Source organism: Schistocerca gregaria, chromosome 4 (genome assembly GCF_023897955.1).
Source record: "Schistocerca gregaria isolate iqSchGreg1 chromosome 4, iqSchGreg1.2, whole genome shotgun sequence".
Taxonomy (NCBI): domain Eukaryota; kingdom Metazoa; phylum Arthropoda; class Insecta; order Orthoptera; family Acrididae; genus Schistocerca; species Schistocerca gregaria.
In genome coordinates, this window is record NC_064923.1 from 106563300 (window position 1) to 107672271 (window position 1108972).

The 1108972-nt window shown below is 43.6% G+C and overlaps 1 protein-coding gene and 1 non-coding gene across 3 annotated transcripts; both read left to right on the plus strand.

Annotated features, from left to right (window-relative positions):
• Positions 1–88983: 88983 nt before the first annotated feature.
• On the plus strand, positions 88984–839920 carry LOC126267510 (RNA-binding protein Raly-like). Of its 2 annotated transcripts, none has more exons than XM_049972810.1 (10): positions 88984–89067; positions 547838–548003; positions 580638–580745; positions 586429–586507; positions 693312–693329; positions 765433–765593; positions 804009–804134; positions 807744–807916; positions 825032–825301; positions 839560–839920. In XM_049972810.1, exons 2-10 carry the CDS (start codon positions 547859–547861, stop codon positions 839578–839580), a joined length of 1101 nt encoding a protein of 366 aa, XP_049828767.1. In that variant the 5' UTR covers positions 88984–89067; positions 547838–547858; the 3' UTR covers positions 839581–839920. The 2 variants fall into 2 exon arrangements, with proteins under 2 accessions (XP_049828767.1, XP_049828766.1); XM_049972809.1 differs by lacking the exon at positions 88984–89067 and adding an exon at positions 448923–449029.
• Positions 839921–918923: 79003 nt separating this feature from the next.
• Trnaa-cgc (transfer RNA alanine (anticodon CGC)) lies at positions 918924–918996 on the plus strand. Its single transcript has one exon. It is a non-coding gene; the product is annotated as a tRNA-Ala (tRNA).
• The last annotated feature ends 189976 nt before the right edge of the window (positions 918997–1108972 follow it).

A 1108972-nucleotide genomic window follows, 5' to 3' on the forward strand; every position in this document is an offset into this window, starting at 1 on the left:
CATTGATTGTGTCTTGCCGCTGGCATACTTCACATTCGACCAGAATCTCTTTGGATTTTCTTCCCGGTTTCGAGACTAAGTTTCGTTGTGGAAAGTATTATAACCATCTGCATTAAAGTCCGCACAAAATTTCGAGCTTCTATTAACGATCGCCAATATTGGGGATTTTGGATCAGTTTAAATTTGGTATGTTTGTTTCGTTGCTTCTGCAACAGTGTTTTGACCCCTTTTGTGTACCAAGGGGAATCAACTCCGTCGTTTGTTAATTTATATGGTATAAATCTCTCAATTGCTGCAGATACTATTTCTTTGAATTCAAGCCACAACTGGTCTACATTTACACATCAAAAAAAGCTTTACCTAATCTCTGTTCCGAGAGTTCCGGAATCTCTACAGAAAATTGGAATATAGATCAACAAGCAAACCATACATTGCATGTAGTACCACCATACAGCGAGACCTTCAGAGGTGCTGGTCCAGATTGCAGTTAACACCGGTACCTCTAATACGAGGGTTACTCCAAGAGAAATACATACTATTTTTGTAAAAATACAGTTTTCATTCTGTATCTGTGAAAGTTTTACAGTGTGTAGAGACATCCTTCCCGCTTGTTGTCAAACTTCAACCAGTCCCCGTGAGTGGCGCCGTCACAGCAGGTCTTCAAGATGGCTGCCACATGCAACATGCTGTCATAGAATTCCTGTGCAGTGAAAACGAGACAGTGGGAAACATAAACAAGAGATTGAAAAAGGTGTATGGAGATACTGCTGTCGATCGCAGTACAGTTAGTCGGTGGCCAAGCAGATTACGTTATAAAAGCGGGCACGGCAATATTGAGGATTGTCCTCGCAGAGGCAGGCCTCGTTCTGCACACACTCCAGACAATGGGCAGAGAGTTAACGAATGGGTGACTGCTTACAGACACATCACAGTGAACGAATTGTCACGCTACGTTGGTATAGGCGAAGGAAGTGTTTGCAGAATACTGAAAATGTTGGCGTTCAAAAGTTTTGTGCCAGGTGGGTTCGCAGGGTGTTGACAGTGGCTCACAAAGAAACAAGAAAAATGGTGTGCAGCGAATTTTGGAACAGTACGAGAACGGTGCAGATGAATTTCTTGGAAGAATTGTGACAGGTGATGAAACATGGCTCCATCATTTTTCATCAGAGACGAAGACCCAATCAATAGAGTGGCAATATGCAAATTCACGCAAGGAAAACAAAATCAAAACCACACATTCTGCTGGCAAAGTTATGGCTACGGTGTTTTTCTATTCCGAAGGATTCTTGCTTGCGGACATCATGCCAAGTGGAACCACCATAAATTCTTATGCATATGAGACGACACTGAAGATACTTAAACTCGACTTAGCCTTGTTCGACCACGTCGGCAAAAGCAGGATGTTGCACCGACAATACACGAACACATGTTAGTCAAAAAACTATGGAAGCGATCACAAAACTCTGATGGGCAACACTGAAACACCCACCTTACAGTCCTGACCTTGCTCCATGTGACTATCATCTCTCTAAGAAACTGAAAGACTCTCTTCGTGGAACAAGGTTTGAAGATGATGACTCCCTTGTGCATGCTCTCAAACGGTGACTCCAACAGCTTGGTCCAGAATTTTACTGTGCGGGTATACAGGCGGTGGTTCCGAGATGGCGTAAGGCAGTTGAGAGGGATAGAAATTATGTGGGAAATGGAAATATTGTTCCTAAAGGACGTATCTACAGACCGTAGACCTTTCAAACATGTAGAATAAAAGATGGATTAAAAAAAACTAGTGTGCATTTCTTTGGAGTGACCCTCGTACCCAGCAGCATGTTCTCTTGCATTGATGCATACCTGTACTCGTCGTGGATAGTATCCATAGGTTCATCAGGTCACTGTTGATCCAGATTGTCCCACTCACAATGGCGATTAGTAGTAGATCCCTCAGAGTGGTTGGTGGATCACTTCGTCCATAAACAGTCCTTTTCAATCTATCCCAGGCATGATCATCAGGGTTCATGTCTGGGGAACATGCTGGCCACTCTAGTCGAGTGATATCGTTATCCTGAAGGAAGTCATTCATAAGATTGTTGTCGATGAAGACGATCCTCGCCAATATGCTGCCGAGGAGGCATTCACGTATTGTACAGCCGTTACGGCGCCGTCCTTGACCACCAGCGGCGTACGTCCGCCTCACATAATGCCACCCCAAAACAGTAGGGAACCTCCACCGTGCTACACTCGCTGGACAGTGTGTTTAAGGCGTTCAGCCTGACCGGGTTGCCCCCAAACACGACTCCGACGACTGTCTGGTTGAAGGCATATGCGACTCGTCGAAGAAGACCACGTGATGCTTATCCCGAGCGGTCCATTCGGCATGTTGTTAGGCCCATCTGGAGCGCGCTGTATGGTGTCGGGGTTGCAAAGATGGACCTCGCCATGGACGTCGGGAGTGAATTTGCCCATCATGCAGCCTATTGCACACAGTTTGAGTCGTAACACGACCTCCTGTGGCTGCACGAAAAGCATTATTCAAAATGGTGGCGTTGTTGTGAGGCTTCCTCCAAGGTTTCGGTCATCCACTGCAGTAGCAGCACTTGGGCGGCCTGAGCGAGGCATGTCGTCGACCCTCTCCCTCTGTATCTCGTCCATATCCTAACAACATCGCTTTTGTTCACTCCGAGAGGCCTGTATGTCGAGAGCTCTTTCTGTCACAAAGTAACAATGAGGACCGGATCGAACCGCGGTGTTGACCGTCTGGGCATAGCTGAACTACAAACAAAACGAGCCATGTACCTCCTTCCTAAAGAATGACTGCAACTGATCGGCTGTCGGACCCCCTCCGTCTCATAGGCGGTGCTCATGCTTGGTTGTTTATATCTTTTGGCGGGTTTAGTCACATCTCTGAACAGTCAAAGGGACTGTGTCTGTGATACAATATCCACAGTCACCATCTATCTTCAGGAGTTCTGGGAACAGGGGACATGCCAAGCTTTTTTGATGTGTGTGTATTGTTAATCTGGAAGGAGTGCAGATTGTCTCTCAAGAAGGCGCCAAGTGAAACTTTATCTGCTTTTTTGAATAGGCATATTTTTCGTTTGGTATTGGAGGATTTGGGGGTTACAATACTCAGTCTCGCAACGACAACCATGTGTTCACTAATTCCTGTATCCGTTTCGATGCTCGTTATTAACTGAAGACTATTTGTTGGTAAGAGGCCAAGTGTGTTTTCACGACCGTTTAGTATGTGCTTGGGCTCATGAACTAACTGCTCGAAATAATTTCCAGAGAATGCGCTTAGCACAATTTCAGATGATGTTTTAGGCGTACCTCCAGAGCTAAACATGCATTAAATTAAAGTCACCACTACCTATAGTCGTATGAGTCGAGTATTTGGTTGAAATCAAAGTCAAGTTTTCTTTGAACCTTCCAGCAATTGTATCATCTGAATTGAGAAGTCAGTTAAAGGATCCAACTATTATTTTATTCCGATTGCCGATAATGACCTTTGCCCATACTAACTCATAGGAATTATCTACCTCAATTTTGCGACAACATAAACTACTTCTAAAAGCAACAAACAGGCCACTGCCAACCGTGTTTAGCCTGTCCTTTCGGAACACCGTTAAGTTAATTGCAGTAATTTCGGCAGAGCTTATCTCCGGCTATAGCGAGCTTTCAGTGCCTATAACGATTTGAGCATCAGTGATTTCTATTACCGCTTGGAGCTTTGGTACTTTCCCAACACAGCTACAACAATTTACAACTGTTACACTGATGTTTCCAGTATCAACGTTCTTCCTGTGTTCGGCCTGCATCCTTTGTGATTGAAGCCCTTTTTGTGTTTCCCCGATTCCCTCTAACCTAAAAAACGATAATGAGTTCTTGAGGCAAAATGAAACTACGCCACACCAAGCAAAAATAAAAAAAAATCTCCTCTCTACAATAGCAATACAAATAAATAAATATATTTTCCACGGATATAGTTATCTTCAGAAGTGAATAAAGAGACTGTATACGAGATGGAATAATAATACCTCTATAGAAATGGCTAACATCTCTTATGTCTTTGATACATAGTACTGTGGCCTACTATCTCAGCTCCTAAACCAGTCCTTAACCGTCAGTAAAAAGTATTTTAGTCAGTTACATGACGGCTTTTTATTTTTCCAGTACGTATTACATCACTTCTGCTTCCACCGGACTCTCTAGAAGCGGCATACGTCGCCGGATAACGACTGCGAAACAAGTCAGCTCTGACGGCAAAGGAACGGAAATGACGGGTCTTATTTACATATTTTACGACGGGGTCGTTAGACTGCTAACCAACATCTTCATTAATAATTCAGCAAGTACACGCAAGAGTCGCCTCATGCACACGCAACCGGGAACCTTAACGACTAACGACCTTCCGACTTGCGGTAAACAACTTTCTGCGTCAAGGTTACGAATGATAACTTCAATCTCAGATGTGTAATCATCTTTGTACGTTTGACGGAATGCTTAGTTTGCAGTTGATTAAGTATTTTATGTTCCTTATAAATGGAGAACGTAACATGGTCAAGTACTAAAATCGTGTTAGTTCTTCGACTTCATAGTGAAGAGTAGGCAGATCTTAGTAACTTCCACCTGAAGCCGCTCGAAGTTGTATTATAAAATTATCTTATTAAATGTCAGAGCTGTAAGAGCATACACTACACATCATCAACAGAGAATTACAGCAGTCAGCAGAAGAGCAAGTTGCAGGTGTAGTCATTGCCCTGCTGACCACTCGCTGTTTAGCAAAGCAGCAGAAGCCTGAAACTTTGCAGATGCGATTGCTGCCCTCCTTTTGGACGTAGAACGCGTCTTCGGCAAGGTATGGCACGCAGGGCCTCTTGATAAAATGTTACAGCATGTAACCCTACGCGTGATTAAGCGAGCTAATCGGCTGACCAGTATTGGTACGAGGTGAGATGAAACTGTATGGCTGAATGCTAGCTGGCCCTAGCGCTAAGGGTACACCGCGGCAGCTCCGGCTAAACTGCCGCTCCAGCTGTGCTAGGTGCCAGGGCGTCAACAAAGGACCGAATGTGGGGAGAATCTCGTTATGGGGAATTTGGAAGATGCGTCGGTCGCTTAAGAAGGCCAACTATGCTCCCAGAAATTGCGAGCTTTGAGACAAACTGAAAGATGCCTTATTACACGTCTTTGGCAGTCTAGAATAATTCACAATCAAATGCACTGAACAGCCAAAGAAACAGATACACCTGCCTAACGTAGTGTAGCGCCCACACGAGCCCGTAGAACTGCTGCAACACGGCGTGGCGTGCACTCGATTAACGTGTGAAGTAGTACTGGAGGGAATTAACACGATGGATCCTGCAGGGCTCTCCATAAATCCGTAAGAGTCCGACTGGGTGGAGAACTCTTCTGAACAGCACGTTGTAAGGCGTCCCAGATGTGTTCATATCAGCAACAGTGTTTAAACTCAGAAGAGTGTCCATGTAGCTACTATGTACCAATTCTGGAAGTGTCGGGTGTCGCATTATCCTGCTGGAATTGCACAAGTCAGTCGGAATGCACAATGGACATGTATGGATGCAGGTGATCAGAGAGGATGTTTACGTACGTGTCAGCTGTCAGAGTTGTGTCTAGATGTATCAGGGGTTCCACATCACTCCAACTGCACAGACTCCACACCAGCTTGAACAGTCCACTGCTGACATGCAGGATCCGTGGATTCATGAGGTTTTCTCCACACCAGTACACGTCCACGCTCTCGATACAATCTTAAACGAGACTCATCCGATCAAGCAACATGTTTAAGGTCATCAACAGTCCAATGTCGGTGTTTGCGGGAACAGGCGAGGCGTAAACCTTTGTATCGTGTAGTCAATAAGGGTACACGAGTGGGCCTTCAGCTCCGAAAGCCCATATTGAAGATGTTTTGTTGAATGGTTCGCACGTTGACACTTGTTGATGGCCCAGCACTGAAATCTGCAGAAGCGGAAGGTTTGCACTTCTGTCACGTTGAACGATTCTCTTCAGTCGTCGTTGGTCCCGTTCTTGCAGGACCTTTTTCCTGCCGCAGAGACGTCGGAGATTTGATGTTTCACCGGATTCCTGATATTCGCGGTACACGCGTGAAATGATCGTACGAGAAAATCCCCACCTCATAGCTTCCTCGGAGATGCTGTGTCGCATCTCTCGTGCGCCGACTACAACAGCACGTTCAAACTCACTTAAATCTTGATAACCTGCCGTTATAGCAGCAGTATCGGATCTAACAACTGCGCCAGACACTTGTTATCTTGTATAGGCGTTGCCGACAGTATGTGCCGTGTCCTGCCAGTTTACGTGTCTGTGTTTGAATACGCATGCCTATATGAGCTTCTTTGGCGCTTCAGGGTACTATGAAAGCTGAATACAACGGTGAACACTGAAAAATGAGGCGCATCGAGAAACGTAACAATGATTTCAGTTTCTTTAGAACTACAAAAGTTAACGTTTCACATTGAATAAACATTCACACAGTGAAGCTCTGAAGTAAAAACTTTTAAACGCTCCATGAGATTACAACAGACAATCTCTCAGAGGATAGTCTTGCACTGTAGTTATCATCCATGTTTTTTCTTTGATTAAGGTATCATAATAAAGTGTTTTTACTAACTCCGATTTAGTGATACTGTCATCGGTAATATTACCATTGATATTGCGCGGCGATGGTATTGATTGTGTCTTGCCACTGGTGTACTTTATTTAAGACCAGACTGTCTTTGGATATTCTTCCAGATTTCGAGAAAGAATTTCGTTGTGGAAGCTATTAAAAGCATTTCGAACTGAAGTCCGTCCTCAGTTTCGAGCTTCAGTAAAACATCGCCATTCTCGGAGTTTTCACGTTCTTTCGAATCTGGAATGTTATTTCGTTGATTCTGTAACAATCTTCTGACCTGTTTTGTGTACCATGAGGGAATTTTTATCACCTTTTTCAAATAGATGTATTTTGCGTTTATTTTTTTATGGATTTGAATGTTAGGATGTTCAGTCTCGCTACAACGATCTTGTGGTCGCAAACGCCGGTGTCCCTTATCATGCTCCGTATTTGCTCAGGATTCTTTGTTGTTGACTAGTAAAGTATATTTCGTCGACCATTCGTTCTTGCAGTGGGCTCCTGGACTAACTGTGCACAATAATTTTTGGACAAAGCATTTAGTAAGACGATGTTTTGTGCCTACCACTGAATTTAACATTTCTTCCCGTCAACATATTGAGGGTACACTGAAGTCGTCACGAACTATTACTGCATGAATTACTAAATAACATGTGATTTACGCCCAGTAATTATTTATTTATGGAAATGTTGCAATCAGAAGTTATTGCAGGCGTGGCTGACATAATTTAATGAGTATTACGATAGTTTCTGTTCTCACAGTAAAAGAAATAAGAGAAGGCGACAGCGTAAGGAAATCATGGAACGTGTGCCGCAGTAGGATAATACTCACATTAATAAACAGTTAATGGCTGGTCGTTTGGTTGTTTGATTTGGGGGAGGGGACCATACAGCGAGGTCATTGGTCCCATCGGATTAGGGAAGGATGGAGAAGGAAGTCGGTCCAACCCTTTCAAATGAACCATCCCAGAATTTGGCTGAAGCGATTTAGGGGAATCACGAGGAACCTAAATCAGGATGGCTGGACGCGGGTTTGAAACGTCGTCCTCCCGAATGAGAGTCCAGTGCGCTAAGAACCGCGCCATCTCGCTCCGTAACAATCTTGCATAATAACAGAAAGCTATTGCTGTAAGATATTTTTGTATGAAATCCCATAACGAGACGTAGCAACAACTTTCGCTACACAACGCACATATTCAGAATGAAATGTGCCTGCTCACTTTGACGCACCATCTATTCCGTGCACTCATACACTTGGCATGTATCATCTCCAAAGCTATGGCTCATAGTCGATACTATCGTTTCTTGTATTAGGCTTTTTAGCGATGTGTAGAGTACCTTGGTAGTTTCTTCTGATAAAGAAATACGTTTTGATGTTTTGATTATCAAAACGATGTGTCGGTGGGTCTGATGCTCACACAATAATAAACGATCTTTCCATAGCCTCTGTTCAGCTGTCAGGCTGTTAAATTCTGTTTTCGATTTCTTCCTGAATCTTAGTGTAATGTACTTAAAAATTTCACATAAAATGACGTGCAACACCATCAGTATAAACGTAATCTTCACCCTAACAGCGACTGTACACCATCTTCACCACATTCATGAACAGAAGTTTATAATAATATACAGTAGAGTCTCGATTATCCGATCTTCGGTTATCCGACCTTCAGTGTTATCCGACCCTTTCCCCGCGCCGGCCGTGTGCCAGCCGACGACAGCTCGGTGACTAACGTGTTGTTTGTTGATAGTTCATTGTCGCCGTCTGCTACGTCCCACTCCTCAGTGCTAACTTAGATCTGTAGTGTAGTGGACATGTTGCACTTTGTTTGTTGTAAAAATTTGTGATGATGGCTTCCAAGCGGAAAAAGGTGGTCGTTTCAATGGAAGAAAGCCTTAAAGCTTTAAAAAGAATAGACAATGGTGAAACTTTATCAAAAGTGGCGCAAGATTATAACGTCGGGAAAACAACTGTTGGAGACTGGAAAAGGAATCGCAATGAAATTGAGAAGTGGTGTTCTCAGCGAGTAACCTCGGCTGTTTTGGAAGATCTGAAAACAATGAAAAAAATGTGATTATGAAAAAAGTAAGTGAAGCTTTGTTCCTATGGTTTACTCAGAGATAAAGGTGTACCCATGTCGGTACCTATTTTGCAGGAAAAAGCCTTAAAGTTTCGTAACGAACTAAACGAAGGTGATCCTGATTTCACAGCTACTGTAGGCTGGCTCGATAGATGGAAGAAAAGATACGGAATTCGGCAACTTAATGTCTGTGGCGAAAAGCTTTCAGCAAATGTTGAAGCTGTTCAATTGTTTAGAAATAAACTTCAGAAGATATTGGACAAGGAAAACTTAACAGGCGATCAAATTTTTAACTGCGACAAGACTGATCTCAATTATAAAATGTTACCGGAAAAAACAATAGTGTCAAAGGCGCCAGGTTTCAAACGTAGCAAAGAAAGAGTGACAATTTTTGCATGCAGTAACCCCGCAACAAATTTGAAAGTGAAACTGTGTATGATAGGTAATCCAAAAAAAAAACGAGAACATTTAAAAATGTATCTAAAAATGCTTTACCGGTGAAATGTTACAATCAAAAAAATGCTTGGATGAGCTCAGACATTTTTATAGAATAGTTTTTTAACGAGTTGGTGCCACAAACTGAAACGGTTTTGAAAGCCAACAACTTGCCCGCAAAGACTGTTGCTTCTAGACAATGCCACTTGTCATCCTAATGAAGATGAACTTCAGGATCAAGATATAAAGGCCATGTTTTTGCCTCCAAATGTCACATCCTTATGTCAGCCTATGGACCAAGGGACCTTAGAGACACTGAAGAGAAACTACCGCAGAAATTTGATTTCCTCCTTAATTCATGTTATGGACAAGGGGGAAGACATGCTAGAGCAGTTGCGCCGTATTAATTTGAAAGACGTAGTTTATGACGTGGCCCAATCTTGAGAGACTGTTGGAGCAAATACAATTGCAATATCCTGGAAAACGTTGCTACAGAAAAATCAAGAAAATTGTCCACATGATGGAAATATACAGCAGCAGACCGAACCAGAAAATACTACCCTGCTTTCATTGTTACAAAACGTTCCGGGATGTGCTGACACCACAGAAGATGACATAAATGAATGGTTTGTCCAAGATGATGAATTTGAAGTGCCACATGAAGAAATAGTCAACATGGTAAACGAAAAAGAAGAGGACGAAGAAGCGGATGTAGTGGAGGAAAGTGCGCCCAAGATTTCTCACAACGAAGGACACAACTTCTTAGAAACTGCTTTAAAATATGTGGAGCAACTGGAGGAAACATCGTCTACCGAGGTTTTACTTCTTAAGAGACTACGTGATTTAGCGGCAAAAAACGGCAAACAGCAGGCAAACAAAATACAATTACTAACTTCTTCAAACAGTAAATAACTAATCAGTCTAGTTTGATCTGTATTGTCTCTCTCTGGCTGTTCTTTTTTTCCTCAGAGCCATAGTTGCAACTGAGGATTGGAATTTACAGTGGACACCGTCAAACTGTCGAAATGATAAGAAGACGATTACCATTCTTACACGTAATTATACATATCAAGAGAATTTCGTGTAAAATGCACCTGTCACTGGAATCATTCACATCGTTAAAGAAGGAAGATTAAAATGGTTTTCAGTCACTTTCTGGTATGTATCAGTATTTTGAACTGCTCAAAAGAAAAGGTATGGAACAACACTGTGGGTATAACTGAAGTCTTATTCAAAAGTAATCTCCGTAGGCCTGAGCACAACTACCCCGCTGTTTTAACAGCCGGAGGATTCCTTATTCCCAGAATGGTTCTGGGAGGTGCCAGTTCGCCGCTTTGTCCTTCAGTTCGTTGGTTCCCTTTTAAGAGTTTTTTATGGTGGGCCAAAGACACGGAAGTCGCAGGGTGACATGTCCGGGCTGTAGGGCAGAGCTTAGACTGCTCGCACTTGGCATTACTCTTTGCGTGATCTTGGAGACGTGTGGACACCCATTATAGTGGAGCAGAACCAGCCCCTCCGTGAACAGCCTAGTCCGTTGGCTCTAGACTGGACTTGCATAAGCTGCGGGGTGTCTCACAGTACGTACGACTATTTGCGGTTTTTCTGTGCTCTAGGAATTCGATGACTATCGGAAGTCGGAAGTCGAAAAAGACGGTGAGCATCAGCAGGATTTGAATTTTTTAGGTGAATTGACGACGTAACTTCCATTGCCTAGCTGTCTCACTACGATATTCCAAAATATCGTTTGCCAATTTCAACAGGTTTCGTTGTTACGGCATTTGGTACCCTTTCATTTGAACACTCCTTATACTAAGCCGCATTACTAAATATCTTCAGTCTCCCAAAATAAAATCTCAATCTACATCTACATCTACATGGTTACTCTGCAATTCACACTAAAGGCCTGGCAGAGGGTTCATTGAACTATTTTCATGCTACTTCTCTAAAATTCCACTCTCGAATGGCGCATGGGAAAACAGAACACCTATATCTTTCCGTTCGGGCTCTGATTTATCTTACTTTACTACGATGATCATTTCTCCCTACGTAGGTGGGTGTCTACAAAATATTTTCGCATTTGGAAGAGAAAGTTGTTGATCTAAATTTCGCAAATAGATCTCGCCGCAAAGAAAACCGCCTTTCTTTCAGTGACTGCCACCCCAGCTCGCGTATCATATCATTGACAGTCTCACCCCTATTGCGCAATAACACGAAACGACCAGCTCTTCTTTGCACTTTTTCCATGTCCTCCGTCAATCCTACCTGGTAAGGATCCCATACCGCGCAGCAATATTCCAGCAGAGGACGAACAAGTGTTGCATCTTCGAAGTGTTCTGCCAACAAAGCGCAGTCTTTCTTTCGTCTTCCCCACAATATTACCTATGTGGTCTTTCCAATTTAAGTTGCTCGTAATTGTAATTCCTAGGTATTTAGTCGAATTGACAGCCCTTAGATTTGTGCGATTTATCATACACCCAAAATTTATGGGATTTCGTTTACTACCCATGTGGATGACCTCGCACTTATCTTTGCTTAATGCCAATTGCCACTTTTCACACCATACAGAAATTCTCTCTAGGTCATTTTGTAATTGGAATTGATCGTCTGATGATTTTACTCTACGGTAAATTACAGCTTCATCTGTGAACAATCTAAGGGGGCTGCTCAGGTTATCACCTGGATCATTTATGTAAATCAGGAACAGCAGTGGGCCTGTGACACTACCTTGCGGAACGCCATACATCATTTCTGTTCAACTCGATGATTTACTGCCCATCACTATGAACTGTGACCTCTCTGAGAGGAAATCACGAACCCAGTGACACGACTGAGGCAATACTCCATATGCACGCAATTTGATTAATAGTCGCTTGTGAGGAACGGCATCAAAAGCCTTCTGGAAATTTTGGAATATGGAATCGATCTGAGATCCCTTGTCGACAGCACTCATTACTTCGTGCAAATAAAGAGCTAGTTGCAGTGGAGTGTGCACTGATTTTAGACTTCATGACAGATTAACATTGTAGTATAAATTTTTCACTCTGCAGCCGAGTGTGCACTTGCACGAAACTTCATGGTAGAGTAAATCTGTGTGCCAGACTGGATCTCGAAATCGGGGCGTTTTCCTTTCGCAGGCAAAACGTGCTCAATCGCCTGAGCTATCCGAGCACGATTCACATCCTATCCTCACAGATTTACGTCCGCCAGCACCCAATCTCCTACCTTCCAAACTTCAAAGAAGTTGTCCTGCACGCCGTGAGGGACTAGAACTCCTAGGAGATAGGTTCCGGATTCGGCAGGCAGCTTCAGTTCTGTCTTCGTATGCCAGGCCTGCATTGGCATGATCAACTGGGAAATATCTATCCCAGTTAGGATTTCAAGGTAGCTGGAAGAACAAGGCGCTAGGCCGGTGGATGCGAAGATCACTTGTTTATCAGGTCCTGATGATCAGGTGAGGGTGATGAGAATTCTCTGAAATATACAACAAACATGGCGGTTACATATAGTGTACGTGGCAACAAAAGTAAGTGTGGCTCTTGCCCACTGTTTGTCTTAACGCATGCTGGCCACTGCCCAAAACAATTTGTAAAAATTTTTTGTGGGGAGCATGGGGGCTATGTAAGTAGGCTGTTTAGGTTTTCTTATTGGTAACGCCGCTTAGCGCTCGGTATGAAAAATCACTGGCTGTGCTGTGCGCAGTCTGTGTTTAGTTTGCATTGTTGTCTGCCATTGTAGCGTTGGGCAGCGGCAGCTGGATGCTAACAGCGCGTAGCGTTGCGCAGTTGGAGGTGAGCCGCCAACAGTGGTGGACGTGGGGAGAGAGATGGCGGAGTTTTGTAATTTGTAAGACTGGATGTCATGAACTATCATATATATTGTGACTTTTAAGGTAAATACATTGTCTGTTCTGTATTAAATTCTTTCATTTGCTAACTATACCTATCAGTAGTTAGTGCCTTCAGTAGTTTGAATCTTTTATTTAGCTGGCAGTAGTGGCGCTCGCTGTATTGCAGTAGCTTGAGTAACGAAGATTTTTGTGAGGTAAGTGATTTGTGAAACGTTTAGGTTAATGTTAGTCAGGGCCATTCTTTCGTAGGGATTTTTGGAAGTCAGATTGCGTTGCGCTAAAAACTATTGTGTTTCAGTTTAAGCACAGTCGTGTATAGAATTTTTCTAAGGGGACGTTTCAACAACAAACATGGCGGTTACATATAGTGTACGTGGCAACAAAAGTAAGTGTGGCTCTTGCCCACTGTTTGTGTTGACGCATGCACTGTGGACTGTGAGCTGCTTCGTTGACGGTTCAGAGGACTACTTGCTGATATGTAAAGGCGACGAAGTCGCAGCTTATTTTTACGATACTACTGTAGTCCGACAAGGTAATCAGCACCTATATGATAGTAAAATATATTAGTCTTTGATATACTGCAGACAAAACTGTATCATCGGGATGAACAACCTAGGAACTGGTTTATCCTCAAACGACATCCTGGTGGTCTTCCCATATGTCATCTGCAAACCATCACTCCCTAAGTCAGTTACCACTCTAGTCTTAATACTCTGTCGAAATAAGCTCTATATGTTTATAATTTTAGTTCTATTAAATTCTTTTTGTACACTCTGCCCATGATCCAGACAAGTCTCCTACAGAAAAGGATTGGGGAACGATCTGTAAGATTGCTCGAACAGTCCACGGGTGTACTGCCGGTCCGTAATGTCCAACGGGCACAATATTTCGGCGATCAGACATGTCGCCATCGTCAGGTGCGCTGACGAACTGAGCTCCTGAGGGTGCGCGGCCGTCTTAAATCCCCTCTCCCTGCGAAGCGTTCTCTCGGCGGTCCGCGCCCGCGGAAGCGCGTCGGCGGTCGCTCAGAGGCTGGCGTCGGCGTCTGTGGTGGCCTCGGTGTAACTGCCTCGGCCGCCTTGGTCACTCGTTCGTTTTCTTTTCTGAGCCTCTTTTTAATTAGACTCAGTGCTGGTTCCCATGTCTTGCTGAGGTTATAGCCGCAATCTCTGTTGATGAGTCCGTCCCTGGTACGAATTTCGAGAGCCTCTCTAACGACGCTGTCCCAGAATTTAGATGTCTGTGCCAAGACCCTGGCCTTCCGGAAGTTGCAGTTATCGATCGCGGTCCATATTTGTATCATTGAACCCGTGAGTCGCGACCAGCGCCTCTAGCGCCGCTCCGCGGTTTGTATCAAGTTTCTAGCGAGCTCTCGTCCACTCTTGCTCGGGACGTTAAGTAGTAAAGTAGCATAGAATTCAGTCGACAGGATGCAACCTCTAATAAGGCGCTTAGTAACGTATGGCCTAAGTGAGGCATCAGCAGACTTCCGTTTATATGTATGCACCCAAGAAGATTCTTGTACAACCAGTTAAGTACAATACATATTTTTTTACCAACGACATCTAATTATTTTAGTAGTTGCAGATCCATACCACGCAGCCAACACCTTATCGACGTTACTGACAAACCTGCTGTGTTTATATGTTTCTATTTAACATTGCTCACGAGTCAACATTGGCGATTACTATTTCGTCGTCATCATAACAGAATCCATCCACACACAGCAGGGGTTGAAAATACCGCTTCAATTGTAAATTACTTTATTTTTACACGACGGGTTTCGGACTGTTATAAGCCCATCCTCAGGTGCCGTAGCTGTGCTGCGATCCCCGAGGGCAGCGTGTACCAGGCGCGGTGTGAAGCCTTATGAGAGCATAAGAGATTTCTTCTATAATGCTCAGTTACGGATGTTCTGCCAACAGAATTGTATGCTATCTACACACAATAGATAACTCACGGAATCCAACACTATACCCCATGGCGCGTCGGGTTTCGTATTAGAATACATTCAACAAATCCTGACTATACTGTAGCGATTGGTACGTATTCCCCTGGTCAGTTACACTCTATTTCCGGTATATATTTCTATGCTCTTACCTGTGTTGCAAACCGTTCTTTACACAAGTGTATATTCTGTACTTCTACTACACTAATCAGGAGCTTCAGATTGCTGTTTGTGTATCAGAGGGGCGATGTGCAGTTTTCGAGTCATGTTTACGCTGGCGTAATTTCGTTACCGTAATTGTGTTCGCTCCACCAGAACAGCGAGGTTCGTTTGAAGAACCACATTGTTAATTAATTGCTCATGTTACTGTCGCTTTGCTTACGGGGAGCAACCAATAGTCTGAAATTTATACACTCGCTGTAATGAGTATCTGCAAAATTTTCACCGTGTAATTTGCGTTCAAAGGGAATTATTTGTTTCACTGACGCTTAATTGGGCTGTAGGGCATATTCGCTGACATTGTGCCGAACTTTTTACAACGTTGCTTTCTGACGTTACCGCGAAGAAACAAAATTAAATGTTATTTGTACTTTATCAATGCCTTTCAATCTGGAGTCTCTGAAATTGTATAATCGCTGTTATTCAGACAAAAGCCAAATAGGAAAAAAATGAAATTAGCTCGTTATCTGAATTCAGACGATTCTCATTTCAAGGCTTTTCATTACGGCGACGTCATCCAGTTCACTTGCCTTGTGGCAGGTTATTTTCCAGAGGCCAATGTCGATGAAAACACCAGGATAGAACTAACACGTTGTCCTTCAAGCTTTCTCGGCAAAGCTGGTGATTTTCAAGGTTTTCATTATACATCTAAGTTGTTAATTTCTTTTTACTTGATATTTCGACAAGTTGGCTCGTAACCTTCGTCAAGTGTGGAACGCAGATTTCGTTGCTCGCTGTTCGATACACAATCAATCTCTGTACAGCCATGCTGCGAGACGCACTATCCTTAGTTTCCCGGTACCTGCTAGCAGTGCTTCATGTAAATGCAGTGTTACAGAGCCGTGTCTTGTACACTTTTCATTTTCCACTGATGGAACAAAAGCTAATAATAAGAAACGGGGGGGGGGGGGGGGACAATATAATATATATAGAGTGAATTTTTCATACACGTCAGCATAGGCAACTCAGCTTACAACATCCGTCTGGGTGCAGATGACGCAAGTTGGCTTGCCTTCCTTGATGTAAACTGAAAGGTTTCTGTTGTGGGAAAAACGAATGAACTACTCCCAAAAGTACTGATATTTATGCCAGTACATACTGGGGCGCATGTGACAGCATGTCCTATTCAATATGTTCCAAAACACAGCACAGAAAAACAGTATTTTTCAGGGGCACATAACTCAGGTTCTATTAGTGATAGAAAGGCAGGGTCAAGTATTTTGGATAGACCTTGGACTAGGGTCCATTTGTATACCTAACAGGACGATCGTGTTACTATAATTACCCCACAGTACAGGGTCAAACTTTGAATGTTAGACGCTTTCTCCAGCTTAGGTAAATGGAACAAATCGGTTGGTTCTATTTGCAAGTATGGTCTATGGTGTGCCTTAAGGGGCTCACGGGGGCACCATTTAGTTCATGGAAGGTGTACTAAAACACAGCGGCGGATTCCAAGACGACTATGGACAGCAAATGACTAAATATTTACAATATGTTCCTAAGATCCCGATCTAGAACAATTTTAAAAATTTTGACATCTTCATCCGCTTCCAACATACAGAGGTTGACATTTACCCTAATTGTACGCGAAAAATACCCACCTAAAATGCAGTGTGAAGTGAAAATGTAGATTTCAAAATGACACAGCACGGAGAAATACGCCGTAAACTGTATCTGCGTCATCAGAAGGAATGTGGAAACCCCTTGTTGCTGTAGTACTGAAGCACATACAGAATTTTTGTGAATATAAAATCCTTTCTTAGGTGTACAATTATATAGTAACCGTTATTTCAATTTCACATAAGTAGACTATCAAAATTTTACAGACCCATAAGTTCTTTCCATACGAGTGACAGGCCCTGCTATAGCAGTGAAAAGACGGGAACCAGTGGAAAAATGCTCCAACAGGAGCAAAAAAATGGCGAATATACTGTTGCTTATTAAAAGACTGGAAAGTGGGGTACTAGCTGCCCCTCTTTGCCTTCCTCAGCACCTTCAAACATTTTCCCAAAAATTTCGGCATGCTATCACACCCGCGCTTTTCATGCTGAGAGAGAACGATATAGTGCCAGTAGGAGAGAGACGGTAAAAGTGATAAATACTGGAACACAGTAACAGTGGCTGTAGTATAGGAATAGCGAAGGAGACAATAGTGTGGAAGAAAGAGAGGGACTCAGTGGCAGTGGAAAATAATTAACAGTGTCAGAAAAGTGCTGGGAAAAGAGTGAAGGAGACAGTCAGTGCCTTTGTGAGAGGAATACAGAGAAGAATGTGGAAGTGAGAGCCAATGACAGTGAAAGACAGAGCCTATGACAATCACAACGAAGAAGAGAGAGATAGTGAAAGAAGATACGGCAGCAGTGGGAAGGAATGAATGAGTAGTCGCAGTAAACGAGAACAAGAGAGTCACAGTGAGAGGCGACTGTACTAATAAGACAGGAGAATGTGGCTGTTAGACAGGGGAGAGTGTCAGTTAGGGAGACAGAAAGAGAAAATGGCAGAGTTGGGCTAAATGAGTGAGGGTGAATGGTAGGTGTGGGTGGATGGGTATGAGCGACTTACATTGATAGACTTGTGGGTGCGAGCGAGTTACAGTTTCATTAGCTTATGGAAATGAGAGAAGAGTCGCATGATAGAAAGAACGCGAATATGTTCTTTCCCCAAAATTTTTTGGAAAATTTTTGAAGATGGGATGGTAGGAGGAGGGTACAATGAGGCAGTTAGTACTCCACATTTCATTCAGAGTCTTTTAATAAATAGGAGCATATTGGCTTTTTCTCTGCTCCACTGGTAAATCTTATACAGCAAAAACCATTTGGTAGTGAAATCTAACTCGTTTAATATAACTACCCATGCGCACATAGGCATTTCCATAGTCAAGGGCAATAGCATATAGGCTCTCATAGGTACTATCTGAATAGTGAGCAGTCAGTAATGATTCGTCAAGAAACTTTTTGAGAATTGAACAAGTTTTACTTCTCTCCTTATAGCATCCACCTGTGCTAATGAGGATGTATTCTCAGTTTTGCAATCACTGACTTTAAAGTAAAAGGCATAAGTAAGTTGTCAGAATGAACATATGATCACCACCAAATATCATAGCAATATGCGACATCACTTCGCAGAAAATCCAGCACTCATCTCTCATTTACTTCCCATGTATGTACTTTTGACCTGATTACATCCGAAGAAAAAGTACTTATTACTAACTTAGAGACTGAAACTCAGTATGTGGTTTCCACGGCATTAGAATATTCGTACATTATAAGTCGCATCCGCGGCAATGTAAACGTGGCATTGTCATACATAAATAACAAAGAATTACTCGCTTTGGATCGAAATAATTCAGAAATTAGTTGATGAACAAGTATATATTGTTACGAAGGAAAAGAACTGATTTAAAAGCCCACATCAGATGAAAAAACAACAAAACTAGAATTCAGTTACACAGCGTGTGTTCGACATCACTTTAAACAAGGCAGTAACTCTTTCATAATTTAGAAGAGGATTATAACTTTGAATCTACAGTAGGACGGATTGGAAAAATACTGTGTGTCGTTATAATTAACTGCAATTGAGTCAAGTTTGAGAAAACTTCTACGTTACATTTTACAGTGCCATTCTTAATTGTGGGGTAATTGTACATACCGAAGTAAACTAACCACTTCACCTGAGCTTCACCTCAGCAAATTATAGAAGTGATCTCAGTAAATACAGACCAAAACCATGGGTAGTTATATTAAACGATTTTTGCCTCTGCTGCCTTCACTACTTAATCTCTCAGGTTACCGGTTCGTCTTCTACTGTATTCATTCCCATACCTAATATTTGCTCTGAAACTCTCAACAACCTCCGTTCGATTCATCTTAAGCAGGTCCCATCGCCTCAATTTTCTACCTTTTTGCGATTTCTTCAGTTTTAATCTACAGCTCGTAAACAATAAATTGTGGTCAGAGTCAACATCTGCCCATGGAATGTCTTAAAATTTAAAACCTGGTTCCAAAATCTCTGTCTTACCATCATATAATCAGTCCGAAAGTTTCTGGTGTCTCTAGGTCTGTGCCACGTATAAAATCTTGTTTCATGATTCTGAAACCAAAGTGATAGCGATGATTAAATTATGTTCTGTCAAAAATAATACCAGCAGGCTTCCTCTTTCAGTTTTTCGTCCCAATCCATATTCATCTTCTTTTGCTTCTCTTTTCTAGTATAGAATTCTGGTCCTCCCCATCACATTTAAATTTTCGACTCTCTGAACAGTCTGAATAATTTCTCTTATGTCGTCATATATTTCTTGAATCTATTCATCATCTACGGAGTTAGTTGGCATACAAACTTGTTGGGAGTGGGCTTCGATCTACCTTCTTGGTTACAATAATGTGTTCACTATGCTGTTCGTAGTAGCTTACCCGCATACCTAACGTCTTACTCATTATGAAACCCACTCCTGCACTACTCTCATTTGATTTTGTATTTATCACTTTGTACTCACCTGACCGGAGGTTCTGTTGCTCCTACCATCAAACTTCACTACCTCACACTATATTTCATTTATACATAATATTTAACCAGTTCATCAAGTTTAACAGACATACACATATAGGTGTTAAAATTGATAAAATATAAACCTGAATGAAAAGTTTAATAGCTCGCTGTAGCGGTATTTATTTAAATCGACTCGAGACTCACACAACAAATTTCATAACTTTTAAGTTGCTTCGTCTGGTGTACAGAAACTTTTATGAAATAGTACTCTGATAGCAGGAAAATAGAGGTTACCGGAGATATTTTGAAGTACTGAGTGAATGGAGTTGAACAAGGAAGACAATAATACGCATCTAGTTGGAAAACCAGGAGTGGATCACATGCGACCCAGAAGAATGGGCCTATACATATTTAATAAAGATTGTAATTTCATACCAAAAGAGGATTACAAAAATCGACATCAGAGATTAATGTCCAGTTTGAAAACCGAAGCAATAGAATAATGAATCAGAAACTGATCCTTGATTAAAAACAGTGAAACAGTAATAAAAATGGAAAAGAAATGGGGAAAGTCATCTTGTAACGTGGACCAACTGCCAACAATGGGACTGACATGCGCTGAAATCACGAACATCCATCACTTTAACGAGCAAAATATGTCTAGTGAGCCTACGTCCAGCAATAGACGATGCAGCTCGTAAATGCTATCAGGAAAATTTGAGTCCTCGAGTGAGTGAAGAATAAAATCAAGTTACTGATGAAAACTAATAAAATTAATGTATTGAAGGAAACTGAAAAATTATTTTTCACATAATACTATTTAAAAGCAGTCTTGATCGCAGCCGATGTAAACTTCTGACCGGTTTCGCCCTTTTAATCACGGGCCATCATCAGAGTTTACGCTGTGAAAAAAAGAAGTAAAAATGCTATATTACGTGAGGAAGCCAATGATGTAAAAGTATACTCTAAAACGATTATAAAACTATGAATATTTTTAACATGCCTAATTTCAGCCTATCCAGTTCCCTATTTAAATTTTCAAACCTGGCTACCCTATTAAGGTATCTAACATTCCATGCTCCTATCCGTAGAACAGGAGTTTCCTTTCTCCTGTTGATGATGTCCTCCTGAGCAGTCCCAGCCCAGAAATGCGAATGGAGGGCTATATTACCTCCGTAATATTTTATTCAAGAGGATACCATCATCATTTAACGATACACTAGAGCTGCATGCCCTCCGGAAAAATTATGACTATAGTTTCCCCTTGCTTTCAGCCGTTCGCCATACCAGCAAAGCAAGGCCGTTTTGGTTGATGTTACGAGAGTAGGTCAGTCTATCATCCAGACTATTGCCACTAGCCGTGTGGAGTAGCTGCGCGGTTAGAGGCGCCATGTGACGGTTTGCGCGGCCCCTCCCACCCGAGGTTCAACTCCTCCCTCGGGCATGGGTGTGTTTGTCGTTGTTAGCTTAAGCAGTGTGTAAGTCTAGGGACCGATGACCTCAGCAGTTTGGTCCCTTAGGAATTCACACTCTTTTGAACATTTGAACTGTTGCCCCTACGTCTACTGAAAAAGCTTCTACTCCTCTTCAGGAACGACATGCCTGTTTGGCGTCTCAACACATACCCTTCCATTGTAATTGCACCTACCGTACTGCTATCTGTAGCATGGAAGCACCCAAGCCACCCCACCAAAGGCAAGGTCCATGGTTCACGTTAGCATGTGACATATATTTCAACTTGATGCCTCTGGGGAAAAAAGGGTTTTTAACAGTCAGACAAGCACACAGATGGACAAAAAACTGATCCCATAGGTGCTTCGTTTTTACTGGTTGAGATACGGAACACCAAAAAATTGTAGCTGACGATAAGAAACATGCTCATAATTCGTGGACCTGCAGGCATTGAGACGGAGCGCAGAGACAAAAGCGCCAAGAATGCACGCGTGTGGAACTTCGGAATTGCTGGAGTAGAACAGGCCTGTGTAAATAAACTTTTGCGGACGACAAGACGCTTATAAATTAGGAGCACCAGAAGATTGTACGATCAGGTACAAACATAAGAATGCCCGGGCCTTATGGAGAGACGTTACAGCGAAGTAAATTTCTTGGGGTGATGTTTTCCCAATGGCTTGGAGATCATAAATTATGCGTTCCTTGGAAGTCAGATTTGGAAACTGGAGAGGTCTGGAGAGACTGAATAAGAGTCTCTGACCGTTCTTTCCACCAACCTGTCGTCTTTTACAGTTGTGTCCCCAGCGCAGAAGACAGCTCGTCGGTTGTGAGATCTTCTACCGCGGAGGCTGGTACGCAGTCGTTTCGAATCTGCGATTGTGCTTTTTGCGGGATGCCATTTTCCCAGGTTCGTATCCACAGAGGTACTGACAAAGATGGGTGGCGATACTTCTCATTAATTTATCCTTTTTGGTTGTCATTTATACACACTTACACTGTCTTTTAAAACACTCGACATAGCTTTTTTAATTTATGCAAACTTTTCCATCCAAATTCCGAATATGATACACATGTCCGACTGTCCAGCACGCAGTAGACAGAGTGAGTATTACATATTCACAACTATAGAGTACAACATGTCCGGCTCTGAAGAACACCAGAAACAGGGGGACTATTAGATATCTAAGTTACGCAATATTATGAGATACGTGTCCGGAAATCCAGAACGCCCGAAACGGAGGTACGTACGTATCCGGACCTCCAGAACGCCCTTAACAGAGTGACTAGGGCAGCTGGAGTACTTCGTCTCCCTGGCGCGTCAAAGCGACCCGAAGGTGTCCGAAGCACTTCTGTTGCAGTATCGATACTCTTTTATTTCTCAATACTAGTGGAATTTAATAAACAAAAACGATAGACTCGTAGGGTAGCCATGAGAGAATGTCATACTAAAAACTTGGTTCAGTACAATGAAAAGTATATATGTTCGCAGTACAAAGTATATAAAAGCATATTAATAAGATAAGTCAGCCGTTTTGGTGCCCATCACCCGAAATTGCCGACCAATCAGAAGCACGTTCAGTAAAAATGGCGGCCTCTCCCACGGGGCTGGTACATACTCTACCGTAGCTTGCACCTCACTCCAACTTTTGTACCATACGCTACTTCACGTCTATCAAGCTGCATGAAGTGAGTTTCTAGCAAAATAAAATACTGGCGGCCACAGCCAGGAATATCACAAGATGCAGCGAAACATCAGAACAGTGTGCCGGCCGTTGTGACCTGAAAAGTTACGTCCCATAGTGCTCAGAGCAATTTGAACCATTTTTTTATTACTTTTCGAAACAGGTCAAGTGCGTGTGGTGGTCATTTTTTTGCGTGCGGAGGAAAAAGCACCTTACGGCCGCACTACAGCATTTTCCTTCCTGTTGCCCCTGACTCGAGAGTCAACGTGACTGCTAAGCTAGATCACGCATGCTTCATAAAATACTCGTGCCCGTAATGAGTCACTTACCGGAGTATTTCAAAACACATGTAAACTATTTTCGTTCTTTATGATAATAATAAGAAACGCTTTTAAGAAAATTAAAACATGTCTTAGTTCCATTTCTGTAATTTAAAATCAATTCCTGTGTATACTGAACATGTTTTTCATGTTTACTGTAACATCGGTTAATCAGTCTATTCAAAAGCACACCGTGTTAAAGCTGAATCGTCGATGAGAATAATATTTTCCTTTAACACTTAAAATGGACATTTCCTGCAAACACTATGCCCTTCATTTAACTTTTTAGCTAACAGTAGCAAAATAGACCTTCTGGCCCAATAAAGGCAATTTTTATGTCGACATCTTGGCTGGAAATAATGAGTCCATTGGAGGCAGCTTCTTTACGAATTAATGTTAAAGTGCTCGCATATGATTCAGTAATAATCTTTGTTTCGCATTACTGGTAGTTACCTGAATCTGTCTGCGTAATTTATCAATGGCTTTGTGGTTATCACTGCATTCATTTAGTAAACAGAATTGGAGTTCAAGTAGCTTTTAAATAAGTACGTGACGAAAGTGTTTATTAAGCCCCTCCACGCTATTCCAGGTTGCGTATCTCTTATCTTCCCGAAATTTATTTCTTCCGACAACAGTCAACTTATGGCCTCTTTCATTTGTTACATCCTCCACAGGAAATTAACTACTCACATACGAGAATTAGGAACTGCATACACAACGCGGCACTCCGACAAAGTGACTAATGATAACATTGCTAGCGACGGTTCAGTGTAAACATTACCAGGCAGCAAATGAAACAGACGCGCGCAGCCGACCTGTTTACATCGTACCGAGCGCAGGCGACCTGTTTGCCGACGTAATGCTGAACCTGCTCTCTCAGTGCTGGGCAAACAGGAAATCTTTTGCCCGGCAGTCGGTACTCTGAGACTGAGAGAACAAAGATCTAGGACAGTCTGTGAGCTAAGGGGAGCCAGGAGAGTTCATGCTGACAGTTGATGAGACAGCCCGAAAGCAAAAGGACATCGGGAGGGGGGAGGGAGGGGGGGGGGAGCGTCAACACACTGCCTACTTGGTCTTTCTAGCTTTCATTCCGATCCTCAGTCCCTTCTGAATGTTCGTAGTCAAGTTGTGACTTATTTTTCTTCTGCTCCATATTGACTCCATTTGCCTCCTAGTTCTGTGACAACGCTGCTTTTGCAGCGCAGCCGCAGGCGCCAGTCAACATGTGAACGGTCCCGGGGCCCGCCGCAAAGTCGTGGGACACACAGCTGATGACTGCCTGCTCCACGCCACAAGCCGAGACATTGAAAGCCGCACGGACTCTTCGCTTGCGCCCACACCATCAAGCGACCAGGTAACTACGAAGAATTGAGAGATGATCAATTCCCTCCTCAGCCCAAGTCTTATCACTTAATAACTGAGCCTGTCCACGCCAAATGAAGTGAGGCCTGCAAATCTACATCTACGTGGATACACTGCCAATCACATTCAAGTGCCTGGCAGAGGGTTCATCGAACCACCATCACAATCATTCTCTGTTATTCCAATCATATTCGTATGCAAAAAGAAACGAACACCTATACAAGGTGTGATTCAGAAGTTTCAAGACCGATTCATTTCTGAGTAGGGGAGCGCGAGCGGACCGGTTCCGCGAAGTGGGGGAAGTATTGCGGGGTCTCAGGGAACTAACTGACGCTGTGGTAGCTGCCTCCGGAATCCTGGAGTGCGCTCCACTTGCAACGTGAGTTCCTGTCATTGGCATCTGTGGAAAAGTGCGAGAGGCGAAAATGGAGCAGCACTTGGAGCAGCGTTATCCGATTTTTGCGAGCGAACGAACAAAACCGCCACGGAGACTCTAGGTGTGATTCAAGAGGCCTTTAAGGAAGAAGCTATTTCCCGTGCAAGGGTTTTCATGTGGCACAAACGTTTCAAAGATGGCCGCTTGAGTACTGAAGACGACGACCGTTCTGGGAGGTCATGATCAAGCGGAACGGATCACAATGAGAAGAGAGTGCGGGAACTTTCAAACAATGACCGTCGTCTTGAGGGATCGAGTTCGCCGTGTCCGCCAAGCGATCAAGGGCAATTGGATTCTCCACCGCGACTACGTGCCCGCTCACACGTCGCGCGCCGCCGCCGAAGTTTTGGTCAAGTTCAACTGCCTCAGCCACCCTACAGCCCCGACTTGGCTCCAAGTGACTTTTTCCTCTTCCCCCAATCAAGACAGGCCTAAAAGGGAAGCGATTCGACTCCATCGACGTATTCAACAGGCTTCGACGAGATCGCATGACAGCATGACGCACGAGGCCTTCCAATAGGGCCACGAACAGTGGAAGACGCGCTGACACCGCTGTGTTGATGCTGGAGGATCATTATTTGAAGAATTTTAGTCCGCTGCACTTATATGTCCAATCGTTTCTAGTCCTGAGCTAAGTCTAGAAGCTCTTGAATCACCAATCACGTACACATCGTTTCTCCCCATGTAGACCGGCGTCATCGAGATATTTCACATTCAGAGGATAAAATATACGATTGAAATTTCGGGAGAAGATTTGCCCCAACGAAAAACGCCTTTGTTTTCATTATGTCCACCCTAAATCCTCTATCATTTCAGTGGCACTCTCTCATCTATTTCACGATAATGCAAAAGTGCTGCCCTTCTTTGAACTTTCTCGATGTACTCCGTCAATCCTGTCTGCTAAGGATACCACACCGCGCAGCAGTATTTTAAAAGAGGACGGACAAGTGTAGTGTAGTCAGTCTCCGTAGTAGATCTGTTACATTTTCTAAGTGTCCTGCCAATAAAAAGCAGTCCTTGGTTAGCCTTACCCACAGCATTTCCTATGTGTTCCTCGCAATTTAAGTTGATTGTGAACCCTAGGTGTTTAGTTGAATTTACGGCCTTTGGAGTTGACTGATTTATCGTGTAACCGAAGTTTAATTGATTCTTTTTAGCACTTATGTGAATGACCTCACACTTTTCGTTATTTAGGGTCAACGGCCAATTTTCGCACGATACAGATACATTTTGTAAAGCGTTTTCCAATTTGTTTGATCTTCTGATGACTTTACTAGTCGATAAACGACAGTATAAACTGCAAACAACCTAAGATGGTTGCTCAGATTGTCACCTATATCATTTGTATAAATAACGAACGGCCAAAGGCCTATAACACTACCTTGGAGAACGCCAGAAACCGCATCTTTTTTACTCGATGACTTTCCGTCAATTACTACGAACTGTCACCTGTCTGATAGGATATCACGAATCGTCTACTGGAAATCTAGAAATGCGGAATCATTTTGAAATCCTTTGTCAACAACACTCAACACTTCTTGTGCGTAGAGAGCTAGTTGTGTTTCAGGAAATATGGTTCAAATGGCTCTGAGCACTATGGGACTTAACATCTATGGTCATCAGTCCCCTAGAACTTAGAACTACTTAAACCTAACTAACCTAAGGACATCACACAACACCCAGTCATCACGAGGCCTAGAAAATCCCTGACCCAGCCGCATGTTTCACAAGAACAATGTTTTAAAAATCCGTGTTGACTGTGTTTCAACGTACCTTTCCCTTCCAGGTATTTCGTAATGTTCGAACACAATATATGTACCAAATTCTGCTGCATATTGACATTAATGATGTGGGCCTGTTATATAGTGGATGACTACTACTAACTTTACTGAATATTTTTGTGACCTGTGCAAATTTCCAGTCTTTGAGTACGTATCTTTCGTCGAGTGAACGGTTGTATGTAATTCTTAACTACGGAGCTATTGTAACACCATACTCTGAAAAGAACCTAACTGGTATACAGTCTGGATCGGATTTTTTTTCTTTTTTTAAGTGATTTAAGCTGCTTCAATACTCCGAGAATATCTACTTTTGCATTACCCGTGTTGGCAGCTGTTCTTGATTTCAGTTCTGGAGTATTTACTTTGTCTTATTTGGTGAAGTGATTTCTTAAGGCTGTGTTTAACAACTCTGTTTTGGCAGCATTGTCCTATATAGTATTTTCATTGCTATCGCGAAGAGAAGGCGTTAATTGCATCGTGCCGCTGGTATACTTCATATACAACCAGAATCTCTTTGGATTTTGTGCAATGTTTCGAGACAAAATTTCGCAGTGGAAACTATTATAAGCATCTCGCACTGAAATCCTCGTCAAATTTCAAGCTTCTGCAAAAGAACACCAACCTTGGAGATTTTGCTTCCGCATAAATTCGGCATATTTTTTCGTTGTTTCTGCAACAGTGTTCTGATCCATTTTGTGTATCATGGAGGATCAGCTCCGTAGTTTGTTAATTTATTTGGTATTAATTTCTTAATTGCTGCCGATACTATTTCTTTGAATTCAAGCTACATCTGGTCTACACTTATTTTGTTAATTTGGAAGTGGTGGAAATTGTTTCTCAGGAACACATCAAATGAATTTTTATCTGCTTCTTTGAATTGGTATAGTTTTCGTTTAGTACTGTAGGATTTGGGGGTTACAATATTCAGTCGTTACGACAACTCTGTGTTCACTAATCCCAATATTCGTTGTGATGCTTCTTATTAGCTCGGGATTATTTGTTGTTAAGACGTCAAGGGTGTTTCCACAACCGTTTATTATTCGCGTTGCCTCATGAACTAACTGTTTTTTTTTTTTTTCAGGGAATGCATTTAGCACAATTTCGAACGCTATTTCATGCGTACCTCCGAATTTAATCACGTATTGTCGCCAACATATCGAGAGTAAATTAAAGTCGCACCAACTATAAAAGTATGAGTCGAGTACTTGTTTGAAATTAAACTCAAGATTTCTTTCAGTAACTGTATCATACGAATTGGGAGGTAGGTGAAAGGATACAATTATTATTTTATTCCGGTTACCAAGAGTGACTTCTGTGCATACCAACTCACAGGAGCTATCTACTTCAATTTCGCGATAAGAAAAACTACTTCTAACGGCAACAAACACCCCACGGCCAACTGTGTTTAGCCAAACCTCTCGGAGCACTGTTACATTTTTGGCAAAAATTTCGGCTTAACTTATCTCTGGCTTTATCTATTTGTATAAAAAGGACTGTAATAAAGGAAAACGTTTCATGTTTTAACCCTCGAATTAATCTGTTTCATTTGCATATCATTTCCTTGAATTCATAAAATCTTACTCTTTGTTTTCACTGCATGATGAATTTACTGCACCTTCGGCACACGGCGCAGGGCGGTGTCATCGCTGGTTTGCATGCACGTAACATCGGTCTTCGATTTACAGCATGGCATACAGTGCAGTTCCATCAGTAACGCAAAGTCGTCTAGAATGTTCCATTAATATATACTCCTTCGTTTTTCCGGGTTAATGATCTGAGAAGTTTCTTTAGAACTGTTCAGTATAGTTTTGGTGACACGTAATCTGATTCCAATCTGAATTCTGATTGTTCACAACGCTGATGAAGAAAATTTGAAGCATTCGTTTTTACGAAATGCAGGATGTCCACCTGGAAACTCCGAGATTTACGAGTGCAATTAAGAAAAACTGAGAGGCACAAATGCTGGCGATTTGCGACATAGTGAAAAGTAATTCATCAGAGCACACACCATACAATCACCATACACTCACCTTTTCGCTTTTCCGCATGGCAGATGCAGTGTGTGGAAGGTTGCTTCGTCAGAGAATAGAACATTTCCGAGACAGCTGGAGTTTTGCCGCGTCCGGTCCAACACCTCAACAGCGAACACATGGCGAAGGTGCTGATCACCTCGCCAGATTGGTTTGATGGCGCTCGCTGCGCTGGTCTTGTGTGCCAGATCCCTCATCTCTGGCTAGATGCCAGAGCCTACTGCTCACTGCAGACAACATTTCGTCTCCATCTAAAATGGTCATTCCCACCCCATTCCCCCTCTATCAATCCATCCTTAATCAAACTGACTATTCCCTGATGCCTCACCATGTTTCCTATCAACTGGTCTCTTCTTTTTCTCATTGCAGTTTTCTCCTATCCTCAGCGTTCTTCTTCAACACAAAATAAGTCAAATTGCTCTTAGCACTATGGGACTTAAGAGCTGAGGTCATCAGTCCCCTAGATCTTAAAACTACTTAAAACTAACCTAAGGATCACACACGTCCATCCCCGAGGAAGGATTCGAGCCTGCGACCGTAGCGGTCGCGCGGTTCCGGACTGAAGCGCCTAGAACCGCTCGGTCACCGTGGCCGGCTCTTCAGCACATTTTAAAAGTTTCTCTAATAAAGTGAAAAAAAACTTCTTCAGTGACAAATCGTATTTTTTTTTTTTTCAAAGCACGATTCATTTCGAGCCTGCGGAGAGGGGCAGTTGTCCTTCAGGTACTTCATCGGTCTACATCAGATATCGACTTAACGTCCATACCGGTCTGTCTCCATCAGTGGTTACATGAGTACATTATGAATAGACTTATTAATATATGTATGGAAGCTGTTCTACTTAAACATTTCAGCCCAGATATCTCTGGAACAAAAACAGGTATCGAGAAATGACTTTTATTTGTATGAAAGTAAGACAGGGGATCACGAAGATAAATATTATGAGACATTTTAAATCGTAAGTAAATATTAGTTACAACACAAACTTACGTTTTAAATGGACACCCCATAATTTTTTACGCTGTCAGTAAAATGACAAATCACAAGAAGAATGGCATTGGTTGCATCGCAATCCGCCAATTACATCCCGAGAAATTGAAAAGAAAAGTTATTGCTTGAAATGAACGAAACGCGCCACCTCGAGAAGAAAATGTGAACCCCTACCGCTGCTCATAACACAGATCTGCGACATAAAAATTGTTCCGAATTTATTAAGCGATTTTTACAGTATTTTCAACGCTGATTTAGGGAAAAAATAGTGAAAAAATTGCGTCAAGTACAGTTATTTCACAAAGTGCTTGTCTAGTTTTAGCTTTTCTCGATATTTTGGTTTTTGATTCTCCATAAACTGTTATTTACCCATTTTTATACTAGATATGCGTAAAATAGAGAGTAATTAGGAGAAACCACCAGTCTTTTCATGTCAGTGCCCGTCTGTCGCGCTGCCCCTTCCCCGCCATCACCAAGCAGTGAGCTTCTGCTATTGTCCTTCAGTTCACAGTTCCTCTTCACTCTGTGCCGTTCACGTGTTGTCGTTACTAGTGCTTTAAAGTAGTGACTGTTTTCTTGTCTTGTGAAGTTGTTTTATGGACAATGGCTACTAGAGGATGAATAAACTCGCCAGATTGCTTCTGCTACATTTATGGTAACTATACCGTTAAAAAGCAACAAAGAAATATTTCCGATTTTGTTGAAAAATTTATTTCGCCTATTTTGGTACAAAGATAGGCGATCAAAAGCCTTGGGCCCCACACAAAGTTTGTTCAGTGTGTGTTGAAGAACTGAGGCAATGGTTTCAACGTAAAAAGCAGTCCTTACGTTTTGGAATACCAATGGTTTGGAAGCAGCACAAAAATCATACTGATGCCTGCTATTTTTGTTCTTAACGTACGAGGTTTCAATTTGAAACATAAAAAGGATATTTCTTACCCTAATATTCAATCAACCATTCACCCTGTTCCTCATGGACCTGTAGTACCAACACCCTCTCCTCCAGATTCGTTGGATGATATAGATGATCACGAGCCATTGGCTCAGCAAGGTGATAGTGAAGAAGACCGAGATGGCTACGATCCTGCCACAATCGATCCCATTCATCTCTCACAATCTGAACAATTTAGTTAGAGATCTAGGCCTCTCTAAAGAATCGGCAGAGGTTTTAGGATCTAGGTTAAAAGATAAACAAACATATGTTGGCTCCGGGTACATCCTCTTCTTGGTATCGAACGTAGGAAAAGGAATTTGAATCTTTTTTCTCTCAAGAAGGATGCCTGGTATTTTCAGTAATGTTCCTGGAGTTATGGCACATTTCAAAATAGAAAATGCTCATGATGAGTGGAAACTTTTTATTGATTCTTCAAAAAGAAGCCTTAAAGCAGTATTTGTACACAATGGCAATAAGTATGCTTCTATACCAGTTGGACACTCGGTTCACTTAGAAAAATTTTACGAAAACATTGAACTGGTTTTAAGCAAACTCTGCTATTGCGACAACAAGTGGACATCATATGGTGATATAAAAGTAATTTCAATCCTGCTTGGTCAACAAAGTGGCTAAACAAAGTTCCCTTGCTTTCTCCGTGAATGGGACAGTAGAGATAAAAAGCACCTCTGTAATATGGCGTGGTGTCCTGACCTTCATTACTTACATATTCCGCACTCACAATCATATTCCGCACATCAAGACGCTTCATTCTAACCCAAACTCGATAAGATAAAGTCAATGTTGTATGAATTCATGTCAACGATATGCAATTAACAAGTAAGCACACTGTGGTTGAAATACTCGAGGCTGGCGTACACACATACATTCCAGACATGACGGTCACAGAAGCTTTTAGTTCGGGAGAGAAACTGCAAAATGGGACGACAGTTCCTTCAGAGGACGACCCAGCCTATGTCGGCCAGTGGCCATCCGTGTAGCGGACAGCGTGGTCCCGAGTGAAAGGGGGGAACAACCCCGTGTTCGGAGTGGCCAGCCTACGCATTCTTCACACATAGCATGCAGTTTCAGAGATTTTCACAGGGAGACAGCAAATGCCAAACGCCGATGTTACAGGTTTCTAGATTGGTCGCATTAAATGAAACGTCATTCTCCCGTTTTAGAAGAGCAATGCTGATTGGTAGACGATATTTCCGACGCCTTGAGCTGAACGAATAATGGAAGAGACCGAAAGATATACCCCTTCACGTCTGGCATGGAGAGGCGCCGTTCCGTTGTCGCTCTTGGAGCTCGGAACAAGTCTCTCCTCAGTACTTCACTGGGAGAGCACCTCTGTCTAGAGCGAACCGACGCGCTACTCCACATTGAGTCCTTGTGATTAAGCGTTGTTCACTGTGTTGGCCGCCACACTTATTGTGCGGTGTGAATGGACGGAGTTATACTTAAACACCTGCGAGCGAATTTTGAGTGGTATCGCGGTGGACTGGTTATCTGACCGGTGTACCACGCTAATAGTTAGACTAGGGGCGAATAGGAATTCTTGACTTCATCAAGGCATAGGGAGGGTTTGAATTCCGAAGGTCAATCCAGATAGAACAAGAGTTATCTTATTTGTCAGCAGCAAACGGCGCAGACAGCAATCATCGCAGCTTACGGTATTGTGCACTACAGCTATTGCGAGCCCCATATTTCCTCCACAACAGTACACTTCACTGCATTTCACATGTGACAGACTTAACCGTACCTAGAAAAATTCTAAAGGATAATTATTCAAGTTGAGTAGGCGCGCCTCTCACCCACTCTGCCAAGTCAACAACCATCTTAAACTTTGTATAGAAATTTCATTAGCGAATCCTATCCTTGAGGGGTAACTTCACATTCCGAAAAGAAGCAGGACATAACTTGTTCAATTCATAACTAAAAGTGCCGTTGTGATTCCTCACAATGTTTGCAGAATAAATAATAAGTTTCGTTAGTTTCATGTTTTTCTTACACTAACTAGCATTACTCCAGTAACCAAGTATCCTACTAGTTACATAAGAAAATTTCTGAATTTTTGGGTCATTTCCTTACAGTGAACGACTCCAGAAGATATTTATTGCTGAAAGTTTTTCATGCATTTCTCTTCAGAACGTTAGGAGCGTCTGACTTCTGTAGTAGTGTGGGGGTGGAAATTGCAACTTGCAGGATCCACAGGGTAAAGGGTACATCTGAGATTAATCCGTTGTACAGAATAACAGAATAACAGATCAACACCACACCTCTGAAAATGGCGACCCTGCCAGGATAGGTAAAATAGGTAAGCTACCAGGATAGCATAGCGTCAGGATAATTAGGTATGGCAGGTCACAGCAGTAGTACTTTGAAGAACTTTCTTTCATATATTAAATAGCTATTTGCAAAGATTGGGATCGGAATAAATACAGGTACTGAAGAAAGCAGAATTGTAGGGAAAAGCGCGTCTGTTATTGTGTTGGAAAATTTTGCATTTTTTTACTATTTTTGTGTAGCTGTTAGGGCATAGAATTTTCAGGTGATAGGCACAGATGCAGAGTGCCGCAGAGACGCAGTGTGAGGCAGCATCATATAAATTAGAACTAAGAAATAGCATTTTGCTCCCTTTGCAAGCGCACAGGTAGAGATTTGAGAATGTAGCAGAGCAGACAGAACATTAGCCGAGAAGTCACGACGTCGTTGTTGTTGTTGGTTCAACCAACTGCTAAGTGGTCGTACAGTTTTGTAGATAGGGTTGTGGTGTGTTGAAAGAATTTCCATGTTAACGACAGCACAAGCCAAAAGGTTACGTGAGAGACATCAAGTAGACAAGATGGAGGAGAATCAACCAGATAGACAGCAAGTAAACGAGCTTATTGACAATAGGACAGAAGGTGAACCTGAAAATAGGACAGGCGGTGAATCAGAGAATAGGACAGTTGGGGAGCAGCAGAATCAGCGGGCTCAGTTAGAATGGGATAAAATTGAGACAGATCAGACAGATGGGAATCGAAGGGATGAGAACATCGAATTTCCAGAATATGAAATTTCAGGTAGGGCACATTCTGAGCCAGAAATAGACAGCCCACGTAGGAAATGGCAAAATTAGAAGCGAAACGAGCACGGGAAACGCGTTTGTTTGCCGCATATTCAGGGACAGAATACGCGTCAATACAATCAATGAATTGGCAGTTAGCTAACGTTCAAAGAGAAGTAGACAGTGAGGAAGAGGGGGAACATTTAGAATACGTCGAACCTATCGTACACATTCTAAATATGCCCCAACAGCAGATACAGAATTTTGTGGAGTTACAAGCGCCACGAAAAGGTTCCGTAACAGACGCAACTGTACCTGCAAACACAAGACGTACACAACAGAGAGGGCCGAATGCGGAGTTGTTTGCGCCACGTAATGGTTCAAGGACAAACGCAACTAGTCCTCAACAGAGACAGAACGGGTTATTGCAGTTATCAAACTTAGAAATGCCACAGCATAGCCCAATAAACGACATGGGGTTGGGTTGTTTTTGGGGAAGAGACCAAACAGCGAACTCATCGGTCTCATCGGATTAGGGAAGGATGGGGAAGGAAGTCGGCCGTGCCCTTTCAGAGGAACCATCCCGGCATTTGCCTGGAGCGATTTAGGGAAATCACGAAAAACCCAAATCAGGATGGCCGGATGCGAGATTGAACCGTCGTCCTTCCGAATGCGCCACCTCGGTCGGTAGTAAACGACGTAACTGACCAAGTAGAAAACAATAGATCGAAAACACATAGTTCAGGAAAAGGGAGTGTTACAGGACAGGATGCGATCATGGAGATGTGACAAAAAAATGAACGCTAGTATGACGAAACAGAATACACAGATAACAAAACAGTATCAGGAATTGAAACAGGATAATCAGGAATTGAAACAGGACAATCAGGCTATTAAGACACAGATCAAACAGGTTAAAATCCAGATGGAAGAAGGGATCACCAGAATTGATAGATCACTCAGATAAAAAAAGACGCGAAAGAATCTAGAGAAAGAATTCAGGTACTAACACAAAGTCAGCAGCACTTACGCACTAACGTGGACAAGGTCCAATTGGACATCGTAAACGTTGACAAAAAGGTGGAACGTTCTACGAAAAAAGCCACACGAACACCAATACAAATTTCGGAAGAACAAGCAATTCAAAGCAAGGTCGCAAAGGTATACTGAAAACGTATCAGCAGCGGATTAATAAAATAGAACTTAGAAACAAATATTGTTTGAAAAGCTTCGATCAGAGTTGATACAAACTATCGAAAACAAACTATCGAAAAAAAGATCGAGACCGATTACACCTGTAGCGAAACAACTGACGCGTCAAGCATTAATTCAGTACACGAACACACGCCGTTTAAGAAAGTTCAAGTAGAACCAAGGCTAGACGTGACACTCGCGCAGAAATCGAAACAGAAAACCCCAATTATAGAAATACATGACATGCCACAGGACCAGGCACAGTACCCAGACAAACGGAACACATACATTTAGCTGATACCAATCGAAAGACAGGCAACTGAACCAGTAAATCCTATGACACAACATATTAACAGCACAGGTACTACACCACGAACGACGAGAGTAGAAACACAAGAACAACACTTTTGTTCACCAATTTTACGATATGACGAGGATATGAATCAGAAAATTGAGAATAGGCACACAGGCAGTAGATTACCAGAGAATAAACACGACGACACAAGCAGTGGCAGATTATTTGAGTCCGTGAATCAGCCACAAACCGGATTTATGAGCAGATATGATACAGACCACTTCCTTCCAGTTAGAAAATTTCAACATTTCAAGGAAGAAGGCGGTAGCTTGCATGCACGCACATTCATCGACCAGTTTCAAGTAGGCTTACCAAACCACTGGAGCGTAGCTCACAAACTTAACTTCATTTGTGCACACATGTTAGGGACACTAGCAGAGGTGATGCAAAAGATCGCGGCTACCTGTGCGTCTTTAGGTACAGTTCAGAACAGCATTTATCGAAAGATATTTGTCAAAGGAGGCGCAAAATAAAATTAAATACGAGTTGCTTCAGATGACACCATATGAAAACTCAGGAGAGAAAAGCGTGGTAAAATTCTTTGATACAACAGACAAAAAAGAATCAATGCCTAGACAAACCATACAGTAACGGAGAGCTGATGGGTCTGTGTAGAACGAAATTACCGGTAAAGTATCAACAGGGAACAGTAGAAAAAATGAAAATACTGAAGAATTCAGAGAGTTTTTAAGGGAACTTGAAGAAGATGAGGTGAAAGATAAAAGAAAGGAAAGGGGACAGCAAAAGGAGAGGACTAGGAACGAATATTCCAATAATAATACTAATCGTAATCCTAACACCAATAATTTCAGCCAATTTAACAGACAAGGACAGTGACACAATGGAGACAATTGGCATAGAAACGATAACCAGAATAATTGGTACCGAAATAGGAACAGTAATGGGCACTTATACAGTGGCGGATATGGGTTTATGAATCAAAAGGACAACGGCCAAGGGTACTTTGAAAGAGGTCACGATGTTAGCAACTGGCGAGACCAGAGCGCGAATAATTACCGAGGAAATAATGGCCCACAAAGACAAGAACAGCACAGCAAAGAGAAACCAGATGTATAAAATAAGGTCCCCAAATACAGGAAAAAGGCAGAGATTAAATTGAAAAATGCAGAAGAGCTTAGGCAAACTAACATCACACCTACCTTATGCTAACCACTAAATAAAAGTTAAATTAATAGAATCAACAAAATAACACATTAATTAAAAGAAAAAGAGACACAATACGCACTAACAATATCTTGTAGTAACAAGTACACTACAACATGCACAGAATATATATGTAATTTCTGCCACTATCAGAAAATTTTTGCATTATATTATATCAGAGTTTTTTGTAAATAACAAATATATGTAAAACAAAAATTGTAAATATTTCTATGCATCAGAGGGACATCGCCACCAACACCAATGACCAGCTCCCTTAACACCCGATGCTTCGAGATAGCAACAGAGAGGGTACAGACATGTTGAGAAAGCAAGTAGGGCAGTAACAACATGATGACCAACGCCACACTGGAAATGCAGGTTGCAACCAGGTGGGACTTCAGGAGGACAACGTGCAGCATGGACATTTCATACGTCACGACACTGCTACACAACAGAAGAGAGTGGGGAGAATCACAAGATGACGAGACGACAATGAAGGTAGAAAAAATTACTAAGATCTACAAACTCATCAAGTAACACTTGGAAAGGCAGTCAGATCCTACAAATCCTATATCACTCCTACACTAAAATTCATATATTCCTAGCCCATGAAGAACAGAAGAATGCAAGAAAGAAGAGAAGAACAGAATGTGCAAGATGAAGAAGAGCAGAAGACAGCAAGATACCTTTCTCTCCTATCGTACAAAGTAAATTTCTAAAAACGTCTTTCCATTAACTTTGAGGCATAGCAACTACTACAACCACCCCACCAAAAATAATTCTTGAATCGTCAAACAAATACAAGCGAGTGGCAAACGGAATATTAAGCAGTACCAACCAACATTATCTAGAAATAGATTCAGCAAAATTAACAGTATTATCCCTACCACATCATCAATTTGCCATACCGAACCCGGTGTGAAGTACCAAAACGTCACAGCACAATATTGGGTGACGATCGTCGGTAGTCAACTACAATCATCAAACTGCCACACCATCCCAGTTGTGACAGCAAAGGAGTAATGAGACATCACTGTTTATGCAGTAAACCACAGTCATCATCACTGGTTAAATGTACCACTCCATTATGACAATGTCAACAAGTAAGACCCGACATCGCATGCTAGAGTGATTCTATCACGATTTGTACCACCCATACAAATGAGTCGAAGCCTTCCAGCATTTCAGTGGAGATCATCGAGCACAGATCTGACACAGAAATAAAATCATAAAACACAAATGTAGAGTTAAGAAAATTATATATTTGTAAAAGTACCTTTTTCCCTTCTTGTAAAAGTAATTATTTATATTATGTATGTAAAATCCGGAATTTATAGATTCCTCAAACCTTTTGTAAAGAAACGTAGTCAGTATAGTTATATAATCTCACAAACTCAAGGAAAGTCTATTTATTTCTTTTATATATAAAATTAGAAAAGGATTTGTTCAGGATTTCCTTTCTTTAAGGTACATTGAAAAACACCTTTTTGGGGTAATAATATTAATACCAAGGATAGAGTTAAGAGGAAATGCTTCTTCATTCTTACAAAAAAAAAATAAAAACAATGACACATAAAGAAAAACATAATGTCTAAATAAATAAAACCAAGTAACTCAACAGAGCATTTGTTAGCATTTACGCAAGCGTAACTAAAGAAAAGATATAACCACATTAAAACATGATACACTGTACACTTACGAATTTAGAAAAATTAATATTCTAAAAACAATTTTTTGGAAATGGAAAAGAAAAACAGAGGCACGTACTGGCAATGACAAAAAATAAAAACCTTTGTAAAGCCTACATTTGTCTAACAACAAAACATAAATTGTAGAAAAAAATAGAAACAATCCTATAAAGAAATCAGTAGGAAAAATTGTTAAGAATGGCTGAAAACACTTTATTGGAAAATCTAAAAGACCAATTTTTGCCTGACTTTGTCAATGTTTTCCTCGGCATTGAAAAACCCCAGACAAAAATTTTGTCAGAAGGAGGGAGGTATGTAAGACGTCGTGGTCTCCTGACCTTCATTGCTTACATATTCCGCCCCCACAATCATATTACACACATCAAGACGCTTCATTCGAACCCAAAATCGATAAGATAAAGTCAATGTTGTATGAATTCATGTAAACAACATGCAATTAACAAGTAAGCACACTGTGGTTTAAATACTCGAGGCTGAGTGGCATTGAGTGGCATCACGGTGGACTTGTTATCTGATCGGTGTACCACGCCAATAGTTAGACTAGGGGCGAATAGGAATCCTCGACTTCATCAAGGCATAGGGAGAGTTTGATTGGCGAAGGGCAATCCAGGTAGAACGAGAGTTATCTTTTTTGTCAGCAGTGAGCGGCGCAGACAGCAATGATCGCAGCTTACGGTATTGTGCGCTACAGCTTTTGCGAGCCCCATATTTCCCCACAACAATACATTTCACTGCATTTCACATGCGACAGACTTAACCGTACCTAGCAACATTCTAAAGGATAATTATTCAAGTTGAGTAGGCGCGCCTCTCACCCACTCTGCCAAGTCAACAACCATCTTAAACTTTGTATAGAAATTTCATTAGCGAATCCTATCCTTGAGAGGTAACTTCACATTCCGAAAAGGACCAGGACGTAACTTGTTCAATTTATAACTAAAACTGCCATTGTGATTTCTCAGAATGTTTGCAAAATAAATAATAACTTTCGTTAGTTTCATGTTTTTCTTACACTAACTAGCAGTACTCCAGTACCCAAGTATCCCACTAGTTACATAAGAAATTTTCTGAATTTTGGTGTCATTTCCTTACAGCGGATGACTCCAGAAGATATTTATTTCTGAAAGTTTTCCGGGCATTTCTCTTTAGAACGTTAAGAGCGTCTGTCTGACTTCTGTAGTAGTGTAGGGGTGTAAATTGCATCTTGCAGGAGCCACAGGATAAAGGGTACATCTCATGTTAATCCCTTGCACAGAATAGCAGAATAACAGATCAACCCCACACCTCACAACACTACATAAAAAAAGTTTTACCCTTAAGAAAAATCTTACAGTTCGGGTTTTAAAATGTTGAGAGGAAAAGCCTTGTGGATCCCAAAAGGTGTTACTTCCATCACTTCACTTTAAGTGAAACAATTGTCATGGCATTGCAAAAAAAGGAGGGGAATGTTTCAGATATCTTTGTGGACAATGTCAGACCTTAACTTTTCTCGGCGAATTGAATGTTCAAATAACTTACGAGTTTGGTTGCCGGTGACGTCGTCGAACATCACCGACATTTCGACAGGAGCACACCATGCTCTTCTCAAGGAAGAAGAAATGTGGAAGCAAATTTAATACCTCGGTGCACAGAGGAGAAACAAGGAAGATACCACACACAGAACAACTGTCAACACAAACAAAGTTAACCAACATCAGAAATATCGATAGTTAATCAACAGGTGAGGTAGCACTAATTTAGTCCCTCTGTTTTTTGATGAGAGACAGAGCCGGATTCCAAGCAGCATTTAAACAAAATCAACCATCTCTGTTAATAAGGTTGCTTGATGGTCTGATTACAACAGCTTCCTGAATAACACTATCCCAATAGCTGGACGTGCAAGCTAGAATCTCCGTGTTGTTGTATTCCACAGGACGACCGGTGTCAAGGCAATGTTCTGCAATAGCGGATTTGCTCGGCTGTTGTAAGCGTGTGTGACGCTAATGTTCAATACACCGGTCTTCCACAGTCCTGATTGTCTGACCAATATATGACATGCCACAACTGCAAGGAATACGATAGACCCCAGCCTTGCGCAAACCAATATCATCTTTTACGGACGCCAACAGGGCCTTAATCTTAGAAGGTGGTCGAAAAACACATTTCACATCATATTACCGCAAAATACGGCCAATCCTGTTATAAATGCTACCTGCGTAAGGCACAAAGGCCTGAGACTTAGGTGCCACTTCGTTGCTATCGTCACTCACCCGTTGCACGGAAGTCTGATGGCGCAACGCACGTTTGATCTGCCTCTCACTATAACAATTGTGACGAAAGGTGACTTCAAGATGTGCTAGCTCAGTTGCCAAACTTTCAGGGTCTGAGATAACGTGGGCCCTGTGAAACAAGGTGCGAAGTACTCCTTCACGCTGAACTGGATCGTGACAACTATCAGCTCTCAGATGACAGTCAGTGTGGATAGGCTTCATATAAACAGTATGTCCCAACGTACCATCAGTCTTCCTTTTGAGCAACACATCAAGAAAGGGAAGGCGTTCATTCTTTTCCACCTCCATAGCTAACTGAATATTCGGGTGGATTGAATTCAGATGTTCCAAAAACCGGTTTAAATTCTCACTACCATGAGGCCAAACAACAAAAGTATCGTCTATATAACAAAAGTATCGTCTACATATTCCGTAGAAATATTGGAACACGTGAGGCAATACTGACTCTAAGACTTATCTCAGAAGAGAGATTAAGGAAAGGCAAACTAACGTTTCTAGCATTTGTAGACTTAGAGAAAGCTTTTGACAATGTTGACTGGAATACTCTCTTTCAAATGCTAAAGGTGGCAAGGGTAAAATAAAAGGAGCGAAAGGCTATTTACAATTTGTACAGAAACCAGATGGCAGTTATAAGAGTTGAGGGACACGAAAGGGAAGCAGTAGTTGGGAAGGGAGTATGACAGGTTTGTAGCCTCTCCCCGATGTTATTCAATCTGTATATTGTGCAAACAATGAAGGAAACAAAAGAAAAATTCGGAGTAGGTATTAAAATCCATGGAAAAGAAATAAAAACTTTGAGGTTCGCTGGAGACAGCAAAGGACTTGGAAGAGCAGTCGGGTGATGCTGAGGGAATTACATTAGGAAATAAGACATTTAAAGTGGTAAAGGAGTTTTGCTACTTGGGGAACAAAATAACTGATGATGGTCGAAGTAGAGAGGATATAAAATGTAGACTGGTAATAGCAAGGAAAGCGTTTCTGAAGAAGAGAAACTTGTTAACATTGAGTATAGATTTAAGTGTTAGGAAGTCATTTCTGAAAGTATTTGTATGGAGTGTAGCCATCTATGGAAGTGAAACATGGATGATAAATAGTTTGGACAAGAAGACAATAGAAGCTTTTGAAATGTGGTGCTACAGAAGAATGCTGAAGATTAGATGGGTAGATCACATAACTAATGAGGAGGTATTAAATAGGATTGGGGAGAAGAGAAGTTTGTGGCACAACTTGACTAGAAGAAGGGATCGGTTTGTAGGACATGTTCTGAGGCATCAAGGGATCACCAATTTAGTATTGCAGGGCAGCATGGAGGGTAAAAATCGTAGAGGGAGACAAAGAGATGAATACACTAAGCAGATTCAGAAAGATTTAGGAAGGGAAGTGAGAATTACGAGGACTAGAAGAGGATGCTAGGAGGCAAGAGAGGATGAAGAGTTACCATGTGAAAATCTGCCTCTGGACGGGAAACTAATGATGACATCAGAAGTGAGCTTTTCCAAGTTTCTCGTAGTTTTTGCGCTCATTAGTCCTTGGCCTCATAAAATTAATTGTTTCTGCTTGACGTTCATTAGGGTCGAATTTCTTTTTAGCAATTTCTAACTTTTCATTCTCTGGTGCGTTTATTTTTTAGATCGCGCTTCGACTGGTTTTTTCTTTCATTTTTCTTGAGTGAGGTATCATTTAGGGCAGTTTTGTAAAATAGTGCGTAAACGTACCCCAACGAAACTGCGACCACGTGCCCAACGCTATGTTTGAATTAGTTTCGCAACTGCACTACTAACTTTCAAGATTTCAAATTATACCAGCTGTCCTGTAATGTAGGGTATTCTGTAAACGAGTCCGCCCCCGGTAGCAAAGTGGTCAGCGCGACAGACTGTCAATCCCACGAGCCCGGGTTCAAATGGTTCAAATGGCTTTGAGCACTATAGGACTCAACTGCTGTGGTCATCAGTCCCCTAGAACTTAGAACTACTTAAACCTAACTAACCTAAAGACATCACACACATCCATGCCCGAGGCAGGATTCGAACCTGCGACTGTAGCAGCACGGTTCCGGACTGCGCGCCTAGAACCGCGAGACCACCGCGGCCGGCGAGCCCGGGTTCGATTCCTGGCTGGGTCGGAGAATTTTTCCACTCAGGGACTGGGTGCTGTGTTGTCCTAATCATCATCATTTCATCCCCATCGACGCGCAAGTCGCCGAAGTGGCGTCAAATCGGAAGACTTGCACCAGGCGAGCGGTCTACCCGACGGGAGGCCCTCGTCATGCGCCATTCATTCATTCATTCTGTAAACGAACATACATTTATCTGTTCTCACTTCTAAAATGTAGGCCCCCTAGGTGCTTCGATATTTGAGTAAAAATATTTACTCATCTTGCACGAACACCCAAATACACTATGTGATCAAAAGTATCCGGACACGTAGTAAGTAAGCTGTTTAGGTTTTCTTATTGGTAACGCCACGTAGCGCTCTGTATGAAAATCACTGGCTGTGCTGTATGCAGTCTGTGGCTAGTTTGCATTGTTGTCTGCCATTGTAGTGTAGGGCAGTTGGCTGTTAACAGCGCGTAGCGTTGCGCAGTTGGAGGTGAGCCGCCAGCAGTGGTGGATGCGGGGAGAGAGATGGCGCATTTTTGAGAGCGGAGGATCTGTACGTGTGTCCATCAGAGACAGTACATTTGTAAGAATGGAGGTCATGAACTGATATATATAATAAGCCTTTTGAACAATATTAAGGTAAATACATTGTTTGTTCTCTATCAAAATCTTTCTTTTGCTAACTGTGCCTATCAGTAATTAGTGCCTTCAGTAGTTTGAATCTTTTATTAAGCTGGCACTAGTGACGCTCGCTGTATTGCAGTAGTTCGAGTAACTAAGATTTTTGTGACGTAAGTGATTTGTGAAAGGTATAGGTTAATGTTAGTCAGGGCCATTCTTTTTTGGAGATTATTGAAAGTCAGATTGCGTTGCGCTAAAAAAATATTGTGTCCCAGTTTAAGCACAGTCATGTATAATTTTTCTAAGGGGACGTTTCATATGGTTCCAGACAACAATGCAAACTAGCCACAGACTGCACACAGCACAGCCAGTGATTTTCATACAGAGCGCTACGTGGCATTAACAATAAGAAAACCTAAACAGCTTACTTACAACTTGGCTGAAAATGGCTTACATGTTAGTGATGCACTCCATCGGTATGCTAGAATACAAATTGGTTTTGGCCCACCCTTAGGCTTGATGACAGCTTCCACTCTCAGGCATACATTCAGTCAGGGGCTGGAGGGTTTCTTGGGGAACTGCAGCACATTCTTCACGGAGTGCTGCACTGAGGAGAGGTATCGATGTCCGTCGGTGAAGTCTGATACGATGTCGGCATTCCAAAACATAAATAAACTGGAATCAGTCTTGATCGCTTAACTTTTTTAATGGTGACCGGTTTGGACCTTGTTATCAGATCATCTTGGGACCATGAAGATCTGCCGGAGGCGTTAGCGCTTGGCAGTCCTCTTGTTTGTTGCAGTACACCACCAGCCACAAACAAGAGGACTGCCATGCGCTACCGCCTCCGGCTGACCTTCATGGTCCCAAGATGATCTGATAATAAGCTCCAAACCGGTTACCATTAAAAAAGTTAAGCGATCAAGGCTGCTTCCAATTTATTTATAATAATTACAGATCGCTGTTTTCCTATATAAGAACTATAAAATATTCCAAAACATCCCTAAGGTGTTCTGTAGGATGCAGGTCAGGACTCCGTGCACGCCAGTCCATTACACAGATGTTATTGTTATGTAACCACAGGCCGTGGATTACGAACACGTTGTCGATCGTGTTGAATGATACAATCGCCATCCCCGAATTGCTCATCACAAGTGGAATCAAGCAAGAATGTGCTTAAAACATCAATGTAGGTCCGTGCTGTGATAGTGCCACGCAAAACAACAAGGGGTGTAAGCCCCCTCCATGAAAATACAACTATATCATAACACAATCGCCTCCGAATTTTACTGTTGGCACTACACACACTGGCACATGACGTTCACCGGGCATTCGCCATACACATACCCCACCATCGGATCGCCACATGTGAGCCGGCTGGAGATGCCGTGCGGTTCTAGGCGCTGTAGTCTGGAGCCGAGCGACCGCTGAGGTCGCAAGTTCGAATCCTGCCTCGGGCATGGACGTGTGTGATGTCCTTAGGTTAGTTAGGTTCAATTAGTTCTAAGTTCTAGGCGACTGATGACCTTAGAAGTTAAGTCGCATAGTGCTCAGAGCCATTTGAACCATTTTTGTACCGTGATTCGGCACTCCATACATTTACCCTCTGTTTAATCCTGCAATGTTTACGCTCCTTAAGCCAAGCGAGGCGTCGTTTGTCATTTACTGGCGTGATGTGTGACTTACGAGCAGCCGATCGACCATGAAATCCAAGTTTTCTCACCTCTCGCTTAACTGTTATAGTACCTGCTGTAGATCCAAATGTAATCTGAAATTCCTGTGTGATGGTTTGCATAGACGTGTGCCTATTAGACATTACGACCCTCTTCAATTGTCGGCGGTCTCTGTCAGTCAAAAGACGAGGTAGGTCTGTATGTTTTTGTTCTGTACGTGTCCCTTCACGTTTCCACTTCACTATCACATCGAAAACAGTGGATCTAGGGATGTTTAGGAGTCTGGAAATCTTGCGTACAGACGTATGACACAAATGAAACCCAATCACCTGACCACGTTCGAAGTCTGTGAGTTCTGCGGAGCGCCCCATTCTGCTCTTCAAGATGTCTAATGACTACTGAGGTCGCTGATATGAAGTACTTCGCAGTAGGTGGCAGCACAATGCACCTAATATGAGAAACTATGTTTTTGGGTGTGTCCGGATATTTTTGATCACGTAGTGTATGTTCTTTGTCCTAAGAGGGGCCGTGAAGTTCGCCAAAGCTATCAGTACAAGGCAGTAATATTCATCCCTTATCGGAAGCGGTCTAGCGACAATGGTTCCTGATAAAATTTCTCTGCGTAAACGTGTCCCGGGCTCCTGTACAGTGATATCACCTGCCTCATTTGGAATTTGAATTATTACATTCTTCCAGAGATCAGAGTGTGTTTTGATAGGCTAATATACAGTGACTATCCAAAACAATATGGGCACTGTCCGCCACGACACTGAATGCCGCCTAGTGGTGTATAATGAAACAACATAAGCGGGCAGAGAAGAATGGAGAATGCTTCTAGTGACGGTATTGACCGCAAAGGAGAAATCCGCTGACTTACGTGACTTTGAGAAAAGGTAGATTTTTTGGCCCGTTGCCTGTGAATGAGCTTCCCATAAGCAGCACAGCCAGTCACATGAGCGCGTTGAGTGTCAACAGAAATTGGTAGAAGAACTGTGAAAGCACGAATGGGCGGCGAGGGGTTTGACGTCCTCGCCTCACCGATATGTTGAGCAATGGAAACTTATCAACTGGACGGATGAATCACGTTTCTTGTCACACCAGGTCAAAAGCCGTGTTCAGACAAGCTGTCATCGAAGCGGACGACTACTCTAAAGGCACGCCGCCACAGGTAGAGGCCGGTTGGGCCAATATTATGGCATGGGCTGCCATGAGACCTGTGGCAGGAATCGAAGGCAAGGCATCGTGACTGTTGTGGTCCACGTGAACATTACTGCGGACCAAGTGCGTCCCTTCCTGCTTGCTGTCTTCCCCAATGCGTGTGGCATCTTCAAACAGGAAGACGAGAATCGGAACTACAGTGGTTGAGGAACATGATACTGAACTCTTGCTGATGTTATGGCCACCAAATTCACCTGATGTGAACTCGACAGAACACAGTTTGGACACTATCGGATGCCAGCTCGCGCCCACATAATTCCGGCTCGTAATTAACGGAAATTTCGTCAGCTGTGCGTAGACCTACGGAAACCTAAAAAGGATTTGTGGAATGGCTGCCACACAGATTCACTACTGCACTGCGTCCCAAAGGCGGACCAAAACACTATCAACCACGCAGTAGTCATGTTTGGACTCATCAACTTCTTTTGCTCAGCAAGTGTCACAGTGTTCTCACAGCTGGCTTTCCGAGGGTCCTCAGTGTTTCTGAGGGGAATGTCTTAAAGTGGCCTTTTTTGAGTCAAGTCTTTGATTGGATTGTCAGTTTCATCACAGAGCGTCGTATTCCATTACATCTTTATCTACATCTTCTTCCATTTCCATTAAATTATTCCCAAGTCCCTTGCTTTTGTATAGCCTTGCTGTATGTTACTTCCACTTTTCTGCCTTCGCTTCTCTGGTAGGTAAAGGCTTGTTATTCTTTCTTGCTTTCTTTCTTTCAGTGATGCCATGCCCCACGCTGACGCAGGGTCGGCATTGTTAGGAACAGAGTTGGCAAGGTTAGTGGAAAGGGGTATCCAGATGCCCTTCCTGCCGCCATTCTGTACCCCCGAGACGGAATTAGTGTACCCCTGCTGTCTGCGTCGAATGTAATTCATGGTATAGTGCGAACGTCTTCAGATGCCTGCGAGTCTTGTAACGGCGGCGGAACGTGGGGACCAGCGCGGTATTCACCTAGCGGGATGTGGAAACCCGCCTAAATACTACATCCGGTCTGGCCAGCACACCGACCGACGTCGGTAATCCTCTGGTCGGATTCGATCCGGGGCCGGCGCGCCTACCCGAGTACAGGAAGCAGCGCGTTAGCGCTCTCGGCTGACCTGGCGGGTCAGGTAAAGGCTAGTTATATGAGCCCTTAATATTCAGCCAGTTATACTTGAAGAAATTTAGCAAACAGCGCCTTTTCGTATATGTTTTCTTATACCAAGACGCGTGTCGGACTTTCACGCATCTTCAATGAGCGAACTTCACTTACATCTTCCTCAGCATAAAGTTTCGTTCACAAACAGATCCGTACTATGATTTAGGAAGAAAAATACGAACTCAGTGAGTAATGGACCAGGTTTGGGAGTGGTTTCAGTACTTTATAGTGGACAGGATTCAGTGCCTTGTTCTTAACAGATGTAAAACTAACTTTAGGAGTGCTCCATCGGAGCAATTTTTGGGTGCCGTTACTGTTTATTACGTAAATGTAAATTATCTATAATGTCGGAAACCGCGCGAGGCTGTATGCAGCCGATGCTGTTGCACAGAGGTATGTTGCAGCGCAACAAGGCTACAACAAGAAGATCAATACAGCACCAAAGTTTAGTGAGTTGGCAGAAGAGATCCGTTGCAGTCAATTTACTTTGTTGGTGACAAGACACTAGTAACCGTAGCAACTGTAAAATGCTGAGAAATAATGGCTCTGTGCATCCTTTGGTGGAAGGTTCACATTCAGGAAAAGCAGATGCCAGGCTAAGATTCATTGCGACAAATCTAACGTAATTCATAAACGACAGAAGAGATTTACATGTCACTTACCAGACGGGTTCTAGAGTGTTGCTCATATCTCTGAGATATGCCGTAATCAATGATGGCGTTGGGGCAACGTGACCACGCAGGAATCGTCTGCTGCGGAGGTTCTTGTTCAACAATGTGCGCTGAATGGTCTGATACGAAACACATGTGCGTCCACCGACACTGTACTATATCGCTAGAGGTGCAATACATCTATACTACTCTACAGAAAAGGCAAGCCTCCAAGCCCCCCGTTCTGTGAAGAATCGTGGACATCCAATCACTTAGCGCTTAGCAGTATCTTCACTGACATTTTACCAATTCCCGTTGATGCCGACGACAATAGCGCGTTTTCGAGATACTCGTTCACAGCCTCTGCTTGATAATAATATGCCCTTTGGCAAAGTCGCTTATCTCAGTGGATTTCTTGATTTGTAGCGATTATCTTCGCTAGGGAAATCACCCATCCGTCTCTGCTCGCGTTCTCACTTTCTTCACTGCGTCACGTGCCCTCAACGCCACCAAGAATTATGCAGCCTTATGTTTTGGCTCATCAGTGCAGATGCAAATGTGGATTGCATATGTAGCTATAAACAAGAGTACTCGTCTCTTGTCTTGTGCTGTCTTACGCGATTTACGAGGGTTGTTCAATAAGTAATGCCCCACATTATTTTTAAAGTCATTAATACACATGGAAAAACATCCTTGTTGGTTCTTCGTCTGTGCACGGGTGAAGTTTCGACCGTTCTGGCAGATGACATAGCCGTAGTACGCCGTCAAAATGACGTCTACATACGACTCACTTTACAAGAAGCGTGCTGTTATTGTATTCTTGCTTGCAGAAAAAGATACCGTGGTGGACATTCATAAACAATTTTGTGCGCTGTATGGTGAGGCAACAGTTGATATGAGTACAGTTGGGCGATGGATAAAGAAAGATAGAGCCTCAGGAACAGCAGAAACAAAGCTCCATGAAGGGCCACACTCGGGATGCCCTGTCCCAGCCACTACTCCAGACACGGGGAATCGTACGGATGCCGTTATTCGTGCTGACCGGCGCATCACAACTCGACACTTTCAAGATGACGAGAGTGTCAGTCATGCAGTGACAACATGGCTACACCTACAGGACAAGAGCTTTTACCAGCAGGGAATACATGCTCTTCCACAACGTTGGCGTACAGCCATAGAACGTGATAGAGGCTATGTAGAAAAACGGGAGACTGGTTTGCTACGGCCTGCCACGAATTCCACCCCTGTGCTAACCTCTTCATCTCAGAGTAGCACTTGCAACCTCGTCCTCAATTCTTTGCTTGACGTATTCCAATCTCTGTCTTCCTCTACAGTTTTTGCCCTCTACAGCTCCCTCTGGTACCATGGAAGTCATTCCCTCACGTCTTAGCAGATGTCCTATCGTCCTGTCACTTCGCCTTATCAGTGTTTTCCACATCTTCCTTTCCTCTCCGATTCTGCGTAGAACCTAATCATTCCTTACCTTATCAGTCCATCTAATTTTCAACATTCGTCTATAGCACCACATCTCAAATGTTTCGATTCTCTTCTGTTCCGGTTTTCCCACAGTCCATGTTTCACTACCATACAATGCTGTACTCCAAACGTACATCCTCAGAAATTTCGTCCTCAAATTACGGCCGATATTTGATATTAGTAGACTTCTCTTGGCCAGAAATGCCTTTTTTGCCATAGCGAGGCTGCTTTTGATGTCCTCCTTGCTCCGTCCGTCAATGGTTATTTTACTGCCTAGGTAGCAGAATTCCTTAACTTCATTGACTTCGCGACCATCAATCCTGATGTTAAGTTTCTCGCTGTTCTCATTTCTGCTACTTCTCATTACCTTCGTCTTTCTCCGATTTACTCTCAAACCATACTGTGTACTCATTAGACTGTTCATTCCGTTCAGAAGATCATTTAATTCTTCTTCACTTTCACTCAGGATAGCAATGTTATCAGCGAATCGTATCATTGATATCCTTTCACCTTGTATTTTAACTCCATTCCTGAACCTTTCTTTTATTTCCATCATTCCTTCCTCGATGTACAGAATGAAGACTAGGGGCGAAAGGCTACAGCCTTATCTTACACCCTTGTTAATACGAGCACTCCGTTCTTCATCGTCCACTCTAATTATTTCCTCTTTGTTGTTGTATATATTCTATATGACCCGTCTCTCCCTATAGCTTACCCCTACTTTTTTCAGAATCTCGAACAGCTTGCACCATTTTATATTGTCGAACGCTTTTTCCAGGTCGACAAATCCTATGAACGTGTCTTGATTTTTCTTCAGCCTTGCTTCCATTATTAGCCGTAATGTCAGAATTGCCTCTCTCGTGCCTTTACTTTTCCTAAAGCCAAACTGATCGTCACCTAGCGCATTCTCAATTTTCTTTTCCATTCTTCTGTATATTATACTTGTAAGCAGCTTCGATGCATGAGCTGTTAAGCTGATTGTGCGATAATTCTCGCACTTGTCAGCTCTTGCCGTCTTCGGAATTGTGTGGATGATGCTTTTCCGAAAGTCAGATGGTATGTCGCCAGACTCATATATTCTACACACCAACGTGAATAGTCGTTTTGTTGTCACTTCCCCTAATGATTTTAGAAATTCTGATGGAATTTTATCTATCCCTTCTGCATTATTTGATCGTAAGTTCTCCAAAGCTCTTTTAAATTCCGATTCTAATACTGGATCCCCTATCTCTTCTAAATCGACTCCTGTTTCTTCTTCTATCACATCAGACAAATCTTCACCCTCATATAGGCTTTCAATGTATTCTTTCCACCTATCTGCTCTCTCCTCTGCATTTAACAGTGGAATTCCCGTTGCACTCTTAATGTTTCCACCGTTGCTTTTAATGTCACCAAAGGTTGTTTTGACTTTCCTGTATGCTGAGTCTGTACTTCTGACAATCATATCTTTTTCGATGTCTTCACATTTTTCCTGCAGCCATTTTGTCTTAGCTTCCCTCCACTTCCTATTGATTTCATTCTTCAGCGACTTGTATTTCTGTATTCCTGATTTTCCCGCAACATGTTTGTACTTCCTCCTTTCATCAATCAACTGAAGTATTTCTTCTGTTACCCATGGTTTCTTCGCAGGTACCTTCTTTGTATCTATGTTTTCCTTCCCAACTTCTGTGATGGCCCTTTTTAGAGATGTCCATTCCTCTTCAACTGTGCTGCCTACTGCGCTATTCCTTATTGCTGTATCTATAGCGTTACAGAACTTCAAACGTATCTCGTCATTCCTTAGACCTTCTGTATCCCACTTCTTTGCGTATTGATTCTTCCTAACTAATGTCTTGAACTTCAGCCTACTCTTCATCACTACTATATTGTGATTTGAGTCTATATCTGCTCCTGGGTACGCCTTACAATCATCTGATGTCGGAATCTCTGTCTGACCATGATGTAATCTAATTGAAATCTTCCCGTATCTCCCGGCCTTTTCCAAGTATACCTCCTCCTCTTGTGATTCTCGAACAGGGTATTCGCTATTACTAGCTGAAACTTGTTACAGAACTCAATTAGTCTTTCTCCTCTTTCATTCCTTTTCCCAAGCCCATATTCTCCTGTAACCTTTTCTTCTACTCCTTCCCGTAGAACTGCATTCCCGTCGCCCATGACTATTAGATTTTCTTCCCCCTTTACGTACTGCATTACCCTTTCAATATCCTCATACACTTTCTCTATCTGTTCATCTTCAGCTTGCGACGTCGGCATGTATACCTGAACTATCGTTGTCGGTGTCGGTCTGCTGTCGATTCTGATTAGAACAATCCGGTCACTGAACTGTTCACAGTAACACACCCTCTGCCCTACCTTACTACTCATAACGAATCCTACACCTGTTATACCATTTTCTGCTGCTGTTGATATTACCCTATACTCATCTGACCAGAAATCCTTGTCTTCCTTCCACTTCACTTCACTGACCCCTGCTATATGTAGATTGAGCCTTTGCATTTCCCTTTTCAGATTTTCTAGTTTCCCTACCACGTTCAAGCTTCTGACATTCCACGCCCCGACTCGTAGAACATTATTCTTTCGTTGATTATTTAATCTTTTTCTCATGGTAACCTCCCCCTTGGCAGTCCCCTCCCGGAGATCCGAATGGGGGATTATTCCGGAATCTGAGCCTTAACAAGAAATATTTTCTGAGAAAAAAATGTGGGGTATTACTTATTCAACGACCCTCACACCGTTTTCTACAGCCAGTTTATTCTATCTCCTCTCTCCTTGCTCACTCTGAATGACAGCCTCCCAGAGACTGCCTAAATAAAGTGGTCTTTGTCCTATGACATTTACTCCGAAATAATGGGATGAAAGCTATAAGTCGGACAAGGTAAAAATTGGACAGGCCCAAGCAAGGCAGGATAAAATAACTTGTATGTGCTAGTGGGTCTAGCGATGTTCCTTCTTGGTCCTGGTTCTTGGCACCACATCTATGATGCATTGCCAATCCCGGGGCATGAAGTTCGGATGGGAATTAATGAGAGCTACGTCTTTTTTAGATGCGACGTTGTGCAGGTTTGCGGCTGCCCAACCAGTCATATGGCTGGTAGGGAAGAGTGGGTTTGGGAACATCGGGAGGTGTAAAAGGGTATGGATGGTAGAGGTACCGATATGTACCACATCGCAGCGACTCCGCTAGCACGTCCAGCACCGGCTTAGCCGCTCGCGGGTTGTCCGGCAGCGGCAGGTGGTCATATTTGGCAGCCTCCTCTCGGACCATAGCAGTGACACCAACGACTTGTGGTGCCTCTTCGTCGTCCTTTTCTTCCGTCTGCTGTACCACCCCCTCCATTTCCTCGACAACCTCTCCAGGCGCTTCCACGTCGACCAGAGATTCGGTCGTCTGCGTTTCTGCCTCTACCCCCTTACTAATTGGGATCGGCGCCCTTTCTCTGCGAGTCGCAAGGGTCAAGGCCTCCGTCAGTTGGCACACCTGACGGAACACCTCTTCCAGTTGCGCCCTCAGGGACGCCTCCGCGATGGCAGATTTAAATGCGGGAACGGCTTCGTCCGTGGCTTTCTGTAGCGATTCTCGGAAACTATCGTAGTCGTCTTTTTCGGCTTTGTCAGTCCGTGCCACAAAGCTAACTACTACTTAACAGTAAATATTGTTCTCATGGCGCGGCCCGCTTCCCCTTCTCGGATAGGGTGCGGGGCGGCCTCCTTGGCCTCGCTGGTCCACTTCTCCAAGGTTTAGCGGCGACAGTCGTCTTATTCCGCTTCTGCTTGCTCCAATTCTTTATCTAACTGCAACGACGATGGTTTGCAGCGTGTGCGGCGCCGCAGTTGACGCACTTCGGAGCAGCATCTCGCGGCTTATTAGAGTCGCGTGCATCATGTGCCTTCGCACACTTCATGCACGCGACCGTATTGCTGCAGGACTTCACTACATGGCCAAGGTGTTGGCATTTGTAATATTGCTGCGTCTTCATCTTCTCCTCACTCTTCTTCGCGCTTCGTACTTCCTTTGGCAGGTGCTCCAGTAGCACGGCGAAAAGGCGAGATTTTGACTTCCCCTTGGCTTTCGCCTCCCTTGCCATGTCCAGCCACGTCTGCGACGTACAACAGCGACAGCGACAGAGATGGAGTTAAGTGCAGCGAGCCCAGCAGCGGTCTCAGCTTGTTCCATACGCCGAATGAAATGTAATGCATTTCTACAAGCTTAGCGAAGAGGAGGTTCGTTAGTCTATATTTTGATATGTCTCACCTGTCTACTGCCGTGTGAATGTGAAATAATATTGTTGTGTCGTCGGAAAATTTACAGTTGAGTAACTACATGTGTTACATATATTGGCAGGTGGCCTGTCACGAGTTTTCGTCAGCCACGGGAACAGTATTTACTTTTAAGTAGTAGTCAGCTTTGTGCCACAGACTGACAAAGCCAAACAGCCGGCCGCGCTAACGTATCAGCCGGTAATCGGGCTGCGGCTGCCGCGCGCAGCGCACGCAGTTTACGTAACGGTAATTTGAATATCAATTTAGCCGCAGGCCGGGGCAGTCATCGGCAGGCGCTTGGAGCCCGGCGACAGCGGCCATCAGTCGCAAGTGGCGGTGTGCCCGCGCCGCCGAGCGCGTAATGCCATTCCCACTGCACTCAATGAAACGTGTATGATAATGATCACGCACGCCCTGATATTTAACTGCCGCTGGGAATTTAAAACAATCGCTGGAGACTCATTGCAAATTAATTGTATTTATGAAGGATATTTGATGCATTCGTAGCCAATCGCTTTGGCATAACGTGTAATATCTGCTACGCTGGACTTTCCTGGACGAGAATGTAGCCGGTCACGAACGATGACACCATTGCCTTATGTAAAAAAATATAAGAATTGTCCAGACTTAACAACTTTGGTAATTTTTCATTTCTAGTCTACTTTACTGCAAGACAATCTTTTCCATGCCGTACAGAACTATTGGTGATTATCATCAACGTGCCCGCCCGGTAGGTCGTGCGGTCTAACGCGGGAAGGAGCGCCTGGTCCCCGGCACGAATCCGCCCGGCGGATTTGTGTCGAGGTCCGGTGAACCGACCAGTCCGTGGATGGTTTTTAGGCGGTTTTCGATCTGCCTCGGCGAATGCGGACTGTTTCACCTTATTCCGACTGCGCTACACTATGTGGGCGACTGCTGCGCAAGTAGGTTCTCCGCGTACACGTTCACCACCATTACTCTACCACTCAAAAATAGGGGTTACACTCTTCTGGGGTGAGACGTTCCCTGGGGGGTCCACCGGGGGCCGAACCACACAATAACCATGGGTTCGGTATGGGAGGGCGGAGGCGTGAAGTGGACTGCGGTAGTCATCGTTGGGTTGTGGACCGCTGTGGCGGGGACGGAGCCTCTCCGTCTTTTCTAGGTTCCCAGTTAACATACAATACAATACAATTATCAACGTCCTTTCAATGATAGACTTAGTGGTGTCTTACAGTTTACTTATAGTACTTGTTTGGCAACTCTCCACCGTAGACGAGATTACTAAAAGGTCCACTCGGAGGTATCCTGTTGTTGGAAAAGAATTCCATAACCAGTATTTGACCGATAAGTAGAGGAGAGGTCCTGTTTGCGCTTATATGCTGATGTCCATTAGCTCTCGTGTCCTATGGAGTGTGCGCGTGTGACACGATTCTACAAGGGCCGGTCGGAAAGTTTCTAGCCCGATATAGCTACCGCCATGTCTCGCACAAACAACACCACCTACTTTACTTTTATGGTGACCCTTTGTGGCCATGCTAGTCAAATTTCGCGGCTCCAGCTTCGTTTGCTTTGGCGGTAGGATGCATTGTATACCGTAGCATAAGCAAAATGGCGAATATCTAGAGAATCAAGAACCGTGCTGTGGTCGACGCCCAAGGAAATTGCTGAGGACATGCGGAATACACTTAAGAATAGTTCTTCGTCTTACGCGACAGTGAAATACTCGGTGTCCGAATTCAAACGTGGAGGAACGAGTGTGGAAGATGCGCCACGGATTGGAAGGCCGTTGACACTAATGAAACAGTGACTGCAACTCACGATACGGTTTTGCAAGGATTGTCGAACAACTATGCAGCCCATTGAAACCGCGTTTTGAATCTCCCATGGGCGTGGTCACGACATTATTGTGGATATTTTGGGAATGCGGAAAGTTTCATCTCAGCGGGTCCCGAAAACGTGAATGCATATCAGAGACGGTAGAGTGCGCAGTGTTGTGAAGAAATTGTCCTTCAATTTGAAGAAGATGAATAGGGATTTCTTACAAGGTATGTGACAATGGGAGAAAGGTGGGATCAGGCCTTAGATCCTGAAAAGGAAAACAGCAGTCACAACAATGGAAACTGATTGAGTGCGGGTTCTAATTGATACATCCGCCATATTCTCCAGTTTTGGCTCCATCAGACTGTTTTCTTTCCCCAAAACTAGAAAAGGATAGCAAAGGACACGATTTGACAATGGCGATGCCGTCATTGATGTTGTGAACACTTCGTTGGACTCGAAATCGAAGACCTTTCATTTGAGTGGTTTGCAGAAGTTATTTGAGCGTGGACGCAAATTAAATTGTGTACACAGGTATTGAATTGAAAAATAAATCGGGATTAAGAAATTTCTGGCATTCTTTATTTGTTAGACTGGGTACGCGTGATCAAAGTGCCTCTACTAATAAACGTTTCGTAGCAGCTTGTGTTGACACGTCTGGGCTCACAAACCCTCTTACTTGTTCTATGGTAGATGTCCGATCTGCCACTACCAGTCCGCAGATCGTGGTCGTGCGGTAGCTTTCTCGCTTCCCGTGCCCGGGTTCCGGGCTTCGATTCCCGGCGGGGCTACTGCCGCCCGTTCAATACGACGATCCAGGTGGGCGTGTGTGGTGCGTGGACGTCCAGAACCTCGTCTGCGAGAGTTCGAATGTTCATGTGATCACTGATTACAGAATCGTTGCAGAACTGAAGGAGCTCGTCCATCTTACGTGATAATTGATCATAACGACTATCCCGACACTCGGAAGGCCACAATTTGACTGCTTCAAACACTTCCAGTGAACATTTTGTAGCAGCCTCGCGTGTCAGTGGCTTGGTTGCCTGCTTTCTTCAAACGTCTGCACCACACTAAGCCTTCTGGGTGTCAGCTTTCCCGAAAACGTGGCACTGTCATAACTATGCTACTACATGATCTGTTGGGGGACGACGTTTAAACCATTATCAGCACATGTATTATCTCCCAGGCGTCACACGGGGTCATCGGATAAGAATCAAAGTCATCTTTACAGATGTAATAAGTTTTCATTTCGGATTTGTGTTTATCTTCTTGTGGGTCATTTTCTTTCCTATGTTTGAACTTCGATAACTGTCGACTGCCTTTCTTTGTTTTTAGCAGCATTTCAGCGCTGCTATGGTCGGTATACACTACTGGCCATGAAATTGCTACACCAAGAAGAAATGCAGGTGATAAACGGGTATTCGTTGGACAAATATAAACTCCTGGAAATTGAAATAAGAACACCGTGAATTCATTGTCCCAGGAAGGGGAAACTTTATTGACACATTCCTGGGGTCAGATACATCACATGATCACACTGACAGAACCACAGACACATAGACACAGGCAACAGAACATGCACAATGTCGGCACTAGTACAGTGTATATCCACCTTTCGCAGCAATTCAGGCTGCTATTCTCCCATGGAGACGATCGTAGAGATGCTGGATGTAGTCCTGTGGAACGGCTTTCCATGCCATTTCCACCTGGCACCTCAGTTGGACCAGCGTTCGTACTGGACGTGCAGGCCGCGTGAGACGACGCTTCATCCAGTCCCAAACATGCTCAATGGGGGACAGATCCGGAGATATTGCTGGCCAGGGTAGTTGACTTACACCTTCTAGGGCACGTTGGGTGGCACGAGATACATGCGGACGTGCAATGTCCTGTTGGAACGGCACGTTCCCTTGCCGGTCTAGGAATGGTAGAACGATGGGTTCGATGACGGTTTGGATGTACCGTGCACTATTCAGTGTCCCCTCGACGATCACCAGAGGTGTACGGCCAGTGTAGGAGATCACTCCCCACACCATTATGCCGGGTGTTGGCCCTGTGTGCCTCGGTCGTATGCAGTCCTGATTGTGGCGCTCACCTGCACGGCGCCAAACACGCATACGACAATCATTGGCACCAAGGCAGAAGCGACATTCATCGCTGAAGACGACACGTCTCCATTCGTCCCTCCATTCACGCCTGTCGGGACACCACTGGAGGCCGGTTGCACGATGTTGGGGCGTGAGCGGAAGACGGCCCAACGGTGTGCGGGACCGTAGCCTAGCTTCATGGAGACGGTTGTGAATGGTCCTCGCCGATACCCCAGGAGCAACAGTGTCCCTATTTTGATGGGAAGTGGCGGTGCGGTCCCCTACGGCACTGCGTAGGATCCTACGGTCTTGGAGTGCATGCGTGCGTCGCTGCGGTCCGGTCCCAGGTCCCAGGTCCCAGGTCTGAAAAACTAATCATATGCATATCATCCTCCCTTATGAACCATGGACCTTGCCGCTGATGGGGAGGCTTGCGTGCCTCAGCGATACAGACAGCCGTACCGTAGGTTCAACCACAACGGAGGGGTATCTGTTGAGAGGCCAGACAAACGTGTGGTTCCTGAAGAGGGGCAGCAGCCTTTTCAGTAGTTGCAGGGGCAACAGTCTGGATGACTGACTGATCTGGCCATGTAAAAATAACCAAAACGGCCATGCTGTGCTGGTACTGCGAACGGCTGAAAGCAAGGGGAAACTACAGCCGTAATTTTTCCTGAGGGCATGCAGCTTTACTGTATGATTAAATGATGATGGCGTCCTCTTGGGTAAAATATTCCGGAGGTAAAATAGTCCCCCATTCGGATCTCCGGGCGGGGACTACTCAAGAGGATGTCGTTATCAGGAGAAAGAAAACTGGCGTTCTACGGACTGGAGAGTGGAATGTCAGATCCCTTAATCGGGCAGGTAGGTTAGAAAATTGAAAAAGGGAAATGGATAGGTTAAAGTTAGATGTAGTGGGAATTAGTGAAGTTCCATGGCAGGAGGAACACGACTTCTAGTCAGGTGACTACAGGGTTATAAACACAAAATCAAATAGGGGTAATGCAGGAGTAGGTTTAATAATGAATAGGAAAATAGGAATGCGGGTAAACAGCATAGTGAACGCATTATTGTGGCCAAGATAGATACGAAGCCCACACCTACTACAGTAGTACAATTTTATATGCCAACTAGCTCTGCAGATGACGAAGAAATTGAAGAAATGTATGATCAAATAAAATAAATTATTCAGATAGTAAAGGGAGATGAAAATTTAATAGTCATGGGTGACTGGAATTCGGTAGAAGGAAAAGGGAGAGAAGGAAACATAGTAGGTGAATATGGACTGGGGCAAAGAAATGAAAGAGGAAGCCGCCTGGTAGAATTTTGCACAGAGCACAACTTAATCATAGGTAACACTTGGTTAAAGAATCATAAAAGAAGCCTGTATACATGGAATAAGCCTGGAGATACCGACAGGTTTCAGATAGATTATATAATGGAACGACAGAATCAGGTTTTAAATTGTAAGACATTTCCAGGGGCAGATGTGGACTCTGACCACAATCTGTTGGTTATAACCTGTAGATTAAAACTGAAGAAACAGCAAAAAGGTGGGAATTTAAGGAGATGGGACATGGATAAACTAAAAGAACCAGAGGTTGTACAGAGTTTCAGGGAGAGCATAAGGGAGCAATTGACAGGAATGGGGGAAATAAATACAGTAGAAGAAGAATGGGTAGCCTTGAGGGATGAAGTAGTGAAGGCAGCAGAGGATCAAGTAGGTTAAAAGTCGAGGGCTAGTAGAAATCCTTGGGTAACAGAAGAAATATTGAATTTAATTGATGAAAGGAGAAAATATAAAAATGCTGTAAATGAAGCAGGCAAAAAGGAATCCAGACGTCTCAAAAATGAGATCGACAGGAAGTGCAAAATGGTTAAGCAGGGATGGCTAGAGGACAAATGTAAGGATGTGGAGGCTTATCTCACTAGGGGTAAGATAGACACTACCTACAGGAAAATTAAGGAGACCTTTGGAGATAAGAGAACCACTTGTATGAACATCAAGAGCTCAGATGGAAACCCAGTGCTATGCAAAGAAGGGAAAGCAGAAAGGTGGAAGGAGTATTTAGAGGGTCTATACAAGGGCAATGTTCTTGAGAACAATATTAAGGAAATGTAAGAGGATGTAAATGAAAATGAAATGGGAGATATGATACTGCGTGAAGAGTTAGACAGAGCACTGAACGACCTAAACCGAAACAAGGCCCCGGGTATAGACAACATTCCATTAGAACTACTGATAGCCTTGGGAGAGCCAGCCCTGACTAAATTCTACCATCTAGTGAGGATGTATGAGACAGGCGAAATACCCTCAGACTTCAAGAAGAATATAATAATTCCAATCCCAAAGAAAGCAGGTGTTGACAGATGTGAAAATTACCGAACTATCACTTTAATAAGTCACAGCTGCAAAATACTAACGCGAATTCTTTACAGACGAATGGCAAAACTAGTACAAGCCGACCTCGGGGAAGATCAGTTTGGATTCCGTAGAAATGTTGGAACACGTGAGGCAATACTGACCCTACGACTTATCTTAGAACCTAGATTAAGGAAAGGCAAACCTACGTTTCTAGCATTTGTAGACTTAGAGAAAGCTTTTGACAATGTTGACTGGAATACACTCTTTCAAATTCTGAAGGTGGTAGGGGTAAAATACAGGGAGCGAAAGGCTATTTACAATTTGTACAGAAACCAGATGGCAGTTATAAGAGTCGAGGGACATGAAAGGGAAGCAGTGGTTGCGAAGGGAGTGAGACAGGGTTGTAGTCTCTCCCCGATGTTATTCAATCTGTATATTGAGCAAGCAGTAAAGGAAACAAAAGGAATATTTGGAGTAGGTATTAAAATCCATGGAGAAGAAATAAAAACTCTAAGGTTCGCCGATGACATTGTAATTCTGTCAGAGAAAGCAAAGGACTTGGAAGAGCAATTGAACGGAATGGATAGTGTCTTGAAAGGAGGATATAAGATGAACATCAACAAAAGCAAACGAGGATAATGGAATGTAGTAGAATTAAGTCGGGTGATGCTGAGGGAATTAGATTAGGAAATGAGACACTTAAAGTAGTAAAGGAATTTTGCTATTTGGGGAGCAAAATAACTGATGATGGTCGAAGTAGAGAGGATATAAAATGTAGACTTGCAATGGCAAGGAATGTATTTCTGAAGAAGAGAAATTTGTTAACATCGAGTAGGAAGTGAAACGTGGACGATAAATAGTTAGGACCAGAAGAGAAGAGAAACTTTTGAAATGTGGTGCTGCAAAAGAATGCTGAAGATTAGATGGGTAGATCACATAACTAATGAGGAAGTATTAAATAGGATTGGGGAGAAGAGAAGTTTGTGGCACAACTTGACCAGAAGAAGGGATCGGTTGGTAGGACATGTTCTGAGGCATCAAGGGATCACCAACTTAGTATTGGAGGGCAGTGTGGAGGGTAAAAATCGTAGAGGGAGACCAAGAGATGACTACACCAAGCAGATTCAGAAGGATGTAGGTTACAGTGGGTACTGGGAGATGAAGAGGCCTGCACAGGATAGAGTAGCATGGAGAGCTGCATCAAACCAGTCTCAGGACTGAAGACGACAACAACAACAACATGCATATCACAGCATCTTCTTCCTATCGGTTAAATTTCGCGTATGTAGCACGTCAATTCGTGGTGCAGCAATTTTAATGGCCAGTAGTGTAGTTGTAGATGAGCTATCTAATACTGCCTAGAGTAGGCAGTGCGAGTGCGGAGGTCGCCGGCGACTGATGTCGAGCTTCGCCGCACTCCACGACTGGCGCCAGGCCGGTGCGCCAGCAAGTGGTGCCCGCCGGACACGGACAGCACGCAGCGACACGGCGCGTGTGCACAGTAAATTCCCACGAGAGCCCGCCCGCCAACTGAGAGCGCCAGCGCACCGGCGCCCGCTGTTCAGTGGCGAGCCGGCATTCACTCGCCATGACGGATTACCCAGCTTCCCTCTCACCGCCGCTGGAATAACCGTGTGCCGTCCTAGTACTACTGTATGTTCTGCGCTGCTATTTACGTAGAAAACTCCCGTGCTTGCAAGTGGTGTAACGCGTCTCACGTCGCTCTACCGCTGGCCAGCGAGGGCGTCAGTCTTTTTTGACACAGTTACTGCGCCACAGTTGGCGCAGGGGGAACTACATGTCTACATTACGTTCCAAAACATTACTGGGCCTAAGTCAATAGTAGCGTAATACTGGAGGCCTGCATATCGTAAAAACAAACATGTAACCCGCCGATAACGCTATTTATCGATTACTAAAGTATATTGTGCAGTAAGTTCGTCTTCATCGGGAGAAGTGAGGGATGAAATGAAACATTCGATTTTCTCTCTTTTCATAGAAATATATTTTGTCTCCTAAACGTGTTTACATAACATTTACTGTAGTAAACTGTAGTGTTGGCAGAAGAGCCAACACCATGTTACTAGAGGAGGTCGAAATGCACGCGTTTTAGCTCACGCAGGCTGGCGTGAGGAGGGAAGAACTATACTGACGTGAGGTCTGGAACATGACAAGGAATTAGAATTCAGAAAGCGGACGTAAGTAGTTTGATACTTAACTTTAATCCATTTAATGATGAACGTCGCTCTTGACGGTACATGAGTCACAATATTATCTGTTCAGAATTCATTCTAATTACTGAATATGGCGCCTTGCTAGGTCGTAGCAAATGACGTAGCTGAAGGCTATGCTAAACTAATGTCTCGGCAAATGAGAGCGTAAGTAGACAGTGAACTATCACTAGCAAAGTCGGTTGTACAACTTGGGCGAGTGCTAGGGAGTCTCCTAGACTATAGTTGCCGTGTGGCGGCGCTCGGTCTGCAATCACTGATAGTGGCGACACGCGGGTCCGACGAATACTAACGGACCGCGACCGATTTAAAGGCTACCACCTAGCAAGGGTAGTGTCTGGTGGTGACACCACATATACAGTTTCCTGTTATGTTTCATCATTTGACCAGGTATGTCCCGAAATACTTTACTATGGAATGTGCTGCTTTCCGTTGTTTTGTAGTGGACAGCCTACAATCTTTTTTTTCCCCTGCAGAAGAATAATGAAACCAAGAGGAATACTTCAGAAGCATGCAAAGGTAACAACATTTACAGAACTTCTGTACCTGTTGTTATCAACACTTCAATTAGAGTAACTGCAGTAACTAGTGAGTGGTAGCGGGGAGAAGGCAAATTGCAGTGAGTACTCCACCCGTCAGATCAAAGAAAGAAAGTGGACTTTGTCGTATATGATGCATGATTAACAATACATTCTGCTCTTTCTGAATTTATTTTCTAAGTGAAACAGTGAACTGTTGTTTTTGGGATGGTGTTGTAACACTGTATTAGCAACGACAGGTGTTGTATCCGAATTACATATGTCTTCAATTTGCAACTCACTTTTCATATCAACATTTTAAATACTTTTTTCTAGGTGTGTATGCATTTTACCACACATGCTCAGTTTCCACACAAACTTTTCAACTTACTGTTCCGAAACTTTTGCCGATTCCTCCACGCAGCTTCCTCCACAACAATTCGCTAACCCCTGTGCCAGCACTCATGAACATATTTTCAGTCGCGTTAATGCCACATACATTTACACTGTTAAAATTTTTATTTGAGTAAAACAGTACTAGAACGTTTAGTATTATGCAAAACCATGTAATCAAATCAGTTACAAACAAAAGTTTAGTTGACATACGGCAGAAATATCAAAACGCTGTTGTTAACAGTATCCAAAATAATGGATCGTGAAGTTTTCATATGACTAGTAGAGCGGGGTGCACGCCGCCCTTGTGAGGCAAACTGAGGAGCTACTTGATGGACAAGTAGCGGCTCCAATCTCGGAAACTGACTACAGCCAGGAGAGCGGTGTGCTGACCACATGCCCCTCCATATCCGCATCCAGCGACACCTGTGGGCTGAGGATGACACGGGGGGCCATTCCGCTTTCGCTCCCTTTCGCTTGACACTAACTTCATTTCTGAGTGGCTTATTCCATTCCTTTTTGTTTTTTCTCATGGATAGTTTCGAAGACCATCTCTTTATCAGGGCAAAATAGTCTCGTTTCAGCGGAAAGCGGGTATGAATTTGCTTCCCTACTGACAAGGTTTCACTACTAACAGCAGTTCTGTGACTGCCATTATTTTCTAGATTCGAATGGCTCTAAGCATTATGGGACTTAACATCTGAGGTCATCAATCCCCTAGACTGAGAACTACTAAAACCTAACTGACCTAAAGACAACACACACATCCATGCCCGAGGCAGGAGTCGAACATGCGATCGCAGCAGCATCGCGGTTCCGGACTGAAACGCCTAGAACCGCTCGGTCACAGCAGCCGGCTTTTTCTAGGAGTTTCGCTCCTTGTTTTTCTGTTGGAGGAACTGGTAAGCTGTGTTACACATTTGCGTCACGTTTCTGGTTTTTTCATGGTATCGACACATCTTTTGATAAATAGTATTGTAAGGTGTCAGGCAAATCCAACACCTTCCATGAAAACCCTGACATGATAAGCAAATCCAGTAGTATGTCACATAGCTCCGAATAAATCGTGACGTTAAATTAACCAAAGTAATACAAGTAACGAGTGAGCAAATGGAATACCAAAGACTAACACAAGAATGCCTAAATGCATGTCATACCTTCCCACCGTGAGACCGACGCAGTTCCGAGGGAAGAAACGAGAACAGAAGCCGAGAGCAGAACCGTGCTAACTTAGAAGGCCCTACGATAAGGGACGGACTGGAAACCCACGTCGCCAGCTAACCACTGGAGCCGCACCACCCGCATGTTTTAGCGCCAGACTTTTTCGCGTCTCTGTTACGTCTAGGACCACCCCCCAGACCATGTTAAAAGCTAGAGCCCTCCAGAAAAACAGTATAGATCTTACGATAACACAAAAAGGGCCACTACCACCCGCAAGTTTTAGCGTGAGACTTTTTCGCGTGTCTGTTACATTAGGACCACCCCCCTAGCCCATGTTAAAAGATAGAGCCCTCCGGAAGAACAGTATAGATCTCACGATAACGCTAAAAGGACCACACCATCTGCAGGTTTTAGCGTGAGACTTTTTCCCATCTCTGTTACGTTGCAAACTTTAAAAACATTGCCCCACCACGAAAAGAATAACGTTTCTCATTGGATAGACAGAATTTTTGTAGGCGGAGCTTAAGGTTAACATTGAGACCCTGATTGGTCAGATGAAAACACAGCCAGATAGTTTTTTTTAAAACCAACTTCGGTAAATTATAGTAAGGAGAAGTTAGGTGAAGAGTTGCTTCCGAGATGGCGAGGTGAGCGGAGCTGTGCTGCCCGCCGTCGCCCTGACGCTGCCTAAACACCGACAAGGTAATGAACGCACGCGATGCCGCATTTTTGAGCGCATAAGGTTTCACTCAGAACTGCAGAAGTCTCATCTGTTACAACCCCTTTTTTGCGTAATACTAGTGTCGATCGTTAATTAAAACTCATAGTATTCACATTTGCCACTTGAAGTATAAATCTGAAACGCGATGATTTTTCTGTTATATAGTTATTGAGAAGCCACATCAGCCACTGTAATTTACGACAACTTAGATGAGTTATTAAAAATTAATTGAGGGTCACTGTAGACCATTTTGATAGTTTTCCTAGATTATACACTCCTGGAAATTGAAATAAAAACACCGTGAATTCATTGTCCCAGGAAGGGGAAACTTTATTGACACATTCCTGGGGTCAGATACATCACATGATCACACTGACAGAACCACAGGCACATAGACACAGACAACAGAGCATGCACAATGTCGGCACTAGTACAGTGTATATCCACCTTTCGCAGCAATGCAGGCTGCTATTCTCCCATTGAGACGATCACAGAGATGCTGGATGTAGTCCTGTGGAACGGCTTGCCATGCCATTTCCACCTGGCGCCTCAGTTGGAAAAGCGTTCCTGCTGGACGTGCAGGCCGCGTGAGACGACGCTTCATCCAGTCCCAAACATGCTCAATGGGGGACAGATCCGGAGATCTTGCTGGCCAGGGTAGTTGACTTACACCTTCTAGAGCACGTTGGGTGGCACGGGATACATGCGGACGTGCATTGTCCTGTTGGAACAGCAAGTTCCCTTGCCGGTCTAGGAATGGTAGAACGATGGGTTCGATGACGGTTTGGCTGTACCGTACAGGATTCAGTGTCCCCTCGACGATCACCAGAGGTGTACGGCCAGTGTAGGAGATCGCTCCCCACACCATGATGCCGGGTGTTGGCCCTGTGTGCCTCGGTCGTATGCAGTCCTGATTGCGGCGCTCACCTGCACGGCGCCAAACACGCATACGACCATCATTGGCACCAAGGCAGAAGCGACTCTCATCGCTGAAGACGACACGTCTCCATTCACCCCTCTATTCACGCCTGTCGCGACACCACTGGAGGCGGGCTGCACGATGTTGGGGCATGAGTGGAAGACGGCCTAACGGTGTGTGGGACCGTAGCCCAGCTTCATGGAGACGGTTGCGAATGGTTCTCGCCGATACCCCAGGAGCAACAGTGTCCCTAATTTGCTGGGAGGTGGCGGTGCGGTCCCCTACGGCACTGCGTAGGATCCTACGGTCTTGGCGTGCATGCGTGCGTCGCTGCGGTCCGGTCCCAGGTCGACGGGCACGTGCACCTTCCGCCGACCACTGGCGACAACATCGATGTACTGTGGAGACCTCACGCCCCACGTGTTGGGCAATTCGGCGGTACGTCCACCCGGCCTCCCGCATGCCTACTACACGCCCTCGCTCAAAGTCCGTCAACTGCACATACGGTTCACGTCCACGCTGTCGCGGCATGCTACCAGTGTTAAAGACTGCGATGGAGCTCCGTATGCCACGGCAAACTGGCTGACACTGACGGCGGTGGTGCACAAATGCTGCGCAGCTAGCGCCATTCGACGGCCAACAACGCGGTTCCTGGTGTGTCCTCTGTGCCGTGCGTGTGATCATTGCTTGTACAGCCCTCTCGCAGTGTCCGGAGCAAGTATGGTGGGTCTGACACACCGGTGTCAATGAGTTCTTTTTTTCCATTTCCAGGAGTGTAGATGAGATATGGCATAGGTCATCCTTCGATTCATTGTAGAAATTGGAAACCCACTCAGGGAATATTCGTTCACATTTTTGTTGAACGCAGTTGGTTTTTACCATCCTGTATTAAAACATTTCCTTTTATCAATAGTGCAATTTATAAACGACGTTTTGTGATTAGAATAAATTTCCAATGTTAAACTTAACTGCTTTTTCCACGTTATTTTACCAGCTAACTAAAAATAGGAAAGCCTTGAACCCCTTCCACTAAATTTACTTAGTATTAAGATTCTTTTACAGGGAGTGCAGTGGAGTATTTGGTTCTATCATCGCTAGTCTCACTGAACTCTTCTGAATTCTACATGTTATGTGTGGTCTGGTGTCTCCTTACCAGCAACAGGTCCCAGGTTCAAAGTAGTCAATTCCCTAAAAAACACACTCAGAGCGTTGTTGCACGAAAGTGGTAGGGAGACACGATATAGAACAATCAGACACCACCATGAATGTTTAGAAAATGGCGACCCTGCCAGGATGGTAAAATACCATGATTGAAGGTCGACCACAAGCCTAACTAGGTCAGAAAAATATCCTGCTGAAAAACTTTCGAAGTAAATTTTTTTTTCAAAAGTTATACATAGTTGAAAACAGTAGCTGCAGCGATAGATAGTAAAAGTATTCAAGAAAGACATTCTACCAGAAGCATTAGCATAATTAACTTATGAATTTTGAAAATTGTTAGAATTAAGTTTCCTCTCCAATGCAAGCGCACAGGTGGTGGATACGTCGTTGACAAGTTGGTTTTGACCCAACAAGTAAGTGAATGGTTTGTCAAGTCGTGTGAACAAAAAGTTTATGAAACGTGTGAGATCGTATGAGCGCATGTTGACGCAAAGTAGGACGCGTGAATTGCTTTTAAAACGGAAAATAAGGGATTCGGAAAGATTAGCAATGGCATATCGAGACCTAGACTGAATTGAGGTAGAGACCCAGCATGAAAATGGACAGAGAATAGAGGACAGTACAACAGACGATGTAGTTTCGAGAGAAATAGGACATATAACGCACCATAACGAGGACAATGTACGCCAAGGCACAGAAAACCTAGGTCAGCATACGACAGAGGAGCAGGAAAGTAGTGAGACAGTCGATGAGGATTCTAACTTGCGTCTTGAATACGTAGAACCCATAGTACAGGTAATCAGAGCTCCCTCACCACAGAGTACAAGGAATGCGAGCAGAAACGTGTCACAGCACAGTTCAATGCAATCGGTTGCAATCCAACAATTGGGCGAAAACACAGAGCGTAGGATGTCGGAAGAAAACGCAATAGGACCCAGCAATCAGGCAGAATTATTACAACAAATTACGGAAACCATGACAAGACAAAATAAAGAAATTGCGAACCAAATTAAATTCAGAATGCAGAAATGACAAAACAAAATGCAGAAACCACGAGACAAATGCGTGCGATTAAAGAACAAAGCAAAAAAATTCAGTTACACTTAAGTCATATTGAAGATAGGGCAAAATAATCTCGAGAAGTGATAGGAAACTTAATAACAGGTCACAATCAATTGAGAACAAACATTGTTAAGGTACAAGCGGACGTGCAAATATTGCGTAATGACATTCAGGACGAGATCAAAACATTACGTAACAACACCCACGGAGAAGTCAAGAAATTAGAGAAACAGATAAACGTAATTACTAGACAAGCAGCAGGTACAGCGCGTGAAATTGTTGAAAACAGTGTGTTACACAAACGTATCACAAAAGCAGCGCTGAAAAGATATGATAACCGCATAGTCAAAATAGAAGTGCAAACGAAGCGACAATTTCAGAAATTGCGAACAGAGTTGTTGCAAACCATTGAAGAGCATAGTGAACAGGATCGAACAAGCACAGAGTCTGCAACCACATCCGTATCTGTAACAGCACCGGAAAAACAAGCAATTAACTAACATATCATGCATTTTCGATTCCAAAGTAACATATGTGAAATCAGACAGCTTGCACCGCAACAAACCCGTTTCGAAATTCTTGATGAACAAACGTCATCACAAACACATGCGGAACCACAAATGTATGTTTCAAGGCAGTTTAGATCGTGCAATGAAGCGGCAAGGTTAGCCAGACAAGATACCCAATCAATATGTGACAATGGAAAGCCAGGTTGCGAAGAGTACAGTGCAATGCATTCAGGTACACGTTCACAACCGATGGAAGAAAATTATTGCGTACCACACCAACGATACTACGCAAGGGTAGGCGAAAGTTACAGTGGACAATATCCAATGGATCCACCACAATCGGAAAGAACGACGGGAGAAATGATCAGAACCAAAAGTGGCGAAGAATCGCGAATTTCCTATGGAACTATGACGAAGTACGACAACGATCATTTCCTCACAGTCAGAAAATTTCAACACTTTCGAGAAGGAAACTCATTACATCCACGAACTTTTATTGATCAATTCCGAGTAGGATTACCAAAACACTGGACGCTAGCACACAGATTAGACTTTATATGTGCACACATGTCAGGAACAGTCGCAGAAACCATGCAGAATGTTGCAGCGACATGCCGATCGTACGAAGATTTCAGAGAGAAGTTTCTCTCACGAGATTGGTCTTGAGAAGCACAGAACAGAGTGAAGTACGAATTATTGCAGAACCCATATTTTGAAAATTCAGGAGAGAAGAGTCCCGTGAAATTTTTCGAATTAATGGCAAAGAAAAATCAATGCTTAGATGTACCATACAGTGGCGGAGAGTTGATTAAATTATGCGCGATGAAGCTACCATTGAAATATCAGCAATCATTAGTAGGTCGCAGAGGCAATGACGTCGAAGCATTTAAAGGTATTCTAAGGGAACTAGAGTTCATATTTTCGGAAGATGACGCAAGAAAAAGACGAAGTGCACGTGAAAACGGAAGCAAAAAGCAGTGGAATCCACAAGACACAGTACGAAGAAACAATAATTACGAACAACGTGGTAACTTCGCACCAAGCAACGACAATAGATTTCAACAAAGAACCGGTTATGGATTTAGAAGAGGAATATGGCAATAACTATAATTCACCCAGGAACGGCAACAACTATTACAGAGGGAATAACGACAACTGGAACGGGTACTGGAGAACCAATAGACCGACAAATTATCAACAAAGAAACCTCTATCAACAAGCTGAACAAGAAAAGCGAATACAGATGGAAGACGTGGAGGTAAGACCACCGAACCCAAATAAACGTTCGAGTTGACAGCTAAGCGCCCATGCCAAAGAGAATGACGCACCGACCCAGGACAATTGCAGCACCTTGAACAGAGAAGTAAAAATCTTATCAGGAGAAGAGAAGAAGGAAGAAACAAATCCGCAGGGACCAGATGAAAACGAAGACAAGAAAATAACAATATCGTGTTGGGACGAAATTAATTGGGAGAACTCTGACGAGGAAGATGAATTACCAGAGGCATGCACAACGAATGTAGGAGGAAAGGACGAAGTAATGAGTATAGCAGAGTTATTTGAGATGGAAACCAGGGAAAGCGAATTCAATGAGGATAATGCGCAGTCGACAGAAGTTGAAAATAAGTTACGAGTGGGCACAGAACCCAACGTATATAATGAAGGAAGTTATGAAGCTATAATTAGAGCAATTAGATGCTATTATGTAGAACCGCTCGGCCACCCCGGCCGGCCAATTTTCTATTTGCAATAAAAGTTTCCCTTATTTCGTGTCAAAAACACACACCCTTAAAGTTATAGTCAAATACAAACCATGCATGGTACTTAACACGCAACATTTTGTTATTTAGTTCCACTTACTCTTTTTCCTTTAAAAACCATTAAAGACTACTTCCAGCAATGATAGTCACCCTTTTTTGGGTTTGTTCAGCCACATCACCTTCCCTGTTCCTTGAAGTCCTGTGTGAACTGAGTCTTAATGATTTCGTGAGCTATTTAGTTGCTTCAATCTCATTGCAGGAGAACCTTGCGACAATGGACCTTTTGCATCAATTACTCTCGACAGAAATCATATCTCCTCGAGTACTGGCAGTTCGCTGCTAATGAACAACGTCCCCACGTAGCTTTCTCTTACCCTCAGTGTCTGTTAAATTGCATCATTAAATTTATGAACAGACTCATCATCGGGTGAAATTCATGATTCTTATCAATTCGACCGTCAGCCGTTCTGATGAGGTGGCAACATCAATGGTGGCGACAAATCTGCATCTCTCAGAAATAAATACACTCCTGGAAATTGAAATAAGAACACCGTGAATTCATTGTCCCAGGAAGGGGAAAATTTATTGACACATTCCTGGGGTCAGATACATCACATGATCACAATGACAGAACCACAGGCACATAGACACAGACAACAGAGCATGCACAATGTCGGCACTAGTACAGTGTATATCCACCTTTCGCAGCACTGCAGGCTGCTATTCTCCCATTGAGACGATCACAGAGATGCTGGATGTAGTCCTGTGGAACGGCTTGCCATGCCATTTCCACCTGGCGCCTCAGTTGAACCAGCGTTCGTGCTGGACGTGCAGACCGCGTGAGACGACGCTTCATCCAGTCCCAAACATGCTTAATGGGGGACAGATCCGGAGATCTTCCTGGCCAGGGTAGTTGACTTACACCTTCTAGAGCACGTTGGGTGGCACGGGATACATGCGGACGTGCATTGTCTTGTTGGAACAGCAAGTTCCCTTGCCGGTCTAGGAATGCTAGAACGATGGGTTCGATGACGGTTTGGATGTACCGTGCACTATTCAGTGTCCCCTCGACGATCACCAGAGGTGTACGAACAGTGTAGGAGATCGATCCCCACACCATGATGCCGGGTGTTGGCCCTGTGTGCCTCGGTCGTATGCAGTCCTGATTGTGGCGCTCACCTGCACGGCGCCAAACACGCATACGACCATCATTGGCACCAAGGCAGAAGCGACTCTCATCGCTGAAGACGACACGTCTCCATTCGTCCCTCCATTCACGCCTGTCGCGACACCACTGGAGGCGGGCTGCACGATGTTGGGGCGTGAGCAGAAGACGGCCTAACGGTGTGCGGGACCGTAGCCCAGCTTCATGGAGACGGTTGCGAATGGTCCTCGCCGATACCCCAGGAGCAACAGTGTCCCTAATTTGCTGGGAAGTGGCGGTGCGGTCACCTACGGTACTGCGTAGTATCCTACGGTCTTGGCGTGCATCCGTGCGTCGCTGCGGTCCGGTCCCAGGTCGACGGGCACGTGCACCTTTCGCCGACCACTGGCGTCAACATCGATGTACTGTGGAGACCTCACGCCCCACGTGTTGAGCAATTAGGCGGTACGTCCACCCGGCCTCCCGCATGCCCACTGTACGCCCTCGCTCAAAGTCCGTCAACTGCACATACGGTTCACGTCCACGCTGTCGCGGCATGTTACCAGTGTTAAATACTGCGATGGAGCTCCGTATGCCACGGCAAACTGGCTGACACTGACGGCGGCGGTGCACAAATGCTGCGCAGCTAGCGCCATTCGACAGCCAACACCGCGGTTCCTAGTGTGTCCGCTGTGCCGTGCGTCTGATCATTGCTTGTACAGCCCTCTCGCAGTGTCCGGAGCAAGTATGGTGGGTCTGACACACCGGTGTCAATGAGTTCTTTTTTCCATTTCCAGGAGTGTACATACATATGATTTCGTTATCTATAACATGTGCAGTATAATCAACATCGTCAACCTGTGCTTCGACTGCAGTATCTGCTACAAAATTACTGTCTGCAGTTTTACTTTGCAAGGCACATAAATCTTCAGCTCATGTACTTCCCTGTACGTCTTGCCCAGGTTCCGCGGCCTCCAAACAAACTAGTTATCGCCCCCAGATGTAGTTACTACTCCACCAAAATCAATATCAGTCATATTACGACTCACACACTCAATTACATCCGTACACTCACTTCGACTGGCACTATAGCTGATTCGGACTCCACATTTTCACATGATATTTTGGGGTCTGATAATTCCACTTTACTCTCCATAACTGCTACAGCATTACTATTTTGTGGTTCAAGTAGTCTTGCACTACTTTTTTCTCCTTAGTTTCTGCTACATCGAAAGTTCTGTTCCCTTTCAATCTCTTAATATTTTGCACAGACATGTCATAAATTACTGATAGGTTTCTATACACGTGCCTGTGTCTTACGCATCAGTCTTCAGATTCGTGCTGTATTATCTCCGCTTCCTCTTGAGTAATTATCTCAACCCTTATTTCCTCTGCTATATCCGCCTCGTCTTTTCCCGCAGCCTGAACATATTTGCATTTGCTTGTTTGCAACAGATCATCATCAGGTGCTAAATTTACAACGTTTCGTCAAGGATAGCTTCTGAAGTATCGAAAACGAAATAGCTGACTCCGTGTCAGTTGCACAAAAAGCAACGGTCGATAACAGGACAAAACAAAAAGAAGAAGAAGACCCTTAAATACACTAAAAACATATTACATCTCATTATAACATAATCTTTTCCTCCTGAATGGCTACTCATTCTTACTACATTATATACTGAATAACAGTGAGCCATACGCTGCTCATGACATGATCTAAGGCGCTGCAGTCTTGGACTGTGCGGCTGGTCCCGGTGGAGGTTCGAGTCCTCCCTCGGGCATGGGTGTGTGCGTTTGTCCTTAGAACACTTTGGGTTAAGTAGTGTGTAAGTTTAGGTACTGATGACCTTAGCAGTTAAGTCCCATAAGATTTCGCACACATTTCAACATTTTCTGCTCATGACACAAAACATTGCCCATTCCAAATGGCACAAACTAACACTCTTATAATATTTTGAGGAATCAGCCTCAGTTGCAAAAAAAATTCTGGTCATCACCAGGTTTCAGCTAAATTAATCTAGCCTTCTTCAGAAGCATAAAATTACTGTTACATGGCAGAGTAAGGCACAGTTGAGTGCCTACGTTAGTTGCCGCTGCCAACCGACAGCGTGGTGAAGAGATGCCGGGGCTGAACTTCAAGTAAGTAGTTTTATTCGACATGGTACCACGATACTGTAGGTTTTAATTTTAATGTTGACTGTGCAGAAAATTGTGTGAAACTGAGGCTGATTCCTCAAAATATTAGTCTATCATAGTTGCTGACGGGGCTGCAATATGCTAAAAATAACCCTCTTATTTTCAGAAAACAGCGTTTGATCTCCTTGTACCGAGTGTACAAATACTTTTATACGCCTCGCATCTGTAAAAACTCTGTCGACCAAAAAATACAATAAGCCTGAACTACCCAAAATTGCTCGCTTCCTGTTGGCCGTAAATAGTCTTACCTAGGTTATCTTTGAACTGAGACACATTCGTAGGTCCTTGTATTTTCACAAATCACACCTGTAGATTTGTGAGGCAGTCAGTTCACCTTACCATGCTTATACGTCGGAGCAGAAGAAGCCAGAAGAAACAACAGGTTCACTCACAAGAGTCGTACCGTGAAGGGTGCAAACCAGAGCTGATGATAACATAGAAGCTGCTGCGTCCTCCCGACGCCTGGCAGCCGTTGACATTCAGCAGATTGTAGGGGTGGCTGAAACCAATTCTTCATCCACAGTTGGTGGTTGTCAGTGTTGCGGCGACCACTGCTGACGCCAGGAGGTAGGGGTCAGCACGCGATCCCTAAAGCGACGCGTGAAATGGCTGATGGCATTCCAAGATAGAGTGCTGAGGTGATAAAAGTACTTGTACAGTGAACTGGCAGTAAAAATTCCTTGGTTATAATAATACTTTATTAATGCCAATTACAAGGATGGGATCGTAGCCAGAAGGCAGATTATTAGGACTGCTGATGTCCAAACTGCCCTGGAGTCCTCATGCAGGCGCCGAAATCGCGGCTGCTCTGTGGCCACAGTACCCTGCATGTCCATGGTTGAAGGTGCATGCCGACACTGGAACCAATAAACAGCGACACTGTAGTCGGATGGCCTCCATTTCAGGCTCAAACTCACGACCAACCAGGGAGGCCGTAGCCAGCAAAGGAGACGTACATCAGGAGAGGCAGTGTTGTACCACGGCTCAGGCAGATAACTGCAGCTACTGGAGTCAATGACCGTGGAAGGTGCCTCGCTGCTTCTTCTTACAGTCTTCTTCATCTCAAACAGCTGGTGTAGACCGCAGCGTTGGGCGTCATGTACATACCAGGATACTGCTGGGCATAACGAACATACCTGAACGTCAAACAGTGAGAGTCTAATTTTGGGGGAGGGGGGAGAACTACTTTTTACGTTTCTTCAACACTCGCGCTTCCACACTTGGAACGTAGGGTCTAGCCATTGGATGGCGCTGACATCATTTTCTCAGGTTTTCTTGTTTGGTCAGCTCCTCCAAACTCTGTAGCATTTTTTCCCGGGTTATCACTCATAGGTGCTGCCTACAGCCACAAGAATTGTCAGCGTCCTGAATGAGGTTTTTCGCACTCGGAACACACGTTCTGGCGAAAGTGTCTGGACGTCAGGCTGCTGAGTCCTACCTACCCAGTGACGTCGGCCCCAAGATCGGCACAGGGACAGTGCATGCCCCCGAACAAAGACATGACGCAACAAGGGGTAGAGACCATAACTTAGCCTTTTTTTTTTTTTTGGTCATCAGTCTACTGACTGGTTTGATGCGGCCCGCCACGAATTCCTCCCCTGTGCTAACCTCTTCATCTCAGACTAGCACTTGCAACCTACGTCCTCAATTCTTTGCTTGACGTATTCCAATCTCTGTCTTCCTCTACAGTTTTTGCTCTCTACAGCTCCCTCTAGTACCATGGAAGTCGTTCCCTCATGTCTTAGCAGATGTCCTATCATCCTGTCCCTTTTCATTATCAGTGTTTTCCACATATTCCTTTCCACTCCGATTCTGCTTAGAACCTCCTCATTCCTTACCTTATCAGTCCACCTAATTTTCAACATTCGTCTATAGCACCACATCTAAAAAGCTTCGATTCTCTTCTGTTCCGGTTATCGCACAGTCCATGTTTCACTACCATACAATGCTGTACTCCAGACGTACATCCTCAGAAGTTTCTTCCTCATATTAAGGCCGGTATTTGATATTAGTAGACTTCTCTTGGCCAGAAATGCCTTTTTTGCCATAGCGAGTCTGCTTTTGATTCTCAATTTTCTTTTCCATTTTTCTGTATATTATACTTGTAAGCAGCTTCGATGCATGAGCTGTTAAGCTTATTGTGCGATAATTCTCGCACTTGTCAGCTCTTGCCGTCTTCGGAATTGTGTGGATGATGCTTTTCCGAAAAACAGATGGTGTGTCGCCAGACTCATATATTCTACACACCAACGTGAATAGTTGTTTTGTTGCCACTGCCCCTAATGATTTTAGAAATTCTGATGGAATGTTTTCAATCCATCCTGCCTTAGTTGACCGTAAGTCCTCCAAAGCTCTTTTAAATTCCGATTCTAATATGGATCCCCTATCTCTTCTAAATCGACTCCTGTTGCTTCTTCTATCACATCAGAGAAATCTTCACCCTCATAGAGGATTTCAATTTATTCTTTCCACCTATCTGCTCTCTCCTCTGCATTTACCAGTGGAATTCTCGTTGCACTCTTAATGTTACCACCGTTGCTTTTAATGTCACCAAAGGTTGTTTTGACTTTCCTGTATGCTGAGTCTGTCCTTACAACAATCATATCTTTTTCGATGTCTTCACATTTTTCCTGCAGCCATTTTGTCTTAGCTTCCCTGCACTTCCTATTGATTTCATTCCTCAGCGACTTGTGTTTCTGTATTTCTGATTTTCCCGCAACATGTTTGTACTTCCTCCTTTCATCAATCAACTGAAGTATTTCTTCTGTTACCCATGGTTTCTTCGCAGCTACCTTCTTTGTACCTATGTTTTCCTTCCCAACTTCTGTGATGGCCCTTTTTAGAGACGTCCATTCCTCTTCAACTGTGTTGCTACTGCGCTATTCCTTATTGCTGTATCTATAGCGTTAGAGAACTTCAAACGTATCTCGTCATTCCTTAGAACTTCCATATCCCACTTCTTTGCGTATTGATTCTTCCTGACTAATGTCTTGAACTTCAGCCTACTCTTCATCACCACTATATTGTGATCTGAGTCTATATCTGCTCGTGGGTACGCCTTACAATCCAGTATCTGATATCGGAATCTCTGTCTGACCATGATGTAATCTAATTGAAATCTTCCCGTATCTCCCGGCCTTTTCCAAGTATACCTCCTCCTCTTGTGATTCTCGAATAGGGTATTCGCTATTACAAGCTGAAACTTGTTACAGAACTCAATTAGTCTTCCTCCTCTTTCATTCCTTGTCCCAAGCCCATATTCTCCTGTAACCCTTTCTTCTACTCCTTCCCCTACAACTGCATTCCAGTCGCCCATGACTATTAGATTTTCGTCCCCCTTTACATACTGCATTACCCTTTCAATATCCTCATACACTTTCTCTATCTGTTCATCTTCAGCTTGCGACGTCGGCATGTATACCTGAACTATCGTTGTCGGTGTTGGTCTGCTGTCGATTCTGATTAGAACAACCCGGTCACTGAACTGTTCACAGTAACACACCCTCTGCCCTACCTTCCTATTCATAACGAATCCTACACCTGTTACACCATTTTCTGCTACTGTTGATATTACCCGATACTCATCTGACCAGAAATCCTTGTCTTCCTTCCACTCCACTTCACTGATCCCTACTATATCTAGATTGAGCCTTTGCATTTCCCTTTTCAAATTTTCTAGTTTCCCTACCACGTTCAAGCTTCTGACATTCCACGCCCCGACTCGTAGAACATTATCCTTTCGCTGATTTTCAATATTTTTCTCATGGCAACCTCCCCCTTGGTAGTCCCCTCCTGGAGATCCGAATGGGGGACTATTCCGAAATCTTTTGCCAATGGAGAGATCATCATGACACTTCTTCAACTACAGGCCACATGTCCTGTGGATAAACGTTATGTTTCTTTAATGCAGTGGTTTCCATTGCCTTCTGCATCCTCATGTCGTTGATCATTGCTGATTCTTCCGCCTTTAGGGGCAATTTCCCACCCCTAGGACAAGAGAGTGCCCTGAACCTCTACCGCTCCTCCGCTCTCTTTGACAAGGCCGTTGGCAGAATGAGGCTGACTTCTTATGCCGGAAGTCTTCGGCCGCCAATGCTGATTATTTATCAAAATTTAAGCAGTTGTAGGGATCGAACCCGGGACGGAAGAAGTTTTGATTATGATTCAAAGACGCTACCCCCCCTTTTTTTAATCTCATTTTGTTCGCATGTGTTCGTTGCATCTGGTCGGGGCGGACGTCGTAAGACATCCATTTATGTTCGTTGTTGATTGATTGACTCAGTTTTTTTATTACAGAGGGCGCGTAACCCTCTGACCGAACACGCTGAGCTACCGCGCCGGCTGCCCTAGACCACGGGAGGCCATATTGATGTAATTTTGTTCAGTCTTCCTTAAGGGTGCATAAGCCACATTTTCATAAATCTTTAGCAGGCCGGAGTGGCCGTGCTGTTCTAGGCGCTACAGTCTGGAACCGCGAGACCGCTACAGTCGCAGGTTCGAATCCTGCCTCGGGCATGGATGTGTGTGCTGTCCTTAGGTTAGTTAATTTTAAGTAGTTCTGAGTTCTAGGGGACTGATGACCTCAGAAGTTAAGTCCCATAGTGCTCAGAGCCATTTGAAACATAAATCTTTTATACTGGGGTAACGTATGTCAACTTAATGATTTTTAAACGCTTTTCTTGAGTCCACATGGCTATTTCTGTTCTCTAGGTAGTGAACTGGTGTGCATACTTTAATGACAAATGTAACTTTCACATGATGTGTCACTGCCTAGTAACATAGCTCAGGAACACTTGGACCATACATAGAAAGAATTGCTGCAGTATACTATAGAACGAACCTCAAAGGAATATGCAATGAGAAGAACGGAAATGACACTTTTATTCAGCCGCGATAATTACATTAAAATCACCGCAATTTATATTGGTCCCCTGGAAGGCTAGACATAGTTCTCATCAGGGTATGAGATCACCACAGAACCATTCTTTGTAACATGCTCCCATCCTGGGCACAAGTTTGATAAGGAGTTCTAATGGTAGGGTATTATATTCCTCCATCGTCGTGGTTGACAACAGCTACATGTTGATAAATACAGACTCCTGCAGTCATTCTCCCAACCGCATCCCAAAAGTGCTAGACTGGATTTAAGTGAAGGGGAAAGGGCAGCCCAGTCTAGTTGGTGAATCTCCTCTCAAGTCAAGAGCTCCCTCACCCATGCCATTTGAGGTGGGTGCGCACTGTCATCCATAAATATTAAGTCATGGCCGAATGCATCCCCGTAAATATGCACATGAAGAAGTAGCACAGCATCACAATTACATTTATTGGTGTGTATACTGTGTTCATGTATACTGTGTTCAAAGATTTGGAAGGTAGTACACCCATGCAGCATTATGCCTCATCACACCAAAATACCTGGACCACCAAAATGATCATATTCGACAATGCTGCTCATACGCTAATGTGCCCAAATATGGGAACACGCAACGCACCTAGAGACTTCGAGCATGAGTGGGATATGATGGAGAGATGTATTACAGCAAGTCCACATGCACCCACGTCCATCCAACTGTTGTTATGAACCGTGCTGTTGGAGAACTGGAATGCCCTACCACAAGAACTGCTTTCCAATAATGTGACCTGCATGGGAGCACATTGCACAGCATGCATTGCCGTCTGTGGTTATCACAATCCTATTAAGAACTATGTCCTTCCTTTGTAATCTCCAAGGGAGCATCATAAATCATGGTGATTTTGATGGAGATATTGTTCTTGATTAAGAGTGTAATTTATGGGTAGAAGATCACTAGGCATTCTGGCTAGCAATTAGCTGATGTAAGAATCACCACTCCTGGTATTGATGACATAAGCAACAGTTTTCCTACTATTGCTGACGCCACCATCCCCTAATATTCATCTCACTATGTCCCATGTTACATCAAGTTATGTTACTTGCCAGTAACACATCATGAGAAGGGTACTTTAGTCCTTAATTTTTGCACAACAGTGTACTTGGGAGGCAGTACTATTACAGTGATTGATTATAAGATACAATTAACTCCCTACCCTTTTTCTATTACATAATTTTTTTAACATTTGTATGTAATTTGAGGATGCTCACGTCCACTTGTGTTCTCATTGAAGCCATCAGAAGGCTATATTTTTAAGTAATTAATTAGCATTCTTAAACTAGATACAGTTTTGGTATACTTTTTGTACATTGCCAATAACGTTGGGGTCACCCATGGGCTTGTGATCTGGCATACATACATTTATTTTTCTATATTTGGCGGTTATCTACATTAAGCAACCTTTTCCAGCGCTCTTATCACTGTCCATGAAAAATAACTGTTAACCTGGTTCCTGGTGCTTCCATGTCAACTTTTTCTCATATTCCTCTCGCTGTCTCATATGCATATTAACGTGCAAGAACTTTCCTCCACCAAACATAAGACCTGCAAATACTACCTCAACCCCCATCAATTTTCCCGCATTTTGGCGTATTTTGCCTCAATTTATACGTATTTTCCGTCATTTTTTGTAATTTTATGGATTTTATATGATTCCTACCCATGCGATCAGGAAATAACTTCTCGCCACATATTCTACAATTGCTACTACGTGTAGAACAGTTGTCAACACCTAGAGCAAATGCACTACATTTCTGTATGTGTATGTGCCTCTGCTCGCTCTGTTCCTACACGAGACATGGAATGTAGTGGGTATAGTACCCTCCTACTACTGGTAAGCTGCAAATTAAATAGGTGACGTGTTACATGACGGGTTGGGCAAAGAGAATGCTGGGAGATTTCTCAATCCCCAACTTTATCCTATTAATGCAAGAATACTCTGTGACTCCCATCTACATACGGAATGATATGTAATCTTAATCGCAAATTCCGCACTATAATTGAACTATGAATTGCTAGAAATATGTAGACAACCTAACTGGATCGGTATAGGACGCTGTCTGGTATAGTTTGGTGTATACGTCCAAGAATTAACCGTGAATGGATGTATTGCACAGTCATCTACCTATATTTGCGATCTAGCATATGACACAAGCAAAGTAGTGCAAGGGTTGTCCAGTGATGATTCAGAAACGGGGAAGTGCGCTGCCATTTCATTGGTCAATGTTGAAATTATGGAAAAATTGGTAAAATTGCTAAAATTGATCACACTATTGACAGCGTCTTCTCCATCCCATTCGTCGACTGGAACACTGTTGATTACTACACATTGATTGACTGAACCACTTGGTTGAGATGGAGAGAGTCTTAGTGCAAGCAACGCATTGTGGGGATGGCCAGCACCGAAACAATGATAATGTGCATGGCTGCAGTATGAGGAAACAATGAACTTGGTCTCTTCAAAATGAAAGCCTGGAACATTACTACCCCAACACTGGAACATGAGATTAAATGTAGAGGTTATCACCTTCCAACCATCCGAAAGCTGTTTGGAAATGCTCCACAATGACACAAACTCTGAATTTCCTTACATTGTGATGTCCTCCACATTTAAGTCTTTTATTTCAATCATCCTGTGCATTGTGGGAGCAGCATATTTTCACCACGTAATGTCCAGCTGTCTGTGACAGTCAATGGATGGAAACATGTTGATGTCGGCTTAGCACCTGATGCAGACATGGAAGTCATAGCCGAAAACCAAAATGCATGGCAATGTACAAAGCTGTAGTCACACATTGATTGGATGTGTTACAGCAGAAAACCAATACATCACACTGCTTATCCAAAAACAACTTAGAAGCCCTCTCTTGCGATTGACAGTCTATGGGATATGGTCCTCCTACAGTACGGTCAACTATACATTACACTGATCTGTGCAAGCGACTATGACCACTGGCCACCTGCTTCAATGGTCGAAGACCTGTATTTCAATAGGATCAACATATATGTTCTGTGTCACCATGCACAGGGTATTTGTGTTTGATAAATCGAAAGAGAGGGATGCAGTAATATTTTTTCGAGTGCTCTACTAGGTGATGTACCAAAGTTTTCACAGTTCGTCGTTCTCTGTTGGATGGTACAAAATAAGGAGGAGGATGAGAATGTTTGAGAGACAGACATGGGTTCACCCTGAGATCTCCTTCAGACTGAAATAACTGTATGTACTTTGCAAATGCACCGCTACGCAGTACCAAAATCGTCACCCTTCTTCCAGTTGCCATATGATGTGAAGTCTTCTTAATTTTCCTGAAAAGAAACATCACCATAACTGCTCGTACTGTCTTTTTCACTACCTGGTGTTGCAGGAGAATGCTTTGTTTGGCACTGGTCTTTGTACACGGTTGGTGGAGCTATGGTAACAAGTTCCCATTTCCATCGAGTGGTCAAAACACGGTCCTGTCACATTAACTCAACCCACCCCATTTCTCCACGAGATGCAGAAGGTGGTAGATAAAAGCACTCTTGGTCTTCCTCTCAGTTATGGCTTAAAACGGAATGATCACATGGAGAAAGCAGAAGGGAGGAGGGTGAAAAGACTGAGGAACAGTTAAAAGATGTATAGAGACTAACTACGCTGAGTTGTGCTGTATGGGGTCCTTGTAAATAGGTTCGAAAACGGTGTCTCATTTTGAGGTACGAGAGTGCCACGAATGTGATTCACCAACGGCTGTAATCATTAAAAGACATCTCTGTAGGATCCTGTGCATCTGTGTGGTTGAATGGAGAAACTTGATTCCAAATTGGAGACAGAGTATCTACCAGAAAGAGTAGCGCTATAGGTCTGAAAAGCTAGTGTACTGGTCATCAGATTTTGTACATTTCTCACTACTTAAATCATACCTTGAATTTTTTAAAGTTATCATATAGCACACAGTCAGTCATCATCCTCCCCTGCTTATAAACTCTTGGATATATCTCAGAACCTTTGTTACACTGTCTACTTGGTATCGAGATAGAATGCATTACAAGTATTGTTTTTTAACGTGGGATATGTACAGCATCGGCATGATGGAGTTGCAAATAACGGCTGAACACCACGTTCCTTAGCTGAATCACTTTCAGTCTGTTAATACACACCCTGCAATCACTGTTTACATTCAGTGTCACCGTATTTGTGTGGGAGACAACTTTATTGGAAGCTATGTCGCACCGCAATTTATAAAGCATATATAGTCTTTAACATGGGTATCGTCAGCGATACTTGTGTGTACCTGTAGAATCAAGACCGCAGGCCGACAGTAACATGGTCATTAAGTTTTTAAGAGCTGATCGCTTATAAGACGATTATGTCTCTCTTCCTAAGACACACTGCTACTGTTCGTAAGAAAAACAAATGGAGCGTATCCACCGGTCACCATTTTCGTTCAACATTGTTTGGTGTCACCAGAATTCAGTTAGTGGCGAAGCACTATTCTTAGTACGGGACGTGTGATAGATTCGCTGTGATGAGCAGGCTTTTAAAGTATGTATTTGGCGTTTTCCAACATGTACAAAGTGAATGACTATGTTCAGTCGTAATGGAGATATGGATTTGATGTGTAGAACTGCCATTTCAGCGCATTAAGAGCCATAAAGGCAATGAAAGATTTTAGGTGGAAAATTATGTTCAGTCATAAGGGGGATATAAATATTTTTATTTCATTGTCATATTCATCCCAGACCACAGCTGCCATTAGGAAGTATTTCCGAAAATTCGCTCATTGTCAAATGTCACCAGATTGGGGCTGCAATCGTAATATTTAATTGTAATTACAGTGATAAATATGTGACTGGTTTTCTAGTACGACACTCTTTGGTGCACTGGGTGCATAGCGAACGTAGCTGGTGACCGGAATTAACTGACATTTCTGTCTTAAGGTCTGAGCCATCACTAAGCCATGACATGATACAACTATGTCGCCCTCTAGACGGGTGAATAGTGAACTAACGCTCGGTATGTATTGAGCAGTCTTCGTGATCATGCCTGTTGCGAGTATTCTCTGATTTTTACACGAATATTTGAGAAAATTCAATTTAGATTTGCTGACAAGAGTTGGCGCCGGAGGTACTGCTAACATCCGAATTCCTACCACTCCAGTTACCCTCAGACCCCCTTCACAGCTGGGCAGGCCTCTCCGGCAGGTCGAGTCTGGCAGATGACTGGTGCGACTACTGAGATGCGCCTACATGGTGGTAACTAGCGCTCTGCAATTCCCTTGGAGCGCCGCGTGTGGCATCAGGACATGAGCACAGGGAATGTTGAAGTGTTTGAGCGCTCTCTGACATCCAGCCATGACAACTACTACTACGGATTAGATCATTTTTTAAGAGCATCGTGTTTAGTGCTTCCCACTACACCACAGTGGACTCTGTCTTGCAGTAGTATTTGTTGTTGTTACCATCCCATCATTCAGTAGGCCCTTCCTCCTCCTTACTGGTCCTGGTGTAGGTGAGGGACTCAACTTAGCGATTATATAGTGCTTCAAAAATCCAACCACGACTGATCAATTTATTGTTTCCGATAGTGGTGTCGCAAGCACAGAAACCAATCGAACATATCACGAAACTGAGCTGTAATTTGAAATGTTCAGCTACTGGATATCCTAGCCACTGACCTAACTGTGCCAGTATCCACCAATAGGAGGCAAAGAAATAAATCTGGAATGTGTTTGGAAATTGGGCAGATGCCGAATTGAATTCCACCAAATATATCAGTCCTAGTATCCACCAGTAGGATGCGAGAAAACTGACTGCACCCAAAAGGTACTGATTTAATTAATTAGTCAATCAATCTGGCAGAGTTAGGGAATATTTCCTAGACGTCCGCGGCTGGGGGTTTACCAGGTATCTACTACTTTAAGAACTTTCAGCATTGCAGCGCGTCAGCAATCGTAATTATCTAAATAAATTATGAATAATCCGCCTCGATTGCGAAAATTCCCGGTGTTTACCCAGGTTTCAACGTGGATAACCACGCCTTCTTCAGAACAAAATAAAAAACAGCTTGCCTAAATGGGCATAGTCGATTTCTAAAATGAACACCCACAACGGCAGGTCCCCATAAAATTTATTAACATTACACGGTACATCCGTACCAAGTCAATAACACTACTTAACTGTGTGTGCTGCCTCGCCCCAGCCAACGTGCGATGGGTCACAGGCTCTCCACTGCACTCATGCACTTTATGGGGACCTGCCGTTGTGGGTGTTCATTTTAGAAATTGACTATGCCCATTTAGGCAAGCTGTTTTTTATTTTGTTCTGAAGAAGGCGTGGTTATCTACGTCGAAACCTGGTTAAACACCGGGAATTTTCGCAATCGAGGTGGATTATTCATAATTTATTTATCTACAACTTTGTTCAGGACAAAGGTGGGGTTAGTGTGGCACAAGAGAGACGCTACCCACTTCCTTTCGGATGTCTTTGTTCCATCCTCTAGAGTTTTCATTAGCAGTGTTAGTGTGAGAACTCAGTTGTGGAAACTTTCAGTGAGGTGTCTGGATGCCCGTGGAGGAATAGTATCCCATTGTTCCTAAAGAGGGGGGCATCGCTCTTTAGACCACGTCAAATGTTGCTTAGTACTGACTTTGGAAATTTATGGTTTATGAGGTGCTCCTACACCATCGTACCTCATTCTTAACTCCCTACCCACAGTCAGATTGCTAGTTACTCTTAGCACATTGGAACACTGCAGTGATTGTTTCCAGTGATTTTATGAGATTTTTTTACATCCATCCTTCATAAAGCCTGATTGTTCCTGTCCATCAGTACAGTAGGTTTGCCCATCTCAGATTATCTGTGGTTCTTCCTTCGCATTTCCAGATCAGTCACATCACTAGCAGTCGACTTGACAGCTTCAAAACTAAAAGTTCAAATGTGTGTAAAATCTTATGGAACTTAAGTGCTAAGGTCATCGGTTCGTATGCTTACACACTACTTAACCTAAATTAAATATGGCGTTTCAGTCTTCGATCGCTATTCTTTATTTTCTGTTACCGGTTTCGGGCTAGCTGCCCATCTTCAGATCATATATTGTAGTTACAGAGTAACTTTTCCGTACAGAACACTCGGTTCGCTGTCATAACTAAAGTAAATTTACTTTAATTATGACATGTACGGACAAGTTACTCTGTAACTACAATATATGATCTGAACTAATTTTACTTTAGTTATGACAGCGAACCGAGTGTTCTGTACGGACAAGTTACTCTGTAACTTCAATATATGATCTGAAGTAAATTTACTTTAGTTATGACAGCGAACCGAGTGTTCTGTACGGACAAGTTACTCTGTAACTACAATATATAATCTGAAGGTAGGCAGCTAGCCCCAAACTGGTAATAGAAAACAAAGAATAGCGATCGAAGACTGAAACGCCATATTTTATGCACTGAACGATCTCGGAATTCCCATTTAGACAATCATGTCTAGTTTTGTTAACCTAAATTATCCTGAAGACAAACACACACCCATGTCTAAGGGAGGACTTGAACCTCCACCGGGACCAGTGACAGAGTCCAAGACTGCAGCGCCCCGACCGCTCGGCTAATCCCGCGCGGCTGACAGCTTCACAAGGGTTGTAATTTCCCTGATGGATTTGCCTCTAACGTCAGTAGTAAACGTTCTAAATGTGGTGTCGCTACCCAGTCTTTTAGCAAAAGTAATAAGAAGTGGTGAGAAAGCTGCCATGAAGTACTGCATTAGAAGCTGTAGGACAGCGGCCGTAGTGTGGTGACGTGTGGGTCATAATAACATACATGTAAGGGGATTGCAAGAAAAGGATAGTCACACCTGGTGGGAAACTAACAGCACAACGTGGATGTAACACTATGACGTGGCTAGATGTCGCTACAGCACACCAAGTCTCTCGTTATGTGTGACCTGACAAGGTCTTGGGATGTAGCGAAACAAATGCACCTTGAAGGAATATAAATACATCTTAATTCTGAGGGACAGGCACTTCATTTTGCCAGAGTCCAGCAGTACCACCACGATGCAAGTGCCACAGCAAGGCAGCTGGGCATCACCAGTAGCAGCTACACGTTTGACACTAGGCTGCGCCTGCTACCATGAGCACAGAGTTCCTCACAGGGCTTGGCACCACACCACCACCCACCTACTGTCCACAACTGCTTCCTCCAACACTGAGTTCTCCACAGGACTTTGGGTCTCAGCACCAGCCAGCAGGACTAATCCCATTCAGAGCTTCTAGTGTGTGTGAAATCTTACGGAACTTAACTGCTATGGTCATCAGTCCCTAAGCTTACACACTACTTATCCTAAATTAAAGGACCTAGACACACACCCATGCCCAAGGGAGGACTCGAACCTCCACAAGGAGCAGCCGCTGAGGTGCTGCCCAGGAGCAGTAACCGTAGGAGAAGTAGGGGCTGCTGATATCACAGTCACGGCCTAGGGAGGCTGTCAGCCAGCCACAGGCCACATGGCAGGAAAACAGTGTGCCTTAACAGCATCTGGTCACCGGGACGGAATCTGCCAGCTAGAGCCGACAGAGTGTGGTACGTTATGGCTCTCTGAGGCACAACATAGCAGTGTTCTTTACTGACAGCAGTATTTCCACCGAGACTTCTGGCCCATCACCACCACCACTCACACCACCAAGTACAGATGCACTCTTCAGAAGTCACTGAGGTGTCCTGACCCACTCTATCTTTTGTTACTATTTCTCCACTTATAACACAGTATCAAACTACACTACTGGCCATTAAAATTGCTACACCACGAAGATGACGTGCTACAGACGCGAAATTCAATCCACAGGAAGAAGATGCTGTGATACGCAAATGATTAGCTTTTCAGAGCATTCACACTAGGCTGGCGCCGGTAGCGACACCTACAACGAGATGACATGGGGAAAGTTTCCAACCGGTTTCTCATACACAAATAGCAGTTGAGTGGCCTTGCCTGGTGAAACGTTGTTGTGATGCATTGTGTAAGGAGGAGAAATGCGTACCATCACGTTTCCGACTTTCTTTGATAAAGGTCGGAATGTAGCCTATCGCGATTGCGGTTTATCGTATCGCGACATTTCTGCTCGCATTGGTCGAGATCCAGTGACTGTTAGCAGAATACGGAATCTGTGGGTTCAGGAGAGTAATACGGAACGCCATATTGGATCCAAACGGCCTCGTATTACTAGCAGTCGAGATGACAGGCATCGTATCCGCATGGCTGTAAAGGATCGTGCAGCCACGTCTCGATCCCTGAGTCAATAAGTGGGGACGTTTGGAAGACAACAACCATCTACACGAATTCGACGACGTTTGCAGCACCATGGACTATCAGCTCGCAGACCGTGGCTGTGCTTACTCTTGACGCTGCATCACAGACAGGAGCGCCTGCGATGGTGTGCTCAACGACGAACCTGGGTGCACGAATGGCTAAACGTCATTTTTTCGGATGAGTCCAGGTTGTGTTTACAGCATCATATGGTTGGCGACATAGCGGTGAATGCACATTGGAAGCGTGTATTGGTCATCGCCATATTGGCGTATCACCCGGCGTGATGGTATGAGGAGCTATTGGTTACACGTCTCGGTCATCTCTTGTGGGCATTGACGGCACTTTGAACAGTGGACGTTACATTTGAGATGTGTTACGACCCGTGGCTCTACACTTCATTCGATCCCTGAGAAACCCTACATTTCAGCATGATAATGCACGACCGCATGTCGCAGGTCCTGTACGGGCCTTTCTGGATACAGAAAATGTTCGACTGCTGCTCTGGCCAGCACATTCTCCAGATCTCTCACCAATTGAAAACGTCTGTTCGTTGGTGGCGGAGCAACTGGCTCGTCACAATACGCCAGTCACTACTCTTGATGAACTGTGGTATCGTCTTGAAGCTGTATGGGCAGCTGTACCTGTACACTCCATCCAAGCTCTGTTTGACTCAATGACCAGGCGTATCAGGGCCTTTATTATGGCCAGAGGTGGTTGTTCTAGGTACTGATTTTTCAGGATCTATGCACCCAAATTGCGTGCAAATATAATCACATTTCACTTCTAGTATAATATATTTGTGCAATGAATACCTGTTTATCATCTGCATTTGGTCTTGGTGTAACAATTTTAATGGCCATCAGTGTAGCTCCTTTAACGCTATTGGGTCCACACACACTAAAACCCGCTTTACGTAGAAGTGTGCGGATTTTTTTGATTAAATTGTGTAAACATCGTATCAGGAAGGTGGTAGTAATGACACGGCGAGAGCTAGCCAACGTGTACAGCAGCAACAGGCCAAGAGTCGGCGTCGCGAAGGGTAGCAGCCACGAGGCCGTCCGGATCCACCCCGCGGCGCGACGGGGGCGGGCGCCTGTGCGCGTGACGTCACGCTGGCGCCGGCGGGCGTCGGAAACGGACGAAGGTCGGCGGCGGGCGGGCAGTGGGCGCTCGGCGAGCGGCAGGTGCGGTCGCGAGGAGGCGGGCTGTTGGAGAGGCGAGGTGCGGCGAGGCGAGGCCCGGCTGCCGCACCGCCAGCACGCAGCGCTTCCGGCGCCACCGAGGCGTCTGCCCGCCGCCGGCGTGTCTGCCGGCGCCGCCGCCGCTGCTGCACGTAAGTCGGCGTCCAGGGGCTCCGCGAGCTGCCGCACACTCTGCCGAAGGCGTCCCTTGCGCAAAAAATAACTACATCTATTTTGTTACGCCTCACTTCGTCTCTAAGATCAACAGTCGAATCGAAATGTGGAACTTGCACTTTATTTATTGCACTTACGTTTGAAATGTAGGAGTGGTAACTTACAGGACAATCCCTCAATCACTTGCAAATATCGTATTCAAAGCACAAGACAAACAAACTGTAACGTTAGTTGCAGCAAACCATATTTTATAAATGTGCACTTGTTCAATATTGGGAACATAGTGACTAATAGGAAATACTCTAAACCATACACGAGGCAATTTAATATCGACCAATGTAGGCTAACAGATGTTTGAAATAAGCGAACATTCTCACATGTAAACACTTTCAGTCAACAATCTGTTTGGGTTTATAGCCAATTTTTTTCATTTTATTTTTTAAAAAGATCACATTTGAGGAGTTTCAATTAACATTTGTTTCCAGACTTCCCACAACCGAATTGCTTTTTTTGGTTTCCAGCACACAGTTTATGGGCGAATAACTATCTTGTTTGGCACTGGACCCAGACACCATTAACACTTTTTGACCGTAATTGCCGACAATAAGTACATTTCAGCAAATGGCACCCAAGGGTTTGTTGAAATCAGTCGAAAATTATGTTTAACCACCGTCAGCTTCCATCAAAATATTTTACTATTGCTAAAGTTTCGATTGTTGGAAATCACCATCAACCACCAGAGTTTGTTCCGTTAAGCATATGTGTGCATGCAAACGTCCCATCTCATTTTAATGACGTCAGAAACACGTATCGGACAAGACAGCTTAATTGAAAAACGTTAACTTTGCTTAAAAGACCCAACATTTCATTAATGCACCAGTACACTACAACCAACACCTGCAGATTTATACACTGCTGGGACGACATAACTGCTAGACGTCTGAACCGTGACTTACAGAGCACACGTGTTCGGACGCGGTGCCTATCATGTTGCTGATACAATGGATCTTTGGAACAATGACTAAATTCCCGTACTGTTCCTGTGTCTTGACGTTATGTCGAGCTAAAGAAGCAGCAAATATCCACACAGAAACTGCAATTTAAAAGCTTCGTGTGTCTGATGGTGGTCAGTAACATACGAAACTGTTAGCAATAATAAAGGTTTTTCATAGCAGCTCTTGGTGCAACAGCATAATATTCGACAAAATCGAGAATGCCAAATCACTCAAAAAATTTTGTTTGTTTCGATAACTGTTACACAGCCTTCCAGAAAGAAATTAATTCCGTTATGCAAAGATCCTACTTAAATTCTCCTGCCCTGTCTGTCGTTGATGAAACGTACAGACTCGTTATATTTTCTCTGCTATCGCATTCATTTCTTCCAATCTTAATTCTAACCGTGGTCATGTGTTGTACACTTACATGATAGCTGTGGGAATCAAATATTTATTGACGAGTAATTGATGTATTACCTCCAGGGATTAGTCTTAAACTTTGCTTAGAGACCCTCTAAACACGTGTCGATGACTTTGCATAAGCAAAAGTGATAACAATATTAAAAGAATGTTTCTATTTAGACAGCAAATATAGTTAGCAAAAATTTTGTTTCTTTCTTAAATGAGTAGTAACTCACCAGATATATAAATAATTTGTTTAATTATTTATTTATATTTTCCTATGTTCCACGTTGTGCGAATTCGGGATCGTATCCTATCAACAGGCGTTTCGATAGATGAATCACCAGTGACAGCAACAATCAAGAACATTCGAACCTTGAATCCAATTAGTTTTTACTGAGTATATATAATAATTACAGAATACAACTGTGACAAGTACGTATGTAAAAGTCTGATGATGGAAGACCGTTTCCGCAACGCGTAGCGCAGTAATTAATAGTTGATTATAGTTTATCTGGTATACACTGCATTAAAAGCGATTGTAAGTTACATCTGGAAACCAACGATAGTAATAACATTCCTAGCAGAGGATCTTCAAAGGTCTCAGAAGCTTGTGGTATGCCTGAAATAAACCTGTAAGATCAATGTTCACTCGTTGTTCATTAAGTTTTCCCGTCTAAATGTCTAAATGAATCCGCAGTGATCTGGAAGAAATTTAGACAGCGTTTGGACATTTGGCTTCCCAGCCTGATAGAAGGAACTTCGGTAATTCGCGTAAAATGTTGTCTTATCAGTGTAACATGTCTGCACGTACGGACAGCAAGCCATTCCGCACATGTGAAAACAGGAACATCGATTAATTTCTATTCATTTACCTACCACCGTCGGCGGCAGCGAAACAGCGATACTTCTACGTAGCGGCATAGTAGCCGAGGACGTGGTGTACCTGGCGTCAGCGCGAGGACTGGCGCTCACAGTGCTGGGAGTACGGGTCGTTAACATTTACGCACCGTCGGGGTCCGACAGACGGAGCGACCGATCCCGATTTTACGCAGAGGAGTTTGCAACACTATTCTTAAGGTCGGTATGAACATGTCTTATTTGGAGGCGACTTCAACTGCGTGCTCCCACCAAAAAATCAACACCCACGTTATACTTCATGCCCGGAGCTGCGGCAACTCATACAGGACATGAATCTCACTGATACATGGGAGAAGATACATGGCGACAGACGTGGATACACCTACGTCACGAGTCACTCTGCAAGTCGTCTCGATCGCATTTACGTAACACGTTGTCTCGAACCTGCGATCCTCGATGCGGAATTGTGGCCTGTCACCTTATCAGATCACATAGCATATATATGCTCGGTCTCCCTGAGACGTGTGGAGGAGTCGCAGTGTTTGGAAACTGAATACAGAACACCTCAGCCAACCTGAGTGCAGACGCATAGTCGAAGACACTTGGCACGTGTGTGAACGAAGCCTCCCGACATATCCGACGACGTTGCAGTGGTGGCTGGAATGCGTTAAGCCTGCATTGCGCCGAGCGTTAATTGCATACGGAAGAGAGCAGATGATGTGGAGACGACACACGACGGAATTTTATTTCACGATGCTCAGCGAACTTTCTGTACAAGCACCTTCACAGGAGCGTCGTACCGGTATAAAACGAGCACAGGCCCAAATAATTTCCATAACGCGCCGCCGTCTGGAGGGTGTCGCAATCCGTGCAAGGGCCTTTGAACGAGTCTGTGGAGAATCACCGTCGATGTATCACGTTATCAGAGAAAAACAACATAGCCGCAGAGCCTTAATACAGACGGTCGTACTGCCAGATGGTCGCTGCATGACAATGCAAAAAGATATTGCCAAAGCTTTCGTGGAACACTACGGTCATCTCTATGAAGAAGCGGAACACGATCAGGCAGCCTTTCATGAGGTCCGACGAACGCTCTCCGCGTGTCTCGACGAGTCGGCCAACCTGTATTAACAGGTGAAATCACAGTTGACGACGTAATGGAAGCGACTGATAAGGGAGCGCCGCACAAATCGCCGGGGCCCGACGGGTCTCTGTTAGAGTTATATCGGACATTTAAAGATCTCACGATTCCACGATGGACTGCCATGTACTGCGAATTGATGTCTCCCAACGTGCCACCCTCCTTCGTGGAAGGAATGATCAGCCCCATCCACAGACCATCTGGCGGCACCGGGATACAGACCTACCGGCCACTGACCCTTCTTAATTGCGACTACAACATCTACGTCAAGATACTTGCAGCACGCTTTAAACGCGTAATACGCCAAGTGATTTCACTCGAGCAAACCCAGCTAGGAGGAGATAGCAATATACAAACGGCACTCTGCGACTACCGCGATGTTATCGCACTGGCATCAACATGAAGTCTCCGGGGTGTATTGGTATCGATAGACTTCGATCGCGCATTTGACAGGCTGAGTCGTGCTTATCTCATGGACGTGACGACGAAAATGAAGTTTCCAGAAAGTTTTGTCACCGTCGTTATGAGACCACTCCACGGAGCCGCATCCAAAGTACTCATCAATGGACGCTTGGTGGGGCCCATCACAATCTCACGATCGGTCAGACAAGGGTGCCCGTTGTCAACGATATTGTATGCCATCGCTGTCGAGCCGCTGCTCTGCGGGCTCCGGAATCGACTCCAAGGAATGACGATTAGGCACAACAAGTTTATATGCCGAACATACGCAGATGACCTAGTGTTTTTAGCACGGTCAGGCAACGAGACAAGAGCGGCCTTGCATTGGACTAATTTGTACTGTATGGCTACGGGAAGTCGCCTGAACATGGCAAAGTCGGGAGCGATGAACATCGGGAGAGGACTCCCGACAGGAAGTGTAGCACCATTACAGCCGATCAACAAGATGAAATGCCTAGGAACTATCTTCACTACAGACGTTCAACGCACGGCGGCACTGAGTTACAGACATCTTCTGCAAACAATTCGTGCGAGTGTCCGAAGTCACAGGTTAAGGGCACTGAATATGATTCAACGGGTCACCTTTGCCAACACTTATCTAGCCTCTCGCATCCCCCACCTGGCACAAGTTCTTCCTATGCCGGTGGTGCTGGCCCGCCGAATCATGGCGGCACTAGGATATTTTGTGATCACGGGTCTGCTTTTTAAGGTAGGATACGAAACCCTCACCCTTCCTCGTAGTCGTGGAGGTCTTGGACTAGTCCACGTACGCGACCAAGCAGTGGCTATTTATGTAACCACAATGATCAAGATGTGGACACGACACCAGACATGTCTGACGGGCACCTTGATAGACGAACTCGCTCCACCTTCTCGTTCGGCTCCGGTAGCGGTGGCTCACATCTCACCATCGCTTACCCATATGCGAACCTTTTTTGTGGAACACAGTTACATACATATGGAACTACTGACTACCAGGACGGCAACGGCACCTGATATATATCACATCTTGACTCGACGACGGCCGAATAATGCCGTAGAGCGCCGCCAACCAACAGTTACGTGGTCAGTGGTATGGCGTAGAGTGCACCATCCACACCTTGATACGGGAACGCGCGCACTGTGGTATCATGTGGTAAATGGGAAGTACGTGACTCGATCCAGGTTTCATACAATTCGTATGGCAGACGAGCCACTGTGTCTGCAGTGCAATGTTATAGACACAGAGGAGCATCGCCTGATATACGGTCCTTCGGCGGACGTATGGTGATTGGTCAAAAAAATGATCGTTTTCCTCCTTCGGGTGGGGCCGCAAACAGTAGAACCACGCACACTACTTCTCCCAGATAGGACATATTATCCCCGAACAAAGACAAGCGCAGTGACTTGGATACGAGGTTTGACTGTGCGTTATCTTTTCCGAGACTGCAGAAAGAATGTGCTTGACTTCTGGGCCTTACTACAGGAACATCACTCACAGCTTATGAGACATCCGAGATATCGAACATATTACGCAAAGTTTTTAGGGTGTACCTTGCTTGATCCCCCACCCAGTTGGAGTGTCCCGGGTATCAGAACAAGAAAGGACCAGGACAGTGGAGAGGGTCCACAAACACAAGTGAAGACGTACCCGACGCCAACGCGAGGTATGACGGGGTTAGCGAGGTACGCGCCTGAAAGAGGAACGTAGACCGTTATTGTTTTGTCCTGACAGAAGCAGGGTATTTTTTTTTCACTATTATGTAAAAAAAAATGTGGTGAGCGCGACAGACTGTCAATCCTGAGGGCCCGGGTTCGATTCCCGGCTGGATCGGAGATTTTCTCCGCTCAGGGACTGGGTGTTGTGTTGTCCTAATCATCATCATTTCATCCCCATCGACACGCAAGTCGCCGAAGTGGCGTCAAATCGAAAGACTTACACCAGGCGATCGGTCTACCAGACGGCAGGCCCTCGTCACAAGACATTATTATTTTTGTTAATGCAGAGGAAGGATCTATCACGGTTAATAAAGTATTGGAACACGTTTTGAACGTTATAACAGCATCAGAGCAACAGGAAAATGACAGTGAGCATTTCAGCCACAGGGTGTGCCGTTTTTCTATTTTTCTTGAGTATAGCTTTGTGGAGAATGTGGTAACGCACATCAGTGGAGGAGGTGCCAATACATCAGTTGCCTTCGGCATGGGTAACCAGTGTAAACAGTGTATACGTGTAGAGTTAATGTTTAGATGTTCTCGTTAGTTTTAGTCTGTATAAAGTAAGTTTTGTGAACAAGGTATGTGTACGGAGCCACAGGCCACGTCTGTTTTACCTGTGTGTGTGAAATCGTATGGGACTTAACTGCTAAGGTCATCACTCCCTAAGCTTACACACTACATAACCTAAATTTTCCTAAGGACAAACACACACACCCATGCCCGATGGAGGACTCGAAACTCCGCCGAGACCAGCCGCACAGTCCATGACTGCAGCGCCTGAGACCGCTCATCTACTTCCGCGCGGCTGTTTTAACTCGATTCGGGAGATGTGCTGTGTTAGTATCAGTCGTAGTCTAAGGAAAGGGAAATTTTATCAAAATTCAATGAAGGCGCGGTTGGGCGATGAAATCTGGGACCGCTGGCAGAGTTTGGTAACGGTCGACAGCCAGCGGACCAGGCAAGGTAAACACAGCACTCGCGAGCACGGAGCTGTGACGGCGGTATGGCACACATGATTTGTTTTGAGTGGAGCAACAACGAGGCAGGAAACTGCAGCGTTGTTTTATGTTATTGCGATGTATGAGGCGGGGCACTAGGCCAGAGCCAAGAATGGCGATTTGTAAATGGGTGAAGGGTGGGAATTTATCCCTGCCATAGTTTCTGTCTCTCTCTGACACTACGTCAGAAGCAAGGGAGAAACCAATATAAATAGACGGGCAGTTTTAGTTGGGACAGAGTGTGCCATGTCAGTCGAGTGTCGGGACAGACCTGTGCTGGCCTCAGCTTATAGGGGCCAGTCTGGCAGCAATGTTGTAAGTGTTCTGCATTAACTTGTATTCTGTTTTCTACGTACTTGTTCGGGCCGTATTCCGCATCCGGGGACACAACACTGGGGCGGGACGGAACGGCAGGCTGGAACTAGGAGATCGCAGGGTCTGCTTGAAAGAGGGCAGTGACAGCGGTCTGCAGCGACACCAGGAGGGCTCGGTTCCACTCGAGTCTGCGGGCCACGTTCGCTTCCGACCTGGCATACCGGCGTCCGCGCAAGGTGTACGCTGCGGGAGGCGCAGCAGCACTGCGACGGCACCAGAGACGGCGCCGGGTGTTGCCATCCGGCAAGCACCATTAGCGGCAAGTTGCGGCACAGCGTCCAGGAGGGCGCGGGTTCGAGTCCGGTCCTGTCCTGGGAGCGTCGGACCGAGTACCCACCTTCGTCCCACGGTCGGTCAGAGCAGGCAAACGGGACGGAGGGCAGCGAGGTCCATGGACTGTAACAGTCTCCGGTATCGCCGGCAACGGAGCGGAGCCAATCGTAACGTTCCGGCGGGTGGCGACCAGGAGGGTGAGGTCGACTTCCGCCGGCGAGCGACCTTGATGACGGCAGCTGCGGCCTTGGCATACCAGGAGTCTGCTGAGGCGGCTGGACTCGCGGTACAGCGTGCGGCGGCAAGCCGACACTATGCTTCATCATCAAGTACTGTAATTTAGCTGAATGAACGAATGTTACCGAATACACTTGTATCACTCTGCACTGCCCCTCGACGCTCTTGAACTTGCTCGGCCTCCTGACTTTTTTTTTTAAATACGGCGCGGTGGGTACCAGCTTCAGCTCAGCCAACAGGAGTCTTGGGTTCGACACAGCGACCCCGCAACAATATAAGCGTTATGCTATGATATTCGATATTATGTAAATGTAACGCGTCCTTTTTGAGAAGTGAGTTTCTTCGATTGGTTTAATCCACAGGGCACCTTGCGCTAGTTGCAGTAGGATATTTTGCCCTTTGTTTTAGGTTCCGTAATTTACATGCAGAGGTTCTGCTACTGAGTAGGAACAGTGCTCAACTAAGAATCACCTTAGGGTTTTACTCACTCCGTCTTCTGGCCACGAGTGGCCTACCGGGACCATCCGACCGCCGTGTTATCCTCAGTGGAGGATGCAGAAAGGAATGGCGTGTGGTCAGCACACTGCTCTCCCGGTCATTATGATGGTATTCTTGACCGAAGCCGCTACTCTTCGGTCGAGTAGCTCCTCAATTGGCATGGCGGCCTGGATGGTCACCCATCCAAGTGCCGACCAAGCCCGACAGCGCTTAACTTCGGTGATCTCACGGGAACTGGAGTATCCACTACGACGAGGCCGTTGCCTTAGTGTTTTACTAAAAAGTAAAAATGATGAAATGATTTGTAAACATGTTGTAAACATGTATCACATTATTTGTAATAGAACTTTAAAAAGGCTATGTCTTTCGATTGATAATTGTACTTTCCTTTTTGCCTTACAATATTTTTACAGACATGGAAGTTATTATTTATTTATTCTACAGACAGGAGAACATGACTAGCATGTGGCCAAGGGAGGAAAGTACGTTTTGATACACCTAATATTGGAATTTTACGCCCGTCCACTTCGTAAATGAACAATGTTATTTACGAGCCAGATACGGCCGACAACTGCCACTGGAGTGCGTTGCGATCGCGTGTACCACGTTGGGGTCCACGTACCGTGTGAAAGAGTCGAGTCGTCTCTGAGCGTTGAGCAACATGTAGAACTCGGCACGTTCAACGTTGACGTTCGACAGCACGATCCGTGTGCCGACGGCTTTAGTACTGCTATGGCGCGGGCGTTCCCGGAGACTCGTGAGCAATAAAAAAAAAAAGGTCTGCTCTAAAGGCGGTGAATGCTCAGTGTAGATCTTTTTTGAGGACGCAGATCTGCAACCCATCCTGGCAACTGAGTGTTCAGCTTGTCTGGCTGAGGCGCGCAGGACTCAGGATCAGTTCCGATAATAACAGGAATTTTCCTTCGTGGGAACACTGGGACGGAGTGCATTTAGCCTATTGAGGCCAACTGAGGAGCTACTGACCTGAGAGGTAGCGGCTCCAAGGTCTGGCAAGCTGAAACCGAGATGTACCGACCCCACGTCCCTCCGTGCCGTATCCAGATGCCGCACGATAGAGGATGACACGGTGCCTGTCAGCATCGCGTTCTCCTCCGAGCTGGAATCTCGAGTTACTCTTTACACACACTTTGCAGTTTACGTTTGTGTCATACCTCAGACGTCACATTTTCTGCAGAAAGGCGTGTCTACTACGACAAAGGTGATTGAGGTAGCTGAAATTTCACACACCAAAAGGACATAAGGCGAGGTGGAAGAACAGTCGTGCAGCCGGGCCCATGGTGGCCGCGAGGTTCTACGTGCTTCAGTTTGGAACCGTCCGATCGCAACGGTCGCAGGGTCGAATCCTGCCTCGGGCATGGATGTTTGTGATGTCCTTAGGTTACTTAGGTTTACGTAGTTCTGTGTTCTAGGGGGCTGATGACCTGAGATGTTAAGTCCCATAGTGCTCAGAGCTATTTGAACCATTTGAACAGTCGTGCACTCGTTCGCTACGACAAATAGTTGGTTAGCAATTTGGACAGTTTCCTTTCAATTATTCTTATTCCTCATATACTGTTCAGTCACATAAATGTGACCACCTGTAAAAAACCGAACTACCACATTTTGCAGAACGGATAGATGCGAGACGTACAGGAAGCAAGTCGGTGAGGTTCTGGTAGTTACCGGCAGGGATGTGGCGCCATGTTGACTTCAGCGACGTGGCCAGCTGTACCAGGTTTCTCGGCTGAGGAATGGCGCGTACAGCCCGACTGATATGGATCCACAGATTCTCTATTGGGCTTAAACACGGTGAGTTTGGTGTCGAGGGCTGTACGGTAAACTCGTACTGGCGCTCCTCGAACCACACACGTACACTGCGAGCTGTGTGAGATGTTGAATTGTCCTGCTTGTAGATGTCATTGTGCCGAGGAAACACAAACTGCATGTAGGGGTAGACATGGTCCCCGAGCATAGGTGCAGACTTGTGTTAATCCACTGTACCCCACAGAATGAGGAGGTCGCCCATCGATTCCGGCGAAAGCATTTTCGGACAGTAGCTGTTGCAGGGTGTTTGCTTTCAGACGTTTTAGCTAAAAGACCATTCATCTTGTAGGCCAACCGCTCACCACTAACTGGACATTTAGTTGCGGTATTGGCATGCAAATCCCGGCCTATGTCGCCGATGCATAGCAGTCAGCGTGGTTGCCTGGAGGAGGAGCCTCTAGCACCAACGAACGCTGAACGCTACTTCAGGAGACACTCTTAGGGGCCCCTTGGTTCATCTGGGGATTTAGTTTCTCAGCGGTGACTGGGACCGTGCATTTGTATTTTTCAACATTTCAATGGATTTAGTTATAATACTAAACGGATTTATATTGATATGTTTTATTGAAAGTCTGTTTTTACACCACCGTCTAATTCTCAGCGTTTCTTACTCTTTTAGATCTCGCCTTTCTAATTGTTTTCCACTGTGAAAGGAAATGTACAGAACACGGCGCACGCACAACACAGAAAATAAATTGTTGTGGAGGACAGCGTTCTTCAAACTGACATGTCAAACGAAATACAAAAGCATGAAGCAATGATCAAAGGATTTAATATACCCGTTGCATCGGAAACAAGAGACCTGACTCCCAGGAGAACGTCCATTCGGTGACGGTGGCTGCTTTAGTCGCTTATAGAGAAGTCGGCTTGACACTCTGAAAGAAATTAACATCGTAAAAATAGAGAGTAGAGCGAAATTCATCTCGGATATTTTCTAATAGCATCTGAGTGCTAGTGTGAATGATATTTCTCTTGAAATACACTATACCAACTGCAGACAACAGGGAAGTCCATCATTAACGAAATCCATAATGAACTGGATCAGGAATTAGCGTTCACTATCTGCCACAATACGAAAGCAGACACCGAAATAATTATATTTGTTAATGCAAGTCAAAATATTAATACTTGGTCAGCTATTGTATACTGTAATTTTGGAACAAGCTGTGTTGTCCAAATGCAGATGACGTTCCGGCATTTCTAGTGGTTTGTATGTACCGTCTGATTTCACACGGTCAGCTGTAACGAGACGTACACTCTGATCGGTTTCATTTATTTCACCCGGCTGCCTGGTGACGATGTAACTAATTCGTGCGAAACGTGAAAATATTTGAGTAGATTTCGATTGTACTGTTTACAACAGAGAGAAACAGCGAGGAACTAAATTACTAACACACTATATATATGATGGTAGAAAATTCCCGTTCGAACTTTTAGGACATGTACAGGGTAGTGGTACTGAGTACGTAACTAGGAACCCATGTCCGAAAACGTACCGTTTCCGTTCTGCGATAGTTTCAATGCAGATGATGATCTCATCCACACCCGTATGAGGAATTACTTAGGCGCACCCAGTACAATTGTTGCAATCCATTTGAATAGAATACTGACTTCTCCATTATTACTTACGCATTTGCATTACAACATACATCTTATGGTTTACATTAGTCAACAAGGACAAGAACCCTGCATCTACGACACCAGTCGCAACGTACTGATGCATTACAACAGCGGCTCGATGCTCGATGTGGCGACCACCAACGTTGTTACACACATTGTACCTCCGAAGCATGTTCTGGTACACTCCCTCCATCACACCTGGTGTCTCTTCAATGTCTTGTGCAGCTGCCAGAACTCGTGCCAGCAGATCTTCCTCTGCCTCTACAGGTGTCTCATAAATTACGCTCTTCATACGATTCTACAAGAAGTAGTCCATTAAGGGGTTAAATCCGGCGATCGTGGCGGCCACGCGCTTGGATGACCACGTCCTATCCATCTGCTGAAATGTCTTCGGACAGCCAGTGAAAAGTAGATGGTGCTCCATCACGCTGAAACCACATTTCCTGACGGATATTCAATGGCACAGCTTCCAAGAACGGGTCCATTACGTGTCGTAGGAAGACTAAGTATGCGGGACCCGTGAGCTTGGATGGAAGGAGGTATGGTCCAGTCACATGACCGTCCAGAATACCTGCACACACGTTAATTCCAAACCTGTCTTGAAATCCCTGAACATGCGTGGCATGAGGGTTTTCGTCCGCCCAGTCATGGCTATTTCGAGCATTCCGAACACAATCTGTTGTGAAACTATATTCGTCTGTGAAGAGAACTCGACATGGAAACAGGGGCGCGTCGATGCAACGGTGCAGGAACCATGAGCAGAAGGCGACGCGTTATGGAAAGTCTGTTGGATCCATGGTGTGTACTCTTTGTAAGTGCAGGATGCCCAAGACAGTACTGTGACTAACAGCAGTTGCACGCGCAATTGTTCGCGAACGGAGTACACCTTCTTCAAATTCGAGAGTGCGGCGTCGCCGTGGAGCACCACAGTCCTGCCTCCTCACGGTGAAGGTACCCGTTTCTCGTGGCCGTTGTGTAACTTCGGCAAACAGTTTGTGCGATGGAGTGTGACGGTGTGGAAAACGTTTGTGATACAGCCGACTAGCAGCTCTCACGTTACCTCCAGCTTCGCCATACATAAGGAGCATATCTGTGTATTCTGCAAACGTGTACTGCACCACGTTTCCCCTATCGGTGATGCACTGGTATTGACTCGGTGTCAGAGCAAAGCGGACAATAACTGACATCTGGGGATCGTTTGACGGAGTACACGTCATCGTGTCTACCCTGTTGCATACCAGGACAGGGAAGTCTGAGACGTTTCTCTTGTCCTAAGCAGACGTTGACGAGGTACACATCTGAATTGAAACTGTCGTAGAACGGAAGCGATACGATTCCGGACATGGGTTCCTATGCCAAATGTTCTGTTCTCACTACCCTCTACATGTCCTAGAAGTTTGTAACGGGAATTTCGACCACCCTGTCCATCTGCTAATATCCGAGGTAATAACGTTCTTGTAGGACGTGAAATACTTTGATAGTTATACTGATCTCTGAATCCACCTCTGACTTCTTACAAGCAAGACAGTGTGCTGTGCATGGCGGTAACGTTCTTACTTTGCCTTCTACTTTATACACCATTGGTAGAGAGTGCGAATGTTTTGAAACCTTGGTACACTCTATCAAATTCCAAGCGTTTAGAAATCTGATCTCGAGCACTTTCGTGCAATATTTATGCGCAAGATTGTCTTGAGTCTTTGTCAACATCGTGGTAAAAGGGCAGTGACTGTGAATCAGCTGCACTGGAGAAGGCAAGCGTCTAAATTACGAAACCGGAGGAAGTATTCTAAATTAGGTCTTATGGAATATTCGGCTTATTTTACACGATTCAGTTAGTTCATGCGAAAATTATACCTACATCAATCTGTGGGACTTACTCGTACTCGATTAGTTACACGACTGTAAATGAATAGAAATTAATCGATGTTCCTGTTTTCACATGTGTAATGTACGTATCGTACTCATAGAGGTCGGGGAAGCTCTCAACACATACTTCCTGAAGCAGAACGATGTCGGCGTCTGACGCATGCAACATGTCTCGCAATAATTGCAATTTGACAGGCGTTCTGATCGTATTAATATTAATAGAGGCTGTTCGATATGCCTGCCGCTGTTCCTCAGTGCGTAAAGCGCACATGAACGCTTACATTAATTTGCGTGCTGCTGCCCGATGACATGCTGTCTGTGCGTCAGTCTGCATCTTCTGCGCGGTTAACATCCGGTGGACGCAGCACTCGCCATTGAGGGTGCGTTGTCGGTGTGTGGGTCAGCATCGGATTCGTCGGCCCAGTTCCTGTGCTTGAGGTCCAGCTCCAATTGTGTTTCTCCGGCCTGGCTGACCGAAGGCGGTGTCGTTGCTGCGGTGGGTGGAGGGACTTCTTCCGTCGGCTTTCCGTCCGGTGTGTCTATATTCAACCCCTGTCTAGCATGATTCGTGTCGTACTGCTGTGTGGCGGGGTAGAACCTCCCGTTGCGCATCCGGATGCACTGTATCGACGTTACACCCAAGTCCGTCTGACGTGGACTGCAGTAAGCAGGTATCCGACGACGCTAGCTGTCGTTTCTTGTGCCGCTTCGGCGATCGTTGTTGGCGGTTGTGCGCCTCCGTATCCGAGTGCGGAAGTGACTCCCGGTGCTCAGGGACGAAAGTAGCTGCCGGCACAACCGCAGGATCAATTTCCATACCTCCAGCCGATCCTTTCCGCTCGGTTAAGGGCGTCGTCGGCGCCGGAGCGGCAGAGGTGTGCGTCGTTTCGTCATTGGAGGCGGTCTCTGCTGCAGTCGGTTGCCGTAAACTGTCAGGATTCTGTAGCTGGTAATTCTTCGGGATGGGATCTGTTCGAAATGCGTCCGCATACGTTAGTGGCAGCGGCGTCAACGTGGACGGAGGTACGGGTTCGCCGTTTGGAACTTGCACTATCCTCCGCTGCATACATTCGGAACGTACGTGGCCCTATTTCCCGCAGCCTGAGCATGTTTTGGGTTGTCCATCGTAGATGACTATAGCTCTGCATCCGCCGATGAACAAGCACGAGGGTACATGTCGTGTCAGTTCTATTCTGATTTGACGCACCCCATTGAGAACGGGGTAAGTCGTGAAGTTGGACCATTTTTCCTCGACGTGGCTAAGCACTCTTCCATATGGGCGTAAGGCGTCAACGACCAAGTCAGACGGAACCTCGAAGGGAAGTTCGAAAATGCGTATGTTTCGTAAGCCCAGTCCTGCATGATCAATAGTTACTTCTCCAACATGTCCATCAGAGTGACGAAATTTGAGTCCATGTTTAGTATCTCGGATGATTCTGTCACAAACTGCATCGTTAACCAGCTTGACGTAAACGACACTGCTCACTATGGAGAGGTGGGTTGCGATAAGTTCGTTGTAGTCAAGTTTAACTTCATCTCGTAGGAACCTTTCTATTTCACAGGCTTTCGGTCTCGCATATACATTCGAAAAACTAATCTTGAGAGTCGACTTTCGGTATGCATGTGCCATTCTGTATCGAGTCGTCTAAACGCGCGAGCACGCCGAAGAGGTAAACAACTGCGCGAGCGCGAACTTCTCCGGCAGGGACGTAAACAGACGTCCGCGCCGTAGCACTGCCGAAGGCAGACTGCCACTCAGCTACCGGGGACGGACCCTGTGCATTAATAAAAGAATGCAACGGTTCCAAAAACTCTGGATTTAACGTGGAGTTCAGATATGTCAGATTCTGCACTGGTAATATCTCTAGAACCCCTTCCGGATAAAACAACGTTCTCTGTGACAAAATTAAAGTTGTTTCGCCCGTACGCGATGCTGGAAGACGGAAATCCTCCCCCACAATCTCACAAACCGTACCATTTATAATTATACCACTCTCACGCACTTTCAACATCCTTATTTTATTCGCTCTCTTATTGGTATGACAATATCGGCGTAAATACCAAATATAACCAATGCCTCCTACCTTCTGGAAGTAGGAATGTGTCGACAACACCTCTTTCTCACAATCTGAGCCATTTCCCCAGGAACAATCCAACTTCGCACGTACTACTACCAAAAAAAACTGGTCGATTAGGGCAAATCATCACTCATCCTTGCGTACAATGCTCCAACACCGACCGTGGTAGTACTCCGTGAGCTTTTCTGTTCACGGAAATAAAAAGTACGTTTCGCGACCCAATCTGCACCCATTTACCTTTCTCCTCCCATTTCACTGGGTATGGATGAATAGTGTAACACTCATAACGTGAGTCAACTCCGACTACTGGAAAATTGACATCGATGTAAACTCGCGTCCCAACCGTCCTCACCTGTAACAACAATACATGGAAGAATATTGGTATAGCGGCCTATGTTATCTCCACTACACTTTCTATATCTCGTGGAAATATCCTTTTCGCTAATTGTAATCCTCTGAAAAGATCGTCTGGTGAGATTAACACTGGGCTAAGATGCCCATCTACCGCATGACGTACTGCTTCATATAACGTTGTAGCTTCTGTATGTGCGCCACTTAATCGGTCTGCTATTGCCCTGATCAACCTGGCAATAGCCAACTTACCATCCAATATGTTTAATCGTTTCTGCAGTATTTCTAAATCGCTCTTTATAATTTCCCGTGTCTCTCCCACGTATCGAGTCAACTCCTCTAAGGTGGGTATGCGCTTGGTGTTATTCAGGACCCTCATTTCTACGCTTGAAAAGCGTGTTGCGTCCCACTCTACGGTTCCTCTAACGACACTGACAGCTTGCAACACCTGCATTACCGATTGTTTCAATGCTCGGATATCGACGTCATCCGCTGTACCGAACACCATTTTCAATATCTTTCCCCCAGCATTTATCCATCCCCTCTTGCGTCTAGTTACCACTTGTGGCACACACTCCACTAAACGTGACAATTGCTCCTTAAGTTTACCATAAGTCAATTTGCAATTCTTGATACTCCCCTTGTACTTATTTTAATACATGATTCCTTTCCCCCTCGGTATACAATAACGAGCATGATTCCTGTAATTTCCGTACTTCATTCCTGATCTTCCATACCTCTATTGTTGTTCGTAGTGACCAATTATGATTTGTTACTAATATATCTGGCTGCTACGAATACAGTACCCCCGACTGCAAGGTCTGGATCGTTATCCGTTGATGTCTGCTGTGACCAACATCCCCATGACTATCATCCAGCACCTCCACGTAAGTCCTGACCCTCCGAAGAAAAGGAACGAAACATGCATGTACCACCTCTTTTCCACTACAAGATACTACAACTTCGTACGACATCCTCAAAAATTCCCGATAGTTCACTCTGCTCCTATCGAATTCTCTGAACAAAATAATATTCCCCCCATACAAAGACAAATAAACTAAAACAACAAACAAGGAAAAACGCAACTATTATCGGACCCACCAAAATGCGAGAAAGAGAGAGAGAGAAAAAAAACACACGCACACACAAAACAAAACTCAATTTACCCCTTGATATAAAAACACAAAATGTAAACATGCCCTACAATATTACACATACAATAATTTACTCCCTCCGTGACTATGGTCACATACAGAATGTTATGAGTCCGCTGTTGTCCTTCCTCCAAGACATTCTTCTTCCGTTTGTTTTGCCTAGCCTCTGCAATCGGGTCACTTCCTTGTAACTGAGGTAATCCGTCCACGATTCCTTTAAAAGGCTTTACTCTACTCACATGGATAATGGATGTTTCTGTTGACAGCTGCACCTTAATATTCACAGGTCAAGTCATCTCCATGACATGGTATGGTCCGTGGCACTTCGCCAAGAATTTTTTCGTCTTTTCCTTAGGTGTATATGGATTCGTGATTAATACCCATCGACCTGCCCTGTACTGTAGTAAAGGTCCCAACCGCTTATTCGGTTCTTCCTGCCTCTCTAACGCTTTCGTACTGGCCTTCTGTACCCTCTTCCAGACTTCCCGTATTGTTCGTGCAAATTCACTCACTGCGTCCCCTTTAGCTCCTGATTTCGGACATAGAACGTCAAATTTCGATTACATTTCTCTTCCATAGAACACCTCGAACGGTGACATTCCGACCCTCGATACCACGTTTGGAAGATGAACCTCCCAGTTATCCTGGTTTCCATTCATATAATAACTTAGAGTTCTCGAAATTTTCCTATGTACTCGCTGCATTCTCCCATTCGCCTGCGTATGAAATGGACTGGTCTGTAATTTTTTTAATTCTGAATAGACGACACGACTGTGACATTATTTCGGACATGAAGTTCGTTCCCTGATCCGTAATTGTGGTATCATCCCAGACTTCAATAACCAGTTATTAAATAAAGCTTGTGCTACCGTACTTGCCTGTTGGTCTCGTATTGCGGCCATGGCTAGAAACTACGAAAAGTGATCAATTATAATTAAAACATAACGATTCGCTGCCGGTGTTTTGTTGTATGGCCCGAAAATATCTAGCCCATTAAACTCGAATGGTTTTGAAGCCTCTTGTAACCAGTGCAATGGAATTCTAGCATGCTTCACATCCGCTCGCTGTGCACATGGCACACAATTTGCTACGTATTGTTCCGCATCCCTTCTCCGAGTGCACCACCAAAATCGTCCTGTTACTCGTCTTCCCGTTGCTCAACGACCACCATGCCCCGAGAGCACATGATCATGGGCCTGCTTTAAGACTTCCTCTCTCAAACTCTTCGGTACCACTACCTGTGGTCTGCACCTGGTAACTCTACAAAACAAATTTCCCTCCACAATGAAATGTGGTTGAGTTCTAAAACCCTGGAACTCCTCATCCTCTGATTGTGCCCTTTGCCATTCCGTGACACTCTTACCCATTACTTCTAATGCGTCTAATTTTCGACTAAATGCATTTGCATTCCCTGTCTTATGAATTACTTCAAAAATGGTTCAAATGGCTCTGAGCACTATGGGACTTAACTGCTGCGGTCATCAGTCCCCTAGAACTTAGAACTACTGAAACCTAACTAACCTAAGGACATCACACACATCCATGCCCGTGGCAGGATTCGAACCTGCGACCGTACCGGTCGTGCGGTTTCATGCTGTAGGGCCTAGAACTGCTCGGCCACTCCGGCCGGCTAATTATTTGAAACTCAAATTCACTTAATTTTAGAGCCCACCGTGTTAATCGACTAGAAGGATCTTTGAGTCCCAGTAACCATCTCAACGCTGCATTATCCATCACGACCTTAAACTTCCTACCACAAAGGTAACAATGAAAATCCGTTACTCCTTATATTACAGCCAACATCTTTTCCGTTGTCGAATAATTCCGCTCTGCCTTATTTAACTGTCTAATTTAACTGTCTAGAAGGATACACCACTGGATGCTCCTGTCCATTCACCATTTGCCGCAAAACACATCCTACTGCGCCATTTGAAGCGTCAAATGATGAGATGATGTCTTCTTCAAAATTCGGAAACTTCAACACCGGACCAGAAACTAATCTCATCTTTAATTCATCGAAAGTTTCCTGACATTCCTCCATCCATTGAAATGTAACCCCTTTCTTTAAAAGCTTCGTTAACAGCTCGGCTATTTTAGCAAAATATTTTGCAAATTTACGATAATATGAACATAACCCATTATATACGATTGTAATTGCTTTGTTGTACGTGGTGTCGGAAATTTTAGAACATGACCTAAATATTCGACATGCGTCTGCGCAAAATTATATTTTTTCTGAACTTAATGTTAACGGTACCGACCGCAATCCTCTAAAGACTTCTCTTAAACGCGATATATGTTCTGGTATATCCTTCGAAAATACTATAATGTCATCTAGGTAAACCATATACGTCTCTGAAACTTCCTGGCAGACTAAAACTGTGTGCCAGACCGAGACTCGAACTCGAGACCTTTGCCTTTCGAGGGCAAGTGCTCTACCATCTGAGCTACCCAAGAACGACTCACGCCCCGTCCTCACAGCTTTATTTCCTCCAGTACTTCGTCTCCTACCTTTCAAACTTTACAGAAGCTCTCCTGTGAATCTTGCAGAACTAGCACTCCTGAAAGAAAGGATCACAAGGAGATCAAACGTCAAGACAACTGACTTGACAGGAATAAGATTGCCCTTGGCACAGCGAGATGTCCGAGATGACTGATGTCTAAAATGTTGCTACAGATAAGTCCTCACCACAGGCTCTCCAGTCAAGACTAAATCTGGTGCGAAGTCACGCTCAGGAGAAGTGTATCAAGTGCCACCGACTCATAACAAGAGTCAAAACCAGAATCCTCTCCAGATCGGAGTCTGAATCAGAAGACTAAGTTTCTCCTCTCCACACTTTCCATCAAACAGCTGTAAAATCTACCTGTTGGTCAATCCTAATCAAAGTTAACAATAATCTTTTCTTCTCTGGAGAAACAGCCAATCCATGACTCGCAAATTCCTGTGCAGAGAGAAGATATTGTACTCCCGAATTGTTTTCCCGTAGCCACGCTAGGTAGCCTGTTTTGGGTTTCCAATTCGCCATAAAGTGAACAACACATTCATCACAGAAATCATTATCTGGTTGGCCCAAACGTTACAGAATGTCCCACCAGGGGCCTCAACCTAAGAGAAGTACTTTTAATGTCCCAACGTAGACCATTTCAGAACTACCAAAAATGTTGCATTCCGTTCCAAACCTCTTTCTAAGGCCTGAGGCTTCCTAAAAACTCAGCAGGCAGAGGGACAACACCACCTGACGGCTCCCTCGATAGCGCCGGGTCAATGGTGTACATAGACAGGCGCAAATTTTTATGGTCACCATCCCTGTTCAAAGTGGGCGTTTACGACTCTGTCGAAACGCCATTGCTGGCCAACCTAAATTTCTCTTAAGCCTCTGCCCTGCCCCTGCCCCCGCCGTGGCTAGAGGCGCGGAACGGGTAGACTCAGGTAGGCAGTTTTTCTGCCTCTTCAGCATTGTCTGCTGACCGGTGGGAGGAATTAGGACCGGCATTCTGTCCGTGACATGACCCGTCCTCTCTCAGTATTAGGACATTGATTTTCCATGGCCAGATATCAATGTTGTAAGATTAGATGACTTCAAATAAACAATGTTGAACAGTCGGAAAAAATCTTCTGTGACCGTCCTTTTGTCGTTTCACCCCACTCTCTTTCCAATTTTTCTTCCGCATTGCGTCTTAACTTCCTTCTGACCACAGACGAGGAGTTTCTGCTGTAGCTTTCCGTGGCCTTTTCTCGAACTGCTAGTTTGGTAAGCTTGTCTGTCAGTCCATTCCCACGATTTCCTACAAGTGATTTCGTCCATTCGAGATTAATATGCTATTTCGTGTGTCGCAACTGGCCTAAGGCGTTGCAGTCATGGACTGTGCGGCTGGTCCCGGCGAAGGCTCGAGTCCTCCCTAGGGCATGGGCGTGTGTGTTTGTCCTTAGGATAATTTAGGACTGATGACCTTAGAAGTCCCATAAGATTTCACACACATTTCAACATTTTTTTCTGTCGCAGTTCCCTAATTTTCATAGCGTGTAGGCTTTCACGGCCGGCGTCTTTAATAATTAAAACTTCCGGGCTAAGAAACCGTGGTCCAATAGTAGAAATACTTCTCCATGACGTTTCGTTGCCAGCTGCAGGCAACATCAACTGACGTTTTAATTCCCTAATTTTGTTTTTGATCTCTTCAACCAAATATTTATCTCTCCTCGAATTCTTATTTTTGATTCTTCCTATATTTAATGAAGCCAGCGAAATAGTATTGTCCATGCGCATTACAGCTGTCTTTTTAACATTTCTTTCTTGTAAGTTTGAAACGTCCCCTTAGAAAAAGTTATGAACGACTGTGCTGATAGACCTCTTACGTTATTTGATTTTCAACCAGCTGAGCAGAACTGAACGTACTCAGACATTTCGCTCTTTACCTATTCTGAACAACACTAAACTGGCACACAATATTTTTAGCGCAACGCAATCTGACTTTCAGAACTCCCTACAAAAGAATCGTCCTGACTAACATTAACCTTTACCTTTCATGAATTACTTACCTGACAAAAATTATCGTTACTCGAACTACTGCAATACAGCGAACGCCACTACTGCCAGCTAAATAAAAGATTCAAACTACTGAAGGCACTAACTTCTGATAGGCATAGTCATATCAGTTCATGATATCCAATATTACAAAATTACTCTTTCTGATGGACACTCGTTCAGATCGTCCGCATTCAACACTCCGGCATCTCTCTCTTTTCACATACACCACTGCTGGCGGCTCACCTCCAACTGCGCAACGCTACGCGCTGTTCACATCCAACTGCCCAACACTCCAATGGCGAATACTCCAACAATGCCAACCAGCCACAGACTGCACACAGCACAGCCAGTGATTTTCATACAGAGCGCTAGGTAACGTTACCAACATAAAAACCTAAACAGCCTACTTACAAGTCCTCTATTTTCTCTAACGCTCGTATGCTAATTTTCTACTTGGTTGACGCTGCCCCCATTCTATAGTGGATACTGTAAGTGATAGGCAGATGTCCCATTAATCATTATTACCACTACTGAACCTGTTTCATTCTCTAAATGATGGGTATAAATCTCTACAGTATATTCGCTGTGTTTTTAATTTTCTTCTGAAGCTACTGTACTTGCTGAATGGGGCCATCCTGAGGCCTGCTGTAGGAACTCTTCCTCTGCGTATTACGATAGAAATTCTGCGGCAGTGGCCTTCTTCTTAAGTCTACGTATTTCAGATTCTATGAGGTTAAGGGAAGATAAGTCTTTCGTCGCTAATTGTACCTCTAGTTTTCATATGCGTAGAAAAAAACATGTGCCGTTTAAAAAAACTTGGTGTTGAATGTGGTGTTTGTTTACATTTATGAATTGTGCATTCCTGCCTACTGTGCGAGTCCCTGCCGTAGGTGCACGCTGGCCAGTTTCATTTCGTTTCAGAAGTGTACGAGGTGGTACTTTGGTGGAACACCCTGTAGGTATAGTACTCGTACTGTATTGTCCTGCGACATAGCATGTAAATTTGCAAATTGTACAGGTTACTCTTGTAACAGACACATTCTGCTCTGAAGGTGGTTGAAGTGGAACCTAAAGCTGTTACTATTTTAAAAATAAATGCAAGTCTGTTGTGGTCTGAGAAGACACGATAGTAGACTGCAGCTGAAATATTATGTATGATAGAAGATGAGAGTAGGTAGATTCAAGCTTCACTAGTGAAGTACGAAGGCTGAAGTTGCTCCACAAATACCTCTTACCTTACGGCATCTCATTGCGAATTTAGTGGAAAGGAGGGCACAAAGTATAGTTGCTTTAGGTACCGTTATATCCACTCGCACGCGACGAGCAACTTAAAACTAACACGCCGAGCTTTAGGCAGGCAAGTTCGGGAAACGCGCCCGAGACGGCACGTCCGGTACAGTTCACTTGATAACTTACGCAACTCCCAGTAACGGTGGCCGGTGTTCAGCGAGCTAAGAGGGCCGTACCGCCGGCGCTGTTTCGAATGAAAACGCGCTTTGTTGATTCTAACAACAGAGCGCCTCGGCTCTATCCTCTTGGCATCAGGCGCGAGTCGATTTTAAAACTGATTATCTTTACCCCTTTGTATTTGCCCTTCACACGCACAGCTCTCTGCTTCAGAAAACAGAGCGAAGTTCTCGCGTTGGATAAAGGAACTGCAGACATGCACATTTGCTTCCTCCCGGTTTTAAATTGGTAAACTGCTAAAAACAGGTGTATGAAACAACGAACTCACAGCGCAAGGATAAAATACTCTTCCATTTTCATATTTACAACGTTTTGGGTAGACTTATTAATAAGACTATAACATCCATAACGTCGATGCAATGAACTACGTCTACATCACTGATTAAATGTTCTAACGATTCAGTTTTAAAATATTCCAGCACAAACACTGGTTTTCGTTACAATTCTAATATGATGACTGAAAACGCATACTCCACAAAATCACTTACGCATACTGGCATACTGGGGTTGGGTTGTTTAGGGGAGGAGACCAGGCAGCGAGGTCATCGGTCTCATTGGATTAGGGAAGGACTGGGAAGGAAGTCGGCCATGCTGTTTCAAAGGAACGATCCCGGCATTTTCCTGGAGCGATTTAGGGAAATCCAGGATGGGCGGACCCGGGATTGAACTGCACTCCTCCCGAAAGCGAGTCCAGTGTTTAGCCACTGCGCCACCTCGCTCGGTCACTGGTAATAATGAAGGACTGTACCTCCTGTGCCCTCGACAGCTGTGGTGAATGCCAGACTGTAGGAGCAGGTAATTATCATTACGTAAGATACCCAACGAGTTCCATCGTCTCCAGCCAGAATAAAACGTACTCAACAAGTGTGAAATCAGAAGGAAGTAATCAGCGACAAGTTTGCCTGAAATGGTGAGAAGCAGTCAGCCGTTCACTTATTCAGATCGTGAAAAATTCATCTCCAGGACCAAAAATGTTGACTATAAATGGACAAAGTCGTGATTGTACAATGTGCCCAAGACAGGTATGTGCCGACCAAAGTTGTTTGGGATGGGAAAGACCCGCCCTGATTTGAAAGTCGTGTTGGAAAGCTTCTGTGGAGGCAAATACAGCTACGCTACGTTTAAAGAAGCTGAAAGTAAAGTTCTTTCTACCGAATTGACAGATAATTCTATGAAGTTTTTAGGATCACAGCCCACACATCTGTGGTAAATCTATGAATACTAGCGATCCCGGCATTGCAGACACGTCCTAATTTTCTTCCCCACCTTTCTCTCCGTCCATCTCCAACTCCCCGTCTCTTCACCTCATCTCCTGCTCCTCCCCAACTCTCTGACCCTCACCTCCTTCCCATCAACCTGTTCCTCCCTTCCTTCCCCTGTACTTCTGTCCACTTCTACCTCTCCATTATCTCTATCCACTCCTCTTTCCCCCTCTCTCTGACCATGCAAGTTTACTGTTATAGCCAACGAAATCTTGATTGGGAATTTAAGTTGCTTAAAGTGAAGGACCTCTCCTGGTGCCAGGTCAGAAGCTTCAGTGACAATATTTTTTAATCTGTAAACGAGTAAGTTTACAAAGTTTTGGACTACACATATTCTGTAGTAGTATTCCAATCATAAGCCTATAAGCCATAAATACAACTTTTGTGTCTCCTGTAAAACCGAATGCGAGGAAGAAAACAAAACTGCACATACTCGTGTTTACCATTTTTGTTTGAACTTGTATAAAGTGGCAAATAATACTTTTGTTCAATGGTTTAAATGCACTACTATAGCAGTTGTGGCTGCGAAAAAAAATCCACATCTTCTCAGAACAGCATAGCACATCATGTTCATTATGTTAACAGAAAACGTATCAGTAAATGGTTGTGTAAAAAAATACATAGCGTATATAAATGAATTTTTATCAGAGTCATCATCATCAGTTTGCTGCTATATTAGCAGGTTCTTTGCCTCTCCATTTTCTGCTATCCATTGCTTCCTTCTTAAGGCTGCTGTATGTTGTACCGTCCATTACGTCATCCGGTATCTGAAATTTCTTCCTACCTGGCTTTCTTTTCTCTTCTACATAACCTTCTAAAGCTGTATTTATGAATCGGTCATTCTTTCTTATTATAAGCCCAATCTAATTTCTTTTTCTCCTTTATATTACATCTAGTAACAGTCTTTTTCTCCCCCGCTTCTCAATAATTCTTAATTTTTTACTCTGTCCATTCAACTTATTCTTTCCATCCTCCACCATGTCCACATCTCAAAAGCCTCCAGCCTTTCTCGGTCTTTCTTGTTCAAAGCCCATGTTTCAGCGCCATACAGAAGAACACTCCATACAAGACATCATAATAACGTGTAAAAATTTGAAACAAGACGGTCAAGAACGTCTAGAGACTTTTCCTAACAATTTTCCTGTTATATAAACAGATCAAAAAAAAGTTTTGCATCACATCGGTTCCGAGAGCTCCGGAATTGTACAAAAAATTGGAATAGACATCAACATAAGGAACATTTCCACCCTTTTTATTGCTCATGAAAACCACACAATCCATGTTGTACCACTATACAGCGAGATCTTCAGAGGTGGTGGTCCAGATTGCTGTACGCACGGGTACCTCTAATATCCAGTAGCACGTCCTCTTTCATTGATGCATACCTGTATTGGTCGTGGCATACAATCCACAAGATCATCAAGGCACTGTTGGTCCAGATTCTCCGACTCCTCAATGGCGATTCGGCGTAGATCCCTCAGAGTGGTTGGTGGGTCACGTCGCCAATAAACAGCCCTTCTCAATCCATCCCAAGCATGTTCGATAGGCTTCATGTCTGAAGAACATGCTGGCCACTCTAGTCGAGTGATGTCATTATCCTGAAGGAAGTCATTCACAAGATGTGCACGATAGGGGCGCTAATTGTCTTCCATGAAGACGAATGCCTCGCCAATATGATGCCCATATGGTTGCACTATCGGTCCTTTGGCTGCACGAAAAGCATTATCGACATGGAGGCGTTGCTGTCAGTGCTCCTCCGAGCCATAATCCGTAGGTAGCGGTCATCCACTGCAGTAGTAGCCCTTGAGTGGCCTGAGCGAGGCATGTCATCGACAGCTCCTGTCTCTCTGTATCTCCTCCATGAGCGAACAACATCGCATTGGTTCACTCTGAGGCGCCTGAACACTTTCCTTGTTGAGAGCCCTTTCTGGCACAATGTAACAATGCGGACGCTATCGAACCGCGGTATTGACCGTCTATGCATGGTTGAACTACAGGCAACACGAGCCGTGTACCTCCTTCCCGGTGGAATGACTGGAACTGATCGGCTGTCGGATGTGTGTGTGTGTGTGTGTGTGTGTGTGTGTGTGTGTGTGTGTGTGTGTACAGGGTGTTACAAAAAGGTACGGCCAAACTTTCAGGAAACAAAGAAAGAAAATACGTTATGTGGACATGTGTCCGGAAACGTTTACTTTCCATGTTAGAGCTCATTTTATTACTTCAGATCACAGTAATCGTGGAATGGAAACACACAGCAACAGAACGTACCAGCGTGACTTCAAACACTTTGTTACAGTAAATGTTCGAAATATCCTCCGTTAGAGAGGATACATGCATCCACCCTCCATCGCATGGAATCCCTGATGCGCTGATGCAGCCTTGGGGAAAGGATTATTGTATCACAGCCCTCCACAATACGAGCACGAAGAGTCTCTACATTTGGTACCGGGGTTGCGTAGACAAGAGCTTTCAAATCCCGCCATAAATGAAAGTCAAGACTGTTGAGGTCAGGAGCGAGTGCAGGCCATGGAATTGGTCGGCCTCTACCAATCCATCGGTCACCGAATCTGTTGTTGAGAAGCGTACGAACACTTCGACTGAAATGTTCAGGAGCTCCATCGCTCATGAACCACATGTTGTGTCGTACTTGTAAAGGCACATGTTCTAGCAGCACAGGTAGAGTATCCCGTATGAAATCACGATACCGTGCTCCATTGAGCGTAGGTGGACGAAGCTAAAATGAGCTCTAACATGGAAATTAAGCGTTTCCGGACACATGTCCACACACACACACACACACACACACACACACACACACATATATATATATATATATATATATATATATATATATATATATATATATATGTGTGTGTGTGTGTGTGTGTGTGTGTGTGTGTGACTGTTTGATATGGCACAGGTTAGTGCGAGAGATGAGCAACATAGTGAAACAGTCTTTATTAAACAATTAATTTCTTTTATCAAGACATTAATCACACGAGCCCCTACTGGAAACAGTGCTTAACTATAACAGGTCCAGACCATTGACATCCAAGTCCATCAAAGACTACCACAAGTGAATATTCAACAGTTCAGTCGTGACGTGTGTCACCTTAAATAAAACGGGCGTTTACTCCAACAGCATTAGATGGTACAATTTAGCAAAACGTGACGTACGTCACCTTGGAGAGAGACAAGATTTTACTTCCACTCAATCAAAAATATAGTATAGTTAAACATGACGTATTCCACTTTTAAGAAAGTTGATATTTAGTTATATAGAACCAAAAGATAAAATATAGCTAAACATGACTTGTGTCACCTTTAAGAAAATAAGTTTACTTACAGATAAATTAAAGATATAGCTTAGACGTGGCGTACGTCACCCCAGGATTTGGCAAACACAATACATTTAATTAAAACTATCCCAAATTATACACTGTCTGGACATTGGGTGTGGCACCCTTAGAGGAGACAAGCACTCTTTTTCTTAAGCAATTTACACCCGTGTTAGGTGTGGGCAATCGTACAATACCGACCGCCCCTCAGTAGGAGTGAACAAAATTTTTTTAGCATGTAACGCTAGCTATAAAACACAGGACTCCAAGTCATGTCAAGAATAATAGAATAATACAAGACAAACTTAAAAGCAGTCTATTTAAATTTTACAATAACCAGCGCCCCACATTGGAGCCTTAGCAGTAGAGGCTGAGTATCAATTACTTCTGTGGTGTAATCAAATAACTCGTAACTAATTTTGATTAAGGTGGAAGTTTAAAACTGTGGTGGTAGCGACGCTTATTGCTAAGATGATATTAGTTACTCTTAAAATAAGATATTAAAGCCTCCAGAGAATGTTATCCAAAGTACCTAAATGACTCACCAGGACAACTGGGCTCCGAGCCTTAAAAAGGCGATAGCAAGCTATGATAGTTATAGATACCAGGAACGGTACAATACGTCGCTATACAACGCAGACAGGCGCGGGAATTACACAAATTTCAACTCAGCCAGCGACCAACTGTCGCCTGGCCCCAACCGATTCCCGTTAACTCACGAGTTTGCTTCCGCACGTAAACTGGAGTACACGGCAAATCTCAGTAATGAAACAAAATACAAAGAGTATTAGTAAAGCACTGTTCACATCAGTAGAAAGGGTATTGTGTGAATTTGTAGTCACTGATATTGCGTCTGTGCTTTAACAGACTTCGTGCAAACGGCAGGCGCATGGACCGTGTTGGGGAAGTCTGGGCGAATTGGGTCAGCCGGACCAGTGGAGTATTTCACAAATGCGCCGCTAGAGAGCAGTTCCCGCTACTTGCGAGGAAACATCGCGAACGAACGTGTTCCAAAAGTGTTGCTGCTACTTTCGTGTTAGTTCTCTGGAAAAATCACATTCTCTGTTCTAGGAAACCGAGAAGTTTTACCACGTAGTTACGTAATCTTAATTTTAATGGCTAGGAACAAAAACCGCCACCGAATTAAATTACTAGTCAACAGAAAAACAGACCGAAGGAGTTAAAAAAAATGCTTCAAATAATTCACCGTGTTCAACGGGTGCAGAGCATTGAAGACATAGAAGATTACGAAAGTATCTTTGGTGAGTGGGGTGAAGATGAATGTATTGGGTACGCACAAATCTATTACAATTGGATTGATGGTCCAGCGAATGTTGTTCAACATTTGGTAATGAGTGTAACTGCTGTGGTAAGAGAAATTTAGTCAAATACTTGGACAAAATCAATAACTCAACACCAAAGCAAATGTTCAATCCAGTTTTATGATATTCTAATAAAATTGTTTGGGTTAAAATATTTAATAGTCTAATTGTTCTGTACTCACTACAATGTATTCCAAATAGAAACATGTATCTTTGAGTCATTTCTTCATTTACAGCCATTTGTATATTGTCCATCTCACGCAGGACTCACCCATACAACTATGGGTTAGATGGGCCACTCACAACTTTTTCGTTTTATCATATCTCGTGACCGAGCGAGGTGGCGCAGTGGTTAGACACTGGACTCGCATTCGGGAGGACGACGGTTCAATCCTGCGTCCAGACATCCTGATTTAGGTTTTCCGTGATTTCCCTAAATAGTTCCAGGCAAATGCTACGATGGTTCCTTCCCAGTCCTTCCCTAATCCGATGAGACCGATGACCTCGCTGTCTGGTCTCCTTCCCCAAAAACAACAACAAACAACAACATATCTCGTGTATTTTAAGTGGCAATGTTGGGTTCAAATGGCTCTGAGCACTATGGGACAGGTCACCAGTCCCCTAGAACTTAGAACTACTTAAAGCTAACTAACCTAAGGGCATCGCACACATCCATGCCCGAGGCAGGATTCGCACTTGCGACCGTAGCGGTCGCTCGGTTCGAGACTGAAGCGCCTAGAACCGCTCGGCTACATCGGCCGCCTCAGTGGCAATGTTTGAATAGTATATATGATACTATTTACGAGAATGGTGCTAGAAGTAAAAAAAAAAGTAGTTAAAAACACACAAATTTTAAGCTGAAGAAAAAAGTGATCCAACTCCCCTATACTTACCCTACAGATCAGTGACTTGTGTACTTTCGTGCAAAATTAAGTAAATCTCGCCTAAGACATATAAAGACAGACATGGTCACAAAATATCCTCACCATAAACAATGATAATCAAGATAAGATGCCAAAGCCAAAATTAAATTGAAACTTACTTACTTACTGGACACAGAAATAAGATATGTTTCATTTAGGTTAATGAGCACTGACTCCACATAAATCGTGTGTTTTAGAACACCTGACAACACACACACACACACACACACACACACACACACATTCTCTCTCTCTCTCTCTCTCTCTCTCTCTCTCTCTCTCTCTCTCTCTCGAGCAATCCAATTCACGAGGTACAATAACCGCTACACTGGCTGATGCACTTATGCTACGCAATCCTCACTACTAACACACTGACACACTGGTCGTTAACAGGAAGCCGAGTGAATCCCACGGGCTTGATAATTGCGTATTTCCGAAAGCGAGCTTCTCGTAACCCTTGTAATTCAAGAAGTACAGTAATAAGTAGCCGGAAGTGCCACAGGTTCTGTGAATAATGACAAAACTACACATTTCTCAACTCCGTGCCGCACAAACATCGGCGACGCCGCCAGCACTCCCTGGCAAACTTCACTACAACCGCCCAGCTAATTGGGCGCACATCCAACTCACTCCTCCAACCCGTCAACACCGTCTCGCACCACACGGATCGTGCAGGCCCTTCCAACCTCTTTCTTTGCCTCCGGTGCGACTTAATGCGCTCAGCTCTCTGCCAGAAACGTTTCTTACGGCGGTTGTTTGAAAACAGGCCAATAAGTAATCGATATATCGACCGCATAGCACAATATATGTGTATTAAAATATATAGCCTATCTACGACCAAATATGTATTAGAAAATCGTGTAAAAATACTATGTAAATCTGTCAAGAACTTTTCGTGATTTTAGCTTCTGAAATTCCCGTTACAAACTTCTAGGACATGTAAAGGGTAGTGAGTACAGAACATTTTGAACAGGAATGCAACAATTGTACTGGGTCACGCCTAAGTACATTCTTCACGTGGGTGTGGATGAGATAATCATCTGCATTGAAACTGTCGTAGAACGGAAACGATACGTTCCAGGACATGGGTTCCTATTCAAAATGTTATGTACTCACTACCCTCTACATGCCCTAGGAGTTTGTAACGGGAGTTTCCAGAGAGAGAGAGAGAGAGAGAGAGAGAGAGAGAGAGAGAGAGAGATAGATAGAGAGAGAGAGAGAGAGAGAGAGAGAGAAAGTGGAACGGAAAATACTTAGGAAAATATTTGACGCAACTAATAAGAATGGAATATTGATCAAGAAACCTACAGAGGAACTATACAAACATACGGAACAAACACATAAAAGATTAGAAAACGCAGTCTACAATTCTATAGACACCTATATGGAATGCCATCACACAGACTGACCAAACAGATCTTTGACTGGGTAACCAGTAGAAGCAACAAATGGGTGGCAGAGGTAAAAACAACCCGAACCAACTCAACATCACACCAGACCCAATAAACGACAGAATAAAATTCAGAAACACCATTGAGGAAAGTAAACTACATGAGATACACCGTGACAAATGAACACACGTAAACTGGACCGAAGAACGCAAACAAGATCACAGCCGGAATATGAAAGAAATATGGGCAACCAAAAAGGCAACCAAGACGAAGCCGAAGACACGAAGCCGACAAGAAGCATGGACAGAGGACCGGAAACCGAAACACAGCGAACGAATGAGCGAAGTTTGGGCAGCAAAAGGGATTGGCTATGTAGTTTAGTCTAACTGCGCTCTTTAAGGGCAAAACACCAATAATAATAATAATAATATATACGTTCAGACGGTCATAAGCTACATTATATAAACATATAATGAGAGCATCACGTGAAAATTTGAAATAAATCGGTCAAGACCTTTTCAAGCGTTTCCTTTTATACAGCACATATATGTTTATGTAGCAAGTACATTTAAAAAATATCTAGTCCATGTCAGTCCGAACGTTTAGTACAGTATTATGCAAAAATCTGAAGTACGTCAGTCAAGCACGTTTCGATATTTTGGTACGTTTCCCCACACATAAACTATGTAGCTTACATCAGTCCGAACGTTTATTAGAGTGACGTTAAAGTTTGATGTAATTTTTTGGTAACAATGTCAAGCAACAACTTGACATTATGTAGTAGAATAAATTTTACATACATATTCATACACTATATATATTTGAAAATATTTACCCTTTGTTCGACTATTCATTAGAATATCGAGTAAAAATTTAAACTAAGTCGATGAAGAGCTTTTCGAGACTTTTCTAACAACCTTTCCCTTTATATAGTACATGTATATCTAAGCACCACATACATTAAATAAATGTGTAGCCTTTGTCCGTCCAGACGTTTAATAGAGTGCCATGTAAAAATCTGAAGTAAATCGCGCAAGGACTTTTCCAGATTTTTCGGACGTTAAATGACGACTTGTCTTTATCCTGTACTATAGACACAAAGGGAAAACTTGGTCAGAACAAAAGTCGATAAGTCCTTGACCGACTTGCTATATATTTTTACACGATACTCTAATAAACATACGAACGGACACAGATTACACTCTTTTAATACATGCAGTATATAAATATGTATACACTATATAAAGGCGGAATATTGTTAATAAAAGTCTCAAAACGTTCTTGGGCGATTTTCTTTAAATTCTTAAAGGGTACTCTAATAAACGTGCGTACGGATACAAGCTACACATATCCTTAATATATATGTTACATAAATATATATGTACTACATAAAGGGGAAACTTTATCAGCGAAAATGTCGAAAAGTTCTTGACCAGCTTATTTCTGATTTTTACGTAATGATCCAATAAACATTTGGACAGACTTAGGCTATGCATTTTTGTAGTATATATAATGTACAACCAAATAGGTAAGACACAATGAATTAACTAAAAAAGCACATATAATAGTTTCGTAAAGAAACATGCAGTTAACTGTTCATAAGAGACGCTGGAAGTGGTGGCCATGGGTACCCAGACTCTGCTGACTTGGTGTGATGACATGACCAGCAACAACCTGGATGGGGACTTTCAGCATACGCTATCCTTTTCGGTGTGAACCATAAATAAAAGTGTTATTACGTCAGGGGACCTTGGGAACCAGAGGTCTCTACTTCTTCTAGGTCTTCAGGGAACACGATGGTGATACCGGCCATGAATTGAATTGGCTGGATGGGTGAGCGGTTGCTCCACCTTGTTGGAATATTGCACACAGCTTCTCTGCATCAGTTAATTGCGCATAGAAGGAGTCAAACATCTCTAGATATCTTAAGGAGAATGCTGCTTAAGGAAAAACTGAGAAATATGGGGCCAATAATGCGCTTGCCAGACAGCGCACATCACTCACTTCTTTTCTCTGAATGGAGAAGTTCTTCATGCCTAATATGTAGGTTTTCCTGTTTGCAGTGTCGCCAACTATGGGAGTTAATATGACCAATAAAACCAGGCCTCATTTGACACGAACTGAAGAAAGGTGTGTATGTAACCGTTGGCAGTTGATGTTAACAGGCATCTACAATAATGAACCCCTTTTTTCCTGACCCTCGAGTTTCAACTTCTGCGCCACACTTACACGAAAGGCTTTTAATTTCATATATTTTAGTACCTGATGACACGATGTACGAAATACCCCAACCTGCTCCGATAACCTCCTTACTGATTTGCGGGGACTTGTAATATTAATGCGAATTCTGTCTATAGTTTCAGGGGTCCTCATTGTCGGTCACCTACTCCTCTGCACATTCTGAATGGATGCTAGAGCCCTCCATTTCTTGCACAGATCTTGAATAGTGCTGATCGTGTGGAGTTTCAAACCAAGAAACATTTCGCTTGAAACATTTCTTTACATTCCTCTCTTTATATAACACTCTACAATATAAATCCGCTATTCTAATGCAAACTACCCCGTTTCCGTGACAACAATACGAGCTTCTCACAGCAAACTGGGGCACAAACACACATCTGCACTCAGTTTTCAGTTAAATTGCAATGTAGTCAACTTTCGAGAGATGTTGGTACCAAAAATTATGAAAAGTTCTTGACTGATTTGCTTGGAATTTTACACGATACTCTAATGAACAGTCTGACAGATACAGGCTATATAGTTTTAATATACACGGTATTTTAGGGGTATAAGTGCAGCTATTGATACTTATGACTCATGACACTATGCAGAACAACATTACAACACTACTTAACTGATTCGCAGACTAACAATTACATCTACTAAGAGTAGTATGCTTTTAGGTTGGTTAGTACCTGCAAGCGCGTATGGCAACAGCAAGCCATTAATGCATATTTCCCTCTACTGTGTATTAATTTCAAGTATATCAGTAAAGAACTTTTCGAGCTTTTTGGTAATAACGTTTCCCCTATATTCGTTATTTACATATATCTATATATACTGTGTAACAATTTGAAGTACATCAGTCAAGATCTTTTCGAGATTAATAAAGGGAAAACGTTATTACCAAAAATCTCGAAAAGATCTTGACTGAAAGTATTACACAGTACTCTGAAGACATGCAGATGGACATACACTACATATATTTTTGCACGAAAATGTACAGGGTTGCTGTTAAAATGTGTAGCAAGTTTGTTTGAAATCGATTCTCTGGTTTAGGAGGAGATGTGGAACTTACACACATATGTACACAGGTACAAACATACACTTTTATAATATGTATGGATTTACATACCACGTACATTAACAAAACATGTGGCCTATATCTGTTCGAACGTTTGTTAGACTATCGTGAATAAATCTGAAGTAAGTCGGTCAAGAACTTTTCAAAATTTTTGGTAGCAGTGTTAACCAACGATTTTTCTTTACGTAGTAGTACGGATATTGGTACAATCGTGTGCTTTTGGCGTAATACAGTGAACTGGTTCTTTAATATTTTGATTTGAGGATGGCTGAGTGCCGAAACACGTAATTTGGAAATCACGAAGTGCGGCCCAGAGAGAAGATGGTTGTGTACAAGCGCATAGACATGATCGCAGGCGACAACATTATTATCAAGAAGAAACTACCAGTCACAAGTTGGGCTAATAGAGACATAGTACTTTAAGAGATTATCGATGCGACTCTCAGATAGTACGTCCAGTGTAAGGTCGGCAGAAATGTCAGGAACCGCATTCCGTTTCCTATCGTTATGTACCAATTGGTCCAGAGATTCGTCGGTAGACCATTCAGTATGCTTCGAGCGTCCATTCTGTATACGTGGGCAACGGTTTGCCGCTGTGGTAACATCGGGTCCCGTCAGATCACCGAAGCGCTGTCGGTATGGGCTGGCACTTGGATGGGTGACCATCCGGTCTGCCGAGCGCTGTTGGAAAGCGGGTGCACTGTGTCCTTGTGAGGCAAACTGAGGAGCTACTTGAAGTAGCTGCTCCGGTCTCGTCAACAGACATACGGCTTGAGACATCCGCTGACGCCTTCGTGCTGATAATGACACGGCGACGGGTCGGTACCGTTGGGCCTTCATGGCCTGTTCGGGCGTAGTCTGTCTACCCCGTAGGGCTCGGCGAAGCAAACGAAGGTATGTGAGTGTCTCTGCATCTATACCGCATAAGCGATGATGTGGTTTGGGGTCGTATGGCCATTCTGCAGTTGTTGGTGCACAGAACTGAATATTGGTAACATGTTCTGCACTGTGACCTATTCCCATCCAGCCGACGTACACACTTGTTGTCTACGAGACGCAGCGCATAGCAGTTGGACTTTACTCGTGGCGGTACTCGTGGTATAGCCTACAGGAGTACGTACGGTAACAGGCGCGTGCCTGCACCGCCTCACAGATGAAGAGTCCCATATGTCAGCACCACCTATCCGGTAGCGATCAAGGGCGCTGACATCGCGTGACTCGCCCTTTCGGCGCTGACAGTCACGCCAACGAACGGTACGAAGTCTGACGTCATCCCACAACCGTGACACGCCGAAACATTCCATTCATGGTGAAGGGAGAAAACATCAGTCATTTCTTACTATTCAAGAAAAAACACGCCTTCCTGGCGACAAATTGTTGTGAGGTGGCCTTATCATGGGAGAGCTCATATATTACCTCGCATTTTGATTAATGCACAGAGGATTATAATTCTTTATATTTAAATGAATATCTAAATCTGCCCGAGAACTAAGTGTCTTTTTGGCGTAGCTGATCTTAAACACACACTAAACTTCTTGGTGGGTCAAAAGATTATTTCAACTTGAAACATGGCCAGAACTTTCCCAATACGTTCCTTAATATTGCGAATAAATGGAAGAAAACTTTTCTAGCTGACAGTTGTTGTTCCTGAATGTTGTCAGACACTTTTCTTCTTTGATGAAGTGCCCGATCTATCTCGTTGTCAGCGTATCCATTTTTTTAAAACTGCTAGCAGATGATTTACTTCATCTTGCAAATATATTGATGTGGTATCGGTATATGGATGACACACATGTGGTATGGTTCCACGCTGAAGAGGAATTGTTTGGCCTGAGATGATGGATCGATTCCTTATGGAGCCAATCTATGCCCCACACTCCCACCTGCCCGCTTAACTACTAAAAGTCCTTTGAAGTGGTGTTGGTATATGGATGACACACTTGTGCTATGGAATCACGGTGAAGAGGAATTGTATGGTCTCTTGGTGCACCTAAATATTATCAATCCAAAGATACAACTTACTATGGAGAAAGAGAGCAATGGACAACTAAACTTTTTGGATGTTGCAAAGGTGTCGGTTTTTGGGCCCAGTACTTCCCTGGATAACATCTATGAGGGGCATTGTCTGTAGCTTGACATAAGCCGAAATAACATATTTTAATCAATGAAATGATTACAGTTCGTGATTTTATCAGACATCACATTTATCATAGATGCTGGTTTTTTATTAATTGAGGAGGGCTGAGAACCTTGCCTAGCCACGCCAACCTACTTTACGGCATTCTGTAACTACTCCCCCCACCATATGGCATAGCAAAATGCATCTTAAGAGCTACGAAACCGGTTGTTTTTGACTTGAACAAATACAACTACAGTGGAGTTTTGGACCTTTCATTCAGTTTTATATTTAGTAATTTTAAAATCTGCATTAAAAATGTTTACCGTACTAATTGTCAATCGGTCACATATAACCATTTTAGCTGTGGTTACCCAATTTTAAAATTATCTCTTATTTCGTAATGTCTTAATACATATCGCATCATTCTGTCGCTTCTTCTTGTCAATGATATCCATATTTTTCTCTCTTCGCTGACTCAATGGAGAACCCTCTGATTCCTTACCTCATCTGTTCATCTAATTTCCTACATCACTCTGAAGTATGTTATCTCAAACGGTTGGCATCTTTTCTTTTCCGGTTTTTGAGCAATCCGTAATTCAGTTATATGTAATTCTATGCTCTAAACGAACATTCTCGGAAATTTCTTTCTATGTCAAGACCATGAGTGCCTTCTTCGTCTGTACTTCCGTTTTTTTATGTCTTCCTTGTTTCGTCCGTCACATATTACTTTGCTTCCAGAGTAGCAGAATTCCTTCACTTGGTCTCATAGTAAGAATACCTAAAAGCATAGGTAACATGCCCTTAGAGATTATATGAATCTAGTAAGTGTGGTATCGTTTTCTAACTTCAGATTTGGTGACGATACGATATTAATTCTTTTCGTTATTATATTTTCCAAACGTAATTACTTGCGTCCCGAAATTAGACTTTTATGTAGATAAACTGGTTACAACATATTTTGTTTACATTCCTGCAGCTGGCGGACCTAATCCTATCAGCGTTTAAAACAATTACTACAGTCACCCTGAAGTGTTATTATCTCGTAATTAATAAACGTGATTACATTAATTAGATTCACATGGAGGGACGTTAACTGAATCCATTATTACATAGCTGCCAGCCAACGACCTAAATTAAGCACTACAGGTTATAGTACTACTCGTAAGTTTCTTAATATTTGCGTAGAAAAATGCTTTCTTCTGGTACGGAATAAGTCATTTGTGACACTAGATTGATGGATTTAAAATTGCTCGGCGCTAAACAGCGTTCTCTCCAGTGCCGTACCTCAAGATCGTGTTGCTGTTATATGAATAGCCACAGTTATGAAAACGAAAAGCAAAGAGAGCAACTAATTACGATTCTTGAATAGTACAACCAGACTGTCCATTCATTACCTATCGACGTAAACAAAATACACGTGGATTTCTGGCGCAATGTCGTTAATGCAGTGTGTACCAAATTAATCTATGCACTCTTTCAAACTGAATATCAGTTTAGTTAAGGCAGATAGAAATGAAAAGCTTTTCTTTTCGTATAAGTTAGGATTTGACGTAAGATGGTGTTCCCTCAGAATGACCACCTCACAGCGCAACGGATCGTCGAAAACGACTTGCAACAGTGCGACATACGAACTGTATTAGTTTTAATGGAATAGCATCACAGGTTTGATATATTTCCTTAGATCCTCCAGTGTTTGTGGCTTTGGGACGTACCCTCTCTTCTTAGTGGTATGCAAAAGATAAGAGTCTAAAAGTTTTAAGACAAGTGATCGATCTAGATACTTCATAGCAGTACCTCTTCGTCCTGTCCCTATAGAAGGGAATGCATAACTGAGAAATTCCCTCACATCAGGTTAATAATGGGGTGGCACTCCATCCCGTTGAAAGTCATCATGGTCATTGCCAAAAATTTCATTAAGACTTGAAGTTATACAGCGGAACATTTCTAGGCAAAAGCCACCTTTGACAGTCTCTTCGAAAAAGTGCTACCCGATTAACCTTTTATCCGATAGACTACACCTTCCTCATAGTCCTGGCAGGTTAACAAGTCTTTCTCCAGTTACTTTAGGGTCTTTGCTAACGCATTACACACAGTTGACGGACGGCGGTTATCGTTCCGTTAAGTTTAAAGGAAAGAATTAGATGTTGGAAACGTGAATCATTTTCACACACATCAATGAACTACCCACAAAATACAACTCCCAAATCGGAATCATCATCGTTTAGAGCATGCGGAAGTGTCGATGTGTAATAATCGCTAAGTCAGTAAAACTGTGGGAGCACTGGTTTCAGAAGTCGCAGTTTACACGTATGGGAATGAATCCCTCTGTGTAAAATCTTCGCAAAATGAGGTATGCCTCTTTCTCTGGAAACATGACTGTGTCTCACGATGTATAGGTGCATCCACAAAAAGTTCGTGAATTAAGCTTCCATTTGGAAAAAACATTAATAGACATATGAAAATATATCCGTAAAAACCATTAAGAATTACGCCACCATTTTTAACCATTTGCATAACAGTATACAGCACAGATCGTTACAAAGATTTTCTTTTAATCAGTGAAATAGTTTATGCTCACTCTGCATATCCATCTGATTTAATTACAGAAAGTATATGATACCAGCAAAGTGTTAAAACTTAATGCCTAGACAATATATAAAAATTTTCATAGGAAATGTAGGTAAAAAAATACCTATTTAGTTTATAAAATGCTAAGTGGGCACAAGTAAATTATAAAGCTTATTGTAATACTTTTCCTAGGAAATGTAGAAAATACCTAGATATTTATAAAATGCTAAATGGACACAGGTAAAATATAAAATTACGGTGAAAGAGCATATTCAACTGGAAATTCATATATTTAATAACAGTTAAATTAAAGTAGAAAGCCTGAAATGTATCCCAATTATGTGTGTTTGAAAATAGGCTTCTCCTGAGGTAGAAGAGTTTTAATAGGTTTCTTATTTTCATACACTCACTCCACAAATCGTTCATCGCCAACCACAAAAGTTTTAGTCATCACGCGCAATCTCCATTTTAACGAAAATGACGCTCTCATATAACTACACTCCAACAGAATTGCACTGAAACTGGTGCAACAGTTAATTCTGTGTATATTGTAATCGTCAAAATATTTTAATTACCTTTCTTTCATACTTCTATGTAATCACCATTCTATTAAATGCCTAGGTAAATTATTAAGTAAGATGCATTTCATAGCCTGCCTAATATCTTTTGGCATTCGATACAGCGTGCATAATAATTATTAATGGCGTAAATGCACACTGTTGAAAGAACACTGTATGAGAAGCAAAAAAAGTCTCAGTAAATACAGGTCCGTAAACGAACCGTTTGGAAGATCATTGCGACCTCCTGGTTACCAGTCACTACAGACGTGATTCTGTGTAAATACTGAATGTCCGTTCGTGGAGTGGTCTTCGTTTACATTTTCGAGACGTTCAATTGTAAACAAAATTGATACGCTGGCACAGAACGCAGTCAAAGGAGCCCTCATGTAAGCTGTTGGCGAAGCATCAGTTGCATTGTAGACTGTTCGTGGCAACGTATACGGTGAGACCTGAGTTTCTCCTGGCGGGAATTCAACCAGGCAACACTTTCAGCGACCGCCGATATTTCGACGGGAGGACACCCCGCCATTTTCAAGGCAAACTGCAACGGACAGGTGGCGTACATGCAAGTTTAAAACCATGGTTCCCGGACTGAAGCAGGAAAGATAACATACACATTGAACACTAGTGTCACCAAAGATGACCAAAATCAGAGATGCCGATAGTGAGACTATGAATCCGCAGGTTTTTTTAACAAGAGAGAGAGCCGGATTCGAAACTGAGTTTAAACAAAAACCTCCATTCCTGTTAACGAGGTTGCTTGCTAATTTAATCTCAACTGCCTCCTTAATAACACTGTCCCAACAGCTGGACGTGCATGCCTATATCTCGATATTATTATGTAACATGGGGTGACCAGTATCCAAGCAATGCTCGGCAATAGCAGATCTACTTGGCTGCTGTAACCGTGTGTGCCGTTTATGCTCAGTACATCGGTCCTCCGCGGTTCTGATAGTTTGACCAATATATACCATGCCGCAGCTACAAGGAATACGATATACACCCGCCTTACGCAGACCAAGATCATCCTTAACAGAGATCAAAAGGGCTCTAATTTTAGATGGAGGACGGAAGATAAATGTCACATCGTTTTTCCGAAAAGTACGACCGATCTTGTTGGAAGTGTTTCCTACGTAAGGCAAAAAGGCAGTATACTTAGATGTCGACTCAGAATTATCATCAATCACCCAATGTACAGTTGGTCGATAACGCAACGCACGTTTAATCTGTATATCACTATAACCATTTTGACGAAATGTAACTTCAATCTCAGTTGGCAAAGTCTCAGCGTCAGAAACGACATGTGCTCTGTGTCCCAAGGTACAAAGTACCCCTTCACGCTGAGCCGGATAGTGACAACTATTAGCCTCTAAGTACAAGTCGGTGTGAATGGGTTTCCTGTAGACTGCATGTCCCAATGACCCATCATCCTTCCTCCTAACCAACACATCGAGGAAGGGAAGGCAACAATCCTTTTCCACATCCATCGTAAAACGGATGTTCTTGGTACACATTATGTTCAACATTTGCATCTGGTGTTAAATAGCTGAATAAAAACATTAATGTGCACCCCTTTTTAATTAAAAGTGAACAATTCTGAATCAATTAATGTCAACACTGCCACAGCAGTTCAATCAGGAGTCACAAGGCCTTATCACTTTCTTTGCGTTATCCGATGTTGCGGCAGTTTTGCACTCTCTGTTGGTCTGTTAGTCAATCAGCTGGGGTTAACACACGCCAAAATCAGTTAAGTAACAGGTAGGATGTTAAAAAATTACGACGCTACTCGGTCGGATACCCGAGAATTGTTCAGACTGGAAATACGCCGGGAAAACTTCTCCTCCTCTTTTTACTTTGCCTGCCTTGCATATGGGGGATACTGTCCTACATTTTAGAGACACAGTGCGGTTTCTGGGCCTAATTTTTGACTCCAGTTTCTCATTGCTGCCACACCCACTTGAAAGCCAGAACGCTGAAGGCACTGAACATCCTCAAGTGCCTCAGCCACAGGTCTTGGGGAGCGGACAGGGCGCGTCTCCTTCAGTTTTATCGAGCTTTTGTGCGTTCACGGCTGGACTATGGGTGCGCAGTATATGGGTCAGCGAGGCCATCTTATCTGCGGATCCTTGACGCTGTTCACCATGCTGGGATTTGACTGGCCACGGGTGCTTATCGGAGCAGTCCCGTACCCAGCCTCTGTGCTGAGGCTGGCAAACGGCCACTTACCATCAGGCGGCAGCTCCTGCTGGTGCGCCAGGCTTGTAAGTTTCTTGCAGCTCCCAGCTCGCCTGCTCACCGTCTTGCTGCCCATCCACAGCTGGACCGCCTTTTTTTCCCGCCGCCCCAGGGCTACGTTGCCATTTGATATCCGTGTGCCACGTGTGCTAGAGTCGCTTGGTGTGGAGTCTGTACAACCCTAAATCCATTGTTTTAACCGCCTGCCACCCTGTTTACTGAAGAGGCCCGGAGTGATTTTAGATTTATTGTAGTACAAGAGAGATTGCACTCCTGCCACAGTTTTTAATGCATCATTTTCTGCCATTTCTGAGCACCACGACTATGTAGCTGTTTTTACGGATGGGTCGAAACAAGGGGATTCCGTTGATTGCTCAGTTGTTTTTCCGGATCGTGTCGTCAAGGTCCGACTGCCTCAGACTTTTACTGTCTCTGATGCAGAATTGTCTGCGATCTTGCGGGCTCTAGAGCAGATGAGACCTTCTTCCTCTCCTAAATTTCTTGTCTGTTCCGATTCACTCAGTGCCCTTCACTCATTGCACCGTTTGTATCCGACAGACAAAATAGTGCAGACCATCCAGGATACCCTCCTCCGAATAAAGCGCCTGGGGAAGGTTGTAGCTGTTTGCTGGGTTCCGGGGCATGTCGACATTGCTGGGAATGAAAGGGCAGATCTTGCAGCCTAGGAGGCGTGTCTCGCCACACAAGTATCTCAGTGTGCTATGCCCCTGCACGCGCTCACCTCGCTGTTGAGCTCACGAGTCATGCGTCGGTGGGATGATGAGTGGCTGGAATGACTGACAATAAGCTCCGTATAGTCAAGCCACAACGCTTGTGTGGTGTACTTCCTTTCAGCGCCATCGACGGGACGAGGTTCTACTCACTCGGCTTCGAATAGGCCACAGCCCTATGACGCATGGCCTCCTGCTCTGGCGAGAGGACCCTCCAATGTGTGGTGCTTGGGGCGTCCAGGTCACTGTGCCCCACGTTTTATTGGATTGCGTTTTATTTTCCGACCAGCGGGCCGCGGCTGACTTGCCAGCGGGCATGCCATCTCTTTTAGGCAACACTCGGACTAACGTGGCTAAAGTTTTAAAGTTCTGTGCCATGTCAAATGTTTTTACGAAGATTTTAGGGAGAGGATTTTAATTTGCTCACTGTGTGACAAGCTCGCCCATATTTTATGTAAGTGGCCAGCCAATCACAATTTCCTGTGACCTTCTTGTTGCTATGTTTCCCCTTTCCTTAGGTTTTACATTCTTATGTAGCATTTTCCTTCTTTTCCTACTTTCTTTGAGGGTGTGCTTTAGTTTTATTAGGTCTGTCCACATTCGTTCCTTTTAATGTGTGTCAGGGCGCTGATGATCTCGATGTTGAGCGCCCATAAGCCCCAACACACACACACACACACTTCAGGTCGCAGAAGTTTATATGTTGAATTATCCTTTAATAACCATGTTATAATAGTAAATAGTATTAAACACGAAAAATGTAACAAAAACATTTAAAATATTCCAGAAATAAGTGCGCGTGAATGTACCCCAATATCCCTACAACGTTTTGGGATACGCTGTGGATGAAACGTGCGAAAGAAAGGTAGAAGACGGGGGCGGAAGAGTAGCTGCTTACCGTAATACGGGACGGCGGGGCCGGAGGCTAAACCGCCGGCCCTGGCGCTGGCGTGCCCTGGCGAGTCCCGGAGTCCCATCGACCAGCGGGCGTGCGCCGGCGGCGCACCCCCGCGGCTGGCACCGGCTCGCAGCGCGCAATTTGCCGCCGTTATTACCATAATTCATATCGACGAGCGCGGCCCGCTGACCCGTTAAACGCGCCCGCAATCACCCGGTCCCATCCGGCCGCCCGGATTAAGCCGGTCGCCGAGTGCGGTGGCCATTAGCCGGCGAGCCGTGTCTTCGCTTCTTCGGCGGCCGGCGGCCGGCGGCCGGAGGAGCAGCGCCCATCGGAACTGTCGGCCTCCGTGACTTCCTCCTAGCGTGTGCGGCCCGACTGTGTTCTCTCCCAGCGCTGGCTCGCCCTCGTGACCTACAACGTGCCCAGTTTACGAAAACCCGGTGACCGAGTGTTTGTCTATTTTGTTACGACTGTAATTGGCCGAATCACGAAGCAGCAATAAACGTGAGCCTTGTTCCTGTGACATATGGAAAATTACTGACGTAATATCTGCACTGACGATGGACTAACAGTTAGCGGTAAGTGTTCAGCGCTTGGTAGCTGCTTGCAGTTCCACTAACGTTACAAATACAAGCAGTATACCTATTTACACGACAACGAACTAAACGGCAGACTGGGACAACGGAATTACAGAACGACGCGTACACAGTCTCATTCCAACACAGACTGCGAATGAATCAAGGATTTACAACAGCGGAATGGTTCACATCGCTTGACTGCCCACACTCGCAATACTTACATAAAACAGGTAACAGATCACCAGCACCGTGCAACTGAGATACTTTAGGAGCAAGAGCGCATATGGTTATCAGATACACTCTCCAATTATAATCTGGGATGCATAATCCCCCTGTATGAAAAGTGCTGTGCTAATTAGAAATACCAGTCCATTTTCGTCGTTGAATCTTGTAACAAACAACAAATTCAGAAATAGACGAAAGTTTTGCACTACCCCTTTAGACACGCGTGGTAGACCCGCGGTCTAGGGCTCCTTGCCGCAGTTCATGTACCTCCCCCTGTTGGAGGTATGCGTGTTGTCCTTAGCGTAACCTAGTTTGATTTAGCGTAAGTAGTGTGTAAGCCTAAGATAGATACTCCCTACAGGAAATTTAAAGAGAATCACTTTTATGGCCATCCGGAGTGGCCGTGCGGCTCTAGGCACTACATTCTGGACCCGGGCGATCGCTACGGTCGCAGGTTCGAATCCTGCCTCAGGATGCGTGTGATGTCCGTAGGTTAGTTGGCTTTAATTATTTCTACGTTCTATGCGACTGATGACCTCAGAAGTTAAGTCGCATAGTGCTCAGACCCATTTTTTCAATCACTTGTATCAATATCAAGAGCTCAGATGGAAACACAGTTCTAAGCAAAGAAGATAAACCAGAAAGGTATAAGGAGTATATAGAGGGTCTATACAAGGGCGATGTACTTGAGGACGATATTTTGCAAATGGAAGAGGATATAGATGAAGATGAAATGCGAGATACGATACTGCGTTTACAGTTTGACAGAGCACTAAGAGACCTGAGTCGAATCAAGGCCCCGGCAGTAGACAACATTCCATGAGAACTACTGGCGGCCTTACGAGAGCCAGTCCGGACACAACTCTACCATCTCGTGAGCAAGATGTATGAGACAGGCGAAATACCCTCAGACTTCAAGAAGAATATAACAATTCCAATCCCAAAGAATGCAGGTGTTGACAGATGTGAAAATCACCGAACTGTCAGTTTAATAAGTCACAGCTGCAAAATACTAACGCGTGTGTTTACAGGCGAATGGAAAAATTGGTAGAAGCCGACCTCGGCGAAGATCAGTTTAGATTCCGCAGAAATGTTGGAACACGTGAGGCAATACTGACCCTACGACTAATCATAGAAAATAGATTAAGGAAAGGCAAACTTACATTTCTAGCATTTGTGAACTTAGAGAAAGACAATGTTGACTGGAATACTCTCCTTCAAATTCTAAAGGGGGCAGGGGTAAAATACAGGGAGCGAAAGGCTATTTAGAATTTGTACAGAAACCAGATGGCAGTTACAAGAGTCGAGGGGCATGAAAGGGAAGCAGCGGTTGGGAAGGGAGTGAGACAGGGTTGTAGCCTGTCGCCGATGTTATTCAATCTGTATACTGAGCAAGCAGTAAAGGACACAAAAGAAAAATTCGGAGTAGGTATTAAAGTCCATGGAGAAGAAATAAAAACTTTGAGGTTCGCCGATGACATTGTAATTCTGTCAGATACAGCAAAGGATTCTGAACAGCAGTTGAACGGAATGGACAGCGTCTTGAAAGGATATACGATTACCATCAACAAAGGCAAAACGAGGATAAAGGAATGTAGTTGAATTAAATCTGGTGGTGCTGATGGAGTTATACTATGAAAGGAGACGCTTATATTAGTAAATGAGTTTTTCTATTTGGGGAGCAAAATAACTGATGATGATCGAAGTAGAGAGGATATAAAATGTAGACGCAATTGCAAGGAAAGCGTTCCTGAAGAAGAGAAATTTGTTAACATCGAGTATAGAATTAAGTGTAAGGAAGTCGTTTCTGAAAGTATTTGTATGGAGTGAAACCATGTATCGAAGTGAAACGTGGAAGATAAATAGTTTGGACAAGAAGAGAATATAAGCTTTAGAAATGTGGTGCTACAGTAGAATGCTGAAGATTAGACTAATGAGAAGGTATTGAATAGAATTGGGGAGAAGAGGAGTTCGTGGCACAACTTGACAATAAGAAGGGACCGGTTGGTAGGACATGTTCTGAGGCATCAAGAGATGACAAATATAGCATTGGAGGACAGCGAGGGTAAAAATTGTAGAGGGAGACCAAGAGATGAATACACTAAGCAGATTCAGTAGGATGTAGGTTGCAGTAAGTCCTGGGAGACGAAGCAGCTTGCACAGGATAGGGTAGCATTGAGCTGCATCAAACCAGTCTCAGGAGTGAAGACTACAAAAACAACAACAAGCCTAAGAACCGATGACCTCAGCAGTTTGGTGCTATAGAAACGTACCACCATCACCCCTTTATTTCGAAATTCATGGCGCAAAAAACATAAATCATATCTGGATAAATTTACTAAATTGGAGGTCGATAGTTGGAGAAATGAAAGGAAAGGGGACAGATAATTGCTGTTAGCTGAATCAGGACATTAGTTGAAACCAGCGGCGTCATGTGAAAATGTGTACCGTATCGGATCCCCTGGAGACCTGTCCAGAAGAACAGACGCCACACGTTCATTAAATTAATTGAGCCTAGCTGGTCAACGGGTCCACCACCTCCTCTGCGGATGCACAAGTAGTTCCGACCTCCTGTGGGAGTTTCGGAGTAGCGAGCTTGGAGGAAGTGGTCAGATGATAGGTGGCTCTCGAGGGAATGTGAAACAGCGTGAGGTTTGCCGAGGAAGACCGCGCTGTGTTCCCGATGGCGCAGTATTTAATGCACCTGCTTAGTAAGCAGCAGATCCCACGTTCCATTCCGGAGCTGGTACACATTTTCACTCGTCGCCGCTGATTCCGTGTAATGTCCCGGTGCATCTGACAGCTGTGATCCCCTTCATATCCTTTCATTCCTCCTCCTAATACGTCTTCACTTTGCATATAATGTGTCACACCTGTTGATTCTGTGTCGTGTGTGCTCTTTCGGACATGTCCAAAAGTACAGACAGCCCACATTCATGAGAGTAAATATTTATTTGCAGTGTGTCCACATTACCAGAACATAAAAGGAAATGTTTATGGACGCACAAAGTCATCTATTTGCCATGGGAGTTTTTTACAGAAAGCCTGAGCAAATCCGTACTTCATGGAACGTGCCTTCCCTCGGACGCAGGATTCCATCTGCGATGCCATATCGTCGATGACATCATCAACCCATCCCTCGTCCAAATTGTCCCACCCTTTACTGGCGAAGAGTTCGTGGTCGCTCTTATCGCCCAGAAATTATCGCACAGAAACAACCCGTTTCAATCGATCAAACCAATGTTCTACTTGGTTTCATGTTCGGGGAACAGGTAGGCTACTCCATTCTGGCCAACCTTGCGTGGTGAAGGAACGTCTTCACCAGAATAATATAACGAGCACGCTACTGATCATCCATCAAGATGAAACTGTAACGACAATGTTGGCGATACGGCCGGCCCCATTAATGGTTCTGGAATCTCGTCCCTGTACCTGACATTCACCTCAACCAGCTCGAGAGGCCTAAGGCAGCTCCATGTAATGTCACCCCAGAACATCACTCTATAACCGCCCACTGCGTCTTTGCACACATGGGACTCTGTGTTTCAGGTTCAAATGATTCAAGTGGCTCTGAGCACTATAGGACTTAACATCTGAGGTCATCAGTCCCCTACAACTTAGAACTACTTTGTGCGCCTGGAACTATCGTGAGTATACAAATCAATTTCATATACAGTTTATAATAATGATAATCCTTGAACAACGATTTGAAGATACTGCTTAATACCCAACTACTTTTGTTATTTACGTACCGCCCTCGTTATAGAGCAAAGTGTTTTACGATGCAGTAGAAAATAAAAATAAAGTTAGGGGTCCTACTACTATGTCAGTGAACTGTTTTGGAAAACGGAAAGAATGTAGAAGGGGAGCGCTTGGCAGCAAGTAGGTCAATGCACACTCCTGAGAGGCTAAATTATTCCTCAAAACACACAAGAGTCTGTATGCTACCTACTCATTCCCCTTAGTCTTTATCAGTTTATTCGCTTAAAGTAAAGTTCTGAAATTCAGTTCGTTTTGTGGGCGTTATATAGAGTGGGCTGAAACGCCATATGTGTCTACACTAGGATTCCATACTTGAGAATCGTTTTTATCTGATGTTACTAACAACAGAAACGTAGAGATAATAAAGGTTTCCACAGCAGCGTATGGTGGTGAATTACGGTTTGCGATAAACTTCTGCAAGCTGCGTTCAAGTACCTTAAAACCAAGACGGGAAGATGACCTACGTGTCTGCAAGAGAAATGTCGATGTGTAAGACAGATCTGAAATTTGAAACTGGATAACAGAATTATATTTGTAAATATTAACAGATGAATTATCAAAGTATGAGATGAAAATTTAATCATTATGAACATCATCATAATTTTTCCGTCTTGCGTATTTCCACATATTCTTCAATAATTGAGTCCCAAAAATACTGCTGTGGCAGTATTATTGTATTTGTCACACTTCATGGAATGAAAAATTAGATGATCGTGTGGCCTTGTTGGCCGGTAGGCACTATCCGTGTACGTTTGGCCACCGGGTTGCAAGTCTTATTTCAGGTGACACCACATTGGGCGACTTGCATGTTGGAAACGGTGAGATGATGATCCACAACACCCCGTCCACGAGCGGAGGAAATCTCCAACCCGTCAGGGAACCCAAACCGGACCCGCTGAATGGTTACCACTCACCTAAGAAGGCGAAGACTTCAGCGAATGTCCAGTGGAGTACGATGTTCGCCATTAGCAGACTTGCTTAGTTGCAAAAGGCGATTGCAGTGTTGATCTTTGGTGCAGCGTTCTTTCAACGTGCGTGTGGTCTGGTCCATATAATCTATACCACAGGCAAACTATTTTATTAATTCCAGCCCTACGCAGCAACAAACGGTCCTTGACCGGTCCCAGGAGGTCGTCAATCTTAGATGGTGGGTAGGAAAAAACTTTTGCCTTTTATTTACGGATATTTCTTACTATTTTAAAATAAATATTACCAACAAAGGGAAGAAAATCAGCAGACGAAGCAGTTCCATGTACACAATGAAGAGCCAAAGAAACTGGTACACCTGTGTACGGCCCCCGGGAACACGCAGAAGTGCCGCAACAAGATGTCCGACTCGACTAATGTCTGAAGTACGGTTGGAGGGAACTGACACCATGAATCCTGCAGGGCTGTCCATAAATCCGTAGGAGTACGAGGGAGTGGAGGTCTCTTCTGAACAGCACTTTGCAAATCAGATACGCTCAATTGTGTTCGCATCTAGTGAGTTTCGTGGCCAGTGCATGTGCTTAAACTCAGAAGAGAGTTCTCGGAGCCACTATGTAGCATTTCTGGACGTGTGGGGTGTCGCGTTGTCTTGCTGGAATTGCCCAAGTCCATCCCAATCCACAATGAACACGAATGGATGCAGGTGATCAGAGCTTACATGCGTGTGAACTGTCAGAGTCGTATCTGGGCGTATCAGGGGTCCCACATCACTCCAACTGCACACGCCCCACACTATTACAGAGCTTCCACCGGCCTGTGCAGTCCCCTTCTGACATGTAAGGTCAGTGGATTCATTACGTTGTCTCCATATCCTTACACATCCATCCGCTCCATACTATTTGAAACGAGACTCGTACGACCAGATAACATGTTTCCAGTCATCAACCATCAACAGTCCAATGTCAGAGTTGGCGGGCCCAGGTGAGGTAAAGCTGCGTGTCGTGCAGTCAGCAAGGATAAACGAGTGAGCCTTCGGCTCCGAAAGCCCATATGGAAGATGTTTCGTTGAATGTGTCGCACGCTGACACTTGTTGATAGCCCAGCACTGAAATCTACAGCAATTTGCGGAAGAGTTGCACTTCTGTCAGATCGAATGGTTCTCTTCAGTCGTCGTTGGTCCCGTTCTTGAAGGATCTTATTCCGTCTGCAGCGATGTCGGAGATTTGATGTTTTACCAGATTCCTGATATTCACGGTACACTCGTGAAATGGTCGTGCGGGAAAATCTCCACTTCTTCATTATCTCGGAGATGTTGTATCTCATCGCTCGTGCGCCGACTATAACATCACGTTTAAACTCACTTAAATCTTGATATCCTGCCATTTTACCAGCAGTAATCGATCTAACAAACGCGCCAGACAGTTGTTGTCTTATAAAGTCGTTGCCGATCGCAGCGCAGTATTCTGCCTGTTTACATAACTCTGTATACAAATACGCATACCTATACCAGTTTCCTTGGCGCTTCAGTGTATATACATATGTTTGAATGTGCATAATTTGCCCCAACTTCTGCAGCGATTTCAACTTAATATGCACACAAAGAGCACACTTCACGAATATTAGCACAGTGAGTCTACAGGATCCTAGATCCCATTGGAGCAGAGATCTAGTCAAAAGACGGTTATCATCCCTACTTTGCAGGCTGCCTCCACAACCGCTGTTTTGTATGAGCATTGTCATCTTGCTTTGTTTTGTTTTAGGGCGCAAAATCAGCTAAGGTCATACCCTTCGTAGGACAGCCTAGACGCTAGGGGCAACAAACGGTTTTCCAGACTCCGACGGATAGGCTATCCTACACGACAGGCATCTTGGAGTAGTATCGGCTTACCTTGTCGAACTGATACGCATGGCAGCGTACATGTTGGGGATAAGAAAAATGATTTTCAAGCCCCTGGCATGTAGGCCACCCTGTTCAACAAGTATGTTGTGGATGAAGTACCGGCCTGATTTAGCGGTTTGTTTTGCAGGAGCTAGACATGCAGATGGACACAGCTGAGCAGAGAGGGTGGGTCCAAATGGTTCAAATGGGTCTGAGCACTATGGGACAACTTCTGAGGTTATCAGTCACCTAGAACTTAGAACTACTTAAACCTAACTAACATAATTACATCACACACATCCATGCCCCAGGCAGTATTCGAACCTGCGACCGCATCGGTCGCGCAGTTCCCGACTGTAGCGCCTTGAACCGGTTGGCCACCCACCGTCGGCAGAGAGGGTGGAGTGAGGGTGGTGGTGGAGACAGATAGTGAAGGAGGTGGGAGGATGAAGTGGGCGGAGAAAGGAAGTAGGAAGATATAGAAAGGGAGAAGCGAGAAGGGGCTGTACACAGAGAGAGTGGAGGATGAAAAGGAGGGGACAGTGCGAAGAGGAGGAGGTATACAGACGGAGGGGACGGAACATGTGGAGAGAGGGAAGTGGGAGAACAATACGGTTAGAGAAATAGGTTGGAGAAGGTGGACAAAAAGAGAGGGAAAGCAGGATATGGAGAGGCCAAGTGAGTAGGGCGGAGACGATGGAAATTGGAGATGGGGAGTTGAGATATACAGAGAGAGGAAGAGGTGTACACAGAGAGAGGAGGAGCAGATGTCTGCAATGTACATGTCAATCACATATGCTAGCAAAGCTGTGTGGAGAATGTAAGTATATAACACAAGATTTAGTGTTAACCAATCAGCCATTCCATTGACATATATTATAATGTGATAATCTTCATGCACAACACTTGCACATGTGGAGGCAACGCCGCGGGTCCTTGGTTAACGAGCAAACTTGTGCCCTCTATCACCTCTCTGTGCTCGTAAAATCTAGTCGTGCCCAACGGCAGACCCAGGGCGGTTAAACGGCCAGTTAGTGTCCACGCAGTCAGCTGACTTCATATGATTTCTTTTTGTGGTACGATGGTGTGTTCGTGTCTCCACTGCCAGGAAATTTGGAAGAGATGCAGGGAATTTAATGAACGTGGTCGCTGATATTGACTTCGACGAGTTGGGAAATGTACGGCAAGAGTTTGACTATTGCACTGATGTTTGCCGCGTTACAAGCGGTGCTTGTACTGGTCACCTGTGATGTGGATTAAGGACTTGGAGAGGTAGTGTATCCACTGGTAAATGTCTGATTTCTATATATATAGTACACTATCGGCCATTAAAATTGCTACATCAAGAAGAAACGCAGATGATAAACGGGTATTCATTGGACAAATATATTATACTAGACCTAAAATGTGATTACATTTTCACGCAATTTGGGTGAATAGATCCTGAGAAATCAGTACCCAGAACAACCAGCTCTGGTCGTAATAATGGCTTGGATGGCGTGTACCGGTACAGCTGCCCATGCATCTTCAATCACGATACCACATTTCAATAAGAGTAGTGACTGGCGTATAGTGACGAGCCAGTTGCTCGGCCACCAATGACCAGTCATTTTCAATTGGTGAGAGATTTGGAGAATGTGCTAGCCAGGGCAGCAGTCGAATATTTTCTGTATCCGAAAAGGCCCGTATAGGACCTGCAACATGCGGTCGTGCATTATCCTGCTGAAATGTACGATTTCGCAGAGATCGAATCAAGGGTAGGGCCACGGGTCGTAACACATCTGAAATGTAACGTCCACTGTTCAAAGCGCCATCAATACGAACAAGAGGTGACCGAGACGTGTAACCAATGGCACCCCATACTATCACGCCGGGTGATGCGCCAGTATGGCGACGACGAGTACACGATTCCAATGTGCGTTCACAGCGATGTAGCCAAACACGGATGCGACCGTCATGATGCTGTAAACATATCCTTGATTCATCCGAAAAAATTACGTTTTGCCATTCGTGCACCCAGGTTCGTCCTTGAGTACGCCATCGCAGGTGATCTTGTCTGTGATGCAGCGTCAAGGGTAACCGCAGCCACGATCTCTGAGCTGATAGTCCATGCTGCTGCACACGTCGTCGAACTGTTGGTGTAGATGGTTGTTATCTTGCAAACGTCTCCATCTGTTGACTCAGGGATCGAGACGTAGCAGCACGATCCTTTAGAGCCACGAGGATAAGATGCCTGCCATCTCGACTGCTAGTGATACGAGGCCGTTGGAATCCAGCACGGCGTTCCGTATTATCCTCCTGAACCCACGTATTCCATATTCTGTTAACAGTCATTGGATCTCGACCAACGAGAGCAGCAATCGCCATAGGCTACAATCCGACCTTTACTAAAGTCGAAACATGATGGTACGCATTTCTCCTCCTTACACGAGGCATCACAACAACGTTTCACCAGGCAGCGCTGTTTGTGTATGAGAAATCGGTTGGAAACTTATGTCAGCACGTTATAGGTGTCGGCAACGGCGCCATCCTTGTGTGAATACTCTGAAAAGCTAATCATTTGCATATCACAGCATCTTGTTCCAGTCTTTTAAATTTCGCGTGTGTAGCACTTCATCTTCGTGGTGTAGCAAATTTAATGGCCATTAGTGCAGTTTTCTAGGAGACATATTCTGCAATCCCTGAGAATATTACAAATACCCCGTACTTTGTGCGACGTGTCCACATATTGTGCCGCTTGCGCTGCGCTACACGAATGACAGGTGGTGCCTGGGTCGCGTCGAACAAGTCCTGGCGCCGTGTCCGCAATGCTCGCCTTTGTCGGCTACTCCAGGCCGTCGCATTGTACGCCCCCATCAGCGTCGACCGCGGCCACATACGCGATTTGGCACGGCGCAGGACGCAGCCACAATATGGCGCTAATTCAACGCGGCCCCGTGTTCGATACGGTAACGCGGTATTGCAAATCATCTCTCGAGCTCGGGAAAGGGGAACTATGCAAACCGCACTGCGACAAATCAGCTCCGCTATGCCGTCTCATTTGCAACCATTTATTCACGACATCGCGACTGGCACTGCCGAGCGCGGTAATTCGCGAATTAGTTCCGTCGGCACACGAAAACAGTATGACATTGCCCGTACCTGCCTGGTCGCATTTGTCACGTTACGTAATCGGCGATGGAAAATTGGCGCACACGGAATGTTCCGACTGATAGATAGAAACACTCAAACTGCAACTAAGTCCTACAGAGATGGCGTAAAAAATTTACATACACAAGTCTGTTTGGTTACTGCACGAGATGACAAGAAACATTCTTTTACGTGACACAAATGTCACAGGTGCACCGTCTCTCCGCCAGGAATCCTTCAAGAATTTGGTGTTCGACTACGCTAAGGCCAACGTTCACAGTTTTTTTTTTTTTTTGGCTCAAATGGCTCTGAGCACTACGTTACTCAACTGCTGAGGCCATAAGTCTCCTAGAACTTACAACTACCTAAACCTAACTAGCCTAAGGACGTCACACACATCCATGCCCGAGGCAGGATTCGAACCTGCGACCGTAGCGGTCGCGCGGTTCCAGACTCAAGCACCTAGAACCGCTCGGCCACATCGGCCGGCCACAGTTTTTTCTTTTTTTCTTTTGTTTTTTTTTAACTGCTACATACGGACCATCCAAAGTTCAAAACCACCGTACAATACGCATCTGATGAGTATTACCAAGTAAGATCGTAGGAGATGGAAAAGAGCCACCGTGGTACAACAACCGAGTTATAAAACTGCTACGGAAGCAAAGGGAACTTCACAGCAAACATAAACATAGTCAAAGCCTTGCAGACAAAAAAAATTACACAAAGCGAAATGTAGTGTGAGGAGGCCTATGCAAGAGCCGTTCAGTGAATTCGAAAGTAAGTCCTCTGACTTGGCAGAAAATCGTCTTATGTCAAAGCGGTAGGTGGATCAAAACAAAATGTCCACTCTGTGACCAAAATGGTACTGAAACAGTGGATGACAGACTACAGGCCAAAAGACTAAACGTCTTTTTCCGAAGCTGTTCCATAGGGGAAGACTGCACTGTAGTTCCTTCTCTAGATTGTCGCACAGATGACAAAATGGTAGGTATCGAAATAGATGACAGAAGGATACAAAATCAATTAAAATGGCCCAAAAGAGCAAAGGCCGCTGTACCTGATGGGATACCAGATCGATTTTACACAAAGTACAAGAACTTGCCCCCCTTCTTGCAGCGGTGTACCGTAGCGTTCCAAAAGATTGGAAAAGGGAACCGGTCAACCCATTTTCAAGAAGGGGCGTCGAACAGATGTGCAGAACTATAGACCTGTATCTCTAACGTTGATCAGTTGTAGAATTTTGGAACACGTATTATATTCGAGTGTAATGACTTTTCTGGAGACTAGAAATCTACTCTGTAAGAACCAGCATGGGTTTCGAAAAAGACGATCGTGTGAAACGCAGCTCGCGCTATTCGTTCACGAGACTCAGAGGGTCATAGACACGGGTTCCCAGGTAGATGCCGTGTTTCTTGACATCCGCAAGGCGTTTGATACAGTTCCCCACAGTCTTTTAATGAACAAAGTAAGAGCATATGAACTAACAGACCAGTTGTGTGATTGGATTGAAGAGTTTCTAGATAACAGAACGCAGCATGTCATTCTCAATGGAGAGAAGTCTGCAGATGTAAGAGTAATTTCAGGTGTGGCGCAGGGGAGTGTCGTAGGATCGTTTCTATTCACAATATATATAAATGACCTTGTGGATAACATAGGAAGTTCACTGAGGCTTTTTGCGGATGATGCTAGAGTATATCGAGAGGTTGTAACAATGAAAAAGTGTACTGAAATGCAGGAGGATCTGCATGGTGCTGGGAGTGGCAATTGAATCTTAATGTAAACAAGTATAATGTGCTGCGAATACATAGAAATAAAGATCCTTTACTACTTAGCTACAATATAGCAGGTCAGCAACTGGTAGCAGTTAATTCAAAAATGGTTCAAATGACTCTGAGCACTATGGGACATAACGTCGATGGTCATCAGTCCTCTAGAACTTAGAATTGTTCAGCGGTGTGGGATCCGTACCAGATAGGGTTGATAGCAGAGGAGATTCAACGGAGGACAGCGCGCTTCGTTACAGGATCATTTAGTAATCGCGAAAGCTTTGCGGAGATGATAGATAGTGGAAGACTCTGCAAGAGAGACGCCCAGTAGCTCGGTACGGGCTTTTGTTGAAGTTTCGAGAACATACCTTCACCGAGGAATCAAGCAGTATATTGTTCCCTCGTACGTATATCTTGCGAAGAGACCATGAGGATAAAATCAGAGAGATTAGAGCCCACACAGAGGCATACGGACAATCTTTCTTTCCACGAACAATACCAGAGTGGAATAGAAGGGGGAAGTTAGAGGTACTCAAGGTACCCTCCACCACACACCATCAGGTGGCTTGAGGAGTATGGATATAGATGTAGAACACGTTGGCACGAAAGATGATTTGCAATATTAAATATTATTGCTAGGAAGGGTCAGTTGCATCCTTGGATAAGTACGCTCTAAGGCAAAGAACGGCACACCAAGAACGAATTAACAGAATGGGACGGAAGTAGGTAGATGTGATGTATATGCACAGAGAAATAAATGATCACGATTTCAGAAAAATACGATTATTTCAGTGAAAATGTTTCACAGATTGGGCAAGTCAATACGCGTGGATCCAACTTTGGCAGCTATTCGGCTTGGCATTGACTGAGTTGCTGGATGTCCTCCTGAGGTGTCATCATGCCAACTTCTGTCCAAATGGCGCGTTAGATCTTCAAAATCCCTAGCTTTTTGGAGGACCCTGCCCATAATGCAACAAACGGTCTCAATTGGGGAGAGATCCGGCGACCATGCTGGCCAGGGTAGAGAGTGACAAGCACGGAACCAAGCGGTAGAAACTCTTGCCATAGGTGGTTGGGCATTATCTTACTGATATGTAATCCCAGGACGGCATGGCACGAAGGAAAACAAAACGGGGCGTTGAGTGTGGTCGGCGTAGTGCGGTGCTGTAAGTATGCCGCGGATGACAATCGAAGGGGTCCCGCTCTGAAATTCACTGAAGGCAATTCTACTTTAGTCAATGAGTTACCAGGCCGAAGACATGTTTAGAGACACTCCGGACAAAGGTGGGCTACCGCCATACGAGGAGACAGATGGGTGCGATGGCCTAGGATGCCACTTCTTTCCATCGTAAGACCCATCTGGTTGTCATTCACGGTACTCTTACAGCACGACGGTACGCCGCCAACACTCTTTGACCCCCTTTCTGATGCTTTTCACGACAAGCCGTCTTGGGCTTACATTTCAGCAACATAACGGCCGCCTTTTTATAGTGAGAGTTTCTATTGCCTGTATTTATGCTTGCCAAACCCTTTCTTGGCCAGCAAGATCCTCGGATCTCTACCCAGTAGACTACGTTGGCAGCATCGTGCAACTATCTCGTGACTTTGACTATTTAAAGCGCCAACTGGACAGAATATGGCACACGTCCCTCAGGAGAACATCCAACAAATCTTTCAATCAATCTCAGGCTGAAACACTGCTCGAATGAGAGCCAGAGGTGGACCAACGCGTTGTTGACGTATTCAATTTGTGAAGTTCTTTCTCTCGAATAAATCGTCCAATTTTTCTGAAAATGTAATCATTTGTTTGTCTGTTTACGAACATCACATCTACCGATTTCCGTCCCATTCAGAAAATTCCTTCACAGTGCGTCGCTTTTTTCTTATTTTAGAGTGTAATTACATTGTTGCTGATTATGAAATGCTGTGTTTACATGAAAATATTTATTCATGTTTACAAGTACTTGATGGCTGATTACACTGTAACCGACTTAGTTGACGTGCATCTCATTTATGGGGAGGCACTGAGCAACAGTCTAGTAGACAGAGCGACTTTCAGAGCCCAAATGGTGGCCAATTTTGAAGATTTGATGGCCGTCTTCGTGAAACAGCATTTATTACAACAGACCGACAGGAAACTGAAGATCCATAGCCAAAGTACTAAATATCTCCAACTGCAATCAGTGGGACGTACCATCAATTCAATTATCAGAATGTACTACACATATCGGCCGATGACTTATACAGAGCTTAGAATTACGCAAATGACATCTACGTCAAACTCTATATATCCCTGACTTTCAAACATGTATTTCATATACGGACGAGGCTGTCCTCTCAAGGGAAAGTTCTAAGGGAACGTCTGTGTTCAACCATCAACAGGGATTTGCCATTAATGTGTAGGTTGGTATTATTCGAAAGCATCTGACTGGGCTGTTTCATCTGCCTGACAACCTCGGTGGAGGCAGTTACCTTATCGTACACCTTGAAGTACTACCAGAAGGTCTGTAGAATGTTCCGCTAACAGTGAGGCGATGGTTACGATTCCGTACTAGTGCGCTACGATGCCTGGCCTGCAGCCTTTCTACTTGCAAGGGATTAACTGTAACTGAACTGAATATCTTAATTTTATGTATGTTAACTGAAATGTTATACGTTACACATTTAGATTTTATAATAGTTCAACATCACAGTAATAAAGTACAATGAAAAATGGTTGCTTTCCCCAGTTGTCCGTTTGTGACGGATGGACCAGTGCCATGAATTTTGAGCCCGTTAGAAAATCATTAGTATTAGATACCATTTGACGATTAACGTAACGGGACGAAATTTTCAACTATCTCCAAAGCAGTAGTCATCCCAAGGTAATTTTAACACCGTCACGGAGCCGTAACTTTCATGTACCCCTACCGCGTAAACTGAACTACTGTGATATTTTTGTCACATAAAAAATGTCTAATTTCCTCTAAACAACGTAAAATTCAGTAAATGTATTTTTTCACGTCCTGTAACTTCTCTTGTATAAAACACATAGAGAAAAGCAATTTGGTGGAACTATAACGACTAGAAAGGCATACACGTCGATTATCATACTAAAAGAATGTCACAAAATAAAATAAAATTACATCTTGTTAAAAGTTCGTGAAGGATTTCGGTTTCATTACTTGTTAATAAAATAGCAAACGACAGGTGATGAGACTGAAATGGGAATAAGGCATGGATGTGGTCTTTGTCCCCTACTTTTCAACCAGTATATCGAAGAAGCGATGACGTATATATTGCATTCGAGCCCATCGCGTCCACAAGTCTTCCCCTCCAAACACACATTGCTCAGACAACTGGCTCCTCCGAATCGTCCACCTCGTAACCTTACACGACAGCAAACGTCTATGAAGTACTTGCTGGTGCCTCGATGTAAAAAAATGTTGTATGGTAGACTGGCATTCTTTTAAATGTACAACATCCTGCTAATCCATGCCAGTAAAACTGACTTATAACACATCTCCCTGTGGACCACTGTTTCTCTTCGGACACTTTCTGCGATATATAGTACCTTATTTTTATCCAGCATGATGAATGTCCAAGAGATGGGTTCAGTTTCCATCTCCTCAAAGCCCCTAGCATGCCTAAACTACCAGCTCGCTTCCTCTGGTTGCAATATACCGATAACTACCACCTCTCCCCACTTGCCCTCGATGGAACACTATCTCCAACCAAGGATTTAAATGCCTCCAAGCAATGTGTGGAACAGCCGCACGCGAATGGGATGTTCAGAAGTATCAGAAAGTCCAAGACCCATCAACAGATGACTTTCCCAAGCACATAGAATTCTGCCAATGCTATCGCAGGCAAAATTTATACACCAGTGACTTCCAAATATTACAGGCTCCCCAACCCCCCCCCCCCCCCCCCCCGCCCCAAATCTCAGACACATAACCAATCTCAGCAAAAGGTCGTTGCTAGTAAGAGTCTTCAGACTGTAACCATTTCTACGGATTCAAGTCGAAGTCCAGAAGGCAAATTTAAATCTCTCATGATGCTGTATTCGTCCTCTAAACCTACCGCAACAATAAAGAGAGCAAAGCATTGGATACCAGGTGACGGACTCCATCAATGTCATAATGAGTAACCATATGCATTAAAACCACTGAGATGTCACCCGAAAGTCATCTTCATCCATACAGTCCATCTCGCTGAGCACCAGCTCACAGAAACGGCATTCGGAAATTGCCCATAAGCAAGAAAGTTGTTGGGACGTATCGGACGTTTTGTACCATTACAACGGACGCTCGGTTTATATTAGCAGATAGTGTGCAAGCAGGGACACCCACCAGTGCGCTAATCTGTGTGATTTTTTAATTTTTTTAGATTTATCTCTCTCTCTCAGACTTCGTATACGGAACAGTACACGCACACGCAATCAATTAGACATACATGCCGTGCTGGAGAGAGAGAGCCCTCTTGTAATGCGACGAATGGAATAAGTCGGGTTGTCACCTTGATAAAGACATCGTCAGACCCAGTAGTGGCCGTCGGCGTAAAAGTCAAAAGATCAAACGCAGGAAAATAAGATTATCAGCTCATTTAATCACCCTCACCCAGTCCACACTGCATTCAATCTCTGACAATTTCAGCATCTGCCAGAGGTCACAATAGGCGGCACTTGATAAAAATGTGATAATGTTCAAAGGTTGCCACACGACATACCCCACGACAACACAGATATACAGGGGAAATGTTCCTGAGTGGTCATTGGCTATAAACTGAGACTTTTGCCTTGCACAGACAAATATATCAGCTGAGCTATCCAAATATGTCACGACCCGCCCTCGGGTGTGCTGAGTAAGACCATGTTTTAAGTTGCTACTATTGCCCGAAAACTCTGCAGTTGTGTATAAAATGATAGAAGTTTTCTAGTCTTACTGATGCCATTCCTACATCAAAATGGCTCAAATGTCTCTGAGCACTATGGGACTTCTGAGGTCATCAGTCCCCTAGAACTTAGAACAACGTAAACCTAACTAACCTAGGACATCACACATATCCATGCCCGAGGCAGGATTCGATCCTGCGACCGTAGCGGTCGCGCCGGTCCATACTGTAGCGCCTAGAACCGCTCGGCCATTGTGGCCGGCTATATCAAAACGCTAGACTATGAACGACCCTCACGTTTCCACTCGATTCATCACTTTTTGTCATCCGTGTCCTTACGGCATAGTTTATTACTACTGTACCAAGACTCATGTAACATAGCACGTTCTCAGTTTGTGTTTTCCGCATGGGACTAAGTTAGCTAGACTTCATGCATAGCGTCGCATTGGAACTCACGAATCACCGTATTACATCTAGGCACAGTGTGAGAGCATCACTCACCGTGTGCGATGGTCTATCACGCTGCTGTATGGAATACAAGACACGGTGTGACCAGAGGAATGCACGTGCAGAGTCTTCGAAAGAGCAACACTTGCTACAATACTTCACGCAAACTTCATGCCGCGAAATCTGTTGACGTCTCTCTTCCGTAAGTTAATTAACGCCGCCTATAGAGTGACGAAGTAATTGCGTTTTAATCTGTTATCAGTAACAGAAGCCATGCTTTTATCACCACGTTAGCACGCTCGGCTATCCACGCGGTCTAACGCGCTGCTTCCCGAGCGGAAAGGCGTGCCGGTCCCGGGCACGAATCCGCCCGGTTGATTTGAGTCGAGGTCCGGTCTGCCGGCCAGCCTATGGATGGTTTATAAGGAGGTTTTCCATCTGCCTCTCCATCTTTTTAAAGAGTATGGTGCATAAAACATAAACGTTCGATGAAATGTAGGACATGTTCGTCGTAAGTGTGCCATAGTGCAGTGCCACGCCTCTTCACGCAGCATTCTTCTATTGCACGTCACTGTATTTCGCTCTGTGGAATTGAAAAGTGTATGTTTAATCTTGGAAGCTATGAAACCTATATTCAGAACAGTGGAAATTAAAATGCCCTGTGGTGCCTCTCCTGCTCCCAATCGGCCGGTTTGACGTCCTATCCAACTTAAAAATACTCACAGTCAGCACTGGGTGAGATTATTTTTGGCCGGGAGAAAAAGAACTCTTCAGAAAATTGGCACTCATTATTGCCTATTAGTTAATAACTCTCTCTTTTTTGTGACTTAAAATAAAATATAGAAAATAAAAAAACACTACAGACCAGAGATAGTCAAGAGAGTACACATTTCTTCAATCCTTAGGTCCCGGCATTTTTTTCTCTCTAATTTTGCTACAGCTTTACACGGTGTGATTACGTTTCTGCAAATCAATCTATTGTCTCATCAAAGTTCATCAAACGTTCTTTGTCTAATACTGAGAAAGCTATTAATACGAATAGTACCCAAGATCGATGTAGTGTCTCGATTTAATTACGTCTATTTTGTTACAGTGTGCTAGATAAAAAAACAACAACTGTAACACACGCCAAATAACCGGGACTGTTTTGGCACAAATGATCATTTTTATCAACCTCATTTACATAAATAACGCGACAGAATATAATTCACAAAGCACCAACATTAAATGCTATAAGGCATTTATGTTGTGAAATAGTTTCACATTTCATTCATACGCTCCAGTTACTCAAGCATGAGATCGAAACGTTAAGTAGTACGAAATTTTTATATCAATTTGGTATCGTCATATTCTTCCATATAATTCGTGTGATGTTCCCGTTTCTTCTTCTACCTCGTTCTAACATTACAATCTCGTCATCACTAATTCTGTAACTGTTCCTGCCTTTGTCGAAACTTATTCACCAGTTGACTCTGATGCCCGAATCTCGTGGTCGTGCGGTAGCGTTCTCGCTTCCCACGCCCGGGTTCCCGGGTTCGATTCCCGGCGGGGTCAGGGATTTTCTCTGCCTCGTGATGGCTAGGTGTTGTGTGATGTCCTTAGGTTAGTTAGGTTTAAGTCGTTCTAAGTTCCAGTGGACTGATGATCATAGCTGTTAAGTCCCATAGTGCTCAGAGCCATTTGAACCATAGTTAACTCTGATAACGCTGCCAGAATCACTGGCTCAGTTACCCCGCACTTAATCTCCGGTTGAGCGTTATTACGTGTTCGTATAAGTCGTTTTCCGCGTTTTTTTGGAAAACAGAACTTACGCGGCTGCTAATCGGGGACTGTATTATTGGGCCCTAGTAGTGTAACGATCTGGCGAAGATTTTCTGTCAAAATTTCATTTTTTGGATACACCTAGAAGATTAATTTGTGATTTTTCTTACCTGTTATTCCTGTCAGTCGTTTAATCCGCTCTGGTAGCCTGAATCTATGGATTTCGCTAAGAATTATAACAACACTGATCATTCACATGTCCAGTCAACCACATAAAAAAACAGCGATAGCATTCACCCGTTCGGGTTTATTCGGCTCAGCTCGTATAGCCCCGACCCCTTTTGTCCGAGGGAATTTTTTTTTATTGCTAGATGTGTCGGGTATTCCCCTGGCAGAGATATCACGTCTACTATGCATACATTCAAAAATCAGTTTGCGATTCGGTTAGAAATCAACTTACAATGTGTCCAAAAATGTTCAAAACCCAACTGAGACGTTTTTCAAAAACATATGAATAATTAATAGACCATCGTGCGCTGGATGCTAGGCGCTTCGTGAAACTAGATTATTTCTTCAAGAATATGACTTTGGCACTCGCTGAAATTGCCGCCCCGGGCAGGTTCAAATGGCTCTGAGCACTATGGGAATTAACATCTGTGGTCATCAGTCCCCTAGACTTAGAACTACTTAAACCTAACTAACCTAAGGACATCACACACATCCATGCCCGAGGTAGGATTCGAACCTGCGAACGTAGCAGTCGCGCGGTTCCGGGCTGAGCGCCTAGAACCGATAGACCACCGCGGCCGGCCCCGGGGCAGGTACCCCGGTTTCCCCCTCCCCCTCTCCTGCCGATGAGGACTCGGTAACACGTACTATTCAAAAAAATCACATTGTAAACGAAGGAGGAAGCAAAGATAATCTTTGTCATAGCCTTCTAGCCTAATATGCTGTTCATTTTCATTGTGTGAACGAAAAATTAACGCAACAAAAATTTCTAGAATAGAGAGGGTGTGGATCACAGCATAGAAAGCAGCTGCGGATGCCCAAACAAACTTTTTAAAACATATTTCTAGGCAGAATTCGTTGATGAAAATTTGCTATGTTATTCTTAAAGAATCAATCTGATAAATTGCGCAAGAGAAAATGTTAGATTTTTTTTTGCAATTTTGCCCTATATCTGCCCTTAAAGACCTGGTAGTTAGGGTAACATATTAACTACACGGTGGGAATGATGGAAGTGCTGGAGCATGTCTCCGGAAGACTCCCAGTAGCATGCAGAAAGTTGAAAGGCACATGGTGTATGGTTAGCGTGACTGTAGCGCCAAACGGGAGTGGTCTCGCAAAACGAGGCAGCTGAAGGAACGACGCAGTCCGTGTCAAACTGCGAGCGTACTTCATTTCAAGGTGGCCCAGAGAAAGAAAACTGGGTGAGTTCACACGACGTAGAACCATCGGGAAACTGGGAGAAGTGCGACGAGTGTAGCCTAGCAGTGTGGTATCGCTCACAGCATTGTTTCACGTCCATGGACGGCGTTCCGAACCACAGGCGCGTCCCAGCAAAGGAGAGGAGACTGGCGACCTTTGTGAACTACAGCAGCAGATGTTCGCTACACTGTGGAACATTCGAGAGTGGACCCACGTCAGACAGCGGATGCCCCTGCAGCCACATTTAACACGACGGCAAGTCGCATCACCCCACCCTCCATAGCGGCACGGCGATTTCATGCGGGTGCAGTGTTTGCCCGACGACCAATAAGTAAGTTTTGCTTTGATGACACCCACACATCGTCGGCACCGTTTGCGGTGGTGCCAAGAGCGGAGGCACTGCACCAACTAGGAATGGGGTCGTGCGCCCTTTTCGGACGAGGTTCAAATGGCTCTGAGCACTATGGAACTTAACATCTGAGGTCGTCAGTCCCCTAGACTTAGAACTACTTAAACCTAACTAACCTAAGGACATCACACACATCAATGCCCGAGGCAGAATTCGAACCCGTGACCGCAGCAGCAGCGCGGTTCCAGATTGAAGGGCCTAGAACCACTCGGCCACAACGGCCGGCCAATCGGACGAGAGCAGATTCTGTCTGAGTAATGATTCTGGACACACTCTCGTAATGGCGAGAGGTGGAAAGACGTAATGCACAGGAATACTGTCGAACATGCTCACGTTGTTGGAACGTCCTATCACGGAAACTACTTACCAGTGTTGCGGCCAGCATAGGAGCACTGCTATCCGTGGTGTTCACAGATCCTATTAAGTGCGATGTTTCGTCTTTTCCAGTGTCCAGGGGACCCCAATAAATGGCGATGACGGCAGTCTGTAGCAGTTCTCTCTGTGCATGGTCCAAGATTCATCGAACTATGTTACTTGACATGCGAAAGTTACTGTCGTCCTTATGTTTTGCATATGAGTGTATTTTAACGTTTCTGTGTGTATAACCGAAGATTTCAGGTCGTTTTGCGTGCCTAAATTTTTCGTACGTATGCTATTACTTGGGATGGCTATATCGACGACTCTGTGGTGTACGCTTCTGATATTTTTTTTAAGAAACTTTATTTTTCTTCCAGTAGTCACTGTAATTTCTAACATAAGATTTTCAGCATTATGAACGTATCTATTCTGTTTAGATTTCAGGCATATCTGAACAATATTCGTATTCGATCGTAAAAAACAACCGATATACGGAAGCTTCGCTGTATTTTTCGACATATCGTCATATATTCGTGCCACAGTGCTATATATTGCTTCGAAAACAATATCGATGTTTTTTTAACACCCATCCCGCACTCTGTGTTAAGGTATAGATCTCGTATAGCAAGGAAAGAGATTTAAGGATGTGTTGGATGACGGGTAATTTGGCTTTATGAAAGATAGAGGCAGTGAAGACGCAGCCCTAACATTGAGCTTCATAATGGCAGAGAGAAATAAGAAAAATCAAGACACGCTCGTGAGAACTGTGGAGCTAGAAAAAGCCTACGACAATTTACAGTGGATCAAAATGTTCTAGCTTCTCAGAAAAAATAGATTTACGCTAGAAGGGAAGACAGATAATATACAATATGTTCAAAAAGCAAGAGGGAGCCATAATAACAAAAAACTAAGAACGGAGAGTTCGTATTTTGATCGGTGTACGAAAGGAATTCAGTCTTTCGCTCCTACTGTCCAATCCATACATCTAAGAAACAAAGACGAAACTAAAAGACAATTTGAAGAGAGAAATAAAAATTCATGGTGGTAGGATACAATGACAAGATTCAATGATGGCATTGCTATCCTCGGTGAAAGTGAAGAAGAATTACAGGTCGTACTGAATGGAATGAACAGTCTAATGAACATGGAAGTGCCCTTTGGCTAGGGCCTCCCGTCGTGTAGACCGTTCGCCTGATACCTTTCGAGTTGACGCCAATTCGGCGACTTCCTTGTCGATGGGGATGAAATTATGATGATAAGGACAACACAACACCCAGTCGCTGAGCGTAGAAAATCTCCGACCTTGCCCGGAATCGAACCCGGGTCGTTAGGTATGACATTCCGTAGCGCTGACCACTCAGCTATCAGGGGCGGACAACAGTCTAATGAATGTATAATATGGACTGAAAGTAAACTGAAGAAAAAAATTGTTCAGATGGCTCTGAGCACTATGGGACTTAACATCTGAGGTCATCAGTCCCCTAGAACTTTGAACTACTTAAACCTAACTAATCTAACGACATCACACACATCCATGTCGAGGCAGGATTCGAAACTGCAACCGTAGCAGTAGCGTGGTTCCGGACTGAAGCGCCTAGAACCGCTCGGCCACCACGACCGGCTAAACCGAAGAAAAACGAAGGTAATGAGGAATAGCATAAGTGAGAGTAGTGGTAAACTTAACATCAGAACAGGTGCCCACAGTGTATGGAAGTGACTGTGGCCTTACCTTATCAGTCCACCTAATTTTCAACATTCGTCTATAGCACCACATCTCAAATGCTTCGATTCTCTTCTGTTCCTGTTTTCCCACAGTCCATGTTTCACTACCGTACAATGCTGTACTCCAGACGTATATCCTCAGAAATTTCTTCCTCAAATTAAGTCCGGTATTTGATATTAGTAAGACTTCTCTTGGCCAGAAATGCCTTTTTTGCCATAGCGAGTCTGCTTCTGATGTCCTCCTTGCTCCGTCCGACATTGGTTATTTTACTGCCTAGGTAGCAGAATTACTTAACTTCATTGACTTCGTGACCATCAATCCTGATGTTAAGTTTCTCGCTGTTCTCAATTCTACTACTTCTCATTACCTTCGTCTTTGTCCGATTTACTCTCAAACCATACTGTGTACTCATTAGACTGTTCATTCCGTTCAGCAGATCATTTAATTCTTCTTCACTTTCACTCAGGATAGCAATGTCATCAGCGAATCGTATCATTGATATCCTTTCACCTTGTATTTTAATTCCACTCCCGAACCTTTCTTTTATTTCCATCATTCCTTCCTCGATGTACAGAATGAAGACTAGGGGCGAAAGGCTACCGCCTTGTCTTACACCCTTCTTAATACGAGCACTTCGTTCTTGATCGTCCACTCTTATCATTCCCTCTTGGTTGTTGTACATACTGTATATGACCCGTCTTTCCCTATAGCTTACCCCGACTTTTTTCAGAATCTCGAACAGCTTGCACCATTTTATATTGTCGAACGCTTTTTCCAGGTCAATAAATCCTATGAACGTGTCTTGATTTTTCTTCAGCCTTGCTTCCATTATTAGCCGTAACGACAGAATTGCCTCTCTCGTGCCTTTACTTTTCCTAAAGCCAAACCGATCTTCACCTAGCGCATTCTCAATTTTCTTTTCCATTCTTCTCTGATAATTCTCGCACTTGTCAGCTCCTGCCGTCTTCGGAATTGTGTGGATGATGCTTTTCTGAAAGTCAGATGTCGCCAGTCTCATATATTCTACCCACCAACGTGAATAGTCGTTTTGTTCCCACTTCCCCTAATGATTTTAGAAATTGTGATGGAATGTTATCTATCCCTTCTGCCTTATTTGACCGTAAGTCCTCCAAAGCTCTTTTAAATTCCGATTCTAATACTGGATCCCCTATCTCTTCTACATCGACTCCTGTTTCTTCTTCTATCACATCAGGCAAATCTTCACCCTCATAGAGGCTTTCAATGTATTCTTTCCACCTATCTGCTCTCTCCTCTGCATTTAACAGTGGAATTCCCGTTGCACTCTTAATGTTACCACCGTTGCTTTTAATGTCACCAAAGGTTGTTTTGACTTTCCTGTAGGCTGAGTCTGTCCTTACGACAATCATATCTTTTTCGATGTCTTCACATTTTTCCTGCAGACATTTCGTCTTAGCTTCCCTGCACTTCCTATTTATTTCATTCCTCAGCGACTTGTATTTCTGTATTCCTGATTTTCCCGGAACATGTTTGTACTTCCTCCTTTCATCAATCAGCTGAAGTATTTCTTCTGTTACCCAAGGTTTCTTTGCAGCTACCTTCTTTGTACCTATGTTTTCCTTCCCAACTTCTGTGATGGCCCTTTTTAGAGACGTCCATTCCTCTTCAACTGTGTTGCCTACTGCGCTATTCCTTATTGCTGTATCTATAGCGTTAGAGAACTTCAAACGTATCTCGTCATTCCTTAGAACTTCCGTACCCCACTTCTTAGCGTATTGATTCTTCCTGACTAATGTCTTGAACTTCAGCCTACTCTTCATCACCACTATATTGTGATCTGAGTCTATATCTGCTCCTGGGTGCGCCTTACAATCCAGTATCTGATTTCGGAATCTCTGTCTGACCATGATGTAATATAATTGAAATCTTCCCGTATCTCCCGGCCTTTTCCAAGTATACCTCCTCCTCTTGCGATTCTTGAATAGGGTATTCGCTATTACTAGCTGAAACTTGTTACAGAACTCAATTAGTCTTTCTCCTCATTCATTACATGTCCCAAGCCCATATTCTCCCGTAACCTTTTCTTCTACTCCTTCCCCTACAACTGCATTCCAGTCGCCCATGACTATTAGATTTTCGTCCCCCTTTACATACTGCATTACCCTTTCAATATCCTCATACACTTTCTCTATCTGTTGATCTTCAGCTTGCGACGTGGCCATGTATACCTGAACTATCGTTGTCGGTGTTGGTCTGCTGTCGATTCTGATTAGAACAACCCGGTCACTGAACTGTTCACAGTAACACACCCTCTGCCCTACCTTCCTATTCATAACGAATTCTACACTTGTTATACCATTTTCTGCTGCTGTTGATATTACCCGATACTCATCTGACCAGAAATCCTTGTATTCCTTCCACTTCACTTCACTGACCCCTACTATATCTAGATTGAGCCATTGCATTGCTGATTCTTCCGCCTTTAGGGGCAATTTCCCACCCCTAGGACAAGAGAGTGCCCTGAACCTCTATCCGCTCCTCCGCCCTCTTTGACAAGGCCGTTGGCAGAACGAGGCTGACTTCTTATGCCGGAAGTCTTCGACCACCAATGCTGATTATTTATCAAAATTTAAGCAGTGGCGGGGATCGAATCCGGGACCGAAGACATTTGTGATTATGAATCAAAGACGCTACCCCTTTTTTTTTTTTTTTTTTTTTTTTTTTTTTTTTTTTTTTTTTTAAAATGAGATTCAATTACAAAATAGTACACAAGAAAACAACTTATTGGGAAAAGTCTTACAAAGCTTCACCTTTGTGGTGCAGAACATAACAATTAAGCTCAAATTTTACACTTCAAATGGAAAATAAAAATATTACAAAAAAAAGAAAAGAAAAAATCAGTCTGTGCATAAAATAACCTCCCATCTTTTTGGTTACTTTCATGGAAATGCGATGACAAAGCCACAAAACTGAAGTTGTACTAAGGCACTTATGCAAATAACATGTACAGAAATATGTCAATGAATACTTAAAGAAAATGGTGTTTCTACGCACACTAATTATTAAGCTCAACAAAAATATAATCACAGCCTACAATGCTTATTTCACAAACTACTAACTACATGCGCAAAAAGTTGCCAATAAAGTGAACTAAAAAGGGCCATCTTGCTCGCCGCGGTCACATTGCTAGGCGGGCGGCCAGGAACGGGCGGTCGTCATTGCATTGGACATCACCAGCCACCAATCGTTGGAGCGCCCGGGGCCGCTGCACACAGTCAGAGACTGTTTCTGTTACCATAGGGGAATCGTGTAAAGATCACATCTACAAGTTAATGTCTTCTCACACCCGGCACACCCCAGCTGGGTGGTGGGTCCATGAATGACGAACCCAAATAGTTCGCAAAAAGGTTCCGGTAATCCTGTCTGTTCGTTAAGACCAGAAACTCGTCGATCATATAGTACCATAAATCGAGGACGTCTTTGTCTCCATCGCGGTATATGTAGTGTATCGCCATTCCTCGTACCCAATTAACCGCATTCATCCGGGTCATAGGGAAATAGACAGCGTCGGGATGAAAGAGTTCTTGGGGTAAAATCGAAACGTAGGGGCGGCGGAGCAGGAAAGCCAGGATCTGGCGGATCAGTTTCCAGCACTCACGCGCGGGGCCACAGTTCAGTCTATGTTCGTCCGTGTCTAACGTCGTGCAACGGGGGCACACAGGGTCGTCAATTAGGTGAATGGCATGCAGCCGTTGTCGGGTTGGAAGTTTCTCGTTAACGACCACATACCACGTCGATCGCACGAAAGTAGACAGGAACGGCGCGTGGATGGCTCGCCATACTCGTGGCCAGTCGACCGTAGGGTGGCGCCGTACAATGTCGTTATCCGGAGTCCAGTGCTGGAGAGCACTATAATAAGTCTTCGCTGTCGGATTCCGTGTCTCCGATATAACCCGCAACACATGGCTATGCTCTACGAAAAACGTTCTAATGTGTGACAGCGAGGGCGATAAATGTCCAACTGGTACCGGTGGGTACAGCGTACGTGGGGCCACTTCTTCAATCAGTAGGCCGGGGAGACTGGCTGTTGGTGAAAGCCAGAGTCGCCTCATGGAACGGAGATACAGTGCCAGCGCTCTGTGCTTGACGTGAGTGAGTCCAACACCGCCTTTGTCGAAGGGTAAAGTAAGCGTAACAAAACGGATCTTGAAAACAGCACCATCGTTCACCACGTGTCCAAACACTGCCTGTATCCTGGAAGCCATCGTGTCCGTTATCGGCAGTACATGGGCGTAATGGTTAAGGTGAGAAGCCATGTACACATTAACGTATTGGGCGCGTTGCAAAATGTTCAATGATCTGAATTTATTGAGACGAGCCTCTAAACGGAGTCGTCGTAAGACCATACGATACGTAAAGGCCGCCGTGCGTTGTATTTGTCGATGAAGTGATATCCCTAAACACTTGAGCATCGGGACCTTTGTCAGAGGTACGGCCAGACCTGCAGGCATTCCTCGTCCTACCTCCATGTAGCGTGATTTCCGAAGGTTGAGCACACTGCCTGCCACCGCCCCATACTGGTGGAGCCAGGAAAACGCCGTGTGTATTTCGTCACCAGACCGTGCTAAGAACATCACATCGTCGGCGTATGCACCACATCGAAAGGTTACGGAACGGAGGGTAAGTCCTTCTAAGCGTCGCCGTAGTCCGTGAAGAGCTGGTTCGAGGGCAACGGCGAAGAGCATGGCAGAAAGAGGACAACCCTGCCGGACGGACCTGTTGACACGGACGGGGGCGGACCGACAGCCGTTGATCATAATCCTCGTGACAGCCCCATGGATCAATCGAAGCACAACAGACGTCGTCAGACGCGGGACACCGATGTGTTCCAAAACAGTACGCAGGAAACCATGGTTAACGCGGTCGAAAGCATGGTCGAAGTCCAGCGCAACAAGAGCGCCTTGGAGGCGGCAAGTTTGCATGAGCGCCACCACGTCTCTATAGGTGCTTAAAGTCGTAAACACATTAGTGTCGCCCCCGAGGCAGGTTTGATCAGTGTGAATGGCCGCCATTACCGTAGGTTTGAGCCTCTCACGGAGCATGCGTGCCAACAGCTTATAGTCAGTGTTTAGCATTGTCAACGGGCGAAAATCAAGAGGGCGACGGCCTCCGCCGGGTTTGGGCACAGGGATCAAGAGACCCTCAGTAAAGTCAGATGGTACCTGAAAATCGGCGTCTAGGAGTTCACTGTACATCCTGACCCACATTGGGCCCATGAGATCAAAGAACCGCTTGTAAAATTCAAGAGAGAGGCCGTCAGGGCCAGGCGTTTTGTTGGGAGAGCCACACAACAGAGCCTCTCGCAGTTCTTCCAAAGTCACCGCCGACAAGAGCGTAGCATCATCTTGTAGGTTCCGAGAGACTGGTAGGTCAGATAGGACTTCCCTGACCCCTACATTCATGTGGGACTCCCTCTCGTAAAGATGTTTATATGACTGTGTGAACGCTCGGACGATATCCATTTGTGCGTCAACGCGTCGCCCGTCCTCCGTCTCAACCTCGGTAATGAGCTGCCTCTTGCGTCTTCGGCGTTCTTGAATGATATGGTGGAGGGAAGGTCGTTCACCACGAACATCATCAGTCGTCCTCGCTCGCACCCGCACACCCGCAAGACGTACGGCGTTGATACGAAGCAATTGTGCCTTGACGCGTTGTACTGCTGATTGTCGCTCTGGCGACGGCGGTTGTACAGCCAGTTCGCGGAGCGCAGTATAGTAAAAATCAGTAGTCGCAGTATACCAGCGCGCTCGGTCGCGTCCATAGCTGACTAATGTTCGGCACAGTGCGGGTTTTGCACACCGTAACCACCATTGAAGTACAGAACGGTAGGCGGGTAAACGCCGGTGGCAATTGCTCCATGTGGACTCGACTGCGCGTCTGCAATTTATCTCATCAAGAAGGGCCACATTGAGGCGCCACGGACCCCTACTTCGGCGGACGCGCTGGCGGGGAAGGGTGAGAGTACACACATATGCGAGGTGATCCGTGAACGCTGCCGGCCACATCTCAGCGTCGACAACGGCCGATCGTAGGCCGCGGGTGACGTAGACTCGATCCAAACGGCTCGCGGAGTGACTAGTAAAGTAGGTGTGTGCTCGACGGTCGCCGTGTTGGATGATCCAGGTGTCCAACAAGGCCAAGTCCTGTACAAGTGCCTGGAGTGCCGGGCAGGTGGTATAGTGTGGCTCCTGGTCGGATGGGCGGAGCACACAATTAAAATCGCCGCCTACTACCAAGTGGTCGGTATTGCCCTGGAAGAGCGGGGCTATATCTTCGGCAAAAAAGGTGCGCCGTTCTCTCCTTTTGCCGGTGCCTGAAGGAGCATATAAGTTCACCAGACGTACTGTACCAATCGTGAGTGCGACCCCCCGGGCCGACGGTAAATAGGAGACATCAGTGGCCATTATCCCTTCCCGCAGTAGAATCGCCGTACCTCCGCCGCCCACATCTGCAGGCATAGTGTAGGCGTCATATCCGTAGGCATCGAGACAGAGTCCTGATCGGACTTCTTGAAGGAAAACAACGTCCAGATCCGCAGCGCGTAACGTATCCTTCAGCATACGGGTCTTGACATCAGATGTAATGCCATTGACGTTGATCGTGGCGAGGCGGTATGCCTGGTCCATCAAGTCTCGGGAGGTGACCATGGTATGACAGGAGGGCAGTAGTCGTGAAGTGGAGCGCCGGTCTTGCGAAGTGCTAGGCAGCGACGAGAGGTGCTCATGCCGTCCTAGGCGTCTGTCGCCGGCCGCGTAGACGCTGCCATCGGCATCGGTGCATCGTCTTGGTTCTGAAACGCATCCTGCAACTCCATCTCCTGCGCCCAGTCGCCCAGGGACGTTGACACCACTGGATCTCGAGAGGCAGACGGAGGCAAGGGTGCATCCCCGGTGTCGGAGCTGCGGTGATCTCCCGCATCCCCATGTGGTCCAGACCCAGCGGTATTGGGAGAAGACGTCGAACCGTGTGAGACGGTAGGGTCGCCTGTGTCGGCGCGGTGGAGCGGTTGAGGCACCTCGTCATCCAGCGGTGTCGCCTCGGGCTGTTCTACGTCGTCGGTTGTCTTGCGCCGCTTCTTATGACGCTTGGGTGATTTCTGCTTACGCTGCCGCGCCTCTGTTTCCGACGTAGGGCAAGGGGAGGACGCTGCATCCTGTGCTTCAACTTCCATCGCACCGTCGGCGAGCCGTTGTGACGGTGCGCCGGGGTCCGACGAAAGGACATCAGTAGCATCAGCACTGAAAGACGCTTGGGGCGCCGTGGAAGCTACTGCAGGGTCCTCCAAAGCTCGCACCAATACAGTGGGGTCGTCATATACAGCTGGCGTCTCCCGTCTCGCCGCCGCAACATACGTAATCGGCAGAGAGGTCGGTGTCGACGAACGAATCTGGTCGGTCGAGGGTGTCTGCGCGAGACGGCGTTGCAGGCATTCGGTACGCATGTGTCCCGTCTGGCCACAACCGGAGCAGGTTCTCGGCTGACCGTCGTAAATAATTATTGCCCTGCAACCAGCGATCGTGAGATACGAAGGAATATGGCGATGCAGGTCAATACGGACTTGTCGCACCCCGTTAAGGACAGGGTAGGTGTCGAAGGTCTTCCATTTTTCGGCCGTGTGGCCGAGAACTGTTCCATAAGGTCGAAGAGCAAGGGTGACCAAATCTGCTGGAACTTCAAAAGGGAGCTCAAACACGCGCACATTTTGGATTCCCAATCCAGCACGTTCAAGCGTCACCACACCCACGTTTCCGTCTGTGTGGCAGAACCGATAACCTGCCGTCGAGCGTCTGAGAAGTTTGTCACATGCTTCGTCGTCAGTGAACTTAAGATATACGACGCTGGAGACAATAGATAAGTGGATACCGATCAGCTCGTTAGGATCAACATGTACCACATCGCGTAAAAAACGCTCTACTTCGTGGGCCTTGGGTCTAGAGTACGTAGTGTCGAACTGCAGCTTGATCGTGGCTTTCCGATACGAAAGAGCCATCGTGTGTCAGGAACGTGACGGCAATACGTAACACTAGCGCGCCGGCGCGGTAAACAACAACACACCCGGAAACGCGACACGGAGCGGCCGGGACGTACCGCACCGCTCCACAGCCAAAGGCCGACTGTAAAATTCTGGAGGCGCTGGGTATCGATCCCAGTACCTCTCGCACGGCCCCTAGACCACGGGTACTGTGTGTGTGGACATGGCGTTATTTCCACTGACGACGAGTACAGATGTTGTCGGCCTTCTGAGGCCAGTCGGTCGATTGTTGCGGACGAGGGAAATTACCTCCGCGCGGTGCAGTCGACTGGGTCCGTTGGCAGCCCCTGCGCAGTTTCGGAGCGTGTATGGAGCTGTCCGATCGCTACGAGCTTCGTGGTTCACCGACCCAGGACGTCAAAGTTGAGTATTGGTTTCAACTACACAAGCAACGTCCTTTAATGTTGTGGTGGTTCGTTTCGGTGGTTTGCAGTTGGGGAGGTTTTCCTGCGAGGAACGCCGAGTATTTCTACTGCTGAAATTTAGCCGCCATGCGTTGCAATTAACTATTTTCGTTGACTACAATTCGAGTGCATCAGTGGACTTTTCTGCCTTTTGGCCATTAGTGTTCTGGTTACCTTCCCAGGCCATTAACGTAATTGCAGCCAGAGTCCTTTCCTCACCTGTTGTAGCTGTAAAACATGGCGTGTAATTTTGACAGCTAATAGATACTCCAGTGTCGATTATAACGTTTGTAACCTTTTCTGTTTGAGTTCTCTTGGACTGATTGATGGGAAGCAAGTCGTTGTGTTGGTGCCGTGGCCGTCCCTTGCTTTGGTTCCGACGGATCAAGTGCAGTATGGCTTACCACCTGTCTCACGTAAGTGAACGAGGGCACACCGACCTCCCTGGAGGCTTCTGAGTGCCACAGGTGTTTAATTATCTGTTTTTAGCTGCTTAAAATTTAAGGCTTATGGTTATTTTTTCTTTTTTTCTTAAAAAATTTGCAAAATTAATTCTTTAATTTACCTTTCAAGCTTAAACATTGCGGCCTTCTGCCTTTAAAAAGATTATGGTAATATATTTTAAAATTTTGAAACTTATTTATGGCATTCAGCCACAAAGTTCTATCCGATTTGCCTTAAGGCTTTCCACTTAGTCGTGATATGTTTTTTTTTATTTATTTTATTTGCCTTTTAATTGCATTTTTATCTTCTTTGTTTTTAAAGATTTTTTGTTTTCAAACATTCCGGCCTTCTGCCTTTAAAACTCTATGGTAATATATTCTAAAATTTTGAAACTTAATTGTGGCCTTCAGCCCTTGGTATTGAATATGTTTCTTCTATCTACCTTGCTGTGATGTTTTTTAAAATTATTTTATTGCTGTCTTAATTGGATTTTTATGCCGTTGATTTGTTAAGATTACTTGTTCGGAGGCCTGCATTCGGCAACGGTTCGGTCATGTGCGTCTTTGGTTGTGAAAGTCTTATTAAATTACAATAAATTACAATTAGAAGGTGGAACTGACCCCAATCGTATTTGGCCCTTTCCATAATCCTAACTACCTGTTCTTCCCAGCGGGTTTAGATTGCGTCTCAAGCTACTTCTACCATTCTCCCTGAAACACACAATTATAGTCTGCTAAGGTATGAGGAGATTCTCCACAGAATCCGAGAGGAACAATGTTCAAATATGTGTGAATTCCTAAGGGACCAAACTGCTGTGGTCATCGGTCCCTAGAGTTACACACTACTTAAACGAACGCTAAGAACAACACACACACCCATGCCCGAGGGAGGCAAGAAACCTCCGGCGGGAGCGGCCGCACAATCCGTGACATGGCGCCTCAAACCGCACGGCCACTCCGCGCGGCTCCCGCGAGGACAGAAATATGTGCAGAACATTGAAATGGAGAGACGTCTACAGACGTTAAAGTAACCTCTGGCGTGCCACAGGGGAATGTTAGGGGACCATTGCTTTTCACAATATATATAAATGACCTAGTAGATAGTTCCATGCGGCTTTTCGCGGATGATGCTGTACTATACAGCAACGTTGCAGCATTAGAAAATTGTAGCGAAATGCAGGAAGATCTGCAGCGAATAGGCACATGGTGCAGGGAGTGGCAACTGACCCTTAACATAGGCAAATGTAATGTATTGCGAATACATAGAAAGAAGGATCCTTTATTGTATCATTATATGATAGCGGAACAAACACTGGTAGCGGTTACTTCTTTAAAATATCTGGGAGTATGCGTGCGGAACGATTTGAAATGGAATGATCATATAAAATTAATTGTTGTTGAGGCGGGTACCAGGTTGAGATTCATTGGGAGAGTCCTTAGAAAATGTAGTCCATCAACAAAGGAGATGGCTTACAAAACACTCGTTCGACCTATACTTGAGTATTGCTCATCAGTGTGGGATCCGTACCAGATCGGGTTGACGGAGGAGATAGAGAAGTCCAAAGAAGAGCGGCGCGTTTCGTCACAGGGTTATTTGGTAACAGTGATAGCGTTACGGAGGTGTTTAGCAAACTCAAGTGGCAGACTCTGCAAGAGAGATGCTCTGCATCGCGGTGTAGCTTGCTCGCCAGGTTTCGAGAGGGTGTGTTTCTGGATGAGGTATCGAATATATTTCTTCCCCCTACTTACACCTCCCGAGGAGATCACGAATGTAAAATTTGAGAGATCCGAGCGCGCACGGAGGCTTTCAGACTGTCGTTCTTCCCGCGAACCATACGCGACTGGAACAGAAAAGGGAGGTAATGACAGTGGCACGTTAAGTGCCCTCCGCCACACACCGTTGGGTGGCTTGCGGAGTGTAAATGTAGATGTAGACAAAGAAGAAAGTACATGAATGTAGGACATGTGTTGGGACACCAGGGAATAACTTGCACAGGAGAGAACTGTGGAGGATAGAAACGGTAGGTGAAGATAGAGTTTGTTTACATCCTACAAGCAATTGAAGACATAGGGTGCAAGTGAGATGAAGAGGTTGCCACGGGAGAAGAATCCGTCGAAGTCTGTATGAAACCAATCGGAAAACCGATGATCCAGACACAGTAGGAATTGCATGTTCGCCACAATCTGTAACTCGGCGTCAGGACGTTGAGGCTTACCTGTGTCGCCGGCACTACGTGCACAGTAGCAGTCTCGGCCCTCCGCACGGCGTAAATCCTCGGCGCTGGCGACCCGGCACGGCGCCACAGCCCCCCCCCCCCCCCCCCCCCCTACAGCATTGGGCGGCACGTCACGTGCCGCACTCTGTTGAATCTGTTCCGGCCTCGGCGTAGCCCTAGCCAGCCCTAACGCTAGCCCTAACCGGCCAGATCATTTGCGAGCACAGATTCGATTACCGGCCGGCGCGGGTCAAGACGAGTGGCCCGCCCCCGCTCCGCCCTCTGCTCCGCCCCTCGAATCGAAATAGTCCGGGCCGTCTGGCGTGCCGTGTAGCTGACCGGAATACTTTCAGCCGCCCGAGCGCGCGCCGTTCCTTTGTTTGTATTCAGTGCCGGCCGGCTCTAGCGTAAAATCGTTACTCTCTCTCTGTACTCCGCCAGGATCCCGATGCTGCGCGCCACGAACACAGATCTCGTCTAGATCCACGTGGCAGACTCGCCGGCATGCTTCGCTAAGACACGAACAGGAAAGAGTAGGGACAACTGAAGTAACATTCTTTCGTCTGTATTGAAACATCGTCCCTGTATGAAAGACGGCACTTCTCGATTCAGTTAAACGCAAAGAATGTTACGAGGAAATTAGAGACCGAATACGGTGTGTCGTATCAGTGGGATGCAGCCAAATCTTGTGGCGACCGTGAGGCTGACATCGCCTTCCGGAGGACGACGGTTCAGATGCCCGTCTGGACATTTGGATTTAGGTTTTGAATCCTTCCCTCAGCATTATTGGCAAGGAATGTAAGGGCGCTAAAGGGGAACCACGATACGTTAGAGGAAGCAGCAAGAGAAGTAGGTTTTGAAGTAAACATAGACAAATATATGGTGATGGCGATGCCCAATATAAACGGACAAAAGAATTCAGTAGTAATGAATGGGAAAGAATATGAAAGAAATGGCTCTGAGCACTATGGGATTTAACGTCATCAGTCCCCTAGTACTAAGAACTACTTAAACCTAACGACATCACACACACCCATGCCCGAGGCAGGATTCGAACCTGCGAGCGTAGGGGTCGCGCGGTTCCAGACGGAAGCGCCTAGAACCGCTCGGCCACTGTGAAAGAGTGAAAACATTTAAATATAACTGAGGACAGTAAAGTAGCAGTGGAAATTCAAGAAAGGATAGAAAGTGGAAGTCGTTGCTATTTTGCCTTGCAGAACGTATTTAAGTCCAGGACTGTTAGTAGGAGTGCAAAAATAAAAATATACACGACCATATTAAGTCCTATAGTAATATATGGATCAGAAGGCTCGGTATTGACATTAAAGAAGGTGAACTGGTTATTGAGATGGGAAAAAAGGATACTGAGAAGGATTTTTGGGGAGCAGTGAGAAAGGAAGATGGCTCGAGAGTAAGGACAAATGTAGAACTACAAACACTAATTTGGACAGATGGATATTGTTGTTAAAATTAATCAGGGGAGAATAAGATGGGCAGGACATGTATAGAGAATGCCAGAAACTTGGAGTGTCAAGAAAATTTTCATGGGAAAACCTGACGGGAGAAAAAGAAGAGGTAGACCCACTGAAAGGTGGCTGGACGATATGGAAGAAATCTAGAGGCGATGGGAATAAGAAATTGGAGAAGGAAGGCGATGGACAGAGAAGAATGGAGTCAGGTGATACAGGAGGCCAAGGTCCTTCAAGGACCATTGCCAACCAAGAAGAAGAAGAAGACCCTTACCTCAGCCGAACTATTTTCTTAGGTATGAAAATCATACAGCGATCTCTCCGTCTTTAAGGATTTTTTTTAGGATTTTACAGGGTAAGGTTAGATTTATTTAAAATTACCTTTGTTGTATGGGACCAGTGTTTCTGGGCAATGTTTGTCTGTATTTGTCCATAATGTTCCCCTTTCTGCTTACCGATGATCGATAATCGTCTTCCCATTGGCGTCATGCTCTTCATGTCTGACGGAGGTAATTGGATGATTTTCAGTGTGCCGTTCTGTGCAGTTGCCTCCACGAAGTCATCGACTATTTCATTGTATTTTACATATACATATTCATTGATCCACATAAAATTACATTCCTCACTAGTGTCCTTGGTGAATTTCGTAATGTCTGGTGGATTAGTTTGTTCTGTCAATAATGACCTCGTTGAAGACGGGACCTTAAACTCTAAGGCTCCTTCCCTCGGAGCGACAAAGCATGGCGACGATGCGCGATCAGGCCGATGACGAGTGATTCGTCACACAATTTGTGGTGTCGCGCAGATTGTAACACGGCGCAAATACAACAAACTACCCGCCAGTACGTTGTTGAGCAACAACTGATCACTGATCAGCGGTATCATTGTACGCTACACCTATCACGGTCCAATAAGCGTACCTCTGGTCACCGTGCATCACACGATAAATAGATTAACGTAGCAACATGAATACCACAACGGCCTACAGGAGTACCTCGAAACCCACGCAATGTGGTTCATTACACTGGCCAACAGGACACTGTTCAGACAGATAGTACAGGTTCTGTAGTGTGAGTAATTTTTATAGATGATGAATAAAGTTCATGATACGTCTGCCTAAGTCTCGTATTGACGAATGAATTGTTTGTTCCGCTAAACTGCTCTGCAGGCCGCCCTACAGCTCCCATGTTACATCACAATCCTTTCTGCAATATGTCTAGAACACAACACCGCATCTGTGATTCTAATACCACATCTCATCGCCTTAACTATAGTCGGAACGCCAACAAGAGACCTATGGTGCTGATCCCAGCTCAATCTGCCTCAGTGGAACACGAGTGCTGTTATATTATCATTCCAAGAGACATGAGAGGCAGTTGAATCAGCATACCATGAGTTTTCAGTGGCAGTTGAATTACCATACCGAGAGGTATGAACGAGAATTGAATCAACTTACTGTGAGATACAGGCATATCGACAGATATAGGAGAAATTTGAATCAGCAATTCCAAGAGGTATAGGTAGCAGCTGAATCAGCAGACCAAATCTTATAGATGAAAGTTGAATAGTCATACAAGTGGATATGGGCAGCAACGAAATCCTTATACCGAAATACAGACAGAAGTTGAATCTCCAAACCTGGCGATACTGGCGGAAGTTGAATCAACACAATGAGAAAATTGAAAATTGAATAGGTAAACGGAGAGATCTGGGTGAAAGTTGAATAGTTATAGGTATGGATGAAGAAGTATCGTACTGGGAGATAATGGCGGCAGCTCACTCGGCACAGTGACAGAGGAAGGCGAAAGCTGAAACAGCATATCAAGAGATGGGGGTGAAATCTCAACCGTTGCACAAAGAGATATGGACGAAAGTAGAGTTTTGATACTGAGAGATATGGTGTCAGTTGAATCAGAATAGCGAGAACTGCGGGCGAATGTTGAATCACCACATGACCTGCACGGAACTTCAAACATTACATCGAACGATACGAGAAATTTGAATCATAATACTGATATGTGTGAGCGAAAGCTGGATCAGCATGCCGAGAGATGTGGGCGTAAGTTGTATCATCATATCAAGAGACTTGTCACAGTGGCAAGACAATGAAATCAGTGCATCACTGAGCTATTTAACATGTTAGGTGGCACTGCTGAAGTGCTGCATCTTCGTACCCGTAAAATTTTATTATAATGCGAACAGTGATACGTGGCCTTCTTTAAATATGCGGAAAATAACATTTTTCAAATATTGCATCATCATTATAAAAAACATTTCTTGATGAAAGCTCATTCATCTGCTTAACATGTTAGCTACGTTTGCTGAAGAATTATATCGCTATGCTTCTAAATCACATCCAGACTGTGAACTGTGGCCCATTATTTCATTAAAGATAAGAACACTTCACATGTCGTTCTACGGTCATTAGAGCACATCGCAATGGGCGAGATGCAAAAATCAGTACTTGTCATCTATCCAGCTAGATTATCTTTCGCAGTTCAGATCATTCATGTTCTGCTACACTGTGTTGAAAACGTACCTAGGTGGCTCAGTGATGAACACTTATTCCAGAGTATAACGGTTCATCGGTTTGCCTTCCCCCAAACACTCTGGAGAATGTCTTGAATACTTTGTATCGAGATGTTGCTCCACTCAAATTTGTGACATAATATTGAAGACCCTACGTCCACTACATAACACTGCCTTTTCCCAACTGACAGCACATCCATTGTTTACTGTTGCTAGTACAAGCTGTAGTCTTCGTTTCTGTGTAACATCGCTTATACGCCGTGAACGAAAGAAGCCTTGTAACTATCTGTATGGTCAGTGCAGATGATGCAGTAATATTACACCTACTAACATTATGTTAAGTAACTTACTAGTAAAGTAAATGTTAGGGAGTATGACATACTCATAGAAACGAGTGGCAATATTACAGAAGAAATCAGATTTTGAGAAGACGATGAGTGTTCAGGGGAAAAGCAACAACAAATATCAAAGGCTCTGGGAGTTTCAGAATTTGTGTTACAGATATGGTTGTTTCAAAAGTAACTAACAAACCGAAGGTGAAACCAGAGTGAGTTAAAATCTCACCTTTAGTTCTCTAAATACCCATAACAATATACAGGGTTTTCCTTTACATGTTTCTTACCTTTTATTTTATATTACCTGTTACACTATGTGATCGAAAGTATCAAAACACACCCCAAAACATATGTTTTTCATATTAGGTGCATTGTGCTGCCCCCTACTGCCAGGTACTCCATATCGGAGACTTCCTTAGTCGCTACACATCGTGAGAGAGCAGAATGGGTCGCTCCGTGGAACTCACTTCGAACGTGGTCAGGTTATAGGGTGTCACTTGTGTCATACTTATGTACGCGAGATTTCTACACTCATAAATATCGTAGGTCCACTGTTTCCGATGTGATTTTGAAGTGGAAACGTGAAAGGACACGTACTGCACAAGAGCGTACAGGCCGACCTCGTCTGTTGACTGACAGAGACCTCGGACAGTTGAAGAGCGTCGTAAAGCGTAATAGGTAGACATCTATCCAGACAATCACACAGGAATTCCAACCTGCATCAGGATCCACTGCAAGTAATATGACAATAAGGAAGGAGGTGAGAAAACTAGGATTTCATGGTCGAGCGGCTGCTCGTAAGCAACAAGTCACGCCGGTAAATGCCAAACGACGCCACGCTTGGTGTAAGGAGCGTAAAAATGGGACGATTGAACAGTGGAAAAACGTTGTGTGGAGTGACGAATCACTGTACACAATGTAGAGATTCGATGGCAGGGTGTGGGTATGGCGAATGCCAGGTGAACGGCGTCTGGCAGACTATGCAGTGCCAACAGTAAAATTCGGAGGCAATGGTATTATGGCGTAGTCGTGTTTTTCATGGAGGGGGTTGCACTCGTTGTTGCTTTGTTTGGCACTATCGCAGCACAGGCTACATTGATGTTTTAAGCACCTTCTTGTTCCCCACTGTCGAAGGGCAATTCGGGGATGACGACTGCATCTTTCAACACGATCGAGCACCTGTTCATAATTCACGGCCTGTGGCAGAGTGGTTACACGACAATAACGTCCCTGTAATGGTCCAGCCTGCACAGAGTCCTTATCTGAATCCTATAGAACAACTTTGGGATGTTTTGAAATGCCGACTTCGTGCCAGGCCTCTCCGACCGACATCGATACCTCTCCTCAGTGCACCACACCGTGAAGGGTGAGCTAGCATCATAGTCAATTCCAGCATTACCTATGGAGGGCGCCACGAATTGTAAGTCAAGGTGTCCGATTACTTTATTGGTTCTCAGTGCAGGTGTAAAGTCTTTTAACCGCACATGCCACAGCTCGATCACACATTTCCGTAGGTACAAAGCGGACAACTTGCATTATGCGTTCTTCAAGGTCATTAATTTCAAATTAGCATACACGTATATCATTCCCCCTTAGCAAGAAATCAAATGACGTCAAAGCAAGTGACCGCAGAGGCCACTTCAAAGATTCTGCTCTTCCAGTCCGGCGTCTATAAAATGTTACAGGCAGATAACGTCGAATCTTTAATGAGTAATGTGGTGGTGCGCCACCTTGCTGGAGGTAACCCGATGTTACGACACGGAGGGGAAGATTACCAAATGGCTCTGAGCACCACAAGACTTATCTTCTCAGGTCATCAGTCCCCTAGAACGTAGAACTGTTTAAACCTAACCAACCTAAGGACGTCACACACACCCATGCCCGAAGCAGGATTCGAACCAGCTACCGTTGTGGTCGCACGGTTCCAGACAAGGAGATTATCAACAACAAAAATTCTGAAACATATCTAGGTAAGAATCACCCATTACACTCTGATCATTAAAAAAGTATGGACCAAGTGCTCCAAACTGCGAAATATCGCCTCGCACTTTAACTTTCGGAGAGGATCTAGTGTGCTCCCTTAGCTCATAGGGATTTTCTGTATTCCAAACTACGCAGTCCTGGTAATTCACGTTGCCGTTGACATGAAACGTGGTTTCAGCCGACATAAAGAACACAGTGTTATAGTCTACGTGCGCTACTTGTAATAACACTCCTGCACTTTTTACACGAGCAGTTCTATCAGCGTTAGATAGGCCCTGCTGCATCTGAATGTGGTACTTTATTCCCAGATCGAGGTGCAGAATTCTTAAGACACGTGTCCGCACGATTCCAGTTTCCAGTGCTAATGTCGTACCTGACTTTCATAGGCCCCTAGTCATTGTGGCTTGAACATTTATGATGCTATTTTCCTTCGAATATTTCCTGGACGGCCATTCAAAGTCATATCTTCTGGTAAACCTTCCGGGACGTAAGGTCATGTTGCATGAAACTCTTCAGCTCCTAACGTTTCGTCCAGAGCTGCGCTGGACATCTTCAGAGGGATGTTTCTCCTCCGGTGAGTCTTGCCGACCGGAGGAGTAACACCCCTCTGAAGATGTCCAGCGCAGCTCTGGACGAAAGGTTAGGAGCTGAAGAGTTTCATGCACCACGACCTTACATCCCGGAAGGTTTACCAGAAGGTATGTCATCCGGTCGTGAAAGCCTTCATACTATGATCATTCAAAGTCATTTGTCACAGATCCGTTGCACACAAATTTCTCATGCAATCGACGGATAGGTAAGCGACTTGGGGGATTCTTCTGAAAACATTGCTGATTTTTTTTTTCGTGAAATTGAGGTTGGCGTACTACTCATATCCGAGCTGGTACCTTCCCTCTCTCTTACTAAGTAAGTCGGATTGCCTTCTCTAGTCCGCCAGAAAAAAAAATTAAAATTTTATAGTGGCATACTAGTGGTAACATCGTTTTGGACAACCCGGTATTACATTATCTGAGAAAAAAGTGAAGCTCCTAGAAGACGAGGATGACACTTCATTCATTACAAAGTCGAGTCAGATTCACAGAGCCGGCCGATGTGGCCGAGCGATTCTAGGCGCTTCAGTCTGGAACCGCGCGACCGCTACAGTCGCCGGTTCGAATCCTGCCTCGGGCATGGATGTGTGTGATGTTCTTAGTACGGTTTAAGTAGTTCTAATTTCTAAGGGAGTGATGACCTCAGTTAAGTCCCATAGTGCTCAGAGCCATTTGAACCAGATTCACAGAGAACTCGGCGGTACAAACCCCCCCAATCCGAAGGACGTTTCAACCGCTCTGACCTGGATGCATGCAGTGCAGTGGTTGTAAAGGATGCCGTGAAACTGTTGTAACCTTCTCGGAAGCAAGCTATCCCACAACTGTTGTAACTGGATCTCCGTATCCCAAACGCTGACACTGGCACGATATCGACGTCGGAGCTGTCCCACACATCCTCTACTGCGGACAGATATGGTTTCTTGCTGCCAGGAGAGTGCCGCAACATCACGCAGACAACTCAGCGACACGTGTTACATGTGGACGAGCATTGTCCTGTTGAAAAATGACAATGGAGTAATGTGACATGACACATAACATACACCGGACGCAGCGTTTTCTGGACGTACCGTTGTGCATTCAGAGTTCCCTCAGCCACCGACATCAGAGACCGGAAGTAACACAGGATGGCTCCTTACGCCACGACGCCAGGAGTAGCACCACTGTATCTTTCCAAAACAGTGGCAGAAAGCGGTCGTTCCCCAGGTAGCCGCCATAGCCGCCTACGATGGTCATTCGGAGTAGCGCAGAACGGTGATGTATCGCCGGAAACAACGCGACGCTACTGACAGTCAATGCTTCCTAGTCACGCCACGACTTCAGGTGCATCCTTTTGTGGTGTGGTGCCAACGGCAGCTTACGCGTGAGACGCTAGTTCCCGCCAGCGGTCAGTCACCAACCAGTGGTCACGGTATTGCAAGGAGTCCATCACTTCTCCTCGGACTGTTGGCGCAAGTGTGAATAGGTTATGAAGTGCTTCGTGGCCATTACTGTGATTCTCCTTTGTGCTTGTCAGAAGTGGTCGACTGGGACCTAGGTTGTGAGTACGCCAGCCCTCGTCGTTTGTTCACTTACATGCCTAGTTCCGTAGGACTAAATTGAGGAGAAAATCTCCACTGGCATGGAACGAGTCAGTACATGAAATTACTACATAAAAGAAATAACAGAAAAAACAAAATGTTCATGAACCCAAAAACAGTCGAGCCATAATTTTAAGTAAACGCAATCAACAATATAACATTAGAATCAGCTTAATTTTCCAACGAACTGCGCAACAGAATAGAAGGAGTGACATACGAGGAAACTCTTCAGTTTAGATTTGAAAGCGCGTGGGTTACTGCTACGATATTCAAATCCTTGTGGTAACTTACTGAATATGGATGCAGCAGTATACTGCACACCTCTCTGCACAAGAGTAAAGGAAGTGCAATCCAAATGCAGATTAGATTTTTGCCGAGTATTAACTAAGTGAAAGCTGCTAATTCTTGGGAATAAGCTGATATTGTTGACAAGAAGACGATACTAAGAAGATATATATTGAGAGGCCAACGTCAATATACCCAGACTAGTGAACAGGTGTCGACAAGACGTTCGCGAACTTACACCACTGATTGCGCGAACTGCCGGTTTCTGAGCCAAAAATATCCTTTTAGAATGTGTAGGATTACTCCTAAATAGTATACGATGCGACATCAGCGAATGAAAATAATGAAAGTAGACTAATTTTCGTGTCTAACGACCACTTACTTCAGATAAAGTTCGTATAGTAAAAATGGCAGCATTAACTCTTTGAACAAGGTCCTGAACATGGGCTTAACAGAACAGCTTACTATCTATATGAACACCTATAAATTTGAAGTGTTCAGTTTCACTAATCATATCCCCATCCAGTGAAATTCAAATGTTGGATTTTGTTGAATTGTGTGCTAGAAACTGTAAAACCTGAGTCTTGCTGTGATTTAGCGTTAGTTTATTTTCTAGAAGTCACAAACTTGTTGACAAACTGCCTATTGGCTTCTGTCTCGGGTTCTTCGGCCGACGTTCAACTAATGATTTTTCTGACGTTTCGCCAGCACGAGTGGCTGGCATTGTCAAAGCTTCACCCTCCATTGCGTAATAAAATTCGCCGACACGGACGTTCTAGCTGTAGAGAAGCAATATCACACGCGCCTGTTCAGAAAAGCTGTAGAAATACAAAAACACGCGAACAGTTTGAACAAGAAGGAGGAAAGCCTTAAGGTAAACGGATCCTGGCTTCCTCGGACGTTGGCGCGCCAGGCACATATAGTCTGCGCCCGCGAGCTCGGCTCCAGTTCACCACCGGCAATGGAGGGTGAAGCTTTGACAATGCCAGCCACTCGTGCTGGCGAAACGTCCGAAAAATCATTAGTTGAACGTCGGCCGAAAAACCCGACAGAGAAGCCAATAGACAATTTGTCAGAAAGTAATGTCATGAAACGGAGCTAATGTTGCACACAACATCCTTCACTACTAAGCTAGTGTCATCAGCAAACAGAAATATTTTAGAATTACCCGTAATTCTAGAACGAATGTCATTGATATAACTAAGTAATAGGCGTGGCCCCAACACTGATCCCTGGGGCACCCCCGATTTGATCAAACCTTACTCAGATCCTACATCACAGCAATTCTCAGCACAGTGAATAATGACCTTTTCCTATCTGAAGTTAAAGTAAGAGGTGACCCAATTGTGTGCTACTCGCCGTATTCCAAAATGGTCCAACTTCTGGAGAACTGTTTCGTTATCAACACAAGCAAACGCCTTAGTTAGATAAAAAAACTATGCCTAGCGTTAGAAACTTGTTGTTTAATCTATGCAGTACTTTCACAGAGAAAAGAGAATATAGCATTTTCAGTTGTTAAAGGACTTCTAAAGCCGAACTGTACGTTTGATAGCAAATTATGTGATATAATGTGATGTATTATCCTTACATACAGTCCAAATCAAGACGCTCTCACACACGAACGCCCCACAAATCTGGATGTTGCACTATTCGACTATCTGGCCAAATGGACACGTACAACGAGTCGCATTTTAAACCTAGCCAGATGCTGTTAACGCTGTCTCACACGAGTAAGTGGGAACAGCGTGTCCTTGACAGTGATCACTGAACATTTGACACTGGCGCTGACACTTGAAATGACAGGCCAAGGTATCTCGTGCTACTCCTGGAAGTCTTCAGGGCCTGGTGTTAGGTCCGTATCTGACGTAATAAAACGTTCTCAGAGATGATTGCATGATTGTCGATGTTCACGACTCTTTGCAGGGCTGTCAGAAACAGTCTGAAAAGCTTATAAGGGTGTTTCTGGGGAGACTGTGCTGAGAAATTATTGTTAGGAACCGTGCAATATCTACATTTGTGGGGCGTTCACAAATGACAATGGCTGCACTTGGACTGTATGGAGACTTGCTAGCTGGTGTACCCATAATCAAGGTTCCAGTCGACCTCTTCTGACAAGCACAAGGAAGAATCGCCGTAATGACCACGAAGCACCTTATACGTTGCGCTGTTTTCGAGTTGTTTAGCATCAAAGTAAGTCAATTAGGTCGCCGCGCCCGCATATTCAAGCAGCCTTCCAGAAGCGGTGTCGCCAAGAGTGTTTTTCCTTTGGTTTCATTAGTCCCAAACACTCGTTGCGTTTGTTCACCTGGCTTAAATTTATCACTGCCGAAAAACGGAACATTTTAACTGGTAATGGGCATTTGAAGAAGTGGGTAACCCACGGACCCTGAGGTGTCTGTCTATCGACGCATTTTGGCGCGTATATGTGCTTGAATATGCGCGACCAACGACTTGATTTGCTAATTTCAATAGTGAACAACTCGGAACTGGTGCAACATACCCATTTTTTCTGAACAACCTCCCTTGCAAGACTCTTAAAAGCCTCTCGTCCTGGTTCCGACCACCCTGTACACCCTACTGTGGCTGGTAACAGCACTAAACAAGTACTGCAGTAATGTTCTCTGGTGTCGCAGAGATCTGGGTCTCTAATCATATACATAGCTGCCGATAGTTTGTACGTTATCGAAGTTGCACTGTTTATGCCGAATTGAAAATCACACTACCTAGTGTAGAGTCCATAAAAGTAATGAATGGACTAAATTTTGTTTTATTTTACGTGGAACTATTTTTGTAAGCGTTTGACCTGCATCTAAGAAAGAGATTCCATGCACGCTGAGGCAGCTTTCCCTTCCAGTTTGGTTTAAATGATTGAGAACTGCTGATGACACATTTTTCACCACTGCAGTTTGTGAAATGTGCTGTGACTACCGTACGTGTTGTTCTGTAACTGTTATCTTAATCGAAATGCTTTCTACTAGCTTCAGAGTGCTTAGTATTTGGACAAAAACATTGTGTATAAAAAAATATGTCATGTGCCTTATGCATGACTAAACGCAACGGATATACACGGTATGTCTGAAAACAATAGACGGTTCGGAAAGCCACTTTTTCCTCTGGAAATGATAAATACTAGTCTACTAGACATGTTGTAGACATGTTGTGACTGTTGAAGTGTTCTCCTGCAGATCCAATTGTTCTCCTCGTTCCTCAGCAGATGGTCTGATATAGCCACGCAACAGTCACATACACATACATTACCGATGGGACAGTGTACCTCCATTTTGATTACAGTGATTTTCAATGGTATCGTGTGGTCTACAGTGAGTAGCTCGGTCTTAACTGACACCCAGAAACACTGTTAGTGTAGAATAAGAACGTGAATATTTCCTTCTGGTCGCGTATCAATGAGCAATACTGATTCTTCATGTGCGACCTGTTCCGTTCGCAACAGATTTACTTACCGGATTTTGAGAATCGTCTCGTGCTAACGTACCTTTCATTAATCGATCACATTAGGCTGTTTCTCGAAATAAGTAAATATTTTTCATCAGAATACAGATCGCTAGTAGAAGGGGAGTCAGAAATCTAAAACGTCTTGAGGTTCACAGACATTCTTCACTTAAAGCTTTGATTTAAGTGGTTGTCCGTCTGAAGAGGTTGGTTAGAGTAATTACGTTCGGTTTCTATTTTTAATACTGCGACTTTATTGTACACCAGAGCCAATTTTTTTGAAAATAATGTTGAGTTTTGGTTGTGAAAGTTCCCAATTGTCTGATGCCATGTTATCGTAGATGGAGAGTAGAAACAGTTTCAGGGTTTCCCCTGTGTTATATTAATGACCTTGCAAACCGTATTATTAATTAGTAGCCTCCGACTTTTGGCAGATGATGGGGTTACGTATAGTGAAGTATTGACTGAAATAAGCTGCACAGATTTCAAAAAATTGCAAAGGTTGGCAACTTGCGCTGAATATTGAGAAATGTGAAATTGTGGACTTCGTAAAACGAAGAAATGTAGTATTCTAGTACTAAAATATCAGCGAGTTAAAACTGGAATACGATAAATCATAGACATGCTTAGCTGTAACAATTTGTAGAGATACTCCTATGAACTGGAACGATCATATAGGCTCAGTCGAAGGTAAAGAAAGTGGAAGACTTCACTGGTAGACTATTTGGTAAATGCAATAAGTCTACAGAGGATGGTGCTTACAGAACTACCGTGTGCTTCATCCTAGAAAATTTCTCAAGTGTCGAGGACCCGTTCCAAATACAGCTTTCAGGGAATAGTTAACGAATACAAAGAAGGGCAGCACGAATTGTCAAAGGTTTGTTTCACACATGAGAGAGGCAGAGTTCTGAAGATAGACGCTACAGATTACGTGAAAGCCTAATTAGAAAGTTTCTACAACCAACTTTAAGTGACGATTCTCTCAGTGCCCGCTGGAGTGGCCGTGCGGTTCTAGGCGCTGCAGTCTGGAGCCGAGCGACCGCTACGGTCGCAGGTTCGAATCCTGCCTCGGGCATGGATGTGTGTGATGTCCTTAGGTTAGTTAGGTTTAATTAGTTCTAAGTTCTAGGCAACTGATGACCTCAGAAGTTAAGTCGCATAGTGCTCAGAGCCATATGAAACATTCTCTCAGCGGATTTGCAGGTGTGGATATGGATGAAGGTGTAGGGGCAGCTTTAGAAGTAAATGTTGATGCTACTCGCAGCTAGTGAAACATACCCGTACTCTCATGCCTCTCAGACCCCATTCTACTTCTCGCTCTGATGTGTTCCGTAACAGGTAACGAAAACGAACAAACAAATACTACGGCAACAATCTTGTTGGCGTACATGAAATAGTTCGAAAGATGTCACAAAATTGCTATAACAGAATTTCTTATACTATACTACAATTCCTTATATTATTACAATAGAATCTATAATCAATTAAACAACTCATTGAAAAAAGTGTTAATTAACCATGATGCAATAGAATGGACTGATGAGTTTCAGCATGTAGTGCCGCTACAAACAACAACAGCAAGGGCACGAAAGAAGTATACAGAAAATAGCTCAAAATTCCTTTCGTAAATTATGATTCTAAGAACTACACATGCAACTTGTTTCAAAAGGAAGGTTTACTGTTAGTTTTCTGGGTGTCCCATTTATCTTGACCACCAAAAAATACGGTTTGTCCAGCATTTGGTAGATATTCTAATGTGATAATTCAAAATCTATTTACGCTGGAAAAAAATTAGTAGCGCTTTTGGCCGCCAGGTGCAAATCTGGCACTTTGAATGCAATAAAGAGGTACAGAAATGATTGCATATGTAATGGATTAGGAACGAGACAGGGGCAGAAAAGGTCAAACAAGTCAGAAAGTCATAACGCTGAGCCGGCCGGTGAGGCCGTGCGGTTCTAGGCGCCTCAGTCTGGAACCGCGTGACCGCTACGGTCGCAGGTTCAAATCCTGCTTCGGCCATGGATGTGTGTAATGTCCTTAGGTTAGTTAGGTTTAAGTAGTTCTAAGTTCTAAGGGACTGATGACCATAGCTGTTAAGTCCCATAGTGCTCAGAGCCATTTGAACCATAATGCTGATTTTATTATTAACCATCACTTGCACGGTTTCAAATGTTCAAATGTGTGTGAAATCTTATGGGACTTAACTGCTAAGGTCATCAGTCCCTAAGCTTACACACTACTTAACCTAAATTAAAGAACAAACACACAGACCCATGCCCGATGGAGGACTCGAACCTCCGCCGGGACCAGCCGCACAGTCCATGACTGCAGACACTGACACCGCTCACTAATCCCGCGCGGCCACTTGCATGGTTTGTTCAATATGAGCACCAGAGACGCCGACGAGGTGCTATACAGCGCCAGATTTACACCTGGTGGCAAGAATTGAAACTACGTTTTCTGCAACGTAAATCGGTTCACATTAACGCGTTATCAACCAAGTTTCGCTGTCATATGGTAATTACAGTCCATACTGGATCTCTGTGAACACGTGCGCCTTACTTTTAACTCACTGATACAAATGGTGCTCACCTATAGAGAACGTAAGATAGCATAACAGCAGTTGCAGTAACTTATCCTTATTTATAATACGGGTATTGTACACTACCGTACAGCTTTTGAACGATATGTTGTCCTTCACTAAAAATTAGATCATGATGTCTTTTCTTTGATTGTGGTTGATCGTAGGCGTACTCAGGGAGGTGAACTCAACAGAGAGCGATATCCTGACAAGAATCAACCTTCCCGACGGATATCTCCCATCTTTTGACGTTTCAGGAAACGGAAAGCTTCACCTCAAGGCAAAACATTCATCATAGAACTCGCAATGACGACGCCGACAAAGTTACTACAGATGAGGTTATTGGTTCAACAAGAAGGACAAGTGGATGGAGTTTTACAAACTTGTGTTAAATTGTCTTTATAAATAACACACATGGGGCAGTGGCGAGATGGGCTCGAGATAGGGTAGGTTCAGCAATTTGTCAGTAGTAGTAGGTGAGGATGCCACTGGAAATGATGTTGGAGTTTTAAGGCATTGAGGCTATCTCTTTCGCCTCTAAAGAGTTGCCTTCGGGCTTGGTATAAAAATCACATTTTGGTAATGGTGAAATGATTCTTTCACAAGTTCACTACACAGGTGTTCACCCTCTACCGCACCTGTTTCATCCGAGCTGATGGAGGGAAAAGTGCTACGGCCAAGAGCTGTACTTAGTGCTGTAGTGCGTCGCGCTTTGATGTTTGCTGCGGCCTACAGATTGCGCTCACAGTGGGAACTAGCGGGCTATTAGCAGGCAGACACAGAAAAGCTGGCGTGCTGCTCCTAATGGGGCATTTAGTCGCGCAGTGTATATTTAGATGCGGCAGGCCAAGCCGCCTGCGAAGATCCAGGGCAAAGTTTGCGAGAACAGTCCGCTGCACCCCATGGAACCCAAGCTGCAACTACAGGGTTGTAATAGGAGGGCTATTTGGAAAGTAAGATCCGATCGATTGCGGAATGGAATCCGCAGTGAAAATCTGATGGAGCTTTACATAAATGCGTTGGCAGGGTCTCTAGTAACGTAGAGGTACATATCCTCGGAGTAATGAAGCAACTCAAATTACTTAATAAAAGCAAGTCTTCTGGTCCAAACTGTATACCAATTAGGTTCCTTTCGGATTATGCTCATGCATTAGCTCCATACTTAACAATCATGTACAGCCGTTCGCACGACGAAAGATCTGTACCCAAAGACTGGAAAGTTGCACAGGTCACACCAATATTCAAAAAAGGTAGTAGGAGTAATCCACTTAATTACAGGCCCATTTCATTAACGTCGATATACTGCAGGGTTCTGGAACATATATTGTGTTCGAAGATTATGAATTACCTGGAAGAAAACGGACTACTAACACACAGTCAACTTCGGTTAAAAAACATCATTCTGATGAAACACAACTAGCTCTTTATTTGCATGTTGAGTGCTACTGACAGGGGATTTCAGATCGATTCCGTATTTCTGGATTTCCGGAAGGCTTTTGACACGGTACCACACAATCGGCTCGTAGTGAAATTGCGTGCTTATGGAATGTCGTCTCAGTTACGTGACTGGATTTGCGATTTTCTGTCGGAGGTCACAATTCGTAGTAATTGGCGGAAAGTCATCGAATGAAACAGAAGTGATTTCTGGCATTCCCCAAGGTAGTGTTATAGGCCCATTTCTGTTCCTTATCTATGGAAACGATTTAGGAGACAATCTGAACAGCTATCTTAGGTTGTTTGCAGATGACGCTGCCGTTTATCGACTAATAAAGTCATGAGAGGATCAAAACAAACTGCAAACCGAAAAAAAATCTGAATGGTGCGAAGATTGGCAGTTGATCCTAAATAACGAAAAGTGTGAGGTCATCCACATGAGTGCTAAAAGGGACTCGTTAAACTTCGGTTACACGACAAATCATTCTAATCTAAAAGCAGTAAATTGAGCTAAATACGTAGGAATTACAATTACGAACAACTTAAATTGGAAAGAACACATAGAAAATGATGTGGGGAAGGCTAACCAAAGTCTGCGTTTCATTCGCAGGACAGACCTACTAAGGAGCCTGCCTACACTATGCTTGGCCGACCTCTTTTAGAATACTGCTGTGCGGTGATGGATCCTTATCAGATAGGACTGACGGAGTACATCGAAAAAGTTCAAAGAAAGGCAGCACGTTTTGTATTATCGCGAAATATGGGAGAGAGTGTCACAGAAATGATACAGGATTTGGGCTGGAAATCATTAAAAGAAAGGCGTTTTTCGTTGCGATGGAATCTTATCACGAAATTCCAATCACCAAATTTCTCCTCCGAATGCGAAAATATTTTGTTGACACCGACCTACATAGGGCAGAACGATCACCACGATAAAATAAGGGAAATCAGACCTCGTACGGAAAGATATGTGTTCATTCTTTCCGCGCGCTATACGAGATTGGAATAATAAAGAATTGTGAAGGTGGTTCAATGAACCCTATGCCAGGCACCTAAATGTGATTTGCAGTGTATCCATGTAGATGTAGATGTAGTATGTCAGCGCTGAGTATCCGCGCGGTTTGAGGCGCCATGTCACGGACTGCACGGCCCCTGCCGTCGGAGGTTCGTGTCCTCCCTCGGGCATGGGTGTGTGTGTCTGTTGTTCTTAAGCGTAAGTTAGTTTAAGTAGTGTGTAAGTCTAGGGACCGATGACCTCTGCAGTTTGGTGCTTTAGGAATTCACACACGGTTGAACACTCCCTAGTATGCCTGTCGATTGGCGTCAAGCTGTTAGCACGTGACAATTCTCCGCCGCGCACTATAGGGTCAGTGAGGATGCTCCTGCAGTGTTTTCGATGGGAAGTGTCTAATCACCCACAAATACAGCCTGGACTTGTCTCCCCCTGGTTTTCGTCTGTGATCACACGGGCAGCTGGCTATGAAGACAACATTTCGACACAGACAACAAATCACAGATCAGTGCAGAGAACTGGCAGAAAGCACAGGGGGCTGCCTTCTATGACGAGGGTATTGAAAAGTTAATACAATGCTGCGACAAATGTCTCATTCGGAACTGCGACTATGTAAGAAGTAGTTGGAAGCTGTGGTTAACTGTTGAAAATAAAACATTTTGCTAAGGTTTCCATTCCGCTACCGACCGTGCCTAACTTCCTGAATAGCCCTTGTAATTACACTTCCGCTATTTGATGCAATTTAAAGGGACCACACCCTGCCTATCTAACCCAAGTTAATTTATGCAAGTATTTGACCCATTTACGAAAAAACTGATGCAGGACCTTAATATTTTTACTGTACGTCACATGATGCTAATATAGTCAACTATACTAAAATCTACATTATCCATTTTATAATTTTTAAGAAATACTTTTTTAGATATATTAACAAAAAATATTAATATTTTTCCGCAGAATTTTTTTTTTTTTTTTTTGTGAACTTCCTAATGGGAGAATATTAATGAATGTAGTATCAGAGGTGTCTACACTCGTGGCAGTCACTACTCCATTCAGAGAAGTATGTCCTCTTTTCTCCCAACTTCCATCAAGTGCAACTGCAATATCCAAACATCCATCATTTTCTTTCACTGCTTCCCTAGCAGCCAGTTTAATGCTTTCCTCACTGACCTCATATACAGCTTTCTCTAATATTGCAGTCAGTTTTTCAAATTTATTTGGTTGATTCAAATGGCTCTGAGCACTATGGAACTCAACTGCTGTGGTCATTAGTCCCCTAGAACTTAGAACTACTTAACCCTAACGACATCACACACATCCATGCCCGAGGCAGGATTCGAACCTGCGACCGTAGCAGTCGCACGGCTCCGGACTGTGCGCCTAGAACCGCGAGATCACCGCGGCCGGCATTTATTTGGTGGTTGACGTAAGTTCATCACTGAAGAAAATGTTCTCCCTGCAGCCACGCCCTTGCCAATGGATCGTAAGGCAAAAACTAATCTAATATTGATTTCATAAGGTCCACTTGCATCTGGATTTGAAGAACTCATAAATGAAATCACAGCTGAGCATTCAGCGCAAATTAAATCCAGAGCAATTGCTAAGACTTTTCTCCCACTGGCACTCTCACAAATTTTCAGACTCTGTGACTCACCACACTGTCTACATTGTACAAATTTAGAAAATACATCTGATAATATTCTCATATTTATAATAATGTTACTGCGCCCCTTTTCCCTTACAGTAAATTCGTTGTAACTCTCTTGAAATAGCGAGAGCTTATTTGATGATGCACTTGTTGAAGAATTACAATTAGAAACATTGTTGCCAGGCGACATAACCTCTTGTACAGAAAGCTTTTTTCCTCTAAAGTGTCGTTTCTTGAAAATGCCTCTACATTTAGACATCTTCAATAAACACAAGATAACAGACGTAAACAAGCACTGCAAGTATAACAACTACTCGCTATCACACTTGAACAAAAATAACCGCGTGTTTGAAAGCGCGTTGTTTACAAACAGCAGAAACAAAAGAATACCTACCGTTGCATCCCAAGGATAGCTAACACAGTCGGTAGTAAAAAAAAAAAAAAGTCCCTAACGTGCAATGTAGGGAATGTAAAGATCTAAAATGTATGCAGAAAAGTGGGTGACAGAAAAGTGGGCATGGCACAAAACACACGTGATAGGAAAATACTCTTTAAACGCTTGAAAAAAATTTGTGCAGCAAAATCCTTTCCAGAGTACTTAAATAAAACATTCATCTATCGAAATATGATGAAAAACGAAAATCGTTTTTTTTTCTACCTGGTCCCCTTAAACGGAAAACTATTTACCGTATGGGTATCCAACTTAATTGGAATGATGTTCAGACTGCTCGCTGCTGGATTTCCTTTGTTAGTAGTGTTAGAGTCTTTACTTGCCGTTAGGATTCGGTACAAGTAAGGCCACATACGGTTGAAACACAAGCATCAGGGTGCACTACAGGTGCAGACAGTAACCATAGGTCATGAGGTGAGCGAAACTTCAGTCGTAAAGCTGTTTCATCAAAACGACAGGAAGCGTGCTGCCGCTCTTCAAGAATACAGCCGCATTAAAAGAATACGGAAGGGTCCTCTTTCCGCACCGGGTTTGAAGAACATTATTCGGAAGTTCGCATTAACTCGTCATTTGGGGACGGCTCGTGGAAGAGGCCGTCGGTCAGTTATACCACTGTTGAAGCTATTGTTGCCATGGCTGAGAAAGCTGGATCTGGCCGCTACGGACGAGCGGTTCTAGGCGGTTCAGTCCGGAACCGCGCTGCTGCTACGGTCGCAGATTCGAATCCTGCCTCGGGCATGGATGTGTAATGTCCTTAGGTTAGTTAGGTTTAAGTAGTTCTAAGTTTAAGGGACTGATGACCTCAGATGTTACGTCCCATAGTGCTCAGAGCCATTTGAACCATTTGAGAATGTTGGACGAAATGTGCGAGTTTCAAGCAGTGAACGAGCTGTGTCACGACAGCTCAGAGTTGCACAGTTCTAAAAGTGCTGTGAACAACCCTGAAGTGGTTGCAGGCTGTTTTGGACGCACGTGGTCGTCACACTGAACGACGTTTGGATCCTGGAACGTAAATATGGTAAGCAATTGAAAATGTTACGCTCGCAAGTGGAAATTAAAGTGTTTTTCTTTAAATGTTTTATTTCTCTCCCGCATGTCCTTACAAATGTTTCCACAAAATTTCGTTCTCCTGCACTCGTTTTTTTTCTAGGCCCCTCTCAAGAAACGAAAGTTTCATCGTAACTACCCTGTACATAGTTTCAGTAATTGTCTGTAACAACACATTTCGAAACTTTCATTGTCCTCTCTTCCGTAATGTTTATCGACCACATTTTTTAACGCAGTGACCTGTCAAGGAAAAAACGCACGTGGCGAGGCCACTGCTTCTCTCCAGACCAGTACTCACTATAAAGGCAGACCAGAGAGTAATGAAACTGATCCTTTAATTCTGATCATAGATTCGAACTCCCAACAAAATTCTGTGTAAATCGATTTAGAATGAGTCCGGACAGCAAAGTAATCAACAAGCCGTCAGTCTTAATTACGCAGTTACCAACACTAAAACAATTTTCCCCAGGACCTCAGACATCACGAATATTGCCTGCATAGAGGATCTTCGGTTGGAGCGGGTTGGATAATTTTGGCATTTCCTGTTTACGGGCCAATTTGGAGCAGTAGAGGCACCACAGAACATTTTAAATTCCACTGTGCATACTTTTACAAATAAATTCATAAAACTTTGTCAGCATGACCAGGAAGGATTTGGGATTCACACTCATAGCGGTGGAATTTTCAAAAACATAACAAAATAACTTTTTTTACATGTCAAATTTCACCATCTTTTCACTTACTATTGGCTGCATTTGTTGCTATAGGTACACTTCTCTTCATAAGTAAGAGACATTCTTCGATGACTCTTGCACATCATATAAACCATACTTACAGGTCTATGAAACTCTAGAATTTTCCAAATCTATTAAAAGCTGTGGTAAAAATTGAGGTAATTAACTATAAAATTTCAGTTCTTCTGAACAAGAAGTTTAAAATGTAACAGTTCATTCATTTTTTCATCAATTAAATAAAATCTAGAGTTTCATACACCTATAAGTATGGTTTGTATGCTGTGCAAAATTCATCGAAGAATCTCTCTTATCTCTCTTACTTATGAAGAAAAGAGTATCTATAGCAACAATTGCAGCCTACAGTAAGTGAAAAAATGAACGAAATTTCATACGAAAAAAAATTATTTTGTTATGTTTTTGAACCTCCAGTGCTGTGAGTGTGAATCCTGAGTCCTTCCTGATCACGCTGACAAAGATTTTATTTGTAAAAGTATAGACAGTGGAAATGAAAATGTCCTGTGGTGCCTCTCCTGCTCCAAGTCGGTCCGTTTGACGTCCTACACCCCTTCATACAGAAAACGCTCAAGATGGCGACATCTGGCATCGTTCCCTGCTCACTCTATCGAATAGACGTCGGGGCCACGTAGTGGCCGAGACATACAAAGTGTCCTGCATTCTGCAAATCCATGTCAGATCGAACCACCCAGGTTGATTGCAAGAACTTCGCCGCTCCAGACAGCCAAAGTGGCAGGTTGTACCTCCAACTCCTGTTAGGTTGGCTACAATGACCTTCTCGTAATGCGCAAAGGTGCGCTGCAGCACGTCTACTGAGTCTTTAAGTAGCCACAGGGCAGCTATCCAGCGCATTTCGTTGCAGTTAACTAGAGCTGTCGACACCGAAATTTTCATCGCGCAGTGGTTACCGCCAACTTGTATCGATTGTTATAGTACATCACTTTGGGAGCAGCCTTGTATTAGACATCCGCGAGCTGCTGGTGATGTTTACAATTACGAAGCACGACGCAGCTACGACGGCCATGAATGTGCTGTCGCTACGTTTGCTCCGCACGATACCGGCGCTGCAAATCGATCTGTAGTGTGGTAAGTTCTATTGTCCAACCGCTGCTATTGTGACCCGTCCTTGACCCATGGCCAGCTCCTTCGTTGTAGTGATTCATGTAAGTTCATTTTAGCGCTCTCTCTCTCTTGCAACTGGTCTCTGTTCTGAGACGTGAACTTTTGTTGTTTTGAATTGTCTTACAGCAAGTCCATTGTTTGGGGGTGCGTTATTGTGAGTGACACTAAGGAAAATTGTGAGAGGGGTACATTTCATTTATGTATCCATTTCAGAATGGATGCACTATACTGACTTCCATTTGTCTGTCGCTTCTCTGCTGTCCCTTTAACCGAATCTTTATTAGGCGACGGAACACCGGCTGTAAGAAACTAACTTGGATGTTTAGGACAGAAGATCAGCAGATGCGCGACGTGCTAGGCAACAATGATACAGGATAAAATTGACTCAAATTCTTAAGAGGAAGGATGACATAGACACCAGCCATAGCTACAGCTATTCACCCAATCATCCAACATTCTATTTCAAGTAAGCCTGCACTCCATATAATCCTTCACAAAATGCTTTCTAAGAGGTAAATTGCTATTCCACTTTTCTTACCGTCACCAGCAATATTGAAAAAGATGTTAGACATCGAGAATGTGGTAATTTGGTACAAACACAGAGTAAATATCATCTTTGACGGTGCAGTGAAAACGTAACGTTGGACTCTTCTTGACGATAGTAAGCACTTGAACTTTGATGATGGCCTTATAAGTCGAAAACCGGTTAACGAAATAAACAAATACTCTAGACTAGAGCATCCACAATATTGTGCTTTTCATTCATAATTATGAATCTGTTCCACCAAGAAGCGGCAGAAGAATCGGTAAGTGACGTAAGCGTCGGTGTTTACTACTCTAATTCCTCAATATCACCTGATTACATTCGACCGCACTCCATTAGTCGTATTTCATATCTGTTGATGTTCATTGTATAATCTCTTTTGAAAACAGTATCTGTCCGTTCAACTGATCTAACTAGTTCTTTGCCGTCTCCTGGAAAATTACACTGCCATCGGAAAATTTTAAAGATTTTATTTACTTCTCAGAATTACTCCTTGGTTTGCTTTATAGCTTGCGTATAGGCTGAGTAAGGTGGGGTTCCTAGTTTCTCCATCTGCTGATTTCGAGACTGTGCTTTTTATTTGGCCTCCAGGTAATCTGCTCTGCTTAGCCCCTTAAGAGATAGGATAACAATGTGTTGTGTTTGGCAGGAGAGCCAACACCGTGTTACTAGAGGAGGCCGAAAGACACGCGTTTTAGCTCACGCAGGCTGGTGTGAGGTCTGGAACAGGACAACGAAATTAGGATTTAGAAAAACGGACGTAGCTGGTGGAATACTTAACTTTAATCCTTAATGACGAACGTCCCTCTTGACATTAGATGATTCACAGTATCAATAGTAACTGTTAATGGCGCCTTGCTAGGTCGTAGCAAATAACGTAGCTGGATGCTATGCTAACTATCATCTCGGCAAATGAGAGCGTATTGTGTCAGTGAACCATCGCTAGCAAAGTCGGCTGTACAACTGGGGCGAGTGCTAGGAAGTCTCTCTAGACCTGCCGTGTGGCGGCGGTCGGTTTGCAATCACTGATAGTGGCGACACGCCGGTCCGACGTATACTACCGGACCGCGGCCGATTTAAAGGCTACCACCGGCAAGTGTGGTGTCTGGCGGTGACACCACACAATGTATGCACAACTTTGTGTAAAATTACATAAATTCATGTTTACAGATGTAAGAGCTCTAGCTATCACAATTCCGTCCACCATAAACTGATAAGAAATAGATTTATAAATAAATTAGACAGTTGTCATTTATCAGTTGACACCACTGCAGAAATTTCATTACAAGTGTAAGTAGGCTGTTTAGGTTTTCTTATTGGTAACGCCACATAGCGCTCTGTATGAAAAATCACTGGCTGTGCTGTGCGCAGTCTGTGGCTAGTTTGCATTGTTGTCTGCCATTGTAGTGTCGGGCAGCGGCAGCTGGATGCTAACAGCGCGTAGCGTTGCGCAGTTGGAGGTGAGCCGCCGGCAGTGGTGGACGTGGGGAGAGAAATGGCGGAGTTTTGAAATTTGTAAGAATTGGTGTCATGAACTGATATATATATATATATATATATATATATATATATATATATATATATATATATATATATATATATATATATATATATATATATTATGACTATAAAGGTAAATACATTGTTTGTTCCCTATTAAAATCTTTCATTTCCTAACTGTGCCTATCAGTAGTTAGTGACTTCCGTAGTTTGAATCTTTTAGTTAGCTGGCAGTAGTGGCGCTTGCTGTATTGCAGTAGTTCGAGTAACGAAGATTTTTGTGAGGTAAGTGATTTGTGAAACATATAGGTTAATGTTAGTCATGGTCATTCTTTTGTAGGGATTATTGAAAGTCAGATTGCGTTGCGCTAAAAACTATTGTGTGTCAGTTTAAGCACAGTCAAGTATAAATTCTTCAAAGGGGACGTTTCATATGTCGATCCTTAGCCGAGGATACCTCACTGGAATCTTCTGATTTTTTCCTTGTAGTTTGTGTAATTAGTGTAGCTTTTGTTTATTGCTAGCGCATAATCATAGAGAGAATTTCCTTTGTAGTTGCAGTCTTTCATTGTTGTACAGCAAAATAGTTGCGGCATGCATGTAGTTTTGCACGAAGTATTTCGGAGCTGCGCTTGCAATTAACTAGATATTATTTTCAGTGATATGTTTATGTGTTCTCTTATTTCTGCTTTTCAAATTGTGCTTTTTTGTGTTGTCGTGTGAAATATTGTGACAATAATGGCGTGTGAAAAACGTAATACTAGGCTGCAAAGTAAACTGAGAAATGACAGTGAAGACGAAAGCAGTGTGTTAGCACCACCATGTAATGAATTAACTAATGTTCAAAGTAGTAATTTGATTATTGTGCTTAGGGAAATGGAGCGGGTTGCAAATAATGGTGTAGGCAGTGAAACAATTAGTGAACAGGGAAGCGTTATCGATCGATTGGTCGGCAACAGCTCGTCTCAGGATTCCGAAATGACAGGACACAATCTTGCAAATACTGTAGATTCAGGTCTTGCGTCCTCACCGTTTTCTCAAATAAGTCAAGACACATTTTCTGTTTTTCAAACTGCGAATATTGCCGGTGCAAATGCATTGCCGAATAGCACTAAGGAACATGTTTCAGACACCAGTGCATTGTTATTACAATAAATGCAACAAATGGGACAAAAGCTTCAAAAGTTAGACACAATGAAACAAAATCTTCAAAAGTTAGACACAATGGAACAAAATCTTCAAAAGTTGGACACAATGGAACAACACCAGAGACAAACACAGCAACAGTTAGACACAATGGAACAAAATCAGAGACAAACACAGCAAAAGCTTCAAAAGTTAGACACCAAACTTGAATAAACACGTGAAGATTTAACTACTGAGTCACATAACATTGAATCGAAATGCCAAAATATCTGTAATGAGATAAAAACACAAATTTGTGACCATTTTCAACCTATTTTTTCCGGCATGAAAATGCATGACATAATCATGAAGCAGCCATAAAAGAACTGCAAACTATTGTTTGTGAAAATCACGACACCTTGCAAGCTAAAGTAGACTCAGTTGTATCTACCGATTCGGTTACGCAACTTGCAAGAACTCAGGAAAACTTAAAGGACACAGTAGATTCGATTTCAACACAAATGAACACTCTGAAACTTGGTTCAGAAAAACACACCGAGGAAATGTGTTCACTATCAGAGAAAGTAGCCGAACTTTCAGATCAGTTCATTAACTTATCTACAAAGGTAGATGATGATCTGAATGATATAGAAGAGTGCGAACAAATTAGGAAATTCAAACAAAATCAGAATCTAATTAATACACAACACCAAAGAGAAATCCAGGAAGTGCAAAATCAGCTTACACAGGTAATACAAGAATTACGTATTTCTGAGGACACTCGAGCTCCAACACGGGAAGAGGGACTTAGAAATACAGAAAAGCCACAAAATAATAACACAGGGCAAGCATTTGAGTGATTAATTTGGTACTTAAACCATTTATTTATCAAGATTGTTCAATAAAAAAGAAAGTTTTTCATGATACATTTCATTCCATTGCTGTAATCTGTAACACCTAAGGGTATAATTACATTAATCCTCAGGGGGGTACACGCTTACTTTGTGTATCATGTGTTTGGCAAGCACAAGGAGCCCTAGCTAAAATGGTATTTGCTTATACGACTTTACACATCGGTACCATATTTCTCTAACACATAAATTACACAGCTATCTGATCATTTATCTGAGAGACAAACATTTTTTTTATTACGTCAGTGACACATGTTTATGCAATTACACAGTTGGATAATTTCACACTTATGAAATTTCAATTTTGTCTGTACTTTGTGAAATGTTCATATTTTTTCAGAACCATTGTGATACTATGAGAGCTTTGAATGCTGCATTTGGTATGGGATCATGATTTTTAAAGTACGTTTGAGGCAGATGGCACTTTTGACATGAGCAGAGAATTTTTTTTAGGTTTTGAAATTATTGGAGGAAGCTGCGACGATTTTGAGATTTGACAGAGGTGTTATGATGTTATTATTACGACGACGATGTGAATTATGCTGCTAAGGTATGTTTAAGCTGATGCTATATGAGTTATTTGGTTATGCTACGTATCTGTTATGATGAAATATTGAAGAAGTGTCGACGAATAAGGTAAGGAATAATGGGTAGTGGTTAGGGACTCTGGTTTGTGAAAAAGGATGTTGGAAACCGAGAATCGTACTTTAAGAGTTATGAAATTTGTGTATATGCGTGAATGTATCACTATGCTGGCGAAAATTTTTTGGACTCTATTATATTTAAAGGATTTTGTTTCTACAGATATGCAACGCAAATTCTTGACCTGTGAATTTTTTTATATGAGACTGCCACTGTAGCGGAAACTGGTGTCGTAAATATTTCGAAAAGACAGTTAAGTTACCACCTGCACGTAACGCGTCGTGGGCACCCAGCTGTGCGACAGCTACCTGGAAACAAGCCATTAGTGTGTGCCTTTCAGAGGCACAGGTGGAGAATAAAATAAAGAGGCCACTATCCTCGCTATTGACATTCCTTTGTAGAAAGCATCGCAAAACGAAACGCTCATTACTTGGAAAGATACTTTCTTACATCTACACACCTGATAATGACAAGCGTCTTTCTACGAGAGTTGAGAGAATGTGTACTAACTTATGAAATGTCACATGACTATTGAATGATATTTTTATGCTTTGCCTTTCATAGTTGCTTGTTTCATTTGATATCTGTTTTCCAGCTGTGTTACAGCATTGGTTTTATAAAATAAAATTAAATGCATTTGCTAATGTGAAAACTTTCTGTCAACAGGTATGTTAAATAATAATTTTATGATCCACATTCTTCAAAAAAAGGAGCACTTGGAAAAGAAAGAACAACAAGAAGGGACTAGAAACAGTAACTGCATATATATAATTTTCTTTTCCAGTACATGGTAATTTTTTTAGAATTAGTTTTTGTAGTGCGCCACTTTAATTTCATAGACATTAAGATGTGAATATACATTTCCCTTATCTGCATTGTTGCCTTTAGTGTACTATTTTTTTCTGCTTGTGGGTTTGTCATGTTTAGATATAAGTTATTACATTTATTGCTGCTTGCTTTGCTTACTTGCATTTTTTCGTCATTGCTGTTCGTATTAATTGTTTTGTGCTGCTGCATTGCCTCGTCCCTTAGTTTAGCATCTGAGCTCAGTAGGTTTAAGTTAGCTTAAGAGGGGGTAGACTATATAAGAAACTAACTATGATGAATTGGAAGAAAATCATTGAGAAGCTATAAGAAAATGGTTTGGCCAAAAAAGTTGTGTACAGTGGAGAAAAACTATTTTTGAAAGAGGATGTGAACAGAATACAGAAAGCAGGTTTAGATAGGACTTTTTGGGAATAATGATGAACTAAGGGAGATCTCTATGCAAAATACTGCAGTAAAACAAACCCTGTCCTTTCCTTTCGTATTATCCCTCTATGTGTTTGTGTTCCCTTGTGTATTTATTATCTTCCTGTCTCTGTGTACTGTTCATAGAATTTTTTTCTCTTCTAATACTAAGCTACATTCACTATGATGAGGAATACTGTTATCCTCAAATATAATTTGCATTAATAACATGTTATTTACTTAGTAAAGATGTTTACTCATTATTTATTCTGTTTTGTTCTAATGCTCACTTGTGGAGTTGATGTTTCAAAAGTTATTCTGATCTTTTATGTATGCACTTATCTCGTAATTTTTGTAACACTGATGTATTTGCTATTTCTATTCTTTTGTAAAGCCTGTACTACTACAAATGTTATCTGTATTGTTGTTCTTTAATGATATATTTTGTACCTTTGTTATTGTATTCTTATGTTATAAAATTGTAATTGACACCAGTTCATCAAATTAAGTAACTTGTAAATTACATTTCACTGCACACGTTTCTGTTGGTCATAGTATATGGACAATATGTGAGAAGTAGGGACTGATAGTGTTTGCACGTGTGTTAATAATTCAGTAAGGGACTGGATAACAGCATTGTTGGTTCTAAGGACATTTCAAAAACAATTTTTGTGATTGCACAACTGGTGCTTATGGACTTGCTATATTATCCGCAAGACTCTTCAATGGTGATTGTGCGCCTGCACAGTCAAACAGATGGCTGCTGGCCATCTCTACAAGGACTACAGTGGGTCTACACCTTTGATGACCCACCAATACCATTATTTCTACAAGATCTACAGTGGGTCTGCATCTCTGGTGGCCCTCCAATACCGTAATATCTACCAGGACTACAAGGGGTCTACTCTGTGATGACCTACCTACCAATATTCTTCAAAACTTCGACTGACTCTGCTGTGGTTTTGCTCTGTTATGGCCCATTACCTGTCTGCATGTCAAGAGTCAGCACTGTCTTTCCGTTGGAAGGACAACACCACTTCTTCAAGACTGCATGGAAATCGACTACTTCTGTGTGCAATTTCTTTTATTGCTCAGACTTTGAGAAAAACACTGCAATTTTACTGTGATGAATGATCAGGACTGTCTATATGGACTGTGAGAAAATTTTAGCTTTTGACCAACATTGTATCAATAAGTGTGTGCATTTGATTTCTTTGTTATTGTGATCATAATTATCAAAAAATTTTTCAAATCTGTATTGGCCACTGCCCAAAACAATTTGTGAATTTTTTTGTGGGGAGCATGGGGGCTATGTAAGTAGGCTGTTTAGGATTCCTTATTGGTAACGCCACATAGCGCTCTGTATGAAAAATCACTGGCTGTGCTGTGCGCAGTCTGTGGCTAGTTTGCATTGTTGTCTGCCATTGTAGTGTTGGGCAGCGGCAGCTGGATACTAACAGCGCGTAGCGTTGCGCAGTTGGAGGTGAGCCGCCAGCAGTGGCGGACGTGGGGAGAGAAATGGCGGAGTTTTGAAATTTGTAAGAATTGGTGTCATGAACTGATATATATATACATTATGACTATAAAGGTAAATACATTGTTTGTTCCCTATTAAAATCTTTCATTTCCTAACTGTGCCTATCAGTAGTCAGTGACTTCCGTAGTTTGAATCTTTTAGTTAGATGGCAGTAGTGGCGCTTGCTGTATTGCAGTAGTTCGAGTAACGAAGATTTTTGTGAGGTAAGTGATTTGTGAAACATATAGGTTAATGTTAGTCAGGGCCATTCTCTTGTAGGGATTATTGAAAGTCAGATTGCGTTGCGCTAAAAACTATTGTGTGTCACTTTAAGCACAGTCATGTATAAATTCTTCAAAGGGGGCGTTTCACAAGTCAGTCTTAAAGATGAATAACGCATACTGTTAAAACCTACAGATTTTTCACAACATTCTGAAGGAATTCAACAATCACTTTGTAAGTAAGAATGTTTTTGGTAAGGAAAGGCCGACGAAGATGATGGAGGGAGGTGGTATCCCATACTCAGCAACGTCCTCAAAAAATCCGACATTCGATAGTCGAATGTGGGGGTTTGTTTAATTAATGAAAAACCGCTCCATCTGTTGTTGGGACCTTTATTGAGTCCACCACCGATTTCTCACTTGGGCTATTATATATTACACACATGTAAGCTTTGCTTATTCTTACTCTATTATATACTGCGTTTAAATATCTGGCATATATGTGGCAATTTTCAGAACAATTTAACAATTACTGCCTGCGTAACGTATTTATCGACTTTTATTACTGCAGTCACCAGCAAAAAAAGCCGGCAATATAAATTAGACAACGTAGCGCGTTTTTAGTAAAAGATGATCTTGTTGCGTGGGCGAGTAGAGGAAAACAGAATTTGGGAAGAAGTTAGGTAGCAGACAATGTCGTTGTAACAAGTCATAAGAAATGCGTTGTGCATAGAGACAAACTGGCAGCTGCTACAGAGTTGGTACCAGAAAAATGCCTACCAGGAAAAGGCTATTACGACATGTGCCAACGTCATGAGGAAAAGCTTTGTACTGGAAAGGGCAACATGCGGGTTAACGAAACGCATTCAAGAGGGTCCAGCTTTTACCTGCACAGGGAAGAGCCAGGAGAGCGTTTATGGATGTCTTGAGGAACTAAAGACGGGAGAAGGGGGATAACAGGTCAAGAGCAGCAGATCGTACGAAAAAAAAAATATGCCAAATAAATTATTACCCTGCATGTGTGACGGTTATAGATGACGATACTGATGAGAAAAAAATATTGAACTGGTTTGAAAAAAAAAGGTTTCGCAAATAGAATAACTACGCTTTTCAGCTGGCAATATAAGTCGTCATAAAAAGTAAAACTAAAAAAAAAAAACACACACAACAACATTTGGGTGGATAGAACTAACAATAACTAACATTTTCCTAGCTTTTATGCCATGGAGTAATAGATCATCTTCCAACGTTTCCTCTCAACTTACAGAGGACAGCTTCAGTGTGTCGCGTCTCTCATTCACGGCACACAGTAGCCTGCTGCTCAGACCATTTACGACCCTCAGATGACTACACTTACGACACAGGTTACTTCTCAACGACGAAAAACCGTATTGTTTTTTATAACTTTTAATTTGATAAGCTTTACTGATTTCATTTATATTTAACTTAGTGGGTTGAGAATGAAAAATGGCGGCTACATACTAAATATTAGAGTTAAGGTCGTGCAACTGCCACAACCGCTTTATTTTAATGACAGAAAATCATTAGTATTTCGCAAAACACTTGGAAAATTTTGGCTACCAGTGATTCTATTTGGGCCGACTGCCTGTCTCACTTAAGCGAGCGTTAGTGTCTGAATTACAGGCCGAACCTTGGAACTACTGAGTGCCCTAGGGTTTACTGCCTTTTAGTGTTTGTTTTTGTTGTTTGTACTTGTATCGCTTCTAGCCGATTTTTACATTAAGGTTGTTTTGCCTTAAGGCGTCAGATGGTTTGGGCCTTCAGCCTCATTTAAGAACTGTTTTACGTAAAGCCTTTGGTATTTTTAAAATTAACGTTATTGAGTCTTAAGTGGATCTTGAATTTAAGTTGCTCGCTCTTAAAGTGTCAGATTCCCTGGGTCTTCAGCCTAATTAAGGAACTGTTTTTAGGTAAGGCCTTGCCTTTTAAATTTCTGATTTTTGTTGAGCTTTAAGTTATTGGCTTTTACCCATTTTTAAATGAAAGTGGTCTTGCTCTTAAGGCATATGATTGTACAGCGCATTCAGCCGCTAATTAAGTTCCAAAACGAAAGATGTGTTTTCCTTTGTTAAAAAAATTTTCTATGCTCTAGTAATGTTTGATCAAATAAAAGGTTGTATGTTCGAGTGACACTGACAGCCGCCTATTTTGGTCCCTTTCCACAACTTAAACTACCTGTCCTGTCCTGCAGGTTTAGCAGCAGCTCTTATTAATAATATTTTTCAGGTTAATATAAGTAATGTGCTAAATAGGATAGCTCTAGTATATCATTCATTACGTCATACGCATGCTTCTTATGAGATAAAATCGCACGTGGACTTGAGGAAACTTTTAAAAAATCTTATTTGCTTAAATGTTGATGTTGTTGTGATTTATAAACATCAGTACATTCTAAATTGTTCAATATACTTGTAAATTTTTTAGAACGTATTCTGCATTAATTGTGATAAGCTACAACACTGTAAAACATATACAAACTTGTTAAAGAAAAAACAGGTGCTGAATTTCACATAACATAGAGCAGAAAAAGTACCCTCTGACCTTAATAACAGATCTTAATTGGGCAATGAGAATGAGGAAGACCAGAAGCAGTCGTCGCGTAGACACTGAGAAAAATGATAGTGTGGAAATTCTCGAATGATTCCTGTTTCAGAATTGCTGGTTGGAGATTTTTACTCTCCTGTGGAGCACTGCTCCTACATTCTGCCTGGTGGGCTAGCGACAGAGCGCCTGAATGGTGGGAGCAGTTTCTCGCTACTTAAATCGCTGACATCACTAAAGTATGGTAATCACGCAAGGACACAGGTGGCACAGCAGTCATGCTCGACTTGGAGGCAGCCGGTTCAAATCTTGGTCGTGGCAGAAATTAACACCGCTATTATTTGCTCAGCAAAAGGCAAAAATGGTGGCATAATGTTCACCACCAAGGGCCAATGCGACTACGTCCTGTGTGAAATTCCAAACCTCTCCACAGCGTGACATGGAGTGAGGGCATGTGATACCCTTGCTGGTGATATATCCATCAAATGGAGACGGTAAGCCAGGACACAACCTTCCCGCTATTCAGCAGTGAGGTCAACGTATCGGCACCAGGTTCCACCCTCCAAATTTTCTCGACACAAATCACAAACCTGTTGGCACGATTCAGTATATACTGATCAGCCAAAACATTATGACCACCTGTTGAACAGCTACCTTGTACGCCTTTGGAACGAAATACATCACTGATCTGCTTATCATGGATACAACAAGTTTGTTGAGTGGTTTGTGGAGGTATGTGGCATTATATGTCTACGCATAGGTTATTAGTTCGCGTAAATAACGGGTCACTGATAACTGTGCGCTGTGATGGCGGCCGGTAGCGATCCAGATGGGTTCACCGGCCAAGTGGCCGAGCGGTTCTAGGCGCTACAGTCAGGAACCGCGCGACCGCTACGGTCGCAAGTTCGAATCCTGCCTGGGCATGGATGTGTGTGACGTCCTCAGGTTAGTTAGATTGAAGTAGTTCTAAGTTCTAGGAAACTGATGACCTCAGAAGTGAAGTCCCATAGTGCTCAGAGCCATTTGGACCAGATGGGTTGCATAGGATTTACACCAGGCGACTATGCTGCCGAGACGTCAACGTGAGTTCACTGCAATGCTTCTCAAACCACTATATCACGGTTCTGGCTCTGAGACATGGACAATTACAATGCTGAAAGATGACATAGGTGTCCGGGAAGACATCGAGCATGAAGGGACCGCGGATGGTTCGCAACTGTCAGCGTGTCTTATATTACTACCAAAGGCCCCTTGGAAGTGCAGAAGAATCTCTACCACAGCATAAAACTGTTCTTACCAGCGTGCGTCCTTAAAGCGCGGCATATTTCGAGCCGCCGTTCACCTAGATGACCATCGACTAGTGTAACAAAAATGTGATTCACCCGGAGATCGACTGTCGAATCCCGATGGTCTCGTGCCCTCTGCAATTGTAATTGATGTGTTGGCAGAAGAGCCAACACTGGGTTACTAGAGGAGGCCGAAATGCACGCGTTTTAACCTCCCGCAGGCTGGCGTGAGGAGGAAATAACTATACTGACGTGAGGTCTGGAACATGACAAGCAATGAGAATTCAGAAAGCGGACATAACTAGTTTGAAACTTAACTTTAATCCATTAATGATGAACGTCGCTCTTGACGGTACATGATTCACAATATTATCTGTTCAGATTATTGTAACTAAACATTGCGCCTTGCTAGGTCGTAGCAAATGACGTAACTGACGGCAATGCTAAACTGTCGTCTCTGCAAATGAGAACATATGTACACAGTGAGCCATCGCTAGCAAAGTCGGCTGTACAACTGTGGCGAGCGCTAGGGAGTCTCTCTAGACTATACCTGCCGTGTGGCGGCGCTCGTCTGCAATCAATGATAGTGGCGACACGCGGGTCCGACGTATACTAACGGACCGCGGCCGATTTAAAGGCTACCACCTAGCAAGTGTGGTGTCTGGCGGATACACCACAATTGACGATGTCATTGGGTCAACATGTGAAAGCGTAGGGGTGGGGGAGTTCTGCTGCGGAGATCCCGCACCTGCATTGTAAACATTGGGCAGAAATGCCACAGATCACCATCTATCTTACGAGGGTCGTTTGAAACATTCTCGGAACGGAATAGAAGAAAAGTACTTACATTACTGAGACTTTTTTATTTTTCAATGTAGTCTACTTGTAGATTAATGTACTTGATCCAACGATGTTCCAGCGCCTCGATCCCATCTCGAAAATGAGTTTCCTCCATGCCTGCAAAATATTTGTCAACTCCGAATATCAATTCTTCGTTTGAAGTGAATCTTCGTCCACCAAGAAATATTTTCTGTTTTAGGAAGAGATGAAAGTCTCATGGAGCCAAATCAAGTGAATAAGGCAGATGTGGCAACAACTCATACTTTGAAACTTCCTGGCAGATTAAAACTGTGTGCTGGACCGAGACTCGAACTCGGGACATTTGCCTTTCGGGGGCAAGTGCTCTACGCCAGGAAGTTTCATATCAGCGCACACTCCGGTGCAGAGTGAATATCTCATTCTGGGGACTCATACATTAGTTCGTGTAATTTTTCCCCACTCCCTATCCCTGGGTCTCCACTCATGTGCACTGTCTCCTCTCTCTGCTATTGTCTTCATCCACCTCTCTATCTCTTTATCTGTAACTTTCTCTCTCCTACCATGACTCTCTCGTCTCTCTTTCCCTCCCACTAGGACTGTATCCTCTCTCTTCTACCACCAGTGTATCTCTGCTACTCTCTTTCAGCACAAAAAAGTAAGAATATGTTCATATCCCAAAATTTTAGAAAAGCAGAACGAGGACTGACACAGCCCGTTCCCCACTTTTCTGTCAGTTTATAAACCGCGCTGGTCCGTTTCTGCTACGTGCTGTAGCATGGTAAGCTGCTTACGTAAAACGAATTCTATAGGTCAGTCAAGTTTGCCAATTTATTTATACACGACGAAAAAATTCGTGCACTCGGACTTTGCAACACTCTTCCTCACATACTGGCAATACAAAAATGACTGTTTTACAAAATTTTATCCTGCACATATTTCTGGCAATAAATGGATGTTAAAGACTTACAATACATCCGGCAACACTGTAGTCACATCTACGGTAAGTACCTCTGTCAGCAGTTTCCGGCAGTGCTGTGCAGTTGGTGCAGTGGATAGCGTTTTGAGGTAGCATGCAGGAGGTCAATGATTCGATTGTAAGTCGAGACCTATTGGTTTTTATTTGCTAAACGTAGTGTGCGGGGCATGGTATCGGGTGTTTTAATCGTCATACAGCAATTACAGTGGGTATTCTTCCACTTACATGGTACCAACACAGAAATGGAAGCACAATTGTTTCCAGTGGTCACCTTTTAAAGAAGCGTTTTGCACGTTGTGTACGCGAATTGTTTCACACTACTGCATCTACTAAATTCTGTTTTCCGTGTACTCTCCCGTAGTGGTCCCATTATTCTCGTCACGTTCGGGCCTATCGCATTTCGTTATGGCCTTACGTCACCAGTAGGGCTAGCAAAGTGCATTGCAAATAATTTCCAAACATGTTCTATGAAAGTGTCGGGTACAAGGGGCTTAAGAAACGGTGTAGCTACAGTATTATATGGTAAAATGTAACTGGCAAATAAAAACAAATAAGCCTCAACGGAGGATCGAACCCTCGACCTCCTGCATGCTAACCTAAAACACTAGCCACTGTACCAACTTGCATAATGTTCGTGATGTGTGCTGATATGTAGTTAAAGTACATGCGGTCACAGTGTTGCCAGACTGCCAATCCTTAACGCCAATTTACTGCCAGAATTTTGTGAGAGAAATTTTTGTATTCCTAGTATCTGAGTAATCACGCTGAGAAGTCCGAGTGCGCGAATTTTTCTTCGTCCTATTTACTGTGACACACTTATGTACTTTTACACAAATATAAATAACAAAAAAGCAAGCCTAATACAAGGTTAATACAAAAACGTTGAATTTTTTTCCTGGATACTTCGATCATCGATCGTAATTCATCGAAAACGCACGGTTTATTATCTGTATCTTGAAAGAGAAAAACGGTCTCAATGAATTTGCAGTCTTTCTAGTTGTAAATAATTTTTGACAGTCGTTTCAAGTTTTATTTCAGGCATGTTAAGAATCTTTTTTAGCGCAATTTGTGTCGCTGCAGTACCACTTTGGGCATATCTGTGTAGGTGTGAAGTGACCATTATACAGAGACAGCGTGTCATGAAGTTTTATTCGTCTAAAAATATAGTTTGGTGACTTCATGATCCTTGCGATTGCCACAGAACTCCTTCCACATGTTCACTAAGCTATTTAAAAATACATTTACGCCCTGACCAGATATTAAGTGCACATTTTAAGTGCGTAAGAACGGTAACTTTAAACCTCTGCATCTCAATACCTGATAATGAAACCGAAAAGTTTCAAGGCTCACGAGAACAATAAGGTAAGAAAATATGGTAAAAATTCCGACGATTTGAAGTGAATATAAATTACAAAAGCGACCAATCCAACAATTGGTACCTTTCGTATCCAAAAATCATAGTTTTTCGGTGTTTTCTCAGAAACCTCCCAAAAACAAAAGGTGCTTTTGCAAGCCACCTAAGGTCCACCTTAGAACATACTTAATTCTGAAGAACCAACCGACTTGCCCAATTTGTCTGGACTGGAGGAAGTATGTAATGTTTAAATTTTGACCTTGAAGTGTAGGATACGTTAACGGTCGCTAGGTCACTGATTATCCGAAAGATTTGAATCTTATTTCTGCGATCAACAGAATCTGAGATACGACACCCTCAAAAATCGTATTTTCGAGCGCGGCTTTTTGGAACATAGAGCGTTATACGAAGTCAACGTCAAGATGTAAAATATTAATTTGGCTTCATTGTCTTACGAGGACCAGTGCCTTAATAATCCTCGTTCTTCAAATTTATTTCAATGCATCACTTTTTCACATTACTCGCTACAGTCCTTCAACCAACTCTCCCAGCTGTCCAGTGAACGTGCCCCTACGTCGGGGAAGTTTTGCACGTCTTCCATCCAACACGCCATGCTTTATAAAGTGGAAGAATAGCGCGGACAACGGTGGCGGGTATCTTCTCCATTGGTGAACAGCGGCGTCTTTGGATGGGCTGTTTCACCTCTGGTAATAAGTACAGTTCTCGTGGAATGAAGTCAGGCGCGTCCCGTAGGATGAGTACGGAAACACTGCCCAAGCTTCGCACTTTTGATCAGTGACAAGACAGCGGTGTCTGGGGACGAACGTTGTCGTTCAGAATGAGAAATCGGAACTCCAGGCATCGAAACAGGACTTTGTGGTGCACTTTTCTGTTTAATTCTTCGAAGAATTCACGATAATACCCTCCTGCGACACATTGTCTAGATGGTGCGCTGAAGTATTGTGGAATCCAAGGAAACCATAAGTATAGGTCACCTTTTCTTTGACCTTTGGTTGTGTTCGACGAACATGGTGGATTGCGAGGGAAGATAGACCTCGCCCGTAGTCCGTCCGACTGTGAATTCAGCACCGGCTCAAAGGCTAATCCAGGTGTCATCAAACAGCGTGTGGTAGGCTATGACAACCTCGTAACTCCGTCTGTCTGTGGAAGCCCTTAATTCCAGTAACCATTAGTTCCGTTAACAAAGAGAGATATGAAATTGCATGGATGCGTCTAATCGGTCAATAAATAGGCTTCTAGTGTATCGTTACACATGTGCCAACTTTATCTATATCACTTCACATATTTTTAAGAGACGGTTTGTGCTACTGCTGCAAAATTTAGCAATACTGAGTCACAAGGGTTTCTTTGCCTACCATCGAGGGGTGATTCGATGCAACAAAATCTAGCTTTAAGCGTCAAATCTTAAGGTTTAGCAAGAGCCCAAAGTCCAAGCATTAGCAGCTCTGGTCAGCAAATCGCGAGGAATTATCCACTTGTTCAGCTAGTTTGTCAGAATACAGAATACCTGTAGTTTCAGTAATTTGTCAAAATTTTCACATTTCAGCTGTTCCTGGTCTTATGTCGTTGCTTTCGATGACGTAGGCACCATGAAAATGATTTAACTAGTGAGAAATAGCACCACACTCCGCAGATAATGCATCATAAACTCGTACAAGCGCTATGTATTTCGATTAACCTCTTGCCGCATAAATTTTCGTCCCTGCTGTCAATCTTTACATGAAGGTTCAGCGACGCAAATGATCTCATGTGGGACTAAATTCCGTTGTGAAAGTATATCAGTAACAGGGTTTGTTGGTAAGGTTGCTGTCCTCAGTGACAGTGCGAAGAATTGCAGGACATGTTCAATGGAATGGACAGCCTAATTTGTACAGAACATGGACTGAATGAAAAAAGGAGAAACACGAAAGTCATGATTGGTAACAGAAATGAGAAATGAGATTACTGATAAACATGACATCAAAACTGCGCACTACTAAGTAGGCGAAGAAATAGAATTTTTCTGTCTTGAAAGCAAGATACACTCAGTGGATGAACCAAGGAGGACATATAAAGTAGACCAGGACAGTCAGAGGTAGCATTCCTGACCGGAAGCCTGCTGGCAGCACACCATTGTACGAAATGTGTAAGCTTCCCTCACTCATTACAACTTCCATACAAATTTCTCAATTCAGTTGCGATTTCATAGTAGAAAGTGGTACAGGTGACGTACAGTAGTGCACTGGTCAAACCTTCCCTCCAGAGACTGCGCTATTTAAGATCGTTCTTTCTTGGATTACCTTAGTGAATTGGTGTGTTGTTGTGACTTGTGTGTGACTTGTTTTCAGTGTCGTAGGCGATGTTCAGAAAAACAGATCTTGTAGCGCATTCGAGTCTTCAGAAGATACAAACAGACGATATGTGATTCTAATAAGTGTTGAAGATGGCTAGAATCTATGAAATACTTCCCAGGAAGCCATTACATTGCTTTCATTTGCCCACACTGAGAAACAGTAGCAGTGTAGAAATATGAAGCGATGCCTTTCACATAGTTAATAAATTCCGAGAGCATGGTAAACCCGAATAATATAAATGAGCAGATATTCTTCACGGGTTTGCAGCCGGATCATTTCGTCCTCCAGACACAATATTTCGGCGGACCAGCTGGCCGCCATCCTCAGGTGAGTTAATGCTGGTGCACTGCCTCGCCGGAACTGAGTTCCAGCCACAACGACGGAAACCTTTATACACCACAAAACCGTTCACCGCGCATGCGCGAGAAAATAGCGCCTCCTGGTGGTAAGAAGACACGCAGCGCGCCGGTGGAGAAAGACGGCGGAAACGATAAATCGCATCAGGAAGGATCCAAAGATCGAAAAGAAGAACGTTTTTGTTTAATGTCCGACAACATCGGATTCCATATTTTGCTTAGAGGAAAACCTCTATCCCTGTTAATAATATTGCTTGCTAATCTGATTTCAATAGATTCTTTAAGAATACATTCCCAATAGCGAGAAGCAGGAGAGATCAATTGTGTCCTGTCGTACATCATTCTGTGTCCCTCGTTAAGGCAATGTTCCGCCACTGCAGATTTCTCGGGCTGGAGCAACCGAGTGTGCCGATGATGTTCCACACACCGGTCCTTAATCGTTCGAATAGTCTGACCAATGTACTTCTTTCCACAGTGACACGGGATTTCATATACACCGGGTTTCCTTAGACCCAAATTATCCTTAACTGAGCCGAGAAGAGCTCTAGTCTTGGCCACCGGCGTAAAAACACTTTTAATATCATATCTCCTTAGAATTCTTGAAATTTTAGATGATATACTTCCCGCAAAGGGTAAATAAGCAACAGCTACAAAAGTATCCTCTATAGGCTCGCGTGACGGACCAAACTGAAGAGCACGGCATATTTGTTGTTCCGTATATCCATTCTGTTTGAAAACAGTTTTCAAATGGTCAAGTTCTTCTTTCAAATGTTCCTCGTCAGAAATGGCATAAGCTCTTTTTACCAAAGTCCGCAAAACTCCACTACGTTGGTGTGGTGGATGACAGCTGGTCGCATGAAGATAACGGTCAGTATGAGTAGGTTTCCGATACACACTGTGTCCGAAAGTCCCATCGTCCTTTCTTTCAACCAAAACATCAAGAAATGGAAGTTTGCCATCACTTTCAATTTCCATGGTAAACTGAATGCTCGGATGTAGACAATTAAAGTGATCCAAAAAACGATTCAAGGCATCAATTCCATGCGGCCAAACCATAAAAATGTCATCAACATATCTGAAAAAACACTTAGGTTTAAGAAACGAAGTTTTGAGTGCCATGTCCTCAAAGTCTTCCATAAAAAGGTTAGCGACTATGGGGGAGAGGGGACTCCCCATAGCCACTCCGTCAGTTTGCTCAAAATATACATCATTAAAAAGGAAATACGTCGAAGTCAACACATGACGACATAACTTGGTGGTTTCTTCATCTAATTTCTCACTGATTAGTGACAGGGACTCTTCAAGAGGAACCCGAGTAAAAAGAGAAATAACATCAAAGCTGACAAGCAAGTCAGAAGGACCAGAGTATAATGATTTTAATCGTCGAATGAAGTCAGACGAATTAGATATGTGATGTTCACATTTTCCCACATATGGCCTGAGGACCGAAGCTAAATATTTGGCCAAATTGTAGGTAGGGGCGCCCAAGTTGCTGACAATGGGACGCAGAGGAATACCACTCTTATGTATTTTGGGTAAACCATACAATCTCGGAGGAACCGCCGCACCAGGATGAAGTTTCTTGATGACATCACTAGGTAAAGAGCTCTTCTTTAAAAGTGAGAGAGTCTTTCGTTTTATACAATCCGTGGGATCATTTTTGATTTTCCGATAGGCCGATTCCTGTAGCAAAAGATCCATTTTGGCAACATAATCCTCACGTGCGAGAATAACCGTGGCATTGCCTTTATCAGCCGGAAGAATGATTAGATCCCGATTTTCTCTCAGAGACCGAATAGCAGCCCTTTCACAAGATGGAATATTATTCCTTGGAGGTGGAGTTCGACGAAGTTTATAGGCAACCTCCTGCCTGATCTCTTCTGCCCTGTCCTCAGGAAGGCGGGCCACAGCTTGTTCTACAGCACAAATAAAATCCGTAATAGGAGTCCTCTTGGGAGTAGGTGCGAAATTTAACCCTTTATTCAAAACAGATAATGTAGCATCATCAAATTCCTGAGTCGTAAGATTAATAACCACCCGTTGACGGGTGTCGTCACCAGACATAATAGGAGAAACAGAGAGACGTTGGAACTTAGATGACTGTTTACCAGCAGCAATTTTCTGCACCGAGTCCGAAAAAGCCCATGAAGCGCTATCCACCCATTCCCACGATGTGGCAGACAGTCTCGAAGATATTTCCAGATGCAAATAAAATAAATCTTTGGATATAAAATCCAATCGTCGACGCGTAAAGCGAATACGTTCCCGTACCAATGCACGACTGGCCCGCTTCTTGATTTTGTTGGCCGCTTTTTTGTCAATATAATGATTAATTCTGGCGAATTTAGGGATAATACCCTCGTCCCGACATCTCAATAAAAACACAAGTGCACTCAGTAACTTCCCTTTCTTCTTGCGAAAATTATCCAACTTTCTAACAAGACTCACCATCTCCTCCCCGTAGAGGTTTTGGATGTGATTTCGTAGACTTTCCCGGCGTAATAACTGCTGATATTCTTCACGGGTTTGCAGCCGGATCATTTCGTCCTCCAGACACAATATTTCGGCGGACCAGCTGGCCGCCATCCTCAGGTGAGTTAATGCTGGTGCACCGGCGCGCTGCGTGTCTTCTTACCACCAGGAGGCGCTATCTTCTCGCGCATGCGCGGTGAACGGTTTTGTGGTGTATAAAGGTTTCCGTCGTTGTGGCTGGAACTCAGTTCCGGCGAGGCAGTGCACCAGCATTAACTCACCTGAGGATGGCGGCCAGCTGGTCCGCCGAAATATTGTGTCTGGAGGACGAAATGATCCGGCTGCAAACCCGTGAAGAATATCAGCAGTTATTACGCCGGGAAAGTCTACGAAATCTCATAAATGAGCAGTATCACGACTCTCACATATGACCCAGAGATAGCAGTCCACTCTTGGATTGATTCAAAGAGCCAGATCCTTCTAAAGAGTAGATGATGCGTGATTCGGAAAAAATGAACCATAGCTCATCTGATTTCATAATGCGCCTCTGGTGGCTGTAATGTGCAGAATGAAAATTTTGTGCTACGCTGCTGCAACAGCGCCCCACGCCACACCCTTAAGAAATCGTTTCAAAAGTTACAAAAAGTGTGTTGTATGTGCACATGTGGATTTGCATACCTTATTAGTACATGTTGGTTTTCTCACCCATGAAAGCAACAGATGATGCTGTTTTGTGGTGCACTCAACTGCACAATCATCAGTGCCCGTACAAAGTCCCAATTTTTATGCAGTCCAATTTTGTCACAATCAATCTATCCACTGTCACGAACGATGATAATGAGGAAATGATGAGGACAACACAAACACCCAGTTACAGGGCAAAGAAAATCCCCAACACAGCTGAGAGTCGAACCCGGACCCCATGATCCAGAGGCAGCAATGCTAGCCACTAGACAAAAGCAACACAAAATAAAAAGTTCGGGTGTTTTTTCAATTTATTGGCTGTCAGGCCATACCAATTCCGCCATCCAGATTATGACGGTATGTGAGTATGCACAACACAATACCCAGTCTCCAAATGTAAGAAAAAAATATGTACGGCCTGGTCAGGAACCGAATCTGTGCCCTTTAATTTAACATTCCACCACACTGACCACATACCTACCGAGGCAAACGACAGACCACTTTTTCGGAACAGTACATTAAAGAAAATACACTACTGGCCATTAAAATTGCTACACCAAGAAGAAATGCGGATGATAAACGGGTATTCACTGGACAAATATATTATATTAGAACTGACATGTGATTACATTTTCACGCAATTTGGATGCATAGATCCTGAGAAATAAGTACCCAGAACAACCACTTCTGGCCGTAATAACGGCTTTGATACTCCTGGGTGTTGAGTCAAACAGAGTTTGGATGGCGTGTACAGGTACAGCTACCCATGCAGCTTCAACACGAAACCACAGTCCATCAAGAGTAGTGACTGGCGTATTGTGACGAGCCAGTTGCTCGGCCACCATTGACCAGACGCTTTCATTTGGTAAGAGATCTGGAGCATGTGCTGGCCAGGGCAGCAGTCGAACACTTCCTGTATACAGAAAGGCCCGTACAGGACCTGCAACATGCGGTCGTGCATTATCCTGCTGAAATGTAGGGTTTCGCAGGGACCGAATGAAGGGTAGAGCCACGGGTCGTAACACATCTCAAATGTAACGTCCACTGTTCAAAGTGCTAACAAGAAGTAACCGAGAAGTGTAACCAATGGCACCCCATACCATCACGCCGGGTGATACACCAGTATGGCGACGACGAGTACACGCTTCCAATGTGCGTTTACCGCGATGTCGCCAAACACGGATGCGACCATCATGATTCTGTAAACAGAAGCTGTATTCATCCGAAAAAATGACGATTTGCTATTCGTGCACCCAGGTTCGTCGTTGAGTACACTATCGCAGGGGTTCGTGTCTGTGATGCAACGTCAAAGGTAACCACAGCCATGGTCTCCGAACCAATAGTCCATGCTGCTGCAAACGTCGTCGAACTGTTCGTACAGATGGTCGTTGTCTTGCAAACGTCCCCATCGGTTGACTCAGGGATCGAGATGTGGCTGCACAATGCGCACAGCCGTGCCGATAAGATGCGTGTCATCTCCACTGCTAGTGATACGAGGCCGTTGGGATCCAGCACGGCGTTCCGTATTACTCTCCTGAACCTAACGATTCGGTATTATGTTAACAGTCGTTGGATCCCGACCAACGCGAGCAGCAATGTCGCGATACGATAAACACCAATCGCGTTAGTCGCAAACGTGATGGTACGCATTTCTCCTCCTTACACGAGGCATCACAACAACGTTTCACCAGGCAACGCCGATCAACTGCTGTTTGTGTGTGAGAAATCGGTTGGAAACTTTTCTCATGTCAACACGTTGTTGGTGTCGCCCCCCGCGCCAACCTTGTGTGAATTCTCTGAAAATCTAATCATTTCCATATCACAGCATTTTCTTCCTGTCGGTTAAATTTCGCGTCTGTAGCACGTCATCTTCGTGGTGTAGCAACTTTAATGGCCAATAGTGTACTCCCAGCCTCATATTTCGGCTCTTGATTTGAAAATGAATATCTCACATTTTAGAAGCTCAATAAACGTTTACATACTCTTAAGTGAGTTATTACTTCTTATCCTTTGACTTAGCATCGCATTCGGAACGTGTTGTCAGCGAACATATAAGCTGCGGTCTTCAGCCTTCGCGCGGTCAAAGCGTACCTCAAAGCGACCCAGGCATCACTCCCCTCCCAATAGCTCATCGCTCACCACCACTCTCACCAAACGGACCGTAAGCCATCTACTAGCTCACTGCTCCCCACCACTCTCACGGGCGAGATCGCACAGAGCATTTCACACTGCGTCACTCTGTTCTCTGTGCTCTTAGCACAGTGATACAGCTTGCAGTTCGCTTTGTTGACTCAGCGCCTCTCCAACCGAGTTGAGCTCTTTACAAAAATACTAGTATGTATAAAACATAATTATTTTAACACACATGATAGTGCATGTATACAGGTTGTCTGAGGAGGAATAGTCAATATTCAGGGATATAACAGGCACGAACACTAAATAGGGACATGCTGTATTCCAAATGGCTTCTGAGATGGAACACATTTAATGTTACTTTTATAAATTTTTCTTGAATAACACGAAATCCGCGACCTCTAGCGAAAACCTGTCACGATACAAAATTAAATTACATTAACTTCCTGTAAAAAGGTCCTACTCATTTTTTCTCACACGTTCCGTAAGGAGAACGAGCGAATACTGAAAATCTCCCACGATGCAGCTGTGCTGAGGTGTAGGAGGTTTTGTAAGCCAATATGAATTAGTTTCCTGACTTGACAGACCACATGTGCTATATAAAATTATTCGACTTTGTCTACACTACTCTGGTACACTGTGAACAATGACAGATTAATGCCTTCAGAACCCCTTTTACATCAGACCAGAGTTTTATATATCATTACAAAATTTATTAAAATCACAGTGACGTAAAAATCATAACGTTTTAATATGATACCTCTTCTCTCTGCATGTATTAGCCATTACTCTCTTACGCTATCTCGGTTGAAACTGCTAATTTCCCTTAGTCTTCCTAAATATCTTCTGTCTAGTGGATGATAATAATTATCATCGGTTTTGGTAATCTTACACCTTCCATTCTTGTGACATAATCATACTAGTTATTCCTGTAGTCTTTAATCTGCTGATTTAAGTTTTTCACTTTCACTTCCTTTCTAATGTCTGCATTCATTCTCCTGTCAGACAAAATGTCCTCAACTACCTGTCAGCAATCAGATCTCTAGTGTTTGTATTCTGTTAGGAGCGAGCGTTTCTGCTGTGTTGTCCAGGAAAGGGCTTCAAGGTCTTGGGAGCAGTAGTTATGAGCAGTAGTGGATCAACAGTAAGCGTGATCATTTGGACTGTGACGCCGTCCTGTACAGTAAATGCTGATCTGAAGGATTTTTCGACGACGTTGTCAGCTCGAGCAAGAATTTTTCACGACAACTGTAATTTACATCCTTGAAATAATTAGTGAACCTAGGTTTTGTTTACGGTTCAATGAAGGTTATCGCTAACGTCAAATACTGGTTTAGTTCTTTGGTTGGGACAATGGGCTCAGCTGCAGCATCTACTTCGTCTACACTTCCCTAAAAGCTTTACCATAGAGCATCTGGCCATTATGTTTTACATTAATGTACTGACATCCCATAGTTATCATTTCTCTCAGACTTATTGACTCAGCTTTCTGCTTGTAATCAGTCTTATTTTCAAGGGTAGGAGGTTGTTTGTAAGTAAGATGTGCAGTGTCTCCGAGATTCATGAAATATTCGAGCTCTACCGTTAGTCGAGGTGCAAGTTTTCCCTTCATGTTTCCGCTCTTTGGGGGAGCGTGTGTATTGTGTAATACAGTTAGTTTGGTAGTAAATCCATGGAGCTGGTCTTTCAGATACAGGAATGGAAGTCGTCCCCAAAAGTATCTCTTGGGCCAGAATTGCAAGTTCAGCTACACTCATACATAAGTGTCTATACGCTATCAGTTACAGTTTATTTCTTTTAGAGAGTAAGTCACGAATAAGTTGCCGTGAGCTAATACTCCAGGTACGAATTTCTTTGCTGGCGGGTTTCGTGGCAAATATATGTATGGGGTGTGACTATAGGCAGCATTATGCATAGGTGCAAGCTACAATACTGTAACGTTTGAAGAAGAAGCTACACACTTGAATTTCACAGTGAAGGGGCAGAGTAATAGCATTATTTGTAAGTCCCTAAGTCGGATCCAAGTTTGTAAGGTCAGTTTTGAAACAGGCTTCCCGCCTACTTTCGAAGGTCTGTAGAGGACGCAGATTACACAAAGATTGTTAAGGGATTTGATATTTTGGAACATATATTTGATTTGTGTGTCTTCATTACTATTGTATCTGGGTAGGGCGGTCGGTAATCAGTCAAAGCGTTTTTATGCCGCTACTTCACCTCCTCGTCTGCTACTTCTGTGGCGCCTTAGAACAGTAGAGACAACGTTTGGCTTGAACCAGGTGTCCCCGTTCGCTAGAAGAGAGACAAGGATGTCGATATTCGGAAATGCATGGCGGACTTCGTCGATATGAGTTGAAAGAGATAGTCAGCTATGTTCAACCCTAACAGTTCAGACACAACTCGTGCCTGCATGGATAGACAAGTTATTTCATCATAAAAGCACTGCCTTTTTTCAAAACTTTACCCGCAACAATATCCTGCCATCTATTTCTCACACGCTATGTAGCCAAAATTCTGATATCACATTACGCGAAATATTTATCTTTTTTGCAGTGAAGTCCTCGTGCATTGCCAGAGTTTGCTAGTTTCTTAATCACTAACACTTCGTATATGACACAAACTTCAAGATTGTGGGTTTAAGTTTCGCACATCACAAAGTTCTTCATCCTACACTATAACTTCAGGTTATAGAATGTGCTACCTGTATGTTTGTTCTCTTATGAAACTTTAACTGATTAAAACGTCTGTCTTAAAAATAAATATTTTAATTTTCCCACTGTACCTTTTAGTGCTGCACAACAATATGTCAACGACATTGCCTCCGCCGAGAAGAATGACGAACAATGTCCAGTACCATTTTACCAAAATGGAAGAAAAAGAAAAAATCCATTACTGTCAGCAGGTAATTTCCATGTCCTCTGGCTCATCTTAAAACCTGAAGAGACATCTAAAATCATAGCATCCTGCAGTACCTCTGGTACGATGTGCCGATAAAGATCGCCATCAATCAATGCAGAAATTCGAGAAATCATTTCCCATGATCCATCGTTACTGACGGCTGCTTCTACTTCCCGTGAAAAGTATCCTCCCAGAAAGGCAAACTGTGTCTCAAGCTCTATCCAGTCGATCGGTGTTGTCAGGTTTTGGTCCAAGTCCTGATTTATTTCCTTTTGTGATGCCCTTATCCCAACTGCTTTACATTTACAACAACCAATAAGTACAGAATTTTAAAATATACCAGGTGTATCGGTATGAAATGAGCGTTTTTTTGTGAAAATGAAACACTAATTTTGAATTGAAAAGTAAAAACATTTTATTCAAGTACTGACCATTGCTTTCTATACATTTTGATCACCTTCCTCGCAATTTGTGGACACTACGCCAATAGAAATGTTCGTCTTTTGAAGCAAACTAGTCAGACACCCAATTTTAGGATTTTTCGTAGGAATCGAAGTGTTCCTCAGTCAATGCGTGTTCCCATTGATGGAAACAAATGGTAGTTGGAAGGGGCCAGGTCTAGTGAATACAGCGGGTGGAGCAGCAGCTCCCAGCCAAGTGTTTTGATTGTATCCTGAACCAGTTTTGCTTTGTGTGCAGGTGCATTGTCGTGTAAAAAATTACTTTGCCGGGTCTTCTGGCCCATTCTGGTCTTTTTTCGATCAATGCATAGTTCAAATTGATAATTTGTTGTCTGTAGCGATTAGTATTCACAGTTTCACCGGGTTTTAGAAGCTCATGATACACCACACCTTTCTGATCCCAACAAACACAGAGCATTGTCTTCTTGCCGAATCGATCTGGTTTTTCAGTCGATGTTGAAGGTTGTCCTGGATTAACCCATGATTTTTCCCGTTTAGGATTCTTAAAATAAATCCATTTTCATCTCCAGTAACAATTCGATGCAAAACTGAATTTTTTCATGTCTCTGAAGCAAAATTTGACAAATGGGTTTTCGGTTTTCCATCTGTCTTTCATTCAATTCATGTGGCACCTATTTTCCACACTTTTTGATCTTTCCCATAGCTTTCAAACGGTCAGAAATTGTTAGTTGTGCAACATTTAGCATTGCTGCCATTTGCTTCTGACTCAAAGTATCATCTTCATCCAATATTGCTTGCAATTCGGCGTCTTCGCACTTTTTTGGTGGTCTTCCACGTTCTTCATTTCTTACACCAAAATCATTATTTCTGAACCGTTGATACCACCTTCTGCATGTTGCTTCTAATAGAACATCATCACTATATGCCTCTACCAGCACTCGATGCGACTCTGCAGCACTTTTTCAAATGAAAACAAAAAATCAATGCTTTCCGCAAACCACCACTTTCTGGTACAAAATTCGACATTGTTATCACGATGAGAACATATGATGTTGTTTGTTCCATGACTTGATGTATACTAAATATCTTTGAAAGATGTCATACCAACCAAACAAAAAAAATTAAAGCTCGTTCACTATAAATGTTCCCTATCGACACATTTGTAGCTTAACGCTCATTTCATACCTGTACACCTGGTATATAAAATTTGGGCAATTTTTCCCCAATTATTATTTACCAAGTCGAAAAACGTTGTCAAACTTTCTTATACCCATTTTGCGTCATGAATAATTTGATAAAATTAAAAATGGTTTGGCCACCGCAAAGACAGTCTGCCGTGCTGGTACCTTATAACGGTCCGCGTGGCTCCGTCCGTCGGAAGTTCGAGTCCTCCCTCGGGCATGAGTGTGTGTGTGTGTGTGTGTGTGTGTGTGTGTGCGTGTGTGTGTGTGTGTGTGTGTGTTGTCCTTAGCGTAAGTTAGTTTAAGTTAGATTAAGTAGTGTGTAAGCTTAGGAACCGATGACCTCAGCAGTTTGGTCCCATAATACTATACCACAAATTTCCAAATTTTCCAAAGGTAGTGTGCTTTAGGTCTGATGCATGCGTGAGTGTAAATAACATTAGTTTCTATGCGCTCACTGGACATTTTATAGATGAGAAGATTGAACTGAAGTCATGCATTTTAGAGTGCTCACAATTTGAAGGCAGACACACTACAGAACACACCTGAAACTGGAAAAAGTCTGTCATCCACAATGCAACATTAGTTTTAAAATAACTTCCATAAAAGCAGATCAAATACGAATTTAACTGCCATATTTCTGAAACTTCCACATATCCCATGCTTTCCACATTTTTTTAAAATCTAAGTGTGCAACACCCATTTCAGAAGTTGATACAAAAACTGTGGACGAGGTCAAATGAGTTGCTGTGTTTTTTTAAGGAGAGACTCTTTGCCTCATCCAAACTTGTAGAAATTCAAGAAAATTTTAAAAAAACGACCGAATGAAACTAAAACAAGATGTCCCAACCAGATGGAACTCTACTTAAGAAATTTTGCAAAGATTTACTTTAAATAAATATTCCGTAATTTCTTGCCCCGCTATTTTACGTGGAAAGTCGATCACCTTAAACCTAAAGATAGACACTGAGAGATAATGCAACAGTATGTACAGATTTTGAAAGTTTTCCATGAGGTAACCAAAGAAGTGTCCTCAGAGATAACAGTCTCACTTTCAAAAATGAAAATCTTCCCGAGATCAATGGAACGGCAACTGATACCTTTTAAAGACAAAAATAAAGAATATCGTCAAGAAATAGAGTCATTGGTTGATAATTTGCTTGAAGGGTTATCAGATCGTTGGGGGTTATCACCAGCAACGAATTTGATCAGTCAGGCAACGTTGCAGGACACTCTATTCAAAGGCATGGATTTTCAGACGACAAGACATTTCAGGACCGCTATATGAAGGCTACTGCAGAAATGAAAACGTTGCATGTTCAATAAGAAAAAAAACACAGCTCATTTCTCAACCAGTTTCTTCAATCTCGGAGGAGTTCAATGACACTATTAATCAGCTTCAGGCAAGTCACAACTCAGAAAGAGTGGCACTTGTCGAATTGGATAAAAATGTAAAGGAAGGATATTTGAATAGGAACCACATATGTGGTAATATTGAATATAAATGACGACTGCAGATACACTTCAATTACAAATTATAATTCTTATATTATTTTTTTGCAATAAAAGTGTCAAAATACAACAACAATCAGTCTTCCTTCCAAAAAATTTTCGAAGTGATAAAAAAATTTTGGATTTTATTGTGATATTTATAATTTTTAATTTAAATCTTCTGTATCTGAAAATTATTAGGGAAATAACTCAATATTATTACTCCTCTTCATGTGTTATTTCAAAGTAGTGTCAAATCAGATAAAAATACTGGTTTAGCGACCCGAATTAAAAAGGCAATGTCTCTTTGTTTTACTTATTTTTGTGAGTGCATGGCGAGTGGTGAGTAATGATAAAGAACTAGTTCACTCCAGTGAGTGACCATTTCTGATCCGATCTCTGAAAACAACAGTTTTGCCCATCTCTAATATAAAAAGACCCAGAGTACATCCTACCACTGACTTGCGAGCATGGCGTGCAGCCGAAAACTATTGTTCACATAGTAACACTTCGTAACCCTTCGCACATCTTCGGTAAATTAACAATATTCCTTTGTTCAGTGAATTCTTCGGTTTATTGCATATCTTTATTACCGTAGTGAAGTCCTGAGGACTTGAATCACTAGTATTTAATAAAGTTCCCCCACACCCTTACCGTCGAGTAACATCCGTTGTAACGACTTGCATAAGGCATGAGAAAGCTTTTATAAATATCGATATATACGAACAGCCCTTAGCCGATCGCCATCTCACAACTGTTCATGACGTCGCCTTTCCGGCTTAGATCCTTTTTAATATGTGACTTGTAAGTACTGTATCTTTTGCAGTCGGTACAAACTTTAATTTTATTAATGTTCTATATACCTAATACGTTTTAGAACAGTTAGTCTAATTCTGAAGACGACGCTCATAGTAGCGTCGAAACCAGGTCAATTTTAACTTAATATTTGTGACCGAGGGCTTGTTTGTTCCAATATAATTCTGACACGGTCACTGAACCTTAGCAGCTATGTTCAAAGTTTTAAGAAACAACTATTTCGCTATAGGAGTGAATATTTTCCATACACATGGGAATTCTAAAAAAAAAAAAGTGATCAGAGTTATAGAAATGATTAACAAACAATTAACAATCGACAAATACTTTATTATATCCAACATTAACCAACAAAAGGCATACAATGTACTATAAAATCACTTATTTAGAAAAATTAATTAATGACCGACAGACATCAACAGAACTTTTTGTGTAATGAGTCCCCAGTCAGGCTGCATATGTTACCTGGCACAACGAAGTTTACTAAGGAAGCCACTCTTTCGGACGAAACAGAAGTGGCCTGGCATATTAAGTATTTTTGAGCAATTTCCGTCTAAACAGGTGTGAAATGTTGACTAAACGTTTCAAAGTCCATTATCCATTAAATACCTGCGTGTAATTTTAGTGCCGAGAGTACGTTTCTTTTACAGTGCTTCAAACGTTTCTTGTTCCAAGCAGTCAGGGGATAAGAGAAGAGTACATTTTGTAATGCACCTGGAACCTGTCATTTTCAGTGGTGGAAACGACACAAGGAAGTAACAAGCTCCCAAGGGTTATGTAGTAGAGATACATCAATGTTCCAATCTGGGGCCTATTTTGTAGTACTGAATATGATAATATTTTAAAGAACATAGTTCAAACAGCGATCTATAATTATTATAAATAAACTGGAAGCAGTCTTGATCGCAGAAATTTTTTAATATGGTGACCCGTTTCAATCTTATTATAGGATCATCTTCAGACCTACAATAAACCGGAATCCTTATAAACATATAAAGGACGATATTTTATACGGATAAAACAGTAAATAACGCTGATATGATGGAAGCAGTCTTGATAGCATAATTTTTTTTAATGTGGTGACCATTTTCGATCTCATTGTAATATCATCTCAAGACCATAGATCTATGCCAAAGGCGGTGGCGCATGGCAACTTCAAATTGTTCAAATTGCTCTGAGCACATTGGGACTTAACTTCTGAGGTCATCTGGCCCCTAGAACATAGAACTACTTAAACCTAACTAACCTAAGGACATCCTGCCCGAGGCAGGATTCGAACCTGCGACCGTAGCGGTCGCGCGGTTCCAAACTGTAGCGCTTAGAACCGCTCGGCCACCCCGGCCGGCGCATGGCGACTCTCTTGCTTGTGGCTGATGGTGTTTATTTACTGAATATGAAACTAAATTAAGGCCATTGTGAGACATTTACTGTCAGATTGCAGAGATTGGTTAAAGTTGGACTGCGCAAGAATCTTGCTGATGAGAACTATAGTGCCTGTGAATCAAGTGAAAGAATATTTAAACTTCGTCGGTACTGTTTCAAAGAAATATCGATATTTCAGTGTGTCGATTTTTTTATCATCCTTTGTTCGCGTTCCCCTCTTCACTCTCGTGATTCCCATTGCGCCGTGTGGTCGGTCCAGTTGCTATCTCCGCCCTCGTGCGGCGCGGCTTCCTGATCACTGACAGCTTACTCTGCAGCACTGCTTAATTCAAGGAAATGATTTCCGCTCTCTCCCAAGTTTCAATAAACGTACGATTTGGGAAAATAAATACCCATCAAAGCAGGTGTCACCTCACAAAGTAAATCATGGAATGTGAGAAAATAGCAAAAGAAGAGAAGATGTAATGTTACAGAAGGATGTTGAAATTAGGTACACTGATTAAGGCAAGGGATAAGTTCTCCACAGAATCAATGAGTGAATAATTATGTGTGAAAAAAATTGACGAACAGGAGGGACAGGATATACGAGGAGGAGTTCGAAAATAAGTGTCTTCTGTCGACTGTGGGCAGAGTAGTGTGGTATGGGCGAAAGACGACACGGCAGGTGAACGCGCAAGTGCAAGACGCCAATGCACCGCTCCCGGTAGAGGTCGACTGCGATCAAGCAGATGGCGCTGTCGCAGTGCCTGTGAAAAGCGGAGGCCAGCCACTTAGTTTTTTCCTGTAGCTGTGGAGAGAAGGTGCGTTTTGGAGTCGTGGTCAAAGGCGGAAGTGAGAGCTGGTATCCGCTATGAATGGGCACGTGGAGTATCAGGCACAGAAATTCATAACCCCCTTGTTGAGGTATGTGGGTCAAGTGTGATGTCGAGGCAAATGGTGCGTGGATGTAACCATCAATTCAGTGATGGACGTCAGCAAGTGCAGGACATACCGAGACATGGTCGGACGCGCATGGCCACTACAGATGCAAGTGTCAGGGAGGTGGATGGCATTATTAAAGCGAACCGACGTATCACCACCGATGGAGTAGCGACAGAACTTTGAATCTGCGAGCTCACAAGATCATCCACGACATTCATCGATACAGGAAGGTGTCAGCACAATGAGTGCTCCGCCAACTGACCCCGACACACGTGGAACAACGCATGGCGTTCAGCCTCGAACAGTTCGTGCGTTACCATGAATCTGGCAATTACTTTCTGTTTCCGACTGTGACGGGGGATGAAACGTGGGTCCACCATTACACGCCCGAATCGAAATCCGCATCCATGGAGTGGAAATATCCGTCACCATCTGTCCGAAAGAAGTTCAAAAGCATTCCGTCTGCAGGTAAAGTGCTACTCACCGTTTTCTGGGACGCCAAAGGAGTTTTGCTGCTGGACTTTCTGGAGGTTGCAACCATCATTGCTGCGCGGTACTGTGCCACTCTGTCGAAACTGAAAGAGGTGGTTCTGCAAACGCGGCCTCGTCTTCTCGGATCTGGCGTTCTGCTGTTGGATGACAATGCGAGACCATACACGGCGGAGGCAACGCAAAACCATATTGCAACTCTTGGGAGCGGCTACAGGCCGGATCTCGCACCAAGCGACTTCCATCTGTTTCCCGCTTTGAAGAAGACTCTCGGCGGAAGGCTCTTTGGCACCAATGCTGACGTCAAACAAGCCGTTCAACGCTTTTTCCGTGTGAAACGCCCTGATTTTTCCATGGTTTGCTTTTTGAAGTTTATCAAACGGTATGTCAAATGTCTCAATGTACTTGGAAATTGTGTAGAAAAATAAAGATATGTCTTACCTTTAATGTCCCTTTTTTTTCCTTTCATACACAAGCCTGACCACAGTCGACAAGGGAAACTTATTTTCCAACTCCCCCACGCACAAACACTCAAACGCCAAAGACACTGGTGTGCAAAATACGGCGCTGCGGTTGGCAAGCCTTTATAAGACAAGTGTCTGGGGCAGTTACTGCTGCTACAATGGCAGGCCATCAAGATATAAGTGAGTTTGAATGTGGTGTTATGGTCGGCGCACGAGAGATGGGACATAATCTGAGAGGTAGCGATAAAGTGGGGATTTTCCCGTAGGACCATATCACGAGTGTACCGTGAATGTCTGGAATCTCGTAAAATATCAAATCTTCGACATCGCTGCGGCCGGAAAAAGATCTTGCAAGAACGGGACCAACGTCGACTGAAGAGAATCGTTCAACGTGACAGAAGTGCAACCCCTTCGGCATATTGCTGCAGATTTCAATGCTGAGCCATCAACAATTGTCAGTGTGAGAACCATTCAACGAAACATCGATATGGGCTTTCGGAGCAGAAGGTCCTCTCGTGAACCCTTGATGACTGCACAACACAAAGCTTTACGCCTCGTCTGAGCCCGTCAACATCGACTTTGGGCTGTTGATGACTGGAAATATGTTGCCTTGTCGGACGTGTACGGGTATGGAGGAAACCTCATGAACCCATGACCCTTTTTGTCAACAGGGGACTGTTCAAGCTGGTGGAGGCTCTGTAATGGTGTGGAACGTGTGCAGTTAGAGTGATATGGGACACCTGATCGTCTAGATACGACTCTGACAGGTCACACGTACATAAGCATCCTGTCTGATCATCTGATCCATTCAAGACCGTTGTGCATTCCGACCGGCTTGGGCAATTCCAGCAGGACAATGCGACACCCCACACGTCCAAAATTGCTACAGAGTGGCTCCAGAAACACTCACCTGAGTTTAAACAATTCCGCTGGCCATTAAACTTGCGGACATGAAGATTATTGTGCGTATACGGGATGCTTTGCAACGTGTTGTTCAGAAGGGATCACCACCCGCTCGTACTCTTGCGGATTTTTTGACGGCCCTGCAGAATTAATTGTGTCAATTCCAAACAGCACTGCTTCAGACATTAGTCGAGTCCACGCTACGCCGTGTTGCGGCATTCCGCGTGCTCGCGGGGGCCCTACGCGATATTGGGCGGGCGTACCAGTTTCTTTTGCTCTTCAGTGTAGATATGGAACTGCTTAAATACCTTCCCGCCTTAACTTTCACATTTCCATTACCAGTGACTCTATACGCAGATGTTAAAACAACTGATCTTAACTTTAAAACCGAAGCTGACTCCGTGCGCTCGCCGTTGTCAACCGTACACACCAGAGCCTCAAGCGGCAGAAAATACGCGTAACGCATACTAAGCCAGAGGGTACAAGTGTCAAAGACACTGTTCTGACATTACGTACTCTCACGTCTTGTGGATGGCGTGTATACTCATAGGATTAAATGTGACCAGTAATGCCTTACCCTTGAGTCTTTACAGAAGCGAACTTCCATATATAAACGTGTGATTATTTAACAAATGAGTTATTATGTTAAACATTTGACGTTGTACATATAAAAAACTTTATGACTGAAGGTGGAAAACCCCAACTACGTTGATTTCATCGGTTTCGGATTATTCACCAATGAAAATGTCACAAGCAAAACTTCTTAAGGCTTGAAATTACGTGTAAAGAGTTCTCATCATCGAACGCTGGAAGACGTCAGTATCACTAACTTGATCTTCGTCTTAAGAACACTTAGTTTTTGACGCATTCCTCCTGAACTAAGAGTGTTACAATGATATAATTGTACAGGTACATTCTGTGGTAAATGTCGATACTGACTCCAAACTGTGTTGTGAATGAGCTTAGTAGTAAAGAAGTAATAAACTAAAGCGTCGTGACCGATGCTGAAGGCTTACTGCTTGGAAACCGAAAATTTAGCACGTAACAAATTTTCCCTGACATTATTTTTAGTGGGGTGTCACGGAGAAAAGTTTCGTAAGAGTTTAAATTATGTCTGAAGTTTGATAGGAGAGCACCCGTACTCAATTACTGAGTGAATAACATCCGAGTAATTTGCACACAGTAAGTCACTCTTTGTACAAAGTCTCTAGCTTTAATATTTGACTTACTGTGTCAAATCCTTAAGGAAAGGGTTTACCTACTAATATCAGATATGTAGGCATATTTGGTGAAATACAGAAAAACAATTTTTCTTGTCCCTCGAAGCCAGTAGATGGGCAACCTTCAGCAATGACTGGGTGATTGGCCGAAGGTTTCAAACGCTCAGTAATATGGATTACTGCTGCCGCATTCAGATGCACATTTTGATGAATTCGGGAATGAAACACACGCTCCGTCAAGTCGACGATTATAATAACAACAGAAAGAAACGTCGCTGCGAAGCATCAGGACAAGTGACGACAGCCAAGTGACATTCTTTGGCGGCAAAGACGAAAGTCAATGGCAGCTGGGAGGAGCGCACGACGTTGGGCAAACGCTTTCAGCGGCTCTTGAACGCTGAAGAGATCCGGAAACGAGTGGGGTACTGGGAGGGGAGGGGAGGAGGCACGGCATCAAACATTGACTCAGAGGCTGGAGGCGGCCGCCGAGAAACAGGCCAGACCAGTCGAACGGAGAGAGGGAGGGGGCAAGGACCACGCCACACACTCTGCACTCCGGCTGGCTGCCTCCGGACCACGGATGGCAACAACCACCGGACGAAAAGAATCAGTTTGGTCGGTCGTTGGAAAACTGCTTATTCGAATGTACACTACTGGCCATTAAAATTGCTACACCAAGGAGAAACGCGGATGATAAATGGGTATTCATTGGACAAATATACAAGAACTGCCATTTGATTACATTTTCACGAAATTTGGGTCCATAGGTCCTGAGAAATCAGTACCCAGAACAACCACCTTAGGCCGTGATAACGGCATTGATATACCTGAGCATTGAGTCAAACAGAGCTTGGATGTACAGGTACAGCTGCCCATGCAGCTTCAACACGAAACCACAGTTCATCAAGAGTAGTGACTGGCGTATTGTGACGAGCCAGTTGCTCGCCCACCATTGACCAGACGTTTTCAGTTGGAGAGAGATCTGGACAATGTGCTGGCCAGGGCAGCAGTCAAACATTTTCTGTATACAGAGAGGCCCGTACAGGACCTGCAACATGCGGTCGTGCATTATCCTGCTGAAATGTAGGGTTTCGCAGGGCTCGAATCAATGGTAGGGCCACGGGTCGTAACACATCTGAAATGTAACGTCCACTTTTCATAGCGCCATCAGTACGAGCAAGAGGTGACCGAGACTTGTAATCAACTGCACCCCATACCATCACGCCGGTGATACGCCAGTATGGCGATGACGAATACACGCTTCCAATATGCGTTCACCACGATGTCGCCAAACACGGATGCGACCATCATGATGCTGTAAACAGAACCTGGATTCATCCGAAAAAATGACGTTTTGCCATTCGTGCACCCAGGTTCTTCGTTGAGTACACCATCGCAGGCGCTCCTGTCTGTGATGCTGCGTCAAGGGTAACCGCACCCACGGTCTCCGAGCTGATAGTCCATGCTGCTGCAAGCGTTGTCCAACTGTTCGTGCAGATGGTTGTTGTCTTGCAAACGTCCCCATCTGTTGACTCAGGGATCGAGACGTGGCTGCACGATCCGTTACATCCATGCGAATAAGGTGCCTGTCATCTCGACTGCTAGTGACACGAGGCCGTTGAGGTTCAGCACGGCGTTCCGTATTGACCTCCTGAACCCACCGTTTCCATATTCTGCTAACAGTCATTGGATCCCGACCAACGCGAGCAGCAAGTCGCGATACGATAAACCGCAATCGCGATGGGCTACAATCCGACCTTTATCAAAGTCGTAAACGTGATGGTACGCATTTCTCCTCCTTACACGAGGCATCACAACAACGTTTCACCAGGCGAAGCCGGTCAACTACTGTTTGTGTATGAAAAATAGGTTGGAAACTTTTCTCATGTCGGCACGTTGTAGGTGTCGCCTCCGGCGCCAACCTTGTGTGAATGCTCTGAAAAGCTAATCATTTGCATATCACAGCATCTTCTTCCTGTCGGTTGAATTTCGCGTCTGTAGCACGTCATCTTCGTGGTATAGCAATTTTAATGGCCAGCAGTGTATTTTACTACTTATATGTAATTTCTCTTGTGATGTACTTGAACGTTGCCTAATGCAGGGTTGAAAAAAATGAATCAAAGTATTATTTGTTGACAGTACTAAATTTAAGCTTCCCTTTCGTGAGGAAACATTTGTTCTACATAGTCCCCAAAGTTAACAATGGCGCGTTTGTCAGACAATGGCGAAATGGGGCAAATCTCCGCAAGTGTTTCAGGGTAAATCCCCACAGCTCCAACAATGTGAATAGATTTTTGCAATAACTCCCGCATGAAGATGACATTCAACCCACATTGCGTCATTTTATGTCACCTGAAGATATTATTCCGCTGTCAAAAATATTTATGCGAAACGTCCTGGCAAAGTACTGAAACATTTGCTTCTGACGTCGACACCCAACACTGAACGCATGGAAGAACAACGCATGGGATAAAACTTGCTACTGAGGAGGAAAGAGTGACAAAGCAAGAAAAGATCGAGCTATAGAAACAAAGCTACATTGGAGTTAAAAAATGGGAAAAAATCGAACAGCCAGTTGATTATTCTTCAGAGTCAGATTCAGGCTTCTCTCGTCATGACAGTAGCTCAGATACACAGGGTGACAGTTATTGAATTATATGTAAACTTCTGAATGTTTACTGCAAGGTTGCCCGCGGGCCATGATGGAAATTAGTATGCGCATGCCCACGCGCCTTGTTGTTGTCGGCCATTTTCACGTGACATGCCTGAGCGTACAGTGCTTCTGAAGGCCTACTATGAAAGCAATAACAGCCCACCTGCGGCTCAAAGGAAGTTTGCGACCGGGTTCTATCTGAAGACAATTGGTCCTAGTCTGCTAATAATCAAGAATTTGATTCGCAAGTTTGAGAGAATGGGTATGACAGTACTGGCAATGTAGGTCGTCCAACAAGAGTGATAACGCCTGAAAACATTGAGAAGAGAAGCGCTGTGTTTCAAAATAGGCCCCAGGAAATCGATCGAACGAGCTGCTCAAGAGGTGCGAAACAGACAGGAGATACTGCGACAAATTGTTGTTGAAGACCTGCATCTGTTCCCATACAAAATTCAAACCCATCAGCCACTAAGCTCCAGGGCCATGGAACAGTGGTTGCGTTTCGCCAACACTATTGTCGACAGACTTGACTATCAGGACTCCGATGTGAATATCGTTTGGTTTAGCGACGAAGCCCACTTTCATTTGGATGGGTTCGTCAATAAGCAAAACTGGCATATTTGGGGGACTGAGAACCCACATTTCGCGATAGAGAACTCTCTTCACCCTCAACATGTGGCTGTGTGGTGTGTAGTGTCCAATCACGTAATAATCTGTGTGATTTTTCTTGATGGCACGGGAACTACCGAACGGTATGTGAAAGTTTAGGAAGATGATTTCATCACCATTATCCAAAGTGACTCTGATTTAGACAAGACGTGGTTCATGCATGACGGAGCTGGACACCATCGAAGCAGAAGAGTGTTTAATGTCCTTGGAGGAGCACTTTGGGGACCGCTTTCTGGCTCTGGCGTACCCAGAGGCCACTGGCATGGGCCTCGATTGGCCTCCATATTCTCCGGAACTAAACCCATGCGACTAGTTTTTGTGGGGCTACATTAAAGAAACGATGTACAGCAATAACGCCAGAACCACTGCTGAGCTGGAGACAGCCATTCAGGAGGTCATCGACAGCATCGATGTTCCGACACTTCAGCGGGTCACGCAGAATTTCACTATTCGTGTGCACCACATCATCGGCAATGAAGGCAGTCACATACAAATGTCAGACCCTAAATCCAAATATCTGTACTGACGTTTACATGTTGAATAAAGTGTGTGTACGTCGTAGCTTGTAACTAGGACTTACTATTTGTCGAAGAAATATCAGAAGAAGAAGGTAAAAGAGCATGGGACTTCGAGGAAGAATGAGAAGACTACGAAAGTACACTATTTACTAGGTACCTAGATAACTTAGCCTCAGTAATTAAACTCTGTCAGGTATCCTATTAATCTCCCTTTCATGGAGAAGAAAGCATTACTTTTGGACAACTATTTGTAACCATTATGTACAAATTTACGAGACACTTCAAAATTGTGTTGGGTAACTGAACTGCAGTACAATAATATTTACAAATTCTTATGTCAAGTGTTTTTATTATGCAACTGTCCATTTTTATCCTTGTTTATATCAAATACGGTCAAGATCCGCACTATTCGGCTTTACCCCATTTCGTGCGGTAAAATCCCGCTCTTTTTGTTTTAGCTAATCTGCAAATTTCTCTGTGATTAATAATTAGTTGGAGCTAGGATTTCGTTAGGTAATAAATAACAATCCAGTCTATGACTTCAGTTTGAAATCGCAGGAAAATCTACCCCTCATTCATCACTATATCTGAAAATTGCGTGGCTTCACTCCAACCTACCGTATCACTCCAACCTCCCGTATCCTGTGATTTATTCATTAATTCCTTTGTGCGATGCCAGTCCACGGGAACCACCAATTCAAAACATTCAGTTCAGCTGATTATAACTATATAGTTTTAGGTACTTTTTGAATTAACTCATTCATTCCTCTGCAGTGGACTCAGTCTGCGGAAGTAAGAGTCGATGCAGTCCGTTGTCACTTCGCATTTCGCCAAGTAGTTATGTTCTCTTTTCAAACTGAGCGATTTCTGAACACTCATTATGCGAATGTTGGGATGGTTAATCACTGAAAGTATGTTAACTAATTATTACAAAACTTACTGTGAAATGTGAAATGTCATATTGGTCAAGTGACAGTAATTGGTTAAAAAAAAACAAGCTGAGAATTTGCATCAGAATGTTTTCCGTTCACCTCACCTCACCGCACCATTTACCGAAAGAGAATTACCGGTAGCGGGTGCACGCACACAGCAAGAGTGAAAGAGACAAACTTTCAATAAATTTAACTTAAAAAAGTAATTCATTGAAACAAAAATTAACAATGTAGGACTTTCCAGAATGAGATTTTCACTCTGCAGCGGAGTGTGCGCTGATGTGAAACTTCCCCCAGGCTGTGGCTAAGCCATGTCTCCGCTATATCCTTTCTTTCAGGAAGTGCTAGTTCTGCAAGGTTCGCAGGAGAGCTTCTGTAAAGTTTGGAAGGTAGGAGACGAGATACTGGCAGAAGTAAAGCTGTGAGTACCAGGCGTGAATCGTGCTTCGGTAGCTCAGATGGTAGAGCACTTGCCCGCGAAAGGCAAAGGTCCGGAGTTCGAGTCTCGGTTGGGCACACTGTTTCAATCTGCCAGGAAGTTTCAATGTAGGACTTGTTATTAAACTTACAAAACCAATGAAAAATTGCTGTTTAGTGCCAGAAGTACCAGAACTTCGTACTAAACTAAAGCCGCGCGGAATTAGCCGAGCGGTCTAGGGCGTTGCAGTCATAGACTGTGTGGCTGGTCCCGGCGGAGGTTCCTCCCTCGGGCATGGGTGTGTGTGTTTGTCCTTAGGATAATTTAGGTTAAGTAGTGTGTAAGCTTAGGGACTGATGACCTTAGCAGTTGAGTCCCATAAGATTTCATACACAGTTTGGAGTAAATAAATACATAAATTCTGAAAATGTTTCACTTTTAAAGAATTATTTTGTATTTAAATCTACATCTAAATGCACATCTAAATCTTTTTATTTAAATCTACATCAGCACTCCACAAGCCACCGGATGGTGAATGGTGGATGGTAGATGGTGTCTTGTACCACTGTTACCCATTATTTCATACTATTTCTCTTCCTACTCCGCCGGCCGAAGTGGCCGTGCGGTTTTAGGCGCTGCAGTCTGGAACCGCGAGGCCGCTACGCTCGCAGGTTCGAATCTTGCCTCGGGCATGGATGTGTGTGATGTCCTTGGGTTAGTTAGGTTTAACTAGTTCTAAGTTCTAGGGGACTAATGACCTCAGTCGTTGAGTCCCATAGTGCTCATAGCCATTTGAACAATTTGAACCTTCCTACCCCACTCGCAAATGGGACGAGAAAAACTGTCTATATGCCTCCATACAACCCCTAATTTCTCTTATCCTGACTTTCAGATCTTCTCATGAAATTTACATCGGTGCCACTAGAATCGTTATGCAGTCGGGCAAATGCCTGTTCTCTAAATTTTTAAGAAGTATGTCGTGAAAAGAACGTGGTCTTCCATGTGGAGATTCCCATTTGAGTTGCTAAAGCATCTCCGTAATACTAGCTTGTTGATCGAACCTACTGGCACAAATCTAGGAACGCTTCTCTGAAGTGCTTCCATTTCTCCAATCGATACGTCGTGGTGGGAATCCCAAGCACTGAAGTATTATCCTAGAATGGGTCGCACTATTGTGCGTTCTCCTTTATAGACGAGCTACATTTTCCTCAGGTTATCCCAAAAATCCAGCTCGACCATTCGCCTTCGTTACTACCATTCTTACGTGCTTATTCCACTTCGTACTGATATCCTACATTGCGTATACATAATTAATCAATATGACTGACTTCCGCCCCCGGCAGCGCGAAGGAATGTGAATCCTATGGGCCCGGGTTCGATTCCCGGCTGGGTCGGAGATTTTCTCCGCTCAGGAACTAGGTGTTGTGTTGTCCTAATCATCATCATTTCATTCCCACCGACGCGCAAGTCGCCGAAGTGGCGTCAACTCGAAAGACTTGCACTTGGCGAATGTTCTATCCGATGGAAGGCCCTAGTCACACGACATCTACATTTAACGTGCGCTACTATCAATGTATTCCAACATGACAGGATGTTGTTTCTGATCACCTGCATTAATTTACATTTTCATACATTTGGAGCAAGCTGCTATTCATCATACCAAATTGAAATTCTGTCTAAGTTTTCCTCCACAGTTGCTCAACGACAATAGTTTCCCGAACATTGACGTTATTGGGAAACAGCAGCAGATTGCTGCTCACACTGTCTGTCAGATCGTTCATGGATAAGCATAAAAAAGCAGTCCCTTCGCGCTTCAATGGAGCATTCTTGGCGATGCCCTCGTCTCTGATGAACACTTGCCATCGAGGACAACTTACTGTATGGCCTCTCTTAAGAAGTCCATCAGCCACTGCCATATCTATGAACTTTCTTTAAGAGTCTGCAGTAGGGTAGCGTTTCAAAAGCTTTCCGGAAATCTAGAAATGTGGAATCTGCCTGTCGCCTTTCATTCATGGTTTGTAAGATGTCATGTGAAAAGAAAGCTAGGTGACTTTCGCACGAGTGGTGCTTTCTAAAACCGTGCTCGTTCGTGGACAGAACCTTCCCGTTTAAAGGAAATTTATTGGATAGGAAATTACAATATGTTCAAGAATTCTACAGCAAACGTTGTTAAGGGTATTGGTCTATAGCTATGTGTATCCGTTGTTTTACCCTTCTTATATGCAGGAGGCAGCAGAGTTTTTTTCAGCACCCTGGGACTTGCAGCTGGGCGACCGATTCGCGATAAACGCAATCTAAGCACGAGGTAGAACAAAACTGGGATTGCATTCGACTTGTTTGTTTTCAACTGTTTCAGTTGCTCCTTACGCCAGGGATGCCTAGTACTATGTTCTCCACAAAGGGCTTTGTGCGATGGTCAGACAACGGTGTGTCTGTACGATCGTGCTGAGTGGACCTTTTCTTAATCACTAAATTAAAAACTTCAGTTTATCTTTCGCTGCCTTCCATCGCCACAGATTTTTCGCTAAGGTGGAAGTTGTGCGGGTACGCATACAGATCTTTTTATACGGGCACAAATTTGTGCTACTCTTCTGGCTGACGAATTTTTGTCGCTGTTTTTTGAACAGATTGTGCAAGAGTCTCTGCTCCCTTAGCATTTTCCGAACATTGTTGTTAAACCACGGTGGGTCTTCTCCGTCCTTAATCCACTTAAGGCTACTCGGCACATACTTCTCCAGAGTGCGATTTCAAACTTGTGCATTATTCGTCCACATCCAACATTATGTCCATCCGTTGTCTAAGTAGGACGCTAACCCCATTTTCTGTGCTGTTCCTAGAAAAAAGGCTCTCCTAGCCTTACTGATGTATTTATTACCTCAGACAGTCTTCATCGGAATGATGCCTCTATACTGACACCGTCGATAAGGTCAGACCTGTCTGCAGCTACAAGGTCTAACAAATTTAAGTGCGTGTGGGTTTTATAAAAAGCTGCTCAAGACAGTTTTTGGAAAACGTGCTCAAAACCAGAACACTGCCCGTCTGCAAAACCTGCAGTCCATAGATGTACCCGTCTTCACTTGGTAGATTACACTTACCTCCAATTAATATTGCATCACCAGGATATTTCTGCCCTACTGAGTGTAGACTTTCTTTGAATGATCCACAATTTTTACGGTGGAACCGTACGGCCGAAAAAAATAAGTTGAGTTCACCTAGGCCTCCTTACCTATCTGTGAAGTAAGATACGTTATACAGCAGAAGCTACGTTATACACGAGAGGTTTTTGAGAATTTCATAGGGAGCATTAGGTAAGTATTGAATAGAACGGGACAATGGAATGCAGTAGAAGACGAATGGGTAGCTATAAGGGATGAATTAGTGAAGGCAGCAGAGGATCAAATACGTGAAAACACTTGGCCTACTAAAAATCCTTGGATAACGAAGAAGATATTCCATTAAAAAGACGAAAGGAAAAAATATAAAACACAGCAAATGAAGGAGGTCAAAGGGAAGCGTCTAAATGTTAGGTTGACAGAAGTGCAAAATGACAAAGCAGGAATGGCTGGATGACAAATGTGAAGATTTAGAACCATATATCACTAAGGGAAAGATAGATATCGCCTATAAGAAAGTTAGAGAGGCCTCTGGAGGAAATGCAGCAATATGAACATCAACAGCTCACATGGAAAACCACAACAAAGCAAAGAAGGGAAGGCTGGAATGCGGAAGGAGAGGGCCTAAGGATATGAACTTCAAGGAAATATTGTAGAAAGAAAAGTGAACGTAGATGAGGTGGAAGGTGTGACAGAGCTAGAATGTGACAGAGCACTTCAAAACCAAAGTCGTAACAAGGCCCCTGCAATAGACGACATTCCACCAGAGTCAGTGATAACCATCTCCCCTCCCCCCCGGTAGCTGAGTGGTCAGCGCGACAGACTGTCAATCCGAAGGGCCCAGGTTCGATTCCCGGCTGGGTCGGAGATTTTCTCCGCTCAGGGACTGGGTGTTGTGTTGTCCTAATTATCATCATTTCATCCCCATCTACGCGCAAGTCGCCGAAGTGGCGTCAACTCGAAAGACTTGCACCAGGCGAACGGTCTACCTGACGGGAGGCCCTCGTCACACGACGTTTCATTTTATTGATAACCATAAGAAAACTATTCCTCCTGCTGTGCAAGATGTACACTCATGATAAGAAAAAACAGAACACCTTGAACGACTAGAGATAGGAATTTCATATTCACAGGACTTTAGTATATTCTACAGAAATGATTAACATTTCAGACACAGTGCAGCATGTGTCTTGTTGCCTAACAGGTTCCGCTACGGGCCCAGATAACTTTTTCGATGCGTGATGGTTCCATAGATCAACTGTGGTGGATGGCATTTGGTCACAGTACCACAACCGTCGTTTTACCGTATCCCACACGTTTCAGATTGGCGATAAGTTTGGTGATAACATCACGCGACAACAAGAAGGAGCATGTTCCTTCAGCATGTGGTCGTGCATTGTTTTGCTGGCTGCAGGTCGCAGGATGTCCTTCTCTGGCACTTTCACTGTCTCCCTGCCATGGTTCCTACCCAATTCTTTTTCCCTTCCATTGCCATTGTCTGTATCTCTCGCACTTACAGTCTGTTGTCTCTCCTCGACCACCATTGTCTCCTTTGCAGACATGTCCTTGTGGGTGGTTTGCTTGGGGTTTTGACGCATAGAGCGGGAAACATTAACACGACTTCTAACCCTGGGTTTGCGGGATGGGGGAAAGTGAACAAGTTTTTTCTTGCTGAAGTCCGCCAACCTGAGAGTGGATGGGGCTGAGGCCCAGACTGCCCAAAGCCTGTGGATGGTCCCCATTCGTGTCTCTTTTTGGTTTCTACTGTCTCCACCGTCTCCAGCCACGTCCTTCTATTTCTGTTCCACTGTCTCTCACTGACCATTATTATCTCTTTAACTCCCATTGCTGTTGTCTTCATCCATCATCCTTTTTCTTTCACTGCCACTGTATCTCCCCCACCATTGCTGTCTCCTCTCTCTCACACCGTCGCTGTCTCTGCTAGTGTATTTGAGCACAGGATGTTCACATATAAATTTTTTTGATGAGGAAGGTGGAAAGACGACACAGGCAGCTGAATATCCACTTTTCTGTAAGCGTCTTTTAAAAATGATCATATTCGCCTTTTTTGTGCTCCGACACATGAGCATATTTTAGCTGATTCCATTCTTTTCCCTATTAAATTAAGGTATACTGCTTATATGAAATGAATTCTCTAAGACAGTAACGTATTAACAGTTTATTTATATACATCTACATATTTAAATATTTTCACACATATAAACAACAAATAATTACGCATGATGTGAGGTTAACTCAAAATCGTCTCCCATACAAAAAAGTACACTTTAGACTATTTTGCATAAAAATACACATTTTTACTCTACACATACGGCATGTCTAAAAATACAGTGTTTGAGCTGCCAGTACGAAGAATTTTGGGGCGAAAATGATTTTTTTAAGGTGCATACTCCACCAGGTGGCACCATCGAATGATTTCAGGTCAAGTCAGGCTATGCAGCGAGAAGTCCGCGTTATACGGAGGTAGCGGGATCATAATGTTTTATTGGCGAAAAAACGACAGCAAAAAATTTAATTTGGTGACCTCAAAACCCTTGCGGTGACCCCAGAACTGACGCTATGTGATCACTAAGTCAGCTAAAACTGACCAGATATCGTGCACAAAATTTATCTGCATAAGTTCGGTTATTTCGAAGCTCTGGATCTCGGTAATGCATAATGATATCAAAGGAATGTTTCTACTAGCCCAGAGAATGTCATATTACTCGTAAAAACATAGGTATAAGTTTCGAAGATTTTTCTTGAATATCAATCTTAGAAGCGGTAATCCGCACAATTGGTACTTCTGGTACCCAAAAATCACGGTTTTCCGGGTATTCTAAGAAACAGTCCATGAACAAATGCTTTCTTCGAATCGGTAGTACCCTTCGTGCTCCAGTGACCTACTGTAAACTACTGTTAGAGGATGAGCAACATCTGTCGCGTGATACCTGTATAACCTCACAGGTATCTCATCAGGTTCAGTTGCCTTTCCACTGTTAAGCAATTGCTTTTCTGTTCTGCGTTTACGAATCTAGTATCTGTCTGGCTTCCGTGCGAGAAACAATACTATGATTTTCACTTGTGGAATAGTTTCGAAAGATTGAATTCAATAAACAGTTTTTATCTACGCCGTCTTCTGTTCCGTGCTAGTATGACCTCTTAGTTACTGACTTTACGTAGAGACTGAATTTCTTGGGGCACCGAAATAGGTAATCAATGGGTAGTACCATGTAACACACTACTTTCCAAAATGTTCCAAGCACACATAAACGTCAATACTGCAATTCAGTGATATCCATGAAATATGTCTATAAGAATGGACAGAGAGTATACTTCACAAAAGACACCGCCAGAAAAATAGCAAGCAAACCTCCTCGGAACACAACATTAACAGCTTTTTACAAACTGTACCAAACGCATCCGTGCGCGAAAATGTACTATACATCATCGATCCTAACTATTATACACGGAACACAACAAGAAAAAACTTTCAACGACGAAAAGAAGGAATTCCAGTGAAAGATCATCCAAGAATCATTAAAGCTGCCGCACTAGGCCGAGTATACATCGTACATCTGAACAATGCCGAATGTTCCTATCTCCGGATGTTGCTACACGAAATACGCGGACAAACAAATTACACAGATATCAACTGTGTTGACGGTTACCTACGCCGAACGTACAGAGAAGCATGCCGACTCTTAGGGCTATAGGAAAACGACAGCCACTGGAAATTAACACTGCAAGATGATTTAGTCACAGCCTCAGCTGAACAAATGAGAGGCTTATTCACTATAACTCTGACAACACGTAACCGATCGAATACAACAGCTACGGGGCTCCTTCAGACAGAGTGTGAGTGATGAAATACTGTACTAGATCCAGCAAGCTCATCCTGAACTGAACACCGAATTCAACGACGACATCTTCAATGAAACATTTATTCGCCTAGAAGATAACATGTTTCTTATAACCAGACCATCGTACGACTTGGGATGCAAACACCACGAAAAGATGCTGTGAGTGTGGTAAACTTCGAAATTACAAATAGAAAAGGCCGGAGCAATGGACAGTACATTACAAGACCTGCGAGGAAACTCTGAAGTAATGGGAGGAGCTCCTATCACACTCTCAGGAGCTTTTCGACAAACACTTCCAGTTGTCCCCAAGTCAACACCAGCAGGCGAGATCAATGCTCGCTTAAAAAAATCACGCTTCTGACCACACATACAAATACGGCGACTAACAAGAAACATGGGAGCTGAACTATAGAAAAACGAAACAACAGCACATTTTGTTTAACAACTTTTACAAATAGGCGAAGACACATAGCCTACTGACCAGACGACCGGCCTCATTATACTCAACAAAGATTGCTGCAAAATAGCCACTGCTGAAAACGAACTCATTGATCAAATTTAACCCGATATTGTTCACAACAATACCAGCACGGACTGGGTATTTGAAATGGAAAATGTGTCAACTGAAAGTAATATTGTCGACAATATCACTTTTAATATTCAAAAGAGAATTCCCGATGAAGGGAGAATATACTAATCGATCGACACGATAGCAAACGTTGAAGAAAGTGCGAACTTCTCTACAAAATTTGTAAACTCTTTGCAAGTTCCAGGAATGTCTTTACACTGCCTTCGACTTAAAATTATATCTCCGATCATACTACTCAGAAATCTCAGCTCTCCAAAACTATGTAGTGGAATAAAGACGATCGTCAAACAGCTATTGAATAACATCACTGAACACAAACTTAGGTCTCGAAATTACAAAGGAAACACATGTTTACCCCAGAATTCCATAGATCTCTACTGAACTGCCATTCTAATTTAAGAGACCGCAATTTCCAATGAAATTAGCCTACAGTTTTACAAATAACAAAGACCAAGCACAAACTTTAAAACATTGCGGCATCAACCTCGGAGACTCCTGCTTCTCTCACGGTCAACTAACTTAACTTGCTCTACAGCAATAAATTCGAAAAATTTGTACATATATTCCCCGAATAACAAAACGATAAATTTTGTTCATAAACAGTTATTGTAAATAGAATATGTTTGTAACAAAATGGTTTTACTTCTTACACTTTAAAATTCATTCCTTTATTCCAACTACCACACAATCTCATATCAACTTCCTGAGCGAAACCAGGTACCGCAGCTAGTTGACATCATAAAAGACACAATAGTTCTTTGGCAGAGCAGTGGTCATGGTCACTTAATATAGAGAGTCACAAACTCTTAAACATAGAACATGATTAATTTGACAGTGAGTCTTGGCTAACTATCAAATGGTGAATAGGATCAGTCCTGTACATTTGTCTTAAGGCCGTAAAATGACGTTGCAATTTAAATATGTTTGGAAGCTAAAGCACTGAGTCAGTGACCCAGCGCCTAATATTTGTCATTGCAATAAAACACCTATTTCAGGAGTAGTGGCCAGAATTCGTGTCGCTCTCCTTAGTTCAGCCAGTCGACCGGTTACTGAATAATGAATTTAAAGCAAGGGCCAGGACAGGGATTGGCACCAGTGATATATCTTTTGTCATCAGTATTAATTCAGCATTGTGTCTCGACCATACGACAAAATAAGAATAGGGTTAATCTTTTACCTTTGTTTATTATTGTAGCTTGACTTTGCAGTTAAAATACGTTTGAAAGCGTTGTACCGAGCCAAAGACGCCGTATCCGATATTCTTCCATACAATAAAATAGCAACTTAACGAGTAGCAGCTGGAATTCGTAAGCGGTCTTTTTAGATCACCCAGACTATTTATTATTGAGTAATAAATTAAACACAAGCACCAGATCATTTGTTGCCACCAGTAACAAAATATCTTTGTCATGAAGAATATCCATGTTAAATTACAGAGATGTAATAACGTCACAAAATTTCAGACAATATAAGTAACTAAATCGAAATGGATACTATCTCGTATAGCAATATCTATTAATGCTTGCTGAGCCTTCTGACTTTAAGAACAGAGTAAAACTCTGATGCCTCGAACGATGACGTCAACCTTGTTGTTGTTGTTGTGGTCTTCAGTCCTGAGACTGGTTTGATGCAGCTGTCAACCTTACGAGAAATAAAAGTGAAATCGGAGACAGCTGTAGATTCCAGAAGCATACCAGGCAATAACGAAGTACAGGTAATGCGAAAGCCCATCTCGAGTGTAAGTCATCGCCGTGTTCTTGTATTGCGGGAATGCTTATACTGACTAAATTTTATTTTCGCCCACTCGTGCCTACGCGTATCGCTCGAGAAGAAAATTATACGCACGCTAACGCCGTCCCTTTGGTGGTTCTGATGCTCCGGACTATATGCTAGTAGCGCACAGATGCTCCTAAGGGGAGCGACGGCAAAAAGATTTAAAAATTTCATTTCGCAGATACAGAGAACTCAGCGTTTTTATGCTTCTTCTTTTGCAGTTTCCCCTTTCTGCGAATATGGGCCTCGATATATTTTAAGAATAAATTCGAAAAGCTGGTTACCGCAGACTTTTGTGCTCCAAAATATTCACTTAGACTGGCTTTTAGCCACATTAATGAAATATTGAACCAATGCTCTTTGTGTCCAACGTGGCTTAAAAAGATTAAAGAGAGGTATCGAGTTTCCGGGAAGAGGAAGTAAAGGCTTTGTTCTGCTGGCTTTCTCTTTTGTGGGAACTAACTGGATTATTTCGCATGGAGCAAGCGTGGTTTATCATTATACCCGTTTCAAGGTTAGGGCGTAAAGACGCTACCCCAAACTAAAAATACAAGTAGAATGTTTGTGTGAGGTGAGGAATTAAGCATTATGATGACGTGAAAATTCGGTGTCGAACTGCGATACATTGACATAAAAATTCTACGTAGCGTCACAAAACAAATCTACAAAGTAAAATGTCCTTTGATGCTTCTTTCCAAAAATAAGAACAATGTTCACTACAATTTAGCCCACCTGACAAAAAGTGACGGTTTCTGGGTGATATCTTTAAAACTTCAAATGGCTCTGAGCACTATGGGACTTAACATCTGAGGTCATCAGTCCCCTAGACTTAGAACTACTTAAACTTAACCAACCTAAGGATATCACATACATCCATGCCCGAGCCAGGATTCGAACCTGTGACCGTAGCAGCAGCGTGGTCCCGGACTGAAGTGCCTAGAACCGATCGCCCACAGCGGCCGGCTTTAAATCTTCGTGCGATAACTACTTTGCATACAACTTCACTATACATCTACACCTACGTGCATAATCCACAAGCCAACGTACGGTGCATGGCGAAGAGTACCTTGTACCACTACTAGCCATTTCTTTTCCTGTTCTAGTAGCAGGCAAAGCGAGGGGAAAACGACTGCCCTAAGTTCCCTTGTGTGGTCTTCACGGTACTTACGCGGAATGTAAGTTGGGGTCATTAGAATTCTATCTAGCGGCACGCCTCCGAATTGCTTTGATGTCTTCCTTTAATCTGACCTAGAGCGGATCCCAAACGTTCTAGCAGTACCCAAGACTGGGTTGCATTTCTGTACTATACACTGTCTCCATTATACATGAGCCACACGCTCCTAGATCTCTACCAATAAACCCCGAACTCGATTCGCCTCTGTATGCCGACCTCACGTGCTCGTTAAATTTCGCACTGTTCTGCAACGTTCTGTGTCAAGCAGAACGCTGCTAGTACAAGTATTGTGATGGAACACCACGGGAATGTTTCTCGTACCAAAAAGCATTAATTTAGATTTCTCTATGTTTAGAGCAGCCTGCCATTCATCACATTAAACGAATATTTTATCTGCCATCCAGTATCGCTTAAGACGACATTCCCCTGTACATTGCAGCGTCATCAGCAGACAACCGGAAATTTGCTGAACATCTTATGGGCCCGATCATTTACGTCTACAGAGAATAACAGCTGTCCTATCACACTACCCTTACCTGTGGTGAACACTCGCCGTTGAGCACAACGCACTTGGTTCTATTACCTAAGAAGTCTTCGAACCACTGAGCCACTCACATACAGGTATCTGAGAACCTAATACGTATGCTCGGACTTTCATCAATACTCTACAGCGGGACACCGTGTCAAACGCCTTCCGGAATTCTAAGAATACGGAATCCACCTGTTGCCTACCATCCGAGGTTTGTCGTGTATCAAGTGAGAAAAAGGCATAATTAATTTCTCCCCAACGATGCTTTCTAAATTCGTGCTTATTTGTGGGCACAAACTTTTACACCTCAAGGAAATTTATCGTATTCGTACTCAAAATATGCTGAAGAATTCTGCAATAAACCTATGTGAAGAATAATGGTCTGTAATTTTGTGGGTGCCACCTGAACTTTTTTAAAGTCTCTGGGGACTTTCCGACTGGAGAGAGATCTGTGATAATTGCAAGCTAGCCAAGGAGCCAGTGATGCAATGTTCTCTTTGTAGAACCGAAATGGGATTCCATCCACGCCCAACGACCTATTTGTTTCCAAGTCTTGGACTTACCTCTCAAAGCCAGGGATGCCAATTTCAACTCCACCTTAGGGAAGTCTGTGACTTGCTGAAATGATGGTATGCCTTAATGATCGTCATTCGTGAATGATTATCTTGTAGGTAATATGAATTCATGCGCTCATGAAAAAGTCACCCTGAATACGCAGTCGAATACATGAAAACTGAGGAGCATTTCCTGACGCAATTTACAACATACCCAGGTGATCAAAAAGTCAGTATAAATTTGAAAACTTAATAATAAACCACGGAATAATGTAGATAGAGATGTAAAAATTAACACACATGCTTGAAATGATAAGGGGTTTTATTAGAACAAAAAAAAGTATTGATAGACGCGTGAAAGATCTCTTTCGCGCGTCGTTTGGTGATGATAGTGTGCTCAGCCGCCACTTTCGTCATGCTTGGCCTCCCAGGTCCCCAGACCTCAGTCCGTGCGTTTATTGGCTTTGGGGTTACCTGAAGTCGCAAGTGTATCGTGATCGACCGACATCACTAGCGATGCTGAAACACAACATCCGACGCCAGTGCCTCACCATAACTCCGGACATGCTTTACAGTGCTGTTCACAACATTATTCTTCGACTACAGCTATTGTTGAAGAATGATGGTGGACATATTGAGCATTTCCTGTAAAGCACATCATATTTGCTTTGTCATACTTTGTTATGCTAATTATTTCTATTCTAATCAGATGAAGCGCCATCTGTCGGACAATTTTTGAAAGTTTGAATTTTTTGGTTCTGATAAAACCCCATGTCATTCCAAGCATGGGTGTCAGTTTTTACCTCTCTATCTACATTATTCCGTGATTTATTCAGTTTTCAAATTTATACTGACTTTTTGATCACCCGGTATTATAATACAGGTGCCTCAAACAAATATATATATATATATATATATATATATATATATATATATATATATATATATATAAAATTAGACAATCGATTATGGAAGTACGGTTGCTAAACTCAACAACACTCAGAGGAATATTGGAAAATATAAAAGACCATGGACGAACTACTATCGCTAGGAAAGAAGCTGAGCCGACGAACCAGATTGTGCCATTTCTGAACATACGAGAATGGTATAGAAGTCGCAGTCTTAAGTGGTTTCGTCTCAAAACAGGTTATGAACTGATGGGACTGAAACAGCAATGAAAGGATGGGAATCACATAACTGTTCAGCACAACGTAATTTGCTACATAAAGACAAGTTGTAGTTTAACTTTGTTACGAAAAATTCTTTACCGATTTACTTAAAATTTTTACTCGATAGTGTAGTGAACGTTGGGACACTTATATATGAAGTCATGTCGTAGTGTAACATTGTTCCGAGAGCCCACGAAAAGTTCTTGAGCTATTTATTTCAGATTTTTTACGGTATTCTAATGTGGTAGAGCATAGGGTACACATTTTTTCAAATATGCAGGGTGTCCCATTTATCTTGACCACCCTAAAAAACTGTTTGTCCAGATGCAAATTATAAAATGTTTCAAGCAAATGTCCTTTAGCCGTCAGGGGGACATAAATCACCATGATTGCATTTGTTGTAGCTTTGTTTTTTTTTCCGAAGATATGATCAGCGGTATGACTTTTTTAAATGGAACCCTGTATTTTTATTCGGTAATTCATTTCCTCTCCTAAAGACCTATTCAAAAAATTTTCACAGTGTACCATTCACTGAAACACAACGTTATTAATTACATAACGCGACACTGAAGTTGACGCTCCAAGGGCTTAGTGCAGGTACTCGGCGTAATGGAACATATCCACGTGCTGACGTCGACAGAGGACAAATGTAAACATAAGTAGAATGCACACCCATCATTCCGTCAACCATAGTCAGTTGAAGAGTTGTGTGAGCAGAATATACACCAGAGAAGAGGAGGTAGAAATGCTACTCGTCTACGGCGAATGTAAGTTAGTAGAACAGTAAATTGCAATACTGTTTTTTTTATGTACAGGTACATTTAGTACAGTAGTTTAGTCCTTTTAAATACTGTTGTGTAGAGTAGGCATACAGTAAAGGCTGTCCTTCCTACAATTGACATAATGTTTCTTTTATTGTTGGCCGGCCGGGGTGGCCGAACAGTTCTAGGCGGTAGAGCCTAGAACCGCGCGACCGCTACGGTCGCAGGTTCGAATCCTGCCTCGGGTATGGATGGGAGTTATGTCCTTAGGTTAGTTAGGTTTAAGTAGTTTTAGGGGACTTACGACCATAGGTGTTGAGTTCCACAGTGCTCAGAGCCTATAGTGCTCAGAGCCCTTTGATGACCTCAGACGTTAAGTCCCATAGTGCTGGGAGCCCCCCCCTCCCCTGTTATTGTTGTTGTTGAAGGTAGGCGAAATTCCTCGCAGGTAGCGGAACTGTACAGTGAGCGATATCCTGACAAGAACCCACCTCCCCCACGGATGTTTTCTCGTCTTGTTGAGACGCTTCAGGAAACAGGAAGTTTCAACCCACGACAACGCAATCGTCATATCACTCGCACGGACAAAGCTGGCGAAGTTACTGTTCCCACTCCTGTTGCAATGAATCTCCACGTGAGCACACGACAGCTTGAACATGAGATTGGCATTCCTGAGACCAGTGTACATCGTGTTCTTACATGTCACCGGTCCACCCTTACCAGGTATACCAAAATTAAGAATTGCATGCGAGTGATTTTCGGAAATTTTACAGTTCTGTCAATGGGCACAGCAGCAAATCCTCGCCAACCAGAACTTCTTCTCCAATGTTCTATTTACCTATGAATGTTCCTTCTCAAACAAAGGAAAGGTAAATACAAGAAACATGCATTATTGGTCCAAGTACAACCCACTATGGCTTAGACAGGTGGAACATAAGCGTCTATGGAGAGTTAACGTCTGGTGTGGGATGCTTGGTACTACAATTATTGGCCCTTATTTCATCAGTGGTAGTCTAAACGGCACAGCGTATGCCAGCTTCCTCAGACGAATTCTCCTCCTCTTCTGGATGAAGTGCCGCTAAGAACCAGATTGTTTATGCCGTGTCAACACGATGGATGGTTCAAATGGCTCTGAACACTGTGGGACTTTACTGCTGAGGCCATCAGTCCCCTAGAACTTAGAACTACTTAAACCTAAATAACCTAAGGATATCACACACATCCATGCTCGAGGCAGAATTCGAACCTGCAACGGCAGCAGTCGCGCGGTTCCAGGCTATAGCGCCTAGAACCGCTCGGCCACTCTGGCCGGCCACGATGGATGTCCAGCACATAACGCCTTGGGTGCACGTCATATTCTGAACCGAAGGTATCCTGCCAGATGGATTGGTCGAGAAGGAACAGTTACTTGGCCTGCTAGGTCTCCTGATTTAAATCCTCTGGACTTTTTTGGGGGGAGGGGGTGGGGGGGAGATGCATTAAAAACGTTGTCTATCGCGATATTCCAACAACTCCAGAGAACATGCAGGAACGTATCATGGTGCTTGTAATTCTTTTCAGCAGGCAACACTGGAAGCAGTAAATAGTTCTTTGATTCAACGAGTGCACCAGTGTATCGATGTCCACCTTTGAATAATCTACCCTTGGGCAATGGTACAGGAGAGTGAAAGTCAATTTTGTTACGCTTTAACTTGGTTTTCATTTGTTTTCTGGCAGCTCCAGCAAGTGGATGATTTTGTGATCCCGAGCTCAAAGTCATTGTTGTGTTATGTAATTAATAACGTTGTGTTGCAGTGAATGGTACGCTGCGAAAAATTTTAGAATAGGTCTTTAGGAGAGGAAATGAATTGCCAATTAAGAAAGTCATACCGCTGTTCATATATTTGTAAAAAATAAAACTACAACGAAGGAAATCATGCTGATTGATGTCCCCTTGACGGCTAAAGAACATTTGCTGGAAACATTTTCTAATTTGCATCTGTAAACACAATTATTTAGGGACACCTTGTATATGGGATTTACGTATATATACACTACACAAATTGGAAAGGTTGTTAACAAATGTCTCGATAAGTTGTTTACGAAAGTATTTTAGATTTTTATACCGTAGTCTAATATATGTACAAACGAACATAGGCTACGTTGTTTTAAAACGCTGTTAGTAAATTCTCTCCAGAAGTTCTTGATCGATTTGTTTCAAATTTTTACACGCTATGCTAATAAATGTTTGGGCAGACATAGGCTACACACTTTTCAAAAGTAATGTACTATGTTCTATGTAATGAGGAAACATTTTTAGCATAAATCTCAAAAAGTTCTTTACTGATTTACTTCAAATACGTACACGGTGCTACAATAAACAGTCGAACAGGTATAGAATATACATTTTTAAATACATATGGAATACAAAAACCTATATCTACAGTGCTATAAAAAAATAAGTTGCGATTTAACGTTGCTACCAAAAATCTTAAAAATTTCTGGACAGATTTATCCCACATAATCGTTCAGAAGGACACATAAAAAATATTTTGTTAAATATATATGTTGTATATAAAGACATATATAGCACATAAAGGGGTAAAGTTTTTGGCAAAATCTCGAAACGTTCTAGACCGATTTGGTACAAATTTTTACTTGATGCTCTAACATCCATTCGGATGGATATAGCTAGGTATTCGTATAACATATGTGGTGCAGAAAATTATTTCTATAATATGTAAATGACGATTATATCTGTAAACGCTTTTTTCCTGCAAATTTGTGAAAACCATTAAGAACAACCTACTCCTTGGCACTTTTTAACTGCGTTCCACACGTGTGTTTCACTACGGAGCTGGAAGCAGCCTCAGCCATATTCATACGGCGTATTAACAGCTCGACAATCTGAGCACAACAGTAGAGAGACTGCCTGTACACGATTTTTGAAATAAAAACTAGACAGCTGAAACGCGGTGAAGAGAAACGTTGATCGCTGTTCATACCCGTACATTAGAATATCTTAAAGTTCCATTTAACGTAATTTAGTAATGAGATATTGTAATTGGGTTTTCTCTTTTGATGCTAGTCAATTGTCTGGATGAGCATTACTGCAAAGGGCGTTTGATTAAAAAACACTAAATAAATTACTTTTTCTCTCTTAACAACATGTGGGCTGGGTGGGTTCTTCCTTAGCTGGGGTATGAGGTAGAATGAAACATCATTTTTAGATAAGATAACTTTTATTGAAAGTTTTGTACAACGGTTTTCTTACTGGATTGTTCTGGCTGGGAGAGCGGCAGCTGTGTCCTTTGCGAAGCCTTCATTCTGCGTGAGCGGCGGCGTCTGATTACGCCTGGCGGTGTGTATCTCGTGTCGCCGTCTCGCCCAGTTGACTGGAGACGCGCATCGTGCTGTGGCCCGTATATTGAGAACGAAGTCGTGAATCGGATGGTGATACCTTGGATTTGGCGTCCCAGTGTTTCTCTTCCATAAGTGGCCGCGTGTGTCAGTGTTGTGCGTCGGCCAGCGGAGCGGCGCGGCGGGGGAAGACCAGTGTCCCGGACTCGAACAACGGACTCCCGCTTGCCAGTCTTCGGCTGTCAGATCTTCATCCCAGCTCACAGGTGACTGCTGATGTGTGGCCGTCTCCTTCCCGTCCTCACGAGTCAGCCGGGTACGTAAAAATCCGTCTTCAAATACCTTTTAACTTCTGTCTTCTGGCGGCGAGGCTGCTGCTTGCTATTCCATCACAGCGGCGGACTTGGTGCGTCTGTGCATGATGTAGTCTCTTCTTGCATGACGGTCTTCAGCACCGACTGAACTGTACTGGAACTGAAAAATACTACTGTCGTACCCACTGCGTCTCGCGTATTAATTCACTTCAGTTCACTGGAGGTGAACGACTTCACGGTCATTGCCTCTTCTGTCACGTTGAAAAGTTTCTGGAAGGATCTCCTTAACGTCGGTCATTGGCTCTTGGAATGTAGCCGAGGGCCTTTGATCACATGTGACAATTGAGACACGTGAGCCGGTCGGGCGATGCCCTGACGGCTGAATCGACAGCGTACGCTTTTCTCCGGAACGTGCTCACTTGCTAGTGCCGGACGTTGCCACTGCTGCTCTGTCCGCTGTTTGCCAGAGTGTAATTCTTCTAAACTAAACGAAGTTTTTCATTGATTTTCTAATTTCAACTTCACACTGATTTCACTAATTTATTTAACTATCTTAAGTACCACTCAACAATATATAATACATAAGTAGGACCTACTTAGAAGACCGTAGCAACACTAGAGTGCGTGTGGTACGGCTTCTGAGGAACCACCGCGCTTGTGTTTGTTTACATCAGGTTTATTCTTATGATGAACAGAGTCTAGTGGAATGGACGGAGTTTCGCGTTATAATACACGAATTGGTGAGTTCGATTCTGGCGCTATATGTAAATTGTAAGTAGGCTCTTTAGGTTTTAATATTGGTAACGCCACGTAGCGGTCTGTATGAAAATCACTGGCTGTACTGTGTGCGGTCTGTGGCTGGTTTGCATTGTTGTTTGCTATTGTAGTGTTGGGAAACTGGATGTGAACAGCGCGTAGTGTTGTGCAGTTGGAGGTGAGCCGCCAGCAGTGGTGGATGTGGGGTGAGAGGTGGCGCAGTTGTGAGATCGGATGATCTGGATGTGTGTCCATCAGAGACAGTAAATTTGGAAGACTGGATGTCACGTACTGATATATATATATATATATATATATATATATATATATATATATATATATATATATATATATATATATATACTTTTGAACACTATTAAGGTAAATACATCGTTTATTCTTTATCAAAATCTTTCATTTGCTAAGTATGCCTATCAGTAGTTAGTGCCTTCAGTAGTTAGAATCTTTTATTTAGCTGGCAGTATTGGCGCTCGCTGTGTTGCAGTAGTTTGAGTAACGAGGATTTTTGTGAGGTAAGTGATTCGTGAAAGGTATAGGTTAATGTTAGTCAGGGCCATTCTTTTGCAGGGATTGTTGAAAGTCAGATTGCGTTGCGCTAAAAATATTGTGTGTCAGTTTAGTGTTGATCAGAATAAGTAAAGAGAGAAATGTCTGAGTACGTTCAGTTTTCCTCAGCTGTTTGAAAATCAAATAACACAAGGGGTTTACCAGCACAGTAATTCACTAATTTTTCAAAGGGGACGTTTCATAAAATTTTTGTCCAATTTTAGACCATGTGATATGTCTTGTTATTCGTAATATAGCAATTGCAGCAAGTCTTGTTCAAAAGACGTGCAGTTATTTAGTACTAAGACAGAAATCAGTAAGTTCGTTTTCATTAGACCTAAGGTATTCTGCTATAAACCGAAGAGTTCAGAGAAATATATTAATAGTTGCTAAATGTTTCCAGATGTAGGAGGTGTCGATTTCAGCATCTCTCTGAAAACTATGTTTTGAGGGAAATATGCTCCCACTGATAGTACTGAAGATATCATTACATCTCGTCGTTATTACCGATTGTATTGAGTATGTTTTAGCATCTCCACATTGGCATGTTTTGTAATTATTTCTATGCTATGACATGTACAGTAGGTGATTTCCAACCGATTATTAGTCTTCATGAATATTTTTGACATGTCTGCCAAACAACTTTTATGCTCTATGCTGCAGGCTGCAAGTATCTTTTTCCCAGTTACGCGTACTAGAGATACACCTCTGATGGTTTTCATCAAAACGTAGAACTACGAGGGTGAATCAAATGAAAACTTTAAATTTGTAATACCAAATCGAAATTTCGCGCCGTTATCCTGTAAGTTGGTAAGCATGCTACAAACAGCGTGCAGAATGACCTGTAGGTGGCAGCATAGCGGAGATGCACACATACCGTCGCAGCATCAGTATAAAGACAGCCTCCCCACTTGCGACTTGCACCAGGGAAGAACAGGGTTCTGTTACACGGTTTTTGCGTAGTGAAGGTGTGAAATCTATTGAAATTCATCGACGAATGAAGGTTCAGTACAGTGATGCATGTTTGTCACAGCAGTAAGTCTACGAATGGAATAGGAAGTTCGCAAATGGTGTGACGTCAGTGGACGATGCTCCTCGTCCAGGTCAGGCACGAGTTGTGACTGCACAGAACATTGCAGCAGTTGAAGCTATAGTGACGGAAAACGACCAGGTGACAGTGAATGACAATGCAGCATGTTTACAGATTAGTCATGGGTCAGCACACCACATAGTGCATGATGTGCTCCAGTTTCACAAATTGTCTGCAAGATGGGTGCCACGGCAGCCGACTCCTGAAATGTGAAAATGACGTGTTGATGCTTGTGAAGAACTTCTTCGGCGCTTTGAACGGGAAGGTGATTACTTCCTTGTAAGAATCGTTACTGGGACGAAACCTGGGTTCACTTCCGCCAACCGGAAGCGAAGAGAGCGAGCAAGGAATGGCGCCATTCTTCATCGCCAGAAGCAAAGAAGTTTCGAACCATCAGCAGGGAAGGTTATGCTGACTCTCTTTTGGGACGAAAATGGCGTCATTTTGGATCATTACATGCATAGAGGGACCACTATCACCAGTGCATCATACACAGATCTCCTAAATAATCATCTGCGGTATGCAATCAAATCAAAGCGACGTGGATTGCTGTTAGCAGGTGTCCTTTTGCAACATGACAATGCCCGTACAACAGTTGCAACAATCACAGACCCGCATTTTGAGTGTCGTCCTCATACTCACCAGACTTTGCCCCAAGTGATTTCCATATGTCTGGACCACTGAAAGATGCAATGGGAGGAAAGGAGTTCCGTTCTTATGAAGAGGGACGCCACGCGGTGCATGAGTGGTTGCGCCGACCAACAAAAGAATTTTTGTCTTAAGGAATTTATGCACTTTGTAAGCGCTGGAGGACACTGAGTGTAGGGGGATTATGTTGAAAAGTGAAAGTGCTTTGTACCACTTCTGCACAATAAATAATATTTTTTTAAAAAAAATTCTTTTGACTCATCCTCGTACTAATGCTCGTGCTGTATTGGGAGATGGCGCGCCTAGGACGCTCTGGGCAGACTGCCCGGAGCTGGGCATACTCGCAGCCAGAGGACGGGCCGGGCCTGCGCCGGACCCGGGGTTCGCGTCTCGCGGCCGCAGAGGCGCAGCGGATGCCACGGCGGGCCACAGCGGCGCCCGGCACGCCAGGAACGCCGCTGGCGCCAGCCCGGCTGGCGGCCAGTGCAGTGCGGCAGTGGCGCCAGTGCGGGCGGACAGAGAGACGCGAACCGGCAGCCAGCTAATGACGGCCAGAGGCCCTCCTCTCCCTCTGTCTGGACTGCAGCGCTGCCGCCTGGCCGCCGGGTTCCCAACACGTATCCCTGTGTTTATCCCTATCCGTCGGAGTCTGGATAACCGTATGTTGACCCTAGCGTCTAGGCTGCCCTACAAAGCGTATTACCTTAGCTGCTTTTACACCCTAAGACAAAACAAAGCGTGTCTAAAGAGGGAATAAATTGTTTCTCCTTGTCGCGGACAGTCCCTGTACGAATAGATTCGTCAACATTCACTTTGTAAAGGCTGTATGCGAATCAGACGAGGAGTTTGGATAAGCTATTCCCTCTTTGTAATACTGTATTTACACTGAAGCGCCAAAGAAACTGGTATAGGCGAGCGTATTCAAATACAGAGATACGTAAACAGGCCGACTACAGCGCTACGGTCGGCCTCCTCCTAATTCTGTCCCCCTCTTTTTCATCCTCCGCTCTCTCTGTGTACATCTCCACCTTGTTTCTCTCTCTCTCCATATCTTCCTACCCCATTTCTCTGCCCACTTCATCCCCCCCTCCCCCCCCCCCCCCCCCCCCGGGCCCGCTCTCTGCTCAGCTGTGCCCATCTGCATCAGTAGCTCCTGCAAAACAAATCGCTAAAGCACGTCGGTACTTCTTCCACAACATACTTGTTGAACAGGGTGGCCTACATGCCAGGAGCTTGAAAATCATTTTTTTTTAACCCCAAGTACGCTGCCATGCGTATCAGTTCGACGGGGTAAGCCGATACTACTCCAACTCAAGATGCCTGTCTTGTAGGATACCCTATCCGTCGGAGTTTGGATAACGGTATGTTGACCCTAGCGACTAGGCTGCCCTACAAAGCGTATGACCTTAGCTACTTTTGCACCCTAAAACAAAACAAAGCAGGTTGACAAGGCAGACTCATACTGTCCACACACAAAACAACAGTTGTGGAGGCAGCCTACAACGCAGGGATGAAATCAATATTTTGCCTAGATCTCTGCTCCAGTGGGAACTAGGAACTTCTAGATACACAGGGCTAATATTCGTGAAGTGTGCTGTTTGTGTGCATATTAAGTTGAAATAGATCCAGGCTCTGGGGCAGATTGTGCACATTCAAACATACATACTATTATGTACACACATTGAAGTGCCAAGGATACTGGTATAGGTATGTGTATTCGTGTACAGAGTTATGCAAACAGGCAGAATACTGCGCTGCTGTCAGCAACGACTTTATAAGAAAACAAGTGTCTCGCACAGTTGTTCGATCGGTTGCTGTTGCTACAGTAGCAGGTTATCAAGATTTAAGTGAGTTTGAACGTGGTGTTATAGCCAGCGCGCGATCGATGGGACACAGCATCTCAGAGGTAGCGATGAAGTGGGGATTTTACCATACGACCATTTCACGAGTGCACCGTCAATATCAGGATTCCGGTACAACATCAAATCCCTCCGGTCGGAAATAGATCCTGCAAGAACGAGACCAACGAAGACTTAAGAGAATCGCTGAACGTGAGAGAAGGCCATCCCTTCCGAAAATTGCTGCAGATTTCAATGCTGGGCCATCAACAAGTGTGAGCTAGGAAACCATTCAATGAAACACCGTCGATATAGGCTTTCGGAGTCGAAGGACCACTCGTGTACCATTTATGACAGGACGACACGAAATTTTATGCCTCGCCTGGGCCCGTCAACACCGAGATTGGACGGTTGATGACTCGAAACACGTTGCCTGGTCGAACATCTACTTTCAAATTGAATCGAGCGGATGGACGTGTACGGGTATGGAGTCCACCTTAAGAATCCATGGACTCTGCATATCAAAAGCGGACTGTTAAAGCTAGTGGAGGCTCTGTAATGGTGTGGGGCGTGTACTGTTGGAGTGATATGGGATCCCTGATACGTCTAGATACGAATCTCACAAGTGACACGTAAGTAAGCATCCTGTCCGTTCACTTGCATCCGTTGGTATTCATTATGCATTCTGAGAGACTTGGGCAATTACAGCAGGCGAATGCGACACCACACACGTCCAGAGTTCGTACAGAGTGGCTCCAGGAACATTCTACTGAGTTTAAACAACTCCGATGGCCACCAAACTTCCCAGACATAATGAACATGGAGCACATCTGGGGTGCATTGCAATGCGCTGTTCAGAAGAGATCTTGTACTCTACGGATTGATGCACAGCCATACAGGATCCAGGGTGTCAGTTCTCTCCATCACTACTTCAGACATTAGTCGAGTCCATGGCACGTCGTGTTGCGTAACTTCCGCGTGCTTGTGGGTCCCCGCACATTATTAGGTACGTGTACCAGTTTCTTTGGCTCTTCAGTGTATATTCAAAGTGCATTTAAAACTGGAAATCAGATAATTACCTATGAGTTATATTTGACAAAAACACTAATCTTTATGTATTACGATTTCAGACGATAAGGTAATTATAAATCTACTAGACGATAACTGTTATTTAAATTATTTCTTTAATTATTTTTATCATTTAAACACTGACCTGCAGAATTTTCCCCGTCAACGAGAACTCAAACTTAAACTATTCATTTATTACCCACTATATACAAGCCCAACGCAATCTGACTGCTATACAGTGACAACATATCTTCCAATAATTAACATAAAAAAATGAGTGTGAATTGCAAGAAATCCTAACTATAATAAAAGTACAAAAAATACGAAATTAAATATACACTCCTGGAAATGGAAAAAAGAACACATTGACACCGGTGTGTCAGACCCACCATACTTGCTCCGGACACTGCGAGAGGGCTGTACAAGCAATGATCACACGCACGGCACAGCGGACACACCAGGAACCGCGGTGTTGACTGTCGAATGGCGCTAGCTGCGCAGCATTTGTGCTCCGCCGCCGTCAGTGTCAGCCAGTTTGCCGTGGCATACGGAGCTCCATCGCAGTCTTTAACACTGGTAGCATGCCGCGACAGCGTGGACGTGAAACGTATGTGCAGTTGACGGACTTTGAGCGAGGGCGTATAGAGGGCATGCGGGAGGCCGGGTGGACGTACCGCCGAATTGCTCAACACGTCGGGCGTGAGGTCTCCACAGTACATCGATGTTGTCGCCAGTGGTCGGCGGAAGGTGCATGTGCCCGTCGACCTGGGACCGGACCGCAGCGACGCACGGATGCACGCCAAGACCGTAGGATCCTACGCAGTGCCGTAGGGGACCGCACCGCCACTTCCCAGCAAATTAGGGACACTGTTGCTCCTGGGGTATCGGCGAGGACCATTCGCAATCGTCTCCATGAAGCTGGGCTACGGTCCCGCACACCGTTAGGCCGTCTTCCGCTCACGCCCAAACATCGTGCAGCCCGCCTCCAGTGGTGTCGCGACAGGCGTGAAGCGAGGGACGAATGGAGACGTGTCGTCTTCAGCGATGAGAGTCGCTTCTGCCTTGGTGCCAATGATGGTAGTATGCGTGTTTGGCGCCGTGCAGGTGAGCGCCACAATCAGGACTGCATACGACCGAAGCACACAGGGCCAACACCCAGCATCATGGTATGGGGAGCGATCTCCTACACTGGCCGTACACCTCTGGTGATCGTAGAGGGGACACTGAATAGTGCAGGGTACATCCAAACCGTCATCGAACCCATCGTTCTACCATTCCTAGACCGGCAAAGGAACTTGCTGTTCCAACAGGACAATGCACGTCCGCATGTATCCCGTGCCACCCAACGTGCTCTAGAAGGTGTAAGTCAACTACCCTGGCCAGCAAGATCTCCGGATCTGTCCCCCATTGAGCATGTTTGGGACTGGATGAAGCGTCGTCTCACGCGGTCTGCACGTCCAGCACGAACGCTGGTCCAACTGAGGCGCCAGGTGGAAATGGCGTGGCAAGCCGTTCCACAGGACTACATCCAGCATCTCTACGATCGTCTCCATGGGAGAATAGCAGCCTGCATTGCTGCGAAAGGTGGATATACACTGTACTAGTGCCGACATTGTGCATGCTCTGTTGCCTGTGTCTATGTGCCTGTGGTTCTGTCAGTGTGATCATTTGATGTATCTGACCCCAGGAATGTTCAATACAGTTTCCCCTTCCTGGGACAATGAATTCACGGTGTTCTTATTTCAATTTCCAGGAGTGTAAAACTACTCCAATTCTGTTAATTGCCAAAACTCATTTCAATTACGAACCAATTACGAACCACACTGTTTTTTTTTATAAGTCACCTACCTCACAGAAAATCTTCGTAACATGAACTACAGCAAGCAGCAACTACAGCCAGCTATATAAAAAGATTCTAATTACTGTAGACTCTGAGTACTTGGAGGCATATGGTTAGCAAAAGAAAAATTTATTTGAAGAGCGAAAAATTTATTTAGAAAATTTTACCTTATTCATGTAACATTCACTTCTAAAAATTATATAGCTATCAATAATTCCACAACATAAACATTACGAACAACATACATCCTCATTTTACATTTTCTTGCGTCTCACTTAACAATTTATGTACTACCAACACAGAGTCCCCACTAAGAAAAACATGTCCATACATCTCTGCATCCACTGGATAACAGCTAATCCGGACAAACACAGGGTCTCTTGCCGAGGGCGTAGAGCAGTGTCAGCGATATTAACACCGTCTATAACGCTGCCAACACACAAACAGGCTACTTACATAATCACTATGATAATGATGTAGGTGAAAAGCTACACAAGGTGCTAACTACATGTGAGATGGTAATCACGAAACTGAAAAAATATTAAAAATAGAAAACTTTAATTCATAATACTGCGACGATATCATCACTGTTGTATGTAACTGACAGTTGGATAATTAAAAAAACAGACTGTAGCAACATACGAACTCCAGAGATGAGAATTTTGGGGAGAGTGAAAGGCTGCACAGGAAGGGGCTTAATTAAAAACGACAACGTTTGGAATAAGTTGAATGTGCATGCTGTTAATGAACAAGTAACTGAATACGGAGATAGGTGGAAACACTATAGCGTGCTACTCCTTTTGAAACTGTGCCTAAGTGTTCATAGATGGCTATGAACCGATTTCTGCTCTGAATTATGAGCCACGAATAACACAATCTGAGTTCAGAGTCAAAGATTCGGAGATGGCAAAACTAACGCAAGGCTCAACGAAAAAGCGGTGAAGAGGGGGCTTAGTCGGAAGTAACACAACTTAGTATTCGATTGGAACACTGGCTAACCAACATCATACCGTGCTGCCTGAAAGTAAATCTCGTAGCCTCAGTTTGTGCACCACGAATGTGTTTTTCTTCTGTTACATAATTTATCCAATAATTTGAAAATGGAAACCTTGTTTGGCGGAAGCAATGATTTATGATGGCACCATCTCCGCTGCCTCGTAACTCGACGCGTTAGCGACGCCTCAGGCGGAGTGCTGCTCAGTCCTTACCGATGATAAATGCAAGTGCTGTAAGCATGTGTAGCAGACTGCAGTATAACTGAATGGAGTACGTTTTATACGAACCAAACATAAATACTGAAACAATGGCGCAAGGTGCACTAGGCTGAAGTTTTGAACAAAGGTGACGTGTAAAAGAATGAATCTGACAAGCTCTAAGGTCTCGTAGATCCAGAATAACGTTCAAACATACCTTACATACAAAGCCAACCATTGTGGATTAAGACGTACATCGGATTAGAACATTTAACACTCCATACGAACAACATGGCACGAAAAAACCCAAGTTTAAATATTGAAAAATTGGGAGTAATAACCTTGGGAGTGAGAGAAATTGTTTGTAAGTCAGTTGAATCTATGGATGGTTAATTCAGAGACCACGTACTCTGACGTTATCGAAAACGAGAACAAAGGCACAAGAATATCCGCGACAAGTTCAAAATCAAAACGAAAATGGTAAAGGAAACACACCCCGTACCCTCAATACCCTTACTATTTACAGTCATGCGAATAGGTTTACAAAGAATCCGTTGATTGCGAGGTCGAAAAAGGCCAATAATGTTTACGGCATTCGACGCCCACATACGCCTACCACGCAATCACAAGATTGCGAAAGGCAACAGGAGGTGGGACTGAGGTATCCAATGGTGAGCACAGCATGAGCCTGCAGAGCGTAGTTGAGCTGCTTAATCGACGAGCAGCTCACAAAAATTCTACAGTGCTAGTGGTATTGATACAAAGCAGAGCAGTTACAACGATAAATAAAGCAAGCATTGTATTGCGTCTACAACAATAGTTGCCAACGTTGATACTTCATCAGAAAGGAAACCAAAGAATTTCGCACAGTGAGAACGAAGTGGCAGATGAAATATTAGCGTTTCTTCAAGATGAATCAGTGGAATGCTTGGTGTGTAGTATACGCTAGACCGTGCGGACAATGCACATGAGGAGTACAGTGATGGCGATACGTGCTTAACAAGTGAAACTGATATAGAAACAGGTGTCGCGCTGCGCAGTTCATCATCCTGTCGCATAGGGAGCCACAAATCTCGTCTCCAGTGGAACGTGATAAAGGCCAATAGTTGTCCAAGGAGCGGGTACTAAACGTAATTACGTACATGAAAGATCGTTCACAGCGTAGTAGAAAGATAATTATGAGCAGATTTAGAACAAGTATAAAGCACTATGACCGTGTAACGCATAAGAAAAACTACGAATATTCAAGGGAGGATACGGAGCTTTTGTTACAAACACTGGTGTTTGGGCGTTTCAAGGATGCCCGATACAGTTTACAGTATGTGCATGTTAGTGAGCTACTACGTTAAGCACATCAGATTGCACGCGACATATTACAGTAATTTCAAGGGAAATACTTGCATAACCTGAAGCAGTGCTACAGAACTGGAAGAGGTAAGATAACGAATTTCAAACAATCCCATTTTGACGATGCACAGCAAAGAGTGGAATCGGCCTGAAATTTGCAGATGAGATACACGAACTTATCCAGTCTTTCAGTAAGGAATCCGTTTTCATCTCCGACCAATGGGGTTTCGAAGAGGAAATGCATATGAAAAGTACACTACAAATCTGAGGTACCAAGAGAGTTGTATCAAGGTCAACTAACAGAAATGCCTTTGCACATTTGTATATAATTGCAAAGTTATTTATCGTCCTGCGAGAAGCTGGAGGTCCTCTGCCCCTAACGATTCTTTCTCATGTGCGTGGTCTCGCACGGGCAGTAGGGAATATTTGCGTCACAGCAAGTAAGAGTGGGAAAATGGGCGTAACAGAATTATAACTATGGTATGAGAGCCGAGTTTGGCTAATAGCTTGATTCCTGGTCTGCGTATAAATATCATCCTCGTTTAGAGCGAACTGTAGCTCCTGAAAAGTGTATGACATTGCAGTTCAAACCATCTTGAACCACTACACAAATTTATCATCCGGATGCTTGTTTTATCAGTGCCTGTAAAACATATTAATGGACTGTCTGCGCTACGCATTAAAAGAGATCCAGTTTCACAATAAGCCCCACGACGGAATGTTTCGGATTCGATTGTGTGCCTTCACATTCTATCACTTCTCATCACCCCCTTACGCCAGTGTGATTCTGTATGCATTCTTTAAAAGTGGATAACTAGCTGAACGCACTGCACGATTTGTAACTCAAAGGGAGTTCGCCTTCGATCTCGACGGTGCAAATCTTTGTGATCACTGTGGCACGCCACTTTCCATTCGGTGTTAATGGTGCAAGTTGATAGTTTGTTTTGAACATTACTTGAATGTTGACGGTGTCCATTTTGTGAAGTGTGATACATACATCCCACAGGAGGTTGACCCCTGCAGTTCCCGCGCACTCATTTTCTCTCGCCCTCCTGCCGCACGCGGTGAGCCAATAGCTACTAATATTTTTCCTATGTTAACACTTTAACAAGTGAACCTGACTGAATTTGTGACCTCGCACTCAAGGGGTTCCTTATTAGAAATTTTATTCAAACATTTGAAAATAAACACCGAATGCTTCCCTATCTGACACTGTCAAATAACAACATAAGTGATCAAACAGAACCGGAAACACGAAAAACTGATTACGTAAGTGAGAAGCGAACCAGCTATCTTGTGTGCTACGGATTTCTCCCTGTTCTGCGTATTTTACGCTTCATGGAAGTGTCAGTAGAAAATGCACCTCTGTTTAAGTATTTTCGTTACTGGGACTCGATCGTAAGATCCTTCATGGGAGGCAAGAATTCAGCAACATAGCCATGCTGTCTCTGGATTAGAAATGATCTTGCTATAGTGTGTTAAATATGGCAGAAAAACTTCACAGTCGGTTTTCTCAAGAGTCTTTGAGAGTTGCATCGTCTTACTTTGGCTGATTTATGTTTGAGCTCTGAACTTCACGGACAGTAAATACAAAAAAGTTTCAAAAATCTTATTGTTCTGTGGTTTCCTTGCGAGTTACGACCAGCTTGCAAGAAGGAGGCCATGTTCCTAGGACTGTTTTATACATCCTCCTGACTTCACACAATTGGTTCACCAGTAGACACCAAGCCGGTAAAAGTTGATGTAAGTGGACATACGACTCCGCTCAGAGAGTGCGCTATCAGCATAGTACCAAAAGTTTCAAACGACCTCAATACGGCGTCAAGGTCGCCACCAAGAAGGTCCGAAGTGGGCATTCTACAAGCTATTTTATTGTTTTTGTGTGTGTGCCGTGGGGGGGGGGGGGGGGGAGTGGAGGGGGAACTGATAAAAAATGCAGGTGACTCTGTATATAAGAAGGGCAAAAGAATACGCCCGAAAAATTCCAGACGAATATCTGTAAAATTGGTTTGTGGCAGAATCTTTGCAACATATCCTCATTTCGAATATAATAAATTTTCTTGAGACCGAGAAGCTTATGTCCATGAATCAGCACGGTTTTAGAAAGCACCGCTTGTTTGAAAGTCAGCTTGCTCTTTTCTTATATGATACACTGCAAACTATGGATGAAGAGCAACCGGCAGATTTGATATTTATAGATTTCCAGAAACCGTTTGACACGGTGCCTCACTGCGGGTTATTAAAGAAGGTACGAGCATAGGGAATAGATTCACAGATATGAATGGCCCGAAGACTTCTTAAGTAATAGAATCAAGTATGTTGTCTTCGACAGCGAGTGTTCCTCAGAAACAAGGTTTTTGTCAGACGTGCTCGAGGTATGTGTGACAGGAGCGATATTATTTTCTGTACACGTAAATGATTTGGTGAACAGGGTGGGCAGCAACCTGATGTTATTTGCTCACAATGCTATGGTGTACAGGATGTCGAAGTCGAGTGAGTGCAGGAGGACGCAAGATGGCTTAGAAAAGATTTCTAAATGGTGTGATGAATGGCAGGTAGCTCTAAAAGTAAAAAGAATGCAGATCGTAGAAAAAGAAACCATAACGTTCGGATACAGCGTTAGTAGTGTCCTGCTTGACAGAGTTATGTCATTATTTGCACGTAATATTGCAAAGCCACGTGACATTGAATGACCATGTGAGGATTGTGGTATGGAAATAGAACGGTCAATTTCGGTTTATTGGGAGAGTTTTGGGGAAGTGCATTTGAGCTGTAAAGGAGAGCGCATGTGGAACACTAGCGTGATGCATTCTTGAGTATTGTTTGGATGTTTGGGATCCCTATCAAGGTCGGATTAAAGTAAGTCATCGAAGCAATTCAGAGGCGGGTTGCTAGATTTGTTACCGGTAGGTTCGAACAACACGTAAGTGTTCTGAGATGCTTCAGGAACTCAGATGGGAATCCGTGGAAGGAAGGAGACATTCTTTTCGACGAACGCTACTGAGAAAAATTAGAGAACCGGCTTTTGAAACTGACCGGAGAACGATGCTGTTGCTTCCATACACTGCGCGTAAGGTTCATAGATAAGATATGAGAATCTAGGACTCATATAGAGACATGTAAACAGTCATTTTTCCCTCGTTCTATTTGCGAGTGGAATAGGACAGAAAGTCACTAGTAGTGGTACGGGGTCCTGTCTAGCACACGCCATAAGTTAGATAGCGGAGTATCGATTTAGATGCAGACGTAGTTACCTGTCACTGGATTAAAGTCAGTCAGTGCAAGTGAACACTGACCCATTATCACAAACCATTTTCGTATCATAGTCAAATAATGTAAATGATCTATTAACAAACGATGAGAAGTTAAATCGCAGCGTTTCCTTCTTCTTCCTTAATTTACAAATTATTGTAAACTGTTCCTAATCTATCCTGCCACTGTAATTTTGCCTAACCCTATTTGGCCATGTGGCGAGACCATGTAGCTCATGCTTGCGTGTAAGCCACTTTCTAACAGCAACTACTTTCGGTAGCAGGAGGTTCTGTTAATGCCACATTTTTATGTTTAACACCTAGGGTATTTGGTAAATACAACATAAAACTGACAATAACAAAAACGTTTTACGAAAAACAAAAAGAAACTGTTGACATTCAGTATAAATGTAATTAAATTGCAGTTTTTTCAAAGAAAATGCCTTTTGCATGCTGCACATAAAATTTGTTCGTTTATTATTATGTAATTAGAACCGCGTATCGTTGATTCTTAGTCCATTGTGTATTTTATGTCCTTAGAAAATGCAAATTGCATTTTGTAAGTAACAAAAATTAATTGATACCTAACGTCTGCGTTCTTGCGCAACCAAACTAATTAATTACTTATGTTGCAAGTGCCTTTTACATGCACAAACATAAAAAATCTTTAGAATTATTGCTCCTATTTTATTCTCAATAAAACATTCTTCATCATGATCACAGGCAAGAGATTCCTATTATTACTGATAAATGCGAGAAATGTTTGTGCATTATAGAAACACGTTTTATGAAAGCTCGAAGAAGTATTGAAGCGATGTTTTACATGTTTTTGTTTGGCATTTGTTTTTAATTTTACCTTTCTTGAGGAAATCGGGTTTTCTAGTGCTATATGATAAACCTGCATATTTTTTTTTTACTTTTGCTACAACATCTCTCTGTTTCACAATACGATTCAACAGTTTTGAGATTAAACTTGAATTAAACATTTACATTTAAAAAACTATTTATTTTGAAGTAACAGACACATCGATAACAATACAGAGCAAAAATATTCCGTAGGTTACACTACCGCTTGTATATCCTCACTCCGATTATCAAAAAATTGCTCTGAGCACTATGGGACTTAACATCCGAAGTCATCAGTCACCACTCCGATTCTAGACTGTTCACCACTTCTGGTTCCTAGAGGAATCTAGAGAGACACCGATCGCGTACACAAAAGAATCGAAATGAAGTGACACACAATAGGTATGCAACACAGTAAACATAAAAATGTTCAAACGTGTGTGACTTCCTAAGGAACTAAACTGCTGAGGTCATCAGTCCCTAGACTAACACACTGCTTAAACTAACTTATGCTAAGAACAACACACCCACCCATGCCCAAGGGAGAAATCGAACTTCCGGTGGGAGTGGCCGACTAAACATACTAGGGAAAATACCGTAGTCTACACTTAACTTATGGTAGTCTACAATAGTTTTCCAACTCTACCGACAAGTATGAAAACGGCAAGTGCGCTTCTATCATAACTGCATCAAGTCTACTAGTTTCAACACTACAGGACTTACCCGTCTCAGGACGACTGGAAAAGTACAAGGAATGCATTCACAGTTGAGAAATTGGACAACCATCAGCGGTATAGTAGTATGAAGACCATGAAAACTTGTGCCGATCAGGACTCGAACCTGGATTTCTCCCTTATGAGTGATCAGCTTACCATTTGGCTATCTGAGCACGAGCTACGGCCAACCCAAAACTTCCATGTCATCAACTGCGTGTCATCAACCTGTCTTTACTGCCGTCATTCTCTTATACAGCTAATGGATGTCATAGCGGCCCCTCATTAGTTAGAGGGCCTGCACAACAGACGTGCAAGGTGGGCTGCCGAGCTCTCTTCAACATTTCGTATCAAAACATTGCCAGTGAATGTTAACGTCAACAAACTTTCTGCATAAACAAGGGAGTACTTCGTGAAAAGCCATGTGACAGAAATCTACCAATAGGGATAATGCGACTAAGTGTAGCACTCCGCAGAATCGGTGTTATAAGCATGCCAGCAGAGTCAGAGCGGCAGCGTGTACCTACAGCTAGGACAGCTCCGGCCAATACCCACGCCGGCTCTGTCCCAGTAGACGCTCGCCGTGCTCTTTCTGTAGAGTTATATTAGAACAAATAAGCTCTCGGTCACAAATTTTAAGTCAAAATTGACCCGGTTTCGACGCTACTATGATCGTCGTCTTCAGAATTAGACTAACAGCTTTAAAACATATTAAGTGTATAATACATTAATAAAATTAAAGTTTGTACTGACTGGAAAAAGTTGCAGTACTTACAAGTCACATATTAAAAAACTAAGCCGTAAAGGCGACGTCATGAATTATGAATCATGAATGAAGTAAGATGGCGAGCCGCTAAGGACTGCTCGTACTTCAGTGAACATGGGTGACCGAGGGCTTATTTGTTCTAATATAATTCTGACACGGTCACTGAACCTTCAAAGTTTTACCTTTCTGTAGAAATTTGTATCTTGTCGGGCGTCACGCCACTTTCGAATTGTGAAGTGTGGTATTTCGGTTGTTATTATTTCTTTTCGTCGTCTTGCAACTTTTACGTGGCTTTTATCACAACAAGAATTATTGTGTTTCTTCTTGTTCTTGAGTTTGGAAGTAAGCGCACAAGAAGAAGGCGTTTTAGTTAAATAAAGTGTGCTCCAACTTGATGGTTGTTTCTTTTCTGCCGACCGCAGGACACTATAGTGCTTGCCCACATTCGCAGCTGCGGATACATGTCTCGTATCTCATAAAGGCTATAGTCGCTGCAGTGCTTGTTCTTACAGATTTGCACGGAAGTTTGAAGGAACTTTGCGTCGCAATTCGTAATAACACGGACACTGCAATGTTGACTGGTAAAGTGTTTTGAATGGCAGCTGTTCTTCTACAGCATATTAGGCAGGGTGATGCGTTGCGTTTGTGGAGTTTTCATATTTTTGCCACACCTTGCAGGCGTAGACGTTGTCAGTTAAGCAGAGAAGGAGACGCGTGCCGAACAGACTATCGTGGAGAGCTGTATCGCACCGGGGCTTTTTCTCTTTTCTGAAGTCTACGACAACAGTGACGAGTGGTGAGCGACGCATAATGCACCGCGAGCGACGCGGTCGGCGTATCGCGGGCGGGAATCAATTTGGGCGGCGCGGGCGCGCGCAGCCACGCGACGCGTCGCTACGGCAGGTAATAGCGCCCGGGCCGGCCGCAGCTAACCACCGTGTGTGGTTGGCGCGATACGGCGCGCCGGCCTTAACCCGCGTTCCGTGCCGCCGGTCCCAGGGCGCGCGGGCCGCCCCGTCACGCACTGCCCGCCACTATGTAATCCCGTCGAATGGCCTCGGCCGCACGATGCTCGCTGCCACGGCAAAACCCAGCTTCGGCGAGGCTCCTACATACGAACAGACAGTCACTGAACTCTAGGGTCTGCGCCGACACTTGTTAACATCACAAATTAGTCTGGTGTCGCAACTGTGGTAGCACATTTGTAGCGAGAACTCCGACACAGCTGTACCCTGAACCAATTACATTAGGGCACTACCGGTTTCGAGGTTTTGTAAAGAAAAATTACAGGATTCAGTGAATGGAATGGTCTAATGAGTATAAACAGCATTGGTGGCAAATCTAAGAAAAACGGAAATAATGAGAAATAGTAGAAATGAGAACAGCGAAAAGCTTGTTCGATACAGTTCCCCACAGTCATTTAACAAACAAAGTAAGAGCATATGGTCTATCAGACCAATTGTATGATTTTATTGACGAGTTTCTATATAACAGAACGCAGCATGTCATTCTCAATGGAGACAAGTCTTCCAAAGTAAGAGTGATATCAGGTGTGCCACAGGGGAGTGTCGTAGCACCGTTGTTATTCACAATATATATATAAATGACCTTGTGGATAACATCAGAAGTTCACTGAGGCTTTTTGCGGATGATGCTATGGTGTATCGAGAGGTTGTAGCAATGGAAAATTGTACCGAAATGCAGGAGGATGTGCAGCGAATTGGTGTGAATTGTGCAGGGAATGGCAATTGAATCTCAATGTAGATAAGTGTAATGTGCTGCGAATACATAGAAAGAAAGATCCCTTATCATTTAGCTGCAATATAGCAGGTCAGCAACTGGAAGCAGTTAATTCCATAAATTATCAGGGAGTAGGAGTGATTTAAAATGGAATGATCATATAAAGTTGATCGTCGGTAAAGCAGATGCCAGACTGAGATGCAGTGGAAGAATCCTAAGGAAATGCAATCGCCGTCCGGAGTGACCGAGCGGTTCTAAGCGCTACAGTCTGGAACCGCGCGACCGCTACGGTCGCAGGTTCGAATCCTGCCTCGGGCATGGATGTGTGTGATGTCCTTAGATTAGTTAGGTTTAAGTAGTTCTAAGTTCTAGGGGACTGATGACCTCAGATGTTAAGTCCCATAGTGCTCAGAGCCATTTGAACCATTTTTTTAATGCAATCCGAAAACCAAGGAAGTAGATTACAGTACGCTTGTTCGCCCACTGCTTGAATATTGCTCGCCAGTCTGGGATCCGTACCAGATAGGATTGATAGATGAGATACAGAAGATCCAACGGAGAGCAGCGCGCTCCGTTTCAGGATCATTTAGTAATCGCGAAAGCGTAACGGAGATGATAGACAAACTCCAGTGGAAGACACTGCAGGAGAGACGCTCAGTAGCTCGGTACCGGCTTCTGTTGAAGTTTCGAGAACATACCTCCACCCAGGAGTCAAGCAGTATATTGCTCCCTCCTACGTATCTCTCGCGAAGAGACCATGAGGATATAATCACACAGAGGCATACCGACAATCCTTCTTTCCACGAACAATGTGAGACTGGAATAGAAGGGAGAACCGATAGAGGTACTCGAGGTACCCTCCGCCACACACCGTCAGTTGGCTTGCGGAGTATGGATGTAGGTGTAGATGTAGAATTGGTAGTTATGAAGTACATCAAGGCAAGGAAATAATACAAGATGGTCCGAGCAAAGATGAAAGAAAATGCAGACTATGACTGAGGAGGAAATTCTGAGGATGTACGTTAGGGCACAGTATCGTATGGTAATGAAGCTTTTTTTTAATTTCTTTATTTTGGCTATGTGTTAGAAGGACCAGACAACAACAACAGCTATGGAGTACCAAAGAAACATAATCGCAAAAAAGCAGAATAGCTCAAAATGACCAAGGTAGCTCATAAATACACTTTTAAGGTAAACTAAAAGCGCAATTAGACAAACACCAGAGAGCCGACGGCACTGATGACAGTGACATTAGAGAAGAATTACAAATAGCACTATTCAGCAACATTATGACAAACAGACATACACTCTTATAGAAAGTCAGTCATTAACGGGCAAACAACATACATCATACAATAAGTACAAGAATACCTGAAGAACAGAATTGCAAATTACACCTTGCAACAATGTGATAATTATAGCACACAATTAGATGTACTGGTGCATAAAATAAAATTAAAATCCAAAATTAAAAAAACAATACAGCCAACGGCATGTGGAATAGTGCCTGTATAATAGTGACATATAATGCGCAAGACAGCAACAATGAAAATGTAATGTACAAATAGAGGGCCAAAATCATGCATCCGATTAAGAACCAGGCAGATCCCATTTGAAAATCAGTAACTCATAAATCAAATTTTGATGCCGGTTGCTTTCAAATTGTCTTGTGAGGGTATTATATTTATCAAAATTGTAGAATACAACAAGAACACTGGTACGGAGCATAGTGAAGCATGGACTGCAGGAAAACCTGAATAGGAGAGAATAGAAGAGTTTAAGATTTACTGACACAGAAGAATGTTAAAAATCGGGTGAACAGATAAGGAAAGAGGAAGTCCTCTACAGAATCGTCGAGGAAAGGAATATATGGAAAATATGGACAAGAATGGACAGTATGGTAGGAGGAAGTGTTCCACATAATCGGTGAGGAAAGGTGTGCTGCCGTAAGCTGTCGCTAGCACTCAGATCGGCAATGAGGCATCGAGGAGATCGATAGTAGGCAATGGCGCAAGCGAACCTATGAGCAGAGAGGCGAAAGACAGACTCGCAAGAAATGCCCCGCCAACGCCATCTCGGCCGCTAGTATTTAGATAGCCGCCTCAGACCGGAGGGTCCAGTCGGTCGCAGATACAGTCGAGACATCAGTCGCAGCTGAGTCACTTGCAGTTGCAGACTGTTATAGGCCCAAACAGAGTCTCGGTCTCAGGCAGCACATAGCGACCAGAGTAGTGTGCATACAGGGACTTGTTCCTCAGCAGCTGTGGGGCTAACGTGGTTTATTACAGAAGAGCTTGTACCACTTAAGATAAGTTACTTTCTGTTATGTTTAATAAAGAACCCTGTTAATACATGTGTACAGTTGTGTTAGAGAACACCGGCCACCAAACAACATCCTCTCCTTGCTTCCCATGGTACAAGCCTTTAGTGGCAACGAGACGATATAAAAAAGGAATATTTGGAAAATACCGACAAAAAGGGATAGGATGGTAGGAAATCTGTTAAGATATCAGAGAAGAAGTTCAGGGATAACTAGAGGGAGTTGGTGAGGATCTAGACCGCAAATACTAACCTGAGATGAAAATCTTTAACAGGGCGTGAAGGCCACATCAAAAATAAAAAAAAGAAAATAAAAACCATATCTCAGGTGCATACTTAAACAACAAGAAATTAACAGTGGTAGTGCCACAACTGTTATACATCAGAGTCATACTAGAGCCGTCAGCACCCGGTCTATTACAGTTTGCTCATCTCCCTGGTTGACCCCTCAGCATTTCTTGGTCTTGCGATATACACTCCTGGAAATTGAAATAAGAACACCGTGAATTCATTGTCCCAGGAAGGGGAAACTTTATTGACACATTCCTGGGGTCAGATACATCACATGATCACACTGACAGAACCACAGGCACATAGACACAGGCAACAGAGCATGCACAATGTCGGCACTAGTACAGTGTATATCCACCTTTCGCAGCAATGCAGGCTGCTATTCTCCCATGGAGACGATCGTAGAGATGTGGGATGTAGTCCTGTGGAACGGCTTGCCATGCCATTTCCACCTGGCGCCTCAGTTGGACCAGCGTTCGTGCTGGACGTGCAGACCGCGTGAGACGACGCTTCATCCAGTCCCAAACATGCTCAATGAGGGACAGATCCGGAGATTTTGCTGGCCAGGGTAGTTGACTTACACCTTCTAGAGCACGTTGGGTGGCACGGGATACATGCGGACGTGCAGAGTCCTGTTGGAACAGCAAGTTCCCTTGCCGGTCTAGGAATGGTAGAACGATGGGTTCGATGACGGTTTGGATGTACCATGCACTATTCAGTGTCCCCTCGACGATCACCAGAGGTGTACGGCCAGTGTAGGAGATCGCTCCCCACACCATGATGCCGGGTGTTGGCCCTGTGTGCCTCGGTCGTATGCAGTCCTGATTGTGGCGCTCACCTGCACGGCGCCAAACACGCATACGACCATCATTGGCACCAAGGCGGGCTGCACGATGTTGCGGCGTGAGGGGAAGACGGGCTAACGGTGTGCGGGACCGTAGCCCAGCTTCATGGAGACGGTTGCGAATGGTCCTCGCCGATACCCCAGGAGCAACAGTGTCCCTAATTTGCTGGGAAGTGGCGGTGCGGTCCCCTACGGCACTGCGTAGGATCCTACGGTCTTGGCGTGCATCCGTGCGTCGCTGCGGTCCGGTCCCAGGTCGACGGGCACGTGCACCTCCCGCCGACCACTGGCGACAACATCGATGTACTGTGGAGACCTCACGCCCCACGTGTTGAGCAATTCGGCAGTACGTCCACCCGGCCTCCCGCATGCCCACTATACGCCCTCGCTCAAAGTCCGTCAACTGCACATACGGTTCACGTCCACGCTGTCGCGGCATGCTACCAGATGGCGATGGAGCTCCGTATGCCACGGCAGACTGGCTGACACTGACGGCAGCGGTGCACAAATGCTGCGCAGCTAGCGCCATTCGACGGCCAACACCGCGGTTCCTGGTGTGTCCGCTGTGCCGTGCGTGTGATCATTGCTTGTACAGCCCTCTCGCAGTGTCTGGAGCAAGTATGGTGGGTCTGACACACCGGTGTCAATGTGTTCTTTTTTCCATTTCCAGGAGTGTATTTTCCCTAGTGTGTATTTGGTCGTGCCACCAATGTATGAGCAACGTAATTGGCTATTGCATCTGGGTCTATCCTCCATACTTTACATACGTATTACCTGCTTGTTTCGTTTTCTTTCATCAAAATCAATGTAAAGAAGCCCCAACTTTCATATGTGCTAACTTGCTGGTCAGTCTTTTGCTTCTTGCATCGACCATCTGTTGATTTCGCTCTTTGCTTATAGGCGCATCCTTGTTACATGACACTTAATGTTTTCGTCATCCAAATGTTTATATACTAACGGTCTGCCTACGGACATTATGGTTTTAATTATGAAGATTGGGACCTCTATATTCTCGACCATATTGTTTACGATGTTTTAATGTTTGTAAGTTCACATGTTTTTCCTATCTATTCTGATAACTATTTGCTTATGGCCGTGTCATTACTTGGATGAATAGGGGGTCCCATCACTGTCATTCTTTATTTCTCGTGTTTTAGATATTCACCTGATGTTGAGCCTAAACCGACGATTGCGGTCGTGGCTTAATAGAATTGGCTCATAACACAACTGTTAGCGGAGTTCTTGCTTCGAAATGAATTTCTGAACGTGATCCTCGCGTCCGACGACGGGAAGAAGATGAGTGGTGGGAGGGAAAGGGGGAGAGGCGGAGGTCAACACTGGGACCCTGACATGACCCACAGGGCTCATCTACCACATTTATTAAACCTTTGATCTGTACAGCCCCTGAACAAAAACTGTGCATAATTTTCTGAAATTACTTCTTTCGCTCGTTTATGCAGTTAAGGAGAGAGCTGTATGTGAAGTACTGGCAACATCGATAAAACGCAGTATTTAACGAACTAATAAGCAGAATAGCCTATTTTCGGATTGTTGTTATTCTGAATTATTGTATAATTCAAATAGCATTTTCAGACGTTTTTATCACAAAATACCTGTTATATATTTGTAACTGAAGCTTAAAAATATTTAAATTTCAAGATTTTGTCACGTGATTGATTACGCTCTGTTATTGGCTCACTCTCTGGTGACGTCACAGGCTAGGAGTAAGACGAAGCTACGCATATGTTATAGGAGTGTCAGCCGAAGGTATCAGTGCTCGTCCGTACTTTCACTGCAAGCAGTTCAGTTATTTACTCATGGAAAACGCATTTACAACTTTTCGTAAGTTACAATGGAATGGAATTCCGTTAAGGCTGATTGCGGAAACCTTCCGAAATTTGATGCGTGTATAATCTCTTCGTTCTTCAAAACCTTCCCCACATTTATGCTCCTGGAATATGGAACGTTAAAATCGCATTACACTGCGATTGAGACGGGAGTATTGGGATGCAGCAACAGAATTGTCTTAAAACTGAGGGAATCTGGAACTGGATTATTTGCTCTGGAAAGGTTTTCCAATCCGACTTGTCAGGGCCTGCACAATAAGACACAGAGGAAACTTTTTCATTCAGTAGATAATTCTGATTGTTAACTGCTGTGGTTGTTGCCATTACTACTACGGTTTTCCAGGTACCGCATTTCTCAATTTTCCAATATTCATACGGTGTTATAAAGCTAGTGGGGAACTGCAGAGCATCATCGAGTTGTCTTGAACAACTTTACATACTGAAGGTTTTTTTGTTCCTTAACGTCATTAATTTTAACCATATGAAAATTATTTCTATAAAAGATGCAGTTGATGCAGCATGACCTTAAAGTATTGGTACTTCTACTGCATGTTTCACTGCCGCTGAAACACTATGATTTAAGAACGCTTAAGCCGGAACCAACATTGATTCATTTCCACGTAGGTTCCACACAATGTTCAATTTTTCTCTTCGTCAATTCATACACCTTCGCAACAGGCTCAATGGAGACAGCTTTGAGTGGTAAATTATTGTCTTCAGTGACTTCTTGGAGAAGAATAATGTGGTTGGAGAATATTAAATGGTTTCACAGATTATTTAGAATGGGAACTACACGAGGCATTAATTACAGTTTCTACAGAACGTAAATACGGGACCTACGTTAACAACGTAGACCAGAGAAGAACTTACGTCCCAAGATGATTTATGGACATCACTCCATATAGACGTAAGTATAATATAAGCTAAAATCTCATGGTACTATTACATACACGTATTACATAGCCTTAGCATGTAAGTGTAATATCAACATGAACACTTGATAATGACACATATACCCAAACGAGCTTCTCGTGAACTTATGTAATCGACAAGTAATAAACACTTTCCAGATAATGTTGTCAAAAGTATGAAGAAGATGTCATATTATGAACTTCCGAAAGTTGCGCGCCCATCAGAGATCATCAGTTGTAAACGAAGCTAATAAATGAAAGTTGGTAATAAAAGGTATTATCATAAAGAATTTTCAGCTCTTGAGTAACTGTATTACAATTAAAGCAGACTTAAGACGGCAGTACAATTAAGGGAAGAAAACGGGAGGGGGAAGCACTTGCTCCAAATGAGTATCTATGTTGTGCACGCTGCATTAGAAGTCCATCACGCTACCTACTTTGCGACAAGCGACAACTTGTTGTTATGGAGCGTTTGGTTACATGAAAATGATCTTCACAGAAATAAATACATGTAATGATGACTATCTCATTTGAATAACTACGAGCAGTTTACAAACACATTTTACGCAACTACTCATTCTTTGGACATCTCAAAATCAATTTCTCAGTCGTTTTTATAGATTTATTTGTATAATGTGGTCATACACACGATTTGTAACCCATTTTCCGAAACGTAAATTCCTGAACAAGAAATCACTGTGTTGAGTTTTACCACAGTGGGAGCGACGTGCTAACCAATGACGTCACAAGTATCACATGACTTAAATGGAGCGTTGTACCCGGTTTCAATTATTTTGAATTTCATTTCCGTTTCTTTAATACTGAAGTTCATAAGGAAGAAAATATGTTACGAGCATAATATGACATTATTAACCACTTCCGATTATTTCCATAAAACCCTATACCCTATTCTACATCTACATCCATATTCCTCAAGCCACCTGACGGTGTGTGGCGGAGGGTACCTTGAGTACCTCTATCTGTATTGCATTACATTCCGTCGCTGCAGTCACCTGCAAGGTTTGTTACCTTATGCGAAAAGTCGAGAAGACTTTGGGAACCGTTGGCAAGACGTCTCTGTTGATCACAGTCATAGAGCGTTCCACATCAGGCAATCGGCGACGTTGGATGGTTTCCTTCAGCTTCGGAGACAAGTCGCAGTCGCAGAAACTCGCGGCTGGGCAGTACGGAGGGTGGTCTGCGGTCTACCAGGACCACTTTTGCAACAAGAGCTTGACACTGACCGCTATATCACATCATGTATTTTCTTGCTACACGATACGGCGATCGTCTCGCAACAAACGTCGACGCTTGCACCACATAGCAGGAAGCAGATGTCGTTCGAGTAATCGGCAGTAGTAGTCACCTTTGATGCTTTGTAACTCAGGCACAGTATGCTCACAAGCTTCCCTCGACTGGATTCCTGTCCGAATTTCCGGGGACGTGTCGAGCATGTGTGACGCCGTTCATTCGACTGTCGCTTCAACTCGTAGCCTCGTGCCAGCGTCTCATCAGTGGTGACCGTAAGTTGCAGCAATGCGCCTCCTTCATTGCTGCATTTGTGCAGGTGGTTGTCAGCCACTGAAAACCGTTAGCATTTCTGTACGTCGGTGAGTTGATGTGGAACCCAGTGGGACGCATTTCTTCTCAAGTTAAGACAAGTCGTCCGTATATGGAACACCGTTTGAAAACTGAGACCAAACTGTACGGATAAATCGCAGACAGTCCATCGATGGTCTCTCATGATGCGCAAACAAGACCTCTCACGAACGTCACTCTCAATGTGAGGCATTTTTGGCCGACCTGTGCCGTCAAAATCCGTAGTCTCATTCCGACCCGCACGAGACGCCCTGACCAATTGCGCAACCCTCCTATATGTTAATGCATTCTCTGTCACAGGCTTCACGTAATCCTTTATAACATTATGATGCACTTTTGCCATTGGCAAATTCAATTTTAATCCATGAACATTTATCGCCTTTTGAAAATACACTTCCTAGCGATGAAATCGACGCTCTTCACCTCAACGTTACACAGCACCAACACTCCCGACTGGATGCCTATTTAACGCACTCTACACATCGACAACAGCGATACCTGACCGCTCCCTTGTCCTATTTGCTGATGACCGCTCACCTGAGATTGTGGACTACGTTGCTTTATTTAGAACCCTCGTATCAAATTTCTATCTTTCCACCTCCCGACTGTCGAATCCAAGCTACAATGTGTTTATCTTCTGGAGTATGCTGATCGTAACATATTACCTGTCTCACTATTTCGTATTCCAGTAATGAACTGTTATTGCATTGCTGTATTTCTAGATTTCCGAAAAGCATTTGACACGGTGCTCCACTACAAGCTGTTAACTAAGGTACTAGCATATGGAATAAGTTCACAGATATGTGAGTGGGTCGGAGACTTCTCAAGTAATGAAATCCAGTACGTTGTTCCCGACGGCGAGTGTTCATCTGAGACAAGGGTATCAAATGTGTTAGGACCGCTGTTGTTCTCTAAATACGTAAATGATTTGGCTTACAGGGTGGTCAGCAATTTGCGTCTTTCTGCTGATCAAGCTATGGTGTGCGATGAGGTGTCGAAGTCGAGTGACTGTAGCAAGATGTAAGACGACTTACACAAAATTTCTACTTGGGGTCAGGAGTGGCAGCTAGCACTAAATGTGAAAACGTGTAAGTTAATGTCGATAAGTAGGAAGAACAGACCTGGATGGCTTGGATACAGTATTACTAGTGTCCTATTTGACACAGTGAAGTCATTTAAGTATTTGCGCATAACGTTGTAAAGCGATGTGAGATGGAACGAGCATTTGAGAACCCTGGTACGAAGGCGAACTGTCGACTTCGGTTTATTGGGAGACTTTTTAGGAAACAGTGGTTAACCTGTACAAGAGACCGCATATAGGACGCTCGTGCGACCTGTTCTTGAGTACTGCTCGAGTGTTTGGAATCCGTACCAGGTCGGATTGCAGGAAGACATCTAAGCAGTTCAGAGGCGGGCTGCTAGATTTGTTACTGGTCGGTTTGAACAATGCCTAACCGTTAGGGAGATGTTCCAGGAAAACAAACGGGAATCCCTGGAGGGAAGGCGACGTTCTTTCCGAGAAGCACTATGGACAAAATTTGGAGAACCGGCAGTTGAAACTGACTGCCGAAAGATTCTACTGCTGCCAACATACATTGCGCGTAAGGAGCACGAAGATTACATACGCGAAAATGGGGTTCATACGGTGGCTTATAGACAGTCGTTTTTCCCTCATACAAAAAAGGATATGACAAATAGTGGTACCAGGGTACCCTCCGCCACGCACTGTACGGTGGCTTGCGGAGTATCTATGCAGATGTAGATGTATGCACATTCCAAGTCCTAAATACTAATGCATGAGTTGGACTCTTGTCCTCTCAGATATTGGTCATGTGTTCTCGCCAACTACTGCTCCGTTGTAGTAACAATAAGCTCATTCTTTGACCGACGTCTTCATTGATGCCTGCAGTTAACAGTGTGCCCACAGTCCCTAGACTTACACACAACTTAATCTAACTTAAACTAACTCACGCTAAGGACAACACACAAACACCCGTGCCCGAGAGAGGACGCGAACCTCCGACGGGGGGAGCCGCGCGAACTGTGTCAAGGCGCAATAGACCGCATAGCTACCCCGCGTGGGTCAGGGTATAGTGTTTTTGATACGTTGATAGCTAAACTGAAGAACTGGCGAAGCTATGCCAACGTGGAGAAAAGCTCAATCTGCCAGTAATACATGGAAACAAAGTAGTTGTCAATTCAGTGAAGAAGATCACTAAAGCGAACTGAAGAAAAACCATTTTGGTCAGCGAAGTGAGTTACGTTTCATGACTTGAAACCAAAGACATAATGTGTGACTGTGGCATCCAACTCTACTGGTTCTGATATCGACCGCTACAAATTCATAAGTGTTTGTAAATGTTTATACTACTCATTCATCCCCTTATATTTTGATTCATGTGTTTCTGTACACCTAATGAAAATTATATTTCACTATAACAAATCTATAGATTTAAATGCTATGTTGAGAAAACATTTCTTAAAATATCTGAAACGATTTTTTAGCAGTCTATTCGGAGGTTCGACTACAGTTAGAGGGCGTAGTGAAAAGTAATAGCTCCTCATATTTTATGTGAAAACAATTTAAGCTCTTTAAACAAAACTTACGTTATCAACATGCTACATCTTTATTCTTCATGTCTACATATTTATTACTCAGTTTAGTTAAACTAGCGACGAACGCTCTTTTCCCAACGAGAAGCCAGTTTGTTGATATTATTACTGTGAAATTGCTGACTTCGTTGACGGAACCACAACCTTACCTCCACTTGCAGCGCTTCGTCACTATGGAAGTAATGTCCTCGAGGGTATTACTTAAGTTTTGGAAACAGATGAAAATCGGACGGTGCCAACTCGAGACTGTATGGCGAATGATCGATGACAGTGGAACCACGCCGTCGCATTGTTGCAGACGTCGCAATGGCATGGTCGTGTTGCAGGAGAGAGTTCTCCATGTGTGGACTAAATATTCGAATTAGGAACGCGATTACGACTCGTAGTTTCTCACGCACCGACATAGTTACGTTACACACTGCCGTATTACACGCTACAATTCGGAGCACTCTACCGGCAGAGGACCGCAAATACGTAGAATGCTAATAACGTTTGTTTTATTTGAAAAGCTTGAAGAGTTTTCGCATAAGAAATACGCAGGCGTTACTTTTCAACATGACATGCCCAACATGCAAACAAACGGGCAAATAGAGAACAATGAAATAACCAAACAATCCTAATAAACATACGTCCGGAAACCAACTGTTTCGCCGACACGATGTATGCACAACTGCAGTCCTGCCAGTGTTACAATAGCTGTAATGTCTTTTCAGATGATGTTCGTTATGTTAAAGTATGCATTTGTGGTACATACGTGATGGTACACCACCATACTTTAATGTCGCTTGTAACGTTAGTAATTTTCGCCTCACAAACATTAATACACGCTCAATAGTAAACGCCTGGTGGCCTAAAGTTATCGAACAATTGTAAAGTAAAAGAAATGAACTATCGCACAGCAGGGACAGAATCTATTCTTCTTTACACGGTTAAAAGAACGCAGAAGTCTTTGCCGATTAGGGGAAACAGACAAATCGGCTGTAGCAGAGCACGCTTTTCAGTCAGGAAATCATCAAGTGAAGTTTTCCGAAACAAAAATTTTATCTACGACGACGAACTATTACCCACGGCTTTGTAGAGAAGCAATTGAAATATATAAACATAGGGATAATTTGAATCGGAAAGAAGAGACCATGAAACTTAGTGATATTTGGACATTAGCACTACGGAATTGCTAGACAGTTTTATCTGTGACGAGATTACGATCGATAGTTAAGTTTTAGCTCTGACAAAGATTATCTCTGCATATCACGTGTAACCCTGGCCACGCCCACTTTCTACGATATATAAGTCGCTCTCAGACGTCCGACCAGTCAGTCAGCAAGACTCACCGAAGGAGAAACACCCATCTGAAGATGTCCAGCGCAGCTCCGGACGAAACGTTAGGACCTAAAGAGTTTCATGGACCACGACCTTACATCCGGGAAGGTTTACCTGAAGATATGTCATCCGGTCGTGAAAGCCTTCATACTATATTCTTCTTTATCTTTGCCGTTCTTGCGCGGTGCCTGTATATCTATGTACATGTATCGATTAATGATATAAAAAAGAATTCGGTTGTTTCAAGACAAATGAGGCATTGGGCGCTACAACTTTTGCTGTTTGTGTTCCATGAAAGGCGGACGCGGACTTGCTGAGTTCAGCATCGGTATTTTATATTTTATGTGAAAATATTGAGTACATGTGCTAACTGTTAGTTTTACAATCAGAAAACATGTAGTTTCTTGTAACTGATTACGAACAGACAGCAGCAAGAGGACGTTGTGACTGTTATGTATAAAGTATTTAACCACAATAATCATCTATTGTAATTTAATACGAAAAAGTACGTAGCATTAGAAAAACGTGTGTTAAAGATAAGTGTGCTTATTTTAAATTAACCTTGATGATTTCCATCTCCTCATTTACTTGAATAATAATTATTTTGTGTTGGTTCGTCGCCAGAAATTACGATCACGCTGATGGGCCGAACACAGCATGAGGCAGAGGGGACATTATTGTTTTCCTATTATTTCTGAATCAACTCTTTTTTTTAATTGTGTAGTGTTGCATTTCTTTTAAAGTCTATAAATCTTCTGGTCCCTTAGTGTTGTTCCGGGTATGACTACATCGCGAATATAAAAATGCACAGAAATGATAATGTTTCTTCCGAGTGATCTCAAATAAATCAATCTGCTGCTCTTATTCAAGTATTTAATGCTCAACGTATGTTATTATAATAGTGTAATCAGTCCCTGATTCTGTTGCCAAGTGGCCCATCAAAATATTCACTTATTCGACAATTTTCAAGAAAAATATAAAATAACAATTATTTTTCTTTTCGTCCCCCAAGAGCAACGCTAGAGCTCTTAGGGAATATGTGACACGAATCCTAGACAAAAAACGTATCGCCTTTCGCTCAACAGTACCGCTACCGACAGGTCCCCGCTAGAGTTCGTTGGCTTTTTTTGTGGGGATGTTTAAAAGCTGTGGTGTATTAAACCCCTGTTGATACTCTTGGAGAAACGGATGATACCCACTACGTTGTCTTACAATATGTTTGCTTGTAAATAATTGTACTGTAAGGCAGCACAGTGGGTATCATGCATTTCTCCACGTACATCGGTGCTGTTGACAGTTGCCTGAAGAACAATTTTGACCTGTTGATAGAGTCCAGGACCTCCTGGAACGCATTGTCGATCGTTGTCAATGCATTCGGTCCATGCCCGGGATATTTGAACGTGTACGGGCATCGATGCAGAGGCGTGCCAGAGGCTGCCTTCACGTGAACAGATACCATATGCAACTCTTTTTTCTAATGCTTTTGTTTTCAGGTGAATATCTGCAGTTTAGATCATCGGCAACTCTGTTATAAGGTGTTCTGTACTCAGTTGAAATATATTATGTCGGGGATCCATTGGTTTATTAGCATTATTTGCTTGTCCTCTATTCGCCCAGTCCTTTGCATGTATGATGATCGAACAGCATGTCTACGACGCATGTGTTTCCCATTATAATATTTTAATCATAAACTTATATTCTCTCAGACCGTAAAACTCACTGAGACGAGGTAATTTGCTTACATACTATGACAATGTAGTGGGACGAATTTAGCATCCATAACGCACGGGCAATTTGCAGTGAAGTACATTGCACGGGAACCCTTTGGGTAGTTCCTGGAATTTCATTTGGTCGAAAGAGCACACACTAGTTATTAGAGGCGGTCCATTTAATATGTAATTATTACCGCCACGATCCTATTTGACTAACATGCAGGGATATCGCAGCGCGACCATTTTCGCCGACCATGAGCCTCCAAGGTTTACGTTAGATTACCGTGTCGCTATTTCACGAAATCGCAGTAGACGAAAATGTACTTCTTCTTCACCTGTTGCCAAGTCCGACAGTATTTCTGAGATGTTAAGATATTATTGCTCCGTTGTAAACGTAGAAGGACCCACTACCTTTCACGTCTAGAGTGCAGAAGCTGTGAGGTAAAATTACGGCACTGCCGACCAACTGTGCGATCCCTTGATGTTATGGTGTTACTCAGACTGAGGTGGCGCAGTCGTGAGGACGTCGGTTCACATCCCCGTCCGGTCATCGAGAGTTAGGTCTTCTGTGATTCCCTAGGTCACTTATGGCGAATGCTGGGATGGTTCCATTGAGGAGGACACGGTCGACATTTCCCCCTGTTCTCCAGGGGAAGCCTGTAGCTTGTCCGTAATGAGTCTGTCGTCGACGGGACGTTTAGCCGTAACATTAATTCCTTTCTGTTACACAGCTAAGCATCTTTATCATAGACGCGACTCAAGTAATGAAAAACCTCACTTTTGATTTATGGTTGCGCTAAAGGTGCTTGAAAGCCTACCGTCATCTTGAAAAAATGTGCTAACTGCAAACACTTTTCTTGAAGGCACTAACCGTCTTGACTCACACAGGGATAAATGTATTAACGTTTATGGCGATTACTTCTGAAATAATAAACAGTTTACTCATTTTTTCCACCTGTCTCGTTGTCGTTTGACTGTCCCTCTATATCTTCTGAAACTAAGCACCTAGTACAAGAACTTTCAAATCCTAAGAGACAGTGACGAAATCTGTGTTCAAGAGACCGTTTTGACGGCCTCGATGTTCCGAACTGCTTGGTTCAGCAAACTGCATCTTGCTTACTTGTACGGCAGCCGCAAATGTGGCGATAAATGCAGAAGAGTGCATGCCGAATTAAGGCAAGCTCATTTCATAGCGGCAAACACATTTTAAAGCGACAAGGTAGCTTGATGAAACCCAACACAGCTGCAAAAATATAAAGTCACGTGGATGTTGAGTACAAACGGAAACCTTTTAATGTATTGAAATGAGGATCGCAAGTTCTGCTGGTGAGATATTCCAATGTATCAAAGAATTCTTTACATAGTAAACAACCCTATAAAGATATTTACTATTTATTTCAAATATTTCACAACGATTATCAGTAGCGCTTGCACTAAAGAGACCAATGATGCAGTGAAATCATTCTTCTTGCTTTTAGTTGAGAGAGAAAAGGACTATTTTTTTTTTTCACGAGATCGCGGATCTGAGACTCGCAACTGGATATCTGAATGCACGTGGGTCCATGTTTCTCCACATAACACAAATAAATATTGTGTTTCATGGAACTTGAAGATTCACGTTGTTGTGTTGGCAGAAGAGCCAACGCCGTGTTCCTAGAGGAGGCCGAAATGCACACGTTTTAGTTCACGCAGGCTGGGGTGAGGAGGGAAGAACTACACTGACGTGAGGTCTGGAACATGACAAGGAATTAAAATTCAGAAAGCGGACATACTTAGATTTATACTTAACTTTAATCCATTAATGATGAACGTCGCTCTTGACGGTAAGTGATTCACAATATTAATTGCTCAGAATACATTCTTGAAATAACTGAATATGGCGCCTTGCTAGGTCGTAGCAAATGACGTAGCTGAAGGCTATGCTAAACTGTCGTCTCTGCAAATGAGTACGTATGTAGACAGTGAACCATCGCTAGCAAAGTCGGCAGTACAACTGGGGCGAGTGCTAGGAAGTCTCTCTAGACTAGACCTGCCGTGTGGCGGCGCTCGGTCTTTAATCACTGACAGTGGCGACACGCGGGTCCGACGTAAACTAACGGACCGCGGCCGATTTAAAGGCTACCACCTAGCAAGTGTGGTGTCTGGCGGTGACACCACACACGTAAAGTGAGATATCAATCCTCACGGAACATATACTAGAACTATAACACTGCGGTAAAGTGGAGCATACGTGCTAATGCAGTTTAAGCTAAGAACATTAAGCGGTCTCAGCTACGTATGCACAGGATGGTGAAAAGACAGACCTGTGTCCACACGAAACAGGATCCAGCAGCCAATTATGTCTATAGCGTCGACCAAGTTGTCCCTAAATTGAAATTTGGCAGCTTGGGCTCAGATTGGCTCTCGTGAGGCAGTGGGTCTTCCTATTGATGCGACGCGAGGCGAACAGATATGAGGCAGCCTGGCGGAACTGCCATACTTTGGCAAGAAAACATAAGAGGGGCGTGTAGCGTTTTTTTTGCGCCGTAATAAAAGGAGTCGGCACCGATAGCCGACGTCTTTGGGTTGAGTTGAGTTGTTTGGGGGAAGAGACCAAACAGCGAGGTCATCGGTCTCATTGGATTAGGGAAGGAAGTCGGCCGTGCCCTTTCAGAGGAACCATCCCGGCATTTGCCTGGAGTGATTTAGGGAAATCACGGAAAACCTAAATGAGGATGGCCGGACGCGGGATTGAACCGTCGTCCTCCCGAATGCGAGTCCAGTGTGCTAACCACTGCGCCACCTCGCTCGGTAACGTCTTTGGTAATGCACTAAATTTGCCATGGCAACTACTCTACCATTGCGGTAAGAGGCTGAGGCATGAAGTCCAAATAACAGTAACAGACACAAATAAGACTCTTGAAACGTATGGAGCCCAAGGGAATAGAGCGTATACCTATTGCATTACACAATCCATTACCACGATTGATTTTCATACATCGTGAAGGGTAAAGTAGGTGTAATTTCTTGTAGCTGCGACTGCGACTGCGTTCTGATCACTGGAGGTTATTTTGCCGGAAACCATTTGGTAGTGATCTGATATTTTTTCTAATGCAAACAGTGTTCATGGTGATTAGATTTCCTTTAGGAGACGTAAAGGTAAAACAGAGACAGCGTCTTGAAAAAAGAGGGAGACTTCAGTAATAGCAAGACTCCCTCTAAAGCTTTAGACAGCATGAAACGCTGGAAAACGTTGGCTGATCTGCGTGGAGTTCGCTCGGCCTCAGAGTGAGAGACAGAGGGGCGAGGGTGAATAAGATTCGCACTGCTTGGTGGAAATTGCCGTGGATTAAAATTAAGGGTGAGGGGATATTAAGTATCATATTGGCTGATAATATTGCTATCCCATATGAAAGTAAGGAATAATTACATCTGTTGAACAGAATGAACAGTCTACTGGCCACAGAAATAAATTAAATGTAAAACAAAGAAATTTAAAATAGTGATGAAAAGCACAAATGAGATTAACGATGTTTTTAACATCAACTCTGGGGAGCTCCTACTATAGGAAGTACGTAATTGTGCTACCTTTGAAGCAGAATGACGCATGACGTGTGAACTAATGACGATATGATAAGGAGGTAAAACCCTCCCACAAGAACTCTAACAGACTCGTAGTTAGCCAATTAGGGAAACTTTCTGAGAATGTATGGCTCAGTCACAGTACTGCATGGAAATGAATCTTGGATGGGAGAATCAGGAATAAAGAGAATCGACCTGTTTGAGATGTTGAAAGATTGTTGTGCCTGCACTGAGATTAGACTGCGATTTTAAATGGGATATGTGAGAACTGTCTTACTTTGATATTATGTTTGCTACCAAAACTGTCTATGATCCATCTCTTTCTATTTATCAACGCCAAATACACTTTCCAGACATACATAATATCCCAAGGACCAAAGGCTTGGCAAGATAAAAAATGTAAAACGATCAGTAATAAATAGTTTACTTACGCAACTGATAACACGGATATCTGCATGAATAATTACAGGCATGCAAGGATTGGTGACACTGCCGTCAAAAACAAGACAGATTTTCTACCCTCTTTAATACAGGTAATCAGCTCCTATCATCTGTAAGACGCATCACATCGTAACTCATATGTGCCTTAAGTTGCTTACAGGGGTGACATGATGGGGAAAGCAGCTTAATTAGCACCTGAACTGGCTTCATTCTAATTGAAATATTTTATAGTTTCATACAAGAAGCAATCTTGACATGGTTCAAATGGCTCTGAGCACTATGGGACTTAACAGCTGAGGTCATCAGTTCCCTAGAACTTAGAACTACTTAAACCTAGCTAACTTAAGGACACCACACACATCCATGCCAGAGGCAGTATTCGAACCTGCGACCGTAGCGGTCACGCGTTTCCAGGCTGAAGTGCCTAGAACCGCTCGGCCACACCGGCCGGCTCTTGACATGGTGTGAGCTTCAGTTCCTTGAATTAATTTTCAATTGACAAAAAATATTTATGACAAAAGTGATCCCTTAAGGTGAATTGAAACACTCAAACTAGATTTATTTAACCTTGCATTGCGCGCTGAGGAGGCGGTAATTTTTCCTGGGTTCAAAAACAAGGAAACTGAGGTATCATCGATCGACACCACTTTCACCGGCATTGCTTCCATCAGGCGCCGATAGCGGTAGTGCGGGAACCTGGTAGATCCAATGACGAAAGCCAGATGAGGCACTTCTGCGGCTCCAAGAACAAGCGCCCTCTGCGCCAGGATTTTGGAATTCTGACACAACCAGTCTCAGTAGCAGATTTCGACAATCATCAACCTTAGCCAGCCCTCGACAGTAGCAAAGCCTCACACCGCACAATGCTCCTTAGTTTGCTTTCTCTAATAGCTGTACTTCGATCGGCTAATACGCTGGAGAGCCAGAGAAACTGGTGCATGTGCCTAATATCGTGTAGGGCCTCCGCTAGCACGCAGAAGTGCCGCAACACGACGTGGCATGGACTTGACTAATGTATGAAGCTGTGCTGAAGGGACCTAACACCAAGAATCCTGCAGGGCTGTCCCTAAATTCGCAAGAGTGCGACAGGATGCAGATACCTTCTGAACGACAAGTTGCAAGGCGTCCCAGATATGCCCAATAATGTTCATGTCTGGTGAGTTTGGTGGCCAGCGGAAGTGTTTAAACTCATAAGGGTGTTCCTGCTGTAGCAGTTCTGGACGTGTGGGGTGTCGCATTTTCCTGGTGGAATTGCCCAAGTCGTCGAAATGCACAATGGACAACGAATGGGTGCAAGTAATCAGACAGGATACTTAGTACGTGTCCCCTGTCAGAGTCGTATCTAGACTTATCAGGGGCCCCATATCACTCCAAGTGCTCACGCCCCCACAAGCACAGAGCTTCCACCAGCTTGAACAGTCCACTGCTGACATGCAGGGCCTATGGATTCATGAGGTTGTCTCCATACCGGTGCACGTCCGTCCCCTCGATACAATTTGAAACTAGACGTCCGATCAGGCAACGTGTCTCCAGTCATCAACAGTCCATTGTCGGTGCTGAGGTGTCAGGCTAGGAGTAAAGCTTTGTGTCGTGCAGTCATCAAGGGTACACGAGTGAGCCATCTGCTCCGAAAGCCAACATCGGTGATGTTTTGTTCAATGGTTCGTACGTTGATTCTTGTTGTGGCTCAGCGTTGAAATCTGCAACAGTTTTCGCAAGGGTTGCACTTCTGTCACGCCGAACAGTTCTCTTCGGTCGATCTGGGTCCCGTTCGTGCAAGATCTATTCCAGGCCTCGGCGATGTCAGGTTTTTTTTTTTTTTTACCGGATTTCTGATATTGACGCTGCACTCATGCCGTTCGGGAAAATCCCCACTTTATCGCTACCTCGGAGATGCTGTATTCCAACATTCGCGAGTCGCCTGCAACACCACGTTCAGACTCACTTAAAGCTTGATTGTAGCAGCAGTAAGCGATCTAACATTTGCGCCAGACGCTTGTTGTATTGTATAGGCGTTACCGACAGCAGCGCCATATTCTTCCTGTTTACATATCTCTGTATTCAATACGTATGCCTGTGCCAGTTACTTCGGCTCTTCGGAGTAGTACGGTAATAGCACTGAAAGTGAAAGAAGAAGAAGAAGAAGAAGACGTGTAATAGCAACAGATCAAACAAATAATGGTGTTTTATCTAGAGTTATTCTTTCTGATCATATATTTTTTGCTGTCGTAATAGAATTTAGTTCCCCAAGGATGGGACTTTTGTAAAGATTCCTCGCAACGCTTGGAGAGACTACAATTCAAGTAAAACTTCTGTTTACCATAAACACCTGTCCGTTATTAATTTGTGCTCGTGCCCAGCTGTATCACTCTGTGACCCACCTCTCCCTACCATTGTATGTGAAGCACTACACAGCAGAAACATTTATTTTCTCAAACATCCATGGATAGATTCCCACTATAATACTGAACTTCATTACGTACCAGACGCTGGGACACAAAAGCCGTTGGTGGGATCTGAGTTTGTACTAAAAACATGCTTCACCTGCAAACTTCATCTCGATACCAAGCATAGAGAAGAAAATATGGATAAAGTGATAAAAAAAAAAGGCGAACCTCCATTGATGTACAGCTGAAACAGAATCCTGGCAATTATTTGCTCACGTTGCTAAAGAACTAACCGTAAGGCAATCACTATGGGTTTGGACCGTGACCCAAAGTCATAGGTCTATTCCCAAAGAAAGCTACTCACAACTACAAGGCTTTACACGCCAGTCGTATATCATTGTGTTTATTATAACACGTCATTTTATTATGATTATAGCGTGACAAAAGACTCAGTTAGGACCACGTGCTTGGCTGAAGACCACGTCAGCAAAATACCACTCATAAATAAAATTGCTTAAAATTGCGGAATTCCACACGCAAATTGCATAGCATAGTGTTTATTATAACACACACATACAACATTGTATAATGGACCTACCGCAGTGGGAAGATTAAGGACCACGAGCTTGGCTGAAGGTTACCATAGCAAAATGGGATTCACAAAAGAAACTAGTTAAAGCTACAAGATTTCAGACAGAAATGGTCCATCATTATACCCGCAGTCATTTTGTTATGATCCTACTGCAGTGAGAAATGGAGCACATGCCTTGCTAGAGGCCACAACGACTAAATGGGGTTCACAAGCGAAATTAATAAATAACCGGAGAAGGGCACTCATTCCTCCTCCAGAAGCTCTGTGTCGGATTGGCATTGTATCAAATGGAGAAATTCATAAATCCAGCGTGTTAAGGCGAAAGTCACAGCATTAATGAAAAAGTTTCAAAACAACTCTTTCAATGTGGTGTTACAAATGAATTCTGGAAGCTGAGTGGATGATAATAAATTAGCAGATTACCCGCAGTGTCGGTGAGGAGAGGAAAACATTGACTACAAGAACGAACAAAAGTTATAGGATATCTGTTAAGACATAAGCGACTTTTTAAGAATTGTCGTAATGTCAATTGGAACTATGTGGCGTTTGTAAATGTTTGTGTAGCAACGTATTACGTCACGACCGCTTAGATACAGAGAAATATTCATATTACTGGTTTCTGCACAATTGATGATAGCAACTGCTTGTCAAAACAGGTAATGTGAATATTGTATACATCGCAGCGATGGTGATGTATTAAATTATTGTACGACATCGGGGAATAACTTCCATGCTGCTAGAAGAAACCGCAGGTGGCAAAATATCCAACAAATGGGGATCATTCGGAGAAATGTGACATTGTTCTATCAGAAATGTTATTGTTTAGTTTAGAGAACCTGTATTCAATAAGACTGTCAGACAGACATGCTGCCCCTGCGAAATATATTTCATAGTGACCACGACAATTAATCTGCGTACAGTGGCGAATGGACAATCAAATATCCCTCGTTCAATACAGGAACGCAGTAGGATAGCAAAGTTCAAATACGGGGATTAAGAACCCAATTCCGCGCATTCTTGCGGAGTATATTTGTATTAGTACATGTAGCTTTTCGGGAAAAGCGTACCCCATCTGCTGCCTTTACATGAAACCGTAGTTTCATTACAGTTTTCCCACCGATAAAATGTAAATCTGTGGAATTTTTTCGATAATAACATGCTCACGTAACGGGTAGTTCGAAGTGGGAAGAAAATTCGCGATTCTGTACTGAGTGAGCAACACAAAATAGGCTCAGGATGCACACAGACGGAAAAAAATAAAAAATAATTAATGTAGAGTAATCAAATTTCGGTAATGGAATTGTCTAGGTAACATATTTAAGTAGCATTGCATGATCACAGGTTAATGAAAGCACGAGATAAGCCATTGCACAGGTGAAATCGTTCAAATGGCTCTAAGCACTATGGGACTGAACATATGATGTTATCAGTCCCCTAGACTGCTTAAACGTAACTAACCTAAGGACATCACACACATCCAGGCGCGAGGCAGGATTCGAACCTGCGACCGTAGCAGTAGCATGGTTGCAGACTGAGGAAGGTGAAATGCTTGTACATTAATAACCAGTGTAACACCAGAATGTTGACTGCAAGCGTACAAACACCAATGCATTGTGATGCCGAATGTCAGTTTTTGGAATGGAATTCCATGTCTGTTGCACTTGATCGTTCAATACAGGGACGGTTGGTGCTAGCTGTGTATGACGCTGGAGTTGTCATCCGATGATGTCCCATATGTGCTCGATTGGAGACAGATCTAGTGCCGAACGGTTCTAGGCGCTTCAGTCCGCAACCGCGCTGCTGCTACGGTCGAAGGTTGGAATCCTGCCTCGGGCATGGGTGTGTGTTTTTGTCCTTAGTATAATTTAGGTTTAAGTGGTGTGTAAGCTTAGGGACTGCTGACCTTAGCAGTTGGGTCCCATAAGATTTCACACACATTTGAACATTTTTTGAACAGATCTAGTGATCGAGCAGGACAAGGCCACATGTCGACATTCTGTGGAGTGTTTTAGGTTGCAACGACAGTATGTGTTGAAACACACCCCCTGGAATGCTGCATCCAAATTTACACTCAAGGTGCATAACCACGTTAGTGCTCCTGCTGTTATACGAAATCGTGCCCTGCCGCAGACCATAACTTCAGCTGTAGCTCCAGTGTTTCCAGCACGCACATTGGTTGCAGGTCCTCATTTGGCCTCCTTTTAACCAATAAACGGCCATTATTGCCACCGATGCAGAACCAGCTTTCATCAGGAAACACAACAGACCTCAAGCGTGCACTCCAATGAGCTCTTGCTTGACACCATCGAAGTTGCAAAAGGCGGCGGTAGGGGTTCAGTGTAATGCATGCTACTTGGCGTCTGACTCGGAGCTGTGCTTGAAGTAACTGGTCTGTTGTAGCTCTTTGTGTCACTGTGGTGTCAACAGCTGCTGAAATTGCTGCTGCATATGCAGTACGCTGCGCCAGAAGTGTACGCCGAACACGATGGGCTTCCATCTTGGTAGTCGCATTTGGCCGTCTGTAGCCCGTGACCACTGCTGCCAGGAATCATGCAGGCTTTCTGCAGTATCGCAGAAGGAATATCAAGCGTCTCCTAGCCCTAATACATGACCTCGTTCAAACTCACTCAGATGTCGATAATAGTATCTTTGTCACGTTAATGACGTTCTTGACTAACATGAACTCACCACGTCCAATCTCTTAGGTAACTAACACTCTCGCGCCACTCTCAACGACTGGTGTGAAATCTGAATAGACATAATCTTCTAAATGTAGAAATACGGCTATTAAATTTCTCTTATGTTGCACAACTCCTTCTTGATGTTGTGACTTTTTTTCCGTCAGTGTAAATCATGCACTTTACGACAGGCAACCCACCTTTTACCAACCGCTCCTGGGGCCGATGATGTAGAAAGGGTTGCGCGTCGTAAACTGCATGAAATATTTTTCGGGACAGTTTTACTTTGCACAACTTGTGTAATCCTTCCAGGGGCACATTTTTTGCAACAGATCAGTGAAGATAATTTTCTTGCTATTCTACTACAAATGTGATCACCTGACTATATTTATTTTTCTGATAATTTTATTTTTGTGATTTAGGACCAAAATCTATGGTGACACCTATTATCGCCAGGGCACCTTTGTGAGATGCTAAAACTGGTGGTAAATAGATTTCCCACTTCCCTTTTGTGTGGTGTTTTGTGTCGTGCCATTACATGTAAAAAAAATGAACATTATTTTCTGTTTTCATTTTATGTTTTCTTTCACTGCAATAAAAAACAGTTGCTATCTATATTGAAGTTTACTTATCACAATGTGAAAACCACCCAATAAAGGTATGAGCTGACACAGGTCACAATAATGTATTTTGCAGAAGCAAAACTATGTGTTCCAACGACAGTAGTGATCCCACGAAAAAAAGAAACTGATTGTTGTAGAGGTTTTCGTACACCTGGTGCCGTGTACTAACACAAGATCTTAGACATAGACAGAGGCGGTCAACACCTGTGGGATATCTTTAAGTTGTTTTTATGTATGCTTCCCGAGGGCCACGAATGACAGATTAATTTTATGGTAAGCATATTTCCCAAGCTCATTCCAGAAACTACATTGGTGGTAACCGTACTTCCCAATAACCATTAAGACACCGTCGTTTCGAAATACTTCCCCCAGACCTGAAGACTATTTCACATCAAACAGAAACCACAGCTGGTGCAACGAACTGCCACTAGATGCCATGAGCTTACAGAAGTGGCAACACATATTCCTTTTAACACTGTAAAGATACGTTTAGAGGGACGTATATCACCCACAGCCCTGGAAAGGGATACGATAGTCAACAACCTGGAGAGGGGTGTATTTCACTTTTTACTTCACCCCACAAATTTTAAAACTATATGACTTTTCTAGTATTAGAGCATGTGAACTCTATAATTGCAAATGGTCTAAAGTTCCTTCGTTTTGAGCGAGTTTCATGATGTCGCAGTGACCAGGGAAAAGAAGGTCCGTCTTTGCACACATCGCCTCTCTACATTTGTTCAGTACAAATGCAAGGTTTCCACTATCAGCGTTCAGAAAAATCCTTTTTATTCTTACCTAAAAGTTATGCTTTTGTTTTTCATCAGTAAATACCTACACTGTTAGCTGCAAAAGTACATAAAAACGTCGTAACTTCGGCAAACACTCCCGTAACACACCTATACCTTCGTCTTACTCCTAGTCCGTAACGTCCCAGAGCATTTTCGATGAGGTGATATTTAAATATTTAATTATATATATATATATATATATATATATATATATATATATATATATAGAGAGAGAGAGAGAGAGAGAGAGAGAGAGAGAGAGAGAGAGAGAGAGAGAGAGAGACCGGAAATGCTATTTGAATGTTATAATCAATCAGAATAACAACTGTGGTAACGATATTTTTGGCATAACAAAATAGCGTAGTATGGCGCTTCGCTCTAACAATTATACGAGGGTCGGTCAAAAAGTAATGCCTCCCATTTTTTTTCTACTTCAAAAATTAAGTTAAGTGAAAAATTTGAATTTGGCGCCATTCCTCAAACCTTCTTCTGCAATCCACTGCAGTAGTAACTTTCTGTGTCAACAGGTGGCAGCACAGCAGAAGTTTGTAAGATGGCCGACATCGATGTTCGTTTGAGACAGCGTTGTGTGATTGAATTCTTGAATGCAGAAGGTGAAACGCCCATGCGCATTCATGAAAGACTGAAGAAGGTGTATGGTGTTGTGACAGTGGATGTCAGCACTGTTAGACGATGGGTTCGTCGTTGTAAGGAAGCTGAATGGCAAACACCGTTGACTGACGAAAAGCGGAGCGGCAGGCCGGTGAGTGCAGTGACTCCACACAACATTCAGCAAGTTGATGACATCATTCGTGGTGACCGTCGGATGACTGCAGATGAAGTGTGTCGCATTATTTCTCTTAGTAAAGGCAGTGTGATCACGATTATTAAACAATTGGGGTACTCAAAAGTTTGTGCACGGTGGGTTCCAAGAATGTTAACCGATCAGAATAAAGAGGCAAGGAAAACAATAGCCTCCCAACACTTGCAGCGCTTCCGTTTGGAGGGAGATGAGTTTCTGAAAAAAATTGTGACCGGGGACGAAACATGGGTGCATTTTTTTGAACCCGAATCAAAGAGGCAGTCAATGGAGTGGCGTCACACAAGCTCGCCAAGGAAGAAAAAATTCAAAACTGTGCGATCGGCAGGGAAAGTTATGGCAGCAGTTTTCTGGGATACAGAGGGTGTGATTCTGGTTGATTTTTTGGAGCAGGGATGCACAATAAATTCTGTTCAATACGTCACAACCCTCAAAAAACTTAAAGCACGTCTTCAGCGAGTTCGCCCAACAAAATCAATGGCAGATGTTCTTCTTTTGCATGACAATGCAAGACCACACACCAGTCGTCACACCTCTGACAAGATTGTCAAAATTGGATGGGAAGTTTTGCCTCATCCCCCATACAGCCCTGACCTGGCACCATCAGACTTCCATCTGTTCGGGCCACTAAAAGAAGCTCATCGTGGGATTCATTTTGAAGATGAGGAGGCCGTCAAAACATCCGTGAGTCAATGGCTTAGGAAGCAGAGCTGTGATTTTTACCGTGCTGGGATACATGCCCTTGTTCAAAGATGGACCAAAACTGTAGAGATGGGCGGAGATTACATTGAAAAATGACAAAATGATCCTCAATGTTGTGGTTTTCAACCTATGTAATTGCATTTAAATTTCCTGACAATTAAACGTAGAAAAAAAATAGGAGGAATTACTTTTTGACTGACCCTCGTATGCATGTATTTTTTGTGAAATTTATTTGTAGTTCTACAGTCTTTCTGACATAAGCTATATTACGTCCGAAGGTTGACTTATAAAGATTCGTGCCAGATCGGAAGTCAAAACCGGATTTCCCGCTTATCGCAAGAAGACATCTTAACCACTTCGGCTGTCCGAGCGTGCTTCCAGTACCGACAGAAACTTTCGTACGTCACACTGTCGACAAGCTCACCGCTCCAACTTTATATGAATTCCCGCCTGTTTCGGCTGTACTAAATCACAATTACCTGATCATTCTGATCTTACTTGCACTAGGTATGAAGATATTACCTACTGGTGACACATGAAAATTTGTACCAGACCGCGACTCTAAAGCGGAATTTCCGTCTTATGACGCCCAGTCGTCTTAAACAGTTTGGCTTCCAGCACCGAACCAGACTTCCGCATGTCCTTGAAACCATCCAGCAGGAATTCAAGTAAAGTTGGGAGCATTGCGTGGATACTGCGACACAGAAATTTGGGTCTGACATGGAAGTATGCTCGAATAGCCGAAGCAGTTTAGGCGACCGCTAGTGACAAGCCGAAAATCAGGGTTCAAGTGCCTGACCGGCAAAAATTTTCGTGTGTCACCAGTAGGTAATATCTCCATTTAGCTAATGTAAGGAAGATTCCCGCATTTGCGAATAAATTTAGTAGAGCTGGAAAACGGTCATCGAAGTCTGTTAGGGGTGGCGCGGGGTCTGAGGCGTCTTGTGTCACGGTCTTGGCGGCTCTCCCCGTCGGAGGTTCGAGTCCTCCCTCGGGTATGGACGTGTGTGTTGTCCATAGCGTAAGTTCGATTAAGTTGTATGTTTTCTAAGATAGTATCTGTTCTTTTGGACATGTGCGAAAGAACAGATACCATCTGTGACCAAGCAGCTCGTTAGAATAAAATTACAATGAAATGAACACCCTTAGCTGCTTACAGGCGTTGACATACGTCCACGGGGATAGTTGAAAATGTGTGCCCCGACCGAGACTCGAACCCGGGATCTCCTGCTTACATGGCAGACGCTCTCCCATCTGAACCCAGATTCTGAACGTATTGTCCGACACTACTTTCGTAGCGCCTCATTACTCACGTTGCCGATTGCCGTAAGAGGTCGGGCACTGTTTGTGCATTCGCAGAGTAGAAGAAGGTGGTCAAGCGGCCGGTGAGCCGTAACTACATACAGGGTGTTACAAAAAGGAAACTTTCAGAAAACATTCCTCACACATAAAGAAAGAAAATATATTATGTGGACATGTGTCCGTAAACGCTTACTTTCCATGTTAGAGCTCATTTTATTACTTCTCTTCAAATAACATTAATCATGGAAAGGAAAAACACAGCAACAGGACGTACCAGCGTGACTTCACTTTGTTACAGGAAATGTTCAAAATGTCCTCCCTTAGCGAGGATACATGCTTCCTCCCACCGTCGTATGGAATCCCTGATGCGCTGATGCAGCCCTGGAGAATGGCGTATTGTATCACAGCCGTCCACAATACGAGCACGAAGAGTATCTACATTTGGTACCGGGGTTGCGTAGACAAGAGCTTTCAAATGCCCCCATAAATGAAAGTCAAGAGTGTTCAGGTCAAGAAAGCTTGGAGGCCATGGAATTGGTCCGCCTCTACCAATTCATCGGTCACCGAATCTGTTGTTGAGAAGCGTGCGAAAACATCGACTCAAATGTGCAGGAGCTCCATCGTGCATGAACCACATGTTGTGTCGTACTTGTAAAGGCACATGTTCTAACAGCACAGGTAGATTATCCCGTATGAAGTCATGAGAACGTGCTCCATTGAGCGTAGGTGGAAGAACATGGGGCCCAATCAAGACATCACCTACAATGCCTGCCCAAACGTTCACAGAAAATCTGTGTTGATGACGTGATTGCACAATTGCGTGCGGATTCTTGTCAGCCCACACGTGTTGATTGTGAAAATTTACAACTTGATCATCCGTAAAGAGAACATTTGCACTGAACTGAGGATTGACACATTGTTGGATGAACCATTCGCAGAAGTGTACCCGTGGAGGCCAATCAGCTGCTGATAGTGCCGGCACACGCTGTACATGGTACGGAAACAACTGGTTCTCCCGTAGCACTCTACATACAGTGACGTGGTCAACGTTACCTTGTACAGCAGCAACTTCTCAGACGCTGACATTAGGGTTATTGTCAACTGCACGAAGAATTGCCTCGTCCATTGCAGGTGTCCTCGTCGTTCTAGGTCTTCCCCAGTCGCGAGTCATAGGCTGGAATGTTCCGTGCTCCCTAAGACGCCGATCAATTACTTCGAACGTCTTCCTGTCGGGACACCTTAGTTCTGGAAATCTGTCTCGATACAAACGTACCGCGCCACGGCTATTACCCCGTGCTAATCCATACATCAAATGAGCATCTGCCAACTCCGCATTTGTAAACATTGCACTGACTGCAAAACCACGTTCGTGATGAACACTAACCTGAGTCGCATGTCAACACAAGCACCGAAGTAAACATTACCTTCCTTCAATTGGGCCAACTGGCGGTGAATCGAGGAAGTATAGTACATACTGACGAAACTAAAATGAGCTTTAACATGGAAATTAAACTTTTCCGGACACATGTCCACATAACATATTTCCTTTATTTGTGTGTGAGGAATGTTTCCTGAAAGTTTGGCCGTACCTTTTTGTAACACCCTGTATATTTACTAAGATGATATCTGTTCTTTCGGACATGTCCGAAAGAACAGATACCGTCGGTGACCAAACAGCTCGTTAGAATGAAATTACAATGAAACGAACACCCTTAGCTGCTTACAGGCATTGACATACGTCAACGGGGACAGATGAAAATGTGGGCCCCGACCAGGACTTGAAACCGGGATCTCCTGCTTACATGGCAGACGCTCTATCCATCTGATCCACCGAGGATAGCGCGACTCAGGGATTTATCTCTGGCACGCCTCCCGTGAAACCCAGTAGGCAGGAGATCCCGGGTTCGAGTGCCGGTTGGGGCACACATTTTCATCTGTCCCCGTTGACGTATGTCAAAGCCTGAATGCAGCTAAGGGTGTTCATTTCATTGTAATTTCAGATTAAGTAATGCCTAAGCTTAGGGACCGATGACCTCAACAGTTTGGTTCCATAAGACCTTACCACAAATTTCCAAAGTTACCAAAGTCTGCTTCTTCGCACTTTGTTGCAAATAAGTACTTGATTTATTCATAATGACTGGACATATAGTCTGGACTTTAATCTTGCAGTTGTGGATCCATCTCACATCCTGTTTTTGGATAATTATCGTGCATGCTACCGTCTTTTAATTCTCTGATACTGATACTCTCTAAGTGTAGTTTTCTTTAGTGGTTTGATTTTTCCATGCCCTTCATGTACCAAATTATATTCTCCGGCCACGTAATGAATGCCTCTTAAGTATCTTTTTAACCATTTACGAAGTTCGCAGGGCCTCCAGCTACCGGTAAGACAAATTTTCCTTTCATAACCTATCCTAGACGAGCCATAACGACAAAGGGCTACACCAACGACTATCCAGCTCTAATGGTAGTATCGCTAACAGAAGTATGAAGCTCCGACTAGACTAACAACACTAGCAACGTTACTGCTCAATCTGGCAATGAAGTTGGTCTCTTGAAACACGCAACGGCATTCACTGTCAGACGAAAATCCATTATTCAACAGAAGATAAAGGGTGCAGTCCCTATCAGCCGATTCAGGTGATGACGTAGTACACCCTGCCACGCTTCTGTCCTCGACAGCACGAAGTTATCACGACTCTGAGACAGCACGGCGAGTACGTGCTGTCCTACACTCGGCAAGGCAATCCGTCACCGTAAACTAATGCACCGTCTCTGCTTTAACAGCTTCCTACCAGAACACGTGTAATTTTTTTCTTTTTTTTTTTAGCGATTCTGCACCACTAATTCTGAATTAATTTTCCCCGCAAGAAAATGCTAATCCCCAGCGCCCAGAGTCCCTAACGGCTACTTTCAAATGTATATGAAATTGCAATGAATAAGTTAGCGCCGGCGCCGCCGCCGGCCGCTTTACATATAATTGGCTATGCAGATGAGGCCGCCGCTGGGCGGTGCGACGCCGGACGCCGCGGCCCCGGGCAGGACTCTGCCTGCTTCCGCACTGACGCAGTCTCTGGCACTGAGTCACACGGGCCGCCACAGGCTGAGCGCGGGTGCCGGGCGGCCTCGCCAGTCTGACGGATAACCGACAGCGTCCTGCACGAGAGCTCTGAGGAAACAGCGGACACTGCGCCATTCACTATAGTCTCTACAGCTATTCACTATACCAGAGGTTCCCAACAAAATTTTCTCGAGGATTCCCTCATCGAGCATGATTGGTACCTTGTCATATCACAGTATCAGGTAACTAAAACAGCCAAATTAAGAGTCTTTTTATACCTCTTCTGTTTTTGGTACTTAGAAAAAGCATTGACATTGTTGTGTAAATAGTTCCGCGTAGTCAGCGAGTACACAACTTTCCCACTAGAGCGCGCCCCGCTAAGCACAACAGCGCAGACGCAGCGCTCGTCCGTCTCCGCACTTCTAGATGGCGCTGTCTTAGACACGGACCACATTCTGCTTCCGCCGATCCGCGTATTCAGATGTAATGCAGCCAATGAGATTGCTGCTAACGTAGAACTTTTTCTCCTCGCGAATCACGCTCGCGCAGTGATACATGAACGCGCGAGGTATTATAACGAGTGTACAGACCTCCGATTAGTGAGTCTGCCAGTCTGCATCAGTCTGCATTAGTCTGTACCAGTCTATAGTCAAGTTTCAGTCTGCACCTAATAAGATTACCATATTCCTGTACATAGTCATGAAGATAAATGTATAGACACTTTGTCAAGTATCAGAGATATGTGAGAATAAGATTAACGTACCAAGACCAAAGGAAATGCAGATTGTCAATTGTAAACTGCATCCAGAATCAAGTTACGAAATATCTATGCTTTTTATTATTTTAATAAATGTGTGTGAAAATTAATCAAGTTCTGTTTAAAGTTGGTCACCGTCAATCTGATACTCTAAGCGTGCAAGTGGCATTTCTATCGTCTGACCCAACGGCAGAAGATAAACACGCCACGATAAGACCACGAGACATAGTCCTGACACTGGCCTACTTCATTAGAGCGACAAGTCAAATAATCTGATGGTGTGTGTACCGAAGGTCTTACTGTACGCACGACAAAGAAATATTAATTATCGAAAAAATATTGAGCTTGAAACTTCTCCAATTTAGCCATCATTGTTTTTGTTAAATTTCTGATTATTGCTCAAAATCTTTATCTTCAAACCTGGGTGTTTAGTATAACAAACTCGTTAAAAAAATAAAAATTGAGTATGAACTGCAAATGACAGGAAAAAATTAAAACTGAGTGTATTGGTCTTTCAGGTGTACTACAGATTGCATTGAATAGACATGTCTGAAACAGAAGAAAACACTAATGTCATACAAAGTATTATTTATTTTAAAAAATACAGTTACAACAGAGTGCTCCATCAGTATACAGTTAGTTTTTATTTTCAGGTTAGTTAGGTTTAAGTAGTTCTAAGTTCTAGGGGACTGATGACCTCAGATGTTGAGTCCCATAGTTTCAGAGCCATTTGAACCTTTTTTTTTTTTGTGTACACTATTTCTGAAATATTAGGTTCCAAACTTGAAACTTTCACTCTGAAATCTGAGCGCATGCCGAGCCGATTCCTATATTTCTTTTTCATGAAACACGTGGAAGAAAATGCTTGCTCACACCGTTATGCGGTTGCAAATGGAAGGATATTTTTTCATTGCCTTATCTCCAAGTTTCCTGTAGTCCTTGCGTGCCGATTCCCAGAAGTCTGTAATGTTATCACCGATGCAAATGTTCATCATCGTACCACATCTGGACAGATCCGCAAGTTAATCTTGCTCGTCTTCAGTGAGGCCTTTGATTTTGTCTGTTTCTTCACAGCTGAAGGGATTTAGAATGAATCTGTCGTCAGGGTAAGGGTCAGCACAATACTCTCTAAAAGTCGTGGCTAGGCTGGGTAGATGCTCGGCTACATTAATCTTGATCTGGTCAGGCAAACTGTCCTCTGATGACTCCAAGAATTGTTTTAAAGTAGGAAAGTTAGTGACTCATTTTCTATCCTTGACGCCCAGAACGGACACTTTTTGATCACATCACTAATCTAATCCTCAACTTTGAACATATCTACACTTTTTCCTTGTAAACTCAAGTTTAACACATTCAAGTGTTCAAACACATCAGCTAAGAAGGCAACTGAGCAAGCCAGAAGAAGTTAGTGAGAAAATCCGCGTACCATATGTCAAGAAGGAAGAAACGCCTATAGTTCTGGCCTGTTACGTGAGATGGAAGGAAGACTGATCCCAAAATACGGTCGCCAATCATCCTGTCCCAAACATTCCGGCTACACCGATGCTGATGATTCGTTATCACCATACCGTGGGGGTTCTGCACGCTACCCCACAGATGACTGTTAAAAAACTGCAAATATGCACACATTGAGAGCATTATGAAAGGTAGTCGAACTCTTGTGGAAAATGTCATTCAGCTGCTCCATTTCAGGGTGATGCTGAGTCACAAGAGAAATGCTTCTTTGTGTCCAAATAGTGGGCACGGGGAGTAATGTATGTAGTTGGGGAGATCTGTTTCTGGACAAGGTTCAGAGAGTAATTACGATTTGTGAAGGCCTCAGGAGATCCTTCCCATATTTGGAGGGATTGCTCATCAGCACAGGTGTAGTGACCATAATTGGCTAGTCTGTATGAAAGGTGGACCACCTAGTTGCTGAGGATGCACCAACCATGATGCACTTCTCTTTGATGAATGTTTCACAGCCTGTACCGTGGGGAACCTTCTGACCAACAACAGATATTTTTCTGAACTGCAAAGTTGTGAAATCTCCCTCCAATGTACCTTTTGTTCTCGTGAGCCCCCTCCCCCCTTGCCACAACCTTTGCTAGTCCCTGTACTCCAACTGCCTTCCCCCCACCCTTCCTGCTCCCACACCAGTACTCACACACTTTCTATCCCACTAATGTATGTATGTAGTACTTTCCCCTTCTCTATATCTCCGCCCTTCCTCTACCTTCTGGCAGCAAAGCATCACAATGTTACACCTAGCAACCATTTCCTGCCTGCCCCTCCATGTCTCTATACTACAGGGAGCTCTATCGTTTCCTCATCGTTCTTCCCCGCCCATGTCTCATCCACGACCCTACTGCCTATCCATGTAATGGTTACCACATCTGTGAATAGTATGGATGACATAGACCCCGGAATCAAGGTTCCTTGGTGAAAACCAGTGACAAAACTGCTATCGATGTGGAAAGCCTGTAACCCCTGCACTCGCTCTAAGTGATAAGGGTAGTAACTATTGCCAAGGAGAATGTTCCACACAGTCATCTAGCTTACCCTATACTGGCGGTCTGACTGCCTCTTACTGACACGGCGGTTGTCTTCCACAGTATTAACCACATTCTCATCGAAATCTAGTATCCGAACATTTCCGGTACGTCCTTCATTCTTTCCTGCGTCCTGAAACGATCCTGTCTTAGACCAACAGCGAAACGCTGTTGCAAACGTTGCATACTGTGGTGGTTGTCGGCGGGGATAGGTCTCCCGATACAACTTTGCTGTCCGCCGCCCGTTGCCATTTGCCTTTCCGTAAGTAAACACCATATCGGCAAGCTCTCGATTCGAATACGGAACCAAATGCTGTATCACATCCACTACAAGGTAACAAAATACGGTGTGGTTAGGGCCTCCCGTACGGTAGATCTTTCGCCTGCTGCAAGTCTTTTGAGTTGACGTCACTTCGGCGACTTCCGTTTCGATGCGGATGAAATGAGGACAACATAAGACCCTGTCCCTGAGCGGAGAAAAATCTCCGATCCAGCCGGGAATCGAACCCGGGCCCGTAAGCCTAACATTGCGTCGCGCTGACCACTCAGCCACCAGGTGCGGACCAATATAAGGTGAGAAGGCAAGAGAAGTGAACGGGACGCATCATTACCAATCACTACGGCCGGAGAGGCGCTAGGACATGACGTATGAGGAACAGTACCACGCTCTGGGAGGAAACCACGCATACTGCAACTGTGGCTGCGTGGTACAGTGAGTACTAGTCCGTAGTCACTGCAACAATGTATGACTCAATAAATGGTCTCTAGTATGGAAACCATAGATTTTCGGATGTAATTTCATTAGACCTTTTTGGTCCGTATCATCTCATCATGGTGGAAAAAATCACTCGGTACAGAATTTTGATATAAAGTTGTAAGGTGAACAACGAAAAACGTAAGACGAGGGTATGGGGATATAGTCGAATTAAATTACTGATTAGCGTCCACAGGTAATCAGACGGAGATGGTGTTAGGACCTGATGAGACTAAAATCGTGCGGTATAAGTTGAGGGAATGATTTATGTCCTCTTCAGTACTCTTAAGGGGATGGAAGCGATGTGCTAGACAAGGAACATGACAATAGATGACGGGGCGTGCTGGAATAGCTGCGCCGGCTTGTTCTAACATACTACACCTCAAAGTTAATAGCTATAATAAAATTGAACGAGCTAATACCTCTCTCTGACTCAAGAAGGAGGGCACTCGCTCGCGGTGGAGACTTTGGAGCGGGCGGACCGTGAATGGCTTAGAGCGTTAGTTCGGTATCGTCTGGCGGCGCGGGAATGTTGCGCTTTGAGGCAAAGGATTGCCAAGACGGCCGGGGAAGGAATGGTAATGAACCTGTCTGGTATTCCTGGCACGCACTGCAGTTGATGCACTATTTGCACAACACTGAACGCAGTATTCCAATTGCTGATACCGCGAGGACGAGCCAGCCGTCAGGCATCGGGCAGTCAACAGAAGCACCTCGAGGATACGCAGTTCGGGAAGGAGGCGCCGAAGAACGCGGTAGGACTCCTCTCGTTACCCGGACTGCGACAGAACGCAGACACCGAACGCGGGATAAGGATTCTGCATATCACAGCGAAATGCGGCAGAGGGCGGCGCGAGCAGCGTGGCAACGCGCGGGCAGGTTGTGAGCGCAGGTGTCGGGAGAGAAACGGGGGGAGCGGAACTGGAGACTGACGGACGGAGAGACGGGCTGTTGTGCTTCGCGTCCGGAACGCGTGGCCATCTAACAGGGGGAGGCAGCGACGTTGGCGTCACGAATTTACTTCACACTTTGTACTCCTTTGTTCGCCACGCCGGCAGGTGTGGGCGAGCGGTTCTAGGCCCTTCAGTCTAGAACCGCACGACATCTACGGTCGCAGATTCGAATTCTGCCTCGGGCATGGATGTGTGTGATGTCCTTAGGTTAGTTAGGTTTAAGTTGTTCTAAGCTCTAGGGGACTATTGACCCCAAAAGTTGCGTTCCTTAGTGCTCAGAAACCATTTGAACCATTTACTGTTGGCCACCAAAACAACATAATGTGGGGTCCCGCACACTCGTCCTTTATAGGATGCCTAAAAGGTTCTGCATTCTCGGTTAGCTACACAACAATTCAAGGAAATCATATTAACAGTTTTTATTACAATAAAGAAGATTGACAGTACTTTGGATTTACAACGAGTTGTCGCAAACGATGGGCGACATGCAAACAGTCAGTGTCCTTTGCTACACACAATGTTCATGGGAAGTTTGTCACACAGTTTGTGGATCACCAATAACTGCTATAGTTGGGCTCACTTCTAAGGCGTGGTTTCTACCAGTGTCCGTCTTCTAGTGCCCCAGAGGTTGGCAGGAGCGGCGCTTATATTTTCTTCGGCTAGAGGCCGCTGCTGTCGTGGTGCGGTCAGCGGGCTACTGGCTGACGTTATCTCACAGCCTTCTCAGCTCTTTCTGCCGGCGCTTGTCGTTAGGCTGGAACACATAATGTGCAAGTAGCAAGCTGCACTACTCTGGCAATTCCGAGAAAATCTAGAGAGAAGTTTTAGGCGAAGCTTACGTAACTGATGTATCTGTGCCAAGATGTTACACCTCTTGGTGGCAAGTGATCGCCGACACGGAAGCACAGCGTGTTTGGATAGAGCTGAGGCTGGGCTCTGTATGAGGCGACATTTCGACTCCTGCTCAAACTTTACTTTTTACATCACTGGTTATATTATTTAATTTATATGACATTTGAGACGTAACATAATTTTAAAAACCCAAGTGTATTTGCATCTAGTTTTAGAGACTTTCATACTATTTTTAATTACATTTCATTATTAGAAGAAACATATTTATAGCTATCGTCAAGCAAAAGAAGAAACGAATCGAATTTTCCTGAAAACGTACGCCTGTCGTGATTTGCGAAATCCCTTACACACGCGATCCGGTAAGATAACCGGAACTACACTACTGGCCATTAAAATCGTTACACCAAGAAAAAATGCAGATGACAAACGGGTATTCATTGGACAGATACATTATACTAGAACGGACATGTGAATAACGGGTCACGCAGTTTTGGTGCATAGATCCTGAGAAATCAGTACCCAGAACGCCTGGGCATTGACTCACACAGAGTTTGGATGGTGTGTACTGGTACAGCTGTAAATGCATCTTCAACACGATACCACAGTTCATCAAGAGTAGTGACTGGTCTATTGTGGCGAACCAGTTGTTCGGCCACCATTGACCAGACGTTTTCAATTGGTGAGAGATCAGGAGAATGTGCTGGCCACGGCAGCAGTCGGACATTTTCTGTATACAGAAAGGCCCGTACAGGATCAGCAAAATGCTGTAGTGCATTGTCCTGATGAAATGCAGGGTTTTGCAGGGACCAAATGAAGGGTAGGGCCACGGGTCGTAACACATCTGAAATGTAACGTCCACTGTTCAAAGTGCCGTCAATGCTAACAAGAGGTGACCGACACCTTAACCAATGCCACCCCATACCATCACGCCGGGTGATACACCAGTATGGTGATGACGAATACAGGCTTCCAATGTGCGTTCACCGCGATGTCTCCCAACACTGATGAGACCATCATGATGCTGTAAACAGAACCAGGAACCATCCGAAAAAAATCATGTTTTGTCATTTGTGCACCCCGGTTCGTCGTTGAGTATACCACAGCAGGGGCTCCTATCTGTGATGCAGCGTCCAGGGTAACTGCAGCCATGGTCTCCGAGCTGATAGTCCATGCTGCTGCAAACGTCGTCAAACTGTTCGTGCAGATGATTGTTGTCTTGCAAACGTCACCATCTGATAACTCAGGTATCGAGATGTGGCTGCACGATCCGTTACAGCCATGCGGATAAGATGCCTGTCATCTCGACTGCTAGTGGTACGAGGCCGTTGGAATCCAGCACGGCGTTCCGTATTACCCTCCTGAACCCACCGATTCCATATTCTGCTAACAGTCATTGGATCTCGACCAAAGCGAGCAGCAATGTCGCGATACGATAAGCCGCAACCGCGATAGGCTACAATCCGACCTTTATCAAAGTCGGAAACGTGATGATACGCATTTCTCCTCCTTAGACGAGGCATCACAACAATGTTTCACCAGGCAACGCCGGTCTGCTGCTGTTTGTGTATGAGAAATCGGTTGGAAACTTTCCTCATGTCAGCACGTTGTAGGTGTCGCCACCGGCGCCAATGTTGTGTGAATGCTCTGAAAAGCTAATCATTTGCATCTTCTCCTTGTCGGTTAAGTTTCGCGTCTGTAGCACCTCATCTTCGTGGTGTAGCAGTGTTAATGGCCAGTAGTGTATTTACAACTGTCTTTGAATATTAAAGCATCTTTTCATTCACATTTTTACTTACTCTTCTCTTGAAGTATAAAAGTCACGAAATTCTGAAAAATGGTTCACCGTAAGACACGACAACACTTGTGTCCTAACTAGACAATGCTGTCTGCTCGATCGGAGGTCTCGAACTGGGCCGAGCCTTTCTCTGCTCTGCTCTAAATCGGCCTCAGTGTGGTGGCGCTGCGGCACTGGAAGAGGGAACGTGGCCTCACCAGCGCATCCATTCGTCGTTGCAGAACACATGTACTATCATCCTGTCAGGATTTCTCACAGTTCATAATTCACATCTGTGCTCCAAACGAATATTCTCATGAATTTCTTTCTCAAATAACAGACTTCTTTTGGCGCTAATAGTTTTCTATCGGCCAAGAATGCCCTCTTTGCTTGTTTTAGACAACCTTTGCGATTCCTTACATCAGTCCGTGAAAACAGAACCCTCGTAGAATCACTTTGTTGTCCATTTGTCCGTCTGTCTTCCCGACTGTCTGTCCGTTTGTTAAGATCCCTTTTTTCTCAGGAACAAGTCAATGTAAAAAGTTCAAATTCATGTAACGCATTGCGGTCTACAGTCCCTTGACGGTGTAAAACATGTAAGCTTCTAAGTCAATCACATCAAAATATACTACCATTTGTGCCACAAATTTGGACACTCGCAAATTCACTCGTTAAAACCTACATCGTACGTTCATTTGCCCTAGGATCACAAAATTTGGTAAGAAGCAACGTTTCGCAGCACATGTAAAGGGAAAGAATCCGAAAATTGTTAAACCGTAATTATATCACATAACTTATTGAATGAAGTCCAACAACAAGAAGGAGTTGTGAAACATAAACTAAAGTTGATAATCGTTTTTCTATATCTGAAAGGTGGTGTTTATCTAAATTTACCGCCAGTCGCATAAAAATGGAGCTACAAGGATCGTTCAATAAGTAATGCCCCACTTTTTCTTGTAAGAACATATTTATTGTTAAGAGTCAGAATTTGGTGACAATATACATCAGCATGTCTTGTCCATGTCCTATTTTTCTACGCAGTCTCCATCACGTTCTATGGCCGTAGCACAACGTTGTGAAAGAGCATGTATCCCCTGCTGGTAAAAGCTCTTTTCCTGTAGGCGTAGCCATGTTTTCACTGCATGACTGACACTCTCATCATGTTCAGTGTGTGTTCCCGGAGAGAATCTCTAAGCGGCCCAGAGAGATGGAAGTTCCACGGTGCCGGGTCTGGACTGTAGGGTGGATGAGCAAATGATAAGCAACCCAATTTGGCGAGGTGACATCACTGAATGTCCGAGAGTCTCGATCATTGCATATGCATTTCCAATGCTGACCGACAACTGTAGAGCCAATTGTCGAGTTGTGACGGGCCGGTCATCACGAATAATGACATCCGCACGATTCAGCATGTCTGGAGCAGTGGCTGTGACAGGACGTCCCGAGCCTGGCTGGTCATGGAGCTCTGCTTCTGCATTTCCTGAGGCTGTAACTTTCTTTACCCATCGCCCAACTGTACTCCTATCAACTGCAGCATCGCCATACGCTGCTCACAAACGTTTCTGGATTTTCACCTCGGTTTCTTTTTCTGCACACAAGAATTCAATAACAGCACGCTGCTTTTAACGTGAGACGCCATTTTCACGCAGTACTACGGCTCTGCCATCTGCCGGAATGGTTCTAAGCTTCTCACTGAAGAAACATCAGATGTTAATCACCAAGAAGGACGTTTGTATTGATTATAAAGTATCCGCAGCGAATGCAAATAGAAACCGGATGTTGCCCTAGCTTTCGGCGCGGATAACCACGTCTTCTTCGGAACACAATAAAACTACAAACTACCTAAAGAGGCATGGCCCAACATTAATACTGCATCTTTAGGCAGTTTGTAATTTTAGTGTGTCAATATCCTCCCTATTCTTTCCGTTACATTTTTAACAAACGGCAGGAAAACCTTAGATTTTGCCGTAGCGTGTACATCGCTATGGTTTCTGCGTGGCCGTCTCAAGGCACGTTACAGACCCCCTTGAAGATGTCCTCCGCAGACCGGGACGAAACGTTGGGAATTGACACAGAATTCATCAGCCGACCACGGCATAGCAGCCCGGCCAATTATAATGGACATAACATTTCCGGCCGTGAAAGTCTACATTTTAGTAGCAGGAACACTCTCGTGATTATCCCAAGCACCGTGACTGCAAATTTGTACGTCAGTCTGGCGATTCGACCTGTTGTGCTGCCATGCGTCAACATCCTGCAGAGCATGTTGAGTTATGTCAAAGGTATGCGAGCGAGCGTTATTCTGTTGTAAAACAAGGAAATGTATTCACAGTTGTGATTACGAACAGCCATGAGCAGTATAAGGGACTGACGACAACGAAAGTTTGTACCGGGCTGGCACTCGAATCCGGATTTCACGCTCTATGCAAGTGGTCGCCTTAACAGCTTTGGCTACATCTGCAGAATACACATCCAGACCCAAACTTCCGCATGTCGTCGTTCCTCGTACATTACGTTACGTAATTTTCGTGAAGGGAAGGACATTTTAATTGAAAGTCGCTGCCTGGTATTGGGTGATACATACAAGGGTCACTCCAAAAGAAATGCACACTATTTTTTTTTTAAACGAATCTTTTATTCTACATGTTTGAAAGTTGTACAGTGTGTAGATACATTCTTTAGGAACAATATTTTCATTTCTCCCCACAATTTTCATCCCTCTCAACTGCCTTACGCCATCTCGGAACCAGCGCCTATAGACCCGCACGGTAAAATTCTGGACCAACCTGTTGGACCCACTGTTTGGCTGCGTGCACAAAGGAGTGATCATCTTCAAACCTTGTTCCACAAAGAAAGTCTCTGATTTTCCCAAAGAGATGATAGTCCCGTGGAGCCAGGTCAGGACTCTAAGGCCGGTGTTTCAGTGTTGTCCATCCGAGTTTTGTGGTCGCTTCCATTGTTTTTTGACTGACATGTGACCGTGCATTGTCGTGCAACAGCAAAACGTCCTGCTTTTGCCGATGTGCTCGAACACGACTCAGTCGAGCTTGAAGTATCCTCAGTGTCGTCACATATGCATCATAATTTATGGTGGTTCCACTTGGCATGGTGTCTGCAAGCAAGAGTCTTTCAGAGTCGAAAAATACCGTAGCCATAAATTTTCCTGCAGAAGGTGAGGTTTTGAATTTTTTTCCTTGGATGCATTTGCATGATGACACTCCATTGATTGCCTATTTATCTCTGCTGAAAAATGATGGAGCCATGTTTTATCACCTGTCACAATTTTTTCAAGAAATTCACCATTCTCGTACTGTTCCAAGAGTTGGCTGCATGCCGTTTTTCTTGTTTCTTTGTGAGCCACTGTCAACATCCTGGGAATCCACCGGGCACAAACCTTTTTTAACGCCAACACTTTCAGTATTCTGCAAACACTTCCTTCCCCTAGCGTAGCTCCGACAACTCGTGCACTGTGGTGCGTCTGTCAGCAGTCACAAATTCGTTAACTCTCTGCACACTGTCTAGAGTGTGTGCAGTACGAGGCCTGCCGCTGCGAGGAAAATCCTCAGTACTTCCGTGCCCGCTTTCCTCACGTAATCTGCTTGTCCACCGACTAACTGTACTGCGATCGACAGCAGCAACTCCATACAACTTCTTCAACCTCTTGTGGACGTTTCCCACTGTCTCGCTTTCACAGCACAGGAATTCTATGACAGCAAGTTGCATCTGACGAACGTCAAGTGTAGCAGCCATCTTGAAGACATGCTGTGACGGCGCCACTCACGGGAACAGGTTGAATTAAGAATCTTCCTGGCAGATTAAAACTGTGTGGCGGACCGAGACTCGAACTCGGGACCTTTGCCTTTCGCGGGCAAGTGCTCTACGAACTGAGCTGCCCAAGCACGACTCACGACCCGTCCTCGCAGCCTGACTTGTGCCAGTATCTCGTCTCCTACCTTCCAAACTTTACAGAAGCTCTCCTGCGAACCTTGCAGAACTAGCACTCCTAAAAGAAAGGATATTGTGGAGACATGCCTTAGCCACTGCCTGGGGGATGCTTCCAGGCTGAACTAAGTTTGAAAACAAGCGGGAAGGATGTATCTGCACGCTGTAAAACTTTCACACTTGCAAAATGAAAACTTTATTTTTACAAAAATAGTGTGCATTTGTTTTGGAGTGACCCTCGTACGATATTGCAATGCCTGTGTTGTTAAGAAGGACAATGAAGTGTTTCTTCAGGAATGCACGCACGCCGAAGGAATAGGCACTGCCGCGATTACAGCCGCAACTGTGAATATGTTTCATGTTTTTCACAAAGACATTGAATTTCACCGAGCGAGGTAGCACACTGGACTCGCATTGAGAAGGACGACAGTTCGAACCCGCGTCCGGCCATACTTATTTAGGTTTTCCGTTATTCCCCTGAATTGCTTCAGGCAAAGTGCAGGATAATTCCTTTAAAAAGGCAGGGCCGACTTCCTTCCCCATCCTTCCCTAATCCGACGGGATCGATGACCACGCTGTTTGTTCCTCTCCCGCAAATCAACCAACCGAGCAACCATCGAGTCTCCCTTTTGGCAGGGCTGACAATGTTTTCACCCGTCTGTGTAGCGGAGAGCAGTATAGCACAATGTCTCGTAGCACAGCACCATAGACTGCTTCAGATAATTTCCAAGTGTATTTTAAAAAGATTCAAATCTGTGCACCATAGCCAAGCATGTACGTCCCACCTGTGAAGTATTTGCGCGCCCTCGAGACGAGAAGGCGAGCCAAATCGAGTGCGGCCTCTGTGCCGACACTCGGCCGCGAGCGCTGACGTCGCAGGCAGACGCACGTCGCGCAGAAAGCTGCGAGTCGAGTCGAGTGGTGTTTGTCAGGGCGGCTGAGTGAGTAATAAGAGCGGGTCGGCTGCCGCATGAATACTGGATGTCCGCGCGCGCCGGCGCCGCCTCACTTATTCATGGCGGCCCGCGCGCCTGCCAGGTGTTGAAATGTGGGCGTGGCGCTGTGGGGGCGGACCCACGCCGCGATCGACGGCCGGCGGTCGCAGGCAGTCCGTCTCGCGCATCACCCGCGCCGATAATTAGCGTCACCGCAGCGCCTCCGCCCGCAGCCATCCCGGCGAACAGAGCCTGCCGTCACTGACAGGTAGCCAGTGTGACGTCATCAAGTCGGAGAGTCCTACGCGAAATCCCACCGTAGCTGCGGTAACACTGTAGGCTGAGTCCTATTCCTGCATGTTGAGGGCACCATACTGACGATGACTCAAGTACTTATTACTCGAAAATTACTGTTACTTGAGAAAAGTTCCTGATGAACTGGGAAAATTGAACCCTACCTGTTGCTTGTTTGGTTGGAGGATGGGGGCAAAACAGCTACGTCATCGATCGCATGGAATTAAGGAAGTATGGGGAAGAAAGTCGGCGCTGCCCTTTCAAATGAAACATCTCGGCATTGGCCTGAAGCGATTTAGGGAAATCGCGGGAAATCTCAATCAGGATGGTCAGATGCGAGTTTGAACCGTCGTCCTCCCCGGTACTAGTCGACTGTGGTAACCATGCACCACCTCTCTCGGTTAACCCTACTCATATCTTCATCTGCTGTACATGGAAGGGCACCTAGAGTAGTTAATACATAGGATTAGTAATAAAGAGAATAAGCAATATTATTTCTCTACTAATAACCATTTGCGTGCGTGTGTGTGTGTGTGTGTGTGTGTGTGTGTGTGTGTGTGTGTGTGTGTGTGTGTGTGTGTGTCTGACTGGCGGTCAACGTCTCGAAGAAACCATTCCGAGGTATTCACCGTCAGTCACATTCGGTAATGGTACTAACAACTCCCTTCTCTATCCTATATTCTTTTTATATTCTTCTTAAAAAATAACAACATTTTATCTATATTTCAACCTTAAATTAATGTTATTTTGAAAAGTATCATTCTTTGTAAATTTTGTAGAGAAAACAAAAGAAAACTGTAAAAAGATAAAAAACGGAAATTGTAAGATGTACGACCTGTTTTAAACATCAGGCAACAGCTCTATTATTTGGCAATAAATAAACAAATATATAAATAAAAATAAATATCTTCTTCTAAATACACTTCGATTCCCGGCGGGGTCAGGAATTTTCTCTGACTCGTGATGGTTGGGTTTTGTGTGATGTCCTTAGGTTAGTTAGGTTTAAGTAGTTCTACGTTCTAGGGGACTGATGACCTAAGATGTTAAGTCCCATAGTGCCCAGAGCCATTTGAACCTTTTTTTCTAAATACACTGGAAAACTTACACAACATACTTCATTTTTACTTTGCTACATACCATAAACACAATCGCCTATTTAATCGAATGTTTCAAACATTTTGCACTGAGGTGACAACAGTAATGGGACGCATCCTAATATCGTGTCGGACCTCCTTTTGTCCGGCCTAGAGCAGCGACGTGCCTTTGGAAACCCAATCAAAAAATACGGGGCCGTGATGCATCTATAATCGTCCATAATTACGACTATGTTGCCGGCGCAGGATTTTGCTCGCGAACTGACCTCCAGAGTATGTTCCGTAAATGTTCGACGGGATTCCCGTCGGGCGATATGAGTGGCTACCCAATTCAGTTTGTGCAGATTGTTCTTCAAACTAATCTCGAACAATTGTGACCCGGTGACATTGCTCATTGTCATCCATAAAATTCTATCGTTGTTTGGGAACATGAAGTCCATGAACTATTTCTGAACAATTATTAGTTCAGATGGACCAGAGGACCCAGTACATTCCATGTAATCACAGTCAATACCAGTATGGAGCCACCACCAGCTAGCACAGTGCCTTGTAGACAATGTTAGGCCATGTCTTTGTGTATTCTGCTCCGCACTAGAACCGTAAAATGAACTCGTAACTACTGAAATCGGGATCTGACCGTGCCAGGTTTTCCAGTCGTTTAGGCTCTAACCGAAATGGTCACAAGCGCAGGAGAGGCTCTGCAGGCGATGTCGTGCTGCTATCAAAGGCACTCGCGTCGGTCGTCTGCTGCCACAGTCATTAACGCTACATTTCACCACCTTGTCGTGACGGATATTTTCGTCGGGCGTGCAGCATTTGGTTTTGTGCTTACTTCACGCAGTGTTGCTTGTCTGTTAGCACTGACAATTCAACTCAAAAGTCACTGCTCTCGGTCGTTAAGTGAAGCTCGTCGCCCACTGTATTGTCCGTGATGAGAGATAATGGCTGACATGTACTGTTCTCGGTGCACTCGTGACACTACAGATCTCGGAATTTGGAATCTCCCAACGATTTCCGAAATGGAATATCGCGTGGGTCTAGCTCCAACCACCATTCTCCGTTCAAAGGTAGTTAATTCCCGTTGTGGGGTCAGAATCACTTCGGACGCCTTTTCACGTGAATCACCTGAACAAATGACCACTCCGCCGTTGCACTGCCCTTTTATGCCTTGTGTGCACACTACTACCACTACATGTATATGTGCATATCGCTCTCTCCTGACTTCGTGACAACAGTGTAGAGCTTGCCGTAACTGGCTGGAACCAGTATGACGTCACAAAGTCGGTGCTGCAGTCCTACGTGAAATCCCACTGTAGCCTTGGAAACACAACGATCTACGCCCCAGTCCTATTTCTACAGGCTGTGGACTCCATACTCATCATGACGCCAGTACTGACTTCTTGAGAATTATTCGTTACTTGAGAAAATGTTCCCAATGAACTGAAAAAGTTTATCCCTTCCTGTACGTTTATCTGAATATACTGGAAAACTTACACATCACACTTATTTTTTCTTTGCTGCGTACAAGAATCACAATCTTCTATTTAATCTAAGGTTTCGCAAATTCAGTAGGTTGCAAATACACTGACTAACAAGAAATGTCAAGCCCCTAGAACACATGGTCAGATGTGAGTGTAACTAAAAAAAAATGGCTCTGAGCACTATGGGACTTAACATCTGAGGTCATCAGTCCCTTGGCTTAGAACTACCTAAACTTAACCAGCCTAAGGACGTCACACACATCCATGCCCGAGGCAGGATTCGAACCTGCGACCGTAGCAGTGCGCGGTTCCGGACTGAAGCGCCTAGAACCACTCGGCCACAATGACCGGCTGAGTGCAACTTCGTGTAAGTTCACACTGTATGTGGGTATGTATATCAACAATGAGTTGCAGTCCTCTCTGATAGGTAAAATGGTTTTCACAGTGCATTCGCGTTGTCAGCGTAAACACGTGTGCTGTTATCAGGCCTGATAGGGTATATAATGGCGTGAAAAGCATCAGATGCTGAGTGAAGTCACAGAGATGCCACGTACGTTTGTGAGACGCGGATGACACCGTTTGTGAGACAGAGTTTGAAAAGAACCTCTTTGAAACTTCCTGGCAGATTGAAACAGTGTGCCGGACCGAGACTTTTGAGGACGGGTCGTGAGTCGAGCTTGGGTAGCTGAGTTGCCCGTGGAAGGCAAAGGTCCCGAGTTCAAATCTTGGTCCGGCACCAAGTTTTAATCTGACAGGATGTTTCATAATTAGCGCACACTCCGCTGCAGAGTGACAATTTCATATTGAAGAACCTCATTGTTGGTATCTATTTGTCCAGTTGATCGAATTGTGCAATATCCATATTACTGCAGCATTTGGCTGTGGGAGTGGCCCGACATCGCACTGCTTTGGAACGTCAGGACGGGGATGATAGTCGCCCAGGTTTCAGGTGGCAATGACTGACCGGCAGAAGAGAGGTCCCCTCATTGCCCACCGAGCCCATCACAACCCCTACATACCCACACCTGCCTGTGGACAACGCTCTGCGTCGTCCGGCACCAGTAGTTGGGACTAGTGAATTATCATCCTACGCGTAGCCTGCCGTCACCACCACATCCGGGAGGACTCTTTTTGTAGCGGTGCCGTGGCCGAAAAACATTGACTACTGGTGAATGGCGTCGCATTGTATTCAGTGACGAATGGCGGGTCAACACTTTCCCAGATGACCATGATCCATCATCGGCGTGTGAGCCGGTGCGTGGGGTGAGGTCAACTTCTTCCCGAGCTTCAGAGAGACACAGAGGTGGCACCCGTGGAGTCGTGTAACTGCGAAACGTCGGATAGGTCTCCACGTCGCGGCTGGCAGTGATTGGGGAACTATTAACGGCACAACGATACATCGTGAACGCAGTGCGTCTTCATTTGTTACCCCTCATGCGACGGTATCGTGGTGCTATTTTTTAACAGGACATTGCTCGCCTACATGTGACACGTGTCTCTATGATGGTACTCTCGGCGCCAACAAGATCGCTAGATGTGCCACGCAGAACATGTGTGGTATCAGCTCCATCCCAGGGCCAGGACCCAGGATATGAAGAATTGTGGGTCAGTTTGCCTCAGGAGAGGATACAACGGTTTTATGATACACCACCTACAGAGGGTACAACGTCATACTGATAAGACAACACATGCTGTCAGGTCCTTTGCAAATCTGAGCCGATATTGTTATCATTGAAATGATACCACACACCCTCTCTAGCTACAAAGTCTCCATTCGTTTCCTCTGCCCCTTGTCCATGTGTAAGTAGGCTGTTCAGGTTTTCTTATACTGGTAACGCCACGTAGCGCTCTGAAAATCACTGGCTGTGCTGTGTGCAGTCAGTGGCTGGTTGGCATTGTTGTAATACTCGCCATTGTAGTGTTGGGCGGCTGGATGTTAACAGCGCGTAGCCTTGCGCAGTTGGAGGTGAGCCGCCAGCAGTGGTGGACGTGGGGAGGGAGATGGAGGAGTTTTGAAATTTGTAAGACTGGATGTCATGAACTGCTATATACATTAATACTTTTGAACACTATTAAAGTAAATACATTGTTTGTTCTCTATCAAAATCTTTCATTTGCTAACTATGCCTATCAGTAGTTAGTGCCTTCAGTAGTTTGAATCATTTATTTAGCTGGCGGTAGTGGTGCTCGCTGTATTGCAATAGTTCGAGTAACGGAAGATTTTTGGTGAGGTAAGTGATTTGTGAAAGGTATAGGTTAATGTTAGTCAGGGCCAATCTTTTGTAAGGATTATTAAAAGTCAGATTGCGTTGCGCTAAAAAATATTGTGTGTCAGTTTAAGAACAGTCATGCACAATTTTTCTAAGGGGACGTTTCACATGCTTTACTTTCTTTTAGCAGGCGGGAAATTTCAGACAGATGTTCTCCAAAGCAGGTTTATTCACTATACACGGATCTCTGGTGAATACCAAGTGTCAGTTTCGCAGGTCAGACTGTGGAAAGAAGCTGAAAATAACGAGTGAAAACTGAGATCTTTGGTGTTTGTGGACTTCTGTATAAAAGACTAGACACAGGGTTCTGCAGAAACGTTTTATGAGCTGATGTCTATCGGACACTTATGGCACGTTCTTCAAGATGAAAGTAAAACTTCTCAGAACGAGTAAAGCATACTGCAGGGGTTAACGTATCACAAAGTTTATTATAATTCATAAATGGATGCGATGAATGTGAAACACATTCTGTCAGTGCTAATGTGTTCACTGCATGTGCAACAGTCAGATGAACTCAAATGTGTTCAGTCTGTGTTGAGGCGCCTCGGGGTAACCTGAGCCGCGTCGCCTTCGATATCTCGCTTCAGCTCTCGTTATCTTTGGCCAGAGAAGAGAGCGCGAGGTGTGGCGGGAGTGCATCGAGAAAGTTGGAACGACTGGTATACCTCACGGAGAGATAGGAAGTGGCTTAAAGGAGACAGTAACGGTCGAGTCTTTCAGTGTTGTGGCCTTGTGGACCTCTTCTATTGGTCCGTGGGTTCGTTGCCTGGTGTTCGCCCGAATACGCGGGGCCTGCTTCGCTGGCAGTTGAGGGAGAATTGAGCTGGAACCGTCTACGCAGCAGGACATCCGCCGTTAGTGTGCGTAATTCTTCCGTGGGACATGGTTTTGAAAAGCAGTTCAATCCCGAGTTAATGGTAACACTTTTGGCCTCTGCGAGCTTCTTCGTTTCCACCGTCACCTTTCTGCATTACGCCAGGTGAGCGACTTCGAGAACGTTCTTTCTTGTAAATGTCCTTGTTCGGCGTTAAGCCGTCTGACACGCTATCGTAGCGCGCATGTGTGTGTTTCTTCACAAGGGGTCGTTTGCAGTACCGTCACCACGACCTGTTTTTCCGTATTACCTAGAGTTTGAGAGTAACAACAGTAGCGATCCAACTGCAGTCGTGCAACGTAACTTGAAGTTGTGTTGATGAACATATTTGCAAAGTGTTGGTTTTAGAGTCTCCTTTTTTATAAAGAGGAACCGTTGATATGTGGATTGCGTATTTTGGCCAATTGTTTGATCTCAGGAGATGTTTGCTGTGTACCTTAAGTTTTGTGAGATCTTCCTGGCAGTTTTATTTTGCTAACGGTTCTGTTCAAATACTCAGATGTGTGTGAAATCCTAAGGGACCAAACTGCTGAGGTCATCGGTCCCTAGACTTACACAATACTTAAACTAACTTATGCTAAGAACAACACGCACAAGGGAGGACTCGAACCTCCGGCGGGAGGGGCCGCGCAGTCTTTCGCATGGCGCCTCAAACCGCGCTGCCACTCGGCGGGGCATCGGTCCCATAAAAATGTTTTGGTCTTAATTGCGAGTTGCCCATGGCTACTCCAGTTCTGTTCGCTATCGCCAGAGCCCAAGTTTTGTAACTGTCTGGTTGTCACGTATGCCGCGGATGTTACGTATTCCGCGGATTTGTACAAAGTAGTTAATAGATCCCTTTAATCCTTTGAGTGAACTATTTTCTTGTGTTGCCTTGTTGACTGGCCGTCGGTTCAAGACTGTAAACTTTGACAGGAATTAATAACGGTTTCTGGCCTGTAGTGCAATTGTCAGCTGTTAAAATTGAACTACTCCTTTTCCACTCTCAGATCAGTCGTTAATGCCTTAATCTCACCTTTTGGGTGTATGTGACGCCTATCTTTCAGCTAGGCTTCAGATATTACATTTTGAAATAGTTATTATTGTGTTTTGCCTTTATGATGTGCGAGAGTTATGGTAATTCTGTCATTGTCGGATCCCGCACTCTTTAGAGTCGAAGTCTTGTCGCTGGAAATATACCTGACACCTTTATTTAGGTCAGAAATAATTGTTTTGTTCCGGTCTGGAGTTTAAGAAAACTTGCTGACCTTTGGGCTTTCATTGCTTGTTGTCAAGCTAACTGGACTTTGGGACAGGTCCCACAATGGCTGTAAATGTTCCTGTAGCTGATCTGTTATAATTTACGATTTAGAGAGGTGAAAACCCGTGTGCTGGGGGTGACTGTTTGTAACGCTGCGTGAATCACAGTATTTTCATTGATAAATTAACATTTTATGGGATCGATGGTATAGCCAACCAATGGATAAAGTCATATTTAACCAAAGGAATACAGTAACTTGTACTTAGTAACTCAGGTAATATAGTACAGGGACACAATTCTGACTGAGGTGAAATCACGTATGGAGGGTTCAATCTTAGGTCCATTATTGTTCCTTATACATGTAACTATCTTCCATCTAGTATACAACAAGCGTGATTAGTCCTTTTTGCACATGACTCTAGTGTTGTAATCAATCCAAGCATATCCATAGAAACAGAAGAAATGTAAAACATAGTTCTTAAAAGTATCATTGACTTGTTTTCTGCTAATAGTTTCACTGTCAGTTTTAAACAGACTCACCATACTCAGCTCTGCCCATCTAGAGATGAGAAGAGTCAACAGAAGAAAATCTAGCTGAAATGATAATGCAAACTTCAAAACAAATAAGTGGACTGACAACAATTACTAAACAACCAGGAAAGTTAAGGGCAGAAACCAAAGCTTTAGTTGTAAAAATGAAAATCAAAACTTCTTGTGACAAGATAGAATATTGAGAACTGTGTAAGTGTATAAGGAAGAATTTGAAATCCGACATACAAAAATACAATGAAGATACCATAAAATTAGAATTAGAGAATAAAAGGAGCTACAAGAAAGCTAAACAAAAGCTTATGATTTGTAAAAACAAAATCACAGCAATTGACGGTGATAATGGGCGCATAACGGAATAGGAAGAAATTCTAAAGTAATAAAGAATTTCTATAGGAAATTATATGAAGGAACACATGAACCACTAGCAAAATCTTACGCAGATGATAAGGTCCCCAAAATCCTCAGCAGGGGCTCATGCTGGCCTGACAGTTGACATACTCCTGCTTGCAGGCAAGGAAACAGAGAAACATCTGGCTAAAGTCTTTACTTCATGTATACAGAATGGCAGCATCCCAACCTGATGGAACAAAGCAGACAAAACCTTACTTCATAAGAACGGAAGTCTTCACGATCTGAAGAACTACCGCCTCATCAGCTTACTTTCTGTTGTATATAAAGTGTTCACTGAATAGTCGCATTAAAATGGTAGTAGAGACTGCACAGCCCATAGAACAGGCTGCATTCCGGAGTGGTTTCCGTACAATGACTATATAAACACACTGTGTGAGGTAATTATTCGAGCTAATGGGTATGAAATGCCACTATGCATAGCCATCATTGACTTCGGAAAAGCCTTTGATTCTGTCAGCCACTCTGCAGTCATACAAGCACTGGCCGAGCAAGGAGTGGAAACAAAATATATAAGCATATTGTGCAACATTTATGACACATCTGTAGCATCTATCAACATAGGAAAAAACAAGTGCTAATCTCCCACTGGAAAGGGAGTAAAGCAGTGCGATGCTGTATCCCCGGAGTTTTCGAAATGGCTATGTCCAAAATAATTTAGAACAACAGAGGAATAAGGATAAATGGTAAAAGGCTCACCAATCTAAGATATGCTGATGATGATATAGTGGTCCTAGCTAATAGTAGTCCTCCATAAAAAGAAACTTAACAGAGCGTTGTCAGGAAGTTGGAATTAAAATAAATCACTCTAAGGTTATGCAAAGTAAGTGTGTAGCCGCTGGACAAAAAATACTGAACGGCAACATCCTAAACAATGTTACAGAATACGTTTATCTGGGGCAATTAATTGACACAAAAGGGGATTTGAAACCTGAAATTTTTCGTCGAATTGAACTACATTGGAGGAATTACGGAAAGAATGCAACTAACATGTCAGTCTACTCAAAGAAGACAGTTTTTGATCAGTGTGTCCTACCGGTTTTAACGTACGGATGTTAAACTTGAACTTTAAATGAATTTTTCAAAAGGAAATTTAGAACTGTTCAGAGAGCAATGGAAATGTCAATGTTAGGTCTCAAAAAGTAATATCGACAGAAACGTGAAGACATACGAGAAATAACAGAGGTTAAAAATATTACAGAATGGGTTAAGACTCTAAAATGGCAGTGGGAATGACATATTGAATGAAAGGATGATAGAAGATGGAAATAAATCAGTTTTAGAGTGGAGACCCAGAGAAAAACTAAGACCACGAGGGAGACCATGCGATCGCTGGGATAAAGAACTCAGGAAAGGTGAGGTATTTAACTGGAAGAAGACAGCAGTGGACACAGATACATGGAAACACCTCTTAAAAATGTATTTACCAACTTAAAGAGGCTACATCTTGTGTAGATTGAATTAGCTGAAGAATAAATAAATAAATCTATATATATTTTTCTCCTTTTGAAAAAAAAACTTAAAAATGTTCAGAATGTAACGTATGTACAAATAAATTTGCTATGTGAATGTATAATGACTCGCCCAACATCATTACCATCTATCATGCAAAATGATCCATGGAACATATTACTAACTGACGCCCCGAAAGTTTGGTCGACATCGGAAGTGGCTTACTCGCAAGCAGAGTTTACTTAGGTACATATTTTCCCTGTTCTTCATATGTGCTTTGCAAAGTTCTTATGGTTTTAAACATGGCTGTTACTCTGCAACCGTATAATAGTTTCAACTTAGGATTATATAGTCAACCGGTTGCAGATAACTGTTAGATACATTGACCTATGTTTCGACACCTACTATGGATGCCTTCGACAGAATGAAATATCGATAAATCGTAAAACTACATCGCTAAAAAGCAATAGTCAGAATTTAGAGCAGCTATGTTCAAGTCAAAAGTGAAATAAAACGTTACTAACTTTGCCACGTGTGCCCAGCTGAGAATAACATCAGACTCTGATGGTGTTCCCAGGTGGACACACGTGGCAACCTAACAGATATCTGCCTAACAATTATCTGCAACCGGTTAGCTGTATAATCCCATGTTTACTAAGTTCAGTAACTTGCTTTGGCCAGTAAAGTTATCGGTGACTTCCGTAAGCAAATGTCAAGGACAACTAGTTGCCCACACTAACCCTTTTGAATAATTTTCCTTAAATAATTGACTTAAATCAAAGTATCGATTTGGTTATTTTATATGAAATACGCTTTATACACTTTCATCATTCTATGTTTGAGATCTGTACTGTGTCAGTCCGTACAATCAATGTGGAGGAAAGCCTAATGCTTTAACTGATTTGACTGATGCATGTTCAGTAAATGTATTTTAAAACTTTTTGGTGCCACGAATTACGTTCAATACCTCTTCGGTCCAGTCCATCCGATCCTAAGGCAACCAAGCACCGCAAGCCGTGTATCACAACAGTCTAATTTAATATTTCAAATTGTTGTTGGAACATATTACTTGCTTAAACACATCTATCGGAGTGAAAGTACGTTTCTGAACAGCGGAAATCACACATAAATGTAAGTAGGTTCTGTAAACAACATCTGAACATTCTAGATTGTATAAGACATGCAACGGTCGAATTGCCAACTTTTTTTATCACCCTGTAAAACATTAATTTCAAACGTACAGTATGTTACGGAAATATTAATTGCAAATCGTTGACTGATGGGAAAAGGGCGGCAAGTGGGGCAAAATCCTTTTTATTAATTGTTTGTGGAAGAAATTGTTCAATATTGTTGTCAAAGTACTTCCAAGCTGCCAGCAAGCTTCGAGTTCTGGGGAAAGCAGTACTGAGGTGAAAGAAGCGGAGACGGAAAATTCGTATAAGAGACACAGCATCCAAAACACGCCATTGTGACGAACAGAAGAAGGCTAATTAAACGCTGCATTCGTCAACTTCAGCATTGTCCATTTTAAACTTAAGTGTTTATAATTGAGCCAGCCTACAGGTATTGCTCTTAACATTCCTGTTTAAAGAACTGTTAGGAAGTTTGACTGTACGAGGCCCAATGCAATATCGTACGAGGGTCACTCCAAAACAAATGCACACTATTTTTGTAAAAATACAGTTTTCATTCTGCAAGTGTGAAAGTCTTTTAGCGTGCAGATACATCCTTCCCGCTTGTTTTCAATCTTAGTTCAGCCTGGAAACATCCCCCAGGCAGTGGCTAAGGCATGTCTCCGCAATATCCTTTCTTTCAGGAGTGCTAGTTCTGCAAGGTTCGCAGGAGAGCTTCTGTAAAGTTTGGAAGGTAGGAGACGGATACTGGCAGAAGTACAGCTGTGAGTACCGGGCGTGAGACGTGCTTCGGCAGGGCAGCAGTGAGCACCGCGCTCGGCCGTCCACGCCGCTGCGCGCGCCGAGTGTTTTGTTTACATCGTCGTCACAGCGATTCTCAGTCGACCACGCTCTAATGGCCAACTCTTACAGGAAGAACACTCTTAAGTTCACCTTCTCAAATGAATACGCACGACCCAAAGCACTGGCCGTCGAACGCTTCCTACGCGAAGACGTGAAGATCCCCCGTGACGAACTCATCGGCATACACCTACCGATCATTAGCAGCGTCGTTTATGTTAAGATTACTTCTGACGCTGCCTGCAATGAGATTATTCAAAGGACGCGACATGGACTAAAATTTCGGCACTCCGACGGAAACGTCGGGCCTGTGGATGTCGACCATGCAGGACTTGGCCTTCGGACGATCCGTGTATTCGAACTGCCTTTCGAGGTAAATGAAGATGAAGTCATCGCGGCGCTAAGCCCGTTCGGAAAAGTCCAGAGCCACGTAGCTGAGACATGGGCACAGTTTACGACGTATCCGTTGCTTAATGGTGTGAGACAAGCCCGAATCGATCTCAAACGGCACGTTCCATCGTACATTTCTATCGGCGGCGGCCGCGCGGTGGTCATTTACGACGGACAAGCTCGAACATGTTCCGGTTGTGGCAAAGAAGGCCACGTCCGTAATGAATGCCTGCAACGCCGCATCACACAACTAAGGCCCGACGATACGAACACCGACAGAACCACGACCATCCTTCCAGTCACCTATGCGGCGACACTGCACGTCCAGCCCACACAAGACGCCGTTCATGAGCGTCTCTCTGGTCCGATACACTCGGAGGCGTCCCAGCACCTTGACACCGGCGATGCCGCCCGTGAACATGTCCAACACCCGGACACACCCACGCTAGAAGATCACAAGGATGCCAGTGAGAGTGTTCTGGGGAATGACGACCGCATCATAGCACCCGCGGCTTTTGTACCCGAACGACGTGTATCTCTTCCTTCCTCATACACCGAAACTCATTGCCGAAAGCAGAATTCGCCCAAACGACGAAAAAAACGCCGCAAGACATCAGAATCAACCATTGAGCCCCCTCCGCAGGACGAAGAGATGGCACATCACTCTGACGGAGAACACGATAACACTTTCTCCTCTGCCACGGAGACGCGTCATCCAAAAGACGGTGAACCGTCCAACAGAGAGCGTGCGCAAGCCCCGCGCCCTGAAGCCATGGAACATAGCACGCCTGTTGTCGCCGACGCAACTGAGCCGACTCGGCCGGCGCTGCCATCTCTCGCCGATGTCAAACCTGTCGGACATTTTTCATGGGCGGATGACACGGATTTCCCACCTCCATCTGATGCGGAAATGAGATCTGTTCCTCCGTTAGACCAACACTAAAATGGGGGAAGTTTCTACGGCGACTCCTGCGACTTCTATGGACTTCCAGCATCCACCACAACAATCTTCACCAGCTACGACCCTATCGGCAGCACGAATCTCCCATCAGGCGTACCGAATAGCTACTATCAATACTAATAATATCGGCTCCCACGATAAACTTCAACTGCTCCGTGACACGCTAAGAGCAGCGGACATCGACATCGCCTTGTTACAAGAACTGAGGACAGCAACTTGGGCTGGGTGTTATGGATATGAGACGTACGCCGCCCCTGCAGCTATGGAATACACAGGCGCAGCCATCCTCCTCCGAGAAGGGATTGCAGTTTCCGATGTCGCATACCTCCCAACAGCGCGAGGGGTGGCCATCACAGTTGACGGACTCAAAATCATTAATCTGTACGCCCCATCGGGCACTTATTAACGGAGGGATCGCTCCCAGTTCTACGCAGAAGATATCACACCTTTATTCCTCGGCCGATACGATCATCTCATCGTAGGTGGAGATTTCAACTGCGTTCTCGAGCGCACAGACCAATACCCCCATTTCACCACATGTCCGGAACTTCGCTTCCTCGTCCGCCGCCTTCGTCTCCTCGACACTTGGCGAGTGGTACACGGCGACCGCCCGGGGTATACACATATTACGAGCCACTCCGCCAGCCGACTTGACAGAATATACATCTCTAACGCTCTAAAATCAGTTCTCCTCGACGCGGAACGTTGGCCGTCTGCCTTCTCGGATCATGACATCTACATCTGTACCATGAACCTACGTCGACAATCTATATGGCGCAGTGCAGGACCTTGGAAACTCAATGTAGCACTACTGCGGGACCCTGAATGTCGACAACAGGTCACCGACACGTGGCACACCTGTGTTCAACGAATTACGCGTTACGAGACCACACTGCAGTGTTGGTTGCTGTGTGCCAAACCGGCCATCCGACGCACATTGACACACTATGGCAGAGCCAAAGCCAGGTGGAATCACCATACAACTGATTTCTACTATAGCGCTCTACGTGAACTCATGGATCAACCTCCATCCCCGGATCGTCTAAAAGAAGCTCAACGCATTAAGGCGAGGATTTTAACCTTGACCAGATGTCGTCTAGAGGGAGCTATTGTACGAGCACGCAGCAAAGATAGGATTAACGGTGAAGAACCTTCTATGCATCATATTATTCAAAATGTTCGTCGACGCCGACAGGCTCTAATGACAACTTTAGACTTACCTGATGGACGCCGGCTGACTTCGCAAGCTACCATTGCGGATGCATTCACAACGCACTATAGACTTTTATATCAAGAGGTACCTGCCGGTGCAGAAGCCATTGCTGAGGTTACCCAGGAGACACTTGGTACTCTAAACGCAGCAGCTGCAACCCTCCTGACTTCTGAAGTGACCAACGACGATGTCCAAGGCGCTGTGGCTAAAGGGTCTCTGAATCGATCTCCCGGCCCGGATGGTTTACCTCTCGAATTTTACAGAACCTTCCAAGATTTGATGATGTCACGATGGAGGGACATGTACTGGGAACTTTTGTCCGGCGCGGCGAACCCGCCACCAATGTTCATGGAAGGCTTACTTGTACCAGTCCCGAAACCCGCAGGAGGAGCACGACTCGACAGTTATCGGCCGATCACGTTACTCAATTCCGACTTCAAGATTTTCACACGCCTTCTAGCAGTGCGACTCAAACATGTCTTACGAGACATTGTTTACCACGAACAAACATCTTTAGGCGGCGATCGTAATATACAGACAGCCCTCAGTGAATATCGAGATGTGATCGCTGTGGTAACACACTCGAGGCTGCCAGGCGCTTTAATCTCCATCGACTTCAAACAAGCGTTTGACCGCGTCAATTATGCATTCCTGAACGCAGTGATGAACCGAATGGCAATTCCCCCGACGTTCACGCAAGTGGTTATGCGGCTCCTTCGTGGAGCAACGTCCAGACTTCTCGTCAACGGCAGACTTACAGAACCTATACGGATTGAACGCTCAGTACGGCAGGGTTGCCCCTTGTCGACGGTGCTTTATGCCATTGCGATGGAACCACTCATTTGCGGATTACGGCGACGTTTGACAGGTATTCCACTCCGGGATCATATGTTCCGCTGCCGAGCTTACGCGGACGACTTGGCCATCGTCGTACGTTCAGCGGCCGACGTACAAGCTGCGATGCAGTGGATTACCCGTTACAGTGAAGGGGCAGGGAGCGCTATGAACGTGGCAAAATCATGCGCCATGAAGATCGGCCGCGGCCTTCCCGCAGACAGCGTCGTCCCATTTCAACTGGTGGACACTCTTCGCTGTCTCGGGTTGGTGTACACACGAGACATTCGCCGCACCTCGGCGATCAATTATCGGGCGCTGCTGCAACGCATCCGGGCCAACATACAAAATCACATTCTACGCCCGCTGAATATGTGCCAGAGAGTCACCTTCGTCAATAACCATCTGGCAACCCGGATACCCCATATAGCGCAGATTCTGCCCATCACTGCGACAATGGCGGCCAGATTACAGGCGGCTTTCGGCTATTTCATTTGTTCTGGACACATATTCAAAGTCCAGTATGAAGCTCTCACCTTACCGAAGCGGGATGGTGGCCTCGACCTGGTTAATGTGAGAGCCAGGACTACGGCACTTTACACCAATACTATGCTCTGGTTATGGAAAAGCCAAAATGCTAGTTTTACTGGAATGTTGACCACCGAGCTCGCACCTGTTTCGAGACGCCCACCGACGTCTTTGGCGCACATCCCACCTCCGATGTCACATATCGGCCGTTTCTTTTTGGAGTACAGCTACATATGCACCGAGCTCCCCAGGACCAGGAAGAGGACCACCCGCGACATCTACCGCCTTCTCCGAAAGTCTCCACCACGCAGCCCCGCCGAAACACGTCAACCTCAGGTTTCATGGCCTACAGTTTGGAAAACGATCCACCAACCATTCACACCACTGACACCACCTCTATGTGGTACCTTCTCGTCAACGGCAAGTATACTACTAGACAAAAACTGCATCGTATCGCACTGGTGGACTCACCCCTCAAATGCAATGTCGAAGATACAGATTTACATCGTTTTGAGTGTGGGCCAGCAGCAGCTGTCTGGACCCTCGTACAGAAGATTGTGGCTTTCTACCTCCGAGTACCACCACATCATGTTTCTCCTACTATGATGATATATCCTGACACGACCTACTTTCCACCGGCTAAGTGGCACGCCGTCACATGGATCAGTGGCACTACCTCTTCCGGGACGACATCGTCGATCCGGCGGACTTCTGGACACGCCTCCAAGTACGTCACCACACCCTTCGCCGACATCGACGCTATCGGGCCACTTTCGCGAACTATTTACAGAGTATTTTCACCAACCTGCCTCAAAGCTGGAATCTCAACGAACATTGCCAGCCAAGACGGGACGATCCCACGTTCCCCTTCAATGGTCAATGATAGAATGCATTTTGTTCTGATGGCGCGCAAAAGTGGAGCATGGCGCGGAAAGTATTCCTATTTTATTTCACTTCTCTTTTCTCGTCCTCTTCTAAGTTTTTTTTCTCCTTATACATGTTTATCCCTTTCACACATAGCTCTCTATCTGCAGCCGATTTGTTTTTCTTTCTCCTGTGCTCCCCCAAAACAAAAACAAAAAAAGACTAAAAAAAAGAGTTTGCTGCTGATGGTGAGACTGTATACTCCTTTATTTTAACAAAAAAAAAGAATAAAAATAGAAGGCCTGTGCGGAAATATAAAAAAAAGATGGTAGAGCACTTGCCCGCGAAAGGCAAAGGCCCCGAGTTCGAGTCTCGGTCGGGCCCACAGTTTTAATCTGCCAGGAAGTTTCAAGCCCCACTATTGTTGTTTAAAGACTATATTTTTACTTTGTGTTCAGCATTCCGTCATTTCCTTTACAGAGTGAAATAAATCGGAAAGTTTCTAATTTTGTTTCCAGAAACTGAGTGCAGTTTATAGTTCTTTTTTTGTTAATCGCCCCTTAGCACTCATGAGTTTGGTTATTAACAAAAGTCAGATGTGCATTGTAGCGGCCTAGTCATGATTTTTTTTTTTACTATTAAAATAATATTTACAGGGTATTTTTGTTTAGGCTCATCTAGCGGTGCCTCAGCAAGATGAAACTATAAAAACTTGAACTTAAGAGCTCGAGTTACATTCCCAACTCGTGGTAGTGATGTGAAAGACACTTCCAAGCACATGTCATATTTGGGAAATATTTTTACTAACGTTTACAGAGGGAAATGGCCAAAAAGCCGTATGTTTTGAGAAATTATTTTATTTGAACAGCAGTTTCGGCATCCCAGTAACGTCATCTTCAGTCTCCTATGGACTCCATGTACAGACAGTCAGATATATGGATACTTGCATAACTAGGGCCATCAATATCTCGATTCCGTGAATTTGTTTTTATAGTGTTACTCTGAAGACTTGAAACAACAAACAGTTCAAATGGCTCTGAGCACTATGGGACTTAACTTCCGAGGTCATCAGTCCACTAGAACTTAGAACTACTTAAACCTAACTAGCCTAAGGACATCACACACATCCATGCCCGAGGCACGATTCGAACCTGCGACTGTAGCGGTGTCGCGGCTCCAGGCTGTAGCGCCTAGAACCGCTCGGTCAGTCCGGCCAGCTTGAAACAATAGTCTGTACATAGAGTGCATATGGGCCTGAAGATGGCAGTACTGAGATGCCGAAACTGGTCGTCTAAATAAAATGGCTACTCAAAACATACGGCTGTATGGGATTTTCCGCGGTAAATGTTTGACCGGCGCTGTACCTTATCCTTTATTGATCAACAGACATTTTTACAGAGCGTTATTCAACAATAATGACAATCGTCTTGTGAACAACAATAGTGGTAAGTTACTTAAATTTACCAAAATGTCGATTACTGTGTATTGGTGTATCTTTTCCCTTACTACTTTTTCCTCCCGAATGTTTGTTTCTCTGCACTACCTTATATAAAAGCTGCACTTTTGACATTATTTCAAGCTCCAAAGCTGCACAATTCGTTAAAGCTCTAAAATGAAGCAAGTAATCGTCTTGAAGGTAAGTTGTGTTTGAAGTAATGTACTCTAGTCTGATGCACGTTACGTTACGTTACGTGACGTTTTACACGCTCGCAAGCCGCCCTGTGAACTGTTTGCATCCATACCTGCAGTTAGCATCGGGGCTGTGACGTCACCAAAGGCAGTCTGGGGCACAATGAACGTGTGACGTCACGCTAATTGCCTTGTCCGCCATATTGTGCAAATGCTCAGTTCCGTGCGAGGCCTATGGGAAATTAATATGTCATTGAAAAAGTACCCACTAAAACTGTTAACTTCGTCGTGCGCTGTCGAGAGCTTGCATGCGCAGTTAAAAATTGTTAAAATCGTCTGAATAGTTACTCGCTCTCCGCTCGAGACAGCTACTGGCACTATAAGACCTGTCGTCCTAAGTGCTGTTACATACGCGCTGCAGGCTTCCTTTCATGAAGGCCTCGATTGGGCGCATAGTAGAACAGCCCTAGGGATCTTGTATCCAAAAACGGACATAGAGAGAGAGAGAGAGAGAGAGAGAGAGAGAGAGAGAGAGAGAGAGAGAGAGAGAGAGGGGGGGGGGGGGGGAGGGAGGGAGGGAGGGAGGCAGGGAGAGAGTGGCCGCAGGTGTAGTCCCACGTGACTGTCTGATCAGCTTTGACGCCAAGTTTTGCTGGAGGTCCCTTTCGATTCGTATGCTAGCGTTGCTTTTAGGTCTTTGGATGCTATTTTCACGATGTGTGAAAAATGGAGTGTATTTGCGTTATTTTCGTATGAGTAATGCGAGTGTGTAAATGTGACAAGTGCACCTTACTGAGTCGCCACCTTCTGTTTTCTCCATACTTACAGTATTTGGCAGTCAGTGACCAAACATCAGTCTGAAGAAACTGTACAGCACAATTCTCAAAAAAAGCAGAAAATGGCATTTAAAAATTTCTGGTCAATATTAAGCGTAAAGCACTTGGGCGTCATTAACATATCACTCGGCAGTTGAATGCTTATCGTCAAAACCTAATGATTGTGACCTCACTGGTTCTAATCTCGTTAGTAGCAATTTCTTTTAATTAATTGTTGACTCATTGATCCATAAATAACATGTGCACAAATGCACCGAATGTTATAAGGTTTGTTACTGTAGGTTCAAGGCATTTTTGTGAAAGCGTGTTCACACACAGTAACACAGTTCTTCAACACTTCTTCTCGCATATATTCACTACCAACAGCCATTACATTCGTTCCGCCTCGTGATGACTGGGTGTTGTGTGCTGTCCTTAGGTTAGTTAGGTTTAAGTAGTTCTAAGGTCTAGGGGACTGATGACCATAGATGTTAAGTCCCATAGTGCTCAGAGCCATTTGAACCATTTTACATTCGTTCCAGCAGCAAGTAACGAAGCACAAGAGCACGCAGTCGTGGCAAACGACGATTGAAACCGCATCTGGTTCCTACAATCGGTAATGCTTAGTCATTGGATGTCACGCACATGGATCACGGTTTAAAGCAGTCTTGCCAAATAGTAATGGAAGTGTACACCCACCTCAGTGACGTATGGCAGAGGAACCCTTGTCACAATGTCTTTGCACGTAGATGTTGAAATGGCCTGTAAATGCGACAGTGAAACGTAAACACCTTATTCACTTCTCACCCTGAGCTAGGGGGCAATTTCAACGCTGATATTAGCATTCAGCGCTTCTGAATCTATAAAGCAGGGCTGCTTTTATTTCTGTATAAAATAAAAAATGAAAATTTGTGAACCGGTGTTACTAATCAAGTAGCGACCCAACAGTTCAAGATATGTTTACTGGAGTATTTATCGCAGTACTCCGTTCCGCGGCAGTTTGGAGGAAGCAAGGTGGTTGAGGCGGCGTCGGCCCGTCTCCCTCCCTCCCTCCCACCCTCTCTCTGTATACTGTACAGGCTGTCTGCGTGGACTAAAGGATCGGCCAGAGGCGCTGCACCTGAGCCGCCTCCGCGGCCGGCCAGTATATTTCAAAGGAAATTCAAAATCCGCTGCCTGATTTATTCATCTGCACCGACCTAATTTAACTTTCTAATCCAGCAATGTCGACAGCCCGGAAAAAAATTTGTTTATTACCTCCTGCATAAATTACCTCTTTGTAATAATGCAAATAGGAACAGCTTGGACCCACCAGTAAATCACAACCCATTCCGCAAAATCGTCCGTTAAGTCGTATGTGTAATGTTTCGTGAAAATTTTGAGTAAAATACTTCCCAGTGCATTCCCTCAGCCGTTCTTAGCAGGCTCTTCATAAACACTTGGTAACGTAAATCTCTATACACGTTCGAAAACAAATACACAAAAATGCATACTGATAAAGGTTGTCTGAGTAGAAACTCAACATACGCTAAACGATGGCAGTGTCAACCAGTCTGAACGAAACATCGTTTCATTGTAGCACTACAAATGCGTTTAAAATTAGTTGCGACTTCAGACAGTCTAGTGCGGAGCGATTGGGGGGGGGGGGGGAGAAGGGGGGGGGGGGGGGAGCGCAGTTGCCAGCTTGTGCTGGGCCGACAGCAGGTGACTACCGGGCAGGCTAGCCTCATGGTGTGAAACGCAAATCGCGCATGTCGGTTTATTTGCAGTCCTCAAACGATTTTCAAGAAACTACTCTCTAAAAAATCTCATTCTCGCACCTCTTCCAGCTTTGTTTGTCTGCTTCATGATGAACTGCCTATCATTCCGTTAACATTCATGGTTATTGTGATATTTCGATATTCAGTAAACTACTACAAGAAAGATTTAAGGTTTGCAGTAAAAAATAGGGGTCACTACAAATTTATGTTTGGTGTATGCCAAGTCGTATGTTGCTACTTATAATACGTAGGTAACATGTTAAATCATTCTTTAAATGTGGAGAGACATCGCTATCTCAAGAAAATGGAATTTATGTAATGCGATCTGTCACGAACTCGTACATCAGTGAAAAGGCCAGAATAAAATATTCACAAATCCCTCCTACCTCATAAACAGTATGAGATATCAAAACAACATTTTGCCAAATAATAGCACATGAACAGAAGAGTGCTTTCAATACGATTAATATGCGAAACTTCCATATCTACGGCGATATTCAAGGAACTACAGATTTTTTCACTGAAGTTAAGTAATTTTAAAGGTCCAGCGATAGAATTGCTGTGGGTTTTGCAACAGTGTATACTGGGAATGAACCCTTCCATACATTATTCACCTGTCATGCCGTCTGTTGCTAGTTTAATAATACACGGTTTCGGCATTCTTTTATAATGTAAACTACATTAGAATGTTAATGTTGAATAATTCTAAACACTGCTGTGTTTTACTAAAAGAAACATATTTTAGCAAGGCACAATTGAAGTTGCGTAGCCCTCAAAACTCATCAGTGTTCTTCATAAATCCATGTCTCCTTAACTACCTTCTTGGTATAGCTGACGACTAGAGACATTTAACATTTGCAATGGCTTCTTTTATCATTTCAGAGAGCGTAAACTTCTTGTAGCTATTTGCCACTTTACTTTTCCCCTAGGCCCACACATTCTCAATGGGATTTAAGCCAACATGATACGCAGGAAGCCTGAATAAGCTACACCTTTTAGAGTTAGCCTGTTCGTCGAGCTGGTAGTGTGGACTTTTTGGCTCGCACAGCACTACAAGTTCCACTAACTTCGCCTTGTGCGTGCTACGTTCAGCTAAATCTCACGGAACATTTCTTTGCACCCAGAGGAAGCTATCCGCGATTGTACTGCTTGAGGAGCTTCATCCATATAACAAAGTGATAAGGTGTATGGACTATTAATGTTGTCGAATTAGGAGGAATACTGTACAGCAGAACATTATCTTCACAGTCGGTGAACGTGTTATTGGACGAAAATTTTATTGCGAATGTCGTATTTGGACGTTCTGCACAGTTATTATCAATGCAATGCCAAGAAAAACACTTGTTCACAATAGCTGCACAACACTTCAACGCTAAAAAATGCTACTTCACAACGAGAGCTGACGACGCAGTTGAATCTAATTGCGATGACGCCATGCGGTACTGTTTATCCATGGCGTGGCAACAGGGAGCTTTATCAACCGGACTACTGCCGGCACGATGGGGAAGGAAATTGGAAGTTTATGGGAAGGACTTGCGGGACCAAACTGCTGAGATATCGGTCCCTAAGCTTACATACTACTTAAACTAACTTACGCTAAGGACAACACACACACCCATGCCCGAGGGAGGACTCGAACCTCCGACGCAGGGAGCCGCGCGGACAGTGGCAAGACGCCTGAGACCGCGCGGCTAGCCCGCGCGGCAATAGTAAAGGCGTCTCGCTATTTGGGGTTACCTGGACAACAGCGTCCCGTCCCGTCTGGGAGCCAAACGTCAAAGGTCGCAATAAATTTTAAACGCACTACAGGCAACATCGTTCTCGAGTTGCAGCTACTTGAATCTGCCAAGAATGACAAATAGGTGACAGAAACCAATTCTTATTTACTTGTATTACACTCCCTGATTTCCTCCTCAATTCATATTCAATTGAGTGACTCTGTCCGGTGCAAGAATGTGTGACGGCTTATTTAATGAGGCTTTGATCTGAAATATCGGTAATATCCGTACAAGTCATTCTTTGGTCTGGGCCTGGTAAGTCACCAACTAGTGAATTACCCTTGTCTCCTGGCCTCAACACCTTATTCCTGAGAGTAGCGTCCCAGTTATTTAGTTATCAGTGACAGGAGGGTATGTTTCAAAGGCAACTTCACTTAGGTAGCTAAGTAAAGGAGTGGTACGTCAGAGATGAACATAACAGAATCATGTTGTCACAACAAAGATTGGAAGTATCCGTATGTTCTGCAACAGCAGTAACTTTAAATGTGAGGGCAGCCCTTCATCAGAAGAAAGAGTCCGCAGCTCGTGGTGTAGTGGCCAACGTTGCTCCCTCTGGATCACGGAGGCCCGGGTTCGATTTTCGGCCAGGTTGTGGATTTTCTCTGCCAGTGGACTGGGTGTTTGTGTTGTACTCATCATCTCATCATCATCATCATTCTGACAGCGGCCAGATTTGACTGCGTAAGAAATTGCACCATGTAAAGATTGGGACTTCGTACGGGCGCTGAAGACCGCGCAGTTAAGCACCCACACAAACTAAACATCATCATAAGAAAGATCAAAAATGGTTCAAAAGGCTCTGAACACTGTGGGACTTTACTGCTGAGGTCATCAGTCCCCTACAACTTAGAACTACTTAAACCTAACTAACCTAAGGGCTTCACACACATCCATGCCCGAGGCAAGATTCGAACCTAAGACCGTAGCGGTCGCGCAGTTCCAGACTGTAGCGCCTAGAAGAAAGAGCAGTTCTGAATCATTTACAAATGGCAACTGACATCGAGTAATCGTACCTGAAGTGATCAATCGATGGTCTGCCGTCACTTAGTTACGCGCTTCTCTGTGAGCAGCAGATGTGAGCAGATTCAGCGGACACACTACTCTGTAGTGCCAAATGCCACAATGATTTTCTCAGATTTCTCTCCAAAGTCCCTCGTAACTCGTCTATATTTTTTCGGCTTAACCAGACTGTAGCCAGCCTGTGGGGGTATTGTTAGACATTAGAAATGTGTCACTCCTTCCAAGGCTTCAAGGAGCCTGTTCACGCACACTCTTGGGTATGTCAGCAAGTTCGACAATTCTTTCCCACATTCCTTTCTTTCTGCCTAAACGAAAGTGTTTTCGAATATTAGAACTGGGATCTGCTCTCATTTGCACATTTGTTCTTGTTCTGCAATGTTCAGCTCCAACCTTCCTTTATATCTTCACAAATTCAATAACAGTGACTACAGTCTGTAACAATGTCTAACATGTTCCCGAATACATTGAAATAATATTCTTTAAACGGGTAACGCTGGGAAAAGCGATAGTGCTAGTAGGAATTTTGCTCTGAGGATTCCATACAATCTTATTCATGTATATACAGGGCGATTTTTTCTACCGTTTAAAAACTCTAGGGACTGGTCGATGAGAGGAAACGTAACAAAAAAGGTATAATGAACTTAATTCCAGAAATTAGTGGTTTCCATGCTAGAGACCATTTCTTCAGTTATACTTTGTTACAGAGACTGCGATCTAATACGCGCTGTAACATGCAGCCACAGTTACAGCATGGATGTGATACGGCGTTGTATACAACGGTTCTGTATTCGAATGCAGAACTTGCCGACATGGTGTTTACTTACGGAGAGGCAAATGACAACAGGCGGCGTGCAGTAAGGATGTATCAGGAGACGCATCCCCACCGATAACCACCATAGCACTCAGTGTTTGCAACAGTGTGAGACAGGATCGTTTCAGGAATCAGGAAGTCATGAAGGACGTACCAGCCTGCTAGTTTGTCTGCCAGTATAGGTTAAGCCAGACGACCGTGTGGATCAATCTCCATGACAACACTTACGGCGTGTGCAAAGATTACTAGCGACAGACTTTTCTCATCGGGAGCGCTTTTGTCACTGGTTTCTTCACCAGGCAACCACAATTCCGGTATTTGTGTCATCCATCCTGTTCACAGATGAGGCCACCTTTATGTTGACTCCTGCTTAGTCGTCGAATATGGGATGTTTTCTCGGATCGATAGACAATTCGAGCAAATCATATTAATGAGTTTTATTACGAAAAGTACATGACAATACTTAACTTTGTGTTAAACAGATGTGTCGCAAGCAAAGGGCGACAGAAAAAAAACAAGAAATCTCTTCAGTATGACAATACTAAGTTTTCGCTACATACAATGTACGAGTAAAGTAATGATCTTTGACGCTTCTATTTATTTGCAAGTTTTCTGGTTTCTGTAGAACTGGGCAGTCTTCAAATGGGCCGTAGCCAGTCGGCGCGGAGCTTATGTCCTCTTCGCATAGTAGCCGCTGCTGTGCGTTGTCGTCATGGGAGGGATCGGACAGCGTGGTATTGGCTGACGTCGTCTCAAGCCATCTCTACTCTAACGTTCCCGACTGGCGTGCCGGCGCTTGAATTCACTTTACGCGGCAGGGTGTCTTCAACTTTCATAACAGTCATCTGTGGGACAGTATGCAGAAACCCGGTGGTATGGTGACAGCGAATCATCAGCATCGGTGCAGCCGGAATGTGTGGACAGGAATAATTGGCGACCGTCTTTTGGGACCAGTCTTTCTGCCACGTCGCCTGACAGACTGGAATTATCGGCGTTTCTTGCGGGTGACTTTGTCTCCCCTGCTGGAAGAAGTGCCATTGATGATTCGAAGGGTTATGTGGCTACTACGTGATGGTGCTCCAGCCCACTTCGCCGGTAACGTCCGGATGCATCTCAGTCGTGTCTTTCCTGGTCGATGGGTTGGACGAGTGGGTCCAGTTGCATGGCTGCTCGGTCACCGGATCGCAACCTGTGCGATTTGTGCCTGCGGGGCCATCTCAAAAGTATCGTGTATGCAGAACCCATTCCAGACACGGAGACACTGAAGCAGCATATTCGTGCTGCCTTTGACACTGTTCGGATGGAGCCTGGACGATGTGAACATGTGAGACAAAATATGCTACAGTGCGTACACGCATGCGTTGAAGCACATGGAAACCTTTTTCAGCACATATTGTAACTGTGGCTGCATGGTACAGCGCGTATTAGAACGCAGTCTCTGTGACAGTGTACGATTGAATAAATGGTCTCTAGCATGGAAACCATGCATTTCAGGACGTAAGTTCATTACAAATTTTTTTCTTGTCGATCAATCCCTAAAGTTTGTTCACGGTGGAAAAAATCGCCCTGTATAGATAATAGTAATAATTTCGTATCGCTCACGGGCCTGGTGTAGTTCTTTCTAGTGGAAGCCACTACAGCGATTTGCGTGTACCTAACCTAAGGAAAGGGGACATACTGTTTAACGTGGAATCCGAACTACGTGTTGTTTCTCGCGACGCCTCACATAGTTGAGAGGAGAAGCCTAGGTTAAAACAAAGACTGAAGAATCCGTTGTCCGAACTGGATTCATTCCCGCAACCTCTGGGTAAATATGTGACATAAATGGCCGGATCTTTTGGTTGCACTAACTTAAGTGTCTTACACTGCCAAGGAACAATTGAGTTTAGTACGTGACATAAATTTCAAATTAATACCTTCACCCGTGCCGGTCGCAGTGGCCGAGTGGTTCTAGGCGCTTCAGTCTGGAACCGCGCGACTGCTACGGTTGCAGGTTCGAATCCTGCCTCGGGCACGGATGTGTTTTATGTCCTTTTAGGTTAGTTAGGTTTCAGTAGTTCTAAGTTCTAGGGGACTGATGACCTCAGATGTTGAGTCCCATAGTGCTCAGAGCCAGTTGAACCTTCACCCGTTGCTGAAAAAAGCGGTCTTAACAGACACAGAAATACTGACAACAAAAGGGTAAAAAATATGTCACACAATTAGAAACTAGCAGTCTTCTGATTTTTTCCTTTACTTGTACAGCGAAACCTTGCTTCTTGCCAATTTTTATAATTCTCAACCAACGGGCATTGCCCTACAGCTTTTCATGAATCAGTTCACGGATACCAAAATATGTGACATAAGAGGCCGTATCTTTCGATTCCACTGACTTAGAAGCTCAAATTGTTTCCGCCGGCAAGGGAGTGTGGACCTTGACATGTTACATAAATTTCAACTTGATATTTCATTCTAACAGCCGGACAGACAGACAGAAAAGAACAAACTGATCCTGTAAGGGTTCTGTTTTTAGCGACTGAGGTTCCACCCTAAAAATATCTAAAGTAAGGAGCAAGTTTAAATATTCACAACTTTTATGAAAACCAATAGAGTGACTTAACATGTCCGCAGTCACTGAGTACGTTATAGTCGCTCTTTCAGTGTCTGATATACGGCTGTCTCCCAGTTTTTCACTTGTGATTCAGGACACATACCAAAAAATGAGACATCATTGCTATCAGTGGCAGACAGATAAATATTTTTGATCAAAAAATTCGTGCGTTTCATGCTCTTCTAACTAGTGTACTCGTTGACAGGTTTGATAGGACCTCCGCTGTATGCTTTAGCTATACATAGCAATTTTCTTTTAGAACACCGAAGTGCATTATTAGAAACTTCGATCTAAATCACATATCTAGTACCGACGACTAATATGCCACTCTCATGTATTATATAAAAACAATAAACAACACGCACATGACAAACAACCGAACTCAACTTCTTCCGCTCGCTGGCGTGTGGCTGCTCCCAGTGCACTTTCCGAGGTAATCTATACTAATTAAATAGACAGCCGCCCAGTTATAGAGTCCCTGTCCAGCGGCTTCAATGGGGCAACGAAAATTGATTTACAGTATTTCATATAGTTATTGACTGAATTCAAAAATTTAAAGTGGTATCGTGATATACTCAGTAAGAGGTATAATCGTAAACTGAAAGCAAAACACAACAAGTCAAATGTTAGAGCTAGAATCAGTGAATAAGTCTTGAGACAGCACAACTTAAAGCTCACAAATTACGTAGACTACACTCATCCAGTATCTGAAATTGAGAGCACTTAGCGACTAGCAACAAACTTTGCAAATTATTTCAAACTTTTTCTAAATTTTTTCCCCCTTACGGCCCCACAAAATAATGAAGGGAGAATAGATTATCGCTTTCCGTATGCTCGTCGTTAAGGTGGCACAATTTCAGCATCAAGCATGCAGTTTTAGCTTACTGTTTCTTTACCACTAACTCTTTTCGCTCCACATTTTGTAGACGGTATCCTATTTCACTGAAGATATATACAAAATTATATCAGTGTATGACCCTAATCAAGAAAGCAAGCTTGGTGGAATAAAGAATGCTATTTAGTATTAAAGTTAAGTCAGACTGCTCCGCAGAAATGGAACTCCCAGAAAAATGAAGCGACCCGGGCAACTTCCCAGTCATGGGAATATCGGCATCGGAAACCATCCGTAAGGTGATGCGTGTGTGTGATGCGTGTGTTATAAGAGTCCCTTGGTACAAACCGAGCAATTCTTCCAAAGAAATAACGTATGTAACGTCTATAATACCCTCAAGCACAACCTGAAAAAATGTAATCGCCTACAGTTCAAAGATTCGAAAGGAAATCTATCCCACCGTGACGAAGATGGTTACGAGAATATAGTGAGTTATTTTGAATGTCTGTCTAACAGCGAGGCTACAGAGATCACATTCGTTCATGGAAACAAGCCAAACGACCACACGATTCGTCTCCACGTACGAAGGAAGAAATCAGGAAGATCATCCAAGCACTGAAGGACAACAAGGCACCAGTTCAAGATCGGACAGCAAGCATGTGGAAGCATGCAGAGTATAAGGCAATCGTTAAACAATTTGCAATTATTCAAGACATCTGGGAAAGCGAAAAACTTTCAAGTGTATGGACCTCTCCCGTGATTCATTCACTACACAAAAAGGGGGACAGAACAGATGTAAACAGCTACTCGGACATCTCTCTCCTACTAGTAGCTCACAAGGTCCTCTCGAAGGCTCTAAGAACAGGGCGGAACTATAAATCGACAAACAATTGGGTGAATACGAGAGGGGGGAGGGGATCGTGGAGAGACAATCATGTGCCGAGCAGATTGAGCACATGAAGTCCATCCTTTCAGGAAGGCGTATTATTCAATTGGCCGCATCACGGCGTTACAACTCCTTGAAGAGTACTTCTTAGATAACAAAACAAAAGCGATTAACCAGCAAACCCTACCCACCACCACCTCCAAAGTGAAGTTCAGGAGACAGATATCTGATGTTTTTGAAACAGTACAGGGTGAAACAAGGAGGTCGAGTACGGTCTCTGACCTTCAACTGTGCCTTAGAAAAGGTTGTCCGAAAATTGCGGAAAAAAATAGACAATTCATAGGTTGAAAGTGCGGTAAGACTAAAGTATATGAATGTTACAATCGGCTGTCTAGCCTTTGCGCTTGATCTAGAGACGTTTCCAGACACCATAGATAACGCATAGATAAGGTATAGATAAGGGAACTGAAGGTACAGACTCTAGGCCCAACACTCCCGAGCCGCGCTGCTGCTACGGTCGCAGGTTCGAATCCTGCCTCGGGCTTGGATGTGTGTGATGTCCTTAGGCTAGTTAGGTTTTAGTAGTTCTAAGTCTAGGGGACTGATGACCTCAAATGTTAAGTCCCATAATGCTTAGAATCATTTGAAATATTTTTTTAAGGTACAAGCACCGTCTTTGAGACGATGCATTTTATGACCACACTAAGCGGAGATCTGAAGAGGACAAATTAACCAGGCAGAAAAGTTTAAGTAAGATAAAATAAAGTTTTGAAGGTAATGATGGTATACTGCCAAAATCAATATGAAAAACTGGATCAAATAAATATATGTAATGAAGTAGAGAAAGATGAAAGAAATATAACTATTACAAAAGAGGTAGGAAGAGAAGCTCTGCAAACATTTGATTAGGAATTAAAAATGCCAAAGCTCCTGGAGTAGGCGACAACACAGTTGAAATGATTAAAGCCGCGTGACCTATCGGAACTCTGCGGCTCTATGGAATAATGAGGACAATATGGACCTATGGAGACATTCCTGGTGACTGGGCAAAGACAGTTATTGTACCTACAATCGCATGATAAAACACGTGGGATATATGCTAATATCCTATAGAACATGCTTTTGGCCGGCATAGGGTAGAAAATGGATGTGACATGGCCACAACAGGTCATTGGAAGTCCCGAGCAGAAATATTAAGCGACGGTGCCCCTATAGTCCTGCTCCCAGGGCAAGATTTTCTGCACGTACTGATATCTCGATTATCTCACAAAAAAGTTCGATGGGATACAACTCGGGCGATCTGTGAGGCCAGATGATTCGCTCGTATTGCCAGAATATTTTTCAAAACAATCGCAAAAAATTTTGGCCCGGTGACATGGTGCTTTTTGATCTGTCAAAATTCAATTGTTATTTCGTAACATGAACTCAATGAATGGCTGCAAAAATTCTACAAGTAGACGAAGATAACAATTTCCAGTCAATGATCGGTTCAATTGGACCAGAGGACCCAGTCCATTCCATGTTAACACAACTCACACCATTATGGAGCTACTACCAGGTTACACAGTGCCTTATTGACAACTTATGTCCTAGGCTACATGGGGTCTGTGCCACACTCGAATCCTAACATCAGCTCTTACCAACCGAAAGCGGGAGTCATCTGACCAGACCACGATTTGCCAGTCGCCTACGTCACGAGCCTAGGAGAGGCGCTGCCTGCGATGTCGTGCTGTTAGGAAAGGCACTCGGGTCGGTCATCTGCCGCCACATCCCATTAACGACAAATTTTACCTCGCTGTCCTAACGTATATATTCGTGATATGTCCCACATTGATTCCTGCGGTTACTTGTCTGTTAGCACTCAAAACTCCATGCAAATGTCACTGCTCTGAGTCATTAAGTGAAGGCCGTCGAACACTGTTTTCCTGTGGTGAGGGATAATGCCTGAAATTTAGTATTCTCCGCACACTGTTGACACTGTGGACCACAGATATTGAATCTACATCTACATCCATACTCTGCAAGCCAACTGACGGTGCGTGGCGGAGGGTACCTTGAGTACCTCTATCGGTTCTCCCTTCTATTCCAGTCTCGAATTGTTCGTGGAAAGAAGGATTGTCGGTATGCTTCTGTGTGGGCTCTCATCTCTCTGATTTTATCCTCATGGTCTCTTCGCGAGATTTACGTAGGAGGGAGCAATATACTGCTTGACTCTTCGGTGAAGGTATGTTCTCGAAACTTCAACAAAAGCCCGTACCGAGCTACTGAGGGTCTCTCCAGAGTCTTCCACTGGAGTCTATCTATCATATCCAGTAACGCTTTCGCGATTACTAAAGTATCCTGTAACGAAGCGCGCTGCTCTCCGTTGGATCTTCTGTATCTGGTACGGATCCCACACTGCTGAGCAGTATTCAAGCAGTGGGCGAACAAGCGTACTGTAAACTACTTCCTTTGTTTTCGGATTGCTTCGGATTGCATTTCCTTAGGATTCTTCCAGTGACTCTCAGTCTGGCATCTGCTTTACCAACGATCAACTTTATGTGATCATTCCGTATTAAATCACTCCTAACGCGTACTCCAAGATAATTTATAGAATTAACTGCTTCCAGTTGCAGACCTGCTATTTTGTAGCTAAATGATAAGGGATCTATATTTCTATGTATTCGTAGCACATTACACTTGTTTACATTGAGATTCAGTTGCCACTAGTACAATTTTCCATTGTTACAACCTCTCGATATACCACAGCATCATCCGCAAAAAGCCTCTCAGTGAACTTCCGATGTTATCCACAAGGTATAATGTGAATAGCAACGGTCGTATGACACTTCCCTGCGGCACACCTGAAATCTCTCTTACTTCGGAAGACTTCTCTCCATTGAGAATGACATGCTGCGTTCTGTTATCTAGGAACCCTTGAATCCAATCACACAATTGGTCTGATAGTCCATATGCTCTTCCTTTGTTCATTAAACGACTGTGGGGAACTGTATCTAACGCCTTTCGGAAGTCAAGAAACACGGCATCTACCTGTGAACCCGTGTCTATGGCCCTCTTAGTCTCGTGGACCAATAGCGCGAGCTGGGTTTGACATGACCGTCTTTTTCGAAATCCATGCTGATTCCTATAGAGTAGATTTCTAGTCTCCAGAAAAGTTATTATACTCGAACATAATAAGTGTTCCAAAATTCTACAACTGATCGACTTTAGAGATATAGGTCTATAGTTCTGCACATCTATTTGACGTCCCTTCTTGTAAACGGGGATGACCTGTGTCCTTTTCCAATCCTTTTGCAAGTTGCGTAACCGAATCGGTAGATGCAACTGAGTCAATTTTAGCTTGCAAGGTGTCATGATCTTCATGAACAATAGTTTGCAGTTCTTTTATGGCAGCGTCGTGATTTTGTAATGCATTTTCATGTCGCGAAAATATAGGTTGAAAATGCTCACAAATCTGTGTTTTTACGTCATTACCGACTTTTTGACATTTCGATTCAATGTTATGTAACTCAGTAGTTAAACCTTCGCGTGTTTGTTCAAGTATGGTGTCTAACTTTTGAAGCTTTTGCTGTGTTTGTCTCTGATTTTGTTCCATTGTGTCTAACTTTTGAAGATTTTGTCCCATTTGTTGCACTAATTGTAATAACAATGCACTGGTGTCTGAAACATGTTCCTCACTGTTATTCGGCAATGCATTTGAACTGGCAATATTCGCAGTTTGAAAAGCAGGAAATGTGTCTTGATTTATTTGAGAAAACGGTGAGGACGCAAAACCTGAATCTACAGTATTTGCAAGATTGTGTCCTGTCATTTCGGATTCCTGAGGCAAACTGTTGCCAACCGATCGATCGATAATGCTTCCCTGTTCACTAATTGTTTCACTGTCTACACCATTGTTTCCAGCCCACTCCATTTCCCTATGTACAATTACCAGATTATTACTTTGAACATTAGTTAATTCATTACTCGGTGGCGCTAACACACTGCTTTCTTCTTCAATGTCATTTCTCAGTTTACTTTGGAGTCTAGTATTACGTTTTTCACACGCCATTATTGACACAATATTTCACACGATAACACAGAAAAGCACAATTTGAAGATCAAAAATAAGAGAACACATTAACATACCACTGTCATTGCTGTCTAATTAATTGCAAGTGCAGCTACGAAATACTTGCTGCAAATCTACATGCATGCCACAACTGTTTTACTGTACAACAATGAAAAACTACAACTACAAAGGGAATTCTCTCTACAGTTATGTGCTAGCAATAAACAAAAGCTACACTAATTACACAAACTACAAGAAAAAAATCCCAAGATTCCAGTGAGGTATCCTGGCAGGGTCGCCATATTGAACGTCCCCTTTGAAAAATTATAAATGACTGTGCTTAAACTGACACACAATATTTTTAGCGCAACGCAATCTGACTTTCAAAAATCCCTACAAAAAAATGGCCCTGACTAACATTAACCTATAGGTTTCACAAATCGCTTACCTCACAAAAATCTTGGTTACTCGAACTACTGCAATACAGCGAGCGCCACTACTGCCAGCTAAATAAAAGATTCAAAACACGGAAGGCACTGACTACTTATAGGGATAGTTAGGAAATGAAAGATTTTAATAGAGAACAAACAATGTATTTACCTTAATATCATCAAAAGTCATAATATATATAATAGTTCATGACATTCAGTTTTACAAATTTCAAAACTCCGCCTTTCTCTCCCCACATCCACCACTGCTGGCGGCTCACCTCCAACTGCGGAATGCTACACGCTGTTAACAGCCAGCTGCCCAACACTACAATGGCGAGTATTACAACAATGCCAACCAGCCGCAGACTGCACACAGCAAAACAGCCTATTTACAACATTAAAAAAATGGCACTAAAAGATTGTCAAGAGCAGCTCTGGAATGGAAAGAATCTAGAATTGGAAGACTAAGAATAAGACGGAGAGACGAGTTGCAGGATGATGTGTACCGAAGACGACTACAGGTGGGAGAGAAATCTACATCTACATAGATACTCTGCAGACCACACTTCAGGGCCTAGCAGAGATTCATCGAACCACTTTCACAATAATATTTTCTGTCACACCCCTCTCAAACAGCACGCGGGAAAAACGGACACCTATATTTTTCCTTGGGAGCTCTGATTTCCCTTATTTTATTATGATGATCGTTTCTCTCTATGCAGGTCGGCGTCAACAAAATATTTTCGCAATCGGAGCGAAAAGTGGTAATTGAAATTTCGTGAGAATATTTCGCCGCGACGAAAACCGCCTTTGGTTTAATGGTTTCCATCCCAAACCATGTATGAAGTCCATGACACTCTCCCCCTATTTCGCGATAATACGAAACGTACTGCCCTTCCTTGAACTTTCTCGATGTACTCCGTTAATCCTATATGGTAAGGATCCCAGACCGCGCAGCAATACTCCAATAGAAGCGTAGTGTATGCAGTCTCTGTAGTAGATGTGTTACATTTTCTTTCTGCCAAAAAAAAAAAGAAGAAAAAGGCTTAGGTTCGCCTTCCTTACAACATTTTCTATGTGTTCTTCCCAATTGAAATTGTTTGTAACTGTAATTCCTAGGTATTTAGTTGAATTTACAACCTTTAGATTAGACTGATTTGTCGTGCATCCGAAGTTTAAGAGATTCCCTTCATCACTCATGTAGATGACCTCACACTTTTCGCTACTTACGGCCAATTGCCGATTTTGGTGCCGAACAGATATCTTTTCTATATCGTTCTGCCAATTGTTTTGATCTTCTGATGACATTACTAGACGATAAATGACAGCATCATCTCCAAACAACCTGATTGCCTTCTAAATCGTCTCTATAGATAAGGAACAGCAGAAGGCACATAACACAACCTTGGGGAACGCCAGAAATCACATCTGTTTTACTCGATAACTTTCCGTCAGCTACCAAGAACTATGATACCTCTGGCAGGAAATCACGAATCCAGTCACATAACTGACACGATATTCCATAAGTATACAACACCCTCAGTGGCACTGTAGGGAGAAGGAAGTACTTCTCTGGGCGGTATCACTAACCCGGTGTCTTGCTGCTTCGGCAAGTCCCTTGTAGCACAGAAGTAGCGCTCAGTTGCCAGGTTCCATGTAGGTGGTGATCCTGCTGAAGTGGAGTGTTTAGGGATGCCAGTTGTTAATTGTCAACAACGTTTGTACCATACTTTTTAATACAGAAATTGCTTTGTCACACACGTCACAGAATCAGCATCTGCAATATGGTGGCTCTGGACTACGCCACTATATTCAACCCTTTACACACATTAACACCGTTTTATGACTGTACTTAATGATAGACACTGCCCACGTCACGTGGCGTTCTTATAACAAATTACATCACTTTATATCTTGTTTAACATCTGAAATATGCACTTGCGACCATTCTTTTAGAGCCGCCCCGATTACTCGACCGTGCGTCTTGAGTGGCTTCTCGAGACTGACTCGCCCTGTCTTCCCGAAGGACAAGACAGACCACCCCACCTTTCTCCCTCTGCCAATAAGGGCACTTCTCTCGTTCCCTACACACACACACACACACACACACACACACACACACACACACACACACACACACATTTCAGCGAATGGACGTTCAGATCGCTGTTGCTAGGCGGATCTGACGTCACGTTTGCGGAACTTTGTGACGGAAATTTGTCTCGGAACACACATTGTAAGATCCTACTCCCAAATAGTCGGATCTTGTCCCTACTAACGTTGCATAACATTGCCTCCTACGATTTCATCACTAATGGTCTTGCTGACAATTGTTAAATGTACATGTAGCCTGGCTGCTACTGAGCATTCCCGATCGCATGAATGTGCGTAATGCTTCGCTTAAACACGTGAAGGGAATGCAGATATGCATTACAAGCACGCAATTTCTCCAGAAACCGCTTATGTGGTGCAATGTCAAAAGCCTTTTGGAAATCTAGAAATACGGAATCAATTTCAAATATATTGTCAATAGCACTCAATACCTAGAGCGAGTTAAGAGCTAGTTGTGTTTCACAAAAAGAGGTTTTCTAAATCACTGTCGACTGTGTGTTCGTCCTCTTACGAGGTAGTACATATCTCGCTGAACGATAGACTGCGGGGGATAAGAGAAGCTCGGAAGGGGTTCTGTGAGGTTCTGCCGACATGTTTCAGCTACAACAAGACGACGTGGTCATACGAGGAACGACGGAAAGCTGGTATAGCCTGTTGTGGCGACGACGCTGTGGAGAGAGCGTGCTTCTGCGGAACTCTGCAATACACCGTGGGACTCGAGAGGCCGCAAGTGCAGTGGGAGCCGAGTTGCTGGCGCTGGCGCACGACGCGCCCTCAGGAGCAGCAGGCGCAGAAGCGAGGCCGCACAAAGCCCATTCAACAGAGGAGCGGCAGGGCTGTTTTAAGCCGCCTATTTAAGCATTAATTGACGCATGTATTGCCAATTTAGCGGGACAAGGCCGCGGGCCGCTCCATCAGCGCATTCACACGCGCCGGCTAAGCCCTGCATTGTGGCCGCTCGCCGCCGGCGCCCTCTGCCGTGTAAATTAAGCGCAGGCGCTAGCGCCACCTCCCACGCACCCACACACGGCACCCACTCAGTGTCCCCCCCCCCCCTCCCCCCGCCGCCTCTCCACGTGCTGTTACGCGGCCTTTCACCAATAAGAATGCAGCCCCTTTCGGGCTCGAGCGCTCGTGGTGTCGTATTCACGGCCGCTTTGCTACCTGCCGTCCAAAAACTGAAAATGGGCCATTCAGACGTAGTCATTCACACAGTTTTATTACTGCTCTCTAGTGCATAGCGAGCGCGCTACACAATCAGCGCGTACTCTTTTTAACATGTGGGGTGGTCACGTCATCCTGGTTTCTGTTTGTTGTCGACGTGCGCTTCAGAAACAGAGCAAGTTACGTTACTGTTAAACAATCACTGATCTTCCCTAGGTCATGCATTAACATATTAATTGATCAAGCTGTTTGATTTTTTGTATAAATTCTCTGTTAAAAATCTACCCTCCTTAAATCATTGTGCACTTCGACAAGCATAGTACTGTTCAGCCTTCTGTTATCTGCGAAGACCACGGGACGTTTTACTTTGTCTTTTTGAATACATACTTCATTCTAAAATTTTTCTTGTCTTGGAATATCATTTCATAGGAATAGTTACTGTCCCCATCCCATTGTTTGTCATTACACATTACCACATGCAACAGCTTGAATAGGCATTTAGAAACAGAACTCTAGCTTAGCCGCTGTCTACTTGCTGTTTACTGTGGTGATTTCGATAAATCTGCTACGGTGTTGTCAAGACGCGAGGTAAGTGGAAATTATGAACAGGACCAGATAGCTGTTTTACTTCACTTGCGCAATTAACATAAAGACAAGTAGCATTCTGATCAGTTACAGTACGGTTCAAATTTCATTCTGTTTGGTCAAAGGTTATCAGACGATTGGCGACTCCATGGAGTGCTGTGTGCACAACGACCACATATGTTAAATTAAAAGGAAGGTCAGCGTTGGCCGTAATATTGATGGTTTATTGATAGCAGAACCGATTTTCTATCACGTAATGATCATCTTTAGTGTTGTGGTAAGTTATTGTGATCGCTTCCCAGTTTTGGTTACTGATAACGTGATACCAGTGTCTGAGTTTAATTTGTACACCACAGCACTTAAGATGATCACTATGTGATCGAAAATCGATTCTACTATCAATAAAACATCAATATTACAGACAACGCTGACCTTCCTTTTAATTTAAATTAGCAGACGAGTTTAAGTTGGATAACAGTTTGTGGAGACATACTTTTGGTAACACGTAGACTTTAATAGAGTGGATGGTAAAGTTGGGCTAAATTTCATACAGAAACAAATACTGTGGGAAGTTTACAAACACGTTTTTATTAGTTCAGTTACTTGTCTGTTAGTTTGGTACAACATTTGCAATCGAATTTAAACTCGCTTCCCGATGAGCTAGAGACCTGAAACTTTCAACATAGCTCAGAACTGGACGTATTGTTCTTGCTACCGTCTTCTGTCCAAGACTGATTTGATGCAGGTCTCCACACTAATCCATCTTATACAAGCCTCTTCATCTGCAATCTACACCGAGCGGTTCTAGGCATTACAGTCTGGAGCCGCTCGACCGCTACGGCCGCAAGTTCGAATCCTCCCTCGGGCATGGATGGTTCATATGGCTCTGAGCACTATGGAACCTAACACCTGAGGTCATCAGCCCCCTAGAACTTAGAACTACTTAAACGTAAATAACCTAAGGACGTCACATACATCCATGCCCGAGGCATGAATCGAACTTGAGACCGTAGCAGCAGCGCGGTTCCGGACTGAAGCGACTAGAACCGCTCGGCCACCGCGGCCGGCGGGCATGGAGGTGTGTGATGTCTTTAGATTAGTTAGGTTTAAGTAGTTCTAAGTTCTAGGGGACTGATGATCTCAGAAGTTAAGTCACATAGTGCCATAGTGCTCAGAGCCATTCTCTCTTTTTTTCCCGACCTACAACCTTCTGAATCTGTTTACTGTACTCATCTCTCGGTCTCCCTCTACAATTTTCACCCAGCCCTCCTCCCCCACTTCCCTCCAGTTCTGAATTGGCGATCCCTTGATGCCTCAGAATAAGTCCTACCAACAGATCCCTTCTTCTAGTCAGGTTGTGCCACAAATTCCTTTGCTCCTCAGTTCTGTTCAGCACGTCCTCATTCCTTACGTGATCTACCCATCTAAGCTTCAGCATTCTTTGTAGTACCACATTTCAAAAGCTTCTTGTCTAAACTGTTTATCGTCCATGTTTCACTTCCATATATGGCTACACTCTATACGAATAAATTCACAAAAAGACTTCCTGAAGCTCAAATCTATACTCGATGTTAACAAATTTCTCTTCTTCAGAAACCCTTTACTTCCCACTGCCAGTCTACATTTTATATCCTCTCTGCTTCGCCCACTTTGGCCATATCAGAAATGGATGACATTGGAGTATTAACTTCCTTTCTTGTGTGGTGTGTGGTGGAGAGTAGCTACTAAAATTCCCCAATGAGTTAGAGACTGAAACTGTCAACATATCTCAGAACTGGACGATAGTGCATTATTAACCCACTTTCGCATTTGGTGTGTGTCGGAGGGTACTTTGTGTATTACAGATCCCTTTTCCTGTTCCCACGCGAACGTTTCGCGATTAAGATCGGTTGCTGATAAGTCTCTCAAATTTATACCTTAGAGTTCCTTTCGTGAGATAACCGTAGCAGGAAACAATGTACTGGTTGGCCATGTGAAGAGAAATTGAAATAATCCTGATATATACCCCATCTCTCCGTCGTAATTTCATCAGACACACACAAGTCTAAAAAGTAGAAAATAATAATCTAAATAAAAATCTTTTTAATATAACAAATTTTTGCAATGGACTAAAAGGCATGAAATATTTACTTCTAGACCCATAGAGATTCTCAGTTCCATACAGATAGCCCTCAAAACATGTGTTAGTGAATTGTTTTCATAGATATAAAAATACGTGTAGAATTTAAAACTAAAAATGTGGGGGGGGGATACAATATATACTTAATGGATTAATAGTTCACCTCTTTACTATTATCAATTGCATTCGCCCCACATTTTTCATTGTAAGTTCTTTTAGTACTTTCATAGGTGTCAAAAATTCACAAGCATAAATTTTCAGTACCATCTGTATAGCGTTAGGAATCTGTATGGGGCTAGAAGAAATCATATTACACTTTTTAGTCCGTCTTAAAATTTTGATTTAAATAATTATTCTTCCTTCTTAATCAATTTCTGATAGGTGTTGTGAGTGAAAACAGTGATTTTATATTTAGTTTTTGTACGGCTTATTCACGGCCTCCCTGTTCCCCGTCAATCTAAGCCACACACATTCGTAGGCGTGCAGTTTATCTAATCACAGGGAACTGGTTTCCGACTCGCAAAACTGACGCAAACATGTCACCTATATTTCACTTGAAATGTATCAGTATTAGGACTGTTGATGTTTTTAAAAATATGTAATCTGATACATCGTTATGTAAAGCAATATCATCAACGTCTCTCGATATGTCGGGGAAAGTATCGATGCATCGATATATGGGCGATAACCACTGTGCTAACAATGGAACTGCATGGAAGAGACACAAAAGGTCCATCGTTCTGGTTTCGTCAGATATCCGATTTGTCCGGAACATTTCATGTCGACTTCCCTGTTTCTTCATTTCTGCAAACAGCAGTGACCAGTTCAACTGTCAAAATTACGTGGTGAAGCTAAACGTTGCAGTTTCTGTTGACAGCCCCGAGCGCCGATTACACCCAGCATTTACCCTCAGACATTTGCGCCTACCGCAACGACAAGTCTTGTCATTTAGATTTTAGTTCATTATTTTCAGCAGTTTTTTCTAAAGAATGTCGATGTGAGGAAATAGCACACTAGTTGCGTTAAAAATTGTTTCTTTTTTTTAACGTAACTGGTGTGCTGTTCCTTCACGTCGGCAATCTTGTTATTCCATGCACCACCAACCCCCCACCCCCACCCCGCCGCCCCGCGAATCCCTCAGGCTTCTTTTGTGGCACATATACTTTCTTCACACAGACAAAGTGAAAGACTGAACGTGACGAAAGCTCAAAAAGTAGTAAGACTGCTTCACACAGTGAAAGTAAAATTACGTCCTACTACAATTTCAATAGAACAACTGAAAATATTTCCCGAAAATTGTGAATAAAGTAATATACAAAATAAAAATATCAGGATTCGATATTGTCATGACTGTATCGATATGCCGTGTGGAAGAATAACGCCGGTGTTTATCGATACCTTTTGGTTTAGTACCGATATATCGATATGTTATCAACAACCCTAATCAATATAGCAAAGTTAGGAGGGAATAAAACTGTCTTTGTGGAAGCCGAAACGGTTCTACCCTTTCGAGATTTTTAGACCCAGTGCTACACAGTGTAAAAAAATCTAATTAGTATCTCTTGCTAGATTGAGGCTCAGCTTCTTACAATCGAACTACTCATTACTACGGCAGTTCAAATAACTTTTAATTGAATGGTGCACTACACTTCAAAATGACACCGATATATGAAACTATTTTTCCACATAGTCCCCAAGCTCGTGTAAACAACGGCCGGAAGTTGTACGACGCGTGGACGTCCGACACTTGGTCACGGAGCCCTCACTGCAGGAAAACCTCTTTCCCCTGAGACGTTCGTTCATCTTGCCAGTATGATGTACATACTTCCCTACCACCGTCACTCACGTCTGTGCGGCGTTGGTGAAATTGTTGGAGCCGTTTTACTACGGCTGTGTGTGCTTTGGACGTTTTGCCTACAAGAGTCGTACTGTAGCGTATAGCGCACTGTTGGAGTACGTTTCCAATTGCCGCACCACTTGAGTCCGACGCTTTGATGGACCGGTTACCTGTCATTCGTACTGCACCGAATACCGTGTCTAGAGAGACCCGGAACAAATATTCTCTTCTCACACTGCTCCATCGCTGTGCGCCATGGGCTTAGCATGGGACGACGCCTGTAATTTACTTTCTGAACTCCCTGCGTGCATATCGGAAAAATTCGAATAAATGTTATCTTCTCTTGTTCTGAAAATAATTTACAGTGGTTCTGAAAAGAGCGATGATGCACAGATAGGCAGTTATTAATGCTTGTAATAAAAAATTTCGAGGAAGTATCTTTTATAACTTGCTGTAGATGTAGCATTATGCCGGAGAGCATAAACTCAGCGTTACCATACTCTTGATGTTGAAACCTCCCCATAAAAAAATTGATGAATGACTGTGCTGGTAAAACTCCTACGTTATCTGATTTTCAAACAGCTGAGCAGAACTGAACGTACTCACACATTTCTCTCTTTACTTATTCTGATCGAAACAATATTTTTTCGCGCAACGCAATCTGACTTTCAATAATCCCTACAAAGGAATGGCCCTGACTAACAATAACCTATACCTTTCATGAATCACTTACCTCACAAAAATCTCCGTTAGTCAAACTACTGCAGTACAGCGTGCGCCAATACTGCCAGATTCTAACTACTGAAGGCACTAACTACTGATAGTAAGCAAATGAAAGATTTTGATAGAGAGAACAAACAATGTATTTACCTTAATATCATCAAAAGTTATATATATATAATACTGAGCAACACTACGCGCTGTTCACATCCAACACTACAATAGCACATATTCCAACAGTACAAACCAGCCACAGACTTCACACAGCATTGTCAGTGATTTTCATATAGAGCGCTATATCAGTTCATGATATCCAATATTCAAATTTACTCTTTCTGATGGACACACGTCCAGATTGTCCGCTCTCAAAATTCTGCCATCTCTCTCCCCACATCCACCACTGCTGGCGGCTCACCTCCAACTGCGCAACGCTACGCGCTGTTCACATCCAACACTACAATTTCACATATTGCAACAATGCAAGCCAGCCACAGACTTCACACAGCATTGTCAGTGATTTTCATATAGAGCGCTACGTGGCGTTATCAACATAAAAACCTAAACAGCCTACTTACAATATGTGACAATGGGAATGAAAATACAGCCATCATTCAGTCTCTGTTTCACTTTCTATCATGTCATGGGGTTTTATTTTGGTCTTGGAAAAAGTTTTCCTCCCATCACTGTCGGTTTTTAGGTAAATGTAAATGTCGTGTGACTAGGGCGTCCAGTCGTATAGACCGTTCGCCGGGTGCAAGCCTTTCGATCTGACGCCACTTCGGCAACTTGTGCGTCGACGGGGATGAAATTATGATGGTGATGATTAGCACACTTTTTTTCACTAGCTGCTTATATGTTATGACCCACCGTCTAATTTCTTATGGTGGGTCGTATGTTGCCACTAAGCCGCTATCACTGGGTCCGGTGTCCGGAGTGACTGAAAATAACACTACACCGGCTCCCGTCACACTCACACCTTTGCCCGTGTCCCGCCACGTGTAGGCGGGCTCTATTTGTTTAGATCCATTTGTGTAGCACTAGAAAAACTTATAACTAAAAGAAAATCAAGTGCGATATTATTAAACAAAACGAAATGAAATATTTAGAAAGAAGAAAGCAAGAGAATTGAATAGAGAAATAGGTATAATATTGCCCGTCACCTGGTTGTAGGCGGCGGCCAGGGTCTTGGAATGACCCTCAAGACGCTGGCCGTCGCTCACCATGCCTTGAACATCTACCATCCGAAAAACTACCAACTAGGACAACGCAACACCCGGACAGAAACTCTCCGACCCAGCCGGGAATTGAACTCTGGCGCTTAGAACTGACATTCTGTTGCGCTGGCCACTCAGCTACCGGGGGCGGACGGATTTCAGGTAGCTCGATATCTGAGATCTCAGTAACAGCGTTAGGTGCTAATTGTTTAACTGTCCACCGATTTATTCTCACCGAGCACTTACATCATGAATACCGCTTGCTTGCGTGCAGATTGAGAGGGCGGCATCACGGCGGGGCTGTCTCCCCTGATTGGAGTACGTTCCAATTACGGAGCAGAGTGGGGCGCGTGGGCGGCCTGGTCACAGTGGGGTCCCTGGTGCTCTGCCAACATCCTGTGTCCGGACTCCTGCTGCCTCCGTGTTGTCCTACCGCGGCCTGGTCATAGTGGGGTCCCTGGTGCTCTGCCAACATCATGTGTCCGGACTCCTGCTGCCTCCGTGTTTACCTACCGCGGCCTGGTCATAGTGGGGTCCCTGGTGCTCTGCCAACATCCTGTGTCCGGACTCCTGCTGCCTCCGTGTTGTCCTACCGCGGCCTGGTCATAGTGGGGTCCCTGGTGCTCTGCCAACATCCTGTGTCCAGACTCCTGCTGCCTCCGTGTTGTCCTACCGCGGCCTGGTCATAGTGGGGTCCCTGGTGCTCTGCCAACATCCTGTGTCCGGACTCCTGCTGCCTCCGTGTTGTCCTACCGCGGCCTGGTCATAGTGGGGTCCCTGGTGCTCTGCCAACATCCTGTGTCCGGACTCCTGCTGCCTCCGTGTTGTCCTACCGCGGCCTGGTCATAGTGGGGTCCCTGGTGCTCTGCCAACATCCTGTGTCCGGACTCCTGCTGCCTCCGTGTTGTCCTACCGCGGCCTGGTCATAGAGGGGTCCCTGGTGCTCTGCCAACATCCTGTGTCCGGACTGCTGCTGCCTCTGTGTTGTCCTACCGCGGCCTGGTCATAGTGGGGTCCCTGGTGCTCTGCCAACATCCTGTGTCCGGACTCCTGCTGCCTCCGTGTTGTCCTACCGCGGCCTGGTCATAGTGGGGTCCCTGGTGCTCTGCCAACATCCTGTGTCCGGACTCCTGCTGCCTCCGTGTTGTCCTACCGCGGCCTGGTCATAGTGGGGTCCCTGGTGCTCTGCCAACATCCTGTGTCCGGACTCCTGCTGCCTCCGTGTTGTCCTACCGCGGCCTGGTCATAGTGGGGTCCCTGGTGCTCTGCCAACATCCTGTGTCCGGACTCCTGCTGCCTCCGTGTTGTCCTACCGCGGCCTGGTCATAGTGGGGTCCCTGGTGCTCTGCCAACATCCTGTGTCCGGACTCCTGCTGCCTCCGTGTTGTCCTACCGCGGCCTGGTCATAGTGGGGTCCCTGGTGCTCTGCCAACATCCTGTGTCCGGACTGCTGCTGCCTCTGTGTTGTCCTACCGCGGCCTGGTCATAGTGGGGTCCCTGGTGCTCTGCCAACATCCTGTGTCCGGACTCCTGCTGCCTCCGTGTTGTCCTACCGCGGCCTGGTCATAGTGGGGTCCCTGGTGCTCTGCCAACATCCTGTGTCCGGACTCCTGCTGCCTCCGTGTTGTCCTACCGCGGCCTGGTCATAGTGGGGTCCCTGGTGCTCTGCCAACATCCTGTGTCCGGACTCCTGCTGCCTCCGTGTTGTCCTACCGCGGCCTGGTCATAGTGGGGTCCCTGGTGCTCTGCCAACATCCTGTGTCCGGACTCCTGCTGCCTCCGTGTTGTCCTACCGCGGCCTGGTCACAGTGGGGTCCCTGGTGCTCTGCCAACATCCTGTGTCCGGACTCCTGCTGCCTCCGTGTTGTCCTACCGCGGCCTGGTCATAGTGGGGTCCCTGGTGCTCTGCCAACATCCTGTGTCCGGACTCCTGCTGCCTCCGTGTTGTCCTACCGCGGCCTGGTCATAGTGGGGTCCCTGGTGCTCTGCCAACATCCTGTGTCCGGACTCCTGCTGCCTCCGTGTTGTCCTACCGCGGCCTGGTCATAGTGGGGTCCCTGGTGCTCTGCCAACATCCTGTGTCCGGACTCCTGCTGCCTCCGTGTTGTCCTACCGCGGCCTGGTCACAGTGGGGTCCCTGGTGCTCTGCCAACATCCTGTGTCCGGACTCCTGCTGCCTCCGTGTTGTCCTACCGCGGCCTGGTCATAGTGGGGTCCCTGGTGCTCTGCCAACATCCTGTGTCCGGACTCCTGCTGCCTCCGTGTTGTCCTACCGCGGCCTGGTCATAGTGGGGTCCCTGGTGCTCTGCCAACATCCTGTGTCCGGACTCCTGCTGCCTCCGTGTTGTCCTACCGCGGCCTGGTCATAGTGGGGTCCCTGGTGCTCTGCTAACATCCTGTGTCCGGACTCCTGCTGCCTCCGTGTTGTCCTACCGCGGCCTGGTCATAGTGGGGTCCCTGGTGCTCTGCCAACATCCTGTGTCCGGACTCCTGCTGCCTCCGTGTTGTCCTACCGCGGCCTGGTCATAGTGGGGTCCCTGGTGCTCTGCCAACATCCTGTGTCCGGACTCCTGCTGCCTCCGTGTTGTCCTACCGCGGCCTGGTCATAGTGGGGTCCCTGGTGCTCTGCCAACATCCTGTGTCCGGACTCCTGCTGCCTCCGTGTTGTCCTACCGCGGCCTGGTCATAGTGGGGTCCCTGGTGCTCTGCCAACATCCTGTGTCCGGACTCCTGCTGCCTCCGTGTTGTCCTACCGCAGCCTGGTCATAGTGGGGTCCCTGGTGCTCTGCCAACATCCTGTGTCCGGACTCCTGCTGCCTCCGTGTTGTCCTAGCGCGGCCTGGTCATAGTGGGGTCCCTGGTGCTCTGCCAACATCCTGTGTCCGGACTCCTGCTGCCTCCGTGTTGTCCTACCGCGGCCTGGTCATATTGGGGTCCCTGGTGCTCTGCCAACATCCTGTGTCCGGACTCCTGCTGCCTCCGTGTTGTCCTACCGCGGCCTGGTCATAGTGGGGTCCCTGGTGCTCTGCCAACATCCTGTGTCCGGACTCCTGCTGCCTCCGTGTTGTCCTACCGCGGCCTTGTCACAGTGGGGTCCCTGGTGCTCTGCCAACATCCTGTGTCCGGACTCCTGCTGCCTCCGTGTTGTCCTACCGCGGCCTGGTCATAGTGGGGTCCCTGGTGCTCTGCCAACATCCTGTGTCCGGACTCCTGCTGCCTCCGTGTTGTCCTACCGCGGCCTGGTCACAGTGGGGTCCCTGGTGCTCTGCCAACATCCTGTGTCCGGACTCCTGCTGCCTCCGTGTTGTCCTACCACGGCCTGGTTATAGTGGGGTCCCTGGTGCTCTGCCAACATCCTGTGTCCGGACTGCTGCTGCCTCCGTGTTGTCCTACCGCGGCCTGGTCATAGTGGGGTCCCTGGTGCTCTGCCAACATCCTGTGTCCGGACTCCTGCTGCCTCCGTGTTGTCCTACCGCGGCCTGGTCATAGTGGGGTCCTTGGTGCTCTGCCAACATCCTGTGTCCGGACTCCTGCTGCATCCGTGTTGTCCTACCGCGGCCTGGTCATAGGGGGGTCCCTGGTGCTCTGCCAACATCCTGTGTCCGGACTCCTGCTGCCTCCGTGTTGTCCTACCGCGGCCTGGTCATAGTGGGGTCCCTGGTGCTCTGCCAACATCCTGTGTCCGGACTGCTGCTGCCTCTGTGTTGTCCTACCGCGGCCTGGTCATAGTGGGGTCCCTGGTGCTCTGCCAACATCCTGTGTCCGGACTCCTGCTGCCTCCGTGTTGTCCTACCGCGGCCTGGTCATAGTGGGGTCCCTGGTGCTCTGCCAACATCCTGTGTCCGGACTCCTGCTGCCTCCGTGTTGTCCTACCGCGGCCTGGTCATAGTGGGGTCCCTGGTGCTCTGCCAACATCCTGTGTCCGGACTCCTGCTGCCTCCGTGTTGTCCTACCGCGGCCTGGTCATAGTGGGGTCCCTGGTGCTCTGCCAACATCCTGTGTCCGGACTCCTGCTGCCTCCGTGTTGTCCTACCGCGGCCTGGTCATAGTGGGGTCAATGGTGCTCTGCCAACATCCTGTGTCCGGACTGCTGCTGCCTCTGTGTTGTCCTACCGCGGCCTGGTCATAGTGGGGTCCATGGTGCTCTGCCAACATCCTGTGTCCGGACTCCTGCTGCCTCCGTGTTGTCCTACCGCGGCCTGGTCATAGTGGGGTCCCTGGTGCTCTGCCAACATCCTGTGTCCGGACTCCTGCTGCCTCCGTGTTGTCCTACCGCGGCCTGGTCATAGTGGGGTCCCTGGTGCTCTGCCAACATCCTGTGTCCGGACTCCTGCTGCCTCCGTGTTGTCCTACCGCGGCCTGGTCATAGTGGGGTCCCTGGTGCTCTGCCAACATCCTGTGTCAGGACTCCTGCTGCCTCCGTGTTGTCCTACCGCGGCCTGGTCATAGTGGGGTCCCTGGTTCTCTGCCAACATCCTGTGTCCAGACTCCTGCTGCCTCCGTGTTGTCCTACCGCGGCCTGGTCATAGTGGGGTCCCTGGTGCTCTGCCAACATCCTGTGTCCGGACTCCTGCTGCCTCCGTGTTGTCCTACCGTGGCCTGGTCATAGTGGGGTCCCTGGTGCTCTGCCAACATCCTGTGTCCGGACTCCTGCTGCCTCCGTGTTGTCCTACCGCGGCCTGGTCATAGTGAGGTCCCTGGTGCTCTGCCAACATCCTGTGTCCGGACTCCTGCTGCCTCTGCGTTGTCCTACCGCGGCCTGGTCATAGTGGGGTCCCTGGTGCTCTGCCAACATCCTGTGTCCGGATTCCTGCTGCCTCTGTGTTGTCCTACCGTGGCCTGGTCATAGTGGGGTCCCTGGTGCTCTGCCAACATCCTGTGTCCGGACTGCTGCTGCCTCTGTGTTGTCCTACCGCGGCCTGGTCATAGTGGGGTCCCTGGTGCTCTGCCAACATCCTGTGTCCGGACTCCTGCTGCCTCCGTGTTGTCCTACCGCGGCCGTTTGCTTTCCGTCCAGATCCACGCGGTGCCCATCTGGGTCACGTAGCTGCAGTACTGCGGCACGTTTCACTGAAGTTACGGAGGTATGTTCAGTATTACTGAAGCCATGTTGGACCAAAGTAAGAAATTAATGCAGTGCACATTTAGAAGACCCGACCCACTGCTGACTCCCACTTCCACACCACTTCTAAACAAATATTTTATTTATTTTTGTTAACATATTGCTTATTTAGCCTGAGCAGATTAAGACCTTGTTGTTGTGGTGTTCAGTCCACAGACTGCTTTGATGCAGCTCTCCATGCTACTCTATCCTGTGCAAGCCTCTTCATCTCCGAGTAACTGCGGCAACCTACACCCTTCTGAACCTGTTTAGTGTATTCATCTCTTTGTCCTACGATTTTTTACCGTCCACGCTTCCCTCCAATACCAAATTGGTGATCCCTTTGACCTCAGAAAGTGTCCTACCAACCGATCCCGTCTTTTAGTCACGTTGCGCCACAAATTACTCTTCTCCCCAATACTGTTTAGTACCTCCTCACCGAGCGAGGTGGTTAACACACTGGACTTGCATTCCGGAGGACGACGGTTCAACCCCGTCTCCAGCCATCCTGATTTAGGTTTTCCGTGATTTCCCTAAATCGTTTCAGGCAAATGCCGGGATGGTTCCTTTGAAAGGGCACAGCCGATTTCCTTCCCAATCCTTCCCTAACCCGAACTTGCGCTCCGTCTATAATGACCTCGTTGTCGACGGGACGTTAAACACTAACCACCACCACCACTACCACCAACACCACAAGCACCAGTACCTCCTCATTAGTTACGTGATCTACCCATCTAATCTTCATCATTCTTCTCTAGCACCACATTTCGAAAGCTTCTGTTCTCTTCCTGTGTAAACTAATTATACTCTATGTTTCACTGCCGTTTCACTGCCACACATGGCTGCTATCCACACAAATACTTTCAGAAAAGACTTCCTCACACTTAAATCCATCCTCGACGTTAACAAGTTTCTCTTCTTCAGAAAAGCATTCTTTGCCATACTCACTTTTATTTCACATCCTGTCAACTTCGACCATTATCAGTTATTTTGCTCCCCAAATAGCAAACCTCATCTACTACTTCAAGTGTCTTATTTCCTAATCTAATTCCGTCATCATCAGCTGATTTAATTCGACTAAATTCCATTATCTCTGTTTTGCTGTTATTGATGTTCATGTCATACCCTCCTTTAAACACACTGTCCATTCCGTTCAGCTGCTCTTCCAGGCCCTTTCCTGTCTGACAGAATTACAATGTTGTCGGTAAAACTTAAAGTTTTTATATTCTTCTCCGTGGATTGTAATTCCTACTGCAAATTTTTCTTTTGTTTCCTTTACTGCTTGCTCAATATACAGATTCAATAACATGGGGGATAGGCTACAACCCTGTCTCACTCTGGTCGGGCTCTGTTCGGTCGCAGACTTCGAGAGCATCAGTTCCGCGCAATAGGAAGACGATACTCAGCCTGCGTTCTGCGAATAGTTATTGTGGGCACAGTAATTGCACGTAACAAGCGCAGCATTTGCGCACCGCCGCCGTCAGTGTCAGCCAGTTTGTCGTGGCATACGGAGCTCCATCGCAGTCTTTAACACTGGTAGCATGCAGCGACAGCGTGGACGTGAACCGTATGTGCAGTTGACGGACTTTGAGCGAGGGCGTATAGTGGGCATGCGGGAGGCCGGGTGGACGTACCGCCGAATTGCTCAACACGTGGGGCGTGAGGTCTCCACAGTACATCGATGTTGTCGCCAGTGGTCGGCGGAAGGTGCACGTGCCCGTCGACCTGGGACCGGACCGCAGCGACGCACGGATGCACGCAAAGACCGTAGGATCCTACGCAGTGCCGTAGGGGACCGCACCGCCACTTCCCAGCAAATTAGGGACACTGTTGCTCCTGGGGTATCGGCGAGGACCATTCGCAACCGTCTCCATGAAGCTGAGCTACGGTCCCGCACGCCGTTAGGCCGTCTTCCGCTCACGCCCCAACATCGTGCAGCCCGCCTCCAGTGGTGTCGCGACAGGCGTGAATGGAGGGACGAATGGAGACGTGTCGTCGTCAGCGATGAGAGTCGCTTCTGTCTTGGTGCCAATGATGGTCGTATGCGTGTTTGGCGCCGTGCAGGTGAGTGCCACAATCAGGACTGCATACGACCGAGGCACACAGGGCCAACACCCGGCATCATGGTGTGGGGAATGATCTCCTACACTGGCCGTACACCTCTGGTGATCGTCGAGGGGACACTGAATAGTGCACGGTACATCCAAATCGTCATCGAACCCATCGTTCTACCATTCCTAGACCGGCAAGGGAACTTGCTGTTCCAACAGGACAATGCACGTCCGCATGTATCCCGTGCCACCCAACGTGCTCTAGAAGGTGTAAGTCAACTACCCTGGCCAGCAAGATCTCCGGATCTGTCCCCCATTGAGCATGTTTGGAACTGGATGAAGCGTCGTCTCACGCGGTCTGCACGTCCAGCACGAACGCTGGTCCAACTGAAGCGCCAGGTGGAAATGGCATGGCAAGCCGTTCCACAGGACTACATCCAGCATCTCTACGATCGTCTCCATGGGAGAACAGCAGCCTGCATTGCTGCGAAAGGTGGATATACACCGTACTAGTGCCGACATTGTGCATGCTCTGTTGCCTGTGTCTATGTGCCTGTGGTTCTGTCAGTGTGATCATGTGATGTATCTGACCCCAGGAATGTGTCAATAAAGTTTCCCCTTCCTGGGACAATGAATTCACGGTGTTCTTATTTCAATTTCCAGGAGTGTATAAGCGCATGTCCAGGTCATATTGGATTCATGCCACCGGCCATCGCAACTTCTTTGTGTGTGTCGGTGCCGACCCCCACGGTTCCCGACACAGCATTAAGAATGATCCTGATTGTTCTAACATTGTCCATCTTAAGGACCGGTGGTAGCAGTTCTGAAGATAATGGTTACACACTGAGGTGAAAAAGTCATGGGATAGGGATATGCACGTATATAGAGGGTGCAAAAGGACAGTGCATCAGCGGAGCTGTCGCTTGTAGTCAGGTGATTGGTGTGAAAACGTTTCCCACGTGATTCTGGCCCCACGACGGGAATTAACAGACTTTAAACGCGGAATGGTAGTTGGTGCTAGACGCATGGGACGAAACCCGTTCGTTATTAAACTCAGTATTCTGAAGTCCACAGTGTCAAGAGTGTGCCGAGTATACCAAATTTCAGACATTACCTTTGACCACGGACAACGCGGTGGCCGACGGCCTTCACTTAACGACCGAGACAAACGACGCATGCAAAGATTTCCCCGTGTGAAATAACCGCAGAAATCAATGTGGGACGCACACAGAACGCATTCGTTAGGACAATGCGGCGAAATGTGTCGTTAATAGCCTGTAGCAGCAGAGGACGGACGCGAGTGCCTTTGCTAACAGCACAACATCGCCTGCAGCGCCTCTCCTGGGCTTGTGACCATGTCGGTTGGACACCGGACGACTGGAAGACCGTGGTCTAGTCACACGAGCCGATTTCATGTGGTAGGAGCAGATGGTAGGTTTCGAGCGTGGCGCAGAACGCACGAAGCTATGGAGGCAAGTTATCGACAAGGCGCTGTGCATGGCGGTGGTGATTCCACAGTAACGTGGGCTGTGTTTACACGGTAAAGACTGCTGGTAAACGGTGCGACGTATCTCGCTGTAGTGAGCGACAGCTATGGTGTGCGGGGTGCAGCACATTTGACAATCGTGCGAACAGTATAACAGTTGTAGTGGCGGAGAACATACGGTGCCATATGAAATTTTACTTATGTTCGGAACAGGCTTATGTCTGCTGAAGTTTTTTTTATTGGTCTTGACGCAGCCGCTGAGCTAAGACATATTTCATTTATTAATATGTATTACTTCTGAAGACGGCTGTATGATTATAGCCGAAACCGTGGTAAAGGTTTAAAATAAATATAATTTGGTGCAACTGTGGGCTGGCTCTTTTTTATTCGAGACGATTTCGTAACAGTTGCTGTTGACCCTGCCATGATGAAAATAATGAAACCCAGTGATACCGTTTGTTTGGCACACTTAAGGAGGCATTACGTGGGAAGAGGTTCCAGAACAACGAGGACGTGAAAATAATTGTGGGAAATTGGTTCAAACATCAAGGTAAACAGTTCTTTGCTGCCAGAGTAGAAAACCTTGCAGCCCGTTGGAACAAAAATGGTTCAGTTGGCTGTGAGCACTGCCGGACTTAACATCTTAGCTCATCAGTCCCCTAGAACTTAGAACGACTTAAACCTAACTAACCTAAGGACATCACACACAGCCATGCCCGAGGCAGGATTCGAACCTGCGACCGTAGTAGTCCCGCGGTTCCGGACCTTAGCGCCTAGAACCGCACGGCCACCGCGGCAGGCCGTTGGAACAAGTGCATAAATGTTGTAAGTTGGCTGTTTAGGATTTTATGTTTGTAACGCCACGTAGCGCTCTGTATGAAAATCACTGACTGTGCTGTGTGCAGTCTGTGGCTGGTTTGCATTGTTGGAATACTTGCTATTGTCGTGTTGGGCAGTTGGACGTGAACAGCGCATTGCGTTGCGCAGTTGGAGGTGAGCCGCCAGCAGTGGTGGATGTGGGGAGGGATATGGCCGAATTTTGAGAAATTACTCTATGGACATGTGTCCATCAGAAAGAGTAAATTTGTAATACTGGATATCATGAACTGATATATATTACGAGTTTTGAACGTTATTAAGGTAAATACATTGTTTTTTCTCTATCAAAATCTTTCATTTGCTACCTATTCCTATCAGCAGTTAGTGCCTTCAGTAGTTAGAATCTTTTATTTAGCTGGCAGTATTGTCGCTCGCTGTATTGCAGTAGTTCGAGTACTGAAAATTTTTGTGAGTTAAGTGATTAACGAAAGGTATAGGTTATTGTTAGTCAGGGCCATTCTTTTGTGAGGATTATTGAAAGTCAGATAGCGTTGCGCTAAAAATATTGTGTGTCAGTATTGCTGATCAGAATAAGTAAAGTTAGAAATGTTTGAGCACGTTCAGTTTTGCTTAGCTGTCTGAAAATCAAATAACGCAAGAGGTTTACCAGCACAGTAATTTATAATTTTCCAAAAGGGATGTTTCAATGCTCAAGAGGAGTATCTTCAAAGGTAGAAAGAGTATTGTTTTGTTAAGATAAACGCTTTTTTTATCCAAACAAATCTGTCTCTTTAATTATTTAACGACCCTCGCACACAGCTCCTCCACACGTGCTGTTTGATTGTCGCCCATACTAATGAAGTGGGGCCTGGAAGCACGCCTGACAAGACGCACAAGGGGAAGGAGCACAGCAGAGTGTCACAATAGCGTTCACGGGTCATCCCCCCCTCCCGCCGCATGAGGAAACGTCCATTATCTGATTGTAATGTCTCATATTGAGAGACGAGACGGAGCAACCTCTATGTACTTTACAGAATGATTTATAGCCAAAATGGTATTCAGAACTCTTTTTTATTCACCACGTTTGACAGGCACAGCTGTCATTTTCAGATCTTCCAAACCTTTTGTGGTTGTGTGTCGTCGGCTATTGTGCGTTCATTGCTCGCGCCATGTTAAGATTCTAGTGGAGATCATATTTCGCATTCCACATAGGTTTCTCGAAAATGAAATTACAAACAGATTTACCACAAGTAAAAATATACACAACTAAAATGCACCTTGTGGAACATGCCATGTCTGCATATATAGCACTCCTCTGATGTTTGTCACTTGTTAAAATCCACAGTACATGGTAAAAGTGCACATTTATGCCGATGTTTATATCAACATGATTGAAGCCCATCGTGGGACCTTCTCACTCGAAATACGTAGCTCAACTGGAGTTTCTCTCCACTAAAATCTTAACATGGCGCTATTAACGAACACGACGTACAATCAAAAAAAGTTTTGAAGATTTGTGGATGACTATTGTAACTATCGAAACCGGTCATTAAAATCAGTTTTTAACGTGGTCTCGGCTATAAAGCATTTCATTAACGTCCATCACCGTCGACAATGATCGATATGATGATTCATATGTTAATGGTATGGGCAGGAGGACTGAAACCCTCAATCCTTCAACACAGTGAACTCAGTGGTCAACGGTATTGTGATACTGCACAGAAAGTACGGGTGCAAATCCTTAGGAGAACCTACGGAAAAATCTACAATATCTATAACAAAAATATATATCCACACACACACACACACACACACACACACACACACACACACACACACAAATCAGGCACTACAGAACAGTTACCAAGCTTGGTCTTTTACGCTAACCGGACGCTTAATCTCCACAAAAAAGAACGCAAAATTCCAAGGAAGCTACTCTATCCCCAAAAGAATAGAGGATGGACACAGTCTACATTCTCGAAAAAACAACCGGAAAACTAACGGATCTCTCAGCAGACACCAGAAAAAGACGACTGAAATTTTACGAATAAATCCACAGATTCACCCACAAAATCGCGATATACAGACGGCTCAAAATTGTACCCTGGATCCAGCAGATCAAAAATGATTTAGAAAGCCCCGTGTAAGCCCATCAGACATTTCGAAGCTCATAAAGACAAAAAAAAATAAAAAATGGGAAACATTGCCAGAGTATGATGTCACCACCAGTTCGGGAACAACGTGGACTGAAGAAAGAAAGATGATCCATAGAGAAAAAATGAAACCTGGTTAAAAACTCTGAAGACTGAAATATTATAGCTCTGTGTCATCCAATATGGTCCAGTAATACCTATTATTATTATTATTATTATTATTATTATTATTATTGTTATTGTTATTACTGTTGTTATTATACTGGGTGCTAGGAGTATAAAGGCACAAATTGTGATCATTGCTGTCTTAGTAAGTCCCACTTTATCGCGTTATCTGTTCTGTCTCCACATCTAACAGTCTTCCCGAGAACACATCACATTAAATTACAACCTGATGTTTTCCGCACGGTTGTAACTGCACAGCTAAATGGACTACACCTGTCAGTTTAGACTGACGGTTTTGTGTCCAAGCGCCTACACTTCAAAATCTGACCTGCTGCCCAGGGGAAAATAAGCATTACCGTCTTGATCTTGACACATGTATTCGAGGTACGAACCAATCTAGAAGACATATACTCCCAACTTCTAAAATTATCAGCCTTCAGATGAAGTAAATACTGATATTGTTCAGTGGACTGTCCTCAGTCACCAATATTCTACACTTATACCACTAACACATTATAGAATACTGATAACCAAATTGATTACGACCATCGACCACCCCGAGACTGCAAGCCACCTGGTGACATTGCGCACACGAGACGTGGTGAGGGTAGTATGTGAGTGGAGCAGAGACGAGTGGCGGGTCGTTCTAGCGTTGATAATTGCGCCAAATTGCAACTTCAGTGTCTTCAACAAAGGGCACATTGTTTTGTCAAGGCAACTGGGAACACGCATCGCGTAAACGGCGAAGCTGATCGGCTTTCAACTTGCTACTTGTACGATGTTCTGCAAAAAGTGGTTGAAGGACGGCGAAACCACGAACAGGCGAAAGGGTTCTGGACGTAGAGGTCAGGCGCTCGCCCGCTCTATAAAAGACGACAGGCGACGATCTGTGGCACATCTCAAGACAGAATAAAATGCTGGTGCAGGCAGACGTCTTCCGGAGCCCACCGGTAAGCGCATATTGTTGTAAATAGGGCACCATGTTGATCAAAAGACTTCAGTTACGATTGCAGGAGGATGTTATCATCGGGATCAGACCGTGGAACAGTGGAATCGTGGCAACTGATCGGATGAATCAAGTTCCTTGTTACACCGGGTCGATGGTGGTGTCTGGACACGCCGTCATCCAGGCGAACGGCTGCTGGAAAGAGGATCCGTGTCACGAACGCCGGCCGACGGGAGCGCTATTATGAAAGGAGGAACATTCAAGTGGGCTTTCATGGGGCCTCTGGCAGTTATCTAACGTGGTAAACAGCTGTGGACTTCTTGAAGATTATTGGAAGCAGCCTTCATCCATTATTAGTTGCTGTCAGCAATGCCAGAATCGTACTATGGTGGTTTGTGGATCATGATAATGAAATCTTCTTGATGTATTGGTCAACAAATCCTCGTGATCTGAACCCCATGGAAAATGTCTGCGACACTGTTGTGCATGTAGTTAGCACCTACAAGCCACCGACCCGTAATGTGTCAGAATTTCGTGACCTGTGTGTAGACTTCTACTGCCACATACCTCTGGAAACCTACCAAGGACTTGTCGCATGCACGTACATATACGCAGATTCGCTGCTTTATTGCTTTTCAAAGGTAGATCAACTCCTACCTATCAGTGTGCATGGGATAGGCAAAAGAATGTGAACAACTGTGCTTAATTGGGAATGGTTTATTAATAAGGGGTTGGAACCCCATTTGCCTATAATACAGCTGCGATTCTTCTTGGGATACTGGCATGTAGTGACTGTATAGTCTCCACTGAAATCTTGTGTCACTCTTGATCAGAACCTCTTCTAACTCCTGTAGTGACGAGGGAGACGGAAATCCGCGCTCCGATACCGCCTACAAGGGTTCGATAATGTTTAAGACTGGGGTTGTGCTGGCCAGGGAAGACGCTACAGTTCAGTTGCACGCTCCTCATACTACGATTGTACTCTCCTGACTGTGTGAATGGGAGGACTATCGTCCTGAAGTATGGCTTCATTGTTGGGGAACAACATTTGAACCAGGGGTGCACCTGATCACCTAAAATGTTCACATAATCGATGACTGTAACACCGCCTTTGAGAGTAATTATGAGACGAGCAGAATATCGTGATATGGCTGCACACGCCATCACACTTCCATCTCCGTTGGAATCAAGCAGTCAGCATTGTAGGCCTCGTTTGGAGTTCTCCAGACGTAAACCCCACGCGATGTTGCAAATAGCGAAAATGTTGACTCGTCGGACCATATGACGTATTTCCACTTATCAGCAGTCCTGGATTTATTTTCCTGAGACCATGTTGTAAGGTGTCGGGCAAATACAACACCTTCCATGAAAACCCTGACATGATAAGCAAATCCAGTAGTATGTCACATAGCTCCGAATAAATCGTGATATTAAATTACCCGAAGTAATACGAGCAACGAGTGAGCAAATGGAATACCACAGACTAACACAAGAATACCTAAATGCATGTCGTACCTTCCCACCGTGAGACAGACACAGTTCCGAGAGGAGAAACGAGAACAGAAGCCGAGAGCAGAACCGTGTTAAGCTAGAAGACCCTACGATAAGGGACGGACTGGACACCCACGTCGCCAGCTAACCACTAGGGCCACACCACCCGCAGTTTTAGCATGAGACTTTTTCGTGTCTCTGTTACGTCAAGGACCACCCCCCAGCCCATGTTAAAAGCTAGAGCCCTCCAGAAAAACAGTATGGGGCCACTACCACCCGCAAGTTTTAGCGTGACACGTTTTAGCGTCTCTGTTACATTAGGACCACCCCCCAGCCCATGTTAAAAGAAAAATAGTATAGATATTACGATAACGCTAAGAGGACCACACCAGCTGAAGGTTTTAGCGTGAGACTTTTTCGCGTCTCTGTTACGTTGCAAACTTTAAAAACATTGCCCCACCACGAAAAGTATGACGTTTCTCATTGTATAGACAGAATTTTTGTATGCGGAGCTTAAGGTTAACATTGAGACCCTGACTGGTCAGATGAAAACAAAGCCAGATAGTTTTTTTTTAAACCAACTTCGGTAAATTGTAGTAAGAAGAAGTTAGGAAGAGTTAGTTCCGAGACGGCGAGCTGGATTGCTGCTGCGCCGGCCGCCGCCCCCCTGACGAACACCGACAAGGTAATGAACGCACGCGATGCCGCATAACAGCGCATAAAGCTTCAGTCAGAACTGCAGAAGTCTCATCTGTTACACCTCCTTTTTGCGTAATACTAGTGTCGATCGTCAATTAAAGCTCATGGTGTTCACATTTGCAACTTGAAGTTAAAATCTGAAACGCGATGATTTTTCTGTTATATATTTATTGAGAAGCCACATCAGCCACTGTAATTTACGACAAGTTAGATAAGTTATTAAAGATAATTGAGGCTCACTGTAGACCATTTTGATAGTTTTTCTGTTTTGTGAAACTTAATTTAAACCTAGATTATAGATGTGATATGGCATAGGTCATCCTTCGATCCATTTTAGAACTTGGAAACCCATTCAGGGAATATTCGTTCACATTTTTGTTGAACGCTCTTGGTTTTTACCATCCTGTATTAAAACACTTCCTTTTATCAATAGTGCAATCTATAAACAATGTTTTGTGAGTAGAATAAAATTTCCAATGATAACTTAACTGCTTTTCCGGCGTTATTTTACCAGCTAACTAAAAATAGGAAAGCCTTGAACCCCTTCCACTAAATTTAGTTAGTACTAAGATTCTTTTACAGGGAGTGCAGTGGAGCTGACGCTGAGATCATTTAGTATTTGGTTATATCATCGCTAGTCTCACTGAACTCTTCTGAATTCTACATGTCATGTGTGGTCTGGCGTCTCCCCGGTTCAAACTAGTCAATTCCCTAAAAAACACGCTCAGAGCGTCGTTGCGTGAAAGTGGTAGGGAGACACGATATAGAACAAACAGACACCACCATGAATGTTTAGAATGTTTTACGCTTCTTTGTGTTGGTTGTCTTCACTAATGGCTTCGGTATAGCAGCTCGTCCATGAATATTCGCATTATGAAGTTCTCAGCGGAGAGTGTCGATAGACACGGGGTCTCGAAGATGGCTCTTCATGTCAGCAGTCATTTTAGCCACCACAGTTCTGTGTTTTTTTGACACAGTTCGTGTTAGCTACGACGATTTCTGTTACTTAGTTTTGACTTGCTTCCACTATTACGTTTACAAGATGATGTCTTTCCATGTTTCGTGTAGGCTGTCATGACTGTTGAAACAGTCGCTCTTGAAACATTCAGTAACTTGTCTGTCTTCGTTATTGCTGCTCCAGCTCATCGGGGCCCCCACCATCTGTCCCCTTTGGAACTCTGTTAGGCCTCCCACTGCTCGTCGACCTCGGCCTCTGAATGACAATACGAAGTGTGCACTACTCGTAAACAACCTGCACTGATGCCCAGTCCGTACTAAATACACACAGTCCAGCGCGACACGTGTCTTACCTGCGTTGCTGACCTTCAAGCACAACCATCCCATTACTTCAAATGGTTCAAATGGCTCTGAGCACTATGGGACTTAACATCTGAGGTCATCAGTCCCCTAGAACTTAGAACTACTTGAACCTAACTAACCTGAGGACATCACACACAGCCATGCCTGAGGCAGGATTCGAACCTGCGGCCTAGCAGTCGCGCGGTTCCGGACTGAAGCGCCTAGAACCGCTCGGCCACCTCGGCCGGCCATCCCATTACTGCCACTGTTTACATTGATTTGTCCATCTCCTGTATATACAGGGTGTTTAAAAGTATTTGCGACACGTGCCCAGAGATGACGCATCACGCATGGAGATTAACTTTTGTTAGAGAGGAACTGTAAGCTGAAGTTTGCGAGCGACACTGGGAGATCAGATTTCAGTGAACTAGCAATAGCCTGCTAATCAGGTGCGCAGCATACTACCCACCTCAGTAAGCTGATAGACTGCTTTTCAAGAATTTTAGAAGCTAATCGGGAACTTCAGTTTTGCTCGGACTACCACCTCTGACACAGAGCTGACGGCTGGAAGATAGTCAACACATACTGCATATAATTGCCACGGAGTGCCTATGCTCTGCCATTTCTTAGTGGCATAACCAGTCTTAATAGCAGCATCAAGTCGTCGGGAGCGTTTTCTTTCCAACACAGGTTGTTCCCGTGACGTGGTCTGACACCACCTAGATGTTTGTTGCAAAGACTTTCAAACAACCTGTGTATTTTTTCGTTGAGCACCTAAAGGAGCTATCAGAACAGGAAGTGCCTAGTTTCTCCCCAGTGTTATTACAGTCCTTTTGTTTTTATCGCCAATGCTGCGTTACGGCTGGAGTTTAGTGCGCAAGCTGCCTCCGAATCCATCTGGACGGCAAGGTTCCGCCCCTTGGCTAGCCAGCGCCCGTTACTGATTGATGAGCCAGCGCGCCTCATAGCGAGTGCAGGGAGGGATTCACGGCCGTCAGCAGCCCCCGCGCGGGGGCGGGCGACGGACAGCCGCCAGCCGCCAGGGGTGGAATTATTGAGGGCGGCATTTGCGCGCCACCGGCCGCCGCCGCCACTCGAGTATGAATCGATTCCGCCTCCCCCTCTCCGGGCAATCTATCGATCTCGCGCGTTCGTGTCAGCTGGGCAGCCCTTCTCTATTTAATGGCGCGCTGGAACCGTCCTCCCGAGACAGATATGTCTTCGCTGCATTTCTCTACTCCCAGTTTCAGTTTTACACTGAAGTCTCTACGAAAGGCAGTCGCAAAGTTTTATTTCTCACATCCACAGAATCAATATGTCAGCATGCAGATTGGTAACGGTGAATATTCACCCTTCAGTACCACACTTTTTTTCCCAACGAGAGACAACGTGTCGGAGTATTTTATTGCATATGCTTGTATTCTAGCTGTTCTTGGCATGTTCCACCTAGCAAACCACGTCGTCGGCATTCTAGAAATGGCTGCCACGCAATGTTTTCTTCATTCTAAGAAAGAGCTTCTGTAAAGTTTGGAAGGTAGGAGACGAGGTACTGGCAGAAGTAAAGCTGCGAGGACGGGGCGTGAGTCGGCTTCGGTAGCTCAGTTGGTAGAGCACTTGCCCGCAAAAGGCAAAGGCCACGAGTTCGAGTCTCGGTCCGGCGCACAGTTTTAATCTGTCAGGAAGTTTCATATCAGCGCACACTCCGCTGCAGAGCGAAAATCTCATTCTGGAAAGAGAAAGAAGTTCCTGATGAACCCATCACCAGTCCCTGGTGATTTGGTGGCTGAAGAGACCGTCTGGACAGTTTGGCAGGCTTTCGAGTATCAGCAGTCACGGAACCCAAATGCTTCAAAGTGTCCGAGGTGTTGAATACGAGGAGCACAACTTCTCTTGCGATTCCCGCTTATTCGCAGAGAGATATTCTACGTGTTCTTTCTTCGTCGCTCAAACTTGTTTGACTACGCTGTAAGAGTTTCGGTCGTCTGTCATATTGAAACGTCCTCTTTGAACAATTATACACGAATGTGCTTAAACTGACACACAATATTTTTAGCGCAACGCAATCTGACTTTCAAAAATCCCTACGAAAGAATGGCCCTGACTAACATTAACCTATACGTTTCACAAATCACTTACCTCACAAAAATCTTCGTTACTCAAGCTACTGCAATACAGCGAGCGCCACTACTGCCAGCTAAATAAAAGATTCAAACTACTGAAGGCACTAACTACTGATAGGCATTGTTAGCAAATGAAAGATTTTAATAGAGAACAAACAATGTATTTACCCCACTAGTCATAATATATATAGCAGTTCATGACACCAATTCTTACAAATTTCAAAACTCCGCCATCTCTCTCCCCACGTCCACCACTGCTGGCGGCTCACCTCCAACTGCGCAACGCTACGCGCTGTTAGCATCCAGCTGCCACTGCCCGACACTACAATGGCAGACAACAATGCAAACTAAACACAGACTGCGCACAGCACAGCCAGTGATTTTTCATACCGAGCGCTAAGCGGCGTTACCAATTAGAAAACCTAAACAGCCTACTTACAATATGATGGTGCATTGTCTCCATGCACTTCAGCCAAGTCGGCAACTTGGAGCGTTGTTCTCCTTCTAATGCAAAAAAAACAAGCAATACGCGACGTTCCACTACCCCAGTGGGCAGAGCCGTTTCTTTCTCACTCCTCTAGCGGCGTGCTACGGAGCTGTGGGGCAGCGTTTCAGGTCTGAAGATATATGCAGTCTTTGACGTAAGTACTGATCATCGACTCGCTGCTGCGGATTCAGAGTCCGAGTCGTCCACTGAAAGAGCCAATAAAAGTGGCCGCCCCTCCAATTTTGTACAGCTATCTCCACGAACTGGCAACACTGTAGGATGCCAAGGCAACAGGAACAGGTGTTTCCAGAATGGGATTTCCACTCTGCAGCGGAGTGTGCGCTGTTATGAAACTTCCTGGCAGATCAAAACTGTGTGCCGGACCGAGACTCGAACTCGGGACCTTTGCCTTTCGCAGGCAAGTGCTCTCGCGAAACGCAAAGGTCCCGAGTTCGAGACTCGGCCTCACACACAGTTTTAATGTGCCAGGAAGTTTCATATCAGCGCACACTCCGCTGCAGAGTGAAAATCTCATTTTGGAAACATCCCCTAGGCTGTGGCTAAGCCATATTCTCTGCAATATACTTTTTTCAGAAGTGCTAGTTCTGCAATGTTCGCAGGAGAGCTTCTGTAAAGTTTGGAAGGTAGGAGACGAGGTACTGGCAGAAGTAAAGCTGTGAGGGCGGGGCCTGAGTCGGCTTGGGTAGCTCAGTTGGTAGAGCACTTGCCCGCGAAAGGCAAAGGTCCCGAATTCGAGTCTCGGTCCGGCACTGAGTTTTAATCTGCTAGGAAGTTTAAGGAACAGGTGTTGTCTTCCACTGCAGGTACTGAGTTTCTATACCTGTCTACAGTGTTCTAGTGGTACACGGCAGTGCAACGTAAATACCAAGACGAGGGTACGATTCCATTCATTTTTTGCAGTTTCACTAGGTTCCCGACAACTGGCAAATATGACTGACTTCAACCACTTAACCTCCATATCACATTTTCATTCTATGGACAGCTTTTAAAAAATGGGTATTGATTACATGCTGTACTTGAAAGCAAAATTAAAACAGCATCAAGTCACGCCTGCAATTCTGCGTGAAAGTCGTCAATTCGCTCATTAAAAATTTCTGTCCAGTTTGATTGTTCGTGACGACATATGGTGGATGTTTGTTGACTTCACAAAAGACATGAGACAGCGGCATGCAGATACATAAACGACGGTAGTATCGCTTACACCAGTATAAAAGGGCAGTACTTCGTCGGAACTGTCAATTGTTCTCTAGTGATACGTGTGAATAGTTTTGCGACGTGGTTTTGGATGCACGATGATAATTAACGTATTTTTGGAGTAGTTGGAGACAGACGCATGGGATACACCATTTCGAAATTCAGTATCCGAGATATACAGTGTCACCAGTGTGCCGAGAACATCAAATTTCAGGCATTATCTCTCTCCCCAGACAACACTGTGGCCGCTGACGTTCACTTAATAACCCAGAGCAGCGACATTTGCTTAGCGTTTCCAATTCTAAAGAAAACACTGCGGGAAATCAATGTGGGACCTATCACGAACGCATACGTTAGGACAGTGTGGTAAAATTTGGCAACAGTGGGCTATGGTAGCAGAAGACCGACTACATCGCCTGCAGCCTTCTACTGGGCTCGCCATCTTATCGACTGGACCGTAGATGACTGAAAACTCGTGGTCTGGCCAGATGACACCCGCAGACTCCCACGAAGCCGTGGAGCCAAATCGTTAACAAGGCACTGTGCACGCTGGTGATGGCTCCATAATGGTGTGGACTGTGTTTACGTTGAATGGACTGGGTCATCTAGTCCAACTGAATCGATCATTGACTGAAAATGGTTATGTTCGGCTACTTGGAGACTATTTGCAGCCAATCATGTTTCCAAACAACGGTGTGCCATGTCAGCGGACCACAGATGTTTCCGATTTGTTTGAAGAACATTCTGAACAGTTCGAGGGAACGGTCTGGCCATCCAAATCGCCCTTCATGAATCCCATCGAACAGTTATGGGACACAGGCGAGAGATCAGTGGGTTCACAAAATTCTGCACCGGCAACACATTTGCGATCATGGACGGCTATGGAGGCAGTATTGCAGGGAACTTCCAACGACTTGTTGAGTCTATTCTACGTCGAGTTGCTGCACTACGCCGAAGACCGACACTATATTAGGAGGTATCGATGACTTTTGTCACAGGTGAATATTAATAAAATCTAAAGACTGTAGAGACAGTTTCCTGACTGGAAAGGAAGCAAAAACGGTCCTATAAGCATGTGTCCGTAACTGGACAGTGAGTGTGCCGCGAGAACAAAACGTCCCACAACACAGTAGAGAGCCGCATTGCATCCACGTCACAATAGATGTTCAGAGTGGCTTCCATGGGATTGCAGGTGATAATGATAGTAGCGGTTGTCATGTAGCAGGCCGGAGTGGCCGTGCGGTTCTAGGCGCTACGCGCTACGGTCAGGAACCGCGAGACCGCTACGGTCGCAGGTTCGAATCCTGCCTCGGGCATGGGTGTTGTGTGATGTCCTTAGGTTAGTTTAAGTGGTTCTAAGTTCTAGGGGAGTGATGACCTCAGTGGTTCAGTCCCATAGTGCTCAGAGCCATTTGAACCATCTTTTTGTTATGTAGAATACACACTATCGTACTCTGGCCTACACCATGTTGGCGGGTCACTTGTCTGGAGCTTGTACTAGAGCCCGCCTCAAAAATCATGAGGAACCCGGTCCTCCAAATCCGGTGTATGCACAGCCCGCCTTCTCCCTGTACCTTCGTCTCTCTGAAAGTACACGTAATCGCACTATCGTCGAAAAAGCGCTTGAAATATTGTGTGATGTCGTTGGTGCCAGTGAGGATGCTTGTTTTGATACAGACGTACTGCCTCTCGACCGTTTCTATCTGCTTGGCCGTACACAAACACCATCTCAGCTCGTTCCTGACACGAATACCGGACCAGTCTGCCGCTTACAGTACGCTGCGTCAATCACAGAGTCTGCAACACACAAGGAACGCACGGCACCTGGTCAGACGAACTGTCATTCGTTAGCTTCATCTACCGTAGCTTATATATTTGCGGTCGTTATAAACAGTCTGAATATCTACTTTGGTGTTGGAGAATAGATCGGTTTCCTAAAGCAGAACCAGGGAGCGATAAGAAAATTAAACATGGGACAGTTAAGAATCGAACCCAAGCCAAAGGCTAGGACGCTATCATCTACGCGATGAGAACAATTGATACTAATTGTAGCTGGCACGCCGACTGAATTTGCGCATGTAATGACCTGATTGACGAATTTCAACGCTAATTAACTCAGAAACGGTGCAGCATATGCGATTTTGTTCTTAACAATTATTTCTCACCACAGTTAACCTTGCAACATCCTCACAAACTTTTCAGATTTGTTTGAGGTTTTATATAAAAGCGTAAGACTGCCGAGTATTAACGGCAAATTTTAAGCCGCAGTGCACTAATAAATTAGGCATCTTATTGGTGCAATGCAGCTTACGATTTGGCGTTAATTCTCGGCTATCCTATTTAGAAGGTCTCCATAAAGTATCGCTATACTTCCAAAAGATCAATAACTTGAAACCTTTTTGAGACTGAGGATTGTGTGTTCTCGTAAAACGCTGCTCAAGGCCATTTTTATTTTACAACAGAATTTCAGCGTGTGTCCTAATCGTCGCTCGTAGAACATGTAGGCGATATTAAAGTTCTGCCCATGTACGGGTCGGCTGTGAGGTACCACCAGATCGGAACTCTTCATTGATCCACGCACGAAGGGAGCGATGTCACTGCCTGGTGTTGCGTACACGTCATCCTTAACGTAATTCCACAAAAAAACTGTAATGGCGTGTCACCGGAAAGGCGCAGATGTCTTACTATGGGAGGTCTCTGACACCGGCTGTCTCTTCAGAGTTTCTGAATCTCCTTTTACGCCATGCTGTACTCGCGTTGACAATCGTGCAGTACCGTTATCACAGGTATGGGTCACGCATACCAGATAACTGCAATAGCGGGCGAACAGAAGCGTCTTTGAAAGCTTCTAAGCTTTTTAGTACAATTCACAATTATGTATCTCTAACAGATTGGAATTTGTCATTTTTTGAAGTGACAACGAGACTTTAAAAATGGTTCAAATGGCTCTGAGCTCTATGGGACTTAAAACTTCTGAAGTCATCAGTCCCCTACAACTTATAACTACTTAAACCTAACTGACCTAAGGACATCACACACATCCATGCCCGAGCAAGGATTCGTACCTGCGACCGTAACGGTCCCGCGGTTCCAGACTGTAGCGCCTAGAACCGCTCGGCCACCCCGGCCGGCAACGAGACTTCACATCTATCTAACTCTGAAAGACAAAATAATAGCTCCTTCATTTTATTTTTCTATATTTCACAATTGAAGGAAAGGCTGACAGATATTCAAAGCCTGCGCGTCGAAAGTCAATAATCATACGCTTTTGGACGTCAGGTAAATCGCTTCGTTTCCACTTCATTATAACGACTGCACTGTTGTTCACGTCTCCCCCCCCCCTTCCCCCCTCCAACCACGGCGGATTGCGAACAGTTTACCATGCTTCCACCCTGGACCCTAAAACCAATAACCATGCCTTGTAATTATTGTCAATTTGTTCTTGTTTTGATTTCTCTTGCAAAAGCTTATTCATTTTATAAATTTCTTCTGGGTATTATGCTGGGTCATTGCTAAAAACTAACATCAATAATAAACTAAAACCGACGTTTCCACCGAATTGCAACGGCCTTTCTCAGGGCATGACTTGCTTCGCATGGGGGTAGATGCTTCTATTTATTACAGACTATCGATGTCTGACGCCACTGTCGTAACATTTTTGATTGCCTCTCTAATATGATTGGCTAGTCATGACGTAAGGGAAGATGGAAAGAAGAAGGCTATTCGTGGATGTCCATGTCGTCAACGATTGGTAGCTGCCCGCCAATCATCGTTCGGCTTCTGGTCGGCAAGTTTTCCTCCTGGTGTGCGCGGAAGTGGACTGACAGTTGCTCTACAGCTGTTTGTGCAGATACGTCCGTATCCAGTGCAGCTTCTGCCCCGCGACAGCTCGCGGCCCGTTGGACTGGGATGGCCCGCAGCCAGGACGCCGGGAGTTTGTAGCCATCTTCTCTGTTGATGTTGTCAGGCTGCTTAATAATTTCGATCGCCTCCCGTATTTTGTGTTCTCGCATCCACGATTCTTTCGCCAGTACTCGGGCTTCCTGGAACCTGATAAATTGTGTACAGTCACGGTGGTGTTCCGCTATCGCCGATTTATTATGTTGCTGTAATCGTACATAGCGTTCGTAAGCTGACAGGTCTCCCTGTTTCTCTTACGTAGGCAGCTCCGCACTCACATCGTAGTTCGTAAACACCTGCAGTGTTAAGATTGTTGACTACATCTTTGATGGAACCTATTACTTCGTAGATCCTGTGACTGCTTCGAAAAATCAGTTTGAAACCTCGCCAGCGGAGGACATTCTTATCCGTGCACTGACGCCTTTTACATATGGTAAGCGTACCAGTGGAAGCTTCTCTTCTTTGCCTTGTTCTCTTTTTCTGTTGTTAGCTTTTAGCGATGACATGGGATAATACCGAGAAGAATTTTAATCACTATGACACCGGCCGCGGAAGCCTACGTTCTTATATTTTACAAATTTGCTAGTTTTGTAAAGAAAACGAATTTATGATTGTGCAGGGTGTACGTAAAGTCCGGGAATATTTTTCATTTATTTATTGCACAAGAACTAAACATTGTACAGATATCATACATATTGCATTATTAAGTGAAACACCGAAAGTTTTTATTTTTTTCAAACATTTGATACGCGAATGAGTGACCCGGCAGACATCAATACGGTAATTGAATTTTTGCCGTGCCTGTCCCAGTATGGCATCGTCGACTGTGGCAGTCGCTTCCCGTATTCTCTCCCGGAGCTCTGCTACATCACGTGGTAGAGGTGGTATATGCGCCGAATCTTTAATGTGTCACATGGAGTGAGATCTGGCGATCGGGGCTCACTTCATGAAACAGCTGTCCCCAACACACAGAAAGCTCGCTCCGCCAAGTTTGCGACTAGCGCTGACTATCGACAAATTACCCAACTACACTGTGCTGGTTTACATGAAAAATAACTTCCAGGCTTTCTCTTCAAAACGACATATTATGATATCCGTACAATGTTTGGTTCTTGTACAGTAAATAATTGAAAGTATTCCCGGACTTCTTCTTATTGTTAAATAAACAGGTTGTGAGAAAAGAAAGTTACATTGGTGGGTCCTCCCACGTTTTCCTTAATTCCACGAAATACCACGTCTCAATACCATTCATCATACGGGGTGACAATTATTGAACTACATGAAATAAAATCGCCACAACTTTTGAGCGGTTTGCGTTAGGACTTGAAACTTCATGGTTTGGCCACGTGGCATGATGGGAATTAGTATGCGCTGTATGGTTTGGTTTAGCGACGAAGCCCACTTTCATTTGGATGGGTTCGTCAACAAGCAAAACTGACGCATTTGGGGGACTGAGAATCCGCGTTTCGCGATCGAGAAGTCTCTTCAAACGGGTGACTGTGTGGTGTGCAGTGTCCAACCACGGAATAACCGACGCAATATTCCATGATGGCACGGTGACTACAGTACGGTATGTGAAGGTTTTGGAAAATGATTCTGTCCCCATTAAGCAAAATGATCCTGATTTAGACAAGATGTGGTTCATGCAAGACGGAGTTGGACCCCATCGAAACAGGAGAGTATTTGATGTCCTGGAGATGCACACTGGGGATGAAATTCTGGCTCTGGGTACCCAGAGGCCACTGCCACGGGCCTCGATTGCCCACCATATTCTCCGAATCTGCGACTCCTTTCTGTGGCGCTCTATTAAGGTGTGCATCATTAATCCCAAAATTATTCATGAGCTGAAAACAACCATTCAGGAGATCATCGACAGCATCGACTTCACCGGGTCATGTAGAATTTCGCTTTTCACCTGCGTCATATGGCCTCCATGATGGCTGGCATAACATAACCTAAACTCGAATAACTGTAGTGACGTTTACGTGTTGAACAAAGCTTGCGCACGAAGTAGTTTGTAACTGATTTACGTTCTTTTTCATATAGTTCATTGATTGTCGCCCTGTAGTTGTAGTAGTTTGAGTACAGGTTTGTTTATTTCAGTGGCAAAATCTTTCGTAGCTTGTATTGCACCGCAAGATGTGTGAAAGGAAGTAATATTTCGTTCGACAGATCACGTCGTTTTGAAAATATAAAATAAAGAAAACATTGCGAACATATTTTCTCCAGAATATGTCAGTGAATTGAAAGGCTGAAGTTATGGGGTGAAATCGTTACCAAGCAGGAGAGAATGTTCTTCTATTTGAGAGTATTTGTTTGTATCTAAATAATACTAATTGAATTATAACGGTTATTATATAACTAGCAAAAGCACGTCCCACCTCATATCTAAAACTCAATGAATGACGAAAATATTGAGACGACAATTGATATCTTACTCACTAGAACAGTTTTCTCCGTAATCAGTATTTTCTGACACATTATGCTTCTTATCTAGACACTGTTCTGGCATCTGTACTAGTTTAAGGGAAGGCCAAAATCACAAACGATTATTTTTGTAAGAACAAGACTTTAGATATAAAGGGTGTTACAAAAAGGCACGGCCAAACTTTCAGGAAACATTCCTCACACACAAAGAAAGAAAAGATGTTATGTGGACATGTGTCAGGAAACGCTTGATTTTCATGTTAGAGCTCATTTTAATTTCGTCAGTATGTACTGTACTTCCTCGATTCACCGCCATGACTTCATACGGGATACCTGTGGTGCTAGAACATGTGCCTTTACAAGTACGACACAACATGTGGTTCATGCACGACTGAGTTCCTGCACATTTCAGTCGAAGTGTTCGTACGCTTCTCAACAACAGATTCGGTGACCGATGGATTGGTAGAGGCGGACCAATTCCATGGCCTCCACGCTCTCCTGACCTCAACCCTCTTGACTTTCATTTATAGGGGCATTTGAAAGCTCTTGTCTACGCAACCCCGGTATCAAATGTAGAGACTCTTTGTGCTCGTATTGCGAACGGCTGTGATACAATACGCCATTCTCCAGGGCTGCTTCAGCGCATCAGGGATTCCATGCTATGTGTTTCCATTCCATGATTAATGTGATTTGAAGAGAGGTAATAAAATGAGCTATAACATGGAAAGTAAGCGTTTCCGTACACATGTCCACATAACAAATTTTCTTTCTTTGTGTGTGAGTAATGTTTCCTGAAAGTTTGGCACCTTTTTGTAACACCCTGTAGAAACAAATGTCATTTTTAGAAAGCACAATAAAACTTTTCTCACGTATTGGTGAAGAATCAGGAAACTGAACGCTTGCTGAAAAACTGATATTTCGTATTTTACTACTGTGAAGTCGCTGAATTAGATGACTCGCAGTGCAACAAATACAGTAAATCGCTAAAGAACTGTAGTTTTGTCGTTTGCACAAATAACAAAACCGTCAATACAATGTTTCAAAATGTTTGTCACCCTTTCACCTTACCGAATGTAAAAACAATAAGCATGAAATTTCGGAGAGGTGATTAAATGTTGAAGTACATGAATAATAGCAATAGGAAATCGTTCAATTGTCAAAATAAATGCTTGATTTCAGGCTTAAACGAGAGAAACTCTGACGTCTTCACTTCGCACAGTGCGGAATGACACAAGCTCTACATTTTGTTTTCTGTGACGTGACTTGGACGTTGGTTTCAAACCTTAAGGCGGCCCTCGCACGCTCAGCATTATTTACACGACATGTTTTGTCAACACATAACATTCCGCGGATGTGCGAGACCAAACACGACAAAATACTACTGGGTAATAGTTACGTCGTTCTCTTAGAACTCCGCCTTCACAGCAAACACGTCGGCCGCACTCAACGGTGCGGAACTCGTGTCTACTGTGACAGATTTGCTTGCCACGCAAAACACAAACAGAAATGATGCAGAAGCTTCCAGTGCACATTTCAATAGAACAGGACCTCTTTCACGTCACCATAGATTAGTAAACCACAACAGTAACTAATAACGAATGAAATAAGTAATTTATCGTGTGCATGCATTGTTTTATATGTATTTCGTTCTCTACTATAGCAACTGTTGCAAACGAGATAAAACCATCCTCATTGATCAGTAATTGAAAGCTTGCTTGATATAACGTGTATACTATGACAACTGTTGCGAAAAAAATGAACTTTTATGCTCTCTAGACAGCTTATCTGGCTTAAATAGTTAATCTAAGAATTGCGACAAGTAAAATAACACTTGTCTATCATGACTCCATAATCTTTGACTTCCTATGCAATTGTAGACGACGAGGTCTCTGGCGTTTCCTGGTCAATCAGGAATGTCATTCCCCAAAGTGCGGCATACTGCTTCAGTTCATCGTGGAAAGCCGGCCGGAGTGGCCGAGCAGTTCTAGGCGCTACAATCTGGAACCACGTGACCGCTACGGTCGCAGGTTCGAATCCTGCCTCCGACATGGATGTTTGTGATGTCCTTAGGTTATTTAGGTTTAACTAGTTCTAAGCTGTAGGGGACTGATGACCTCAGAATTTAAGTCCCATAGCGCTCAGAGCGATTGCAACCATCGTGGGAATTCGTTTAGGTCTTTGTAGGTGCTGCCGTGTATTGTGAATACGACCCGTACACAGTGCAGTATAATCCACAATATGCTGTACTGAGCGAATGTCTATATTTTTTAAGTTCTCTAATGTTTTTTTAATATATTAGCCATACTGTCAATAGCAATCTCAAACAAATCAAATATTACGAGGGTTGTACATTAAGTAATGCAACACATTTTTTCTCCGCCAGTTTCGCTTGAAGAAATGGGAAATTTCTTGTGGTACGTAGCGGAATATTCCCGCTCCAGTCCCTATAGTTAATGAAGTTTCGACAGCGGCGCTGTACGTGGCGTTCAGAGCGGTGTCTGTAACAAAAGTGTGTTCCAAGCAGAGATCTTTCACTGAGTTTCCTCAGGCGGAAAACCAGAGCATCGCAGACACTCAAAGGCGCTTGCAGAATGTCTACACAGACCTGCAAAAGCACGGTGAGTCGTTGGAAGAGGCGTCTGTCATCCCCGCAAACAAAGTCGCGCGAACCTGTCCGGTTTCCCGCGTGGCTTCCGACCGCACATAGCCGTGAGGCCTGTAATGCTGTAACGTTCGGGATTATGGACGTATTACCATCAAATTCCTCACTGCTCAACTGGACGTCACTGTTGGTAGTGCTGACACACTCGTCCACTAGATGGGGTGCTCAAAGGTGTGTGCGCGCCGGGTTTCTAGCAGCCAAACAGAAGACAATCAAGAGCAACAAAGAACCACGTGTGCGGTATTGGTTGTGCGCTACTGGGCCGCACGTGACAGTTTTTGTACAACATCGTCACAGACGGTGAACCGTGGGATCATCATGAACCGTGAATTTACTTTCAAAACATTTTCTTAAGAATTTACTTTATTTACTAGCGATTCGTCAAGAACATTAACACATTTAATCACATTATGTGAGCGCGGAAGTAGTTGCCAGTGGCTGACTGATGAAAACAAATCAAATTTCTTTCAACAAATGGAAATTTTATTAATAAAAACCATTTTTTTAGAAGCAGATTTGAAATTATAATCAGAAAGCACCCTCTATATATCAAATTACAATATAATCAGAGGCAGAAACAACAATTTTTTGACAGTATGAGCTTTCGGTCTGAGAACCTTGCCGCTCCCTTTTGACACGGCCGTAGTCACGACCGCTCACAACAACCTCTGAAAGACTACACTGGTGCAGATCTGCAATACAAAAGATTACTTTACAACTCACACAAGCTCATAAACTATGCACTCCGTAGGATGGATAGAAATGGTACAAAACACTAACATTAACAGATTAACTTGCCACCGAAGGTGCAACTTGATTTAAAAAAAAAAAAAAAAATCTTATGATGGAAGGGTGGCAACTTTGTATACTAAAATAACCATTTAAATAAAAACCCATGAAAATCGTCTTACATAAAATATACAAGGTTAGCTAAACATACTCCACATTACACATAACCGCCTCTCAAGATGATAGGCAAGACAAAAACATATTTCAGTAATTCTTCCGTTACACTTCAAGCAATAAATTCGTTAGCACCGAATCCAACAAACATAACAGAGTCACCTATTAAAGTACGGCAGACCGAGAGACAGACAGACAGACAGACACTAACTGCCTAACAAATGCGGACGACAGAGAGACGGGCAAGCTGGGGACGAGAGACTGACCAAGAAAACGAGTAGAATTTAACAAGTAAATGAAACAACATATCACGAATCACTTAACTTCTAATAAACTGCGATTTCTGGTGAAGACCCGGCGCAGCACCCCCAAATCGCTCTCCCGAACCGTCCGCTGCCGGTCGCTTCAACGGACGCAGGAAGGCGCGCCGATCTCCCGTCTCACGGCGTCGCAGCTCGCACCGGCCAGACCGATGACTGCCCCACACTGACCCGGCTGACCTACTGACCCCCTGGCGAGCTCATAGCGCCCCTTAAATGCACGTGAACCAGCAACCTTTCCCCTGCCCCTTTCCCACCAGAGGGAGACAAAAAAGCTGCGATGGCCACAGCGGCGCCACCGCCAGAAACGGAGGGCGACTGCTTCACACTACGCGCTGCGGCGCGCTCTTCAAAACAGCAATTTTTACCATGGCTTACATCACTTCGAACCGGAAACAAAACAGCAATCCACGGAGCGGCGCCACTCCACCACTCCTTCGGAGAAGGAAACATTCAAAGTCGCACCATTAACCAGTAATATGGCGTCGGTCTATCGGGGAATCTGAAAGTGTTGTTATTTTGTTCGGTATCCTTCCTGATGGTGCAACGATCAACTCTCAAGCGTACTGCGCTACCCTCAGGAAGTTGAAGAAACAACTTCAGCGTGTTCGTCACCACAAAAGTGCAAACGAACTTCTCCTCCGTGACAAAGTAAGGCGTCACACATGTCTGCACACCCGAGAGGACCTCACAAAACTCCATTGTACTGTTCGTCCTTTTCCGCAATACAGCCCGGATCTCGAACCTTCCGATTTCCATCTGTTAGGCTCAATGAAGGATGCGCTCTGCGGAAAGCAGTACGTGGATGATGGGGAAATTATCGATGCTGCACGACTTTGGCTCATGTCGACCAGTACAGTAGTGGCATGCGGGGCATACAGGCCCTCCTAGTAAGGTGCCATCAGGCTGTCTCTTTGAATGAAGACTACGTTAAAAAGTACACTACTGGCCTTTGGAATTGCTACACCAAGAAGAAATGCAGATGATAAACGGGTATTCACTGGACAAATATATTATACTAGAACTGACAGGTGTTTACATTTTCACGCAATTTGGGTGAATAGATCCTGAGAAATCAGCACCCACAACAACCACCTCTGGCCGTAATAACGGCCGTGATACGCATGGGCATTGAGTCAAGCAGAGCTTGGATGGCGTGTACAGGTACAGCTGCCCATGCAGCTTCAACACGATACCACAGTAAATCGAGAGTAGTGACTGGCGTATTGTGACGAGCCAGTTGATCGGCCACCATTGACCAGACGTTTTCATTTGGTGAGAGATCTGGAGAATGTGCTGGCCAGGGCAGCAATCGAACATTTTCTGTACCCAGAAAGGTCCGTACAGGACTTGCAACATGCGGTCGTGCATTGCCCTGCTGAAATGTAAGGTTTCGCAGGGATCGAATGAAGGGTAGAGCCACGGGTGGTAACACATCTGAAATGTAACGTCCACTGTTCAAAGTACCGTCAATGCGAACAAGAGGCGACCGAGACGTGTAACCAATGGCACCCCATACTATCACGCCGGGTGATACGCCAGTATGGCGATGACGAATACACGCATCCAAGCTGCGTTCACCGCGGTGTCGTCAAACACGGATGCGATCATCACGATACTGTAAACAGAATCTGGATGAATCCTAAAAAATGACGTTCATCCATTCGTGCACCCAGGTTCATCGTTGAGTACACCATCTCAGGCGCTCCTGTCTGAGATGCAGCGTCAAGGGTAAACGCAGCCATGGTCTCTGAGCTGATAGTCCATGCTGCTGCAAACGTCGTCGAACTGTGCGTGCAAATGGTTGTTGTCTTGCAAACGTCCCCATCAGTTGACTCAGGGATCGAGACTTGGCTGCACAATCCGTTACAGCCATTAGCTGTCATCTCGACTGCTAGTGATACGAGGCCGTTGGGATCCAGCATGGCGTTCCGTATTACCCTCCTTAACCCACCGATTCCATATTCTGCTAACAGTCATTGGATCTCGACCAAAGCGAGCAACAATGTCACGATACGATAAATCGCAATCGCGAAAGGCTACAATCCGACCTTTATCAAAGTCGGAAATGTGATGGTACGCGTTTCTCCTCCTTACACGGGGAATCACAACAACGTTTCACCAGGCAACGCCGGTCAACTGCTGTTTCTGTATGAGAATTCGGTTGGAAACTTTCCTAATGTCGGCACGTTGTAGGTGTCACCACCGGCGCCAACCTTGTGTGAATACTCTGAAAAGCCAATCATTTGCATATCACAGCATCTTACTGCTGTCGGTTAAATTTCGCGTCTGCAGCACGTCATCTTCGTGGTGTAGCAATTTTAATGGCCAGTGGTGTAGGATATCGTAACCAAAAGAATGGGCAGCAATATGGTGTATTGGAATCACGGATAAAACCAACTTGGTTTCGGGAAAAAATGATTTGCATTACTTATTGAAAGACTCTGGTGTTCCTCAGTGCTCAGAATTGCGCAATAATTTCTGAGTTTGTGATGGTCCCTTAACACGGAAGAGGTGGGAGCGCGCGTGAGGTACATGTCGTCTTTAGGTCGTGATCACCTTCCGGCCGACCTCGCCCGCACGCAGCAGTTTAAGCGGAGGGGCCGCCCGCCGGCGCTGGTGACGTCACGTGCCGTTTGACCCCAGTTGCCTGGCGGGTCGCGGCGGTGCGGTGCAGCGGCCGAGGCTCGGCGCTCGTCCTTTGTTCGCTAAGTGGACCGCCGGCGCCGGGCGAGCGAGCAAGCGAGCGGGCGAGCGAGCAGCATTTAATTCGCGGGCCCGATGCGCCGCTAAACTTTTCCGGGCTTCATCAATCTCTTTCACTTCGGCGGCTGTTCATTAGCCGGACTACAACACCGCCTCCAGCCGCTCCGCTCTTTTCACGGAATCCGCTCCCGCCCCCCTCTCCCTGCCCACCTGCCTCTCTCTTCTCCCCATTTCCTCCCCCTTCCCTGTCGTTCCCCCCTCTGTTCTTTGGCTTCCTTCCTCAAAGAGTTCAGCCAGCTGCGGTTTCTGCTGATATTAACGGTTTTTACTCACTCAAAATAAGCCGGAAGATAAGCTCGTAATACCGGAACAGTAGTGCAGCTAAAAAGTCTAGTGCTGTGGTGTCTCATGTGATTAATGGCAGGGATCCAGAAAACAGTTTTGTTTTGGAATCACTCCAGTGTTATTTCATATAATCGTTTGGTGGTTTTATAAAATCTAAATAAGGGAAGCAAAAAAATTGGGATTTTCCTTTAATATTTTCGTTATTACAGTGTGACGTTATGCGCTTATTATTTCAAAGTATCTCTGGAGAGATGGACAGGGGGGCCGAGGGGATGACGCCTCTGTACGATGTCAGGAATCATCTGAAGGCGCTCGTGGCGCTAAGGAAACATGATTATGCAGTGAATCGTTTATTTTGACAACTTTTACAAAGAGTGGTTCACTGTTGATCTCGTGCCCTGTTGACGGACAGACTCTTGGTGTCGGATGCTGCGCCAGTCCCTGCGCCTGCGTCCTAGCGAGACATCGTTCTTCTTGCATCGACAGGGATGCTTAGCCCAGCCTTGTACAGCATGGATGGTTGCTACCGGCTGAGGGAGTACATTCGATACAATTCCGTGCCTTTTCTTCCCTGGACCACCCGATCTGCGGTGTGGTGTAGGTGGCAGGCATTGAACCCAGTACTGCCGGGCTGGTAGGCCCCGAACCTGGAGGTGCTTAGGCGCTTAGGCGTCGGGCAGTACAGCGCATGGTACTACACTGCTTCTGGTAGTTCATCAGCTCTCCCACCAGTAGTGATTGCTGTGACACAGCAGTGGAGTTCATCCCTTCCACACTCCACAGCTAGCTGGTTCTGCACTGGATGATCTGAGATTAGACTTACTAAAACAACATGGTCAGCCGGCCGGGGTGGCCGAGCGGTGCTAGGCGCTTCAGTCTGGAACCGCGCGACCGCTACGGTCGCAGGCTCAAATCCTGCCTCGGGCATAGATGTGTGTGAGGTTAGTTAGGTTTAGGTAGTTCTAAGTTCTAGGGGACTGATGACCTCATATGTGAAGTCCCATAGTGCTCACAGCCATTTGAACCAACGTGGTCATGGAACAGAAAGTCGTCGACACGGACGCTATCGTTCCCATTGACCTGAATCATTTCCCCTACTTGGAGCTGGGGCTCCGGTATCCAAAGAGCTCCCAGTTATGTGACGTTCGGTTTACTAGCGATAACGGCATGTAGCTTCGTTATTCGGCTACCCTTGCTTTAATTCTCTCCCAGCAGCTAGTTAAGTTGGTCTATAACTGTTTTCCCTAGCCGTGTCTATTGCTTCTTGCGGCATCCCGGCCAGCAAACGAGACTGCGTGTTATTTTGCTTAGTCGCTGTCCTTTTCTGTTTTCCCCACTGCATGCACTCTGTCTCACTCAGCTACTGGAGAGATGCAGACTGTACTGCCCGTCTGTCTTGCATCACCGTACTTCCTGGTCCAATACCAAACGTGGTGTAACCAGCCTGTCTTATGTCAAAGTGGATAAACTGTGAAAAATTTTATAACTTGGAATCTGTATTGCTCTGTGCCGTAACAGATGCAAACAATTGTGGACACCGGGGATCTGCGAATACAACCGCATCAGTGCAGGATTTACCTCGGCTCAAGAAATGAGCGCTCTGCCCTGTCTTCTGCCACCTCTCTCGGCCGCTGGAAAACATCCATTCACAGCAAACTTTTATAACTGTCACTCACAGTTTTCTGCGAAATGTCGAGATTAGCGGTTGCTGTAATATTTATACTAGGGTCTTGGGACTGTCAGTAAAAAGCGAGTTTACCTGAAAAATCCTATGTTAAAACCGCCTTCCGACCACCGCCGAAATCGAAAGAGTGGTTTGGCACTATGAGAGACCCACTAAAATGGAGCACACCTGGAATATACAGAAACGCCTACGAATGGGGCCAACAGTCGATCGTGCAAAAGCAGCGCTATAATCCGAAACGCTGCCAGGGGCACATCAGGCATGTGCGACTGGGACAGGCGGCGAACCGCGCGGGTTTGCCGCGTGGTCTCAGGCGCCTTGTCACGGTTCGCGCAGCTCCCCCGCTCAGAGGTCCGTGTCCTACCTTGGGCATGGATGTGAGTGTTGTCCTTAGCGTAAATTTAAGTTAGATTAAGTAGTCTATAAGCCTAGGGACCGCTACCTCAGCAGTTAGGTACCATAGGAACTTACCGCTACCTAATCAGACAGCGAAATCAGCGACAGTGGAGCACAGCACCGCAGAAGCCCACATGTTCGATTTTCTGTACACCAACCTGCTTTGCCCAGCAACTGGCTTTTAGGACAGCGTCATAAAGGGGATCTGTGGAAATACAGGTTCACGACAGTCTGATCGAGAGTGATGGAAGGTACCAACTAACTGAGCATGGGATCTGGAATCACCGTCCAATTCGCAAGGTGCGACCGGAACGCCCGCACAGAGACGCGAACGGCGCACCCGCTACCATCACCACTACAGCCTCGTAGCGAGCCGGCACCAGAGTACAGTCTGCGCAACATTCGGTGGTCGGTAGACGCATAGTAGCCGGGGCTCACGTGGGCGAAGCGACAGTAGTGGGGGCTACGGGGAGGCGCTGTAGGGGAAATGCCGAGCGCTGGAGCCAAGTGCCGTTCTAAACTCAAGCTTACATTTTTTTTTAATATTACGTGGAACCCCTCCAAACCACACTTCCACAGTGACCACTCTTACAGAACTGTCAGCTCTGCTGTGGTTAGTATCTAAAACGAATCCCGCTGAAAATGCAGCGATTTATTTTCACTTGGCTTGATAACCATTTGTAAGTTTCAGAGAAGTGCCGTGAATGGCGAATTTGGAGTAAAACCTACACATTGCTCTCGTTGCCATGTTAAAACTTGCTTCTTTCGTAAAAACCCGGAGGAGTTCACAAAATGTCACCTCACTAACATGATGTGCAGACACAGTTCTGAGAGAATTCTGAAACGTTGGTTTATTTATTTTATTAAGGGAGAAGCTGAAGAAAAGTAAGGTCAGTAACTTATGCAAAAGCACATCCTCACTACAAAATAAGCGTGTAACGTCTCCAGCTATGTTGATCCCAAACCCATAGCATTTCTCGTTGCTCCAGCTGTCGAGGACCCTTAAAAATTAAATTATTTCACTAAAAAAGTCTTCAGTTAGAGTAATAATACGATAGATAATGAAGATTTGCGTAATAAACGTATAGTAAAATGCTTTCCTCTCGCGACTTTTCACTCTTTCCCGACGGATCTGTCTCAAATACATTTCGTCTATGCAACTGCTTCAGGTGGTGGTAGCTGCCGCCGTCACTGCTGCAAGACGCGACTCATGTTAATCGCACAGCGGCGTCGAAATTTATCCGGCAAGAAGCGGGCAATGTGCGTGAGTAGGAAGACGCGTGCAGTTGGAGGATAGTGGCGCTCCTCGCGTCCCCCCGCTGGGAGCTGCAGAAAGGCCTTCTGTGCTTGCGCTGTGGACAAAAACTGCGCCGCTGGGCGCTCCTGTGGTTGAAAGTTCAATTAAATCCCAACGGTGCGTTGCGTCGAGTCATGAACAGGAATTTCTTGTTCTCCCTGTTTTGATTTTGAAACATTGGACTAAGGGGAAAGGCAGGATTCAGTGTGGACACCGCCTTAACCAGTTACCGTTGGTTGCTCAGATTTTTTTTTTTTAAGTCACGTACTCTTTATTTGCAACCAATTGCGAAGGAAGTTGACAATAAGGAAAAACTATCAAATTTGACTATTAAAACACAACGTCTAATAAAAATTTCTTAAGCAAGTTCCACTCACGACTTAAAACCTTATCGACCAGAAATTAAAATTATTTGTCGCCTGAAGGCCCCAACAGTTATATCACAAAAACAATTTAACAGTTGAAGGCCTGGACAGCAAACTCTTGAAAACACTTAAACTTCTTTTCAAGACAAAAACACAGTGATAAAAATTTCACTATTAAGAGATAATATCTCATTAAACATTCTTAAGACAAGTTTCACACATGGCTGAAGGCGTTATTGACAAGAAATTCTAATTATTTGTCGGCTAAAGGCCCCAACAGTAATAACTCAAAATTAGAATTTTTTTTTAAACGAGCATAACAATCTGATCAAACCAATAGAGAAGTTTGCCTCAGACAGTGCTCCAAGGATCGGCCTGGGAAAGTCGCTCAACTTCGTAACTGATGAGACAGGCAGCCAAGAGTTGTATTCACTTAACCAGACGGCAGCTCAAACGAGTGACAGTTTAAACGCAGACCAACACTCTTGCAAAAGCTACCTAACACCTGGTAACCAACACAATGGAATACCCCAGGCAAGGTGCAACTGGCGGACAGCACAGCGTCTTCCTAATCCATTGTTTAGAACATCCAGAAGCAGAAGGAACCACTGTGACCATGGTAGTCCAAAAGAACAAAAAAATCCAAACCACAGTCTAGAAGGCTGTCGAACTACATGCCTTACTGGACAGCAGCGGCACGGCGAGGTCAGGTACACTGCCACAAAAGTACGCTAACCTCCAGGGCAGGTAACTGGGGCATTACTGGCCACTAGCCAGAAAAATACCGCTGGATGAACTTCACCAAAAAACTACCACTCCACTCGTTGCTCTTCGTCTCAGTGACCCAGCGAGCAGCAACCCGCGAACTCGCGGCATGATCTCAAAACAGTGGAGGTTTCACTACTGGGTTAGTGCTCACTCAACTCAAACGTCCTGGGTCCGGTGGACAACGAGGTTGTGGTCCTCGCAACTACAGCCCCTCGATCTGGGGGTGCCTGCATGCCGCCAGCAGTCCCGGCATGTCCTCGCGCTGCCGGACCTCACTGTTGCTCCGTCCTACTGACGCACTTCAACCCAGAAAACACTAGACGTCCTTCCAAAGATAGTACCACAGTACTAGATATTGATAACCACTGCTGCCGCCTCTCATGGACAGACAACGCTAACAAATGTAGTGGCGGAAGTAAACACAAGAAGAAAACGAGACGCCACTATCCCTATTACAAGATTCCAACCTACCAACTGCATCAATGCGAGTCGCAACTCGGCTCAACCTTCCCCCCTCAAACACCAACCCGTGGCCTAACCAAACTTAATTAGATTAAGATGGACCTGGTATTGCTTACCGGTGCAGTTGTCCTTAACCAGGAGATTAACTGGGCCTAAAATACTCACAATAGTGCAGGGACCCAGGAAACGGGGAATGAACTTATGAAGGTATCCAACACACACCTCCCTCCCGGGAAAATTACGGTCATACACGTAGTCTCCTAGTTTACCCCACAAGACTCGTAGATTACAGTTGTAAGGGTCAGCTTCTTTGTTGTGAGCCATGAGAATAGTGCGCCTCGCACGATTCCAGTTCTCTTTGATGATCTGAGGGGTAATGTCCGCAGTAGATCTTGAATCCCCCATAAGGGTGCAATTAACAGGAGAAGCAAAGATCAAGAAAACTGGAGTAGCCTTCAAAGCCTCGTGGCTGGCGGTATTGAAGGCCAAACTAAGCCAAGGGAGACTAGAATGCCCCTTACAGGGCATCTTCTGATGGAAGATAATCAGGGCCGATTTCAGATTAGGTCTGTCCCTCTCCTCGAAAGAGCCCTGTGCGTAATACGGAGTGGTAGACACGTGGTTCACACCGATTTGATAACTGAAAGCCCTGAAGGGAGCCAAAAAATGCCCGGCCCATTACCACTAACGATTTGCCTAGGGGGTCCAAAAACACTAAATACCTTAGTTAAATGCGCAATAGTAGTAGTAGCCTGTCACGTTACGACTCGGAAAAAGCCAGGTAAACCTTGAAAACCCATCAATAATAACCAATACGTACCGAGGGCCTCTTTTGGTGTGAGGTAAGGGCCAGACATAATCAATATGAAATATTCTTTGCTCGAGATAAAAGTGATACTTCTTACAGTGCGAAAAAGACGGCCAATGCTTTACATTCGTACACAGAATATTTAAGTTCGGCACTGGTTAACCGACGAGACGCGCACGCTAATGACGGCATCTGACCCTAGAACTCCTGTAGGAGGACGGCCAAATCCCCGCATTAGATGCGTCGGTTTGTACAATATTTTTTTAAAAAAAATCAGGCTCTCCGATAACCGAAGTTTCGGCTGTAGCTGCCTTAATGTGCTCAAATGCTGCCTCTTGGGCATGTCCCCAGTTCATTGAAAGGAGCCGCCAACTCTGCAAAATTAGGGACAAAACGCCTAAAATAATTCGCCATGCCTATGAACCTGGCAATCCTGCGTTTATTAGCAAGCGGCGAGAGAGTTCTCAATGCCTTAGTCCGCTCCTGGTCATTGTGAATGCTGAATATGGTCAGATTTACGAATATGGTAGTCAAGAACATTAGAAACACCCAGTCTATCACAGAGAAGCTCGGGAACCTCTGCAACAAATCCCGTAGACAGGTAGACTGCTGTGAAGACAGGTAGCTGAGAAGAAACTCATTAAGCTTAGGATCAACAGCCAACAGCCAGCTTGCCGGCATTTCGATGCACCTTACGCTTAGCACATTCACAGAACCCAAACTTCTGAGCAGAAGCGAACTTAAAGAAGAAGGTGTACCAAGAATAATCCAAGACAAGATCAGTTTTACTGATGAAATCAAATCCCAAAATCAAATCCACTGGCAGCTTCTTAACCAAGGCCAAAGACAAGGACCAGGAGAAATCCCCCACCGAGATACTCCCTCGGGCCCAACCATGCAGAGACAACACCTGCCCATTGGCAACCCGAAGAAGGGACGGACCTAAACCTCGTAAGATGACCAAATTCAGGGAACCATTCCAAGTTCGACAACGTAAAGGAGCTACCAGAATCCAAAAGGGCACAAATAAGTTCGCCACCTACTCAAGAACAAATATAAGGCAGGGGAGTTGAAGGTCTAGCAGCTACACGGGCACACGAAGGTTTAAAGACTTGATCCCGAGGTCGATGCCCAGCCCGGCGTCATTTATTGGTTCTGGGTGCGAGCGTTTGAACGCAAAAGCGAAATAAAAGACCCTTGCGACCGTACGTGAAGCAACGCCGCGGTTCCTTTTCAGCAGACTGAGCCAATGTAGGTTATCCCTAGTTCTCCTTGGTAACGCCCGCGGGCTGAAAATTATACTTCACGGCATGGATCGTCCGCGAGCGCTAACGCAGATATCGCAACAACGGCGGCACTAAGTGCTTCCCAGGTCGAGGGATGACCACAGAAAACAAAGTGACTTATCCGCCACGCCCATTCTCCTTCGGACAATAGAAACTAACTCCCGTTCTGGCAAGTCGACTAACAAGACCAAGCAGGTCGTCTTGACTCTACCCACATATTGATGTAACTCCTCTTCATCTTGCTGCATCTGCCAAATATAGCGACACTCGAACTGTTTGCGAACTCCCATGGTCAATCATTCGTTAATTACAAGCTCCCTCAACCGCTGCAAGGAAATCCCTCTACCATGGCTCTGGATGCGAAGGTCCTCAATTCGCCTCTAGCTAACAGATGCAATAGTGACAAAACTACTTGATGCGATACGCCAAAGGCATCAGCGTGTTGCTCAAGGCGAACAAACAACTATAACAACCTTCCAATTTCGAGTCGGCCTATAATTAATTCTGTGATATCCCGAAAGAGATGCACCAGAGGATTACGCAATTTAGCAAACGCAGCCTCTAACCTCTTGGGAGACACAAGTGCATCATTCCCGGGCTGGCTCGCGTGCCCCCTGAAGACATTAAGTCCTGCTCCTCAGTCCTCTTCCCATCAAGCTCTAAACATGTAATCTTGATCTCCAGTTCGTTAATGAAGGACCCCAATTCAGCGGTTGATTCCTTATAACGATCCTCTAACTTCAATGTCCTTAAATCCGCTATCCGAATGGTTAAATGTATTAACTGTGCCTGCACCCTATCTAACTGACTGCCACTAGGTTGAGTACCCTCCAAAAAGGTGTCCTAAAGACTCCTAATAGCCTTACACAAAAACTCAATGGCTGCTTCTTTCTCGCCCACAACATCCGTCGTGTCGTCAACCACCTCAAGAACGGTAGCACCCAAATGGGCGGCTAAGTCCGGGACGCTCTCTCAAGAGGCTGGCGCCTTATCGCCAGCTCATAAATGAAGTGGTCTTTCCTCAACAGGCCGAACCCGGGGCACTGCCTTACCGCCATTAGAATTGTTCACCAGAAAGAACCAAATAGCAAGGACAAATATCGTGTAACAGTAACAGAGCTACAATTCGAACCAACGTTAACTGTAATGGCAATATTACAATCTTAACCAAGCTCTGCTACCACTGAAACATGGGACTTAGGAAAGACAGGATTCAGTGTGGACGAGGCCTACGCAGTTACCATTGGTTCCTCAGTTTTTTTAAAAACATCACGTACACTTTATTTGGAACCAATTGCATAGGAGGTTGACAATAAGAAACAATTACCAAATTTGACTGTTACGACAATATCTAATAAAAAATCTTTATACAAATTGCATTCATAACTGGAGACCTTATTGACCAGAAATTCAAATTGTTTGTCAGCTGAAGGCCCCAACACTAATAACTCAAAAACAATTTAACGGCTGAAGGCCTGGATAGCAAATTCTTAAGAACAGTTAAACTTCTCCCAGAGATACTAAAACATTTTTTTGTAAAAAAGACACAGTCATCCAAATTTCACTATTCAGGGACAATATCTATTTAAACATTTTAAGACAAGTTCCATTCATGGCTGAAGGCCTTATTGACAAGAAATTCAAATTACTTGTCAGCTGAAGGCCCCAATAGCAATAACTCTAAATTATCCTTTTTAAAACGATCATTACAATCTGATCAAACAAATAGAGAAGTCGGCCTCAGACAGTGCTCCAAGGATCAGCGTGGGAAAGTAGCTCAAATTCGTAACCGATGGGACAGGCAGTCAAGAGTTGTATTCACTTAACTGGATGGCAACTCAAACGAGTGACAGATTAAATGCACACCAACACTATTGCACAGTCTACCTAACGTCTGGTAACAAACACAACGATGGAATAACCCAGGCAAGGCGGAACTGGCACACAGCACAGCGTATTCAGAATCAGGTGAGCAGAACATGCAGAAGCAGAAGGAACCACTATGACCAAGGTAGTCCAAAAGAGCAAAATATCCGACCCACAGTCAAGGAGGCTGTCGAACTACATGCCTTACCGGACATAGCGGCAAGGCTAGGTAAGGTACACTGTTGTGAAAATACGCTAAACTCCAGGGCAGGTAACTGGGGCGTTAGCGGCCACTAGCCAGAAAAATAACGCTGGTAGAACTTCACCAGGAATTCAGTGATTAATAGTAAGAATCGGAGGACACCAAACCAATTTCGCCAACTCTAAACACTCCACTCGTTGCTCTTAGTCTCAGCGACTCAGTGAGGAGCAACGTGCAAACAAATGGCATGATTCAAAATAATGGAGGTTTCGCTACTGGGTTAATGTTCACTCAACTCAAACAACCTAGGTCCAGTGGACAACGAGGTTGTGGTCCTCGCAACTACAGACCCTTGATCTGGTAGTGCCTGTGTTCCGCCAGCAGTTCTGGCATGTCAACGCACTGCCAGACCTCACTGCTGCTCAGTCTCAAATGAACTGGCAACACGCACAGACCTGGATAATACTCCTTCGAAAGGTAGTGCCACAGTACTAGATATCTATAAACGGTGCTGCGACTCGCGAACAGACAACGCTAGCAAACGTAGTGGCGCCAGTAAACACAAGAAGAAAACGAGATGCCACTATCCCTATTACAAGATTCCAACCGACCAACGGCACCAACGAGAGCCGCAACACGGCTCAGATTTAATGGCAGCCAGCGCTTGATTCCACTGAAAATCTGCATCCCTGTTGATAAGACTGTCCGCCATACGGATATTTATGGCCTCCTTAACATTATGTTGGGATAAAATTTTCCCAGAGGCCAAAAAACACACATAATGTCACATCTTTTGAGGATACTTTCTCTTCTGAAAAAAATGCTGCCAAAATAAGGCAAGAACGGCATCTTGGATGACATCATGCGGTGTTGCGAAGTCTACTTGCCGCCTTCTTTTATGATGTCATCGCCGCCATCTTATATGCATCTGGCAATACTGGAGAGTGGGGTGACACCGGCCTAGTCCCACTACTACCGATAATTACATTTCTGCTCATTTACGGGGAGCTTAAGTTAACTTTTAATGTAACAAGTTTAGGATATCTTTAAGTGTTTAGAAGGACAAAACAGAAATTTATTTTCCTTAAACCACAGTTTTATGGCATTTGTTCATAATTCTCACCTACAGCATTGTCACACAGTTAACAAGAAATGATCGGTGTACGCTCTCAAAAATTCAAGGTGTGTTTTTAATGGTCGTCGCAACCTCAGAAGAACACGACCACTTGCTGGACAAGCTTCGACGCGCCTGTCTCTGGCCGTCGTTTTATGGCTCTAGCTTCGTAACAGAGCAGTTTTCTCGTATCGTTAACTGCGAAATTTTGCTAGATTCATTTTCGCCTGTCCGGCTATGATCTGATTATCAAGTAACTTATAACCATCCCCGTTACTTGCCTCTCCTAGGTATGTAAGCTCTCGGAATTTCAGTAATAAACCACATAGTAATGAACAACGCCTTTTTTGTAGCGTCTGCCACTGGAATCGTTTGAGCATGCTAAATGAAGCTGTGCCAAAAGGTACTTTTCTTCTACGGATCTTGTCAGTTTCCTCCGTGAATCGTATTTCGTGATGCAGTGAGGCCGACAAGTAATTCTCGAGTGTCGATCAAATATGTGTTTTGCAGGTTAACTCCTTCGTGGTCTGACTACGAGTCCTTAGGATTCTTCCAAAAATTCTCACAGTGTCATCCTGATGTTTGGCTTCAATATGATTAGTAGTGGGTGCTTCTTCCACTACCAAAAACTCCGTAAGCATACTTTGAGACTTTTAACGAATGGAAGTCCTCCTGGTCGACTCACTGTGCAGGTGATACCTATATGCACACGCATTTTACTTGTCAGTGAAACAAGTCGACTGTATCATACGATGGGACTTGCAAACGCAAGTTAGACGCATCGTACCACGCTGCACGACAACAATGGAGCGTTGTCAGGAAAGTGGACGAGTTATGCGTGTCCTGCCGCGGCACGGACAACACATGCTGCACAGCGTGCGAGTGAAATGGTGCACCGACTGTAAACGTATTCAAAAGTTACAGTACGCGTGTTTGTTTGATTCTTGTAGGAAATGTGTCTAAATTGCACACAGGTTCACCATGACATTTTTACCGATATGTGTACCAAACAGAACGTCGCGTAGTGGAACAGTGCCAACAATTTGCGCAAGGCCGCACACATACGTGGGGTGTGCAGATCGAGAACGAAAGCCGTCTACATCCACCACAAACGACAAAGCCGAGGCAGTCGAGTAACCGATTCGCAGAAGTCGCAGGTTACCCGACGCCGAAGACGTCACTCAGCGTTTCCCGAATGGCTGCGTGACCAAGGAGCCGATCTCTGTCGTCGAGGAACGGAACGGTCGCTACAATGTTGACAGCTCTTTACAGAGAATTGGTTACTGCACGGTCTGTTCAAAAAAATACGGAAACTTTGTCCACAAACTTTTTCTACGCTTACCTTTTACTTATTGTGCTTGGTCTCCTTCGAATACTCTCCTGTACTATTCATACATGCTCCCAACGCCGGTTCCACCTCCGGAAGCAGTCTGGGTACGCCTCCTGCTGGATCGCGTGTAGCACAGTCTGCGAATTTTTTTTATTTCTTCTATATTTGCAAATCATGGTCCTTTCAACTATGTCTTCAACTTTGGAAATAAAAAGAAGTCATCTGGGGCCAGATCTGCAGAGAACAGAGGATGCGGCAGCACAGTGATTCAAAAATGGTGCAAATGGCTCTGAGCACTATGGGACTTAACATCTGTCGTCATCAGTCCCCTAGAACGTCTTAAACCTAACTAACCTAAGCACATCACACACATCCGTGCCCGAGGCAGGATTCGAACCTGCGACCGTAGTGGTCTCGTGGTTCCAGACTGAAGCGGCCACTCCGGCTTGCCTGCCTGTTATGTAGGGTGGGATGACGTATCCTGACAATTCCCATACTCAATTTGATCCTGATGAGAACCCTCTACAATACCTCTAATCTTACCCAAATCGTTTTGTTACACGATGTATTTCGCCCGTGAGTTAATACAAAAGGTTACACTCATTAAGCATTTTATTTAAGAGACTGACTTGTCGTTCAAGGTAAGTTAACGATAGCAGAATATATAGCACAGTACGTACGACTTTGCAAAGGCTCTGCAGAAAGATAACACAGTTTTTAAAACAGAGTGATGCAGAATGGAGCAGCCGACATAACAATGAAGCAGCAGAAATAACTACGTGCTGCATATGGCTAATGCAATGCAGGCCACGTAAGAAATGAGGTCATCGAAACAGAATTACTCATTCACTACAAGAGGTAAGGCATAGGGACATCCGTAAAGCTGCTAAGCTTTACACGTCACCCCAGTGTAATCTGGAGGAAAGCAAGTATGTCGGCTGGCTGTAATCTGTGTGTTTCTTAACTGTGTGTCATGTGCTCCAAACGGAATTCGCACACTTTGCAAATATTTGTATGGTCTGTGTAATAACACCTTAATGATATCTGAACATGTGATGATATGAAAAGTTGGTGCAGTTCTCGTGTTGTGCTTGTCATAAGAGACTGTATGAAATTACTGTGTACTTTATCGCCGTGATTATGACGAATAAAAAAGACAGTCCCACGCTTTAGTCGTTCTGCGATATTCTAACACATATATTTTGCATTTGGCTGTTTGGATGAGGAGAACTGCGCGTTGTAACCGATCAAAATCTATTAATCTCGATGAGAACCTGCCTTTTAAGAGCTAAACGCGGAATTGTACAAGCAACATCAGAAGAAATGCGGTTCATTAATATTTCTAAGAACAATTTTTTGTTTATAAACTATCGTCTAATAAAATGTAGCTGTCGTAATGAAAAGATACGTTTAAATTTTCAATTTGCGAAGTTAAATACGGTATACGTTCCGTTCAACATACCGCACTGAAGATGACCTCAACAAATGCCAGTGAACTGCGTTCGTGATTCGTGGCAATACTGCAGAGATACGATAGCATGTAATAGAAACAGTTCGACTGAAGCTAATAACTAATTGCACGGAATATACCACGCCTGTCTGGAGCTGATCTCAATTCGTGTTCGCCCAGCGTTTGCATTCAGAATTAACGACGATCGTTCGCCTCCCGATATATACGTACCGCCATAGATACAGTATAGTAGGCACAGTCTTGGTTGTATTACTGCCCCAGTGCTCGCGTTGTATACGTCCTCTGCTGTTATTCGTGAAACGTCAAACTCTGTCGAAAATACTCAACTGTAAGCTCCGCCTGTTCTGTTTCCAGTGCTGATCAGGATTTGCGTGCTGTGGTGTCAGGTCTAGTTTCCCGTGTAACTGCATCGTGTCCATCGCACAATTACGGGTTTCCCAAGCAGGGAGCTGAGTTACACGAGCAGTACTAGGGAGTTTTAAAAGTGCACTATCTGATACCTGTGGCTGGACTTCAATTTCAGATTATTTCCTCTTTGTTTTAATGCTTCTCAATGGTGCTCATCAGACTTCCACACAAATAACTTTTTCAGGTTCGAGCGATCGAAGTGTGAGGTGTGGCTGTGATACGAGGTTGGTTTCAAAAGTTCTCGGAATCACCACGAGAGGTCACCAAGGAGTTGTTCACATGATATTCATTGGACTATTACCTGTAAACACGTGCCACATCAGTGCTCTTGGAAGAGACGTGGCTCTGTTGTTGTTCCCGCGTACTGATTTACGAAGATGGAAAAAATCGAGCAGTGAATAAGTACTTCGTAAAGAAAGGTATGAAATCAAAGGACATTCGTGCCGATTTCCATAATACACTGGGGGACTCTGCTCCTTCATATTCAGCTGTTGCCAAGTGGACAAATGAATTTAAAATTGGTAAGGAGAGCTTAGATGATGATCCGCGCAGTGGTCGGCCAATGCTCCAGAAATCATCGCAAAAGTGCACAAAATGGTCATGGAGGATCGCCGAAAATACGCGAAATTGCTCACGCTTACCAGATATCATCTGAAGTTTTATATCACATTTTAAATGAAGAATTAGAAATGAAAAAATTATCTGATAGTCGTGTGCCGCGATTCCTAAAAAATTATCTGATAGTCGTGTGCCGCGATTCCTGACGCGCGCCCGCACACATATGCCGTCGCCATAGCAAAATTACACGAACTAAGGTGTGAATTGTTGCCACACCCGCCTTATTCACCTGATATGGCTTCGTTAGACTTCCATCTTTTCCATCTCTTCTCTCTCTTGGTGGACGAAGATTCACTTCAAATGATAGCGTAGTTGACAACTTTTTTGCAGGCCTGGAGAAAACTTATTTTCGAGATGGGATGAAGACACTGGAACATCGTTGACCAAGTGCGTTAATGCACAAGGAGACTGCATTGAAAAATAAAAAAAAGTTTCAGTGATGAAAATACTTTTTTTTCTATTCTGAGGACTTCTTAAGCCACCCTCATACCAACAGGTGATCGCGTACTGGTCGATAAATTATTAATATAGTCAGTCACATCCAACAAGTTTTCTTACACGCAGGAATTATTCGACGAGGAAGAAGCGTCCTTTATTGCAGACTAGCGAACCTGACAACGCATAACAATTGCTAAATATCTATGGAAATTGGTTATCTATCCTAATCTACACCTCCCTCTCTCTCTCTCCATGTCCTCATTCCCCTCTCTCTGTCCACCACCTCCCTCCTCCTATCACTGTCCATCTCATTCTCCTCTTCCTCACTCCATCTCCACCCCCCCCCCCCCGCTCTCTCTCTCTCTCTCTCTCTCTCTCTCTCTCTCTCTCTCTCTCTCCGTCGTCTCCTCCTTCTCCCTCTCTATATTCACTTCCTCCCGCTCCCTTCTCTTACCGTATCCTCTACCCCGCTCTCTCTGACCTTGACCCTTTGTTTATTGTTACTGCAAACATAACCTTAATTTGAAAATGAAGTCGTTTAGAATGAATGAGTAAATCGTTTGGGAACTTTAGCTGCAGAGTATAAGAGACACCTCTCCAGCTGGTGCATCTGTGTGGATAGTGGCTTCAATCACAGTAGTTCGTTAGATGTTTTGAACTGTGAATAACAACAGCGTTTAGGATTGTGTGTCCGTTATTACCCAGTTTGTTCAACACTCAACCATTACCCATCCCAGATATTACATTACCCCTACGTGGAGTATTTTTCACAATGCAGTTGAACTAATTATAACATCAAAGCCCGCATCTCGTGGTCGTGCGGTAGCGTTCTCGCTTCCCGCGCCTGGGTTTCCGGGTTCGATTCCCGGCGGGGTCAGGGATTTTCTCTGCCTCGTGGTGGCTGGGTGTTGTGTGTTGTCCTTAAGTTAGTTAGGTTTAAGTAGTTCTAAGTTCTAGGGGACTGATGACCATAGATGTTAAGTCCCATAGTGTTCAGAGCCATTTGAACCATTTTTATAACATCAAAGAAGCCTTTGCTTTGTTTATTGTCCTTGATTTGCACATTTTTAATATATTTTCACTTGATGTTCTGCATATATGCTTCTGGTGCAAAAGATACATCTCTCTGAATTGCTGTTCCTTTTGGTAGGCAACTGATACTGTAGTGGTATGCCCTGGCTCCCTGCGACGGTTTCTTGCAGATTACGAGACAAACTTGGGATCTTCATTCTTGCCTCAAGAAGTGGCTTTTTCAAGCCAGTTGGTAACTTCATTAAGTATTTTCGTCGATTTGGCACAGATTCTTTAGGTTTTGAATAAGATCTGAATAAAAGTACTATACAGCTGATTCCGAAGGCAATCAGCAACCCACAGAATAGGCACAGATGCCATCTGCCAGTCGTCCTGGACGCCGAGTAAGTATGGCATAATTAATCAAAGCATTCAGCGCCATCCCTTGTGGCATTGTAGATCTCTGTGATTTCGGGAATTCTGACGATTCCACTCTCATCCTTTCGATTATTCATTGTAGGCAATATTGTCACGATCTTTTTCTTCTTCTTTTGGGTGGGTGTGGAGGGGGGGGGGGCGGGGGGCAGTAGCACAAAGGAGTCATTCCGCCATTGAAAATGAGTATTGCACCGTTCCTTTTACGTCCACGAAGTTCTGTAGATAATGGAAAAATTTCTGACTTGTTTGATTTCATTGTTCCCACCATTGTCACCCAGAGTGATCACTGAGAAATTTATTTGCCAACAGAAGTGAACCAACGCAGTTGCTATTGGTGCCATGAATAGCTTTAGTCATCTCTGTTGAATAATGCTGAGCAAAAGGGGTCGAGCAAGTAATTTTAGGTGGTGTCCAGACACTTTTGAAAATTTTCATCGAAATGCAAAAAAGGTCAACACATATTCTTTACTAATTTTTATTTTAATTATCGCTCACAAAGTAATACGAAAGGCAACAGTTAGCAGAAAATATATTACAGAATCACTGGGAGAAATTACATTTGCTGTCTTAAGGCAGTTTTTTTGAAGTTATGTTCACGAGGGGTAGAGTTTATGCGAAGATTGTCTGCGAGGCAGACGGTCGTTAATGTTGAGCGATATTAGTTCTTCAAAAATTCATTTTTATTTAGCGCTAAACATGGTAAATGGCTAATTTTTTGTAATTTCCATATTTTTCTGGGACATGCTTACTACAGACTTCTTCGGTGCATGCAGTTTTATACGTCTGCAAGAAAATTTCTTTCTTCAAGTCCACTATCTCCATTTGGAGGAATGGATTTGAAAGGCGAAACAACTTCGGGGCTTCTGCTGCTGGTGAAACTTCAAAAGGTGCTATTAAAAATACTGCGGAGTCTAGGGAATGGTGCTGCACTGTCCTTCCTAAGGTATGACATAAAATCTGAAAATACTTCAATACATACTTCGCAATTATTTTTACGTCCAAGTACCGAATCACGCTCTTTGAACTGTCTGGTATGAAGAGTAGTACGAGACATAAAATTAATCACTTTGATAGAGCTGTCCATTACTTATTTCAGAGTACCACTAAGTTTTCCACATAGGGCTGTTGGGTGAATTATGCACTGATAAGATAGTAGCTCAGAATTCTGACCCTTTTCTCTCTTTACTGGTCCCTTTTCTTACCGATCACCCCTGGGCCGATCGGTTGAAAAAGACATCATTTCATTGCAACTAATGGTTGATTTTGTAGCGAAGTTATCTAAAGTCTCGAACGAATCTTGTTCGCGAGTTTTGTCTTTTAACAGGAATATTGTTAGTAATTCTTCCCTAAATTCTTTACTTTCCATATCGAAAAATTGCATGATAGTGCAAATTCGTTGTTTATTAAAGATGTCACATGACTCATCAAATGCTGTGGCGTGGCAAAACGTCTTCTGCAGAAGTTCGAGCAAACTACTTTTACTACCAGCAGTCAAAATTTCTGTTCTTCTTATATTGCTTGTTACTGACAATGAATACCACGAACTGTCGTTTTCCTCTACAAAAAGTGCCGCGGCCGCTTCCAACATTTTTTTTTCTATATGAAAATGGCTTCTGTTGTTTATGAGACGCCCAACACGCACGCAGCACTGTTCCGGCAGACTTCGCTTGCCCGCTCATAGAGCGATTTTTTAAGGTCCTGCTTCTTCTGTAAGGAAGCAAATATGATTAGAGATTTTTTTTACGAGCTACACTACCACGAGGAAAATTTTTATCGAACTGTTGATGAGATATTCGGTACTGTCGCTTTAAACTGCCATGTTTAACAGAAGCGAGAGTTTTGCAGCAAATAAGGCGAACTGGAACAGCTCCAAGCTTATCACGCAGCGTAAAAAAAGAAAAAGTTCTTCAGTCAACTCAGCCAAAAACTTCTTACTTTCACTATCATTTTTACGAATTTTATGATCGATATCGGTGCAAAGAAACCTCATAAGCTTGTTCCTATTACAAGACAAGTGAATAGTAGCTCCGTGCGAGATTGGGTACTTTATTTAGATTTGTTCTTTATAAACATACCGCCTCCCGGCACAAAGCGTGTGCCGATGGACCACAAAGGAGCCGCTTGCATGTCACAGGTCGGCGACGCAGTGCACGCACTCACGAAAGTTAAAATTGTCGTTTCACATCAAAGTTTCATAAAGCGGCATTAAGTTTTCGTTCGAGTTACGAACACAAAAATTGTGTTAAAATGAATATGTCCGCTCCGACTGAAACAAGCTTCATAGGTTGCCATAGTCAGAGACTCATTTATACAGTTTCCTATTTCTCGTGTTCCGTTTGGGTGTACAGAACTTTTGAGTTTCTCCACACAACAGTACACTGATACAATTTGGTACACTCCCGCATATGGTGTGTGTTTTTACATAAAGGTGATAAATGAGGTCGTAGGATCACCTTCACAGCAAGTCACAGGAGCGAGGAGGCATTCAAAGTCGGCGTACACTCAAATGAGCATCATTCCCGGTGATGAGTATTTTTAAACTTTATGGATTTGGCATAATAACATGTACCAAGTTCTGGGAAGCACAATCTACTAGATGCTCTGCTAACTACTCATCTGAGGAAAAGGCACTGGGGTACCTTACGTAAATATGCTGTTTATGTGCTTGTTCCCTCAGATGGGAGGCGAGAAGGCGAAACAGTCTTTGAATCGTGTCGCCTTCAGAGAAGAGTAGCATGTCTACATGCATCTCTCACTCATCAGACAATTTTGAGAAATGGAGGGGGCCGACGATTGTGCTCTCGTCCTGCTCGTCTCGGTTGCTTTTCTTCTCCAGGCCGTAAACATGAACCGTAAGCCAGGATTTACCATGGAAAACATGCATGATCTTTCCATTTCCGACATTAATTCGTGCCCTCGTATTAGCTATATCCTTAGGGAGCTTGTTATAGCTAGAACCTCTAATTAGCAGATCACAGAAGTGTATATGGATGTCCAGGCGTAGTGCCTTAGCTGACCCCCTCACTTTCAACTCGGAAAACTGGGCCAGTTCAGCACTCAAAGTGAATTCAGGAAACCACTCGGTGATTGACATGCTTCACATTATCACGGCATTTTGCCCACAGAGATAATGAAGAATTGTCTCTTCGACGCCGGAGGCAACTTTGAAGGGGTGCGATAGTTCGACGCAGAGCACCGCACTGCATTTAATGGCAGGATACCATGGATCATTGACTACCTTATGGAGCTTCGTTTCCCCGACAGAAAGGCAAGCTCTTAGAGACTCGACAAGTTCACGGTACCCTCCTGCAGGATATTCGATCCTTCTGAACGAGATTCGTCCCTCAAAGACGTCTGCAATCACCAGATATTCCAACTGCCGTATGCTGTCACTGACCTGATGTCTTCACTAAAAGGACAGTAGAGGGTACTGCCGCTAGCCACAGGATCATCTTTATTATTGATAGCACTACTACTACAGGGTGATAAGGGGCATCCTGTTGATGATAGTGACGACAAGATGCACAGTGGCACACATACCTTTAGTTCCCGGCGATGATTCTGACGGGACTGAGAAGGAAAATGAGGCGGCGCTACTGGGTAAGGTAGTGGGAACAGCCTGGCTGTAGCGACGGCTCCCAATGTTGCTGCCGCTGCTGTAGGCCTGACCCGCTATCCTGAGGGGTGGTAGCTCCTTGTTCCATCCAGAGGGACGGCTGTGGTGGCAACTGGTGGCGCTCTTGCTGGGGAAGCTTGCCGCACAGGACCTCGCCTCAATGTTACAAGCTTCACTGTCGCCGGTAGACGCCTCATATTGTGCTGTGGTTGAGGAGATGTAGCCATTGTAGAAGAAAGAAAGGATAACGAACACAATTAAGTACAAAGCTCTAGAGATTGTTTCCTGCTGTTGCTGCTGCTGCAAGGATTATTTGTAAGTAGAGTGAGTAATTACCTTTCACACTCTGGGTCCAAGACGTGAATATTTCAATGACATTGTCAGATACCTCTACTACCCTTTCAGATACCTCATCCTCTAAAAGGTGCCATTTCCCTGGCCCATTCAAGTATCTCATCCTCGTCATAATCGACATGGTGCCGTGTTAACGTGTGGTGGTAATATCCCTCGGAATAAAACGCCCAATTACATCGCAAATTATTTCAATATTCTTGCGTCATCTGCAAAACGCTCCTCTCTCTCTCTCTCTCTCTATCTATCTCTCCGCGCAGTGGTACATTTAGTTCCTCTGACATCTTCAAGATAGGTATGTGACAATATTCCGCACATTGCTTGAACATCAGATTTAATAACTCCAGAAGCAGTTCGTGTTCAGTGAGGTAGTGTATCGGTGCACCAGTGATAAGAAAGAGGAAGGCTTCAGGTATTTCCAGCGTGACAGGAAGTGCGGCCACCGTGTGCGATAGCTCCCGCTAGTGGGGGTAAACTGTCCACCCTGTACCAGCACCATTATTTACCATGGAAGATGTAATAAAAAGCGCTGCATGTGTTCTTTCAGTGACCTATATGGACACCAGCAGTTCCAAGTCCGTCCGATGCTCCCTGATTCCGGGCAGCCTGCGCGGGTGGCGAGAAGTGAGAAGGTTTTCCTGATACATTTAAGCGATCTGTGAAAGTGTAACTATGTGGCTCCTTACATGATCGGAATGAAAAAGTGTCGCAATTCTTTACTGTCACAATGGACTCGCATTCGGGAGGACGACGTTACAATCCCGCGTCCGGCCATTCTGATTTAGGTTTTCTGTGATTTCCCTAAATCGCTCTGGGCAAATGCCGGGATGGTTCGTTTGAAAGGGCACGGCCGACTTCCTTCCCCATCCTTCCCTAATCCGATGAGACCGATGACCTCGCTGTCTGGTCTCCTTCCCCAAACAACCCAACCCCAACCCTCTTTACTCTCGTCTAAATTGTTGAAAACACATGCATCAATTTCGAGGTGTATTGAGATTCCTTAAATAAAAAATTTTCTTAAACAAATTGTTTAAACAATGCCTTGTGTATGTTGTATTAACCTATCGATGTGTGATCTTCTCAGTCCAGCAGCTAAACACACACTGTGCAAACACCCGCCATTTTTCCCTTCAGGGGCCAGGGGAGGGCCAACAGCGCCCTCTTGTGGTGGTGTTGTGAACTACGTCAGTTGGACTCTGAACCTCAAGGCGATCACACTGTCTATGACAACACAATTTTTTTTAAATAACCGATATACCGCCATGCATACAAAATAAAGTCATGTCCATCATATCCAGCAGCCCAGCACAGAATGAGTCCTCCACTTTCTAGATGGGGGAGGGGAGGAGAGATGAGAGTGGATGGGAAGGCTCTCAAATGGCTCTAAGTGCTACGGGACTTAGCACCTGAGGTCATCAGTCCCCTTAACTTAGAACTACTTAAACGTAACTAACCTATGGATATCACACACATCCATGCCTGAGGCAGGATTCGAACCTGCTACCGCAGCAGCCGCATGGTTCTGGACTGAAGCACCTAGACCCGCTCGGTAACTGCGACCAGCGGATGGGAAGGGAGAAGAGTGGAGCAGCCCAACTGACCTATTTTTCCCGCCAAAACTTGGGCTTCCTGCCAAGACGTCAGTGCGATGTTGCCACATCTATAGATCTGCCATCTTCAGTAAATTTGGCGACAATGCAGAGTGGGGCCACGCCAGCTGAGCCCTACTACTAGCGTCCAGCTTGACTACCTTCTCTGGTTTCTGATCATGAGGACTAATTGGCTCCTACCACTCCTCAACAGCCATTTAAACACCTCACTCGGAGTATCCCCAGCACAGTTCAAGTGGCCATAAAGGTAAAGTGTAGCCACACCCCATGTGCACTAATAGGTGTCTGGATGCTCTTGATCAGATAGTATGCTTCCTCCTTTGACTTTTCCCGAAGGAGTCTGAGCGCACTGCATATTGTTAGCACATGTGCTTGAGCACATGGAAGTTTCGCTGGAACTACTGTCCACTGAAGAGGTAGCACGAGGAGAGTGTAGGTCAGCAGGCGGCAGTTTGCTGAGGCGGCGGCCTCCCCCTCCGCCCTGGGACCATACGTTATTTTGTGCGATTTCCAGCAAGTAGACACTTTGAAACTACAGAAATGCACAATTTTCCAGCTGGCGCTGAACTATTTCTGCCTACTGCGCAGGAGGCAACAATGATACAACGAGATATTTAAGTCCACCTCACTTTTGTTATTGTTTATGCACTGAACAATAATGAAATATTTTTGAAGGTATTGGATTGCTATGTATACCGCTAAGATCCCATCAAATATAAATCATATCTGAGAACCTGCGCCGGCCGGTGTGGCCGAGCGGTTCTAGGCGCTTCAGTCTGGAACCGCGCGGCCGCTACGGTCGCAGGTTCGAATCCTGCCTCGGGCATGGATGTGTGTGATGTTCTTAGGTTAGTTAGGTTTAAGTAGTTCTAAGTTCTAGGGGACTGATGACCGCAGATGTTAAGTCCCATAGTGCTCAGAGCCATTTGAACCATCTGCGAACCTGCAATTCTCGGCAATGAACGACCGTGTTTATCGACAGGAGCTGTGGATTTGTGATGAGCTCGGAGCACGTATTTCCATTAAATATGGGGAGATATAATATGGGGAGATATCAGCGTTACTGCGTACAAGCAATGTTAGGGTTCTGTACCTCGATCGGTAAAAATGGAATCCTTGTAGAATCATTCTACTGTTCTTCTGTATGTCTGCCTGTCCGACTGTTGAAAATCCTTTTCCTCAGGAACTGGTAGGAGTATCAAGCTGAAATTTATGTCACATACTGAGGTCTACGGTCTCGTGGAGGTGTAAGGAATTGGACCAATCAAAAAATACTGCCCTTTATGTTACTTATTTCGATACTCGAAAACTCACTCATCGAAACCTGTTGGGTACTTCCCGTTCACCCAGAACCATGAAATTTAGCAAGTAGCAAGGTCTCACAGTATAACTAAAGGAAAACATCCGAAAATTGTTAAGCTGTAGTTATATAGCAAGAAAAAAATATTTTTTCAACTACTTGTCCATCCATCCGTCTGTCCAGACCCCTTTTTTTATGAACGGATTGACGTATCAATTCAAAATTTATGTGGGGAACTAAGCTCTATAGTCCTTTGGCGGGCAAATAAATGTAAGCTTCAGAGTCAATGCAGTCAAAAGATACAGCCATTTACATAATATATATTGATACCCGCCAACTCACTCATCAGAACCTACAGGGTAATTCTCGTTGACCTAGAATCAAGAAATTTGGCAAGGTTTCAGAATAGAACAAAAGTAAAAATATTCTAATATTGTGGATATGTAATTACATCACAAAAAATATTTTTTTGTCATTTGTTGTACGACCGTCTCTGTCTCTCCTGTCAAGACCCCTTTTTCTCAGGAATGGGTAGATGTATATCTTACCTGTATCGATATCGATAACAGGAAAAAATCGTCTCGATTGTCGATTCCCAGCATGGATGACCTGTCTATATAAATAATTATGTTTGTGTGGAACCATCGATGTGCGAGCCCTATTCGCACTTATCTGGATTTTTGATTTTCAAAGCGAGTTGTAATAATTTGCAATCAACGTCACGACAGTCTGCACAAATCAGCACCTGTAACAATGGGCAAGTGTTAGTACTGCTGGCCGATAACTACGGTGATGATAAAAAATCTGTAACAGCGTTACCTTACTCTTTCCTTTTAACGAATACAGAGGTAGTCGCATCCTGACCATTTGATCAGTAGCACGTCACACACGGCCTGAGAAAGTAGTGGTTCAAAAATTGTACCTCAGTTTTACGTTGGAGAGTCTTGTTATTTGTTCGCTGTCTCTTCTCTTTGCTATCAGAGTAAGTCAATTGTGACAGGTAGCTTTAGTATTTTGAGTATGTTGATTATCCCTGTCAGGTAATACTACAAAAATAAAGGTATGGGACATCTGTTACTGGTGACATTAGTGAAATAAAATTTACTGTAGGTTACATTCACATGTATGGAAGTAAAATAATGCATTTAAAAAAATACGAGTACATATTACTGAACAAGGGTCCCGCATTTCATCAACGCTACAGCTGTCGCGCCACGTTAAGCCGGCCCTGTTGGTGTTAATAGTTGCCGTCGCAACAAAGCCCGAACGAGAATTTCCAATCTAGGTCTCGCTGCGAACGAGTGCCTCCATTCTAGTGATCGCCCATTCCGTTCAACAGTCTCAACAGCTAATGCTCCAAACTGTCGGACAATTTCTTATCTGGCGAGGATCTCAGCGTCCTGTACTCGGATACGTGGTTCTGAATAGACAAAACGGGTTGCTGACGCAACTAGGCAGATCTGAAGATGATCCAGAGTGTTCGGAACATGTAACCTAATTAAAAATGTGCAACTGAAGGGTTCAAATGGCTCTAAGCACTATGAGACTTAACATCTGAGGTCATCAGTCCCCTAGACTTAGAACAACATAAACTTAACTAACTCAAGGACATCATACACATTCATGCCCGCAACTGAATGGTTCATATGGCTCTAAGCACTATGGAACTTAACATCTGAGGTCATCAGTCCCCTAGACTTAGAACAGCTTAACTAACCTAATGACATCACGCACATCCATACCCGAGGCAGCATTCGAACCTGCGACCGTAGCAGCAGCGCGGTTACGGCCTGAAGCACCTAGAACCGCTCCGCCACAGCGGCCGGCTGTGCAACTGAGACTGAACCATAAATGAGAACTATATCTCAAATAAAAATGCAGTTTCTCACTTTCACGATACGAATATGTCGACTATAGTCTAAATAAATACAACTGATAATAATTTGTATTCTATTAATATAGATTCTGAAAGTGGTCGACGTTTCTTAGAGAGTGGAATTATCTCAACTAAACACAGACTTGTTACTTGAAATTCTCCCGGTGTATTAAATATTCCATTATATTTCAGGCGTGCTGCCGGAACAGTATTACTGATTCTTTCGAATTTCGGCTAGTAACGAACAGACGCCTTCCAGCCCAGTCTACGGCAGAATTTAAACTACTTTACACCATACTGTGGAGTAAACCTTCGTTGGTAACGAACGAGTGCCATCCATAGATAAAATTTAAGCCTCTAACAGTGAAACAAAGCACGCGCAGAGCATGGACGTAAGAAACAGGGAGCTGTCATTACGTAACAAACGAACCCGAATCCCTCACCTCACATAACACAAAACATTAGGTTCACCGCATTTATTCCCCCATCGTTTACCGCAGTGATTGTTCCCCGTGACGTCACTCTGACGCAGCCGTGTCCAGTATCGACCAATAGGAATATCTATCGACTTTCGTGGCCGTATCTCAAGTAGCATCTGATGCTTTGATTGCATGGAGAGGTAGTTGTTTCATCAAAAATTCCAGCTTTCGTCATTTAAGGGTGTAATCTAAGGTTTCACGAAATCACATTTCATTCGTAAGCGGAGCATGTGGAATAATGCTCTGCGGTAACGTATCTTTAAGGAAGAAGCTATTCAGTGTTTACAAACATGCAGTAAGAGCATGATGTAGTGCTCAGCAACGATCATCTTGTGGACATCCGTATAAGGCGCATTTTGACTACAGCTTCCCAGTATATCAAACAATAGAATGGAAAGTACAAGTTGGAATATCAACAATGTAGCTATTCACCGTAATGAAGACACGTCCAACAATAAACAGGCACGATGAAAATCGTGTTCACATAAGCTTTCGGCCACACTATTTTTCGGAAAGGAAGATAAACACGCACACACACACACACACACACACACACACACATATATATATATATATATATATATATATATATATCATATACACAAAACTTACGCACAGAGGAGCGCTGTCTCCGGCTGCTGTAAGCAGATTCAGTGAATATTGTTGATATTCCAACTTGGCAACATGAGCACCCAATGTTTGACTTTACCTAAAGGCTTTTCTTCCGTTCCATAAACCACTGATGTTTTCCTTTGTTACCATCCTCTAAACTTTACGTTACTCAGTGTCCATTCTATCTCTTCTTTCGTGTGTTTTTCGTTGCCTTCCAATAACGGTATGTTTGGCTATTCCTGAAAAACTGACAGAGTTACTGGCGAGATATATATCTGTAAAAGAAAGAAACAGGCATCTGCTGGAACGATCGGGCTACATGTTACAGAGGTTAGGCTATCATTAATTTAAAAAAATGACTTACGTACAATTTAAAGTGAAATATCCATTTTACGAAATCGAAGCGATTGAGACCATTCCCTTAATCACTTTTACAGCACTGCACAATGCTGGAACAAGTATAAAAAATTTTTCGGTCTTTTCTTACTCTGTAAATTGCTATTATTGGCCACGCGCTCAATGACGTATCTAAGATTTCAAAGTGAGGAGATGTGTAAATTACAGAGAGACTAATGCACTGATAATTTAATAAAACAAGAGCTCTATTCTAATTGTAGGCATAAATTTCAATAATCGTTCACTTTGTTGACAGCCACAACATATGATAGCATGGCTTGCTTCTTTCCTCATTGCATAAATTTATGGGCTGACGAAGAACACTTAGGTAAAATTTGTGTAAACGTGAATATTAAAAATATACATGCGAATTGAAGGCTAAAAATGTAACGAGTAGCAAGCAGTTCCAGTAAGCAAACATTGTTTCCGTAGTTCCATCTTCATTTGATAACCATTCAAATACAGTAAACGTGGAATTCAGTGGATTACGAAAGCATTCTCGCCACATCACATCCTTCTCTTTTCGGTAATTCGAAACATATCGATAAATAACAAGCTGTATTAATGACGGCAAAAGTGTTGCATTACTAGTGCAAATACGCATTGATGAACAGAAACTCATTTGAATTTACTTCTGACACTATGTTATTCATACAAAAATACACTGTAGTTCTAAGTGTTTAAAAGAGCTGTTGCGTGCACATCACAACGATAATGAACAAGAAGCAATAGTAACACTAATCTGCTAACATTTTGGGCTGTTTAAGATGGCGGCAGGCTCCGCCCAAGCATGCTGCAAAACAACGTACAGCATAAGTCTACAGCGCCATCTCCTATCGTTTTTTACTTCCATGGCTCAGAGTCAGCAAATCCAAATTGCTTATGAATTATGTGGTTGATTATTATCGATGGAATTTGTTGGAATGCCATGTAGTGATGATTCAGAAGAAAAATTCGTCTGACATGGCAGACGAGAAATGAGGGGTTTCTTCAGTTTGTCGTGTTTGAAAGTAATGCCTCGGTTGAGCGGGTTGTAACACCCCTTAACCAGAGGACGCTGATACAATAAAGAGTACGATACTAGCATTATACCAGATTTTAAGTTAGAAATCCGACCCACGAAGCTAAATTGTCAAATTACGAAAATTTCAGGGTTGTTGATGATGCTCGACGTCCAAACATAAAGTCCCGAGGTAATAACTATCCTATCAATTATGCACTAAAACAGTCCAAAAACATAATTGTTAAGTACATTACCACGGCAAAAACCATTTAATTTCAAATTAATAATGTTTAGGTTCAAAGAAAACACGTGTATTTATGAATTTCAAAATCTGTCCCATAACGTTTCCAGTAATATTTAATTATTCACTAGTTAACATTTAATCACTTGCTATAAAACGTACGTAACTTTATTCCAAATTTTGTCATGAGCATAAAAATTGCGATTTTGCAAGATGTAAACAAAATTTCAGAATCAAGTAGTTTGAACACTTTTGTTGTTATTCTGGCGTTGTTTTTATCGCCATTAATATGATTTAGGACTGTTTAAGAAACAATAGCGCACTTTGTGACTTCTTTTCACATTTTGTAATTACCTGATATTAAATGTGTAAATTAATTTGATAGCATTATTCGAGAATTTTCTAGAACAACGCAATTTATTATTTATACTAGCACTTGATGCCAAAGACAGTAAGTCATGATCTCGTATAGGCATGATGTATATCTTACTTGTGAAAGTATGTTGTTACCTTTATGTTAGGCAATTGTTTTGTGACTAAAAAGCTGCGGAAGTACTTTGGAAAAAAGGTTATGGAAAACGGCGGAAATAATACCGTTATGATTACGTTTACATCTGCGTTTCTGAATAAATTATGAATATAACCGAGCGTTAATTTTGTCATTGGCTACAAATACCAACCGAGGATCTCGGAAATCCCCTCTGAAGTCAACAACTGCCACAAACAGGTCATTAGAGGATTAGGTTTTTATTTTCTGCATTGGACTGGTCTCCTTACCGTATCAATAGATGCACAGGACCTTAGTTGCTATACTCAGGAAGTGCATGATAAACATAAATTTCCTGTATGGAAACGACTTAGAAAGAATGTATTTCAAAGCTGTCTGCTAGTTGTACGGGGTGGAGCAAATAAAAGTGCCTCGGAATCAGAGATCTAGAATACAAAGACATAGCATAGAAAATGAAATACAGTATTAATATTATTGTAGCACATGTTGAAAATGACCACCATTCCTCTCTTGACACTCTCTAGCCCTGCTCAGCAAGTTTCTGAAGGCAAATCGAAGCTTGACTGCTGGAATTGCCGCAATCTCATCCGAAATATTCTACTGCAGTTCCTGAAGACTATGACGGTTGTTGCGATACACCTAAGACTTCAGGGGTTCCCACAAAAAGTAATCGTACACTGATAGAACACGCGCCCTGGACGGCCAGCTAGGACCTCTGCTAACAACTCTGCTAGACGTGAAGATTGTGTAAATGTGCTCCAAGGTACGGCCATCAGTTGATCCATCCTTTTGGAAGTAGCTGTAGGTCTTTTTCTCCTCCATTGATACTGCCACAAATCGTAACCATTCGCCTGGGACACTTTTATGTGCCCTACCCTGTATTTCCGCAGCTTCCTTGGCCACTGAATCTGAATAGGTTGAGGCTGCAGCCAGAACCTTGGATTTCCCATTGTCTTGGGAATGGAAATACAAAGTTCAGGTACGGCAGATTTGTTTGTCTGTACAAGACGGGTGTATCGGTACTGTTCGATGCACTGTTCTTGTACAGTGTGTATTGTTCGTCCTACATACTGTTTACCACACTCTCAAGGGATTTCAGATCATCTTTCACAGGCTCCGCAAGAGCTGCTGTCTTGTCTGGTGTGAGGAAAGTCACATCTACTCCATGCTTCATCATAATTCTGGCTATTTTTGAAGAAATATTAGCCACATGCGGTAGAAAGACCGCAGACTTTACATCTCTTTCTCCACGCTCTCCCTTTGTTTGGTTTTGCGTCTTCCCTTGCAGATCTCTCCTAACTTGGTGTCCGTGCTCAGAGTCTCAGTGGTAAAGTGCTGGACTACATGTCCAAGTGTCTCTGGTTCGCTTCCCGGTCAGTCCTAGGATGTTTATCTGTCACTTATTAGTTCTTTCACCTCTGACAATGATTCTTGAAGTGAAAAATGCTGTGCTGTACCGACGCTAAGGATCCATATTCAACTGTGGCACCCTATAAAACTGGCTGGGAAGTCAGTTCATAGGTCGGAGGAAGGCAACAGCACACCACTCGTTTAGTGAAGAACTGTGGTGTTCAAAACAATCTTCGGATTGATGATCGCGTTACTTAAATCCATGCGTGCTGAGCACCTCTTTCAAGTGTTCCTGTTCACTCTGGTGGCAGCTAGACGCCTGGAAGGATAAATCTTTCTGAGTTTCAACTGGCTGGCATTCTAACACACGCCATCCATTATACAACATAATAAGAGAATAATGTGGATTTGCTGACTGTACTTACGTTATTATAGTCTTGGACGCATGTATGTTATCTGTGACTGACGCTCTTCCTTGCCGACAGTGTTATCTCTGACGCATGCACGTTTACTCCACAGTATTGTGTAAACTGATTTAAACTTTGCCAGCGACTCACCTTTATGGTGGCTGCTATTTCGCTAGCCGAGATATAAGAACAGTAAATAATACCATCCTGGATGCACGCCTGAAAGACGATGGGATAAAACAGAGACGACTAGTAACTGTGATCAGGAGAACGTAAAAATGACTGAAAATCGGAAATGTGTCTGCAATTGTCTGAATTCGGAAAAGGTCACATGATGTCTCTCACTCCCTGCGTTTGAGACGCCATATTGGGTTCATCATATTTCGGTTGTTTCTGTATCGTTCCTTGCGTGTTAACGACAGTGTTCCATATTACCGCAAAGCTACAATGAAGACTTATGACTCTAGGTGCGATTTGCTATAATTAAATGGCTGTGGGTTACACACTATCTGTAAAAAATCTTAAGAAAATTTAGTATGAAGAGTTTGAAAGTACAATGTCCTATGCATCTCCTATGGTGATGTGGTCTAGCCGGCCGCGGTGGTCTAGCGGTTCAGGCGCTCAGTCCGGAACCGCGGGACTGCTACGGTCGCAGGTTCGAATCCTGCCTCGGGCATGGATGTGTGTGATGTCCTTAGCTTAGTTAGGTTTAAGTAGTTCTAAGTTCTAGGGGACTGACGACCTTAGAAGTTAACTCCCATAGTGCTCAGAGCCATTTGAACCATTTGAGATCCGACAGAGCATGCATGATCTGTGGCTTTTGCGTCAAGGGTGGAAGCATTTCCGAAAGGGCTAACTTCGTAATCTGTTCAAATACAGCCGTGACTAAAGTATATTACGCATGGCAAAATGGATCTATCAAGAACCAGTACCGGAGCAACTGTGGTGCACCTGGTACCTTAGATGGCAGGGCTGTGAAGATGTGTACAGGCGAACACAGTGCACCTGCTGACCAACTGACCGCCAAGATGACCAAACTGGTTACCAACAGTGACTCCTCAACGCCCATTCATCGATGTTGCTGCGTACAGGCCGGTTTCATGCACCCATGCTAAAATGTCAATGCCGTGTGGTTAGAACCTCCCGTCAGTTACCACCAACAGTGACTCCTCAATGACCATTCAGGGAGTTGCTGCGTACAGGCCGGTTTCATGCACCCACGCTAAAATGTCAATGCCGTGTGGCTAGGACCTCCCATCGTTTACCAACAGTGACTCCTCAACGCCCATTTAGCAAAGTTGCTGCGTACAGGCCGGTTTCATGCACCCATGCTAAAATGTCAATGCCGTGTGGCTAGAACCTCCCGTCGGTTACCAACAGTGACTTCTCAACGACCATTCAGCGAAGTTGCTGCGTACAGGCCGGTTTCATGCACCCACGCTAAAATGTCAATGCCGTGTGGCTATGACCTCCCGTCGTTTACCAACAGTGACTCCTCAACGACCATTCAGCGAAGAGGCGACAGGTGGCCTTGTCAGATGAATGACCTGCAGTGCTCCGTCGGGCAGATGACTGTTGGCATATACGGTATGTAGAGTGCGAAACGTTTGAAAGTAACACCCTGGAGCTAAGATGGAGCTTCATGGTCTGGGGAATGTTTTGGGTGCACCTATTCTTGGGCACCATGTCCATCCTTACATGCAGTGTTTTCCCTCAGCAGTAGGATAATACAATGTTTCACACAGCTCACAGAGTATATTCGTGGCTCAAAGAGCACGGCGGTGAATTTTCTATGCTCTCCTGGCCACCAAGTTCCCCGTACTTATCTCAATGGGCGAGAAGAGAAGTGCAGCTGGTCACAGCGCTGGAGATGGCATGTCACCACATCCCTACATCTACATCTACGTGATTACTCTGCTATCCACAATAAAGTACCTGGCAGATGGTTCTACGAATCACTTTCAAGCTGTCTCTCTACCGTTCCTCTCTCGAACGGCGAGCGGGAAAAACGAGCACTTCAATTTTTCTGTAAGAGCCCTGATTTCTCTTATTTTATCATGATGATCATTTCTCCCAATGTAGGTGAGTGCCAACAGAACGTTTTCGCAATCGGAGGAGAGAACTGGTGATTGAAATTTCATGAGGTGATCCCGTCGCAACGAAAAACGCCTTTGTTTTAATGATTGCCACTCCAGTTCACGTATCATCTCTCCAATTTCACGATAATACAGAATGAGCTGCCCTTCTTTGTACTTCATCGATGTCATCTGTCAGTCCCACCTGATGCGGATCCCACAACGCATAGGAATACTCCAGCATAGCGCGGACAAGCCTGGTGTAAGCAGTAATAGACCTGTTGCACCTTTTAAGTGTTCTGCCAATGAATCGCAGTCTTTGGTTTGCTCTACCCACAACATTATCTATATGATCGTTTCAATTTATGTCGTTGTTGTAATCCCTAAGTATTTAGTTGAGTTTACAGCCTTTAGATTTGTGTGACTCTTCGCGTAATCGAAATTTAGCTGATTTCTTTTAGTACTCACATGAGTAACTTCACACATTTCTTTATTCAGGGTCAATTGCCACTTTTCGCGCAATACAGATATCTAAATCATTTTGAAATTCGTTTTGGTTATCTGGTGACTTTACAAGACGGTAAATGACAGCATCATCTGTAAACAATCTATGACGGCTACTGAGATTGTCTCCTATGTCGTTAATATAGATCAGGAACAACAGTGGGCCTATAACACTTCCTTGGGGAACGCCGGATATTACCCCTGTTTTACTCGATGACTTTCCGTCTATTACTACGAACTGTGACCTTTCTGACAGGAAATCGCGAATCCAGTCGCACGACTGAGGCGATATTCCATAGTCACACAGTTTTGTTTGAAGACGCTTGTGAGGAACGGTGTCGTTAGGCTTCCGGAAATATAAAAATATGGAATCAATTTGACATCCACTGCCGATTGCACTCATTACTTCATGAGTATAAAGAACTAGTTGTGCTTCCCAAAAACGATATTTTCTGAATCCGTGCTATGTGTCAATAAATCGCTTTCTTCGAGGTACTTAATAATGTTCGAATGTAGTATATGTTCCAAAACCCTACTGCAAATCGATGTTAGTGATATGGACCTGTAATTCAAAGATTACTCCTACTTCCCGGTTTGGGTATTGGTGTGACTTGAGAAATTTTCCAGTCTCTAGGTACGGATCTGCATGTTAGCGAGCGGTTGTATGTAACTGCTAAATATGGAGCTATTGAATCAGTATACTCTGAAAGGAACCTGACTGGTATACAATCTGGCCGGAGGCCCTACCTTAATTAAGTGATTTAAGTTGCTTTGTTACACCGAGGATATCTACTTCTATGTATCCCATCTTGGCAGTTGTTCTTCATTGGAGTTCAGGAATATTTACTTCGTCTTCTTTTGTGTAGGAATTTCTGAAAACCGTGTTTAATAACTCTGCTTTAGTGGCACTGTCATCAGTGACTCCACCGTTGTTATCGCTCAGTGTAGGTATTGATTGCCGGCCGCGGTGGTCTCGCGGTTCTAGGCGCGCAGTCCGGAACCGTGCGACTGCTACGGTCGCAGGTTCGAATCCTGCCTCGGGCATGGATGTGTGTGATGTCCTTAGGTTAGTTAGGTTTAAGTAGTTCTAAGTTCTAGGGGACTAATGACCACAGCAGTTGAGTCCCATAGTGCTCAGAGCCATTTGAACCATTTTTTTTTTTTGTAGGTATTGATTGCGTCTTGCCACTGGTCTGCTTTATGTATGACCAGAATCTCTTTGGGTTTTTCTGCCAGATATCGAGACACAATTTGGTAGTGAAAATTATTAAAATCATCTCGCTATATTTCGAACTTCTGCAAAACTTTGTCAGTCTTGGGGATTTTGCGTTCTTTTAAATTTTGTATGCTTTTTTGCTGCTTCTGTAACAGCGATCTGACCCGTTTCGTGTACCATAGGGGATCAGTACCATCACTTACTAATTTATGTGGTATATATATCTCAGTTGCTGCTGATACTGTCTCTTTGAAATCATTCCCCAAATTTTCTACGCTTACGCGATCAGATCGGAAGAGTGGAAACTGTCTCTTAAAAAGTATTAAATACATTTTTGTCAGCTTCTTTAAATAGATATACTTTGCGTTTCTTTTTGATGCTTGTAGATGTTACGGTGTTCAGGCTAGCAGCAACTGCCTATTGGTCTCTAATCCCTGTATTCGTCAGGAAACTCACAATTTGTCAAGGATTATTTGTTGCTAAGAGGTCAAGTATGCATTCGCAACCATTTACGCTTCGAGTGGGCTCATGAACTAATTGTTCAAAATAATTTTCTGAGAAATCATTGAGTACGATGATCCCTGTAGGTACCTTCCAAATCGTGAGTGCCTCTCTTCCTACATGTCTCACAGCGGTCCCAGCTGCGAAAGGCGTTCGTTCATGTTTTAGACAGGTGGTCACTTTAATGCGACTAGACAGTGTGTATAAGAGTGTGCTCTTTCGGTAACGAGCTCTTTCCAATTTTCACTTCAGTATGATGAAAAAACGAAAGATGAAATTGCTGAGAGCGAAACAACTAGGTCTGACATCTTTGTTCCCTCTTGTCACAAATATATGATCGTATTTTTTCCGAATGTGTCCCGATTTCCGAGGGTATGTTTATGCTCGAATCTAAGAGTACAGCTTAAACTGTTGCTAGTAAAAGGAGCAGCAACGATTAATTACATCTTATTGTCTGTCACACATATTTGGCTGTTTAGTTTCGTATTTTGTGATTAGAGAGGAACCTAAGAGTACGGTTTAAATTGCTGTGCCTAAAACGAGGGCAGTTATGTTTGTTGTCTCGGTTTTCATCGACACTTTGCTGTTTACTGCGAAAATGTCGTGATTTTCGAGGGTGTGGATAGGTAGGAACTAAGAGCCAATATAAACTGCTGTAAATGAAGCGAGCAGTCTTGGTTGTCACAAATGTTTATCTGCAATCGATTCCTTCATATCGTTTTTGTATATTTGTCGCCGGCCGCTGTGACCGAGCGGTTCTATGCGCTTCAGTCCGGAACCGCGCTGCTGCTACCGTCGCAGGTTCTAATCCTGCCTCAGGCATGGATGTGTGTTTAAGTAGTTCTAAGACAAGGGCACCGATGACCTCAGATGTCAAGTCCCATAGTGCTTAGAGCCATTTGAACCATTTTTTGTATATTTGTTGGTAAGGACGGTGAAGGCAACACACAAGCGACAGACGTCACGTGACCCCTGTGCGATTTCAACCAAATGCCAGACTCCCTTCTAAGTTTTAATCAGTCGCGAGGAATCCGCAGAGAGACAGCCAAGACGAATGACGGCCGTATGGCGATCAGCTAGCAGGAGCCACTCACTAGTTCGCTAGTTACGCCGCTGGCCGTTTGCCGAGCGCGTCGCTGGTGTGCTGCATAACGCACGTACAAATATTAGCTCGCGCCGCCATTGTCACTTTTTGGGCGGGCTGTTTGCACACTGGTTTTTGTTTGAACGCCAGCCCTCTTCACTCCCCCCCCCCCCCCCCCCCCCCTCTTCCGTGCAGTTGGCCCTGCCATCCGATACGCACGCTGCCGCAACGTCCCTCCACTTAACAATGGCTCGCAGTTCCACTCTCTGGGTTTTGTTATTTCCCATGTATTCTTTTTTTTCCCCACCACATTTTTCAAGAGAAATTTTAGAAGGGTGTCTGGTGAATCCCCTGGAAAGCGAACTCTAACTACATGAAAATAATCGTTGTTGCTGACTCGTAATACCGGATTTAAATTGCACGTAAAATTATATCTGAAAAAGGACCGCCCTCTCTCGTGTCGCATTGTACCTGACAAGCTAGTGAAGCAGAGCATCGTGGGCGCGATTCACTGCTGCGAGCGCACTTTTATTGCTTTTGTGTGCTGCTACACTGCGTAGGCTGGGAGGCTATCCAGGAGAATTGCAGCTAATCAATCGGAAGAGCATTTCGCTGCGACGAATGAAATGTGACTCATTTTCAGTTAGGAAAAAGCCAACTTCTAAGAATTATTCCCCTGTGACTTCCTACACAGTTAGCTTTCTTCTAAGGGTATATGAGAAACAACAATCATTTACTGACAATCGTTTGCAAACGCTGTTTGTCATGTAATTGTACATCTGCGTCTACATCTAAATAATTTCTCTGCAGTTCACAAGTAAATGCTCGACAAAGAATTCAAGGAACCATAATTTATTTGTATTTTCTGCAACCAGTAACTTTTGTTTCTTTTATGTTTAACTGAACATACTGCAACGCACTTCGAGGATCTGCCCATCTTCAGGCGTTCATGCACACACAAACTTCTCACTTAAAAATAAAATAGACCTTTTTGTTTACTGTTCGCTGCTGGAAGGTTAGTGGAAGGGGGGGGGGGGAGAGGGGGCGTAGTGGTTGGTCAGAAATTGATGATGTCCAGTGATGTCTTCTGCTGGTGTGGAGCTGTATCTCGTTGTCTATTATGACTGACGCCATAGCCTGCTTTGGATGCAGATAGTTTTCCAGCGGTTGCTGGGGTGCAAAAATCGTTGATACACGTTTTTACACTCCTGGAAATTGAAATAAGAACACCGTGAATTCATTGTCCCAGGAAGGGGAAACTTTATTGACACATTCCTGGGGTCAGATACATCACATGATCACACTGACAGAATCACAGGCACATAGACACAGGCAACAGAGCATGCACAATGTCGGCACTAGTACAGTGTACATCCACCTTTCGGTGCAATGCAGGCTGCTATTCTCCCATGGAGACGATCGTAGAGATGCTGGATGTAGTCCTATGGAACGGCTTGCCATGCCATTTCCACCTGGCGCCTCAGTTGGACCAGCGTTCGTGCTGGACGTGCAGACCGCGTGAGACGACGCTTCATCCAGTCCCAAACATGCTCAATGGGGGACAGATCCGGAGATCTTGCTGGCCAGGGTAGTTGACTTACACCTTCTAGAACACGTTGGGTGGCACGGGATACATGCGGACGTGCATTGTCCTGTTGGAACAGCAAGTTCCCTTGCCGGTCTAGGAATGGTAGAACGATGGGTTCGATGACGGTTTGGATGTACCATGCACTATTCAGTGTCCCCTCGACGATCACCAGAGGTGTACGGCCAGTGTAGGAGATCGCTCCCCACACCATGATGCCGGGGTGTTGGTCCTGTGTGCCTCGGTCGTATGCAGTCCTGATTGTGGCGCTCACCTGCACGGCGCCAAACACGCATACGATCATCATTGGCACCAAGGCAGAAGCGACTCTCATCGCTGAAGACGACAGGTCTCCATTCGTCCCTCCATTCACGCCTGTCGCGACACCACTGGAGGCGGGCTGCACGATGTTGGGGCGTGAGCGAAAGACGGCCTAACGGTGTTCGGGACCGTAGTCCAGCTTCATGGAGACGGTTGCGAATGGTCCTCGCCGATACCCCAGGAGCAACAGTGTCCCTAATTTGCTGGGAAGAGGCGGTGCGGTCCCCTACGGCACTGCGTAGAATCCTACGGTCTTGGCGTGCATCCGTGCGTCGCTGCGGTCCGGTCCCAGGTCGACGGGCACGTGCACCTTCCGCCGACCACTGGCGACAACATCGATGTACTGTGGAGACCTCACGCCCCACGTGTTGAGCAATTCGGCGGTACGTCCACCCGGCCTCCCGCGTGCCCACTATACGCCCTCGCTCAAAGTCCGTCAACTGCACATACGGTTCACGTCCACGCTGTCGCGGCATGCTACCAGTGTTAAAGACTGCGATGGAGCTCCGTATGCCACGGCAAACTGGCTGACACTGACGGCGGCGGTGCACAAATGCTGCGCAGCTAGCGCCATTCGACGGCCAACACCGCGGTTCCTGGTGTGTCCGCTGTGCCGTGCGTGTGATCATTGCTTGTACAGCCCTCTCGCAGTGTCCGGAGCAAGTATGGTGGGTCTGACCCACCGGTGTCAATGTGTTCTTTTTTCCATTTCCAGGAGTGTATAGCACTGTTGTTCACATGTGTTTGTGGCCTCCGAAAGCTTCGTTTCCATCAATGGTATACTGGCGGGGCTGTTATGTATCATTATGCTATTGCACTATTCATTTTGGCACTGGTTTTTGGCTTAACGCTCGAAATGTGTTGTATTATGTTAACTGAAACATAAAACAAATAAGAGTGGCTGCCAACAGAAAAAGCAAATATATAATTACTACGCACAATCAGAGTTCCCAAACTTAGACAATGTGGCCACAGTTAATTGACAGAAGCCATTCAGGCTGTTTTTTGACCGTTGCAGCCTCGAACAGCACGTGGGAAACAAGGAAATATTTTCACATTCGAAAGAGAAAATTGGTGAATGAAATTTTGGTGGAAAGTTCTCTTTGCACGGAAAAACACCTTTGTTTTAATTATTACAACTCCCGCTCACTTGTCCCTGACGATCTCTTCCCTGTTTCGCGACAATACTAAAAGACCTGGTCTTCTTTCAACTTTCTCGGTGTCCTCCATCAGTCCTGTCTGGTAAGGGTCACATACCGTGCACCAGGGTCGACGGAGGAGCGTGATTTACAAGTCTCTTTAGTAGATTTCTTGCTTCTTGTAAGTGTTCTACCACTAAAACACAGTCTATGGTTCGTCATTCCTACAACACAGTTCCAGTTTAAATACTTCGCAATTGTAATCCTCGAGTATTTAGTTGATAGAACAGTCTTTAAGTTTCTATGATTTATCGTGCAACCGAAATTTATCGGAAATTCTTAGTCCTCTTGTAGAGGACCTCACTCTTTTTTAGTTGTTCGTGTGCCACTTTCCGCACCACGCAGATATCTTTTGTGTATCAGACTGTAATTCGTATCGGACTTCTGGCTAGTTTACTAAATGGTAAACGACAGTATCACTTGCAAACAACCCGAGAACTGTTCAGATCATCCCTGAAATCTTTATAAAAAATCGGAAACAGCAGAGGGTCTGTAACACTTCCTTGAGGAAGGCCAGGTATGATTTCTAATTCACTCGATGACTTCCCATCAGTTACTACGAACTGTTTCATTTTTGAAGAAAATCACTAATCTGGTCACGCAACTGAGACGATACTACACCGGCACGCAATTTGATTAGAAGATGCTTGAGACGAATGGTGTCGACATCCTTTGGGAAATCCACTGTAGAAATAAGGAATGAACCTCAGATCCCGCTTTCATAGCACTCATCACGTCGTGAGAATAAAGGGCCAGTTGTGCTTCACGTGACCTATATTTTCCGAATCCATGCTTCTATGTGTTAACAGATTGTTTCCTTCGAGGTACTGAGTGATATTCTAGCACAGGACATGTTCCTAATTCCTATATACGGAAGTATAATTATTTCCGCGAGTACTCCGCTTCAAAGAGAGACTAGTCAGAAGTAATATCTGTTTTACTTTAATTAGTTAGGAAAACTGGATGTACCAGGAGGTTGTAATTAAAGAGCATTTTCTCACGGAAGCCTACTATGGGCTACAATTATCGTATGGCAGCGAAACTTGGTAGATATGCTATTATGTTAATGTGGGACCGATTTACGCTGGAAAAAATTAGTTCCTGTTTCGGCCACCAGGTGTAAATCAGCCGCTGTACAACATCTCATCGACGTCTCCAGGCTCATACTGGACAAACAGCTGTTAATAATAAAATAGATATTATCCGTTTCTGACTTGTTGCACCTTACCTGCTCACGTCTCGTTCCTAATCCACTACATAAGGAAATATTTCTATGTGGTACGTCTTTTCGCATTCACAGGTCATATTTGCCGCTGGTTGCCAAAATTGGAACTAATTTTTTCCCAGCATAAATCGGTTCCGCATTAACGAATTAGAATACCTACCAAGTTCACACGCCACTCGATAATCGCAGCCCACACTGGAGCTCTGTGAGTAGCTGCACTTTAAATACAATCACCCTATATTAGTGAAGCTAATGTCGGAAGGAAAGGAGAATGCCTCCCGATTGATATTTGCTCCACTACACATTTGTCAGACTATTATTGCGTTAGAATAATAATGTTACAGTGGCATTAGAGGAGAGCGCAATATACTATTTAATGTGATCATTCACTTATTCCTGCATATACGTAAGCCAGTTAAGTTGATAACGGCTACAGTGGACCTCTCAATCGATAAAAATCAACATTGCCTTCTATTTACCACTACAACAAGGCTGTCTGACGCAGACTGAAAATTGTGAAGGTACTGCATTTTCAAATTTTTTGAGACTAATCGATTCTTTTTGTTCTTCTTCGTTACTCTTCTTCTTTAGATGGTTATCATTTTTCCAGCCTTGACCACACCACTCTTTCTGAATAATTCTATGTAGGAAATGAACCACGATATTTGCGCCGCTTTTTCATGTAATGTATTCAGAACTGTTCATGAGTTACTTAAGGCACTGACTCAAAAATTCATTGGATAGAAATAAGCTATAATTGTGAGACCGTTTAACAATAAGAAGTCTTGTGGAATATTAATTCTGTTTTATTTGCAAACGACCAGGTTCTCCTAGCAGACAGTTAAGTCGCTTTACAAGAAAATATGATCAAGCTGAATAATGTATTACAAACTTATCGAATGGCTGTATCTGTAAATAGAAGAAAAGTTATGGCAAGTGAAGGGAAACACGCAAGAAAACGCCAAAAAGCAATAAACGTTACGATAACAGAACCCGAAAATTCGTTTAATATTTCTAGACAGCAAAACATCAGAATACAAAAGTAATTTTGATGTGGTTCTAACCATTCAGAAATACAGTATAACGTTGTAGATTGATGCACACTACAGATCCAAAGAAACCGGTACACCTGCCTAATATCGTAATACCTGCAAGCACGCAAAAGTGCCGTAACACGACGTGGCATTAACTCGACTAATGTCTGAAATAGTGCTGGAGGGAACTGACACCATGAATGCTGCAGAGCTGTCCATAAATCCGTAAGACTACGAAGGGATGGAGATCTCTTCTGAACAGTGTGTTGCAAGGCATCCCAGATATGCTCAATAATAGTCATATCTGGCGAGTTAGGTGGCCAGCATAAGTGTTTAAACTCGGAAGAGTGTTCCTGGGGCCACTCTGAATGGTGACAAGTACGTAAGCAACCTGTCTGATCACCTGCACCCGTTCGTGTCCATTGTTCTTTCCGATGAATTTCGGCAATTTGAGCAGGACAATGCGACACCCCACACGTTCAGAATTGCTACAAAGTCGTATCTAGACGTAGCAGGGGTCCCATATCGCTCCACCTGCACACGTCCCACACCATTACAGAGCTTCCACCAGCTTGAACAGTCTACTGCTGTCATGCAGAGTCCATGGATTCGTGAGGTTGTCTCCATACCCGTACATAACCACCCGCCCGATAGAATTTGGAACGAGACTCGTCCGACCAGAGCCCTATCGCTACCTTTCAGAACCTCATTGATTCTCTTCCTACACGTCTCAAAGCGGTCCGAACTCCTGTAGATGGTTATTCAGGCATTTGACAGGTGGTCATATTAATGTGATTGGACCGTGTAATAATTTCGAAGTCTCGCGGGACTATCCGAGCGGTCTAAGGCGCTGCAGTCATGGACTGTGGGGCTGGTCCCGGCGGAGGTTCGAGTCCTCCCTCGGGCATGGGTGTGTGCGTTTGTCCTTAGCATTATTTAGGTTAAGTAGTGTGTAAACTTAGGGACTGATGATCTTAGCAGTTAAGTCCCATAAGATTTCACACACATTTGAACATTTTTGAATAATTTCGTACGGTTTACTGGCCTGGTGCTAGACTTTCAATTGGACGCCACTTGTCACTCGTGTGTCCCAAACCTGCCCCTGTAATCCAATCGGGGAAAGCGAACCTTTAGTCGAACACAGAGTCCGATTCACATCTCATTCCTGCCACATACACACGTCGATAATTGATGGACTGGAAAAACCCGTTGTCCGACCGCGCTCTTATTCTGCGACCTTCAGGTTCCAGGCACGCATCTTACCACTAGACCACCAGACGTGACAGCGGTAACTGCGGACCGGACAGACAAACAATATGGTTCCTGAAGGGGGTCAGCAGCTTTGTCGTAGGGGCAGCAGTGTGGATGATTGATTGGGCATTGTAACATCAGCCACTGTGACCTTGCCACAGGTGAAGCAAGGGGACACTGCTGTCGTTACATTTCCTGAGGACAAGCAGTTCTACTGTATTGCTAATGGTGATGACGTCCCCCAGAAGTTAAATAATGCGGAAATAAAATAGTCCGCCATTCGGGTCTTGGGTTGCTATTACTCAGGAGGACTTCGTCAGCAGGACAACCAAAACTGGCATTCTATCGATAGGAGCATGAAATGTTGGCTACATTAATCAGATAAGAGGCTAGAGAATTTAAAAACATATAGGATGAACTCAGATATAGTGTGAATTAGTGAAGTACCGTAGCGGTAAGAACAGGGCTTCTGGTCAAATCAATACAACGTTATCGACAGAAAAACCAATTCGGGTAATCCAGGAGTAGGTCTAATAACGAACTAGAAAGTAGCAACTAAGCTGCAATGAACCGTTTAGTGACAGTATTTTGTAGCCAAGAAAGATACAAAACCAACGTCGATTAACTCTGCAGATGATGAAATTGAAAAAATTTATAATGATAAGGGATAATAGTGATAGGGGACTGGAATTCTATTGTAGGAAAAGGAAGTGACGGAAAATTAGTAGGAGAAAATTGACTGAGGAGAGGAACGAAAGGGGGCGCTACTAATAATTTGTTTAAAAATGATGAAATAAAGTTGTGTACGAATAAGACACCTCTACCACGTATATGTGATTTGGGTTACATAATAGTAAGACAGTTGTATAGAAACCAGATCTTATTTTAACAGCATAACATTTCCAACGACCATAAATTATTTGTGATAAACTTCAGACTAAAACTAAAGAAATATTGCAGAAAGGAGGGAATTTGAGATGGGACACGAATAAATTGAAATAAACACGATTGCGGAGGGTTTCAAAGAGTCCATTAGTTGAGGATTGTCTGATGCAAAGGAAAGAAATACAGTTGAAGATGAATAGGTAGCTTCGAGACATGAAGTACTTAGTGACAGCAGCAGAAGATCAACAAGCAAAAAGACAACCCCAGTTGATACCCTTGGATAAAATACGAGATACTGATTTTAACTGACAAAAGTAGAAAATAAAAAGGCAGCAAATGATGCAGGCGAAAGTAAATACAGACTTATAAAAACTTGAGACCGGTAGGAAGTGCAAAATGAGAACGCAGGAACGACTAGAGGAGGACATTAAAGAAACCTTGGGGGAAAAAGTAAAGCGCCTTTATGAATATTAAGTGCTCAGATGGCAAGTCCGTACTAAGCAAAGCTGGGTGCGCAGAAAGGCGGAAGGAAAACACAGTGGATATATAGAAGGGAAACAAACTTGAAGAAAATGTAAGGCTAGCCGCAAATTGAGAAGCGTATAGCACGTGTGACGAGACACGACACCACAGCGCGACACGCACGTGCCGCACGGGTCGCGCGGGTCCAGCGCATATTACGACGCGTACACCGTACTTCGCACGCGCCGACTGGCCACGCTCTGCGCTGACTGAACCGAAGCTCTCGCAACCTATTATCTTCCTCCAACGATTTTACAGAAACTATTCTCTGAAAATATATGATTTTTGCCTTACTTGTAGCGTTATATGTCAGCTTCGATACTATGAGGTTTTTCGTAAGCTATTGAGCTCTGTGATTGCCAATTACTTGTTTAATGAGTCCCTCCGTTTCGGAATTCTGTGTCAAAAGCTGCTGTGAGATGAGTTTGGCAAATTACATTGTGACAAAGGAAGTACAATTAAACCAGTCACCAAGAGAAATGTGGCCTTTACTCATAAATGGTAATGCTTCTTCGAATGAGAAAAGATTAACAACTCACACAAAAAAGATAGGCAATTCTGTTGGAATTTCGGTGGAATACCCGTAACCCGTTGTATTTTTAACACTGAGCGACTGGAATGGAAACTTACCAAAGGATTTTATTCCTTCTCTTGACCTGAGCAGTATTAAAATAATGACGAGCGTTCCTTCAGGCGGAACGATAGGCACATTCCAGTTTCTGTTTACTCACCTAGGGCTTGCCAAACTGACAATGCGTGATCGCGAATAAAGTAGTTGTTATTGAGAAAAATAAACAATTGATCTGTCGCACAACACAATGGTCAGTGTATTGTCAGCAGCGGAAGATAATGAGCGGAACAGGAATGCACAAGCTAGCCATGTGTGCCTTGTGAAATGGAGTTCTAAAAACATTGTCATGAAAGTAGATCTGACTTTGTCAGCAGCACATTTCAACAAATTAAATATATCTAATCATAACACTCTTTTAAGATATTCCTACTTTCGTAATAATACCGACCATTTTCTTTATTTGTGTAGCCTGTCCTTGTATAATTAGTTTATTAATGCTGATAATTTCCATGCATCAATTGAAATGCTTTTTCTCATCGCGGCGAACGAATCAAAACATTGCTATTTGTGACTGCTTTTCGACTGTTTCTAGCTTGCAGTGGAAATATGTTGTTCACATGCATGTAGTACAGTGTGTCGTATTACGTTATTACGTCCATATCAGAGTAATCACAGTGAAACTTCTATACTTCATATCTTGAACGCTTTTTACCACAGACAGAAAGGGATCACACCTGTCGAGATTATCCCTTTCTAAATTTTTGTAACAGATCGTACAGATACGCTAGCTTACTAGGCAGCGAGAATATAACCTTGCTTTACTTTCCTGCCTTGATTCTTAATCACATGATTTTATAATATTCCTTGCTTCCTTATTCACTACCCTCTGTCCCCCCTTGCGATCTGAAAACATCGCGGAGGCATATGGTGCAATTCCAGCGGCCAATGGCTCATCGGTTACTGAAGAATACATTTTTCTTGACCGAAGAAAAACAAAACAAAAATATGCAGATATAAATAATAGAAAAGTATGACGTGCTAACGAATAAAGCTGGAGCGTTTAAATGGCGAAAAACGACACGCTACCCAAAGGCAATAAAATTCAGTACACAGTAAGGCCAAATTTATCGTATTGGCAATACTACCACTGCTGATATGCGCCGTTCCGATGTGAGCATATGGCCGGGCTACTTTTCCGCTCCCCGCCTCAAATTTCCCACGGTGCTAGCGAGGGAAGCGCGACGCGAGAAACTGTGCCTCAACCACAACGTCGCGCGACCTGGCGCAGGCGCGTGTCGCGTCCCAGTCGCGTCGCTTCGCAATTTGTGCGGCCCCATTTGAACCTGTATTGTTGCAAAAAAACGCGCTGAGCTGCGTCGCGCCACACGCGCTATACGCGTCTCAATTTGCGCCTGAAGGCTAGGCGTAAGTTGAGAAGCGTATAGCACGTGTGACGTGACACGACACTACAGAGCGACACGCACGTGCCGCACGGGTCGCGCGGGACCAGCGCATATTGCGACGCGTACACCATACTTCGAACGCGCCGACTGGCGACGATCTGCGCTGACTGAACCGAAGCGCGTGCAACCTCTTATCTTTATCAAACGATTTTACACAAAATATTCCCTGAAAACATATGATTGGAATGGAAACTTACCAAAGGATTTTATTCCTTCTCTTGATCTGAGCAGTATTAAAATAATAACGAGCGTTCAAAGGCGGAATGATGGGCACATGCCAGATACTGGTTACTCACTTAGGGCTTGCCAAACTGACAATGCGTGACCGCGAATAAAATTATTGTTATTGAGAAAAATAAACAACTGATCTGTCGCATAACACAGTGGTCAGTGTATTGTCAGCAGCGAAGGATAATGCTCGTGACAGGAATGCACAAGCTAGTCATGAGTGCCTTGTGAAAATGGCTCTGAGCACTGTGGGACTTAACTGCTGTGGCCATCAGTCCTCTAGAACTTAGAACTACTTAAACCTAACTAACCTAAGGACATCACACACATCCATGCTCGAGGCAGGATTCGGACCTGCGACCGTAGCGGCCGCGCGGCTCCAGACTGTAGCCCCTCGAACCGCTCGGCCACTACGGCCGGCCAGTGCCTTGAGAGTTGGCGTTCAAAAATATTGTCATAAAAGTAGATCTGCCTTTGTCTGCAGTACATTTCAACAAATTAAATATACCTTATCATAACACTCTTTTAGGATATTCCTACTTTCGTAATACTACCGACCATTTTCTTCATCTGCGTAGCCTGTTGTATAATTAGTTTATTAATGCTGATAATGTCCATGCAACAATTGAAATGTTTTTTCTCATCACGGTGAACCAATTCAAACATTGCTATTCGCGACTGCTTTTCGACTGTTTCTAGATTGCAGTGGAAATATGATGTTCACATGCATGTAGTACAGTGTGTCGTATTACATTATTACACCCATATCAGAGTAATCACAGTGAGACTTCTATACTTCAGATCTTGGACGCTTTTTTACCAGAAGCACAAAGCGGACACACCTGTGGAGATTACCCCTTTCTAAATTTTTGTAGCCGGCCGGTGTGACCGAGCGGTTCTAGGCGCTTCATTCTGGAACCGCGCGACCGCTACAGACGCAGGTTCGAATCCTGCCTCGGGCATGGATGTGTGTGATGTCCTTACGTTAGTTAGTTTTAAGTAGTTCTACGTTCTAGGGAACTGATGACCTCAGATGTTAAGTTCCATAGTGCTCAGAGTCATTTGAACCATTTTTTAAATTTTTGTAACTGATCGTACAGATATGCCAGCATACTAGCCAGCAAGAAGATAACCTTGTTTTGCTTTCCTGCCTTGATTCTTTATCACATGATTTTATAACATTCCTTGCTTCCTTATTCACTATCCTCTGTCTCTTCTTACGATCTGAAAACATCGCGGATCCACATGATGCAATTCCAGCGGACAATGGCTCATCAGTTACCGAAGTATGCATTTTTCTTGATAGAAGAAAAACAAAACAAAACTTTACAGATATAAATAACAGAAAAGTATGACGTACTAACGAAGAAAGCTGGAGCGTTTAAATGGCGAAAAACGAAACGCTACCCAAAGGCAATAAAATGTAGTACACAGTAAGGCAAAATTTATCGTATGGGAAATAGTACCACTGCTCATATGCGCCGTTCTGATGTGAGCATATGGCCGGGCTACTTTTCCGCTCCCCGCCTCAAATTTCCCACGGTTCTAGCAATACACGAGCGACGCGCGGCACGAGAAACTGCCTCAACCACAACGCCGCGCGACCTGGCGCAGGCGCGTGTCGCGTCCCAGTCGCGTCGCGTCGCAATTTGCGCGGTCGCATTTCAACCTGTGATGTTACAAAAACGCCCGCTGCGTTGCGTCGCGCCACACGCGCTATACGCGTCTCAATTTGCGCCTAGCCTTATGGAGAGAGAAGAGGAAGCAGATCAATACGTAAATCCGAGAAGTAATTGACAGAATACTGAAAGACCTTCGTCAAAATAGAGCTACTGAAATAGACGTTCTCTCACAATTTCGATAGTTTGAGAGAGCCATAACGAAACTACGCCACGCGGTGTGCAGGATGTATAAGACAGCCAAAATAGTCTCGGTCTTACAGAAGACTGTGGTAGTTCATCTTCCAAAGGAAATAGGTGCTAGCAAGTGTTGATATTACCTACAAATCAGTTTAATAGATGACTCCTGCAAAACACCGAAGCTGACCTCCGGGAAGACTTGTTTGGCTTCCGAGGAAGTGTGGGAACACGCGAGGCAATAATGATTTTACTGCCGGTACTAGAAAATAGATTGTTGAAAATCAATCCTACGTTTATAAATTCTCGTATTTAGACCAAAGTTCTACCAGTACTCCAATACCGACTGGACTACACTCTTCGAAAGTCTGAAGGTATCATGGATAAAATACAGGAAGCGAAAGGTTATCTGTAGCTTGTACAAATGTTTAGCTGCAGTTATAAGTGTCGAAGGACATGAAATGGAAGCAGTAGATGATAACGGAGTTAGACAGGGTCGCAGCCTGTAGATAAACTAGTTAACTGAATAAAACTGAAAATCGACCTCTTTCGATAAGATTTCGAAATTTAAAAATTCGCTATATCTTATGAGATTCGAGGTTACGACCTTCTACATGTCCGATTCATGCGTTAACCACTCCGCTACGTCACAGCACTTGGATAAGTAATTATCTTTACAAAAAGCAGTAGTTCAAACGGAAAACGCCTTTTGCATGTTGAAATTTATACGCAGCTGTTGCGAAAATAGCCACCACAAGTAACTAGTTATAACTGTGGTGACCCACTCGCCACGATGCATTGTAGCCTTCAAAAATCCTCCTTCACGCAACGTCATGTGAAGCTTATCGAATGTAAGCCAATCTCTGTGATCATCATAACTGTGTAAGAGACCCTGAATCGCGTCTTGTGCAGAAGTATCTAGTGTCTGGTTAGTGCTGTGCATGAAACGTGTGTATTTCATTAGTATCGTTGTGTGTGTGTGTGTGTGTTTTTGTGTGTGTGTGTGTGTGTGTGTGTGTGTGTGTGTGTGTGTGTGTGTGCGTGCGTGCGTGTGTGTGATTTTGATTTGGTTATCATGTGTGATGAACTATGAAGTAGAAGAGCAGATCCATGATTAGGGATCCAAAGACATCAAGAAAGAATGCCGGACAAGGCATTAAATATGAATTGACCAACTGTTGTAGCAGTTTGGCAACGGTTCGGGGTTGACGATTGGTCGCTCTGATTGGAGGAAAGCAGCTCCAACGCGTGAAGTGTCAACTGTCAAGTAATGTTCATCGAACTGTAGTCCCACAAGCCCATTCATACCGGATAACAGAACGCACTTCCGTTGGCAACCACGTCGTCATACACGTCTGCCTGTCATCACGATGTGTATGCGAATAACCTGAGGCACACCCTTTTGCTGCTACTCTCTTATCTTCGGCACTTTGCGCAGACGTCATCCCTCCTCTGCTGACACCCTTGCGTCGTTGAACCAGCAACGGGGTTGGGTTCCTGTGGCGTTTGTTTGTGTCACCTGGTGTACCATCTTCTCTTTCGAAAACAATGAAGAAACGTACTGTTAGAACGTGTCTCGTGTGTGAAGGCTAACCTCAGGAATTACAGTAAAAATTTTAATACGGTTTTCAGTAACAAATACGCTGTGTGTATAGTTATTATCGCGTCGCTAGACAAGTCGTCCGGTCATAGGAATACTTAGTGCTACCCCAGCAAGAACTAATCGAATACAAATTCAAATGTTTGGAAGTCTTTTCTGAAAGCATTTTTTCCGTATTGTAGCCGTGGAAGGTAGTGAAACGCGGGCAATAAAAAGTTCAGATAAGTATAGAAGCTTTTAAAATGTCGTTGTATACAATAATGCTGCAGATTATGTGAGTAGATCGAGTAAGTAATGAATTGAATTAAGGAAAGAAGCAACTTGTGTCGCAAGTAGACTAAAAGAGGGTGCTGGTTGATAGGTCCCAACCTTAAGAATAAGTATAGCGTCAAACAGGTGATGGAAGGATAACATTTGTGGTGGGTCACCAACGCATGAGTACCAGAAGAGGCTTCGAGTGGATGTCGGTTGCAGTAGTTACGCGGAGGCGAGAGTGAGGGATGGTTGTAGCGTGTAGACCCGCATCAAATCTGTTTTCGGACTGAAGACAACAGCTACGAATTATTACATCACTGAGTCTATCTTTTGATGGGTTAAACGTAATTTGAAATAATGAAAACTACTAAGGTTTAATTACAAGTGGTTACTCCGCTAGAATCGACAAGGGAATCGCTTTGCTCTTTAAACAGGTAAACCATAATGAGTGCTAGCAGTCGGGAACAGAAAGTTTGAAAACGTTTCAAAGTGGATGAACAAAATCTTGTTGATTGTTATGTATTTGCCATAATATAACCAAACTTAGATACTACCAGGACAAGGATGGCCTCTGTGGGTAGATGGTTGCACTGCCAAGAGCAATGAACGAAAATTTGACTGTTCGAGATAACGCGTCACGAAGACCAGTAGAAATATATTAGGTTACGGCTTAGTGAATCATTTACAAATGTTGCAAATAAAGACGGTTCGTGCTGTGATTACATAGGACCTGATTCCTGGAGTCTACGTCTGCATCTACATACATACTCCGCAAGCTACTGTACCCTCTCGAGTCCCAAAGACAAAATAAGTAAGGAAATTGTTTCCAGTGTTATTTTATTAGTCTTGCAAATAATTGCATTCACGGCTACATTTTCATATTTATTTTTTGTACAGTCTAAAATATTAGACGTTCACACTTGCGTACTTCAGGTCTTAACCGTAAACAAATAATACATTGAAAAAGATATTAAAGTTTTTTTTTGGCGAAATTTTGCGAATCACTTGTTTTTAGTCACACATAAATAAACATTACACTTCTTGCGCAAGGTTGTTGTGGGGGATTTGCAAGAGGACTTTAGAAGCATTTTGTTCCTCTACGTATTGAGAAAGATGATCAACCCGGTCATGTCGAATTGACTTCCTTGTCAGGGACACAACTTTTTTTCTTTTGGGTTTATTCTCTTCATCTTCTACCGAACTGTCAGTGACCTCCTGTTCATCCAACGTTTATTTCTTTGGAGAGTTGTGAGGGACTTCTGACATGAAAGCATTTTATCAAGACATTAGCCAAATTTAGTCTGAAGTTAATTAGGGACCGTCTGTTACGGGTACTTCTTCTTTTGTACACGTTGTTTTCTGTATAATTCAGCAACTAATGATAGCTAAATCAGTAAAATGGTTAAATAGTCTGTCCATTTTCTTGTTCTGGTATTTGACCTGTAGTAGGCCATCAATCTGTCACATAGGTCAATACCGCCCATGTTGCAATTGTAACTCTTCACAATACCTGATTGTGGTACCTGAATGCTTCTTTTCTGAGCCTTTGATTATCACTTACAAGTAACTTGCGGTCCACTCCCAACACAAGATCATACCAAAATATCACACTTGTTACCATTCCATTTTAGTGCACACACACTTTTTTTGTCTTCCCTGACATATTCATCCGATTCATCTCTGATCGCAAACAGTTTTGAATTTTGAAACCATGTCAGAAATTCTGTTTTTCATTCCAATTCCTGTTTGATATATATTGCTGCCTAAGAGAAGTTCAACTGACTCAATTCCTGTAAAAATATCTGTCATTATATATTATATGCTGTCAATTACTTGGAACTGTCATAGTCAAAAACTTAGTTACACTTGCACCTAAACCTATTTATTTTAACACAGTGTCAGACACTGTTTCTTTGCCAGTATATATCATAATGTCAAGAACTAAATCATCTGAAGATATCAAAATAAAGTTCTTCAACCCAAGAGCATTAGGCTTAGATGGCACATAAGTTCTTATTGCACATCTGCCAGAGAATTGAATCATTTGCTCATCAACTGCGAGATGTTTAGGTCGTGGCAAGGCGAGACTCTTATTGCTGAAAAAATCAATCACAGACCTCACTTTCTAAAGTTTCTCATTCCTATGATGATGGTGTTAACTACGTACGAAATGTGAACTATTTCGTAACTTGAAATAACTCTCCCGAGTAATAGTATCACTAATGAGAAGCAGATCAAGTAGCCTACTCCTGTACATCTTCGCTTGTGGTTGCTTGAGTGTACCCATTAGAATTTCAATTCCAACAAAGCAAAGAATTTCTTTCATATTTGTGTTTAAATTCTCACTACTAATTTGCACGTGATACAGATTTGTTTGTTCCAAAATTTCTTATGATAATATTCAAAAAAGTATTCAGCAGGATCCCTTAAGACACCATCCGTCAGATATTCGAAATTATCTTCACCTGGTTCCTTGTTAACCATTTTTGAGCAAGTCCATTGTAACTTATGTTTACGTCCACTGCCCTGAGACCTATCAGGCTTATGTTTCGATTTCTGCGCGTTCAGTAATGACTGCAGATTCAGGGATAGCTTCCTCATTCGAAAATTGTTGGCTCTCATCGTCTGAAAGTGAAATGAAGTCACTTTCCTCCAGCAACCGAAGTGTATCTTCATCGTTAATTACTGAAAATAACGCCATAAATTAATTGATGATGTTTAAGCAATCGAGATCCTAAAAATTATATAACATTTTGCCACACCATTATGAGAATTTCCTCACACAATATCATAACAACTAAAACTTCACAATGGATAAGGTAAACAGAAAAACTTTGAGGTTGATACCTGAAGTGCACATACGTGTACTGCGACTTTCGATGCCCACTGCATTCAAAATAAGAGACAGTTTTGGAAAGAAAGTATATCAATCACATTTGTGACTATTTTTACATATGTAAAGCAAAAAAGAAGTAAAATGGCATATAGAATACGGTGTTATTCTAAATTACCTTCAGAGCGCACGCTGGTTGTAGCTATTTCGCCGACCCGTATCTTCAAAACGTCACAGTGCAAGCAGATTGTGGTGCAATCTAGTGGCATGGACCGAAACTACGACACTTCCACAAACGTGTACTAGAGGTCTTTGGTCGACAGCAACTGTTCATAAACTTTACGAAATGAAACCGCTAAGTCCACGTATGTGGACAGACGGACTGAGGAGGCTACATTGCGTGGCGGAGCGTACGCTGTGACTCTACCAGTGACTTCCTTTCCTGTACCACTCCCAAACAGAGCGGTGGAAAAACGACTATATGCCTCCAGGCAAGAAATCCCAGACAGTTCCACACACTCCGTAGAAAATATATACCATCACATCAACAGGATCGCGTGTAAAATGTATGTGAAACTAAATTTTAGCGCAGAAGCTTAAAACGCATTCAGAAGAGGCTTGCAACGTAAAAGGATCTAACCAGGTCTACTACACAAAAAAATATCCGACAGATGGGGGAATTGAATGGTAAACTGTTAAGAGTGTTAAGCGAATTTACCCTCACAGTGTCCAGTCCTAAAAGTTTATCGCCGTGTGGCCGAGCGGTTCTAGGCGCTTCAGTCCGGAACCGCGCTGCTGCTACGGTCGCAGGTTCGAATCCTGCCTCGGGCATGGATGTGTGTGATGTCCTTAGGTTAGTCAGGTTAAAGTAGTTCTAAGTTTAGAGGACTGATGACCTCAGATGTTAAGTCCCATGGTGCTTAGAGCCATTTGTAAAAGCTTATCAAATGAATGATGCCTGAATGAAGTTTGCTACCCGAACTTCAGTTTTCTGTAGAAGTAAAATGTATTTCATATAGAAAAATGTCCCGTGCAGATACCACTCGTAGACGTTTTGCTTACACTGCCTGACAGAAAAAGTGAAGCAAGTAGAAGAGCAGGAGGAAACGATATGAAACTTCACGGACTAGGAGGGCACGTGATGTTACTTCAGCGATAAAGGTAATCGAGTTACATACACAAAGAAGTCGGCAGTGTGAGCCCACCAATTAGTAAGACGTGCACCCCCTGTGGCCTGATGCGCCTGGAAAGCCTTTGTATCCCCTGATGAGGCAAGGCAGTGCAGAAATGCTGTTGCTGGTCCCTTGGTATAGAGGATACTGGCACTGCGATTCAATCGACGTTCGAGCCGTCCCACGCATGTTGTGTCAGGGACTTACCAGGTTTCTTGCTGGCCACAGGAGGCATGGCAGTCCAGAAATGCTGTTGCTGGTCGCTTGGTATCGAGGATACTGGCACTGCGATTCAATCGACGTTCGAGCCGTCCCACCCATGTTGTGTCAGGGACTTACCAGGTTTCTTGCTGGCCACAGGAGGCATGGCAGTCCAGAAATGCTGTTGCTGGTCGCTTGGTATCGAGGATACTGGCACTGCGATTCAATCGACGTTCGAGCCGTCCCACGCATGTTGTGTCAGGGACTTACCTGGTTTCTTGCTGGCCACAGGAGGCATGGCAGTCCAGAAATGCTGTTGCTGGTCCCTTGGTATCGAGGATACTGGCACTGCGATTCAATCGACGTTCGAGCCGTCCCACGCATGTTATGTCAGGGACTTACCTGGTTTCTTGCTGGCCACAGGAGGCATGGCAGTCCAGAAATGCTGTTGCTGGTCCCTTGGTATCGAGGATACTGGCACTGCGATTCAATCGACGTTCGAGCCGTCCCACGCATGTTGTGTCAGGGACTTACCTGGTTTCTTGCTGGCCACAGGAGGCATGGCAGTCCAGAAATGCTGTTGCTGGTCCCTTGGTATCGAGGATACTAGCACTGCGATTCAATCGACGTTCGAGCCGTCCCACGGATGTTGTGTCAGGGACTTACCTGGTTTCTTGCTGGCCACAGGAGTACGTCAATGTAAAGCAAACAGTTCATAGCGACTCAGGCAATGAGCGGACGATCACTGTCGTATTGAAAAACTCCACCACGACACAGTCGCACAAGAAGTAACACGTGAGGACGCTCACTACCGCCCGTGACACCGCCGTGTCCCTCCAAAATATTAGAAAGAAGGGATCTCTCCCTGATCCTCACAACAGTCGGCGACAGTGGATGTCCTGGATGGAACAGAACGACGAATCATAGCTGAACACAGTGCGGCATTCACCAGCAGTCTGTGCTTCCCGGTCTGAGGCGTCTTGTCACGGTCCGCACGGCTCCCCCCCCCCCCCCCTCCACCCCGCCTGTCGTAGCTTCGAATCATCCTCCCTCGGGCATGGGTGTGTGTGATGTCCTTAGCGTAAGTTAGTTTAAGTTAGATTAAGTAGTGTGTAAGCTTAGGGACCGATGACTTAAGCAATTTGGTCCTATAAAATCTTACCAAAAATTTACTTTTTTTTTCATGGCATCGCTCCCAACTCTGCCGTTTGTGTTGTAGCGGTGACTCTCTAGTCCAGGTGCTCCTGGGGTCCAACGAATGGTGCCAGGATAACGCAGAATGTTGCAAGGAGTCCGTTACTTGTTATAGGGTGGCAGGCGCAAATGTGGGGGCTACAATGTGTTTTGTGCACAGTATATGGCGACCCTCCATTTAGTGGTAACACGAGGTCAATTGGAACCTTTACGACGGGTATGGCTGCCCCCACGTTCCCAAGCAGCCCAACATCGGATCACTGTCACATCCGAAAGCCTCATAAATCTGCATGTTGTACGATTAGACCAGTCGCAAAATATAGACCCACTATGCGGCTCCTTTCGAACTCTGCCAGCTGCTGATAACGCTGTCTCAAATGAGTAACGTTTCATCATTGTATAGTTCATAGCGATGACTCAGCACACGACGCTTTTCACGGCCATTGCACTTTGTACCCTACCAGGCCTGGTAACAACACTTTCAAATCGTCTGCATATTCACCGATGCTGCGGTACGTGTACGAACTTACTTCGACATCCGACAGTGTCTTTTGGATGGTCTGCTTTTTTTGTCATGCAGTGTGTATGATGATTGAATGTTTTTTGTACCTGAGCTTTTCCGTAAAAGTGTAAATATTTAATACAGCAGAATTTTTGTATGCGAGGGTTGGAACTTAAATTTTGGCAACTATTTATTCACAACCGATACAAAAGAGTTGTATGTTTGCACCTGTTACTGCCCTTCAGAGTAGTTACCAGCGTTGTGTAGAACCCGTTGCCAGCGATGTGGAAGGCGTAGTATACTGTTAGCAGAGCCTGTTCTGTTGATGGTGCAAATGGAGCGGTCTACTGCCTGTCTCTGGAACACTTCTGAAGCGAATGCCACGAAGTGGTTCCTTCATCTTCAAAATCAAATCAAATGATAAGGACTCAAGTCCGGGGAGTATGGTGGATTGTACAGTACTTCCCAGTCCCCTCTACCGAACAGAGCATCCACAGCTTCCGCTGTATGCGCCCGCACCTTGTCGTGCAAAATGATGGGTGGGTTGCGCAGAAAGTGTCGCCGCTCCTTTCGCAAAGCTGGTCGCAGGTGATGCTCCAAAAACGATTAGCAATACTGAGCATTGACGGTCTGCCGTGGAGGAACGTAATGCGTTAGGACAACACCATCACAGTCGTACACGAGAATCACCAACACTTTCACCATACTGGGGGTCTGACGCACTTTCGACTTCCGCGGCGTCTCTTAATGACGCGATTCGTTGGATTGGCGTTTCAGTTTTGGGTCGTTTGATGTGGCCCATGTCTCATCCATTGTTACGATACGGCGTAAGGAAGCCTCTCCTTCGCGCTCACAGAGCTTAAAGTGCGTCTGAGCAGCGTCGTGACGGATCCACTTCTGCATTTCCGTCAAGTCATGCGGAACCCACCGTGATGCAATTTTTCGCATGCCCTCAGGATGCGAAGCACCGTCATGTGCGCTAATCCGCTTTCGTGGGCGAGCTCACGAATCTTATGGCGTCGATCGTTGTTCACTAACGCGGCAACAGCATGCAGTTCTTCTTCAGAGACGCTAGGACGACCTGCACGAAGCGTGTCTGCCACAGTTTGCCGACCTTGCTGAAGGCTTTTAGCCAACGTGCGGCAATGACGATTCCCCGCAGGCCTCTTGAAGACCTTGATGACACTGTCGTGCTATACGGCTTCTGGCACATTCAGTCCTGATCCAACTCCGTTGTCCCTGTTTCGAAAACATAGTGACACCGTTACGTTAGACCGCCAGCTCACAAATGATCGTGTTTCCCTCAATTGTGCGCACGCCAGTGACGTGGGAGGGGCGAGTCCATTTGCTCGGAGGTAAGGTAGGTATGCCAACAACGTGCGCCTGAACGACAATAGTAGATTCCATTGCAAAGTGTCTCCACAGCAGCGTTGCCACTATTTAAGTTCCAACCTACGTATAATAATCAGTAGAATATGATATTTATAACAATTAATATAATAACCAGGAACCTTAATATACATTAATTTTAACAGTATTTTCTCTAGAGAATGCTGCACATGTTCAATGCATTAAAAGAAAACGGCATCGTGCAACGAGAAAGAGCTGTGCAGTTTCCTTGGCGTCAAATATATAATTACTTTTCATTTTCTGAATGTGTCACATAAACCCGCGCCTGTTATCTCACACATTTTCCAGCAGTCACAAACTTCGAAAATGGCTCTGTCTAAGTATTAACCCTACTGTCTAGTCACAGTTGAAGAACAGAGCAGCAGTTTTTAGGCGGTAGCAATTACCTCTTCTTCCAGTCAGATTGTCTCAGTATTTCTTACACATGGGCGCCTGTTTCACAGCGATGAAATGATTCGTTATCTTAGCTTTGAGCTGCAGTTTCATGCCCCAGTCCACCACTCGGCTCCCCATTTTTTCTCCCCCTTCCTGAACAAGTCACCTCTGCCTGCCTCCCAGAGGCTAATGTAAAAGGGCTAATTAGTTGCTTCGAAATCGTCAAGAACTATATTTGTAGGATGGATGTTCTCCTTCCCTGCTAAACTATGAAAACATCACCCTTGGGCCCCACCCCTGCAGATTCCCTTTTTTTAGGACCTCTTTGCCCTGAGTTTAACCTAGTGGTGAGAAAATTCACTCTCTTTTGTGTGCGTATTACCCACGCTACGCGTAGTGTGTTGGAGGTCTCAGAAGTCGTTAAACCGCCATAATAAGTCGGCTGGAGGATCCGCAAGCCCTCTAGCCCGGCTTAGCTGCCAGTCCCTGGAGACGTCCTTACTGCAGGAGAAACCTACGGGGAAAACCCACGCCACCTTGTTTACACTTCTCGCGTAGCTTCTCTTCAATATTCCAGCGGCACCATTTATTCCGGAGGCACCATTTCGTTTGCTTTCTGCGTAGTTAAACTGCTGTAACACAAATTCAGTGGTGGAACTGCACTTACTGTGTTCAGTGATTATCTAACGAGCTACCTAATATTGTTAAGATTAATTTGCAGCAATTCTCCTGTTTCATTCATCGCCAGTGTACAGGAGTGCCTGTAGGCAGCTTCTATATCTTCCTCATTTTAATCGATGCCGCTCTCTTCGCCTGTCTCTAAAATATAAAAGGTAAAACTTCCAGCCTGTTGGAGTCCCAGAACAGCGAAGGGTTTGTTTGATATGACCCACTGATCGCAGAGAATACACGCACACTGTAACCTGGCGCTTCCTGTACGAAGTTTCAGGAGTAGCCCTTGCGACCCTTAAACACTACTCCTGCAGGACAAGCACCATACGAAAGGAAACGCGCATAAATGTATCTGAGAAATCGGAGTTGTCACGCCGAGACTGAGGTTACAATAATTTAAATGATTTTTATATAAGAAATACAGTGAGTTTGTTGCTACAAATTGCAGAACACTCTATGCTGTTTTACTGTATCAGTATTGTTTGTTCAGTAAGGTTGGCAGCAAAAGGAAATCAAGTCAGTGTTAGTCGACTTAGGCGGCGTTCACACTGCCGGCCGGGCCGAGCGAGCCTGGCCGGGCCGCCGCCCGCTTTGGTATCAGACTCATGGTTTTGAACCGCGGCGTTCGCACTGGCGGCCGGGCAGCGACACGGCGTGAGCCTCCCGGAGCCCAGCCGGCGACATCCCGAGTGTTTAATATTGCCGGCGCGAGTCGACCGCAGGCGCGAGCCTGTGGAGCAGCACTACAGATTCTGCAGTACACGCATCACACGTCGCCCTTCTGCTTTCATCACAAGTGTGACTGCACACGTCTTTTATTATAAGATGTTACCTCACATTTCACAATCAGTGAGGAAAAGTTACGTTTATTATAATGATACATGCGAAATTACTTTTCTTTCATTTATTTAATCTACCCTATTTACATGCATTTACAACACTAGCTTGTCAGCGATCGCGGCATTGCCGCCACTGAATAGTTCACATTTACTTGTAGACGGAGGCAGATATGAGTGTCACTGAGGGACGGAAATGTGTCCCTGCCAGATGACAATGAATTGTGAAGTCATGCTGTGGCATGTTACTATAAGCTGTTGTCTGTGACATCTTTTTGCGACGTTCTTAGTTTAATGAATGCAGAATAACATATACATGACATTAACTTTTGTCCATCAATTTGGTATCAGAAATTCGGCTAGTATGACAGTAATTATGCAGTTTCCAGATTATGGAAGGAAGTAACCAAGGAGTGTGTTTCAGGTAGTACACACAAATATAAAATATTTTCCTTTATAGTTTTATTTGCTTTCTTTACAGTGAAATGAGATACACAAAAATACAGTAAATAGCTAAGTACTTTCAATTCCAAAATTTATTTTTGAAAGGTTTTTGAATTATTTTAAGTTGCATTTTTAACGAAATATTCAACAAAAGTGTTCCTGACAGTTTTCGAACGTAATGTGGGATTTCTGTTGAACGTGGCACCAGCTGTCTGCATATCAGCATTGTTTCAAAACTTTTCACCTGCAACATTGCATCCTTCTTTGTCAATGACAATATTAGGAAGTAGACAAACGCACTTGACTATGTGATCAGCTAAGTCAATGGATGTTTCAATTTCCTTCCTCAGTAGTCTCCATTTATTGGTCATTATACCAAATGCACATTCAACAATTTTTCTTGCTCTGGAATGCATATCATTGTATAGAATCTTCTCGTTGTCAAAATTTCTGCGAGGAAAAGGTCTCATCAAATTCTCTAATAAGGGGTAAGCTTCATCTCCCAAAATTACGTACGGTAGTTCCTGACACATTCCTTCAAGTCTTGTTGGTGGCGGTAATAACAGCTCCCCATTTCTACGTTTCTAATATAACATACATTCTTTAAACACGCCTTCACCAGACTGTTTACCGTAGACACCAACATCTACAGCCATACATTTGTAATTTGCATCAGCAACTGCTTGGAGTACAATCGAATAATTCTGTTTGTAATTGTAAAACATGCTGCCAGAAAGTTTAGGACATTGGACACGTATGTGCTTCCCGTCTATACATCCAACACAGTTTGGAAATCCCCATCTCGTATGCATTTCAGTGGCAATTTCTTTAAATCGAGAAACAGTTGGCGTTGGTAAATGAATAGGAGCAAGTGACTCCCATATGGCCATACAAACGTCTTTCACCACCACTGATACGGTGGACACTCCTAATCGGAATAACGACACTAGTGCATGAAAGGAGATGCCAGTGGACAGATACCTGAGGAAAAAATCCAACACCACACTTGAGTAACACTACTCAAGTGTGGTGTTGGACGAAGTTTTTACAGTTTTGTTTGCACAATAGATACTTACTTAGTCCATATCATTTCACAGTTATACAACAATAAATAAATAAAGAGACATGGCCATACTATATTCTTTCAATTAAAATAATGAAATCGAAATGCAAAGACCTGAGAGACAGTTACAGAAAATAACTTGTATAACTTGGCAAAATAAGGTCATGTGATCCAGCGAATAGTATATTAAAATTGCAGTTCCACTCGGGCTCTGTTCTGTCACATGATTTTCCTAAGTTCCAAGAGCTATGCACGTTCCTTATCAGTGGAAATAGAACCACTGAGTCAAAGGGCATTATCTCAAAACTCTCAGCCTGTCAATCTGCCTACCTTACAAGGCAATGAAAAGAATTCTGTGAGGTCATCAGTGGCTCCACATGATGAACCATCACCACTGCCAAGCGCTGCATCATGAAGAAAAAAGAAGAAAAAAGTTGGAAAATTCTGAAGGAGTATTTCTGCGATTCTTCGTTCAAGGCACAGCAAGACATTACCCAAAATGACGAAGCCAATTACTTACTAATGAGTCTCAGGAGCCCCATAAACTCTCTTCCCCTCAGAGGTGAGCGTTTGCGAAATTTAAAATACAAAAGCATGACTACAATTAATTGGAGGTAGTGAATGCTGCACAAAGTTCTACTGCAAACCAAAAAGTGTGTACTAACGAATCTTACCTTATCGTTATACACAAGGTTTCTTCTGCTGTTATACTTCTGCGAAAATTTGTATTCTGTTTCGAAATTTTGTCTCGAATGTTCTGCAGCACATACTGAAATGTATTATGATTCATTCTGTAATATGAATAAAATTTTTCAGGATAGTTTTTAAGGTCTTCATGTAACGAAAAAAAACTCTCCTAAATGTCTGTCGCTATTTATGGGCTGAATCCATAACCTCTCAGTTTTCTGTACTTCAAACCTCGAAGAGTTACTGCAGAGTCAAAACAATACCAAGAAAAGAGTGAAGACATTGTTCTACACGACAGAACAGACTAGCTGAAGGAGAGCACCTGTTGACTGAAGCTGCGTTTTCTACTGACTTGCTTGTCAGCTGTCGAAGGGTGAGGATTTTTTTAAATTTATTTATTTGGCCTCCGGCAACTAACAGCCATTTAGCCAAAGAGTGGGGATTACCTTGACAGTGCAGCGCAGCCCGCCAAGGGGAAAAAAAAGAACAATTTAACGCACATCTGTGTCGATCTACAGTAGTTTCATTAACTCTCCATTATTTTTTCTGTCAAAGTAGACAACGAGACTACAGAATTGCGCTTCAGTTTCTGCAGTAAACGTATCACAAACCTCCAGTTTGTTTTTGTGATTAGTTTAACACCAAATATTATCAGACCTATGTCATTGACACTTCTACCTGTACATGTACTAAGCCAAGTTGTAACGGCGCGAACTCCGTGGCTAGCGGACGCGGCACTGACGCCACTGAATAGCTCGCATTACTTGTGACCAGAGACAGATATCAGTGTCATTATCATTCCAAAAACTTTTTGGTACTTTTACCTACATTTCATTCGCAACAATGTATGGTCTAAAACGAATCTAACAATAAGCTACCCGCTACATAACTTTTTCACTACAAGATTTGTAAATCAAGTGCACAACGTTGACAAACAGCATCATTTCACAATGACTGTTACGAAATATGGAAAGATAAATGATTCAATCCGAAGCTAAGGTGTTACACTACCACGTGTACAAAAATCAGATTTTTTAGCCGCATACTTTCTTCAAAATCGGTTGGGAAGCGTTACGAAAATAAGAAATCACGCGAAACGAAAAGTAGACTTATTCTTTTTTCAAGACGTAAGTAATGCTTTTAAGGAAAAAACAAGTTAATAAAACGATGTGGCGAAGTCTCATATACCGCTAAAAAGTTTTAAAACATGAAAATCGGGGAAGTGGATTTTCCCCCATTTCGCCGTCCCGGCTCGGCGCGGCGCGCAATGTGAATGCACTGCACGTCGGCCTGGGCTGGCCAGGCACGAGCCCAGCCTGTGCGCGTCGGCCCGGCCGGCAGTGTGAACGCAGCCTTTTATCAGTCCGTCTGTCACCGACAGTCTCAGCGAAAAGTAGTTCAACTGAGCTTAGAACACGAAACCTAACGTACTAAACACAGGAGTGACTTTAATATCTATCGTAAAAGCGAATGGACTACATACTCTTGTGGTAGAAGAAAAAAGTTAGCTTCGGTCACAACAGCAAGCTGAGAAGCAAGCTACTGCTTCTCTGCACTCACGAATAGCCGTTTCCTGACTTTTTCACCTTCTGTCTGTATTGAAGCGTGAAGCTTCTTACACATAGACAAAGTCGTCCAAGCAACAAATTTGTGTACAACAATGTTAGCCACAAATGCGTTGCTAGGCACCAGAAAATTATGCAGTTTTGAGGTGATAGCTACAAGCATTAAATATGCCCCACCCTCAAATCCCGTTACAGCCACAGTCCTTATCTTGGTCAAACAAAATCCACGTAACATGCTTCCTTTATGCAGATGACAGAATTATAGCAGGTGAAGAGCTTTCTTTTACATTTCAGTTTATCGACAAATAGTCACAATTCCATGTCTAACCACGATTTCTGTATCAGAAAAAACTAAGTATAACATAAACCGTAAGTTTCTCTACAACTAGTATTCACAAACGACAAATATAATATGTGGGTACCCTGCAGTATTATTTTATTTATGAAGCGGTTTCCGGCTTACAAGATTATCTTCAGACAGTAACTGGTAATCGTCATCAAAAAGGATACAATAGCGAAGAAGAGCAATGCAGAAAAGTCATGCATAGAGTGTTTGAAGCAAAATAAGATTAAATGTTATCTTTCTACATCTACATCTACATCCATACTCCGCAAGCCACCTGACGGTGTGTGGCGGAGAGTACTTTGAGTACCTCTATCGGTTCTCCCTTCTATTACAGTCTCGTATTGTTCGTGGAACGAAAGATTGTCGGTATGCCTCTGTGTGGACTCAAATATCTCTGATTTTATCCTCATGGTCTCTTCGCGAGATATACGTAGGAGGGAGCTGGATTGCGCTATACAACTGCGCAATTAAATTCCAAGCTCTCCACAAATTTTCTGTCGATTTAGATGTTTACAGCAATAGTCCGCTGCAAATTCAGTCCACGCCGGATAGATCATTTCTAATCTGACGTATCCATTTTTTCCTTGGCCGTCCTCTAGGACTCTTGCCTTTCAGTTCCCTTTCAAATCACACTCCGTCCGAGGTTTGTTGGTCCATTCACTTGAGATAAACAAACCATTTCAGCCTGGATTCAACACAGGCAACGTCAAGCGTTTGTCTCACAACATACCTATATCGTCGTTACTTATTTTCCCCCTCTCGTTTTCTAAATCATACTTCATAAGAACCTCAGAGCCATCATTTGTATTTCGCTGATATTTCAGTTGGTTTGAATGCAGGTTTCTTGACTGCATGTAATGGTTAATATATCAGGTATTCTGTAGAGCATCCGTTTTGGTATTTGTCCAATAGACAACTTCCCAGAAGCTAATAAAACTATGCTCTAGTCTACTAGCAACTTCTGCAGATGGCTGATTAACTGTTTTTAATACACTGCAAGATAACGAAATTGATTTGGTGGATCTAACATTGTTTGTCATGCTAGAGTGATGTTAATACGGATACTCCGTCAACAAAAAGGCAAAAAATAACGTTTCGCCTGGCTTATCGTGAGACCAAATGATTCGAGTACGGCATTATGGTCTTTCACCTTCTGCAGTATCTCAGCTTCGTTTTCATCCCGTCTCAGAATACGGTCCGCTTGGGTTCAGAGTTGAGCCCCTTTGATTCATCTCGATTTTTCATCCACTACACAGATGAAAGAAGTAGCGGAGATTGTGTCACCTTGTAAGCTTATTTGTCCGTCGTTGACATAGAAGACTGCAAACCTTCTTTACTTCCCGTCTGGGCAAGCTGTGCAGTGACTAGAGTACATGTAAAGCTTGCTGGGACAGGGTAAATGCTAGTTACAATGAAGTCGATAATTCGATTGTAATATTGGTATTTTAATTTGATCTTCCCCACAACTGACTAAATTTAGATAAAAATGTGACTCTCTTTGTCCACCCACACACTCTTGAGAATGGCACATTAACAATTTGCAATTACGCGCCCCTATTACCGGCAGCTGCGTTGATAAATACTCGGCACCTCGCGAGGATAACTACCAGATCAAGAATATTAGGTAAGTTGTTGGAAGTGGTTAAGCGTGGGTGAAAATCTCACTTTTGAGCACACAAAGAGCTCTAACCGCAGAACTCTGCACGGAACACGCGTTGGTGCAGTGTTGTGATACAGACCGTATGTCTCCCATCGAAGACGATGGCCAAGACGCCGTCTCCATGTCCGTACCGCTCGATGGCTGAAGGCGAAGTCCCCTCTCACCACAATTCTCCCGTCTCCCACGCGTACGAAAACGCGGCGGAAGAATACTCTGTTTCGACCAGAGTCGAACGCTCTATCATCGCCGAAATCCCTCCAACGGCATTTCTGAGATCTACCTAATGATCGAGTAGGTCATAACGCCCCTAGGCAAACGAAATTCCCGTCTTCGCCACGTGTTGCCCAGCACAGGTGGCTCCGGATGCCGGGCTATCCCCGAAAGCGCCGTATTGTCCCACGTTTCCGGTGACCGCTACCTGCCGCCCACGGCAGCCCGGCGAGCATCTGCAGACTTTGCATTCCACAATTCTCAACTTCCAACGCTTTTCACCAACGCTTTAAGTTAGCAGCTCAATCATGAAGACATGCAGGGAATACTGCTCGAGAGTGTCTCATATTTATCATAATTCAATAAAGTCATGACCTGATGTCCTTGCCAGTCCCTTTATTATTAATACTAATGTTGGTAAGCTAACGTGTAAGTGCCCGTGTCCTGGCACCTTACAACCTTGCTGTACGTCCAACTTTGTCTCAATTCACTCTATGTAGCCAGTACTAATTAATCACAACTCTGGCAGTGATCGTACAACGTTTAGGCTTTACGAAGGCACATTCTATAGATCTGCTCTCGAGGAATTCCCAGGTTCTCTAGTTTTATAAAAGTCATTGAGAGATAATTGATGGTTCATGACGATTGGTTTATTTTTAAGGAATGTAACGTCACCAAAGAGGCAGTTCTGACGTTGCGTTTTGTAATAGAATAAAGATACGATCACCAGGCTTTGACGACCAGGAAAAAATGTTCGGCAATTTAAAATGGTGGAAGATGTTCGAAATCCTCAGGAAAATAGGTGTAAGCTGCAACAAAAACGGGTAATATACGATTCGTGGGAGAACCACGGGTTTTCGTAAATAAGCTGGAAATATCCGTGACCGTCTCTAAAATTCGCCAGTGAATGGCCACTTACCAGTTTAAAGCAATTCAGAGATGACATCGAAAATCTAAAGCAGGATGGCCGTTGGATTTTAATCATAACTGGCAAGAGTCCAGTGTCTTAAAAAAAAAAAAAAAAAAAAAAAAAAATCCAGCAGGTTCCCGCGAGTGACGAGGCGAGTGAATTTGAAGGGGAATATCTCCACCGAGTGACTCTTACAGAACTGGGCCAGAGGAAGCGTCTGTGACTTTCACCAGGTTACAGGCTGGTGCTCGCATCAGATATTTTCGTACGGCGCTCCTTATTCTGTCGCGTCAGTGCCCCTAGCTAGTTCACCGTGTTCTATCCCACTCAGTCGGTCGAGAGGCCTCTTCTACTGCCGCTGGTGGCCTCCTCCCCTCCCCCCCCCCCCCCCCCCCCCTTACCCAGCGCGAGAGAAGCGAATTCAGTCTGATGCACTTTACAACTTGGCTCTGGAAAGCATTCCCGAATTCTCAGCCCGGCACTATTCAGTAATCGCCTTTTGTGACAGCGAAACTTGAGCGGCGCGCGCGGCCGACAATGGCTGGCGGACAGCTGACGTGGGGCGGCGCGCGCAGAGATGGTCCGCAGAACTCTGATGGCCACTCGGGCGCGGATAAGCCCTCTGGGCGGCCGGCCCGCCCCCCGCGCATGCGCAGCGAGCGCCAGCGGGACGTGCGCAGAGCGAAGCCGGCCGCGCGAGCTCAGTGCGTCAGCTGACTGCGTCCCGTCAGCGCGTCTTGGCCGCGACATGCTGGTGAGTCCCGCCAACACCGCGCGTGCCGCACTTCTCCACTGCGAGTGGCTGGTGGCTGCCGATCAGTTTGGTATAGTTGCAACGACAGTGCTGCGACATATTTAGAACAAAAGTGTGCTTCGTTGTACCACGTAGACGAAGAATAGATAACAAAAAGTGACGATCGCAACCCCGCGGAGACACCGTCGATTGCTTTCGTTATAGACTCCTTCTCCCCAGTGTTGCTTGGTGTCTTGTGCGAGTTTCTGTAGTGCGTAACTGTTACTGAAACCGTCCGTGTCTTTACCTCCGTTTTGAGAGAGTCGTTGAACAGTTATTTATACAACCTGCTTTGCCTGCGGCGTTTTCATCGTGCTTGGTTACTACCTTCATTGGTGTCTGTAGCCTATACCGCAAGCTACTGGACGATGTGTAGAGGAGCCTCTAATATCCAATCACTGAAAGCATTTTTTATTCGAAATAAATAAAAGAGTTACGTATTTTTAAATATTCCAATTCAACGACGTAATGGTATGAATTTCGGTTCCTTGCCTACTGCTGGTGGACCGTATCAAACTTATCACTCCCTGCGAGCTCCCTCAGTAGAACTTCTTTTTTAACACACGTTAGTACCATCATCAGTAGGTGGTTCAGTGACAACAGAGAAGAACAGGTAACCGGTAAATATGTGAATTGGGTTGGGTGCAATAATAATAACAATGTCACGTCTGTCGATTCCGCAGGTGGATCATAACAATACTTTATGTAAAAGGATCATTAATATAAAGATACTCTGGATTAGCCCAGATAAAAGATCGATTCATATTTTTTAGTTCAAATTGTGTAAAAATATAAAAAATCTACTTTGTGGACAGTTGTACTAAAAGGGTAAAAAGCCTTTTGGCTTTGCCTACACCATTCAGCGATCAGTCGCACCAGTGTATTATCAGTCCTAACTCATAATATACAGAGTGCACCAAACTTCGTGCTGTCGGCCGCTATAGCGTGATTCCTTGCAAAAGAGTGGTACAAAAATGTCCGTTCATATTTCCAGAAGAAAAATGGGCTTCAGAGAAAGGTAATTTGCTAACACTAATCACATGTCCTTCATTAAATAAATACAGACACCCTTCCCAGTTACGGTAGTGGGTAGTTTCGCAATAGAATAGTCGAGTTAACGAGTACGAGTCCAGACCTAGGCGTATTTCTTTTCATTTTCTAATTTTGGGCTGCTAAATAACTCTGTAGTGGACATTGTTTAGTAAACGACATGTATCCTACAAATACATTTTTTAAATGTTGAGCATAACAGTTATTGGGCAGATATGTCAGAAATATTCATGAAGAGTAATAATTAGTTGAAAATTAACTATTTTACAAGTCATAGCACAAAAATAATTACAAAACGTAGCAAAGTGGAGGTGTTAAAGCAAACTAATTACATTTCGTAAGAACGACCAGTTGTAACATTTTAAGTAAACTGTCAGTGATATAATGTTTTCCACAAAGATGCTTGAAATCGACACCTCTTACATCTGAAAACATTTCGCAACTATTAATGTGTTGCTCCGAACTCTTCGATTTAAAGCAAAATAAGTTCAATCTAATGAAAACGAACGAACTCTCGTTCTGTTTTAGTACTAAATAGCTGCACGTCTTTTGAATAAGACTTGCTTTAATTGCTGTATTACGAATAAGAAGACATATATCATGCGATCTAAAATTAGAAAAAAAGCTACACATAGAGCCAGAATCGAACTCACCAACTCGTGTATTCTAACGCGAAAAACTACCCACTGCGCTATGCTCTGTTCATCATAAGAATAAACCTGATGTAAACAAACGCGATGATTGGTCAGAATCCGTAGCAGACGTACTCTGGTGTTGTTACGGTCTTGGAAGTAGTTCCTACGCGTGTGATACATATCTTATTACTAAGTTACGTTAAATGAAACTTTAAGATATACAAATGTGTTAACAGCCATCACCTTTTTTTTCTTAATCACGCTTTAGTTGTGTAGTTTTTATTTCAAAAATCGTGAACAGTCGGTCTCTGTACTGCTATGCTCAGATTGTCGCGTTGTTAATACGCAGTATAAAAATGGCTCCGTGGTGAAACACGCGTGTGGAACGCAGTTAAAAAGTGCCGAAAATAGGTTGTTCTTAACGGTTTTCATAAATTTACAAAAAAAGCATTGAAGTTATCCATGAAACCGTATTTGATACAGTTGAGATACATATTGTATGTATAGCGGGATCGGCAGCGTAGTAGGTTAATAATCTGCTGCAGTTTATTAATCGCTGCTTCAAGTCTCGCCTTGGTCATCCTTTTTTTCGTTCAGTAGGCCTACTTACATCTCGTAATTGTAAAATTCATTATCATTCTTTGTCAATATTACAAATCTTCTTGTTTCTAATTGCATATTGTACGCGAAATTCCTGTTTTCGTTTCAATTATAAATTCTTAATTACTGATATTTTATGAACGATTGTTAATAAAAGTTGCTCAGATTTAAAAAAAATAACAATTTAGTTTTTTACTACAAAAATGAGAAACTAAATACTCTTTATTTGGACTATGTCCATTTTTATACCACAGATGTAATCTCACACTAACCAGCGTGATAAGTGTCGTAAAAATATTAAAAACAATCATTTTCACAGCATCGAGCACACAATACAAATGCTGCATTTTTACATTTGCCATCGTACCATTGCAGTATGACTGCAACAGAGCTGATCTGTAGCCAAGTTAAGGGATTTTCTGCGAGGAAGAAGGAGACTGTTAGGCTGCGAGGCGTACTGGAACAAACGCACTCAGCTTTTTCACATGTAACTGCCGAGCGCTGGCGGGATATAGAACGGCACGTCATAAAAGTGGAGAAAATGTGGCGCCTATGCGGCTTTGTCGATTCTGTTGTTGATCGACTCGTTATCAACCTAGCGGATGACAGTTACAGAACCGAAATGTATTTCTCGGATTCGGATAAGGAAGGAGGTAAGAGATTACCAGTGCGCCTGTTAAGCTGTTGCTACGCATCATCGTGCCGTCTGTATGCGTGTAATACAACATAAAACGTATCCTTATTAGGGTGGAATAAATGGTGCAATGTTCATGTTTATTCTTATGGTGAACGCAGGATAACTGAACAGCATAGGTATACAGTGTTGAATGACTGCGGCCTCGCCAAGCTGTCTTTCTTTCACGTCCATTTTCCACTGAAAATATGCGCGGCACGAAATTTTGTAAGCGACATTTTGTACTGTATCTGCGCTGGGCTGTTGGTTTGCGCGAATTTTGGTATGCCTGCATATTTCATTTGGACAAGGATGTGAACAAGATCGGAGGTCGCATGATCAGATATAATCGTGTCGGTATTTACTGTGAGTAGGTGAAGGAAATGAATATGTCGTAACAAATGAAAATTTGTATTTACCGCTAGCATTAACGTGTACAACAACGCGGTCAAAGCGTGCCTACAGGTCTGACTTAACCATTTATTGTCACGGATGTTTCATTCTGTAACTTTAAAAGAAACAACCTAAGGTGGCCCACATCTGAGCAGGACCACCAGAGGAAAAATAAATGGTTCAAATGGCTCTGAGCACTATGGGACTTAACATCTGAGATCATCAGTCCCCTAGAACTTAGAAATACTTTAACCTAACTAAACCAAGGACATCACACACATCCATGCCCGAGGCAGGATTCGAACCGTAGCGGTCACGCGGTTCCAGAATGAAGCGCCTAGAACCGCTCTGCCACACCGGCCGGCACCACCAGAGGAGCATGCTGAAATATCCCAATAGCTCAAGCGGCTGGTTTTGATTACTGGCGTGTGGTACAAATATTCGGTAGTCGCGGTATCTTCATTACAGTGGAATGCAGCGTTTCTGAGCTTACCTCATTTGTAAAACTTAATTCGCTTCAGTTTATTTCCACCGAGTTTATCCATTTCATGTCACTGATTTAATTCAATTTATTTTGCAACATTATTGAAAATAAAATCGTGGCTCGTTGAAATGGAGGGTGGGGCACATTTTAGTCGCAGTCCAGCAGTTATTTAACCACGGTACCCTCTTGTACAGCCAGAAATACGCAGTATTCTGCCGTCATTTACTGCTAAGTGTACTGTTTGTGGATTGCTCGAGGGAAAAGGATAATCGATGATCCTCCGCGTAAGCTCTATTTTTTCCTCGTTTTCTCTAAGTGAAATTAGTACGGGAAACAACCAGTTGATTTCTTTTTTATCAACAGTTCTTAATATTTTTAATGTTGGCGGCAGCGTTCTTGTAACATCTCCCAGTGTTAACGTTGAGAATACTGTAACTCTCGCTTCCATGAAAAAAAAATACGCAAAGAATAGGACAATTCCTGTTTGAATATTATCTCTACATCTAATTTCAGTCTACTATAGTAATTCTACCAGGCAAACATAATTCTTAGAAATATATAGGTCAGGAATTATGCAAGCCGTCGCCCTTTTTAATGGAGTCCTCTTTCTACAGACTCTTCCAGTGAATCTCATTTCGGTATCTCTGTCCCACGATTAAATTTATGCGATAATTCCGTCTTAAATCTATCTAGATAGATATCCCTAGCTATTTAGGCGGTTGTAAGTGATTTCACAGATTGATCTGAATTGTATGTACACTATTATTAAAATATTGGTATAAAAAACACAATACATCATAATCTCGTTTTATGAATGAAAAAAGTTCTCGGAAATATTAACGGAAAAATGTTTTGGACGCCTATGACGCTGGAAATTCTCCCTGGCGTAGATATTGATGTACTGTTGATATGGGTACCAGAAACACAATATTGCTTTGTCAATTTGCGGCGTTGCATACCTCCCCAGCTTAAATTGGTAGCATTTTAGGAATGGAATCGATTGCGGTTGCTGCCATTTACAGTTCATTCGAAACGTGTAATGGACATGGCATTCATTTAATTTCTTTTTAGTGGTGATTATAGTGGGGGCTAGGAGTATAGAAAACCGTATGTCACGTGTTAGAAAATGAAAATTATAAAACATACCAGATCTGATATATTTCAAGGGATTCGCTCCGTATTACCCAACCATACAGAGCGAAATTCTTGAACAACGAAGGTATGTATGGCCACCTTTAACGCATCGATGAATTACACTGCTTCTGAAAAACAGTCCTTTGTCCAACAAGACACGACAAATGAAGCATACACAATAGCAGTGATTCGTCTCGTGAGCGTTGCGTTCAAGCGCGTAAGATAAAACGGTGGATTAACAGACGAAAGTCGGAGAGGCTTGGGTTGTCGCCTTGCTGCACCCACCTGACGCAAGGCGTGGGACGGTTTCCTCTCTCTCTCTCTCTCTCTCTCTCTCTCTCTCTCTCTCTCTCTCTTCCATCTGTAATGGAAGGCCAATCCGGGACTCGCCCCCATGCCAGGATAACATCTCACAGACGCATTGCTGCGCTGAAAAAAAAAAAAAAGAAAACCCTTAACTTCACAGACTTCGAGGGAGCGCCATATTTGAACCGCGTAATAGGTCTTTGGTCTTTATTTGTCGGTTGACCACATTGTTGTCTGTCATTTCTCCTTCCGTACCCATTCCAAATGTCGCCGGGGTCTGAATTTCTTACATTGCTTCATTGTCTGTGTAACCGTGGAATAGCTTACTATTACGGAGCACGTGCCTGAAGTAAAACCTTTTTATCAGAACGGAGAAAGCTACGCGGCAACTGTGAGACATCAGCGAATGAATCAACAGTTAGTACTTCACAGAATTATTATAAATTTCAGTGACGCATCCAACGGTCGGCATTAGACCAGGGTTCGCCAAACCACGGGCCGGATGCAGCCCGCGAGGTCAGTTCATCTGGCCCGCCAATGGTACTTCAGTGTGGTTCATAAAACGTATGGAACACGAGATGCTGTGATACAGTTCAGATTTAAACATTATTTACAGATAATAGGATATCGTAATATTATTATTACAATAATAGATCTCCTGACTGCCATGTACCTTAAACTTAGCATTTTCAATTTTAAATTACTGTATTTAGATGTAGTACAGAATTATGGTGGGTCCTGCACTCGTGATTTGGTCTGTTATCCGGCCGGCTTTGAAAAGATTTGGTGACGTCTGCATTAGAATTTTGAGCGCCCTCGCTCTGGCCGATGTGTGCAAAACAATGCCATTGTTTGTGAGAGTGAGGCTGTTAGTCTCATGAAGTTTGTTCGACGTTCTCAGCAACTGGGCACAAGATATTCTTCCGTTCGGAGAATTCACCCAATTACCATCCTTAACAGAATTCGGTTAACGCAGCAGTTGAAAGAAGCCGATCACAAGGAAAGATGACAAATGGGTAACTGGCTTCTAAGAGGACGCGTTTGCGAGGTATGTCATCTTAATGACGGGGGCCACTTCCACGTAATTTGATTCGTGAATAAACAGAACTGCCGTATTCGGGTGTCGGAAAATGCTTGCGTGGTCCAAGTGATGGAAATGCATTCATAGCGAGTGACGGTTTGGTGTGGCTTTTGGGTTGGCGGTACCGTATCAGCGGCCAATGTTTTTTTGAACATGAGGCACGGCAAATTGTGACAATTAACGGAAACCGATACCTAGCGATGATAAGGAATATTTTGTGGCCTTATTTCAGTGGAATAGACAGTCACTCGTCACGATAAACCATTGAGATGGTGTGTGAGCGTTACCGGATCGCCTCGACTCGCGCAATGATGACCAACCATGGCCGCCATGTCAAGTGACGTAAACCCTTAAGACTTCCTTTTCTTTGAGGTTATATTAAACCATTGATGTATGTCAGTAAAATTGAACATCCCGAGTTAAAAGACGAAATTAGCCGTTTTGTTGGCGAAATAGAAATGAGATCTTGTCTGGCAGTCTTGGCGAATTTCTGCATGCCAGAGTAGTATTCGTCATTAGCGAGACATTTTCCATACGTGGAACAAAAAGGTGTTACGAACATGTATATGCATTTTGTTTATGTGTTTTGACTAACTTAAGTCCATAATTTGATATACTGAAGAGCCTAGAAACTGATACACCAGTGTAATATCGTGTAGGGTCCCCGTGAGCACGCGGAAGTGCCGCAACACGAGTGGCATAGACTCGATTAATGTCTGAAGCAATGTCGGAGCGAACGGACACTTTGAATCCTTCAGTGACGTCCATAAATCCGTAAGAGTACGAAGGGTGGAGATCTCGTCTGCAGAGCACTTTGCAACGCATTCCAGATATGCTCAATAATGGGACGTCTGGGAGTTCGGAGGCCAGCAGAAGTGTTAAACTCAGAAGAGTGTTCCTGGAGCCACTCTGTAGCAATTCTGGACGTGTGGGGTGTCGCATTCCCCTGCTGGAATTGCCCAAACCCGTCAGAACGCACAGTGGCCATGAATGGATGCAGTTGATCAGACAGGATCCTTAGGTACGAGTGACCTGTCGGAGTCTTACCTAGACGTATCACGGGTCCCATATCACTCCAACAACACACGCCCCACGCTATTACAGAGCCTCCAGTAGCTTGAAAAGACCCCTGCTAATATAGCAGAGTTCATGGATTCGTGAGATGGTCTCCATATCCGTCTATACGCTCGATACATTTTGAAACGAGAGTCGTCCGACCAGGCAACATGTTTCCAGTCATACGGTGTTGATGGGCCCAGGCGAGGCGTAAAGTTTTATGTCGTGCAGTCGTCAAGAGTACACGACTGGGCCTTCAGCTCCGAAAGCCTGTATCGGTGATGTTTCGTTGAATGGGTCGCACCCTGACACTTATTGATGGCCCCTCATTGAATCTGCAACAATTTGCGGAGGGCTTGCACTTCTATCACGTTGAACGATTCTCTTAGTTCGTCGTTGGTCCCAGCCCGCTGTGGTGGCCGCGCGTTTCTAGGCGCTTCAGTCAGGAACAGCGCGACTACTACTGTCGCAGGTTCGAATCCTGCCTCGGGCATGGATGTGTGTGATGTCCTTAGGTTAAATAGGTTTCAGTAGTTCTAAGTTCTAGGGGACTGATGACCTCAGATGTTAAGTCCCATAGTGCTAGAGCCATTTGAACCATTTTGTCGTTGGTCCCATTCTTGCAGGATCTTTTTCTGGCCGCACCGATGTCGGAGATTTGATATTCAACCGGATTCCTTATATTCACGGTAGACTCGTGAAATGGTCGCACGGGATAAGCCCCACTTCATCGCTATCTCGGAGATGCTGCCCCCCCCCCCCCCCCCCCCACCGCTGGTGCCTAAATCTTGATAACCTGCCATTTTAACTGCAGTAACCGATCTAACAACTGTCTTCTATAGGCGAGGAGCCTACATCAGTGCCGTATTCTGCCAATTTACATATCTCCATATGAATCCGCATGCCTCTACCAGTTGCTTTGGCGCTTCAGTGTATATCAAAACGGCGCCCAATTTGAAGGTCCTTATTTATCGTCATCTTCTATGTGTAGTATCGTGTTCCCAATTGTGCAAGTCTTCCGAAATTACCGGTACAAACTTCTTGGACTTGAAGAGGGAGTGAGTACATAGTATTTTGAATGGGAACCCATGTTCAGGAACGTCATCCAAGGATGCAACAGAGCGTCAAAGTTAATCGCGCCGACGCTTGTAAATGTACGTATATACAGGGTGATCGCTTGATGATGTTTCAGACTTTGTAGGGTTGTGGAAAAGGATAAATGTATCATTTTGAAGTGAGAGTCCCTGTAGCGGAAATGAGCGAGCCGAAAATTATAATCCAACCTCTGGCAATGGAATTCATATGGTGCTAGCGTTCTTGCTAAAACTGTAGGGTAGGCAACGTTCAGAGGTGGCAGTTTCGACCAAAACAAGGAAAAAATGTTGAGTACACATGGGTCCTAAATTGCATACCTGAGGAGAGATGTGAGCGCTTGTCATCTTCGCTACTGTAAAACACATCTCTTTTACTGAAAAATTGCTCATAGTTCTTAAGGTATGCATTTATGAGCTCATGTTTCCAAAGACATTTTTTCTAGTTTTGGTCCATACTACCAACTCTGAAAGCTGCCTACGCTACAATCTTAGCAACAAGAGTAGCACTACTGTCAGAGGTACCAGAACAACTTTCGCTTACAACTTTTGACCCGTGAGTACATAATACTTTGAATAGAAACCCATGTCCGGGATACTAAAAGTCCTAGAAGCTTGTAACGAGAATTTCTGAACACCCTGTACACCGTTTGCGTTTGCCTGTGTGGTTAAACAGCGTAATGCAGAGCGGAGATAAAAATATCACACATTTTTACATCGAACTGCAGTACGCAACGTATTACCCCTCAGTGCTGATATACTGTGCACGAGGGGAAATGTGATCTTTAAGATTCTCACATGAGGAATACATCACCGGTGTTGTTTCCGGTCTGTTCATTCGTAATAATTCAATGACCACATTTTTCTCTGTCTCATCCCTTCATACAGTAAGCTGAGCGCAAGTAAAAGCAAACGTTGCAGTTCGCATATAAACATTTACGCCAACCCAATAAGAGAATGTTACATAGGTCGGAGGAAATAGGCGGTATGTGATTGGTTCGATACTGTAGATGTTATTTCATTGTGCATTCTGGCGCTAAACTCAAACTGCTTTGCGATTGCAATGGGGGCCAGTGCTGCCAGCCACACTAGTTAAGACGTTGCACGTACCTACAAAACACTAGGAGTCAGGGAGCACGTGGCGCTCTGGAAATAACTCTGATAGGATGGCAACTGGCCCCTATTACTCCATTCGCTGAAACATCAGTCAGGATGTAATTTTATCGGAGTATAAAAGCAGCGAAATAAAACGGAAAAAGCTTTCAACATTCACTACTATCGTGCAACTGTGCTAATTGTTGGTACTAGGCTAAAGCAAGCCACCATAGTCGAGACGGCGTTAAGTAGCCATGACAGGTCGTAGCACTGTTGCTAACATTCGACTGAGACACGCTAACGGCTGCAAAAGTAAAAAGTAGCCGTCTACAGAGCTGTGACAACACTGTAGCATTTACAAAATCGTGTTTCATTATTGGTTCTGGTTGAGGTAGGCCCAAGAAAGTATGGCCCCCAACCCGCTACAATTATCTGGGCTCAACCTAACGCCGACTCAATTACAGCGGGAGAAGTCTTCCGTTTTTCTGCCATTCAGAACTAGGCAGTCGAGAACTTAATTAAAAGTTCACAGCCTGTGCGTCTTTCATTCAGCTGTGCTGGTCGTAGCAGACTTCCTGGAAATCGTCACTTACGATTCCCGGGGAGTCGCAGTTCATTCAAGGAAAATGTGTTCCATCTTGTTTGGTTTAGCCCTGAGTTGAGTTCTTTGGATTGTTCGATAATTTCAATCATTATAAATAATTTGAAAATAAAAAGTGCTAGATAAAGATCACTTTCAGACTTTATTATGAATCGACTCTTTACTCCCGCATGCTTTCAAATATCGTCTGTCCACCTTCTCCCACGACCTGTTATTTCTTGGAATTCGGCATAGAACTTAATAATTCCATCTATCATCCATTCGTGTGTCTACGTGAGTCGCCCACCACCATTTCATATTCAACAGTCGTAGTAAGTCTCTCTTTCTCTCGCGACCATTTACGCTCTGTTTTTATGTCTCTCCACTTTTTCTCAACATATACATCTCAGTAACTTGCTGAGCGATCGTGAAATTTTGAATATTTTTTACTTCAGAACCTGAGAATTGTCTCACTTCTGTTATTTCTATTCCTCTCTGACCAGTCATCATCTCCAGTTGCCCAAAAATTCAGTCTCCGTGTGACTCTACGACGCCATCGTTAATTTTGCATGTTTTCTCTTCGACGGTACGATTGCACAGGTTGGCGCACGCAAAACCTCATCAATTCTATAAATTTATGCCTTTTCATTACCTTATTAGTTATTTCTTTAGTATCTAATTATTATATGTATACCTGTTTGTTATTTTTATCTGCTCGTGGCGGGCAGCAGTACGTCCGTAACTCGCCACCCTGTACTTAATTTTAGTCCCGGGTCTACATTAAAGCTTTTTATTATATTTGCTGTTGAACTTTAACATCACTAGTCTTATCAACAAATAACGAAAAGATCATCATCAAAGTGTAGGTGCGTCATATATGTCCCAAGAAAAATAGTTCGTTCTTCGTTCATCAAGTTTAAGGATCTGAAAAATTCCTCTATGTCCTGTGGCTGCTGAGACTATCTTTTGGTGGTACGGAATAATCAATGCTTTGTTTTCCGAATATCCCACATTCAATATCAAGTCTGGTTTACTAACATAACGTATTATAGAAACTGCATAGTTCCGTATCGTAACCAGCCGTGCATCGATGCACAATTTACCCATATACTGGTCGAATAATTACATAGTAGTGAAAATTTTCTGCAAATTCCCGAGAATAGTTTTGTAGTGTGACTACGACTAGCGTGAGCTACAGAATCGCAAAAAGAATTGAACGGCTAGGCGCGTAAGTTGATCTATAGTTCTAATGCTACGAATTTTTATTCTGTGCATTCATAGAGCTGAAATAATTAATCGTATTTGTGGTTAAGGGTAAAGCACGCTAACAATACACAGTTACAACAACGTACAGCCGGCAACATTGTTATTTGTATGTTGAAAGCATCAGTAAGCAAAGTTCCCGTAGCCAAGGACGTGGCGAAAGAAGGGTTCCGGAAGCAGCACGTTTTGTATTATCGAGAAGTAGGCAGGAGAGTGTCATGGGCATGATATGGGATCTGAGATAGACATCATTAAAACAAATACGTTTTTCGTTGCGATGGGATCTTCTCACGAAGTTTCAGGCACCAACTTTCTCCTCCGAATGCGAAAATATACTGTTGACACCGACCTCCATAGGGAGAAATGATTATCATAATAGAATAAGGGAAATCAGAGCTCGAACTGAAAGATCTAAGTGTTCTTTTTTCAGGTCCGCTGTTCCAGAGTGGAGTAACAGAATTATTGTGAAGGTGTTTCGTTGAACCCTCTGTTAGGTATTTAAACGTAATTTGCAGAGTAGTGGGGTAAAAGTAGACCATAGTTCGCTTTTCGTACAGAATGCTTACGGCTGTTGAGCGCTCAAATTCCGTACGTAGTACAAAATTGCGCGTTGTTTGACAGTTGTTCATGACTTAACGACGCAGAAAACATTTGCCGCCGGCCGCGGTGGTCTCGCGGTTCTAGGCGCGCAGTCCGGAACCGTGGGACTGCTACGGTCGCAGGTTCGAATCCTGCCTCGGGCATGGATGTGTGTGATGTCCTTAGGTTAGTTAGGTTTAAGTAGTTCTAAGTTCTAGGGGACTAATGACCACAGCAGTTGAGTCCCATAGTGCTCAGAGCCATTTGAACCATTTTTGAAAACATTTGCCTCGTCACAGTTACGTGTAGTATTGGACCAGCTCTTACTTTTCACCGGTCTTGATCATCACCTCGTTTACACACAGGCCTTTCACCTGTGGCTTCTTCAGATGTCATGATGTGCTAGGAAGGTCGGGAACGAGGTTCACTCTGCCTCGTGAAGTGACATGAGAGCTGCATCAATATGAAAGTGGTGGATCTGACACAGAAGCCGCCGAAGTAACTTCAAATCGAAAGCCTTGCACCGGAATGAAGCCCCATGACGTTTTTTTACGGAATTTGTCTCCCAGTTGAAGTCAAAGAGAAACATTTGCTTAAAGTGCTTCTCTGTGTCCAGCTCCGTCTTGTTTCGCGTCTAAGATGTACAACAGGTTTCTTAAACCGTTGAGTAATACACTGCGGTTCCACGACTTGACTAGGAAACAAAGCGATAACAGTAGACTAGCATACTTCCGGATGTTCTGCAAATTAATAGACAAGTGTAACAGTAAAGTAGGCCGGCCAGTGTGACCGAGCGGTTCTAGGCGCTTCAGTTTGGAACCACGCGACCGCTACGGTCGCAGGTTCGAATCCTGCCTCGGGCATGGATGTATGTGTTGTCCTTAGGTTAGTTATGTTTAAGTAGTTCTAAGTTCTAGGGGACTGATGACCTCAGATGTTAAGTCTCATTATGCTCAGAGCCATTTGAACCATTTTTTTTTAACAGCAAAGTAGCCTTTGTTCGATACGAACGAGTAATTTAAATTTTCGTGCTGTGTTGCATATTTTAAAGTAGATTTTCATACATTTTATTAAATGAACCACTGGAAATTAGAGAAGAAGAAGAAAGAGTAGGCTTTGCAGGGCACTTTTGCCCTTTCCAGCGAACAGAATGACCTCCTCTATGACAACCATCCTAAAGTCCGAAAACATCAATCATGTGAAACCCAACTTTCTCTTTTCCCACATTGTATACTAAAAGATTTGGATCAAGACCATATGGTAGATGCAATATTCACTGACTTCCGAAAATCATTTGATTCTGTACCACATATATGATTACTGTTAAAAACACAATCGTATGGGGTATCAATAGAAGTTTGTGACCGGACTGAGTATTTTTTTGTACGGAACACGCAGGGTCTTACATTGGACATAGCGCCATCGTCAGATGTAGACGTTACTTCGGCTTTGCCCCAGGGAAGTGTGTTGGAAGCATTGCTGTTCATGTTGTATATTAATGTGCTCGCAGACGATATTAATAGTAACCTGAAACTTTTTGCAGATGATGTAGTTATCTGTAATGAAGTACTGTCTGAAAGAAGCTGCATAAATATCTAGTCAGATCTAGATAAGATTTTGAAAGTGGTGCAAAGATAAGCAACTTGCTTTAAATGTTGAAAAATGTGCACTTCACGGAACGAAAAAACATGGTATCCTCTGCAGAGTACAAATGTAGGCGTAGATATTTATTAGTCAAAAACTTCCGTAACTTTTAGCACGTTCAAATGGTGCCATGGTGTCTTACGGTTCAAATAATTACCTAAGCTCTCGGCATCATAGTGTTGCCATGAATTAAACATTTTGCGTTGCTAAAGGCGCGTCAGTCCTGATAGTATTCACGAGATTAGAAGACTGCTGTAGTCAAGGATAAATACAGACTGTCATCTCCTAAAAATTATAAATTTGTATCGAAAATACTTCATTGAATTATTCTGCCTCGAGTCGGTTCCGATATCTTCGCATCCGTTCAACAACAAAAAGAAAAAGAGGGATAATATCCTAAGAAACTAAATTACAGGATCAAAGTAAATGCTAGACATAAAGACAGGCACTGGAATAAGTTACATCGTAAAACATTAAAATCAAATAAATAGGCCGTGCACTCTGTTGGAACTGAAGGCTACAGTTAATCACGTAATAGGATGAAGCTGAACTCTTAAATCGTAAATATAATATAAGAATGTTCACTCGCTTTTTGTTCACTACGTCTGGACATGGCGCAATTTTAACTACAGCGTATACAGAAAGTCCGAGAACTCTTTCAATTATTTGTTGCACAAGAAGGAAACATTGTGCAGATATCATACATATGTCATTTTGAAGAGAAACCCTGAAAGTTTTTTTCATGTATGCAGCCGCAGCGTAGTTTGGTAATTTGCTGTTAGCGCTGGTCGCAAACACGGCGAGTTCGACAAAAACAAGTGTGCTACAGCTGTTCAACGGATGTTTAGAACCAAGTACGGTAAGAAGCCACCAACAAGGAAGGCCATTTACCGCTGGCACAACAAATTCGTTACGACTGGGTGCTTGTGCCCGACGAAGAGAAGCGGACGTCCCAGTGTGAGTGAGGTGGAATGTAGAGCGCTTACGAGAGACATTCGTAAGGAGTCCAAAGAAATCGTTGGGTCGTGCATCCCATGAAACCGAAATGGCTCCAATGACAGTGTGGAAGAGAAGCTGTCTACGAAACCATTCAAATTGGGGCTGGTGCAGAAACTCAATGACGACGACAGAGACAGGCGTTGTGAGATTTGTTCGCAGTTGCAACAATTGAATGAGGGTGGGATGCCATTGTCGATCGCTTAATTTTTAACGACGAAGCCACTTTTCTCACTAAAGGGAAAGTGAACAGGCATAATTGTCGAATCTGGGGTACAGAGCATCCACACGAATGCATTGAATTTGAGCGTGGTTCCCCAAAGGTAAATGTTTCTTGTGCCTTGTCACGTCGCAAATTGTACGGGCGATTCCTCTTCGCCGAGAGCACTGTCACCGGATATTCCTACTTGGACATGTTGCGGCAGTGGCTGATGCCTCAAATACAATCGGACTCTTCATTCATCTTTATGCAGAATGGGGCTCGACACCATTTTCTTCGCGAAGGCCGTGGGTACCTGGACACGGAGCTGCCGCATCGATGGATGGGCCCTGCTACAGAAGGGGACAACTGTTTCATGAAATTGCCTCCCCGATCACCAGATCTCACTCCTTGTGAGTTTTTTCTGTGGGTACACATTAAAGATCTGGTGTACGTACTGCCTCTACCACGTGGTGTAGCAGAGCTCCGGGAGAGTATACGGGAAGCGACTGCCACAGTCGTCGATGCCATGCTGGGACGGGTATGGCAAGAATTCAGTTCTTCCAGAGTTTCTCTTCCAAATGCAATATGTATGGCATCTGTACAATGTTTCGTTCTTGTGCAATAATAATTGAAAGTATTCTCTGACTTGTATGTACACCATTTAGTTTTCAGTTTGAAAAGAGTGTATCTCATTGTCAGTTTTTATAGCGATGCAAGCCTTGCACTATTACGTAGTAACTGTAGCTTTCATTCGCATATTGCGATGTACAGGATGTGTGTCACGAATAACACCCAGGAGGGTTATATGGGTTTTGTACGGCGTCCGCCGTCGCTCCCGACTCCCGGCCACTAATCTGCCGGTAGACGGCTGCGCTTGCTCTTCCCTGGGTCAAACAACGTTGCCATCTGATGAACTTCCGCGTACTTGTATTTATAGTAGATGCCAAAATGATATAGTAAGAGCAGCCTGACATCTCCTGAACACATAAGCAAACCCTCGACGAATTTCGGCTTCCTAAGCCTTGGAAATGACTAGCCGAACACTGTCTTCTATTTCTTCGTACGTGTGGTGCTTGGATGCACATTCCCCAAAGATAAAGATCACTCGGATTTAGATCTGGAGAACGAGGAGACGGGTCAGCTATACTATTATCAAAAACACTTCGTCATAGAAGCATTGGCGATGTGTGGTCTTGCGTTGTCCTGCATTAAATAACTGTATATCGTTAGTTATTAGTTCTCGAAATATATTACATTGTTCACATACCTGTTCGAACGTATCTTATTGTTCTGTGAAAAAAATATTCGCCCAGTAATTCACCTTGCACTAATTCCACACCACAATCTTGTTTTCGTCATGCAGAGGTTGTTAGTGAAATTCATGAGGATTTTCGGAGCTCCAGCTTCGATTGTTCTGAGAATTTACGTACCGTGACAAATGCAGCCATGCTTCAGTTGCAGTAACGACATCGAGCAACAGTATCTGACTTCCTCAGTTTATGCAGTTTTGGTTTCAATTTCAGTCTGTGCATGGTTCTGTTAGCAGCTGCGTTGTACACACCGGTCTGAAGTGCCGAGTAGTGCAGAGATTTTATTGGACTTCAAAAGGTATCCTCTGTCTCGTCTTAATTTATTTTCGGTTAAAACGCTAGGTTCCCTAGGCCGCCGTTTGTGTAACACACATAATATGTCTTGAAATTTTTGCACTAGTCTGCGTATTGTCGAATCATTGGCAACATACACACTGGCAAATTTCCGTATGAATTCAAGCCGACATTCCACAAAAAAAGAAAAATGGTTCAAATGGCTCTGAGCACTATGGGACTCAACTGCTGTGGTCATCAGTCCCCCTAGAACTTAGAACTACTGAAACCTAACTAACTTAAGGACATCACAGACATCCATGCCCTAGGCAGGATTCAAACCTGCGACCGTAGCAGCCGCACGGTTCCGGACTGCGCGCCTAGAACCGCGAGACCACCGCGGCCGGCCGACATTCCACACTCAATTCTGTTTTTGCATAGTTCAACACTCGTTGATCCTTCGTGTATACCATGCCGAGTGGAAATTCGGCAGGAAACGCAAAACAAAACACCAGAATGCTCTGTCGCACGGTGTTGGAAGACAACGCGCACGGTGTTTCTGTCTGAGGACAGGGCCCAGCGACATACGGGCAGGGAAAGCCCTGCACTCTGCGCAAGCAACAGTATCTGAAGCGGTTAAACTGGACAAAAGAACTCAAAAGAAAACACCACTACATTCAGTCGCACAATGTAGGTGGCACGGGCAGGGTATTGGTTTTCGAGAACTACGCATAGCGGCAACGGGCAGACACAGCGGCAACAGCCATCAAACGCGCCGTACTAACCGCGGATCCCTCCTGGGCGTCTTTCGTGAGACACCCTGTACGTTGTGCACATATGACCTTGCATCTGTCATTGCACTTTGCCAAGTTATTATGTAACATATCCACGTTCTCATGAATAAATACACTGTGATCAAAAGTATCCAGACACCTGGCTGAAAATGACTTACAGGTTCGTGGCGCCCTCTATCGGTAATGCTGGTATTCAATGTGGTGTTAGCTCACCCTTAGCCTTGATGACAGCTTCCACTCTTACAGGCATATGTTCAATCAGGTGCTGGAAGATTTCTTCGGGAATGGCAGCCCATTCTTCACAGATTGCTGCTCTCAGGAGAGATATCAATGTCGGTCGGTGAGGCCTGGCACGAAGTCGGCGTTCCAAACATCCCAAAGGTGTTCTGTACGATTAAGGTCAGGACTCTGTACAGATCAGTGCGTAACAAGGATGTCATTGTCGTGTAACGATTCCTCCACAGGCCGTGTGTTATGAACAGGTGCTCGATCGCGTTGAAAGATGCAATCGCCATCCCCGCATTGCGCTTCAACAGTGGGAAGCAATAAGGTGCTTAAAACATCCACGCAAAACAACAAGGGGTGCAAGACACCTCCATGAAAAACAGGACCACACCATAACACCACCGTCTCCGAATCTTACTGTTGGCGCTACCCATGCTGGCAGATGGCGTTCACCGGGCGTTCGCCATACTCACACCCCGTGTTCCGTCACTCCACACAATGTTTTTCCATTGGTCAATCGCCCTCTGTTTACGCTCCTTATACCAAGCGAGGCGTCGTTACGAAGCGAGGCGTCGTTTGGCATTTACTGGCGTGTTGTGTGGCTTATGAGCAGCCGCCCGACCGTGAAATCCAAATTTCCTCACCTCCCGCCTAACTGTCATAGTACTTGCAGTGGATCCTGATGCACTTTGGAATTCCTGCGTGATGGTCTGGATAGATGTCTGCGATTACACATTACGACCCTCTTCAACTGTTGGTGGTCTCTTGTCAGTCAACAGACGAGGTCGGCCAGTACGCTTTTGTGTTGTGCGAGTCCCTTCACGTTTCCACTTCACCATCATATCGGAAACAGTGGACCTATGGATGTTTAGGAGTGCGGAAATCTTGCGTACAGACGTGTGACACAAGTGACAGCGATCACCTCACCACATAGGAAGTCCTTGAGTTCCGCTGAGCCCCCTGTTCTGCTCTCTCACGGTGTCTAATAACTGCTGAGGTCGCTAATACGGAGTACCTGGCAGTAGGTGGCAGCACAATGTACTTAATGCGAGAAACGTATGTTTTTGGGGGTGTCCGGATACTTTTGATCACATAGTGTACATGGATTATTTTGCGTTTAGTAATGTAGCTTCAAGTATTTTCTATTAATATTTTCTTTTCCAACAATCATCTGATTATTACTCTTTCAAAGTGAATACCGTTTATGGTGGTGAGACTGAAAAATGCAATAAGAGGATTTTCGTTTACGAGACAATGACTATTCCCCTTATGTGACTGGTCGGCAGTAAGACCAGTATTGGCGCGCCAGAAGTTTGCAGCAGCTTGTAACCATGTAAACCGGTTTCACCGCTACAACCTAACTGCCTACGTTGACCTACTTATCACAATAACAATCAGACGACTGATGTTTGAGCCGGGGAATGTGGCAGGTACTCAGCTGGTCCTCTATTGCCTACCCGTCTCCGGGGAAACCGTGGGGACACGCGAAGACAGTTGTGTATGCGGTGAAACCTTGCACATCACATGGAGCAGATGTTTGTGCTCGCATTCTGGTACATGAATTGAGGATAATAATAAAATTAATGTCGTGTAAGTCATCAGCCTGGTGCACGTCTTTGGATTGGTCTCCACTTCGGCGACTAGTGTGTCGCTAACCTACCCCAGCAATCCTAATGGGCAAAAGGTTAACGTGCAATCCGAACGACGCGTCTTTCCTGGAGAATCATACCACCACTGTGACGTGCAGGCTAAATCAAAGAAAGATTGGGAAATTTCCGCGTGTCCATCGGGAGTCGATCTCGCACTCCCGGGATTTTCAAGCACGCGCTACACCACTAGGCCTCATGGCTCGACGTAAACATCTCGGTTAAAGACCATGGGAAGTGGGTGCAGCAGTTAACAACAACCGCTGGGAAACACTCGAGGCACATGCGACGTTATTTCAAAAAAATAAAGCTATTCTCGATTGAAGGCACCGTACTTTTCCTCTTGTAGTTCTCCGTCTGACTGACAATCACATGACCCCTTTCCATTTGAAAAGCTACATCCAAGATAACGGCTCCAAAATGGCTGTCATGTCTGTAATGTAATTGTGTAAACATTTATTTTGTGATAAATTCCCGAACTTGTTTGAGCACTTAAGTGTCATCGACAGTGGATACTTTTATGCAGTTTTGTAAAATGTAGCCGGCCGGAGTGGTCGAGCGGTTGTAGGCGCATCAGTCTGGAACCGCGCGACCGCCGTGGTCGCAGGTTCGAATCCTGCCTCGGGCATGGATGTGTGTGATGCCCTTAGGTTAGTTAGGTTTAAGTAGTTCTAAGTCTAGGGGACTGATGACCTCATATGTTAAGTCCCGTAGTGCTTAGAGTCATTTGAACCATTTGAACACCTTTTACAGTGTCGAGGGCATCATCATGAATTGCAGTGACTTCAGTGTGATTACTACCTTTCAACAAAAGAGCCATTTCTGTTCATATCATTGTGTATTTCTTTCAGTTAGCTTGTGTACTACACTGTAGCATTTGTTTCTACATATGGCGCAAGTTTGGTCGAACTGTGTTACTTGGCATTGACATATCATGCGAAGTTACTTTCGTCATTACGTTTTGCACGCTAGTGTCAGTAGGGTTTCCCCCTTGTCTGTCTCACTCTACCTGGCAGAATTTCCGTTCATCCACCTGTTGGGGTAGTTCAGCACATATGGACCACCCTACATTATGCTGTACGCGCGACAAGCGTCCAAATAAATGCACGAAGCAATAAGGAAAATGATAGAGAAAAAACAGTCGGAGGTACGCTCCTACCGCAACTCAAAAAGTGCGAATGTGTTGCTACTTATTTAAAAGACTGATTGAAAAGTGGGGTACCAGCTGCTTCATTCTACCTTCCTTGAATACCTTTGAGAATTTTCTCAACAACTTTCACATGCGAACAAATTCGCGTGTGTTTATTTTATTTTTACATGCAGCTCACGCAGAAACTCACCCAAGCTCCCCTAACTGTAACTCACTCATACCCACTACTCCATCGGTGCAAGTCGCTCATACCCTACCCTTCAGTTGCCATTTCTCACTGATTCATGAAGCCTAACTCATTCTCATGCCCATTACTTCTTTGTGTCTTCCGGTCAGTGTCTCCTGTCTCACAGCCACAGTTCTGTCCTACTACTAAAGTCTCCTTTCACTGTCACTGTCTTCCTCTTGCTCTCTCTCACCGCAATCTCTCTTTCCTTCCTTCCTTCCTTCCTTCCTACTGCTGTTGTCTGTTCTCACTCTCAAATGGCTCTGAGCACTATGGGACAACATCTGAGGTCATTAGTCCCCTAGAACTTAGAACTACTTAAACCTAACTAACCTAAGGACACACATCCATGCCCGAGGCAGGATTCCAACCTGCGACCACGGCGGTCGCGCGGTTCCAGACTGTAGGGCCTAGAATCGCTCACCCACACCGGCCAGCAAGAAATGTATTAATCAGTAAAATTTTGATAGTTTATGAATGTGAAATTGAAATAACGCGAAACTAATTTTACACCTATGACCGAATTTTATGTTCACAAAAATGTTGCATGTGTTTCAGCAGTGAAACATGGGGTCCCCTATGATGACAGAGACGCTTTACGGCGTATTCATCCGTGCTACGTCACTTCATAAACTAAGTTTTCGTCTCACACCGATTTTACGTGTACGAACCAGGGTAACTTTGAAACTCTGCGTCATAGAAACTAATGAAGATAAGACGAAATTTTTCAAGGTTGTTCCAGATCGGGAGTTTTGGTATATATCGTAGAAATAACAGCCATTTGCTGTGCATAGCCGACTCGGAATTCGCGGCAGGTTCAGTACCCAAAAAACTAGTTTTAGGGCGTTTTTCGATGACTGATGAATATTTTTGAACACGGGGAGATGGCAGTTCTAGACAAATTTTTAGAGCTAAAATTCATGCAGTTCGCTGCGGTTATTTATTTAGATTTCACCTCATACCGAATTTTACGTGTACGAGTGGGAAAACTCTGTATCTAGAAAACGGCAAGAAAATTTTCAAGGTTGTTCGATATTGTGAACTTAGGATTATACACTCCTGGAAATGGAAAAAAGAACACATTGACACCGGTGTGTCAGACCCACCATACTTGCTCCGGACACTGCGAGAGGGCTGTACAAGCAATGATCACACGCACGGCACAGCGGACACACCAGGAACCGCGGTGTTGGCCGTCGAATGGCGCTAGCTGCGCAGCATTTGTGCACCGCCGCCGTCAGTGTCAGCCAGTTTGCCGTGGCATACGGAGCTCCATCGCAGTCTTTTTAACACTGGTAGCATGCCGCGACAGCGTGGACGTGAACCGTTGTCAGCCAGTTTGCCGTGGCATACGGAGCTCCATCGCAGTCTTTAACACTGGTAGCATGCCGCGACAGCGTGGACGTGAACCGTATGTGCAGTTGGCGGACTTTGAGCGAGGGCGTATAGTGGGCATGCGGGAGGCCGGGTGGACGTACCGCTGAATTGCTCAACACGTGGGGCGTGAGGTCTCCACAGTACATCGATGTTGTCGCCAGTGGTCGGCGGAAGGTGCACGTGCCCGTCGACCTGGGACCGGACCGCAGCGACGCACGGATGCACGCCAAGACCGTAGGATCCTACGCAGTGCCGTAGGGGACCGCACCGCCACTTCCCAGCAAATTAGGGACACTGTTGCTCCTGGGGTATCGGCGAGGACCATTCGCAACCGTCTCCATGAAGCTGGGGCTACGGTCCCGGACACCGTTAGGCCGTCTTCCGCTCACGCCCCAACAACGTGCAGCCCGCCTCCAGTGGTGTCGCGACAGGCGTGAATGGAGGGACGAATGGAGACGTGTCGTCTTCAACGATGAGAGTCGCTTCTGCCTTGGTGCCAATGATGGTCGTATGCGTGTTTGGCGCCGTGCAGGTGAGCGCCACAATCAGGACTGCATACGACCGAGGCACACAGGGCCAACACCCGGCATCATGGTGTGGGGAGCGATCTCCTACACTGGCCGTACACCTCTGGTGATCGTCGAGGGGACACTGAATAGTGCACGGTGCATCCAAACCGTCATCGTACCCATCGTTTTACCATTCCTAGACCGGCAAGGGAACTTGCTGTTCCAACAGAACAATGCACGTCCGCATGTATCCCGTGCCACCCAACGTGCTCTAGAAGGTGTAAGTCAACTACCCTGGCCAGCAAGATCTCCTGATCTGTCCCCCATTGAGCATGTTTGGGACTGGATGAAGCGTCGTCTCACGCGGTCTGCACGTCCAGCACGAACGCTGGTCCAACTGAGGCGCCATGTGGAAATGGCATGGCACGCCGTTCCACAGGACTACATCCAGCATCTCTACGATCGTCTCCATGGGAGAATAGCAGCCTGCATTGCACCGAAAGGTGGATATACACTGTACTAGTGCGGACATTGTGCATGCTCTGTTGCCTGTGTCTATGTGCCTGTGGTTCTGTCAGTGTGATCATGTGATGTATCTGACCCCAGGAATGTGTCAATAAAGTTTCCCCATCCTGGGACAATGAATTCACGGTGTTCTTATTTCAATTTCCAGGAGTGTATCTTAAAAATTGTGTGCATTTGCTGTGCATAACCATCCTCGAATACTCGGCTGAGACATAGTCCACTGCTGACGGCGAAAATATAATAAAAAATCCTTTTCCTTTTGATCTCAGAGTAAGTAACCTCAAGTCACATCAACCTGAAGTCACATCAAGCCCACCGTAGACCACATCAAATGCGAAAGGAACCAATCGATTTGCTACATTTCTCTTAGCAAGAAGACGTGTGTAATAGTCATACTTTGACCCTATACTGTAGGATCTACATCTACATCTACATACATACTCCGCAATCCACCACACGGTGCGTGGCGGAGGGTACCTCGTAACACAACTAGCATTTTCTCTCCATGTTCCACTCCCAAACAGAACGAGGGAGAAATGACTGCCTATATGCCTGGGTAAATTTCTTCAGTAGCGATTCACGAAAAGAACGCCTCCTTCCCTCTAGAGACTCCCACCCGAGTTCCTGAAGCATTTCCGTAACACTCGCGTGATGATCAAACCTACCAGTGACAAATCTAGCAGCCCGCCTCTGAATTGCTTCTATGTCGTCTCTCAATCCGACCTGACAGGGATTCCAAACACTCGAGCAGTACTCAATAATTGGTCGTATTAGTGTTTTATAAGCGGTCTCCTTTACAGATGAATCACATCTTACCAAAATTCTACCAATGAAACGAAGATGACTATCTGCCTTCCCCAAAACTGCCATTACATGCTTGTCCATATCGCTCTGCAATGTTACGCCCAAATATTTAATCGACGTGACTGTGTCAAGCGCTACACTACTAATGGAGTACTCAAACATTACAGGATCCTTTTTCCTATTCATCTACATTAATTTACATTTATCTATATATAGAGTTAGCTGCTGTTCTTTACACCAATCACAAATCCTGTCCAAGTCATCTTGTATCTTCCTACAGTCACTCAACGACGACACCTTCCCGTACACCACAGCATCATCAGCAAACAGCCGCACATTGCTATCCACTCTAGCCAAAAGATCAATTTTGTAGATAGAAAACAAGAGCGGACCTACCACACTTCCATGGGGCACTCCAGATGATACCCTCACCTCCGATGAACTCTCGCGATCAAGGACAACGTATTGGGTTCTATTACTTAAGAAATCTTCGAGCTACTCACATACTTTGGAACCAATCCCATATGCTCGTACCTCAGTTAGGAGTCTGCAGCGGGGCCCCGAGTCAAACACTTTCCGGAAGTCAAGGAATATGGCATCCGTCTGATACCCTTCATCCATGGTTCGCAAGATGTTGTTGTTGTTGTTGTCTTCAGTCCTGAGACTGGTTTGATGCAGCTCTCCATGCTATTCTATCCTGTGCAAGCTTCTTCATCTCCCAGTAGCTACTGCAACCTACATCCTTCTGAATCTGCTTAGTGTATTCATCTCTTGGTCCCCCTCTACGATTTTTACCCTCCACGCTCCCCTCCAAGACTAAATTGGTGATCCATTGATGCCTCAGAACATATCCTACCAACCGATCCCTTCTTCTGGTCAAGTTGTGCCACAAACTTCTCCCCAATCCTATTCAATACTTCCTCATTAGTTATGTGATATACCCATCTAATATTCAGCATTCTTCTGTAGCACCACATTTCGAAAGCTTCTATTCTCTTCTTGTCCAAACTATTTATCGTCCATGTTTCACTTCCATACATGGCTACACTCCATACAAAGACTTTCAGAAATGACTTCCTGACGCTTAAATCTATACTCGATGTTAACAAATTTCTCTTCTTCCGAAACGCTTTCCTTGCCATTGCCAGTCCACATTTTATATCCTCTGTAGTTCGACCATCATCAGTTATTTTTCTCCCCAAATAGCAAAACTCTTTTACTACTTTAAGTGTCTCATTTCCTAATCTAATTCCCCCAGCATCACCCGACTTAATATCATCAAGATATCATGTGAAAAAAGGGCGAGTTGCGTTTCGCAGGAGCGATGCTTTCTAAAGCCGTGCTGATGCATCGACAACAACTTCTCTGTCTCAAGGAAATTCATTATATTCGAACTGAGGATATGTTCGAGAATCCTAACAATGACAAAAAAATGGTTCAAATGGCTCTGAGCACTATGGGACTTAACATCTGAGGTCATCAGTCCCCTAGAACTTAGAACTACTTAAACCTAACTAACCTAAGGACATCACACGCATCCATACCCGACGCAGGATTCGAACCTGCGACCGGAGCAGTCGCGCGGTTCCGGACTGAGCGCCTAGAACCGCGAGACCACCGCGGCCGGCCCTAACAATGACACTAAGATAATCTTTCTGTTGGTATACAAAGGTCTCATACCCCAAGGGCTATTCAAAACACTGGACCCTACTTCTTTCTCACCAGCAGAACTGAATGTATGAGCACCGAAGAATCCCGTTTTTGTGTGCGGCGTTTTGGAACATGTAAGTACGCGTGCTGTCGCATGCACAGGTTGCATACCGATTACTGAAAGGACTGAAGTAGCTCGCTTCTGAGCATAGTCTAAGCGAGCGCCGATTTTGTTGGCCTACAAGGTGTCGGGGTAATAACGCACGCACGCACGCACGCGTAATCACGCAGGCGGCGGCGGCGGGATGGGTCCCGCGGGAATGGTGCCGGGATTCGCAGAACCTGGAGTCCGGCCAGCGCGGCCGCTGCAGCTGCCCGAAGGTCGGCCAGGCAAACAGTTTACACATTCCCGTCCATCGTCTGCATTCTGACGCTGCCAGCTCTATTGTTCCCCAGAACCCACTGGCCTCTCCACGTTCCGATAAGAGGCAAGACGGCCCCTTTGTTCTGTTTCTATTATTGTTGCGGGTATCTCTAGAGAGTACCAGGAAGTCAGGTTATTCCGTTTCCTCTCCAGTTTTTCTCAGACCGAACTCGTGCACTTAGTCGGAGGTAGCAGCGAGCTTTCGTAAGACAAGTGTTCGTAGTATTCCTCGTGCAAGAAAACCAATATTGGAAGTGGGTCTGCAGCTTGCGTGATAGTAGCACATCAACCAGCAGTACTTGCGCGCCATTATTTATTCATATCGTTTTCAGGCGGGTTACTGTTCTCTAGCCTTCGGTAGCCAAGGAGAACTGCAGAAACAAACGAAAGCTAACACTGTCGTGAGTCAGTGGCGAGTTGGGATCCGTGTCTTAATATTGCGGCTAACTCGCTCTCCACTGTTAGTGTTACTTCATTGTAAATCGTTGAGACTGACAGTAGGGTACAGAAAGGTGTAGTTATGGGTTCGCATAGTGGATAGCCACATCATCACTTTTCTGCACGCTTTCGCTACTGGTTTTAGGCATTTTTGGCTCCTAAAAGAAAACCGCCTCACAAAGGAACAGTGCAAATAGCGAAAACAAGTCGCGGATTTTAACATTGCGTATTGTAAGAGCTGCTCTGTGGTAAATGGCACTTAAACAGCAGAGCGAGAAGACGACGGTAAAGGGAAAAGGAGTCCTGGCCATTCTCATTATCCTGTCGTTGGTGTGGTGTCTGCCCTGTAAACTAATCATTGTCAACACAGTTATTCTGTTCCAGAGTAACTGCCGGATTTAAAATACGTTAGAGTTTCTCATTGCCGTAACTACAGCGCTAAGATCCTAAACACGAAGCATGCCTCGCACTAAAACACTGAACTAAAATGTAGTAACATTTATCCACCAAATTGTAGGACCATATCATTAACATCGATATGCAGCAGAATTTTTGAACAGTATATTGTGTTCGAACATTGTGAATTACTTCGAGGAGAACGGTCATTTGACACACAGTCAACACTGATTTAGAAAAAAAAAAGTTCAAACGTGTGTGAAAACTAATGAGACTTAACTGCTGAGGTCATCAGTCCCTAAGCTTACACACTACTTAACCCAAATTATCCTAGGGACAAACACACACGCCCATGCCCAAGGGAGGACTCGAACCTCCGCCGGGACCAGCCGACTGATTTAGAAAACATCGTTCTTGTGAAACGCAACTAGGTCTTTACTCACACCAAGTGTTGAATGCTATTGGCAAATGACACTGTACCACAGAAGTGGCTGGTAATCAAATTGCGTGCTTATGGAATATCGTCTCAGCTAAGTGACTGGCTTCACGATTTCCTGTCATATGGGTCACAGTTCGTAGTAATTGACGGAAAGTCATAGAGTAAAACAGAAGTGATTTCTTTCGTTCTCCAGGACAGTGTTAAAGACGCCCTGTTGTTCCTTTTCTAAGCAAACGATTTAGGAGCCAATCTGAGATGCCGTCTTAGGTTGTTCGCAGATGATACTGTCGCTTATTGTCTAGTAAAGTCATCAGAAGACCAAAACAAATTGCAAAACGACTCTGGGTATCCTAATGGTGCGAAAATGGCAATTGACCCTAAATAACGAAAAGTGTGTGGTCTCCCACATGAGTGCTAAAACGAATCCGTTAAACTTAAGTTACACGATAAATCAGTTTAATCTAAAGACCATAAATTCAACTAAATACCTAGGAATTATAATTACGAACAAGTTAAATTGAAAGGAACACATAGAAAATGTCGTGTAGAAGGCAAACCAAAGACAGCGTTTTATTGGCAGAACATTTAGAACATGCAACAGATCTACTAAAGGGACTGTCTACACTACGCTGGTCCGTCCTGTTTTGAAGTAGTGGTGCGCGGTCTGGGATTCTTACCAGGTAGGATTAACACAGTACACCTAGGAAGTTCAAAGAAGAGCAGTACGTTTTGTATTATCGCGAAATAGGGGATGGACACCATTAAAAGGAAGGCGGTTTTCGTTAAGGCGGAATCTCCTCACGAAATTTCCATCACCAACTTTCTCCTCTGAATGCGAAAATATTTTGTTGACGCCGACCTACCTAGGGAGAAACGATCATCATAACAGAATAAGGGAAACGAGAGCTCCCACGGGAAGTTATAGGTGTTCGTTTTTCCCCGCGCTCTTAGAGAGTGGAATAATACAGAATCTACCAGGCAGTTAAGTGATTTGCAGAGTATCCATGTAGATACAGATGTAGATGCTTACTAATTTCTAAGGATGTGTAAAACAGTGTATCGAGAATGAATAAGGCTGTACAGATGATAATACATGCAAGTCTACCAGCGCCCTCTGTCGTGTGATAGTCCAGTGGTAGGCGCCAGGCTCAGGAAGTGAAGAGCTGTCACATGTCGTTGAAAAATTACAGAACTTTACCACTGTTCCTTACCAACGAGTGCGATATAATCATGTTATAACTGCAGGGAAACCTACCGTTATAGCATTTGTAGACCTAGAAGCAACTTTTAACATTGTTAATTGAATCGTACTCTTCGAGATTCATTGAAGAAATACTCGGAACGAAGTCCTATCCAGAGCTTGAACATAAAACTAAATGCACTTGTAAGAATTGAAAGCTGTGGTTCAGAAGGGAGTGAGGACCGGTTGTACCTTTCTCCCGATTTTGTTCTGTCTGTAGTCTGTACACTGAGCAGACGGTAGAGGAAACTAAAATGTCATTTGGAGCCCGCATCTCGTAGTCGTGCGGTAGCGTTCTCGCTTCCCACGCTCGGGTTCCCGGGTTCGATTCCCAGCGGGGTCAGGGATTTTCTCTGCCTCGTGATGGCTGGGTGTTGTGTGATGTCCTTAGGTTTGTTAGGTTTACGTAGTTCTAAGTACTAGGGGACTGATGACCATAGACGTTAAGTCCCATAGTGCTCAGAGCCATTTGAACCATTGTCATTTGGAAAGGGAATGAATGTTGTGGGAGACGAAAAAAAATTTTATCACTAATATTCTAATTTCGTCAGAGACAGCAAAGGACATCGAAGATCATATGAAGGTAGTGTATAGTGTTTTGAAAACATGTTATTCTGTCTCTGTACTGCGCATGCAGTGAAGTGAATCGAAGAGTAATACTCCAAGGGAATATAACTTCAGAGAGAAGGAATGAAAACTACGTTTTCCCGATGATACGGTAGTTCTGACAGAAACGGCAAGGGACTTAGGAAGATAAGTCGAAAGGAATCAATAGTGTCATGAAAACAGGCATTAATGTGAACATCAATAAAAGTAGGATACGTATTTTATTCTAATGAAATAAGGCGATGCTGAGCGAGTAAGATTTCTATATAAGACACTGAAAATTGTACAAGAAATCAGGTATTTCGAAAGCAAAATAGCTATGGCAGAAGTAAAGAGAATATGAAACACCACCTTGCAGGATTTTAACTTTCCTGAAAGTATCTGTCAGGAGTGTAGCCGTAAATGAAAGATAGACATGGATGTTACAAAGACAATATATAGTTTTCAAATGTGGTGTTGTAAAAGAATGACGACGATTTGAGTAGTAGATTATATACCGTTGTGAAGAGACACTGAATCAAATGATTCAAATGGCTCTGAGCACTATGGGACTTCTGAGGTCATCAGTCCCCTAGAACTTAGAACTACTTAAACCTAACTAACCTAAGGACATCACACACATCCATGCCCGAGGCAGGATTCGAACCAGCGACCGTAGCAGTCGCGCGGTTCGAGACTGCAGCGCCTCTCGCGGTTCCAGACTGTAGCACCTAGAACCGCTCGGCCACCCCGGCCGGCACACTGAATCAAATCGGAAATAAAATACATTATGGCACAAACTGACCAAAGCAGGGATTGGTTGATAGACGGCATCTCGAGGCACTCGGAATGATAAATTTGATAATGGAGGGCAGCATGAGGTTCGATAATTATGGAGACGGAGGATGAGCCAGTAAATGGTTTCAAGTGGATGTATGTAGCCCTAGCTATGAAGGGAAGCTTAGAATACAGTGGAGAGCTGCATCAGATAATAACTGCAGTGCGTATAAGCAAGGCAGAATGATTGCTTACTGAGAAGTGACATTTCGCCCCACTATAGCAATAGAGGGCAACTTGTGTAGTGGATGGAAGGAAGGCGGTAATGAGCAGCGCCGAGCGGGTAACTGGCCCGTCCAGTGTGTCCACAGCCCGGGATGGCCGCCACTTGTCCGCACCTCTTCCACAGTGTTGGATCGATGCCCGATCACTGCACCGGATGTTGACCTGTCACTGTCGGCGCTCCGCCGCCACCTGCTCCCCACGGACCACAAACGCCTCACACTGCTGTGGACAGGCTGACACGTGTGCTGATGTTTGTGCCCTGTGAAGTGCCGTAACAAAACAGCGAGGCAGGGCTGCCTGGCTGCTCGCTGGCTGCTTCTGTCCGGCACTGATTTGCCGCAGTGAGGCTCATATTGCCAGTGCTCATTGCGCAGTAGTCGATGTGTCGATGTTTTTTCCACGGCAGGTGATTCTTAAGCCTGTTCGCCCACTGGCGCAGCGCAATGTCGCCTGAGCGTGGGACACCAGAAGACTGAGTCATGGCCCATTATACTGTATTCTACCTCGCCCATTGCCGCATCTGCAACGCACTTGCAGCGCAACTTGGCGTGCGACTCCCAGGCTTTGGCAGTTGCGTCGCTATTCCCGACTATGGTGCGACTCTCCATGCATTCCACTGAGATGACGGTAGTCGTGACGTAGCGACAGGCTCATATACAGATTGCGGTAGTATTTCATGCAAAAGGTATAAAAGGGCAGTGCATTGGTGGAGCTTTCATCTGTACTGAGGTAATGCACGTGGAAAGGTTTCCTACGTGATTATGGTTGCACGACGGGAATTAAGACTACCAATGCAGAATGGAGCTAGACGGCTCGGACACTCCATTTCGGAAATCGTTACGGAATTCAATATTCTGAGATCCACAGTGCCACGAATGAGCCGAGAATACGAAATTTTAGGCATTACCACTCGCAACTGACAACGCAGTAACCTATGTATAAGTTTTAAATTGCATTTGGTCCCCTGTATTTGACCGCTGCTACCTTCAGAATTTCAAGGAATGTGTACCAGTCGACATTGTCAAAAGCTTTCTCCAAATCCATAAAAGCCGTTCGTTAACGTATCGTCGAAGATAAGTCAAAGGTTTGGTTCAAATGGCTCTGAGCACTATGGGACTCAACTGCTGTGGTCATTAGTCCCCTAGAACTTAGAACTACTTAAACCTAACTAACCTAAGGACATCACACACATCCATGCCCGAGGCAGGATTCGAACCTGCGACCGTAGCAGTCCCACGGTTCCGGACTGCGCGCCTAGAACCGCGAGACCACCGCGGCCGGCCAGTCAAAGGTTTGATATTGACCCGCGTGTTCCTATATTTTTTTTCAGAATCGAAACTGATCTTTCGGAGGTCTACCTCTACCAGTTTTCCTATTCTTCTGTAAATAAATCGCGTTAGTATTTTGCAACCATGACTTGTTAAACTTATGGTCACCACATGCTTTTTTTTTTTTGGAGTTGGAGTTACCACATTCTTCTTGATCGGTATTTCTCTAGTTCATACATCCCAGCAGGTGGAATACTTTTGTTATACTGACTCTCCCAAGGACATCATTAGTTCTTAGAGAATGTCGTCCTGTATTACAGGAGCCTTGTTTGAACTTCGATCTTTCAGTGCTCTGTAAAATTCTTGTTGCAGCGTCACATATCCCATCTTATCTTAACCCACGCCCTCTTCCATTTATATAATATTGCCTTCACGTTCGTCTCCCTCGTATAGAGTCTACGTATACTCCATCCACCTTTCAGCTTTCTCTTCTTTTCATTCGACTGGTTTTCCATCTGAGCACCTTCTTTGATGAGTGTTGGTGGTGGTGGTTAGTGTTTAACGTCCCGTTGACAACGAGGTCATTAGAGACGGAGCGCAAGCTCGGGTTAGGGAAGGATTGGGAAGGAAATCGGCCGTGCCCTTTCAAAGGAACCATCCCGGCATTTGCCTGAAGCGATTTAGGGAAATCACGGAAAACCTAAATCAGGATGGTCGGAGACGGGATTGAACCGATGTTTAAATTATAGTATGTGTAAAATTATGCAAGGGTAATCCCAAAAGGAAGGTCTCCTATTTATTTATAACTACATTGACCTGTTTATTTCTGCAATGGCTTACATCAGTTTACAGCTTGAACATTTAACCATTTTTCGACATAATCACTATTTCAGTCGATGCACTTTTGTAGACGCTGTCAGTTTTTGTATGCCCATGTCATACCAGTTCGCCGCCATGCTGTTCAGAAAGTTATGAACGTCTTCTTTCACCTCGTCGTCGGAGCTGAATCGCTGGGACCACAATTAACGCTGACAGGTATTGTGAGACTCTGAAAAAAACTCAAACGGGCAATTCAGAACCGTAGAAGAGGAATGCTGAGCAAGGGCGTACACAGTCTCCATGACACGCTCGCCCACACATCGCTCGGCAAACTATAGCTCTCCTGCAACAGTTTCAGTGGAACATAATCACCCACCCAGCCTATAGTCCTGACTCGGCTGTTCCCTTGGTTAAAGAACATTAGGCAGGAAAGCGATTCAGCTCCGACGACGAGGTGAAAGAAGAGGTTCATTAACTTTCTGAACAGAATGTCGGGGAGCTGGTGTAACATGGGAATACAAAAACTGCACAGTGTCTACAAAAATGCATCGACAGAAATGTTGATTGTGTCGAAAAATAGCTAAATGTTCAAGCTGTAAACTGACATAAAACATTGTAGAAATAACATGTCTATGTACGTATAAAAAAATAGGAGACCTTACTTTTGAGATTATCCTCGTACTAGGTGGCTATCTCTTTCATTCCTTTTCCCCAGTCCATATTCACAATCTCTTACTTTTCCTACTGTCGAATTCCAGTCTCCCATCACAATTAAATTTTTTGTCTCCCTTAACTATCTGAATAGTTTCTTTTGTCTGATCATACTCTTTTCAATCACTTCATCTGCTGCAAAGATAATTCGCATATAAACTGTGGTGGGTGTAGACTTCGTGTCTGTCCTCGATACAACAATGCGTCCACAGTTCTGCTGGTAGTATCTTAACCGTTTTCCTCATTTCGTATTCATTATTTGGCCTACTCCTGCATTACCCGTTCTGATTGTGTTCATGACCCAGTACTCACCTAAGCAGAAGCCTGTCAGCTAACTTATCCCCACTATACATGAACCTATTCATTTCTTTTTTTAAATTTTCTAACATACTTGCCCGAGTAAGGGGTCTAACATTCCCAGATTGGCAGTTTCGTTTTTCCTGGTGGAGCCTTCGTCTTCCTCATACACATGCTAAATTCAATGCAAGAGACGCTTTGTCTGTGTTGGTACGTGTACGGGCTAGTTTGACAAACTCGTGGATAGAAAAGAACGAATTTGACAAACAAATTTGATCGTATACGGACTGCTATCCACGGCAGAGATACGGGCGGAAACCTTACCGAGTAGGCAGCTGAGCCTGCCGTTTAGGGCAGGGCTCTACAGCAGACGTGCTCCAATGAGTACTGTATCCTGTCTACCGCCATAGGGAACAGGGTAGGGAGGCATGTGTAAACTAGGAAGCAGATCCTGAGGAAAACGCTTGGCTAGATCTAGACTGTTTGTCTGCGAGCTGTCGCACTGCAGATTTGTTACTTCAAGCTGTAGATCAGCACCAGTTGGGTACTGGAATTTTTTTATTTTTTTTATTTTGCCGTTCAGTAGCACTGCGACTCATTTATTTCCGAGCATGACAGGCTGTCCCCTTGATGACACACAATCTACTAAATTTCGTGACAACCTCCTTTTCCTTCAACGCTTATAGAACTCCTCCCTCATCCTCGATAGCTACACTTTCAAAAAGTGCCAAAGTATATACAAAATCGTTAAAGAGATTGAAACTAGACAAAGGGTTAACAAGCTAACTCTCAACGTATGCCATAACTTGTGCGGGAAGCATGATTATCGTGTCTGATAACGACACCACGCGAAACTGTTATACCTGAAGCGGACGTAAATGTTCAACAGCAGCTATGAAGTATTCATTTATTAAATCATTATCCATGAAATAGAGCAGGGGTTCCCAACAAAATTTTCTCGAGGACCTCCTCATCGAGCATGATTGATACCTTGTCGTATCACAGTATCAAGTACGTACCTAAAAAAGCCAAATTAAGAGACTTTTCATATGTTTTCTATTTTTGGTACTTAGAAAAAACATTGACATATTCATTATTGAAAAAATATTGAGCTTATAAACTTTTTCAATTTAGCCTTCATTGTTGTTATTAAATTTTTGATTATTGCTCAAAATCTTTGTCTTCAAATCTGGGTGCTTAGTATAACAAACTCTTTAAAAAAATAATGGCCGATTGTCGTCTGAAATGCGAGTTTCTGCGTAAAGTGACTGTCAGTTGACAGCTACAAAGAGGCAGCGCGCGCAGCCTAAGGCATACAGCAGAAGTATTTGCCTCTATCTAATTCTAGTTTTGCGCTTGTGTGTGCTCGTGTCAGTTGGGTCTAGGAAGACGCTAGACGCAGAAGATAGCGTTCGCTAAAGCTCTGCTCATGCAGGAAGCGGCCAAAAAAATCATACGAAATATATTTAATATATTTTTTATTCTAATAGCATCTTGCGGACCCCTCTGGCATAGATCACGGGCCCCTGGGGGTCCGCGGACCACCTGTTGGGAACCACTGAAATTGAGCATTGTCCTTTCTTAAAGTTGTCCAGTTTTGTAGCGCATCCGAACGGCACGCTGATTTAAATTTTCGCCCTCCTCATCAGAGAGCTTCCTTGTAAGTTTTAAAATCTCTTGTACACGCGCAGGTAGTTCACATTTTCCGTTTCCGTATTCCCTGACGTGGTTAGACATCTAGTCTTATTCAGTGTCTTATGAAAGCGCTTAACATCTCCTTTTTCTGTAACATCATGATTCTTCACACTGCGGGTTGTACGAAGATATTGTCGCTGTTACACAATGCTGACCATCTGCTGCTACTTTTGGAGAGCACCGCTACCAAAACTGAGCCTCCCCTATTGCACAGTAATTGCCGCTTCCGACATGGTGTGCGCGTGTTTTACCTCAGTCCACACCACGTCGCAACTGCTCTGCTCGCGAGCGGGAGCGTGAGCAGGCGCCAGTGCTCAAAATCAGCGACTAGTCAGCCCTTTGAGGCAAAGTGGCGTCGTTTGAGTCCACCTAGGCTTTTATTTTTTCTCAGTCGACTTTCTTAGTGGGTTCACCTGAATCCACTTGCTCTCAGCCCTAGAGAGCCTATATAGAGGGAGAGAGTGGCCAATGGTGATAGCGTCGCCAATTGCCTGAGAGCCGAGGACGCCATCTTTTCATCAAACTGACGCTGACTTGGTACAAGTATATAGATAACGTGTGTCATTCTGTACTATTGCCTCTCTTCAACGCTTCGAACGCCAATTTCATTGTACAATTATGCACAGATTGTAATACGGTAGGCATTGAACGACTTTTGCATGTTCTCTGTCGGTTCTATTTACGTAAATTACATTACAGTCACTCTAATGGTAAGCTCTATGAACACCACAGTGTTATTAATGTGGCCTTGTAGCACAGAGGTAGAGTTTTAACTCTGTAATCCGAAGGTCGTGAGTTCCAATCCTGCTCAATCTATTTTTTTAAAACGTTATTTTCTAGACTTTTAATGGTTCTTGAGTGTCAGTTCATGCTACGTGATGTGTTTTAATATGTATACGGAACCCTAAGTCTACGTACTTCCGACTGGGGACTCGCACTTGGTTCTGTAGTCTTGGCTATTCACATACCTGTAAATTGTAATTATCGTGTACATATTCAGTTACCTGTTTCGAACTACTTTCTGCTGTTTCAGTAGAGTACCTAAGTATTGATATTTTTCCGATTTTTTCCTGTACAGAATGACGAAGAAAATGTTATAAGATCGACACTCACTCAACATACATTATGTGGGGACGGAAGGAGACAAGAGTTTACCAGTTTCAGCGATGAATATCCGCACGGAAAAATCTGAAATAGCCTCATGTACTCTGAGATACATTGTTATTAATCAGTTGTCAATGTTTATGTAGCATCAAAAAATACAGCTGTTGAAATTCGGCAGACATATACACTGTTTCACGATACTGACATTTACTCACAAATTTATTGGGTCTATATAAACATAGACGAATGGCATTTGTTTTAATCATGTACCGAGTATTAAGCTAGAAGATCTACCTTGGTCTCATGCTTGCGTCGCTACCTAATTACACGTCCCGCGCGCAATCTGGTGAAAACATGGCGGCCACGGTCCGATTGGCCGCTCCTTATACTCTGTACTCAGCCCTACATAGTGCAACCATCTGCGGGAATTTTTGTAACAACACCAGACTGTGTTTCGTTGTCTTGAGACAGTTTATGATTCTGGTGTTAACTTCAGTTGTCGTGGCTGCTGTTCAGCTCATTCAAAAAATAGGTATGTTCCAAGATATTTATGTTTGAAAATGTTTTAGATACAATGCGCAACACGTTAACAGGCGAAACGATATATATCTAGTGAGCACAATATGCGCAATAATATGGTGGCTTGTTATGGGGCCACTGTGTTCTTCACCACGAGTTTCCAAACGTAACGCATATTTTTTCCTCCCCAGAACACGATGTCTAGGAGAGCGCTGCATGAGAATGAAGTATTAGGAATTTTGGACGAAGTTGCATCTGAATCCAAATTAGAAAGTGATGAAAGTGACCTTGATGCCAGTCCTGATACTGTTCGGATGTTATTGCTGAAAAACGTGACATCGAGACGCCACCTCTCAAGATCCCAGAAGGCCTAATAATGTTCAGAGTGAAAATGATTATCATAGTTTTAGCAATGACGACGATGATCCTTTACGCCGCAGCAGTGGCGTCCAGAGTATTGTGCGTACTGCAGTACGAAACAGTCCGCTCATTGGAGTTGTAAAACGTGTGATGTTAGCTTACGCTTGTCATCTGGCGGGAATTGTTTCATTGCTTACCATAATTATTTATTTGCAGTCTATTCAAAGTACGTTGTCTTTTTTTTATCATTCATGAGCAATCGCAGTGGTACAGTGGTTATCACACTGGACTGGCATTCGGGAGGACCACGGTTCAAACCCGCGTCCGGCCATCCTGATGTAGGTTTTCCGTGATGTCCCAAAACCACTTCAGGGAAATGCCGATATGGTTCCTTCCAAAGGGCACGGCCGACCTCCTTCCCCATCGTTCCCTAATCCGAAGGGGCTGATGACCTCTCAGTTTGGTCCCTTCCGACAAATTAACCGACCAGAAGTCCTTGTCTTCTTTCCATTTCACTTAACTGACCCCCACCACCCCCACTGTTCTTTTATTTATTAATTTTTTGTTTGCCACAGTGACTTCAAATGAAGCCACCTCCTAACGTCTACCCAAATGTACGAAAACATAAATTGTCATTTTCATTTCCTTAATGTGAATTTTATGTAATTTAATCAATTTCCAAGTGAAATTCTGTGGTTTTATTTTCTGTCTCACTGTGAGACACATTCATGCATTCTACATCTACATCCATTCTCCGCAAGCCATCCGACGGTGTGTGGCGGAGGGTACCCTGAGTACCTCTCCCTTATATTCCATTCTCGTATTGTTCGTGGAAAGAAAGATTGTCGGTGTGCCTCTGTGTGGGCTCTAATCTCTCTCATTTTATCATCATTGTCTCTTCGCGAGATATACGTAGGTGGGAGCAATATACTGCTTTACTCCTCGGCAAAGGTATGTTCTCGAAACTTCAACAATAGCACGTACCGAGCTACTGAGCGCCTGTCTTGCAGAGTCTTCATTGGAGCTTATCTGTCATCTCCGTAACGCTTTCGCGATTACTAAATAGAAAGCTTTTGACAATGTTGACTGGAATACTCTCTTTCAAATTCTGAAGGTGGCAGGGGTAAAATACAGGGAGCGAAAGGCTATTTACAATTTGTACAGAAACCAGATGGCAGTTATAAGAGTCGAGGGACATGAAAGGGAAGCAGTGGTGGGGAAGGGAGTAAGACAGGGTTTTAGCCTATCCCCGATGTTATTCAATCTGTATATTGAGCAAGCAGTAAAGGAAACAAAAGAAAAATTCGGAGTAGGTATTAAAATCCATGGAGTAGAAATAAAAACTTTGAGGTTCGCCGATGACATCGTAATTCTGTCAGAGACAGCAAAGGACTTGGAAGAGCAGTTGAACGGAATGGATAGTGTCTTGAAAGGAGGATATAAGATGACCATCAACAAAAGCAAAACGAGGATAATGGAATGTAGTCGAATTAAGTCGGGTGATGCTGAGGGAATTAGATTAGGAAGTGAGACACTTAAAGTAGTAAAGGAGTTTTGCTATTTAGGGAGTAAAATAACTGATAATGGTCGAAGTAGAGAGGATATAAAATGTAGACTGGCAATGGCAAGAAAAGCGTTTCTGAAGAAGAGAAGTTTGTTAACATCGAGTATAGATTTAAGTGTCAGGAAGTCATTTCTGAAAGTATTTGTATGGAGTGTAGCCATGTATGGAAGTGAATCATGGACGATAAATAGTTTGGACAAGAAGAGAATAGAAGCTTTCGAAATGTGGTGCTATAGAAGAATGCTGAAGATTAGATGGGTAGATCACATAACGAATGAGGAAGTATTAAATCGAATTGGGGAGAAGAGAAGTTTGTGGCACAACTTGACCAGAAGAAGGGATCGGTTGGTAGGACATGTTCTGAGGCATCAAGGGATCACCAATTTAGTATTGGAGGGCAGCGTGGAGGGTAAAAATCGTAGAGGGAGACCAAGAGATGAGTACACTAAGCAGATTCAGAAGGACGTAGGTTGCAGTAGATACTGGGAGATGAAGAAGCTTACACAGGATAGAGTAGCATGGAGAGCTGCATCAAACCAGTTTCAGGACTGAAGACCACAACAACAACAACAAATGATCCTGTAACGAAGCGCTCTGCTCTCCGTTGGATCTTCTCTATCTCTTCTATCAACCCTATCTTGTACGGATCCCACACCGGTGAACAGTATTCAAGCAGTGGGCGAACAAGTGTACTGTAACCTACTTCCTTTGTTTTTGGACAGCATTTCCTTAGGATTCTTCCAATGAATCTGAGTCTGGCCTCTGCTTTACCGACGATTAATTTTATATGGTCAATCCATTTTAAATCACTCCCAATGCATACTCCCAGATAATTTATGGAATTAACTGCTTCCAGTTGCTGACCTGCTGTATTGTAGCAAAATGATAAAGGATCTTTCTATGTATTCGCAGCACATTACACTTGCCGACATTGAGATTCAATAGCCATTCCCTGCACCATGTCAATTCGTTGCAGATTCTCCAGCATTTCAGTACAATTTTCCATTGTTACAACCTCTCGATATACTACAGCATCATCCGCAAGAAGCCTCAGTGAAATTCCGATGTTATCCACAAGGTCATTTATATATATTGTGAATAGCAACGGTCCTACGACACTCCCCTGCGGCACACCTGAAATCACTCTTACTTCGGAAGACTTCTCTCCATTGAGAACGACATGCTGCATTCATTTCTTTTTTTCCTGAAAGCAAGCAGCATGTCTTTGACAACCCGCCAAGATTTTAAAAATCAATAAAAATAGTGTGAGTGTGTGGGTGCTATTCTGTCATTGTGCGCAACGGATTAATCTTAGATGTACGCTTTACCCTTTGGCTCCTGCATGATGCAATTTCCACCCCCACACTACTATAGAAGTCAGACGGACGCTCCTAACGTTTTTAATAGAAATGCCAGAAAACCTTTCAGCAATAAATATCTTCTGGAGTCGCCTGCTGTAAGGAAATGACACAAAAATTCACAAAATTTCTTACGTAACTAGTGGGATACTTGGGTACTGGAGTAGTGCTAGTGAGTGTAAGAAAAAACATGAAACTAACGAAAATTATTATTTATTTTGCAAAAATTCTGAGAAATCATAATGGCACTTTAAGTTATGAGCTGAACAAGTTATTTCCGGGTTCTTTTCGGAATGTGAAATTACCTCTTAAGGATAGGACTCGCTAACAAAATTTCTATACAAAGTTTAAGATTGTTATTGACTTGGCAGAATGGCTGAGAGCCGCGCCTACTCAACTTGAATAATTATACGTTAAAATGTTGCTAGGTATGGTCGAGGCTGTCGCGTGTGAAATGCAGTGAAGTGTACTGTTGTGAAGGGAAATATGGGGCTCGCAAGAGCTGAAGCACACAATACCGTAAGGTGCGATGACTGCTGTCTGCACGGCTCGCTGCTGACAAATAAGATAAGATAAGTCTCGTTCTATCTGGATTTAACTTCGCCAATCAAACTCTCCCTACACCTTGATGAAGTCAGGAAGTCCTATTCGCTCCTAGTCTGACTATTGGCGTGGTACACCCGTCAGACAACCAGTCCACCGCGATGCCACTCAAAAATTCGCTCACAGGCGTTTAACTGTAACTCTGTCCATTCACACCGCACAATAAACGGCCAACACAGTTAACAACGCTTAATCGCAAGGACTCAATATACAGTCGCTCTCCGATTCGCTCTTGACAGAGCTGCTCTCCCAGTGAAGTACTGAGGAGAGACTTGTTCCTCACTCTTTGAGTACACGTAGGAACGCGCACACTCTCGCCACGTGTTCTCGCTCCAGGAGCGACAAGGGAACGGCCCCTCTCCACGCCAGACCTGAAGAGGTATATCTTTCGGTCTCTTCCATTACTCCTTCAGCTCAAGGCGTCAGGAATATGGTCTGCCAATCAGCATTGCTCTTCTAAAACGGGAGAATGGCGTTTTGTTCAAGGAGACCAATCCGGAAATCTGTAGCATCGGCATTCGGCGTTTGCTGTCTTGCTGTGAAAACAGCTGAAACTGCGTGCTATGTTTGTAAAGAATGCGTAGGCTGGGCGCTCGCACACAATGTAGTGGAATTTGCTTTTAAGCCGAACACGGGGTCATTGTCCCTTTCAGTCGGGCAAACGCTGTCTGCTCTACGGGCGGTCGCCGGCCGAAGTATATAGATTGACTCGTCCTCTGAAGGGACTGGCCCCCGGCGTGTGGTTTGTCTGTCCCAAACTAAAAGCTCTTGTGACCTTTGTGTTTTGAATGTGTGTGTACGCCAGCTTCGAGTATTTCAATCTCGGTGCGCACTTGCTAATTAGTAGTTATTTGCGTATCGTTTACATGAATTCATACAACATTGACTTTATTTTATCGGGTTTGGGTTCGAATGAAGCGTCTTGATGTGTGGAATATGATTGTGAGGACGGAATATGTAAGCAATGAAGGCCAGGAGACCACGACGTCTTACAACAGTCTCGATCGCGTTTTTTTATTTGTTGGCAACCCGTTTCGGATCTTTCCACGGACCATTTTCGGGCTTACACCGCCATTATCACTGCTGGTGGCTGCAGACGGAGCGAGATCAGTAGAAATACGGTTGTCATTGCTAGTTTGATTGATTTTTGACATTTTATACCGATCGGTGTGCTCCAGTCGAGAAAGCTTTCCAAAATTTTGAAACCCTCCAAGACTGACGTCTTAACTCCTGTGAGAGTGTGCCACGGGTACCCTGTGCAGTTGCAGCAAGTGGCCACAGAGCTGCATCCCCGGCTGTGTCGGCCGCGGCGTTGCGTGACTGCGCGGCTCTCGCCGCCTGCCCCCGGGTGAGTCAGAGCCGGGCGGCGGGCCAGCGGCGGCCAGAGAGAGAGGCGCCCCGTCCCGTCCCGTCCTCTTCTGCTCCCGCACGCCGACGCCCACGCGCGCGCCGCCGCTCGCCAAGTGGGTCTCAGTGGGGCCGCAGCCGTAACCGCGCGCTCGTTAGCGCACCAGCTGCCAGCGCCTTGGCTGCCTCTCGGTAACACGAGAACGAGTCACCGGCTGGCGCACAGTATTTTTCCGACAATTTGTTGTGCCGGCGAAAGCTACTGCCGCAATTTGACTCTGTTCTAACGTACTGCCATTCGAAGGCGAAACACCCATTAAAATTTGTGCTGGCGTACGATGGCACCAGCACAACGTCCGGCGAAGGTGATACGACAGTATCGATAGAGGTCAACGACAAAACTCGCTGGAATCTCGCCGCCGATCTCTTCTCAAGCCGCCAGTATTTAGGACCGCCGCGGACCGGAGGGCCAGTTTAGCCAGTCAGTTCGAGCCTGTTGCGCCATTTCGAGTCTGTACGCCGTGGATTTCCTACTTGTCACCGTGATGGGGACTCCACTGGGCCTCTAGCACAGAGACAGGCAGCACTTAGCAACCTTATAGTGAACAGACCGGGTATGGGGTATCGTCTCAGTTGTGCGACTGGATTCGTGATTTCCTGTCGGGAAGGTTGCAGTTCGTAGTAACGGAGTAAAGGAACCGAAATATCAATTAGCGATAGCAGTAGTTCTAAAAATTAACATTTTTAAAAAATCTTTCTTTTTAAGGACGTTGAAATTTTTATTCGTAAAATTTGCATCGGCTTGAAATATGAATATGGGAAAAAGCGATCAGTGTTATTTTATTAACAATGTCGACAGAAACGAGCAACAAAACATAGCATAAGAGTTGATTGAGCTTTGCTTAAGACGTAATGGAGTTGCAGTATTTACGTTTATAAATCAGTGTCCGACGAAATAGTTATATCGAGTGGCAAGAGAACAATAGTCAACCACAAAAAGGAAGGAGAAACATGGTAAACCGTGTGAAGGAGGCAGAACGCAGAGTTGTACTTACATGTCAGTAATAAAGTGGTGGTGCGACATCCAGACCAGATGAGAGGAAACGAAGATCTGAAAATCATCCCAGGGATGATGCCTTAGAACAAGAAAAAGGCGAAACGCGTCTGGGATGGATAAATTAAGTGGCAGCAGGAAAAGGCAATTTTATTTGCAAAACAAGTATTTCTATGCTTGTTGCGGAGGATGGCCACGCAAACAAACTTGTTTTCCCGTACACATTCGTTAAAACTTTCATTTGGGCTTTGTGTACCGTCATGAAGACATTACTTTAACAAGTTTTCATTTGCAAGGTCCTTGAATATAGGTTTAATGGCTTTCGTTACAGCAGTTGATAAGAGAATTCCTGTGATGATATTCCTCACCACAAGTAGTTGTCCTTTGGTAGCCACACTATGATTCACTTCTTTTTAGGCACAAGTTGAGGATAAAGTTATTTTCTGTGGAGAATTTGTGGAAGTGTAAGGCCCAAAATGCTTGCGTCATATTTTTCAAGTCCCCTGTGTTCCTTATTATTGCCAAGCGATAATATGTCTGTAGCTTGTCAATTTCTGCATCCGTCAGTACCCCTTTCCCTTTTATTCCTTGCCATCAGTAATTTTTTCCTGACATCTTGTCTCAGCCTTCTAAGTGTAGTGCTAAGTCTTTTTCTGTACATGTCCCACACATTCTAGCTTCTGAACAATAGTGTCAGCTCCGTATGGATCACATTTTTGAACCTCAAGGAAAGTCGGCCGCTGTGGCCGAGCGGTTGTAGGCGCTTCAGTCCGGAACCGCGGTGCTGCTACGGTCGCAGGTTTCTAATCCTGCCTCGGGCATTGATGTGTGTGATTTCCTCAGGTTACTTAGGTTTAAGTAGTTCTAAGTCTAGCGTACTGATGACCTCAGATGTTAAGTCCCATAGTGCTTAGAGCCATTTGACCATTCTTTTGAACCTCAAGAAAAGCTTTACTGTCACCATCACTAACGTACTTAACATATCGCACGCCACTGGAGCTAACAAATGTGGTAAACAAGCTGACCACTCCCTGCACTTCCATATCTCCTCTTGAGCCTTTATAGTTCGTATTACATTCATGATCTGGAATCCCTTTCAAACAACTATGATAAAATTTGCTCAAGGCGCTTCAGTCCGGAACCGCGCAACCGCTACGGTCGCAGGTTCGAATCCTGCCTCGGGCATGGATGTGTGTGATGTCCTTAGGTTTAATTAGTTCTAAGTTCTAGGGGACTGATGACCTCAGATATTAAGTCCCATAGTGCTCAGAGTCATTTGAACCATTTTGAACTTCAACATCTAGTACTTTGCCAGTGTCAACAGATGTTGTTGTAACAACACCATTCAGTGAAGCGTGCCCTCTTTTTTTACCAGGTACCATCAAAAGCGGCTTCTATGTTCCTGTCACCATCATGTTCGATAATAGATTCTTCTGCAGCGCTTTTCATGGATGATTATGCAACTTCTTTTACAGACCCAAGCAGTAAGCCTTAACGTCTCTCAAATTTTGCTGGAGGAGGTGGAGGATTCATCACTGCACAAAGTGTTGTTGTTGCTTTCTGTCCGCTACCAATACAGCGCGCCATATGCTACCCTCAAATTCACATCATAACCTTTTTTTACGATTTTAGATGTCATGCAAGACGCACTAATGTTGCATTGCTGCATATCACAGATATGTTCGTAGCAAGGCCTTTCCTGGCACACAGAAACACACTGCACACCAAAACAATGCTTGCAAATAACATTGTCCAATATTAACTGTGGCAGTAACAACCTCCATTCTCTTTAGCACCAAAAACAAGTTTCCTTCTTGAAGCACTCGGATGTGGTTTGTTTACCGGCTCTCAGAGGTCGCAGTCTTGAGCCAATGGGGTAACATTTGTTGTAGCACCCTTTACTGCATATCTGTTGCCCTGGTGACGATGTGTACGGTTGCAGCAACTTGTCTGATAATATGTCACAAACAAACACAGCCAGCTGAAAGACGTTCGGGAATTCTCAACACCACACTGCAAGACTTTCAAAACAGGGAACAAACAGAATCAGCGATCAAAGCAATGCACGTCAATAGCAGCAGAGAAAATATCGATATCAGTAGTCCTTTGGTGCCCGTATGACCACCTCTGGCGCAAATATAAACATTCGAATTCTACAGAGCGAAATACAGTTATGTATAACAGAATAATGCTGGGCAAAGGGGTGTGGCGCAGCATCTAGGTACATTTAAGACCGAATGACGAGTCTTATAATCTCTCAAAATATATATGTGTTATAAATCAAACTATTCAGAAAAATGTACCTTGCAAAATAGGAATATTTTTGAAAAATTGTTTTTTTAAATTTTTGTTGTCCGACCCCCCTGAAAAGACTTGTCTGTTATTTCTATGAAATAATAAGAGGAACGAAATTATGGTAACAGCAATAAATTCAAAACTTAACAGTTCATTCATGGTATACGACAAAAACAGAAAGCTGATCTGTTGCCTGTCTAAGGTAATATGCATTTGTTTGCAGTCCTTCAAAATGGAACAATTGACACAACCTCAGTTTTCACCCTTGTTATGCCTTACTCTGCTGGCTGTGTTGTCTTTAGTGAATACGAGGGAGGAACAGATGCTGTTTATGACAGAGACTTAAGATGTTAATTATTCTACATGTAATATCAAATACACTACTAGCCATTAAAATTGCTACACCGCGAAGATGACGTCCAACAGGCGCGAAATTTAACCGACACGAAAAAGATGCTGTGATATGCAAATGATTAACTTTTCAGAGCATTCACACAAGGTTGGCGCCAGTGGCGACACCTAAAACGTGCTGACATGAGGAAATTTTCCATCCGATTTCTCATACACAAACACCAGTTGACCGGCGTTGCCTGGTGAAACGTTGTAGTGATGCCTCGCGTAAGGAGGAGAAATGCGTACCATCACGTTTCCGACTTTCTTTGATAAAGGTCGGATTGTCGCCTATCGCGATTGCGGTTTATCGTATGGCGACATTTTTGTTCGCGTTGGTCGAGATCCAATGACTGTTAGCAGAATATGGAATCGGAGGGTGCAGGAGGGTAATACGTAACGCCGTGCTGGATCCCAACGGCCATAGCAGTTGAGGTGACAGGTATCTTATCCGCATGGCTGTAACGAATTGTGCAGCCACGTCTCGATCCATGAGTTAACAGATGGGGATTCTTGGAAGACAACAACCATCTGCACGAACAATTCGACGACGTTTACAACAGCATGGTATGTGAGCACGGAGACCATGGCTGCGGTTACCCTTGACGCCGTATCACAGACAGGAGCGCCTGCGATGGTGTACTCAACGACGAACCTGGGTGCACGAATGGCAAAACGCTATTTTTTCGGATGAATCCAGGTTCTGTTTACAGCATCATGATGGTCGCATCCGTGTTTGGCGACATCGCGGTGAACGCACATTCGGAGCGTGTATTCGTCATCGCCATACTGGTGTATCACCCGGCTTGATGGTATGGGGTGCCATTGGTTATACGTCTCGGTGACCTCTTGTTCGCATTGACGGTACTTTGAACAGTGAACGTTACATTTCAGATGTGTTACGATCCGTGGCTCTACCCTTCATTCGGTCCCCGCGAAACCCTACATTTCAGCAGATTATTGCATGACAGCGTGTTGCAGGTCCTGTACGGGCCTTTCTGGATACAGAAATTTTCGACTGCTGCCCTGGCCAGCACATTCTCCAGATCTCTCACCAATTGAAAATATCTGGTCAATGGTGGCCGACTAACTGGCACGTCACAATACGTCAGTCACTACTCTTGATGAACTGTGGTATCGTGTTGAAGGTGCATGAGCAGCTGTACCTGTACACTCCATCCAAGCTCTGTTTGACTCAATACCAAGGCGTATCAAGCCCGTTATTCCGGGCAGAGGTGGCTGATCTGGGTACTGATTTCTCAGGATCTATGCACCAAAATTGCGTGAAAATGTAATCACATGTCAGTTGTAGTATAATATATTTCTCCAATGAATACCCGTTTATCATCTGCATTTCTTATTGGTGTAGCAATTTTAATGGCTAGAGATGTAGTAAAAATACATAGTTGCTTAAGTAGTAGCGTCAGTTGCCAACAGTAGTTTTGAATGTATAAATATACAATCTTCAATGCTATGCTTGTTCGCAAGATGTCGAGCCCTGGTCATTAAGGAAGTCTGTAAATGTTATTCAACTGGCAAGCAGACAAAAAGTAATCGACTGTAGTGAAGAGGATGAACGTCGTTAGGCATTGAACCAGAGCCGAGGTCCCAGTAAACAGCCGGATAAACAACGCTATTGTACCGGTAGAGAAAAGTTGGGTGTGTGGGAATGTTCATTATAGGTGAGATATGTTCCTCCAAACAGAGCGTTTGCAATGATCTAGTGCAGATTATTCTGCACGAATAACCGATAATGCAAATAAATGGTTTCACGACGAATGCTAGGTAACGATCGCAAAGTTTTACGGGAGGCAGTTTCGCAGGTGATGTTGACGTGTGACAATTGCATAAATCGTTCTCTTCTTTTCATCAGGTGTCACAATCGACGAAACATGGATGCCCTGTATCAGTTTCGGAATGAAGCAGCAGTAGACATACTGACCACCTACAACAACCGATAAAATTTGGTTTGCTGGCGGTGCGGAGACCATGCGAGCCAAAGCTATTTCACACGCAACGTGTCAACAAATGTTTTGCAAACTGCTGATAAGAAAATTATTAAAACACAAAAAATTATTGTCAGAGCATAGGAATAATTACATATTATAAAGAAGTGTTCTCAACCATTGCGGGGAACTACAGTAAAAAATAAGAATATGCTACGAGTAAATCTTTCCACTTGAGTTGGACTACTAGTGCCGTACCACACATTTTTCAGTTCTGCTGGAAGCGTATTGAAAGTTCAGTCTGCAGAGTAGTGTACGACCTGATGTACGATGCATAAACAAGTCACTGTAGTCGCGAGAGTCAACAACTATGTTGATATTTAAGGTAAGTCCCATTTATTGTTTATTCTCAGGTTCACGTTTTTAATTAGATAAAATGTTTAGATCACTCCGGTTAGGTTAGGTTAGGTTAGTGTTTAACGTCCCTTCGATAACGAGGTCCTATCAAAGGAGCCATCCCGACATTTGCCTGAAACGAGTTAGGGAAATCACGGAAAACCTAAATCAGGATGGCTGGAGACGGGATTGAACCGTCGTCCTCCCGAATGCGAGTCCAGTGTGCTACCACTGCGCCACCTCGCGCGGTGATCACTCAGGATCGTCCTCAGATTTAAAACATAGTACAAGTAAGTATGTATCATCAAATATTTTATAATAAACAGAAAATATAAATAAACGTAAATGTAGAACTTACCTAAGTAGTTGCGTCATCGACCGGACGTGTCTACTCAGAACCACGTATCAGAGTACTGTGTTTCTCAACTGTCGTCAATGTCTCTGATTCTTTTCTCCTCTCCCGATCATCCTCATTCCCTTACTCCTTCCCCTCTCCGCTCCAACATATACCTATTCAAAACATTGACCGCGGTTACTTAACACGGTGCAATGGTATGCGGTTCGGGTAAGACAAGAGGATTTGTTGACGCAGCTACTTAGGTAGCTACTTATTGTAAAAGATGGTACAAATTTAATTTTACTTTGTTTTAGATCTGAAAATTATCCTGAGTGACCGAAACATGTAATCTATTAAAAACAAATATGCCGTCTCTTCTCAAAAAGTCAGTATTGTCCAACTACAGATCCCATGAGGGAATATATATACGGTGGTGGCATGGATAGAATTTCTAGACGTCTGTATAACGAAGCACAACAAGTTCGCGAACTGATACCGCAGCACTGAGTATCCGGACAGGATCTTAGACGTGATACATAGTTGCAAGAAGGCTTTCCATCTACCATCAGTCATCCGAATTCAAAGTGGTAGACTTCACTGACTGTTTAATCAACCAGAAACAGTAAAATCTCGCTGTTACGAGGGTTCCGTGCTGCAAATTGTGTGCATTATGTTTTGCTGTGGTCAAACGTTTAGCTGCTCGCTAAAGTGCTGATCCTACTGGCTAAGCAGTGCAGCTACTTCATTTACGCCACGTTCCGCGTTTTTCACAATAAGTGCAAATGACTCATTATCATAGAAAGTATATTATCATTTATACAGGAACGTTCATTACTTCTGTGATGCAGAGGGATACAGGAAGTACCAGCTCACAATAAGAACGCAAGTGACTCTGAACTTCACGCACACCGAAATAAAAGGGAAGTACTGTTTGGGTTCGCACGGAACCCCAAAATCTGAATGATCAGACGCGGATTTGAAACGGTGTCCTCCCGAATTCAAGTCTAGTGTGACATATTGTTCCTTAGAGAGAAATTCGTTGCACTCACGTCGCGCGATCTGGGTGGCCATACCATTCACTCGAACTGTTCAGAATGTTCTTCAAAACAATCGCTAACAGTTCTGGCCAAATGACATAGCATCTATAAAGGTTGCATCCATCGTTGTTTAGGAACATGAAGCCCATGAATGGTTGCAAATGTTCTCAAACTACCCGAACATCTAGAGGACACAGTCTTTTCCATGCAAACACAGCCCACATCATTATGGGGCCACCACCAGCGTGCACAGTGACTTGTTGACAAAGTGGGTCCATAGATTCGTTGGGTTTGCGCCACTCTCGAACCCTACCATCATCTCGTACCAACTGAAGTTGGAACTCATCTGACCAAGCCACGGTTTGCCAGTCGTCAAGGGTCCAACTGTCATGGTCGCGAGTCCAGGAGAGGCGCTGCAAGCCATGTCGTCGATCGTCTGCTGCCATTACCCACTAATGACAGATTTCGCCGCACTGTCCAAACGGACACGTTCGTTGTAAGTCCCAAATCAATTTTTGCTGTTGTTACACGCAGTGTTGTGTGTCTGTTAGCACTACCAGCTCTACGCAAACGGCGTTACTATCGTTTAAGTGAAGGCCGTCAGCCACTGCGCTGTCCATGGCAAGAGGTAATGCCTGAAATTTGGCATTCTCGGCACACTCTTGGCACTGTGGATCTTGGAATATTGAATTCCCTAGCGATATCCAAAATGGAATGTCCCATGCATCTAGCTCCAACTACCATTCCACGTCTAGAAATACCCATCGTGTGACCAGAATCACGTCGGAAACCATTTCACTTGACTCACCTGAATGAGTGTAAACGACAGCTTCGCCATTCGATTTCCTCTTATAAGCGTTACTGTCACCATCAGTATATGTGCATATCGCTATCCCGTGACTTTTATCATCTAAGTGTATTTCGCCCAGCTCACTAGAACAAGGTCTCTGCATTATACGCAGATGACGTTGTGTGTTAGTGCCACGTAAAGACAACACAAGACCTACAGAAAGTCAACCCATACTACGTCAGCAAACTGTACAGGGTGCTACAAAATTCTCATTACAAACTTCTAGGACTTGGTAGTGAGTACATACTATTTTGAAAAGGAACCCATATCCAGTAACGTCATCAACGGCGCTACAGAGCGTCAAAGTTGCAGGCGCTAATTCCTGTATGCGTATGTATAAACCCGCTGATTCCGTGATGATGATACAAACTTTAAAGGATGGAGACGGAGAAATGTATCAGTTTGATGTAAGGGTCCGTGCTACGTAAATGAGTCGAAAGTGAGAAGTGAAAGTTGTTCTGATACCTCTGACAAATGAGTACATGTGCCGGTGCTGTTGTTGCTAAGAATGGAGGATATACGAATTTCAGAAGCGGTAGTATGGAGCAAAATAGGAAATAAGTCTAGTAAACATGGGCTCTAAAATGCGTATCTTAAAAACTATGAGCACTAGTTCAGTAGAGAAGCGAAGCTGACACGGAGATAAACGTATTCATCGTTAGTATTATAATCGTCCTCAAATTAAAGATAAGTGGCGGCCGGTGTGGCCGAGCTGTTCTAGGCGCTTCAGTCTGGAACGGCGCGACCACTACGGTCGCATGTTCGAATCCTGCCTCGCACATGGATGTGTGTGATGTCCTTAGGTTAGCTGGGTTTAAGTAGTTCTAAGTTCTAGGGCACTGATGACCTCAGAAGTTAAGTCCCATAGTGCTCATATCCATTTGACCCATAAAAAAAACTTGAATGTTAAAGCTAAGAAAAGATTTTTGGCTTCCTATTGTCGGGTGTGGTCTGTGTTTCAGTGAGCTGAGGCAGCGGGCAACCGAAGCGCAGAGCTTCCCTTTAGACATCACACACACCCATGCTGGAGGTAGGATTCGAACCTGCGACCGTAGCGGTCGCGCGGTTCCAGGCTGTAGCGCCTAGAACCGCTCAGCCACCCCGGTCGGCCATTCAAGATTGAACAGTAAATTAACACTATAAAATCAAGGCTAAACAACAACTAATTTCACTCGCAAGTCCTTTCTTTAAGTGAAACAGTACCTGATAAAACAAACGCTAAGAGTGTGAAATGAAATGGCTCACGAGAACCGACACTCACTATAACTTAATGATACACATACTGGCCACCTTAAGTGGACCTGCAAAACCCAACACGGTAACCTTTAGAAATAAAAACTCAGATTGCCCGCAGAGGACATAATGACATGGATTAACCGATATCGTAAGTAAATTAAACACTTGCTAACACTAGCTAATGAACTAACATTCTGCAAATACCTCAATATTATGCGGAAGCAGGGCACACGCTTTGTGAGAGACATCAAATGAAATCGAACACGCCGGCCTGTGAGGCCGTGCGGTTCTAGGCGCTTCAGCCTGGAACCGCGTGACCGCTACGGTCGCAGGTTCGAATCCTGCCTGGTACATGGATGTATGTGATGTCCTTAGGTTAGTTAGGTTTAATTAGTTTTAAGTCCTAGGGGACTGATGACCTTAGATGTTGAGTCCCATAGTGCTCAGAGCCCAGCCAAATCGAACACACATAACATCACGCGTCCGGCAACGTCTTACTGTACCAAGAGCGATCACAGTCACAGTGAACTAAGCGCTCTTACTAATTAGTGTCATGATGCTGGGGCGTTTTATGCGAAGAAGTCAGATCATCACTTCGCAAGACCATAACAGCAAGTCCCTCCAAGGAAGCGGGCACATCCACAGCTCACCGGAGAATGCACAGCGCCGGCCAACTCCCGCCGCCTCCAGTATAACCACGTGATAACCGCCGCCCGGCCTCAGGCACGCCGTCTTCGCTTCTGCCCGTCAGCCAATCGCCGACTGCACTTGCTTATATGCCGAGCCGGCCCAAGCCCCAAGACAAACCTCTGTACTAGGAAATCGATCGTACTCATGTCAGAGATACTACTGGCGCCGGTCCCGCCACGGCTCAAGTGTTACACGCCTCAACTGCCAAAATGACGATCACAATACTAACGTTGCACTGCATACTTTTGTCTCTTTGGAATCCTTCGATGGGTTGTAAACAGTACGACCTGAGGAAGTCAGTCTTGATGCTGCCGGGCAATACAGGCACACATCCTGCCCTCGTCTGAGTATTTTTCGCGCCTCTCTCCTTAAGTAGTCTGGTTTTATATTGGCAGCCTAGTATGTGGCGTATTTTGGAGTCTGTGCGCTAGATCTGCCAGCTATTCTTGGGATTCTTCTCTCTGAGCTGATGGCTAGCCATCCAGACGGCCACTGCATAGTCGAAAACTGGTCTAATGAAGGTCTTAGATGTATGAAATATTTGGAATGAGGAGTCGTTTACGCGTTCTGTAATTACAGGGTGAGACAGAAAAACGTGATTTCCACAATCCAATAGAATAGAAGTGATGAAGGAAAGAAATTGCATTCATAGTAACTGATACATTAGAACTTTACCATTTAGAAAACATTAATGGCATTTATCAATTTTTAAAAATTACGTCCTTTAGATGGCGTCCTCCTGTACGTGTACATTCGTGAAATCTGGTGTTGAGATTCCTCATTGACAGCTGCAACATTCCACCTGGGATACTGTAAATTGCATCCTGAAGGCGCTGTTTTAACTCATCCAGGGTTCTTAGTCGGGTCGTGTAGAGTTTGCTCCTGAAGTAGCCCCGCAATAAAAAAATCACAAACGGATAAATCTGCCAATCTAAGAGGCCAGGGAATGTTACCGAATCGTGAGATCAAATGGTTGCCAAAAAATTCTCGCATATATGCCATTGATATGCAGTGTGTGATGTCGCTCCGTCCTGTTGAAACCAGGCTTCTTGAACGCTTGGAATGTTGTTCAGTGCAGGTGTAATGAAAGTTCGTGACATCTTCACTAAACGATCGGCATTGACAGTACATTCCCTGTTTCCCTGTTCATTGGCGAAAAAATACGGTCCGATAATCCCATGTGATAAAACGCCACAGCATACTGTCACTTTCCTAATGTGTAAAGGGCGCTCATGAACGTCATTAGGATTTGTGTTTGCCCACTAACGGTAGTTCTGTTTATGTATGATAATTTGCCTCATCTGACATCCACAACTTGTTTAGATATTCATCATCACTGTTTATTTTTGTTATCATTTGTTGCAGAATCCTAATCGTATCCAACAATCGTCCTTCAATTGTTGCAACACCTGTAGTTTGTACAGCTGAAATTTTAAATCAAGATGAAGAGTTCTCCGAAAATTATCTCGAGGCATCTGAACCATTGCCGCTTGCTCACGAATAGAACGCCGCGGGCTCCGTAAGACAGACTCGCGTACAGCATCAATGTTCGCTGGAGGACGCACATTTCTTGGTCGTCCTGTTGGTTTCTTCTTGAGGGCAGATGCAGTCTCTTGAGAATTATTAACCCAACACTTTATCGCGTGTTTCGACGGAACGGCATCATGTCGTTCTAAATTATAAAAACGTCGAAACTTCCTATGCACCGGTACCAAACGCATTGTCTTCATAAAATATTTTCAAGGCTAACGCACGCTGTTGTCCGTTTCACTGGTCCATGATTACTGAAATGGCGGACTGTTTACTCGCTGTCACGAACCCGCAGTGCTGCCACCTGCCCATGGCTGCCACTACTCATTTCAAACATTCCCGTTATTCTTTGTCACCCTGTACCAGTCGACGTCGCCTTGCTCTTGCTGCTGGGTGCAATCTATTTTGAACTGTGCCAGCTTCAAACCCCTAGTCTGACCTGTACTTACTGGACGTTAACGCAACTTTAAGTTCTGCATTCGGTGTCTAGTCGGGCCAATATGGCCTCGCTGGCCGCCGTCTCATCTGCTGCCAGTGGAGTCACCGAATGTGCTACGGAGCGGCATGTACTCAGCACATTGTCCTCCCGGTCGTTGTCGGGTTACAGTTCTCCCACCAAGGACGCATTCGTAGCAGTACTGGGAATCAAACCCAGTGACTAGCAGCTGCTGTGGCTAGTCAGCTACGGAGGCGGGCTTCGATGGACATTATCGGTCCAGAATTTAATCACTGGCAATCGAAACTGACTTGGTTGGAGGATAGAACTCACATATAGGTAAACGCAGGAGCGTTAAGAGCTTTGAATATGCGGCGAATTCCCATAACGTGCCCCAGCTTCGATTTAAATATGGTTTGACCGTTATTAATTTAAAATTCAGATAATTAATAGTACGCGAACCGTCTATACTCACTACTTCAAAACGAACAAAATACATTCATTAAAGTTTTATCTGCCGCGCGGGATTAGCCGAGCGGTCTCAGGCGCAGCAGTCATGGGCTGTGCGGCTAGTCCCGGCGGAGGTTCGAGTCCTCCCTCGGGCATGTGTGTGTGTGTGTGTGTGTGTGTGTGTGTGTGTGTGTGTGTGTGTGTGTATGTGTGTTTCTCCTTAAGATAATTCAGGTTAAGTAGTGTGTAAGCTTAGGGACTGATAACCTTAGCAGTCAAGTCCTATAAGATTTCACACACATTCTAACAACATTTAACGTTTTATTCGACAAGCAATTCAACCCTAATATTTACAGTTCGCTTTCGTTACTACTGTTACGATTACATTTACAATACGATTAGTGTTATTGTGGATTTTCCGTACGAAGGATACTAAAGTATTGTTGAAAATCCCGTACATGACGAATACCATTTCCTATTATTCACACACGGTTTTTAGCTTTAATATTTTCGGTGGCTAATTATTACTCATACTTCTACACTCCTGGAAATGGAAAAAAGAACACATTGACACCGGTGTGTCAGACCCACCATACTTGCTCCGGACACTGCGAGAGGGCTGTACAAGCAATGATCACACGCACAGCACAGCGGACACACCAGGAACCGCGGTGTTGGCCGTCGAATGGCGCTAGCTGCGCAGCATTTGTGCACCGCCGCCGTCAGTGTCAGCCAGTTGGCCGTGGCATACGGAGCTCCATCGCAGTCTTTAACACTGGTAGCATGCCGCGACAGCGTGGACGTGAACCGTATGTGCGGTTGACGGACTTTGAGCAAGGGCGTATAGTGGGCATGCGGGAGGCCGGGTGGACGTACCGCCGAATTGCTCAACACGTGGGGCGTGAGGTCTCCACAGTACATCGATGTTGTCGCCAGTGGTCGGCGGAAGGTGCACGTGCCCGTCGACCTGGGACCGGACCGCAGCGACGCGCGGATGCACGCCAAGACCGTAGTATCCTACGCAGTGCCGTAGGGGACCGCACCGCCACTTCCCAGCAAATTAGGGACACTGTTGTTCCTGGGGTATCGGCGAGGACCATTCGCAACCGTCTCCATGAAGCTGGGCTACGGTCCTGCACACCGTTAGGCCGTCTTCCGCTCACGCCCCAACATCGTGCAGCCCGCCTCCAGTGGTGTCGCGACAGGCGTGAATCAAGGGACGAATGGAGACGTGTCGTCTTCAGCGATGAGAGTCGCTTCTGCCTTGGTGCCAATGATGGTCGTATGCGTGTTTGGCGCCGTGCAGGTGAGCGCCACAATCAGGACTGCATACGACCGAGGCACACAGGGCCAACACCCGGCATCGTGGTGTGGGGAGCGATCTCCTACACTGGCCGCACACCTCTGGTGATCGTCGAGGGGACACTGAATAGTGCACGGTACATCCAAACCGTCATCGAACCCATCGTTCTACCATTCCTAGACCGGCAAGGGAACTTGCTGTTCCAACAGGACAATGCACGTCCGCATGTATCCCGTGGCACCCAACGTGCTCTAGAAGGTGTAAGTCAACTACCCTGGCCAGCAAGATCTCCGGATCTGTCCCCCATTGAGCATGTTTGGGACTGGATGAAGCGTCGTCTCACGCGGTCTGTACGTCCAGCACGAACGCAGGTCCAACTGAGGCGCCAGGTGGAAATGGCATGGCAAGCCGTTCCACAGGACTACATCCAGCATCTCTACGATCGTCTCCATGGGAGAATAGCAGCCTGCATTGCTGCGAAAGGTGGATATACACTGTACTAGTGCCGACATTGTGCATGCTCTGTTGCCTGTGTCTATGTGCCTGTGGTTCTGTCAGTGTGATCATGTGATGTATCTGACCCCAGGAATGTGTCAATAAAGTTTCCCCTTCCTGGGACAATGAATTCACGGTGTTCTTATTTCAATTTCCAGGAGTGTATAAGGGCTCCTTTTCACCATATTTTATTCAATATTAGTAATTAATATTGTTTCTCTCATCACCTTATACCTGTTTTACTTGTTGTCTACATATTCTAATATTTCGTATTCATTAGCAATGCCCGCCCTGTAACTGTGAAAAGCGCAAAATTTTTTAACTGCCTCCGTTCATGCGACCTACGGCTTTGTCTGAATTAACGTGCGCACTTGAGTGAAGAACCTCGCATTGTCAACATAGCAGTGGCCTTGTTACTAAAGAGATGAGATATGATTCACTTATTAGTGCTCTCTCATATGTACGTCCAAAGAATCTCTCGCGGATGGAAAAAAATAGTATGGGAGCCATTTTGGCTGTGGGTCACCTACCAAAGTAGAAGGTTTTTTTTCTTTCTTTTTTTCCACTCGCAGCAAGAGCGTGAGATCCGGAGCGGGGTGACACTCGTTGCTGCAGGAATGCCGACCGGCGGCGCAATCTCATACTGGCGGCCGTTTTTTACGGAATTCCTTAGCGGTCAATGGCGAAAAACTTTGGCGGCGCCGTGTCTGGAATTTCATTTAATTTCGCTGCGCGGCGCCGGCCTCGGCTCGGGCCATTTGTCGTCATCGAGCGCCGGAAGCACCCTCGGCCGCCGACTACTGCCCCCGTTCGCCGAGACGGGTCTGGGCTGCCCGGATGCCGCCCTCGGCTCACCGGGACCCGGCGAGCCGCTCCCGCTGTTAAACGCGCGCAATTCATTACGGCAGGAATCTCCGCTGGCCATTCCGCGCAAAGTCGCTAAATACAAATTCTCCCCGTCCCACGAGAGGAATTCAGCTGCTGGTTGAATGACAGTTGTGACGACTTCTGCGTGAAAATTTAGCGAAAAACCGGGCAGGCGAGTTCTTTCTTTCGCAGCTTATCTCTACGACTGCAAAAAACGTATTATTATTATTAATTATTATTATTGTTATTATTTGCATATGGACCTTGGATCTCGCAGTGATTTTGGATCCACAACCTTTTGAAAACATCATTGAAAAGCAACAGCGATCTGATTGATGATTAAAACACTAATAAATTTCGATCACAAGGATTTATTACGAACTAATAGTCACACGTCATAATGGTAACCGGTTTGGATTTTGCCAAAAATCATCTTCAGGTCTTGTCTCATCGGGTCGTGATGAGCAGAGACAACAGCAGAGCATTAGTAAGTGTCGGACGACGCCACTTTTGACTGCAGCTACAGCTAACGGTTTCAATGCAACGTAATAAAGAGTGTTTCAAAAAGAATCTCACCTAATTTAAAAAATCATAACTATTATATTATTTGAGATTTGTGCGTGAAGAAAGTACCGGTACTGTTGGAAAGAGCAAACTCTAGAGTTTTACATAGTTACCGCTAGATAGCAGCAATGTCAGCCCACAGTGCAGTTGCAAAAATGACGTCGCGGCAACAGAAAGCGTTGTGTGTTGCACATTTTGCGCAGTTCGGGTCAGTGATAACTGTTCGGCGTGACTTTCGTACTAGGTATGGTGTGCGTCGTTACTTTTGTACTAGGTATGGTGTGGATCCTCGTACAGCGCAGAGCATTAGATGAGCATTAGATGATGGCATGAACAATTCAGAGACACAGGTTGTTTGTGTAAACATAAATCGCCGGGCCGTCGCCGAGTGTCTTGACACAGACGTCGAACGTATCCGCCATAGTTTCACCAGGATGCCTTGCCTCACAAGGGGGCGTATTGAAAACCTATGATAAGGTATGAAAAAAACTTTGAGAGTTTCCCATTCATCAAAAAACAAAAGTCATTGTATATGTTTATTAGTTTGCCGGCAGGAGTGGCCTAGCGGTTCTAGGCGCTTCAGTCTGGAATCGCGCGACCGCTACGGTCGCAGGTTCGAATCCTGCCTCGGGCATGGATGTGTGTGATGTCCTTAGGTTAGTTAGGTTAAAGTAGTTCTAAGTTTAGGGGACTGATGACCTCAAATGTTAAGTCCCATAGTGCTCAGAGCCGTTTTTTTGAACCTGCCTTCACTACCTCGAGGTTCGTTAAAATAACCTATATAGCTAATCTTCCTGTTAGAATAAATAAGATTTTTTGAATATCTCTACAGTTTACACACAGCAACCTACTCCAAAATAAACTGAGACACGTGGGAGTTGGAGATAATAATAATTGAATTCGGGTGGTTTATAGGGTTTTTTCTAATGATTGCAATACTCATTATATAAGGCAAGTGGTCGTAATTTTCTTACTCACATCAAAGACCACACGACTGGCGTAGTTTGCCCTAATTCAGTGTTCGGGCAACATCTCATATGCAATAAATATCGAAGAGAGCTTTTCCAGGAGAATTTAAAAGACCTATATAGCGCCCTCAAAGGGCTCTTATTAAACGCCCTGGAAGAGATCGAAATCTATACCCTTAAAAAAAGACAGCCATCTGTCCTACTGAATGAGCGATTGGACATTACGGAGAAACTTTTCTTCGATGTTTTTGACGGTGCTCTTTTGTTTCTTTGACGCACTGACCAGTTTTGTCCTCGGCACTTCCCAATGATCCGCCGTCTTCTTCGCTCACCCCCTCAGGAGACATGGTTTAAGCTGATTTTTGACTAAATCCAAATGGGTTACCTTTTCTGGCGTGTGATTTTTAGTTTGTAATAAATCCTTGCTATCAAGAGTGTTGAGTAGTTTGATTTTAGATTAATTTTCTTTACCCTTCCATATGGTACACATCATGGTTACTAGTATTCGTGGCTCTCATCTGACCGTGAGCTGTTTCTCTTTCTTGAGTCCAGAGTCTCAGGATTCCGCACCTCATGGAACTCCTGCGGGATCTCTTTGTTATGTGCATATCAGTTGGTCTGCCAAAACTTCTTATCCTCGAGAATGGATAGACGTATCAAGTTGAAATTTATATAAAATATTAAGGTCTATGGTCTGAGGCGTAAGAAATTTAAGCTTCTAACTCAGTACAATCAGAAGACACCCATTTTATGTTACTTTCTCGTATTTTCATACTCCGCAAACTCACTCGTCAAAATCGATACAACACTTCCCGTTGACCTAGAATCATAAAATTTCGTAAGATGCAAGGTTTTGCAGTACAAGTAGAGGGGAAAAACACGAAATTTGTAAGCACATCCCATTAAGAAATATTTTCTGCCATTTATTGGCCATCCATCCGTCCGTTTTCCTGCCTGTTAAACCACCACATCGGGCACAGGTATCAATTTGAAGTTTATGTCAAATACTAAGGTTAACGGTTCTTTGGCGGTGAAAAAAGCCTTACATTGTCCGTGTGAAGACGGCGGCTTTAAAAAAAAAATTATTTCGTGAATTACATTAATGGCTAGACGCAATGCAACTGGCATTCGCCTTCCTTATTACCCTCATATTGCGAGATCGTGGTACACAACCTGGCCCGTTCGCGATGATGTTTGTAACTACATAATGTTCAAAAAATGGTTCAAATGGCTCTGAACACTATGGGACTTAACATCTAAGGTCGTCAGTCCCCTAGAACTTAGAACTACTTAAACCTAACTAACGTAAGATTATCACACACATCCATGCACGAGCGGCGCCTAGAACCGCTCGATCACTGCGGCCGGCACTACATAATATCATAGTCTTGTTGGCACACAACACGAATGCATATTGTTGCATGATTACAGCTAATGATGATAGTTTTTACTGCATGTTCACTGCTTTTTATAAGATTTGAGCGACCTGAAGATAGTTGCAGAAAGCAACCGAAACTCGATATCGTGCTTTAATTGTTTAAGGGAAAAATGCTGTCTTATTTTGAGATAACAATAATTAAGAAGAGACGAAGGAACAAGAAACATCTAAAATTACTTTTTATGTGCATGTAACACTAAAAACCGTGTACATCGTATTATCAACGTTCTTTGAATATTAGGCATACTATAAATGAACCATGGGCACGTCACCTGCGTTAGGCACTGTAACAAGGTTTGGAGGATCTTCTACAAGCGTGTTTGTGTATTGCCCGTCTCTTCGCCCTCTCCATTCTTTTTATGCCCTTTTCTCCCGTTCCAAAGGAGTCAGTGTCAACCAGATCTGCCGTTGAGATCTTCACTTAACCTCTGACAAGATTTCCTTACAATGTACGGTACATAAAGACGGTCCAGTTGGACTAAGATGTTTCTAAAGACGTATTAATACTCCTGTATTATACCCACCTTGCCCTGGGTCGTGACACAGAGAGACTTGCTTTCCAAACCATAACAACATCAGTAGCTGATCTACAAAAATCAGTTCACGAAATGTACGCCATGTGTAAGAATGTACAATTGGGAAACAATTGACAAGAGCAATAAGTTAATAGAGGACATACCTGTCGAGTGCGTCATTATTTTTGAATACCTTCGTCATAGTTTAAACAAGTCTAGTGATACTGACAGCAAAATCATATAGTTCTGTATTTCATGTGACAAAATTAAAAGAACCTTAAATGACAAAGCCAGTGTTGATCCAATGGTAAATTCTTAAAAGAACGATGACTGTCCCTACAGCTGAGAATGTAGTAATGTGTTGGACCACGACAGAAAAGAAAAACAGAGGAAACGAGGCAGCACAATTAATTATAATTCTCTAGACTTTAGGATACACAAGAACTGACTGCATCCCAAATGGAGGTACAAGAACAAAATTAACTGTAAATAGTACATTGGAAGAATGGAAGAAATCAAATGACATCAGATCAGATGGTTAAATGGAAAAAGAATGTCCAATAATAGATATCCTTGAAAAATGCATGATTACAAAACCACTATTCGTCCACGAGACTCAGAGGGCCTTAGACACGGGTTCACAGGTAGATGCCGTGTTTCTTGACTTCCTCAAGGCGTTTGACACAGTTCCCCACAGTCGTTTAATGAACAAAGTAAGAGCATACGGACTATCAGATCAATTGTGTGATTGGATTGAGGACTTCCTAGATAACAGAACGCAGCACGTCATTCTCAATGGAGAGAAGTCTTCCGAAGTAAGAGTGATTTCAGGTGTGCCGCAGGGGAGTGTCATAGGACCGTTGCTATTCACAATATACATAAATGACCTGGTGGATGACATCGGAAGTTCACTGAGGCTTTTTGCAGATGATGCTGTGGTGTATCGAGAGGTTGCAACAATGGAAAATTGTACTGAAATGCAGGAGGATCTGCAGCGAATTGACGCATGGTGCACGGAATGGCAATTGAATCTCAATGTAGCGAAGTGTAATGTGATGCGAATACATAGAAAGATAGGTCCCTTATCATTTAGCTACAAAATAGCAGGTCAGCAACTGGAAGCAGTTAATTCCATAAATTATCTGGGAGTACGCATTAGGAGTGATTTAAAATGGAATGATCATATAAAGTTGCTCGTCGGTAAAGCAGATGCCAGACTGAGATTCATTGGAAGAATCCTAAGGAAATGCAATCCGACAACAAAGGAAGTAGGTTACAGTACGCTTGTTCGCCCAATGCTTGAATACTGCTCAGCAGTGTGGGATCCGCACCAGGTAGGGTTGATAGAAGAGATAGAGAAGATCCAACGGAGAGCAGCGCGCTTCGTTACAGGATCATTTAGTAATTGCGAAAGCGTTACGGAGATTATAGATAAACTCCAGTGGAAGACTCTGCAGGAGAGACGCTCAGTAGCTCGGTACGGGCTTTTGTTAAAGTTTCGAGAACATACCTTCACCGAAGGGTCAAGCTGTATATTGCTCCCTCCTACGTATATCTCGCGAAGAGACCATGAGGATAAAATCAGAGACATTAGAGCCCACACAGAAGCATACCGACAATCCTTCTTTCCACGTACAATACGAGACTGGAATAGAAGGGAGAACCGATAGAGGTACTCAGGGTACCCTCCGCCACACACCGTCAGGTGGCTTGCGGAGTACGGATGTAGATGTAGATGTAGTAGAGGAATATCACAAAAAATGGGAAAGACCGATTTTGGAGATCCCTGAAGATGGAAGTCTTAACAAGACCAATGTTTCATTTTGATCACTTTGTCTTTGTAGATTCTGAAGGAAACACTCTTACAGGCCAATATTTAAGCCCTATTAGAGGGTGGTCCCTGGGTCTGAAAATATTACTCTGTATTATATGTATGAAGAGGTAAAACCATTAACGAAGTAAACTAGCAAGGCAAGGTTGTGACAGTTTTATGAGTCTGCGTGAGTCGAACGCGAATAGGAGCGGTAAAGAAAACGCACGAGGAACGAGACATACTCGCGGTCGTTGACCCGAGTCAGTATCGATACAGCGCGATGATTGTTGCTACTAGCTTGAGAAGCAAGTCAATACAAGCATTTTGCGCAAACATACTTTGTTCTGATTGCCGATATCAAGCAGTTGATCGGACTGCCGACAAAGATGCCATCATTAAGGAAATCGACCTCTTTAGGACATGTGTTAAGGAAAGGAAGGGAAAGACGCTCGGCAGAGGCATGGATAGAGTATATAAAACAACGCTGTGATATTATATATTTTTCAAGACGTCGTAGATTGATTCATAATTACAGTTCATTGCCAGTGGTGAACTGACAGTTGCAGATTTGAGGTGTTTGTAGCTCCTTCCTGTGCGAAAAGTAGCAATGTTGCTCTAAATCTTGTGTGTGGAATTATAGCTGATCATACCTCTTCAGTGGAGAGAGTTAACAGTGACTTGAGGTTCAAATACGTCCCTTTATTCATCGTTAGATAATTGTACCAACCTAGTAAATATATTTTCAGTTCAGTGACTAAATTAAGAAAAAGCTAATACGTTTTTCGTATCGTTGGCCACTCTTATGACCAGATGTCACGTCTTTCCTATCCATTACAAGTACAAACACGAGCAGATCGGTCGCATCGTCCGCTTGGGTCCGACTTATTGATTAAACAAACTGTGTAATCAGTGCTTCAGCTGTGTGGGCGGCAAGAACGGTTTGTGCATCCTCTTGCAAGATGTTTGCACATGCAAGATGCCGAGCTTGCCTCAACGTATACGTTTAGTATACCTTAACGAATGGGAGTACGAGAGGTACAGACTGAGTTCGGGTACGAGAAGTAGACGCGAAAGAAAACGTGCTAATAACGAAACGATTTAACGGGTACAGAATCAGAACACCTGGTCTCACAGATTATATGCTACTTTGTAAGAAGTACAGTATTATGAGAAGGAAAGTTGCTACTCACCATATAGCGGAGATGCTGATACCCACAGCAAAAAGATTCTTACAATTATAGCTTTCGGCCATTAATGCCTTTGTCAACAATACACACACACACAAACGCAACTCACACAGACGACTGCAGTCTCAGGCAACTGAAACCATACTGCCAGTATGAAGTACGTATCATTTACAACAGCCCCATACCGCGTGGTGTAGGGCTGTTGTGAATGATATAATGGGTGGTCCACTGATCGTGACCGGGCCAAATATCTCACGAAATAAGCGTCAAACGAAATAACTACAAAGAAAGAAATTGGTCTAGCTTGAAGGGGGAAACCAGATGGCGCTATGGTTGGCGTTCTAGATGGAGCTGCCATAGGTCAAACGGATATCAACTGCGTTTTAAAAAAAATAGGAAACCCAATTTTTTATTACATATTCGTGTAGTACGTAAACAAATATGAATGTTTTGTTGGACTACTTTTTTCGCGTTGTGTTAGATGGCGCTGTAATAGTCACAAACATATGACTCACAATTTTAGACGAACAGTTGGTAACAGGTAGGTTTTTTAAATTAAAATGCACAACGTAGGTTGAACATTTTATTTCGGTTGTTCCATTGTGATACATGTACCTTTGTGAACTTATCATTTCTGAGAACGCAGGCTGTTACAGCCTGATTACCTGTAAATACCACATTAATGCAATAAATGCTCAAAATGATGTCCGTCAACCTCAATGCATTTGGCAATACGTGTAACGACATTCTTCTCAACAGCGAGTAGTTCGCTTTCCGTAATGTTCTCACATGCATTGACAATGCGCTGACGCATGTCAGGCGTCGTCGGTGGATCACAATAGCAAATATCCTTCAACTTTCACCACAGAAAGAAATACGGCGACGCCAGATCCGGTGAACGTGCGGGTCATAGTATGGTGCTTCGACGACCAATCCACCTGTCATGAAATATGCTATTCAATACCGCTTCAACCGCACGCAATCTATAAGCCGGACATCCATCCTGTTGGAAATACATCGCCATTCTGTGATGCAGTGAAACATCTTGTAGTAACATCGGTAGAACATTACGTAGGAAATCAGCATACATTACACCATTTTGATTTCCATCTATAAAATGGGGGCCAATTATCATTCCTCCCATAATGCCGCACCATACATTAACCCGCCAAGTTCGCTAATGCTCCACTTGGGTCGTGATGACTGGGTGTTGTGTGATGTCCTTAGGTTAGTTAGGTTTAAGTAATTCTAAATTCTAGGGGACTGATGACCATAGATGTTAAGTCCCATAGTGCTCAGAGCCATTTTTTTTCCACATGTCGCAGCCATCGTGGATTTTCCGTTGCCCAATAGTGCTTATTATATTGGTTTCCTCAAATAACGTTACTACCCCTTTAACGGTATGGACACTTGGATGATGTCGTCCAGGATCCCGAGCAACATACATAGCACACGCCCGTTGGGCATTTTGATCACAGTAGCCATACCGTACATCAGCGCGATATCGACATTTTCCGCAATTGGTAAACGGTCTATTTTAAGACGGGTAATGTATCACGCACCAAATACCGTCCGCACTGGCGGTATGTTACGTGATACCTCGTACTTATACGTTTGTCACTATTACAACGCAATCTGTCACTGTGGTGTCACCGCCAGACACCACACTTGCTAGGTGGTAGCCCATAAATCGGCCGCGGTCTAGTAGTATACGTCGGACCCGCGAGTCGCCACTATCAGTGATTGCAGACCGAGCGCCGCCACACGGCAGGTCTAGAGAGACTTCCTAGCACTCGCCCCAGTTGTACAGCCGACTTTGCTAGCGATGGTTCATTCACTAAATACGCTCTCATTTGCCGAGACGATAGTTAGCATAGCCTTCAGCTACGTTATTTGCTACGACCTAGCAAGGCGCCATTATCAGTTATTATTGATATTTGATCATGTACCGTCAAGACCGACGTTCGTCATTAATGGATTAAAGTTAAGTATTCCACCAGCTACGTCCGTTTTTCTAAATTTTCATGTCCTTGTCCTGTTCCAAACCTCACGCCAGCCTGCGTGAGCTAAATCGCGTGCCTTTCGGCCTCTTCTAGTAACACGGTGTTGGCTCTCCTGCCAACCACAACAGTCACAAAGCGAAAAAAGTGGTCCAACTAAAACATTCATATTTCTTTACGTACTACACGATTATGTAATAAAAATGGAGGTTCCTATTTTTTTTAAGAAACCTCAGTTGATATCCGTTTGACCTATGGCAGCGCTACCTGGTTTCCCCCCTGAAGCTAGACGAGTTCCGTTTTTCGTAGTTTTATCGTTTGGTGCTTATTTCGTGAGACATTTGGCCCGGTCACGATCAATGGACCACCCTGTATACTTCGTGCTGAGTAAAAATTCACACTTCAACGCGTAGCATACTACTGACTATCGCCGATAATCGGGCCGCTGAACGCCCACAAGCTCCAGACTATTCACTATTTCGCAGTTTGGCTGGAGCAGATGGACACGCCTTTATCCTTTACGCTTAGGGTAGTTTTCATCGGCCCACGTCCAGTACAAATAGGTTTGTTGCCTACCAGCCATTACTGTAACGCACGCTTGCACAACCGAGGCATAGAAAAGACCCACTCGCATGTTCTTAGGCAGGTGTCCCAAGACGTCTGCGTTACGTGTCACCAATGTAGAGAAGGAAGAAGGAGCCCAAACGCCGTTTTGTGGAATACGGATGTCGTGAAGTCCTGTAAAGACGCGAAATACAGGGATGACAGAAAATTGCAGCAACTCAGCGCACTTACTAACTGTGGCAGCCTGTGAAGTCCGCACTTCATTTGAAAATAATCGCTGTGACATAACTCCATCACCTTGTAGCTGAAAACAGGGCAGTTACGAACTCCGTTAGCCCTCATGTGTTTCAGGTAATGAAACCTGTACTTGTGTACTGTTTCCGAGAGATGGGAATGGACGGATGGATCTTACAGTCTCTACCTCTAGTCCGCCAATTCTTTGTTAATTTTATGCCTTTATATTTCCGAGTGAAATACTAATCGAAGCAATTATAGATTAGTACAAATAAATGTGTTTTCAGGCATTGGTCCGCTCGGTCGCTAAATGAACAAAATTGCGAGTGCACGGAATATCAGACCAGATCTGCGGTTGGACTGAGAAGTTCCTAGCAAATAGAATACAAATGACTGACGACAGTGCACTGAACAATATTACACAAGTGTTTACTTCAGTTGCAGACTAATAATTGTAGCTAATAAGAGGAGCATGTTTTTAGGTTGGTTAGTACCACGGAGCACGGGGGAGAGGCGAAGCAAGCCATTAATGTTTATGGTCCCATGTGTTCCATGTCAGGTATTAAAGTGTGAGCACAGATCAGTTAGTCTATAAACACAGACACTGTAGACTTAACGGTGCTGTTATGACGATACAGAAAACATCAGGTATAAACTTCATACAGGAAAACTGTTAGACGCCTACAAAAACAACTAATACACTGCGGTGGGCGTATATTAAGGTACTGTGGTGTGCGTACTGTAAGACCTTCGGTACACACACCATCAGATTATTTGACTTGTCGCTCTAGCTAAGTAGGCGAGTGTCAGCAATATTTCTCGTGGTCTGATCGTGGCGTGTTTATCTTCTGCCGTTAGGTCAGACGATAGAAATGCCACTTGCACGCTTAGAGTAGCAGATTGACGGTGACCAACTTTAAACAGAACTTGATTAATTTTCAAACATATTTATTAAAATAACAAAAATCATAGACATTACGTAAGTTGATTCTGGATGCTGTTAACAATTGACAATCTGAAGTTCCTTTGGTCTTGATACTTAACAAAGTGTCTATACATTTCTCTTCATGGCTATGTACAGGAATATGATAATCTTACTAGGCGCAGGCTGAAACTTGACTATAGACTGGTACAGACAAATGCAGACTGACTAATCGGAGGTCTGTACACTCATTATAATACCTCGAGTGTTCAGGTATCACTGCGCGAGTGTGATCCGCGAGGATACAAGGTTCTACGTTAGCAGCAGTCTCATTGGCTGCGTTACATATTAATACGCGGATCGGCGGAAGCAGAATTTGGTCCGTCTCTAAGACAGCGCCATCTCGTAGTGCGGAGACGGACGAGCGCTGCGCCTGCGCTGTTGTGCTTCGCGGGGCGCGCTCTAGTGGGAAAGTTGTGTACGCGCTGACTACGCGGAACTATGTACACAACAGATACCAATTACGACAATATCTATACCATACCTCTAACACCCCCTCTGTGTGACGCAGCGTATAACGTCGGAGATACATACAGTTCGCTGTTAGCGGATGCTGCTGTTGTATATAAGTTGTAGAGAGAAGTCGCGACGTTACACAGTTGAAGAGAAATACTTGGAGACCATCAGAGGATACAGGTTTTTTGTACGTATTTGTAGTTGACCGTCATACGCTACATGAGCACAAGTAACGGACAGCGCGTAAATAGTTGGAATTACCCGTTGTTGTATGCTTACACGATTGCCGAATAATCAGTCGAAGCAGGGACATACGTTACGTATCTAGGGGAGCGTATGGTTCGATTTAAAATGGATGGACAATATGGGAAAGACAAGTGCCAGACTGTGGTTCCGTGGGATTACTGTCACAGAGTGTATTCCACCAACGAAAGAAGTAACTTACAAAAATTGTTTCGACTGTTTCTAGAGTACTGTTCGTCACTGTGCGACCCTCACGAGATACTGGAAATAGTGAAATATCCAAAGAACGGCAGCTGTGTCACAGCACACAAGAGTCACAGAGATGTTACACATATAAAAAAAATTGCGTCACCCCAGTTCTCAAAACTCCTGAAGATAGACGTTGACTGTGGATATTATATCACAGACACACTCCCTTAGACCGTTCAGAAATGTCTCTAAACCCGCCCAAAGATATAGACAACCATGCATGCGCAGCACCTATTAGGCGGAGGGGGTCCGATAGCCGATCAGTTCCAGTCATTCCACCAGGAAGGAGGTACACGGCTCGTGTTGTCTGTAGTTCAACCACGCCTAGACGCGGTTCGATTGCGTCCGCATTGTTACTTTGTGGCAAGAAGTTCTCTCAACAACGGAAGTGTCCAGTTGTCTCGGAGTGAACCAAAGCGATGGTGTTCGGACGTGGAGGAGATACAGAGAGGCAGGAACTGTCGATGACATGCCTCGTTCAGACAGCCCAAGGACTACTACTGCAGTGGATGACCGCTACCTACGTGGCTCGGAGGAACCCTGCCAGAAACGCCACCATGTTGAATAATGCTTTCTCTGCAGCCAGAGGACGTCGTGTTACGATTCAAACTTTGCGCAATATGCTGTATGATGCGCAACTTCACTACCGACTTTCATGGCGAGGTCCATCTTTGCAACCACGACACCATGCACCGCGTTACAGATGGGCCCAACAACGTGCAGAATGGACCGCTCAGGTTTGGCATCACATTCTCTTCCCCGATGAGTGTCGCATATGCCTTCAGGCAGACAATCGTCGGAGACGTGTTTGAAGGCAACCCGGTCAGGCTGAACTCAGACACAATGTCCAGCGAGTGCAGCAAGGTGGAAGTTCCCTGCTGTTTTGATGTGGCATTATGTGGGGCTGACGTACGCCGCTGGTGGTCATGGAAGGCGCCGTAACGGCTGTACGATACGTGAATGCTATCCTCCGACCGATAGTGCAACCATATCGGCAGCATATTGGCGAGGCATTCGTTTTCATGAACTACAATTCGCGCCTCCATCGTGCACATCTTGTGAATAACTTCCTTCATGGTTAACGACATCGCTCGACTAGAGTGGCCAGCATGTTCTCCAGACATGAACCGTATCGAACATGCCTGGGATAGATTGAAAAGGGCTGTTTATGGACCCAACAACCACTCTGAGGGATCATCGCTGTTGAGTAGTGGGAGAATCCTGGACCAACAGTGCATTGATGAATTTGTGGATAGTATGCCATGACGAATACAGGCCTGTGTCAATGCAAGAGATTGTGCTACTGGGTACTAGAGGTACCGGAGTGTACATCAATCTGGACCACAACCTCTGAAGGTCTCGCTTAATGGTCGTATAACATGCAATACGTGATTTTCATGAGCAATAAAAAGGGCGGAAATGATGTTTATGTTGATATCTATTCCAATTTTCTGATCAGGTTCCTGAACTGTCGGACCCTAGCTGATGCAAAACTTTTTTGGTGTATGTAAATCATTTCCAGTGGCATACGGAAAAATGGAGACTTCAAACACCAAGTCGTGATTTATTGCTAATAAGAAAATTTGAACAGTACATTGCTTTTCCCTATTTATATTTCGCGAAAAGGTCGTGAAGATGAAGAGAGATCTGAGCTCTCACAGAGGTTGCACGCCGCTACTGCAACAGGGACGTTACCTACTGATTTGTGATACACAAACTGCCCTGCACCACAGTACGGCTTTGCGAAGTGTAAATGTGGATTTCTTCGACCGCAGTTAGTTTAAACTAAATACTTAAAGCATAACTACCAGTTAATAAACTTTTGTACTAATTAACGAAGTGTTTCGGAGATTGTGCATCGTAAGGTAAATACTTTAACTCAATAGCGTGAAAACAACTATATAAATAATGTACTAGTTAATTCCTTGTGCAGTTTTCCTCAACAGCGTGGAATTATAACGTAACACATAATCTTTATACACAAATTGTACCAATGAAGTTCGGCTGAGTGTGTGTTACATTCCGGTGAAGATTCCTCGAGGAAATTAACACAACGCAGATGAAAAGAATTTCCTGCTAAGCTTATATGACCTGGTGACAAGCAAGGCCTTCGAAACATGTCATAACTAATAAGTATTTATGTTTAGTGACATGTTACGAAATGTTTACCAATTATAGATGATATTTATTCTTAGGTTCTTATACGATGTGCGGTTTTCAAAGCTCAAATTTTAAACCTCACTGAGAATTCGCCGTATAATCACTCGGGCGAACATGACCACAAGTGCTTGCTTGTGCCCCGTATATTTGAAATGCGTACAACTTCAATATTCCATTGAGAGAACGAAATGGTTTTCAGAGTTTGAAATTAATAAATTTATTGTTTGTTTCTTGGGCACCGGACCATGAAGCCGTGACGGGGGAAAAAAATAAAAAATAAAAAGGATGCCAGAACTTCATCAGCACAACTTCGAAGCCATTATTGTTTTTCTAAAACATTTTTACGGTTAAATCGCGTTCCTCTGTTCCAGAATTACACAGCGACGCAGTTTGAAACCTGCTGCTTTTTTGCCCCACAGCTTTCCCACCTGCACATGCTTGCAGCATCAAATTTGAAAAAATCCTTTACTTCTCGCACACCTCGTAACATTTTTGCAGAACAAAATTGATTCACTTTGTTTAACTCACAGTACAAACTAATCAGAAATTCCAACTCAAGTGGACACATTAAGCGTGTTGGATCCGATGAGTAGCGAAAATTAGTACTTCAAGACACTTTATGCGATTACAGCTTTCGTAGAAGTCCACCCCCCTACCCTCCTTCCACACTGCACAATGCACTATCATCAAATCACCCGTCAGTAAACACGTGACTGCAGCTGCTAGAACGAGACAGCGCGTGGTTCCTTACGTATTAGCATTTCTGTGTGCAGATTGCTTAGGTGTATTTCACACTCCGAAAGAAAGTTCTACAGTGCTACAATAATGATGAAACAGATGGGCTCTTCGCAACAGTTGCTTTACCATATCATTAGCCGAGGTAGGTTTCCCCTTTCCTTGCCATGTCTGAGGTTGTGCTCCGTCTGTAATGACCTAGCCGTCTACGAAACCCTGAACCCTGAGCCCGCATCATTCCTTCCTTCTTCGTAATAGTTTGTTTACGATGTTTTCCGCAGAGCACAAGACACGTCTGTAGTAAACCGCTAATCAACTACGGCTAAGTTCATTAGTTGTGATGAAACTTGTAACAGTTTAAAGAGGCTGTAACTTCGTAGGCTTTCCCGGCGTAATAAGTCTTGAAAAATCCCCTCGGATTTGCTGTCTTATCCTAAAAATCAACTCGATTCAATTTTTCGACTATCCATCTCCCCGAAATACTGAATCGAGTTGTTTTAAGGATCCGGCAGCAAACCCGAAGAGATTTTCAAGTTTATAGAGGCTGTTCGAGGTAGAGATACAGTCGCATAGTATAGGAAGTACACGCAGGGAATAGGACGGTGGGGCGACGCACATTAGTAAAGGGCCACTGTACCAAAAATGTCAAATGTGTGTGAAATCTTGAGGGACTTAACTACTAATGTCATCAGTCCCTAAGTTTACACACTACTTAACCTAACTTATCCTAAGGACTAAGACACACACCCATGCCCGAGGGAGGACTCGAACCTCCGCCGGGACTAGCCGCACATTCGATGACTGCAGCGCTTGTGACCGATCGGCTAATCCCGCGCGGCGCCAGTGTACCCAATGACGTACCAGCCACTAGTAAGACTCCTATAAGCTGAGCTGAACTGTCCGCCATGTTTTCACAAAAGTGTAAGATACTTATACTTGTTTACTTGTGAATAGCGGCGCGAGTGGAGATTTCTAATTAAATGTGTTGAAGAATTCGTCGTAAAATGGGTGGCTGTTCAGCTGTGAACTTAATTGACCACTGCCATAATGGTATTCACATGTTTAGATTTTCAAATGACCTCGAACAAAGAAAAATATGCCGGAGAGACAATTGGGAACCACCACCTGGCTTTTAATTGTGTACTGTAGATATACATTTATGAAAATAGTTATAAACATGAAACCAATTATATACAATAGCGTTTCTTCCCCCCAGTCGAAAACTTTACAGAAGCAGTCCGTCTCAAAAGTTTCCGATTCCTGAGATATTTCGGCAGTTGGCAAAATGGAGAGAAATGTTTGTGATTTATTTGATTGTTAAGATTAAAAAAATAAACATTACATCCACAAGTGCCTATAAACGGGGACAAATTAATAAATACGAATAGGTTGCTACTGCAAAACACCCATACCTGAAGACATTACTACCGAGTCCTCAATTCATTGCGTTTAACATTTACCAACTGCCACACAAGCTCCGAGCATACGTTTGTGTAGTAGTGTAATATTACGCTGCAATTGTTCTTTTAGGTGAAAAAGGCATTCTACATATCTGTATACAGAGTAATTAATGTTCGGTACACTTCATACATCCATTATAAAATATTTTATAAGAAATATTGTAAAAAGTTTCGTGGATAGGTTAATCACTCACAAGGTAAACACTGCCGAGTCCTTTGAGTGTGGTGGGCGATTCACCCATGTAGGAGCTCTAGCCAAAAGCGTCAGTCAGCCGTGTTCGGCCTGTAGCGTTCGCCTTAGAGATGCGCGCAAAACATTCAGCGTTGCTGTTCATGTTAGGTTACCTGTGGTATTTAGCTAGTGTTGCGTTCACTAAAGGAGGCATAAATCGAACACGGGAAATATTGCGTTAAAAAGCGACGGTGATATTTTGCCCGGCAGATACATGTTGTGTATCAGTAGTGAGAAGCAGAAACAGTGACCCAATATGGCGCCCATCCGGGTGTTGACATTAGCTTGGGTAGCAAATGGCCGGAGCCTGTTGCATGGAACAGAGACGGAATACTGGGTGCACCGCTGAGTATGGATGGCGGTTACGGCTGAAAGAGCCGGATTTCATTTGCACCGATTCTTCCGGTCCCCAGTGAAAGTACTGTTAAAACCGTTCAAAATTTCTGGTATAAGTGGATTTCGGCTTTTTTCTTGCTATTTATTACTCCCAATAATAATCGCAGACATCGAACAAAGGTTGCAAAATGGTAATGAAAGTGAAGGAGTAAAGGATCATGATTGGTATGGGGTTGAGACTGCGGCAAAAATCGGTCTTATTAGTCCGCAGCTCGTGGTCTTGCAGTAGCATTCTCGCTTCTGGCTCACGGGGTGCCGGGTTCGATTCCCGGCGGGGTCAGGGATTTTCTCTGCCTCGTGATGACTGGGTGTTGTGTGTTCTTCATCATCATTGACTCGTAAGTCACCGAAGTGGCGTCAACTAAAAAGAACGTGCAATATGGAGGCCGAACTTCCCCGCATGAGCCTCCCGGCCAACAATGCCATACGATCATTTCATTTCATCGGTCTATTGTTTCGAGCAAAAATTGCGAAGGTGATGGACACGGACGCTGTGACAACAGAAGGGAAAGCTCACCAGTCGATAGCTTCCTACAATCCTCACTTTTGGATGGTATCACTTTTTCTCCCTGAAGCAACCTTAAAATTAAGGATTAAGTTATTATCCCAGCTTGTAGCACGTCAATAGAATTATAGTTACAGCAGTCAGATTTAGGTTTCCTTACAAGGAACATAATGGATAGTTTCTCCTTATTTCTCATGCCAGTTATGCCTCGTCGCATTTTAATCTTTTAAAGGGATAATGCTATTTTAGTTCTGAAAAACCGGGGTTTCCGGTATTTGTTTGGTCTCGGTTACAACAGGATTTTTTTTTTATTTGTTGCTAATGACGGGTAAAAAACCGGTACATCAGTTTGTCATAGCAGTGGTGCTAATGTTTTTTGTTTTTAAATTAAACATTTTTAAAGAGCAATGTTTAATCATCGAATATTCATTGCTTTGAAATATTGGGTTATTATAGTAAATGAGAGAGTCGATCAGAGCTAATTTAACAAGTTGACAGTTGTAAACGAACAACGAACACGTGGCGTGAGAATCGTTACAACATTGCTGAGACAGTGGTCTACCTGTTGTCCGTATAAATTTGCTGCCTGTGTCTGCGTGGTACGAATTTATCTGCTTGTAGGCCCTAACGCGGAAAATTCAGTTCTATGTCATTTTCCATCCTTTGCCAGTAGCTATTCGTAATGCGCAAATGGGCGTATGATCCGTGATTACAGTATGATATTTGAGCTGGGATTCAAAAAATTAGAACCAATAGGAGAATATCGCTGATTTTAACTATTTAATTTGATATTTTGATTTAGAATCAAATCTTAAAACGTGTACTGCAAAAGTCTTATCGAGTCTTAGAATTTTTCAATTTTTACTCATTGTCTCCGTTTATTACTCAAAATTATGCTAACAAAAAGCCGGAATTCCGTTATTTTAGAGACTGAACGGTTTTAATAGTCATGTTAAACTGAAGGTGAAACAAACCGGTATAACCTACAGCCAGTTGTTACAGCTATAACTGCCATCCCTATTTTTAAAATAAATGGAACATTGTAGTGCTACCGCATTTCATAAAATACGTCCGCTAACAGTGAATGGTACCATTGTCCAATACAACTGATGTCTGTGAGCAAAAGTGAGAAGCTACCGTATAGACCAGGTAGGGCACATGTCTTTACACTCTGCGCGTACACGCGTACCGTCTAATAGGCCACATCCCAAGACAACAGGCACATCATTCTCTCTGTAGAGATGTGCCTCTTCTTACGTCATGTGATTGCTGCTAGTTTCTAACTGTAGGCATTGTTATTAAAATAGTGCTGATCGCTTTTCCAGTGCCGGCCGCTGTGGCCGAGCGGTCTAGACGCTTCAGTCTGGAACCGCGCGACCGCTACGGTCGCAGGTTCGAATCCTGCCTCGGGCATGGATGGGTGTGAAGTATTTAGGTTAGTTAGGTTTAAGTAGTTCTAAGTTCTAGGGGATTGATGACGTCAGAAGTTGAGTCCCATAGTGCTCAGAGCCATTTGAACCATTTGAGCTTTTCTAGTTTCTATAATAATGCAATGTTTTTAAAGCTATGGGAGATTTACGAATAAACGTTACACTTTTTTTCAATTTTAACACTGCCGCTACGGTGTATTGATATCAGTTTTCTTACCCCGCTATTAGTAGAAAATGAAAAAAAAGTCTTTCATAACCGAGACCAAACAAATACCGAAAAATACCTTTTGGTTTTCCCCATCCCAGCGCAAAGTATTTCCCATCTCCGTATCTCGTTGTGCGTAGAACAAATCACGCACGTGCCTTCTTACTTGTAAATCAGTATAATACTCGACGATAAATAGTTCTTTAATAGTGCGATCAGGTGCATTTGCTTTGTGTCCATCATTGTCAGAGCTGAATGTGGGGGCACAGAGCCAAGTGAAGATTGAATCGCGTTGTTAAGAGCGAGCACTACAAGTCTATGGATTCATTATCTTCATGAACTTCACATGTACTCCTTACTCCACGCATTTGCACTGGCGTATGCAGGGCTTATTTAAGGCCCAAGCGACACAGATTCGGACCTCATGCTGAAAAGGCTGCCGAAATTGAGATTTCTTTGTGTATAATGGTCTGCTATGATATTATGTTTATGGTCAACCAGGTCGAAAAGCACTTCAAAAGGATACGCTGAGTGCTGTGCATCTTGTTGAAAGTGTTGGCTTTTTTTTTTCTTAAGAAGATGAGATCAGAAGAGAGCTTCACTAGTGTGATAACGGATTTAAAAGTGCTTGCAGACAAATTTGGATGTCATTCAGGAACTGAAAAAGAAATGAAAATTCATCCCAGTAGAGTGAAGAAGCAATTTACTTCTGAGTCTAACGATGAACTTATGTTCCTTAAAGCCACTATTGTAGATAAAGATAGAGTGTCGAAAAAGTCAGATTCGAGTTTATGGAGAGACATAGTAACAGCTCCAACTTTGTGTACAATTTTCTTGATCTGCAGACGATGGATGGTGGAAAACTAAAAGCAGCATTATATTTTGTTCTTAGCGCCCGTTTTTCCTGATGGCAGTTCTTCACAAAGCACATTATCTTATATTACCATCAGAAATTCTATTGGCATTTTTCCGAATAGTCTTGTAAGCTTATGAGTCGTTCTGACTTCACTCATGCCTATAGCCAGTGGTAAAAAAGTTATTCAAAACTTGATGCCAATCCTGAGCGGTCCATTCGGCATGTTGTTGGGCCCATCTATATCCCGTTGCATGGTGTTGTGGTCGCAAAGATGGACCTTGCCATGGACGTCGGGAGTGAAGTTGCGCATCATGCAACCTATTGCACACAGCTTGAATCGTAGCACGAAGCCCTGTGGCTGCACGAAAAGCATTGTTCAACATGGTGGCGCGTTGCTGTCGTGGTTCCTTCGAGCCAAAATACGTAGGTAGCGGTCATCCACTGCAGTAGTAGTCCTTGGGCGGTCTGAACGAGGCATGTCATCGACAGTTCCTGCCTCTCTGTATCTCCTCCGTGTCCGAACAACATCGCTGTGGTTCACTCCGAGATACATGGACACTTCCGTTGTTGAGAGCCCTTCTTGCCAATGCGGTATTGATCGTCTAGGCATGGTTGAACTACAGACAACACGAGCCGTGTATCTCCTTCCTGGTGGAATGACTGGAACTGATGGGCTGTCGGGCCCCCTCCGTCTAATAGGCGCTTCTCGTGCATAGTTGTTTACATCTTTCGGCGGGTTTAGTGACTTCTCTGAACAATCAAAGGGAGTGTGTCTGTGATACAATATCCACAGTGAACGTCTGTCTACAGGAGTTCTGGAAATCGGGGTCATGTAAAAGATTTTTTTTATGTTTATATTTGCCTTTAGATTTTTTCTTGTTTCTATTATACTTTTTGATTTTTCTAGTATTTTGTTTCTAGTTTTTCAGCGTAAATATTGAGTAAGATAGGTAACAGACAGTGTTGTGTAAGGTCTGCCCAAATGAAAAGGAGACTACAGTTATATGTAGAAGAAGAATCTTAATAATAGTGTTCGAATTACAGGTCATGTGGAACAGTACAACTATACAAAATTGGAATTCACATGGATACATTGTTTTCAGCGCGCAGGAAGGGAGTGTGTGGCTTTAGTGCAGACGTGTAGGAAGGGAGTGTATGGCTTTAGTTCAGAAAGTCCTACGTTACTGAGGGATCCGGTTTTCCACGGGGCGCTGCACTTTCTTGTCACAGGCGACAGGCGAACCTCTGACCTTACAGAAATTGTGTTAAGGGGCTGAAGATATTAGTCACGTGGTGATGTATCGGAACTGTAAGATGGACGTTCCAGGACCTCACACCGAAATTCCTGAAGGAGCTTGAGGATCTCCTTGGCGACATGTGTCCTAGCTTTATGCTGGAGAGGTACTGGCGCATTCGACAGCTTACCCCTGCCGTCGTTCTAGACCGAGCCTCAGCAACGTGTTGCAGTACTGCTCATCTGTAACTGTTATGTCCGGTAGTCGCCAGTCGATGAGTGCAGGGCCTTCCTCGTTCGAAAAGAAAGCGAGCACCTCTTTTCGGCCCTTGGAGGCAGAGTGCATTTTATTTTCGATGCCGGCAGCAGAGCTACCGCCACTCCGCGCTCATCTGTTTGCAGGCAGGGTCGAAGTAGTGACACCACGTTTCATCACATACCACAGGATGACCAAGGAAATCCGGTCCTTACACCGTGTATCTCAACGTACGGATTAGGCAAACACCATTTCTTGCAGTATTCTGATTTTCCGAAAGAGGCTTGGGCACTCACTGTGCATAAACTTTGCCACAGTGAAGCTTCTCCTGGATTAAATGGTGGACACTTCCTTTGGTTACCGATCATTCAACAGCAGTTCACATATAGTGGCCCGACTATTCATCAATATGAGCCCCTCCACAGCCGAAATCGTGGCACTGGTGATGTGCGCCTCACCATGGCGTGGCATGCCGTTTACGTTTACACGTTCTACCACGTGACGCTGACACAACCGGCATATTGTGGACAGTGAGAAACATTAATTTCCGTGTACTTAATTCATTCTGCGATACATTTGTAAAGCGTAGAAACTGGAAGGTGGGAAGGTCGAAGCCGAGGTTATAAGGGACAGAGCACAATTTTGAATTGTGTCAAGGACGGAGAAGGAAATCGGGCTTGCTGTTTCAGAGGAATCATGCCGGCATTTGCCTGGAGCAATTTCGGGAAATAACGGGAAACCTAAATCAGGATGGCTGGAAGCGGCGTTGAACTGTCATCCTCCCGGATGCGAGTCTAGTGTGCTAATCACCGAGTCACCTCACTCGGTGTAGAAAATGTACAAGCACCCTTTTTGCTGATCGGGAGGAACCCATCACAGAACGAACTGCGGAAACAAATCTCCAGAAAAGAGAGAATTCCTGCGAAGCCGGCAGCTTTTTTTTTAAACTGGGAGAGCACCAACATGCCACCCATTTCTCGGCAAACACATTCACACCCTGGGGTTGCATGCAACGCAACTACAGCGAAAGTCTCCTTTTCAGTTGGACATACCTATAAATCTTAAAGAAGATCGTTGAGGCCTTCGACTAATAAAATCATATAATTGTAATGGTCGCGAGTGCAGTTTCGACCTTACGCCATTTTCAAGTGGAACAATACGAAAAAATTTTCTTTGATACATGCGAAAATTTCAAAATACCAGACAGTATACATGGTGGTCTATTGATCGTGACCGAGCCAAATATCTCACGAAATACGCGACAAACGAAAAAACTACAAAGAACGAAACTTGTCTAGCTTGAAGGGGGAAACCAGAGGGCGCCATGGTTGGCCCGCTAGATGGCGCTGCCATAGGTCAAACGGATATCAACTGCGTTTTTTTTTTAAAAAAAAGGAACCCCTATTTTTTATTACATATTCGTGTAGTACGTAAAGAAATACGAATGTTTTAGTTGTAGCACTTTTTTCGCTTTCTGATAGATGGCGCTGTAATAGTCACAAACGTGTAAGTACGTGTGGTATCACGTAACATTCCGGCAGTGCGGACGGTATTTGCTTCGTGATACATTACTCGTGTTAAAATGGATCGTTTACCAATTGCTGAAAAGGTCGATATCGTGTTGATGTATGGCTATTGTAATCAAAATGTAGAACGGGCGTGTGCTATGTATGCTGATCAGTCTCCTGGACGACATCATCCAAGTGTCCGGACGTTAGCCGGATAGTTACGTTATTTAAGGAAACAAGAAGTGTTCAGCCACATGTGAAACGTCAACAATGAGCTGTAACAAATGATGATGCCCAAGTAGGTGTTTTAGCTGCTGTCGCGGTTAATTCGCACATCAGTAGCAGACAAATTGCGCGAGAATGGAGAATCTCAAAAAGGTCGGTGTTGAGAATGATACATCAACATCGATTGCACCCGTACCATATTTCTATGCACCAGGAATTGCATGGCGACGACTTTGAACGTCTGTGCACAAGAGAAATTACGGGACGATGACAGATTTTTTGCACGCGTTCTATTTAGCGACGAAGCGTCATTCACCAACAGCGATAACGTAAACCGGCATAATATGCACTATCGGGTAACGGAAAATCCACGATGGCTGCGACGAGTGGAACATCAGCGACCTTGGCGGGTTGATGTATGGCGCAGCATTATGGGAGGAGGGATAATTGTCCAATTTTATCGATGACAATCTAAATAGTGCAATGTATGCTGATTTCCTATGTAATGTTCTACCGATGTTACTGCAAGATGTTTCACCGCATGACAGAATGGCGATGTACTTCAAACATGATGGATGTCCGGCACATAGATCCAGTGAACGTGCGAGCCATGGTATGGTGTTCGACGACCAATCCACCTGTCATGAAATATGCTATTCAGTACCTCTTCAACGGCACGCGAGCTGACGTCCTCGGATTTCTTTCTGTGGGGAAAGTTGAAGGATATTTTCCATCGTCATCCACCGACGAGGCCTGACAACATGCGTCAGCGCATTTTCAATGCATGTGCGAACATTACGGAAGGCGAACTACTCGCTGTTGAGAGGAATGTCGTTACACGTATTGCCAAGTGCATTGAAGTTGACTGACATCGTTTTGAGCATTGGAACAACCGAAATAAAATGTTCAGACGTATCTACGTTGTGTATTTTAATTTACCTACCTGTTACCAACTGTTCGTCTAAAATTGTGAGCCATATGTTTGTGACTATTACAGCGCCATCTATGACAAAGCGAAATAAGTAGTCCAACTAAAACATTCATATTTCTTTACGTAGTACTCGAATATCTAATAAGAAATGGGGGTTCGTATTTTTAAAAAACGCAGTCGATATCCGATTGACCTATGGCAGCGCCATCGAGCGGGCCGGCCATAGCGCCATCAGGTTTCCCCTTTCTAGCTAGACAAGTTTGGTTGTGTGTAGGTTCTTCGTTTGACGCTTATTTCGTGAGATATTTGGCCCGGTCACTATCAGTGGACCACCCTGTATCCGTGTTCATGTGATGACAACGTGTATAAATTGTCTGATATTTTTAACTTTTAACAGATTCCCAACACAAAATGGCAGAAGAGTGCAATTTCAATCGTGGACATCATCAATAAAAATATTTTAACAAGCTACGGCGAAATGATAGTTCCCAAAAAGTGTTACGTGACTGTGAAGCAGAACCCAGAGAAGATTAAAGCGATATACTATGTGATGAAGAGTCTGGTTTCAAGCATGAGGGCGTCCGTGTCGCCGGAAGATGGTGCTTTCGGAGTGTGAAGTCCTGCCGCGAACAAGCGCGGAGACGCAGGCAGGGAGTGCGGCGGCCGTGGGAATGTAAATCTGTAACGCGAGTGACTTATGAGGCTGTTTACTGTCGGGCTGCCGTGTTTGCTGCAGCCGTTGGACTTAACGAGAGCGGGCGGACTCGCGGTAGCACACTGATAAGAGCGTTCGCTCGCGCTGCAGAGCGACCCGGTCCGCGGCGGATGGGCTGCCGACGATGCGAACACGAGATGCACACGAAACCAGAGCCGTGATAGAGGCAGCGGGCGGGGGACGGCGATGGAGAGGGAAGGAGGGCAATAAATTGGGCGGGAGCCCAACAGACGAGAAAAAAAGTAAGTTCGAAAATGTGCGGGCGGTGACTGTCTGAAATGCTGGCAAAAGCCTGCGAAACAAGTGCTCGCCGAGTCCGCCCGAACGCCTTATCTTTAGCCCATAAATCAGGTTGCGAGGTCCGTAGCACTGAATCCTGCGGTCTCCCGTGATCACCGTTCCACCACGAAGACCATCCATATGTTCGGAATTGCTTGTTATTTCGTCGTTCCAAACAACTGCATCACATTTCGGAGAATGCTTGCCTTCTAATGGCCGAATTCTCATAAGAAGAAATAGGATTGAGATGAAAAAGACTCTATCGTCAGCACCTCGGTGGCATCGTTAAACGTTGGCGGTTCTTTTGGTTCTGCGAGGCGCTCTTTAGGTAAAGTAAAACCTGTGATAGTTCACCATCAACTGTGCGAGGTCTGGTCACAAAATTCCGAAACTTTTGCCACAAAACTGTTCTGCGGTTACCTTGTAAGTAGGCTGTTTAGGTTTTCTTATTGGTAGCGCCACGTGGCGCTCTGTATAAAAATCACTGGCTGTGCTGTGTGCAGTCTGTGGCTAGTTTGCATTGTTGTCTGCCATTGGAGTGTTGGGCAGCTGGACGTTAACAGCGCGTAGCGTTGCGTAGTTGGAGGTGAGCCTTCAGCAGTGATGGATTTGGGGAGAGAAATGGCGGAGTTTTGAAATTTGTAAGACTGGATGTCATGAAGTGCTATATATATTATGACTATTAAGGTAAATACATTGTTATGCTCTTTAATAAAGTATTTTGTACCTTTGTTATTGCATTCTTATGTTATAAAATTGTAATTGACACTAGTTCATCAAATTAAGTAACTTATAAGTTACATTTCATTGCACACATTTCTGTTGGTCGTAGTATATGGACAATATGTGAGAAGTAGGGACTGTTAGTGTTTGGACGTGTGTTAATAATTCAGCATGGGACTGGATAACAGCATTGCTGGTTCTAAGGACAATTAGAAAAAACTTTGTGAGTGCACAAGTGGTGATTCAAGGACTTGCGATATTGTCTGCAAGACTCTTCGATGGTGATTGTGCACCTGCAGAGTCGCAACGGATGGCTGCTAGCCATCTCTACAAGAACTACAATGGGTCTGCATCTTTGATGGTCCACCAATACCATTATTTCTACAAGGACTTCACTGGGTCTGCACCTCTGGTAGCCCACCAATACCGTAATCTCTACCAGGAAAACAGTTGATCTGCTCTGTGATGACCTACCTACCAATATTCTTCAAAACTTCGACTGACGCTGCTGTGGGTTTGCTCTGTTGTGGCTCATTACCTGTCTGCATGTCAGGAGTCAGCACTGTCTTTCTGTTGGAAGAACAACACTACGTCAAGACTGCATGGAAATCCACTACTTCCGTGTGCATTTTCTTTTACTGCTCAGACTTTGAGAAAAACACTGCAATTTTACTGTGATGAACGATCAGGACTGTCTTTATGGACTGTGAGAAAATTTTAGCTTTTGACCAACATTGTCTCGATAAGTGTGTGCATTTCATTTTTTTATTATTGCAATTATGAAAAAATTTTCAAATCTGCATTGGCCATTGCCCAAAACAATTCGTAAAATTTTTTGTGGGGAGCATAGGGGCTATGTAAGTAGGCTGTTTAGGTTTTCTTATTGGTAATGCCACGTAGCGCTCTGTATAAAAATTACTGGCTGTGCTGTGTGCAGTCTGTGGCTAGTTTGCATTGTTGTCTGCCATTGAAGTGTTGGGCAGCTGGATGTTACCAGCGCGTAGCGTTGCGCAGTTGGAGGTGAGCCGCCAGCAGTCGTGGATGTGGTTAGTGAAATGGCGGACTTTTGAAATTTGTAAGACTTGATGTCATGAACTTCTATATATATTATGACTTTAGATGATATTAAGGTAAATACATTGTTTGTTCTGTATTAAAATCTTTCATTTGCTAACTATCCCTATCAGTAGTTAGTGCCTTCCGTAGTTTGAATCTTGTAGTTAGCTGGCAGTAGTGGCGCTCGCTGTATTACAGTAGTTCGAGTAACCAAGATTTTTGTGAGGTAAGTGATTTGTGAAACGTATAGGTTAATGTTAGTCAGGGCCATTCTTTCGTAGGGAATTTTGGAAGTCTGATTGTGTTGCGCTAAAAATATTGTGTGTCAGTTTAAGCACAGTCCTGTATAATTTTTCTAAGGGGACGTTTCAACCTTTTATATACAGTGCCTGGTCTTCTTCGAAATACTCTCTTCCCAACACCGTTTCCACGGCCGAAAGCAGTCTTGGTGCGCCTCATGGTGGATCGTGCGAAGCGCCGTTTGTGAATTTTCTTTTACACTGCTGGCTATTAAAATTGCTGCACCACGAAGATGACATTCTACAGACGCGAAATTTAACCCACAGGAAGAAGATGCTGTGATATGCAAATGTTTAGCTTTTCAAAGCATTCACACAAGGTTGGCGCCAGTGGCGACACCTACAACGTGCTGACATGAGGAAAGTTTCCAACCGATTTCTCAGACAAACAGCTGTTGACCGGCGTTGCCTGGTGAAACGATGTTGTAATGCCTCGTGTAAGGAGGAGAAATGCGTACCAGCACATTTCCGACTTTGATAAAGGTCAGATTGTAGCCTATCGCGATTGCGGTTTATCGTATAGCGACATTGCTGCTCGCGTTCGTCGAGATCCAATGACTATTAGCAGAATATGGAATCGGTCGGTTCAGGACGGTAATACGGAACGCCGTGCTGGATCCCAACAACCTCGTATCGCTAGCAGTGGAGATGACAGGCATCTTATCCGCACGGCTGTAACGGATCGTGCACTCACGTCTCGATCCCTGAGACAACAGATGGGGACTTTTGCAAGACAACAACCATTTGCACGCACAGTTCGACGACGTTTGCAGCAGCATGGACTATCAGCTCAGAGACCATGGCTGCGTTTACTCTTGACGCTGCATCACAGACAGGAACGCCTGCGATGGTGTATTCAACGATGAACCTGGGTGCACGAATGGCATAACGTCATTTTTTCGGATGAATCCAAGTTCTGTTTACAGCATCATAATGGTCGCATCCCTGTTTGGCGACATCGCGATAAACGCACATTGGAAGCGTGTATTCGTCATCACCGTACTGGCGTATCACCCGGCGTGATGTATGGGTGCCATTGGTTACAAGTCTCGGTCACCTCTTGCTTGCATTAACTGCACTTTGAGCAGTGGACGTTACATTTTAGTAGGATAATTTACGACCGCATGTTGCAGGTCCTGTACTAGCCTTTCTGGATACAGAAAACGTTCGACTGCTGCCCTGGCCAGCAAATTCTTGAGATCTCTCACCAATTGAAAACGTGTGATCAATGGTGGCCGAACAACTGGCTCGTCACAATACGCCTGTCACTACTCTTGATGAACTGTGGTATCGTGCTGATGCTGCATCGGCAGCTGTACCTGTGCACGCCATCCAAGGTCTGTTTGACTGAATGCCCAGGCGTATCAAGGCCGTTATTACGGCCAGAGGTGGTTGTTCTGGGTACTGATTTCTCAGGATCTATGCACTCAAATTGCGTGAAAAAGTAATCACATGTCAGCTCTAGTATAATATATTTGTCCAATGAATACCCGTTTATCATCTGCATTTCTTCTTGGTGTAGCAAGCAATGTATCTCATCTATCGTTGGAAATCTACGTTCTTTCAACGGGGTTTTCAACTTTGGAAAAAAGGTATGCAGGGAACGGTTTGGAGAGAACAGAGGATGAGGCAACACAGTGATTTCCTTTTTTTTGTTATAATCAAACAACAAGGATGATTGTACATGTACGTTATCGCGATGCAAAGCCATGAATTGTCTCGTCACATTCCAGACCGCTTCCTTCTCACAGGATTTCATGACAGGATCCAACTGAAATGTTACATTCTTCTGCAGTCTCTCGGACAGTCTTGTCTTCGATTGACTAGCACAATTTCGTTGACGATCCTGAAATGAGCGTCGTCGGTAGACATCGATGGGCATCCTGAACGACGGTCATCTTTAACTTCCTTCCGGCTATTTAAAACCGCGTGAACCATTTGTAACACCGAGTACGGATTAAGCACTCATCACCGTAGGCTTTCTGCATCATTTGGTGCTCTCTATGTAAAGGTTTTCTTGAGTTTCGCGCAAAACTTAGTGCAGACGTATTGCTCCTCTAACTCTCCCCATCTAGAAATTTGCAAACTGTGCGACACAATGTTCTACTGAATACAATACTGAACAATAACTAACACACATACAACAGTTAAACTTCCGACAGACATTAAAACACGCGTGTGCAGGAATGCAAACCGCGTTTCGCTCCAACACACCATTGGCGCGAAGTTGCCAATGTTCCGGAATTTTTTGAGCTGGATTCGTAGTTTCGTACCAACGGGGTAATTGACGTCCTCGTACAATTTATGTTGAAGTGAATATGGTACGTCTAGTAGGTACCACTAACTGATCCTCCCTACCCTGTTCCACTCACGAATGGCGCGTACGAAGAATGATTGGCGGTAAACTTCTGTATTAATTCCAGTTTCTCGAATTCTCTCGTTTTGATCATTCCACGAGACGTATGTGGGAGGAAGTAATGCATTGTCTGACTGTTCCCGGAAAGTGTAAACCTCTCAGTGATGCACAATGTCTCTCGTGTAACGTCTTCCACTGGACTTCAGCATCTGTGTAACGCCGTCGCGTCATGCCGAATAGTGACGCAACTCGCAGCTCTTAATTGGATCTTCTCTATGTCTTCTACCAGTCCTACGTGGTAAAGGTCCCAGTTAATGAACATTACTGAACAATCGGTCAAGCGCCTTGTAAGCCTGTTCTTTAACGGAATCTCCTTAAGATTCTTCTTATCAACCCCAATCTCTCTTAGCTGTTTTTGCTAGTATTTGTTTTATGTTGTCATTTTACTTTAGGTCGCACTGGATACATACTGTAGATATGTTTTCAGAAATTTATCAATAGTGTAGAAGTTCAATAGTGGATTTCTTTCGCCACGTACGTTCAGGATAAGCTGCCAGCCTCTGCACCATTCGTCAGTTCTCTGTAGGTCCTTTGGCAAATCGTTACTGCCTATGTCGTTGCTACGTACTTACTCATAGCCGCATAAGCCTTAAAGAGCTTCCGACGCATTTTACTAGCTCATTTATCTGCATTGCTTTTAGAGAGCTTCCGACGCATTTTACTATCTCATTTATTTGCATTGCTTGTAGGCAGGTTGTGTAAAATTTGCGATTCAATGAACAATTTGCGATAACTTCCACTTTAATTTCTATCATAAATCCGACTTTTGGTACCGAATAACATTGAATTGAAATTGTGTGCGCGAGGCCGTTTTGCTCCAGATGTGAGTAGAGCTAATGGTATAAAATGTGGCCCTGCGGTCAAGTAAATCACTGTCGAGAACGAACGTGCCCACTTTCCCAACTTTCCTCATGTTTCTTGACCTTGAAGAGCAAAAGCAGCGTCAACGGAACGCCGTGATACTTCTAACCAGATAAACGTCATTCATACATAAACCAGGATAGCTGTTTGGAATGAGATCTTTTACAGTGGTGGTTGGTACACGCTCCCTATTGTGTAGGTCATTTCTTCATGCTGATTCATTTGCCTGTGCTACGTTTAGCCATCGGGCCATAGACAGGAAGTGTCTTTCCGAGGTGCGTTCTCGACATGTATTGTCTGAGGTTCTTTGAAGCAGTGTTAACATTTTCATTGGCCCGTTATTGCATCTTATTGATGATGTCTCGGCACGGACCGTACTCGTCTATACCAGTGGGCCTCATACTACTGTGCTCAGGAGCCAACACCGACGCTGTGGGCGCCGTGTGTGGTTTCGTTTGTACCGATCTTATTATTATTTGGTAACCTACATAAATTAGTCCGTTCTGAGCCCCTAATAGTCTAGCTATAGTATGGGCAAGATAAGATGGTCGCTGACTCTCGCCTTTCCCCAAACACTGACCGCTAAGGCGCTTCGAGTCGACTGTTTTCTGTTTCAGATTGCTACCACCTTCTGTGGCCTCATAAATGTGACGCTGTAATTGCCTGACGAAGTGGTGGTGTTTTATTTTGTATGAAAGAGTGATGCTGATTAACAACAAGATTTGGATTGGATTGTTTTGGGGGGAGGAGACCAGACAGCGAGGTCATCAGTCTCATCGGATTAGGGAAGGACGGGGAAGGAAGCCGGCCGTGCCCTTTCAAAGGAACCATCCCGGCATTTTCCTGGAGCGATTTAGGGAAATCACGGAAAACCTAAATCAGGATGGCCGGACGCGGGATTGAGCCGTCGTCCTCCCGAATGCGAGTCCAGTGTGCCAGCCACTGCGCCACCTCGCTCGGTGATTAATAACAGTAAAGAATCACGACTTAAATGTCGTATTTCTTGTACTGATTGTGTTGTATCAAGACAGCCCTAATTTAATTTCGTATTTCTTGCTACAATTACGCACCTCTTCTGAGGATGACCATCACCATAATTCGCATTCAAGGATCATTGTTACATCTGTCAGAAATCTGTCCTAGCAGCTAATCGGTGTGAGTTACACACGCCCATGTATTGCCAGCACTGATAGACAATAAAATATCCCCCTTCTCTCTCCGCAAGTGCGGTCTACTGCACTTACAGCCGCTGAGGTAAGCGGTCCACTTTACTTGGCTCATGGCCAAAACCACCGACTTTGATTAACATGAAGCACACCTTAAAATATTGCTGTCTCTGTAAGTATTACTGTTTGTTACTGAACAAGAAAAATACACTTTTAGGTAGCTCTTACCGTTACTTGACGTTTTGTATTCGGCTGCTTATTGCTATATGGATATTACTATAGAATACTCGAAAACCACGAGCCGCACGAAAACTTGATCCAAGCCGAATACGGCCCACTGGCCGCAGTTCGACGATCACTGTTACACACTGAAGGGCCAAAGAAACTTGTACACCTGCTTAACATCGTGTATGGCCTCCGCGAGCACGCCGAAGTGCCGTATCGCGACGTAGCATGGATTCGACTAATGTCGGAAGTAGTGCTGTAGGAAACTAACACCATGAATCTTGCGGGGCTCTTCATAAACCTGTAAGTGAACGAGGGGGTGGAGATTGCTTCTGAAGAGCACGTTGCAAAGCATCCGAGATATGCTCAATAATATTCATGTCTGGGGTGTTTGGTGGCCAGCGCAGGTGTTTAAACTCAGAAGAGTCTTCCTGGAGCACTCTGTAGCAATTCTGGACGTGTAGGATGTCGCATTTTCCAGCTGGCATTCCCCAAGTCCGTCGGAATGCACAATGGACATGAATGGATGGAGGTTATCAGACAGGATGGTTACGTACGTGTCAGCTGTCAGTCGTGTCTAGATGTATTACGGATCCCATATCATTCCAACTGCACACGCCCCACACCATTACAGAGCCTCCACCAACTTGCTGACCCCTGCTGACATGCAGGGTCCATGGATTTATGAGGTTGTCTCCATAACCGTACACGTCAATCCGCTAGATACAATTTGAAACGACACTCGTCCGACTAGGCAACATGTTTTCAGTCGTCAACAGTCCGCAGCTCGTGGTCTTGCGGTAGCGTTCTCGCTTCGCGCGCCCAGGTTCCCGGGTTCGATTCCCGGCTGGGTCAGGCATTTTCTCTGCCTCGTGATGACTGGGTGTTGTGTGATGTCCTTAGGTTAGTTACGTTTAAGTAGTTCTTAGTTCTAGGGGACTGATGACCATAGATGTTAAGTCCCGTAGTGCTCAGAGACAAGTCATCAACAGTCCAATGTTGGTGTTGATGGGCCCAGGTGAGGCGTAAAGCTTTTTGTCGCGCAGTCATCAACGGTACACGAGTGGGCCTTCAGCTCCGGAAGCCCGTATCGGTGATTTCTCTTTGAATGGTTCGCACGCTGACACTTGCTGATGCTCCAGCACTGAAATCTGCAGCAATTTGCGGAAGGGTTGCACTTTTGTCGCATTGAACGATTCTCTCCAGTTGTCTTATGTCCCGTTCTTGCAGGATCTTTCTCTGGCCGCAGGGATATCGGAGATTTGATGTTTTACTGCTTTCCTGATATTCACGGTACACTCGTGAAATGGTCTTACGGGAAAATCCTCACTTCAACGCTACCTCGGAGATGCTGTGCACCGAGTATAACACCACATTCAAACTCAAATCTTGATAACATGCCGTTGCAGCAGCAGTAACCGATGTAACTACTACGCCACACTTGTATTGTATAGGCGTTGCCGACCGCAGCGCCGTACACTGCCTGTTTACATATCTCTGTATTTGAATACGTATGCCTATACCAGTTTCTTTGGCGCTTCAGGATATTTCGCGCAGTGATTTCGCTGCTGCAAGACATACGCAAAGTTTCTAACTTTAATTTACTTACTGTGGTAAACATTTAACGTTAGATTGTACCTCTTAATGAAGATACTGTCACAACATCTGAAACTTTTAAATTTGGTGAATGGTATGAAATACAGAATGCCAAATTTCTGTTGCCTCTGGAAGCCGGTACATTGGCAGCCTTAATGTTGGATCGTGCGCCCTGTGTTTCATAACACATATAATTATTGGCTTGTTGTGGGATCTAATTTATTAAAATTTGTAATGTACAAAAGATTATGTGAGACATATCAATTCACTCTTGCCCGCTGTTTGTAAAATGCATATTCTTTCGTAGCAAACATTTTGTTTAAAGACAACAAATTACATGACTGTTGAAATAGGTCGCCCTGTTCCTTAAAGTATTGCACTCACAAACATTTGTGTTCAAAAATGGTTCAAATGGCTCTGTGCACTATGGGACTTAAAATCGACGGTCATCAGTCCCCTAGAACTTAGAACTACTTAAACCTAAGTAACCTAAGGACATCACACAACACCCAGCCATCACGAGGCAGAGAAAATCCCTGACCCCGCCGGGAATCGAAGCCGGGAATCCGGGCGTGGGAAGCGAGAACGCTACCGCACGTTCACGAGATGCGGGCTACTACATTCGAACTCACTTTACTGTGGAAGATGGTTTCTGCACTCAAGCGTTCGTTTGTTACAGTTGGTCTACCGTTTCAGGGTTATTTTCGTACACAATTTCTTTTAAGTGTCCCCATAGTTAAAAATCAAAACGGACGAGGTGAGCGTAGACCTCTGTTTATGTGAGGACTTCTTGAATGTGATGCAACGAGTGACGACGTTTCTGCCACACGGCTGCAGCGCGCTGAAAAAAGCTGTACTGCCTTTCACGTTCACGTGCGGGCACGATGTAACCATAGACATACTACAAACGACTAGACCTACACTGGCACTAGAGTAGCCTTCCATTATTGAAGCCACCATTTGCAGGGCGGGACGTTGTATACACAATGACAAAGCAGACGCAAACAACTTTCATATGGACTCTGTACCCTGCTGTCAGAAAGAAGTATGAAAATGAAATGGGTAGCTAGTTATACTGGAGATTACAATTATTCAAGTCGAAGCTAGTGGAAGAAAAAGTACAATTAAATTGTCGAAAGGAAGGTAGATAAATCTGAACCGTGCTTTATTCTTAAAGAATATTTTTAAGAATTTATTTTATATACTAGTGATTCATCAAGAACATTAACACATTTACTCACACTATGTAAGCTTGGAAGCAGTTGCCAGGGAGGGTACCTAAAAGCATTTTTTAAATCAAACAGATTTAAAATTTTAATCAGAAATCCCCCTCTAAATATCAAAGTTACAATTTATTCAGAGGCAGAGAGAAACAAGTTTTGACTGTATGAGCTTTCGGGCAGAGAACCTTACTGCTGCCCTTTGACACGGCCGTAGTTACTACCGCTCATAACAGCCTCTGAAAGACTACACTGGTGCAAATCTGCAACACACCAGATTACTTTAAACTTAGAGTTTTAACAATTTACACAAGCACACAAATTATGCAGCCCCCGTATGAGGGATGGAAATGGTACAAAACACTATCAATTAAAATATTAACCTTGCCACCGAAGGTGCAACTCGAGCTTAATTTCTAAGAAAAGTCTTACGGTGAAAGGGTGGCAACTTTATATACTAAAATGATAATTTAAATAAAAGCCCATGAAATGCAATTTTATATAAAATTCTACAAGGTTGGCCAAACAATAGTTGAGATGCTCTACAGTACACAGATACCGCCTCTCAAGACCATAGACAATAATATCAAAGTTTCCAAAGATCAAAACATATTTCAGGTATTAGGCCGTGACACACCAAGCAATAAATTCGTTAACACACCAAATCCGACAAACATGACAGAGGCAGCTACTAACGTACGGTAGATTGATAGGGAGATTACTGAACAATCCGAACAGCAGGTTGCTCTAACTCGCCCCTACTCCACAAGAGAAAAACGGACCACCCAATTTATAAACAACCACCTTCCCGACGGTGGGCAAACAGAGAAGAATGGTGGGACGACCCCAAAGCGAAACGGCTGGTGACCTCGCCAAGAAAACAAGTAGAATTTAACAAGAGTAAATCAAACAACATATCACCAATCACTTAACTTCTAATAAACTGCGATTTCTCGAAAAGACCTGGCGCAGCACACCCAAATCGCTCTCCCGAACCGTCTGCTGCAAGCCGCTTCAACGGACTCAGGAAGGCGAGCCAATCTCTCGTCTCACGGCGTCGCAGCTCGCACCGGCAAGACTGATGTCGCTATACGCCGCGACCCACTGGGCTCACGTGGCGACCTCACATGCGCCGACGCTCAAGCCGGACAAGTCATCTTGTGTCTCAGTGCGCGACCGACCAACCGATCGATCCAACCGCCAGTGACCATCGTCTGAGCAAACTCGAGCAGACTGGCGGTCTAACGCGCAGACTCAGATGCAGGAACTAAGCCCCGATCGGACGACCACTCTCAGAGTTCTCTTAACTGGCGGAGTGGAAAGACTCTCATTTTGCCGGCTTTAAATGTTGATCCGAACGACAGACTACTAGCACTCCGAATGACAGACAGACACTAACTGCCTAACAAATGCGGACGAGAGACTGACCCAGACTGACTCACTGGCGACTCACTCACTTATAGCATAGCGCCCCTTAAATGCACGTGAACAGACAACCTTTCCCCTTTCCCACCAGAGGGAGACACCGAAACCGCGATTGCCACAGCGGCTCAAGCGCCAGAAACGGAGGGCGACTGCTTCACAATACGCGCTGCGGCGCGCTCTTCAAAACAGCAACTTTTACCGCGGCTCACTGTTCCATACAAAAGTAAATAAAAGACTGAAACATAAGCGCTGATGGCAGACGTAGAATATGTTCAAGGAATCCAAACTGAAAAACTTAATGATAAAATAATCTCACTGCCTGCTACTTCATAATTTTCGTGCAACAATCTTCTACCTGTAATTTGACGCGTTCTCGCTCCTCCTTATATGAACAGAATCCTACTTTTTTTGAACATTCTGTTACGCTCCGACTTCTGGTGTAGACCTAATAGAGAAAATTAGGAAACTACATTCATTTAAGACAGATTTGCTTTATCAATAGGAATTGTGGAATAAACTTACTTTTACTTTGTTCTTCGGTTTCCTTCCGCTGTACTTTATACTCACTGAGTATCATATTCATCGCTGAAAATGGGGGCCTTCAGTTCGGGAACACGTGGCTCATTTCTCCACTAGGGCGTGAAAGGGCCTTGGACGTAACGGATGAAGGTAAAATTAGGCGAGCGTAGTCACGGACACTGGCTGAAACCACCCTCCAACCCAACACCTACCTCTTTAGATTTCGGATTTCATTACAGAAATCGTGGATATGATAAGTAAGATTAATAAATATTCGGTATAGCCCCGGATACCGAAGCTAGACTGTGACAGTCGCTTGTTGGTAGGTTGTGTCAAGCTAATATCATTATGTTCACTGTCAACAACACTAACCTTGCATTTCCAAACTCAGAAACATGTCCATGTTACGTAAGGAGTAACGTACGAGGCGTGATCAGGAAGCAACGGGCCGTATACATTCGATTTTCAGAAAAAAATTTAGAACCTCGTAACATATGTTCCTGATTTATGTTTACATTTTCAGCTGTTTTGAATGATTGGTTTATTGTTGACAGTCGAAAAGATTTTGCATGTTTTCGAGTGCTCGGTAAATTTTTACCTCCGAAAAAAATCGATCAAAGAATTTGCAATAAATTTTGCTTGATAAATGGAATCACTATCGTGGAGGTTGTTAATGATGTCGGCATATCCTTTACCTCATGCCAAGCAAATTTTTTCAGACTGTTTGGCATGAAGAGTGCAACAGCAATGTTTGTTCCGAAACTGTTGAATTACGACCAAAACGACGTCGCGTAGACATCCCTCAAGTTTTGTTGAATGAAGTCGACAACGATTCAGAATTTCTGAAGAAGGTCATAACAGGTGACGAAACGTGTGTATACGAGCATGACGTCGAAATCAAGGCCCAATCGTCTCAATGGAAACTGCGTTAAGAGCCAAGACTGGGGATAAAAAAACTGACAGGTTTGATCACGTGTACAAGCTATTCTCGGTGTTTTCTTCGATTAGCGTGCCTAGTGGTCGTATGGTCAGTAAGGAATACTATGAGGAAGTTACGCGCCGTTTGCGTGAAGCAGTCGTAAGAAAACGATCAGAACTGTGGCAAAACCACTCGTGGAAAATTGCACCACGATAATGCTCCCGCTCACACCTCCAATGGTCATTCGTGATTTCTTGGCAAAAAATAAAACCGTTATGTTGCCACAGTCACCGCATTCGTTGGACATGGTAACTTGTGACTTCTTTCTATTCCCTAGGCTGAAGGGAACCATGGAACACAACGCTTGTTTGCGTGGTCGTTCTCCGCAGCAAGCACACAAATACTCGTTTTGTGAATAAAACCGCCTTTTCTTGCTGCATCATATTTTTTCCCAGAGGCTATTCGCCTTTTTCTTACTCTGAGTTTGTTGGTATCTGTGTTTCCTCTCATCTGGTCTGGAGGTCGTGCTACCACTTCATTTCCGAAACACAAGTACAATTTTGTATTCCGAAGATTTTCTTGCACTGCGTTCACCATGGTTCTCCTTCTTCTTCGTGGTGGACTTATTCTTTTGTCGCTAGTTATAGCTATTTGCTCGAACGCTGCAAGTAAAGTATGTCGTACCCTGTGAATGAAAGAGCGTGTACAGTTGAAGCTTACATCCATAATGATGTATTTAAAACCACTCGTAAAATTCTCCATTAACAAACAGTTCCTGGTCTAAAGTGCCAGTACATAAAGCAGTGGTTAGAAGTTGGTAACAAACTGGAACATGGCAATCCATTGGCCATGTTTCTAATATTTATCGTATTCATAAGTCCTCGAATTCCGGAAATGGTTGCGAACGTAGTGGAGAAAATTATTACTAGAAAATAATCCTAATAATAATATCTCCTAGGGCGCATTCGCAACAGATTGGTGTTAAAAGCACAGCCTGTAATTCTGTATTTATGTTCTTACACGTGAAACCAGTTGGATTTCCCCTTTCTGCTGACATCAACAGTCACACTAATCACTATTGGTCCACCGAAAAACCACAAATTATGCATCAGGTACGCCCCCACAATAAAAAGAAATTGAATTCGGTAAGCGGTTCCTGGCAGTCAAATGACCGGTCGTAGCCTGGAATTTAAAGTGAATTGTTTCCAGGAAATGAATTAAACTATGAAAATTGATTTGTTTTCTTCCGACAAGTCGGTACTGCATAAAATAATGACAAGTGCGAAGTAATAATTAAGTTACATGTTTTTGGCTATGTTGATATAGTAAAAGCGCATGCTCTCCAAGAATCACGCGATACAGCAAAATTTCGTTACAGGCGGGCGCTTCACAATTAGTTGCTGCAATTTAGCACATTGATTTTCTTTCATATTTTGATTTCACTGATATTAGTGGTACTAACCGAACAATAACTTTTGTTCGTATTTATATGACTTTTCACGTACATTATGTCGAATACACCCAGAAAATTGTCACGGTTCGTCGTACCGTCACTCTCATTGACCTGCTTGTTAAAGTTGTAAAAATGTGGTACTTGGTCCGTGATTGCTACGTTCATACTGCGTCTCTCTCGTGATTGCCACGAATAAATTAAATGAGGAAGTTCCATTATACTGTGTTTGTTCTTGCTGACCTCTTCTGTTTCAAGTTTAGTCATCTGTGAACCGAAAATATTTAATACTATAAAAACATCTTTGTAATAATCTTATTAGCCACCTTATACACTGAGAGGCGACAGTGAACAAAACACTATTTTCTTCTTTGATTTTTGAAGATGTGTTAATTACGGGTTACTCGAAAAATGCCGTTAGTTGTTAGGAAGAATACATTGTTTATGGAAGAGATCTTTTCATGCTTCTATCATGCACACGATATAATTATCTTTGATCGCCTTATAAATATGATTGTAGGATTCAAGGAAATAATAATTAATCTTTGTCCAACAAATGACATTCAGATAACAATGAATTTGCTGAGTACCGCTTAGCAAAAGCTAACCTTTGCAGACTAAGAATAATCTCCGCTTATTGTAGATTCTTTTGGATATCTGCCCGCTGTAATTAATTCAGATTAGCCTTTGCGGAAATATTACGCGTATTACAGTTCTTTCCACAGGCGAAATTCAGCGTTGTTGTGCGGCCAATTCAGCGTAAGGCTTTTACATCGCTTTGGGAAGCTTCTGTTCCAAATTTGGGACTGACGTGGTAAGCAAATTACGCCATATATCTTGACTACATAATGAGCGTCCACAAGCGCTTTCCTCATGCATTAATCCCGCCTTGTTTTTCCTTTCTCATCAGATTGCCAATTTAATTGTCAAATGTGCGCCCTAACGTCATACAATTCTATCTTCGTACTGTATTTCTAGTGCAACAGTTGAGACGGGTAAATTTTTGGGCCAATTTTGCTACAGGCTTACGAAGCGCAATCTATTGTTATTACATGGTTAATCGATTCTGTGGCTTTCAATGAAGCATATTGTCCAAAGATTTACGTGTAGGAGTGGTAAATGAACGCCCATTCCCTTAGTTCTGCCAGTTTTTGAAACCCCTACTTATGAATCGTGTGTGTTATTATAATATATCGTTACTTTCTCTTAAATTGAACTTGCAGTACCTTTTATGTCATTCATTGGAGTCGGAATACGTAACTCATCTCATTCACATATTCCCGTAAACTGTACAGTTTTTTTTGTTACTGTTTAATTGGTATGGTAGTGCCTAACGTATAATTTATTTACAATGCTGGTGGTAAACACCTGATTTGAGTGACTTTTCGTCCATTAGCAATGAGTTAGTTTCTTGAATCTGATAGCAAGTAATGTGCTCTATGTTGATACTAAGTTAACGTCAGATACTTAGCTACGCTGCGGATCAATCTGTCACTACAACCAAATATTTCTAGAGACGAGGGAGTGGCATTCAAATTATGGTATTTCTGCTGCTCTAATTGTGCTGCTTCTGTGTGATTGTTATCAGCAATGCTAGATCATTGTTGGCGCTTGCAAGGGTTGCACTAAAGTAACTGAAACGATAGCATTTAAAACCATTTAGAATTTGCAATGAATTATTGCATTTTAAAGACTGTTTAATAGGTAAATCTCTATGCGTATTATATGAATTTATTAGTTGTGCGTCAAGTAACTATATAGCAATCAAGAAAAAATTGTGATACTTTGACAAATGTCGACTCATTGCCAAGAATTTTCAGGTCATTGAGCTGTTCAGGTATTTTTCAGTTGGCAACCTAATATTTAGATTTTTTTTCTTGAATCCGCGTAAAGAATAACTCAGTTTCTTTTGAATGAATTTTGTATCTAGGCTAGCGGCTCGAGTGCCGCTAAACGCCATCTCCCATTTGTACGAGCATTCTGTGGATATCCTAAAGCACACCTGAAAGATACGGTAAATACCTTATCAACAGTTTCAGTGACATCGTGAATATAGTTCGCGTAAGTGATAATCTCCATGCGTGTGTTCGAAATATTTAGCTTAAATGCTTGTTAAATCTTTCCTTCATAAGTGAGAACCGAATCTGCTGGTGAACTAGTTGATTTAAGACTATTCGAACTGAAGTACTAACGAGTCATTTTTCTATTATACTCAATTTTCGTTACATAATTTAATTTTGCTAATGACTATAAATGTGCCTAAATAAAATCAGATTTTAATCTCTGAACTTTGACTGTTTCCTTAAAATTGTATTTTCTGCCACGTACGACGAAAAATTTAATTACTGCTACATTTATTTAAGTTCCTTCCTAAAGAAAATTATTAACAGAATTAATGAATTATTCCATATCTCTGCGTGCTTTCTGCTCGTGAGATGTAAAATTCGTTGTCCCTAACAGCAAATTATCTTATGCTGTGCTAGAATACATTAGCCGTGTATTAAGTCCAAGAAGCAACATTGCAGTCGTGTATGTGGATTACAAACTTTTTTTGTAAGGAATCTCGAATGTTCATCTCTCAAGTAGTACAGCTGGAGAAATTGTAACACCGTGCGTATTTCTTTAGCGTATGCAGTAACATCTTTTTTATACCTAGAAAAGTGAAACAGTATTCAAGACACTGCACTCAAATTTGGAAAACCCCAATTCGAGCTTCCATTGTTCTCAAACTCGCTGACGATTAGATCTTAAACATTATTCTTCCATCATTCCGTCTTTGACGAGGTTCATGGCCATGCATCGTTGGGAGGAAAAATGGAAGTGAAGGAAAACATTCTGCGACCTCTGAATTCGAGAACTGGCTAATGTTTGTTTCTTTCAAGCCAGTGAGGCAAAGTGCAGTTTCGTAACCACTCTTCCGAATTCGTCCACAAAAGTTGAGACGTTCGTAAGCCCATACCCAATATTGCGGATGTATGCACCAAGTGTGGTGGATGACAATGCAGCCCATTGTTTCACTCTGTGTCCACTATTTAGCTTAATGGTACTCAAAAATGTCCTAAACCCATAAATTTTTTGCATCTCTTTCGTGCTCATAAGTTTGTCAAATTCATCTCATTTTATAGCTGTATATACATTTTTTTAAAAAGTTGTTTCTGTGGCTCGGTGACCAAGTGGGTTAACTGCCAGATGTCAGAACCAAAGGTTCGGAGGGCAGTCATCAGTCAGCCGGAATCCTTTTTTTCCTGTCACTTGTTTCAGGTCGTATTACACGGTGATTCGGAGTCTAAATCGTACGTCTCCATTTAAGTGGTGCGTAAGCGTTCAAAGATCATGGGAAGGCAAGGTGCGCCACCTCAGACACAAACACGTCTAGTAAAATTACTGTTGTGTTATTATTGTGTTAATTAGATTGCGTCACTGTGTAAGTTCCTCACTCTCCAACTTTATGTGTGGTTGCTATTGCGTGCGTTGTCGTGCGATTTTGGAGTAACCACTTATGGTTCTTTCTTCATTGTCATGGCCGCTGACTTATTCAGTTTCACTGCTTTGTTCGATGTATGTCATTGTAGTTACCGATGTCAACGTTTCTCCTATCAGTAAACTGAGGGTGATTTCACAAACCGGAAGCATGTAACTTAGAACTGATTGTCCTGTTCCAGGCCGTACTTCCCGACCTCGCTATGAAGATGAGCAAAGTGGGCAACCAGACAAATTCGCAAGACCCGCAAGCTGTCAACTCGCGGGTATTTGTGGGCAACCTCAACACTTTCCAGTGCTCCAAGACAGACGTCGAACGAATGTTCCAACGATATGGCAGAATCGCAGGTAAGCTGCGAAGAACAGAAGTTCTTTTAGTGGCAAAACTTGCCGTGTATTTACCGTTTTTAATACTTAATTTGTGTACACATAGTTGCTGTATAATTATTTAATTTTAACTAATAAGATTAGGGTTTTCAGGCCTCCTGTTAGACGGGCATATATATATATTACTGAATATATTACACTATGCTTAATAAAGGTCAGTTACCAGAACAAGAACAAGTAGTGTAAGGGTAGGAATTCAGATTGAGGAAACAAAACGGCAGTTGATACAGCTGACGAAAGCATATATATTGTTAACCATGTGGCACAAATACTGATCCGCCATTGGAGAGCAGGAAGACAGCTGAGATACTACGAGAGTGACGAAACGCCGATGGTACAATTAAGTAATACAATTAAAAAAGACGAGTAAGTCCGCCTTTGCAACTACTAAACTGTGTGTGAATGTGTACTAGCAATTAGTCAAAGAACCATAAATAAAAATTAGTAATCCAATATATAATCGTGTTTTGCATCAAGAAAATCAAAGCCACTAACATCAGTGCCAAACGCTAAAATGCTGAGAAAATGGGGATGCCGACTACGTGTTGTTGTGAAGAGAAACCAGACAGGAATGAAGATGCAATAAATGAAAGGAAACGTATACGGCAAGAAAAGTACGCATTTTTGTAGTTGCAAAGACGGATTTGAAGTACCTTATGTTATGTGAAGTGCGCCCAAGGGGAAAGGATGCACGCCTGTGGAATGGGCATCAGTATCAGAACAATGACTTTATTACACATTCTTATCTAACTTCCTCCCCGAAAAGACGCACATCAACTTAAGTGGCAGTTCAGCTCAACCACGCAGCATGTGGAATGAGCATCAGTACAAGAAAAATGCCTTCATTATTCATTCTTACCTTTCTCGCCTAGAAGAATCACAACTTCTAGGGGTCATTTCAGATCAGCCAAGCAGTGATATGAAAAATACATTCAGTCCATCCGCTGTTATGTTGTTGATTTTTGATCTCCTGTATGTAACGAAAACATTGAACCAGTCTCCTGATGTAGTCTCCTTTCATTACGGCTTACGAAAAGGAGCACAACTTCATACTTCCAAACGAATGGTTCGTCCTAAATTGATGCAGCTGTATGTAACGAAAACATTGAACCAGTCTGTTGATGTATTCTCCTTTCATTACGGGTTATGAACAGCAGCCCAACTTCATACTTCCAAACGAATGGTTCGTCCTATTATGTTAAAATCTAGTTTCAGTCTTCTTTTGTTTTGCAGTGATTGTCAACTTTATAAAATTATAAACAGCCGACTAGTTGCAATGGATAAAGAATTCTTTACCTAGGTTTCGACAAATATAAATTTGTCTTATTCAGAAGGCGGTAATGTAAGGACTAATGTACCATCGCCGTTTGTATAAATGTCGGCATAGATCCATTTGTCAAAATGAAATATAGCCCTAGAATTAGGGTTCGTCACGTAAATATAAATTAGTACATGGATCTTGCAGAGCTCACAACCGGTTGTGAGCTCTGCAAGATCCGTGTACGGTAGTAGATCTATAAAACCGCAGTGATAATTTTTTCTTTTGCTTTTTTGCAAAATCCAGTACTGTGTTTGCCGGTCGGGGTGGCTGAGCGGTTCTAGGCGCTACAGTCTGGAACCGCGCGACCTCTACGGTCGCAGGTTCGAATCCTGCCTCCGGCATGGATGTGTGTGAAGTCCTTATGTTCTTTAGGTTTAAGTATTTCTAAGTTTTAGGGGACTAATGACCTCAGACGTTAAGTCCCATAGTGCTCAGAGCCATTTGAATCATTTGAGCCAACTCCTACTCCAATTTTTCTTTTGTTTCCTTTACTACTTGCTCAATATACAGATTGAATAACGTCGGGGATAGGCTACAACCCTGTCTCACTCCCTTCCCAACCACTGCTTCCCTTTCATGCCCATCGACTCTTATAACTGCCATCTGGTTTCTGTACAAATTGTAAATAGCCTTTCGCTCCTTGTATTTTACCCCTACCACCTTTAGGATTTGAAAGAGAGTATTTCAGTCAACATTGTCAAAAGTTTTCTCTAAGTCTACAAATGTTAGAAACGTAGGTTTCCCTTTCCTTAATCTTTCTTTCAAGATAAGTCGTCAGGTCAGTATAGCCTCATGTGTTCCAACTTTTCTACGAAATCCAAACTGATCTTCCCTGAGGTCGGCTTCTACCATTTTTTTCCATTCGTCTGTAAAGAATTCGCTTTAGTATTTTGCAGCTGTGACTTATTAAACTGATAGTTCGGTAATTTTCACACCTGTCAACACCTGCTTTTTTGGGATTGGAATTATTATATTCTTCTTGAAGTCTGAGGGTATTCCTTCTGTCTCATACATCTTGCTCACCAGTTGGTAGAGTTTTGTCATGTCTGGCTCACCCAAGGCTATGATTTGTTCTAACGGAATGTTGTCCACTCCCGGGAACTTGTTTCGATCTATGTCTTTCAGTGCTCTGTCAAATTCTTCACACAGTATCATACCTTCCATTTCATGTTCATCTACATTCTCTTCCATATCCATAATATTGTCCTCGAGTACATCGCCCTTGTATAGACCCTGTATATACTCCTTCCATCTGTCTGCTTTCCATTGCTATACCGGGAAAATTTCCAGCCTATACGGCGATTCTAATGAAATAGTGAGCGACAGATCGTAATGGCGGGCAGCAGCGTTGCCGGTCTGCTGCCAGTCCGCTACACAAGACGTACTGGACGTACCAAACTGGCAACACGGCGAGCACGTGACGCTTGACTAAATGACTAAACTTGGGTGGCGGGTGGTCGCTATTGCTCCACGCGCTGAAATGTACACCGGAAAGCAATGTTATCGGAGTATATCTGTCGTACTTAGTAGGAGCAGAAGTATCCTTACTTCTTTAACAGAGTAAGTTCAGAAAAGAGGTTGACAATGGTTCAGAATTTTCGTGCTCTGTTCGAGAACCTTGAAGGAAATGAGATTCGATCACAGTTAGCAGAAGTGCCCGAGACATGAAAAAAGTTGTCAGCGGTACAATTTTGCCATTCTTCGAGCAGATTAAAGATACAGCATTGGCCTTGCAGCGTTTGGTCCGACTTTTCATACACAATGCACAGCACGCGCTGGTCTTCTCTTCTCAGATGCCACACTTATTTTAAAGCACATTTCTTTTTTCAAGATTACCCTTATCTGGATTATACAAGTATGATTCATGGATAGTAGAGACCATTTTCTGTGGATCTGACACACACTTTTTGATCAATTCAGTCATACTAGCCACTTTTTCCGTTTTTCTTTTCTTTCTACGCTTAATTTTACGCCAAATAAGTCATTCAACTTAAAAAAATTCAAAATATTTTGCACGCTTATCGTTGGTAATACTATCATCGGTTCACACAAAATTACATTCATAAAACTTAAGGTTTTTGATTGACTTTAGGAAAAATAGTCACAAAGTTGGGGTTATTTCGATCGACTGTCTGTGCGCAGTTTCGTTTTCGCAGATATACTATTAAGAATGAAAACGGCAGTTAACAAATTAACCAATATGTCGTAGTTGTAGACTTCCGTCGTCCCACACGTATGCCTGAGTTATTTGAAAATTAAGTAAAAAATTTAATTGACATTTCTCTGAAATCACCTCCCGTCAGTTGTAGACTTAACGCTGCAAGTAAAACTTAAATAATGTTCAAGAAATTTTTTGGCTCTTAATTTTAATCAAAACATTGTTTTGAAACAATTACTGGAAATTAGTGTGTGTGTGTGTGTGTGTGTGTGTGTGTGTGTGTGTGTGTGTGTGTGTGTGTGTGTGTGTGTTTGTGTTTGTGTGTGTGTGTGTGCTTGAGATAGAGATAGAGATAGAGATAGAGAGAGAGAGAGAGAGAGAGAGAGAGAGAGAGAGAGAGAGAGAGAGCCGCCGACATGTCCAAATATTTGCTTCCGTTTTTACCAGAATCTTGAAACGGTGTTTTTTTGTAGTGCGTGCTGTAATAACAAAATTGCCTTACTACTCGTCCATCATGCTTGTTGAAAGAAAAGCTAGTAGCGGCATCAAGTGATATGCATCTTCCGTGTACGTGCGACAAGATCCTATACAACAGTTTTGACGGCAGCTAAATGTGGCATTTATGTTTTACGTAATGTTAATTACGAATGACAGTTACGGCAGATTTTGACCACCTCTAGTTATTGGAATCTAATTTTCAGACACTGTACTCCTTGTGTGCCAGTTTTAATAGGAGTACGAATGTCCATAGGAAAACATATTCTGTATGGTTTCAGATTCAAAAGTGATGGTAATAATATTTAACAATACATTAGCCTTCAAACACTACGCATTATCTTCGTTGCAGAAAAACTTATAATTAGCTTAAACATTACAGAGAAGTATGACATATATGCTCATTACTTCCGTTAGCATTTAGCTTTCCACAACGAAGCTAGAATTCTCAGATATTCAAGGTGGTCAAATAGAAGATGATGATAAATGAAGGTAGCAATTACAACCCAAAAAATTGAAAATCTTGGGAATATTCAATAATGACTGAGATTTTAAAGTAATATCAACAGAAACTCGTACAATAATCCCAGAAGAAACGAAAAGTGGAATTAATCCAAACATTGGTAAAGAAAAACGGCAACACGAATTCGAATAGCGGAATACAAGTCATTCAGGGAATGCACCCAGTTCTGAAATCGGACAGACGATCCCAAGACAATTTATTCCACCTGTAAAGCATGGAAAGAAATGTTAGCTGCAGGTTGTGAAGGTCTGAGGAATTATGCCCAACGATTTGGTCAATGTTGAAGTGAAGCAAGCATATGTGATTCGCATTGTTGCAGAATAGGCTGCCTTACTTCATTCAGTTCCCCCATACCCGGGGAGCAGGGGGGATCACCCCACTAGTTCCCAGTGAAAGGAAAAATATAGTGTAGTCAAGTGTTCTTCGTTCAAGAAAATGATTTAAAAGTCGGTATTACGGAGGTTTTCAACAGGATCGGAACTGAAACTTTTCGCGGATACTTAGAGTCGCCGCTTAACCTGTAAACTATCATATTGGCGCTCCTGATTCATTTACTTCACCACTGAGAGAGAAAGGCCATGATTCAGTACGAAGGTAAACGTTACAAGGTGGGAAGGGGAGGGGTAACAAGTGGCGGTCGGAGAAGCTTTTACCTAGCTCTGGTGAGGCCCGTTTCAGTCACTGAGTTCAGATGTGGTATGCTAGGCACCGACAAGTTATTCAGTGCCCAGTAACGCTCAGAGTACTTGTAGTTCAAGAGAACACAACACTTGTACGCTGTATAGTAGTGGTATTCCCAAGTAAAATATACGCCCTTTTGTGGCGAACTTGACGTTGGCACTCTTTGGTAACCGTAATCTCTCTTGGAAATAAAATGTCTGACAGACAGTTATAGTTTGTTGAAATGTAAATTACAGTTGCATCTCTTTAACAGCTCCTTGTACATCGCAGCGACATATTTGACTCGAAACATGTAATAAATTACAAATATATAACCAGACGAACATTTGTTTTAAAAAAATAGTGCAGCCTTAGTTTGGCTGACGTGATCAAATCAGTAACTTTTATTTTGAATGTGATGTATTGGACAGTTATCTAATTATGCTAATTAGCTTGTACCATATAAAATCAAAACAGCACATTTTGTTTTAAACGTACCTTAAGAAAGGATTCTATTGTTTACTTTTGGACTTAGTCATAGACTAGAATATTTCCAATTTACATCTTGTGTGTTTATATTTGAGATACATTTTCGCATTATATTTTAGTGATCTAATATAAGATTTATTTCTTAGAAGCCTGATTACAGGTTTTAATGCTTGTATAGTCATCTTGAGATTATAAAGAAGTCAGCCACAATAGGTAACCCCTCTGAAGCGGTGCAACATTTGCTTTGTCGTTACTAATGCTCTAAGACGTGTCACCTATTGAAAATAGTTTTTATTATCTGCAAATAATGTGCCATGTTTGTCTGTATCAATACATCTCAAATTGTTAGATTCTCAACTGTTCCTGCTTGCCCACAGTTCATGTTTCACTATCATACAATGCTATTCTTCAAATGTACGTTCTTGCTAATTGCGTCCTTAAATTAAGGCCTGTGTTTGATACTAGTAGGTTTCCCTTGGCTAGGAATGCTCTTTTTGGTAGTGCTACTCTGCTTTTTATGTCCTCCATGCTTAGTCCGTCATTGATCACTTTGCTACCTTCCTTAACTTCATCCATGAATCCTGATGTTACGTTTCTCGCTTTTCTCATTTCTGCTAGTTTTCATTACTTTCGTCTTTCTTCTCAGCTCCTATTCTGTACTCATTAGACTGTTCATTCCATTCAGCAGATCATGTAATTCTTCTTCACTTTCACTGAGGATAGCAGTGCCATCAGCGAATCGTATCACTGATAGTATGCTTTCACCTTGAATTTTAATTCCACTCCTGAGCCTTACGTTTATTCCATCGTTGTATATTCGATGTGTAGACTGAACAGTAGGGGCGAAAGAAGACATTCCTAACTTACAGCCTTTTTAATTCGAGCAACTTCGTTCTTGGCCGCCCTTTTTCCTCAGCATTTCGAACATCCTGCATCATTTTACATTATCGAACGGTTTTTCAAGTCGACAAATTATATGAACGTGTCTTGATTTATCTTTACCCTTGCTTCCATTATGAACTACAACGTGAGAATTGCCTCTCTGGTGTCTTCAGCTTTCCTAAAGCTAAACTGATCGTCACCCAACAGATCCTTAATTTTCTTTTCCAGCCTTCTGTATAGTATTCTTTTAAGCAATTTGGATGCATGACTTGTTAAGAGGATTGTACGATGATTATCGCACTTGTCAGCTCTTGCAGTTATCGGAATTGTCTGGATGACATTTTACCGAAAGTCAGATGGTATGTCGCCAGACTCATACATTCTACGCACCAACGTGAATAGACCCCGTTTTGTTGCTACTTCTCCCAATGATTTTAGAAATAATGATGGAATTTTATCTATCCCTTCCACCTTGTTTGAACTTAAGTCCTCCAATGCTCTCTTGAATTCTGATTATAGTACTGCATCCCCCATCTCTTCAAATCGACTCCTGTTTCTTCTTCGATCACATCGGACAAATGTTCCCCCTCATAGAGGCCTTCAACGTACTCTTTTTTCACCTATCCGCTCTTTCCTCTGTATTTAACAGTGGAATTCCCGTTGCACTCCTAATGTTACCACCCTTGATTTTAACTCCACCGAAGGTTTTTTGACTTCCGTTCATACTGAGTCAGTCCTTCCGACAGTCATTTCTTTTTCGATTTATCCACATGTTTCATGAAGCCATTTAGTCTTAGCTTCCCTGCACTTCCTAGAATTGCAACGGCGAAGGCGGGCGGAGCTAGGATCTTGCCTGCATAGCTCAGTTGATAAGAGGATTCTGCGGGACTGGCAATGGTTCGGGTTCGACAGTATCCGGTAAACACTTTTGATCCGTCGGGTTCATTACTACTTCCCTTCTTTTCTTTGTTATTTGCCGTAGAGAGGGATCTTTCTGTTCTGCGGCTGTCTTTGGTTCTTTTTCAGAATTGATTCTTAACGTAAAAATCAAGATCATCATGCGGTGTAGAAAGTTGCATGTATACAAGCAAAAGCAGTAGTTAAGGAAATGTCATATTATTGTACATACTCTGGCATAAGCTTCTATAAATTGTAAATTTTTGATGTTATCTTCTTGCTATTGTCGGGCATATGCCAATCTTCGACGGCATCTGCGTTTCAGAAGGCAAAATAAATTATCCTGGGCGTACAGTGTTGTGTGGGGCTAGTCACTGCTATCTTGTAGTTCGTTTCAAGTGCTTGGAGAACCGAGAAGACAGATTAGAAAACTGTAGCAACCACAAAACAGTCGTTGTCTGTGGACGTAAATCACATAGCTCTCACCTATTGCGTAACATCAAACGTTTACACGTATAAATGAAATATATTCGAAGTTTCGAATACGGACAACGATCAGCAGTATAATAGAATGACGACGATGAAAAATGGTGCCGAACCGGCACTCTAGGCAGGATTTTCCGCTTACCGCGAGCGGTCGCCTTACGTTTGAGCTATCCAACAGACTCAAACTCCATATATAGAAACCATGTGTCGACAACCTGCACTCGTACATTCGTTATATACTAGGATCATTCAGTAACTAAAGAGACAAATTGGTCGTGGGAAAAAAAAAAACTATTAGTAGGGCAAGTTTGGTACTTTTATGGCTTTAAGTTGGCATCACTGGAATGAGTCCTGATCAGTTCATGTATCAACATTCTTTTGTTTATAACCTCAAAAATACATTTCAAGAGATGCGAGTCCGCTTTAAACGTCCATATTAGTTTAAAACGTTCTATTATTCGTAGAATAGCGTTCTGGCCGACCAGTTGCAGTTTCAGCTCCTTCACTTGAAAGTCGAATTGCTAACATTATTCGTGCTGACCGCCATGTGACTGTGGAAATGATAGTTGATAAGGTTCAAGTTAGTACTGGTATTGTTCATAACATTATCTGTAGCAAGCTGAAGTACCGCAAAACATGTGGAAGATGGATCCCAAAGGAGTTGATACGGCTACACAAGGAACCAAACAGTGTGTGCACAGAGCTAAAGGAACGTTATGAAAGAGAAGCTGAGCACTTCAACAAAATTTTAACTTGTGATGAAACTTGGGTTCTCTGTTGTGCGTCAGAATCAAAAAGATAAAGCATGGAGTGGAAGCACACCAACTCAACTGTAAAGAAAAAATTCAAAACCCAAGTATCATCAGGAATAATGTTGACGTTGTTTTGGGATGCTAAAGTCCAGTTTTTTTATTATCTCGAAGAGCAGCGTACAATGAACAGCCAATGCAACTCAGATTTGCTTTTAAAGAGGGTGAAGCTAGCCATGAGGGAGAGACGTCGTGGATCTCAGAGGATAGGTGTGATTTCCATCAAGAGAACGCACGTCCTCATATTGCTCAACTAACCCGTGAAACCGTCGACAAAATGGGCTGGGAAGTACAGCCTCATAACTGTATAAATGTTCGAGGGGACTGTTTTGAAAAGTAGAGAAAGTTTTGTTTTGTAAAAATAAACGCTTCTTTCTCCAGACCAATTTGTCTCTTTAATTATTGAATGACCCTCGTACATTCTCGTACAGGGGAGACATTTTAATTGAAGAGTCGCTTGCCCGTTCTTGGCGGATAAATAAGATATTGCAATGACTGTGTTGTCCAGAAGTACAATGCATTGTTTCTTCGGACATGCATATCTCAAATGTCGTATTTATCCACCGACACCTGGGAAGCGACTTTCAATTAAAATGTCCACCCTGTGCGAAAATATACATAATGAATGTGGGAGTACAGAATGTAGACACACCGTCCATTAAATTTCGGGCATGCAGCCGCGCAAATGAAACTTCGAGGCGCGTATCGCTGCGGTGAAGCATGTAAGGCTCCGCTTGGCACCTTGTCATCAGTCTTGCGACGCACTCTGAGGATGGCCGGACGATTCGCGGGCGAGATATCAGTGGAAGAAATTTTATTTGCGCTGCTGCATACCCCAAAATGTATGGACTATTCACTGCGCCGCGAAAAGTTGAAAATGCAAATGTAGACGCATTGTTGACTACATATGAAAGGCCCGCATCTCGTGGTCGTGCGGTAGCGTTCTCGCTTCCCACGCCCGGGTTCCCGGGTTCGATTCCCAGCGGGGTCAGGGATTTTCTCTGCCTCGTGATGGCTGGGTGTTGTGTACTGTCCTTAGGTTAGTTAGGTTTAAGTAGTTCTAAGTTCTAGGGGATTGATGACCATAGATGTTAAGTCCCATAGTGCTCAGAGCCTTTTTGAACATATGAAAGGCTACCGCTCGCGATAAGGATTTTGGGAAAGGATTGTACCTCAACGTTTGTCCATTGAGCAGAACTCTTGGTTTGCAGTTCGCAGCACGATTCGCTAGATGGAAGCAAGAGACTTTAGTTTTTGATGTGCTTGGGATCAATCTCCAGTTCTGAAAGAAAGTTGACATCGTCTCCAAATTCTCCGTAAGAATTCGTTCACCATCTTCGAAATTACTGCTCTGTGCTACCAGTGCGATGTCATCCGCAGAGATGAATTTAGTTGATATTGTGGTTGGTAAATAATTGATGTATAAATTGAATAGTGATGGGGTTAAAACAGATACCTGTGGTAGTCCATTATTTAGTTTCCTTTTGTGGCTTTTAGAGCTGCCTAGAAAAATTTCAAATTGCCTTTCACTAAGCATGCTGGTTATTAGATACACAATTTCTCGACTTGTTACAATTTGCAGTAGCTTGTAGATCAGCCCCTGTCGCCAGACAGTGTCATATGCGGCTGTCAGGTCGATGAAGACAGCTGCTGATTTCAGATGGCCTTGGAAACCTGCTTCAATATGGGTAGTTAGGGCAAGAACTTGATCGGTGCAGCTGCGTCCTTGTCTGAAGCCAGCTTGTTCCGGAGGGGTAGCAGCCTCGATGAACGGTACTATTCTGGTTAGGAGGACTCGTTCCAAAGTTTGAATGTACAGCTGAGCAGTGCTATAGGGTGGCAGCTTTCAGGACTGTCTTCAGGCTTGCCAGGTTTGAGAGTGGCAATAACTTTCGACAGTTTGAATTGTCTGGGAAGTTTGTTCTCTTTGAGTATGTAAGTGAAGAGCGAAGTGAGCCAGCGTATGCAGCGTGGGCCCATGTTCTTAATAAATTCATTATAGTTGTTGTCGGGGCCAGCAGCCTTACCGACTTTCAGTTGCTTGACAGCACTTTCTACTTCAGCTGTGGAGAAGGGCCTTGAAAGCGGCTCGTTTCTTGGGACACTGCGCTTGTGGTTAGAGAGTTTACATTTTACTGCTCTGGTATGATTCTTGTCTCTCTTTACACTTGTGAGGTCTGCGATCCGGTTGCCAATGAGGTCGGGACTCAGTTTAGGATACGGCTTTTTGAGGTGTTGCTTGCCAGTTAGCCCTTTCAAGTTTGTCACTTTTCTGGCCTTATGACACGGGCAGTTGTGCTGGAAGAGGCCATCTCTATTGGGAAAGACATTGAGCATGAGGGCATCCGGGAGGCCCGCAGTAATGTGAACGTAGTTCGCAGCTGTCATGGTACCTTCGATTACTACCACAGGTTCCAGGAAACCAGGGTGAGTGTCCCCTAGAGCATAGCATATAATACTGGCTCGAATGACTGGCGTCCATGTAGTGGTGCGTGTTTCGAGCAGCCATTCGCTTGGATGACAGCGTGTCCGGGTACTACCATCGACCCCGTGTAGAAAGAAACGTGGTTCTTCTGGGCAGGCGGCACGCATCTATTGGGGGGGGGGGGGGGGGGTAAAGGAAAGGTCAGAGTTTATCGTCCCGTCGACAACAGGGTCATAAGAGAGCACAAGCTCGGATTACGAAAGGATGGGGAAGAAAATAGGACGTGACCGTTTTAAAGGAACCCTCCCTGAATTTGCCCGGAGTGATTAAGGGAAATCATAGAAAACCTAAATCAAGATGGTCTTACGCAGATGTGGACATCGTCCTCCAGAATGCGAGTCCAGTATGCGAACAACTGCGCCACCTCTCTCGGTGTATCTGCTAATTTAGGGTCTAGTCTTGGTGATACTGTGTCCACTACAGGTTGAACCGATGATGTCGTTGGACCAACGTGACAACTCGCACGGATTGTGTGCTGCGAAACCCAGTATTCACCAGCGTACACGAACTGTCTGCTGCCGACACCAGCTTTGTGCTCTGTCGTCAGATCAGCCGCAATTCAGAATCAGCCCTGCTTCACAGAGCAGATAGTCCTCCCATTTCAGGGTTTTCCGGCTTTGGGAGACGGAATGGCATTACAGCACGCATAACAAACTGCGTGTCATTAAGGAGACTACGAATGTGTGGAAGTCTTCCATGCGTGCCTCTCGCAGGGAATCCGTTGTCCTCTGCCGGCTCCCATTGGCCATATGTCGCTAACGCATGGATACCTACTCTGTCGCAAGGACCCACCTCAGTGTCGCTGTGGCTCCCAAATGACAGTCGTCCACCTCTTGCTGCACTGCCCACTTTTAGCCGCTCTGAGGCAGACTTTTAACTTTCCCAGCACCCTGCCTTGGGTGTTGGGTGACAGTGCCTCCACAGCACGTTTAGTTCTACGTTTTATCCGTGAGAGTGGGTCTTATACTTCTTTGTAAGTTTTAGCGCATGTCCTTTGTCCCTCTGTGTCTTCAACCCTAGTGCTTTTTGGATGGAGGTTTTAATTTGTTGCAGAGTGGCTGGCTTCTCTTTTTATTCTCGTGCTTTGCTAGCCACTGTAATTTACTTTCATGTTTTATTCTCTTCTGTTTCTAGCGTCTCTGTTTTCTTGTCCTCTTACGTTCCTTTTAGTGTTCGTTACTTTCCCTTCGTTCTTTTGGCTTTTCATTTCTTTCCGTTTTGTGTTATATGTTTCGTTAGCTTCCTTGTCAAACATGTGGCACTGTTTTATTAGGAACAAGGTACCGATGACCTCGTAGTTTGTCCCTTCTCCCGCCTTTAAACCAACCATCCAACCTCCTATTTCCATGTTCAGTAATGAGATGTACACGTCCCATGTCTTGTCGCCCTTCACCAGTTTCACCATCCTTCAGCCAATTTTCATACATGCTTACTACTGCAGCACGCGAAGATCCGATCAGCTTCGAGGTATTCGTGGTGCTCTTTCCCAGGTGCCGGGCCATGACGATTTGTCCTTAAATGAGATTCCTTTATGCTAGTCGATTTCCTCATTTGTGGCCCATATTTTTCTATCCTACTCTTCGTAGGAAACACACAGTGTATGATTGTCGCAAGGGCGGAGGGGGGGGGGGAACGAGGAAAACCGCCGAACGAAACATGCGGTTCCATTGGTGACTGATAGCGGAGATTACAATGTGAGTTAACCATATGACAAGTCCAGAGCGTAACCATGTCATCTAAGAATATACTGCAATTCAGCGTAAAGTCCAAATCACAAAAACGTTAGTCAGAGCACTTTGCTATCCAGTGGCACGTACGTAAGGCTTCAGTGACTAGCGAGAGGCTGACTACCACTAAAAACCGCAGCCGGCTATTGCTAAACACTAGTCAGAGGGCGGCGCCACCTAACGTGCTTTCCGCGGCTGTTGCGCCCAGTGTGAGCGCTAGCCGCGCCTGTCTTGTTGAGCGCTGGTATCTCTGACGTCTCTCTAGCGATACTCAGGCTAGGCGGTGGATCCGAATCACCCTCGGCCACTGAACACATCGTCACTTCAACGATTCCGCCATTCGTCTCGTCTATTATTTACAGCGTCTGCCGAAAAAATTTCGAGACTGCTTTTATTCCTGGTGTATAAGAGACTCACACCAGTAACTACGTTGTCAGCTTAAGCTAACAACTATAAACAACAGATGAGCATTCTACCAGTCATTAATGAGCTGGCAGTGTTACGTAGATGACGTGCGACTGTAGTTCGTCATTGTTGTCATGTCACAATTCGCAATCGGGCAGCATCTCTAAATCTGTTGTTCGAGATACTCTTTAGATCTCTTTAATGCTTCACGTGTCAACAGCGCCACCAGGTGCCATTCAAGGGCGGTGGTCATAATGTTTTGCCTCAGGTTGAGGCGAGCTCTCGTAGCAAGTACTTCCTGGTGCGCTCCGCGAGGTCTTGTGCTGTTTACGTTGCTCGGACAAATGTGTCGATTCGTACTCTTATTCTTGTAAGAGTATTTATACCAATATCATGAGCGTTGCGTGGGCGGTAGTGATTGACTGGTCACCTCACAAACGGCCAATCCTCCTGACACTGCTCCGGTCATGCTGTCGACGGTGGAAATGTGCCATCAAAATGCATCGTCGGATGTCCGGTTGTCGACGATGTCTGCAATTCCTTGTGGTACCCAGCAGGGTCAACACCTGTCCCTGAACCTGCAGTTTCTACAACAAAGGAGGCTACTTCACCATGAGGAACAGCATCTCCTGCTGCAACATCATCAGCAACTAAAACTTCAACAGTAACAAGTGGCTCAGCAGCAACAGCTCGAGCAGCTTAAATTGCAGCAGCAGCAGCAGCAACAACAGCAACAACAACAGCAACTACATCAGGTCAGTAAGCAAGACAGCCATCACGCCGATGCAGCTGAACCATCATCAGCAGCAAAGCGGCCCCGTTAACAAACGACACTGTGTCGACTCTAATAGTTTCACGGACTGGGATAAGCTTGGGATGAAATGCCGTGAGCGGATCCCCCTTCTGCTGGTGGCACAGTGTAAACAAACACAGAACACTCTCAGGATCACCCCTCGACCCCTCACGATGCGATTGCGTGGTCTAGTGTCAACAACTGGTCCAGTCGATCTGATGCAGGACTGCACATTGTTTTCGTGAATAGCTTGGATAAGAACATGGGCAAACTCTATTCTACACTACTGGCCATTAAAATTGCTACACCAAGAAGAAATGCAGATGATAAACAGGTATTCATTGGACAAATATATTATACTAGAACTGACATTTTCACGCAAAAATGGTTCAAATGGCTCTGAGCACTATGGGACTTAACATAGATGGTCATCAGTCCCATAGAACTTAGAACTACTTAAACCTAACTAACCTAAGGACATCACAAAAACACCCAGTCATCACGAGGCAGAGAATATCCCTGACCCCGTCGGGAATCGAACCCGGGCGTGGGAAGCGAGAACGCTACCGCACGATCACGAGTCATTTTTACGTAATTTGGGTGCATAGATCCTGAGAAATCAGTCCCTAGAACAACCACCTCTGGACGTAATGACGGACTTGCTGCGCCTGGTGATTGAGTCAAACAGAGTGTGGATGACGTGTACTGCAGGTTCAACACGATACCACAGTTCATCAAGAGTAGTGACTGGCGTATTGTGACGAGCCAGTTGCTCGGCCACCATTGACCAGACGTTTTCAGTTGGTGAGAGATCTGGAGAATGGGCTGGCCAGTGCAGCAGTCGAACATTTTCTGTATCCAGAAAGGCCCGTACAGGACCTGCAACATGCGGTCGTGCATTATCCTGCTGAAGTGTAGGGTTTCGCAGGGATCGAATGAAGGGTAGAGCTACGGGTCGTAACACATCTGAAATGTAACGTTCACTGTTCAAAGTGCCGTCAATGCGAAGAAGAGGTGACCAAGACGGGTAACCAATGGCACCGCACACCATCACGCTGGGTGATACGCCAGTATGGCGATGGAGAATACTCGCTTCCAATGTTCGTTCACCGCGATGTCGCCCAACACGGATGCGACCATCATGATGCTATTAACAGAACCTGGATTCATCAGGAAAAGTGACGTTTTGACATTCGTGCACCCAGGTTCGTCGTTGAGTACACCATCGCAGGCGCTCATGTCTGTGATGCAGCGACAAGGGTAACCGCAGCCATGGTCTCCGCGCTGATAGACCGTACTGCTGCAAACGTCGTCGAACTGTTCGTGCAGGTGGTTGTTGTCTTGCAAACAACCCCATCTCTTGCATCAGGGATCGAGACGTGGCTGCACGATCCGTTACAGCCATGCTGATAAGATGCCTGTCATCTCGACTGCTGGTGATACGAGGCCGGTCAACTGCTGTTTGTGTATGAGAAATCGGTTGGAAACTTTCCTTATGTCAGCAAGTTGTATGTATCGCCACCGGCGCCAGCCTTGTGTGAATGCTCTGAAAAGCTAATCATTTGCATATCACAGCATCTTCTTCCTGTCGGTTAAATTTCGCGTCTGTAGCACGCCATCTTCATGGTGTAGCAATTTCAATTGCGATTAGTGTATGTCGGTGGGCACGTTGTTCTGTGCCTATACCTCTCATTTAAAGCACTATATTGTCAACATCATCCTGTTGTGCAGAAGGTGAGACAAGATTGAAGTGCGGTTGCCAACAATTTAATAGAGACCTCCGTTTTCTGAGACCATAAGTTTGACGTCTATATCCCCAACGTCCTGCTCCACACGTGTGTCGTTTTTCGCGATGTTGACATTTATCTGACAGATAATGAGATAGTCGAAGAAATGGAGAGCATGCGCCTGTTGCAGTTATCAAACCGCTGTACTAAGTAACATCATTCTAAGCCTGAATTAACAGTGGGAATTCCAGTCTGTATGGTAGTTTTTCATTCACAAACTTTACTCCTACGACTTGCTATCTTGGGTACTCGCCGTTCGGTGGAACCGTGCGTTTCCCCAGTCATTCAATGTAGAAACTGCTGGCGTTTTCATCATTTGACAGACACCATACTCGTTGCATGAGGTGCGGCGGACAACACCCAACCAATTCGTGCACGGCGACGGTTCGAACTCATTTGAAATTCTCTAGTCATTACCAAGTTATAGAGAGATCGTACGTGGTATTTCTCCGTCAACAAGAGCTACACCGTGCAAGAATGTATGCCAGTTCGGAAAGGGTAACTGGTTGCTTACAACACACATATTGAGCTACTCTACGACAGCTTCCCAGTCCCAAAAGTCGCATGGTTTTTCCGCCACCACCTTCAAGATTCTCACCACAACCGTCAGTCCTACACAAGACTTCCACGAAAGCACCGCCACCGCCGGTATCGAGCCAATTGATTTCTCTTCCTCACGAAATGGGGCATCATGAGAATAACTTATAGTCAATAGACAGATCGGGTGCCGTCTCTCCGCCACGAGAGGTCCATCGAAATGGCGCGTTCCCAGACCAGCCTGGCGACAAAGCTTTTCAGAAATTAGTCAAGACATTTTGTCTCTCACCATTTGCTGCAAGTCCCTCTACCAAACAACCCATATCCTCCTAAGTACCTTCAATAACCACCAAAGCTTCGTATTAACAGCGAGTACGTCATCAAAAGAAAAAAATCTGGTTTATTTTACACCTCCTTGAAGACGTGAAGACACAGCCATATGGAACTTAATGACGTTCCTCTCGGATCGTTACATTTAACTTAACTTTCTATTGCCTCGAGTTCATTTGATAAAAGAATATAACAGTTTCCAACTTATCGAAATTTATTGACAACTAAACTGCATACTCGTCACGTTAACAAAACACTGGCTGATATACTTCACAGATCTCTTTGACTGACTTACAGATCTCTTTGACTGTCTTACAAAACAACAACTCAACAACTACCTCTCCTGCAGCATTGCTGCTTTGCTTTATATAGAATCTTAACAACAAATCTCAAAATAACCCATTATTAAATTTGTACAATTTTGATGTAACAGTTAAAAAATTTACAAAACGTAAAGAAACTGATGTCACAGCCGAATAAGGTATAAAATACAATATTAATTGACATACTTTTTATAGTATCATCTCTAGTTTTAAATATAAAAATAGATCTGAACTTAACTTAAATAATGTCTCTTGTATTATTATAGTTACGTTATTCATTACAGTTTGAATTTGGTTACTGACATTCAATTACAGTACAGATCTCGTGCTTTATCCGCCAACATAAGTAAAATTTACAAATAAGGCCCCAAATTGTCAAAATGGGAAAGTTCTGTGATGCAAACAATTGGAGAGTTAATTAGAAATGTTGTTACAAAGGATATTAATTACAGAAGAGGCCATAAAATTAGATACCAAATGAAAATACATCGCTTGGTAATAACTTTTAAGCCGTTTCTCAAGATAATGAGGTTGTCTGTGTCAATCCACCAATCAACTGTAATTAAGACAATTAGAGGCGCCATCCACTTACGCCAACATTTTCACAGCGTCTTAATACTTGCCACCAAATATTTAACACTTAAAGTTCTTGATTAAACATCTAACTCAGCACTAGTACATAATTTTGTTAATAACAGTAATCCCCTGACAATCATAATTTAGTCCTTCCACAATATTATATATGCTTTCAAAATGAATATCAAGTGTTTTAGCAAATTGGGCAGAAAGATATATATATATATATATATAAAGACACACATACAAGTCCCTAGGAATCACTGACTCGTCCGATATGGTATCAGACATTTCATCTGATTCTTGGTGAAGGCTGTATCGTTGTAGCTCCACACATACAGCCTATATGACAATTAATGACCCTCCTAACTCCCAGCCGCAATTGCAGGATTTAGGGCCATCGATAGGAATGGGTGATTTGCGATCGCCAGTAAGGACGCACTCCAGCATGACACTTTGCACGTGGAAGATAGCAGAGGCAGTCACCACTGAGTCATGGTTGCAACCAGATACCGTCATCCGCCTTCGAAGTTATCAGATAAACCAACAAGACTGAGAGGACAGCTGAGGAAGAGTTGCCCTCTTCATCAGTAATGTATTGTACTACACGCAGTACCGATGTCCTACGACGCTATCTACAGCTTTCAAACGATAGTGGTTAGGCTCTTCTGCGATCGATCGAATGACTATTGTGGCCGTCTGCTGCTGGCCGCGGTCGTTTATTCCCATCGAAGCTTTGGTACAGTATTTGGAACATCCTTTCCTATTCTGTGGGGATTGTAACGCGCGCAACTGACTATGGGGTTGCGCGTTCAATGAGAGATTGGGTGCTGATATTCTGGAGATTCTCGACAGTTCAATCTCATTGTCCTCAGTGATAGTTTCTCTACATTACTTCCGTTGACGGGTCAATCCTGTGTTTGGCTTCCATTTACTCGCTTCTTTCATGGACCACTATTCCTTATCTTACGGGGTGTAATCACTACGCCCCTCCCTCCGGAGATTCGGGCTCTCCCAGAGGCAAGGATGTGTGTGTGTTGTTCTTAGCGTAAATTAGTTTAAGTAGTGTGAAACTCTAGCGACCGATGACCTAGCAGATTGGTCCCTTAGGAATTCACACACATTTGAACTTTTTAACAACTACGCTCTTCTTATGTCAACATTCACGCAGATCTCTGTAGCTGTCCACAGCCAGCCTCATAAAAGAGCCGTGACGAAGGCAGATTGGTCCCATTATGGCGCAATAATGCGTGAACAATTATCATCGTTCCCCACTGAGACGCCCTTGCAAATGAGGTACATTAGTTTTGGGAATCATCTCGCCGTAGCAGCATCGCTTTCTGTCCCACAGAAGAGAGTTATCCTGTGCACTAACAGACCGACAGTTCCCTGGTGGGACCAAGAATGAGAACTACGTTGCTTACAGACAGGCGGATGCAGCTATTAACCGCTTTCTCAAGGCTTGGTGAAAAGAACGCTGGAGTTAATTTTGTGAATATCTCCCCACGAACATCCCCGCTTGGCGACTGTGGGCATGGTTTTCTCTTGCAAACGGAAACTAGTGCCTCCCATGATGTTGCACACCTGCATAGATGAGTGTGCCGACTCTAAAGGGCTCTGAAGTACTCAAAGGACACGTCACCTGGATACGACCATATCCATTATTCCATGATCAGCATTTTGTCTGATAACCCAAAGACGTTATTGTGCGCATCTTCAGTGACATTCGTGAGAACGGGAACATTCCAACTGATTGGACGTCTCAAATATCGTTTATACTGAGACCTGGAAAGGATCCTGGTTGAGCGACGTCGTATCGCCCGATTGCCCTGTTGTCATGTATGTGCAAGAACTTTGAACGTCTTCTCAAATTCTGTGAAGAATGGTATTGGAAACCAGGACTGGCTCCCCCAGGCAAAGTATCACTTAAGGGCAGAAGTACTATTGACAGTATCAAGTATCTTTCTATGGACATTGAAAAATGACAGTGTTATTATACGAGGGCTCATTAACAAATTTAAACTAGTAGATCTTCCAATATCACCTTTAAGACCTATCAATGGTTGCTCGATTGTCGTGCCGTCTGTGTCTGTGACCTGGTCAACTTGTTATACGGGCCTTGCGTAGTGTCCCGTGGCCTTCCACAGGGTGCGGTATTGAGTCCCTTACTGTACACTCTTTATGTAACCGCACGTCTATTTTACTCCATCGATAAAGTTCTTCTGTATGCGACGACCTTTGTACTACACCCACTCGCCGTGCTTTTGGATGACAAAATTATGCCTTCACAACGCATATTTCAAGCTGGCCATTTGAGAGTTAGGAAATGAACTCATTTTGTCGCCAGAAAAATCTGAAGTGGTGGTATTCAAGAGTTAACGACGCAATTACTTCTGGTATGGTCTTCAGCTTGGACCGTAGAAACTTCCTTTTCACTCACATGCCAAGCTACGTGGCGTCTACTTTGACTGAGATCTGACGTAGACACGTCATGTTACGTACCTCATTGACAAGGTGGAATGGACTTCGAATATATTGCGGATGCGTGCCAGAATTTGGAGAGGTGCTGAACAGGCAGTCCTCTTAACTATGTATATGGTCTTGATTCGCTCCTGTCTCCCATTACGGCTGCATCGTCTATGGTAACGCGACGAAATCGACTTTGCGTAAAGTTATAAGTCCTTGACTATAGGGTGCTTCGTCTTGCTCTTGTGACCATGAAATCAACAGCCACCAACGTGTTAGTGGAAGCATCTGCAGCGCCGCTCACCATCGTCAGTAGATGTTGTCCGATAATTTTCTCTTCAGTCGGTTTTTCATGTTTGATTGTGCCTTCCTCAAGACGGTGGTTCAGTTCTGGGGGCTCACGCAGGCACCTCGCAGGCGAAGGATGGACCAAATTCCCTTACTAATTCGTTTATATCAGAAATGCCGACATCCACTAGCCCTGCAAGACTCGAAAGTCCTTTGCTTTCACTATCCGTATAGTACTTTCTTCACCTCAGTCGCGGTATCGTCATTACCATTCGAAATCAGGACGGGGACGAACATTAATGACGACCTGGAGCACTTGCTTGCCCGACATTGGCCACGGTATGCTTGCATCTATACGGATGGCTGTCAGAATGAGCCGGGTGTGGGATACGCCTCCTTCAGCTCCTCTGACGACATACCGTGTTTTGCACTAACGCCAGAATCGTCTATCAACGCGGCGGAGTTACAGGCCATCAGGGAGGCTATTTATTATCGAACGCATACTTTCCGGCTCTTATTGATCCTCACGCACCCCCAAAGTGTGTTTCAGGAACTTTGTCATCCTGCGTTTGGTAAAGAGACTAACACATATGCCTTGGAGGTCTTGGAGGGCACAATAGACGAGCGGACAGTGGGCATTGACGTTAGCTTTCTCTCGATGAAAGGTCATCAAGGGTTTCTCCATAATGAAACTGTTGACCGCCTCTCTAATAGGAGTATTACCATAGGAAAGTGCCGCCCAACACCTGTCCTTTATACGAATTTCAACTCCAAGCTCGAGAAAGCTGCTTATCACGACAAGGATTACGAATGGAATGTACCCCAGCACTATAAGAGCGGCCACCTGGCGCCCATACAATCGATACGTTTTCTCTCGGCCGTGGTCCCCCTCTCGCATTCGCCTGAGGGTGGAACAAGGGTGCTATCCCCCACACGTAAATCGGTTGAAAGGCACCGCTTCTGGACTCTGATCAGGACGCAATGACGGTGACGGATCTGAACCGTGTCACGTTATTGTGTACCAAGTACTCGGCCACACAAACGGTTGTGTACAAAGTGAAACTACTTCACTTAACTGGTTCGGTATACATAGGTATTATTTGCTCGGAAACTATTTGAAAGATGTCGCCATCCAGCCTTGAAGTTGTGTGGATCTTATCCTTCCATGGAACCAGTCAAGCTCGAAAACTGGGACTTCTGTTTGTGTTTTTATTTTGCATTAACTTTGTTTTGAAAACTACGCCGTTGCCAAGTTTCCATTTGTAAGTTTCTGTGTGTGTCATTCTTCTCAGGAACGTCCCCAATTCAAAATCTGGGTCGTAATTTCGTGTTTTTTTATTTATTTAACGAACTTATCTTTGTACTTCACACTCTTAGAATTCCTCTGTTGTAAACACTCCATTCATGTTAACTTGGCACTGTTGTAAATACTGTTGGCTGTCTGGTGTTCGTCTTTGTGTTTTCATTGTAACTTGTTTGTAAGGCCGATAATTCACTATCATATTTCTTTGACAAGAAAATGCGATCAACGTTTCGTCAAACTTCTTTGACAGACATCTTTGACGTGGCGCTAGAAAGGAGTATTACACAGTCGTCATACTTTTCGTCAGATATCAAGATCGCGGACGACAACTTGGTTATTGGGCACTGCAGCTGCTAGTACCACAATTGCACTGTTTGTGTATCTGGAAAAAATGCAGCCTAAAAAAGGAAACATACTTGGATAATTACAAATGTAAGGATGTAGAGACACATATCATTACTGGTAAGATAGTTACTGCCTACGGGAAAATTAAAGAGACTTTTGAAGAAAAGGGAACCACTTGTATGAACATCAAGAGCTCAGATGGAAACCCAGTTCTAAGCAAAGAAGGAAAAGTAGAAAGGTGGAAGGAGTATATAGAAGGTCAATACAAGGGCGATGTTCTTGAGGACAATATTATAGAAATAGAAGAGAATGTAGATGGAGATGAAATAGGAGATGTGGTACTGCGTGAAGAGTTTGGCAGAGCACTGAAAGACCTAAGTCGGAACAAGGCCCCCGGAGTAGACAACATTCCATTAGAACTACTGACAGCCTTGGGAGGGCCAGGCCTAACAAAACTCTACCATCTAATGAGCAAGATGTATGAGACAGGCGAAATACCCGCAGACTTCAAGAAGAATATAATAATTCCAATCCCAAAAAAATCAGGTGTTTTGACAGATGTGAAAATTATCGAACTATCAGTTTAATAAGCCACATCTGCAAAATACTAACACGAATTCTTTACAGACGAGTGGAAAAACTGGTAGAAGCCGACCTTGGGGAAGATCAGCTTGGATTCCGCAGAAATGTTGGAACACGTAAGGCAATACTGAACCTACGACTTATCTTAGAAAATAGATTAAGGAAAGTCAAACCTACGTTTCTAGCATTTGTAGACTTAGAGAAAGCTTTTGACAACGTTGACTGGAATACTCCCTTTCAAATTCTAAAGGTGGCAGGGGTAAAATAATGGGATGGAAAGGCTATTTACAATTTGTACAGAAACCAGATGGCAGTTACAGGAGTCGATGGGCACGAAAGGGAAGCAGTGGTTGGGATGAGAGTGAGACAGGATTGTAGCCTATCCCCGATGTTATTCAGTCTGTATATTGAGGAAGCTGTAAAGTAAACAAAAGAAAAATTTGGAATAGGAATTAAAATTCATGGAGCAGAAATAAAAACTGTGAGGTTCGCCGATGACATTGTAATTCTGCCAGAGACAGCAAAGGACCTGGAAGAGCAGCTGGATGGATAGGACAGTGTCTTGAAAGGAGGATATAAGATGAACATCAACAAAAGCAAAACGAGGATAATGGAATGTAGTCGAGTTAAGTCGGGTGATGCTGAGGGGATTAGATTACGTGACGAAACACTTAAAGTAGCTATTTGGTGAGCAAAATAACTGCTGATGGTCGAAGTAGAGAGGATATAAAATGTAGACTGGCAATGGCAGGGAAAGTGTTTCTGAAAAAGAGATATTTGTTAAAATCGAGTATAGATTTAAGTGTCAGTAAGTCGTTTCGGAAAGTATTTGTATGGCGTGTTGCCATGTATGGAAGTGAAACGTGTACGATAAATAGTTTAGACAAGGACAGAATAGAAGCTTTCGAAATGTGGTGCTACAGAAAAATGCTGAAGATTAGAGGTGCAGATCACATAACTAATGAGGAGGTACTGAATAGAATTGGAGAGAGGAGAAATTTGTGGCACAACTTGACTAGAAGAAGGGATCGGTTGGTAGGGCATATTCTGAGGCATCAAGGGATCACCAATTTGGTGTTGGAGGTCAGCTTGGTGGGTAAAAACCGTAGAGGTATACCAAGAGATGAATACACTAAACAGATTCAGAAGGATGTAGGTTGCAGAGATACTGGGAGATGAAGAAGCTTGTACGGGATAGAGTAGCATGGAGAGCTGCCCCAAACCAGTCTCTGGACTGAAGACCACAACAAAACTTGGACAAAACCATAAGTATTACAATGAGATAATTAAAGCATTCAGCAAAATTTGTTACGAGAGCTGCAAGTGGAGGTTCTTAATATATAAATTACTTACGAGTGGACGAGTGTATTTCAGAATTTGCTCAGTAAAGTGGCTTCTTACATTACAAACCAGAATACTCTGTTGAGAAATGCTATATGTGCAGGATACAGGCAAACAGTGACACTGCGATTTCTTGATACATGAAAGAGCACTTTAATATCACACTGCACGTTAACCAAAATAATTCCAGAAACATGTGAAGAGATTTATAAAGCACCGGAGAGAGAATATGTGAAGGTAAATAATTGTTTAGTACACGATATGGGCAATAAGAACTATTTCTAACTTTGAATAATTTAGTTTGTGGAGTTAGTGTTCCAACAACTACGATATTAATAAAAAGTGCAAATGAGATGAAGCGCTGTTTTAACTTGTGGCATACAGATTTCAAAAATAAAGTAGCATGAAAAGCTAAGAAAGAATTTTTGATCTTAGACTGTGATCACATCTTCTATCCCGGCTTGCTGGAAAGCTGCCTGGATGTTTCCAGATGGCTTTAGCTGGATGGCTGCAGGTGTGATTGTGAACATGAAGTCGTCTGCAGCATATTTCAGCTGCCCATCAGCACACAATTAATAGCATGCACTGTGCCCCGTGCTCACCCCCCGCCCTAGTCGAATAATAATAATAATAATAATAATAATAACCACACAATATCCACCAGTACATCAACGCTATACAGCTACATCCATATATATATATATATATATATATATATATATATATATATATATATATATATATATATATATATACAACTACAGAAAGCTGTAATTATTGATAATTGTTCAGTTACCCGAAAGATCCTTAATGCAATGTAACATATACCGTACAGTTAAAAGGAAGTCGCACTTGGTCAAGGTCCGCGTCACTTTCCATTTTTAACCAGACGTAACGACTGAGAAAGGTTTTCTCATAATAATAATTTAAAAAAAAAACAGTCGAAGGTACCAACCAACTTTGAAGCCATGTAAACAAACCCAATACAGAGACGTGAAATAGCTGTAGGGACGCAAGCACTCAAAGCGGTCACATTTCACATTACAGCGAAGAGAAAACGAACGACTTTTATGATGAAATTTGCTGCGAGATCCTGTATTTGATCATATTTATTTGACGACAGGTGAGATATGACAAAGTTACCAATCACACCATCAAATTTATGTGACATTAATGTTTGACGTATCACCTTTGACAAGAAAATATGGTAGTGTAATACCGGCCTAAATCGAACTTTTATTTATTGCCCTATTATGGACAATACAATCATGTTAATATCGCACTTTTGTAACTGTTGTTGGCTGTACGGTCTTTGCTGCCCAAAGCCCAGAAATAAAAGAAAATACGTTGTACTCATCAAGATATGACTGAAAACACTGGTCTGTATTATCACCATATATTTTTGGGATCTACTAATATATCCTATCTATATGTGTAAGACAGGAAGTGAAATTACGTCATCTGAAAAGAAGTCAATCACACAGCTCATACACAACTCTAAACGGCAGAGTTAAGCCTTTAACTATTTTGGCTTCTTTGATGCAAATACCGCCAATGATGGGCATGTGCCCGGAACTACACTCCTGGAAATTGAAATAAGAACACCGTGAATTCATTGTCCCAGGAAGGGGAAACTTTATTGACACATGCATGGGGTCAGATACATCACATGATCACACTGACAGAACCACAGGCACATAGACACAGGCAACAGAGCATGCACAATGTCGGCACTAGTACAGTGTATATCCACCTTTCGATGCAATGCAGGCTGCTATTCTCCCATGGAGACGATCGTAGAGATGCTGGATGTAGTCCTGTGGAACGGCTTGCCATGCCATTTCCACCTGGCGCCTCAGTTGGACCAGCGTTCGTGCTGGACGTGCAGACCGCGTGAGACGACGCTTCATCCAGTCCCAAACATGCTCAATGGGGGACAGATCCGGAGATCTTGCTGGCCAGGGTAGTTGACTTACACCTTCTAGAGCACGTTGGGTGGCACGGGATACATGCGGACGTGCATTGTCCTGTTGGAACAGCAAGTTCCCTTGCCGGTCTAGGAATGGTAGAACGATGGGTTCGATGACGGTTTGGATGTACCGTGCACTATTCAGTGTCCCCTCGACGATCACCAGAGGTGTACGGCCAGTGTAGGAGATCGCTCCCCACACCATGATGCCGGGTGTTGGCCCTGTGTGCCTCGGTCGTATGCAGTCCTGATTGTGGCGCTCACCTGCAAGGCGCCAAACACGCATACGACCATCATTGGCACCAAGGCAGAAGCGACTCTCATCGCTGAAGACGACACGTCTCCATTCGTCCCTTGATTCACGCCTGTCGCGACACCACTGGAGGCGGGCTGCACGATGTTGGGGCGTGAGCGGAAGACGGCCTAACGGTGTCCGGGACCGTAGCCCAGCTTCATGGAGACGGTTGCGAATGGTCCTCGCCGATACCCCAGGAGCAACAGTGTCCCTAATTTGCTGGGAAGTGGCGGTGCGGTCCCCTACGGCACTGCGTAGGATCCTACGGTCTTGGCGTGCATCCGTGCGTCGCTGCGATCCGGTCCCAGGTCGACGGGCACGTGCACCTTCCGCCGACCACTGGCGACAACATCGATGTACTGTGGAGACCTCACGCCCCACGTGTTGATCAATTCGGCGGTACGTCCACCTGGCCTCCCGCATGCCCACTATACGCCCTCGCTCAAAGTCCGTCAACTGCACATACGGTTCACGTCCACGCTGTCGCGGCATGCTACCAGTGTTAAAGACTGCGATGGAGCTCCGTATGCCACGGCAAACTGGCTGACACTGACGGCGGCGGTGCACAAATGCTGCGCAGCTAGCGCCATTCGACGGCCAACACCGCGGTTCCTGGTGTGTCCGCTGTGCCGTGCGTGTGATCATTGCTTGTACAGCCCTCTCGCAGTGTCCAGAGCAAGTATGGTGGGTCTGACACACCGGTGTCAATGTGTTCTTTTTTCCATTTCCAGGAGTGTACATCGTCAACAATGTTAAAAAATAAAACGTCGTTCTGTTGAGCAGCTTATGTTGGGATGTACCGGGTGATCAAAAAATCAGTATAAATTTGAAAACTTAATAAACCACGGAATAATCAGATAGAGAGGTAAAAATTGACACACGTGCTTGGAATGACATGGGGTTTTATTAGAACCAAAAACAAAACAAAGTTCACGAAATGTCTGACAGATGGCGCTGGATAGCAAAATGTCAGTGACTGCGCATGACAATCGTGTATAAAAGGAGCTGTAATGAGAGAGAGAATCAGATGCGCCAGCAGTCACAGCATTTTGACGTTACCTTAAAAAGGCGCTTTAATGAAACTGTATTATCAGAATGGGGAATGTGCTAGTTCAGCGTTACGATCCTATCGTTATAGGAAGGAGATTCTAACGGGTAAAGGTCCGTTGACAAATGCAGCTGTGGCGAGAATGATTTCGAAGTTCGAAGTCACGGGTTGTTTAGACGATAGACTCCGTAGTGGCCGACCGACCACAAGGCGTAATGCTGCTGAGACAGTTCAGGAAGAAATGGAGACTGTAGCGGATTCGTGTATGCACGGGGAAGTCAGCGCTCGTGCAGTCGCACGTCGCACCGGCATTCCATACACTACTGTTTGGTTGGCACTTAGGCGTACCCTCCGATGCTATCCGTACAAAATCCATCGGCATCATGAACTGTTACCTGGCGATTTAGTGAAGCAGAGGGCATTTGCGATTTGGGCATTTCAAAACATGGCGGAAGATGATGATCGGTTGAATACCGTGTTGTGGACCGACGAAGCTCATTTCACACTCCGAGGGTCTGTCAGCGTCCACAACTGTAGAATTTGGGCTAACGAAAGTCCTAGAACTGTCGTGGAAACTTCATTGCACGACGAGAAAGTCATGGTATGGGTTGGATTTACCACATCTACCGCTACCGGTGAGAAGTACGCCGATATGTTACAGAATCGCATCATCCCCAGCCTGGATGATAAACACCTGCTGGAACATACGATGTTTATGCAGGATATTGCTAGGCGCGTGAAAGTTCTCTCGCGCGCGTTTTTTGGTGATGATCGTATGCTCAGCTGCCACTTTCGTCGTGCTTTTCCTCCCAGGGGCCCAGAACTCAGTCCGTGCGATTATTGGCTTTGGGGTTACCTGAAGTCGCAAGTGTATCGTGATCGACCGACATCTGTAGGGACGCTGAAAGACAACATCTGACTCAATGCCTCACCATAACTCCGGACATGCTTTACAGTGCTGTTCACTACATTATTCCTCGGCTACAGCTATCGTTGAGGATTGATGGTGTACATATTGAGCATTTCCTGTAAAGAACAAAAAAAAAAGAAAGAAAGAAAGAAGGCTCTGAGCACTTGAAACGTCCCCTTAGAAAAATTATACAAGACTGTGCTTAAACTGACACACAATATTTTGAGCGCAACGCAATCAGACTTCCAAAAATCCCTACGAAAGAATGGCCCTGACTAACATTAACCTATACGTTTCACAAATCACTTACCTCACAAAAATCTTCGTTACTCAAGCTACGGCAATACAGCAAGCGCCACTATTGCCAGCTAAATAAAAGATTCAAACTACTGAAGGCACTAACTACTGATAGGCATAGTTAGCAAATGAAAGTTTTAATACAGAACAAACAATGTATTTACCTTAATAGTCATAATATATATAGCAGTTCATGACATCCAGTCTTACAAATTACAAAACTCTGCCATCTCTCTCCCCACGTCCACCACTGCTGGTGGCTCACCTCCAACTGCGCAACGCTACGCGCTGTTTACATCCATCTGCCCAACGCTACAATGGCGAGTATTACAACAATGCCAACCAGCCACTGACTGCACACAGCACAGCCAGTGGTTTTTCATACAGAGCGCTATGTGGTGGCGGCGTTACCAATAAAAAAACCTAAACAGCCTACTTACATAGCCCCCATGCTCCCCACAAAAAAATTTAGAAATTGTTTTGGTCAGTGGCCAATACAGATTTGAAAAATTTTTTCGTAATTACAATAACAAAGAAACAAAATGCACAAACTTATTGATACAATGTTGGTCAAAAGCTGAAATTTTCTCACAGTCCATATAGACAGGCCTGATCATTCATCACAGTAAAATAGCAGTGTTTTTTTCAAAGACTGAGCAATAAAAGAAAATGCACACGGAAGTAGTGGATTTCCACGCAGTCTTGAAGAAGTAGTGTTGTCCTTCCAACAGAAAGACAGTGCTGACTCTTGACATGCAGACAGGTAATGGGCCACAACAGAGCAAACCCACAGCAGAGTCAGTCGAAGTTTTGAAGAATATTGGTAGGTAGGTCAACACAGAGTAGACCCATTGTAGTCCTGGTGGAGATTACGGCATTGGTGGGCCACCAGAGCTGCAGACCCACTGCTGTCCTTTAGGAATAATGGTATTGGTGAGTCATCAAAGGTGTAGACCCATTGTAGTCCTTGTAGAGATGGCTAGCAGCCATCTGTTGCGACTGTGCAGGTGCACAATCACCATTGAAGAGTCTTGCGGAGAATATAGCAAGTCTATCAACCACCACTTGTGCACGCACAAAGTTTTTGGAATTGTCTTTAGAACCAGCAATGCTGTTGTCCAGTCCCTTGCAGCATTATTAACACACGTGCAAACACTATCAGTTCTTCTTCTCACATATTGTCCATATACTATGACCAACAGAAATGTGTGCAGTGAAATGTAATTTACAAGTTACTTAATTTGATGAACTGATGTCAATTACAATTTTATAACATGAGAATACAATAACAAAGGTACAAAATATGTCATTACAGAACATAATAGTACAGATAACATTTGCAGTAATACAGGCTTTACAAAAGAATCGAAATAACAAACACATCAGTGTTACAAAAAGTACGACATAAGTACATACATAAAAGATCAGACTAACTTTTGAAACATCAACTTCACACATGAGCATTAGAACAAAACAGAAAAATTAATGTGTAAACATTTTTACGAAGGAAATAACATGTTATTAGTGCAAATTATATTTGAGGATAACAGTATTCCTCATCATAGTGAATGTAGCTTAGTATTAGAAGAGAAAAAAATATATTAAACAGTACACAGAGACAGGAAGAAAACATTTTTTTCCCAAACCATTTTCTTATAGCTTCTCAATGCTTTTCTTCCAATTCATCATAGTTAGTTTCTTATATAGTCTACCCCCTCTTAAGCTAATTTAAACCTACTGAGCTCAGATGCTAAACTAAGGGACGACGCAATGCAGCAGCGCGAAACAATTAACCTAAACAGCAATGACAAAAAAAAATGGAAATTGGCAAAGCAAGCTACAGTAAATCTAAATTACCAAGCAATGCAACATTACAACTGATATGAACCAATGTGCAGCAACAAGAAAAATAAATCAGTAGTAAAACTAGCTTAACAGAGTAATACAAAGTGAAATTTAGCAGCACTATGCCTGGCAAACAGCAGCAGCAAATACAATAACTTATATCTAAACATGACAAAGCTGAAGCAGAAAAAATATTACAGTAAAAATTTTTAATACCTATGTCACATCTTCACACTAGAGTGATGCATCACGAGAACATACGCTAGCAGATAAGTTACCAGATGGTAAAAAAAATTATTTTGCAATTCCTGTGAAGGGAAATGTCTATTTGTACTCTCTTTTCTAAGAAAGTACATCATAAAATGATTCTTTACTGGGTCTGTAGACCGAAAATAGTGATATTAGTACATCTATTAAATTTTATTTTAACCAATGCTGCAGTGCAGATAGAAACTGGATACTAAAAAAAAGAGCAATCTCTCAGCTAGAAAGACTATATAAAATGTTTCTCATCATTTCATTTCAGTAAATATCGTAAATTAAGAGCTTCACAGTGTAATCATATGTTTTCAAGTTTGGGCGTGTCGTATTTGCGATGCTTTCTACAAAGGAATGTCAGTAGCGAGGTTAATGGCCTCCTTTTTTCTCCACCTGTGCCTCTCAAAGGCACACACTAATGACTTTTTCTCAAGGCAGCTGGCACACCTGGCCGCTCACAACGCATTACGTCACGGTCACTTACCTTTCTTACCGAAATATTACGACAGCAGTTTCCGCTACAGTGACAGTCTCATGTAAAAATATTTTCACAGGCTGAGAAATTGACATAGCAGATAATATCTAGTTAATTGCAAGCGCAGCTGCGAAATACTTGGTGCAAATCTACATGCATGCCACAACTGTTTTACTGTACAGCAATGAAAGACTACAAGGACAAAGGAGATTTTCTCTACAATTACGCGCTAGCAATAAACAAAAGCTACGCTAATTACACAAACTACAAGAAAAAATCTGAAGATTCCAGTGAGGTATGAAACGTCCCCTTTGAAAAATTATACAAGACTGTGCTTAAACTGACACAATATTTTTAGCGCAACGCAATCTGACTTCCAAAAATCCCTACGAAACAATGGCTCTGACTACCATTAACCTATACGTTTCACAAATCACTTACCTCACAAAAATGTTCGTTACTCAAGCTACTGCAATACAGCGAGCGCCGCTACTGCCAGCTAAATAAAAGATTCAAACTACGGAAGGCACTAGCGAGCGCCACTACTGCCAGCTAAATAAAAGATTCAAACTACTGAAGGCACTAACTACTGATAGGCATAGTTAGCAAATGAAAGATTTTAATACAGAACAAACCAAATATTTACCTTAATAATCATAATATATATATAGCAGTTCATGACATCCAGTCTTACAAATTACAAAACTCCGCCATCTCTCTCCCCACGTCCACCACTGCTGGCGGCTCACCTCCAACTGCGCAACGCTACGCGCTGTTCACATCCATCTGCTCAACGGTACGATGGCGAGTATTACAACAATGCCAACCAGCCACTGACTGCACACAGCACAGCCAGTGATTTTTCATACAGAGTGCTACGTGGTGGCGGCGTTACCAATAAAAAAACCTAAACAGCCTACTTACACACTATGGGACTTAACATATGAGGTCAACAGTCCCCTAGAACTTAGAATTATTTAAGCCTAACGAACATAAGGACATCACACACATCCATGCCCGAGGCAGGATTGGAACCTGCGACCGTAGCGGTCGCGTGGTTCCAGACTGAAGCGCCTAGAACGTACGCTAATTATTGCTATTCTGATTAGATGAAGCGCCATCTGTCGGACATTTTTTGAACTTTTGTAATTTTTTGGTTCTAATAAAATCCCATGTCATTCCAAGCATGTGTGTCAATTTGTACTTCTCTATCTACATTATTCCGTGCTTTACTCAGTTTTCAAATTTATACTGACTTTTTGATCACCCTGTGTATTTTTTTAACTGTGATTGGATTTACAAAATTTGCAAGCTGCAGAGCTACACATGTATAGGGTATTATTTCACTGTTGATATTTTGATTCTGGCTTCTTGCTATATACGTATCTCGCTTTACGCAACAGTGTTAACTGCACGAATAATTTATTTGTGTGTGATTAGTGCGGACAATATTGTCTCAGCGAACGTGACTGGCGTCTGCCGTGTTGCAGGCATCTCAATGCACAAAGGCTATGCGTTCGTGCAGTTCACGAACCCCTTCGACGCCCGCAGCGCCTGCCTGGGGGAGGACGCGCGCACCGTGCTGGGCCAAGTTCTCGGTGAGTGCCTCCCACTTGTTTTAGGCGCTAGCTCGTCCGCCGTCACGGTTAGCCGAGCCCTCAAACACACGACGGTCAAGGAGGTAAGTAGCTGCTAAACTGCCGGCCTTCTCGGTAGTGAAAAATGTCACCAGAGTCTTTTTTGTACCCTCTTGACTCGATGTATGTCAGAATAATAGGCAACATATGATCCAGATTTATAATACAAACGAATTACGTCTTCAGCCGCCCTCCACGCAGAGATTTTTTTAAAAGATTTGTCAGTATCTGAAAATGTAACATAAGAAGTTACCTGCATTCATGCAGCTGTCAGTATGTGTATTCAAACTGGTAATACTGTTACACACGCGAAATGTTGGTAGCCACGACTGCTTTGCAAGGGACATTGAGTACGAAATTGCCGTTCCAGTGGACCGCTCTACAAGCACAGATATTCCAGCCGAAGTAATTTCACTTTGGCTTACATGACTTTATTTATTACGAACCGGCCCATTGCACCTAACCGATATCGGTATTTAAAAAGACGAATTCCTAGGTTGTTCGACATGGGTCACAAGGTCTCAAGTATTATTGTACAGTGTGTTTACCAAACGATACATCAGGTTTTCACATATCAACAGAGCAGAGATGTCGTCGATGTGAAATAGGAAGATCAGAACTAATGACTCTATCGATCGTTGAGCTTTTCGTCACCTCTTTTTGTTGCCAGTACTTATATGTAGTCCCTTATACTCTGACTTTCACTCGTCCAATTATTTGCGTCTAAACTGTCTTCAACGCTTTGTACGGATGATGCTTCAGATTCTAGCACCCTTTGATCATGATTTCCTTTCTCACACGTTTAGTTTTTTCCTTCTGGAACTTTTATGTTACAAAATTCTTCATAGCCAACTAGTCAGATTTTCCCACGAAGCGATATACGTCGAGAACAAAGGAGATTCATCGCGTAGTAATGCAGCATTAATAATACATACGTCATAGTTTGGGGACATGCATGGTAGCCGGAAGTCCGTCTAATTTCACTCTCTTGTACGGTACCTTTATGTGTAAAATACATTTCAGTTCCGTGTACAGGCAGTACCGAAACCCTACGAAAGGTGTCACAATCAACGTTGTCGAACAAAGTAGATCCATCACCTCATTGTAATACGCCACTGCGAGCACAAATACAAACAGACTTTTACCATGTTTGTTTTGAAGAGAAAATAACCAAGTCATTGACCATGCAAAAGTGAAAAGAGACGAGAATCCGCGTACTTAAACTATCATTGAGTTAATGCTGTTATTATGGACGATCTAGTCATCTTGACTATTGTCGACATTCAGCATTATTCGTGGCTTCCTTACTTGGGGTTCCTCTGCATCATATAATCCTCGTTTTCACTTGGAAATTAATTTCGTAACGTACATTGTGTCATACAAGAAGTATGAAGTAGTTGTATTCGATGTGATCCGTAGTTTCATTTGCTTTACTAACCACTCGTAAACTGAAGTAACGATGGAACTTGCTTGTATATCAGCCTTCAGTGCCTGTTGTAACAGTGGTCTTCATTTTTTCCGAGTTTAACAAATGTAGAAGGCAACGAGTAAATGAGGAACTTTTAAACTGCAATTTTCTCTGTATACATCAGATTAGTTCTAACAAGTTAGAGGTAAAGGCGGTAGTAAGAAGGAAAGTGTAAAGATTTCATGCGACACGGGAATTTCTGCACTCGCTTTAAACTATAACAACATGGAAGCCGTTTTTCATCAATGAATTAGTAACGTGGGGAAAATACGTTAGTTCCATTACTTCTGATTATTTTCCACTGGAAATTTATGTTCATATTGAATGGGATATATTTCCATATTATATTGAAGAACTTCCCGAAGGTCGGAGATAATTTCCAAGCTCTATTTTATTTACTTGTTTATTTATTGTTACTGTTGCTGCTTGAAATGAATAGACGTTGCCACATTAAATATAGTGACGTGCTAAGGGGTCAGACAAATGACTGTAACACTGACCGCATCTTCTGACAAGGCACTGAAAATAAAACAGAGCAGCGTCGCAGCTTTGTACAAAATCCGGAAATTCGTGTTGTTATTGCGAGACTGAACTAATTTATGCAGGATGAATGCAAAAGAACTTTACATTTTCAATAATTTATGCAAAGGAAACGATACACTTTACTAGCTTCAAACCTTATCTGTTAATGAGAGTACCTCGCTTTACAGGTTTCAGAGAAACTCGATATGAGCTCCTCAGGTTAAACGGCACACGTTGTGGCCATATTCAAACTCTCACCAAACTTTGTGCGATACAATGGTGAGGGCGGGGGGGGGGGGAGGGGGGGAGGGGGGGAGGGGGGGAGGGTGGTGACGACGACGACGACGACGCGTAACTCCATAAAAAATCACAAAGGGGCTAAGTCTGATGATGGTGGTGGCCATGTGCACCACACGTCTTTGTCAGAATTTCCACAGTCGAGCTATCATGTGTTTGTGTCTTGCAGTACAGACAAGCGGGTGGGACCAGGTGCACCAGCTTGTTCCTAGATGAATCTGTTGGAGGTTTCTTGCAGGTGGGACAGAAGCCCCAAAGAAATCGTGTCGACGTAGCAAAACCTGTAAGAGTTTTCTCCTTGACAAAGCAGCAGCGGCAAATCTCACTCAACACTGCACACAACACATGGACCTTTGGCGAATCTCGTTCAAGTTCGATGGAGAAATGGTTTTTTTCCCCCAAAAACGACCATTGTGCCCGTTAACTTTCGCTTCGGTGTGAAGTTTTGCCTCGTCCTTACCAACATCTCGGTGCAGGAGGCACATCGTTCAGCATAATCTCCTGGAGGGAGTGCCTAGACTAATTGCAAGACATACCGTTTCATGTGAAAGCGGTTACGAAAGAATTTTAAAGAATTATGTGTGGCATCTGAACTTCTCGACATAATTCTCGTAATTTGTGTGAACTTCGCTATAATTGTGTTAGCATTATGCTCCGACATAAGTGTCCGACCAGGACCTCCGCCTTTGAAAATGCAGCCCTTCCGTTCAATTCTTTTGTGGCAGGCATAAATTAAGACCCTGCTGGGTGGCTCCGTAAAAGTGTACGCGAAATACATGTTGAGCAGTATCAGCTTCCGTGTCTCAATCAGTAATAACGGGACCCTTATACGATCTCTTCGTTGCCCGTCCGTCCCACTGTTAAGACTCCTTTTTCTGAGGAACGGATAGCGAATTCAGTCAAAAGTATGGCCATACCTGTCACATAGTTCGACACTCGCCAACCCACTCATCAAAACCTATAGGGTACTTCCCATTGACCTAAAATCGTGAAATATGGCAAGAAGAAATATTTCTCAGTACAGCTAAAGAAAGAAAAAAAAAATCCGATAACGAATTTAAGGAAGTTTAAATAACTGGTGTTGCTAATTAGCTCAGCATGTTAATATCACTCCAGAGTTAATAAAGTAAATGAAAAATTACTTTAGCAGGGGTGAAATTACACAAAAAATTTAACTGGAAGTTTTAAATATTCTCGAAAGTCTCGGAATATGCAGGACCCATACTTGCCACTATCGGTATCGATAACAGACAAAAATCATAGAGATTGTCGATTTCCGAGAGGGATGAACCATCTGCAAATATAATTAAATTTGTGCGGAACTCTCTGTCCCTTTGTCCTATTTGCCCTTGGCCAATTTTAGTAACTAAGGGACGTTCTGTTGTGATACACTTGCCACTTTCTATACTAGCAGTCTGGCAGCGGCAGGCTTGCAACAAGGAGATTGCGGTCATAAGTAGAAAGCCCCTGCTATTAAAAGGTTTTAAGGTTTGAAGTGGATACGTTGTATCGTTTCGTTTGTACGAATTTTTTGAAAGAGTCTATGTCAATAATGGAAGTAGTGTGGTTTATTCACAGAATAAATATTATCATGTCATAATTTGTCTTTTAAAAGTTTGCTGTTGCATAAGACGCAGTAGCTTTTCCTGAGTGTTCAAGCCCTATCAAATAATTGTAGATCTCTTCGTCCCACAGACTTTCACTCTCTGTTTAGCCTTCTTCACGCTAATATGAAGCTGAAAGCATTAGGCAGTACAATGTGAAATTTTTGTAAACACTCTTGTTCCTATCGAAGAATTAGCTAGCACACTTTATCTTGGTGCACTTGCACCTTTTGTCGGTTTTTGGCATTTTAGTGATTTTTCAGCCAGTGTTGTGTGTTTCTAGCCGTAGAGACATCACCCTAGATAAGAAAATGCTGAAAGAGTGCTCGTTATAGCTGGTCTTACTGTGTAATGCATCGTTGATGACGACCACGATGTCGGGCGTCCTAAACAGACAACACGACGTAACGCACACGCGATAGCTTGCGGTACTGGGAGGTGAGCCAAGACCCGGATCGCGGGCGCGCAGCGAATTAACGACCACGAACTGGTACATTGGACAGCCTCACTGTGGTTGTTGGGGTTTCCAGAGCTCCTAGTAGGCAAATAGCCTCTAAATTACGCCTCAGAGAATACGATATATAAACTGTTAAAATACTGTAACATAGAGCACAAAGTTGATAGGTTCACTGACGGACTTCCCCCCTTATGGTTACCTTGACGTATGTGGTTCTTGAAAAGGCATCCGGCCACAAAGTTAAATAATAAAATAAAATTCACCAAATCCTGACGGGATGGACGCTAGGGAAAAGAAGGAAGAATGAATTATCCTTGCCTCCTACACTGTTATATTCCTGCAGTAGTATTGTTAGCACAGAACTTCCTTCTTAGCGCATATGAGTTTTCAATGGCTACAGTATCAGTTGATTTGACGTACTCTATGTGATCTGCCTGTGCTTTCAGCTTCGTCGTTGCTACGTCGCAGACTGAAGGTAGGTGCAGATAGCGCTGCTGCCGTGACAGAGTAAAAGCAACAGAGGGGCAGACCCGGCGAGGCACCTACTAATGTCACACGATTGTAACGATCGCAGCGGGGAGCCGTCATTTGGTTCCCAAATTAAGACAATTCGCCGACGTCTTCGCAAATCCGATAATCTGAAGGCCGGGCGGCGGGCGTGTTGACGCAGCGCAAGAAGCCCCGGCCCGCAGTTCGCTTCTTGTCCTTGAACCGGCAGATCTCTTCATTTGCATAGCAGCGGGCCCGTCTGCATCACAATCTCTGTTTGACTTCCATCTAGCTGGCGATAAGCGCCGCGTGTTAGCCGTGCGAAGCGGCTCTCCACGCAAGCTGCGTTCAGCGCTCCTGTTGAGGAGACGCGGAAATATTGCCCGGCGTTTTTCTTAACTCGATTGTAAACCAGGGAAACACGCACTTGCGTCGGAGATACAACTATCGATTTTAGAACTTTTGACGAATTCCAGAATTTTTCGGCAACCTTATACTCGCTCCGTTGAATGGAGACGTACAGAAGACATTTTCGTTTTTGACTTTTGAGCTCTTAATTTAACACAAAACTGTAGTTTTTAACAACATGTGCATAATTTTTAAGAAATATTTTTGTATTTTATTTTTACATGGTGCTACCGCTGCAGCAGAGGAAGACAACCGTTAATTTACAAAGTGTTTTTTCCCAAACTTAACAGTGGAATGTGCAGTTTTTATTTTGTATTTTGAAGAAGCTGGTTTTGTATTTGAGTCCACCTTAAAATGCAGATTTTTTGGCTGACATGTAACTGTCAGTGTTTTTTACAGATGTAAACATGGTTGCAGAGCCTAAAGCCCATCAGACTGGTAGGAAAAGGCAAAATATGGCAAAAACTGGAAATGACTGGTGAGTTTTTTTACAAAATATAAGTAAACTAATTTACTTGTAATTTTTTAAATAGATAGAAATATGTTCGGATGTTTCATTACATGAAGTTAGATTTTTGACGATGTGAAATTCTTCACGCATGAAGTTGGCCATTTAACTTGTTAGTAGCACTAACACTAATCAAAGACTGTAGTTTCTTCTTAGTTGTTACTCGTGGAAAGAAAAATTTTCGGAAAGAAAGTTACTGGTTTCGTGAAGTTTGGGTTCTGTGCGAACAATAACATTTGAATTTCTAGTGTACACGTATCGTCTGTCAACCTAAAAGTTTCGATTCTTTCTTTTTGAGAAAAATGTGTAGTTTAGGTAATTCCACTCACTCGTGTCTGTAGAAGAAATATAATCAGAAGGGACCGACATTTTAATGAAAAATTTAATGCAAGGAATGCGTGACGTGTCTTGTTTAGAAACTACGTAAACGAAAGTTTGCAGTGAGACTCAGGTTCAATGAGCTTCCAGTTTCTGACATACTCTGACGCAGTTTATGTCACTTTAATAGGTCTGCTACACATTAGCCTCTACTGACAAGTACGGACACGAGTTGATTCGGTGATGTTAACCTCAAGTTCATTACAGGACCAACTTTTACAATCGAAATAAGAATAAAGGTATAGAACGTCAGTTGTATTCTTCTTTGGCGCTTGGTAGATCATGGTAATAAGAAGGCATGGTGAAAACATAGGCCTCTCAAATTTTGTATATGGAAACCCTTATAGCTTTTTAAATTAAACAAAATTAATTAACATTCTACATCTTTATTCTTCATATCAGAATATTTATTTCTTAACATAGTCATCTTGGCGTCGAACGCATGTCTCCCAATGAGAGGCCAGATGGCTGATAACATCACTGTAGATACATACCTGACTTTGTTGACGGAGTAAGAACTTCACCTTCACTTGCACCTCTTAATCACTATCAATGTAAGTGAACCCCTCGCAGTTACCCTTTAAGTTTTGGAAACATATGAAAATCGTATGGTGGATGACTGATGACAATGAACCCACGGCGTCGGATTTTTGCAGATGTAGCTCTCGTGTGAGGTCTATCTCATGATGATGTATAGGATGCTTCATTTGAGGGCGAACTGTCAGAATTCGTGTCTTGTTTATTGCCGCTGCGGATAGAAGATCGATTACAGCACGCTGTTTCTGACGCACAGACATAGTTAACTATGATACACGCTACAGTTTTAGTGACAGAGGGTTGCAACTTGCGTCAGCGAAGCTTGACATGTAATACCCCAAGCGATATTGAGAACAAAATTTAAAAAATTTGAAGGCATCGCTTTTCAGTGTGCCCTAGTTATTAGGAAAAATAAGCACTTCCTTGATGTGCATCGACAAGAAAATAATTATTGTATTTGAAATTTATTTTCTCAGACGTCATGGGCCCATCTGATCCAGAGGTACGTCGTCTCGGAAACAGTCGCAAATGCAGATTAAGAATCGTCATTATGAACAAGGGACTCAGGAATAAAAAGCATGTGGGTAATAGATTTTAACAAATGTCTCTAAACTACCCCACTGAACTTCTATATAGAATAAAAGGTATATTTCAGAAGTCGGTTTATATTTTAAGGCTTATTGCCGTCTGTTTCATTACTGCAGAAAGCCTACTAAACATTTTGTTGAACCTTGACATTTGGTTTGGGACTGTAGGTATATGGGATGGAAATGATATATACTGCCTCTCTGCACTCAGCAGATACATAAAATATCAACTCCTAATGTTCTGTTCCCTGTACTGTGGAGACATCAGCCTTCATTATCTACAGCAGAGGATTCTTTTTACTGGATAACTGACTAAGTGAAGAGGATGGGGTAAAACTACAGTCCTGCGAACCCAGAGACAGGGGCAGCGAGACCTAGTATGCCGTATTGACATCGACAAAATCGTAATGCCGGTTGCTCCCGGTGCAAATAGCGCATTTGCATCTTAATCACGGCTGTAAATGCCACGATAGTTGTAAGGCAAATACATCCAGAGTGAAGGTGATCTAATCTGCACACGGTCGCTTCCAGATTGGTGGAAGCCGACATGTGAAATAAAATGGCGGTTACTCCTGCACTACTACTAATCATGTAGTGAAGCCAACCAAGAACTGCAGTGAAATTTGCCTGCCGTTCTGTCGATCTGCCTGCTGTGGTATGGCGCATTATACATTAGAGTCACAGAATATTATATGCTATATCTGCAGTCCGTTTTTCAAAATTAGCGGATGTTCGGCCTTCGCCCGGAACTGGAGATGCGCTTTGTTGACTAATCTGTTCTTGGATCCCACGCTAGGAACAGTCAGTCTCTTTGTTTGCTAGCTCATTCAGTAATATCTTCTGCTTGTCAGCATTTTCCGAACGTCACGTTGTTATCTATCCACAACTCGTCGAAGTAGAACACCTCACTGGCAACTTGCCTGATGTTTTTCATCTGTACCTGGAAAATGGAACGAAGAGAGAATGTCAGGACATTCCACCAATGTAGTTAGTTCGTTATGCAGTCAACGTCAAACAAAACCCATCGATTTCAATACATCTTCGAGGGATATGAGTCCACATCTCCATCTAGTCGCAAGACTGGCAAAAGCTTCCGCGAGGGGGACACTGACGTTATAGAACCCCTTAAGAGTGTTTCGAATATAATGACCAATGAAGTCGCTTGTTCCGTACATGACATCGCCGGGTCTCTTCCTGAGTTGGAGAAAGTATATTTATCAGCTAGTTGGACTTCACTGAAAGTATGACAAAAGTAAAGCTTTAACAGAACTACACGCGCACTGCAGTTTGGCGCTTCGCACGGGAATGGTGGGAGTGGAGGAATAGGAGGCGGCTGCACATTCATTCCCACACAACTACGCGATACGCCAACTACGGTGCGCCTACAGTAATCCTTCACGTAGGCTATTTTGCTAGGTTTAGGAATAATATAATACATATTACTGGAAAATGAAAAATGCACCTGTAAGTAATTGCGACCTAATAAGCACTCATTTCGAATTACTGACAAACAGGGGTAAATAATGGAAATTTGGAAGTATAACAATATAACCAGTACTTGCCGTTTCTTTCCAGCGGTACTAGACTATATTTGGAAAACCTCCTCAGCCGTGTAAAACTGGAAACGTACTTTCCTGCGTACTTACATAGCAGCTCGTAACTGAGACTGCGTAAGTGAATGTACTAGGTCCTTCTTCTCCTTTTCTGCGTCGAAGTACTTTTATATATTTTCTATGATTTTACTTTCATCGCTGCGAATTACATGTTTCCTTTCCTCTTAGGAATCAGCAGTGAACCTGAAGACCGCCGTGACGCTCCAGAGACGGCCTACTGACCCATTTTATAACGTAAAGACACGCGAACAAAACACAACACGACAGCAGCGCATCACACAGCAGTAAATCGTGGTGCAGTACTATTGTAGTTATTTTAGCAAATTCTTTAAAGTGAACCTCCCCCCTCCCCAACCTACAGCATGCCGACGTCCATAAGTTTCGTCAACTTCAAGAAGTTCTTTCCAGATGGGGTTCCCAGGTCCGACTCTGGATCCGGCTCACAGCTTTAATCTACCAGGAGTTCCAAATCATTGCAGCGAATAACATTTCTTTCTAGTTTCTTGCATCTTGCTGCAAGTACTTAATGGATCTGCCAGTTTCTGGGAGTTTTTGTGAAACTAACAGAAGTGCATGACGAGTACCGGTGCGAAAATGCTAGTGGCAAAAAGGAGAACGGCGCAGAGACATACAGACCGAAACGAATATACCATTGGAAGCCATAAACACACATAATTGGCACTACCAGCCAAGGAAGCGCGAAATGGATTTACCATTCAATTTGTTCCACCAGAAGGAAAAGTAGAAACACAATAGACACGCCAAACGTCTTCTGATGTTAGCGGATTTTTTTTAATGTTACCGTAAACATAAATACATAACATTTGTTAAAAAAAAAAAAAGAAACGGCCTTGCCGCAGTGGATACACCGGTTCCCGTGACATCACCGACTTAAGCGCTGTCGGGCGTGGTCGGCACTTGGATGGGTGATCATCGAGGCCGCCATGCGCTGTTGCCATTCTTCGGGATGCACTCAGCCTCGTGATGGCAATTGAGGAGCTACTCGACCGAACAGTAGCGTCTTCGATCAAGAATACCATCATAACAACCGGGAGAGCGGTGTGCTGACCCCATGCCCCTCCTATCCGCGTCCTCCTCGGAGGATGACACGGCGGTCGGATGGTCCCGATATGCCACTCGTGGCCTGAAGACGGAGTGCTTATACAGGGTGGCGCAGGGGAACGGAAAATTTTGAACGTTACAGTTGGCAGCACTGTAGCGCCGGCAGATGTTCGAAACTTTGCACAATTGATGTGAACGCGTTGCCATTTAGTAGTCGTGGAGAATTGGACTGGTGCGGAACGTGCAGTAGCTGTGAGAGCATTTTACAAAAATGGTGATAGTGCGACTGCCGCGCAGAGAACATTTCGACAGCATTACCAGCTTGGACGTCATGGACGTGTCCCATCTGCGCATGCGATTACAACGTGGGTGCGTAATTTTGAAGAAACAGGATGTGCCTTGAAAAAAAAAAAACCTCCAGGTGGTATTCCAACGGTACGTACCCCAGAGAACATTGCAGCTGCTAGAGCTGCAATAGAGAGAAGTCCTCGCCGCTCCGTTCGATAGCATGCATCTTCGCTAGGGATTAAGCGACGAAGCTTACAAAGAATACTGCACGAGTCAGACTTCCATCCCTATAAGTTGCATATTGTGCAACACTTAACATGAACGAGACCCAGCGACACGTATGGAATTTAGTAGCCAGATATTGGCTAAAATAAACGAGGGTGCGAATTTCCTTGGTAACTTATGGATATCAGACGAGGCCCATTTCCACCTGAACGGATTCGTAATCAAACAGAGTTTTCGTTATTGGGCACAGGGCAATCCTTGTGAGTTTCGCCAGCGACCAATACATAGCGCCAAGGTCACAATATAGTGTGCTGTATCAAGTCGTGGTGTTACCGGCCCTTATTTTTTTGAACGTGAGGATGGTAGTGCAGTGACAGTAACATCCCCTCGATATGTTGAAATGCTTCAAACATTCTTTACACCGAGACTGTACGAGCTTAATCTTAACGTCGAAAACATGTGGTTTCAGCAGGACGGAGCCACGTCACACACTACTCGACAATCGTTGGCAGCAGTTCGTCAATTGTTTGGAAGACGCATTATTTCACGTAACGGTGACATAGCATGGCCTGCGAGATCTCCTGAACTTAGTGTGTGCGACTTCTTCCTGTGGGGATATCTTTAAAGGCAAAGTGTACCGTACACGTCCTGCAACAATCCACGAACTGAAGGAGAACATTGAAAACGAAATCACTGCCATTCCCCAAGAGTTGCTACACCGCGCATTCCAGTTTTCATAACAGGTTGTTAGAGTGTGAACGCCGATTGGGAGCACATCTTTCCGTTGTCATCTTTAAAAAGTAAAGAGACACTTTTGGACATTTTGATTGTAAAGACATACTGAATAATGGCATACTGAATACATTCACTTTCGTTAATAAATTACTAGTTTTATGCCACCCTGTATTATAAAAACAAGAAGTGATGAATGTCCAAAAATCGAATAGCAATGAAAAGGCAGGCTCCTAGTGAAGTAGCATGCCTCATTTCTGTACACTTTTATCGAATATTTGATTGTACAGTAGACCAGATGTGTTGAATACTTCTATACTACATCCTAAGAAAGTTTCAAATCTATCTTAGAAAGTCTAAATCTATGTCAGGTCCTCTTATTTTAGTTCATTCAGTAGTGTGTCTTACTAACACCAATACTGCTCCTCGGAATCCATTTCTTCTACCTAACGTTTTATTTTTTTCTGTATCATTATTTTTGTGTTTTATCACGATTTTTGTTCACTAACAATAATGCAACAACGGTGCTTCTGCAATAAGTCCCTGAAATTAACTTGCCCCATCGACTTGAAGACTTGGACGTGAGTAAGTTTTTGTGCTAAGATAAACTCCTCAGCAAGTGCTTTTAGAAATTACTTGCTAGTGCACACAAGCCTTCAGTGTGCACAATAATACTTCCGTCTAGGGGCAGATTAACGTTGGCGTTGCTCCGAGACAAATGAATGTCTTTGAGGTAGCGCCGATTTTCTCCGCTTCTAGCAGCACTAGTGAAACCGTCGAATCATCGTGGCCAAACAGTAGCGCACTTGACTGAAAGTGGGAATGTAAACAGTCCCTACTGCGGAAGGCAGTGCTCAGGTTGGTGACGCTGTGGTGGCGGCAGTTCGGCCGAACACAGGTAGTCTTCTGCATCTTGAATTTGAAACTAACGGCTCCAGACTTAAATAGATTTTCACAAGCTTGTGACTTCTCTGAATTCTGCGATTAGTGAACATGAAAACTACTACCCCCCCCCCCCCCTCCCAGCTTTCGATGGCCCAATACTCAGGCGTGCCGTTGGGTGGTTTCATTCGGCCGGGAAGAATTATTTCCAGGATATAAAACGAATACTTCATTCCCAGACTTTTTAACTAATTGAGTTATAGGCCAGTGGCTACCATCACTGAACACTTTATTACTTAAGTAATACGAATCCACAATTGGATTCCAGTGGACCCCACTTCCATTCAGTACCTCCTCATTTGTTATTCAAACTACCCGTCTTATCTTACCGATTTATCTATAGCGCCACATTTCAAAAGCATCTGATTCCTTGTCTAAACTGCTTATCGTTCACGTTTCAATTCCATACAAGGCTGCAGTGTTGATAAATACCTTCAGAAAGGACTTACTAACATTAAATTTATATTAGACTAGCCGACAAACGCGGCACTGCTTGGGTATTAATTTTGGCAGTTTGCTATTAGAAACGAAAACAAAAAAAGTACCGTGTTTGTAATGTAAAATCGAAAAAAGAAGTTCATTTCCATATAGTCATGAAAATACCTTTGAAATTAAGCAGTAAGCTCGTTGTGAGTTGATCCCAGACAGTTCATGTACACTGGGCGAGGCTTCTATGATTTTCTACAACGTGAGTTTTTAAACGTCTCTATGGCAAAGCCTCTTCCTAGGTTTTCAAACGGGGATTCTTTTCGTCCACAGTATTTTACGCTTTGTAGTTAAAAGCTGTCAAAAGCGCGGCGAGGCGTCAGGCATTTCCTGAAGTTGACTCCTCTATAGGTGCGTCTTAGTGGTAACGAATAACTTTAATAAAGCTTCATGCATGATGCGTCATTTTTTCACGCAGAGGAGTGTTTGTGATGTCGTATCTCCTGATGTATTTGAGGTACCATGATATAACTTATGAGGTGCATTTAGCGCCGTACGTGGATACTGCCTCCTAAACATTACGAATATACAGGGTGTTTCAAAAATGAGCGGCATATTTGAAACGGCAATAAAAACTAAACCAGCAGCGATAGAAATACACCGTTTGTTGCAATATGCTTGGGACAACAGTATATTTTCAGGCGGACAAACTTTCGAAGTTACAGTAGTTACAATTTTCAACAACAGATGGCGCTGCAAGTGATGTGAAAGATAGAGAAGACAACGCAGTTTGTGGGTGCGCCATTCTGTACGTCGTCTTTCTGCTGTAAGCGTGTGCTGTTCACAACGTGCAAGTGTGCTGTGGACAACATGGTTTATTCCTTAGAACAGAGGATTTTTCTGGTGTTGGAATTCCACCGCCTAGAACACAGTGTTGTTCAACAAGACGAAGTTTTCAACGGAGGTTTAATGTAACCAAAGGACCGAAAAGCGACACAATAAAGGATCTGTTTGAAAAATTTCAACGGACTGGGAACGTGACGGATGAACGTGCTGGAAAGGTAGGGTGACCGCGTACGGCAACCACAGAGGGCAACGCGCAGCTAGTGCAGCAGGTGATCCAACAGCGGCCTCGGGTTTCCGTTCGCCGTGTTGCAGCTGCGGTCTAAATGACGCCAACGTCCACGTATCGTCTCATGCGCCAGAGTTTACACCTCTATCCATACAAAATTCAAACGCGGCAACCCCTCAGCGCCGCTACCATTGCTGCACGAGAGACATTCGCTAACGATATAGTGCACAGGATTGATAACGGCGATATGCATGTGGGCAGCATTTGGTTTACTGACGAAGCTTATTTTTACCTGGACGGCTTCGTCAATAAACAGAACTGGCGAATATGGGGAACCGAAAAGCCCCATGTTGCAGTCCCATCGTCCCTGCACCCTCAAAAAGTACTGGTCTGGGCCGCCATTTCTTCCAAAGGAATCATTGGCCCATTTTTCAGATCCGAAACGATTACTGCATCACGCTATCTGGACATTCTTCGTGAATTTGTGGCGGTACAAACTGCCTTAGACGACACTGCGAACACCTCGTGGTTTATGCAAGATGGTGCCCGGCCACATCGCACGGCCGACATCTTTAATTTCCTGAATGAATATTTCGATGATCGTGTGATTGCTTTGGGCTATCCGAAACATACAGGAGGCGGCGTGGATTGGCGTCCCTATTCGCCAGACATGAACCCCTGTGACTTCTTCCTGTGGGGACACTTGAAAGATCAGGTGTACCGCCAGAATCCAGAAACAATTGAACAGCTGAAGCAGTACATCTCATCTGCGTGTGAAGCCATTCCGCCAGACACGTTGTCAAAGGTTTCGGGTAATTTCATTCAGAGACTACGCCATATTATTGCTACGCATGGTGGATATGTGGAAAATATCGTACTATAGAGTTTCCCAGACCGCAGCGCCATCTGTTGTTGACAATTGTAAATACTGTAATTTCGAAAGTTTGTCTGCCTGAAAATGTACTGTTGTCCCAAGCATATTGCAACAAACGGTGTATTTCTATCGCTGCTGGTTTAGTTTTTATTGCCGTTTCGGATATACCGGTCATTTTTGAAACACCCTGTAGATAGAAGCACAGAAGTAATAAATTTAAAAGTCATGCATGACGTTGCAGTTTTTCTCGCACATCATTCCTTATGACGTCAGATTTCCTGCACTACGATAGGTAGTTGTTACCCCCACAGCGATGTTCTCTGGCAGTAAGGAATACATGTGACAAGGTTAATTGAAATCGGTCCATTGGTTTAGGAGGAGATGTGGAACATACATAGATAAACACATCACTTGTTATACACTGAAGCGCCAAAGTAACTGGTGTAGGTATTCAAATACAGAGATGCGTAAACAGAGAGAAAAAGGCACTGCGATCGGCAACGTCTATATAAGACAGCGAGTGTCTGGCGCAGTTGTTAGATCGGTTACTGCTGCTACAATGGCAGGTTTTTAAGATTTGAGTTTGAATGTGGAGTTACAGTCTGCGCACGAGTGATTGTACGAAATCTCCGAGGTAGCGATGAAGGGGGGATTTTCCTGAACGGCCATTTCACGAGTCCATTATAATTATCCGGGCTGTTATGCCGTGGTCGGTTGATGAATTTTGTCTCAATTCCCAACGTTTCGTCTCCGACCTCTTCAAGGGGGTCCGTAAGCCGATGGAAGGTCCGACACACCCACTGGCTCGCGACTTAGTCGGAGACGAAACGTTGGGAATTGAGACAAAATTCATCAACCGACCATGGCATAACAGCCCGGATAATTATAATGGACATGATACTTCCGGCCGTGAAAGTCTACATTTTAGTATTATTTCACGAGTGTACCGTGAATCTCAGGAATCCGGTAAAACGACGACGACTGAAGAGAATCGTTCAACGAGACAGAAGTGCAACCCATCCGCAAATTTCAGTGCTCGGCCATCAACAAGTGTCAGCGTGGGAAACATTCAACGAAGCATAATCTATATGAAATTAGAATTGTATATTAATACCTTCAGCTGCTGACGGGCGTTGATATATATCAACGGGGACAGGTGAAAATGTGTGCCCCGACAAGTAGTCGAAACCGGGATCTCCTGCTTACATGGCAGACGCTGTATCCATCTGAGCCGCCGGGGACACAGAGGGTTGTGCGACTGCAGGGACTATTTCGCCCACGCCTTCCGCGAGACCCACATTCTCACATTATATGTCCGCACATTACATTCATAGTGTCCCTAGCCAATACACTCATTACTCGTGGAAGACATTCTTACCAATTCCCGTAATAGTTCGGGTAATATGTGTGCATACGCACAGAAGAGGAAGGTCATTGCGTGTATTGCCAGAACTATATACTTATATGGATATGGTGTATGTTCTTTCGGACATGTCGGACGGGGCACACATTTTCACCTGTCCCCGTTGATATATATGTCCGAAAGAACAGACACCATGTGCATACTACTATATAATCTATAAGTGTTTTCGTAACCGCAGGCCCACTCGCGTACCCTTGATGACTACAAGACACAAAGCTTTAAGAATCGCGTCAACCCGTCAACACCGACATTGGACTGTTGATGACTGGAAACATGTTGCCTGGTCGGACGAGTGTAGTTTCAAATTATATTGGCCGGATGGACGTTTACGGGTATGGAGACAACCTCATGAATCAATGGACTCTGCGCGTCAGAAAGGGGCCTGTTCAAGCTGGTGGAGGCTCTGTAATGTTATGGGCGTATGTAGTTGGAGTGATATGGTCCCCCTTAATACATCTAGATACGACTCTGACAGGTGAAACGCACGCAAGCATCCTGTCTGATCGCCTGCATCCACTCATTACCGATGTGCATTCCGACAAAAGTGGACAATTCCAGCAGCAGGACAGTGCGACACCTCACAGTTCCAGAAACGCTACGGAGTGGCTCCAGGAATACTTTCCTAAGTTTAAACACTTCCACTGGCCACCAGACATGAATTTATTGAGTATGTCTGGGATGTCTTGCAATGTGCTATTCAGAAGAGATCTACGCCCCCTCGTACTCTTACGTATTTATGGACAGCCCTGCAGGATTCATGGCGTCCGTTCCCTCCAGCAACACTTCAGACATTACTCGAGTCCATGGCACGTCGTGTTGCGGCACTTCTGCGTGCTGTACACGATATTGGGGAGGTGTACCAGTTTCTTTGGCTCGTCAGTGTAGTGTATATCGATTGGATGTTAACCAATTCCTCTTTCAGAATTTCTTTCCGTGCTATTGCCACTCTGCATTTTGTATTCTCTCCACTTCGGTCATGATCCATTATTTTGCTGCTCAAGTAACAAAACTCATTTACTACTTTGGATCTCATTGCCTAATGTAGCTTGCTCAGCATCGCCTGATTTACTTAGAGTACATGTCGTTATACTTCTTTTGCTTTTGTCGATGTTTTTCTTGTAATACCTTTAATACCTTTTCAAGACCCTGTCCATTCCGTTCAATTGCTTTTCCAAGTACTTTTCAGTCTCTAATAGAGCCTCAATGTTGTACATTCATCTCCCGGACCTTTAGTCGCTTTCGTAATTTGCCCTTGCTTCTCTTCACAGCTTGCTCATTGTACAGATTGTAACATCTGGGATGGGCTCAAACTGTGCCTCATCCTTTGATCGACTGTTGCTTCCCTCTAATGCCCTTTCTCTCTTATAACTGCTGTCTGGTTTATGTACAAGTTTTTAAAAACTTTCCTCACCCGATGTTTTACCCCTGTTACCTCCTGAATGTCAAAGATTGTAGTAGAGTCAAATTGTCAAAACCTTTCTCTTAAGTGTAAAGATGCTGTAGACATACACTTGCCTTTCTTAAACCTTTCTTCTAAGGGAAGTCTTAGGATCAGTATTGCCTTGCTAGTTCTTAAATTTATCGTTGGTTTCTATCCGTTTTTCCATTCTTTTGTATATAATTCGTGTGTTCTGAAACCGACTCATTAAACAGATATCTCGGCAGCGTGCACACGTGTCACCACGTGCCTTCTTCGCAGTTGCAGTTATTACATTCTTCCTGAAGCCTGAGGGAATTTCATCTGTATCGTGTATCTTGCACATCGTGTGGAATGTTATTGTCATGGCTGGCTCTCCCAAAGATATCAATAAATCTGAGTGATCGTTGTCTGTACGAGGGGTCTTCATTCTACTGTACTCTTTCAGTTCTGTGGCAAATTGTTCTTTCAAAATCATATCTCCAGTCTCATATGCTCCTGCTTCTTCTCTATGTATAATATTTCATATAATTTCCTTATATAGGACATCTATATATTCCTTCCGCCTTTCCGCTCTCACGTCTTTGCTTGGTACTTATTTGCCATCTGAACTCTTGACATTCATACAGCTTCTTCTTTTCTCAAAAGTCCGCTGTAATTTTCCTAGAGGCGGCATCTGTCTCTCCGCTTGTTATGCATTCTTCTGCCGCCTTACATTAGCCAACTAGTCATTTCTGCTTAGCCATTTTGCACTTTGTGTAAGTCTCATTTTTAGACAAGTGTAATCCCTTTCGCCTGCTTCAATCCTTGCTCTATTACATCTTGTCCTTTCGTCAGTTAAATTCAGTGTATCTTATATTCTCTAAGGATATATACCACCATGTATAGTTCCGTCGTTATCTTCCACTAATTGCAAACGTTTACGCGTTCCCCACAAAACATAATTTGTGTCAGTATATTAGTGCTTTTTTCAAAATATTGTCGGTAGTATTTTTGTTAAAACAATCTTCCTCTTAACATTAGTGTATATCTATGTAAGATCATATTATTAAAGTCTTCAAAAACATGCCAATGTCGCGCGAAACATATTTCATAGCAAATCGGCGTTTGTGAGCTACAGTTGTGTATCTACAAATTTTTACAGCATTATGCTCCGGAAACAGTTTCCTCTTAGATGGAGTGTAGATGCTAACAGATAGTGCAACATGGCCTAATATTTCCGTTTCTTGACCTCTTTCTCCTGAAGAATGTATTCGGAAGTTTGTGATCATACGCAGACGGAACAGGAAGAAACGATAATATATGACAGAAGGCGGAGTATCCTCTTTAAGACTGAGTAACTGGAAAATGCCATAGATAAAGCAAAACGTTCCAACTTCTACGGATAGCATCCATACCTAACACAAGGACCGCTACGGTCGCAGGTTCGAACCCTGACTCGTGCATGGATGTGTGTGATGTCCTTAGGTTAGTTAGGTTTAAGTAGTTCTAAGTTCTAGGCGACTAATGACCTCAGAAGTTAAGTCGCATAGTGCTCAGAGCCATCTGAACCATTTGAACGTCCTACCTCAGCCCAGTATTCCCTACAATGATCTCTGTCTTGCCGTCTGTCAGGAGGTGGTGTCACTTTGGCTAGGGAACTGATGACGTCAGATGTTAAGTCCCATAGTGCTCAGAGCCATTTTTGAACCTAACACAAGACAGAAAAGCGATAATATGCGCAGAGATGGATACCCACAGTGGGTCGAACCGGAATCTCCGTTTTCTATGCATACTTATGAGTAGTTCTTGGCGCCATCCTGTTGATCACCATGGCGCCATATACATCGACGGACACCATATTCGGTTCATAACTTGTTTCCAGTGTGCTTCCGCACAAATATCGCCACGGGCATGCTGCTGGTATCCAGATACTGCTGCTCTTGTCGCTGGTAGGGAGATAGTAAGGCTGGTCTTCAGACACGAAGAATTACATTTACTGGGAGAAACAAATTCTCTGGTGTGGCAGAATATGTCACAAGCGATGCAGATTTTGGGTTAGGAACATCCTGTTACCACTGATTGTCGCATGTGTTCCTGTGTGTTTACTATGTCAGCTAGAAATGTGAAGGATTATATGGGATCCACTGGAGGAATATCCTTTAAGGCACTTAACGGACTCCAACTTCATACGGTCGCAGGAAGTCGGTATCACCTGATGTGCGGAAAATAAGAAAATGCTAATTTGACGTTTAACGTAATACTGAGATGAGATCATTAGATAGAGAGAAGAAGTAGAAAAGAAGTCGTCAGTTATTTAGAACATCACGGAGGCAATATCTCAGAATGACCGAATAGGGTTCGAACCCCCGTTCCTTCCGAACATAATTGAAATTAGTGCCTAATGAATCTGAGAAAGAGTTAAATGAGAATATTGCGTAAGCTTAATCCAAAATTGTATCTTCCTCTCATGTTTTTACCGATAAGGAAACGCTATTTCTACTCCTCTTCCATGTCTTTCTTCGAAGTCTTCTCTTCTCTGTTGAAACTGAAATAGGTATAGCCGGCCGGGATGGCCCAGCGGTTCTGGGCGTTGTAGTCTGGAAACGCGCGACCGCTATGGTCGCAGGTTCGAATCCTGCCTAGGGCATAGATGTGTGTGATGTCCTTAGGTTAGTTAGGTTTAGGTATTTCTAAGTTCTAGGGGACTGATGACCTCAGAAGTTCAAGTCCCATAGTGCTCAGAGCCATATGAACCATTTTTGAAATAGGCATATTACATCCCTCTACAGAACGAAACACCGGCATGCATGACGTAACATCTTCGCACGACCATGGAAGCTTGTGTATGTGTTACAACGTCACCCACTGTAGGGAGGTCATATCCGCGAATGATGTACCGTGTGGAAACCAACATTATAGCTGAAAACTAAGGTTTAGACTGTAAGTAACGTGAGCCCAAATTTGTATCGATGAACACAAGCCAGAAACTCCTTACATCCTTACACGACACCCATTATCCAAATGAAAGTGTAGGTTTCGTTTTCGTACCACGAGTATTACGAACTTTGTTTTAACCTTTGAGAACCAACCTTCATGTTTAAACAGTGGTAAAAACAATCACTTTGGTTTCATCTTTAAGTAGGGCGTTCCACTTCATACTCCAGCAGATTGGCGACGAGTTGCACGGATTCACTGCGCACACGCAAGAACGTGTCTTGCTGTACAGTCGAATTTTGCTTCATATTCGCCTATTGTCTGACACGTGCTTTAGGTTCGAACGCGTTTGTCGTACTAATTGATTTTCTTTAGTTCGCCCTGGCTTGTTAGAGTCCTTTGTTACTTTGTATATGTTAATGCGTTCATTTCACGTGTACGCCACAAGTAAGCACCTGAACATCCTTCAGTAGAATTTCGCAATAGAATTACCAAGTTACGCATCACTTTTTGATTGCTAATACTCGCACTGGCGATTTCGTGCAGTTTCTCATGGTGGGACGTGTGTCTGTTAATCCCTAAAAGACGACCTCGTGTTCTCCTGAAATAGTATGCGCTTCTAAATTCAGGCCACCTTAAGGCCCAAGCGACAGAAAGCGGCCGCTTGGGGCTCCAAGCTGAAAAGGGTTGCTAGGGCGACTCAGCTTTAGGATTTCTGTACATGACGTATCACAGTTAGTAGCAAAAGCGGACAAGGATGAAAGTGTGCACAATGCAAGCATAGACGTTTCAAGAAGCGTGGATCCGCAAATGAACCGTCTGCGAGATAATTGCGTATGTAGGGTTACGAGTTTCCCGTGACTTCAGTATCAAACATTGTTGCAACTGGAATTTGAGTTGAACTAGATGGTGCGTCTCACACATTTCTGCTGGCCAGGACAGTATCTGATACTGAAGTCAGTGACGCATAGTAAGCGCACTTTGCTGTTACCATAGCAACGACTCTTGTGGACCCATGATAAGAGGATATAAATTTTGACTTCTATTATGCTATATTTTCTGTATTTATTTTTATCCGCCATGTAAACATAACAAGTTTTTTATAACGTTTGTAGGCGAATAAATAATAAATGTCGTATAGCTCAGCATTTGGTGTAAATATTTCATCTGACAGCATATAAGTGAAGGGCGAGTCAGTTTAAATTAGTGCCGTTACCAGTAGTCCAATCTAGGTCCATCATGTAAATTCCTCTTTTGTATCACTTGGAAGTTGAGTTTATCATTTTAAGTTGCGTACCTAAAAATTTTGAACTGTGATAATAAATTTTTAGCTACTTACTTGTAAATTTTTCTAAAATCTATACAAGGTGCGGTGCCTAAATATCACCACCTTAGTACGTTAGGACCTGTGTAAGTCCTGAAAGGTTTTGGGAAAGGTTACAAACTGTTATATACACTGATGACAAAAAATAGCAACACCAAGACAATGTGCGATGCCAGCGAAATTTGGCAGGCGTGTTTCTACATCTTAAAGATCATGTCTATTCACATTTCGCACCAGTGGCATGAGAGCGGCGTTAATAGTGCGACTACGAGGATGCAAATCAGGTTTGCTTTAAATACACGCTGTAACAGTCATGAGCGTTGGTTACCTTTGAGATTGAACGTGATGAATTGGTATTAGTCAAGAATGCCTTTAATGCCACAAATATGTCCTTCTCAACACCTCACAGATTTTGAACGAGGTCGTGTAATAGGGCTACGAAAAACCGGATCTAACTTTCGCGATATTGCAGTAAGGGTTTGCAGGAATGTAGCCACTGTACATATTTGCTGGCAGCGGTAGTCGTGGGACTGTATCGTTGCAAGGAGACCGGGTCCCCGGAAGGCCACGTGGCACTACGGAGAGGAAAGATCCTCGTGGTCGGCGTGTGGTCTGTCGTATCGTACTGCATCTGCAGCACCAATTTGAGCTGCATTTGGCACCACAGTGACACAACGAACTGTAACAAATTCGTTCCTTCAAAGACAGTTCCGAGCCAGACCGTCTGCAGCGTGCATTCCACTGAACTCAAACCACCGTAATTTGCGACTTCGGTGGTGTCAACCGAGAGATCATTGGGAGGCAGTGTGGAGGTCAGTTGGGTTTTCTGACGGAAGCTGGTTCTGCCTCGCTGCCGGTGATGGCCGTTTGTTGGTTAGGTGGAAGCCAGTTGAGGGCCTGCAACCAAGTTGTCTGCATGCGAGACACACTGGACCTACACCTCGAGTTAGGGTCGATGGTGCGATTTCGTATGACAGCAGGAGCGCTCTCGTGGTTGTTCCGCGCACCATGGCTGCAAATTTGTACGTCAATCTGGTGATTCATGAACACCATTCCAGGGGGTGTTTTCCAACAGAATGACGCTTGCCCGCGTACCGCTGTTCTAACCAAGTGTGCTCTACAGAGTATCGACATGTTGCCTTGGTCTCCTCGATCACCAGATCTGCCCCCAGTCGAGCACAAATGGGACATCTTCGGACGAAAACTCCAGCGCCATCCACAAACAGCATTAACCGTCCCTTTCTAGACTGACCAAGTGCAACAGCTGTGGAATTCCATCGTACAGTGTGACAACTGTCAACCTTACAATACAATGCATGCACATTTGCATGCTTGAATTCAACACTCTAGCAGTTACACCAGTTATTAATGCATCAGCATTTCACATTTGCAATGGCCTGTCTCGCGCTTACATTAACCTGTGCACATGCAATGTTTAACAGTTAAATATGTTACCTAGTGAAATGTATTCCAGAAATTTTATTACGCTGCATTAATTATTTGTTGGCGTTACGATTTTTTCCGTTAGTGGATATTCCTGAATTAATGCTGCACTGGTAAGCAAGTTACAGTAAAACTGTTATAACACACTAAAGACAGTACTTGTCATAACGTTAACGAGGCAAAAACAAAATGCAAAGAGACCGTGTTCCTAAATTCTTTTCGTATAAAAATTGACAAAAGTGCAATTAATTTAAATTCTAACATAGCCAGTTAAAAAAAAAATGTTCAAATGTGTGTGAAATCTTATGGGACTTAACTGCTAAGGTCATCAGTCCCTAAGCTTACACACTACTTAACCTAAATCATCCTATGGACAAACACCCATGCCCGAGGGAGGACTCGAACCTCCGCCGGGACCAGCCGCACAGTCCATGACTGCAGCTCCTGAGACCGCTCGGCTAATCCCGCGCGGCATAGCCAGTCACTTTCACTGTTATAAATGAATTGAAGACCGCGAATGATCAGTGTTATCGAGTACTTTCAGTCTTCTAAAGATGTCACATATGAAGCAGTATGCCTGTGTACATGAAGAGTATGTTTCGTAATTAGAAACTAAGCATTCGTGCAACGTATCTATTTCTCTCACCTTGAGTTTTCCCACATCAAATAAATAGAAAATAAACTCAATGTTTAATAACACTTCCAAATTACATCTCCGGGACGAAAATTGGAAGCTCATTGTGGACGAAATTGCGAACACGATTTATTGTAAAAGTCGCTATAGCAACATAGATCAAACCCCTGACTACAGTGGTCACCCACCAGTATCTGCAACACACAACTTAAATACAGCCCTGTATTTCAAGCAAATTATTGCTCACACTAGGAACTGCAGTCTGTTAAATTGACTGCTACATCAACTGAGCTCAGCCTAAAGACTGAATTCCCTCTGAACACGCAAGCTGTACGTGCTCCACACAAAAGAATCTCTCAACAAAAGAGTAGACTTGGGTCACTCATGCACATTCATTTGTTACCAACTGTGGAAAGCGAAAATTCCCAGGGGGACGAAATTAGCAGCGGGAACGATAATATGGCTCTCAGCCGTACTGGTGAGTTTTCTTCGCATGTAACGTACTACATTCGAAGTTACACATTGTCTTCTATTTAACCCCGTCAGTACAAATCTAGATGATTTTTTTTTGTATTTCTGCCCCAGCAAATAACTCGTTAACCACGGAATTAGGAAGTTGCATTAATAAGCCGTCTGGAAGTGGCGCTTGCTAGCACGCAACTGCTTGGATTGGGGGCGGGGGGGGGGGGGGGGGGGTGCGAGCGCAGCCTCCCTTTCGCATTGATCCAAAGTATTACTGACGAGAGCCTGTCTGCCGGCCAGCCTGGATGTTGTTTTTAATCGATGTCTCACTACCGCGTAGGTGAATACAGGGACGGTAGCCATGTCAGTTATAAGATTCGCAAACATGTCGATATCAGCAACAGGAAGGGTCATCTGTCCACCCTCTACCTCTAACGTTTGTAGACGAGCTGAATAATGCGCCTTTTTGGCGAATGTATTCCTCTTTAGCCGCGCGGAGTGGCCGTGCGGTTTAAGGCGCCATGTCACGGATTGCGCGGCCGCCCCCGCCGGAGGCTCGAATCCTCCGTCGGGCATGGGTGTGTGTGTTGTTCTTAGCATAAGTTAGTTTAAGTAGTGTGTAAGTCCAGGGACTGATGACCTCAGCAGTTTGGTCCCTTAGGAATTCACACACATTTCAACATTTGTTCCTCTTTAAAATACTCTGACAGAAAAATGAAGAACCTGATGCCTCAATCCTCATTTCACCTTAGTCACCAAAAATTTTGACGTGCAGATTTATTCACCCTCTTTTATCATGAAACATTTTAAATCTTTTTGCCCAGTCCCTCTTCGTAGTGAGGCCTTCACTCTTAGCATTTCCCTCTCACTATCTCTCTCTCTCTCTCTCTCTCTCTCTCTCTCTCTCTCTCTCTCTCTCTCTCTCTCTCTCTCTCTCCTGTCTCTGCAGCTGTCAATGTATTCATCTCTTTCTCTCGCCATTCCTCATCTTTGTCTCCATTTCTGCCATTTTAACTGTCTTTCTGTTCCCACAGCCCTGTCTTTGTCCCATTCTCTTCCTCTCCCATTTCCTCTGCGTCATGATTTCTCACTCACAGTCTACTGTCTTTCTCTTCAACCACCATTGTCTCCTCTCCATACATGCCCCTTTGGGATGGTTTGCTCGGGGTTTAATCGCTCTACCGGGAAAACACGTTGGTTTATGGTCCGACAAGCGCCTTTTTCAGCTGGTTCCCTTTATTTCCCTGTTGCAGAAAGATGTAGTGCGTATATAAAACGAATTTTGTAGCCCTGTAAAGTTCTGACTGTTTGTTTATGTACATCGACGCATGTAAGTACATTGAAACATGTAAATAAGAATGCGCAATATGAGGTTGACACAAAATCGTCTCCCATCCAACGCAAGTTAACTTATGCTACTTTACCAAACCCTATGCCGTGTATTCACTACGTCCCTTAAAACTATATTTACACCTCAGAATGGATATTACGTGCATATTTTATGTGCATAAGTCTGGTAACTTGGTAGCTCTGGATCTCAGTAACGGAGAACGATGTCCAGGAAGTTTCGTAGGTTCTCCGATAACATTCTCCTAAGAGCGTCAGTTGATAAAATTTTCGAAGATTTGTCATGAATAGAAATTGTAGAAGTGACCATCACCACAACTGGTACATTTGGTACCCAAAAATCATTGTTTTGCGAGTGTATCTTGATAAGGGATATAGATTTTCGAAAACGGAAAAAAGGAATGGCGTTTCTATATACGAAGGTATAGGTGCTAAAACTGCAAAAAAGACCGGTCTTTGCGTTTTTCTGCATATGTAGGGTAACATTGAACCTCTGAATCTTGATGACGGATAGTGACACGGAAAAAAGTCAATGTTTCTCGAGAATAACATCTGAAGCACATCTGGTAAAAATGTCGACGATCTGCCATGCATAAAAATTACAGAAGCGGCCCATCCCCTCAATGGTTACTTCGTACCCAAAAATTATCGTTTTTCCGGGGTTTTCTCAGGAAGTGCCCACCAACAAATGGTGCATTCATAAACCAACTAGTATCCACCCTAGATCACAATTACACAAAAGAACCAACCTATTTGCTCAAATTGCTGGGTGGAGGACGGCGCAGTGTTCAAATTTCGACCCTATATTGCAGGATACTACCCTATGCTCGGTCTCGCGATAGATATACAAATGGTCACTAGGCCAAGGGTCCTTTATATGTGAGATGAATAGAATCCGAAATATGACGGCCTGAAGAGTAGCATCTTCGCGCACGGCTTTTTGGAACATATTGGTTCCGTGCACTGTGGTGCCAGGAAGAAGAAGAAGAAGGAGAAAAGGAGAAAGTTCCACTATTGAACTAAAAAAAATTGGAAATTTCGTATTTTCATTCTTTCCATGCAGTTTTATAGATAGCATCTTTCTAAGCTGTAACAATACAGCTGTAACAATGCAGTACTTCCTGTTTCATCGAGGGCTTTTGAAGGTCTCTGGAATTACCGTAAATGAAAATGATTGTTGTTCTTTCGATATTTAACACTTGAATAAGATTCAAAAATATGGTTGTGTTATAGAAATGACTAAATAAAACTTAATTAAAAAACAGATTTAAAGAAAAATATAGACCGTTTCCATGATACCTAGATTTAGAGTTATTTTAATAAGTCTTAGCGAGAGAATAGCCGAAGGAGAAGCAGCTAATGTTCCAGGACGCTCAGGGAGGGGTGGGGTGGGGGTGGCAAATTGTATGTCGGTTGTGTGGCAAAATGTTTTCGAACCAGCCATTTCTATGTCCACTGGACCAACGCCTTTAATGGAAGTGAAACACGATACGCGAAGCGGTTGTGACAGATGCCAACTGCTAAGACAGGATGATATTTCATCGCAGTGGAACAGCGTTGAAGCTCAATAAGAGCAAGCTTTTTGGTGTCATTCTTGCTTGCTGTAAGTGAGGACTCCTGGTAGAAATGCTAACACCAACACTTTGAGAGCCTAGCTGGAAAGTATGTGTCGACTGCTTAACGTCTTATGTCTGAAGGCAGCTATATACGCAACAGCAGGCTTGATACGCGAGAAGGATCGAAAACTTTCTGCAAACTTTCTCGAACGTCTACAAAGTCATTTTGTGCAAGCTTTCGTTCTGTCCAAGCTGCATGAGATTTGATGCAAGCTTTTGCAAAAGTATCAACGTCCACTTGGCTCTTATTTTCGAATGCTGTTTTTTCCTTTGTACTAATACTGATTGGTTCCATTGTACAGAAAAATGAATTACGTGTAATCTGGGCTCAGTAGGAAGAGGGTAAGGGTGGCCCCCATGGCCCCTACTTACGAAAAAACAGTGTCTTATTTATTTTTTATCTAAAAAACTATTCTTCAAATGTAGCTGGTTAACCAGTAAAGTATAACATTCAATATAAATGTTAATATTAACGTATTAACTTCAATAATACATTCTACAAAAGGCTTTGTTCAGGCAAATACTACAAGAAATTAACATCTTATTTTAGACATTCTTTGATAAAATATTGTGGAAACTTATGGCGATACTGAAATACAACTTGAAGATCATACTGGTCTGATTCTGATTTCTTTTGCAGATTATTTATTGTAATCGTCCATGAGCTTGACGCCTACCAAATCACATCATTTACAACATTTTTTGTTGACTAGTATTGACCAAACTGTCACTTTCGTGACACGAAGGATTTATGTTAAGGGACTTGTCAAATCAGATATGGTGAAAAAATTTTTGTTTTATCAGAAAGAAACTATTCAATCGTGTTTTGATAATTTTTCGTTTCTGATCGATTTATATAGTGCTTGAAGTTTAGGAACAGGTCTAAGTGTCGTATCAGCATGTGTCCCTACAACAGGAGCATTTCAGATAGTGTTTTAGATGATTTTATTAAACATATGAATTATGTCGGCTATTTTCAGTTAAAATTTCACTTTAATGCTCCGGCTTTTTTTTTGCTGAAAATCCGTAAAATCGACTAAAATATTTTCTTTCTCTAAAACTGCTAGCCCTACAGCTGCGCAACTTTTATTGCCATTTTATTGCTGCAGAGCAATCATGAAGATAATAATAAAATCCGGAAATAAATCCTATTCTTTTGGTGCCCCCTCAAACATTTTTTTCCTCCAGTAAATTCTGTGGTAGAATCGGCGAGTATTGTCCTGCGGTAACTCCCGACTGTCAATACTTAGACCAATTCTGAGTGCACATACGTTTTCTCCTTGTCTTGTTTCTCTTGGATTTTAGTTAGTAAGTGTTGATTATGTGTTGACAATCGGGAATTATCGCGGAACGAAGCAGACAAATTTTGCCACCTATTACCGGGAAAAAATTTTTGTTTGAGAGGGGACAAATGAGCAGCCATTTTTTCCCGGTTGTATTATTATTTGTGTGATTTATGTGATAAAACAGCACTAAATATTTGGTCGCTGTAGGATAGCAGTTTTTGAAAAAGAAAACATTTTAACTAGAAAAACAGAAGTTTTTAGCACTGCGTACAAAAGGAAAGCCTTCCATCTCCAAAGTAAAGAGGGAGAGTAATGACATTTTAACTGCAAACCCGTAAGCAATATGTCCAATAATATCACGTAAACGATTTAAACTAATGTCGTTACGTTAGGGATAAATGAAATCTGCCTCATGATTCAGTGCACTTATTATTTTCATTTTTGATAGTGAAAGCATAGTAGTATAAAAGATGACCACGGCGACAGGACGGAGGCAGGTGCCATAAAAAATTTTTCGAGTTTTGTGAAACCAGATACGATGTATCTCGTTCGACCCCTTGATATTATTAAAATTCGGCCTTACCTGAGTTGTGGTCGAGAAAACATGGCGCCTGCGCTCTCCGGAAGGCCGGCCGCTGTGGCCGAGCGGTTCTAGGCGCTTCAGTCCGGAACCGCGTTACTGCTACGGTCGCAGGTTCGAATCCTGCCTCGGGCATGGATGTGTGTGATGTCCTTAGGTTAGTTAGGTTCAAGTAGTTCTAGGTTCTAGGAGACTGATGACCTCAGATATCAAGTCCCACAGTGCTCAGAGCCATTTGAACCACTTTGAGCTCTTCGGAAGCAAGTGTCTTACTTCTGCGTGCAGTATCTCATGAAGGGAATCGTGACGAACGGTACACACGGCTAAACAACTAAACAGAATGGCTTAAAACTGTGACTGGAAGTGGTGTTTGATGGGCGCTACGCAGAAAGAGGCGGCAGTTCACCAGACGGGTGGCCCCAGCAGACGACACGGTCACGTCATCGACGGTAGCCGAGGCGGGAGTGCAAGCTTTAAGTACTGAGCCACGGGTGAGGTCAGACATGGAATAGGACCGTAGCAACTCTGATTTGAATAGAGCAAAAAAACATGCACCAGGCCCGCAAGGAAAATCGTCTTGAAACAGACGAAATAATGTAACAAATAAGGTCGTAGTGGAATTACTGGAGGTTCGGACAAGCAATAAATCGATCTTATAAATATACTGTTGATCTGAAACATGAAAGCCGTGTAGGGGAGCCGTGCTGCCTACGTCGCCTTGCCGCGGTTCGCGCGGCCACCCCCGTCGGAGGTGCGAGTCCTCCGTTGGGGATGGGTGTGTGTGTTGCCCTTAGCGTAAGTTAGTTTAAGTTCATTTAAGTAGTGTGTAAGCCCAGACACCGATGACCTCAGCAGCTTGGTCCCATAGAACGTACAACAAATTTCCAAATTTGGAACTTTGTAACTACTGATGGTCAGACTACCCCAATATGCGTACATTTACGGTACGATCTCACTGGTTACGTTTTTGGCACTAAGAAAGGCAGTACCGTAGCAAAACCAGCTGTGAAATGTATGGTGCTGGCCACAGAACGACAGACTGCCAATCGCATAAGGTCACTAGCGCAAACTGCAAAGACAACTCCGCCCGAACAGGTCAAGAAGGCCCAACGGTACCGAACGGCCGCCTTGTCATGCTCAGTCCACAGGCTTCACTGGATGCGAATATGGAGGAGCATGTGGTCAGCACACCGCTCTCCCGACTGTATGCCAGTTTACGAGACAGAAGCCGCTAATTCTCAATAAAATAGCTCCGCCGTTTGCCTTAAAAGGCTTGAGTCCACCCCGCTTGCCAACAGGGGTCGGGCCGGCCGGAGTGGCCGTGCGGTTCTGGGCGCTACAGTTTGGAGCCGAGCGACCGCTACGGTCGCAGGTCGATTCCTGCCTCGGGCATAGATGTGTGTGATGTCCTTAGGTTAGTTAGGTTTAATTAGTTCTAAGTTCTAGGCGACTGATGACCTCAGAAGTTAAATCGCATAGTGCTCAGAGCCATTTGAACCATTTGAACAGCGGTCGGCAGACCGGATGGTCACCCATTCAAGTAGAAACTTTCTGACTGTAGTAGTAGGAGAGAAGGAAGGGTGCTGTGGTTTTGACACAGGAGATTGGATTGGATTGTTTTGGGGGAAGAGACCAAACAGCGAGCTCGTGGTCTCATCGGATTAGGGAAGGACGGAGACGGAAGTCGGCCGTGCCCTTTCAAAGGAACCATCCCGGCATTTGCCTGGAGTGATTTATGGAAATAACGGAAAACCTAAATCAGGATGGCTGGGAGCGGGATTGAACCGTCGTCCACCCGAATGCGAGTCCAGAGTGCGAACCACTGCGCCACCTCGCTCGGTCCCATTCAAGTGCTAGTGCAGCCCAACAGCACTTGACTTTGGTGATCTAACGGAAATGTCACCACTCCGGCAAGGTCGTTGCATCCAACAGACAAAGCATGTCCTAATTACATCGAAACGAGACAAACCCGTGCCCTTTCGGAATGAACTAAGGAAAAAATCTACCACGTCACAAAAGATTATGATGTATTACACGAACACAAGCACGCCCCAGGGGCTTAACAGGGAGCACAGTCAATCCGTAGCATCCTCAGCAAGCAATAAGCAATGGCTGCGAAGGAAAAATTATGCTTCTAGGTGCACTTCTAGAAATGGAAATGAGCGTATGGCACCGTTGGCCGGAAGGCCTCATTCGGGTAAGTTCGGCCGCCAAATGCAAGTCTTATTTCATTTGACGCCACATTGGGCGACTTCCGCACCGGTGGTGAGTATGAAATGATGATGATGACAACACAACAGTCAGTCCACGAGAGGAGGAAATCTCCAACCCGGCCGGGAATCGAACAGGGCCCTCTTGCATGGGAGGCAAGCACGTTACCACCCAGCTAAGCAGACGGATCACTAGTAGAACATCTGACACGGATAGAGGAGCCAGACAAAATTATACATGCTACGACCGCAAACCGTCTGACTCGGGTTGACCACGCAGGTTCCTGAACAAGAACGATTGGGTTCGGCTTAATGTGCCCTCACTCACCTACCAAGTGCATATGACTGAACGTGTGTAGCATCAGTATGCAGCCTTGTGCAGGCGAACACGTCAGTTGGAGGCAACCTCCGCAGCGGTGTAATGTCGAGTGATGTGAAGCATTTAAATTGCAAATTGCTGCAGAAAATTATTCGAGTACATCAAAAATTCTGGAAACATGAAAACCTGATATGTTTATTGCAATGTTATATTTTTAAGAAATTAGAAAGTAAGTAACCGTATCAGAAACAGTTCGTGTTACCTGTCAGAACCGTATCGAGACGTATCAGGGGTCCCACGCTGCATACCATTAGAGAGCTTACACGAGCATGAACAGTCCCCAGCTGACATATAGGGTCCACGGACTAACAAGGTTCTCTCCATACCTGTACACGTCAATCCGCTCGACACTATTTGAAACGAGACTCGTCCGACCAGGCAACATGTTTCTAGTAATCAACAGTCTAATGTCGGTGTTGACGGGCCCAGGCGAGGCGTAAAGCTTTGTGTCGTGCCCTCATCAGAGGTACACGAGTGGGTCTTCGGCTCCGAAAGCACATATCGATGATGTTTCGTTGAATGGTTCTCACTCTGACACTTTTTGATGGCCCAGCATTGAAATCTTCAGCATTTTGCGGAAGGGCTGCAGTTCCGTCACGTTGAACGATTCTCTTCAGTCATTGTTGGGCCCGTTCTTCCAGGATCTTTTTCCGGCCGCAGCAATGTCGTATATTTGATGTTTCACTGGATTCCTCATGACGGTACACTCGTGAAAAGATCGTATGGAAAATTCCCCCTTCACAGCTACGTCGGAGATGCTGTGTCCCATCGCTTGTGCGCCGACTATAATACCACGTTCAAATTTACTTAAATCTTCACAATCTGTCATTGTAGCAGCAGTAACCGATCTAACAATTGCGCCAGACACTTGCCGATGGCAGAGCCGTGTTATGCCTGTTCACGTATCTCTGTATTTGAATACTCATCCCAATACGTCTCTTTGGCGCTTAAGTGTATTAACCTAGATCAGGAGGAGATGCTGTACATACGTCAGCACTCGCCCATTACACGTGCATATTGATGCGCATTTGAGGTTACATTGTCGCTTCATCTCGCGAGAAATAGCAATATTGCTACAAGTAATTAACTTTTCATAACAGGGTTTCACAGTCATGTGAAATTTCTGAATGACATCATGTTTACGACAGTGACTGTTAAACTTTTTATTTCCACCATTGCAATTTCGACCTTAGGCCATTATCAAGCGCAGATGTTTTGGCTTTAAGCCATGTCTGCTTTATACAAGCTGACACATTTATATGTCGTTATAATTTATATCTATTTAACAGCAAATAAACATGACATATAAATGTGTCAGCTAGTATAAAGCAGACCTGGCTTAAAGCCAAAACATCTGCAGTTGATAATGGCCTAAGGCCGAAATTGGAATAGTGGAAATAAAAAATTTAACAGTCACTGGCGTAAACATGATGCCTTTCAAGAAATAGCTACAAGTGTTTGTGTAGTGTTGTAAACGGAGCAGTCACATTTTTGTGACTACCGTCTATGTTGGAAGTCGATGTGCAAGAATCACCCACAGACGGCACATGGAAGCACTAGCAGTGGAGGATGTATAAACCGTGTTGTGTGTGCAGTGCAGCCGTTGTAATGTGGATGAGGAGCGATTTGTCTGGTCCAAAAAGGAATGATCATAGCCTTTCGGACCAAGGCTGGCAGCACGTCTGAAACAGCTAAGTTTGTAAACTGCTTACGTTCCGCGTTGGTTACAATACATCGTGCATGGCAAAATGGCTCAAAGCCGCGGCCGAGGCAAGTATGGTGAATGACGGCTGCGAAGATTGGTATGGGCGAATAGACGTGTAACTGTTGAGCAGCTGACCTATGGTCCATTGGATAAATGGCCGAAGGCGTGTATGGCGTGAAACGTCTGAAAGCACACACGCTGCAACCATATCGTAGCGTAATGGTCTGGGCATTCCGTGGGTGACGTCGTTCTGGAAGGGACAATGGATCAACAAAAGTATGCATCTGTCCTTGAGGACCATGTCCACAGCTACATAGTTTCTTTTGCCTCGACACGATGGCATATATCAGCAGGACAATGTAACATATGATACTGCTCGCATTGTACATGAGCGGTTCGAAGGGCAGTAGGATGAACTTTACCGTACTTCCCTGGCCATGAAACTCTCCAAAGTTAATCCAATCGATAGGGCTGTTCGCACCATGGATTCTCGACCGAGAGACCTAGCACAGCAGTGGTTGTACATCCCCGTCAGTACTTTCCAGCACCTCACCGACTCTGTTGCTGTACGTTTCGCAGTAGTTCACGCTGCAAAAGGTGGTTATTCAGGCTTTTGACCCTTTGTCACATTACTGTGATTGGACACTGTTTATACTCCCATGTTTTATCGTACTTTTTAAGCGTTATATGTAATTCAAATAATATACTTTGTTGATCTTAAAATAATTGTACCAATCGCATGGATATATCTCCAACCCAAAGAGGAATTTAATGCGAGAGTAAGTTGTTCGTTTCATTAAACAGTCATTATGCGACGCGGTTCCTCCGAGCTAGGAAAAACCGGCAAATCCTCGTCGTCCGAACTCTACGTCTTCGAAGCACAGACTGGTGCTTGAACACACGCGCTTGTACTGCGTGGCGGGTAAAGGGAGTTTGCTCGCGGTTGCACGCAAAGCTTGTCAAGGTTTCAGGTATGGAGGAGTGTGGCTGCAGCAATGCACTCCGAGCCGTGTCCGACCCACCTGTTGACGCGGCTTTCCAGACTGGTACGTCATGCGCAGCTGCTGCCGGTACAGCACGGATCAAAACAAAGCGTCCACCGCTGGTTGTTGCGTTAAGCCTAGTTTACACGTGGACAGGAAGCTGAGAAACTCGTGTCTTGAAACCGGCGTTGCGGAAATTAGTTTCGTAAATGGCTGTCTACTGTCAGCTTGCATTTCAGTTTCTTTCCTGAGATGAAACCGTGGCAGTTACGTTAATAGTGGCGGATTTCAGGCTTGTCTGCTTCTCTTCAGTACAAAAGAAAAAGATAAACATATTTGATTTTGTGACTGGAGAGAGAGAGAGAGAATTCTTGTGGGCTATTCCAGAAGCTACTTCAGCCACCGAAGAAAAGCCTCAGAACAATTCAAGGATCGCAACAGAGTGCGATATGGAAAGAAGATAGTAAAGAAGATACACTAATGCGTGCCAGATTTCATATTAAGCTATATGAATAAACATCTGTACGAGTTAAAGGTACACGGTCGCAGATGCAGGTTCCTTATTTATCGACGTCCGGGGACAACAAGAAATTGATTTTCAGTATTTCGCGTCATTATTGACAGAATTTTAAAATGTGACATGCTCTCAAAAGTTACACATGAAGAGGTATACTGTCATGTTAAAGGTATAACACAGTAAGACGTGAATTACAGTTAGAAAATGAGCATATGTGTAGAGGTAGCGTACTCAACGCGTGCAATAACTCAGATTACATTCTTTCAGTATTTTAGAATGAGAGAGCACTTAGCGGCTTCCAACAAACTTTACACATAATTTCAGATCTTTTCGAAACTTTTTACCTTACTGCCCATACACAATTACGAAAGGAAAATAGTTTATTGCTTACCACATTTTCGCTGTTCAGGCAGTAAAACTTCAGCATCAGGCGTGAGTTATAGTTTATTACTTCTTTACTACTAACTTTATTCGTAATAGAGTTTGTAGACAGATTCACATACACCACCGAATGTACCTGACAATGACATCACTGTATGACACATAGTTCAAGAGATCTTTCGTAAACATAGAGTTTCGTCAAAACCTTACTTTTCCTTAAAATGGAGCGAGACTATATTTTGATCAGTAACTCCGACAAAGGTAATCCTTCTATGCTCATATCACAGAAAATTGTCTCAAGTGCAGCGCCTTGTAGCACTTTGTTCTTGCAATGTTTGTTATTAACATCCCAGAAGCAGCTATGCGTAGCGTTAACTCCCGAAAACCTTACCCTTTTCTCAGATCGCCACTCCATGCCGCATTTATTGAGACAGTAAAACAAATGCAACTGTTAGTTTTGTGTCGTTAAAGATGGAATGCTACGAGACTGAACAGTTTTGCCAAAGACGCCACAACTGGCAGCACATGCGCAGTGACCAGCAGCAAGTTTCGAAAGTGTTTCGCAGTGTGGTGTCTGTGTTCAAGTGGTTCAAATGGCTCTGAGCACTATGCGACTTAAGTTCTGAAGCCATCAGTCGCATAGAACGTAGAACTAATTAAACCTAAGTAACCTAAGGACATCACACACATCCATGCCCGAGGCAGGATTCGAACCTGCGACCGTTGCGGTCGCTCGGCTCCAGATTGTAGCGCCCAGAACCGCACAGTCACTCTAGCTGGCCGGTGTGTCTGTGTAAATTAGGCTTTAGGTTACGTTTTATCGATTTCATTTCGCCCATTTCTAAACCATGCTGGCGGACATAACATTCAAATTATCTCTATCAGAGAAGATAACAGTAGATCAAGACTGTAATTCGTAGAGAAGGAATATTAGGATATAACGTCCTATTAACTTGCTTAAACAAACCTCGCTTTCATTTTGCCTCCAGACAGTCCACATCCCTTTCCAGAGCAGTATGGCCCGCCTCTGTCACTGAAGTCTAGCTATCCTACCAACTGTAATCCACCCCACCGTCATTTCTGAGAAAAAATGTTACAACACAACTGTTGACTCATTTACGTCGTCGCTTGTTTTTCCTATTCCTTTCCGTTGCAAGTCCAAGGTAGACGAGTTGCAACTTTGAAACTGGTAGCCTACCAACGAGGGAATATGTTAAAAAATACGATTTTGCTAAAAATAACGTGTGTTCCAAGGTGATTTCGTAGGATTTGGACGGCTTGATGGAGTTGTTGATCGTCTCGTCATCATTGTAGCAGATGGCAACACCATTTCTGAATTGGATTCCACGAATTCTGGTACAGAAGAAGTTTAGAGATTACGAGACCGCTGTATGCAAGTATTGTCTATTGTGGCTTTGGTCTGAAGAAATGCGGTGAAATATTGACAATACGCTTTTACACACTGATGTGGCAAAGGTCATGGAATACCTCCTAACATCGTGTTCGACGTTCTTTTGTCCAACGTGGCGCAGCAGCTCTACGTGGTATGGCATGCACTCAACAGTCCGCCTCCGTAGCGTAGCGGTAGCGTTACCGCCCACCACGCAGGGGAACCGGGTTTGATTCCCGGCAGGGACTCGGTGTTGTGTCCATAATTTTCATCATAATTGACGCGCAAGTCGCCGAAGTGGCGTCAACTGAAAAGGACTTGCAATACGGCGGCCGAAATTCCTCGAATGGGGCCAAAAATGCCATACGATCATTTCACTTCCATGCACTCAACAAATGGTTGGCAGTTCCCTACAGAAATATTTCACCATGCTGCCTCTATCGCCAGCCATAATTTGCGAAAGTCATTCCGCTGCAGAATTTTGTGCACAAACTTATCACCTGATTATATCCCAGAAATGTTCGATGGCACTCACGTCGGGCGCTCGAATGTTCTTCAAATCAACAATTGTTGCCCAGTAACAATGGTGCATTGACATTGCTAAAAACGTATTCGCCACACTCGAACCATACATCAGCTCTTACCAACTGAAATCGGGTCTCATCTTATCAGACCACGGTTTTCGCGTCGAGGAGTACGTTCGTCTTACGTCTCACATTGATTTCTGCGGTTATTTCACGCAGCATTTGCTTGTCTGTTGGCACTGACGACTCTACGCATACGCCTCTACTTTCTGTCGTCAGCCACTGCATTTTCCGTGATGAGAAGCAATGCCTGAAATTTGGTATTGTCGGCACACTCCTACCACTGGGGCTCTGGATATATTCAATTCCCTGAAGATTTCCTAAATGGAATGTCCCATGCGTCTAGCTCTAGCTACCATTCCTCTCCAGACCCCGTTAATTCCCAATGTGCGGCTAGACCTTTTCACTTGAGTCACCTGAGTACAAATGACAGCTCCGCCAACGCACTGCCCTTTTATATGCTGCGTACGCGATACTACCGGCGTCTGATGATCGTTAACTCACGTAACTTTCGATTTTGACAATATCCCGTGCATAGCACAGTACAGAGCTCTTCCTACGTTTCCCTATCACTCATTGTCTTTACGAATCACATCCAGGCTGTATTGATAATCCCGTCACAGTTTTGTAGTGCTTGTAAAAGGGAATGAGTGTACAATATTTTGAATGCGAACCCATGTGTGCAAACGTACCGTTTCCCTCGACGACGGTTTCAGTTCAGATGTACAATGTGTCTATGTCTGCTGAGGAAAAGAGAAATGTCTCAGAGTTGCTTGTCTGGTATGCGAGGGGCCAGACAGGGTGACGTCAGACGGTCATCTGATGTCACTTGACGTCTGCCTTGGCTGCCAAATAGATTCAATGTCTGTGCGGCCCCGATACAATAAACATTCTTCGGTAGTCGTTTTCGGAATACACAGACATGCTCCTTGTGTATGGAGAAGCTCGGGGTCATGGAAGAGCTGCTAGTCCTCTGTACCACGAACGTTTTTCGCAGCGAAGGACGCCATCGCACAAAACGCTTTTCCCAAATTACGCAGCGGATGCGAGAAACTGGCACGTTCACCGCGAGGAGGCGGGACTGTGGTGCTCCACGGCAACGCTGCACCCCAGAATTTGAAGATGAGGTTCAGATGGTTCAGGTGGCTCTGAGCACTGTGGGACTTAATTTCTGAGGTCATCAATCCCCTAGAATTTAGAACTGCTTCAACCTAACTAACCTAAGGACATCACACACATCCATGCCCGAGGCAGGATTCGATCCTGCTACCGTAACGGTCGCGTGGTTCCAGACTGTAGCGCCTAGAACCGCTCGGCCACCGCGGCCGGCGAACATGAGGTACTACATCGCGTTGAAGAGAACCCGTCAACGAATACTCTAACAACTGCGTTACCAATGGGTGTTAGTGGCAGTAGCGTCTGGAACGTTCTGCGTGGGCAATTACATCCGTACCACCTACTGGGTAAACTCTTGTGGACACAGCCGACTTTCCGCAACGCGTTGCCTTCTGGGCATGGTTCCTGCTCCGCTGCATCGACACAGCCCAGTTTCCACGCAGAGTTGCGTTCACAGATGAAGGTAATCTCACCAGGGTCTGCGTTCTGAATTCGCGAGACAACCATGTCTGGGCAGACGAGAATACTCGTGCCACCCATGTTCACGGATTTAAGCAGCGGTTTGGTATTATCTTATGGGCGGTATTCTGGACGGTCATGTGATTGGGCCGTATTTCCTTCCACTCAAGCTAACTGGTCCAGCATACTTCGTTGTCATACAAGTCGTATTGGAGCCGTTCTTGAAGGGTGTGCCACGGAATTTCCGTTTGGTAATGTGGTTTTCAGTATGTTGGTGCACCACCTCACATCTCACATGCGGTTCGGTGACATCTCAATAGACGATAACATGAAAGATCGATAGGCCAAGGTGGTCCAACTGTGAACTACTTCCTGTGGGATTGTATACAAAATTTAATTTACGAGACTCCAGTGGCCGCGCTGGATTGGCTGAGTGGTCTTAGGCGCTGAAGTCATGGACTGTGAGGCTGGTCCCGGCGGAGGTTCGAGTCCTCCTCGGGCATGGTTGTGTTTGTTTGTCCTTAGGATAATTTTGGTTAAGTAGTGGGTAAGCTTAGGGACTGATGACCTTAGCAGTTAAGTCCCATAAGATTTCACACACATTTGAATATTTGAAAGAGACTCCAATAGAGACAGACGAAGATATGTGGACATTAGTTCTGGCCACTGCACTAGACGTCGAAGGTACACCAAGTGGGATGGAGAGTGTGTACCTGAACACGGTCGTAATTGAAGTGTCTGTAACGACGTTGGTGGTCGCCATATCGATTGCTGTTTAAAGCAACAGTACTCTATGTATGTAGAATGTGCTCGTTTTTTTGTTTGGAATCATGTAAACACGAATGTTTAAGTGTTATTACAAAAAATGTGGTCAAGTGATAAACGGGTGTCTCGATGTGTTTCCTTTCGAATCTTTACCTAAAGTATGTGATTGCAGTCTTTCTCGGGGTATTCCACTGATGAATTCTTCTCGGGTTATCAGCCGAGTGGCGTCGTCTTGTTGCAACCTTTCAATGAGTTTCGTATCCATCATCTGCTGCGACGGTGCAGCACAAACGTGCCATAATGATCGTACGTACGCAACTGTACTCGGCAAGGCGTAATCTCCATTCCGTTGGAAGGAGACTCCAACAAGATGAAGCCAAACGGTGAAGGATAAACACCGGAATGTGTACTTCCATGTTAAAGTTAACGATGAACAGGGCTATTGATAAATTATGAATCCAAATGGCTGTGCAGACAGCCCTCTACCACAGGGTCAACACGCAACAGTCACGTTCATGAATGTTTTATGCTGACGTATTTTGCCTTGTGCTGTGGCGACTAACTGAGTCTTTGTGGTATAAACCTTTCATCAGTAGCTTTCATCACTTGTACCTGTGGCCATATTACGCTCAAATAAAATGGCATATAAGTGTCTTACACTCCTAAACACTTTCAAAAATTAATCGTGCCGATGCGTTGCGATGGTCTTCCGTCCTTTTCAAATATCAGCTGTTAAATTCACGCAGTAATCATCGTTCCATTGTCACTTAACACGATGGCACAGTGATTAAGGCATTTGACTCGCATTCAGGACTAAAGTGCTTTTTTCTGGTCTCAAGGAAACTGCCGATTTCCTTCCACAATCCGAGCTTGTGCATGCTCGTAATGACCTACTGTAACCTTTCTTGCCGGCCGGTGTGGCCGAGCGGCTCCAGGCGCTTCAGTCTGGAACCGCGCGAACGTATACGGTCGCCGGTTCGAATCCTGTCCCGGGTATGGCTGTGTGTGCTGTCCTTAGCCTACTTAGGTTTAACTAGTTCTAAGTTCTAGGGGACTGATGACCTCAGATGTTAAGTCCCGTAGTGCTCAGAGCCATTTGAACCATTTTCTAACCTTTCTTCCTTTATATTTCATTGTCGAGATTTAAAAATAGGAATCTTTGAGTACCGTGCGTAGACATCCCGCATTTCTCATTATGTTCAGTCGCTACACGAGCCTTATATAAATGTTCTAAAAGGAATGTAGCAACTCAGTTACCACCAGTTCTTCCACTGGAAATTTCAGTAGTCCTGAAATATGCTTTCCACGACAGGACTCTAGAATCTTCGTTATTCAGTAGATGGCATAAGTAATAACAATATTTACCTTGCGTTTTATCTTGTAACATTTTCCTCAACGCAGTCTTTATGGTCATTACTGATTGCTTTCACTGGTTGTATAGTCAGAAACGTACAGTGAAATGAACTATTTTCGCGGCATATACATTCAGGGCAATGTGTACTTATAGACAGAGTAGCCGTTAACAGGTTTGAGATGGTCATCCATCTCCAGTTCTTACCAGGCATTTAGGAAACTTCCTCGGGGCATCGGGACTGCTACTTCCCTCCGACGTATTTCCAAGTGGGACCCCTTAGCCGTACTTTTAGCTCACCGAGCTTTGGTTCTAAAGAACAAGATGGTCTGCCACGCACCGTCATACCAGGTCGGACTGAGAATAAAAGGTGAAAAAAAAGAAGAAAGTGGCTTTTTGGGGCGTACATGTAGGTTACATTTCATCGTGTTCACTGTGTTCTTTTTCTACTTTTGATGTATAATCATAATGTCTAATGAGCGCTAAATCGTAATACGACAAGATGGAATTCAGCCGAAGCATATAATGTCACTCATTAAACGTAGGTGCATCACTTAAGCCTTCTTGCTGTATGTGTCCTAAACACAGCAATCCACATTCCACGATAGTAATACTGATCTGACGGAACGAGGCTGCGCATTGGTTAGCACACTGGCCTCGCATTCGGGAGAACGACGGCTTAAATCCGCGTGCGGGCATCCTGATGTAGGTTTCCCATGATTTTCCTAAATTGTTTATGACAAACGCACAGATGATTCCTTTCAAAGGGCACGGCCGATTACCTTCCCCATCCTGCCCTAACCAGAGCTTGTGTTCCGTCTCTAATGACCTCGTTGTCGATGGAACCTTAAACACTGATCTCCTCCTAATAACTGATCTGTGAGTACGTTCAGTAACAAGTTGTGGCGTATACCAGCTGAAGACCTGTTCTTCACTTTCTGTATCGTCACTGGGATGTATCCATCTAGTCATTTGCTTACTGCGGGTTATAATAACCATTTGTTAACAAAAGATGTGGATCCCATGATAAAACAGTCTAACATGAAACTGTATTATCTGCATGTAGCCTTGTGTATAGGAGAACAGTACGATTGCAACAGAACTGAAGCATTTGAAAATGACTTATGCTACCAATTTTATACTATATTATAGATCAATTTCCACGAAAATTTTGTCTCTACATATTCAGAATATGCCAAGGACCTGTGTGTAGCAGTAGTAGAGGACAACTAAAGTTTGTCGTTGCTATCTACACAGTAATCGGGAAGTATCTAATCTTATATACGAAAAACACAATGGTCTACTTGTACTAAAACGTCGTAAAAGCTTAACTGTAGAATCCAAAGATTTAGAAAATTAACTGATAAATAACCAGATGAAACCTTCGTATATGTTACATTCCTTATTGAAATCTTTTAAAATCGCTGTCTAGGTTTCAGAAATAGTTTTATATTCTTAGAAATAATTACTTGCAGTGTCGAAACAATTACTAGGTATTACTCCGTACCGATCGATTTGAATTTCTCTAAGTTTGGCGCGATGAACGCTTTCCAAAAAATCAGACATGTGAAAGTAATTTGCAATTTAGTTACATTGTAAAACCTCGAAAAACCGCCAAATATAGCGAATATCGAGTTCGGCCCGCAGGCTGCGTATCTTCCTGAAACTGCGTCATAGCTCGCGGTTTCCGGGAAACAAAGAATTTAATAACTTGGCTGTCATCCGCTCGTCAATATCGCGGCACTGTAGCCGTGTACAGCCAGAGGCGACCCGCGATCCACATGAAGCAGCGCTCCCCCAGCGTTGCCCATCGCTCTGGACTCTTTATCGACCGTCAACCGTGCGTGAGATGGGCTACCAGTGGCAGATTCACGAGAACCATTGATAGACTCAGAAAAAATTACATTGAAAGTAATTTCGATCCGCACCGGAATAAGAAAGTATTGTGTAGACGTTACTGGCGATGTCCTAGGCTCCTGATTTGATTTGAAAGTCACTTAAAACATGCGTGTGTGGAAGCTTTGTGAAGAACTCGTGTAATGACAGATGGAAAGAAGGTAGGATATGTGCACATACTGCCTCGAAATGTATCTGTTAATGTTTAAAATACTCATCGTCTATCTGTAAATACTAAATACGTCTGTCATGGTAGGTGGAGTTAAATTTTCGGCCTAAGCCGGATGGAAGCATCAGTGTTTGTATTCAAAACATGTAGTTGCCTTCGATGTGCAGATATTACACTACTGGTCATTAAAATTTCTACACCAAGAAGAAATGCAGATGATAAACGGGTATTCATTGAACAAATATATTATACTAGAACTGACATGTGATTACATTTTCACGCAATTTGGGTGCATAGATATTGAGAAATCAGTAACCAGAACAACCACCTGTGTCCGTAATAATGGCCTTGATACGCCTGGGCATTGAGTCAAACAGAGCTTGGATGGCGTGTACGGGTAGAGCTGCCCATGCAGCTTCAACACGATACCACAGTTCATCAAGAGTAGTGACTGGCGTATTGTGACGAGCCAGTTGCTCGGCCAACATTGACCAGACGTTTTCAGTTGGTGAGAGATCTGGAGAATGTGTTGGCCAGGGCAGCAGCCGAACATTTTCTGTATCCAGAAAGGCCTGTACAGGACCTGCAACATGCGGTCGTGCATTATCCTGCTGAAATGTAGGGTTTCGCTGGGATCGAATGAAGGGTAGAGCCACGGATCGTAACAATCGTAACGTCCACTGTTCAAAGTGCCGTCAATGCGAACAAGAGGTGACCGAGAAGTGTAACCAATAGGACCCCATACCATCACGCCGGGTGATACGCTAGTATGGCGATGACGAATACACGCTTCCAACGTTCGTTCACCGAGATGTCGCCAAACACGGATGCGACCATCATGATGCTGTAAACAGAACCTGGATTCATCCGAAAAAATGACGTTTTGTCATTCGTGCACCCAGGTTTGTCGTTGAGTACACCATCGCAGGCGCTATTGTCTGTGATGCAGCGTCAAGGATAGCCGCATCCATGGTCTCCGAGCTGATAGTCCTTGCTGCTACAAACGTCATCGAACTCTTCGTGCAGATGGTTGTTGTCTCGCAAACGTCCCCATCTGTTGACTCAGGGATTGAGACGTAGCTGCACGATCCGTTACAGCCATGCGGATATGCCTGTCATCTCGACTGCTAGTGATATGAGCCCGTTGTGATCCAGCAGGGCGTTCCGTATTACCCTCCTGAACCCACCGATTCCATATTCTGCTAACAGTCATTGGATCTCGATTAACGCGAGCAGCAATGTCGCGATACGATAAACCGCAATCGCGATACTCTACAATTCGACCTGATGGTACTCTGCTCTTTGTATACGAGAAGTCGGTTGGAAACTTTCCTCATGTCAGTACGTTGTAGGTGTCGCCAGCGGCGCCAACCTTGTGTGAATGCTCTGAAAAGCTAATCATTTGCATATCACATCATCTTCTACCTTTCGGTTAAATTTCGCGAACGGTAGCACGTCATGTTTGTGGTGTAGCAATTTTAATGGCCAGTAGTGTGAGAAGTATCCGATTCATCTAAATGCCTACGGTCTGTGTCTTTGTACATAAGTAAGCCTTCCATTTTTTTCAAAATACCAAGACACTAAAACAAATCTTAATTCGTGCAAGAAGATGAGAGTAACTCGTAAAATGACTCCTCTAAATGTTATTGTATTAATGTCGATGCATATCTGACTGTTTTAACCTTACAAGTGATACTAAAAGCACAGGGTAGCTTACCAAGGGTAATAACAACTACTGATTTGCAAATTTGCTTGACGGAGTATTCCTCCGTGATGAAGTTTATGGTTCGTCCCATAAATCTTGCAGTATGCCATTCGATTTCTGGCGTTCAACGGTTAATTTTAGACAGTGAGAGTTATAAGGTTGGAAGTTAGTCCCTGTAGCGACAATAATATCTGTGTGCAGTGTGTTAATTATCATTATCTCTTCATGCCCACCACATCGTCGGGTTCTATTCGTGTTAATTAGTACTGCACTCGCCGGCCTTGTAGCTTATTATTAAGCATCGTATAATTTATGTAAACTGAATATCATCTTTGGTACAGGAGCGTTTCCTCCCCTATCTGTTTCCGTTTTAGAAATATCAGTATAATCATGAAGCGTTTAACTGCAGAGAAGAACACTGTACTGCCATCGAATTGTACGCATTTTGCTCAGTAAATTCGTATTAGAACAAGGGCTTTGAAGAGCATATCTCATCTGTGTGAGAGAAGCTGTAGGATCGCTGTTACTTTTATTATACGACGGCTGGTGTTGGACTTTCATTAATATCTTCGTAGACCAACTTAGCGTCTTATTCCAGTTCAGTTATCTACAAATAGAATGTCTGCATTCTGCCCTTCGAGAAACAGAAATATTTAGCTTGCGAAGATGAGTAACACTGAGAGGGTGACACTTCATTGACAGACATCTTCAACTGCTTAAATGAAAACTCTCTACTTGCTTCTTCTGTACATATGATGATCGTTCGTTTTGTGAGCATCATGAGAGGAGGGGAAAAGTTAATATCCTTATAGAGAATTGATGCCATAGTTACGTCAGCGTTTCTCCCCACACGACCGAAGGCAGTACTTTGAAGTTGCAGTTTCTTAGTCGATTGTTCGGATGGCCGTAGCCAACGAAATTTGCTGTGTTGGTATAAGACAGTGACACTATTAGACCATATCTTAACGGAGGACTGCATCTTAGGTCTCGAAAAGATAGACCTGCCTCTAGATCATGGTTTTTAGGGCAGACATCTTAGACCTTGTTAAATGCGCTGAATTGGATCCGTGTGTAGAATGTGCTGGAGTCTCTTGGTGTGGAGCCCGTACAGCCATAAATTCTGGGTTTCAACCGACTGTCACCACGGTTACTGTAGCAGCCCAGGGTGATTTTAGATTTAATGCCATACAGGAGAGATTGCTCTCCAGATTCTGTTTTCAATGCGATATTATCTGACATTTTACATAGGCACCACAACTACTGTATATAGCTGTGTTAATGAATAGGCCTGCCCGCACCTCGTGGTCGTGCGGTAGCCTTCTCGCTTCCCACGCTCCGTTTTCCGGGTTCGATTCCCGGCGGGGTCAGGGATTTTCTCTGCCTCGTGATGGCTGGGTGTTGTGTGATGTCCTTAGGTTAGTTAGGTTTAAGTAGTTCTAAGTTCTAGGGGAGTGATGTCCTCAGAAGTTAAGTCCCATAGTGCTCAGAGCCATAGAGCCAACCTGCTGGAGCACTTGAATCCTCCGTACTCTTTACACGTGGGGCTTCTGTTTCGTGTTTCCTTCAGGAATTTTTAAAAAACCGAGTTCTCAAGGTGCGTGTAGGTTCTGCCTTGTCGGACACCTTTATCCAGGAAACCGGTGTGCCTCAGGGTTTCGTCTGAAGCGTCGTCGCCATGGCCTGTCTCCCGCCGGGCATCTCCGGCTCCCTTTTTGTAGACAAGTTTGCCATCTATTACAGTTCTCCACGCACCTGTCTTACTGAGCGGCGTCTTCGGCGATGACTTGATCGTCTTTACTCTTGGAGCATCGACAGTGGCTTTCGTTTTTCCACTGACCAAACTGGCTTTATGAATTTCTGGCAGCGCAATTGGTTTCTCGTGCTGCTGCCTGTTGCTGTTCCATTCGTTGAAACTACGAAATTCCTGGAGCTCATGCTCGATAGGAAATTCTCTTGGACCTCCCATGTGTCTTACCTGGCAGCCCGATGTACGCGGTCCTCAGTGTCCTACGTGTCGTCAATGGTACTTCGTGGGGTGACGATCGAATTACCCTCCTCCTTTTGTACCGGTTCCTTGTCCGTTCGAAACTAGATTATGGGTGCTTTATTTACGCGTCCGTCCCCCTTACGCCATTTCAACACTATCCACCATCGTGGCATACGTTTGCCCACTGGCGCCTTTCACACTAGCCCGGTTGAGAGTCTGTATGCTGAAGCTGCTGAAGTACCACTGTCGTAGCGCCGTGAATTTCTCCTCAGCAGGTACGCCTGCCGTTCGTCTGCCACGCGTGGCCACCCATCCTATGCCTCCTCCTTCGATGACTCCTTTGGTCACCAGTATGGGGCGCGTCCCTCTTCTGTTACCTCCTGGAGTACGCTTTCGGCACTTGCTCCGGCGGCTTAACTTTACACTACCTGCAACTTTCCTGGTGGATGTGAACCCTGGACCACCTTGGCTTCGTTAAGTGGCCTGTGTTATCCTTGGCCTTCTTTCGCTGCCTAAGGACGCTACTCCAGCCCTTGTGGGTTCCTGGTCATGTCGGTCTGCCAGGAAACGAGGCTGCTGACGCTGTTACAAAGGCTGCAGTCCTCCTAGCTCAGCCCAGTATTCCCTCCAATGACCTCTGTGTTGCCGTCTGTCAGGAGGTGGTGTCACTTTGGCTTCACCATTGTTCCGCCCTTCATGGGAATTAGTTTCGTATTATTAAGCCTCTCCCAGCGGCTTCGACGACCTCCTCTCGGCCCTCCCTCCGGGAGGAGGTCATTTTAACTATGTTGCATTTTGGGCACTGCTTTCTCCCCCCCCCCCCCCCCCCCCCCCACTTTGTACACATCGCGTCCAAGTTTTAACTGTTGGCCACTTCCTGACGGAGTGCCCATGTTTTAATCGTTTACGTTCCAGCTTGAGTTTGCCGTCTGAGTTATCGGCCGTTTTAGCAAATGATCGCGTCCTGTCGACAGCGTTTTACTTTTTTCTATTAATGCAGCATGGAGAAGGCCATTTAATTTTTAGTTTGGGGCCTCCTTTTCTGTATGGTGTGTTTAGTAGCCCTTTTTCCTCGTCCCTGTTTTTAGCTGTCTTCTCTTCTGTCAATTGGGACTGATGTATAATCGTTATTTAACTCCTCTCTGTCTTCGTGTTCTATAGTTTTGACTTGGGCGCGTATGACACCAGTTGCTTTTGCACTCTAAAACAAAACAAACAAACTCCTTCCATCCACACCGATGGGGTGAAATATCCTTACTCGTCTTCACATTGGCCACAGTCATGTGACACATGGGTTCTTGCCCCGGCGAGATGACTCGCCAATTTTGGTACTAGTGGTGTACACATTTTATTGGACTGTGTTATATTTCCCGACCAGCGGTCTGCAGCGGATTTTCTGACGGATCAGCCTTCTATTTTAGGTAACGTTCCAATGAATGTGGTTAGCGTTTTAAAGTTTTGTGAACTGTCCAACATTTCCCCAAGATTTTAGGGAGTTGGTTTTAATGTGTCAACAGGGTGACTGGCTCACCTATGTTTTTTGTAAGTGGTCAGCCAGTAACATTCCCTGTGCCTTTATCTTAACTCCTTTGTCGTTTTACTTGTGTTTCAATCTCATATATAGCAAACTTTTACTCGTTCTACGTTGTCTTGGCGCGTGTTAACATTTTAGCAATTTTATCCACATTTGTTTCTTTTAATGTGTGTAAGGGCGCAGATAACCCCGACGATGAGCAGCCGCAAGCTGCAAACAGAGACACAGAGGGAAAGTAGAGTTTACTCTTGTTTGTCACAGTAGACCAAATCAGAACCAGGAAGTTAGAAACAACGTTACGTGGCAATCTTGCTACAGCAGCGACCTGTAGCCACCGAAAGAAGTGGCCAGATGGTAGGTCGGTGGACTCACATTGTGGAAGACTTGGTTGAAGTTCCAGTTGTACAATCCCGATTTAGGTTTCCTGCGATGTCCCAGAATCACTTATGGCCAATGTTGGGTTATATGGACACAAACTATTTCTTTCCACATTCAGTCCGAAAACGGAGCTTGTGTTGCTACTCTCAGGGCCTCTTCGTCCATGGAACGTTAAGACCTAATCTTCCTGCCGATTTATCGCTGAGGGTCAAAGCGTTATGACCACTGCTTATCGTGAGACTGAGTGCCTCCTGGTGCGGGCTTGTGACGCGGTAAAGGAAGTGTATAAAGGAGCGAGGCGCCTGGGCAATTATTCTAGTGGCGATATTGGCCGGAAGTGGGAAAATCTACTGACAGAAGTTACTTTGACAAACGGCAGATTCGATGGCCCGGTGCATCGGAAGTAGCTACTCAGAAGAGGCGAAAGATTCGTACCAAAGATTGGAAAGTTGCACAGGTCATACCAATGTTGCACAGATCACACCAGTACTCAAGAAATGAAATAAGAGTAATCCGCTGATTTACAGACCCATATTACGGACTTCAGCTGGCAGTGGGTGGGTGGATTGGGTATAATTGTCCCTGACTGATATAGTCACCGTCTGAGCTGCTGCTTGTCGTCAGATGTGTGCAGGTTCAATATGGCAGCCAGGGAATGGGGATTAGCCGTAGTGTTCCCGAGATGTCCTCATTTTTCATGGAATTGGACGTCAACTTTTTTTGTGTGGATGCTAGTGGCCCACACTAGAGTATAGTACTCACCAACACTACATATAGGAATAAGTGCTGAAGTGCATAATGTCCCCGCTGAGCTGCCCCAGGTTGTTCCTGCTTCCTTTTCTTGTTTTCATTTTCTGGGCTACGTCTTCTTAGCGATACATGTTAGCATACGGTCCCGTTAATTTCCCTGATACTTAGGGTTGCCGCGTGTCTAATTGTTTGACTCATTAAAGGCAGATTTAGTTCTGTTTCGTTCCCTATTATTTAGGTGCATCATTGTACTTAGTTTTTGTTGGGTTGATAGTTAAATGCCGCCCAGTGTAGGTGTTTTGCAAGAGTTTCCATGTCAGCGCTGTTTATTTCTTCTAATTTCTCGAAAGACTGTGCTTGTACAGGTCATTGTGAGGACATCGGCGTATGCAAATATATGTGAATTTAAATCTGGGTATTAGGTATGTAGAGATTGAACAGAGCTGGTGCCAATATTATTGCTTGAGGTATTGCATTTTTCAAAACCTTCTGTTTAATTACTCTCTCCTTCAGTTCTACTGTAAATTTCCGCTCTCTGCGCATATTCATTAGGAGTTTCCCAATTTCCTTGCATTTGAGAGCCTTCATTAATTTGTAGATAAGAGTTTGAATTCAGACAGTGTCATAGGAAGATGTGAGGTCAAGCCGATTGTTTAGGAAACCTCGCACTACATATGTTGTGAAGGCTAGGACTTGGTCACAACAGCGAAATCGGCCTGTAGTCTTGTAGGTGCTCTCCAGACTTTTGGATGCTAGCCACTCTATCCATCTTCACCAATATTCTTAAAGTAGCGAGGGAGCAGATCGTCCACATCAGCTGCTTCCCATTTTTTGTGCACTTTAGTGAATTTTCTATTCGTCTGCCTGGCTCCTTTCTTGTTCTACGTCGTTATTTTCTTTTGTTCCGCGATCACAGATATTTTTGAGGTCTTAATTATGCTAGAACTGTTCGGAGTGACTTTGCCCATTCGTCTGAGATGGTGGCCGATTTCTCCCAACTTTTCCGTGGGTCTTCCGACAGCTGTGGATTGCGTGAAAATCACTGTGAACCACCTACATCTCATCGAGCTTTGACTGCCTTTCACCTCAGTAGCAGCATCTTCCTGCTTGATAATGGACCATGTGACCTGGTCAGAATCGTGCTACATTGTTTTGAGGAGCATAATAGTGAACTTCTGTTGATACCTTGGTCACCAAATTGACGTAATCTGAACCTAAGTGAACACATCTCGGGTGGTATGGGGCGCGAGGTCAGCACCGACTAACCAGCCGTCGTACTTTACGGCAGATGCGTAGCCTCTGCCTAGACATGGGCTGACACATAGTGAGGACTTGTCGAATCCATGCCACGGAGCATCACTGCTGCACTGTGTTGCAAAGATGGGCCAACATGTTTTTTATTAGATGTTCAGCCGGCAGAGCTGAATGCATCAACACTTGAGAGGGTGCTAAGAAAGAGGCAAGAGAGTATTTTCCTCGGAATGTCGATATCTCCACTAACTTACATTGACCGATTTTCGAACACGTCCGTTAACAGTAACTTTTTCAAAAATAAACGATTTTCACAATATTCTCGTTATTAACTCGTACCTATGTAAGGACAAGGCGACCACAATCATCCTCCAGTAATAATGACAGCCGTTGTGTCGCAGTGGATAAGACAAGTGAATAAGTCACTCTTCTCCTGTAATACACTTGCACTCCCAAAGAAAGGACTGGAAGTACACACAGGATACTCCTGCTTATGATTTTCCGTAGTTCGCCTTCATAGTTGTGGGTGAATGGTTAATTTCGAAAAGTCACAGTCGATACCTCGCCAATAGTTCTCCCGTTGTACTTGTAATTAGTCTCCAATTACCTCGACGATCGTGAGACGGTATGTTTACCTTTTCCTTCTGCGAATAACGTTTAAAGTCTTCTTTCACAATAAATGCAACCATTTACCACAAACTTTATTTTAGATACGCGGTATACTTTAAGAAATCAGGAATGCGCTGAAAATTGAGTCAGTGAACACAGTCAGCTTCGTTCGGATACGCTTCGGGTACCGATCTCGTGTGTGTGTGTGTGTGTGTGTGTGTGTGTGTGTGTGTGTGTGTGTGTGTGTGTGTGCGCGCTCGCAGGCGGGCTGGAGTTACACTCAGCTCCGATGTCTGATACTGTACCAGTCGGCGTTAGACGTGGGTGGGCCATCGATTCCTGTGGTAGCGACAGGAGCTAGATAGCTAGCAGCAGACGTTCGCCTCTGGTGCCACAACCACAAAGTAGCACAGGTGGTTGATACAGCCGTAACTAAACCGGTGGGGAGCTGGCCGCGGAAGCATTGCAGGTACCTTATTTTGCTGTAGTATGTTTCATGCAGACGGCTTGTTACACTGCATTATTCCTTTTGCACAAAGACAATAAGTAACCGATGTTTTACAGCAGATCGCGTTTTACCCTTTTCTCGCTGCTGTCTTCGAGATAATGTCTCTCGGTCACCCTAGAGAGTAGGGATGGACAATATTTAACGTAACTTCTAAAATAACAGTGTTGCTGGGTCGTACATACTATCGAAATAATATGTTTCACGCTGCACTTGACAAATTTTTAGTAGGCTGTGGTTCACAAACAGGTGAGTTCTCTCCAGTGACTTAGTTTTTGCATGTGCTGTAAGCGTGACTCATTAATAGGTCGACCAAGGAAGATTGTGAATCGTTCCCTTAACAGTCAGCAGGGGTGGACTGCCGAGTAGATAATCGTTCCACTGTGCAAGCAGTGCCACCGTTCCTACGTTTACAGCCCTAAATGTAGTAGTCTTGCCCTCCCGAATTATTTATATGTAGTAGTCCAAATCAAACTGAAGTGTAGAAATTCTGGATTCGGTTTTGTATGTAGTTGCATGTGGCAGTGAACAAAGGACAGAAACCTAGTTATTTGTGAGGATATTTTTAAGTAAGAAGTGCAAGTAACAAATTGTACAGAGCAATTTATAGTTAAACATTATGTTTGGAAACGACTGTGAGGAACCTGTTCAGTAATGTGGTGTTACAGCCACATAAATTTAATTGTTTTTGAATATCCATGTGTCTGTGGTCAAATAGACGCTGTCTATTGTAATACGGAGTCATCGTTCAGCCGTCATATGCTTCCATTTTTTACTTTCATGTTTCTTAGGTTACAGCGGGCTTCACAGCCTGGTCCCTTTTAAATATTTAATAGTTATCTAGTTGGAATCTGAATGTTGCGTCCTATTACACACAATTAATAGTTTAGCCCACCCCTAGTGGAAAGTATATTCAGTTTGTTAATGGAGAAGAGCCTACATATAGGTGAGGGCCGTTCATATTCTGGCCTATCGGTGACGCAGGTTCTAAGAACATACCAACCGTTTGCCAGAACTCGTCATTAAATACCCACACACGACATTAAGATGCTGGGCGTGACAGACAATTGAACCATCGCCTGTTTCGTGTTACGGGATTGTGATAAATGGTTGGACGATGCCAAACACAGTCAGTATTGAGCTATTTGCAGTATCTAGACACTTTGAGAGGGTGTCTTCGGTTACGACAATCGTTAAGCCATCCACCTACTGATGTCAATCCGATGCATAATGAGCATAGTTTACATTAGAGCCTTAGATTTTGTCGTTACAAGATACGTACCAGGCTGTTTCCTGTGGCTCCACTAACACACTGAAATCACTGTTAAGTATCGTTCTTTATTTCAATGTCATATTGCACAAAAGTGGAGGCCTCACGATATGATAAGTTTCACACACCACCTCGTCATCTATATTCTGCAAACCATTTTGAAGTCATGGCGTAGGATACGTCCCATTGTACCAGTTATTAGGACTTTTTCCCATTCCGTTCACGTATATCACGTAAGAAGAATTATAGTTAAAATGCCTCTGGCTGTGCTATAATTAATCTAATCTTGACCTTATCACCCTTATGGGAGTGACATGTAAGGGGTTTTAGCATATCCCTAGAGGCATCTTTTAAGTTGATTCTTGTAAGAAAGAAAGTAAGTAAGCAAGCCTCCACAGAAAAATTTTCGTCTATTTTCATGCGTCTACCAATTCAGTTCCTTCATAATCATCGTAACACTCTCTCATAGATCGAACATGTGATCATTCTTGCTGCCCTTTTTTTGTCATTCATTATCCCTATTAGTTCTGTTTAGTGCAGGTCAGACTGACTTCTGCAGGTCGGACTGACTTCAGCAGTATTCTACAACTGGCTGTACCTGGCCACGCTTTTCTGTGACTCAGTCTGCTTCACTCAGAAAAAAAGGAAAGCGCATGTTTCCAATATGTATAGAAATTGGTGTACTCCTAATCCCCTTCTCTCCTCTGTCTCTGTCCGTCTCCCCTGTTCTAACTGCGATCGGGACGGTCGCGGGTTTGAAATGACGGAAAGCGCGGCGGGACCCGCGGAGAGGCCCGCGAACAACAACACAACGGAAGAGGGCGGACACGACCAACGAAGGACAAAACGAACAACAACAAAATCGAACAACGGAGTCACAAGGAAACCTAACAAACACGTCCACTCGCACACAGAACAATTAAGTAAGCTGTCTATCGGGAGGCGATGTCTCCACAGATTAGACTAGCTGGCTGAGCTTTTTTCCCCGTTATTGTTATTTCAACACCTTACATAATAAAATGGGCCGGCAGCGGCAACAGTACGCCGCTCTGCGGCCACAGGAAGTTCCAATAGAAACAAGGAACACAGAGAAACACAAAACATAACGGTGAACAAAAACAGTAGACACGAGAAAAAAAATAGGAAGCCTTTCACAGGCGTAGAAAAATAAAAAAACTGTCAGCACTGTACACGAATACTCTTGATTGAGATGACACACGTGAACGATGGAGCGTGGGCGGCGAAAACAAAAATGGTTCAAATGGCTCTGAGCACTATGGGACTTAACATCTATGGTCATCAGTCCCCTAGAACTTAGAACTACTTAAACCTAACTAACCTAAGGACAGCACACAACACTCAGCCATCACAAGGCAGAGAAAATCCCTGACCCCGCCGGGAATCGAACTCGGGAACCCGGGCGTGGGAAGCGAGAAAGCTACCGCACGACCACGAGATGCGGGCGCCGCGAAAACACTCAAGCACTAACACGACACACACGCGCACACACAGAATCGATGGCGATGATCTCCGGCGCGCGAATGTTCACGTGACGTGTGCGAGTCTGGGGACCTGCCAAAAGGGGAAAGGTGAGGGAGAGGGGAGAGTGTAGACGCCAGTGGCAGAGGAGTTGGGCGGGGGAGGAAAGAAGGTATGAGGGGTAGGGGAAGCTCGGGGGGAGGAGGGGGAGGAAAGGAGAAAGGAGAGAAGGCAGAGAGGGTGCCCTAAGGATAAAACAAAGGATGTGGAAGAGGAAGATAAAAATTGATAGGAGGGGTAGATGGAGGGGATGAGGGCATCATCAGGGAGGGGGAGTTGGTGGAAGCCACCTTGGGAGAGGGTATGGAGAGATGGAGAGCAGGTGAGACGCGGGAATACAGGCGTCGCAGCGGAGGGGAGTGGGAGAGGATGGAGAGACAAGCGGGTGAGGGGGATCAACCACGTGGGGGAGGGGAGACGGATGTGATAATCGAGGTGAAGAGCATGGCGTTCTAGGATTTTAAGGGATTGGTAAAAGGTAGGAGGGGTGGAGATTTAGGCAGGGTGGGCGTAACGGAGGATAGGGCGGATGAGGAATTTATGGGTGTGGAGGATGGTAGAGGGGCCCAGACCCCATGGGCGGCCAGAAAGGAGCTTGAGGAGACGGAGTTGGGAGCGTGTCTTGGCTTGGATTGTCCGGAGACGGGGTCCGGGTCCAGGAGCTGGCTGAATGAGAGGCAGGTGCTCAAGTACTCGGGGGCGCCGCTATTGGCCACTGGAACCAAGTGTTCCACTGTGGGGCCCTCACACTAAAAGCAGGCTAGGAGGCGCGCGCCGCCACGGCTTACGGCTAGATGGTGCAGAGACCTCTAGGGGTCTTCGACGTCCATGAATCCTGGCGCGAATTCAAATTCTGCGGCGTGCGGTACCAGATCCCCCTCCCACTTTCTTTGTCTGTCTTCTCATCCTTCCCCCTCTTGCTGTTGATCACCTCCTCTCTCTCTTTCTCTGTCACTCGTCTCCTCCCCACCTCTCTCTATCTCTTCCTGCCCATTTTCTCTGCCTATCTACTCCTTCCTGTTTTCTATGTCCGTTTCCTTCCACTCCTCTATCTCCTTTTCCCTCCTCCCTCTGACGCCGAGCCTTGTATACTGTAACTGCAGTAACTGCAAATTCGGATATTGTTGTAGTAGTATTCTAATCATAAACCAATAAGCCATAAATACAAAATCCCTGTTTGCGAACAGTGTTTCACCATTGTGTGTTTTATGTATTAAAAACATATATTCTGTATATGTCTAGTCCTTTTTACAGTAACGTACAAAAATTTGAAGTAAATCGGGAAGGTACAGTTCCAGATTTTTGGTAATGAGGATTACCTATACAAAAACGTAAAAACAGGCGCATATTAGAATTCATTGTCGTGTCCAAATTTCAAAGCTGTCAACCAAAAACTATCGGGGATTAACGATTTTCAATAAAACATTTACAGTTTTATAGCCTTTCCCCTTTTATTACATGTATGCCATATGGCGCTCCAATAGGTATATAAGAATACGTGAGTATTGGAATGCAATGTTATGTCGAAATTTCAAAGCAATCCATGAAGAACTTTCGGAAATTTGAAATTCTGAAGAAACAGACATCTACGTTTATGAAGGATGGGGCAAATAAAATGTACAGTTTGGTACCGCGTGACCGCTACGGTCGCAGGTTCGAATCCTGCCTCGGGCATGGATGTGTGTGATGTCCTTAGGTTACTTAGGTTTAAGTAGTTCTAAGTTCTAGGGGACTGATGATCACAGATGTTAAGCCCCATAGTGCTAAGAGCTCTTTTTTTTTTTAAAAAAAAAAAGACGTACAGTGCACCTGAGGTAGTTATGTGAGGTACGTTCAAGGTGACTCCTTTCCCGAACGCCGCCCATGTTACATTCAATACTGCTCCCCCCCCCCCCCCCCCCCCTCCGGCCCAGCCCGCCCATGCAACTGAGCTACTGCCAGTTCTAGTTGGTCTTGACTTTGAGTATCAAGCTGCACATAGTGCTGTCACACTACTCGTATTTCATTTCCCCCGCTCACCTCCCCCGTGGACCAATAACATACTGGCTCCCCTCACTCTTCTCATCCTAGAGGAAATGCGTGGAATGCGTTATTCAATGTCTGTGTACCATAGGGAGAGGAGCACCATGAGGCGTCCGGGTCCACCCACCACCCACAGGCAGAGTAAAAAGGCATGTCAGTACAGTTAACACCTTCTTCCCATAATTAATTGCTATTTTGCCGCTTTTAGCTAATACGAGGGTTGGAACTTATATAGTGGCAAGTATTAATGCACAACCGATACAAAAGAGTTATATGTTTGCACCTGTTCCTGTCCTTCAAAGTAGTCACAAGCATTGTGTACAACTCGTTGCCAGTGATGTGGAAGGCAGAGCCTGTTCCGTTGATGGTGCGAATGGAGCGGTCTACCGCCTGTCGAATCTCTGTAACAGTTCTGAAGCGAATTCCACGAAGTTGTTCCTTCGTTCTCGGAATCAAAGTGACAGTGACTTAAGTCCTGGGGGTATGGTGGATGGTACAGTACTTCCCAGTCCCATCGACCGAACAGAGCAGCCACAGCTTGCGCTGTATGCACCCGCTCATTGTCGTGCAAAATGATGGGTGGGTTGCGCAGAAAGTGTCGCCGCTTCTTTCGCAAAGCTGGTCGCAGGTGATGCTCCAAAAACGAACAATAATACTGTACATTGATGGTCTGCCGTGGAGGAACATAATGCGTTAGGATAACACTATCACAGTCGTATACGAGAATCACCATAACTTGAGACTGCTCCATTCGCACCATCAACAGAACAGGCACTGCTGGGGTATACTACGCCTTCCACATCGCTGGCAACGAGTTCTTCACGACGCTGGTGACTGCTTTGAAGGACAGTAACAGGTGCAAACATCTAACTCTTTTTTATCGGTTGTGAATAAATAGTTGTCACCATTTAAGGTCCAACCCTCGTATTTTGAAATTTTACTGCTTTTCCCAATAAATCTACATCTCCGTCCTAAGATAGGGGAAGGTGGGGCACAGTGTAACAGAAAAGTTATTTTTTAAATTAAAAACAAAAAATATTGTTGTAAAAAACTGTCCTCTTCGCAGGTCTTTATTTAAGGACCCTTAAACAATCATTTAAAACTCACAGATTCAGGATGGCTATGAAATTGGTGTACTCATTAATAATACTATCACTGCAGACTGTTACAATGTACGCCAGTGTGGGGCAGTAGGATACAGTGTAACAAGCATATAAAATTATATTCATGTAGGCATAACTAGTAATTTCAACACATTGAGAATATAGGTTAATTTAAATGTCAGACAAAATTAATACACACATAAAAAAAAAACTTTTGCGTCACCTCCCTAAGTTCTGGAACCTGTACAGACAATTGGAACACATATCAACATAAACATCATTTCCGCCCATCTCATTGCTCATGAAAACCACACACTGCATTTTGTACCACCATACAGCGAGACCATCAGAGGTGGTGCTTCAGATTGCTGTACATACCGGCACCTCTGATACCCAGTAGAACATCCTCTTTCATTTATGCATGCCTGTATTCGTCGTGGCATACTATGCACAGGTTCATCAAGGCACTGATGGTCTAGATTGTCCCACTCAACGGCGATTAGGCGTAGATCCCTCAGAGTGGTTGGTGGGTCACGTCGTCCGTAAACAGCCCTTTTCTATCTATCCTAGGCTTGTCCGATAGGGTTCATGTCTGGAGAAGATGCTGGTCCACTCTAGTCGATCCTTATCCTTATCCTTAAGTCATTCACAAGACGTGCACGATGGGGGCGCGAATCCTCGTCCATGGTTTCGAACGACTTGCCAATATGCTGCCGATATGGTTGCACTATCGTTCGGAGGATGGTATTCACGTATCATACAGCCGTTACGGTGCTTTCCATGACCACCAGCGGCGTACGTCGGCCCCACATAATGTTACTCCAAAACAGCAGGGAATCTCCACCTTGCTGCACTCGCTGGACAGTGTTTCTAAGCTGTCCAGTTTGACCTGGTTGCCTCCAAACACTACTTCGACGATTGTCTAGTTGAAGGCATATCCGACACTCATCGGTGAAAAGAATGTGATGCCAATCCTGAGCGGTTCATTCGGCATGTTGTTGGGCCTATCATTATTCAACATGGTGGCTTTGCTGTCAGCCTTCATCCGAGTCATAATACGTAGGTAGCGGTCATCCACTGCAGTTGTAGCGCTTGGGCGGACTGAGCGAGGCTTGTCATCGACCGCTCCTGTCTCTATGTATCTCCTCCTTGTCCGAACAACATCGCTTTGGTTCACACTGAGACGCCTGGACACTTTCCTTGTTGAGAGCCCTTTCTGAGACAAAGTAACAATGCGATCGAACCACGGTAATGACCGTCTAGGTATGGTTGAACTACAGAAAACACGAGCCGTGTACCTCCATCCTTGCGGTATGACTTGTACTGATCGGCTGTCGGACCCCCTCCATCTAATAGGCGCTGCTCGTGCATAGTTGTTCACATCATTGGGCGGGTTTAGTGACATCTCTGAACAGTCAGTGGGACTGTGTCTGCGATACAATATCCAAAGTCAACGTCTATTTTCAGGAGTTCTGGGAACCGGGGATGCAAACCTTTTCTTGATATGTGTATAACTGTCGGCGAATTTTCTTTGATGAACAAGACCATTCTTGATGTGCTACTTGGTGAAATGTTCTCATATTTGCTACGGCCTTGACAGTGTAGAAGTAATAGGTTTGTCATTCCATATGGTTCAGCACAACAAACTGTTAAGTCCCGAGGTACAGGAAAAAGAAAAATATGGCTGGCAGAGATTGGTTCTCTGCTTTTAGAGTACTCCATCGAAGCCTTGGCGTCCAACGTCCAGAACATGACGCCATCCAAGCCTTGGTCCCAACGTCGAGAAGCTTGCAGTGTATCATTCGACAAAACTAATCTTGGAATATTCTTCTGCAATGTAACAAATATTTTGAACCGTTATTCAGCATTTACTGATGGAACGAGGATTTTCAATTTGGATGACACTGGTATTTCAATAGTGCTCACTCCAAAAAGCAGTTAAACAACGTTACCAATGGGGAGAAACGTACACCTCTGACCAAAGTATGCGTAACAGGTCTTTCTGGTATTGCTCTTCCTGCGGCAATGATATTGCACAGGTTCAGTTTCAAGAGTCGCATACTTACAGGTGCTTCTCCAGGGACACTAGAAGTTGCAGTTACATCAGGCTTGATGAATAATGAGTTGTTTTCACGTGTTAAGGAGCATTTTGTGAAGCACACGCAGTCAAAAAGGAAAATCCTTCACTCCTTATTCTAGATAACCACAAAGGCCATCCTGCTATAGCTGCACTAAATATTACTAAATATGCTAACAATTCCACTACACCGCAGCGGTCGAGTGCAACCTCTAGTGCTAGTATGTTCATTTCAGGTTCTTTACGATTCTGCTGTTGATTCAAGGCAAATACATCAACCTAGAATAGACTGTTTATTTATGATGATGCCGGGTGTGTTGGCAAAGCCCTCATTCGCTCAAGGACACCAACCAACATCATGACAAGTTTCACGAAAATGGACAACTTTCCATATGACTGCAGTATTTCCACAGATGACTATTTTATGTGTATTTCTGTGACAGACTGTGTTTTCATTAACAAAAACCCCGCTCCAGGAGCTTCTGATAATGCACTAACTGACAGCGCTCGGCAAGTCTCATCAGAGCCAAATTTAGTTGCTCTTCCCGCGCCAGATGGTGACGTGAGCAGTGCAATCCCTGCTCTAGGAGCTACTGACAGTCGAAGGGAGTCACAGGAAGATTCTTCTAACATCCTACCAGAGGAAGATCCACCACTGCAGAGTAGGCTTATAATTCGTCCTGAGTTTTTCAGAGGTTATATTGAAGCCGATGGAAGAGTAAGCAAGAGATACTCCATTTAATGAGGTGTTTAAGAACGTTCAAGATTCCAGAAGATGAGAGAGGAAAAGAAGTGTACCGAAAATCTTACAGATGTCTATTTTCAGGCAGTCTGACTTTGTTGAGACAGTTGAAGATAAAATGCGTGAACCTTTGGATTATTCAGACATTGGAGGTATGAGAAGTCAAACTGGCGACACCGAAGCCCAGTTACGTTTTAGTAAGAGTTCCCGGGCAAGAACCCGAGTCCCTACATAAGTAAATTCGTCAAGAATGAAGATGATGATAGGGACTATCAAGTGACATTTCTCCACAAAGGCAACAAAAATCCGAGGGTGTTTCTATATCCATGTGTAGCTGACACACCATATGTGTCAGAAAAAAGTGTAATGGTCTTAACAAAAACTAGATCTACTAGTTTCGGAAAAACCAAAAGACAGCATGGAGTCAAAAATCTGATATCATGTTTAAGAAATTTAATCTTCGGTGAATACTGTAAAAAAAAGACCTTGGCAATTATTTTGGGAGATTCTATATACACAGATCAAAAAAAGTTTTGCATCACTCCGGTTCCCAGAACTCCTGTAGACAGACGTTCACTGTGGATATTGTATCACAGACACACTCCCTTTGATTGTTCAGAGAAGTCACTAAACCCGCCGAAAGATGTAAACAACTATGCACGAGAAGCGCCTATTAGACGGAGGGGGCCCGACAGCCCATCAGTTCCAGTCATTCCACCAGGAAGGAGGTACACGGCTCGTGTTGTCTGTAGTTCAACCATGCCTAGACGGTCATTACCGTGGTTCGATCGCATTGTTACTTTGTGTCAGAAAGGGCTCTCAACAAGGGAAATGTCCAGGCGTCTCGGTGTGAAACAAAGCGATGTTGTTCGAACTGGGAGGAGATACATAGAGACAAGAACTGTCGATGAAATTCCTCGCTCAGGACGCCGAAGGGCTACGATTGCAGTGGATGACCGCTACCTGCGGATTATGGCTCGGTTGAAGCCTGACAGCAACACCAAGATATTGAATAATGCTTTCCGTGCAGCCACAGGACGTCATGTTACGACTGAAACTGTGCGCAATAGGCTTCACTCCCGATATCTATGGCGAGTTCCATCTTTGCAACCACGACACCATGCAGCGCTGTACAGATGGGGCCAGTAACCTGCCGAATGGACTACTCAGGTATATTGAAAAGTAAAAGGTATAAATTTAATTAGTTTTCTGTGTTTCTTCCCATTAATTGCTGATTTGGTAAAGAAATGCCCCATGAACGTTTCACCTATAAAGAGTTCTATAATTCATATTCTTAATAGAAGTTGCCTTGCAAAGATTTGTCCCAGAAAGCACCAGTTCAACAAACGCCTTCATATCATCCTCAGTAAAGAAAGTACAACAGCAGCCCTCATATCAGCCTCAGTGAAGAGAGCTATTTCTGTTTTTCGTACTGTTTTAGGAACCATGTTAACTATCTGTAATAAATATCCTAATTTAATACCGCTAATTTATATTCTGTTCTCAGTTGTAATCATAATCACAATGTTAGAGGCAGATAACTACTTTTTATTTGCATAAAATGTTACGAAATTTTCGATATGCTGTACTATACACAAGTATATGACTATGTGATTAATACTCTGAATTAAAGCAGGTGATTGTTATTACAAGCAAACAAAAATTGCTTAGTGATGAATATTTACTTTACCTACATCAAGACACGTTTTCCTCACTACACACAAAAAAATTAAATTCTGCTTACTTCCAAAGTATGCTGGTCAGAAGCGGTGATAGATGACGACCGTGAATAGGTGAAACATAAGGTGGCCAACATGATAACTTACAAATCCCAAATGTTACACTGTATCCCACCTTCCCCTATATTTAAATATAATGGTAAGCAACTACTGCAGAGCATTATTCAACAGATCATGTCGATATATTGAGTCAAACGAATTCTGTAAGCACTCCAACCAGATACTGCAATTTTATCGGTTTCCTCCCACTGTCCAAAATTGACGCACGTAAATACAATACATATAAGAAGTAGTACAGTATAATATATCAACAAATACCACTGTACGACTAAAACAAACCAAGATTCAGGGAACTTGCTCATGCTTCATTATAATAAGATTTTGTTGCGGTTCATTGGCTTGGTGCAAGTTTTTCATTTAAATCAAACGACCCGTCAGAAACATGCGTGTCCCTAACCTACGAAAGTTATCCAATTGGGGAAAGAGGAGCTACAGTTTAACAGCAACGCCCCGCATCGGTGAGACGTGAAGGCTAGGCTAAATTGCAGACTGAGAAATCCAAGGCCCGACCACAATTCGATCCCGAGTCCTTTTGGTTTCCAGTAAACTGCAGTGGGTGATTGGAGTGCTAACAGAATTTGCATTGGCGTCATTAATTTATACACACTGTATTATCAAAGTGTTCACGTCATAATATTGTTAAAATTTAGCGATATGTTATGACATCATTATGTCAAGGAATGCCTACCAATTGGACAACGCGCTAATTTTAACACACACACAAACACAAGAGTAATGCATGGATAATGTTGATTTGGTACACAGCAGACGTTTATTTGTTTGTATGGCATACTGCGCTATTTAACACTTAAAGCCTATGGAAGATTCCATTTGTTTTTAATAATACATTATAGAAATTATTTAATGCGGAATATACACGTAATTGGTTAAATATTTAATGTCTCGCCTACAGTTTGCTGTTGTTAAATAATGCACTGCGAAAATTGTTTAACTAAGGATTTCCACACATAAAAATAATGCTCTGTGTTAATAGTGACGTCGTTTTCACATATATCGTAGGACGCAGTTGTAGGTATCTGGATAATAGGTAAAATTCCAAAAAAAGTGCCTTTAACTACATTTACATGTCTTCAGTTCAACGGTTCAGTTGAAGAAGCAAGAGAACGTATTAAATATGTCACTCTACAAAATTGTAGCAACTACAAGTAGCGCAAACATCCTTCACTAAAATTAATAGAATCATAAAAATTCTAAAAACCCAAAACTCCAACTTAAAAAACAATGTCCTTAGCGATATAAGCAATGCATCACTGGCACAGAGAATTTTACAGACAGGTTAAAATATGCGAATAATAAACCACCTCATAAGAATGGTGACAAGATAAACAGTTATCGTCCAACTTCCTTAATGACATCTTTTTCCAAAATTCTCGAAACAGTAATGTACTTAAGAGTAGTCGCACACTTACGGCGAAACAATGTGCTTAGCATATCACAGTGTGGATTCCACATGGGTTACTAGACTGAGAATGCTGTTTATACATTCATGACCGAGAATGCTATTTATACATTCTCATCAAACATTGCAAGCCTTAAATAATAGTGTATCGCTAGTTGGTATTTTAATGCTCTTTCCAAGGAATTTGATTGTATAGATCATGATACTCCCTTAGAAAACTCAAGTTTTGTGGAATTGATGGTTTTTTTTATACACAACAGTTTTCTACCATACTTAACAAACAAAATGCAAAAAGTTGTGATGAATAATTAAGACAATGTTCCATCATCTTTTGGGCGTGCACTCGGGACAGCGACAATTAAGACAATGTCAGAAAGACAGAAAATTTTTGTGACTGGGGAAATCCCACAAGGGTCAATTTTGGGTCCACTCCTAGTTCTTATATATATGAATGAACTTCTACTCAGCAAGCAAAGTTGGTACTTTTTGGAGACGATACTGCTGTTATAATTAACCCAATTAGAGAGGAAGCAATAATAGCTTCAGTAAATTATTTGTTCCAAAGAATTATTAAGCGGATCTCTGAAAATGATCCATTTTGAAAAAGCACTCTACGCTCAGTTCTGTACAACAAATAGTCATACCAACAATTGATGTAGTACATGAACAGGAGTCAGTAAATAGGGTAGAATGCTCCAAATTTTAGGTGTACATATTGATGAATAGTTGAACTAGAGGAACTATATTACTGAGCCTCTTAAACAGTTACGTTAGTTACTTTTACTCTTCGTACAATTGCTAATTTTAGAAACAACTAAATCAGCCTCCTGACGCTCGATAACGTTGTGTGGAATAATTTTCTGGGACGACTCAGAAAGAAAGTATTGATTGCACTAAAGCGAGCAGTGAGAATAATATATATTCACCCACGGATGATATGTAGGTATTTATTCAAAGAGTTAGGCGCTGTCACAGTGCATATATTCGACAGTGAAATTAGTCATAATTAATCCATCACAAATTGAGAACAGTGATGTCCATATCTACATTACTAGAGGGAAAACACCTTTTTTACCCATTGTGAAGCTCTCAGTGGCCCAGAAAGGACTTCAGCATGCAACAACAAAAAATTCTGATTATTTGTCCAATAACATAGGCCGCCCGGTGTGGCCGAGCGGTTCTAGGCACGTCAGTCCGGAACCGCACGACCGCTAGTCGCAGGTTCGAATCCTGCCTCGAGCATGGACGTGTGTGATTTCCTTAGGTTAGTTAGGGTGAAGTAGTTCTAATTTCTAGGGACTGATGACCTCCGATTAGTCCCATAGTGCTCAGAGCCATTTGAACCATTTTTTCCCAGTTACATAAAATGTCTTGACAAGTTTTAAATCTAATTTGAAGTCCTTTCCATTGGACAACTCCTTCTATTCCATTGATGAATTTATACTTAAAAACTGGTAGCCGGTGTAAAAATAAAAAAACTGGTAGCTGGTAAAAAGTAAAAAAAAGCTAAGTAACCGTTGTGACTGTTGAAATTTTAAACATTTGATTGGCTGTGATCCAGCAACCATACGGTATTTAATTACGGGAGGTATATACAGACACTTCGGTTGCACAAAATTTTGCCGATTGTCCACGGTTTCGATTGCACTAGGGCAGTCTCCATCAGAATCAAAAGTTACATGGTATACCCAAAAATATAATGAGACGGTTTGAAATAATATACACCTAATAGGATTACTTCCATAAATTATGACCAAACAGAATATACTTACATGTATGTAATCACACAATGTTTAAAACGTCTGAGCAAAAGTGCTCTCGTAAAACAGAAGTGTCATAGGAATAACTAAAATATAAAAGTATAACACGATTGTCACCCAGATAAAATACTTAATGGAATATAATAACAACCGCAAGGTCGCGTAAGACCAAGAGCGGCATAACACAGCCGCTACGGTCAGACTAAACGGCTAACACACCGAGGCAGCCACGAGGTTGACACGGTAACAGATTAGCGCCATCTAGCAGGAAGTAATAAAAATACAGACAAGAGCAAATACGGCATTTCAAGGACAATTTTAAACGTTAATGGTAACAAACAGGATCCGGTGTATCAAAGTTACAACATAACGTAACAGTCTTTTTTACAAAAGAAAATATAATTCAGGTAATATACACAGAAAACATAAGCTTGGAAGGAAAAACGATGTTTAGGAGACTACAATGAGGAGAGTATCGCCATTCAGGCGATTAGCGACTCTATACTTTGAAGGAAAAAAAAATGGTGCGTGACTGTAACTGTTCGTTATGAATGAGACCGTCATTCAGAGATAGGTGTTTAAAAATTTCTGACTCTTCTAAGATGTTAAGCTAAAACCTTTTTTCTCTGAGTGCAAGATCTGGACGTCTTTTACATCTTTAAGATTATGCCCTGTGATTAATAAATTATTTGCTCAGACGCTTTAAACCATGGTGTGATTACATGTAATTACATTCTGTTTGAACGTAATTTGTGGAACAACCTTATGAAGTGTATATTATTTCAGTCCATGTCATTATATTTTTAGATATTGCATGTAATGTTTAATTCTGATGAAGACTGCCCTAGTGCAATCGAAACAGTGGTCAAGTTACAAAATTTTGTGCAACCTAAGTGGCTTTATATACGTCCTATGGCTGTGTCAAACAGAACATCACTAATGCTGTATTCGAACATTACCAGGTTGGTTTCGTACTGGTCTGCATTAACTTACATTTTTCTGCATTTATAACTAGCGGCCATTCATCACACCAAGTCACTCGGCCCAACACCTTCCCGTACACCAAAGCATAATCTGCAAACAGCCGCAGATTGCTTCTCAGCCTGTCCATCAGATCATTTAGCGATCCTTTCACACTTCCATGGGCCACTCTTGACGATAACCTTGTCACTGATGAACACTTGGCAGTTCGTGATAAGCTCCTATAGGACCAAACGCTGAGGTAATCGGTCCCTAGGCTCACACACCACCTAATCCAACTTAAACTACTTATGCTAAGGACAAAACACACACACACACACACACACAATATATATATATATATATATATATATATATATATATATATATATATATATATATGCACGAGGGACGACTCGAACCACGGACCGGGGGGGGGGGGGGGGGAGGGGGAGCCGCGCGAACCGTAACAAGGCGCTTGAGACAGCGCGGCTACCTTGCACGACGATGAATACTTTCTGTGAACGACAATGTACTGGGTTCTATAAGAACCATTGACGTATCTGGGAATCTATGCCCTATGCTCATACTTTCGTTAACAGTTTACTTTAGGACACTATGTCAAATGCTTTTCAGAAATCTAGAAATACGCGGTCCGTCTGTTGCCCTTCGTCCATACTTAGCAGGATATCATGTGAGAAAAGGTCAAGCCGAGTTAATATTCAAACTGAGAACATGTTCAAGAATTCTGTAGCAATCCTGTGTTACTGATATTGGTCTGTAATTTTTGCGTATCCATTCGTTTACTCTTCTTATATGCTGTTCATACACAGCGGTAAGGAGAGGTGGACTACCGGATAGTGCAGCTGCTGTCGTCATAGGGAAGCTGGATAGGAGCAGAAATGTTTATATAACACGTAAATGAGGGGGGTACCCAAAAAGCTGGATTTTTTTTAAGAGCTATACATTTTCAAATTGTTCACAAAACAACCTTATCCCCTTCAAAATACTCTCCATTATAACTAATATATTTGTTCCATCGGTGCTCCCACTGTTCGGAACATTATTTGTAGTTACATTTAGAAATGGCTGACAGCTCCTTCCTTGTTTCTCTCTTGACTTCTTCAACGTTGTCAAATCAGTGTGCTTTCATGCGTCTTTTCATGTGTGGAAATAAGAAAAAGTCGCACGGAGCCAGGTTAGGTGAGTAACGTGCGTGGGGCAGCAGAGCTATGCCATTTTTAGCCAAAAACTGGCTAATAGAGATGGCTGCGTGTGCATGTGCATTGTCGTGGTGGAAGAACCAGTCTCCTGTCTGTCACTAAGATTTTCATTAAATTTGGCTTTGAACCGTGCCCCAAGCTAATCTCTGACAGTTGATCAATTGTCTTCGACGGTCTGTGAGTACATGCTCACCAATTTTTTCAGTATTTTCGTCGATTCGGACAGCTGATGGACGTCCGGAACGTAGTTGGTTATCAATCAACATGCCGCTATTTATAAATCGAGCAAACCACTCGTACGCTTGAGTTTTTCCCATAGCTTCATCTTGGTAAGCTATTTTCAACATTAAAACAGTTTCAGTAGCATTTTTACATTGTAGAAACGAAAATTTCACAGCTTCACGTTGTTCAGCTTGTCATCATATAAAACGAGACAAGAAGAACACAGCGCTAGCAAAAAAATCACTAAAGATGTACAGAACAAACCAGGTTTACAACACAGGCGGTACCGAACTGGCAGTAAATTGCGCTCCTCACGCCTAGCGGCGAAAATTCGTACTACACAAGCTCCGCCCACGGTAATGTTATTCAACGAGGCGTGTTTTTTAAGTAAGTACCCTTTTGAAAATAAAAAAAGACGTGCTAAGATACCTCAATAATTTTATTTTCACATGAAAGCCTGTACCTTAATCTACCCACTGACGCCATTACAGTCTGATTCGTTCCCGGCGGAGGTTCGAGTCCTCCCTCGGGCATGACTCTGTGTGTTTGTCCTTAGGATAATTTAGATTAAGTAGTGTGTAAGCTTAGGGACTGATGACCTTAGCAGTTAAGTCCCATAAGATTTGACACACATTTGAACAGTCTGATTCTTCCTTCTTTACGTTGTGTACTGAGAGTTTAAGATGCCTCCGATAATCGTGAGTCCCGCCGACTGTGAAGTACGGGCTGTTATAAGATTTCTAAGTGCTAAAGGCCTAAAAGCGATCGATATTCATCGTGAGATCTGTGCAGTTTACGGAGAAAAAGTTATGAGTGATGGAATGGTAAGAAAGTGGGTGAGAGCATTTAAAGGTGGACGCACAAATGTGCATGATGAACAACAGAGTGGGCGTCCTTCGGTCGTTAATGAAAGTTTGGTGCAGGAAGTGGACAATAAGGGGAGAGCAAACAGACGCTTTACGATTTCCTCCTTGCGGGATGACTTTCCTAGTGTTTCTCGTAGTGTTTTGTATGGCATTGTGACCGAGCACTTGAATTACCGAAAATTGGCTGTCAACATGGAATGTAGAGAGCTTGTCTGTAGCAGTGTCATGATTAAATTGTTGGTAGCAACAGGGTTCGAACCTGAGCTGACGTATTGCTAGTCCGTATGCTAAACCATTCACGCTCAGTTCTGTTACGATAAATGCATCTCTAAAATCCCTCAAACTCTACACTTCCGTAATACTTCACACGCAGTGCTCTAAGGAAAATAATGAGCTGGTGTTATGAACAACTTAACACTGTCAGTGCCAGCAGCGATTACGTCACATCAAAGCAAGTGCATTTGAAAATTCTCTTACTTGATCATAATGTGACTGACCATTTCAGACCGAGACACTGGTTTCTGTTTATCGCTGGATCAGCACCGCAAAACATCTTTTTTCAATAAATTTTTTTCCATACCTGCACGCATTCGCAGAGAATTGACGTGATCTTCGTGCGACTTCCGACTTGCAGCCGAAGAGAAATGACCTAATTTTAGTACAATTTTCGTCTTGCATCGCTGAGAAATAGCATAATTTAACTAAGGTATCTACTGTGTGCTGTAGCTTATTAGCAGATAATCACCGGCAGCTACTCTTAAATTTATAGAAATTATCCGCCAAGTAAGCTAAATGCCAAATCCACCCTTCAAATTCAAAATTCGTCACCAGATCGGATTTCAATTTTCTACCGTAACATTTTACCTAATTTTTCAGTTCAAAAAGATAAGTCAATATGCGTCTTTGTGATAACCAGCGCTCCTCGGTATGCAAAAACAATTGAGTGTGTGTAGCTGCTTTGACCTCTCACTTTTTTTTTTTAAAGAGATGGGAGTTAAGTGCACATGATGTAATTAAATTGGCTACCATTAAAGCAGTGTTAATGTTTCATGTATACCAGGGGTTAGTTTTTTCGTTACCTAACTTTCTCCACGTATATCGCAATGTTACTAAATTATTTTGCGGTTAATTTCGGGGGAATATGAGCTGTAAGTCTGCTTCAGCTCTTATACCTATTTTAATGTCAAAGTTCCCCAACATGTGTAACTAGTTCACTATTGTCAGGTACCACCAACGAAAGGAAATTCAACGGTAATAATCTGAAAATCAATCCACAGATATAAAGATTGAAATGTGAGACTTTGACTAAGGAAAACAAAACTGCACATAAGTCACGAAAATATAATGAGTACGAAATGTCGGTAACGTACTTTCGCTGACACTGTTATTGTTCTCTGCGTTCGAAACAAACAATAACAAATGATTAGCGAGCGCAGCTGTAAGATATAACTGTTGGGTAGACCGTTAGAGTAAGTAAAATGGATTCTTGTATAGAGGGAAATTCAGATCGCCGTGGATAATACATTTCTACACGTTTTTCGTTATATGTTATAAGTCAGGAAACATAGTGACTGTATGCGCATTTTGAAGTTTGCGTACCCACTAAGAAGTCTCCGCGTACCTCTGACTGTAAGCGTAACGCAGGTTGAATACTGTTGGTGTATATTATCGCTCTCCCCCCTCCCCCACTCTTAATCATCATACTAATACAAAGTAGTACTAAGTAGCGAAATAATCACGAATCTTGAAGCCAGTACTGTTCACATAAAAAAGAAACTGTCCTTCGTGACGTATTTTTGATTCAGAATTGGGACCATACGTTGTGGCAGAAATAATCACAATCAGTCAAGCCATCGATGTTGTACAAAGGCTGACACGGGCGAAACAAGAATAAGAAGTATGTTGAGTTCGTAATTAAATTACCAGATCTGCGTACTGGCGCTGACGGGACATTGAGTACAGTACCGACAGACCGCCGTGTCATCCTCTGCCAGTTGCGTGTAGCGGCATGAGGTCACTACACCGTCTTCTCGCCCATTGTGAGTTTTCCCAGACAGTGGTGCAGCTACTTCTCATTCAGGAAGCTCTTCATTTGGCGTCACGAGGCGGAGTTTCACTCCTTTCCAGTCGTCCCACCGAGGAAAGTACCGGGAAGTGAACCTGGTCATCAGCTGGCCATTTAGCCATGGAGGCGAAATTCAGTTACTGGTAGACGCTTTTGAAGAAGGACCTTTTGAGTCTAAGTATGTCTACCACCTTTCCTTCCACTATTCAGAGCATTTCTGCTTATCATTCCATTAGGATGTACAGGAGCTTCTATATATTTGCCATTAGGCAGTCTGTGCTAAACTATCAATGTCACTGAGTTGATAAATCGTGATGGTGCTTGTCACACAGTAAGAAAGCAGACCACAACGAAAAATAGTCGTCCACTGATCCCCACGACAATAAATTCCATAGGAATGCGGTTGTATGTTATTTTTTGCCAATATGTGTACACACGTTTTCAAGTGGTGTGTTTCACTTTCTTACCTGTAGTATCTATTTTGTATTTCTCATCACGCTCAAAATGTTGAATTTTACTCACTTTGTTTCCTACATGTTCTCGTTCATAGTCAACACAGTTTAAGTGTTGGAGACGGAATAGAAGCAGGATGTAAGAAGAATGGGAAGGAAAATTGGCTGCTCACTTTCAAAAGAATCATCCGGGCATTCGCCTTGAGCTGTTTAGAGAAGACACTCGAAAACTAAATATGGGTGACGGACGGGAATTAATCCACCGTCGTCATGTATATAAGTGTCGTACCACCACTGCCCTACCGCATTCAGCAGATTTCGTTGAATTTTCTATGTTTCTGACCAGTTTTACGAGCAGTGCTTCTTATGTTCGAATAACTGGGCCACGATCTGTGTCGACACACTGTCTTTAAAAAAATTGAGAGTTGCGGAGGTCAATAATAAGCGAGTCGTTTCAACAGTGCCCATGTGACAGTATAAGAATGTTAAAATAATATACGATGGTAAGCCCCTAGGGCATGCAGCTCTGCTGAGTGATTAGATGATGGTAGTATTCTCTTTGATATGATATTTCGGCAATAAAGTGGTCCCCATTCGGATCTCCGGCCGATGCCTATTTAGGATGATGTCTGCAACAGGAAAACCTAATGCGACTTCCTGTGGTTCGGATGCCCATAATCGGGATGGTTTAGAAGATTTTAAGCGGAAAGTGCGTACTTTGAAGTTAGATACAGTGGGAATTAGGGACGTTCAGTTTCACGATGAACAGGAATTTTGGTCAGGTGAGTAAGGGGTTATAAATAAAAACCAGATAGAAGTAATGTAGGATAAGGTCCAATAATGATCAAGAAAATAGGAAGGCGTGTAACTTCCCATGTACAACATAATGAACGTATTATCGCAGTACGTTAGACGCAAAGTCAGTATCCACCACGGTAATAGTTTCAGTTTGTATGGCATCTAGCTCTGCAGATGAAGACATTGAAGACATGTATGATTGAGATAAAAGAAGTTATTCACATAGTTAGGGAAGACGAAAATTTAATTTTGATGAAGAATGGAATACAATACAAGGAAAAGTAAGAGAAGGGAAAGTTGTTGTAAACGTTGGTCTGGAGGAAAAGAATAAAAGCGGAAGCCTCCTGGTAGAGTTTTGCAGACAACAAAATTTAATCATCGCTCACACTGAGTTTGAGATTCATGAAGAAGGTTGTGCACATGGAAGAAACCTGAAGATCGTTTACATAATGGAAACATATATATTTTGGAACCATATTTTAAACTGTAAGATATTTCCAGGGACAGATGTGACCTCTGTCTACAATTTATTGGTTAAAAACTGTTAATTAAAACTGAAGAAATTGCAGAAAGGTAGGAAGTTAAGCAGACGGTATGTGGATGAGCTGAAGGAATCAGAGGTTGTAGAGAATTTCAGAGGGAGAATTAGACAACAATAGATTGAAAACAAAACAAAGGAAAGGAATACAGTGGAAGACAAAAGGGGAGCTTTGAGAGATGAAATAGCAACGGAAACAGAGGGTATAATAGTTAAAAAGACAAGGCCCAGTAGATATGCTTACATATCACAGGATATATTAAATGTAATTGATGAGAGAACAAAATTAAAAATGCAGCAAATGATGCAGGTGGACGGGAACACACACATCTAAAAATGAGACTGACAGAAAATGAAAAATGTCCAATGTGGAATGGCTAGAGTACAAATGCAAGGGGAGAGATAGAAACCCCGTGTGGGAAAATTAAAGCGGTCTATGGTGAAAAGAGCAGCAGTTGTGTAAATATTAGGAGGTCATATAGAAAACCAGTACTAAGGAAGGAAGGGAAAGCTGAAAGATGGAAGGAATATACAGAGGAGCTATAAAACAGAAATAAAAGTGAAGGCAATTTTAGAGGAATATGGAAGGAATATGCAGAAGAGCTGTACGACAGAAATAAAAGTGAAGGCAATGTTAGAGAAAGGGAGGGGAAATTGTATGTGACAAAGCACTGAAAGACCGCTGGGCTGGACGACAATTGATCAAAACTGGTGATACGCTCGAGATAGCCATCCAAGACCTGTACCTGATGTATGAGACGGAGGAATACCGCCAGGCTTCGAGAAGAGTGTAATTATTCTAATAAAAAAAAGCCGCTGCTGGCAAATCGGAATCTTACCGACTAAAAAAAAAATACCGACTAAAAAAAAAAGACATGCAAAGCAATAAAGACAGGTTAAAGAAAGGCAAACTTACGTATGTAGCATTCGTATACTTATCGAAAGTTCTTTTCAGTGATAACGGTAATACACTGTTAGGAATTATGAAGATAGCAGGGATAAAATAGAAGGAACGAAAGGCAATTTACAACTTGCTCAGAAATTAGACGGTAGTTACAAGAGTCAAGATGCATGAAAGGAAAGTGGTGGTTGAGAACAGTGAGGCAGGGTTGTAGACTGTCGCCTATCTTACTCAGTCTGTACATTGAGAAAGCAGTGTTGGAAACCAAAGAAAAATTTGGAGAAGGAATTTAACTTCATTGAGAAGAAAAAATACTCTGAGCTTTGCCGATGAAATTGTAATTCTGTCGAAGGGCTTAGAGGAGCAGCTGAACTGAATGGACTGTGTCTGGAATTGAGGATATAAGATAAACGTCAACAAAAGCAAAATCAGAGTAATGGAGGTACTCGAATTAAATCAGACGGTGCTGAGAGAACTAGATTAGGAAACGAGATACGAAAAGTAATAGTTTAGTTTTTCCATTTTCACAAAATGTGATTATAGTAGCCCTAACACATGAAAGTCACTGTAGGCTGTATCAGCACCGTAGGGAAGATGCTTCAAATGTTCCCAGTGAGACGTTCTTGACAACACCGGCATACGTCTTGCTATGAGAGTGCGGGCATTGGTATCCAGAAAAATCACTCCCTATGTCGGGAGGCCTGGTCGTTCGCGGCGAATGGCCTGTCGAATTTCCCCCAGAAGGTGCAATACGACGGCTTCACCCTGAAGCTGGAATTTTATCTGTAAGACTCCTAGTATGTACAAATAGACGGTGACCATAACTTTTTGGTCTTAAGGAGTAGTCTTGGATTTGTTTTTAGGGAAGGTTTTGGGTTATATTTCATAGACGATTGTCTGGTTTCGAATAGAAAGTGGTGGATTCCTACCTGGATTGACAACACTGCGAGCGATCTGCCAATACTGTGTCGTTCTGGTTGCGTAGACGGGTGTGTTCATCCCTTCCAGATGCTCAGTCGGAGCTGCAGCTCCGTTCAGTCAAGTTGTGGTTTTGTTCTGTTTTACGAAAATGGAACAGCGGAATTCAGAGCAACGTTAAGCCATCAAGTTTCGTGTTAAACTAGGGGAATCCGCGAGTAAAGTTGAAACAGGCCTTTCGGGAACATTGCTTACCAAGAGCGCAAGTTTTTTCTGGCACAAATCATTTCTGGAAGGCGGAGAAGACGCTGAAGATGAATCTCCCTCAGGGAGATTTTCAGCTTCAAACACGTCGATAATGTGCATGCCCTTGTGAGATCAGACCGACGTTTAACGATACGAATGATAGGTGACCTTAAACACTTCCACCTTACATCTGTTTTTGACTGATGTTTTGCACTTGCGAAACGTTTGTGCAACAATGGTCTAGAAAAATATCACAACTGTAAAGGACAACCGAAGAAGGGTGTGCGTTGTTTTTCTTGAGAGAATTGCCAGTGGCTCAGTAATGTTACCACAGGTGCCGAATCCTGGATTTTTGAGTATGATCCAGAAAAAAAATTCGCCAAAGTGAGTAGTGGCACATTGAGACGTCTCCTCGACTAAAAAGGGCCCGAAAGAGCAAATCAAAGGTAATAAAATGCTGATTTGCTTTTTTGACAGTACAGGTATCGTGTTGCATACAGAAATTGTTCCTACAGGGCAAACTGATAACCAAATGTTTCACAAATATGTCAATGAAAGGCTTTAAGAAATGGGTAAATCGAGTGGGACTGGACATTGCAGGCAAGCGGTTTGCAGTATCATGACAACACCCCACATTGCACTGCCATTTCCATCACGGTATTTTTGACCTCAAAAGGCATTTCTGTTGTTCAACGGAGCCGCTATTAACCTGATCTGAGTCCTTGTGACGTTTTTCTTTTCCCGAAAAATGTCTTAAAATGACGTAATTTTGGGACTCTAGAGAACATTCAGAAGACTGACACGTTAAAGGTTTGTCCAGTTGAAGCCCTTCAGCGCTCAAGAGAACTACTTTGAAGGGGGCAATATCGTTATTTGAAGAAAATAAAAGTATAGGTTTGTAAAGAATCTGTCTCATTACTTTTCTCACACCTGGTACAACGGACGCTCTTCGTGATACAATTCTTCTGTGAACACTCCCTTGGCCTACAAAAACAGTACGAACGCACACTGTTCTACTCGTATATACTGATGAGGCACACCCGCTATTACGCACTGACTGCTATGCGATCTCCAGTAGCCTCTTCGATTAGTATACATGTGTTGCCTAAATGTTCAACCGTAATTTAAACTTGGGAACAAGGTAAACCGACCTTGGCGACTTATTTATTGGCTCACACTCGTATTTTGACGAAAGTCGCGTTCGGTGCTGATGAAACACTTTATTTGGTATTAGTTTCCGTTGAACCAATGGTTCAAATGGCTCTGAGCACTATGGGACTTAACATCTGAGGTCATCAGTCCCCTAGACTTAGAACTACCTAAACCTAACTAACTTAAGGACATCACACACATCCATGCCCGAGGCAGGATTCGAACCTGCGACCGTAGAGGTCGCGCGGTTCCAGACTGATGCGCCTAGAACCGCTCGGCCACACCGGCCGGCATATTGAACCAATCAGTGTCAGGCAGGACGATATTGTATAATTTTTTTCATTGATGCGAGAGTGAGAAATGCACTACATTAAATGCTATAGCAGTTTTATATTCCATGATGACTGTTTCGATATACACTGGTTTTAGCAGCACCTGCCACATAAATAGCCGTTTATTTAACAATAACTTTATCTTGGAACTCTTCTATTTTGTAGTTGTATATAAAAAGAACAACATCGGAATTGTGAGCCCGCCTTGATGCAGAACACCTTGTTATTTGTTTACTTATTTCTCAAACTAGTTTCGGCGACAATTATCATCATAATCAATGCGTTCTTTAAATCTAAAATTTGCAAAAAATAGCAGTTATACAACCACAGCAACACATTATTACATTTTTACTGTTCGTTTTTTTGAAATATGGTTTTCTACTGATACTTTCATACTACCTTATTTATTTTATGTTATAGCATGTTTTTGAGTATTATTGTCGCTGTTTGCGGTGTATTTACTGCGGGAACAGAAAAAGCACAGAAAATATAGTGAAAACAGCGACAATAAGTCTTAAAAAGATGCTGTAACATACAATAAATAAAGGAGAATGAATGTATCCGTGGAAAACTATATTAAAAAAACAGTAAAAATCTGATAATATGTTACTGTGGTTGTATAACTGTGCTATTTTCTGCATATTTTAGATTAAAAAAACGCGCTGATGGTGGTGATATTTGTCGCCGAAACTAGTTTGAAAAATAAATAAGTAAACAAATAACAAAGTGTTTTTCATCAAGGCGCACTCACTATTCCGATATTGCTGTTCGATCCGTTTCTTTAAGTGAAATCTCTCGTTTCGCCGACAGTCTTCTCTTGAGCGATGGGCAAATCGCCAGAGAGCATTCTCATGTTCACATGTTTAGTTCGGTGCCAAGCGGCTTCAGTCGCCGAGACGGTGTAGTGGCAGAGGAGTTAAATACGATCACGCTCCAGTGGACCTCGTGGTCGAAACAGTGCGGTTCTGTGTTTGTACCCTGTGATTCACTGCAGTGCTTACGGTAGCATAGATCCGGCCTGTTGTTAATGCATGCCAGACTGTTGGTCTTAAGCGTTTTCCGAGTCACTGAGCCACGCAACGGCCCCCACTCGTAGTTTTGCCGGCCGGCGGCGGCTGGTGCGAAATCGCAACCGATGTTTACTGCTGCCCCGTGACGCTCAGGGCATATCTGTGCCTGTGGGAGGGGCCGTGCTGTTTACTGTGGGCGCTGATTTCCAGCAGATGTGTCTATCTCTCTGGCACAGTTTGCCGCCTCCACCCACAGGCTGTTGCGTCAGTTGACAGACAGACCTTCTATACCAGTGTTAAGCCACTTCTCTTTCTAGAGAATGAGTAACGCGTAACAGCTGACCTTATAGCAAAATGTGTATCAATAATGTAAAATATTTTTGACATGAGAGCTCTAAATCTTAGCGTGCGTTTTGAGATACCATTCGAAGCCCCCTCTCCGCTTTTCCTACCCTCTCCGTAAAGAAGGTGCGTTCAATTGCCACCTGAGAAATTATTTTAAAGTAGATGAAATCTTCTAAGGTTATCAGCGGAGTCGTAGCGTCTTGTCGCCGCAACGTTTTCGCCGAGTCTACTAATCTTCATCTTCAGACGATGACTTCGCCTGAAGATGACAGTAGCAAACTCCTCGAAACATTGCGACAACGCCACCCATTGAGTAGAGGGTAAAAAGAGAAAATTTCGAGAACGAATTTCGGCAAGGACGCATGTGTTCCCATAATTTTATTACTAGAGATTGCCAGGGTGTAGTTTAGCACTAGGAATTTGACAAATAACCTCTTCCCGCCGCTGACTCGTGCCTACTGATGCTGGACTAGAAGATGGCTGGCTCGAGTGGTGATGATGGAGGAGGTTATCTACGCTGACGTAAAAAAAGTCGCAACAACAATAAATAATTAATGTAGAGTAATGAAATTTCTGGAATACATTTGACTACGTAACATATTTAACTGATTAACATTGCAAGATCACAGGTTAATTGTAAGCTTGAGATAAGCCATTGCAAACATGAAATGCTGGTACATTAATAGCTCGTGTGACTGCCGAGTGTTGAATGCAAGCAAGTAAACGTGCATGCATTGTGTTGTGTGGGTGTCACTTGATTGTGCGGTGGTGTTCCACGCCTGTAGCACTTGGTCGGTCAATATGAGAATGGTTAATGCTTTTTGTGGATGATGGGGAGTTGTCGTCCAAAGATGTCCAATTTGTGTTCTGTTGGAGACAGATCTGGTAATCGAGCAGGCGAAGGCAACATGTTGATACTGTGCAGAGCAAACTGGGCTACTACATCAGTATGTAGGCTACCGTTATTCTGTTGGAAAACACACCCTGGAATGCTGTTCGTGAATGTCAGCACAACAGGTCGAATCACCAGATTGACGCACAGATTTGCAGTCAGGATGCGTGGAATAACGACGAGAGTGTTCCTGCTGTCATACGAAATCACACTGTAGATCATAACTCGTGGTGTAGGTCCAGAGTGTCCACAACACAGACGGTTTGGTTCGTGGTCCTCAACTGACCTCCTCCTAACCAGCACAAGGCCATCACTGGCATCGAGGCAGAACCTGCTTTTCTTACAAAACACAACAGACCTCAACCCCGCTCTCCAATGTGCTCTGGTTGGAGGTCCTCAACTGACCTCCTCCTAACCAGCACAAGGCTATCACTGGCATCGAGGCAGAACCAGCTTTCCTTACAAAACACAACAGACCTCAACCCCGCTCTCCAATGTGCTCTCGCTGACACCACTGTAGTCGCAAATGGCGGTGGTTCGGGGTCAGTGGAATGCACGCAACAGGGCGTCTAGCTCGGAGCTGTTCGTGAGGGAACCAATTTGTTATAGTTCGTTGTGTCACTGTGGTGCCAACTGCAGTTCATGTTCCTGCTGCAGTTGCAGTGCGGTAGGATAGAGCCCTACACCGAACACGACAGTCTTCTCTCTCGATAGAGCCATGTGGCCCTCCGGAGCGCGGTCTTCTTGCGATCATGCATTCGCGTGACCACCGCTGCCAGCAATCGTGTACAGTGGCTACATTCCTGCCAAGTCTTCCTTCAACCTCATTGAAGGAATATCCAGCTTCTCGGAAGCCTATTACACGACTTAGTTCAAACTCAGTGTGGTGGTGTTACAGACGTGTTTGTCGCCTTAAAGTCATTCCTGCCTGACATTAACAGACCACGTCCGATCTCAAAGGTAACGAAAGCTCATGATCGTTGCAGCGTGTATTTAATGCAAACCTGATTTTCATCCTTGCAGTGGCGGCATCAGCGCCATTCTTATGCGACTGGCGCAAATCCTTAATAGACATCATCTTTCAGATGTAGAGGCACGCCTGCCAGCTTTCATTTATATCGCACAACTCCTTAGTGTTGCGATATTTTTCCGTCAGTACACGTTATAGTTTAAGCTTTGACTTTACTTACTTACGTTACTTGATAATATTAAGGAAACAGTTATTTTGTAATCATTGTGGAAATATAAATAAAACGGTATAGCCGGCCATTTGGCCGAGCGGTTCTAGGCGCTTCAGTCGCTACGGTCGCAGGTTCGAATCCTTCCTTTGGCAACGATGTGTGTAATGTCCTTAGCTTAGTTAGGTTTCAGTTGTTCTAAGTTCTAGGGGACTGATGACCTCAGATGTTAAGTCCCATAGTGCTCAGAGCCATTTGAACCATTTTTGAAAACTGTATATGTCTATATTATTTTCTTTATCTCTCAACCATGTTGCTCACGTGTTGAAAAATGTAGGACGCTAGTGACTCAGCCGTCTTGAATGCCAATTACAAATAACCATTATTATAATCATCATTGTTCCAAGACTTCGAAGAAAAATAGTGGTTCAAATGGCTCTGAACTCTATGACACTTGACTTCTGAGGTAATCAGTCCCCTAGAACTTAGAACTACTGAAACCTAACTAACCTAAGGACATCACACACATCCATGTCCGAGGCAGGATTCGAACCTGCGACCGTAGGGTTCGCGCGGTTCCAGACTGTAGCACCTAGAACCGCTCGGCCACCCCGGCCGGCCTTCGAAGAAAAGCAAGAACCTTTTCCAATAAAGACATACAGTAACAGCGGTTGTGAAAAGACGTACAATAACTTTGTTTTATCGCGTTCCAACATCTGTCATTTTAGATGAGTAAGATATTCTGCGAAGAGACAAATATTTTGATAAACTTCGTGTTTGTCTGAGAAGGCGAGTGGGTTATAAAACAACGGAATCGCCTGCGCTTTATAGTTTAGTTTTGCATCACTAAACAACGCAGTTGAGACGTCAAGGATCGAAATAATATTTCGCCTTCGTTACTCACATAGGTTCTCGGAAAACCGTGAGCTGAGTAGACTTGTGCAAGCTTTGCAGCGAAAGACACACCATTGTTTACGGTGATGAATCGAGGTTGAGAAAGGTATTTACGTAAAACACGCAGATGAGATGCGCAGCGTATATCTGCGGAGCGGACATGTTTACAGCCCGGGCGCCGTGGCCCGCGCGCCAGCGCTATATTTTAACGGCTGCTCGGCCGGCCTCCTTACTTCGAGATCCGCGCTCGCCGAGCACCGTTTCATGGGGTGGCCTAGTATACATCACTGCAGCTTTCTGCTACACATGCTGCTCGCAAATGCCGCGAGTCATCAGGGCAGTTTTCAAGGGTCTTGATGTCCAAATAGCTGTAACTGCGCGCTCCAAAAACACAGCCAGTTGTGCGGAATCTAAACTTGAGTGTACCATGAACGAATAACAAACATTTTGTTCGCTAATAAACACATAAAAAGTCACTCGATGGAACCTGAGGCGAGTTAGCGCTAGAATAATGTTTTACAAGGCGTGTCTGTCACTGATTAGAAATTATCTTTCCGTCTAACGTTCATGGAACGTCGCACTGCACACGTAGAACAAACCAAAACCCACTGCCTGTGGCGACTGGAGCGCGAAGTATTTGACATTCAACATTACAGCGGCGGACGGTATCTGACTATCTTCTTCATTACAGTGCATGTCTTAATAGAGATTTATAAAAAAGAAAGTCCAACCACATGTCTCAATTAAAAAAAAACCCTGAGTAAGACGAAATATTAATTAACTACGCAGCATACGAATTTTGAGACAAAACGATAACTCGTAGTAAGTTTTAGGGTACAAATTTAACATACTAAGCTATATAGTAACTTCTCCTGAGTGCGGCAAAAATCGCATTACGAGTATCTTGTGTTTTCACGAATGTACAATAATTTCATAAAATTGCAGTGTACCACGACTCAGCAGTTACGTATTAAGATATGCATACACAGACAGGTCCTCCGTCTATTCTTCTGATTTTTTTCTTCGTCTTTCTGGTGTTCATAATAAGAAAGTAGAACGCAGAACACAGTCTATGAAGATTAACGGCAAAGTTGGCTCCTTCCTACGATTGACAAAACGAAGTAAGACAACTTCATTGTTACGAACACTAAATGGAATATTTGAAAAGGCTTGCTATGTATTTTACGAACAATTAAACTTAGATACTAATATATTTCCGGCAATTCCTTACAAAATTTGGCAATGTTCAGGACAGATTCAAATCGTTAAAAAAGGAAAAAAGATCATGTCCACACTGTACACTCTGATAACATGTGAAGCCATCCCATTTGCTGGTTCTTAAGCATCACGTATGGTAAAGAAAATAATAAATTGCCAGGTACACGTCAGTTGGCATCAGAAGCACGAATCCTTGTCCTGTGCGGCACTGGAAACACGACAGAGAAATGGGACAATACAACGCGTGTTTGACGGAAGTCGGGAATACTGTATTGTTTGTCTTAGTTCTTCACAACACTGTAAGGTGTGTCACAGCTATTTTGAGAGCGCAGTTTATCGATGATACGTCTCAATATGGAACATGAAGAAGGTGATAAAGGTCTGTAATTCAGACTAGGGCGTTCATGATTGATGAACGTGTACAGAAAGCAAATTGCAGTTATAAGAACCGAAAGGCATGAAAGGGAAGCAGTAGTTGAGGAGGGAGGGAGTGAGTCTGGATTGTAGCCTTTCCGTGTCATAATTGAGTCTGTAGAAGGAGCAAGCTATAAACGAAACCAAGGAGAAATTCCTAGTTTGCTGATGACGTTGTAAAGGTGTCAGAAACAACAAGGGACTTACAAGGGAACCTCCCCATCGCACCCCCCTCACATTTAGTTATAAGTTGGCACAGTGGATAGGCCTTGAAAAACTGAACACAGATAGATCGAGAAGAAAGGAAGAAGTTGTTTGGAACTATGAAAAAATAAGCAAAATATAGAAACTGAGTAGTCCATGCGCAAGATAGGCAATATCACGGAAAGTGTGAGCTCAGGAGCGCCGTGGTCCCGGTGTTTGATAACTTACACACAGTTGTGACTGTATAATGAGGAACATGTGCAGCTTACTTATTCTTTCCCCATATAAATTGTGTACCATTCGTTATTAATTACAGCCTCATCATCTATAATGGAAGAGAAAGTCTTCACTGGTTTCTCTGACCTAAACCAGGCAAGGGGTATTCCCGTGACTGACGGGAGGGGGCGGGTGGGAAAGGAATGCAGTCAGGACAGTGTTTGGAATTCCTCTGTGTTTCTGTCAAATCTTTCCGAGGCAGGCCTGTGTGAATCCTAATCGAGACGTCGTTGCATGTGGTATGGGTGGGCGTGTGCGACGCGCACCGGTCAGCTGCCGTTGTCAGTATACGTGAGCTGGAGCCGCTACTGTTCAGTCAAGCAGCTCATCATTTGGCCTCATGAGGCTTTCCTGTCCTTACACTAAGGAAACCACCTCCTCCCCAAGGGGGCTCACGGTTCTTTTATGAGTTCGTGTGTGGCACACATGGGGCCCCAAGCTATCGCTGTTGCCCATTTTTCCTTCCCTGGCCGCATTTCCTTCACTGTGCCCCTCCCTCCCCATCCACACTCCTTGCTCACTGCTCCCTCCTTCCCCTCTCTAGGTATTCTGATTAATATCGACCTGGCTGCCCACTTGGTTCCCTGTATTCGTTGCAATTTTCTTTCTCTTGCCTGTTCTCTTTCATCCTTTTTGGCGCCCCACCCCCCCCCGCCCCTTCCGCTCCCTAATTGACCGCTAGGTCACCAGCACGTAACCAGTCTGTGTGGAGGGGCTGTTATGTACCCATCTGGCTGAGTCCCTTGACAACACAGGTATCACACTACTCATAACTGAGCCGTTGCCTCCCCATGTATGCCAAGGAGTGGTTGTTTGTCCTGGAGCATTGGAACGCCCCACAATGGCTGCTGTGCTTGGTGGCCCTTGCTGTGGTTGAGTGGCGCCCTTGAGGAGAGCCCCTGATGGGAGTGGGAGATTCCATGGCAGAAGCTTGGCACAAGAAGCGCATGAAGCTGCAAAGATCTGACCATTTTCCAACAGCCGTCTCTCTTGAGTGGTAAATGTTCATTGTATGACCCTGCAGCCTTCCCTTCCCTGGAGACACCCTGGGAAGAAGGCCAGGCTCGCTGTCTTGTGATGAAACTCTTTTCTCACTACCTGGTCTGTACTAGGCCGGGCAGGAACGCGTTCACTGCCTCAAAGCCAATGTTTGCTGTGGAGAATATCGAGGACAAGTTTGGCGAAGTGGAATCTCTCCTTAAGACGCAGTCAGGTTTTCTATTGAACAAAACTTATTCTGCCGCCCAGTTCGAGCTCTTCGTGCTTGAGATAGTATTGGCGATGTCCCAGTGTCTATTACCCCTCGCCAGTCACTGAATATCGTCCATAATGATTTTTTTTATAAGGGCCTCAACCTACTAACTGATAAAGAGCTCCAGCTAAACTGGAGTGAAGTGCGTTCACTTTGTTCAACATGTGCAGAAGGTTCATAAAGACAACTGCACCGATATCTGCGCCATTATTGTGGCTTTTGTGGGAAATGCCCTCCCAGAAAAAGTCAAGGTAATATGTTACCAATGCGGCGTGAATCTGTACATCCCACCACGCATGATGTGCTTTTGATGCTTACATTTTGGGCATGTGTCTTCCTGCTGTACGGCGGACCCTGTGTGTGGTGGTTGTGCCCACCCACTCCATAAGGGAAGAACTTGTGTTCCACCACCTGTATGTATAAATTTTCATACCGCCATTCTCCACGCTCGCCAGCTTGCCCAGCTTACAAGCGAGAAAAAAAGATCTGAGAGTACAAGGTCATGGATTGCTTGTCTTATGCTGAGGCTCATCAGAAATATGACCGACTCTGTCCATTGTCACTTGTTTCAACTTTTGCCTTCGTTACGTTCTTTCCCCATTCTCACTCTTCCTTACCCCAGTCCCGACTCATTCTCCCCTCCCCCTCCCCTGCAGTTCCCCGCCCTACCTTCTGGGTGCCGTTCTACATCTACATCTACGTACATACTCGGCAAGCCACCATATGTTGTCTAGCGGAGGGTACACAATGCCACTACTTGCTATTTCCTTTCCTGTTCCACTTGCGAGTAGAGTGAGGGAGAAACAACTGTATACCTCCGTATGAACACTAATTTCTCGTGCCCCACCGTCTCTGACCCAGCAGTGATGGGTGCCCTCCCCTGCATCTCTCAGGCCACAAGCATTCTTCTACAACTCGGCCACAAGACGTACCGTCGCTGCGCCCCAAGGTCGCTCGGTCGCGGATCTTGCCGAAGCGTACTCTCCCTCTGTGCTCTGCCTTCCTCATCCTCTGAAAGAGAAGGAAAAGAAGAAGAAGAAGAAGAAGAAGAAGAAGAAACGTTAGTCCAGGAAAAGGCCCCCTAGTGGACCTCGTGGTGCGATCTCCCCTCTCACGAACAGTGTCCAACGTCTTATTTATGGATATAATGCGACCCTCGTCGGGGACGACCACTAGCCGAGTGGAATTATCTCCCCTCAACATTGTTATGTCTAACCTGCACTCTCGCCATACGCTAATCCAGAGGAACTGCAACGGATATTATAGTCACCTACCGGAAATACACCTTGTTTCCTCGAATTCTGCATTCTCTCTTGTTCTTCAAGAAGCACTCTTCCGTAAAGACCACTCTGAAACGTTTCTTGGTTATTGGGTGTTCTGTCGGAGGTGGTGGTAAGTTCCTGTGGGACCAAACTGCTGAGGTCATCGGTCCCTAGGCCTACTCACTACTTAATCTAACTTACGCTAAGGACAACACACACCCCCATGCCCGAGGGAGGACTCGAACCTCCAGCGTGGGGAGCCGCGCGGACCGTGACATGGCGTCCCTGACTGCGCGGCTTGTTCTGTCGCAACCGTGTCGGCCCTGAGATAGCATCTGGAGGGATTTCTACCGTAGTTCACACTGATGTTATTAGTGACTGGATCCCTCTTCATACCAACGCGAAAGAAATGGCGATACAAGTGCGAACGACCCCAACAGTGACCATTTGCAATCTCTACATCCCTCCAGGTTGCTCACTTCTTTATGTTTCACTGCCTACTTGAATACAGCAACTCCCACTCCCATATCTCATCCTCGAGCACTTCAGTGCATACCAACCCTTGTGAGGTAGTGTCACTTCGATGGGTAGGGGTCTTATAATTGGCCAACTTATTACATACTTCGATTTGTGCCTCCTTAGTGACCGTTCCCCTTCCTACCTCAGTGCCACTCACAGCACCTTTTCCATTACCGATCTCATGATTTTGTATTCTGCTCTCGTGGCTTCCCTACATTGGACACCGCGTGATGATTTTTATGTTTATTCAAATTGGAAACGGTAATAAGACGGGCTTTTACTATCCGCCGACATCTTGTCACGGGCTTCTTTGACCTACATAAGGCATACGACACGGCCTGGCGCCATCACGTTTTAGTTACCCTAGTTACCCTCCATGACTAGGGCTTTCGCGGCTTAATTCCGATTTTTATCCGCGAGTTTTTATCCCAGTTCCTCTTCTGGTTTCAAGTTGGCACCTTATCAGCACCCCTCAGACCCAGGAGCATGGTATCCCACAGGGTTGTGTGTCACTCTGTTCCTAGTTGCCATCAATGGGATTCTACATTCTGTTGGGCGTCTGGTTACCCTGGCATTGTATGTCGAAGATTTTTGCATCTGGTGCAGCTCCCACTTGGTAGCATGTGCTGAACACTAGCTAAAAGGCGCCATCCGATGGACCTCTGCGTGGACTCTCTCCAAAACGCGGGTTGTGGATTTTTGCTGCAGAGCTACAAAACATACCGGGCCAGAACTTCATTAAGGGTGGAGTTTGGTTGTTTGGGGGAAGAGACCAAACACCTAGGTCATCGGTCTCATCAGATTAGGGAAGGACGGGGAAGGAAATCGGCCGTGCCCTTTCAAAGGAACCATCCCGGCATTTGCCTGGAGCGATTTAGGGCAATCACGGAAAACCTAAATCAGGGTGGCCGGATGTGGGATTGAACCGTCGTCCTCCCAAATGCCAGTCCAGTGTGCTAACCACTGCACTACTTCGCTCAGTCCTTTATTAAGGCGACCAGCGCCTAGGTATAGCGCCGTTTCATTTCTTGGGCCTTACTTTTGGTAAAAAGCTGATGTGGCTGCCCCATGTTAGTCACCTGAAGACTGAATGGATGTGGAAGCTTAATGCTCTCTATTTCCTTCTTCATACATCTTGGGGTGCAATCTGTGGCTCTCTTCTCCTCCTTTACCATGCTTTCGTTTTATCCAAACTAGGTTATGGTTGTCAGGTTTATGGCTCAGTGGCTCCTTCCACTCTCAAAATACTTGACCCTGTTCATCGTTATGGGGTGTTTCTGGCTATTAGTGCCTTTCATTTTGGTCCTGTTGACAGATTTCTCGCAGATGCTGTGATTCCCCCTCTACAGATATGATGGAGCCAACTCCTGGTTTCTTACGTAAACACCATTTGATGATTACTTGACCACACTGTGCACCCATCATCTTTGAAAATGAGGGATGTCTCCCTCTTGATACCCACCCTCGGGTCGGGTTGCTGGTTGGAATGCATCTCACTTCCTTCTGTTGGGATCTCCATCTTCAGTCACTGGAATGCTCCTGAATCCTTTGAGCATCTACTCAATCCCCCTCAGTGCACCCCCTCTCCCACCTCTATGTCCTCCTCACCCCCACTAACTCCATCTCTCCCCCCCGTTCTATTTGACCATCTCCTCCTCCTCCCTCTCTCTGTCCATCTCCTCTGCCCCCAATCCCTGTCCATTTTCTACTCCTTTCTCTTGTCGTCCATCTGCTCTATCCTCTCTGTCGATCTCCTGCTCTTTCTTTTCTCTGTCAACCTTTTCCTCCATCCTCTCTCTGTCCATTCCGTCGTCTCCTCTTTATCTGTCCATTTCCTCCTCCCCTCTATCTGTTCATTTCTCCTCCTTCTTCCCCCTCTCTCCGTCCATCGCTTCCTACACCCCTCTCCATCTCCTCATACCATTCTCTGTCCGTCCTTCTTGTCCATCGTCTATCTCTTTCTCCTTCTATCTCAATTTCCTTCTCTCCAAATATTCATCTCCTCCTCCTCCTTCTCCCTTTTCTCTGCACGTTATCACCCCTACCTCAGTGACCGATTGCTTGTTCTTACTACCCCCACAGTGCTACATTCCAGGTAGTAAGTAATATGCGTACAAAGTTTGGCTGAAATCCATACAGGGGTTTGGAGGAACTCTTCACCCATGGCTTTGCCTGCATATGCAGCTGTCACATACATTTCACACCCATTTATCATTTTTCGCACATATTTGTATAATATTTCACCTGTATCTCTAATGAAAGCAGTTTCGTTTTCATGGAGCTTAACATTTATGACGTCATATCTCCACATTACGTGTCGTACAATGATAAACCTTTGTTGTTACATTCAGTGTTGTATGCGAGTACTGCTGAATTTATCGCGAATGCAGGTAGTATCAAAAAGACAATAAATTAACACTTCGTGGTTCATGCGGCAGTTTTACTGCGTGGACGGCGAAAATTCAGTAAGGATTAAGCTTTTATCCTTTAATCATTTTGTGTGTCAACTTGAAAAAGTTTCGTAAATGTTTGAAATGATGTATGAACTTCGTTGGAAGTCGCTAAGTGCTCCCATTCTTAAATACTGGCTGGAAATAATCGGGGAATTTGCGCGCCGTCATTTACGTTGCCTCAAGAAAAACCACACAGTTTCTGATTGTAATACTTAAGGTATTGCATTAAACTTTCAGCGTAAAATTGTACCTTTCAATCAGTGGATTACGACAGCGTTTTAAATTCGGCCAGTAACTAGGAGAAATATTGAAAAATCAAATCTTGGCCCTGGACGCCGTTAGATAGTTAACCTGCAACTGCTACAGGTAAATGGCGAATGTTAGACCCAAATGTTTGTCTGCATTTTTAGACATGTAGTCAATATTAGTAAAAGTTAACCTAATAAAGCTCTATCACTGTTACACCAACACCACTAGCGCAAAGATTTGTTTTACTCAATATTCGGGTATACTCATAAGCTTAGTTTGCGACTGTGCGCCCTCTGAGTTCCTGCTTTCCTTTGTATAATTAGCTTTCTTGTTTTCCGTGTGTATGTAATATGTTGATATGAGCAAGAGTTCTAATTCGATTCGTGCTGCTGTACAAATTTTTACAACAGTGCACATTTTTCTGCAGAATGAATCACATCTAGAAAACACTGGTTGTTTGATTTCCGAAGTTTCATTTATTAATAGGAATCTACTTGAGTTGTCCAGACAGTCACCACTTAAAACGCCAGGGAACACCATTTTCTTTTGTCTTGCTTCCGCAGTGGAGAAGTAAGTTTTCTGCATGAAGTTTCATAATTTTCTTTTGTTCAAAAAGCATCCCTCACCCGCCTGGTTAGACATGCGGCCTCACGCACTGCTTTCCGGGTGGGAAGGCGTGCCGGTCCTCGGCACGAACCCGCCCTGCGGATTAGTCTCAAGTTCCGGTGTGCCGGCCAGTCTGTTAATGGTTTTTAAGGCGGTTTTCCATCTGCCTCGGCGAATGTGGGCTGGTTCCCCTTATTCCGCCTCAGTTACACTATGTCGGCGATCGCTGCGCGTACACTTTATCCACGTACGCGTACACCATAATTTATCTACCGCGCAAACATTGAGGTTACACTTAGACGTTCGCTGGGGCTCCACTGGGGGCCGAACCACACAAAAACTCTGGGTTCGGTGTGGGGCGGCGGCGGGGTGAGTGGACTGCTGTAGCCTGCTGTGGGGTTGTGTAATACTGCGGGCTTCCGCGGGGACGAAGGTTCTCCGTCGTTTAGGCTATAGGTCCAGAGTTCCATGCAATACAATACCGTCCCTATCTTTGTACTTAATCCGAATTAAAGTAGCATTTCTGATAAACTTCTAATTTATGTGTGGTGTCTTGTCTGAAACAACAGACACCACTTTGAGTCAGCAACCATTATGAATTAAGACACAAAGGAATTACTGACTTTTCCTGTAAGTGGGCTATTAAAATCAAAGGGGAAAGCTGAAATTTTGTGCTGGGCAGGGATTCGATCCCGGGACACAATGGTTATCGCAACGGTACGGAATACCATAGCGCGCCTCCCACCAAACGACAATTTTCAACTTACGGACACCCTGTAATACCTTAACGCTTTAGTTATTTGATATTATCAATAACTTGGCCATTCAGTTATGAAGTACTACAGTATACACGCCACAGTGAGTGAGTATGGCGATGATAGTTTCTGAAGGTGCGAGAGCCGTAGACCATGCTCGATCCTCTTTAGATCGATTTTTAATGTTAGAAATAAAATCACATTAGTCTTGTCGGTCAGTACCGAATAGATACAATACTTGTCTTTCGCAATCTAGGTTTCATATCTCAAGCAACTGAGAAGCGTACTGTGTGCACCTAATTACCGATTTTTTTAAGGAAACTGACTGGAAATCCCTCCGCACAACGATGTTTCGGGCGTGCCATTTTGTGTCCATGTAAGAAACAAATCTTTTCAATTACTTGTCCGCCATCTTAGAAATGACTGAATGTGGGATCGTAATTGTCCAAGAACTGGAAAGATAGTTTGTGGTGTGCGTACTGTAAGATCTTCGGTACACACACCGTCAGATTATTTGACTTGTCGCTCTAACGAAGTAGGCGAGTGTCAGCTATACGTCTCGTGGTCTTATCCTGGCGTTTTTATCCTCTGCCGTTAGGTCAGACGATAGAAATGCCACTTTCACGTTAAGAGTAGCAGATTGACGGTGACCAACTTTAAACAGAACTTGATTAATTTTCACACACATTTATTAAAATAATAACAAGCATAAAAATTATTTAACTTGGTTCTGGAAGCTATTTACAATTGAAAATCTGAAGTTCCTTTGGTATTGGTACGTTAATCTTATTCTCACATATATCTCTGATACTTGACAAAAGTGTCTATACATTTATCTTCATGGCTATGTACAGGAATAAGGTAATCGTATTGGGCGCAGACTGAAACTTGACTACAGACTGATGCAGACAAATGCAGACTGACTGATCAGAGGTCTGTACACTCGTTATAATACCTCGTGCGTTTATGTATCACTGCGCGAGTGTGATCTGCGAGGAGAAAAGGTTCTTCGTTAGCAGCAATCTCATTGGCTGCGTTACATATTAATACGCCGATCGGCGGAAGCAGAATTTGGTCCGTCTCTATGGCAGCGCCATCTCGTAGTGTGGAGACGGACGAGCGCTGCGCCTGCGCTGTTGCGCTTAGTGGGGCACGCTCTAGTGGGAAAGTTGTGTACACGCTGATTACGCGGAACTATGTACAGAACTTAGTTACTTAGTTGTTCGATTCCTTATGATCATGGTGACTAGGCTAGTCGATATTTAACATAGAAAGTGGCCACGAAATTAATCTCCCAATTTACATGACTTAAGCATGATTTTAATACAGGCGATGTGTTCGACAAGTATTCCTCAGCCACAACTTAAAATTTTTGCCATTCCTACTCCGTTCTTCACATTTCTTGATGACTGTGGCTTCAAAAATTCAGTAACTACAATCTAACTATCGTGACTCTGGCCCTAGGCTAACTCGGAATAGCGGTAGGGAAAGACTATTCAAAGATATCTGTAGCCGTGGATCGCTCCGCGGAACAGCATCCTTTGGGCAGCCACCCAGAATTGTGCGCGTTGTATAACGAGGGATCGAGATAATGTTTCGCGGGAAGGAGCGCTCCGTATCTGCGGCGGGCGCTATTGTCTCCGCGGCGGGACGTCTGTCACACGGAAACTGCCGTCCAGCGGACTGGAAAATTAAACTTCCATTCTGCTCCCAGCCGGCCGGCTCCCGTGTCTTGCCTGGCGACGCTGGTTGGCTGCAGATACATTTTCCAGTTATGATGAAGATGCGACGTCCACCTCGATTCTTCTTTTTCTGATTTTTTCGAATTTACATGAAGACCTGTAGGTGATATCTGAACGGTGGGACCGCAGCAGTGGCGGAGACAATGCCTGTCTTTCGAAAAATGTGTACAAAATGTATTCCCGCTGTTTTTCCGCTCTACTGGAGGACTAATTCGTTTACCCATCGACCGATCGTATTATAAATAACGCACGATAACGGGTCACTCCGTTGTAGAACTTCAGGGAATCGCCAGTTTCTTCATGCAGGTTACGGGAAGGATCCTTGTACATTACGATCCACAAATTTTGCAAGTCGTAATGGTATTACGTACATTTAATAGTACGTTTAGGATAATGTTAACAATAGTTACCGTCTCAGGATGTTTGTTAATCTAAAAACGACTTGTGAGTCACAGATATTCATTTGTTTGTTTGCAGCTCCGTACCCTATGGTTACAATTACAGGTACTGTTTACAGTTAATACATGTTACCTGCGACAAAATTTATTTGTGAAGTTGATTATTTCCTGTGCTGCTAAACGAATTCTGGGGAGGGGGTTGTCCAAGAACATGGAAACACCGCGAAAATGGATGCATGAACATAAATGGTAATCGTGCATATTGCGCTGTTGAATTTGACCAGAAACGGCGCGTGTGTAGCGTCATCAGTACGTTGCAGCTGTACTCAGAACAGTGTCATGTATAATTGCCAGTGCATTATGTCAGAGATAAGTGAATTCGAACGTGGGTAAATTGTTGGTGCTCTTATGCTTGGTGCTACCGTAACCAAGATAGCTGCAATGTTTGGTCTTTCAACGGACACCGTATCGATGATTCACATTACATACAGGGAAATCGGGAAACATCATCCACTCAGTCACAACACGGACGAAAGTGAGTGTTGAGTGATCGTGAGAGGTGTCCATTGAAGAGAATTGCGACGAGAAATAAGAGGAAGGGAGCTGGAAAAGCCACTGGAGAACTGAATGTCACACTCGCGAAACTTGTCGCGCCAAAAGAACACGAAAGAAGCTCTATCAGTAGGGAACGGGAGACCGAGCTGAAAATCCAAAACAATCAATCAGTGATGCAAATGTCGGTAACACGAAAACATGGTGCTCAAGCCACAAAATCTGCTCCCTTGAAAAATGAAAGAATATCATGTGGTCGCTTGAATCTTGTTTCACACTATTTCCAGCTTCCGGTCGTGTTAATGTCCCAAAAGTGGAAAGGATGGGGGTTCGGTGATGACTTGGGCAGTCTCATTGTGATATTCTATGTGCCCCACGACTACTCTGCAAGGTCGCATTAGTGCAAAGGGTTTACGTGACGCTTTTGGCCGATCAGGTCTAGCCCATAGTACTGTGATACTGCATTCCAAGACGACAGAGTCACACAGCTCGCATCGTGCAAGAGTTGCTTTGTGAGTACGAGGATAAATTATCGATTCTCACCTGGGTATTACAGTCACCATATCTCAGTAGTATTGAGCCTTTGTGGCCTGCTTTGGAGCGAAGGATGGCTGATGGCTGCACACCTGCATCGTCGTTACCTGTACGTACCACTATTTTGCTGAAGGAATGGTATAAGATTCCCTTGAAAACCATACAGGACCTGTATATATCCATTCCGAGACAACTGGAAGCCACTTCGAATTCTGACGCGTTTCCTACGCCGTATTAGGCATGATAGTGTGCTGTATTTTTGGCGCTTCCCTATGTTGGTTCATGCCGTGTAAATGGTTACTGTGGTGAGCGTACTGTAAGACCCTCAGTACACACACCATCAGAATATTTGACTTGTCGCTCAAACGAAGTACGCGAGTGTCAACAATAGGTCTCGTGGTCTTATCGTGGCGTGTTTATCTTCTGCCGTGAGGTCAGACGATAGAAATTCCACTTGCACGCTTAGAGTAGCAGATTGACGGTGACCAACTTTAACTTGACTCTGGATGCTGTTTACAACTGACAATCTGAAGTTCCTTTGGTCTTGGTACGTTAATCTTATTCTCACATATATCTGATACTTGACAGTGTCTATTCATTTATCTTCATGGCTAAGTACAGGAATATGGTAATCTAGGCGCAGACTGAAACTTGACTATACACTGGTACAGACTAATGCAGACTGGTACAGACCTGTGCAGACAAATGCAGACTGACTAATCGGAGTTCTGTACACTCGTTATAATACTGTTGTGGTTGGCAGGAGAGCCAACTGTGTTACTGAATGAGACCGAAATGCACGCGTTTTAGCTCACGCAGGCTGGCGTGAGGTCTGGAACATGACAAGGGAATTAGAATTGAGAAAAACGGACGTAGCTGGTGGAATACTTAACTTTAATCCAGTAATGACGAACGTAGGTCTGGACATTACATGATTTACAATATCTATAGAAACTGATAATGGCGCCTTGCTAGGTCGTAGCGAATAACGTAGCTGAAGGCTATGCTAACTATCGTCTCGGCAAATGAGAGCGTAGAAGTCAGTGAACCATCGCTAGGCTGTACAAGTGGGGCGAGTGCTAGGAAGTCTCTCTAGACCTGCCGTGTGGCGGCGCTCGGTCTGCAATCACTGACCGTGGCGACACGCGGGATCCGACGTATACTACCGGACCGAGGCCGATTTAAAGGCTACCACCTAGCAGGTGTGGTGTCTGGCGGTGACACCACAAATAACTCGTGCGTTCAGGTATCACTGCGCAAGTGTGATCTGCGAGGAGAAAAGGTTCTACGTTAGCAGCAATCTTATTGGCTGCGTTACATATTAATACGCTGATCGGCGGAAGCAGAATTTGGTCCGTCTCTAAGGCAGCGCCATCTCGTAGTGTGGAGATGGACGAGTGCTGTGCCTGCGCTGTGGTGCTTAGTGGGGCGCGCTCTAGTGGGAAAGTTGTGTACACGCTGACTTTGCGGAACTATGTACACCACAGTTACGATAAAGCAGCAGTGGAAGCTGTTGTGTAAGCTTTCTTTGACTGTAAAAGGCACTCGAGGATAGATCAGTCGAGTCTGAAGATATTCTGTGGCAATATGTGTAGTAATTTTGTTTATAAATGTGACAGTTAATTATTATTGATGTGTTTTTTTCGCCATATATTAACTTTATTCTCTTAGAGTAGAATCGAGTAGCTGACATAGGATGTTATTGTCTAATTGGCCTGAAAGGAAGAACAAAGATGCTTTGCTAAAATGACAATAGAAAAGTAGTATTACACTAATAAGAATTTATAACAGAAGTTAATGTCAGATATTGCCGGAAAGGTGACGTCTTTCTGTGAAATTGGGAAGGCTTATGTGCAAGGTAGTGCTTTCATAAAATCTTTTCAGTAGGGACAGTGAGAAAAGATTAGTGAAATTTCTATGTGTTCAGGACCTGCAGAAACGTTTTCCTCGTTCGGAGGATAGCAAGACAAGTAGTCATATTGGTACAAAACATTAATTTCTATTCATCCAAAGATTGCTTTCGGGTGTACATGTCGAATAGTGGAAGCTCTAAATTTAAGTAATGGTGTTTCATAACAGTACTTTCCTTTACTTATATTCATTCAGTAATCACATATTGGCTGAAAAGATTGGTTGCAACTCCAATGGTGCACAAAACATAATAATTAAGTCCATTTAGTGGCTTTTCTATAGCGCATTTACGTAGCCAGTGTTCTCGGAGTACGGTTTCATCACGTGGACTTAAGCTGTTATTGACTGCAATATCAGCACGCTTGAAGCACAAGTTTGTGAATTTTGCTTATTTCCGGTGTAAATTCTCCAAGTGGTGTGCACCACTATACAGAGCATGTTGACATAGTGATGTAATATGCAACGGAAGCCAGCAAAATTCAGAAACAGTGGTAATGGCATGTTGACATCGTAATATAGGTCCTTCGATAACAGATGGAGATGTGCATCGAAATGTACGTTGACAATGTAATTACGGTATAGAAAAGTCCCCACACGGACTTTAATATTAGTTCAATCGAGACATATAGGAATAAATGCCATTAAATGGATATCAACTGGGGAAGTCGGAAATTTGTGCCAGACTGGAGTTCGAACCTGGATCTCATTAGTACTAGACGGATATAGTCAGCACTGCGCCATCTCGACACAGTGGTCATCGCAACTACGTGGACTGTCCTCGCACGCCTCCCACCAGACGCAGACACTGTCTGTGACGTAGTGCCTCTTGCCCATTATCCTCATTACCTGCGGCATCTCGCCGATTTCTGTAAGACAATTAGCATGGTGAGTATCCGCACCGAAGTCATAAATTGGTCTCTTCACATCATATATTGGTTTGTCCATTCCTGTTACTGTCTCGGTTATACCAAGAGTAACCATCTTGTCTGAGTACTAGTGAGGGGGAACAAACTAGTCAAAATAATCGATAGCTAACTGCATGTTTGCATACGGTATTGGCTAAATCGTACATTCATTCTTTAGTTTCAAGTTGTGTGTGAAATCTTAAGGGACTTAACTGCTATGGTCATCAGTCCCTAAGCTTACACACTGCTTAACCTAAATTATCCTAAGGACAAACACACACACCCATGCCCGAGGGAGGACTCGAACCTCCGCCGGGACCAGCCGCACAGTCCATGACTGGTTTCAAGTGAAACCAACGTGTTGGCTTTTTTACAGTTCTGCCGGTCGGTCTGAGTGCGTTTTTACGCGGTTCTCCAAATGTCATACACGCGGCTAGTTAGCTATCGAAAGAAAATTAATAACTAATGATACAATAATTTTCGCCAATAAACTGGCAGCATAAGCTTAAAAAGAAAATCATTAGTTCCTCCATCTTTGGAGGTTGTTGTTTCCGCAACTGCATATTGCAGATCCAGTTGCTTATAGGAACTTTATAAGTCCACGACCTATTTCGATTTCTTTATTACGGGATTTTCAGTTGGATATTGTGCTCTAAAGCAGCTACGTCCAAATGACGAAAGTGCACGTCGGGTGGATTTAAAATGTTGACTGACCAGTGACATAATTTTTAATTTACCTGACTTGCATTTTCATCATTAGGACGTTGCTTCCTTAGAACATAATATCCGATCCAGTAAAGGCCTAAAATAAAGACCGAAACCGGTCTTGGACGTGATAAAGTTCTTCCTAGCAGCTGGAGCGGCATAAAAGGTAAGTGATTAAGCTTCAGAAAATAAAAAGAAAGTAGCGTATACGACTTTTGTTGATGTCACGTAAGCATTTCTCTAAGGAGAATTATCCGTGATGTGCTCGTATACAAACCGGCGGGGAGAGAGAGACAGAGTTTAAATTACAAAAGTAATTGTTCAGTTACAATGTAGCTACATCCCTTAAGCTTTTAAAGCCAACCACAAATTATATATATATATATATATATATATATATATATATATATATATATATATATATATTAAAAAATTCGTCATTTATAAGAACGTACATTTTGCTTACCGTACCTCTCCTTCAGGTATAACCATTACTTGTCTCTAATAAAGTAAGCTACCCTAGTCAAGGTTCGTCTATAACCGATAAGGCTGAACAAGTATGTAAGTCAAAACATTCCTACGTATACATTCTTATAACTAACGTAACCATCAGAGACTTATCTCACATCAAGTGAAACCACTCAGGCACGCAGAGTGGGTGAGAAACATTCGTACAGCGTGATCTCACTTGCTTTGAGGGGTGTTGCAGAAGGTAAATGTGTGTATAAGGGATCGTAGTCCGGAAACTACTGAAACGAAAACTATAAGCGAAAATCGTTCTTATACCTCTGACAGTGGTTATCTTCTGTTGCATGTTCTTTTCTTTCAGTGTTCAGGGAGGACGTGGTTATGAACAAAAATTTGAAAAAAAGTCCAGGAAACAGGGCCTCTAAACTGCATGCTAAGACAATGAGCACTTCATCGTTGGTATTGTGAAACACATCTCTTCTACTAAACAAGTACTTATAGCCCTTAAGGCATGCATCTTAGGGCCCACGTTTATTAAACATTTTTTTCCTTTTTCTGTCCATAATGCTTCCTCCCAAAATATGGAAAGCAAAGAGCATGCAGTGGAAGACGTCCACTGCCATTATATTAGAACAATTTTCGCTTGTACGTTTCGACTTGGTCATTTCCGGATCAGTGTCCCTTACCTCAAATATATACATTTACCCTTCTATATTACCCCTGGAAGTATGTACCATCTTCACGGAATCACCCTGTATAGCTGACATGGCAGCGGACACTAGTTTCCTTCGGTTGTTTTATTCGATTGGAAACACCGACTGAGCAGAAACAATCGACTGGCCAAAAGGTTTTTACAACCAGTCGGCTGTCCCGCCACTTGACCATGACATCTGTACATCTATTTCTTCCTCTGTTTCTGGAGGCTACAGCGACGATGTTGGTGGGGGTCAGCTGTATCCTGCCGTACTGTGCTTGCGGATGTGCTGTACTTTTACTGGTCCTTCGAAAAACAGATTTTTACCTGTCCATTTATCACGTAGATTCGCTAGGTTAACATAAAACTGTAATCGCTTCAACTGATATTAGCGGCGTATTTCGTATGCTGTACTGCACTGCTGCTGATATTGTGTAATCTGGTTTTACGCGTCATTTTCCATTTCCGCACAGTCAACGAATGCTGCCTGATAAAACACGAAATTCAAATTTTATTTTTATCACAATGACTTTTCTTATTACTATTTAGCGATTGCACTTTAATGCACACTGAATGTCTTCTGGAAATTTTATTCAATGCTGTATGAAACGGGTCTGTGATAACTCTGCACTGCGTCCGCATCAACTTCTGGAAGTAATGTTACGTACCTCGTGATCTAGGTTACGCTGAGTATTTCTGAGGCAAATATTACTTTTGCTCAAATCAGTTAACAGTTTAAGGATCTGTGTAGTTGTAGTATTTGATGGAGAATACATATTTCTCTGCTCATTCCATCCTTTCGGAGGTTTTACTAGTGTCGCCAAATTTGCGAAGAGCCGTCTCGGAATCGAAGGTCAAGAGAATTTTATAAGGTGAGAACATACTGGGTCTAAGAAAAACTGCGATGAAGATATAGGAAAAACAACTGATATAGTCAAAATGGCAAATTATTTCAGTAAGTGGGCTTTAAATTCAGGATTATGCAGAGGAGCATGGAGACAAACATTAACTAAAAAAATGTGGTTCAATTCGAAGCTTATTGGATATCCAGAAGGCAAATGCTAACACATCTTATTCGAATGAGAAGCGATTAACATGTTACACAGAAAAAAATCCACGTACATCCCCCTCAGTAGGACTTCATGTGCCTCAGTCTGACATATTCTCGCTTTTGAGACATGGAATGTACTTCCACAAGGGACGAATGTTGCAATAATTGAAGTGGAAGACAAAGCGACAGCTATGGTATTGAAATACGAAATATAACTATGGAGAAAATACTTAGCTGCTACTAATCATTTTCCGTTCTGTAGAATGTGACTGTATCTACAAAACATCGTTGACATCAACCTCTTTACTGGGCATGATGTATTGCATCAGCATCATTAACCACCAACCTCCACTTACTACTCCATAATTCATGGGGCACCTATGGTAGTAGTGGATGCTAGGACAAAGGGCCCATTTTCCTTATCCACAAGGTCAAATATCAGTGTCCTCAATATCTCCACTTTCACTCCATCTCCTGCACCATCCCGTCCCAAACCATCTCTAGGCCTGCTGTGTGAATCTCACCACTGGGAACCTGTTCACCATTGTAGAAGGTTCTGTGTCACGTCCAACTATAACATGTATTCATCACTGATGTTTTGTCTCTCATCCTATCTGCACCCCTGTACTCGCATACCTGACATGTGCCTCAACCTTTAACACAATTTTGTTTCTGCAGTTGAGTATTGTGCCCAATAACATTTCTGCAAGGGCTCCAACATATGACTGCCGTGTCCCTTGGCTGTCTACAGTTTTGGAGCTGTTTGTTGCAGTTTTGCTGATTTTCACCTAGTATTCCAAAAGGCACTTTTCGAGATCATCATCCAAAGATGCATGTAAATACGAAAATTAAGTTGTTTACCAATTACCACACTGCATTAATTAAAACAAATTACATTGATATCCGCTGTTTGAACAATTGACAGCCTACTGTGACCTTGGAAATCAATTAGACGTATACTGATCTGGTGCTTAGGTATGTTAAAAGCAATGGCCAACATACAATGAGCTCACTTTCATGTCAGCTAAAACGAGTCTGACACTATGACATTACTGTGGGCTTATAAATAAGGAACTTTTTCTGCAGCAATGCCGCACACAGAAAGCCTCAAACACAATGCATGGCCTAGTTATCACATTGCTGTTACCACTAACACCACTGAGATCAGAATGGGAGAGGTACACGCTTTATTTAAAACAGGCAAAGATAATACAGTCCTGATTCAAACTGTAAGTGCTGGCGACCTCTGCACTGCGTGTTCAGACAGCCACCACTCACACTGCGAAACCTGAGGCAGTGCCAGTGTGACAACTGCCATCCGGCATCCTCTGTTTGCTGCCACCCTCTGAGTTGGAGTGTGAAGTGACTCACAATAGTCAGAGGCACGTCTCAGCTGCTATCATCGCCTGTTGCCCTCAATTATAGGATGTGGTTCATGTAATGTTAATACAACAGCTGATTCCTCAAACTGGGGGGCTATCAAGCACGGGGTCCCACAGGGTTCGGTCTTAGGTCCTTTACTGTTCTTGATATACATTAATGACTTACCATTCCATATTGATGAAGATGCAAAGTTAGTTCTTTTTGCTGATGATACAAGTATAGTAATAACATCCAAAAACCCAGACCTAAATGATGTAATTGTAAATGATGTTTTTCACAAAATTATTAAGTGGTTCTCAGCAAACGGACTCTCTTTAAATTTTGATAAAACACAGTATATACAGTTCTGTACAGTAAATGGCACAACTCCAGTAATAAATATATACTTTGAACAGAAGTCTATAGCTAAGGTAGAATTTTCAAAATTTTTAGGTGTGTCCATTGATGAGAGGTTAAACTGGAAGCAACACAGCAACACATTGATGGTCTGCTGAAACGTCTGAGTTCGGCTACGTATGCTATTAGGGTTATTGCAAATTTTGGTGATAAGAATCTCAGTAAATTAGCTTGCTATGCCTACTTTCATTCACTGCTTTCGTATGGTATCATATTCTGGGGTAATTCATCGTTGAGTAGAAAAGTATTCATTGCTCAAAAACGTGTAATCAGAATAATTGCTGGAGCCCACCCACGATCATCTTGCAGACATCTATTTAAGGATCTATGGATCCTCACAGTAACCTCACAGTATATATATTCACTTATGAAATTTGTTGTTAATAATCCAGCCCAGTTCAAAAGTAATAGCAGTGTGCATAGCTATAACACCAGGAGAAAGGATGATCTTCACTATGCAGGGTTAAATCTGACTTTGGCACAGAAGGGAGTAAATTATGCTGCCACAAAAGTCTTTGGTCACCTACCAAACAGCATCAAAACCCTGACAGATAGTCAACCAACATTAAAAATAAATTAAAAGAATTTCTAGATGACAACTCCTTCTACTCATTGGCTGAATTTTTAGATATAATTTAAGGGAGGGAAAAAAACTAACTTAAGCATTAGTGTCATGCAATATTTTGTGTAATGTAATATCTTGTACAGACATCTTTCATTAACCTGACACGTTCCACATCATTACGAAGTGTCATATTCATGATCTATGGAACAAGTATTAATCTGATCTAACTCTAATCTAATCTTTTAACATGCTGCTAACTTGAGAGGTCAAGCCTTCAGCTAAACTGCCCTGATTTGGTGAATCTTAGCAATTGAGCCAGCAGCTACATCGTCCCTCTGCTAGTGCAGATCAGCAGTCTAACTACAAAACTTATTTGAGATACTTTGCTACATTCTTAGTGATGTGTAAACTGCATATACTGTCTGAAAAAAACTAGCATTCTTAGCATTCAGAAACAAGGAATGTCCCTGGTTATAGTCATTGGGTGAATTTTCTCAGATATTACGGCAGATACTTAAAATGTAGTTTCTCTGTCTGTAGCCGCAATCTTCACAAATAAATATTGCTCATTGTGTCTTCATTGCGATTCCCACTGTTGATGGAAAGCATAGATTTGTTTCCTATTATAAATAAAATGACTTTAAAGCGGAAGTTTTCGTGACCATTCGATAGAGTAGCCCAAAAGTTGTCTAATAAGAAATTTGTTTAATTGCTACATATTAAGAGGTACCTGAAAGTCCTATTGCACGTTAGAGCCTCTAGTATGCAGCCAAGGTATAATTAAACCATCATGCAATATGCATAACAGAGAATTCCTCCATTTCACACGTCATAAAACATCTTCCAGATTATGTTCTTCTCTCTATCGAAAATCAGATGTGCAACTCCAGCATTTCACTTTGCAATGTGTGGTGTAATTGCTCCTTGTGGTCAGTTCGTGAATCATGAGCGGTAGGTAGTAATATGTGTATTGCCCAGAATGTTCTTCCTCGGACTGCAACAGCAAAACCTTTCTATGATGCATAACGCATCTCTTGCAGCATATACAACAGAAGTCACACAGACTTAAAAATTGCATTAATGTCACTCTCCGTAAGCTCATCTCTGCGTCTTCTATCTCTGCGTCTTTAATTAATCTGACACGCTAAGGCTTCCAGACTGTTTAGCAATACTCAAAACCGGGACAAACAGGTGTTCTGTAAACCATTCTTTCACTGATGTGTTATTTTTCCTTAATATATCTTAGAGACAGGCATATTATTTTACCTTATGCATCCAGTCTACTTCTAATTGCTCTTAGGTATTTAATGCGGTAGTGACTGATTCCTGCAGTTGTGTAGAAGAACAGAATAACATTTTTTCCACTATGTATGCAGAATATGTTACATTTATTTAAATCTGCCCCTGTAGCAGTTAGCGATCTCTGTTGGTACTGCTATTGTCATCTTGTCTAACTACATTATTCGACAAGCAACATTTATCTCTTCCATATGCACAGTGCTACTCAACACCTATATAGGGAGGACATTTAGCAGTGTATGTGTATTAAACTGAAACTCACATTGCGACCTTGCGTGGTAAAATGGTACATATTATTACCAAAAATCTATTTTCAATGTTTTTTAGATAATTGTCATCCCACACAGGAATCATTGACTGATAGGCGACACAGAAGCACACCCTACGTAATCCACAATTTCAATCTCTATGTTTTTTTTCAATAGGTATCATTGTGTGTATGCTTCATGAAGTTTCGCACCCGAGACAGTGCTATCGTAGGTTGCACCGAAAATCAGATGCAACCATACTATAAGTGACCACTCGGTACTTTAATGCAGATTCTATTTCCTGATGTACTGTAATATAATGCTACTGTTTTTCTTCTTCTGTGTGTGCACAGTATGTTACGTTTATTTACATACAGTCTTTGTTACAATCATAGATTATCGTTTTTGAAACAGCTCCTATCATTGATGTTGAAATACATGCGATGCAGATTTCTCTCATCCCGGCATCTGCTGTTGTTGCTCCATTCACACACGCCACTTTAGCTCCCTTACTCTTGTGTATTTTACAGTTTTACTGTTTCGAGCAGCAGTGTAATAAAGCCGCACAATAACTTGAGACCTATGACAGTTTTCGTGGGAAAAGTAACAGTTTGTGATGCTTTTTTTCTTAAGAGCTATTGAATAACAAGATATACAATGACCAGTCCATCACATATTTTTCTATACAATTAGCGTGTAATAGCCCTTCCACTACCGTTATTTAAACAGTCGGTGTGATAGTTATAAGGGAACATTTGTTAAGGGTGGAAACATGGGGATAGATTAGTAAATCTCCAGGGCAATGGTGAAATAGGTCTTACTGCTGCGCCTGTAATTATAAATTGCGTAGTACAGATGGCGTACTTTTTATCCAGTGGTTGTTTGTACTCATTCGTTATGGTAGTTATTTATTCCATTTATTCCCTACACTCCAGTTCTATGTCTTCCCTCCAATTACAGTTATCTTTTGCAACCACATAACACATTAATTACACATAAAGAAGCAGTTTTTGAATAGTGGAAGTTTAAATGAATTTGACGCATTGCTTCTTTCCCTAAGGCTTTTGGAATAACCCTGTTCCGTGAAATCAGTCATAATTTGGATATATCTATATTGTGGAGAATATTATCATAAAGTTGTACATGTTGCTAATCCCTGATCTGTTTACAATGTTTTGATGATAATGATCCGGAAGTAGAGACCTGTTATCATATGTCTTTCTGCATCTGCACCTCCAGAACACCTACTTATGCAGAACTTTTAGCGGCAGATGTTTATTAAAATCTTTATTATGTGATATTAGCATTCCAGATGCTGTTCCCACTATATTTATTCTCTCATGAAGTCCGTTGTAAATAATAAGCCACAATTAAAAAAGTGTAATTTGTACATAAGTAAAATACCAGGAGAAAAATGACATTCATTACTCTGTATTAAGCATGTTACTTTAAATCATGGACAATCACAGCCAAACTTCCACATTTTGAAAGAAATAATCCACATTGGCCGTAGGGTACCTTTTGATAATTCACAATCGGTTTCGCGCCACCAGAAGACGCATCCTCAAGTGATAAATATTAATTTTAATAGGTCATCGCTGAAAGGTAATTATCTTAAAGCCACTCGTCACTATTCGTGGCTTGTTGTGAAAAGTAGTGCACTATAAGCAGTAATCATATTTTATAACAAAGGGGGCAGTAGAGTTGTGCCACAAGCAGCAAGGTGGTTGATTGGTAGCAGGCAAATCAGTGCCGCTTTTAGCACGCTGTTTGTTTACAACATGACGTGAATAATGAGGAGTGGCTCTAAGGCAATCAGCTTTCGGAGATGACATATTAAAAATTATCATCACCTGAGGGTGTATCTTCTACTGGCGTGAAACCGGTAGTGACTGTTAATAAAGAGTACTCCATATTAAGGTTGCCTTTAGCACAAAAAGGGGTGCAAAGTGCCGTAACTATTTTTTTTTTTGCTAACGTACCTGATGGTGTAAAATGTCTGACAGACAGCAAAGTAAAATTTAAAAACAAACAGAAAAGCTTTCTGCTTAACAGCTCCTTCTGTTCTATGGAATAATCTCAATTATCATAATGTGTAAAACGTGGAGAGAGGGATTACTAACTCATATCTGTATATTTAGTAATAAAACACTTGTTCTCTGTGTAGTCACATTTACATATCAGTTTGCAGTATGAATGTAAAATGACTCATTTACACTATTACGATTTTCATACAAATTACTCATTGAACAAGAAACTGACTGACTTACCACTCTTCGTACTTTTTGTCTTATATGGTGGTTACACTTTATTTGTCCAGATGATATTTTACCTCTGCCAGTAATTTATGATCAATAGTGTAACAGAACAGTAGTGAGTCTCTGCGCCTATTTATGTGCAATAGTTTCATTTACCTGAGTAAATGTCCCTGTAGCAATTATCCATCCTATAGAATTCCTCCCAGCCTCCCAGCACTGCTATCATTTTTCAGACATCTGCATCATCTATGGCCTTGCACATACTACAATACTCCCACCTATATGCAACATTTTCGATGGTTGTGGTCCTACACAGACGTCATTTACTAACTCAGATGGCTCAAAACAGTACCTCTGTTGAGTATAAAACATACGTTTAGCAATATTGTTGTAACGTATTCGTTCTATAGCAGTAGAAAAAATGCATTTGGCTCACTTGTTGAACATATTAAGGAAGTAGGTGTCAGTATGCATACGACATCAAGCACAGTATATACCAGCTCTTTTGCAGATTTCCTCCACCTTCTAAGCATTCTGCTAATTAAACACGGTATTACTGTGACATTTAGCAATGTACTCTAGTTTACATAGTACCCAGGACATAAGAGACATGGAAGATAAGCACATGTTCTGCATAGTTAGCAGAAAATTCTGCATAGTTATTTACGCCCAAAAGATGCTTTTTTTTGCTGGATTGGGACATAGTGCATCAACATTCTACGAATATGAGACATGTACTACTGAGATGGGTCAAATCTGGATATGAAGGCTACTCTTTATAGACTTCCTTGAAAAAAACTGACATATTCTATCTGTTAACATGTCATTCGTGAAGTTGGAAATAGCACCTCAGAACCATCATGTATGCTCCATGAAGCTAGTAGCAGCTCAGTGCTGATTTGAGGTGTATTTCATGGAAAAATATCCGAAAATACCTGTAACATAGCAATTAAAATCCGTTGTCTACACCAAAGTTAGGTTAGAGGGCCTTGTAAATATTTAGAAAAAGCAGTGTATGTAGGAATGAGTTGGAATTTGTAAAAGAAGCTGTGAAGCTTTAATATATTACACATACAAGTGAGGTGACACTGTGAATGTATGTATACTATAATAGAGTGTTGACAAAACATTCTGAGTTTGTACATCAAATTATGTAGTGTATGGCTCGAAAAACTATATGTGCTTTTTCTGCCATATAAAATTACACAGCAATATAGGAGGGACATGACTTCACATAAAGGACTGTAAGTATGGGTTAGGTAGAGGTATGTATCTTTAAGGAGTCATCAGAAGACTTCAGGCAGGAATTAAGTGTTTTCTGCAGGCAATCAGTGTTTACTGTGTGGAATCACAATCATCAAAATCAGTGCCAGTAGAGTGGGATTTTGCAGTATGTATCATTGTACTGCGCATGGTTATCAAATAGAAGATAGCAGCTTTGAAAGACTGTAACAAATTTCAGAGGATGCATAATTACTGCATGGACTTGGATTGGGAACTTGGACTCAAATAAATGTTAACTACTGAACATAAATATGCAAAGAGACCTGCAGCTGTTCTATTACACTGTTGATGATGAATCACTGGCAGTGGAAAAATAGTTAGGAGTAACCCGTCTGGGCTAATGAATGAGTGCAAAGAATGTATTATACAAATTTTACGAAAAGTGGTTACAAAACACTTATTCAGGGTGTGTCTTTTCATGTTGCTAAGGTGCCAAGGCTGATACTTTAATAAACATACACCACTAAATGTTCTCTGTAGGTAGCTGTTTCAGAGGTGTAGAGTGGTGTGGTGCATACAAACCAGGTTGATAATAGCAAGAGAAACACACGATAACAGATCTCTACTTCTGAACCATTGTCATCAAAATCATCGCAAATAAGACGAGGGGGTTAGCAGCATGTATTGCTTTAGGACATTATTCTCGATAATACCACCAATATAGATATAACTGAATTATAATTAGTTCCTAGAAACAAGGGTATTCATAAGCTCTCGGGAAAAGAAGACATCATGTCAGATTCACGGAAACTCTCCCTATTAAGAAAAATACTGCTTGAAGTGTAGTTTATGTGTTCTGTGTATGCAGAAGAAAACTGGAATTGGAGGGGAGAAAGAAAAGTGGAATATATGGACTAAACATCTACCAGAACGGATAAATATAGACTAAATCTGGATAAAGAGTAGGTGAGCTATAATAAGTAATTCATAACTAGAGGTGCAGCACAAGGCCTATTCGATCATTATTTTGGAGAACTATTAATCCATCTTCCCCTTCAAAAAATGTACCCTTATAACTACAGTCTTAATCAATTTAGTTTATCACACCAGTTCTCTAAATAACAGAATTGGGAGGGCTTTACATCCTGATTGTGTAGGAGAAAATGTGGTGATGGATGTTATACATCTTGTTACACCATAGGTTTTAAAAATGCATCACAAACTATTGTTTTTCACACAAAAACTATTATAACATGTGGCTGTGGGGTGGTGTCCTATTACACTACTGCAGGTGACAGTAAAACCATAAAATACCCAGGAGGAATGGTGCTAATGTGTCATATGTATATAAAACAACAGCAGCAGATGTCTTGCAGAGAGAAATCTGCATGAAATGTAATTCATTCATGAAAGAAGTGGTTTACAAAACACTAGTCTATGATGGGTACAGAGACTGGCTGGTAACGATACTAGAACTCTGGTAGTGTTCTATTACACAAATGCTGGAAACAGTACGTACTATAAAAGCCTGTGGGTAAACTGTCATATGGTGGCACATGAGTTTTCGGTGCAATCTATATTTCCACTATCTGCGGTGGAAAGCCTTATGTGGAATTCATAGAGTGTCACCTGTTGTAATGAACCTTTTGGATTGGAAGTGTAGATTATTAGGGATGTGCTTCTGTAAGGAGCTATTAGTACACCTGTCAGTCACTGCATGCTGTGTGGGATTACAGTTGTCTAAAAAACATCACTACTAGATAGCGTTTTTGCAGTATGTACTGCTTTAACACGCCAGGGTGCACTGTATGTGTCGCTTCAATACATACATGCCACAAAATGCCCTCTCTCCATAAGTGTATTGCTGATGTAAGGTAGTAGTTTGTATGGAAAACTGATGCATGTTGATTGTTATAAAGTGCAAAAGTTATGTCTGTAACAAGAAAATAGCATACCCATTAGAGACTGATGACTTGTACAGAGACCAGATTTAAATAAATGAAACATAGTTGAAAAAATAGTGTACTGTCTTGTCACACAATTGCTTGAAAACTACCATAGGACATACCTAGGAGCAGCGACTTACAGGAGAATGGATGCAGAAGGTAAAAGCGTGTGCCTGACTGACTGTGAGATATCTTAAGGAAAAATAATACATCAGTGAAAGAAACGGTTTACAAAACATCTGTTCACCCGATTTTTAAGTATTACTCGCCAGTCCGGAACACTTACCATGTCAGATTAACAGAAGAAACACAAAGGCCGACGAAGAGTGACACTAATGCAATTATTAAGTTTGTGCGACTTCCGTTGTATACGCTACAAAAGGCGCATTATGTATCACAGAAATGTTTTGCTGTTGTAATCCGAGGGTGACCATGCTGAGCAGAACAAAACGTGACTCGCAAAATACCAGAATTGGCAGTTACAATAGAAACTCGAAAGTGATTTAGGAGGTATTGCACACCTGATTTGCGATATAGACAACAGCGTCATCCTGGAGATACTTCAAGGAGTGTGAATTGGCGGGAACCTGTTTCGGAATAGTTTAATAGAACTTTGGTTGCATACTAGAGGGTCAGATCTGTTACGAGACTTTGAGGTAGACTTAAGCAGATATCTGTTAATACATAGCTATTATACAATTATCGAACTTGTCAGATTTGTGACACACTGTCGAAAGATAGCATTAAATTCTCCTTTAAAATCTTTTTGTTTGTAATAGGAAACAAACCGGCAGTTCTCATCGAAAATCGGCATAGTATTAAAGAGATGATGAGCAGTATTACTTTGTATTGGCTGTAGGTACTGAATGAAAAACTAAAATATAAATATATGCCAGAACACTTGAGAAAATGCGCCTGACGATTATTATGTTTATGCAGATAACACATCGTTAAGAGTGTATGAAATTTTCTCCAATAATATCTGAAATTAGATTACTCATTGTTGAAACATGACATATCAGTATAATTTGTTTAAAGAACACTCTGTAGTGATTACTAAACATTTAGTGTCACTTTTACGAAATAGCCCCAAAACTACATATAGCAATGGAAGAAGGCGCTCATACATTGGAATTTTTGCTAAAATGTCATTGAGCACAATACTCTACAGCACATTGCAAAAACTGTGTAAAAGGTTGATGCACATGTCAGGTATGTGTGTATAGGACATAAATGGAGATGGGATGTGAGACACAATACTGGTGAGGAGTCCATGTGATAGCCATTCATGATGTTGAACCTTCGACTACACTGAACGGAACAGAACTGGCCTAGGAAGGGAGTGGCATGGACACTGACCTTGGTAATACGTCACACATCTGCCTCAGAATGGAGGACATTTACCTTTGTCCCTGCCGATTATACCAGTGGGCTCTTTGTTGCACTATGTCCATTGATTCACTACTTATGTTGGTTGTAATTTGATGTCCCATGTGTAATAAGAAACATCCTTTACTGTTGATATTTTTTTATTTTCGCAATACATGGAACTGTTAGTGAATGGTAGTTCCGTACTATGTTTATAATCGGCTTTAGTGTGACAACGTACGACCTCAGCAGCACAGGGTCATTAGAACTGTGCGTTTTGTGTTTTTATATACACACATCAAAAAAAGGTTTGCATCACCCCGGTTCCCAGTACTCCTGAAGATAGACGCTGACTGTGATATTGTATCACAGACACAATCCCTTTGACTGTTCAGAGATGTCACTAAACCCGCCCAAAGATGTAAACAACCATGCATGAGCAGTGCCTGTTAGACGGAGGGGGTCCGACAGCCGATCAGTTCAAGTCTTTCCACCAGGATGGAGGTACACGGCTGGTGTAGTCTGTAGTTCAGCCATGCCTAGACGGTCAATACCGCGATTCCATCGCGTCCTCATTGTTACTTTGTGCTAGGAAGGCCTATCAACGAGGGAAGTGTCCAGGCCTCTCGGAGTGAACCAAAGCTATGTTGTTCGCACATGGAGGAGATACAAGATAGAGGAGCTGTCGATGACATGCCTCGCTCAGGCCGCCCATGGGCTACTACTGCAGTGGATGATCCGTACCTAAGGATTATGGCTCGTAGGAACCCTGACAGCAACAACACGATGATGAATAATGCTTTTCGTGCCGCCACAGGACGTCGCGTTATGACTCAAACTGTGCTTAATAGGCTGCATGATGCGCAACTTCACTCCCGACGTCCATGGCGAGGTCCATCTTTGCATCCACGACACCATGCAGCGTGGTGCAGATGAGTCCAACAACATGCCGAATGGACAGCTCACGATTGGCTTCACGTTCACTTCACCGACGAGTATCGCATATGCCTTCAACCAGACAATCGTCGAAGACGTGTTTTGAGGCAACCCGGTCAGGCTGAACGCCTTAGAAGCACTGTCGAGCGAGTGCAGCAAGGTGGAGGTTCCCTGCTGTTTTGGGGTGGGGTGGTCATGCTAGGCGCCGACCGATAGTGCAGCCATATCGGCAGCTTATTGGCGAGCCATTCGTCTTCATGGACGACAATTCGCGCCCCCATCGTGCACACCTTGTGAATGACTTGCTTCAGAATAACGACATCGCTCGACTAGAGTGGCCAGCATGTTCTCAAGACATGAACCATATCGAACATGCTTGGGATAGATTTAAAAGGGCTTTTTATGGACGACGTGACCCACTAATCACTCTGAAGGATGTACGCCGAATCGTCGGCGGGGCGTGGGAAAATTTGAACCAACTGTGCCACGTCGAATACAGGTATGCTTCAATGCAAGAGGACATCCTACTTGGCATTAGAGATACCGGTGTGTACAACAATCTGGACCACCACCTCTGAAGGTCTCGCTGTATAGTGGTACAGCAGGAAATGTGTGGTTTTCATGAGCAATAAAAAGGGAGGAAATTATGTTTATGTCGATTTCTATTCAAATTTTCTGTACTGGTTCCGGAACACTCGGAACCGAGGTGATGCAAAACATTTTTGGGTGTGTGTATGGGTATCGTTTTTCTGTCCGTATGAGTGAAATACCTCACAGAAAAAGTGAATGAGTTTCATAAATTATTTGTTGACGAAGTTGTAATAAGTACCTGTTACATGCAGAATATTTCCAAGTTTTGGATATTTTTTTAATTGTTACTATGCTTAAGCGAGGAAAGTTTTGTCATCTACAGGACTATTGGTCAGTGTCTACAGTGTAAGTATTTTCTGCGCTAGTTAATTAGACGTTTGAAAACAATGGATTACTGATTATCATACATTGTCATAACTTGATATTAACTAATTTTTTACTGGGTTGCAATATTAAGTTTCTTATTAATATCTGTAAAAAAATTACATTATGCTCTCTGTGACGCCGTACACGGCTCATTAATACGCTTCGTATAAAACGTATGTGATCTAAGACAAGACATATGTTTTGCTATTTTTTCATAAAAGTCGGTATACACCTAACTGTCTAAAATGTACATACATTTATCGTACTATGTGACTATTAATTATTTTTATTAGTGGAGGAAGACAGATGGTTGCATGATATCCCGTGATAAATGTTAAAGACTACCAAACAGTGAACTGTGGAGAGACAGGATACGGATGTTCTTATTTATGTTTTGATTGCGAAAAGATAACCTCTAAGATGTTCGAGGGCTTTGAAAATGCCATAGCTAGCGTTAGCAGATGGGAAAAACTAGCAGTAGTTGTATGTTTGGTAGGCAGCGAAGCGCTTACAGCCTGTGCCGTTTACCGCTCTAGTCGGCTGTGCAAGTGACCGTAATCGGGCAAGCTTAATGGAATTAGAAAAATAAGCCAAGTGTTTGACAAGTTACTTCTACAAGGAGCTTAATACACCTCCTTCTTACTTGAATTTTGAACAGTCTTTACCATATAGTAAAAAATCACACACAACATAGATAACGAACAGTATCACGAAAATTTCGAGTAACCCTCAGAAAATAATGAAGTTATTTCTAAATTTGACCGCCAGTCCAGTTGTGCAAACTCTGTCCATTAATCAGTATCTTAACAAACGTGTGCTAATAAAGTAGTTAGTAAACAAAATCAGAATCACTACCGTAAACTAAATAACAAAGAGAAATGTTAAGTGTATGTTTGTATTACTAAATAAATACAAATGAAATAAATTTTAAAAAGCAAGTAATAGTTAAAGAAATGGCTAAATGACGAGCTTCGTTACTTGGCATCTCAAATTTTCAATAGGGTGGTAGTGGTATTATGTCTGTTTCTGACAAATATTCACTGTGTGCGACGATTTTAGTTTTATTCTTCAATCACACATGTTACTGGAAAGATACTATATACAGAAGTATTTTTGGTACCAGTGAGCAGAGTAGTGTTACGTGCTTTACGTGTAGAACAGGAGGGTGGATTTCCTGGCGAATAATACAGATATGTTCGTAGTACTCTCCTTAGTGGCTTGCAGAGCTAAATTGTAGATCACCATTAAATACGGAAAATGGAAGTTACGCCGTACGATAAATATATGCCATGAAGGGAGAACTTACATTTTCGTCTCCTTAGGCTCTTCATTGCCCTCTCGATAGGCTCTACTTCACAGAGTAATAATTCATTGTAAGAACAATTTAACAAATTTTGTAGCTGTGTAACAGCTTGCTAGTTTCTAAAATGCTGTTCATTTACGTATTGTTTTATCTCTGACATATTCTTATTTGAACATTTTTTTCTGTTTCAGGGACTACTACTACGACAGGTAAGCACAAATTATCGGTAAAATAGATTAATGTTAAACAGAGATTTACGTTTATTGCATTCGGTCTAGTATTTTAATAACCTTGTTGACAGATGGGAGACCCGCAGAATGAGTAGTAATATAGGTGAGTGGTAATATAAATGATAAATGTTTATATTTAGTCGGTAATTTATGTTTTAAAACGCATCTTTGTATCCTTCACGTACCGGGTGTTACAGGTAAACCGTAAATCTAAAATATTTTCAGAATGGATCAAGACATCGAAACAGTTTCTTTGACAAATGTCACTAATTCTGGAAACAACTATTTTGTCGCATGCGTCACATGACGATAATATCTCCACTTGTACCAGTTTTAAACAACTACACTGAAGAGCCAGAAAAACTGGTACAGCTGCATAATATCGTATAGAGCCCCCGCGAACAAGCAAAAGTGCCACAACTCGACGTGGCATGGACTCTACTAATGTCTAAAGTAATGGTGGAGGGAATTGACACCATGCATCCTGAAGGGCTCTTCACAAATCCGTAAGAGTACGAGAGATGAAGATCTCTTCTGAACAACACGTTGCAAGACATCCCTGACACGCTCAATATGGTCATGTCTGGGGAGTTGGTGGCCAACTGAAGTGTTTAAACTCAGAAAAGTGTTCCTGGAGCCACTATTCCGGACGTGTTGGGTGTCGCAGTGTCGTGCTGGAATCGCTCAAGTCCTCTGGAATGCACAATGGACATGAAAGGATGCAGGTGATCAGACAGGATGCTTACGTACGTGTCACCTGTCAGAGTTGTATCTAGACGTATCAGGGGTTCCATATCATACAAACCGCACACGCCCCACACCATTACAGAGCCTGCACCAACTTGAACAGTCCGCTGCTGAAATGCAAGGCCCATGTATTCATAAGGTTGTCTCCATTCACCTTTATCCGCTTAATACAATTTGAAACGAGATTTGTTCGACCAGGCAACATGTTTCCAGTCGTGAACAGTCCAATGTCCAGGTTGACGGGCCCAGGCAGGGCACAAAGCTTTGTGTTGTGCAGTCATCAAGGGCATATGAGTCGGTCTTCGGCACTGAGAGCCCATCGATGGCCCAGCATTGAAATCTGTAGCAATTTGTGGAAGGGCTCCACTTCCGTACTTTCAACGGTTCTCTTCAATCGTCGTTGGTCCCGTTCATGCAGAATCTTTTTCCGGCCGCAGCGATGTCGGAGATTTGATGTTTTACCGGATTCCTGATATCACGGTACACTCGTGAAATCGCCGCACGCAAAAATCCCCACTTTATCGCTATCTCAGAGATGCTGTGTCCCATTGCTCGCGCGCCGAATAGACGCTTGTTCTCTTCGGAATGTACTTCTTACCAAAATGTTGGTTCCTAGCTTTATTAATCCTGCCTTTTGAGATTTTGTGATAATTCCATGGAAACTTCCATCCTGTAATGTCTTTAGAAGTTAAATACCAGTTTCAATAGACTTAGTTTTAAATATTTTTAAATATAACGAAATACTTTGTTAGAAAATTTCACCCCTTAGATGTAAAAAAAAAAAAAGAAAAAAGAAAAACACTGAAACACAATTTTGGTCCTAACCAAGAAGCCAAATACAATTTTTTAGAGATTTAATTTCAAAAATGCTTTTGTGATGAGTCATTTCCTTACAAATTTCACCCTCTATTTTACTCCCTTAGGTGTTGAATTTTCAAAAATACTGAAACACTTTTTATTTCTAATCAAGAAGTCAAATTTCACCCTCTATTTTACTCCCTTAGGTGTTGAATTTTCAAAAATACTGAAACACTTTTTATTTCTAATCAAGAAGTCAAACATTAGTTTTCATAGATGTAGCTTTAAAAATACTTTAATAGTACTTAAATAATAATTTATTTTCAAAATAAACTTCTGCGCAATAATTTACACTATTAGCGGTTAAACTCCCAAAAATACTGAAGCCTGCATTTTAAATCTCGGTCCGAGAAGCCAAATACCAATTTTCGTTGTTCTCGCTTCAAAATTTCTTTGTTAGCAATATATTTTCCAAAACCTTTCATCCATTACTCCAATCCCCTAGGGATGGAATTTTGAATAATTCCTTTCTAAACGGTGCCCACAGTATAAGATGAGCACCATCTCCAAAGTTCAGGTTTTTATCGCTAGTGGATTGGGCGCTGCGTTGATGAGTCAGTGAATCAGTTGGGCCCCATTTCACCCTCACACCGATACGGACCGAATTAAAAAAAAATGAAACAGGTATTTTGTTATTTGTAACAGACAAACGAGTTACCAATTTCTGTAGATATAGCTTTACAATGCTTTAACAGTTCTTTAATAATGATTGAAATAAATACATTTTAAATAAATAATTCGCCCACAATTTCATCCCCATAGGGGTTAAACTTTCAAAAATGCTGGAACAAGTATTTCTGTATTTCCGGCCAAGAAACCAAGTAGCAGTTTTTGTTGGCGTGGATTCAAAATTACCTTAATAACAATATACTTTGAAAAAACATTTCACTCATATTCCATCCCCTTAGAGGTGGAATTTCGAATAATCCATTCTTGAGTTACTTCTACTATATAACAACAACATCCTCTGCAATTTTCATGTTTCTATCCTCATTGGTTTTTCTATCCTCATTGGTTTGGGTTGGATGGTGATGAGGAAGTGGTGAGTGAGTGAGTCAGTCAGGACATTACCAAATGTTCAAATGTGTGTGAACTCCTAAGGGACCAAACTGCCGAGGTCATGGGTCCCCAGACTTCCACACTATTTAAACTAACTTATGCTGAGAACAGCATATACACACCCATGCCCGAGGGACGACTCGAACCTCCGGCGGGAGGAGCCGCACAATCCGTGACATGGCGCCTCAAACCAAGCGGACACTCCACGCGGATAGGACATTGTCGTTATATATAGAGATGAAACTTTCTCTTTGATCTCATGCAGTTGCAATAGTAAATATATTAATAGTTCCACATCGTTCAATAGAAATATCAAATTTTTCTGACAGGCTACTTTCCGACTTGCACTTAACCAGATGTTGTAATAGTCCACTTTAATTCATCGGAGAATGTTTCCGAACCAGTGTGACCGTCTGTTCGACCAGTGTACAATCCTGCAAAACACACATTTTCATTCAAGAACAACAGTTCTTTTTCTCTTTTTGTTACTTATATCAGCCTCAGCATTATGGAAATGAAGTCCCATGCTTCTTTACAGAAGGTAGGGGAACGATGCGGGAGACCCGCACCGCCGTACTAAGCAAGGTCCTAATTGGAGGTGGTTTCCCGTTGTCTTCCTCCGACCGTAATGGGGATGAATGATGATGATGATGAAGACGACGCAGCAACACCCAGTCAACTCGGGGCAGTTGAAAATACTTGATCCCTCCTGGAATTGAAGCCGGAACCCTGTGCTCGGGGCCGGCCGTGGTGGCCGAGCGGTTTTAGGCGCTTCAGTCTGGAACCGCGCGACCGCTACGGTAGCAGGTTCGAATCCTGCCTCTGGCATGGATGTGTGTGATGTCCTTCGGTTTAAGTAGTTCCAAGTTCTAGGGGACTGATGACCTCAGATGTTAAATCCCATAGTGCTCAGAGCCATTTGAACCTGTGCTCGGGAAGCGGGATCGTTATCGCGAGACCACGAGCTGCCTCAGCAATATATAGAACAAAATTATACAAGACGGCTGCTGAGATTCTTCATGGTAGTTTTCATAGTCTCTGTCGAATATTTTTTGTCGGCCAGAGACATAGCGAACAGCTGCTCTTTTGGCTCTACAGCTAAACGAGATTGAAATTTAGCGTCACTTATTTTGAAGCCTCGTGAGGCCTGACGATATACTCAAATCAATCCATAAAGTTGCGAGAGTGGGTTAATACAAAAAAGGAGAGAGAAGCGTTAAGGTAACGGTTTGATGCTTGAGTACAACGCACAAAGCGTTCATAAAATCATGTGAAATTGTCAGAACGGCCCTTCTTTGTACGACGAAATATTACTGACAGGGGTCCCTATTGTATTGGGCACTAATTGCCTGGGAACAAAATAACTACCTTCGCCTGACGGCAACAAGTAGTAATATTCCTCACAAGTAGCTCCCTGTAGTAGCCGTCATGCACATTCCCTCCTTGATATTCCTATCGATTATACGCACCTGTGCGTATTTGTACATTGAATGCAGAGCGTGATGAAAGTTGATACTGAGTTTGCTAAGGCTCTCAAACTACCGAATAAGAAGTCCAATTTGTGTTCAGAGATGCCAGCAGTATTATTAAAACCGCAATATATTAGCGGGCAAAGCTGTAAACCGCTTACAACCGATACAGTAAATGTTCGGCTACTGAGTCTCATATTATATTGGTGAAAGTTAAAAATGTTGCTATACAAGGTTCGCAAAGGTTACTGCTGTTCGCACAATTCGCTGTGCATTGTATACAGAGTCATAGTAGATAAATATTTACATACATGATGAGCAAAAGATCTTATGTGCACGGCACTGCCTGCACTGAAACGCATAGCCAATCCTGTAAGTGCGCTCTCACTTGTTTACAACCCAAGGTCGACCCCAACAAACAGAGGCCAAAACACAGGCTTCTAAGTGATGAAGTGCCGAATATACACGAACTGCTTCGTCTGAATTGCATCGCATCATGGTTATGTTATTAAAAAATGTAGTAGCTGCGCGGGATTAACCGAGCGGTCTGAGGGCGCTGCAGTCATGGACAGTGCGGCTGATCCCGGCGGAGGTTCCTGTCGTCCCTCGGGCATGGGTGTGTGTGTTTGTCCTTAGGGTAATTTAGGTTAAGTAGTGTGTAAGCTTAAGCACTGATGACCTTAGCAGTTAAGTCCCATAAGATTTCACACACATTTGAACATTTTTTGAACAAAAAATGTAATAAAATGAACTGAATATTATGTATGACACTCTTAGTATTGAGTGTAACCATGATTATTGTCAGTCAAATCAAAATTCAAATATAAAAGAATATTTATAAGAGAAGGTTGTCTTTCTAATTACTGAGTGAAGTTTGGGAGTGAACGCTGTGTTTCCGAGAGCCAATAGCGTTAAACATCCCACAGATTGCGAGATTTAGAAAAGAGGAATTTTATAATAGACAACAAACAGTTTTGAAAATGAGGTGCGATCAAAGAAGTATGAATCGAAGGTCGAATACAAGGATCTCTCATTAACGGTGTTGTGGTAGTAAAACTGTTCCTGATTCCCAAAATGAATCCGCAACATGCTACAATAAAATGAGCAATACAAAGAAAACAATAATGAAATATTTATATCTAAAAAGGCAAAACAACATTGCTGAAAATATTAATCAGATACTTGAATAGCATAAAAAAGAAGCAAAATTAGTAATTATTGTTAAGTAATGAATCTTAAATGTTTTAAAGCAAAAGGTAAAATTTCTTCAAAGTAACCATTTTATTTCGTTGTTGTTTCACCATGCTCTAAATAGAAGTAATACAGTCACTGAATATCTTATTATGTCTACCTCTGAAGTTTAACTTTTTTTTCAAAAAATGTGCATTATTAAACATCATGAAGTTTTGAATACTGTAGTTGAAATGAGTCATTATTTAAAAGAAGCGCTTTTTAAGACAGGAATGCTTCATCAGCCAGTCCTTAAACACTACATTAACGAATTACTGTTTTTTAAATAAAAAGTATCAAGTCTACAGTGCTTTGTCAACCGGGTCATATGCATTACAAAAATTCTGTAACTATTTTCTTAACCAGTCCTCTACAAAAAATACATTCAATTAATGAAAACATAACGAGTAACACAAGCATAGTTACCCGAAATAATCATTGCCGCTCTTTCACGATTCATCGTTTTGACCTGAGTCAGCCAACGGCAGCGTGACGCTGCGTGCCGTGACGTCGGATTTCTTCAAGTTACGATACGAGTGAATTTTCTCAAAAAATGGTTCAAATGGCTCTGAGCACTATGGGACTCAACTGCTGAGGTCATCAGTCCCCTAGAACTTAGAACTACTTAAACCTAACGACATCACACACATTCGTGCCCGAGGCAGGATTCGAACCTGCGACCGTAGTAGTCGCGCGGTTCCGGACTGCGCGCCTAGAACCGCTAGACCACCGCGGCCGGCGTGAATTTTCTCCCTCGTTCCTCGTCTCCCCATTCAGAACACACACATTTAGACGAAAATACGAAAAGTAGTACTAAGCAGGAAACCTATGTCCAGTATCAAAACATGTGTCCGGATACGCGTCGCCGTGTGGGAATGTTAGTCGGCTGGGTAGCATGCCCTGATAGCGCAGTTGCGATAAGCACTGCGCCCAGGTGGTGCAGCGGTTAACGCAAAAGCCTCGTAAGCAGGAGGTCCCGGGTCCGAGTCCCAGTGTTGGACACATCGCTTGTAGCCGCAGATCACTATTTCAAAATATCCAACATCTCTTTGCTGTCTTGTTTCCGTTTGAAAAAATAAATAAATAAATATTGTTTTATGTGAAGCGCATTGCATATCGTGAAGCTACTTAATATTCCACCACCTTTCTGGCGTGATGTAAAATATTTCACGCAAAGTACATGATACCTCTTAATATCAACATGTCATTGTGATAACACTCTTGGAAATTTTTCGTACTGCTTCGTCTCATGTGGCCTTCGTTCCGCTTATGCTGCGCCTCGTATTACCAAACTACAGCGCTTTATAACGCAACCTCTCTCTCCCCTGCTGCATAATAATTCTCCTAAACCATGCCGCCCGAGGCAGGATTCGAACCTGCGACCGCAGCGTTCTCGCAGTTCGAGAGTGTAGCGCCTAGAACCGCTCGGTTACCCCGGCCGGCGAATGCCGCATTGGCATACGCCGTGCATCTCAAAGGGGTGCATATTGAACACTTGTGAGAAGTTATGAAAAAAAATTTTTTTCGTGTTTCCTGTTCATCAGAAAACAAAATTCCTTGTATATGTTTATTAGTTTCAGAAATACAGACGTGCCAAATCAGATGATTGATTTTTATACACCCTGTATATCGTTACCTCTATGCTTTTACTGTAAGAAAGTAGTCGAGTCGTTCACAAGATGTATTCATTAGCAAATAGTATGCAACCCAAGCACCTTTATATTTGCTTATTACGAAAAGTTGTTCCGCAGTATGCTTTGAGCTCTAAAATTATCAGCTTTAGTCAACTAACGAGCACGTTCTCTTCTAATGCAAGGTAAATATATGTTCCCTTCCGGGCTAATGCACGACAGGATTGTTGGACCGTTCGTCTTTACGGAACAAACAGTGAATGGGTCAGTGTATCTGGACATGTTGGAGCAGTTTATGTACCCTCAGATACAAGACTTGCAACCCAACATCATTTCTCAACAAGATGGATCTCCGCCGCATTGGCAACGGCTGTTGGCAAGTTCCTGGATAGGAAGTTTCCCAATCGTTGGATCGGACGCGGAGGACCCATTGCCTGGCGACCACGTTCACCCGACATTACGCCGCTTGATTTCTTCATGTGGGGATTCGTGAAGGACCACGTGTATGCGACCAAAAGTGGACGAAATTCCTACGTTGTGACATCGTATCACAATGCGATTGCAACAATAACAGAGGAAACGTTACAAAGAACTGGGCATGAAATTGAATATAGACTCGATATTCTTCGTGCTACAAATGGGTCACATGTGTAGGTGTATTGATGATAAATAAATAAATTCTTTGAGATGCTCTACAATGTGGTGCATTTCATTGTCGTATGTACTGTGGGATTGTTGACCTGGGTCTTTGAAACCAGGGAGGTCTGAGTTGGACACCCAGTATTATTGCTTGTGTCTTATATCGTAGTGTAGATGTATTTTGTTTCAAAAACGTTGTGTTCATTACATTTCCTCATTACAGAATATGGTCACATTTTAGTAGGATGAAGTCGTACGTCGATAATACCGTGTCATGTCCATATAAAGTTAATGCACAGTTATACAATGTCATATCAGATCAGCAGATCTTATACTTTACTCATTTCAACTGAACCTTGTTTCTTTTAATATTATCACGAAGTTCGTTACTCCTTATATCATTGATGATAAAGAATAATAATGAAGAAATTGAGTCTCCGAACGGAAGAAGTGGCATAATTCGCCATACGGAAAGAAAATGAAGCAGTATCGCCATTAACTCGGGCATAAGGTAATCGTCATTTCCTGACAGAACCCTCATGTTACTACACTCAAATTAACTGTTGCAACGCAACTACTTCGTATACTCTTTTGATAACTACTGCTCTCATATGTAAAACAGCAACATTGTGTCTACCTTGGTACCCATATTTCTCATATGAGCTACATTGAATCTGTAAGTAATCCTCTGAAATTGTTTTTGTCGTGTCCACATAGTCGAAATGTTGATCTCTAACTGTCCTTTCTATTGACTCATCGCGAACTTAACAAGTGGTAATACTACGTTTAACGACACCCACGGAAATTTTGCTGTCTCTGTCTTCCCGGTTACACTATTGGTAACAGTTTCGGTTACTACTTCGGCAAATTTCTCTACTTCTTCGACTCCTCTCGCTTGAATGTCACATTTACATTGACTTCACAAAAGGGTTCTACGTTGAAAATATTACTGCTAAGTATACATACATCTTTATTTACTGAATCAGATGTGCACCGAGCGAGGTGGCGCAGTGGTTAGCACACTGGACTCGCATTCGGGAGGACGACGGCTCAATCCCGCGTCCGGCCATGCTGATTTAGGTTTTCCGTCATTTCCCTAAATCGCTACAGGCAAATTCTGGGATGGTTCCTTTGAAAGGGCACGGCCGACGTCCTTCCCCATCCTTCCCTAATCCGATGCGACCGATGACCTCGTTATTTGGTCTCCTCCCCCAAACAACACAACCAGTATGTGCATTGTGATGTGAAGAATTTGTGCTACAAATGTAAATTTGTGTTTTGGACTTCACCCAGACCTTAGTGTCAAGCAAGCATTTCGATACCAATTTCAGCCACATCTGTTTTTTAGTTACCTAGTGGTTCTACAGCGGAACTCTTACTGGTAAGTTCATATTTTTTTTCTGACAGAGATGTGGTATTTATGCTCTGCTATAGTGTGTGAATTGTTTAAGTAATCTTAGATTATGCTGGTTCAGTGACAGTTTGAATTACATTTGTTTTATCATTTGTGTCAGTTTGTTCATTTATTTTACCCTTATGGTTCTTTAAACTTCTAAGTAATTATTTCGTTTCGACACATATCTCCTCACTAATGCTAGCAGCTTTAGCGTCAAAACCGTTAATACCTTTTTTAAATGCATATTCGGTTTCTTTAAGTTATTTTATAACTCACAATTAACTTTTCAAAATTTTTCTAACTTTTGATTAGATTCTTTTAACCCCCAATGAGTTTATTTTTACCCATTTTTTTTAAATTTTTGATTAATTTCTTTTAGCTCTTGATTAGTTTCTGTTGCTTGCTGCATTAACGATTTTAGCTCCTCCATTATACCATGATTCCGACTTTACTCTACACTGTTCTCCTGAATGTTAACCTCAGTTGGCACTGCGTCTCCGTGGCTTCTGATTTACGGTGCGTTTTTTTTTTCATACATGTTAATTTCATTGACACACCGTTTTAATTCAATTAACGTACGTTTTTAGTATGTGCTAGTAGAGAAACTCTGTGTCGCGTGCGTATTTATTTATAGTTTTGCCAGAGACCTCGTCTGAATGGAATCTATTTTTGACTTCTAAAGCTTCTCTATATAGAACTGTTCCAGCAGTGTGATTATGAACACACGAGCGACGAACCTGTTTTCTTCACTAACACGGGGGAGAGCCGCATAGAGCTGGGAGTGCGAAGGTGTCTAAGACAAAGCTCCACGCCCAAAACACACAGATTCTGGCCTTGCGCTTTGTTTATGGGCATGGCATAACATACGTTCACCGGGAATGAAACTCGTTTAAAGCGAAATGGTAAATTTTTAGGAATAAGTGGGATTCGGAGTATGAAAACTTTCCCGCTTACTCCACCTCCCATCAAAACGTCCGCTTCTATGGTATTGCGTTGGAGATAAGTGACGGTAAGGCTCTGTTAGTGAAGAGCTCCGAGGAGCAAGATAATGCATGACACTCTCGATCAGAGTTACTTCGTACCTCGCTTTGGAAAGGAGTTTCAAAGGAAGAGATAAAGCCTGATGTTCTCAGGCTGCAGTAAGTCCCACCTCGCGATCTTCACTGGATTCTGTAGACAGCATAGTCCTCCTTTATTAGTCATTCTGGTACATTCAGAAAGACTCGACCGTTTTGTTGATATTTATATTCACAAACAAAACGAAATCAAAATGTAATGAGTAGGGACCGAAATGACAAAGAAAACTTAATAAATTCGCTTGTCCTAACAAAGAATATAAATAAAATCTTTAGAAAAAAGCAAAGCAATGTCCTTAAGTTATTAATAAACAAAGCGGAAACATTAAGTCCGTATTTCGTAGCCAAATAAATTATATATTAATTTATATTCGTAAAGATAAGATTGCAGTGCCTAATTCCGTGACTAAAGTGAATTTCTGAAAATACATCTGTCATTACGTAAGAAAACAGCGGCATCTATTAGTTCTTTGGTATATTACGAAACCATCATTCGTTCTGTGGTGTATTACACCGTGGTGAGTTAAGATATGAAGTACCGATCTGAGCAAACGATGTTACATAAAATCGCGTGTTCCGATTTTGACGAAATAAAGCCCACATGACTGCTCCAAGCTGCGCTCCAATTATCTGTGAAAACTCCATGAAAATTCGTCTGGCAGTTTTGGGGATCAGCGTGTTCAGACAGACAAACAGATATGACGTTTCTGTTGTTTTATTAGTAGTATCGATTAAGAAGACGTCTCTCTGCGGTTTACAAACCATTTTCTCTGTGAGCACAGTCCAAGAATTCCCACACAGTCACCACTGTCGCTCCCATTTCATTTCAAGTTCATCCTGTCGCTGCGAGTTTATAGTGCAGCTCTCATACGTGAAATGTAAGAACACGTGTAAATGTCAATAGTTTGCCTAATTGAGCGGCATTGGAAGCTAAATTAAATCCCTTATCAACTCTTAAATATTGAGTTGCCCTCAATATACGAGTATTTCGGAAGCATGAAGTAAAAAGACATACAAAAAATAAGTATTTAATAGAGTGCTTTAAAACAGCACTGTGCCATAAATTCCAGCTTATATCGTATATTATACGGCATTTCTTGTGGCGTATAGTAAAACTTGTCAAAAAGGAGGCGTGGAACGTACTCGTTACGTTGTGCGTTTTCACCGTATTTGGCAACTAAAGAACGGATAATTGGGAAGAAAGTTCAGCATCCAACTAAATCAACAGTGTCTATTCCTAAATGGTAAATGATGCACCTTCGTGACCGAAGATCTGCATTCCCTTTATATTTGACAGAACGCGTAAGAACTGTATGCCGACTAGTAGACTAAAAATTGTTTACCCTGATAATCAGTTTGTAATTTTCCATCCTGTTCCTCGCAGTCTGATAGAAGAAAAGTCTTCGTAACAGTTGTGAAACATTGACATAGAACCAAATACAAACGATACGACCTGTCATCATTTTAACAAACACCATCACATACCTTTACCTGAAGTTTCGCCAATTTGCCATAAATTCCCACACAGGGCTGACACCGAAGTGTGCATAGATAATTAAAAACTCGACTTTGCCTGTAACATTTGTCAATGGTTTTTGTAATCTCTTTTTTTAAACTTTATATTAATCTCTTTCGAACGTGCTTACCTCTGACATCCTCCTATTCGTGATATTCTACAAATTATAACGGACAAAATTTGTTTTAGTAAATAGAGATATGTCTAATAGAAATAATCACACACGTTCATACGTCCATACATACATACATACACCCACTCACATTTCAATCACGTTTTCCAATACTCGTGATTTGTCCAGTTGTTAATAAACTGAATATATGTTTATATATGGACACATCATTGATGGAGGTAACCTTTTCCTCCTGGTAGGTTATTGTTGATGTTCATAAAGTACCACAGTTAACTGGTTGTCGGATTGTACCCCAGTGAGCGTCTGAGAATAATGCGGTCCGTGTCCATCTCCACACTTTGTCACAAAGGGGCATGTCAATCCATTCTACAAAATGGAACTACAAAGTGATTAAATTAGAGACGAAACATTGTCATGAGGAACTTTCTACTTTATATCTCAAAAGAGAAATACGGTCGTTTGGGGATGCTCTGCTCTATATTTGCATGCCTTCTATATTTATATGATAGGTCCAGTTGTTACTACATGGCCGGATTAGCGTACGGTACAGAATAATGCACGCGCTTTTGCAGGCGCTTCCTTATTCGAACGAATATTATTAATTACTTTTCATTGTTTTTCTTGCTGTGTTTGTTCAGATGCGCACAGTAAGCAAATTTCCAAGTGGTATGTATGCTAAGATATGGCACAGTTCGGCGGACTGAGGTACCGAATGGACAAAATAACATTGTTCTTAGATCTAGCAGTCTAGTCGCTTTCACCCACTTGCTGTTCACGTTGGCGATGTTTCTAAGTGACTTTTTCATGCCCAGAGAGATCTGCACTCGTCATGCCGTGAAAGTCTCTCTCGTGGTGTAGAAATATAAGTAGTTCGCTTATTTTACCACCTTCATATTTTTTCCAGAATTGAATGTAAATCTCAAATAGAGATCTTAAAAAGTAGTAAGGATAATGTCGAAATTGCGACAAACCTTTGATCGTGTATAGGAGCCCTATGTCTGCTACTTCCTGACTTATAATTAATTACCCGATAATCAGTAAATGATATAGAGTCGGAATGACCATGATCGGCATGCCCAGATTCTTTATCTGCTGCACTAATCGTGAGAGCAGGACACAATCGTAAGCTATGGTGAGGGCCGTACAAATTGTTTGGAAGTACTTCTTGTAGTACAGTGAATTGTGGCTCATAGTAACTAAAGTGATGAGAGGAAATTGAGCTGCCTTTACGCTTTCTGAATCCGTATCGCCCGCTTGTGATAATATTCTTATTTGTGGGCTCTATTCCAGTCTTGTGTTTGGTCATACATTCTAAAGTTTAGGAAAAGTGTGATAGTTTCATTATTAGTCTGTGATGTGACTTTAGCCAGCGGCTTCCTACTCTTGTAAATAGGTATAGGTTTCCAGTTTTCATTTGAAACCATACTGCATGAAATATTTTGAGCAGTAGTTGTTTTCAGCTGCAGGAAGTAGCCTTATTGTAGTATACTTGTTTTCTGGGCCCTGGTGCGGTAATTCAGTCCCATGCTGGTGCTCTTTGAAGCGTCTGTCCACAGAATGGTTTGCTTATAAAGTGTATAGGTCACTGTCGCTGTATACGTCCATCAGGTATTGCTCCGCACAGTTTGGCGTGAGGGTTTGTAGACCTTCAGTCAGTACACCCGGCGTGTATCCGAAGAATGTATCGGGCGTGTAATGCATTCGCCATATGTGATTTGTCTACTTCCATACTAAGGTCAGTGTAGTTGTTTTGGTGAGACTGTTATACAAAGTTTTGCTTCTAGCTGCTTCCCTTATTTTGATTATGAGTCTATCCTTCTATGTCGCTTGTACACTATTGAATGTTCAATCACAGGACGTCAGGGCTTCTGGACTTTTCTGCAATGGCAGTGTAACACTGTTCTTCCTACCAAGCTAATGAACATGTGCTGTTTGCTCGTAACGCCATATGCCATGGGATCGCGATGTGAGCTGAATGTTGCATCGCTTGAAGTAAACTGACATAGTTTTCGCAAGCGTTACCACGTTCGACAAAATTGTTCAACTTCTCTCCCGTCTTCGTGTTATATGTTCGTAGTACTTTTTCTCCTATGCCATTTGTAACAGAGGATGGTGGTGGTACTGGTGAACGTGCTATTTGTTCCTGGTTTGAAAATCGGTAAGTTGTCTAGTCAACTCTTTTGGTCCTGAAAGACGCTAAAACGTGCTCTCGGCGCTCTGTGAGGGCAGACACAGACTTGTTTAATTTGTGTCGTCGTTGCCACAGTGGAGCCTTGCACCAGGGGAAGTCAGGGAGGATGTTGTTTGGTGGCCGATATCCTCTTCCTACAATGTAACTGCACACTTGTTAACAGAAGGCTACTTACCTTAACCTAGTCCATGTGTCGTGGCACGAGCTCCTCCATAATAGTCCACGTTAGCCTCACCACTGGTAAAGGACAAGTTCCGCTATAAATACTGTACTCTCGAAGCAAGTAATGTAAACTGACACGCGCCAACTAGAATGGCGACTGAGCTTGTAACTGCGACCCCGACTGCGAGTGACTGGGTGACTGTCTGTGACTGGCTGGGCGCTCCGGTCCGCGGAGCGATCTAAACTTCGGCGGTCGAAAGGGCGTTTCGGTGCATAACTTACGAGTCTGTCTTTGGCCTCTCTCGATGGGCACGCTTGATTCAGCGTGTTATTGATCTCCTTACAACCTCTTTGTCGACCGGTGTGCTGACGACAGCTTACTCCAGCACATTCTTAGTCCCCCCCCCCCACTCCCGTAGATGCCGCACTGTTGTTGTAATAAGGATGCGAAAGGCGACGGGGAGGCCTAAAAAATGGTTCAAATGGCTCTGAGCACTATGCGACTTACCTTCTGAGGTCATCAGTCGCCTAGAACTTAGAATTAATTAAACCTAACTAACCTAGGGACATCACACACTTCCATGGCCGAGGAAGGATTCGAACCTGCGACCGTAGCGGTCGCTCGGTTCCAGACTGTAGCGCCCAGAACCGCACGGCCACAACGGCCGCCCAACGGGGAGGGAGGCAGGACGCCGGAGCCTATAGCCGTAGCTGTGGAGGCCACGTACTCCCGACCGAATCCCGCCATCGGGCTTGAGTGACGTGTCCTGGGGCGATGACTGCGATGGCGACGGCGTGTACAGTTCCATCGGGTCGGCGAGCGGGAACGGCGGGGGCGACGGCGCATCCGTTCCCCCTGGAGTGCCCTGGTGGCAGCTACGAAGGTCGCACGCAAAATGTCCAGACACTCTGTGACCAAAATGGTACTAAAACAGAGGATGACAGACTAAAGGCTGAAATACTAAATGTCATTTTCGAACGCTGTTTCACAGAAGAAGACTGTACTGTAGTTCCTTCTCTAGATTGTCGCACAGATAACAAAATGGTACATATCGAAATAGATGACAGAGGGATAGATAAACTATTAAAATCGCTCAAAAGAGGAAAGGCCGCTCGACCTGATGGGATACCAGTTCCATTTTTGACAGAGTACGATAAGGAACTTGCCCCTTCTTGTAGTGGTGTACTGTATGTCTCTAGAAGAGCGTCGCGTTCCGAAGGATTGCAAAAGGGCACGGGTCATTCCCGTTTTCAAGAAGGGACGTCGAACAGATGTGCAGAACTATAGACCTGTATCTCTGACGTCGATCAGTTGTGCAATTTTGGAACACGTATTACTTTCGAGTATAATGACTTTTCTGGACACTAGAAATCTACTCTGTAGGAATCAGCATGGGTTTCGAAAAAGACGATCGTGTGAAACCCAGCTCGCGCTATTCGTCTACAAGACTCAGAGGGTCATAGATACGGGTTCCCAGGTAGACGCCGTGTGACGTCCGCAAGTTGTTCAATACAGATTCCCACAGTCGTTTAATGAACAAAGTAAGAGCATATGGACTATCAGACCAATTGTGTGTTTGGATTGAAGAGTTCTTAACGCAGCATGTCATTCTGAATGGAGAGAAGTCTTCCGAAGTAAGAGTGATTTAGGTGTGCCGCAGGGGAGTGTCGTAGGACCCTTGCTCTTCACAATATACAGGGTGATTAAAAAGTCAGTATAAATTTGAAAACTTGATAAACCACGGAATAATGTAGGCAGAGAGGTAAAAATTGACACACATGCTTGGAATGAGATGGGGTTTTATTAGAACAAAAAAAAAGTTTTTCAAAATGTCCGACAGATGGAGCTGGACAGCAAAACTGCTACCGTGACGGGTGAGAGGTACGCCGATATGTCACAGAATCGCATCATGCCCAGCCTGGATGATAAAGACCTGCTGGAACGTACAATGTTTATGCAGGATGGCGCTCCACCACATATTGCTAGACGCGTGAAAGATCTCTTGCGCGCGTCGTTTGGTGATGATCGTGTGCTCAGCCGCCATTTTCGTCGTGCTTGGCCTCCCATGTCCCCAGACCTCATAATCATCTTGTGGTTCAGTTCTTCTTGTTGTCTCCGTGCTTGCTAAGAAAATGGGATAAGAAGTTCCGCCTTATGCAAGACAGTGGTGTCTTCCATAAGGCAGAACTTGTCATCCCATTCCCCCAGACATCAGTCCGTGCAATTATTGGCTCTGGGTTACCTGAAGTCGCAAGTGTATCGTGATCGACCGACATCTTTAGGGATGCTGAAAGACAACATCCGACGCCAATGCTTCACCATAACTTCGGACATGCTTTACAGTGCTGTTCACAACATTATTCCTCGGCTACAGCTATTGTTGACGAATGGTGGTGGATATATTGAGCATTTCTTGTAAAGATCATCATCTTTGCTTTGTCTTACTTTGTTATGCTAATTATTGCTACCCTGATCAGATGAAGCGCCATCTGTCGGACATTTTTTGAACGTTTGTATTTTTTCGGTTTTAATAAAACACCATGTCATTCCAAGCATGTGTGTCAATTTGTACCTCTCTATCTACATTATTCCGTGATTTATTCTGTTTTCAAATTTATACTGACTTTTTGATCTTCGGTACATAAATGACGTTGTGGATAACATCGGAACTTCACTGAGGCTTTTTGCAGATGATGCTGTAGTATATCGGGAGGTTGTAACAGTGGAAAATTGTACCGAAATGCGGGAGGATCTGCAACAAATTGACGCATGGTGCAGGGAATGGCAATTGAATCTCAATGTAGACAAGTGTAATGTGCTGCGAATACATAGAGAGAAAGATCCTTTATCATTTAGGTACAATATAGCAGATCAGCAACTGGAAGCAGTTAATTCCATAAATTATCTTGGAGTAGGCATTAGGAGTGATTTAAAATGGAACGATCATATAAAGTTGATCGTCGGTAAAGCAGATGGCAGACTGAGATTCATTGGAAGAATCCTAAGGAAATGCAATCCGAAAAGAAAGGAAGTAGGTTGCAGTACATTTGTTCGCCCACTCCTTGAATACTGCTCACCGGTGTGGGATCCGTACCAGATAGGGTTGATAGAAGAGATAGAGATGATCCAACGGAGAGCAGCGCGCTTCATCCCAGGATCATTTAGTAATCGCGAAATTGTTACGGAGATGATAGATAAATTCCAGTGGAAGACTCTGCAGAAGAGACGCTCAGTAGCTCGATACGGGCTTTTGTTGAAGTTTCGAGAACATACCTTTACCAAGGAGTCAAGCAGTATATTGCTCCCTCCTACGTATATCTCGCGAAGAGGCCATGAGGATAAAATCAGAGAGATTAGAGCCCACACGCAGGCATACCGACAATCTTTCTTTCCACGAAGAATACGAGACTGGAATAGAAGGGAGAACCGATAGAGGTACTCAAAGTACCCTCCGCTACACACCGTCAAGTGCGTAGCGGAGTATGGATGTAGATGTAGATGTAGACAAAAGAGCCAGTGCTTTCCTGGATCATGCCTCTTTCCGAGCGCCCACGGTCGGCATAAACGCTGAAAAGAACAAGATCACGCGGCTCAAAGCGATACTTGCGGATCATTGGCGGCGCCGGATGCTGGGGTGGGAGTAGCAAGTGTCGCAGCGTCCGATGACTGCGGCCATGCAGAAGTTCCGCCGTTGATGGTCCGTCTCATGTGTGGGAGCTATAGGAGGCGAGAAAGAGTCACAGCGCCTGTTCCCTTGTGTGAGTGGCGTGAACTTTGGCCATCTGTTGTTTGAAAGTGCTTACGAAGAGTTCTGCTTCTCCGTTGGACTGCGGGTGAAACAGAGTAATTGTTAGATGACGAATGCCATTTCGGTCACAAAACTGTTCAAAATCACGTGAAATGAGCTGTGGTCCATTATCCGACACAAGTACGTCTGGCAAATCTTAGATGGAAAATACGGTGGACAACGCTTGAATGGTGCTACGTTATGTGGTGGAAGCCATAAGCACTGCAAATCAGAACTTGCTAAAAGAGTCTACCGCTGTGAGCCAACGAGTATTCCAAAATGGTTTTGCAATGTCAGTGTGCACTCGTTGCCATGGCGGTTGTGTCTTAGGCCAAGCTGAGAATGTCTGTGGCGGAGCAGATTGGTTCTCCATGCATGCCCGACACTCTGACGTCAAATGTTGAATGTGGGAGTCCATGCCCTGCCGAGTACTGTGCCGTCGCGCTAACAGTTTAATGCGAACAATTCCCCAATGTGCTTGGTTGGACAATCGCAACACACCCTTTTGCAACACTTTGGGAATAAGCACACGCGATTGTCCAGTTTCACTTTGGACTGAAAGGTTATGTCGACGTGCAAAATATCGGGATCACAACTGAGTGTTCAATGAACGAGACCAAGACGTGCGAATGTAATGCAACAAAATCTTGAGGTCTTGGTCTGCTTCCGTGGCCTGTGCAATTTTTCGGTAATGCAGTGGAAAGATTCCAGCAATTGAAGGGTCCTGCGTATCGATTTGGCAACAAGATGCGGCAGATGCATCAAAATCAGAGTCTGGGCCAGTCGGAAGGCGAGATATAGGGCATCTGCATTGCCATGCTGTGCCGTAGGTCCGTACACAATTTCATACTGATACTGTGAAAGCAACAAAGCCTATCGTTGCAATTTTCGAGTAGTGCGTGTAGGAACCGGCTTTGACGGATGAAACAAGGACTGCAAAGGCATGTGATTTTTCACTAAATAGAACTGGCGACCACACAAATAGTGACGGAATTCGGTCACAGCATACCCCATAGCGATATCTTATTTTTCTATAATTGCACTGAGGCAAAAGCAATAAATCTATGTTGTGCACCAATTTTGTGGCCGGCCGGTTTGACCGAGCGGTTCTAGGCGCTTCAGTCCGGAACCGCGCGGCCGCTGCGGTCGCAGGTTCGAATCCTGCATCGGGCATGGATGTGTATGATGTCCTTAAGTTACTTAGGTATCTAAGTCCCATAGTGCTCAGAGCCATTTGAACCAATTTTGTGCGAAAGCACAGCGCCGATTCCGTAGGAAGAAGCATCGACTTGCAAAACTACTGTTATGGGAGGGCTAAAATGCACTAAACATCTGTCACTTAGCAAAGTATTTTTGAGTTCCTGAAATATATCTTGACAGTTTTTCATCCACACAGAAGGTACATTTTTGCAATGCAAGCGATGCAACGGAGACCTGTCATCAAATGGGATTGGAGGGGGTGCTCAGCCTTACTGTTTATCACACGATCTAAGTACTGCAGTTCAGTTTGAAGAAAGTCACGCTTTTCAATCCGACACTTGAGTCCTGCTTCTGACGACATTCCATAAAGAGTGCGCAGATTGGCAGTGTGTTCCTCTGGTGTACGACCTGAGACAATATTGTCAAGGTAGTTTGAACAAAACAGCACTTTTGCAGTCAGCTGTTCCAAGTCAAGTTAAAAAATGGCAGATGCGGCAGCACTGCCGAAGGGAAAACGGAAATACCTGAACAGTCCTAAGTGTGTATTTACAACAAACACATTCTGTGATTTTTCATGCAATGGATTTTGCAAGTAGGCATCACGCAAATCTATCTTAGAAAAGTAACGTCCTGCACCAAGACCGTCCATGACTTCCTCAGGGCGAGATAACGGATGAGTGTCAACTGCTGTCTGTGGGTTCACTGTAGACTTGAAGTCAACGCAAATTCGGATGTGACCAGAAGGATTAGACAATAAAACGAAATAACTTGCCTGCTGACTAGCTTGAATAGGAGGAATTATACCATGATCTTGCAATTCTTTACTACTTCGTCTCTTAAATCAGTTGGGTCAATTAAGGCTGTGTATTGTTTTTCAATTTAACATGCACTAAGAAGTTACTTGCTGTTCCCATCCCTCATGAAAATGGTCCCCATTCATTCTGAAAATAGTTCAAGAAATTCTTTAAGCAAGCTAGCGACAATGTCTTGTGGTGCATATGTAGAGACTGACAGTACATTGTCGTGGATGCTAAAACCAAACAAATCAAAAGCATCTAAACCGAAAATGTTCTCACTGTCTCTTGATTTCATCACAGTAAAATTCACTGCGCTAGTGTGAGATTTGTAATTCGCAGGTAAATTACACTGTCCAAGCATTGCTATTTTCTGTTTGTTGCATGCAGTGAGGTGCTTGCCAGGTTTAGAAAGGTGTGGTGAGCCAAACTGTTCGTACGTGGCACGTTAAGCGAAGTTACCGAGGCACCTTTGTGTAACTGAAAGTTCACACGACAGCCAGCAATGCGAAATGACACAAATAGTTTGTTAGAACGTCTTTGCACAGCACTAGAGCGAGGAGGAGGCACAAACTATATCTTACTTTTGTCAGAACCTGTAGTAGGTTTGGAAAACACAACGTTCACTGCATGTGTACCAGCCTGTTTCTACTGGGAGCCGGCAAAATTGATGTTTTTGTGCCGTTGTATACAAACTGCTTGGACATGACCGTTCTTGCTCACACGTGTAACACGTTGCGTTACGTTATGGGCAGTCCTGTCTTTTATCGCTAGCAAAACATCTAGGGCAAGACTTCACTAAATTCACAGGTCTGTTTACCTGTCTACTTGACTGTCCGCGCGGCTGTGTATGCGCTCGTTATTGTGGCTGCTTGGGGCTGTCTCAAACAAGGGCCGACTCGACCGGACAAATTGGGGTCTGGTCAAATTCATCGGCCGCTATGGCACTCGAATCGGCCAGGGACATTGAATGTTATTGCAACTCTAATCATTAAAAAACAAGTTCAAATGTGTGAGAAATCTTGTGGAACTTAACTGCTAAGGTCATCAGTCCTAAGGACAAACACACACACCCATGCCCGAGGGAGGACTCGAACTTCAGCCGGGACCAGCCACACAGTCCATGACTGCAGCGCCCAGGGCGCCCTCTAATCATTAAATGACTGTTAAGTTGCCACAACTACAGTTACATTTACACTTCCTAGTCATGACCATTAATTCTGTGTACCACTGACGGTTCGTCTATCCCGGCATTTTCTGTAAGCGAAAAAACTGATATCTGCCTGCAGCTACTTGGAATTCCTGATCACAGTACTTGGTTAATGCAGCACTTACTTGGTTGGCTGGTTCAAATGGCTCTGAGCACTATGGGACTTAGCAAAATGGTTCAAATGGCTCTGAGCACTATGGGACTTAACATCTTAGGTCATCAGTCCCCTAGAACTTAGAACTACTTAAACCTAACTAACCTAAGGACATCACACACATCCATGCCCGAGGCAGGTTTCGAACCTGGGACCTTAGCGGTCGAGCTGTTCCAGACTGTAGCGCCTAGAACCACTCGGCCACTCTGGCCGGCAATTATTTGGTCATAACTGAGTTCGTCGGGAGACGCTGTTGGGAATAGTTTTTGTATTAAACTGAACACTGGGGACCCCGCGATCGAAAGAAAGTGTTGCAGCTTTGTAGTTCTTTCAGCACGATGAACTTGACAGCGTGCTTGGAACTGAGTCAGGTATTCGAGCAATTCCTGTTCTGTGTCATTAAATTGCCGGAATGTTGGTATGCTGATCGGCAGCACTTGTTGGGCGGCTTTGTTCGTGTGTTGTGCGGCCGACACTACTTGTGCAGCCAGTAACGTCATCAGCAAGGCAGCAATTTGTTGGTCCTGAATCTGAAAAGCCGGTGTTAGATCCATCACATTGGCTGTCTATGGGTGAGACGCGGGGAGGGGGGGTTCAGCGGTTAGAGGGGCCCCGGGCAACCATGGTTTGCACAAATAGGTTATAGAAAAAAAAGCAAGCAAAGCCTGAGAAATTTGATTAATTCTGTGGACCCCTCCTGGAATACATGCAAGAACACAACAGGCTAGCAAACTGATCACCCCTGCAAGCTAAAGCACAAGAGAATCAAGCAAAATCTTCTTTTGTAGTAAATCATCCTCGTCGCCACATTTGTGTCGTCGTTGAAACTGTAGAGTCTTGTACGGGAGGGAAGGCAGGGAGAGGATGTGGCTTTGTGGGCGGTATCCTTTTCGCACAACAGAGCTGCACACATGTGTTACCAGGGCTCTTTCTTCATAAGAACAAGAAGCCACTTACGTTAACCGAGTCCATGTGTTGTGGTCCAGGCTCTTCCATAATAGTCTAGTTTAGCCTCGCTGCTTGTGAGGGATAAGTTCCGCTATAAACACTGTACTGTCGTAGCTGGTAATGTCAACCGACAGACGCCAACTAGAGTAGTGACTTAGCTAGAAACGGCGACTTCAACCCCGACTGCGACTTATTGGGTGACTGACTGACCTCTCCAGTCTGCGGCGGCGATCTGAATACTTGCAGTCGAGAAGCCGTTGGCGGCACATTGCTTGCGAGTCTTTGGCCTCTCTCCTGATAGGCACGCTTGGTTCAACGCCATTGTCGATCTGCTATGCAACCTCTTTGTCGACCTGTCTGCTGGCGACAGCTTACGCCAGCACAGTGTGGGTGATGCACCATAGAAACTCAGAAAAATCTTAAGTGGCCGGCCGCGGTGGTCTAGCGTTTCAGGCGCTCAGTCCGGAACCGCACGACTGCTACGGTCGCAGGTTCGAATCCTGCCTCGGGCATGGATGTGTGTGATGTCTTTAGGTTAGTTAGGTTTAAGTAGTTCTAAGTTCTAGGGGACTGATGACCACAGATGTTAAGTCCCATAGTGCTCAGAGCCATTTGAACCATTTGAACCAAAAATCTTAAGCGGCTAACTATTCAAGCATTATATTTCTGTCGCGTCCCAGCACAGTTTTGTAGTGCGATCGGAACGTTGACGAGAATCTGAGGGTTGTTTGAGTGTCCACCTTTATTGTCGGAGATGAGAGGGAGAAAGCTCTCTGAGATAGAACTGAGTGATTATTGGTTACAGTGGTAATGTTTTAGGATTAATGGCAGGATGGGTGTGCTGAAGAACTCAGTATTTATTTAAGTAATATCTTTATTCTCTTTGATAACTTATAAAAGAGATGCCAGTTCCTAACCCCTTTCTGTATTACTTGCCAGACTCAGTTTACTCTTTATCAGCAGGCGACTCGCCTAAGCTCACAAGACACAATTACTGTTCCATAAATTGTTCTTGTTAATTACGAAGCTACAAATGCTAGCAGTTACTTGAGACAAAGACAGGTCGTCTCTGTTCAGAGCTATTCCCCAGAATAGATAATGATTACTTATCTTGTAGTTGCGGTGTGTGTCTGCAGATATGATCACAGAATTCTCGCTGCGAATATTGCTTCTGCCTACTCAGGTTGTGACAGACTGGCGTACTACTGCTTTCGGATTCCTCCGTCAGACTATTCCATCAGACTACTCCACACTGGACTTGAATTCAGTAGAACGACGGTTCAATCCCGTGTCCGGCCATCCTGATTTCTGTTTTCCGTGATTTCCCTAAATCGCTCCAGGCAAATGTCGGGATGGTTCCTTTGAAAAGGGCATGGCCGACTTCCTTCCCTGTCCTTCCCTAACCCGACGAGACTGATGACCTCGCTGTTCGGTTTCTTCCCCCAAAACAACCCAACCCAGACTACTCCATCAGACTACTCCACCAGACTACTCCTTCAGACTACTCCATCAGACTGCCTCTTCTCGTGTTACCTCTTGCTTATATACCGTCTAAGTTGCGGCTGACCCTCGATAATATCCTTTCGGGATATTTCCATTAGCTGGCTCCCTTGACACGTAAATAATTAAATGTCGGATTTCTCCTAGAGGTATCCGCTCGATGTTACCACTTACGTATATTGGAAAGCTTCCGTTGACGTCAGGGCTTGTATCCCTTGGCGCAGTCTCAAATAGTTCCATCACGTGTTTAGTCCGTGATCTGACTACTACAGGTCCCTACTTTACATAACATATGGAAAACTTCTGTTGTCGTCCAGCTTTTCAAATAATGTGTTTTCATCGTATGCGTCTCATCTCTGTCCCCTTCACAAATATCCTCCACTAGGGTTTCTCAATGCTTAAACTCTGAGGCCTCTCTAACTTCTTGAAGAAGCGACAATTGTTCTCCACTCATTCCATCTTAATAAAATCAATATTAATTTTGTTTCCTTGGGACTGGACATCTCTCTCTCTCTCTCTCTGTGTGTGTGTGTGTGTTTGTTTGCTGACTCACCTTGATATAGTATTCGGGAGGACAGCAGTTGAAATCCACCTACGGCCAAGGAGATAGAGGTTTTCCGTAGTTTCCCCGACTCTAGACGGGACGTTTAACCACAATCGTCCTTCCTTCCTTTCTTCTTGTTATCGGGAGGCAACTCACACTTCATCAGCATTACACAAGAACAGTTACATGTAACGAAAAAGACGCTATTTATGGCATGCAGGATATGTTAGAGCGCTCCAAACAACGATTTTGAACGCCCTAAACATACAAATAAATCACAGCAACGAAGGATAAATACCGTAGCCGTAATATCGGTGGTCAGCTCAACATTAGAATGGGGAGGCAGCAGAACGTCTCGAAGGGCGGTCGAGAAAAAGTTGTTGGGTGGTAAACAGTAGTCGATAGTTGTGCGTAACAGGAAGTTGCCGTTGCTTCGTCTTGAAACAAGGGGCGAAAGTGCTTGTGGAAACTGTGGATCGTGGAGAACCTCTCTTCTGTGGCTCTACACTGATGGCCGAAAAACGGATAAGCATCGCCTCCATTCGGGTTTAATCGTCAATACATTTATAGCCAAACTGCTGACGTGCAGCAGAAAATCGTTCGATACAGTTCCCCACAGTCGTTTAATGAACAAAGTAAGAGCATATGGACTATCTGACCAATTGTGTGATTGGATTGAAGGGTTCGTAGGTAACAGAACGCAGCATGTCATTCTCAATGGAGAGAAGTCTTCCGAATAAGAGTGATTTCAGGTGTGCCGCAGTGGAGTGTCGTAGGAACGTTGCTATTCACAATATACATAAATGATCTTGTGGATGACATCGGAAGTTCACTGAGGCTTTTTGCGGATGATGCTGTGGTATATCGAGAGGTTGTAACAATGGAAGATTGTGCTGAAATGCAGGAGAATCTGCAACTAATTGACGCATGGTGCAGGGAAAGGCAATTGAATCTCAATGTAAACAAGCGTAATGTGCTGCGAATACATAGAAAGAAATATCCTTTATCATTTAGCTACAATATAGCAGGTCAGAAGTGGAAGCAGTTAATTCCATAAATTATCTAGGAGTAGGCATTAGGAGTGATTTAAAATGGAATGGTCATTTAAAGTTGATCGCCGTAAAGCAGATGCCAGACTGAGATTCATTGGAAGAATCCTAAGGAAATGCAATCCGAAAAGAAAGGAAGTAGGTTACAGTACACTTGTTCGCCCACTGCTTGAATACTGCTCACCAGTGTGGGATCCGTACAAGATAGGGTTGATAGAAGAGATTGAGAAGATCCAACGGAGAGCAGCGCTCTTCGTTACAGGGTCATTTAGTAATCGCGAAAGCGTTACGGAGATGATAGATAAACTCCAGTGGAAGACTTTGCAGGAGAGACACTCAGTAGCTCGGTACGGGCTTTTGTTGAAGTTTCGAGAACATACCTTCGCCGAGGTGTCAAGCAGTATATTGCTCCCTCCTACGTATATCTCGCGAAGAGAAAATGAGGATAATATTAGAGAGATTAGATCCCACATAGGGGCATACCGACAATCTTTTCTTTCCACGAACAATACGAGATTGGAATAGAAGGGAGAAACGATAGAGGTACTCAAAGTACCCTCCGCTACACACCGTCAGCTGGCTTGCGGAGTATGGATGTAGATGTAGATGTAGATCAGTTATTTACTTACTATCACGAGAGTTTCCACTGACATAACGGTGGTGGTGGTTGTTTGAGTTTAACGTCCCGTCGACAACGAGGTCATTAGAGACGGAGCGCACGCTCGGGTTAGGGAAAGATTGGGAAGGAAATCGGCCGTGCCCTTTCAAAGGAACCATCCCGGCATTTGCCTGAAACGATGTAGGGAAATCATGGAAAACCTAAATCAGGACGGCTGGAGACGGGATTGAACCGTCGTCCTCCCGAATGCGAGTCCAGTGTGCTAACCACTGCGCCACCTCACTCGGTCACTGACATTACGAAAGATGCTCTGACAATTCAGTTCAGTTCAAAACTCCATATGTCAGCGCTTTTTCTGAAGCCAGCTCTGACCTGAATAATGAATTGCAGCCTCTATGAATGGTATGCTGAGAGGAGCTGTACCACAGCTGGTGGAAAAACCGAAGCATCTCTTACGGAAATCGACCGAAGACCTACCGCTCGTCTCGGCGACACGTCGCCCAGTGCTGCGACGGTTTTTCACGCTACAGATGAAACACGTAAATCGAGTTCCTAGATAAAAATCCTCATTGGATAATTTGCCGTTGCCTGCTGCCCCAGAACCCGTATGTTTTCGACGTGACTTCGTGCACGCACTTGTCCAGTACGCTTAATCGGGAGAGCCGAGAGCAGTGAGCACATTAGAGCCGTGGAGGGCGGGCTGGCTCGTTAGGCAGGTGACGAGCGGCAAAGCAGCGGCAGGCATATCGGGGACTAGTTGCAGGGCGCGCGACTAGCATTCCAGCGCGGCCGGCATGTGGCGCGCCATGCCCCGCCAATTCATTAACGTAACGCGGAGCGGCGCATTCCTCTGCGGACACCGCGCACGGCTATTGGATTCTCGGCGCTAACGTGCGGTCTGCCCCGCGCCCTGCTGACGCAGCGCCCGCCTGCCTTCTCGCTGTTCTCTGACTGCGCCGCGCGCACTTCTGCCCTTACCGATTGTCACAGCCTGCAGCTCTGCGCCCTCTGCTTCGGTGACAGAGAAGCGTGGCGAGAATTCAGTGTCATGCGGTGAGGCGAACGACTCTAGAACTGCTCACTGCCGAAATATGTGGCGTGACTCTAGATCACGTACTCGCGTTTACACCTTTGCGCCCCCACCAAAGCCGAGCTCTGCGCCAGTAGCAACATTATCTAGTCCTATGAGCTGGACATGGGATTCCGATCCTTTACTGTTGCGGCCGTGAGTTTTTGCGCTGTCCGTGATACCGAGTACGCTGGTCCTGTGTGGAGCGCATCTGCACTGTAAAGAAGGTGGTCATCGCAGTTGAAATAGGTAGCTTGGGTTGTAACTGGATGCCCGATGCCAACACAAGTCCAGAAATTCTACCTTCATTGCATACCCTCAAATGCAAAAAAAAAAGTTCAAATGTGTGTGAAATCTCATGGCACTTAACTGCTAAGGTATCAGTCCCTAAGCTTACACACTACTCAACCTAAATTATCCTAAGGACATACACGCACACCCATGCCCGAGGGAGGACTCGAACCTCCGCCGGGACCAGCCGCACTGTCCATGACTGCAGCGCCTAAGACCGCGCAGCCCTCACGTGCACTGGGACACCGCGTCAGACGTGAAAAGGACGTAGATGTAAACAGACTCACGCCATCAAATGTACGGATCGCAGCCCCATCAGATCCAAGAAAATCTTCGAGCGAAGAACGCAGGTGAAGAACGATAGAGGATAGGATTGGATCACGAAGTCGTCCTACGATGAGAGGAGCCTTTCTGTCTCGGTGAGTTCAACTACCTTTTGTGACGTATTTTGAATATGATTAGATGGGAGTGCCGCACTACAATGTGAGCATTTAGGGCCTCCCCCTCGGATGAAGCAGGTGTTCTGCTGCGAAATGTAGGTGAACGTTACTCAGTGGACGGTCTTAAGACCGCGAAGAAATTAACAAGACCATATACCTTAGTTTCATGGAAACAACTTGTTTGATCGACACGTAAAAGAATGAAAACACCGACAGTTCTTTTGCGGTGTTCTACAGTGTTCATACAGGTAGTCTATATAGTTACAAGGATTTTTTTTAACGCTATGGGACTTAACAGCTGAGATCATCAGTCCCCTAGAACTTAGAACTACTTAAACCTAACTAATCTAAGGACATCACACACAGCCACGCCAGAGGCAGGATTCGAACCTGCGACCGAAGCGTTCGCGCCCGGAACCGCTCGGCCACTCCAGCCGGCTACAAGGACTGAAAACTTACTTTCATGGGCTGGCCTTAGTGGCCGAGCGGTTCTAGTCGCTGCAGTCTGGAACCGCGCGACCGCTGCGGTCGCAGGTTCGAATCCTGCCTCGGGCATGGATGCGTGTGATGTCCCTAAGTTAGTTAGGTTTAAGTAGTTCTAAGTTCTAGGGGACTGATGATCTCAGGTGTTGAGTCCTACAGTGCTCTCCAGAGCCATTTTAACCGCTAATGGCTGCCGACAACTCGGTGGAGGCGGGTTGGTGCTGGCTCCAAGGCGCGCACATATGTCGTCCCATGTGTATGTGCTAAACAGAATTGAAGTCAGGTGTAATGTGGAAACCGTACTAGCGCCCATTTGTCTTTGCTTTGGAGTGTTCCACAGGTCCTGAAGAGGCACTTTTCGATCGTATGAGTGGTGCATTGTCTAGATAAAACTTCAGTATCTTTCGTCTGGAAAAAGCAATAGCAGACGATACATCATTTCATTCCAAGCAAATATCACCATCAATTTAATGATCTGGACCCTTTCGCTAAATGGAATGCAACATCTCACATAGTTTCCAAAGTTTTCATGCTCTGCCCTCTGCGTTTACCAATGTGTACCACGATTCATGGCTACGGGACACCTTTCTCGTTGGTTGAAGCGTCCAGTGGCGCTGTTCTTGCGGCCACGGCCAGGATGATGTCTGGTTGAAAGTAGCCCTCACAGCTACAGTTATTTAAGACACTTCAAGTCGTGATATCATTGGTGTCAAACGTTTGCTGCCCTGGTCTTGAACCGTGACGAGGTGGGGTTCTGCCTTGCAGTATGATTATTTTTACAACTATAAACGGTTTCAAATCAGAGTATTCCGCATATATATTTGCTATATAATTTCCAAGTTGAACATTAGGTCCACTTGCCCACATAAATAAAAATTGCTGAGTAAAACTACATCTAGGACAGATCCATATTGGAACATTTTAAACACAAAAATCTTGCATAGAGAGGAGTTGGTTAAAGCTCAGAATTAAAATCTTATAAAGCAGGCTATAGGGTGATTCATGAGCTTCTAACAGAGTTCAGTTGTTTATTACAGACAAATTAAAACGATAAAAACATGTTGCGTATGTCATTGGGTAGAGGAAGGTTCCAAAGTTTTACTTGTACTGTACACTGAAAATGAGCACTATGTGTTGCTCCAGAAACATCGAAACGATAGTCCATTTCATGCCACACACGAGTCGACAGGTCCTTGTTTATTGAATCGACAGCATCAACAATTCAGTTTGTCAGCTGTTTTCATAGGTGGGACGAAGACTGTCTTTTGTGTACCGCTACAGAAAAAAAAATCGCAAGATTTGAGGTGTGATGACCTGGGAGGCCAAAAGCATTGAACAGGATCTTGTTACCCATCTCTTTCAATCCAACCTTGTGAGATGGGGTTGTTAAGATAACTTCGCACCTCAAGGTGCAAGTGAGCCACGGCGGCGCCAAGTATAAAAATGAAATAAATGGAATCTTTGTGAAGTTGATAAAAAAGAGCCGATTCTGCAGTATGTCCAAGTGTGACATTCATGTCAGAGTTTCGCTCGAAAAAAGAAAGGTCCTTAAACTTTTGTGAACAGAAAGGCCACAAAACGCATTCAGTTTCGTTCCATCTCTTCCATGCACGACGACGACAGCAGGATTTTAGCACCCCAAAATTCTTACATTATGTTGGTTTCTTTACCTGATAGCTGCAAGTCGATTCGCCCGAAGAGACAGGTCGTTCGAAAGAAGTGTCCTCTACCATTACTGGAGAACTGAAATGCAAAATTCGTACCTTCCATTATGGTTGCCGGGATGCAATTGCTGCAGTAACTGCAAGACTTCATATGCAGGCATCTATTCAGGACACGCCACACGGTTGTTTGAGGAAGTTGGAGTTCCCGGGCTGCCTGTCTTCGGGACTTCGAGAGATTCGTGTGATCGCATATCGGATATGCTCGACACTTTCAACAGATGTGGATTGAGTTCGCGCAAATTTCTCTTGTGGTGTAGTCGCCGTGTCGGTACAAACAACAGCGCAGCTGTGCTTAAATTTTGAACCTTCATTTATCCAGTGAGATGCGCAATGTATTTCTGTCTTTTATAATTTGACTGCGATAAACAATTGTAAATCTGTTCTTTCCTATTGAATCAGCTGGCATAAGACTGAAGAAGTAAGTGCCAATAAACAAAACCATAAAGTTTACAATATGGCGTGTAGCACCTTCTTAAATTAAAAAATAAACCATGTCACTTGAATAGGGGAGTCCTTAAGCGAAGGAAGCATTGATTCTTTATTGATTTCTCCCCCTTTTCAGTCTGTGATTCTGATACTTGCGATACTTGACCGTTCGCATCATGATGTGACTCTTCATGCTGGATGGTGTAAATTCCTGAAACCAATGTCTACACGCAACGATAGCGTTACATCAAAGATCGCCTCACAGCTGTGATTCACTCTGGTGTTAAATAGTTGCCACAAATTTAGAAACGTCGAAATTTGGTGAGATTCTAATCGTATGTGATGGAAGAAAATGAGTGGTGAGAAAAGGAGAGGACGTGAAATGAATTAATTTCATGGTACATACAAGGGGATTGGTTTGTGTGTCGCATAACGAGAAAATGGTTGTGGGCAGCTCGTCGCTCGTTGTCATCTAGCGTGAATGGGCGACTCACTCGCTCCATGGTATCTGCCGTTAAAATCCGCGGTAGCCGATAGCTGTCCTTTCCGTACCATCAACACGTCGCTGCCTCCAGTAGTCGACTTGGATTTGTGTGCTTTTCTCGACTTGAGATAGTGTTAGCACTCCTCTAGTGTGATGCGTAAACTTCCTGGACAAAGTGTCGTGATCGCTGGGTTGATAAATCATAGCCTGAAGGCGATCAAATGCCTTGACGCTGCGGATCTTGACTGTGCAGCTCTGTCACTGTGGCATCAGCAGCGTGCCATGCCAAACCATTCTATTTCTGACAAGGGTGCGCTTTCTGTTACGCAACAGCTGTTTTTGATTAAATCATCATATAAATTTCATACGAATGTAGTGTAAATTTCCTTTCAGATACACTATGAAATATTCGCTTTGTAACTTCTCACGCCCATTTATTGTTGCAATGTAATATTTATTTACATTCGAGACCCCTTTCGCCTTAAAAGTATCGTAGGTGTATTTATTTCTGAAATAGTACATCTTTAGTTTTGTTTACACTTAATAAATATGTTTAGTCCACGCCTCAGTTTTTATGTACTAAAATCTAATTTATAGTTATTCGCCTCTGCTGACATAATCTCTGTTTCCTCTGATCTAGGCGTAGGTTGGAGCGAGCACTCCCACTAGAGTTGCGAAAAACTGGCACATATTCGCGTCGAACCCTTCTGGTATCTTAGTTTTCATGGTTTCAAATGAAATATGAAATCTGCCTAGAGGTCAGGACGAAATCAGCACTGTAGAAGATACCTGACAAGAGTTACGATTCATCAGGACGTAGACCTTGGTGATATCGGAGAAATAAACATTACTCAAGACTGGAGTGATACAAGAAAACAACACTTATGGCAAACGCGTCTGTCTTTTAGTGTGGATGATAAAGCGTTATGTAGTAGCAGCAAAAGTTACTTTCAAATGTTTCTCTCGATGAGTCGTATAATCAAAATAGTCAGTCAGTTGTAAGGACAAACGTATACATCATTTTGCAAAAGACGAGGAGACTTTACTGTTCTTCCTGTGAGGCCAGATGTAAGGCGCTTATATGTTTGCTGGGGTATTGCTCTCAACTTTGATCATTGACGTAAATAATGACTATCAGTTGGAGTGACTGCTGGCCGCTAGACGTCTGCCCCAATCCGACCCATCCGATACACAGATGGCCATTGTTGCCATACAGCAGCTGCTCTGGGTATACCGTCCCAAAAGCCACTCGTCGCCACACATTATTGGGTAAGAAAATGCACTAATGACAGTCAGGTAAGCTCTGTATCTTAGTGATGACTTAACATCGAGGAAAAGCGACCCTGCGAATATTATTAATGCAATGAATGTATTATGGTGGTTGTAGTCTTAGCATATTGTGAGAAGATGTTGTTTGAGAACACATTTCGTAAAGGCCAACGTCCATCTATGTAGCAGTCTTGTTCAGAAGACAACAAGCAGACATAGAAGCAATTGTATGGCACGTCAGTCACATTCGTGTAGTTTGTGAACCTGTATTTCTTATTTTACACATTCTTCTGTCTTAGCTGAAACGTCGTTTTAGAAAAATCAACGCACACGAAAAGACATCCGAGTCTTCATGTTACAGGGTGTCCCTCCTGAGAGTCGCCAAGCACATTTTCTCTGGCGTTTCAGCTGATATTTGCAGTTTTGTTTTTCCGAAGAGTAACTGTAGTCAGCCCAAACAGTCGCTGCAGATCACGTGTTTCATGCTACTCCGTGCGTCCTGCTACTCCCTTACAAGGAAAAGGATATTTAAATAGTAACTTTACGTGCTTATTCGAGAGAGCACTCTCAAGTTATTCTAGTGCGTTATTATTTAACAGGGAGAGTAAAACGCGAAGAATAACCAGTACGTCAGCAACGGTAGCACCGCCCTAGCCCTAGCTGACTGCTCCCGTTATGCGGAAGCGCTTCTCAGTCGCTGCTGGAGTACAAGGTTATTCTTCATGATTTACTGTTCCTCTTAATGCCTGTCGATACCTGTCGATAAAACTAATGTCGAATTAGATTAATTTAGGACCGCTCTGTCAATGAGCATGTAAAAATACGATTTGAAAATCATTTTATTTTTAAGGGAGCACAAAGCGACGCTTACCGTCGAAACTGGGCATCATATGAGGGGACTTAATGAGCAGTATTTGCTACGCATTGCAAGAATGAAAGTGCAAATAAATACCTGCTGAAACACCAGAGAAAATACGCCTGACAACCCATAAGAGAGACACCCTATTTATTGTGTCCCGTCTTTACAATTCGGAACACTAAAATTACATACCGTTAACAGAGGTTTCATGTGAACAGTTCCTGTATGTACCAGTCTGTCAACACTTTAACACCTGTTTAACGAATGCTGACCTAATTTATCGTGACGTCATCCCTACTGCGACGATTTACGAGGTTCCGTGGGTATATACTAAGTATGCTGCTTTAACTGCGTATGTATTGCCATCTCCTATCAGTCTATCTCCTCCTCTCCTCTTTTTTCCCATCACATGCTCTTCGCCGGCCGCGGTGGTCTCGCAGTTCTAGGCGCGCAGTCCGGAACCGTGCGACTGCTGCTGTCGCAGGTTCGAATCCTGCCTCGGGCATGGATGTGTGTGATGTCCTTAGGTTAGTTAGGTTTAAGTAGTTCTAAGTTCTAGGGGACTGATGACCACAGCTGTTAAGTCCCATAGTGCTCATAGCCATTTGAACCATTTTGAACCACATCCTCTTCTATTCCTGTCATTCCCCGCCCCCCCCCCCCCACCTTCCCCTTCTCCGCCTCTCTCTGTGCGTCTTCTCTTCTCCAGTGTTTCTGTCCTCCTCTCCTTGCCCTCTGTCGGTCCATGACCTCCGTCCGCTTCTCTCTCCACGTTATAATCCCATCCCAATGAGAGGTTGCTGGTTCTCACACCCTCAGTATTTCTTTCCACATAATAGGTAACACGTATTCCAAGTTTGAAATCGATGCAGGGGTTTAGGAGACGCTTTTTGTCCGTAGCTTTGCCTATATGTGCACATGTTACATATATTTCATTTACATACGTGTACACGAACTTTACCTGTATCTTCAGGAAATTTAGGCTCGCAGTTTCGTCTTCATGGAGCTCAATCATTGTGAAATCGTATCTCCTGATCAATGTGTCATACATTGGTATAATTTTTCAAATACATTCAGTGGTATATTTGGATACTGTCTGCAAAATATGTTACTAATACATTAATTACTAACGAAGTATTAAATTAAAAGGTCTTGGCTGATATAATAGTTTTACTGCATGAATAGGGGAAAATGTAGTGAGCGAAAAACTTTGTTCCTTCTATCATTTTGTAGTGTTTGCCGGTGAGAAAAAGTTACGTAGAAGTTTGAACTTGTGTATAGTTTGTTTCAGGTCACTAAGTGCTCTCATTCTGAAATACTTGGTGAGTAAAATAAGGGTATTCGCGTGTTGTTGGCTACACTGCTTTTCCACTTCCATGCGTTTGGTAGACGGTTGTCATTCTTTCTAGACAGTAAGTGATATCTGTGTCAAGTTTCGTTGACATCGGTCTTGTGATTTAGGGGGAGAGGTGGAACATACATTCGTACACACAGATATAGAAGGAAGGCTCAGATGGCTCTGAACACTATGGGACTTAATTGCTGAGATCATCAGTCCCCTAGAACCTAGAACAACTTTAATCTAACTTAACCTACGGACGTCACACACATCCATGCCCGAGCCAGGATTCGAACATGCGACCGTAGCGGTCGCACGATTCCAGACTGTAGAGCATAGAACCGCTCGGCCACCCTGGCCGGCTAGAACGAAGGAATTGAATCATTCAATGAATGGGACGACATGGCGAAACAGGCTGAACTATGGGGAAAGGAAGAAACGAAACGGAAGCACTGGTGGTGGGACAAGGAATGTGAGGAAGCGGTAGAGACTCACAGGAAAACCTGGAGAGACTGGAGCACCAAGAAGGAGCCGGAACAATGGGAAGTTTTCTTAGGAGCAAGAAAGGAAGCGGCCCGAACAATAAGATGGACCAGAAGACAGAAGATGAAGTAGGAACTGAACGAGATTAAGACCAACTTCAGGAAAAACGACAGCAGACACTTTTTCGGGTAATTCAAAAAGAGTCTGATTGGATACAAGGGTAGAGAACTGTTTATAAGAGATAAGAAAGGGGAGCTGGCTGTCAGTGCGAAGGAGAACTGTCGGATATTTGCAGAGCACTTTCACGACCCGCTGAACTGTGAACCACCTGAAATGAGCTGGAACTGGGGAACTGACAGAGAAGAGAGAGAACCACGCCCTCCAGCCAGGGATGAAGTCGCACATGCCATAAGCGATCTAAAGAATAATAAGGCTACTGGAGAATACGGTAAAGCAGCCGAGATGATAAAGTGGGGAGGCAAGAAAGCAATAGACAACATGAGCAGCATAATTCACCAGATCTGGAGAACAAAGCAGTTGCCAGAAGAGTGGAAGAATGCAATTGTAGTACCAATACATAAGAAGGGAGCCAAGAGAGATGCAAACAACTACAGAGGAATATAGCTACTAGAGGTCGGATACAAGGTGCTATCAAAATCATTGCTCAAGAGAGTAGAAGAACGGGTAGAAAGTACAGTTGGCGACTACCAAGCGTGATTCAGGAAGGGAAGAGGTTGTATAGAACATATTTATCGTGAAGCAACTGATAGAACATAGGGCATTAAAAAACAAAAAGACAGTAATAACCTTCGTGTTCTTCACAAAGGCATATGACTCCATTGACAGACAGACTCTTGTTAGTATCCTGAAGAACAAATGACTTGAAGGAACTACACAAGAACTCATAAAACAAATTCTAAAAGACACATAAGCAAGGGTGAGATTCAGAGGAGCACTGTCAGAAGAATTTGAGCTCGAGACTGGTGTTAAACAGGGAGATGGATTGTCACCATTGTTGTTCAATATAGCACTGGACGAAGTGATCAGGCAGTGGAGAGCAATAAACGAGGAAATGGGAATACCAAAGACCCATAGGAGGGGTTGGGGGTGGAGGAAAAGGACTGCCTAGAAGATGACATAGCAGTAGTAAGTGAGAGACAACTCGATAACTTAAGTAAGGTAGCCAGAAAGGTAGGACTGAGGATCGCCTATAACAAGACAAAGACATTAAATACCACTGCAGACCGGGAAGCACCGGAAGGCACTGTGCAAATGGTGGACAAATTTAAATACCTGGGAGAATTTATAATAGGAAGGAACAAGAGCAAGGAGGGAATAACAGAGAGGATAAAGAAGACGAGGTCAGCCTTCTGCGTGACGAGAGAGATGTACAATTTAAAAAAAATGTCCACAGAGGCAAAGATAAGCCACTACAAGAGCAACGGTGAGGAATACAGTATTATATGCTGCTGAGACGATGACAGTATGAAGAAATGGGGCAGGACAACTAGAGAAAGAAGAGACAAATACTGAGAAAAATACTAGGTCCCAAAAGAGGTGGAGAGAGGTGAATGCGAAGACCTATGGAAGAATTGTACCGGAACATGAGAACAGTATCTGGGGAAATCAGACTCAAAAGGGCAAGCATTGCTGAACATGTAGTTAGAATGAGTATGGACAGAATGACGAAGAGAGTGTGGGAAACAACAGGGAGGACAAGGGGAAAGACAGGAACCAAGTGGGTTGTTGAACTTCGGAAGGACTGGTTGGAATTGGGGATCAAGGTCGAAGGAAAGGGAAATTGGAGGAACAAATATACACCGACAAATACGCCGGAGATCAGTGACAGAGAAGAATATAGGAAAAGATTAGAGTGTCTTCAGTGGAGCCGACAGAAGAAACGGGAACTGAAGATCTCGGAAGAAGAGCGGGAGAGAAAGAATGAAGAGGTTCTAGGAGAAGAAGAGGAAAATGCAGTCCACGAAGTGGCTACCCATGGCCCTACAGAGGCCGTATCGGAAGAAGAAGAAGATATACATACATTAATCCATTTTTATAATGCGTATGGGCTACCACACTGTTGTTACGTTTGAAAGAGCGGGCCTAAGGAAAGCAGGCCCGAAGCTGACGACAGCATAGCACACGGCACGAGTTCCGACCAACGTGAAGCTGAGGAAATGGCGCAATACGGCGTATGTGTCATGAAATCAGATAAATCCCTGTGCGTTGTTCTAAAATAGAGAGGGGGGGGGGTGACTTCCGGAATAAGAATGAAGTTATAATTGTACACTACTAGCCATTAAAATTGCTACACCACGAAGATGACGTGCCACAGAAGCGAAATTTAACCGACGGGAAGAAGATGCTGTGATATACAAATGATTAGCTTTTAAGAGCATTCACCCAAGGTTGGCGCCGGTGGCGACACCTACTAAGTGCTGACATGAGGACAGATTCCAACCGATTTCTCATACACAAGCAGCAGTTGACCGGCGTTGCCTAGTGAAACGTTGTTGTGATGCATGGTGTAAGGAAGAGAAATGCGTACCATCACGTTTCCGACTTTGATAAAGGTCGGATTGTAGTAAAGGTCGGATTGTAGCCAATCGCGATTGCGGTTTATCATATCGCAACATTGCTGCTCGCGTTGGTCGAGATCCAATGACTGTTAGCAGAATTTGGAATCGGTGGGTTCATTAGGGTAATACGGAACGCTGTGCTGGATGCCAAAGGCGTCGTATCACTAGCAGTCGAGATGACAGGCATCTTATCCGCATGACCGTAACGGATCGTGCAGCCACATCTCGATTCCTGAGTCAACAGATGGGGACGTTTGCAAGACAACAACCATCTGCACGAACAGTTCGACGACGTTTGCCGCAGCACTGACTATAAGTTCGGAAACCATGGCTGCGGTTACCCTTGACGCTGTATCACAGACAGGAGCGCCAGCGATGGTGTACTCAAAGACTAACCTGGGTGCACGAATGGCATAACGTTATTTTTTCGGATGAATCCAGGTTCTGTTTACAGCATCATGATGGTCGCATACGTGTTTGGCGACATCGTGGTGAACGCACATTGGAAGCGTATCACCCGGCGTGATGGTATGGGGTGCTATTGGTTACACGTGTCGCTCACCTCTTGTTCGCATCGACGGCATTTTGAACAGTGGACGTTACATTTAAGATGTGTTACAACGCGTGGCTCTACCCTTCATTCGATCCCTGCGAAACCCTACATTTTAGTAGGATAATGCACGACCGAATGTTGCAGGTCCTGCTCGGGCCTTTCTGGATTCAGAAAATGTTCGACTGCTGGCCTGTCCAGCACATTCTCCAGATCTCTCACCAATTGAAAACGTCTGGTCAATGGTGACCGAGCAAATCGCTCGCCACAGTACGCCAGTCACTACTCTTGATGAACAATGGTATCGTGTTGAAGCTGCATGGGCAGCTGTACCTGTACACGCCATCCTAGCTCTGTTTGACTCAATGCCCAGGCGGATCAAGGCTGCTATTACGGCCAGAGGCTGTTTCTCTGGGTACTGATTTCTCAGGATCTATGCAACCAAATTGTATGCAAATGTAATCACATGTCAGTTCTAGTATAATATATTTGCCCAATGAATACCCGTTTATCATCTGCATTTCTTCTTGGTGTAGCAATTTTAATGGCCAGGAGTGTACTCGAGTTGTACTGGGCGAGTAGTGTGGTTTTCCTGAGCAGCTGTGAGTGCAGGCGGTGTGAGCCGCCGGCGCGCAGCCTCCGCCTGCTGCTGCCGCGGCGGCCCACGGCCCACGGCCACGGCCGCTCTCCGGCTCGTTCAATTTCCGCCGCTAAATTAACCGGCCGACGTCGCCATTGTGGCGGGCGGCAGGTCGCCGCCACCGGACTGATTCCCGCAATCCTGGCGCAGCCCGCCGACAAATGCGCCGCGCGCCCCGTCTCGCCGCACGTCTCACCGCGCCCTTCTTTGCAACACCGCCGTGTTTCTCCCACCTTCAACTTCGCGTCTCTGCAGACGTAATGCTGCGCCCGTGGAGGGTCAATGTAACGCGACGCCCGAAGGGAGTGGTTCTCTTATCGAGGGCTTCGCGAAAAGAGACCAAATAAGCCACAGAAAACTAAGAAAACAAAACTATCTTACTTTTTGCTATAAATAGAGGTTAAGGTTTCTTTAAAGAGGTGGGTGCTTTGCCAAATATCACCTAGGTTGGTAATGCTACTTGCCTCTCCATCTCATGCACGCGTGAATTTAGGAACCATTAGAGATTCTGAGCTTCACTTCCTTATCTACAGGGTGACAATAATAGAACTATGTGAAAAAAGTTGAATTCGTTACAAACTACTTTATTCAACATGTAAACGTAACTATAGATATTCGAATTTAGGTTATGTCATGTCCAATATGCCTGCCGGTATTGGCGATGATGTGGCGCAGACGAATAGCGAAATTCTGCATGACCCGCTGAAGTGTCGGATCATCGATGCTGTCGATGACCACCTGAACGGCTGTTTTCAGCTCAGTAATGGTTTTGGGGTTATTGCTGTACACCTTGTCTTCGATGTAGTCTCATAAAAAGGAGTCGTATGTGTTGAGATCTGGAGAAATGGCGGCCAATCGAGGCCCATGCCAGTGGCCTCTGGGTACGCCAGAGCTCCTCCACATCAAACACTGCCGGCACGGTAGCTCAGCCTGTTCGGTAAGAGGGCTAGCTGCCCTCTGTAATAAAAAAAACTGAGTTAATGGAGCAACAACGAACTGAAACGGATGTCTTTAGACGTCCGCCCAGATAAGACACAACGAACGACAACGAAAAAATGATTTTTTTAAAACCATTCTCCTGCTTCGAAGGGTCGAGCTCCGTCTTGCATGGACCACATCTTGTCGAAATCGGGTATGGAATCATCTTTCAGAACCTTAACGTACCGTGCCATCAAGGAATATCGCACCAATTATTCCATGATTGGACATTTCACACCAGACAGTAACCCTTTGAGGGTGAAGCGATTTCTCGATCACGAAATGCTGATTCTCAGTCACCCAAATGCGCCAATCTTGCTTGTTGACGAACCCATCCGAATGGCTCTGAGCACTATGGGCCTCAACTGCTGTGGTCATTAGTCTCCTAGAACTACTTAAACCTAACTAACCTAAGGACATCACACACATCCATGCCCGAGGCAGGATTCGAACCTGCGACCGTAGCAGTCGCACGGTTCCGGACTGCGCGCCTAGAACCGCGAGACCACCGCGGCCGGCCACCCGAATGAAAGTGGGCTTCGTCGCTAAATGCGCGTACTAATTACCGTTATGCCCCGCGGCCAACCGTGCATTTTGAACGCCCGAACGCAAACCGTTCAGAATTTATGACGCTCTTATTTCGTAAAGTTCAACAATGATCACCCCGTCTATACGGAGGAATTACACTGTAGTACATTGTGCCCGTTACTTTTTCTTTTCTATGTTTCCATTTTATGTTTGTGTAGAGTTGATAGACTACAAGCATGGGGCTGAAGACACCTAACGCCTCAGTGGGTGTGAAATGTTTCTTGACAGACACGTCGCAACTGCACATCACACGCATATACATTGGTGTGTAGGTGTTCTCATTGCTACACAGTAATGAAAATACTATTATCTACGGAGTAGGACGAAAAAATTATCTCGTACTCAGACAGTCGGCAGATGTTGAACTCATCATGATCAAGTGAGATCGCGTTTGTTTTTAGTAGGAAACGTATTTTGGGATAGATGCATGTAAGTCCTATGTTAAATTTTGAAGTGCATATTTCTTTTTTTAGTAAATCGTCTGTCCAGTTCGCTTTGACTTTGGGTGAAAAAAAAATCATTTACGAAAAGACAGTGTCTGCACAATTCGCCTGACGTGTTCATATATTTACACACTAGAATCACGCCCAGCCTATCACATTTTGTCACAGTTCATGTGGTGCTTGTTACATTTCACCGACAATCAAAGCACTATATCACAGAGAGTGACCTCTGTTGGCACATTTTGTTTATCCTGTACACAACATATAAATTCCCTGTAGCCATTCAAGTATGCCGTTGTGATAATTCATACTTCATCTGCATACATAAAATCACACCTCAGTAACGCGTATCAGATATGGACAAAACTGAACTACCTTTGGTGACTTTTGGGTTCAAATGGCTCTAAGCACTATTGGACTTAACATCTGAGGTCATCACTCCCCTAGACATAGAACTACTTAAACCTAACTAACCTAAGGACATCACAAACATCCATGCCCGAGGCAGGATTCGAACCTGGGACCAAAGCAGCTGCGCGGTTCCGGTCTGAAGCGCCGAGAACCGCTCGACCACTGATTTAAGGGGAAATACATAATCCCATTACGAAGGAACAGCTATATACCGATGTTGCGGACTCAATTTCTGTTAGAATTGTTAAGCTTGAGGAGATGCATCTGGGGTTACGCTTTATCCGTGACCTTACGTCGGTCACAGAAACATATTGAGGATTGCTTTACTTTCGATATTGAAGTTCTGCCCTCTAGCGCCATGTGAAGATCAGGTAAACTTTTCATACCTCAAAAATGTTTCGACAGAAAAAAGACAGACATTTATTAGAGAGAATTTCGAAGAACGTTATGAATTAGTGTTAACGTACGCGACAGGCAGTCATCAGCAAGCTAATTATTGTTCATTTAGAAAATGATAAGGAAATATTTGAATTTGTAAGGAGTTTATTTTTTATTTTGGTTCTACCATTTTAAGGAGGTGGATCTTGTATCTTTATTACATATTTCCTGTATTGCAATGTCCTTTTACTATACTTGTGCGTATTTTTGGCATTTTAGAGCATAAATTAGGTGGTTAGATGAGGTAAGGAATGAGGTGGTTCTCCACAGAATCGGCGGGGAAAGGAAAATACGGAGAACACTAACAAGAAGAAGGGACAGGATGATAGGGCATCTGTTAAGACATCAGCTAATAACTTCCATGATACTAGAAGGACTGTAGAGAGTAAAAACTGTAGAAGAAGACAGAGATTGCAATACATCCAACAAACAATTAATGCCATACACTGAGGTATGAGCCGGCCGAAGTGGCCGTGCGGTTATAGGCGGTGCAGTCTGGAAACCCCGAGACCGCTACGGTCGCAGGTTAGAATCCTGCCTCGGGCATTGATGTGTGTGATGTCCTTAGGTTAGTTATGTTTAAGTAGTTCTAAGTTCTAGGGGACTAATGACCTCAGCAGTTGAGTCCCATAGTGCTCAGAGCCATTTGAACCATTTGAACTGAGGTATGGAAAAGTCGTGTTATAGCGATATGCACATATACAGATGGCAGTTGTATCGCGCACACAAGGCGCAGAAGGGCAGTGCATTGGCGGAACAGTCGTTTGTACTCATTGGGAGTAATCTGAAATAGTGTCCGACGTGACTGTGGCAAATGGAACAATTAGTTTCGTAAATCGTTGGAGAATTCGATGCTCAGAGATCCACAGTGTCTAGTGTGTGCCGAGAATTCCAGATTTCCTTCATTTCATCTCGCCAACAGACAACGCAGTGGCTGACGGCCTTCATTTAACAAATGACCGAGAGCAGCTGCGTTTGCGTATGGTTGTCAGTCCTAACAGAAAAGCAATACAGCGTGAAGTAACCAGAAATAAATTTGGGACATACGACGAACGTATCCATTAGGACATTACGGTGGAACTTGGCGTTAAGACTATAGCCGTAGACAACCGTCGCGAGTGCCTTTGCTAACAGTACGACCTCGCCTGCAGCGCCTGTCCTGGGCTCGTGACCACATATATTGGACCGTAGATGACTGGAAAATCATGGCCTGGTCAGATGAGTCTCGATTTCGGTTGGTAAGAGGTGATGATACGTTTCGAGTGCGGCGCACACGTCACGAAGGCGTGGCCCCATACCGCACGGGGTAGCCGATCCGTCTAAGGCGCCTTGGAACAGTTCGCGCGGCTCGCCCCGTCGGAGTTGTAAGTCAAGGGACCGATGTTTTCAACAGTTTGGTTCCAGAGCATCTCACCACTACCACCATGGCCCCAACTTGTCAACAAGGCAATGTGCGAGCTGGTGGTGGCTTCATCATGATGTGGGTTGTGTTTACATCGAATGAACTGGTCCTCTGGTCCAACTGAACCGATGATTGACTGTCAGTGGTTACGTTCGGCTACTTGGAGACCTCATTTGCAGCCATTCATGCACTTCAAGTTCCCAAACAACGATAGAATTTGTATGGGTTACATTGCACCATGTTTCAGGCCACAGTTATTCGCAATTGGTTTGAAGATCATTCTGGACATTTAGAGGGAATGACGTAGCCACTCACGTCGCCCGATATGAACCCCATCGAACATTTAGGGGGCAGAATCGAGAGGTCAGTTCGTGCACAAAATTCTACACCGACAATGCTTTCGCAGTTATGGACGACTTTAGAGGCAGCATGTCTTAGTATTTCTTTAGGGGACTTCCAACGACTTGTTGAGTACATATCACGTTGAGTCGCTGAACGACGCCGGGCAGAAAGAGGTCCGACACGATGTTTGACACATCACATTAGGTTGCAGATTCTACTCTGAGATGAACAGTTTGGCACAGGGGAAAAATCTCTTACGATTCGCATTAAACGAGTCAGAAGACTGAAACTTTCTGGCAGATTAAAACTGTGTGCCGGACCGAGACTCGAACTCGGGACCTTTGCCTTTCGCGGGCAAGTGTTCTACCAACTGAGCTACCCAAGCACGACTCATGCCCCGTCCTCATGGCTTTACTTCCGCCAGTACTTTGTCTCCTACCTTCCAAACTTTACAGAATCTCTCCTGTGAACCATGCCGGACTGGCACTCCTGAAAGAAAGGATATAGCGCAGACATGGCTTAGCCACAGCCTAGTCCTGCATGGTTAGTAGGAGAGCTTCTGTAAATTTTGGAAGGTAGGAGACGAGGTACTGGCGGATGTAAAGCTGTGAGGAAGGTGCGTGAGTCGTGCTTGGGTAGCTCAGTTGGTAGAGCACGTGCCCGCGAAAGGCAGAATTCCCGAGTTCGAGCCTCGGTCCGGCACACAGTTTTAGTCCGCCAGGAAGTTTCACTTCAGCGCACACTCCGCTGCAGAGTGAAAATCTCATTCTGTGAATCAGAAGACATGATGACACAAAAAAGAGCATAAAGACATGCATAGCTCAGGTATTTTAGTGGACATCAATCTGGCCTCTGGTTATTAGATTAGGATGACGAGAGGTTAGCTTCAATTTTTTCTAGGGCCATACCGTCTGCTCTTCCGTCACTGGCTACCTCTAAACAACTGTCAAATCGCCACATTGTATTTCCGTAACACTTCATACCTACTACTATCAACATTACTATATATTATGAATTAAGCTATTTCTTACAAAGTAAGCAGTTCATTAGCGGCTGTAAGTAACTCCTCTGCAACCGGTGGTGACCTAACTCGTGGTGTCCCAGTATGCGAACACACTGCCAGCTTCGCCGAGCGACGTGGTGCAGTAATTAAGACAGTGGACTCCATATTTAGCCTTTCTACAGGGTGTTTCAAAAACGACCGGTATATTTGAAACGGCAATAAAAACTAAACGAGCAGCGATAGAAATACACCGTTTTTGGCAATATGCTTGGGACAACAGTACATTTTCAGGCGGACAAACTTTCGAAATTACAGTAGTTACAATTTTCAACAACAGACGGCGCTGCAAGTGATGTGAAAGATTTAGAAGACAACGCAGTCTGTGGATTCGCCATTCTGTACGTCGTCTTTCTGCTGTAAGCGTGTGCTGTTCACAACGTGCAAGTGTGCTGTGGACAACATGGTTTATTCCTTAGAACAGAGGATTTTTCTGGTGTTGGAATTCCACCGCCTAGAACACAGTGTTGTTGCAATAAGACGAAGTTTTCAACGGAGGTTTAATGGAACCGAAGGACCGAAAAGCGATACAATAAAGGATCTGTCTGAAGAATTTCAACGGGCTTGGAACCTGACGGATGAACGTGCTGGAAAGGTTGGGCGACCGCGTACGGCAACCACAGAGGGCAACGCGCAGCTAGTGCAGCAGGTGATCCAACAGCGGCCTCGGGTTTCCGTTCGCCGCGTTGCAGCTGCGGTCCAAATGACGCCAACGTCCACGTATCGTCTCATGCGCCAGAGTTTACACCTCTATCCATACAAAATTCAAACGCGGCAACCCCTCAGCGCCGCTACCATTGCTGTACGAGAGACATTCGCTAACGATATAGTGCACAGGATTGATGACGGCGATATGCATGTGGGCAGCACTTGGTTTACTGATGAAGCTTATTTTTACCTGGACGGCTTCGTCAATAAACAGAACTGGCGCATATGGGGAACCGAAAAGCCCCATGTTGCAGTCCCATCATCCCTGCATCCTCAAAAAGTACTGGTTGGGCCGCCATTTCTTCCAAAGGAATCATTGGCCCATTTTTCAGATCCGAAACGATTACTGCATCACGCTATCTGGACGTTCTTCGTGAATTTGTGGCGGTACAAACTGCCTTAGACGACACTGCGAACACCTCATGGTTTATGCAAGATGGTGCCCGGCCACATCGCACGGCCGACGTCTTTAATTTCCTGAATGAATATTCCGATGATCGTGTGATTGCTTTGGGCTATCCGAAACATACAGAAGGCGGCGTGGATTGGCCTCCCTATTCGCCAGACATGAACCCCTGTGGCTTCTTTCTGTGGAGACACTTGAAAGACCAGGTGTACCGCCAGAATCTAGAAACAATTGAACAGCTGAAGCAGTACATCTCATCTGCATGTGAAGCCATTCCGCCAGACACTTTGTCAAAGGTTTCGGGTAATTTCATTCAGAGACTACGCCATATTATTGCTACGCATGGTGGATATGTGGAAAATATCGTACTATAGAGTTTCCCAGACCGCAGCGCCATCTGTTGTTGACAATTGTAACTATTGTAATTTCGAAAGTTTGTCTGCCTGAAAATGTTCTGTTGTCCCAAGCATATTGCAACAAACGGTGTATTTCTATCGCTGCTCGTTTAGTTTGTATTGCCGTTTCAAATATACCGGTCATTTTTGAAGCACGTAGTGCATGTACTGGGATGGTGACGCACAAAACACTCTTTCCAGCGATGATGCAGTATCGCTTCTCAGCGTGGGGTTGTTATTGATGGAGGACATAGAGAAGGTACAAAGATAAGCAGCACGTTTCGTCACAGGCTCCTTCAGTTAAAGTGGAAGCCTCACTGAGTGGTAGACGCTTCAAGTGTTCAAGTGTTGTTGACTTCAAATTTGCGGCCGCGTACGTTTCTAGAAGAGTCAGCCAATATATTGCTTCGCCCTGCAAGTGTCTCGCGATAACTCCGTGAAGGAAGGTAAAATTAGGGCACTGAAGCTCAGACGGAGGCTTCCCAAGAGTTGTTCTTCCCGCGCAGTAGGAAAGGGGGCAAGTGACCGTTGTACAGCAAGTACCCGCCGACACACAGGGTGAGATAATTAGTGGATTATAAGTGCAGATTTAGAACTCTGACCCTCCGATTCGGAACTCTGGGAGAGCGGAGTTCATGATGAAGATTTTGCACAAACACCATAAATCAGCTCTGACCGGTATTGTTACATTTTTTTTCTTTTTAACAGACTGCCCGTCTCTAATTGCGCCGACGTCGACAAGAAGTTAAATCTGCCCGTCATTAATTTACCGATTTTCTTATAGCATTGCTTTTTCATTGACAGTAAATGGTATGTTAGCTTTCCGTTTGTTTGCGTAACATGTTTAAAGTGCGTTTCTCCAAGTCATATAAATTAGAGTACCCACATTCCTTCGCTGTTCTTCTGCATCTCGCAGTGATATATTGGAAACTTCTTCTGTGTTACTCATCTCATAGGCTTCTCTGCTATTCTTGTTATCAACGTATGGCAATTTTTTACTCCAAACGCGAATTACAGAAATATGTGTGAACGGTTATTATCGTTTCTGTAATAATTCTAATGCTATACGATGTAATTTTGACACTTCTGAACCTTATATTTTGCGCAAAACGAGACTGTTATGTAAAATGAAACCACGTTATCTGCTGAACAACTGCTCTTTAGTCGTTTTCTCCAGTTATATGTGGTCGCATCATCTGATACCTCTAACAATTGAACCATTAAATTATATAGAATACTTACAGATCGAAGTGCAACAGGTTGTGTTCGTTGTAGTTACAGGCTATGTGAGCAGATATTGATCAGTAAATACAGTTTTTTTCCTCCACAAACGCTAGCACTGCTGTGTACAAGTTTGTCGGCTGCTTTGAATAAAGCGGGTAACGATGTCATTGCAGGATGGTCTTTCATTGTAATAGTATTTATTTGGCACCGTTTATTGCGCGAACAGCCGTGAAGAGCTGAAGGGCCAAAAGCAATTTTCCACGGACCTATAAACATGCACACACGCACACACACACACACACACACACACACACACACACACACACACACGGCTCTAAACAACAATGACTCCACGTGCTATACGTATGAAAGCGTCATGCAAAAAAACATGTTCTGTAGTTTATTATGCCAGTAGGGAGTGAATTTGGATAATTCTGGCAGAATGATCAAACAAAAATGAAAATATATCTCGACCATCTTCCACTATATAATGAACGTAAGGAGACGATGTACAGTAATTAGGCGATCAAGTAACAGCGCGTTGATGTGGCCCATGAAAACGCCACAGTTCATTTACGAATAACTTGTATATCGTTTGCAGTACTACATGTACATGCGCACGTCGCACAATTAATGTGCTTCACGTCAGAGTAGGTAAACAACAGTTCATTAAAAAGTGATATAAAAGAAGCTACTGAGATGGTAAAGAGAGAAGCATATGTGCTACAAGTCGCTCCCGAAATTTTATACACGTATAGTACAATGTGGCCAGTAATAGTTTGAAAAGCTAGTAAGGTTGTTGCAGGGTAGTTTGTTAGGAAAGAAATTAGATACGTTGTCTCGTTCCTAAGTCTATTACCATCGAAGATAGCCTGTCTGGCCATAGCAAGCGCAAATCCGAGCGGCCCGCCAGAGAATGTGTCGCCAGACATTTTCTTCGTTTGCTTTCCTAATTCTGGACAAGACAGCGATACAATAGTTGGACATGGGGCGTAGATAAGGATCGAACCAAGTTCAGAGGCTGGGCAATGTCGGGCGCTATTATCTAAAGCTATGAGAACAAGTAACACTAATTGTATCCAGTGGGCTCCGTGAATTTGGAATCGCAGCGGCCTGATTGGCTAACTTCAATGCTAATTAACTCGGAAACGCAGCAGCGTATCATACTTTTTTCTTAGCAAATATTGATTGTATTGGTTGAAAACAGTCTTGGTTACAACTTTATTATTTTTATTTTTCAACTATGCGTTTCGCCTTATTTAGGCATCTTCAGATTGATCTTAATATGGTATTTCTTAGAACAATCAATGGTTAGAGGTTTCACATGATACCTTAAGATCAACCTGAAGATGCCTAAATAAGGTGAAATGCGTAGTTGAAAAATAAAAAAAAAACTAAAATTGTAACCAAGACTGTTTTTAACCAGTACTGTTAAGCACTGGTCTGCTGTATGCCACATATGAATTGGAAGAATCAACAAATATTTCTCGGCACCGTTTACCCTGTAATACCTTTACAAGCTGGCCAGAGAGGGAAGGAGAGATTGTGGCATGAATGCTGACTCCAAAACTGTTTGCAGTGACTCGTGGAGTGAGTTGTTATAGCATTGTTGGCGGTGACTCTGCTTACGCCATGAGAAATGCGTCGAACGCTAATCGTAGAATTTCATGCTAATCCTCATCGCAGCTGTTTGCCAGCGTACAGAACAACGGAAGCGTGTGCTGTGGAACGGATCTGAGAGCACGCTGGCGACGCCGCATAGTATTCTACCACAATCCCCCCTCCCTTCGTCCCTCTGTACAGGACGCATCATGTTGCAGGCTTCTAACTTCCCCGTCGCAATAGGATTTAGCAAACGGGAGCAATGCAGCACTCCCACACTGTTTCAAAAGCTCCTTGACAAACTACAAAGGGTAAATGCCACGTTCAGGCGGCTAGGCTGTAAAGAAGTTTGTATCCAGGTACACATTACCCCTCATGTATGACATGAGACATTCAGAGACCTAAAAAAACGCCGATTTAGCTAATAATCATAATTAGTTACTATCGTAGCATAATCTTATCGAAAGATAACTCAGAAATTTAAAAAAATTCTAGTCATATGTAAAAGCTGTCAATGGCATCGGAGTCACTGGGTGCCAAAGGAACCCATGGATGACAACTGAAATTCAGTATAACGAACAAAAAGGAGAAATACTGAACTCCATTATCAACTGTTCCTTTTCGAAGGAAGATGTACTGCCCCAGTCAACCTCTCTCCCACTACTGCAGAGATAAGCGACATGCACAGCCCGTCCGAAAAGTTGCCAGACTGATTTCATTCCCAGTGTGTAAGCGACATCAGCGCGGTAGCTACGGCGACAGGCGGAGTTAATAACTGTAAACAACAAATGTGCACTCGCCCTGTCAGTTGCGTGCAGGCGGATTTAAGTAGTGTGTCAACGTAGTTGAGTGTCCAATCGCAATTGAGCAACATCTCTAAAGAAGTGTTAAAGATATTCTCCAAACTTTCTGAGGAAGAGAAAAGAGTCGCGAAGTTATTTCAGCCCAGCTTGACTCTCGAACAAAAGTAATGACCGTGCATTCCAACTGCTACTGGATTGAAATGCAAAACACGGGCAACTGTTTTCTGCAAAAAATCATCGCGGGTGAGGAGACTTTGTGTTACCAATACATGCCTGCCACAAAACGACATGGAGCAGAAGTTCGCATGGAAATTCAAAGCCGAGTGGTCTAAAGCTTTGCAGTCATGGACTGTACGGCTGGTCCCGGCGGAGGTTCGAGTCCTCCCTCGGGCATGGGTGTTTGTGTTTGTCCTTAGGATAATTTAAGTTAAGTAGTGTGTAAGCTTGGGGACATACCTTAGCTGTTAAGTCCCATAAGATTTCCCACACATTTAAACAATTTTTTTTAAAATTCAAAGCTTTGACGGCATAACGAACATCCAGCCCAATGTGACATGCGTGTTGACTATATGAAATATGGATTTGTTTCTGAAAGTTTCAAAATATTGTATAAATGTTCTGTGCGTTGAACTCTAGGTTTTTTTTCTGGGGGTGGGGGGTGTGGGGAGAGATTATGTTGAACACCTAAAACAACAGTCTATCAGAAGGGTAACAGAAGCGATCTACGAAACTGCCTTCCAGTGGCACTGATATCGATGTGTTATAGACTCCTGGGACACATTCTGCACTTAAACGTTTTAACTTATTTATAACAAAATGACCCCCATACCAACCGACATGGATTCTGAAAACGTCCGTCAAACAACCTTGGTCTTTTGTCACAGAACATTCTGAAAAATATGGTTCAAGGTAGTCAGGTAGATGAAATATTTCTTGACTTCCGATTAGCATCTGACTTGGTACCAAAACGACGAGTACTAACCAAAGTACGTTTATGACGGGGATCAAACAAAAGTTTCACAGTGCTTTGCAAAGTATGTAAACTGTCTCCACCCTTACAGTTCGCAAGTTAAAATCTGGTAAGTTTGTAAGATATCACAGTGGAGCGCCTAATAAACAAGCGGCGAGAATCACACTCCAGTCTAAGATGTGACTCATCGGAAAATAGACTCATCCTAAGTCCTGTTGTAGTGGATACGAAATAACATTCACCGAGCCACGCGGAAAATTTGTATGAAGAGAATGCGCCTGGTTGATAGCGTAGCACACAGTGCAACCTGTTGAAGCTGGTAATATACAGTCTGACGGGAAATATTTCAGACACAGGCAGCCGAGGCATGATACCAATACCAGAATTTCGTTGTAGTTCTTGACAGAACTTACCGATATGCCAATGAATGTTTATTCATTCCTGGAATCTTCCCACATGCATGACATGACCTCCTGTAGACATTCAATCATCGCTGAATGTGGCCGACCTCTCACCTGTAATTGATGTGGTACCCCTCATTAATTGTCGTATCGACAAGTATTAGTGAATTTCCCTGCATGTCTAACGTCATGTTATACGCTTCAAGCTGGTGTACCCTTTAAGGGCATTTCTGTTTCTTCCGACTGGAACACCGTACCTAGATACACTTGTCACTTCCTCTCGAATATTTCTGTGACGTCATATGGATATAAGCATCCTCGTAAGGAGATTTCAAGTATTTGTGGAGATCAATGGACTTGGCGATATGACTGGAAAGTGTTAATACGTGTGCTACCATTGTCATGCTATTCAACGAACGACTGACAGGCATCTTCAAGTTTGCCTGGCTGTATGCAGTGACGGTACTGTTCATCAGTTTACACTGCCAAAGAGAGCTAACGATGCCTGAAGCCGTAGAATTCTTTCACCGATCTATTTGATTTTGTGCTATTAATGTCAGTCGAAATAGTTATAAAAAACGACACTGGTTAGTAAAATGAGTCAGTGACGAATGATGTTAAATGGCAAACGTAGAAAATACAATAATTAAATTAGGCCTGTATGGTAGTACAAGCTTCTCGGCGTATGTAATTGTTGAAATCTTCTCAGGTTATCAGCGAAGACGTGGCGTCATGTTGTCGCTCCGTTTCGAAAACCCCTCATCATCATTTTCATGTGAAGTGCTAGGTTCACGACCAGTTAGGGCCTCTGTAGTCGCTTGACCGCAGTTTGCTCTACGGAGAGCCCAACAGGTGGGCCAGTGGTGTACCAAAAAAATGTTCAAATGTGTGTGAAATCGTATGGGACTTAATTGCTAAGGTCATCAGTCCCTAAGCTTACACACTCCTTAACCTAAAGTATCCGAAGGACAAACACACTCACCCATGCCCGAGGGGCTCGAACTTCCGCCGGGACCAGCCGCACAGTCCATGACTGCAGCGCCTTAGACCGCTCGGCTAGTGGAGTACCTCTGGATCAGATGCCTGACGGTGAGGGGGGGGGGGGGGGAGGAGGGGGGCGTGTAGTTGCCGAGTCCTCGTGCTGCGTGTCTGTTCCGCTCGATGCCTCCGCCGCTTACACATCAGGGCGTTCCTGGCGTATTTCTGATAACGTCACATCCAGAGTGGAACTCAGTTGTAAGTTGCTGTCCTGGTCGACAAGATCATGTTCTCGTACTTCCACTCTCTTCAGCAGTATGCAACTCCTCTTGTGCTCAGTGAGGTCTCTCAGATCTCTTTCACAGCTCCATCTACAGTTTCCAGACCGTCAAGCAACTTTTCGTTTGTGCGACGTTGAACAACAGTTCTCCTGAAGTTCTCCACTTGTTTTATCCTTGAGTTAAAGTATGTCCTTTTTGTGTTTGTTCCTGGATCATATTCACCTACCTATCATAGATAAAACCTCTAAGGATTTATAGATAAAACCTCTAAGGATTTCTACATCTACATACATACTTCGTAAGGCGCGGTATGGTGTGTGGCGGACGGTACCTTCCAGCAATACTAATAATTTCCTTTCCTGTTCCCCTCGCTAATAAAGCGATGGAAATATTACTGTCTAAAACCCTCCGTGCGAGTCCTAAATTCTCACTTCTTATCGTCGTGGATCTTAATAAGAAAGGTGCGTTGGTGAAAGTAGAATCGTTCCTCAGTCAGCCTCAAAAGCCGGTTGTTCAAGTTTCCTTCGTAACGCTTCTCGAAAAGAACGTCATCTTACGTAGCAAACAGTTTCAACTGGAGAGTAAAAGGGTGGTGGCTGTTGTTAGTAGTAGAAGTGTGCAGTTTAAATGGCCTCGGGACCAGATAAAATGCGATGGCGAACCGTTAGAAGGTTGGAGTGTGGTCGGTCGCAGACTTCGGCAGTTCGCTACGTTTTTCATTCTGTTGTTCTTAAAATTTATCAACAATTTTCATGTGTAAGTTCAGCATTCAACATTCCGGTCAAAGGCTGCGCACTATTTCCCGTTCTACGCTCAACCTAAAGTAATTGGAGGCAATAATATCTGTCTGTACCGTTAAGATTGATGTATACTCTGTTCTTAAAATATTTCTGTTTGCTGATGACACTAGCTTGGTAGTAAAGGAGGTGCACAAATTGGCCTGGTTTCAAATAGTGCAGTTATGACCTGAATTCGTGGCCTGTAGAAAATAAACTAACGCTAAATCATGGTGAGATTCAGTTTTTACAGTTTGTAACGCACAATTCAACAAAACCTGCCCTTTTAATTCCACAGGATGGCCATATGATTAGTGAAACTGAACAGTTCAAACTCATAGGTGTTCAGATAGATAGTAAATTGTCGTGGAAAGCCCACGTTCAGGATCTTGTTCAAAGACTTAATGCTGCCATTTTTGTATTCGAATGGTATCTGAAAAATAGTCTATTTTGCTTATTTTCATTCGCTTATGTCGTATGGTGTTATATTTTAGGTTAACGCTTCCCATTCTAAAAGGATATTTTTGGATCAGAAACAGGCAGTTCGGACAATAAGTGGTGTAAGTTCACGAACCTCTTTCAGTTAATGCCTGGCGGAAATCAAACCTGCATTTGGATCGGACTTCCACAACTCTTGTGCAAAAAGGTGTGCAGTATACTGCTGCATCCATTTTCAGTAAGCTACCCCTCGATTCAAAAGTCTTAGCAGTAATCCACGCGCTTTCAAATCGAAACTGAAGAGTTTCGTCGTGGATCACTCCTTGTATTCTGTTGAGGAGTTCCTTGAAAAATTAAGCTGATTGTTGTTGTATTGTTGATTGCGTTTACTTAAACTTATGGATTGACTTTTTTCGGGTTCATAAACATTTTATTTTTATCTGTTTTTTATGCAATAACTTCATGTACTGACATGTTCCATGGCCTTAGACATTTGCTCCTCAGTTTGGTCGAACGGAACTTGACATGAAATAAAAGTAAATAAACAAATAAATAAAATGTAAACTACATGTACAGGTGGACATGGCCCCCAAGGATAGATGCGTATTTGTGTTGATACATTTTGCCTTCCAGAATCATGAGATCAGAGGAATTCCCAAGTGCTGCACACTTACGCGGATGATCCGCGTTCCGCGCACCCGCGTCGGTTGTTTACACAGACTGGCGGATGCGCGAGATTCTGTGCACCCGAGCGAATGCTGAGTTTTGTGCACCGTGCTCCTGATCTGTGCTCTTGCATATCGTTCTGTTTGATCGCATGTGTGGAGACGATCTCGCGGAATTAAGTCGTTTCAGCCTCTCTGATATACAAAAGGAGAAATTCCACATGCGAGAGAAGGTTGTTTTGGACGCATCCTGTGGTGGAACAAAGCTGTACGAAAGGAGCGTTCGTCACATTGTATTCAGATTTGCGCAACAACAAAGATAAATTTTATACTCATTTTTGTTTGGCTATTTGTTCCTTTGACGAGCAAGACAGCCTGAAACGAGAAAATTTCGGAAGGATAGGTATTAGTCCGATGGAACAAGTAGCAGTAAAAAAATGGTTCAAATGGCTCTGAGCACTATGGGACTTAACATCTATGGTCATCAGTCCCCTAGGACTTAGAACTACTTAAACCTAACTAACCTTAGGACATCACACACATCCATGCCCGAGGCAGGATTCGAACCTGCGATCGTAGCAGTTGCGCGGTTCCGGTCTTAGCGCCTCAACCGCTAGACCACCCAGGCCGGCCGAGTAGCAGTAACCTTAAGGTAAGATTATGAATAAGTGTAAGGAAGATGATTGATTTAAATAATATATTTAATGATTCAAAGCTATGCTACAACTATGTATTATATTTGGTAGTATACAACTTCAAACGTGTCTTGCAATTGATTTCCTATAATTATTATAACGTCTCCCAAAATGATGTCGAAGTTCATTGGATAGTAGAGTCGCAACTTTCGTCTGAACGGACGGGTGTTCGTGATACAGCATAGCGTGGTTAGCATGCTGAAAGTGGAGTGTACGTGAAAGAGGTGAGTGGATAGCGAGAGACATTGATGGAGCGTGAGTGGGTAGGGTGTTTGTATGTTTCAGTTAGCCTGATTAGTTAGCTTATTCGACATGTTGTTGTTGTTGTTGTTGTTGTGGTCTTCAGTCCTGAGACTGGTTTGATGCAGCTCTCCATGCTACTATATCCTGTGCAAGCTTCTTCATCTCACAGGACCTACTGCAACCTACATCATTCTGAATCTGCTTAGTGTATTCATCTCTTGGTCTCCCTCTATGATTTTTACCCTCCACGCTGCCCTCCAATACTAAATTTGTGATCCCTTGATGCCTCAGAATATGTCCTACCAACCGATCCCTTCTTCTAGTCAAGTTGTGCCACAAACCCCTCTTCTCCCCAATTTTGTTCAATACCTCCTCATTAGTTATGTGATCTACCCATCTAATCTTCAGCATTCTTCTGTAGCACCTCATTTCGAAAGCTTCTATTATCTTCTTGTCTAAACTATTAATCGTCCACGTTCCACTTCCATACAGGGCCACACTCCACACAAATACTTTCAGAAACGACTTCCTGACACTTAAATTTATACTCTATGTTAACAAATTTCTCTTCTTCAGAAACGCTTTTCTTGCCATTGCCAGTCAACATTTTATATCCTCTCTACTTCGACCATCATCAGTTATTTTGCTCCCCAAATAACAAAACAGCTGAAATACCTGACTAGAAATAATAGCTTCTGATCTATCTTTAAAGTCTTCAAAGAGAGAAATAGCGACGTCCACCTACATTCCATTACTGTCTTTTAATAATGTGAGCAGATTCTCTTCTCATGTTGTGTCCTTTGGTAGACTTCTTTCTATTTTCACATTCGGTCGGACATAATCGATTTCTTCTTCACAGGTTTCGTCTCAACTGTTTTTCTGCGAGTGCATCGTTGTTATAATCGTTATCTTACATGACCAATTTTGAGTCAAAAGTCACTCTCTGGTGGTGCTCCTCGAAGTCGATCAAAAAAATGTCGTTGAAAGGCATTCTGTGCATTTTTCCGTATCGTCTGCTCCTCAGCAACTGAAATAACAAGTAGAAAGCCGATAAGTCGTTTATTACCGAGAACACGTACATCTCTTATCTTAAGGAGGTTTACATCTAATGTTTTATGTCAGCTTAGCCGACTTAACATCTAAAATTAAGTCTGTTTTGCTCTGTGAACGTACATAAGTATCAAATAAATGCTTTACAGGTTAGAGATATCTTGGAAGCGCATACATACAGGGTGTACATAAAGTCTGGGAACATTTTCAACTATTTATTACACAAAAGCTAAATATTGTGCAGATGTTATACGTATTATATTTTGAAGAGGAACTCTGAACGTTTTTTACAAACATTCGATATGCGAACCATGTGTGACCCGGCAGACGTCAATACGGTAATCGAATTCTTCCTATACCCGTCGCAGCATGGCTCGTCGACTGTGGCAGTCGCTTCCCGTATTCTCTCCCGGAGCTCTGCTACATCACGTGGTAGAGGCGGTACCTACACCAGATCTTTAACGTGTCCCCACAGAAAAAAGTCACATGGAGTGAGATGTGGTGATCGGGATGGCCGTTTTATGAAACAGCTGTCCCCTTATATAGCACGGCCGATCCATCGATGCGGCAGCTCCGTGTTCAGGTACCAACGAACTTCACGATGAAGATAGGGTGGAGCTCATCCTGCTGAAAGATGAACGGGGAGTCGGATTGCATTTGAGGCAGACATTGCTGCAACATGTCCAAGTAGGAATACCGGGTGACAGTGCTCTCGGCGAAGAAGAATGGCCCGTCCAGTTTTCGGCGTGACAAGGCACAATAAACATTTACCTTTGGGGAATTATGTTTAAATTCAATGCATTCGTCTAGATGCTTTGTACCCCAGATTTGACAATTACGCCTGTTCACTTTCCCATTAGTGTAAAAAGTGGCTTCGTCGCTAAAATTTAAGCCATCAGTAATGCCATTCCCTTCCTCATTCAATTGTTGCAACTACGAACAAAACTCAAAACCCTTACGCTTGTCTTTTTGTCGTCATTGAGTTTCTTCACTAGCTCCAGTTTGGTTTCATAGCCAGGTTCTTTCGCAGGATTTTCCACACTGTCATTGGTACCATTTCGAGTTTACGGAATGCACGACGCTTCGATTTCTTTGGACACCTTATGAATGTCTCACGTACGCGCTCCACATTCACTTCAGTCACACTGGGACGTCAGCTTCTCTTTGCCGGGCACAGGCAACCTGTCGTAACGAATTTGTTTTGCCAGTGGTAAATGGCCTTCCTTGTTGGTGGCTTCTTATCGTACTTGGTTCTAAAAGTCGGTTGAACCGCTGTAGCACACTTGTTTTTGTCGAACTCCAACACGCAGAAAGCTTGCTCTGCATCTGAACTCGCCCGCCATGTGTGGAACTAGCGCTGACTATCGACAAATTACCGAAGTACGCTGGGGCGGTATACATGAAAAAAAACTTGCAGGTTTTCTCTTCAAAATGACGTGTGTATGATATCTGTACAGTGTTTGGTTCTTGAGCAATAAATAATTGAAAGTGATCCCGTATTTTTTGTACACCCTGTATTTACGGATCTGCGTTACTCTTGTTTAATGGGTGCATCAACAATTGGGTAGATTACGAGACAAGTGTGTGCCACTATTTGGATCATGTTAATAGAAGAATGCATGCCAGAGCCCCCAATAGAGAAGTGGAATGAAATTAGAAATAGTTTCCTAAATGTAGCCATTTTTTCTCATAGCATCGGAGCCCTTGATGGAAAACATATCTGTCTGGTAAAACCTATCAAAAGTGGGTCACTGTTCTTCAGTTACAATAATTATTTCGCCATTGTTCTCATAGCCATCTGTGACTAATTATTGTTTCACATTAAATGATGTCGAAGGATATGGAAGGAACTGTGAGTCAGATACAATTAAAAACAGCGTGCTTTGGTAGAAAGTGGAACAAGGTACACTAGTGTTGACCCCACAAAAGCCCTTGTCAGGTACATACCACTCTCCAGTGCCACATATTCTAGTGGGACATGAAGGCTTCCCATTAAGGCAACATGTGTTGCCGTATGCCTGAAAAAACATGGCTCACAAAAAGGTTTCTAATTACCGACTTACTGTAGCCCGGAGGTTTATTGATTGCTCTTTCGGAATGTTAAGCCTCAAGTGGAGGGTTTTTCACCGACCCCTGAATGTCAGTTTTGTTGTAGCAGTATCTATTGTGAGAACGCGTTGCATGTTGGAAAATTTTGTTTGAGTAATAGACGGGTCCAAGTTTAAAGACACCCTGTATGTCGCCGGCTTCGAAAATGTGATAGAAACTGCGACTGTCACTAGATTGGATAATACTGTACAAGATAAGTTTGCGGAATATTTTGTTGGTGCAGGAGCTGCGCCCTGGCAGGAATCAAAATTTCACTGAAAACAGGCCACCTATCTCAAAGATAGAAATTTGCGGACGTGTACAATTTTTCTACATAATTATCCATTGTGCTGTGCAGAAACTGAACTTGTGAATGTAATTCTTTAATTATCATGCTTTGTATTTCGCGTAGAAAGACTTAGACGAGGAAAATTGCGTCAGCTTACCGCACGTTCTGACTTGCCTCGTTCCGACTTTCAGAGCGGAGTATTCTATTTGCACTGACTTCTTGACACGCCTTCAGACACATTGCACGGCTCTTGTATTCCCACGAGGTGTATCACATATGTGAGGGAACTTCTCAAGTTAACTAGTACTGGCATGCTAGTGTAATGCTTCTATATATATATATATATATATATATAGAGAGAGAGAGAGAGAGAGAGAGAGAGAGAGAGAGAGAGAATCGAAAAGTAGAAAGTAAAACCATACAGCAATTTAACCTTAACACATGGCACCTCAAACAGTTGTTTCTTACCTAACAATAATAGAATAACAGTTATATACAAAAATAGAACTATGTATTGCAGGCCACTGAAGATGCGTCACAAATAAAAAGGAACGTATATGTCAGAAAAGAAACGACGTTTCATTTAGTTGCATAGACAGACCTCATCTCTAAGAAACCATTGTGTTTTCAAAGTTGTGTCGGGACGGTTCGGCCTGGACTCTCGTTCACTGTAGCAGAACTGTCTACAGTGAGCACCAGTGCTCAGCAAAACGTGTCCGGAGACGTTCCGGACAGTGGTGGGATTCCAAAACGATCTCGCCCGTCTTAGAGCCCAACAAGCAGGAGTGATGGTCTGGGGTGCCTTTCGTTTCAAAGCAGGACCCCTTTGGTTGCCATTCGCGGTTCCTTAGAATAGCGGTATGTGCACTGTATTCTACGCCCCGTTTTCTTTAACTTCAAGCCAAGCCATCCTGTGATTACGTTTTAACAAGATAACGCGCATCTGCACACGGCGAGAGTTTCTGCTTTTGTCTTCGTACTTGTCAAACCCTGCCATGGCCAGCAAGGTTGCCGGATCTCTTCCCATTTGAGATTGGCATTTTGATGATCTAACGCGCAAATTGGTCAGAATTTAGCATAATATCCTTCAGAACAACATCCAGCATCCCTGTCAATCAATGCCAAGCCAATATGCATAAGGACCTGAAGTAGACCAACGTTTCACTGACTTGTTCAGTTTTTGAAGTTCTTTCTGTTGAAAAACTCATCCAATTTTCCTGAAATTGTAATCATTTTTTCTATGTATATGTACGTGGCAACTACCGATTTACGTCTCGTTAGAACGATTCCTTCGTGGTGCGTCTTATTTATTTTTTTAATTTAATATTTTTTAAAGTTTTAAACATTGCTGTGTGTTCAGCGACCGCTTAGTCCGCCCCGGTAGCTGAGTGGTCTGCGCGACAGACTGTCAATCCAAAGGGCCCGAGTTCGATTCCCGGCTGGGTCGGAGATTTTCTCCACACAGGGACTGGGTGTTGTGTTGTCCTAATCATCATCATTTCATCCCCATCGACGCGCAAGTCGCCGAAGTGGTGTCAACTCGAAAGACTTGCACCAGGCGAACGGTCTACCCGACGGGAGCCCCTCGTCACACGACCTTTCATTTCAGCGACCGTTTACAAATTAAAGTTAAAGCAATTAAAGCCCGCGGTCGAGAATGTTCATCTTAACATTCATCTGTCCACATTTTAAATTTTAAGTATCATACTTATATTAGTGACTTCTAGATGGCACTCTTGGTCTAATGTTCACCTTTTCACAGTTGCTGACGCGGGTGCCTCAGTGTGTTTGCTACTTGTGGCTTGACATGTATGAGCAGCTCTTAGTGGCTCGCCTTCCATGTATAATTTTTTTAAAAATTTGTGACTAAAGCTTTATCGCTTGATATTTATTTTATAAGTGGCATGTAAGTACTGTTTGTTTCTTTTACTGTTATTCAGTTCTACACTTCTACATAAAAACAATTTTTCCCGTGATCTTGTTCTTATGTTATAGGCCATTTAAGAATCTTTAATTTCTGATGAAGACACTCATAGATGTGGCGAAACCAGATCAAAAAACTTAATATTCGCGACCGAGGGCTGTAACTGCTTTAATATTTTTTATGGTTTTAGAGAGTATATCATATAAAGCGGAGAGCTTGCTGTAGAAGATATTTGTATTTACAGTACCGAAGATGATGTAATGCTCATACTCTTCAGGTTTGCATATCACAGCCTATATTTATTAGACTTTCGCCGGCCGGTGCGGCCGAGTGGTTCTAGGCGCTTCAGTCTGGAACAGCGCAAACGCAACGGTCGCAGGTTCGAATCCTGCCTCGGGCATGGGTGTGTGTGGTCTCCTTAGGTTAGTTAGGTTTAAGTAGTTCTAGGTTCTAGAGGACTGATGACCACAGATGTTAAGTCCCATAGCGCTCAGAGCCATTTTGAACTAGACTTTCTTGCTTCGAAACTTTGTTCTGTCATATCCCTGAACATTGACAATTCCTCGTGGGACACTTTATATGAAATATCATAGTGGGATTACATCAAGATATCTGCGAATGACAGGGATGGATTGTTTCAACAAACCCGTTTTTACTGCTTGAAGTGAGCAGACGTGAATGTAAAATATTCATCCATTCATGAGGCACAGCTCTTTGTGACCATACGTAATGAAATACACGTTCCATAAGAAAGTAAATGGTCCTCGCATGTAATTTCAACACATGGTTTGAGGATAAGAAATGAACTTACATCATCCATTGAAATGTCATTCTTGCTGCAGTCTTTGGACAGTTATTTGTGTGTCGTCATCTTACTTTACAATTTGTAAACCTGTGCTCCTGGAATCGTCTTGCTATAAGTGTTCCATGTTTCATTACTTCCTTACTTTAAACTGGAGTATCAAAGTGAATTTTGTAGTTGTACACTGAAAATACAATGCACTCCTGAAGTCACCATAATTAATTATGGGGCATTTTGTGTAAGGGACTGTCACAAAAACGAAGCAGACAGTGAAAAATAAAGAAACAGTATTGTTAATATGAAAAAGACACACTAGTTTCGGATAACTCGTTAGTAAGAAGTATTCAGAAAAGGTACATGGTGGTCATCAGAAATTAAGCTGGTATGGAGAAAATGCTTGGTATATAGGACTCCGCATTCCATTGATGACAGGAAAATGTCGGCTTTTATGCGCCACAGACCTTTTCAAAATAGCTTCCTAAATCGTAGAAGGGTCTGTGATTGTGGGCGCTAACGAATTTCGTGTCGAAAACTTCGTAATAGCAGCAGATGTATTTGCAGAGTTTAGTGTCACGACGATATAACGATTAAGCGCGGGCTTAGTAGTCTAATTAGCAGAATACTTGTAGTGTTGCAGGAAATGCGGCGATAAGCCGAGAGGCCGCTGGCAGCCGTGTCATAGGTCTGGGCCGGGAGCTTTCGGAACAAGTAATTACAAACTTCCGGCCGCCGGCGGATCGAGCGCTGAGCAAACTCGCCGCCTCCCTCACCCGCCCGAGCGCTCCCTCCGATCGCGCCGCCTAGCTGCCCTGCCACCACCTCACGTTTAAATCGCCCCGGCATCTGTTTTCCGTTCCCAGAGGCTCTCCACTTACTCTTCTTTCTGCAGGCGATGGAGTGGCATTCACCTGCATCCTAAACAATGTGAGGTCGTGGATAAAGTTATTAACAAGAAAGGACTCATTGTCGTCCTTGGCAAAAGTTGTTACCTTATGATGACGGAAACTAGATTTCGTGACATTTCATTCGAAATGTAAAAGGCATTTGTTATGAAAGTCTTCTTTCTAGTTGCATTAAACTCACCTTCATTTGCAGTTAAGTATATTTAAAAACATCGTGAATAATCTGATCCTTACTAGTGATACCCAACACTTTAGCTCGCCCGTCGGCCGGTGTGACCGAGTGGATCTAGGCGCTTCAGTCAGGAACCGCGTGATCGCTACGGTCGGAGGTTCGAATCCTGCCTCGGGCATGTGTGTGATGTCCTTATGTTAGTTAGGTTTGAGTAGTTCGAAGTTCAAGGGGACTGATGACCTCAGATGTAAAGTCCCATAGTGCTCAGAACCATTCTTTTAGCCCGCCCGGTTAGCCTTGCGGCTGCTTAACCTACGCACGAAGCTCACATTTTACGGAACAATCATCTTGCTTGCAGTGCTCTATGGATGCTCCTCTTGGAGGATCACTTCAAACATCAGTTAATAGCCATTACAAACATTTCAAAATCGTAGTTTTTGTTTGGTTGGGGGTCGATTTGGTGGAAGAGACCACACAACGAGGTCATCGGTCTCATTGGGTTAGGGAAGGATAGGGAAGGAAGTCGGCCGTGCCCTTTCAAAGGAACCATCCCAGAATTTGCCTGAAGCGATTTAGGGAAATCACGGAAAACCTAATTCAGGATGGCCGGAAGCAGGATTGAACCGTCGTCCTCCCGAATGCGAGTCCAGTGTGCTAACCACTGCGCCACCTAGCTCGGTTTTTGTTTGGTACTGGGCTTAAGTTCTGGACCTGCATTTCGAACTGGTGATAGAAACCATCCGGGATGCAATGCGCTCCGTGATGCACAAACTCGTCGCCACTTTTGGGAGACTGCGTCACACGATACTGAAAGATAGGAACGTGTTCTAGTGCCTAGATCCATAACAAGAGGAGTAAGCGCCTAGAATAATTCTCCACTTACGAAGTCCAGCCGAGAGGAGGTAGCTCTTCTAACCAAACCACAAAAAACACCTAGTGAGGAAATTGCTGGATCCTTGCTTCTGCAGCGCGTCTGATTCGCTGCTCACTCGCTTCTGCCACGCGGATGCAGTGCTCTACTCTCCACCCAGTGACATGTGTTTTGAATCCTCGCGGAGGAAGAACTTCTCACAACCAAAATTTAGCTATTAAGAAGTCGGTGTGTTGCGCTCTACACTCACTCTTACCAGATGCCACCGCAGCAGTAAAGCTGTACGGCTCGTAACTCTGGCTGGTTATCTGACTGTTACACAGACTGAACCAGAACTCCACCAACAATGTTGTTCAGGGATAGCTTCTGAGTATACTGATAAAATGAACCAGCAGTCTCCAGCCTACTGTTACAGAGTTTCTACAGTTCATGTGGTTCTTGCCCTAATTAGCTTTGTAGCTGTATTGCTCTGAAAATAGTGCTCAGTAGACCATATGTCGACGTTACGCGGTGTGTGTCTTGTTTCCATTCGCTTTCGGAACCTGCTGACAACAAATGTACTTGCCATCCTTCACTCGTTGCCCTGAAGTTGGCATTCAGTACAGCTCAGTTCTGTGTAGGGATGCGTTTACCTGCAGAGTTCGTTCTGCTTCAACAGTGATAAACAGCAGTACTTTAGTACGTGTAGGGATGCGTTTACCTGCAGAGTTCGTTCTGCTTCAACAGTGATAAACAGCAGTACTTTATTACTTGCCATCCTTCACTCGTTGCCCTGAAGTTGGTATTCAGTACAGCTCAGTTCTGTGTAGGGATGCGTTTACCTGCAGAGTTCGTTCTGCTTCAACAGTGATAAACAGCGGTACTTTATGGGTTTGTTGATGAAGAGATGGTGAATGTGCATCTTGTGTATGGGTTCACTGAGTCCAATGGAAGAGCGACGCAACGACGCCATGGTCGGCTGTTCCCGTGCCGACGGAAACCACACGACAGTTCTTTTGAGTTCTCTAAGAGTAGTTGCGTTACTCGGCATTTTGTGTCGTACGTTTTGCTGATTGCAAACCCAGGCATTTTCGCTTTTGTGAAAGCATTTTTACAGAACCAAAGACGACAGCAGTAACAGATAAAATAAATATTAATTACATTATTTTTATAACCAGCTGCCAGAGGCCGTGCTTCGCATACGCCAAATGAATTCAGTAACGACTCTTCGATATTTATTATAAACGATACGTCATTGTTTAAGGACTTCGCTGCTGCTTATGCAAATGAATGGAGGCAGGATACATTTAGCTGTCACAGGGGGAGGGGGGGGGGGCATCAAACCCGTCGGCCACGTAGCGTTGCAGATCATCTTCTCATACTATTAAAACGTTTAGTCATTAGGAAATCCCCTGATACACTGAAGATGAAGTTTGTTACCACTACTTGTCAGAAGATGATGATAGATTTTGAAGTGAACTGTGATAATAAGATGAACTGACATGGTGCGTAACTGGCTGGCTACTTCACTCAAATACTTTCATTACGGTTTATGTGGGCGCTTCGAGCAATCCAGCGGCGTAAATGCTGCTCATTATCGTAGAACCACTATGAAGCTGTTCACGATTTTTCATAAGGACACAGTGAGACAATGCAGTTCCAGGCTAATCACTTAGTTTTTATAAACAGTCAAGTTAATTTTGCCATTAACCGAAACTAATGATCAAATACCGCTCCGTCGAATTTCACTGTAGGCACAGCGGACACACCTAATAACCATCGCCAGGATCCCAGTTCTTTATCACACGCACTAATAATGTCGTGTATTGTACCTATCAAAATGACGTTTAGCAATCGTTCTTATGATAGGCAGCTCCTGGGGAGTTGCTTCAGAATGAAAACGGAGTCCTAATGATCAACGACTGACTGTTTCATTACCCCTTGTACACGGACATGCGTGCCATACCTGACTTGGGATATCTTAAGATGAGGGAGCAGCACGCTTCGAAAATCATAAAGTTCCGTCTGTTAATTTATTAGTGTGTCAGACTGGCTTAGTCGTTAGCTCTCTCACATTTGCAGTTCACGATAAAGTTACAGACGGTGAACCTCAGCACACGTGAACTACACTGTCTTCTCCAGCAGTTGTCGGTTAGAACAAGATAGCTGCGTTGATCTATTCGAGAAGTTTTGGGTCCATAGTTTGAAAATGGGATTTGGAAATTGAGAGCTAGGAAGGAGATGTATTACAAACTGAGAACATACTAGACAAAATAAGAAAGCGGATGCATACATTTTATGTCACTTGAAAACAATGGGTAACAGCAGGCTGACACGATTCAATTTTTGTGACAAGAACGGAAAAAAACAGTTAAGAAAGATCTGCAGGACTTGGGAATAACAAAGACATCGAATTCATTGAGAAGGAACAAGCATTCAATGATTTCCAGAAGTTTTATGAAAAGCAGCCACATCTTGCTGCTGACGCCATTCGAAGCAACAATTGAAATGTTGAAAGTGCAAGCTATAAACTATCCTTATAGGCCTCAATTATTTGAATCTGACTACTCTGTCGGGGTGCCTTGGTATTGGAAGATCCAGGTTTTGATTTCCAAGGTAGCGAGTGCCAGTCGTCACTATAAACTTCGACTGTCAGAAGCACAAACCATGAAACACTTGTTCTACTGCGATTTCTATCTTAGTGCCTGACCAAGATGTACTTCAGGTAGCACCAGATCCTCTTGAGGTTGCTCATTTTCGTTAACCATATACCTTATGTACTTAATAAATTGTACATTATTTCTTTGTTCAGTTGATTTTTTCTACACTTATTTATCAGGTTCTGTAGGACCATATGAGCCAAACCTATTTGGTCATGCAACAAGTTTTATGTACTTTACAGAACGCCACTTAGAGAATTTATGTACAGAATAATTAACAAATTATAAAACAATATAAAAATTTACGACTGAGTATACAGATAACCTGCTACAGACAAAATTTTTGAACTACTGGAAGGAACTGCTGTACACAATAGGAGTGTGGATTTGAATAAGTCAGGTTTATCACTCAGCATTTTTTTCAGATTTTCGCTGGAATCCTTTTTAAAATGAAACGTGCTGAATAGTGCAAATATTTGCGCACAATTCGTAAGAAAGTGTCATACCTGTACAAGTAGTTTTTCTGCCTTGTGCCTCAGTAAATAAATATTGCAGTTTAGTCTGAATCACTCGATGTTTTCAACAACAAATACTTGGATTTTGACATTATTGAGACTGTTTTCGTATTTTGGGGACATCTGTCTTGGATGCTGACATCATAGACACTGTTCCGTGTCCTCAGGTCGCACCCCCCCCCCCCCGTCCCCTTCCGGGGGCTCACGGTTCTTTCGTGAGTTAGTGCGTGGCGCACACGGTGCCCCGAGCTATTGCAGCTCCTTGTTCATTCCCTAGCTGCTTTTCCTTCGTCCTGCTCCCTCTCTATCCTCGCTCCTTCCCCGTTGCCACCTCCTTCCCCTCTCTCGGTGTTCTGATTTATGTCGACGCGGCTATTCCCCTGGTTTCCTGTATTGGTTGCAATTTTGTTCCTTCTTTTGGCGTTTCGATCCCTACTTGAGGTTTGACCTCCAAAATTCCCTGTTTTTTTGTGTGAGCCAATGAGGAAGAACTCCCTCCCTAGCATCTGCGGTATGGATTCCTCTCTCCCCTCCCTTCCCCACTGTAGTCCCCTTCAACCCTGCTCGGTCACCAACACATGCAGCCAGTCCGTGTGGTGGGCTGTTATGTACCCATATGGCTAAGCGCCTGAAAACACAGAGATCGCTACTGATACCTGAGCTGTTTCCCCCCATGTATGCAAACGAGTGATTGCTTGTCTTCTTGGAGCATCAGAACTCCTGGCAGTGGCTGCAATGCCAGACGGGGCTCGCTGTGGCTGGGTGGCGCCCATGGGGAGAGCAGCAGGTCGGAGTGGGAGGAGGGCAAGGTTCGCTATCTTGGGCTGAAACTCTTTCCCCATTTCCTCGTTTGTACTAGGATGGATGGAGACACTTTCACCGTCACAAAGCCATTGTTTTTCGTGAAAAGTATCGAGGACAAGTTCGGTGGATTCTACTAGTAATATGCGGTCAGGCTCCCTATTGATCAATGCTTTTTCTGCCACCCAATCCGCAACTCTTCGTGCCAGTGATAGTTTTGGCAACGTCCCAGTGTCTGTCACTCCTCACCAATCTCTGAATATGGTCCAGGGCGTCATTTTTCATAGGGACCTCATCCCGCAAACTGATAAGGAAATCCGCGCTAATCTGGAGCGGCGTGGCGTTCATTTTGTTCGACGTGTGCAGAAGGATCACAAAGCTAACCACACCGAAGGTTATGTGCTATAGATGCGACATGAAGCCGTACAGGCCTCCACCTATGCCGTGCTTTCTGTGCTTGTGTTTTGAGCATACGTCTTCCTGCTGTACAGCGGTGACTGTGGCCACCCAGTCCATGAAGCCCTTGTGTTTCGCCGCCTGTGTGTGTCATCTGTGCTGACCGCCACACCCCTCGCTCGTCGGATTGCTCGGCTTACAAGAGAGAAAAGGAGGTACAAGAATACAAGTGCCTGGATCGCCTCTCTTAAGCTGAGGCTCGCCAAAATAATTAGAGACTCCATCCGGTGTCACTACCTTCGTCTTTTGCCTCTGTTACTTCCTTTCCTCCTCCTCCTCCTCCTCCTCCCTTTTCCTTAACTCCAGCACCACCTCACTCTCCTGTCCACCTCCTCTGCAGTTCCCATGACCTCTCGTCAGGGAGTCGCTCCCCCTCCTCGGCCGAGGAAGTGCCCCCCTTCTTCGGCATCTCTCAGGCCGGAAGACTCTCACCACCACTCAGTCACGAGGCTCACCATCTGTGTGCGCAAAGGTTGCCCACTCTCTTTCAGTCGCCGATCTAGCAGACTCCTGTACTCCCCCTGTATCCTGCCCTCTTCCACCTCAAAGCGAAGAAGAAGAAACAGTTACCTCACAACAAAGCACCTCCGGTGCTCCCGGAGGAACCTACTTCCCTCTCACAACCTGGCTATGACATTTATGGGTGTCACCCCATCCTTGCTGGTGGCAACTACTGACAAAGTGACCTGGCTTCTTCCTTGGCTCCTTCATGCCTACCTTGACTCCTGATTCTCCTCCTTGCGGATTTCAATGCCCACCATCCATTGTGAGGGAGTGTCACTTCAACAGGTCATGGTGTCCTAATCGACCAACTTGTCATGGATTTCGATTTGTGACTCCTCAAAGGTGATTCTCCTACTGACTTCAGTGCCACTCAGGTCACCTTCTCTGCTATCAATCTCACAATGTCCTCCTCTGCTCTTGTGGCTTCCTTAATTAGTCATCCCATGATGACCTTTGTGACAGTGACCACTTTCCAGTGACACTGTAGTTTCCCTGCTGCCGCAAGGTAGACAGGCCCCCATGTTGGGCATTCCACTGGGCCAGTTGGCCGCTTTGACACCTCCCTCTCGATTTCTATTGATGTTGTCGTGCAAGTGATTTCTGCCGCTCTTCTTCATGCTGTTGGCCCTGCCGTCACCCTATCCACCAGGCCCCCTCGTCATTGTTTTGTACTGTGGTGGACCAAGGGCGCCACACTCGCTGTCCACGACCGTCAATGGGCGTTTAGGTGATTTAAGCGATACCCCTCCCAGACCAACCTCCTCACTTTTTAGTGTCTCCGAGCTAAGGCTCTTTACCTTATTAAGCAGAGTAGAAATGAATACTGGGAGCGCTATGTTTCCTCCCTGGGGACATATGCCTCTTCATCGCAGGTATGGTCAAAGCTCCGTAGCTGCGCACCAGCAACAGTCAACTGCCCAGGGTCTAAACCTCCAAGGAGTTCTGTGCACTGATCCATTGGCCCTCGCACACCTATATAAGGCATATGACATGGCTTGGCACCATCACATTTTAGTTACTGTCCAAGACTGCAGTTTCCATGGTCCCCTTCTGATTTTTATCTTTGAGTTTTTATCTTGCCGGCTCTTCTGTGTTTTGTCCGCAGCTCGTGGTCGTGCGGTAGCGTTCTCGCTTCCCGCGCCCGGGTTCCTGGGTTCGATTCCCGGCGGGGTCAGGGATTTTCTGTACCTCGTGATGACTGGGTGTTGTGTGATGGCCTTAGATTAGTTAGGTTTAAGTAGTTCTAAGTTCTAGGGGACTGATGACCATAGATGTTAAGTCCCATAGTGCTCAGAGCAATTTGAACCATTTTTTTCTTCTGGGTTTAAGTTGGCACTTCACTCAACACCCCTCAAATTCAGGAGAATGATATCCCACAGCGTTCTGTACTAAGTGTCACACTTTTCCTCATTGCCATAAATGGGCTTGTAACCTCTGTTGGGCCTCTGGTCACCCCAGTGTTGTACGTTGACGATTTTTGCATTTGGTGCAGCTCCCACTCGGTGGTGTCTGCTGAGCACCAGCTCCAAGGTGTCATCTGACGGGTCTCTGCGTGGGCCACTACCCATGGCATCCAGGTTTCCCCCTCCAAAACGTTGGTTACGCATTTTTGTTGTCAACCCTCAGTACACCCTGATCCAGAACTTTATTTAGGCAAATAGCTCCTCGATGTTGTAGCACACTTGGATCTTATTTTTGATAACAAGCTGACGTGGCTGCTCCACATCCGGCACCTAAAGACTACATGCATGCAGAAGGCTAATGCTCTCCACCTCCTGGCCCACACATCTTGGGGTGCAAGCTGTTCCACTCTTTTTCCATTCTTACCGTGTGCTGGTCTTGTCCAGACTCGATTATGGTACTCAGGTTCATAGCTGAGCAGCTCCTTCCACTTTGAAACTTCTTGACCCTGCCCATTGTGGGATGAGTGTGGCTATTGGTGACTTTTGCACTAGACCTGTTGATAGTCTGCTCACAGAAGCAGGGATTCCCCCTCTACACATCCGACAGAGCCACCTACTTGTTTCTTATGCAGTCACCATCCGCCTGTGTACCCTGTGCTCTTCGCCAATGAGAGATGTCTTATCCCTAACACCCGCCCATGGGTGGGATTGCCAGTTGGCCTGTGTCTCATTACCCTCTAATGGGATCTCCATCTGCACCCACTGGACTAAACACTATGTCTGTCTTCCCATACCCCCCCCCCCCGCCCCCGCCCCCGCCTAGAGCACGGATTAGGACCGATCTCCTCCAGGGTCTTAAGGTCTCTGTTGTTAATATGGTTTACTATCATTTTGTATGTGGCTTCCATGTAGAGTTCCAGGGCGCCACCATCACTGATGGTTCTAAGATTACTGATAAGGTGGGATACGCTTTTACGCCTCCTACCGGCTTTAAGCACTATTGTTGCCAGCGTCATGTAATGTATTTTAGCATAGCTTCTAGCCATTCACAGGGTCATCCTTTTTGTTTCTCAGGCCTCCCTCAAAAACCTTCAAATGTGTGCGAAATCTTATGGGACTCAACTGCTAAGGTCATCACTCCCTAAGCTTACACGCTACTTAACCTAAATTATCCTAACGACTAAAACACACACACACACACACACACACACACACACACACACACACACACACACACAAACGCCAGAGGGAGGACTCGAACCTCCGCTGCGACCAGCTGCACAGTCCATGACTGCAGCGCTTTAGACCGCACGGCTAATCCCGCGCGGCAGGCCTCCTTCCATAATGTTTTTAACTCTGAGCAACATGCAGGCTATCGATCGATCTTACTCTCGTCACCCCTCTGCCTGTTCAGTCGTCTTTCTCTGTGTACCAGGTCATGTGGGAATCCCAGGGAATGAATTGGCTGACCGTTTGGTTAGAGAAGCAGATACTTACAGCCCATTTTCTTTCACTGCAGATGCTCGGATCTATGTAAATCTCTCTTTGCCCAACAGTGGAATGCCATCTGGAGCTCTATTGCTCATAGTAATATACTCCGCACAATCAAGGAGTCTACAGTAGTTTGGGGCACTTCTTTCTGGCCCTCTCGGAAGCAGTCTACTATTTTGTGCCGTTTACGCATTGCCCATACCTGGCTCATCCATCGTTTCCTCCTACGTAACGAACCACCCCCACAATGTGTTTGCGGCGCCAGACTGACAATATCTGACATATTGGTGGCATGTCCCTTTCTTATGACCCTTCGTGCTAAGTATAGTCTTCCTGCTTCCTTAAATTTAATATTAACAGACGATCCACAGATGGGTGACCTGGTCCTCGGTTTCCTTCGTGAAAGTGGTTTTTATTTCCACATATAAGGTTCTCCATTAGTGTTGGAGCAGGGGCGGTTTGGTTGTGGCTGGGAATCCTTTTGCAGTCTTCACAGTCTGTGACCCCATGACTGCCCTCCTCTTTTTCCAGTTTTTAGATTTGGTATCACCTTTAATGCCTTTACTGTGTGTGTTTAATGTTCATTCTTTTATAATTTGACTCCTCAGACTGAATCCATCCACTTTTAACAGACCCTCTTTCTTATGTAACCCACTATGGAATCGCAGGACTGATGACCTCGCCGTTTGGTCTCATACTCTCTCAATTAATCAATCAATTTTTAATTTTTTAATGTCACAATAACAGGAGAATGCTAAAACGTGTATCTTAGGAGATCTACCTTGGCCTATTTTGAATTTCCTACTTTTTATACTTAGGCAAACTGGGCTACATGCCTGTAAGAAGGGGGCAAACTTGGTAACAGTGCATGGCGTTACAGGAGGAGTAAGGAAATCTAGCGACAAAGCATACTGCCCTTGTATTGTGCCGGCCACACCACTAAGTTTGTTATGGCAGATATGTCTAGGAACAATGCCCCCCTCAACTTGATAGTATTGCAGCAATCTTTTATATGCAGTGGAGCTGTGGGGTCGAATGGTCATTCCATAAACAAGAAGTGCTTTGGTCTTAGGATGTTGATGATGCAATGCCTTGTGAAACATTTCGTACTCGATCCAGCCACTGATTTATAGGGGAATTCATTCGAGCTGGTTAGTGGTGATTACATGTGCACGTCCGGAATGCTTACCGAAAACGAGAAGATAAAGGTATTGTGTCCTGATAGATAATTTAAAGGGAAATTGTGTGTGTGATATATATATATATATATATATATATATATATATATATATATATATATATATATATATATATATAGAGAGAGAGAGAGAGATGCTGGACTAGCAGAGTAGTGGCGGAGCGTTGCCTTGTTGTCCCAGCTACTACTCGACGGCGACGCTGGTGGCTGCAGCTCCGCGGCTGGTTCCCCCGCCGAAGCGGCCTCGGCTGGTGACCATCCCCACGTCCAGGATCCCTCCACCAGCCACCGCCTCCACGAGGGCTCCGACGGCATCGCAGCTGGAGCAGCTCAAGACCTACAGTGAGTACCACGGCGTAGCATGCCTCTCTCACTTACTTATACAGTGTATTTCACGTTTCATACTACAGACTTTTACATGTTATAGAATGGCTTCGTAGATAATTATTTATGCAGAAACGTATGTCCCGAGAAGTTTGGTATCAGTCTTAACTTTAAAAGCAAAACTGACTCACATGTTTTGTCTTTCTCTGCTTCCTCCTTGCAGTTGTGCCTTGTCGACGACGTCAACCGGCAGCAAACCCGTAAGTTATTCGAACATTCAGTTCGCCGGGAAAAGTTAAGGTTTACCCCTACTGGGAGGAAATGTATCGTTGCTTGCGGAGGTTGGATAAACTTCGCAGCAATAGAGTAAGGTTGGAATGCGCATTATCGTTTGTATTGAAGTGTCGAAATCATAGTGTCCTTCCAACGTTTGTTATGGTTGTGCATCATATTAATTCTCCTGCCGCTAATCGCATCAAGCAACGTGCTTGTTTAGCTCTTGCTCGTGAAAGGATCCACTACACTCGCCGTCAATTAGATTTTGTTTATAAGGAATTATTTCAGCTTCATTTAATGATGGCGTCTAATGTTTCTGAATTTTCTTGGGATTGGGTGGACGGTGCCTCTTGGTCGCAGTCTTACTGGGAATTTCAATCTGTAGCTGCTCGTCATTCGGCGAAGTTTGAGCGTTTCCTTGGCTCAGTGTCTAACTCTAATTCTCGACCTTCTGTGATCAATTTCACGGAGAAAACGTAGTCAACTACGCAGCTACGCAACTACGCAGCTTTGTCTGCGCTGAGGAAAGGTTCGGATTTCGCACCGACGCCTAACAGTTTGCCAGTCGTTGATTTTATTAGTTATATCGAACAGGCTGTTTATAAACTACCTTCCGAGGCTGCGGAAGAGGTTAGGAGGGAAGCTTGTCGTGTGTTGACTGGGGCCCGTCCACCTAAGTGTAACATTACAGCAGCTGAGGCGGCTGCTTTACGTTCACTTAGAATGGATCGTGATATTATTTTACCTGCGGACAAGAGCAACGCCACCGTTTTGTTGAACAAGCACGATTACATTCAAAAGATGGAGTGTCTACTTTCTGATTCGGCGGATCGCAAAATCGGTGCTGACCCTACTACCAATGTTGAGAGAAAGACTGATAAACTCCTGAAGAAAACTACTTTGTCACAGGAGACTAACAAGAGCCTTAATTCTTACTGTGCTGTACCACCTAGATTATATGGCCTCCCTAAGGTCCTTAAAGAGACTGTCCCGTTGAGGCATATTGTTTCTAATATTGGTGCTCCGACTTATCGTGAAGCTAAACATCTTGCTAGTTTGTTGAGCCCACTAGTAGTTAGGTGTGAACACCACATTAAGAACTCTGCAGATTTCGTACGTCGATTGCAGGGATCGCGTTTGAATGACTCTCATATTTTAGTCAGTTTTGATGTGGTTCTCTTTTCACTCGCGTTCCTCTCTCTGATTCGTTGCAGCTAATTGAGGTTAAGTTTGGTATCGAGTTAACAAATTTGTTTCGACATGTGCTGACTTCCACTTACTTTTTATTCAATGGTCAGTACTACGAACAGACTGATGGAGTTGCAATGGGAAGCCCGTTGTCACCTATTATGGCCAATTTTGTTTACGGAGGACTTTTACGAATGTGCATTGGAGTCAGCGACCTTGAAACCTGCGTGTTTTCAGATATGTAGACGATACGTTTGTTGTTTGGCCTCATGGTAATGAGAATATAAACCGGTTTCTGGAACACCTGAATTCAATCCACCCGAATAATCATTCACTATGGAGGTGAAAAAGAATGGATGCCTTCCCTTCCTTGATGTCTTGATCAGAAGGAAAACTGATGGTACTTTGGGACATTCTGTTTGTAGGAAGCCTACTCACACTGACCTGTATCTGCGAGCTGATAGTTCTCACCATCCAGCTCAGCGTGGAGCAGTACTTGTTACCTTGGTTCACAGGGCCCAGGTTATCTCAGATCCTGAAGGTTTGGCTGCTGAGCTATCACATCTCGAAGTCACCTTTCATCAGACTGGTTATTGTTAGAAGCAGATCAAACGTGCGTTGCGCTATCAGCCTTCTGAGCAACGGTTGAGCGACCTTAGAAACGAAGTGGCACCTAAGTCTACGGCTTTTTTGCCTTACGCAGGAAGCATTTCCAACAGGATTGGCCGTATTTTGCGGAAATATGATGTGAAATGTGTTTTTCGACCACCTTCTAAGATTAAGGCCATGTTGGCGTCCGTCAAAGATGATCTTGTTTTGCGTAAGGCTGGTGTCTATCGTATTCCTTGCAGTTCTGGCATGTCATATACTGGTCAGACAATCAGGACTGTGGAAGACCGGTGTATTGAACATTAGCGTCACACACGCTTACAACCGCCGAGCAAATCCGCTATTGCAGAACATTGCCTTGACATCGGTCATCCTATGGAATGGAGCAACACGGAGGTTCTGGCTTGCCCGTCCAGTTATTGGGATAGTGTTAGTAAGAAAGCTGTTGAAATCAAACTATCGAGCAACCTTATAAACAGAGATGGTGGATTTTGTTTAAATTAAAAACCAGAAGGACAGAATTAGTACTACCTCACCTGTTGATTAATAGTCACTATCGATATTCCTGATGTTGGTTAACTTTGGTTGTGTGTTGACTCTGCCGTTACCTGTTCTGCGTGTGGTATCTTCCTTGTTTCTCCTCTGTGGTATTAAATTCTCTTGCACGTTGCTTCCTCCTTGCAGTTGTGCCTTGAGAATGGCAGGGTGTGCTCCTATCGAAATATCGGCGGTTGTCGACGACGTCACAGGGCAACAAACCCGTAAGTTATTTGAACATTGAATTCGCCAGGAAAAGTTAAGGTCTCACAAAGCGAAGGCCATTTAATTTTTACTTTGGACCTCCGTTTCTGTATGGTGTCTTTTGTAACCTGCTTGTGCATGAGACTGGGGGAGAACATCCAATCGCCCTCAAGGGCTTGCTATTCGTTTGCTGGGTACGGCGTTGTCGTGGGTTCCTGACATGGGGACTGGCAAGCGTCGCTAGTGCTCTGTCACTGTAGGCTGTGGGCATGCTTTGGCGACCACCTCGCAGCGAGCAGTGATACGTTGTGTGCCACAAGGAACTGGGATCTTGGCTTGGTCGGCTGGATAGCGTAGTAAAAATCCTCGATAAAAACCTACCAGTCTCTGGTGTCCTGGGCGCTGATGAAATGAATGGCTGTTGAGATGGAACAGTCATTAGTGGGCAATCTCTGGGGAACCTGCTACAGCTCAGTGGTGTGAGGCTTACCTAGGCATGTGGGGCTCTGTCTAGGTGGACTCTCATTTCCCTAGCTGTTCGTGGGACCGAAATGGATCCTTCGAAATTTTCCCTTCCTCCTCCCAGTGGAAAGTGTAGGCTGCTGGAAGGTACCAATTCCCAGTTTAACAAGACAGCCCGCTTGGCCAGACCTTCTTACTCAGCCAGTGGTAAAAGAAAGCATGGGGTTTCTCAGTACGTGTTTATAGTTAAAAGAGGGTAGTTTCGATAAAGTTTCTCCATTTTACGTACATAAAGATTTTGAGGGCATTGTTAGAACCTTAAAATCTGTTAAACACTTGCGCACTCGGTCCCTGTTGCTTGAAACGTTAGTTTCCAACAGGTAAAGAACCTTCAGGAAGCTCAATACGTTGGGGAGTAAGCAGTAGAAATTCAAATGCACGACACCTTTAGCTATAGCAAAGGTGTTGTGACTTCAGAGATCTAGTCGACATTTCCTGAGAAGAACTGAAAGCTGAGTGGCCCCAGGAAGACATTTTCGACGTGCAAAACATTATGAAAAGGATGGATGGCGATATTGTCAAAAGAATCTTTTATCCTTAATTTAATAACACCAAACTCCCAGAGCACGTCAAGGTAGATTTCCTACACTTGAGCATACGGCCTTATTTCCTAAACCCATTGCACTGTTTGGGCAAATTACTCTTGGTTGTAAAGGAGAAGCCACTTGTGGAAAATGTGGTAAATCCATCCACGACTGAGGTGGTTGTTCTTTTCCTCCAGAGTGCGTCAACTGCTCTGAGGACTCCCTGTCTTGAGTACGGACTGCAGTGTTCAACTAGGAGAACGGAAAATCGGTAAGATCAATGTGACGAAGCTTATCCTGTATGGTGAAGCCAAAACGATATACAAGGCCATTCAGCTGTCCATATTCACTGTCTCCTTTGCTTCCATTCTCGAACTGCCAGTCCAGAAAAAGGATGCCGCTACACGAACGAAAGTTGCTAGTTCAGCACTAGTACCTGCATTTGTCACTGCACTTGGGCTGATGCAGTTGCTTCAAAGCCAGCTCCAATTTCACCTCAGACAGAATATCGAAAAGGCAAAGACTGTCCACTGGGACAGGAATTACACAGCCCATCGATGTTGACGTCATCCTGTCTGACATGTTTCTCGAAACTTATTCAGAGCGGATGGACCTTAATGTCAGACACGGCAATCATCTAGCTCCAAGATTCAGCCTCCATCTTTGTGGGTTCTCCACTCTGGCAAAAAGTCAGAATGAAATTGCTACCCCCAAGATGGATAGCTCCCATCCTCCAGTGGAACATCAATAGATTCAGGATTTGTGTGGACCAAATTGAACTAGCACAGAAACGATCCTTATGCTTGTGGTAGCAGGAAACAAGGCTGTACAGTCTATTGTAAGGATTATCTGGCTGGGGAAAGAGCCAAGGGAAGGGTAATTGTGTTTGTCAACAGCACACACCACTCCTTTGCTCTCCCACCTAGCTTACTGACCAACAAGCAGTTGCTGCTGAAATTCATGTGTGTCGGAGGATCACTATTTGTTCACTGTATCTAACTCCACAAGATGCAACAGACTTTGAGGCTTACATATTTTATGGGCCACTCTTCCGACCATTTCTCCTACTGGGAGACTTCATGCCCATCATGACTTGCAGGGCTTGACATCTATTTGCCCTTGTGGTCAGGTTTTGAAGAGGTTCATGACGTCTCACGAGCCGTGCATCTTCAACACAGGTACTCACACTCATTTCTGTGCTGTTATTTTGTCATTCTCAGCCATTGATCTCTCTTTCTGCTCTCCAGTCTTCGCAGACACTCTTCAGTGAAATAACCTGACTACCTACATTCCAGTCATCACTTCCCACTCTGCATTCAGTACCGGATGGAGGAATACTTGAACAAAAACCATCGAAATGGTCAGCGGGGCTAATTGGATGCTGTGCATCCAGTGGGCTGTGTTTGAACATCACTATGATGAGCGCCTTTAAGTAATCTGGGACAAGTGTGTGGCCCCTCTATGGTTTAAATGCTATCTAACAGCAGACAACCTTTCAGCATTTTAAGTCGCACGAGTCAAGGCACGATGTGTAACTAAAGAGAACTGGGAAAAGCCTTGGAAAGCTTTCCTGGACTCCATCAACCATTCCACCTGTTCTACAAAAGTATGACAAGCCATCCAGAGGATTTCTGGTAAACATAGTGGTTTATGAGTAGCAACAGTGCTGAAACGCGGGTATCTTCAGAGAAGACCCGGATACATTGCTCACATGATGACAGAGCATTTTGCAGCGACTACTGCTGATGCCAGCCAGGATCCAGCGCTTCGCCACTATCGCGAGACTGCAACTGGATGTTATATCCAACAGTTTAGAGACGTACAACTTCCCTTTCTCCATTTGGGAGCTGGAATCGGCACTGGCTGAGACTCGTGACACTGCAACCAGTTGCAACCAAATCTGGTACTGCATGCTTCGACATTTGCCACCAGCGTCGAAGAAATTCTCCTGAAATGTTTTACTCTTTAATGTTTCCCCAACTAATGGAAAGAGGTAATTGTGATTCCTCTCCTCAAGCCAGGGAAGGACCGCACATGCCTTGCTAGTTACTGGTAACATTCGCCTGATCTGATTGTTAGAAACCAGGCCACATCTTAGCCGCTCTCAGCGTGGATTCCGGAGATTTTGGACATCTGTGGATAACCTGACGCTACCAGAGGCAGCTAGGCAACAGGCTTTCTTACATAAACATCACTGTCTCCATATATTCTCCGATATCAGAAAAGTGTGACACTACTTGGAGACACAATATTCTCTTGCAACTCCATCAGTGGAGTTTTCGTGGCAATCTCCCGATTTAGACATGGTGTTTTCTCTGTATGCGTTCATCTACATCCTGAGTTGGTGACGTGCTGTCAGATCCGTTTAAGCAGGAGAATGGTGTTCCTCAGGGTAATGTTTTAAGTGTTACCTCTGTATCATAGCGAAAAACAATATCACATCCACGGGAAGCTCCTTATTAGTGGACGATTTTGAAGTTTTATGCTCATCTTTCAGTGTTGTAACAGCGACTCGTCAGTTGAAACTTAACAGGGTGGAGGTTAGAGGAGTGGGCTGCAATGACAGGACTTCAGTTTTCTGCAGATAACTGTGTGTGTCGTCATTTTGTTCGTTCTCGTTGTCTTTTTAATTTACCTGACTGAGGAAAGTGAAAGTTAGAGCACAGAAGGCGCTGAATATCATAAAGTGCCCTAGACACAGGTCATGAAGAGCAGACATGGCGTGTCCGCTCCAGTTTTATTGTCCTTTTGTGCATTCACAGCTAGATTGTAGACTATGGTAGCACAGTGTACAGGTCAGCCAGGCCTTGACCAGCCCTGTACCTAGTCTCTGTGCTGAGGCTGATGAACTACCACTCAACATACAGCGGCAGTTCCTCATGGTATGTCAGGCATGTAAGTTCCTTGCAGCTTCGACTTCACCCGCATACCAGACTGTTGCTCGTCTACTTCTGGAACGTCTGTTCTCCAGTTATCTGCGAGCGGCAATGTCATTTATGATTCGCGTGTAGAGTGTGCTTGGGGTCATTTGACGTGGAGCATGTACAACCCCAAATCCAGGGTTTTAAATGCCCGCTGCTGGGGTTGTTGCAGAGGCCCACAGTAATTTTAGCTTTGGTGCAGTACAGGAAAGACTGCAAGCGTGTTTCTGTTTTCGCTATGTTATTTTCTGATATTTTAAGTGATTACCACAAATTTGTAGCTGTCTTAACGGATGGCTCAAAAGAGGGGGACTCTGTTGACTGTTCTGTAGTTTTCCCAGACTGTTTCTTCAAGGTCCCACTGCCTTCGACGCAGAATTAAATGCCATCTTGCAGGCATTGGAGCAGATGAGTGATCTTTAAATTGCTAAATTCCTTACCTGTTTTGTTTCTCTGAGTGTCCTTCAGTCTATACAACGTTCGTACCCCGAAAATGAAACAGTCCAGAATATCCATGACGCCCTCCTGCAACCTGGTGTGGGGAAGGGGGTGTCTTTCTGCTGGGTACCAGTGTACATCGGTATCGCAGGGAACGAAAGTGCGGATCTAGCAGTCAAGGAGGCGTGTCGGTGTCCTCTGTTATTTCAGTGTGCCATACCTCTGCAAACTATAGCCTCGCTGTTGAGTCCCAGAGCCTTGCATCGATGAGATGATGAGTGGCTGTAAGTGACTGACAATAAGCCTCCGTCTAGTGAAGCCTACAACGAAGTTGCGGCGCACCGCCTACCAGCCACATCGACGGGACGAGGTCTCCTTACTTGTCTTCGCATAGGCCACAGCCCTATGCCGCAGAACGTCAATAGAGACGAAGAGCAAGCTCGGATTGTGTAAAGGATGGGGAAGGCCATCGGCCGTGCCTTTACAAAGAAAACGTCTCAAAATTTACTCGAAACGATTTAGGCAAATCTTAGAGGACCATAAATCAGTATGGCCAGACGGGTGTTTGAACCGTCGTCTTACCGCATTCGATTCCAGTGTGCTACCCACTGAGCCATCTCGTTCAGTTGTCACAGTAGGAGGTACCTGACCCACTTCATCCCACTCAACTACACATTCCTCGTCAGCAGCTGGCCAGGCAGCAGCTACACGATAGCCATCTGGCCACCGTCGACAGCTGTGCCGCGCAGATAACACAATCTTGCGCCAGTGACACGATGTCCCCTCTCTCGTTGCTGCCAACTGCTCCCACGCCACATATGCACTTGCCAGTAGAGGTTTCGGAATGAGGACTTATTTATATGCTGGAGGCAGGAATAGGCAATTTCAGCAACCAATGAAGAAGAGGAAGAAGTTGCTTTGTTTTGCTACCTCGTCCCAGCTGTCGGTGCTATGCACAATTTTCGTATGCTTTCAGCTGCACTGTAGTATGCTTCTGCACATCTCTGTGGAACTAGATACCCCAGGAGTTTTTTCCTAATTTCATTGCTGTTCAAAAGAATGCAAAGAAATGACATTCTTTTAATTATTTTTGGTGTCACTGGCGTTGTTGTAGGTGCTCTTGTTGTTGTGGTCTTCAGTCCAGAGACTGGTTTGATGCAGCTCTCCATGCTACTCTATCCTGTTCCAGATTCTTCATCTCCCAGCACCTACTGCAACCTACATCCTTCTGACTCTGTTTAGTTTATTCTTCTCTTGGTCTCCCTCTATGATTTTTACCCTCGACGCTGCCCTCCAATACTAAATTGATGATCAACTGATGTCTCAGAATATGTCCTTCCAACCGATCCATTCTACTAGCCAAGTTGAGCCACAAATTTCTCCTTTACCCATTTCTATTCAATACCTCCTCATTAGTTATGTGATCTACCCATCTAATCTTCAGCATTCTTCTGTAGCACTACATTTCGAAAGCTTCTATTCTCTTCTTGTCCAAACTATTTATCGTCCACGTTTCACTTCCATACATGGCTACACTCCATACAAATACTTTCAGAAACGAATTCCTGATACTTAAATCTATACTCAATGTTAACAAATTTCTCTTCTTCAGAAACGCTTTCCTTGCCATTGCCAGTCTACATTTTATATCATCTCTACTTCGACTATCATCAGTTATTTTGCTCCACAAATAGCAAAATTCATTTACTACTTTAAGTGTCTCATGTCCTAATCTAATTCCCTCAGCATCACGCGAAAATGGTTCAAATGGCTCTGAGCACTATGGGACTTAACATCTGAGGTCATCAGTCCCCTAGAACTTAGAACTACTTAAACCTAACTGACCTAAGGATATCACACACATCCATGCCCAAGGTAGTATTCGAACCTGCGACCGTATTGGTCGCGCAGCATCACCGTATTTAATTCGACTCCATTCCATTATCCTCGTTTTGCCTTTGTTGTCGTTCATCTTACATCCTCCTTTCAAGACACTGGCCATTCCGTTTAGTGGCTCTTCCAGGTCCTTTGCTGTCTCTGACAGAATTATAATGTCATCGGTGAACCTCAAAGTTCTTATTTCTTCTCCATGGATTCTAATTCCTACTCCGAATTTTTCTTTTGTTTCCTTTAATGCTTGCTCAATATACAGATTGAATAACATCGGGGATAGGCTACAACCCTGCCTCACTCCCTTCCCAACCACTGCTTCCCTTTCATGTCCCTCGACTCTTATAACTGCCATCTGGTTTCTGTACAAATTGTAAATAGCCTTTCGCTCCTTGTATTTTACCCCTGCCACTTTCAGAATTTGAAAGAGAATATTCCAGTCGACATTGTCAAAAGCTCTCCCTAAGTCTATAAATGCCAGAATCGTAGGTTTGTCTTTCCTTAATCTATTGTAAGTCGTAGGGTAGGTATTGCCTCACGTGTTCCAATATTTCTACGGAATCCAAACTGATCTCCCCGTGGTCGGCTTCTACCAGTTTTTCCATTCGTCTGTAAAGAATTCGCGTTAGTATTTTACAGCCGTGACTTATTAAGCGGTTAGTTCGGTAATTTTCACATCTGTCAGCATCTGCTTTCTTTGGGATTGGAATTATTATATTCTTCTTGAAGTCTGAGGTTATTTCGCCTGTCTCATACATCTTGCTCACCAGCTGGTAGAGTTTTGTCATGACTGGCTCTCCCAAGGCCGTCAGTAGTTCTAATGGAATGTGGTCTACTCCGGGGGCCTTGTTTCGACTCAGGTCTTTCAGTGCTCTGTCAAACTCTTCACGCAGTATCGTATCTCCCATTTCGTCTTCATCTACATCCTCTTCTATTTCCATAATATTGTCCTCAAGTACATCGCCCTTGTATAAGCCTTCTATATACTCCTTCCACCTTTCTGCCTTCCCTTCTTTGCTTAGAACTGGGTTTCCATCTGAGCTTTTGATATTCATGCAAGTGGTTCTCTTTTCTCCAAAGGTCTCTTCAATTATCGTGTAGGCAGTATCTATCTTACTCCAAGTGATGTAAGCCTCTACATCCTTACATTTGTCCTCTAGCCATCCTTGCTTAGCCATTTTGCACTTCCTGTCGATCTCATTTTGGAGACGTTTGTATTCCTTTTTGCCTTCTTCATATACTGCATTTCTGTATTTTCTCCTTTCATCAATTAAATTCAATATCTCTTCCATTACCCAAGGATTTCTACTAACTGTCGTCTTTTTACCTACTTGATCCTCTGCTGCCTTCACTATTTCATCTCTCAAAGCTACCAATTCTTCATCTACTGTATTTGTTTCCCCAATTCTTGTCAATCGTTCCCTAATGCTCTTTCTGAAACTCTCTACAACGTCTGGTTCTGTCAGGTTATCCAGCTCCCATCTCCTTAAATTCCAAAATTTTGCAGTTTCTTCAGTTTTGATCTACAGTTCGTAACCAATAGATTGTGGTCAGAGTCCACATCTGCCCGTGGAAATGTCTTACAGTTTAAAACCTGGTTCCTAAATCACCGTCTTACCGTTATATAATCTATCTGAAACCTGCCAATATCTCCAGGCTTCTTCCATGTATACAACCTTCTTTCACGATTCTTGAACCAATTGTTAGCTACGATTAAGTTATGCTCTGTGCAGAATTGTGCCAGGCGGCTTCCTCTTTCTTTCCTTACCCCCATTTCATATTCACCTACTACGTTTCCTTCTCTTCTTCTTCCTACTGTCGAATTTCAGTCTACCATGACTGTTAAATTTTCGCCTCCCTTCACTATATGAATAATTTCTTTTATCTCATTATACATATCATCAATCTCTTCGTCATCAGCGGAGCTAGTTGGTATATAAACTTGTACTACTGTGGTAGGTGTGGGCTTCATATCTGTCTTGATCACAACAATGCGTTCACTATGCTGTTTGTAGTAGCTTACCCGCATTTTTATTTTTTTTATTCATTATTAAACCTACTCCTGCATTACCCGTATTTGATTCTGTATTTATAACCCTGTACTCACCTGCCCGGAAGTCTTGTTCCCCCTGCCACCGAACTTTACTAATTTCCACTATGTCTAATTTTATCCTATCGATTCCCATTTTTAAATTTTCCAGCCTACCTGCCCGATTAAGCGATCTGACATTCCACGCCCCGTCCCATAGAACGCCAGGTTTCTTTCTCCTGATAACAACATCCTTCTGAGTAGTCCCCGCCCGGAGATCCGAATGGGGGACAATTTTACCTTCGGAATATTTTACCCAAGAGGACGCCATCATCATTTGACCATACAGTAAAGCTGCATGCCCTCGGGGAAAATGACGGCTGCAGTTTCCCCTTCCTTTCAGCCGTTCGCAGTACCAGCACAGCAAGGCCGTTTTTTAGTGTTACAAGGCCAGATCGGTCAATCATTCAGACTGTGGCCCGTCCAACTACTGAAAAGGCTGCTGCCCCTCTTCAGGAACCACACGTCTAGCCTCTCAACAGATACCCCTCCGTTGTGGTTGCACCTACGGTACGACTATCTGTATCGCTGAGGCACGCAAGCCTCCTCACCAACGGCAAGGTCCATGGTTCATGGGGGGAAGATCACTGGTGTTACGCAAACGAAAAACGCATTTTCCACAAAGCCAGTCAGAAAGTTCCACCCTTGCTGACATGTACAGGGAATTTTTGTGATGAGGAAATTTCAGGGAAAACCCATGAGATTTTTTAAATTTTGTCTAACCCGATTTTCGTTTACTCGGTTCAACCTCTGCTCGATGGAGTGCGACCGTCCATTACCGGTTTCTCGGTATCCTATACCCCCTCCCTTCGCTGACGTGGAGAACACGGAATAGTCACTGTACTCAAATTTGTATGTGTTGTGGTGTAAAGTCCATTTGTATCAGGGAGGTGTAAGGAAGGGACCTGCAGACGTACGTACCTTATATTTTTCTACACATGTACCACATGATATGACTCTTGCGTTCCATTTTGTAAGTTTTGACTCTTGAATTCTTTTGTTGTAATACAGTTCACACCAGTTTTTTCTGTAATTTCTGTGAGAGGTCTGTACGGCATCACGCATGCACTCACTATTCATCACAATTACTTGCGACGGTAATGTATTCATTCCACTTGACTCATATTCTATAACCAATGTGTAGTATGACAGTTGCCAAGACTACAGAAGGAGAACAGACACATCAGAGACCGGACGGGCAGTTCGTGCTGTTCGCAGTGCAACACAGTGACCACACAACCAAAACGGCCTGACTAAATACGCTCGATGTTGGACATGTTGAGCTTGGACCGTTCAATGTTTTTATTTTCCTTCTTTTTTCAGAGTGCAGTACACCTTCTCTCTGTTTTCGTGCTTGATCTCTATTCAGTTTCTGACGGCCTATCCACTAGCCATTTTACTACAGATGTAACGGAGATACGATGTGTAGTTTCTCTTCTCAAACAGTGGAATTGGGGTCAAAATAGGCGAACACTGTCTCCAAGTCTCTGTAGACACTTTTTGAGAAAACGACGATCAAAGATTTAGAGCATTTTGTGTGACTTTTGCTGATAACCAATTCGATCGAAGCAGTGGCACAGTGGGGAGCGTGCTAGCTTCACACTGTTGCGCCTCGTGTTCGACACCCGACTATTATTTTAATTTTTGTTTTTCATTTATTTGCCCATGTCCATAGAATATTACTGCAAGTTATGTTTTCCAGAATACACTGAAACAACGTTGTCCTTATTCGTCTACTAATTATATGCCTGGGAAATGATTTTTTTAAAAGTAAAATAAAAACAGTACGAGAATGGGAAAATTATCTGAAATTGTTTTCGGTAAAATACTTGTTGTGTGTCTTGATTCGTTATACGTTGCAAGCGCTAGTTTTAGGAAAAGTGATCCGTTATGCGTGGTTTTCCGCGGAATTATTGCCAGTGTGTGAAAACTTCATCAGTAGTAACGACATTTTCTCCCTGAGTGAGTGAGACTCATATGAAAAAATGTCAGCGTGGCAAACGCCATCGCGCGATGCTCATGATGTTCGGAATTTCTGTGTTCTTCTCTGATTGGTATCACCTAAGGAAATGATCGAACTCTTCCTGAAGAATAAATATGAGAATAAAATATAAGCATTTAGAACTGATATAAGAAGAAATATAAGTATAGGAGAACTTGAAAAGATCGTGACTCCAGAATATACCATACACATATGTATAATAAACGTATAACATTTACTGTTAAATCCTGTTGTAATTTTACAGTTAATATAACGCCCCTGTATCTCCTAACTCAGTGGTGTAGTATCTTCTAAGGACATGGATAGATGAGTGGGAAAAAGGTCGAATAAATAATTGTGTACCGAACACGGAACACAAGAATGATAGGCTTTGAAAATAGCCACTATGCCACCAGTTGGGCTATGCTTACACGCTTAAAGTTCTAAATACGTTTAACACTTCGACGTTCGTTTTCTCAGAAACGCTCGAGTATCTACGGATGAGCCGAGACACGTGTCCGCCTATTGTGGCTCCTCTTCCATTGAGCGAAGTTCCTGGGAAATCCGGTTATAGCTCTTGCCGTGTTTTCCTCATGAGTGCAATGGCAGCCAGCCCAGCCTGGGGCCCTATTCTGTATCGTTCATACAGAACGGTGCAGTAGGTTAGTCTCGGTAATGACGTCATTTTCAGTTTTTTATCCGAATTTCCTGTTAAGTAAGCTTCTGAGACCTACGATCGAACGGTCCACCCGCCGATTTTCGGCAAATGTACCGAGAGGTTTTGGATTTCGGTATGGCCCTATCGTTCAGTTAGCTGTGGTTTATTTTCACCTATAGTTTGTTGTTTTAAACATACTGAGCGGTTTTAGCATTTGATTTAGTGATTCTGTTACTAAAGAATTACCAGAGGACGCGTCCGGCTGGAAAGTGTGTTCATAATGGACTATTCTCCTTCGTTAGAAATATGGTTAACTTAGGTTGTTGCTGCGAATGATTGTAGCATAGAAATATTAAAAAACATTTTCGGTCAATAATCTCTCAAAATACCTGTTACTTTATACAATTAAGAGTATAAAGATCATTAAATGTCAGGACATCGACTCTGATTACGTATATTACATGAGTGTTAGCTGAAATTATTAGCGACTTCGTGTACTATTTTCCTCAAATGGTTTACTTATTAAAACTATTAAGTAACAATGCAAGGGAATTTTGTGAAGCCTGATGGAGGAAACCTTCCAAAATTTCATGCATTTATGGCTTACGCCCGCATCATTTGGCAACGAAGTCAGCTTGCGTCTCTCTCGCTAGGAATTACATAAGATAAAGCGGCCGTAGCACGCAGGCTGTAATAGCGAAGTGGGTAAGGCGGCGACGAACTGATGTCGCAAAGCACGTAGTTTCGTATACTGCTGAATGCGAAAATATGTTTGTCCTCTTCGTGTTTGCAACGCATTCTGAGAACTCGCTAATCGTCAAAGTTAAGCATTTAACTGAAAAATTCTTTGTAATTTACACGTAAGAGCGCGCGATATCCAAGAGTGTGGTCAGACAGTAATCTAACATCGCATCGTAAATTACTGCGAATGAGACTAGCAGCAATCGTATTTATATTTTACCTTGTCACAAGTTTTTAGCTGCTATCGAATCGTTAATAACAGTAGACAGAGACGAAAGGGTTCCCGCCACAATATTTGAAGACTATACTTACATATATGAAACATTTTGATTCTTGAGATGCATGTTATAAATTATAACTAACTTCTATAGCTGCACTCGCCACACGCTCTCGAAAAGGCGATTTTTTAAAATTCTGTTTTTATGAAACAAATCGTTGATGTATCATATTGGGAAGTAGGCTACTTCATCATTTGGATCTCTAGGAGCGAGCTACAACCATATTCTATGAATCTTCTTGTTCTTTGACACTCTCTTAAACAACTTTTCGGGCCCTTGGAGATGTGGTCCGTGTATGCAACTAATTGAAGGCAGTTTATTCCCATAAAAGTTTCGCTTATTTTATTTGTGAAGCATCATCATGAATAATGGAAGCGAAACGTGTATGGCAATAAACAAACTGCCTTCAATTAGTTGCATAGATGGAACGTACCTCCATGTTTAAAGCAACTAAGAATGACGGAAAACAGAAAAAATGACAAATTTTTCTGGTGTTTCTATAGATGTATGTGTACAATGTGGTGCTGCACTACAGCCGGTTGGAGTGACCGAGCGGTTCTAGGCGCCTCAGTCTGGAACCGCGCGACCGCAACGGTCGCAGGTTCGAATCCTGCCTCGGGCATGAATGTATGTGATCTCCTTAGGTTAGTTAGGTTTAAGTAGTTCTAAGTTATAGGGGACTAGTGACCTCAGCTGTTGTCCCATAGTACTCATAGCCATTTGAACCATTTTGAACTGCACTACATTCCTAACTCATATTCCGAAACGTAAAATCCAAAACAAGACGTCGATATGAATGAGAATAAAATGACATAATGTGAAATTTACGACAGTTTCCAGAACACCGTCAATATTCTGTCGTTATCATGCATGCACGGAAGCCCGTGGTCAGCGAAATTTGAACAGTATTACGTACTCGGACCACACTTTTCGGTACTCTGAAGAATGACATTCTTGTGTCGGCTGCTAGCCTCTTGGAGTTCGTGCAGCTGTGGCGCTGCAGTGCGCATGCGCGGATATGAGGCAGATTGCTTTTCATTGGTTGGCGCGAGGAGAACTGACAACAGCGATTCGGTTCCGTAGGACCATTCGGCATCAGTTTCGAAATGCGTACTGAATAATGTTGGGGCTCTGTTTCGAAAACAAGACCGGTCGGTGCGCTCGCGTACCGAACCGATAGGCAAAATGGCCTGAAGATACAGCATAGGACCCCTGACCGCGGTCGACCATGCTTAGCCGTGCCGAACTGAGCCAAGATATGTGAAGGTTTGTTGTTGTTGAGATGGAGCAACTTGCACGCCTGTCGCTGCAGCCTGGCCGTGGTTCCCTTGTTTCTGCATATGCCGTGGTATTGTGCTATTTTGATGCGACGTGACAAGCAAGGAGGCTGTGAAGAACATGTGGTTTACATTTACTTCTGTTCAAGTGCAAGTATAGCTATGTTTACGTAGATGGGCCGTAATTTTAGGAGAGTTCATGCTTATTTGTGTCGATTTATTTTCAACCTGAACGAGGAATACTAGGGCGTGATACAGTACATTGTTTTTGATGTGTACAATCATTACTATTGTAGCATACTAGCAGTTTTCGATCTGATTGTTGTTGTACACCAATAAGACTTATTATAAACCTGTAATGGTACAAATAAAATAGTGTCATTAGAACACTGCCAAGCATGCTTCAGGCTTTCGACATTTGGTCGTTGCTTTAATTGTCGTTGAACTAATGCCTGCAACACTAACGGTGTGACGCTTGTGGCTGAGGAGCGAGTGGGGACTGTATGAGTAGGAGGCTAGGGGCTGAGCAGTAGATACGCCCCTTCGGATCATTTCTCTCATGACTGGCAATCATTTCCGATAGCACTGTCCGCCTTAGTCGTCACAATCAGTTTGCAATTACACATGCACGCAGTAAGATATTATTGCGTTCTTTCGTGCTCAGTCAGGAATTGTCGTAGATGGGATGAGGTTACTCGTAGGAAAAAAAGTAGCCCATGTGGCCTTATATCTTCTTGAACGCTGGGACATGTATCATAAAATTGTTAGGGTGCTATCGTTGTCTGAAACTCGGGGTTAACTGGAAGAAATGGAATTGTGCAGTCAGTCCTCGTTGGACTTAAGATCCAGAATTTTGGTGAATCCCAGAGCACACGTCTGAAAAATTTGGTGTTTAGTGTGCGCTTTGTGCAGCAAACTTGTCCTCAGCAGTGTAGGAAAGCGAGCCTTCTCCAGTGATGCAAGAAGAAAGAAGCACTTTGGGCTTGAGGTTGCTAGGATGGTTACAGTATCTGCTAAAAGCACCAAGCTGCAATGCTGCTGCTTCAGACATACACATAGCTCTTGCGGTGCCACTTGCCACCGCTGGTCGCACTCAGGTGATCCCAGTTCTGATTATGGAAAGGACAATCTTGCCGACGCCCTCGACTCGAATGTTTCATTGGAAAATAAAACTGCCAATGTCAATAGAGAAAAGCTGTATTTTTCATTTGTCTACATGTACCTTTAGGCTGATGAGGCTCAGGCAGTGTGTGCCTTATCCAGTCGTGATATGTTTTAGCAACCACGTCCTAGCCCGAGGCAGTTGCATCAGACTCATACTGTAGAAACACCAGAGGGGTGCCGTGACGAAGGCACAAAGAAGAGATCCGTTTGTGTCTGGTGGCTCTTGTACGACACTAGTCTTCTCAGAAAGTGTGTATTGGGTGCAGAACCAAGAAAGCCCTGGGTCAGTGTGACGTGTCAGAGAAAGGTATCGTGGGGTTCCGGGATGAGTGTCGTACAGCTATGAAGCGAATGGTATCAAAAATTGTGGCGTATACGAAGGTAATCACATATTGGCGTATACAAAAGACATCACATGTTTAGATCCAGAAGTGACATTTAATCCCGAAATCGTAAAGAGACCATACCATTAATACACCTCACTACCTTAAATTACTTTGGTGCTCACAAGGTTGGTGCTATTGCCCGTTAAGTCTCAAAATCGTTTAGAGATCAGGAGTGTGAAATCTATGACGGGCATCGTGATATTGGCAATCAATTCCGGACTGTGGTCTTTGGGCATAAGAGCACTCGTGAAAATTGTAAGAGCTTTATCAAGCTGGCTTGCATTCTCTTTCATGGCGGGACCAACCTTGAAACAGGTTTCTCAGGAAATTCCATTTAAATATTTGACAGAAATCTCACCCATAGCCCCTATATCGTTCATAGTACGGTCAAGATCGTTGGAGGTATCGCATCTGTATCATGAAGCAGTTAATACACAGCTTCCGAAATGCATGTGGCAGATATAGTGAAACAGTTACAGAAAGAAGGGCAGCTGAGAAGTCCTCATTAGCAAATAAGAGAAAGAAGAAAGGGAGTGGAGAAAAGCTAACACATCTACAAAGTAAGAAAACATAGCACATGGAAACTGCTTGTAGTATCTGGACCACTCGTCTAATATAGGATGCCTAGGAAGCTGTTTTCTTGGATCGCTAGACAACAGTACAAGTAAATAAATGGAGTTTATTACAGTAAATTAAATTGATAATACTTTGCGTATTCACAAAGGTAGGTCGCAAGCAAATGGCGAAATGTAAATAATCAATGTCCTTCGGTGCATACTATTTCAATGCAAGCAAAAGAATACAGTTCATATTACTGCTGTAGCGTTTGTATGACGGTCCGTCTTCCACTGCGGCCGCTCCTGTCTTCGTGTCGTCCTAGTCAGCGTCCTATTGGCTGACGTCTCACAGCCGTGTCTGATGTAACGTTCCAGGACGACGTGCCGGTGCTAGATGTTACGCCGGAACTGTGCTGACAGTGAAGTTTCTCAGATTGAGGAAGTAGTTCTATCACAAAAAGTTGTCTGCTCGTGTCTCCACTTAATCTTCATGTACGTGCTCTTACCACACTAGTCCTTCCATAATGGTTGTGCTCAAATTGTATTTTAATTTTATTCTTGATCTCTTTGTGAAAAATGTAATCTCTTATTGAAGTAGATAATGCTTCGTTTTAAGTATTTTTTTTCTATGTATTGGCAAAAGTCATAAAAAGATCAAAATTGTTTAGAGACTAAGCACAATACTCCCATGGAAGAATACAAAAATTGGCCTGAACAGCCCGGAAACTTACTAGCTTTAAAATGTATCTTGAGTGACAATATAAACCTTTTGCGACCTCAGAAAGTGGGCGTTGAACCAAGAAAGCTCTATATCAGTGTGAGAGTCCCGTTTCAAGCCAGTCTTAGTCATAATTCGTAGACTCCTATGTATACGATCACGGATCTAAAACGAACCTGTCTTCATAGTATCAGAGCTCAGTAGTCAATAGATTTGCAGTGAGTGGGTAAGTAGCTCCAGGTGCACGTAAAATATTTGTACAGAGTAGCCTCTGTAACAGCCGATCAAACTACTTAAATTTATTAACTGTAGGGAGTCAGATCTTGTTAACACCAATAGACGAATAAAAGCCATGGTAATATGACGTCAGAAGTCCACATGCAGAAAGACGGAGTACTAACAAAATTGAAAATCGTGTGCTCATTTGAGAGGAAAATGGGAATCACGAAGGAAACTAAAGATTGTGGAATAATTGGAGACTGCTATAAAGGACTTTTTCAGTGGGTTATTCCTGCTTGATGTTAAGACAATAACTGTTAATCCGACGACAACCTGACTGACTTTTAAACGAAAGAGAGTCTGAAATTGGTACCGATCAGCTGAACATCAACTACGATATACAGTTTCAGACAGATGATTCGCTTTTCATAAATTGCAGAATATGGTCACTGTAAACAGGAAGCAGAGCAGAGAGGCGAGTAGCTGAAAAAGGTTGGGTAAAGGTAAATAATGGCATGTAAAATTATGTATTTGTTTCACACGTCGTAGGTAGTATAAATTACCCTCGCAGTAACTCTTGCTGCTTTAGTGTGGACTACTTTAGTAAATTACATCCAAAGTAATATACTCTTTTAGTAACTTTTGGGGATCTCAGTTTCTATTTTTTTTCTTTAGTTCTAAGTAGTAACGCCTTTTTACTGAAGTAGTAAGGCATTTCTGCGCACTGCTGGCGCGCGCGTTTCTTTTCCTGTCAGAAAATATTGATTGTCGGCAGATGGTTTTGAACCTACTTTTGACAATAAAATCATTTGTTAGAAAGGATTGTTAATATTTAAAGAAGATAATGCTTTTGTATTAATGATGAGGTCGGTGTGTTACGAAAAAGAAAAATGCTATTAACGAAAGAATCTGTTGGTGAATCTTCAACCGCGCCGTGTGCAGCTACCACCGTCCATTCTTGGTGAGTGACACGTGTTAATTTAAGTGGCACCAAACGCATTCTTTTGTAGCCTGAGATACGAGCTAACAGCGACATGGAGGTAGCCAAGGGCGGTTTAAGTGCTAAGAAACGTTATAGTACGTTCGAAAAAGTGAAAAAGAGTGGTTTGCTGAAATAATGGGAAATGACATAACTACTATAAAGCACAGTGTCAACATGCTACAAAGAAGAAACAGGATGCTTGGAAAAAATACGCGTTGAATACAACGCAGAAGCTCTTACAAAAAGATCATAGGGCAGCTTACAGGACATGAAAACGAAAGCAAAGAAAATGAAAACAATGTAATCGAGAATAATTACAAACTGGTGAGGAAGTAACTGAGACGCAGCTAGACGATTTAAGGCAAATAGTTGTTGATATGGTCCCACAAGTCTTCGAGGGGATAGCTGGGATTAACGACAGTGACACTACTGAAGATCAAACTGCTGAAGACCAAATTTTATCCGGTAGTCATGAACCTCCGCTTGCATTCTCTGGTGGGATATTACAAGATCATGTGAGCATGAAACGACGCAGAAAACATGCGGTTATAATTAACAACAGGGGAGTGTTACCAAAAGCGGACAAGCTTGAAGTCGTTAAAAATGGTTTTAATACGAGAGAAATTGTATCTAAAAATGTTGTTAATTCAAAGCAGGGAAATATCATGAAAGAAGAGCATAACCTTAAATGGAAGCTACGAATAAGTCTAGGAACGAAATGGACCTAACTCTTCAGGTTTCGATTCTTCAGGCAATGTGCTGGACAAATTGTTGTTGTTGTTGTGGTCTTCAGTCCTGAGACTGGTTTGATGCAGCTCTCCATGCTACTATATCCTGTGCAAGCTTCTTCATCTCCCAGTACCTAGTGCAACCTACATCCTTCTGAATCTGCTTAGTGTATTCATCTCTTGGTCTCCCTCTACGATTTTTACCCTCCACACTGCCCTCCAATACTAAATTGGTGATCCCTTGATGCCTCAGAACATGTCCTACCAACCGATCCCTTCTTCTGGTCAAGTTGTGCCACAAACTTCTCTTCTCCCCAATCCTATTCAATACTTCCTCATTAGTTATGTGATCTACCCATCTAATCTTCAGCATTCTTCTGTAGCACCACATTTCGAAAGCTTCTATTCTCTTCTTGTCCAAACTATTTATCGTCCATGTTTCACTTCCATACATGGCTACACTCCATACAAATATTTTCAGAAATGACTTCCTGACACTTAAATCTATACTCGATGTTAACAAATATCTCTTCTTCAGAAACGCTTTCCTTTCCATTGCCAGTCTACATTTTATATCCTCTCTACTTCGACCATCAGCAGTTACTTTACTTCCTAAATAGCAAAACTCCTTTACTACTTTAAGTGTCACATTTCCTAATCTAATTCCCTCAGCATCACCTGACTTAATTCGACTACATTCCATTATCCTCGTTTTGCTTTTGTTGATGTTCATCTTATATCCTCCTTTCAAGACAGTATCCATTCCATTCAACTGATCTTCCAAGTCCTTTGCTGTCTCTGACCGAATTACGATGTCATCGCCGAATCTCAAAGTTTTTATTTCTTCTCCATGGATTTTAATACCTACCCCGAATTTTTCTTTTGTTTCCTTTACTGCTTGCTCTATATAGAGATTGAATAACATTGGGGAGAGGCTACAACCCTGTTTTACTCCCTTCCCAACAACTGCTTCCCTTTCATGTCCCTCGACTCTTATAACTGCCATCTGGTTTCTGTACAAATTGGAAATAGCCATTCGCTCCCTGTATTTTACCCCTGCCGCCTTTAGGATTTAGAAGAGAGTATTCCAGTCAACATTGTCAAAAGCTTTCTCTAAGTCTACGAATGCTAGAAACGTAGGTTTGCCTTTCCTTAATCTTTCTTCTAAGATAAGTCGTAAGGTCAGTATTGCCTCACGTGTTCCAACATTTCTACGGAATCCAAACTGATCTTCCCCGAGGTCGGCTTCTACTAGTTTTTCAATTTGTCGGTAAAGAATTCGTGTTAGTATTTTGCAGCTGTGGCTTATTAAACTGATTGTTCGGTAATTTTCACATCTGTCAACACCTGCTTTCTTTAGGATTGGAATTATTATATTCTTCTTGAAGTCTGCGGGTATTTCGCCTGTTTCATACATCTTGTTCACCAGATGGTAGAGTTTTGTCAGGACTGGCTCTCCCAAGGCCGTCAGTAGTTCCAATGGAATGTTGTCTACTCCGGGGGCTTTGTTTCGGCTCAGGTCTTTCAGTGCTCTGTCAAACTCTTCACGCAGTATCGTATCTCCCATTTCATCTTCATCCACATCCTCTTCCATTTCCATAATATTGTCCTCAAGTACATCGCCCTTGTATAAACCCTCTATAAACTCCTTCCACCTTTCTGCTTTCCCTTCTTTGCTTAGAACTGGGTTTCCAGCTGAGCTCTTTATGTTCATACAAGTGGTTCTCTTTTCTCCAAAGGTCTCTTTAATTTTCCTGTAGGCAGTATCTATCTTACCCCTAGTGAGATAAGCCTCTACATCTTACATTTGTCCTCTAGCCATCCCTGCACTTCTTGTCGATCTCATTTTTGATACGTTTGTATTCCTTTTTGCCTGCTTCATATACTGCATTTTTATATTTACTGGAGAAATTAGTTTTTGTAAATGAATATGAATGTTTTATATGTATATAAAATATTTTATTTACATGATGTTTTTTCGAACGATTAATGCATCTTGTTGGCAGCAACGTTTAAGGACATAAATGCTTATCTTGTTGAGAATGGTCTTTCAGATCATGGTGCACAGCTAGTTACAGTACATGGCATAGCTCCATGCAGTATATCAAATCAGAATTTCAAAGCAGCGCGTTCAATTAACAATATAAATACTGCAAACTTTAGGGAAAGACTAAAGGAGCTAGACTGGGATGAAGTGTATATTGAACCCGATTCAAACTTGAAATATAACTTATCACGATACATTTTTAAGGGTATTTGAAAACTGTTTTCCCAAGAAAACAGTGAAACATAATTCCAAGAAAACATATAAAAAACCTTGGCTAACTAAAGGAATAAGAATATCTTGCAACCGTAAAAGAGAACTGTATCTAACAGCAAGAGGGAGTACTGACCCCAAAATTGTTCAATATTATAAAAACTATTGTGCGGTACTAAGAAAAGTTATTAAAAAGTCAAGAAGCATGTGTATCATGTCTGAGATCAGTAACTCTGATAATAAAATGAAAGCAATTTGGAATATTATTGAAAGGGCACAGAGCACAGGAAGACTTTAGTGCCATGAAACTGAATGACAAGTGTACTAACAAACAATCTGAAATTGGAAATATTTTTAATAATCATTTTTTAAATGTTGTGGAGAAAGTAGGATCTAGATCTTCACTAGAAGAGGCAAGGCTTCTAATAGAAGAGGCCATACCTGTGCAGTTCGAAACAACTGTATTTCCACGAACCTCTCCCTCTGAAATCAGTAAAATAATAAACTCACTGAAAAGTAAAAGCTCTTCCGGAATTGATGGCATTTCCAGCAAGATACTTAAAGCTTGTTCCCCACAGATAAGTAGGATTCTCAGCCACATATGTAATACCTCTTTGGAGCACGGTGTTTTCCTAATAGACTGAAATATGCCATTGTAAAAGCATAGCATAAAAAGGGGGATATACGTCGGATGTCAACAACTATCTCCCAAACTCTCTTCTGACAGCTCTATCAAAAAATTTTGAGAAAGTAATGTATTCAAGAGTAGCCTCCCATATATGTAAAAATAAAGTACTAACAAAATGTCAGTTTGGTTTTCAGAAAGGCTTTTCAACAGAAAATGCTATATACGCTTTCACTGACCAAATATTAAATGCTCTGAATAATCGGACATCACCCATTGGTATTTTTTGTGATCTCTCAAAGGCCTTTGACTGTGTAAATCATGGAATTCTTTTAGATAAGCTAAATCATTATGGTTTGAGTGGGCGCAGTGCACAAGTGGTTTAATTCATACTTAACTGGAAGAATGCAGAAAGTTGAAATAAGTGGTTCATGTAATGATAACACAACAGCTAATTCCTCAAACTGGGGGGCTATCAAGCACGGGGTCCCACAGGGTTCGGTTTTAGGTCCTTTACTGTTCTTGATATACATTAATGACTTACCATTCCATATTGATGAGGATGCAAAGTTAGTTCTTTTTGCTGATGATACAAGTATAGTAAAAACATCCAAAAACCAAGAACTAAGTGATGTAATTGTAAATGATGTTTTTCACAAAATTATTAAGTGGTTCTCAGCAAACGGACTCTCTTTAAATTTTGATAAAACACAGTATATACAGTTCCGTACAGTAAATGGCACAACTCCAGTAATAAATAAAGACTTTGAACAGAAGTCTGTAGCTAAGGTAGAATTTTCAAAATTTTTAGGTGTGTCCATTGATGAGAGGTTAAACTGGAAGCAACACATTTATGGTCTGCTGAAACGTCTGAGTTCGGCTACGTATGCTATTAGGGTTATTGCAAATTTTGGTGATAAGAATCTCAGTAAATTAGCTTACAGAAAAGTAGTTATTGCTCAAAAACGTGTAATCAGAATAATTGCTGGAGCCCACCCACGGTCATCTCGCAGACATCTATTTAAGGATCTAGGGATCCTCACAGTAAACTCACAGTATATATATTCACTTATGAAATTTGTTGTTAATAATCCAGACCAGTTCAAAAGTAATAGCAGTGTGCATAGCTATAACACCAGGAGAAAGGATGATCTTCACTATGCAGGGTTAAATCTGACTTTGGCACAGAAGGGGGTAAATTATGCTGCCACAAAAATCTTTGGTCACCTACCAAACAGCATCAAAAGCCTGACAGATAGTCAACCAACATTTAAAAATAAATTAAAAGAATTTCTAGATGACAACTCCTTCTACTCATTGGCTGAATTTTTAGATATAAATTAAGGGAGGGAAAAAAAAAAACTAACTTAAGCATTAGTGTCATGCAATATTTCGTGTATTGTAATATCTTGTACAGACATCTTTCATTAACCTGACACGTTCCACATCATTACGAAGTGTCGTATTCATGATCTATGGAACAAGTATTAATCTAATCTAATCTAATCTAATCTTCCTTTTCCTGTACTTCTGTCGCACGTGCAAGTTCCATTATCACCCAGCCACCTAGTTTTGTCCCTCTTCATAATTTGGTATCTTAACATAGTTTCATCCTCTGCTGTTGTGAGTCCCCAAATTCACTCAGTAGCCCGAGGCTTGCGCCGTCCACGGCTACATGGACTTGATCTGGTAATTAGCAAGCAAGGCTTAAACGCCGGACAAAAGAATGACTTACCTGAAATATTATTATTTCGGTGCAGTCAATGTACTGAGAAGAGAAAGCCGCTTATTTAAGTGACCTTAAACAATTCCACAGATCATGACAACGCAAAGATGTTCACTTAACATTATCAGTGTCTGCTGAAACTATAAGTAGAAAACAGTATTCCAGAATTCGACGCCCCATTACAAAACGCGGACATGGAAGCATTCCCGGGTGAGTAGTGTGGGTCGGCGAGAATCATCATTCACTGCCCTTAGAATAAGTCCTCACCAGAAGACGCTGAAATTTGTGGTTATTTATTTGTTTAACGGTATCCGGAGTTAACCTTAAGAGTGGGCATGGGAATATCGTAATCGGATCGTGGAATAATTGAAACCAGGTATAAAGTCAGATTAATCACGTTTTCTGTTGCATTACGTCTTTGGCTGCCACAGAATACGCTTTCTACGACTTGTTTGCGGGACTACGCAGGATTATGGATTCAGTATTTATACTAAGGCTTCCATTCACATTTCCCTCTCTCCGAGAATTGTGGTAAGCTACCGAGTATGTTCATGTTAGTGCCGCCCATTTGAATCTCCCGTGCTGCTATCCCCCTTTTTGGACGTCACATTTCTTTTCAGCAGTTGCTTCCAGCCATGGGATAATTAGCCCCGTAAGGGGATAAATGAAATTTTTTCAAGGTAAAAATCAAAAAAGGGTCGCCGGCCGGGTTGTCCGGGCGGTTCTAGGCGCTACAGTCTGAATCCGCGCGACCGCTACGTTAGCAGGTTCGAATCCTGTCTCGGGCATGGATGCGTGTGATGTCCTTAGGTTAGTTAGATTTAAGTAGTTCTAAGTTCTAGGGCACCTCAGCAGTTAAGTCCCATAGTGCTCATAGCCATTTGAACCAAAAGGAGTGCTTGTGTTTGTCATGAAAGTACATTCTTTAAAAATGAACTTTGTGCTTCGTACTATACGTCGGTAATGGTAAAAGTTGAATATTTAGGCAACAAACGCTTAATGTCTCATGAAAATTTCTCCACGTTATAGATAGTTCCTGCAATAGATCGTAATTTGCTTGATTACACACTTGGTAACAGACTAATGAACTAATTGACAGCACAACACAACGGTAACTACGTAACGTCTGCTGTATTGCTGTACATAGTGTTATTATTGTTACCGTGGTCGGACGAAGCATTGCCGCGCGGGATTAACCGAGCGGTCTCAGGCGCTGCAGTCATGGACTGTGCGTATGTGTTTGTCCTTACGATAATTTAGGTTAAGTAGTGTGTAAGCTTTGGGACTGATGACCTTAGCAGTTAAGTCCTTTAAGATTTCACACACATTTGAACAAGCATTACCATTCCGAAGTCCTCCAGGTTCTGCCAGTTCAGAAGGAAGGAATCTAGCAATTAAGTGATTTACAAACAGTAAATATAATGCACCCTTTTTAAAGTAATTGATTTTAAATGAGGGTGCAGGTTGTGGGTTACGCAAGCTCCGCTAGGGAAAGGAGTAATGTAGGGGAAGCAGTTGTAGTGCAGGGGAAGTTTGTTTTATAACAAATGTCAGCTCTCACTGTGCATAGTTAGCTTTCTTATCTGAGAACTGGTCGTAGGTAGCACTGAAAAGGCTCAGGGAATTGCCGCGGAATGTTGAAGTAGATTATTAACTGTGACAGCATTGAAAATCAAGACGAGGAACTGAGTGGATTTGGAACTTGATTTGTGTGGACTGACTGAAAACAAGTAAACATAAAAAAGTTGTTAGACATAAGCCAATGTTTGAATGTCTAACAAAGGTTGGGAAACAGTGCTCTATAGCATACTTGTCCATGTCAGACGGCCGTGGCAGCTGGCCGACTAAGATGGTTCAAAATGGTTCAAATAGCTCTGAGCACTATGGGACTCAACATCTGTGGTCATAAGTCCCCTAGAACTTAGAACTACTTAAACCTAACTAACCTAAGGACATCACACACATCCATGCCCGAGGCAGGATTCGAACCTGCGACCGCAACAGTCGCGCGGTTCCGGACTGAGCGCCTAGAACCGCTAGACCACCGCGGACGGCTGCCGACTAAGAAGTTCATATGTTATTCTCTCCTCCTAATCAATGAATATCTGCTGTGTGGAATCCCAGGCTGGCGGTGTGACCTCACGAAACAGGACCTCACATTCTCAAGATTTCATTACCTGCATGTGGACTTTGATGCCATCTAGTTGGGATAGCGCTCGCTTTTTACGTTATTTTACCTTATTTGTGAATCATTTCTCGTGTTTGATTGCTGTGCATGTCATCGTGAGATATAACGGGTAGACAGAATTAACGACCAGTCCTTAAATATAGTATTATATTGCTCTCTGACTGCGGCAGAGCCGTGTGTACTGGTTCTTTCTGCTGCTGTGTGCAGTCATTGTATCCGCAAATTGCATCTACAATCATACGACAGAGAAAAAAGTTACGCAAAACATTCCAACAGAGAGAAACCTTGTGCGCTTTTGAATATATTTGGACTCTGAGTGCTGAGAATGGTTCGCCAGATTTCCAATTTTCATGAAGTAGACTACGATGAAATTCTGAACGGGTATTACAGAAGGTGCTTTCACATTCCATAAGCCGCCCTTTCCGTAGTAAATGAAATTTGTTTACGTTTGTAGGCTGCCGACAGCGCAAGAATACAAAAAAGACTACACTCCCGGTCGGCGGCGTGTGGCCGTCCTCGATAAAATGGAAACGGGATTCGCCATCATAATGCGCGAGCTCCTCCCCGGAGATTTATACTCGGCCCGAGACTCGATCAATTTGATTTAAGTGCAGGAGATATCCGTGAACGCCCTGTATCGGATTCGCGGGAAGCTCCGAGGAATTACCGCGCCAGATTGACGTCCCTCTGCCGATACGTCGCCTGCGGCCGCGGACACAGAAATCGTTTCCATAGAGAACTCGCCTCCACACACGTTTCCCGTGCCGGTGCTTCGCCTTAAATCTATTCCGTCCTACACTTTCCGAGGCTGTAGATTTTAAGTCCGGCTCTGTGTTCATGAAACATTTCACTCTCTTTAAAAGTTTTCTTCGTTAGGGGTCCTCATTTCAGTCTATATTTCTTTATAAATGTGTATAAAAATTCTTCCTAAACTGATTCAAACGATGTTTTAATCTTGCATTTCGGTTGCATTTAGCACTACATGACGGTGTCCCGTTGTTCCTTCATAATGCTTAGAGTTCTTAGATTAAGTTTTTGGGGAACGTTGTCTTAAGAGGTAGTACCTGAGTGTTTTAGACATACCAGAAAAAACACCACCAAATCCTTTTTTATCGACGTTAACGAGCACTTTCACCTTTCGTCGATTGTTATCATTGAGCACTTATTTATCTAGTCTCGCATGTGGCACTCAAACAAAAATTTTTTCACCTTACCGCATGGGGTTAGATTTACTTTTAAATATTCTGCGTTCTTGTGTACAAACTTTGTTCTGCCTACTACTCACTTGAGATTGTACTTACTTTAGAGAGGAGACTGCTGAATGCTCTTCGTTGTCTTTTTTATAGTGCCAGAAGCTAAGGGGTGCGGCTACAGCGTTCTACATAAAACATTTTTCAGTCTTTCGTCTTTTGCCAGACCTGTAATAGAATATCAGTACGTTTTCTCATTCAGAGTTGATGTGATAGCATTCCGTTCATGTGTGCATTTGTCGTTATGCGAAATTACAAAAACTACTCTGCAAGTGTAAGGTTTTCCAAGCGTGAAAAACTATTCCAAGGTACAACATCGTCTTATACCTAGGAACAAATATTCTATTCAAATTTAAAAGTGTTACAAATCGAGAAAATATTGTCAGTGCTGTATTTAGCGGAGTACGTGTTACATTATTACCCTTCTGCACACCAGTAATCAGTAAGGGATTTAAAATAAAGTAGTAGTATTATTAAAAATCAGTTACAAGTTATAAACGTTATTAAAAAGAAGCTATTGGTAGTTAATACAAATTTCTATTTTGCAGACAGAGAAAATTGTTGACGCTTGGAACTCAGTACATTTGCAAATACCGCGTGGTCCCTGGTAAAAAGACCTTCCGTTTCAAGATAACAAGATATTGCACGACTGGCGAAGTAGAGCTTCACCGTCCACACGTTATGTAACCAGTTTTAATAATAATCGAAATTTTACTCCTCATAAGAATCTGTAACTGAAGAAGTAGGAATATCCTCGTAATAGATGTAATACGCGAGTATTGTACAGCACCAAAAACATGTAAAACTTGTAATATTTACAAACGCCGCACAAAAACAACTTCATGACTCACATCAACAAAGACACTAGAAAATGCCTGAAGCTACTAATGACAGTCTCTAGTGCGCTGTCCTCTATGTGACTCCGAAATCGATCACTAGGTGGACGTATCTGCAGATGCAACACCCACCTCTACTTCTTCTAAGAATGGAAGAAAAAACAAAGTGTGTTAGGAACGGGTTCGTTTGGTTTAAGGGGAAGGAAGTGCATTCGAGAAGCCGTTTTAACCGGTGGCTATCAATTTGTAAAAGGATATTTTTAGGTAAAACAAGGAAGTCGTAGATATTAAGAAGACTTCTGATAATATGGAATCGAATAGAGTGCTTATAAGTATGTAACAGTTTTGGCGACCACACATTAAAACTTGTATTGTGTTAGCTGTCGTGGTTGGCAGGATAGCCAACCGTATTGCTAAAGGAGGCCGAAATGCACGCGTTTTAGGTCACGCAAGCTGGCGTGAGGTCTGGAACATGACAAGGGAATAAGAATATTGAAAAACGGACGTAGCTGGTGGAATACTTAACTTTAATCCGTTAACGGAGAACGTCGCTCTTTATGGTACATGATACACAATATCAATAGTACGGATACTGGCGCCTTGCTAGGTCGTAGCAAATAACGTAGCAGAAGGCTATGCTAACTATCGTCTCGGCAAATGAGAGCGTAGAAGTCAGTGAACCACCGCTAGCAAAGTCGGCTGTACAACTGGGGCGAGTGCTAGGGAGTCTCTCTAGACCTGCCGTGTGGCGGCGCTCGGTCTGCAATCATTGATAGTTGCGACACGTGGGTCCGGCGTATACTACCGGACCGCGGCCGACTTAAAGGCTACCACCTAGCGAGTGTCGTGTCTGGCGGTGACACTACATTAGCATTAACAATGAAATGCGCATTCCCTGCGTTACATCTTATTTAAGATACTCTAGAATAAATCATTTGTCTACGACTTAATATTACTCTCAATTTGTCGTATAAGGAAGCAACCACTAGCCTACTGCCGAAAGCAGAACTTCGCGGTTTATCACTCCTGGAACACAGTGTATTGCAAATAATAGCTTCTCCCCAATACTTTTTCCCAGAATGCAGCGTGGAGGAGAGACTGAGTAAACAACTGGAACAGTAGCAGGGAGTTACTGCTAGATCAAACGGCGTCTTCTTAATGTAAAGCGTTCTTGAGTATCCGTGTGGGTACATTGTGTCACTTGACCCCTTTTTACGAGGGTTAGAACTTAAATAATGGCAACTATTTATTCTCAACCGATACAAAAGAGTTACGTGTTTGCTTCTGTTACTGCCCTTCAAGGTAGTCACCAGCGTTTTGTAGAACCCGTTGCCAGCGATGTGGGAGGCGTAGTATACCGTTAGCAGAGGCTGTTCTGTTGATGGTGCGAATGGAGCGGTCTGCTGCCTGTCGAATTTCAGTAACAGCTCCGAAGCGAATTTCACGAAGTGGTTCCTTCATCTTCGGAATCAAATCAAAGTCACAAGGACTTAAGTTCGGGGAGGATGGTGGATGGTACAGTACTTCCCAGTCCCATCAAGCGAACAGAGCAGCCACAGCTTGCGCTGTATGCGCCAGCGCCTTGTCGTGCAAAATGATGGATTGGTTGCCCAGAAAGGGTCGCCGCTCCTTTCGCAAAGCTGGTCGTAGGTGATGCTCTAAAAACGAACTGTAATACTGTGCATTGGCGGTCTGCCGTGGGGGAACGTGTAACACCATCACAGTTGTACACGAGAATCACCATAACTTTCACCATACTGTGGCTCTGACTGACCTCCGACTTTCGCGGCGACCCATAATGACACCATTCGTTGGATTGGCGTTTTATTTTTGGCTCGTACGATATGGCCCATGTCGCATCCAGTGTTACGATACGGCGTAAGGAAGCCTCTCCTTCGCGCTCATAGCACTCCAAGTGCGCCTGAGCAGCGTCGTGACGTATCCACTTCTGCATTTCCGTGAAGTCATGCGGAACCCATCGTGATGCAATTTTTCGCATGCCCAGGCGTTCCTTCAGGATGCGAAGCACAGTCGTATGCGCTAATCTGGCTTCGTGGGCGAACTCACGAATCGTATGGCGTCGATCACTTTTCACTAACGCGGCAACAGCATGCACTACTTCTTCAGAGGCGCTAGGACGACCCGCCCGATGCATGTCTGCCGCAGTTTGCCGACCTTCGTTGTAGGCTTTTACCCAACATGCCACTGTTCTGTACGGCCCATTCCCCGCACGCGTGTTGAAGACCTTGATCTACTGTCGTGCTGTTCGACCTCTGGCACATTCAATCTTGATCCAACACCGTTGTTCCTGTTTCGAATCCATAGTGACACCGTTACGTTAGATCTCTCGCTCACAAGTGACTGTTTCCCTCGATTGTGCCCACGCCGGTGACGTGGGACGGGCGAGTCCATTTGCTCGGAGGTAAGGTAGGTATGTCGTCAACGTGTGCATTCAACGAAAGTAGTGGATCCATTGCATAGTGTCTCCACAGCAGTATTTCCACTAATCGAGTTCCAACCTACGTATTTCCCCGTTCGATAGAATGTTTAAGCTTCCCAGTATATGAGGGCGTACTGAAAAGCAATGCCCCCGAATTTTGTATATGAAAACTCCTAGAGTTTTTTTTTTAAATAAAAGAAACATTATACACAATTATTCTTCGTGTGTAACTATTTGCAGCCATCTGCCGATAGAGGGCTCCGAATTGTTGCTTGTAACACGGTGTTATGTAACGTTATCAGCGACGGTGTGTAAGAACAGCATGGTGTAATCGAGTTTTACGAATTCGAAGAGTTCGTCCACACATGCAGCACACTTTCCTTCAGCATGACAACGCCTAACCAGACAGGAGCGCTGCATTTGCAACAATCCAGTGCCTTGGGTTCACTGTCATTGATCATTCTGCATATAGTCCCCAAAAGGCCCCACCCGATATTCATCTGTTTCCAAAACGCTGTTTAGAGGTTAAGTGTGATAATTATAAAGCGATAAACATCATTGGCCTTTTGCGACCTCCCACTATACGGGTTCCTTTTTAGTCTGAAGTGCATGTCTGTATACCTATGCTGATAGTAAAACTATTAAGACCGTCGCATCTCTCGGAACACCCTGAACTTCAAAACGACTAGACGGGTTTTAATGGGGTTTCCACAGGTAGCGTGAGCGTAGCTTGGGGCAACATACGTGCTCACATAGTTCATCAAAATCTGATCACCGGATAAATTTATCGTAATTTAAAGTTCTATAAATCGAAAGTCTGTCTGTGGGTTACCTTTTCACGACTAAACCGCTGAATCGATTTTGGTTAAATTTGGTATGGAGAGTCGAGGAAGAACCCAAGCAACTTGTGAAAGTGTGCAGTTCGAGATATTTATTGATTTGTAGAATATTTCGCGAATTAGGATAATAACCTTGGTAGAAGATACAGGGAGATTCAAAAAGAAAAAAAAGATTTCTTTGTTTATTACAGGCAAACAATGAAAATATGTATAAAGATAGGATAACGCATCTTAGTATAGGCTGCAGCGATACGAAGTCATCGGCCAACCCAGTGCCAGGGGGACGCCCACTGGTGTTAGGTCGGTGGGCAAGGCCAACAACAATTAGGTTTATAGATCACTGGCACACTTGTAACGCTGCAGGTAGCATAGGCTAGTAGGATAAAGTAGATGTATCTTAATACTAACAGAACTGAGAGAAAGATATACAATAATAACCAAAATTCAGACTTAGGTAGAAACTAAAAACTAGAAGACTACCTGTAGTGTAGAAATGACAGCTGCAAAAATATTAAGTATTAAATTAGGACCCACTAATGTATTTAGGTAGTGGGTTAATATGTGTAAATACCATAATTAAATAAATATTTTTTAAAAAAAGAAACAAACGAACGCATTGTGCAAACACTAGATAGAGGAAAGCTCAAACTTTTATGTTCGCACAGACACTGTACCACATTTTCAACGTGTGTACCATGCGTTGCTCAAGTAACATCGAACCGGTAGTCCATTGAATTCCCCCCAGGAATCAACATATTCCAGTGAATTGAATCGACAGCTTCAGGAATTTGATTTCTCAGCTCTTGAAGAGTGTCTACCATAGATAAGAAACAGACTTGTCGTATGCACCGCCACAGAAAAAAAAATGGCGAAGTGTGGCTAAAAGCAATGAACAAGATATTGGTGTCCACCTCTCCCAGTCCAACCTTGTGTGGTGGTGGTGTCTAGGTGACGGCACACCTCAAGGTAAAGCTGAGGCGGGGCGCCGTCATGCATTAAAATGAAATCATTGTGATATTCGTGAAGTTGAGGAAACAACCAATCTTGCAGCGTGTCCAGGTCTGACCTAACCATCACAGTTTCGTCCGCAAAAAAGGAAGGTCCATAATGTATTGTGGAAAGGAACGGCACAAAACACATTCAGTATTCATTAAATATATTAGCAATTGCGAACGGGGACAACCATCAGCTGTGGAATGGAATGACAAAATGAAAATTTGTGTAGGGCCGGGACTCGAATCCGGATTGTCCCACTCATCGCAAGCGGTCACCTTACCGTTCGGCTGTCTGTGCACGATTCAGAACCCGACCCAATCTTTCAAATGTCGTGAACCATGCGTCTACATCCTGTAGTCGTACATCCATTGTGTATATTCCCGTACAGCTGAGACATTTTACTTTAAAGTTGCTTGTCCGATGTGGGCGGATAAATAAGTTATTGCACGCAATGCAATATGGTATACATATTCGGTGTCGGTGAAGCCTTTCATGTTCGACGACAACGCCAGTATTTTGTGACCCCCAACGTCGTACCATAGAGATCCGTCCGGAAAGGTGTGTCGTTCTGAAAAAGTGTCCTCTGCCCTGTCCTACAGATTTGAAATACACTACTGGCCATTAAAATTGCTACACCACGAAGATGACGTGCTACAGACGCAAGCCGGCCGCGGTGGTCTCGCGGTTCTAGGCGCGCAGTCCGGAACCGTGCGACTGCTACGGTCGCAGGTTGGAATCCTGCCTCGGGCATGGAAGTGTGTGATGTCCTTAGATTAGTTAGGTTTAAGTAGTTCTAAGTTCTAGGGGACTGATGACCACAGCAGTTGAGTCCCATAGTGCTCAGAGCCATTTTTTACAGACGCAAAATATAACCGACAGGAAGAAGATGCTATGATATGCAAATTATTAGCTTTTCAGAGCATTCACACAACGTTGGCGCCGGTGGCAACACCTACAACGTGCTGACATGAGGAAAGTTTCCAACCGATTTCTCATACACAAACAGCAGTTTACCGGCGGTGTCTGGTGAAACGTTGTTGTGATACCTTGTGTAAGGAGGAGAAATGTGTACCATCACATTTCCGCTTTTGATAAAGGTCGGATTGTAGCCTATCGCGATTGCTGTTTATCGTATCGCGACAGTGCTGCTCGCGTTGGTCGAGATCCAATCACTGTTAGCAGAATATGGAATATGTGGGTTCAGGATTGTAATACGGAACGCCGTGCTGGATACCAACGGCCTCCTATCACTGGCAGTCGAGATAACACGCATCTTATCCGCATGGCTGTGACGGATCGTGCAGCCACGTCTGGAACCCTGAGTCAGCAGATGGGGACGTTTGCAAGACAACAACCATCTGCACGAACAGTTCGACGACGTTTGCAGCAGCAGCACGGACTATCAGCTCGAAGACCAGGTTACCCTTGACGCTCCATAGCAGACAGGAGCTCCTGCGATGGTGTACTCAACGACGAACCTGGGTGCACGAATGGCAAAACGTAATTTTTTCGGATGAATCCAGGTTCTGTTTACAGCATCCTGATGGTCGCATCCGTGTTTGGCGACATCGCAGTGAACGCACATTGAAAGCGTGTATTCGTCATCGCCATACTGGCGTATCACCCGGTGTGATGATATGGGGTGCCATTGATTACACGCCTCGGTCACCTGTTGTTCGCACTGACGGCACTCTGAAGAGTGGACGTTACATTTCACATGCGTTACGACTCGTGACTCTACCTTTCATTCGATCGCTGCGAAACCCTACATTTCAGCGGGATAATGCACGGCCGCATGTTCCAGGTCCTGTACGGGCCTTTCTGGATACAGAAAATGTTCGAGTGCTGCCCTTGCCAGCACATTCTCCAGATCTCTCACCAATTGTAAACGTCTGGTCAATAGTGGCCGAGCATCTGGCTCGTCACAATGCGCCACTCACTACTGTTGATGAACTGTGGTATCGTCTTGAAGCTGCTTGGGCAGCTGTACCTGTACACGCCATCCAAGCTCTGTGTGACTCAATGCCCAGGCTTATCAAGGCCATTATTACGGCCAGAGGTGGTTGTTCTGGGTACTGATTTCTAAAGATCTATGCACCCAAACTGGGTGAAAATGCAATCACATGTCAGTTCCAGTGTAATATATTTGTCCAATAAATACCTGTTTATCATTTGCATTTCTTCTTGGTGTATCAATTACAATGGCCAGTAGTGTACCTAATTTGTACCTTCTGTTATGATCGTTGTGACGCAATTGCTCCAGTAACTGAACTTACCGGCTTAATATGCAGGCGTCGATTCGGAACACGCTGCACCGTTGTTTGAGGAAGCTTAAGTTCCTTGCCTGCTCTCCTTGTAGTCTTCCGAGGTCTCCTTGTGACATTTTGAACAGACGTTCGTGTCCGATCAGTGTCCTCCGCGTAGCATATGCTATCAACTGACGGCGGAATGCACGTTACACTTGAACAGTGTATTGACTTCGCTACAATCAAACAGCTGCGCAGCTGTGTCGAAACTTAGAACCTTTGTCTGTCCAGTGAGATGCGCAATGTGCCTCTATCTTCTATGGCTTGTCTGTAGTAATCAATTCAGACGCGTCCTTTGTTTTTGGATCATTCGGTATTTCTTCTTTTACATTTGAAATTTATTATGTTTTTGAAAATGCTTTTATTGAGTTTCATGTTCTCCAACGTAACGAGTACAATGCTTATACAATAATCAACTGTAATAAAATGCACACAAATGTAACTGTTCGTTTCGTTTTCACGACCAAGCCGCTGAACCAATTACGATGACATTTAGTCTGGAGAGTAGGCTTAACCACGAGGTAGAAAATAGGCTACTTTATAGAATTAAAAAAAAGAGAAATCGACACTTAAAAGTGTGAGGTATGGAATGGAATACATTTTTTACACCACTGAACGTAAACCATGTTAATAATTATTAGATTTTTACAGCACGGTAGTATTGTGCTCGACTCTACATGAAGCGTACGCTTTTTTTTTAGCCTGCCACTGCGGTTCGTAGGAATTTCTACTATAGGTTTGCGCCTCATAAACTGGACAATAACGAAACTCGCCTCATTAGGTGTTGTCAGTGTTTTTTATTAAGTCTCCCTGGGATGGATTACAGACTTACAAACAACACTGAACAATACGCCGTACGAGGAATTTCCCTGTGATACTCAGTTGGGAAGATGCTTTCCCTACAGTCGGTTTTATAATGTCCTTCCGCTTTACGTTACTCCTGGAATGTTACTGTGCGCAGCAAAAATTCACCAATCGTTAATCAAAGAAAAGTGCGTATCGGTCACTCTAAGCGAACATCTACTGTTACGTAGACTGCCTCTCCGCTGTAATTCTGATAAGTATGTTTCTGTAACGTCTTCGTTCGCAGACTTGCACTTGCTAAGTATTCCGCGCGGTGTGGCACTGGATCCGCTGCACGTCCAACCCGCTCAACAGTGAACCACTACCAAAGTACTGTCTGCTTTATTCCCTCCACAGTACGTTCTTTGCTGCATTTCGGCCTTCATCCTAGCTGAAATCTTTTAACGGATTGATTAAAGTTTAATGATAGTTTGCACACATAATACTGAGAAATTTATGGTAAGTGAATAATACTTATATGCAACCATTTCGTAAATACTATTACAATCCTCACCTGACAGCTTAAATTTAGTCTGTTGGTAAAAGTTAATGTTGTCAGTCACAGACAGCTTTGCATGAGTTCACATGTCTCCCGCAATGCGTGCAATTAAAGTAAAATGTTGTTTAAAATAAGTAAGAAAGTACCAGAAAATATTTTGTCAAAACTGTGTCCCAGCCATTGTGTTTGGAGACATGGACAGCCGCAACTGCTGGTTGACGGTCACAACGATAAACTTAAGCGATAGTGGCTGGATGGGGATTTCAACAACCTTCTGCCCGGAACTTAGCCAGTGTCCGAATCACTGTGCCGCTTACATCGGTCTCCGCAAATGGGCGGTGTATATTGTCGAAAGGCCCTCCGGGACACAGCCTGTATGGTGGTAAAACCCATGTAAACTAACCGCCAGACACTCTGGGCAGCTGTAAAATATGCTTTTGGTTGATAGCGTCTCTCATTAGTGTGTCTCGTACAGAGTTCGCTGCTAACACGGTGACATGCCTCTCACTAGCAACCTGTTTATGTACTTCGTACAACAGATCACCTCGACCAGTCCTTGATGGAAATACAGATAACGTTGGAATTTTTCCCAGCCGCCATAACTGTGTAAAACATTCCAAATGAGCAGTAAGCTGGTGGAAAGTTAGCTTACCTTCATCTCCTTTTGAGAACATATTTAATTTCGTAACCAAATCTGGGTTGTTTGAAGTTATTATAATTATTGTTCCTTTTTTGTTGTAGGCAACCACGACATCCTGATCTGCGGCAATTGCCGCGAGTTGTTCACCGACCTCCACGAACTGCTGGACCACAAGAAGACGTACTGCAAGCTGCGCTTCACCTGCAAGTGCCGTCCCCAGACCAACAGTAAGGCTTGTAATAGTAAATAATAGCCTAGTGTCAACTTAACTGCGCGCAGTGTCGTGAAACAGCGTTCCCCAAATTCTCGTAGTTCAGTAGAGGCAGTGAGCTTTCGTTGCATTGCGTTGTATAGGCAAACAGGTGTGATAATGTGTGCCTGTCGTCAGTTACAGCCGAGATTATTACTCTTCACTCTTCATCACACACACAGACACAGACACACACACACACACACACACACACACACACACACACACACACACACACAAGCGCACGCACGCACACACACACACATTACAACGAGAAAAATACATGAAGGCCTAGTGCTGGGCTCAAATGGTTCAAATGGCTCTGAGCACTATGGGACTAACATCTGTGGTCATCAGTCCCTAGCCGGCCGCGGTGAACTAGCGGTTCTAGGCACTCAGTTCGAAACCGCGAGACTGCTACGGTCGCAGGTTCGAATCCTGCCTCGGGCATTGATGTGTGTGATGTCCTTAGGTTAGTTAGGTTTAAGTAGTTCTAAGTTCTAGGGGACTGATGACCACAGATGTTAAGTCCCATAGTGCTCAGAGCCATTTGAACAATTTTTTCATCAGTCCCTAGTGCTGGGCAGAGTATCTGTTTGCGTGCAACAGAGTAAACACGGCATTCCGTGTACCGGGCTCTACAAATTGAAGGTGGTGGAGGAAGGCTGTTTATTTTCTTTTACATGTAATGAATATGCTGGATCAGTGTACTTGTGAAAGATTCAATACGGATGTTATAAATAAGTATTACATATATTACTCATTCTGACAACTGGACACCATGAGAAGTAGCGGGCTTCGTACCGGAGCAATCGTAGAAGGTTAAAAATATAATCGGTAGTGTGTGCTTGCACTGTGCAGTGCTGAAGATGATGGGTACGAAACTCATTGAAACGTTGCGACAAGACGACGCCACCGGCCGGCCGTTGTAGCCGAGCGGTTCTAGGCGCTTCAGTCAGGAACCGCGCGACCGCTACGGTCGCAGGTTCGAATCCTGCCTCGGGCATGGATGTGTGTGATATCCTTAGGTTCGTTAGGCGTAAGTAGTTCTAAATTCTAGGGGACTGGTGACCTCAGAAGTTAAGTCCCATAGTGCTCAGAGCCATTTTTGAGCGACGCCACCACTCGGAAATTAACCCGAGAAGAATTCGTCAGTGAAATACGCCGAGAAAGACGGCAACCTCAGGACAACGTGTTAGACGGGGGTACAGGCTATGGAGAAATGAACGGACAACGGACGCAATGCTTTGTAACCAATTTATTGTCCGCAAAGGAGCGTTGAAGGTTATTTATTATTGCCTTTAATACCTCCCTGACGCTAAAGAGTGCTATGTAAGCAAGTTCATTCATGTGTATCGTCTGTTTCCTTGGAATTCGCAGCTTGTACTGCAAATAGTGATTTTATCCTAATCTGTGTGCGGAACAGATCGAAATAAAGTTGCAGTGGCGTTCCGATTGAAACGAAATGTCGTTACTTTTTGCTTCCGTCAATTTACGCTGTGTGCCCTAATTTAGCTCCAAGGGAGCATCAGACTGGTCGAAAGTATTGACAGATGATCTTGACTGCTATTCGCATATCTTCACGAAATGCATCAGCCCAGTTATCTGGGGTGCCACTTCATCTGCGGAAAGAAGTCAAAAGAACGAAGCTCGTATGATTCACAAGCGACGTACAGTTCTCCAATCTGCGTACACGTCAGCGGCTTTAATGTCAGGGTCGACGCTTATTTGTGTACTCAGCTCTTTATTTCGAGACCGTGTGGAGCTCCTCCCACACCTTCTCACAACAGAAATGTTCGATGCAGTGGCAGGGACGTCCTCGCCAACCACCAGACAACATTTTGAGTGTCTGCTTTCCAGTAGCATAGATCACGTCGATCCACCAAATACATCATCTCTAAGCATCGGAAAGACAGACGACTTCGAAAGTGGAAAGGCCGTCTTTCAAAAGAACCGGGGATGTTACTCTGCAACACACGCGTTCGTTGCACTTGTACAGTAACATACATAGGTCAAGTTAGGCTCGGACAGAAATTGTCATACTGTGTCGCAATGAGGAGATCCCTTATTCGAAGCACGAGGTAGTATGATCAGATACGGTTTGCGGGCATGCGGAAATGTTTTAATTTTCAGTAAAAGATTAATTTCTGCAATTGTAAAACATCAAACGTTGGAAAACATTTCGTTTATTACCAGCACACGTGAGGCAATACTGACCTTACGACTTATCGTAGAAAAAAGATTAAGGAAAGGCAAACCTACGTTTCTAGAATTTTTAGACTTAGAGAAAGCTTTTGACAATGTTATTTAGCATACTCTCTTTCAAATTCTGAAGGTGGCAGGGGTAAAATACAGGGAGCGAAAGGCTATTTACAATTTGTACAGAAACCAGATGGCAGTTATAAGAGTCGATGGGCATGTAAGGGAAGCAGTGGTTGGAAGGGAGTGAGACAGAGTTGTAGCCTCTCCTCGATGTTATTCAATCTGTATATTTAGCAAGCAGTATAAGGAAACAAAAAAAAATTCGGAGTAGATATTAAAAACCATGGAGAAGAAATAAAAACTTTGAGGTTCGCCGATGACATTGTAATTCTGTCAGAGACAGCAAAGGACCTGGAAGAACAGTTGAACGGAATGGAGAGTGTCTTGAAAGGAGGATACAAGATGAACATCAACAAAAGCAAAACAAGGATGATGGATTGTTGTCGAATTATGTCAGGTGATGCTGAGGGAATTAGAGACACTTAATGTAGTAAAGGAGTTTTGCTATTTGGGGAGTAAAATAACTGATGATGGTCGAAGTAGAGAGAATATAAAATGTAGACTGGCAATGGCAAGGAAAGCGTTTCTGAAAAAGAGATATTTGTTAACATCGAGTATAGATTTAAGTGTCAGGAAGTCGTTTCTGAAAGTATTAGTATGGAGCGCAGCCATGTATGGAAGTGAAACATGGACGACAAATAGTTTGGACAAGAAGAGAATAGAAGCTTTCGAAATGTGGTGCTACAGAGGAATGGTGAGAATTAGATGGGTACATCACATAACTAATGAGGAGGTATTGAATAGAACTGTGGAGGAGTTAGTGGCACATCTTGACTAGAAGAAGAGATCGAGGGATCACCGATTTAGTATTGGAGGGCAGCGTGGAGGGTAAAAATCGTAGAGGGAGACCAAGAGACGAGTACACTAAGCAGATTCATAAGGATGTAGGTTGCTGTAGGTACCGGGAGATGAAGAAGCTTGCACAGGATAGAGTAGCATGGAGAGCTTCATCAAACCAGTCTCAGGACTGAAGACCACAACAACAACAACACCAGCATAATTAAGAAGCCTGCCCCCATACAATGTATGACAGCACGTTTTGCCTATCGTCTCATTGACGTCCAGTTCCAGGGCTGAGGACGTTCCACTCAGTGTCCCTCACAGAACAATCGCATTCGCCATTCCTCTTTTCGCAACACAACGCTCCTATGTATTTCGGTTCCTCGTCAATGCAGTTGTTTCACAATGTTGCAGATTCTACAGACATTAAGAAATCAATGTGAAGGAAAGGTGGAGTCAGCTGCAGGGACTGCGCATTTTGCAGAGGACGGCGAGTCGTCGGTGGCGAGCTTGCTGTGCGCGCAGTGCAAGGAGTCGTTCGCGAACGCGTGGGAGCTGATGGTGCACGCCCAGGGCTCGCACGCCTTCAGCATCTACCAGCTGCCCGACGGCGCGGCCGTCGCTCCTGCCGAGGAGGGCCAGCAGCAGCTGCCGCAGGTGAGCCCGCTCGTAGGCGACTGAGGAGCACGCTGTGGCCCTCCAAACTAGCTGTATCCTGCAGGGATTCATCCACGTGGTGCTTCTGCCAAGGATGCGACTCTAGTACCCAGGCATTTTACCTGTTGTGTCTTTGGGGCGATCTCGGCGCTGTTGTTCGTACAAAGGCTTTCATTTCTCTGGCACTGACGCTGGTCGTCTGTACATGGAAACTATCCCAGAGAAATTAAGCACCTTGTTACGGCTTGTGTGAGTTCCTCTCGTTCACCTCGTCTCTTGGACATCTGCATCTGTATATACTTCTATATCTACATCCTTACTCCGCAAGCCACCTGACGGTGTGTGGCGGAGGGTACTTTGAGTACCTCTATCGGTTCTCCCTTCTATTCCAGTCTCGTATTGTTCGTGGAAAGAAAGATTGTCGGTATGCCTCTGTGTGGGCTCTAATCTCTCTGGTTTTATCCTCATGGTCTCTTCCCGAGATGGAGCAATATACTGCTTGACTCCTCGGTGAAGGGCCCGCATCTCGTGGTCGTGCGGTAGCGTTCTCGCTTCCCTCGCCCGGGTTCGATTCCCGGTGGGGTCAGGGATTTTATCTGCCTCGTGATGGCTGGGTGTTGTGTGCTGTCCTTAGTAAGGTTTAAGTAGTTCTAAGTCCTAGGGGACTGACGACCATAGATGTTAAGTACCATAGTGCTCAGAGCCATTTGAACCATCCTCGGTGAAGGTATGTTCTAGAAACTGCAACAAAAGCCCATACCGAGCTACTGAGAGTCTCTCCTGCAGAGTCTTCCACTCGAGTTTATCATCTCCGTAACGGTTTCGCGATTACTAAATGATCCTGTAACGAAGCGGGCTGCTCTCGTTGGATCTTCTCTATCTCTTCTATCAACCCTATCTGGTAAGGATCCCACACTGGTGAGCATTGTTCAAGCAGTGGGCGAACAAGTGTACGGTAACCTACTTCTTTTGTTTTCGGATTGCATTTCCTTAGGATTCTTCCAATGAATCTCAGTCTGGTATCTGCTTTACCGACGATCAACTTTATATGATCATTCCATTTTAAATCACTCCTAATGCCTACTCCCAGATGATTTATGGAATTAACTGCTTCCAGTTGCTGACCTGCTATATTGTAGCTAAATGATAGAGGATCTTTCTTTCTATGTATTCGCAGCACATTACACTTGTCTACATTGAGATTCAATTGCCATTCCCTGCATCATGCGTCAATGCGTTGCAGATCATCCTGCATTTCAGTACAATTTTCCATTGTTCCAACCTCTCAATGTACTACAGCATAATGCGCAAAGAGCCTCAGTGAACTTCCGATGTCATCCACCAGGTCATATATGTATATTGTGAATAGCAACGGTCCTACAACACTCCCCTGCGGCACACCTGAAATCACTCTTACTTCGGATGACTTCTCTCCATTGAGAATGACATGTTACGTTCTGTTATCTAGGAACTCTTCAATCCAATCTGATAGACCATACTTCGTTCATTAAACGACTGTGGGGAACTGTATCGAACACCTTGCGGAAGTCAAGAAACGCGGCATCTACAGGTGAACCCGTGTCTATGGCCCTCTGAGTCTCGTGGACGAATAGCGCGAGCTGGGTTTCACACGATCGTCTTTTTGGAAACCCATGCTGGTTCCTACAGAGTAGATTTCTAGTCTCCAGAAGAGTCATTATACTCGAACATCATACGTGTTCGAAAATTTTAGTTATGCATAGTTATGCATCTAAATGGTCTCAGAAAATAAAGCAAACAAGATACCTTTACTTGCTTTCAAAGTAATCATCATTATCTACAACACACTTGTGACTTCGGTTGTAAAACATCCTAAAATCTCTTACTAGCCAGTACTGTTAAATAGTAGTCGGAGCCCATGTACTATTTTTTAATTAGAGACAATATTTTCAGAAATTAATAGCCAAAATATTCTGTGTCTTTTGACCTCCTAACACTTTGCGTTTGAAGATTAAATGAATTGCGGTTTCATCCCCCTCGCCACGTAGTCTACGTTTAGGTACTTGTTCCTCTATACAGTTCGTGTGTAGGTGGTTTAAAAATCTATTGGCCAGTCATTGTTCCTATAATGAGAATAATTTATCTGTCTCCTGTTCAAACCTAGACTTGCAGAAGTCGTCTTGAAACATGGCTTCAGAACCATCAGCTCGCCAGGTTTTTGTGTTTGGATCTTCGTCCAACATTCCGCGTGCTGCCTACTGATCCAGCTATATTGTTTTGATTTTTCCGTCGCCTTAGTGACGGAAACAACAGTTTCCGGTCCAAGAAATGAAGACGTCATGCCTGTCTCACCAGCTTATCAACTTCTTCATTACCATTGCTTCCCCTTGTGACCAGGGAAACAACAACAGGTTGGTTTACCCTGTTGCTTTCCCATAAGGGCATCAAGGCATTCTGCTACCATCTTTGATCTCGTTGCAGGGATTGGTAGAGATCATAGAGCAGCTTGGCTGCCTCAATGGATGTTGATACCACAGTCCTAGCTGCACTGTGGAGAATGCCGTCTTCGCACACTGTGATAGCGAATATTTCCTCCTGGAATATCGTGACCAGGTGTCCTACAGCTCTCTTTAGGTAAGGCTGTACCCAGTATTCCCGGCCACAGCACCTTCGTTTGTTTTCGATCCGTCACTAAACTAAACTATATTACCTGAACGGTAAGATGGTTCATTCCTCCACTGCTCCCTACTTCAAGTTGTTGTCTTAGAAGATTTATTCAAGTAACTGAAAGTTATTTTACAGTCTGACGGCAATTACCCTATCATACCTGTATTTACTACTTTTTTGTTTATGAATTTGACTAGTTATGGACCGCATACAACTTAAGACTTATGGTGCATCTTTTTTTTCCCTTCATTCCCAGTACTTCTTCATTTTCTCTCCAACTGCTCATCTCAGCACATCTGTCCACACTCTCTTGGATCGAGGTTTTGGCTCATCTTCTTCATAGTTTGCGTTTTGTATCATGTACTACATTAATTATATTGGTGTGAGATCATGGATATCCTAAAGGCTTGAAGTTATTTCCAGTTTTTAACTTTTATCCCTTGACACTGCCTCCATTGTAACCCAAAGGTGTAATGGGGGCATGTCCAGCACGGTCTCCATCCCAGCAGCGCCTGTGCTAGTAATTCCACCTCTTACAGCTAAACAGGTCAATCGCCTTCCCAATTCTGTAGGAGCGATTTTTAATCTATTCATCGAAGGAAACTTGGGAGAAGTGTTCGCTTAGTCGCAATTTTTTCTACTGTCGAGTTGGGGGAGTGTAATGAATGACATACTAAATGTACTGTCCCGCGGGGTATGAGTGAGGGAATTGAGGTCTTTTAATGGTCACGTTTTTTTTTATTTCTTGCTGTCCCAAAAACCGCACCTTCTAGCGTAAATGTTTCCAGGTGACAAATTAAACTACATTAAGTCCCCTACAAAATATGACTTGTTGGTTTTTCACTCTGGCACTAATAGTTTCCTCATTGTAGGACATGGAAAAATTGCAGACGATGAAATGTAACATTTTAATGGTATAAAGTTGGTGTGCATTGTTAAATAACGTGGGTTAAGAAGAAATATTAAATGTTCGTACACATTTAAGCGCATTAGAACGTTTTTAAGGGATAGTTTGTGTTCTGGCGGTGTAGGTTAGAAGAGCATGGGGAAAGTAGGTCGCTGGATTGTCGATCAGGCAATTCCCCACTCTGTACCGCAGTACGTCACAAAAAGCAACTACACAAAGTTACACCGACTCTTCCGCAGCTCTCATTATATGAAATACAGATATTAGTTGCTAACAGCACAAACGTAAGACCAGCGGGCCGCGGCTGACTTGCCAGCGGACCTGCCATCTCTTTTAGGCAACACTCGGACGAATGTGGTTAAAGTTTTAAAGTTCTGTGCCTTGTCAAATGTTTTTACAACGATTTTAGGGAGAGGATCTTAATTTGCTCACTGTGTGACAAGCTCGCCCATGTTTTATGTAAATGGCCAGCCAATGACAATTTCCTGTGACATTCGTGTTGCTACGTTTTCCATTTCCTTACGTTTTACTTTCTTACGTAACATTTTCCTTCTTTTCCTGCATTCTTTGCGTGTGTGCTTCAGTTTTATTAGGTCCACATTCGTTCCTTTTAATGTGTGTCAGGGCGCTGATGACCTCGACGTTGAGCGCCCATAAGCCCCAACACACACACACACACACACACACACACACATATATATATATATATATATATATATATATATATATATATATATATATATATATAGGAGAAATCGATTCCTAGTTATCCGATGTGACGGTTGTAGCCTTCCCGCACCGCGAGTGCTGTTCGCTTTTCAGTTTAGAGGCAGACTGTCTCCCCCAACATTCCTGTCCAGTTCTCTTATGTGAGCAGACAAAATAAAGTCACCGAGCTCTTATTTATATAGTGAGGTTATTCTCAGTTTGTTACGTGGGTACCTTATTTGCAGTTGTTGAACGAGCTCATTTGCAGAAAAGCTCAGCAGCTGGAGCTGTCAACTCTCTTATCACGTTGAAGAGTCTGGTCACAAGTGTAACATGCTGTCAACATGTATTCGACAATGTCGATTTCATTGTCTCCTCCATCACTACCGGGGATACTTTTCGTTTCAAAAATTTGAGTGTAAGTGAAACAGTGCATTACAGCAGCTTACTGTTCTTCACGTGAATGTGATCAATCCTGTTCCATCTGATATGTTGACACCCACCTTGCAAATACATTGCGTGTGTGTCTGTCGTCACAGTGCAGCGCATTCTAGAAGTCCCAGCAATTTCTGCATTGAAGAGATTTATGCAGTCTACCAGCAACACAATGAATAGTTAGAGAGAAGTGCAGTAACTTCGAGGTCATTCATTAATATACTACGTATTGACTACGATATGATTACAATGCTTTACAATATGCTGTCAACAGGAAACTGCAGCACATACCACTTTTACCAATCTAGTCTCTTTCCCACCAAACATTACATAAATAACTGGCAATATAGCTCTTACAAATAAGACACTTTGCAACCATTGTTCGTAGGAATGTATTTTACGTAAAACCTTAATTAACAATTGTTTGTAAGTAGTCACTCAATAAACTGAAAATAGCTCTACTATATAAACACAAGCCGAGGACTTTATTTTGTCGAGTTACATTGAGAGAACTGAGGAGCAATATGTGGGGAGATACAGTGTGTAAACTGCAAAGCTAGCAGCACCCATTACAGAGTAAGGTCCTTTCCTGGAAGAACGCTATAACTGTCATATCTGACGACTGAGAATCAATTTCCCTTGTAGCAGTGTAGGACACTGTGCAGAGATATACGTAGAATCGTTCCACAAGCTCTTCTTGCTTTTGTATTATTAGCAACTGCTATCTGTATGCAATGCGATGTTAACACACTTTGTGGGAACTAACCCCCACGCCCCGGGAGTGTCTGCGCAATGCGTCACCAGTGATTCATAAGGCGGGCTGCGGAAGGGTCCGTATAACTCTCTGAAATACAATGTAGGCGCTTTAATGACCTCTCTCTTCAGTTTACACACCTAGGAAGGAGGGAAATGTGTGATAACAACCGGCGAGGCACCTACTCTCATGCTTCTACCCTCCTCCCTGTTACAGTCCCAGAAAACATTTTATCCGTTAATACGTTTCTACTGCACTTATTTGTGGTACAGGCATTCAGTATTTGCTCCTAATCCACTTCATTTAACAATAAACATCAATTTTATACCGTTAAAACGCTATTCTTAATAACCTGTTTTTTTTCCAACTCTTGCAACGCATATAGCAAATGTAAAGTAGTTCAATGTTGTACCGGGAAACAATTTCGCTAGATGCTGTTGTTTACGAAACATTCAAGAACAGCCTAAAAATGACTTTTGTACCCCTGTCACAGCCGTCCCCTCACTCACTCCCACCGGACAGGATGTTGATGTTGATGATGGTGATGACGATGATGACGCTAGCCCAAAATTTCGTGGTCAAAAAGGTTTTACATGAACTTTCTCTTGAGTAATGGCATGATACTGTTTCTAAATTTTAAAAAAAATATCACTGGTATGTCTAACTGCAGGTACCTGTAAATTGGAGAATTTTAATAGTTCAGATGTAGTTGGCCTTTGTGTGAAAATCCTGGAAACACTGTGGAACGCAAAGGCCAACGCCACAGTCCTTGCACCACCATCTACTTTCCTTCCTGATGTGCTTACCCGTCTCACTTTTTCCCCTGTCTGAACATACTTTGCAGTACCTAGTAGTATTCACCTTGTTTGAAGTGGGTGGGACGTTCTCTGGAAAGTGCCTTTCAAATGTCCTCTCAATTTGTGAAAATGAAGTGGCTTGTTGCTGAAAAATATTTCCGCCCTTCTCAGCCAATTTCTTCCCCACTTTGTGAATAAAGTCTGCTAGGAATACATTCCTCCTAGTCTTCTCTTTATATAAAATAAAACTGTTGACAGTTGACATGATAAAAAAATGGAAAACAGCTTTTTCCACCACTTCAAAGTTTTTCGGGCAAACGGATAATAGCTTGAGAACTGATCTGCTCTGTCAACGTCAATAATAACGTCTGGCTTTAGGATTTCTGCTATTCCACCTATGGCCCTCACTTGAATACTAGTGCTGGTGGAATTATGCTTTGTGGAAAGAAAAAACATCTCGTTTTGACCTCCACTTCACTGCCAAGAGGTAGTGTTTACTTTGAAAAATTATCTGACCTTTTTTTAGTTTTAGTGTTTTGAATATTCGTGGCAAACATTTCCTGTTTTTCATTACAGTTCGCACTCCAGGAGTTTTATTTTCCCACAACATGTCCAAAAGAGATGGACTGGTGTAGTACTTATCCATAAAATGCAATGTCCTTTGCCAAAGTACTGTGAACACAACCTTTTTACAAGGCCCTGGATATTATTGTCAACATTCCCTGCAGAACCCTGTGTATACATCACAGTTTGGCATATAACCAGTTGATGAATCGCAGAGATCATACAATTTTATCCCATATTTATTGGGTTTGTTTTCCATGTATACTCTGAAGCCTATTCTACTACGAAAGGGACACATTGCCTCAGCTATTGTCTGGTTCATGCCTGGATGAAAACTACTTTTGCTTTTATTCACAAAGAAATAAAAAAAGGCCTCACTTTGTCAAGTGGGTCATGCTTTTCTTTGCCTCTGCTAAAGAACGTAGCATTGTCATTCAAGTGTAACATCGAAAATATAGCGCAAAGTCGATCGCGACTCAACAGTTTACCCCATAATCATATCTGCAAAAACGGGTGTGTTGACCAATAATCACTGATTTTCGGCAATTTGACGACGCACATATGCAAAATAATACTGAAAAACCAGTAAATCTCTTGCAATTTTACTGCAGACCACTTATGCCAAATAGAGTTTATTTTCAGGCTACCTTTGCGTTTCATTGCCGTAATAACGTACTGATTCGTTTCGCTTTTGATGAGCCGAATAATGCCGTCATGAAAGAAATAACTAAAATATTGCAGCTCCTCAGATGCATCTGAGAAATGCGATGCTACGCCGACCACTTCCTGGAAATCCGGCAGTGCTGGCTGATCGTCTGGTTCCTGCCAATCTTGCTCATTTTGCTCAGTGAGGCACACACGACCAGGTACCACAGATGGTGACTGATGGTCTGTACCACTGTCTGCATAGAAAAAATAATGCTAAGATTTGTACGAAGAGGTACTAAATTCAAGTGAAGTAATGAACATTACTCACAATACAAAATGCGGTAATGAACTCTTTACTTTACAAACAATTGAGACATACAAATACCTGAATCATCACTTGTACTTTCGTCTGGAGAATACGAATCTTCTTTGTCAGAATCGTCCATTGCAGATCCTGCATCTCCATAAAGAATATCGAAGATCTCGCCATCCGTCAACTCGCTGCGCGCCATTTTCACGATCGTAAACACCTGTGAATGAACTGCAGATAACTTCGTCTTTGCAGATCTCAAAATCGCTTCCATGATGAGGTAGCCGATAAATGCTGGCCTCTTGCGGAAGAAGAATGAACTACCTCCACCTTAGTTGACGAAACTGCTTCGGAGACCCGCTAAACGCGCTTAAGGAGCCAAGTAAAGGCTCGCCCGTACGGTATACGGGCACCGTGCTGTAAGTGTTAAAAACGCAGCGGATAGCACGTTTAGACGCTCTCCTGTAAACATACAGTATGTTCCAAAATGATTTTAAACCTTCGATCAAGTATTATATTTTAGAAATGGGAATAGGTAGAAAGGTGCGGTTAACGGCAAAATGTCACACACGCCTGAAGCTGATTTCTTCTTGTTTTCCCTTGTTAGGTTGCACGAACAGCATCAGAGCAGCAATAGCACACACCAACGAGGATCCTAGGCCGGGCACATTGAACCGGAGTATCACGTAGATAACCTGTGTTAACAGACGGAATACACATTTGAGGTGACCCCCCCCCCCCCTTTCCCCCTCCCCGAGACAGTCACGATTTTCATACCTCTGTCCCGAATTTTTTCGAACGTAATTCGCGACACACATTTGTCCTGTATTTTAACAATTACGAAACGATTTACCCTGCATTATGCGTTCATTTGATCTGTATCGGTATGCTGTTACTGAGACTGTATTTTCCCAAAAGAGTAATGTATGGAGCACTGAGAAAACAGAATTTGTTGTAGGAAATACGAAATCAATGTTAGTGACTGGCGTTGTGATGAAACTTGAGTCGAATGTTTTTATAATGATGATGAACAATACAGGCAGGCTCAAGAAAATTTGCAGCACTGATGAATACAGCATGTCTTCTCGCACTCCACCATCTTAGAGGGTAGTAATAAAATATAAATTAATGTACTATTTGTAACAAAGTGGTAGCTTGCATTTATTACGCTCAATTCAGACTTTTTTTGCAGTATCAAAATTTTTTTAATGTGTCCCGAATTTGGCAGTAGAAAATATGGTCACCTTAACACACTGAACTCTGTTAAGCGGCTACTAGAGTCGTAGGTATGTATGAACATTGTGCCGAAAACCGCACTTTTCTAGCTATCCCCATTCTGAAATACGGAGTGTTACAAAAAGGTACGACCAAACTTTCAGGAAATATTCCTTACATACAAATAAAGAAAAGATGTTATGTGGACATGTGTCCGGAAACGCTTAAGTTCCATGTTAGAGCTCATTTTAGTTTCGTCAGTATGTACTGTACTTCCTCGATTCACCGCCATGATTTCTTACGGAATACTCTACCTGTGTTGCTAGAACATCTGCCTTTACAAGTACGACACAACATGCGGTTCATGCACGATGGAGCTCCTGCACATTTCAGTCGAAGTGTTCGTACGCTTCTCAACAACAGATTCGGTGACCGATGGATTGGTAGAGGCGGACCAATTCCATGGCCTCCACGTTCTCCTGACCTCAATTCTCTTGACTTTCATTTATGGGGGCATTTGAAAGCTCTTGTCTACGCAACCCCGGTACCAAATGTAGAGACTCTTCGTGCTCGTATTGTGGACGGATGTGATACAATACGCCATTCTCCAGGGCTGCATCAGCGCATCAGGGATTCCATGCGACGGAGGGTGGATGCATGTATCCTCGCTAACGGAGGACATTGTGAACATTTCGTGTAACAAAGTGTTTGAAGTCACGCTGGTACTTTCTGTTGCTGTGTTTTTCCATTCCATGATTAATGTGATTTGAAGAGAAGTAATAAAATGAGCTCTAATACGGAAAGTAAGCGTTTCCGGACACATGTCCACATAAGACGTAACATATTTTCTTTCTTTGTGTGTGACGAATGTTTCCTGAAAGTTTGGCCGTACCTTTTTGTAACACCGTGTATATATGATCAAAGTTGTAAAGTCGATTTTGGAACACCCTGTATTTTCCATACTTCTTTGAGACAGTGAGAAGGCGCCGACAAAGGGCGACCGCATACACCGCGAAGCCGTCCCGCCCGCCAGACAACTGAATGTCTTAATTGTCATTTGCCTTCTACTAATTGAACTGTATAAAACTGATTTCATTTACTTTCATATTCCTTACTGCAAATTAATACGACAGCTGAACGTGAACGTCTCTGCAACGAGCTTTCTCAAATCCTTGTGACTCTCATGTTGGTTTGTATTATGGAGACGCCCGCCCGCTGGCGTTGTTCGCTCGTACATTGCAAGTGAGAAAACATTCCCTCTCCCTCTTACGTCCCCGCTCTCCGCTAACGTCGTGGCCATGGAGCAATTTATCGTCTACAGACTGTGTGTGTCCGGGAAAAATAATTAGATTTGACCCATACGTCAGGGGTTTTCGAAGGTTTGTCTGGGGTCGGCAATTAAGTGATGACAGGCCTACCCCAGCGATACGGCAGGTTAATTAGTTTAGCGTTAATGGCACCAGGAACAACTTAATCTACAACAATACATGACTCAGTTTTCAATGATGAAAAGACAAATTACTCCATTCAGTACATAATAAAATTAACATGTATAATGCTTATTTTAACTTCGGCATATGTCTGAGATACATCTCCTCTTAGGACCACCCTCTGTCAGTATAATATAGCGTGGCTTTAGCTCAGCTAATTGAATTATTGCATGCTAGTTTCATTCAGATGAATGAATAGATAGCGCGGTCATGTACAGCACTAAAGAATGGATAGTTAAAAGAACGTACACATGGGTCAGCCGACCGAAAAATTACTGGTTGTTTGACTTGAAAAGAAAGAAAGAATTAATAATCGAGTCAATATCCAAAGCTACATCGGTGTCGAATCTTTTCATTCGATTGCCACCACTGACTGCTTTCACTGGAGAAAATAAGTGAATAATAATCCAACAGACAGGTAAAACTAGAACCGACTGACATAATTATTTTCATTCAGTTGCTCCCACGTATTGGTTTCCTTCAAAATAGTGAATGAGTAGTCCGACAAACTGAATAGATTGTTTTCATTCGGTTGCTACCACAGACCGGTTTCTCAAAAGAATGAATGAATAATTCAACCGATACAGATCACGCTGGATACGGTGGCCGATGCGCATTGATAAGTTTTGTCCAAAGAGCTGGGCGAGTTCATCCGTTTGTTCAAAGGAGAGGCCGACAAGTGTTTGCCGACGCCCACGACGTGCAGTCTTTCTCAACAGCTTTAGAGATGAAGATGATGAAGATAAAGTCCCATACTCTGTGACAGAGCGTAGGGGAACGTTGCGGGAGACCCGCACCGCCGTACTAGGCAAGGTCCTAGTGGAGGCGGTTTGCCATTGCCTTCCTCCGACTGTAAAGGGGATGAATAATCATGATGAAGACGACACAGTCACACCCAGTCATCATGAGGCAGGGAAAATCCCTGACTTCGCCAGGTGTTTGGCTCTGTTACACTTCAGAATCCGAAAAAGAAATCTCGGGTACGGCCTTTCTTCCATACATTCCCAGAGTGACGGACAGAATCGGCCGTATATTGCGCAAACATGGTGTAAAGACGATTTTCAAACCGACAAGGAAGACCAAAGAGTGTCTTAGATCGGCAAAGGCGAAAAGGGACCCACTTGCAATATCGGGAATATACCGCATGCCATGCACATGGGAAAAAGTTTATGTCGGAATGACCGGATGATCAATCAACACCAGCATCAAAGAACATACGCGACATTGCAGGTTGTGGCAGGTGGGGAAATCGGCCGTGGCAGAGCACGCACTGAATAAGACTGACCACGTAATAAAATTCGCCGACACGGAAGTTCTGGCTGTAGAGAAGCACTTGTTCAGAGAAGCTGCAGGAATACAAAAACACGCGAACAGCTTCAACAAGAGAGAGGAAAGCCTTAAGGTAAACGGATCCTGGCATCCCGTACTGCAGCGAACGACCGTCGCAGGTAGCTCGAGGAGAACCGCACCGGAAATGACCGCAGAGAAGCCCTCGGATGTTGGCGCGCCAGGTACATATAGTCTGAAGCCGCGAGCTCGGCTCCAGTTCACCACCGGCAATGGAGGGTGAAGCTTTGACAGTGCCAGCCATTCGTGCTGGCGAAACGTCAGTAAAATGACCAAGTGGCCACGAAAGCCTCCACAATTTTGTAAAGAGGGGAGAATTTTGCCAAATGGTTATTATGCAAGACTTCATTGTCTACCATGTTATTCCAGTAACTACAGATTTTCCCGATGAAAGAATATAATTTTTAATGGTCTTCGATAGCTACTGAAAGAAGAAATGTTGTCGGTTTTGGAAAGACATAAATGAAGTCATTAAATGTGTATTTTGTATCGAGGATGTGCTTTTTACAAGATACTGACCTTACTTCTCCGTTCATCACTTAATAACTTAAGAAACCACAGTTTTAGAATTCTCTCGCAATTGCGTGTGCACAACATGTTAGTGAGGTGAGCTGTGTAAATTCCGCTGAGTTTTGACAAAAGAAACAAATTTTAACGTGGCAGGAAGAGAAATGTGTTCGTTTTACTCAAAATTCCCTACTCGTGACTCTTCCCTGAATGTCACAAATGGTTGACAAACTAGGCGAAAATAAATCCCTGCATTTTCGGTGGAATTCTTTTTAGATATTAACCAAAGAAGAGGTGATATGTTGTTGAATAGTGACCAAGCTATTGTGAGTGTGGAGGAACCCCCAAAAAGTATGAGTGTAGGCTTTAGTTTAGAATGGCACTTCCCCTCCAGTGCTCGACATTTCCCCTACAGCGCTCTGAGCGACCCCCTCACCACTGCCGCTCTCCCCACGCTTCCCCAGCCGAATGTGCATCTAGCCACCACGGAATTTTGCGCGCTCTATACATGTAACTGCAACTGAATGGGTCAACTGTTTTCCAACAACTGAATGAATCGATTCCTTTCATTCGGTTGTTCCCATCACGAGTGTCCAGTACTAATTTTGCACTACGTTAAATGCGCATTATGCCATTTTTCTAATGCTACTAACAAACTTACTAAGTAATACTGTGACTAAATCGTGTATGTATCATTCGCAAAAGTAACCTCTAGCATTTACCGCTTTAATGAGTTCATTCACCACTAGGTTATACAGTAGTGGGTACAAAACCGCTGCTTGTGGATATGCTCAGGTGATGTTGAGCACTATTTCCTCAGTCATCATTGTGTCGTGTACTTCTCATCTACTCATCATGTTCTTAATTTACCTGCATGCTGTGGTCTTATTGCCTTGCTCTTTTTTAGCTCAGAACATAGATTTGAAGATCGATTCGCTAAAAGTGCTCTCAGTATCCAGAAAAATGCAGAGGAATTGCCTGAAAGTGTGGAGTTCTTCTACAGTCCCAGAAAATTTGTGAAATGTTGTTTCACGTGCTTAGCCTGGTTGATATGCGTGTCAGTCTTCATGTAGAAATACGTCATTTAACCCCCTTTCCCTAACGTGCCCATTAATCTGTTTTGCTGATGTATTTAGAAAGGGCAGACTGACCGGTCTCATATGCTTAGTCTTGTTATAATTATTTCTCCCAGGAGAATTATAAAAACTTTTGCTACTCTCCAAACATTAGAAATGGCTCCTGCTGCTAGGTTAAAACCAAACATAGAAGTCTAATTGAACTCTATCCTGCTTATTGCAGTAGAGGTGAAAAGATTCCATCTGGGTCTGGTGACTGAACAATTGAATTACATTGACGAATGGTGCCTGAGAATAGTGGTTGTCGTTAAGCCTCCATATAATTCCTTTTTGTAGCATCGTCACGGCGGCAGACCTTTGTGAGAGGAAATAATATGGTGGGCAGCCTTTCTGGGAACATACGCTCTCGCCCTTTCAACAGTAAATCTTTCCGTCATGTACAATATTTCTACTGTGGCTCTGCCAATGGAGGTGGCTGAGCAGATATGAAACACTAAACGACCCTGTGAGGACACTGACGATTTTGTTTGATCTTCTCTCTTCGGTTAAACCAAACTGGAGAAGGGTCTTCCCCTGACGGACAATGCTCTAGAATATGTTAAACGAAGGTTTTGTAAACCACTTATTTCATTCTTGTGAACCTTGGTGACTCAGTTCTTTAGTGCCAGATTCACATCTGAAGGACTGCAGTTCGATCCCCTGTCATTCCTACAATTTTTATCTGCGGCTTTTCTCTTCTTTCACCTTTTGCAATTTTTGATAACATAAAAATGCAACATTGTTATCAGTACGAGATAAACCGTTGACTCTCTCATAAATGGCCAAAGAAGTCAGTTCAAAGGCCGGAGGAAAACATTCTCGTTAACACCTATAATAGCACCGTTCCTGGTTGATGGTGGTTTCCAATCCAGCTTTCCGGTTGACGACATCTTCACCAGCTTTCAAGGATTAATTGCATTGTCGTAAGATTATTTCTGTGAATATCTGCCTGGTTTCTGCTTTTCCTACGATTAGTTTTTGTGAACTTATTCCACTTCAGGTCTCTCTGTACGGTTTCTCCTAAGTATATTAGGTCAGCGCTGTTGTCAGTGTTTCATCGGCAATCACGTAATTGTACATATCTTCCACTCTTTATGTCCAGTATGTTATAACTAGGTTAGTATCAACTGCCACTCGTTATATAGATCCGCTATACTACGCTGATCTTCCATTATTATGCATATTATCCTGGACAATGACTGAATACCTTGTATAACCTCCTCGAGTCACAATCCAGTCCCATAATCGAAGCACTCAGACTTGGATGTGGTTGGTGACGTCACGTTGCTTGATGTCACATTTGCGCAAGGGATATCATCTGTTATATAGACTGGACCAGTCGTCCTTTCAAGTTCTGTATTACGTATCGTTAGTCAGGAACACTTAAAATGGCTGTGCTGGCCAAGCAAGCTGACAGACATACTGAGAATGTGAGAAGTGGCCTTTGCCATGACATCCATGAGATTAATTGACAAATAGTTCTGTTTTCATTTCCTCGACGAAAAACGTGTATGCAGTGTGTTGTATAGATGCCGGATGTCAGTTCGTAGGATGGAGCTCCATGCTTGTTGCTCTTTGTCGGTCACTACTGAGGCGGTGAATGCTGTTTGTGGGTGAGGTCCAATATGTGCTCGATTGGAGACAGAACTGGTTATCGATCAGATCAAGGCAACATGTCGACACTCTGTATTAGCATGTTGGGTTACAACAGTGGTACGTGGGCGAGCGTTAACCATTTGGAAAATGCCCCGTGGAATGCTGTTTATGAATGGCAGCACAATAGGCCGAATGACCAGATTGACGTACCGTTTCGCAGACAGGGTGCGTGGGATAACAACGAGAGCGCTACTGCTCTCACACGAAATCGCACCCAAGACCATAAATCCAAGTGTAGGTCCAATGTGTATTGTAGTATCATTGCCACAGATATTACTACAACGCCGCGCCAACACAAGGTTGGCAGCCCGTCGTCTGCCGAGCACAGCGCACTCTAGCGGGCTGTGCAGCTCGACGGAACTGGAGTGTGCCTCGTTCACTTCTTAGCTAGATTTCAACCAAGGCATACGCACTTTCATAATCGGCCCTTAGCCAGTTCTGTAATGTCTGCATTGATTCTCTGAGGAGGGCCCATCAGGCTTAGTCCCTGAGAATATGTTGTATTAGTTTATGGTATTCCATGTTACGAGATTGTCAGTTTATAGCCGCAGCTGCAGTCCTACAACCTACTGAAGATAACTAATTTCATTGTACTATGTGTTTCTTTAATAATAATCTTTCTCTCTAACAGTGTACCGTACCGCATATTATTTCAACCTGGACTCCTTCAGCTCCTATCAACTCTGCCTCCTACTTATTTGCATTTAGTAGCGAGCTGAAAACACCCACGCGTTTTGTGCCTCTAAACAGTGAGACACAATATGTCTAGCACGTACACAAGATGGTAGCAAGCCCTGAACTGTTCTCCATCTAACCAACACATGGCCATCTCTGGCAGCTAGGCAGAACCAACTGTCATCAGAAAACACAACAAACATACACCCTGCCATGTGAATTCTCGCTAGACACCTCTGAAGCCGCAAACGGTGGTGGTTCGGCGTCAGTAGAATGCACGCTACAGGACGTCTGACTAGGAGCTGTCCTTAAAAGTAACTCGTTGTGTCACTATGGTTCCAAGTGCTGCTCAAATCGCTGCTATAGATGCAGTACGTTGTGGCAGAGCGATACGCCGAACACATGTGGTTCCCTCTAGATTGTGCGACGTGACCGTCCGGAGTCCGGTCTTCTCGCGACCGTACGTTCTGGTGACCACCGTTGCCAGAAATTATGTACAGTGGGTACATTCGTGCCTAGTCCTTCTGTGTAGTCCTTTAGTCCTTTTACACAACCTCGTTTAAACCCACCACGTCCAACCTAAATGGTAACTAACGGTGACGACCGTTACAGCGTGTATTTAAAGGAAATGTACTAGCGCCCCTCTTGTGCCTCTGGCACAAAATTTGAACAGGCACCACCACCACCAGACGATTTACCAACTTTCGTTTATGTAGCACAACTTCTTCATGGTGTTGCGATATTTTTCCCGTCGGTGAATTAATTTGAGAACCGCTTACTTTATTGGTGAACTAAGATTTCTGAAATAAATGGCATTCAGCTGTATACGAGACCCGTACGAGCTGTAAGTAACTAAGATGTGGAGAGGCAGCGTGTCAATAGTCCCAGTTGCAATCCCTGGTTTTATGATTATAAAAATCAATGATATGTGATGGATTAATCAATTTTTTGATAACGGGATTTTCACGCTGTGACGTAGTTCTTAATATTATTACTGTAATACTTACAGGAATTTTGCGAAATGAAAATGACGTATGGAAATTAAAGAAGCTTCAGAAAGATTTCAGTTTTATAATACATGTAATTGTTGGTACGTCATAATTGACCTATTTAGGTCGTCAAAAATCCGGTAAATGGATAAAACGATTTGGTAGACATGAGTTTTCAGTGGAGCGTTTGTCGAAAAAAGAGGCTGGAGTTGTTAAACATAACGTTTGCCTCGTGGCGTCTCATCGTACGAGGAGTGAAAACCTTCCGGAGCCACCTGTTGGGTCTAGCGAATGGCTCAGAAACGACAGTTCTCCTCTTCTGGCCAATTATAACGAGGCAATTTTTTTCCAGGAGAGCAGCTCCCACGCGGGCAGTGCCGCGGTGGAGGAGGAGGAAGGAGTGGAGGAGGAGGGGGGCAGCACTCCAGAGGTGGCTGAAGCGCGCCCTCCCTCGCAGGCGGCCTGCAACGGCATCGGCGGCTGTGGCGACGGCGGCGGTGACGCGGCCGCGCCGGAGAAGCAGCGGCCGGCGCGCGCGCATGCGCAGAGCCGCGGCGTGGGCGCGGGCGCTGCCGGAGGAGCGGCCGAGGGCGGCGACCAAGGGCGCCCGCAGGCCCACGCGGTAAGCTGCGAGCCTCGTACCTCATCCTCGCCTACGTGCCCTGCGTGTTGACACAGCAGGACAATGACGTACCCGGAGTGCCTAAAAAGAGTGCAGCACGAGCAGAAATGGCAAACCTAGTTACATGTCACTAATACACTGCTGGCCATTAAAATTGTTACTCCACGAAGATGACGTGCTACACACGCGAAATTTAACCGACAGAAGAAGATGCTGTGATATGCAAATGATTAGCTTTTCGTAGCATTCACTCAAGGTTGACGCCGGTGCCGACACCTACAACGTGCTGACATGAGGAAAGTTTCCAAACGATTTCTCATACACAAACAACAGTTGACCGGCGTTACCTCGTGAAACGTTGTTGTGATGCCTCGTGTAAGGAGGATAAATGCGTACCATCACGTTTGCGACTTTGATAAAGGTCGGATATTAGCCTATCGCGATTACGGTTTATCGTATCGTGACATTGCTGCTCGCTGGTCGAGATCCAATGACTGTTGGCAGAATATGGAATCGATGGGTTCAGAAGGGTAATACGGAACGCCGTGCTGGATCACAACGGTCTCGTATCACTAGCAATCGAGATGACAGGCATCTTAACCGCATGGCTATAACGGATCGTGCAGCCACGTCTCGATCCCTGAGTCAACAGATGGTGTCATTTGCAAGACAACAACCATCTGCACGAACAGTTCGACGACGTTTGCATCAGCATGGACTATCACCTCGGAGACCATGGCTGCGGTTACCCTTGACACTGCATCACAGGACCGCCTGGGTGCATGAATGGCAAAACGTCATTTTTTCGGATGAATCCAGCTTCTGTTTACAGCATCATGATGGTCGCATCCGTGTTTGGCGGCATCGCGGTGAACGCACATTGGAAGCGTGTATTCGTCATCGCCATACTGGCTTATCACCCGGCTTGACCGTATGTGGTGCAATTGGTTACAGGTCTCGGTCACCACTTCTTCGCATTGACGGCACTTTGAACAGCGGACGTTTCAGATATGTTACGACCCATGGCTCTACCCTTCATTCGATCCCTGCGAAACCCTACATTTCAGCAGGATAATGTACGACCGCATGTTGTAGGTCCTGTAAGGGCCTTTCTGGATACAGAAAATGTTCGATTGCTGTCCTGGCCAGCACATTCTCCAGATCTCGTACCAACTGAAAACGTCTGGTCAATGATGGCCGAGCAACTGGCTCGTCACAATGCGCCAGTCACTACTTTTGATGAACTGTGGTATCGTGGTGAAGCTGCATGGGCAGCTGTACCTGTACACGCCATCCAAGCTCTGCTTTACTCAATGCCCAGACGTATCAAGGTCATAGATGGTTATTCTGGGTACTGATGTCTCAGGATGTATGCGCCCAAATTGCTTGAAAATGTAATCACATGTCAGTTCTAGTATAATATATTTGTCCAATGAATACCCGTTTATCATCTGCATTTCCTCTTGGTGTAGCAATTTTAATGGCCAGTCGTGTAGGTGTACCGTGCAGTAACGTAAGAAGTATGTGTCTATTTTTACGTAATTTTAAGTGCTAGGATGGACTATAAAAATACGTGGCAGTAACATGTTGTGTGGTGTGAACACGTGCATATGTATAGAGTCATAAATCTTATGCATAACACAACACAACAGCTATTATCTTACGGATAAGAGAGATGACTCCATACGTAGTTATTGTTTTATGGATAAGACAGATGACTCAACGCATATGTATGAAGCGTTCTCCATAACCCTAATTAATCTGATAATGATGTATAAATCAATACGCGTAATTAAAGATAATAGACACTAACAACCCGTGGCTTCCATGTATTCTTATAGCGTCCATTGTAGCGCTGACACAACCGTCAAATTACAGGGCAGTTTTAACGCTACTACAAAGTGTCAGAGATGGTTTCGTTTCGAAACGCTCCGACGGAAACTCCAGGATGCTGATTCACGGCCTAACACGTGTAACAATATGTCTCTCCTGACTTCTTATTGACGCAGTGTGACGGTTTCAGGCACTACAGTCTGATTTAGAGGAACATTCGAAGGCGCGTAATATGTTTCTGTAATCTAATTTATTTTTATATTTCACGAAACATTTGACCGTTATTTTTTGCAATTTCTTTATTTTCGAGTTTTGATTACAGATCAATAGAAATCAGAGAAGTTTGTTTAGGCAATGATCGATAATTTTGACACTTTATTCACACAGCCAGTTCGTGAAATGTTTCACTTTTCCCTCAAGTCAATAATTACGTTTTTTTTAATTACGCGACTTCAACTAATTAAGAAATTTTTTTAATACTAAACCTCAGGCTGGTCAGTTTGATATCTCATTTCCCGATTTCCCATTCTTCTCTTGGCTTTGTAAATTCTAATATAAATTTTTCTTCAGTTCACTAAGTATTTGTTAATTATACTGATTGCTTCCTAGCAAGTAAATATTTCTTCCGTAACTAGACATCACGATGGTCAATTTGATACTCCATTTATTCATTTCCCGCTTACTTTGGCTATGAAAATTCAGACAAGAATCCATCGTGTAATTTCTAGGGAGCCAAGTATTCGCTTCTCTCAAACATTTTGCCAATAAATCAATGTTGCGTACTGAGTATAAACGGGCAGAAGGACTCAACGTTGTTGAGGTACATCACTGGAGACTGATCACTGGAACTAGTAGATGTAGCAACAACATACTTAGCAGTATGCGTCTGGAGCGAGCTAAAGTGGAACGGTCACTGAAAGAGGTGTGAAAACAGCAGATGTCTGACTGAGATTCGGCACAACAATCCGAAAGGGGACCATGTGGTTTCGACAGAAGCGTTGTGCGTTACAGTGAAGTTACGAGGGCTAGCTTCGCACGAATAGTCGGGCATCTCTTCCTACCACATACATCTACTGAAACGAGCATGACGAAGAAATCAGAGAAATCCTGCCCTTTGGGATACATGTGTTTTTAATACACGAGCCTATTTGGTTATCGACGCATTCACCCAACCCACCTTTTATAGTTAGGCTATTTTATACGTCCATCATTTCGCGAACAATTAGCAAATAGTTAGTCAACACAAAAATTCGTGCCACTTAAATTACTGAGGAACTATTTGGTGTAACGCATAATGCCAATTCCTTTTTGTACTGTGAACTATATCCGTACATCATTAGAAATTCCATCAATATCAACCGACTCAGTGGCAGTGCACGTGGAATGTTCTTGCACTCGTTGTCAGTCGGAAGCAATGATGGGCGGAGCAGCTGCGCTGCTTCGTGGAAAAACAGCCACAAATGTATTGAACAGTAAGAACTTGAACAGCCGACTTCCACTAAACATGTTTAGTAGTTGAGAGCATCGTCGTATGTTCTTTTGTACGCCGGGTTAGCCGTACGGTCTAACGCATGGCTTTCCAGACTAGGGAATGGAAAATGAGCTTTTGGTGTCATTGGCCGGGAGGCCCCTTACGGAACAGGTCCGGTCGCCTTGGTACAGGTCTTATTAGATTTGACGCCACATTGGGTGAACTGAATGTCAGATGGGGATGAAATGATGATGAAGACAAAACAACAACCAGTCCCTGAGCGGAGAAAATCCCCGACCCAGCCGGGAATAGAACCCGGGACCGTTAGGACGGCAGTCCGTGACGCTGACCATTTAAAAAAAAATTAATCTCATTTTGTTCATTTTTGTTCGTTGTATCTGCTCGGGGCGGATGTCGCAAGACACCCGTTTCAGTTCGTCGTTGATCCATTAACTCAGCTAACCCTCTGACCGAACACGCTGTGCTACCGTGCCGGCAACCATTCAGCCATCGGGGCGGACTCAGGATTGGGAAGGAGCTCCTGGTCCCTGGCACGAATCCGCCCGGCGGACTTGTGTCGAGGTCCGGTTTTCCATCTGCCTCGGCGAATGTGAGCTGTTTCCCCTTATTGCGCCTCAGCTACACTACGTCGGCGATTGCTGCACAGACTAGTTCACGTACTCGTACACCACCATTACTCTACCACGCAATTATAGGGGTTACACGTTCCCTGGGGCGTTCCACCGGGGGCCGAACCGCGCAATAGCCGCGAAAAAGTGGCTCGGTATGGGGCGGCGGAAGGGTGAAGTGGATGCGGTAATCATCGTGGGGTTGTGGACCACTGCGGCTGCGGCGGGGACGGAGCCTCTCCTTCGTTCTAGGCCCCTGGTTAACATACAATACAATACAATACAATACACATTGGTGTTGTGGTTCTATGGACAGTTGCACATCACGTTTACTTATGTCGATATGTAGATGGTATAATCGATTTTGCGACAGAGGGAGAATTTGTTGTGAAGGGAAGGGCGGTTTCGACAGGACAGGTGTTAACGAATACTCGCATTTTTATTTTTCCCCACGCTTATCCTGTCTAGTACGTCTGCTATTTACAGTATTTGGCTCATCAAAGTGACTCATTTGACGGAAATCGCGTGCTTCGCGTAAACATTCTTCTGTGTGCTACCTATTTTAATTGTTTTGTGTATCGTACTCGATGAGACGGAGAGTGGGAACTAGCCTGGCATTTGTCTGAACGAGCGGGGAGAACGCCTAAATACCACCCATAGGCTGGCTGGTATACAAACCTTATGTCGTTATTCCACCGCGCGGGTTCGTTCTTGTTACATGTGAGTAAGTACTCATTAGGGAATCTGAATGTAAGTTTCCCTTGGAACAATCAAAATCGACCAACACTCGTAGCTACGCACATCGTCAGTGAGAGAGACTGTGGAAGACGCTTCAGTAGAATCCGTGCGATCTACACTTGGTACGCTGTTTGCAGGGTAAATATCACTTACGAATAATACCATTTTGTGTTAATTTATTGAATATGCGAATGGTATAGCACAATACTCATGGAAGACGTTTACGTTTCAGTGCGCACGATCTGCGACTCTGGGAATCGATCATTATAACTCACAACCACTAGAAATAAATAATAATAAATAATAATGCCACAATAACCAAACCTGAAGCGTTATATACTTAAGAGACAGTAATAATTATAGGTAGCTCATTAATTAAAGATACAGAATAAGAAGACAGGAAAATACTAAGTAAAATTTTTGGTCCTATTTGTGTTGAGGAAATCAGGACGTGGCGGAAGACTAACGAGTTATATCAAAAAGGAGAAAATCTCAGAAAGTTTTCAAGGAAAGCGATTAAAATTTTAATGGACGCTAATGGAGTGGCTATAAGGATTCTCTGCCTTGCACTGTCAATGAACTGCTTAGTCGATGAGTAACTCACTGCATTCCTACAGTGCTGATGGACTTGATACAAAGCAGAGGCAACGATAAAAAACCAAACATTGCATTATATTCACAGTAACATTTGGCGAAGTTGACATTTCACAGAAGGGAACCCAAGAAATTTCACAGAGTGAGAAAGAAGTGGCAGATGAAAATTAGTGTTTCTGCAAGACGAGTTAGTGGAATGTGTGGTGTCGTATGCGCTCTGCTGTGCGGGCACTGAGGACGACGAGTACAATGACGACGATACGTGGTTAACAAGTGAAAGTGATACTGAGACAGGTGTCGAACCGTGTGTTTCGTCATCCTTGTCGGACAGGGAGCCACAAATCCCGTCTCCAGTGAAACGTGGTAAAGGATAATCGTTTTCCAAGGAGCGGATACATACATAATTACATACGCAGAACATCGTCCGCAGCGTAGTAACAAAAGCTATGGGAGCACTTGTTATAAAAACCGGTGTTTGAGCGTTGCAACTATGCTCGATACAATTTATAGAATGTGTATGACAGTGAAGTACTACGTTAACCACATCAAAATGCGAGCGGCATTACATTGATTCCAAGGAAAGCAGTCGATGGTTGCATAACTTTTAACAGTGCTACAGAATTGGTGGACCTACGATACAGGAGTTTGAAACAAAGCGTCAACCAGACCATGCACAGAAAACTGCGGAATTTCGACCAATGGAGGTATGAAGATGAAATGCATATGAGAGGGAATTAGAGGTACCAAGAGAGTTATATCAAAACTAACATCAGTGGCTTAACGCATTCGTATACAATTATTCGTACTGTTCAGCTGGATAGTAAATTGGCTCGAAAGTTATTTATTGCTGAGCGAGAATTGGATGGTGCTCTGCCCCCTACCATTCTTTGTCGCATGCGGTATCTTGCAAGGACAGTGCGGAATATTCTCGTCGCAGCAAGCAAAAGTGGAAAAATGGCCTTAAGAGAAGTACAACTATGTAAGGAGCGCTTCTTTTGGCCAATAGTTTTGCTTGGTTCCTGGTCTGTTTGTAAAAATCATACTCCATTAGCGGAAACTCTCCTGAAAAGTGTGTGATATTGCAGTTCATACCATTTGAAACAACTGGACAAATCCAGCCCCTGAGTGTTCGTTTTTTCGTGCCTGTAAGTGATATTATAGCACTATCTGCAGCCATCCCTTAGGATAATCAGTTTCACAACAAGCTGCACGCCACACTGTTACGTATTCGTTTGCATGCCATCACATCGTATCCATTCTCATCGCTTCCTTACACTAGTGTGATTATATATATATTTTTTTTTCTTTTGAGTCGTCGGTCTTCTGACTGGTTTGATACGGCTCACCATGAATTCCTCTCCCCGTGTCAACCTCTTCATCTCTGAGTAGCACTTGCAACTTAAGTCCTCAATTATTTACTGGATGTATTCCAATCTCTGTCTTTCTTACAGTTGTTGCCGTCTACAGCGCCCCGTAGTTCCATGGAAGTCATTCCTTGATGTCTTTAACAACTGTCCCTTCTCCTTGTCACGCTTCGATTCTCTGTTGTTCCGGTTTTCCCACAGTCCATGTTTCACTAACATACAATGTTGTGCTGCAAGCGTACATTCTCAGAAATATCTTCCTCAGATCGATGCCTATGTCTGATACCAGTAGAATTCTTTTGGCCAGCAGTGCCGTTTTTGTCAGTGCGAGCCTGCTTTTGATGTCCTCCTTGGTCCGTCAGTCATTGGTTATTTTGCTGCCTAGGCAGCGGAATTCCTCAACTTCATCTACTTCGTGACCATCAATCTTGATGTCATGTTTCTCGCTGTTCCGATTTCACCTACTTCTCATTATTTTCTTCTTCCCTGTAATACTTCTTCGCTTTCACTTAGGATAGTAATATCCTCAAAGAATCGTTTCACTGACATCCGTTAACCTTGAGTTTTAATTCCACTCCTGAACCTTTCTTTTATTTCGTTCATTACTTCTTCGATGTACAGGTTGTACAGTAGGGGCAGAAGACTACATCCCTTTCTTACACCCTTTTTAATCCGAGCACCTCGTCCATGGTCGTCCACTCTTATTATTCCCTCATGGCTCTTGTACATATTGTAATTTACCCGTCTGCCGCTGTAGCTTACGGCTATTTTTCTCACAATTTCTAAAATCTTGTACATTTTTACATTGCCGATCGCTTTTTGCAGGTCGACAAATTCTATATGCATGCCTTGATTATTCTTTAGTCTTGCTTCCATTATTCGCCACAACTTCAGAATTGCCTCTCTGGTGCTTTTACCTTTCCTAAAGCCAAACTGATCGTCAGCCAACACATCCTCAATTTTCTTTTGCATTTTTCTGTATATTATTCTTGTCAGAAACTTGGATACATGAGCTCTTAAGCTGATTGTGCGCTAATTCTCATACTTGTCAGCTCTTGTAGTCTTCCGAAATTGTGTGGATGATGTGATGTTTCACCAGAAGATGGCCAGAAGACTCTGCGCCGAAATATCGTGGCAGGACGTTACTGATATCCGGCAGTTCTCCCGTGTTTTTATGGAACATGTGTGGATGATATTTTTCTGAAAGTCAGATGGAATGTCGCCGGACTCATATGTTCTACACACCAACGTGAATAGTCGTTTTGTCTACAGCCCCATTGATTTTAGAAATTCTGATGGAATGTTATCTATTCCTTCTGCCTTACTTGATCTTATGTCCTCCAAAGCTCTTTTAAGTTCTGATTCTAATACTGGGTCCCCTATATCTTCTAAATCGACTTCTGTTTCCTCTTCTATCGCATCGGACAAATCTTCCTCCTATTAGAGGCCTTCAGCGTTCTCTTTCCATCTATCCGTTCTCTCCTGTGCATTTAACTATAGACTTCCCTTTGCACTCTTAATGTTACCACCCTTGCTTTTAATGTCACCGAAGATTGTTTTGATTTTCCTATATGCTTCCGACAATCATTTCTTTTTCGATTTCTTTATAGTTTTTATCCAGCCATTTCGTCGTAGTTTCCCTGCACTTCCTATTTATTTTATTCATCAGCGACTCGTATTTGTGTATACCTGAATTTCCCTAAACATTTTCGTACTGCCTTCTATCATCGATCAACTGAAGTATTTCTTCTGTTACTCATCGTTTCTTCGCAGTTAACTTCTCTATAACTATGTTATTCTTTCCAATTTCTGTGATTGTCCGTTTTAGAGATGTCTTCCTCTTCTACTGTACGGACTACTGAGCTATTCCTTAGCGCCGTATCTACTGTCTTACGGAACTTCAAGCATATCGCGTTATTCCTTAGTACTTCCGTATCCCACTTTTTTTGCGTATTGATTGTTGCTGACTAATTTCTTAAGCTTCAGCCTGCTCTTCATCACTACTAGATTGTGATCAGATTCTATGTCTTCTCCTGTGTACGCTGAACAATCCAGTATCTGATTCCAGAATCTCTGTCTGATCTTGACGTAATCTAACAGAAATTTTCCTGTGTCACTGGCCTTTCCTCTTGTGATTCTTGAACAGAGCATTTGCTATTACTAGGTGAAATTTATCACAGAACGCAATTAGTCTTTCTCCTCTCTCATTCATTGTCCCAAGCCCCTTATTCTCCTGTAACCTTTTCTTCTACTTCTTCCCCTGCAACTGCATTCTAGTTCCCAATGACTGTTAGATTGTCATGTCCCTTTACGTACTGTAGGGCCCTTTTCAATATCTTCATATACTTTCTCTCTATTTTCATCTTTAGCTCGCGATTTCGGCATGTGTTCCTGAACTATCGTTGTCAGTGTTTGTTGTCGATTCTAATAAGAACAGCCCTATCACTGAACTGTCCTACCTGCCAATTCATCACGAAACCTGTGCCTCTTATACCATGTTGTGATGCGGTTGATATTACCCTATACTCGGTTGACCCGAAATCCTGGTCTACTTTCTACTTCAGTTCACTGATCCCAACAGTATCGAGATTCTATAGTCATTCCTTAAGAGTGGATAACTAGCTGACGGTCCTGCACGGTTTATAACTCCCAGTTCGCTTTAGTGTTCATGGTACAAGTTAATGGTTTGTTTTGAACATTTCTTGAACGTCGACGATGTCCATTTTGTGAAGTGTAATACACTGAAACTGGAATAGGGAAGCGTAATCAAATGCAGAGATACGTAAAAAGGCAGAATACGGCGCTGCGGTCGGCAACGCCTATATGAGACAAGTATCTGGCGCAGTTGTGAGATCGGTTGCTGGTGCTAGGTCGCCAGATTATCAAGTTTTAACTGAGTTTGAATGTGGTGTTAATAGTCGGCGCGCGAGCGATGCGACTTAGCATCTCCGAGGTAACGCTGTATTGGGTATTTTTCCCGTATGCTCATTTTACGAGTGTACCGTCAATATTACGAGTCTGGTGATAAATCAAATCTCTGACGTCGCTGCGACCGGAAATAGGTCCTGCTAGAACGGGACTAACGACGACTGAAGAGAATGGTTCAATGTGAGAGAAGTGCAACTCTTACGCAAATTGCTGCAGATTTCGGTGCTGGGCCATCAGCAAGTGCCAGCGTGCGAACCATTCAAAGAGACATCACCCATACGGGCTTTCGAAGCCTAAGGCGCACTCGTGTACCGTTGATGACTACACGACAAAAAGCTTTACGCCTCACTTGGGCCCATCAACACCAAGAGTGGACTGTTGATGACTGAAAACATGTTGCCTGGTCAGACGAGCCTTGTTTGAAATTGTATCGAGCGGATGGACGTGTACGGTTATGGAGACAACCTCATAAATCAATGGACACTGCATGTCAGCAGGGGTCTGCAAGTTGTTGGAGGCTCTGTAATGGTGTGGGGCGTGTGCAGTTGGAATGATATGTGACCCCTGACACGTCTAGATACGACTGACAGGTGACACGTACTTAAGCATCCTGTCTCATCACCAGCTACCGTTAATGTCCATTGTGCATTCCAACCGACCTGGGCAATTCCAGCAGGATAATGAGACACCCCACACGACCAGAATTGCTACAGAATGGCTCCAGGAATACTCTTTTGAGTTTAAACTCTTCCGCTGGGTACCAAACTTCCCAGGCATGAACATTATTGAGTATATCTGGGTTGCCTTGCAAAGTGCTGTTCAGAAGAGATCTGCACCCCCTCGTACTCTTACGGATTTATTGATAGCCCTGCAAGATTCATGCTATAAATTCCCTCCAGCACTGGTTCAGACATTAGTCGAGCCCTTGGCATGTCGCGTGTCGGCACTTCTGCGTGCTCGCGGAGGCCGTACACTATACTAGACTGATGTACCAGTTTCTTTGGCGTCTTCAGTGTGCATACAGCCCATAGAAGATTGATCTCTTCCCCCCCCCCTCCCCTCCCCCACTAGAATCTCAGCTCACTGTCCTCTTCCTGATGCACATGATGGGACATTAGCAGCAAGTATTTTTCGTTTCATTACTGTTAACACAAATTTTCAGACAAGTCCTATTGAAGATTGAACTTTCGACCTCGCACTGAAGGGATTCTTTGTCAGTGACTACTATGACGTTGTGGGAATACAAGATTTACTTGGCCGCCGCAATTGAAAAGCGGGCCGGTAATCGAGAAACCACCGTTGCTGAAATAAGAACAAAGACGGAGAATTTTGGAATTGTACTCTTCTAGTTGCGATTGTGTCTTAAGGGTGCAAGCTAAAATTAACGTAAACTTGGCTTTCTCTCTTTTAATATCTTTATATTCTTAGATTAACAGATTTTTTTTGGGTGTATTCCTTTTTTATAGCCCCATTTTATAAATATTCTCGTAGAAAATGCATTGGTTCTTACTCGAAACAATCCAATATAAAACTGATCAAAATCCTAATATCTCACCAGTTAAGGATAAAAAATAATAGAAGATCATAGAATGTTTGCTCGGCTGGAAACACGGACGCTCATCATTGTCCGATACAAATTAATGCTGCCACGCGGGTTTTATAGCACGGCATGCAATCCATACAAAAATTGCCAGAATGCCACACTTGAACACATCCAATCAAACTTATTTAAATTTCCTAATAGATGTCACTCTTTTAAAAATGCCACAGGCGCACCCATGATAGTTGAAGTTCGCTGATATAGTTCGCATCAAAGAACATTCCAAGTGTTTGCACAGAGCAGCTCTCTAGAAACTGAGTCCGCAACTAGGCGTAAATTTTTTAGAAAGTGCTATTTTCACCGGTCGCTGCCTGGGTGAAAACATTCTAATCCTGTAAGTTTGGCATCTTGCTCGGATCAGAGTAAAGATCGGAGCAGATGCAGCACACTTTTACTAAACATGTACCGTTATCGGTTTCGTTTTTTTTTTTTTTTTTTTTTTTTTTTTTTTTTTTTTTTTTTTTTTTTTTTTTTTTTGCTTCATCAGACGATTCATCTTCCGTCACAACAGATGTTATATTGGGTTACTGGTGAGTTGGCGTGAAACGTCCGTCTGGAAATATGTTTTTACAGTTCTTCTTCAACTGATCGTAATTACTTTGTAGTTTGTGTTTTCCCACCCGCACACGTTGATTTTCGTTATTAAAGACCTGGTGCACGTTGGTAATTTATTTCGTAGTCCAACTAATGTGGTTAACAATAGATGTAAGTGAATTTGACATCAACACCATGAACAAATGGTTCAAATGGCTCTGAGCACTATGGGACTTAACATCTGAGGTCATCGGTCCCCTAGAACTGAGAACTACTTAAACCTAACTAACCTAAAGACATCACACACATCCATGCCCGAGGCAGGATTCGAACCTGCGATCGTAGCGGTCGCGCGGTTCCGGACTAAAGCGCCTAGAACCGCTCGGCCACAGCGGCCGGCCCACCATCAAGGTTTTTTTTTTTTCTTTTTCTTCGCAGGCCATGATTTCCAGTTATGTCTTAAGTTGACAGGACTGAAAAACACTTGTTGTTTTGTATACTTAAAGATTTCTCGTAATGCCCAAGCGTTCATCAGATCTAGTACTCAGTCGGTTCCCGCTACAAAATTTAGGCATCTACCAACTGTCTGAATTTTTCCTTAAAAGGATATCATTTGCTTTTTCTTCCGAGCAAAACGCATCTAGCTGTATATAAAACTGTTTTCCTTGAAATTTTTCGTCCGGTGCTACCTGTCTGATCAAACTCAAACGGTGCAATGATTTTCCATTTGAACTATCTTACGCGGTGTCATTAATAATTTTGACGTCGACCAACACTGACTGTAAGTGATGTACAGTGACACGACGAAAACCGGAAACAAACACGAATAGCTCTCAAACCACTACTCCGATCACGATACACCATTAACTTCATGAGTATGTCCAACTCGATCCTGAAACGAAATTCTGTGTTTGTATCTTTGAATCTAGAGTCAGTTTCGACGAAACTACGGTAAATTTCTCCACGGACATAAAGCTCTGGTCCTTGCGGTATTTAGATATCTCGGGTCACAACTCCGCAATCAAAGTGATAGGTTATCATACAACGCAGTTTCAGTAATCGGAACGTAGGCTACGCCGGGTAATGGCCCACTGTTAGACTGCGGGGGCAGGACAGTTCGCACTACCGTGGCCTAGCAGGTTGTGTATCCCCACAGCGTCAAGTTTCTTAGCATCATTTGTGGTTTTCTTCACACGTGGACACGAAGCTGAGGTGTTGATAGGACGACGGTATATGTCTGTACCTCATTTCGGCTCTAAATGGGTCCAAAGGTGCTAGTATACCTCAAGCCATGGTATTAACTGAACAAGAACCTGCTCATTTTGTGGTAACGTTCTGCCATATGATTCCTTAGACCGAGACTGGTATCAGAAGTAAATGTTATTGTTATTAAAACAGCACTGTTGACATTAGACTGGTTTGTAGAAAGCATTTCCTTCTGCGAAATACTAGGTTCTGTCAAACCTGTGAAGACAGAAATTCACGTTTTTTTCTTAAAAAATAAAAATTAAGCTCTGAAAATAAATTAAAGCGGCAATTCTGTTTCTTCTCTCCAAAAAACTTTCAGCTGTCAAAATACGCCAACATTACTTTCAGTTACAGTGGTGTATTGAAGGCAATACTTTTTGTAAAAGTGGGTAAATAGTTGATACATTGTTGCATTTTTGAATGCTGTTTCCCTAGTGTTTTTGCACGGAGGTGTAGTGTAAAGAATGATGGTGTTAAATGTTACGGATTTTGAACACACACGTAATCCACCATTGGAATATTTATTAGGACCATTGTAAAGATTACGCTCCATCAGTGCTAGCTATCCCGTATGGGAAATAAGGGTGACTGTCATCTACCTAAAGGTTGGTTTGAACGCCATATCGCTTTACTAGGATCAGTTCTATGCAAGTGGTATTCCCCTGCCTTCCCCCAACGCACGAACCGGCTTACCCAGCTTCTCACTGGGGACCTGTAGTTTAACGTGGGCTCCCAAACTCCATGCAGCTCGCCGTTTTTCACATCAACAAACGTTGCCAGAGGCGAAATAAATGGTAAGTGAGAGTACAATATCATAGGACTGAAAGGGGATCGAGGATCAGATCTTTGAAACTGGCCAGGCGCTTTACCAAAGACTAACAAAACAGAACCATATCATAATCGTTCAGATACATTTGTACACGACTCGTCACCTAGCTATTTCATTCGGCTTTTCCAAGGATGGAGAATGTTTTCTTCTCAGCTGTCCACATTACTTCTGTTCGGTTTTGTCCTTTGTGACTGGTGATGTAGAAACAGGAAGTTTCATGCTTTGTTAAGTGTGTACAATGAATGGAATTAACTTGAAAGTAAAGTAACTGTAGAACTTGAGTAAAATTGTGTATGTGTTTGTTGTGTTTGTGGATGTGAGAATGGGACAGAAAGGGGATTACTTTTAGTATTAGGGAAGCATTTGCTACAAAAATTATTTCAGTTTTCGTTTAACATATTTTCTGTTTCACAGTAAAGTTGCCTTGTTCCAGATAAATTTTTGTGTGCGATTATTGAGTATAGTTTTGAACAAACTGCATTTGTTTCAGGATCTCGTAGAAGTCTCATGAAGGATCAGTCATCACATGAGGCGTAATTGGCTGCTTCCTGCGGGCAAATATGTGCGTCTCAAACCTTGACAACCACCGAACTGCAAAGTGCCATTACCAATGGAATTATTGTACATATCTTGAATCATAAAAGTTATAAAATGTTCTATATATTCTACTAACTCTATCATGTTTTACTGTTATTACTTAAGTATGATTAAATGTTATGCAGGCCAATGAAAGTTATGTTAAGATATATATTTTTACCTGAAGTTGCGTTTTGTTTCTCATTGCATTCACAGATCATTGTTCAACTTCATTATTGCTACTTATAAATCAATAAAACTAACTCATCACATTATTTTCTGTTTAACTATTGTCTGGATACGTGCACATTACAGAATGACTGAAAATAAATGGAACTACAGTTTCAAATCGTAATTGTCAAATGAAGGAAAGTGAGTATAGAAACTGAATGAAACATAAACAGTCAACAGAGATTAATGAACAAATGGGAAAAAGTTAACTGTTCTTCCAAGACAGGCCGTCACGTACACCAAAGTGCCAAATAAAAAAAAATCTGCATATGCAACAGACATGGATATCATTAGGACTAGCTACCTGTGTTCATGTACGCTATCTACATTACAGTTTCATGAGTAACTTCAAGGACAGTAAAATGAAATTCAGACTGGTGCTTATGAAGCTCTTCACAGTGTCAGATTGGAACATTATAAAGCAATGGTAGTGAATCAGCTGGCCCATTCAGATACTATAGCTCAACATCAGTATTGCATCTGCTATTGCAGTCTGTGCATCATACAGAGAATGATCCTGGATGCTCTTTTTTGTGATGTAGCTTGACTGCATTTATTGGTTTGTATGAACTCACGAAAAAAAATCGAAGATACTTATCAATTCACATTTGAGTTTGCATACAGCTTTCAAAGAAGATGCTGTTGACTGATCACCCTCCATTGTGTAAAGGTACTGTGATTAGGGGTCACTCCTAAATTGTCTAACCTAAAACCAATGCGGCATCTGCTATGGTATAATGAACAGGCTATAGCATATGTGGTAATCTTAGCTTGCCTATCTACATCTACATCTGCATCTACATGATTACCCTGCAATTCACATTTAAGTGCTTGGCAGAGGGTTCATCGAACCACAATCATACTATCTCTCTACTATTCCACTCCCGAACAGCGAGCGGCAAAAACGAACACCTAAACCTTTCTGTTCGAGCTCTGATTTCTCTTATTTCATTATGATCAATCCTACCTATGTAGGTTGGACTCAACAAAATATTTTCGCATTACGAAGAGAAAGTTGGTGACTGAAATTTCGTAAAAAGATCTCGCCGCGACTAAAAACGTCTTTGCTGTAATGACTTCCATCCCAATTCGCGTATCATATCTGCCACACTCTCTCCCCTATAACGTGATAATACAAAACGAGCTGCCCTTTTATGCACCCTTTCGATGTCCTCCGTCAATCCCACCTGGTTAGGATCCCACACCGTGCAGCAATATTCTAACACAGGACGAACGAGTGTAGTGTAAGCTACCTCTTTAGTGGACTTGTTGCATCTTCTAAGTGTCCTGCCAATGAAACGCAACCTTTGGCTCGCCTTCCCCACAATATTATCTATGTGGTCTTTCCAAGTGAATTTGTTCGTAATTTTAACACCCAGGTACTTAGTTGAATTGGCAGCCTTGAGAATTGTACTATTTATCGAGTAATCGAATTCCAACGGATTTCTTTTGGAACTCATGTGGGTCACCTCACACTTTTCGTTATTTAGCGTCAACTGCCACCTGCCACACCATACAGCAATCTTTTCTAAATCGCTTTGCAACTGATACTGGTCTTCGGATGACCTTACTAGACGGTAAATTACAGCATCATCTGCGAACAACCTAAGAGAACTGCTCAGATTGTCACCCAGGTCATTTATATAGATCAGGAACAGCAGAGGTCCCAGGACGCTGCCGTGGGGAACACCTGATATCACTCCAGTTTTACTATCTACTATTAATTTCCAAATATGCCACACAGTGCTCATGCTGTGCATAGAAAGTTGTATGAGGTACTGTACTCTCGGGAAGGGTGTACGTTGGGTCTGTATATGTATTATTAAAAGAAGTTTTTTTTGTGTACTACTCCGTACTATACCATATTTTCCATACTACTGAACAGCTACTGCAAAGGAACATACTGTGTAGTTTTTTACCATGATTAGGGTGGCAGTGGGTAGTGGCATGGACTCTACTAGATACCGAATGCAATGGGTTCCTTCCTGATCTGTAACCTCTCCACAATCTATAAACGGGACTAGACTGCTCCCATGCCCATTTGCATCACCTGATTGCTTTACAATGTGTTCAATAGTATTATTTTCAACAGACGGAGTGATTACACAGTCACTAACGTGTGTGGAATTTAATTTTATTTTTCTAACATAAATAGGGACCAATTTTGCAAGACGTACACAAAAATACCTCGTCCACCTATCTGAACAGCACCTCATTGGAAATGTGATGCATGTTCTTACGTGATTTTCCTCGTTCTCATGGTCTACCATCATCATGGTCTATTGTGTACCACAACTCAACAGTTGAAGCGACCATTTCTTTCAGTTTTGCGCATCTAATGACAATTTTTTGTTACTAGATTTGTCGAGATGAGCTGAGGGGGAAGGAAGGACTGGCACCACGAATAGTACTATTCTGTAGGCGAATGATGTTACAACAAATGCATCATTTTTTATAGTTACAGGAGCGAAATGCAAAAAAATTATATCTCTGAATGATTGGTACAAAAACACGAATGGTGGTGGTCATAATGCTGCTGCTGCTGCTGCTGATGTTGAAGATGATAATGGTGCTCCACCTAAGTCCTTTGAGGTTAGCTCCCAATAAGGCCTGTATGGGTGGAAAGGGAATATGAGGCGCAAGTAGACAATAACACCATTTTTATTGCCATGTCTTTGAGCATTTGGGTTGGGAAGTAGGAGTCAGAAATGGAGGCTGGAATTGGAAGCAGCTACAGTGAGACCAGATGCTGTGGATCTGGATCTAACGAAAAGTTATGGGGACAAGCGCTGTAACTTGTAGAAAGTATGTCAAGGACTGGAAGAAGTGCATGTTGAAATGTATTGGGGATACAATAGAGTGAGTGTAGACGTACGCTTGCAAGTGAGCACCAATGATGAGTCCTCTGCTCTACAGTCATCTCTGGATGGAGGTGATGGGCTGCGGCACCCATAATTCATAACAAGGAGTTGGCTTGGGAGTGCGTGGCTTGTCGTCAGTCGTTGTTGGCATCTCGATTTGAAATAGCGAGTGATTTCCTACACTGCGTCTTCTATTTCCACAAAAAAAAGCTGTTTGTGTTGTTCATAAGTGTATAACATAGCCTTCATTTTTTCATACCTGTGAAGCATGTTCTGATGTTTTATCATCATTAAAGTCAATTAGCATCCTCAGAATCAGTAGTCTCTCAGCAGCGGACATGGGGACAAGGAAAAATATGAAGTATCATCATGAGGTCAATTGGCTTCTGTGGTGATCATGTGGTTCAGTCATCTAGTTTCTTTCATTCATACCATTGTGGAAGCTGTTTTACTGTTCACTTTCTACTGTCAAAACAACGTAATGATCCCCTTGTGGTATGTGTTGAACTCCTCATTCAAAATCACAAAAACAACTGAGCAGGATTGGCATTAGACACCTTGTGGATCTTACTGTTAAATAAATAAACAGCATCAAACCTTCTGTGGAACAAGCTCCATAGCGCATGACGGTGCGATTCTATAATCTGTGGCAACGGTTGGTTGACATCAAGGCCTGACTTTTTCGATTAAGATACAAATTTCAATTTGTAATTTCACAGGTATCTGGTATTCATTGTTAATAAAACTATTTGAAACTGTGTGCTACAGACATCACCAGTGCATTATGCTATGTGACAAGCAAATACACAAATCTTCAGACCTTCTGTACAGTCATCTTTGTGGTGAAACCGAGTATCCAGTGTTTTGTGTGTGGAATACATTTCAGGAAAACCAATAAGGAGGAACAGAATAGTTATTTTGTGTCGAAGTAATACCACTACAAAATAATCAGAAAACCGAACATTATTTTGCAGTCAGTTTTTTGTACTTGACACTGTTTTGATGATACTAGCAAAAAACTCGGTTTATATTTAACAATTTGAACAATGCATAATTAAAGAAAAAATGATCACGTAGCAAATGAGGTGTTTATCATCACCGTTAAAGAAAACGGTTGTTACGCTTCTCACTATTATTAAATATAGTTACATATAACTGATTACAAAAAAATCTAAGTTTTACATTTCGCTTAACGTTAATAGTCATGCCAAATGCTTCCAGCTTGCACAGTGATGCCCGATTGGCACATTTTGCGTACCCAAATATACTTGAGCATCTAGGAGCAGTTGGGATGCTTCGTGAATTCCATCCTTCATAACATGCTGTGTTGTGGGACACTGTTGATACACAATGTCTTTGAGGCATCCCCAAAAGAAATAATGAGATGGAGTTACACCTGGGGTCTGTGGCGGCCAGTCCAGCGACCGGGATTAATCTTTTGCGAGCTACTCATCTCTAACAAGGAAAAAATGATGGAAATTGATCTTGCAGGAACGACGTTATCTAGCGTGTTGGTAATGCAATATCATCTAACAATTATGTCGCTGTATATTTGAGAAATTCGAAATATGTATCATATAACTACTCGTATATAAAAAAAGGACTGATAATTGTTTCAGGAATAGACCCATCGCAAGTATTTTTGCTGCAAAAGTGCTTTGTCCTGCTCTTTCTTCCGACCAATGGTGAACTTTGTAGATATTTACGTCGCCGTTAAATTTGAAAGATACTTGATCATTCCACCATCGTGCAGTCCAGATTTTGATTTAGAAACCAGTGGCAGAAGATGATTCTTTTCTGAATAATGATGTGGTAGGATACAATTTTGCTGTATGTAAGATGAGCACGTTTACAATGCGAGATTGTTAATCATTTACAGAGGTTAACACGCATTTCTGCCCTTGACTCGCTTCGTGAAGTTTAACGTAGATGATTTCACTATCATGACTTGGTAGCATTTCTTTGATATGGAGATCAGGTCTTCATGGCTCTCTAAGGAGAATGGGTTTCAATACTCAGTACCGAATTCATTTGCTAATTAATCCACCCGAATTGTAGAACATTTAATTTCGTCACCCTTCGTTCCAATGGGATTTTGTCGAAATTTTATAACTTGAAAAGGTTTCGTATACATGTTAAAAAAACTTTGGGTTCCAAGTGTATTCTGAGTGGTAATTATGCACGTACTATAATTGGAAGTGTTTATATTCAATATCTTTTAAATCAATTATCTTTCCATGGCACCACCTTCCTATTTGTACTAGTATAAACGTAATTGCACTTAGTATGTAGCACTCAGTGGAGCAGAAACAACTTGCGTTCAGCAGTAGTGGCCACTTTTTAGTGTTTTTACTACATCTACATCTACATGACTACTCTGGAATTCACATTTAAGTGCTTGGCAGAGGGTTCATCGAACCACAATCATACTATCTCTCTACTATTCCACTCCCGAACAGCGAGCGGCAAAAACGAACACCTAAACCTTTCTGTTCGAGCTCTGATTTCTCTTATTTTATTTTGATGATCATTCCTACCTATGTAGGTTGGGCTCAACAAAATATTTTCGCATTCGGAAGAGAAAGTTGGTGACTGAAATTTCGTAAAAAGGTCTCGCCGCGACGAAAAACGTCTATGCTGTAATGACTTCCATCCCAACTCGTGTATCATATCTGCCACACTCTCTCCTCTATAACGCGATAATACAAAACGAGCTGCCCTTTTTTGCACCCTTTCGATGTCCTCCGTCAATCCCACCTGGTAAGGATCCCACACCGCGCAGCAATATTCTAACAGAGGACGAACGAGTGTAGTGTAAGCTACCTCTTTAGTGGACTTGTTGCATCTTCTAAGTGTCCTGCCAATGAAACGCAACCTTTGGCTCGCCTTCCCGACAATATTAGCTATGTGGTCCTTCCAACTGAAGTTGTTCGTAATTTTAACACCCAGGTACTTAGTTGAATTGACAGCCTTGAGAATTGTACTATTTATCGAGTAATCGAATTCCAACGGATTTCTTTTGGAACTCATGTGGATCATCTCACACTTTTCGTTATTTAGCGTCAACTGATTCTAAAAAAAAAACCAGTAAGTAGGAGCATTATATTACGTGCTTCTATGCATGATTCTTCAACACAAAAGGTAGGTATCAAGGGTCCGATGCGCTGGCAACGTCGCAGTCTTTCATTCTGTAGGAAGTGTGATTATTTGGTGTCTTGCTTTTGTGAGCTGTCATAACAGTGTGTATGCACATGACCATTGCAAGGCACGGAGCGTTAAGAGCCGTTGCTTTACACGTTTTCATGTGAAGTGAGATATTTGTTACTGCTACTCAGGTTCAGTAAATTCAGTTTCCTTTTGATATGCGTATTACGAATCGCTGCAAAGGTAAGCCTCTCTAGTCTAGGTCGTATTTTATGAATTTTTGCATGCAGATCGTGTCACAAATTTGATTCGTGTGTCTAAACCAGGTGTGTCCAGCCCACGGGCTGCACGTGGCCCAAAGCAAGTATAATTGCGGCGCAAGAAACGGGCATGGATTTCCGTTTAATTAAAAATACGATAAATCGATTTCCCAGTGCGGTTCAGGAAAGCTAAAAGGTTGAACATCGCTGGTCTAAACATTATATATCAGAGAGCATTGTTCATTTCAGGACATGTTCTCGATTTACTTTTGTAAGGAAATCTGCGTCCTAACACGGCAGGAAGAGTACGGCCTAACTACCAACTCCTTAATGTTCGCTGCGCAAGAGAATTAAGGGGTATCTGTTTTAAGCTCCGTCATTTTCCCAGATTGCGAAATAGAAATATGAAATTTGGCTCAATGCTGCCGACAACCATCCTCTGTATTGATACAAAAGAATGGAGCCCTGCGACGTCACCTTCGGACTCTGTGACGCTTCAAACAGAAACACATGCGACAAGAGGCCAGAGCTCAGGAGTTCATGTGAGATGTAACGTCGGTTGACGATGATACCTGGGCACCAAATTTCACCACAATTGTGCCCAAAGCCGTAGCGAACGTGTAACTCGATGGGAAGGTTGTCAGCATAATCTTTACCCACATCTCAACTTTTCTCCTGACGCTTTTTGAAGACCGTCATCGAAATCACCGCCTCCCTTGGGAGTTTCGTGTACACACATTTAACGATAATAGACGCCAATTTACAGTGTGATGTACAATAGAACGACGTTCTTGAGAACCTTTGACACAGTTAATACCCTCCGGACTATTCAGTATTCTTTAAAGACGTCAGGGGCAGCAATCCTTTTTTAACATGACCTGACCACTTTGTATTTTAGTGAGACCACAATTTTTGCTGAAGTATACAGGATGGAACCACTAGGGACCATTCAAAACCATTCGACGAAATTTGTAGGGGATCTGAATTGGCAAAGGGTGTTTACCTTTTCAGCTCTTCTGTTCTGTGTCGTCATGAGATGTGCTAATGGGGCAAGTGCAACATCGACACATGCTTCATTCAAATGGCAAAGGGTCCACCTAAAACACCCAGTTCAGTAATACCATCAGTGCCACTTGAACACCAGTATCGAGCACTTTAAAAACTTCCCTGTACGGACACAACCCGTGCACCGTGTCTAGGCGACTGTGGGCAGGTAACTCCTTGACACCCTTCAACTGAGTGGCAGTACACTGCCACTCTAGTGCCTGCTTCTCGGCATATGGAATCTGAGGGTGTAGATGGGGTTGCCTGCCTGTAGGCGCCTAGGAATCAGTTGAGGTTTGTCTCCCTACAGGTGCATTTTTTAAACGCTCAACAAAGGTGTGGTGGTGGCACTGAGGGTGTTAATGAAGTGTGGTGTTTTGGAGTATAGTTGTCATTTTATTTTCCACAAGTGTCAGTGTTATATCATTCCATGATCGCGCCAATGGAAGGCATGAAACACAAGGGGCTAAAAATTGTGTATACCATTAGCTGGTTTGGTTCACGTTCAGATTTCGTTGAACGGTTTTGAATGGTCTCTAGCGGTTTCATTCTGTATATCAGAGCAAAATTTGTGGTCATACTACATTCCAAAGCCCAGCACCACAGTGATGGCAAAGGTGGTCATAAGAGTCGTTCTATTGCACATTGTACTGGCTTACGCCTTCACCATCACACCGGTCGGCACAAGGAAACATTGTATACAGCGAGCGCTGAACTAGGCGCGCCTGTTACATGAGAAGACCAATACACGCTTCCACGCTACGTGCCGATTAACGTCCCCTGGGCAGCGTGCATATAGACCGCCGCCGCCGACCGAGTTCTCTCAATCACAGTACCTCAGTATGGCATATCGGAAGTCAGTTCGAATTTCACCTCAATACGTCGCACTGTGCTCTGGTCTTCCACAGTGATAGTCGCCGCCTCGCACCTTAGCTAGCTATGAGGGAACGTTAGTCATTGTATATGCTTGTCACATGAACAGGGACAAGATTCAAGAACTACTAGTACGTGTTATTTGATTGCTGTTAACCACAGAAATTCAGATTGGACATCATTGAAGTTCTGTACTCAGTTGGTTCCTGTAATAAAGCTTATTTAACATTTTGTGGTATAGTGAGAGAAAAATGGCCACCTACCTATCATACCACAGTTTCCTCATCCAGCTAGGAACCACAAAAAATTACAAAAGGGCACCGTCACAACACACATCACATTAAAAACTGTCGCTTTCGACGGTGAAATGTGTGTAAAAGAACGTCTAAAGGGAAGGGATGATTTCATTGACCCCCTTCAGGTTGCCTGATGAGGCCTTTTCTTGTGGATTCTGAGCTGCAGTGTGTGAAACGTTTACATCGGCCACCCGTACGAAAACCACATTCTTTAAACTCTGAGCATTGTGGTTGTAGCCTCCATCACAGCAATGTCAAGAAAAGGGATGATATGTGGGTAAGGGGGATGTGGCGACCTTCTTAGCGTGTGACACGCCCACGGTGGCAATGGACAGAACTGGGGTGCAATTTGGTGCCAATATGGAATATACACTCTTGGAAATTGAAATAAGAACACCGTGAATTCATTGTCCCAGGAAGGGGAAACTTTATTGACACATTCCTGGGGTCAGATACATCACATGATCACACTGACAGAACCACAGGCACATAGACACAGGCAACAGAGCATGCACAATGTCGGTACTAGTACAGTGTATATCCACCTTTCGCAGCAATGCAGGCTGCTATTCTCTCATGGAGACAATCGTAGAGATGCTGGATGTAGTCCTGTGGAACGGCTTGCCATGCCATTTCCACCTGGCGCCTCAGTTGGACCAGCGTTCGTGCTGGACGTGCAGACCGCGTGAGACGACGCTTCATCCAGTCCCAAACATGCTCAATGGGGGACAGATCCGGAGATCTTGCTGGCCAGGGTAGTTGACTTACACCTTCTAGAGCACGTTGGGTGGCACGGGATACATGCGGACGTGCATTGTCCTGTTGGAACAGCAAGTTCCCTTGCCGGTCTAGGAATGGTAGAACGATAGGTTCGATGACGGTTTGGATGTACCGTGCACTATTCAGTGTCCCCTCGACGATCACTAGAGGTGTACGGCCAGTGTAGGAGATCGCTCCCCACACCATGATGCCGGGTGTTGGCACTGGGTGCCTCGGTCGTATGCAGTCCTGATTGTGGCGCTCACCTGCACGGCGCCAAACACGCATACGACCATCATTGGCACAAGGGCAGAAGCGACTCTCATCGCTGAAGACGACACGTCTCCATTCGTCCCTCCATTCACGCCTGTCGCGACACCACTGGAGGCGGGCTGCACGATGTTGGGGCGTGAGCGGAAGACGTCCTAACGGTGTGCGGGACCGTAGCCCAGCTTCATGGAGACGGTTGCGAATGGTCCTCGCTGATACCCCAGGAGCAACAGTGTCCCTAATTTGCTGGGAAGTGGCGGTGCGGTCCCCTACGGCACTGCGTAGGATCCTACGGTCTTGGCGTGCATCCGTGCGTCGCTGCGGTCCGGTCCCAGGTCGACGGGCACGTACACCTTCCGCCGACCACTGGCGACAACATCGATGTACTGCGGAGACCTCACGCCCCACGTGTTGAGCAATTCGGCGGTACGTCCACCCGGCCTCCCGCATGCCCACTATACGCCCTCGCTCAAAGTCCGTCAACTGCACATCCGTATGCCACGGCAAACTGGCTGCCACTGACGGCGGCGGTGCACAAATGCTGCGCAGCTAGCGCCATTCGACGGCCAACACCGCGGTTCCTGGTGTGTCCGCAGTGCCGTGCGTGTGATCATTGCTTGTACAGCCCTCTCGCAGTGTCCGGAGCAAGTATGGTGGGTCTGACACACCGGTGTCAGTGTGTTCTTTTTTCCATTTCCAGGAGTGTAGGTTGTATCCTGGTATAATGTTATGTATGCTTAACAGAGTTAGCCTGTGACATAAAACAAATTGTACATCAACAGCATACTGAAACGATTAAACAACACAACAATGTAACACAGAATACATAGAGATAGTGTGAAATAAAAATGTTACTGGTAACACAATAAAACACCATAAAGCGTTGTTGTTGCACTTTTGGATGTTCCAAATTCAGCACATATTAATATGTGCTATTTATCAAATTAACAATAATATGTATTTTTATAGTCCTGTAAGAATCGTTTCAAACTCCTGGGCTAGATATTAGTGCAGGTCTATGAGTACTATCGAGACAGACGATGAGAACGGTATACAGTAATAAGGATTGGGTATTACAGCGATACCAATAGATACACCAGTATTCAGGCACTTGCATATAAAGTGAGGTCACAGCACATGTACAGATGACGGTAGTATTGCGTACACAAGGTATCAAAGGGTAGTGAAGAGTTCTCATTTGCGCTCAGGTGACTCACGTGAAACGGCTTCCGACATGATTATGACCTCACGACGGGAATTACGAGACACTAAACGCGGAATGGTTATTGGTACTGGACGCATGGACCATTCCATTCCATTTGGGAAATAGTAACGAATTAAACGTTCCGTCATCAACAGCGTCATGAGTGTGCCGAGAATATCAAATTTCAGGTATTTCCTCTCACTACAAACAACGCAGTGGCTGACGGCCTTCTCTTAACGATCGAGAGCAGCGGCTTTTTCCCAGAGTTGTCAGTGCTAACAGACAACCAACTGTGCGTGAAATAACCGCAGAAATGAATGTTGGACGTATATATCCGTTAGGGCAGTGCGTAGGAATTTGGTGTTAATGGGCTGTGGCAGTAGACAACCGACACGAGTGCCTTTGCCAACAGCGCATCTCTTGGGCTTGTAACGTATCGGTTGGACCCCTGAGGACTGGAAATTGTGGGCTGGTCCGATGAGTCCGATTTCAGTTGGTAAGAGCTGATGGTAGGATTCGAGTGACGCGAGATCACACGAAGCAGCGTGCGAGCTGGCAGCGGGTCCATAAGAGTGTGGGACGTGTTTTCATGGAGTAGACTGGGTTCTCCGGTGCATGTGAATCTATGATTGAATGGAAATGGTTGTGTTCGGCTACTTGGAGACCATTTGCAGCCGTTCACGGACTTTATGGTCCAAAAAAACGCTGGAGCTGACAATGGACCACAATTGTGGTTTGATAAACATCCTGGACAGTTCGAGCCATTCCACTTGTCAAGAGCAGTAGATAACAGTGCATGAAACTATATATGGCTGTCCTTCCTGTTAACGATTTCCTGCTGGGTGCTAACAAGCTTTGGGCGCTACTCGGCAACTGATGACCAAGCGCCCGGAGATAAACTTTGAAGGACATTGATGTGATACGTGTTCTGAAGACATACTAGGAACATTTTGGTTGGATCTTCTTCGTCGCCGCAAACACATAGAGGAGAGGCGCTTAGGTTGAGCCAATAGATTTGTTTGCTGAACTTCTAACGATTAAACTTAAGTATTTCTGTAATTGTCATGAAGCTCCACGTTGTTTGTGTCTTACTATACCATGGTAGTTGTGGAATAGTGTGATCAATTAGTGTGTAGTGACTCCCTATGATGTTATTTGTCCTCAACCATTCTTCTTGCCAGTATGATGACAACCGCTTTCTGAACATGGGTGTCATATTTGTGAGAGGGAGTGTATCATATTTAATAGCTCCATGTAGAGATGCTTGCTTTTCTAGGACGTCTACTTGTTCTTTTCCATGAACCTCAGCGTGGTCTTTCATGCAAACCGTCACGATGGCTCGATAGTTCCTTTACATCCGAAACACAACGTCAGTAATTGCAGCAACTATGGGGTTGGTACAACAACAACATAGGATTATAATCAGCTTTAGAGCAAGACTTGCTATCAGAGATGATGATTATTGTGTCTGCGTGGTCGTCTGTGCGAATATGAGGACTTCCAAAATGGCAATCGGCTCGGCCACGTGTTCTACAGTAGCCTGCATGCCTTACCATAAATAGGGGTGATTATTTGGCAAGGCAAATATATTCAGATAAAATATTTAAGCTCCAATGTGGGGAAATGTATAATGACCTTAAGGCTGTCTAAGATTTCACGGGAAAAAGGCTCCCTTTGAAGACGACCCCATGACGCAAAACATTATTATTAATCGAGTAATGAGCCGGCAGCCTTTCGAACTGAGAGATGTCAAGACAAATGTTAGCCTTTCTTAGATTTCAGTTCTATCGGGTGGAATGTAGGACTGGCTTATTGACTGTGGCTGTGCAGTGCATTTAAAAAGATTTAATACTGATAGTGATTTTATATTAGCTACAAAATTTAACTATTACAAGTCACTCATATTAATTCCATTAATATGGGCTGAACATTACACTCGCCTTGTAGTTTAACCGAATTATTTAACATGAACAGTTGAAGGAATCAATTAATTTATTTAGATACAGTTCAGTTGGTTGCAGTCAGATTAGGCAGGAAATGGATTTAGTGCCAAATGCATATCACAGACCGTAAGCACATACTACATTTCGAAGGCGTGCAGCTAATATCAGTGGTGGAGGGTTATTCAGAATACCGTTAGGAGGAACAGAAGTTACATGATGAAGCAAAGGGATTGGATATACAGGGACACCTCGTAGGCTAGAAATTTTTACATACAGTGACAGAAAAATCTTGGAAGCCATTGACCGTTAGGAAACGGCCAGATACGTGGGTTCTCATTTAGTACGATGGCTTTCACAGGCTCACACAAGAAACACATAATGGCTGCTATGCGCTCAATTTGAGCTTTACTCCGAATTAAAGGAAATCGCTCAAAATGACTACCCAGAGCTTCACACGGTAGCTACATTTCATTCTGCCAACAGATACTGAGAACTTAACCGTCATTGAGATGAGCCAGAACTTGTTTTATGCTCCTAGTGCCGAGAGGTCACGCAAACTACCAGATTGAAATCTGGGCAGCTTTTTTAGTTAATCTAAGCACGGAATGGGCTTATCTGTGTTGCTTTATTTTATAACTCACCCATCTATCTATATATATATTTCAATGAAATTTAATTTAACTAAACACACGGCAGATTGATCTCAGTCTGCTGTTTTAGTTACTCACAACCCTTTTGAAATGAACCGGCAGCTTATCTGTTACATACATCGTGGCGGAAGGCTATCGAATCTAAAAGGGACAATTTCAATCAAGTGTATTGTATCTCATGCACACTTTCCTATCGCTAGTAATCGATAGAGAAAACATGATGAGTTAAATCTAAAGTCTCTGCAAATAGCACCGGCCCAGTACCATTATCCTCATAGACTCATCTCCCAGGTCTCACCGCACAGTACCGCTGTGTATTGTCCGTTCCGCACCAATGTTACGGAGCGGGAGGGGACGGAATTTCGTACCTGTTGCCAACCTTGATCCTGGCCTTCCCCTTTCTGCCGTGACTCTGATTCCTTCCAGGCAAATGAGACGGCTAGGTAGGTGCTACATCCCCAGAACACTGCGAGCATCTGTGCGTACAAGGGAGCGAGTGTTAATCATTCGTACATTTCCATTTACAAGAAACGCATGTGTTCATTGGTAAAAAGTAGAAGGGATGGATCTGAATCAAGGGCGAAATGTTGTTGTTGTTGTTGTCTTCAGTCCTGAGACTGGTTTGATGCAGCTCTCCATGCTACTCTATCCTGTGCAAGCTGCTTCATCTCCCAGTACCTACTGCAACCTACATCCTTCTGAATCTGCTTAGTGTATTCATCTCTTGGTCTCCCTCTACGATTTTTACCCTCCACGCTGCCCTCCAATGCTAAATTTGTGATCCCTTAATGCCTCAAAACATGTCCTACCAACCGATCCCTTCTTCTAGTCAAGTTGTGCCACAAACTTCTCTTCTCCCCAATCCTATTCAATACCTCCTCATTAGTTACGTGATCTACCCATCTAATCTTCAGCATTCTTCTGTAGCACCACATTTCGAAAGCTTCTATTCTCTTCTTGTCCAAACTAGTTATCGTCCATGTTTCACTTCCATACACGGCTACACTCCAAACAAATACTTTCAGAAACGACTTCCTGATACATAAATCTATATTCGATGTTAACAAATTTCTCTTCTTGAGAAACGCTTTCCTTGCCATTGCCAGTCTACATTTTATATCCTCTCTACTTCGACCATCATCAGTTATTTTACTTCCTAAATAGCAAAACTCCTTTACTACTTTAAGTGTCTCATTTCCTAATCTAATTCCCTCAGCATCACCGGATTTAATTTGACCACATTCCATTATCCTCGTTTTGCTTTTGTTGATGTTCATCTTATATCCTCCTTTCAAGACACTGTCCATTCCGTTCAACTGCTCTTCCAAGTCCTTTGCTGTCTCTGACAGAATTACAATGTCATCGGCGAAGCTCAAAGTTTTTATTTCTTCTCCATGAATTTTAATACCTACTCCAAATTTTTCTTTTGTTTCCTTCACTGCTTGCTCAATATACAGATTGAATAACATCGGGGAGAGGCTACAACCCTGTCTCACTCCTTTCCCAACCAATGCTTCCCTTTCATGCCCCTCGACTCTTATGACCTGCATCTGGTTTCTGTACAAATTGTAAATAGCCTTTCGCTCCCTGTATTTTACCCCTGCCACCTTCAGAATTTGAAAGAGAGTATTCCAGTCAACATTGTCAAAAGCTTTCTCCAAGTCTACAAATGCTAGAAACGTAGGTTTGCCTTTTCTTAATCTTTCTTCTAAGATAAGTCGTAAGGTCAGTATTGCCTCACGTGTTCCAACATTTCGTCGGAATCCAAACTGATTCTCCCCGAGGTCCGCATCTACCAGTTTTTCCATTCGTCTGTAAAGAATTCGCGTTAGTATTTTGCAGCTGTGACTTATTAAACTGATAGTTCGGTAATTTTCACATCTGTCAGCACCTGCTTTCTTTGGGATTGGAATTATTATATTCTTCTTGAAGTCTGAGGGTATTTCACCTGTCTCATACATCTTCCTCACCAGCTGGTAGAGTTTTGTCATGACTGGCTCTCCCAGGGCCGTCAGTAGTTCTAATGGAATGTTGTCTACTCCGGGGGCCTTGTTTCGACCCAGGTCTTTCAGTGCTCTGTCAAACTCTTCACGCAGTATCTTACCTCCCATTTCGTCTTCATCTACATCCTCTTCCATTTCCATAATATTGTCCTCAAGTACATCGCCCTTGTATAAACCTTCTATATACTCCTTCCACCTTTCTGCCTTCCCTTCTTTGCTTAGAACTGGATTGCCATCTGAGCTCTTGATATTCATACACGTAGTTCTCTTCTCTCCAAAGGTCTCTTTAATTTTCCTGTAGGCAGTATCTATCTTACCCCTAGTGAGATAAGCTTCTACATCCTTACATTTGTCCTCTAGCCATCCCTGCTTAGCCATTTTGCACTTCCTGTCGATCTCATTTTTTAGATGTTTGTATTCCTTTTTGCCTGCTTCATTTACTGCATTTTTATATTTTCTCCTTTCATCAATTAAATTCAATATTTCTTCTGTTACCCAAGGATTTCTAGCAGCCCTCGTCTTTTTACCTACTTTATCCTCTGCTGCCTTCACTACTTCATCCCTCAGAGCTACCCATTCTTCTTCAACTGTGTTTCTTTCCCCCATTGCTGCCAATTGTTCCCTTACGCTCTCCTTGAAACTCTGTACAACCTCTGGTTCTTTCAGCTTAACCAGGTCCCATGTCCTTAAATTCCCACCTTTTTGCAGTTTCTTCAGTTTTAACCTACAGGTCATAACCAATAGATTGTGGTCAGAGTCCACATCTGCCCCTGGAAATGTCCTACAATTTAAAACCTGATTCCTAAATCTCTGTCTTACCATTATATAATCTATCTGATACCTTTTAGTATCTCCAGGGTTCTTCCATGTATACAACCTTCTTTTATGATTCTTGAACCAAGTGTTAGCTATGATTAAGTTATGCTCTGTGCAAAATTCTACCAGACGGCTTCCTCTTTCATTTCTTAGCCCCAATCCATAATCACCTACTATGTTTCCTTCTCTCCCTTGTCCTACTGACGAATTCCAGTCACCCATGACTATTAAATTTTCGTCTCCCTTCACTACCTGAATAATTTCTTTTATCTCATCATACATTTCATCAATTTCTTCATCATCTGCAGAGCTAGTTGGCATATAAACTTGTACTACTGTCGTAGGCATGGGCTTTGTGTCTATCTTGGCCACAATAATGCGTTCACTATGCTGTTTGTAGTAGCTTACCCGCATTCCTATTTTCCTATTCATTATTAAACCTACTGCTCCATTACCCCTATTTTATTTTGTATTTATAACCCTGTATTCACCTGACCAAAAGTCTTGTTCCTCCTGCCACCGAACTTCACTAATTCCCACTATATCTAACTTTAACCTATCCATTTCCCTTTTTAAATTTTCTAACCTACCTGCTTGATTAAGGGATCTGACATTCCACGCTCCGATCCGTAGAATGCCAGTTTTCTTTCTCCTGGTAACGACGTCCTCCTGAGTAGTCCCCGCCCGGAGATCCGAATGGGGGACTATTTTACCTCCGGAATACTTTACCCAAGAGGACGTCATCATCATTTAATCATACAGTAAAGCTGCATGTCCTCGGGATAAATTACGGCTGTAGTTTCCCCTTGCTTTCAGCCGTTCGCAGTACCAGCACAGCTAGGCCGTTTTGGTTAATGTTGCAAGGCCAGATCAGTCAATCATCCAGACTGTTGCCCCTGCAACTACTGAAAAGGCTGCTGCCCCTCTTCAGGAACCACATGTTTGTCTGGCCTCTCAACAGATACCCCTCCGTTGTGGTTGCACCTACGGTACGGCCATCTGTATCGCTGAGGCACGCAAGCCTCCCCACCAACGGCAAGGTCCATGGTTCATGGGGGGAAGGGCGAAATAAATAACTTTTAAAGGTTCGTATTCTTCCTTACTCGAAACTGGGCGAGGACATTTACAAAAAAAGGTGAACAGCAGTCTATAAATGAGATGTGTTTAATAGAACAATGACATATAATTAACATGAATTAGCAAGAAAGATGACATAAACTGAGGTGACAAGTCATGGGATATTGATATGCACATATACAGATGGCGTTGGTATCGCGTACACACGGTATAGAAGGGCAGTGCGTTGGCGAACCTGCCATCTGTACCCAGGTGATTCATGTGGAAAGGTTTCTGGCGTGATTGTGACCACACGACAGGAATTAACAGACTACTAACGCGTGATCATAGTTGGAGCTAGATGCATTGGACAACCCATTTCCGAGATCCACAGTGACAAGAGAATACCAAATTTCAGGCATTATCTCTCGCCACGGATAGCGCAGTGGTGGGCGTTCTTTACTTCGCGACCGAGAGCAACGGCGTTTGTGTAGATTTGTCATGGATAACAGACCAGCAACACTGTGTGAAATAAACGCGGAGGAAACAATTTGGGACGTACTCCATAAGTATCCGTTAAGACAATGTGCCGAAATTTGGCGTTAACGAGCCACGGCAGTAGACGACCAACGCAAGTGCCTTTGCTACCTGCAGTGCCTCTCATGGGCTCGTGACCATATCGATTGGGCTCTACAAGATTGGAAAACCGTGGCCTTATCAAATGAGTACCAATTTCAGGTCGCAAGAGCTGATATTAGGGTTCGAGTGTGACGCAGACACCAAGAAGCCATTGACCCTGGTGGTGGCTTCATATGGTGTGGGCTGTGTTTACATGGAATGGAATGGGTCCTCTGAACCGATCCTTGACAAGAAATGTTTATTTTCGGCTACTTGGAGACCATTTGCAGCCGTTCATGCACATCATGTTCCCAAACAGCGATGGAATTTTTATGGATGACACTGCGTTATGTCGCCAGAGCAGATGTGTTTGCAACTGGTTCAGAGAACATTCTGGACAATTCGAGGGAATGGTTTGGCCACTCTGATCGTAGACTGCTATCACATCGAACGTTTATGGGACATAATCGAGAGGTGAGTTCGTGCAGAAAATCCTGTACCGACTACACTTTCACAATTATGGACGGTTATAGAGGCAGTATGGCTGGATATTTCTGGAGGGGAGCTCCAACGACTCGCTGAGTCCAGGCCACGTCTAGCTGCTGAACTACGCCGCAAAAGGAGAGCCGACACGATATAGGAGGTATCACATACGTGTATAGTCATCTTTCATTATCACTTTAGTCGTTTGGGAGTTTGACTGAGAGAAGCCATCCTAAGGCATAAAAAAATCTTAATTTGCTGATTGAGGCGTGAGTGTGGGGGTAAAAATTGTAGACGAAGATGAAAACTCGGCTACAATAAACTGGTTCAAATGCATGGAGGCCGAAGTACACTACTGGCCATTAAAATTGCTACACCAAGAAGAAATGCAGATGGTAAACGGGTATTCATTGGATAAATATATTATACTAGAACAGACATGTGATTATTACATTTTACGCAATTTGGGTGCATAGATCCTGATACATCAGTACCCAGAACAACCACCTCTGGCGGCAATAACGGCCTTGATACGCCAACGAATTGCGTCAAACAGAGCTTGGATGCCCATGCAGCTTCTACACGATACCACAGTTCATCAAGAGTAGTGACTGGCGTATTGTGGCGAGCCAGTTGCTCGGCCACCATTGACCAGACGTTTTCAATTGGTGAGAGATCTGAAGAATGTGCTGGCCACGGCAGCAGTCGAACATTTTCTGTATGCGACCATCATGATGCTATAAACAGAACCTGGATTCATCCGAAAAAATGTCGTTTTGCCATTCGTGCAACCAGCTTCGTCGTTGAGTACACCATCGCAGGCGCTTCTGTCTGTGATGCAGCGTCAAGGGCAACCGCAGCCATGGTCTCCGAGCTGATAGTCCATGCTGCTTCAAACGTCGTTGAACTGTTCGTGCAGACGGTTGCATACGTCCCCATCTGTTGACTCAGGGATCGAGACGTGGCTGCACGATCCATTACAGCCATGCGGATAAGATGCCTGTCATCTCCACTGCTAGTGATACGAGAAGCAATGTCGCGATACGTAAACCGCAATCGCGATAGGCTACAATCCGACCTTTATCAAAGTCGGAAACGTGATTGTACGCTTTTCTCCTCCTGACACATGGCATCACAACAACGTTTCACCAGGCAACGCCGGTCAACTGCTGTTTGTGTATGAGAAATCGGTTGGTAGCTTTCCTCACGTCAGCTCATTGTAGGTGTCGCTCTGAAAAGCTAATCATTTGCTTGTCACGACATCTTCTTCCTGTCGGTTAAATTTCGCGTCTGTAGCACGTCATCGTCGGGGTGTAGCAATTTTAATGGCCAGTAGTGTAGCTTGCATAGATGTAGAGACTTTCCCGGGCAGACTAGTATATAGAGCGTGAGCAAACCCTTTTCAGGCTGAAGACTACAACAGCAACAACACCGTTCCTTACACACCAAATGGCTTTGAGCAATACGTGAACTTGAAAACGGCAACTCTTGCACGTTGCACATCATTGCTTGTGCATCGCTGCAGCAATAGGCCAGTATCAGAAGTCACATCGATCACAGTATCCAGGTTCTTGCCGCTTTGTTTTAATCACTTTACTGATACTCCACCATTTCCACTTCGGTGACCAACAAGGGAACAACTCTTGACTTTGTTGCCATTTGTCATTTGGGGAATCTGTCGCTGTAAGTATTTTTGTGTGTTAATCTACATTGTTTCAAGAAAATATGTAACCTTTTACCACATTACCTCAATTTAGACTGTTGTAAACCCAATGGTTGTAATTGTCCACCATCCAGTATTGACTGTACAGCATCATGGGCTTATTTAATCTTCAGATCCGTTAACCTTGATGCATCGACTGTACACAGATTTACAGAATAATGGCTTTGACTGGTGGACGAGCAGATACATTTTGAGATTTCAAAATCGTTCCGATTCGGCTGGGGTAATTAAGTTGGTAGATTGGATACTGCGTACAAGCTTTGAGGGTGGAGCAAGACGTGGTCGGCAGGCGCCGTAGCTTGGCTGGCAGACGCTGGCTTGGCAACCGGAAGTGTGTCCGCCGGTCCGTGCAGCTGGCAGCTGGCAGGTGCGAGCGCGCCATCCATCAGGCGACAGCCGCTGAAATATGAGCCGGCGCGGCGCCCGCCTTACGGATTACGCATTTATCTTCATTCATCTTGGGATACTTGATTTATTGTGTCGCAGGCGACAGCGCTAAGGGGACGATTCTCTTTTGAAGTGCCCGGATCGTCTTCAGACGGTGGCTCTGTTTGCCTTCCGCTCTGCTCGCGGCCCGTCACTAAGTGAAAGAGGCAGACGTTCCCTCACACTCGGCTCAGACCGTTAGTCTCTGCAGACTGACAGTGACGTCATTCGCTTCACCTATTTTTGCGGCGACTAAACTCAGAGACTAGCACTGGCACAATACGTACCGCTACTTTGTTATTTAAATACGGGTTTGACGTTACTTACATTTATTATGCAGAACTGCTAAAAACACTGGCGGGGAAAAATCGCAACAAAAAAAAGTAGTTGATGTGGAGTAATGAAATTTCTGGAATACATTTCTCTAGGTAACAAACTTAAGTTATTAACATTGCATTGCATGAGCGCTAGGTAAGTTACTGCAGATTTGAAATGCTGGTTAATTAATAACCGGTGCAACTGCCAGAATGTGGAGTGCAAGTATGCAAACGTGCGTATATTTTATTGTTCAGACGCCGGATGTCTGTTTGTGGGATGGAGTTCTACGGGTGTGGCACTTAGTCTATTGGGATGGAGGGGCGGTTAATGTTGGTTACTGATGACGCTGGAGTTGTCGTTCGATAATGCCCCATATTGAGACAGATTTGATGATCGAGGAGGCCAATGCAACATGTCGACTCCCTGTAGAGCATGTTGGGTTACAACAGCGGCACCTGGGCGAGAGTTATCCTGTTGGAAAACACACGATGGACTGCTCCTCATGAATGGCAGCTCAACAGCTCGAATCACCAGACTGACGTACAGTTTTGCCATCAGGGTGGACGAGATAGCCCCGAGAGTGCTTCTGCTGTCATTCCAAATAGCAGCCGACCATAACTCCATGTGTAGGTCCAGTGTGTCTTTCAAGCAGACAGGTTCGTAGCGAGCCCTCAACCGGCCTCTGCCTGACCAACACATCTTCAAATAACTTCTGGGAATTCAGCCAGGTAACACTTTCAACGACCGCCTATATTTCGGCGGGAGAACACCCCGCCATTTTCAAGGCTAACTGCAACGGACAGGCGATGTACATGCAAATTTAAAACCTCCGTTCTCGAAGTTATGCAGGAAAGATAACACACACTCTGAACACAAGTGCCACCAAAGATGACCAAAGTCAGGGCTGTCGATAGTGAGACTACAAATTCGCAGGTGAGGTAGCATTGACTCTGTTTTGTGATAACGGAGAGAGCCGGATTCAAATTTTGGTCATCTTTGGTGGCACTAGTGTTCAGTTTGTGTGTTATCTTTCCAGCTTCAGTCCGAGAACCGAAGTTTTAAATTTGCATGTGCGTCGCCTGTCAGTTGCAGTTTGGCTTGAAAATGGCGGGGTGTTGTCCCGCCGAAATATCGGCGGTCGCTGAAAGTATTACGTGGCTGAATTCACGGAAGTTATTTGAAAGTTGTATACGCCAGGAGAAACTCAGCTCTAACCAACACGTAGCCATCACTGGCACCTAGGACGAACCAGCTTTAATCAGATCTCCACTCTGCTCTCTAATGAGCTCTCGCTTGACTCCACTAAAGGCGGTAGTTTTGGGATTAGTGGAATGCGCACTAGAGGGCATTTGGCTCGGAGCTGTCCTTAAGGTAGCCGATTTGTGACAGTTCGTTGAGTAACTACTGTGCTAACTGCTGCTGCAAATGCAGTACGGTACGCCAGAGCTAGACGTCGAACACGATGTTCTTCCCTCTTGTTAGTGCCACGTGCCTGTCCGGAGCCCAGTTTCCTTGCGACCGTACATTTCCGTGACCACCGCTGCCAGTAACCACGTACGGTGGTTGCGTTCTTGACAAGTCTTTCTGCAAAATCCCAGACTGAGATCGGCTTTTCGTTGCCCTGTTAAGCAACCTCGTTCAAATTCAGTGAAATGTTTATAACGGCGTCTTTGTCGTCTTAAAGGCATTCTTGACTGATCAACTCACCACGTCCAGTCTGCTAGGTAAGTATGCCCAACGACCGTTACTCCATGTATTTAAAGCAAACCTGATTTGCAGGCCGTAGTAGCAACACTTGGCAGCGCGGAATTAGCCGAGCGGTCTTAGGCGCTGCAGTCATGGACTGTGCCGCTGGTCCCGTCGGAGATTCGAGTCCTCCTTCGGGCATGGGTGTCTGTTTTTGTCCTTAGCATAATTTACGTTAAGTAATGTGTAAGCATAGGGACTGATGACCTTAGCAGTTAAGTCCCATAAGATTTCAGACACATTTTTTTGAAGCACCACTTGCGCCACTCTTATGTGGCTGGTTTATAATTTGAAAAGACACGCCTACCAACTTTCGTTTATGTCGCACAGCTTCTTCACGGTTTTGCTATTTTTGTTTCTTCAGTACATGTTACAGCTTCGCGCACAATGTAATTTAATGCATGGCGTTCCATTTCTCTCGACCACAAGTTTTTTTTAAGAAATAAAATAAAAACTTTATCAAGGAAATGGTGTTTAGCAACCAGGGCCACATTAACCTGCCTGATTGTATTTCTTGGAACATTTCTAGTTACGAAAATTCGACCAGCAGTAGGGCTATGCCATATTTGAGCAATCGGATCATCAACACCTATTCAAAAACGTGTCATGTGAACATGGCGTCGTTAAAATGAACACAAAATTGACTCTCTCTTTCCAGCAGTTCCACACGGCGCAATTACTCGCGTAACTAGTCCACTTGCTAGAGTTGACCGTAAACAACTTCAAACACAGCGAAACTGCAAAGCTGTCTCTCTGTCAATTGTCTTCAGTTGAATGTTTGGGTGAGTACAATGTGTAAGTGTTCGTGATATGCAGTGTGCTGGTAACGTAAAAGGAATTCAAATCTCCTGTCCAAGCTGCCCTATACTCACGTGTGAAAAATGTCACCATGTGAAATGGAAGAGACACGGGTGTGGGAAGTAGAACATGGGGGTTTTTCTACTTCTACCTAACAACATTTAAAGAACAGTTACCTTTTGCTGTTTATTCCAACAGTAAGTATAAGTTGCAGATAAACATTTTCAGTTTATATTTCCGGTGTCTAATCAATTTTCGAAAAAATCAGAGCTTTAGGTAAACCGTAAGAGCATTACCACTTCATTTACCCACAAATGTAATAAATATTAATTTATCAATTTCTGATGTTAAGACAACAATCACTAAATATATATCAGATAAACTCTTGGAATTTAACATTTTAATTTAAAAAAGCATAAATGTATATTGCAAATGTAAAATAAGTTGTAAAATTTGTCAATTCCTGTTTAGAAAAACTTTTAAAAGCACAAACTGAAAATAAACACTTTAAATTACAAGAAGGTTTCTTGACCAATAAAAGTACTTTCATACTCTTTTACGCGTACGCAAAATCAATATTACATTAATAAGTTGCATATACGATTAACTTGCTTCTCTGTCTTAGTTGTATAAATACAACTAATATTCCACATTATTAACTAGTAGCTAATACCGGCTGGTTTTTCTACGTTATTATACGTGGCAAATGTGCAAACAAACGACGCAGAACAACCAATAACCAGAAACAAAATCTTTAAACAGATGGGACCACAACTTCATTAACATACAGTATAATCAACAATGTTGTTATGAGAGCGCATAACCAATAATGTTCATAAGAAGAAAGAAGTAAACAAAATTCAGGGTACCAAACGAAAGCTGGTGATTATTCCAATGGGGACCTAATGTAAGATGGTGTACAAACTGCCTTCGAATAACATCCGTTGGCAACACGATAGCTAGTGTCGGACAACACTCTGAAGATCCGTCTTTCTGATATGTGTGATGCAATGCGGCTTTTTGTTCACTTGAAGCAACAGAGGCTAATATTAGAACGTAGCTCACAACCCTCACACTGCTGGCTCTACTCGGCATACACTAAGCTACTCCAGCTATCGCACCAACGTCTGTACACAAGCGAATGCGTCCGTCCACTTGTGGACCATCTTATGGAGACTGTCCCACGAATACCAGCAGAGGGAACTCTCGCTAACTCCCTGCAACCTGAGCAACATGAAATAGCAGACGATTAAACAGGTGAAAGACAAGGTCTAGTAGACGTCCTTGGACAGCGCAGGAGAAACTGAATTTAACTGACGAAAAGAGAAAATACATGAGTGCAGCGAATCAAGCGGACGAGACGAAACACTAATGAATAAAAAAATGAGATTGACAAAAAGTGCGAAATGTCAAAGCAGGAATGGCTAGAGCACAAATGTAAGTCCGTAGAAGTATGTAACTAAGACAAAGATAGATATCGCCTATAGGAAAATTAAAGATGCCTTTGGAGAAAAAGTAAGCCTTTGGAGAAAAAGTAAGCAGGTTCAATGGATACCGGTACTTAGCAAAGACCGGGAATCTTGAAGGCGAAAGGATTCTGTACAGGGGCTACACAAGGGAAATGAACGTGAATGCAATATTATAGAAAACGAAGAGGAAGTAGATGAAGATGAGATGGGAGATATAATGTTACGAGAAGAATTTGACAAGCACTGAAACACGTGAGCCGGAACGACGGGCATTTAGTAGACGAAATTCTCTCAGAACTGCCGATATTCTTGGAGAGCAACCCATGACAAAATATTACACTTGGTGTGCAAGATGTGTGATACAGGGGAAAAATCCTAAGGCTTCAAGAAGAACGTAATAATTCCAATTTTAAAGAAATCAGGTGCTGACTGGCGTGGATATTATCAAATGGTTCAAATGGCTCTGAGCAGTATGGGACTTAACATCTGAGGTCATCAGTCCCCTAGAAATCAGAACTACTAACCAAACTAAGAACATCACACACATCCATGCCCGACGCAAGATTCGAACCGTAGCCGTCGCGCGGTTCCAGACTGAAGCGCCTAGAGCCGCTCGGCCACTTTGGCCGGTTGGATGTTATCGAACTGTCAGTTTACTAAGTCGTGGTTGCAAAATTCTGACACGAATCATTTACAGATGAAAGGAAACACTGGTAGAAGCCGGCGCCGAGGGAGATCAGTTTGGATTCTGGAGAAATGATGGAACACGTGAGGCAGTGTTGACCCAACGACTTTTAGGTTAGGTTAATGAAAGGCAAACCAACGTTTACTGCTTTTCGTAGCCTCAGAGAGGCCTTCTGACTGGTATACAACCATTGAAATTCTGAAGGTACTGTATCATGGGTAAAACACATTGAGAGGAATTCTATATACAACTGATACAGAAACCAGGAGGCAAGATTCAAAGAGTGTAAAATGGATGCGCTGGTTGAAAAAGGTGACAGAGCCGTACCAAGTGCGAGATGTTATTCAGTACGTACATTTAACAAGCAGTAAAGGAGCCTAAAGAAAAAATTAAAGGAATGAAAGCTTTGAGGTTTGCCCACGACACTGTAATTCTATCAGAGACAATAAAGGACTTGGAAGAGCAGTTGAAAGGAGTGGATAATGTCTTATAGAGACATGGAGCATGATATAAGATGAACGTTAACTAAAGTAAAAGATGGGTAATGGTATGGAGTCTAATTAAATCAGGTCATGCTGAAAGAATCACAGTAAGAAATTAGACACTAAAAGTAGTAGACGAGTTTTGCTGTTTGAGCGGTAAAATAACTGATGATGGTCGAAGAAAAGAGGATGTAAAATGTAAACTGGCAAGGGCGAGAAAAGCAATTCAGAAGAAGAGATTTGTTAAACTCGAACATAAATTTAAGTGTTAACAAGTGTTTGCTGCAGACATTTGCCTGGATTGTAGCCTTGTATGGAAGTGAAACGTGAACGTTAAGCAATCAGACTAGAAGAGATTAGAGGCTTTTGAATTGTGGTGCTACAGAAAAATGCTGAACAACAGCCAGGTAGATCAAGTAACTAATAAGGCGGGGAGAAAAATAACTTGAATAAAGGAGGGATCGCTTAATGGAACACATTCTGGAACCAAAAAAAATGGCTCTGAGCCCTATGGGACTCAACTGCTGTGGTCATTAGTCTCCTAGAACTTAGAACTACTTAAACCTAACTAACCTAAGGACATCACACACATCCATGCTCGAGGCAGGATTCGAACCTGCGACCGTAGCAGTCGCACGGTTCCGGACTGCGCGCCTAGAACCGCGAGACCACCGCGGCCGGCCATTCTGGAACAACGAGTCGTCAATATTGGAGGGAAGTGTGTGGGGTGTGATGGGTGGGGTATGGGGGGGATTGTAAAGGGAGACCAAGAGAGAAGTCGAGTGAACAGTTTCAAAGGGATTGCAGTAGTAGTTCGAAGATTAAGTCTCTTGTGCAGGAAGCGGCTCGTGGAGAGTTGCATGAAACCACAAGAAGAACATAAATAATAACAGCAACCTGAAGTCGTTACCTGCGCGAGTAATTTTCCATCGTATGTTTAAAGAGTTGTGCGCTCTTGTATACTGACAGATAACTGCGAAACGTAAGCAGCTGTGTGATATACGTCCGAGACGGGACCTGTATGTGTCTTTGTCAAGCAATGGTGATGCGAAGAGCATTCAGAATTGCTACTGTAGTAGCAGATCCGAGGGACCGGGGACAACTCTATTTGTTCCCGTAATTCAACTATTATGGATAATTCTCCAACCCGCAGATAAAATTTACGACTTAGCTTTTGCTTCTCGCAAACGAAGCTCTTTGATCAGAAATACTGCAGTGCTGAGTGCATACCCTCCCCCCCCCCCCCCCCCCTTCAGCATCAACACATTGTCCACACACTGTCTGGAAATGAAATACTCTAATGCACTTCCGCAAAAATTTGCCTGAAAATTTTCTATTTGTCCCAAAGTAGTTGCTAACAAACGGAACAGCAACTCTGGAATTTTAAATAACAGAATGAGCGTATGAGCAACTTCTTTTCCTATCTTAAAATTTGATGGCGATATGTGATTTGCTTGAAAATAAGTCGTTACGTAATTTTGCAGACGTTGATTGCATTGAGTTTAGAAGCTCCATAATAAACAATTTTTATGTAAATATATTATACCTGTACGTTAGTTACATTCTTAGAGCTACTTTATTACATTTTTATTAACTATAAATGCTAAATTTGAGTGCACTACTAATAATTAATAAAATTAAACATTGTAAATAAGTTTCTGAAGATGTCTATGAAGTTCGTCACCACATAGATTAACTTCCCAACGGTCGCTTAAGTAAATATCAATACTTAAAAGTGCCTCCCGATTATGTTCCTAACAAAAACGTCAGTATGAACTGTAAGGCGCATTTAGTCGGGGCCCAAGCAGTGTGGATCAAAGGTTAATAAATTTATGCCTGCAGTAGAAGTGTAAGGCGAAAATTTGTCGGCGTTACAGGGAAAAATTTTGTTAGGTAGTTCAAAAACGCACATAGTCCTCAAAACTGAATATTATAATCATAACAATTAAATTACTTATTTACTTTCATAATAGTTCAAGATTACTAAATGAACTTTTGGCTAGTCGCCAAATGCTTCTTGAGTTGTCGAGCTAAACAGACTTCCTACTCAGAATAAGATCGAAATTAAATCCAAGCTAGTCTCATTTCATTCTGACATCCCATTGAAGAGAACGCGTGCAGCATCGGAAAGGTATGTATATTCGACCTAAATAGGTACTTTTCTGGTAAGTCTTATTCGTTCCGATGCACTCATTCCTGTTCGAATTATCGCCTGGGTGAACTAGGAGCAAAATGAACGCTATTTTTCCAATGGGCTTGGTGATATAAGCTATCGATCCCCAAAGGAGTATGCGCATTGTTAAGTGAAAATCTTTCTAAAGGCACAAGCAGCGCCCTATTTCCTCAAGCACTGCACTCTCCCTGCCGAAAAATTGCGCCAGGAGCGCCTCATCCTGAAATATTTGAGGCAGCTTGTTTTAATCACGGAAGTTCACGTGTTGACAGACGACGCTTGTGCTGTATACGAGACAGATTTACTGTATAACTATTAGATATACGGACAATTGACCATATGAAGTGCTTATCATCTGCACAAGAGGTCCGTTAGTTAGGTAACGAGAGAGTCAAGCATTATCGCCTGATGATGAATTGAAATGTCTTTTTGCTACCTTTCAAAGTGATTCATTGTCGTGCTTTCGTAGGTAGTGTTTGCCAACCAATACTGTAGCTGATTTCTCCCCTTCTGATAGGGAATCTGATAAGATGACGCCGTTGTCAAGGTGTATCGTGTAGGTACAAAAATGTTATTTGAATGCTATGGACTAAAACTACAGTGAACTGAATCCGTTTTCTATTCTTTAACTTTGAGTGTGTTTGTATGTTGTAATCCTCAATAATGCAAATCGTTTGCTAACATAAAGCTATCCGATAAAATGAGTCGCGAAATGTCTGAAAAATGTATAACTGTATACCTGTATTATATTAACTTCTATCACATTAATTAGAAAACCAAAACTGTAAGCTAGAGAAAGTGTAATTCTGTATTGTGAAGTAGAGTGAACAGTACTGCAATACGTGACGTGAAAGCACATGACTCGCAGTTCCAAAACACTAAGTTGAAAGAGTAAAAATGCTGCATAAAATTGTAAACCGATTCTTGAAAGAATAGATGTCCAGCATACTTAAGCAAAAAAAGCCCTTCGATTGCACTTGCGCAAACTGACTAAAGAAAATTCAGAACATTAAGTGACACACATGCAAGTGCAACTCTGGTCTGTAAGAACGAGAACTCCTGCATAAGAAATCAGATCTGCATTTAACATAATGTAAGCTGAACCTGATTTAGTAATTTTCAAATGCAGTATTTACATGTGAATGATCGTATCGTTCTGCCTATAACGTTAAACCTGCCCCACAAAATTTTTATGGCTTACCTGTGGCAACGCAACCTCGGTACCGCTCGAAAGTGATGAACATTACGTTGAGCACAACAGGAAACCAGCTAAAGAAAAAACAAAAGTCTTGGGAAGTGCAAAGCAAGGATGTAGCTTTGCTAAGAGGGTTGTGCTTTACTTAGGGTGGCTGCGTTCCGCTGAGTGCAGTGCCACGGCACCGTTACTAGAAAATAAAGCTTTTGGGAGGAGACGGTGGAGGATATTGCATCACTAAATGTTATAGAAGACTCTAGCATCCGAAAACTATATTGAAACTCTGATTTCTAAACAATTCCAATCATGTTTACATCTACATCTACACCTACACGGATACTCTGCAAATCACATTTAAGTGCCTGGCAGAGGGTTCATGGAACCACCTTCACAATTCTCCATCATTCCAATCTCGTATAGCGTGCAGAAAGAATGAACACCTATATCATTTCGTACGAGCTCTGATTTCCCTTATTTTATCTTGGTGATCGTTCCTCCCTATGTAGGTCAGTGTCACCAAAATATTTTAGCATTCGGAGGAGAGAGTTGGTGATTGGAATTTCGTGAGAAGATTCCGTCGCAACGAAAAACGCCTTTCTTTTAATGATGTCCATCCCTAAACCTGTATCGTTTCTGTGACACTCTCTCCCTTATTTCGCGATAATACAAAACGTGCTGCTTTTCTTTGAACTTTTTCGATGTACTCCGTTAGTCCTATCTGGTAAGGATCCCAGACCGCGCAGCAGGATTCTAAAAGAGACTACAAGCGTAGTGTAGGCAGTCTCCTGTGTAAGTCTGTTACATTTTCTAAGTGTCCTGCCAATAAAACGCAGTCTTTGGTTAGCCTTCCCCACAACATTTTCTATATATTCCTTCCAGTTTAAGTTGTTCGTTCTTGTAATTCCTAGTATTTAGTAGAATTTACGGCCTTTGGATTTGACGGATTTATCGTGTAATCGAAGTGTAACGGATTCCTTTTAGCACTCATGTGGATGACCTCACACTTTCCGTTATTTAGGGTCAACTGCTACTTTTCGCACCATTCAGATACCTTTTCTAAATCGTTTTACAAAAATCACACTCTTTGTAAGAAATATAACTCTTCCGTGACATTAATTACTCAGTTGGTAAAGGGGTGATAAAACTATAACTTTTGAGTGCAAGCCATGAGAATAAATAATTTTACTTGGTCTTATCTCGACAGTTAAAGTAACTGATCCAAAGCAATAACAACATTACTTGAAGAACTTCACTCTTCTCAAATCAATGTATACCAAATCATATTTCAGAAATTCAACATCTCCATCTTTATCTCTGTACTGTGCTAGAAATTTCAAGACGACTTAGTAACGTGATCAACACCCGACTTCCTCACTTGTCCTCATAGAACTATACTGGTAACGACCGTTCTATTGCTTTGTACTCAGAACCTCTGTGGCGTAACGTACCGATTACGGTTTTGAAAACTCCTGTTTAAAAAATATCCAGTATACCGATATGAAGTGTGACAAATCGAATAACAATAGAGCTCCCGTAAATTTTATCGAATATCAAAAATAAGCTAGAAACCTTACAAGGTCCTCTCACAAAAGGAATGAAATTCGGAAGCATTGCTTCTGGAATGCCATTACACTGTGGCAGTTGGCCCGTATGCCTTGCTAAATGTGTACGTTAAATACGTGAACACGTTTGGATATTTAAAGCTGATAACTAATAAGGTCTCCGTCTCGCTCAGTGTGATTTAGAGGATCGCTCAGTGACTTAGTAAGCTGCATGAAGCAGACGTGGTTAACAAATAATGAAGCATGCTGGAAAGCCTCCAGAATTATAAAATTGTCATTTACATTTACTGGACCCGCATATTGACTACGAACGCTTCATAGATAATAGCTCAAAGAAATTATGGAATTGAAATAACTGGAAGAAAATGAAGAAGAGAAATTCTGTTTGGTATGATTTTTTTTTTTTTTTGAAAGTCACAACAGTCAAACGGTTTCTACTTTGCCACACACTTTCAGTAGATCGCTGCAGTAGATTTTCCATAGCACTGCTCAGTCTATTACATGATGCTCTTCAGATGTCTCTATAAACCGAAGTCAGGCGCTGTGGGCTCTGGAGAGACTGGGGCGACCAAGCTGTGTTGCCATTGCTTGAAATTATAAAGAAACAAACGTTTCACTGACGCCAAGGATTTTCTGGCACTCTGCAAGGGGACTCCACCCAGACGATACCAGGTTTGCTGGATGAGAAAATTTGGAAGTGTATCGAGTCCTGAAAACAGAAACGTTCCCAACACGTAGACATAAGGTTCACAAGTCGTAGTGACAGCAGCCCTCCGTTCATCCGAAAAAAATAAAAGACCTTGTCACCCCACAACACGATACTGCGCACAGTACTCGAACTTCGATACTGTGTAATGAATGCTGGGGAAGCTGTGCAGTGTTTCTTTTACCCCAGTAACTAAATTGTTCCTGTTTACTACAACAGAGGGTACCGATGTAAGCCAAAATCGTTCGATGTTTCCAGATCAGTGCGACAGATCGTGCTTTGTCTCAGTGCAGCCGATCTCAACCCCATAAAGTACAATAACCGCACGACGGCTGGGGGAATTTCTTCAGTCGAACCCATACGAAAAACACAGATTATGAGAGACACAGAGTTTGTTGCATCCTGAGGATGGCAAATACCATAACAGGAACATACACTACTGGGCATTAAAACTGCTACACCGCGAAGATGACGTGCTACAGACGCGAAAATAAATCGACAGGAAGAAGATGCTGTGATAAGCAAATGATTAGCTTTTCAGAGCAGTCACACAAGGTTGGCGCCGGTGGCGACACCTACAACGTGCTGACATGAGGAAAGTTTCCAATCGATTTCTCATACACAAACAGCATTTGACCGGCAATGCCTGGTAAAACTTTGCTGTAATGCCTCGTGTAAGGAGGAGAATTGCGTACCATCACGTTTCCGCATTGATAAAGGTCGGATTGTAGCTTACTGCGATTGCGGTTTATCGTATCGTGGCGTTGCCGCTCTCGTTGGTCGAGATCCAATGACTGTTGCCAGAATATGGAATCGGGTTGTTCAGGAGGGTAATACAGAAAGTAGTGCTGGACCACAACGGCCTCGTATCACTAGCAGTCGAGATAACAGGCATCTTATCCGCATAACTGTAACGGTTCGTGCAGCCCTGACTCAAGAGATGGGGACATTTGCAAGACAACAACCATCTGCACGAACAGTTCGACGACGTTTGCAGCAGCAGGGAATATCAGCTCGGAGACCATGGCTGCGGTTACTTTTGGCGCTGCATCACAGACAGGAGCGCCTGCGATGGTGTACTCAACGACGAACCTGGGTGCACGAATAGCAAAAACGTCATTTTTTCGGATGAATGCAGGTTCTGTTTACAGCATCATGACGGTCGCATCTGCGTTTGACGGCATCGCGATGAACGCACATTGGAAGCGTGTATTCGTCATCGCCATATTGGCGTATCACTTTGCGTGATGGTATGTGGTGCCATTGGTTACAAGTCTCGGTCACCTCTTGTTCGCATTGACGTCACTTTGAACAGTGGACGTTACATCTCAGATGTGTTACGACCCGTGGCTCTATTCTTCATTCGATCCCTGCGAAACCCTACATTTCAGCAGGATAATGCACGACCGCATGTTGCAGGTCTTGTACGGCCCTTTCTGGATACAGAAAATGTTAGACTGCTGCCCTGGCCAGCACATTCTCCATATGTCTCACCAACTGAATAGGTCTAGTCAATGGTGGCCGAGCAACTGGCTCGTCACAATACGCCAGTCACTACTCTTGATGAACTGTGGTATCGTGTTGAAGCTGCATGAGTAGCTGTACCTGTACACGCCGTCCAAGCCCAGGCGTATCAAGGCCGTTATTACGGCCAGAGGTCGTTGTTCTGGGTACTGATTTCTCAGGATCTATGCACCCAAATTGCGTAAAAATGAAGTCGCATGTCAGATCTAGTATAATATATTTGTCCAATGAATACCCGTTTATCATCAGCATTTGTTCTTGTAGTAGCAGTTTTAATGGCCAGTAGTGTATCTCCGCATTTGTGGTCTAAAATCGCAACTTTATTGCAAACCACAAGTTGAAAGCTCTGCTTCAGACCTTGCATTTGGTCGAATGAGTAATGTGTGCTTTTTGCGCTGTGGATTCATATTTTTGTAATAAAACTGTTTTCATTGTGTTGTCATTTCAAATCTGCAACATTATTTCTATATTAACTATGGTATGTCTGTTATGATTGATGAACTACAAATATTCGCTTACAGTCGACTGAGACCATAAACTGTGTGGTGCAGGTGAATTGCGAGCAGATTCAATTAAAAAGCTGTATCCTGCTCATAGCATTACCTCCCGAGACTTAGTGTGAGACGCTCTACTGAGTAGTATTCTTATAGAAATGGAGTTAATAACAGATGTAGAGCAGCCTCAATTTTGCAAATAAACTGTTAATTAAAATGAATAAAAAAAAGGTTACAGCATGGTTACAAGCCTCTCTTGAGCTGAAACGGTGTACCTCACATTGGGTTGCCTTCCCGCGTCTCCAAGAATCATCTGTAGTGTATAACAGAATGTTTTCCTCTTCGTTTTAATATAACCTTAAAACTTGTTTCGTTGCTTCTATAACAAAGGACAGAGTGCATGCTATCCGCCTCATTTCTCTTGAGACAGATAAAGCTCATCCACAAGGAGCTCATTCGGCGTCGTTTTAATAGCAGAATCCACCATTCAGGACTCGTCTAAGAGCAGAAGAGTCGTGGTATCCAGATCACCGAATTCGGTCGAAGCAGACTGAACGCACCATGACCAAGCTCTTAGCCGGTGTCATCGGACGACCTCTGGCAACCGTCATCGTTGTCACTGTGAAAGTAGCCTAAGTGCAAATCGGTCGTCTTTAGATTCCAAATGAAGTTTTTATACACACTGATCTTAGCCAACAGTTATTCACAAATTTGCAGGCGCTGGACAAAGTCGTTAGTATCATCTCTTGCACAGCCTAAATTTGTACGGCTGAAATTAAAGCTGTTGCAGCATTCGTCGAAGGATCCGATATGTGACACAGTATGACGAGGCACGTTTGCGCGCAGAACAACGACGTTCCTGTTTTGTATCTCAACGCTGTAGACGTACGACGATAATGTGATTAAAACACAAAGAAATTTATCTAAGCTGCAATGTACTACATAGAACCCCCCCCCACCCTCCACCCCACCCCTGCATATTTCGTATTTAAGTGAAAGTCATCTTGCAGTCTAGTGTTACCCTCTAATTCTGAAATATATGTTGAATTGTTCTAAGGCAAGACGAGACAAGAACACCAACACACATTTAGTTAACCTGGGCGAGGCAGAACTACACGAAAAAGTAAAAATGTTCTTGCACCAAAAGAAAGTTAAACAACCAATACATAGCAAATCTCATAGTAGAAACTGTACAGATTTTATCACGTGAAGAACAACAAAGTAATTGTGAAATAGACGTAGGAATGACAAGGGAATTAGTAAAAAAAATTAAAAAGCGGAATAAAACAAACACAGAAGACACGTAATAAGAACGAAAACTGAAAACACAAATACAAAATAAACACAGCATTACCAGAATACAATACAACTCACAAACTGCGAACTCATTCACCCTACACAAATATGCAGTGACATCACCACACAGGAAAGAAACAGATGGTACACTATGACTTATATACGTAAATTAACACACAGAGTGGCAAATATACTAAAGGAACAGGGTTCCCGAATAGAATATAAAACTGTGCAAACCCTACAATCAAACTTAACCAACAACCAAGAAGCATCAAGAAGCAAAGGAAGTTGTGATGCGATATAGAGAAAGACATGACATGGACGAATTTTAAAACACGCTACAAAGGACACGTCAGGTACTAGAATTATGAAACAAACCATTCATATTTGCAGAGCACCTAAAAAAACCACAACCAGCAGCCTACAGACATGGAAGAACACACAAAAATAATTCGAAAAAAAAACCACTATGAGAAACTTCACGGTAAATGATAACAGCTAAACAGTGTGCAGGATAAAGATTTATTGAAATCCTTGACCACGGTTTCGGTATATCTAAATATACCTTCATCAGAAGCAAAATACACCTAGACTGGAAGACACCTTCCTTAACAAAAAACTTTGCACCATAACTGAGAGAGAAAAAACACATAGCTTTAAGTAACCGTAAAATTACTAGATGCTAAGTTTTTTGTTAATGAAGGTGACTTCCTGTTCAGGTGTATTTTGCTTCTTATGAAGGTATATTTAGATATACCGAAACCGTGTTCAAGGATTACGATAAATCTTTATCCTACAACTGTTTGGCTGTTATCATTTACCGTGAAGATTTTCAACAGTTGCTGCTTCAGCCATGTTTAAAATTTTGAACTGTGAGAAATACCTTATACCAATGTAAGAAAAGTTCCACATCCAGAAATCCATTGCTGAAAACAAACAACAAACATGTGATAAATGCGCAAAAACACTTCGGTACAGACAAAGATCATCCCTCTTGCGTATGCAGCCACATTAAACAAATACATATCTTCCTCTCTCTCTCGCTCTCTCTCTCTCTCTCTCTCTCTCTCTCTCTCTTCGCACCTTCTGATCAAGCGCGCGCACACACACACACACACACACAAACACACACACAAACACACACAAGTATCCACATACAAATCACAGATATCTCAAAAATTCCGCTCCAAAGGTGGCAATAACGTTCGATCTTTGGAATGACATTCGACTGTCGGCAAGACAGATAAAAACGTAGAATCAGACTAAGCGCTTACGAACTAATATTGTGAAGCGTGGAAACTGTAAACCCAAATGAAGAAGAACAGCGCCAAAAACGGAACAAAAAAAAAGAAAAAAGAAAAAAAGAACATATGGGAGCCTTTATGATTTATGAAGTAACAGCTTTTTCATGAGATGAGAAAACATTTTATTTTTTAAGAACAGATCAAAAAACTAACAAGAATAAAAAACTCGTAACCAAGCCGACTACGCAAAGATAAATATCTATCAGCTGAAGCTTTCACCCGCTGTCTTTGGCGAAGTGGATAAATGACGTCGCCACATCAGCCCCCCTCCTTTTGAAACCGGGTGCACCAGGTATGTGGGGAAACTTGCACTTGATTTTTCTACCAGCTCTCGTGAAAACATCTGGTGCAGGCAATGGCTGCTCCTGTTCTGCACTTGCTGCTTCATTGTCCTCTTCTGAAACCGAGGGCTCGGCGAGACTATCTGCTGTTTCTTTGGCCTCCACGTTTGAGGGTGATTTTGCAGACCGAGGAAGGAGTGTACCCTCAGCTTACAAGCAGGTTTAATCCGCTCAAGTGAGACTGTCTCTTCTTTACCATCCTTATCGATTTTGAAGCTGTGGCTTCCTCTTGTGATTACCCTGTATGGTCCAGAGTAAGGCGAAACAAGCGACGGGCGCACCGTATCATCCCTAAGCCATACATGGGGCGTTGCTTGCACGTCTTCATGTAAAAACACTATCCGGTCTCCATGTCTGACAGGGTTAGTGGGTTTGATGTTTCTCATTCTAACGCTGAGTTGTCTCGCGAATTGCGTGCATAGCTCAGGGGCGAACGGCTGTGTAGATGCTGGAACGATAAATTCTCCAGGAACCCTCAATTGCTCGCCATAAACCAATTCTGCGGAAGAGCATTGTAAGTCCTCCTTCACGGCCGTTCTCAATCCGAGTAGGACCAGCGGTAATGCTTCAGGCCATGAAGTGGAACTACACATTAATGCAGCTTTGAGCGTGCGGTGTAATCGTTCCACCATTCCATTACTAGATGGATGATACCTTGTGGTGCGTAGATGGTTGCACCCTCACAGTAGTAAAAGTTCATTGAAAAGTTGGCTTTCAAACTGCCTTCCGCGATCTGTTATTATGTTTTGCGGAACGCCAAACCTGGAGAACCACGAATGCAACAGTGCTTTTGCAACCGACTCCGCAGAAACGTCTTGTATTACAACTACTTCTGGCCACCTGGCAAAACGATCAATTATTGTGAGCAAATAGCGTGGTTCTGAAGAGCATGATAGAGGGCCCACAATGTCCACATGTATATGTGAAAATCTTGCAGATGGCGATGGGAAGTCAGCAATAGGTGCAAAGACATGTCTGCTGATTTTATTGCGCTGGTATGTTAGGCATGCACGCGCCCATGCACATCAATCTTTTTGTATTCCAGGCCACACTACTTTGGAGGAAACTAACTTGGCTGTAGCTCGTACTCCTGGATGTGATAGGTTATGTAGTGCATTATAAATCTCGCGACGATATTGTTCTGGTATGTAAGGTCGCTCCTTTCCTTTTGCTACATCACACCAAATTCCGTCTGGAACATATGGGACAGACACACGTCTGAGCAGCAGCGCAGTTCTATGTTCCTCTATTAGACAGCTCAAGAAAGGATCTTCTCGTTGTTTAGACGCTAACTCGGTCCAACGAACTGAATTTAAACTGGCACAATTCCTAGACAGGCAATCTGCGACCAGGTTGTCTTTTCCTGAAATGTGACGCACGTCAGTTGTGAACTGTACCATGTACTCGACTTCCCTGCACTGACGTGCTGAATTGAGCTCTGTGTCTCGTTGAAATATAGCTACTAACGGCTTGTGATCGGTAAAAATTGCAAAGTGCCTCCCTTCGACAACGTGCGAAAATGCTTTATGGCTAAGTAAATAGCAATCAACTCACGGTCAATAGCACTCCATTTTTGCTGCTGTCGAGTCAGATTTTTAGAGAAAAATGCGAGCGGCTGCCATCTGCCGTCAACTTCTTGCTGTAGCGCTGCACCCACTGCTGTTTGGCACGCGTCAACCATGAGCGCTAAAGGAGCGCTCAATCTTGGATGTCCCAGTAGTGTTGCCCGAGAAAGACCTTTCTTTAAGTCATGGAACGCTGCTTCAGCATCTGGACTTCATGGGATTTTACGATTTCCTGTTGTATTTTTACCTGCACGTAACGTTGTTTGTGGCTCTTGGGCGGCAACTAATTTAGGTAAGTGACGTCTGTAATAGTTGAGCATGCCTAAAATTCTGCGAAGTCCTTTGTAAGTTGTGGGAAGGGGCATCTGTTGTACTGCTTCAACCCGCTCAGGCAAAGGTGACAGGCCTGCTGCTGAAACCAAATATCCCAGGAACTTAACCTCGCGTTTTCCAAACGTGCACTTTGTTTCGTTAATAATTATGCCATACTCTGTGAGACGGCGGAAAAGCTGCCGCAGATGTTCGACATGCTGATATACAGAACTAGAGAATACTAAAATGTCGTCCATATAACAAAATACGAATGGTAATTCTCGAAGCACCTCATTCATGAATCTTTGCCATTTTTGGGCAGCGTTTCTGAGGCCAAATGGCATAAAATTGTACTCAAACAAACCGAATGGTGTGATAACTGCTGTTTTTTTTTAAATGTCATATGGAGCCATGGGAATCTGGGAAAATGCTTTGGCACAATCAATCACACTAAATATTTTGGCATTGCTAATCGTACTGTTAAAATCAGTCACATTGGGTACTGAGTAGCGGTCGGGAATCGTGCGGGCATTGAGCGCCCTGTAGTCTCCACATACTCTCCATGAATTGTCTTTTTTACGGACCATGTGAATTGGAGGTGCCCATGAACTATCAGACCTACTTACAATACCTGTTTTTAGAAGTCTGTCGAACTCAGCTCGCGCCGCGAGGAGCTTCTCTGGAGGCAGACGCCACGGGCGGAAGGCAACGCGTTGACCTTGTGTCGTGCTGATGTGGTGTTGAGTATTGTGTCTGCACTTCCTGGTTCCGTTGACGGGTTCGGTAAGTGCTGGAAAGTCTTGAAGCAGTTTACGAAAAAGTGATTCCTCCGACAGTGCTCCGATATTGCCCACAGTATACGAATCGTTACGACTGTCGGGTGTCTTCTTGCGTGACGCACACGTGTGCGCCCCTCTTAGTTGCGGGTACGAAATCGTATCACGGATGACGCGGTAGAGGAGCCGGAAATCTTCGTGCGGAAAGACACAGGCACATCGCACTGCACTTGAACCGACGCGGAAGACGCAGTAGGCAATATCCCTTCTGTGGGAACTGTCACCAAACGACGGTTAACCAGGTCGGGCATAAGTCGGTAGTTCCGTAAAACGTCCGCTCCAATTATAGGACTCGGCACATCAGCAACCACAAAAGTCCATTTTGGATGGAAGTTAGAATTCAGATGGAATGCCAACTGTTTCTCACCATAGGTAGATATTCTGGAATTGTTTGCCGCAGTCAGCACATGTTGCGTTGTTGTCGTGAGTATATCACCTCTCTTTCTTGGATAAACACTGACTTCTGAACCTGTGTCAATCAGAAAGTTCTCACCTGAAGAGAGGTCCAACACGAATAATCGGTATGATTGGTTGACCGCAGATACCGTGGCGTTTTCACCTCTTTGAATCACGCTATGACTCGGGCGCCTATGTTGTTGCTGACGAACGTTAGCGCCCTTTAACGCCCGCCTTTTAAGTTTGGGTAGCTGCAGGGTTGAATACATTGACGGGCAGTGTTACCGAAGCGTCTGTGGTACCAGCACCATTGATCTGTCAAATCCTGTTGGATAGCATTTCTTCGTCTTTTCGAACTGCGACTTCGTAGCTGCTGGTGGTGTGAAGTTACTTGCACGTTGAGTTTTGCCACTTGTGCTGCTAGTTGCTGTATGGTGTCGTCGGTCGATGAGCACTGCTGTTGGGAAGTATAATTGCATTTTCCTGACTCACTGGCGTTAGATTCCATCACACTACACGTTCTTGAGCCTCTATCCTGGCTGTAGTTGGATTTGGAACACGCAGAAACTTCGGTTAAGGTGTTTGCGATGGTGTCTGCCTTTTTTGCTAAGTCTTGCAATGATAAGTCTGTTTCTGCTGCAATGACGGCACGGATGTTAGCAGGAAGTTTACGAAGCCATATTAGACGTAAAGACTCTTCAGGTAGGAGTTCCGGGCCCGATAATGTACGTAAGGCTTTGAGTACTTGTGACGGAGTCATGTCGCCCAAATCTTCGTATGCGAAAATTTTTTGTAGTCGCAAATCTGGTGACAATGTATAATGCTTTATGAGAGCTTCCTTTAGCACAAAGTAATTTTGTTGCGACAAGGTTTCTTCTACTTGCTCTATCACTTCTAAATTTAGATGTGAAACCACCATATTAAATTTGTGAATGTCGTTAGACACCCCAAGGTGCCGAAATATGCATCCAGCCTGCGTAAACTAAAGCTTGGGGCGCGTCGGCCAGAACGCGGAAAGCTTGACATTTCCGTGTCGCGCGTAGGTGCTCCCATCTTGTGCGTTAACATCTGTCGTTCCGTTTTGTGGCGAATCAAAGGGCGTGGACCGCGATCCTTGGTCCAACAGACTGTAGTCCTCAATCTTGATTTCACTGCCCCATGCTTTTGTCTCTGAATTCATTATTCTCGTCGGTATATATATTTTCTTTATGATTCTGCTACGATTTTTCGGGGTCACCACTATGGGAGCCTTTATATTATATGAAGTAACAGCTTTTTCATGAGATGAGAAAACATTTTATTTTTTAAGCACAGATCAAAACACTGACAAGAATAAAAAACTCGTAACCAAGCCGACTACGGCAAAGATAAATATCTATCACCTGCAGCTTTCACCCGCTGTCTTTGGCGCAGTGGATAAATGATGTCGCCACAAACATGATGTAGAACACCATCCATGGAACTTGTAAGTAGAATTCAAACATTACTACACCATAGAAAAGCCAAAAACCAAAGTTGTTTATAACCTATGCAGGATGTTTCAGAAGTGATGGTCAATATTCATGACCATGACAGAAATGATCATTCGAAACAAAAAGGTCAAGTAAATTTGGGCTGTAAAATGCATACCTTAAGAGCTATGAGCAATTATTGATTATCGATATTGTGAAACAAATCTCTTCTACTGCAAGCTCTTTGCATTCCAGGTTTTGGGAAGTGGTAGTATGGAGCAAAACAAAAAAAAAGTTCCGTAAACACCTGCTCTGAAATGCATACCATGAATGTTATGAGCACTTGTTCATTAGAAGAGTTGTATTTCAAAGTAGTGAAGATGAACCAGTGCTCATAGCTGTTATGGTATGCGTTTTAGAGCACATATTTACTGATTTTTTTTCTTGATTTGGTCCATACTACCACTTCCCAAAATATGGAAAGCAAAGAGCTTGCAGCAGAAGAGATTTGTTTCAGAGTATCGAAGATAAAGAATGCTTATAGCTCTTAAGCTATGCGTTTTAGGTCCCATGTTTACTTGACTTTTTTGTTTCGAATGGTCATTCCTGTCATATCCCTGAATACTGACCATCAGTTTTGAAACACCCTGTATGTACATTGTCGCAAAATGTAAACTAAATAGTAAAAATATGTACGTATTCCAGGCCACTGAAGATGCCTTGCAGCGAATAAAGGCGAAACACTTATGTCACGAAAACCGTATTTCACTCAGCTGAAATTAAACAGCCCAAAAGCAAAAATTATCAACATACTGTTGTAACAATATATTATTGCTTAATTTGAAAATGTCCTCAGTGTCCAATAGTAGCTTCCACTACACAACCTTGATGAAATAATATATGGTCCAGGATGTTTTTTCTTTGATAATACTGAAAATTAATACCAGATTCTTGGTATTAACACTTATTATTTGTATTCACTCTTCACAAATAATATGGGGAAAATGAAAGGTAAAGAAGCATATAGAGTGTGTGTAAAAGGGAGGCAATATTACAGAAGTGGAAGACAACGTACACTTAGACGATGTGGGAGATGTGATGCTGTAAGAAGTATCTGACGGAATATTGAAACACCTAAGCCGAAACAAGGCCCCAGGAGTAGCCGGCGTTACTTACAAACTATGTAAGTAGGCTGTTTAGGTTTTTTTATTGGTAACACCGCCGCCACGTAGCGCTCTGTATGAAAATCACTGGCTGTGCCGTGTGCAGTCTGTGGCTGGTTGGCATTGTTGTAATACTCGCCATTGTAGTGTTGGGCAGCTGCAGCTGGATGCTAACAGCGCGTAGCGTTGCGCAGTTGTAGGTGAGCCGCCAGCAGTGGTGGACGTGGGGAGAGAGATGGCGGAGTTTTGAAATCTGTAAGAATTGGTGTCATGAACTGATATATATATATCTTATGACTATTAAGGTAAATACATTGTTAGTTCTGTATTAAAATCTTTCGTTTGCTAACTATGCCTATCAGTAGTTAGTGCTTTCAGTAGTTTGAATCTTTTATTTAGCTGGCAGTAGTGGCGCTCGCTGTATTGCACTAGCTTGAGTAACGAAGATTTTTGTGAGGTAAGTGATTTGTGAAACATATAGGTTTATGTTAGTCAGGGCCATTCTTTCGTAGGGATTTTTGAAAGTCAGATGGCGTTGCGCCAAAAATATTGTGTTTCAGTTTAAGCACAGTCTTGTATAATTGTTCAAAGGGGACGTTTCTACTACTGGTAGCCCTGGGAGAACCAGCCATGAGAAAACTCTTCCATTTGATGTGCAAAATGAATGAGATAGGCGAAATACACCCGGACTTCAAGAAGCATTTAATAATTCCAAAGAATGTAGTTGCTGATACGTCTGTAGATTACCTTACTGTCAGTTTAGTAAATCATGGTTGTAACATACTAACTTTAATTCTTTACATAAAAATGGAAAATGTGGCAGAAGCCAACCTTAGGAAGATCAGTTGGGGTTTCGCAGAAATGTAGGAACACGTGAGGCGATACTGACCCTTCGACTTCTCTTAGGGGATAGGTTAAGGAAAGACGAACGCACTTTTATTGCATTTGTAGAATTAGAGAAAGCTTTTGAAAATGTTGAGTGGAATACTCTGTTTGAAATTCCGAGAAGTTAGTGAGGCTAAAATACAGACAATGGAAGGCTATTTACAACTTGTACGTAAAGCAAAAGACAGTTATAAGTATGGGGATGTATGAAAGGGAGACAATTGTTGAGAAGGGAGTGAGAGAGGGTTGTAGCCTATCCCAGATGTTATTCAATCTGTACATTGAGCAAACGGTATAGGAACCCCGAAAAAAAAATGGAGACGGATATAAAGTCCAGCGAGATTAAAGCCTTGTGGATTGCCGATGACATTATATTTCTGTCAGAGACAGCGAAGTACTTGTATGGGCAGTTGAACGGAACAGATAGTGTCTTGAAAGGAGGAAAGGAGATGAATATCAAAAAAAAGCAAAACAAGGACTGCGGAATGTAATCGAATTAAATCAGGTAAAGCCGAGGGAATCAGATTAGGAAACGACATACTTGAAGTACTAGATGTTTTGCTACTTCGGTAGCAAAATAACCTATGATGGCCGAAGTCTGACAATGGCAAGGAAAGCGTTAGTAAGACGAGAAGCTTTTTTAACATAGAAAAAAGATTTAAGTGTCAGGAAGTATTTTCTGAAAGTATTTGCATCGAGTGTAACCATATACGGAAGGGAAAAATGGACGACTTAAAATGTGTACAGTAAGGGAATAGTAGTTGTTGAAATGTGGTGCTACAGAAGAATCCTGAAGATTAGTTGGATAGATTACGTATCTAACGAGGGGGTCTGAAAGGAACTGGGAAAAAAAATTTATCGCATAACCTGACATCAAGAGATCACCAGGTTAATGTTACAAGAAAGTGTAGAGGGTAAAAATCGTAGAGGGAGACAAAGAGATGAGTACAGCAAGCAGATTCAGAAGCATCTAGGTTGCAATAATTATTCGGAGATGATGACGCGTGCACAGGATAGAGTAGCATGGAGAGCTGCATCGAGGCAATCTACGGACTGAAGACCACAGCAACAGTAACAACAGCAACATTTTCTAATCCGCTACTCGTATGTCGCAATGTTCAAACAAAGACTAAATGCGCAGTATCCAAGAGTTTAAAGGAGGAGACTGTCCTGAAGTGATCAGCTGAGTCTATGGGTTACACGTGACACCTTTGGCGCTAATTTCGTAGTACATATGCCGCCGAAGTGGCCGTGCGGTTCTAGGCGCTGCAGTCTGGAACCGCGAGACCGCCACTGTCGCAGGTTCAAATCCTGCCTCGGGCATGGATGTGTGTGATGTCCTTAGGTTAGTTATGTTTAACTAGTTCTAAGTCCTATGGGAACTAATGACCTCAGAAGTTGAGTCCCATAGTGCTCAGAGCCATTTGAACCATTTTTTTCCGTAGTACATGTAAACTACATTTCCTTCTGTAAACTTCCAGAACGTTCTGTAAGACAACATAACTACAAGATCATTTACACTTTTGAAAACAAAGATTTCAATAAAATTATATTTTTTATGAATATAGGAGTTTTAGAATTATAACAGAAACGAAAGATTTTATGTGATTCTGAAAATAAATTAACTATTTTTCCGAAATAAGCATTCCATCAAGATTCACGTAAAACAAGTTTATAAATTAATCAAATGTAAGTGGCATCTGTTTTGAATGATGTTACGTAGATTTTATGGCATAGAAATAAAAACAAAGTTGAATTCTGTATTTTTATTGAGACACTTATATGACAAATAATTTTCGTCGCATATTCCTTGCATGTAACATTACTTTGTCTGTTGGATCAATTTTGAATAATACCGAACTTCACTAGAGTGCTCATGCATTGTGTACTTTTGGAAGAACATGATTCAGATATGTCATGTGAAATCGGTACGATCATAGCTGAAATAAAGCGATATCGCAAGTTTCCGTAACTGAAGTAGTTACCTGTTTGTTAAAACTATGTGAACTAATTCGCGTCTGGTACAGACAGTTAAACCACGCAATGTGAAGCAGCTGGCACTAGTCGGACCACTGGAATGTATAGAGTGAGTCACTTAATGCCGTTAAGTTACGGCTTCCCTCATGCGATGCGTTGATTGGCCGCAGGCAGTCACTCGACGTTCCGCTGCCGGTATGTCAATATCGCAGGGATAAACGCAAGTTGGGTGCTTGTTGCGGATAATTGCTGGAGAGATCGCTTTCGCCGTGTAATTAAGGACGTTGCCATACTGCGTAATGAAGCGCTCTCCACTGGTCGACAGGCAGCTTTCCGCTTAATGTTGTAATCGACGGAAGCGCGCTAGTAAATATTTACGCTGCAGAAAACGCTGACAATCGTAATAAACTGTTTCATAATCGGCGTGCCACAGAAGTAACGTTCTAAATGACTGAGACAGCTACACGCATTGACAAAGATGAAGAACAGGCATTTACAATAAAGTGGTTGTAATTTTAACACCATTTTAACTTTCTGAAATAGGCGATCACGAAAAGCATGTCAGTTCATCTATCCATTTCCACTCATGAGATATATGAGTCGCTTACACTTAGTCTGAATGTAACAAATACACTGAAGAGACGGACGTCATGCGATAGGGATACACGCACGTACAGATGGCGGTAGTGTCGTGTGCACAAAGTATAAAAGGGCAGCGCATTGGCAGAGCTCTCACTTGTACTCGGGAGATCATGTGAAAAGGTTTCCGACGAGACTGTGGTCACACGACGGGAATTAACAGACTTTGAACGGAAAACAGTAGTTGGAGCTAGACGCATAGGACATTCCAATTCGGAAATCGTTAGGGAAGTCAATTATATGAGATCCACGGTGACAAGATTATGCCCACAATGCCAGATTTCAGACATTACCTCTCACCACGGACTACGCAGTGGACTACATACTTCACATAACGACCGAGAGCAGCGGCGTTTGCGAAGAGCCGTCACTGCTAACCGATAAGCAACACTGAGCGAAATAACCGCAGAAAACAATAGGGGTGGTACGACGAACGTATCTGTTAGGACAGTCCGGAGAAAAGTGGCGTTAATAAACTACGGCAGCAGACGACCGTTGCGAGTACTTTTGCCAACAGCAGGATATCGCTTGCGGTGCCTCTCCTGGGCTCTAGATCGTATCCATTGGGCTCTAGACGAGTGGAAAACATCGGCCTTGTCAGATGAGTCCTGATTTCAGCTGACGGTAGGGTTCGAATGTGACGCAGAGCTCATGAAGCCATGGGGCCCAGTTGTCAACAATCCACTGTGTAGCTGGTGGTGGTTCCACAACGCTGGGGGCTGTGTTTACATGCAATGCACTGGATCGTCTGGTCAGATGGAACCGATCATTGACCAGAGACCATTTACAGCCATTGATATACTTCATGCGCCCAAAAAAACATGAAATATTTATGGATGACAATGCACCATGTCACGGGAGCAGGATTGTTTGCGACTGGTTGGAAGAGCATTCTGGACAATTCGAGAGAATAATTTGGCCCCTCCAGGTCGCCCAGCACGAATTCCATCGAACATTGATGGGACATAATCGAGAAGTGAATTCGTGCAGAAAATCCTTTCGCAGTTATGGATGGCTGTAGAGGCAGCATGAGTTAATAATTGTGCAGGGGACTTCCACGCTGAACTGCTGAACTTCCCCATGCAAAATGAGGTCCGGTACGACATCAGGAGGTACCCTGTGACTTTTATCATCTCATTGTACAGCGCCAAGTCTTTCAGCAGTGCATGTGCTACACACAGCTGAACACCTCACTCGTTAACTTCTTACTGATCCGGAGTAGCATCTGTGATAGTAGGTAAATGTTGAGGTAATTGCTACTTTTTAACACATTCTGTCATTAAAAAGATTTGCACTCCAGTGACTACTCAAACAATATTTTTACACTCTGTTAAGTAATTTAGAATAAATGCTCTATCACTTGTTGAAGCTATCATGCATTCGATTAGCAGGCTATATAATAAATAATTGTACAATTTGACAGACAAGCACACATCTATTACACATATTTTTCATAAGACATCATATCCGCCTTTGATGGTAGAAATAATTTATTTTGACGTAGTTTCGGCCTTAAGGCCTTTACCAAATAGTATACAGCAAAACAGTGTGCTTCAGAACATGTACAGGGTGTCTCCAAAGGTGCAGTAGAACTTTAATCTGCTATAGCATCCAAACTATAGAAAATATCCACACCATGTTTGGCTTATGTGGCACACTACCTCACGAAGTTTCATGCCATTCAGGCACCTTCAACATATGTACCTCTGGCAGCGCGCACTATATCCAGTGTGTATTCGAGCTGTATCCACACTCGGCGCAACATATCGGCATAAGCTGTGGCAGTGGAAGCAGCGATTCGGTGGTTGACAGGTGTTTGGTGGTTTCTGTCCTTGACGTAGCCCCATAGAAAGACATCCATCGGTTTAATGCAGGCGACCTAGGCATCCAGGGAATTCTAACTGCGCCTGATTTGGCCTGAATAAACCGCTCCACACACAGCCTTTTCTTGAATCGGTGTCATTACGCTTCACTCATGAAAACCTGCAGTACACACAAAGAACACTTTGTGAATTTGTCTGTATCAGAAGGAAAAAAATGGTATAAATGTCTTAATAACATCAGGTGTTAAAACACACTGATGCTGCAGCATACCTTTTGAGATACCATACCACTGAGGACATGTATTTTGCAGTATACGGTTGATTTGCAGCTTCAGCCTTAAGGCCATTACCAAATTAGCATACTGCAAAATACAGTGCTTCAGCACATATGCTTTGGAGAATACCACTTGATAAAAGCCTTAAGGCCGGAACGGCAGCAGCGAAAATAAATAATTTCTGCATTAAACACTGAGCGAGGTGGCGCAGTGGTTAGCACGCTGGATTCGCATTCGGGAAGACGACGGCTCAATCTCGCGTCCGGCCATCCTGATTTAGGTTTCCTTTGCAAGGGCACTGCCGACTTCCTTCCCTAATCCGATGAGATCGATGACCTCGCTGTTTGGTCTCTTCCCCCAAACAACCCCAACCTCTGCATTAAAAGGCGAATATGACGTCTTTTAAAAAGCTTTCTGTAGTAACCTACAAACAGTTACGTGATCAGCTTGTGCCACACCAGGTGTTCTGGTTCAAAGTAACTACTAAACCTCCCAATCACGGGATCTTCAAGTTCCTACAGTCTCAGGCCTTCCATCGCCAATCCTTTTCACACAAAGACACCCTGTTCCTTGAAAGCGCCGCGCCAAAGCGGTGAAGGTGTGTTACGGCTGTTTCCACTTACAAAACAATTGCACGTATGCTTATCAGCCAGATCATTGTGACCAGCGGCTGGACAGTGTGTTGGTCGACTTCAGCAGCGATTCTGCGTGGCATGGACTCGAAAAGTCCGTGAGTCCATGGAAAGTGTTCAGTGGTATATGTCATCAGATGTCTTCGCACATTGCCGTAAATTGGGTCGCTATTCAATACTAAAGGATCCATGCCGACTTCTCCCCGAGCGAGTAACGCACCAACGGTGAACATATGGTACTTCTCCTAGGAGAAGAGGTGCCTGATAGCGTCCCAGATGTTTTTCATTGGGTTCATACCATGCGAAATTGATGGCTAAGAAGTCAGTCATGCTTCATCTCAAAATACTGTAGCCTTGAGACAGGGACAGTTGCCCTCCTGGAAGATACCATCGCCATTGGGGAAAACATCATCAATGAAGGGATGCAGGATGTCCACTCTGATGTTCACGTAGCCCACTGTAATGGTGCCTTCAATTAGTATCACAGGTAGCTGCCCTCACCATTTTGCGTCCGTAGTGCGGGTTATCTACATCTACGTCAATACCTCTTCGTCAATAACTCTGGTACTACTAAATGGTCCCCCCTTCCCCGTTACACTCACGAATAAGCGCATAGGAAGGACGATTGTCGGTAGGCCTCTGTATTAGCTTTAATATACCGAATTTTCTAATCCCGGTCATATCGCGAGATGTACGTGGGAGGAAGTAATTTGTTGTCCGACTCTTCCAAGAAAATACCCTCTCGAAGTTTCAACAGGTGGTCTCTCAGTAATGCACAACCGGTCTCTTGAAGCGTCCGGTACTGAAGTTTATTGAGAATCTTTGTAACGCTCTCGCGCCGATTAGATGATCCTATGACGAAACGTGCCGCTTTTCGTTGGACCTTTTCTGTCTCTATTATCCACCATCTCTGGTAAGGGTCCCAGACTCATGAAATGGACTTAAGAATAGGTCGGAAAACCACCTTGTACGCCACATGATTTGTGGATGACTTTATTTTCTTAAGATTTTTCCTATGAATCTCAATATAACATCTTCTTTTCCTCCTGTTTGTATTCTGTGGCCGGCCGCTGTGATCGAGTTGTCTAGGCGCTTCAGTCCGGAACCGCGCTGCTACGGTCGCAGGTTCGAATCTTGCCTCGGACATGGGTGTGTGTGATGTCCTTACCTTAGTTAGGTTTAAGTAGTACTAAGTCTAGGGGACTCATGGCCTCAGATGTTAAGTCCCATAGTGCTTAGAACCATTTGAACCATGATTCTGTGGTCATTGCACTTGAGATCGTTCAGGATAGTTATTCCTAGATACACTACTGGCCATCAAAATTGCTACACCAACAAGAAATGTAGATGATAAACGTGTATTCATTGGACAAATATATTATACTACACCTGATATGTGATTTATTTTTTACACAATTTGGGTGCTTAGATCCTGAAAAATCATTACCCAGAACAACCACCTCTGGCCGTAATAACGACCTTGATACGCCTGGGCATTGAGTCAGACAGAGCTTGGATGGCGTGTACAGATACAGCAGCTTCAACACGATACCACAGTTCATCAAGAGCAGTGACTGGCGTATTGTGACGAGCCAGTTGCTCGGCTACCATTGACTAGATGTTTTCAATCGGTGAAAGATCTGGAGAATGTGCTGGCCAGGGCACCAGTCGAACATTTTCTGTGTCCAGAAAGGCCCGTACAGGACCTGCAAAACGCGGTAGTGCATTATCCTGCTGAAATGTAGGGTTTCGCAGGGATCGAATGAAGGGTAGAGCCACGGGTCGTAACACATCTAAAATGTAACGTCCACTGTTTAAAGTGCCATCAATGCGAACAAGAGGTAACCGACACGTGTAACCAATGGCTTCCCATACCATCACGGCGGATGATACGTCAGTATGTCGATGACGAATACACGCTACCAATGTGCGTGCACCGCGATGTCGCCAAACACGGGTGCGACCATTATGATGCTGTACACAGAACCTGGATTGATCCGAAAAAATGACGTTTTTCCAGTCGTGCACCCAGGTTCGTCGTTGAATACACCATCGCAGGCGCTCCTGTCTGTGATGCAGCCTCAAGGGTAACCGCAACCATGGTCTCCGAGCTGATAGTCCATGCTTCTGCAAACGTCGTCGGACTGTTCGTGCAGATGGTTGTCGTCTTGCAAACGCATTTCTCCTACTTAGACGAGGCATCACTTCAAAGTTTCTCCAGGCAACGCCGGTCAACTGGTGTTTGTGTATAAGTAATCGGTTTGGAACTTTCCTCATGTCAGCACGTTGTAGGTGTCGCCACCGGTGCCAACCTTGTGTGAATGCTTTGAAAAGCTACTTATTTGTATATCACAGCATCTTCTTCCTGTCGGTTAAATTTCACGTCTGTAGCACGTCATCTTCATGTTTTAGCCATTTTAATGGCCCGTAGTGTATATTAATCAACCAACCAACGGTCGTTCCCACTGATATCACAGACAAGAAAAAATCTCCAACTGACAGTATGTTATCAAGAGATCGTTTTGATGTACGGCATCACAATGGGCGGCGGCAGCAACACACTTTCGATGGGAAACCAGTAGCTATCAGTCTCTCGGCGTTCGGAGCCTTTGGTTACTTCCCGCACAATGGGCCAACCGTCGTCCGGACCGCTTCAGCTCGGAGCTCCAACTTCCTCCCAGCGCCCAAACGAGACTCGCACGCTGCGTAAATTCGACCCAACGGCCGCGGCGCGGCTGCAGCGCTACCGGACGACTACAGGAGAAACCAAGAAGAGGATGTCGCCCGGAAGAGAAATCGATACGACCCGACATGGGTCGGTAGTAACCGAAACAGATAGGGAAACTGAACGTCTAGATCAGTTTTACTACATAGTAAGATAAAATTTCAGTGTTTTGCGGTCACTTCTCGACGTGTAAACTGTTAGTACTCTCCTCGCAATAGTCGGATGACGGTCGTTTAGTTGTTTTCGTGCGTTTCGCTAGCGCCAGTGGCTAGGATATTCAACGATTCCATGTGAGCTGCTGGTGACAGGGTTGAGCTTAACACATGACCGGAGGTTATGTACAGGGTGAAGAACAACTGGCACACTCGAGATTCGCAGCGCGATTCGTTACATACGAGCAATGCAAAAATGTCTCTCACAAAATTTCGGCCGGCCGGTGTGGCCGAGAGGTTCTAGACGTTTCAGTCTGGAACCGCGTGACCGCTACGGTCGCAGTTTCGAATCCTGCCTCGGGCATGGATGTGTGTGATGTCCTTAGGTTAGTTAGGTTTAAGTAGTTCTAAGTTCTAGGGGACTGGTGACCTCAGATGTTAAGTCCCATAGTGCTCAGAGCCATTTGCACCGTTTGAACAAAATTTCGTCCTGTGCGTATTTCCGGCAGTAAATAGATGTTAAAGACTGTCAATCTGGCAGCACTGTAGTCGCACGTACGGTAACCACCTGTGTCAGGATACAGCAGTAGTGCTGTGCAGTTGCTGCAGTGGGTAGCATTTTTGGTTAGCATGCAGTAGGTCGAGGGTTCGATTCTGGGTCGAGGTGTAATTGTTTTTATTTGCCAATTCATTCTGCCATATTATATTGTAATGGATACCGTTTCTTAAACAACATGTATCGGACATTTGCACAGTACATGTTTTAAAATCACTTGCAAATCCTGTTGCTAGCCCTATTGGTGACGTGAAGACCATAACGAAATGTAATGGACCTAAATGTGGCAAGAATAATAAAGTATTTGGTACTAATAAATGGGACCATTAGGGGAGGATACACAGAAAACAGGTTTGGAATCTACTAGATACAGTGGCGTGAAGCATTTCGCGTCCACGACATACAAAAGGCTTCTTTAAAAGCTAACCAGTGAAAACAATTCTACGAGGGCTGTTCAGAAAGTAATGTCCGATCAGGTGCGAAATAGAAACCACAGTAAAAAACCGATGAAGCTTTCCACGAATGTGTTGTGCAGTGCCTGTAGTACGCCCACTGATCGCGGTATGTCACTCTTTTCAGTTCTGAGCGCACAGTGAGCATGTGAAGATGCCTAGAACAATAGTGTCTCCCACCAAGCATGAAGGTCTGGTCAGAGATTTCGCCTAATACTATGCAACCCACATAGCATAAGAGTCATGCGTTTCCTTCCTCATGACAATACGCTCCTGCAGCGTTTTCGAGGTGAGGTGTTTGATTACCCACAATTTGCCTCCCCCTGGGTTCCACATCCACTAACATGAACTGCTGTCTATAAAGACAGCATTTAGGCGCAGCAAACGAGTTGCAGACCAGCACAGAGAATTAGTGGAAGGAGCAGGCGGCTGCATTGTATGACGAGGATATTGGGAAGTTGGTACAACGCTACGACAGTTGTCTAAGCCACAGAGATGACTGTGCAGGCAATTACCAGGAAGGTGCAGCTAACTGTTGCAAACAAAACATTTTTGATTTTCCCAATGGGTTCCACTTTGAGACCGATCGAACTTTATCTTCCGAACAGCTCTCGTACTTCCATTTTTGTGTTCCTACTATATGCATGTGAAAATCTTGTCTAGAAGACCCACTGAAATCACTGTATGACGATTAAGACATCAGATACCGTAGCACGCAGATTATTTAGCAACTACACGCCTGGAAATTGAAATAAGAACACCGTGAATTCATTGTCCCAGGAAGGGGAAACTTTATTGACACATTCCTGTGGTCACATACATCACATGATCACACTGACAGAACCACAGACACATAAACACAGGCAACAGAGCATGCACAATGTCGGCACTAGTACAGTGTATATCCACCTTTCGCAGCAATGCAGGCAGCTATTCTCCCATGGAGACGATCGTAGAGATGCTGGATGTAGTCCTGTGGAACGGCTTGCCATGCCATTTCCGCCTGGCGCCTCAGTTGGACCAGCGTTCGTGCTGGACGTGCAGACCGCGTGAGACGACGCTTCATCCAGTCCCAAACATGCTCAATGGGGGACAGATCCGGAGATCTTGCTGGCCAGGGTAGTTGACTTACACCTTCTAGAGCACGTTGGGTGGCACGGGATACATGCGGACGTGCATTGTCCTGTTGGAACAGCAAGCTCCCTTGCCGGTCTAGGAATGGTACAACGATGGGTTCGATGACGATTTGGATGTACCGTGCACTATTCAGTGTCCCCTCGACGATCACCAGAGGTGTACGGCCAGTGTAGATGATCGCTCCCCACACCATGATGCCGGGTGTTGGCCCTGTGTGCCTCGGTCGTATGCAGTCCTGATTGTGGCGCTCACCTGCACGGCGCCAAACACGCATACGACCATCATTGGCACCAAGGCGGAAGCGACTCTCATCGCTGAAGACGACGCGTCTCCATTCGTCCCTCCATTCACGCCTGTCGCGACACCACTGGATGCAGGCTGCACGATGTTGGGGCGTGAGCGGAAGACGGCTTAACGGTGTGCGGGACCGTAGTCCAGCTTCATGGAGACGGTTCCGAATGGTCCTCGCCGATACCCCAGGAGCAACAGTGTCCCTAATTTGCTGGGAAGTGGCGGTGCGGTCCCCTACGGCACTGCGTAGGATCCTACGGTCTTGGCATGCATCCGTGCGTCGCTGCGGTCCGGTCCCAGGTCGACGGGCTCGTGCACCTTCCGCCGACCACTGGCGACAACATCGATGTACTGTGGAGACCTCACGCCCCACGTGTTGAGCAATTCGGCGGTACGTCCACCCGGCCTCCCGCATGCCCACTATACGCCCTCGCTCAAAGTCCGTCGACTGCACATACGGTTCACGTCCACGCTGTCGCGGCATGCTACCAGTGTTAAAGATTGCGATGGAGCTCCGTATGCCACGGCAAACTGGCTGACATTGACGGCGGCGGTGCACAAATGCTGCGCAGTTAGCGCCATTCGACGGCCAACACCGCGGTTCCTGGTGTGTCCGCTGTGCCGTGCGTGTGATCATTGCTTGTACAGCCCTCTCGCAGTGTCCGGAGCAAGTATGGTGGGTCTGACACACCGGTGTCAATGTGTTCTTTTTTCCATTTCCAGGAGTGTAGTTTAGTCTGAAAATGTTTTAAAGGATATGAAATATTGAACCGTTACAATTGACTTTTTACTATAGCTGGCACTGGCAAAATGGCCGCTCAGTGACATACTTATCGTATTTGAGACCGGCGATTTGTTAATCAGGTATCTACCTGATATCGCTTTTCTTATGAATGTAATTCCTTTGTAGATCTGAAAATGGGTGCATGGACTGAAACTAGCAAGCGGCTCCAACCCAGCGTACACGGAAAGCACGCAAGTGAAATGTAGGCTGTGATGCCTGCAGATGATGACGCACGTACATAAAGTGTCGCTCTACCAAAACTACATTTCCGTAGTTTTGGTACACTGCATAAATGACGTAGTAAGTGATAGGATTTCCAGTAGTATTGGTAGCAATGGCAGGGCAAGAAACATAAATGAATGGGAAAGAGAGAGACTGGAGCCGACGACTACAGTTTGGTTTTTTTTTGTTTGACTGTTTGTTTTGCATATTATTAGAGCCGTGCACCATTCAGTGTTGGTCCATTGTTTATTTTATTTCCTAACAGAATATAAATTGCGTTTTATAAGTAATAAAGTTTATCTGATCATGTAAGTTCTGCAGTTTTATCTAACCAAAGCAATTACTTTTGGTGCAAGTACAGTTTACAAGCACGAAAATAAAAAATATGTGTTTATTTATTGTTTTTATTTTGTACTCAGAATGTTCATCATCAAGATGAAAGCCAAGAGCTTCCCGTTATTATTATTAAATGTGTAAGTTGTTTATGAATAACAGGAACGTTTTTTACATCGTTTTGACGATGTACCGAAGCGATCGTTGATACATGTTTTTGCGTTTTTTTATTTTATCTTTTTGTTGAGGAGTTTACGATTTCTAGCTCTATATGATAAAACTCTATTGTTGTTTTTATTTTTGCTACAACACCTCTCTGTTTCAGGTTACAGAACAATTTTCGAATAAAAATTGAATTTAATATTGATCATTTCAGTTTTGCTGTAAGTTTACTTTTAAGTAACAGACAAGAGAATAACTACAAAGAACAAAAATGTACCTTAAGTTACTTGTCACTGAATGTATCCTCACTCGATTTCTAGACGCTTCCCCCCTTCCGGCAGCGGCATGGGTGCCCCGTGCGGTTCTGGGCGTTACGGTCGCAGGTGTGTGATGTCCTTAGGTTAGTTAGGTTTAAGTAGTTCTAACTTCTAGGGGACTGATGACCACAGCAGTTAAGTCCCATAGTACTCAGAGCCATTTGAACACACGCCCCCTTCCGGCTTTTAGGGGAATACCGTAACGCAGTGATTGCATACCTAAAGAGAGCGATCGTTAGGTGGTATGCAACACATGTAACGTAGAGGTGACGCGGGTACGACCTTAATTGACGAAAACTGCCAGGAAAGCTTCGATGATCTGCGCTTACTTATGATAGTCTGCGGTAGCCTACGGTAGTTTTGCTACGACTCTACTTCTACGTTTTCACAGTACTGCCGCGGTCAGCACTATTGTACATCTTGCGTCAGCGCTGGAAGCGGCGTGATAACTACTAGCTGGGTACTGTCAGCGTGAGCCCCACGGCGGAATGGAGTTTGCGCTGAGCGCTCGGATTACGACAGCTGGAGTAACGGGTTGATTGCATACGTAAAGAAAGAGATCGTTATGTGGTATGCAACACATCTAACGTACAGGTGACGCGGGTACGACCTTAATTGACGAAAACTGCCAGAAAAGCTTCGATTATCTGCGCTTACTTATGATAGTCTACGGTAGACTACGGTAGTTTTACTACAACTCTACTCGTACGTTTTCACCGAACTGCTGCGGTCTGCACGATTGTGCAGCCTGCGTCAGCGCGGATACCTGTGAGCTCTGTACTGCTGGCGGCAGCACCACGGCAGAATGGAGTTGGCGCTGAGCGCTCGGATTACGACAGCTGGAGCTGGAGCCAGCCTATCCCCGCGGCACCTGTTGTCTCGGCTGCCGCCCGCGCCGATCAAGTGCCGATAGCGCCCGCAGGCTGGGCCCGCCTAACGAGTGGGTAGCGCAGCGCGCACGCGCAGACGCGGCCGGGGGGCCATGATTTACGCGGCGGGATCCGCAGCTAAACTCGGCGCTCGTAAATCGCATCGGCCCGGTCTCCAGTTCTGGCTCCAACTCCAGCTCCAGGGCGGGGCGGGGCGCGCTCCCCCGTCGCCGGGGATGAGCGTTACTCAGTGCCGCGCTGCGCCTCGCCAGGGCGGCCAACTTTTACGCGGGTCATTACCGTAACGCAGCAGCCGGGGACGGGCGGCGCCCGATACAGCCCCGGCAGGGCTGACAAACTGACGGATTCCTCTCCGTACTGAGCAGCGGGCAGCGAGGGCCGTACGGTGGGCTTCCCACGCTTTTATTTCTTCTCTCACGCTTCTATCTGCAGCCCAACGGGAAAAGTTCCTCTCCGCAATGGTGTGGTTTCCCTCGAGGGGAGCGTGCGGCGTTCTCTTTTAAAAGTATTATTAGCAGATCTTAAGACACGAAGTCTGCCTAGTCAAAATGACTCTCTCCTATCGCTACTACCAATGGCTACGACATTCACAGAGGAGAATAAAATTAATTCGTGTAAGACGTGTATATTTCTAATGTCTGTTGTCAAACCACAATTTATGAAATGTGTTTATATTTTGTTAATAAGATCAAGTACGAATAATTAATATTTCTCATGTTGGAAATAACAGTGGTCGCAGGGAATGTCTGCACCAAAGTATTGTTGGCAAGAGAGACCGAACATTGATATAATTTTAAAAGGGTGGGAGAGACGGTGTATGGATACATTTTAAGAAAAGAGCGGGAAAGACCGCGAATTGATACATTTTGTAATGGTAGCAGGGATTGTCTGCACCAGAAAGCATTGTTGGCGGGAGAGACCGCACTTTATCTTTCGTAGGAAGTCAGTAGTAAGCGAGATGTGAAGCTAGTTGGTAGCAGGTCTGAAGCGAGAGGTTGAGAGGAGCAGTGTGCCTGCCAGCCACCAGCTATGATTTACAAGAGATTATAAACGGATGTACAGAGACATCAACTAACTGTTATCATAAGAGGAACTAATATTATTGAATTATTTTCTTTGCGAAACTCAAGAATACTGAAGGTATGTTTGCGCAATGCTAGTTGTAAGATTACTGTAAAAAGTAAGTCGCATTTGACCGTTTCTAAAATCATTTCATTCAGAATATAATTAATTTTTGCCAGCATTATTGCGTTACTGATAATAATCCATCCCAAAAACCATCAACGTAAAACTTTGCAAAATTTTATTGTTGTCAAGAAAAACCATGAATCACGTAACTTCAGTCAAATTAATTAAAGAATAACGTCAGCTTTGGTAATAAATACAGCCACTTATTATGACAGCCCACCACCAGCTAATAAAGTATAGTAAAACAGAGTAAGTATATTCATGTCGCAGTTCCATGTAGCAGTCAGATGGCGGTCCAGTAATAGTAAAAAACGTAAGGAACAGTTTTGGGTTATTGCAGGTATGGACTGAGGGCCACGACGACGACACATTCTACGTTTCGCCGAAATAATGAGAAAATCACTTTAATAAGCAGCAATTAAATTTGTGTGCTAAGATTGAGAAAGAGAATAAATTTCAAAGGAAAGATTCCATTTGTTATTATTAATGAAGATATAGAAATTCTAAGGAAAGCTTTCATAGGTTATTGTAGAACGGAAGGTTGGCGTAACACGAAAGAGATATAGAGGAGACGGGAAGGTGTCATACATAACTACAGACTGCAGCGTCACTCCAGGCAAAATAAGCCAGCTTGACTTTCAGTGACAGCAACCTGCCGCCGGGGTGGCCGAGTGGTTCTAGGCACTACAGTCTGGAACCCCGCGACCGCTACGGTCGCAGGTTCGAATTCTGCCTCGGGCATGGATGTGTGTGATGTCCTTACGTTAGTTAGATTTAAGTAGTTCTAAGTTCTAGGGGACTGATGACCTCAGAATTTAAGTCCCATAGTGCTCAGAGCCATTTTTTTACCAAGCTAGAACACAACCACAATATACAATGATGAGCGAAAGCGTTATCACTACCTGTACAGCCCAGACACATTACTGCGACCACCGTCCATGTTCAACGTCAACGTGCAATAACGTCTAACAGACGGCAGGTGGTAGCGCTAACTTCAAATGATACGTAACAGGTGTCGGGGGAACGCTGGAAACAGTGCAACCGTTGTCGTAATGCGGAAACGAAGCAGTTTATCTAACGTCCACAAGGGCATGACCATCGGCTTTCGCGCCAAAGGTGGAACCATTTCTGAAACTGCTAAGTTTGGAAACTGTTCGCTTGCCGCCGTGGTTAAGGCGTAACGTGCACAGCAAAATGGCGCTATTCAAAATCGGTGACGAGGCATCTGTGGTGCCCTCGTGGGTCATAGATGACAGTGATAAAGGATGGCAACAGAGATGTATATGGGTGAACAGGCGTGACAATGTTGAAGAAGTGACCACCGAGGTGAACCAAGGGGCTACAAACAGCGTCTCCTGAACGACCTGCCTCCGCGGCAGGCGTCTGGATCATGCACACTTGCTGAATGTTGTTCATCGGCGACGAAGTTTGGAATTCGCACGCCAGTACGGCAACTGGAGATTTACTGAGTGGTGACGGTCTTTTCAGATGAATCACGTTTTATGCTCAGCAGATGGCTATTGGTGTGCACTGTGTGAAACGTCTAAAAGAAAAACAAGAAAAGAGCGTTATGGTCTGTGTAATGTTTTTGTGGCATTCCCTAGGTGATCTCGTCATTTTAGAAGACATAATGGCTCGGCACTAATATGCATCTGTTCTTGGGACCATAAAAATGCTATAATCGTGTGGCATTGATGGCTGCGAAGCCCCATCTGGCGAAGTTCAACTGTAGGGTGCACGTCATATGTTAGGTGGCTCCACACTGTGAAACTTGTGTGTCGGTGATGATGATAAAAGGATCACTAGGACAGCGCACTACCCAGTTAACGAGTGGAGAAAATCCCCACCATGGCAGAGAATCGAACGTGGCCTCGCTGCGTAGAAGGCAATCACGTTACCACTCAACTAAGCAGGCGGACTGGGAACCATATCCATTCCTACATACATTTTGTTTTTCCTCGGCACTCTCGAACCTACCAGCAAGACAATGTAACATCTCGCACAATTCACCGTGTACGTTCATATTTCGAAGAGCACTAATATGAGTTTACTTTACTACCCTGCCCACCAAACTCTCTTGAGTTTAATCCAGGTAAGGATCTGTAGGACCATCTCGTTCGCGCCATGGATCCTAGCACAGCTGGCCACGGCTCTAGAGACAGCGTGACATCACTTCTCTGTCGGTACCGTCCAGAACGTCACTGACACTCTACCTGCACGTCCGCACTGCAAAAGGTGGTTATTCCGATTGAATGTAACTGAACCATATGGCTACGTAGGCACTTCAAAAGCAAGTTACACATGTCATCCCACAGCTAGGATGATGGCTCAATTAGAGTGGCGTAACATGTTTCCAGCGCGCTAGTGAAATGGTTGAAATGGCTCTGAGCACTATGGGACTTAACATCTGAGGTCATCAGTCCCCTAGAACTTAGAAGTACTTAAACCTAACTAACCTAAGGACATGACACACATCCATGTCCGAGGCAGGATTCGAACGTGCGATCGTAACAGTCACGCGGTTCCGGACTGAAGCGCCTAGAACAGCAGGGCCACAGCGGCCGGCTGTAGCAAGTTCCAACCCCTTCTGTTGATAGCTTTATAAGCATGAGTAATTTTATTAAAATGAATTTAAATGTTATATTTGCGATTTAGAAAAAACTAAATAAGTTTTGATTTTTCTTTTATAACTGTCGTCTCCCTTTTCTTGAATGCAATAATACTAAGAGAACAGAACGGTGAGTGGATAGGGTGTTGTCTTCGTCGACAAGCGGTAAATTACGGCACGCAGCGCAGCCCTTTTCTCGTTCAGCTTATTACGTCCCAACAGCACTGTCACTGGCAGCTATGCTGATGCAGAACAGAACCGATCATCCATTGCACGTAAGACATTATCAGGGCCTAATTACAGCCCTAATTTGGAAGGACGTTACCTTGTTAGGTGCACTGAAATAGAGGTGAATATATTCTCAGTAGGTAAAGTGTAGCCACTGTGAGTGAGCAACAAAATTAGTTTCTTTTAATACTGTCAGTGTTCAAAGTTCCTCTCATTAGAAATTTCTAAATTACATAGTTTTCATTCTATTCGATATTCCCGCAATTTCCCATCATTATGCCGGCCAGGATGGCTGAGTGGTTCTAGGCGCTACAGTCTGGAACCCCGCGACCGCTGCGGTCGCAGGGTCGAATCCTGCCTCGGGCGTGGATGTGTGTGGTGTTCTTAGGTTAGTTAGGTTTAAGTAGTTCTGAGTTCTAGGGCACTGATGACCTAAGATGTTAAGTCCCATAGTGCTCAGAGCCATTTGAACCACTTGAACCCATCATTACATATTTTTCAGCAGATAGTTTCACTACCCTTGTAAGCTCCCCACCATATCTTTCTGTATGAAATTTAGCCTAACTTTACCTCGCAGTCTGTAAAAACTCTACATACTAACAAAATTATATATCCATAAACTGTTGTCCAACTTAAACTGGTATGCTAACCTTTGACTAAACAGAACCACTTTTGAACTGATCTGTAACAGGTCTGAATACAACTTTTCTTTATATTAAATGCGCAACTGAACTAAAACAATTATCTGGGCTTAATCAAAATTCCATTTCCTCGCGTATTGACAAGATTGCTCAGATTTCTCGAAAGGACACCGGGAAACAGCATGCAAGCAGCAGCTGAGTTAGATGTCTATTTTGAAATACCGTTTCCAAACAGTGTTCAACTGTTGCACACCATATCGTGCAAGGTGGCAATGCTAATGAGAAACCTTCCTTGAACAGTGGGATGGGTAGAGTAACTGTTCCTATTAAGTGATATTCAAGGACAACGATTTTAAAATGAAGTATGTATTAAAAAAGACGGAGTAAAGCTTCGCTTGATCTTCATACGTAACATTGGTCTGAAAATTACTATGTGTAACAAAGTGAACTGGTCGGCCGCGGTGATCTCGCGGTTCTAGGCGCGCAGTCCGGAACCGTGCGACTGCTACGGTCGCAGGTTCGAATCCTGCCTCGGACATGGATGTGTGTGATGTCCTTAGGTTAGTTAGGTTTAAGTAGTTCTAAGTTCTAGGGGACTGATGACCACACCTGTTGAGTCCCATAGTGCTCAGAGCCATTTTTTTTAACAGAGTGAACAATGATTTGAAAAGGGTATAATGTAAAAAAGAGAGTTACTATAAAACTAAACAGCTTAAATAGTTGATATCTTAATGCATGACTCAGGGGAGAGGGGTGGTCTTTCTCTCAGCTCTGAGCAAGTTAACTAGCTGAAAATAATTATTTAAAGAAACTTGATGCGCAGTGCTGCAGTCTTGCCTTGAACTTCTTCTCTTCAAAACTACTGAAATTATCCAAAATTTATATTCCTTTCGTCTTCCAAAATATACATCATATTCATCCTTTCTGTCCGTTACTATAGATCTTCCTTCTTCCGACAAATACAATCACATGTGGGCTCAGCAGTACTGAATACGTCCATCACTTACCACATTTACTACCTCTGTCGTTTCCGAAATGCCTCGCCATAATAACCTGCTATTTGTCAAAGTTGGTTATGTCAGCGGATTTCCATTTTTGCGGGCCATCTCGCCACTTGAATGATTCCCCATTCGGCTCTGCTCGCCTCACATAATTTCCTTGCCGCATCAGGTGCACACAACGCCATCAAATGACATTCAGTCGCACACTGGTCGCAATGTTTCGGCTCATCATTATCCGTCTGCACATGGACACTCCAGACCACTACGAAGCACATGGGTGTATTTTCCCATTGCATTATTTCCTATGGCTTCTTCCCATTCTGTTCACGAACAGAGCTTGAGGATAATGATTGGTTAAACGCCTCTGTGACCTCTGTCACTAATCTAGAGGGGGGGGGGGGGGATTCTGGGGCTTCAAACCACTCCCGAAATGTTCAAAAAGCTAAAGCAAATTTATTTTAAAATCGATTGCCGTGTAATCTGAAAATATAGGTTTTTGTTGTTGTTGTCTTCAGTTCTGAGACTGGTTTCACGCAGCTCTCCACGCTACTCTATCCTGTGCTTCTTCATCTCGCAGTACCTACTGCAAAGTACATCCTTCTGAATCTATTCATCTCTTGGTCTCCTTCTATGATTTTGACCCTCCACGCTGCCCTCCAGTACTAAATTGGTGACCCCTTGATGCCTCAGAACATGTTCTACCAACCGATACCTTCTTCTAGTCAAGTTGTACCAGAAACTCCTCTTCTCCCCAATTCTATTCAATACCTCCTCATTAGTTCTACCCATCTAATCTTCACCATTCTTGAGTAGCACCACGTTTCGAAAAGTTCTAGTCTCTTCTTGTCCAAACTATTTATCGTCCATGTTTCACTTCCATTCATGGCTACACTCCATAGAAATACTTTCAGAAACGACTTCCTAACACTTACATCTATACTCGACGTTAACAAATTTCTATTCTTCAGAAACGCTTTCTTTGCCATTGACACTCTACATTTTATACCCTCTCTAGGTAGTACCATCTAATAGCCTAAGTTGCTGAGGGTAGGCACAGAGAGACGACGTTCGTTCATACACCAACTGCTTCGAAATACCGTAGTCGTTGCACTTCCTGCAAACTACGGAAATTGTTGTTACTGTCGTAGGGAGTTACGTAGGAGAGAGGAAGGGGCAGTGTGTACAGTATGATAATCTCTCTGTTTTCTTTTACGTTTACTCTTGTACGTTCGCGTAATAATGCCATATCTGAGAACTGGCCAGTCTGAAGCAAAACTGTATAAGGGAAACATTGTAGAGCAGCAAAGTAGGTTTTCAGAAAGTCTACGATACTGACGAAAACCCTACCTGATAAGTAAATATAATCATTTATCACTTTAATAGAAATCGGGTACACTGGTATGAAAAACTTAAGTGTGAAAGTAACTTCCGCAAGGCGTGTCTCTGCCAAGTAACGTAGCTCTACGTCACTTGGACCATACATAGAAAGAAGTACTACAGTATAGTAGAGAACGCCTATTGTAACATTACAGGACATATTGGGATATATTGAAGTATTCGATACTGTAGACTTTTAGGGGATGTCGATACAGATATGCAAAATGTAAAGGGAAACTTTGGTGATGTTTAAATATTGTACTGTGTCAATATTAGGACATTTTGCACAGAAAGAACAAAAATAGAATTAATGTAAATATATATTAGTATTAGTAACCTATTTTCATTCAATTTTGTAATTATATTTCATTTTGTAAAAGAAAGACTCACTGTTTGCTGTAGTTCTGATTAATTGTATAAATTATCAGTTTTGAGCAAAATTATTTCGTATAATATGGACAAGATACTTTTAAAAACTCACCAGCTAAAGGGAAAGTCTGAAAATGAACGTTTAATGCACACTTCTGGAACTTTCTATGGAGAAATTCTATATTATGATCGCAAAAATACGAAAACTTGTGAAAACTGTTTCATAATCTAATTTCGAAAGAAGATTTGTATCAAGAAATATTGCTAAAAAGATTTGTTTGCGTTTTGAAACACGATTTAAATCATTTTACATATAAATAGTTGTTCTAAATCACTCAAGAAATATCCAGAATCAAATGTCAAGATATATCTGGAAACATCGGTACAAATCTGGTGAAGGTTATCCAGAAGCTGGTAGAAAAATGTTATAAAATCTATTTGGAAATTATGCTTGTAAGAATTTATATGTACTGATCCTTTTACTTACTTTAATCTGTACTAAAATTCTGTAATGTCTAATTTAGTTTTAAGTCGTGAATTGCTATCGTATTGTAAACAAAACATTGTCAAAGAATCTCATTGTTTGGAAAGATATTAATACACTTAGTAGTTGTCAGTTGCCAGTTCGGTTCGGATATGCAGTGCGGTTAGCTCTGAGAGTCAGTTGTTGAGTCTGTGAAGTCTGTCAGTTCTGTTTGTAAATAAACGTCTGTAATGAAGAATTACTTGTTGTAGTCAATATGAATTCAAGACCTTTTGCACGAAGCAGACACCTCCTAATGCAACGTTTTAATTTGGTGTTGAGGAGCTGAAATGTTATAATTTGGTGCAGAAAGTCCTGGGACGTTATAATTTGGTTGAGGAAGCTGGGATGTTAAAATTTGGTGGAGGAGCTGGGATGTTATAATTTGGTGGAGGAAGCAGAGGATCTGACGACCACCCAGTGATTCTTCAAAATAAAATACAACTCTTCTGGGATCACAAGAAGAAAATAGGTCTGTTTTGGGACCACAAGAAGAGGATATACGACAGACCAGTCATTCTTCAGAAGTAAATACGTCGATTCTGGGGTCACAAGAAGAGGAGTGAATCAACCGAGCGAAACCATCCTGGAATTGAAGAAATTTCGCAAAACACGGACACCAACGACCGCCGACGGACACTAAGATAAGTACCTGCTCCTTAAATAATGGAAAAAGACGCAGATTTCAGTATTGACAGCGGTGTAGCGAGTACACCTATTAGGGAAAGTGCTTCTGACAGTGTAGGAATGTTGTAAATGTTAAAACAAATGTTTTCAGAGTTAAACTCGAAGATGGACGATTCTCGTGCCGAATTACGTCAACAAATTGAACAGACACAACAACAGATGGACAGGTCGATTTCGAAGGCTGTGTGTGATTTAAAATCAGAAATAAATTCAAATACAGAACAGATTGCCCACACTAATCAGGTTCTCGAAGAATGGCGAATTACTTTTGAGTCAAACCAAAAGGAACTTAGTTGTCGTGTGGACACGGTTGAGAGCAAAATTTCTCTCCTTGAAACTGATTTAAGTAACGAAATTTCACATAACCAGTCAAAACTTAAAAAAGTTTGTAAATGAGGAAAATTCTCAATTGAGAAATGAATTTGACCAGACAAAACGATTTTTTGAAAGCGAAATTGAATCTTTCAAATCTGATTCTGACAAAAAGGTCACAGAAATTTGTAGTATAGTAGGTAATGTCGAAAAAACTGTAGACAGAAAATTTGTAGAAATACAAGAAACTATGTTGCAAAAAGGTTTTAGTAATAGTTGTAATGGGGTATGGGGAAATTTTCCCATTAAAACTTATCCTGGTGACAAGAATATACACCCAAAAGACTTCATGCAATTCTACAAGGAGCAGTTCACGTCCATAATGATAAAGAAATTACTTGATGGTGAGGCGCTTTCGTGGGCCAGTCAGAATTGTTCCGCGGAAATGTCCTTTGAAGATTTCGAAAAATGTTTTCTAACCAAATTTTGGTCTGAAACTGAGCAAGCTCGAATCAAAAGTGAATTCTTGAATGGTCCTAGTTACAGATAATCTGATGGGTCAATTAAAGCCTATTGTGAGAAACAGTTGCAAAAATTAGTGCATCTGGATAAGCCATTTGATGAGCTAACTCAAATTGATGCACTAAAACGGAGACTTCCGAAAAGAGTACAAAGGGGTTTAGTATATGGTCCAGATGAGTCAATGGAACAATTCTTGAAATATGTGGACAAACTTGATAGAGCCTTTGAACAAAACAACAGATTTAACGACTTTGTAGGTTCATCACACAGAGGGTGGGAACCGAACCGTGGAAATAATAACAATAATAGTGAACGAAGAAACTTTAACAACAACAGGGATAATTATAATAGCAATGACAGAAGAAATTTTGGTAGGAATGATCAACACTTTAATTCAAACAGAGAATGGGAAAATCGAAACAGGTCCTGGGGTAATGACATGAGAGAAGGTAACCCGAGGCAGGGAAATGATAGACATAGGCCTTTAAACGACTAAATGCTCCACTGGGAGTCTGTCAGTTTGGGGCAAGGAATTTTCAAAATCAGGCTAATTTCACCTGGAACAGACAGCACTATAATCAGAGACCTAACCAGTATAGACAGTATGCTTATGATCGATCTGTAGATAGAGGTAATGAAAAAATTAAATTTGACAGGAAATTTTGGAATGTCATCAGAGAAAATACTAGAAACAACTGTAATAGGAAACAGGCTACCTTTGATGAAGTAGGCTTAGAAGATGATATAATTGCAAATTTATATAATCAAGAAGAAGCACCTAATGCTGAAATGAAAGGTAAGGATAACTTTGATAATTTTGGATTGTACAAACTTATGTGTGGTGATGTTTTAGATGTAAGTTGTCATAATGATGTTCATACTGAAGTTTCTGGAAAGTCTGATATTCATGTGGATGTGGTTGGTGAAGATGGTGTTGTGAGTAATGTTGGTGATACTAGTAGTGTTTGTAGTGTAAGCTCAGGCAATGATGATGATAATGTTGATGTTAAGGCTAATGGTGATTATGTACTAGAAGATTTCGATGGTGAATTGGATGGAATAGTTTATGTTGAAGTTAAGGAGGATGTTATAAGCAATAGTGTTGAGAATAGTTGTGCCAGGAACTCTAACTACATTCCACATGAGAATCAGATTGTGCCAGTTCAGCTTAGTAATACATCAGGAGACAGGGGGGTTGATTGTGCTGATGCATCTGAGATTATTTTGAAATCTGTTTGGGACAAATTTAAAGATTACAGTGATGACAATGATGTTAAGATCAAATTAAGGGAAATTTGTGAACCAGTTTCTGCTTTTAAGCCTAATGAAATCATCAAACGGGGTACTAGTCAGGATGTGTGTGTGAGGTAAATAGTAATCCATACATTCCAGTAAATTCCAGTAGACCTAGAAGTTTGAAGAAAGTATTGCCTAATAAAGAAAACCTAAATATGGAACAGAGGTATGATGAGATAGCAGAAGATCTTTTGTATGAACAACAGGAAGAAAGGGAAAACACCACTATTGGTAGTCCATACATAAAAATTAAAGCTGCAGGTTGGGAAGGGTATTGTTTGATTGACACAGTGAGTCCAATTAGTGCCATTTCAAGCAAATTAAGAGATATAATTAAGCATGATTCTGACTTTGTTGAATTACCAGTTGTTTGGAAAAAAATTAGAGGCATTACCGGCAAACTGAACAAAATTGTTAATAGACAGGTGTTGTTGTCCTTCAGTATAAAGGATGTACAGTTTACTCAAGGATGTCTTGTAATAAGTGACCTAAATGAGAATGTACTGTTGGGTATGGACTGGATATTAAAAGCTAATGCAGCATTTGATTGGGAAAAGAGTTTGTTTACCTTTATTGATCCTAAGACGAGAGTATGTTCCAGTACTGACATGTCAATTCAAAACTGTGCTGATAAGGGAATTGAAATTAGGGACGTTACATTTTCTAAAGACAGTGGTTATTGTGTAGAGGAAATTACTGAGGATTATGATGATGGAGAATATGGGGATATAGTTCAAGAAAAATTATGGGAATCAGATAATTTGAACCAAGAACAGAAGGTAGAGTTAGAAAGATTATTGTGGAATTACTGTGATGTTTTTGATGATAGACCTGGCAGAGTAAAGAACTATCAATGTAAAATCAGATTAAAACCACATGAGCCATTCTTTATAAAACCTTATAGTGTACCCATTGCAAAGAGAAAAGATGTAGAAAAGGAACTTCAAAAGATGGAAGAGTGGGGCATCATTGAGAGAAGTAAGAGCCAATACAATAATCCTTTGGTAGTGGTTGCAAAACGTGATGACAGTGTCAGGCTTGTACTAGATTCAAGACACCTAAATAAGTATCTGGAAAGAGAGACCGATCATCCCGAGAATATAGACGAATTACTTCATAAATTTGAAAGAATGAAATACATTACCAGTTTAGATCTCACATCAGGATTTCACCAAGTAGAATTAGAAAATGATTCCAGAAAGTATACTGCCTTTTTGTATGGGGGAAGATGTTACCAGTATTGTGTGGTACCATTTGGGCTGAATGTCTCAGTAGAAGAATTCATTAGAGCACTTGACTTTGTTTTGGGAAAAGATCTTTTATCAAAATTAATTGTGTATGTAGATGACATTTTGATCACTGGAGAAACTCGGGAAGAACATGTTAATACTTTGAGGGGGGTTTGCAATAGATTAAGGAAAGGGGGAATGTCACTTAAATTATCTAAATGTAAGTTTGGTATGAAAAAATTGAAGTTTCTGGAGCACAGTATTTCTGAGGAAGGTATTTTGCCAGATCCTGAAAAACTCGAGGCAATTGCAAAATTCCCAATTCGAAAAACCCAAGAAACAACTAAAGTCATTTTTCGGAATGTGCGGTTACTACAGAAAGTTCATTAGTACCCAAGCTCTAAATGCTCCAAGTCTTAACAGATTGCTGAAGAAAAACGCAATGTGGGTTTGGGATCAGGAATGTGAAGCTGCTTTTGAAGAAATAAAAACACAGTTATGTAACAGTCAAATTTTGTACCGTCCTGATTTAAGTTTACCTTTTTGCATTATGGCAGATAGTAGTGATTATGGCTTAGGTGCTCACCTTTTCCAAGAAGTAAATATAAATGTGAAAATAGAACACAGGTGTATTGCTTTTGCTAGTCGAATCTTGAAAAAACATGAGAGGCAATACACTGTTACCGAGAAAGAGCTTTTGGCCATTTACTGGGCATTTTCTAAATTCAGAAATTATTTATTGGGAAACCAGGTAGTTGTCTACACAGACCATAAGGCATTAATTTATATTCAAGAATGTAGGTTGCATCATGGAAGGATTACCAGGTGGGCACTCTTGTTACAACAATTTAATTACTCAATAAAATATCTTAGAGGACCCGATAATGTAGTTGCTGATGCTTTATCTAGACTACCTGTGGGGGGTGACTTTGAAGATGACAGTGGGGAATGTGAAAAACAATTCCAAATTATGTATTTAAGAGGGGTGGACAATGAACAAGAAATCAAAGACATTTGTAATGACATCCGACGGAATCAGAACCACGATGAGAACTGTAAACTGGTCAAAAGTTATTTAGGGAAAAAGGGACATGAAAAAGTGGGAGATTATTACAAAATCTACAAGGGGATTCTATTCAAGAGAAACACTGTAGATAGCGATGTATGGAAATTATGTTGGCCTGAACAGTACATCAATGTACTCATCAAGTACATTCATGAAAGTTTTGGTCATTGTGGGATTCAAAAGTGTATCCAGAAAATCCAAGTAAATGTGTACTTTAACAACATAGCCAGAAGGGTTAGAAAAATTTTGACGGGTTGTGACAGGTGCCAAAGAGTAAAAGTATCCAACCAAACTTGTCGAGGATTGATGCAAAACATCTTACCAAAAGAACAACACGAGTTAGTCGCTGTCGACTTATATGGACCATTACCGAAGACCAGAGGAGGCTATTGCTACATTTTTGTTATGGTTGATGTTTTTTCAAAATTCATTAAGTTATACCCTCTTCGCAAGGCAAACAGTAAGAGCATTATTTCAAAAATCAGAGGAGACTATTTTGGCAGGGTTGGAAAACCTCAGAAAATCTTATCAGACAATGGGACTCAATTTACTTCTGGTGTATGGAAAGCTTTTGTTGAAGATGAAAATATAAGTCACATTCTTATTTCAGCTTATCATCCGTCAGGAAACCCTTCGGAGAGATACATAAGGGAAATTGGGCGATTCTTTAGAACCTACTGCAATACTGATCATGCTAGTTGGATTGACTATGTTGAGAAATTCGAAGATGTTGTGAACAGCCCACAGCATTCCTCAACAGGGTTTTCGCCTTATGAAATACAGTATAATAGCAAACCACCACATCCAATTAGTGATTTCATTGATTTTCCAGTCTACAAACCATTAAGTACTCAAGAGAGAGAGAGGAAATAGTGAGAAAGTCCATGAAATCTCAAGGTGATAAGATGAAATGTAGACATGACAAAAGATTGAAGCCTATTCAATTTAAAATTGAACACTTGGTCCTTGTTAAAACACAAGAGAAGTCTAAAGCCATCAGTGGTGAATTAAAAAAGTTTTTTGACATATACATTGGAGCTTTCAAGATTCAGGACAATCCTCATCCGAATGCTTACCGTCTAGTCTACCCAAATTCTGGCAGACTGTTTGGCCTACGAAACGTGACCGAACTGAAATTGTATAAAAAAATGTAAAAAAGTATTTTAGATAATACATGTTTATAGACTTTTATATGTAATCTTACCAGGATATTTTTGTATACTTTGTTATGTTGTATTTATCTGATTCCTCAGGGGAGCATACATTCTTTGTGTGTTAAGTGTTTGGCGAGCACTAGGTCCCCTAGCTATGCAATTGTCATATTTCATTTTCGTATTCTGGCATTGCATCTTACACTTATTCTCTGATCATGTATAATCAATTTTCTCCATCTGTCAGTCTATCCTCTCTTAGCTTTAAGACATTATTTAGAGTAAATTTTCTTGAGTAATTAGACTTTAGAGAATTCAAATTTCTGTGTCCTTAAAAACCGGTCCACCGACTATTAAATGGTTTTGCTAATGTTTATCTGGGTTTGACCACTGTATGCTGTATATTCATAGCGGACTGTGCTATTGCAGCCTGTGATAGCCTGCAGTGTATATGGAAACCATACGGACTGTGAAGATGAGACTGAAATACAGTGTGTGGCATTGAGGTATACCGACCTTTAAGGAAGAAGATCACCGACCTTCAAGAAAGAAGATCACCGGTCTTCAAGAAAGAAGACACCAAAGATATGTGCAGGACATATTGGGACATATTGAAGTATTCGATACTGTAGACTTTTAGGGGATGTCGATACAGATATGCAAAATGTAAAGGGAAACTTTGGTGATGTTTAAATATTGTACTGTGTCAATATTAGGACATTTTGCACAGAAAGAACAAAAATAGAATTAATGTAAATATATATTAGTATTAGTAACCTATTTTCATTCAATTTTGTAATTATATTTCATTTTGTAAAAGAAAGACTCACTGTTTGCTGTAGTTCTGATTAATTGTATAAATTATCAGTTTTGAGCAAAATTATTTCGTATAATATGGACAAGATACTTTTAAAAACTCACCAGCTAAAGGGAAAGTCTGAAAATGAACGTTTAATGCACACTTCTGGAACTTTCTATGGAGAAATTCTATATTATGATCGCAAAAATACGAAAACTTGTGAAAACTGTTTCATAATCTAATTTCGAAAGAAGATTTGTATCAAGAAATATTGCTAAAAAGATTTGTTTGCGTTTTGAAACACGATTTAAATCATTTTACATATAAATAGTTGTTCTAAATCACTCAAGAAATATCCAGAATCAAATGTCAAGATATATCTGGAAACATCGGTACAAATCTGGTGAAGGTTATCCAGAAGCTGGTAGAAAAATGTTATAAAATCTATTTGGAAATTATGCTTGTAAGAATTTATATGTACTGATCCTTTTACTTACTTTAATCTGTACTAAAATTCTGTAATGTCTAATTTAGTTTTAAGTCGTGAATTGCTATCGTATTGTAAACAAAACATTGTCAAAGAATCTCATTGTTTGGAAAGATATTAATACACTTAGTAGTTGTCAGTTGCCAGTTCGGTTCGGATATGCAGTGCGGTTAGCTCTGAGAGTCAGTTGTTGAGTCTGTGAAGTCTGTCAGTTCTGTTTGTAAATAAACGTCTGTAATGAAGAATTACTTGTTGTAGTCAATATGAATTCAAGACCTTTTGCACGAAGCAGACACCTCCTAATGCAACGTTTTAATTTGGTGTTGAGGAGCTGAAATGTTATAATTTGGTGCAGAAAGTCCTGGGACGTTATAATTTGGTTGAGGAAGCTGGGATGTTATAATTTGGTGGAGGAGCTGGGATGTTATACTATCTACCTGCCTATATCTCCAGCCTTGTTACGTAGGACAACCACCGTTAATCGGATTTGGCATGTTAATGGTTAAGGAGTGGCCGGATGTCCTCCCTGCCGCCACCCCGTACCCCCTGGGACGGAATTAGTGTACCCCAACTGTTTGTGTCGAGTGTAATGCATGGAATAGAGCGGAAGTGTTCAGATGCCTGTGAGCCGTGTAACTGAGGCGGAACATGGGGAGCCGCCCAGTATTCATGTAGTGGGATGTCAAAAGCCGCCTAAAAACCACATCCAGGCTGGCCGGCACATCGGCCCTCGTCGTTAATCCGCCGGAAAGCAGCGCATTAACCCTCTTGGCTACCCTGGCTGGTAGTATAGTAGAGAACGTAACTAAAAGAAATCCTCAAGGAGAAAACAGTAAACACACTTTTATTGCAAGACAGTAATGACACTGAAGTTCCTACGATTCGTTATGGTACGCTAGCCTTTATGAAAGGCGGTACATGGTTCTTAACTGCCTGTGTGATCATCACAGACGGCAGTGCACGCTCTACCATGTGCTTCCTCGCTGGCCACGAGGAGTTCTTGCGGCAGGGCGTTCCATCCACCGACCAGAGTGGCTGCCAACTGCTCGATGGTCGCAGGTGCATGTAGAAGCGTTTCGCGACGCGTCTTACATATGCTCCACGGGATTTAACCCTTTCGGGACGCGACGCCCTTATACGTGGCCCGACGCGGCAATCGCTTTGGGACGCGAGGGCCGTATACGTGGCCCGGTTGTCACGCCACACACCCAGCACTGTATCTAGGGATTGGCTTGGAGTATCGACAAGGGACGGGGCTCATCCTGACAAAAAGGTAATTGTTCTGCCTAATTTAAAGTGGGGTTCGTCAACACTTTCTTGCTACTCTACTGGCCATTAAAATTGCTACACCAAGAAGAAACGCAGATGATAAACGAGTATTCATTGGTCAAATATATTATACTAGAACTGACATGTGGTTACATTGTCACGCAATTTGGGTGCATAGATCCTGAGAAATCAGTATCCAGAGCAGCCACCTCTGGCAGTAATAACGGCCTTGATACGCCCGGGCATTGAGTCAAACAGACTTTGGATGGCGTGTACACGTATAGCTGCCCATGCAACTTCAACACGATACCACAGTTCATCAAGAGTGGTGACTGGCGTATTGTGACGAGCCAGTTGCTCGGCCACCATCGACCAGACGTTTTCAGTTGGTGAGGGATCTGGAGAATGTGCTGGCCAGGGCAGCAGTCGAACATTTTTTGTATCCAGAAAGTCTCGTACAGGACCTGCAACACGCGCTCGTGCATTATCCTACTGAAATGTAGAGTTTCGCAGGGATCGAATGAAGGATAGAGCCACGGCTCGTAACACATCTGAAATGTAACGACCACTGTTCAAAGTGTCGTCAATGCGAACAAGAGGTGATCGAGACGTGTAACCAATGGCACCCCATACCATCACGCCGGGTGGTGCGACAGTATGGCGATGAGGAATACACTCTTCCAATGTGCGTTCACCGCGCTGTCGCCAAACACGGATGCGACCATCATGATGATGTAAACAGAACCTGGATTCATCCGAAAAAATGACGTTTTGCCATTCGTACATCCAGGTTCGTCATTCAGTGCACCATCACAGGCACTCCTCTCTGTGATGCAGCGTCAAGGTTAACCGCAACGTCTCCGAGCTGATAACCCATGCTGCTGCAAACGTCGTCGAACTGTTAGTGCAGATGATTGTTGTCTTGCAAACTTTCCCATCTGTTGACTCAGGGATCGAGACGTGGATGCACAATCCGTTACAGCCATGCGGATAAGATGCCTGTCATCTCGACTGCTAGTGATACGAGGCCGTTGGGATCCAGCGCGGCGTTCCGTATTACACTCCTGAACACACCAATTCCATATTCTGCTAATAGTCATTGGATCTTGACCAAAGAGAGCAGCAATGTTGCGATACGATAAACCCTAATCGACATAGGCTACAACAAATGGTTCAAATGGTTCTGAGCACTATGGGACTTAACATGTGAGGTCATCAGTCCCCTAGAACTACTTAAACCTAACTAACCTAACGACATCACACACATCTATGCCCGAGGCAGGATTCAAACCTGCGGTTCCAAACTCAAGCGCCTAGAACCGCTGGGCCACGCCGGCCTGCGATAGCCTACAATCCGACCTTTATCAAAGTCGGAAACCTGATGGTACACATTTCTCCTCCTTACACGACGTATCACAACAACGTTTCACCAGGCAACGCTGGTCAAGTGCTGTTTGTGTATGAGAAATCGGTAGGAAACTTTCCTCATGCCATTTCATGAATTAAATTCAGTATCTCCTGTGGCATCCAAGAAGATCTGCTAATCCTTGTCTCATTACCTATTTGATACTCTGCTACCTTCACTATGTCATCTCTCAAAGTTACCCATTCGTATTCTACTGTATTCGTTTTGCTTATTCTAGTCAATCGAATCGTTGCCTACTTCTTGCTTTGAAACTATCGACGATGACTGGTTCTTTCAATCTGTTCAGCTACCATCTTCTGAATGCCCTTCCATTTTGCAATTCCTTTGGTGTTAGCCTACAATTCGTAATCAATAAATTGTGCTTAGAGTTCACATTTTCCCCTGGAAATGTCTCACAATCTAAAAGCCGTTCCGAAATCTCTGTCTTACTACTATATATTCAATATGAGACGTTCCGGTGACTCCAGGTCTCTTCCATGATTGTTTAACCAAGTGTTATCGATAGTTAAATCACGCACTGTGCAGAATTCCACCAGGCGGCTTCCTCTTTCATTCCATTCTCCTATTCCATACTCATCTACAATTTTTCCTTCTTTTTTCTACTATAGAGTTCCATACCTCATTATAATAAAATTTTTGCCTCCCTTAAATATCTGAATAATTTCTTTTATCTCATCACACATTTCTTCAATCTCTTCATCACCTGCGGAGCTAGTTCGCATATAAACTAGTGATGTGGATGTTGGCTTTTTGTCTGTCTTGGCTACGATAATGCATTCCCTATGCTGTTTATAGTAGATTGCCCGCATTTCTACTTTGTTATTTGTTAGTCGTTATTAAACCTACCCCTACGATTTCTTTATTACAACCCTTTTTTCACCTTATCAGAAGCCTGTTCCTGCTCCGACTGAACTTCACTAAATCCCACCATATCCAATTACAACCTGTCCATTCCTCTTTTTAAATTTTCTAACCCACCTGCGCGAGTAAGGGATCTAACATTCCATGCTCTGATGAGTAACATTGAAACGTATGTGCTGAGATTTGATCAGGATAGAGCCAGTGAAAAATGTCGATAGTTCCCAACCGCAAGGTTGGACGAGCAGTACATCTTCGAGTAGTAAGATCTTTGACAGCTAACAGAGCTAGGTGCACGAGGTAACAGTTGAGCGAAACTCGACACATACCTGGGGAAACTAGAAAGAATAATTAATAAAATAGGTTTTATTTGGTGAAATAATGTCTAAAAGCTAGATAGAAATCTCATTGTTGATGCAATAAGCGTTTTGTGAAACTTTCTCGTAAATCCATGCTGTAGAAGTTTTTTTTAGTTTTTCACATGTGCCTTAAAAGTTTGAACAATAAATATTTTTTAGATAAAATTAGAGTTTCATCTCACACCTTATGTCGTCCTCCGCACCCTGTGCTTGCATTGAACCAAAAGATACATTAAAGTAAAGTTCCCATGAGTAAAGCTAATAATTTCATTTATCAGAGTAAAATAATCTATATTCCATTGCACAGTTGGCAAACCAGATCAGGACAGATTTTTTATTAAGTAACAAACAAGGCCAAAATGAGTAAAGTTGTCTAGAATGACAATTTTATGCCATTGCACTACGGCTCAGTTGAATATATGTTTTATTATCGGCTAAACGGGAAGGAGTGTACGAGCTAAGTCCACAGACGCAGTCAGATGCAGGTTGGTGACTTTCATTTATTTTTACTACTAAACTTTCATGCAGTCAGATGTGTATTTTGAGAATTAATTTTCCAACAATATTTTCATGCAGTCAGATAAAGTTCACTTTAGTTAAATACGCAGTCAGATGCAAGTTTTATTAAAGACTAAAGCTGTCACATGCTCTTCAGTCTAGTTTAAATAGAGAAGTTTTATTAACAACACTTTCAACATGCCAGTTTTGTTTTTACTGATGACGACATCCTCCTGAGTAGCTCCGGCTGGAGATTAGAAAGGGGAACTATTTTGCCTCCGGAATATTTTACCCATTCCGCAGAGCTGCATGCTATCGGGAAAAATTACGGCTGTAGTTTCCCCTTGCTTTCAACCATTCGCATTATCAGCACAGCAAGACCGGTTTGGTTGATGTTAAAAGGCCAGATCAGTATCATCCACACATTATCGCCTGGAAATAGTGGAAAGGCTGCTGTCCATCTTTCAGGAACCGCACATTTGTCTGGCTTCTCAACAGATAAACCTCCATTGTCGTTGCGCCTGCGGTACGGCTGCCTGTATCGTCGAGGCACGCAAGCCAATCCACCAATGACAAGGTCCATGGTTGACTCTCAGATATTGCAAGTTTTATGATGACGAAAGAGGTATTTATCGAGAGGTGAAATACTAACATTTTCTGATTGTTGCATGGAAGGTACGTACCAAATTTTCGCGAAGTGTAATATAGGTATGTTTATATTTAAATATAGTGCTTCATTGTAGTAATGAGGAGGAAACTAAATTAATCCTGTTATAACACAATTATTCACTTACTTGCTAAGGTTGGCAGGAAAATCAAATGGAACACAAACGGACGACGTTTTCGAACTGCTACCGTTAAGTACCGATCGGAATAGCAAAAGGGTGGGGAGGGGGGGGGGGGGAGCAAAACACCAAGAAAACTTTTACAAACTGTCGTTGAAATCAGTAGACCTATGTGTCGGCGAAAGCCGGCTACTGACTTCTTTTACGAACTAACATGGTTGCAATATGCTTAATTTAATATTCATTATTGTTAATAAGTACCACATCTGAGCGTAAAAGTTTCTCTTCCGAGCTTTCTCGAAACCTTACAGCCTTTATCCGCCTTTGTCATCACAACATTGAGCAGGGTGGCGTCGTGCCCGATGCACTAGACGCACACTCAGGAGACTCGACTTCAACCTCAGAGCCAGCCATCCATATTTGGGTTTGTCGTGGTTTCAGAGTTAACTAGGAGCACGCCGGGAAGATTCCTTGAAAATGTCATGCGGCTTCTTCCCACCTAGTGTTAAAAAATCTAAGCAATGCTTCGTTTCTAATGATCTTAGGTGTTCACGAGACATAAAACACTAAACTTACTTCCGACATAGTGAAGTGGCCGTATGGCAGTGTTGGCCGGGAGGCCCCATGCGGGGGAGTTCGGCCGCCGTATCGCAAGTCCTTTTTAGTTGACGCCACTTCGGCGACTTGCGAGTCAATGATGATGATGAAGAACACAAAACACCCAGTCATCTCGAGGCAGACAGACTCCTTGACCCCGTCGGGAATCGAACCCAGGACCCCTTTGCCTCTTTGCGCGAAAGCAAGACCATGAGCTGCGGACAGTTCTAATGTCTATTAGAACTGTCCGCAGTGTCAGTGAGCGGGGAAAGCAGTACAGTGCCCGCCACGAAAAGAGGAGGAGTACATGGAAGAGAAGTTCCATCTTGCTCAGTGCTGACAACACACCGTCTGGTCGATGCGCGTTAGCAGTAGAAGCCACGCCTGTGTTGTCAGCACTGAGCAAGATGGAACTTCTCTTTCACGTACTCCTCCTCTTCTCGTGACGGGCACTGTACTGCTTTCCCCGCTCACGGAGTCGTTATTAACCGAAACTATACGACTTGCTAGAAAGACGTCGTTTGCACGAGTGTCACTACCAACTCTAGACAACGTTTACTGCACTACAAGCTTGCATCGCCATGGAGATACCGTCGACAACAGAATTTTACTGACTGATTTCTGCTTGTGATTCCAAGATTGCTCACTTAATGTTAGGTCATGACTCATTGTAGGTAGGTCTTCACGGGATTTTTCACACCTTTCTTCAAACGTCTCTCAGTTCATTTTCTCATGCATCTCCGTGCCACTCTCCCGTTGGTCAAAGCTGAGACGGGTCGTGCTGCTATTCTCTGTACACTTTCAGTATTACTCCGGTTTGCTTTTTGGTCACACACATTCGAGGAATATTCTCGTAGTAGCTGGCTGCCTGGTGTTGAGTAGTATATATTTATTTCAGTTTATGTACTCCATCTCTTCCTTCCTACTCTCTGTTCATCTCCTCTTTTGTTTCCGTGTAAACATCCTCTTTCCCCTCACTCTGTCCAACTCTTCCTCTTCCCTCTCTCTGTCCATCTCCTCCTCTGTGTCGCATAGTGATATAAACACATCCAAAAAAGTTTTGCATCACCTCGGCTCAGTGAGTTCCGGAATCAGTATAGCAAACTGTAAAAAAGATCAACGTAAATATCATTTCTGCCCTTTTTATTGCTCATGAAAACCACACATTGCACGCTGTACCACTATAAAGCGAGACCTTCAGATGTGGTGGTCCAGCCTGCTGTACACACCGGTACCTCTACTAACCAGTAGCTCGTCCTCTTGCACTGATACCGAGCGAGGTGGTGCAGTGGTTAGCACACTGGACTCGCATTCGGGAGGACGACGGTTCAATCCCGTCTCCAGCCATCCTGATTTAGGTTTTCCGTGATTTCCCTAAATCGTTTCAGGCAAATGCCGGGATGGTTCCTTTGAAAAGGCACGGCCGATTTCCTTCCCAATCCTTCCCTAACCCGAGCTTGCGCTCCGTCTCTAATGACTTCGTTGTCGACGGGACGTTAAACACTACCCACCACCACCACCTCTTGCACTGATGCACGCCTGTATTCGTCGTGGCATACAATCCACAAGTTCATCAAGGTATTGTTGGTCCACATTGTCCCACTCCTTAACGGCGATTCGGCCTCGATCCCTCAGAGAGGTTGGTGGGTCATGTCGTCCATGAACAGCCCTTTTCGATCTAGCCCAGGCATCTTCGATAGGGTTCATGTCTGAACATGCTGGCCGCTCTAGTCGAGCGATGTCGTTATCCTGAAGGAAATCATTAGCAAGATGTGCGCGATAGGGTCACGAATTGTCGTCCTTGAAGACGAATACCTCGCCAATACATTGCCGATATGATTGCACTATAGGTCGGAGGATGGCATTCACGTACCGTACAACCGTGACGGCGCCTTCCATGACCACCAGCGGCGTACGTCGGGCCCACATAATGCCACTCCAAAACAGCAGGGAACCTTCATCTTGCTGCACAGTGCGTCTAAGGAGTTCAGACTGACTGAGCTGCCTCCAGACAAGTCTCCAACGATTGTCTGGTTGAAGGCATATGCGACACTTATAGGTGAAGAGAACGTGATGCTAATCTTGAGCGGTCCATTCGGCATGTAGTTGGGCCCATCTGTACCGCGTTGCATGGTGTCGTTGTTGCAAAGTTGGACCTCGCCATGGACGTCGGGAGTGAAGATGCGCATCATGCAGCCTATTGCGTACAGCTTGAGGCGTAACACGACGAACTGTGGCTGCACAAGCATTATTCAACACGGTAGCGTTGCTGCCAGGGTTTCTCCAATCCATAATCCGTAGGTATCGCACATCCATTGCAGTAGGTCCGTGGGCGGCCTGAGCGAGGCATATCATCTACAGCTCCTGTCTCTCTGTATATCCTCCATGTTCGAGCAACATGGCTTTGGTTCACTCACAGATGCCTGGACACTTCCCTTGTTGAGAGCCCTTCCTTGCACGAAGTAACAATGTGGATGCGATCGAAACGCGGTATTGACCACCTAGGTTTGGTTGAACTACAGACAAAATGAGCCGTGTACCTCCTTCCTGGTGGAGTGACTGTAACTGATGGGCTGTCGGACCCCCCCCCCCCCCCCCCCCCCGTCCGATAGGCGCTGCTCATGCAAAGTTGTTTACATCTTTTGGGCGGGTTTAGTGACATCTCTGAAGAGTCAGAGGGACTGTCTCTGTCATACCCTACCTATATTCAGGAGTTCTGAGAACAGGGCTGATGCAAAACTTTTTTTGATGTGGGTAATTTTGTAGGTACACCAGTGCCATATGTAGGTAGTGACTGCTAAATGTGTTGTGAATAGTCTTAGTAGCAAAGAAAGAAGTCACAAATTTAAACTTCATGACGTCATGCCTCATGCGACGGTTTTACTGCAGTAACCACGAAACTGTAGTAAGCGGTAAACGTTTTTCTTTCACCATTTTGTGGGGGTTGTAAGCGAGAAAAAGTTTCGTAAGTGTTTGAAGTTATATGTAAAGGATTTTGCAAGTTGCTAAGTGCTGTCATTCTCATATACTGGCTGAATAAAACGTCGTGGCCTACAGTTTTTTTTCACCCCCACCCTTTGATGGGTTCTTACCCATACACCGATCTTTCTAAACAGTAAGTGTTATGTGTACCGAGTTTGTTTGAAATCGGTCCATTGGATTTCAAACAAACTCGGTACATATAACACTTACTGTCTAGAAAGATCGGTGGTACGGGAATCAAATTGGGGCAATACTTCTGGGTTTTTCTTTATAGAGGTTCATTTCACAACAGAGTTCACCACTTTTCCTTTTGCTTTGCTACCCTCAGTTTCAGTCCCCGTCTAGTCCATGAGTGTGTGGACACTAACTTTGGTACCAATGAAAGCCCGTAAATGTGACCAGGATTTCTTCAGGTTTGGTTGTGATTCATCTTATGGCCTTTTTTTACACATTATCAGTACCGTCCAAAAACTCTGCTAAGTCATTTGCTTTCTGTTACCGATTTAAAATATCATCGAAATGTTAAACGTATTTATTGCTTCTGGCAGCATGCTCCAAAATTCGCTTTCGTTTCGTTGACGGCTTGCTCTATATTCGCATTGTACGTGATAGGCTACAATCGTGAAGGAGGTTATCAGTGATTGTTCTGGATGACCTTGACCTTAGGAGATAAGATAAAGACTTCAGGGGTATCAGGCATCAGGCACCACCTGAAGCAGTGCGAGTTACATTCATGTACCGTTGCTCACCAGTAGCTAGTGCGGCCTGCCCCAGCACTCTCAGGGATGGATATGTGCTTAAGCATACGGCAGATGGCACGTATCGTGGAAGATTAAGCCGAAAAGCCAACGCATCAAAAGAGCACGCAGTCAACGGAGCGGTACTTCGTACTGCCATGGAGGTAGTATTGAGCTGTCTCACCCAACAGGTTGCAGGAGATAGTTTGCAGGCACTTAGTACGGCGCTGCATTGGAGAGAGGCCCAGGCCACCCCACATTCTCTTCAACCGCTGTGGCTACCAAACACCAGTGGCAGCTTGCAACGGCTATGTTCCACTGCAGCTGGCTGGCTGTGTTCTCAGAGGCAAAATCTTTTCTTGGTAGCAGGCCGCACATCACAATTCACTAACCAAGTTGTCCTGTAAGAAACCTTACTGTCATTATGTTAGAATCACAGATGCAGGTGAGATGATGCAGCACTGAGACTAATGCTTCAGAATGTGTTGTGTTTAAGCTGGACACAATCAGCGGACTTGCCCCCCCCACTAGGGCGTCTCAATTATCGTCGGTTCGTCTCGCCTCTGCACTTCCCACTGGTGTTAGGACGCCGTCAAGTGGCTGAGCTAAGAGACTACATGTTATAGCTCTCTACTGCAAGGCTCACAGTGTGGCACATTAGATGCTGTCATATTACGCCATTTTCAATTCTTGGATAAGGCTCCGCTCGGCGTCGAAACGTATTATAAGCAGCGCCATGTCTTCTACAGCACTGCACTTCTTGCATGCCCCAGATATCGGTTGTGATGCACGATATGAGTCAGATCTGATTCTGTAACATTTGCAACATGTAATAACTATGAAAGTTTTGTATGTGAACCCTGCTGTGCAACAATGTGTTTTTAAAATGAAATACTAACACTATCAGGTGCAGAGATTATACAGGGTGGTTCGTTGATAGTAACGGGACCAAATACCTCACGAAATAAGCATCAAACAAAAAAACTACAAACAACGAAAATCGTCTAGCTTGAAGGCGGAAACAAATGGAGCTATTGTTGGCCCGCTAGATGTCTCTGCCATAGGTTAAATTGTGTTTCTTCGAAATAGAAACCCCCACTTTTTACTACGTATTCGTGTAGTACGTAAAGAAATATGAATGTTTTAGTTCTATCACTTTTTTCGCTTTGCGATAGATGGCGCTGTAATAGTCACAAAAGTGTAAGTATGTGGTCTCACGTAACATTCCGCCAGTGCGGACGTATTGGCTTCGTGATACATTACCTGTGTTAAAATGGACCGTTTACCAATTGCGAAAAAGGTCGATATCGCGTTGATGTATGGTTATTGTGATCAAAATACCTAACGGGCGTGTGCTATGTATGCTGCTCGGTATCCTGGACGACATCATCCAAGTGTCCAGACCGTTTGCCGGATAGTTAAGTTAATTAAGGAAACAGAAAGTGTTCAGCCACATGTGAAACGTCAACCACGACCTGCAACAAATGATGACGCCCAAGTAGTTGTTTTAGCTGCTGTCGCGGCTAATCAGCACATCAGTAGCAGACAAATTGCGCGAGAATCGGGATTCTCAAAACCGTTGGTGTTCAGAATGCTACATCAAACATCTATTGCACCTGCACCATATTTCTATGCACCCGAATTGCATGGCGACGACTTTGAACGTCGTGTACAGTTCCGCCACTGGGCATAAGAGAAATTACGGGGCGATGAGAGATTTTTTGCACGCGTTGTATTTAGCGACGAAACGTCATTCGCCAAACAGCGGCAACGTAAAACCGGCATAATATGCACTATTGGGCAACGGAAATTCCACGATCGGTGCGACAAGTGGAACATCAGGGACATTGGCGGCGTTAATGTATGGTGCGGAATTATGGGAGAATGGATAATTGGCCCCCATTTTATCGATGGATATCAAAATGGTGCAGTATATGCTGATTTCCTACGTAATGTTGTGCCGATGTAACTACAAGATGTTTCACTGCATGACAGAATGGCGATGTACTTCCAACATGATGGATGTCCGGCACATAGATGGCGTGCGGTTGAAGCGGTACTGAATAGCATATTTCAGGCCAGGTGGATTGGTCGTCGAAGTACATCATTTTGAGCATTTATTGCATTAATGTAGTATTTACAGGTAATCACCCTTTAACATTATGCTTTCTCAAAAGAAATGGTTCAGATGGCTCTGAGCACTTAACTGCTGAGGTCATCAGACCCCTGGAACTTAGAACTACTTAAACCAACTGCTGAGGTCATCAGTCCCCTAGATCTTAGAACTACTTAAACCTAACTAACCTAAGGACATCACACACACCCATGCCCGAGGCAGGATTCGAACCTGCGACCGTAGCGGTTGCGCGGTTCCACACTGTAGCGGCTAGAACCGTCAAAAATTGTGAGCCATATGTTTGTGACTATTACAGCGCCATCTACCACAAAGCGAAAAAAGTGGTCCAACTAAAACATTCATATTTCTTTACGTACTAGACGAAAATGTAAGAAAAAATCGGAGTACATACTTCAAAAAACGCGGTTGATATCGGTTTGACCTTTGGAAGCGCCCTCTAGCGGGCCAACCATAGCGCCATCTGGTTTCCCCCTTCAGGCTAGACGAGTTTCGTTCTTTGTAGTTTTTCCGTTTGACGCTTATTTCGTGAGATATTTGGCCCGGTCACGATCAATGGGCCACCCTATATATACAGAGATACTGTTTAGACTATAACTAGTAGACAGGAAGAAGAACCAATGTACTGCGTTGGACATATAATCATTACTTTCTGACATTTCCTTTTAATTTCTGTAAACAGTTTTCACTCTGTCTTTTTTGATATTTACATGTAATCATTACTTTCTAATTGGACTTAATGCAATTCTTTTCTGTATACAGATTTCACTCGTTTATACAATATTTACAACACATGAGAAACAGAGACTAGCAGGTGAAGAAAACATCACAAGATATACACAGATATGTAAGCAGTACACACAATGTACTAGGTGGTTATAATTATACCACGGAAACTAGTTATTGTAGGAGGACCAAACTTGGTAGTATTAATGTCAAGGACACGGGAAACAGAAATAGTACAGAATCAATTCAACTGAATCCCTTTTAATGTGCTGCTATGGTACATCATACCACTACATACCGATACCATTACTGCTACAAAAGGTGCTCACTGTGGCGCCCATCAGTGTCCAGAAGAGTCTCAAATTGCAGGATTGCATTCTGCACAGCAGAACGAAACATGTCCGCATCTATGCTGGTTACCTTTCTTGATATGCTCCTCTTCAGATCAGAACATGTGTTAATGTTCCCCTGGTAAACTTTATCATTCAGGTAGCCCCACAACCAGAAATCACGGGGAATGAGATCAGGTCATCGTGCCGGCCAAGCGTTTGGAAACGATCGGCTGATAATTCGAAGCAAGTGAACATCACGAGCGATGTGCGGTGGGGCCCCATCTTGCATGAAAACTATGGAGTTCAATGCGTCTCTTTTCTGTGACAGGTATGACATGCTGGCGAAGCATAGTAATGCTGGCGAGTCACATTGCACATCTTTGGTCCTCGATCGCCAACCTGTTCAAAAATAATGGCTCAATGATGAGCCTAGCTGTGAAGCTACACCATACGATGACATGTTCACTACACAGAGGAACGTCATACACAGTGACTGGAGCGAAGATACCCCTACTCGGCAATTCTGTGTGTTCGCCTCACCTGTCAGAGAAAAATGAGCTTCGTCTGTCCATAGGATGGCCCAGGGCCAGCCCTCGTCCACTTCAGTCCTTGCAAGAAAGTGTAGAGCCAAGTCAACACGTCGTCGTGCGTCCTGTGATGCAATCTGCTGTTCGATATGCATCTTATATGGATACCATTTTAAAATAATTCGAAGCTCCTTCCGTACAGTGGACCACGGAACGTTCAACTGTCGTGACACAGCACGCACTTGCCTGACGATCGAGAATTGGGTGCAGCGTTGTCTGGCATAGCATCAGCGATTTCACCAATCACCTGTGATGCAACCAGTCGTCGACCTCTTCTTGGAGCGACCACCAGTTCTCCACTTGATTCTAAGTTCTTCATCATGCTCCACGCAGCAGGTGGAGAAAGAGGAGCCTTCCGTAATCCTTTCAGCCGGCGATATTCTCGAAGTGCAGCTGCAGCATTACTATTGTTTTGATAATAGAGCGTCACCAGTATTGCCCTGCTCCTTTTGTCCAAGCTCCTGATGACACTTCAACATGTTCACTGATTTCACTGATTTGTTTCCATCATCCTAGATGTCAACATTGGTCATCAATTCGATGGCGATTCGTTTCTTTTTTAACATTGCGACCCATGAAAGCCCTGGTGGGCTTAAGGGATGGCAAGATCCAGAGTGTACGTGTCCACGCATGCACTCTGGAATTTCTCAAAAACTGATCAACAATAAAATGAGCATAATACCGTCATTATGCAAGGAGACGTGTATGTGTCATAGAAGATGGTATTTCAAACTACATGCATTGTTAGCTGCATCACAGCATTTCTCTATTAGATGAGAGTGGTCTCTATATGGGGTTTGCACTTTTCTGTCCAACAGCGGCCCACTAATATGACACTCAGCTGCCTGTTCGTCTAAAGCCAAATTCTCCTGAGATTTGGTCATGGACGTATTTTTGTTATAAATAGTATCAAAACACCATGGACGTTTTTCGAGCTGAAAGAGCTACTATGTCGCAGTATTATCCCCAGAATATGATTCTAATTGGTTGAGCTGAGAGTCATATAACAATATAACCTAATACACGGCCACATATATACATGATGTTCAGTGAAGTTATTATGAGAGGCAGTGTGGTCACCTTCACAATGCGCCACAGGAGGTAGGAGGGAATCAAAGTCCTTGTATATGACGGAGGGGCAGCGCTGCTGGAAATGTGCATTCTTAAACTTTAAAATCTTGTTTGACATGATAGGCATTGCCACACATACCTGATCCTGGATAGAGCAATGAATTAGATACTTTTCTAAATTTTCGCTTTTAGTAAGCCCCATTTGAGGCTTCTATGACAAAAATGTCATTTGTATTTGTGTTTACTCCTTTGCGAGGATAGTAGGCAGAACATATCTTTGATCCAGATGCAGTGTTGCTTCCCGCCATCAGAGAATAGCACTAAAACTACATATCTGCGGCACTGACGACCTACTTTGGAAATGTAGGGGGACTGTCTGCTTTATGCTTTACAGCTTTTGCTTGTTCTGCACAGTGTGCTTTTAACATTTTAATGTTCGGATAATAAGTTGCCATCTCTTAACACATAAGTCTATACAGTAAAGTAAGGCCCTGCCAGTTCTTGGCTGATCCGTGATAAGACAGGCGAAAAATTTGACTAATGGAGGATTCTTAGTATTATCTCTATTTTCATTCGCTCTCTCTCTTTCTCTCCTTTATGTATGTATAGTTTTTAATATAAGATTTCATTACGTGATATAGTGATATAAAGAAACAGTCAAATAGAATCTTTGGTGGAGTCCTTCGTCTTGGTAATCAGCGGCTGGCTTGCTGTAAGAGATCTTTACATTTATTATTACTGTTAAACACTGCAGTTAGTCGGGAGAATCAATCGTTTGGACAATTTGTTCCTTTTACGAAAGATTGCGTAATCCAGATGTGTATAAGCCTTTTAGGACGATTTAACACAGATTCTGTCACTGCAGGCTCTCTTCGACACAGCTGAAACTTCCCCACTAATTACAGTGCCAACGTGATCAACAAATGATTAAGAAAAAAACTCGTTCGTTAATTCACTCCAGAATAAAAAATTCACGAACCTTATTTATGGAGGAAATCGTGTGTTAAATCCACGCCTTAATTATTCTACTTTTACAGTGTCTTTTTCTTCAAAATAAACCGCTAGTGGCACAAATGTTAATTGGCTCGCTTTAGCGAGAAGAAAGCAGAATATGTATCTCTCAGAAACACGTCAATCCCTCAACAGATACTCCAGAAGCTGTCCTAGTTACCACTCTAACAACCATGGAGAATGCATATATCCATCTCTGTTATTTCAAAGAATAAATGCACTAGAAAATGCTTTGGCGTCGTGGAGCTGTCGCCACCTATATATATTACAAGAAAATCAGATCAGATAACTCTTCAAAAGTGAATGAATTTGGATGGTTTGATTGAAAATGATTAATTGGTGCGTGGTAGAGGGTATTTGCTGTGGGGACATTACATGCTCTTTGTCATCCTTGGGCTTATATTGTGTATTGAACTAGGGACCTAGAAACGACGGAGATGTTTCGTCCTGCCATTGCCCTCAGTGGTTCATAATCCCGCAACAGGCCACAGCAAGCCACCAAAACACCCGCCGCCCCACACCGAACCCAGGGTTGGTGTTTGGTTCGGCCCCCAGTGGATCACCTTCCCCCAACCCCCCGCCCCCCCCCCCCTCCCCCCGCCACAGGATGTCTCATACTAGACGAGTGTTAACCCAAATGTTTGCGTGGTGGAGTAAGTATGGTGTATATGTGCGTGGAGACAGTGTTTGCACATCAATCGCCGACACAGTATAATTGAGGCGGAATATTGGGAACCAGCCTGCATTCGACGAGGAAGATGGAAAACCGCAATAAAAACCATCCACAAGCTCGCCGGCACACCGGACCTCGACACTAATCCGCCGAGCGGATTCGTGCCATAGACTGGCATGCCTTCCCATTCGGGAAGTAGCGCGTTAGGCCGCGTGGCTAGCCGGGCGGGCATCCTTGGGGTTAGTTGCAGACTGTAAAAATGAAATGAAAAATCTGTGTACTACCTCTCAAATTTAGGCACGTTCTGGATGTTGATGGGTAATGAAACTGAAGTTATAGTTCTCACAGACATTACATGTTTTGTATGTACACACAAGCGCTGCGTTTTGTCAGCGTAAGTTGATCACAAACCAGAAGCAACCGCGCAAAGCAAAACTCACGCACTCAGCAGAATTTTCAAAATTAATACATGCTTCTTTGGCGGAAATGTGTTTCGAAAGAGAGGTGAAACTGCACTCTAATTTACTGGGTGATATCACTCTGTCCTGTATATTGGTAAAATGGCTCGGTATAAAACTCTTGGTGTAAATACTGAACCATTCTGTCATTGATTTGTCCCTCAATTTCACACCACTTTCCTCCAAATATGGACAATGCTCTTTTTTACCATCATCACCACCCTCTTTTGGGAGGTTCGTGAGCTCACAATATTAATTAGCTTGTATCTCATGGTGGATAGCATGGCTCACTGAGAAATCAGGGAACTACTTTTCAAAATGGTTTGACATGCATTGAGGAAAGGGACAGTGTCTCAGCAGCTTGCATGAGTCTTGACTATGTGAGCTTGTTGGATCCGATCTCAAAAAGTGCCAGCAGTTACAAAGTAGTTCAATGCAAACGTGCTATGTACTTTGTGATCTGGAGCAGAGTGGGCCGAAGCACTGCTGCTAAGTCCAAGGCAACGTTATGGCCCAGGACAAGGAGATATCCAAAGGTTCCAAGGTCCAGCGCACAGTGAAAGCGTAGTCATTGGAAACAGTAGAAGGGAGTGCACCATCAAGGCCTGTATGCAGTGATTGCATCTATGTTTACTGGCCCTGCTGTGGTGAGCGTGTAACTGTTGGGTCGAGACGAAGATTTGTAGGCACAAACCTACCTCCACTTGCAAGCAACACATCCACAAAGAAATAAAAATGCGCTATGATATTAGTAAGTATCTTGTGAAAATATTGCAGAAAAATATAATTTACGCAGAAATCTGTAACAATAATTTATAGTAGTAATTAGCTATAAAATCATTGTCATCCTTATCAATCCCCAGGAATCTCGTACCATCATTTTCCATTATATTGCCTAATATATTGTTCAATTCTGCGCATAGACCTACATCCATCTCACTCTTTACGACGTTCTTATAGAGTGTGCTTGGAAAAACAAAAACAAAAATCTCATAAATATTTGCAAGTGTGGATAAAAATTATTATTAATGTAAAATAGAAAGAAATTTGAAGTGCTTAAGTATTTGCCACTCAATAATTGATGTCATTCCCCATGAGCTAACACTGAAGAATGATGCAATGGGTTGAGGTAGCACATTCAGTTGTATCTCAACAGATGGTGTGTCAATCTGTTCGCCCGGATTCCTATTATTAGCGAGTGCACCTAGAATCAAAGTTTCGTAAATAATGCATGCAAGTATAACAAGTTATTGTTGTTGTAGAGTAAAAAAATGAAGTACTACTACTCATATACTCATATATTTGTCCACCAAAACAATCAGAGCCATCTCCCATGAGATAAGACTGGGGGATGGTGTCATGGCTTGTGATGCTTCATTTAGTTGGGTATCTGCGACTACTGCATCACACCATCCATCCATAGTCACATCTTCATTGAGTGCATCTAGAAAGAAGCAAGAATATCTCATAATTAATGCATGCCATTATATGTGTAACAGTTACTATTATTGTAGAAGACAAAATGAACTGCTACTTAAGAAACAGTTCCTCAGTGACTGGTGTCATCCCCCAGAGCTCCCACTAGAGAAAAGCATCAGCCCAATTACTTTGATCTCCAATACACGCGGACTTGGTGCCGCATAGATATGTATCACAGACTGCCAGACTGCTGCAGTGCACAGTTATTGGACGGGGTTACACTTTATCCATCGTCATCGTTGTGCAATCACTTCTCAGATTTTAAGCTGCCAGCAGTGCCCATTAAACCTCTTTTGCTGGAGAAAAGTGAAACTCTGTCAAGATGCCCTTATTCCTCTTTACTATTAAAAACACATTCTGACTACCAGCATGCATTCTGTTACTAGAAACAATGGCTACATGAGCCCTCTTGTTACGCTGATTGTTGTTATCTACAAGGGGTACACTAGAGAATCTGATGCTCATTGACACCCCAGAGAATGTGTGTGTGTGTGTACTATATATAAAGTATATTAGATAGAAGATCATTAACATACCCCAGAGAATGTGTGTGTGTGTACTATATATAAAGTATATTAGATAGAAGATCATTAACATACCCCAGAGAATGTGTGTGTGTGTACTATATATAAAGTATATTAGATAGAAGATCATTAACATACCCCAGAGAATGTGTGTGTGTGTACTATATATAAAGTATATTAGATAGATCATTAACGTACCCCAGAGAATGTGTATGTGTGTACTATATATAAAGTATATTAGACAGAAGATCATTAACATACCCCAGAGAATGTGTGTGTGTGTGTACTATATATAAAGTATATTAGATAGAAGATCATTAACATACTAATTCGGGAAGTAGCGTCCGCTCGATCGCGAAATCAAAAACTTTGGATAGATGTGTTGGACAGTCTCTCTAGTATCCTTGTTGCTATTTGCAGTCCCGAGCGCAGAGTGAGCATGTAGAGATGCCTAGGAAATAGTGTCTCATGCCAAATTTGAGGGTCTGGGTAGAGCTTTTTCCTGATTTCATGCAGCCTGTACAACTTAACTATCAAGCATTTCCTTCTTAATTGAGAATTGTTGGCCACACACTGCAGTGGCAGTGAGGATGCTCCTGGAACATTTGTTTTCGATGGGAAGCGTTTGATAACCCACCACAGAGCCCTGACATTGCTGCCACTGATGTTCATCTGTGCTCACTTGGAGCTCTGGCTATGAAGACAAGAATATTTTGGCACACACAGCAAGCTGCAGATCAGCGTAGAGAATACACAGAAGACATAGAAGACTCTCTCCTATGACAAGAGTATTGGAAAGTTGGTATGATGCTACGATAAACGTCTAAGTTGGAGCGGTGACTATGTAGAGACGTAGCATTTCGCGATCGATCATATCTTACTTTCCGAATTGCCCTTGTACATGAGCAACAATTACGAAGTTGAGACTGAGCCTTGCGGAACCTCATACGTGATTTATCCCAAACAAAAGTGCCCCCGGATTACACTGGTTGAAGTGTTAATTACAACTTTAGGCATTCTTTTGGTTAGATATAATTTTTCTGCATGAGTTGGAGATTTCACGCTGTCGCCTTCTGAAACCCCACAGGTACTTATGAATAATCCCAGATTAGCCATCAATATAACATAACGACGAACGACATTGGAAAAATAATATAAAGTGATGCAGAAAGTTGCTATATGTATAACTGTATAGTAGAAGCCTAGTTATTAATAGATTAGAGAAATCTACGCACTTTCAGAATTCACTTTGATTGTGGAGTTACTGGTCACTGGAATTATGAGTTTTTAGAGACACATGCAGTTCCGAGGTTTTCATTGCCTATCATTGACAAGTACTGAGAAGGAAATTTAAAATTTACGTAAATATAATCTCAGCTTAAAAGTGCCACCCCCATGAGCTACGAGCTCGCTCCGATGCCCGCAGGGGAAGCGTCAGTTTGAACAGAGCAATAAGTAATTAAAGCCGCCAAGTTTCTGCGACATGACCGCCTCGGACGCATTTCCTCTCGGGCAGAGACTCGGCTATTTTGTCTGCAGCGGCGGTAAACACTTTGCGGCCCGGAGGCGGAGGCGTCAGACGCCGCCGCCGGCTGCCGGGCCGAGTTCGCAAATATTTTGAGAGAGTGCCACCGCTGCGGTGGGGGCGGAGGTGGGGGCGGCGGGGGCGGCGGGGGCTGGCGGAACCAATATAAGTGGGCGACCGCGGCGGGTGATGAAATATTTGGGCTCAATCAATGGCCCGCGGCCGACGCCTGTCTCCCACTAATGAAACGACTCGACCCCCGACTCCGGCCTTGGCCGCCAGCCGCCGACCTGTGGCGCTCTCCTCCGATGACGCACGCTGCCTAACACCACCCCCGCATTCCACGCACCCTGCTCTTCGCATGTGCGCTGAAGCACCAAAGAAACTTGAATATGCATGCCCATTCAGATAGATACGTAAATAGGCAGAATGCGGTGCTGCGGTCGGCATTACCTAGAAAAGATCCTAGGTGTCTGGCGCAGTTGCTAGATCGGTTGCTGCTGCTACAGTGGCAGGTTATCGCGATTTAAGTGAGTTTTAACGTGGTGTTATAGGCGGCGCACGAGCGATCTGACGCGCATCTCCGAGGCAGCGATGAAGTGGGGATTTTCCCGTGAGACCTGATGTGATTACCAACACAAGTACAAGGATAGCATACCAACAGGAACAAGAAAGGAGGCATCAAGGGCGCCAAAACAGAACTAACAATCATCCATTTATTGCACCATCACACACGCACATCATGATATATGAGACATTATGACAAAGAGTGTGGATAATGAAGGCCGCACAATTTTACCAATGTAATAAATTAAAATAATACCAGCATAAAATTAACTAAAGTGCTTTGAAGGAAATGTTTATGAGAAGAACACGACGGGGCCGCAAGGGAGGAGGCAACACAACACTTAACTCAGGTGCACCAAAACAAACAACGGACACCAGCCGCGCCAACAACGGACACGTAAGGCACGCAACTACTCTCTCCGTTGCGGTTCCGCGCGTTCCACCCAAGTAATAGATACCTGAAACATTTTAATACTCGGAACAGAACACCAGTGATCAACAAATTAAAAAAAAAACAATAATATGACATAAAAATACAATAATGTAAGAAAATCACATCATATGAGTATGAGGTTAAGGTCTTTCGGTAATTAACTGATTACGAAAGGTAAAGGGCATGTGCCACTATTAAATATGCGTAATTACACTACTAAATTTCTCAGTACCGAACTTGCAATTAACGCAACAAGAATTAAATCATTTAAGTGATAATGTTACTTTAAAATAATATTAAAATTATTTCATACAAAAGAGGACCAAGAATGGCCTGATCAGTGCTCCCCAGTGAAGCAGTTCACACAAATGTTACTCCACGGCTCCGAGCACGCAGCCCCATACAAAATGCAACACAACCACAGCGACCCGGCGTACTGCCAGAACCACCAGGCAGTAAACCAAAATCGTACTAAGCCAAAACAAGGACCGACTTTTAAAATAACGAGACATAGCCCGGGCCAGACAACAGACCAAATGCCGGGAAATCCATAAGAAACTTCAGCCAACTTAATATCAAAACAACAATTTATGAACAATATGCAAAACACAAGACCTCTCTGTCCAAAGGCTTCCGTTTAGTCGCGAAGGTGGCTCCGACCCGCCTGCTAAGGTGCCAAGCGTCGTACGGGGCGCCGAATCAAGCTTAACCATCGTTAACGGAAAGCGGAAGCACCACAAGGCAAAATAAACTCCTTTTTTAGTCCAGTCTCTGATCACAAATGAATTCGATTATGTCACAGTTGGTGAAAAATAAACTCCAATCTAACTGTGCAAGGCACCTCTAAGGAGTGCCACTCAAAGACTATGCACTTGAAGATCAAACATAAAGCATCCAGACTAATGTGCCGCCGAACGACGCATTTCCATCACCAGCGTTTAGTAGAGTACGGAGAGCAGCGTAGCCCATTGATAATACATCAATGGGACGGTAAACGAGGATAGCAATCCCCGCGACGGAGAGACAGGAGGACGAAATGCCATCCCGTCGCACATAGAAGGTATTTCAAACTCAGGCTCGACAAACTACAACAGGCGAGATTTTGCTCCCCTTGCGAATCAAGTTAAACAACACACCACACCGCTGTCCATACTATTAACTGTAAAATCACGGTCCAGTCTTCCCACCGGGCCCCACTCGGCGTCCAGACGCAAACCACCCCAGCCGAGCCGAACTGTCTTCACGCCAAGGCAGCCACATCTTACCTCCTCACATGCTTCCAGATAAGCCGCGGCCAGCGATCACACACGGAAACAACCGCCTAACGCCAAAGCGCCATCTGAGTGAAAACTCAGCACTAAGATCGATCCGGACTTGGAAATAATCGAACACCTTAACAAGACCATTTAACGAGTGTATCGTGAACATCAACACTCAGGTGAAACATCACATCTCCGACATCCCCGCGGCCGGAAAAAGATCCTCCAAGAACGTGACCAACGACTGCTTAACAGAATCGTTTAACGTGACGGAAATGCTACCATTCCGCAAATTGCTGCAGATTTCCATGTTAAGCAATCAACAAGTGTCAGTGTTCGAACAATTCAACGAAACATCATCGAAGGCCCACTCGTCTGCCCATGATGGCTGCACGACACAAAGCTTTACGCCTCATCTGAGGCAGTCAACACCGTTAGACTGTTCATGACTTGAAACCTGTTGCCTGGTCGGATGTGTATTGTTTCAAATTGTATCGAACGGAAGGAGGTGTACGGGTATGGAGACAACCTCATTAATACGTGGACCCTGCATGTCAGTACTGGACTGTTCAAGCTGGTGGAGGCTCTGTAATGGTGTGGGGCGTGTACAGTTGGAGTGATGTGAGGCCCCTGATACATCTAGGTACGACTCAGACAGGTGACAAGAACATAAGCATCATGTCTCATCACCTGCATCCATTCATGTCCATTGTGCTTTCCGGCGGTATTGGCCAATTCCAACAGGACAATGCGACACGCAACAAGTCCCGAATTGCTACAGAGTGGCTCCAGGGACACTCGTCTGAGTTTAAACCCTTCCTCTGAGCGGCATACTTCTGGCCACCAAACTCTCCAGACATGAACATTATTGAACATATCTGGGATGTCTCGCAACGTGCTGTTCAGAAGCGATTTCCACCCCGTCGTACTCTTACGGATTTATGGATAGCCATGCTGGATTCATGGTGTCAGATCCCTCCAGCACTGCATCAGACATTAGTCAAGTCCATGCCACGACGTGATGCGGTACATCTGCGTGTTCGAGGGAGCCCTACACGATATAACGCAGTTTCTTTGGCTCTTCAGTGTATAATACAGTACTGATTAGTACTAATCTGATAGCGTATTACACCTCTATGTACAGTAATAGAAGTTCTTCACTTTTGCATAAGTTCTTCACTCAGTGTTCTGCAATATGTATTCTGATCTCCATATACCACACCCTGTCGTACACAGGTAAATTGATAAAGTTGAATTCATACCTAGGAAAAAAAAACTACACTGGATTTTAGGGATATAAGTGCAGACTTTGTGATCATTGGTACCTCAATATATACCCACTTCAGTGTATTGGTTGTTTGTTTTCTGCTTCAAATAGACTTCCTCCGAACACATCACATACACTACTGGCCATTAAAATTGCTACACCACGAAGATGACGTGCTACAGACACGAAATTTAACCGACAGGAAGAAGATGCTATGTTATGCAAATGATTGGCTTTTCAGAGCATTCACGTTAGGTGGGCGCCGGTGGCGACACCTACAACGTGCTGACATGAGAAAAGCTTCCAACCGATTTCTCATATACAAACAGCAATTGACCGGCGTCGCCTGTTGAAATGTTGTTGTGATGTCTCGTGTAAGAACGTGAAATGCGTACCATCACGTTTCCGACTTTGATACATGTCGGATTGTAGCCTATCGCGATTGCGGTTTATCGTATCGCGACATTGCTGCTCCCGTTGGTCGAGATCCATTGACTGTTAGCAGAATATGGAATCAGTGGGTTCAGGAGGGTAACACTGGGGAAACACGGGACGCCGCGTTGGATCCCAACGGCCTCGTATCACTAGCAGTCGAGATGACAGGCATCTTATCCGCCTGGCTTTAACGGATCGTGCGGCCACGTCTCGATCCCTCTGTCAACAGATGGGAACATATGCAAGACAACAACCATCTGCACGAACAGTCCGACGACGTTTGCAGCAGCATGGACTGTCAGCTCGGAGACCATGGCTGTGGTTACTCTTGACGCTGCATCTCAGACAGGAAAACCACCGATGGTGTTCTCAACGACGAACCTGGGTGCACGAATGGCAAAACATCATTTTTTCGGATGAATCCAGTTTCTCTTTACAGCATCATGATGGTCGCATCCGGGTTTGGCGACACCTCGATGAATTGGAAGCGTTTGTTCGTCATCGCCATACTGGCGTATCACCCGACGTCATGGTATGGGGCTCCACTGGTTACACGTCGCGGTCACCTCTTGTTAGCATTGACGGCACTTTTAACAGTGGACATTACATTTCAGATGTGTTACTACCCGTGGCTCTACCCTTCATTCGATCCCTTCGAAACCCTACATTTCAGCAGAATAATGCACGACCGCATGTTGCAGGTTGTGTACGGGCCTTTCTGGATACCGAAATTGTTCGACTGCTGCCCTGGCCAGAACATTCTTCACATCTCTCACCAATTGAAAACGTCTGGTCAATGGTGGCTGAGCAACTGGCTCGTCACAATACGCCAGTCACTACTCTTGATGAGCTGTGGTATCGCGTTGAAGCTACATGGGCAGCTGTACCTGTTCACGCCATCCAAGCTCTGTTTGACTCAATGCCCAGGCCAGAGGTGGTTGTTCTGGGTACTGATTTCTCAGAATCTGTGCACCCAAATTGCTTGAAAATGTAATCAATGTCAGTTCTAGTATAACATATTTGTCCAGTGAATACCCGTTCATCATCTGCAGTTCTTCATGGTGTTGGAATTTTAATGGCCAGTAGTGTAATTTGGTGCCTGATGTTTTCTGCACGCTCGTAACTGCATCACTAAGCAGACTAAACCTGGCAGAAAGTGCTAACCATTTTGCATCCACATGGCCACACTACAACACCTGACCTGCTGCACGGTGCAACGTAAGAATCAATGGCTTGTTCTTGCCACACGTAGTAGGACATATGTGGTGTCCTGACACAGCAAAAAGTCAGGAGGTTTGAGATCACTCTGTAGTTACCGAGGTGTGAGGAGCAAATGTCGAAAGACAGATATTCCAGTGAAGCCAGATTGATAGATCGGATCTGCGCCAAACAGTGTCACGGGGCACCCACGACAGGCGCGGATTCTGGGACTCGACAGGGTGCCTGCAGCAGGAAGCTCGTGGAATTCAGGGGCCTTTTTATCGTTATTTATCTGTGATCAGGCTAAGTGCTACATTGTAGGCTAGTACTAAACATAAGACAAAGAAAAGGAGGAATCTGGTTGCACAACAGAAGTCAATGTCTGAAGCCACGAGGGTGGGTGCTAACAGAAGTAGCGAACACTAGCAGCACGTTAAGTGCAGACTTGAGAGCAGCACTCCAAGTGAGGAAAACAGATATGTCGGAGCTTACCGAGGCTGGCCACGAGCGACACAGTGTCGGCGTCCCAGCAATATGACTGAGAATACAAAAACATATACTTTCAAAGTATCGCGGCGACCCACTATATCACCATTACTGTAGCAAATTCGGAGTAGGAATTAAAATACCTGGAGAAGAAATAAAAAATTTGAGGTAAGCCGATGACATTGTAATTCTGTCAGAGACGGCAAAGGATTTGGAAGAGCAGCTGAATGGAATGGACAGTGTCTTGAAAGGAGGATATAAGATGAACATCAACAAAAGCAATACGAGGACAATGGAATGTAGTCGAAATAAGTCGGTTGATGCAGAGGGAATGAGATTAGGAAACGAGACACTAAAAGTAGTTAAGGAATTCTGCTATTTGAGGAGCAAACTAACTGATGATGGTCGAAGTAGAGAGGATATAAAATGTAGACTGGCAATAGCAAGGAAAGTGTGTCTGAATAAGAGAAATTTGTTAACATCGAGTATAGATTAAAGTGTTAGGAAGTCGTTTCTGAAAGTATTTGTATGGAGTGTATGCATGTATGGCAGTGAAACATGGATGATGAATAGTTTGGTCAAGAAGAGAACAGATGCTTTCGAAATGTGATGCTACAGAAGAATGTTGAAGATTAGATGGGTAGATCACATAACTATTGACGAGGTATTGCATAGAATTTGTGGCACAACTTGACTAGAATAAGGGATCGGTTGGTTTAGCATATTCTGAGGCATCAAGGGATCACCAATTTAGTATTGGAGGGCGGCGTGGAGGGTAAAAATCGTAGAGGGAGACCAAGAGATGAACACACTAAACAGATTCAGAAAGATGTAGGTTGTAGTAGGCACTGGGAGATGAAGACGCTTGCACAGGATATATCAGCATGGAGAGCTGCATCAAACCAGTCTCTGGATGAAGACCACAACAACAACATAGCCGATCCACCGGCACCTAACTATCTGGCGAGTCTCTCTGCGCCTCTAGCGAACCACATTTAGATTCCTTCCCTGCTCCTTTTCGATAGGCAGGGATGCCTCTGGGTTTTACATTAACCAGGTCCACGTTTGGTATCAACAGCGTTCATCTGAAAGCTGAACGTCACTGCCAGCCCTGTTATGGACAGCAACGACAGTGTTTTATGTCAGTCGGCCCAGTCCTTCTTTCTTTTGTGGGTGGAGGCTGCTGTAGTAGCACTCTAACCTCTGTAAACCCACTGACGTTGCAGTTCTCACGAGTAAGTATCAAGCTTGCTGCCTCTGGTAAAACGTGCCTTTTCGTGGTCACCTGCTGCTGTGACGCCTTGCAACAGCGTCTAGGCGGTGTATGGAGTTACCAGTTAATTCTCTGAAGTGGAACGTCTACCCTGGGACAGCTGTCCAAAGCGTCTGCAGTTTGCAGGAGACTCTAGTTACTATTTAGCTCCGGTAGCCTAAACCACACCACTTGTTCCAGCTCTCTGCATTGTGTCTCTGATTTCCAATCTTCGAGTGCCCTTGTGAGCTCCCAGCAGCCTGAAGCGTACTAACACACAAGTAATTAATTCGTCAGAAGACGACAGGTATTAGCCTACCTACAAACATACTGTTCCTAATAGCTATGATTATTAGCCTGCAAATGAAGTAAATACTGATCTGATGTTGTTCAGTACATTGTCTTTAGTCACCAACGACGTTGTCTGCATTTATACCCCAACAACTAAAATGCGTTATCTGGAATATCAATGATTATTAGATTCTTCACAAAGTCAATCAACTCAGTATCAGACAGCTAAAAGTAGTATTTACGCCAGGCAGATAACAGAAGCTAACACATAACGGATATTTTAACTGTGCACAGACATCAAGCACTTGTGTTTGTAGCTACGACAGCTATGGTGATTTGTAGCACATCGACGGGCTTCAGCAGAAGTGACGAGACTTTGAGATATGCCATATGCTGTAGAGTTTAAAATGTAAACAGTGAATCCCGTATTATTTTGTATGGTAGCCAGGACAAAATGCCACTCCACGCATCTGTCTCCAATGATTGGAGTGGATCCTCCTCATTCCGAGCAAAAGCTGTTTCTCCCACCTACAGACTTTCTCGTAATACGCCTGTCGGCATTAGAAAGAATCACCTTCGTCTATCCGACAGCGGGGTCAGAGTGCCCTCCCTGCCAAGTAACTGATGTTAGTAGTGATACGTGTCAACGTTCGTCCACAACACGAAGGGCAAACCTTGTGCATATTCACTTGGACCAAAGCATAATGCCTCTGCGATACCACAAAATTATGTTCTCCTTCGCTTGCTCCAGGAAATATATGAAGTATTTCTGGATGCTGTAGTATTCCTGTTATCGAAATAATACTTCTTGTGGTAAGGGTTCATTATAAGCTTCCTTAAACGCCCTTTTCAAACATTTTTTTGTTTTGAAATGTCTGTCAAATATAGGACAATTCAAAACGTGCGTGTATAGTAAAAGAAATGAGGTCATAATTAAAACTGAAACTTACAGGAAATTCAAATATTTTAAAAAAATTTTATTGGTTGTCCAGTTCCAATTAAAAAAGACGCAATTTCTTAAAAATTGTTTTCCCTTTCTTTTATTATCGTAGCTTGATGTTGCAGTTTAAATATACGTGAAAGCTCAAGTATTGAGTCAACGATTTTCTTTGATATAATGTAATAGTCATTTCACGAGTAGCACCCAGAATTCGTACTACTCTGTCTAGATCATCGAGACGATTGATGAGTATATAATGAATTTAAAGGGCTGCTGGTTTGCCACCAGTGACGTAATATTTTTGTCGTCGCGACTTACGGTGTTGATTATACAGATAGACACTGAGATGCATGCCCGAAAGTGCAGATGCAAACCTCGCTCGAACCCTTATGGAAATGAGCGAATTGCTGCAAGTAATGACGATAGTGGGCAAGGGGCACTACATCAGTAGTGTGTGGATAAGGAGATAATTTGGGTCTGAAGGGAGACGTGCTATGGTAGAGCGTGCAGTTTGCGGTGACCACTGTGTCTAGATGTTGTCGTTGTCAGCACATCTGCCTTGTAAGCAGGAGGGCTGGGTTCGAATCCGAGTCGGTCACAAACTTCAACTTTCAACACTGATTTAAATCAGTACCTACTGGCAGCTGATGTTATTTACAGCTTTGTGTCTTGATTCATAGTGGCTGCAGGATTAAAATGCTATCAGTTTTTGGGACATGTCCAGAAGAACAGACACCACATAAACCAGATATATCGTTAAGCAGTCATTGCTCTAGCTGGACTGCTGGTAGTACTTTCGAACTAGCGAATGATCCCTTCTGCTGGCGTTGCACGATTTTTCACTACTATCCCGCTATGCTCGCAGTACGTCGAGAGGTCTGTCTGGTTTTGGTTTAGATGCGGTTGTTGCCTTGCGTTTTCACTTCACAATTACAACACCAACACTCGACTTGGGCAGCTTTAGAAGGTTGCTGGTAGACCCTTCGGGATGTGAGATCGTGGTCTAGGAAACTCTTCTGTTCCTGACGTTTCGTCCAGGACTGCGGTGGACATCCTCTGAGTCTTGCCCACTGACCGGTTGGACGTCCGAGGGCAACATAAATACTGTAGGAAAGCGGGCGTGGTCAAAGTAACGCTTGATGAGCAGAGATAATCCTTGTCAGAGATAAAACTTAACTATCGATCGCCGTCTTGTCAAAGATAAAAAACTCTCTAGCGATTCTGCAGAGATGTCTAAGTTTCAGTGCCTCCTCTTTCCTATTAAAATTATCCTGATGCTTCTATATTTCAGTGGCTTCTCTACATAGCTTTGGATACTAATTTGACGCTACAGGTAAAATTTATGTTTCAGAAAACTTCACTTCGTGGTTTTCTGACTGAAGAGCATTCTCTGCAATAGCTGATTCTCTGTTTTCCCTAGTCGGCAAAACGTTTGTGCTCTTTTAGCCGTGTATTTATGCTCCTCATGGTAGTTCGATTATAAACTTTACCGCACGTACACGGAATTTTGTATGCATTACGTGTCGTCAGAGGAGGCCGTTTATCCTTCTCAGATTGGAGTACTTGACTTATTTTCTTTGTTGGTCTAAAGACCGGTCTGATGTTTCTGTTAAATCTTACCAATCTGATCCGTTACTTTTTTAATAAAAGGGAAGAGCAACTGTATTTTTCCGTCGTTGTGGTTCATCCTAGGCCTTTGCTCTTCTGTTTTGGTCGCACAATTGTCTTTACCTCTTTCCCTGAGTAGCCATTTTTGTCAAAAGTCTGTTTCAGATGTTTTATTTCAGCAAACAAGTGTTCCGATATGCATATCCGTTCTGCTCTATCGGCAAAACTTTTAATGACACCTCTCTTTTGTTGTGGATGGTGACTGGAGTTTTTATGAAATATCTCTTCATATGTGTAACTTTCCGAAAAACCTTATGTTCCAAACCTTAATCGGACTGTCTCATAACACCCAAGAAAGATATCCTGTTATCATTTTGTATTTCCATGGCCCCCCTTTCCTACAGTATTTATGTCGCTTTCGGACGTCTGACCGGTCAGTGGGCAAGACTCACAGGAGGAGCGCCTCTGAGGATGTCCACCGCAGTCCTGGACGAAACGTGAGGAACAGAAGAGATTCTTGGACCACGGCCTCACATCCCTAAAGAATTACCATCAGCTGTGTCATCTGATCGTGAAAGCCTTCGTTCTAATCAGCTTTAGGAGGGCTTATGTGTCCCTCCTGTGTCTGTTACTCGGGTGATGTCCAGTGAGTAGTGCACGTTCTATGTTAGTGCTGCTACTGCTTGTCTGTAGACGACACCACACTACCCGGGTGCTTTTATAGTGGCAGGTCAACCTGTAGTGACATCTGGTGTCCAGTTCCGCATTACACATGGATACTTTCGATCTGATAGTGTACAAAAGGAATTAAGACTCACTGAGACGGAAGTAGTTGCTCATCTCTCTCTTTCCTGAAGTTTATCCCATAACATGAAGTAGATTGTTTTCGTGATTTTGCTAATTTATTTTATTTTGTCTTCTTGCTTAGACGCCGTTTGTGTTGCCGCAATAGTCATTTAACATCAGGGAGGCAAGTCATGTCCACCATTGTCTGTGAATCACGCTAAATTTTGTTCGGTATGTTTTAACTATTTGCGTACTGTAATATTTATTGCGGGGTTTGGGGACCAGCCCACAGGTGGTTCTACAGAGGACGATTAATTGGAGTTGTTAAGGTGACTTCTACCGTGACGTTGTACGTCATGGCGTATGGTTGCAACAACACTGAAAGCTGCTGCAAACTGACAGCCTTTTAACGACATCACTGCATGAAGTATAGGATTTGCTTAAACAAGTAGGGATATTCTCGATTCATTGCAAGAGATGTTCTCGTATTGAAACCACAAGCGATATCTGCAGTGTGTCCGAAAGAAACACTGGCAAGCTTTAGGGACAAGTTGTTTGTAGAAGAAAAGAACGCTATACTACCTCCTCCCAATGTATGGAAAGCAAAGTCCTTGCAACAGAAGAGATCTGTTGCATAATACTGAAGATGAGCTCTTAATGTATGCATTTTAGAGCTCATGTTTACTAGACATTTTTCTTTCTTTTTGTGTATGGTATTATTGCGACATTTTGTGTATTCACTGTCTCGTTATGTTGGCTATAGTTCTTTATTAAATATTCCTTCCACATGAAGCTATGCTGATGCATGTGTAGCTGCTCTACTGAGTTTTAACACACCCGGAGCACAGTTTTGCAATCTGTTTTTGATCGTCCAGAGCTTTAGCAGAAACAACACCGGCGGCGAGAGGAGCTTCCTCGCTTGATAAACAAAATCAACAATGCCGCAGGGACCAGAAGGTCTGGGAGCAGCAGGGCAGCAGGGCAGAGCCGCTGGCGGCTAGTGGAGGGACAACAGTGGCGCAGCGAGTTTGGAGTAAGCTCCGGTAATCCGGACACGGGCCAGCCGGCTGAACACATTAGCGAAGTCGGCGCTCTCTACCAGACCGTAAGTACCCCGCGTGGGCTGCGCCCGGGGGTGACTCTTCCCTCTCCCCACTGCGTCCGCAGGAGACGTACTTGTTGCAGTCATAAAATCTTTCTAGCTAAGAGGCGGGTGGTTATAAGCTTACACACCGAAGGACGGGGTTCATTTCTTCGTACAGGTACGTCCCTCCTTATTGTAGAGCTATTTACACTGTCTGGCCGATTAATGTGACCACCTATCAAAAGCATTAATAACCATGCAATGCATCACAGAGAGTTGCAATGAGAAGAGCAGTAAGACAGTTAATGAGGTTCTCAAAGGTACCGACAGTGATGTGGAGCCATGCTGACCCCATTTTCTAGGACAGCTCCACTAGGTTTAACTGTTGCACATCCATGATGCCAGCAGTCTAATCGACGTTTTTCTACAGATCCTCTTGTTTAATCTGGTGAGTGTAGTGGCCAGTGGAATATGGTAAGCTCGTCCTGGTGGTCTTTCACCATGCACGCACTCAGCGATCTGTGTGAAACGTTAAATTGTTCTACTGGTAGATGCCATCATGCCGAGGAAAAACAAACTGGATGTAGGGGTGGACATGGTATCCAACAATGTATGTATACTTGTGCTGATCCATCTTGCCTTCCAAATTGATCACCCACAGGCTGGAATGACATTTCCCAGATTATAACGCTTCCTGTTATGGCCTTTACCATTCCGATGACTGTTACAGGATCTGTCGGATTGAATGTAAAATGGTAAAACGTGGTTGATCTGAAAAGGCCACGTGTTCCCACTCAGCGGACATACAGTTGGGATATAGACGCGCAAATTTTAGCGCTCGTCACCTATGAACAGATGTCAGCATCGTTACATGAACCAGGAGGCTGCCGTGGAAGCCTATGAGCAGCTCCATTAGCTGAGTGGATGTGAAAGAGACACTAATGGTAGCCCTTTCGTTCGCATGGGCGGTCAGTTGATCAACATTTGCATGTCTATTCACCCATACATATCTCTGCAACTGTCCTCCAGTCATCTGTGGTCCAAGGTGCAACACAGTTGCCTGAATGCCTGCTCTGCAAATAGTCATTTTGCCATGCACAGTAACACATGAATAGTTTACAAACTTATCCATCCTGGAAATACTTTCACCCCTGCCTTAAAGGCCAATGATTATACTCTTTTGGACGTCATATAAATCGCTCTGTTTCTGCATTTGAACAATAACTGCATTGTTTCCTATATCTTCCTGACATGCTCTATATACACTTCTCTGCTTGTGCTGCCACCTGCCGTCTGTGAGTGGTTACTGTACGATGATGTCAGTCGATAACAAATGAGAGTTCTCAAATGTAGAAAGAAAACAGCAAATTTTAAAATTTTTCCAATTCGAATAAACTACAATTTTTAGATTTACTCTTTTTAATCCAAACTGCTTCCTGACCTTAACACAATACAACAAAAGAGACAAAAAATTAAAGAATTAAAAATTAAGGAATTGAAAAAACTAAGGAATTAAAAAATTAAAAAATAATTAATTATAAAATTTAAAATTAAGGGATTACAAAACAGAAAATTATTAATCAAACAAGTAAAAAATTAAAGAATTAAAAAACTGAAAAGTAAGGAATCAAAAAATTAAAAATATAAATAATTCTAGAACAACAAATTCAATAATATGAACAGAATAATTTTGAATTTGCTTTTTAACTTAGCAAATAAATGTTAAACTGATGAGACCCTGCAGTTTATTTTCATCTTATGAAAAGGTTTTAGTATAGATCTGGAAGTAGAATTTTAAATTTCTGTATTGGAACTAATGTAACTTTTGACCAAATGTAGCTAGTTTAGATTTAGTTTTTGAAATATTGTAAGATTTATTTTCATTTCAATTCTACTAATTTAGCAAACCCTCCTGTGAAACCATTATTTGTACTATCAAACTCGCTTGAAATTCTTCAGAATTATTTCTCAGTGTGGTGGTTTTGCTTATATGCAAAAAATTTATTTAGATTTTTAAAGATGAAAACTGGGATAACATTTAAACAAAAATAATTATTTTTGTTTAAAATTCATTACAATTTTTATTTTTATAAAAAAAGCTTCACATTACCTTAAGCTACCCAGTTTCAACTAACTTTAAGAAAAAAATAAATCATTTTAAAACAGCAAAAACCTCTGGCACCATTTGATGGAACTCTCTTTATTTCATTTCACTCAATCCTTTTTTTCTGCTGAACTTCGCTGTTGGACTGCGAATTTGGTGCTAATTATCATCCATCCATCTTCATCTTCCGGCAGCATCTTGGCGACAAATAGATTAGATGGTAGAGCTGACAGTGGCGGATTTTTCTTGATCGACTTGAAAAATGGATGGCAGTAACAAATTAAAACAGTATTGGACAGCTGAAACAGTTATATAGCAATTCAGCTGTGCTCTGCAGAACAAGAAAACAGCGTTCACAGTGGGGATAGTGTATGTGCCACAGAGCTCAGTCACGCGGAAGGCTCGCTGGGGTCAGGAATTACATAACAAGTCCCCCTTTCAGCTTCCTGTGCCAGCCTAACTGATCGATTTCTGAGAGAAATATTAATTCATTTCAAAAATTCAAGAAGTTCTCGTAATCTACCTAAAAAACCTATCCAAAACATAAGTATAATTTTTTCTAAGTGTTTTAATAAAATTTTACATAACAGTTTTGATTTAGAATCCTATATTGTGCATTATAAGTGAAATTCTTTTTTCCATAGAAAATTACGGAAGCTAAAGTATCATTAGGAATTTTTTTTATTGTAAGTATCACATAATTCGATAGTAACCATTTGTGTACATAACAATTTCATTCTCCTAGACATACTATATTTATGACATAGATGGGAACACTGTTCAACAGTGTTGCTCATTTAAAAACTAGAATAGCATCATATGTCTTCAGATAATAGTTTGGAGGATCTAGATTCCGCACTTCTCGAGGAAAATCTTCATTTCTTCCATTGTTTATATAGATATTCTGAAATGCAGCATGATCGAATAGAAAAGAAGCAATCAACTGAATAATTTATACAGTCATTAGAAAAACAACAAGGATAAAGTAAGGCATATCAAATATTGTAGAATTATAGTATTTGGTGATATCTAGTTAAAAATTCTGTATCCATTTAATCTTTCAATCTATATGGTTTGTGATTCAAAGAAAGATATGGGAATCTCTGGAGAGAGTATTCTGGTTCATGTCTAACCAGAGGAACACATATTTCCATAGATACTACAAGTATTTTTCCTTCCTTAAGAAGTGTGGTCACATGTATGTCTTACTTTTGATCTGCCCATTATTAAGGATATGACCTGCCATGGATAACTCAGTGGCTAGACCAGACAACTGGAAATGGGCTGATGGACAAATAAATGAATGTTCCACTCAAGACAGAATGTTCTTTCCTTTCTTCATGTCGATAACCTTGAACAGCTCCATTACATAATTATCAATTAACTTTTTTATTGGATTGCCCATAATGTGTTGGATGATCTTTACCATCAGTTCCACTAATGCTGATGCTCATATGAAGTTGAACATGATCAATATGGATCCAGCTGTGTCAATTATTTATATTTAGCCTTGTTGAGCAGATTTGTGTTATTTTTATTCTTCTCATTCACAGGAAATGAATGAAAGTGGTAGCTTTAGATTTTATTCATTTAATAAGTATATAATTTATTACAACACTTTCAAACTGTTACAGTAGCACCATTGAAGTCAAGCAAATATTTTCATCACTTACACTTAATTGTTAATCTTGTGTAGTATGAAGAATTGGAATATATATGAGGTAATGTCCCACATAATTTATTGAACCATCAATTTTGACATTAGGCTTGAATGAAGCAATAACATTACTTTCTTTATGAACATTATCAGTATATGCCACAAGAATTCTATTCTACATCTGCATCTACATCCATACTCCACAAGCCACCTGACGGTGTGTGGTGGATGGTACCTTCAGTACCTCTATCAGTTCTCCCTTTTAGATGTAGATGTAGATGTAGAAGAATTCTATTAGCATGATTAAAATTTACATTGATTAATTCAAATGGAATAATTTTAGGAATATTTAACAACAACTTTTCTTAGCTTCAATAATTTGATTATTAAATTCTATTGTTTCTGCATTGCAATGTAATTTATTGTTTTTAACAAATAGTTGGAATTAAAAAAGTGCATGAAAAGCAACTTATTAATTCATTTAAGTTAGAAAACTTTAAAAAAATTTAGAAATAGTCAACCTAATTTTGAAACATTTGTAATTTTAGATTATGAACCAATCTACAAATTTATAACAAAGGATGAACTAACCATAACAGAAGTAAGTAATAATATTTAAATGTATGTAAATTATTATAACATTAGGAAAAAATATATTAATGATCATTTAATTACTTTTGTCAAGGTGTAACACCAAAGTAAATTTTTTATTAATTTTCCTTCTTTATGTTCTTACAACAAACTGAATTAATCTATATAAAACTTAATTGAATATATGGAATCGTTTTTATTTTTTATTAAGTTTTATTATTTGGATATCATTGGTTTCCTTATTGTTCCTAATTTTTTATTAATTTTTTATTTTAATATTTTACATTTTTTATCTATAAATAGAGAGTTAAATTCAAGTGATATCTCCTTTGTGTAAAGAAGCAAATAATTAATGAGCCAACTGAAGTAAGAAAAAAGAATTTACACTCAAAAATCAGTTGTACTATAATTGAAATGAAGAAACTTATACATGCTAAGTTTATAAAACTGAGATTAAAACATTTCTGTAGTCACAAATTGTAACAATAATCCTGTAAATTATTATCAAGTGTATATACCAAAATATTGGAAAAAGAGGAATGTTCTTAATAATTTTGTTTGTAGAATCAGTTTTAAAACACATCTAAATTGGCTTACATTGAAATACTATGGTTTTATGCACCTCTCCAAGCTATTCTGTCCTATGCAAGTCTCTTCATTTCAGAATAACTACTGCAGCCTACACCCTTCTGAATCTGCTTAGCATATTCTTCTCTTGGTCTCCCTCTGCGATTTTTACCTTACCTCCTTCCCTCCAGTACTAAATTGGTGAGCCTTTGGTGCCCCAGAATGTGTCCTACCAACCGATCCCTTCTTCTTGTCAAGCTGTACCACGAATTTCTCTTCCCCCCAGTTGTATTCAGTACTTCCTCATTAGCTATGTGATCTACCCATCTAATCTTCAGAATTCCTCTGTAGAACCACATTCTCTTCTTATCTACACTGTTTATGGTCCACGTTTCACTGCCTTACATAGCTACACTCCATACGAATACTTTCAGAAAGTACTTCCTGACACATAATCTATACTCGACATTGACTAATTTCTTTTCTTCAGGAACGCTTTCTGTCGCATACTGAGTTGACGTTTTATATCCTCTTTACTCTGGCCATTATCAGTTATTTTGCTCCCCAAATAGCAAAACTCATTTACTACTTTAAATGTCTCATTTCCTAGTGTAATACCCTCAGCATTACGTGATTTAATTCGACTACATTCCAATATCCTCATTTTTTTTATTGATCCTCGTTTAAAGACACAATGGGCATCAAGCGAAATTTATGACTGGATAGTTTTTTTAGGGAGTATGCAGCGAGCTCCTTGGATGGCGATTCATTGACAGAAGTAGAAGCAAGTAACTTCGCGTGTACCCCATCGAAGTGTGTTGAGACCCTTGCTGCTCATGTTGTATATTAATGTCTTTGTGGGCGATATTAATAGTGACCTCAGACTTTTTGCAGATGATGCAGTTACCTATAATGAGATGCTATCTGGAGTTGTATAAATATTCAGTCAGAACTTGATAAAATTTCAAAGTTGTGCAAAGATGTGTAACTTCCTTTAAACGTTCAGAAATCTGAAATTGTGGACCTTACAAAACGAAAAGAACATATTTTCCTGTGTCCAGTGAGTCACTCATGGAACCGGACAGATCATACACATACCTGAGTGTAACCCTTTGTAGGGACTTGAAACGGAATAAATACTTAATTGTGGGTAAAGCAATCACTTCTGAAAGCCATATTAGAATATTTCTCGAATATGTACCAAATAGGACTAAGACGTGATATTGAACCTGTACAGAGAAGGGCAGCACAAATGGTCACAGGTTTGTTTGATCCATAGGACAGTGTCATTGAGACACTGAAGAAACTGAACTGGTAGACTCTTTGAGACAGATGTAAATTATTCGGAGAAAGCCTACTTCCAAAGTATCAAGTATCTAGAGATATTCTTCATCCTTCTATGTATCACTCCAATAGAGATCGTGAGCACGAAATTACCCTAATTACACCAGGCACAGAGCCCTCTCATCAATCAATCTGAAACGTCGTCTTTAAACAATTATACAAGATTGTGCTTAAACTGACACACAATATTTTTAGCGAAACACAATCTGACTTTCAGTAATCGCTACATAGAATGGCCCTGACTAACATTAACCTATACGTTTCACAAATCACTTACCTTACAAAAATCTTGGTTACTCGAACTACTGCAATACAGCGAGCGCCACTACTGCCAGCTAAATAAAAGATTCAGACTACTGAAGGCACTAACTACTGATAGGCATAGTTATCAAATGAAATATTTTGATAGAGAACAAGCAATGTATTTACCTTAACAGTGTTCAAAAGTCATAATGTATATAGCAGTTCACGACATCCAGTCTTACAAATTTCAAAACTCCGCCATCTCTCTCCCCACATCCACCACTGCTGGCGGTTCGCCTGCAACTGCGCAACGCTATGCGCTATTAACATCCAGCTGCCCAACACTACAATGGTAGACAACAATGCAAACCATCCACAGACTGCACACAGCACAGCCAGTGATTTTCATACAGAGCGCTTCGTGGCGTTACCAATATAAAAACCTAAACAGCCTACTTACATAGCCCCCATGCTCCCCACAAAAAATGTTACAAATTGTTCTGGCAGAGGCCAATACAGATTTGAAAAAAAAGTTTCATAATTACAATAACAAAGAAATCAAATGCACACACTTATTGATACAATGTTGGTCAAAAGCTAAAATTTTCGCACAATCCACAAAGACAGTCCTGATCGTTCATCACAGTACAATTGCAGTGTTTTTCTCAAAGTCTGAGCAGTAAAAGAAAATGCACACAGAAGTAGTGGATTTCCATGCAGTCTTGAAGAAGTAGTGTTGTCCTTCCAACGGAAAGACAGTGCTGACTCTTAACATGCAGACAGGTAATGAGCCACAACAGAGCAAACCCACAGCAGAGTCATTCGAAATTTTGAAGAATATTTGTAGGTAGGTCATCACAGAGCAGACCAACTGTAGTACTGGTAGAGATTACGGTATTGGTGGGCCACCAGAGGTGCAGACCCAGTGCAGTCCTTGTAGAAATAATGGTGTTGGTGGGCCATCAAAGATGCAGACCCACTGTAGTTCTTGTAGAGATGGCCAGCAGCCATCTGCTGTGACTGTGCGTGTGCACAATCACCATTGAAGAGTCTTGCGGATAATATAGCAAGTCCATAACCACCACATGTGCACTCACAAAGTTTTTGGAATTGTCCTTAGAACCAGCAATGCTGTTATCCAGTCCCATGCTGAATTATTAACACACGTGCAAACACTAACAGTCCCTACTTCTCACATATTGACCATATACTATGACCAACAAGTTACTTAAATTGATGAACTGGTATTAATTACAATTTTATAACATAAGAATACAATAACAAAGGTACAAAATACATCATTAAAGAACATAACAATACAGATAAATTGTAGTAATAGGGGCTTTACAAAAGAATAGAAATAGACATACACATCAGTCTTACAACAATTATGACATAAGTACATACATAAAAGATCAGAATAACTTTACACACATGAGCATTAAAACAAAACAGAATAAATAATATCTAAACATCTTTACGAAGTAAATAACATATTATTACTGCAAATTATATTTGAGGATAACAGCATTCCTCATCATAGTGAATGTAGCTTAGTATTAGAAGAGAAACAATTCTATGAAAATGTACACAGAGACAGGAAGAAAACAAATACACAAGGGTACACAAACACATAGTGGGATAACACAAAAGGAAAGGACAGGGTTTGTTTTCAGTGTAACATTTGGTATGCAGTCCAACCCAAAACTTCATTCCATAGATCGTCCCTCTTATTTCAACATTTGCTCCATCCAAAAAAAAAAAAAAATCGTATCCAAGCATGCTTTCTGTGTCCTGTTCACATCCTCTTTCAAAAATAGTTTTTCTCCACTTTACACTACTTGTTTGGCCAAACCATTTTCTTATAGCTTCTCAGTGCATTTCTTCCAATTCATAATAGTTAGTTTCTTATATAATCTAACCCCTCTTAAGCTAACTTAAATCTACTGAGCTCAGATGCTAAACTGAGGGACGAGGCAATGCAGCAGCACAAAACAATTAACACAAACTGCAATTGCAAAAAAATGCAAAGTGGCAAAGCAAGCTACAGTAAATCTAAATTACCAAGCAAATGCAACATTACAACTAATATGAGCCAATGTGCAGCAACAAGAAAAATAAATCCATAGTAAAGCTTGCTTAACAGAGTAATACAAAGTCAGATTCAGTAACATTATGCCTGGCAAACAGCAGCAGCAAATGCAATAATTTATATCTAAACATGACAAAGCTCAAGCAGAAAAAATATTACATTAAAATGGTCATGATTAATACCTATGTCACATCTTAACACTAGGGTGATGCATCACGAGAACTTACACTAGCATACAAGTTACCAAATTGTAAAAAAAATTATTTATACAGTTCCTGTGAAGGGAAACGTCTAATTATGTTCCCTCGTTTCCTTGGAAGTAGATAATAATTTTTTTAATGGATCTGTAGGCATAATATAACGATATTAGGACATCTATTAAATTTTATTTTAACCAATGCTGCAGTGCAGCTAGAAACTAGATATTAAACAAAATGAGTAAATTAATACATAAAGCAAGCTATATGGCATTTCTCTCAACTAGCAAGACAATAGCCGTGAAATGTTTCTCATTGTTTCATTAGACATTTTAGTAAATATCATAAATTAAGAGCTCCACAGTGTAATCATATGTTTTCAAGTTTGAGCGTGTCGTATTTGCGATGCTTTCTACAAAGAAATGTCAATAGCGAGGATAATGGCCTCTTTTTTTTTTCTCCACCTGTGCCTCCGAAAGGCACACACTAATGGCTTGTTTCCAGGTGGCTGTCGCGCAGCTGGTTGCCCAAGACGCATTACATGCAGGTGGTCACTTAACTTTCTTACCGAAATATTTACGACACCAGTTTCCGCTACAGTGGCACTCTCATATAAAAAAATTCACAGGTAAAGAATTTGCGTTACAAATCTGCAGAAACAAAATCCTATTTATATAACAGTATGCAAAAAATTGTCGTCGGCATTGTAATACATTCATGCATTTACATACATTTCATAACTCTTAAAGTACGATTTTTGGTTTCCAACATCCTTTTTTACAAACCAGAGTCCCTAACCACTACTCATTATTCCTTACCTTATTACACGTATACATTTTCGTAAGCACTCCTTCAATATTTCATCATAAAAATACGTAGCATAATCAAATTCCTCATATAGAATCAGCTTATTGATCATAAACATACCGCAACAGCGTAATACACATCATCATCATAACATCATAAAACCTCAGCTGAATCTCAGAATCGTTGTAGCATCCTCCAATAATTTCAAAACCTAAAAAAAATTCTCTGCTCATGTCAAAAGTGTCATCTGCCTCAAACGTACTTTAGAAATCATGATCCCATACCAAATACATCATTCAAAGCTCTCATAGTATCACAATGTTTCCGAAAAAATATGAACAGTTCACAGACAGACAAAATACAATTTCGTAAGTGTGAAGTTATCCAACCGTGTAATTGCGTAAGCATCTGTCATTGACGTAGTAATAAAATATTTGTCTCTCTCAGTTAAATTATCAGATAGCTGTGTAATTCTGTGTTAGAGAAATATGGTACCAATGTGTAAATTTGTATAAGCAAATACCATATTAGCTAGGGCTCCTTGTGCTTGCCAAACACATGGTGCACCCCCCTGAGGATTAATCTAATTATACCCTCAGGTGTTACAGATTACAGCAATGGAATGAAATGTATCAAGGAAAACCTTTGTAATTCAAAAATCTTGAAAAATAAATGGTTCAAGTACAAAATTAAACACTCAAATGCGTGTCCTGTAGCGCTAAATGTGCATCTTCTTGTAAGATAATTCTGCGGAAGTGTCGTAGTTATCGTCCTCTGTAAGCAAAGTTCTGCTTAAGTCAATGTACTTCCCTTGTAATAAGCGAAGTGAATGGCTTTGCGTATAGATATCTTAGTTATTACGCTTATTGCCGCAATGAAGAAAGTACTGTGCTGTAACGTATTCTTGTGCTACAGAAAAGGCTGTCTCCTTGTAGCTATACCACAAAAGTTACTACTAAAACATGTTTTACTTTCCAGAATAATACAGAAAAACTGTGCAGATATAAAGCAGATACACCGCAAAAGCAACAATGTAAATTGTCACTCATTAGTAGCGTCGTGATAAAATCGTGTAGCTGTCACATAAACTAACTAATCACTGAGTCATCTGGTATCTCACAGAAAGTACTTTAAATCCAGAATGTATTTTCAAGTAAACCAAAATGTTGCATTAAAATCTCATTAGCAGTACCAGTATATGTTCTAAGTATGTAAGCCTCATAGTAGTTACGTAATCGTGCAACTAACAAGCAAGAATGTAGAAATAACAACACTGTGTCGCCTGTTCACTATAACAATGCATTCGTAATTTCTGTTTAAAAATGTTCCCTAGGTTCTAGACTGGATATTTAACTTCAAACATTGTTGCATGTTAACAATTTCTTAAGTCTGACAAAGCATACTAGAAATGTAAAGTGAAAAGCTTTATGGCAAAGACTAAGTAAAAAACAGATTATCTCTCAATAAATGGTTTTACATGTGAAACGTGGTGTAAAACTTTACTCTTCCTAGTGCGCAGAGTTTCACCTTCGAAGCAATTATCATGTTGTATATGACGGTAAAGAATGCTAAAATTTTTCTCAAGGTTAGCGTCTACGAAATTTTTCTCAGAGCCAGCCGGCGCACGTGGCTGCCTGCGGTGCGAGTCATTGTCTGTTTCTTTGCTGGCGGGCGTCGTTATTGGGATTAGGAAACCAAACTTCCACAAATTCACCTTTACGAGAAGGCACTCCCCTGTTTGAATCTCGCCAGTTTTGATGAAATTCAGATCTGTCGTTATGTCGGTAGTTTACATAGTTTCTTTTCTGTCTGTCATGTAGTGGCGAATTTCTTCTGGAATCGCAACTGCGCGATGGACCGTTGCGTCTGAAGTTATTCTGTCTCCCTTGATAATAATTGTTTTGGTACCCATATGGTCTGATTCTATAGTTATCTCTGTCATATTCATTACTACGGAAATGCGAACTTTCTCTGTAATTATTACTACTCTGCCAACGGTTGTCATACGGGTGGTGTCTGTTTTGGTCACGATTTATGTTGTGAGAATAGCCTTGTCGTGTCCAGTTATTATGTCTTTGATCGCGGAATTGCGACGTATGTGACCTGTAATTGTTGTGTTCCTATTTTCGCGTTCCGCGATTGTCAATGTCAATTTCTAATTCTTGTAAGAGTCCCTGAAAAGCTTCAATGTCGTCTTTGCAACGCCCTGCCAAAATAATGTGCCGTAAATGTTCAGGAAATTTGATTAAGTAAATGTGGATGAGTTCTGAAGGGCTGTATGGGTTTGACAGGTACTGGTTCTTGTACAACATGTCTTCAAAATATTTCACAAGACTGGAAAATTCAGATTGTTCGAAACATCTCATCATTATGATGCTATGTTTTACTCGGTCTTGTGTAGCTTGAGACCAGTATGCTGAGAGGAAGGCATGATAAAATTCTCCTTCACTGTAACAGTCGTGAATGACCGATCGCATTCTTACAGCTGGTTCATTCTCTAAGTAGCCACACGTAACTTCTAATCTGTGCTCTAATGACCAGTTGAGGGGGAAACAATGAGAGAATTGATGAAGCTACGCTTGTGGATGAATGTCGTTGCCAGAATTCTTAAATGTTTTGAATTTACGTGTAGTAATGAACGGCTTAGAGTCAAAATCAACATGTTGGTGAGTCGCATGTCGGTCATTGTTACGTCGTTTCGGCGGTTCCATCTCCAAATTCGGTGTACCTTGCCAATTTCTTTCATAATTTCCGAAGTGCCCTGTGTTATTATTTTGTGGCTGTTCCGTATTTCTACGTCCCTCTTCCAGTATTGGAGCCCGAGTGTCCTCTGAAATACGTAATTCTTGTATTACCAGTGTCAGCTGATCTTGTACTTCCCGGATTTCTCTTTGGTGTTGCGTATTAATTTGATTCAGATTTTGTTTGAATTTCCTAATTTGTTCGCACTCTTCTGTGTCATTAAAGACTACCGGTTTTGTGTCATCCAGATTATAACCTACCTTCGTAGATAAATTATTTAGCTGATCTAAAAGTTCAACTACTTTCTCTGATAATGAACTAATTTCCTCCATGTGTCTTTCTGAAACTATTTTCAGAGTATATACTGTGTTCTTTAAGTTTTCTTGAGTTTTTGCAAGTTGCGTAACCAAATCGGTAGATGCAACTGAGTCAATTTTAGCTTGCAACGTCTCATGATTTTCATGAACAATAGTTTGCAGTTCTTTTATGGCTGCTTCGTGATTCTGTAATGCATTTTCATGCCACGAAAAAGTAGGTTGGAAATGCTCACAAATTTGCCTTTTTACGTCATTACAGACTTTTTGACATTTCGATTCGATTTTATGTAATTCAGTAGTTAAATCTTCATGTGTTTGTTCAAGTGTATGTTCCACTGAGTCTAACTTTTAAAAGCTTTTGTTCCATTGCGTCTAACTTTTGAAGCTTTTGCTGTGTTTGTCTCTGATTTTGTTCCATTGTGTCTAACTTTTGAAGATTTTGTTCCATTGTGTCTAACTTTTGAAGCTTTTGTCCAATTTGTTGCATTAATTGTAATAACAATGCACTGGTGTCTGAAACATGTTCCTCAGTGCTATTCCGCAATGCATTCGAACCGGCAATATTCGCAGTTTGAAAAGCAGAAAATGTGTCTTGACTTATTTGAGGAAACGGTGAGGACGCAAAACCTGAATCTACAGTATTTGCATGATGGTGTCCTGTCATTTCGGATTCCTGAGGGAAGCTGTTGCCGACCGATCGATCGATAATGCTTCCCTGTTCACTATTTGTTTCACTGTCTACGCCATTATTTGCAGCCCGCTTCATTTCCCTATGTACAATTACCAAATTACTACTTTGAACATTAGTTAATTCATTACAAGGTGGCGCTAACACACTGCTTCCGTCTTCACTGTCATTTCTCAGTTTTCTTTGGAGCCTAGTATTGCGTTTTTCGCACGCCATTATTGTCACAATATTTCACACGATAACCAGAAAAGCACAATTTGAAGAGCAAAAATAAGATAACACATTAACGTAGCACTGAAAATAATATCTCGTTAATTGCAAGCGCAGCTGCGAAATACTTGTTGCAAATCTACATGCATGCCACAACTGTTTTACTGTACAACAATGAAAAACTACAACTACAAAGGAAATTCTCTCTATAATTACGCGCTAGCAATAAACATAAGCTACACTAATTACATAAACTACAAGAAAAAAAATCTTGGTTACTCGAACTACTGCAATACAGCGAGCCCTAGTACTGCCAGCTAAATAAAAGATTCAAACTACTGGCACTAACTACTGATAGGCATAGTTAGCAAATGAAAGATTTTGATACAGAACAAACAATGTATTTACCTTAATAGTGTTCAAAAGTCATAATGACATCCAGTCTTACAAATTTCAAAACTCCGCCATCTCTCTCCCCACATCCATCACTGCTGGCGGCTCACCTCCAACTGCGCAACGCTACGCGCTATTAACATCCAGCTGCCCAACACTACAATGGCAGACAACAATGCAAACCAGCCACAGACTGCACACAGCACAGCCAGTGATTTTCATACTGAGCGCTACGTGGCGTTACCCATAATAAAACCTAAACAGCCTACTTACAAATCTTCCTGTGTTCAGTATCTGAATGGTACGGGGGAAACCCTAATAACTGGTACAGAGGGACGTGCCCTCTGCCATGCACTTCACAATGATTTACAGAGTATAAAAGTAGATGTAGATGGAGACATAGATGTAGATGTACCACATGTTAGCTTTGCATCTCTTCTCAGTCGCGTAAGGACTACAGAAAGAATGACTGCTTAAACATCTCTGCGCGTGGCTATGATTAACCTAATCTTGCATTCGCGATGCCTACGGGAGCGATATGTTGAAGGATGAAGAATATCTCTCGATTCTTCAGCCTTGAAATTTATTTAAACAGGTTATCTGGAGATTATTGGCCAACCTTGGTTTTCCAACTTTTCGGTGACCCTCTCCTGTGAATCGACAAACCTGTGGCCATTTGTGACACCTTTGTTTGTATACGTTTTGTAAACGATAAAAGATGAAACTAAAGACAATCCAAGCTATCTATGGAGCAATTAAACGCAATCCTAAATGAGAAACGAGAACAGAAACACAAGTTAGTGTCTTTGACAGGAGTTCCTAGAGGAGATTACCATGTAGGTCTACAACTGCACAGGAGCAGCAGAAATCAAATGATATATTTTACGTGATATGATAAGAAACAATGTAGTCACAAGCGAGCTTAAAGTTGACCAAAAAAATAAAAGATGGCAGAAGGAAATGGAGGAAATAAATATGATGGCGAATTGCAGAATAACGTAAACAGTTTATTACTAAATGCCAGTGAGTCGAAGACTACTGCGTGTTATATGTACTAACATTCCTTGAAAGGGAAGAACCAAAGAGACGAATTTTACTGTCCTTTGAAACAATATTGTTAAACCGTGTAACTGCTCTGTTATGTACTTAAAGATGTACCTCGAATTAATATTGTTGTTGGCCAACAGACGGATCTACATTTCTTTTTTGCAATGCTTGCGTAACAATGCTTGTGAATGTGGCCTACGTCAATTGAGTAGCCCGAATGTCTTGCACAATTTTTGTCAGGCGTTACAAATCTACAAACACCTACAAACTTTAAATACCTGTTCTCCTTTCGATAACTGTTGAATAAAGAAATACGGTTACGTTAAGAAGAACCTTGTTGCCGGACGGTATTAACATCTACGTCCTGTACAAATAAACTCTAAGACAAAATGAAAAAAAAAAAGAAAAAAACATGACACACCGCGAAGGATTATTCGAATGGGGCGTAAATCAGAAGATGTGACGTACATTGCAGACATAAATTATTACAATTTGAGAAAAAATGGATGATTTAGCCTCCACGAAAAACCGCTTCACAATTTGAGAAAGCCAATGACACTTCTGTCCACCTTTGGCCCTTATGAAAGCAATTATTCGGCTAGGCACTGATTGACAGAAATGTTGGATGTCTTCGCGAGGCGTACAGTGCCAAATTCTATCCAACTGGGGATTCAGATCGTCAAAATCCCGAGCTGGTTGGAGGGCTCTGTCCAAACGTTCGCAACTGATGAGATATAGGGTGACAGTGGGTGTCGGTAGGGATTGGAAAACACGAAGACAAGCTGTAGAAACTCTCACCGCATGCAAGCGGGTATTACCTTGCTGAAATGTAAGGCCAGGATGGGCCTCCACGACGCTCAGGAAAACGGGGAGTAGAACATCGTCGAGGTACCTCTGTAACTATGCCGCAGATGACAACCAAAGAGCCGGCCGGGGTGCCCGAGCCGTTCTAGGCGCTATAGTCTGGAACCGCGGGTCCGGTACGGTCGCAGGTTCGAATCCTGCCTCGATCATGAATGTGTGTGAGATCCTTAGGTTAGTTAGGTTTAAGTAGTTCTAAGTTCTAGGGGACTTGTGACCTCAGAAGTTAAGTCCCATAGTGCTCAGAGTCATTTGAACCATTTGAACAACCAAAGAGGTGCTGCTATGAAATGAAACGGCCTCCCGTACCATTGGGCCGTAAGGAAGGCGACGTTCAGGTTATTGTGCCACTGTTGTCCGGGTCATCTCCAGACACACCTTCGCTGGTCACTGGGACTCATTTGGAAGTGGTAGTCATCATCACTGACGACAATTCTATTCCAGTCATTGACATTCAAAGCCAAGACGTGTCTATCAATCAACGTCCACATGAATTAATATCAAGCCGAATAACTGCTTGCATAAGGGCCAGAGGTTAGTTAGTGCATTATAGGCTTACCAGGTTTCTGAAGCTCTTTCTATTGAATAAATCATCCATCTTTCCTGAAATTGTAGCCATTTGTTTGTCTGTACTTGTGCATCACACCTACCGATCGCCGTTCCATTCGAATAATTCCTTCGCTCCTGGTGCATCATTTTTTTTCTTAGAATGTAGAAGCATATAGAGACAGCGCAATATGTGTATTCAGATTGTCTTTTAACACAATCCGCATAAATAAAACAGACTTCTGAGATCCTCATCGCAACTGACGATCAGGAAAGGAGTTTCCCCACTTTTACCTGCTCAGCGACAACACAGTATCAGTGGATGTTAACCTATGGAGGGCAGCGTCCGAGTTACACCGACCTATACTATCGAGAATCCAGTTACACCAGAGAGGTAAATTTCGACACTGACTGATGTAGATTTACCAGATCCTCGTTTGGAACACAACACGACACCAAACACACCTCAGTTCTCCGAAATTGGACTGGACAGTAATTTTGGAAATATCTCTGACCCTTCTCACGCATGACAGAGTGAAACCTTTAATAATTTGCGGAGCTACTTGCATATAAACTTTTACTATTGTCGTGGGTTTTGGTTTTACCATATTCTCAGCAGCTTACCCGTGTACCTACTTTCTTATTCACAATTAGATCATCTCCTGCATTATTCATATTTGATTTTGTGTCGATACCCTTATACTGACCTAACCAGGCAGTTCTAGGCGACTGATGACCTCAGAAGTTAAGTCGCATAGTGCTCAGAGTCATTTGAACCATCTCTCTAATGGGCAATTACGCCATTCCACTAAAATAAAATTCTGCTTTGAAGAAGTGAACTTTATTTAAACGCGTGTTTCACGACGTGTTGCAAGCTGTCTTGTGAGAAAGTTACACTGGATGCTCTATCAGGTTGCACAGAGTACCGGCCTGTTAAGATGTGATGTACACAACAACAAAAAATGTGTGTGAAGTCTTACGGGACTTAACTGCTAAGGTTATCAGTCCCTAAGCCTACACACTACTTAACCTAAATTATCCAAAGGACAAACACACACACATGCCCGAGGGAGGACTCGAACCTCCGCCGGGACAAGCCGCACAGTCCATGACTGCAGCGCCTTAAACCGCTCGGCTAATCCCGCGCAGCTGTACACAACAGCAGTAAAGACAAACGTTAAAAAGAGTGTGCATACAACAACGTAAATGATTTTGCACACACCAGCCCAAATGTGAGTATATTTCACACTATTAGCATCATGTACGACGAGTGGGCAAGAGATAACTATTTCCGGAAATACTTTTATTTGAAGGGCTTATTTCAATAGTGTACAAGGCCATTTTTGTTCATTATGAGATGCAGTGTCCTAAAGTTAAATGAGCGCCGAAAAAGCTGCAGTTGAGATACCAGAAATATTCAAGCATATGGCCGGCCGGGGTGGCCGAACGGTTCTAGGCGCTACAGTATGGAACCGAGCGACCGCTGTGTTCGCAGGTTCTAATCCTGCCTCGGGCATGGATGTGTGTGAGGTCTTTAGGTTAGTTAAGTTTAAGTAGTTCTAAGTTCTAGGGGACTGATGACCTCCGAAGTTAAGTCCCATAGTTCTCAGAGCCATTTGAACAATTTTTGCAAGCATATGGCTTCTTGCTGGAGATAAACCCATCTTTCTGTTCGTTTGGACCATCAAACAACACCATGGGTTTACGACTGAGTGCGATGGGGCATTATAGACAGAAAAGTGGAGGTAATGGACATGTACCACTATTGAAATAAGCCCTTCATTAATCACTGCACATCAATGTTAATCCCTTCAAAATGGTCTTCATCAGATGTTATTCACTTCATTAAGCGGTTTTTCTGATTTCAGGAACACTCCTAGTACTTGGTCTTTGGCATAGCTTTTACCTCTCTCAGCGCGATGTTTCTAACATCTACGCAAGCAAAATGACGACGCTTCAAGATTTTCTTTATTGTTGCGACCATCAAACAACACCATGGGTTTACGACTGAGTGCGATGGGGCATCATTGCAGTATCGTTTTTGGCCAAAAATGGACGAACAAGCGACCAAGTCTTAGCACGAGTACTATAGTGGTGCAAAAGACAAGAATTGTTTCGCTACAAAACCGGCTGTTTTTTTCGGACTGCTTGATTGAAATGCTGTTGAATGTGTAAGTTGTACTCCTTATTCATGGTCCGACCGCTGGAAAGAAATTATAGTGGATAATTTTGTTAGAATCGAAGAACACAATGCGTATAGCCCTTACATTTTACCGCAATTATTAAGCTTTGTTCGCTCTCGGCGATCCAAAATATTTCCACTGTGACGAGTGAGCCATAGTTTCGACATCGTATCTGCAAATTCGTATTCCATCACCCGTTATGACACGTTTCAATTCCAGTTTTTATAGAAATGAATAATCACCGATACTACCGAAACATATGTAACCTTTTTGACAGCTGACAATAGATTAAATATCTGATGTGGCTAACACTTTATAGATACTTTTCACGCACGTTTATCAGCACATTGCAAAAATCGTGGATGTCAGACTAATAAAACACGCGAAATTACAAAATTACCGCTACCTTTTGAAGACCTCTCGTGTCGTAATTGTAGTTTTCTTATGTGGGTGACAATGATCAGCGTGTGCGTAGTGTAACATTGATGTCGATGACGACATCCATGGTCTAGGTGTAACGTCTTTAATTAGTAATGAAAACGTCGTCAGTGCCGGATTCTAACACCACCTCCGCTTAAATTTTGAATAAAAATCATCTGAAAAGACGGCCCCCCTCCCCCGTTTCAGCCAACGGCCTTGTCAAAAAAGTGGGCAGAGGGACGGAGAAAGGTTCAGGACACTCTCTTGCCCTTGGGGTGGGAAACTGTCCCTATAAGCGGAAGAATCAGCAATGATCAACGATATGAGGATGCAGAAGGCAATGGAAGCCATTGCATCAAAGACTCATAATACGTACCCAAAAGATATGCAGCTAGTAATTGAAACAGTGTCATGATGATCTTCTCATTGGCCAAGGATTGCGGACTGGTCTTTCACTTGGTTCTCTGGGAGGGGACTGCCAAGTGGGAGGTGACCAGGAGAAAAACAACGGATAACCAACGAAAGGATAACGTTCTACCTATTGGGGCGTGGACTATCATAAATATGAACATGGTAGAGGAGCTACATAATCAGAAAAGGGAAATTCGATGGCTCAACCTAGATGTTGTCGGGGTCAGTGAAGTGAAATGGAAAGAAGACAAGGATTTCTGATCACATGAATATAGGATAATATCAACAGCAGCAGAAAATGGTATAACGGGAGTAGCATTCGTTATGAATAGGAAGATAGGGCCCAGATTGAGATACTGTGAGCGTTTCAGTAATTCTCATAAGAATCGACAGCGTACCAACACTGACAACGAAAGTTCAGGTTTATATGCGGACATTGCAAGCCGAATATGAAGAGATAGAGAAGATATATGACAATATTGACCGGTTAATTCAGCACATAAAGGGAGATGAAAATGTAATCGTTATGGGGGATTGGAATGCATTTGTAGGTGAAGGAGTAGAAGAAAGGGTTACAAGAGAGTATGGATTCATACTAGAAATGAGAGAGGAGAAAGAATAATTAAGTACTGCAACAAATTTCGGCTAGTAATAGTGAATCCTTTGTTCAATGATCACAAGAAGAGGAGGTATGCTTGGAAAAGGCCGGGAGATACAGGAAGATTTCAAGTAGATTGTATCATCGCCAGGGAGAGATTACGAAACCATATACTGGATTGTAAGGCATGCCTAGGAGCAAATATATACTCGCATCACATTCTAGTAGTGACGAAGAGTAGGTTGAAGCCTAAGAGACTAGTCAGGAGGAATCAACGTGCAAAGGAGTGGGATGCAGAAGTACTAAGGAATTGCTCTCCTGCTCCAACCTCTTCATTTCATAGTAGCACTTGCACTCTACGTCCAGAATTATTTGTTGGATGTACACGAATCTCTGTCTCCCCCTACAGTTTTTACCCTCTACAGTTCCCTCTAGCACTAAAGAGGTTATTCTTTGATGGATTAACACGTATCCTATCATCCTGTCACTTCTTACTGTCAATGTTTTCGATATGTTCCTAGCTTCACCGATCCTGTGGGTAAGCTCCTCATTCCTTACCTTAGCAGTCCACCCAACTTTCAGCATTCTTCTGTAGCACCACGTCTCAGACGCTTAGATTCTCTTTTGTTTCAGTTTCGTATGTGTCCATGATTCATTACCGTATAGTGCTGTGTTCCAAACGTACTTTCTGCGGAACGTCCTGCTCAAATTATGGCCTATGTTTGTTTCTAGAAGATTTCCCTTTGCTATGAATACCTTCTCCGCCTGTGCCAGTCTGCTTCTTATGTTCTCCTTGCTTCGTTTGTCATGGGTTATGTCTCTTCCAAAGTAACAGAATTCCTTAACTTCGTCTGCTTCGTAATCTACAGGTCCGATGTTATTACCATTTCTACTACATCTCGTTACCTTTGTCTTTTTCTCGTTTACTCACTATAAATATTCTTTACCCATTAGACTGTTCATTCCGTCCAACACACTCCGTATTTCTTCTTCGCATTCACGGAGGATAGTGGTGGCGTCAGCGGATCTTATAATCACTGCAATTTCACTTTAAATTGCAATGCCTCTCTCGAGCTTCCCTTTACGTCACTGATCATTCAGTGTACGAACTGGACAGTAGGAGCGAAAGACTACACAGCTGCTTCACACCTTTTTTTAATTCGAGCACTTCGTCTCGGTCTTCCAGTCTTATTATCCCCTCTTTATTTTTGTATATTCCCCGTCCTTTCGTAAGCTTACTCTTGTTCTGAGAATAACGACATTCCAACATCTTGCACCACTTTCATTTTCCGAATACTTTCTCTAGATCCATGAACCCCATGTGCGTGTCTCGATTTTTCTGCAGCGTTACATCCATTATGAGATGTTACATCATAACTGCCTCTCTGGTGCCTTTACCTATCCTAAAACCAAATGGATCGTCATTTAATAGATCCTCTGTTTTCTTTTGCATTCTACTGTGTATTTTTCTTGTCGGCAGCAGCTTCGACGCATGAGTTATTCAGCTGATTCTGCGAGAGTTTTCTCACTCATCTGCCCTTACAATCTTCGGAATTGTGTGGGTGTTATTTTTCCGAGAATTTAACGGTGCGTTGTCAGTCTCCTATATTCTACGCACCAACTTGAATAGTCATTTGGTCGCCGTTTCCCCCATGCTTTTAGAAATGGCAATGCAACTTTATGAGTCCTTTCTGCCTTATTTGATCGTATATCTTACTTGACTGTGTACTACCATTGCTAATTCCAGACATTTCAGAATAGTCAATTTTATCTATCCCTTCTGCCTTATTTGATCGTATATCTTATCTGATTGTGCAGTACCACTGCCAATTTCATACTTTCAGTGTAGTCGTTTAGTTTTACTCCACAACTACGACGAGAAAGACACGCAGCAATTGACAGAGTATATAGTTTCGCAACAGCCCAGCGTTTTGTGTATTACATCTCTAAACTGCTCGCCACTCACCTGTAACTTATTTCTGGCAAACTGGGAGTGATGGCTCCACTATATACCACAGCACTCGTATTCAGGAGCATAATGGTTGAATTCGAGTCTCACCCTTCCGATTTAGAGTTTCTATCGTTTTCGGAAAATGCTAAAGGCAAACCCTGGGAAAGCTAACTTGTAGAGGATGCGATATCTTTCCTTCCTCAATAAGACATTCGACTCCTTCTCTAACGGCATCATAGTCGTCGGAACGTTAAAGCCTAATCTTTATTTTTTATTTTCTTGCTGGCAGTTAATTCATAATGTGATCCATCCGAAACGTCACCTGCTCTAATAGCGTAAATCTTCACTGCATCAGCGAAATCAGATAGTCGTCTAGTTGAAGAATATGTCTGCGGAGACTATAGATGGAAAACCGCACAAAGTCATTTAGTTCAAGTAATACAATATGGCAGCCTTTCTATTAGAGCCCTGCAACATAGCATGAGTCTCTTCACCAAGCTAACTCTATGCAAGAAGACTTTGCTATGAGTACGTGGTAACAAATGACCTACAGGTAAAGCCCACCACACAGCGCGGACTCGGCTCCCTCTGGTTATCACATCTGCTCACGTGAACCTCCTGCTATGAAGTCAGCATTCTGGCACAGACAACAAGCTCCAGATCAGCATAGAGAATTGGCATAAAGCACAGGTTGCTATCTTCCATGAGGAGGGTGTTGAATAGTTCGTTACGACAAATATCTCAGCCGGAACAACTACTATGTAGAGACGTTGCTGGAAGCTGCAGCTAACTGTTCCAAATAAAACATTTTTGAGTTTCACTGTGCTTTCCATTTCGCAAAAGATCGGATCTTACTTTCCGAATAGCCCTCGTAGATCACATAAGAATAAATTAAATAGTAAATGCAGAGACTTCAAGACGAAATGGCTGCAGGAAGAATGTGAAGAAATCCAAAGAGAAATGGTCGTCAGAAGGGCAGATTCTTCACACAGAAGAATCAAAACAATCTTTGGTGAAATTAAAAGCTAGAACATCAGCATTAAGAGTTACAGTGGGAATTCCACTCCTAAGTGCAGAGGAGAAAACAGACAACTGGAAAGTGTACGTTGAATGCCTCAACGAGGGAGAAGATGTATCTGATGACGTGACTGAGGAAGAAATAGTAGTCAACAGGGAAGACAAGGGGGATCCAGTATTAAAGTCAGAATGTAAAAGAGCTTAGGAAGACTTGCGACTAAATATGACACAAGGGTTAGATAACGTTCCTTCGCAATTTCTGAAATCACTGGGAAAATGGCAACCAAGCAACTACCCAAGTTCTTGTGTAAAACTTAAGAAGAGTCAGGACAAAATCATAGAATCTGCCTTTTGTGTTAGCAGAAGAGCAAACACCGTGTTACGAGTTGAGGCCGAAAAGCACGCGTTTTAGCTCAAGCAGGCTAGCGTGAGGAGGGAAGAACTATGCTGACGTGAGGTTTGGAACATCACAAGGAATGAGAATTCAAAAAACGGACGTAACTAGTTTGATACTTAACTTTAATTCATTAATGATGAACGTCGCTCTTGACGGTACATGATTCACAATATTATCTGTTCTGAATACATTCTTGAACATAGTCATTATAATAACTGAATATGGCGCCTTTCTAGGTCGTAGCAAATTACGTATCTTAGGGCTGTGCTAAACTGTCGTCTCTGCAAATGAGAGCTTATGTAGACAGTGAACCATCGCTAGCAAAGTCGGCTGTACACCTGGGGCGAGTGTTAAGGAGTCTATCTAGATTAGACCTGCCGTGTGGCGTCGCTCGGTCTGCAATCATTGATAGTGGCGACACGCGGGTCCGACGTATACTAACGGACCGCGGCCGATTTAAAGGCTACCACCTAGCAAGTGTGGTGTCTGGCGGTGACACCACACCGCCTACCCGAAAAAAGTGTTCGAGAATAGAGAATGATGTATGATACTCGAAATCTTGAGAAAAACAGGAGGAAGCAATATGGACACACGGGTAATGTACAATGTGTATGAGAACTAAACGGGTGCAGTAAGAACCGAAGATTAAAAAGGTTGTAAGACAGGGCTTTAGTTTTTCAACTCTACTGTTTAACCTCTGCATCAAAGAAACAAAGAAGGAAATAGAAGAAAGGTTCAACAGTGGAATTAAAATTTAAAGTGTGAGACAGTCAATGATAAGATTTGTGGGGTCTTGCCCACTCGTCACTAATAGGGTACCCAAGGGATGTTGCGTTCTCAGAATGCTCTACAACAAATCAAACAAATAACATTAGTAGTTTTATTTCTATAAAGCAAATGACAATACTTAAGTTTGGAGATTTGAAAGTAGTAGTCGCAACCGAGGGGCGACAAGCAATATAATTTAGAGTCCTTGATATGTGAACTATCAGGCAAGTTGACACAGTTCCTAACTAACGTCCGCGATCCGATGCCGATCTGAGCGGCCGAGGCTAGCAGGAACGGCATTTATATTCGCTTCTTCTAGGTGTCGCTCTTAGCGCGGCGTGATCGAATTCCACGCACCATTGGCCGCCTTTTCCTCACCGCATTCTCTCCTCTTGTGTTCCGTATCTTCATTATAGCGCTTGTGGTTATTACGCCACAACAAGATTCGCTATGCCGTTGCTATCCCGAGTGAAATAAGAGAATAACTGCAGGACCTGTTGAATGGAATCAACAGTCTAATCAATGTTGAGTAACAGTAAATGGAAAAAAGATTAAAGTAATAAGGAGCAGCAGAAATGACATCAGCAATAAACATAACATCAAATCTGGTATCTTGGAAGCAAAATAACCCGTCACAGTCAAAGCAAGGATGACATGGAAAGTAGATTAGCACAAGCAAACAGAGTGTTCGTGTCCAACAGAAGACTACTGGTAACAAACTAACGCTTTAGTAGCAAGATGAAATTTCTGAGAATGCACATTTGAAGCAGAGCATTATATGGTAGTGAATCGCTAGTAGGTTATTAGTGGACTTTCTGGCAGAGATAACACTCTTGTCTGAAGATCACTGATAAGATTAGGGGGTAAAGATTACATATCCAGTGTCAGGTTACACACTTGAGTGGCTTATATTGAAGGTCACCTCCCACTCCCCTCCTCCTGGATAACCACCAGGAACCGATCAAGGTCTCCCAGGAGTAACACACATACAAATTATGAAGTTCTTGTATTCAAAGTCATGACATAAATCGATACTGCTCGCGTGATATAAAACTGGGCAGAAAACATTCTCACCTCCCTATGTCATACAGGTGATGAGAGCACAATAAAATAGTGGGAAACCCATGAACGAATAAGATTAGAGCCCCCCTACTATCACCCTTTAAAACTAGCTCAACAATGTAGACCTCTTCAATCTAGGTCTGAGCAGTAGGAGGGAGAAGAGCAGCTAAGTTATAAACAATAATTCTGTAGTGCTTTGAAAATAATTGATGTAACAGACCAACTTCATGGTTTATTATTAATCATTTCTGTTTTTATAATACAATTTTTACATAAATTTTTTGTTGCTTGCTGATAATTTGTTTCTTATATCAACTTTGTGGAACTATACCTCTACGGTTCCGATGGGAAGTAGTCGTCAGCAGCCGGGGGACTTGGTGCTGTAACCATTTGCAGATGTTTGTTTCAAACTGAAATTGACTGCATAGTCGTATGCTTTGTTGCTGAGCTGTGCTGTCGCTGTCTGTGTCTTTTCGGGCTAGTTTCACTGCGATGTTTTCGAAAATGAGTGATGACGCAGTTGGTTGCCCATCATGTGGGTTCCTTTCTAGTCCAATTCGATAAGGAAGCAGTAACAGGAGCTTCTGGAGGCTCAAAACGCAGGTTTCTCTTGTCTGCACTGCATACTTACAGTATATGGAGGTGGAGTTTCTCTCCCTCCCCTTCGCCCCCCCTCCCGACATCCCACTTCTCCTCGCAAGATACCTTATCTGCTGTCCCGATTCCTCACCAGCTCCCACAACCCCCACTGACCATATGCTAAGTTACAGTTCAGTTACAGTACAAAGCTATTTGTTTATAATGACGTTTCTCACAGTGATTTCTTTAAAAAGCTATTTTTTCTTATATAGAATAATTTTCAAAGCTAATTTTTTACAGAACTATTTTGTTCTTACATATATGTACACTCGTTTCATCTGCAAAGCTATTTTTTTATGATTACTTATGACTTTCGGGTAAGTTTATTTACACTTCACTAGTGTAGAGAAGAAGAACAGAAATACTAATTTTCTATTTTTCGTTTGTATGTGTAATTCTTACTGTTTTATACAATAGACACATTTTATTTCTCATCATTATATATACTGTCTTTGCACTTTAATAATTTTTCTCTATTTAATTTTATTACATGTATACAATGTACTTGGGAAACAGGTGACTAGCAGCACCAAGTGAAGGAAATACCTGTCTCCCTCTCCCTCTCTCTCTCTCTCTCTCTCTCTCTCTCTCTCTCTCTCACACACACACACACACACACACACACACATACACACACACATAAAACTATGACAAGCACTTTATCGTAATATTCCATACACACTCTGTCACACCAACTATTACATTAAGTACACAGTCACACACTGAATCACTCCAGTGAAAAGTGTGAGTACAGAAGGGTTCCGATCGCCATCCCCACAGAAGAACTGTTTGTTGGGGCAGCCCTACTTTCACCTTAATGCAGTATGTACCTCACGGCATCTCGGTCGGTTCACCAGATGTGGAGCTGCACCAATGCCCTCGAGCAGATGTAGAGGTCCTACATCTACTACATCTACATCCATACTCCGTAAGCCACCTAACGGTGTGTGGCGGAGGGTACCCTGAGTACCTCTATCGATTCTCCCATCTATTCCAGTCGCGTATTGTTCGTGGAAACAAGGATTGTCGGTGTGCCTCTGTGTGGGCTCTAATCTCTCTGATTTTATCCTCAGGGTCTCTTCGCGAGATATACGTAGGAGGGAGCAATATACTGCTTGACTCTTCGCTGAAGGTATGTTCTCGAAACTTTAACTAAAGCCCATACCGAGCTACTGAGCGTCTCTCCTGCAGAGTCTTCCACTGGAGTTTATCTATAATCTCCGTAACGCTTTCGCGATTACTAAATGATCCTGTAACGAAGCGCGCTGCTCTCCGTTGGATCTTCTCTATATCTTCTATCAACCCTATCTGGTATGGATCCCACACTGTTGAGCAGTATTCAAGCAGTGGGCGAACAAGCGTACTGTAACCTACTTCCTTTGTTTTCGGATTGCATTTCCTTAGGATTCTTCCAATCAATCTCAGTCTGGCATCTGATTTACCGACGATCAACTTAATATGATCATTCCATTTTAAATCACTCCGAATGCGTACTCCCAGATAATTTATGGAATTAACTGCTTCCAGTTGCGGACCTGCTATTTTGTAGCTAAATGATAAGGGATCTATCTTTCTATGTATTCGCAGCACATTACACTTGTCTACATTAAGATTCAATTGCCATTCCCTGCATCATGCGTCAATTTGCTGCAGATCCTCCTGCATTTCAGTACAATTTTTCATTGTAGCAACCTCTCGATACACCACAGCATCATCTGCAAAAAGCCTCAGTGAACTTCCGATGTCATCCACCAGGTCATTTATGTATATTGTGAATAGCAACGGTCCTATGACACTCCCCTGCGGCACACCTAAAATCACTCTTATTTCGGAAGACTTCTCTCCGTTGAGAATGATATGCTGCGTTCTGTTATCTAGGAACTCCTCAATCCAATCACATAATTGGTCTGATAGTCCGTATGCTCTTACTTTGTTCATTAAACGACTGTGGGGAACTGTGTCAAACGCCTTGCGGAAGTCAAGAAACACGGCATCTACCTGTGAACCCTTGTCTATGGCCCTCTGAGTCTCGTGGACGAATAGCGCGAGCTGGGTTTCACACGACCGTCTCTTTCGAAACCCATGCTGATTCCTACAGAGTAGATTTCTAGTCTCCAGAAAAGTCATTATACTCGAACATAATACGTGTTCCAAAATTCTACAACTGATCGACGTTAGAGATATAGGGCTCATAATCTTCAGTGGTGAGAGCCGATGTGGCCTGCATCTATACTGTACACGTGCATGTTATATCTAAGCCCAATTCACCTCCTCTTTCATCAAGCTGATAACCATCTTGTTTTGTGTGTTATGGGCTACATAACCAGATGTGTCGAATGTTTGTACCCAATTGTTTGTTATGGATCGCAGCCTTTGACCCAGTAGATGAAACTGTCTGTGTCTCTATAACATGTGGTGTCATCTGACGAAAGGGGTGCCAAACCAGGCTTGGCACCTCACAACAAAACTACCGAAGAGTGTAGTGGCTGCATGCGGCACCGACGAATGAACAGCTTTGGCGTAGCCTCTTAGAGCTTCAGTACGCCGCTGTAATGGACGTTGTGGTTACGGCCAAGCAGAGGAAGATTCGGTCCAGTTCGCATTTTGTTGAACGCCTTAGGCAAAGCCTAATGTTTGTTATATCCATTATACTTCACGTGAAGAGCCTTGTAAAACAGTCTGTTTCAAGTGACACTTCAATACTGAGAGACAGCTGCAAATACTCAGGATATTCCTGTGGAAATGGATTGTATGAAGCTAAGAAAATCTTCGTACGTATAGTGTAATAAAGTGAACAAATACTTTTTCTGTTATAGTTTCACCAAATCTCCTCCCAGAGCAATCCAAGGAATCAACAGTTGTATATGCCAGTGTATTTTTGTCTGGCACAACATAAATTTACTTGGTTAAAAAATGGTTCAAATGGGTCTGAGCACTAAGGGACTTAATAGCTGTGGTCATCAGTCCAAAAAAATGGCTCTGAGCACTATGGGACTTAACATCTATGGCCATCAGTCACCTAGAACTTAGAACTACTTAAACCCAACTAACCTAAGAACATCACACATATCCATGCCCAAGGCAGGAATCGAACCGGCGACCGTAGCAATCGCGCGGTTCCGAACTGAGCGTCTAGAACCGCTCGGCCACTGCGGCCAGCTTAAAGTTACTTGGAGTCGACGAAATTTGGCTTCGCAAAGTCATCCAGAACTGACATACCAAAACAGACAGGCATAGTGGAATCCTCTGAAAGCTTGGGCATATCGAGAGCGTCAAATCCTTTCCTAAAGATAGTGACCAGTTTGAAATTTAGTCGGGTGATGTAATCTCTTGCGCCATAACGCCCATCCCACCTGTAAACTAAAAGAATTTCACGGTATTCCTTAATGTTTCCATTTTCTTATAAATTTGAAACTCAGACGATGTGAGAGCCGTCTGCATAATGTTATCATTAATGTAGTCCTTCAACCAGCAGCCCGGTTGAAGGAGATTCCGAAGGTGATACTAAAAGGTTCGATCCCCAACCTAAGACACTGCTGGTGGTTTGTGTAGTGAAGAATGTATCCTTGTTTGCTCTCCAGCATTCTCAACGGCTTCGGAATGGGAACAGTTCAATGGAATAGGCTTTCTGGACATGGCGCAAGTCGCTCTCCTCATCGCACAACTGGTTGCAATTTGCCAGTTCTACTTCCGCGAGGTATCGCTCACCAGCATCCTGAGCCACATGTTTGATAATTTCTTTCAGACTGGCGACATTTTTCTCAGGCAGCCACTGGAACTCTCCAGATGGAAGACTTCGTTCCATAGTGTACACGATAGGTGGTTTACATCCATTTAAGAAATCAAATGGTTCAAATGGCTTTGAGCACTACGGGACTTAACACCTGAGGTCATCAGTCCCCTAGAACGTAGAACTACGTAAACCTAGCTAAGGACATCAAACACATCCATGCCCGCGGCAGGATTAGAACCTGCGACCGTCGCGGTGGGGCAGTTCCAGACTGAAGCGTCTAGAACCGCTCGGCCACACCGGCCGGCTCCATTTAAGAGACTAACCTAAATCATCAGATGGTCTGTACTGACCCTCACTCTGTCATGGGTTATTTGGTTTGGCATATTTGCGCATGAAGTGCCAATGTCCGTTGCGAATTCTGTGCCTGAATGAGAGCAGTATATCAATATGCTGACACGCATCTTCCTTAGCACTGTGTCCCATGAAAGCCTTGTTGCACTGAAGTAGAAAGCAGGATCCAGATAGTATGTGCCGAGGCATACAATCCAAAATCCCTCTAGGATGTCGGCGAGCACGTGCACATGCGTGTTCATATACAACCTAGCAGGTTCTTCTAAATCAGGTATGCCGAATTCCAGTTAAACATTCCCTGCGTGCCCGCACTCCACGTCAATGCCTGTTAGTGATCTAGAGAATCTGGTTATGGCAGGCAACATGGTTTCAAGGAATCTCTCCATCAAACCCAGGTATATGTGTGGAAAACATCTTTCTTCGACACAAGCTAAAACCGTAGATCACTGGGACATGCAACTCAGATGATATGCGTATCTTCAAATGTCTCTGAGCACCGTGGGACTTAACTGCTGAGGTCATCATTCCCCTAGAACTTAGAACTACTTAAACCTAACTAAGGACATCACACACATCCATGCCCGAGGCAGGATTCGAACCTGCGACTGTAGCGGTCGCGCTGTTCCAGACTGTAGCGCCTGGAACCGCTCGGCCATCCCGGCCGGCTCCATCTCTTCCTCATACATTGTCTCAGAAAGTCTCTGAAGAGATGCGTGAATAAAGCGAAGTGAATCCAGGACGCAGAGTACTGTTCTTGGCGTGAGTCTCTTCGAACTTCTCAGTGGTTTCAGGGATTACACTGACCTTATCACCCTGTGCTTTACGAGAAAGTGGACATCATACCCTCTCAAATTGTGAAAAAGAGGCGTATGTGCCATGGCAATTTGTACTTCACGTTGCATGCACTGTGTGGTATCATCGACGCCTACACCTCAGTGCCGACTGCCGCGCTACTGCAGGTCACATGTCAGACAGCCCACGGCCGGCCATTCTTAGCGCAGGTGCAGTGCTGGCGAGTCGGGCAGCGCAGGATGGCCCATGCACATAGCTGCCTCCGCGGTAACGTAGCAACGCCCGGCCAGTGTACCCATTACCAGATTGCTACATGACGATACCGCGCTAACCACGCTACTATGCCGCGTCTCAGCAGACGTATCGACGGCGGGCATTTTGCTGGGCTTTATAAGTGCATGCAGCCCTTCGCTTCAGCAGTGTCGTCTTGGACTTCGCTACCACTGATACCACGACGCCACAACATTGGCCATCATCAGGTAAAACCCCACTCTGGAACTGGACTATCCAAGGTATTCTGCTTCACAGCACTTAGAAATCGCTGACATCGATGGACCTTTCTGACAACTGCGCCAATGGCTGCTCTAGGTCCTTCACTGGTGTGTAAGTGTTTCGAGACATTCCTTGTTGTGGAAAAACATGCCAAATTTAAAGAGACACAAAATCACCAAGATTGGCGACCTTCTGCAGAAGATCGAAATTTAGCGCAGACTTCAATGCAAGATGTTTATAACAGTTTCCACAGCGAAACTTTGTTCAGAAACCTGGCAAAAAATTAAAAGAGATTCTGGTCGTATGTGGGATGTGCTAGCGGTAAGACCCACGCAATACCTTTTCTGCGCCATAGCAATGGAGATACTATCGAAGACAGTGATGCCAAAGCAGAGTTACTAAACAGAGCCTTCCGAAATACCTTCACAAAAGAAGACGATGTAAATATTCCAGAATTCTAATCAAGAACAGCTGCCAACATGAGTAACGTAGAAGTAAATATCCTCGGAGTAGTGAAGCAACTTAAATCACTTAATAAAAGCAAGTCTCCTTGTCCAGACTTCATACCAATTACGTTTATTTCGGAGTATGCTGATGCAATAGTTCCATACTTGACAATCATATACAGCCGTTCGCTCGACGAAAGATCCTTACCCAAAGACTGGAAAGTTGCACAGGTCACACCAATATTCAAGAATGGTAGTAGGAGTAATCCACTACATTACAGGCCCATATCATTAACGTCTATTTGCAGCCGGATTTTGGAACATATATTGTGTTCGAACATCATGAATTACGTCGAAGGAAACGGTCTATCGACACACAGTCAACATGAATTTAGGAAACATCGTTCTTGTGAAACACAACTACCTCTTTATCGCATGACGTGTTGAGTGCTACTGACAAGGGATTACAGATTGATTCCGTATTCTGGATTCCCGGAAGGCTTTTTACACTGTACCACAAAAGCAGCTGCTTATGGAATATCGTCTCAGTTACGTGACTTGCTTTCTGATTTCCAGTCAGAGAGGTCACAGTTCGTAGTAGTTGACAGGAAGGCATCGAGTAAAACAGAAGTGATTTCTGGCGTCTCCCAGGGTAGTGTTGGAAGCCCTATGCTGTTTCTTATCTACATAAACGATTTGGGAGGCAAACTGAGCAGCCGTCTTAGGTTGTTTTCGGATGACGCTCTCGTTTATCGACTAATAAAGTGATCAAAAGATCAAAACAAATTGCAAAACTATTTAGATAAGATATCTCTATCATGCGAAAATTGGCAGTTGATTCCAAATAACGAAAAGTGTGAGGTCATCCAAGTGAGTGCTAAAAGGAATCCGTTAAACTTCGGTTACACGCCAAATCCAAAGGCCATAAATTCTACTACATCCTAGGAATTACAATTATGAACAATTTAAATTGGAAGGAACACATAGAAAATGTTGTGGGGAAGGCTAACGAAACACTGCATTTAATGGCAGGACGCTGAGAAAATGTTACAGATATACTGAGGAGACCGCCTACTCTACGCTTGTCCGTCCTCTCTTAGAATACTGCTGCGCGGTGTGGGATCATTACCAGATAGGAATGACGGAGTACATCGAAAAAGTTCGAAGGTGGACAGCACATTTTGTATTATCGCGAAATACGGCAGAGAGTTTCACTGAAATGATACACGATTTGAGATGGACATAATCAAAACAAAGACTTTTTCGCTGCGGCTGAATCTTCTCCCGAAATTCCCATCACAAACTTTCTCCTCCGAATGCGATAATATTTTCTTGGTACCGACCAGCATAGAAAGAAACGATCACCATGATAAAATAAGGGAAATCAGAGCTCTTACGGAAGGATATAAGTGTTCGTTCTTTCCGCGCGCTATACGATGTTAATAGAGGATGGTGATGGTGGTTCGATGAACCCTCTTCCACTTAAATGTGGTTTGCAGAGTATCCATGTAGATGCAGATGTAGATGTCTACCCACGCCTCCTGTTATTAGTTGTTCGCCACTCACAGACACAACAAATTCTGGCGACTGTTTTCCGTTTTCTACTATGGTGACAAGGCCTTGATTTTCGTGGCTGTACCTCGTCACCTCTGACGGAGGACCTGTGTGCGTCTTTTTGTTGTTGGTTTCCCGAGCGGATGGTGATTAGCTTTAAGTTTACGGAGAGCTTCTCTTTGTTCTTGTGCTTGACTTACTGGTCTCCGTGGCGGTTGCTCAGCTAGAGGAGTCTGTCTCGTTACACGAATTTCCCAAGTTTTAGCCGATGCAGTCAGGTGGACAAGATATCATTGTTCTTGGAGGACCGACAGCTTGTGCAGCAAGCCGAGCTTAAAAGCGCCGTGTACACTGGGAGCAACAGCACCGTCCAGCTCCACCGTTCTACAAATTTGGCACTGTCGTAGAGGAGTGGGATGAATAAAAACTGCAGCACTTTACAACAATTCGGGTGTTGTTCCTGTTCTTGGGTTTACATTAAGCTTTTGCCCCTTACTCAACCTGAATTTATTCTTTTCCCAGAAGTCACTGCCGCCCTCGACAAGTGCACTACCGGCCATTAAAATTGCTACACCAAGAAGAAATGCAGACGATAAGCAGCTATTCATTGGACAAATATATTCTACTAGAACTGACATGTGATTACATTTTGACGCAAATTGGGTGCATAGATCCTGAGAAACCAGTACCCCGAACAACCACCTCTGGCCGTAATAACGGCCTTGATACGCCTTGATAAGCGTTGATACGGCATTCAGTCAAACAGAGCTTTGATGGCGTGTACAGGTACAGCCGCTAATGCAGCTTCAACAAGATACCACATTTTATCAAGAGTAGTGATTGGCGTATTGTGACGAGTCAGTTGCTCGGCCACTATTGACCAGGAGTTCAATTGGTGAGAGATCCGGAGAATGCACTGGCCAGGGCAACAGTCGAACATTTTCTGTATCCAGAAAGGCCCATACAGGACCTGAAACATGCGGCCGAGCATTATCCTGCTGAAATGTAGGGTTTCGCAGGGATCGAATGAAGGATAAAGCCACGGGTCGTAACACATCTGAAATGTAACGTCCGCAGTTCAAAGTGCCCTCAATGCTAACAAGAGGTGGGCGAGACGTGTAACCAATGACACGCAATATCATCACGCTGGGTGATACGCCAGTATGCCGATGACGAATACACGTTTCCAATATGTGTTCACCGTGGTGTCGTCCAACACGGGTGCGACCATCATGATGCTGTAAACAGAACCTGGATTCATCCGAAAAAATGACGTTTTGCCATTCGTGCACCCAGGTTCGTCGTTGAGTACACCATTGCAGGCGTTCCCGTCTGTGATGCAGTGTCAGGGGTAACCGCATCTCCTAGATGACAGTCCATGCTGCTGCAAACGTCGTCGAACTGTTCGTGCAGATGGTTGTTGTCTTGCAAACGTCCCCAGCTGCTGACTGAGGGATCGAGACGTGGCTGCACGATCCGTTACAGCCATGCGGATAAGATGCCTGCTAGTGATACGAGGCCGTTGGGATCCAACACGGCGTTCCGTATTACCCTCGTGAACCCACCGATCCCATATTCTGCTAACAGTCATTGGATCTTGACCAATGCTAGCAGCAATGTCGCGATACGATAAGCCGCAATCGCGGTAGGCTACAATCCGACCTGTATCAAAGTCGGAAACGTGATGGTACGCATTTCTCGTTCTTACACAAGGCATCAGAACAATGTTTCACCAGGCAACGCCGGTCAACTGCTGTTTGTGTATAAGAAATCGGTAGGAAACTTTCGCCATGTCAGCTCGTTGTAGGTGTCGCCACCTGCGCCAACCATGTGTGAATGCTCTGAAAAGCTTATCATTTGCAATCACAGCATCTTCTTCCTGTCAGTTAAATTTCTCGTCTGTAGAACGTCATCTTCGTGGTGTAGGAATTTTAATGACCAGTAGTGTATTTAGATTCATAGGTGTTGGTCTCTGCTTTTCGATATGAATTCTTTCGAATGAGGCGCCAATCTACTCACGGTGAGTCCTAACGGCAGTGACTCATGGATTTACGGTGCATGAACCGTGCCAGCATATTTGTGTGTCCTTGTGGTAAATCTTACGCAAACATCATGTTGCGGGACGGTATTTTTCAGAGTGTTACCGATTTCCGATAGCGGACTGAGGTCCTAAGACTACCGGACCCTTTGCTTGAGGATTTCATAATCGAGGCACAGGAAATGCAGAGCGGAAATGTCGCCTCTTGTGGTGGCCGCTCTTGACATCCGCCGGTCTTCGTCACTTAGTATGTCTGCTTCTTCCAGGTACCATAAACAATCTACATCGCTCGCGGTAGTCCCATAATGACGGCAAATTGCAATCCTGCCCTCAGTGCTACATCTCTCATGAGAGTGACGCTTATCGTTTCCGCCGAGCCAAATGTTTGCTTTGCAAAAAGGTTGGGCACATCCAAGACGTTTCCTCCAACAAATAGCAGGGCCTGTTTCATCTCATGGCCATGCATCATCCTCAGGCAATGGATGTCCATCAGGTGATGAACCATTCGGTTTCTGACCAGTCGTTCCCATCTCAGACCTGCTACAGTATTTCGGCTCGGCAGGAGTCACACCAGTTTGTTGGTCGACCCCAGCGCCCCTCTGTGTTTGTACATGAAGCAAAGAAACTTTTCATTTCGCTACATATTAGGATCATGTTGTAAAATTTCAGCTCGATACTGGGGCTTCTGTGATGTTGAGCAGTAAATCCATGTTCGAGATATTCGGCTCCCCACAGTTCGATGCTCCAACATAGGAGATTATATCATATAATGGCGATCTCATCGCGATCCTAGACACTTGCCTTCTACAGATGCAGTACCGATCTACATCTACGGAAAGTTCCGTCACGATGCTCCACTCTTCCAACAGTCATATCATTTTTGGCCTTCATATCTTTGACACCTTCAGCCTCCAAACGATTAACTCCATCGTCCGCTACGATAACATCATGTAACTCTGTGAAAAACACTGTCAGTTTCTTGGCGACTCTCTGGGTATGGCAAAAGACATTTCCGCCCACATTACTTTGTAAGACAGCGCCCAGCCGCAAGTTTTTACAGCACGAGAGATTCCCCACGCTGTTTGGGAGTATGCCATGGCAGGGTTGAGACATATGCAGGACATGGGGGTTACAACGCCCATCTCCTGAGTCAGTGGGTGCCACTCCTCGTCAGTCGTAGAAAACCCAATTTGCAACTCCTTCTTAGCAGATGTTTCAAGTCTACCGCTAATGTACAGTCTCTCGCCATGGACAGATAATGGATGAATTACAAGGGCGCATGTTCTTCTAAAAGATCGGTCTAAAGGACTCCTATCTGCAACTCTCTTTGTATTACACAAGAAAATCCTTCTTTGCCATCCACAGACACATCGAGCTGCTCCAATATCGATGTCTCCCCTTTGGCGGCGCTTTAACCCTGGTTTTCGGAGCAACTAATGTCCAAGGCGCCCTCCAGCTCAAATTATTTGGACTATTTCGTTATGTTGGGCAGTACTTCAGATGAGCATCTCCAGAACCCTCACCGACACGGGATTCAGGTGCTATTGGGAGAAATGCGACTCTTTCTGCCCCTCTGATAAACACTTGAAGGCTATTTGGTAGCCAAATGCTGTGACCGAGAGGTTCTAGGCGCTTCAGTCTGGAACCGATCAACCGCTATGGTCGCAGGTTCGAATCCTTCCTCGGGTATGGATGTGTGTGATGTCCTTAGGTTAGTTAGGTTTAAGCAGTTCTAAGTTCTAGGGGACTGATGACCTCAGATGTTAAGTCCCACAGTGCTCAGAGCCATTTGAACCATTTTGAGCTATTTGGAAGCTCCCTTCCCCGAAAAACTTCACCGAACTTCAGGAAATTCTCAGCAAGATATTATATTATCTTCGCTTCGTACCTAATCCTACTTGAATCATGTACCCTTGCATGCTCTTTGGTGGAAAATGTCCATTTCGTGTGGTTGCGTGAGCAAGAAACACCTTTTCGAACACTGCTTAGCGTAAGATGTCTAGAACATTTTGATCCTACAAAATCAGTAGTCCTCTCGGTGGATGCCTCCTTCTGTAACACTGGGGCCGTGCTGTCCCACAGGATCAGTGCCACGGAGCGCAAGTCGCTCAGGTAAATTACAATCAACTGGAGAAAGAGGCCTTGGTAATCGCCCATAGCATGTTAAAATCTCTTCAGTATCCTTATGGTTGGAAACTTTTTCTGCTCATGGGCCACAAGCTTCTCAGCAGGTTATTTCAACATGCCAAGCCTGTGCCTATTTTGGCAGCACAGAAGCTTCCACACTGGGTGCTTATCTAGGCCAATTATAATTATGCAATTCTCTGCCACTCCATAGCACATCACGGCAAGACAGACACATTATCTCGTCTTCCTATTGGATCAGATGTAAAAATTTGATTCCCCTGAGGAATCTTGCTTTCACGTTGACCAGATTGGAGCAGCCAAAGCGCTTACATTTCCGATTGACCACCATGAAATCGTCATGGCCATGTAACAGAATGACCCCCTCTAGTTCGCCATTTTATCCAGCCTGGCTGGAAATCTGATTGGAAGTCGCTGCTCGCTGAATGTCTTCGTCATTGGTTTTCCCAGGGGGACGCCTTTTCGGTCATAAATGGAGTTCTGCTCTTACTTTCGTCAAACGAACAAACCCAGGCCTGATCCCAGAATCTTCGCAGCAGCAGGTGTGTTATGTCATGAAGTACACCTGTACAAAGCAATTGGCCAGGCAGCTCTGTACGTGGCTGGGAATCGACAAGGGCATTGAACCCATGATCTCATACCGGAAGGAGTGCGCAGGAAACCTCCCTGCTCCTTCCCAGCATTTTTTCTACTGGCATGAACAGACGCCTTCTGGCAATGAATTCATACCGTTTTCCCGTGGCGGTTTTCGGTTTCACAGTGGCTAATTGTAGTGGACGCTTTTTACAAGTCATCAAAAACATGGTTCAAATGGCTCTGAGCACTATGCTCCCTGAACCCAACTGCCACAGGCCCTGGTGTCACAGTCTCTGTCTTCACAGCCTCCAGTGCTCCCACTACTGTTGTCGCCACCGTCTCCTCTGCTGTCCCTGCTGCAACCAGCTTCCTATTCAGCGACATCTGCCGCAACACCGATCTACTTGGACAAACGTGTGCCAACGCGGGAGTGCTGACACCTAGAGGGGCCAATTTTGCCTACGGGTTTTCTTTCAGTTTTTCTGGGAATCTGCACATGGATGCAGGAATGTGGGTCAGCCATCTCCGGTCCCTGTTTCCACCCCAGACGTATGTCTTCACTGATTTATTGGATGTATTCCCATCTCTGTTTTTCTCTACAGTTTTTACGCTTTACAGTTTCCTGTAGAACCATGGAAATTGTCCCCTATTGATGTCCTACAATCCTGTTCCTACTTCTTGTCAGTGTTTTCTATATATTCCTTCCGATTCTGAACATACGTCCTCATTCCTTACCTTATCAAGCCTTATCTGAAGCACCAAATCTCAAATGCTTCGATTCGACTATCTTCTGTTCTGGTGTTCCCACCGCTGATATTTCATTACTAGAGAATGCTGTGTTTCAAATACACATTCTCAGATATTTCCTCGTCAAATTAAGGCCTACGTTTGATAGTAATAGACTTCTCTAGGCCAGGAATGCCATAGGTTGAACAACAGGGGTGATAGACTACAGCTCTCTGTAACACATTTTTGATTCCAAGAACATCGTTCTTGGTATTCCAGTCCTATTGGTCCCTCTAGGTTCTTGTATATACACTCCTGGAAAAGGAACAAATAACACATTGACGCCGATGTGTCAGACCCACCATACTTACTCCGGACACTGCGAGAGGGCTGTACAAGCAATGATCACACGCACGGCACAGCGGACACACCAGGAACCGCGGTGTTGGCCGTCGAATGGCGCTAGCTGCGCAGCATTTGTGCACCGCCGCCGTCAGTGTCAGCCAGTTTGCCGTGGCATACGGAGCTCCATCGCAGTCTTTAACACTGGTGGCATGCCGCGACAGCGTGGACGTGAACCGTATGTGTAGTTGACGGACTTTGAACGAGGGCATATAGTGGGCATGCGGGAGGCCGGGTGGACGTACCGCCGAATTGCTCAACACGTGGGATGTAAGGTCTCAACAGTACATCGATGTTGTCGCCAGTGGTCGGCGGAAGGTGCACGTGCCCGTCGACCTGGGACCGGACCGCAGCGACGCACGGATGCACGCCAAGACCGTAGGATCCTACGCAGTGCCGTAGTGGACCGCACCGCCACTTCCCAGCAAATTAGGGACACTGTTGCTCCTGGGGTATCGGCGAGGACCATTCGCAACCGTCTCCATGAAGCTGGGCTACGGTCCCGCACACCGTTAGGCCGTCTTCCGCTCACGCCCCAACATCGTGCAGCCCGCCTCCAGTGGTGTCACGACAGGCGTGAATGGAGGGACGAATGGAGACGTGTCGTCTTCAGCGATGAGAGTCGCTTCTGCCTTGGTGCCAATGATGGTCGTATGCGTGTTTGGCGCCGTGCCGGTGAGCGCCACAATCAGGTCTGCATACGACCGAGGCACACAGGGCCAACACCCGGCATCATGGTGTGGGGAGCGATCTCCTACACTGACCGTACACCCCTGGTGATCGTCGAGGGGACACTGCACGGTACATCCAAAAGCGTCATCGAACCCATCGTTGTACCATTCCTAGACAGGCAAGGGAACTTGCTGTTACAACAGGACAATGCACGTCCGCATGTATCCCGTGACCCAACGTGCTCTAGAAGGTGTAAGTCAACTACCCTGGCCAGCAAGATCTCCGGATCTGTCCCCCATTGAGCATGTTTGGGACTGGATGAAGCGTCGTCTCACGCGGTCTGCACGTCCAGCACGAACGCTGGTCCAACTGAGGCGCCAGGTGGAAATGGCATGGCAAGCCGTTCCACAGGACTACATCCAGCATCTCTACGATCGTCTCCATGGGAGAATAGCAGCCTGCATTGCTGCTAAAGGTGGATATACACTGTACTAGTGCCGACATTGTGCATGCTCTGTTGCCTGTGTCTATGTGCCTGTGGTTCTGTCAGTGTGATCAAGTGATGTATCTGACCTCAGGAATGTGTCAATAAAGTTTCTCCTTCCTGGGACAATGAATTCACGGTGTTCTTATTTCAATTTCCAGGAGTGTATATTACCCGTCTTCAGCTATAGCTTACCCCTATTTTTCTTAGAATTTCGAACACCTTGTTCCATTTGACACTGTCGAATTCTTTTTTTCCGGTCAAAAAAATTCTGTGTAAGTGTCTTGCTTCCATTATCAACTGCAATGGTAGATCGGTCTCCCTGACGCCTTTGCTACCTGCTTATTATACCTATTCAGTGTAGCCACTGCGTTACGTAATGTTGTGGGACATAGCATAATGCTTTAGTGTTGACTGAACTGTCTGACTGTACAGATCGATATAGACGCTTCTGCCATGTACTAAGTGATCTGAAGATGGAGATTTAATTTGTTGAAATTAATTGTCTATGTAATTATTTGTGATGAAGTCTATCAGAGTCAGCTACACTATTGATAATTATTGATCACCTCCTACAGTCCTGACAGTGTATGGTAATTGACTTCAATTCGCCCTAGGGTGTAACCTGACACCAGATGTCTAACCTGATATCCCGTTATTTTATCAATTACCTTGAGACAAGTGCATTGTCTGGGCCAGAATACCCAGTGATAATCTTCTATCGTGCTCTGTGGAAAAACTGGGAACTAGAAGGGGATCAAAGGTTTAAGATGTGTTGCTATAGAACGGTGTTGAAAACTAAGTGAATTGATAAAATAAGGAATGGACATGTTCTCTGTAGAATCGGTAAACAAAGGAACATACGGGAAACATTGACAAGAAGAAAGGACAGGATTGTAGGACGTGTGTTAGGATATCAGGGAATAACTTCCATGCTACCTGAGGGAGCACTAGAATGTAATAACTGTAGGGAATGACAGAGATTGGAATGAATCCAACAAATAATGGAGGAGGTAAGTTGAAAGGGTTGAAACAGAAGAGGAATTCGTGGAGGGCATGCATCGATCATTTAGAAGGCTGATAACTAAACACGATGTGAAAGGATTAAATTATAAAGGCCTGAAGAAGCTTCTTCAAAACGAGGCTGGTTGCTCATAACTGCACAGAAACTCTAAGCTGTGAACCAAGGGAAAGAGAGTCAAACCTTGGACAGTCTGTAATTACCGTGGATTTGTTCATGATGGGCAAAATAAAATTGGTGTGGAGAATATTTCACGCATCACTAGGTAGCAAGCAAAACTGCAGTACGGTATAAGAAATAAGTTACAAAATATACGGCTATTTACAACACGGTGTGCTCGCTACTATAATAGTGGGCACATGGACAATATGAAGCAGGTGGTTGACAGGAGCGGCTGAAATTTATGAATTCAAAGAAAATGTCACCTTTTCCCAGTTTACGGGTTACATAAGGACTCTGCAAGAAGGATGTAGTTACACCATATGCCAGCTGCATGGGCGCGCAGGGTGGATAACCAAAAATTAAAAGATGTCAGAAAGGAATACTGGTATTATAGGGACGAATGATGAATAACAGAGAGAGGAGCAAGCTCAAGTTACACGGAAGAGTGAGGCAGATAGCCTAAGGCAGAGAGGCCTATACGCTAGAGCAGCGGCAATATACAAGAGAGACAGAAACAGACGACGTAAAGACGTATAGATGACTAAACGATTGGATCTGAACGTAAGGTCTTAAGACGAAACGAAAGATGATAAAAATACATAAAATTGTGTAGGCGAGGCTGTGACTCGCGATTGAGTTGGTACACAGGTTTCTATCCTCGTACTGTGATGATAATGCAAACCAAATGTTTAATTCAGTTAACCCTACCCCTATCGATTACTTTTTCCGGGGCTTGAAGGTTGCAGGTGTAAATGATATTGTATTTTAGAAACGTCTTTTGCAAATTGTATTAAGATTTTAGCAATTTGCTACATCCGAATCTGTTGTTATATCACATAAAAGTATTTCGAAATACACTGCTGGCCATTAAAATTGCTACACCAAGAAAAAATGCAGATGATAAACGGGTATTCATTGGACAAATATATTATACTACAGCTGACATGTGATTAAATTTTCACGCAATTTGGGTGCACAGATCCTGAGAAATCAGTGCCCAGAACAACCACCTCTGGCCGTAATAAGGGCCTTGATACGCCTGGACATTGAGTCAAACAGAGCTTGGATGGCGTGTACAGGTACAGCTGCCCATACAGCTTCAACATGGTACCACAGTTCATCAAGAGTAGTGACTGGCGCATTGTGACGAGCCAGTTGCTCGGCCACCATTGACCAGAAGTTGGCAGATGGTGAGAGATCTGGAGAATGTGCTGGCCAGGGCAGCAGTCGAACATTTTCTGTATCCAGAATGGCCGGTACAGGAACTCCAACATGCGGTAGTGCATTATCTTGCCGAAATGTAGGGTTTCCCAGGGATCGAAAGAAGGGTAGAGCCACGGGTCGTAACACATCTGAAATGTAACGTCCCTTGTTCAAAGTGCCGTCAATGCGAAGAAGAGGTGACCGAGACGCGTAACCAATGCATCCCATACCATGACGCCGGGTAATGCGCCAGTATGGCGATGACGAATACACGCTTCCAATGTGCGTTCACCGCGATGTCGCCAAACACGGATTCGACCATCACGATGCTGTAAACAGAGCCTGGATTCATCCGAAAAAAATGACGTTTTGCCATTAGTGCACCCAGGTTTGTCGTTGAATACACCATCGCAGGCGCTCCTGTCTGTGATGCACCGTCAAGGGTAACCGCAGCCATGGTCTCCGAGCTGATAGTCCATGCTGCTGCAAACGTCATCGAACTGTTCGTGCAGATGGTTGTTGTCTTGCAAAAGTCCCCATCTGTTGACGCAGGGATCGAGACGTGGCTGCACGATCCGTTACATCCAAGCGGATAAGATGCCTGTCATCTCGACTGCTAGTGATACCAGGGGGTTGGGATCCAGCACGGCGTTCCGTATTACCCCCATGAAGCCACCGATTCCATATTCTGCTAACAGTCATTGGATCTCGACCATCGCGAACAGCAATATCGCGATACGATAAACCGTAATTGCGATAGGCTACACTCCGACCTTAATAAAGTCGGAAACGTGATGGCACTCATTTCTCCTCCTTACACGAGGCATCACAACAACGTTTCACCAGGCAACGCCGGTTAACTGTTGTTTGTATATGAGAAATCGGTTGGAAACTTTCCTCACGTCAGCACTTTCGGCATGTCAGCACGTTGTAGGTGTCACCACCGGCGCCAACCTTGTGTGAATGCTCTAAAAAGCTAACCATTTGAAATCACAGCATCTTGATCCTGTCGGTTAAATTTCGCGTCCGTATCACGTCACCTTCGTGGTGTGGCATTGTTAATGCCCAGTAGTGTAGATATCACATAAGTTGTCAGGTAGCACTATACTATACCTTGGTGAAAAAAAAAAACCTTGCTGATATATGAAATTGAGACACTACCTTCTCACACACAATGAGAAAATATGAGCGTAAGTGGGCTGGAAGATATTTCGCACCAGATAGGCAACCATACTTACATTATTTGCACTCGGGTCAGACGCCCATCTTAATATGTAAGTGTGCCAGTTTTTCTTTGCCCACTATGGCCGAAAAGCCTCTTATTGTTGCATAAGAGCCACTATAATTGCAAACATGGTAGTTGGTTAGAAATCCTTTTGGTAATTAAAAGTTTTGGAAAAAATGGCTTTCCTTTGCGTGCACATGGTCGTACTCACCCGCGGGAGATACCTATGTCGACTTTTTAAAGTCGAGCAAAACGTGTTGGTAGTGGAGAGTGGAGGACACTGAGAGCCAGTTAAAAGCGCGTCGCTGTCGCAAAGCCGCAGCAGAGTGGGAAGAGGTGGGGCTCTTTTTCGCCGCGGCCGGGCCGGGCGGGCCTTTATGTTATCGGTAATTACTCGCGCTGGAACAAAGAGGCTGCTCCTTGGCGGCCACAATGGCCCCCAGACGGCGCCACGCACGCATTGTTCTCGCCGCAGTCCGCGCGGACGTCAACCAGCGCCTCGGACGCGCCGAGCATACGCGAAACCCCAGCGCTGGGTGCCGGGGAGCGCAGGCTTTTCAACATGCAAATGCCGCTCCCCGCCGGCTACCCTGAGTGAGATAACAAGCGCGTAATTCGGACGGGCAATATACGCCGCCTGTCGTCTCGTCTCCGGGATTTGCGCGCCACCGGCTGGCTGCTCCGGCAGTAATTCAATAACACCTGCTGGCGCTCCCTGTGGTCGCCAAGTTAGTCCCCGTGCGTCAGATACATGTGGAGGCCGGCGTCTGGGGAGGACGAGGTTCCATTGTGTGCCAGTCTTCACTCCGGAGACTGGTCGTACAGCTATAACAGGATGGCACTGATGGCATAGGGCAGGCTAGGAAACTGTGCTGAGAAAGGATTTGTGCTGCTGAAGAGGGACTGTGGTTGGTTACCGTGGCTTACTACATCTACATCTACATCTACATCCATACTCCGCAAGCCACCTGACGCTGTGTGGTGGAGGGTACCTTGAGTACCTCTATCGGTTCTCCCATCTATTCCAGTCGCGTATTGTTCGTGGAAAGAAGGATTGTCGGTATGCCTCTGTGTGGGCCCTAATCTCTCTGATTTTATCCTCATAGTCTCGTCCCGAGATATACGTAGGAGGGAGTAATATACTGCTTGACTCTTCGGTGAAGGTATGTTCTCGAACTTCAACAAAAGCCCGTACCGTGCTACTGAGCGTCTCCCCTGCAGAGTCTTCCACTGGAGTTTATCTATCACCTCCGTAACGCTTCCGCGATTACTAAGTGGTCCTGTAACGAAGCGCGCTGCTCTCCGTTGGATCTTCTCTATCTTATCAACACTATCTGGTACGGATCCCACACTGCTGAGCAGTATTCAAGCAGTGGGCGAACAAGCGTACTGCAACCTACTTCCTTTGTTTTCAGATTGCGTTTCCTTAGGATTCTTCCAATGAATCTTAGTCTGGCATCTGCTTTACCGACGATCAACTTTATATGATCATTCCATTTTAAATCACTCCTAATGCGCACTCCCAGATAATTTATGGAATTAACTGCTTCCAGTTGCTGACCTGCTATATTGTAGCTAAATGAGAAAGGATCTTTCTTTCTATGTACTCGCAGCGCATTACACTTGTCTACATTGAGATTCAAATGCCATTTCCTGCACCATGCGTCAGTTTGCTGCAGATCCTCCTGCATTTCAGTACAATTTTCCATGGTTACAACCTCTCGATATACCACAGCATCATCCGCAAAAAGCCTCAGTGAACTTCCGATGTCATCCACAAGGTCATTTATGTATATAGCAACGGTCCTACGTTACTTCCCTGCGGCACACCTGAAATCACTATTACTTCGGAAGACTTCTCTCCATTGAGAATGACATGCTGTGTTCTGTTATCTAGGAACTCTTCAGTCCAATCACACAATTGGTCTGATAGTCCATATGATCTTACTTTCTTCATTAAACGACTGTGGGGAACTGTATCGAACGCCTTCCGGAAGTCAAGAAATACCCCATCTACCTGGGAACCCGTGTCTATGGCCCTCTGAGTCTCGTGGACGAATAGCGTGAGATGGGTTTCACACAATGGTTTGTTTCGAAATCAATACTGATTTCTACAGAGTAGGTTTCTAGTCTCCAGAAAAGTTATTGTACTGGAACTTTATATTGCTACCCCATCGATGTGCAGAGATGGCTGGATCTTCCCGTCGTTCTCTCTGGACAGTGTTCAAGCACGCAGCCGCCGCTGTAGCCCAGGTGCTAAGGCGACAGGTATTTGTTTGTTTCTCCGTTGAGGCAGAAGCGTCTCAGTGGTGAATAAAATCTCCCACAACGGGCCTTCAAATTCTGTTATTAAAAAGTAATTACCAGTTTCGCATTTACATCTACGGGGGGGTCCCTCCAAAAGAAATGCACACTATTTTTGTAAAAATACAGTTTTCATTCTGCAAGTGTGAAAGTTTTACAGTGTGAAGATGCATCCTTCCCGCTTGTTTTCAAACTTAGTTCAACCTGTTCCCGTGAGTGGCGCCGTCACAGCATGTCTTCAAGACGGCTGCTATACTTGATGTTCCTCAGAAGCAACGTGCTGTCATAGAATACCTGTACTGTGAAAACGAGACAGTGGGAAACATCCACAATAGGTTGAAAAAGGTTTATGGAGATGCTGCTGTCGATCGCAGTACATTTAGTCGGTCGGCAACCAGGTTACGTGATGAAAGTGGGCACGACAATATTGAAGATTGTCCTCGCAGCGGCAGGCCTCGTACTGCACACACTCCAGACAATGTGCAGAGAGTTAACGAATTGGTTACTGCTGACAGACGCATCACAGTGAACAAATTGTCACGCTACGTTGGGATAGGGGAAGGAAGTGTTTGAAGAATACTGAAAGTGTTGGCGTTAAAAATGTTTGTGCCAAGTGGGTTCCTAGGATGTTGACAGTGGCTCACAAAGAAACAAGAAAATCGGTATGCAGCGAACTTTTGGAACAGTACGAGAATGGTGGAGATGAATTTCTTGGAATAACTGCGACAGGTGATGAAACATGGGTCCATCATTTTTTACCAGAGACGAAGAGGCCATCAATGGAGTGGCATCATGGAAATTCACCCAAGAAAAAAAAATTCAAAACCACACCCTCCGCTGGAAAAGTTATGGCTATGGTGTTTTTCGATTCCGAAGGACTCTTGCTTGTGGACATTGTGCCAAGTGGAACCACCATAAATTCTGATGGATATGTGACGACACTGAAGAAACTTCAAGCTCGACTGATTAGTGTTCGACCACATCGGCAAATGCACGATGTTTTGCTGTTGCACGACAATGCACGGCCACATTTCAGTCAAAAAACCGTGGAAACGATCACAAAACTCGGATGAACAACACTGAAACACCCGCCTTACGGTCCTGTCGTGGCTCCATGTGACTATTATCTCGTTGGGAAACTGAAAGACTCTCTTCGTGGAACAAGGTTTGAAGATGATGACTCCTTTGTGCACGCTGCAAAACAGTTGCTCCAACAAGATGGTCCAGAATTTTACCATGCGGGTATACAGGCGCTGGTTGCAAGATGGTGTAAGGCAGTTGAGAGGGATGGAGAAATGAAAATATTGTTCCTAAAGGATGTATCTATACACTGTAAAACTTTCAAACATGTAGAATAAAAGATCGATTTAAAAAAAAAATGTGTACATTTCTTTTGGACTGACGCTCGTGTATCTACATAGATACTCCGCAAGCCACCGTATGGTGCTTGGCGGAGGGCACACTGTACCGCAACTAGTCATTACCTATCCTGTTTCACTCACAAGTAGAGCGACGGACAAAGGACTGTCTATGTGCCTCCGTATGAGCCTTAATTTCTCATATCTTATCTTCTTGTTTCTTACGTGGAATGTATGTTGGCAGCAGTACAATGGTTCGTCAATCAGCTTCAAATGGCGGTTCTCTAAGACTTCGTATATAGTGTTTCTCGAAAAGAACGTTACCTTCCCTTCAGGGATTCCCATCTGAGTTCCCGAAGCATCTCCGTAACACTTAGGTGTTGTTCGAACCTACGGGTAACAAATCTAGCACCCCGCCTCTGAATTGCTTCGATGTCTTTCCCAAACTTAGCCAAACTTAGGGGCAGCACTCAAGGGTAGGTCGCACCAGGATCCTATATGCGGTTTCCTTTACACATGAACCACACTTTCCTATAATCCTCCAAATAAATGGAAGTTGACCATTCGCCTTCCCTACTACAATCCTCACACGCTCGTTCCATCTCATATCGCTTTGCAACGTTACGACCAGAAATTTAAACAGCTCGACTGTGTCATGCAGAGCACCAACCATAGTGTGTCCGAACATTACACGTTTGATCTTCCTACTCATCCACATTAAGTTACATTTTTCCACATCTAGAGCTAGCTGCTACTCATCACACCAACTGGAATTTTTGCCTAAGTCGCCTTGTATCGTCCTACAGTCACTCAACTTCGACGCCTTACCGACACCACGGCACCATCGGCAAACAACTGCAGACTGCTGCTCACCCTGTCCGCCCAATCATTTGTGCTTGTAGAGAACAACAGCGGTCCTATCAAACTTCCGTGGGGCCCTGCTGGCGATACACTTGTCTCTGATGAAGACTCGCTGTCGAAGACAACATACTGGTTTCTATTATTTAATAAGTCTTCGAGCCACTCACATATCTCTGAACTGACTTCACATGCTTGTATTTTCGTTAACAGCCGGCAATGGGGCGCCGCGTGAGATGCTTTCCGGAAATCTAGAAATATGCAATCTGCCTGTGGCCTTTCGCCTATAGTTCGCAGTACATCATGTAAGAAAAGGACAAGCTTCGTTTCGCAAGAGCGATACTTTCCAAAAATCCTGATTCGTGGACTTAAGCTTCTCAGTCTTTAGAAAGTTTATTGTATTCGAACTGAGAATATGTTCAAGGATTCTGCAGCAGACTGAACTTAGGGATATTGATCTGTAATTTGCCGGGAGTGTTCTTTTACCCTTCTTATATACTGGAGTGACCTGCGCCTTTTTCAAGTCGCTTGGGACTTTGTACTGGGCGAGAGATTCACGATAAACGCAAGTTACATTTGGGACCAGTGCCGTAGAGCACTCTTAGTAAAATCTAACTGGAATTCCATCCGGCTCTGGTGATTTATTTCCAGATACATCTTCACATGATACTTCTGTAAAATGTCACGCCATGGGACAGTAAGAAATCAGTTTGCCACGTCATGACGTTTTCAAAAACGTGAAGGTGCGTCTCTATTGATAGGAAACCAGTAGTGCCTTGTTCTTCTTCTTGTTTCGAATTGGATGAGGCTTGCTCAACTGTTGAGCTTTGATCTTTGCCCAGTACTGTCGCATCCTCTGTCGATGTAATTCCTTCCTTTCTTCTGTCCAGGGGGTACCTTTCCTTCGGGGCTTTTCCTGAAATCCTCTGACCCGTAAGGTACCAAACCACTTTACTAACATTTCTTAAAAACAGATTTATTGTTAGTCTCTTCCTTTAAACACTTGAACACAGATGGCCAATTAAGAAAACTTTAAACCAACTCTTACTTCCAGTAATAAAGAACACTATTAACTTACAACGCTAAGTGCTGACGGTAAAATAATATTGACAATAAACAACATGTACAAAGACTTCCAAGATCCTTCAAGTATGAGCTTTATCCTTGAAACAAATAATTACAACTCATAATTTCACAAACGGCTAACTCGGGAAATCGCTCAAGACAGTCAATTAAACAACAGATATAATTCTTGCGAATCCATTGGAAACCAAGAGATAAACAACAGTACTTGACTTGTGTGTGTGTGTGGGGGGGGGGGGGGGGGAGGTTTATGCGCCACAATACTGGTAACAGTTTTACAAAAGTGGTAGGTCCATCAATACACTTTCTAGCCTGAAACATGAACCTGTTAGGATCAGCCATGGACAAGAAAGAAATGAAAGCTCTCAATTAAGCTGTTTAATAAAGGCAACCAACTTACTTAACCACCCCCCCCCCCTACCACACACACACAGACAGACAAATACAGAAAATTTACAATGAAAAGCAACTACCAACATTACAATTATCCCATGACGTTAAAGGCCACAAACCCATTTCATTTTAACCTTTCAATTTAGCCGTTTCTGAAGTAAGTCAATAGATAATTGCTCCCTGTCATACCAACTTAGCAAACCAACAATCTGAATTATTTCTAGACACTTCAAGTAAGAAGTAACTACTTGCCCAATGCAAACAAGAGCACTCGACTTTATGAAACAATTCCGGATCAACAGCAGTGCATACACTTTAAGCAAGCTACTGGTATTCCAGACCCACTCATAAAGTCCACAAAAAAACTCAGAAACACCTCGGTTTACGAGAAGCAGCAGGGTCAACCTACTTAATCGTACTAGAATTATAAACAACTCAGTGATCATCCACCCAGCTAATCTTTACGTGATGGTTGAGAGAAGGAATTCCTTTTCAGGCACAAACTATCTAAAGTACGGTAAAACAGCAGCTCATTATATTCTTTTAATATGCAGCCGTATTATATTAAGCCAAATGAAGTTAAGACATCTCCTAACGGATGAAATAAACTTGAGCAATAAAACGTGGGCAAATTGCTAGTATCAGATCACTTAAACCAACCAGCTGTTTGAAAATATACACGCTCAGTAGTGCAATACGCATACAGAATGATATATAATATGATAACTGTACCCGTACTGCTCCTCTGCCCAGGCTGTGGGACGTACAAATGCTTTGAACACCCTTTTAGCTACCAACACAACCATATCAACAAACGGCCACCGCTGTTTGTGAACACAAGTGCAAATTGATGGTTCAGACTAGAGAACAGTAGCCTTGTCCGACTCTTACTCAACGACGCCGTCTCCGCACAGTCACAGCGGACAACACTCGCCCTCGCTCTCTCACCCTGCCAGCAACCGCGTGATCCGCCACCTCGCTGAGTATCCTCACACCACCGCGGAGCCAAGGTTGAAGGACTCTAGAGCAACCGACACGTCGCGCGCGTCGCGCGCGTCTTCCAGTCAGAGCCTCTCAGGTCAGTCTGTCTGATCGGAGACCATCGATAGCCAGAGAGGCACACCCACACCCTTCACTCACATCGCGAAATCATTCAAAATCAACTTGTGCAATATACTTAGTTTGAATAGCACCTGATTGCTGGAGTTTTTACTTTCGAAATGGCGGAATTTAGAAAACGTCAGACTGCCAGTGCTTTGCATTTTCTGGTTCACTGCAGGAACTACCTACGACTCGGATGAATTTTCATATTTAAGCGTATTATATGTGCATGTGTTAACAAGTTTTTTTGGGTGGCGATCCTCCGCTGCAAGCACAGAAATGTTTGTTTTGTAAATAAAACTGCCCTTTCTTGCTGCAACTGTAATATATTTCTCACAGACGCTTTTCGCTTTTTTTAAGGCATCTGCTGTGGAGTATTTGTAGTGATAGTGCGTCTCCAGACTAGATTAGAGGAAACGCAGATGCCAACAAACTATCCCACTGAAGATACGTAAAGGCGAAACGCGTCTGGGAGAAGTTGCAACAAGAAAAGGCGGTTTTACTTAGAACACAAATATTGGTATACGTCTTAATTTCGCTATCATATATGTACGGTACTAACTACAAAGTAAGTTTGTAATGAGTGAACTGTGTGAGGAAGATGCTGTTCATACATTCGTTTCACTGGCTATACCGTAATCCAGATTGTGCCACGTGCTAACAGTAGAACCTAAAAAAAAAAAAAAGTAAGAAAGAGACTGGCTATGTGTTATAAACGTAAACCGTGTTTTTACGCTCTTGAGATGTAGTGGCGGTAACAAAGATCTTCTGAACATAATTTAGTTTCGTAGCTCAAACTTAGTCGAGCTATTTTGTTGCTACCTCTCATAAATTTTTATTTTATTTTTATTTACTTATTTAACATGATCTGATTAGGGAAATCAGGCCATCTCTTACACTGAACCAGTTTTTCACACATACAGTACCTATTTGCATCTCAAATAACTAACTAATAATAGTTTTAAGATACAAATGGTATTACAATAATCTGAATGTTTACAGTGACAATGCGAGTAAATAATAGTGAATATCGAGTAATAAAGTTAATGCTTGTACTATTGCTGATGCTGCTGCCGCTACTGATACGAATAACAATAATAATTACAATAATAACAATAATGATAGTGGTACACATTTTGTTCAGACAAAAGCGTTAAGGTCGAGGAGGGATGTGGAGAAAGTGTCCGTAGATAACACAGGAGAGAAGACTCAGAATATAGAAATCCCTGCATGTCGATGCACGCAACCAGGGCAACAGTGCATATGATGTTGAAATATCATCAAGGAGTCGACCATTGCAGACATTGAAACACTGGAATTCATAACCAGTTCCAGGTGTCTGAGCTTTTCCGAGAAAGGCTTCGCTGGATACATCCCTGTAATCAGTAACTAGAAGTGTAAGTCTTTGTACAAGTTTCTTTTCCAGGTCAAGAGGGAAGATCTAATTATATTTTTGTGGTGCATGGAGAGATATTGATGCCTTCTTGCACACTGCAGCTAAATTTTCATCTGTTAATACTCCCAAACTCTTTGTCAAAGGAGAGAAGTTGATATTTGTCTCATTTAGTGATAAAGATGGTAATGGCTGCCGATACTTCACGTTAGTGAGTCTTCAATGATCGACAAGCACTGTGTGGGTTTTGGATGGTTGAGCTTTAACTCTATATTCTATGCCCATTTTGACTGAGCACATAGGTCACTTATTGAAATTGTCCATACCGGCCTTCAGGTCTATTGGTTTCCCACTTAGATACAATCTGTGCTGGCGTAAGCTGTCGCCAGCTCTCCGATTGACAAAGAGGCTTGGAGAAGATCGATAGTAAGCACTGGAGCAAGAGATCCTATCAGGAAAGAGGACAAAGATAAATTCGCAAGAAACATGCCGCCAACGCCCTCTTGACCGTCAGTATTTAGCTTACCACCGTGGACCGCAGGGCCCAGTCAATCGCAGACTCATCAGTCGCAGCCCAGTCTCAGACAGAGTCAGTCAGTACCTAGCGACCAGAGTAGTGTGCATAGCGGGACTTGTACTTCACCAGCAGTGAGACTAACGTAGATTACTACAGAAGAGCTTGTACAACAACACCTGTACTATCTTAAGTAGCTTCCTGCTTATGTTAATAAAGAACCCTATTAATACATGGGTGCAGTTGTGTTATATAAAGAGAATACTGGCCACCAAACATCATCCTCTCCTGGCTTTGTATAGTACAAGCCTACAGTGAGAACGAGATGACACAAAATCATCAGCGTACTTGTGGTAATTGCACGAGGACAAAACTTATGACACGTCATTTATGTATAATGCAAAGAGTATTGGAACTAATCCTGAACCCTAAGGGACTCCTAACTGCCCATCCCTCAATTTTAATTTCATGGTCCAAGACATGAGATATTGCTGGCGAGACTTCAGCTATGAATGAAACCACTGCACTGCACTTTGTGAGAAATTAGGCTGCTAAGTTTCGCAAGTAAAACGACGAAGTCGACAGGTCAAAGGCTTTGCTGAAGTATAAGAAGCACATGATCGTCGCCTGTTATGCGTTCATGGCAAGCGTCAGGTCATCACTTACCTTTATTAAAGGCAGAAGATGTACTGCGATGTCTTCGGTAACCTGACTGGTGTTCGTCTGTTAGGTTGTTTGTGGTTAGGTAGTTTGTTAACTTGTCATGTGCTGTGTTTTCTAAAGCCTTGGACAGTGATGGCAGAATGCAAATAGGTCGGTAATCAAAGGGTACTGTGACAGCGTCCTCGTGGTATTCCCTGTTTCCAGGCCTCAGAGAAAAGACATGTGGTTTAGGAGTGGTTGAATATATATGTTACAGTGGGCTGTAGTGGGTTAATAATAAGCTTCGTCATTTGGACTCTGATGCCACTGTACACAGTAGATGCTGATCTGACACGTATGGCGGCTTTCTTAATGGTACTGCAAGTAACATGTTTCAGACAGAATTTATCATGAATGAGGTAAATAGGAATAACTATCCCTCAAAGGGCAATTACATCAGGCTAGGAAGCACTGATGTAGACAAACTTCTAGAGTTAGTACCTTTCAGTTGTTTACGAACATCAAACGCTTTTCTGGCGATGGAATTTGTTAACAGACTCTGTCAAACGTCTTATTTATACGTACTTTCTGATGCACTATTTTTAGACACCACGAAGTGAGCACTTTCATTTCTTGCACTTCATATACAGTCTCAGGATGACCTTACTGGTGTCAGCCGCTGTGAGGGGTGCGAAAAGAGGAGCTCTGCCTCTTTTATCTCCCACAGTATCAGCCATTTCTATGCCTGTTGCTGCCAGATGTTGCATCCCCGTAAAAGCGGCGAAACCGCGGCGTGACGTCGGTGGCATGTTCCAAACCCAGGCGTATTAAGACTTAACTTTGACGAGCCAAAACATTATGACCACCAGCTCAATAGCGTGTTGATTTAGCTTTGTAACGTACGGCAGCAGCGTTTGCTTGACTGTGTGGATCATAGTATACTCCCAGATAAATTGATGTTCTATTGGACTGATGGTATAGCCAACTAATGGATCATGTCGTATCTAACCAAAAGAATGTTGTACTTAGTGGTAACTTAACGAACAGAATCAAGGGACATAGTTCTGATTGGGGAGAAATCACATACGGGGTTCCCCAAGGCTTAGGTCCACTACTGTCTCTCATACATGTAAATGATCTACCGTGTAATGTACAACAAGCAGAATTAGTTCTTTTTGCTGATGACACCAGTATTGCAATCGCTCTCAGTTCACATACAGAAATGGAAGAAGTGGTCAACAAATTTCTCAGAAGTATCATTGACTGGTTTTCTGCCAATGGTCTCACTCTGAACTTCACAAAGATATATCATATTCAGTTATACACCTCTGATACCACTTCTATTCCGTAAAAGAATTTCAATGTTCGTAATATGCACAAGGTGGTGGGCAGTAATTCCAGATTCAATCGGTATACCTTGTTTTCATCTTTGGGGAAAAAATTATGGTGATATTTAGAATATAAATAGCTATACAAATTAATTTGCAATATGATTGTAAAATGACTCATTCCACATCGTGACGCTTTATCGTGCAAAATGATCCATGGAACATGAAAGTAACTAACTAACTAACTATTCGTTACGTGGATTTGAGAAGTTCTTGATAGGCCTCCACAGGTTTATGGCACCAGGGGTCTACGCACATTTCAGAAAATTTCCGTAATATAGGAACCAGTGGTTCGTGAGCTGGTGTCCGATAGCGTCTCAAATGCACTCCATCAAATTCTAATCGTGCTAATTTTGTGGCCAAGTGTGTGTGCTCATTATCGGGTACGCAAACCACTGTACGGCGGTTCTACCCCTGTGATATGAATATTTATCCTGCTGGAAGATGCCATCGCCTTTGAGGAAGACATCAAGCACGAAGGGATGCAGTCGGTCTGCAGTGGTCTGCAACTGTCATACTCCCTTTGCTCATCACCACAGGATCCTTGGAAACAGGTGAAGTTCCTCCATGACGCAGAACTTCACTGTGAGGTAATGGGCGAGTTGTGGCGCCCTGAAAACATTCTATGTTCGGAGTTGGCATGGCCACACGGGCTGCTCGGCAAGCCGGGGTTCGTCAGCAACCACGTGGTGCCGAAAATTAGCTGGAGCAAGAGGGGTAGCCCCAGCGACTGGTCCAGGCTGACCGCGTGGCTTGGAATTCCATGTTGACGCTTTGTCAAGGACTGTGCTTCGTGTCGATCAAGGAGATCTGTATGCCAGGAGTGTCAAAGATGGCGGACTTTGTGAAACCATAATGGTAGACATTTCACACTTTATGTAGAATTTAATAATAGCCAGAGGAATCATGATACCTTAAAAACAAAAATGTAGATTACCATTATTTGCACGACGATTTCGATGGTGTAATCAGATTTTCAATATCTTTATTGCTTTAAAGTTTAGTATCTGACTGTAAATTATACAAGTAACACCCAGCAACGAATTTACAAAATCTAAACGCTTCATCCGATTTTGTCGATCGACGTGTCGGTAGAAAGCTATTAGTATAAACCTTAATTGGTATGAATTACAGGCATGTAACTTGAATAGAACATATGTTATTGAAGGTCAAAGTGGCCGATTACTATTGATCGCATCAGGCCACAAGTACGCCACAGTTACACGAGAAAACGGCAGCAGCATGCTTATAAATGTATTCATTCGTCTTTGTTTATATCCGATATAAGCTATTCATGAAGAAATTGGTCTAATATTTACTTTGTTTTAGAAAGCAGAGAGACATTAGGCTACTGGCCTACTTCTGCTTCTATTTCTTTGATATATGTTTATTTAATATGTTTATATATTTAATAATGTGTGTCAAGCCGTTGGAATATATATTTAATTCAAAGTATTTAAACGTAAATCCAGTATTTCGTATGTGTTTCAATATGTTTGTGAGTGTGCGTTGTTTTGGAGACATGGCGGGAGCGCTCTAGCCAATCACAGCGCTCGTTACTACGGTAGTCGACTACCGAAGTCAATGGAGAGACTTTACGTAAGTGTGGGAGAAGAATCGGGACACATAGACACGGGGAGGGCTGGACGGGAATGCGCGACGGACAGTCGCAGGAAATACTTGGAGAGTGTTGAGCAGTTGTGCGTGGTCGCGGGAGATAGAAATATTTCGTAGTGCTGACTTGTACACTTGTGAGATTTCCGTGGCTCCTGCAGTGAAGACGTAGTATGCGTTTAGAAGTGATTATCTCACGGCCTATGTTGTTGCTCATAACTAATTAAGTGAAGTAGGAATCTATCGTTTCCCTGTTATTCAACTTATATTTTATTTAATTGCTGGACTATCGACATCAATAAGTGCTTTTGCAGTAATAAACGACATTCTTAATGGTACATCTGCTATGGTACACATAATTTAATGTCGCTAAAAATGGTGCCTGCAAATTTTATTTGATTGCCATCTTTCGTTTCTAAATTTCTATGTTACATTCAAATTTCGCAATTGGTGAGTGACAGGAACCTTTGACCATTCGCTTCATGCGTGTATTCATATCGTATCCTGTAGACTGAGCAGTATTTGGCTTGTAATGTGGCAACGACGTATCCCAGCCCCTAGACAACGAAACCAGCTAAAACTTTTAATATTTCTGTTCTGAGTCTGAGGGTACGTAGTTGAGGGCCACATTCTTTTTGAAAGCCCGCAACCGTCACCGGCCAGATTCCGTGGCGCAACCCCTGCTTCAGTGAGCCGTCCACCAGGACGACGGCCTGTCTGCACACTATCATCGACCTGGTGTAACAAGGGATATTGCTCTTCCGACCAGGCGACACTTGCACGCAAATCCGTATACCACTCTCGATGATCCAATCCCCGATGTAAACGTAATCGTTGCTGTCGTTTTGTCAGTGCAAGGAGACGAATAAGTCGTCTGCTGCGAAGGCTCGTGTTCAGCAAAGTGCTCTGAACGGTCTGCTCCGAAACACTTGCGCCTGCACCAGTACTGTACTCTGACATCAGACCTGACACAGATCGCCGCCTGCCCCGTGTTATAGCGCGGATCACCGTCCGACGTCCAGGTTCTGTGGTGTGCCATGGACGCCCACCACCTCGTAGCCTACTCGTGATGTTACGGTCCTTCAGCTACCACACGCGCATGCTCACGTTAGCAACTTGCAGACTTGATCTACTTTGCCTTTCCTAAATGCTGGTACACGGGCGCCGGCGAACAAGAAGCTAGGGCCTTATCAAAGCAGTTTATTCGAGTGGAGTGCCACTAACAGGAGCAATTGGAGCATTAACTATAATTCAGTGATGACTGGCGTGCCGTATCCTCGCTAGCGAACCTATCCTCGTAGTTGTAACAGGCGTGCAGGCGGCAAGCACCACAGGATTCGGGTTTCGCAGATGAAAAGACAGGTAAGTTGAAAGAAATTATTCAGAAAGCAATGGTAGATGAAAATTTAACTTTGTTCGGAGACAGGAATTCGACAGCAGCATCAGGAGAGAAAGAAAATCAGTAGGAGAACATGAAATGTGAGAAGACAATGAAAGGGTAAACCTTTCTCTGGAATTTTGTACACAGCTTGAGTTAATCTTTGCTGACACTATCATTTACACTGAAGAGCCAAAGAAACTGGAACACCTGCTTAATGTCGTGTAGGGCTTCCGCGAACACGTAGCAGTGCCGAAGCACGACGTGGCAAGGACTCGATTAAGGTCTGAAGTAGTGCTGGAGGGAACTGACACCATGAAGCCTGCAGCGCTGCCCATATATTCGTAACAGTAAGATGGGTGGAGATCTCTTCTGAATAACACGTTGCAAGCCATCTCAGACATGCTCAATAATGTCCATGTGTGGGAGTTTGGTAGCCAGCGGAAGTATTTAAACTTAGAAGAATGTTCCTGGAGCCACTCTGTAGCAATTCTGTACGTGTTTGTTGTCGCATTGTCCTACGGAAATTGCCTAAGTCCTTCGGAATGCACAATGAACATGAATGGGTGCACGTCATCAGATAGGATGGTTGCGTACGTGTTAGCTGGCAGAGACGTATGTAGACGTATCAGGGGTCTCATATCATTCCAACTGCACCACCCCATACCATTACAGGGCGTCCACCAGCTTCAACAGTCCCGTGCTGACGTGCAGGGTCCATTGATTCATGGCGTTGTCTCCACACCCGTACACGTCCATCCGCTCTATGCAATTTGAAACGAGACTCGTCCGACCTGGCAACATGTTTCTAGTCATCGGCAATCCAATGTCGGAGTTGACGGGCCCAGGCGAGATGTAAAGCTTTGTATCGTGCAGTCATCAATGGTACACGAGTGACCTTCGGTTTCGAAAGTCCATATCGAAGATGTTTCGTTGATTGTTTCACACGCTGATGCTTGTTGATGGCCCAGCATTCATATCTGCAGGAATTTGCGGAATGGTTGCACTTCCGTCACGTTGGACGATTCTCTTCAGTCGTCGGTCGTTGCTCCCGTCGCTGCAGTATCTTTTCCCAGCTGCAGCGACGTCAGAGATTTCATGTTTTACCAGATTCATGATATTCCCGGTACACTCGTGAAATGGTCGTTCGGGAAAATCCTCATTTCATCGCTACCTCGGAGAAGTCATTTCAGCAGCAGTAACCGACCTAATAATAGCACCAGGCACGTGTTTTTTATGTACGTGTTGCCGAATGCAGCCCCAGATTCTGCCTGTTTACATATCTTTCTATTTGAACACGCATCCTATACCAGTTTCTTTGGCGGTTCAGTGTATGTGAGTTATATACGTGGAAGAGATCTGGAGACACTGGAAGACTTCAGATTGATTAAAGAAGCTGTTCTGAAACTTTTTGGAGTCGATAACCTTTTGAAATAGTAAATATTTTACGGAACCCTAACGTAACTAAAATATGGTTTCATGTTCATTCTTTAATTAACCTCTGAGGACTGTAATAAAGTTTCTTCACTTATTACATTGAATCAACGACAACCCATCAAATGCATCCAAGTAAATCTACACCATTCTCGAGCGGCTGCACACAATCTTATACTACTGGTCGTATAACACAACTTTTACGACTATTTCTCCAAGAATCCTAGTGTTTAAACATCAGTGTAGTTGGAACAGGAAGAAACTATACAATATTTAGTGTACGGAACATGCGAAAACGAGCAGTAGAGATAATTAATAGTAGGTTAATAGATACCATAATGGACCCGCCATGTTAGCCGAGAGCGCTAATGCGCTGCTTCCTAGACTCAGATAGGCGCGCTGGCCCCGGATCAAATCCGCTCGGCGGATTACCGACGTCAGTCGTTGTGCTGGTCAGTCTGGATGTGGTTTTTAGGCGGTTTTCCACATCCCGCTAGGTGAATACCGGGCTGGTCATCACATCCCGCCTCAGTTACACAACTCGCAGACATCTGAACACGTTCGCACTATTCCATGAATTACACTAGATGCAGACAGCAGGGGTACACTAATTCCGTCCTAGGGAGTACGGGGTGGTGGCAGGAAGGGCATCCGGCCACCCCTTTACACTAAGCTTGCCACATCCGTTCCTAACAATGCCGACCCTGCGTTAGCACGGGACATGGCACCAGTGAAAGAAAGAAAGATACCATAATGGTGCACCAACTTTGAGATGTATACACGGTGGTCCTTGAAATCATGTGCATCCAACATATATATGGACATAACAGGAGATGTAAATACTGACTTCCATACACTGGATAACGTTTCACGTTTTAAGAGTGGAACTGGAGTGTTACCTTCCACATACAGTAACACTCGATCAACACTGTTTCACGATAAAACCACCAATTGCGTAGGGAAAGACATGGGAACATACTTGTGTAATTTTAATTTTTTATCATCGACGAACAGACTGACATTGCTAAATACGAGAGCAGTACTGAAAAAGGTAGGGGGTGTGCTGAAAAGTAGCGCCTCCGAATTTTTTATGAAAAAATTCTTAAAGCTTCTTAAATGAAACAAACTGTATGAACATTCTACATCTTGAGCCTGTTCTTTGTACCTACATACTTGCAACTTTCGGCCGCCAGAGGGCTCCAAATTGACGCGTCCAACATCGCTGTCTGTAACACAGCAACGTCTGTGGGTGGGAAAAAGTGTGTCGCAATCGAGTTGCGAATTCGAAGAGTAGTCGACACACAGAGCATCCTCTCTTTCAGCCGGATAACGCCAGACCACACACGAACGCTCCGACACCTGCAACAATCCGACGCCTTGGATTCACGGTTATCGATACTCCTTCATACAGCCCCGAACTGGGGCCATCCTGTTTTCATTTCTTTACAAAACTTAAAGAAAACCTTGATATCAAATGTAGACTGGCAATGGCAAGGAAAGCGTTTCTGAAGAAGAGAAATTTGTTAACATCGAGTATAGATTTAAGTGTCAGGAAGTCATTTATGAAAGTATTTGTATGGAGTGTAGCCATGTATGGAAGTGAAACATGGACGATAAATAGTTTGGACAAGAAGAGAACAGAAGCTTTCGAAATGTGGTGCTACAAAAGAATGCTGAAGATTAGATGGGTAGATGACATAACTAATGAGGAAGTATTGAACAGGATTGGGGAGAAGAGAAGTTTGTGGCACAACTTGACCAGAAGAAGGGATCGGTTGGTAGGACGTGTTCTGAGGCATCAAGGAATCACCAATTTAGCATTGGAGTGCAGTGTGGAGGGTAAAAATCGTAGAGGGAGACCAAGAGATGAATACACTAAGCACATTCAGAAGGATGTTCGTTGGAGTGGGTTCTGGGAGATGAAGAAGCTTGCACAGTATAGAGTAGGATGGAGAGCTGCATCAAACCAGTCTTAGAACTGAAGACCACAACAACAACAGTTATGACAGTGCACCAGCAGAGGTGAGGTTGTGGCTCCGTCAGCAAAGTGAAACATTCTACAGCGTGGCATCAACAAATTAGTCTCTTTTTGGTAGGAATGAATTCGTCAACAGGATGACTATGTTGAGAAATAAATATGTGTGTAGGATGTTAATAATGTCTGTTTTATTTAAAAACCTTAAAGAGGCATTACTTCTCGTAATACAGCTCTAACTCATACTAGCGACTGCCTTGTACGATCATTGGCCGATAGGATATGCTGTGACGAAGAAACTAGCTCCGATCACACGATTTTCTCTTTTTAATGAGATACACTTTCACTACATCACAATGTCTGTGATTTCAACAGTATTAAATAAGCATTCAACGAGAAAAAATTAAGTAGTTTTGAAAAGTATACAAAACACGACCTGGAACAGAAGTATCTAAATCCAACTGCCACAAAGACTTTAAAAAATATGGACACGGAACTGAGTAGATTAGTGGAAAAAGAAAGGGATATAGACAGATTCGTGACGGACTACACAATTGTTATAGACGCGGCTTGCAAGAAGGCCTTCATAGGAAAAGGGAAAAATTTCCAATATGGTACCTCTACCCCCTCGTGGGAAAAAGAAATCTTAACAGTCGAACAGGTAGAGGAGCAGACACACACAGACAAATGGAAAACAAAGTGATCCTACAAAAGTCTATTTCAGCAGTAGAGGTAGGGAACCCTCAGATCTATGAAATGACTTCAGAAACAAGTGGGAGATTTGAGTGGTAACGAACTGAAACCAGGGGAAATACGAAACAGTATTTGTTATAAAGGACACCAAACCATTGACCACCTACTTTTCGACTGAAGCAATTTAACGACAGAGAGGGTCACTACCACGAAGAAAATAACAGAAAATGGAAGACAATGGCCATCAATAAATCAAACTTAGTTCTAAAATTCACAACCAATTTTTATAACTAACGTAATTCAATAAGATTCTCAGTTGTATGACAAAACTTGGCAACTATAACTTCACACGTGGCCTCAAACACCTGGACTATGATAGATGTTCCGGCGTAAAGCCAAGCGCCAGCACACTAGTCGGGAACGTTGAAGTAGAGAGGTCTGTGAAGTAGACGTCAGCGAATAAGACACTGGTCGAACCCTCTCTAGGACGACAACACGACAACATCGGCTTCTATGCGAAGAGAACATAAGCGCTGCTCTCTACTGGTCGCAGTGAGTTCTACAGAAACGTCAAGACCAGCCATCTGGCTAGAAGCATCCACTGTATTAGTTCACTCGTAGTGGAATCGTTATACTGAAAGACATTGATTATATTTCATGTCGCCCTTTGTTTGTGACACATCTATGTATTTCTCAAAGTTAAGTATTGTTATCCATTCATTTCTTAATAAAACTCAGAGAAGATCTAGTTTGACACCTAGGCTTCTATCTCATACAGTCATTGGCTCTGTTATTAGATTGTTTCACAACACAGAGTACTCATATCAACACTTCAGTATTCATGTGAACTGTGAACACCTTGAAGAAACAGATCTGTCTCTATACGTAAATGTAAATTGGATATATAGTCGTAGGTCAATTACAACAATATCGGAATTGTGAGTGCGCCTTGATGAAAAACATCTTGCTATTTGTTAACTTATTTATTTCCGAAACTAGTTTCAGTGGCAAATACCACCATCATCAATGGGTTGAATCTGAAACATGAAGAAAATAGCATAGTTATACAGGCACAATAACACATTGTTACACTTTTAGTGTTCGTTTTTTGAATTATGGTTTTCTATGGATATTTTCATACTACCTTATTTATTGTATGTTATGGCATGTTTTTAACAATTATTGTCGCTGTTTGCGGCATATTTAATATGCTTTTTCCCGTTGCCGTTTTTTCTCAGCATACATCGTGTTATTTGGAACTGTGTGAGCGGCTGTTAGTAAACAAATACTGAAAGGTGAACTTACTATGTCAGCGTTATACACTTGGGGTTGCGTTAGTGTTGTGGAATACAGTTTTGGTGTGTACTGGGCTGTTACTTAGTTATTCTTGTACTTACTTTCGTTGGACGGCATTTAACTGATCCTACACACAGAAAAACAAAACCTTCGGATTTTGCTTATGATCAAGAACGTTACGCCATCTTGCTGTTCGCGTGTGCTGCGAAAGATGTACTGCATGTTGCGAGAAGTCTATGAAAACTGTAGAGGGAGTTACGACAAATTCTCTCCCTTATTTACGACTCTATGTGAGATGGGGAAGTGGTTCTTTTGCGTGGGTGTGCTTTCTGTTCTGTGTCCTTGGTCAAGTGTTTTGCGCCAAGGCGGACACACAATTCCGATATTGTTGTTTTTCTATGCAAACATGGATCAAATGGAAGAGTTCAAAGTTAATTGCATTAGTTGTGTAACTCTTGTTGATATCAATTTCTATGGTTAACTTTTTATGTTTACCTTAAACATTTAGTGCTATACTGTAATGAGACATTTTTAATATATTATATTAATGTTAATATAACCGTCAAAGTGCTGGTATGGATTTCAGACGAACGTGCAGGAAGGTGGCGGACTGTGTGTACACCATATTTGGATGACCAGGTTCTTGGCCGTACACAAACACCATCTCGGCTTCTTCCTGCCATGAATACCGGACCATTCAGCTGCTTACAGTACACGACGTCAATCACAGAGCCTGCAACACACAAGGAACAGGCGGCACTTGGTCGTGGGAACTTTCATACGTCAGTGTAACTACACATTTTCGGGCAAATGTACGTAGGATCCTTTTCTTCCACCACCAGTTAGGAATCAGTCCCCAGTAGTTCGCCGGTTTTATTAATGTTCACCCTGTATAAATAAATAATTTAATTATAAGTTGTTTGTTAACCACTATCAGTTTTACCATATAGCAAAACTGTTCCATTTTCACTGATGACCTCTGTGCCGCTGGTCCCGGCGGAGACTCGAGTCCTCCCTCGGGCTTGGGTGTGTGTGTTTGTCCTTAGGATAATTTAGGTTAAGTAGTGTGTAAGCTTAGGGACTGATGACCTTAGCAGTTAAGTCCCATAAGATTTAAACACATTTGAACATTTTTGAACTCATGACCTCTTTGCTTTTGCCGACGTATCACACAATACAGAGAACCAATCACAAACTATATTTGTCATTTCTCACTGTGAAGTGCTGAAGCCTCTCGCTATCTGTGATCCACAAACTCTATAATAACAACTTCATGCATCTTGACACACCTAGCTACCTTTTTGTCCCGAACACAAAGTATTATTCGGACATAGTCCAAATAAGTACAGTAAAAAGTTCACACACAGTATGTCCCAAGAAAAACGCCAAAAAACTTTACGGACAGGTTCTGGATACAGAAATAAATAAAAAATCCAGCAAACGTGGGTTCTAGTATACTTATCTTGAGATGTATGAGCACCTGTTCATCTTCGATACTATGAAACAGATCTCTTCTAGTCCGAGGTCTTTGCTTTCCGTACCTTGCGAGGGGGAGGTACTGACCAAAATAAGAAAAAAGTCCAGTAACATGGGGTCTAAAATGCGTTCATTAAGAGCTAATACCAGTTGTTCATCTTCGCCACTGTGAAACACATGTATTCTACTGACCAAGTGTTCATAGCTCTTGAGGTGTTCTAACATTCATGGTGGTGTCTGATTGTTCTATATCATGTCTCCCTACCACTTTCGCGCAAAGACGCTCTGAGCGTGTTTTTTAGGGAATTGACTAGTTTGAACCTGGGACCTGTTGCTGGCAAGGAGACCCCAGACCACACATGACATGTATAATTCAGAAGAGTTCAGTGAGACTAGCGATGATATAATCAAATACTTAATGAACTCAGAGTCAGCTCCACTGCACTCCCTCTAAAAGAATCTTAATACTAACTAAATTTAGTGGAAGGGGTTCAAGGCTTTCCTATTTTTAGTTAGGTGGTAAAATAACGTCGAAAAAGCAGTTAAGTTTACCATTGGAAATTTTATTCTACTCACAAAACATTGTTTATAAATTGCACTATTGATAAAAGGAAGTGTTTTAATACAGGATGGTAAAAACCAACTGCGTTCAACAAAAATGTGAACGAATATTCCCTGAGTGGGTTCCCAAGTTCTACAATGGATCGAAGGATGACCTATGCCAAATCACTTTTATAATCTAGGTTTAAATTAAGTTTCACAATAGACAAAAACTATCAAAATGGTCTAAAAAGGAACTAACTCTGTCCTCACTTCTCCTTACTACCATTTACCGAAGTTGGTTTAAAAAAAGTATCTGGCTGTGTTTTCATCTGACTAATCAGGGTCTCAATGTTAACCTTAAGCTCTGCCTACAAAAATCCAATGAGAAACGTTATACTTTTCGTGGTGGGGCAATGTTTTTAAAGTTTGCAACGTAACAGAGACGCGAAAAAGTCTCACGCTAAAACTTGCAGCTACTGTGGTCCTTTTAGCGTTATCGTAAGATCTATACTGTTCTTCTGGAGGGCTCTATCTTTTAACATGGTGGTCCTTGACGTAACAGAGACGCGAAAAAGTCTCACGGTAAAACTTGCGGATGGTGTCGTCATAATGGTTAGCTGGCGACGTGGGTGTCCAGTCCGTCCCTTATTGTAGGGCCTTCCAGCTTAACACGGTTCTGCTCTCGGCTTCTGTTCTCGTTTCTCCCCTCAGAACTGCGTCTGTCTCACGGTGGGAAGGTATGACATGCATTTAGGCATTCTTGTGTTAGTCTGTGGTATTCCATTTGCTCACTCGTTACTTGTAGTACTTTGGTTAATTTAATGTCACGATTTATTATGAGTTATGTGACATACTACTAGATTTGCTTATCATGTCAGGGTTTTCATGGAAGGTGTTGGATTTGCCTGACACCTTACAGTGTGCATCTTAGAGCTCATGTTTACTTGTCTTTTTTTTTTATTTTGGTCCACGCACTACCTCCCCCCTGCCCCTCTGACCCCCTTCCCCCCTTTCCCGTATATGAAAAGCAAAGAGCTTGCAATAGTACAGAAGTATTTCATAGAATAGACGATAAACATGTGCTGTATGTACGTTGTTTACTAGACATTTCTTCTTGTTCTGGTGTAAAGAATCCGTCCCAAATTTTACCAGTGTTTTTTTTTCACCCTGCATTTCATTCCTTGACAAATCTGTCACGTCTCGCTGTTCTAAGTGTAGAATGCAGAACGCAAAACACTTGGATACGAACATACACTATTCAGTGTCAAAAAAACGTCTCAGTAACTACAAAGAAATGATGGTACGGTACTATTGGTCACTGACTGTATGCTATAGAAACCTACCAGTAAACACCGAGGTCCTCATACGTCTGCTTCACGTATTTTTGTCCTGGAAAGGACACACACACACACACACACACACACACACACACACGCACGCACACACACGGGAGAACAATAAGCAGCGACGATATCTCCGGTGCCCACGAGCGCCACTGGTTCTGCGTTAGGAACGCCGCCACTCGCTGCGGGTTTTTCCGGGCCCTCCGCTCTGCTGCATATTTATCTGAATTTTATATCAGGCGTTCGCTCCACTTGCTGCCAGTTCTCCGGCGCCATACGATTTCCTGGAGCTCACGTCTCTCTTGTTTCTCGGCGACTCCTTTTCGTTACGAGAGAGTTAAAAGTGTATGAGGCCTGCGCAAAAAGGCATCAAGGCTAACAAAAATGAAGGAAATGGTGCAGCTGCTGGTTTTCCGAGCGAAACGCTGGGACACTATGACTTTTAAGAACGGTACAAAGCTGGACTGAATTCAGGGCGGCGGTTATAAGTAATTTATGCAATTTTTATTACGCGTTAAGCGTTCTGTGCCGTATTTCCATCTCCAGGCGTGACCTGCGTTTTTACTGAGGTGCTTTAAAGTCAGATGTCATACTAGGACACGTATTCAGTTTACTGTTACATCCATGCCACCAATATGCTTCTCTTGATTCGTTTATGATATTTAAAAAAGTTTGAAATATTTATGTCAGAAAGAGAACCACGATCTCAGCCTCAATAGCATTTCTCATTTAGCTGTACGGTAACGCCAAATGGGGCTCAAACAATAATTTCAAACAGAAAGGGACATTGAAAAAACTCAAAAGAGGGAACGAAAAGTGATCAGAAAACTCTGAATTTAAAATTACACTGTAGAAGTAACATACAGACTAAGAGGAAATAAACTGAAAAATATACCAACATTTAACGCGATATTAAAAAAAAATTAGGCTAAAATTGTGTGTGAGTATTAAAAGTATGGAACCAGCCAGACTAACTACGTTTGTGGAATTCTACGAAACCTGCAGTAAAGCTAAAAATGAAACAATAGAATAGCGTGGTGCAGTAAAAGAATCAATTATTCAAAATGACAGTCACAGTCGCATTATTTATTTTGCCGCCAACCGGTTTCAATACGCGATGGGGTCATCTTCAGGGCAATTTACACCATTTGGTCGCTCGCAGGAGGTCTCACCCTGCTGTGCACGGTTGCTAACCGGTAGTAATTGATAGTTACCAACCGTGCACAGGCAGGGTGAGACCTCCAGCGAGCGACCAAATGGTGTAAATTGCCCTGAAGATGACCCCATCGCGGGTTGAAACCGGTTGGCGGCAAGTTAAATAATGCGATTGTGACTGTCATTTTGAATAATTGATTATAAGCAAACCAACTGTTATAAGTAAACCACTGTTATCTCCATACAACTATGTTGTCCAAAAATTTATGCAGTAAAAGAAGACACGAAGTCATCAGGAATAACAGAAGTTGACGCCCAGACAGAAAAATTTTTCGGTAGAAAGTTCACGACTGGACAGTTGACCTGGAAGAGAAACCCAGGAAGATCGGAACGGCTTGGTCTTACGAGCGTAAAATAGCCCATTCTGCGAGAGTGAAAATAATAATGGGTACAACGGAAAACTATAACAAAAGTCTGAAAATTTCTCTTGTTGTACGCCGCGTGGCGCGGTTGAGCCCAAACGAGAATATTAATAGTGAATGGAATATTATATATTTTTTATTTTGTATTTCAATCTACACCATCTGTCTTCTTCAACCAAAATTTCCAGGTAAGAGTTTTTAATTTAGAGATTTCAAAAAGCTGTATTGAGTTGTGACATTACTGTTATCACGAAATTTGTAATTTGTCATAGTGAAAATACTGATTGCCCAGTACGTTTTTCGTCAAGGTAAAGCAAAATCGGTTGGTGTACCTAAAAACATGAAGTTTGACCATCTGGATGTGAGACAGGCATCCTTAGGTATGACAAAGGCTGCATTCGATTTTGTATCAACATTTAGCTGTGAGAAAGATCTGTTTACTACGGAATCTGCAGAATATGATCGAAGATATATATATATATATATATATATATATATATATATATATATATATATATATATATATATATATATATATATATATAAACAGGCTCATGTCACTTTATACAAGGAAATGTTCCAAACATGCGATTGAGAAAAGTAAAATCGGTATACAGCAACGTAACAAGAGACGAAACTTGAGTATATTCGTATGAGTGGGATATTTAAGGGCATCGATCCGTCTGGATATTCCCATATGAACAGAAAGTTTCAAAAGTAGTTCGCTAGCGATGCATTTGTAAGAAATTGTTCTTCTGTTACGCTGAACACGTCGTGAGCACTGCTTTAAAGCGAGGCTGTCCGTGGACCGCCAAACTGCACCCTTGCCAGGTGAGCGGGCCACGAGTTGGGCGAGGCTCACGAACTCGGCCTGCGTCGGCGTTTTCCGGCCGTTCTCGGAAGTACACGATAAGCTCTCGAAAGTACCCTGTAAGGCATGACATTTCATTTAGTACTGAGGTGCAGCATTTTTTTTATCGGCACGATTCTCTTCAATTCGGAAAAATCGTGGCATCAGCACTGTTTACGAGACGGTATTTGTTCTTTGTACACAGGACGTTCACAGGTTCAGTGGCTGTTTGCACAAAAAGAGGTAGTCTACCGATCTACGGTCACAGTCATTTAAAAATGATAGTCGATACAACATAGGCATTCTTGACTGACATCCAGGACCAGTCTCAAAGCTAACTATTGTTATCTACATTAGAGCATGTATTGGAAGCAAACCTGGCTTCTGTCCTCATAGTGTCGCTACTAGCTCCACTCTTATGAGACTGGAACGAAATTTGAACTGGCAGTATGTTTACATGTAGAAAACACTAACTACCAACTCTCGTTTATGCAGCATAACTCCTTGGTGTTGCGACCAATGTCGTGATTTGCAAGTGTATAGGTTGCAAAGAAATAGAACACTAGGCTGCTGCCTCAAGCAGCAACAACATTCGAACCTCTCTTATATGTCAATCCTTGCCGCTCCAACTCTGTGCAAGTGTTCATCAGCGTAATGGCTGGTATGTGGTCGCGTTCCATTTCCTCGGCAGCTGATGACCAGATGTTTTCAGTGGAAGAGGTATCTGGAGAACGTGCTGGCCACGGTATTAATCTGTCCTTGTACGTATCGAGCTAGGTCCGGACAGAAATGTCACATTTGCTGAAAGATAACGTCGCCGTGATCTCGAAGTTAGGGCGTAACTATTGGCTTTAATACTTCAGAAATACAGAGCCTTCTGGCTAAATTAGCGACTTTATAGACAGAGGATATCGTGTTGTGTACTTAATGGCACCACAATAGAACATTCCTGATCGTGGCTTATTTTAACTTTATTTTTTTGAACCATTTATCTGCTGTCTAGCCACGAAGTCCTCTCCTCCGCGAACTTTATCATGTCAGAGCACCAGTTGTCACTTACGTCCTCAGCTATTTGGCGAAAGTGTTCCAATCCTTGTCTTCCCCTATAGCTTTAGCCTGTGCAGTTCCCTCTAGTATAACGGAAGTTATTTCCCGATGTCTTTACATGCGATCTGTCATTCTGTCCCTTCTTCTTGTCACTGTTTTTCATATATTTCTTTAATCGCCGATTCTGCGGAGGATCTCATACTTCCTTACTAAATCAGGTCATCTAATTTTCAGCATTCTTCCTGAGCGTCACGTCTAAATGCTTCGATTCCATTCTGTTCCGGTTTGCCAACAGGCCATATTTCACACGCAAAAGTACATCTCAGAAATTTCACACTGTAGCCAAGACCTATGTTTGGTACTAGTAGCCCGGAATGCCCTTTTCTTTTAGTGCTGCCTTTTATGTCCTCCATGCTCCGTCCGTAATTGGTTACTTTACTGCTTAGAGAGCAGAATTCCGTAACTTCGTCTACTTTTTGATCCTCAATTCTGGTGTAAAGTTTCTCACTGTTCTCATTTCTGCTACTTCTCATCACTCCATATTCTGTGTCCATTAGATTGTTCATTTCGTTCAACAGATCCTGTAATTCTCCATTTTCACTAAGGCTATCAGTGTATCATCGAATTTTAACAATGATTTTCGTTCAGCCTGAATATCAATACCGCTTTTGAATCTTTCTTGTGTTTCCATTATTGTTTCTTCGATTCATATATTGAACAGTAGGGGTGGGAAATAATATCACTGTTTTACATCCTTTTTACTATGAGCACTTCGTTCTTTGTTTACCACTCTTGTCGTTCCCTCTTGATCCTTGTACATATTATATACTGCCTGTGTATCACTATAGCTCACCCCAACTTTCTTTAGAATTTCAAACATCTTGCACCATTTTGCATTGCTGGACGCTTTTTTCCGGTCGACGAATCCTGAGAACATGTCTTTATTTTTCTTCAGCCTTGCGCCCTTTATCAACTGCAAAGTCAGAACTGCCTCTCTAGTCTCTTTACCTTCCCTAAAGCCAAACTGATCGTGGTGCAGCACATCCTCAGTGCTCTTGTCCGTTCTTACGTGTATTATTATTGTCAGCAGTTTGGATTCAAGAGCTGTTAAACTGATTTTGCGCTAGTTCTTGCACTTGTTGCCTCTTGCAATCTTCGGAATTATGGTGGATGACGTTATTCCGAAAGTCAGATAGCATATCGTCAAACTCATACATACGACACGCCAACGTGAATAGTTGTTTAGTTGCCGCCTTCCCCAATGATATTAGAAATTCTGACGGAATGTTATATATCCCTTCTGCCTCACTTGATTTTAACTCCTCTAAAACTCTTTTAAATTTTGACTATGACACTGGATCCCATACCTCCTCCTCACTGACTCCTGTTTCCTCTTCTATCACGTCGTCAGACAATTCCCCGTAATAGAGGCCTTCACTCACTGTGCTCGTTTCGCCTATCCGCTCTCTCCTTTGTCTTTAACAGTGTAATCCCCATTGCCCTGTTGATGTTACAGACCTTGCATTTAATGTCATCGTTGTTTTGTCGTTCCGACATTCATACTTTTTTCGATTTTTTCACATTCTTCTTGCAGCCGTCTCGCCTTAGCTTCCTTGCACTTCCAATTTATTTATTTCTAAAGTGACTTGTATCTCCGTATTCCTGAAATTCCCTGAACATTTCGGTACATCCTTCTTTCGTCCATTAGCTGAAGTATTTCTTCTTTTAGCCATGGTTTCTTGGCAGGTACTTTCTCTGTACCTGTTATTCTTTCCAGCTGCTTTGATAACCCCATTTACAGATGTACATTCCTCTTCAATTGTGCTCCGTATTTCTTTAATACATGTAATCTTCTAACATTAACGTCCACAAAGGTATGCATTTATTGTGATGCAGTACAGAGAACTGGGCACCGGAAAAGACAACGTAGCAGCTAGCACTCGTTCATCCAGAGCTGTCACTGGGTTTGTCATTACCTCTTCCTGCTGCCGCGTAATGGCAAGTCGCAACAATGACGGCCGTACCGACAGTCCGTGCTCCTCCAGGTTTCCTCACGCTGTCCATGTGGATACTCGGTTTGCAGCAAATAACCAAATTTTTTGACTCAAAGGACGTACGACCCTATTTGTCTGCGAAGGCAATACGTCTATCCTCTCCGGCGCTAGTCGAGTGGGTCCGATTACCCTGCCGGCCGTTGTGGCCGAGCGGTTCTAAGCGCTTCAGTCTGGAACCGAGCGACCGCTACGGTCGCAGGTTCGAATCTTGCCCCTGCCATGGTTATGTGTGATGTCTTTGGGTTAGTTAGGTTTATGTAGTTCTAAGTTCTAGGGGACTGATGACCTCAGATGTTAAATCCCATAGTGCTCAGAGCCATTTGAACCATTTGAACTTATTACCCTGCAAGGGACAGAGTATGGCTTTCATTAACTCATGAGTTCCATATTCACATTCCAGTATTTTGCTTGCTAACAATGTGAGAATCAAACACTGATGCAAAACGAAAAACTGCCGTCCCAGTATCCCACAGTAAAGCCGATGTCGCATACTGAGAAGTGATGGTGGACCATTCTCTGTTCTAGAAGATGACTAACAGCACATTGTTACAAACAACCAAGAATTAAATACGATTTCTAAATGAAACCCCAACTCCCCTGTCTCTGCTTATACAGGTTAATTCCGTGATGACGTTACAAACTTCCAGGTTAAATACACTCCTGGAAATGGAAAAAAGAACACATTGACACCGGTGTGTCAGACCCACCATACTTGCTCCGGACACTGCGAGAGGGCTGTACAAGCAATGATCAAACGCACGGCACAGCGGACACACCAGGAACCGCGGTGTTGGCCGTCGAATGGCGCTAGCTGTGCAGCATTTGTGCACCGCCGCCGTCAGTGTCAGCCAGTTTGCCCTTGTTTGCTCCATCGCTGTCTTTAACACTGGTAGCATGCCGCGACAGCGTGGACGTGAAATGTATGTGCAGTTGACGGACTTTGAGCGAGGGCGTATAGTGGCCATGCGGGAGGCCGGGTGGACGTACAGCCTAATTGGTCAACACGTGGGGCGTGAGGTCTCCACAGTACATCGATGTTGTCGCCAGTGGTCGGCGGAAGGTGCACGTGCCCGTCGACCTGGGACCGGACCGCAGCGACGCACGGATGCTCGCCAACACCGTGGGATCCTACGCAGTGCCGTAGGGGACCGCACCGCCACTTCCCAGCAAATTAGGGACACTGTTGCTCCTGGAGTATCGGCGAGGACCATTCGCAACCGTCTCGAAGAAGCTGGGCTACGGTCCCGCACACCGTTAGGCCATCTTCCGCTCACGCCCCAACATCGTGCAGCCCGCCTCCCGTGGTGTCGCAACAGGCGTGAATGGAGGGACGAATGGAGACGTGTCGTCTTCAGCGATGAGAGTCGCTTCTGCCTTGGTGACAATGATGGTCGTATGCGTGTTCGGCGCCGTGCAGGTGAGCGCCACAATCAGGACTGCATACGACCGAGGCACACAGGGCCAACACCCGGCATCATGGTGTGGGGAGCGATCTCCTACACTGGCCGTACACCTCTGGTGATCGTCGAGGGGACACTGAATAGTGCACGGTACATCCAAACCGTCATTGAACCCATCGTTCTACCATTCCTAGACCGGCAAGGGAACTTGCTGTTCCAACAGGACAATGCACGTCCGCATGTATCCCGTGCCACCCAACGTGCTCCAGAAGGTGTAAGTCAACTACCCTGGCCAGCAAGATCTCCGGATCTGTCCCCCATTGAGCATGTTTGGGACTGGATAAAGCGTCGTCTCACGCAGTCTGCACGTCCAGCACGAACGCTGGTCCAACTGAGGCGCCAGGTGGAAATGGCATGGCAAGCCGTTCCACAGGACTACATCCAGCATCTCTACGATCGTCTCCATGGGAGAATAGCAGCCTGCATTGCTGCGAAAGGTGGATATACACTGTACTAGTGCCGACATTGTGCATGCTCTGTTGCCTGTGTCTATGTGCCTGTGGTTCTGTCAGTGTGATCATGTGATGTATCTGACCCCAGGAATGTGTCAATAAAGTTTCCTCTTCCTGGGACAATGAATTCACGGTGTTCTTATTTCAATTTCCAGGAGTGTATATCGATTTGAGGTTAGGCACTCTGGTCCGGAAACGACCTAGCCAAGAATTGTAAATGAACATCGTTCTCACATCTCTGACACTGGACCTCGTCTACTGCAAGCTATTTGCTTTCGATATTTGGGAACAGTTAGTATGGAACGAAACAGGGAAATAATGCCTAGTAAGCATGGGCTCTAAGTTACATATCTCAAGAGCTATGAGCACTGTTTCAGTAGAAGAGATGTATTTCACATTAGCAAAGATGAACAAGTCCTCAGACCTCTTAAGGCATGCACTTTAGAGCCCATGTTTCTCAGACATTTTTTTCTTGTTTTGATTCACACTGCCTCCTCCCATAAAATACAAAGCAAAGAGTTTGTAGTAGAAGGGGTGCACTGTCAGAAGTAACAGAACGATTTTTGAATATAACTTTCGACCTGCTCGTTCTGGATCAGGATCCCTTACGTCAGTATGATAAATTTCCCCTACTGCATCATTACTGAATGTTTGTAACGTCGTCACGGAATCATCGTGTATGCAGAAAGTAGAAGGCGTTATTCCTACCCGCTGGAACACCAATCATTAGCACAATCCAATAATATAGTGCAATTCTTGCCAATTTGACATTTGTTGTATGTCACATTGATGGTGTTGCACTTTTAATGGTCAGCATTGTACTTTACGGAGGCTGCCAACAGAGCGCTTACGAAATGTCACAACGGTACGGTAATGTGGGAATTACCTATGATTATATTCTACCATTGTGTGACTCGTAACGTAGAACCACTCAAGATCTAGTACTGTAACCTGTGTGAAAGGGACTATCTAAATGCATATTAATAGTGTGTGGGCCTAATAGTGAGTCCTAAGTTGGCAAATTCGTACTAAAACAGCGAATGACGTCATATAGCCCACAAAGAAAAAAAAAGAAAAAAAATTATCAAGAACAAGGTATACTATCTACTGAGAGGTTATTGATTGCGACATTCGACTACAATAATAAGAAGCAGTTATGCAGCTGTAAATCACAGTCATATCAGTGCTGATTATAGGCCAGCAAGGTCGGCAGGAAAGGGTGGAATTCTCTACAAGATTTCTCTGAGTATCAACTTTAACACTACCTCACAGAGTGTATAAATGATTTGGCAGACGGGTTTGGCAGCAATCTGAGGCTGTTTGATGATTGTGTTGTGGTGTACCGTAAGGTGTGGAAGGTCAATGACTTTAGGAGGATACAAGATGTCACATACAAAATTTCTGGTCGGTGTGATGAATGAGAGCTAGCTGTAAATGTATACAAATTTAAGTTAATGTTGATGAGTAAGAAAAGCAAACCCGCAACGTTCGGATACAGCATTAGAAGTGTTGACCCACTGACGTTCTTTAAACATCTGTCCGTAACGTTGCAAAGCGATACAAAATGGATCTCAGATGTTAAGTCCCATAGTGTTCAGAACCATTTTAACCATTTTTTCTGATAAAATAGGGGTAAGCTATAGGGAGGGACGGATAATATACAATATATGTACAAGAGCCAAGAGAGAATAATAAGAGAGGACGACCAAGAACGAAGTGCTCGGATTAAAAAGGGTGTAAGACAGGGGTGTACCGCACATGCTGTTCGATCTGCACATCGAAGAAGCAATGATGGAAATAAATGAAAGGTTCAGGAGTGGAATTAAAATTCAAGTTGAAAGAATATCAATGATTCGCGGATGACACTGGTATCCTGAGTGCAAGTGAAGAAGAATTACATGATCTGCTGAATGGTAAGAACAATTTAAAGGAATAAGGGTTAAGAGTAAATTAAAGAAAGACGAATATAATGAGAGGTAGCAAAAATGAGAAAAGCTAGAATTTTAGCATTAGGACTGGTGGTCACGAAGTAGATGGTGTTAAGGAATTCTGCTACCTAGGCAGTAAAATAATCAATGATGGACAGAGCCAGGAGGATATCAAAAGCAGACTAGCAATGGCAAAAATTGCATTCCTGGCCAAGAGAAGTTTACTGATACCAAACAAAGGCCTCAATTTGAGGAAGAAATTTCTGAGGATATACGCCTGGAGTACAGCACTGTATGGTACTGAAACATGGACTGTAGGATAACCGGAACAGAAGAGAATCGAAGTATTTGAGATGTGGTGCTACAGACGAATGTCGAAAATCAGGAATGAGGAGGTCCAGTTCAGAATAGGAGAGGAAAAGAATATGTGGAAAACCGGAGAAGTGACAGGATGATGGGACATCTGTTAAGTCATCAGAGAATGACTTCCATGTGTACTAGAGGGAGCTATAGAGGGAAACACTGTAGAGGAAGACAGAGATTGGAATACAAGAAGCAAATAATTGAGGATATAGGTTTGCAAGTGCTGCTCTGAGATGAGGAGCTTGGCACAGGAGATGAATTCGTTGCGGGCTGCATCAAACCAGTCAGAAGACTGGTGACCGCCCCCCCCCCCACCCCAAAAAAAACCTGTGCACATCGTCTTTAATATAGCTCCACAAGAAGGGGTCAAATATGTTCAGATATGGTGGCCAATCGAGGCTAAAGCCAGTGGCCTCTGGCTTCCCCAGCGGCAGAATCCGGCCCCAGAGTGCTCCTCTAGGACATCAGGCACTCTCCTGCTTCGATGGGCTCGAGCTCCGGCTTGACGAAATCAGCGTCACTGTGGATAATGGGGATGAAGTCATCTTTCAAAACCTTCACGTACCGTCCGGTAGTCACCGGACCATGAAGGAGTATCGAACCGGTTATTCCGTGACTGAACAGTCACCCGTTGACGTTAAAGAGACTTCTCGATCGCGAAATGGGGTTTATCAATCCCACAAATGCCCTAATTTTCTTATTGACGAACTCATCCAAATGAAAGTGAGCTTCGTCGCTAAACCAAGCCATGCCCCTCGGCCAACCGTGCAGTTTGAAAGTTCTAAAGGAAACCGTTCAGAAGTTATGACGATTTTATTTAATATGCTTCAATAATTGTCACCCTGCAGTTACACCGCCGGCCCGAGTAGCCGTGCGGTTCTAGACGCTACAGTGTGGAGCCGAGCGACCGCTCCGGTAACAGGTTCGAATCCTGCCTCGGGCATGGATGTGTGTGATGTCCGTAGGTTACTTAGGTTTCATTAGTTCTAAGTTCTAGGCGACTGATGACCACAGACGTTAAATCGCATAGTGCTCAGAGCCATTTGAACCATTTTTGCAGTTACACCCTATACACTGCTAGGTAGCAGCTAGCTTAAAGCATCATATATCCCAATATGTATGATGTATAATTGTAGGCATATGTTCAAGGGGTGGCGATACCATGTTGCCAATAAAAGAAACAAAGTTAGATTAGAGAAAAGTAGCTAACTGAATAACTGTAGTAGTTATTAAGAAAGGAAATTTGAATATTATTTTTCATGCATGTCTTTGATGCGACAAAGAATTTTGTTGGTATACATGTAGTTTTCTCGATTTTTGCAACATGATGAACATTGACTTGAACAGGTTGCAAACTATGGCTTGGATGATTTTCTTCATGGCTGGGTGTTCGTGAGGAAGAGACTAACGTGCAGGCATGTTTTTACATGGTGAAACTCATTGTAGCATGGCAGAATAGTAGCCCTGCCAACAGACGCAGTTGCCGTGCTCGTAACAAGTAGCTCCTCACTGTTCACATTGTTTTTATACAGACTCGAGTCTTTAGACAGGACCCATGCAGAAGAGCCACCCTTAGTTATTCTCTGGATTTCGAGGAGATAGCAAGCGCCTTTGCGATTGGCATACTCAACCTCCAGGACGTACTGTGCTGAAACATCAGATCGCTTGAAAAAGCAACCACCAGACAACCAATCATTTTAATGGATTTGTTACTCGTAAGACGTGATGACTCTTAAACTAAATTAACGATGGTAGCACAATCCAAGACCGCTATCAAGCTTCGAGATCAACCAAGCTGCCTCTCATGTAACTCCCTCCTACTGTTGTATGAACGCTCATCTACGTGCCTCTCTCACTGCCTAATATCTAACTTTTCTTATTTCTGTGAATTTCGTTATTGTGTTTTCCGAACAATGTCTGCCGAAGTTGTTCTTATAGTGTGTTTGGATAATTTAAGCACCCTCTGTCCTCTTTTCTGAACAATTAAAGTATGTATTTTTGACGACCGTAATACATCTGTATTATAGAGATCAAAATGAAAAGTCTTTTTCTCAACAGCAGTCAGCCCTCAGGCTACCATAAATACAAGACAGCATACTTGCGAGAGATTTTTTTTTCTCAGGAAATCATTATATGCACACAGTACGAAAGCAATCATGGGAATCTCTTTTAAGGCAGGAGGTAATTGTTGAGTCCGTCGATATTACCATTCGAGTTATTCATTTGTGTGATCATGTTCTCCGTAGTTGCTTTACGGACATGTTCAGATTCAAAATGGTTGAAATGGCTCTGAGAACTATGGGACTTAACATCTGAGCTCATCAGTCCCCTATAACTTAGAACTACTTAAACGTAACTAAACTAAGGACATCACACACATCCATGTTCAAGGCAGGATTCGAACCTGCGATCACAGCGGTCGCGCGGTTCCAGACTGAAGCGCCTAGAACCGCTCGACCACGCCGGCCGGCATGTTCAGATTCTCTGTTGCTAGTAATACATATTTATATTGAGTGGGAACAATGGTTATTTCGAACAATACCTAAGGAATGATCATCCAAAATCAAGGCACAGCTAGATGTCGATGATTATATTGCACACAGTCTCTAAAGTCTTGGAATACTGTACTTGGGAATAGCTGATGTATTACCTTATAACTTATAACATTCTCAATAAATATCATTAAAGCTTCCAAAAACAACGCAGCGCATCAGGTGCATCAATCAAAGTTAACGGCATCAAATATGCCAGGGGCAGGCATGAAACAATTATTTTAACACTGCTTGGTGTCAGAAAAAATTTCTTATGCTGTTTAGTTGTATTGCTTACGAATATGGAACAGTTGATTTTCTCAAACAATGTTAGTACAGTAGATCGGCAGATGGGGATCGGAGAAGTCATCGTGGAAACATATACACTCGTGTGCCTTGCAGAATTTAGTTGTTGGTCCATTGCTTACATAGCTGTATATAAATGATATTTCATCTGAGCTACGTTCTCGCAAGTACCACTCACATGCTGACGACATCGAATTTTGTGTGAACGCCAACACGATGTACCACGGTGCAAGCAAAACTTGTCTCTTAATCTAAACCCTAAGAAGTCAGAAGTCGTCCTCAGACCGTAACGAAAACTAACCACGGGTATTTTCATGAAAAAGTATATAATCTCGGCGTATTTTGGATATGAATCTAAAATGGGAAGAACAATCTGTTACAGCAGCTGTTATTGGCTTCGTACAGTTCAGAAATTCATCAGTATATTTCCACATCAAACTGAATGAATAGTAGTCCAATCTTTTGCCCTGTCAAATCCACACTACTTTAATGTAGTTCAACACACGGTGTAAGTAGGCTGTTTAGGTTTTCTTATTGGTAACGCCATGTAGCGCTCTGTATGAAAAATCCCTGGCTGTGCTGTGTGCAGTATGTGGCTAGTTTGCATTGTTGTCTCCCATTGTAGTGTTGGGCAGATGGATGTGAACAGCGCGTAGCGTTGGGCAGTCGGAGGTGAGCCGCCAGCAGTGGTGGATGTGGGGAGAGAGATGGCGGAGTTTTGAAATTTGTAAGACTGGATGTCATGAACTGCTATATATATTTTGATTTTTGATGACTATTAAGGTAAATACATTGTTTGTTCGCTATTAAAATCTTTCATTTGCTAACTATGCCTATCAGTAGTTAGTGCCTTCCGTAGTTTGAATCTTTTATTTAGCCAGCAGTAGTGGCGCTCGCTGTATAGCAGTAGTTTGAGTAACGAAGATTTTTGTGAGGCAAGTGATTTGTGAAACATATGAACCATGGACCTTGCCGTTGGTGGGGAGGCTTGCGTGTCTCTGTGATACAGATAGCCGTACCGTAGGTGCAACCACAACGGAGGGGTATCTGTTGAGAGGCCAGACAAAAGTGTGGTTCCTGAAGAGGGGCAGCAGACTTTTCAGTAGTTGCAGGGGCAACAGTCTGGATGATTGACTGATCTGGCCTTGTAACAATAACCAAAACGGCCTTGCTGTGCTGGTACTGCGAAAGGCTGAAAGCAAGGGGAAACTACAGCCGCAATTTTTCCCGAGATCATGCAGCTTTACTGTATGGTTAAATGATGATGGTGTCCTCTTGGGTAAAATATTCCGGAGTTAAAATAGTCCCCGATTCGGATCTCCTGGCGGGGACTACTCAAGACGATGTCGTTATCAGGAGAAAGAAAACTGGTGTTCTACGGATTGGAGCGTGGAATGTCAGATCACTTCATCGGATAGTTAGGTTAGAAAATTTAAAAAGGGAAATGGATAGGTTAAAGTTAGATATAGTGGGAATTAGTGAAGTTCGGTGGCAGGAGGAACAAAACTTTTGGTCAGGTGCCTACAGGGTTATAAACACAAAACCAAATAGGGGTAATGCAGGAGTAGGTTTAATAATGAGCAGGAAATTAGGAATGCGGGTAAGCTACTACAAACAGCATAGTGAACGCATTATTGTGGCCAAGATAGATACGAAGCCCACACCTACTACAGTAGTACAAGTTTATATGCCAACTAACTCTGCAGATGACGAAGAAATTGAAGAAATGTATTATGAAATAAAAGAAATTATTCAGATAGTGAAGGGGGACGAAAATTTAATAGTCATGGGTGACTGGAATTTGCTAGTAGGAAAAGGGAGAGAAAGCAACGTAGTAGGTGGATATGGATTGGGGCTAAGAAATGAAAGAGGAAACCGCTTGGTAGAATTTTGCACAGAGCACAACTTAATCATAGCTAACACTTGGTTTAAGAATCATGAAAGAAGGTTGTATACATGGAAGAACCCTGGAGATACTAAAAGGTATCAGATAGATTATATAATGGTAAGACAGAGATTTAGGAACCAGGTTTTAAATTGTAAGACATTTCCAGGGGCAGATGTGGACTCTGACCAAAATCTATTGGTTATGACCTGTAGATTAAAAACTAAAGAAACTGCAAAAAGGTGGGAATTTAAGAAGATGGGACCTGGATAAACTGAAAGAACCAGAGGTTGTACAGAGTTTGAGGGCGAGCATAAGGGAGCAATTGACAGGAATGGGGGAAAGAAATACGATAGAAGAAGAATGGGAAGCTTTGAGGGATGAAGTAGTGATGGCAGCAGAGGATCAAGTAGGTAAAAAGATGAAGGCTAGTAGAAATCCTTGGGTAACAGAAGAAAGATTGAATTTAATTGATGAAAGGAGAAAATATAAAAATGCAGTAAATGAAGCAGGCAAAAAGGAATACAGACGTCTCAAAAATGAGATCGACAGGAAGTGCAAAATGGCTAAGTTGGGATGGCTAGAGGACAAATGTAAGGATTTAGAGGCTTATCTCACTAGGGGTAAGATAGATACTGCCTACAGGAAAATTAGAGAGACCTTTGGAGAAAAGAGAACTACTTGTATGAACATCAAGAGCACAGATGGAAACCCAGTTCTAAGCAAAGAAGGGAAGGCAGAAAGGTGGAAGGAGTATATAGAGGGTCTATACAAGGGCGATGTACTTGAGGACAATATTATAGAAATGGAAGAGGATGTAGATGAAGATGAAATGGGAGATACGATACTGCGTGGAGAGTTTGACAGAGCACTGAAAGACCTGAGTCGAAACAAGGCCCCCGAAGTAGAAAACATTCCATTGGAAGTACTGACGGCCTTGGGAGAGCCAGTCCTGACAAAACTCTACCATCTGGTGAGCAAGATGTATGAAACAGGCGAAATACTTCAAGAAGAATATAATAATTCCAATCCCAAAGAAAGCCGCTGTTGACAGATGTGAAAATTACCGAACAATCAGTTAAATAAGCCACAGCTGCAAAATACTTACACGAATTCTTTACAGAGGAATGGAAATACTAGTGGAAGCTGACCTCGGGGAAGATCAGTTTGGATTCGGTAGAAATACTGGAACACGTTAGGCAATACTGACCTTACGACTTACCTTAGAAGAAAGATTAAGAAAATGCAAACCTACATTTCTAGCATTTGTAGACTTAGAGAAGCTTTTGACAATGTTGATTTGAATACTCTCTTTCAAATTCTAAAGGTGGCAGGGGTAAAATACAGGGAGCGAAAGGCTATTTGCAAGTTGTACAGAAACCAGATGGCAGTTATAAGAGTCGAGGGACATTAAAGGGCAGCAGTGGTTGGGAAGAGAGTGAGACAGGGTTGTAGCCTCTCGCCGATGTTATTCAATCTGTATATTGAGCAAGCAGTAAAGGAAACAAAAGAAAAATTCGGAGTAGGTATTAAAATCCATGGAGAAGAAATAAATCTTTGAGGTTCGCCGATGACATTGTAATTGTGTCAGAGACAGCAAAGGACTTGGAAGAGCAGTTGAATGGAATGGACAGTGTCTTGAGAGGAGTATATAAGATGAACATCAACAAAAGCACAACGAGGATAATGGAATGTAGTCGAATTAAGTCGGGTGATGCCGAGGGAATTAGATTAGGAAATGAGACACTTAAAGTAGTAAAGGAGTTTTCCTATTTGGGGAGCAAAATAACTGATGATGGTCGAAGTAGAGAGGATATAAAATGTAGACACAATGAAACAAGGAAGGCGTTTCTGAAGAAGAGAAATTTGTAAACATCGAGTATAGATTTAAGCTTCAGGAAGTCTTTTCTGAAAGTATTTGTATGGAGTGTAGCCATGTATGGAAGTGAAACATGGACGATAAATAGTTTGGACAAGAGAATAGAAGCTTTCGAAATGTGGTGCTACAGATGAATGCTGAAGATTAGATGGGTAGATCGCATAACTAATAAGGAAGTATTGGATAGGATTGGGGAGAAGAGAAGTTTGTGGCACAACTTAACCAGAAGAAGGGATCGGTTGGTAGGATATGTTCTGAGGCATCAAAGGATTACCAGTTTAGTATTGGAGGGCACTGTAGAGGGAGACTAAGAGATGAATACACCAAGCAGATTCAGAAGGATGTAGGTTGCAGTAGGTACTGGGAGATGAAGAAGCTTGCACAGGATAGAGTAGAATGGAGAGCTGCATCAAACAGTCTCAGGACTGAAGACCACAAAAACAACAACACCATAGGTTAAATTAGTTAGGGCCAATCTCTTGTAGGGATTACTGAAAGTCCGACTGCGTTGCGCTAAAAAAAAATGTGTGTCAGTTAAAGCACAGTCATGTATAATTTTCCTAAGAGGACGTTTCATATGTCGATCCTTGGCCGAGTATACCTCACTGGAATCTTCTGATTTTTTTTCTTTGTAGTTTCTGTAATTAGTGTAGATTTTGTTTATTGTTAGCGCGTAATTGTAGAGAGAATCTCCTTTGTGGTTGCAGTCTTTCATTGTTGTACAGTAAAACAGGTGAGGCACACATGTAAATTTGCACCAAGTATTTCGCAGCTGCGCTTGCAATTAACTAGATATTATTTCCAGTGCTATGTTAATACGTTCTCTTATTTTTGCTGTTCAAATTGTGTTTTTCTGTGTTGTCGTGTGAAACATTGTGACTGTAACAGCGTGTGAAAAACGTAATATTAGGCTCCAAAGTAAACTGAGAAATGACAGTGAAGACGAAAGCAGTGTGTTAGCGCCACCATGTAATGAATTAACTAATGTTCAAAGTATTAATTTGCTAATTGTAAATAGGGAAATGGAGCGGGCTGCAAATAATGGTGTAGGCAGTGAAACAATTAGTGAACAGGGAAGCATTATCGATCGATCGGTCGGCAACAGCTCGCCTCAGGAATCCGAAATGACAGGACACAATCTTGCAAATACTGTACATTCAGGTTTTGCGTTCTCACCGTAAGTCAAGACACATTTTCTGCTTGTCAAAATGTTCCCGGTGCAAATGCACTGCCGAAAAGCATAGAGGAACAGTTTCCAGACACTAATACATTATTATTGCAATTAATGCAACAAATGAAACAAAATCAGAGACAAACACAGCAACAGTTAGACACAATGGAACAAAATCAAAGACAAACACAGCAAAAGCTTCAAAAGTTAGACACAATGGAACAACACCAGAGACAAACACAGCAACAGTTAGGCACAATGGAACAAAATCTTCGGAAGTTAGACACCACACTTGAACAAACACGTGAAGATTTAACTACTGAGTTAAATAACATTGAATCGAAATGTCAAAAAATCTTTAATGACGTAAAAACATAAATTTGTGAGCATTTTCAAGCTATTTTTTCGCGACATAAAAATGCATTACAGAAGCACGAAGCAGCCATAAACGAACTGTAAACTATTGTTCGTGAAAATCACGACACCTTGCAAGCTAAAATGGACTCAGTTGCACCACCGATTCGGTTACGCAACTTGCAAGAACTCAGGAAAACTTAAAAGGACACAGTAGATTCGATTTCAACACAAATGGACACTCTGAAACTTGGTTCAGAAAAACACACTGAGGAAATGTGTTCACTATCGGAGAAACTAGCCGAACTTTCGGATCAGTTCACTAACTTATCTACAAAGGTAGATGATGATCTGAATGACACAAAACCCATAACCTTCACTGACACAGAAAAGTATGAACAAATTAGAAAATCAAACAAAATCAAAATTAAATCAATACATAGTACAAAAGAGAAATCGGGGAAGTACAAGATCAGTTGACGCAGGTAATACCAAAATTACATATTTCAGAGGACACTCGCGCTCCAACCGCGGGAAGAGGGACTTAGAAATACGGAAAAGCCACAAAATAATGCCACAGGGCATTTCGGAAATTATGAAAGAAATTGGCAAGGTGCACCGAATTTTGAGATGGAACCACCGACACGACGTAACAATGACTGATATGCGACTAGCCGACACGATGATTTTGACTATAAGCTGTTCATTACTACACGTAAATTCAAAATGTTGCACTAGAATCAGTACCTGTCAAACCCATACAGCCCCTCAGAACTCATCCGCATTTGCTTAATAAAATTACCTGAACATTTACGACATATTATTTTGGCAGGACGTTGAAAAGGCGACATTGAAGCTTTCAGGGACTCTTACAAGAATTAGAAATTGACACTGACAATCGCGGAACGCGAAAACAGGAACGCAACAATTACAGGTCACATCTGTCGCAATTCCGCGATGAAAGAAATAATAACTGGACACGACAAGGCTATTCTCACAACGCAAATCGTGACCAAAACAGACACCACCTGTATGACAACCACTGGCAGAGTAATAGTTACATAGGAAGATCGCATTTCCGTAGTAATGAACATGATAGAGATAACAATAGAAACAGACAATATGGGAACCAAAACAATCATTACCAAGGGAAATAGAATAACTTCAGACGCAACGGTCCACCACGCAATTACGATTCCGGGAGAAATTCTCCACCACATGACCGACAAACAAACATCTATATAAACTACCGACAAAACGACAGACCTGAATTCCATCAGGACTGGCGAGCTTCAAACAGAGCAGGGCCTTCTCGTCAAGGTGAATTTGTAGAAGTTAGGTCTCTTAATCCCAATAACGACTCGCGCCAACAAAGAGACAGACAATGACTCGCACCGCGGGCAGCCACGTGCGCCGGCTGGCGTTTCAACTGCAGGTAGTAGTGATAACTGCTAACAACTCGAGGCAGCAATAAATATTTGTGTGGGATATGTGTGTTACGTTCACTTGCTTGAGCACTTTGGTGCTTCCTATTCTCAGTTAGAGTCGATGCGACAGGATAGGCGACGTGAGTTTCATCATTTCTGTATCCTTCATCGGTTTGTTCGTCACTGTTGTCTACAGTGCCTTTCCTGCCATATCAGATAGTTATCATCATTCGATAACTGTGATAGCAGATCGATTACGTCCAGTGGCTTGTCTGCACCTTTTCATAAAATTAAATCTTTCTCTATTTGCTTGTCCATTTCAGTTATACGACACTGGAATAAACGAATGCTTAACATGAGTCTTATCCAAAATCAATATGTATTCAAGAGGAGATAACTGAACTGTTATCAACGTTATTGATTGGTTTTCCGGATTTCCTTCTGTCCGACAGTGTACCAGTATCTTTGTCAAGAACATCGAAGCATCCCTATCTGTTGTGTTTAAAAGTAATTCCCCCCAATTTTTTATGTACGAAGTCTTTATGTAAAACTAACGTTGATAACATTCTACATCTTCATATCTACAAATCTGCAGCCCTTTGCCACTAGAGAGCTCCGTAATGTAGCGTGTAACATGGCTGCGTGTAGGGTAACTATGTCGGCACTGTAATCGAGTTCTCAATTCGAAGAATTCATCAATACTTGGAACACCCCTCCTTCAGCATGACAATGGCACACCACACACGACTGCTCCGACATGTGCAACAGTCCGACAACTTGGGTTCGCTCTCCTCCATGATCCTCCACACAGTTTCCACATGGCCGCATCCCATTTTCATCTGTTTCCAAAACTTAAAGAAAACTTCCGAAGAGTTCACTTTGATAGTGAAGAAGCGGTACAACTAGAGGTGGCTCCGTCAACATAGTCAAACATTCTACAGTCATGGTATCCACAACCTGGTCTCTCGTTGAGAGAAATGTGTTCGTCACGAGGATGGCTAGATCGAGAAATAAATATGTAAAGAGAAAAATGACAGAATTTTTTTCGGACTGTTATTATCTGGCATTATATAACACAGACACCGATGATTGTCAGCTTCGTGAGATAATCTGCGGTGACCGGAAATTCAAAACATTGACAGAGTTTCTTCTGAAAGCTGGGAGAGCCGGATATTGGAAAGGACCTCGGACGGCTGCCGGAAGAGGCTCCGAAAGACAAACGTCTTTCCACGACCGACCGTCCTGTTCATCAGCCGGAAATGGAATTTCTTTTTTGGAAAGCGAGAGTGTTGCGCGGCTATTCTGTGGCTTTGTGGTCTTGTGTGGATGTCATACGCTTTCAGGCTCTGACCGACCTTGATGAAAGCCGCAATGAAGAGGGCTATTTTTTAGAGTTCTGACCGTTTCATTGCAATTGTACACATATTCTCCCTACTTTATACATAGGATCTTAACAAATATCTCACATATTCTTTCAGGAGGAAGTATTTGCCAAATATTAAAACTTACGTCCTCCAAATCTACGTTCGGAAGTAAATACTTTTGAGATATTGGCTATGTTACCCTGTACTAAGTGTTACATAGCGTTACCATCACTGTCAGTCATGTTAGCTAGCATCGTAAGAAACGTAGGAAGTGGTATGCTGTCCGTTAATGCTGCCATAAATGGTTTCAAAATGTTGTCAATTTAACGCTCCGAGATCAGCGTCTGATGCAATAAGATGAGACCAATAATGCGGCGAGCAGACTCTGCACACCAAACTTTAACCTTCTGATCATGCAATGTTGTTTCGTGGAAGTTATGCGGGTTCTCCGTTGCCGGGAACTAGTGATTCTGTTAGTTAACATAACCATTCAGGTGAGACGAGGCTTCACCAAACATAAAGAACAAATCCATGCCCAAGCCATCCATTGTTATCTGAATGAACAGCCACTCACAAATCAGAGGCGCTGAGGAGCATCTGCTGGTTTTCATGTTTGAACAACAAAGGCTCTATATGCATGCATGTGCACATCCAAGTGGAGTATTCGTCTGCATGATCGCCGTGATATACCGGTCTCTTGGCCGGCCACTATGGCCGAGCAGTTCTAGGTACCTCTGTCCGGAACGGCGCTGCTGCTTCGGTCACAGGTTCGAATCCTGCCTCGGGCGTGGATGTGTGTGATGTCCTTACGTTAGGTTTAAGTAGTTCTACGTTTTAGGGTACCGATGACCTCAGATGTTAAGTCCCATAGCGCTTACAGCCATTTCAACAATTTGATGCTACCTTTCTTTATTACACACCTCTGATTTTCACACTAAAATAACCACGAAATAGCGGCAGAAAATGAATTAATATTGATATGTAACAGCAACGTCACATCACCCCTTGTTCACTCTCACATAAAAAGTGAAATAAAATGAATAAAACAGAACTCTCCACACTCCAAAAGTCGTTCATCAAATGGGTTGAGCATCTTTGAATTCGATTAACTCATATGACCACCAAAACCAGCAAAAAACTCCTAACACTCTTCCAGTAGGACGAGAAGAACAGAACGGTATATATTGGCTGACTGCTTCATCATTAACACATGACTTTAGGATGAATATACAACTTGAAATTCATAAATACATGAACCGAAAAAAATCACAGCTCCAACAAATAATTACTTACGGTAGGTTAATGGAATTTCGGGAATACATGACCTAGGTAGCATATCTAACTGATTATCGTGGTAACATCACAGGTTAAGCGACTAATGCTGGTATATTAATAATCAGTGTGAGCATGAGGTTCCGGATGTCAGTTTTCGAGACGTAGTTCGATGCCTGATGCACGTGGTCCGTCAATACGCGGACGGTTAACGCTATTTGTGGGTGACGCTGGAATTTTCGCACTATGATGTCCCATATGTGCTCGATTAAAGACATTCTGGTGACCGAGCAGACCAAGGCCAACATGTCGACACTTTGTAGTGTATGTTGGGTTACAACAGGGACATGTGGGCGAGCGTTATCCTGTTGAAAAACACTCCCCGGAATGTTGTCCATGAATTGTAGCACAATTGGTCGCATCACCTGACTGACGCACAAATTTTTAGTCAGTGTGCTTGGAATAACCACGAGAGTGCTCCTGCTGTCATACAGAATCGCACCGCAGATGATAACTCCTGGTGGAAGTCCAGTGTTTCTAGCACACAGACAGGTTGGGTGCAGACCCTAAACTGGCCACCTTATAAACAACACATGGCCTTCACTGGCACCGAGGATGAACCAGTTTGCATCAGAGAACGCAATAGATCTCCAGCTTAGCCTCCAATGAGCTCTCGCATGGCACCACAACAATCGCAAATGTTGGATGTTTGCGTTCAGAGGAGCGCACTCTACAGGGCATCTGGCTCGCAGCTGCCCTTGAAGTAACCAGTCTGTAACAGTCAGTTGTCTCACTGTGGTGCCAACCACTGCTCAAACTGCTGCTGCAGATGCAGTGCGATGCGCCAGAGCCATACGCCGAACACGACAGTCTCCCCTGTCGGTTTAGTCTTCTGCGACCGCACATTGTCTTGAACACTGCTGCCAGCAGTCATGTGTAATGGCTACATTACTGCCAAGTCTTTCTGCAATATCGCAGAAGGAACATTCAGCTTATCGTAGGTCTATTGCAAGACCTCATGAGCAGTTGATAATGCCGCCTTTGTCGGCTTAGAGGCATTTCCAACCTTATGGTAAGCAAAGCTCAGCCAGCTGTACAGTACATATTTAAAGCAAATGTGATGTACATCCTCATAGTGGCGCTGCTATCGACCAGACGTAATCTGTCAGGTGTAGAAACACGCCTACCAACTTTAGTTTATGTCGCACAGCTCCTTCTTGGCACTGTGACCTTTTTCCGACAGTGTAGGTTATTTGTACTATACACTACTGGCCACTAAAATTGCTACGTCACCAAGATGGCGTGCTACAGACGCGAAATTTAACCGACAGGTAGAAGATGCTGTGATATGCAAATGATTAGCTTTTCAGACCATTCACACAACGTGCTGACATGAGGAAAGTTTCCAACCCGTATCTCATACACCAACAGCAGTTAACTGGCGTTGTCTGGTAAAACGTTGTTGTGATGCCTCGTGTAAGGAGGAATGCGTACCATCACGTTTCCGACTTAGATAAAAATCGGATTGTAGCCTATCGCGATTGCGGTTTATGGTATCGCGACATTGCTGTTCGCGTTGATCGAGACTCCTTGACTGTTAGCAGAATATTGAATCGTTGGGTTCAGGAGGGTAACACGGAACGCCGTGCCTCATCCCAACGGCCTCGTGTCACTAGCAGTCCAGAAGACAGGCATCTTATCGGCATGGGTGTAACGGACCGTGCAGCCACGTCTCGATCCCTGAGTCAACAGATGGGGACGTTTGCAAGACAACAACCATCTGCACGAACAGTTCGACGACGTTTGCAGCAGCGTGGACCATCAGCTCGGAGTGTAATTATGTAATAGGCGTATTTAAACTGTTTTAGCATGTAATTATCTGAACTGTTTCTTATTTAAATTGTTTTGTTAATTAAATTGCATTGTGTATTATTGAGAAAGAGCGGGAAACCGCGCATAGATACATTTTGAGAAAGAGCGGGAAACAGCGCGCAGTAATACATCTGTAATGGTAGCAGGGATTGTCTGCACCAAAAACCATTGTTGGCGGCGAGACCGCACTTTTGTAGCATTGAGCGTTGGAAGCGAGCAGTTGCGAGTAAGATGTGAGACGAGGCAGTCGTAGCTAGCGAGACATGAGAGGAGGTCGCTGTAAGCGAGGTATGAATTAACACTTTGAAAGAAGCGGTGTGCTCGCCAGCCACTCGCTATATGTAGCGCAATGCTAGTTTTTAAGAATTTTTGTAAAGAACTATGCCCCTTGTAATTGTTTGTCAAGATCGTTCTCAGAATATAGTTATGTAATTTTGATGGAAAATTAGGTATGTAGCGCAACGCTACTTTTTAAGAATTTTTGTAAAGAACTATACCCCTTGTAATTGTTTGTCAAGATCGTTCTCAGAATATAGTTAACTACTACCAGATTAAATGCATTAAGAATTTTCTATCCCAAAATCATTCACGTAAATGCTTTACGGAATTTATTGTTATCTTAAAAGAAAAGTCTAAACTGAGCTTCAGCTTTTATCAAATCTAAATTAACTTCAACTTAAAGAATTCCAGTCACAAAGTATTATGAAACTCCACCAGCAGCTTATAATTATGTTAAAGAGAAGTAAGTATATTCATTCCACAGTTTGCTGTAGCAGTCAGATGGCGATCCAGTATAAATAATTAAAGGTAAGAATCAGTCTTAATAATTTCAGGTAACGACTGAGGGCCACGGCGACAACACATTTTATGTTTCGTCGTAATAATCAGCAGGTAGTCTTGACAGAGCAGCAGTTAAAAGATTTTAAGAGACGCAGCGTTCAGTCAGCAAGCAAACGTTCATCCAATATTAGACGGGAAGGTTTCACTTGGCGATATCCATTCAGTACGACATTTTAGTGAATCTACTGTGGATATGAATATACTGACTTTGATAATAGTGTGAATAAGTTACTGTTAAGTGGCGCAACGCATATACTAAAGTGTATAACTTTTATTCACAGGTCATCGGCAATTCTGTTTGCTTTATTGATTCGGCGTTGAAAAGTGTTTGTTCAGTGTTGAATCCGCTTTGAACAGTGATATATTTTGTTGCGTGTGATGATTATAGACAATGTCCCGCAGAATAATTACTCATTCTCAAACTGATAAAACTTTTTGTTGCGTGTGATGATTATAGACAATGTCCCGCAGAATAATTACTCGTTCTCAAACTGATAAAACTGTACAAAATACTGACGAGAGATTCTTTTCTGGAATAGGCAGTAATAATACGTGTGAAAACCCTGATTCTGAAACGTTAGGTGAACAGACATTTAATAACTGTAACAATATGGAAGCGTTTAACGAACAAGTAACTTCAGAAATGCCCACAGACAATGAAACGGTAGTGCAAAATAATTTGGCATTAAATGCAACAGACGGTACACAGTCACAAATTCCGCATAGTAGACATAACAGTTTCAGTAACGAAACCACTACAATGCAGTCAGACAGAGAGACTCCATTAAGCACTGATTTAGATTCAAACGGTACACAGCTACACAACCTGCGTAGCAGATCCAACAGTTCTCATGACCAAAATTCCGAAATTACGGAAAACGTGACGCAGTCACAATCATCTGAGGATGTTCAAATGAACACAGATCTACAGCCTTTAACAACGAATACAAATACACACAGAAGTCAATCCGAAACGGATCCAATAATGGCATTTTTGCTACAAATGAGACAAGACATGAATCAAAACTTTAACAGAGGGTCACAAGAATTAGAAAAAAGGTCACAAGATCTAAAAAACGAAATTAAGGCAGAACACGCACACACAGATCAGAAATTAGACAACATGTACCAAAATCTAAAACACGAAATCAAAGTAGAAATTCAAACAGTCGCTGAAAAATGTTCACAATCAACACAAGAATTACGCGACAAAATTCAAGAAATATCCGATAACCAAGCAACATTTGCAGTTAGTATACGGGAAACAATGACAAAAAACTTTGCTAAACAAAACGCTCAGATTGATGAACGTTTTAACAATCACACAGAAAACTGTTTGATACGTCACCGTAAACTGGTGCGATCGCAGGATAAAGAACGAAAAGAATTACTACAAACAATCACTAAACAGCGTCAGGACGACAAAAAGAAAGTGTTTGCCCAGGGCAAAACATATGTAGACAATCACATACAGTCGATCTCGGAAGAAATCGAAACGGTCAAAGAAACAAATAATCAAATACAAGACAGGCTTACAGAAATCCAAACACAGACAATCGATGTGAAAACTTCTACAGACACTGAAATCCAGAATGTTAAAGATAAATTAACAGAGGACGTTCAGACACTAACTGACAAAATAGAACACATAGAAATTAACCATGACACAGAAAATTTAAAGGCAGATTTTAAGAAAGTCACCAAAAGCAACCGTAAATTACGAAACGAACTGACAGAAAAGATCAATGAACTCACTACAAGAATAGATCTTTTAGATACTAACAATGACGAGAGATCAGACGACACTGCACCAGTCCCAGTGCAACAGAACTCTAATAGTAATAACACGCCATTGACAAATATACAACAAACTATCACAGATCTAAAATCGCGTAATCATTCATTGCATCAGCAAATAAATTCTCTACAGCAAGAGATAGCGGACGCACAAGAAACCGCCGCACATAATCATTTTCAACAGAACACACACCGTTACGAAATGCCTCAGATCCATAATACTTATAATGTTGGTAGACTTCAGAGAGTAAGAGATTTTACCCAGGAAGAAAGACACCCGAATCCATATTCAAGACAATACGACAACACTTACACACACAGACATGACAGTTTTGATCACAAACATTTTCTTTCAGTTAGAAAGTTTAAAACATTTAAAAACGACAGGGCGCAAATACATCCGTTGGATTTTATCCAACAGTTCAGGGGAGCACTTCCACCATCATGGCCAGTACAACATAAGTTAGAATTTATTGTCAGTTTTCTTGAAGGAGAACCAGCACGACGAATGCGACCAATTGCTAGACAATGTTTTTCCGTAGAAGCATTTGAGGAAGCATTTTTATCAGCATATTGGTCTGACACTACACAAAACAGCATCAAAGATCGGCTACTTAGTTTGCCAAACTTTGAAAATTCTACCTTTCCAACAATCACACAATTTTTCGAGTACATGGTGGAACAGAACCAGTACCTCAACGAGCCATACAGTCAATCGGCATTAATACAGCTTTGCATTTCAAAACTGCCCAGAGCTTTGAAAGTGTCATTACTGACAGGGCAACAAAAGGACAATGTATCCGCTTTTAGAGACATCTTACAACTATTAGAAGCACACCAGGCAGACTACGCATTTGTTAACAAAAATTTTTCACGACAGAACGGAAAACAAACAAACTCAGCTACTTTTGAACAAACACGATTTGGTAATAACAATCCGAGTAAACGCTTTCGCAGCGAAAATGACAACGAAAACAGGAGTAATGAAAAACATTATACTGACACGGTAAATTTATATTCAGGACAGCAACAGAATCCGAGACTTAACACGCAACCGAATAGGTCAAATTTCCATATGAATCATCGCTCAGATAATGCGACCGGGGAAGGCCATTACGCGGGTCGACCGCAAAATGAACAAAACCAAACGTTTCTACGGGGTGCAGGTGGGCTGCCGTACAGTCACAGTTATAACGACAGGAGAAAAGAAAACGAACACAGACCGCCGAGGACGTTCCACAATGACAATTTTAACGGAAACTACAACAGGGCCCAACAGCTGCGTTACCGTATGAATGTACCAGACACCAGATTTCATCCACCAGACACTGCTAATAATCAAAACGGCAGAACTGTACAGTTGATAGAACACATACCAAACTCCCAAGCTGAAAATCACATATCGAAAGAATTATGACTAGAGAAAACCTGCAATGAATCTCTTAATGTCGATACTATGAAATCACACAGAGAAAACATAACGACCGAAAATGCCATTACATTTGACGACGTGAGAGACACATTGTTGCAGGAAAAACCAATCCTACAGAAAACAATATATCACCCAATAATAGAGATAAATTTACAGTCGCACAATATTTTAGCGATAATTGATTCAGGTTCACCTATGTGCGTAATTAACGAAGACACATTTAACAGATGCAATAGCAATAATGATTACCCAGTATTTCCTTTAAACAGAACGAAGGTCAAGGGAGCTTTTGCAGGAAAAGGCATTGAAGTTAAAAGACAGACACAATTAACATTTGTTTTTGCAGGGGAAACGTTCCACAGTGATTGTTGGATAGTTCCGAATTTAACAACAGACATGATATTAGGAATAAATTTTCTTGTTCAGTACGATGCGAAGATTGACTTCAAATCGTCATACCTCACACTACAAAAGGAAAACAGGGAAGTGATCGTAAGATTTCAAAACACAGTATCCTCCGAAGAACAAAATATGCACAGGATCGAGATTATTACTGATTCTCAAGATAACGATTGTTATATCGCACTATACACGAACACACTTAATAATGACTTGGTAGAGGAACAGGAGTACAATATGTTCGAGACAATTACACGCAAGGTAGACAATAGTGTAGCAAAATGCGACGCAGAACGCACAGAACTTGAAAATATTCTGTTACAACACAAAGCAGTTTTTGCCAATGTTCCAGGAACAATGACAGGATTTATGTACGAATTCCAGGTGAAACCACACGAGACTTTCAAAGCAAAGCATTATCCAATCCCACACATACACACAGAAGCAGTTAAGAAAGAATTACGAGCAATGATCGATCAAGGAATAATAGAACCAGCAGCCAGCCAATATATAAATCCACTACACATTGTTGAAAAGAAGGATGGATCACTACGTTTAGTTTTAGATTCACGTCAAGTTAATAAAATAATCATTACAGAAACCGACCGACCACAGACGTTAGAAGAGTTACTGCAAAAATTTCATGGCACCTCCATTTATACTACACTCGACCTCAAATCAGGGTTTTGGCAAATCCAACTACACCCAAATTGCCGAAAGTATACGGCATTCCTTTGCTTTGGGGAATGCTATCAATTTTGTAAACTTCCGTTTGGACTAACGATTTCGTCTGCCGCCTTTATACGAGGCATGAATACTATTCTACCACAAGATCTGAAAAACAAAATTACTACATATGTCGATGACATTTTAATTGCAGCAGAAAACTGGGAACAACACAATCATACTCTTCAACAATTACTGAATACATTCGAGCAGAATGGTATAACTATAAACTTGCGTAAATCTGAATTTGGTAAAGCGTCAATAAAATTTCTAGGGCACATTATCTCACAAACAGGTATCGCACCAGACCCTGACAAATTGCAAGCACTGAAAGACATCGACGTGCCAACAAACAAAAAGGAACTTCGGAGCTTTTTAGGTCTTATCAATTATTTTAGAAAATTTATCCACTACAAAGCATTAGACACGCCCTTGCTATACCAGCTTACAAGTAAAAACACACTTTGGTCATGGAATGAAGACGTTGAAGCTGAATTCGAGAACTTGAAAGAAGCGTTATTAAAAGCACCTTTGTTATCACACCCTGACCCAACACAAAACTTTTCCGTTGCAACAGATAGTTCAACCACAGCACTAGGAGTACATATTTTCCAAGAAATAAAGGAAGAAGATAAGACAGTCGTGAAACACATTGCTTTTGCAAGCAGGATACTTTCTCCAGCAGAGCGCAATTATTCTGTAACAGAATTAGAGACACTATGTGTAATTTACGCTTTTAAGCGATTCCGTCATTTTCTATATGGCCGACATACAACAATATATACCGATCACCGAGCAATCCAGTTTTTATTGTCAGCAAAACTTACGCACGATAGATTAAGCCGCTGGAAATTATACTTACAAGAGTTGGATTTTACCATTATACACACTCCAGGCACGCAGAATACTGTTGCCGACGCATTGTCGAGGTCCATTCACAATAAACGCATGGAGAAAGAAAATACCTTTTGCTACAACAACCATAGTATTATGTATATTAAACAAGTAGCTTTCGAAAACTTTATATCAGCAGCATTACAGGATATAGAGAGAGAACAGCAGAAAGATGAAACACTGAAAGAGATTGTAACGCTTTGGAAAGACAGAAGTAACGCTAAAGTCAGACTTCATTACACTGTACATCAAAATATACTCTTTATTCGATCATACCGAGACGGTAATAATTGGCTTTTATGCATTCCGGAAGGGATCGTAAATAAACTGATATGGTATACACATCTAAGTTATGGACACTACGGAGCGAGGAAATGCTTTCTGATTCTGCGACAAAATTGCCACTTTAATAACATGGAAAAACACATAAGAAAAGTAATAGCATCATGCAAGATATGTCAAAAAGCTAAATCATCAACAGTGTCACACATTCCACCATTGTATCCCATAATACCGGTTAAGTTAAGACACATGGCAGCAGTGGATCTTTTCGGTCCAATCCCCAGAACAAATAATGGTTATAGTTATATTTTTGTAGCTGTAGAACTAACATCCAAATTTGTAACATTTTCTCCACTAAGGAAAGCAACAGCAAGAGCAGTATCAAGAGCGTTTGTAAGAGATTTTCTATCAGTAGTAGGACGTGTACAGAAGGTTATTTCGGATAACGGTCCGCAGTTTAGGTCAGACGTATGGAAGAAAATGTTAGAAAGTAAGAACATAACACCTATTTACATATCAAGATATCACAGTTCTTCCAACCCATCAGAAAGAATAATGAAAGAGATCGGGAAGTTATGCAGAATTTATTGTCATAAAAGACATACAACATGGGATAAATATATTTTACAGTTTCAAGAAGTGATAAATGCAATACCCAATGAATCTACGATGCTATCACAAACCGTAATACTGACAAATAAAGACCCACCGAACAAAATTACCGAAATAATTACTTTTCCTAAGACGCGTAGGCTTCGACATTGTGAAATAATAGACACAGCATTAGCAAACACTAAAAGAGCTGCAGATCGGCGGAAGAAACAACAGAAGCAGGTAAGTCGACTACAGAAGTACGAGATTGGCGACAAAGTACTGATTCGCACTCATTTTCTTTCCAACAAAGGTAAGCACAGATGCCGTAAATTCGAACTTCTGTATGCAGGCCCTTACAGAGTTCGTAATATTCCACACGCTAATGTAGTGCATGTGGAAACGCTACGTAAGAAGAAATCATTAGGGAATCATCATGTATCCAACGTGAAACATTTCTTGACTTAAATTTTTGCATTTCAGCTGACGAAAGGACGGCGTGACACGTAAGTATGCAACAATGGTAGTTTCAGCGCGCTTCAGTAACAAACAAAGCCGCGACACGCAGCGGGCCGCTAATATTTCACCGTACCTTAAAGAACACAGCAATACTTAATGATGCTACGCCAGCCAAGACAAATAAAAACACGAGAAACATTCCCTAACTTAAAGAAAACATGCAGACAACGACACGACGTATGAATTTGTGCACTGAGAGCTCATAAATGAAAGACATTTTTTTATAACGTGACATAATTACTTAAGAAAATGTCGATTTTTGCAATAGCTAAACTGATAATATAGATCGTTCATTAATCAATTATTTTAGTGGTAACATTAACATGTACTCTTTATTCCAGAATGCAGCATTGTTGTCACACGTCATCAAAATGAAACGTAGTTTTAGTTAGAATAAGGATGTGAATCTTTAGGTCACGCAGATAGCTGACGCTAATTGTCATTACAGAAATTTTATAGGTCTTGCCGGGAGCTGACGTGATTTTGCAGCAGTTAATATTATGATAAAGTGTTTTATAGGTCATGCCAGGAGCGGACGAGAAGTACCAGAAGATGTTTATTGAAGTCATGCCGTGCACTGACGATAATTAATACTGAATGTTTTATAATAAGTCATGCCGTCCCCTGACGTTAATTAATGCTGAATGTTTATAACAGGTTATGCAGAGAGTTGACACAGATGCAGAAGAAGAATGTGTATGTTATTATGTTAGTATATAAGAAATGTATAATGTTAAGAAATAATTTTGCTAGCATGTGACACATTGCAGCACTATGGATGGGGACCACACATTACAATGTTTAACCAGAATAATGTTTACCTTAATTTTAAGCTGCAAAAGAATACTTTAAATAATTTTATGACAGTAATTTTATTGTATATTATGACCTGACATTTGACGACTCATAACTGACGACTACACCCCTGAATGGAAGATAAAATTTTAGGACAGTAAGTCAAGAAATGCATTGTCAACAAAATTTATAATTAATTATGTAAGAAACTAAGATATGTAAATACAGAATAAGTAATAATGTACTTGTCTATAACAAATCTGTATACTATCAAATACTGAATAAGTAGGAACTTTTATGTCTTTTATATATGGGAATAATTTTCTGGAAGAATTGTTAAATTAAAACTACATATTGTTACAAATTACGACACAACATATTTTGTCATAGGGAAAATTATTTGGTAGTCAAATTATGGTACCAACAATGTCCGTGAACCCATTGCCAAAACAATTTTACCCGTACCTTAATTCCTGTGCATCCCCATGGTTATTGAGCACAGAATCAGTGAATTGTGAAACACGTGACTTCAACCAATGATGTTCTCGACGAGGTGTTTGCATACCTATGTCAATTGGTGCCTGCATACCTAGATACACACCACAGTATGATGTACGACAATAGGTGTTTGCATACCAAGATGCACACCACCAACCTTAATGGACCAATGGAGATGGAACTTAATCCTGATGTGGCTGCGGCAACTCAGGCTATTCGACGACGTACTTAGTGTTTGGGTACACTAAAACTTTGGAGCAAGGCGATGATGGAACCACATGGCGAAACCTGGTGTTGTGCTATGTGAGGGAAAGGAACAGACTTTTGAGTGCATTCACAGACAGTTGCCAGTGCTTTGACCATGCTATCCAATTCCTTTTGTACCTTCCTTAATTGTGGTACTAAGAGATGCCAATTTGAATTAAATGTTTCATAATGTAAACTTTCAATTGCTTCATATGATCTGTATATTGATTTTCACATTTACTCTTATTCTTGTTGTTAAATTTAAGGGAACCAAAGTTTACTTGATGTACAATTCCTACTAAAACCCTTTCTATTTACATATTCTCTTTATTAGAGATAGACAAATCATTTCGTATGACAGCACTTGTGTATACACTTTGTTCAAACTATTTTCTATAATCAAATTTTATACTTATGTTGAGTCCATATGACTCAACAACGTAGTAAAATTTTAAGAAAGCCGAGTAGCGGCATATGTAATTATGTAATAGGCGTATTTAAACTGTTTTAGCATGTAATTATCTGAACTGTTTCTTATTTAAATTGTTTTGTTAATTAAATTGCATTGTGTATTATTGAGAAAGAGCGGGAAACCGCGCATAGATACATTTTGAGAAAGAGCGGGAAACAGCGCGCAGTAATACATCTGTAATGGTAGCAGGGATTGTCTGCACCAAAAACCATTGTTGGCGGCGAGACCGCACTTTTGTAGCATTGAGCGTTGGAAGCGAGCAGTTGCGAGTAAGATGTGAGAGGAGGCAGTCGTAGCTAGCGAGACATGAGAGGAGGTCGCTGTAAGCGAGGTATGAATTAACACTTTGAAAGAAGCGGTGTGCTCGCCAGCCACTCGCTATATGTAGCGCAATGCTAGTTTTTAAGAATTTTTGTAAAGAACTATGCCCCTTGTAATTGTTTGTCAAGATCGTTCTCAGAATATAGTTATGTAATTTTGATGGAAAATTAGGTATGTAGCGCAACGCTACTTTTTAAGAATTTTGGTAAAGAACTATACCCCTTGTAATTGTTTGTCAAGATCGTTCTCAGAATATAGTTAACTTCTACCAGATTAAATGCATTAAGAATTTTCTATCCCAAAATCATTCACGTAAATGCTTTACGGAATTTATTGTTATCTTAAAAGAAAAGTCTAAACTGAGCTTCAGCTTTTATCAAATCTAAATTAACTTCAACTTAAAGAATTCCAGTCACAAAGTATTATGAAACTCCACCAGCAGCTTATAATTATGTTAAAGAGAAGTAAGTATATTCATTCCACAGTTTGCTGTAGCAGTCAGATGGCGATCCAGTATAAATAATTAAAGGTAAGAATCAGTCTTAATAATTTCAGGTAACGACTGAGGGCCACGGCGACAACACATTTTATGTTTCGTCGTAATAATCAGCAGGTAGTCTTGACAGAGCAGCAGTTAAAAGATTTTAAGAGACGCAGCGTTCAGTCAGCAAGCAAACGTTCATCCAATATTAGACGGGAAGGTTTCAGGAGACCATGGCTGCGGTTACCCTAGACGCTGCATCACAGACAGGAGGGCCTGCGATGGTGTACTCAACAACGAACCTGGGTGCACGAATGGCAAAACGTCATTTTTTCGGATGAATCTAGGTTCTGTTTACAGCATCATGATGGTCGCACCCGTGTTGGATGGCACCGCGGTGAACACATATTGGAAGTGTGTATTCGTCATCCGGAGTGGCCGAGCGGTTCTAGGCGCTTCAGCTTGGAACCGCGCAACCGCTACGGTCGCAGGTTCATATCCTGCCTCGGGCATGGATGTTAGTTAGGTTTAAGAAGTTCTAAGTTCTATGGGACAGATGACCTCAGATGTTAAGACCCATAGTGCTCAGAGCCATTTTTTTTGTATTCGTCATCGCCATACTGGCCTATCACATGGCGTGATGTTATGGGGTGTCATTGGTTACACGTCTCGGTCGCCTCTTGTTCCCATTGACGGCACTTTGAACAGTGGACGTTAGATTTCAGAAGTGTTACGACCCGTGGCTCTACCCGCATTCGATCTCTGCGATACCCTACTTTTCAGCAGGATAATGTACGACCACATGTTGCAGGTCCTGTACTGGTGTTTCTATATACAGAAAATGTTCGACTGCTGCCCTGGCCAGCACATTCTCCAGATCTCTCACCAATTGAAAACGTCCGTTCAATGGTGGCCGAGCAAAATACGCCAGTCACTACTCATGATGAACTGTGGTATCGTGTCGAAGCTGCATGGGCAACTGTACCTGTACACCCATCCAAGCTCTGTTTGACTCAATGCAGTGGCGTATTAAGGCCAGTGGTGGTTGTTCTGCGTACTGATTTCTCAGGATTTATGCACCCAAATTGCGTGAAAATGCAATCACATGTCACTTCTAGTATAATATATTTGTCCAATGAATGCCCGTTTATCATCTGCATTTCTTCTTGGTGTAGCAATTTTAATGGTCAGTAGTGTACATCCTTACAGTTGCGCTGCTATCGACCAGACGTCATCTATCAGGTGTAGAAACATGCATGCCAACTTTCGCTTATGTCGCACAATTCCTTCTTAGTACTGGGACTTTTTCCCGTCAGTGTAGATTATTTGTGTTATAAAAAAAAAAGGTATGAATTTTTGTTCTTTATGAATATCTGCAAAACTTACCCACGGCCTGGGTTTCAGTGTAGGCTGGCTACAGTGTTTATTGTCTTAAGATTTGTAAAATGAAACAGATAATTTGACGTCATATTTTCCTGTTTTCCGTCTTTCCTTTAGTTGCTTTAAATTCTATTGGTATTTCGCGTGTACGCAACGAACTGAAGGCAGGTTATTTGTTGCTATACACGTTTTCACTTCATTTATTTGGGAAGCATCTACAGTGACCTGTAATACAGGTTTCCTTTTTTTTGCGTACAGTAAACGTATTGTGTGGTAGATATAATATGCTTCTATATTACATTTTGTCGGGGCTTTGTGTTGTTTTCTAAGTTAAAATCGTCTTTTATAGCACAAAGTTCGTAACTTGCATCCTGATCCGCACACAGGACACTACAAACGTATCAAATTATTTGGTACTATGTGTAGAGTTGGCTAAAAAGTGGCATCCGGTTCTGTGCTGTTAGCACACATTAGGCCTCGCTTCTGTCAGGTTTGGTTACGGAGAGCCACAACCTTACTGTGTTTCTACATAGTACCGGCGTTACCCAGTCCACAGATTTGAGAAATAAGTGTAGGACGTTGTCAGTTTCTGATTGAACTCATCCCGAAGTCAGGAAAGGACTGCCAGCTTTAAGAGATAACGCTGCAACGAGGTGTAGCAGGCACGTTGAGGCGAAGAGAGAAGATTAGAGAAAGAAGGAAGACGATTCTAACGGGCCGGAGAGGTCCATTACGGTTCGGTTTCGACTATGTGATAGGCGGGTTGGCGACGAGGCGTGACAGCAAGCCACTCCAGAGAGGTAGAGGCGCGAGGTGTTCGGATGGGACAGGGCCGTCACCCTGCGGGTTACACTTCGTGGGGTACGTGTCGGCAGGAGGTGTGGGAGAACACCGTTCCAGAGAGGAAGGCGGCAACATCACTCAACAGACGGGGCAGAGGAGGCGGCCAGCAGCAGGAAAGAAGATAACGTAATCGAAGGTGCGTAACAGCCGGCTCTGGGCCGACAGCGTTAAGCAACATGGTTGAGAGGGGACGCAATGAGAGAGTAGGCTCATGAGGCGTCGCAGACCCCAGAAAAACTCAAATAAGGCAAGAAAACTTGTTGGTACTGTGGTGTCACCGCCGGACACCACACTTGCTAGGTGGTAGCCTTTAGATCGGCCTCCGTCCTTTAGTATACGCCGGACCCGCGTGTCGCCACTATCAGTGATTGGACACCGAGCGCCGCCACACGGCAGGTCTAGAGAGAGTTCCTAGCACTTGTCCCAGTTGTACAGCCGACTTTGCTAGCGATGGTTCACTGACTTCTACGCTCTCATTTGTCGAGACGTAGTTAGCATAGCCTTCAGCTACGTCATTTGCTACGATCTAGCAAGCCACCATATTCAGTTACTATAAGAGCTATCTTCCAGAATGCTGTGAATCATGTACCGTCAAAAGCGACGTTCATCATTAATGGATTAAAGTTAAGTATCAAACTAATTACGTCCGCTTTCTGAATTCTCATTCCTTCTCATGTTCCAGACCTCACGTCAGTATAGTTCTTCCCTCCTCATGCTAGCCCGCTTGGACTAAAACGCGTGCATTTTGGCCTCCACTCATAACACGGTGTTGGCTCTTCTGCTAACACAAAAGGCACAGTATGCAATCACACGGCCAGGCAAAAGTAAGTGTAGTAATGTTGCACACTCGTCACCAGATAGGCAGTACATTAGTTTAGGTTGTGAGCGTGTGGGTGCTATTCTGTCATTCTGCGCAACGAATTCATCTCAGATGTACCCTTTTCCCTGTGGCTCCTGGAAGATGCAATTTCCACCCCCACATTACTACAGAAGTCAGACAGACGCTCCTAACGTTCTAAAGACAAATGCCTGAAAAACTTTCAGCAATCAATATCTTCTGGAGTCGTCCGCTGGAAGGAAATTACACAAAAATTGAGAAAATTTCTTACTTAACTAGTGGGATACTTGGGTACTGGAGTGGTGCTAGTAAGTGTAAGAAAAACATGAAACAAACGAAAATTATTATTTATTTGCAAAAATTCTAACGAAATCACAATGGAACTTTTAATTATGAACCGAACACGTTATTTCCGGGTTCTTTTCGGCATGTGAGGTTATCTCTTAAGCAAAGGATTCACTAGTGAAATTTCTGTACAAAGTTTAAGGTTGTTATTGACTTGGCAGAATGGCTGAGAGCCGGGCCTACTCAACTTGAATAATTAATTATCCATTACAATGTTGCTAGGTACGGTCGAGGCTGTCGCTTGTGAAATGCAGTGAAGTGCACTGTTGAGGAGGAAATATGGGGCTTGCAAGAGCTGCAGTGAACAACCGTAAACTGTGATGACTGCTGTCTGCGCTGCTCACTGCTGACAAATAAGATAACTCTCGTTCTATCTGGATTGACTTTCGCCTACCAAACTCTCCCTAAGCCTTGATGAAGTGAAGGACTCCTATTCACCCCTAGTTTTACTATTGGCGTGGTACACCGGTCAGATCACCAGTCCACCGCGATACCACTCAAAAATTCGCTCGCAGGCGTTTAACTGTAACTCTGTCCGTTCACACCGGACAATAAGTGTGGTGGCCAACACAGTGAACAATGCTAATTCGCAAGGACTCAATATACAGTCGCCCTCCCGTTCGCTCTCGACAGAGGTGCTCTCCCAGTGAAGTACTGAGGAGAGAGACTTGTTCTTCGCTCTTTGAGTACACATACGAGCGCACACTCTGTCGTTACGCGTTCTCGCTCCAAGAGCGCCAAATGGAACGACCCCTCTCCACGCCAGACGTGAAGGGGCATATCTTTCGGTCTCTTCCATTACTCCTTCAGCTCAAGGCATCAGAATTATCGTCTGCCAATCAGCATTGCTCTTCTAAAATGGGAGATTGACGTTTCGCTTACGGCGACCAATCCGGAAATCTGTAGCATCGGCGTTTGGCGTTTGCTGTCGCCCTGTGAAAATCTCTGAAACTGTGTGCTATATTTCTAAAGAATGCGTAGGTTGGGCGCTCCCACACAATGTAGCGGAATTTGCTTTTGAGCCGAACACGAGGCCGTTCCTCCTTTCACTCGGGCAAACCCTGTCCGCTCCACGGGCGGCCGCTGGACGACGTAGATAGTTCCCTGTGAAAACCTCTGAAGGGACTGGCGTCCTGGCGTGTGGTGTTTGCCTTTCCCCAACTGAAAGCTTTTGTGACCGTCGTGTCTTGAATGTGTGTAAGCCAGCCTCGAGTATTTCATCACGGTGCACACTTGCGATTTATTAGTTATTTGCGTATCATTTACATGAATTGATACAACATTGACTTTATCTTATCGAATTTGGGTTCTAATGAAGCGTCTTGATGTGTGGAATATGATTGTGAGGGCGGAATATTTAAGCAATGTAGGTCAGGAAACTACGACGTCTTACAAGGTGATGTTCTGAAGTTATTGCCACAATCATTTGATGGTAATAACACACAATTAAGTGAATTTCTAGATAACTGCGGACATGTATAACGTGTTACTCAACTTCGTTATGGAACAAATAATTTGAGCTACCAGCAGCGCCGGCACGGTAGCTCAGCGTGTTCTGTCAGAGGGTTACGTACCCTCTGTAATAAAAAAAACTGAGTTAGTCGATCATCAACGAACTTCATCGGATGTCTTACGACGTCCGCCCCGAGCAGATACAACGAACTAAAGCGTTGCCGGCACGGTAGCTCAGCGTGTTCGGTCAGAGGGCTGCGTGTTCTCTGTAATAAAAAAAAACTGAGTCAAAGAATTAACGATGAACTTGAACGGATGTCTTGTGACGTCCGCCTAGACTAAACGCAACGAACAATATCGAACAAAATGAATAAAAAATAAAAAAAACTAAAAGCTTTTGTGACCGTCGTGTCTTGAATGTCTGTAAGCCAGCCTCGAGTATTTCATTACGGTGCACACTTGCGATTTATTAGTTATTTGCGTATCATTTACATGAATTGATACTACATTGATTTTATATTATCTAGTTTGGGTTCTAATGAAGCGTCTTGATGTGTGAAATATGATTGTGAGGGCGGAATATGTAAGCAAAGTAGGTCAGGAAACTACGACGTCTTACAAGGTGATGGTCTGAAGTTATTGCCACAATCATTTGATAGTAATAACACACAATTAAGTGAATTTCTAGACGACTGCGGACATGTATAACGTGTTACTCAACTTCGTTATGGAACAAATAATTGGAGCTACCAGCAATAGATTATTAGTCAGGTATCAGACGTCACTTGGCCAGCTGTACATGCTATTTTGATGGAAGACTTTGGTTGGAAGCAGACGTTGGGTTACTACCCCTGGAAAATGATCGCAAACTGACAAGAACATGGCGAAAGCATTACTCAGTGAGCTTCGCAAGTTAATACCTTACAGCGTCATTTTACAGAGGCAATCAAAGGTGGCAGAGTTAGCCGATTGAGCTGCCAGTATATCTCTGGTTCTGAAACTGTTTAGGGCAATTTTCATACAATGACTTCGTGATGACAGAATTAAAACAATAGTGAGGTAGTGAGGTAGCGCAGAAAGAGTAAGAGGCTGTCAACATTGCCTCTACAGCGAGACGTGAGATTGCATCGGCAAAGGAAAAGCCGACAGAGAGAGCTTTTAGAATACGGAGGACAGACAGCCCTATAAAGCTAACTTGTTTGAACCGTGGTAAGCCAGGACATGTGGCAAATAGATTCTCGCCTCCAAAAACGAGTAAGAATAATTAAGACAGAAACAGAGAGCAAAATCAAGGAGGCGGAAGAAAAGGCGGGAAGGCTGGCGAAATTAGAACGAGAAAACGCGGAATAGCTAGCAGAAATTGAACTAGAATTCAAAGGATAATGTAGAGAAACGGACGCTGTAAAGCCATTTCAGAGTTTCCAGTGCAAATTTATGGGACACAGAGCTCCATGCGCAGAATCCAATAACGTATTATGCTTTAAGTGCAGCCTAAGAGGTCATTATGACAGACAGAGCAATGACTGTGCGTGATTAACAGAAAGAAAGAAGACACCGAGACTAAAATGTGGCGTAATGAGACATCGCATTGCGCCTTATCAGCAAGATATTTACTGCCGACGGCACAAATTAGAATGATTTCGTAGAATTGTGGTTTACGTAAGGAAAACGGTATCCCATGAGGGTTGCAGTGGATGGTGTAGCACAAATTAAATTAATGAAAAAAGAAAATTTACGGAATGTAGGAATGTCAGAGACAGGTTTTATAACCAGAGGGATCACTAACATTATTGATAAGACGTAAGGTATTGTTGTTGTTAATGTTGTCTTCAGTCCTGAGACTGGTTTGATGCAGCTCTCCATGCTACTCTATCCTGTGCAAGCTTCTTCATCTCCCAGTACCTACTGCAACCTACATCCTTCTGAATCTGCTTAGTGTACTCATCTCTCGGTCTCCCTCTACGATTTTTACCCTCCACGCTGTCCTCCAATGCTAAATTTGTGATCCCTTGATGCCTCAAAACATGTCCTACCAACCGATCCCTTCTTCTAGTCAAGTTGTGCCACAAACTTCTCTTCTCCCAATCCTATTCAATACCTCCTCATTAGTTACGTGATCTATCCACCTTATCTTCAGTATTCTTCTGTAGCACCACATTTCCAAAGCTTCTATTCTCTTCTTGTCCAAACTAGTTATTGTCCATGTTTCACTTCCATACATGGCTACACTCCAAACAAATACTTTCAGAAACGACTTCCTGATACATAAATCTATATTCGATGTTAACAAATTTCCCTTCTTCAGAAACGCTTTCCCTGCCATTGCCAGTCTACATTTTATATCCTCTCTACTTCGACCATCATCAGTTATTTTACTTCCTAAATAGCAAAATTCCTTTACTACTTTAAGTGTCTCATTTCCTAATCTAATTCCCTCAGCATCACCCGATTTAATTTGACTACATTCCATTATCCTCGTTTTGCTTTTGTTGATGTTCATCTTATATCCTCCTTTCAAGACACTGTGCATTCCGTTCAACTGCTCTTCCAGGTCCTTTGCCGTCTCTGACAGAATTACAATGTCATCGGCGAACCTCAAAGTTTTTACTTCTTCTCCATGAATTTTAATACCTACTCCAAATTTTTCTTTTGTTTCCTTTACTGCTTGCTCAATATACAGATTGAATAACATCGGGGAGAGGCTACAACCCTGTCTCACTCCTTTCCCAACCACTGCTTCCCTTTCATGCCCCTCGACTCTTATGACTGCCATCTGGTTTCTGTACAAATTGTAAATAGCCTTTAGCTCCCTGTATTTTACCCCTGCCACCTTTAGAATTTGAAAAAGAGTATTCCAGTCAACATTGTCAAAAGCTTTCTCTAAGTCTACAAATGCTAGAAACGTAGGTTTGCCTTTTCTTAATCTTTCTTCTAAGATAAGTCGTAAGGTCAGTATTGCCTCACGTGTTCCAACATTTTTACGGAATCCAAACTGATCCTCCCCGACGTCCGCATCTAATACGTAAGGTATTATAGACATTGAATTACAGGTGACAAGAGACCTTTTAGTAGGGCATACAGTTTATGTAATAGGGGCAGAAATAGATCTACCGTTTGAGCATCTATTAGGAAGAGATTTCCTAATGAGAATACTGTGATACATTTCGACATGAAAAATTATGGATTCGTGGCAAAGATAGCGATCTTTTTGTTTGCGATCGTGGCCACAGAACGTGGAAAAGGGTGTCGAACACCGTAGGTACCGGTCATATAGCTCCAGACAAATAGTAGTTTATGATGTGCTTATGGTAAAGATAATTGTTTTGTTTTAATGTAAGCCTTGTAAAGGAACTCAAGATAAAACGATTATTTTGTGTATCCATTGTAAACTAAATGCTTTGTTCAGTTGTACATATATTCAAAGAAATTATGTAAATTAATGTGAAGAGTTAAAACTGCAGTGTTTCGATGTGAGTTCGATAAAGAATCTCATTACAAGTCATCATCATCTACATCTACATAACTACTCTGCAATTCACACTTAAGTGCTTGGCAGAGAGTTCATCGAACCACAATCATACTATCTCTCTACCATTCCACTCCCTAACAACGCGCGGGAAAAGCGAACACCTAAACCTTTCTGTTCGAGCTCTGATTTCTCGTATTTTATTTTGATGATCATTCCTACCTATGTAGGTTGGGCTCAACAAAATATTTTCGCATTCGGAAGAGATAGTTGGTGACTGAAATTTCGTATAAAGATCTCGCCCCGGTGAAAAACGTCTTTGCTGTAATGACTTCCATCCCAACTCGTGTATCATATCTGCCACACTCTCTCCCCTATTACGTGATAATACAAAACGAGCTGCCCTTTTTTGCACCCTTTCGATGTCCTCCGTCAATCCAACCTGGTAAGGATCCCACACGGCGCAGCAATATTCTAACAGAGGACGAACGAGTGTAGTGTAAGCTGTCTCTTTAGTGGACTTGTTGCATCTTCTAAGTGTCCTGCCAATGAAACGCAACCTTTGGCTCGCCTTCCCGACAATATTATCTATGTGGTCCTTCCAACTGAAGTTGTTGGTAATTTTAACATCCAGCTACTTAGTTGAATTGACAGCCTTGAGAATTGTACTATTTATCGAGTAATCGAAATTCAACGGATTTCTTTTGGAACTGATGTCATCAAAATGCCGATCGAGGACCTTGTAGATCTTGCGCCGACCTCACAGTGCTCCTCCATGCTTGGCGATCTTGTGCACTTTGGATCCAGTTGTCACGGACTCCTGACTGGCACAGGTCTTTCTGTAGCTCACTCTCTCATCGCTTGCTGGGTCTTCCGATTGGACGGGTACTTTCAGGTCTTTCCTTAAGTAAGGCTTTTGCCCGAGAGGTCTCTGGTCTCCTAGCAGTGTGGTCTGCCGAGCCTATTATCCGCGCTTTCAGTTTTTGAACGATGTTCGATTGCCTAATCAGCTCATACAATTTTCGTTTTTTCTACGTCTCCACGACTACCTTCCTGGACAGGCCGAAAGATCCTTCTCATAATTTTTCTTACAAAGACCAACAAATTTTCGTCATCCTTCTTTGTTGTGCTTAAGGTTTGTGTCCCATACAATAATACTGGCACTATCACGGCATTGTATGCTTTAAGTTTGGTCTTAATTGACAGATTCTTGGATGACATTATCTGCTTTAGACTGAAATAAGTTTTAGCCCCATTTACAATACGTTGGTTTATTCCCAGTTTTAAATTATTTGCCTGTGTTTTGAAGAGCTGCTGAATGATGAAGGTCCAGAGAGTGTATTTCCACATGAGAATAATACAGAGGGTGAAGGAGAAGTTGCAAACATTCAAGTGACTCAACAAGATGTAGAAAGAGCGATAAGCAACTAAAGAATAATAAGGCACCAGGAAAAGCTAGGATAACGGCAGAGGTGTACAAGGCAGGAGGAGAAACACTTCAGAAAGAGCTGTACAGTCTCATAAAAGAAGTATGAGAAATAGAGGAAATCTCAGAAGAGTGGAAGTCAGACGTCATTATCCCACTGCATAAAAAGAACAGTCGTAGGAATTGTAACAACTACAGAGGCATTTCTCTTCTAATTGTACCTTATAAAGTTCTATCTTTAATAATGCCTGAAAAACTTAAATCTTTTGCAAAACATATTGTAGAAGAGTACCAAGCAGGCTTCCAGGAAGGACGATCGACCATCGATCAAATTTTTACCATGAGGCAAATCTGGGAAAAGTGCTGGGAATTCAATTATCAGTTCCCGGTGACGTTCTTGGACTTCTCAGTGGCTTATGACAGTATCCACAGATCACGTATGTACACCATCCTGAGAGAGCTTGGTATACCCTTGAAGTTAACACATTCAAGGTGTGCACAGCGAAGACAAAAGCCAAAGTCAAATACAAAAGAGAGCTGTCCAAGGAATTCCATATTCTCGATGGTGTGAGACAAGGTGATGCTATTTTACCACTGCTGTTTAATCTGGTCCTAGAGAAAGTAATTCGAGAAATGAAAAGAGAAAACAAGGGCTGACGCTAAATGGTAGGATAGATTTATTAGGTTATGCAGACGGCATCGCACTTCTAGCAGAATCAGGGAAAGAGATGGCAGAAACTGTAGAGGACCTAGCGCAAAATGCAATTATGATCGGGTTACGGCTAAATGCGGAAAAGACTGAGGTAATGGAGGTATCAAGAGAAGCCCCTTATAGCATCAGATATATGCTAAAGTGGAAAATTTTAAATACCTTGGTACATGGTACAAAAGGCAATACAATATCAAGTAAGAACGTCAATAGTGAAGTATATACTGAAAGAAGTAGATGATTACATGCGCGTAGAGATAGAATTTGTGCTATACGAGTAGTGGTTAATTGGAAGGCGAACTATGTATGAACAGAAGTAACTAAGTGTATTTTCAAGGAAGGGTGGATAGAAGACGAAAAAAATAAGTAAAACAAAATGTATAGATGAATATAAATAAAGAATCGACTGAAAGAGGCACAAACTAACACGGCTGACAGAAGTTTCCCTCGGGGAGGGAGGTGTCGGGAATGTGTCGCCAGTGTGTCGCTAATTATGCACAAAGTGTGCTAGTAAAGGAGTACCTAACGTTGAAGGGACGCTAGGAAGGAGGAGGAACCGTTTTTTGCAGTAAGGGTAGTGTGGACAACATGACCAGCAGCATAAAACCTTCTGGAAGGAACCGAGGTCAGGAGGACAGCGCGTGATCGAGTGGGAGGCGCAGCATGCGATCCTATAGAGGGTAATTTTTTTCCCACCGTGTACAAACTCTAGGGATTGATCGATGAGAGGATGCAATACAAAAAAGGTCTAATGAAATGCATAGACTGCTGTCTCTGTAAGAAAGTATGATTGAATAAATGGTCTCTAGCATGGAAACCATGCATTTCCGGACATAAGTTCATTAGGCCTTGTTTGTTCCGTATCCTCTCATCGATTGATACATAGAGTTTGTACACGGTGGAGAAAAATCACCTTGGTATAAGCGGCGCCGCCGGTGCAGCTGAAAATTCCGGTTCCGATCTCGGTCTGCCTCAGACGCTGGAGTCGCACGCAGTACGCTGCCCCCCTGGCACTTAGCTGGACAGGGTACTTGCTGGAGTGCACAGCACAAGTCAGTGTATTAGTGTCTTGTAGGATCCGATAGAAGTTCCATATCCTACATTGGTGTTCAGTCTCACTTATTACTCATAGTTGCTCATCATTTTCTCATCGAGTTTCCTCATCTAAAAATATTCCAGGTTGTATTCTCGAGCACTAGGTCTATGAGTTGGACGATCCACTTCACAACTTGAGATAGCGTCAGCTCTCATCGTCATCTGCTCTCAGGACGCTACAGATTTTCCGTTTCTTTCCTTAGACTAGCCAAAGTTTGGTCTGTGTGATTTGTTGAAAAAAAAAAGTAAATGAATTTAGTAACTATGAATGAGAAAGTGGTAGGCTACAATTTTAAAGGACGGAGACTGCCCCGTTTTGTGAAGAGATATATCTGTGAAATAATATTTACATTCCTTTTCGTTGGCAGAATCAAAATAAAATTACTTACTTTCGTGTCTCCATTTATAAAAATGAATAGTCGTTTCATGTGCTCCCTGTATGCATTTAGACTGAAAAATGTTTATGTTGTCACGCGCGGTGTCTCTGCTAGCGAATGATGGACTGCCACTCCAGCGGCTACTGGTCCACTTATCCTGGTCCTGAAAAAACACCTGTAGTTTGCTGGGCTGTACACCGAGCAAAGCAGGCCAGCCTGTGGCGGTGGTCCCTCAACTGCACAGTGCCTGCCGGCACACTGGCGTGGGAAGCCGCTGCAAAGGACAGCGGAACCACACCGCAAATGCCAACTGATCTCTCTCTTCCATCTCGAACACAACGCGCCTGCTTCTGAAATAGTCATTAACTTCGATGAGCATAGTTTGGTCACTTCATACAACGTCAGCATAGGGCATGATAATCCTGTCGTTACATTTTGCAAGAATGACAAAATGGAGCTGTGAAGAATTTAATGATCATTCCACCACACTTTGATGAAAAGTTGCTACACCGAAAACTTGTTTCTAATCTTGACTGAAAAATCTTCCGTAATAAAAAAACTCTTACAATGTCGTTGCCTCCAGAAGCCTTAAGGTAACCAAATTATTACTGATGCTCAGCTATGTTTCTGACGAGATGGTGACCAAAGTGAGATTTCTGCCCTGCGTCAAGTCTACACTGGATGACCAAAATTCAAATAAACAACATATTTATCTGCGCAGGCCGGAGAACGTACAAGAAACTGACGTAGAGGGGTGTACCGCACATAACAAGGAAAAACATTCGAGATTGCGCAGCACACTATTGTCAAAACTGGCGTCCGACAAACGCAAAAATTTTGCAAGTGCCACTCTTTCCAGGTGTTGTCGGTAGGCCAAAGAACTGATAATCACATCTGCAGTGCATTCTATAACCACACAGAAAACGAATTCTAGTCATCCTCCTCACGCCAAGCTCAAGGAACTCGTCCCTCCTACACATTATGATTCCTCACTCCCTACAAAACTCTACGACAAGGGACTGAAACTAATGGTTTCTGCCACAGGAAAATCACTATTTCACCAGAAAACGTATGTCATACAGGCTAGACGTTAATAAACAAATCAACGAGGTGAGGTACCATGGGGGAAACAGTTATAGAGAATTTGTTACCTTATATCCTGTTCGTACTTCTGAAACAAAACTATGACAATTTTGAAAGGATCCACCGTTAATTCTCGCTGATTGTGATTGCTCTTATTCTAAAAAATCTGTAGTACAGGCATTATGCTTGTGCCGTAAGGAATTATCGCGCCTTGCGATTTTGAGATCTGTAGACATGAACCAGCACACGAATTTTAAAATAGAACGATATTGCGAAGTGCGTCTAAACCCAACGCCCTATGCATCTCCCTCTAAAGGCCAGATGCACATGTACAAAATAACCACTAGTCAAACTACAGTATGCGTCGCATCGAGATTTTTCTCCTAATCACTGGCAAGAAATAACGGGTAAGGAGTATCATTAAATAGCTTACACAACAAACAGAAAAAACCCACCATCAACTAAAACCATGGTACAGAAACCTTGTGATTGGAGAAGCGGCGCTTCTCAGCTATTCTCCTGAGCCCCAACTTCTCCAGGACGTGGTCTCTCCTCATATTGCCTGGGTCTCCGATCGCGCCAGTTGTTCCTCAGACTTGTGGGCGACAGCTGTAGCTGTTTCCCCTAACATTATGCATCGTCCAGTCACTGTCTTTTGAGTTTCTGTACTGATTTTTCTCCGATGCAGAGCCCATTTTCTTGTCTTCTTGTATATACGCATTGAGATCAGTTACGACTAACTTAAATGCATCAGTGCCGTTTATCTCAGCACGGAAGAAGGGTCATTTGTGTTAAGTTGGCACTGTATTAAGGAAGAGCTGAATCATCTCGGCATTACTGACTCCATTTTCGAATCTCCTCAAGATACTGCAGATAAGACTGAAAAGGTGTTGCTGAAAGTGGAGAGAATTTCATGATACTTTGTCTTACCCTATTGTACTCTGTATCCGGTTAGTACAGCTTCGTGGTCTCGGATTCGAATCCTACAAATGATGTACACCGTATGGTGACTGCCAAAACCCTCGCACAAGCTCCTCCATTGCTATGATTGCATGTAAATTCTAACCTTCTTTGGATTTGCAAGAATTTCCTTAAATTGCCGTATCCAAGTGTTAGTATGCAGGTGTCTGCCTGTGGTGTATGTGAGATAGTTTCTTATTTAAAAGAAGTGTTTACCATCAAAGTGCCTTCTGTTGACAGGCACGGACTCTGATGATGGACACATTTCCATCACAATAAACCTATTTTGCGTCGCTGACGGTACGCCACTAGACACAGAAGTGTCACCAACATTTCGCTCATTATGAGCTCTTACCCTAATCTCTGCCAGAGGCAGTGATGGCTTCACATCTCGCGAGCGTTTAGTCCTCTTACTTACATTCCCAAAGCCTCGTCTAAGTGAGACGAACCCCTCAGTTTCCTATAATCGCACGGTTTCCGTTGTTTCATCCTCCGTACTCTTCTCCGTAACCTGCGCCCTTTCGGAAAGCGAGTTGTTCGTCTCGTCAACTTTCTTCAGAATTTTATCTGCCCGAACTACCCTGGTAACGTTGACTTCGACTGTCTTTGACATCTAAACCACTTTTTCATCTACCTATTTCACAAAACAAACCCCTTGTAACGCCGTCATCTATATCTGAATATACATCCATACTGCGGCCATCTGACGGTGTATGGCCGAAGATTCTTCTGGAACCATCAACTGACGCCTCCTTACCTGTTCCAATAGCGAATGGCGAGTGGGAAGAATGATTGTCGGTAGGCTTCTTCATTAGCTCTAAATTCTCGAATATTTGGGTGAGGTGAATGTGTTGTCAGACTGTTCCTAATAACTTCTCTCCTGAAATTTCGGTAGCAAAATGGTTCAAATGGCTCTGAGCACAATGGGACTTAACATCTATGGTCATCAGTCCCCTAGAACTTAGAACTACTTAAACCTAACTAACCTAAAGACATCACACAACACCCAGTCATCACGAGTCAGAGAAAATCCCTGACCCCGCCGGGAATCGAACCCGGGAACCCGAGCGTGGGAAGCGAGAACGCTACCTCACGGCCACGAGCTGCGGACTTTCGGTAGCAAACCTGTCCGTGATACACAGCGCCTCTCTTGTAGCATTTGCCTCTGGATTTTGTTGAGCACCTCTGGAACGTTCTCGTACCAACTAAACAAGCCTCCACTAAAATATTTTGTCTCTGATTCTGCTTTTTCTGTGTCTGACCTTGTTCGTTTCCTACCTTGTGAGCTTTTCTTTCTCTTTCCTCTGATTGTTTCCAGCCCGCTTAGGCTTTTCAGTCCCTGTCCTCTGCTTTTCACTGTCTGCTTCTGGTTCGTCTCAGTCTGCCTCCGCTTACTCTACCATGTGCTTTACCCATGATGGAATAGACCTCATGTTTCCAGAGATTGAACTGATGTGTGGTACTGCCGATTTCAGTACGCAAATCTCGCTGTTTCGCACCGTTGATTCGCCGCTTCGGTTTCCTGCGTTTCAGACAACGCAGCTGCTGCTGAAGCGTTTCCCACAGAAATTCCCGACACGCCTTGACCCGATTTCATCGAATCGTCTTGTGTAAAAACTTTTTTTTGCTTCTCTGAATCGCACTCGGTTAATCCCATCCATGTATGGAGGAGAAACTGAAAATTACACCACAAATTTTAGCATCAAAAAATAAAGGTGCACACAAGAATTCTATCACGCGAAACTACGAAGTCTTTACGTGCACTACAAAAAGATCTTCACACGCAATAAAAAATCCTCACACGAAGTAAAAATAACTCAATAAAATACTTCGAAGTAACGTACATACAAAATATCAGAAGAAAGTCTGACTGAGCCATGTTCTCATATACTGCATCTGCTGGTTCAAGCGTACAGGAATGTAAAATGGGGAAAAAGAGTGGTTACAACTTTATGTACCCCAAGAGGTTTCACTGTGCCGTTCTTACTGTAGGAAAGTCAAAGCAACAAAAAGTAGGATCCTGTATTTTAGTCGTCCTGGCAGTTCCTTATTTAGTGTTTAAATTGTGAATTAATGCTAGCCCATGGCCGGCTTTTACTCCTAGGGAGGTGGATTCAACTCGCCCATCTTAATAAAACAAATGAAACGAGCGCGTACAATGCTCGGTGCTGTCACGGAACAACAAGTAAAACTAAATCGTACTGATTTGAGCTTAGCGTGTGCAATGTTCGTCGCTTTCATAAAACAATAAGTAAATTATTCTTGTATTAGGCCACAGTGCACAAGCACAATGCCGACACATTAGAGTTAACCATTGGGTATTACCTAGCACAGACGGCTGCGGTTACCGATTCCTCTAACTGCCCAACGTCCCGTATATATATATATATATATATATATATATATATATATATATATATATATATATATATATATATATATATATATATATATATGGGACGCGACTGTTCCACTCTGGTCACATGGTGCCGACAATCCACGTGGAAGTTTGCAAGGCTTCCTTTCCAGGCACACGACTCTGGTATTCTGAGTAGAAATAACCATGAAATAGCAGCAGAAAACGAATTAATATCGTATAGCGATACGTAACAGTAACGTTACACTATCTTATGTGTAAATAAGTCACAGTTCAGTTAAAAACGCTCTATTTCGTTACTTTTTATGGGAAAATCGATACGAGACTGAAAGGTAATTCTGCAACGGCCTGTGCAGGCAACTACATCTCTTTGGCACGCTGAAAATGCGTATCCGTCCATAATTCGAAGTCAACGATAAATGTCTGGTACGTAATTCCTCTTATTTCAAATCAATATTTAACACAATTTTCAATTCTGTTATTGTTCCAGGTGAAGAGAGTTTGAGCTAGTATAACTGGAAATTTGTAGCTTAGTGTGAGACACAAAAGAAGTTCAGTCTTCCTGAGTGAAGTGAGCTCCCTGTCTCATCTCGAAGTGACCCACCTGTTCTCAGCATGGGAAAGAAACACCTTTCCAAGAGCACGTCAAAGGCTAATGTTTTAAAGGGTTTGACATAAACATAACAAAACTCTTCACGAGGAAAAAAAAGGGTGTGTGTCGAATATTGATGAAGAGGATTGTGACATAAAGGTTAAAACGAATGAAAACTAGACTATTCAGAAATGCAGGGCTTATTTCAGTAGTGGTACAAGTCCACTTTTGTTCATTCTGAGATACAGAGCCATAAAGTCAAATGACCGCAAAAAAATCTGCAGTTGAGATGCCAGTAATATTCAAGCATATGGCTTCTTGCTAGAGATGAACCTTTCTTTCTGTTTGTTAGGACCATTAATGTCCGAAGCATTATAGGCAGCAAAGTGTACGTAATGGACTTGTACCACTATTGAAATAAGCCCCTCAAATATAACTTGTTCTACTTTGTGTGTTTAGGGACGACGACACCCTCACCAGTCAAAGTTAAAGTTTACGAAACACGAAATAACAAATAAGCTATTTCTTTGTTTCTTAATATACAAAGGGCGTTCGAAAAGTTTTGCACAGTCGTCTCTAATTTTTTTATTTTTTCCAAGAGGAGAAAGAGATTTTTTGGGAACAAACTTGGATCATTTAGCTATACATTGAGACTACTCAATGTAGACTCCATCAGCTATGACGCATTTGGGCCAACGTTCCTTCCAGGATGTAAATGCACTTTGGTCAAATTTTGGGGATTGACTTTTACACCATCGCTTGACACAGGTCATTCTCACTCTCAAATGTTTTACCACGCAGGTGGGCCTTCAGACGACCAAAGAGGTTAAAATCAGACGGAGCCAAGTCTGGCTGTAGGGAGGATGAGGAACAATTTTCCAAGCCATTATCCTGATTCTCTCCTGCGCCTTAAGGGCTGTATGGCGTTTGAAATTGTCATGGTGTAGTTTGATGAGCTGACCCTGCAGCTGTGGTCTGTGGCACGTCGCAGTTTGTCCAATGACAAACAGTAACGGTGCCGGTTAATTGTGGAGCCAGGTTCCAAAAAGTCAGTGAAAATGACACCGCACTGATCCCAGAAGAGGGAAGCCATCACCTTTCGGCCTGCTGTTCGTCAAAGTCTTGGTTTCTTCTTCTGAGGGAACCCGGATGACGCCACTCCATGTATTTGGTTTCGCTCTCAGGTCCAGACAAAAACAACCTGGGTAATGTCGCCGTCAAAACACTGTTTCCACTATCCAGCAAAGGTCTTCATAAGACCCTCGCACACATTCTTCCTCATAGTTTTCATTTCACTTGTCAGTAATCTAGGCACCTAACGTGCACAGATTTTTCTGTACCCTAGTGACTGTACAAGTGATACTAAACTACCCAATGGCAAACGAGTCATTTCAGCAAGCTGTTATGTCGTCACACATCTGTCATTTTGAATGGTTTGATCAGTTGTCTGGTTATTCATTTCACTCACTGTCGTCCATGGTCTACCGCATCGTGGATTGTCGAGTATAAGGAAATCACCTTCTTGAAACCTCTACTACCACCGTTGGATACTGCTACTATCCACTGTGTCCTCTTCATAAACAGGGAGCAACTTCCTGTGAATCGATATGGTAGAGTCATCGCCGGTCTTGAAGGGAAACTCCATCACCGACCGTCATCACCACCTGACATCTACTTCACTGTCCATTATGGCTCACCTGTAAATAAAAGAAAATACTTTTATACACCAACTAATACCTAAATGTTCCAAGTATATTCACAAAAAAATTCTTTCTCCTCCTGCAAGAAATTAAAAAAAATTAGAGACGATTGTGCAAATCCTTTTGAACGTCCTTTGGATGTTCATGATATGTGATAATTTGCTAATCTTTTAAGCAGTCTTAAGAAAGACGGATACTGCCTAATTTACTATTCTCCTTCTCACTGCATTTGACTTGATGATAGAATCTGAAACGGTCATACAAAGATATATTTTCACCGTTTCTTTCTATCACTACATCGATATTTAAGTGTAAATCCTTTAAGTGTAAATCCGATCTTGAGTGGTGCGTTACACCTGCCCCCAGGTATGTGTCAACTGGAACACACATAGCAGTAAGTACAACGTATTCATTTGGCGTAGATAACAGTCGTGCTGTGGTGATATCTTCTTCAGAATACATTACGACATAGGTTACTCAAGTAGTAAAAGGAGAACATGGCAGAAAATCGTCCAGGAAGACTTTACTAGAGAACGGTTATAATGAAGGAACACAGGTTCCTGTAGCATTTATGGCAACGCAAACTGTCTCAATAGTTCCGCGTTCTGTAGAAGTAACTCCCCTAACTGAATCATCGCTTTCACTGACAATTTTATTGCAGCCCACACGGTTATGGACACCGGTCTAGACTACATTGTACACATTCTGGGGCTGAAATTTATGGTCATCTAAGACTGTTGATAGACGCGTAAATAAAGATGGCAGATTTTCTTCATCGAAATTCGTTACTCGGTCGAGATCAGTTGCCTATGCACGACAAAGCGATAGTGAAATATTCCGTTTTAGAAAGGCATACAGCCAGTATACTCCGGCCATTTTTCCTTGGCTTACTTCAAGGTCCTTAATTCCGAACTGCAAAGGACACTTACATGCTGACTTTCTAACATCCCTTGCCGACAACTCTTAGTACATGTAGGGAGAAGGTTAAAATCGCCACAACTTCTGAAAGGTGAGCGTTAGGTCGTTGAAACTGCACGGTCTTCCGTGGGGCATGATGGGAATTAGTATGGTTTGGTTTAGCGGCGAAGCCATATTTCTTTAGGATGGGTTCGTCAATAAGCAAAAGTGGCGCATTTGGGGGACCGAGAATCCGCATTTCGTGATCAAGAAATCTCTGAACCCTAAACGGGTGACTGCGTAGTGTGGAATGTTCAACCATGGAATAATCGCTACGATATTCCCTGATGGCACGCTGACTGCCGAACAGTACATGAAGGTTTTGGAAGATAATTTGATTCCTGACTTCGACAAGATGAGGTTAATGCAAGACGTAGCTCGATCTCATCGAAGACGGAGAGTGATGTCCTGAAGGAGGACTTTGGGGACCGCATTCTGGCTCTGGCGTACCCAGAGGCCACTGGCATTGGCCTCGATTGGCCGCCATATTCTCCGGATCTGAACTCATGCGACTTCTTTTTGTGGGGCTGTATTAAGGACAAGATGCACAGCTATAACCCCAAAACCATTGTTGAACTGAAAACAGCCAACCAGGAGGTCATCGACAGCATCGATGTTCCGACACTTTTGCGGGTCATGCAGAATTTCGCTATTCGTATGCGCTACATTATTGCCTATGGTGGGAGGTGTATCGAACCCTCATAACCTAAATCCGCATACCTGTAGTGACGTTTACATTTGGAATAAAGTGTGCGCATGCCGTAGTTGGTAAAAAAAAATTGTATTTTATTCATACAGTTCAATTATCGTCGCTCTGTTTTATAGTCTACTCATTTTGTTCCTCATTTTGTTCCTCATTTTGTAGTAACATTTATGCAGTGGTGCGTGACATTTGCCAGACGCTCTCGCCACAGAGTTCATCGATCCTCAGGAACTGAAAACTTACGCAACTGCAACTTCCATACGTCCCCTTGGCAGTTGTCCCCTCTCCGTTTTACGCTTACGATTCCTCGGCCTACTGTAAATTTAAAGAATAATCTGATAATACTATTAAAACATGGTAAATAATGCACAAACGGACACAAAAACTGTTCACTTTCATTGAGGGTACTTGTAACATGTTATAAAAGCCCCGCGCTGTTAGACCTGACAACCCCATATTAAGGTTAAAATTGAATAACTCAGTCACAGGAATATATATAAAAAGTCCTAATCGAAATAAAACTACAATAACTAAAGTCTATTTTCACGTATTAGTTAAAATAAATTCCTTACCAGAAAAGGAGTAGATAATGCAGTAGAGAAAATCTATTTTTTTTCAATCCACTAAAAACATGTTCCGACCTCTCACACAACCAACTCATAAGCTGTGTGTTGCTTTCCTTCCGGAAGACCACTCAGACCTACTGCTACCTCTGGGAAATCGACGATCGACATAAGCAGGAAAATATAAAATTTTACAGCCTATGGTGACTGCTTGTTTAATGTTTGTGACCCCTGTATTTACAAATGGTTCAAATGGCTCTAAGTACTATGGGACTTAACATATGAGGTCATCGGTTCCCTAGACTTAGAACTACTTAAAGCTAACTAACCTAAGCACATCACACACATCCATGCCCGAGGCAGGATTCGAACCTGCGACCGTAGCAGAAGCGCTATATTTACGTTAGGGTTTCTCTGGAGAGAAAGTTTATGTTGTTTTGTTATTTACTATTTCGAGTTTGTTGTTGTGACGCCGTTTTGTTATTGTTATTAGTGTTCCAGTTGTTTCTTCTAGCTAGGATCTATTGTTAGCAGACACTACGACCAAAAGGTTGCCTGCGTATGCGACAAATTCATCTGTCATTATTGTTCCCTCCAGTAGTTGCACGCGGAGTTCAATAGTGATGTCCCCGATTTTTGACTCCAGATAGCCGAGAAAGAAAAATTCGTTTATACACTCCTGGAAATTGAAATAAGAACACCGTGAATTCATTGTCCCAGGAAGGGGAAACTTTATTGACACATTCCTGGGGTCAGATACATCACATGATCACACTGACAGAACCACAGGCACATAGACACAGGCAACAGAGCATGCACAATGTCGGCACTAATACAGTGTATATCCACCTTTCGCAGCAATGCAGGCTGCTATTCTCCCATGGAGACGATCGTAGAGATGCTGGATGTAGTCCTGTGGAAAGGCTTGCCATGCCATTTCCACCTGGCGCCTCAGTTGGACTAGCGTTCGTGCTGGACGTGCAGACCGCGTGAGATGACGCTTCATCCAGTCCCAAACATGCTCAATGGGGGACAGATCCGGAGATCTTGCTGGCCAGGGTAGTTGACTTACACCTTCTAGGGCACGTTGGGTGGCACGGGATACATGCGGACGTGCATTGTCCTGTTGGAACAGCAAGTTCCCTTGCCGGTCTAGTAATGGTAGAACGATGGGTTCGATGACGGTTTGGATGTACCGTGCACTATTCAGTGTCCCCTCGACGATCACCAGAGGTGTAGGGCCAGTGTAGGAGATCGCTCCCCACACCATGATGCCGGGTGTTGGCCCTGTGTGCCTCGGTCGTATGCAGTCCTGATTGTGGCGCTCACCTGCACGGCGCCAAACACGCATACGACCATCATTGGCAACAAGGCAGAAGCGACTTCATCGCTGAAGACGACACGTCTCCATTCGTCCCTCCATTCACGCCTGTCGCGACACCACTGGAGGCGGGCTGCACGATGTTGGGGCGTGAGCGGAAGACGGCCTAACGGTGTGCGGGACCGTAGCCCAGCTACATGGAGACGGTTGCGAATGGTCCTCGCCGATACCCCAGGAGCAACAGTGTCCCTAATTTGCTGGGAAGTGGCGGTGCGGTCCCCTACGGCGCTGCGTAGGATCCCACGGTCTTGGCGTGCATCCGTGCGTAGCTGCGGTCCGGTCCCAGGTCGACGGGAACGTGCACCTTCCGCCGACCACTGGCGACAACATCGATGTACTGTGGAGACCTCACGCCCCACGTGTTGACCAATTCGGCGGTACGTCCACCCGGCCTCCCGCATGCCCACTATACGCCATCGCTCAAAGTCCGTCAACTGCACATACGGTTCACGTCCACGCTGTCGCGGCATGCTACCAGTGTTAAAGACTGCGATGGAGCTCCGTATGCCACGGCAAACTGGCTGACACTGGCGGCGGCGGTGCACAAATGCTGCGCAGCTAGCGCCATTCGACTGCCAACACCGCGGTTCCTGGTGTGTCCGCTGTGCCGTGCGTGTGATCATTGCTTGTACAGCCCTCTCGCAGTGTCCGGAGCAAGTATGGTGGGTCTGACACACCGGTGTCAATGTGTTCTTTTTTCCATTTCCAGGAGTGTAGTTAAGTAGTATGATGTATGTATGTGCATTTCGTCTTCTATTGTTTTCTGCATTTGGAGTGAACATACGTGATATCTGACTTCATGTCGGTTGTTCACCATCCTGATGTCGGCACCGCCGAGTCGCCGTATTCGCGATATGGTCTCGCTTCGCACGTCTTCTCCGGCACATTCTGGTCCAAACCGTCTTTCTGGCGATGCGTACTGCCGTAATTTGGATTGCTCTCAGGATGTAAATTTTCCAATAAATGGACAATGAAAATTTCTTGATAGTTTTGTACAAAAGTCTACTAACTCTAGCGTCTGCTGATCCCAACATTGTTGTAAGGTGGGGTTCTTGTTCACCATAGCACTCACTTGTTTTAGTATTCGCTATGAGGAAGCTTTCCGTTTTGGGCATTCTAGTGTTATGTTGTTCACATTTTCTGCATCGAAAGAAATTGAACGTTTCTAACGTCCAACATCTTGTTTTATCCTGAAGGAAGTGTTATCTATATAGTTGCGAAGTAACCATCGAAGATGAGACTGGGGAAATGATTGAAAGAGTGCTAAGAGCAAAAGATACGCACATTGTGCTCATTAGAAAAGTGATAATATATGGAATGAACAAAACGAGGTTACAGTATTAATGCAGGTGTTGCAGTAGCAAAACAACACAGTTTCAAAGGAAAACCAGCTAAATAATAAAGAGGCTTTTCTGATCGGACAGTGCCTACGACAGCGGTGTATACCGTATCTCCAGGCCTGCGACAGCAAAACTGCGCATTCGCCGGAGCTCGTGTTGTTCGATAGCGTACAAGCCAAACAAGCAGACACGACCGCAGGCAGGCAACTGCCAAACAACTAGAGCGTGAGTGTAAATAAAACCGCGAGGCCACGAAACACTGGACAGGCTCCATCCTCACCTACACAACCTCGCTTTCTGTTAGGACTTGCAAGAAAAATATCTAGACCGTTAACACACTCGCCGCTAGAAAAACGATGGTCGTCACAAACGAAGCACGGTAAATTCGTTCTTCGTAAGGACACCGAATGGCCTCAGATTATGTCGCACGAGCTGCGACGACGATACGTAACTGTAAAACACGCTATACTACTGCTTAAGACTCTTTAGGTTACTCCATAAAGAATTTTTGCATTACTAGAGATCAAAAGCAAAAAAAAAAGCAAGCGATCTCAGAGCACCTGGATCAGACGGACTTCATTCAGAAGTATTAAAAAAGATAATATCACAGATCACCCCATTCCTTAAAACTCTGCTAAACGACGCTCTGCGCCTGGGTCGTGTGCCTACAGTTTGGGTTGGGTTATTTGGGGGAAGAGACCAAACAGCGAGGTCATTGGTCTCATCGGATTAGGGAAGGACGGGAAAGGAACTCGACCGTGCCAAGGAACCATCCCAGCATAGGCCTGAAGTGATTTAGGGAAATCACAGAAAACCTAAATCAGGATGGCCGGACGCAGGATTGAACTGTCGTCCTCCAGAATGCGAGTCCAGTGGCCTACAGTTTGGAATGTCTCCAAGGCAGTCGTAATAAAGAAGGTAGCTGACAGGGATCCATCAGATCCTAAGTCATATAGTCCTTTATGTCTTATAAATATGCTTGCCAAACTCCAGGAAAAGCTCCTGTGCAGAGGTTTAAATGGCCTAAGCCAACAGCAGTTCGGCTTCAGAGAGTCAAAGTCGATTGATGATGCCATCAACCAAGCGTTGCAGTTTGCCAACAACACCAGGGCTAAGTAGCCTATGACAGTTGTGAGCGACATTGCTGGTGCCTTTGATAACCTCTGGTGGCCAGCGATGTTGAAGAGGCTCAGAAAACTGGAGGCACACGAAACACTATATAACCGTCTACTAGACTACTGTAAGAAGAGAGTGGTCAAATGCCAAATGGACTGCCGAAAAGCAATCAAACGAGTTGCAAAAGGCTCCCCCAACGAGCCATCTGTCGCCCCATATTCTGGGACGTCACTGTCGAACTAATGGAGGAAACAATAACGACAGATGGAGTTGTCGCATACGCAGGCAATTGTTTGGTCGTAGGGTCTGTTAAAAGTAGGTTCTAGCTAGAAGAAAGAGCAAATGGAACACTCAAAACAATTACACTATAACGAACTCAAGAGAGCCGATAACAAAAGAACATACACTTTACTGAAAGGGTCTTTCCAGAGAAACCCTATGGTAAAAATAGGGGACACAAACATTAAATGGACAGTGACGATACAGTATCTGAGGGTACAGCAAAATTTCCACGAACATATGTCTACTGTCACAAACAAAGCAGGAGAAATACTACACAAGCTGGCAAAACTAAAGTCAGAACAATTTAAAGTCCCATTGTCAAGTAGACCGACATGCCATTATGTTCTCTTCGAGTTGGTACTTAGCTCACCGCCGGCACATGGGCTCACAAGTTGAGCCTATCAACAAACTGGACCCTTGTTGGACTTACTTAGACTATCGGGATCTTTCATGAAGACCTCAATGGAATCACTCTGTGTGCTGCTCGGAATCTAACCAATATACATTACGAAAAGGTATGGAGCGGCTATATACTGGCTAAAGGTGGGAACGCACGACCAGGTTCGACAGATCACTGCAGTACCAATTGATAAGAAATGTCGACTGAAAAACTGGAGGATGGGTACCTGGCGAGGTCAGTGGGATACAAGTGGTAAGAGCCGCAGGCTACACCAGTTATTTCCCGATGAAACGGAGAGACTTAAACAAACATATCGATCCCAGCCGCGGTATGGTCCAGTTCTTAAGAGGACTTGGCCCTTCTCCCACGCACTTAAACCGCGTGAGTGTGAGTAAGACACAAATGTGTAGATATGAGGAAAAAGGCACTCCAGAACACATCGTCTTTTTCTGGGGACAATATACCAACATCAGACACACAGTACACTTAAACCGGAACAAATTCAGGAACCATACACGCAGTGCTCAGGGAGGAAGACCAATGGACCATGTTAGTCACACTCACTGACGATATATGCTAAGCGACCTATAGTGGGTATGTCCGGGCCAGACAGTGACCGTATATGCAAAGACAGGAAGGAAACCACAGGTTGGAAAACGGCACTGATTCCGTCTTGGAATCAGGTGATGACACTGATCCCGACACAACCATAAACGAAAATTAAGAAAGACCCTAAATAAGCAGCACAACAGCCTAAAACGACATGAGGATAAGGTTAGTTATTAGGAAATCTAGAATAGATGCTAGAATTAGATGAAGAGCTGTGATTGGCGGTCGGTGCCTTCATGGACAATTCCAAGACACTCACCATCATACACACTTGGTGAAAGGACCTTCCTCCACTGTCATCTTTCCTAACTTCTGTTTCTATTCTTCCTAAAAGTATCGTTATGGTTTATAGTTCAATCTTCCAAAATGTTGTTAATTTCATAAATGTTTAGTATGTTTTACCTGTCTATCTTAAATGTGAGAATTTTGTTTATTTTTCCGAATTCAAAATATGTTCGTAAGTCATAATATGTCATAACCTCTTCTCTGTTTTCATAAATTCCTATCTCCCATTCATAAATCACTAATTTTGAGAGTTTCGTTTCTCAATTGCTTTTAAGTTTATAAGTATTTAAAGCTGCTATATTATTAATCCTTTTTAAAACTAAGAAATAACAAATAAGTAAATATTCTGTACGTGTACTGTTTCGTATTGTGAAAGTACGGCCTGACTCAGTAATAAGGTGGCAGGTCATTTGCAAATGGCGACAAATAAATAATAATAATAATAATAATGAATTAGCAGCCATGATTTCCACTTCATTTAAACGTTGCACGACAAGTTTTGGTGAATGACTTCAATTTCCAGGTGCATCTTTCGTGCCTTCTGCCATTGTCTACTGATGTTTTTCGTGTGTGATGGGCTGCAATGTTCTGTTGCCTCTGCTGTAACACACATTGTCGAGCCACGTTAACACGACCGCCTGTCAAGAAACCTGAAAAACCGCCTTTTGCTGCGCGGAGCGGTGTGATACATGCAGGAAGAGAGTCCGTGAGTGATATGAATCCGTGGTGTCTGTTCCTTCAGACATGTAAGCACAAGATACAGATTTCGAGTCTCACGCCGCCACAGTTTTTCACTCATTGTCAATGATTCTACATAAAGTCCTGACTCAACTTGTAGCAGCTGGTATCATTAGTTCCTTTCCTTTTTTTCTTAATTTACCTTTCAATTTACCTAATATGTGTCAGGGTTGCGGATCCCACGTGACCTCCGAAAGAACATCATGGATCTAAAAATAACAAGCATTGACGGCAAGAACAGGAACTTCGGATATGTGGCGCTAGGTATGAACATGGGCAAGCTGGAAGCGTGCCGTGATGGTCCGCACATTTTCGATAAACCCACAGCCACCAGCTGCCACAGATTGCCTCTCATTTCTTTTGTCGTGGGGGATTCTGTGTTTTGGTGGCCCCTTAATTCTACCTTGTCTTTTCTTTGCAGGCGTTTGTTTAAAAGTTTGAACAATGTTGTAACCTGGTGTTTCGCATTACAGAGAGGATCAGGTTGTGGAATGAGGCCAAGATCAATTACTGTTTGTCATCCCAAAACACACAACTTTATTCCTCGAAACAAATGCACAGTTTTCTTTTTAAAACAACAAAGCTTAACTCACTTCCGAGGGCCCAAGTAACTTCTCCAAATAAGGTTAAATAATTCCTTCAAAAACACCAGGATTCAGAGAAACGGCTGAAAGCTTTACTTAAGTAAAATTGCAATATCTTCTCGGCTGAAAGCCGAAGTAATATTTGAGATCAGCTGAGGAAATTCCTTAAAACCAAGCATTTAAAAATTCCGGCTAAATGCCACATTAAGGAAAATTCAAATTTTTTAAAACGTTATAAATAACAGGCTTTAAGGATAAACTTTTACACAGTAAAACAGAAAAATATCTTAAGAAAACTTGAAGTAGCTTGTCGGCTGAAGGTACAAACAATTACTCAGAAATAATTAAAGACAACCTTAAGAGAAACATTTACAGAACACGGCTGAAGGCCCTTCCAAGAATTCAAAATAATTAAAGAGAAGGCTTCCAGACAAGGATTTACATATTAAAGCCACAGATTGTGAAACAAACATGGCCGAAGGCCTAAAATCCGCAGCTAGTGGTCGTGCGGTAGCGTTCTCGCTTCCCGCGCCCGGGTTCGATTCCCGGCGGGGTCAGGGATTTTCTCTGCCTCGTGATGACTGGTTGTTGTGTGATGTCCTTAGGGTAGTTAGGTTTAAGTAGTTCTAAGTTCTAGGGGACTGATGACCATAGAGTTAAGTCCCATAGTGCTCAGAGCCATTTGCAGGTCTAAATACAGAGCTACAAGAATTTTAAATAAAACACAGCTGAAGGCCTATTCTTAAAATAGTTGACATAAGTTCGACTGAAGGCCGTATACTACACATAAAACACACAATATTAATACACGACCGAGGGCCTGGCACAGTACCTTAGACCAAATAAACTGACAATTACAAACAACCAACAGTGGTGCTCAGAAGTGTTCCAAGGGTCGGCCTGGGGAAGAAACTCTAACACTAAACAATGGGGTGGCAACACGACTTAGGGACGACTGCAGAACCAACCAACATCCTAATCAGTTCCATTAATTCCCTTTCACGCGACACACTCGCAGCTCTATTTCAACCGACCGACTGACTACTCCAGTAGTCAGTCAGCATTCATCTGGTCATTGGAAATCACAGAAGCTACATACGGTTCCACGTAAACACACTTTCACAAGAACTCGAACAATGGTAAAGGTAATCACTGTGGGACAAGGACGAATGAATTCGACAGACAGGGAGTTTCCACAAGCAGTCGGCGACCAAATACACGTCGTCCGATGGGACGACCGACCGGCCGACCAACTCAGGTCGGTGCCACTGAAGTTACGTGCGTCGGCAATGGTCGGGCGACTATTAGCTATCCGAAGCTAACTGCAACTCCAAACACACTCAACCTCGATTTCCGTTCGGAATTCGGAGACACGGCGACCCGGGCACACTGGCTCGGACCCAACCATGCAGAGGTAACTCTTGCGCATTGGCGTCGACATCTTTGCACAGGGAAGGAACAGACCCACGTCCGGCAAGATGACCAAATGACGAGACCCAGAAACGGTCAAAGGATCAAATACACGGCGCCCGATAAGACAACCAACTGACGACCAACCTACGTTCGTCCCCCTCCAGTCTCCTTCCGTGGGAAGTTTACGTGTGTCGCCAGCAGTCGGCGTGCACTGGCTGTCCGCACCTCACTGGCGCCCCCTCCCGAATATAATACACTCCTGGAAATGGAAAAAGGAACACATTGACACCGGTGTGTCAGACCCACCATACTTGCTCCGGACACTGCGAGAGGGCTGTACAAGCAATGATCACACGCACGACACAGCGGACACACCAGGAACCGCGGTGTTGGCCGTCGAATGGCGCTAGCTGCGCAGCATTTGTGCACCGCCGCCGTCAGTGTCAGCCAGTTTGCCATGGCAGACGGAGCTCCATCGCAGTCTTTAACACTGGTAGCATGCCACGACAGCGTGGACGTGAACCGTATGTGCAGTTGACGGACTTTGTGCGAGGGCGTAAAGTGGGCATGCGGGAGGCCGGGTGGACGTACCGCCGAATTGCTCAACATGTGGGGCGTGAGGTCTCCACAGTACATCGATGTTGTCGCCAGTGGTCGGCGGAAGGTACACGTGCCCGTCGACCTGGGACCGGACCGCAGCGACGCACGGATGCACTCCAAGACCGTAGGATCCTACGCAGTGCCGTAGGGGACCGCACCGCCACTTCCCAGCAAATTAGGGACACTGTTGCTCCTGGGGTATCAGCGAGGACCATTCGCAGCCGTCTCCATGAAGCTGGGCTAAGGTCCCGCACACCGTTAGGCCGTCTTCCGCTCACGCCCCAACAGCGTGCAGCCCGCCTCCAGTGGTGTCGCGACAGGCGTGAATGGAGGGACGAATGGAGACGTGTCGTCTTCAGCGATGAGAGTCGCTTCTGCCTTGGTGCCAATGATGGTCGTATGCGTGTTTGGCGCCGTACAGGTGAGCGCCACAATCAGGACTGCATACGACCGAGGCACACAGGGCCAACACCCGGCATCATGGTGTGGGGAGCGATCTCCTACACTGGCCCTACACCTCTGGTGATCGTCGAGGGGACACTGAATAGTGCACGGTACATCCAAACCGTCATCGAACCCATCGTTCTACCATTCCTAGACCGGCAAGGGAACTTGCTGTTCCAACGGGACTATGCACGTCCGCATGTATCCCGTGCCACCCAACGTGCTCTAGAAGGTGTCAGTCAACTACCCTGGCCAGCAAGATCTCCGGATCTGTCCCCCATCGAGCATGTTTGGGACTGGATGAAGCGTCGTCTCACGCGGTCTGCACGTCCAGCACGAACGCTGGTCCAACTGAGGCGCCAGGTGGAAATGGCATGGCAAGCCGTTCCACAGGACTACATCCAGCATCTCTACGATCGTCTCCATGGGAGAATAGCAGCGTGCATTGCTGCGAAAGGTGGATGTACACTGTACTAGTGCCGACATTGTGCATGCTCTGTTGCCTGTGTCTATGTGCCTGTGGTTCTGTCAGTGTGATCATGTGATGTATCTGACCCCAGGAATGTGTCAATAAAGTTTCCCCTTCCTGGGACAATGAATTCACGGTGTTTTTATTTCAATTTCGAGGAGTGTACGACAGTACTCTTATCGATAAGCGCTGCTGGTGCCACTGACAGGCAGGTAAGACAGGAAATTAGTGACACCAGTAAATCTAAAAAGAAAACGAGGCTGTAGTATCGTAAAGAGAAGATGACAAACAATAAAAAGCATGAACACCAGCCGCGCACGGCTCCAATGTCTCGTAAAGTGCTTTTTCTGTTCTGTGTTTTCAGGTGGGCATTGCAGAAATTTTATTTGCTTGCGTGCTTGTTTTTATTGCTTGAATTCTCTATTTATCGCATTTGTCTATTCTAAAATGAGCAGCCCACCTCTCCCACCCCGTTCCGACGCGCCTCAGCTGCAAGGAATCAACGCAGTGCAGCTAACACAGATGTTTCAGTTTTAGACGCAGAAGATTGCAGTCCTTTTAAACAAGGTACAGCAGTTACTGACCAATCAATAAATACAGTGACCGACCGAAACCAACATGCCACAACTGTAGCTCCATGTGCCGTACCGCCGTTTTACCAGTTTAATGAAAAAGAAGAGGAATGGCACGAGTGGTTGCAGCAGCATGAAGAGCCCACATCATTGCTCACAGAGTGTCAGGTACTGTGAAACTGCATTACTTTTTGTCAGCGGTAGGAAGTGCAGTCTTTCGCTTCATTCAGAAGTAGTTCCCTTACGCCACTCCGATTGAACTTTCCTGTGATCAGGTTGTAGGTTCTCTAACTAACTACTACGAGCAACAAGTTAATGTGGTGGCAGCTAGGTACCAATTCTTTCGTTCCAAGGAAAAGTCAAATTTCGAGTGGGTAACAGATTTTCAGGGCATGGCGAGGAAATGAAAATTCAAATGTGCTTGTGGTGCTTTATATTCAGATGTTATGTTGCGTGATACGATCGTGTACGATGTAACTGATGTCAAAATTGTAGAACAGATTTTGAAACTGTCAGATCCATCATGTAGTGTAAATCGTAGATCAGTGTGATTTAGGTGCTGCAACGGCCGATAAATTTGAGCAGACACCAATTTGTCTGGTTGAGCCTGACCCGTCCCTTCCTCCCGACCAGCCCCGTAGGCAGAAAGAGCATGCGCTCGCCAAGCCGCTTAAAGGTTCTCTAAGGAGGCGGCCACATCAGTGAATAGAGGTGAGTCATTCCTAGGTCCTACTCACGGCACAAACGCCAATATTGTCCGTCCAGACAAGCACAGTGTTACGCTTGTGTTAAGACAGGTGCAATGTTTGCAGTGGAACAAACATAAGAATTTCGCCCACTCACAAATATCTATTCACAACTCACAAGTAATCAGTGCAGTGTACTCAAAGTCTGCTGCAGGGATTAGCAAAACTAGCAAGCAAAAGGTTTCTTCGGTGCTACGCCAGTCCAACAAACCTTTTGCTCATTTGCATCTTACAAGGGGACCCTCCATACTGTAAATCACGGATCTTGATGCGCTTCAAATGAATAGATGATCGTATGAAGTTGAATCGGTTTGCCCTCCCCATGAATCGTTAATCTACAAAAAAAAAAAAAAAAAAAAAAAAAAAAAAAAAAAAAAAAAAAAAGAAATACTGTCCCACGTACGGAAGAATTATAGAGCGCAAAAATTCTTCGTATATCAGTTTCGTGAACTTCCCGGGTTTCGCGCAGGACCAGAATTCATTTCTGTATTTCCCAGTTAACTCATCTACTCGTTTTTGAACGTTAGGACCAAATTTTACGGACGGTTCTTGCATACATAACAAAAACACATAGGAGCAGGATTCGAACACAGTACATCCAGCGCGATAGCCATGAACCTTTACCGTTGCCCTACGCTGACTTGCTCGGAATATATGTAATGTTACGGGCTGAAAAAGTTCGCAATCAACTTCAATATCGATTTTCTCAAAAACCAAGGCCCGTCGCTAAAAAACCGGATAGCCAGGTACTCAGGGTGAGTACCTGTACAACATACTTGAAGCGCATCAAAATCCGCAATTTACAGTACGGAGGGTCCCCTAGTTAGTGGAAAACGTGTGCAATTTCAGTTGGACACAGGGCATCTGTTACATTGCTGAATCGTAACACACATGAACTGGTACGCTTCCCACGCCTGTGAAAAACTAGCAAGCACCTGACAGCTTATAATGGAGAAGACATTCCCGTCCTCGGAAAATGTACTTTGCCTGTCTTGTATCACTCGCGTACGTGAAATGTGACTTTCACTGTGCTACAATCACTCGCTTGTGAGAACATATGTGACCTTAATTCGTTTGGCTTTCAAATTCAAGACAATGTGTTGTCAGTGCCTGCGTTCAAAGCCAAAGACAGTATAGCTAGTTTGCTGAAAGAGTCCCTCAACTCTTTTCTGAAGGTTTAGGCAAGGCTAACAATTTTGTTTGCACATATTACTATGAAAGACAATGCTCAGCCGAAATTTTGCTGGACCAGAACTGTTCCCATTACATTAAGGGACAAAGTAGCTGCTGAACTTAAATAATTGCAAGATAGCGGCGCTATTGCACCCAACCATGCTAGGCAATGGGCAAGCCCACAGGTTTTGATCCCCAAACGTTGGGGTCGCGTTCGCCTCTGTGTTGACTTTAAGTCTACCGTCAATCCAATCTGAGCACTATGGGACTTAACAGCTATGGCCATCAGTCCCCTAGAACTTAGAACTACTTAAACATAACTAACCTCAGCACATCACACAACACCCAGTCATCACGAGGCAGATAAAATCCCTGACCCCGCCGGGAATGGAACCAGGGCACCCGGGCGTGGGAAGCGAGAACGCTACCGCACGACCACGAGCTGCGGACCCCAAAGGATCTCATGGACAGATTAGGCTCTGGTAGCTACTTTCCCAAAATTGATTTACTCGACGCATATCTTCAAATACCACTAGATGAAGAATCTCAAACCGTTATTGTTGTGAACCCTCATTTGGGCATGCTTAAGTATTTGCGTTTGCATTTTGGCAGTGCTTCTGCACCGAGCATTTTCCAACGCTATTTGGAACAGCTGAGTGCTCAAGTACCAAACTGTGCAAACTATTTGGAAGATATTGTCGTGCTCCTGAATATCACATTGCAAATCTGTGTGCTTTGTTGCGTATGTTACCTGATATGTGACTAGCCAGTTCCTCGCAGTGTCAGAGGACTGCAGTCAGTATTAGGGAAAACGAACTATGATATTCAGTTTATACCGAATGCTGTACAAATCGCAGCTCCATTTCATCGCTTGCGTCGCAAGAACGTCCCCTTCGTTTGGACAGATGAGTGCTAAGAAGCTTTTTGAAAATTTAAAGATGCATTGCTCAGTGATCGATGGTTGGTTCACTTTGATCCTGACAAACCAGTTGTGTTGCAAGTTGACGCTTCCTCTTGCAGAATCGGTACAATGCTTTCGCACATTTTTGGTGATAAAGACAGGCCTACTGCTTTCGCATCAGAAGTCTTATCTATAGCTCAATGTAAATATTCACAAATAGAGAAAGAGGCATTGGCTATTGTGTATGGCGAAACCAAATTCCACCAATACTTGTATGGAAGAAAATTATACTTAGTAACGGATAACAATCCATTGCACTCCTTGTTTCATCCGATGAAGCCGGCTGCTGTACGAACTGCCCAAAAATTGCCAAGATGGGCTTTATAGTTGTCTCAGTACCAGTACGAGATTGTGTGTCGTCCGACAGCTGAGCATGGTAAAGCAGACTCACCTTCACGTCTTCCGATTGGCCCTGACACAGACGTTGGTGCTTTGACTGCATCTCCTTATCACATCGATGCTCAGCAATCTGAATTTCTTCAATCCTTTCCTCTGAACTATAGCAAAATCGCACAGGCCACGGAAGCTGATTCAGAAAAAAATGGCTCAAATGGCTCTGAGCACTATGGGACTTCTGGGGTCATCAGCCCCCTAGAACTTTAAACTAACCTAACTAACCTAAGGACATCACACACATCCATGCCCGAGGCAGGATTAAAAACGACTTCCTGACACTTAAATCTATACTCGATGTTAACAAATTTCTGTTCTTCAGAAACACTTTCCTTGCCATTGCCAGTCTACATTTTATACCTTCTTACTTCGACCATCATCAGTTATTTTGCTCCCCAAATAGCAAAACTCCTTTACTACTTTAAGTGTCTCATTTCCTAATCTAATTCCATCAGCATCACCCGATGTAATTTGACTACATTCCATTATCCTCGTTTTGCTTTTGTTGATGTTCATCTTATATCCTCCTTTCAAGACACTGTCCATTCCGTTCAACTGCTCTTCCAGGTCCTTTGCCGTCTCTGACAGAATTACAATGTCATCGGCGAACCTCAAAGTTTTCACTTCTTCTCCATGAATTTTAATACCTACTCCAAATTTTTCTTTTGTTTCCTTTACTGCTTGCTCAATATACAGATTGAATAACATCGGTGAGAGGCTACAACCCTGTCTCACTCCTTTCCCAACCACTGCTTCCCTTTCATGCCCCTCGACTCTTATGCTGCCATCTGGTTTCTGTACAAATTGTAAATAGCCTTTCGCTCCCTGTATTTTACCCCTGCCACCTTTAGAATTTGAAAGAGAGTATTCCAGTCAACATTGTCAAAAGGTTTCTCTAAGTCTACAAATGCTAGAAACGTAGGTTTGCCTTTCCTTAATCTATCTTCTAAGATAAGTCGTAGGGTCAGTATTGCCTCACGTGTTCCAATATTTCTACGGAATCCAAACTGATCTTCCCCGAGGCCGGCTTCTACTAGGTTTTCCATTCGTCTGTAAAGAATTTGCGTTAGTATTTTGCAGCAGTGACTTATTAAGCGGTTTGTTTGGGATTGGAATTACTATATTGTTCTTGAAGTCTGAGGGAATTTCGCCTGTCTCATACATTTTGCTCACCAGATGGTAAAGTTTTATCAGGACTGGCTCTCCCAAGGCTGTCAGTAGTTCTAATGGAATGTTGTCTACTCCCGGGGCCTTGTTTCGACTTAGGTCATTCACTGCTGACTTCCCTTTACATTATGACAATTAATTATATTTACAGTGCAGCTTTTCCTTTACATTACTACAGTTCATTTATTATTGCATCTCAGTGATTATAATCAGAAGCAGTACATAAGTCACTTTCTATTTTTTTAGATAACTTTTGCCGGGCGAGGTGGCCAGGCTGTTCTAGGCGCTAGTCTGGAACCGAGCTACCGCAACGGTCGCAGGATCGAATCCTGCCTCGGGCATGGACGTGTGTGATGTCCTTAGGTTAGTTAAGTTTAAGTAGTTTTAAGTTCTAGGGGACTGATGACAGAAGTTAAGTCCCATAGTGCTCAGAGCCATTTGAGCCCTTTTTTAAATATCTTTTAACAGTGCTAGTTTATTTGATTCCTAGTACTTGTCATACAGCATAGGAAGGACAGACACGGTATGTCGAGAACAGCAGCTTTTTATTTATGATCAAATAGCGCTGGAATTCGTATTGTGGTATTTCAGTATTGAAAGCTGTTTGCCTGGTCAGTGCGGCACAACAGCGATGAGAAGGCTCCGTATCCAGAGCCACCTCCTCGCTGAGAGGTATTTGTGGACCGTCGATGGCACTTGCTCTAGTTTCGGAGTCACACAGCCACAGCGGACTACTCGCTGTGAGCGGCTGCGGCTGCGGCCTGACTGGTTGGGGGTGGACACGTCACCAGGGGGAGTGAGCCTCGCTGCGTGCCGACGCGTCCGGGCTGTGGCGCGAGTATTTGGGGCTCGTGCGTTATCCGGGACAGCCGGCCTCCCGGCCGATAATTAAACCACTCCGTCAAGCCGGCCGGCGGCGTCACGCCTCCAGCCAGCCCTGCTCCGTGCTCCAGGGCCGTCAACGCTGTCCGTCATACTGGCCCGACGCCAGTGGCGCTACTGGTAGTAGCAGCCGTTGCACTTCTACTCGTTCGTGGATCACTTCCACTACCGTACGGGTAGTGTCGTGGTGTTACAGTTTACGAACAATACAAATTAATTTACTTTACAAGCGGCAGTTAACTGAAAGTGAGACAGATGGGGAACGCTAAGTAAACAGTTTGTGGTTTCAAAAGATTTTTTTTTCTTTCTTGTATTTCAAGTCCCCATCGTGCGGGCTGGCAGGAGCATATGCGCTGCTCTTCAGCCGAAAGACATAAAACAAACAACAGAAGACAGTTAAAAATATACAAAGGAGATAATATGGGGAACCTTGATATAAAAAAGGGGGAACACAATGGAAGGCATTAGACAAAAAAAGGGGCGAGTGTAAAATGGAGATAAAAACAGTAAAAAAAGTAACACACACAAAAAACCACACACTGGGACAATTAAAAGAACACAAGGCACAGTATGACCAGAGCATAAAAGTATCGACTGATGGCGTAGCACATAACAAATACTGACAGCGAACCTCAAGGCAGTACACAATTAAAATCACACCTCTTGGCGCGTGGGAGAAACAGCACTAAACACAACACTGATGTGGGACGCTGACGATAATCAAAACAGAGGATCTGCCAAGCGCTAAGAGATGAGGGAGACTGGAAGAAGGGAGGGAGGGAGGGAGGGGAAGAGATGGGGACATGGGCAGGGGGCGCACTGACGAGGGCCAGGTAGAGAGGGATGTGTTAAGGAAAGAGGCAAGGATGGGGTGCAGGGTCTCGGGGGGGGGGGGAGAGGACGAGGAAAACCCGCTCTGGGAGAAGGAGGGGAAGAAGGGGACCCTGGGGAGGGAGGGGGAACAAGGCCAGGGTACACATGGAAGAAAGAGTAGATGTCACAGCGAAGTTCATCATCCGGGAGCGGGAGGTGCTGGAAATTGCCCTGATGAAGGACATGGAGGGTGTGGAGGTGGAGAGACAGAGGGATGCAGCGATAGACGCATGGCAACGGGCGGGGGGTTGAGAGGAAGGGGGAAAGCAGAGGGTGGCGGGGGGGGGGGGGGGCGATCACGACTGCGGACAATGTAAAGGATGCAGATGTTGGAGAAACAGGAGGAGGTGGGGAAAGGGGATGAGGTCATGCAGGAGCTGTGTGGGGGAAGTAAGGCAGATATGGAAGGCCAGGCGGAGCGCATGGCGTTCAAGGATTTGGAGGGCCTTGTAAAAGCAGGTGGGTGCGGAGATCCAGGCAACGTTGGCATAACAGAGGATAGGACGGATGGTAGAAAGTTGCAATCCCCATGTCCGCCCAGACAGGAGTTTCAGAAGGCAGAGGCGGGAATGGGATTTCTGCTGGATGGTCTGGAGATAAGGGGTCCAGGTGTGTTGTCAGTCGAGGGTGAGGCCAAGGTATCTCAGGGTGGGGTGAGCTGGATGGGACGACCATAAAGGGTGAGGTAGAAATCATGGAAAGGAGCGGGTGTTGCGGCCTATGATGATTGCCTGTGTTTCAAAAGTAATCGGCACAACTATTAATACACACTGAAGCGCCAGGGAAACTCGTACAGGCATGCCTTTTCAGATAGAGAGAGGTATGTAAACAGGCAGACTACGGCGCTGTGGTCGGCAACGCCTATACAGCGTGGTTCATTGATCGTGACCAGGCAAAATATCTCACGAAATAAGCGTCAAACGAAAAAACTACAAAGAACGAAACTCGTTTAGCTTGAAGGAGGAAACCTGATGGCACTATAGCTGGCCCGCTAGATAGCGTTGCCATAGGTCAAACAGATATCAACTGCGTTTTTCTTAAAATAGGAACCACCATTTTTATTATATATTCGTGTAGTACGTAAACAAATATGAATGTTTTAGTTGGACCTCCTTTTTCGCTTTGTGATAGATGGCGCTGTAATAGTCACAAACGTGTAAGTACGTAGTATCACGTAACATGCCTCCAGTGCGGACGGTATTTGCTTCGTGATACATTACCCATGTTAAAATGGACCGTTTACCAATTGAGGAAAAGGTAGACAACGTGTTGATGTGTGCCTATTGTGATCAAAATGCCGAACGGGCGTGTGCTATGTGTGCTGCTGCGTATCCTGGACTACATCATTCAAGTGTCCGGAGCGGTCGCGGATAGTTACGTTATTTGAGGAAACAGGAAGTGTTCAGCCACATATGAAACGTCAACCACGACCTGCCACAAATGATGATGCCCAAGGAGGTGTTTTAGCTGCTGGCGCGGCTAATACACACATCAGTAGCAGACAAACGGCGCGAGAATCGGGCATTTCAAAAACGTCGGTGTCGATAATGCTACATCAACATCGAGTGCACCCGTACCATATTTCTATGTACCAGGAATTGCATGGCGACGACTTTGAACATCGTGTACAGTTCTGCCATTGGGCACAAGAGAAATTACGGGACGGTGACAGATTTTTTGCACGCGTGTTATATAGCGACGATGCGTCATTCACCAACAGCAGTAACGTAAACCGGCATAATATGCACTATTGGGGAACGGAAAATCCACGATGGCTGCCACAAGGGGAACATCAACGACCTTGGCTCGTTAATGTATGGTACGACATTATGGGAGGAAGGGTAATTGGCTCCCATTTTATCGATGGCAATCTAAATGGTGCAATGTTTGCTGATATCCTACGTAATGTTCTACATGTATTACTTCAAGATGTTTCACTGCACGACAGAATGGCGATGTACTTCCAACATGATGGATGTCCGGCACATAGCTCGCGTGCGGTTGAAGTGGTATTGAATAGCATATTTCATGACAGGTGGATTGGGCGTCGCAACACTATACCATGGCCCGCAGATCTGACGTCCCCGGATTTATTTATGTGGGGAAAGTTGAAGCATATTTGCTATCGTGATCCGCCGACAACGCCTGACAACATGCGGCAGCGCATTGTCAATGCATGTGCGAACATTACGGAAGGCGAACTACTCGCTATTGAGAGGAATGTCGTTAGACGTATTGGCAAATGCATTGAGGTTGACGGACATCATTTTGAGCATTTATTGCATTAATGTGGTATTTACAGGTAACCACGCTGTAACAGCATGCGTTCTAAAAATGATAAGTTCGCATAGGTACATGTATCACATTGGAACAACTGAAAGAAAATGTTCAAACGTACCTACGTTCTGTATTTTAATTTTAAAAAACCTACCTGTTGCCAACTGTTCGTCTAAAATAGTGAGCCATATATTTGTGACTATTACAGCGTCATCTATCACAAAGCGAAGAAAGTGATCCAACTAGACCAATCACATTTCTTTAAGTACTACACAAATAGGACATAAAAAATGGGGATTCCTATTTTAAAAAAACGCACTTGATATCCATCCCTCCAAGACCCAAGCCCTTATCATCTGCCGATGCCATATTCCCATTCGGCTCCCTCAGGTGATGGTCCTTGGTATCCCAGTTCCCTGGACTCGTTCTGCGAAGTACTTGGGTGTTACCCTGGACCAGCGCCTTACCTGGCGCCCCCACATCGATGACGTGCGTCGTAAGGCAATGGGGCGGCTCTGCCTGCTCTACCCTCTCATCAATCCAACCTCTTCACTCCCCACACACCTTGCTGTTAGATTGTACACCTCCCTTGTTCGTCCCATCCTTGAATATGCGGCGGTGGTGTGGGGCAATGCTGCCCCCACCTACCTCCGCCGACTCAAAACCGTCCAGAATCGGGCTCTCCGGCGTGCCATCCACCTCCCTTTCGACTTCCCAACCCAAGAGCTCCACAACCTGGCCGACGTGCCGCTCCTTCGCACCCGCATCCTATCACTTCAAGTTTGTCTGCCACCAATATCAAGACGCCGCTACGAAGAAGAGGCGGCCAGGATAATGGCCTTTCGATTTCACTCACTCTAACTATTTCTCCTTCTATCCTTTATTCTATAATTTAATATAATATTCCCGGCTAGTCAACGGGCCGTTCCTTTTCCGCCACTCTTCTACTGTCCCTTTCTCTGTCAAAGCACAAAAGTCAAGCATTACCAACGCATCATGACATCCAATCACCCAACAAACGTCATGCCAGAAGGAGAAGCGACTTAGGGGCGCTAGAACTTCGTTTACAGCAGAGGGTTCAACCCTCCACATATGTGCGCGGCGGCGGCACTTGATATCCGTTTGACCTATGACAGCGCTATCTAGCGGGCCAACCATAGTGCAATCTGGTTTTTCCCTTCAATTTAGACGATTTTCGTTCTTTGTTGTTTTTTCGTTTGACGCTTATTTCGTGCAATATTTTGCCTGGTCACGATCAATGGACCACCCTGTATAAGACAACGAGTGTCTGGCGCAGTTGTTAGATCGGCTATTGCTGCTACAATAGAATGTTATCAATATTTAAGTGAGTTTGAACCTGGTGTTGGTGCACTAGCGATGGGATACAGCATTTCCGAGATATGATAAATTGGGGATATTCCCGTACTACCATTTCGCAACTGTACCATGAATATCAGGAATCTGGTAAAACATCAAATATGCAACATCGCTGCTGCGGAAAAAAGGTCCTGTAAGAACGGGACCAACCACAACTGAACACAATCGTTCAACGTGACAGAAGTGCAACCCTTCCACAGTTATCTGCAGATTTCAGTGCTGGGCCACCAACAAGTGTCAGCGTGTGAAGCATTCAACTAAACATCATCAATATGAGCTTTCGGAGCTGAAGGCCCGCTCGTGTACGCTTGACGACTGCATAACACAAAGCTTTACGCCTCGCCTGGGTGCCTATTCTGTATCTTTCCGCCATTGTGCCGATCGTTTCGGTACTCATTAGCACCGAACAGTCTAGTACTCGAATAAGAGTGCCTGCGTTATTCAGTATGCATTTCTGTAGTGATACTGTTCGTGTCTAGACAACCGAAGCACTGTTGTCAGTTCGTGTCGCGCAAGCCAATCAAAAGCAAGCGGCCGCAGATCCACGCATGCGCACTGCAGCGCGCACAGCGCCACGAACACAAAGTGGCCAACAGACGACACAGGCGCGCTCTTCTTCCAAGTACCGAAAATTGCGTTTAGGTTGCCATAACGCATGACGAGCACTGAAAGACCTGAGTCGAAACAAGGCCCCCGGAGTAGACAACATTCCATTAGAACTACTGACGGCCTTGGGAGAGCCAGTCATGACAAAACTCTACCAGCTGGTGAGCAAGATGTATGAGACAGGCGAAATACCCTCAGACTTCAAGAAGAATATAATAATTCCAATCCCAAAGAAAGCAGGTGCTGACAGATGTGAAAATTACCGAACTATCAGTTTAATAAGTCACAGCTGCAAAATACTTACGCGAATTCTTTACAGACGAATGGAAAAACTGGTAGATGCGGACCTCGGGGAGGATCAGTTTGGATTCCGTCGAAATGTTGGAACACGTGAGGCAATACTGACCTTACGACTTACCTTAGAAGAAAGATTAAGAAAAGGCAAACCTACGTTTCTAGCATTTGTAGACTTAGAAAAAGCTTTTGACAATGTTGACTGGAATACTCTTTTTCAAATTCTAAAGGTGGCAGGGGTAAAATACAGGGAGCGAAAGGCTATTTACAATTTGTACAGAAACCAGATGGCAGTCATAAGAGTCGAGGGGCATGAAAGGGAAGCAGTGGTTGGGAAAGGAGTGAGACAGGGTTGTAGCCTCTCCCCGATGTTATTCAATCTGTGTATTGAGCAAGCAGTAAAGGAAACAAAAGAAAAATTTGGAGTAGGTATTAAAATTCATGGAGACGAAGTAAAAACTTTGAGGTTCGCCGATGACATTGTAATTCTGTCAGAGACGGCAAAGGACTTGGAAGAGCAGTTGAACGGAATGGACAGTGTCTTGAAAGGAGGATATAAGATGAATATCAACAAAAGCAAAACGAGGATAATGGAATGTAGTCCAACTAAATCGGGTGATGCTGAGGGAATTAGATTAGGAAATGAGACACTTAAAGTAGTAAAGGAGTTTTGCTATTTAGGAAGTAAAATAACTGATGATGGTCGAAGTAGAGAGGATATAAAATGTAGACTGGCAATGGCAAGGAAAGCGTTTCTGAAGAAGAGAAATTTGTTAACATCGAATATAGATTTAAGTGTCAGGAAGTCATTTCTGAAAATATTGGTTTGGAGTGTAGCCATGTATGGAAGTGAAACATGGACGATAACTAGTTTGGACAAGAAGAGAATAGAAGCTTTCGAAATGTGGTGCTACAGAAGAATACTGAAGATAAGGTGGATAGATCACGTAAATAATGAGGAGGTATTGAATAGGATTGGGGAGAAGAGAAGTTTGTGGCACAACTTGACTAGAAGAAGGGATCGGTTGGTAGGACATGTTTTGAGGCATCAAGGGATCACAAATTTAGCATTGGAGGGCAGTGTGGAGGGTAAAAATCGTAGAGGGAGACCGAGAGATGAGTACACTAAGCAGATTCAGAAGGATGTAGGTTGCAGTAGGTACTGGGAGATGAAGGAGCTTGCACAGGATAGAGTAGCATGGAGAGCTGCATTAAACCAGTCTCAGGACTGAAGACCACAACAACAACAACAACAACGCATGACGCCGCATTCCATCGGCCTGACGTGCCCGCCTCCATCGCCCTTGCCTCCTCCTTAACAGTATCAGGGGCAGAATATCCATTTCCATAATTCTCAGCTGAAAAGCAGTTTCTGTGACTGCATTTTTCCATGCATGCATAATAACCACAGCGTATTTGACTGTATTCTGCAGATTGTCGTAAATGCCGCATTATGTCATCTTATTCTCTTTCACACTGACGTTGTGATTTGGCGTTTACGTTTCGTAAAATGAGTCAGGAATAGTGTGTAGTACTACACTGTACCAATACATCCATAAAAACATCCGAAAATTGATTCTGAGGGTTTCAAAGAATAAGAACGTGGTTATAACACGCTCTTAGAGATCCAAATGATAAGTAGCCCACTTCCCTATATGATGCGTCAACGATGTGGGTCTTAAAAACAAAACTGAAAAAAAAACGCATTTTCGAGAGCTCCTGCAGTTCTTTGAAGTTTATAACATGCATCTCATCAATGAAAATGTTTCGTATATGGTGCTACAGTCTAAAAGTATTACGGCAGAGATCCTTCATCTCTGTCTACTGTGGTTGAGGATTCGATCGCAGATAAATACTTGTGACCAGCAATATTATGAAGATGACTATTTCTAGCTAAATTCGCAGTAATTTAAGTTGCACTCTTAGATTCCTGTCTAACCGCATACTCGGAAATCACTACATATTCGGAAAAAATGGTGAATTATTTCTAACAAGAAAAAAATATAAAGGTCGCTGTCGGTTGCTGACTCACAGCAATTTCATCCCCAGCAATCTCATATTTCGTATTTCAAACACACAGAAATCACGAAATCCTTACTGAGGAATTGCGCTCTTACATGTAATTACTAATATTGCAGAAAAATCTTAAGTTACACGTTATTGATCGTTATGTTTGGTCGTTAAGGACGTCGCAAGACATCCTGTTCATGTTCGGTGGTTGATCCTTCCACTCACTTTTTTTATTACAGAGGCGAACCGGGTCTCTGACCGAACACGCTGAGCTACCGTGCCGGATACCAGTTGGCCACACCAAACAACATTTACGCAACGCTCTTTATTTCTAGTAGTAGTAGTAGTAGTAGAGGGGTTTTGGGCGCACGACAGCAAGGTCTTCAGCGCCCGTTCAGTAACTTAGTGAGACGGGAGTCAAGAAAAATACCAGAACATGAGTATAAAACCAAACAGAAAACATGGATAACAATCATTGAAAAACATGTGCTCACCCACACCAAAGCGTGCGATGAAGCAGAGCGTCAGCAGTAACACATGGACAACAGAGGAAGAAGATGTTAGAGGGAGCTAAAACAATGTAGCAGATGGAAGTGGCTGGCTCACCGCAAGGAAAAAAGGGGAGGCGTCAGCCACTCTGCAATACACTAAAACCTCCAGCCTAAAAGTTTAGATCAGAGTCCAGACACATCACAAAACTTAAAAACCCTAGACACACACGTCTCATAATTAGCTAAAACAGAAGGCAGATCCCCATCGACTTGTGCTTCTGCCCGTGCATCACGGTATCAAATGCAGGCTGTTAAAATGTGCCGGACAGAGATGTGCACACCACAAGCATCACAAAACGGTGGATCCTCCCGCCGTAATAAAAAGCTATGTGTGAAAGGACAGTGCCCGATCCGAAGACGTGTGAGGGCCACCTCCTCTCGCATGAGCAACCGGCCGGAGGAACGCCACGGCCGAGAGGTTGACCTTATCAACCGAAGTTTATTGGCCGTCACCGCCAGCCATTCGTCCTCCCACAACTCCATGCACTTCCTGTGGAGTGCAGCGATGACTGACTACAAGGGAATAGGACACTGGACCACATCCTGCTCTCTGCAGGCCTCCTTGGCAGCCCGATCGGCCTGTTCATTGCCCCATATGCCGACATGACCAGGCACCCAGCAGAAGGATACTTCTGTACCCCGCCGTTGGAGCAAGTACAGTTGGTCATGTATCAATTGGACCATCTCCTCAGTCGGGTACAGGTTCTGCAGTGACTGTAAGGCACTAAGAGAATCGGAGCAGAGAAGAAATCGATCGCCCCGAACACGATTCATCTGCTCCAGTGCCTTCAGGATCGCGTGGAGCTCCGCTGCGAAAACGGTATATTCAGCAGCGAGGCAATCCTGTGCGCGAATCCCATAGGGCTGCGTCGCACGTTGCCGGTTATGAAATAACTGTGCCAGAGGAGGCTGAGCAACGATATGGTATGCAGGGGTGTATGGTGTGGACAAAGTTTTATACGCCTGGCGCACTGTAAGTAGCCGTCGCCGCATATGAAGTGGCGGTTCACCAGCCTTTGCACAGAGGCTTGGTATGGGGCTAGTTCGGAATGCCCCAGTGGCCAACCGAAGCCCTTCATGGTGCACAACGTCCAACATCTTTAAGTAAGAAGGCCTCGCAGACCCATACACCGTGCACCCATAATCGAGCCGAGATCGCACAAGCTGGAGCAGACAAGTCCTGTCAGCTCCCCATGTACTGTGGCTAAGACATTTTAAAATACTTAAAGCCTTAAGTGACCGCCGTTTCAGGTCTTTAAGATGAGGTAACCACGTGAGCTTTGAGTCAAAAATGAGCCCCAGAAACCTCACCGTGTCTTTAAAAGTAAGAATAGTGTCCCTCATCCGCAACTCAGGAAATGTTAAAATCGAACGAGAACGGTTAATAAGAACACATACAGACTTCTCGGTGGTAAACTTAAAACCACTCTTCCACACCCACTCATCCAAACGCCTAATCGTAAGTTGCAACTGACGAGTTGTCGTTGCAAGGCTTGAAGAAGAGCAAAACAAAGAGAAATCATCCACAAACAAAGAACACTAGGCTGACTTCGTTGCCAAACGAAAAGTCATAAATGTGTGATAGTTTGGAAGGTTTCCAACATCAAGCTTCACATAAGTGCTTTCCGTTGTTACACAATGGCCATAGTAACGTCAGTTGACACTCATGTAATATACATAAGCAGAGCCGATATCTTGATATTTAATTATCTTTAAACACTTATTTGCATAAAAATAGCACGTATTTTGAGAGAATATTGACCGAAAACGTTTTTTTGATCTAAAAGTTCACAGTAACAACCTAACCTAATGTAACCTAACCATGTTTCTAACAAAGGAAAATAGTTTATTATGAATTCCCTTTCCAAATGGATGCGTCCTCTGGTGATTCTTTAGTAACACAATCACTAAATACAAAGCTAAAACCGCTAAATATTTTTAAATTAACAAATTACAGGTGTACATAAAGTACAGCTCACCGATCGACAGGGCCACACCGAAATCCAAAACCTCTCGGTACAATTGTCGTAAAATCGGTGGGAGTACCGTTCGGTAACAAGTCTCAGAAGCTTACTGAATAGGTTATTGAAGTGTTAGGAAGTCTTTCCTGAAGCTGTATGTCTGGAGTGAAGTCTTGTACTGAAGCGAAGGCGAACGATTAGCAGTTCAGACAGAAAGACAATAGTAGCTTTTGGAATGTGGTGCTACAGAAGAAATAGCTGGTACATCAAATTGCTGATGGAGAGGTACTCTATAATACTGGTTAAAAATTAATTTGTGATACAACGTGAGTAAATTGAAGGGTCGATTGATAGGATTCCTCCTGGTGCGTGAAGGATTCGTCGGTTTGGTGCTGGAACGAAGCGTAGAAGGCAAAAATTGTAGAGAGAGACCAAGGCTTGAATACCGCAGGCAAATTCAAACGGTTGTAGGTTACGCCAGTTATGTAGAGATGATGAGTTTACTGTGGAGTGCTTCATCAAACCAGTCTTCCGACTGTGGACCGAAACAAAAACGTAACAGCACTTGAATTGTGGCATTTGAAGTTAATTTAATAAATAAATAGATTGGGACCACTAGACCGCTTTATTTAAAGTTTTCTTGGACATGGGCGATTAATTTCGGCTACTTTTTAGAGCGGATAATGAGTACAGTGAGTACAGAAGAATTAATAGCTGATTGAAACAAGAAAATAAAAAATGTCCGCCATTTAAATTTAAATCTCTCATTGTTGCACCCGAGTTTTACTTATCGTTACGATGTAACAAATTAATCGTTGCTAGGTGGGGTACGATGGGAGTTCTTAATAGCGTGTCGTCACTGGACGATTTCAACTCTGACCGCGGTGCGCTTGACTGCACGATTTCCCGGGGGCATCTGAGTGGAGGCGGACGGCGGTGCAGCCGCGACAAGATGGACATGGTCAATCAGCCACCGATTGTGACGGTTGCCGCTGTCATTAGTCGACCATCACACACACACACACACACACACACACACACACACACACGCACAGAGAGAGAGAGAGAGAGAGAGAGAGAGAGAGAGAGAGAGAAGCAAAGTCGAGCACAACGTTCCAGCAAACGTGGACGTGTCTTAACTTCAGGCTTTCTGTGAACTTTTGAACAGGTATGTCGGTGCATGTAACAGGCCAGCTCTGGATCATCTCCTTGCGAATCAAATTATTCATCAGCAACTACCACCTTTTTCCAAGCTATGAAAGAAAAACAAACAAACCTAGCTGTGAAGAAAATTTTTCTCTGATAGCATTCAATTGTAATCGCTTTTTGTTTGTTCAATATCAGTAACTCCTAACACCACAGGATGTGTTCATTAGTCCGCTTTTGTTTTGTGAAGTCCCTTTCTGTGGCAGATTATATACGTGCCTGTAGTTCCACGGCTGTTCCCCGGCTGCACGAACAATAGGGCGTAGGGCGTGCCCTTGGTGACTTAACCTCTGCTAAGGGGTGACGGTTTTGGTGCAATGTGATCGCCAACAAAGAGGAAAATTAATGATTGGCAAGCGTCTGTTTAGTCCAGTGTTGACAGGTAAATTTTTCACAAGTTTGTTAATCACTTTTGACGGTCAGTTAATGTGCTCGCTCGGTTTGAATGGAATGAACACTCTAATGGGTACAGTGAGTAGAGAACACTGATTGAACGTGAAGCACCGAAAGTACGACGTTAAATATTAGGGGACGTAAATTCTCTCAGCTGCGTGTTCTGGTAAGAACAAAACGGTATAACGATGACAAGCACATTAACTGACCGTCAAAAGTGATTAACAAACTTGTGAAAAATTTACCTGTCAACACTGGACTAAACAGACGCTTGCCAATCATTAATTTTCCCCTTTGTTGGCGATCACATTGCACCAAAACCGTCACCCCTTAGCTATCCTCAAACGTAGCTGGAAACATAAATTTATCCTACACAGCAGTAAGAAACTTAACGGAGATTATTATCCAAGAAACTAAACGAAAGCACTTGACTGAATGTACAAAAAAGTCATTCTGCTTTAGTAGTAGTGAGTGAATCCAGATTCACCATCACAAACCGTTCAGGCTCTTCAATACAGAAATCCGATCAGGGTGTCGATATTTCAGATCGTTATTTAGTAACCTCTTCTCTGGGATGCTGCGAATAAGTTATGCTTACAGGTGGAACATAGACCATAGAGGTCACCGAACGGCGATGGAGAGATCATTATAGCACTTTTTCAGTTACAGGCCACAAATCCTGTGGATGGATATTATGTCTCTTTAAATCAGTGGTTTCCATTGCATTCTGCATCCTCATGCAGTTATTCTGCGTTTTGGGGGCATGTGCCACCGCTATTGCAGCAGTCTTACCTGAAACTCAGTCCGCTCCTCCACCCTGTTTAACAAGGCCATTGACAGAACAGAGGTGGCCCATTATGCTGGAAGTCTTCAGGACCAAGGACGCTGTGTTTGCTAGTCAAAGATGATACTCCTAAACAGGGGAGCGGTGTACGTTGTGGTAGGAATTTCGCTGACTTCAGCATCAGCATTGCTGGCTTTCTCAGAATCGCTGACCCTAGTGCCCAGAACTCAGGCAGTGACGTCATTCCAGGAATTCCCTCCTCCCCCTACCCCTGTCCCTAACCCCTGCGACCAATGGCGTTTCGCGATCTGCGGAAATGTGGATGTGTCCTGAGGCACCACTGCCATATAAGCTCAGCCTTCTACCCTTTGAGCAAATTTGACTTTTCAGAATTCTCTCATTCTGAAAACATCCCGCAGGCTGCGGTTAAGCCATGTCTCCGCAATATTCTTTCTTTCAAGAGTGCTAGTCCTGCAAGGATCGCTGGAGAGCTTCTGTAATGTTTGAAAGGTAGGAGACGATTTACTGGCTTACGTAAATCTGTGAGGACGGGGCGTGAGTCGTGCTTGGGTAGCTCAGTTGGTAGAGCACTTGCCCGCAAATGGCAAAGTTCCAGAGTTCGAGTCTCGGTCCGGCACACAGTTTTAATCTGCCAGGAAGTTCCAAATTTAACTTTTATTATTAGTTTCCGTGAATGCCATCATTTATTCACTGTCTGTATATACGTCTAGGCCTCATGTGTTCAACTGACGAGACTCTCCTATTGACCAAAGATGACTTTGAGAAGTCTCTTTGCTGTAAATATCCATCAGAGAAAGTTGCTCATAGCTTTCTACATCAGGAATGCCCAGGAATGATAATGGAGGAGCGTATGACTGCAGAATAGGGGGAATATTGTTCACCAGAAAATGGAAAAGCGACAGATGGTAATGTCATCAATTCCAGGAATGTTGACGTCAGCGAAATTCCGGCCAGAAGATAAACTGCTCTCCTACATCCCTAACCTCTGGTGATGAACCCATGATTTAGCTGTGGTAAACGTTTGTATAGTGTCATGCAATAAGAATCATCTTTTCCAACTGCATATCCGAGTCTGATACTGGTCAAGTTTTTGTAGAAGACAGCTTTATTTACTGCAATGCATAACTGTGTACAAAGCGATCTTGTTTTATAATTTTTGTGAACAAAACATAGTTTAGGTCATACATTATTTATTATGAAGACGGGTTTCGTCCAAAATAGCTGATCTTCAGATCTAAAATATGAATTACGCAGTAGCCCTCACCATTATGAGCTAGTGCTCATAACCCGCTAATTTACAATAAAAAATACGTTATCTACACGGTGATATCTTCATTATAGGTGCTTTACATGGCTTTGTAGTTTCGACAAAATTGTGTAAGCTTCCATTATCCGCTCTGAAGCTGAATGTATGCTGCCGTGAAATACCATGACAGATTAAACCCACCTACTGATCCGCAGTGAGTACCCGAACACCTGTTTTCTGGGAAATGTTGTCATCTGATTGAGTTACATGGACACTCTGAAAGTTTACCGTCTAACCTCCTTGCCTAGGGACGCCAGATGAAAGTTGATGTCGTCAAGCCCTGAATGAAAATTGCGCAACGGATAACTGGGGAGGGGAGCTTGAGAGAACTACCTAGAGAGCGTGCCCTTTCTGTACGATACTAGGCAAGGGGCTGGAGGGCTCACACGCTGATGTGTGGGTCCCTGCATTCTATAGCTTTTATTTTAAATAAATTCCTTTAACTTGACTTCTTTGTGATTTTTAAGGTATGTAAAGATTGATGACAGTTGATTACCTATTTATTTTAAACATTGTCACTCAACTTTACAGCGATTGCAGCAATTGTTTCAGTTTACAGTTATTACAGTTTTACAACCTATAGCTCGGGTATATTATATACTAATCTGCACCCACATTTCTACGAGTAAGATGGAATTGCGTTGGCCAAATGTATATAACCAAAGTCTCCAAATATTTTACATAGGGCATTCACTATGTGAGGAGGATAACGGGCAAACTGGGGACCAGATACTTTAACACAGGGGGTCAAATTTCCGGAATTAAACGAGCACATTCATTTCCTTACACAATCCGAAGCTGGAAATAAAATAATTAGTACAAACATTCAAATAACTCTCTTCCATGGGTGAACATTGAGACAGGCGCACTGAGGGCACGTCTGCTCACTTACCCGTCTTCTGTAACCCCTTAGAATCTGGCGGGCACCGGGAGGTCTTTCTGGGCCCCGGTGGAGGGGGTGGTCAAACCACTTGGCCGTGACCTACCTCTCCACCCCAAATCTTGTGACACTGGAAAGTCTTTGACTTTTACCTGCCTGTGCTGAAGCTGAATGTATGCTGCCGTGAAATACCATGACAGATTAAACCCACCTACTGATCCGCAGTGAGTACCCGAACACCTGTTTTCTGGGAAATGTTGGCACTACTATACTACAGAACTACATCTACATCTACATCTACATGACTACTCTGCAATTTACATTTAAGTGCTTGGCAGAGGGTTCATCGAACCACAATCATACTATCTCTCTATTATTCCACTCCCGAACAGCGAGCGGGAAAAACGAACACCTAAACCTTTCTGTTCGAGCTCTGATTTCTCTTATTTTATTTTGATGATCATTCCTACCTATGTAAGTTGGGCTCAACAAAATATTTTCGCATTCGGAAGAGAAAGTTGGTGACTGAAATTTCGTAAAAAGGTCTCGCCGCGAAGAAAAACGTCTATGCTGTAATGACTTCCATCCCAACTCGTGTGTCATATCTGCCACACTCTCTCCCCTATAACGTGTTAATACAAAACGAGCTGCCCTTTTTTGCACCCTTTCGATGTCCTCCGTCAATCCCACCTGGTAAGGATCCCACACCGCGCAGCAATATTCTAACAGAGGACGAACGAGTGTAGTGTAAGCTGTCTCTTTAGTGGACTTGTTGCATCTTCTAAGTGTCCAGCCAATGAAACGCAACCTTTGGCTCGCCATCCCGACAATATTATCTATGTGGTCCTTCCAACTGAAGTGGTTCGTAATTTTAACACCCAGGTACTTAGTTGAATTGACAGCCTTGAGAATTGTACTCTTTATCGAGTAATCGAATTCCAACGGATTTCTTTTGGAACTCATGTGGATCATCTCACACTTTTCGTTATTTAGCGTCAACTGCCACCTGACACACCATACAGCAATCTTTTCTAAATCGCTTTGCAGCTGATACTGGTCTTCGAATGACCTTACTAGACGGTAAATTACAGCATCGTCTGCGAACAATCTAAGAGAACTGCTCATATTGTCACCCAGGTCATTTATATAGATCAGGAACAGGAGAGGTCCCAGGACGTTTCCCTGGGGAACACCTGATATCACTTCAGTTTTACTCGATGATTTGCCGTCTATTACTACGAACTGCGACCTTCCTGACAGGAAATCACGAATCCAGTCGCACAGCTGAGACGACACCCCATAGCTCCGCAGCTTGATTAGAAGTCGCTTGTGAGGAACGGTGTCAAAAGCTTTCCGGAAATCTAGAATTACGGTATCAACTTGAGATCCCCTGTCGATAGCGGCCAACTACTTCCCAACAAAGATTTGGCCACGCTGTATGAAAAGGTGTGAGGAGGATAAGGAAAGTTCATGTGCAGATTCACATTCACGTACAAGAAAGGCATAACACACGACACATATAAATACGTATTATGAAGCCTGGCACATTTATTTCCACCCGTTCACATGGGTTCTGTTGCACCCGCGGCTGGCTGCGTCGTGTAATAAAATTGGCTGCGGAGCCGCCTTTGTTTCTACTTCCCGGTGCGAGCGAGCAGCGAAACCTGCTGCTTATAGAGCGGAAACTACTGTACCGTTTCAACTCCAACAACCACCCTCTTGGAAACAGTAAGAGATTCACTAGCGGAATTAATCTTGCAGAGGCAAAGAGTGGGTCGCAACTAGATGGATCACGTAAACTTGTTCCTTGGATTGCGCTTGTTTCATTCTGCATTTGACTCGGAGAACTACGACTGAAAATGCAAGATTACACTGAAACAGCGCAACGTACTACATCGCGCACGTATACGCAATACGAGAACGATACAGACTGCAAATACACTGAGATGGGTAGCGCCTGACCGTATGTGGGTCACACCGAGGGACAGAACAAGCTTCTCAGAGTTTTTTTTTCTAAGTGACAGTATACTTCTCGAACTGGCGGACCTCGTTTGACGTGCAGTGGATGTCTTCCTCAGAACATTTTTTTTTCCGCGCGCAATAGCGCTACGGGAAGTCATCGAGAGCGGAGGAAAGAAAAGCACTCACTCTGGTGCACTCGAATATTGGAATTCTCTTTCGCTCTGGTGAAGCGAAAGGAGAACAATTCCTACGTACGACGAGCTGTAAGGCAGCTCAAAAACGGTTTTCACAGCCAACGCTGCGGCGCAAACGCGTCGCCGGCGCTACCAGTTTTCACGCCTCATCCCACCCGCTGCTTTTGCGATGTGTATGAAACTGCGGAAGCACACGTAATTCACTGCGACTCAGTTTTGCGGTTACTGAACAAGCATGTCGATTGAGTTTCCCAAATATTCGAACCTCACTCAAACAAGAAACATGGAACTTTTCCAATACAAACTAGTTGTTATCTTTAGTCAGATTTTAAATTTCTATGATTCTCCTCTGCGATAGTCTTGCAAACTTTTTTCTGTTTTCTTCTGCTTATGCGCTGAAACGGCACAGTCATTTCCATTTTACATAACCTGTCACTGCCCAATCGGGTGACTGTTGCATGTGAGTAACATTTCATCTGACTTCCTTATTGTTACAGAGTCCTCTGGAGGGAGGATGAGCAGCATTTATCACCCATTGATATCAGATATTGTTCTTTCCATCCAAAAAGCCTTCTTGAATCAGTAGGTAAGTGAATGAACATGTTTCAAATGTTCCACAACGACCAGAGATTCAATTCCATCCCGCTTGAGGTATACCAACACTGCAACTATGTGGTAGTCACAGGTGTAACGAATAATACAGGGTCAAAGATGATCCGTTACTTGGAACTTCGTTGTCCTGCGGTTGGCAAGGCAGTTAACAATAGGAACTATCCCCTACAGTCCGAAGAAACGACCCCGTTAAAATCGAAAGACACTATTCTGGTGACCTTCGTGTGAATTCTATATCGAATTCTTGATGATCTTACTGTTGTAGTTTAGAGTAGTTATTTCATCAAGTAATATTTCGAGTTGTTTTTCACTTATAACCGAGTAATTATTAGCAATAAATATTTTTGTTTTCAAACACTTGCACACGTGCAAGGATACTAGCGAGATAGTCTTTGTTTTGTGAGGGAATGCTCCCAGGTGCACTTAACGTCAGTGAATGGAGTGTTTCATGCCTTAGTTCATTTCTGTAATCCAAAAAATGTTAAAAAGCTTGCTATCAACATTAAAGTGATCTTAAGATGTATATTCGTGTCTTAGCATCCATCCCTTGGAGGTGAGCGCACCATACGGTTCAGTACTCGATCATTTCTCAGCCTGAAGTGCTTAAATGACTGAATTGGCACTTTACGCTATTCTTATTAGCTATTAGCAGTAAAGGAAACAAAAGAAAAATTCGGAGTAGGTATTAAAATCCATGGAGAAGAAATAAAAACTTTGAGGTTCGCCGATGACATTGTAATTCTGTCACAGACAGCAAAGGACTTGGAAGAGCAGTGGAATGGGATGAACAGTGTCTTGAAAGGAGGATATAAGATGAACATCGACAAAAGCAAACGAGGATAATGGAATGTAGTCGAATTAAGTCGGGTGATGATGAGGTAATTACATTAGGAAATGAGACACTTAAAGTGGTAAAGGAGTTTTGCTATTTGGGGAGCAAAATAACTGATGATGGTAGAAGAAGAGAAATTTGTTAACATCGAGTATATATTTAAGTGTCAGGAAGTCGTTTCTGAAAGTATTTGTATGGAATGTAGCCATGTATGGAAGTGAACTATGGACGATAAATAGTTTGGACAGGAAGAGAATAGAAGCTTTTGAAATGTGGTGCTACAGAAGACTGCTGAAGATTAGATGGGTAGATCACATAACTAATGAGGAGGTATTGAATAGAATTGGGGAGAAGAGGAGTTTGTGGCACAACTTGACGAGAAGAAGGGACCGGTTGGTAGGACATGTTTTGAGGCATCAAGGGATCACAAATGTAGCATTGGAGGGGAGCGTGGAGGGTAAAAATCGTAGAGGGAGACGAAAAGACGAATACATTAAGCAGATTCAGAAGGACGTAGGTTGCAGTAGTTACTGGGAGATGAAGAAACTTGCACAGGATAGCGTAGCATGGAGAGCTGCATTAAACCAGTCTCAGGACTGAAGACCACAACAACAACAACAACATCAACAACAACAACAGCATTAGCCATTGCGTTGTCACCTATTTTTGAGAACATTTTCATTAGCACTAAGTGATCATCGCTCGATACTGTACTTGGGGTCACATGCAGAATTTGCAACGTATCCTTCAATTAGGTCCTAACAATCCCAGAGATGCTTCGTATTCTTGTAAATTCATTTGCCAACAAACAACAAAGCACACTTTCTTGACTTCCAGCAGCCATTTTGATTACCATGACACCATGGCAACGGTGTCTCTCCTAAGACGTCCTAGTACCACTAAGGATATTGTATGACAATTATACATCGATTTTTAATATATTTACCTTTTCACTCAGTACCTCGTATGCGTTATATTTAGCGCAGTGGAATACCAACACGTAAGCTCAGAGTGACAATTATTGAACTATATGAAACAAAATCGTCATAACTACTTAACGGCTTGCGTTAGGACGTTCAAACCGCACGGTTGGCCGTTGAGCATGATGAGAACTAGCATACGCCGTAAAGTTTTGTTTAGCAACGAAGCCCACTTTAATTTGGATGGGTTCGTCAACAAGCAAAATTGGGTCATTTGGGGGACTGAGAATTTGCATTTCGCGATCGAGAACTCTCTTCACCCTCAACGTGTGACTCTTTAGTGTGCAGTGTTCAGCCAAGGAATAATCGGTGCGATATTCCTTGATGGCCCTGTGACTAAAGAACATTACTTGAATGTTCTGGAATATGATTTCATCAAAAAATGGTTCAAATGGCTGTGAGCACTATGGGACATAACTTCTGAGGTCATCAGTCCCCTAAAACTTAGAACTACTTAACTTAACTAACCCAAGGATATCACACATATCCATTCGCGTGGCAGGATTAGAACCTGCGACCGTATGGTCGCGCGGTTCCACACTGTAGCGCCTAGAACCGCTCGGGCATCCCGGCCGGCATGATTTCATCTCCATCACCCAAAGTGACACTGATTTCAACAAGACGTGGTTTATGCAAGACAGAGTTCAACCCTATAGAAGCAGGAGAGAGTTTGATTTCCTGGAGGAGCACTTTGGGGACCGCATTCTGGCTCTGGGGTACCCATACTCTGCGGATCTGCCACATGCGACTACTTTTTGTGGGGCTATATCAAAGACAAGGTGTACAGCAATAAGCCCAAAACCATTGCTGAGCTGAAAACAGCCATTCAGGACGTCATCGACAGCATCGTTTTTTCGACACTTCAGCGGGTCACGCAGAATTTTCGCTAACCGTCTGCTCCAGATCATGACTAATGATGGCAGGCATATCAGTTATTTCATAACGTAAATCCGAATATCTGTAGTGACGTTTACATGTTGAATAAAGTGTGAGTACGCCGTAGTTTGTACGTTTTTTTATACAATTCGATAATTGTTCCCTGTATACACTCCTGGAAATGGAAAAAAGAACATATTGACACCGGTGTGTCAGACCCACCATACTTGCGCCGGACACTGGGAGAGGGCTGTACAAGCAATGATCACACGCACGGCACAGTGGACAAACCATGAACCGCGGTGTTGGCCGTCGAATGGCGCTAGCTGCGCAGCATTTGTGCACCGCCGCCGTCAGTGTCAGCCAGTTTGCCGATGCATACGGAGCTCCATCGCAGTCTTTAACACTGGTAGCATGCCGCGACAGCGTGGACGTGAACCGTATGTGCAGTTGACGGACTTTGAGCGAGGGCATATAGTGGGCATGCGGGAGGCCGGGTGGACGTACCGCCGAATTGCTCAACACGTGGGGCGTGAGGTCACCTCAGTACATCGATGTTTTCGCCAGTGGTCGGCGGAAGGTGCACGTGCCCGTCAACCTGGGACCGGACCGCAGCGACGCACGGATGCACGCCAAGACCGTAGGATCCTACGCAGTGCCGTAGGGGACCGCACCGCCACATCCCAGCAAATTAAGGACACTGTTCCTCCTGGGGTATCGGAGAGGACCATTCGCAACCGTCTCTATGAAGCTGGGCTACGGTCCCGCACACCGTTAGGCCGTCTTCCGCTCATGCCCCTTCATCGTGCACCCCGCCTCCAGTGGTGTCGCGACAGGCGTGAATGGAGGGACGAATGGAGACGTGTCGTCTTCAGCGATCAGAGTCGCTTCTGCCTTGGTGCCAATGATGGTCGTATGCGTGTTTGGCGCCGTGCAGGTGAGCGCCACAATCAGGACTGCATACGACCGAGGCACACAGGGCCAACACCCGGCATCATGGTGTGGGGAGCGATCTCCTACACTGGCCGTACACCTCTGGTCATCGTCGAGGGGACACTGAATAGTGCACGGTACATCCAAACCGTCATCGAACCCATCGTTCTACCATTCCTAGACCGGCAAGGGAACTTGCTGTTCCAACAGGACTATGCACGTCCGCATGTATCCTGTGCCACCCAACGTGCTGTAGAAGGTGTAAGTCAACTACCATGGCCAGCAAGATCTCCGGATCTGTCCCCCATTGAGCATGTTTGGGACTGGATGAAGCGTCGTCTCACGCGGTCTGCAGGTCCACCACGAACGCTGGTCCAACTGAGGCGCCAGGTGGAAATGGCATGGCAAGCCGTTCCACAGGACTACATCCAGCATCTCTACGATCGTCTCCATGGGAGAATAGCAGCGTGCATTGCTGCAAAAGGTGGATATACACTGTACTAGTGCCGACATTGTGCATGCTCTGCTGCCTGTGTCTATGTGCCTGTGGTTCTGTCAGTGTGATCATGTGATGTATCTGACCCCAGGAATGTGTCAATAAAGTTTCCCCTTCCTGGGACAATGAATTCACGGTGTTCTTATTTCAATTTCCAGGAGTGTATTTTGTATAGGACCTAGCCGATATTTCGTAAATTTTAAATATTGGTTTACGAAACTGCTACTAAGATCAATTTGGCCTATTTATATTGTTTTCAGATAGTCTCTTAATATCTAATACTTACTAACGATGTAATAACGTCATATGGTAATATTGTATTGCGGAAGTATGCGGAAGTTCGTTGCGCTTCTCCAAAACTTTAATAAACACAGCAGATAATTATAACAGAGATTTTAGTTATCAATAATATATTCACCTTCACTATGTACAACAGTCTGCCAACGCTGGGGTAGCTTTCATTCGGCGACTGTAGAAATCACATGGTTTTGAGGCGAAGAATTGGAAGACGCATATTCGGAGAGCATTTTCATCCGTAAAGAAAATTCCTAGAAGGCTCTCCGCCAGACAGCGGAAAAGGGTTAAAATCTGAGAGCACACACCAAAGTCCGCAACGTGTCTATTGTGTGACTTCCCAACAGAATTCTTATGTGCTGTTTTTTGTCAGTCTAGCACAATGCGAGCTGATGTTATCGTAGGTTAGCATCACTTCACACAGCCTTTCTGGTCATTGTTCTTAGATTGCGTCTCCAAGGTGTCTCAGTTGTTGATAGGAAATATCAGCAGATATAGTTGCACCTCAGGGAAAATTCGTAGTACACCAAACCTTTGGTGTTCCACCATATTTATAACATCATCTTGTGGATGCACTCAAGTCTCTATACGGGGAGGTGCTTTGTTTGGCCCCAACTATTCCTTTCTTTTCCTTATATTCGCAAAAAATACACCACTTCTAGTAACCAGTAACTATACAGAGAACTGGTCGGTTTTTCACAAGCAACTGATGATCAAGCAGAGATGAACATTTGCCATCAACTAATATTTATGATTTTGGCTTAGAGTACCATTTTTCTGTCCTGGTCTATCCAGTGACATTATTCCCATACACGGCGCAGATTTTTCCGTTGTTGACACCCCTGTATTGAATTCAGACACAAAAATATGCAGAAAAAATTTCGGTTTCCTCCCTTTGGCACTTAATTTTCCAGCATCCACAGCTCCACTCACTATCTCCAAATGACAAAATGACAATATGTAAACTCAAATAACGACAGGGAACTGGAAATACAGAAATTACAATTGATAAATAAACACGTAGCAAGCGGAATACCACCGCAGAAAACGGAAAAACTGCGAACTTATGCACCAACCTAATATGTATACTGATTTAGTTTCCTAGTGACTCATGAATCTTCCACACAAAGTTCTTTGAAAATACCAACTATTTATTGTTACGATGGCTGTAGTCGGTGTCCCATGGCAACAGCATCTTGTTATAACTATCCTTGGAGGTTATCTTGTAGTAGTCACACATTGTTCTTTTAATTTATTTTTTTTACTTTTTTAGAACCTGACTTTTCACCGCATTATGTACAATGGAACGCCGGGACATAAAGATATTCTGCCAATGTTCGCTATTTATCCGCTACAAGCCGTCAAGTGGTTTTCTAACAGCCTGTCTCATGGGTCGTTGACGCACACGTGTTTGAAGACATCGACTTGTACCGATAACACGTGTGCAGTTGGCGTCCCTGTGTGTGCTTCTCTGATATCCTAGCTGCCATCTTTGTTACTGTGTTACCCTGACAAGGGAAGCATTCCGAGTACACACTGCAGGGTATTACTTAGCAGTTTTAAGGCGATATATATATATATATATATATATATATATATATATATATATATATATATATATATATATAATGACGTGAGAAAACAAATAGTAGAAGTCAACTAAAACAGAAGTAAGGCCAAAACTGAACTAGTTAAATGTGTGACTGCGATTAAGGTGGATCTCGAAGTAGCAGGTATAACTTAGGTAGACGTTACAGATAGTAAAACTTTCAGACAAAAGATAGTTGATTTGAAAGTTCGTTAGAGGGAAGTTGTAAAACGGACTGTAACACCGTGGGCTAATGAAAGAAACTTAATTCCGATAGGCTGAAACAAATTATGGCACAAGGGAAGGCTAACCTCCAAAAGCGATACTGATTTATTATACCTCGCGTGGTCGTAATGGGCCCATACGTGAATAATATATTAATATTTTCATCATATAATGCAATTAATTGCTAGTTGTATACCACGATATGCCAGGATGGTAAAAAAATAAAAATTGTGTTTTGTTCTTTTGCTTATCGGCTGAAAGCTATTAAGAAGTTGTCTTTGGAACTTGTACCGGTGCCACTAGTTGAAACTTCATCTTCTGTAAGCTCACTTTTTTATCATCAAAAACACTACTTTTGTTACGATCTGTAACTATTTACCTATTTATATATTCGTATTTACTTTACGACGACTTATGTAGTAAATCGCATAGAACGTCAATATTTCACATTTTGTGAGGTGTTTACCACTGGCTTGGTCTGACGTAATCTGTTTTCGGTTCTAAATTTACCACTTAACCCGTGGATCTGCAGCCATCAGTCAGCAGTTTACGATCGTGTTGCCCAGTGATCATCCTACGAGCCGCCAGCAGCAGCCAGACTGGTAAAGGGAACACCGCTACTTCATTACACTTTCCTCTGACACTTAATGCTTACCAAACTTACTACTTACCAAACCCTCTGTAACTCTGCTGTTCTTCTCCCTAAAGTGCTCATTTTCTGAAGATGACTTCTACATGAAATGGAAACTGGGCATTAGTAAAGTATTATTGCTATTTAGGCTCTTGTTTTAAACTAGTTGTAACCCAAACGAATGCTTATATGGGTAATGTATTTCTTCGGCATTTGTAGAATTCTAATTATTTTTCATCCGTTCGATATCTGAGCTGTGACATGGCCGCACTCGCTCTATATTCATCTTAATCAGTTCCACAGTAGCAGCTAAACGTCTGCAGGTCGTTTTTAGTTTGTATTTCTCAATGATAGTCTGGTAATTTACGTGGGTCCGAATGAAATTTTTCGCACGCTGCTGTCTCACACTATTCTCCCTATCCACTACGCATATAGAGTGAGCTATGTCTGCAGTAACAACTTAATGTTATTAATTGTGTCTTACCGGTTGTCTTAGTGAAACACGTTACCATAATACAGGGTGATCAAATAGACAGTATAAATTTGAAAACTTAATAAACCACGGAATAATGTAGATAGAGGGGTAAAAGTTGACACACATGCTTGGAATGACATGGGGTTTTATTAGAACAAAAAAAAAACAAAGTTCACAAAATGTCTGACAGATGGCGCCGGACAGTAAAACGTCGGTGGCTGCACATGACAATCGTGTATAGAAGGAGCTGTAATGAGAGAGAGAATCAGATGCACCAGATGCACCTATCGCCATAGGAAGGGGATTGGAATGGGTAAAGGTCCGTTGACAAATGCAGCTGTGGCGAGAATTATTTCGAAGTTCGAAGCCACGTTTTGTCTAGACTATAGACCCCGTAGTGGCCGACCGAGCACAAGGCGTAATGCTGCTGAGACCAGGAAGAAATGGAGATTGTAGCGGGTTCGTCTATGCATGGGGAAGTCAGCGCTCGTGCAGTCGCACGTCACACCTGTATTCCATACACTACTGTTTGGTTGGCATTGAGACGTACCCTCCGATGCTATTCGTACAAAATCCATCGGCATCATGAAATGTTACCTGGTGATTTAGTGAGGCAGAGGGCATTTGCTGTGTGAGTGTTTCAAAAGATGGCGGAAGATGACGCTTGGTTGAGTAACGTGTTGTGGATCGACGAACCTCATTTCACGCTCCGAGGGTGTGTCAACGCCCACAACTGCATAATTTGGACTACCGAAACTCCTAGAAATGACCTGGAAACTACAATGCATGACGTCTCGATTTCTTCTTGTGTTAATGGTGCCACTAAGTTGGTAGTATTGTTTGTCCGCAATTGGCAGCAGCGGTTATCGATAGCCAGTACTGTGGTACTATCTTTGATGCGACGGCCAGTATCCCGGCAAGTGGCAGCAGCAGCGGTTATCGGTAGCCAGTAGTGTAGTACTATCTTTGGTGCCACGGCTAGTATTCCGGGTCGTCGTGCGTGTCAGGCAGTTCGGCTTCGGGTGGAGCAGCGAGGAGGTCAGCAGCTCGAGGGTGAGCCGGTGGCGTGAAGGCGTGCCAGACCGAGAGGCTGTAGCCGACCACCGAATCCAGGACGTTTGAAGTTGAGAACCGCGTCCAGTATTGAAACCTCCACTGTGAGACCTCGCTGTTGTTTACGTGTTGCTGCTCCCAGGCTCAGTGAGACCAACCGCAACAAGTGGAGTCTGTCTGGTTGGCGGAAGCCATTAGCTGCCTTCTACTCCTTGATGTTAGTTTGGATTTAGTACTATTCTTATTAGTGAAATGCAAAGAGCCGTGTTTTCTGCCTTGTGCCCGCTAACGCCCCAGATACCTGCCCTGCAGGTTAGCGTACTTCTCTGGCAGTGTACCTTTCCTCGTCTTGTTGCTGTCCGACATGGCGTGTAGTTCGACAGCTTCTTGAGTTGTACTGTGCATATGTCTTTGGGAGATCTACCTCCCTTCTAGCTGAAATGGCTCTGAGAACTATGGTACTTAACATCCGAGGCCATCAGTCCCCTAGAATTTAGAAGTACTTAAACCTAACTAACCTAAGGACATCACACTCATCCGTGCTCGAGGCAGGATTCGAACCTGCGACCGCAGCGCTCGTGCTGTTCCAGACTGTAGCGCCTAGAACCGCTCGACCACTCCGGCCGGCCTGACTGGCAGAGGCCGCCGATAGTGAGCAGCTATTTGACAGACCACACAATAGAAATATGTAGACCTAATCGACAGCTTCCGTGGTGAGATAGGGGTTAGTGATCATGATGTCATTACACCATCTTTGGTAACTAATGTTAAATAAATTAGTCAAAGAAGTTAGGAGAATAGAGTAGAGAGATAGTTATTAGCATCCCACTTGGTAATGTTTGGTGTCGCCTCGCTGTCACTGTAGGCTTGTACCATGTGAAGCAAGGACAGGATGTTGTTTGGTGGCCGGCATCCTCTTTCTATAACTAAAACTCTACACATATCTTAGCAGGGTTCTTCATTGACTAAAACAGGAAGCCAGTTAGTCCAGGTGTTGTGGTACAAGTACTTCCTTAATAGTCCACGTTAGCCTCACTGCGACTGCGACTGCGACTCCCGCTGGACTGCGACTGATGACTCAACTCGCTGACTCACAGGATGACTAACTGGTACCTCCGGGCCGCGCGGGATTAGCCGAGCGGTCTGCGGCGCTGCAGTCATGGACTGTGCGGCTGGTCCCGGCGCAGGTTCGAGTCCCCAATCGGGCATGGGTGTGTGTGTTTGTCCTTAGGATAATTTAGGTTAAGTAGTGTGTAAGCTTAGGGACTGATGACCTTAGCAGTTAAGTCCCATAAGGTTTCACACACATTTGAACATTTGGTACCTCCCGTCAGCGGCCGCGATCTAAATGCTGGCGGCCGACAGGACCCAGGCAGCGCGTTTCTTGCGAGTCTGTGTTTGGGCTCTCTCTTGATAGGCTCGCTTGCTTCAATGCCTGCTATCGATCTTCTCGCAGCTACTTTGCCGATCGGAGTGCTGGCGACAGCTTACGCCTGCACATAACGCACTGACGTCATTTAGTTCTAGTACGATGGACGTTGAGGGATTATGTGCGAAGTTTAAACGGATTATAGATCGTACTCTGGAGGCATATATGCCGAGTAAGTGGATTAAGGACGGAAAAGACCCACCATGGTTTAAAAACGAAATTCGAAAAATGCTGAGGAAGCAAAGGTTGTAGCACATTCGGTTCAAAAGAGAAAGCGCAAATGACGATAGGCGAAAGTTAATAGAAATTCAAGAGTCCATAAACAGATCGATGAGCGAACCTTGCAACTGCCACAGCTAAGGATCTGGCGGAGAATTCGAGAAAATTCCGCTCCTACGTAAAATCGCTAAGCAGGTCAACGATTCTATCCAGTTATTCGTTGACCAGTCTGGTGTGGCAGTAGAAGATAGCAAAATGAAAGTCTAAATTTTAGATTTCCCACGAATCGTTCAAACATACAGTCGTTTGACTATCGCACAGACTCCCGTGTGTAGGACACAGTTATAAGCATTGGTGCGGTAGAGGAACAGCTAAAGGAATTACCAGTCGCCAGGTCGTGATGGTATCCGAATTCGGTTTTACAAAGAGCACTCTACAGCGTTGGCCCTATATTTAGCTTACATTTATATCGAATCTTTCGCCCAGCGAAACCTCCCAAGCGACTAACACAAATCATAGTTGATTCATGTATACAAGAAGAGTAAAGGAACGGTTCCCCAAAATTACAGATCAATATCTTTAACACTGGTCTTGTGAAGAATCCTTGAACTTATTGTCAGTTGGAATGTAATGAATTTCCTTGACAGTGAAAAGCTTCTGTTCACAGATCATCACAGTTCTAGGAAGCATCGTTCATGCGAAACCCAGCTTGACCTTTCCTCACATGATATCTTGGGAACTACGGAGGAATGACAACAGGCGGCTTCCATATTCATTGATTTGCGAAATACATTTGACATATTGCCACACTACCGACTGTTAACGAAGGTGCATACGAGTTATGTTCCCAATGTGTGAGTGGCTCGAAGACTTGTTACATAACACATCTCAGTACGTTGTCCTCGACGGCGAGTGTTCATATGGGACAAAGAGTGTCTCAGAGAAATGTGATAGGACCGTTGTTATTTTGTA

What these genes read in the sequence shown, in the direction of transcription:
- LOC126267510 (XM_049972809.1), top strand. An exon ending in CGTGCTGGGCCAAGTTCTCG is followed by an intron (nt 580,746 to 586,428) that starts GTGAGTGCCTCC and finishes TGTTTTTTACAG; the next exon opens with ATGTAAACATGGTTGCAGAG. An exon ending in GGAGCAGCTCAAGACCTACA is followed by an intron (nt 765,594 to 804,008) that starts GTGAGTACCACG and finishes TTTTTGTTGTAG; the next exon opens with GCAACCACGACATCCTGATC.